The sequence below is a fragment of the Cetorhinus maximus genome, chromosome 10 (assembly GCF_964194155.1).
Source record: "Cetorhinus maximus chromosome 10, sCetMax3.hap1.1, whole genome shotgun sequence".
NCBI lineage: Eukaryota > Metazoa > Chordata > Chondrichthyes > Lamniformes > Cetorhinidae > Cetorhinus > Cetorhinus maximus.
This window is the reverse complement of record NC_135888.1, coordinates 100,254,629-101,402,259: the sequence shown is the minus strand read 5'-3', so window position 1 is coordinate 101,402,259 and position 1,147,631 is coordinate 100,254,629. Positions and strand designations below refer to the sequence as shown.

Below are 1,147,631 nucleotides of genomic sequence, written 5' to 3'. Positions count from 1 at the left end.
GTAGCAAAAGCAGTTTTGATGGACACTCAATTGTTCAGTTGCTGTTCAGGCTATGAGATCCACTATCTCCTACAGCTTACTAGGCTTGAAGGACAGCACGGACAGGAGTTTCCAAACCATCATATCACTGCTACATTGTTCTCATGCAGCGCATTGGGAGCACTAAGGTGCAGCCCCATGCAAGTAGCAGTGTCACGTGGAAGAAGCACATTCTGTCCTTTCTGAAGATGACAATACATCTGATTCTCCTGCAATCTTGTGCAGTGCCAAAAAGCCATCTGGGCCATGTGACTCCAGCCATAGTTAAGTTGCTGCAGTCTGCAGCAAGGCCATTTTTGTTCAAGGCTCCGCGAGGTTACTCATGGTGTCCATTTCAAGTATGCTCTTTGGATGAACATCATCCTTCTGCCTCCCAAGTTATAGCAAACCATTCAATATGAACGATCAGGTGCTGCCAGGTTTTTCTCAGATCATTTGGTTCTGAGGCCAATTTAACAAAGGAATCAGTTTTAATTTAGGTAACATATTTGGTCCCTCAACTCTTAGCTTACTGATAATTCCATGCAGTGACTCTCTCAGGGCACTAAAAAAATACATTTGAAATAGATGATTCCTTTCAATTAAAAGCATATGAAAAAATAAACACAGCAAACTGAATACCATTAGGTATAAACTTTGGCTATTCAATAGAATATTTATAATGTTATCTGCACCAAAGTATCTTCTTCTCCTCCAGTATTTACAAAGGTTGCTTTTATTGAGGGGGCTAGCTCCTCCATCTGCTATAACTGCTCTCACTTTGCTCTCAGTAAATGTACATTTCAAAATAGAATATAAGTCACGACTAGTTTCCAATATGCATTCCATGAAAGCATCCAAACAAAATTGTCTTTTCTAATTCAAAGTCTGGCTCTTTTAACCATTGATACAAACAGTCGAATAGAAGGATTAATGGCAAGAAATCTGCTGGCCAGCAGGAGGCTCAAAGCACTTAAATACTATAATTGGCCAGTTACGCAAATGCTTTTATTTCAGTGAAAAGTACTTAAGGGTGAACATTGATGGGAATCTAGTAGCTTAATTCATGGATCTCAGGAGCCATTTAACTATAGGACTACTCTAAAAGAAAGGACAGTGAGAATAATTCCAGAAGATAGTTATGGGTTTCGGATATATTGGATTAAACTGCTGTCCCATGTGAACCCAATTTTAAAATGTAATTTTGAATATTTTAAGTTTTAAGAGCACTTTACTCCCCTGATTTTCTCCTAATTAAACTTTGCATTTAGAAACAGTGAGCCGAACCCAAGTGCACAGGCGCAGCCTTTCACTGTCACTGGCTGAGAACACTGACAGAGTCAACAACGTAACTTGACTTTGCTGGCTTCAAATCACACTCTATGGTTATGGAGTTGTGAAAACAATTAATGTGAAAAAATTGAAGTCAGCAGGAACCTCAAGAATTATTAGTGGTTTCAAAGATAGCTACATTTTTATTGTATTTGAAACTATTATCTTCTCATTAAACATTTTTAGACTGAAATTCCATCTTAGCCAAATCATTTCCACTTCTAAAATGCAATCCTCCTCCTTATTATATTTGTTCTAAATGGTATACAGTCTATTTGTGGTGAGTGGCAGGATAGTTTTTCTTAAGCAAGCGCAATTAAAATTGAAATTATTATAATGAATACAATTGTCACTGAACAAAAGACAAGACATGTCATTGAGCAAATTCTTTGCTTTGCCAGACAGCAATGGATAGCCATCAGTGTAGCTCAACATTACTTACAGGTCTGGACCTGGAAAAATTTTATTAATTTTGCTTCCCAGCATCCGTAGTATTTTGCTTTGATTACTTACTCTGTGTCACTCTAACTAGTACTTGAAGTCTACAACCATTATTTTACATACAAATTACTTTTCTTCATACAATCCAATTCTTATATTTCTTTTTGTATGTGCATCTTTATGGGCAGAATTTTCCCCCCATCGGCGAGGGGGGGGGGGGGGGGGGGGGGGGATGTTGAAGAGTGGGCGCGCAGAGGCGTACCTCCGATCGGCGCCCCCCAGTCGATGACGCGCTGCCATTTTACGTGGGCAGGTCAATTAAGGCCCGCCCAGCGTGATGTCCGCACGGAAGCGCTAAGCGCTCTCTTTGCGGGGGGTGGGGGGGGGGAATCCCTAAACCCAAGAGTGCGCTCTTTCATGCATGCGCATAAAAGAGCGCACCCATCTCCCTGAGGCTAAATGCTGCCTCAGGGAGATCGGCTGTACATTAAAAAATATTAAAAGTAGAAAAAAAATTCCCTGACATGTCCCCTCATGTGACACTGTCACATGAGTTGGGACATGTCCATAACTTTTAAAAACACTTCAATTAAATTTTTAAAAACCTACATGAAACCTCATCCCGCCTTACGGTTGGATGGGCAGGTCCATTAATTACTTAAATGACTCTGTCCAGGGCCTCAATTGGCCATTGACAGGTCGGCAGGTGCACAGCTGATTTTGCCGAACTCCCAGCCTACCTGAAAATTTAAATAGGGCGCGGTGACATTGGGAGTTCCGCCTGAAATCACCGCGCGTCATTTTACATGTCGGCGAGCGGGCCCCATCCCCCGCTCGCCAACGGGAAAATCCTGGCCTATATATATTTCATTATTGACTGATGTCCTGAACTAACTGAAAGACAATTAAACATTTTTGAACTGACAGAATAGGAATAAATACCTTTTGAAATTGTCGAACTCAAAGTTGAGTCCAGAAGGTTGTAGGAACTCGATGGAATTCTGAGGTGCTGTTCCTCAAATTTCTTGAGTTCAAAATTTCAGATCATAATTTCTGTCCCAATTTTTTCAGAAAGCAGTTGTTGGTAATGGTTTTGCTATTCCCATTTAAATTTCCTTATGTTTCTTTACTTTCCCATTACCAAAACTCTTTGCCTTGCACTGTCAGTTTGTGTCATCTAATCTCTTTTGCCTTCTGTCCTTCCTTTTGCACCCCCCATACACCGCTTCCCTGCCTCTGTAAATGTTTAAAATCTGTCACTAACTTTCGCAGTCTGACCTGAAACATTGTCTTTGTTTCTCTCCCCACAGTTGCTGCCTGACCAGCTGAGTACTTCCAGCATTCATAAAATCACAGAATCATAGACTAGCTTTGGCACAAAGGGAAGCCATTCAGCACAATGTGTCTATGCCAGCTCTCTGCAAGAGCAACTCTGCTAGTTCCATTTCCATGCCATTTCCCAGTCACCTTGCAAATTATTTCTCTTCAGATGCTTATCCAATTCCCCTTTGAAAGGCATGATTTTCTGTTTTTATTTGATTTCCAGTTTGCTATGTAAAAACTGTGTTATTTTATTTTGAAACAGCTGTTATATCATCATTGTTAGAGATTTTAAAATTTGCATTTGTAAATCTTTGACCTAGATTTTGTGATAGTAATGACAGAAAAACTGTCAGCATTTGTGCCAGCAACTGTCAGAAACTGGCAGCAGCTTCTGGAGCCCACATATGTACAGTTAAACACAGAACTCCAAAGCTTGCTGTCAGTGATTCAATGCTTCACCATAGGGTGCATTGCTGGGGCTAGATTTTCAGCTATTTTTGCAGAAGTAGGATTTGGAGAGGGGCGGTGGCGGGGAGAGGGTGACGGCGCTATCTGCTTCATGACATCACTATTCCTTGGTACAGGGTGATCACCTTGACTTGGTGAAATCTATGTCACAGAGATTGCTAGATCTTTGAGGGTAGCTCTCTTCGAGATCAATGGAAGCATTGTCACTTCACTGCTGACTGCAAAATCTAGGTTTTCGTGTTTGTAATTTCCCCTGTGGCTGTTATAATTTTTACCATGCCTGGACTTTTGACATTGCATTTTTACATTGTTACAATTTACTGTCACAATTTAATAATTGAATTAAAGTAAACAGTAGAACTGAAGAGATAGATAATATACATTTTAAATGTGCAGAAATTGACTAGAAAACTACAGATGAAAAACGATTAGGACCTGTGAAAACAACCAATCATGAACGTCTGAACTATCCATACAAGAAAGGTGAGCCAATCAAAAAGCTCAAAATGCTTTAAATGAAATGATTAAGTTTCTTTGAAAATTCATCATTTGCAGGACCCAAGAAATCTATAGGTCAGAAACCAATATATACCAACCCTGTTCAGTCTGAAGTGAATTCTGTTTTATATTTAATAACTTCATGAAGTTTTTACTTCAGTGTCTATTTTAAAAGACTAGTTCTTGCACGTTTTTCCATTGAAGAATTGAAGGGATTTGCATCTGTGCATTTAGAGCAAAGGCTGTTTGCGGGATTTCCCTACATGCATCAGCAGGTTTCTGTGAGTTGAAGAGATGGTTTCCCTCAGCCGAGCTGTAAGGGTTTTATTTGGTTTTCCCAAAAGACTATGGGCAGAATTATCCCAGATTTCCACTAAGTGCGGTAGCAGGTGTGAAAAACGATATTTCACCCACTGGCTCAAATGGCGGATTTTGGCGCCATATCATCCACTTCCTGGCGCCTCATTAATAACGTATACATGGCAAACACGCCGGATCGCTGGCGGGCGGACGGGCTCGGATTTGCCCCCCACGCCGTGACCTCAGTGCTTCCTCGCTCTGGGCGCCATATTTAAAGTGCACCAGAGCGCAGCCTAACTTCATGGGTAGAATTTGCCGCTTGGCGTGTGGGCGTGTGCCCGACACACTCGAGCGTGAAATAACGCATGCTGACGTCGGGCGAGCGTCCCAACGTCATCGCGCGCCCGCGCGATATTTCAGTCGGCGGACACATGAGAGAATCGGCAGCGCACCCGCCAATATTTAAGAGGCCTATTAAGGCCATTAAAGTATCAATTAACAGGGATTATTTTGCTGCCCATCCAATATTACGATTGCCTTTGCATTTTTCAGGAAACCTCACCTGAAGGTGGAATGAGGTTTCCGTAATTAAATTAAAAAAAAAATCTATGCCCAGAACTTTTATAATGTCCACGCACAGGTGACTCATTCTGATGAGTGGACACTTTTTCTGAATTTTAAATTCTGTTTTCATTGATTTTAAATTCGTCAGTTCCCTGAGGCAGCTCTCTGCCTTCAGGGAGCTTTCCTTCCGCGGTCCTCCGCACCCACGCTGACTTCAACGCTCGGCCTCTTCCTGCCCCTGCCCCGGCAGTGCTGAACCTTTCAGCACGCCTTTCATGCTAGCTGGCCATTAATTGGCCGGCCAGCGTGAAATGGTGGTCAGGGGCTGATCATGGGCGGTGACCTGTTCCCAGGCCGCTCCCGGGCCCGCCGATTCTGGCCGTCCGCTGGCCCGAAAATTCTACCCCATGTCTGCAGACCAGGACTGTTCCAGGCGACAAATGGTCTGGTCTAAGGTGACGGCAGCCCTCACTCTGTGGTGCCTACTGGATGCAGTGGAAGGCTGCCGCAAACTCCTCTAATGCCGCTCTGGCCGCAGGGGGTCCACCAGACCAATCCGACCTGGGAGACGGTGGCAGCGGTGGTCAGCACTAATGGAACACTGAGGTCAGCCATCCAGCGCAGGAAGAGAATGAATGATCTCATCCAATCCACCAGGGTAAGTGAACTACCTCATTACTCTCAACACACACTCCAAAACCCATCACACATCCACAGGGACCTCACACCTCAAGGGACAACTCCACTAACTCTCACACACACCTTCACATCTCTATGAGGCTCATATCCTCTCAAACTTGCGTCCTCATCCTGTCCATGGCTCCACTCACCACACAAATATCCCATGCATCCTTATCATTTGCTGTGGCATGCGTCCTGCTCACACTCCCTCCATATGTTTTCATGCAGGAGAAGCTGGCTCACAACAGGAGGGAGAGGTCCCTGATTGGGGTGGGGTGACCAACATTAGGCCCCTCACTGAAGAGTGTGCCATCATATTGACTGGTGAGGACGTGGACTGTGCCTGCAGTGATGGCGAGGTCAGTGGCAAACACCCACATGAGGATCCTGCACCAGATCATCCCTTTCTCAATGCAATCATGAGTACTCTCTCTTCTGCTTTTGACTGTGCTGCCATGCACTAATTATCTCTGCTTTGGTTCACAGGGAGCTCTGCCAAGCAACTGACACCCTCAGCCAGCCAGTCCCTCAGCTCCATCCAAGAGGACACCCAGTCCATTGAAAAGCTGGAAATAAACAGCCTGGAAGACCAGTCGCAGCGCTTACCCACACCCTGTGTCAGCGCAGAGACACAAACCTCGGTGGGACCTAGATCTAGAGCAGGCTCAGGTTCACAATCTGCTGGTTACCGCACAGACATTTGTCTGCAGCAGGAGGAGGCAGGTTCAGCTGAGCTCCCCAGCACTCGGAGGACTACTGGGGAGGAGGCATCTGTCAGGCCTCAGTCAGATGGTGAGCCTCTGGATTTGGCCTTCCAACACATCCTGGAGATTCAGCAGAAGGTAGAGTAACATCACGCAGAGCTATTGGAAGCTCTCAACAGACTGCCACATGATTTGGAGGATTGCGTCCAGCTGTTCTCTGATGAAGTGGTGCCCACATGTGCATGTGTGGATGTCTCCATGGGAAGGGTGGTGGACGTCATGGAGACCCTGGTCCAACAGAACGTGGAGATGCGCGCAGTCCTGCACTCCATCACAGTAGCCATGGGTGAGCTCCTGCAGTGGCAACGCGAGGGGGAAATGAGGCACTCGATGTCCCTCTAGGTGCTCCTTCCATTCAAGGAGTCAGACCAGGGCCCTCGGGCACCTAAAGGGAGGAGAAGCGGCAGCTGGACATCCCTGGGTCATACACTCTGGGATCTCAGAAGCTGTTCGCTCCTACAAGTCCCCTTTGCCTGTGACCCCCTCAACCTCATCCTCTGTCATCACAGAGGGGGAAACTGGCACACATGAGGACAGCCAAAGCAAGCCAGGGCCCTCAAGGCCTCAGCTCTCCAGAGGACGCATGTCAAAGTCATCAGAGGCAATGGGGCCAACCATAGCACAGGCTGTCTCCGCCCCTGCTGCAGATGTCAGGGCAGCATCCAGAAAAAGTGTTAGGTCTAGAAAAGTTAAGAAATTCTGATCACAAGTGGCTGCACAGGTGAACACATTTTGTCACTTTATAATCTGAAAATATATTCACTTTCACTGAATAATGTGTAATGGCGTCTTTCAGCTTCATTTACAGGCTAGGCGAGCCCTCCTCCTGTACCCCTCCCCTCTAGCAGTTTAGCTGCACACAGCCAGCCCAGCAGTGAATCTGGTGGAAGAAGTGTGTGTGTGTGGCAGGGCCTTTTGGAGCCTTGTGCGAGCACTCTCCCACGCACGCGGAGCCTTCCTCCATCAGACTCATCTCATTGTCCTGAGGATTTTCAGTGCTCCCTGCTGGGGTTCTCTCTCAGTTGTCCATCTGATCTGACCTGCAACTCCGCCCACCCACTGATCGCACTCCCATGCAGCACCTGTGCCCGTCCAACACGAGGCTCCGCTCACTTTCGATTTGTGCGAAATGGTTGTAGTGGTTTCTGATAAGCTCCCTCGTCCTTTTCCCTCCCCATTCACCATGTCCTTTCCCCTATCATAGTCTACCCCCGGCCTCCCCACTGTTACCCTACAGCCTAAACCCTTTTCCTTCACAAATGTTCAGATGAACATGCACGTTCCCTACTTCTTGAAAATCCCACTCCCACCCACATTGACCTCCCTGACCTCCTCCTTTCCACCCCCAGGGTCTGTGTTTGCCTCCGTGTCACCACCAACGACCCTCGCTGCCCCTTCTACCAGTACCGACGCACCCTCCCACTCTACTGGCTCCCTCTGCCCCCTCTCTCACTCACCATTCTATCCTACCACACCCACCCTGAGTTCGCTCCCCATGAGGCAGTCGTTCACTCCACAAACTCCTCCCTTACACATTTACCTGGACATTCCATCACCCCACAGCACCTTCCTCCACCCTTAAAGCTTCTTTGACAATTACTCTCTCCTCCCCCAGACACCTTCCCCCTCTGAACTTCCTCCTCCTGGACACCTCCCCACTCCGAACTCCCTCTCCCCCCCCGGACACCTTCCCCCCTTTGAACTCCCACCTTATCCCAGACACCTTCCCCCCTCCGAATTCCCTCTCTTACACCTTCCTCCCCCATTACACCATTCTCCCCAGTTACACCCTCATCCCCCCATACTCTCTCCTCCCCCTGCACACCTTCCTTTCCACTTCCAACCTCACTCACCTGACACCTTCGCACCCCTCCTTTCAACTTCACCCCCCCGACACCTTTGCACCCCCCCCAACCTCAACTGCCCCATGCACCTTCCTCTCCCACTCACGCCTAGATCTTCCTCTCCTTCCCTCCCCAACTTCATCCATACCAACCCATGGCGAAGTCCATGAAGTTCCGAAGCAGGTCCAAAGCATCAATGGAGACTGTGGAAGATGGTGTGAGCCCTTGCGAAGTCCGTGAAGTTCCAGAGTCTCAGCAATGTTGAAGCTACTGCGTGGAGACCTCCCAGCTTCTGATAGCTGCATCGCAATGGAGCCACGTAAATGAGGATCCACCAGCATGCGATTCACGTGTTTCCTCAGGGTCCAGTATATAGCCGGATGGTTGACAAGTAAAGCCCTCAGAGCATGATGGGAAGGTGGCCATTCCAGAGGATGAACAATGGATTGTGGAAAAGACTGAGATTGCAACTTGAGGAACTAATCTGCTGAGCAGACCCCTCATGCTAATGGTTGCTCAACACGAAACCTCTGGAGGTAAAGGTCGCTAAGTTAAGGACAGATAAAGGGAAGAACAAAGAACAGATGCATCCTGTTTGTAATGACCATTGAATTGGAGGACAACCTCAAGGTCATGGGGTCTTGGCTGATGTAACCTTCTCGAACATTCTGGAGACCAGAAGAAAACGTATAAAAATAGGTGGGTTTGAAGCCTCAGCAGCGACAACCCAGGAACAACCATCGTGAAGGAGAGACCCTGAGTTCGGTACTCAGAGAAGATTACGACCCATCGGAGGGAGCCTGGCCAATTCACCTTGCACGGGTAGTATCCAAGTCCAAGTCCAGTCTTGTGATTTACTGTAAGCAGGGATGAATAAGAGTGATCAGTTAAAGGTGTATGATTAAAAGCTTGTATGTTTTAAGTGATTTGAGTATTAAAAAAAAGGTGAAAATTGATTAAGATTCTGTGAGCATATACCTTTGTCCATTACGTTGTGTGGACACCCTCAAAGAAGGAAAGGGTCAACATTTTTGGTGTCCCTGGGAGGGCACGAATTGAGTGATTGACTTAAAGTCACCAGTGTGCTCGAGCCACCAATGTAGTGGACAAATGGAGAAAATGACGAGTAAGATGCCAGAGTGGGAGAGGGTGCTCCGGGAGTACCTAAACTCCAAATGGCCCAAATGGGTCTATTACGCAGACAAGATGTTGGAGAGTCTAGGACCTGCTGGACAGAAATACTGAGAAATAGAGAGAAGGGCACTAATGCAAGAGAAAAAAGCATTAATGCAAGAATTAGAAATTGGAAGACAGACTGTATGTGAATTACAAAAGGAAGTAGTGGATGAGAAATAAAAAAATCTGATACATCTGAATCAGTTCCAGGCTGATGAAAAGGCACATCAGGAAATGGAACTGGCAACCAGAGAACGTGATACTGCCCATCAGGCAGTGGTAGAGATGACCAATAAATGTAATAACTTACAGGCGGCTGTGAAAGTCCTACACAAGTCTGGGTATGGAGGTGACGATATCACCAGTCAGACCCTAAAAATTTTTGTGGAAGGACCCTCCATGGTGGAGGACAGAATTAGGAAAACAGGATGTGGTATCTATGCAGAAGACCACCAAGGTACCCTGCTAGCAGAGATAGCTCTAAAACTGCCAGCTAAAATGAGTGCTCAGACTGCAGAGTTGGCAGCAGTACCATATGTGGTTAGCCACCCTGTAAATCTTCCCCCACCGGTAGGTATATATTCGGACAGCGTGTATGTATGCAGCAGTTTAACTGATTTCTTGCCCCTATGGGAAGCGAGAGGTTTTGTGTCAGCGGACGGTAAACCTTTACCATCTGCGCCCCTCTTGAAACACACTATCCAAACAGCCCAAGGACAAGAATATGGTATAGTCAAAGTGAAAGCTTACCATAAATCATCCCCTGATGGGAATGTACGAGCAGACGAATTGGCAAAACTAGGTGCCCGAGAAGGAAAACTATGACAACCACCAATAAGTGAGCAAGTAAACGCAGTCACGATCAGCCAGACTAAGGTTGAGGACTTTGTAGAGGCCCAGGGTATGGATAATGACCTAAAACAAATCCGAGACAGAGCATGCCCTGCATCATATAACATGTGAAAGGCTAAGATACAAATTAAGGACGGGATTATCCTTAAAGACAGACAGTACATGGTACCAACCCAAGACCGCAATCAAGTAATATGCCAATGTCATGATATCCAGGGGCACCAAGGGATAGAGACAACCACCGAGCAAATTAAAAGCTTGTGTTGGTGTCCCAACATGGACAGGGATGTGAAGTACTATGTGGAAAATTGTTTGGTGTGTGCCCAAAATAATCTAGACCACTACAACCTCATGGCCAACTACCACACCTCAGATGGTAAAACAAACTACTGAGACTCTGTTCACAACTCCTGAGGCTTGTCCTATACTAACTAAGGGCCCAGACAATGGTCTTGAGAGATGCAGGAAAGGTTTTATATGATAACGTACATCATGAATTGGTGCCTGTAATCATGAATATATCAGGGATCCAATTACCAGAGTGGTGCCCAGCCCAAATTAGACGACTATACCTTCATTTAACTAGGATAGGGAGGATAGAGTTAGTAGACGTTCATAAAAGACAAGTTGATGTGAATGTAATGGAAGAAATAAAAGGGAAACTTAAATATTATAAGGAGAACTATTTGACAGAAATCAAGTTATTGCCCGAACATTTGACGAGAGCAAAGGAGGAGTTAACTAAAACCTTTGTGACCTACCTAGAAGTTGAACAAAACATCGCAAGAATAGCTAAGATTATTAGCAATATTAAGGAGAGTAATTGGTGGGATGATATTTGGGATTGGGGGTCAAATGTACAGAAACATCCATGGATAAGAATTGCTTCTCATGCTGTAATTGTAATTATTATTCTGATTTTGATATACCAGGTGTACACTTTAATTATGTTTAAATGCTGGAAAGCGGAAATAGAAAGAGTAATGGATATGGAACTGTATGTATGAAAACGCGAACGAATGATGGACGAAGTTGATAGTAAGATAACAGATAAACTGCATTAACAAAATGAGAGATTGTTAATAAAGGGATTCTTGAGACTGATTGTATACATTGCGGGCTAGTGGTATCTGAATCTAGTATAATAAGAAGAATTGTAACACAGAGTGAGCTTGGATGACTGTGCAAGGTGGAGTATGGTCGAGGTTTCTTTGATGATTCAGTTTGCTAACGCTCAATGGATCAAAGGGGGTCTATAGCTAACAAGTAAAGCCCTCAGAGCATGATGGGAAGATGGCCATTCCAGAGGACGAACCAAGGATTGTGGAAAAGACTGAGATTGCAGCTTGAGGAACTAATCTGCTGAGCAGACCCCTCATGCTAATGGTTGCTCAACATGAAACCTCTGGAGGTAAAGGTCGCTAAGTTAAGGACAGATAAAGGGAAGAACAAAGAACAGATGCATCCTGTTTGTAACGACCATTGAATTGGAGGATGACCTCAGGGTCATGGGGCCTTGGATGATGTAACCTTCTCGAACATTCTGGAGACCAGAAGCAAATGTATAAAAATAGGAGGTTTTGAAGCCTCAGCAGCGACAACCCGGGAACAACCATCGCGAAGGAGAGACCCTGAGTTCGGTACTCAGAGAAGATTACGACCCATCGGAGGGAGCCTGGCCAGTTCACCTTGCATGGGTAGCATGTAAGTCCAAGCCGTGAGTCTTGTGATTTACTGTAAGCAGGGATTAATAAGAGTGATCAGTTAAAGGTGTACAATTAAAAGCTTGCATGTTTTAAGTGAGTTGAGTATTAAATAAAAGGTTAAAATTGATTAAGATTCTGTGAGCATATACCTTTGTCCATTACGTTGTGTTGACACCCTCAAAGAAGGAAAGGGTCAACAGGTAGCTGTAGGACTCCAGTATCTTTTTCTCCTCGGATGTCTGTGATCTGAGCAAGGCCCTAAAGGTAAGCCCCAACTTCTGCACGTCATGCTTGTCCAGGCGCGTTCTGGGCTGGCGTGTCCTCCCTCCAGCGTAACGGGATGCAAATCGGGACCACACCGGCCTCCAGCAGGATTTGCAGTCTGCCATGGCGGACACCATCAGATGATCCATGATGATTTCACGCCTGCGTGAACCAATTTCTACCCTCCTGCTGAATTCTCTACCCACCCCCGCCACCACCCCCACCACCCCCGCCCCCCCCACCCGCCATGATGCTCGCCGCCAACGGGAATGGAAAGTTTTGGCATTTGAAACAAACTGGACATTACATTCTTAAAGTTTTATTCCAGGCAGGTTTTATATTGAAAACGTTAGTAACTGCCTGTTCTCTGATTATGAACTGCTCGATCTTTAACTCTCAGACAACTGCTGCGATTAAAAGCACCTGTGCTTTCTTTAGTTGACATTTAGAAAGTAAAGCAATGAGTCCCTTATGTTTCTTATTGAAAATGTTTGAGCATTTTAAACTTTTTTTTCTAAATGATTTAAGCCTAGCTGGAAGTTAAAATTGGAATATTGGGCCCTTCTGATCGACAAGGATAGCAGCCAATTGCAGCAAAGGCCGCCTATTTCAAATTTAGTTGAAACATTTCTGAGAAAGAAGAAAACAAATTTTGAGGCCTAAAGGTATGTTTTTCTCTATTAAAAAGTTGGGAAACTGCACAATCAATGAACTTTCAAGTATTTTGAGAGATTTTTTTCATTTTACATACTAACGTAAGAATTAAGAGCAGGAGTAGGCTATTCTGCTCCTTGAGCCTGCTCCGCCATTCAATAAGATCATGGCTGATCTGACCTGATTGTGGCCTCAACTCCACATTCCGCTTACCCCTGATAACCTTTGACTCCCTTGTTAGTCAAGAATCCATCTACTTCTGCCTTAAGAATATTCAATGAACCTGCCTCCACTGCTCTCCAAGGAAGAGTGTTCCAAAGACTCATGACCTTCTGAAAGACAAAGATTTCTCCGTATCTCCGTCTTAAATGGGAGACCCCTTATTTTTAAACTAGTTGTAGTCTTTCCCACAAGGGGAAACATTCTTTCAGCACTTCCCCTGTCAAGTCCGCTCCAGATCTTATATGTTTCAATAAGATCACCCCTCATTCTTCTGAACTCCAATGGATAAAGGCCCAGCCTATTCAACCTTTACTCATTAGATAACCACCCTCTCAACTCTTCCAGGTATCAGTCGAGTGAATCTTTTCTGAACTGCTTCTAACACATTTATATCCTTCCTTAAATGAACAGACCAAAACTGTGCACAGTACTCCAGGTGTAGCCTCACCAATGCCCTGTACAACTGTAGCAAAACATTCGTACTTTGATATTCTGCTCCTCTTGCAATAAACAGCAATTCTATTTGCCTTCCTAATCACTTGCTGCACTTGCATACTAACTTTTTGTGATTCATGTACCAGGACCCCCAGATCCTTCTGTACCTCAGAGTTCTGCAATTTCTCTCCATTTAAATAATATGCAGCTTTTCTATTCTTCCTGCTGTAAATTTATATTTTTTTAATGGCTGATAAATTGGGGAAGGAGAGATTCTGATATTCCTAAATGGGATGTGCTTGCAAGGAACAGCAAGAAACTAAAACTACAATGTGTGCAATGACAAAGATTTAATGTATTTCCTGCTCAGTGCAAAAATTATCAAGATGTTTTGAGAGTTTTTTTATAGATATTCTAACATAATGTTGTATGTGGGTGGTACAATTGATAGGTTGCTTCTCAGCCTGATGATTCATTCACTACTGTACTGAAGAAATACCAGATTCAAAGGCTTTTGAGCACAGATATCAATTAATTATAAGCTCAAAGTTACAATGGCGGTGAATTTCTTCAGGGCTTCTCCTGTTCTGGTGCTGTAACTGCAACATTGGGAAAAGCTCAGATGAAAATGAACTCCATTGATGGAAGCTGATGAATAACCGTTTGCACTTGGTCCAGGTCTCCCTTATCTGCAAATATTTTGACCATGTACAATTAGATTAACACCTACATCTTACAGATCGAAAGCCTTTTTTACACTGGGGGCAGGAGTGGGTGGGCAACAGTTTGGGACCATTTCCAGGTCCCGGATCTGCCCCGAGGAGGGGGGGGAAACAATCGCAGGACTTGATTTTTGTGGGTCACCCCCTTAATTGACCTGGAAATGGGCTTGCTGTTCAATTAAGGATGGCGGGCGGGCTCTCGAAGCTGGAGGGCCAGTTGGAGGCCTTCCACCTTGAAAGGGGAGGGCGATTCAAAATGGAAACATCCTCGCTCCAACTTTTTATAACTTCAAATTGAAAAATGAATCTTGTAGCCAGGTTACCACTGTTGGGAAGGAGAACATCGCCACAGGGAGGCCTGTGGCTGCTCTGTGCCTGGGCTGGCAGGGAGAGAGGGCCTCTAGGCCTGCCTGGAGCACTGCTCCCACATCCCCCACGTGCCCCTCCACCCTCAGTATGGGCGGGGCCTGCACCTCCAGGCAGTTAAATTGGCCCCCACCACCTGAAAGAACCTGGAGGCCGACTGAAAAACCCCAGTTGGCCTCCTTTAATTGACCTCGATCAGCAGGCTTTTAACCAGACATGTCGGCTTTAGCCCTGTCCCTTGGATCCCAGCCCATGCAGCCTGGGCTGAAAATCCAGCCCCAGGACTGTAATTTCCATTTGATCCGAAGCTTGATAATGAACAAAAGCTTCAATGTCAACTCTTAATTATATCAAAACTATGTATGACTTCAAATATAGGCATTTTCCTTATTTCACCCTCATATCAGGAGCAGTAATTTCAAGGATATAGCATTCAAATTAAGGAGGATTGACATTCTTTATTAGAGTTTTGCCTTACATTATTCAGAAATTACAGCCCAAGTTCAGAAAAGTAGATGTTTCAAATAACGAATTAGAAAAGGAGACTGACTTGCCTTTCATTTAAATGAAATTGTTCAATCATTTGTGCAATCTGCTTAATTGCACAAGGGTCAGTAGTTATTGAAGTAAGGTAGACCTTCTGGCTCCATTACAAGCCCATGCTGGGTTATTTATTGTTCAAGCTTTACATTTCTACCTCTGACCTTGTAAGATAGATATAAATTACCTTTTAAATGCAATTAACTCAATTGTTTGACTTGCATATAAATTAGATGCATACCAGTTTCTTAACCAAGTGTTTCCATTTATCTTACTTTAACACTTTAATTCCTAAAGCTAAAATTTATATTCTAAAACATATGAATTATCAACTAGATATTCGCAACAACATTTTTTTGAAGTCCAACTTTACTAGTTCGAATATTCAGCTATCACGAGACACTAGAGAAGTATTATCATTTGTGAAAGCTGCTATTAAATTAATATCCCATTACCTTTTAGGGATAAAGCTGGATATTAGACTTTGACAGCCAAAAACCAGCAGGCTTTGATCCCGATGTGCGATTGTCCATTAACCTCATTCTGGGTCAAGTGGTTGGGAGGGTCAGGGGGTGGTGGGGCAGAGTGCGGATTGGTTTTCCTAATTTTAATTCTGGCAGTAGGGCTACACCTCATCTGTCCTGTCACAAAAAAACTTTCTGTACCCTATAATCGTAGCAGGTATGCCCCTATTCGCTTGACATACTGACTATTGCAGTTCCCCTAGGTTGCTAAATATGCCCTTCTGGCATGGGTGGGATTCCACCCCAGCCCCCTTGAAAATTGCTGGTAAAGGCCAGGATCCAGTTTCTAATTGTAAAAAGCTCTTGGCGTGTAGATTTTTTTTGGCGAGTATTTGTTGACCAGACAATGTGATTTAATTGAATATATTCATGAAGCTAAGGAGGATAAACAGCATTATTTGCCTTTCTGTTACTTTACTGCATTCAACTATAGATAGCCTATTTTATGGTTATTTGCAAATCAAATAATTTATTAAAATATTTGTAAACAGTGCAATGTATTTCAGAAATTTCAATTTTTAATTCAGAAAAGCAAAAAAAAAAATTGAAACCACTCTACAGTTTTGCTGCATGATATTTTAGGAAACTACATTTTCTCTTTGGGATTGTTGGTATAATTGAGCACATGCTAGAGTCATGGTAAATTGTTGATGTTCCTTGGGCTTCAGATTCAATTGATACCTTATATGCATCTGGTCAAATGAAAAAAATGTTTCAATAATAAAAACAGCAAATGCCGGAAATATTCAGCAGGCCAGGGAGTATTTGTGGAGAGAGAAACAGAGTTAAGGTTTCATCAGAAAGGTCATCGACCTGAAACGTTAACTCTGTTTCGCTCTCTAAAGATGCTGCTTGACATGCTGAGTATTTCAAACATTTTCTGTTCTTATTTCCGATTTCTACCATCTACAGAACATTGCTTTTGTATTAGAGAAAAAAATCCTTTGTTGGCTTGTGGCGCTGATCAAAATTGGTACTTGGCTACCTCCCTGAGGGACATTCTGGTGCTTGGGGGTGATATGCGGTCCCTTTAGTACTTATAAAATTCCAACATATGCTATTTGTTATGCATAGCATTGCAGAATGCATCGTCCTGTGGCCTCCAGCAGTGTCTACATTTACAACGATTGTGAGTCGCATCATACAACATACGAAATAGGAACAGGAGTAGGCTATTCAGCCCCTCAAGCTTGCTCCGCCATTCAATAAGATCATGGCTGATATGTTTGTATTTTGAGTTCCACATTCCCATCTACCCCCGATAACTTTTGATTCCCTTGCCTAACAAGAATCTATCTACCTCGGCCTTAAAAATATTCAGTGACCCCGCCTCCATGGCCTTCTGAGGCAGAGCTCCAAAATCACACAGCCCTCTGAGAGAAAAAAATTCTCTTCATCTCTGTCCTAGAAGGGCGATCCCTAATTTTAAAACAGTGGCCCCTAGTTCTGAACTCACCCACAAGAGGAAACATAATTTCCACGCCCACCTTGTCAAAACCATTCAGGATCTTATATACTTCAGTCAAGTCACCCTTCACTCTGCTAAACTCCAGTGGAAACAAGCCCAGCCTGTCCAATCTATCCTCATAAGACAACCCGCTCATTCCAGGTATCAATCTTGTAAACCTCCTCTGAGCCACCTCCAATGTATTTGCATCCTTCCTTAACAAGGAGATCAAAACTGCACACAGTATTCAAGGTGCGGTCTCACCAATGCCCTGTATAACTGAAGCATAACATCCTTACTTTTATGTTCAATTCCTCCTGCAATAAAGGATAGCATTCCAATAACCTTCTTGAATACATGCTGTACCTGCATACTAACTTTTTATGACTCACGCATGAAAACACCTAGGTGTCTCTGCACCTCGGAATTCTGCAGTCGTTCTCAATTTAAGTAATACTCTGCTTTTTTATTCTTCCTGCCAAAGTGAACAAATTCACATTTTCTCACATTATACATCGTTTGCCAGATTTTTGCCCACGCACTCAACTTATGTACATTGGCCTGCAAACCCCTTATGTCTTCTTCACAACATACTTTCCAACCTTTCATTGTGACGTCTGCAAACTTAGCTACTATGCCTTCACTCCCCTTATCTAAGTCATTGATGTAAACTGTAAAAAGTTGAGGCCCCAGCACAGAACACTGCGGGACTCCACACATCACATCCCGCCAATCAGACCCATTTATGCATACTCTCTGTTTTCTGCCAGCCAGCCAATTTTCTATCCAGGCTAATATGTTACCCCGTATACTATGAGCTTTTATTTTCCGCAATAACCTTTGATGTGGCGCTTTATCAAATGCTTTCTGGACATCCAAGTACAGTATGTCTGTCGGCTTCCCTTTATCCATCGCACATGTTACTCCTTCAAAGAACTCCAATAAATTGGTTAAACATGATTTCCCTTTCATAAAATCATGTTGGCTCTTCCCGATGGCCTTGAGCTTTTCTAAGTGCCCAGCTATAACCTCTTTTATGATCGACTCTTAACACCTAACACCAAAGATTATAAACTTTGAGGTTCTGCTTTTCAGTTTAGTGCCTAGATCCTCATACTCTCTACGCGGAACCTCTTTCCTAGTTCTGCCTATGTCATTGGTACCTACATGAACCAGACAACTGGATCCTCTCCCTCCCACTGCAAGTTCCTTTCCAGTGCCCAGCAGATGACATGAAGCTGGCACCGTGCGGGCAACACAGAGAATAGTGTCAATCCCTCACTCTATACTGTCTCCTACTACCACTACACTCCCTTTTGCTCCACCTACTTGGATGGCTTCCTGTACCATGGTCAGTTTGCTCATCACCCTGTAGCCCTTGCTCTCATCCAAACAAGCTGAGAGAACCTCAAACCTACTGGACAATCGCAGAGGTTCACACCCCTGCACTCCTGCCCTCTGGATCCCCTTACCTGCCTCACTCATAGTCACACCCTCCTGTCCCTGGCCAGTGACCAAATCAGAAGACCCTGTCCTAAATGGCGTGACTGCTTTCTGGTACAAAGCATCCAGGTAACTTTTTCCCTCCCTGATGCGTCCCAGAGTCTGCAGCTCAGCCTCCAGCTCAAGGACTCTTGAGCCAAAATTCCTCAAGCTGCAAACACTTGCTGCAGACGTCTTTGCTCTGGATCACAATGTTATCCAGAAGTGCCCACATGCTGCAGCCTTGACACATCACCTGTCCTGCCATCCTTAATATGTTTTAAATAATTACTTAATTCTATTAATCACTTATTTATGTTGCTTGTTAAAATATATTTTATTAATCTTACCGCCAATTTGTCTACTATTTTAAGCCTTAGGAATAGAATAGAACTTACCCACTTACTAGATACTCACCAAACAGCTAACTCCCTTTCTTCTAGTGGAGCAAGAATCAACAGGGTGAGAAAGATAGAAAAAGGAAACAAACACCTTCCCCCAACTCCCGCTCTCACCAACCTCCAAGTCTTCATTCAATTATCTCAGCTGCACTCCGTTTGCCAAGGCTGCACTAAAGAGCCCTGAATTTAGAGTAAACTGAACTGAGGCCACAGTAACCAGATTTACCCAGTTAGCTTATTAACTACTCGGCTCCCACAGCTGAGAGTGAGTTTATCCTTTCTAAGTTGCAAGAAAGAAAGAACTTCGCCTGCTTACGCGGTACTTTCCAGTCACTGTTAATTACAGGCTAGATTATATTTTAAGAGCAAAATTTAAGATCAAAATGAACACCTAATACTCCCCCTCTCACTAAACAAGTCTTCACTCACTCCACTGTGGTCTCTGAGAATGAGTGGCTATGGTGGGATGGAAACAAAATTAATGTAGCACTGTGCCTCTAACAGTTTCTCTTAGGGAGGAGTGGAATTTAGGAAACAGTTGCTGTAAATAATGTATTGAGTTGGGTCTCATGAATTCTGCAGTAAGTGAGGGTTTGTTTCTCTTCCTGCCTCCATTCTTATTTTCCTCTCTGGTCTCCTTGGCCTTATTCCCAGAATTGCTTCAGGATTTTACTCTGTCTTCTGCTCTGGAGGCAACTGTGAAGGTGTGGTTGCAGGGGTCTTTTGGTGAATGGAGAAACTAGGTTTGGGACCTCAGCTTTCATCATATCTTTTTTCAGTATGGCTAGGTCCTTGAGGTAGGGTTCACTTTTGAAGCAGTAGTGCTGCACTAGTTATGTTGGGTGAGGTGAAATTTGTCTGATAGCTATTAGGAGGATTTATCTAGGTCATGTTATGGACGTGGCCTAGCCATACCTTTTTCATGCCAGATTTGAAACCTTCACATTATGAATGCGTGTCTCTCTCAACTCCCTATTTGACTCATACCTGTTCTGTTTTCATCCTCTCTGTGGCTCTGAAATTGCTCTATCCAAATTTATCCATAATATCCTCTGCAATTCTGGTGCATTATCACTCCTTGTCATCTATGACCATTCCACAGCCATTATCACAGTTGATCAAACCATTATCCTCCAACACTACTCCAGCATTCAGGTCTGTGGGACAACTTTCCATAGTTCCCTTCATACCCACCCAGTAGCCAGTGCATCTCCAGAAATAGCTTTTATTCCCTGCTCATGCATGGAATCTCCAAAGATTTATCTTAAATTTGTTCCTTTTCCTTATCTACATACCACCCCTTAGTGACACTATATGTAGGCATGAGATCACTTTCCACATAAATGCTGATGACACCAAGCTTTACCTTTCTCCCACCACTCTCAACCACCCTACTGTGAGACTGTCTAAAGTTATCTTTGTCCAGCTCAATATTGCATAAACCGGATCCATCAACCATTCAAATTCTGTTCCTTTGCCATCGATTCTATTCCAATATGTAGTCAAAGTCTCGGGCTCAGCCAGACCATTTACAAATCCTGAGCTAAGATTCAAACCCACACCCAATCGATCACCAAGACTGATTATTTTATTTTTTTAAAAATTATAATCGCTGCTTCTAGCCATCTGCCTCGAAAACCCTTATCCATGCCTTTGCCACTTCCACACTCAACTATTCCAATGAATTCCTTGTGTCCTTCCATCCTGCACCCTTCATAAGCTTCTAACTTGCTCAAAACTTTGCTGCACAAGTTCTGCTCATGCTGAACTACATTCGTTGCCACTCCCACCCTATTAAATTTAAAATTCACATCCTTATTTTTAGATCTATCCTTGACCTTGAACTACCGATTTCAAAAATTTCCTGCAGCTTTATATCCCCTCACGGATACTTCAGGCCAGACTTTCGTTACCGAGGCAGGTAGCTTGAGTCAAAAGTTTTTAAGGGTCTTGGTTTAAAGGGCCCCATTACATCCAATTTTCACTCTGGTGAGGTGGGGGTGGGATACAGCCAGTCTAGCTGACCCCAAAAACAAATCATAGGTGGCCACAGGGGCAGGCAAGTGCTGAGGTGGGCTGGATAGAAGTTCATCCCAGTTGTCTTAGAAGGTGTTTGGCTGTGCAGTCCTCACCCCTCACACCCCCTCATTCCTCCACCTTGTCCACATGCCCCATCCATTGCCACCTCCATGCCACCTCCGTAGCTATTCACCCAGTATCCACTATGGGCAGATCTCAGGAGTCGTGCGGAAATGAAAAAAAAAACTTCTAACAATATAATAACATTCTCACTCATATACATTTGATACAGAGAAAAACCATCATTCATGAAACTCATTCAGAGATTTCAAATCCCCTCGTGTTCAATCTGTTACAAAACAAACAGAACTCTATCCAATAATGGCTCTTTAACCTGTCAATCAGTAGGTGAACTAAACCCCCTGCTAAGTGCTTTTGAGCTTTTGAAACTCAGCCAAGTATTCACAATAACCTTAGCTGTAATAATAAACCTTGGGAAATGTCAATAATGAACTCTATTGAAACTGCTGGGACAGATGGAAATTTTTTTCCTGCCGTGCAGCAAATGGTTTGTCAATCGAAGCAGTCCAACAGCCGGTGTTTTTTTTTATAGCCTCAGCCTTTTTTTGTTTTTATAGGGTTGGGGATTTAAATAATTTCAGAACATGATACTTAAACAGATCTTACCTGCCCTTCAAGAGCATTTACAAGTTCTGCATAAATTTGTGATACCTGCACGGCATGTTAAGGTCCTTGGAACAGCGAAAACTATTTGAGATTCACACTAATTTCGAAACGTCCTTCTGGGCTTGGGTTTCCTGTCTATGCGATTCATGCCTATCCCCTTCTCCCTGCTGGAAAAAATAGGATCTGGGGGCAGGACTCCTGCATCTGAGTCTCACCCATCACTTTTTCAAAGGTCTCCAGGTTTGACCTGACTCTGTGAAAATCCGGCCCTTAGTTTCTCTGATTTCTATGGATCCCATTTCCCTTTGCCTTACCAATGGTCGCAGAACCTTCAAGCTGCTTCATTCCACTATAATTCAAGCCCCAAACTTTAACACACTCGACCTCTCTCTCACTCCCCATATGTATAAACCTTCTCACAAACTACTCTTCTCAGCCATGTATTTGGGCTGCTAAAGTCTCCCTTCCTGGCTCAGTGTCCATTTCCTTATGTCTATTTGTAATTTGTGAAGCACCTTGTGATATTTCTCTATGCTAAAGCACTTGAAATACAAATTGTTGTTGTTAATGTTGTTGTCTGGAAGTTAACAATTGAATCAGATCAGGGACAGGATCAATGGATATTTTCAAAGAGCCAAGTTTTCTTTCAAGCTAATAGTATCACTGCTTTCAAAGGGTGTTTCCAGGTGCCTGTCAGACTTTGCAGATGACTAACAAAGGACATATTGTGTAATGGATTGTTTTGAATGGGTTGTGTGACAGTTTAAATTCCAGGCATTAATTTCAAGAAGCTGGAATACCAATAGTAATGCCTCAGACTGGGAAGACTGAGTGCTCCTTCATGTCTAGAGATCTGTAGCCATTGGGGGCATTTTTCAGGTCATTGTTTGTGTATAGCAACTTGGAGATGTACCTGTCAATATCTCAGAATTGCTGTGATGGGAACATGACCTGCAACATCTAAAATAGAAGAGGCAAATGAGTACATTAATGTTATCATCTAGCTCAGCAACAATACTTCCTGTGAATGGGACAGTGAATGAGATGGTGGGGTTAATGGATGGGGTGGCGGGGTTAGTGGTAAAGTTTCTTTCCTACAAGTTTCAGAATTATGATTAAGCCTAGATTTTAAACCTACTGTTGATTAACATAGGGGTATGACTTGCAAATGGGGGCTAGTTAGCTCAGTTGGCTGGACAGCTGGTTTGTGATGTAAACTAACACCAACAGCATGGGTTCAATTCTTGTACTGGCTGAGGTCTTCCATGAAAGTCCTGCCTTCTCAACCTTGCCCCTGGCCTGAGGTGACCCTCAGGTAAACTCACCACCAGTTGTGTCTCTCTAATGAGAGAGCAACCTATGGTCCTCTATGAATTTCATAACTTGTAAATATGTGTGTGATATCCTTGGTGAGGGATAAGCCCTCAGCTTTTGACTCATTAAAGCCATATCCTTGGAGCCAACCAAACTGTGATTTTTTTGATAAGATGTGGGGAGTGAGATGTAGGGGTTAGATTTATAGGGTATGTTGTTGGTGTACAGTAACATTTCATGTTTGGATCCTTCAGCCTATACTAAGTGTACATTTGAGGTCATTCTAACATTGCTGTCAGGGTCACATTGACATGCTCAAAGAAGAGCTGTGGTTGGGACATCAGTCCCACTTGGAGAGAGAATGTAGGCAGCTGATGTCATTGGTATGTGTGTTACAGTTGAGATTGAAGCACAGGTTTTCAATTCACTTCTTGAATTTTTTTTTTAACCAAAGACCATTTGTCTAAGTACTGTGAGAATGAGCTCCTACATCACTCTATGTCTCCTTTGTCTAGACAAAATAGTACGATGGGGAGTTGTCGATGTTGTTGTGGTATACCACGTTTATAGTTGTCTGATTTTATGTTAGAAATTGCATATACAACCTGGTGAGACATATGTCCACGCTGCTCACCGGATTTTAGTCAATATATTATACTTGCTGTTGAGCAAGGCTTTGGAGTCCCCAGAATGAACGGAGGGTGGGGTCTTTGCCTTTGTTGTGTATTAGTGTGATTATAACTACTTAACAAGTAGCTGGGAAATGTCCATTTCCTCAATATGGAGGAAATATTTCACCAAGGTAGTTAAGGAATAGGATCTTGTAGAACACACAAGACAGCTGTTGAATCTTTTCCTGATTTGAAGCATTATATTAATGTTTAGATATCCTGGCTCAGATTGAAAAGTTCAGGAACCAGATCACTTTCTGGGTGAGGAGAGATGGGTAAAGTGGTTGTATGTTTTCTGTGAAGGAAGGCGATCATGAGGTTGATAGTAAGGCATAGACGTCATCAAGCCCACTATTGATCTCACTAGCCTCTGATGTAAGCTTAACACCTCCATCCTTAAATATTACTACAATTCTGTTCTGTGCTTGCTGTCACAGGCTATATCCCAGCTCTTTCCCCACCTGCTTGCCCCATATAAAAATAGTTTGCCTGTGCATCAGAGTGCTTTTAAGCTCCCACTAATAGCAACTCATTAGCTTACATCAGAGTTAATCGATATTAACTGATATGCATTTTTTGTATCAGGCTTCTTGCACCATTATCTTTACTCCAGGTCTTTCTGGGTTTTCACTACTGTATTTTTTGACAGAGGAGAAAGTGTTAAAAGTAAAAGCAAGTGAGTTCTGATCATATTATCTTAGAAATTCTGTACTTCGTGCATGTAATATGCACGGCTATTTGACTTCTGGAGCCATTAGGTGGAATTTTCCCAGGCTGGCGGAGGCAGGTTTGGTGGCATGTGGGGCAGAAAAATTGCAGAAAATGATTTTGTATCAAGATCCTGACATGATCCTGCTTCCCTTCCAGCTTTCCCAGGGATGGGTTGGGAGGACAGCGAGGAACCCCCGTGGCTGAGGCAGGAAGACAATTGAAGTAATTAAGAAGGCAATTAGGAGTGAATTTGTGCATGAATTCTGTCTTTCCCAGCAGCACATGAATTTCATACTGCGTCTGAAATCCTGCAGGTTGGAGAAAGCCAGTGAACTGGGGAGTGGGGGAGCTTTCTCAGTGAAACTGACAAACTTTGAAGGCTTTCATCAGTTACACTTAAGAGCTCCAGCCATGCCAGGTTGATTGCCTACTGTCCAAAATATTCCTTCTGTCAGAGAGTGCTTTCAAAGAGCAGGGTGCTCACCACCGCCAACTGCCTCAGCAGTAACTAGAACAACACTGGCAGCAGCAGCAGCATCAGCTGCCTTCTCTTCTGCCACAGGCCTCTTTACAGGGTAGAGGAAATGGCCATCGCGATGCAGCTGGGAGGAGGTGAGACCCCCCAAAACAGGATCCACAGACAAAGAGAGGATCAGCCCTCTGGGCTGAGCAGCCACAGGAGAATGAACACCTTAGGAGGCTCAGGCTCTCATGACAGGTCGCGGCCTACATGTGCACTGTCCTGGAAAAGGACCTCCCTCCCTGTGGGCCAGGTGTCCAGCCTCTGAAAACCCACCTTCCCTGCGTCTCTGCTTCTTGCCAAGTTGTGTGGTCTCTTCCTGTGAAAGGAGACAAAGGAGGGAGGTGTGAGTGCTGCTAATATCTTCTGTGCAGTGGAAGAAAGGACACAATTTGCGCAGGATGACTGTGAGGCATGGGCACAAAATGGCAATGGACTGGGTAAGTATGAGTGTTGGCTGCTCAAATGGGATGTGAGTTGCCTGCAGGAACAGGAATGAGTGGAGCTGCAAGGTGTGTGTCCCACGGTGTGCTGTGCAGGAGAATGCTTGACAAGTCAGAGCGTAGGACCTAGTGTCATTGTCATTGGCTGTCCCTTGATTTGAGGATGACGTCTACTCAGGGCCATGGGTTTCCGCCATGGGTCTTCATGTGACTGAACAGGCCAATTCTTTCCCCACAATCTTTGGGCACATGGGGCAAGATGTCCCATGAGGTGTGTCTAGATGGCTAAAAAGCACCTCTCCCGTCAGGCCCTATTTTCTCAACTCTCAAATGGTCAATGTTCCAGAGAGTAGCTTGTTACCAATTGTTCAAAATGGCGGCAGCTTGTCCATCAAGCTGCATCATGCTTTGAGTCACGATGCCTTAATGACAAGGCAGAGTAGCGGCAGAGAAGGAAACAAAAAGGAAGCAAATCCAGCAGTCCAGGGCCGGTGAGTTCCATTCGTCATGCCCTCTTGAGGTCCTGGATATTTGATGACAGGGACCACACTCTAGCTGCTGACTTCCTCAGCCAGTTCCTTCTACAGCTGCTTGGTTGGATAGGCTATCCTCTTTCTTCCATGCCTGGGAGACAGCTGCTTGGTTGGAAAGGTTGACTTCTCCCTTCCGTCCTTTGGAGAGCTCAGCTCACAGCACCACTTCAGCTGGACACCCAGGTAAGAGAGAGAGACCCAGCGGGCATCCTTTACAAGTCTCCCCTCCATTCCAATGGGCACTGAAGCCTGTAAAATCCAAGTCCTACTGTGCTTTTCTGGAACGTCCCGTTAAACAGAAATCCTTTCTCTGACAGTATGGCCACATTAGCCCACCTACCCTCCCTAATGGTTCAGAGAGCCCTAGAGGTGGGCTTTTAAATGGTTTACTCTGGTAAACAGCAACCACAAGCCCTGCATAATCAGGAGGTCAGGTTTGTGACTTAAAAACGGTCCCGCCATTGTGCCAGAGGCCAAGGTGGTAAGATTCCATCCATTGTGTACACACATTTTGTAAAAATACTATTGTCACATGGCTGATTTTAGTTTAGGTAGCGGATGGATCATAATAAGAGCTATCCATACTGAAAATGGAATATAATTTTACAAATAATTTTAAACACTCAAATAAATCACCCACAATATATTCACTCATTACTTGATGAGCCCCATTTTCAGAATTTCAATTTAATTAGCATAATAATGAGAAATTAAAATCAGCTGGCTGACGATACGATCCTGTGGCATGAGATCTTCTTGTTTCATAACCACCACTCAATGCAGATTAATAATAGATGTTACAATTATTATAAATAAATTTTCAGCTGCTATAGTTTTGGACTATCAGATTTGCTGAAATAATAATTAACAATTGTCATGACAGAACAGCTTTTAATAGTTAAACACATTAATTATTTTTGGTAATGTTCTTGCTTGAAACTTATTAAGCTGCAACATCAAAGCTTGGCTCACCATTAAATGCAATTTTCCAGCAGAAATTGGAGATATAAATAGACTCTGAATGTTCCAAGTACACTTGTGCAGAAATTATGCTGGAATTAGCACCAGTTTCTGCACAGAACTAGCTGACAGGAATTGATGCAGAATTCCTTGTGGGGCCCACTTGCTGATGTTATGTTAAAAACTGGTGTAATACAAGTGCAAATGCAGCTTAGAGGCAATAGGGAATGGGCTGTTGTCTTTGACTGTGACACTTCGCTCTCAGAGCTTCTTGCCTGCGTTGTTGTTCTTCCATTATTCTACAGCACAAGCATATGCCAATTGGGGAAGCATTGCCAGCTACTTAGTCCTTCTGAATGTGTGTTGGTGGGGGGCACATTGTTCTAAAAATGTTTGGGTGCACTAAGACTGACTTTGATTAAGTATAGAGCAGATCTCAGTAAGAAATGTTGTTTTATTCATTCGTGGGTTGTGAGCATTGTTGGCAAACCAAACTTTTTTCTATTCATTCATGGGATGTGGGCGTCACTGGCTAGGTCAGCATTTATTGCCCATCCCTAATTTCCCTTGAGAAGAAAAAAGATAAACAAATCACAAAGATGATTACTATTACACACCAGTAATCTCAATTACACTGATACTTGATGCTTCAGTCTGTGCTGTTGCTAAATATTTGGGCATGGGTCATTGCCAGTGCTGATTCACATAAATTCAAGAAACTTAATTTTTGCGTAAGGATGGAGTTATGTAAATAAGTGGCAGAGGGTTTGGTTACCTTTTCTCAGAAGCAGCGCAAACAGTGACAAAAATTCTCGTGAGGCGGTTCTTTAGCATAAAATTGGTATAAATCAGTTGCTCGCAAGTTTCCTCAAGAGATAAAAGACACAATTTCACTTTTACAATGAATTATGACAAAGGGTTTCAGGAAATTCTGGGGCATAGCATTATTGTGATGAAATATGAAAATCAAAGCACATTGGAAGGCTAGTATACGAATGCTCAATGGTATTGTTTAAACATTCTCTCTACATTGTTTTAGTGAAGGCGCTAATGCATTTTAAAATAAATATGCTTATGCAACTTCTAAAATAGTGGCAAGAAAAATTCTGAACAATTTCAGGTACTCTGTTCACTTGTGCTGTCCGTTTTCAGTCAGCAAGGTGTTTGACATGCATGAAAATACATTACCATGCTTAAATCTTCAAACCTAAATGACTGAAAAATTCACATCAGATTATTTTGTTTTCACAATGCATTGCTTACCCTGATGTATGTACATCTGCCAACATCTAATCACTGGATGATATTGGTCTTCTCCTTCAGTCTCTGCCTGAAGGCAGGTCCGACCTATAGTGCCGCAACCTCCACCACAGGCAGGGCAAGGAGGCAGGTCCCGAATCCATCCCAGCCAGAACAGGATCAAACCCTGTGCTGCTGACTCCCATCTGATTCACACTGGCTGTCCTGCCAACTGAGCTAATCGGTCCCCCAAGGAGTCCAAATTGCTGTGGCAACACATGCCTTTACATATATGTTGTAGCTTGGAGCTATGGATAGCTTTCTTTCCATTAGATGGCTGAGCAGGAATCTCTCCCTCTCTTACTGCTTGCCATTGGCATATGTTGGAAGGATTTATAAGCTGATACTCAACCTGTTTAGCTATGTTATCAACACCAGGTTTTGGCCATCAAGCATTGGAGTGGAATTTGAACCCAGTGCCCCTGGCTCAGAGGCTATCACTGCAAGACAAAACCTTCCGGAGGATGATGTTAAATATGGTTAATATTAAATATTTTACACATGATTCAGATTTGCCTTGATAACTATCAAGCTACCCAACTTACAGAAAAGACTTTCGCAGAGGCAAGCAATTGCTGCAGAGAAATAAAGGAGATGGGGAGAAAAAAAAAACATAAAGCAAACATTTGCCAAGTCTATCTGAAATCTAACTCCAGTTGTTATAGTTTGGGGACCTTTCATTTATCTTGACCATGGTGAAAAGCCCCAGTTGCCTAAGCTCAGATAACTTGAGAGTGGAGGTTCATAACAGCTAAGGCTTAAGAGATTTCCAAGTGTATGCAAGACATTGCAGAAGTTTAACCAACTAAAATTACCCAAGTTACAGTACAGATCTCTAGAAAGCTTCCCACTGCTTATTCAGGTAGGACCAGTTCTTGGCATTAAATCAATATATTGGATTGAAGGGTTGTCTGACTAAGCGAGAAGAATTCTATCCCTTAGAGATTGATCTACCTCTACAGGTCACTCAATTATCAACAGTGCCCTGGACCAGAGTAGATCTAACTTCAACACATCAAATTTCCGATTTCCCTCACAAAGGACTAATTTCAATCATCAATGTCATCTTGAAGCCAACTTGACCGCAAAGTGGTCACCTCAACCAGAAGAGTAGTCTCTGATTGGTGGTTAGGCAACTGGCAAGCATTGGTCTGAACCCTCACTCAGTAGACAGTAAGCATTGGGAACTCTTCATAAACAAAATAGGAAGTAACACAATTCACTGTAAAACATGTGAATGTACTCCCACCCTCTTACTAAGCACAATATGCTTACAGACAATACCCCAACCAAATGAAAATTCTACCAGTTTCAAGAGCAGAATTTTAGCAGCACCTACTTTATTCTTGCAATCCAATTAAGGGAGGAACCAAGCCAATGAAAGAAAGAAAGACTTGCATTTATATAGTGATTTTCACAACAACTGGACATCTCAAAGCACTTTACAGCCAATGAAGTTCTTTTGAAGTGTAGTCGCTGTTATAATGTAGGAAACATGACAGCCAATTTGCATACAGCAAACTCCCACAACAGCAATATGATAATAACCATATAAAGTGTTTTTGTGATGTTAATTGAGGGATAAATATTGGACAGGACACCAGGGATAACTCCGCTGCTCCTCTTCGAAATAATGTTCTGGGATTTTTTACTTCCACCCAAGCAGGCAGATGGGACCTCAGTTTAATGTCTCATCCAAAGGATGGCACCTCTGACAGTGCAGCTCTCTCAGTTATGCACTGGCCTGTCAGCCTTGATTTTTGACAATGATATATCATTTTTGATTAATCATATATAATTGTGCACTTGCATAACTGGCCTCCAAGTAACTCCTTTCAGAAACTATTGTCCAAAGTCTGCATGATGGGCATCTCCCTTTAGCACAGTGGATATAGCTTTGAAAGACAAGTTGCAAAGAGCGAGTCAACTTGATATTTCAGATATCCTAAATTTCCAAATCCAATACTAAACACTGGGCTTACTTATTACCAATTTATTACCACTCATTGCCACTTCCTGTCACACTCTGGTTATCATCAGCTGTAACTCTACCCTGCACTATTGTCTTGACCTTTCTCTTTAACTTTCCAAATATCTCCTCATGTGAAATGTCCTCCCCCCATCACCATTTAGTTTAAAGCCCTCCCTACATCCCTAGTTAAATGATTTGCCAGGACACTGGTCCCAAAGCAGTTCAGGTGAAGACGATCCCAACAGTATAGATCCCCTCTTTCCCCTGGACAGTGCCTCATGAATCGAAACCCATTTCTCACACACTAATCTTTGAGCCATGCATCCATCTCTCTGACATTATTTACCCTATGCCATTTTGTTCATGGCTCAGGTAGTCCAAAGATTATTACCTTTGTGTTTCTGGTTTTTATTTTAGCTGCTAGCTGCTCATACTCCCTTGGCAGAGCCTCTTTTTTAGTCCTACCTCTGTCATTGGTACCCACATGCACCACGACAACTGGATCCTTCCCCTCCCATTCCAAGTTGCTCTCCAGCCCCAAGGAGATGTCCTTAACCCTGGCACAGGGCAGGCAACACAGCCTTTGGAATTCATGCTCTGAGCTGCAGAGAACCATATTAATCCCTCTAACTATACTGTCCCCACAACAATGACATTCCTTTTAACTCCCCCCACTTGAATGGCTCTGCACCAAGGTGCCATGGTCAGTTTGCTCATCCACCCGCAGTCCCTGCTCTCGTCCATACAAGATGCAAGAACCTCAAGCCTTTTGGACAATTGCAGGGGCTGAGGCTCCTCCATTGCTACCTTTTGGGTCCCCATACCTGCCTCACTTGCAGTCACAGCCTCTTGTCCCTGCCACAGGCCAAATCAGGAGTATCTAGCATATGTGTTGTGACTGCCTCCTGGAACAAATCGCCCTGGTAACTTTCCCCCTCCCTGATGCATCACAGTGTCCGAAGCTCGGACTCCAGCTTGTCAGCGAAGTTCCTCGTGCTGCAGACACTTGCTGCAGATGTGGTAGCTGCTGATCACACCAGTTCCCACATGCTAGAGCGGCAACACATCACCTGCCCTACCATATTTATTGTGTTTTATTTAACTAATTAGGTTTCAAGTTTTGAAATATCACTCAACTTTTGTATGTAGTTATACTAAGTAGTTAATCTATAAATTTAATACAATGCTTGTATCTATCCAGTACCGGTTTAAACTACTGTGCCTGTTTAGAGGGATGAAATCTTAAAACTCACCAACCAATCACCCACCTGCTCACCTAACTAATGCCTTCAAACACTCACTGGTGACTGGAAGCTGAAAAATGGTGTAAAAAGCAGCGCCCACCCTCTGCATCAAATTTCCAAGTTAGCTCTGTTTCCTCTCCACCCTCTCACACCCACAGTCCGTTAACAAAGGTTGTGTTCATTTTTCACATGTTGCAACTTTTGTTCATCAAAATATGCACCAATCAATCAGGGAAAGCACGAGCATCTGGCTTTTAAGCTATTGTGTCTCAAAAATTCATCATCCTTCCAACTCAGTTACTGCTAAGAATGAGTTATATACCACCATGTGATTAGATGTTACATTTTGGCCCTGAGCCAAGTACATTTATCAACATCTGATCACAGGTTGATATTAAATATCATGAATACTAAATATATTACATATGATTCAAATTTGCCTTGATTCGGATCGCGCTCGCCAGCTGACAGAAAAGGGTTTCTTTGGAGGCAAACGTTGCTGCAGGCAAATGAAGGAGACGGGGAGAAACATAAAACAAACCTTTGTCATGAAGTCGAATTGAAATCCAACTCCAGCTTGTTATAGTTTGGGGGCTTTTCATTTATCTTGAAACGTTTAATTGCCAAACTGTTGTTCCAGATTTTCGGCGATAGCTGAACGAAATTAGAACCTTGGGCAGAACCGTGTTCCCAGTGGCCAGGTTTTACATGAAAACATGTGGAAAAAGGATCACATCTAAGACTTGCTGACTCTCGTCCTTCATCTTCTTTTCAGCGGAAATCACAAAGGCAACAAGTGTGGTAAATGAAAATGTCATAGCAGTAGAGAGGGTTTTTAATTCGAGTGCGGTAGAAGCCTGAAACTACACACATTTGCTATCAATCCACGCTATTCCCCGAGGCAGCAGCTACATCATACTGTCGCTAATGTTACACTCATGCGTATAGTTTAATTAATTTCCAATAAGTGTTCTCACCCGCTCCGTGTGACATAGCTTGTCTTAGCTGGTTGATTTATTGTGATGTACAGTTTCTGCAAAGCTTCCTATATTCCAGGCAACTCAGTAAACATACAGTATCTACAAAATACGCTGTAGTCTCATACGGGAGAGAACCTTACTTACCCCACCCAGCACACAGCTAATAAGTCTTTTAACCTGGGTTTGTGGCTTGTCAAAGCTTTCCCCCAACTCATGATTTACTTTCCTTAAGTGTAGGCCCATGCTTAAGTCCTGCTATTCTCAGTATTTCACAGCAATATATCATATGGCCGTGCAGTTTCCGATTGTTCAATCCTTGTACTATACCCGTGGAGATAATTCTATATGCACTGGGAATATACTTATAATTCTCATAGTTACACCAATGCGTCCTCACACGCACGCTCCAGAACACCAGGACCCCAAATGTGACTATTATACACGGGGAGATGGGCGAAAGAGGAATTTCGAGGTAATGTACTCTCTTGATCAAAGCTAATGACAAGGCTTGTTGTCAGCAGGGGGCGGCTGTTTACCTTTACTTGTCAGGGTGACTGGAATTGAAGGGTTCACCTCAGAAAACCAATTGTAGAGCTTATTGTTTTAGGATCATTTTAGTCATACGATTTTCAGGGAAAGATAAGACACGACCTATGCATGTTGATGGAATGAAAACTATACAGGCAGATAGATGTATAATCAGCGGCAGTAACAGGTCAGTGATCTCAGGCGTTTTCTTCATATACTGTACTCATTTAAGATGCAAGCGTGCCCTTGGTGTCTCCATTTCTTTAAGGCCAGACAAGTTTTATTGTTTTAAGTAGTGTCTATCTAGTTATACCAACTCCCTTTCGAAAAAAAGCTTCACATGAAACGGAGCAGCTCTGTTCGCCCCTGATTTCTGTGAATTCATGCTGCGTGTCTCAACTACAATGCAAAAGCTGCCAGCAGCCGTATCAAAACAGCATGCAACCGAGAGAGCAAACTTTCATCATCGTTCACAACCGAAGCTCGCTCTGTGCCGCCAGTATTCATAAGGCTGAGCTGAAGCCGCTGCCCACACCAGTACTTACATGTGCTGCTGTCCCAAAGAGCGGTCGCTGCCGCTTTTCTCTAGATCCTGGGTCTCACTGCATGTGTAACCAGGCGTGTGATACTCGTCGCCAGATTGCAGAAAAGGTCCGGACAGGTTGAGGCGGCTCCTTCGGACAACATTGTTCCTTGGCAGTTTGACTGACATAGGCACCAAGCGGCTTTGCCGCTGCTCATGCCCTGTGCTTTAATCTGCAGCAACTTGACTGAAGCCTGCTCTCTCCTCTCACTGGCGGTCCAAGGTCCTCCTTCAAGCCTTGCTTGTCATCTCGAACAAGTTACCAGGAGTGTCCAGGCGAGGTTGAACTAGGACTCGTTGCGTCACCACCGACACAGCCGGAGTTTCTGCTCGGATGACGTGTTAAATAGAGAATTCAATTTTAAAAAGTCTAAACCAGCAAGGGACAGATAACCAGAGAAGAGAAACCTCCCCTTTCATTTAGCATGTCCTCTGTGCCACTCCAAATGGCATCGATTGTCTAAAAGTCAAATGCAGCAACACTTTGTATTTATAACAACCAAGATGTGAAAGAATTAACTTGATTGCATTTCTGTGATAGTTGTAATCATTTTACCTTCGCACCAAAACAATCGATTTCCGGTAGAAACATTCAGTGGGCACACAAACTCTATCGCCATTCTGCATTTACTTTCAATGTTTTTGGAGATACAGGGTCGGAGTGGATTTGGTACCGATTGATAGACAGGACTCATGTCACCAATTAATTATGCTATGACAGACAAGGACATTTTAGTTCGGCGGTGGGATCCTTGCAGGACCAGGTCAAACTAAGGTGAAACCTTCTTGACTCATATGAGCGATGAGAGTTGTTAAAGTAACGGGTCAGACACCTACCCTGCCTGTGGTAAAGTGGGATAAGGTGAGAAATACACTATAGACAAGTAAACTGTAGACTTGCATTAGTGTAGAGGGATCTGCAGTACATGCGGTCATGTGTGAATGACAAATCACTGGCGGTCGATTGTTTTAAAGGGTGTATATAGAGGCTGTAGACTCTTGTTGAGAAAAGGCAGCAGACGCTAGGGGCAACAGTTACCACTGCCACGTATTATTTGATGATCATCAATATTGACGGTAATGAACACAGAAAACAATTGGACATGGAACTGATCCCGGGTATTAAGTGCAGAAACAAATTCCATGCGTTACAACCACCATCAGCTCCCTCCTCACACTTGAAATACATTTCAGATTTAATTAATGCACTTTGATATTCTGTTCGTACCAGAGATGCTAAATATTCTTTGCTTTGGTTTTATTCGCCGTGTTTTAATACCTATCATTAACCTATGAGATAGGTTTAATCGCTCTCAGCCCTCGAAGACCTGAAGTTAGAAAGTAAGAGTAAATATCTGTAAATGTATAATAAAGCAAATGTCCGATGAATAAACCCCGATCATCTTTATGGTGTGTTGCTAACTGGGGAGGAATCTCTTCTTGCTGGACAACAAAAGAGATATAAAGACTGTATAGATTGTCTTAATATTTGATTTATTTTGTCACAAGGCTAGTTTAAATGTTCATAATTGTGCTCAATCCTGCTGTGAACATGACAAAATGTTGCTGAGGTACAGCTCCATGATCAAATTGAACGTCAGAACAAGCTGGAAGGAATGAATGACCTACTCCTGTTCCTGTGTAAAATGCATTGCGATGTATTTTAACATCAAAGTTTACTGTAGAACCTGGATGGTTATAATTCCCTGTCTTTTCCCACTTCAGCCCTGTATCTAACAGTTTGTAAAGATCACCAAATGTGAAGGTGAAGCAAGCTTTCTGTGTTTACCAATTCAGCGTAAGGACAGGGGTGGCTGGCGGCGGTGCGGATGATGAACTTACTGCCTCGATCAGCTAAATGAGTGACACCGCCTCCCTATTCTATGTTTATCTTTGTAACATCATGTAAATGTGCATAATTTTTATGACATTGATAATTTAAATGAGTTCCTGAGCTAAAGGTGTAAGTTAAGCCTGTTGATTTTATTAAATCGTGTTATTTGGAACTATTTGAACTGAGAGTGGTACAGTAAAGGAGCCCGATTCACAAACTTAGCACTACATTAACGTGAATGAAGATTATTACTTTTTAAAATCATATCATTACTTTACCTTTGTATAACTATGATGGAATATATACAGCACATTATATATACACACACGCATATATATATATATATACACATACACAAACACTTCCATATTAAACTGGAAAATAAATGGGTATGACCCTGAGGACATTGTAATACTTGAACAGGCACGTCATCCTGTACGTAGTTTATTATGAACTATTTCTCACTAAGTCAGTTCTCATGGATGTTTCAATGGTTACAACCTACTCTGCTATCTTTACAGTGTTTTATCTAAGAAATTAGGTTTAGGAATATGACTCAATGGTTATCTGTAGCTATATGGAGTGGTTTAACTAATGAAGCTATAAATTTAATGCAACCTTCCCAGCACCAGTTTAAACTACTGCCCTGTTCATAAAAAAAACCTTAAAACTCACCTACCTGCTCAACTAACTAATGTTTCCAGGCTTCAGCTCTCAGTTGCCACTGCTGGTCTCCTGCTCACTCTGTTCGACCACTCCTTTTTTGTAAGAGGTCAGAACAGCTTGTCTTCCCTCACTTACCAAATTCCCAGGATTGCACTCTGTCTCAGCTGCTAATTTCTCAAATAAAGTGCTAAACAGCACTTTATTCTCAATACTTATTAGTTTATGTAGGTCTGCAATAATATTGCACTTAGAGTCACCATAATGGTGTCTGCAGAAGGAGCCAAGGATGTGCAACTAGCAGGCTGGAGTTCTACCACCAAATTCGGATTGCTGCCAATGGCACTTGAGATTAATGATAAAGAAGCTCTGAACAAGTGTGATTGGATAGGTGACTAGAGCATTGCTCTTTAGGCAGCTACTTTTCAATGTGAGAACAGGTGAAGGAACACAGGTTTTCTCATTATATCAAAACGGAAGTTTCTAAATCTCTGAGGAGTCACAGGATCACCTGAATACTTTTTAAGTACGCATTACACCGATGTGGAATTATAGTGATCCAAATGTACAATTGAACTACTGTGAGACAACCTATTACATGTCTTGATTTTGCTAGTCTGGGCAACCTGGCACCTGTGTACCAGTACCATTTGTACATGAATGCACCCCAAACTTGACTAAGTAAATACAAAGAAAGCAGGTAGGTAGTGTTATGAGACAGCCTTTCGGTAAAGCTGAGTTATTTAAAAATCCCAGAGAAAAACTTGAAATAACTATCATAACCTATATTTTAAGTGGTATGTTTGAGATGCAACTCTAAATTCAGGAATCAGACCATCAGTTCTCGAGAGGTTTTTATATTAAACTAAATGAAACATTTTATTAAGTTACAACACATTAAACACATACACATGGCTACAAATTACTACTATCATAACTTTTAACAAATTCCCAGACTAATTTCCATTAAGGCAATAGCAATCCATAGGCTTTCAGCATACACCAGGCGAAAAGCATTTTCACCTTATAAATTAAAAATGAGGTTCCCCTCACTTTGGTTCCAATGGAGACAGTTATAGGCTTACAGCTACTTTGATCTTACACTGCCTCTGGTCTGCACTCATGAAAACTGTTGAAGTTACACCTAGCACAGCCCATTGAATGTAAATTATCATTGTATCACTAGCCTCTTCTAACAATAAAACACCTTTCATAGCACCAATTTTATTAGCAATATAAACACATTGCTTGGTCTCTGCTCGCTAGGTACCAGATTTCACCCCACTTCTTGAATGTTCTATTCAAAAAATACAAATATACTCTACCTCTCTTACATCTCAAAACTGGCACACATCAAAGCACCCAGACTAGCTGGCTATAATCCAATCAAGACACAACTACAGACGAAAACTCTATTTTAAAAGAAAAATATTTTCCAATAATATATACATTAATAGCTTCATGACACTGTTTGAAACTTGTTTCTCGAATCAACAGTATCTGACTCAGCTCTGCAGAATTTCAGCTAAATATAGATAGTCATGCTAAGTGTAAAAGTAAGCAAGCACATGGGAGAGGAAGGGCTAGGTTTGACTGGGGGAGGAAGGTGTACCTAGGGTGTGAGGTTGGAGGGGGTGGGGAGACAAAGGTGTTGGGGAAAGGTGAAGTTGGGAGGAAGGGGACGAAGGTGTCTGGGTAGAGGTGAGGTAGGCAGGGGGAGGAGGGAGTATAGGGGAAGGAGGTTGTAATGGAGGAGAATGCAGCATGTGAGGGAGGTAGGTATAAGAGGGGAGGAGCATGTAAGGGGAGGAATTTGGAGGGGGGAAGGAGTTCAGAGGGGCGAAGAAGTTCAGAGGGGGGAAGGAGTTCGGAGGGGGGAAGAAATTCGGAGTGGGAAAAAAGTTCGGAGGGGGGAAGGAGTCCGGGGGAAGGAAGGAGTTAGGAGGGGAGAAAAAGTCCAGGAGGAAGAAGGAGTCCAGGGGTAGGAAGGAGTTCAGAGTTCGGGTGTTCAGAGGGGGGAAGGAGTCCAGGGGGAGAAACATGTGCCGGGGTGGGGGGGGGGAGGGGTGGTGGCAGTAATGTTGGAGGAGGGAGTAAAAATGGAGGAAAGAATAAGAGTGGAGGAGGGAGTAAGGGGGGGATGTACAGATGAACCTACAAGGGAGAGGTCTGTGGAGTCATTGACTGTCTCCTGGGGAGTGAACTGAGGGTGGGTGCGGTGGGAGGGAAAGGTGAGTATGAGAGGCGGCAGAGTGAGCTGGAAGGGTGAGAGGTTGAAGGTGCAATGTAGCGGTAAAAGGAACGGCGAGTGCGGTTGGTGGGGACTCGGAGGCAGACACAGATCCTGGGGATGGGAAGGAGGAGGTTGGTGAGGTCAATGTGGATGGGGGTGGGATTCTCAGGAATGTGCACCTTCACCTGGACATCCTGGAAAGACAAGGGTTTGAGTTGGTAGGTGATGGTGGGGAGGTGGAGGTGATATAGGGGGTCAGCAGTGATGGGGGAAAGGACATGGGTGACTGGGTTGGGGGGGAAGGACAGGAGAGCTGATCAGAAACTTAATGACTACCATGTTGTGCAAATCAAAAGTGACGGGCACAGGTTCTGCATGGGTGTGCAATCAGTGGGTGGGCGGAGATGCAGGTCGGCTCAGATGGACAACTGAGAGAGAGCCTTAGCAGGCAGCACTGAAATGCTCAGGACAGTGAGGTGAGTGTGATGGATGAAGGATCTGTGTGTGTGGGAGAGTGCTAGTACAAGGCTCCGAAAGGCCCTGCCACACACACACACACACCTCTCCCTCCAGAATCACTCGTGGTCCGGCTGCATGCGGCTGAACTGTGTGTGGGGTGGGAGGGAGTGTAATGGGAGCACTCATGAAGCCTGTAAATGAAGCTGAAAGACAACATTACACATTATTCAGTGAAAGTGAATATATTTTCAGATTATAAAGTGACAAAATGTGTTCACTCGTGCAACCACTTGTGATCAGAATTTCTTAACTTTCCTAGGCCTACCACTTCTTCTAGGTGCTGCCCTGTCATCCACAGCAGGGGTGGAGACAGCCTGCGCCATGGTTGGTCCTGCTGCCTCTTATGACTTCAGCATGTGCCCCCTGGACAGCCAAGGCCTTGAGAGCCCTGGCTTGCTTCGGCTGCTCTCCTATGGGCCAGTTGCTCCCTCTGTGGTGACAGAGGACAAGGTTGAGGGGATCACAGTTAAAGGGGACTTAGAGGGAGAGGACAGTCTCTGAGACTCCTGAGTGGGTGACCCAGGGGTGTCCAGCTGACGCTCCTCCTCCCTCCGAGTGCCCGAGGGCCCTGGCCCGACTCCTTGGCCCGACTCATGTGACTCTGTTACATTAGTAAGGGACATGTTAGAAATTAGTTTGAAAGTTTTTTATTTCTTTTTTAATGATGGATCGAAACCTCACCCTGCCTGTGGATAAGGTTTCGCAAAAAATCCAAAGGCCACTTGGTGTTTTTGCTTGCTTGCCAACTGTGAGGTTGGAGGAGCAATGAAAAATTTAATTCAATTAGATTTTTAATGGCTTTAATAGGCCTGTTAATTGTTGGCAGACACGCTGCCGATTCCTGCGTTCACCCGCCGACCGAAATATCGTGCTAGTGTGCAATGACACCGGGATGCTTGCCCAATGTCATCGCGCATCATTTTACGTTCATTCGGGTCAGGCGCGCTCCTGCCCGACGAGCAGAAAATTCTGCCCCAGGCGTGGTCTCACCAAGACCCTGTGCAGCTGCAGTAAGACATCCTTGCCCCTGACTTGAATCCTCTCGCAATGAAGGCCAACATACCATTTGCCTTCTTAATTGCTTGCTGCACCTGCATGCTAGCTTTCAGTGGTTAGTGTATGAGGACATCCAGGACCCTTTGTACATCAACAATTCCCCATTTATCACCATTTAAATAATACTCTGCCATTCTGTTTTTCCTACCGAAGTGGATAACTTCACACTTATCCTTGTTATAATGCAAATGCCTTTATTTGTTCACTCACTCAACTTGTCTAAATCACCTTGAAGCCTCTTAACACCCTCCTCCACTTACATTCCCACCTAGTTTTGTGTCATCAGCAAACTTGGAAATATTACTTTTGGTTCCCTCATCCAAATCATTGATATATATTGTGAATAGCTGGGACCCCAGCACTGATCCCTGCGATACCCCACTAGTCACCGCCTGCCACTCGACAAAGACCCATTTATTCCTACTTTTTGTTTCCTGTCTGCTAACCAATTCTCAATCCATGTCAATATTTTACACCCAATTCCATGTGCTTTAACTTTACACACTAACCCCTTATATGGGACTTTATCAAAAGTTTCCTGAAAATCTAAATGCACCACATCCACTGGTTCTTCCTTTTCTATATTGCTAGTTACGTCCTCACGAAACTCCAACAGGTTTGTCAACATGATTTCATAAATCCATATTGACTTTGTCTGATCCCGTTGATATTTTGCAAGTGACCTGTTATCATATCCTTTATAATAGACTTTAGCATTTTCCATACTACTGATATTAGGCTAACTGGCCTGTGATTTCCTGTTTTCTCCCTCCGTCCTTTTTTAAATAGTGGAGTTACATTTGTCACCCTCCAATTTGCTGGGACTGCTCCAGAATCTATAGGATTTTGGAAGATGACAACCAATGCATCCAATATTTCCATAGCCACCTCCTTTAGTATCCTGGGATGTAGATTATCAGGCCCTGGGGATTTATCGGCTTTCAGTCTCATTACTTTCTCCAGCACTATTGTTTTAGTAATACTAATTTCCTTCAATTCCTCCTTCTCACTAGACCCTTGGTTCCCTCGTATTTCTGAGAATTTATTTGTGTCTTCCTCCATGAAGACAGAACTAAAGTAGTTTAATTGCTCTGTCATTTCCTTGTTCCCTATTATAAATTCCCCTGTTTCGGACTGTAAGGGACCTACATTTGTCTTTACTAACCTTTTTACATACTTATAGAAGCTTTTACAGTCCGCATTTATGTTCCTTGCAAGTTTACTCTCATATTCTATTTTTCCCCTCTTAATCGATCTCTTGGTCCTCCTTTGCTGAATTCTAAACTGCTCCCAATCCTCAAGCTTGCTAAAAACAAAAAGCTAAAAGCTACTGCGGATGCTGGAAATCCAAAACAAAAACAGAATTACCTAGAAAAACTCAGCAGGTCTGGCAGCATCGGCGGAGAAGAAATCAGTTAACGTTTCGAGCCTTCATGGCCCTTCGGCAGAACTGAAGCATAGTTAGAAGAAGGGAGAAATATAAATTGGTTTAAGGTGGGTGGGGGGGGGGAGGGGGGGTGTGGGAGGGAGAGATAGACATTAAAGGTGTGGTGATTGTGGAGATGAGCAGATAATCAAAAGATGTCACAGACAAAAGGGTCAAAGAGGTGTCGAAGGTGGTGACATTTGTCTGAGAAAAGTGCTAATTAAGAATGGAAGACAGGATATTCAAAGTACAGCTCTAGTGGGGGTGGGGTGGAAAGACTAACAAGGTTTTAGTTTAGATTTAAAAATAATGGAAATAGGTGGGGAAAGAAGAATCTATATAAATTATTGAAAAAAAAGGGGGGGGGGGTGAAGAAACGGGGTGGGGATGGGGGGAGGGGGAGTTTAAGATCTAAAGTTGTTGAATTCAATATTCAGCCCGGAAGGCTGTAAAGTGCCTAGTCGGAAGATGAGGTGCTGTTCCTCCAGTTTGCGTTGGGCTTCACTGGAACAATGCAGCAAGCCAAGGACAGACATGTGGGCAAGAGAACAGGGTGGAGTGTTAAAATGGCAAGCGACAGGGAGGTTTGGGTCTTTCTTGCGGACAGACCGCAGGTGTTCCGCAAAATGGTCGCCCAGTTTGCGTTTGGTCTCTCCAATGTAGAGGAGACCGCATTGGGAGCAACGAATGCAGTAGACTAAGTTAGGGGAAATGCAAGTGAAATGCTGCTTCACTTGAAAGGAGTGTTTGGGCCCTTGGACGGTGAGGAGAGAGGAAGTGAAGGGGCAGGTGTTGCATCTTCTGCGTGGGCATGGGGAGGTGCCATAGGTGGGGGTTGAGGAGTAGGGGGTGATGGAGGAGTGGACCAGGGTGTCCCGGAGGGAACGATCCCTACGGAATGCCATCGGGGGGGTGAAGGGAAACTTGCTACTTTGTCGAGCAATTTTATATGACTCCTCTTTATATCTAATACTACCCTTTATTTCTTTTGTTAGCCATGGTTAGGCCACTTTTCCTGTTGTGTTTTTGCGCCAGAAAGGAATGTATAAGTGTTGCAATGCATACTTTTGTTCCTTAAATATTAGCCATTACCTATCCTGTGAGATCCCTGTGGATGTGTGATGGTTTTGTGAGTGTGTGAGTTGAGAGTGATGATGTAATTGACTTACCCTGGTGGAATGGATGAGAGCATGCATCCTCTTCCTGCACTGGATGGCTGACCTCCTCTGTGCTCTGGTGGCACTGATCACTGCTGCCACCACCTCCCAGCCCGGATTGGTGATTCTGGTGTACCTCCTGTGGCCAGAGCAAGAGTAGAGGACGACGTGGCAGCCTTCCATTGCACCCAGCAGGTGCCCCAGAGAGGCATCACTAAATTTGGGGGCTGCTGTCTTCCTTGATTTCGGGGCCACCTGTAGCCTGGAGCGGCCCTGGTCTGGAGACATAAAGTAGGCTGCGCTCTGGTGCGCTTTAAGTATGATGCTCGGAGCGAGGAAGCGCTGAGGTCACAGTGTGTCAGGCAAATCTGAGCCCGCCAGTGATCTGGTGTGTTTTCTGTGAATACATTATTAATGAGGCGGGATGTGTTGAGAATGTGACGACACGGTATGAAAACCCACCATTATGACCAGCAGAAAAAATATCCTTTTTTATCACCTGCTACTGCACTTTGTGGAAACCTGGATGATTCTGCCCATAGAAAATAGGAGCAGGAGTAGGCCATTTGGCCCTTGGAGCCTGCTCCGCCATTCGATATGATCATGGCTGATCCTTTATCTCAACACCATACCTCCCGCTCCCTCCCCATACCTCTTGAAGCCTTTAGTGACTAGAAATGTATCTATTTCCTTCTTAAATATATTCAGTGGCTTGGCCTCCACAGCCTTCTGTGGTAGAGAATTCCACAGGTTCACCACTCTCTGAGTGAAGAAATTTCTCCTCATCTCAGTCCTGAATGGCCTACCCTCTATCCTCAGGCTGTGACCCCTTGTTCTGGACCCCCCAGCCAGGGGAAACATCATCCCTGCAGCCAGTCTGTCCAGCCCTGTCAGAATTATATACATTTCAATGGTTTTTAATAAGGTGCCACATAAAAGGTTACTACACAAGATGAGAGCTTGTGGTATTGGGGTTGATATATTAGCATGGATCGAGGACTGGCTAACTAACAGGAAATGGCGTGCCAGGATAAATGGGTCATATTCAGGATGGAAAACTGTAACAAGTGAAGTGGCATAGGTATCAGTGCTGGGGCCTCAATTGTTTACGATTTATATTAATGATGTAGATGAAGGGACCAACTGTATTGTTACCTAATGCACTGATGATACAAAGATAGTTATGAGGAGGATGCAAAGAATCTCCAAAGGGATATAAATAGGTAGATTAAGTGAGTGGGCAAAAATTTGGCTGAAGAAGTATTATGTGGAAAAATGTGAGGTTGTCCACTTTGGCAGGAAGAATAGAAAAACAGAATGTTATTGCAATAGAGAGTGACTACAGACTGCTGCAGCACAGAGGGATTTCGCAGGTACAACAAGTAAATAGGAAAGCAAACAAATATTGACCTTTAGTGCAAGGGGAATGGAGTATAAAAGTAGGGAAGTCTTGCTACAGTTGTACAGCGTGTTGGTGAGACCACACCTCAAGTTCTGTGTAGTTTTGATCACCTTATTTAAGGAGGGACGTACTTGCATTGGAAACAATTCAGAGAGGATTTACTAGGCGATTCCTGGGATGAGGGATTTGTCTTATGAGGAAAGATTGAGCAGGTTGACCCTATACTCACTGGAGTTTAGATGAATGCGATGGGATCTTATTGAAACAGATAAGATTCTGAGGGAGCTTGACAGGGTAGATGCTGAGAGGATGTTTCCTCTCATGGGGGAACCTAGAACTAGTTTAACAATAAGGGGTCTCCCATTTAAGATAGAGTTGAGGAGGAATTTCTTCTCTCAGAGGGCAGTTTGTGTTTGGAATTCTCTTCTCCAACGAGCAGTGAAGGCTGGGTCATTGAATATATTCAATTCTGAGTTAGACGGATTTTTGATTGATAAGGGGGTTACGGGTTATGGGGGTGGGGGGGCGGGGAGTACAGGAAAATGGAGTTAAGGCCACAATCAGATCAGCCTTGATCTTATTAAATGATTGAGCAGGTTGATGTGGCTGAATGGACTACTCCTAATTCTTATGTTCCTATGACTGGAATTTCCCAACCCTCCTGCCAGCAGGAGCTTCCAGTCCTGCCGAAGTCAATGGAGCTCAGCGCATTTTCCGGCCCTGCCCCATCACAACACAACTGGAAAATTCTGCCCATATGTGCATCAACAGCAGTATCACTCTAAAGTAATTTTAGCCTAGCATTATCGCCAGTAGAAAATGTTTTTATATCGTTACTCACATTTATAATAGTATATATTTATTGTAATTAACTGATTGCATGTTTATTGACTGATAATGATTACAGCAAAGTTGATGATCCTTCAGTTCAGTGTAGACGTTATTACATTTAGACTCTATGTGCAGAAATTTTCGCTTGGCGAGCGAGCGCGCGCCCGACCCGCTCGAGCATGAAATGACACGCGTTGAGCGTACCAATGTCAACACGCAGTCGCGCAATAGTTCGGTTGGCGGGTGCGCACTGGAGTCGGCAGCGCTTCCACCGACAATTTAAAGGCCTGTTAAATTAAATCAAATTTTTCATTGCCTCCACATGCGGGATGAGGTTTCCAAAAGCAAATAATAATAAAATAAAGGTTTTAAAATTTAATTAATAACATGTTATTACATCAGGAGTGCTACCCGTGCCATGTACTAGTGAGGCTAGAAATAGGAAGATAATGCAGCTAAATACGTGGCTAAGGAGATGGTGCAGGAGGGAGGGCTTCATGTTTCTGGACAATTGGGCTTTGTTTCAGGGAAGGTGGGACCTGTTTGCGACAGGACGGTTTGCACCTGAACTGAAGGGGGACTAACATCCTTGCGGGTAGGTTTGCTGGTGCTGCTCCGGGGGGTTTAAACTAGATTTGCAGGGGATGGGGAACCAGAGTGTTAGAGCAGATAGTGAGGTGGAGGAGGATAAAGGTCAAGCGAGGAATGCATGTATAGACAGAAATCAAAGGTTTGTCCATGATAGAAATGTTCTCAGGTGCATCTATTTCAATGCAAGGAGTATTGTCGGAAAGGCAGATGAGCTTAGGGCATGGATTGGCACGTGGGATTACGACATTATTGCTATAAGTGAGACTTGGTTGCAGGAGGGGCAGGACTGGCAGCTCAATGTTCCAGGATTCCGTTGTTTCTGACGTGATACAGGGGGAGGGATGAAAGGGGGAGGAGTGGCATTACTAGTCAGGGAAAATATCACAGCTGTGCATAGACAGGACAGCCCGGAGGGCTCGTCTACAGAGGCCATATGGGTGGAGCTGAGGAACGGGAAAGGTGTGACCACACTAATAGGGTTGTATTATAGACCGCTCAATAGTCAAAGAGAATTGGAGGAGCAAATCTGTAGAGAGATAGCAGACCGATGTAAGAAACAGAAAGTTGTGATAGTAGGAGATTTTAACTTTCCACATATTGACTGGGACTCCCATACTGTAAAAGGGCTGGATGGCTTGGAGTTTGTCAAATGTGTTCAGGAAAGTTTTCTAAATCAATACATAGAGGTACCAACGAGAGAGGATGCAATACTTGATCTCCTATTAGGGAACCAGACAGGTCAGGTGACAGAAGTATGTGTAGGCAAAAATTTTGGGTCCAGTGACCACAAGTCATTAGTTTTAAGTTAATTATGGATAAGGATAGATCTGGTCCTCGAGTTGAGATTCTAAATTGGAGAAAGGCCAATTTTGTGGAAGTGAGAAAGGATCTAGGAAGAGTGGATTGGGATAAATTGTTTTCTGGCAAGGATGTGTTCAGTAAGTGAAAGGCATTCAAAGGCAAAATTTTGAGAGTGCAGAGTTTGCATGTTCCTGTCAGGATTAAAGGCAAAGTTAACAGGCATAGGGAACCTTGGTTTTCAAGGGATACTGGCGATCTGGTTAAGAAGAAGGGAGAGGTGTATAGCAGGTATAGGCAACAAGGAGCAAATGAGGTACTTGTAGAGTATAGAAAATGTAAGAAAATACTAAAGAAGGAAATCAGGAAGGCAAAAAGAAGACATGAGGTTGCTTTGGTAGATAATGTGAAGGTAAACCCGAAGGGTTTCTACAAGTAAATTAAGAGTAAAAGGATAGTAAGGGACACAATTGGTCCCCTTGAAGATCAGAGTGGTCATCTATGTGTGAAGCCTCACGAGATGGGGGAGATCTTAAACAGTTTTTTTGCATCAGTATTTACTCAGGAAACTGGCATAGTGTATAAGGAAGGAAGGGAAACAAGCAGTAGTGTCATGGAACATATAGAGATTACAGCGAATAAAGGTAGATAAATCCCCCGGGCCTGACATGATATTCCCCCGGACCTTGAGGGAGACTAGTGTAGAAATTGCAGGGGCCCTGGCAGAAATATTTAAAATGTCCTTAGCCACGGGTGAGGTGCTGGAGGATTGGAGGGTAGCTCATGTTGTTCCGTTGTTTAAAAAAGGCTCCAAAAGTAAACCAGGTAATTACAGGCCAGTGAGCCTGACGTCAGGAGGTGTTCTGAGAGATTGGATATACAATTATTTGGACAGCCAAGGGCTGATTAAGGATGGTCAGCATGGCTTTGTGCGTGGTAGGTCGTGTTTAACGAACCTTGTAGGGTTTTTCGAGGAGGTTACCAAGAAAGTAGATGAAGGAAAGGCTGTGGATGTTGTCTACATGGACTTTAGTAAGGCCTTTGACAAGGTCCCACATGGGAGGTTAGTTCAGAAGGTTCAGACACTTGGTATCCATGGAGAGGTTGTAAACTGGATTCGAAATTGACTGTGTGGGAGAAGACAGAGAGTGGTAGTGGATGATTGCTTCTCAGACTGGAGGCCTGTGACTAGTGGTGTGCCTCAGGGATCTGTACTGGGACCATTGTTGTTTGTTGTCTATATCAATGATCTGGATGATAATGTGGTAAATTGGATCAGCAAGTTTGCTGATGACACTAAGATTGGAGGCATTGTGGACAGTGAGGAAGGCTTTCAAAGCTTGCAGGGGGATCTGGACCAACTGGAAAAATGGGCCAGAAAATGGCAGATGGAATTTAATGCAGAAAAGTGTGAGGTGTTGCATTTTGGAAGGACAAACCAAGGTAGGACATACACAGTAAATGGTAGGGCACTGAGGAGTGTGGAGGAACAAAGGGATCTAGGAGTTCAGATACATAATTCCCTGAAAGTGGTGTCACAGGTAGACAGGGTTGTAAAGAAAGCTTTTGGCATACTGGCCTTCATAAATCAAAGTATTGAGTATAGTAGTTGGGATGTAATGGTGTGGTTGTTTAAGACATTGGTGAGGCCAACTTTGGAGTATTGTGTGCAGTTCTGGTCGCCTAACTACAGGAAGGATATCAGTAAGATTGAAAGAGTGCAGAGAAGATTTACTAGGATGTTGCCGGGTCTTCAGGAGTTGAGTTACAGGGAAAGATTAAACAGGTTAGGACTTTATTCCTTGGAGCGTAGAAGAATGAGGGGAGATTTGATAGAAGTTTACAAAATTATGAGGGGTATAGACAGAGTAAATGCGAGTAGGCTCTTTCCACTTAGATTAGGAGAGATAAACACGAGAGGACATGGCTTTAGGGTGAAAGGGGAAAGGTTTAAGGGGAACATTAGGGGGAACTTCTTCACTCAGAGAGTGGTGAGAGTGTGGAACGAGCTACCATCTGACGTGGTAAATGCGGGCTCACTCTTAAGTTTTAAGAATAAATTGGATAGATACATGGATGGGAGAGGTCTGGAGAGTTATGGACTGAGTGCAGGTCAATGGGACTAGCGGAATAATATTTCGGCACAGACTAGAAGGGCCGAATGGCCTGTTTTTCTGTGCTGTAGTGTTCTATGGTTCTATGGTTCTATGTCCCTGCTCATGTGATAGAGCCACATGAGGGGGTGTGTTTCATTACATTTTTAAAAAATTAATTTTAAAAAATATCTCTTCATCTCCTTGCGGCAGCTCTGTGCCTCAGGGAGATTATGCAGCGCTCACTTGCGTGCATGTGTGAAGTTCACACTCAGCCCGCTCGCACTCCCCCTCCCCTGCCCGCACAGGGCAACACTGCTGCTCGCATTTTATGCTGGGGGGCCTTAATTGGCTTCCCGACTGCCCCTGCCCGCCCCCGCCGAGCACCCCCGTCAATGGCAAAATTCTGCCCTATGGAACACAAATATTGGGGACATAGAAGAGTTTTCAATGCTTTGGCCTCATTTCAGGATTCACACGGCACATATTCTCAGATTATGACAATGTCTGTGAACTATTATGAGATTTATAACCAGGCAAGTATTTGTGGTTTTCCATTGTCACCAGTATATTTATTGTGTCATTTTAATTCTGGTTCTAGGCTCCCAGTTCGCCCAAGTGAAACTTTGTAGATTGTGTTCAAGTGCTCTCTTGATAACCTATGAAGAATGAAGAAGCTACTTTGTGTGATATTAACAGATCAAGAATGCCCCTTATGGTCATTTGCTTTCAGTCGATGGTGAGTTAGTTGTTCTGGGTGAAAGTAACAACAGGGGATTGCAATTCACATTCAAATGCCTGGCCCACAAAGGAATGGAAAATAGCCAGGGCTCCTTCTTCTGATTGCTAACAAGTAACATATTTGAACTGTACATATATGAGCATCAGGTGAGGACAAGGTTAGGCTCAGATGTGATGTAATCCCCCCAGGAATCAAATAGCCTATTAATAGTCTCTGTGCTGAGCAGCAAAGGGTAGCTGCTCTCAACCATAGAACTATGCAATGTCATCTCTATGAGAGGGAGAAGTGGTGGGCCCTTTGTTACTGGCCATTAACAATAATACCATGGGTTGATATTAGATTTCTGTGCATGTGTGTTTGGCAGTTTGTCTGCGTTTACAACATTTAAGCTGGAGCTTTTTTGGATAAAGCTGTGCTCTTCTAAAGTCCAGTTATTTTGTCATCCTGAAATGTTTAACCTCTGATGAGACTTTTAAACAAAGTCATGTTTTAGAAGAATTAGGTTTATTTAAATGAACTTTACATATGTTAATGCATCTTTTGGTTTATATTAATGTAAATTGGTTGATAATTTTTCTTTAAAACTGCTAAATTTTTTAAAGTAACTCGGCTTAAAAGTATGTTATTTTTATAGTGTTGCCATCCAAGACTCGACTCATTGCTATGTTAATTTGAACAAAGTATGTTAATGTGATATGAAAGCAGTATGTGGATATTAGCTGGAAATTACTGTAATGCTGCCAAGCCTTTCATGCCACTTTTTGGTTATCACATGCCGCTTGCTTCCTTTGCAACTATCCCAGTGAGTTACACGACAGTGACACCAGGATTTTGCACTGGACTTTGGCAATTTGTTCAATGTAAATATTATGCACTTTTGAGGGTAGATGGAATACATCTCTACATATACTGATTAACTGTGAATCAGAGAAGATACAATAATATTTATTTATAATTGATTATAGTTTCTATTTGTATCATGTATTTTATTGTACTCATTTGACCTTTTGACATTGAAGAAGAGCCAGAATAATCATAGTAGGAGTTGCCTTCATGGATGATTTTTTTTTACCATTTTTTATCTTGAGCAAGTTGTTCCCACTTATGCACATTTATTTAGCACAGTTTCACAATTCCTTTTATGCAGTCTTTACATTTCATTCGCTGCCTACCAGGAGATTGCTTCTCAGTTAATGCTGCATAAAAGATCAACATGATTCACATCACATGACCTGACCAATGTAGCCATGCCTTTATGATCAAAACAGTAAGGATCTTTTCTTTTCACCTGATCTGCATTAGTCTTCTCAGGCAGCTTCAGTGAAAGTGATTCAGTTCCTTAATAAGGTGTGCATATGTTATCCACGTTTCACACACATAAAGTGGAGTTGTCAGAATAGCAGCCCTGCATATTTTGGTTTGGATGTTGATGTTTCCTTTGTCCCAGAGTGCTAATGGAGTTGGCCAAAAGCTAAGCTGGCTTTGGTGATTCTACAGGATGCTTCTTGACCAACTTCTTTTGATGGACTGCTACCCAGGTAGGCGAATCTGTCCATGCCTTGAAGCATGTGATCACTGATAGTGATTACGATTGGTGCCTGGATCTTGTTGGAAGTTGTAAAGTATCATTTTAAGGCTGTTGGTCATGTGAAATTGTACACCAGCAAAGTGGTTTATAATTGTTTGCATATCACCCCTGGAATGATCCATGAGGTCACAGTCATCAGCATATAGGAGTTCAGGAACAAAGTCTTCCAGCACTTTTCTCCAGCTTCTAAGGTTGAAAAACTGCCCAGCTCTCCTGAATATAAACTTGCCTTTGATTTTGAGATTATGGAAAACCATGGGAAACACCAGTAAACAAAAGCAGGATAGAAAGCTTTGAACATGAAGTATGTTTGCAGCTGATTATTACAAGCTGGGTCTCTCTGATACATAGATTAGGCATAATATGATCAAACTGTTAGTCCTATTATCCGCACAATGAAAAGACTTTGAAGAGAAACCAGGAAGTCTTCATTAAATTAGCAATTCGTTGGTGCATGTTGCAAATATAATTTGTGGTCTGCACAAATACAGGAATAGAGGTTGAATGGACATCAGAAGAGTAGGTAAATGATAGATGTGAATTACAGGAACATTAGTACAAGACTGAAAAAAACTGCCGTCCATTTGGTCAGTCCCTAAAAAATAGTTTCCCATCTCCATAATTTTTTTTATTCTTTCACAGTATGTGGCCATCACTGGCTAGACGAACATTTGTTGCCCATCCTTAATTGCCCTTGAGAAGGTGGTGCTGAGCCACCTTCTTGAACTGCTGCAGTTCATGTGGTTTAGGTACACCAACAGTGCTGTTAGGAAGGGAGTTCCAGGAATTTGACTCAGCAACAGTGAAAGAATGATATAGAAGGATTGATATAGTTCCAAGTCAGGATGGTGTGTCGCTTGGAGGGGAAGTTGCACGTGATGGTGTTCCTATATGTCTGCTGCCCTTGTCCTTCCAGGTGGTAGAGTTTGTGGTTTTGGAAGGTGCTGTCAAAGGAGACTTGATGAGATGCTGCAGTGCATTTTGTATGTGGTACACATTGTGCTTGTTGGTAATGGAGGGAGTGAAAGTTTAAGGTGGTGGATAGGTTGCCTATCAAGCAGGCGGCTTTGTCCTGTATGGTGTTGATCATGCACTCATATAGATTCACAGGAACGTTCATGTCAAGGGAGCTAAAGTTCGATTATTGTGAACAAAAGTAAATGTTCTTAGGTTCTGGTTATCCCTGTGTGTTTTTGCCTTTTTGGGAGAAAACTGTGAAGGAAAGCAATATGGAACTACAATAAAAGCAAAATATTACAGATGCTGGAAATCAGAAAACTAAAACAGAAAATGCTGGAAGTACTCACTTGATCAGGCAGCATATATGGCAGCATATATGGAGAGAGAACAGGGTTAACTTTTCAGTTCTTTTATCAGAACTGGAAAAAGTTAGAAATGTAACAGGTTTTAAGCAACTATAGAGGCAGCAAAAGGGTTGAAGGGAAGAAAGAACAAAAGACTTGGGCCATAACTTCCTTGGAATGGCCACTCAGTGCCCACTTGCCTTCGCCAAATTTCTTCCGTGCCTGCCTCGCCTGATCTTTTGACCCAGGCTGGGCGAAATCCAAGCAGAGCAGCTTTCTCTGAAATCCAGTGTTGAAGTCCAGCGGGGTTGGAATGAAGGAGGACATACCTCCTTTTTTACAACACTAGCTATAGAAACACTTCCCATTTGTTCCTTCCTCACACCACCGCCCCCTCCTCTTTCCTTGCCTCTCTACTTGCTTAAAACCTGTTGCATCTTGAATTTTTCCAGTTCCATTGACCTGAAAGGTCAACTCTTTTTCTCTCTACAGATACTGCCTGACCTGCGGTGCATTTTCAGTACTTTGTTTTTATTTATAGCAGGATGCAACTGTTGGTTGGAACTTTGTCAGCCAATAGGGGTCTCGCCCACTGATTGGAGAACTGGCGGGGTACCCCATCAGTTCTGTAGGGGAGGCCGAAAGGAAGCAAGTGCCCTTCAAGCACTTAAGTGGTGACCATCAGATCTTCCCATCGATTGAGGTCCCTGGTGGCACCAAGAGGCCAGTAGCTCCTCATGCTAGCAGGAGTGTTAGCAGCTGGCAGCAATGCACCTGCCAGATGCCCAGGATTATCGTGGGTACCCAGACCAAAGGTGAATGAAGATGGGATGAAATTCATGGGCTGGGGGTTGCAGGAGAGGGGAGTTTGGGGGCAAGGGCAGGTTGTGCCTTTCAGCTGCCCGAACAAACCCGTCCAACTCCTCCCCCCCACCCCCTGCCAACCTGATGCTAGGTCCCTCTATTGGGCACAGAGTGCTTCATTATAAGGGACACCCCCGATACGCCACTCAGATTTGCTGAATGGCCTTCCGAGGATGCAGGAAAGCTTTACGGTAATCCACTAAATCGCAGTGGGGTCAGGAATAATGGGTGTCTATTGACGTATTAATGAACCTAATTGGAATCCCGTGCCAGCCCCTTCCAATTTAATCAGAGGAGATTTTACTGCAGCCTGAAGACTGACATGGGGCCTCTCCCATGGTAAAGTGGGCCCAGTTGCCATAGTTCTCGCTGTGATGAGCTGCATTAAATCTAGCCCATGATGTTTTATGAAATAATCTAACTAGTTTAATGATTACAGTTCAAAAACCAATTTGGATTATAGATCAATCGGGGAGGTCTGGAATAAATTAGAGAGTGGGGGAGATTAAGTAACAATGATGTCATGCAACAAAAGGCAAAGGGAGTGGTAATGGTAGTAGTAAAGAAACAAAACATTGGTCCAGAGTAGATGTCAATGGCAGAATAAAGATCTGGTCTGCAGTAGGTGTTAATAGCAAAATAATGCAGCTCTGATTGAAAACAAAAACATGAAAACAAGACAGAGGCTGGCGGTGGGTTTAAAAAAAAGAATCAAAGATGGAGTTCATGGTCTGAAATTGTTGAACTCAAAGCTGAGGCCAGGAGGCTTAAGTGCGTAATTAGAAGATGAGGTGCTGCTCCTCAAGCTTGTGTTGAGCCTCACTGGAACATTGCAGTAGGCTGAGGTTAGAAATTTGTGCCTGAGAACAAGGTAGTGAATTAAAATGGCAAGCGACCAGTACGTAGGGACCATGCTTGTGGAGGGAAGAGGGGTGTTCTCAAAGCAGTCACCCAGTCTGCATTTGGCCTCCCCAATGTAGAGGAGCCCGCATTGTGAGCAGCGAATACAGTAGACTAAACTGAAAGAAGCACAAGTGAATTGCTGCTTCATCTGGAAAGAGTTTTGGGGCCTTGGATGGTGAGGAGGGAGGAGGTAAAAGGGTACGTGTTACACCTCCTGCGATTGCATGGGAAGGTGCCATGGGAAGGACAATGAGGTTTTGGGGTAAAACCCGTAACATTTCAGTTCCGAAGAAGAGTCATTCAACTCAAAATGTTAACCCTGTTTCTCTTTCCACAGATGCTGCTAGACCTGCTGAGTGTTTCCAGAGCTTTCTGTTTTTATTTCAGATTTCCAGCATCCTCAATACTTGCCTTTTATTTCGAATTATAGATCCGGTGAATAACATTGTGTTAGGATGAGCAGTAAGAATGTTGCTTATAACGTTACTGCACTTGTGTTTATTTATTATTCATCTTGAATTCTGCATTTTGAAAGTTCCTCCCAAATTTTGCAACAATGCACTATATATAACGTTCTTTCATCCCTCTGTATTTATTTTCAAAGTCTAACACCTTGTGGCATTTTACCGTTGATGGATACAAACCTGACATTGACATTTAAACATTGGTTTTCTAACAAAATTGTGGCAAGACTTATCCATGTTTAGATCAGCTGACACCTTTATTGCTTAACAGATCTGATTATTTATCATATTAGCCATCTAGCAAGCTGCAGAATAAGTGTAATAATGGTTCAACTATAAAGCCTAGAGTGTTTAAACACCCGAGGCCACAAAGTAAGGTCGAGTGCAGCTGCAGATGAACTGCAGAATTCAATCTTTCCAAATTTTATGAATGATATTTTTGTATTCGATTCCAATTGACGCAAGTTTCAGTTAGTTGTTCTAAATGGTCATTATACTGGATCAAGAATAAGCACATTTCCATGTCGCCTTCTACAGTATTTAGCAGATTGTTCATTTTATCAGGGATGCAGTGTTACAGTTAGCAAATATAAATAGCCAGCAAAATCAACTAATCATGTTCAAAATCAACTGTCTTCCTTTTTATACATATAAAAGCCTGTGTCAGCATGACCTGATATAACCGCATTGGACAATATCAAGGCACATTTTAAGATTTCATTATTCATGAACTAATGTTGGTATAGTGGAATAATTCATTCAAAACAAAATGCGAATGAACAATTTCTGCTTTTGAAAGCACAGTTTGTTGTTTCAGACAGCAATAAGTAGTCAAAATGATCAGACTGTGTTCGACCTCTGCTGACTGTATTCTAAATTTCCCACCTGCTGAATGGTAGGTTTCAGAATGTTGGTTAATTTATGTCTGGCAGTTCTACAGCAGTGGTACCAATCAACACCGTTCATTTAGACCTCTAAATTTCTCGTCTTGTTCTGGATACCATCTGATATTTTCAAATCTTGAAACACTCAGGAAATGTATTCCCGTTAGGGTTGATTTTAAACAAAATGCTAGTTATGAACCTGATTCACTGTTGTATCTAGAAAAAAAGAAATATTTTCAAATCATTTTTACAGAATGTTTAAAAGGTAGTTTTATATTCGGTGACTTTGCAACTGCTGAATTTTAATTTAATTGGAACATAACTTTTCTTAAACCTGGTACTACACAATGGTTTGCCAACTTTATCATATTTAAATGTATGTTTTATTGGGGAATACCAAATTGAATTCACACGCAATGTAATGATTTCAATGCAATGATTCCTCACTGAACAGTGTTAGAAATTGAGTATTGCTGAAAAAAGAGACATGCTGTCTAAGCTTTTCAACTTTAACTCATCAGGACAGATCGCAAGATTACAAACAGTAAAGGGAACAACAATTTATACTGCATGAGAAGAGTATGCTGATTGGTTGGCAAGTGGACGCTGATTGGTAGAGGCATTGACATGGAGAATGCAGCAAGGAACAGTTAACTGCTAAACTTCTGTTCAAATTCAAAGCAGGCTGATCGATCCTGATTGGTTAATTTGTGTCTGGCAGTTCTACAGCAGCGGTACCAATCAATACTGTTCATTTAGACCTCTAAATTTCTCGTCTTGTTCTGAATACCATCTAATATTTTCAAATCTTGAAACACTCATGAAATATATTGCCATTAGAGTTGACTTTAAACAAAATGCTAGTTATGAACCCGATTCACTGTTGAATCTAGAAAAAAAGAAATATTTGCAAACCATTTTTACCAGCCATTCCCTGGTTCATTCCCCATGGCAATGCCGTGACCAATCAGAGCCAATCTGCCTGCTTTGAATTTGAATAAAAGCGTAGCAGTTAACTGTTCCCTGCTGCCTTCTCCATAGCAATGCCTCTAGCCATCATAGTCCACTTGTCAACTGTTAGCACTCTCTTCTTATGCCATATAAATTATTGTTCCCTTTATTGTTGATAATCTTGTGAAGTGTCCTGATGAGTGCAAGGTGAAAAGTTTAGGCAGGTCTCTTTTTTAAGCAATATTCAAGTTCCGTACTACCAAACAACTAAGCATCAGAAATGTTGGAAAACATCCCATGTTTGTTCTGTAGGATCACTTTGAATTTAATTGGTACACTGTGCCATTGCTTATGAGCATTAGCCTTTTTGATGGTTGGAAGATTGTAAAGTGAGAAGAAATGGCAAAAAAGGGTGCTTCAGAGAGGGAGTTTCAGAAAACTGGGCATGGTGAGTGAAGGCTCCGCTAATGATGGTGGAACAGATGGAGGGAGAGATGCATGGGAGGCCTGGGTTAGAAATGCAGAAGCCTGGGTTGGAAAGGCAGAGGATATGAGCTGGAATAATGAGTTGCTGTATGTTGTAAAGATGGGTGGGACAAGTCCATGGACAGATTTATAGGTGATGGCAAGGATGTTTAAATAAATGCACAAAGGAATGGGGAGCAATTAGGGGAAAGAAAAAACAAGGGTGGTAGGTGAGCAAAATGTAGCAAAGGATAGAATGTGTAGCCCCTGATGAATTGGAGTTTATGTGGGATGGTGCTTGGGAAGTTGGTAATGAGAGTATTACAGTATCTGATCCTGAATATGGCAAAAGCATGAGTAAATTTTACCAACTTTTCTTAATACTAGATTTTAAATTTTTATGTCACATAATTTGAATTTGAACCATATGGTGTACTGAACAATTTGCTGGATCAGTTTTGTTAGTTTGTTTCATAATCTTGCATAATCCAAATAGGTTGCCTTTCAAGTCCCCTCTTCTCTAAGGAAATCAGCTCAGCTACCTTCAATTTTCCTCATAACTTAATTTCTGATAGCAGAGACAATTTTGCTTGCCTTTTTACCCTCCCAACCTTGTGCTTCTTATGAATAGCTGACCAGAGATTAACTTTTCAAAATTGTGTTCTCAAATGAAGCCTCGCCTACCAGGAATTTGATTTTGTAAGACTGCAGAGAACTGAACACAGTAACGCAGATGCAGCCTGCCCAAAACATAATCTGACAATTTCTTTTGCCTGATATTTTATGCCTTTGCTAATTCAATCTAGTACATTATTCTGTTTGTCTTTTACTGCAGCCAAGCACTGTGTTGAGAGTCTTAGATTTATCCACCATAATCTTTAGATCCCTTTTCTGATCAGTCTGCAGTGCCATTGCTCTATTTGTAACATGTGCTGTGCTGCCTCTTTCAGCACCTTGTTCTCTAATTATTGTACATTTAAGCATAGCTACAGGTTCAAGATCTAAATCCTTTTGATTCTGGTTGTATTTCCCTCAATATGCAGCTTACCTTTTATTTGGATATCACAAGCAAACTTAGGGAATGAACTTTCTTCCATCAATTTGACTAAAAAGGTAAACATACTTTTTACTAAAATTATTGGCGGTGGGAATTTTACCTCTGGGCTCCAAAATCATGTGCATTAAAAGCAACATATGTTCCCAAGACCAATACATGGACCTTCTGTCTATGAGACCTTTACAGCCTGAAGAGTTCCCATTTCTTATGTTTTTAATTCATTCATGGGATGTGAGCATTACTGGCTAGGCCAGTATTTATTGCCCACCCCTAATTGCCCTTGAGAAGGTGGTGGTAAGCTGCCTTCTTCAACTGCTGTAGTCCATGTGGTATAGGCACACCCACAGTGCTGTTAGGGAGGGATTTCCAGGAGTTTGACCCGGCGACAGCGAAGGAACAGCGATGTATTTCCAAGTCTGGATGGTGAGTGGCTTGGAGGGGAACTTCCAGTTGGTGGTGTTCCCACCCATCTGCTGCCCTTGTCCTTCTAGATGGTAGTGGTCATCGGTTTGGAAGGTGCTATCAAAGCAGCCTTGGTGAATTCCTGCAGTGCATCTTGTAGATGGTACACACTGCTGCTACTGTGAGTTGTTGACGGAGGGAGTGAATGTTTGTGGATGTGCTGCCAATCAAGCAGGCTGCTTTGTCCTGGACGGTGTCAAGCTTCTTGAGAGTTGGGGGAGCTGCACTCATCCAGGCAAGTGGGGAGTATTCCATCACACTCCTGACTTGTGCCTTGTAGGTGGTAGACAGGCTTTGGGGAATCAGGAGGCGAGTTACTCATCGCAGGATTCCTAGCCTCTGACCCGCTTTGTAGCCACAGTATTTATATGGCTAGTCCAGTTTACTTCTGGTCAATGGTAACCCCCAGGATGATGATAGTGGAGGATTCATTGATGCTAATGCCATTGAACATCAAGGAGCGATGGTTAGATTTCCTCTTGTTGGAGATGGTCATTGCCTGACACATGTGTGGCGTGAATATTACCTGACACTTATCAGTCCAAGCATGGACATTGTCCAGGCCTTGCTGCATTTTGACAGGGACTGCTTCAGTATCTGAGGAGTCGCAAATGGTGCTGAACATTGTGCAATCATCAGTGAACATCCCCACTTTTGACATGATGATGGAAGGAAGATCATTGATGAAGCAGCTGAGGATGGTTGGGCCGAGGGCACTACCCTGAGGAACTCCTGAAGTGATGTCCTGGAGCTGAGATGACCGACCTCCAATGACCACAACCATCTTCCTTTGTGCTAGGTATGACTCCAACCAGTGGAGAGTTTTCCCCCTGATTCCCATTGACTCCAGTTTTGCTCGGGCTCCTTGAGTCGGTCAAATGCGGCCTTGATGTCAAGAGCAGCCACTCTCACCTCACCTCGGGAGTTCAGCTCTTTTGTCCATGTTTGAACCAAGGCAGTAATGAGGTCAGGAGCTGAATGGCCCTGGCGGAACCCAAACTGCATGTCAGTGAACAGGTTATTGCTAATCAAGTGCCACTTGATAGCACTGTTGATGACCCCTTCTATTAGTTTATTGATGAATGAGGGCAACAATAGTTTTATCAAAGCATTTTAGTTGTTATCAATCCTCCAAATGGGACAAAATGAGTGGACCAGAAGACTTGTGGCTTAGTAAGTGGAAATAAGTTTGTTGCATTTCCTTGTGTCAATCCTGTTGCTATTATAAGATGTGCAATTTTTGGTGTGAATGATTTAACACCTGAAGCACACAGCAAAAATTTAAGCCACAAAGGAAGGATCTCTTCAATACTTATGGAGGAATAATTGTCAAGCTTGAAGATGTGCTGAATGTGGATGATAAGCAGAAGCGTAACAGACATTTGATGGTCTTTGTGTTTTAATGCTAGGGGATTGACTTCTGGAAATAGTTACAGATTATTTAAAAATCCGATTACTTGACTGGGAGTATAAAATTCTAAGCAGTTTGGTGCATGCACTGATCAGTTTATGGCCTTGGGAGCACAGATAGGGTGTTGCGTAGATGGGAGTCGAGATGCTTCACACTGTCCCACTGCTGAATAGCTTAAAGAGCAAGCTGTACAGCCTTGGATTAAGGCAACCAAACGAACTAGAGACCTGAAGTCAATGTCCTCGGGACATTATTTACGGTGGACCATAAAGAAAACCACTACTGATCTCTTAGAAAACCTGCAAAGAACGCTCAGAGGATGTAAGGTATGAGATGGCCAGTTACACAGTGGCTGCTGATGTGAATAAGTTTATTCCTTATTTTCACCCAGTCATGGTGATTGGAATGTATGTAAGGAAGTTTGAGAACTTGTTTAGAATAATGTTTTTATTTATTATACACTCCGGTCCATTATGCTGATATGTCATCTGGAGCGAAGAACCAAGGTAAGAAGTTTTGTCCAAATCTCCACTGCCTGCATCCTGTCTGCTTCATCCCATTCCTCCATTATTCCTGTGCACACAGTTTCATTTGGCGACCTTAGGCCCCTGTGCATGAATTTCAAAATCCTTGAGCCCTTCACAACCACGAGGAATCTAAATCTCTCCAGAAATTTATCCTCTACCTGCGTAACCTCATTCAGATCGATGTTCCTGCACTTTGCTTTTCCACCTCTGGCTTCCTTTGTAACTTCCATTCTCTGTGCTCTATCTTTTGTCTTTAAACGCTAGCCACTTAGACCCAATGCTCTCACTAAGCCTCTCCTTATTTATGCCTCCACCTCCTCCTTTCAAAAGCCTATTCAAAACCTATTTGTTTGATCTTGCATTTAGTCAACATCCCAAATCCTCTCCCATCACCACTTAGTATCTGGTTATTTCACCTCTGAAACACTTCAGGATATTTTACATTAAATTTGTTAACTACATGCAAGTTGTTCTTGTGTATATAAAAATAAAGCTATTTTAAAATTGTTCTATCCCTTTCCATTGTTTTAAGATCTGACGTGTCATTCATTATCCGTAGCCAAGAGGTGAGAGATCTAGTTTGTAGACCTCTGTCATTGAGGTTCTGTAACTAGCAACTAGAAGACCTGACAGCAACCTGGGACAAGTTGCTGTCTAATTTCATTTTTCTGCTATTGGGAAATACCTGTCCTCTTCTTAACATTTTATGCTGAAGGTAAAACTAAAAGCAGTAATCACCATGATTTTACATTTAGCTAGTTTGCTTCAAATTAAATGGGTTAACACAGGTTTAGAATTCTACTCGCAGCGATATGCTGCTTCAGCTGCTGAGACAAAAAGGAATTTATGCATTAATTATTGCAAATATGGAAGATTTATTTACATAATGACAAGGATAATTGCTACAATCACAGAATCTTACCACACAAAGTAGCCCTCTGGCCCATCATGTATGTGGTGGTTCTTTGAAAGAGCAATACAATTATTCTCACTCCCTTGATGTTTTCCCATAGCCCTGAAATTTTCTCTCCTTCAAGTATTTATCCAATTCTATTTTGAAAGTAGCAATTGAACTTGGGGAGATGGTGGTGTATTGGTATTGTCTCTGGACTAATAATCTAAAGACCCAGGGTAATGACCCAGACCTTCCTGTCGCTTGCCATTTCAACACACCACCCTGCTCTCATGCCCACATGTCCGCCCTTGGCCTGCTGCAATGTTCCAGTGAAGCTCAACGCAAACTGGCGGAACAGCACCTCATCTTCCGACTAGGCACTTTACAGCCTTCTGGGCTTAATATTGAGTTCAACAATTTCAGATCATGAACTCTCTCCTCCATCCCCACCCCCTTTCCGATCCCCCTTCTTCCAATAATTTATAATTTTTTTACACATATTTTTCTTTTCCCACCTATTTTTAAATTTATTTCGATCTATTGTTTCATCTCCACCTTTTAGCCCATTTCGATCCCTTCCCCCCACCCCACCCCTACGAGGGCCATCTGCCACTAGCTTGTCCTGCTTGCTACCCTTAATGTCCCCATTAGCATATTCCTTAGATAATATCACCACCGTCAACACCCCTTTGTCCTTGTGTCTATGACATCTTTGGCAATCTCTTCTTTGCCTCCACCTATCACTGGCCCCCTATCGAACTCTACCTGTCCCACCCTCCTCTACCAGCTTATATTTCACCTCATTTCTTTATTTCCTTAGTTTTGATGAAGGGTCATACGGACTCGAAATGTCAACTGTTTTCCTCTCCGCAGATGCTATCAGACCTGCTGAGTTTTTCCAGGTATTTTTTGTTTTTGTTCTAGATTTCCAGCATCCGCAGTATTTTGCTTTTATCTTAATGATCTGGGGACCTGGGTTTGAGTCCCACCATGGCAGATGGTGGAATTTGAATTCAATAAAAACCCGGAATTAAAAGTCTAATGATGTCCATGAAATCATTGTCACTTCCCCTTTAGGGCAAGAAATCTACTGTCCTTACCTGACCTGGCCTACATGTGACTCCAGACTGATGGACAACAATGTGGTTGGCTCTTAAATACTCTCTGAAATGCCCTAGCAAGCCACTCTTCCTATCAAACTGCTAAAAAAACTCCCGCCGGCAGGCCAGACCCAGAGGTGGCAGCACAGTGGTATACAGTTAGGAGGGAGTTGCCCTGGGAGTCCTCAACATCAACTCTGGACCGCATGAAGTCCCTCCCATGACACCAACACTTTACCCCCACCCCCCACCAACAACCTCCTCCATGTTGAAAACCAATTGGAAGAAGTACTGAGGGTAGCAAGGGCGCAAAAGGTATTCTGCATGGGGGACTTCAATGTCCTTCACCAAGAGTGGCTCAGTAGCACCACCACAGACCGAGCTGGCTGAATCCTAAAGGACATAGCTGCTAGACTGGGTCAGCGGCTGGTGATGAGGGAACCAACAAGAGGGAAAAACATACTTGACCTCATCCTCACCAACCTGTCTGCTGTAGTCTTGGAGGGAGTGACCACTGCACAGTCCTCCTCACACTGAGGATACCCTCCATCGTGTTGTGTGGCACTACCACCCTGCTAAATGGGATAGATTTCAAACAGATTGAGCAACTCAAAACTGGGCAACTAAGAGGCACTATGGGCCATCAGCAGCAGCAGAATTGTACTCAACCACAATCTATAGCCTCATGGCCCAGCATATCCCCAACTCTACCATTACCATCAAGCCAGGGGATCAACCCTCGTTCAATGAAGAGTGCAGGAGGGCATGCCAGGAGCAACACCAGGCATACCTAAAAATGGGGTGTCAACCTGGTGAAGCTACTACATAGGGCTGCTTGCGTGCCAAACAGAAAAAGCCGCAAGTGATAAACAGAGCTAAGCGATTACACAACCAACGGAATAGATCTAAGCTTTGAAGTCCTGCCACATCCAGTAGTGAATGGTGGTGAACAATTAAACAACTCGATGGAGGAGGAGGCTCCACAAATATCCCTACCCTCAATGATGCGGGAGCCCAGGACATCAGTGCAAAAGTTAAGGCTGGAGGATTTGCAACAATTTTCAGCCAGAATTGCTGAGTGGGTGATCCACCTCGGCCTCCTCCAGAGGTCCCCAGCATCACAGATGCCAGTCTTCAGCCAATTTGATTCACTCCATATGATATCAAGAAACAGCTGAATGCGCTGGACAGTGCAACGGCTATGAGCCCTGACAATATTCTGGCAATAGTGCTGTAGACTTGTGCTCCAGAATTTGCCGTGTCCCTAGCCAAGCTGTTTCAGTACAGCTATGACACTGGTATCTACCCGACAATGTGGAAAATTGCCCAGGGCACGTCTTGTACACAAAAAGCAGAACAAATCCAACCCGGTTAATTACTGCCCCACCAGTCTATTCTCGGTCATCAGTAAAACGATGGAAGGGGTCATCAACAGTGCTATCAAGGGGCACTTGCTTAGCAATAACCTGCTCACTGATGCCCAGTTTGGGATCATCAGGGTCACTCAGCCCCTGACTTCATTGCAACCTTGATTCAAACATGCACAAAACAGCTGAACTCCCGAGATGAGGTGAGAGTGAATGCCCTTGACATCAAGCAGTATTTGAATGAATGTGGCATCAAGGAGCCCTCACAAAACTGGAGTCACTGGGAATCAGGGGGGAAACTCTCCCCTGGTTTGAGTCATACCTAGCACAAAGGAAGATAGTTGTGGTTGTTGGAGGTCAATCATCTCAGTTCCAGGACATCAGAGCAGGAGTTCCTCAGGGAGTGTCCTAGGCCCAACTATCTTCAGCTGCTTCATCAATGACCTTCCTTCCATCATAAGGTCAGAAGTGGGGATGTTTGCTGATGATTGCACAATGTTCAGCACCATTTGCAACTCCTCAGACACTGAAGCAGTCCATGTCCAAATACAGCAAGACCTGGACAATATCCAGGCTTGTGCTGACAAGTGGCAAGTAAGATTCACACCATACAAGTGCCAGGCAATGACCATCTCCAACAAGAGAGAGTCTAACCATCGCCCCTTGACATTCAATGGCAGTACCATTGCTGAATCCCCCACTTTCAACATCCCAGGGGTTACCATTGACCAGAAACTGAACTGGGTTAGCCATATAAATACTGTGGCTACAAGAGCAAGTCACAGACTAGGAATCCTGCAGTGAGTAACTCACCCCCTGACTTCCCAAAGCTGTCCACTATCTACAAGGCTCAAGTCAGGAGCGTGATGGAATACTCGCCATTTGCCTGGATGAGTGCAGGTCCAATAACACTCAAGAAGTGCGACACCGTCCAGGACAAAACAGCCGGTTTGTTTGGCACCCCATCCACAAGCATTCACTCCCTTAACTACCGATGCCCAGTGCAGCAGTGGATACCATCTACAGGAGGCACTGCAGGAACTCACCAAGGCTCCTTAGACAGCAACTCCCAAGCCAATGACAGCTACCATCTAGAAGGACAAGGACAGCAGACAGATGGGAGCACCACCACCTGGAAGATCCCCCCCAAGCCACTTACCATCCATCCTGACTTGAATGTTCCTTCACTATCGCTGGGTCAAAATCCTGGAACTCCCTTCCTAACAGCACTATGGGTGTATGTACCTACACCGCATGGACTGCAGGGCTTCAAGAAAGCAGCTCACCACCACCTTCTCAAGGGCAATTAGGGATGGGCAATAAATGCTGGCCTAGCCAGCGATGCCCATATCCCATGAATGAATAAAAAAAACAAACTTGCCTCTGTGCCTTTCTATACAGTGTATTCTAGATAATAATAGCTCGCTGCATAAAAAAAACTTTTCTCACCTCGCTTCTGCAACACAAAATCTGTGCCCTGTAGTTACTGATGCTTCTGCCTGATTTATTTCTCCTTATTTACTCTACAGAACTGTTCATGATTTTGATTGCCTCTACTAAGTCTTCCCTTGACCTTCTCTGTTCTAAGGAGAACTAGCCCAGATTCTCTAAGCTCTCCAGTTAATTGGATATCTCAGGTTGCTTATGAACATCTATACCTCTTAGCATTGGGAGGGCTTATTTATTTTGTTTCCAGCATTGAGTTTCTGCCAAGAATCCATTGTAGTGAAGATGAAGTAGCCCATTTTAATGATGGCTCCATTGGTGAATCATTGAATGGGGAAGAAGTTGGAGGTATAACCTGCCACTTACAGTGATCTTAAAAAGAAAAAGAGCTTGTTTTTATATTGCATTTTTCCCATCATCAGGGAAAAGATGTTGTACAACCAATGTATTACTTAGTGTTTGAGGAATACATATTGGCCAAGAAACGTGGACTCCCTCATCCCGGCTGATCTTTAAATGATGTCATGTGATCAGACAGAAAGGCTTCAGCATCATGACAATGCTCTGTAATTGAAACTAATTTTCTGTTGATCATTCAACCCATTTTATCTTGGCTCAGAAATTGCCCTGAATTAATACTGTGATCAGTTATAGTAAATTGCATAGGTGTTATACTTGCTGCCCTATTGCCCCTCAATAACATTTCATTTAGCTGTAAATTAGATTGATAATCAGAACTGATGCTTGTGTGCAGCATACAGTGGAAAATGGGAGGCACTGGTAAATAAGTCGGTGGTATTATTACTGCCAAAGTCAGGACAACAAAACACAATGCCACTGGTAGTGCAACTAAGATATGAACATTAATTCTCATCATACCAAATATGTTTTTGTTTTCTATTATATCTGATTCTTTAAAAATATACACAACTGTTGGGTCCTGGCTTTGTGGCTTTTAACTTTGAAAGAGAAGGTAACTGATAGGTTGTGACTATAAACACAGCTGTGTTTGACAGGCCATGCAGATTTGCAAGAGGGTAGAAAATATTTTTGCTTAAATGGTGTATTAATTTGACTTTCTTCACAGAATTGATTTTTTTGAAATTGCAATGTTATGTTCTAATGTTTGTGTTAACAAGGAAGTTAAATGTGCAACAGAAGGGGAATTGAAACTTTATTGACATAGATTTAGTACGAATACTTATTGAAGAGCGATGATTTGGACTCTGGGTTTGGACAGTGTTAGCAGAGAGAAATGAGTGTTGGAAAAAGGTGAATTTCCAGGCTGACTAGTGCCTAATGTGAACAATCAGTTTGGACATACACTGTGGGCTAAGGAACAAATAATGGATCAACAATGAATGAAATGATAAAGAGGCAGATATTGCAGTTCTATCTGATTGCTATCTGATTTTTGAAATTATAAAATGAGGGTTCTGTGAATTAAGTTAAATGATGAGCATTTCTCTTTTGCTACAGATTAAAATTATTCTCGTTTAAGATTTGTTTATTTGGGAGCTACTTTTTATTATTCTTGTCTTTATTCTGTTTAACACTGTCATTTATGGTATTACTTTACAGATTTAAAAAAAAAAGCTTCTCATATTAATAGATAATACAATGTGCATATTTTTGTGATTTGTTAAATTAGCAGCCAGATCTCAGGAGCCAATGCTGTCATAGGTTAATTTTGTTCCCTTGTCTAGCTTTTTTGTAGCCACATCTCCAGCCAATCCCATCAGTGCCTCCAGAGGTATTGTCTATGGGCATAATTTTTCCGTTGGCGGGCAGGCTGGGTGGGAGTGGACGGGGGCTGTCGTGGAGCCGATCGCCGCCTGCGATAGGCTGTGCGCCACCATTTTACGTGGGCGGTCCAATTAAGGCCCGCCCAGTGTAAGACACGAGCGGTAGTACTCAGCACTACCTGTGTGGGCGGGGGGAGGAGGGAGAGTTGGGACCAGTGCTCTTTTATGCACCCGTGCGGAAGAGTGCTTCAATTCCCCTGAGGCACGGAGCTGCCTCAGGGAGAACAAAGGGCTTCTGAAATTCTCAAATAAAAGGTTTATAAATTGATTTAAACATGTCCCATCTCATGTGACTGTGTCACATTCGATGGGACATGTTTTTATATTTATGAAATGTTTTCATTTATTTAATAAAAGCTTTAGGAAATCTCACCCCTCTCGTGGATGAGGTTTCCTAAAAAATGTGAAGGCCGCTTGTCCTGCTCGCCTGCCCGCCAACCTTAACGTTGGACGGGCAGCGTTTATAATAACCTTAATTAGATCCTTAATGGCCTTAATAGGACATATCGGCGGGCGCGCAGCCGAATCTGGCCCGCGCCCGCTGAATGAAACATTGCTACTCAGCATGATGACGTTGGGACGTATGCCCAACGTCATCGCGCGTCATTTTACATGTCGGCGTGTCGGGCCCGCTCCCGCATGCTGACTGAAAAATCCTGCCCTATGATTCCTACATTTATTTTGGAGCTTTTCTAATTGTGATAACATATATCTTTGTTTGAATCCTTCATGCTGGTTCAAGATTCAAATCACCTGAATGAGGCCCTGTCCACAAAACCAGCTCTATCCACAGGCTGTAATTGTGAGATCATGCCAATTGCGTTGGGTCAAGGAATCTCTTCAAATTGTACTCATTTCCTTGTGTGTTCAAGCACTAGAAGGAACATTTTAAAAGTTTTTTTTACTGTCAAAGGATATTGAATTTACTGACTAGCATACTCCAATTAAACTATTGAATGGTTCTGTATAGATTTTTAAAAAAAGACTTGCATTTAAATAGTGCCTTTCACAACCTCAAGAGCACTTTACAGCAATGAAGTACTTTTTGTTTTGTAGAAAATATAACAGCCGATTTATTCACAACAAACAGATAACCTGTTTTTGTGATGTTGATTGAGGGACAAATTTTGGTCTGGAGGTGTGTTTTGACTCAGCTGCTGCCTCCTTGATGAGGCTGCCGCTGACTGCATCAATGGAGGGTGCCCTTTAGAAGCCTGATCTTGCAGGGCATGTGAGGTCTGGGACAAGAAGGCCATGACCTTGGGTAGGGCTGCCATCCTGGGGTAACACTAGCATGTACCTAGGATACCATGATTCTGGCCACAAAGGCTGAGGTAGTGGACATTAGCTGCAGGACAGCTATTGATGCCTCCATAATATCATGAGCACCTTGCACAATTTCCCAGCAAATTTTCTAGCGTCTTCTCAATTGTCTCCAAGCCATCACATCTGAGGCACAAAAGGCAATCGATGGACCCCAATGGTCACAAGTACCTGTGACACTCCTATAACATCCTTCTTCACAGACATGGATTCCTGTAGTCATGCCCCAAATTCTCCTCACAGCAGTCCCAACATCAACCCCTGCCACACTAAGGACTGCAGCACATCTTCCCCACTTCCCAAATGCTCCCTGATCCCCCAACAGGTCAGACTGAGACCGAGGGCACTCTTCACTCTGTCTCGCTGGCCTCCTCCATGAGCCCTTAGTATAGTAAGGCCCTCTGTGAGTGGGGAAATGGGTGCGACAGCTCCAGAATGGAAAAGGCCGGGAGTTGATGAAGAGGCAGTGCTCCCAAAGCAAGAGTGAAGAAGGCGGTGTTCTCAGTGCAGCATGGTAATGGGATTTTATTTCTATTTATTATTGGGATATGGGAGTTATTAGCAAGGCCAGCAGTGGGATTTTCCGGCCCCTCTCGCCGGAGAGACCTTCCGGTCCAGCTGAAGCGAATGGAAGTTTGAATGGCCTGCTGTACCCACCGCCGGGGAACCTGTCACGGGAGGGACGGAAAATTCCAACCATTGTCCTGTTTCTCTTGAGAAAGTGGTTTGATACAACTGAGTGATTTGCTGGACCACTTCAAAGGGCAGTTAAGAGTCAGCCGCAATGGTGTAGGACTGGACACCCACAGCTGGACACCCACGGGCCACACCTGGTAAGGACGGTCCTGAATAGTTGCATTTTAAACGACAATCTGACAGCTTTACTGTTATTTTTACTGAGGCCAGATTTTTATTTTCGAATTTTTACAAGCTGAATCTGAATTCTCAAATTGTCATGGCGGGATCTGAACTCTCATTCTCAGGTTTATTAGTACAGGCCACTAGATTAATAGTCCAGTAATGTAACCACTATAAAAATGAACACTACTGCTTATGGCACCTGTCCCCCATTCTCCCTTGGCTGCTTAGCCTCTTTATCCTCTTCCTGGGTCCCTCCATTCCTTATTCCCCCCTACTCAGTCTCAGCATTTTCTCCTCTTCTGTCATCTGACCAGTGCAAACCTGTGGAAAGGAAGAATAAAAGGTTTCATTCGTGCAGTGTGTCTATTCCCAGATTACATAGTCACCATTATATTCAGTATACATTATGGAAAAAGACCATTTGTCCCAAGTGTTCACGCATTGCATGAGCATGCTCCCCCTCTGATGACCTCTTCTCATCCTGCACCCACATGGAAACAGTGGCCTCAAAATTGGTTTGTGCCGGCCTGAGTGGAACTGGTGAGCCAGGAAGAAGTGCAATCAAAAAGGGTCAAAAAATTAGGAGGGGACAGGGGGGTAGCAATTGGAAGTAAAGGAAGCAGTAGGAAGAGTGGGGGGGAAGGGAAAGTGATTGGAAATGGGTGAATGGGAACTGGCAATGGACATGGCGTTGGAACTATGTAGAGAAGGAGTGCCCCTTCTGGCTTCACATTCAGGTATGTATTTTTTAAAAACATACCTATTTATGGTGGGCTCAAGCAATCTCTTCAAGAAGGCGGAGTGAGTTGTTGTGCATGACGTGCAGTTGTTGAAGTAACAGGTGATGTGTAAGCATTGCAACCTATCCTTCACACATGAAGCTTCAAATTAATTGGCAGCCCACATTGAACAGGCTGTTTTCCCTAGCAGCAGATTTTTATGACTTGATTTACTTGTGGGTTCTGTCCTAAGTAAACAACCACATCCCAGCCTCAAAGCATCTACCTATCCCTGCCTACCACCATCCAAACACTGATTAAAAATACAATTCCTTTTTAACTAAAACTTTCTTTAAAAAAAAGACTGTTACAGAGACAGACATTTTTTCCTTATTTTTGTCCAATACTTTTAATAACATGTTGAGTTCTGAAGCAAAGTTCAGAGAATGTTTACCCTTTGTGACCTGGTCAGGTCATTGTACTTTTTCCAGCACTAGGTAGTTTGATGTGAATTCACTGACATAGTGCTCAAGGCTCCAGCCACCTCCAGCCATCCTACCTGGCTCACCGTGGGGGTGAGCCCTCGTCCTTGTTGTCCCATCTTGCTGAAGCTGCATCTCATTCAGGAAGTCATGTATTTCCTTGTCCCTAAAGTTAGATGTCCATTTTCTGGCTTTCTATTTTGCCAACGTTGTGGAAAAGGGGTTGTGCAAAAACCAGGAATTACTTCTTGTAGCATTTTACAATTTTACTTTAACGACAATTAACTTTTAAAAATTGATTAACGTAATTTCAAAACGTCAACTAACCTCAGACAGCCAGGCTTCATTCTAAGTTCTGGCACCTGTTTGTAGCTTTATATAGTGTTGCATGTTTGGTCTGGGGGTTAAGCCACCCACTGCATGTGAACAAGCCCCTGGTTCATCAGTGAGCTTCCTGCATCATTGCATCGATTTTAATTTTAGTATGAGATGAAAAGAGTATACAAATGTCTGATTAATGGCATATGTTATATATTATGTGTATCCGGCAAATCCTGCCCAATGTTAGAGATTCCATGACATTATTTTAATAATAGTCCTAAAGAAAGTTGTTCTTTCAAAAGAAACTAGTTACTCATCTCATTGGGTAAAATTTTTCGCTCGGCGGGAGGGCGTGCACCCAACCCAACCGAGCGTAAAATGACGCGCGAAGACGTTAGACAGGCGTCCTGATGTCAGTGCTCACTCGCATGACATTTCGGTTGGTGGGCGCGCGCCGGAGTCGGCAGCACGCCTGCTGACAATTTAAAGACCTGTCAAATAAAAATAAAACAAAAACTTTAATCTTTCATTAATAACATGTCCCTGCTCATGTGACAGAATCACACGAGGGGACATGTTTCATTACATTTTTATTTAAAAAAATTTTTTTCATATATTTTCATCTCCCTGAGGCAGCTCTCTGCCTCAGGGAGGTTACATAGCGCACATTCGAGCACACACGAAGGTTGTGCTCACCTGGCTCGCATTCCTCCCTCCACCCGCACAGGCAGTGCTGAGTGCTGCCGCTTGTGTTTCATGCTGGGCGGACCTCAATTGGCCCACCAGCGTGAAATTGCATTCCGGGCCGATCGCGGGCAGCGGTCAGCTTCAAGACCGTCCCTGCCCGCCCCCGCCCGCCCGCCCCCGCTGAGCCTGCATGCCAAGGGCAAAATTCTGCCCATTTTGTGTATGATTTTACATTGTGAGAAATGGCTGTCATGCCTCCTCCCATATAACAACAGCTTTTTAAAAAATGTTTTAATTACTTCAGAAGAAATTAATTATGTGTGAGACACTTTTAGACAGTTTTGTGAAGCAATATATTTTGGAAGGAAGAATAAGTAGAGACAATATCAATTAAATGGTATAATTTTAAAGTGGGTGCAGGAACAGAGTGACCTGTGGTTCACATACACAAATCTTCGAGGTACCAGAACGATATGATAAAGCTGTTTAAACCAAAAGCCATATGGAATCCTGAGCTTTATAAATACTGACATAGAGTATTAAATCAAGTACACTGTGGTAAACCTTTATAAATCTCTGGTTAGGCCTCAGCTAGAGTAATGTGTCCAATTTTTGTGCAAGTAACATTTGTGCCACACAAGTGCCAGGCAATGACCACCTGCAACAAGACAGAATCTAACCATCTCCCCTTGACATCCCCTTAACAATAACATTGCTGAATCCCCCATCATCAACATCCTGGGGGTTACCAATAACCAGAAACTTATCTGCCCTAGCCATATAAATACTGTAGTTTCAAGAGCAGGTCAAAGGCTGGGAATTTTGTGCTGAGTACTCACGTCATGACCCTCCAATGCCTGTCCACCATCTCCAAGGCACAAGTTAGGAGTGTGATTGAATGCTCTCCGCTTGCTTGGATGAGTGCAGCTTCAACAACACTCAAGAAGCTCAACACCAACCAGAACAAAGCAGCTCACTTGATTGGCACTCCAGCCATCACCTTAAACATTCACTCCCTCCAACACCAATGCACAGGTGTGTGCCGGATACAATATGCAGTAAAGCAACTCGCCAAGGCTCTTTCAGCAGTATCTTCCAAACCTACAAACTTTACCACCTAGAAGGATAAGAGCAGCAAATGCACAGGAACACCAACATCTGTGAGTTCCCCTCCAAGCTACACACCATCCTCAACTGGAACTATATAGTTGCTCTTTCATTGTCGCTGGATCCTGGAACCCCCTTCCTAACAGCACTGTGGGAGTACCTATACCAGGTGGACTCTTATTGGTAGAGGTGTTGGAATGGAGAATGGCCTCTACCAATCAGAGTCCACTTGCCAACCAATCAGCACTCTCTTCTTATACAGTATAAATGTGTTGTTTCTCCTGACATTGGTATTTTCTTGCGAATTGTCCTGATGAGTGCAAGACAAAAAGCTTTGACAAAAAATGTGTCTTTTTTCAGCAATACTCAAGTTCTGTACTACAAAAACATGCACAGTTATGTGGAAAAGAGCAGAAGAGTGAGACTATTTGGATAGCTCTTTCAGAGCTGGAACAGAAATGATGGGGAAAAGTGATGGAAGGGGTCATCAACAATGCTATCAAGCAGCACTTGCTTAGCAATAACCTGCTCACTGACGCTCAGTTTGGATTCCACCAGGGCCTCTCAGCCCCTGATCTCATTGCAGCCTTGGTCCAAATATAAACAAAAGAGCTGAACTCCCTAGGTGAGGTAAGAGTGACTGCCCTTGACATCAAGGCAGCATTTGACTGAGTGTGGCATCAAAGAGCCCTAGCAAAACTGGGGTCAATGGGAATCAGGGGAAAAGAACTATGCTGGTATGAGTCATACCTAGCACAAAGGAAGATGGTTGTGGTTGTTGGAGGTCAATCATCTCAGTTCCTGGGCATCGCAGCAGGAGTTCCTCAGGGCAGTGTCCTTGGCCTAACCATCTTCAGCTGCTTCATCAATGACCTTCCTTCCATCATAAGGTCAGAAGTGGGGATGTTCGCTGATGATTGCACAATGCTCAGCACCATTTGCAACTCCTCAGGTACCAAAGCAGTCCATGTCTAAATGCAGCAAGACCTGGACAATATCCAGGCTTGGGCTGACAAGTGGTAAGTAACATTCACACCACATAAGTGTCAGACAATGCAACAAGAGAGAACCTAACCATCGCCCCTTGACATTCAATGCAATTGCCATCACTGAATCCCCCACGATCAACTTATGGAGTTTAGGAAACAGAAACTGAACTGGACTAGCCATATAAATACTGTGGCTACAAGAGCAGGTCAGAGGCTGGGAATCATGAGGCGAGTGACTCACCTCCTGACTCTCCAAACCTCGTTCATCATCTACAAGGCATAGGTCAGGAGTATGATGGAATACTCCCCACTTTCTTGGGTGAGTGCAGCTCCAACACCACTCAAAAAGCTTGATACCATCCAGGACAAAGCAACTCGCTTGATGGGCACCCCATCTACAAACATTCACTTCCCCCACCACCACCGATGCATAGTAGCAACATAGTACCATCTACAAGATGCACTGCAGGAACTCACCAAGCCTCCTAAGACAGCACCTTCCAAACCCACCATCATCTAGAAGGACAGGTGCAACAGATAGACGGGAACACCACAAGTTGGAAGTTCCCTACCAAGCCACTCACCATCCTGACTTGGAAATATATTGTCATTTCTTCACTGTCGCTGGGTCGAAATCCTGGAACCCCCCTCCCTAACAGAACTGTGGGTGTACCTACACTACATGGACTGCAGCGATTCAATAAGGCACTTTTCAAGGCCAATTCGGGATGGGCAATAAATGCTGGCCTAGCCAATGACACCCACATCCTGTGAATGAATAAAAAAAAACCTCCTTCTGCGCTGTCTGATTCTGTGATTCTCTAACTTCCCTTCATTAAACACAAATGGATCCAATTGTTAAGTTCTTACCGTGTAACTCTAGCATTACATCAAACTAGATGCAATGAGTTAGTAAGTCTGTTTTATCAGTAGACTGTGACCTAGGGATTATATTTTCGAATCATCTTCTACAGTCTGACTGTGTCTGGAAGGCTAACTTTAATTTGCTTCTTCATCAATCGCCAGCTGCCTAGTAACAGATGTTTCAGTTTCACTTTCTTGCTCTTTGACAGAAAAAAATATCTGTCATTGTAAAACTGGTTGTTATATAACTGATCAAAGGAGTCCAATTTCCCACTAACTAAAAGTGTCTGCGTATTGCAAAGGAGTCATGGAAGTATTGCAGAATCCTCATCAACCTGAATTTTGTTGCTCAGGGAGGATGCCAAACCCTGACGTGGATTTGTCCGGGGAGAAATGCTTTTAAGGGTTACCAAATTAAGAGCTTCATTAATAGAATGTTGCATTGAACAGCGGAAGCCCCAGAGGAGTATACAATGTGTAGGGGGGAACTTAAAAAGGAAATTAGGAGAGCAAAAAGGGGGCATGAAAAAACATTGGTAGGTAAAATAAAGGAAAATCCGAAGTTATTTTACAAGTACTTTAAGAGTAAGAGGATAACTAGGGAAAGAGTAGGGCCCATTAAGGACCATAGTGGTAATTTGTGTGTGGAGCTGGAAGATGTAAGTAGGGTTCTAAATGAATACTTTGTGTCAGTGTTCACAAGTGAGAGGGATGACGTGGGTATGGAAATCAGGCAGAAGGACTGTGATTTAATTAAAGAAATTAGCATAGAAAGGGGGGAGATGCTAAGCGGTCTGGCAGGCTTAAAAGTAGATAAATCTCCAGGCCCGGATGAAATGTATCCCAGGCTGTCGAGTGAGGCAAGGGAGGAGATAGCAGGGGCGCTGGCAATAATTTTCAACACCTCTCTGGCCACAGGAGAGGTACCAGAGGACTGGAGGTCAGCCAATGTGGTACCGTTATTCAAGAAGGGAGGAAGGGATAACCCAGGGAACTACAGGCCAGTCAGTCTAACCTCAGTGGTGGGGAAACTATTGGAAGCAATTCTGAGGGACAGAATTAATCTACACTTGGAGAGGCAGGGATTAATCAAGGACAGTCAGCATGGTTTTGTTAATGGGAGTTCATGTCTGACCAATTTGATTGAGTTTTTCGAAGGGGTGACCAGGTGTGTAGATGAGGGCAATGCATTTGACATAGTCTACTTGGACTTCAGCAAGGCTTTTGATAAGGTCCCGCATGGGAGACTGATAATGAAGGTAAGAGCCCATGGGATCCAAGGCAATTTGGCAAACTGGATCCAGAATTGGCTGAGTGGCAGGACGCAGAGGGTGATGGTCGAGGGGTGTTTTTGTGACTGGATGTCTGTGTCCATTGGGGTTCCATAGGGATTGGTGTTGGGTCCCTTGCTGTTTGTGGTATATATAAACGATTTAGACTTGACTGTAGGAGGGTTGATCAGTAAGTTTGCGGATGACACGAAAATTGGTGGGGTGGTAAATAGTGAGGAGGATTTCCTTAGATTACAGGAGGATATATACGGGCTGGTCAGATGGGCTGATCAATGGCAAATGGAATTTAATCTGGATAAGTGTGAGGTGATGCACCTGGGCAGGACAAACAAGGCACGGGAATACATGATGAATGGTAGGACCCTGGGAAGTACCGAGGATCTGAGGGGCCTTGGTGTGCATGTCCACCGGTCTCTTAAGGTAGCGGGACAGGTAGATAAGGTGGTTAAGAAGGCATATGGGATACTTGCCTTTATTAGATGAGGCATTGAATATAAAAGCAGGGAGGTTATGCTGAAACTGTACAAAACGCTGGTTAGGCCATAGCTAGCGTATTATGTGCAGTTCTGGAATCTGCATTATAGGAAGGATGTGATTGCATTAAAGAGAGTGCAGAGGAGATTTACCAGGATTTTGCCTGGGCTGGAGAGTTTTAGTTATGAAGAGAGATTGAATAGACTGGGGTTATTTTCCCTGGAGCAGAAGAGATTGAGAGGGTACATGATTGAGGCGTATAAAATTATGAAGGGCATAGATAGGGTAGACCGGAGAAAACTTTTCCCCTTGGTGGAGGGATCAATAACCAGGGGGCATAGATTTAAGGTAAGAGGCAGGAGGTTTAGAGGGGATGTGAGGAAGAATTTTTTCACCCAGAGGTTGTTGGGAATCTGGAACTCACTGCCTGAAAGGGTGGTAGAAGCAGAAACCCTTATAACATTTAAGAAGTATTTGGATGTGCACTTGCGATGCCATGGCATACAAGGCTATGGGCCTAGTGCTGGAAAATGGGATTAGAATAGTTAGGCACTTGTTTGACTGGCACAGACTCGATGGGCCGAAGGGCCTTTTTCTGTGCTGTAGACCTCTATGACTCTATGACTCTATGACCAGATCACCCTGAAAGTGATATAAAGGATAATTTTTAAACAGCTGTCGAACTTACAGTGCTTTTGACCATACTCCACTGAAGTGTTTGCTATACCAAGTGATATTCAATGTGATCTATGAAGAATAGCATAAGCCAGTTAAAAGCCTGAGCATCTTTATCGTTTACTAAAATTTATGGTTTGTTACTATCAACATAATTGCCTTTTCTAAAGGAAGCGTAACTCTAGGCATTAATGCATATGGTGAGCTACATTTTTGTCTAAATTAATGAAATTGCATGAACATGTGCTTTTGGAATATGTAATTGCTGGTAATAGAATTTTGTTCATCATGATGAAAAAAATCATGATGCGTCTGCAATAATTCTGTAATGAAGTTAATGAACCATTTAACTGATATAAATTATTTGTTCATCCAAGGTGGGAAGCACAATGAAGTAGGCAATGACTGAACAACAATTGATAAAACCCTGATTTATGCACAGGCAATATATGTGCTCAGGCCTATAGTGGCAGTGCTGACTTTTGTTCTGAAAAATGGCTTGAAGTGCAACATTGATAAAATTGCTCTATTGCTTGATTTCTGTCACACGATTTGATGGTCTACAACATACATGCAGTATAATTATAACTCCCGTATTATGTCTTAACTCAATCCAGCCTCTCCATTGGAACACCGCTATTAACAAAAACATTATTTTCCCTGATTGTAATTATGTCCTTAATTAACAAAATCACCCTCTTCCCTTTTTCCTTCTCTCTCCTGAAAAGCTATAAACATGTTCCCAGTCCCATTCCAGATAATGGGGACAATAGTAGCCCTTAAAAAAACCAGCTGGTGCTTGAGGGCTGCTTGACTGCATAAGTGCCAGGATGTCCCTGAAAATGCTGCCATGCACTGTTCCTTCACTGCCGCTGGGTCAGAATCCTGGAACTCACTTCCTAACAGCATTGTGGGTGTACTTACACCACATGGACTGCAGGGGTTCAAGAAGGCAGCTCACCACCACCTTCTCAAGTGCAACTAGGGATGGGCAATAAATGCTGGCCCAGCCAACGAAGCCCACATCCCATGAATGAATAAAAAAAATTGGTTAGCTCTCTTTGAAAGATAACAAATTCTTCTTAGCAGTTTGAAATTTTGTGTCCTCGCATCTAACCATTAATTTATAAGAAGTTTGCTAATAGTTGATCATGGACAAAAATGCGTGTGATTACATCCTGTTATAATGTCAGTCTAAAATGTAATTTACAATTGTTGTCATGCATTAAATTAGGCAGGGATAGAGATGTGTGAAAACTACAGAGAAAGGATGCAAAATGGTGTCAAGCTATCATCACATTATTGATTGATATTTTAGGATTAACATTCTAAAACAAAATGTTCAGATGTATAAAGGTTTTAGTTTGGCTACTAGTTTTCAGATTTGGTTATAGGTCAACATGCACGACACATAGAGCTCCATAAGTAGCTGCCTGTGTCTTATTATCAGAAAGCTCGTCATTTGCAGAGTTTGACAAAAGGAGCTTGAAGAGAAACAGCCTATTTTAAACAGCTATCTCATTTGTGTGCACCATAAATTATCATTCAGCTGTGTGTTAAATTCACTGATTCTGTGCTCCTGATCCTCTGAAGCAAATTTCAGGCCACTATTGAGGATCCATGAGAAGATCCCTGCCAATGTACGTCAGGAAAAGGGGAAGATCGATAACGTCTGTAACTGGGAGGAGACGCCTGTGACAAGTAAGGCTCAAAGTATTTTTGAGGACCAGCACTCCTGCTATTTCTGGCCACTTTATTTAGATTCCCGCTCAATAGCGATGGGCACCCTTCCTATACCTGAATTCGGACTAATTAAAACACTGGTAGGGAAACACAAGATAAACAACCCTCCTCCTCCAGCCACGTTAACTCCCTGTCTCCCTATAACTCACAGTTTCCATTGGGCGAGGGGGGTGGGGGTGTTGTGGGTTGGAGTTTAAAATTCCACCCATGTGGAGTATTTCTTTTCAGCTAGAGAACAGTTTTTTTGACATTTTAACCATAATATTCAAACATTGATCTATTCTTTGCTGTCATAATTCAGGGTTGACAATTTCTGGAGCAGAATTAGTCAGGTAAACAAATAAAGTAACAATTAGTTTTGTTTATAAACCACCTACACTGTAATAAACTGTTCCAAGGTGCTTCACACGAGAGTAATGAAACAGAATTTGATACTGAGTGACTTAAGGAGATGTTGGGACAGGAGGCCAAATATTTGGTCAAAGTGATAGATTTTAAGGAGAGAAGATGACGAGTGTTGTAGGGTGTCCGAGTTGTATTATTAATGATAGGGTTGATCTACGGACACTTCTTGGGTGGAAACATTATGTTTATTTACGATATACTCAGCAGCAACTTCACGTGTGCTTTCAATTCCAACTCTATCTCTCCGCTGACTGCTGAGGTAGCCTGTGGTACTCTCCTATTGGTTACTACAGATCATGTGATCTTCCTTAAGTATTATTCTTAAAGGTACATTACACACTAAATAAAACCATAATTACTACATTCCTCCCCCTTTAACTCAGCTATACATATTATATTTACAAATACATATTTTTCAAGACAACATATTTTTTACACTGGATAAGGAATTACAAGTTCAGTCTTTCACGTGGTTTCCTGGTACATGTGGAGCGTTGCAGCTCCACAACTTCAGATTCTTTGTCAGGAACCTACTTTTCTGGACTTGCCTGAACATCAGGTGCTTTGGTGGGCACTTGCAGTTCTGTATCCTCAACTCTTACAGGAACATCTGACATGTCAGTCCTGGGTTGAGTATCTTCAACAGGAAACGCAGACCCGGTCATGGTCACAGGTGGAACCAAATCTTGATGGTTTGTCTCTCTATTCCTTAAATGGTCCACATGTTAATGGATGATCTGGCCTTCCAACTCCATGTGGTAAGATAGAGGTCCAGTCACCACACTTGTTTCACTCGATAACCGCTTTGGTCTTTCCCTGAAGTTTTTCACAATTACCTGCTCTCCCACGGTAAATTGCGTCTCATGATTATGCCAGTTGTGGTCTAGTTTTCCGGCTTCCCTGACTCCTTTCAACCTTCTCCTTTAAATTGGGCATTATTAAGCTCAACCTTGTCCTGAGACGGCATTTCAACAATAACTCCACAGGTGTGACACCTGTTGTTGTATGAGGGGTTGTCCTGTAATGAAAAAGAAAGCGTGCTAGCTTGGTTGCCAGGGAATTGCCAGGTATCTTTATCATGCCTGTCTTGAATGTTTGAACCGTCCTTTCGGCCAGTCCGTTTGAGGAAGGGTGGTACGGTGCAGTTTTCACATGAGTGATACCGTTGAGGCTGATAAACTGTTGAAACTCAGCACTCGTACATGCCGTGCCATTATGGGAAATGACTACTTCTGGTTGTCCGTGAATGGCAAAACTCTGACATAGTTTCTCAATCGTAGCACCCAACATTGGTGACTTCACCTCATTCACGTCCAACCATTTTGAGCGGGCATTGACAATGAGCAGAAACATTGTTCCCAGGAAAGGTCCAACATAGTCAATGTGTAATCGCACCCAGGGTCTACCTGGCCACTCCCGTGGGTGTAATGGAGCTGTCTCTGGCAACTTTTGCAGTTGCTCACATTGCACACAGTACTTTACTAAGCTCTCTATTTCGTCATTCGTGCCAGGTCACCATAGATAGCTGCATGCTATGGTCTTCATTCGGGAAATTCCTGGGTGGGCACTGCGTGGTTCAATTAAAAGTGGCTCCCTTCCCTTTGGAGGAACTATCACTCGTGCTCCCACAATAGAATGCCATCCTGGCTGGTTATTTCATGTCTCTTGTTGAAGTACAGTTTCATTTAATCAGATACGGGCTCCTGAGACCAACCATGTAGCACTTGTTCTCGTACTTGAGGTAGGACTGGGTCCCGACTTGTCCAGTCTCTGATCTGTTGAGCACATACCGGCGAGGAATCTAAGAAATTTAACAGTAAAACAAGTTCCTGTGGAACTGGGACGTGCTTACTATTTTCTTGTAAAGGCAAATGGCTAAGGGTGTTTGCAATTTGATTGCCAGGATTATGAACAAAAGTATATTCATATGCTGACAGAATTAAGGCCCATCATTGTATTATTGCTGAGGCTATGGGTGGTATAGCCTTTTCCTCACTAAAACAAACCTAACAGTAGTTTCTGGTCTGACATGATTGTTAAAAGACAGCCGTTGACACCAAAGATGATGCTGCATGCTATGGTTTTCATATCTTCTTTTTTTATCTGTGAGTATCCCTTTTCTGCTATGGTGAGTGTTCTTGAAACGTAACCAATTGGCCATTCCGTGCCGTTGTCCATCCGGTGAAAGAGCACTGCTCCCACTGCATAGGGAGATGCATCACATGTCAGCACCAATTCTTTCGTCAGGTCATAATGCACTAATAGATTGGACGAGTGCAATAATTGTTTCACCTTTATGAAAGCTCCTTTCTGGGGCTCCTTCTAAGACCAATGTTGGTTCTTTTTGAGTATAGAATGCAGGGGGGCCAGCACTGTAGACAAATTAGGTAAGAAGTGCCCGTAATAGTTGATCATTCCTCGGAACGCTTTGAGCTCTGAGCCGCAGGTGCCTCTCTTATGGCTCTCACTTTCTCAACCGGGTAGAGACCCTGTGAATGTACCCGGTGACCCAAATAGATTACCTCCCTCACTTGGAATGTGCACTTTTCTTTTTTTAGACGTACTCCAGCTTGCAAGAAACATTTTAAGACTTCTTCTAAGTTTGCCAAATGCTTTTTTTCAGTGAATTCTGTCACCAATACATTGTCTAAATGGACTACAACCTGGGGCAGTTCCTGCAGTAAGCTTTCCATTGTTCTCTGAAAGATGGCACAAGTGGAGGAGACACCAAAAGGCAATCATGTATATTGGTACAACCTTTTGTGGGTGTTAATTGTGACAAATTCCTGGGAGGCATTACCCAACTCTAGCTGTTGATAAGCATGACTCATGTCAAGCTTCGTGTAGGTTGTCCCTCCTGCCAGCTTGGCATATAGGTCTTCAATTTTTGGAATGGGGTGCCTGTCCAGTTTGGCTACTTTGTTAACTGTCAGTTTCTAGTCTCCACAAATTTGGATGCCTTGATTGGGTTTAAGGATGGGGACATTGGGTGCTGCCCACTCTGAGAACTGAACAGCTTGTATAATACCCAGTTTCTCTAGCTTATTCAGCTCAGCATCGACTTTTTCTCTCAGGGTGTATGGCACCGGTCTCACCTTGAATATCTTGCCTCCGGATTCACATAAATCTTGGCCTGCAGGCCATGGATTTTTAATACTTTTAAAGAACGCGCAGACAGCCTTCCAAAGGCTGGCAACGGTGGCCAGCAGAAGGGCCCCCAACAGCGCTATTGGAGAGCAGGACAGGCAGGAGGGCAGGTCGGCGGGGCACTGTGCCCCTCGCTTCTCAGATGAGTGCCTTGCTGCCCGTGTCGAGGAGGTGGCAGCACGGCGTGAAATTCTCGTACCGAGGGACAGGAGGAGGAGGCCCCACCACATGACGAAATGTGTCTGGGAGGAGGTGGCAGAAAGGGTCAGCGCGCACTATGTGGTGCAACGCACTTGGGTTCAGTGCCGCAAGTACATCAACGACCTGTTGCGATTGGGAAGGGTGAGTGCCGTGTTGGCATGGGTCACTTAGCACGGCAGTTAGGTTGGCCTCCCTGGCTCTCCCTCCGCCCCCCCAAACTCTGAATGTAGTTACTGCATTGAATCGTTCACATGATGTGGCCTTCGCTGGGAGGGCCAGCCTTTATTGCCCATGCCTAGTTGCCCCTGAGAGGGTGGTGCTGAGCTAGCTTCTGTATCCGCTGCATGTGGTGCACTTACACCCACAGTACTGTTTTGGGGGCAACCTCAAGGATCTGTACCTTGGCGCAATGCTGGAACTCTGACACATGTCAAAGTCAGGCTGCTGACATGCTGGGAGGGGAACTTCCAGGTAGTGGGGCAGCCATCCATCTGCTGCCCTTGGCATTCTACGTGGTAGTGCTTCCTTGCTTTGGAAGGTCATACAGTGTGGGTGGCAAATGTGATGGAGGCAGCATCTGGACAAGGGGGTCAGCCCTGGCTGCTTGGAGTGAGTGTACAGTGGCTCCAGGGTCACGATTCACATGAACCCTGCAATGTTTCACTCAGGTGGGATTGGCAGGATTGCAATGGCAATCCAGGTACAGGGTGCACTAATCAATGCTCCTCTCTCCTTTTCAGGAGAAGACTGCACACAATAACTCTGAGAGGATGTGGACTGGCGGAGGCCAGGCACAGCTGGTGATTCTCACCAGATACGAGCAGGAGGCTCTCGAGCTGGAGGCATCATGCGCCCAGGTCAACCGGTGGTGGTGTGGTTGGGGTGCCAGGGGGAGGTAGGAGTGCCGTGCACTGAGGTCACCATGTCTGTCCTTGCAACCATTCCACTGTTGACAGTTTTGTGAATTCAGCATCCAACATGGGTTTCCCATTGATTATGGAAGGAGGAGCGCAACCTGAACCGGGGTCCAGGCATGCACATTAACAATGCCAAGACTTCAACTAATCAAATGTCCTTTTCTTCCTTTCAGCCTCCCCGGGGCAGGGCTGGGACGAGGAGGCAGAGGGGCTGCCACTAACACCTGAGGGCCTGGATGAATTACAAGCACCATCTCAGCCAGGCAGGCACCAGTGCAGGCACTAGCACCTCGGTGGGGATTAGATCTTTGGCTAGTGTCCTGGGGCACAGCGGTGAGGGCATTTCACACTCACTTGAGGTGCAGGCAGAGGCAGAGAGTGCCCATGGCACCGGCAGTCAGAGGACTGCTGGGGACCAGGAACATGCTCAGTCGATGGCTGATGATGTGCTTCTGAAGTCTTCCCTGAGGCAGCAGATGCTGGAAGTCCAGCAGGGTCTGCGGGAGGATCTGGCGGAGATACATGAGGGAATGCGTGCCATGGCCTCCGTGATGGAGGAGTCCATGCGGTGCATCAGCAATGCATTGACCATCATGGCTGAGCGCAATGCTTCCTCCATGGAGAGAGTGGTGACTCTCATGGAGAGGCTCCTGTAGGAGAACAATCAGGGCTTCCTGGGGATGTGTTCGGACCTGCAAGCCCTCACAGCGGCATTGACCTCAGCTGGTCAGTGTCAGTGTGGGAGATGGTTTGGGCACCTAGTATCCCAGCTAGGTCCAAAGCAACCTAATGTTGGCGCATAAGCTGCCTGTCTTCTCTGCAGGCTCCTCTCAGGGCACTCCGGATGAGGGCAGCAGCTCCTCTGCCAGTGACCTTGGGATCCGATGAGGCTGCAGTGACTAGGGAGATGTCAGCCGTGCCACTGGCTGCTCCTTCCCAGGCAGGGCCATCACAGGCTCCTTGGGCCAGGGGACGACCGCCAAGGTCATCAAGGCCAACAGGACAGCAGAGTGAGCAGCCTGTCTCGAATGCCAATGCCAGCGAGGGGGGAGCACCTAGACATAGCACCTGAAAACGTAAGCGTAAGGCACCCTCGGCAACCATGGGCTTCTCACTGGTGGTTTTCTGTTGCCCCAGTATTAGTTGATAATAATTTGGTGTGCAGCTCAACACCTGTGAATGAAGTTTCTTTTCTGTTTTGCTTTATGAAAACATTAATTGCTTTAGCTGTGAACAAGGCTCAGGGTGCTTCCTTGCTTCTGCAGGTGATATTATGAGTGAGTTGTTTGTCATTGAGCTTTATTGACAAGGCCCTTAGTCAATGTTATTATCCAGGCTGATTTAGCACTCAGGTATCAGGTATGGAGCCTGAAACCCTGGCATGTGTTGGAGGTCTATCTGTGGTGGGCTAGCTGAAGGTTCATTGGATTAAAGCCTCCCGGGTGTCCCTGCCTCCCTAGAGGTTGCCCGCGCCAGCGTCTATCCCCTCAGCGTTCTCCTGAGCATCCTCAGACTCACTACTGGACTCATCGTATGCAGCCAGAGCAACTGCTTCTGCCACTGCGTCCCCCCTTTCCAGCGCCAGATTGTGGAGAGCGCATCTTGCAACCATTATCAGCGACACATGATCTGGAGGGTATTGCAGTATGCCCCCAGAACGGTCCAGGCATCGGAAGCGCATCTTGAGAAAACCGATAGTTCTCTCTACCACAGTTCTTGTGGAGGCATGGCACCTACTGTACTGCTGCTCAGCTTCTGTTCTTGGATGGCGGAGAGGCGTCATGAGCCACATTGTGAGGGGATAGCCCTTGTCACCCAGCAGCCATCCATAGAACCATAGAACCATAGAAAAGTTACAGCACAGAAGGAGGCCATTCAACCTACCTTGTCCATGCCAGACTGAGGACACCCAGGTGCCTTTTCTATTCCCACCTTCCTGCACCCAGCCCATAGCCCTGCAGCTTACAGCACTTTAGGTGCAGATCCAGGTAATTTTTAAAAGAGTTTAAAGTTTCTGCCTCTACCACCAACTTGGGCAGCGAATTCCAGACACCCACTACCCTCTGCGTAAAAAAGTTCTTCCTCATGTCCCCCCTATACCTTCTGCCACTTATCTTGAATCTATGTCCCCTGGTTCTAGAATTCTCCATCAAGGGAAACAATTTTATCCTGTCCACTCTATCTATTTCCCTCATAATTTTGTACACCTCAATCAAGTCTCAGCCTTCTTTGTTCTAAGGAAAATAACCCCAACTTATCCAATCTCTCCTCGTAGCTACACTTTTCTAACCCTGGCAACATTCTTGTAAACCTCCTCTGCACTCTCTCCAGAGCTATTACGTCCTTTCTGTAATGTGGTGACCAGAACTGCACACAATACTCCAGTTATGGCCTCACCAGTGTTTTATACAATTCCAACATTATATCCTTACTTTTATATTCTATACCTCTGCCAATGAAGGAGAGCATTCCATTTGCCTTCTTTACAACCTTGTCTACTTGAACTGCTGCCTTCAGGGACCTGTGTACTTGTATGCCAAGATCTCTCAATTCATCTACCCCTCTTAGTATATTCCCATTTATTGTGTAATCCCTGTAACTGTTTGACCTCCCTAAATGTATGACCTCACACCTCTCTATGTTAAAATCCATCTGCCACTTTACCGCCCACTCCACCAACCCATCTATATCTTTTGGGGATTATGGCTTTCCTCTACACCATCCACTACTCGGCCAATCTTTGTGTCATCTGCAAATTTCCCAATCGTGCCCCCCACATTCACGTCCAAATCATTAATATATAACACAAACAGCAAGGGTCCCAACACCGAGCCCTGTGGAACACCACTTGAGACAACTTTCCATTTGTAAGGGCATCCATCGACCATTATCCTTTGTTTCCTGTTACAAAGCCAACTTTTTATCCAGCTTGCCACATTACCCTGAATCCCATGGGCTTTTACTTTCTTGACCAATCTGCCATGTGTGACCTTGTCAAATGCCTTGATAAAATCCATGCACACAACATCCACTGCACTACCTTCATCAACCCTTCTTGTCACTTCCTCAAAGAATTCAATCAAATTTGTGAGGCAAGACCTTCCTTTAACAAATCCATGCTGACCATCCCTGACTAGTCCATGCCTTTCCACATGACAGTTAATCCTATCTCTGAGGATTAATCCTACTAATCTGCTCACCACCGATGTAAGACTAACTGGCCTATAATTGTTTGGCATTTCCTTTGAACCCTTTTTAAACAATGGAAATAAGTTTGCATTTTTCCAGTCCTCCGGTACCTCCCCTGTATCTAGTGAAGATTGGAAAATCATCCTCAGAGCATCTGCTATCTCCTCCCTGACTTCCTTCAGCAGCCTCGGAAACAATCCATCTCGCCCTGGTGACTTATCCACTTTCAAGGATTTCAGCCCTTCAAGTACTTCCTCTCTCTTTATGACAATTCCGTCCAATATCTCGCAGTGTTCCTCCTGGACTACCATATCTACATTCTCCCTTTCCTTTGTAAACACGAAGACAAAATATTCATTCAAAACCCTTCCCACAGCCTCTGCATCTACACACAAGTTTCCATCTTCATCTCTGATAGGTCCCACTTTTTCCTTAACAAACTTTAACTTTACTTGCTAATCTTTTTTCATGCCCTCTCTTTGATTTCCTTATTTCCTTTTTTACTTCGTCCCTGCACTTCCTATATTCATCTAGGCTATCTGCAGTGCTTAGTTCTTTGTGCCTATCTTACGCTTTCTTTTTCTGTTTGATCTTCCCCTGTATTTCTCTAGACAACCAGGGATGTCTAGATTTGGCAGTACCACTCTTATTTTTGTAGGGGACCTGTCTACTTTGTACAATTAGGATCTCGCTTTTTAGTGCTTCCCACTGGTTTTCCACTGGTTTATCCTCCAGCAGTGCTGTCCAGTCCACCTCAGCCAAGTCCCTTCTCATTTCTGCAAAATTTGCCTTCCTCCAGTTCAAAACTCTTACTCCTGCCTTATCTCTGTCCTTTTCCATGGTAATGCTAAATCTGAGTTGTGATCACTGTCCCCGATATGGTCACCAACTGTCACTTCACCCACTTGCCCTTCTTCGTTCCCCAAGACTAGGTCTAGAATTGCATCTCTTTTCGTTGGGTTTGTCACTAATTGGTTGAAAAAATTTTCCTGGGCACACTGCATGAATTTTTCTCCCTCAGGGCCCCTTATATTGTTTGAATCCCAGTTGATATTAGGATAGTTGAAGTCTCATACTATTATTGCCCTCTTGTTCTTACAAGCAGAAATTTGTCTACATATTTGTTTTTCTATCTCCTTTTCACTATTTGGGGGTCTGTAGTATACTCCCAGTAGTGTGACTGCCCCTTTTTTATTTCTAAGCTCAATCCATCCAGCCGAACTGGAGCACTGAAGAGCCTCGGCACCTGGGAGTGTCTCAGGATGTTAGCATCATGGGAGCTGCCTGGGTCCCTCGCACAGACTTGCAGAATCTGCATCTGATGGTCACACATTATCTGCACGTTCATGGAGTGGAATCCCTTCCTATTGACAAAGGCACCGGGCTCACCTGCTGGCGCCTTGATGGCCACATGTGTGCAGTCTATTGCACCCTGGACATGGGGGAACCCAGCAATCGCTGGAAAGCCTCTGGCTCGCTCTGCCTGGCTGGCCTCATCCCAGCGGTAGTGGATGAAAGTCAATGCACGCCTAAACAGAGCGTCTGTCACCTGCTTGACACAACTGTGGACAGCTGACTGGGAGACTCCGTAAAGATCACCCACCGACCCCTGTAAAGAACCGGAGACATAGAAGCTGAGGGCAGCTGTGACCTTCAACGCCACTTGCATGGGATGCCCACCCACAAAGTTGGTGCAGATCTCAGGGCCTATCATCTGACAAATGGAGGTCACTGTCTCCCTTGAGAGACAGAGCCTCCTTTGACACTACACCTCAGACATATTGAGGTAGCTGCTCCGCCACCTGTAAACACTGGCAGCAGGATAGTGGCATCTTCTGCAGCCCCTTCTGCCTTGCACTTCCTGTTGGCCCTGCACCCTTTGTGCCTACACCTGTTCTCGCAAAGGTGGCTCCCCTGGAGGCTGAAAATGGACTCCTGGCCTCCTCCCCCTTCTGGCCCTCTCTTCCTCCTCAGAGGAACTGCTCCAGTGGAGAGCACAATCCCCATTCCCAGGGTAAGGGAAAGCTGCCTGAAAACAGCAAGGCCCCAAGAATGATGTTTACTCCAGAGTCCTGACCTGAAGCCTGTTATTCCTGTACAAGCAGCTGTGAAGAGATTTGAAGTTCGCCTGTTCACACAAGCAAGTAGGAGTAAGTTTAAAAGTTAAATGTCTAACAAATACCACTTGCAAGCCCACTCACCCCTCTTATCCCGCCCATGGATGAGGTTTTAAAATGTGGCCTACCCGCCTGCCCATTATGCCTGTGCGATGTTCTGAGGTGGAAACGTTAATTCATTTACAATGTACTCAGCAGAAACTACACATGTGCTTTCAAATCCCACTTTATCTCTTCACTGCCTGTGGAGTTAGCCCGTGCTACTCTCCTATTGGTTACTACAGATCACGTGATCTTCCTTAACAAGTATTATTCTTAAAGGTACATTACACATCAAATAAAACTATAATTACTACAGTGACGTTGAGAGGCAATGACGCTTAGGAAGGGAATTTCAGAGCCTTGGACATAGGCAGCTAATGACTTGGCACAAATGATGGAGGAACTAAATAAGGATGCAAGAGGTCAGAGCTGGAGGAGCACAAAGAATCTGCAAGGTTGAAAGTTGGAGAAGCTTAAAGAGATAGAGAGGAGTGAGGCCATGTAGTGATTTGAAAACAAGGTTGAGAATTTTAAAATTGAGGGGTTGCTAGACCACGAGCCAGTGTATGTCTGCGAGCACAGGGGTGATGGATGAATGAGGCCTCATGCGAGTTAAGATACAGGCAGCAGAGTTTTCGGTGAGCTCATGTTTATGGAGGCTGGAAGATGAGAGGGCAGCCAGGAGAGAACTGATGTAGTCAAGTCTCGAGGTCAAAAAGGCATGGAGGAGAGTCCCAGCAGGTGCTGAGCTGAGGCAGGGTGGTGGATGGGTGATGTTACTGAGATGGAAGTAGATGGTCTGGTGAAAAACATGAATATGTGATGAGGAGCTTATCTCGGAGTCAAAAAGGACAACATGGTTGTTAACAGCCTGGTTTAACCTTAGACAGTGACCAGGGAGAAAGATGGGGCTGGATTTTACAGTTCCCTGCCAGTGTATTTAAAGGCGGGGGAGGGGAGGGGCTCATAAAATACAGTGAATGGCCTTCCCACCCACCCCCGACCTGTCTCCCATTCTATAGTGGGCGGGGGAGACTTCAGGCAGCCTGCCCACCCTTGAGCCACATTCTGCCTCCGCTGCTATTTTACCAGTAGCAGATGAAGGCCCAGGCCAAGTGGGTAGCCCTTCAGCTTTCACTGTGCGGGCTGGTGTCGGACAAGAAGCGTGGGGGGAAACTCCTTTTGGGGGTGGGCGCTCCTGGACCCATTAGAGGCAACCCCCAATAACGTCATACCCACCCTTTAAGCCTCCCCATGGCCTCTCAGACCACACACCCTTCACTGGGGCCTGTATGCCAGGCCTGCCAATACCTTGGGTTCCACAACCTCTTCTTCACTGGGACTACCTTTGGTCCCGGCAGTGGGCATCTCGCAAACCTGGTGCTACTGGGTTTACAGAGCTGCCAACCAATCAGACAGCTGTATAAGCTGGGACTTTCTCCCCAAATAGGGGCAGAAATCTCGATCTCAAGCAATTAACACTGTTTCCAGCGTAAAATGGCTGAGGAGCAGCTGGCTTTTGGGTCAGGGGGTTCCCAACCGACTTTTCAGCTGGTGGGGGTTTGGTGGGCGTTTGGGGGGGTGTGGGGGTAGGTGGGGAAAACAGCGCCCCGTAAAATCCAGCCCATGGGGTTTGTAGCTGGGGAAAATAATTTGTTGCAGGGACTGAAAACAATGGCATTTGTCTTCCCAATATTTAGTTTGAAGAAATTTCTGCTCATCAAGGATTGGATATTGGACAATTATGACAAATCAGAGATTGGGGAGTGATCAAGAGAGGTAGTGGTGAGTAGAGTTGGGTGTTGTCAGCATAACATGAGGAACCTGACAATATTTCCTGGATTTTCGCCGAATCGGGATGACTTGGCCTTTTAAAAGTGGCAGGCAGCTCCCAATTCCAGGATTCCCAACCCCGTTCCCAAGGTTTCCAATTTTTAGGAGTGCCTTTTAAGGGTGTCAAAAGCCCACATGCTGCACTCCTGGCCTGGCTGGCTCCATTCCAGGGATAGGCATGTCCTCTGCATTTTTCAAGGAGTCAGGCCAGCATTTTGAAGAGTCATGGTTAACACACCACAGAGGTCTCGTGAACCATAGTCTGCATGAAGGAACCTTTAAAAAGGTAAGTTCAAAAGGTCCTCCTTATGCTCCCTATCCCAAAATATGTTCCCTCAAACAATTGCAATGAACCCTCATGCCCCCTATGCCAAGCTATGGCACTTGCATCCCATTCACCCACTATACACTGTATAGAAGCAATTAACCTTATAGTGACAGTCGGATGTGTAAAAAAAGCTGTAAAGAAACACTCATTCATTCATAAAAATAGCTTTTACTACTGACCATAAAAGCGTCAATCATCAAGACCCTTTAAAGTTTCAATCAGAAACTGCAGGCACTAAAAGCCTCTTTATCTTGTGTAAATAAACATTGTGCAATTGACAGGAGAGATCAGAGAGCCAAAGTTTCAGTCAAACAATGTTTTCCCTGGGGCTTAGGTGTTTTTATGGGCTCTCTGCCAAGTCTCATTATTTAATCTTGGCTGTGAGCCCAGACATCCATTAGAGTATGAAACCACAAGATTATTTACCAAGATAAGGAGCTCTCATGTGCTTGATGTTATTGCTATTGAAACTATAAAGGGTCTTGATGATTAATGCTTTTATTGGCCTGTAGTGAAAGCTATTTTAATGAGTGAATGACTGTTTCTTTTAAGCTATTTTTTTTACACATCCTACTGTCACTATTGCTTTTATATAGTGGGTGAATGGATATGAAAGTGCCATAGCTTGGCATTGGTGGCGTTAGGGGCTGTAGGGGTTGTTTGGGGGGGGCATACTTTGGCATGGGGTCATGAGGGCCCATGAGGGGTGGGTAGGGGCATAAGCTGACATGGATGGGGCATGGGGAATGTGAGGACTGGAGGGCCTTTTTGTTTTTATTTGAACTGGGACAAAGGCCCACAGCACTGAGCAGGCCTTTTAAACAGCCAACCCCCGCCCCTGGCAGCCCCTGTGGCTGCCTCTAAAGTTTCTCCCAGGGTTGGCTGGCCTGACAACAGTCGGCATCCGACCCCCATTATGAAAATCCCGTCCTTGCAGGCACTTTCTCCTGAGCCAGGCAGGGCAAGCTGGGAATTTTCCCAACTCCTGCTACCCGCCTCGTGAATGAAAATTCAAGGCTATGTTTTTGAGAGATGTTATTTAGGGCAGCATATGGATGAGAAATAGGAGGAGTCAAAGAGAGATCCTTAGGGTAGTCTTAAGTGTATTTGAGTGAATGAGAAGACATTGCAGGTGATTCCCTGGTATATATAAATAGAAATTCACAAATAACTGGCAATGTAAATGTGCAAGAGTCCTTACCACAGTATAATACTAGTTTGATTTTTAGATTTATCCAAAGCAGCTAAACAATTGTTATGGGCTGCCTCAGGAAAGAAGAAGTGATCATTTGAACTGTCCTTTTCCTTTTGCTGGGTGAGATCTGTGCACATCACTTATTTTACAGATGGTTAAATCAGGTTTAAGATCTAGAAAAACTATTTTTTACTTAATTGATGTATAAACATTTATATTTAGATATATTCAATGAAATATATCAAAATTGAAAACATCTGACATACTAAATGGAGAGTTTGAATGTGTACATATTTTTGCAGATGTTTCTGTCCATTCACTGCTCTTTTATCTCTCCTTAGATCACTATGCTGTTGAATGACATCCTAACAAATTAATTCACTCTGTAAAGAACTTTAATATTCTGATTTGCATTAATATTAAAGAAGCAGAATTTATTTAGAATTATTTATACTTAAAATTAACTCTGAACGATGCAGTTTTAAGATGTCATGTCATATCTACGAGAGCGAATCTGAAAGTCATTATCATTGCAAAGCCTTATTGGTTATTATTGAGAGAAATATCTATAAAGGAAATCATAGACTATGCAATCAGTCTTCTGAATCATCCACTTTATTGAGGCATGAGTCTGCTAGTTCCAATTTGAAGTTAAGGCAATTGTTAGTAATTTAGATTATATCCGTTTTATTGGTCTTCAAATATTATGCAAAATTTAATTAGAGAAGCTTCTGACGAATTAACGTTCTCCAAGAATGATCCCCATGTACTATTCTTTTGGATTTTTTTTTACCTGACATGGTTGTAATTTAAATAATACATTGTATAAAGGATGCACTTATTTGTTTCTTGTTGCATGTTTCATCAAGGTAAAATGTAGCAGTGAGCTTATAAATGTATGTATATATAATACAAATAAGAAGATTCAATAGTGGCTACAAATTGTTACAAATTTTATGCAGCATGATGCTGCAGAACATTAGAGCACTAATGTAGTGACACAAACTGGGACGATGCAAGTGTGACTATATCCTTCGCTTGCTGGGTTTCTATTTGAACTTGTATTCTTAATGCAGTGAATGTTTACAATAAAAAATTCAATGAATACATTTCTCACTGGTTGCAAAAATGAATGATAAAGTTGGTACAAGTATAAAATTAAAGTATATAAAATTGGGTCAAATTTTACAATCAGCACTGACAAGTTTCCTATTAAAGAGCAACCAATGTTATAAATCTGAGGTTTTATAAGATGACTTTGTTTTGGACTGTCTCTTTAATTCAAGGTAAAATTGGGGAATGAAGAGAGTCAAGTGATCCACTATGAGTTCTGCCCAACAATAAGCCTGTGTGGCTTGGTTACCATGGGGGCGGTGGGGCGGGGTGGGGGCTCAGGTCAAAGGCTATTGAAATGTACATGCCATATTTCACACCTGGAAACAAAGGCGAGAACAGCTGGGCTTACTGTGGACAGACATTTAGGCCAGGATTTTCCGATCCCGCTGGGGAAATTCTTGCCGAAAGTCAGTGGACTTTTTGCTGCTTTGCCAGATTTTCCATCCAGCTGGCAATGGTTTCCCCCTCCCAGCCTTGGATTTTTGACAACTTTTGACAGAGAGAAAGGGAAAGAGAGAGTCTCGCAGAGACAAAAGGCTGCAGTTGGCGTGGTCAGCAGAGTGGAGAAGGATATGGGTCTTCTGCGAGCTACCGGACAGAATGCAGGAGGGAGGACGGTCTCTGGTCAAAGAGATGCACCCAGTGGCACTCTGAAGATTGCATAAGATTTGCCTTGAAGAGGCTGGGAAAAGAAATTCCCAGAGTTGACCCTACTGCTGGTAGTCAGTTCGTGAATTCACTGAAAACTGAGGGAAGCAGCTGTCGATGGTCACTCTACATTACGATTCAGTGAAATGGGGAGACATGAACTCATCAGAAGCTGGGACTGACTGAGGATGGTGTATGACTTGGAGATGTTACTGTTCCCATGAACCTGCTGAGCTTCACCTTTTACATGCTGAAGGACATGGATTTGGGGTGCATCATAGAAATCTTCTGTGATTTTTTTTAATGGAAATTTATGGCTGAATTTTATTCTCCCAGCAGCCTCAATGATGGGCAGAAAGCCAAGGGGAACCCTGCCTTAGCCTTTAATGGGATTCCCAGCCACATTTTACGGGGTCAGGACACTAATTAGTTGCTGTTGAGCCTGCCATCCATTTAAAGAACAGTCACCCACTCCTTTAAAAGATGACCATCTACATATAGGAGCTGTTGGCAAATCAGAGGGCAAACAGCTTGGCAGTCTCAGTAGTGCTGCCAGGAGTGGTGGCCATTGCTGGAACTGCACCCAGAAGAGTAAGACACCATTAAAGGACAATGCACTCTCAACCAGGTAAATGGTGTCTGGGGCCTTAGGGCCAGTCAGCAGACCCTGTCAAGGTGTTGGGAGGGTTGAAACACTATCTCTGTGGCAATGTGGCATGCTTTGGGATGGTTCAAACAAAAATGCAAACAAATTATTTTACCTTCAAGGCTACTCCTTGACTCTGTAACCATATGAATAATTTCCACCTCTAATAGAGTTTTATGACCCTCTTTCCCAGAATTGCTAGCTTTTAGCTCCTTTTATGGAGATAACTGTATACACCCTGGCTCTACCAAGAGGTCCAGAAATGGGTCACCCATTGTTCAAGCTTTTTTTCTCACTAACAGCTCGGGTTACTTTTTAAATGTAATGAACTCAGGCTTGCTAGAATTGCATTTTGTCTAACACTTTAACCTCCAATCTAAAAGTTATACATCTGAAACTAAGGGCAGGTTTCTCTGGTTGGCAAGTGGGGGTGGGGCCCACTCGCCGACGCGTAAAATGACGTGGGGATACGTCGGGCGTGTGTCCCGTCTCCCCACGTCATTTAGACTTTCAGTTGCACGTCCGCCAAACTGTCAACGGCCTTTATTAAGGCCATTAAAAAACTAATTAACATGATTGATGGACCTGCCTGTCCAACCTTAAGGTTGACGGACAGGCCGGGAACCCAGGCGGGCCTCGGAAAAAACATGAAACCTCATCCACAGGCGGGGTGAGGTTTCATGAGGGCATTTAAATTTTTATTAAATGCTTAAATAAAAGCTATGGACATGTCCCAACTCATGTGACAGTGTCATATGAGGGGACATGGCAGGGAAATTTTTAAATTAGCTTTACTGAGAGTTTTAAATCGGAGCCGATCTCCCTCAGGGAGATCTGTGCGCTCTTTTGTGCGCATGGCCCGGCTGAGGGAATCCACCCCACACCCGCACAGGGAGCGCATAGCACTTCCTGGTGGACGTCATGCTCGGCGGGCCTTAATTGTTCTGCCCATGTAAAATGGTGGTGCGCCCCCAACGGGCAGGCAGCACTTCTTGGATGTCTGTAAGCAGGAAGTCTGGAAGGGGAAACTAGGGATGAGGGAACGGGGTTGGATTGGATTGCGAGAGGCTCATGATGACATCATGATCTCATCGTGCCAGATAACAGATAAGGGTTAGATGGGAGTAGAGAAAGGACATAAGGCAGGGACATAACCTCACCTTTAGTGTTCTTGGTGATGTTAGATACCACGGGCTCTATCGCTGATGGCCCAATGATGCAGACAACCATCTCCTCCATAGGGCTCTATTGCTGATGTAGGCTTCCTTGTCCACCACTGCTCTGCTCAGTTCTATTGTGTGCCATCTTGCCCCAAAAGAGAGAGGCCAGAATGTCAGTGATTATGTTGCACAGTGACTGGGTGATGTATTTATCATAGCTGGAGGTACTTGGAAGCATCAAGAGCTGAGTTTGGGGCTGACATCAGTGGAATGTAGGTGAGGGTGGGTTAGGCCCAGGATGTTAGGCCTAGGAAATGTTAATAGATGAGTGATGAGGGGGGTTGGGGTGGTTCATTGAGGAATGTGAGAAATGTGTGATGGATAGGAGGTACCATGTGAAGATGTATTCACTGACATTGAGCAGCTTTGTGAGCTCATTAAACGTCTTATGGCAATGGAACTCGAAATGGGAACTAGTTCTGTGTCCTAAGCCCACATGGCATGCTTTATACACACCCACTGCAATTTTCAATGCTGCAGCCAATTTAAGGCCACAGCGCAGGCTTGCCATCCAATCAGGGATGGTGGGCGGGCTTCCAATGCTGGGAGCCAGTGGGAGGCATTCCAGCATCAGAGATTGGCAACCCACTGGCCAAGATGGGAGCTGCCAATGTTGGGATACTGACAACCAGGAACAAGGGCAGATCCCAACCAGGAACTTGCTAGCAGCCCAACTGTGCCAGGGTGATTCCTTGCTTGATCCATTCTCCCCCCACCCCTCACTTCCCACCCGGAGCTCACCATGTTTGCTTGGACATGGTCCAGTTGGTGAGGGGGCAGGGTCTTAATAGGGCCCTTAATTAATTCTAATTACCCTACATTGGCTGCCCACTGCTTGGCTGCAGGCAGCCGATCCAATCCTGAGCCAGCCTCTTTCAAAATGGCTTGGGGTCAGGATCGTGGTAGGGAGGCCAGTTGTACCAAATTGAGGGTCCTCCTGCCTCTGACCTGGATGCAAAAGTGTTTTAAAAATCATGGTTAAAAAGCCTTGGCATTTCTGCTCCTGCCTACCTTCATCGCTAAGGCCTCCAGTGCCAGATCCATGAAACCTAGGAGCTCCCACTTTCCTCCCTGGTGCTCCATTTGTGCAGTCCTACATCCAGCCATTACCAGTACAGGCAGGCAGCAGCAGCTTCCCTTTAAGGACGCAGGCTAGCTTTAGGAGAAGCAGGCTGGCTGAACCTGAATTGGGCAGAATTTTACGGCCCCGTTTCGGTGGGGACGGGGCCGTAAAATGCGGTGAGACATTCTAAACCTCATTGGCTTTGGCGGGAACGTAAAACCCCGCTGCTGTAAAATTTCGCCCATTATGAGCGAACACCACTCGGCCTCCTCCTGAACACTGGGCAGCCAGCAGTGCAGGCCCTACTTAGACTAGTACTACAATTAGGTGAATGAGGCGGTAGCATCAAATTTGCATGTGTCTACCTCCACGGTAACATGTGTGGGCAAGACAGTAATTGTGGTCCCTGCTTCCCAAAAATGGGACAGACCAACTCTTAGCCCATAATGTTTGTATTTAAATTGAGTGGCTTGATCACCCCACCTCCTCTACAATCAATTGTTTTTCTTAACACAAACTGAATAATTCATGCGACATTCCTCTGAAAATGAGAGTGGGGTTTAATCCCAATGTGCTATGATAGAATGAAGTAAATAAATATCGAGCTACATTTTGGGCACAATGTTTATGTTATCACAACCCTTATTAACTCCATGGGCTGCATTTTTCAACCTTCTGAGGACAAACTAGGAGGTGGGAAATCTGGAAAAATGGTGTGGGAAGTTGCTGGGCAGTGTCCATGCCTTCTTGACACCCAGAGCCCAATTGAGATGTGTAAGTTGCCAATTAAGGGCCTCTTCCCACCTCTGCTGGCATTTTACCAGCAGTGGGGCGTCTGTAGTCACTTTGAGAGACAGCCAGGTAAACCCTGGTGGCCTCCCAGGGGGGGGCTCCTTTTTGGGCACTCATTGACACAGACAGAGGTGCCATCCCAGTAGGTTTGCCAACTCGGCTGGACATATTCCAGGAGACGTCTGCGGAGGTGACATAATGGAAAGCTGGCAGCATTGCATGAGAGGGTTCTAAGGGAGTGTGAGGGAGGAAAACAAACAAACTTTAATTAGGCAAACAGAACAAATTTGGAGCAAGTGTGAATAATGATTTAAGTCTAGGAGAAAGATGAAGCTTTACTCACTCTTAAGGGGCTGAATGCAAGATCCGACGCTGTGATTTCAAACAGGGTTATTAAAAGCTGCTAAAACTGGGGAGAAAGTAATTTTTTTTCTCTCTCCCATACTGTCTGGAATCAACCTGGCTAGGTGTCATGTAGCAGGCTGGGCGATGGGCACGGCACCCATGCTTTTTGATTAAGGTCTTTTTGGGTCCTTGCAGCATCAAGGAACCCAGTTTGCATGGCATTATTGAGGTTCCCGCCTGTCTGTAAAGGGAGTCTTGATCAACTGTGAAATGCACGCAGTTAAAATGGCAGTTGGGCAAGGAGTACGTGTCAATGGGCCAGTAAGTATACTAGTTTGATTTTAACTCCTCAAACAGCCCGCTCGCACCAGGCAGGAGGGGATTAAAGTTCCCTTGAGTCACAGGGAATGGAAGCATCACAGTTAAATCCGATACTGACCTCACTAGATATCCACACGGCTGCACGATTACTAGCAAGTGCTGTGCGAATATTGGTTGAACATCCCCTAGCCTGGGAGCATTAAAGCCATTAATACTGTCTCTTCTGCTACCCCAGATGAAATTAGCTAACTTATTACAGGATCTTAGATCTAGCTTGGAGCATTGCTTTCCTGTTGACCTCATTGTACACTGAGTAATTCTTCAGTCAATTGAATTATCAGGGCAGCTTCCTAGGCAGCTTTTAAGGTAGAGTTGTACAATAATTTTTGGCCAGGCACCTAAGCAAAGACATTGCAGCAGTTCTGATGTACTACCTGCACCAAAATTTTTCCCTCATGGGGCGCGTGCAATCGGCGGACCCGGGAGCAGTTGGGAATCGGGGCCCGACCGAGATCAGCCCCCGACTGCAATTTCACGCTGGCTGGCCAATTAACGGTCAGCTAGCGTGAAACGCGAGCTGGAAAGCTCATCGCTGCCGGGGTGGGGGCGGGAAGAGGGCGGGCGACGACTTCACCGAGGGAGCGGGTGAGCGCTGCGAGAGTGCTCCCTGAGGGCAGGCCGCTGCCTCAGGGAGCTGCAGACCTGCAAATAATAAAATGTAGCATTAAAAAGCTGGAAAAAATGTCCATGTGTCACAATCAGGCACCTGAAAGCATACCTCACAAAAATGCTGTCCCCAGTTATGTATTTTAATTTTATTTCCTAACGGAGATTTCATCCTGCCCTTGGATGAGGTTTCATGAAAAATGCAAAGGCCGCCTGGCCCGTCCGCCAACCGTAGGGTTGGACGGGACATGAAAAGTTGCGTTTGGTTGCACCGTTTTGCCCGCTTAACTATCAGCGGACGCGCTTTCAACTGCCACGCACGCCCGCCGAGTGAAATATCGCGCGAGTGTACGATGACATCGGGACGCTCGCCTGATGTCGTCTTGCACGATTTTATACCCAATCGGATCGGGCACATGCCCACCCGCAGGATGTAAAATTCTGCCCCAGGAGTCTCTATCTCTGAGAGTTTAATGAAATAAAGTCATCGAACCCCTGCTCGCGCTGATCGTACTCAGGCTAATGCTCACTGCTCGTGCCCAATCCCTCAATGAAATTCAAACTAATCCCATTGCAGCCTGCCAAAACTCCAGCCAATCAGAGTCCTCCTGGTTTTTTTTTGCGTTTAAGGGTTGAATTTGGTTGGGCAGTGCTGTACCCAATGTGATATCACCACATGGCAATGCTTCATGCTGGGAGTTGTGGTTTCTTCCCTTCTTGGCGGTTGCTTATGATGAATTATGGGACTGATTTGTTTAAAATATTTACTTTCTTTGACCACGGGGAGATTGATGCCGATTCCAGTAGACTCCCGGCCATTCTGGGAGGGTTGGTAACCCTACACCTGGGTGGCAATGGCGTCACCTGCCCTCAGTGACTCCACTCCCCTCTTCGGGATCTGGCTGACTGGCTCCAGCTCCCACAGATTCCACTTACCCGACTTTGAGGGCTCACAGCCATTGTTGCACCCTCTTCCTCCAAGTGTAGCCTCAGCAATGGCCAACACTAGCAGTGGTGATTGGACCCGCAGCTGATCGGGTGGGCCAGCTTCCTTAACAGGGACGGCAGCCCTAGTGGCAGTCACTTAATTGGCTGCTGCCAGTAAAAAGTGGCCCCGGGTCCCACGCCTGCCAAAATGGGGTTGCCCCCCTTTCTCAGCCCCAGTGATGGGACCCCTGCTGTCCCCACAAAATTCAGTACCTTGTAACTTATGTCGACATTTTAGAAGCAAAATAATTTTCAGTTTTCAGCATTCATTACACTGTAAGCAAAGAAATAGCAAAATGCTGTATTGTGCAGTGTGCAGCATTAGAAGCTAGAAATTCAGTTACATATGCAAAGCAGTACTTACCAGTCCTAATATTGCAACTTATAAAAGAACTTCAAATCTCCGGATCAAATTTATGTTGTAACCTCTGCAGCCTAGTTTTACCATGGCAACAAACATTAAGGGAGTTTGAAATAGCTGCTGGAAATACTGCCAAATAGAAAGGATTTCCACAACTGGGCTCATTAGAAACTCTTTAGAAATGCACATTTGCATGTGGATAAGGTTTGTATGTAAAGCTGTTTGCTAACTTAAAGGATTTGATTTGGAAATAAAAGGCATGCTAATTTTTTTATTATATTGATTTGAATGTTTTATTTACATTTGCATTTGAATACTTTTTCTAATAACACAAAGATACAAAAGGATTCTTCCTTTGGGTGGAATAAACATACATTAATCAAATATAAATCCTAGAAAATTCATAAGACAAACTTATTTTTCAGTTGTCTAATGTTGATTTCAATGAAGAAAAAATTAAGAGATGTAAAATATGCTGTTGATTTGCTATTATAAAATTTACACTATCTCACAAAGCCAAAATCTATCCCATGCTGTTTAATGGATCATAGCAAATTAAATCCTTAGGTTAGACCTACATTTTAAAAAAACACCCGAGATAGTGACACATCACCACTCTATTAATGGAATTATGTACAGTTCAATCTATTACTTATCATAGGCTTTCCATAGACTGTTAACTAACCCCTTTTAAATCCAATTCTTACTGTTTGATTCAAAGGTAGTTTTATGACTTTCCCTTTCTTTATTTCTTCTTTATTTCAACTTCTTCCTTTATACTCACTTTCCATGTCAGTTATTCTAAGTGCTATGCTTTATGTTTTCCAAGGTAACTCATTTCCTGTGATTGGACCTGCTGTTTGATACATATCTTCCTAAGTATCTCCACCTTTCATTCCTCAATTCAGAATTGTTTGTCTGTAATTGTTGTACTTTAATGTGATGTAGGCAAAAGTTCTGAAGATTTGAAGAAAACTGTGTACCGTTGCTACAACCTTTTTGTAAGCCTTTTTGACCAACCTGAAAGGTAATTTAGTACTGATGTTCTCCAATAACTCAAGGCTACTTTAGAGTCCGCCCACACATAATTAATTTCTTGTCCTCTATTCTAGTTATTCGAAAGAGCAGAACAAATACCAGCAGTGACATGGGGTGGTATCTTACAGTCTCAGTCCCTGCTGGAATGATGGGGCCATTTTCAGTTCTGGAACATACCTTTCTCAATGGCACGCCCACCTGTTGCTCTTTACAAGAACAAACCACTTGTTATCCCGCCTCCAGGCTCCTCGACCAATCAGGGAGTTCAGGTGGGATGGCATGTTCATTCTGTTGACGGAAGTGTTTCTAATTAAAGAGACCACAACATGGATAAGAAAATCTCAGCAACACATGGATTTTTGAGGCTGCAGTAACCACAGGAATGCAATAGAGACCTGGGAAGGCTGCTCCCTGGGTTTCTCACTCTTACCTTGAGATCCTGTTTTGGGATCTGAGGGGCTGCACTGGGCTGAGCTCACTCAAGGGTGGGAGGAGGACGACAATCTCTCCAACCCAGCAGGTGTGAATGTAAGTCATCGAAGAAGTCAGCCTCCCTTCAACTTGGGGACTGTGCATCACAGATCTCAGGAGGGTCTGACAGGTGAAGGACATAACACTTTCAGGTGCCAAACCCCATATTCTGACCTGCCCAGTATTCTCCTGAACATCATTCTCCATATCCATGCACCTTGTAAATGCACTCATGGGGCAGAATTTAATGCTGGAGGCATGCTGGGAGGCATATAATAGAGAGGAAAGGTGTGGAGTGAAGGTGCTGTCACCTTCCCTATTCCCCTGCTTATTAAGTCCAGGTTCAAGAACAGCATTTCTGTCCGGAGGCCAACTGAGGCCCTTAATTGGCTACTTAAGGGCCTCTTCCCTTGTTGTGTCAGCAGCAGGCGGGGGCGATGCCATGTGGCGGGTATGCCTTTGGTCTGGGGATCAATGGAGAGCCTAACCAGTGGCAAGGGCCACATACCCCCTCCCCAGAAGACCCCCAATTGCCCTAAAAATGACCCCTCTTCCCCGCCTTGCCAGGGCCTCCCTGACTGGCCCAGTGATCATACCTCACCTACCTTTCCTTCAGGGCTTCTGTGATGATCTTGCTCCTAGTGGCCACTGCTCCTGGTGGTGCTGCCGATATTGGAGAGCAGCTGACATCCAATTGGCTGGCAGTTCTCAGACATCCACCCTGAAGATGCCGGGGACCCAATTGCCAACCAGGTAAGTGTTTGACTGGTATTAAATCGGGTCAGGGTGCCCAGAATGGCATAGTTGTCACTGGTTCTCTAGATGGCAGATAGGCCCACCGGCACGACCATTAAATTCTGTCCCTTCTTCCTCTCCAGGCCTCATCGTGGGAACAGCCAACACTCGTACTTACCCTCATTCTATTCCCCTCCCAGTCGCCTTCCACAAATATTGTCCTTTCCTCCTCTCCATAGAAACCATTACGAACACTCACACCTCTCTGCTTTCTCCTTGCAGGAGAGGAGAACACAACTTGGGGGGAGGCAGAGACCTGGGATGGGAGAGGGTTGTCCTCCAATGACAGGCACCTTGTGGACCATTGATAATGCATGCCCGTCGGGTCTACCGGCAAAAAGGTCTTGTTCCAGCAGCCTGCCATGGGAGTGTAAGCCTCCTGAGGCATTTGTGCTCAAACATGTCAAGAGGGTTAATCCTCTGCCTGTAAACCCTGTGTTGGTGGCCTCGCCCCTTTCCTGCTGGACCTCAGGGTGGAATTTTCTGGTCGAGCCAGCGGTGGCAATCGGGCTGAGCAGGAGCAGAAAATTTGGAGTGAAGCCAAAAGTTGGATTTCCACCGGCGGGAAATCAAGTTGGCATTTTCCCCTCGGCATTCCTGCTGCTCCATGTTGGGAATGCCATTTGCATGTATTAGCATGTCATGAGAACTCAATAAAAATGCAAGTTGTCGGAATCACGTTCTCCCTCCTAATTATGTGCCAGGCCAGTGGGAAATTAGGCCGGTCTGAATCACGACCAGATGTAAGTGGCATGCGGCTGGTCACCCTCACTTCACTCGTGACTTTGAGGTGGGTGCAACGTTCAAAGCTTACCTGCAACAGAGCTGCTCCGACTCATCACTAATGCCAAAGCAGCTGTGTAAGGCGAGACTGGTGGGGGTCTCAGGCAGGGCCATTTGCAATGGGTGCTGCGGGTCTCAGGCAGGGCTGTCCACAGTGGCATGTCATCTTCGCAGTCAGGGCTGCAACCTACCAACAGAGACCAACTTGGGGAGTTGGGGGAAGAAGCAGTGGGTTGACAGGGAGATGATGACAGGCAAAGGGATGACTGGGGTGGGGGAGCTGGAGCCCGTCATGGATGGGGTGCATGCAGACTTGGGAGCGGAGTGGGTGGCCTTTGTATGATACAAGAGGGAGGGGGTTGCATGTAGACTCATGACTTGGGGGGCTGATGGGGGTGTTGGTGAAGCTTTCACAAGAAGGAAGGGTTACACAGAGACTCATGGGGCAGGGGGGAGGGGGGTTGGGGGGAAGGTTGGTGTCTTCAGTCCTGAAGGAAACAGGGGGCTGAGTGACATAGTCCTGGGACTGAGGCCAAAAGGTCAGGTTAAGAGATTAAAGGCAGTCCTGGAGCTTTGTGCACCATGTTACAGGGTTATGCATGGTATGTACATCATGGTCCCTGTCCAGGGAGGGGCAAGGCCAGTGTGCTCAATGGGGGTTGTGCAAAGCTAGGTGAGCAGGGCCTGGTCAGTGCCTCACACCCGGTAGTGGATACTTACTTGGCGCTGGGCTGCATTTGGAATAGCCATGGCCAGAGAGGCACCTGCAGCCCCTAAGTGGGGAAAACAAAGTAAAATGGGGGATACCCTAAGCTTTTGGAGTGGGTGGGGGGAGGGGCGGCAGGGGAGGGGGGTGTTGGCGGTGGTGGTGTCACCTCTGTATGTAACCGTGCACACAGGCTCAAGATGGGGAGGGGTGAGGTCCATATGGTGTATGGGGACATCCACAGTGATGGGTTCATTGGGAGGAACAGGAATGTCCACAACAATTACTATGGGCTCAAGGGCCACTGGGGGAGGCTGGAAAATGACCGTAGGGAGGTCTACCTGCACATTGAGGGGTTTCAGAATGATCAGAGGGACATGAATGGTGACAGGGGGAGGTTCAAAGCTGGCTTGGAAGCAGAAGTGCAGCACCACCAATATGAGACCCCGAATCAATGATGCAGTTTAAAAATGAAACTGGAACAAACTCTCCAGGGGAGGGGTCTGAGGCAGTGTGGGACGAGTCCGTGGCTGGTCTCCGGGACCCTTCCAGGGGGCACCCTCATACGTATTAGTTTCTCAACATGGAGATGAAGGCTCAGCTGACTGAACTCAAGAAATTTTATTGAGAAGTTATTGTTGGAACCACTAATTAATTATGTGTTTTTATGAGAGACTGCAATAGTCATTGGGTCAGATTAGAGATAGTTCCATTGAGCATTTAAACCTCAGAGGAATGTGAGAAGGGAAGAGGCAACCAGCCATTATGGGAGCACAGCTGCTGGATATCTGCAAGATGCTCTATGAAACCCTGTAAAGTGCATTGTCCAATTTACATGGGTCATGGGCCACAAGGCATCCAGTCATTCCAAAAGTGCAAGGCAAGGGTAATCTCTAGTCCTAATCAGACAGTGTATGAATGCCTTTACTGAGGGTCAATTTTGCATGGCAGTGCTAAAGCCTCTTCCATCCTCTATGCGATTGAGATGTCAAGTTGTTGGAGTGGGTTCTTTGGCACCTATAATCTGTGAGGGAGCACCTCAGCTACAATGCTCCAACAGGGAAAGGTGGAGGGGTGGTTATGTTAGTTAATGGTGGTATTAGCACAATACAGAGAGATGACCTAAATTCAGGAAACCAGGATGTGGAAAAGGTTTGGGTAGAGATGAGAAATGGTAAAGGCAAGAAGTCACTTATGGGAGTTGTGTACAGGCCCCTAATAGTAACCACACGGTAGGATGGAGCATAAAGGAAGAAATAATGGGAGCTTGTCAGAAAGGCATGGTGATAATCATGGGAGATTTTAATCTACATATAGACAGGAAAAGTCAGATGAGTAAAGGTAGATTAGATGAAGAGTTCATAGAATGTTTCTGGGATAGTTTCTTAGAACAGCACGTTCTAGAGCCAACCAGAGAGCAGGCTATACTAGACCTGGTATTGAGCAATGAGATGGGATTAATTAATGACCTTATATGAAGGCAACCCTAGGTAGCAGCGACCATAATATGGTTGAATTTTACATTTAGTTTGAGGGAGAGAGGAGTGGTTCCGAGACTATATTTATTATTTAAATAAGGGCAATTATGAAGGCATGAAAGCAGGTCTGGCTAAAGCGATTTGGCAAATTAGGTTAAGGAATAGGTCATAGAGATGCAGTGGCAAACATTTAAGGGGATATTTCAGAATACACAGAATAGATACATTGCAACGAGTAAGAAAAAGTCCAAGGGATGGACACACCATCCGTGGTTAACTAGAAAGGTTAAAGATTGTATCAAACTTAAAGAAAAAGTATATAATTGTGCAAATATAGGTGGAAAGCCAGAAGATTGGACAGAATATAAGGAACAGCAAAGGATAACTAAAAGATTAATAAGGAGGGAAAAATTAGAGTACGAGAGAAAGCTAGCCAGAAATATAAAAAAAGATAGTAAGAATTTCTATAAATGTTTAAAAAAGAAACAAGTTAACAGAGTGAGCGTTGGCCCCATAGAAAGTGAGTCTGAAGAATTGATAATGGGAAACAAGGAAATGGCAGATGAATTGACCAGGTATTTTGCATCAGTCTCCCTATAGAGGATACAAATAACATCCCAGAAGCAGCTATAAATCAGGAAATGGAAGGGAGGGAGGAACTCAGGAAAATTACTATCACCAGAGAAGTGCTACTGAGTAAATTGTTGGAGCTGCAGGCTGACAAGTGCTTGGGTCCTGATGGACTTCATCCTAGGGTCTTAAAAGAAGTGGCTAGTGAGATAGTTGATGCATTGGTTTTAATTTTCCGAAACTCCCTAGGTTCGAGGAAGGTCCCATTAGATTGGAAGATAGCAAACATAACTCCATTATTCAAGAAGGGAGGGAGACAGAAAACGTGAAACTACAGGCCAGTTAGCTTAACATTTGTCATAGGGAAAATATTGGAAGCTATTATTAAACAAGCTAAAGCAAGGAACTTGGATAAGTTCAAGGTAATCAGGCAGAGTTAACATGGTTTTGTGAAAGGGAAATCATGTTTAACCAACTTATTGGAGTTCTTTGAGGAAGTAACATGTGCTGTGGATAAAGGGGAATAGGTGGATATATTGTACTTAGATTTCCATAAGGCATTTGACAAAGTACCGGGTCAAAGGTTATTGCAGAAAATAAAAGTTCATGGTATAGAGGCTTAACAAATTGGCATGAATAGAAGATTGGTTGGCTAACAGGAAGCAAGATGTAACAAGTGGTGTGCCACAGGGATCAGTGCTGGGACCTCAACTGTTTATATAAGTATATATAAACTTACAATTTATATAAAAGAAAGTAAGTTGTGAAGAGGACATAAAGAAGCTACAAAAAGATATAGGCAGGTTAAGTGAATGGGCAAAGATCTGACAAATGGAGTATGATGTAGGAAAATGTGAAATTGTCCATTTTGGCAGGAAGAATAAAAGAGAAGCATACTATCTAAATGGTGAGATATTGCAGAGCTCTAAAATGCAGAGGGATCTGGGTATCTTATTGTATGAATCGCAAAAGGCTAGTATGCAGGTACAGCAAGTAGTAAGGAAAGCTAATAGAATGTTATCATTTATTGTGAGGGGAATTGAGGGGGTTATGCTTCAGTTATGCAGGGCCCTAGTGGGACCACGTATGGAGTACTGCGTACAGTATTGGTCCTTATTTAAGGAAGGATGTAAATGCATTGGAAGCAGTTCAGAGAAGGTTTACCAGACTAATACCTGGAATGGGCAGGTTGTCTTATGAAGAAAGGTTGGACAGGCTAAGCTTGTATCCCCTGGAGTTTAGAAGAGTAAGTGGCTATTTGATTGAAACATATAAGACCCTGAGGGACCTTGACAGGGTGAATGTGGAGAGGATGTTCCCTCTTGTGGGAGAATCTAGAACTAGGGGTCACTGTTTAAAAATAAGGGGTTGCTCATTTTAAACGGAGATGAGGCGAAATGTTTTCTTTCAGAGGGCCGGGAGTGTTTGGAACTCTCTTCCTGAAAAGGTGGTGGAAGCAGAGTCTGAATATTTTTAAGGCAGTGGTGGTTAGATTCTTGGTAAGCAAGGGGGTAGTCGGGATGCAGATTTGAGGTTACTATCAGATCAGCCATGATCTTATTAAATGGCGGAGCGTGCTTAAGGGGCTGAATGGCCTACTCCTGCTCCTTGTTTGTATGTTCGTATGTGATCAACTCATGGAGGGTTCATCCATACTGTCTTGCTGGGAGAGACCAATCTTGCCATTGCCATAAGAGTGATCTGTGTCCTCCACTGCCAATTCAGAGACACCCTCCTCGAACCGTTAGCTTCTGAATATTAGCTGTCCCTCCTCCAGTCTGGGATCTCTCCCTCCTGTTATGGGCAAGCTTGGCCTACATGAAGACAAATAGACGGAATGTGATGAGAAGAGATGGAAAAGGGGTTGAGAAGCATGTATGCCATCCATTTGTGCTGAGCCCTCCCCAGTAAGGACTGAAAATGCTGTTTGTGCAGAATGATAGAAGAGATGCTAGTAATGTTAAAGTGTCCATTAGAACTTCAGTGCTGATGTCTTCCCTGCTAATATTGTGTGAGATCCCTGAAGAGTGTAAGCCTTTGAGGGCATGATGCCATAATGAGAGTGTGAGATTGGAGTAAGCAGAAGGTTGACTTACCCTGGCCGAGTGGATGAGGTCATTCCTCCTCTTCCTGCACCGCAGGGCATTTCTCTGGTGGGTATCCGATGCGCAGACCTTAGCTGCGGCTGCCTCCCAGGCCACCGAGGCGATGTTGGTGGACCTCATGGAACCATCCCTTGGGAACAGGACACTCCAGAGTTGGGGCAGACACCTCGGGTCAGGGCCTCAAGGGAGTTGTGGCTGAACCTCAGGGCTATGCCCTTCTTTGTTCTGGGGGGCATCTCAGGGTCACTCAAGAACACAGCTGAGTTGGAGAGAGTGGATGTATGTGTTCGGTTGGCATTTAAATATGGTACCAGGACCTTCGATCCCATTGGGTTATGGCGGGGCGATCAAATTAGTGCCCGCCCTGCCATGTGATTTGGAAAGCTGCTCGTTGATGCATAATTGATGAGCTTCCAAGTGTAAAATTGGCCTGCTGCCCAGCAGGAAACATACTGCTTTCCTGCCCACCACCACACTTAGTTTCCAGAATGGAAAATTACGCCCTCAGCGTTCATCCCTTCTGTCCTGTGAAGGAGAATGCGGCCGAGGAGAAGGCAGCTGGTACTGCTGCCCGTGTTCCTCCTGCTGCTGCTGATGGTGGTGGTGTGGCCTCTGTTCTTCCCCCACAGCAGAGATGGAAGGTGGAGATGCATAAGCTGCTCTCATTCCGTCATGAAGACTGGCAGCAGGGAAAGGCAATGAAGTGCTAGACAGGTGAAGTGCTTCCAACAAATTGGCAATCACCTGTCAAGCAGTGATAGTGCTCTCTGAGAGAAGAAATACTTTGACCAGAAATTTCTCAATGGCCATGGCTTTCCAGTTTGTCAGTTTCACTGAAAGGGCTCTTTCCACTGAACGCTTACCTTAGTGATTCTGGCAAGTTGTTGACAGATCAAGAAACAAGTTACCTGGCTGGGAAATCGAGGATTCAGGGTTAAAGCAGCTCATCATTGATTTAATTTCAACTTCAGCAAATTCTTAATTACTTACCTGACAGTAACAAGGGAACTCCCACTCATCTTCAATGCTGCCCTGGGGAAAGCAGGAAAAGGATGGAGTCATGTTGAGATCCCAACCCAACGTCAATTTCTGGGACTTTCCCACCCTGTTCACCCTCAAACTTAAATGTCTGGGCAAATTCTGCCAATGGTATTTACCCTTCAATGTAGAAAATTGCACTGCATTGTCAGCTCAACTATCTTCTCAAGAAGAACAATTCTAACCTGGCCACTCATGACATGAAAAAATTGCTGGATTTACAACATTATTATGAACCAATTGCAATGCCATTTAGGACCAGAAGTCATTGCCATGGCAATGATGTGATTAATGCTCCTCACATATCTCTCAACTTGGGAGGAAACTGTGAAGTCTCATTCCAGCAGTCAGGTAATTGTTCCAAGAGGATTTTTTTATTCTGTATCTTTGTCTTGGCAGTCTTTTCACATCAGTCTTGCCATCCATATTACTGTTAGTGCTGAAAGGCAATAATTTTCAGGATGCAAAACTGTCCCAACGATCCGACGAGGGTAGATGCATTACAATGGACTGCTGCTGAGCATTCCACTGCTCTTGACTGATGACCTGGAAGAGGAGCAGAGGGAGCTGGTCCATTGAGTGAGGCACCATTGATGGATTTAGCTGTGCAGGGAGCTGCCAATTAATCTAGACTATTCTAACCCAAAGTTTTGGACTTATATCTTCAAGTTGTCTTGTGAGATTTAGTTCTGTGGAAAAGTGTCTGCATAACACTGTTAATTTTTTTTGCATTATAAGCAACAACAGAAATAACTTGCACTTATATAGCACCTGTAACATAATAGAATATCCCAAGGTGTTTCACAGGAGGGTTAGCAAATGAAATTTGATACTGGGCCATCTAAGAATCACATCATAGTGCACAACAGTCAACTAGTGTCATTCACACCAACCTCACTATTGCTGCAATTTCTGGTGCATGATTTCCATATAAAGGCTTTATGCGCATAATTGATTAAATAGGAGAAATATCAAAGTGTAAGGGGAAAGAGGAAAATAATTTACAACAAACAGTGAAGACTTCTGTAATAAAAACAAAAACTTCTCCCGCGCATCCGCCCTCACACCTTCTTCTCCCTCCCAGAAACATGATAGGGTCCCCCTGTCCTCACTTATCACCCCACCAGCCTCCACATTCAAAGGATCATCCTCTGCCATTTCCGCCAATTCCAGCATGATGACACCACCAAACACATCTTCCCTTCACCCCCCCAGCGGCATTCCGTAGGGATCATTCCCTCCATGACACCCTGGTCCACTCCTCCATCACCCCCTACACCTCAACCCCCTCCCACGGCACCTTCCCATGCAACCGCAGAAGATGCAACACCTGCCCCTTTACTTCCTCTCTCCTCACCGTCCAAGGGCCCAAACACTCATTTCAAGTGAAGCAGCATTTCACCTGTACTTCCCTCAACTTAGTCTACTGCATTTGTTGCTCCCAATGCGGTTTCCTCTACATTGGAGAGACCAAACGCAGACTGGGTGACTGCTTTGCAGAACACCTTCGTTCTGTCTGCAAGCATTACCCAGACCTCCCTGTCGCTTGCCATTTCAACACTCCACCCTGCTCTCATGCCTACATGTCCGTCCTTGGCTTGCTGCATTGTTCCAGTGAAGCTCAACGCAAACTGGAGGAAAAGCACCTCATCTTCCGACTCGGCACTTTACAGCCTTTCGGACTGAATATTGAGTTCAACAATTTTAGATCATGAACTCTCTCCTCCATCCCCACCCCCTTTCTAATTTTTCCCCCTCCTTTTTGTTTTTTCCAATAATTTGTATAGATTTTTCTTTTCCCACCTATTTCCATTATTTTTAAATATATTTCCATCCATTGTTTTATCTCTACCTTTTAGCCTTTTTCGATTCCTTCACCCCACTCCACCCCCACTAGGGCCATCTGTACCTTGCTTGTCCTGCTTTCTACCCTTAATTAGCACATTCCTTTAGATAATATCACCACCTTCAATACCTCTTTGTCCTTTTGTCTGTGACATCTTTTGGTTATCTCCACCCATCACTGGCCCTTTATCCAGCTCTCTTGTCCCAACTCCCCCTTATATTTCACCCCTTTTCTATTTTTCCTTAGTTCTGTTTGAGAGTCATGTGGACTCGAAACGTTAACTGTGCTCCTCTCCGCAGATGCTGTCAGACCTGCTGAGTTTTTCCAGGTATTTTTGTTTTTGTGAAGACTTCTGTTGTAGCTAGTAGCTTGAATTGGTCATGCCTATCATCCTGGAAATTTTATTAAATGAGTGAGATTTACAGAGCTGCTAACATGGAACTATAAATATTCAGCACTTGTCATTGGCAAAGATTACTTGTGGAAAATAGAAGGGTAAATGAAGGACAGTGTGAAAAGAAATACTGAACCAAGAGGACATTTTGTAATGGACATGCATTATATTTGGCATTCATATTTTATTTTCAGGTATCGAAATGGTACAGAGTTTGGAAAGAGGAATCAACCACAATGCATTAGCGTATTAACAGTTATAACAATAGATAAAATAATTGTTAGCATTCTCTCGATATTCTGTGCAATTTTAATAACTGTTAAATTTAATAAGATTCTGGTAGCTTTTTAAATACACTATGATATTGTAACTGAAATACAGAGGACTATTCCCAGACTTGCCTTTAAAGAAATATCCATGCTAAAGGGCGTGGAACATTTTTATTTTAGTTCCATTACACTATACTTACAGGTCAAATAACCACAATTGCAGTTTGACCTTTTAACTAGCTATTTGGTCATTCACTGCTGGTTACATTGTTGAATTTGTCTCTAAAGATTCTCCTCTTTTGGGCACTTTACTTTTTATTAATTATTTGTGAGATAAAAGGCTTTAAAAATTAACTCATCTTGCCAAATATACCAAGGTGCAGGCTATAATATTAGGTGAAATCTTATTGAGGCATTGGGGATCTCGCCTGCCACGGCAGAGCTAGCGAGAGATGTGTGCTGCCTATTTTCAGGAAGGCCCACTGAACTATAAGCCAATCAGGCAGTGGTGGGCTTTTCTCTGGAAATAAGACCACAGGGGTGGAAGTCTCGCCTACTGAGAGCTGCCAGCCAATCAGAGGCCAGCAGCTCTTCTGCTCAGTAGAGCCACTGGGAAGGCCCCCCCAGGCCACAGGTAAGTAATGGGGGTGGTTTTGCTGGGTGGGGGGTCATGGGGAGAGGGGTGCAGTAGGGTCGGTAGCAAGGGCAGCGGAGGGGCTCTCAGCAGGTTTCCCCTCCCCCACCCACTCTTTCCCAATGTCTAGTTCCTTGATCAGGCCCTGAGTGCCTTTGATCGAGCCCCCACGAGGCAACAAGCTGGCCACACGGTTTTACCTATCATGAACGCTGCATGGCGACAGGCCCGCCCATCACTGGGTTAATTCCAGCAGCAGCAGGATGAGGCCCTTAAGTGGTCATTAATTGGTCACTCAAGAGCCCAATTGGTGGCAGGACGGGAAGGTCAACCATGGGTCTTTCCACCCAGAGCTTAATTCTGGTGGAGGCAGGAAGGCAGCAGGGTTCCAGTCCTGCCTAATTACATGCTCTTCCTGCCTCCAACCTCGTCACCAATGAGAGTAGGAGATTCCATTCATCATCTATATATAAAACAGTTGGAACTTAGGTGTCAATCACTATTCGTGCTGATAGATTTTCCATTGATTTTGTAGGACATGGCCTACAAAAAGAAAATATTAATGGACTCCAGCTGTATTTCATTACTTTATCCTTTCAGCTTTTAGCATTAGCTTCCCATTTCCTCCCTTTTGATGATCAAAGGATGAATTAGTATGCTTATTTGCTATTTACTTCATCAGGTATTCTGAGTGGCATCATTTTTCTATTTTACTCATTACTTCCTGGTATTACTAAGCAGCACTTGAGTTTAGTCACATGCAACACCTTATTTTACTTAAAATTTGCTGTTATCCATAGTATGAATGTTCTGCTGGTAATATTGACCTTTATAAAAATATCAATATACATTCTGATTTTGATAGTTTTACATAGCTAGAAGTATAATTTGCAAATTTATATAATCATTTTACAATCCCAGCTTCATTTATAAACTTTACATAACTAATTAACTCCTCCCACCTACTGACAACCAGTATAAATGTTTGAACGGTCTATTCTATAATTAGCATGAAGAAGGGAAAAATCTTTTCAACGTTACGCCGTGGAGTCAGGCCTGGTTCCTCATACATTGAGTTCCTGGTTTCTAACATGGGAAGGGAAAAGGAGGAGGCCTTGTGTGATTGTCACGGAAGCTAGATTCAAAAGGTTGGGAAATACTCATATCCCAGAGCTGAAATCCCCTCATAGAAAACATAATTTCTATCCACCACCTCCTTCCAGCCTACATACTCTTGTGCATTGACTATCATTTGTATGGGCTATGCTTTTGCTTTTATATTAAATTGATTTCAAAAGATTAATAGTTTTAACTTTAGTAATCTTTCCGTTGTTCAGTTAGTCCATTGTTTATAGTATAATGATGAATGTAAATGCACCTAACTGCACACAGTTTATTTACTTTCCCACCCATTAGTATTCACTGGAATATATGAATGCAGACCTTGACCACACACCAGATGCCAGCACTCTCCACATTGTGTTCTAATAATGAGTTATGCCAATTAGCATGGGTAAATACTACTTCTTCAGAAGATGAACCTACACCTATAACACACTTAGAGAGCTTTTGCACATTTTTTTATGAAAAAGATTTGGAAATGAGTTACATATAAGGTTTAAGCGATTTGCTTTAAATCAAAGTGGATTCACACAGGTTTTTTTTATGCAGTGGGTCATTATGACATGCAATGCCCTGCCAGAAGTAACAGTGGAAGGAGAATGTAAAATTGGTTTTAAAAGGGAAGTAGATAAATATCTCAAAATGAAAATGATTAAATAGCAGGAAGAAGGGTAGGGGAATGGGACCGAGTTGATCATTCTTATTGAGAGTTGACACAAGTGAAATGGGCCAATAGCCTACTTCTGTGCTGTAAAATACTCTTCTATTTATCTCAAGCATTTTCAGCAACAGGATCCATTTCTAATAAAGTGAGCAATTTTAAATATTCTAATAAAAATATAAATGGTTTCAAGCCATAACAGCAGCATACTGTGCAGCAGCAGCTGAGTGCTTCAAGCTTCACCTGCCCCCCTCCCCCTCCCAAGTGATGTAAGCATGATTGATGGGAACAGCAAAGCAGATGGCCAGTTTTCAGGGAGCCTAGTCCCAAGTGGCAAAACAATCATATTGCTGTTTTTTTTTTCTGACAGATGTGAGAGTCAGGTTGAAATGTCTTAGCCTGGAGGAATTAAATACTGAAAGCCAAACTTCTGTTTGCAGCTTCCATTCCACTATCTTGCCTGCCAACAATCCCCTTGACATTCAATGACATCACCATCACTGAATCCCCCACTATCAACATCCTGGGGATTACCATTGACCAGAAATTGAATTGGAACAGCCATATACTGTGTCTACAAGAGCAGGTCAGAAGCTGGGATTCTGGTGGCGAGTAGCTCACATCCCGACTCTCCAAAGCCTGCCCCCCATCTACAATGTACAATTCAGGAGCGTGATGGAATACTCTCCACTTGCCTGGATGAGTGCTGCTCCCACTCAACACTCAAAAGCTCGACACCATCCAGGACAAAGCAGCCCGCTTGACTGGCATCCCATCCACCACCTCCAACTCCCGTTCCCTTCACCACTGATACACAGTAGCAGCAGTGCGTACCATCTACAAGATGAACTGCAGCAACTCACCAAAGCCCCTTCGACAGCATCTTCCAAACCTGTGACCTCCTAGAAGGACAAGGGCAGCGGATGCATGGGAACACCACCCTGCACACTGCAATTGCCCCTCCAAGCCACACACCACCCTGACTTGGAAATATATTGCCGTTCCTTCACTGTTGCTGGTCCAAAATCCTGGAATTCCCTCCCTAACAGCACTGTGGGTGTACCTACACCACATGGACTGCAGCAGTTCAAGAAGGCAGCTCACCACCACCTTCTCCAGGGCAATTAGGGATGGGCAATAAAAATGCTGGCCTAGCCTGTGACACCCATGTCCTGTGAATTAATTAAAAAAAATTCACTGGCATTAGACATACCTTTTCTGCCATCGTGATTTGCCATTTTGTAGGTTTCAAATTGAATGGGAACTTTGGAGAGAATAGCATTAATTATATTGGTGACAATTGAAGCATATTATTTTTCAGCTCATTCATTAAAATAGCCGTTCCCAAATTTTCTTCTTGAACATATAATTTATTGAGCTTTTCTTGGCAAGGCTGGCACGCAGAAGACTTTTGGATTATTCTAAGCATTTATGATAATATGTTCTCAGACTAAAATTACACAGTCCACATTGATGTAGAGTTAATATTTTACTTGTGTTGCTGGTATCATGAAGCAGTATCCAGGGACAAATTATGTTAATGATGCTGCTGAATGGGCCTTTTTGCTACCTGGTAATAATCTGTAGTATTGGTTATTTTGGCATCTCAGGAAAAGTAGCAATGCACTCAGGAATATGAGTTTATCAGAAACAGTAAGACGAGTTGGTATATTGCATTTTTAAAGAGTAAAAAAATCAGCAACAATAGCATGAACAGAAGTTATGTCAGAGATGATGCTTATATTTTGTATTGCACGTCCTGACGGACATTATTTTCAACTTCTCCGGAAATTGAGCGTGTAGTTGTTTGGTGGATACTGAGACAGTTGTCTGTGGGGAGCCTGCATTTCCAATACTGAAAATTTATTTTCGGCTGTTAGGAGTCAATGGTTGCAGCAAAACTGAACCTTGTACCAAATCAGGCTTGATATTTTACTAGAAAACTGCTTTATTACATATTCAGAACTGGGAGGGATCATTTAAGATTTTGGTGTGGAGGATATTCTCGTCCTTATCCCTCTCCACACAAGCGCTGCAGCTACTGTTTCTGCTTTTAGTGAGCCCCAGGAAGGAGTCTCTGTGCGTTCCCCTGACAAATCACGGGACAGTTGAATTTAAGTAATTAATTAAGTCTTAACAAAGTTCTCGTACACTATCAGCAAGAATCTATGCCAATTTTAATGTAACAGGACCATAAAAAGCTCTGCGACCCTGCCACAGAGTAGTGTAAGGCCTAAAAGAAAGAATTTGCATTCATACAGCAATTCTGATGACCATAGGATTTTCACAATTCCTTTTACATGTATTTACCTACCTTGCATATAGCAAGGACCCTCAATCAGCATATGACCAGATCATCTATTTTTAGTGATGTTAGTTAACATATTGTTGGCAAAGACACTGGGTGAACTTCCTGTTCTTCTTCGAAAATTGGCATGGACACCTGAGATAGCAGATTTAGTGCAAATCTGGGACGATTCCATCCAAAGTGCAATACTGGGCAAGAAAAGGAATGTTTTAACCACTAGCTGCAATGGCACTTTTCATGCCTCATTAATCAAGCTTTCCCACGAAACATGCCATTTCGCTGGTGGGCAGCCTCCGATTCGCTCGCCACGCCGTCACCTTACCGCTACCTCACAACGGGGCACCATATTTAAAGTGCAGCCTCACGCACACCTCTCAGTGCCCCCAGCCCAGGACACCTGCACAGAAGGCATGGCCCTGAAAGACAAGAAGACTGCAACCAACATCACCAATCTGGCTTGGGAGGTGGTGGCAGCAGTGATCAGTGCCCAACGTCCTGCAAAAGAGGACAGCCATCCAGTGCCGCAAGAGGATGAATGATCTCCCTCGTTCCTCCAGGGTAAGTCATTTTCTCATCACTCTCAACTCACACACTCACAAACCCAGCACACATCCACACTGATCTCACTCGCTGCCAGTTCAAGGGACATAACCATTCACTCTCCCACACACGCCTTCATTGTCCTCATGCCATCCACTCACCACCCACACAGGCCAGGCATACTTATCATCTGGCCTGGAGATAGAAAAGGCATGTAAGAAAGGCAAGGTTACAGTGATCATGGGGGATTTCAATATGCAGGTAGACTGGGAAAATCAGGTTGGTAGTGGATCCCAAGAAAAGGAATTTGTAGAATGTCTACGAGATGAGTTTTTGGAGCAGCTTGTGGTGGAGCTCACTAGGGCACAGGCAATTCTAGATTTAGTGATGTGTAATGAGGCAGATTTGATAAGGGAGCTTAAGGTGAAGGAACCCTTAGGAGGAAGTGACCATAATATGATAGAATTTACCCTACAATTTGAGAGGAAAAAGCTGGAATCAGATGTAACGGTATTACGTTGAATAAAGGCAACTACAGAGGCATGAGGGAGGAGCTGGCCAGAATTGACTGGGAGATGAACCTAGCAGGAAAGACAGTGGAACAGCAATGGCAGGAGTTTCTGGGAGTAATTTGGGAGACACAGCAAAAATTCATCCCTGGGAAGAAGAAACATACTAAAGGGAGGACGAGGCAACCATGGCTGACAAGGGAAGTCAGGGACAGCATAAAAGCTAAAGAGAAAACATACAATGCAGCGAAGAGCAGTGGGAAACCAAGTGATTGGGAAGCCTACAAAGACCAACAGAGGACAACTAAAAAAGAAATAAGGAGGGAGAAGATTAAATATGAGGGTAAACTAGCCAGTAATATAAAAGAAGTTTACAAGAGTTTTTTTTAGCTATATAAAGGGTAAGAAAGAGGCAAAAGTGGACATTGGGCCGCTGGAAAATGACGTTGGAGAAGTAGTAGTGGGGAACAAAGAAATGGCGGAGGAACTGAATAGGTACTTTGCGTCAGTCTTCATGGTGGAAGACATGAGTAACATCCCCAAAGTTCAAGAGAGTCGGGGGGGGGCAGGGGTGAGTATGGTGGCCATTACCAAGGAGAAGGTGCTAGGAAGACTGAAAGATCTGAAGGTGGATAAATCACCTGGGCCAGATGGATTACACCCCAGAGTTCTGAAGGAGATAGCTGAAGAGATAGTGGAGGCGTTAGTGGTGATCTTTCAGGAATCACTGGAGTCAGGGAGGGTCCCAGAGGACTGGAAAATCGCTAATATAACTCCCCTGTTTAAGAAGGGAGTGAGGCAAAAGACGGCAAATTACAGGCCGATTAGCCTGACCTCAGTCGTTGGTAAGATTTTAGAGTCCATTATTAAGGATGAGATTTCAGAATACTTGGAAGTGCATGATAAAATAGGGCAAAGGCAGCATGGTTTCATCAAGGGGAGGTCATGCCTGACAAATCTGTTAGAATTCTTTGAGGAGGTAACGAGTAGGTTAGACAAAGGAGAGCCAATGGATGTTATCTACTTGGACTTCCAGAAGGCCTTTGACAAGGTGCCGCACAGGAGGCTGCTCAGTAAGATAAGAGCCCATGGTGTTAGAGGCAAGGTACTAGCATGGATAGAAGATTGGCTGTCTGCCAGGAGGCAGAGAGTGGGGATAAGTGGGTCCTTCACAGGATGGTGGCCGGTGACTAGTAGAGTTCCACAGGGGTCAGTGTTGGGACCACAACTTTTCACTTTATACATTAATGATCTAGATGAAGGAACTGAGGGCATCCTGGCTAAGTTTGCAGATGATACAAAGATAGGTGGAGGGACAGGTAGTATTGAGGAGGTGCGGAGGCTGCAGAAGGATTTGGACAGGTTAGGAGAATGGGCAAAGAAGTGGCAGATGGAATACAACGTGGGGAAGTGTGAGGTCATGCACTTTGGTAGGAAGAATAGAGGCATTGACTATTTTCTAAATGGGGAGAGAATTCAGAAATCTGGAGTGCAAAGGGACTTGGGAGTCCTAATCCAGGATTCTCTTAAGGTTAACTTGCAGGTTGAGTCGGTAGTTAGGAAGGCAAATGCAATGTTGGCATTTATTTCGAGAGGACTAGAATATAAAAGCAGGGATGTGCTGCTGAGGCTTTATAAGGCTCTGGTCAGACCACATTTAGAATAATGAGCAATTTTGTGCCCTGTATCTCAGGAAGGATGTGCTGGCCCTGGAGAGGGTCCAGAAGAGGTTCACGAGAACAATCCCAGGAATGAAAGGCTTAACATATGAGCAACGTTTGAGGACTCTGGGTCTATACTCGATGGAGTTTAGAAGGATGAGGGGGGATTTGACTGAAACTTACAGAATACTGAAAGGCCTGGATAGAGTGGATGTGGGGAAGATGTTTCCATTAGTAGGAGAGACTAGGACCCGAGGGCACAGCCTTAGAGTAAAGGGAAGACCTTTTAGAACAGAGATGAGGAGAAACTTCTTTAGCCAGAGAGTGGTGAATCTATGGAATTTATTGCTACAGAAGGCTGTGGAGGCCAGGTCATTGAGTGTGTTTAAGACCGAGATAGATAGGTTCTTGATTGGTAAGGGGATCAAAGGTTACGGGGAGAAGGCGGGAGAATGGGGTTGAGAAACTTATCAGCCATGATTGAATGGCGGAGCAGACTCGATGGGCCGAATGGCCTAATTTCTGCTCCTATGTCTTATGGTCTTATGGTCTTATGGTAGGCATCCTGCTTACACTCTCTCCATCTGTATTCATGCAAGACAAGCTGGCACACAAAAAAAGGGAGAGGTCGCAGACTGGTGGAGGAACGCCTGACATCAAGGTCCTCACCGACTTTGAAAATAGAGTCATTCAGCTGGCCGGCGAAGATCTGGACCGGTCCTGTGCTGATGGTGAGGTCAGCAGTGCTCAACCAAGTGAAGATCCAGCAGTACAACATCATCAGATAACCATGCTGTGAGTGATGTGTTCTGTTTAACAGGCCACTGCCATGCACTAATGATCTCCCCTTGCTTTCACAGGCACATCTGGGAAACAGCCGAGGGAGTCCATGACCCAGGTCCTCGACTCAAGCTCCGAAGACACTTCAGAAGAGGAATCTGCTGAAACATTCATTGAAGACCCATCACAGCGCTAACCCATACACTACACCAGCACAGAGACACACACCTTGGTGGGACCTAGCTTTAGAGTTGCTTCGGGATCACAATCTGGTGGGCACATTGCACTGTCCGATCCACAGCAGGCAGATGCAGGGACTTCCCAGGTCTCCAGCACTCGGAGGACTGCTGGAGGCCCGAAATCAGCTGAGCCCAAGTCAGATGATGAGCCTCTGGACTCGGTCATACCTCAGTTGCTGCAGCTGCAAAGGCAAGCTCGGGAACACCAGGAAGAGTCCGTCCACCTTCAGCCTGAGGTGATAGTGCCAGCATGCCAAAGCACTAAGGTCAACAGTGGTAGGATGGCGGCCGCTATGGAGACCTTGGTCCAGGACATCAGTCCTGCACTGCTGCACGGGCTGAACTTCATCACTGACACCAATGGTTGACTTCCAACAGTATCAACACGAGAGGGGTGCAGGGAAGCTCGATCTCACTCCAGGTTCCTCTTCTCCTCGAGGAGTCAACTAGACATCCATAGGGAGGAGGATCAACAGGTGCATACCCCGGGGCCATCCACCCAGGTGACTCCAGGAGTGTCTGGCTCATCTGAATCCCCTCTTCCTGTGGCCCCAGCAGCTCCAGCTCCACAGGCTGAGAAGGGTGGCACCACCACATAGCAGGACCCCAAAAGCAGGCCAGGGCCCTCCAGGTCTTGGCCCCCCCCAGAGGATGCCCACCAAGGTCATCACAAACAGGGCATAGCAGTCAGCAGGCTGCCTCCACCTCCGCTGTGGATGTTGGGGGAGCACCAAGGCATAGCGGCAGGGTTAGGAAGGTTAAGAAGATGTAATTATACAGCCTGGGCATGAGTATTAATCACTTGTACATATTCTTCACTATTGTAAGTAAACTCCCAAGAATGTCTCCTTGCCTGTAGCTCTTTGTTCTGATGAGCAGTGTTTGTGTAACTCAGATGTGAAACCTTTCTGCACCAGATAAAAGGCAGGTGTCTCAGTCCAGGGCCTCTTCCCTGTGCTTTGCACGGCCTTCAGACCACAGTGATGGTCCAGCCTCACACTCCCTGGACACATTACTGAGGGGCAGCTGGTCCCCCATCTCTTCAGCATCTGTGTCCGGTGACAGTGTGGCCCTGAAGGGTTCAGCTCACGAAGGATACCATAGGCTCAGGAGAAGTTTCGGTTTCCCGCTGCATCTTCATGACCCTGTTGACAGAGCACAAGCGAGCTGTCATCAGCCAGGCAGGAGTCAGACATTCATATAAACTAAGGTAAAAGCAAAATACTGTGGATGCTGGAAATCTTGAAACAAAAACAAAGATAGCTGGAAAAACTCAGCAGGTCTGACAGCATCTGTGGAGAGGAAGTCAGAGTTAATGTTTCGAGTCCGTATGACTCTTCATCAGGACTAAAGAAAAATAGAAATGAGGTGAAATATAAGCTACTGGAGGGGGGTGGGACAGGTGGAGCTGGATAGAGGGCCAATGATAGGCGGAGGCAAAGAAGAGATTGTCAAAGATGTCATAGACAAAAGGACAAAGGGGGATGAGAGCGTTTGCCTCGTCTGGTCAGTGTGATGGCCTCATCGACATCACCCTTGCCTTCAGGGACCTGTGAAACCTTGGTCCCTGCACAAGATAAAGGTGTCTCAGTCCAGGGCCTCTTCCCTGGGTACCTGCGGAAAACCTGAGATCTGGGCAAATCCCAGTGCTCTTGCATCCTGGCTTTCCTCATTCCCGTTGACATCTTCCTCATTGAAGGAGATGTGCAGCTCCTCCATCTCTTCCTCAGCCAGCTCCTTTCCCGGTTGCAGTGCCAGGTTGTGATGGGCGCAGCAGGCAACGATGATGCATGACACTCTCTGTGTATTGCAGGGTTCCAGAAGACCGGCCCAGGCACCAGAACCTCATTTTCAACATTTCAATGGTTTGATCCACTAAGGTGTGAGTTGCAACATGAGCCTCGTTGTACCTTCTCTCTGCTGCACTCTGAGGCCGCCACATGGGTGTCGTCAGCCACGTCTTCTGCGGGTAGCCCTTGCCCCCGAGGAGCCAATCCTGCGGCTTCTATGGGACCCTGGAAGATGCCAGGGATTTGAGACCTATTGAGAATGTCGGAGTCGTAGGCACTCCCTGGGAACTGCGCACAGACCTGCAAGATACATTTGTGGTGGCCGCACACCAGCTGGGCATTCAGCAAGTCGAAGCCCTTGCAGTTGACATAATTGACCGCTTGTTGCCACAGAGATCTGAGCACCACTTGAGTGCAGTCGATGGCACCCTGCACCTGTGGGAAACCTGAGATCTGGGCAAATCCCAGCGCTCTTGCTTCCTGGCTTTCCTGATCCCGGGCGAAACGCACAAAGCTGTGTGCCTTCGCGAAGATGGCGTTGAGGCTTGTGATATCCCACAGAAGTCATCTATGGAGCCCTGAAAGGAGCCACTGGCATAAAAATTGAGCATTGCAATCACTTTCAAGGCCACTGGCAGTGTATGCCCTCCATGTATCTGTGGCGCCAAATCCTGCAGCAGGTGGCAGATGTGACTGACCAGTTCCCTGGACAAACGCAGCCTTCGGTGATACTGGTTCTCGGTTATCTGCAGGAATGACTAGCACAGTCTATCGACCCTGGGTCCAGCTAGGTGCCAACCAGTGATGGCTTGCTGTGGCTGTTCAGAGGCATGCATGGGAGCCCCACCCGCCCCTTCTACCTGAGGGTGCTGCTCCTCCCTCTGCCCAGCCAGGCGCCTCCATTGCTCTCTTCTCCTTCATCTTAAGTGTGTGAGTTGAGAGTGATGAAGTTGTTGACTTACCCTGGTGGAACAGATGAGAGCATTCATCCTCCTTGTGCACTGGATGGCTGACCTCCTGTACTCCAGTGGCACTGACCACTGCTGCCATTGCCTCCTATGCTGGATTGGTGATTCTGGTGGAACTGTTTGACCAGAGTAGGGGTAAAGGTCATCGTCCAGCAGGCGCCCCAGAGAGGTGTCACTAAATTTGGGGGCTGCATGCTTCTTTGCTTTTGGGGCTGTCTGTCGCCTGGAGCAGTCCTGCTCTGAAGACATGAAGGAAGCTGCACTCTGGTGAGCTTTAAATATGGCGGCCGGAGTGAGGAAGCGCTGAGGTCATGGCATAGTGGGCAAATCCAAGCCCGCCTGCCAGAGATCCGGAATGTTTCCTGTGAATACATCATTAATAAGGTGGGATATTCCAGGAATGGGACTGATATGGCGCGAAAGCATGCCTTTGCGGCCAGCTGGTAAAATGACTTTTTGCACGCCCGCTACCGCTCTTAGTACAAATCTGGGACGATATCGCCCCTGGATTCAAATCCCACCACAGTATCTGGTGGAATTTAAATTCAATTAATAAATCTGGAATGAAAGCTGGTCTCAGTAATGATGACCATAAAACAATTGTTGATTGTCACATAAACAAATATCTATATGATTATATATATGTGCAAGTCCAGATCCACAGTAATGTGGTTGATTATTAACTTCCCTCTGAAATGGCCTAACCTGCTACTCAGTTCAAGTGTAATTAGGGATGGGCAAAAATTTCTGGCTTTACCAGTGATGCCTACATCCCATGGCCAGGATCTTGCCCTCGTCGAGCGGGCACGGCGGGAGCAAACAGGAGCAGTTGGGAAGCTGACCACCATCTGCGATCGGGGCCTGATTGCAAGTTCATGCTGGTGGGCCAATTAAGGCCCACCCAGAGAGAAATGCATGTGATCGCGCTGCCTGTTTGGCAGGGGAGGAGGGCAAGTGTGGAAGTTTGCGCATGCGCACGGTAAGAGTTCCCTGAGGCACAGAGCTGCTTCAGGGAGATGAAGATTTTGAACAATAAAAATAAAGAACTAAAAAATGTTTATAACATGTCTCCTCTGTCATATGAGCAGGGGCACATTAGAAATTAGTATGAAAAATGTTTCCTTTAAATCACTGAATAAAACCTCATCCCGCCTGTGGATGGGGTTTCGCAAAAAATTCAAAGGCCTCTTCGCCTTTTCGTCTGCCTGTCAACTGTAAGGTTGGATGGGCAGCGAAGAATTTAATTCAGTTGGTACCTTGATGGCCTTAATAGGCCTGTTAATTGTTGGCAGGCGCGCTGCAACTCCCACGCGCGCCCGTTGACCGAAATATCGCATGTCATTTTACGCTCGTTCGGGTTGGGCATGCGCCCGCCCAACAAGCGCTACATTCTGGCCCATAAAAGAATAAATTTATAAAAAGGACAATAGGTGGAATTTTAAACAACAGGATTTTACGGTCCTGCTGAAGTCAATGAACTTTTGAACAGCTCACCGCATTTTACGGCCCTGACCCCGCTGTGACTGGGCCGTAAAATTCTGCTCCATGACTTCTAGGTTCCAACCCTGCACCAATGTGGCTACAGGCACGAGTTGCAATTTTGTTTTGTAAGTCAATTGATTGGCTCAGAATTGCATTCTTGCCGCTCAATTAACGTTAGAAGGAGATGGGATTCAGGCAGTAGTGAACCCGTTTTGAAGGGCGGGCGGCAGCCATTGCTGAGGCTACTGTTCATCCAAAAAAATGGAAGGAGGACCTGAGCAGAGGACAATGAGTAGGGAGGGTCCTCTTGTGTCATGACAGCTCCTTGTTTTTCTGACACCTCACTGGAAGTGCTGCTGAGGTGGTGGCTGAGAACTGAAACATCCTCTTCCCTGCCCGTGGCAACAGGAAGCCTGCAAGACTAACCAAGAAGACATGGTTGGAGGTGGCACATGAGGTACTCTGCAGAGGAGTGGTGATGAGGAATTGGGTGCAATGCAGGGAATGCTTCAATGGCCTTCATGGAAAGGTGAGCCTGAAGATGGCACGCTCCTGGTCAGCAGCCACCAAGGTACAAAAGACAGGGACATCCTGAGGCCACATAGAGTTTTCCTACCATGTGAGAGATATGTGCTCAGCAGCATTGATGACCCATAAGTGAAAGGCAAAGCCCTGGTGCTGTTGGACAGGAGACTGGAGTGCAAACTGTAGCAGCATATGTGAGTGAAATGCTGCAGAGTGATGGGGGAGAGAGGATTTATCCTACCTCTATCTTTATTCACATTGAAGGCCAACCAGGAGTTGAACACAAAAGAGAATGAGAGGGCACGCCTGGACGATGGGGTGCCCCAGCTCACGATGCTGATGTACTTTGAGGAGCTGTCCCTTGACTTGCCAAAGTATCAGGCCATAAGGGGACTGGAAATAGAGAAAGAGGATCCATTGTAGACAGGGTGAAGGTATCTGAACATCTGTAAGTTCAGGGCTGCTCTATGCTCGCCTTGCAATGAGCTGTCAATGCATAAGTAAGTCACCTCATTATTTAAGAAGTTGTAGCACCTGTTGAATGTCCCAATCTCTCTCTACCATTTCCTCTTGCGCCTCCTGCAGAGTCAGCTGTGGACGGGCAGGAGTCTACATGGCACCAGCATGTTCCCAAGGAGTCAGAGGAGGAAGACACTAAAGAACCTGCAGCATCACATCTTACCAGAGCACCCGCTACCAGCGCAGATACCCACACCTTGTTGGGTTCTCGCACGTTATTAGAGATGGTGGTAAAGGGTGAAATTTACATCACATCAGAGCTGGAGGATTTATGGGGAGGCAGAGTTGGCTAGGACCAGGCCCCCTCAGAGGGTGAATGACAAACACAGCCCTGCTCAGCAGGGCAGAGATGCAGTGTTGAGGCTGGCGGTTCTGGTGGACTGGGATTCCCCAAGGGAGCTCTTTTGAAGTCCTTCAATTTTCCTTGGGATTCAGCCTGCTGGTAGGATCCTTAGCTTCCTCAGGGGCCCTTGGGTACTGCCAGGGAGCCCAACATGAACACTGATCCATTGTCTCCCATTGATTCTCGATAGGACTGTGTCCTTCTGGGAACATCTGAAAAACAACAGCATCAAAGGTCAAAACCAGAAACAACCTATTAACCAAACTTACTGGATCTACATGGGGTGCTGCTGCCACAGTGCTCAGTACCTCAGTACTTGCCCCTTCATACTCCACAGAAGAGTACTTTGCACATGTCTGGCAAAGGTCATCAGACACACATATTGTTGACACTCAATTGAATGCAACAATGCACAACATAACTGGAACTCTCCAATCAACACCCCTCCCTTGGCTTCCTGTCCTTGCAAACATCGCTCTGCCACATAGCAAAATACTGCAAATATCTCAGAAAACTCTCATAAAGCACAGTCCCTTCCTTCTTGCAGGTGGTTGTGCATAACTCTGGACAGCAAGCTGGCACCAGAGGAGGGAGAACCCTCGAAGAGAGCTTGCTCGCCATCATGGGCACAGGAAGAGTCATTGGCTAAACTTTTACAGCCCCGCTGCAGCATGTCTCCCCACTGCAGATGCAGCGAGCCATTTAAATCTCCATTCAGTTTGGCAGGACCGTAATATGCCGTTGGGCAAAAGGGGCTGTAAAATCCTTGCCACTGTTTTGGCAATTGGCAAAGATGGACGAAAACCTACAAGCTAGTTGAAACCATCCGTGCTGCACCTCACTTGCCTCTCTTTGATGACCATTCAACCCACCTACTGCCTGCCTTCCATCTCAGCAACCGTCCTGAGTGAGATCTATCAGCAGACATCCTTTGAGTCAAGGAATGGGAAGCACAGGAAGTCACTAACAAGTTCCACGTGACAATGCCCACCTGTCGAATGGCAGGCTTTGAACTACCATGCCAAGAGTGCTCCTTGCTAAACAAGTTTGGGAAAGGCCAGGGCCCCTGTGCAGCCAACCTGCCTCTTGATTCTGTCCTGCCATTCCAGCTCTCTCCCCGCTGTGTCACCACTTCCTCCTCCCTGTCATGGTTCTGATGGTGAACCAAAACTGCTCCTTAGAAAGTCAATTCAAAATTGTCCCTTTTGTGGGCTGACAACAGCAGGTTAATGGGCTTAAGTGGCATTTGCACAGAAAGGGTGAGTTGTCTTTTATGGCTCCTGCCACAACCTTTTAAACTCAGAGTGTGCAGGTTTCATGTTAAAAACCGGCATGCCAACCTGAGGGGCGGGGTTAAGCGACTGCCTGCCCCCTTTCCCACCCTCACGATTTCCCACCTTTCCCACCTTTACAAATAAAATTGCTGCTTCATGTGAGGGTAGCTATAGTAGAAATTCCCCATTGCACCTTGCTCTACAACTGAAAAAAATCCCACTGCTGATAGCTGAATGGTTTATGTCCCCATGGACACAGACATCATGTACATCCTCAAGTCTAAAATGTCCACTAACCCTCTCCATGTAATCTATGCTTCATGGCAACAGTCAACACCTGAGAAAGTGTGGAAATAATTGTATAGTTTCAAATAAAAAAACAAAGATCCTCTCCAGGGTTTGAGAAAATTTGAGGGACAGCGAGAGAGGATATTGAGTGAAGAAAAAATGTCGAGTGAAGTCAAGCTAACAGGGAAGGAAAATCCACCACTTAAACTTTGATCTGATGGATCACCTGAGGGCCATTTAAAAAGAAATTACAATATATAAACAGGCATTTGGCTGAAATAATGTATGACCGCAGACTGTAACGTCTCGATATAAGCTGGAGTAGTCTGGCCTGGCTGGCTATGTGGCACTAATAAGGACATTTGAAGGCATATTGTCATCCTGAAAGAGGACATCAGGTGCCTTTCCATGGAATAAAGACCACTCCATTGGAATGTTGCATCAGTATTTGTACAGCTTTGCATGAGAACAGGCTGCTGCAGTGCTTTGGAGCTTCTGACAATTGACCCCAAGCCTGTGTAACTACCTGTGATCCCAAGTTGGAAGCTGTTAGCAGAAGTCGGTGGGTGCCATTATGTTGTTCATGAAGCTGACCATAGTCTCCATGTTCTACACAATGTTTTGAGTCAGGTTGGAGCTGGACTCCTCTGTTTTTTGTGAAGTTATGTGAAAACTCTCTGGAAGGCTGCCTAATAACGTTTTTTGGTAGATGCCCTACAGCCTTCTTCAGTATCCTGGGCCCTCAAAGATAACATCTGAGTCCTCTGCTTTAGAACCAGTATGTGATCTCAGCAAACTGACAACGTGTGGCATCCTATACCCTGCCCTAACTCCTTTATACATGTGCCCAGTGGGTCACCACATGTAGATATCTGCTCTAACCTAGCCTCTAAATATTGAAGTAATGCCAGTGTCTGAGCCAGTGCTTGTAAGAGTTAGCCTCAGGAACAGTGCATTTTCCTGAAGAGTTGCTTCCTCTTACTCCACTAGCACAATGGCCACCACATTCTCAGCAGCTTAAATGAGAGACAGGGACGAAGCATAGCTTGTAATATGAAGGAAGGCAATAGAGAAAAGTAGGTAGTGAGAACAACTACAGGGCAGAGTTCTTGGGTTGAGAGAGTCAGAGGATCAAAGAGGATTAGTTATGAAGAAATCCTGCATGGTGCCTCCTCCAGCTTTGCCAATTGTCAACACAATGGCTCTTCCTGTGCCCATGATGGCGAGCAAGCTCTCTAGGAGCATTCTCCCTTCTCTGGTGCCAGCTTGCTGCCTGGAGTTGTGCACAACCGCCTGCAAGGAGGAAGGGACTGTGCTTAATGGGAGTCTTCTGAGATATTTGCAGAATTTTGCCGTCATGGTAGAATAGCGAATATCAGTGTGTGCCATGTGAGTTCTGAATAAGTGCAGGGTTTAATATTAGTGAGTGTGCGAGTATGAGAAGAATGAGGCGCAATGATTGTCGGAGGATGAAGGGAAAAGTTGGGGCGGGGGTCTTGTGATTAATGACGCTGTGTGATGTAGCTGTGAGCAACCATCCACCATCCACAACCATCTTATTTTGTGTCAGGTATGACTCCAGCCATTGCAGGCTTTTTCCTCAGACTGACATTGAGCTCAGCTCCTTACAACTATGCTTGGTCAAATGCTGATTTGATGTTGAAGGCAGCTACTCTCAGCTGTCCTCTGGTACTCAGTGTCTGTACCCAAGTCTAAATCAAGATTATTATAAGATTTGGAACCAAGTGGTTCTGTTGGAATGTGAAATGGACAGGTCATTTGTGATTAGTTGTCACTTAATGGCACTATTGATGACTCCTTTCATTATACCAATAATTGGGAACAGGCTGATGGAGAAGAAGTTAGCAGAGACATCATAGAATCATAGAAATTTATGGCACAGAAGGAAGGCATTCAGCCCATCATATAGGTGTTGGTCATAAAAGTGCTATCCAGCCTAATTCCATTTTCAGATCTAGCTCGGTAGGTGCATATCCAAGTACTTTTTAAATGTGGTGAGCACTTCTGCTCCTACCACCTTTTCAGGCAGTGAATTCCAGACTCCCACTACTCACTAGGTGAAATAACTGCTCCTCAACTCCCCTGTAATCCTCCTCGCAATTAATAAAATCTATGCCCCCGGGTTATTGACCTCTCTTCTAAGAGAAATAGCTCCTTCCTATTCATTCTATCTAGCCTCTCATAATTTTATACACCTCAATTAAAACTCCCCTCAGCCCCATCTGCTCCAAATAAAACAACTCCAGTCTATCCAATCTATCTCCACAACTAAATTTCTTCAGTTCTGGCAACAGCCTCTGAAATCTCCTCTGTAGCCTCTCCAGTGCAATCATATCCTTCCTGAAATGCAATGACGACAAGTGCATGTAGTACTCTAGCTGTGGTCTAATTAGTGTTTTATATAGTTCCAGTATAGCCTTTCAGATCTTCTGTTGTCTCAGCTGATACAGGTAAGTATCCTGTATGCTTTCTTAATAACCTTCTCTAACTGTTCTGCTACTTTTAGAGATCTGTGGATGGATGCTGCATTGAATCTTTTCCTCTACATTTCTCAGTTTCCTACCATTTACTGTGTATTCCCTCTCCTTGTTTCCCCTCCCCAAATATATCACCTCACAATTCTCTGCACTGAATTCCATTTTCCACTTTCCTGCCCACCTGAAGCGATAATAGATATCTCTCCCTGGGGACTACAACCTTTTCCTCATGATCAAACACAGGGCCAATTTTTGTATCATTTGTAAACTTCATAATCATACCCCATACATTTAAGCCTAAATCATTGATGTATATCACAGAAACCAAGGGATCTAGTACTGAGCTTTGCAGAACCCCAATGCAAACAGCCTTCTAGTCATGAAAACATTCATTGACCATAACTCTTTGTTTCTTGCTGCTGAGCTATATTTGAATCCAACTTGCTATTTTCCCTTGGGCCAGAATATTGCTGTCAGTGTGCGGGGGCAGGCCCAACACGCAGATGCGCAACATGACATGCGATGACGTTGGTCGTGCGTCCTGACCTCATCCACGTCATTTCGATATTTCGTTCAGTGGGTGTGCGCCGGAGGTGGCTGCGCACCCGCCGAACCATCAAAGGCCTATTAAGGCCATTAGGAAAGTAATTTAGCTAATTAACAATGCCGCCTGTCCAACCTTAAGGTCGGTGGGCAGGCGAAGAGCCCAAGAAGCCTTCTCGTTTTTCAGGAAACCTCATCCATGGGCGGGATGAGGTTTCCTGAAAATTTAATGAAATAATTAAATAAAATTTGCAAAATGTACAAACATGTCCCAGCTCATGTGACACTGAAGGGACATGTTTAAATAACTTTTCAGATCATTTATTAAAAATTTGTACTATCAACTTAATCTCCCTGAGGCAGCTCTGTGCCTCAGGGAGATTTGGAGATTCCTGCGCTTTTTCGCGTGTGTGTGCAAAAGAGCACAGGCCCCGACTCTCCCTCCTCCCCCCGCCCCACACAGATAGCACTACCAGCCGTGCGATACACTGGGTGGGCCTTAATTGGCCCCTCCACATAAAATGGGGGCAGGTAGCTGATCGCAAGTGGCTATGCCCGCCCCCGTCCACTCCCTCCCAGCCCGACCAACACAGGTAAGATCTTGCCCTTGGATTCCATGAGCTTTTAACTTTCTGACCAGTCTACCATGTGGGACCTTGTCAAAAGCCTTGCTGAAATCCATGTAGAATATATTAAATGTGCTACCTCAATGACTTCCTTGTTATCTCCTCAAAAATTCAATCAAGTTGGTTAGGCATGGCATTCTCTTAACAAATCCCAGATCTTAACTGCCCCAGATCTGTGCCTTTCTGAATGATAATTAATATTGTCCTTCAGAATTTCTTTCCAATACTTTGCCTACCTTAGACAGATTGACCTGTAATTATTCCATCTATCCTTCCTCCTGTGGTCCTGGTCATCCAGCACCATGCCTATAGCCAGAGATGATTGGAAAATGATGATCAGAGCTCTGCTATTTCTTCCCTTGCTTCTCTTAACAGCTTCAGATAGATTTCATCTGGGCTTGGTGACTTATTCATTTTCAAAGATGCTAAACCTCTTAATATTTCCTCTCTCACTATGCTTATCCCATCCAATATTTTAACCTCTCCTCCTTACCTACAACATCTTCATTGTCCCTCTCTTTTGTGAAGACAAGCACAAAGTATTCATGAAGAACCATGCCCATGTCTTTTGCCCCACGCATAGGTAATCGTTTTGGCTTCTTCCTTAGTTATTTATCCTTTTGATCTTTTATGCGTTTATAAAACAAATTTTGGTTTTCCTTGATTTTATTTGCCAATATTTTTTCATACCCTCTCTTTGATTTCCTAATTTCCTTTTTATTTTCCCTTTGCACTTACTATACTTCTCTAGGCTTTCTGCAGTATTGAGCTTTTGGTATTTGACATATCTTTTTTGCCGTATCCACCGCTCAAAGCTCCAGGACAACTAGGGGGCTCTAGATTTCAGAGTCCCACCCTTTTTCTTTGTGGGAATATATTTGTTCGAAACCCTTACTTTCTTCTTGAATGCCTCCCACTGCTTAGACCCTGATTTACCTTTAAGTACCTGTTTCCAGCCTACTTTCCTAAATCACAGCTCAGTCTAGTAAATCTGACCTTTCTCAAATTGAGAACTTTTACTCTTGGTCTAACTTTATCCTTTTCCATAACTACACTAAATCTAATTGAATTATGATTACTATCATCTAAATTCTCTCCAACTGATACCCCTTCCACCTGTCAAGCTTAATTCCTTGAAACTAAGCCCAGAACTGCCCTTTCTCTTTTTGGGATTGCTATGTATTAGCTAAAAAAAGGTCCTCTTGAATGCATTTTAAGAATCGTGAGCCCTCACTCCATTTTATACTGATTCTATCACAATTAATATTAGGATATTCCATGTTCCATGATGTCTCCCTATTATTACTCCTCTATTGTTTTTGCGCTTCTCAGAAATTTACCTACATATTTGCTTTCCAACTCATCCTAATTGCTTGGGGTCTATATATATTCCCAGCAGTCTCTTATTTGTTTTCAATTTAACTCATGGCCTCAGTTGATGATTCTTCTAGCTTATCATCCCTTCTCAACAGCTGTAATTATTTCTTTAACCAATATTGCAACCCCTCCTCCTTTATTATCCCCTTCGCTATCTCTTCTGAAAACCCTGTAACCAGGAATATTGAGCTGCTATTCTGCCCTTCTTTAAGCCTTGTTAAGTAGTAGCTATGATATCATACTTCCAAATGTTTATCTGTTTCCTCAGCTCTTATGCCTTACTAAACACCTTGCATTGAAGAATATACTGCCAAACTTCTTTGTTGTCTATTTTCAAGCCTTTCACACTCATAGAACCATAGAACCCATAGAACACTACAGCACAGAAAACAGGCCATTCGGCCCTTCTAGTCTGTGCCGAAATATTATTCCGCTAGTCCCATTGACCTGCACCTAGTCCATAACCCTCTAGACCTCTCCCATCCATGTATCTATCTAATTTATTCTTAAAACTTAAGAGTGAGCCCGCATTTACCACGTCAGATGGTAGCTCGTTCCACACTCTCACCACTCTCTGAGTGAAGAAGTTCCCCCTAATGTTCCCCCTAAACCTTTCCCCTTTCACCCTAAAGCCATGTCCTCTCGTGTTTATTTCTCCTAATCTAAGTGGAAAGACCCTACTCGCATTTACTCTGTCTATACCCCTCACAATTTTGTAAACTTCTATCAAATCTCCCCTCATTCTTCTACGCTCCAAGGAATAAAGTCCTAACCTGTTTAATCTTTCCCTGTAACTCAACTCCTTAAGACCTGGCAACATCCTAGTAAATCTTCTCTGCACTCTCTCAATCTTACTGATATCCTTCCTGTAGTTAGGCGACCAGAACTGCACACAATACTCCAAAGTTGACCTCACCAATGTCTTATACAACCTCACCATAACATCCCAACTCCTATACTCAATACTTTGATTTATGAAGGCCAGTATGCCAAAAGCTTTCTTTACAACCTTGTCTACCTGTGACGCCACTTTCAGGGAATTATGTATCTGAATTCCCAGATCCCTTTGTTCCTCCGCACAGTTGGTCCAGATCTCTCTGCAAGCTTTGAAAGCCTTCCTCGCTGTCCACAACGCCTCCAATCTTAGTGTCATCAGCAAACTTGCTGATCCAATTCACCACATTATCATCCAAATCATTGATATAGACAACAAACAACAATGGTCCCAGTACAGATCCCTGAGGCACACCACTAGTCACAGACCTCCAGTCTGAGAAGTAATCATCCACTACCACTCTCTGTCTTCTCCCACACAGCCAATTTCGAATCCAGTTTACAACCTCTCCATGGATACCAAGTGTCTGAACCTTCTGAACTAACCTCCCATGTGGGACCTTGTCAAAGGCCTTACTAAAGTCCATGTAGACAATATCCACAGCCTTTCCTTCATCTACCTTCTTGGTAACTCACTTACTAATTTTCTGATTTACATTTCCAGATTTGCTTCTCTCCTTTCTGAATCCACACTCGAGTTCCCATCCCTTTGCCAAGCTAGTTGAATACCTCCCCGTGATGATATTGCTCTCAGCCCTGTTAAGGCGCAGTCTATCTGGCTTGTACAGGCCCCACCTCCCTCAGAACCAGACACCTGCCTCTCTATGCAAATCAATGAAGTATAAAGTGAACAGAGGTGGTCCCAGAATAATAAACCATGACCTACTTCCAACTAATAACTCTTATTCTCTGCTTCCTCTTTCTAACTAGTTTTCAATTTAACTTGCCATTCTTCCCATAATATTATGCCCTTTAATCATCTCCATTCACCTCCTGTGTGGTACCTTGTCAAAAGCTTTCTGAAAGTTGGAGTACTGTACACAGCATTGGTATCCTTATTTAAGAAAAGATGTAAATGTGTTAGAAGCAGTTCAGAGAAGGTTTACTAGGCTAATACCAGGAATGGGCAGGTTATCTTATGAGGAAAGGTTGGACAGGTTAGATTTGTTTCTACTGGAGTTTAGAAGAGTAAGAGGTGACTTGATTAAAACCTTTAAGATCCTGAGGGGTCTTGACAGGGTGGATGTGAAGAGGATGTTTCCTCTTTTGGGAGAATCTAGAACCGGGGGTCACTGTTTAAATGTAAGGGGTCGCTCATTTAAGATAGAGACGAGGAGAAATTTTTTGCTCCCAGGGGATCATGAGTATTCTTTGGAATTCTCTTCCTCAAAAGGCAGTGGAAGCAGGGTCTTTTTTAAGTCATGTTTTTAAGGCAGAGCTAGATAGATTCTTGATTAACAAGGGGGTGAAAGGTTATTGGGGATAAGATCAGCCATGATCTTATTGAATGGCAGAGCAGGCTTGAAGGGCTGAGTTCCCTACTCCTGCTCCTAGTTTGCACATTTGTATGTATGTATGTAAGTCCATGTACACCACATCCATTACATTTCCCCAAACCATGATATCTGTACACCTTCTCAATTAACTCGATTATATGTTCATATGTAAAGGCATCTGATAAATTGATGCAGGAATCTCTACTATAGTTATGCTGTAAACCTTTAATAAATACCTTACTCAGGGTATAATTTGGTAATTCCAAAACTCACCATATTATTTTGTATCCAAAGAAGCAGTATTAACTTGCACAAAAATTCCACCTATGGCATAGTTTTGGCAAACTGAGTATCCTGTAGTTCTCCTGTCCTTAACTATGCAGCGATGACATTCATATCTTGGAACATGTAGATCCAGCAGGGATCACTTATTTAAAGTGACAACTGCTTCTTGAGATTTAGTTTGTAGCTATTTTGATGCTATTTGTTTTTAGAATATACACACTTTATATCTGTCGATAGATTTATAATCTGTCACTCTTAATTGTGTCACTCCAAGCATTTCTGATGTTGACAGCTCTGTGCAAAGAACAGTTAAAGCGGGTTACTAAAATATTTTGTTAAACTGGGGGTCGATGGTTCGTGACTTTGGTTGCTGCTGCATCATGCGACAAACGTCTGTCACAACATCATGGCTCAACCTGAGTCTTCTTCGGCACTGGTTTTCCGTCATGTTGAGGCATGATGCCCTTGGTTTGTACACCCTCTCCATTGAACTAAACCTGGTTATCCTCCCCCTCTTCCTCCTCCTCCTACTTCTTCTTCCTGCTGCTCGTGTCACAGCCTGTTTGCTCATGTGGGGCAGTACATTAGTTTCCCCATCTTTTGATTCTCAGACTCAGAGCCACGTTCTTTGCCCAAATTGCAGGCTTCCCTCAGGTGCATGGTATCATTGAGTGTACCAATGTTGCAATAAAGGCCCCAGCTCAACATGCGGACACCTTCACAAATCACAAGTCCTTTCACTCCATCAATGTGCAGGTGGTTTGTGACCACAATGAGCTGTTTCTTCAAGTGTGTGCAAGACTTCCGGGCAGCTGCCATGACTCCTTCATACTAAAGAGTTTGAAACTCCCCAGTTTATTACAGCCACCAATGCAGATCCGGGGATGGCTCCTAGGGGACAAGGGCTAGCCCATAAGAACGTGACTAATGACTCTCTTTAGAAACCCACAATCTGAGGAAGAGTGCAACTGCAATAGCAGCCATGTTGTCACCAGGAGCACCAGTGGGCAGGCCATTGGTATTTTAAAGAAGAGATTCAGATGCCTTGATCGCTCAGGTGGAGCTCTCCAATATGCCCCAGCAAAGGTTTCAAGAGTAGTTGTTGTATGCTGCATACTGCACAACATTGCGCAACAGAGGGGCCTCCAAATAGATGACGATGAGGCCATGGGAAGAGCCCCAACCACTGAAGAGGAAGAAGATGAGGAAGAGGAGGAGGAGGAGGAGATAGGCCATGTTATTCAGGCCTTTCTGAAACGGATGAGGATGATGAGCCCAACAATAGCAGAGCAACAGGGAGGCAAGGACATGCATCCAGGGCTGATACCGTGCATCCTTGTTTAGAATAGACATTCATAAGGTCCTTCAAAATAACAACTGCCATCAGACAGTCCCTGGTGACATACCTCCACATAAAGATTCTTGTATCTTGATGCCACAGTCTCTCAAGGGACTGCTCATCCCCCACAAGGGAGCGAATGAACATCAATGAGTTTGATGCAGTCACATACAAATAGCAGCTACGCTGTCCATCATAAACATGGCCATCAGCATCTTTCAAAAACACATGGTAATAAGTCCCTTTCATTCTAACCCCCTCACATGAATGCCATTGACCATGAGTGAGGCACCCATACCACCAACTCGATCATTATCATGCCATGCCCACAATGCAGATAATGACACGAATGAAGCTGTTAAACCCTATACACGCTGAAACAAGTATATGTTGCACCATACATGCAGACATGGCATCTCGCGTATGATGAGTACGCACTGTGCTATACTAGCTCATTGAAATAACTTCTGATACATCTATTTCAGCTAATGGTCCTATTTAAGAACTAGGCGCCACATGCTTTGATCCTGGCTCACATTTACTTCAGCAAACCACTACATCCTGTGACACCAGAAATGACAATGCAGCCACTGTAGTGGCGACAGCAGACAACCTTTATTAACTGGACAATACATGGCCTATCGAACTGTGCTGCCTGCACCAAGGCCAAAGTGCAACACTGCAGTGCAGATGAATGTATAGCACCCGGCACTCATGCTTCAGATGCATTTGCTTACAGCATCTGGTTGTGGAGTCAATCATTAAGCCTCCCTTAAAGATATGCTTAGATGAAAATTAAGGATACAAGGGGCATCTTAGTGTTTGAGCCTTTGACCTCTGGACTCTTATGTGATACAACAGAGAAGGAAGAAGCTCTAATATGCCTCACCAATCAGGCAAGTCATTGTTCCTGGTGAAGACACATCGAGATGCATATCATCATGCAGCCCCCAATATTACTGGTTCGAAGCAACCTCACATTTTTAAGATTCCTTCTGAACTCTCTATTGTACAAGCACACACACCCAGTCATGTAGAAGTGAAATACAATATATTCAACAAGTGCTTAAATGTGCTATACAATATGTAAAAACAGTAACCATTAGTGCTCTAGGTGAGTTGGCGCCTTGTGCTTGTGCACACGCCTGCAAAGTGCCCCCCCATGTTGCCTCGGAGGAGGTGGAGGCAGGCTGCTCACTCCTATGTCTAAAGAGCAATGAGGAGCATGGTGGCTGACCTCATCATGCAGGCATCCATTGGGGACCTACTTCAGATGGCAGTCTCTGCACCTCTGCATGGGCAACTGTGGTCACTGGCACATGTGGAGCAGATGAGGGCTCTGGTAGAGGGGCCGGGAGGCGCAGGAAGATGAGGGTATTGAGGAGCTCTCAATACCTTCCCCCTCCTCAGAGACTTCCACAGCTCCAGGTTGATCTTGGGATGGGGTTGATGGGACTGGCTGCTGGTGCACAGCAGTTGTCCAATCCAGGAACTTCTGGGCCAACAGTGCAATTGTCCTGTTAAGGGTTCGCAGCTCCTCATGTATTCTGTGGCTGTCAGTGCTCATACTCTGAGTGGACTTATCCAGGCTACTGAGAGAGGCTTGCTCCCTTTTATGGCCGAGACACGGCTCTTGCATCCACCCGAGTGTTGCTGCACGTGTCACCCCATGAGATTGGCCAATCTCTTATGGTCAGAGCTCATGTGGTTGAGCCCCCGGGACAATGTGGAGCTGATGACAGCGATGGACTTCTCTGTTCACAGTCCTAGAGCTCCCACTGCCTCAGCCACACATCTGCTGCTGATTATCTAAATACTGTGCCCCAAAAGGTGATTCTCCAGGCTTTACGTTCTTACCCACTGGAACATCATTGTGACTTTCTTCCCTCCTTGGAAGGGAACACTGACACCTCCTCTTGCACTCTGGTGCGGTGACTTTCACCCTGTGCCACCTACTCTAAACGCGCGCTATATCTCTCCGATGTGCCTGTATCCGAGTTGGCGGAGTGTGAGCTAGTCAGGTGTGACACTGCATTCTCCAACTTCTCTTCCTCCTCTTGATGCGCAAGGGATAATATGGACCCGGGAGAATCAGCAGAACTGGGTCTTGTGTGAGACATAAAATGAGATATTTAGGTGTAGCCCTTTGCATAGTGAAAACATGCTCTGATGCATGCCACTGCCTTAACCATGTTCGCGCTGCCCACACGACTTAACCCCATCATTGCACTCCCTCTCATGCCAACGTCCCATTGTGCTCAGCAAAGTGACAGCATGACTTCCACCATTACCGTCATGTTCCAAGGTAATACCAACACCTCCTTTATCACCTGCTACTGGAGATTCACCATCACCAACAGCCAGCAGATCTGGTACCCTGGCGATCTCCATGGCCACCTGTTGCACTCAGTATATGGGCCTCAGATAGGCTTACCCACCTGCGGTCTGGGCTAGGCCATCTCCATGGCACACTTGACCCTTTTGTTCTGCAACCACAGACTGAATTTATGTTACCCTCATATATTGTGTGTGCAGAGATAATGCTCTTCAACACATCTGTGCATCATCTTGTCTATTCACAACTGTTTTGCACACAGCTAAATGAGCTGCTTACACAGTCCTCTGCTTCAGCATTGAGGATTGTATGTGCCAGATCTCGCACTTCATCTGCAGCATGCATATATAACCCTTCCCTTGGAGCTCTGCGTTTATGATCCAGGCTACTCACTCTGCCAGAATGCAATAAGTCACTGAACCTTTTGTGGCACTGTATCCAAGATCTCTGGTGGTCCCTGTAATGCTCAGCACTGTTGCAATCTGAATCCATGCATTCTTGGTTGCAGCAGGCAGTTTGCAATGACCAGCTGGGTATATTATCTCTCTTCTCCATTGAACCTCCTCCACTAGGGACCACTGTTTATAAATAACGGGTCATCCATTTATGACAGAGATGAGGTGAAATTTTTTCTCTCAGAGGGTCATTAGTCTTTGGAACTCTCTTCCTCAAAAGGCGGTGGAAGCGGAGTTCTTGAATATTTTTAAGGCAGAGATAGATAGATTCTTGATAAGCAAGCGGGTGAAAGATTATCGGGCGTAGGCGGGAATGTGGAGTTGAGGTTACAGTCAGATCAGCCATGATCTTATTGAATGGCGAAGCAGGCTGAAAGGGCTGTGTGGATAACTCCTGCCCCTAATTCGTATGTTCGTATGCACTAAGACCTGCAGGTCCTGGTCAGAAAAACATGGGGTGGCTGGCCCCATCCCTTCCAAAGCAGCTCCTCTGTGAGACATTCTATTAATTATGAATTAATTAATGAAAATGTATGGTGAGAAGGGTCATGAGCAAATCAGAATACATTGCTATAATTCACTTTTGTGTGCTTACATGCACTAAACATTTACATAATTTCATCTATGAATACTGTGAACACTGTGAATGAGAGAAGGGCTCCCACATATGGTTGGTGCTTTGTATGTTGCGGCTATCACTCCAAGGCGACATGCTGTGCTCAATGACAAATGACACCCCTACTGGCTTACTCTGTCTTTCTCAGACTGTTATGCCACTACATTGTGCAAATGTAAGGGACCTGGTCAAGGGTCCACAGTGTGGGCGCATCCAGAGGGATGAATGGCAATAGGACAAGCCGATGGGATGATGAGCATGGCAACTTTATTCATTCATCCACTGAGCGTAGCTATTTTACTAAATCATTGCATATTATCTGCACCAAGTAATGGTGGCAAGATGATGCCATCTCCATGGCTGTGTCTAGGAAATCCACTCAGTGGTTTAGTTCAGCACACTTTTGAATAGGAAGCATCAATGCCAATTCTCCCATAGGGAAAGCCCATGATGGGCCAATCATTCTAGGATAATCTAACAGTTGGACAACATTTACAGCTTTGACACTCACCTAACAACTCAATTACGTCTCCTCTAAGGCTTGGGATGTGCAACATTCAGGAATTACTACTCAGACTGACAACTCAGAAGAGGCGCTTTTTATATGCACCCAACTTGCCTGACCAGCACAGGGCCCGCCTCCAACCCCTCACCACTTCTGGGCTCACCTGCCTCGACTCCGAATCCAGCCTACCAGCCTCAACCAAAAATTGGAACTGCGGGCAGCGATTTTTAAACATTGGGTTCACAGAGCCAGGAATTCTCCCCTCTCTATGTATCCCACCCAAGAACAAAAACCTGCACCTGTTTCTCTCTCCGCAGATGCTGCCAGACCGGCTGGGTTTTTCCAGCATTTCCTGTTTTTATTTCAGATTTCCAGCATCCACAGTATTTTGCTTTTATAAGAGGTTCATATGCAGGTCTGAAATAATGCTTTGAAACAGCAGCTGTCTAACAGACCAGCAGTTCAACCAAACTATTTTTCCCAGGGAGCGGACTTAATGGCTACATCGATGAGACGTAAGAATGCTACAGTGCCATCTACATGACTACCAGATGTGCCATTGCACAAGCTACCAGAATGTAGATTGGTCTGGAAGCACCCATCAGGACTCACCAGTGAGGATGTCCTGCACCATAATACATAGCAGAGCAGATTACAAGTGGAGAAGGATGAAGGCACTCATCAGGTGTCTTTGGATGAGGGGGATTTTGAAGAGCAAAAGGAAGAATGCAAAATGAAGATGGGACACCCATCACCAGATCAGCTGCATAAGTCGCTGCTGGGAAATGCCCTCATTCATTTTGTGAATGTGTTTTCTCATTTGTGATGAAGACGAATGTTATTATTACAAAGTTATGATGAGGGTGGTTACATTTAAATGTTCCCATTCATTGTGATTAACATATGAAAGTGTGACATTGCAAGCAGAATGCCAAATTGTACATGCTAGATATCAGATGATCAATCATCTTGTATTGGTAGAAAATAGCTTTTTCAAGCTTTCAATTGACAGTATAGCAATATAGTTTTCATAAATTGTGATCCCAACAAAACATAGAATTATGGAGGTTTATAACACATAGGCCATTCAGCCCATCATGTCTGCACCAGTTCTTTGACAAATCAATCTGAAACTGTTCATTGGCCTGCTCTCTTGCTTAAAAATTGCAATGGCTTCTATCTCAATTATTCCTTGTAGCAGAAGCATTCTAAGCACCAAAGAATGCATTGTGAAAACAAATCCTCTAACCCCTTTCCTTGTAATGATTTTAAATTGATGACCCCTAATCACTGTTTCCTCAACTGCAAGAAATAGACTTCCTCCTTTCAACCCAACAAAGCCCCATTGTAATTTTAAAACCTTTGTTTGTCTTGTCTTGCCGCCTTGTTCTGGTGGAAATCATCTCTTCTGTGATCGGATGCCCAAAACTGCATTTAGTGCTCTAACTGTGGCATTTATAAATATTTATCTTTACCTTTCACTCTTCTACTCTGCTTGTCACGGACGGGGCTGTTAAATCTGATCAAGTGCTTTCTCAGTATCCAGGCAGGGAGAAGTAATTAGATGCTATACAAAAAGATATAGTCAAACCTTATTATTACAAACTTGAACGCCATCAAAGTAGTTCTGATCTTATCAGTTTGAGCTCTTCTCCTTCCTATAGCAAAGCTTCCACTGCATATTTCGAGGTGTACGGAACGCCACCATTTAATTGGCTCAAATAAACCTTGTACATCCTTTAGGAGGCCTTTAGGAAATCCGATAATTTTAAGGTTACCTTTACTGGTATTTCTATTAGTATTTTTCGATACTTATGAATAAACAATTGAAGTTAATGGCATAATGAATAACTGATTTGAAAAAGTTAATGAAGCTGAAGAAAATTGATTAATATCTACCGTAAAATAACTAAACAGTAAAATATCTTGGTTTAATGGATGATCTATTAATTTAATTAAAAATATTGAAAAATAGGAAAGTTAGCAGAATTAATCATTAGTTTTTGTAAATGCTTTCTTCAAGAATGAAAAGGTGCATAATTTTTGACCTTGTCATGTGAACAATGTATTACATTGTCTTCCTTTATGGATTATGAATACGTGATTATTGAAAAGCCAATGCCAACAAGCTGTGATTATTCTATAATGATACTATTATGCTATGAATCTGCCATCAGTTTAGTTCCCGATTCTTGCTGCAGACTTGCGCCATAGATATTTCCAAAATACTCCTTGTTACTTGTGGGACACCCAGCCATTGTTCAGTCTCCTGATATCAAAGGTATAAATAGGGATTCTGCCTCTTGTGGCAGCACCACTTCTAACAAGTAGTGTGACACCAAAGGTATAAAAACATACAAATGGCTGCCTGGTCTGAATGATTAAAGCCCCTGTGCACCCCTGTCTTCCTTGAAAATTCAATAAAGCAATTTTCCTAGTGCTTGTCAGTTTCAAAAATATATGTTTAGACCTTTTACAGCCATTGGGGAAATTATCAGATGAAAAAACATTTTGAAACTTTTGTCAAAGCAACTGTGCAAATCCATTCCTTTGATATATATTAGACAAAGTCCTCGCTGTAAGCTATAAAGTCTATCACAATTTTACTCACTGCCTGAGAGCGATGGAGATTGAGGGGCGACTTGATGGAAGTTTACAAAATTATAAGTGGGATGGACAGAGTAGTTCGTCAAAAGCTTTTTCCCAGGGTGGTAGAGTCAATTACTAGGGGACATAGATTTAAGGTGAGAGGAGAAAACTTTAGAGGAGATGTGCGGGGCAAGTTTTTTACGCAGAGGGTAGTGAGTGTCTGGAATTCGCTGCCAGAGGAGGTGGTGGAAGAAGGTACGATAGTGGTGTTTAAGAGGCAGCTTGACAAATACATGAATAGGATGGGAATAGAGGGATACAGACCCCGGAAGTGCAAAATGTTTTAGATTGACAGGCAATATGATCGGCGCAGGCTTGGAGGGCCGAAGGGCCTGTTCCTGTGCTGTACTTTTCTTTTGTTCTTTGTTCAATTCTGTTTTGCTGTTCATCAAATCATCCATACATTTTTTTTGCGTGACTCCCACCACTTGGTACATTGATGCATAAGAATTAATTAACATTAATGACCGTTTACTTATTGTTTAGCTATTTACTTTTATTTAGCTGTTAACACCTGGTAATTAATTAGAGGAGCGATGATAGATTTATTATTTTAATTTATTTCTATGAATCCAATAAAGCATTTTATTGTATATATTTCCTCCTCTTATTGGTATCATCTATTTATAATGGTGATAAAAATGAAAAGTTAGTCAGCTTGTGTAGACTTCCATATCTCTGAATTGTGTGAACTATGAATAAATCTACTGTCTAAAAAGCACAATCTCCAAAAGTGCATTGGGCCAAATCTTCCGGTCTCCAGATCTTCGGAGACCAGATGTACGACTGAAGACGTGCGTTGGGACCCTGTGCAAGTGCTGACACACGTGCCTATTTGAGAATTGTCCAGGTAGTTTCAACTCCTGATGGGCAATTCCACTGCTCCCTGGGACCCTCCACGAATGTTTCTGATCCTGAGCTAGAGTCAGAGACTTGGGACAGTTCCGTGTTACCTACCTGGGTAGTTACCCAGGAAATGTTAGACGGATCAACACATAATCTAACACCTGACACCACAAGCGACTCTCCAATCACACCATCTGACCCCCCTGACTACACCCTGACTTGACCTGACTACCTATCCAGACCACTCGACTACATCACCCCACCATAGCCACCAGACAACCCTCCGCACCCAAGCTGACTGCCCCCTCCCCGAGCACCCGATTAGACCCCAACTCAACCACGCCCGACCTGATGACCCCGCCTCCCCCCCCACCACCCCCCCCCCCACCCCCGAACAGACCTGACTACCTCTCGTAACCACCCGACCCGATTAACCCCCAACCCAACTACCAACTCACCCACCTACCACCTCACACAAACTGCCGACCTCACACACACCATACACACATACCCATTAGCTCACTCTCTCACACATGCACTAAAATTCAGACTGGACCTTTAAATTTACACTATGGCAGGTAGTGCTGTAAAAAGGAGATGTGTCCTGTCTTCCCCCAATCCTACTCTGGTCCGATGGAGTTCTCTGAAGGAGGCTGCACTGCGCATTTCTATGAAAGCTGAGATTGGGATGAAGAAATTTACAATAGTGTTGAGTCGGGAGAATTTGAGCACAGCGGCAATCTGACTATCATTGCTGCTGCTCAAACAATCTGGGCCAATATCACCAGAAGCATTTTGTATTTACCTTTCAGCTCTGGATGTTATCATTGCTATACATTATCTTTCACAGAGGAGTTTTTTATTTATTCATTCACGGGATGTGGGCTTCACTGGCTGGGCCAGCATTTATTGTCCATCCCTAGTTGCTCTTCAGAAGGTGATGGTGAGCTGCCTTCTTGAACTGCTGCAGGCCATGTGGTGTAGGTACACCCACTGTGCTGTTAGGAAGGGAGTTCCAGGATTTTGACCCAGCAACAGTGAAGGAACAGAGATAAGTTTCCAAGTCAGGATGGTGAGTGACTTGGAGGGGAACTTCCAGGTGGTGGTGTTCCCATCTATCTGCTGCCCTTGTCCTTCTAGATGGTAGTGGTTGTGGGTTTGGAAGGTGCTGTCGAAGGAGCCTTGGTGAACTCCCTAACTTGTTTGCTGTCTAAAAGATTAGCCAACAACCCAACCATGCCTCGCCCTGATGACCCCCCCCCACCCCCACCCCGATCAGATGACTTCTGTCATCTTTTAGAGTGGCTGGGCCTAGGATACTACTCTAAGGAACTCCTGCTGCGATGTTCTGGAACTAAGAAGATTGACCTCCAACAACCGCAACTATCCTCCTTTGTGCTAGGTATGACTCCAACCAGCGGAGAGTTTCCCCCCTGATTCCCACTGACTCTAGTTTTGCTAGGGCTCCTTGATACCACACTCGGTCAAATGATGCCTATCAAGGGCAGTCACTCTCAGTTACAGGATTCTGATGAGGTTTCTTGGACATCTAAATTTCTGGAGCACAGTTAGCGATTTACTGAGTTAAATGCTTTGGTCAGGCTGATGAATGCACTGAAGAGTTCCTGGCATTGTTCTCAACATTTTTCTTGGATTTGTCTGGCAACAAGGACCATTTCAGAGGTTCTTCTGGAAGGTCTAAAGCCACATTGTGTCTCTGGGAGGATTTCCTCAGCCACAGAAAGTAGGTGATTCAGGAGAACATGTGTCAGGATTTTCCCTGCTATGGACTAGAGGGAAATACTCGATTGTTTCCACAGCATGATTTATCTCCCTTGTATCAGTTGTATCACTCCTGAAGTCTGGAGATGGAATTCTTTTTTGTCCCAAATGCATAGGATGAGTGCATGGAGTCTTGATGTGAGCAAAAGCCCACCATATTGTTGGATTGCTTAGGCTTTCTCTTCCCACCACTTGTCCTTTATCTTCCAGATTTGTCTTTGGATGTCAGGCTGGAGTTGTTGGGATGCTGCCTCCTTGTGACCTTGGGCTGTTCTTCCAGATAATGAAGGCTGCTTGTTTTTGTTCCAGAAGGTTTTTGTTGAACCAATCCTTGTGACGATGATGCTCGAACAGAATAGTTTGGACACAGGAGTCTAGTCCAGCTGATTTTATTTGATCCCAATGTTCTGGAACTGAGTGTGAAGATTTTCCAGATTGGTTGTGAGATGCACTTGGAATTCCTCTGTTTGACCGGGCTACTTTAGGGCTGAGACATTGATCTTCTTCCTCTAGGAGTTTTGGTTCTTGCAATATCTTAGAGCTGGGTAGATATTCATCACCGACCAAACAAGTTGATGATCTGTCCAGCAGGCATCAGTCACCTGCATGGATCGAGTGACACAGACATCACTTAGATCTTTGACTCAAACCATGACATAATCCAAGAGATGTCAGTGTTTTGATCTAGGATATCTCCTTGTGGTTTTATATTTGTCCTTCTGGCAGAAGAGGCTGTTTTCTATAATGAGGCCATGCTGAGCACACTTTGTCAGCAGGAGGGCACCATTTGCATTGGCTTTTCCCTCCCTGTTTTTCCTAATGGTCCCTCTCCAGACATCGGAGTCACTGCCAACCCTGGCTATAGAGTCCCTCAGAAGGATGATCTTTTCTTCTTTTGGGATGGCAGTGAGGACTTCATCAAGGTCAGAATAGAACTTCTCCTGAACAGCTTCATCGGAGTCAAGGACCGGGGCATAAGCTCTGATGACAGTCGTATGTTGATTACAGCTCAGCTGTAGGTGAAGTGTCATGAGTCTTTTATTTATACAATTGGGGAGTTGTGGCAGTGCATCCAGGATCCTATTTCAGATGGTAAAACCAACTCCATGGACGTGAGGGTCGCTGTTTCCTTCCCAGACAGTGATTCCCCCTGTTTGTTCCTTCAGCTGCCCCTCCCCTGGAAGGTGAATCTCACTGAGGGCTGCAGAGTCTTGATAGTTCTCGCTTGAAGATAAACTGGTATGACAGATTGTCCACCCAACATAGAAACTGTCTGTTTTTCATTTACATTCTACTTGTTTACTACCAGGGTGGGGATAATTTTGACTTTATATATTTGATTTTTATTTAGATATCAGGAGAGATGTAAAGCAGACTGCTGATTCGCTATTACCCATTTTACAGTGTCTCACAAAGTCACAATTTCTCCAAAGTAGTGAAGAGGAAAATTACCGCAAAGAGAAAAACTTACATTTATATAGCACCTTTCACTAATGCTGTCCCAAATGCACTTTACAACCAATGAAATACTTTTTAATTGTAATCACTGTTGCAATGTAGGAAGCATGATGGCCCATTTCCACACAGCAAGCCTCCACAAATGGCAATAATAAAAACAGAAAATGCTGGAACTACTCAGCGGGAAGAATTTTCTCCCTGTCGGGGGAGGGGTGCGTTTGGGCAGGAGCGGGCGCGGGCGTGCGCGCAGCCAATCGCTGCCCGGAATTGGTAGGCGTCACCATTTTATGTGGGCGGGTCAGTTAAGGCCCACCCACCGTGACATGTGCCTGGAAGCGCTGAGCGCTCTCTGTGCAGGTGGTGGGGGACGGGGGGAGGCCTGAGCCAGGGCCTGTGCTCTTTTGTGCATGCGCATGAAAGAGCACAGAAATCTCCCTGCGGCATGGAGCTGCCTCAGGGACATTAGTTCAAGTTCCAAAAAATTTAATAAAGGAAAAAAAAAATTTTTAAGACATTCCTCCTCATGTGAAACTGTCACATGAGCTGGGACATGTCTATTAATTTTATGAAAATTTTTTACAAGACTTTAAAAACCTTCATGAAGCCTCATCCCGCCTGTGGATGAGGTTTCATGATAAATGCAAAGGCCGCCTGGGCTCTTTGCCTCCCTACCAACCTTAAAGTTGGACAGACAGCTCAGTTAATTAGTTTTTAAATGGCCTTAATGGGCCTTTGACAGTTTGGCGGGTGCGCAGCCGACTCTGCTGTGTGTCTGCCAAATTGAAAATCGGAATGACGTGCGTTGATGTTGGGATGCACGCCCGTCACGGCGCATCGTTTTACACGTCGGCGAGCGTGGCCTGCCCCCGCTTGCCGAGCCGAAGACTCTGTCCTTCAAGCCTGTCAGTACTGGTGGAGTGAGCAGCAGAGTCATTATTTCAGGTCAACGACATTTTATCAGAGTCCTGATAATTGTTTCTCTCTGCTCAGATGCTGCCAGACCTGCTGAGTATTTCCAGCATTTTCTGTTTTTGTTTCAGATTTCCAACATCTGCATTTTGCTTTTGTACCAACATGGTAAAGGCCAAATAATCTATTTTTTAGTAATGTTGGTTGAAGATTAAATGTTGGCCAAGGCATTGGGGAGAATTCCCTCGCTCTCCTTTGAAATAGTGCCACGGGATCTTCTATATCCACCTGAAAGAGCAGACAGGGCTTCAGTTTAATGTCTCATTTGAAAAACAGTACCCCCACCCCGAATCCCGTCAGTGCTTCACTGGAGTATCAGCCTAGTTATTTATGTTCAAGCCTCTGGAGTGGGAATTGAACTCACAACTTTCTGACTTCTGACAATGCTTTCTTAGGTTGTCAACCCCAACACGAAGCAAAAACAATTTTAAAAAGGGAAAAGTGCCAAAGCAGTGAATGCACTACAATAATAAAAACAAAAATACCTGGAAAAACTCAGCAGGTCTGGCAGCATCTGTGGAAGGGAGCACAGTTAACGTTTCGAGTCCGCATGACTCTTCAACAGAACCAGGTATTTTTCCAGGTATTTTTGTTTTTGTTTTCGATTTCCAGCATCCGCAGTTTTTTGCTTTTATCTTAGCACTACAATAATAACTCAATTGAACAACGAATCTATGCCCTCTGTCTATGAGAATTTTCACCTCAAGGTTGAACATTGCACCCATTTGCAGCTTAGATCTCCCATTTTATAAGGGATCAGTTTCAACATTTATTATATGCTTGTAAAAATGGTAGCAAATTTGCATCTGTTGAGCTCTTCATAGCATTAACATGTCTGGCAGAAGGTCGTTTGATGTTGTCTTCCTGTGTGCTAAGTGCATGTTAAATGGTGGCACTCCTAATCAGTGACTATTCAGTGCTCCTCTTGATCCGGGGCTACATTGTAAATTACATCTAGAGACAATAATTAGTTTGCTAATATGCACTTTTAGTTTGCCCGATTCTTGCAGCTGATGTGATTGAACTTTCAAAATCTATCTTTGTTCTATATATGATTTCTGAAAAAGTGACACAGATAGACCTGCTTTTTAGTAACCTACTTTCCTAAATCTACAAATTCTATGGATTTATTCATATTATAAGCATTACAAAATATCCACAAAATAACAGGGTAAAAAGTAGCCAGTGACAAATCTTATGAAAAAAACCATGTGAAACACATTTTATGACTTACAGAGGCACACCATTTCACATTGGCTATAGCTCAGAGTAACTTCTGATGGGTTGAATTTGAGAACATTTCCAGTCTGATCCCTCCTATTGAACCCTATTTCACTGGATTGTTATACAGCTCCCATCTGAAATATTAATCTGTTGTTCTGTTTCAGATGCTGACTAATCTGCAGTGTACTTCTGGCATTTTTTCTTCTTATTTCATTTTAGAGATCTCTTGATATGATGTTGAGTTAAAAGCTGTTTTACTACTGACCCTCTCCCTCAATTCCCCACCCCCCATCCATTATCGTGCTGATTGACTTTGTCGACAATGGAGTGTCTGCCCTGATGCAGTTTTTGCTTCTTAACTTGCAGATTAGTTACAATAATTATGCTTGAGGCTGGAAAACAAAATGGCCTCACTGAGTAAAGAAAAAGCGTGATTATTTCAGGGCAGGGTGTGAAACCAAATTCAGGCTCGTGCAATTCAACGTAATGGGTGGGATTTTCCGCTTGGCGTGCGGGCGTGCGCCCAACATGTCTGAGCGTGAAATAGCATGCGATGATGTCGGGTATGAGTGCATCATAGCGCACTCACGCGATATTTTGGTTGGCGGACTGCGCCAGAGTCGGTAAACGTGCCCGTCAACAATTAAGAGGCTTATTAAGGCCTATTATTTAATCAATTAATTAATATGTATTTTCTGCTGCCCACCCAATGTTACAGTTGGTGGGCAGGTGAATCGGCCAGGTGGCCTTTGGATTTTTAGGAAACTTCATCCACGGGCGGGATGAGGTTTCCGTAATTAAATAAGAAAAAAACAAAAAATTTTGGGCGGAATTTTTATTGTGTTTCTATTGATGTGAGTGAGTCCTATGTGGGGACATTTTTATCCGATCTTCAAAAGCTTTATTTTTGATTTTAAAATTCAGTGTGCACTCCCCCACGCATGCGCAGACTTTTGCGCGCGTCCTCCTCCCGCCCCGACCCCGGCAGCACTGAGTTTCTCAGCGCGCCTTTCATGCTGGTTAATCGACCAGCCAGTGTGAAATCGTGGTCGGGTGCTGAGCGCAGGTGGCGGGTCGTTTCCTGTCCGCTCCTGGGCCCTCCTGCCGAGCCCGCCCGACGACCCGAAAATCCTGTCCAATGGGTAATCGCCCAGTAGCTTGACCTGCTACTGTGTGTGAAATAGAATATAGAACATCTTCAGTCAAGTTGTCTTGTTCTCTAGCATTTAGAATTGAACCTTGAAACAGGTTTAATCAATAGTGTTCTTCTGACATGTCTTCCTTCTTCCTTAACCGAGGTTTTCCACACACGGTAGTTGACAGGGCCCTCAACCGTGTTCGGCCCATCTCCCGTGCATCCACTCTCACACCTTCCTCTCCCACCCAGAACCATGATAGGGTCCCCCTTGTCCTCACTTATCACCCCACCAGCCTCCGCATTCAAAGGATCATCCCCCACCATTTTCGCCAACTCCAGCATGATGCCACCACCAAACACATCTTCCCTTCACCCCCGCGTCGGCATTCCGTGGGTACTGTTCCCTCCGGGACACCCTGGTCCACTCCTCCATCACCCTCTACACCTCAACCCCCTCCCACGGCACCTTCCCTTGCAACCGCAGAAGATGCAACACCTGCCCCTTTACTTCCCCCCTCCTCACCGTCCAAGGGCCCAAACACTCCTTTCAAGTGAAGCAGCATTTCACTTGTACTTCCCTCAATTTAGTCTACTGCATTCGCTGCTCCCAATGCGATCTCCTCCACATTGGAGAGACCAAACGCAGACTGGGTGACCGCTTTATGGAACACCTTTGGTCTGTCCGCAAGCATGACCCAGACCTTTCTGTTGCTTGCCATTTCAACACACCACCCTGCTCTCATGCCCACATGTCCGTCCTTGGCCTGCTGCATTGTTCCAGTGAAGCTCAACGCAAACTGGAGGAACAGCACCTCATCTTCCGATTAGGCACTTTACAGCCTTCCGGACTTAACATTGAGTTCAACAACTTCAGGTCATCAACCCTCTCCTCCATCCCCACCCCCTTTTTTTTAGATCCCCCTTTTTTCTAACAATATAGGTATATCTTTAATATATTTTTCTTTTCCCACCTATTTCTATTATTATTTTAAAATTTATTTCCATCCATTGTTTTATCTCTACCTTTAAGCCTATTTTGATCCCTTCCCCCTACCCCACCCCCACTAGGGCCATCTGTCACTTGCTCATCCTGCTTCTACCCTTAATGTCACCATTAGCACATCCTTCAGCTAATATCACCAACATCAACACCCTTTGCCCTTTTGTCTATGATATCTTTGGCAATCTCTTCCTTGCCTCCACCTATCCCTGGCCCTCTATCCAGCTTCACCTGTCCCACCCCCCCTCAAACAGTTTATATTTCACCTCATTTCTATTTTCCTTTAGTTCTGATGAAGAGTCATACGGACTTGAAACGTTAACTCTATCTTCCTCTCCACAGATGCTGTCAGACCTGCTGAGTTTTTCCAGCTATTTTTGCTTATGTTTTTGTTTGTAATCAATAGTGTTGTTGAGTTTGAATCCTGCCTGGCACAGGGTTTGGCTGGACATCTTTTTTTGCATGTCTCGGTGAACTGTTTTGTCAGGCTCAATAATAAAACAGGTCTAAGGCCTGCCATGAGACAATATCCTCTTTCTCAGTTGACTTAAAGATCTGCAAGCTCATGTGAGAAAGCTAGCTTATTATTCCTAGTAAGAAACTGTCAGATTGGAAGCACTGCCAGAAAACAGCAGAACTGGTCAAGTAATTTTAAAATAAGACGCAAGGAGACATCACATCATTAATGTATGTTTAAAAAGATATAACCATCAGGCAAAGACTTTTTGGCCTCACCATGCTGGGGCCTGCCACAGGAGATTCGGCGGCCCAGCCATTAGCTTTTGGCAGAACTGGACAATCCTGGCTTTAGACGCTGAATTATTGAATAATACCAAATTATTGAACGTATGCAAAATAAAACAATACACAGCAATTAACTAAAGACATAACACTACACTTCTCAATCTATTGAAGACTTATCAATGAACTAATAAAAGAAAACCAGAGTATACTTATCAACCAAACACTACAGACTTTATGCCTTCAAATGGATGGCCAATCCAGAAGAAGTGAAAAGCAACTGCAACCCTTTGCGCTGACAGGTATTCACCTCTGTGTTATGGCACAGCCAATGGTAAATGCTGAGTTGTTCAAACCCCAAAGGGAAACTTGAAACAACTGCCACAACTTGTTTTGCAATTTGTATAAATTTCGAGATGCGTTTCTTGAATTCAGTAGTAATAAGACCACCAAGTTTTATAGGTTTTTACAAAACTAGATGAAACATTTATTAATAAGAGAAATTATTTTAAACACATGCATAGGTCTACAAGTTATTACTATGATAATTTCTAAATCCCCTACTTGATCTGACTCCCAGTTACACTTTTGTTAAGGTAACTGTAAGACAGAGAGTCACCCAGGCAAGGTGACGTACAATACCCTGAACCAGTCGAATTCAAAGTGAGTTTTCTTAAGTTCAGTTCTTTGAAAACAGCAGTTTGAGGCATATATACTGAAGGCTTTTTACACTTGTTAGATCTTAAAAATGCCTACACACAGCCTTTTCGCCTTCATACATATTTTCTGCTTCGAATGCAAATTCCCATTGTTTCACTATGTCTTTGAACTTTACCTTTCTGATAATAAAAATTTCTCATAGCACTAAGTTTTACCAGTAATCTTTGGGAAAAATAACTACACTGGGCAGGATTTTACGTGTTGGCGAGTGGGGGTGGGGCCCGCTCGCCGACGCATAAAATGACGCGCGGTGACGTCGGGGGGAGCTCCCGATGTCACTGCACCCCATTTAAATTTTCAGGAAGGCGGGGGCGCAGTGAAATCAGCTGCGCACCCGCTGACCTGTCAATGGCCAATTGAGGCCATTGACAGAGTCAATTATGTAATTAAAGGACCTGTCCATCCAACCATAAGGTTGGCGGGCAGGCCAGGAGCCCCGGCGTGAACTAGAAAAAGCATGAAACCTCATCCACGGGTGGGATGAGGTTTCATGTAGGTTTTAAAAAATTTTAATAAAGTTTTTGTGAAAATTATGGACATTGTCACATGAGGGGATATGTTAGGGAAATTTTACTTTTCTATTTTTAGGTTTTTTACATTTTGAGCCGATCTCCCTGAGGCAGCAGTTAGCCTCAGGGAGATGAGTGCGCTCTTTCGTGCGTATGCGCGAAAGAGTGCACTCTCGATTTTGGGATTCCCCCTCCGCCTGCACAGGGACCACATAGCGCTTCTGTGCAGATGTCATGCTGGGGGGGCCTTAATTGGCCCACCCACGTAAAATGGTGTGTTCCCGATCGGGGGTGCCGATTGGAAGCACGCCTGTGCGCGCCCGCCCTTCAACCTCCCCCCCAACGGGGGGAGAATTCAGCCTACTGTTTCTAAACATCACCTGGCTAGGTGACACATTTCACCCCTCCATTGGAAACAATCTAGTCTGGTTTATTTAAAAATGCAAATGTCCTTTTACACCTTACATTCTAAACTTCCCTACGTTTACCATGTTTACATCAAAGCCTTCAGACCAGCTGCCTTTACTCTAATTAAGTCTCACACATACACGCACCGGCACATGGGGCTGAATTTCCCCCCTGTTGGGTGGGGAGGGGGGAGCTGTTGGAGCATTTTTAAAGTTTCATATTTTTAATCCTAACATAGGAATATTAGTAGGAAATACAAAAATAAATATAATCCTACTCTTATTAACTGTTTGATTATTAATTACTTATCCTTCAATTACTGGATAATTCTTCTAATGCAATCATCTGTTGCTAGCGACAGTGACTACTTCACAGTATTATATTTTGTAAATGGTTAGCAACATCAACATGACTTATTTTCTGATAATGTGTTAGTACAAAATGGCAACTTGGCCTAGTTGGTTTGTTGCAGAATGCATGTTTGTAAAAAGCCTTTAAAATAAAATGGTCAAGTTAAGCAAGCACACTAAATTCTACTAAAATAAAATCGAAAATCTAGGGCAGTTTATCTTAATTTAAAATGTTGCTTCTCCAAGCTTATTATAGAAGACTAGACAAAGCTATTTTATCCTGAGAAAGTATATGCAGCAATGTTGTGACTGAAGTTTCCTAAATCTGTTGGCCACTGCCTTAAAAAGGAATATATGTGCCATTCATGCAGCTAAGTGCAGTTTGATAATATCAAAGCTGACAGTTACATCTCCACTTCCAATATCATGTGAGTGGGAAAAAAATAGGTGTAAAACTCAGTTCTGCTAATACACAAAATGTTGCATTGATGAGCCATTCCAAGCATGCTAAAAAAGCCCTGAGGATACTCTATGTGGAGGTCCAGTATTCATTCATGATTGCTGTCCTATTGAAAGGTCTTTGTTCCCATAGCTACTGCCACAGGTCAGCAGAGATGCTGATCCCAGATGAGATTCATGCCCACTGTTGAGAGATTGTGAATAATTTTTTTTGCTATAAGTATTGTTAAATTGCTGCTTTGTCTTTTTGCATATCAAAGATAAACATATGAAAGGAGAGAGAATTTGCCTCTAATTTTATATAATTTTATACAAAAGTATAAAATGAAAACCTTGCTTACAATTCATACCAACCTTTTTCAAAAGAAATAGGTGGGGAGGTTTTTATTGCATAGTACTTTGAGAGACATCATTTTAGGAAACAGCAACATAGTGCATTATTCACAAGTAAGTAGGCCATATATTTTATTAAGATTAATAATCTTGGTTAGGTAATATTTTTACTCTCAGCACGAGAATGAACAGCAGTGTTCAATAGCTCAGTTGTAACATCAATGCTTATTCTAATTATGATGAATTTCCTTTTAGAATATTGTAATGAGATAGCCATTTAGGTGACAATCATTTCATCATTTCTTGTTCATTAAATTTGATCTTTATCTTTTTTCCTTTTGTTCCACCCTTTGCATTCTGCTGCTTTTCTGACATATGCTTCCTTCACCTTTTAAATAAAAAATCCTCTGCAAAAATATCAAGATTCATTCTACAGCATATATATTTTATAAAAACTATAGTCCCAATATGACCTCATAATTGATTAAGAAAACTATGCAGGCACAAATGGCCTCTTGAACATTTCTCTTCCAGTTAGGAGAACAGATGAACGACATCCATTTTACATTCTAATTGGAAAGTTAGTCATGAATACAACAGTTCAAATTTAAAGCTGATAACCACCTCTAGGATGTTATCCCACGGGCACAATGAAGAGCAATTGCTTCAGATGTTTTAGCCGCTGCTTCTCCCCGCACCATGCCCCCCTCCCTCCCCCCATTCTCCCAAATGCCACACCGACACAGTCATAACTGTGGATTTATGGAAAATGGATACATTACTTTCAAAAACAAAATGGAGAATGGACAATCTATTTTGAAACAGGATAGAGTTGAGAGGTCAGATGACCCCCCCTTCTTACCTGCCAATATACAGAGAACTGCACAAGGCAGGAGGTTAGCCTGATTCTCCGGACAGGATATTAAAATGCAAATGACCTTTGGGGACATTACATTGAGAAGACATTACAATGCAACAGATCTTTCCTGTGGACTTAATGGCTGCTGTTTTCCAAATCCCTGCAGAAACTAGTGCACCAAGGCCATACAGACTCCTTGGCTGCAGAAAGGAATGCCACAGGATGCTGGTGAGGAGAAACCCATTCTGTCACAAGGGGATCCAAATGGCTGAAACTTAAACCCTATTGTGTGTCAATGCTTAAGTCATCAAGAACCAATTTGTGTGGACAATGGAAAGACATACAATGGTCACCTGACAGAAAGCAGCTTGTGATAATGACCATTTATTAACACACATTTTGAGAGCAGAGTTAATCAGTTTGGGATGCAAGGGGTGGAATCATCCCAGATTTGCACTGAGTGCAGTAGTGGGTGGGAAAAACCACGTTTTACCCGGCAGCCGCAATGGCAGTTTCTCACACCGCATCATCCCAATCCCACTGCATTAATTATGCATTCCCAGGAAACACGCCGTTTCGATGGTGGGTGGGCTCTCATTCACCCGCCGTGCCATCACTTTGCCACTTCCTCACACCAGGCACCATATTTAAAGTGCAGCTGCGCACACAACTCTCAGTGCTTCCAGCCCATGACTGCTGCACGGAAGACATGGCCACAAAAGGCAAGAAGACTGCAGCCCCAGGTTTAATGGCGCATCCCTCGAGTGCCTTTTGGATACAGTGGAGGCCCACCATGATGTCTGCAACCCCCACTCTGGCCGCAGGATGGGCAGCAACAACACCAATCTGGCTTAGGAGGTGGTGGCAATGGTGGTCTATCCCAATGCCCTGTGAAAGAGGACAGCCACCCAGTGCCGCAACAGGATGAATGGTCTCATCTGTTTTGTCAGGGTAGGTCACTCTTCTCACCACTCTCAGCTCACACAATCACAAACCCATCACAGGGATCTCACACCTCAAAGGACAACATCACTAACTCTCACAAACACCCTCACATCTTCCTCAGACTCATATCCTCTGGAGCCCGCTTCTTCATCCTGCCCATAGCTCCGATCACCACACAAACATTCCACACAGTGCCATGCATCCTGCTCACACACTGTCCATCTGTTTTCATGCAGGAAAAGGCTGCTCACATCAGCAGGGAGAGGTCCCAGACCCGGGGTGGGGAGGGAGGGGAGGGGGGGATGGAAGGGTGGAGTGACCCACATTAGGCCCCTCACTCACTTTGAGGAGCGTGCCATTGCACTGACTGGTGAGGATGTGGACCATCCTGTGGTGATGATGAGGTCGGCGGCAAGCACCCTCGTGAGGATCCTGCACCGCATCATCCCTCTCTCAATGGAAATGTGAGGGCTCTCTCTCCTACTTTTGACTCTGTTGCCATGCACTAATTACCTCTACATTGGTTCACAGGGAGCTCTGCCAAGAGACCAACACCCTCAGCCGGCTAGTCCCTCAACTCCATCCACGTCCTCACCTCCAGCCAAGAGGACTCTTCCTCCATTGAAGAGCTGGAAATATGCAGCCTGGAAGACCAGTCACAGTGCTTATCCACACCCTCCACCAGTGCAGAGACACGCACCTCTGTGGGACCTAGATCCAGAGCAGGCCCAGATTCACAATCCAGTGGTTACCACATGGACGCGTGTCTGCAGCAGGAGGAGGCAGGTTCAACCGAGCTCCCTAGCACTGGAGGACTGCTGGGAAAGAGACATCTCTGAGGCCAGAGTCAGATGACGAACCTTTGGATTTGGCCTTCCAACTCATCCTGGAGAGTCTGCAGAAGGCGGAGGAACATGATGCAGAGCAGTTGGAAGCCCTCAACAGAGTGGCACACGAGTCGGAATAGTGCGTCCACCTGCTCTCTGATGAAGTGGTGCCCACATGTGCGCATATGGAGGTCACCATGGGGAGGATGGTGGACGCCATGGGGACTCTGGAGATGCGTGCAGACCTGCACTCCATCACAGGAGCCATGGGGGAGTTCCTGCAGTGGCGACGTGGGAGGGAAACAGGGCACCTTGACGCCCCCCCACCACACCGCCCCCCCGAGGTGCTCCTTCCCCTCAAGGAGTCAGGCCGGGGCCCCCGGGCACCCAGAGTGAGGAGAAGCAGCTGGACACCCCTGGGTCATCCAGTCAGGAATCTCTTAGGCTGTCCTCTCCTTCCGAGCCCCCCTTTGCCTGTGACCCCCTCGGCCTCGTCCTCTGTCACCACAGAGGGAGCAGCTGGTCCACAGGAGGACAGCCAGAGCAAGCCAGGGTCCCCAAGGCCTTGGCTGTCCAGAGGACCCATGCTGAAGGCATCAGAGGCAACAGGGCCACAGGCTGCCTCTACCCCTGCTGTGACATCAGAAGTTTGAGGCATTTAAAAGTTAAGAAATTCTGATCATAGTTGGTTGAAAGGGTGAACACATTTTGTCACTTTACAACCTGGAAATATATCTACTTTCACTGAATAATGTATAATGGTGTCCTTCAGCTTCATTGACAGGCTTTGTGAGCCCTCCCACTGCATCACCCACCGCCCCCCACTAGCAGTTCAGCAGCATGCTGCCGGCCCACGAATGATTCTGGAGGAGGATGTGTCTGTGTGGTAGGGCCTTTTGGAACCTCGTGCAAGCACTGTCCCACACATGTGCATCCTTCCTGTATCACCCTTATCTCAATGTCCTGAGAATTTTCACTGCTGCCTGCTGGGGTTCGCTTTCAGTTGACCATCTGAGCTGACCTGCATCTCTGCCCACCCATGGATCACACTCCCATGCAGCACCTGATCTCACCCACCATGACTATCGTTTCAATTTCGATTTAGCTAGCAAGGTGGTAATGCAGTTTCTCTTGCTGTCCCCTCCTTTCCCCTCCCCCAGTCACCCATTTCCTATCCCCCATCACTGTTGACCCCCCCTGGTATCACCTTCCACCTCCCCTCTGTGACCTACCGGCCACAACCCTTTTCTTTTGGGGGTGTCCAGGTGAATGTGCACATTCCCTTCCTTTCTGAAAATCGCACCCCCATTCACATTAACCTCCCTGACCTCCTCCTTCCCACCCCAGTGTCCATATCTGCCTCCAAGTCCCCACCAACCACCCTCGCCATCCCTTCTACCATTGCTGTCGAACCCTCACCCTCCCACCCTACCGCCTCACTCTGCCCTTGGTCATTCTCACCATTCCCTCGGACCGCGCCCATCCTCAGTTCGCTCCCCAGGAGGCAGTCATGGACTCATCAGTGCCCTCCCCTCCAGGCACATTCACCTGGACATCCCCCCGGACTCCTTCCCTCCTTGGAACTCTTTCCCCTCCTCCCGACTCCCTCCCCCCTTGGAACCCCTTTCCCCCCTTGGAACTCTTCCGCCACCCCGGACTCCCCTCTTCCTTACTCCTTATCCTGACACGGTTTCCCCCAGCTTAGTCCTTTCCCCTTCCTGACTCCTTCAGACACCCTTAGTTCTTCCTCCACCCTTACTCCCTCCCCTCTCCGCACTCCTTCCTCCCCCTGGGGCCCTGCCTCCCCATGGACTCTTCCGCCTCTTCACATTCCTTTCTGCCCCATTACACCTACCTCCCCAATTGACCTCTTCTCCCCTGCTACCCCCTCCTCCCCTGCAGTCCCTTGCCCCCCTTCCAAAGTCCTCCCCGACACCTTTGTTTCCCCCCTCCCAACATCAACTCTCCTTACACCTTCGCTACCCCACCACCCCCCCACCCCCCACCAACCCCCGGACAGCTTTGTTTCCCACCCACCCAACCTCACCACCCCCCCACACCTCTTCCTCTCCCAGTTGATCCTACACCTTCCTCGGCTCCCCCCACCCTACCCCCCCCCCTCCCCACCACCCAACCCCAGTACATCTTCCTCTCTCAAACGCAGGTGGACCTTCCTCTCCACCCACTCGATCATCATCCATTGTGAGCAGATCCTCAATGGTGACTTTCCAACTCCTGTGAGCTGCTTCGCAGCCGAACCATGTCCATGAGAATCCACCCAGCATGCCATGAACGTTGCTCCAGCATCTTCTGCTCTTTGGATGTCCGCTATGTGAGCAAGGCTCTGGTGGTAAGTCCTGACTTCTGCACGTCACACTTGTCAAGACGTGTTCTGCACCGGCGTGTTTTCCCGCCGATGTGGGCGGACAATCCAGCGTGGGGGCTGGCCTTATATGCAGATATATTACAATGAGGTTCCCGATGTCCAACAGTGGGAAACATGGCCTGCCATTGACAGGCTGAGTGGAGGATTGTAAACTGATTTCATGACATTGTGAAACCGATTTTTGGCCTTCTCATCATACCTCCACTTATGCCACCAAACGCGCCCGGCACCAATGGGCATGGAAAATTCCGCCCAAGGAGACTCAGAGGGAATAGATCCAGCCCAGCAAAGAGAGGGCCCTGCCTAGAATTGGCTAATAGGCAGAGAAGTGTTGCTAGCCTTTTACCTACCAACTTGAAGAACTAAACCAGGTCTTCACTACAGGGGCTTGACTGCACCTTGACTGGAGCAAAGCCAGAAACCTGCTGCTGCAAGTAGTAAGCGGCTGTGAATTCATTGCCAGAAACTTCCAACCTGCATTTCTTCAAAAGGGAATCATTAGGACTGCAGCCGCCATCTCACAGGACTCAAATCTCATGGTGAACTTTTGCAGTTTTTAAAACTTAAGTTATGCTATCTCTTTTATAATCACATTTTCTTGTCTATAAGTGTGCCTCTGTGTGTGTCTGTGTGTGTGTATGAGTGGATGCTGTTGTGAATACATTTGGGTGTTAAGAAATAAACACTTATCCTTCCTTTTTTTTAAACTTACGAGAAAATCTGTCTTTTGTCTGTTCTTGAGAGTTACAGCACTAAAAGGGGTTAAAACACATATATCTGCAATCAGTCAAGAGGTGGGAAAAAGGGGGAACCATCCTTACTATCTCTCCCCTGCCCTCAAAACAAGTTGATTGAAATGCATGTCTGGTGGAGCAGGACATCAGTCTACCCCTGAACTGCTTCAGTGAGACCCCTAACTCTACTGGCAGTTTACAGTTTACTGTATGAATGAGGATAACTAAAATGCAGATTTCAAAAGCTGGATTTTAAAATATTTTTCCAACCAATTTTAGATGGTTTTAGAATGTATGCGTAGATGTAATGCTTTGCAAAGAGTGCTATTATGATGATGCTCGCACATTAAGATTATGTAGGGATTTCCAGGATTTTAGTCCAGTGATTTTGAAGGAACAGTACTATATATGTTCAAGCCGGGGTAATGTGTGACTTAGATGGTGGCTTGAAGGTTATGGTATCCCCATAAACTTGTAGCTTTTGTCTTTCTCGGTGGGAGTAGTCGAGAGTCTGGAGATGTTGTTGAACTAAACTTGATGAGTTGCTGCAATGTTTCCTGTATACCAGACATATTGCAGCCACATTATGTTGGTGGTGGCGGATACCGAGTCCTATGGTGGACACTGATAAAATGTATTGCTCTGATCTATGTGGTATCAAATTCCTCGTGTCTTATGGCAGCAGAAACCATCTAGATGAGTGGTTGGTATACTATCAACTTCTGACTTCATCCTTGTAAATGATGAGATGGCATTTAGGGTTAAAGAGGTGAACACATCATTAGAGTATCCAACCTTTCCCCTTATCTTGTAGTTACAATATGTTCATGGTTTAACCGAGTTCTGCTTCGAGACAGATTAACTGTCATGTGGACCTAAGATAACAGAATTTGCTAACCATTTCCAGAAGGGTGTTATTTAGGTGATCAGGAGGAAAGATGTGACATCCTGTTCCATGACCACAGTTTTCTTGTCACTTATAGTCAGGGAGAACAAGTCACAAGCATGGGAGAGACTATCCATGAGTCTATGTAGTTGAGTGACTGGCACAGCGTCATCAAGACAGAGGCGTTGGCTGATCAAGGCAAACAGTATTTTTGTCTCTGGGTAGGTTGTCTGACCTAGTATGCATGTAAACTTCCATGGGTGGAATTGTCCGCTCTCGTTTGTGGCGGGCATCATAGCGGGCAGGAGCGGAAAATATCGGGAGATCGCAAAAATCAGTTCCACATCGTCGTGAAACCAGTTTGTGATCGTCTGCTCTACGCATCAATGGAGGTACACATTTCCAGCTGCTGCATGTTGGGAACCTAATTTCAATACTTTAACATCTCATTATAAGCCCTGCTTGCTAGAATCACCACCCCCCCCCACCCCCATGCTGGATAATTCAGGCACATCGGCATGATTGCATGCCAAGGTGTTTCGCAACTGTAAATAAGCAACATATACCTAGTGAGCTGCACTTCACTCAGGACTTGGAGAATTGTTTGCCTACTTTGCTTCAGGCTGCACTCGCAGTCATCAGTGCCAGGCTTCACAGGCAGCACCACATCACTTTTTGGGGGGATCATGGGCAGCTCTGTATCTATCAGGCCAGCTGTAAGATGGGCATGGCTTTTCAAGGCTTCAGGGCTAGGACTTGCTTGGGAAGGGGGAGAAGTAGCCTCAGGCAAGGGAAGAGGCTGCAGGGCGAGGGCTGTGCTGGGGAAGGGGGATATCCCTGGGTATGTGTGGGGCACATGTTGATCTGTGCAAGTGCCCTCACGATGGTGAGGGCTGAGGAAGCAGGCTCCAGAGGAGGTGAAGGCAGTTGGAGATGTGAGAATGTGTGAGAGGGAGTGAGTGGTGATGTCCCTTGAGCTGGCAGTGAGTGAGATACCAGTTTTTGTGTGATGGCCTTGTGAGTGTGTGAGTTTAGAGTGATGAATTGGTTGCCTTACATTGGTGGCACAGATGAGATCATTCATCCTCTTTCTGCACTGGATGGCCAACCTCTTTTGTGCAGTGTTGACACTGATCACCACTGCCTCCGCCTCCCAAGCCAGAGTTGCGAGATTGCTGGACCTCCTGCGGCCAGAGTGGAGGTGAAGAACATCACAGTGGACCTCCAAAGGGCATACCAGTGATGGATCATTGAACTCTTCTTGGTTTTCAGGGCCATGTTTTCATTGGAGCTGTCCTGGGCTGCAGGCATTGAGAACTGTGTGCACGGCTGCAGTTTAGATCACAGAGTCACAGAATCTTAACAGCACAGAAGGAGGCCATTTGGCCCATCATGTCTGCACTGGCTCTCCAAATGAGCATTATGACCTGGTGCAATTGTACTGCCTTTTCCACGTACCCTTGCACATTGTTCCCATTTAAATAATCATCTAATGTCCTCTTGAATGCCTCGATTGAACCTGCCTCCACCACACTTCCAGGCAGTGCATTCCAGACCCGAACCACTCGCTGTGTGAAAAAACTTTTTCTCACGTCTCACTTCTTTTGCAAATCACTTTAAATCTGTGCCCTCTCGTTCTTGATCCTTTTACGAATGGGAACAGCTTCTCCCTATCTACTCTGTCCGGCCCCCTCATGATTTTGAACATCTCTATCAAATCACCTCTTAGCCTTCTTCTCTCCAAGGAGAACAGTCCCAACCTCTCCTCATAGCTGAAGTTCCTCATCCCTGGAACCATTCTTGTAAACCACTTCTGCACTCTCTCCAATGTGTTCACATTCTTCCTGTAATATGGTGCCCAGAACTGCACGCAATACTTCAGCTGAGAGGACACCCGGAGTGAGGAAACAGTGTGGTAACAGCATGGTGGGTGATTCAGAGGCCACCTACCAGCGATACGGCGTGGTTTCTGTGGCTGCATAATTAATGAGGAGGAAAGCAGATGAAACGGTACGAAAACCCACCATTGCAGTCGGCAGGTAAAACATTGTTTGTCACGCCCGCTACCGCACTTATTGTAATTCTGGGATGATTCTGCCCATATCTGCAGGGAAGGCAAAGGTCATGAGCATAGGAAAGAAAATACCAAACAGCCTGGGGGGCTAGGACACAGCTCTGTTTCAGTCCATTTTTCACCTTGAAACTTTCAGAAATGGTGCTGTCAAACTATACAGTACAGTGCGTGTTGTCATGGAAGGAGTGGATGAGACTGAGGTGCTTTGATAGACAGCCAGTTTGACAAAACGTCCTGCCCTTCAGCTGGCGTTGAGTTGTTTAGTGAGATCTATGAGATTAAGGTAAAGAGGCATCTCCTATTCCTATACTTCTCTTGTAGCTGGCAAGTGAAGATCTGCCAGTATGGAAACCATACTGTGCTCCTGGATACTCTGGGTCTGCAATTAGATAGAGTCTTTCCAGTGATGCTAAGGAGTGAGATGCCACTGTAGTTGATGCAGCCTCATCTGTTGCATTTGTTTTTGTATAACGTGGTGATTTTGGCATCTCGCCCAACCATCTTCAACTGCTTCATCAATGACCATCCTTCCATAAGGTCAGAAGTGGGGATGTCTGCTGATGATTGCACAATGTTCAGCACCATTAATGACTCCCCAAATACTGAAGCAGTCCATGTCCAAATGCAGCAAGGCCTGGACAATATTCAAGCTTGGGCTAACAAATGGCAAGTGATATTCACGCCACACAAGTGCCAGGCAATAACCATGTACAACAAGAGAGAATCTAACCATTGCCCCATGACATTCAATGGCATTACCATCGCTGAATCCCCCACTATCAACATCCTGAGGGTTACCATTGACCAGAAACTGAACTGAACTAGCCGTATAAATACTGTTACTACAAGAGCAGGGCAGAGGCTGGGAATTCTGCAGTGAATAACTCACCTCTTGACTCCCCAAAGCCTGTCCACCATCTACAAAGTACAAGTCAGGAGTGTGATGGAACAATCTCCACTTGCCTAAATGAGTGCAGCTCCCACAACGCTCAAGAAGCTCTACACCATCCAGGACAAAGTAGCCCACTTGATTGGCACCTTCCACAAACATTCACTCCCTCCACCACAGTGGCAGCAGTGTGTACCATCTGCAAGATGCATTGTGGGAACTCACCAAGGCTCATTAGACAGCACCTTCCAAACCCATTCTCACTACCTTTGAGAAGGACAAGGGCAGCAGACATATGGGAACTCCGCCACCTGGATGTTCACCTCCAAGCCACTCACCATCCTGACTTGGAATTATATCGCTACTCCTTTGCTGTCGCTGGGTCAAAATCTTGGAACTCCCTCTCTAACAGCACTGTGGGCGTACCTACACCACATAGACTACAGTGATTCACGAAGGCAGCTCACCACCACCTTCTGAAGGGCAATAAATGTTGGCCTAGCCAGCGATGCCCATATCCTATGAATTAATTTAAAAAAAAAACACATGTCCTGTGGAACAATTCCTACCTTCCAACAGAGAAGGAGATGGTCATGGAAGTGTGGCAGTAGAGGGGGCTTTCCATTCATGAGCAGTTTGGCTGGAATTCCATTCTTGCTGGGTGCCTTCTGGTTGCTAAGGAATCAATAGCCTTTTTTAGCTCAAATGATGAGGGGTCTTTGTCTAACTCAAACATGACAAGAAGCTGCAGGAGAGTGTCAAACGCAGACTGGGAGATGTCTGTCTCATGGGAATACAACTCACACTAGTGTTCAACATCATTGAAATTACGCCCAGCACAAATTGAGTCTCTGAGCTTCTGTGTCAGTTTAAAAAACATGGCAGAAGCTAGCCCCGCCCACAACTGGCCACATCCCCCAGATCAAATGAATCATCATGGTGAGTTTCCACTAACAGGCCTGTTTGTGGGCTCTTGAAGGGAGCCTTAAAATTAAGCTATTTTAGGCGCATTTGAGGCCCCTTTACTTTATTTTAAATTTACTAAGAAACTGACTACTGTGCACCAATGAATCTAGTTCTGTGTTTTTTAAAGTAATTTTCAATTATTTAAAATCAGGTGGTGGACTAGACATTACCACATAAATTAAGCATTTTTAATCAAACTTATTTTCAGCTGCATTTATAAAACAGCATTGGGTTACCAATCTTGAATACATCAATGAATATTTTTTAGTGCAAAGCAAATTATGTTCCAAAATGCTGCCTGATTGTGTTGATTCATGGCAGATTTTGGGGTATAATTTTGCTTTGAATGAAACAAGTGCAAATTGTCCCCACTTTAAAACGTGATTTTTCCTCCTCAAGTTTCTACTTGTTCTTTTGCATATTACAAAATGCAAAATCTGCCACGAACCATCACAATTGAGCAGTGTTTTAAAGTTAAACCTTTTAAAACAAGATATTTGCTTTTGTTGAAAATAGGTTTATCACAAACATGTAAGCATTTTTAATCGCAGCGTCACTCCACTTCCTGTGAGTAACACAATTTTTAAATACTTGAAAATGACTTTTTAAAAAACATGCAGAGCCGTTTGTGAGTTGCACTGTTAGTATTTTGTGCTTAAATTTCCAGGGTCCTTTGCACTGTCTACACTGATTTCAGGGAAATTGTGCCAAAAAAACCAATGCAACTGAGCAAAAACCCCAGTACAATTTACACTCAATGTGGAAATGATGTTGAGCTGAAACTTGAGCAAAAGATGCAATTCTGAAAACTAGTGTAATTTGTGCTAGTTGCCGATTGTACCCAAAGTGGCAAACTCTAAACCACCTCTCTAGAATCTGCTCTTCAGTTATATTAACCTTTCTTAAATCAACATTTTTAATACTGGTCCAGATGTTACACTAAGAATTGCAATCATCCTCTGGCTGCTCACTGTTATTATAGAGTAACTTCTGGCACCTGCACATGCTTAGTTAAAGGTGGAAACCCGCAGTTGCTGTCCGCGTTCCCCTGCTCCTCCTCAAGCTTCAGTATAATGATAAATTGCCAATAGACGCGGCATTGAAATACATGTAAGGGCATGAAGTTGTACTTACCCACTATTTACCAAGAAAATGTTAGGCCTTGTTCATTCAAGTGTTGAGTGATTTTTTTTCATTGGCAGGTTGTCTTAGTTATTGCCAAATAACCCCACTGGCATGGAAAATTAACTTTTACAAATGTGGAATGTCATTCCTTCAGAATTTAATTATTGTTGAAGATTTTTTAAAAATTTAACATGTCCTTTCTGTCCCTTTTATCTTTCTCTTTGTCTTAATCACAAATGGCAGATTGGGTGCCTATTAATCAGTATTAGACTCCGATTGAGATCATGGGCAGAATCTTCTGTTCTGTTCCGACGTCACCCCGCGTCATTCTGATCTTCCATTCAGCAGGCGCGCACCAGAGTCGCTGCTCACCCACTGAACTGTCAAAGGCCTGTTAAGGCCATTAATCACACAATTAAGCCAATTGAGAAAGCTGCCCGTCCCAACCTTAAGGCTGGTGGGCAGGCGAAGAGCCCAGGCGGCCTTTGCAATTTTCATGAAATCTCATCCACAGGCGGGATGAGGTTTCATGAAGGGTCTATAGCATTAATAAATATTTTTGGAACATTTGAAAAACATGTCCCAGCTCATGTGACTGCATCACATGAGGGGGCATATGTAAATGATTTTTTAGCTTCTTTATTTACAATTCACATTATGAAATTAATCTCCCTGAGGCAGCTCTGTGCCTCAGGGAGGTTTCTGTGCTCCTTCCGCGCTCATACGTGAAAGAGTGCAGGCCCCGACTCTCCCTCCTCCTCCCTGCCTGCACAGGTAGTGCTGAGCACCTCCGGGCACGCGTCACACCAATTAGGGCCCGCCCACGCAAAATGGTGGCGCGCAGCCGATCACAGGCGGCGATCGGCTCCGCGCCCACCCGCACCCGCTCCCAACTGGCCCGCCCTTCGGGCAGAAACTTCTTCCCCATGCCTTCTTCTGGCACATGCACAGCATATCTATGCTAACATCCTTGCAAAAATGGCCTGCTATGGGGGCTTCACCTGATTTCGTTGGAAGTGGTGTTGTCGGTTTTTTCCGATCTCCGGAAGCCAACACCAGCAACATTACGGAGCTGAGTTTTGTAACCTATATATTTTAAACCTGGGTGTGTAAAACCTAGGGCAATCCTGCATATCCCTGTAATTATTGGATTCCTATTAACCTGTCATCAAATTTATGAATTTTATATTTGTTCACTTAATAGCATGTTGTTGCTATGTATTTTTTCATTCGTTCATGGGATGTGAGCATTGTTGGCAAGACCAGCATTTGTTGCTCATCCTGAATTGCCCTTGAGTAGGTAATGCTGAGCCTCCGCTTGAACCGCTGCAGTCCATGTAGTGTAGGTGCACCCACAGTGCTGTTAGGAAGGGAGTTCCAGGTTTTTGACACAGCAACATGAGGGGCAGGACCTTCCCCCCATTGGGGAGGTTGTGTGGGAACGGGCACAAGTAGGCGTGTTCCCGATCGGCTGAGGACAGGCGGTGGGCCAGCCCAGATATTGATGCTCAGCCGCTATGAGCAGGAGGCACTGGACCTGGAGAGGCGGCACGTGCCCAGGCCCACTGGAGCCGGAGAGGTTGGGGTTCCACGGGTGGGTATGTATGGCCAGCACTCACGTCACCAGTAGTCTCCCAATATCCATACCATTGCTGATTGTTCAGTGAGTGGCATTACCAATATGGCTTGCCCAGTGCGTGTGGAATGATGATCCGGGGGACAGGCATGTACATTGACATTGCCCGCAGCCTAACTGATCGAATGTCCTTACTCTTCCTTTCAGCATCATCGGTGCAGGGCCGGGACCCGGAGCAGCAGGGGCCCACTCTGACACCTGAGGGGCATGAAGTTGCACCATCAGAAGCATCACACCATCTCTGCCAGGCAGGCACCAGCGCAGATACTAGCACCTCAGTGAGCATTATATCTTCTGCTAGTGTCCCGGGGCACAGCGGTGAGGGCACTTCACAGTCACTGGAGTAGCTGGCGGAGACAGGGAGTGCCCATGGCGCCTGCAGTCGGAGGACTGAAGGGGCCCAGGCACATGCTCAGTCCGTGGAAGATGATGAGCCTCTGGAGTCATGGGCGATGCAGCCTAGTACTCACATGCGGCTGGGTGCTTGGGAACATCTGGTGGAGATACACGAGGCTGTGCTTGGCTTGGTGTTAGTGCTGGAGGAGTCTACGTGGGCCGTGGCCGATGTATTGAGCATCATGGCTCAGTGCCAAGCTTCCTCCATGGACAGATTGGTGACTCTCATGGAGAGGCAGCTCCAGGGACAGGATCAGGGGTTCCTGGGATTGTGCTCGGATCTGCGTGCCCTCACAAGGGCATTGACCTCATTTGGTCAGTGCCCGTGCGAGCGGTGGTTTGGCCACCAGGTATCCCACCTTGGTGCCCATCCATCTACGGCGAGCAGGGAGGGCCAAATGGACCTCACTTTGGCAGAATAGCTGCCTGTCGTCTCTGTTGGCGCCTCTCAGGGCGCTGTGGATGAAGGCAGCAGCTCTTCCGTCCCTCTGCCAGTGACCGCGGCACCCAATGAGGCTGAGACGACTGGGGAGGTGCCAGCTGTGGAACTGGCAGCTCCCTCCCAGGCGGGGCCAGCACAGGCTCGACAGGCCAGAGGATGTCCGCCAAGGTCATCGAGGCCAACAGGACAGCAGAAAGAGCAGGCTGTCTCAGGTGCCACTGCCGGCAACGGGACACCACAAAGACGTAGCACCCGCAAACGAAAGATGAAGGCACCTTAGGCACACCCCAGGTTCATCACAGGTGGCTTTCTGTTGCCCCTCCACTCCAAGAGTTGATTAGAACTTTGTGTGAAGTCCAACACATTTTGATTTCTGTATTTTGACAAGACTTTGGTAACAATATTAAATTAATGTTGTCTCAAATGGCTGTGGGTCCCTCTTTATTTGGAATGGTGCATGGATTCCTGAGATTGGATGAATGATTTGTGTGTCTTCCAGATTTATTGACGGCGCCTATCGCAAATCCTCCTATCCAGACAGATGGGGTCTCCAGGATGGAGGATACATGCCAGACTTGTGTTGGAGATCCATATGTGCTGTGCTAGCTAAAGGTTCCTTGGATTGGAGCATCCTGGGTATCCCTGCCTCCCTGGAGCATGCCCGCGTCAGCCTGTGCCCCCTCATCATTTCCCTGTGTGTGCTCATCCTCAGACTCACTGCTGGACTCATCATGCTCAGCCCCAGCCACTCCATCTACATCTTCTTTGTCCACAGCGTCCCCCCTTTGCAGAGCTAGATTGTGCGGAGCGCAGCATAAGCAACACTTGATCTGGGGGGTACTGGAGTGCGCCCCCGGAACGGTCCAGGCATCTGAAGTGCATTTTGAGAAGACTGATGGCTCTCTCCACCACAGACCTTGTGGAGGCGTGACTTCTATTGTACCACTGCTCAGCTTCTGTTCTTAGATGGCGGAGAGACGTCATGGGCCACCTTCTGAGGGGATAACCCTTGTCACCCAGCAGCCATCCATCCAGCCGGGCTGGAGCACTGAAGAGCCCCAACACCTGGGAGTGCCTGAGGATGTAGGCATCGTGGGAACTGCCTGGGTACCTTGCACAGAATTGCAGGACCTGCATCCTGTGGTCACACACTATCTGCACGTTCATGGAGTGGAAGCCCTTCCTGTTGACGAAGGCACCGGGCTCACCTGCTGGCGCCTTGATGGCCACATGTGTACAGTCTATAGCACCCTGGACGCGGGGGAAGCCAGCAATGGCCGCGAAACCTCTGGCTCGCTGTGCCTGACTTGCCTGGTCGCAGCGGTAATGGATGAAGGTCAGTGCACGCCTGAACAGAGCGTCTGTAACCTGCTTGACACAAGTGTGGACAGCTGATTGGGAGACACTGCAGAAATCACCCACTGAGCACTGGAAAGAGCCAGAGACATAGAAGTTGAGGGCAGCTGTGACCTTTAGAGAGATGGGCACGGGGTGTCCACCCACACAGTTGGCTGATATCTCTGGACTAATCATCTGACAGATAGTGTTGACCGTCTGCCTTGACAGTTGGAGCCTCCTTTGGCACTGCACCTCAGACATACTGAGGTAGGTGGTTCGCACTCTGTATGCCCTGGCAGCAGGATAGTGCCATCTTCTGCGGCCCCTTCCGCCTTGGACTACCTCTTGGCACTGTACCCCTTGTGCCTGCGCCTGACCTCCCAAAGGTGGCTCCCCTGGAGGCTGAATGTGCACTCCTGGCCTCCTCCCCTTTCTAACCCTCCCTTCCTCCTCAGATGCGGTGCCTCCAGTGGAGAGATCACTCCTATTCCCAGGCTCAGGGAGGCTTGCTGAAACCTACAGGCCCCAGAACAAATCCCCACTGAAAAGTGCTGACCTGAAGGTTATGAGTGCAGTCCAAGCAGCTGCTATGTGTTTGAGACTTCTCCACCTCACACACGCAACTTTCAATAGCTTCTGAGCACTAACTGTTAAATGTCTGGATTTGCAATAACAATAATCTATCTTTCCCGCCCGTGGATGAGGATCATTAAAGTTTCGGATAGCTGCAAGTCTGTTGTGCCCATGCGACGAGCTGAATATCGCACAGACGCCTTAAAATCCAGGACAAATGAGGCCATAACTACCTTAATTGGCCCGGTAATGACTGGCGGCCGTGCAACGGACATTGTCACGCGTCCGCCCAGCGAAATATCACGATGGCACGCGGTGAGGTCGGGACACGCGCCTGATGTCACCGCACGTCATTTTAAACGTCGGCGTGCGGGTCCCGCCCCCTGCACGATGGAAAGATTCTACCCTTGGTGAGTTCCTGCAGTGCATCTTGTAGATGGTACACACTCCTGCTACTGTGTGCCAGTGCTGGAGGGAGTGAATGTTTAAGATGGTGGATTGAGTGCCGATCAAGTGGGCTGCTTTGTCCTGAATGTTGTCGAGCTGGTTGAAAGTTGTTGGCGCCACAAGTGGGGAGTATTCCATCACACTCCTGACTTATGCTTTGTAAATGTTGAAAAGCTTCTGGGGAGTCAGGAGGTGAGTTACTCACTTCAGAATTCCCAATATCTGATCTACTCTTGTAGCCACAGTATTTATATGGCTAGTCCAGTTCAGTTTCTGGTCAATAGTAACCCCCAGGATATTGATAGTGGGGAATCAGTGATGGTAATGCCTTTGAATGTCAAGGGGTGATGGTTAGATTCTCCCTTGTTGGAGATGGTCATTGCCTGGCATTTGGGTGATGCCAATGTTACTTACCACTTATCAGCCCAAGCCTGAAAGCTGTCCAGGTCTTGCTGCATATTGACATGCACTGCTTCAGTATCTGAGGAGTTGCAAATGGTACTGAACATTGTGCAATCATCAGTGAACATCCTAAGGTCAGAAGTGGCCAGAAGGGTTGATGAAGCACCTGAAGATGGTTGCATCTAGGACACTACCCTGAGGAACTCTTGCAGCAAAAATCTGGGGCTGAGATGACTGACCTCCAACAACCACAACCATCTTCCTTTGTGGTAGGTATGATTTCAACCAGTGGAGAACTTTCCCTTGATTCCCATTGACTTCAATTTTGCCAGGACTCCTTGATGCCACACTTGGTTAAATGCTGCCTTGATGTCAAGGGCAGTCACTCTCACCTCCCCTCTTGACTTCAGCTCTTTTTTCTATGTTTGGATCAAGGCTGTATTGAGGTCAGGAGCTGAATGGCACCAGCGGAACCCAAACAGAGCCTTAGTGAGCAGGTTATTGATGTGCAAGTGCTGCTTGATAGTACTGTCGATGACACCTTCCATCACTTTGCCGATGATTGACAGGAGGCTGATGGGGCAGTAATTGGCTGGATTGCTTTTTATGGACAGGACATATGTGGGATATTTTCCACATTGTCGGGTAGATGCTGCAGCGGAACATTCCCCCTGTAACTTAGCCACTTGTACTGACACAAATTTGTGAAAGCCCATCAAAAATACCTTCCTACTTTTTTACATCTCCACCCCTCCCCGCCCCCTTTTCCCCAAACACAAACATCATCCAAAGAGCCCCAGCTATGGCCAAGTGTTAAAAGCACTATATATTCTCCTTCAATCATTCCCTTGGCAGCCTCCCCAGCTTTCATTCCAGTGGAACTACTTTCTGTAAAATCAATACATCGCCTGCCTGTTTAAATACATCCAAATGCACAAGAAAGCTTGAGTATTGTCTCCATGATTGTAACAAATAATCAAGTTTCCATTGTAATTATTGCTCATTATGCTATTCTTCATGATCATTCTTTTCATTCTTCTGGTAGAACTGACTGATGGAAAAGGGAATATATGTAAACTTGCAGCATTGCAGATGTGGGCAGTTCAAACTTTAGTGTTTGCCAATGTGTAGCAGACAGTATTGCAATTGATTCTTTGATTCTGCTGAGTAAAGTTTATTTACTTGACATAATAATTCCATGACATCGAATAATAGTGTATTTCCTTGAATAACCACTATAATGCTACATGTTTGAATTTGTCAGCTTTGTATAAAAGGCAGTTTGCTTTTGACTGAAAATGTAAAACAATATAGCGATATGTCTGTTGCCTAAAGGGACCTCAACACAGTCGAGGCATATTAAAAAAAGGGAAAAGACAAAATGCTGCAGTTAATTTTATGAAACCTCAAGAGCTTTTCTAAATTGTACAGACTCTTGGCTATATTAAATATTGTAATATCAAATGATTTAAATGTAATTTTAAAAATATGTAAAGATTTTGGATAATTTCCGATAGAAAAATAATGTTATGGATCACTTGTTTTTCTTTCATAAAATGTTTAATTTTCCCTAAGGCAGCAGATTTAGTACACACTTGTTACGTTGTTTTATATTTTTAATTAATCGTGCTACTAAGAGGCAAAGGATAATCTCCCATGTCATTTGTATCACTGCACAAACAGCAACTATAAACATGGAACACTATACTCCATTTTAAAGATTAGTCATGGAGTTCATAAATTTAAATTTACAACCCTTTGATTTTCTATCTATTCACATTGGTTTATTCTCCAGTATTTTATTTAAGCAGTGACCGTTGATTACATCATCAAGAAAACTGGCGTGGAAGTCTGAAAGTGTAAGGAAGCTGATTATCATCAAATGTAACACAGCTATTAATCCAGTGATTGTATGATTTTGATTATGCTCTTATTAATCAATCTCCTACTCAATAATACTTTCAGACCAGGTGCTGTGATGGGTAATCCCTTGCTCACTATCAGCAATGTTTTAAATTCTTTTGATGACATTAGAACAGCTGGAGATGAAGGTGATGAAGGCAAATGGACAAAAAATGTTGGCCTTGCCAGTGACACCCACAACCCATGAATGAATAAAAAAGTGATTCACTGCAGGAAAACATTTCTCCTCATCCTTACCACCACCAACCACCCCCCACCCCCAGTAACCCCTGACCCCATACCGGTTCTTTTGCCAATTATCTTAAAAGGCTGTGAAAGAGAGCAGAGTATGCTGAAGCAGAATGGTATCACAGTCAAATAACAAGAATTTTCTTCTTTTATGCCTAGGACAATGAAAGTTGGAAGAGCCTCTGTAGTTGAGGAAACAGTATTACAATTTATTTGAACCTAGGCTTCATAAGGGTAAAGGGTTAAAGTATCACTTGCAGAGGATGATAAAATAAGGTGGAAGTATTTAATAAGTAGTTCCATCGGTATTAACTATAGGAGGACATTGGAGTGGACGTAAACCGTGAAGTGTTAAGAGTGAGATGAATGGTATTGTGATGGAAGAAAGGTAAATTTTAGATAAGTTAGTTAAGCTAAGGGAAGGCAAAGCATCAGAACATTACAGGATACATCTGGGATCCTGAAAGAGGTGAAGGATGAAATTGAAAATTGTACTTCAGGGCTCTGTTGAGTCTGGCTGTGTGCTGGACGACTAGAGAGTAGTCAACATAGTGCCCATTTTTAAAAAGGGTGACAAGGCTAATCAGGATAATTATAGGCCAGTTATCTCAGCACCTGATATGGGAATTTAAAAAAATATTTTAATTAAGGATGAAACAGAAGGAGCCGGCATGGATTTCAAAAGGAACAACTGCTTGACAAACCTTACAAGATTGTATTATAAGCATGGTAGTTGGGGGAAGTTCAGTGGATGTGGTGAACAGACTTCGCTGTTGCTGGGTCAAAATCCTGGAACTCCCTCCCTGACAGCACTGTGGGTGTACCTACATCACATGGACTGCAGCGGTTCAAGAAGGCAGCTCACCACCACCTTCTCACGGGCAACTAGGGATGGACAATAAATGCTCGTCTAGCCAACGATGCCCACATCCCCTGACTGAATTAAAAAAAATAGACTTTAAGAAAGCCTTTGACAAAGTATTACATGAGAGATTATTAGAAAATCAATCAGCGAGGATAGCAAATGGGATTAAAAAATGGTCAAAATACAGAAAACAGCTTAGGAAGTAGAGTTCTACAAAGTGGTTGGAAATGAAGAGTGGTGCCCTTTGGGGTTCAATTCTGGGGCTATTTTTTGTTCACTGTGTGTCTTGGTGATCAGGATCTAAGTTTTGATGTCGATTTTCTTTATTCATTCGTAGGATGTGAGCATTGCTGGCAAGGCCAGCATTTGTTGTTCATCCCTAATTGCCCTCAAGAAAGCAAATGATAAGAGGCTTAGTTCATTTTATAGAAGATCAAACAAAATGCAGATTACAGAACAATATTGCAGAAGTGTTTACATTTATGACAGCATGGGATAGGGTAGCTACATTTTTATGATCAGATAACAAAAGTGAAACAAAGTTCACAAATAATCAAATGGAATGCCAAAAAGATTTAAAGCCAAAAATAAGTGATCATGTTAGTTGTACATTAATTGAGTATTTAATTATGACTTGAGTTGAGTGGAATGCCTGAGGTGGCGGCTGCGGCAAAGGGTGGTGCAAGGCGTCGAAACAGTCGCTGACTAAAGTCACCAAGAAGCCGCCCAAGAAGCGGAGAGAGTCTTGCCTGCAGAGCTATTCCACTTACATGTACAGGGTGCTGACCCAGGTCCACCCTTCCACCAGAATCTTGTCCAAGGCCATGAGTGTTATGAATTCCTTCGTTGTCGACATTTTCGAGCACATCACCTCTTGGCTTTGCACCTCATTCACTACAACAAGTGTCACACCGTCTCAGCCAGGGAGATCCAGAGCGATGTCCGCCTCATGATCCCAGGGGAACTGGCCAAGCACGCCATCTCTGAAGAAACCAAAGCGGTCACCAAATACACCAACTCTGTTTAGGTCGACCATTCTAAAGATTATAGACACAGTCTGACACTCCGGTTGTTGCGTTTGGAGGCGCATGTTTGTAATGTGTGTTTCTCTAAATAAAAGCTTAAAAATGTGTAAAGGTTAAGCTCCAGTTCTATCCTTTATTATCTGCTATATATTGCGTTAGTATTCAATGATAGAAAGAAATCTGCATTTGTTAGTTTAGGCAAGTCGAGCAATGAGTGGCCTCTAGGGCTTAGAATCAACAATTGTGATTTACTGAATGATTACTCACACTCACACAGTTAATGTAACAAAATGCCTGAGACTTGTATTCATGAAACTGTTTATGAAAGTTCCCTTGAAAAATGAATATCCTGATATTTGTATTCTAAGTATTTACATGATAGATTTTAAAAGAACAGTGTATGGAAATAAAACAGAAAATGCTGGAAAAAACTCAGCAGATCTAACAGCATCTGTGGAGAGAGAAACAGAGCTAACGTTTTGAGTCCCTATGATTCTTCTTCAGAGCATATCCAAAGGTCACTTTAGTGCCCAAATTTTACAATGGGCTGAATTTTCCCCCCCGTCAGGAGGGATGTTGTTGGGCGGGCACGCACAGGCGCGCTTCCAATCGGCGTCCCCGATTGGAGGCGCGGCACCATTTTACGTGGGCGAGCCAATTAAGGCCCGCCCAGCATGATGTCCACACAGAAGAACAATGCGGTCCCTGTGTGGGGTGGGGGGGGGGTTGGGAATGCCTAAAATTGAGAGTGCGTTTTTTTGCGCATGCGCATGAAAGAGTACACTCATCTCCCTGAGGCTAAGTGCAGCCTCTGGGAGATCGGCTGTAAATGTATAAAAGACAAAATAGAAAAATAAAATTTCCCTTACATGTCCTGTCATGTGACAATGTCACATGAGTTGGGACATGTCCATAATTTGCAGAATCTAATTATATCCAGACTTATTCTTAAATTTCTCCGTTAGATATGTAGAATAGATCCTTTCATGAGATGTTGAATTTCAAAATAATAGAGGGCTCAATGCATTTTTGAACACATTAATTAACAAGCACTGGGAAAAATTAGAATTGTGATAGGTCTTGAGCAAGGGGCGGGTGGGACAAGGACAAAAGGAAGGTCTGTGATAGGATGGAGGACAAGAGAAATTAAATGACAGAAGAGTTAGTCTCACAGGGCCAAAGGGAATAGTGGTGGGCAAGAAAAGAAACAAAGAAACAAAATGTGCCTGAAGCAGGTGTGCTGCTGTCTGAAAGCAAAAATAAGAGACAAAACAAAACATGCAAAGAAAAGGAAACAAAATGGGTGCAGGCATCAATGTTAATTCCAGAAGGCTGTAAAGTGCCTAATTGAAAGATGAGGTGCTGTTCCTCAAGCTTACATTGAGCTTCACAAACATGTCAGTGTGAGAGCAAGGTGGAGAATTAAAAAGACAGGCATTGGGGTCATGCTTGTGGACTGAATGGAGCTGTTCTAAAAAAGCAGTCACCTCAATCTGCATTTTGTCTCCCCAATATAGAAGAAGCAATACTGTGAGCAGTGAATACAGGAGTCTAGATTGAAAGAAGTACAAGCAAATTGCTGCTTCACCTGGAAGGATTGTTTGGGACCTTGGACAGTGAGGAGAGACAAGGCAAAAAGGGCAGGTGCTACAGCTCTTGCGTTTGCATGGAAAGGTGCTATGGGAAGGAGATTGGGTGTTGGGTGCGACTGACGAGTGGACCACGGTGTTACGGAGGGAACAGTCCCTGAGGAATGATGAGAGGGGAGTGTGGAGTCATGAAGCTATTAATGTATATATAATATATATATATATATATATAATTGGAAAATATTTTTCATTTAAAATAGAGGTTTAGTCTGTGGGTGTGTCTTAATTGGATTAAAGCAAGCTCACCTGGGTGCTTTGATGTGTACTAGTTTTGAGATGTAAACAGAAAGGTAGAGTGCATTTGTATTCTTTGAATAGAACATTCAAGAAGTGGGGTGAATTCTGATACCTATCTAGCAGATACCAAGCAATATGTTTATATTACTAATAAAATTGGTACTATGAAAGGGGCTTTATTGTTAGAGAGGTTTAGTTCAGAGGTTGGTGATACAATGAGAATTTACATTCAAGGGGCTGTGCTTGGTATAACTTCAGCAGTGTGGAATGTGTAGAGCATAGGCAATATAAGATCAAAGCAGCTGCAAGCCTCCAACTGTCTTCACAGAAACCAAAGTGAAAAGATCCTAATTTTGAATTCGTAAGGTGAAAATACTTTGCCTGGTGTCTGGTTAAGTCTATGGGTTGCTGTTGCCTTAATGGAGATTAGTTTGGGAATTTGTTAAAAGTTATGATCGTGGTCATTTGTAACCATGTGCATATGTTTAACTTGTGTAAATTAATAACATGTTTCATTAAGCTTAATATAAAAACTGTCAAGAATTGGTGGTATGATTCCTGAATTTAGAGTTGCATCTCAAACATAACACTTAAAATTATAGGTTATGACAGTCGTTTAAAATTTCCCTCAGGGATTTAAAAAAAAATAACGCAGCTTTACCAGTTGCTTGGTCATAACAACTGGGGTCTCATCCGGGATAAATTAAATTTCTAATTCCTTGATTGATTAGGAATTGGTGAATCTTAAAGGTTATGAGTACTAGAGGCACTTTGAATTCAGGACTTGGTGAAGAATCTTAGATTTGTGAGACTGCAAGATGGCTTTGGCAATTGCTAAGACTTGTCTGGGAGTAGAAGAGATAACTCTGATTGGGTTGGAGAAAATAACCAAAAGTAAGTTACCAGAGTTGGCAGATAAGTTAGGGTTAGGCCGATAAATTGGTGTTACCTGCAGGGGCTAGGAAATCAGGTATAATCAAATGTGTAGCACAGCATCTACAGTTGGAAGTGAAACCTGGCGCTAGAGGTAGCTGGAGGTAGTGAGACTTCAGTTGCAAATGAAAAAGCTTGAATTAGAAGCAAAGGACAGAGAAATGGCTTTTCAAAGGGAATTAGAAATTGCGAAGATGGAAAAGGAGGAAAGAGAAATAGAGAGAGAGAGAGTTCCAACTGAAAATGTTGGCAGTTAGAAAAGAGATGTCAGCAAGTGAGGAAGGATTTATCTCTAGAGTAGAATCCAGTGGGGGTATGTTTAAATTTGTACAAGCTCTTCCAAAGTCAGAGGAAAGATATTGAAGCATTATTTATTTCATTTGAGAAGCTAGATAAACAGATGAAATAACTGCAGGAAAACTGGACATTATTATTACAGTCTAAGTTGTTAGGTAGGGTGCATGAGGTATATGCTTCCCTAGCAGAAGAAATGTCAGTGAAATATGATGAGGTGAAAAAAACTATTTTGAGTGCATATGAGTTGGTTCCTGAAGCATACAGGCAGAAATTTAGGAATATGAGAATACAGCCTGGACAAACTTATATTGAGTTCGAAAGAGTAAAACAAAGTAATTTTGACCGGTGAATTCGGGCATTAAAAGTAGAGACAAGCTATGCAGCTATTAGGGAAGTAATTCTTTTGGAAGAATTTAAAGATTCAATCCCTTCAGTAGTGAGAAATCACGTGGAGGAATAGAGAGTTGATTCTGTAAGACAAGCAGCAGAGATAGCTTATGATTATGAGTTAGTTCATAGGGCTAAACCTTATTCTCATCACCCTTTCAAATTGGAAAAGAATAAAAAGTGGGAAGGTGAAAGGACAATAGGTAGCCAGGGAAGAGGAGGAGTAGCTGGAAGATCCCAGGAAGTTTTTCTCAGAATAAAATGGAAGGTGCTGAAGGTAGATGTGACATTTGAAAATTGAGATGTTGGGCGGAATTTTCCCAGAATTGCACTAAGTGCGGTAGCGGGTAAAATGGAGTCCTACCCGCTGTTGAAAATGATGAGTTTTTACGCCGTATCTTCCAGAGCCCGCCTCATTATATATTCACACCCATGAACCATGCTGTTTCCATGGCGGTGGGCTCTCATTTGCCCGCTCGTCATCACCTCGCTGTTGCATCACGCTGGCCGCCATCTTTAAAAAGCAGCCGCCAGCAAAGTGCTCATTGCCACCAGCTCACCACCGCTGCCTGGGAGACATGGCCAGAAAAGGCAAAAAGACTGCAGCCCCCTGCTTCAACGACGGGTCCCTCAAGCGACTGCTGGATGCCGTGGAGGCCTGCCGGGCTGTGCTCTACCCCCGCTCTGGCCGCAGGATGGGTAGCAATGTCACCAACCCGGCTTGGGAGGTGGTGGTAGCGGTGGTCAGCGCGAATGCCCTGCAGAGGAGGACAGCTACCCAGTGCCGCAAAAGGATGAATGATCTCCTCCGTTCCGCCAGGGTAAGTCACTCTTATCATCACTCCCAACTCACATACACACAAACCCATCACACATCCATAGGGCCCTCACTCACTGCCAGTGCAACATCCACTCTTTCACACACACCATCATTGTCCTCATCCTGTCCATGGGACCACTCACCACCCACACAGGCCAGGCATACTTATCATCTGGCCCAGTAGGGGTGCTGATACACTCTCCCCATCTCTATCCATGCAGGACAAACTGGCTCACAACAGGAGGGAAAGGTCACAGACAGGTGGAGGGATGCCAGAAATCAAAGTTCTAACAGAATTCGAAAACAGAGTCATCCAGCTGGCCGGCGATGACCGGGATCGGTCCTGTGCTGATGGTGAGGTCGCTGCTGTTCTACCAAGTAGGGATCCAGCAGTGCAATATCCATCAGACAACCATGCCCTGAGTGATGTCTCCTCTTTCACAGGTCACTGCCATGTATTAATTATCTCCCCTTGCTTTCACAGGCTTATCTGCCAAACAGCCGACAGAGTCCATGACCAAGGGCCTCCAATCAAGCTCCTAAGAGGAACCTGAAGGCACCTTCCCGGAAGTCCCATCACAGTGCTCACCCACACCCTCCACCAGCGCAGAGACACACACCTCGGTGGGACCTAGCTTTAGAGTAGCCTTGGGATCACAATCTGGTGAGCACATCGCACTTTCTGATCCACAGCGGGTGGATACAGGGATTTCCCACCTCCCCAGCACTCGGAAGACTGCTGGAGGCCAGAACGTTGCTGAGTCTGAGTCAGATGATGAGCCTCTGGACTCGGTCATGTCACAGTTACTGGAGCTGCAAAGGCAAGCTAGGGAACATCAAGAAGGGATGTTCGCTGCACTCCTCAGGTTGCAATGCACGATGGAGGAGTCCGTCTGTCTTCAGGCTGTGGTGATAGTACCAGCATTGCAACGCACCGAAGTCAACACTGGCCGCCATGGAGACCTTGGTCGCTCCTGCACAGCTGCACGGGCTTAACTCCATCACTGATGCCATAGTTGGCCTCCAACAGTGTGTACGCGAGAGGGGTGCTGGGTAGCTCGATCTCACTCCAGCTTCCCCTTCCGCTCACGGAGTCAGCCAGGGGCCCTCGGGCACCCATAAGGAGGAGGATCAGCAGGTGGACGCTCTGGGGCCATCCATTCAGGTGACTCTGGGAGTGACCAGCCCACCTGACTCCCCTCTTCCTATGACCTCCACAGATCCAGCTTCACAGGCCGAGGAGGGTGCCACTGCCACACAGCCGGACCCCGAAAGCAGGCCGGGCCCACCAAGTCTTAGCTATCCAGAGGACGCCCGCCAAAGTCATCACAGACAGGGCGTCGCAGCCAGCGGGCTGCCTTCACCTCCGCTGTGGACGTCCGGGGAGCACCAAGACGTAGCGGCAGGGTTAGGAAAGTTAGGTAAAAGTAGTTGCACAGCCTGGCCATGGGTGTTAATCACTTGTACATAATGTTCACTATTGTCAATAAACTCCTAAAAATGTCACCCTGCCTGTGGCTCCTTGTTCTGATGAGCAGTGTTCTTGTCACTCAGATGTGAATCCTTTCTGCAAAAGATAAAAGGCAGATGTCTCAGTCCAGAGCCTCTTCCCTGTGCTCTGTGCAGCCTTCAGACTACAGTGATGATCCAGCCTCACACTCCCTGGAAACATTACTGATGGCTGCACCTCGGCAGTGCTGGTCATTGCTGCCAGAATGTAGTGGGCATGGGCCACAAAGCTCTCTCGTACTCTCTGTGTGCACTCAGCACCTTTAAGGTGGGGCTGGCCCCCACCACAGCAGCTTCTGTGACCAGTGATGCTGTGCACCAGCTCCTGAAGGGCTGAGGTGCTGAAGGTGGACACAGCATTAGATGCGTCTAAAATTTCATGGCTGCGTCTTTAAGATGGCCCTGATCATGGAGTGCAAGCGAGCTGCCCTCGGCCAGACAGGAGTCAGACATTCTCAGAGGCTATGTGAAGATCTATGGAGTGTCCTCACTGCATGTTGCCATCATCCTCCTGTGATCGAGCGACTATTAGGGCCTCCACTGCGTCTCCATGACAGGAGCATTCTCACAGAGGCTATTGGCACTGCCATAAGCCAGACTGGAGTCAAACATTCACAAATGCGATATGAGGGTCGATGGGAACACTTCACTGCATGCTGTCATCATCCTCCACAAATCTGGCAGCTGTGAGGGCCTCCCGAGTGTGCCTGCCTCATTTAGCCATGCGAGAACCTCATCACTGTCATTGTCACCACTGAGGACCCCATCACCCTCATCCTTGTCAGCATCCTCCTCATTGGAGGAGACATGCAGCTCCTCCATCTCCTCCTCAGCCAGCTCACCTCCCCGTTGCAGCGTCATGTTGTAAAGGGTGCAGCAGACGATGACGATGTGTAACACCCTCTGTGGACTGTATTGCAGGGCTCCACCAGACCAGTCCAAGCACTGGAACCGCATCTTCAGCATCCCGATGGCCTGTTCCACTAAGTTGCGAGCTGCTGCATGAGCCTCATTATAGCGTCGCTCTGCCGCAGTCTGAGACCCCCGCACAGGTGTCATCAGCCACGGCCTCTGCGGGTAGCCCTTATCCCCAAGGAGCCATCCCTGCAGCTTCTGTGGACCCTAGAAGACTGCAGGGATCTGCGAGCGACTCAGGATGTAGGCATCGTGCACACTCCCTGGAAATTGTGCGCATACCTGCAGGATGTGTTTCTGGTTGTCACACACCAGCTGCACGTTCAGTGAGTGGAAGCCCTTGCGGTTGATGAAGTCCACTGAGTGTAGCGATGGAGACCTGGGCGCCACATGAGTGCAGTCAATCACACCCTGCACCTGTGGGAATCCCAAGATCACGGAGAATCCAATGGCCCTTGCATCCTGACTGTTCCGGTCCCGGGCGAAATGCACAAAGTTGTTTGCCATGGAGGAGATGGCATCCGTGACCTCATGGATGCATTTGTATGTGGCGGAGTGTGAAATTCCAGAAGTCACCTGTGGGGCCCTGAAAAGAGCCACTGGCAGAGAAATTAAGTGCCGTGATCACTTTCGCAGCCACTGGCAGTGGATGCCATCCATGTCGCCTTGGTGCCAAGTCCTGCAGTAAGTGGCAGATGTGAGCCACCAGGTCCCTAGACATGTGCAGTCATCGGCAACACTGGTTCTCAGTCATCTGCAGAAATGGCAGGTGGTGTCTATAGACCCTGGGTGTCGCTAGGCGCCAACCAGCCACGGCTCACTGTCTCTCCTGGGAAGCATGTGTGGGAGCCCCAGCTGCCCCTTCTTCCTGAGGTTGCTGCTCCTGCCTTTGCACAGCCAGGTGCCTCAGTCGCTCTCTCCTCCTTCTTCTACGGTCTCTGTCAGCCATCAGGCATACAGCTAGGTCTTCAGGCCCTCCTGCAGCATGAAAGAGAGAGAGAGACGTGGTTATCATGGCTGTACTTAGCACCTTTCCTGGCCTTGCATTACTGCCCCTTATTGCTTCCCGTAGAGTGCTGGTCACCCCTCAGAAGGCCAGAGATGAGCGCGTTGCATGGCTGCATTGTCAACCTGTGACATGGGAGACACTGGTCCAAACCAGGATGCTGAAATCGCAAGAGGGTGTGAGCACCTCCAGCAGTGACTGCTACATGGCCAGCATTGGCGAGGAGATTGTACAACATGTGCAGTCCAACTGCTGTGCAGTTCAGTAAAGTGGTGGCGGACTTGAAGTCTGTGCGAGGGGGGTGGAGGGGGCAGGGGGTGGTGCGGGGGGTGGGGGGGGGTGCGGGAGGGTGAGGAATGGAGCGCTGGTGGCCCTTTCATGCTTCCATGTTGCTTGCAAGGGCAGGCAGGCTAGGAGCCTGAACCCAATCATATCACTGTGGCAGCGCCTGATCTGTCTCAGTTTTAGAGCCATGGTCAGTTTATACAGGTGCCCCGAATGCGTGGCCACTTCCCTCGCTTATCTTACCCCCCCACCTCGATTGCTTGTGCGTGGGATGCTGCGCCAGGGCAGCATTTGACCACCTCCCATCTTAGCAGTCACCCCTGAGGCTGGCCAGCACTTGCCCCCGAACACCGTCACCCCTCAGCATTTGCCTCCGAGGCTGGCCAGTACTTGCCCGATGACACCTTCCACCCCTCGGCAGTCACCACCGAGGCTGGTCAGCACTTGCCCCCGGACACTGCCACCCCTTAGCAGTCACCACCGATGTTGGCCAGCACTTGCCTCCAGACACCCCCCCACCCTTTAGCAGTCGTCTGCGGGGCCAGGCATCAGTTTCCCCCTCCTCCGGTGCCCCTGAGGCCTGTAAACGACGGGCAAGCAACGGTGCTGCTCACTCACCTCAGCTCCCCCAAAGTGAAGGCCGCCAAGTGCACGTCACCTGCGTGCTGTTGTAAAACACGTCGGCAGGATTGGACAATATGGCGGGGTTCCATGAGCCTGGCGGGGTGACCCTTTAATTATTTGCTAATGTATTACAATTACCTCCCAGCCAACCAATGGCGGGAAACGCGGCCCGCCGTCAGCGGGCTGAGCGGAAGATTGCAACCTGCCTTCACACTGTCGTGAAGGGGTGCCGCCATATTTTCAGCGCACGTCACCGATCATGCCAAATTTTAGCCAAGCCATTTCTCCACTGACTGAACTGTTAAAAAAGAACAAGAAGTTTGAATGGAGACTGGAGTGTCAGAAATCATTCGATAGTTTGAAAACTGTATTAACAACAACACCAGTGTTGGCAGTACCCAATTATGCCAAGCAATTCATGTTGGCCGTTGACACAAGCGATATAGGCATTCGGGCTGTACTGTTACAAGAAGATGACACTGGAATTGAAAAACTGACAAGGTATTTTTCACGGAAGCTGAACGTACAACTGAGAAGATATTCAATGGTCAAAAAAGAGACTTTGAGTTTGGTGTTAGCATTGTCACATTTTGAAATTTATGTGGCAAACAATTCCTCAGAAACAATTGTTTATACAGACCATAATCCTTTGGGCCTGAATTCTTCAGGTGGCGGGCGGGCTCGGTGGGAGTGGGCGGTGGCTGATCGCTGCCCACGATCAGCTCCAAGCCGCCATTTTATGCGGGCGGGCCAATTAAGGCCTGCCCTGCGTAATAAGCAAGCCATGGCACTCAGTGCTACCTGTGCGGGCAGGGGGAGGAGGGAGAGTCGGGGCCAGCGCTCTTTCGCGCATGGGGCTGCCTCAGGGAGATTGAATTGATATTGAAATAATTAAATAAATTTATTTTTAAAAATTTAAAAATTTATTTCAACATGTCCCCTCATGTGACTGTGTCACATGAGATGGGATGTGTTTTGATATCTAGGAAATTTAAAAAATTTATTTAATAAAAGCTTTAGGAGATCTCATCCCGCTCTCATGGATGAGGTTTCCAAAAAAAGGCGAAGGCTGCTTGGCCTTTTCACCTACGCCAACCTTAAGGTTGGACGGGCAGCGTTAATAATTACATCAATTACTTTCTTAATGGCCTTAATAGGCCATTTACATATCGGTGGGTGCGCAGCCGACTCTGGTGAGCGCCCGCCGAACGAAATATCGTGGGACTGCGCAATGGCTTCGGGGTGCATGCCCAACGTCATTTTACGTGTCGGAGTGTCGGGCCCGCCCCCGCACACCAACTGAAAAATCCTCCCCTTGAAGCTTTTGGACAAATTTCGTGACAAAAGTGCAAGGCTTTTCAGATGGAGTCTATTATTTAATCTATGTATTATACATATTGCTGGAAGAGAAAATCTGTTCACAGGTGCGTTATCAAGAGTTTGAAACTTAAAGAAAAGTGCAACATTTAAAAAAAAAACCTGGACACTGAACTAGAGTGAATTCTGTTGATAACAAGGACTTGTGTATATATATATATTGATATGTTAATGCATGCATCTGGTAATGTAATAGTATAATAAGTATAGGAGGTAGTGGTTATTAAAATGAAACCGTCTTTTAGATTTATGACAGTTCCTTTTCTGATAAGGAGGGAGATATCATGAAGCTGTTAATATATATAAGGTCATTGGAAAATATTTTTCTTTTAAATAGAGCTTTAGTCTGTGGGTGTATCTTAATTGGATTCAAGCCAGCTAGTCTGGGTGCTTTGATGTGTACTAGTTTTGAGATGTAAATAGAGAGGTAGAGTGAATTTGCATTTTTTGAATAGAGCATTCAAGAAATGGCGTGAATTCTGACACTTATCTAGCAGATACCAAGCAATATGTTGATATTACTAATAAAATTGGGACTATGAAAGGGGTTTTATTGTTAGAGAGGTTTAGTTCAGAGGTTGGTGATACAATGAAAATGCGCTAGGTATAACTTCAGCAGTTTTATGTGCATGGAACCAAAGTGAAAAGAACTAACTTGACAACAGTGGAGTGGCATCGGAGGAGGATGATGTGGTCAACCATGTCAAAGGTTGCATACAGGACAAGAAGGATAAAAAGGGAAATTTTACCTTTGTCACAGTCATATAGGATGTTATTTATGACTTTAATAAGAGCTGTTTTGGTACTGTGGCAGGGGCAGAAACCTGATTGGAGGGATTCAAACATGGAGTTCCAGAGAAGATGGAAATGGATTTGGGAGATGCCTTGTCTTTGATTCTTTAGCCAATCACTTCAAATTGTTGTCCTCTGCTTCTCAACCCTTCCATAGTGGGAACAATTTCTTTCTATTTCCTCTGTCTAGACCTCTCATTATTTTGAACACCTTATCAAACCTCCTGTCAACCTTCTCTTCACTAAGAGCATTAACCCCGGCTTCTCCAATCTAGCCACACAGCTTTAATCTCTCATCTTTGGAACCATTCTCATAAACCTTTTCTGCACCCTTTCTAAAGCCTTCACATCCTCCATAAGTGCAGTGTCCAGAAAGCACACACTATTCCAGTTGAGGCCAAACTAGAATTTTATAAAGATTCATCGCTGCTTCCTTGCTTTGTACTCTCGTTGTCATCGTCATCCTCCCATTTCTGTAAAATGATGGACATGCAACAAATCAAATCTGTTGTTGATGGGATAGCTTCATATGTTGCACTTTTGCTAATGGCAAGATACCAATCTGTCAGAAGGAGGTTCTGCCACAAGTGTTGCTTGTGTAGTGGTTATTAGGTGTCGTTGTGGGTGCTGTTTTTGGTGTCGATACCTGTTGCCAAGCTGCTGTAGCCACTGATTACCAAGGTGGCGCATGCCGACCCATTGGTGGTGTTGCCATTTTCCTCTGTCACTAGCTGGTGTCTCTCAAATGCAAAAATCAATGTTTATAGCCTTCATGTTGTGCTTGCAAGCATCCTTGAGGCAGGGCTTTGGGCCCTGTTTGTCTTCTGGCTCCAGCTATCTCACCATTCAAAGTCCTTCAGTATGTGACCATCTTCCATCCTGTGAACGTGCCCAAGCCAGCAAAGTTGCCTCCCAACTGCTTAGGAGCTTTGCCTTTGAGAGGATTGCTGTATTTATGAGATTGTCCTTCCAAGTGATGCCCAGAATGCACCACAAACAGCGAAGGTGAAAGTTGTTGAGCTTTCGTTCTTGATAGCTGTAAGTTATCCAAGTTTCACAGCCATAAAGAAGGCACTAAGAACACAGTCTTCATAACCCAATGTCTTTGTCATAAGAGTAAACTTGATGTTATTCCATGCATGTTTTATAAGTCAGCCAAAAGTGGTAGCTGCTTTCCCTATATGTGTATCGAATTTGGCATCAAAAAACAGATTGTCTGTCACTGTGCACCCAAACTGGCAGATTTGCTAACCACTTCCAGTGGGGTGTTATTTAGTGTGATCAAGGATGGAGATATGACATCCTGTCCCAGAATCACAGTGTTTTTGATGCTTATAGTCAGGGAAAACAAGTTACAGGCTTGGGAGAGACAATCCATGAGTCTTAGTAGCTGGGTTCCCATGTTAGCGACCAGTGTGGCATCATCAGCATAGAGGTCCCACATATTGCAGCTGCAGTACTCATGGATGCCAATGTGATCCAAGGCAAACACGCCTGCAGTAACTGTCTGCTGCTTGAGAAACTGCGGCTCAGAGTCAATAAGTCAGACCCTGAGCTTCGGACTCTGTGATGCATCAGGGAGGTGGAAAGTTACCTGGACACTTTGTTTCAGAAGGCAGTCACAGCCCTTAGGCTCGGTTCATCTGATTTGGTCCATGGTCAGGGACAGAAGAGTTTAACTGCAAGTGAGGCAGGTATGCGGATTGAGAAGGTAGAAGTGGAAGGGCCTCAGCCAACAGATTCGAGGTTCTTGGAACTTGTGTGGATGAAATCGGGGAATGCAAAGTGGATGAGCAAATTGACTATGTCACCATGGTAGAGGAAGCCATTCAAGTTGGGGGAGTAAATAGGAATGTAATGGTAGTGAGGGACAGTATAGTCAGGGGGATAGATACAGATCTCTGTAGCTGAGAGTGAGAGCTCACAAGGCTGTGTTGTCTATGGGGTGCCAAAGTTTTGTGATATCTCAGGGCTGGGGAGGAACTTGCAGTGGGAAGCGGAGAATCCAGTTGCTGTGGTCCACATTGGTACCAATGACATAGATAGGACTAGAAAAGAGGCTCTGCTTAGGGAGTATGAGCAGCTGGTGGGGTAAATTAAAAAGCAGAACCTCACAGGCAATAACCTTTGGATTATTACATGAACCACTAGCAAATTAGTGTAGGGTAAATAAGATCAGAGAGTTAAATGCATGGCTCAAAATTGGTGTGGGAGAAATGGGTTTTGATTCAGGGGGCACTGGCACCAGTACTGGGGAAAGTGGGAGCTGTACCGCTGGGACGGTCTTCATCTCAAAAGTGCTGGGACCAGTGTTCTGGCAAGTACGTAACTAGTGTGGCAAGATGTGATAAATTAAAGGGAGAAGATAAGGCAAGAGAGCAGGGTAGCAATAAGAGAAATGATAATCAGAGCATGGCAGGAGGGGACAGAGCGTACAAACATACGAGTCATCATTAGATAAGGCCAGAGGTTTTAAAAATGGTAAAATGACATAACTAAAGGTTTTGTATCTGAATGCATGTCGCTTTTGTAACATAACAGATGAACTGTCAGCTCAAATAGAAATAAATATGATTTGATAGCCATTACAGAGATGTGACTGCAAGATGATAGAGGCTGGGACCTGAATATCCAAGAGTACATGACATTTCAAAAGCATGGGAAGCTAGGAAAAGGTGGTGGAGTAGCTCTGTTAATTAAGAATGACATTAGTACAATAGTGAGAGATGACCTTAGTTCTAAAGATCAGGATGTAGAATCAGTTTTGGTTGAGATAAGAAATAGCAAAAGTAAGAAGTCACTTGTGGAAGTAGTTTACAGGTCCCCTAACAGTAACTACACTGTAGGATGGAGTATACAGAAATAAATTATTGGGGCTTGTGAGAAAGGTACAGCAATAATCATGGGTGATTTTAATTTAGATATAGACTGGATGAATCATATTGGCGAAGGTAGCCTGGAAGATGAATGAGTTCATGGAGTGTTTTTGGGGCAGTTTCTTAGAGCAGCACATTCTACAGCTAACCAGGGAGCAGGCTATTCTAGACCTAGTAACGAGCAATGAGACAGGATTAATTTATAACCTCATAGTAAAGGACCCCTACTTAGCAGTGCTCATAACATGATTGAATTTCTCATTTAGTTTGAGAGAGGAAAGAGTGGGTCTAAGACCAACGTTTTAAACTTAAATAAAGGCAAGAGTATGAATCAGCTGGCTAAAGTGACCTGGGAAATTAAGTTAAAGGATAGTTCATTGGAGATGCAGTGTAAGATGTTTAAGGAGATATTTCATGACACTTAGGAAAGATAGATTCCAGTGAGAAAGACTCTAGAAGAAGGATGCATCCTTCATGGCTAACTAAGGAAGTTAAAGGTAGTATCGAATTGAAAGAAAATATGTACAATTCCACGAAGATTAGTGGCAGGTGAGAGATTGGACAGAATATAAAAACCAGCAAAGAATGACTAAAATAAATTAGGAAGGAGAAATTATAAGTATGAGAGAAAGCTAGCTAGAAATATAAAAACAGATAGTAAGACTTTCTACAGGTATTTCAAAAGGAAAAGAGTAACTAAACTGAGTGTTGGTCCTCTAGAAAGTGAGTCAGGGAAATTAATAATGTGAAGTAAGGAAATGGTGGATGCATTTAACAGATATTCTGTGCCTGTCTCCACTGTAGAAGAGACAAATAAGATCCCAGAAATAATTCTAAATCAAGGGGTGAAAAGGAGGGAGGAGCTTAAAACAATTACAATCGCCAGGGAATGGTACTGCGAAAATGACCAGAACTAAAAGCCGAGAAGTCGCCAGGTCCTATGGACTTCACTCTAGGTTTTTAAAGGAAGTGGCTGCTGAAATAGTAGATGCATTGGTTTTAATTTTCCAAAATTCCTTAGGTTCTGGAATGGGCCCATCAGATTGGAAAATAGCAAATGTAACTCCTGTATTCAAGAAAGGAGGGAGAAAGAAACTTGGAAACTGCAGGCCAGCTAGCCTAACATCTGTCATAGGGAAAATGCTAGAATCTATTATTAAGGAGGTTATAGCAGATTCTTAATGCAATCAGGCAGTGTTAGCATTGTTTTGTGAAAGGGAAATTGTGTTTGATTAATCTATTTGAGTTCTTTGAGGGAATAAAATGCAATGTGGGTATGCGATGCACTTGGATTTCCGAAAGGCATTTGACAAGGTGCCACCACAAGATAAGAGCTCATGGGCAGGTGATAACATATTAGCATGGATAGAGGATTGCTTAGCTAACAGGAAACAGAGAGTGTGAATAAATGGGTCATTTTCAGAATGGCAAGATGTAACCAGTGGAGTGCCACAGGGATTAGTGCTTGGGCCTTAACTATTACAATCTATATCAATTGATCGGTATTGGATTTCCAAAAGGCATTTGACAAGGTGCCACCACAAGATAAGAACTCATGGGCAGGTGATAACATATTAGCATGGATAGAGGATTGCTTAGCTAACAGGAAACAGAGAGTGGGGATAAATTGGAGGAAGGGGCTGAATATATTGTTGCTAAATTTGCTGAAGACACAAAGATAGGTAGGAGAGTAAGTTATGAAGAGGACATAAGGAGTCTGCAAAGGTTTTAGATAGGTTAAACGAGTGAGAAAAAAACTGGCAGATGGAGTATAATGTGAACTTGTCTACTTTGGCAGGAGGAATAGAAAAGCAGCATATTATTTAAATGTAGAGAGATTACAGAGCTCTGTGGTGCAGAGGGATCTGGATGTCTTGGTACATGAATCACAAAAAGTTAGTATGCAGATACAGCAAGTGATGAGAAAGGTAAATTGAATATTTAAATATCTTCCCCAGAGAACAGTGGAGACAGGGTCATTAAACATTTTTAAGGCTGAGTTGGATAGATTCTTGACTAACAAGGGATTCAAAGGTTATCAGAAGTAGTTGAAATATGGAGTTGAGACCACAATCAGATCAGCCATGATCTTATCGAATGGTGGAGCAGGCTCGAGAGGCCGAATGACCTACTCCTGCCCAAAATCATATGTTTGTATATTCCAAATGGTGAGCTGATATTCATACTGAGTGACGTCAATGCACATATTGGGTCATGCAGAGATTCATGGCCAACATATTTTTGTCACCATGGAGTAGACAGGGTCAATGACAATGAACACGGCTTCTTGAGTTTTGTGCCCTGAATGAACTCTGTGTCACCAACACCTTTTTTGAGGACAAACATCACCACAAATTTTCATGGCAGCATCAAAGATCTGGCCATTGGTCATCACAAGAAGACAAGGTCCATCTAGTGTTCTCGATACCCATTTCTACCATTGCGTAGACTGCAAAACTACCACTCTTTTAACATCAGCAGAATGAAACTGCAACCCTGAAAGTTTCACTGCTCCAAGCACAGAAACCTGCTTCATGTCAACATCCCTAGTACAAGAAATTATGCCGAATACAAGCACTTTGCATTGGCACGCAAGTGATTGTCACCCACTAAAGACGTTTGTCCTCTAAGCCTGTTTTTAAAGCCTGTTCAGCCATTTTTTTAACCTACTCTGCCACCTCCAATGGTTTGTGCACATATACCCCAGATCTCTTTGTTCCTGCACCCCTTTAGAACTGTACCTTTTAGTTTATATTGTTACTCCTCATTGTTCCAACCAATATGTATCACTTCACACTTCTCTGCATTAAATTTCTTCTGCGGTGTGTCCGCCCATTCCACTAGTCTGGCTATGTCCTCTTGAAGCCTATCATTATCTTCTTCACTGTTCACAGTACTTCCAAGTTTTGTGTCATCTGCAAATTTTTAAATTGGTCCATGTACACCAAAGTCCAAGTCATTAATATATATAAAGAAGAGCATTGCTCCTAGTACTGATTCCTAGGGGACACTACTGTATAACCTCCTTCAGCCTGAAAAACATCTGTTCATCATTACTCTATGTTTCTTGTCACTCAACTGCCTTTTGGAAGTCCATGTACACCTCATCAACCCTCTTTCTCTTATTTAATCAAAAATAACTCAGCCCAAGTAAGTTAAACATGGCCAGAATTTTACACTCGGTGGGGGGGGGGGGGAGGAGGTCAGGCGCACGCTTGATCTGACCCTGATGACCTTGGTGGTTGACCTTTGGCCACTGGAGCCTGAACAGGGAGGGTCTGTTAACCCCATGGCTAGGCGCTCCATAGTTGTGGCATCATCAGATGTAGCGGTCACTGGCAGAGGAACTGAGGAGCTGGTGGCCTCATCCGGATCACCACTAGAAGAGCCCACAGAGACAACAGGCAAACTGGTCCACCAGCGTGAAGTGCGTTTGCACCTCCCTGCTCATCATTGATGGACGGACACCCAGCAGAGAGACATGGTGCCTCATCCATCTCTAATCTTGCCAGTGACCTCCTGAGGTCAGTGCCTGTGTGAGGGCTTGCAGGTCCGAGTGCAAACCCAGGAACCCCTGAGTCTACTCCTGAAACTGCCTCTCCATGAGAGTTGCCACTCTCACCATGGAGGAGGCTGTATGCCCGGTGTTAAGGGTCAACACAGAACTCATATTCTGCATGGACTCGTCCATGATGGAGGCCATAGCACACAGACCCTCATGGATCTCCACCAGTACTCCCCGCGCATCCTGCTGGACATCCAGCATCAGTCACCTGATTGTCGACTCCAGAGGTTCATCATCTGCCTTGGACATTTCATGGTCCTGGTCTCCAGCTGTGCTCCTACTGTTGGCTCCCTGGGACCCCTCTGCCTCTGCCAGCTCTTCATGCAAGTGTGACGTGCCCTCACCACTCTGCATTACTCATGGAGCCGAAGAACTAATGCCCACCGACGTGTGAGTGACTCCGCTGGTGCCTGGTTCAGAGAGACGTTGTGACGCTGGTGCAGGTGTGATGTCTTCCTCGGAGCTCAATGGGGGGGTCCTCAGGGTCATCGGCGGTTCCTGTGGATGGCGAATTTGTGGGAGGAAGGCAAAAGATCAGTACATTCAATCATCATAGTCACTATGCATGCTCGGCGGGCTGAGGAGACAGTGGAGACCTGCTGCATGGTGCCATCTGCATTGGAGCTTCAATGGGCTCTCTGGCTACAACAGTTCAGATAAGAGGAGCCCACTATGTTTCCAGTACCCACCGCACATGCACCTGTCACCTTCACTCTCTTACCTTCATCTGAGACCCCCGCCTCACCGTGACCGGAGCAGTGAGCTGATGAGTGGCACTCCTGATCCAGTGCATCGCTTTCATGCTTCATGAGGATGCACAGATTTGACACTCCTCCACCCGTTCTGCAGTGCTCCACAGTGTTATGATTGCTCTTCTCCTGGCAGGGGAAAATAGCCTCATTATTGCTCCGTCTCCCTGAAGGTCTTTTCCTGGTTCCCCACCACTTCCAGCTGGGTATTAGGTGGGCAGTGTCACTGTGGCACATCTCACCCTGCAATGTACTGATGCCAGTCACTCTGACATCCCAGCCTTGGCAGGGCAGGCTTCAGTGCCACTGGTCATAAACACTCTTAGTCCCCTGAACGTTCCGAGCAACGGGCACCCGACTAAAGTTCTCTACACAGGTCCATGCCATCTCTGCACTTACCCTTGCTGACTGCAGAAGATCATTGAACCTTTTGTGGCACTGAAGCCAAGTGTGGCGCACCACATCGTGCCCACTGACCTGGGCGGTGACCTCTGTCGAGGCCTTCTTGGTCAGGTGGGGCGGGCTTCTCTTGCCGTCTCTGGGCATTAAGATATGTCACCTGGTACTGACCTCCTTGACCAGCACTACCAGGCACTTATCTGAGAAACGGGGGGGCAGAGTGCCCATCCGACTTGCCCTCCATGAGCACCAGGTGCTGAGACCTTGACTGCACACCAGGACACTTCTTGAATAGCTTCAAAACAGCCCCCTCAGCCCCTCCCACAACTCCTGGCAGATGCCTCTTCATTTTTGAATACCCCATCGGGTCCCCATTGGGCCCAGCGCCTGACGCGTTCTGGCCCCCATGGAAAAACCAACCAGCTGCCGTGTCTCACGCTGGGCGGGCCTTAATTGGCCACCCAGCGTAATATCTCATTCACAGCGTGATCTTGGCCGGGAGCGGGTTTTACATCTGCTTCCGGCCGCACCAACTTCGGACATATCCCGAGGGTAGAATTCAGACCCATGATTTGTCTCTAACAAATCCTTGTCAGTTTTCCTGAATTCACATTTGCCTAAATGACTTTTAAATTTGTCCTAGATAATTGTTTATAAAAGCTTTACAACAGCTGCAGTTAGGCAGATTGGCCTGCCGTTGTTGGGTTTATCCTTATACACTTATTTGAACAAGGGTGTAACATTTGTAATTCTCCAGTCCCCTGGCACCACCCCATGGCCAGTACCCCTATAGTTCCACCTTTACTTCTCAACTGCTTGCTCAAGACCACCCAAACTGGAGAAGAAGCATCCATGAAGGTGCCAACCATTTTGAATGTCTCTGACAGGCCCAGATGGAGGCCAACCACAAACAGCGGATGGAGCGTACCAAAATCCGATCATCCCACCCACCCATCTCATCAAACACTACCTACCCCATCTGGGGCAGAGTGTGCGGATGCAGCATTGGACTTTATAGTCACCTCAGGACCCACAACCCCAGAGTAGAAGAAAGTCATCCTCAATCCCGAGGGACTGCCTAGGAAGAAGAGAAGAAGGAGGAGAATTTTTCCCATCCAGTCCTGATGACTTATCAACTCCAAGTACAACCAGCCTATCTAATATAAAAGCAAAAAACTGCGGATGCTGGAAATCCAAAACAAAAATAAAAATACCTGGAAAAACTCAGCAGGTCTGACAGCATCTGCGGAGAGGAACACAGTTAATGTTTCGAGTCCGTATGACTCAACAGAACTAAGGAAAAATAGAAAAGAGGTGAAATATAAGCTGGTTTAAGGGACAAGTAGAGCTGGATAGAGGGCCAGTGATAGGTGGAGATAGCCAAAAGATGTCATAGACAAAAGAACAAAGATGTGTTGAAGGTGGTGATATTATCTAAGGAATGTGCTAATAGGTGGCATTAAGGGTAGAAAGCAGTACGAGCAAGGTACAAATAGCCCTAGTGGGGGTGGGGTGGGGGGAGGGCCTATCTAATATCTCCTTTAATGATTTTTAGCCCATCCACTATCTCAACTACTATTTCTTTCATTATAACTTGGTCAGCATCTTCCTCCTTGGTAAAGGCAGATGCTAGTAATCATTTAGCCATGCCCTCTGCCTCCAATGTATAGGTGTCTCTCTTGGTTTCTGCTGGACCCCACTCCACCACTTACTACCTTTTTACTATTTATATGTCAATCAAAGATTTATGGATTCTATTTTATGTTAGCTCCCAATGCCTTCTCATACTCTGTCTTTGGCTCACTTATTTCCTTTTCCACTACTACTCTAAACTTTCTATATTTAGCCTGGTTCTCAACAATATTATCATACTGATATCTGTCAAATGCACCCTTTTTCTGCTTTATCTTACTGTATCTCTTTTGTTATTCCAGGGAGCTCTGGCTTTGGTTGCCCTACCTTTTCCCTTGAAGGGTGCATGGATCAGGAAGACGGTTGGAGTTTTGGGAGCACCAAATTGGTGAATTTATTCTCTAATTTTTTTCAATTTTGATTTTTTTTCCCCATCCTTTCAATACTAATATTTTTCTGGAGAAATTTCAGGAGCATGATTCCATTGGTACAAAATGCCAGTGTTGCCAAAGTGGACCATCTCCAGCTCCTTGATGGTGAGTATCAGCAGGCTATTTCGGGGGCATCACAGCACATTGAAAGTATACTTACTGAAAGTTACTACAGGGTATCACACCATACTCACAGGGTTCACACATTTATTTCCAGCAGGGATCACTGGACACCAGTAAGAAGCAGGAAACCTGGCTGATTATTCCCCTCCTAATGTAGGTGCACTGTGATCGATTTTTGTTCTGACTGATATCATCTAACTCAGCATAGACCAAGGGTTATATGCTTTTTATTGACCAGTTATTCAGTACCTCACCAGCTAAAGCATTGACAGAGAGTGAATACAGAAACTCGATGGTAGCTCCTCATTCCAAAATTTTTTAAAATTCATTTGTGGGATGTGAGCATCACTAGCTAGGACAGCATTTATTGCCCATCCCTAATTGCCCTTGAGAAGGTGAGAAGGAGCTGCACTCTTGAACCGTTGCAGTCCATGTGCTGTATGTACACCCACAGTGTTGTTAGGGAGGGAGTTCCAGAATGTTGATCCAGCGACAGTGAAGGAATGGCAATATATTTCCAAGTCAGGATGGTGAGTGGCTTGGAGGGGAACTTCCAGGTGATGGTGTTGCCTTGTATCTGCTGCCCTTGTCCTTCTAGGTGGTAGTGATCATGGGTTTGGAATGTGCTGTCCAAGCAGGCTTCGTGAGTTCCTGCAGTGCATCTTGTAGATGGTACACACTGCTGCTCCTGTGCGTCGGTGTTGGAGGGAGTGGAACTGAGGCGATTGACCTCCAACAACTACAACTACCTTCCTTTGTGCTAGGTTTGACTCCAACCAGCAGAGAGTTTTCCCCCTGATTCCCATTGACCCCAATTTTGCTAGGGCTCCTTGATGCCACACTTGGTCAAATGCTGCCTTGATGTTAAGGACAGTCACTCTCACCTCACCTCTGGAGTTCAGCTCTCTTGTCCATGTTTGAACCAAGGCTGTAATAAGGTCAGGAGCTGAGTGACCCTGGCAGAACCCAAACTGAGCATCAGTGGGCAGGTTATTGCTAAGCAAGTGCTGCTTGATAGCACTGTTGATGACCCCTTACATCACTTTATTGATGATCAAGAGTAGACAGTTGGGGCGGTAATTGGCCAGGTTGGATTTGTCCTGCTTTTTGTGTACAGGACATACCTGGGCAGATTTCCACATTTCCAGGTAGATGCCAGTGTTGTAGCTGTACTGGAACAGCTTGGCTAGGAGCGTGGCAAATTCTGGAGCACAAGTCTTCAATACTATTGCTGGAACATTCTCAGTGCTCATTGACTTTGCAGTATCCAGTGCCTTCAGCCATTTCTTGATTTCATGTGGAGTGAATCAAACTGGCTGAAGACTGGCATCTGTGATGCTGGGGACCTTTGGAGGAGGCCAAGATGATTTATCCACTCTGATCTTCTGGCTAAAGATTGTTGAAAATACTTCAACTTTATCCTTTGCACTGATGTGCTGGGCTCCCCCATCATTGAGGATGGGGTAATTGCGGAGCTTCCTCCTCCAGTGAGTTGTTTAATTGTCCACTACCATTTATGACTGGATATGGCTGGACTGCAGAGCTTGGATCTGATCTGCTGGTTGTGGAATCGCTTAGTTCTGTCTATCACTTGCTGCTTATGCTGTTTGGCACACAAGTTGTCCTGTGTTGTAGCTTCACCAAGTTGACAGGTGCTGCTCCTGGCATGCTCTCCTGCACTTTTCATTAAACAAATGTCCTGTATGGTCAGTCCAGCATTATTCATTAGATTTTCAGGATACACCTTAACTGCAAACTTTTTCGATAATCAAATCATGTCAAACTAAATTTTGACTGGTAATCTGATTTGAAGGATTAATTAGCAAATCCATCCCTAGATTCTCCAGTGAGGGAGCTCATTGACCTTCAGTGTCATTTTGTCAGCCATGGCTTCTGGTAGCACACTTGTCTCTGAAGCACAAACTTCTGTGTTCAAGTCACACTCCAGGGCTAGAGCACAAGAATCAAGGCTGATGGTCAGTGCAGTATTGAGGGAGCATTGCATTGTTGGAGGTGTCGTCTTCCTTAACATGAGATGTTAAACTGAGGCCCCATCTGTCTATTCAGTTGGATGTAAAAGATCCCATAGCATTGCAATTTGAAGAGGAGTAGGGGAGTTATCCCTGGCATCTTGGCCAACATTTATCCCTCAATCAATATCATTAACACATTGCTCTTTGTCGAAGTTTCCTGAGTGCAAATTAGCTGCTGTGTTTCCTACATTACAACAGTTATCACATGTCAAAAAGTGCTTCCTTGACTGCAAAGTGTTTTGTGACTTCTGATGAAAACGCTATATAAACGCAAGTCTTTTTTCAAGGAACTGCTGGAGGCTTCCACCAAAATGGTTGAATTGTTTAAAAAAAACTTAACTGAACCTGGAATTAGGGGAGCAGGAATGCTGCAGAAGGCCTTTGATGTCCTTCACTAGGTCCCCTCCAAATCACCTTTTCACTTCTTATCACTTCCCCTCCCCTCTTGCTCACCTTCTCACTTCCAATCACTTTCCACTCACTCAATTGCCATTCTTCCGGTTACCTGTCCCCACTCTCATTTCTCTTCCTCCTGATTACTCATCCCCTCGATCCCCATATCATTCCCCCTCTTCCAATTGTACTCCCCCCTCTCGATTGCATCCCTCCTCTCCAAGGAGTTGGGCATTGGCAGGCAGCTGCCACTTTGTCATTGTCTCCATATTAACTGATCTAATATCCTTGTTTTTCCTTTCAACATCAGTGGAGCAGGGCTGGGAGGAGGTGCAGCAGAGGCCCCCTCTCACACCTGAGGGGCCTGAAGTCTCACCAGGTTCACACCATCTCTGCCAGGCAGGCACCAGCGCAGATACTAGCACCTCGGTGGGAGTTAGAACATTGGCTAGTGTCCGGGCGCACAGCGGTAAGGGCACTTCACAGCCGCTGGAGGAGCTGACAGAGACAGAGAGTGCCTATGGCGCCAGCATTTGGAGGACTGCAGGGGACCAGGCACATGCTCAGTCGGTGCCTGATGATGTGCCTCTGGAGTCGTCCACGACACAGCAGGTGCAGGAAATGCGGCCAGATCTGCGGGAGCATCTGGGGGAGATACACAAGACTATGCTTGGCTTGGTCTCCGTCGTGGAAGAGTCTATGTGGACGATTGCTGAAGCAATGAGCCACATGTCTGAGCACCATGCATCCTCCATGCAGAGTGTGGCGACTCTCGTGGAGAGGCTCCTCCAGGAGACCCATCAGGGCTTCCTGGGGATTCGCTTGGACCAGCAAGCCCTCACATCGGCATTGACCTCAGCTGGTCATTGCCAGTGTGGGAGATGGTGTTGGAACCAAGTTTCCCAGCTCAGTGCCCATCCATCCACAGTGAGCAGGGAGGTCCAAAGTGACCTCACACCAGAGCAGCAGCTGCCTGTCGTCTCTGCGGGCACCTCTCAGGGTGTTACGGATGAGGGCGGCAGCTCCTCCGCTCCTCTCCCAGTGACCTTAGCATCCGGTGAGGCTGCGACGACTGGGGAGATGGCAGCTGTAGAACTGGCAGCTCCCTCCCAGGTGGGCCCAGCACAGGCTCCACGGGCCAGAGGACAATTACCAAGGTCATCGAGGCCAACAGGACAGCAGAGTCAGCAGGCTGACTCAGGTGCCACTCCCAGTGATGGGGCAGCACCAAGATGTAGCACCCGGAAACGGAAACGTAAGGCACCTTAGGCACACCACGGGTTTGTCACTGGTGCTTTTGTGTTGGCTCGAGGTGAGGTCTTAATGATTTGCTTTGAATTGGAACACCATTGTCATTTTGTTTCATTAAATTTCTTTGGTTGTATTATTAAATTCAGAAATGTGACCATGGCTGAAGGTACCTCTTTTCTTCTGCACGTGAATGGTTTCCAAAAATGTTAGGAGTGCTCTGTGGGACATTCAGCTTTATTAACAACTCCCTTAGTTACTGTTCCTAACCTGGAAGATATGGCACTTAGGTATCGAGTATGGAGCCTACAGCCCAGGCTTGTCCTGGTGGTCCTTTTGTGGTGTGCTAACTGAAGGTTCATTGGATTAAAGCCTCCCGGGTGTCCCTGCCTCCCTGGAGTATGCCCGGGTCAGCGTCTACCTCTTCAGCATTTCCCTGTGCGTGCTCATCCTCGGACTCACTGCTGGACTCATCGTGTGCAGCCGCAGCCACTGTTTCTACATCTTTGTCGTCCACAGCATCCCCCTTTCCAGCGCAAGATTGTGGAGAGTGCAGCATGCAACCACTATCACTGACACACGAACTAGGGGGTACTGGACTGCGCCCCCCAAGCGCTCCAGGCATCGGAAGCGCATCTTGAGAAGACCAATGGTTCTCTCCACCACAGCCTTTGTGGTGCCGTGGCTCCTATTGTACCGCTGCTCAGCTTCTGTTCTTGGATGGCGGAGAGGCGTCATGATCCACCTTCTGAGGGGATAGCCCTTGTCACCCAGCAGCCACCCATCCAGCCGCGCTGGAGCACTGAAGAGCCCCGGCACCTGGGAGTGTCTGAGGATGTAGGCGTTGTGGGAGCTGCCTGGATACCTTGCACAGACTTGTAGAATCTGCATCCTGTGATCACACACTATCTGCACGTTCATGGAGTGGAATCCCTTCCTGTTGACGAAGGCACCGGGCTCACCTGCTGGCGCCTTGATGGCCACATGTGTACAGTCTATAGCACCCTGGACACGGGGGAAGCCAGCAATGGCCACGAAGCCTCTGGCTCGCTGTGTCTGGCTTGCCTGGTCGCAGCGGAAGTGGATGAAGGTCAATGCACGCCTGAACAGAGCGTCTGTAACCTGCTTGACACAAATGTGTACAGCTGATTGGGAGACACCACAAAAATCACCCACCGAGCCCTGGAAGGAGCCAGTGGCATAGAAATTGAGGGCAGCTGTGAGCTTCAGAGCCGCTGGCATGGGGTTTCCACCCACACAGTTAGTAGAGATCTCAGGCCCACTCATCTGACAGACATAGTTGACTTTCTCCCTTGAGAGACGGAGCCTCCTTCGGCACTGCACCTCAGACATATTGAGGTAGCTGCATCGCCACCTGTGTACCCTGGCAGCAGGATAGTGGTGTCTTCTGCGGCCCCTTCCGTCTTGGTCTACCTCTTGGCCCTGTGCCCCTTGTGCCTGCGCCTGTCCTCCCAAAGGTGGCTCCCCTGGAGGCTGAATGTGCACTCCTGGCCTCCTCCTCCTTCTAGCCCTCCCTTCCTCCTCAGAGGAGGTGCCTCCACTGGAGAGTTCAACTCCCATTCCCAGCTAAGGGAAGGCTTCCTGAAACATGCAGGCCCAAAAAAGATTCCTCACTGCAGAGTGCTGACCTGAGGGTTAAGAGTCCAGACAAAGCAGCCCGTGTGCGTTTTGAAGTATTGCAGATCACACAGGCAAATTTCAAAATCTTTGAAAAATCAATACTTGAGAGAGCACACTCGCGACCCCAGTGAGACCTCTTATCCCGCCCATGGATGAAGTTTATACAAATGTACCCTACCCGCCTGCCCATTGCACCTGTGCGCCGACCCAAAAGTTGCACGGGCGCCAGAAAATTGGCATCGATTGGTGAGTCAAGGGCCTTAAGTGGCCCGTTAATTAATGGCAGGCACACAGAGTATATCATCACACACCCGCCCAACGAAATATTGCGATGGCTCACGGTGACATCAGGACGTCGTCATTTTACGGGTGGACGTGTGGGACCTGCCCCCGCATGCCAACGGGAAAATTCTGCCCATAGTTCCAAGACAGGATGGTGTGTGGCTTGGATGGGGACTTGCAACTGGAGGTATTTCCATGCATCTGCTGCCCCCTTGCCCTTCTAGGTGGTAGAGGTCACGAGTTTAGAAGGTGCTGTTGAAGGAGCCTTGGTGAGTTGCTGCATTACATGTTACATATTAGTACACACTGCTGCCGCTGTCGGTCAGTGGTGGAGGGAGCAAGTTATTAGGTTGGGGGATGGGGTGCCTATCAAACAGGCTTTTTCCTGGATGGTGTCAAACCTCTTGAGTGGTGTTGGAGCTGAAGTCATCCAGAAAAGTGGACAATATAACTTCACACTCCTGACTTGTGCCTTGTAGATGGTGGACAGGCTTTGGGGAGTCAGGAGGTGAGCTGCTCACTGCAGGATTCCTAGCTTCTGAGCTGCCCTTGTAGCCACAGTATTTATATGGCTGATCCAGTTCAGTTTCTGGTCAATATAGCCCATGATGTTGATGGGGGGGGAATTCGGCAATGGTAATGCCATTGAAAGTCGAGGAGAGATGATTAGATTCCCTCTTGTTGGATGGTCATTGCCTTTAACTTGTGTGGCTTTCCACTTATCAGTTCAAGCCTAAATGTTGATCAGGGTCTTGATGCATTTTGGCATGGACTGCTTCAGTATCTGAGAATGGTAGAGAATGTCATTGATGAAGCAGCTGAGGATGACTGAGTCTAGATCATTACCCTGAGGAACTCCAGCAGCGATGTCCTGGGGCTGAGATGATTTACCTCCAACAGCCACTAAGGTAGTCATTAAGGCCCAAATATGGGATGCAATGGAATTTGTCCTTTGAATTATTAAACAAAGGTAATAAAAAGACAAAACTGAAGGTTCTCTATCTGAATGCACATAGCATTCATAACAAAGAAAATAAATTGATGACCCACATTGAAGTAAATGAGCATGTTCTGATAGCAATTACAGAGATGTGATTGCAGAACAACATAGATTGGGTCCTTAATATTGAGGAGTACATGACATACAAGAAGAATAGGAAGCTAGGTAAAGGTGGAGGGGTAGCACTGTTAATCAAAGAGGGCATTGCTGCAATAATTAGAGATGTCTTTGGTTTAGGAGATCAGGATATAGAATCAGTTTGGGTGGAGATGAGGAATAGTAGGGGAAAAAGGTCATTAGTGGGAATGGTCTACAGGCCCCCTAACAGTAGCCACAAAGTAGGGCAAAGTATTCAAGAGAAAATATTGTGTGCTTGTGATAAAGGGACGGCAATAATCATGGGTGATTTTAATCTACACATAAACTGGAAAAATCAGATTGGCAGTGGTAGCCTGGATGAAGGATTCTTAGAATGGTTTTGAGATAGTTTCTTAGAGCAGCATGTTCTGGAACCAACCAGAGAGCAGGTTATATTAGACTTGGTACTGTGTAACATGACAGGATTAATTAATGACCTCAGAGTAAAGGCACCCCTAGGTAGTAGCGACCGCAATATGATTGAATTTTACATCCAGTTTGAAAGGGAGAAGAGTGGGTCTAAGACTAGTATCTTAAACTTAAATAAAGGCAACTATGTGGGGATGAAAGCTGAACTAGCTGAAGTGAACTGGAAAACTAGGCTAGAGGATAAATCAACAGAGAAGCAATGGCAAATATTTAAGGGGATATTTCAGAGTATTCAGAATAAGTGCATTCCTATTATAAAGAAAAATTCTAAGGAGAGTACCCAACATCCGTGGTTTACTAAAGAAGTTAAGGAAAGCACCAAACTTAAGGAAAAAGCATGCAACTCCGCAAAGGTCAGTGGCAGGACAGATGATTGGACAGAATATAAAGAATGGCAGAGAATGGCTAAAGGTTTAATCAGGAGAAAGAAATGAGAGCATGAGAGGAAGCTGGCTAGAAATGTAAAAACGGATAGCAAGAATTTCTACAGATATTTAAAAAGAAAAAGAGTAAGTAAAGTGAGTGTTGGTCCTCTAGAGAGTGTCAGTTGGGAGTTAATAGTGGATAATAAGGAAATGGCAGAAGAGATGAACAAATATTTTACTTCTGTGTTCATTATAGAGGATACAAAAAAACATTCCAGTAATAGCTGCAAATCAGGAAGTGAACGGGAGAAAGGAACTTGGTGAAATTCAAATCACTTGGGAAACAGTACTGAGCAAATTGATGCAGCTGCAGGCTGGCAAGTCTCCGGATCCCGATGGGTTACATCCTAGGGTCTTAAAAGAGGTGGCTAATGAGGTAGTTGATGTGCTGGTGTTAATTTTCCAAAATTCACTCAATTCTGGAAAGGTTCCATCAGGTTGGAAAGTAACAAATACAACCCCTCTATTCAAAAAGGGAAGGAGGCAGAAAACAGGAAACTATAGGCCAATTAGCTTGATGTCTGTCATGGGGAAGTTATTAGAATCGATTATTAAGGAGATTATAACTGGGCACTTAGAAGAGCTCAAGGCAATTGGGAAGAGTCAGCATGGCTTTGTGAAAGGAAAATCATGTTAAACCAATTTATTTGAGTTTTTTGATGAAGTAATATGTACAGTGGATAAAGCGGAGCCTGTAGACATACTGTACTTGGATTTCCAGAAAGCATTTGATTAAGTGCCACATCAAAGATTATTATGGAAAATAAAAGCGCATGATGTAGTGGGTAACATATTAGCCTGGATAGAAGATTGGCTGGCTGGCAGAAAGCAGAGAGTATGCATAAATGGGTCTTTTTTGGATTGGCAGGATGTGACGAGTGGAGTCCCATAGAGGTCTCTACTGGGGCCTCAACTTTTTACAGTTTACATCAATGACTTAGATGAGGGGAGTGAAGACATGGGGCAGAATTTTATGGCAGCGGGATTCTACGTTCCCGCTGAAGTCAATGGGGTTTATAATGGCTCGCCACATTTTACAGCCCTGTCCCCGCCGAAATGGGGCCATAAAATTCTGCCCATGGTAGCTAAATCTGCTGATGAAACAAAGATAGGAAGGAAAATATGTTATGAAAAGGACATGAGGAAGTTGCAGATAGATATGGATAGGTTGAATGAGTGTGCAAAGATCTGAAAAATGAAGTTTAATGTGGGAAAATGTGAAGTTGTTCACTTTGGCAGGGAGAACAAAAAAGCAGAGTATTACTTAAATGGACAATGGGTGCATAATTCTGAGGTGCAGAGGGATCTAGGTGTTCTAGGGCATGAGTCACAAAAAGTTAGTATGCAGGTACAGCAAGTAATTAAAAAGGCTAATGGAATGCTATACATTATTATGAGAGGGACTGAACATAAAGGTAAAGATGTTATGCTTCAGTTATATGGGGCATTGGTGAGACCGCACCTCGAATACTGTATGCAGTTTTGGTCTCCTTATTTAAGGAAGGATGTAAATGCATTGGAGGCGGTTCAGAGGAGGTTTACTAGATTGTTACCTGGAATGAGTGGGTTGTCTTTTGAGGAAAGGTTGGACAGACTGGGCTTGTTGGCGATGGATTTAGAAGACTGAGGGGTGATTTGATTGAAGTATACAAGATCCTGAATGGCCTTGACAAGGGGGATGTCGAAAAAATGTTTCCTCTTGTGGGTGAGGGCAGAACTAGGTGGCACTGTTTTTTAAAATTAAGGGTTCCCCTTTTAGGACAGAGAAAAGGAGAATTTTTTTCTCTCAGAGGGTTGTGCGACTTTGGAATTCTCTGCCTCAGAAGGCGGTGGAGGCAGGGTCATTCAATATTTTTAAGGTAGAGGTAGATAGATTCTTGTTCGGCAAGGGAATCAAAGGTTATCAGGGGTAGATGGGAATGTGGTATTTAAAACACAATCAGATCAGCCATGATCTTATTGAATGGCGGAGCAGGCTCGAGGGGCCGAATGGTCTACTCCTGTTCCTATTTCTCATGTTATTATGTAGCCTAACTGGAGCAACTTGTCAAGGGACATTGTAAGCATCTCAACCCAAACTTGAATCTTCAGATTTGTTAGAGAGACCCATTAGATTTACTTCATACCTGGCCTGAACCTAACAAATGTCACTCGGGGATTAAGGTGATATCACTTTAATATTTTTTGGATATCTTTACTTAATTACTTTTAGAATTCTTATATCTGTAACAAGTGAAGTTTAATTGTTCGATTCACTTATAAAATTAAGAACTAGTTATCTTTTCTTTTTGGGACTTATTTAGCTTGAGAATTATATTCTTTGTATTGTCACCATCTCACATGCTTTCTTCTTAAAATAAATTTGTGTGTATTCTTAAAACTTAAATTGTCTCACCTAATCTTCTGTATCAAACACTCAGTGAACCCAACTTTTATTCCCTTAATGGTGGGGGAGTATTTACTGAGGGGTTAACCTGCACCCTTATAATATTCTGGAATATTACAATCTAGCTAAAATATTATTGCAATTTAGACTGTCAGGAGGAAGGTAAAGCTCTTGTTTGATTTTCTTCCTTTGGCTAAGTGGCAGGTTTGATTCATTGGACCCAAACACATCTTTGAGAGTTTGGTTTCCTCTGGCTGAAGCTGAGGGAAATTAATCACCAGGTGCATCAGATTTCGTTTGCTCCAAAATAAGGGGCTAGGATTTTAAAAACACCACGAAACATCCACAAAGCTTTGAGCTGTAATTAAATTATGAAAGCATTAGGTATGGCAAAAACTTTGATGATGATGATGTTGCTGCTGAACTTCTGAGTCCTGGGCCTGCCTTGAGGTGCTCTCTGACATTTGATCATAAGACCATGAGACATAGGAGCAGAAATTAGGCTATTCGGCCCATCGAGTCTGCTCCGCCATTCAATCATGGCTGATAAGTTTCTCAACCCCATTCTCCCGCCTTCTCCCCGTAACCTTTGATCCCCTTACCAATCAAGAACCTATCTATCTCTGTCTTAAATACACTCAATGACCTGACCTTCACAGCCTTCTGTGGCAATGAATTCCATAGATTCACCACTCTCTGGCTAAAGAAGTTTCTCCTCATCTCTGTTCTAAAAGGTCTTCCCTTTACTCTGAGGCTGTGCCCTCAGGTCCTAGTCTCTCCTACTAATGGAAACATCTTCCCCACATCCACTTTATCCAGGCCTTTCAGTATTCTGTAAGTTTCAATCAGATCCCCCCTCATCCTTCTAAACTCCATCGAGTATAGATCCAGAGTCCTCAAACGTTCCTCATATGTTAAGCCTTTCATTCCTGGGATCATTCTCGTGAACCTCCTCTTGACCCTCTCCAGGGCCAGCACATCCTTCCTGAGATATGGGGCCCAAAATTGCTCACAATATTCTAAATGTGGTCTGACCAGAGCCTTATAAAGCCTCAGCAGCACATCCCTGCTTTTATATTCTAGTCCTCTCGAAATAAATGCCAACATTGCATTTGCCTTCCTAACTACTGACTCAACCTGCAAGTTAACCTTAAGAGAATCCTGGACTAGGACTCCCAAGTCCCTTTGCACTCCAGATTTCTGAATTCTCTCCCCATTTAGAAAATAGTCTATGCCTCTATTCTTCCTACCAAAGTGCATGACCTCACACTTCCCCACGTTGTATTCCATCTGCCACTTCTTTGCCCATTCTCCTAACCTGTCCAAATCCTTCTGCAGCCTCCCCTGACTCTCTTGAACTTTGGGGATGTTACTCGTGTCTTCCACCGTGAAGACTGACGCAAAGTACCTATTCAGTTCCTCCGCCATTTCTTTGTTCCCCACTACTACTTCTCCAGCGTCATTTTCTAGCGGCCCAATGTCCACTTTTGCCTCTCTCTTACCCTTTATATATCTAAAAAAACTCTTGCAATCTTCTTTTATATTACTGGCTAGTTTACCCTCATATTTAATCTTCTCCCTCCTTATTTCTTTTTTAGTTGTCCTCTGTTGGTCTTTGCAGGCTTCCCAATCCCCTGGTTTCCCACTGCTCTTCGCCGCATTGTATGCTTTCTCTTTAGCTTTTATGCTGTCCCTGACTTCCCTTGTCAGCCATGGTTGCCTCGTCCTCCCTTTAGCATGCTTCTTCTTCCTAGGGATGAATTTTTGCTGTGTCTCCCAAATTACTCCCAGAAACTCCTGCCATTGCTGTTCCACTGCCTTTCCTGCTAGGCTCATCTCCAGGTCAATTCTGGCCAGCTCCTCCCTCATGCCTCTGTAGTTGCATTTATTCAACTGTAATACCGTTACATCTGTTTCCAGCTTTTTCTTCTCAAATTGCAGGGTAAATTCTATCATATTATGGTCATTTCCTCTTATGGGTTCCTTCACCTTAAGCTCCCTTATCAAATCTGCCTCATTACACATCACTAAATCTAGAATTGCCTGTTCCCTAGTGGGCTCCACCACAAGCTGCTCCAAAAAGCCATCTCGTAGACATTCCACAAATTCCTTTTCTTGGGATCCACTACCAACCTGATTTTCCCAGTCTACCTGCATATTGAAATCCCCATGATCACTGTAACCTTGCCTTTCTTACACGCCTTTTCTATCTCCTGGTGTATCTTGTGCCCCACATCCTGACTACTGTTCGGAGGCCTATACATAACTCCCATTATGGTTTTTGTACCTTTGGGGTTCCTCAACTCTACCCACACAGATTCTACATCATCTGACCCTACGTCATTTCTTGCTATCGATTTAATTTCATTTCTTACTAACAAAGCAACCCCACCCCCTCTACCATCCTGCCTATCTTTTCGATAGGATGTATATCCTTGGATATTTAGCTCCCAGTCCTGATCCCCTTGCAGCCATGTCTCCGTGATGCCCACCACATCATACCTGCCAATTTCAATCTGCGCCACAAGCTCATTTACCTTATTTCGTATACTGCATGCATCCAGATACAATACCTTCAGTCCTGTATTTCCCGTCCCCTTTCTCATTGTCGTCCCTTTATCTGATGTGCTTGAAGTTAGATTCCTAGCCCTTTCCAAACACTCTGTCCTATTATGTGTTCTGGGGACTTTAATAGCCTCTCCTGGGCTCTCCTTTCTTTTCAGTTTTTTCATAATTTTCCATGAAGTTGAATCCCCGCCCCCCACATGCTAACCTGCTGCTTTGTTTCCCATTAGTCATAGTTCTTGGAGTTTTACCCTTCCCTCCCCCCCATTTTCTAGTTTAAAGTCCTGTTGACCACCCTATTTACCCTTTTCGCTAGAACATTGGTCCCAGATCGGTTCAGGTGGAGACCATCCCAATGGTACAGATCCCTCCTGTTCCAATACTGATGCCAGTGCCCCACGAAATGGAACCCCTCTTTCCCGCACCACTCCTTTAGCCACGTGTTTACTTCCTTTATTCTCGCGTCCCTATGCCAATTTGCATGTGACTCGGGTAGTAATCCAGAGATTATAAACCTTGAGGACCTGTTCTTTAATTTAGTTCCTAGTTCCTGATAATCCCCAAACAGGTCCTCTTTCCTAGTCTTACCTATGTTATTTGTCCCGACGTGGACCACAACAACTGGATCCTCCCCCTCCCTCTCCAATATCCTTTCAAGCCGGTCAGAGATATCCCTCACCCTGGCACCGAGCAGGCAACATACCATACGGGACTCTCGATCCTGCTTACAAATCTCGTGACTTACTTGACTCAACATTGTTGGCTTGACTGTCAAAAATTGAAGAAGAAATTGCTTGTGATTCAATTTCAAAGACAAAACATTCCAAACCAACTGATTTTGTTTTTTTTTAAACTTATTACAATGGAAGCAAGGAAATTATTGGATTCTTAAGATGTTTTTCTTATCCTTGAAATTGTAGATGCCTCCAAGTTCAACTGAAAGTGTTTGCAAGTGCTAGCAGAAATGTTCCTCCATTGTTACAGTAGTGTTTTTTTTTAGTCTGCTAGAATTAGATGCATGGAATTACATAGTAAATGCAGCACAGAACCAGGCCATTTGGCTCATTCGGCCCATGCTAGCAGTTATGTATGCCTGACTTGTATCTTCTCCCATTCTTCCTAATCTTCCTCATCCTCATCAGCATAACCTTCTCTCACTTATCCCTCATATCTTTATCTAGCTTCCCCTTAAATGCATCTATACTAGTTACCTCAGCTACTCCCACATTCTCACCACGCTCTGGGTAAAGACGTTTCTTTTGAATTCCCTGTTTGATATAGATTATGATATTAGACAGACTAAACTCTAATCACAATTTTCTGCCTCTAATCTTTCAAAATTATTGTATTTAAAGCATGATTTATAATCATATTGTACAAACAAGAGGAGCATTCTGACCCAGTTACAATTGTATTGCAGGAGAGGAATTTTAATGAGAAGTAGAAGTTGCTTTGGTTTATTAGCTTCATGGCAGTGCTGGTCACTGTTCATTTTAGCTGCAGTAATGCTCCTTGATCATTAATACGGGCATTGCTTACTGCTGGTTACTCTTCGCACAAATATCAGGCTGTAGTTTTCTTCACAGCTTCAAGACAGCCAGATTTTTCCCTGCTGTTGCACACCAGCAGTTTTCTTGTTTTAAATTGTGGCAGCTGTAGCCAGTGTTAGCTGGAGTCGGCATTACACAGTTCTGCTAGATGCTGGAAACTGTAGATTTTTGTAAAGAGGAAGGGGACAGAGATAGAATATAACAAAAGTAATCCCTGTTGGGACTGTGTAAAATGCATTTTAAGCAAGGTTTGGGGGAAGGAAATATATTTTCTAGGAATATACTGTTTCTGTCACAACTGCAAAAAAAATCTACATGGCATTCATTTATAAACAATGTAATATTTACAATTAATTTGCACAATGTAAAGTAAATGTAAATTAATGTATGCATCTAAGCAATTGTAAACTTTGTTTTAGTTTATAATATAAAACAATATTTGCTTTCAAGCATTGATAATAGTTGTGAAATTCTTCCAATTGGTAATTTTAGCAAAGTGTAGAGTGAATATAAAATGGAATTTTCGTTTTGTGCCTGTGGTAACTTCGTGGGAGGAATTTTACCCTTTGGTGACTTTGCCAGCCTCATGCCAAACATTTGACTGTCATAGTTTGGCTGCAATCAATATCTGTGTACTACGTGCCTGTGTTCTTTTAAAGTAGCTATTGTAATTGCCATTACCTATGTGGTTTTCAAGTTTTATGCATTATTTTTCTCTCAATCTACCTATAATCTTCAATCTTAATACTGTTGCCAATAAATATAGAAAGAAAAGAATTAAATTTGAAATGTAGAGGGGCGTATTTATATTTTTATATCCCTTGAGTCTGTATGCCTGGATTTGAATACAAGACCACAGGTTTTATACATAGCACTGTTGAGAGCTGGTGAATTAGCCCAGAGATATTAAATTATTACCCTAGTGTATGCACTGATTTTTGATTTCCCATTCATATCCAAAAGGGATTTGATTCTGACATTTATACAACCCTGGTATAAATTTCTAGTCTTGAAGTTCCTGAGGCAAAGTTTGCAATCTAAAAACCACTGAGTAAACAATTCTTTGCTGTTTGCGCCAGGCCAGTTTTCTGTGAAGTGCTGAAAATTTTGTACAAATATAACCCACGCACTGGACTAAAAAATACTAAATGCATTGAAAAAAAACCCTGTCAAATGAAGATTCCTTTAGAGAAAATAAATGGCTGATTTTTAAAAATATTTCTGTATGTAAGGTGTGTGCTGATAAATGGGAACCAATTTTTTCTGAGTGATGTTGATACAAAGGTATTGACACAGCCTCTGGCTCAGTGATGTCAGCCTCTGCTGCTGCAGATAGCTTAGACTGGCATGTGCTGGGAACAATCAGGAGTTGTGAGAGGTTTGAGAGGGGCTGGGAAACTTGGAAATCAGGGCCTTGGGAGTTGGGGTGACCAGGGACAGTGGTAGTTGGGGTATAGAAGGAGAATGGTGTTCAGGGGTATATGGGAGGCTGGGGGTCTGGGCAGGGTGTTACTCGGGCTCAAACAGATCAAGTGGGAAGAGATGGAATGGAGTGGGAGTAAAGACCAGCACTTCCTGCACAGTCATTAGCAGCAGCAAAGAGGTGGATGGGAGTGACGCCAAGTTAGGAATAGCCAGTAAAAGGGGAAGTTTATATGGAACTTTACCATGGGTAAATGGTGAACAATTGGTAAATGAGCAGGGGGCAAAGGGGTGAGACTAAAAATTCTCATTGGAGGAACCAAGAGGGAGGGGAGGAGAAGGGGTCTTGAACTGTGGCATATTAGATCATGGGATGTGACTCTTAGGGTGGAGACTAGAAAATAATTGGAAAGGGGATTTCATAAGGAAGGATACAAAAGGATCTGGGGATGGATGGCATTACAGGAGATAGCGCCAGCAGTGGCACAGGCACCGAGGATCAAATAGCCTCCTCCATGATGCCATTTGTGTAATTAGGTAAAAACTCAGCTTTATCGAGTCCAAGCCCAGGAAATGGTTTAGAAATGTTGAGGCCAAGTTGAGTTTAGGATGATATGCAAAATACACCAAATCACTGAGCCTGTCCTTTTTGCAATCTCATGGTTTGGTTCAGATCTGTCTGGGACAGCTGGTTTTGAAGTGTAAAGCCTCTTCTTGAACCATTGCAGTCTGTTTGGTGTGGGTACACCTGCAGCGTTAATAGGAAGGCAGTTCCAGGATTTTGACCCAGTGACAGTGAAGGAACAACAATATTGTTCCAAGTCAAGATGCTGTGTGATTTGGAAGGGAACTTGCAGCTGGTGGTGTTCCCATGAATTAATTGCCCTTGACCCTCTAGTTGGTTGATGTTGCAGGTTTGGAAGATGCTGTTGAAAGAGCTTTGGTGAGTTGTTGCAATGCATCTTGTACATCATACAGTCTGCTGCCACTGCACGTCAGTGGTGGAGACAGTGAATGCTTAAAGTGATGGATGGGGTGCCGATCAATCAGGCTGCTTTGATCTGGGTGTGTCAAGCTTGTTGAGTATTGAAAAAGCACTCATCCAGACAAGTCACTCCTGACTTGTGTCTTGTAGATAGTGGACAGGCTTTGGGGTTCAGGAAGTGGGTTACTTGAGGCAGAATTCCCTGCTTCTGACCTGCTCTTGTAGGCACAGTATTTATATGGCTAGTCCAGTTCAGGTTCTAGTCAATGGTAATGCCCAGGATGTTGATGGTGAAGGATTCAGTGATAGTAATACCATTGAATGTCAAGGGAAGATGGTTAAATTCTTTTTTGTTGGAGATGGTAATTGCTTGGACCTCGTGTGGTGCGAATGTCAATTGCCACTTACCAGTGCAAGACTGAATGTTGTCCATGTTTTGCTCAATATGGACATGGACTGTGAATATTTTACTGATAAAATGGCAAAGCAACCATCATTTCCAAAATTTTGAAAATAAAATCTACGTTCTATATCCATCAATTAATGATTTGTACAAATGTCTATCTCTATGTTTTTTTCAATTATGGAATGATCACTAAGTATTTATATGTGGGGAAACTTTTTGAATTTGTTCACCACTCAAGTTATTAAAGGCTGTGGTCTTGAAGTCAATGTTTTCAGAATGTAAAGTACAAAATTAAATCATTGTCAGTGGCAATAGATATTAAAGGTATCAGAAAAACCCTTTCAATGTATTAACTGTTACTAGCTCCCTCGGTCTCTCAAGGTATTGGGATTGAAAGGGCAGAAGTATAAGGTGTTGGGAAAAGTATGTTTGTTATCATGGTTGAATTTCTCATTCATTAACAGGGAATTAAATTCTAACTCTTAAAAACTCACTTTCCTGTCTATTCCACCTGTTGCTTTATTTAGTAATTAACAGTAGTAAATACAACTGCTAGGCCAATACATCTGGCACCATTAAAAAGTTCTGAACACTGTTTTTAGCTCTGTAAAAACAGATTCTAAATCATTAGGGTAAAATTGTAATCTATGGCATATTAAACAGTATATTATCATGAAACACCATGCAATTGTAACTATGGGACATAACTTCTGAGCTCCAGTGCCTCATATTGCACTGGGGAAACCCCCCTCCACCGCCCCCCTTCCCCGCCCAGATGTCCACGGGTAAGGTTTGCATGGCAATTGCCCAGAAGTGCAAACTTCCCCTGGGCAATTGCCCTGCACTGGGAACCATCTGAAAATGCGACTTAAATCGCAAACTTCAGATGATTCTGACTCTGTTACATCAATAGTTATCCAGAAAAGGTTAGAAGAATTAAAACCTCTTCTAACTTCTGAGTAACTATTGCACAGACTCACACTGACCCCCCATGGGACCCTGCTCACATCCCCGATCCCCAGGGGTCTCCCCCACCCCTCCTGACTACTCCCCCTTACAGGACACCCCCATCCCCTGAACCCCTAGGCATCTCCCCCACCTCCCGAACATCCCCCCACAAGACTCTTCCCACCCCCAAGGGACTATATCCTGTTGTAGTATGTGTCTGCATGTCATTTTAATGTAAAGGTGCTTGGCAGAGCAAGGGTTAATGTGGGACTGGAGAATAGCATTGCCCGTAGTACGATGTGTAGAGTCACATGGTCATAGACTGAGAGAACACTCTGGAATCAGCCTCCATGGAGATAACAGCACCATGCATGACATTAACCCGGGATCTGTAAATAGTTAAAGATGAACAATAAATGGTCTATGGGGCAACATTTCCCCCCTGTTGGGGGGAAGTGCGGGAATGGGCGGGGGGGGGGCACACCACCGTTTTATGAGGGCAGGCCAATTAAGGCCCATCCAGCATGACGTCCACCAGGAAGCGCTATGCGCTCCCTGTGCAGGCGGCCGGGTTGGTTGGGGGGGGGGGGGGGGGGGGTGGAATTCCCTCAGCCGGGAATGCACTCTTTTGCGCATGTACACGGAAGAGCGCACAGATCTCCCTGAGGCAAAGTGCTGCCTCAGGGAGATTGGCTCACATTTTAAACTTTAAATAAAGCTGAGAAAAAAAATTCCCTGCCATGTCCCCTCCCATGACGCTTTCACATGAGTTGGGACATGTCCATAACTTTTATTTTAAAATATTGTGAGATTTTTAAATCCTCATGAAACCTCATCCCGTGGTTACATTTCATTTCAGAAGCCCGCCAGGGCTCCTTAAGGCAATTAAGGGAAACCTTAAGGTTGGACGGGCAGGTCCATTAATGACTTCAACTACTTTGTTAATGGCCTTAATAGGTCGTTGACAGTTCGGTGGGGAAGCAGCCGACTTGGGTGTGCACCCACCGAACTGAAAGTCTGAATGACGCGCTGTGACGTAGGGACGCACGCCCAATGTTACCCTGTGTCATTTTACGCATCGGCGAGCGGGGGCAGGGACCGGAAGATACAGCCCATGATTAAATATACAAGTTTCAAGATCTGATCATTGAGACACCACTGCATAGCATAATACAACATGGTAGGCAGCAGTGGATATCAGCACTATCAGCATAGTACAACACGTTTGGCAGCGATGGTTGCTTCTACAAGGTATCACACCAGAGATAGTACCATAATCCAACATGGAGATCCGCAGTGATATGAAAGGTGGCAGCTAATTGCATGAACCCAGAACAGAATCCTAAGATATGAAAAGCTGAAAGCAACTGAAGCCTAACTAGAGAGATGTGCACCTAAGAAGAAAACTTGAAGAAAAAGTTGAAGAAGCTTCACTCCAGACTTGGAAGTGAGGATTCCACCAGAGTGAGTGGACGTCCATTACACAAAGTTACAAGAACCTGAGTGACACAGTTCATTAGATGGTGAGCAAAAATACAAAAAAAGTAGCTGCACTTACATTTTAGAATAGGTGGTAGACCCAAGTGCTCAGAATCCACTGGGCAGCTGAAAGAGAACTGCTGGTAAAAAACAAAGGTTTAAAAAAAACTGCAGAAAAAAAAGGCTGGCAGAGTTAAATAGGGAAACCTGCAGAGCACAGTAAGGAAGAAAAAGAAAAAGCCTGCAGAGTTTAAGAGAAAGGGAGCCCTTTTCAGTCAGGTCCCTGCCTTCTTGCACAGAGCAAAATGCTGAAATCTTTGTTTTAAGATCACTCTAAACTGAAAGGAAATAACTTCAAACACTCTCAATTCAAAATGAGGAGAGCAGACATTGACCTAAACTAAAGCAAAGGGGTAGCCAAGCTTCAAGCTCGGTGCAGTGCAAAAGCTGGGACACTCTGTACTTTGTTTGATACATTTGTTGTAAAATACATCATCTGCAAATTAAAAAAATTGAACCAGAAATCTCCCCAGAAATCTGGACAAACAAATTTCAGAGATGATACAAAGGTATTGGGAGGAAATAATGATCCTCAGTTCCATAGTTAGCAAATCAAATTAGGAGTTAGAAAAACTCAATCAGATGAGGGAAGAGGGAAGGCAACTGTCTCCTAGCAACTACAGCCTAAGTAAAAAATGGTTACTGCACAGACAGCCTTAAAGGGGTAATGACATTTAAAGCAGTAACTACAAAAGGAAAAAAACATCTATGGATGGAAAATTAGAAGAGCCAGACACATTTGTGATACAGAAAGGATTAAACTGGACCAAAGAGTGGGAGTGTTGGAGAAGACAACTTTTAGTGTACAGGAGAAGTACAGGATTAAGCAAAGAATCAGAAGAAATCAACAAGTCAACAAGTTTTTATTCGTCCTTGGTCCCTTTTCTGGCGAACTACTCCACGGCCAATGTATAGATCTATACTCGACAACATTTGGTGAGATATTAAAAGGCTTTGATAGATATTTTAAACACCCAATAAAGCACCAAGGGTAACAAGAGACCCCCAGAGAAAGGGCAACTCTGCCAAAGGCAACAAGAGACCCCAGAGAGAGGGCAACTCCCAATAAAGTGCCAAGGGCAGCAAAAGACCCCAGAACGAGGGCAACAAAAGACCCCAGAGAGAGGGTGACAGGCAACACCAGAGGGAGGGAGCCAAAAGATCCCAGTGTGATGGAGGCAGATGGCAGTGAAGAGTGAGCAAATGGCTATGCATGGAGGAAAGCTATCTGAGATAACTCAAAAGAAGCAAAACATGCAGAAAGTAAATGAAACTGTTCCACAGGAAAATGTTCACATCAGAACAGAAGTGGAAGATTTGAAGCGTAAGATTCAAGCTGAGTATATACCTTTGAAAACGCACGATAAACCACAGTCTTCAATGAACCAAGCTGTTCGAGATCTGAACAAACAAATTTCAGAGATGATACAAAGGTATTGGGAGGAAATAATGATCCTCAGTTCCACAGTTAGCAAATCAAATCAGGAGTTAGAAAAACTCAATCAGATGTATAGCCAGGTAAAATAACAGGTAGAAAAAAAGGCACACAAAGACGTTGTGACCCTGAAAGGCTCCTTGAAGGATTAATATGTAGACATGGAAAATCATGAGGAGCTAAAAAGAACGTTGGATATTACGTCAGCAGAAGCTGCGTTGGAACCATCAATAGCAATGAAATGATGCACTGAAGCCCAGGTTGAGTTGGCAAGAGGTCAATAAGAAAATAAGCAGTTGACAGAACAGTTGATTGTTCTTCAAGATGAAATGCAAAAGGAATGCGTAACCTTTCAGCAACATGAAGAAGCGAAAACAGTCTTAAAAAGCAGAATGGAAGAACAGCAGAAGAAACTCAGGGAGATTATGCTGAACTACAGGAAAACTCAAGAGGCAGAATCTTCGGCTCGGTGAGCAGGGGCGGGGCCCACTCACCGGGCGTAAAATGATGCGGGGTGACGTCAGGTGTGCATCCCGACATCACCGCGCATCATTTAGATTTTCAGTTCGGCAAACGCACAGCTGACTGGGCTGTACCCGCCGAACTGTCAAAGGCCTGTTAAGGCAATTAATTAACTAATTAAGCCTATTAAGAAAGCTGCCCTGTCCAACCTTAAGGGTGACGGGCAGGCGAAGAGCCCAGGCGGCCTTCACATTTTTCATAGAACCTCATCCACGGGCAGGATGAGATTTCATGATGGTTTATAAATTAAATAAATTTTTTCATTAAAGTTCATTGACGTGTCCCAGCTCACGTGACACTGTCACAACAGCGAATCCATGAATCCAAAATGAAGGGCAAGGACAAAGTTCTGTTGCAGGCAGAGAAAGAAAAGACAGAACTCGGATCGGAAAATGTAAATCTGACACTGAAGTGCAAAGCACTAGAAGAAGATAAAGCTGAACTGAATGAAAAGATTCATAAGCTTGCAAAAGGATTTGAAAACAAAACTGCAAACTAATGTTTGGCTGAGATGGTGAAACAAGTGGAAATGAAGGTTCCTTTTGCGAAACGTCAATGTTCAGCAAGAACATGGCGGACACCATGGAAAAAGAAAATTTGAGTCCACTCTAGGAATGAACGGAGTACATATTCTCCTTAGGAGGAATGGGACAAACCCACTGAGCAGAATTTTTAGCTCCACGTTAAATAAAGCACGTTGACATCGGCCGAGCGTGCTGATGTCAACGCACACTCTCAGGGTATTTCGCTCGGAGGGCGCATGATGGAGACGGAAGCGTGCCCGCCATTAATTAAGTGGCCAGTTAAGGCCCTTGAGACACCAATTGTCTCCGACTTTACATAGCCCGTGCGATGACACTGTCACATGAGGGGAAGTCTTAATTTTTGATTTCTTTATCAAAATTTTTAAAACTTAAAACCTATCAGCGGTGCCTCAGGCAGATTTCTGCACTCTTTCGCACGCATGCACAAAAAAGCGCACACCCGACTCAGGGAATTCGTGACCCCCCCCCTGACCCCCGCATGTATAGGAAGTGGACAGCGCTTCTGGGTGCGTGTCACGTAAAATGACAGTGAGACCCGATTGGGCATGCCAATTGGATCCGTGCCCACCTGCGCCCACCCCCGCACAACCCCTCCCCCGACGGGAGAAAATTCTACCCAAGATGAAGCAAGTGAGCTTCACAAAGAAAAGGAAAACCTGTTGACAGACCTCACACACCACAAAGAATTTCCTAGGACAAAGCTTATTCCTCTGGAAAATTACGAAGAGTGGACAAATTAATTTAATATCACTCTGAACAAACTGAAGAACCAGTAGGCAGAGAAGACTGAGCAATTTGCAATATTCCAGGAGGAAGCTGAAAGCTACAAGAAACAGACTGAAGAGCTGAAGAAGCAGTTGAATGGAAAAGAGGAGGCATTGAAAGGAAAAGCTGTCGAACTTTCCAAACTGCAAGCGGATAATGAAGCCATGAGTAGCACAATTACAGAACTGTAACAATTTAAGACTTCACCAGAGAGAGACCTGGCCAACAGTGAATCCAAAATGAAGGGCAAGGACAAAGTTCTGTTGCAGGCAGAGAAAGAAAAGACAGAACTCGGATCGGAAAATGTAAATCTGACACTGAAGTGCAAAGCACTAGAAGAAGATAAAGCTGAACTGAATGAAAAGATTCATAAGCTTGCAAAAGGATTTGAAAACAAAACTGCAAACTAATGTTTGGCTGAGATGGTGAAACACGTGGAAATGAAGGTTCCTTTTGCGAAACGTCAATGTTCAGCAAGAACATGGCGGACACCATGGAGAAAGAAAATTTGAGTCCACTCTAGGAACGAACGGAGTGCATATTCTCCTTAGGAGGAATGGGACAAACCCACTGAGCAGAATTTTTAGCTCGGCGTTAAATAAAGCACGTTGACATCGGCTGAGCGTGCTGATGCCAACGCACACTCTCAGGATATTTCGCTCGGAGGGCGCGTGATGGAGACGGAAGCGTGCCCGCCATTAATTAAGTGGCCAGTTAAGGCCCTTGAGACACCAATTGTCTCCGACTTTACGTAGCCCGTGCAATTTTTAGGCTGATGCACGGGCAAAATGAGCAGGCGGGCAGGCCACAATTTGCAAAACCTCATCCATGGGCGAGATAAGAGGGGTCAGTGGCCTTGTCAATGTGATTAGTGAGAGTTTAGGATGTCACTTGCTGCTGCTTGTTTCTGTGAACAGGACAGCTTCATCTCACTTCAGAGCTGCATTCAGAGAATTTTGAGTCTTCAGTTCAGGGCTCAGTGTTGCTTTCCAGGCCCCCAGAGGATTCACATTGTGTGGGCCCTTCCAGGTGTCAGACAGCCTTGCCTTATCCTGGTAATGGGGATTGTGGTCTCTGCTGGAAGTACCGCCTCTGAGGAGGATGAGAGGATCAGAGGTGGGAGGAGGCCAGGAGTCCCTATTCAGCTTTCAGGAGAGCGACCTGTGGGAAGAGAGGCGCAGGCACAAGGGGCCACGGGCCAACAGGAAGTCCAAGGCAGAAGGGGCCACAGTAGACACCACTATCCTGCTGCCAGGGTTTATAGGTGGCGATGTAGCTACCTCAATATGTCTGAGGTGCAATGCCGAAGGAGGTTCCGTCTCTCAAGGGAGACAGTGACCTCCAATTGTCAGAGGATCGGGCCTGAGATCAGCTCCGACTGTGTGGGTGGAAACCCCATGTCAGAGGCGCTGAAGGTTATGGTGACCCTCAACTGCTATGCCTCTAGCTCTTTCCAGGGGCCGGTGGGGATCTGTGTGGAGTGTCCCAATCAGTTGTACACAGTTGTGTCAAACTGGTGATAGAAGCTCTTTTCAGGCGTACATTGGCTTTCATTTATTACCGTATGGAATGAGGCCAGCCAGGCTGAGCGAGCCAGAGGCTTTGCAGAGATTGCTGGGTTCCCCTGCGTCCTGGGTGCAATCAACCATCAAGGCGCCAGTGGGTGAGCCCGGTGCCTTTGTCAACGGGAAGTGCTTCCACTCCATGAACGTGCAGATAGTGTGTGATCACAGGATGCTGATTTTACAAGTCTGTGCAAGGTACCCTGGAGCTCCCATGATGCATACATCCTGAGACACTCCGAGGTGCCGAATCTCTTCAGTGCTCCAGCCCGACTGGATGGATGGCTGCTGGGTGACAAGGGCTATCCCCTCAAAAGGTGGCTCATGACGCCTCTCCGCTACCCAAGAACAGAGGCCGAGCAGTGGTACAATAGAAGTCATGCATCTACAAGGGCAGTGGTAGAGAGAACCATAAGTCTTCTCAAGATACGCTTCTAATGCCTGGAGCATTCAGGGGATGCACTCCAATACCCCCAGATCGTGTGTCACTGATTGTGTTTGCATGCTGCGCTCTCCAAAATCTGGCACTGGCAAGGAGGGACCCACTGGAGGAAGAGGGTCTTGACGCAGCTGCACAGGCAACAGATGATGAGTCCAGTAGTGAGCCTGAGGACGAGCATGGTGAGGAGAATGCTGAGGGCATGGATGCTGACCTTGGTAACCTCCAGGCAGGCAGGGACACCCGGGATGCTTTGATCCAATGCTCCTTCAGCTAGACTACCAAATAAGAGGCACCACCACATGCCAGGACTGCAGGCTCTATACTCGATCTCAGAGAGGACCATTTCCTTGGTCAACAACATAAACTATGTGCCTTTGCAATAAAGTTTAAGGGGTCACACGTCCATCATAACATCATGGCTTACCCTGTACCTACAGAACAAATGAAGCTATAGAGGTCAATTGCAAAAATAACATCTCATTTACTTGTGAATATGAAACATTGCTGAAATTAACATTAACCGGTGTTTCCAATCACACCATTTAAAAAGGTAAAGAAAAATGGGGGAACCAAATATCACCCGTGATCAGGCTGTGTTGTGCTTAAGGTGCTTTAAGTTTTCGCTTCCGCGTGCTACGTCCAGGTGCTCCCCCCTCGCTGGCAGCAGAATTGGAGACAGCCTGCTGACTCTGCTGTGTTGGTCTTGGTGACCTTGTCGGGTGTCCTTTGGCTTGCGGAGCCTGTGCTGGCCCCACCTGGGAGGGAGCGGCCAGTACCACAGTTGGAATCTCCTCAGTCACCAGAGCCTGATCAGATGCCACGGTCACTGGCAGAGGGGCGGAGGAGCTGCTGCCGTCATCCGGAGCGCCCTGAGAGGAGCCGGCAGAGACGACAGGCAGCTCATGCGTCAATGTAAGGTTGCATTGGACATCCCTGCTCACCATTGATGGACGAGCACCTAGCTGGGATACCGGGTGCCCAATCCATCTCCCACACTGACACTAACCAGCTGAGGCCATTGCCGGTGTGGGGGCTTGCAATTCTGAGCGCACCCCCAGGAGCCCCTGATTGAGTCCCTGGAGGAGCCTCTCCATGAGAGTCGCCTCTCTCTCCATGGAGGAGGCATTGCGCACGGCCATGAGGGTCAATGCATTGGTCATGCTCTGCAGGGACTCCTCCACAATGGACACCATGGCACGCATTCCCTCCTGTATCTGCCAGATCCTCCTGCACACCCTGCTGGACATCCAGCATCTGCTGCCTCATGGACGCACATCATCAGCCATTGATTGAACATTGCCCTGGTCCCCAGCAGTCCTCTGACTGCCGGTGCCCTGGGCACTCTCTGCCCCCACCTGCACCTCAAACAAGTGTGAAGTGCCCTCACCAATGTGCACCGATAGACTACACAGCAATGTTATGCCCACCGAGGTGCTGGTGTCTACGCTGGTGCCTGCTTGACAGAGAGGGTATGATGCAGGTGCGTGGTGAGCATGGGTTCTCAGGAGTCAGGGGTGGGCCTTCAGGCTCCTCATACTGAATTGCTGGTGAGCCTAAAAGGGAGAAAAAGGACATGTCATTAGTTTAAGACATGGCACTGTCACTGTTCATGCCTGGCACCCTGATGAGACAAAGATTTGCATCATGGTGCCCTCTTCTTTTGATTATCAATGGGGATTCCAGGTTTGAGGCTCACATCAATCTAGAGACTACACTATAATGGTAGTCATAACCAACATTCTCACCTCAGTGCACTGCACTCTTACCTTCCTCTGGCACCCCAACCTCACCCCGGCTGCTTGACCGAGGTGCATGGCACCTCTCCAGCTCCAGGGCCTCCTGCTCGTATCGTGAGTGGATGAGGAGATGAGGGGGTCCTCTGCCTGTCCGCAGTCTCTGCATTGTTATGGGATGTTTTCTCCTGAAAGGCAGAGGAGCATTGATTAGTCCCCTCTCTACCTGCAGCGCCATTGCAGCCTGGCCAATCCCACCTGAGGAGCACCTCGCAGGGCTCAGCCGATTCGTGTGGAGCCGCAAGGCGCTCAGTCCAAGAAGCCAGGGCTCACCCCCTTGGCCAGCTCCTGCCTCATTGACATTTGGCACTCACACTCTAACAACTCTGAGGTCCACGGGGGGGATGGGCAGCTCTTAAGTGCTCTGCAAAGTGGCCCATGCCAACACGGTACTCACCATTCCCGATCACAGGAGATTGTTGAAGCGCTTCTGGAACTGCATCCATGTGCACCTCACCACATTGTGGCTGCTCACCCTGGATACCACCTCCTCCCAGGCCTTTTTGGTGAAGTGGGGGGCCCTCCTCCTCCCGTTCCTGAGGACAAGGGTTTCTCTCCTCGCTGCCACTTCCTCCAGGTGGGCTGCAAGACACTCATCAGAGAAGCGTGGGGCTGACTGCCTCACCGACCTGCCCTCCCGCCTGCCATGTCCACCCGCAGCGGTTTCCATTGACCAGACTTCAGCATCCTTCGGTGGCAGCCTTCCAGGGGCGGATGTCATGCCCCGCCCACCCCCATCCCTTCTCGCTCATTCACAAGCCGTGCATCAGTCTGGGCGGGCCGTAATTGGCCTGCCAGCGTAAAATCGCGGTGCGCTGCTGATCATGGGCGTCAGTCGGCTTCCCGACCGCCCCCGCCGATCCCGCGTGCCAAGGGCAAAACTCTGCTCACATTGCCCCAAAAAAGCAAACAAGCCATTAATAAAGGGAAACACAACTTGAAGAAGCAACAAAAAATGAATCAAATGGAGATGGCCAAGTGCCAAAAACACAGCATACTGCTCCCATTCCACCAACCCCCTGACCCGATACCCCCCACCTTGCAGTCCGACCCACCTCCACCACCCCAAGTCCCGACCCAACACCCATCCCAAGGCACAGCCCAACCTGACACCCCCGAGGCCTGACCTGGTCCGACCCAACTCCCTGCATCAAGGCCCGACCTGACCCAAGTTCCCCCGAGGCTTGACCAGACCCGACCCAAACCCCCACCAAGACTCGATTCAACCCGCTGGCCCTGAAGCCTGACCCAACCACCCCCTCCTCAGGCCTGGCCCGACCCACACACCCCCCGCCGAGGCACGGCCCGACATCCCCCCAGCCCCAAGGCTCAACCTCACTCAACCTCCCCCTCTGAGGCACAACCCGAAATGACCCTGCTCCGACACCCCTCCCAAATCACAACCCAACCCGACTGCAACACCCCTCCTGCCACACCCCCCTGGCCCGACCCAAAATCCTACCCACTTCAATTATATACTTAGCTTCTTCCTGGCCTGTCAAGGACCTTTAAACTTTTCTGGACCTATAACTTTCCTGGTCTCGTTACAGCTGCACTCAACGCTAGGCCCTGAGGATGCACTGCACTGCCTGGATCTTGCCCAGCTTGATTCAGAAGATTGAACAAGATAGGATCCAAAAAGAATTGAGGTAAAATGCTCAGAGCAGAGGGGCAATCCAACTCTGGTCGCAGCCCCAAGGAAGCTCAGGCCCCATGTGTTCTAAAATTTTGTTCACTTATAGCTTCAAGTTACTTATGTTAGCTGGAAGTGTATTTACTGTGAATGAAGATTACTCACAGATCTTCAGATTAATAATTGAAAAGCAAACAAAAGGCCTAATCACGGAGACCTAAAAAACACTGTCATGGCTTTTGTACACTGTGGATCAAACCTAATTGCATAAGTTGCTAGTGCATTTCTTGGACACGTAAGCACATCTTATAAGGGGATAATTTAGATCTGCATCTGAGACCTGCTGATTATTTTATGAGGCACATCATCAAAATACACTCCATACAGAAAAACATTGAAACCCAAAACAGAAGCAAGGCATGAAATAAACAGTGATGATTGTAGTAACGATAAATTTAAATTTGCTTCCAATCCAGCTTGTAAGAGTATTCTGGTGAGCTTGGCAATATTCTTCTTCAGTCTCAAATGAGAGAGCTAATAGTGTACTGAAAAATGCATTTCTGTGTTGTATTTCTTGAAGTTTGATTGAAATTGGAATCCAATCTTCAAATCTACAGAGTCAAATTTCATTCTAAAGTGAAGACTTGGATTCAGATTCAGTTTGTATTAAAGAAAAATATCTCCCACTGCCACACATGTGTATCCTTATTGATGCATTTCAACCTTACTATTCAGCCTTTTAATTGTGATGCTGTTTGTTGGATTTACTGTAATTCCTTTTCTTTATTCCTCAACAGCTCTCATCTGCCTGTATGCCCCAAACTGATTAAAGGCTTAAGTACTCCTTCTAATACTCATGTTGCATTTCTCTTGCAGTCCTGAACTGGATGAGAATGCTTGTTTTCTGATTGAAAACCCCATTTTCATACCTAGCTTCCATCTCTCTTTCCATCACAATTGTCTTGCCGCTCTTTGTTTTATTGGACCCCTCTCTTGTTGCTCTTAAGCTGTGGTTGCATAATCCTTTTCCTCATATCTTCATTTTCACTGTAATGAAACTAAGACTCATGTCCTGCCTATTATTTTCACAGCAGTCCAAAGCAATGTTTTTTCATTTCCCTTAGTCTTTCCTTCCTCTTAAGCTTCAGGTGTTTAAAATCTAAGCTAATGGCTGATTTTGGATTTAGCTTGTCTTCTGCTTTCTATTTTCAACCTTGGTGGGTGCTCTGCTCTATGTTTCTATTTCCCTTTCCCTTCATCTTATTAGTTTCTCAGTTTTTAAAAACCACTATTGTCCTGATTATGTTTCAGGAATTCCTGAATAATAAGTGTGAGATGGAATATCCAGTGACCTTAGATATAAGGGCGCTGCTTGGTGGTGTTTTGTTCCCATCCAAATCTGGGGCTGGACTTTGCAGTCCCAAAATGGGGCCCAGCAGAGGCAGGACAGCAAAAAATGGCCACCGAGCATGGTTTCCACCCAGCATCATATGGCGCAGCACAGGAAAGGGCATGGGTAGAAAAACCAGTCCCACACATGTTAATGACCTACTTAACATCGTTGTTGGTGCATTAGGAGCTTGCCCCAGGTAAGTTCCTGAATTTTCAGGCAGGTGGCCAGACTTCAGCAGCTGTTGGCTTTTACACCTGTTACATGGAGGTGTAAACCATCAATTGCAGATGGGAAGAGTTTAAAAGGTAAATAAAATGGTTTTGTCTCCTTTATAGTTCATCATGAAATGCTTTGCAAGTATTGTATTTATGTTTAATAAGGTGAGTCATGACAGTACTGTGATTGGACAATCCCTTAAACAATGTGGTTGCCAGGTTGTTACGTGTGCCAACTGGCAAATTGTCAAGTAGCAGATCAACATTGTAAATGTGGAAAAGCCTTCCAATAAGTTACAAAAGTTAATCTAATAGATACAAAGGTAGATTGCATTTCACACTATTGAAAGGGTAGCCTAGTATGATAACAATGTGTAAATATTTAATCTTTTCACATTACTTTTATGTTTTCACCTCAGATATCTGCTGGAGATAACAGTTCTGGGGTCAGTTTGTTTACTTGTGGCATTTTATAGGCCTTTGGCTGCAATCCAACTGCTTAATAATTTTACAAATGCTTGAGCCTGTTTACACCCCTGGCTTGAAGAGTCAATTTGCTTACTTGTGGCATTTTATGGGCTCATGACTGCAATTCAACTGCCTAATTACCTTACAAATGGTTGACTCTGTTTACATAACTAGTTTGAAGAGTCATTCTGTTTACTTGGGGAGTCTTATGGGCTATTCAACAGCTTCCAACTGTTACAATGGGTCTTGTGAATTCTGTTCATAAAATGGGTAATGGGAGAGGAGGTGAGTGTGAGGGGGTGAGTGTGAGGGGGACATAGCAGTGAGGGAGTAGAGTGAGAGGGGTGTTTAAATTGATCATAAAGTTTAAATTTCTATAGATTGTGAGACCTTCCCGATATAGATCAACCTTTGGCATTGATTCCATTGGAAGAATTAGGCCAATGTTTTGGGAATAGAGGCGGGCATTTTGACCTGGCCAGTCTGAAATCACTTCTGTCCCTGCCTGCCAGTGTCACTGAAGAATCATTGCTTGGTGTATACTCGTCTCAGTGACCCTGGCAAATTTCATACAGATCAGGAAATGGGTCTGCTGGCTGTCAAAGCCAGAATTCTTGGTTAAAACACAAATTAATGACCTATAAGAATTTGTAAGTGCTTTATCCAACAGCTGCATAAATCTTCTTGCTCATCTTCAAAACCACCCAGATGAAACCCAGGAGCGGGTGGGATGATGTCAGGATCCCAGCCTGATGTCTCTTTTAGGGGATTCAACTCCCTGTACATGACAACACTTAACATCCCACGCCGGTAAAAAGTTTGCCCATTGATCCAAGGGGATATGATTAGGTCTTTAAAATAATTATAGCAATAGATTTGATATGGGCACAGAGATATACATATGTATACATAGACAGGTCGAGTAGACAGGTTATTGAAACAAGAAGGCTGAAGAGGACTATGGGGCATCAATACAAGAAATGAAGTTGGACTTTGATTAAGTGACAATGTGTATTTCTTGTATTTTTTTTACACTGCCTGCAGATTATTTCAAGTCTCTTATCTCCGGTTGTTGTCATTGCCAAGTCCAAAATGCTTTAACCTAAGAATGTTTATCCTTACCTTGGCATCTAGGCAAGCTTTCATTAATGCACCAGGGAAACAAACATTAGACCTTATCTAATAATCACTTTTAGCTATTGATCTATGCTTCCATAAGTTCTCACTCGCGTTTTTGCATGAGGTATGGCATCATAGCAGACTTGATTTCAAGTTTAAAATCTTAATCTAATTTATTAAAAAATGAAATTACACAAACAGCAATCATATACAATAGACATCCTTCTACTCAACTCTTCAAGTGGACAAAAACACTAAAAATATTCAATTTCTAAGAACTAGGCTAATCCTTTGTAGCTAATTTTTAAATAATAGTGTTCCTTTCCTTGAATTTTTTTAAACCACTGTGGGAGTCTAATTAACCTGAACTGTTTTGAAAAAATTCATATTGATTTTCTCTTTCAGCAGTTTCAAATTAATTGGTTCCTTCTCTGAGATTTTCAAATAAACTCTTTGATTTAAAGAGAACAGTGCCCTTTCTGTCCTGGGAACAAGTTACTGACACTTCCTGGACTTTATATATCTGACCATTAAAACTTAAAAAGGAATGCTGTTAGTCATGTACAAATTGAGCTGGATGTTGGGACATTTTATCAGGATTCATTTGGTGCATTCATTTGCTGCTTTTGCTGGTTGTTAAACCCAAATACATTATCACAGAACAAAATGTTGGCTAGGTTTCGAGGAGGTCACCCTTTTGAAAAAGTGTCAAGGGATCTGTTATATCAACCCAAACAGATAAATGGAGCTTATGTTTAAGGTCTCATCTGAAAGTTAGCATATCTGACAATGATGTATTTCCCCAGTACTGCACATTTGTCAGCCTAGATTATTGGTATAAGCCCTGAAATGGAGCTTGAACCTATGACCTATTGACTCAGAGGCAAGAGTGTTGCCATGGAATCAAGCTGGCACATCAATGTGCCTTATTTCACTGCTTTTGTAATTTGACATACCTTAATCTTCTTTTCCTTTGAAGTCAATGAAAAAAATAAAATAGAGTGAGATGTAAAATGGGTTGTCAATTTGTTATTGCCCGTTTTGCACTAACTGAAGACATGTTTCACCCCTTTGAAACTTATTATACCTTGCTCTAGTCTTCATTGTGCAAATGCTTTAATCAATGTGGACCTAATTATCCAGCTGTTAGACCCTTTGTATTGTTGTATAATGAATTTCATCAAAATACTTATCCAAAGAACTTCCCTTTCTCACCTTACTGTGCTATAATTTTTTTCAATTTTGTTACTTTGTATAGAAGTAATCACCATCGTATAACAGGATGTAAGATTATAATGACCATCTTTTTAGCTAAATTATGATATATAATTCAAATATCAGCTTGGGTTTAACAAGTTTGTTCAAAATTACGTCAAGCCATTAGCCATGAATTTACACATCCATGCTCCCTAGCTCATAATTCGTTTATCTCATCTGTTGGCTTGGGAGCACAGAAGTGAAAAATCAGAGCCAAATTGTTCCAACTTAGTGTTCATTTATGAGGGAAAGATGGTCTGTGATATTGCGTAGGGTATTATTTTATCCAATATATCTTCGCGAGCAAATTAATCTTTGCTTGTGTGTTTGTTCAACCTCACAGATGAAAAAGAAACAGATAATCAAAATATACTAATCCATTTTTCACATTTTAGCAGCTCAAAAGACATTTAGAAGGACTTAATGATACTTATCAACTAAATACATTTACTGGACAAATAAGTATTATTTATTCATTGGCCTTTCAGTTTAGAAAAAAAACAATAATATCTCTCCAACCAAATGAAATGTTAGCAGTTATAGGTTAGAAATAATTAATGCACAGCTCAATTCAGATGACTGTCAACTTGATATGTTTGAATAGTTTTGCATCTTCTCAGTTTGAACCGATATGCAAATTCATGCGATGAGGTGCTAACTGATGGTGCTTCCAACATGTAACGGTTAATAGCTTAGGGGTTAAATATGATTACACATGAAAATGGGTGCTTGGAAACAAGTTTTATACATTTTTTATTCATTCATAGAAAGTGGGTATTGCTGTTTGTAATCCTAATTGGTTCTGAGAAGGTTGTGATGAACTGCCTTCTTGAACCACTGCAGTCTGTGTGGTGTAAGTACACCCACAGTGTTGTTAGGTAAGGGTTTTGACTCAATGATGTTGAAGGAATAGTGATTCTATTTCCAAGTCAGGATGGTGTGTGGCTTGGAGGGGAACATGCAGGTGGTGATGTTCCCACACTCCTGTTGCCCTTGTCCCTCTAGGTGATAGAGATCATGGCTTTGGGAGATGCTGTCGAAGAAGCCTTGGCAAGTTGCTGCTGCTTTGTATCTCATAGATGGTACATACTGCAGCCATGGTGCGCTGGTGGTCGGGGGGTGGTGGGGGGGAGCGAATGTTTAAGTATTGGATGGGATGCCAATCAAGCAGGAGGTGTTGAACTTCTTCAGTGTTGTTGTAGCTGCATTTATCCAGATAAATGGAGAGTATTTCTTCATATTCCTGACTTGTGCCTTGCAGATGGTGGAAAGTGTGATTTGGACAAGCTGAGTGAGTGGGCAAATGCATGGCAGATGCAGTATAATGTGGATAAATGTGAGGTTATCCATTTGGTAGCAAAAACAGGAAGGCAGATTATTATCTGAATGGCTATAAATTGAGGAGAATGGGCAATGAGACCTGTACTTGTACACCAGTCGCTGAAGGTAAGCATGCAGGTGCAGCAGGCGGTAAAGAAGGCAAATGGTATGTTGGCCTTCATAGCAAGAGGATTCGAGTCCAGGAGCAGGGATGTCTTGCTGCAATTATACAGGGCCTTGGTGAGACCACACCTGGAATATTGTGTGCAGTTTTGGTCTCCTTACCTGAGGAATGATGTTTTTGCTATAGAGGGAGTGCAGCGAAGGTTTACCAGACTGATTCCTGGGATGGCGGGACTGACATATGAAGAGAGATTGAATCGGTTAGGATTATATTTGCTGAAGTTCAGAAGAATGAGGGGGAATCTCATGGATTTCTATAAAATTCTAACAGGACGAGGCAGAATAGATGCAGGAAAGATGTTCCCGATGGTGGGGAAGTCCAGAACCAGGGGTCACAGTCTGGGGTAGACCATTTACAGATTATTTTTCAATCTTCTGTACTCAAGGGAATAAAAACCAAGTTTATGCTGCCTGGCATAATTTAGCCTTCTAAGGCCAGGATTCTCTGGCCCGGCTGTGGTGGGACCCCCTGCAGGAGATTCGGCAGCCCAGCCAAAAGTCCATTGACTTTCGGTGGGACCGGACAATCCTGGCGGCAAGCGGGGCTGGAAAATTCCACCCCAAGTGTCAGTATCATTTTGGCGAATCTGCACTGTACCCCTCCAAGGCCAACATATCCTTCCTGAAGTGCAGCATCCAAAACTCAGCACAGTACTCCACCTGGGGTCTGATCAAGGATCTATATTACTGAAGAATAACTCTCTCTCCTCTGTATTCTGCACCCCTTGTACTGGTCCACTGGCTTTTAATGATCTGTGCTCTTAGAATTTCAAATCTCTTTTCTCTTCTACAATTACTTTAAAAATACTCCAGTTTATCTTTTGTGGGCTGAAAGCGGATGACTTGCCCACAACAACCTCCATTTGCCATGGTTTTGCCCAATCACTTAATCTGTCTATGTTGCTTATTTGCAACTTCCTGCTTCCATCTGCGCACCTTACTGTCCCTCTTAACTTAGTATCATCTGCAAATGTGGGTATACAGCTCTTTATTCCTCATTCATCAGTAATAAATATGTTGAAAAGGCATCAGTCAATATGAATTTTCCATGAAAATATGAACTGGAGTAGACCATTTAGCCTCTCAAGCCTGTTCCACCATACAATGAGATCATGCCTGATCTGCAACCTAATTCCACATACTTGCCTTTGTCCCATATTACTAATTAACTTTAGTTAACAAAAAGCTATCAATCTCAGATTTAAAACTAGCAAGGTGGGCATCACTGGCGAGGCCAGCATTTATTGCTCATCCCTAATTGCCCTTAAGAAGGTGGTGATGTGCTGCCTTCTTGAATTGCTGCAGTCCATGTGCTGTAGTCACACCCACAGTGCTGTTTGGGAAGGAGTTCCCGGATTTTGACCCAGTGACAGTAAAGGAAAGGAGATATAGTTCCAAGTCAGGATGGTGAGTGGCTTGGAGGGGAACCTCCAGGTGGTGGTGTTCCCATGCATCTGCTGCCCTTGTCCTTGTAGATGGTAGAGGTTGCAGGCTTGGAAGGTGCTGTCGAAGGAGTCTTGGTGAGTTTCTGCAGTGGATCTAGTTGATGGCAGACATTGCTGCCACTGTGCATCAGTGGTTGAGGGAGTGGATGTTGAAGGTGGTGTATGGGGTGCCAACCAAGTGACTGATTTGTCCTGGATTGTGTCGAGCTTCTTGAGTGTTTTTGGAGCTGCACTCATCCAGGCAAGTGGAGAGTATTCCATCACACTCCTGACTTGTGCCCTGTAGATGGTGGACAGGCGTTTGGGAGTCAGGAAGTGAGTTACTTGCCACAGGATTCCCAGCCTTCGACCTATTCTCGTAGCCACAGTATTTATGTAGCTGGCCCTGTTCAATTTCAGGTCAATGGTAACCCCAGGATGTTGATCAGCATAAATTGCTATTTGTGGAAGAGAGTTCCAAACTTCCACCATCTTTTGTGTGTAGAAATGTTTCCTAAATTCACTCCTGAAATGTCTCTTAATTTTTAGACAGTGCCACCTAGTCCTAGACTCTGCAACAGGCAGAAACAGTTTCTCTCCATCTACCCAATCTGTTCCCTTTAATATCTTGAAAACTTCAATCAAATCACCCCTTAAACATATAAATTCCAGAGAACCCTGGTTTTGTGACCAGAAATCTGAAGGACCACTTGCTCAATGAAACAAGAAAAATTGTCCCCTGTTACCTTCTCCGTTCCTGTTTTCTCTGGGTGCTTCTAAATGACAATTCATTTCGATCTGCAGGACTGTTCTGTGAGGCACAGTGAAAGCAGGGTCTGTCTTTGGAAGGACAACAGTCCAATTGCTCTTGAAGTTTTCTTGAGGAATCTAATTAGTGTCACAGGAGATGAAAATGGAAGAGCTTGGTTTTGTTTAGCCAGTAGTCGGTAGCTTTTGCAAAACATGAGCAAAAAACAGCTCTGCATGGTTGTGAATGAAGGTTGAAATGTACAATTTTGACAAGCTAGGGTGGTGCACCAACATCCAAATGTGTTCAGTCTTCATCTTAATAGATCTGTTGAAATGAGCAATTGAAAGGAATAGGGTGCTATTGGCATAAAAGAAGAGATTACTGAGTTTGGCCATTAGCTAAAGGTCCATTAAATGTTCGGGCACAGTGTTTGGAAATGGCAGGCGACATAATGCAAGGGTCAGAGTGCAGAAGCCATGCATAAAAGTTTATCCTAATATATCAATCACGATAAAATAGAGATGGTTTAGTCTTGAAGAAATCTGTTCTTTTGAAATGAACTAGAGTACACAGTCAGAAACAGAACGCTTCAGTTAACAGATTTTCACCACCTTTTGAGGTGCTTTGCTTTGCAACCTGTTGGATTGCAAAACTTTTTTGTAGCTTTTCTCCTGGCTCTGGCAGTGAGTGCATTGTTTTGGATTATTGGCAGTTTAAAACCGCAAACCTATTTCCAGAAGTTTGTGCATTTGTTTTATTAATATTGCATATATTTTGTATCACGTGGCAAATATGGTGACCTGATCACTGCAAGTTTAGTGCGCATTGGACAATACTGATTTAGAAAGTTTTATCCTTTTTAGGCCCAAATTGGATGGGCTCACATTTGCCTACATTGAAATCCATTTGTTATAAAGTACAACTAAAAGAGTAATAAAATAATTTATATATTTATTGACCACAAAGATTAATGATTTAGTTAACTAAATACATCCCGTGTATTTCAAAGATTCACCTATTACACAAGATGCTTTAGATATATTTTAATTTCAGCAAAATTAGGATATTAGAGTGTTCATAGGAATGCTTCTGCACATGCCCTTTTTCTAATCACTCTGTGTACACCATTGACATTAACAGTAAAGCACTGACCTTAATCAGGAGCAACTGATTCTGTAGATGCATCAGAACTAATCTGTATCTAACAGTAGATTACTGCTTACATGGCAAAAAGGGTAAAGTGTATTTCTGGACTTACAGTGATTCATTGAGCTCTTTAAGAATTGATCTATTTTAAATTCAAGGATGTTTTATGGTGAAGATCAGCACTGATATATTTTGAAAAATTATTGATTGGGTTAATAAACAATGAAAAATGCTTTGAATGATTGTGCCTCCAGTTTTAATCAACGTTTTTCTTATGTTCCAGCCTGAACTCTATGGGACATTATTTATTAACTTTGGAATATGAAAGACCTTTTAGCAATTTTCACTTTTATAACAAATAAATATCCCAGTCAATCAGATGCTATTTTTAAAGTGATCTTGCTACTATATATGGTAATATTTTAAAAACTTGTCAAATAGTTAATGAAACCATTTTTCCTTTGCTTATAAAGAAGTCAATACTTTTTGCAAAATCTACTAGGGCTGATTTTTGTCCACAGGGCCAGGATTTTCCATTTGTCAGGCGGGCTTGGCGGGAGCGGGCAGGGGCAGCCGCGGTGCCAACCCTGCATGGATTGCGAGCGGCAGCGCTGAGTGCTGCCTGTGCGGGTAGGGGAGGAGGGAGAGCCAGGCCTAGTGCGCAGTTTGCGCATGCGTGCGAAAGAGCGCTTCAATCTCCCTGAGGTATGGAGCTGCCTCAGGGAGAGTGAAGCGCTTTATGAAAAATTTAATAAAAGAACAGAAAAATTCAATGAAACATGTCCCCTCACGTGACTGTGTCACATGAGATGGGACATGCTTTTAAGTTCCAATGAAACTTTTTATTTAATTTGTAATAGCTTCAGGAAACCTCATCCTGCTCATGGATGAAGTTTCCTAAAAAATGTAAAGGCCGCTTGGCCTTTTCGTCTGCCCACCAACCATAAGGTTGGACGGGCAGCGTAAAATTCAGGTTAATTACCTGGTTAATGGCCTTAATAGGCCTATCAATTATCGGCGGGTGCGCAGCCGACTCTGGCGCATGCCTGCCAAACAAAATATCGTGCGACTTCGCGATGACGTTGGGACGCACGCCCGATATCATCGCACATCATTTTACATTCTGACGTGTTGGGCGTGCACCCGCAAACCGAATATAAAATTCTGCCCCAGGTGTAAATCAGTTCAAATTGGTTTATACTGCTGCAGCTGTCACCTGAATCCCAAATTATAGGACATAGCTGTTTTTGGTCCACTCTCAAAAGGCAATGTTCACTTTTGATTACCTTGGCATGCCTTCTTTCATACAGCACCATGTAAAACATGTGACTAGGGTAGCTTGACAGAAACATCCAGTGAAAGAGTTGATCAGGTATTCACATTGCATTGTGTTGCCACCAGACATCTACTAGCAAAGAGGAATCTCCACCAACGTCATCTGCCAAAGCGAGGCATGCTGCCTCTCTCAATAGAATGTGCTGCCAGCAAAAGGGCATAAAGCATCTTTCAGACTTTCCTGGTATCCCTTTGCAACTCTACCTATTTTTTGGCTGGGAGAATTCTTTGTCAAGCCCTATGATGCTAATAAATGGAACTTGGGGGAAAAAACATTAAATATTAATTGGAGCAAAGGTTCATGAAAATGACAGCTGAAAGAAAAATGATAGGAATGACTTTCAAAAGGTGCAATTCAATTACCTTTAAAGTCTGCGGATCTCTTAAAAACATCATAGGTTCTGTAGATTCACCCTATAGTTTCTACGGATGTTCCCAGCAAGGAGCAGTGCTTGTGTAAAACGATTGGTCCAATTAATCAGACTTCCCTGCTCTTTCCCCACTGCCCTGCAATTTTTCCCCTTCAAATTTAGTCTTTTGGCACATGGGTAGTGTCTCTGCCTCTCAACCAGAAACTCCAGATTTGACTCCCATCCAGGACTTGATGACCACAGAAGGTGCATTCATAATGTGGCCAAACAGGTTGATTAACAACTTAGTAAATCCTTCCGATATGCCAATGGGATGTGGTAAGGGCGGGAGAGTCTCCTGATCAGCCATGCTTGATGTGGTGTGGCACCCCTAGCAGGCTAGCAACCTGTTCCAGGAAAAGCTGGCTATGGAAGTAGACATAAGCATGTACGTTGGCTTTTAGGTTTTAGATTTAGACTTTTAGATTTTAAAAAGTTGAAGAGAGTACACATCTATTTTGAGGCAATGTCTCTCTCACTTACCTGCTAAGTCATTCCATTGCTGCTTCCATGCTGGAGAGCCTCATATTGGCCCTCCAACTTTGAGAATCTGCCCACTGTCCTTAATTGGATAACGAGTTTGCCCTCTGGCCACTAATTGGCCAAATTGGGGAAAATCGCTTGATTGTTCCCCACACAGGTCAGAGTTTTTAGCTCAGCGTGCAAGCGCGTGCCCGACACGCCCGAACGTGAAATAAAGCACGTTGACATCGGCTGAGTGTACCGACATCAACGTGCACTCTCACGATATTTCGCTAGGAGGGTGCGCGATGAAGACAGAGGCACAACCGCCATTAATTAAATGGCCAGTTAAGGCCCTTGAGACAATAATTGTCTCAGACTTTACGTAGCCTGTGTGATTTTCAGGCCGTTGCACAGGCTAAACGGGCAGGTGGGCAGGCCACAATTTCGAAAACCTTATCCATGGGCAGGATAAGACGAGTCAGTGGGCTTGTAAATGCAGGTAGTTTGTAGTTTAGGATATAACTTGCTGCTGCTTGCTTGTGTGAATAGGACAACTTCATTTCACTTCAGAGCTGCTTTGACAGAAATAAGAGGCTTCAGTTCAGGACTCAGTGTTGTTTTCCAGGCCCTTCGCAGGTATCAGACAGCCTTCCCTTACCCTGGGAATGGGGATTGTGCTCTTTATTGGAAGCACCTCCTCAGGGGAGGAAGAGAGGGGCAGAGGGGGAGGAGGCTAGGTGTCCCTATTCAGCCTTCCTGGGAGCGACCTGTAGGAGGAGAGGTGCAGGCACAAGGGGCGCAGGGCTGGCAGGTAGTCCAAGGTGGAAGGGGCTGCAGACAATGCCACTATCCTGCTGCCAGGGTTTACCGGCGGTGATGCAGTTACCTCAGTATGTCTGAGGTGCAATGCCGAAGGAGGATCTGTCTCCCACGGGAGACAGTGACCTCCATTTGTCAGAGGATCGGGCCTGAGATCAGCTTCGACTGTGTGGGTGGACACCCCCTACCAGAGGCGCTGAAGGTCATGGTGGCCCTCAACTTCTATGCCTCCAGCTCCTTCCAGGGCTCAGTGGGGAATATTTGTGGAGTGTCCCAATCGGCTGTCCACAGTTGTGTCAAGCTGGTGACAGACGCTCTGTTCAGGTGTGCATTGTCTTTCATTCACTACCGCACGGATGAGGCCAGCCAGGCAGAGCGAACCAGAGGCTTTGCAGCAATCGTTGGGTTCCCCTGCGTCCAGGATGCAATCGACTGCACACCTGTGGCCATCAAGGTGCCAGTGGGTCAACCGGGTGCCTTCGTCAACAGGAAGAGATTCCACTCCATGAACGTGCAGATAGTGTATGCCCACAGGATGCAGATTCTGCAAGTCTGTGCAAGGTACCCTGGTAGCTCCCATGACGCTTACAGCCTGAGACACTCCCAGGTGCTGAGGCTCTTCAGTGCTCCAGCCCAACTGGATGGATGGCCGGTGGGTAACAAGGGCTATCCCCTCAAAAGGTGCCTCATGACCCCACTCCGCCACCCAAGAACAGAGGCCGAGCAGCGGTACAACAGGAGCCACGTCTCCACAAGGGTGGTGGTAGAGAGAAACATTGGTCTTCTCAAGATGCGTTTCAGGTGCCTGGGTCATTCAGGGGTGCACTCCAATACCTCCCAGATCATGTGTCACTGATAGTGGCTGCATGCTGTGCTCCCCACAACCTGGCACTGGCAAGGGGGATGCAGTGGAGGAAGAAGACCTTGACGCAGCTGCACAGGCAACAGACGATGAGTCCAGTAGTGAGTCCAAGGACGAGCATGGTGAGGAGAACGCTGAGGGCATGGACGCTGACCTGGGCAACCTCCAGGGAGGCAGGGACCCTTTGATCCAATGCTCCTTCTGCTAGCCTATCAAATAAGAGCCACCACCACATGCCAGGGCTGCAGGCTCCAGTTCCTTGGTCAACAACATACACTTTGTGCCATTTCAATAAAGTTTAAGGAGAAATAACATCATGGCTCACCATACACCTGCAGAATGAATGAAGCATCCAGAGGCCAGTTGCACAAAAACACATTTAATTAACTGGTGCCTGGCAAACATTCTGCAAATTAACACTGACTGGTGTTTCCATCACACCAATAAACACTGAACTGAAAAATGGGGGAAACAAATATCACCCATGATCAGGCCATGTTGTGATTAAGGTGCTTTAAGTTTTCGCTTGCGGGTGCTACGTCTAGGTGCTCCCCCCTCGCTGGTACCAGCATTGGACACAGCCTGATAACTCTGTTGTCCTGTTGGCTTTGATGACTTAGGCGGGAGTCCTCTGGTCTGTGGAGCCTGTGCTTGCTCCGCTTGGGAGGGAGTGGCCAGTGCCACAGCTGGCATCTCCCCAGTCGCCATAGCCTCATCAGATGCCACGGTCACTGGGAGAGGAGTAGGGGAGCTGCTGCCCTCATCTGGAGTGCCCTGAGAGGAGCCCGCGGAGACGATAGGCAGCTCTTGCGCCAACGTGAGGTCGCTCTGGACCTCCCTGCTCACCATTGATGGACAGGCACCTAGCTGGGATACTGGGTGCCCAATCCATTTTCCACACTGATACTGATCACCTGAGGTCATTGCCAGTGTGAGGGCTTGCAGGTCCGAGCGCATCCCCAGGAAGCCCTGATTGTTCTCCTAGTGGAGACTCTCCATGAGAGTCGCCACCCTCTCCATGGAGGAGGCATTGAGCTCGGCCATGAGGGTCAATGCATTGCTCATACTCCGCAAGGACTCCTCCACAACAGAGACCATGGCAAACATTCCCTCATGTTTCTCCGCCAGATCCTTCCACACACCCTGCTGGATGCCCAGCATCTGCTGCCTCATGAATGACTCCAGAGGCCCATCATCAGCCATGGATTGTGCATTGTCCTGGATCCAGCCGTCCTCCGGCTGCTGGCGCCCTGAGCACTCTTTGCCTCCGCCTGCACCTCAAGTGAGCGTGAAGTGCCCTCACCAATGTGCACCGAGATAGTAGCCAGCAATCTAACGCCCACCGAGGTGCTGGTATCTGCGCTGGTGCCTGCTTGAGAGAGCGGGTATGACCCAGGTGCGTTCTGATCAGTGTGGTCCTCAGGGGTCAGGGGTGGGCCTTCAGGCTCCTCACCCAATGGGCTGCTGGTGAGCCTAAAAGGAAGAACAAGGACGTGTCATTACTTGAAGTCGTCACACTATTACTGTGCATGCTTGGCAGCCTCATGAGACAGAGATATGCATCAGGGTTCTTTCGTCTTTCCGTTATCAATGGGGATTCCAGGTTCAAGACACATCAATATAGAGATCACAGCGGAATGGTTGCAGTTACCAATATTCTCACCTCAGTGCACTGCACTCTTACCTTCCTTTGGATGCCAACCTCGCCACAGCTGCTTGACCTAGGCGCAAGGCACCTCTCCAGCTCCAGGGCCTCCTCCTCATAACGAGTAAGGTTTAGTACATGTGGGGGTCCCACGCCAGTCCGCAACCTCTGTGCATTGTTATGGGATGTTTTCTCCTGAAAGGAGAGAGGAGCATTGATTAGTTCACCCTGTACCTGCATTGCCATTGTAGCCTGGCCAACCCCACCTGAGGAAGACCTCGCAGGACTCAGCCGATTTGTGACTCTGGAGCTACAGGACACTCAGTGCAAGCAGCCAGGGCTCACCCCCTTGCCCAGATGCTGCCTCATTGACATTTGCCACTCACACTCTAGAACCTCTGAGGTCCACAGGGGAACGAGCAGCTCTTAACTGCTCTGCAAAGTGACTCATGCCAACACGGTACTCACCCTTCCCGATCACAGGAGATCATTGAAACCCTTCCAGCACTGCACCCATGTGCGCCTCACCACATCGTGGCTGCTGATCCTGGATGCCACCTCCTGCCAGGCCTTTTTGGTGAGGTGGGGGTGCTTCCTCTTCTCGTCTCTGCACTCCCATCTCCTCCAAGAGGGCAGCAAGGCACTCACCGGAGAAGTGTGGGGCTGAGTGTGCTGCTGACCTGCCCTCCCGCCTGCCGTGTCCATCACAATTTTTGTGTCCTTCCATGGCAGTCTTCCAAGGGCTGCAGAGGCCACATTTGAATCAGCCGCCGGGTCGCTATTGGACCCAGCGGACATTGAGCACCCACCCCCGCCCGACCCTTCGCGCTCATTCCGCAGCCGTGTCTTACGCTGTGCGGGCCTTAATTGGCGCCCACGTAAAATCGTGGTGCGCTGCCGATTGCGGGCGACAGTTGGCTTCCCGACCACCCCTGCCCGCCCCCGTTGATCCCGCATGCCAAGGGAAAAATTCTGCCCACAGTGTAGGTTTCTGACCCTCATTTGAGTCTAACACCTGGGGTGCTGAAGCCCTTAGGTAAAATCCTGCCCATGGAGAGGGAAAATTTGTATTTTGGATGAACTATTATGTATGAATATTTTATTTACAAAATTGATTTTGCCCAATGAATTGTATCTGTATGCATATACAGAATGAAAATTAAAGATTTGTTTTCAATTGCAACTGTAAATTATGTTTATTGCTTACAATTAGGAGTTAGTAGGGATTGGGAAATATGGATTCTTCACTTTTATTTAGAATACTTTTAAATTGAAATGCACTTTAAAAGTATAATAGATGATGCCTTGTAAGTTATAGTGGTTGTTAGGATCTCATTAGAGACTGATAACTTTTAAAAAGATATTCAAACTTTCAGTTAGTAGCTAAAAGGTTGACACAAAAAGATTTTACGTTTTAAGACTGTTACTGTAACAAAAGACTAAAAACACTCTGGACTAAACACTGACTTTGAAGACAACTTATACTTGAAACCACAAAACAGAACATTCCTCTTTTTCTTTTAGCCCAACCAAAAACACACTTTACAGATACACTTTAGAATAATTATTCAATTCTCCTGGAACCAGTCCAAAATGATTCTTAGTTTCTGAGGGTTTATTTCCAATCTTTTTCTTTACCAGGCTGGAAACTTTTAACTCTAGAAATGTCTTTCACAGTGCAGATTTTCCTGGAGACTTCCCCCTCGAGCTAAAATTAGACAATTCTCCCAGCCTCACTTTAACCCTTATGAAATTGGCCTTGGATTGACAAGTGGCAAGTAACATTTGCATCACACAAGTGCCAGGCAATGACCATCTCCAACAAGAGACAATCTAACCCTTGCCCCTTCATGTTCAATGGCATTACCATTGCTGGGTCCCCCACTATTAACATCCTGGGGGTTACTATTGACCAGAAACTGAACTGAACTAGCCACATAAATACTGTGGCAATGAGAGCAGGTCAGAGGTTAGGAATAGTGCAACAAGTAACTCACCTCCTGACCCGCCACCAAAGTTTGTCCACCATCTACAAGGCCCAAGCCAGGAGTGTGATGGAATACTCTCAATTTTCCTGGATGAATGCAGCTCCAACAACACTCAAGAAGCTTGACACCATCCAAGACAAAGCAGCCTGCTTGATTGACATCACATGCACAAACATTCACTCCCTCCCACACCGACATACAGTAACATCAGTGTGTACCATCTACAAGATGCACTGCTGAAACTCACCAAGGCTCCTTAGACAGCAACTTCCAAACCCATGACCACTTGCATCTAGAAGGACAAGGGCAGCAGATAGATGGGAACACCACCCCTGGAGGTTCCTCTCCAAGCCACTCACCATCCTGACTTCGAAATATATCCCTGTTCCTTCCTTGTTGCTGGGTCAAAATCCTGGAACTCCCTTCCTGACAGCACTGTGGGTGTGGCTACACCACATGGACTGCAGCAATTCAAGATGGCTGTTCACCACCACCTTCTCAAGGACAATTAGGGATGGGCAATAAATGCTGGCCTAGCCAGCAAACCCCACATCCCTTGAATGAATAGGTAGAAATGCTGATTATCTATCCTTGAAACCCCAACTCTTTTTTATCTTGAAAGTAAAGGGACAGTTTAAAGCACAACAGTTTACAACTTGATATTACATTTTTCTGGGACTTTGGAGATTCAGACTCAGATTTTTGCTACTGAGTTGGGTAGCTTGAGTCAGAAAATGCCTCGCTGAATAGGTCCATGATTGTTGCGATATTTGCTCCAGTGGTGGCGGGGGTGGGGGTGGGTGGGATCTGGGTGTGTGATGGAGTCAGGCCCGCCAGTCCTGTAGGCAGAGCATAAGTGGCCGTGGGAGCAGCTGACTGCTAAAGCAGGCTGGATAGAAGGCGCTCTTCTGTTCTCTGGGGCTTTGCATCAATTGTATTCAACACTTTCAGGTCTTTGGGCCTCATTGCTCACACCCTCTCATTGCCACCCTACCCCCCCACCCCCACTTCCTATGCTATCTCTATGCCCTTCCTGCCAACTCATGCCGCTTCATCTTTATGAATCCTTATAACCCTCATGCCAATTTATGACCCAACCCCACCTGGACCCTTTAACCCTCCATACCAACTCCAAGCCCTTCCATGCTCATTCACTCAGTATACACACAGCCGAGCATACATAATAAGGCTATCCAGTTCTATTAAAAGAATGCTTATACTTGTTCCTATTATGCATGTTTTGCTGAGAGCCCAGGCTCATAGAAGAATTATCTCTGTAGAGGGCTCTGTGTTGGCAACTGGAAAGAACTGTTGGTTTTGCTTGATTAACATATTTATGTGGTTATAATAAGTTGTTCTTTCTGTGGTCTCTTTTGTCAATGTCTCAACATTTATTTGCACAAGGTTAAGAGGTATAAGGTTTTTGATGTCTCTGTTATTTATACTTTAATGATCCATCTGATTGACACTTGTATAGGGTTGTAAGAACAGCAGTTTTTTTTCAAAAGAAGTTTTGTAAATGGCTGTTTTCTTTTTTCTCAGCAGGTCCACACATGCTATTGTTACTGTATGGCTCATTGGTTCTGTACATTGTGTAAACTGGATGAATGGGCATTAAAGGGCTATAAAGGGCCATGAAGTCTGGTTGGGGGCCATGGGTTGGAATGGAAAGGGCAGGGGAAACTTGGAAGGGATATGGGGGTGTGGGGGACATGGGTGAGACCTTTTGGACGTACCTTTTGAAAGGTTCCCAAATTCACTCTATAGTTCACCTCCTCTGAAGGTTTGTGAACCATGAGTCATTGAGAAGCTGGGCTGACTCCATAAAAATTATGGGGGGCTAGGAGATGCTTACCCCTGCAATAGAGCTAGTCAGGACAGGAGTGCAAGGTGTGGCCTCACTCTCTGTATCCTTATCCCATGCCAGCGAAAATTGGGTGCACTGAGAAACGGGGCCAGAATCACAGAATCACATAGTGCAGAAGAGGCCCTTCGGCCCATTGAGTCTACACCGACACGTGAGAAACACTTGACCTACCTACCTAATCCCATTTACCAGCACTTGGCCCATAGCCTTGAATGTTATGATGTGCCAAGTGCTCATCCAGGTACTTTTTAAAGGATGTGAGGCAACCCGCCTCCACCACCCTCCCAGGCAGTGCATTCCAGACTGTCACCACCCTCTGGGTAAAAAAGTTTTCCCTCACATCCCCCCTAAGCCTCCTGCCCCTCACCTTGAACTTGTGTCCCCTTGTGACTGACCCTTCAACTAAGGGGAACAGCTGCTTCCTATCCACCCTGTCCATGCCCCTCATAATCTTGTACACCTCGATCAGGTCGCCCCTCAGTCTTCTCTGCTCCAAAGAAAACAACCCAAGTCTATCCAACCTCTCTTCATAACTGAAATGTTTCAACCCAGGCAACATCCTGGTGAATCTCCTCTGCACCCCCTCCAGTGCAATCACATCCTTCCTATAATGTGATGACCAGAACTGCACACATTACTCCAGCTGTGGCCTCACCAAGGTTCTATCCTGGAATCATATCCGGCCTGCCATTTTTCAATGGCCCTGGAGTTGTTCTGACTCTGCAAAAATCTAGGCCTCACAGCCTATCAATGTTAGCACATAGGATGCTGCCATTATCTCCAAGTGTAAATATCTTGAACCTTCTTCTCAGTAAAACAAGCTGGGTCCTCTTTAATTTCCAGCAATCAAACCACGCAGGCTTCCTGTCAGGCAGACTTCAGAACAGGTCACATTTTAAAAAAATTAATTCATGGGATGTTGGCTTCGCTGGCTGGGTCAGCATTTATTGCCCACACCTAATTGCCCTTGAGAAGGTGGTGGTGAGCTGCCTTCTTGAACCGCTGCAGTCCATGTGATGTAGATACACCCACAGTGCTGTTAGGAAGGGGGTTCCAGGATTTTGACCCAGCGACAGTGAAGGAACAGCGATATATTTCCAAGTCAGGATGGTGAGTGACTTGAAGGGGAACATCTAGGCGGTGGTGTTCCCATCTATCTGCTACCCTTGTCCTTCTGGATAGTAGTGGTTGTTGGTTTGGAAGGTGCAGTCGAAGGAGCCATGATGAATTCCTACAGTGCATCTTGTAGATGATACACACTGCTACCACTGTGTGTTGGTGGTGGAGGGAGTGAATGTTTGTGGATGTGGTGCCAATCAAGCGGACTGCTTTATCCTGGATGGTGTTAAGCTTCTTGAGTGTTGTGGGAGCTGCACTCATCCAGGCAAGTGGGGAGGATTCCATCACATTCCTGATTTGTGCCTTGTGGATGATGGACAGGCTTTGGGGAGTCAGGAAGTGGGTTCCTCGTCACACTATTCCTAGCCTCTGATCTGCTCTTGTAGCCACAGTATTTATATGGCTAATCCAGTTCATGTTCTGGTCAATGGTAACCCCCAGGATGTTGATAGTGGGGGAATTCAGCGATGGTAATGCCATTGAACATCAAGGGCGATGATTAGATTGTCTCTTATTGGAGGTGGTCATTGCCTGACACTTGTGTGGTGTGAATATTACTTGCCACTTGTCAGCCCAAGTGTGGATATTGTCCAGGTCTTGCTGCATTTGGACATAGACTACTTCAGTATCTGAGAAGCTGCGAATGGTGCTGAACATTGTGCAATCATCAGCGAACATCCCCACTTCTGACCTTATGATGGAAGGAAGGTCATTGATGAAGCAGCTGAAGATGGTTGGGTCGAGGACATTAACCTGAGGAACTCCTGCGGTGATAGTCCTGGAGCTGAGATGACTGACCTCCAACAACCACAACCATCTTCCTTTGTGCTAGGTATGACTCCAACCAGCAAAGAGTTTTCCCCCTGATTCCCAATGACTCCAGTTTTGCTAGGGCTCCTTGATGCCACACTCTGTCAAATGCTCAGGAGTTCAGCTCTTTTGTCCATGTTTGAACCAAGGCTGTAATGAGGTCAGGAGCCGAGTGGCCCTGGCGGAACCTAAACTGGGCGTCAGTGAGCAGGTTATTGCTAAGCAAGTGCTGCTTGATAGCACTGTTGATGACCCTTTCCATTACTTTACTGATGATCGAGAGTAGACTGATGGGGTTGTAATTGGCCGGGTTGGTTTTTTCCTGCTTTTTGTATCCAGGATATACCTGGGCAATTTTCCACAGTTCTAGGCAGATGCCAGTGTTGTAGCTGTACTGGAACAGCTTGGCTAGGGACGCTACAAGTTCTGGAGCACAAGTCTTCAGTACTATTGCCGGAATATTGTCAGGGCCCATAGTCTTTGCAGTATCCAGTGCCTTCAGCCATTTCTCGATATCACGTGAAGTGAATCGAATTAGCTGAAGACTGGCATCTGAGATGCTGGGGAGCTCCGGAGGAGGTCGCAATGGATCATCCACTCGGCACTTCTGGCTGAAGATTGTAGCAAATGCTTTATCTTTTGCACTGATATGCTGGGCTTCTCCATCATTGAGGATGGGGACATTTGTGGAGCCTCTTCCTCCAGTGAGTTGTTTAATTGTCCGCCACCATTCATGGCTGCTTGTGGTAGGACTGCAGAGCTTCAATCTGATCCGTTGGTTGTGGGATTGCTTAGCCCTGTCCAGCATTTGCTGCTTATGCTGTTTGGCATGCAAGTAGCCCTGTGTTATAGCATCACCAGGTTGACACCTAATTTTTAGCTATGCCTGTGTTGCTCCTGGCATGCCATCCTGCCTCTTCATTGAACCAGTGTTGATCCCCTGGCTTGATGGTAATGGTAGAGTGGGGGATATGCTGGGTCATGAAGTTACAGATTGTATTCGAGTACAATTCTGCTGCTGCTGATGGCCCACAGTGTCTCATGGATGCCCAGTCTTGAGCTGCTAAATCTGTTTGAAATCTATCACATTTAGCACAGTGGTAGTGCCACACAACACGATGGAGGGTATTCTCAATGTGAAGCTGGGACTTCGTCAACGACTATGCGGTGGTCACTCCTACCGATACTGTCGTGGACAGATGCATCTGCGGCAGGTAGGTTAGTGAGGATGAGGTCAAGTATGTTTATCCCTCTTGTTGATTCCCTCACCATCTGCCGCAGACCCAGTCTAGCAGCTATGTCATTTTAGGACTCGGCCAGCTAGGTCAGTAGTGTTGCTACTGAGCCAATCTTTGTGGTGGACATTGAACTCCCCCACCCAGAGCACATTCTGCGCCCTTCCCACCCTCAGTGCTTCCTCCAAGTGGTGTTCAACATGGGGAGCACTGATTCATTAGTTGAGGGTGGGCGGTACGTGGTAATCAGCAGGAGGTTTCCTTGTCCATTTTTGACCTGATGCCATGAGACTTCATGGGGTCCGGAGTCAATATTGAGGACTCCCAGGGCAACTCCCTCCTGAATGTATACCACTGTGCCGCCACCTCTGCTGGGTCTGTCCTGCCAGTGGGACAGGACATACCCAGGAATGGTGATGGTGGTGACTGGGACATTATCTGTAAGGTATGATTCGTGAGGATGACTATGTCAGGCTGTTGCTTGACTAGTCTGTGAGACAGCTCTCCCAATTTTGGCACTAGCCCCCAGATGTTAGTAAGGAGGACTTTGCTGGGTTGACAGGGCTGAGATTGCCATTGTCGTTTCCGGTGCCTAGGTTGATGCCGGGTGGTCCATCCGGTTTCATTCCTTTCTTGTGACTTTGTAGCGGTCTGTTACAACTGAATGGCTTACTAGGCCATTTCAGAGGGCATTTAAGAGTCAACCACATTGCTGTGAGCCATGTGTAGGTGTGAATCCAGACATGACCCTCTTCATTTTACCTTAAATTAAAGACACAGCCCCAAAACATAACAATGTTACAAACCTCATAATTATAACAAGGTACATAGGATTTCCGGCTAATTGTCAATTAACCAGCAAGAATTGTACATCATCAACTCTTCTATTGTCCAGGCGTGAAAACTAATTGAAAACAGAATAAAATTGAAGCAGGATTTACTGTGAGTAACAACAGATTTCCTATAGTGGTTTCCTATATTGCCACAATCTAATATCAAGTGCTCAGGCGGATGGTTACAAACGACTAGAGCTTTCCTCTAATAGGTTATACTGCCATTTGAACCCTGCTTATATTAGATATTGGTCTTAAAACCAATCTCAGATATCCATGACTAAGGTATAAATTGGCAATGTATCAATGTAACAATGGCCTTAAATGCCAATTTGCAAGGATCTTCTATTCTTCATACCAAAGAAAACACAAAAACAAATTTTTATAGGTATCTGAAAAATAAAAAGCATTTCTGAAATCTGGTAAGAGATTCAAATAAGTAACATATACGAAGAAGACTCCTTTTACTTCACTAGCAAAATAATTAAGATTTTAGTGGCCAATAGAATAAACAACACATGATTATCTTGAACAGATCTTTGTAATCCAAAAACTGTAAACTTGCAGGTGTCTGTTCCTTAATTTTAAACTTGGAGGTCTTGTTTAGCATTATCATTTTAACTATTCCCTGGTGAAAGGTTTGCATACGTATCGCAGTTTTAAATTCAAGAACAAGGAGGGTTTCATCAAATCAACAAATTCTGTAGCAGAATCTACAATACCAGTAGACGATTGGAAAAAAAGTGTGTAAGGTTTGTTGTAATCATACTACTTTTTATTCCGTCAGAATAAAATAACAAAGTAAATCTTATTTATAACATTTAGGGTGTACCTTGAATTAGAAAAAAAGTGTCAGGAAATGTCAGACATTACTGATTTATGTAGAACATGGATGAAAATAATAAATTGCTGATTCGGTACAATGCTATCATTTTCAAAGCCTGAAAGTTATAGATTGAAGAAAAGTATTCCCTGTAATAGAGAAGAATCACTGTGTGTGTGTGCTCCTTTTAATCGTATAAAAGAAACTGGTCTATTTCTGACCATTTAAAGTTATATTTTGCACCAAAGTTGAGTTACTTAATAATTTAAATTAACATATGTAGCAAAGTGGGAATTTACTGCTAAAATAATTGAATTCAGATAATTTGAATTAAGCAATTGCAAGTAGACTGTGTTAACATTAAAACATAAGTTGATATGCCTTTTTCTACAATGGCTATTGTTTCCAATGGAGGTTTTGGCTGAGCAGTGTAGACTGTACGCATTTTCATAGCTGTCATTATTGATGCTTATTAACAGATAAGGAGCTGGAGTTTGAGCTCCTGCCAGGACCAGAGCCTAAGAATCACATTACCATCCAGGTGCAGGTTCCATCTTGTCCCCAAGTTGATTTGCTGGAATCAGGACTTTGTGGGGGGGAGGTGATGGTGGCGAGATGGGGTGGGTAGTGTTTAGCAGCATGGCTACCTGCCCAACCCCACTGTTTAGCCAACTGGTAATTTCCAGTCGGCCTCCAGGTTCCCGGTAGCAGCAGGGGATGGATTAGCTGCCTGGAGGCAGCCTCCCCATGGCAGACGGGGGTGGGGGGGGGGGGGGGCAGGAATCCAGGCAGGCTTAGAGGCCTTGCTTGCCTGGGTGCAGCAGCAGCTGGACGCCATCCTGTAGAGGCTGTGGCTTGGCTGCAAAGGCCATTTTTAATATAAACTTTAACAAATTTGGAGAGAGGGTATCTCTATTTTTCCCTTTCCCTCACTTACCTGCAATGGCATCCTGTTGCTGCTTTCAAGCTGAAAAGCCTCTGATAGGCCATCCAGCCATTAGAGTTTCCCCGCCATCCTTAATTGGACAGCAAGCCTGCCTTCTGGCCACTAATTGGCCGCGCTGAGGAACATTAGATTGAGTGATTGTTTTCCACACAATGCAGTCTTCTGATACACATTCTAGCCTGGCAGCAGGGTTCAGCAGCCTGCAGGGAAAATCAACTGCATAAACCATGACATTTTTTTCCCTCTGCTGTGATGCTTCACTTAGTAATCAAGATTACCTCAGATCTGGCCATGGGATTTGATTTTGAGAGTGTCCAGTGATTTAAGATTTGGACACATATAATTGGAAGCCAGTTGTACATAACAAAGGAACCATATTGTTTGTTGGTTGCCAAATACCCTGAACTTGCAATGATCAGTTCACAACTGGTCATATCCATTGCTGTACAAAAATAAACTAAAAAAGCCTGCCTGTCAGTGTAATGTTCTTCTCCTTTCTTCTAAAGATATTGCCTCATGCTATTCTATAAAAAGAAAATGTAAAAAAAATTGTCCTGCTGGGAAATTGAACATTAGAGTTTGGTATGGTTATATTGTTCTAAATTACATGGAAATGATTAATCAAGAATAATACTTCAAATTAAGGAGTTAGAGGAGGACTAGAAGACACAGGTTCAAATTAGCAAAAGGTTACTTTAGGATTGATATCAGGAGGTTCTTCATGCAGAGAGCGATCAATACTTAGAATGGATGTTTTGGTAGAGCGGTAGAGGCAAAAACCTGAAATAATTTAAGAAATAATATTTTGGGGATTTGTTGTCATCTACAGAATATCTAATAAGACAGGTGGTAGTGGTGACACTCATTCTGTATCTATAAGGCACTGCCTGCCATATTAGATTAGGCTCAACTCACCCACAACACATATTGGAATAAATTAAACACAGGCTCATTAGATTATTTAAATAAGTGTTTTTGGCTTGTTGTTAGATTCTTTTTTAATATTCCCAGTGCCTGACTCACTACATGATAAACTTGTTCAGCAACTCATGGTGCTAATGGCCAGCAAGGACCCTCCAGCAACGCTACTTAAAGGGCTCGTGCACTACATAGAGGTTTGTCCTTTTAGGCTACTGGTCAATTTCTGACCGATTTTTTTTAGCCTATTTTGAATTCTGACTTTTGCTAAGAAGCTTCTGCTAGTGCTGAGCTAATATACAATATGAGCAACAGTTTTATCAGTGGTTCAGATGATAGTTTTAAGCTATGCAGGCTTCGGTTTATTGTGAGTCGCCTTTATTCCATTACCACCTTGAAGTCAGACTTAGCAATCCATTACTCTCCAGCCAACAAATGAAATACATCAATACGTCTGATAATATTTCTTCACATGATTCATTTAATGTGCTTTTGATGACAATGAAAAAAATTACATGCAGCTCACATTTGATTGATAATGTTGATAATGGTTAGGACTTTGCTTTTTTAGAAAATATTTCCTGTGTTGAAGATGAACGCTATATGAATATTGGGAGCTGTAAGCTTGCACTTAATGTCACCAGTTCTGATAAGCCAAACGTTGAGAGGAAACTGGTCACTAGAAAAAAAACCCAGTTGGTCTAAATTCTTTCCAAAATTGCGATGGATATGCATTTCTTGAAATATATAAATTCTAATGTAATTTAAAATTCACTGATAAAATGCAAATAAGTTCTGTGCATGAAAGTGGCCCCAAGTGTAATTTGCTATATAGTCCACTAAAATACACTTTTCATTAAAATGAATATTCATGGTAAATTTGCAATTTGTCAATCTCAAATGATTTGAAAGCCACATGGACACTGAGTCCTGCACCTTGGCTACATTAGCACAGGTATGGCCCATGAAAATATTATCTTTAGGTGCAAACTGCATTTCAGTCTCACTATGGCTAGATGAATACTTCAACAAATGTGACCATAAAAAGGCACCTTGTCAGTATGCAATACATGTCATGGTCCTTTGGTGGGTATAGCTTCGAAATCTGATGGACTGAGGGCAGAGATGTTTGCATATTGACACCCTTGGTGGTTCAGGCAGCGCTGTCATACTGGGCATACATCAGTGTGATTTGAACTTTATAACTGGAAAATCTGAATTTTGAATTCTTTGAATGTTAAGTCTGAATATTTGTGAATGCTCACTACCATCATCTACTTACACTGACATTGTGATGAACGCTGATTTTGCTGCAGTTAAATGTCGAAGAATAAAAGGGTATTTTGGTTCTTCAACAGGGAATGCATATGTATTTAGTCAATAGTGATGCAACATGAATAAACTGAGATTCTTTCACCGTGAAAAATGCACTGCTACACAAATCACATTTTAATTCTTCACTGTTTCAATAGCCTAAACAATTATCGGTTTATTTTGATGACTGATTGGCATAACTATTACATTATAATGGTACAATAGCAGCAGCTAATAAAAGTAACAGTGATTATATTGATAAGTATTTAGATTTCCCTGTAAATAGGATAGCCTCGAAACCCAGCTGCCTTTCCCTGCTGATACCTTCACTCATGTGCACCATGACTGTTATTTCTTATATCAGCCAGCCTGAAAGCGCTGGTGATTCATGCTTACCAGCCAATGCCACGCATTGATTCCCATTTGGATCTTGTACACATCCTAATAAGACCATAAAATAGCAATCAAAAATTGGCTTCATTTCCAAGAAACAAGATCTGAAAAGCAGAGCTGTTGGGCTGGATTTTACGTTCATGTGCCAATGGCAGGTCCCGTGCCCGGAAGTCGACAGCATTCCGACTTCCGGGTTTACCCTGCGCACTTTAATGCACTAATTGCTGCCAATTTGCAGCAAGGGCAGGTGACAGAAAGTCATCCCGCCCAATGCGGTCCAGAAGGCGGGAGTTAGGCTCTGAAACTCTCTGCCATGACCCGGGACCAAGTCAGGTCAGATCTTTTAAAGGGTCCCTGGTCAGCATGCAGTGCCACGTGAACCCTAAAGGAATCCTGAAGGGAAAAGAAGTGTGGACCAGAGAACATTATGTTCCTTTGCACTGTATGAAGGTAAGTTCATGTTAATGATTACTTATGTCTATTTGCAGCCTCACAATGAGCTATAATTGAATATTTCAGCAAGTCTACCAGCTGCAGACATTCAAGATTTGTGCATTTATGCTATCTTTCCATTCTTAGATGTCTGCTCCATCGGAGCAAGAGGAGAGCAGCTCCAGAAAGAGCAAGGCTGCCCCCAGGTTCACAGAGATGGTGTTCAGTGCACTCCTCCTTGCAGTGGAGGCTCGAGCTGATCATCTCATCCCGAGAGGTGGCAAAAGGAGGGACCGTGAGTTGTGTGGGGGGAGCTGGCCGAGCATGTCTCAAGTGTGGACGCGGTCAGGCAGAGCTGGAATCAGTGCCAGAAGAGATTCAGTGACCTCGTGATGTCGGCAAGGGTGAGCATGACATCAGTATGGATAAGATGTTTCCAATGTGAGGCACGCCTAAAAAGTAAATACAGCGGGTGTATCATGTACCCAGCTCATCCACAGTTACATGTTTGCACAGGCGCACAGCTTTTTTTAATCATGCCATGGATCATTCCAACCAGTTATGAATCAGGCAGCCCAAAAATTGCAAGCTGCAAAGCCGGAACAAAAAGCAGAGAATACTGGTAGAAGTCAGCGGGTTTGGCATCATATGTGCGGAGGGAAACATAGAGAGCCGTTTGCAGTGATGATCAATTCCTCTAAGCTCTGAAGAGGAGTCATGGGTACTCGAAAGTTTCACTCGGCCTCTCTCTCTCACTCTCCACAGATGATGATCTGATTATATCTACCAACAATCCCTGTGTGTAATTCTTTTTTTATTTTGGATGGTGGTTGGTTGGCATGATGACATTCACCCAACTGAGAACAGGCTTCAATTGGCCATGCGCCCATCTGATAATGTTGCTGAGACATTTGAGTACTTGAGAGTGTTAACGCCAACTCTATGTCCAATGTTTTCAGGAGAATCAAGCTAAGAATGCCAATGAGCACTCCTGCACCGGTGATGGAGTCGCGAAGCTCAAGATCCTCACCGCATTTGAGGTACAAGCGCTGTCCCTCGTAGACATGCAGAGGTCAAGGATCATAGGCATTGCTGAGATTGGAAGGCGGCCTGGTTCTGTCGGGGTGGTTTAGGTATCATACTGGGTGATAGGATAATATGATCACTGTGATTTGAAGGTGCATTGGCAGAATGCACGGTGTTTGGTGCTGGGGTTGCACACTCGGAACACTTAGCAAGCGTCATCAGAATCTTCGTTCGTGGGATCATAGTTTCTGCAGAGTTAATTAATGCATGTCTGGCCGGGTTAAAGTTTATCTGAGTTGAGATTTATGCGTGATGCTTTTAGTAATGTGATAACTGATGACCCCCCCCACCCCCAAATTAATTCTGTTCCTTACAGGAGGAGCCTCTTCAGCGCTGCCTCTGTTGGAGAATATTAAAGAACCTCTACCCTCCTCCGAGGAACAACCCTCGGAGGGTGCACAGTCACGTGCTCTCTTGGCACCCATCGCAGATACTGGCATTCCAGCAGGAATCAGCACGTTGGGCAGGAATGATATATGCACTGGTGAGGGCACATCACAGTCACAAATGCAGCTCCTGGAGAGTGTGGTGGAGCAGTCCTCGGGCAGTCGGAGGAGTGCCCAGGCTGAGCTACAGTCCGACTTTGAGTCAGACGATGAGCCTCTGGAGTCATCTGTAAGGCGGCAAATGCTGGATGTGCACTGCAAAGTCCATTAAGATATGGCTGGTATACAAGAGGGGTTGTGTGCTCTGGCCTGGATTGTGAAACTGTCCATCCAGGCCATGTGCACTGTGATCACCCACTCTTCGGAACGCCAAGCCTCCACCATGGACAGACTGGCGACTGTCCTGGAGAGGCAAACCGAGCGCACTGCAGATGCGGTTGTCGAGATGTGCTCTGCCTTGCACACCATGACCTGGCTCTGAGCTCAAGGGCTCAGGTGACAGGGGAACTGGGAGCTTGACCACCCACCCACCTCCTGGAACCTCACCAGTTGGCAGGGAGAACCAACCGGTCCTAGTGGCGGGAGGATGAGCAGCTGAAATCTCCATCTGCGAGTTCCTCTCCTGGCACTTGTAAGGGGAGCAGCATCTCCTCCGTCTAGCAGCCATTGACATGGGCCTCGACCAGTGCCTCGAATCTGCTGGCCTTGATGACCTTGGTGATAGTCCTCTGGCCAGTGGATCCTGTGCTGGTCCCGCCTGGGAGGGAATGGCCAGTGCCACATCTGGCATCCCCCCAGTCATTGCAGCCTCATCAGATGCCATGGCCACTGGCAGAGGGGTGGAAGAGCTGCTGTTGTCATCCGGAGCGCCCTGAGACATGCCCGCAGAGATGACAAGCAGCTCATGCACCAATGTGAAGTTGCTGTGGGCCTCCCTGCGCGCCACTGATGGATGGGTACCTAGCTGGGACATTGGTTGCCTCATCCATCTCCTGCACGGACACTAACCACCTGAGGTCATTGCCTGTGTGAGGGCTTGCAGGTCCGAGTGGAACCCCAGGACCCCTCATTCTGTCCCTGGAGCTGCCTCGCCATGAGAGTTTTCTCTCTCTCAATGGAGGAGGCAGTGCGCTCGGTGATGCGGGTCAACGCAGTGCTCATGCTTCGCGTGGATGCCTCCACAACAGAGACCATGGCATTCATACCCTCATGGATCTCCGCCAGATCCTCCCGCACATCCTGTTGGACATCCAGCATCTGCCACCTTAATGGACAGCTCCAGAGGCTCATCATCTGTCTTCAACTCAGCATCGTCCTGGTCTCCAGCAGTTCTCCAACTGCCGGCACCCTGGGCACTCTCTGCCTCCGCCTGCACCTCAAGTGAGTGTGAAGTGTCCTCTCCGCTGTATACGACATTCTAGCGGACGATCTAATGCCCCCCGAGGTGCTGGTATCTGCTCTGGTGCCTGGTTCAGAAAGTGGGTGTGACACAGGTGCATCTGAAGCCTGGCGGTCCTCTGGCATCAGGGGTGGCTCTTCGGGATCCTGAGACTGAGTGAGTGCTGGCACTTTTAAAGGAGAACAACGGCATGTCTTTGGTTTAAGTCATTACACTGTCACTGTGCATGCCGGTCGGCCTGGTGAGACAATGGAGATCTGCATCGTTGTGCCATCGTCTTTCAATGATCAATGGTGGCTCCAGGTTCGAGGCTCCCATTAATGATGAGACTACACAAGAATGTTTGCCCAATCTGACACTCTCACCTCTGTGCACTGCATTTTTACCTTTGTCAGAGACCCCTGCCTCCCCTCCGAGGTGGGTAGCGGCTCTCCAGCTCCAATGCATCCATTTCGTACCTCGTCAAGATTAGGAGGTTTGAGGGGGCCTCCACCTGTCCTTGACCTCTCGATGTTGTTATGGCTCCTCTTCTCCTGAAAGGGCAGAGAAGCATTGATTAGCCCCCTCTCTACCTGCAGCGCCATTGCAGCCATGGCCAACCCCACCTGAGGAACACCTTGCAGGGCACATCCAAGTTGTGGCCCTCGACCTGCAAGGCACTCAGTCCAAGCAACCAGGGCTCACCCCCTTGGCCAGCTCCCCTCCAGCTCTAACACCCCTGAGCTCCATGAGGGTATGGCCAGACCTTTACACTTTTCGACGCTGATCCATGCCAACACGGTATTCACCCTTCCCAAGAGCAGCAGGTCATTGAACCTTTTGTCTCACTGCATCCATGTGCACCTCACAATGTCGTGGCTGCTGACCTCGGCTCCTGCCTCCTCCCAAGATTTTTTGGTCTGTTGCAGTTGCCTCCTCCTGCCATCCCGCAGTACGAGATTGTCCCGCCTGACACCCACCTTCTCCAAGAGGACCGCGAAGCACTCATCCGAGAAATGGGGGGGGGGGGCAAGTGCCCTCCCAACCTGGCGTTTCCTGCCGCTGGCGATGCCATTGCTCCAGTCTCCAAACCGAAGAAAGATTCTCCTCGGCAGTCTTGAGGGAGCTGCCTCTGCCAATTTTAAACCGCCCGCTGGGTCGCCATTGGATCCGGCGTCTGACAGGGCCCCGCCCAGTCTTTCCCGGCCATTCGGAAGGCGTGTTTCACGCTGGGCGAGCCTTAGTTGGCCAACCAGCGTGAAATCGCGGTGGGGGGGGTGGCGATCGTGGTTGGGAGCCTGTTTCCCGACTGCTCCTGGGCCCACCGATCACACACGCCCGACGAGGGAAAAATTCAGGCCAATGTTTCTGGTAATACACCTTTACCATAAAACAGAAACAAACTCAGCATCATTAGATCCTCACTTCCATCGATGCTGTTGGAGATCGAGCATCATTGCTAAATTCTTGATTGGTCGAAACTAGCATCCTCTATGGCCATTGATCTGGGATCAAATGGAGCTTCTGAAGCTGTTCACATTTCTACAGACAAACTAGTTTTGTCAGCTTATGATTGCTGTTACAAAATCGGTCGTGGTACTTGCTTCACAAAGTATTCTTGAGTGGTTTATTTACAACCATATTGATGTTCTTAGCCAAATCAGGAATGAACTACTGACTGACTAATTTTGAATGACCACAGAATATCCCCAACATTGGTAAACTATATTTATATTGCAAGTCAGTTGGCTTGCAATTCCAGATTGTTCTTACTAGTCCGACATTAAACCAGCCACCCCCACATTTTTGCTCAGCTCTCTGGGTAGAATTTCCCCCCCTGTCGGGCGGGTTGTGCGGGGGCGGGCACGGGTGGGCGCGGACCAGATCGGCGCCCCCAATCGGGTCCTTGCCACCATTTTACGTGGGCAGGATAATTAAGGCCCACCCAGTGTGAGGCGCACCCGGAAGCGCTGTGCATTCCCTGTGTGGGCCGGGGGGGCGTGGGTTCCCTGAGTCGGGAATGACAGAGGTGCCTCAGGGAGATTAGTTTTAAGTTTTAACAGCTCAATAAAGTGTTGAAAAAATTTTTATGACATGTCCCCTCATGTGAAACTGTCACTTGAGCTGAGACGTGTGCATTAATTTCAGTAAAAATTATTGAGAAAATTTAAAATCATTCATGAAACCCCATCCCGCCCGTGGATGAGGGTCCATGAAAAATGCGAAGGCCGCTTGGGCTCTTCGCCTGCCCGCCAACCTTAAGTTTGGATGGGCAGCTCCGTTAATTATTTTAATTGTTAGTTAAATGGCCTTAATAGGCCTTTGACAGTTCGGCGGGCACGGAGCTGACTCAGCTGCGTGCCTGCCGAACTGAAAATCTAAATGACGCACGCCCGACGTCACCCTGCATCATTTTACGCCTCGGCAAGTGGGCCCCGTCCCCGCTCGCCAAGCCGAAGATACTCCCCTCTATTTCCAAGGGGAACTGTTAAATTTCTAGCATCTTCCAGTTTTAAAGAGAGACCATTAACGGAAGTGTGAACACTTTCTCTCCTGCCTGATGTGCTGAGTGCTTCCAGCATTTGCTGTTATAATTTCAGATTGCCAACACGGGCAGTATTTTGCTTCTGCATTGAAGCTTGCCATTCAATCCTTTTCCAGGGATCAAACGTGTATGTGAGGTAGAGTTTCACCTTCAATCAGTGGCCCTGAGTGTGCTGGAGCAGGACATATCATGCTGAGCATTGAGGGTTGGATTTTTTTTTGGCCCTTGAGCTCTAATTAATATTGTGACACAGATTGCTGGAAGTGTGAATTGATAATGGTGCAGCAAGGTCACTAGGGCATTTTGGACCTTGAAGAATGGCAGGACCAATAATCTATCTCCTTAATTAATGGCATATATGGATTTTCATGGTTAGCAAAGCTCTGAAACAGAACCGTGGACAACTGACTATTTAAACCAACTTTTTCATCAAATTACATGTAGGAAAATATATAACTCTTACATATTTTTGCTTATGGAACATGACAAATAAATGGAGCCTCCCTCTGGCCTCTTACCTGTTCTTGATCTTTTCATTGAGAACTGTTGGCGTGACATCGGCCGTCTCAATTTCTCTGCTCCTCTCACCCACTCATACCTGTCTTCCTTCTGAAGTTGCCGCACTCTGTTCTCTCAGGGCCAATCCTGACTTTGTATCAAACTTGCCGACAAGGGTGGTGCTGTTGTTGTCTGGCATACTGACCTCTACCTCACAGAGGCTGAGCCCCAACTCTCAGACACTTCTTCCTACCTCCCCCTGGACCATGACCCCACCACTGAACATCAAGCCACTGGGGAGAATTTTCTCCCCGTCGGGCGGGCTAGGTGGGAGCATGCGCGGGCGCGCCGCCATTTTATGCGGGTGGGCCAATTAAGGCCCGCCCAGCATGACGTGCACCTGAAAGCACTCAGCACTACCTGTGTGGGCGGGGGGAGGAGGAAGAGTCGGGGCCTGCATTCTATTGTGCATGCGTGCAACAGAGCACAGAAATCTCCCTGAGGCATGAGATTAATTTCAGAGTAAAACATTGCGAAAAAGAAAAAGAAAATTACTTAGACATGTCCTCTCATGTGACAGTGTCACATGAGCTGGGACATGTTTACATATTTCAATAAAAATTTTTATTTAATTTACAAAGCCTTCACGAAACCTCATCCCGCCCATGGATGAGGTTTCATGAGAAATGCGAAGGCCACCTGGGCTCTTCACCTGCCCACCAACCTTAAGGTTGGACGGGAAGCCCAGACAATCAGCTCAATTAGTTGTTAAATGGCCTAAATAGGCCTCTGACAAGTTGGCGGGCGCACGGCTGACTCTGGTGCGCGCCCACCGAACTGAGGATTGGAATGATGCGCAGTGACATTGGGACGCATGCCTGACGTCACTGTATGTCGTTTTACGTGTCAACGAGCAGACCCCACCCCGCACGCCAACCAGAAGATTCAGGCCATTGTTTCCAGCACTGTCATTGACCTCATCTCCTCTGGAGCTTCCTTCCACAGCTTCCAACCTCATAGTCTCCCAACCCCAGACAGCCCGCATCTGCCTCCTTCCCAAAATCCACAAACAGGACTGTCCCAGCAGGCTGATTGTGTCAGCCTGTTCCTGCCCCACGGAACTCATTTCTTCCTATGTTGGCTGAGTTCTGTCTCCCTTGTCCAGTCACTTCCCACCTACATCCGCGATTCCTCTGATGCCCTACATCATATCAACAATTTCCAGGTCCCTGGTCCTAACTGTCTCCTCTTCACCATGGACGTCCAATTCCTCTACACCTCCATCCCTCACCGGGATGGTCTGAGGGCTCCTGCTTCTTCCTTGAACAGAGGTCCGAACAATCTCCATCCACCACCACTCTCCTCCATCTGGCTGAACTTGTTCTCTCACTGAACAATTTCTCCTTAAACTTGTCTCACATCCTCCAAATAAAAGCTGTGGCTATGGGTACCCACGTGGACCCCAGTTATGCCTGTCTCTTTATGGGGTATGTGAAACATTCCTTGTTCCAATCCTACTCAGGCCCCCACGCACAATTTTTTATCAATACATCGATGACTGTTTCAGTGCTGCTTCAAGCTCTCGTCTGGACCTGGAAAAATTTATTAATTTTGCTTCCAATTTCCACCCCTCTATCACCTTCACATGGTCCATCTCCAACACTTCCCTTCTCTTCCCTGACCTCTCTCCACCAATATTCATTACAAGCCCATCAACTCCCACAGCTACATTGACTACAGCTCCTCACACCCCGCTTCCTATAAGGACTCCATCCCATTCTCTCAGTTCCTTCACCTCCGTCTCATCTGTTCCAATGATGCCACTTCTGATGTGTCTTCCTTCTCCCTTAACCGGGGTTTCCCACCCATTGTGGTTGACAGGAACCTCAACCATGTCCGACCCATCTCCCGCGCCTCTGCCCTCACATCTTCCTCTCCCTCCCAGAACCATGATAGGGTCCCCCTTGTCCTTACATTTCACCCCTCCAGCCTCCGCATTCAAAGTATCATTCTCCGCCATTTCCGCCAACTCCAGCATGATGCCAACACCAAACACATCTTCCCCACAACGTCCCTGTCAACATTCCGTAGGGACCTTTCCCTCAGGGATACTCTGGTCCACTCCTCCATCATTCCCAACACCTCATCCCCTTTCCACGGCACCTACCCATGCAATTGCAGAAAGTGCAACTCCTGCCCCTTTACCTCCTCCCTCCTCACCTTCCAAGGGCCCAAACACTCCTTTCAGGTGAAGCAGCGCTTCACTTGCTCCTCCTCCAATTTAGTCTATTGCATTTGCTGCTCCCAATGCGGTCTCCTCTACATTGGAGAGACCAAATGCAGACTGGGTGACTGCTTTGCGGAACACCTTCGGTCTGTCTGCAAGCATGACCCAGACCTCCCTGTTGCTTACCACTTCAACACACCACTCTGCTCTCATGCCCACATGTCCGTCCTTGGCCTGCTGCATTGTTCCAGTGAAACTCAACACAAACTGGAGGAAATGCACCTCATCTTCAGATTAGGCACTTTACAGCCTTCCAGACTTAACATTGAGTTCAACAACGTCACACCATGAACTCACTGTTCTATCTTCACCCCTTTTTAAATCCCTTTTTCCAAATTCATTTTTGTTTTAATTAATTTTTATTCATTTATTCATTGTTTTATCCCCTTTTTATCCCCCAAGGTGTGGCTATGGGTTCCTTCATGGGCCCCAGTTATGCCTGTCTCCTTATGGGGTATGTGGAACATTCCTCGTTCCAGTCCTACTCAGGCTCCCTCCCACAACTCTTTCTCCGGTACATCGATGACTGTTTTGGCGCCACTTCATGCTCTCGCCTGGATGGAAGGATTTATTAATTTTGCTTCTAATTTCCACCTCTCCATCACTTTCACATGATCCATCACTGACACTTCCCTTCCCTCCCTTGTCCTCTCTGTCTCAATTTCTGGTGATAGACTGTCCACCAATATTCATTACAAGCCCACCGACTCCCACAGCTACCTCGACTACAGCTCCTCACACCCTGCATCTTGTAAGGACTCCATCCCATTCTCTCAGTTCCTTTGCCGCCGTTGCATCTGTTCCGATGATGCCACTTTCGAAAACAGCGCTTCTGACATGTCTTCCTTCTTCCCTAACCGAGGTTTCCCACCCACGGTGGTTGACAGGGCTCTCAACCATGTCCGACCAATCTCCCGTGCCTCTGCCCTCACATCTTCCTATCCCTCCAAGAACCATGATAGGTCCCCCTTGTCCTCACTTTTCACCCCACCAGCCCCCGCATTCAAAGGATCATCCTCCGCCATTTCCGCCAACTCCAGCATGATGCCACCACCAAACACATCTTCCCTTCACCACCCCCATCGGCATTCTGTAGGGACCGTTCCCTCCGGGACACCCTGGTCCACTCCTCCATCACCCCCAACACTTCAACTCCCTCCCACGGCACCTTCCCATGCAATCACAGAAGGTGCAACACCTACCCCTTTACTTGCCCCCTTCTCACCGAACAAGGGCCCAAACACTCCTTTCAAGTGAAGCAGCATTTCACTTGCACCTCCTTCAATTTGGTCACTGCATTCATTGCTCCCAATGCGGTCTCCTCTACATTGGAGAGACCAAATGCAGACTGGGTGACCGCTTTGTGGAACACCTTCGGTCTGTCCGCAAGCATGACCCAGACCTCCCTGTCGCTTGCCATTTCAACACACCACCCTGCTCTCTTGCCCACATGTCCTTGGCCTGCTGCAATGTTCCAGTGAAACTCAACGCAAACTGGAGAAACAGCACCTCATCTTCCGATTAGGCACTTTACAGCCTTCCGGACTTAACATTGAGTTTAACTTCAGACCGTGAACTCTCTCCTCCATCCTTACCCCTTTTTGATCCCCTTTTCTCAAATATTTATTTTTTAATTTTTGTATATGTATTTTTTTCCCATTTATTTCTATTATTATTATTTTTCAATTTATTGTTTTGTCCCCAACTTTTAGCCTATTTCAATCTTCTCTCCCACACTGTCCCCTCCCCTCCCCCACCCCCATTAGGGCCAATTGTCATTTGCTCATTCTGCTTTCTACTCTTAATGTCACCATTAGCACCTCCTTTAACCAGCATCACCACTATCAACACCCCTTTGACCTTTTGTTTGTGACATCTTTTGCAATCTCTCCTTTGCCTCCACCTATCACTGGCCTTCTATCCAGCTTCACCTGTCCCACCCCCACTTAAACAGTATATATTTCACCATATTTTTACTTCTCTTTAGTTCTGAAGAAGAGTCATATGGACTTGAAACATCAACTCTGTCTTTCTCTCCGCAGATTCTGACAGACCTGCTGAGTTTTTCCAGCAATTTTTGTTTTTGTTTCAGATTTCCAGCATCCGCAGTATTTTGCTTTTAATCAGTTAATTAAATTGAATTTTTCGCTGCCTGTCGAACCTGACGGTTGGCGGGCGGGCAATTAGGCCAGGCAGCCTACACATTTTTTGTGAAACCTCATCCAAGGGCAGGATGAAGTTTCCAACAGCGACTAAAAAAAACAATAAAAATTTTAAAATCAGATTTCACATGTCCCTGTTCATGTGACAGAGTCACATGTGAGGACGTTTTCCTTATTTTCAAAACCTTTATTTTTCATGTTAAAAATCTTTAGTTCCCTGAGGCAGCTCTGTGCCTTCAGGGAGCTTTTACTGCGCGCACCCCCGCACATGCACACACTTCAGCATTCGCACTCCGTCCGCTCCCCCCACCACTCCAGTAGCGCTGAGGCTCTCAGAGCGCGTTTCACGCTGGCTGGCTGGCTGTTAATTGGCCAGCCAGCATGAAATTGCGGTCAGGGGCTGGTTGTGGGCGGTGGACTATTTCCTGCCCACTCCCGGGCCTGCCCGATGAGGGGAAAATCCTACACATGGATTCGGAGCATTAACTCTGTTTCTCTCTCCACAGTTGCTACCAGACCTGCTGAGCTTTTCCAGCATTTTCTGTTTTTGTTTTCAATTCATGTTACTTGTGGATTCAGCATGGTGAATGCCAGTTATTGATGAATTAATAGACCCATAAGCTTTAGGGGGTGGGATGGGGAGCTGCGTAACTCATAACCTTAATAATTTAGCATCGACTTTATGTCAAGTCAGATCCATAAAAAAAGCAATTTAACAAATCAGTTCAATCAGTTAAACAAATTAGTTTAACTTGCATCCTGGTTGTGTGCTTTATGGGCAAGTGCAGAACAATTGTCATTTAAGTGCTAGATGATCCAAAGTGGAAGGGCACTGGAGACATAAATTACTCCAATAACAACAGCAGCCATAACTATAACTTACGGTGCCTTCAACATTATAAAACAATTCAAGGCACTTCACAGGAGTGGTATCAAACAAAATTTGACACCAAACCAATTCAGGAGCTCCTCGGGCAGTTGACGATATAAGCATGGTCAAAGAGGTAGGTTTCAAGGAACATCTTAAAGCAGAAGGGATGTAGAGATACAGAGACATTTAGGGAGGGAATTCCCATGCTTAGGGGCCAGGCAATTGAGAGCATGGTCGCCAATGGTGAAATGATAAAAATCGGGGATGCCAGGAGGCCAGAATTGGAGGAACACAGATACTTAGGAGGGCAGGAGGAAATTACAGAGATATAAAGGGGTGAGGCCATGGAGGGATTTGAAAACAGGGATGAAAATTTTAAAATTAGGGCTGCTGGACCAGGAGCCAATCCAAGTCAGTGAGCACAGGTTTAATGGGTGAACAGGATTCCTACACCGTTAAATAGCAAAACAGCTTTCTGCAGCAAGTTTAATTCATTTTTACAACACAGATGCAGCGGTTTCTTGACTCTTATGGGGAGGATGCAGGCCAGCTCCAACTTTTGCAAGGTTAGCTGTGAAACAAAGCAAATCATCCAGCAATTAATGGAACTTTCAACTCACATCGCCATAAATTTCTGGATTCTTTTAAATACTCATATGTCATATGCCTTAATTTGCTGCTATTTTGTCATAAAGTTCTCTACTCCCATTTGTCACAGAGGCAGATATTCACCATCTGTGTGGCTACAAGTATTACCACAAAACCTTTTTCCATTGCTTGATGTGCTGTACTCCACCAGTTTAATCAGATAAGTACTGCTTGATTGTTGTTAGGTATTATAAGGCAAAATCGGATTTAAACTTCCAACTGAATTAAAATTTTCTAAAATGCACAAGAATGCATCATTCTAACATAACAATCATTTTCCCTGGGCTGTAACTGAATGTCCAGATGCCTTTGTGGGGACTTCTGCGTTAGCACATTGGAAGAGGAAAGAAAGGAGGCATTTGGAAAAAGTGCATAGAATTTTTAAATTTGCCAGCTACAAGACTGGCCTGCGTTTAGTTTCTGATCCAAAAAACAGCACTTCCAATAATTTAGCATTTCCTCAGTATTACATTGAAATGTCAACCCATATTATATACTTAAGTCCTGGCATGGGACATGAACCTACAACTTTCTGACTGAGAGGCTATCAACTGAGCCAAGATGACACTGAAACTGATTAAAGCTGAAGGAATGTCTGTGGTATTCTACCAAGCTACGTGTTTCGAAGCTATAAGAGTATGTTGAAAAGAATAAATTTCTCAACTGTATATCTAATCTGCAGGAGTCCATTTTACCAGATTTTGGATTTACCATGGCTCTTATGCAGAATTGCTCCTCATGATAGCATATTGTTCATATATTATTAAGCCATTAATCAATTTATGATGAGTTTGTACCTTCCTTGCCAGTTTCAAGAAGCAATATCTTCCATAAAGTCTGGGGACCTGTAGTCCAAAATTGCTCCTACCCAACAGATAATCTTTTAAATTGTGAGACGATAGTACAATTACAATTCTTGTGACATTTGGAATTAAGCTCAGCACCATTTCAGATAAGACAAAATGGGATTTTTAGTGTTTAGAAGGAAATAAGTGTTAGGAGAGGCTTGAAAAAAATGATCTTTCCCTGAGTAATCGTTGTCAATTGAATTTAAAAGTGCTTTATCAATCTTCTGTTAACTTTTTTTAACCTTCTTTATATATTTTATGGCATTAGCCCTTAAAATTTTGTTACATTGCAATTTTAAACCTAAGAGCTAATACTCAGAATGTGTGCTTATGATGGGAAACTTTGCATGCCAAATGTGTATATTGGGAATTTCAGATACGATCTCCTTGACATCAACATCTGCCTGTAAAATTATTAGATGATAAAGCTTAAAGATAATAAACCTGATAAAGGTTTTGTCTGAACTTTCCAATTACATGCTGTTGGCAGGAAGCCACCTTGCTGAGACTGTATTCTCATTGTATCATGTAAGATGGAATCATAGAATCATAGAGCATAGAAGGAGGCCATTTGGCCCATCATTCCTGTACCAATTATTTGAAAGAGCTAATTACTCCCACATCCTTGATTTTTCCTCATAGCCCTGGAAATTTTTCCACCTCAAATATTTATCAGATTTGAAAGTTATTACTGAATATGCTTTCACCAGCCTTTCAGACTGTGCATTCCAGATCATTCCACTTGCTGTGTAAATAGTTTTCCTTATGTCACCTTTTGTTCTTTTGCCAATTAACTTAAATCTGTCCTCTCCATATTGACCTTTTTGTCACGGGGAATGGTTTTGCCTTATTTACTCTATCCAAACCTTTCAAATTAAATGCATTTAAATACTTGGATCTGTGGTGGTTACCCTAGATGGAATGCGTGAAGTGGCCTGCTATAATGTAGATTCTGACTGCAGCAAATACCAGGAACTCATTTTAATATGATTGATGGGCTGCCCATCTGACTATGTTGGGAAATGGCCAGCCCACTTAATTTCTCAGCATAGTTTCTGGCTGGCTGCCTGAGAGCTATTTAAAGTGGGAAGGCACTTCCTAAAGCGAGGCTGCATTTGCTTCAGTTGGTAGCTCTTGTGCATCTGAAGACAGGTGTAAGAACTCTTTCAATAGAACCTGATGGCCTCGTTATGTATGTTTGGCTGACAGCCCAGTCTCATAAAAGGATTTTCTTAGCAACGGGGTTCTGCTTTGACAGCTGGAGAGAACTGTTGAGTTTATTTGATTGACGTCTTTAAGTGGTTAAAGAGAATAGTGTACTTTTACAAGTCATAAACGAAAGGATAGTTTACAATTCACGTGTTTGGTTTGTCTAAGTAAGAGTATGGGCTGAATTATGGGTGGAAGTTGATGGGCGGACGCGCTTCCGATCGGCGCCCCCGATCGGAGGCGCGGCGCCATTTTATGTGGGCGGGCCAATTAAGGCCTGCCCAGCGTGACGTCTGCACAGAAGTGCTATGCGCTCCCTGTGTGGGTGGGGGAAATTCCCAAAATCGAGAGTGCGCTCTTTCGTGCACGCACACGAAAGAGCACACTCATCTCCCTGAAGCTAAGTGCAGCCTCAGGGAGATCAGCTCAAATTGTTAAAACCCTAAAAATAAAAATGTAAAATTTCGCTAACATGTCCCCTCATGTGACAATGTCACATGAGTTGGGGCATGTTCATAATTTCCAACAAAACTTAATTAAAATTTTTAAAACCCTGCATGAAACCTCATCCTGCCTGTGGATGAGGTTTCATGTCTTTTATACTTCCTGTCAGGTCTCCTGGCCTGCCTTAAGGTTGGACGGGCAGATCCACTAATTACTTTAATTGATCTGTCAATGGCCTCAGTTGGCCGTTGACAGGTTGGCGGGCCCGCAGCTGATTTTGCTGCACTCCCGCCTTCCTGAAAATTTAAATGGGGCGGGGTGACGTCGGGATTTCCGCCCGATGTCATCCCGCATCATTTTACGCATCAGCGAGCGGGCCCCGCCCCCGCTCACAGATGGTAAAATCCTGCCCTATGTGTTGCAGGCCCGGTGAAGAAAGTTTTTCACTCCTGAAGGATAGTCTAGGTGGATTCAATAGCTGGAGCCATATATCAGAATTGTTGCAGGATTCTCTCGAAGAAATAGACTTTCAGCAGGTCACGAAATTAGGTACTTTTAGTCTTTCTACCAGGAGGTCAGTTTTTGGTACTGTTGGACTCAAAGAGGAGCAAGCTTGGAGAATTTAAGATGTTGCAGTCTCTAGTTATTAAAGGCAAGGAAGTTGCTGTCATTTCTTCTGTGGTCTCTGCAGCTGCTGTTTCCAGACTGACTGGTTTCTCCCTGGTTCTTGAGGTAATAAGATTTGTTATCTGAAGACAGTTTCAGTCATGTGATCAATACTTATATGGTCCACCCAGAATGGATTGAAGTTAGAAGCCATTACTACACAATGGAGAATGGATAAATGTTATTCACACTTACTTATGATAATTGGTTTCTCTACAGCCCCCTTTGTCGAGTTTTGACTTCAGAGACAGGGAATCGGGACGTCATTGATTTTGAGCTTTGCATGAGTCCACAAACAATAGAAGGTGTGAATTCCACAGATGGTTTTCATCTTGGTACGTCCATTCAAGGGAGCACTCACCCATAGTAAATCAATTAGGAACTTTTCCGGAAAGTTGAGGTAGTCTACATAAATTGCAAAAGTTAGCTGGCAGCCATCATGGTAGCCTTTTAATGTTCATATTTAAAAGAGGCAGCAGTTCCTGAAAATTCTATACTGAATATAATCCATGTTTAAAGTTATGAATAAGACATGTATTTTACTGGGCATGACAATGGCATAAATGCAACAAGTTTGGGAAACCAACCCTCTGTAGAAACTCTACCCAACTATGTATTATTGGGGAGAATGTTCTCCCCATTGTGGGGGTTGTGCGGGAGCGAGTGTGGGCGTGCGGGCAGCCGATTGCCACCTGCGACTGGCTGGGCGCAGCCATTTTATGTGGGCAGGCCAATTGAGGCCCGCCCAGCGTGACGTGTGCCCGGAAGCACTGAGCGCTCCATGTGTGGGCCGGGGGGGAGGGGGGGCGGGGGGGGGGGGGGGTGGGGGGGGGTGCGAGGGGCGGCGGTGGGAGGTGGGTAATTGCCTGAGTCGGGGCCTGTGTTCTTTCGCGTGTGAGCGAGGGAGATTAGTTTCAGTTTAAAAATTTTTAATAGAAGAAGAAAAAAATTTAGGGCATGCCCCCTCATGTGAAACTGTCACATGAGCTGGGACATGTCTATGAATTTAATTTAAAAATTTTTCAAACCTTTAAAGACCTTCATGAAACCTCATCCCGCCCGTGGATGAGGCTCCATGGAAAATGCAAAGGCCGCCTGGGCTCTTCACCTGCCCGCCAACCTTAAGGTTGGACGGGCAGCTCAGTTTATTGTTTTAATTAATAGTTAACTGGCCTTATTAGGCCGTTGACAGTTCGGGTGCGCACCCGCCGATCTGAAAATCTGAATGACCCACTGTGATGTTGGGACGCACTCCCCAACGTCACCGCGCATCATTTTACGCCTCGCCCAGCGGGCCCTACCCCCACGCGCTGAGCGGAAGATTCTGCCCCTTATTGTCATTTGGGAAGTATTGTACTGAAACATGAAAATTATTTGACTACATAATATTCAGAGCGCAATGCTCTGCACCTTTGCAACTTAGTGGACTGAGTTGATGATAAGTGAGATTCTGGAGATAAGGGACTAGATTTTACGGCCCACCACAGCATGTGTTTTTGGCAGGGAGGGCACATAAAATATATCGGGGAGCTAGTGCACAACCTTCCTGCCCACACCTGAGCTGTTCCATATAAAACAATAGGTGGCTGAGTGCCGAAATTGGCAGCCTGCCCGCCATATTTAAATGAATAATTAAAGGTCAATCAAGCTTCCTAGCAAGCCTATTGACTGGGATAATATGTTGCTCTCTCCATACTATTGTTAGCATTGGCAGGCAGATGGTAGTGGGCAGGCCATTTTTGTGATCTAGATGGAAAACGGCAGGAAGAAAAGGCAGGCACCTCATTCGAGGGATAACCTGTGTGCATGGGGGGGCATCACCCCAAGATGGCAACCCCCTTCCTTCCTCACCACCTGCCCTCCAAAATCTGGCCTCCGAATCCCCTCTTGCCCCATACTGGGCTCTTGAATCCCTCCATGCCACATAAGCTTGGGACTTAACTTCCTGGAGCAGCCATCACTCTCCTTTGTGCTCCTTTCTGCAGTCCTGGCAGTGCCCATTACTGAGCCCTGGCATGGCTGGGGCAGCTAGTGCTGCAGCCAATCTGATTGGCTGGCAGCTCTTTAGGGCAGGATTTCCTCCCACTGCGGGGTAGAAGTCTCACTCTCAGCTAGTTTAGCCCCAGCGTGTTATGGCAGCTGGGCGGGCTATTTTATGGCATGTTGGCTGCTGGTCAACTTTCCTTCTGGCGGCATGGGGGGGTGCAAGCAGTCCGTCCCCCTGTAAATGCGGACAAGGCATAAAATTCAAGTCTAAACGAGGCAGTTAGGTGACCACCTGTCAGGCAAAAAGTTTTATTTATCTGGACAATTCTTTTTGATTGAAAGCCATCAGTAATAAGCTGTGGGCTTCCTTCTTTGGCTGCATGTTAATGGATCTCTTGCTTCACCACATCGCTCTTCCTGCTATGGGAAAAGAGGTTGTTTCCCTCTTCTTCACTATCATCCTCTTCAGCTTCAGGTATGAGTAATCCTTTCAGTTTTGCAATATTATGCACCATGCGGCCAGCTACTAAAATCCTAGAAAGTCTTGCTGGGCTGTGCTGCAGTGTTTCACTAGGTTTGTCCAGACCCTATAACATGACTTCAGAATGCCACATGTTTTGTAGTCCCATGGGCCTCATTATACTTATGCTACCCATCTGTCTGCAGATGCAACACTGGAGTCATCAACCCTGACTGCAGCGATATCCCTGATCACCAGTTAACCATCCTTAAGCATGGTTTTGAGGCATTGGGACCTGTATGGTGGATTGTGGCATGATAAAAAACAACATGACAGTCTCCTGGATAATAGACATTAATATGCAAGATGAAATGATAACAGCAATATGGTTTGGACCTTGTACATCTTCCAACAGTGGACGGCTTAGCACTCTGCTGGCTTCCAGCCAATGGGTGTGACCACATGACAATTAACCCCAGTGTCTGATAAACTGATTCTTAACTTTCCTTGCTATATGATGGATTCTGCTAATCCCTTTAGCTAGGGACTATTGCTTAATTCAGCATAACAAAACATAGCTGAAAGTATTTGTAACAAGGGCGAGTGCCTTGCCAATTTGATCTTAACCATTCCTAACTGCTTAAATTATTCTAGAGTTCCTCTAGTAAATCTAAAATTCTCTATAAACTAGTGTGTACTTTTGGGGCAGTGTAACTGCCTTGACATGAATATAATTGTGCCAGGGGATTTAAACAGCTAAACTTAGAATGGCTGACTATGGCACAGAAGGAGTTTGTTAACTTAATATATGATTGTTTCAATAGGTCAAAGCAACCTACAAAATGGAAAAGAAAATTGGTCAGGTTGCATAATGGATGGCCAATTTTACACGTATTGTACCTTCCAGCTTGAATCATTATTATATTACTAACATATCCCTAGGACATTATTCCCAGTGAGTCAAAGGATATACTGTTTAAAACAATAGGGGTGTAATGGCATGTAATTTACAGTGTTATTAGGATCATTGATTTACAGGGACTGATTAAGTGAAACTCTGACTTTACTACAATGTTTGGGGAATTTAGTTAGTGCATTGGGGGTCAAATCTGGAACTTTTGCATAAAAATTGTAAATGAGTAATTTTTATTTTTGTTTTAATTGCTTTCAAGATGTGAGTCTTATTGGCAAAAGCTCTTCGAGCCACACTGTTCATTTAAGCTTCTGGTAAATGCTGACTATCATGTTAATGGTGGACAATGGTGGTGCATTTGAGGGCTCAAGGAAATGGTTATGCCTGTTTTTATTGAAGATAGTCATTATCATCCTGGTGGATGGTCTTGCAATACAGAAGTACTGGAGATGGAGTCCCATGGTTCCAGAGGAGTGGAGGGTAGGGATATTAATATTGAGTGGGGAGAAAGAGCCTGAGAAGATTAAAGGTCAGGTATAGCTGTTTTTGAGAAAGGGCAGTGGTCTAGTAGCAAGGACAGGAAGGGTAGTTCAGGAGAATGTAGCCCGAACACCCCCTGGCATGTCATTACAATGTTCCCAGTCTCTCTAGCCAGTTTGGGACCCTTTTAGGCCATTAGTAATTCCCTAATGATGTTCTTGACCATTGATTTGCTCTCACATGTTACACATTTTAAAGTGTAAATGGTGCTGCTGTTATGTGATGTCAATTGTGGATGTTTTGTTCATAAAAGATTCAATAGTTGTCAAATTCCTTAACTTAAAATTATGAAAAGGTATCGAAGCATCTAATAGGAACTGAGTAACCAGAAAAGAATCCATTAGTACAGAGGACCTCATCCAGGCAACAAAATTATTTGAAAGTATATCTTTGTGCTATTGAAAGTTTGGATAGGTTAATTTACTTTAGAATTTGTAAGGATATCACTGATATTTTTGGAAATGGTAATAAATGTCCCTTGAGTTGTGTGGTTTATAGCTTTAATTTTCCAGAGCTAAAGTCTTAACAACATGCTCACCACCTCTTCTTACTCAAACAGGGTAGCTATCTAAATTTGTTCATTTACAATTAGATGACTATCTTTTATTGTAAAGGAATTGATGTTGGGTTTCAAAAGTGAAAATCTCATCTGCTATTTGCTGCTTCATAAGGTGTGTAAGCTGAGACAAGTGGGATTTTGTTAACAGGCTAACTCTCACTGCTGGAGTAATTGCTTTTTCTAAACGGTATTTAGTTTTGTCTGCATCTTTGCTTTCTCATTATTGGGTTAGTGAGCTCGATGTAAACTGGGTAAACAAAAGTCAAAAAATCCTGACCCTTTTACATAGTAATATAAGAATATGGAATTCTATGGACTGAATTTTCCCCCCATTGGGGGGGAAGTGGAAGGGCGTGGCGCCATTTTACATGGGCAGGCCAATTAAGGCCCGCCCAGCGTGACGACCGCACAGAAGTGCTATGCGCTCCCTGTGCGGGCAGGGGGAAAATCCCAAAATTGAGAGTGTGCTCTTTCGCGTGTGCGTACGAAAGAGCGCATTCATCTCCCTGAGGTTAAGTGCAGCCTCAGGGAGATTGGCTCAAAATGTTAAAAACCTAACAATAGAAAAATAAAATTTCCCTAACATGTCCCCTCATGTGTCACAATGTCACATGAGTTGGGACATGTCCATAATTTTTACAAAACCTTTAAAAAATTTTTTACAACCTACATGAAACCTCATCCTGCCTGTGGATGAGGTTTCATGCTTTTTCTAGTTCGCACCAGGGCTCCAAGCCTGCCCGCCAACCTTAACGTTGGACGGGCAGGTCCTTTAATTACTTAATTGACTCTATCAATGGCCTCAATTGGCCATTGACGTCACCGCACATCATTTTACGTGTCGGTGAGCGGGCCCCGCCCCCGCTCACCAGCGCGTAAAATCCTGCCCTATGAGTGTGTATTCTGACCGGCTTATAAATTGAGCCTCATAAATTACAATTTTTTTTCCTGTAAGTATATTAGACCTTAACGTCTTTGGGTTTCGCACTAGAGCAGCAATTCTCTAGCTGAAATCACTGTAGCTGTGAAGCGTGACAAAAGATAATCTTCATATTTATGATGCTGATAAAGGAGCAAGATTTTTAAGAGAATGAAATAGCTTGGATTTATGTAGCATCTTTCACAGCCTGACAAAGTCCCAACAGCTTTGCAGTGTAGGACAGCTAATTGTGCAAAGCAAGGTTTGGTATTTTGGTTAAGAGAAAAACTTTGGCCCAGGTATCAGGAGAACTCCCCTGCACGAAGCGGCGAGATTTCAAGAGCAGTGGTGACTGAGGGAGTTTGGTGAGGAGGGAAGAGGTACTCCTTTCGTTTTCTACCCTTCCTCAGAAAGAAGAGTGGCAACCTTGGTAAGTAGGACCTGGCACCATGAAAGACTCGGCTATACAGGAGGGGAGGAAGAAGAAAGAAAGAGCAATAGGGATAGGGGATACATTGGTTAGAGGAACTGACAGATGTTTCTGTGGCCGTAGATGTGACTCCAGGATGGTATGTTGCCTCCCTGGTGCCAGGGTCAAGGATGTCACAGAGCGGCTGCAGGACATTCTTCTGTGGGAGGGTGAACTGCCAAAGCTCGTGGTCCACATCGGTACCAATGACTTAGGTAGGAAGGGGGATGTGGTCCTGCAATCAGAATTTAGGGAGCTAGGTAGAAAATTAGCAAGCAGGACTCCGGATTGCTCCCAGTGCCACGTGCCAGTAAGTACAGAAATAGGAGGTTAAGGCATATGAATGTGTGGGTGGAAAGATGGTGCAGGAGGGAGGGCTTTAGAATCCTGGGACACTGGAACTGGCTCTTGGGGAGATGGCACCTGTACAAGCTGGACGGGTTGCACCTGAACAGAACTGGGACTGAGTTCCTTGCGGGGCATTTTGCTAGTGCTGTTGGGAGGGCTTTAAACTAACTCAGCAGGGGTGTGGGAACCAAGAGAAAATATTAGAGAGGAATACCAGGGTGCACAAAATACTGGGAGGGACGGATAGCACTAGTATAGAGAATAGTAACTTAATAGGTGAAGTCGAGGTGAGGGAGAAAGTAACAAAATCTAAATCAGGGTTACTATGCGTGTATGTGAATGCGTGGAGTATAGTAAATAAGATTGGGGAGTTACAGGCACAGACTGCAATGTGGAAATATGATGTTTTGGCAATAACAGAGACTTGGCTCAAGGAAGGGCAGAACTGGGTGTTAAATATTTCCGGGTACAGGGTGTTCAGAAAAGGTAGGATGGGAAGGAAAGGAGGAGGGGTGGCGGTGTTGGTTAAGGAGAACCTTGCAGTGCTGGAGAAAGAGGATGTCCCAGATCATTCAAGGACGGAATCAATTTGGCTAGAGCTAAGGAACAAAAAGAGTACGATTACATTGCTCAGTGTAGTCTATAGGCTGCCAGCTAGTGGGAAGGATGTAGAAGAACATATCTACAGGAAAATTGCAGAGAGATGCAAACATTATAGAATAGTTACAATGGGTGACATTAATTGCCTGAATGTAGACTGGGACAGTGGTAGTGTAAAAGGTGGAGAGGGGCAAAAGTTCCTAGATTGTGTTCAGGAAAATTTTCTACAGAAGTATGTGTGTCCAATCCAACAAGAAAAGACACACTATTAGACCTGGTTCTTGGAAACGAGTTGGGCCAAGTAGAACAAGTGTCAGTGGGGGAACATTTAGGAGACAGTGTTCATTGTATTGTACATTTTAGGATGATGATAGAAAAGGACAATAGGCAATCCAGAGTAAGAATAATTAACTGGACAAGAGCTGACTCTGATGGGGCACGAACAGAACTGGACCATATAGACTGGAATGAAAGACTGACGGGAAAAACTATAGTTGAACAACGGGCCACCTTCAAAACAGAATTGGTTTGGGCACAGTAAAGGTATATTCCATCAAAAGGGAAAGGTAGGGCAAACAAATCCACAGCTCCCTGGATGAAAAAGGAGATAGAAATTAAGATAAAGAAGAAAAAGTGTGTTTATGACAGGTGTCAGGTAGAAAATACAATTCAGAACCAAGAAGAATACAGAGGGTTCAGAGGGGAGGTGAAAAAGCATGTTAGAGAAGCGAACAGGGGTTATGAGAAAAGACTGGCAGCCAACATAATGGGGAATCCCAAAGTCTTCAATCAGCATATAAATAGTAAAAAGGTGGTAAAAGGAGGAGTAGGGCTGATTAGGGACCTAAAAGGGAATTTATACATGGACGAAGGGGCCAAGACTGAGGTATTAAATTAACACTTTGCATCTGTCCTTACCAAGGAGGTAGATGTTACCCAAGATATGGTGACAGACGAGGAAACTAGAAGGGTTCAAAATTGATAAGGAGGAGGTGTTGTATAGACTGTCAGTACTTACAGTTGACAAGGCACCGGGACCGGATGAGATGTATCCAAGGATATTGAAGGAAGTGAGACTAAAAATTGGAGGGGCACTAGCCATAATTTTTCGGTCTTCCCTCAACTCAGGGGATGTGCCAGAGTACTGGGGAATTGCAAACATTATGCCCTTGTTCAAAAAAGGGTTGTAAGGATAAGCTCGGCAAGTACAGAAGTCAGTTTAACTTCAGTGGTGGGCAAGATTCTAGAAACAATTATTTGGGGTAGAATTAATAGTCACATGGAAAAATATGGGTTGATAAAGAAGAGTCAGCATGGGTTTCTAAAGAGGAAATCGTGTTTAACTAACTTGCTGGAGTTTTTTGAAGAGGTAACAGGAAAGGTCGATAAGGGTAATGCTGTTGATGTGGTGTACATGGACTGTCAAAAGGCATTTGATACAGTGCCACACAACAGACTTATGAGGAAAGTTATTACTCATGGAATTAAAGGGACAGTGGCAACATGGATACAAAATTGGCTGAGTAATGGGAAATAGAGGCTAATGGTCAATGGTTATTTTTCAGGATGGAGGAAGGTTTGTAGTTGAGTTCCCCAGGGATCAGTATTGGGACCCTTGCTTTCCCTGATATATATTAATCATCCAGATCTTGGTGTGCAAGGGACAATTTCAAAGTTTGTGGATGATACAAAGCTTGAGAGTGTTGTAAACTGCGAGGAGAACAGTGCAGAACTTCAAAAGGACATAGACAAGTTGGTGGAGTGGGTAGATAGATGGCAGATGAAGTTCACTGCGGAGAAGTGTGAGGTGATGCATTTTGGTAGGAAGGGCATGGACAGACAATATAAAATTAGCGGTGAAATTTTGAAGAAGTACAAAAGCAGAAAGACCCGGGTGTATGTGTGCATACATCATTGAAGGTGGCAGGGCAAGTGGAGAGAGCGTTTAATAAAGCATATAGTGTCGTGGGCTTTATTAATAGGGGAATAGAGTACAACAGCAGGGTGCTTATATAAGACACTAGTCAGACCTCAGCTGGAGTATTGTGTACAGTTCTGGGCGCCACATTATAGGAAGGATGTGAATGCACTGGAGAGAGTGTATAAGAGGTTTACAAGAATGGTTCCAGGAATGAGAAACTTGATAGATAGATTGAGGGGGCTGGACAGAGTAGATAGGGAGAAGCTGTTCCTGCTCGAAAAGGATCGAGAACAAGAGGGCACAGATTTAATGTGATTTGCAAAAGAAGCAAATGTGATGTGAGAAAAACTTTTTTCACACAACGAGTGTTTCAGGTCTGGAATGTACTGCCTGGAAGTGTGGTGAAGGCAGGTTCAATCGAAGCATTCAAGGGGGCATTAGATGATTATTTGATTAGAAACAATGTACAGGGGTACAGGGAAAAGGCAGGGCAATGGCACTAGGTCAGAATGCTCATTTGGAGAGCCGGTGCAGACACAATGGGCCAAATGGCCTCCTTCTGTGCGGTTAAAACTCTGTGATTCTGTGAAATAGGATGTTGGTTTAACATCTCACCAGACAATGCAAACACTCCCTCAGTGTCCACCTATATTGCATGCTGGAGTAAGGCTTGAACCCATCAACTCAGACTTACACTGAGAGTGCTATTATTGAGCCAAGACAGACACTTACAAGGAACCGGTGGGCGAAATCAAGAACAAAGAGGTAAGGTTAAAATCATTTACAAAACCTAAAACAGTTTCAGAAATAGAAGAACCAGAAACTTGAAGCCTTTATTATAAAGATACAGAGTACCATTCTCAGCAATTTCTGAAGGGGTATCAAAAGTAATAGAATTCCTGGACAGGGACTTACAGTGATATTTTAATGAAGGGGCAATAAATCACTGCCGTCTTCAAATTATTCTGAGAAATGAAATCAGCACTGCCAGCCTGATGTGCAGACAGTGCTAAATCCTCAAAGGAATAGTAATGAGAGATAGAGTATAAATGATGAGGGATTACAAAAACAAAGATGAAATTTGACATTGTAATCCAGTGCAGTCGGAAAATATACAGTATGAGTCAATCTTGAATCTTTGGATTTACCTCCTGTTGTTTCGTTTCCTGTTGATGTGCCACTGATTGTCAGGAACTGAATTTCAGCAATGGACTTCACAATATTAGTTTGTTAGGCGTGCTCATGGAGCCTTGGATACAGGACTTTAGCTATAAAATGGGCCTGACGTTTACGTTCGTTGGGCACACACAATCGACGGGCCTGGGAGCAGACGGGAAACAGTCCCTGACGGCGATCGGCCCCTGACCGCAAGTTCATGCTGGCTGGTGCCTTGAGAAAGGCTGAGCCGGTGGAGCAGGAAGAGGGTGGACAGCGACGTCACCAGGTGCTGGTGAGCTCTTCCACTGAGCTCCCTGAAGGCAGACAGATGCCTCAGGGAGCTACAGACCTCCAAATAATAAAAGAAAGCACCAAAATGCTGCAAAAAAATGTCCATGCAGCACAATCAAGCAGCTGAAAGCATACCTCATAAAAATGCTGTCCCCGGATATTTATTTTTATTTTATATCCTAACGGAGATTTTATCCCGTCCTTGTATGAGGCTTCATCAAAAATGTAAAGCCCGCCTGGCCGATTGGCCCATGTGCCAACCGTAAGGTTGGGTGGGCCACGAAAAATCGCTGACAATTGCGCTTAATTATTGGCAGGTGCTCTTCTGACTGCCGCGCATGCCCACCAAGCGAAATATTGCGTGAGTGCACGATGACGTCGGGACACTCGCCCGATGACATCTGGCACGATTTTACTCCCGTTCCGGTCAGGCATGCGTCTGCCCATGGGACATAAAATTCTGGCCATGGATACAGTATTTTAGCTATAAAAGGTAATGTGTAATTATAACATTTTGAACTTGTAAGTAAAGGTTTGTTTTAAAGATCATGTTAGTTGTCATAGCCTATAAAATGTCCAGTGTTTAAACTCCATACTCACAGATATACAATGGAACTTTGTTGTTATCTACTGCATCACATCAACTGATCCTCCTTGTAGTGTGTGATTGAAAAATACCAATTTCTCCAATGCATCCCCCACAAGACAAAACATGTTTCCTTACATCTGCTTGCTCAAATAGATTGATGGGGCAAAATGGTAATTTCTCAAACTAACATCATGCACATATTGGAATTAACTGCTGGAAAGTTATGGGCAGAGCAACTGCAATAGAGTCACAGTGTGGAAATGATATTGTTAGAGAAATGGGAATGGAGCAGTATTCACAGAACCACTTATAATATTCAGGGAATCCTGGAAAGGAATGCAAATGTAGGTAGTGAATATCTGCAAATAAAAAATATTTTGAAAGATACATTAAAAATGTTCCAAAATTTACCCTTCTTGAAGCATCAAATGCTTAATTAAGGACAATAAATAAATAATACTTTTGCCGGTCTTACTGATCTCCTGCCACATTTTATGCAAAGCTACAATATAAAATGAAATATCACATACAATTATTATAGGATAAGGCCATTCCTCATAGATGTCCATTCCAATAATCTTGTACCAAACTGAAACAGAAACTCCCATCTCCATTGTTACTATTACTGTTATTTCAAGGTAGAGATTAATAGGAAAAAATATTCCATTTGCTTTGATGCATGAACTATTGTATGCTTAGGTAAGCTTTATATCGCCCATACTAGAGAATTATGCATTGATGAACATAAAGTATGCATATATCAAAATATGTATTGGGTTAGTGATGTGACTTATGTTGACCATTAAAGAAGCATAATAGGCTATACCCATGCCTTGTAATTAGACTCTATTTCTTAATGTGGATTGGCAATTTTAAATTAACAAACAGATTTTGAATGTCAACTGTGGCTCAGTGGTGGCATTCTTTCCTCTGAGTCAGAAGATTGTAGGCTCAAGTCCCACTCCTGAGAATTTACCACGTAATCTAGGCTGACATTTCAGTCCCGTAGTGTGGGGCTTCTGCACAGTTGGAGGTGTCGTCTTTCAGATGAGATGTTAATGTCTTCCCTTCCTAGTAGATGTAAAAGATCCCATGACACAATTTGAAGAACAGCATGTGAGTTCTCCTGGTGTTCTTCTCAATTAGGAGAGATGTGATTCTGGGCCAATTGCATGGACCATAAGGCAAAACACAGATCAGTTAAACTAAATAACAACTCACAACTGCCAAGGTTTGTTCACTTGGTATCTTGAATGTAACAAAATATGGAAAGTATCATCTCCTTATCAGCTGAGACCCTGAGAAAAACAACGTAACACAAGTTTGGAAAATTTGTGAAGTGCGTTATCCAGAACTGCATTGGTAGCCTGTCTTCATTGGCATAGTTAGATAGCTGTAGAATTCCCTTTCTAGTTTTGCTTTGTATGAGCCAAAAAGGATGCAAGCTCATATTTCGAGAATGACTCTTGAACACTTTGAAGTGCTTTGCAAACTGTGGTGAAATTTCACTTTTACAATAGATTCCACAAGCAAATGAACATATGAATTAGGAACAGGAGTAGGCCATTCTGCCCCTGAAGCCTGCTCTGCCATTTGATAAGATCATGGCTGATCTGATTGTGGCCACAACTCTACTTTCCTGTTTACCCTTTCTACCCTTTGACTCCCTTGCCAATCAAGAATCTACAAAAATATTGTAACTCCATTCTCAATGTCTGCAGAGATTTGTTCAGGAATTTGAACAATTCTGCTGTGGTGACTAGGTTCAGCCAAAACTTTCATAGATTGTGATAAAACATTAGACTTCATGAAGCAGTTGAGGGGAATCAGTGGATGTACTGTACTTAGATTTCCAGAGGGGATTTGATAATGTGCCTCATCAAAGGTTATTGCAGGAAATAAAAGCTCATGGTGTGGGGAATAACACATTGGCATGGATAGAAGATTGGCTGGCTAACAGGAAACAGAGGTTAGCCATAAATGGGCCTTTTTCTGATTGGCAGGATGTAACGTGTGGTGTGCCACATGGGTCAGTGATGGGCCCTCAATTTATTACAATTTATAAAAATAACTTGGATGAAGAGACAGAAGGTATGGTTGCTAAATTTGCTGATGATACAAAGATAAGTAGGAAAGTAAGTTGTGAAGAGGACGTAAAGAGGCTACACGGGGACACATATAGGTTAAATGAGTGGGCAAAGATCTAGCAAATGGAGTATAATGTGGGAATATGTGAAATTGTCCATTTTGGTGGGAAGAATAAAAAGGAAGCAGATTATCTCAATGGTGAGATATGGTAGAGCTCTGTAATTCATAGGAACCTGGGTGTCCTCATGCATGAATCACAAAAGGCTTGCATGCAGGTACAACAAGTAATTAGGAAAGCTAATAGAATGTTATAATTTATTGTGAGGGGAATTGATTACAAAAAGACGGAGGTTATGCTTCAGTTGTACAGGGCACTAGTGAGACCACATCTGGATTACTGTGTACAGTATTGGTTTCCTTATTTAAGGAAGGATGTAAGTGCATTAAAAGCAGTTCAGAGAAGGTTTGCTAAACTAATACCAGGAATGGGCTGGTTATCTTATGAGGAAAGATTGGACAGGCTCATCTTGTATCCACTGGAGTTTAGAAGAGTAAGAGGCGACTTAATTGAAACATATAAGATCCTGAGGAGTCTTGACAGGGTGAATGTGAGGAGGATGTTTCCTCTTGTGGTTTTTCCTGTGCCTGAACCTCAGAACCCATAGTACTTTTACTTCCAGATCTTTTCTGCACCCCAATAATTCCAACAGATTTTCCCTGCCATTTCCAACATACTGACTTTGTGTGCCCCACTTTATTACAATGAAAACACCTCAATTTTCGAATATCACTTCTACCTTCAGCACCTTCCTTTTTATTCTGAGAAAAACTTGCTGGGAACTTCCAGCTACTCCTTCTCTTCCCTGACCACCTACTTTCCTTTCACCTCTCCACTTTTTATCCTTTTCCAATTTGAAAGGGTGACGAAAAAAAGGTTTAGCTCTACGAATTAACTCACAATCATCAACTACCTCTGCTGCTTGTCTTATAGAATCAACCCCCTATTCCTCCACATGACTTCTCACTACCGAAAGGATTGAATCTTTCAATTCATCCAAAAGAATGACTTCCCTAAGAGCTGCATATGTTATCTCTATCTTTAGTGCTTGTATCCACTGGTCAAAACTATTTTGTTTTACTCTTTCAAACTCGATATGTTTGCCCAGGCTGTTTTCTCATATTCCTATATTTCTGCCTATATGCTTCAGGAACCAACTCATTTGCATGCAAAATAGCCTTTTTCACCACATCATAACTTACCAACATTTCTTCTGATAGTGAAGCACATACCTCATGCGGTCTACCCAGCAACTTAGACTGTAATAATAATATCCGGTTCTCTTGTGGCAATTTCATCTGTTTAGCTAGCTTCTCAAATGAAATAGAGAATTCTTCAATATCTTTTTCCTCAAACTTTGGAAGAGCTTGTACAAATTTAAATATCTCCCCACTGGGTTCTACTCTAGAGATAAGTCCCTTCTCACCTACTGGTGTCTCTTTTTTAGCTGCCAACAATTTCAGTCGGAATTCTCTCTGTCTCTCTTTTTTTCTCTTTCCCCCTCTCTATTTACACAATTTCTACTTCCCTTTCCTGTTTTCTTTCTCTCTCCTGCCTTTCTACCTGTTCCCTATTAAAAGCCATTTCCCTGTCCTTTGCTTCTAATTCAAGTTTTACAGTTCCTTGGCTTATTCAAGCATCTTCATTTGTAACTGAAGTCTCACTACCTCCAGATGTGACCCACTAGTGTCAGATTTCACTTCCAACTGTAGATGCTGTGCTATACTTTTAATTATATCTGGTTTCCTAGCCCCCACAGGTAGCTCCAATTTTAACTTACCTGCCAAATCTGTTAACTTACTCTTGGTTATTTGTTGCAACCCAATGAGAGTTATATCTTCTACTCCCAGACAAGTCTCAGCAATTGCCAAAGCCACTTGCAGTCTCACCACTTCTAAAAAACCTCACCAACTCCTGAATTCAAAGTGCTTCTCATACTCATAACCTTAAGATTCACCAATTCTGAATCAATCAAGGAATTATAAATGTTATCCCAGACGAGCCCCCAATTGTTATGACATAGCAGTTTGGTAAAGGCTGAGTTATTTAAAATCCCAGAGGGAAATTTTAAACAACTGTCATGACCTATATTTTCAATTGGTATGTTTTGAGTTGCAGCTCTAAGTTCAGGAATAAGACCACCAGTTCTCAAGAGGCACAACACATATAGCATGAAATGCTAGTGCTGACATCATAATGCTAAGCATCTATGAGCCTGACTTCTGTTGCAAAAAAGTATAATACATTCAGTTAGCCAGTTTCCTCATCACATATAGCCCAAGATTTGAATTACTCCAATCCTTTTCCTAACACCGACAGCACACTATCCTGTGAATTTACTTCAAAATTCTTATTTTCACTTTCAAATCCTCCCATGTGTTCACCCCCATGTTTTCACACTCAGTGTCTACTCCCCGAACACTAGGCTATTCCTGTTCCTTGCTCTACCATGGTGGTATTCATTCATTCACTATGCTGCTGTCCTATGGAACATCTTGCCTAATTCCCTGTGCCCTGCCACCTTTCTCCATGCTTTCAAAAACTTGCTCAAAGCACTTCTCTTCGGCAAAATTTTGGCCCTCAATCCTTATCCTCTCTATTTCCCCTTCCACTTGATGTCTGCATGTCTGCTCTTCCTCCAAATACAAAGCACTTTTAGATGTCTTCCAGTAAGTGAGGAGCTGGGCCCGAATTTTTTCTCCCAGGTCAGGTGCACAGAGAGGAGAAATTTCCTAACCCTCCCCCAAATCTGGCTCGGGAGAAACCTCCTGGAAAAGCTGGGTTTTCGTTCCGGATGGCCTGGTACTAACTGGAGTTGGGCCCACCGCCCCCGGAAACAGTGCGGAGGCAGTCACAGGTGTTGCTGAGGGCCAAGGCAGGCTGGTTAAAGGGCCTGCTTCAGTGCTCTGGAACTTTGTCCCAGTTATAATAAAAATAGTAAGGCCCTCTATCCCTCAAACCTCACACCATCTCACCCCCTACACACTCCCCATGCCCCATCCATTCCAACTCATGCCACCTCACAACCCCCACCCACCCCATATGGTCCCACATACACTCCATGCCAACCTATGCCCCTATACCAACCCCAAATGGCCCCTCATACTTTCCATGCCAATCCATGCCTCCCACCCATCTCTGGGGCCCTTTGTAACCCCTATGCCAACTTAGTGCTAACTCATGCCCCCACCCACCACGCTTTTCCCTTACACTGTCCATGTCAACTCACCCAGAATCCACTATAGGCTGGCCTCAGGAGCCATGCTAAGATGAAATAAAATAAAGTTCGAAGTATCTACTGCAGACCTCACCATATTAAAAAAACACTTTCGTTGATGAAAGCCCATTCAACACATTTAAATCACTTCATATACTTAATTTCTTATCAAACCAAACAAGCTTTTGTTTAGTTGAAAAAGGCGCAATACGCGGACATGTCATTTTTGTTTGCAAAGGACAGGGCCTTTTGTATAAATATATGTAACTTCTAGCACACATAAGTGAGCCGCACTGTGAACCTGACTGATAATATTATATTGGTTGTTAGTTCTTAGCACAATCAGGACTGTTTAGTAAGTGATGTCCAATCACGAAATCATACCTGTCCACACATTGGGCCTTTATCAACTAAACAAACATTTGGGGCACAGCCATTCCCTAGTTCATTCCCCATGACAATCAGAGTCAACTTGCCTGGTTTGAATTTAAACATAAGTTTGGCAGTTAACTGTTCCCTGGTTCATTCTCTATGGCAACGTCTCTACTGATCAGAGACAATTCACCAACCAATTAGCACCCTCTTCTCATGCAGTATAAAATGTTATTCCCTTTGAGATGTGGTATTCTTACATCTGGCCTGATGAGTGCAAAACGAAAAGATTCAACAGCATATCCTTTTTTCAGCTATACTCAAGCTCTGTACTACCAGGCAACGGTGTTGTCACTATGGGTTTGTGCTAAATTACAGGAAGAATAGCAAAATATTTTCACCAAATATGTCCCACATTTTAATTTTGTGGCAAAAAATGAAATGTAATTGTTCCTTCATTGCTATTGCAATGGTATTTATTTGATGATTATTGATGTAGTAGAACCATGAGGGACTGCTTCAATTGCATGTCATGGGCTACTGCTCTCAATAGACAGAAATTGAAAGTATTACTTTACTGCTTTACTGAAAATACAGTCACACCTCAAAGCATAGTGATCATTTTGAGAGTCACTGATGTATGACTCCTTATACAAGAGTAATGGGATTTTTCATGTTTTAACTGTGAACCTATAAAAGTAGTTAGAAATGCTTCTTGTCAGTAAAGTGGCAGCTGTCAGTAACTCAGGATATTACTGACTGTGCAATAATAAAATTACTGCTTTGTTTTATGCCTACGGTAAAGCAGTGCCTTAGCTTTGCCAATCTGCAAACGAGAAAGGCAGCTCTCTAACTGGTCTAATTTTAAGCTATATTTAAATTAACAAGGTAGCATTTGCACATTACGTTTAACTTTTAATACATATTGTGGTTAAGAATTCATAGGGGAGAATTTTCGACTCAGTGAGCAGGGGTGAGGCCCGCTCGCCAAGGTGTTAAATGACGCGCGGTAACGTCGGGCGTGCGTCACGACATCACCGCGTGTTATTTAGATTTTTAATTTGGCGGGCACGCACCCAAGTCAGCTGCGCGCCCGCTGAACTGTCAAAGGCCTATTAAGGCCAGTTAACTCTCAATTAAAACAATAAACTGAGCTGCCCGTCCAACCTTAAGGTTGGCAGGCAGGCGAAGAGCCCAGGCGGCCTTTGTATTTTTCATGGAACCTCATCCAAGGGCGGGATGAGGTTTCATGAAGGTGTTTAACGGTTTGAAAAAGTTTTTAATATAATTCATAGACATGTCCCAGCTCATGTGACAGTTTCACATGAGGGGACATGTCCTAAAATTTTTTTTTCCCTTTATTAAAATTTTTAAAACTTAAACTAATCTCCCTGAGGCAGCTCTGTGCCCCAGGGAGGTTGCTGTGCTCTTTTGTGGAAGTCCGCAGGCCCCGAATCAGGCAACCACCCCCCCCACTCCGCCCACACAGGGAGCACTCAACGCTTCCAGGTGCGCGTCACGGTGGGCGGGCCTTAATTGGCCCGCCTACGTTAAATGGCGGTGCCCAGCTGATTGCGGGCAGCGATCGGCTGCGCGCATGCCCGTGCCCGCTCCCGCACAACCACCCTGACGGGGAGAAAATTCTCCCCAATATGTGTACATGTTCTTTCTGTCTGCAAACAGGGGCCTGTGTGTTAATATCTATAGCTTCCAGCATGCGCCACACAGAACCTGATTGATAATCTTAAATTGGCTGTTAGTGTAATTCTTAGCACTCCCTGGAGTGTTTAGCAAATGTTGTCTAATCATGGAATCACATCTAATGTTGGACACTGTGTGTCGAGTTTTGCAAGCACTGGCTGGCTGGATATGGTTGGTACCTTGCCTGTTGCTGAAGGGCCATGCTGTTTGACATGATTCGCCAGTCTTTGGGATGTACAATTCACAGCTGTTAGTGGCGAACAGCACTCTTGTTGCTACTGCATAGTAGCAGCGTGAAAGTTTTGAGATACACTACCCTTCCAAGGTAGACTGGGCACTTTTCGAGATGGAAGTGTCAGCCATAGGCCCATTCATGAGTTTGCATGATATACAGTGAGCAATAATCTGTTCAGGAAAGCCATTATTTCGCAGGATGGCTTTGATGTGCACTATTTCAGCATCAAGTTTGCATGGTGAGCAAATGGCTCGGGCCCTATTTATGAGGGTGCCGATAAGACTGATCTTATAGCGTGTGGAACTGTAGGAATCCCATTGCATATATTGACCAGTGAAGGTAGGATTGTGGAAGACAGTAGTAGCGAATCCCCTGGAAGATTTCTTAATGAGCAAGTCAAGGAAAGGGAGCTCATTTGATTGCTCCATTTCAAAGGTAAATTTGAGTGCAAGATGGAGCCCAACCAGCCTGTGCTTGCAAAACTCAAAACACAGTGCCCAACATTAGATGTGATTCCACAACTGAACACAATTTGCCAAACACTCCTGAGTGTGCTAAGAATTATCCTGACAACCAATTTAAGATTATCAGTCAAGCTCACAGTGTGGCTCACTTACGTGTGCTGGAAGCTACATATATTAAAACATAGGGCTCTGTTCTTAGCAGACAGAAAGAACATGTACACACACACTGCGCCTGTTTCAACTGAACAAAATAGGCGACAACCATTCCCTGGTTCATTCCCCATGGCAATGCCTCGAACAATCAGACTCGACTTGCCTGGTTTGAATTTAAACATAAGTTTGGCAGTTAACTGGTTAATTACTTTTAACTCATCTCTAAACAACTGAGTTTTGAGATTGTCCTCATATCACCCCTTAACAGAAGACAAGGTAAATATCTTGACTACTAAAGTTCTCAAAAAAAAGGAATATGTTTTTCACTATTCTAACCTTCAGCCTGCTGGCAACTAGGCTAATGATAACTGCTGGTAACTGAAAGTTAAGCTGGAGAAGTCTACCTTTAATTCACTTCAAAACTGACATGCTGTTCCTATAGATTAAAACTGTTTACAAGGGTACACAAGTTATTGTTGCATGAAATAGTCTCCTAAATCTTTAAATGTGTTTGTTATAGGGTGACCTAAAATTCTGCCTATGGTTTATATAAATATACATAGTTTATACTGTACTACAAGTAAATCTGAGCACATTATTCAGATGCAAAGCCCGAAGTTAGCAATATTTAAATTTGCACGCAGTGCTAAAAGCAAAACAGTGTCCTGCCAGTGCAGGCCTGAAGATATTACACATTTTAAAAAGCTGCATTCCTTTTAAAATGGACCCTGATGAGCTGTTAGGATGGCTGTCAAGAGGCCCAGTTGACCTTTTGCAACTTCAACAGACTAACAAGCTTCTGGAAAGTTCCGCAGTAGCTTTTAGCTTTTTGTTTTTAAGCTTCTGGAAAGTTCTGAATTGAATGATAATGGGCAGGGGTCTCCTCTTTGAATGTGCATGCCTAAACGGCACTCTCTCTGTGGAATTTCATACTCACTATTGTTGAAGCTTACTCCAAAACACAGAGACAATAGACTAGACTCCTAGACTCTTTGACTCCAGGCTTACATAGTAACAAAGGAACGCTATCAAGACCAGTTATCCACAGTGAAGTGCGAAAGATCACCACTTACCTGCTACTGATATCAATGGTCTTTGACCATGGAACTGAATTGAATCTAATTATTTACTACTGAAAAGCCACCATTTGTGTCAAAGGCCTTTAATCATGTGATTGAAATTGTGTTCTGATATTGAAATTTTATTCCAAAGCCCAGGGGAAACCTGAGCAGCCTGCAGACCAACATCAACAATACCACAGTGCAGACAGAGAAAGGCTGTGCCATCTTGCCTTTCAGGAACTACACTTAAATGCCTTTTTATAAAGCCAAAACAGAAAATGCTGGAAAACCTCAGAGCTCTGAAGAAGGGTCATACGAACTCGAAACATTAACTCTGTTTCTCTCTCCACGGATGCTGCTAGACCTGCTGAGCTTTTCTAGCATTTTCTGTTTTTGTTTCAGATCTCCAGCTTCCGCAGTATTTTGCTTTTATTTTTATAAAGCCACCCTGTTTCCAAAATACTCCTGGTTCACCTGTAAAGAAATTGGGCCACTGCAGCCACCAGTGCCTATTTACATGACCTGCTGAACAGTCATCCCTTCGAAGGAAGCCTGCAGTTAATCTAGTTCTGACCCCAGCCATCTGAACTTATCTAAACTACAATTCCATAAGTGGAAAAGACCCCTCTTTCACTGCACTCTCAAAGACACGTGAACAGCTGATTACTCTGTTTGGTTTTAATACTTGTAGAAGTACACTACCTTCTTTAATTGTATCTTTCTTGGGTTTATGATGTAACATTTTTCTATCCAGGGTGAGTGTGTGTACAAACAATCCTCCTTGTTTAGGTCCATAAAGTCTGCTGCTGTTGACTTTTAAATTAACCACACACTAACCGGGATTTGGGAACACACACATCAGCCTTTTCAAAAATAACCTACACTGATTGCGGACAGAAGGGAAGGGGAATTAGGGTTTTGGTTTATTTCTCTCTCCTGTCCGTAACAACAGAAATAAATGTAATTTGTCAAATCAACTATACTGGTTGTGCAGGTGTAAAGTAAAAAGTGGGGGTGGGAATCAAAAAATTGAGTAAGCAACCATAGGCATGTTTCGAATCTAGAGTTCTTCCGCCTGCAATTTCTAAATAGCTCCATTTTGTGTGCCATGTTCTCATATATTTGTGCCATTGCCACATTATGATGCCAAAATGTTTGCATGTCCTGGCTTTTTGTTGTTTGCCTGAAAAACCTATTTTGAATCAGCTGAAGGGGTCCTCCCAGCTATCATGGTTCTTTTAAAAGGAAGTATCATCGTGGGGAGAATTTCACCCCCCTTTTTGTTGGGGGGTGGGGGGGTTGGTCGGGAGCAGGCACGCACGCAGCTGAAGATTCTGGCCCATATGTTCATTTTTTGGTTCCAGATTTTACAATGCCTGTTTTGTCTTACTAACAATCATCAATTTCTGAAATGGTCATTAAACTTTATTTCACAAATAGATTTTTTAGGGTCAAATTTTATTTAGGGGTAAACTTTACATATTTGTACTCCCAGCTGTGGAGCTTAACCCAGTAAGAGTGCAAATGAGGATCACAGACACAATCGTAAAATGAATGAACAGAAAATTCTGTGTGGTTGAGTGAATTTTCAATATACGCTCCCAACAGGCAGAGTTCATGCTCCAGGAGTGCAAACTCATAGAATTATCCATATAAGATTGTTTTCAAGCATTCAACTTATTGCCTATAAAATCACTGGAAGTAGTACTCAAAGTGAAACATTTTAAGAGGCTTCAGTGGAACAAATGGCAAAAGGAACTCATGGAAAGGAATTCTTGTATTATTGACTTTCACAGTAGCTTAGGGATTTGGAAGTTGAAGGTAATGTTAAAGATGCTATTTGTTTGAAACCACCCTAAATATGGCATTTTGTGATATAAAATGAAAGAAGACATGCCAGATAGATGAGCAGACATCAAAACTGTACTGAGTGCATCTGCCATTTGCCACCAAGTCTGCCAAGGTTGGAACAGATTAATAACACAAGTAAGGACTATTAAGTAAAACAGCAACAATGATTCTTTTAAAAATGACAAAATATTTGGTGCCATGTTATGATTTGCTTTTAAAATGTTTGGCTTTCCATCAGCACTGATAATCATGAGGCTTTTAATTAACAAAAATACATAATTAACGGGCTTCTTGAAGAATGGCTATTATTAACACCAACCAATTAAAATTGTAGTATTCCTAATAATAAATTGGTTGATTGAGATGATTAAATTGTTGTTGATGATTTTAAGAATGTCTCAATACTTCTATAATTCTAATGGGGCGTTATTAATTTATCTAACAGTTACTTTATTCTGTTTTTCTGTTAGATTAGTGTCAATACTATTTCTTTTTGTCTCTTGATCATCAATAAAAATAGTGAGATTGACAGAAACAATGCCAACACAAAGCTTTCGGAGAGTCCAAGAATGCAGCTCTCCTCACATACACATACACATAGGCTGAAGGCCTACCATGAATTATACTCTCTTCTTGAAATCTCCATGAAGTAACCTGGGCTAGGATTTCCCGGTCGGCAAGTGGGGGGCGGGGCCCGCTCGCCGACACGTAAAATGACGCGTGGTGACTTCGGGTGGAACTTCCGACGTCACCGCGCCCCATTTAAATTTTCAGATAGGTGGGGGCTCAGCAGAATCAGTTGTGCACCCGCCAACCTGTCAATGGCCAATTGAGGCCATTGACAGAGTCATTGAAGTAATTAATGGACCTGCCCGTCCAACCTTAAGGTTGGCGGGCAGGCCAGGAGCCCTGGCGGGCATTAGAAAAAGCATGAAACCTCATCCACAGGCGGGATGAGGTTTTATGGAGGTTTTAAAAAATGTAACTGAAGTGTATTTGAAAGTGATGGACATGTCCCAACTCATGTGACAGTGTCACATGAGGGGACATGTCAGGGAAATTTTTTTTTCTACTTTTAACATGTTTACTGTAGAGCCCGGCCTCCCTGAGGCTGCACTTAGCCTCAGGGAGATGAGTGCACTTTTTCGTGCGCATGCGCGAAAGAGCACACTCTCGGCTCAGGGAATCCACCCCCACCCGCACAGGGAGCGCATAGCGCTTCCGTGCAGATGTCACGCTGGGCGGGCCTTGATTGGCCCACCCACATAAAATGGCGGCGCACCCCTGATTGGGGGCGCCGATTGGAGGTGTGCCTCCACGCTCTCGCTCTTCAACTTACCCCCCCAACGGGGGGAAAATTCTGCCCCTGGAAATCAGAATCTGCTTTTTTAACTTCCCTCATCCAGCAGAAACAAGGGGTGGTTTTACGGTCCCGCCCGCTGGTGAGATTTTTTGGTCCCGCTGAACGGCTCACCACATTTTACAGCCCTGCCCCTGCCATGATGGGGCCGTGAAATTCTGCCCACGGTTGTAGAGGAGCTAAAATCAAGGTGGTTGACTCATTGCTCTGTTCCCGTACTGCTGCATTTTTTTTCCCTAGCATCTTCCAACGAACAATTTGGACCCTCATCTCATTGAGGTGGGAACATCACCAGGTCCATGCACATTGGGGTCCAATGAGGTACATAGAATCCTGATGCAATTTTAATTGGACAAAATGGTCCATGGACACCCTGCTCAGTAAAACCTGATGGGAAAGAGGAAGAGGCCTCAGGAAGAGCAGGAGTGCTCCTCGGGTCTCCACACAAATAATGTAAGTATTCCCTCCACTTAGCTACCTTTCTGCTTGCTGGTCAGCTCCTGAGCCACTTGCTATTGTGCCAACCATGAGCCAGCAGGATACCAGTTTGGGTGATGTTGCTCACTGAATGTATATTAATAAAGCCTAGCTTTTGAAATGGAGCAGTCCTTTCACTGGGGGGATCAGGCAGCAGGTCTGCCTGAGAGTTAAATTCACCCCTTATATCTCTCTTACTAATTACTGCAACTGTGAGATTTCAGAAGATGACTGTAGTACCTGAACTGTTACTGCCAGCCAGTCTTTCCCTTTTCTTGTCTTTAGGCCTTGTAAATATAGAATAGGGAGAAAAGATTTATTTTATGTTTCTCTCCAACCTCATTAAGTGGCTGTCAAATTGACTCAGACAACCTTCTGTCTGCAGAACTAACCATCCATTTATCAAAAGAAACAACACCTGAGGTTTTTTAGATCATGTCTCCACGCTATATTGTTGTGTAAAGAGATTGAAGTGTTCAGATGTCCATCATAAATCTTTCTGTTAGAGAGTATCATCACTTCAGAGAACATAAAATATGTTAAATTACACCCTTGTGCAACAAAACAAATTTAAAAATGATTGCAATGCAATCCAATATTCTGTAAACAGGTTTACTATTAGCAATTCAGATTAGCGTATTGTAAAATTATGAATAAAGTTCAGCCTATTTGCAACAATTGAGCATTTCACACTACATTCTGAGGAAATAATGGCCAAGAAATTTGGGATCAGTACTCGGGGCTGAATGATCCCAAGCCATACCGGATATTGGGCCTCAGGCCTCATTACCAAGAAGCCAGCTAGCAATGGCCCTCACAGAAATGATTAATGGGAACTGATAATGGGGTGACCATGAAGAGGAGAGGGTTCAGGTTGGGAGGTAGCAGTGGATTGTTGCGGGGAGGGGCATTGGTGGGGAGGGAGAAAGCGATAGCTGAGGGTGTGGTGGCAGCAATCGGACGAGGGGGAGTGTTGTGTAAAGAAATACTTCCTAGGTTATTCATTTGCTTGATTAATAGCCATCTTATTTTTATGTCCCTGTATCCTGGGCACACCAACAAATGGAAACCGTTTAACCATATCTCGCAATCAAACCCCATCACGGTTTCAAAGATATCATCAGGTCTCCTTTTCTTTGGTCCAGCCTAATTGGTCTTTCTTGATAGCTGCATTTTCTTAATTTGGGAACATCCTTATAAATATTTTCTGCATTTTCTCCAGTGCTTCAATATCTTTTTTACAGTACGGAGACAAGAGGTAGAACTTTCAAGTCTTAGGGCAGAATTCTCCATTTTTGAAACTAAGTGCCATGGTGGGTGGGCTCTGTGGCATGTTTTCTGCTGGTCAGATTGGCAGAAAGTCACACCCGCTTCCGCATTCGGAAACTCATTAATTATGCACAGGCTAGTATCTCTCTGAATCACTTGGCGGGTCGGGAACTGATTTGTCTGCCTTGCCAAATGGGTTCAAAGGTTCAGGGACCAAATTTAAATGCCACCCGAGCACACAAATTTCACTCTCTCCAGTCCAGCCATCTCCAGGAGAACTTCAGAGATGGCTGTTAACAAAAAGAAGGCGGCTGCACTCTGTTTCTGCCGCAACTCTATCCAGGCCTTGATGCGAAGAATATGGCAACACCGGGATGTTCTTTACCCCAGGGATGGTTCCAAGAAGCACACCAGCCTCACCTCTCCAGCCTGGGAGGCCATTGCAAGCCAGGTCAGTGTGGCTGGACACCACACCCAGAACGCTATCCAGTGCAGGAAGAGGATGAATGATATCATCCGCTCTGCCAGGGTAAGTCAACCTCCAGCTTGCTCCAATCTCACACTCTCATCATGACATCATGCATTCAATGGGCTACACTCTGCAGGAATCTCACACAACATTAGTGGTGACTAAAATCAGCATTGATTGTCTCACGGATATGTTCACATCACCACCATCTCATCTATCATGCTGCCCAAACTCCATCCTCAGCCCTTTCTGGGACAGCCTCACCACACACAGGGGGAAAGCATGCTTCCCAACCTCTGCTCAATCCCTTCTCATCACATTCTTTTGTCTTCATGCAGTCCAAGCTTGCCCACAACAGAGCCCAGACTGGAGGAGGGGCGGCCAACATCGCACCCCTCACTACCTTTGAGGAGGGTGCTCCGAGCTGGCTGGGGAGGACAGGGCTAACTCCTGTGGGCAAGGAGAGATCAGCTTATCCCAGCAACCTAGAATGGATGACAACTCAATGAGTTCATCACATCCTGACAATCATGGTGAGTGACATGCAAACTTGTGTTCTGCTTGCTCACGAACTAAATCTATCTTCTCTCTCTTATAGGCACCAGCAGGTCTAGGCACAGTCAAAGGGCCAACATAAGCCTCAGCCCCTAGACCTCCTTGGAGGAGAAAGCTGAGGAAGCCTCCGAAGAAGATCTTTCCCTCCAACAGCACAAGGACACACAGCCCGTTGGGTCATTGCTCTAGATTAGGCTTGGGTCACCTTCTGGAGAACACCTCACTGACATGTCTCTGCAGCAGTTGGAGGCAGTGATAGCTCAAGTCTCTGGCACTCGAGGACTGCTGGAGACCAGGCACTCTCTGTCCGGGTCAGATGATGAGCCTCTGTGAGTGGCCACTGAGACAATGCTAGAGATGCAAAGACGGGCGACGGAACATCAGGCAGAGATTCAAGGGGCACTCAGAAGACTAGAGCAAAGGATGGAGAAGACCATCCACGTTCCATCTGATGTCGTGGCTCCAACATGCCAGCGCCTCGAGGTCACCATGGGAAGGGTGGCAACGGTCATGGAGACATTGGTGCAACAGGTTTTGCCGGATATGCACTTGGTGCTATACTCCATGGCTACAGACATTGGTGGAATCCATCAGTGGCTAAGTGAGGGAGGGATGGCGGAGACCTTGACATCTATCCAAGAGCCCCTTCTCCTCAAGGAGTCAGGGATGGGCCCTCGGACACCCACAGGTAGGATGAGCGGCAACCAGATACTCTGAGGGCCTCCACACAAGACGCTCCAAGGTTGTCCAGCCGCTCAGAATTCCCTCTGCCTGTGACAACATCCACTCCAGCTGCTCAGACCGAGGAGGGTGCATCTGGCCTTAAGCAGGAGACCCCTATCAGGCCGGGACCCTCCAGGAGACCCTTATCAGACCACCAGAGGCTGAACACCAAGGTCATCACAGACAACAGAGCATAGCAGTCAGCAGGCTGTTTCCACCTCTGCTGCGGATGTTGGGGCTGCACCCAGACATAGTGGTAGTGTTAGGAAAATTAAGAAATATTGAAATTGCCTCTGGGTCACAGGTATGCAACCACTGTAGAAATATAGGACTTTTCTTAATACATTTGGTGTTAATGTGAATGGCTTGGTTAACTGTGATCATGGACCTATGTGTCCTCTCATTGCGAGGGTTAGCCATCCTCCCACTCAGTGATATTCTCCTTTTGTGAGATTCACATTCACGTGATGTCAACCTCACTGAAAATAGTTTCTGGACCCTTGTGTGATGTTCGGGAAATGTGTCAAAATCTTCACTGGAAGTGTTTGCTAAATGCGTTTCTGACCATTTTTTGCTTATGACATATCATTGTGTGAAGGCAGCTCAGCAGCCTTCAGGGATTAGCAGCAGTTGAGTCTCCTCAGTGGTAGTGCCAAAGGACAAGACCTGGACCAGAGAATGATATCCCCAAACATGTCCTCTTCTCACTAGTTGCTGTAGTTTCTCATTAATGTGGTGACGATTGCATGAAGTTATTTGATGCAGTGTTCTCACTGCTGTGTCGACTTTCACTTCCCAAAGTGGGCACATACAGGGTGCACCACTGACTTTATTAGAGATCATGGCCTGGTGAGCCATGAAGCTTGAAGGTAAAAGTCTGAATGCTGAGCTTGCTCTCAGTGTGACTGGTTGTAAATCCTTCTCAATGCAATGGAATGGTTTTAAGGGACAGGAGGAATGTGGCCACCTCCCATTGCCCTCACTTTACTCCTCCTGGAGTCTGGGGAAAATTAAAGCAGCACAGGCATGTCTTCCAAGTTGTGCTTCCTCAATGGCATTGTTCTGTGGAAGCTGACCCTCCTCTCCCTCTTCATGTTCTTGGCTCTCCTCGTCCTCCGAGGAGCTCTCATCCTCCTCTGAGGAGCTCTCACCCGCCTCCATTTCTCCCTCTAGCAAGAGATCACCCCTTTAAAGCACCAGGTTGTGAAGGATGCAACACACAATGATGATGCGGGACACCCTCTGTGGAGTGTACGCAGAGCCCCACCTGAGCGGTCCAAACATGGGAAGCGCATCTTCAGGATGCTAATGGTCTGCTTGATTGTGGACCATGTGGAGCTATGCTCAGTGCTGCACCTCTCCTCTGAGGCACTCTGAGGCAGACGCACGGGTGTCATGAGCCAGCATTTCAGTGGGTGCCCTTATTCCCAAGCAGCCATCCATGTAAACACTGAGGCCCTTCTAATATGTGAGGTTCTTGGGAGTGCCTCAGGATGTATGTCATGGGAACTCCCAGGGTACCTGGTATAAATGTGCATTATGTGCTTCTGATGATTGCACACCAGTTGAACACTGATGGAATGGAACACTTTGCGGTTGATAAACATTAGGGGCTGATCCCACGGAGCCCTCAGTGCCACATGGGTGCAGTTGGTTGCACCCTCCGCTCTAGGGAAGGCTGAAATTGCTGCAACCCATTGAATCTAATAACCTGGCTATCTTCATCAAGTGTAAACATCACATAATGATGTGCCTTGCTGTAGAGGGTTTCTGTGATCCCCTTGATGCATCTATGTGTGGCAGGTTGTGAGATGCTGCACAGGTTCCCTGTGGATCCCTGGAATGATCTGCAGGCAAAGAAATTGAGCATGGTGTTGACCATGAGGGCCATAGGAAGGGTATAGCCTCCACCCCATGGGGCGTTATTTCTTCCCAAAGAATGTGGCAGATGTAATCCACCAGAGCTCTGGACAAGTACAGATGTACACAGCATTGTCTCGCTCATCTGCAGGGAGGAGAGTTCTCTTCAGTAGACCCTAGGTTGAGCGAGTTGCACCCATGATCTGGGTCTCCTCCTGATTCTCATGTTGTCACTGGGGCTTCCATGGACCCTAGACCTCAGATGGGACCTCCTCCCGAACCTGTGCTCGGCAGTGCAGGGCCCGTCTTCTCCTCCTCCATTCTATTAGAACCCTCGAGAAGGCAGCTTTAAGCCCAGGCTCCATCATTGTTTTGTCCTTCTCTGTGAACTGATAGATTGAAGACAGTAATGAATAGTGGGGAAAAACAGTAAAGCTCACAATCTTAAATGAAAAGCGCCTGTAATGGCTTGAGCGGCTTCTGCCCTACTAGCCTTGTTATTGATGCAACCTTGTATCTGAGGCACAAACGGACAGATCAAGGTGACGAAGATGCCATCCCATCCCTGCAGCTGCCTTCTAATGGAGGTGCAGTCAACATCATGGGCAGAATTACTTAACATCTCAATCCCACATATGCTGGAGAAGGCTTGAATGGCATGTACTACCTCACCAAACTCAGTCCTCCAATCTCAGATCTGGCATACTGAATAAAAATAACTTGCTCATGATTAATGACTGGATGTCCTTTGACCCGTTATGCATGTCAATTGAGGAAAGCACATGAGAGTCTTTCATTGATGAGATGCCATAAAGCAGGTAGCCTTAGCCTTTGGGGCCCTCTCCCCAAAGTCTTACTGTGGTGACTGCATTGAATCATGTTGGGCATTTTTCCTTTGTTGGGTGGGCAAGCAGATAGTGCCAATGCTTACATCAGCCTAAGTGGTTTATGAGGAGATGAGTTCTCCCCCGCACCATGTGTTGCTCTTAGTCGCAGATGACTAGTCTGGGGGCAACCTGCAGGAGGTGCAGCTAGGCGCATACTCAGAACTCTAGCACATGGCCTATTCAGGGAGATGAGATGGTAGAAGGGGAGCCTCAAGGTGTCGTGGCAAAGAACAATCTGCTGCCCTCGACACTGCATGTAGTTCCGCATCCTTGCTATGGGAGCAAAGACCGTGTGGTTCCTAAAGTGATGTACGCAGCATGTGTCCAAGGTGGCCATTGGAGGGGGGTTGGGAGCAGGCGTACTATCTTTGCGTGAGTGATCAGCAGTAGCGGGGAGAGGGAGGCACTGGAGGCCTGACATGGACCACTGTGGTTGGGGTGTGGTGTGCACATGCAGAGCCCATGTGCAAATTGCCGTAATGAATGGCTTTCAGGAGAAGAATGCTCATAATGCCTTGCAGCGTGTGAGGACTGGAGGCGGCTAGGCACACCTCCTCATATAAGATGCTTCGAGCAGGAGGCCCTTGAGCTAGAGAGGCGGAATGCACCCAGGTCAACTGGTGTCGGTGAGCCTGGGGTGGCACGGTCAGGTATTTGAGGCCAACAGTGAGATCCGCAATGTCCTCCCAACATCCATAGCACTGATGATTGTTAAATTTGTTATTGTTGCAACATTGCTCGGTCATAGAGTGATAGAGTCAGAGGTGTGCAGCACAGAAAAAGGCCCTTCGGCCCATCGAGGATGCGTGGGTCAAACACGTACCTAAGTATTCTAATCCCATTTTCCAGCACTAGGCCCATGGCCTTGTATGCCATGGCATCGCAAGTGCACAACCAGATACTTATTACATGTTAGGAGGGTTTCTGCATCTACCACCCTTTCAGGCAGTGTGTTCCAGATTCCCACCACCCTCTGTGTGCAAAAGTTGCTCATCACATTCCCTGTAAACCCCCTGGCGCTTACCTTAAATCTATGCCCCCTGGTTACTGATCCCTCCGCCAAGGGGAAAAGTTCTTTTCTGTCTACCCTATCTATGCCCCTCATAAGTTTATACACCTCAATCATGTCACACCTCAATCTCCTTGCTCCAGGGGAAATAACCCCAGTGTATGCAATCTCTCCTCATAACTGAAACTCTCCAGGCCAGGCAACATCCTGGTAAATGTCCTCTGCACTCTCTCCACTGAAATCACATCCCTCCCATAATGCGCATTTCAGAACTGCACGCAGTACTGTAGCTGTGGCCTAAGCAGCATTTTCTACAGTTCGAACATTACCTCCTTGCTCCTATATTCTATGCCTCGGCTAATAAAGGCAAGTATGCCTTCTTAAACACCTTATGTACCTGTCCCGCTACCTTAAAGGACCAGTCGACATGCACACCAAGGTCCCTCTGATCCTTGTTACTTCCCATGATCCTACCATTCATCATGTATTCCCGTGCCTTGTTTGTCCTGCCCAAGTGCATCACCTCACACTTTCCACATTCCATTCCATTTTACATTCCTTAGGCCATCTGACCAGCCTGTCTATATCCTCCTGTAATGTAAGGCTATCCTCCTCACTATGTGCCACCCCACCAATGTTCGTGTCCATTGGTTCTGGAAAGTTGAGCGCATAATGAGCCAGGGGGACAGGGATGAAGTTTGTCACTGTGTGCACACTAACTGATCCACTGTCCTTGTTGTTCCTTTCACCATCATCAGAGCACGGCTGCAAGGAGGAACTGCAGATGCCCCATCTCACACCTGAGGGCCCTTAAGTCTCACCAGTGTCACACCATTTCTACAAGGCAGGCACCAGCACAGATACTAGCACCTTGGGCATTGGAACATCGACTAGTGTCCCGGGGCACAGTGGAGAGGGCACTTCACATTTGCTGGAGGAGCTGACAGAGACAGAGAGTGCCCATGGCGCCAGCAGTCGGAGGACTGCAGGGGACCAGGCACATGTTGAGTCGGTGAGTGATGATGTGCCTCTGGAGTCGTCCGCGACACAGCAGCTGCAGGAAATGCGGCCGGGTGTGCGGGAGCATCTGAGGGAGATACATGAGGCTATGCTTCACTTGGTGTCCGTGGTGGAGGAGTCCACGCGGAGCATCAGTGATGCAATGAGCCTCTTGGCTGAGCGCCATGTTTCCTCCATGGAGGGAGTGGCGACTCTCATGGAGAGGCACCTCCAGGAGAACAATCAGGTCCTCCTGGGGTTGTGCTTGGACCTGCAAGCCCACACAGCGGCCTTGGCCACAGCTGGTCAGTGCCAGTGTGGGAGATGGTGTGGGCATTAAGCTTCCCAGCTCGGTGCCCATCCATCCACAGTGAGCATGGAGGTCACGTTGGCACAGCAGCTGCCTATCGTCTCTGCGGGCTCCTCTCAGGGTGCTCCAGCTGAGGGCATCAGCTCCTCTGCTTCTCTCCCAATGACCATATCATCCGGTGAGGCTGCGGCGACTGGGGAGATGGCAGCTGTGGAACTGGCAGATCCCTCCCAGGCGGAGCCAGCACTGGCTCCATGGGCCAGAGGACGACCGCCAAGGTCATTGAGGCCAACAGGACAGCAGAGTCAGCAGGCTGTCTCAGATGCCACTCCAAGCGATGGGGCAGCACCAAGACGTAGCACACGCAAACAGAAACGTAAGGCACATTAGGCACACCACCGGGTTTCTCACTGGTGCTTTTGTATTGGCTTGAGATTAGGTACTTAGAATTTCTTTTTGCTTGCTTACAGTATTGTTTTACAATTAGGAGAACATTGGATATGAAAATTAAAATTCAGATGTGTGACCATGGCTGAGGATGGCTTGTTTTTTTCTGCATGTGTATGTTTAAGAAAACTGTCATGAGTGTTTGTTTGGACATTCAAATTTATGTACAAGGTCCTTAGTTCCTGCTGATGACCTGGCAGATTTTGCACTTAGGTGTTGAGTATGGAAGCGCCAGGCAAGGCTGGTCCTGCTGATCCATTTGTGTTGTGCTAGCTGAAGGTTCGTTGGATTAAAGTCTCCCAGGCGTCCCTGCCTCCTTGATGTAGTCCCGGGTCAGTGTCTACCCCCTCAGCATTCCCCTGTGCTTGCTCATCCTCAGGATCAGTGCTGGACTCATCATGTGCAGCCGCATCCACTGCGTCGAAGTCTTCATCATCCACTGCGTCCCCCCTTTCCAGCGCAAGATTGTGGAGAGTGCAGCATGCAACCACTATCAGCGACACACGATCCGGTAGGTACTGGAGTGCGCCTCCTGAACGGTCCAGGCATCGAAAGCGCATCTTGAGAAGACTGATGGCTCTCTCCACCACAGCCCTTGTGGAGGCATGGCTCCTATTGTACCGCTGCTCAGCTTCTGTTCTTCGCTGGTGGAGAGGCATCATAAGCCACCTTCTGAGGAGATAGCCCTTGTCGTCCAGCAGCCATCCATCCAGCCGGGCCGGAGCACTGAAGAGCCCCGGCACCTGGGAGTGTCTGAGGATGTAGGCGTCGTGGGAGCTGCCTGGGTGCCTTGCACAGACTTGTAGAATCAGCATCCTGTGATCACACACTATCTGCACGTTCATGGAGTGGAAGCCCTTCCTGTTGACGAAGGCTCCAGGCTCACCTGCTGGCGCCTTGATGGCCACATGTGTACAGTCTATAGCACCCTGGACGCGGGGGAAGCCAGCAATGGCTGCGAAGCCTCTGGCTTGCCTGGTCCCAGTGGAAGTGGATGAAGGTCAATGCATGCCTGAGAAGAGAGTCTGTGACCTGCTTGACACAAGTGCGGACAGCTGATTGGGAGACACCGCAAAGATCACCCACCAACCCCTGGAAGGAGCCAGATGCATAGAAGTTGAGGGCATTTGTGACCTTCAGAGCCACTGGCATGGGGTGTCCGCCCACACAGTTAGGGGAAATCTCAGGGCCAATCATCTGACAGATATAGTTCATTGTCTCCCTTGACAGTCGGAGCCTCCTTCGGCACTGCACCTCAGGCATATTGTATACTCTGGCAGCAGGAGAGTGGCGTCTTCTGCAGCACCTTCCACCTTGGACTACCTCTTGGCCCTGCGCCCTTTGTGCCTGTACTCCCAAAGGTGGATCCCCCTGGAGGCTGAATGTGCTCTCCTGGCCTCCTCCTTATTCTAGCCCTCCCTTCCTCCTCAGAGGAGCTGCCTCCAGTGGACATGTCAAATCCCATACCCAGGCTAAAGGGAGGCCTTCTGAAAATTACAGGCTGGCAAAAGATTCCTGATTGCAGAGTGCTGACCTGAAGGTTAAAAGTACACAGAAAGCTGCTGGAATTCGTTCTGAACTACTGCAGTTCACACAGGCAAGTTTAAAATACTTTCTCCAGTAAATACTCCACAAAGCAGATTGAAGACCCTACTGAGCCCTCTTATCCCGCCCGTGGATGAAGCTCATAGAAAAGTCTCTTACCCGCCTGCCCGTTGCACCCATGCGCCGACCTGACGATCACACGGGCGCCTAAAAATTGCCATCAGTTGAAGACTAAAAGGCCTTAACTGGCCCGTTAATTAATGGTGGGCGCGCATCGGACTTCATCGCGCGCCCACCCAGCGAAATATCGCGATGGTGTATGGTGATGTCGGGATGCTCGCCCGATGCCCCCCGCACGTCAAACTGAAAATTCTGCCCTACGTGTCAGCATATCCGACAAAGAGCATTCCTACAATTCCCTTGGTGACATTCTGAACAACATTCCAAATGGCGAGAAGCTCTTCTATTCTGGGTGATTCCAGTGCATGTGTTGGGGCCGACAGTGACTCATGGTCAATGTACTTCAGTCTTTATGGGGTGGGAAAGATCAATGATAACGTACAATGTCTTCTTGAGCTTTGTGCCCTGAATGAACTCTGTGTCACCCAGCAGACATCGCCATTAAGTATCATGGACATTGGTACCAACTAGATGTGGTCATCACAAGAAGGTGTGATCTACCCAGTGTTCACCACACCCATAGATACCGCAGCGTAGATTGCAACACCGCACATTCACTTGCCAGCAGTGTAGGTGCACCTCAGAAGACTCACAATTCCAAACTCGATGGGTGACCATGAAGCAGCATCCCATACACAAGTAATGATGCCAAATATCAGCACTTCGCACTGTCGCTAGAATGATTGTTACCCAGCAAAGGTTTACCAGAAAGTGAAAATTCTGGTATCGATCAAGCTTAGAAGTTGCTGAGCTGAGTCATTTATTAAGCAGCGGAAGATCATTTAGTAACGGTGGCACTTGCAATAAGGATTGATTTGAGACCTACTCAGCTGAAATGATATCTGTCACTGATGCAAAAAAAAACAAAGCCTACAAAATGCAAAATATGAACCCAACAGCTAAAACACAGCATGGCCTGAAAGTAGATGAGATAGCCATGCAAAAGGCAGGGAGATACTATGCAATTAAACACTAGATCATCTGTGTCAAGAAATCTAAACTGCTTGTGACAATGGAAATCTATGGGCTACGTATGAAGGGACGAAGGGTGCTTAGTTCTACCATCACCAAAGCTGCCCCCCTGAAGTCCGCAGGTGGTGAAGTACTCACCGACAGAAGTTACAGGGAAGGACTTTGCTAAATTCATATTTAAAAGACTCCATCTACTTGCAGTCAAAGTGCTTCTGCAAGCAAAGTGTGGTTTCTGTGCCGGCAGATCTATTGTGAACATGACCCTCTCCATACACCAGCTACAAAAGAAGTGAAGGGAAAAAGGAATGCCTCTTTACCTTATTTTATAGATCTCACTAAGACACTTGACACCATCAGCTGAGCAGGACTCGACAAGGTTTTAGGGAAAATTGGCTGTCACCAAAGCTCCTCAGTCTCATCCATTCCTTTGACAATATGCACTGCACTGCAGTTTGACGGCTCCAGTTCTGACAGTTTTAGAGTGATGATTAGAGTGAAAAAAGGGCTGTTTGGCATCTTCTTCATGCTCCTCACCTTTGCCTTCCTGCAGATATACATACTGGCTCAGACAGCAAGCTCCATAATCTATCAAGACTGAAACCAAAGACAAAAACACATTGAGTCCTGTTCAGAGATAATGCTGCACTAGTGTGAGGAACACATTTTTGGAAAAATTAAGGGACATTGGGCAGAAATTTTTGCTTGGCGGGCAGCTGCCCGCCTGACCTGCTCGAGCGTGAAATGATGCTTGTTGGCGTTGGCTCAGCGTGCCAACGTCAACGCGCAGTCATGCGATAGTTCAGTTGGCGGGCGCACTGCTGGCTCTGGAGCTGGCAGCATGCCCGCCGACAATGAAAAGGCTTATTCAAAGTAATCAATTAGCTGCAATTTTTTGCTGCCCGTCCAACCTAACGGCTGGAGTGTAGACGAAAAGGCCCAGCGGCCTTTGCATTTTTTTGGAAAACTCATCCACAGGCAAGATGAGATTTTAGATAGCAAATAAAGATAAAAATAAAAGTTTTAGATATTGATTTAATAACATGTCCCTGCCCATGTGACAGAGTCACATGAGGGGACATGTTTTATTACTTTTTTATTTTCTTCATTTTCTTTTTTCAACAGCGCTTCATCTCCCTGAGGTAGCTCTGTGCCTCAGGGAGATTATGAAGTACTCACTCACGCACATGTGCAAAGTTCACGCTCGGTCCACTCGCCCTCCTCCCCCGCCCCCTCCCCCGGCACAGGGCTCCGCGCTGCGTTTCACACTGGGCGGGCCTTAATTGACCTGCCAGCATGAAATTACAATGTGGTGCCGATTGCGGGTGGCGGTCAGCTTCCCGACTGCCCCCGCCCGCCCCATCTGAGCACCCCTGCCAAGGGCAAAATTCTGCCCATTGAATTTTGGACATTCTTCCTCCTGAGTTACTTTTAAAAGTTGCAATATTAACTTGAGGCTGTCAATATGCCATTTTTCAAGAAACCACAGGTCAAGGTAGATGTCCAGTGGGAACGCTTGGTCAGGGAAGAGATACTTTGTATATCTAAGTTAACAAAGAACTGCTGTTGCCATGCTAAAGACTCTTGCTGATTGGTTAAAAATGCCTGGCCTGAGAGAAATATTCTCTGAACATTTGATTCGTTGACTCTCAGTCAGAGGGAGTGCATTTGTGGTTGCCTTGAAGCAAGCTGCAAGAAAAAGACTCTCTTTCCCTCTCTTTGCCTCACCTTTGTGTTAAGCTTTCCTCAGAAATGTCTCATCAGGATAACTCATCTGTTTTCTTGCGAGTCCTCAAAGTTGTGATAAATAAGAGTCATCAAGGACAGTTTCACCAAAAAATCCATCTGAAGGAACTTCCAGGCTTATTGTGACCAGAATTCTGTTAGATCAACAGCGTTGAGATCTCTTCGAAATTTATCCTTTGTAAAAGAAACGTTCCCACCCTCCAGCCTCTGCAGAGGACTGCATTTGTTTTGTCTTGTTTTGTGTTTGTGTGTGTGTGTGTGTATGGGGGTTCGAATATCTGTTTTTTAAAAAGGGGAAAGTTGTTACACTTCTAAACTACAACTTGTATGTTAACCAGTTTATTAACATGTTTTTTAAAAGTAGTTTGTTTTATAATTGTTTTTTTTTGTGTTTGCTGAAAGAAGCCTAGTTAGTCTTTTTATGCAGGGAATAACAGTATCAAAAGGTAACAATTGGTCAGTTTGTGGGTGATTTAAACATTTAAACTGTTGTTACAACCAGTGAAGAAGTAGGGCTAGAGTTAACTCCGCACTCCTCCCATCTCAGTCCGAAACAGCTAGTTGCCCACATGGAATTTCAGCTACAAAGACTCATTGACTGTCTCTCCCACATCTGACACTTGCTCCCCCTGACTATAAGCATCAAGAAAACTGTGGTCATGGGACAAGGTGTTGCACCTCTGCCCCTGATCACACTAAATAACACTCCGCTGGAAGTGGTTAGCAAATTCTGCTACCTCGAGTCCATGGTGACAGATAATTTGTCCCTTGATGCAGAACTTGGTACACACATAGGGAAAACGGCTACCACTTTCGGCCAACTCACAAAACATGCATGGAATAACATCAAGCCAACCCTCAGGACCAAGCTCATGGTTTAAGGTCTGTGCTCTCAGCAGCTGTGAAACATGGAGGACTTACGGCTATCAAGAAACGAAGCTCAACAATTTCCATCTTCGCTGTCTGTGATGTTCTAGGGGTTTACCATGCAGGGACAAAATTACGAATGCAGCAGTCCTCTCAAAGGCAGTTTCCAAGTTTGTTGGCACTCAACAAATAGTGATGGCTTCGTTAGCTTTGCCATGTCTGCAGGATGAAAGATGGTTGCATACACAAGGACTTTTTGTATAGATGGAGCCAGATGACCAGTAGGTATGCCCAAAGCTCCACTTCAATGATTCTTGGAAGCAGGACATGAAAGCCCTTGACATCGATTATCACATTTGGGAGTCAATAGTTGATGTCAAAGGAAAATGGCGAATCCTCCTGTTGGCTTGTTTGCACCACCTTGATGACCAATGGCTACAAAGACTTGGAAACAGATGCCAACCCCAAAAGCGCAACCCACAATGACACCTTGTAGCTTCAGGTCTGGTACTTGTGGCAGAACTTGTCTGGAAAGGATTGGACTCTTCAGCCATCAGCAAAGGTGTACCATATGAAGACACTCCATCTGAAATGGATTTGTTTGCTGCATGTCCATCATCTTTCATAGATGGAAGGAGGCCTGAACTGAACTGCAATATTGAACTTCATAACGCTTAAAATATAAATAATGTATTTAGTTAAGTAACACTGTACAATTTTCTATTCAGAATGATAAGTTCATTTTCTAGTCCAATTTTTGCAATTTCAAATATTCCTGTTATATAGGAATTAAAATGTGTAGCGTGCTCACCAGCAGTTCCTCATAAGTGAGTTATCTTTAATGCAGAACCATACTTCAGATTTCACAGTGGTCTACATGATACAAGAAAAATGAAATGCAAATCAGCCAACTTCTCAGAATACCATTATACTATTAAATGACTGAGTATTCTGCTAATCCAGATCAATGCAGAGCTACAAATAATATGTTGCCTGACAGCATATCAAACACTTTCCATTCTTATTTATTCCAAACTGTGTCAAATTCTTGTTCTAGTCACCATACTTAGGGCGTAATTTTGACTTTGTGCAATAGTGTAATGTGGGCTGCCAATTCACTATCACCTTTTTTTTGTACTATCACACAAAGTCACAATGACTCCTTTTGGCTGCAGTTGGTTACACTTTATGTGTCAATATAATATCAACATTAAAGCGCTGCCTATGTGGGAGGGGGGAGGAGGGCGAGTGGACCGAGCACGAAGTTCGCGCATGCATTTGTGTGAGCACTTCATAATCTCCCTGAGGCACAGAGCTACCTCAGGGAGCTGAAGAGATATGAAAAAAAAATAATAAAACAAGTAAGAACTTAATGAAACGTCCCCCCATGTGACTCTGTCACACGAGCAGGGACATGTTATTATTGAAAAATTAAAGTTTTTATTTTATTTTTATTTGCTTTTGGAAACCTCATCCTGTCATGGATGAGGTTTCCGAAAAAATGCAAAGGCCGCTTGGCCTTTTTGTCTTCCTGCCAACTGTTAGGTTGGACGGGCAGCGAAAAATTTAAGTTAATTGATTACTTAATGGCCTTAACAGGCCTATTAATTGTCGGTGGACGCGCTGATGGCTCTGGTGCAGGCCCGCCGACCGAACCATCGTGCGACTGTGCATTGACGCTCAGCTGATGTCAACGCGCGTTATTTCACGCTCGAGCGGCCCGGGAGGGCACCCATCCGCCAAGTGAAAATTTCTGCCCATAATTTACAGCACAGAAGGAGGCCATTCGTCCTATTGTGTCCACACTGGTCAACAAAGATCTGACTACTATTAAAGCTATGCACAGATAATATGAAGCCTACAGTGATGCAGATTAAGTTAGCTACATGAATTTACTAGCTATTGAAAATTAACATTAAACCTAAATTCTTGCATTAAAGTCATTGAATTCCACACATAAGGGAGAACATTAGATTTCATGAAACAACAAGGTCTTGAAATATGGGAATACCATTGGCCATCTCAAAATATTAAGGAAGAATAAAATGTTAGAATTGTACTTGCATTAGGTTTCATGATACATTAATTTTGTTCTGTTTACCTACTTAAAACCGGAGCTTTCTTAATTACTAGTGGGGATATTATGTAAATACTGTTGGCCTTAACCAATGCCCTTTTAACATCCAGTTAATAAGTAGATATTCTTGCAGAAAATATTCAGTAATTAAATAACATTTTGTTCCCTGCAGATACTTAAATATGGTCATGTTATTTTCAACAAAGGCTTTCTGCTTTGCCTAAAAATATGAAGAATCTAAGCTAGATCAGAAGTCCAATGAATCAATGAATAGATCAATGAATAGGGGTTTTTAATGTAAGTACAATTCTAACATTTTATTCTTCCTTCATATTTTGAGGCGAGCAATGGTATTCCCATTCCCATGTTCCAACACCTTGCCTACCATCGTTCTGAAAAATATAGTTTTCCTGATGTGTTGTGAACATTTGAAGTGGAAATTAAAAAGCTGACCTAGATTTGCATATTCATTTCAATTTAATTGGAACTGTCTGTCAAGCCCAGGATCTGAACTAAACTATTAAAATGAAACAACACAGGAACAAAAGAAAATATAAATTAAGGAAATCTAGTCAACCAATCAAACCTGCTTTTCCCAATAGTCATGTACAATTTACAAGGTCATGGACCCTCACTGATTCATCTTATGAGGTGTTGAATATCATCAGACTAGGAAAATAAAACATTCTGAAATTACTCTGCTCAACATCAGAGTTGCCTGAATATGTTGGAGCGGCAGTGCTCGAACAGGTTTCAGGGATACACCTCAGTCAGCTATTTACAGGAAGACCTGCAGCAAATGTCCTTGGGCAATCCAAGGTTTACATTGCTGGAGATTTGTGATCACAAACTATAGGTTGTGCATATCACTGCCTGGTTATGGCACCTTCGTTTTGCAGCAGTCCTGAGTCTCTTTTCCCTTCAGTGAACATGACAAAATAGGAGGATGATTTCTGAAGGGCAAAGCATACACCCAATTGATATTGCTCACTTTTTCATTGAGGCGCCCTCATACTGCTGCAGTAAATAGGTACAATGAAGCACACATCAGAGCAAGGACCATCCTAGAACATGTCAGCTGAGCTTGTGGGTAACACTCTTTTCTCTGAGTCAGAAGATTGTAATTTCAGGCCCCATTCCACCAGCTAAACACATAATCTAGTTTGACACTTCATTGCAGTGCTGAGAGAGTGCTGAATTATTTTTCAGATGAAATGTTAAACTTTAGCATCAGCTGGATGTAAAAAAATACCCTTCACACTTCTTGAAGAACAGGAAGTTCATTGATTTTCTGACCAACAGATTAACTGATTATTCATCTCATGACTCTTTGTGTAAATTAGCAACTGTGTTTCCTTATATAAAAAAAATCTACATTTCAAAAGTAATTGGCTGGAAAACAGTTTATGACATCCTAAAAAACCTACCTGACCTTGTCCTCGCCAATCTGCCTGTCACAGACACATCCGTCCATACCAGGAGTGACCACCACACAGCCCTCGTGGAGACAGAGACCCACCTTCATAGTGAGGGCACCCTCCATCATGTTGTGTGACTCTATGACCATGCTAAATGGATATACTTGGAACAGAGCTCGCAGCTCAGAACTGGGCATCCATGAGGCAGCAGAAGACAGCAGAATTGTATTCAACCTCAACCTGTAACCTCACAACCTGGCATATCCCTTATGCTGCCATTACCATAAAACTAAGGTATCAATCCTGGCACAATGAAGAGTCCACTAGGGTATGCCAGGGGCAGCACCAGGCATACCTAAAAATGAGATGCCAACCTGGTGAAGCTACATCACAGGACTGCGTGCAAGCTACTAAACAGCAAAAGCAGCACGTGGTATATAGAGATAAGTGATCCCACAACCAAAGGATCAGATCAAAGCTCTGCAGTCTTGTGACATTCAGACGTGGATGGTGATGGAAAATTTTAAAAATCTAACTGGAGGAGGAGACTGCACAAAATTCTCTCCTCAATGAGGGGGCCCCAGCACATCAGTGCAAAAGACAATGCTGAAGTGTTTGCAACTACTTTCAGCCAGAAGTGTCAAGTAGATGATCCATCTCGACCTCCTCCTGAGGTCCCCAGAATCACAGATGACAGTCTTCAGTCTATTCTATTCACTTAATAGACACTGGATATAGCAAAGCCTGACAACATCTCAGCTGTAGTACTTGTGTTCCAGAACTAGCTGCATCCCAAAGAAATATGTTGCCGTACAGTTACTACATTGGCATCTACCAGACAAAATGGAAAATGTGCCCAGGTATGTCCTATCCACAAAAGGCAGGACAAATCCAACCTGGTCAATTACTGCTGCATCAGTCAATTCAGCATAGTGATGGAAGGTGCCTTCGACAGTGCTATCAAGTAGTATTTATTCAGCAATACCCTGCTCACTGTTGCACAATTTGTGTTCAGCAAGGGCTATTTGGCTCCAGACCTTATTACAGCCTTGGTCCAAACATGGACAGAAGAGTTGAACCCAAGAAATGAGGCAAAAGTGCCCTTGACATCAAGGTAGCATTTGAGCAAGTGCAGCATCAAGAAACCTTAGGAAAACTGAAGTCAATCGGAACCAGGGGGAAAACTGGTTGGAATCATACCTAGAACAAAGGAAGATGGGTGTGGCTGAAGGTCAAGCATCTCATCACTAGAACATTGCTGTAGGAATTCCTCAGGTAGTGTCCTAGGCCAAACCATTTTCAGCTGTTTTACCAATGACCTTTCCTCCAACGTTAGGTCAGTAGTGGGGATGGTCACTGATGACAACAGTGTTCAGTACTATTCACAACTTCTCAGCTACTGACACAGTCCATGCCAACACGCATTGAGAACTGGGCAATATTTAGGCTTGGGCTGATAAGAGGCAAATAACATTCGCACCACACAATTGCAAGGCAATGACCAGCTCCAACAATTGAGTATCTAACCATCTCCCCTTGACATTCAATGGCATTACCTTTGTTGAATCCCCCATCATCAACATCCTAGGAGTTACCATTGACCAGAAACTTAACTGGACCAGCTATATACTGTGGTTACAAAAGCAGGTCAGAGGCTTGGAATTCTGCAGAGAGTAGCTCACTTTCTGACTCCCCAAAGCCTGTCCACAAGGCGCAAGTCAGGAGTGTGATGGAATACTCTCCACTTGCCTGGGGTGGTACAGCTCCAACAACACTCAAGAAGCTCAACACCATCCAGGACAATGCAAGCTGCTTGATCTGCACCCCATCCACTAATTTAAACATTCACTCCCTGCGCCACTGATGTATAGCGGTAGCAGTGTGTACCATCTAGATGATGCACTGCAACAATTTCCAAGGGTCCTTTGATAGTACCTTCGAAATCCGTGATCTCTACCACCTCGAAGGACAAGGGCAACAGGCACATAGGAACATCACCCCTGGCAAATTCCATTCCAAGCCACAAACAATGCTAATTTGGAATATATTGCTGTTCCTTCACTGAGGTTGGGTCAAAGTCCTGGAACTCCCTTCCTAACAGCATTGTGGGTGTACCTATACCAAATGGACTTTTAAAAAATTTATTAATTCACAGATGTGGGCATTGCTGCCTAGGCCAACATTAATTACCCATCCCTAATTGCCTGTGAGAAGCTGATGGTGAGCTGCCTTCTTGAACTACTGCAGTCTATGTAATGTAGGTACACCCACAGTGCTGTTAGGAAGGGAGTTCCAGGGGTTTGACCCAGCGACAGTGAAGGAGCAGCGATATAGCTCCAAGTCAGGATGGTGTGTGACTTGGAGGGGAACTTGCAGGTGATGGTGTTCCCATGCATCTGTTGCCCTCATCCTTCTAGGTGGTAGAGGTCATGGGTTTGGAAAGTACTGTCGAAGGAGTCTTGGTGAATTGCTGCAGTGCATCTCACTGTTGCCACTGTGGGTTAGTGGTGGAAGGAGTAAATTAAGGTGGTGGATGGGGTGCCAATCAAATGGGTTGCTTTGTCCTGGATGGTGTCAAGCTGCTTATATGTTTTTGGAGCTGTGCTCATCTAGGCAAGTGAAGAGTATTCCATCGCACTCCTAACTTGTGTCTTGTAGATGGAGATCAGGCTCTGGGGAGTCAGGAGGTTAGTTACTCTTTGCAGAATTCTAGTCTCTGACCTGCTTTTGTAGCCACAGTATTTATATGGCTAGACCAGTTCAGTTTCTGGTCAATGGTAACCCCCAGGGTGTTGATATTGGGGGAACCACTGATGCACAGTGGTAGCAGTGTGTACCATCTCTGATCAACTCATCAAGGTTCCTGCAATAATATCTTCTAAACCCACAACCTCTACAACATAGAAGGACAAGGGCAGAAGATGCATGAGAACACCGCCACCTGCAGGTTCACCTCCAAGTCACACACCATCCTGACCTTGGAACTATATCACCGTTCCCTTCACTGTTGTGGGGTTAAAAACTTGGAACTCCCTTCCTAACAGCACTGTGGGTGTATCTACACTAATGAACCATAGCTGTTCAAGAAGGTGGCCCACCATCACCTTCTCAAGGGCAATTAGGGATGAGCAATAAATGTTGGCCTTGCCAGTTACTCTCATATTCCATGAAGGAACAAATAAACATTGTTCCTTCTGCTTGGGTTCTAAAACAATGCTTCTGTTGCCTAGATTGTTCAGAGATACTTTATGATCTGTTTCAGAACATGTTGAACAGATCATGGTCATCTCCGAATTGCTGAAGAAGATTGTAAAAGAGAGAGGAATTGCCTTTGATGAAGTACAGCTGGTGCTGGGCACAGATTAGGAAGATTATGATGATGATTGAGAGGAAGTACCTGAAAAGTAGTTTGGTCCAATGTACTTTCGCCTGTGGGCCAAAGTAAATTTTTAGGCCACCAACTGGTCAAGTTGTTTTTTGTTTCTTTCTCATCTGCCAGGTGTAAATGCTGCAGCATTCCCATCCCATTTCTTTCCATCCACCGTTGTTGCTACCATTCACCCGGCTGCCTGAGATAGTGGTGGTAATTGTCTCAAACATTATGAACTGAAAGGGAAGACCTGGTAGAGACTGCTTCTCCCTTCAAACTGACCATCAGGCATTTACATACCTAGGCTTAGGTCTGCTGTTGTCTGGACTCTTTTACCCCTTTCATGTCCAGAGCCATCTCTTTGGTTATTACAGCACCTCGGTGGCATTTGGCAGTGGGAATCCTGATGCCTGAATAATGACCCTGTCCCCCAGACCCAGAAAAATGTGACACTACCGAGAAGAGGAAATTCCAGCCAAGGAATCTAAATTGCATTTCGGTGATTCACAATCTATTTATTTATATAAAGTATATTGCCTGTACAGTGTTCATCATAATGCTCCTTTTTTAGAATGGAGGAATTCCACATTCAATCTTATGCCACATTCTGAAGCTATTGCAAAGTAAGGCAACCTTAATTTCATCCACTTCCCACAAACTATGCAACAACATTGTCAGTGTTCTTCTGCTGTGACACATCATTATCTAGCCAGGTCATTCTGCCAATAGATTGTGCAGTGAAAATTAAACTTTAGTGTCAATTTCCCAGTTCAGCGCCCATTGAAGATCTTTAGTAGTCCTAGTGGCACTGCAAGAAATACCACCTACTATTGCACGAGCTCCCAACCTTTGACCATTGTGCTAATGGGAATGCACACACTGGGCTGGATTTTGCCAGTTCTCCAGAGACAGCTGAAAGGGTCAGGGCTGTAAATGATGAGGGAAGTTGGGGTGTGGAGTGCCTGTTGCCTTCCGCAGCATTTAACCAGCTGCGGGGAGGGTGGAGGACAGTCCTCCTGCATTTTACCTGTGACTGGATGGGGGGCCTCCAGTGTATGGGCAGGCTGCCTTTGAAACCAGTCAGCCTTCCTTGGGGTTCAGGAAGAGGGCGAGGGATGCCCTGCCTAATCGGAAACCATGGCCCATAAAAGGGGCCCTGGCAGCAACTCCTCCGCCTCACCAACAACCTCCCACCCAAGCCCCCCACCCCCGCCACTGCCCTTTGTCAGGGCCTGCCTGACTGACCCCAGTACCTCCACACCCAACTTACCTGGTTGGGAGGGCGGTTTTTTCCCATGGTGTCCTCCCCTGCTAGATGCCATCCCAGTAGGAGCCACTGCTCTGGGTGGTGCTGCTGTGCCTGCTGAGTTGCTGGCCTTTCAATCGGCCGGCAGCTATTGAGGATGGACACCTGTCTTTTAAAAGGTCAAGAACCCCAACGGGAACTAGTTAGTTGCTAGACAACTGGAAAATGTGATCAGACCTCTCACATCCAGTGGGGTTGCCCCTGGTTTTCGGTCTTGTCATTGGGGTTGCTGCCATGCTGATAAAGTTCTGGCTATAATAACTAATTAGGTGCCTCTTCAAAGATTTTGGCGGGAGCAGCTATACAGTAGCAACTGTGTCTATAGCCTGTTACACACCATTTCTATCTTGGTTCCATCTGAAGAGGAACAGTAAAGTTTTCTTAATGACCTTGCAGTGCATAACTTGGCCTTTGTATTTGCCTATGAACAACAGTGATGGCACTTCAAGGGTAGTTAGCTGTAAAGCATTTTGGAGCATCTTGTGTATGTAAAAGGTAAAATATAAATGTAAGTTATGAGATTTCTTTATAACATGAGGAGTATGTGGTGGAGGATATTGCATTTCCTGCTCTGATTTTATTTTAATAATTGCAGTTAGGATTACATGTCTTTTGCACATAGATGCTGCAAATTATTTGTACATGTATTTTACAGAGAATATACTGTAAGCACTTGTCATTCTAAACACATCAACTTTCGGGGGCCATGATCAGTGGCATGGACTAGTTTTTAAATTTAGATTTCCTGTACTCTCATATTTTGTATGTAGAATTGCACTTTTGGTGATTCCATTAGTGCTGAACATTTTTTTCTCTATCACGTTTTTTCCCTTAAATAGTCACACAAAAAAAACACATATAAAAGGTGCTGGTGGTTAAATGTGTGAGGTTCACCCACTGTCTCTGAATGGAAGGAAATCTAGGCCATTGTTCTCATTTTCAGTTCTTGTTGTCATGGTGATACATGGTTAGACATAATAGCTCCCCAATCTTGCATCTTTAGCGAGAATAATGATTTCTTTTGGGATTACATCTCTAACCCTAATTATGACATCACAATCTCATATTGATGATTCGCCTTCCCTAACTCTTCCAGTCAAACAATTCCCTTAGTGACCTTTCCATAGAAATTCTAGCCTCACATCCAAACCATTTTATTCTGTTATATCTGTCACAGATAATATGTTGGATTACTTTAATAATCTTTCTGTGCTCATGGTAGGACCGAGATGCCCACAACATTTCAGAAAAAAAGTGCACTTGGAGATTATTTAGGTCTTTATTATAATAGTTAAGATTATCAGATATTATCCTAGAATGATACAGCACAGGAGACCATTCAATCCATCATGGCTCTTTGGTAGGACGACCCAATTCATTCCACTCGCCTGGTCTTTCCCCATAGCCCCTGTAAATTTTTTTCCTTCAAGCATTTATTCAATTTCCATTTGAAAGTTAAGTTTTAATTAGCTTCCACCGCCGTTTGAGGCACAGTGAGTTGTTGTGATCTGGAAAATACTTTGTGAAAAGTCCTCCTTTTTTAAGACCCTCTTTAAACCTAAATCTATGACTATCCTTCCTAATCGCACCTTTGGCTTGGTAACTATTTCTAACAAGCCACACTAAAGCAATTTGGGATGTTTTTCTATATTAAAGATGCTATATTAGTTTTTGGTGAAGTGCCTTGATAAATGAAGCTTTTCACCTCCCATGCTGCAGCCTGTAGGGGATGAGAACCTTGTAGGGCCATTAGAGTTGGTAAAGCAAGCTACCAGGGCTTCTCACCAGGGTGATAATTAGTGTTAGGCATTAGTCATGACAGTTCTAACCCTTTCTAAATCCTTGTGTGCAAAGAACATTCCTTAAGCACCTGTTGACCTGCAATGTTTGTTGACATGAATATCAATGCTGGTATTTGGGTGGATGCAGTTTATTTGAAATTGGAAGGATTGGGAGAATTATCAGACATGATTGTTAGTGCGGGGGAAACAGGAATTGTTCAGCTGAAATGTTGTTCAATGAGCTCCTGCCAAAAAGACCTGGCTGCAGACAAGCAACTGTTACAGCCTCCTCGCTTATATCTCACCAATATCCTCTTCATTATCACTCCGAAGGTCTTCATCCAATGGATCCTCCATGTGTTGCTCCATTGCAGAGCCAAGGTTTGCGGCATACAGCAAATTGCTATCATACAGGACGTTCTTTCTGAATTCTACTGCAGGAAGTCACAAGAGCCACTTATACAGCAAAATCTTTGACCGAGGACCCCTGTGATCTGAGGGCATTAGTTGAACCATGGATCTGATTGTAATGCAGTTATACCATCGAGCATGAATTTCTGGGAAGTGTCACAAGGCAAATGCGCAGGGCCTAGCCATGTCATCAAGCAGCTGGAGGGGCAAAGCATGGAGGGATAGTGGATGGGCACAATATACTTTTTTTTGACAGCTGACAGGAAAGTGAACTGCATGATAGTATAGTAGGTGCATATTAATGGGATGGAAGACCTTGCAATTCATGAAGGCAATGAATGGTCATCTGAAGAACCTAGAAAATGATGTAGATTCAATCAATGGGGCCCTGAATTTTAGAGGAAGCTTGCAATCTGAGCAAAGTGGTGAAAGTGGCAAATATGGCATCAGTCACATTACTGCAATTACTAACTGCACAATGTCTGACGTTACTGAGATCTCTTATAGCAACATGGAAGAAGCCAGAGGCAATGGCTGGAATTTTCCCCATAAGTTCCATGGTGGGAGTGGGAACCTGGAGTGTTCCCCGCTAATGAGCGGGACGGGCCATTACTCGCAATTGTATGCTCCCCGCCTAATTAATTATGCGTGTGCGCAGTTCACGACAGAGTCTCGAGGCAGAGCGGACAGGAATTCGTGCACCCGCCATCATGTCCAAGCGCCATATTTAAAAGGCACCCGGACAGCCAGTGAATCAAAGAGCTAGAACTTTAGGGCACTGAGGTGGCTCAAGTCACCAAGCACTGGTCCCACGCTTCAGCAATGCCTCCCTTTGGACTCTCCTCCAGGCTGTGGAGGACAGGAGGACATCCTCTTTCCCAGGGATGGGAGCAGGAGGCCCACCTGACTCACCAAACCGGCCTGGGAGGAGGTCACCATGGTGGTCAGTGCCAGAGGGATGCAGAGGAGGACTGCCCTGCAGTGCAGGAAACAGATGAATGATTGAATCCATGCCACCAGGGTAAATGAATCTTCTACTCTCTAAACTCACCATACCATTTTTCTGAATCTGGCATGGGACATGGGCATCAATGGCAAGGCCAGCATCTGTGTTTCCCATTCCTAAAATCCCTTGAGAAGGTGCTGGGTGCTGCCTCATTTCCCCACTGCAGTCCATGTGGTCTGCTGGTAGGGAGGCAACTGTGGATTGCTGACCCAACCACATTGAAGTCACAGCCGTTATGGGGGTTGGGGGGGGGTGGGGGGTGGTGGTGGTGGTGGTGGTTGGAGTGGAGGGCAACTTGCAGATGCTGCTGCTCCCATGCCTCAGCTGCCCTTCACCTTCTAGCTGCTAGAGCTAGCACACACAGCTGCCACTATGGGTCAGTGGTGCAGGGGCTGAATATTGAGGGTGGTGGATGGGGTGTTAATCAAGCAGCCTGCTTCATCCTGGCTGGTGTCCAGCTTCCTGAGTGTTGTTGGAGCAACACTTATCCAGGCAAGTGGACATTATTCCCTCAAACTCCTCACTTGTGCCTTGTGCGTGGTGGACAGGCTCTAGGGAGTCAGGAGTTCACACAATAGTCACTGAATTAGCAGCAAGCGACCTGCTCCTGCACCAGAAGTGTTCACAATCCATCTATCTATGTTATACAGGAGAAGACAGCACACAACAGGCGAGAGAGGGGAAAGGCAGGAGGAGGCATGCCCGAGATCCAGCTGCTCACACAATTTGAACAGCAGGTTGCCGAGCTGGTAGGGGAGGATTGTGACCATGCCTGTGCCGAGGGCAAGGTCGGCCTCCCACAGGCACCCAGTGAGGAGGAATGCTTAATCACTGTAAATCGGAACCAGAGGGTGACACTGTGTGCAATGTTGGAACCAGCCTAGTCTGTCACTCTCTATTCTCTCCATTCCAGGTGCCAGTAGGGAGAGGGGCAGGCCAGCCTCCACTCCAGAAGTAAGCCCCGGTTCCCAGGACAGCTCAGATGATGATGAGCATTTCTCCACACCTGTAGATCAGTCACAGCATTCACCTGCACCCTCCATCAACCCAGAGATACACACCTTAGTGGGTGACATATCTAGGTTAGGCTCGGGCTCACACTCTGGTGGTCACCGCACATACGTGTCCACAGCAGGCAGAGGCAGCGAGAGCCTAAGTCTCTGGCACTTGGAGGAATGCCAGAGAAGAGGCCCCTTCTAAGTCAGAGTCAGATGACAAGCCTCTGGCAGCGGTCATGGAGAAGATGCTGGAGTATCGAAGAGATGCAGGAGAACATCAGGCAGAGGTGTCAGAGGCTCTCAACAGAGTAGCACACGAGGTGGAGGAGTGTTTCTGTGTGATCTCTGATGTTGTGGCTCCAACATGTGAGTGCTTGGAGGTCTCCATGGGGAGGATGGCTGATGCCATGGAGACCCTGGTCCAGCAGAACGTGGAGTTTCTGCTGGATATGCGCTCTGACCTGCACTCCATCGCTCTAGCCATGGGTAAGCTTGAGCAGTGGCTAGACAACAGGGGGACAGGACACCTCAGCTTCCCTCCAGGTGCCCCTTCAAGGAGTCACGCAGGGGCCCTCAGGCACCCAAAGGAAGGCAGAGCATCAGGTGGACACCCTGGGGATTCCATCCAGGACACAGGTAGGGTAAAAAAAATTAAGAAGCATTGTTAACTCTGGTGGCACAGGTGTACAATCATTGTGTATAATTTTAGCACCCTTGTAAAAATATGAACCATTTCACTTCATGGGGATCTCCTAGTTTGTCTTGCTGCTGCTTGTGTTATTGGCTGTGTGCACTGCCCTCCCTTCCAGTGCTGGGGATGAAGGCTGGGTCTATGTCCCCGTGAATCATGCCTGCGTATCGAGGCATCACACTTTGCCAAGGCTCATGCAAGCCATGTGTGAGAAGCCTTCCACTCACGCTATTGCCATTCCCTCCACTGCCCTCTAGACCCTATAGAGACACCTTTGCCTTGTGAGGATAGGTTATCAGGGTCCTTCTTCAGCTGCCCAATTGAGCTGCCCTTCAGCTCCACTCTCCTACCACCTAGAAGTTTGTCAGTTGGACATCGAGGGTGTTGACATCCTGATCTGCCTGTGCCTCAGGATGGTGCACATCCCCTTCCAGACAGTGTCACCCACATTCTACCCTCCTCCTCTAATCCACCCCCTACCCCCTCACCTTGATTCCACCCCCCCACAAGTTTAACTTTCACCCTCCCATCAATTATGCTTGAACCTCCCCCATCACCCTAGACACCATTACCATTACCCTTGCAATGCCTTCCTTTCCAGCTGAGCCCAGACCTGTCCCCATTCCCACTCTGACCCAGCCCACTCCCCAGATCCGTGTGAAAATTCTTATCCCCATGAACAACACCACCACCTCCCCCTCCACAATGAGAACTACTCCTGCCACATCCGGACCCTCACCATCCCACCCTACTGCATCCAACTGCTCTCTCTCACAGTCACAATAACTTCCTACCACCAGTACCCTCAGTTTTCCCCCCAAAATTCCAGCATTGACAGCACTGACCCTTCCCTCTGAACAATCCCCCCCGTCCAAACCCTTCCTGGTTTCACCCTGCCCCTTCCTAGTCCCTTCCCTCATGACTTCCTGGTCCCCCCGATCCTTCTTGCCCGCCCCCTCAAAGCCTTCTTGGTACCCACCCACCACCCGTGTCTTCCAACACATCTCCACCTTGTGTTCCACCTCACCCCATGTCTTCCAACACCCACTGTGCGTCCTGATCCCCAACACCCCACCGTGTCTTCCAACAACCCTGTGTGTTCCGACCCCCCTTTTGTCTTCCAACACCTGCTGTGTGTTCTGACCCACCCCATTTCTTCCAATCCCTGACCCCTCTGTGTATTCCAACAACTCCCCTACCATGTGCTCTGATTCCCTCTACGTCTTCCAGCATACCCCTGCGTGTTCCAGCCCCTTCCATGTCTTTCAACAATCCACCATGTTTTCTGATCACACCCCCTCTAACACCACCCTGTTCATTCAGTCCCCCCGTGTCTTCCAACACAATCCCTTGTGTGTTTTGCCACACATCCCTCCCCCTATACCATGTCTTTCAACACCCCCCCATCATCTCCTTGGCCTGCACCATACCTGGGGTGGGGTGGTCCTCCGGTGCTCCAGGCCACAGCTTCTCAGGTAAGTGATCTAAACTCTCTCCCCATGTGAAAGCTAGGTTTGTCTGGTCGTGAATCGGATTGGCGTGAATTCCCGCTGGTGGAGCAGAAGATATGCCGGGGTTGGGGGGTGGGGGGGGGAACAACAATTCTGGTCCACTCCTGTTAAAGTTAGCATACATGACATGCAAATTTCCGTTTCCTGTGACCTTCAGCGGGAAAGACGATCCACCATGACACTCGGGACCGTAAGTTCCCATTGTCATTCCTTGCTGTTGGGGATCTGATTTTTTTATCCTGCCATATTCTCCACCATGTGCCACCCACCTCTGCCCCGCCATGGACCCCGCTGCTGGTGGGAGGGGAAAGTTCCACACAATGAATTTGAAGACTACAGTAATCTTCAATGCAACAGGCAATGCTGTGCTAGATGTGGCCATTTGTTGTAGCTCCAGTCGCGAGAGATGACATAACTATGTGTCAGGCTCTCTGGAGAATCGCAGGCCCCTTACAACTGCTTCTCAGAGAACTACAGTTAAGTTGTTTGGGCTCTGCATATTTTGTTGGGAGTGTAAAGATGCTTGCAAGTGTGTCTCTTTCTACTTGCAATCCCTGCAGCTCCGTTGGTGCTTTCCTCTTGCTCAGGATCCTCCTGCAGAATGGAATTGCCAGAAGATCCCTATGTAGAAAAAACTGCATTGCCAGAAGTTCATTAAGAGCTCAGAATTTTCTTATAGCTAGTACTAGCACTTTGAAATGATCTAAGCATCCAAGAAACACAATGTAACAGGAACAATGGGCGGAATCGTCCCAGATTTGCACCTAGTGCGGTAATGGGCGGGTAAAACAACGTCTCTCATTCGCCTGTCATGCCGTCACCTCGCCGCTTCATCACACCAGGCACCACATTTAAAGAACAGCCATGCTCAGTGCTTCCAGCCCAGGATTGCAGCAAAGAAGACGTGGCCTCGAAAGGCAAGAAGACTGCAGCCCTTGAACGCCTTTTGGATACATTGGAGGTCCGCTGTAATATCCTCTAGCCCTGCTCTTGCTGCAGGAGAGGCAGCAACATTACCACTACGGCTTGGTAGGTGATGGCAGTGGTGATCAGTGCCAAAACTGCACAGAGGAGGTTGGCCATCCAAAGCAGATAGAAGATGAATGATCTCATCCATACAGCCAGGGTATGGCAACCATCTCATTGCTCTAAACTCACACACTCAAGCACATCAGACATTCACTGGCATCTCACTCACTGCCAGTTCAAGGGACATCACCACCCATTCTCACACACATAACCTCACGTGTCCATCTGGCCTCATCTCCTCTGAAGGCTGCCTCCTCAGCCCTCACCATCATGAGCCCACTTGCACAGATCAACATGTGCCGCCCCACACACCCTGGGTAACCTCCTTCCCCAGTAGAGCTCTTGTCTTGCAGCTTCTTCCCTTGCCTGAGGCTACTTCTCCCCCTTCCCCAAGCAAGCCCTAGCCCTGCAGCCGTTAAAAAGCCACCAACATATGGCTGTTCTGGTAGTTAGAGACCTGTCCGTAAGCCCCCCTAAAAGTGATGTGGTGCTGTCTGTGAAGCCTGGCGCTGATGACTGCGAGTGCTGACCGAAGCAAAGTAGGCAAACAAACCTTGAAATCCTGAGCAAAGTGCAGCCCGCCAAGTTCATGCCTTATATATGCTGCAGTGAAACACGTTTGCGTGTTTTCCTGCTGACATGGGCGGACGATCCAATGGCCGGGTAGGGGGATGAGTCCGGCGGCTTGGCCTTATAATGGTATGACGATGTATTGCAATGAGGCTCCCGTTGTCCAATGGTGGGGAACATGGCCCGCCATCATCAGGCAGAGAGGGCGATCGCAAACTGGTTTCACAATGTCATGAAACCAATTTTTGGCCTTCTTGCCATATTGTCCACTCACGCCACCGAACATGCCCGATGCCGGCGGGCACAGAAAATCCCGGCCAATATTTTTCAGGGCTAGCTGAGACCCTGAGGATCCCTTTAATTACCACCGAAAATGACTTCCTCTCAACTTGTACGGTTTATGAGCGGGGGCATAATTGAGTCGGGCCTGTTGCGTCCAGAGGCAGTTTGGAGGCGGCTGCAGAGGTGGGATAATGCTGGGTGGGCTGGTTAAAAGACTTTTCTCGGTTCTCTGAGAGTTCAGCTCAGTTTTGTAAAAGGTTGTTAAGCCCTCTAGCCCTCACCCCCTCACCCACCACCTATGTCCCCTCCATGCCACGTCATATCTCCAATGCCACCTTCATAGCTATTCACCCAGTATCCACAATGGGCAGACCTCAGGATCCATGTGTAAATGAAAAAAAACTTCTGACAATCTAAGAGAGCTATCACTCGTATATACTTGATACTGAAAAAAAAATCACATTTATGAACCCATTCAAATATTTTAAATCTCCTCAAGTGGTCAATCTGTTATAAAAACAAATAACCTTCTATTTTACTAAGCACATCAAAGAAAGTGAATATTTTAATAGCCCCATAAAACAGTCAATCAAAATGTGAACTCAGACCCCTGCTGAGAAAAGTGGCTTTGGAGCTTTTGCAACTCAGGCAAGCATTCATAATGGGTTCAGCTGTAATAACAGCCTGTGGGAAATTTCAACTATGAAGTCTATTGAAACCACAGGAACAGATGGTGTTTTTTTAAGCTATACCAGATGGCCTGTTAATCAATGTACTCCAGCAGCAGGTATTTTTTTTTTAACTTTAACTGACAGCTGCAGCCTGTTTTTCATTTTTTAAAGTGCTGGGAATTAAAAAGCTTCATAGCTTGACGCTCAAACAGACTTTATCTATTGTTCCAGAGTGTTTAGGCCCTCTCCTTAAATGCATGACTCCCACGCTACAGGTTAAGGCCCTTGGAACAGCAAAAGCAGGATCTGTTTAAATTTAGCACTAATTTCAAATGACCCTGCTGAGTTTGGGTCTCCCGCCAGTGTGGTTTACATCTGTCTGCATCCCCCTGCCGACAAAAATGGGATATGCCTGAAATGGGGAGAGACTTTTGCATCCGGGTCCAGTTTGCCATTTTTAAAGACCTCCTGAGTTGGCCCGATTCTGCGAAAATCTGGCCCATGATTTCTGAATAGATTGAAATCAACAAAGCTACTAAAAATATTGCTGCTGCACAATTCAGTCAAAGTACATAATGGTTTTCATTTTATGAACTGCAAATTCATTAATATTAACCAAAGTGATCAAAACTTGAAAGTAGCAATTCAGCGATTGATAAAAATATTGTAATAAGCTTCATAGGTGCTGAATAAAAAGAAAAAGAGGTTAGTTTAATAACAACTTATATTTATATATCGCTCTTAATGTAATAAAACATCCCAAGGTGCTTCACAGGAGCTTTATACAACCAAGTTAGACACCGTACCACGTAAGATGATATTAGGGCAGATGGTCAAAGAAGTCAATTTTAAAGAGTGTTTTAAAGGTGGGAAGAGGGTAGAAAGGCAGAGAGGTTTAGGGTTTAATTCCAGGCCTTATGGCCTAGGCAGTTGAAGGCACAGCTGCTAATGGTGAAGTGATGAAAATTGGAGTTGCGCAAGAGGTCAGAACCGGAGTTGCGCAGATAGCTCCGAAAGTTGTAGGGTTTGAGGAGGTTGCAGAGATGGGGATGGGCGAAGCTGGGGAATGATTTGGCAACAAGAATAAGACTTTTAACATTGGTAGTACATCATGTGGTCATGAAATTGTCAGCAGATAAGTGGTGAAGTTGACATAAAGTTGTATGTTCATGGAATGGGGCTGCACAAATCAACACTATTCCAGAACCATTTCTAAGATAAGATGACATTTACTATATTCCTGTAGGCAATATTTTGTGATTTCATTGAATTAATTTTAAACAATATACCAAAAAAACATTCAAGTCAGCATTGAGAAATGACATTTTCTCTGGAAAAATAGCTTTACTTTAATCTACAACACATAAAACTTCTAATTTACCTTTCGGTTGATGCCAGATAGAACAAAGATTAGCAAACGGATGTTTAGTCCACACACAAATTAATTTCAATAACAATGTATTTAAAATATGTTTTGAATATGTATGCTGCAGTGTTGTTTTGCTAAAATGATCAGCTTTAATAAGGTTTAATCAATAAATGTGAAGGCAAGAGGAGTTTTGGCAGTGATAGATACAACACATTCTGACCACTTTGTTAAGCAGGAAAATAAATCTATCAGCTGGCGTACTATATTGCAGAGAAAGGGGAAACTCAAAAATATTGTGATACAGATAGTAGCAACAGGAGGTGGAACTTAATGCCCCTCTGGCAGCAAGTATAGAGGCGGGGGGCATTTAATTGGGTGGGAGGGTTTGGGGACCTTACTGCCTTTCCACCTTCACCTGATTAAGTCTGGGACGGGAAGGCTTATAGACGGTCTTCCTGCCCGGACACTAATTGAGACAATTTTTAGGTTCCAACCCTGTTCGCTGCAGCAGCGGGAGTTCGGGCCCACACTAGGAGGAAGCCAAGTTAAGAACCCACCTTTAGGATCGCCAGCCAGCTAGGATGACGGGTGGGCTGAAGAGGCAGGAGAGCCAATCAGGACACCAGATGTGAGACAGGCTGGCAGTCTTCACTGTGGCTGCAGCGGGAGTGCAGTCACAGTGACTGGTACATAAGAGGAAACAACGGGAAGAAAGGGAAATGAGGTTGACAGCACCAGAAGGCTTTTCTTTGACCTGATCACTCTCAGTGGCAGCAATCACTATGAGACGTTGTTACTATGCAGGCCTATGCCTAGGTGTGATCGCTGTCACTCTGTTTTTAGCATATAAAGATCAGATTGCATATAAATGTCAAGTGGCTAGGACGTCCCACTAAGTATTTGCCTCCTATGAGCTACTGAGTCATGCCCACTGTGAGGGTCCCAGTCTCCTCTGGGGAGATTGAAAATACAGAAAAAATCCCTATTGATTACCTCCTCAACTTAATTGGTTTCCTGCCAATGTCATCACTCTGAAGCCACAAACGATAAAAGAATGAGGAGGCAGGAGCACATTGGGGAGCCAGCCCAACACCCTTCTTTTTTGGCATTTGCATGCCCTAACTAACCCCACCTCCAAACCAGTCCCCAAGGTACTGGGAAAAATCCCCCCATTGTGTGCCCAATTCCTTCTGTCTATGATGATCTGCATGGTTGCATTTTGTATGCTTGAGTAAGTGTTCACTTGTACTATAGCTTCTTAGAGTTCTAGAAAGCATCCAAATATATCTGGATTAGTTTCTAGACTTTTGTGTAGCTATTCTGCTTTTTGTGATCAAAACCCACGTCCAATGGGTGAAAAGGGAGATTCCTTAATTGATGGAGTGTTTCAGATTTAGGCCCTTTGTCAGAACTGTTTTTGTTTCAGATTATCAGTATTAGCAGTCTTATTGCTTTTTGTTTAGTCTATACTAAATCTATTCAGATTGACATATGCAGCACTGCATGTGGTATCTATTTAAATGAGAATCAATCAGGTAACCTTTGTATCAAAATAAACTCGCCAAATGTTTATTCAATTCATTCTAAAAGTGTAGATTGATGGTGTTTTTGTGAAGTTTCCTTTTAATGATGGTTTAGGAATAGAACAAAATGACATGGAACATGTTTAGTGAATTTAAAATCAATTCTGTATTGCAGTTTATTTCCTGAAAAAATAAGGATTTTTCAGGACAAAGAAAGAAGCAAATTATGATTTATGACTGGAACAACATTATTCAGAGTTATGATGACTTTTTCATTATAAGTACCATAAGTTGTGTAAATTAATACATTTCTGCTTATGAGACCACATCAGAGGTTATGGATTCTTGTATAAAACTACAGTGCTTCTCAGAGATTAATTTGTTGACTTTTGAACAGCAGTGTGACAAAGACGGCTGGTACAAAGCATTACACAGATCACTGTCTAAATAGATGTTGTGTCAAGAGTCTGCATATAATATGTTGAGGTCTGGGAAATGAAATAGAACAGCCAACAAATTTTATCATTTCAAATTCCCTTAAGCTAGATATCCATATTGTGAATTAATGTGTTATCACAGGCCTTTCAGGTAAACATTCAACTTTTGCTATTTTAGCTGCTTGCTACTTAGAAATTTTTTTTTAGTTCAGTTAACTTTGTCAGTGGTGATCCGATGGGGGAAATTTTAACTCCCTGGTTGGGCCAGTGAGCATTCTGGGTAGGTTAAATGCTTAAAATAGGGAATCAAACACACCACAAATGGGCCTATTTCCGGTTTAACCAGAGTGGATTGAGGGCGCTGTGCCACAGATTTTAGCAGCTATGTGGATCTAATAGCCCTGGGCTGGATTTTCCAAGCTCAAGAACTCCAGTACCTAAAGAGAGTTAAGAACTGCCGGACTCAACAGGGAAGTGTTTTTCCAGCACTGCTTATGGGCCAGAAAAAGCAGGAATGCTTTTCCCCGTTTCCCCGAGTATACTTGTTACAATATGCCACCCCTACTGGGATTGACACTCCAGCCACCTCATGATCCGATGCTGACCCAGGACAAAGCAGCCCACTTGATTGGCACCACATCCACAGACATTCACTCCCTCCAACATTGATGTACAGTAGCAGCAGTGTATACCATCTACAAGATGCAATGCAGAAATTCATCAAGGCTCCTTCAACAGCACCTTCCAAACCCACGACCACTACCATCTAGAAGGACAAGGGCAACAGATAGATGGGAATACCACCACCTGGAAGTTTCCCTCCAAGTCACTCACCATCCTGACTTGGAAATATACCGCCGTTCCTTCACTGTCACTGGGTCAAAATCCTGGAACTCCCTTCCTAACAACACTGTGGGTGTACCTACCCCACATGGACTGCAGCAGTTCAAGAAGGCAGCTCACCACCACCTTCTCAGGGGAAATTAGGGATGCGCAATAAATGATGGCCTAGCCAGTGAAGCCCACATCCCATGAATGAATTAAAAAATTATTCATCCCCCCACCAAAATCTCTCCTCCATACCCCATCCACCCCTCCGCAAACTGTCTCTTGCTCCCTCCTCTCTGGTGCTCGATTGCAGCCTTCAACTACAGGCCTTCCCACTGGACAGCCACCCAACCTCTTAATCCGGTTATTTGCTGTGTAGGAAATGGAGAAAAAATTCAAATGAGGCACTGCTATTAAATTCAGCACGACCTCTGTGTTTCCCATATTTCTGAGTTTTCTGCCTGCTAATAGCTGTCTTCACTCCCACCCATAAATATTGGGGCCTATCAAATTAAAAATGCAGCTTAATACAGACTCTATTATTTTTATTTCGCATGTTAATTCATTATGTGACAACTGCTAAATGTTGGAAATTTTACTCCTCCTTGTGTATTGCTCATCTTTCCAATTGGGAGAAGTCACGTTGGAGCTGACAATAAGGGGAGGCAGTGGCACAGTCATATTATCATCAGACCAGAAGACCCAGGGTAATGTTCTGAGGACCCAGGTTTGAATCCCACCACGGCAGATAGTAAAATTTGAATTAAATAAAAATCTAGAATTAAAAGATTGATGATAACCATGAAGCCATTGCTGATTGTTGCAAAAACCCATCTGGTTCACTAATGTCCTTTAGTGAAGGAAAGCTGCTGTCCTTACCTGGTCTGGCCTATATTTGACTCCAGACCCACAGCAATATGGGTGACTCTTAAATGCCCTCTGAACAAGGGCAATTAGGGCTGGCCTAGTCAGCAATGCCCACATCACATGAATGAATAAATAAAACAGCACTGGGATTGCTGTTTATTGGGCACTGTGTGCATCTGTGGTGCTTCGTGTTGATCTCACAGCTCATTTAAATAAATATTTGGCACATAGCACATGGCAGGGGAAACACTATAGGACAAGAGGCATGTTATCCATCATCATCACCCCATGAAGGACAATTAACTGCTTAAAGGGGAACATTTTGTAATTGCAAGGCAGATAGATGCCAGCCTTATAAAGATATTACATTGGAGAGAACATAATAATGCTAACTATGGTGTGGGCAGCAAGCGTTGTATTATCCCATCGATTACTGTTACCTTCAGACCACTCCTAAAAGTGAGCCAAACGAGCTTTTAATATCAGCACTAGTCAGTCATCTCCTGTATCATTAAGTTTTCATTATAACAAAGGAAATTCAATCACTAATCCTAACCATACACAATCCAAACAACTAGAAGATATCTCAGAGCACTTTCCAGAAGAGGGAAATAAAAAGAGGCTACATAATAATTGTCCACCATATAAGAAATTTACAATCGAATGACTTAGTGAGCAACTGTCAGATGAGGGTTGGAAAATACCAGGAGTGGCAGCTTTGTACCTACTGCAACCAGGGTCACAGTCATGGATTGTTTTGAGATTACATCTCTCAGGTAGAACAAGAGTCTTCTAAAGAAAAAAATGTTTTTTAAAAATTGAAATATAGGTGGGGCACTGTTTCTCAAGGTTCGTGTGGGAAAAGCATAGACACATCACTTGGCTGCAAAAGAATGGTCACAAGAAAGGCCCTCCTATAATGAGTTTGTCCTACTTTCAATTGTGTTGTGGTTATTCATGGTTGTTTCTCAGATAATCACAATTATTTATTTATTTTTCATACTTTTATATCAGCACCAGCACTTTTTTTTAAAGTTATTTTTGGCATCTGTGCTTTTTGGTGTTTTGTTTCAAATTGTAACATTTTAGGCAGCTTAAAACACAGTTGATAGACATCCTGGGAATTCCTCCTGTCTCTGGAAATTGGGAATGAGGAAAAATTGCAGGTGAATAGTAAGAAGGAGAGCTACTTGAATTTACACTGGCCTGCACAAACCTTGCTTGCATCTCAGTGATCATCTGCCTGCATCACCTATGTTTAATCAGAAAGTCCACCTACGCTTCCCATGGAGGCTTTTCTCTAGTTTAATTTTGAGTCCTCTTATTTTAAAAAGCATCTTGAACTGCTAGACTTTGAAGGAGCAATGCAGCGTGAGAGATATACCCCACCTGTTTGCAGGGTTGAGCATTAATAAATGTTCATGCACTATGCAGCCAGGTCATTGTGAGTTTGGCATAGCTTTCAATTCTACAATACAACAACGGCTTGAACTTATAATAAGCACCTTTAATGTAATTAAGCATTCTATGTTGCTTCAAAGGAGTGGCTACCTAAGCCCTGCTGAGATGTCGGTATAAATAAGATGAAATTAAAGACGTGCAAATATGTGAAGGCTTGACAGAGGTGAGCTGGTTAACAGGTAACTAGGGAGATGGTGGCGTAGTGGTAATATCACTTAAAGGCCCAGGCCAATGCATTAGGAACATGGGTTCAAATCCTACCAGGGCAGCTGGTGGAATTTAAATTAAATTAATAAATCTGGAATATAAAGCTATTCTCAGTAATGGTGGCCATGACAACTATCATTGGTTGTTATAAAAACCCATCTGGGTTCACTAATGTCCTTTAGAGAAGGAAATCTGCTTGTCCTTACCTGGTCTGGCCTACATGTGACTCCAGACCCACAGTAACGTGATTGATTCTTAACTGCCCTGTGAAACGGCCTAGCAGGTCACTCAGTTCAAGGGCAATTAGGGATGGGCAACAAATGCTGACCTTGCCTGCAACATTCACATCCCTTGAAAGAATAAAGGGAAAAAAACAGTTTGTGCATCTCAATCTTGGTCTGTGTAACTCATGGATGGTACTGTTGGACAGTCTTACCTTGTGAAATTCCTTAACGTATGCAGTTATCTACTACAGGGGGTCTCAGCCTTTTTACTTCTGAGGTCCCCCCCCCGACCTGAATTATAAAAATTCCACTGACAGCCAATTTTTTTAAAGAGTGGTTCCTGTCCCATGGTAAAATCCAGCAGCTATTTCGCACACAAGATCCTACAACAGAAAATCAGATGGATCACAAAATACTATGGGTGGAATTTTCCCAGAATTGCACTAAGTGCGGTAGCGGGCAGGTAAAGTGGAGTCCTATCCGCCTCATTATTTATTCATGCCCAGGAAACACGCAGTTTCATTTTTGTCTGTATGTGTGTCTTAATTGGAGTGAAGCCAGCTAGACTGGGTGCTTTGATGCATAGAAAGAGCAGGTTTGAAATGGTAATTAGACAAACATGGGGGCAATTTGCATTTTTAAATAAAGAATGCAAGAGTGGGAGTGAAATCTTGCATCTAGCTAGGAGGCACCAAGCAATGTTTATATCACTAATAAAATTGGTACTATGAAAGGGGTTTTATTATTAGAAGAGGTGGAGTTCAAATGGCCTGGTGATACAATGATAATTTGCATTCAAAGGGAAAGGCTGAAGGGAGTTTGTGTGTGCAGGGCAGAGGCATGGAATATCTAAGCAGCTGTAAGCCTACAACTGTCTGCAAAGGAACTAAATTGAAAGGAACCTGACTTTGAATTTGTAAGGTGAAAAATGCTTTGCCTGGTGTCTGTTTAAGTCTATTGGTTATTGTTGCCTTAGTGGAGATTAATTTGGGAATTTATTAAAAGTTATGATAGTTATAATTTGTAGCTATAATTATGTGTTTAATTTGTTGTAAATTAATAAATGTTTCATTTAGTTTGATATAGAAACCTCTCGAGAACTGGTGGTCTTATTCCTGAGTTTAGAACTGCAAGTCAAAACATACCAACTGAAAATAAACGTCATGACAGTTGTTTAAAGTTTCCTTCTGGGATTTTAAATAACTTAGCCTTTACCAAACTGCTGTGTCATAACACCCGGCTGTTGCATCACATTGGCGGCCATCTTTAAAAAGCAGCCGCCAGCAAAGCGCTCATCACCAGCAGCTCATCACCACTGCCTAGGAGAGATGGCCAGGAAAGCCCCTGCTTCAACAATGGGTCCCTCGAGCACTGCTGGATGCCATGGAGGCCCGCCGGGATGTGCTGTACCCCAGCTCTGGCTGCAGAATGGGCAGCAAAGTCACCAACTGGGCTTGGGAGGCAGTGGCAGCGGTGGTCAGCGCAAACACCCTGCAGAGGAGGACAGCCACCCAGTGCCGCAAAAAGATGAATGATCTCCACCGTTCCACCAAGTAAGTCAATCTTCTCATCACTCCCAACGCACACACTCACAAACCCATCACACATCCACAGGGCCCTCACTCACTGCCAGTGCAAGGGACATCACCATTCACTCTTTCACACACACCCATCATTGTCCTCATCCTGCCCATGGGCCCACTCACCACCCACACAGGCCAGGCATACTTATCATCTGGCCCAGCAGGCATCCTGATACACTCTCCCCATCTCTATCCATGCAGGAAAAACTGGCTCACAACAGGAGGGAAAGGTCACAGATAGGTGGAGGGATGCCGGAAATCAAGGTTCTCACAGAATTTACAAACAGAGCCATCCAGCTGGCCGGCGATGACCGGGACCGGTCTTGTGCTGACGATAAGGTCGGTGCTGCTCTACCAAGTGAGGATCCAGCAGTGCAACATCCATCAGACAACCATGCCCTGAGTAATGTCTCCTCTTTCACAGGCCACTGCCACGCACTAATTATCTCCCCTTGCTTTCACAGGCACATCTGCCAAACAGCCGACAGAATCCATGACCCAGGGCCTCCAATCAAGCCCCGAATAAACCTCTGAAGAGAAATCTGGAGGCACCCTCCATGAAGTCCCATCACAGCACTCACCCACACCCTCCACCAGCGCAGAGACACACACCTCGGTGGGATCTAGCTTTAGAGTAGCCTCAGGATCACAATCTGGTGAGCACATCGCACGGTCTGATCCACAGCAGGGACTTCTCAGGTCCCCGGCACTCAGAGGGCTGCTGGAGGCCAGAACGTTGCTGAGTCCGAGTCAGATGAGCCTCTGGACTCGGTCATGTCATAGTTGCTGGAGCTGCAAAGGCAAGCGAGGGAACAACAGGAAAGGATGTCTGCTACGCTCCTCAGACTACAAGGCAAGATGGAGGAGTCTGTCTGTCTTCAGGCTGAGGTGAAAACTCCAGCATTGCAATGCACTGAGGTCAACACTGGTAGGATGGCGGCCGCCATGGACACCTTGGTCCAAGGTGTCACTCCTGCACTGCTGCGTGCGCTCAGCTCCTTCGCTGATGCCATAGTTGGCCTCCAACAGCGTGTACGTGAGAGGGGTGCTGGGCAGCTGGGTCTCACTCCAGCTACCCCTTTCCCTCATGGAGTCAGCCAGGGGCTCTTGGGCACCCATAGCAAGGTGGATCAGCAGGTGCACATTCCGGGGTCATCCACCCAGGTGACTCTGGGAGTGACCGGCCTATCCGAAAATCCTTTTCCTCCAGCTGTGAAGGCCGAGGAGGGTGCTACTGCCACACAGCAGGACTTCGGAAGTAGGCCGGGGCTCTCCAAGTCTTGGCCTTCCAAAGGATGCCCGCCAAAGTCATCTCAGCCAGGGTGCCACAGTCAGCAGGCTGCCTCCACCTCGGCTGTGGATGTCCAGGGAGCACCAAGAAGTAGCGGTAGGGTTAGGAAAGTTAGGTAAAAGGAGTTGCACAGCCTGGCCTGGTGTTGATCATTTGTACATACTGTTCACTATTGTCAATAAACTCCTAGGAATGTCTCCCTGCCTGTGGCTCCTTGTTCTGATGAGCAGTGTTCTTGTCAGTCAGATGTGAATCCTTTCTGCATAAGATAAAAGCAGGTGTCTCAGTCCAGGGCCTCTTCCCTGTGCTCTGTGCAGCCTTCAGACCACAGTGATGGTCCAGCCTCACACTCCCTGGAAACATTACTGATGCCTGCACCTTGGCGGTGCTGGTCATTGCTGCCAGAATGTAGTGGGCAGATGCCACAGAATTCTCTCATTCTCTCTGTGTGCTCTCAGCACCTTTAAGGTGGGGCTGGCCCCCATCTCATCAGCATCTGTGACCAGTGATGCTGTGCACCAGCTCCTGAAGGTGCTGAAGGTGGACACAGCATCAGATGTGTCTAAATTTTCATGACTGCGTCTCTGAGATGGCCCTGATCACAGAGCGCAAGCGAACTGCCCTCGGCTAGAGAGGAGTCAGACATACTCAGAGGCTATGTGAAGATCTATGGAGTGACATCACTGAATGTTGTCGTCATCCTCTTTCGATTGAGCAACTAATGGGGCCTCCACTGTGTCTCCATGACAAGAGCATTCTCACAGAGGTTATTGGCACTGCCTTAAGCCACACTGGAGTCAAACGTTCACAACTGCGATGTGAGGATCTGTGGGGTCACCTCACTGCATGTCGTCATCATCCTCAACAAATCTGGCAGCTATGAGGGCCTCCTGAGTGCACATTCCTCATCTAACCAGTGCGAGAGCCTCATCCCCATCATCATCACCACCGAGAACCCCTTCACCCTCACCTCCGTTGGTTTCCTTCTCATTGGAGGAGATGTGCAACTCCTCCGCCTCCTCCTCAGCCAGCTCATCTCCCCATTGCAGCACCAGGTTGTAAAGAGCGCAGCAAACAATAACGATGGGTGACACCCTCTGTGGACTGTATTTGCAGGGCTCCACCAGACCGGTCCAGGCACCGGAACCACATCTTCAGCATCCCGACGGTCTGCTCCAACTAGTTGCGATCTGCTGCATGAGCCTCTTTATAGCGTCACTTTGCTGCAGTCTGAGACCCCCGCACAGGTATCATCAACCACAGCCTCTACGAGTAGCCCTTGTCCCCAAGGAGCCAACCTTGCAGCCTCTGTGGACCCTGGAAAACTGCAGGGATCTGTGAGCAACTCAGGATGTAGGCATCGTGCACACTCCCTGGAAACCGTGTGCACACCTGCAGGATGTGTTTCTGGTGGTCACACACCAGCTACACGTTCTGTGAGTGGAAGCCCTTGCAGTTGATGAAGTCCACTGAGTGTAGCGATGGAGACCTGAGCACCACATGGGTGCAGTTAATCGCACCCTGCACCTGTGGGAATCCCGAGATCAGGGCGAATCCAATGGGCCTTGCATCCTGGCTGTCCCTATCCCAGGCGAAAAATGCACAAAGTTGTGTGCCATGGAGAAGATGGCATCCGTGACCTCATGGATGCATTTGTGGGTGGTGGATTGTGAAATCCCACAGGGGTCACCTGTGGAGCCCTGAAAGGAGCCACTCGCAGAGAAATTGAGCGCTGTGGTTACTTTCACAGCCACTGGCAGTGGATGCCATCCATGTCCCCTTGGCACCAAGTCCTGCAGTAAGTGGCAGGTGTGAGCCACCAGGTCCCTAGACATGCGCAGTCGTCAGCGACACTGGTTCTCAGTCATCTGCAGGAATGGCAGGTGGCGTCTATAGACCCTGGTTGTGGCTAGGCGCCGGCCAGCCACGGCTCGCTGTCACTCCTGGGCAGCGTGTGTGGGAGCCCCAGCTGCCCCTTCTTCATGAGGTTGATGCTCCTGCCTTTGAGCAGCCAGGAGCCTCAGTTGCTCTCTCCTCCATCTTCTCCTGTCTCTGTAGGCCATCAGGCATACAGCTAGATCAACGGGATCCATGATCCTGATGTGATCCTCCTGCAGCATGAAACAGAGAGAGACATGGTTATCATGGCTGTACTTAGCACCTTTCCTGGCCCTGTGAGACTGCCCCTTAATGCTTCCCGGAGAGTGCTGGTCACACCTCAGATGGCCAGAGATGAGTGCGCTGCATGGCTGCCCTGGCAACCTGCGACATGGGGGCACTGTTCCTAACCGGGATGCTGAGATTGCAAGGGGCTGTGAGTACCTCCAGCAGTGACTGCTACACGGCCAGTGTTGGCGAGATTGTACAACGTGTGCAACCCAACTGCTCCGTGGTCCAATAAAGTGGTGGCAGACTTGAAGTCTGTGCGAGGGGGTGGGGGAACGGGGGAGGGGGTAAGGTATGGAGCACTTGGTGGCTCTTTGGTGCCTCTGTGTTGCTTGCATGGGCAGGAAAGCTAGGAGCCTGTCCCCAATCATATAACTGTGGCTGCGCCTGATCTGTCTCAGTCGCAGAGGCATGGTCAGTTTATACAGGTGTCCCTAATGCATGGCCACTTCCCTCGCTTACCCTGTCCCCCATCTTGATTGCTTGTGCACGGGATGCAGCGCCATGGCAGCACTTGACCCATCCCCGCCACCCCCCCACCACCGACAATGGTCGCCTTCGAGGCTGGTGGCCAGCACTTAGCCCCAGACACCACCCCCCCTTCGGCAGTCGCCTCTGGGGCCAGGCATCAGTTTCCCCTGCCCCCCCGGCGGCCCTGAGGTCTGTAAACAATGGGCGAACTGAGGAGACCACGGCTGCTCACTCACCTCAGTTCCCCCAAAGTGAAGGCCGCCAAGTGCATGTCGCCTGTGTTGGCAGGAAAGCACACAGCACAACGTGCTGTTGTGAAACACGGCGGGGTTCCAAGAGCCTGGCGTGATGGCCTTTTAATTATATGATGATTTATTACAGTTAGCTCCCTGCCGACCGATGGCAGGAAACGCATCCCGCCATCGGCGGGCTGAGCGGAAGATTGCGACTTGCCTTCATGCCGTTGTGAAGAAGATCGCACCATATTTCCCGTGCGTGCCACCTATCACACCCACTGCCAGCGGGTCGGAAAATTCCGCCCATTGTGTATCTAAACTCCACCTTCACTACCCAACATAGATGGTGAACAATCGCAGCCACCCGCATCTCACATCAACGATGCCCCCGCAGTTCGGACTGGGACAACGAGCTCCTGGCAGTAGTGTGCACTTTGCCCAGCGACGGCTGTGTGAAATCTGCCATGGTCTTGCAGTGCTCGGCCAGATTAAGAGCAAAAGGTGAAGTCAGCCGAACAATCACTGACACTTGGATTAATTTTCAGCCTACTTATCCCACAAAACAAATATCAAACCTCACTGGCCTGTTGTTCTTCTTACCAGGTTTAAACTTGGCAGCAGGTGCCACAGGGCCTACCAGGAATACAACCCACTGTCAACTGTCACTGAGGGGGAGTACAGAAAGTGGGGTCTCTTCACCTCCAAACATCAGTAGTGCTGGTGGCAGCACATCAGCCCAAACTTGTATCAGTGTACAGAATTAAACCATCCTTTTTGTTGGTGGTGGGTAAAAAGATATAGGCCGGAATTTTATGGGCCCATCGGGGCGAGAGCGGGGCCGTAAAATGCGGCATTCTAAACTCCATTGACTTCGGCTGAAATATAAAGTCTCGCAGGTGTAAAATTCTGCCCATATAGTTGATTTCGAGGTCCCCTTAATAATAAATGAGACACCACTGACATTTGTAACGATTAATCTAGTTATAGTTTTCTGTTGACCCTGCTCATAGAATTGGATTTTTAAAAAGATTTTACCCTTGAAAAATGCTGCTTTGGCAGACCCCTTGAAAACTTTCCCCTCGGAGGCTGCAGACCCACAGTTTTGATCCCCTGTTTTACTACATTTCTCTTCTGGTCTAGTGGGTGGTGTGTACAGCATGGAATTTACCAAGTGCCTCCAGTCAGACACGGTACCCAGCTGGCCTCTGGGGTTAGTTTCCTGTGGCAGCAAACATGACAAACTTCCTCGCACCCATCTCCACTTCACCAGCCATGAAATCGGAGTTTGAGTTGTTTACTGGAGCCTGCGGCTCCATTTTGGACCTCCACATTAGTTTTCTTTTCACACAATATTTTTCCTGGTACGACATTTAGTATTCTCCACCTTCAACCTTGTCAAATCCTGCCAAAGGGGCTGAAATGTGTCCTTTATGTTTCCAACATGTGGAACGCAAAACTGGCGTCTGTATAACTTTCCAAAATCTGGTGCGACGAAAATTCTTTTGACAAAAATATTGAGGCGATCTCTCTGTTTAAGTCTAAAATTAATGACAGACTAATGCACCATTGAAATGTGCAATTTCTAAGAATGCAATTTCACCACCAGGTCCACTAGTTACAGAAAAATTCTGTTCATCATTCAAAGAATAATTTTGGGATAATGGTTAAAGATGCTTTTATTTAGAATATTTTCAGGTGTTAATACGATGAAGGAAATGTGGGTGGATTTCACTCCCTCTAATTTGTTTTACTATTGGATTCATCAGTGCCAAGGAACAAGTTGAAATCTTGTTATCATTCTGCAGGAGTTTGAACATGGATTTTATCACATACGGTATTTGTCATTAGGTATGTTTGATCATAAGCAGAGTGAATTCACCTTCCCATTCTGCTAGTCCACTCCAAGCCTATTTAATCCTTTCCAGTCAATGAGTTTTTTTTTCCAGAAAAAAGCTTTAACTGAGATTGAGTGCAAATGATTTCTTGAGTATAAATCCAATTTGCTGACCATTTTACTGATTTCAAACTCCAGAGATCTGTCAATTGACTACATACAGCCCTTGAATGACCTTTCAACATCTGTTTTCTTATAAGTCTGCATTCATCTCAAAAAGGGGCATATATTGCTTAGCTGAAATAGTCTGTTCAGTCTGAAATAATACCAGCTGCTGTGAGCACACAGTAAGAAGGGAGCTGCTAAAATCAATATGTCATTAAAACAAACTGAAAAATTAACACATTTTTCTGTTAACACAACAGTTAGTCTTTTGGGTAGGATGTAAACCAATACCCTTTTCGAAAGTAGCAAAGGAATCAATTTCATGGCGGTCTGCTCAGGAGGAGCCTCTTTACCATCAACATGCATGACCAGCTGAATTGAGAAGGCAGGCATACTTGGCACGGGAGTCCCAATTCTCCAGGAGCAAACATTTTTCTAAGAATTTGAAGCACCCTTTTGTGTGAGCACAGACCTCACTATCCCTTAAGGGTTATGTTAATTGTACCCACTCCAGATTCCTCATGCTGATTTGCAGCACAGTTCTTGATTAGCTAAGCACCTACATAGAATAAGCATTGGGAGAGCTGGAAGCTGTTGAAGAACTCTGGCATTTAATGCTAGGTTGCCTTTGTCGATGAGACTTGCATCCTGACATAACCAACAGAACTTTGATTATTACAACTATTTCATTTTGTTTTCTCTGCTGATTTCCTTCTGTTCAGTATTCCTTTGGTGCACATTTCATGGGTTCACAGCTGTAAACAAAGCTGTCATGGGTATTCCATTAAGCCTCATCAAACATCACCTTTATGCTTGCTGACCAATTCTGACTTCTGACCTGACAACTTCTCAATTTTAAAATTCTTATCCTTGTCTTCAAACCCTTCCATGTCATCACCATTCCCTATCTCTGTCATCTCATCCAGCTCTAAGACATCAGGATATGTGTCTCTCCAATTCTGGCCTTTGGACATCCATGATTTTGATTGCTTCATGATTAGCAGCATAGTTTCTGCTACCTTGGTCCTAAACTCTGCAAGTCCCTCCCTAAACCTATCCGTTTCTCTACCTCACCCTGCTCCTTTAAGATGTTCCTTAAGTCTATCTCTTTTGGTCCTAGGTCTTGATATCAGCTTCTGTAGCTCAGTGACAAGAATGTTTTAATTGCTTTTGCTAACCGCTTTGGGACATTTTGCTATATTAAAGATACAATATAAATGAAAGTTGTTGAAAATGGGAAAGGAATTTTGAGGAGAGAGAAGAAGCAGATGCACAGCAGCCATCTTACACTTCCCATATTAAAGAGATATATCATTGCCCAAATCAGCTTTGTGAGCGAGTTGGAAGATATATGACTTTGCAACTGATGAATCAGAGAAATCATTGAGCTATGCTGAATGCTGTAGAATAACCTCAGGCAAATCCACTACTGAGACACCCCTGCCTGTCACATCATCATCGCATTGAATGTTTACTATCTTGGCTGATTTCACAAATGACACTTAGCAAATTAGCTGGTCATCCATAATCAATACAGTCATACAGTCTTGTTTGCCAAGAACATGTTTTGTCACTCCTCAGAGGAAAAGGGGGAACCACTGTGGAAGGCCCAGTAGTATTACCAAGCTAAAGCATTCCCAAGAGTGCAGGTTGTCATGGATCATATCCATGTGTCATCAGGCTGCTAAGAACTGGTAACATATTTAGGCAGAAAAGTATTTATTTTGATTACTATGCAGCTGGATGAAGGTGATTATGAGATGTCCTGGCTGCAGACATGGTGCTTTCGTTTTGTGACAGTCCATGCTGGGCATATTCTTTGAGCTATCAGACAAATGGATGGATGGCTGCTAGGGGAAATCAAAGATGCTACTTGTTGCAGCAGCTATTGAACTGTTATGAACCATGTTGAATTTATATATATAACCTCTGAAGTTAAAGAGATGGGCTAAAATGGGTTGAAAGTTCAGTGTTTCTGGAAACAAAACACAGGCTTGAATTTTTCGGGCATGTGACTGTGTCACATGAGATGGGACATGTTTTTATATTTCGGGGAAGTTTTTATTTAATTAACAAAAGCTTTAGAAAACCTCATCCCGCTTGTGGATGAGGTTTCCTAACAAACGCGAAGGCTGCTTGGCCTTTTTGCCTGCCCGCCAACCTTAAGGTTGGATGGGCATAGTTACTAAAGCCATGAATTACTTTCTTATTGGCCTTAATAGGTTATTTACGCCGACTCCGGCGCGTGCCCGCCGAACGAAATATCGCGGGACAGCGCAATGACGTTGGGGTGCATACCCCATCATCATTGCGCATCATTTTATGCATCAGTGTGTCAGGCCCGCCCCTGCCACTGACTGAAAAATCCTGCCCACAAAGTAGAAAAATCTTCACTGTTGCCCAGTGACAGTGATCCAGGGACACAGACACAGAATAACACAGGAGTTGAGAGAGGGGGTTCAGTCTGTGTCTCAGGGATAGAAGAAAGGGATCTGGCAAAAACCTGCAAGGCTAGTGGGACAGTAGTTAACTGAATGGGACTCAGTAAAGTGATCAGTTTAGCAGAGATGCCACTGGAAGACTGAGTTTAGGTAACTCATTTGTTGGCTTTGCAGTTGAAGCAATAGTAAGTTTAGAGTATAGTTTTTGGGTGTCACTGGGAGAGATACGAGTTGGGCGAGAAACATCAAGTGAGTGCTCTGGAATTCACACAAGGAAAACTATTTGCAAGTGGTGCTAGTCCCAAGCAAGAAGCCTTTGTGTCAAACTAGTGGTAACTCTTCACTGGTTTATGTGTCTCTAAAGATATTGCTGTGGTAAAAGAATAGTGGGAATTTGAATTGTCTTCTTGTGTTTGTATTGAGATCTTTCCAACCTTTTTGCCTGGTGTAATATAGTTCACTTTTCGTGTTTGAATAAATATTTTATTCTTTGGATTAAAAGTTAATCAGCAGACTCCTGTGAATTTGTTCAGTAGCTTTCCTCCATGGTTTCTAAAAGGAAGTTAGGATCTACAAGCCAGGTTTTACTCTGGCATCTGACTGGTCCAGTATTAACAGCAGTCGGGATGGTAACAACATCAGTCTGCAATCCCCAAACTGATGCTGAAAGAAAATACCATATGGATCATATCTGGACCTAAATTTGCAGAAGGCAGACATTAAAGAAGTATTTTTCATATCTGAATTTAAGTAGAGTCCTAACTTACATCTTCAAAAACTATCAAAGAGCATTTGCAACTTTTGATGTTCTGCACAACTTTGCCAATTGTAAAGTAGCCATGCATGCAAAAGGACTAGAAGATGGGCCTGCACCCTTGTCTTCAAAAGATGAGATAGATGAAGAGGAGGAGTATGTCCAGCTGATGCAGACACACTGATGAATCAAGGATTGACTGACCAGGCATTTATTTAAAACAGCCCTTCAGCCCCAACTTGAAAAGTCTTGAGAGCCTTTTTGTGCTCCACTTGTTCCATATAAACATGCTAGATCAAATCCCATATACACTTACCACCATCTCTACATGCTTGTGCCTAATACCATCAATCACTTGTTCCTTTGGGCCACAAATATAGGGGGGCCCATGCTACATCTACCCAGGGAATGAGGGAACTCTATGTCCGTTAACTATTATACTTATTATAAACTGGCTCTCTTTAGAGGATTTTGCTCTGCCTCAAAATTGCCACTTTCCTCAGTTAAAATGTTCAAACTGTCTTCATTGAAAGGGACAGTTCTAGGAGGTCCTCCAGTCACTCTGTTCCATTAGTCAGTCTCCATAAAAATGTTGCCTCCCTTAACTGCTGAAGCCTTTAAGTGCTTTTACATTGTCAACTGTCCATTCCTAAGTAATTTAATTATTTCTTTGCCTAGCTAAAGGAAGTCTAGGGCCAGAGTTTTATGGTCTTGCCACGGTGTGTACCGCCCCCCAGCGGATGCGGTGAGCCATTTGAATCTCCATTCAGTTCGGCGGGACCATAATATCCCGCCGAGTGGGAGGGGCCATAATATCCCGGCCTAGCCAAAATATGCTAGTTAGATTGTCCATTAGTGTCTAATGTGGGTGTGCCCAGGGATGCTGGGGTTACAGACCATTTATACGCCCCACTTGTGGAATTAGCCCTCATATGTGTACTGTTTAACTAATAGTTATGTCAGTTTCTACCTGTTCCAACTACTATTTTTATGTCTTTTCTATGTTGTGTCTTTCCTATTTCTCTTTACACCCCTTTGCTTTGCTACTTGCTTAAGTGACGAACACAAAACATTCATGAGCAAGAAAGCTAAGTTTATTGAGTTGTCTTGGCACAGAGCTATGTACTGCAGCTGTTCAGTTTAAGGATGGATTCGTTTTATACGATGTGATGAGTGAGGAGCAGTCAATACTATATCCTTCAACTGTTGACACCAACAAGCACATTAAAGTTATTAAAGTATAACTGAACTAGCCAAGTAAAGCAGCATAAGCACTTCCATGCTATTTGATTCAAAAATAGATTATTGAGGTCAGATAGCAGTACCTATTGCCCATTACGCTTGCTGATCACATAGTGGAAGGACAGTATGTGTGTTATCTAAAATCTTAATAAATGATGAACCATTTGAGAAAGACAGCCAAAGCTGGATTTAACGCATGGTGGTTAATGCACTCAGACGTTTCCTTTTGTCAGATTCACCTGTTTCACTTTTGAGGGACAAAACGTGTACTCCATGGCCTTGATTTTAACTCACCCTGCCAGGCGAAATCCAGACCTGGGGAAGGGCTGGGGGCGGGGTTGGGGATCCATTAAAATGGAAAGGCGGGGAGGGGGGGGGGTGGGGGTGGGGCGGGGAGGAATGAGCTGCTCCTTTCCCATATAACCTGCTCAGCTGCAATTTTAAATCACAATAAGGACACATATTCCAAGCCTGATATCTCCTTTTTTAAGTATGTAATCCTGCCTCCAACCACATAATTCAAGCTCAACAAGGTATTCTAACCTGAGGCCTAAGCAGGCAATCAGTAGTAGCTCCACCACCAGTGTAAACCTGCTGGGAGCAGCAGCCAGGTTCAGAAGAGGCCAGTGAGATAAGCTTTTTTTTTAGCATCCATGTCTGCTCGGAGGAACTCCATGCCAAATGAGGATACCTTGGCCCATCTAATCCCCTTGATTCTCCCTCCCCTCCCTTGATGGGTATCCCCTCCTGGAAGCCTTCGGTATAGCTAAAATCTCTCCAGGCTTCAGCAGCATACCTAAACCCTATACATCTTTTTCCAAAGTAATTTGGATATTCTTAGGCCATTTTTTTAAAGTGACCAACTCTGAATAGGACACAAAGCAAGCTTGAAGCTCAGATTTTTGCTAATTTATTCAAGCTAATAAAATTCAGATTAGCTATAGTACCGTTCTAAATATCTTCATATTAAAATCTGTTTCCCACATTACTATTGTATATGAGATCCCCTTGGTTCTTGATGGATATTAAAGAATTCATAGTGAATCAGGCTGACTCGTGGGCTGTTTACTGTGAATGGTAAGAGCAATAAAAAACATGGCATCAAAAGGACATATCACCTGTAATCTTGAGAGGACATGGAGGGCACTTTTTTACCATGCAAATACTTTTGTACTGGAGAGTTCCCTTCTACTTGCCCAGTCAGAGTTGGCAACCCTGCCTGTATATATTCTGGGAGAAGTTGGCGGAAGTGACATCATGGAGCCTGGCGGTGTGGCGCTAGCGATTTCTAGGTTTGAGTTGGCTGTATGAACAGAGATACATAACACAATTCCTGCACCACCTCCTCTTACTGCTGTCAATGTGCAATAATTGTGGGGGACAGAAACTGGAAACCATCAGCAAGAAATCTCAATCTCAGCTGAGCTACTTAACCTCCATCACAGCCATATTCAGCTGCTACTGTCACCCTGTATCTCAATTTCTGGCTTTTCACCGAATAAGTCATGTCACCACCCTTCCTTACCCCACCCCCACCCCACCCATAGTGTCCTCTGGGAGTTGTAGTCTGCTCACTGACCAGTTCTCCACTCTCCTTGCAGGACTAGGGAGACTACGTTTCCCAGTGAGCACCGCAGGATCTCTCCTTCCTGGTTTGGCGGGACTGATGATACTTGTGAAGCAAACTGGCTCAACTCACTCAATGACGTCAACATAAAATATTGTTTTAAAATCTCCCTGTGGTAATCTGAAGTGTCATACACCTTTAAGAGAATGTGAACAGATTGACCACATGACTGTAAGACCCAAAAGCTGTGTATGCGAGCTACCATGTTAATGTTGGTCGAGAGTAGGGTCTGGCTGGAGAAGCAAACATCATGTTAGTGCTCTGTTGTTTGTGTAAAGAAATAGTATGTGCTTCATTTCATATTGGTCTCTGCGTCTGCTGTATATTGTAATCAACTCGCCTGCCTATAGATAAGCATTAAATTGATTCGCGAGCAAAGCAACCCCGCAGTAGAACATTACAACTGGTAATGAAGAAAAACACGAACAGTCGACAACACCAACAAAAGCCGCAAAAACTTAACTGTACTGAATCAGCCATGCCCTGCAGGCCGATTGTAAGTATATTACAAATTGTAAACCCTCACCATAGTCGTCTAAGTTATCACCCTCCAGTGTGCGACAATTTGGCCGTATCGAACTGTTTGGTCAGACTACCGATGACTGGTCACATCATATTGAATGCCTCGCGATTTTTGTTTTTGGCCAACGACATATCAGGGGAGGAGAAGAGGCGGGCAATCCTCTTATCGACGTGTGGCAGTGAAACATACAGCCTAATTCGTAGTCTAACAGCACCCAACGCCCCAGATTCCAAGAGCTTTATTGAGTTGGTGAATCTAGTGAAAGACTACTTTCAACCGAAACCCTCGGTAACAACGTAGCATTTTAAATTCAATTCGAGGAGTCGTGCCGCTGGAGAGACAGCTGCTTGCTATGTAGCAGCCTTGAAACAACTGACAGAGCACTGTGAGTTTGGGATGTCGATTAATGACATGTTAAGAGACTGATTAGTGTGTGGGATTAACAAAGACACCATTCAAAAAAGGTTGTTGTCAGAAAGAAATTTAGACTTCAGCAAGGTGCTGGAGTTGGTGCTCACAATGGAGAGTGCGGTCGGGGACTCAGAAGAAATCGAGGGAGCACAAAATGGCGCAGTTCTTCACATCGGGAGGGAGGCACCGGCTAGAAATGGCACGGAGGCACAGGGCTCCGCGGAAAGGCAGGAAACAGCCACCATTAACAGACTAGCAAAAAGCAACGGCTTAACGGATGAAAACCACATTCATAATAGCAGAAATGGAACCAGACAGCCTGCAAACAAACGACAATTTAAAAGAACCAGATGCTTCTGCCATCGCAATGGGCACATTATGCAACGTTGTAAAGAAAGATTGAGGCTAAATTTCAAACAGAAAGGCAGAAGTCGTGAAATTTATGTAATGGAGGAGCCACAAGAAACAGAGTCAGATATTTACTCGCTACACAGCTTAAAAATGGGTAAAACAGAGCCAATCTATGTGACAGGAGCAGTCAACAGAAAACACATTCGAATGAAGGTGGATACAGGCACATCCACGACAGTCATAGGAGACACACATTTAAGTATCTGACTGGAGGAGACCACTCATTAAAGCCGTAAAACGCAGATGCCAGACTAAAGGCATATACTGGTGAAAACATACGAGTGAAAGGTTTATGCAAGGTTCCAGTACAATATGGAAGCCAGTCTGCTAATCTGTCTCTCATGGTGCTAGCAGACAGAGGACCGAGTCTCCTTGGAGGAAACTGGTTAAGAGAGATCAATCTTGAGGAATTAATGAGATTTCAGTCAGAAGCAGGAAATGTTGCTGTTCGGAAAAAGGAACATGGAAAGACTCAACAAAAGGAACTCGTAGAGCTGATGTTTCAGGACAGAGCCAGGCAAAGTCAGTAACCTCCAAAAAGAAAAAGAAAACTTGCTGAAGGACTTCCGCATATTGCAAGATTCCCTCAGATCCCAATTTGTACCATTAAAAAGATATGAGGAAGAACAGAAAGAATTCCACATATCTCTGACCGAGATGAAGAATCAATTAGCCAAGGAAGCACAACAGTACTTAATTCTTCAGGAAACAACTAACAAATATAAAAAAGTAATGAAAGAACTGAAGAACCAGATACACGGAAGCCAAGAAGTTATAAAAATAGAGACCCCTGAGTTTTCAAAGGAGCTGACAGATGAGGAAATGCCGCAAGACTCAACTACCGAGTTCACTCAAGTTGAGCTCCTACCTGAGCCTAGTCTGGCCAATAGAGATGTTGAAGAGGAAGCCAAGATGAAAGTCAGCGCTGTCAAGAAGAAAATCCATCAAAAGAAGACACATAGGAAGAGAAAGCGAAATTATTAACAAGGCCCTGAAATTCTTTTGTACACAACAGGAAGCTGATCATTTCGTGTTGCATTTAGCTTTGCCCAACATCCTAATTCTCAGAACCTGCCTAACAGTTACCTTTCATATTGTTGAATTAGGAGGGGAGGGACAGCAGGAGTGCATGCGATGGGGCCCGAAAGGGAGTGGAAACATTCCCATTGGAGTCTCCACCACACGTAGAAGGATCTCCTCTTGCTTTGGAAGTACCTGCAGAACCCATTGAGCCTTAGAGAGTCAAAGAGGCAAACTTACAAGTTCCTTCTGGGGATCCCGGTGGACAGATACCTCCTGAAAGGGAGGCCTCAGATAAACCATCTGAAGTCATAGAACTACGACAGTTGACACATTTGAAAAAGCCTCCTGAGAGACTGAATTTGTAAATAGTTAATATATTGTAAAATGTACATTCAAGTAAAGGGGGAGGGATGTGGTAATCTGAGGTATAATACACCTTTAAGAGAATGTGAGCAGGTTGACCACGTGACTGTAAGACCCAATAGCTGTGGAGTACGGGCTACCATGTTAATGTTAGTCTACAGTAGGATCTGGCTGGAGAAGCAAACATTATGTTGATGCTCTGTTGGTTGTGTAAATAAATAGTATGTGCTTCATTTCATATTGGTCTCTGCGTCTGCAGTATATTGTAATCGACTCATCTGCTGACAGATAAGCATGCAACCAGTTCGCGAGCAAAGCAACCTGATAGTAAAACATAACACCCCCAAAAGGGTTTCTTTGATTGACGCTAATTCCAGGAGACTCTCAGCCATTCCAGGAGGTTTGGGAACCCTACAGGTGGACATTGGAGGCATCTTTGTATTCTTGCAGGATGGTTCATTGCTCTCACATTGACTGAAAGAGTTCCATAAGCTTCTTGACCAGGCATTGATCACCAGCCTTGGTAGACCTCAGTTGGGATAGCATCAGCCCCTCAAGATTTGCTGCGAGACAGGAGTTTGCTTGTGTTCGTCATTTCTAACAGTGTGGAAGGTTCATCAAGAGATCAGTTGATGGCAACCTGTGGCAGCCTGTTTATTGCTTCTTCATTGATGGATGAAGGTTGATTGAGGATATGGTTAAAATGTCCTGCCCATCTTTCTAGAATTTGGTCTCTTTCTCCTCTCCATCACCAGCAAAATTATTTCCAGAATCATTCTGAACCACCTAGTGAAACATCTTGACTAGGATCTGCTGCCAGACAGTCAGTGCAGTTTCAGGAAATGTTGAGAAACCATTGCTATGCTGTTTGGAGTTAGATAGTTCCACGTGAAAAGTCCAAGAACAAGCCATGTTCCACTACATCGCATTTATTGACCTGACCAAGGTCTTTGACAGTCAACCGCGAGAATCTTTGGAAGATAATGGAGAAATTTGTTGGCTCTGAGAAATTCATCACAAGAGTCTGACTGTTCCATGAATGTATGCTCGCGTGTTTCCTTGATAATGATGAGTCTTCTGACTGAATGATTGTGCACCAGCTGCCAGTTCAAAGTTGGACATGCAATGTAGCTTGAACTTGTCCTCCAATGCATGTGACAACTTTGATCTTATGATCAGCACAAGGAAACAGAAGTAACGTCCAGCCTGCTCCAGGAAAGCCAGATCTCAAGCTCAAGGTTCCAGTCCATGACCAGAACCTGTCAGCAGTAGGTAAGTTCACTTATCTTGGCAGCACACTCTTGAGTTTTCTATTTTGATGACAAGACATGTACAAGAATTGTCAAAGCAAGTATAGCCTTCAACAGACTTTGAACATCCGTCTGGGAACAAAGAGGTGTAAATCTGCCTACCAAACTGAAAGTCTGCATGCTTGAAGCATGTGAGACTTGGATTGCATAAAGTATGTCAAAAAGCTCAACCACTTTTACTTGAGCAACTTTTGGAAGCTTCCAGGGTAATGTTCTGGGGGCCGGGGTTCGAATCCCACCACAGCAGATAATAGAATTTGAATTCAATAAAAATCGATTGTTGTAAAAATCCACCTGGTTCACTAATACCACTTTAGGGAAGGAAATATGCCATCCTTACCTGGTCTGGCCTACATATGACTCTAGACCCACAGCAATGTGGTTGACTCTTAAATGCCCTCTGAAAATGGCCTAGCAAGCCACACAGTTGTATCAAACTGCTACAGAAAATTGGATAAGGAATGAAACTGAACAGACCACCCAGCATTGACTTAGGCACTGGAAATGAAAACAGCAAGCTCAGCCCAGTCGACCCTGCAAAGTCCTCCTTACTAACATCAGGGGGCTTGTGCCAATATTGGGGAGCGAGATGAAGTCCTGTCTTCACATTGAGGATATCCTCCATCGTGTTGTGTAGCACTACCGCAGTGCTAAATGGGATTGATTTCAACAGGTCTAGCAACTCAAGACCGGGCATCCATGAGGCGCTGTGGGCCATCAGCAGCAACAGAATTGTACTCAACCACAATCTGTAACCTCATGGCCCAGCATATCCCCCACTCTACCATTACTGCCAAGCCAGGGGATCAACCCTGGTTCAATGAAAAGTGCAGGGGGACATGGCAGGAGCAGCAGCAGGCATAACCTGAAAATGAGGTGTCAAACTGGTGAAGCTACAACACAGGGCTACTTGTGTTCCAAACACATGAGCCACACAATTCTACAACCAACGGATCAGATCTAAACTCTGCAGTCCTGCCACATCCAGTTGTGAATGGTGGTCGTCAAATAAACCCATTGGAGGAGGAGGATCCACAAATATCCCCATCGTCAATAATGGGGGAGCCCATCACCTCTCCATCAAACTCTCCCCCAAAAACCCTCCTTCCCTGGTTGCTCCTTCATCTGAATGTTCTGCCTCATGGTGGCCCTCCCACACTGTCACCCTTCCCTGCCATCTGCCCCCCTCCACACATCTCCTTCTGCCCCAAACCCAAAAAATTTCCTGCATTGCGAGCAGTAGCTTGAAACGTAAGTTCGTCAGCATATTGGCTGGAGATGTCCAGCAGGCACCTGCAGTTCACTGGTTTGATGTAAATGAGGCCAAGGCCCAATATTCGGTGGATCACGGGTCTACCCATTCTAGTGTAGTAATTGATCCCCAATCAAGTTCATGCAGGCGAGCTGGCAAAGATCAACTTATAAGCCACACTATCAAGGCTCATATTAATAATGTAATAATGATCCCCTTGGATGTTGTACTGGAGGACGACCAATGCTTCTGGACCCATATTCTTGACAGGAGTTAACCACTTAGGGGTCAAAGAGGGAGGGGATTATTAGAAAAAGGTTTATTAAAAATAACAAGGGTATAAACAAGACTTTTGTGCCAATATTCTTTAATTTTCTCAGTTGAAATGCAGAATTTGCCCTAAAGAGTCATCGCTTGGTTTATGACAAGCTTCTGCTAATGTTAATTCAGCTTCTTAACATTGAGTCTCAGTAGCTGTTTCAAGTCAGTGTCCTGATGATGTCTAACATTCACCATTTACACAAAATATATTTTGAAAAATGCAGAACATAATCTTAATAATTTGCCACTACTGAAATTTTAAAAGCAATCCTGACAATGTGACTCCCTAGCTGTTGACGATCAAATGTGAGATTGGTACCATTATTGTATGCAGACTAGTTCTACATGGCTATTATTGACAATTCTTTTGAACTTACTTTGACTTTTCTGTATGAATCACTGAGGTCGATTTTCCCTTGTATTGCTTGAGGTGGTAACAACCTCAAAATGGGATTGATTGCCTTCCTGTCCCAGTAACTATGGTGATGCGGACAGGGCTATTTTGTAAAGAGCACAGCACGAGGTATACAAGGCATCTTTCTCTTTGAGGCATTAGGCCCAGTTCATTATTGCAAATCCACAGGCAATGGGGGAGAAGGGCCTCCAAAGGTACATATGATAATACTTTTGTTCATGCCAGAAACCCAGGGGTTGGGGAAAAGATAGTTCTGTATTGCTCCTCAATATGATGATCAGGAGACCTGCTTAATGCTCGACAGTTTGCCAGCCCAATGTTTATGTAGTTATAATTCAAAATCATTGACGCTTCTGTACTTTTAACTGCAGACAATCAGGCAGCTCGTTCGACAGGACGATCACCTGAGATGCAAAATTGACTCCATTCTTGCCTGCTGTAGTCAAACATTTTATTTCTCTTCTCGCTAATCCCTCACTTAATCTTGCCCTTTCCTGTCTCTTTTATTGATTCTACATATCGATCCACAGGTTGTTACTGTGGTAATATTTGTAATGTTGCATTTTGGCTTCAGACAATTAAATTGCTCTGTGTCAATATGCAGATGAAATGTGGTTTACTCTCCCATTCTCTGAGGAAATTGGTAATTATCAATCTGTATATCTGCTAGACATTATGAGAAATGATTGATCCTGTGTCTTGTATTTTGAGAAGTCTAATGAATTGTGTCTCAGTTTGTCTATTCCAAAACTACAATAAATGAATTTAAACACTTGTATATCAAATGAAATAACATTTTTTAAAAAACGTACTTAAATTCCCAGAGTCTGCCTTGTCTCAGTTGTTAGCACTTTTGCCTCTGAGTCATTAGGTTGTGGGTTCAAGACTTACTCCAAAGACTTGTGCACAAAAATCTAGGTCGGTGCTGCACTGTCAAAGTGACACTTTTTGGATAAAAATGTCTGATCTGTTCTCTAGGGTGGACATTAAGGACATGAAATACAGCGGCTTCTAGCACTGCTAGGCCTGTCTGGGTTTTTCATGTGTGTGATGTGCCATAGGCTGCTTCCTGCATGCCATTAGCAAAGTGGAATACACAGGATTACATAGAAAAATAAGGCATAGAAAAAGGCCATTTGGTCCAACCACTCCATGTCGGCATTCGTGCTCTACTGGGACCTGTAGAGAAGGCTTTAAACTAAATATAGTGGGGGGAGGGGCTTAGGGTTCTGGAAAGGGGATACGTAGGTTTACAAAGCAAAAGGATATGCCAGCCTTGCAGGGCAGCTATTTAAGTAATGATACCCAGAATGTGACAGGAAGGGAGGGAGTCCACAAACACAAAAAAACAGCAGCAAACAGGGTCAAACGGGGAAAAAAATGGTAAAAAGGCAAAATTAATGGTTCTTTACTTAAATGCATGTAGTATTCAGAACAAAATAAATGAATTAACGGCACAAATAGAGGCTAATGGGTATGATGTTATAGCCATTATGGAGATGTGGTTACAAGGAGATCAAAGCTGGGAACTAAATATTTAGGGGTTTGTGACTTTTCAAAAGGACAGGCAGGAAGGAAAGGGTGGCGAGGTAGCTTTGTTAGTACAAGATGGAATAAGTACGATAGCAATAAAGGATCTTGGATCGGAAGATGCAGAATCCATTTGGGTGGAGGTAAGAAATAACAAGGGTAAGAAGGCACTGGTGGGAATAGTCTATAGACCACCTGATAGTAGCTATACTGTAGGACAGGGAATAAATTAGGAGATAATGAAGGCATGTAAAAAAGGCAGTACATTAATCATGGGTGACTTTAATCTTCATGTAGATTGGGAAAATCAAATTGGCAGAGGTAGACACGAACAAGAATTCATAGAGTATATTTGGGAGAGTTTCTTAGAACAAGATGCTGTGGATCCAACCAGGGATCAGGCTATTTTGGACCTGGTAATGTGTAATGAGGCAGGTTTAATAAATGATCTCAGAGTAAAGGGTCCCCTAGGAAACAGTGACCATAATATGGTAAAATTTAGCATTCAGTTTAAGAATGAAAAACTTAGGTCGGAAACAACTGTGCTAAACTTAAATAAAGGTAATTAGAATGGAATGAGGGCAGAGTTGGCTGGAGTGGACTGAGAAAGCGGTTTAGCAGAAAAGACAGTTGATGAACAATGGCAGATGTTTAAGAAAATAGTTCATGACTCTCAACAAAGATATATCCCAGTGAGGAAGAAGGATTCAAAGAAGGGGATAAACCAACTATGGTTAACCAAGGAAGTTAAGGACAGTATCAAATTGAAAGAAAAAACATACAATGTGGCAAAGATTAGTGGTAAGCCAGGGGATTGGGAAAGTTTTAAAAACCAACAAAAGATGACCAAAAAAAAACAAAGAGGGGGAAAATAAACTTTGAGGGTAAACTAGCAAGTAATGTAAAAATGGACAATAAGAGCTTCTTTAAATATATAAAAAGGAAGAGAGAGGCCAAAGTAAACATAGGCCCCTTAGAGAATGAAGCTGGGGAAATATTAATGGGGAACCAGGAAATGGCAGAGGAGTTTAATAAATACTTTGCTTCAGTCTTCACAGTAGAAAACACTAATAGCATACCAAAAATACTAAATAATCAAGGGGAAAAGGGGGGGGGGAGGAGTAAATAAATTCAATAACTAACACTAGAGAAAAGTACTAGAGAAACTAATGGGGCTAAAGGCTGATAAGTCTCCTGGACCCAATGGGTTTCATCTTAGATATTAAAGGAAGTAGCTACAGAGATAGTGGATGCACTGGTCGTAATCTTTCAGGAATCCTTAGATTCTGGAAAAGTCCCAGAGGATCGGAGAATGGCCAATGTTACACCCTTATTCAAAAAGCGAGGGAAACAAAAAACTGCTAACTATAGGCCATCTGTCATTGGGAAAATGTTGGAGTCTATTATAAAGGATGTAATAGCAGAGCATTTAGAAATAAATAATCTAATCAAGCAGAGTCAGCATGGCTTCATGAAAGGGAAATCATGCCTGACAAATTTATTAGAATTTTTTGAGGAGGTAACAAGCAGGATAGATAAAGGGGAACCAGAAGACGTAATATATTTGGATTTCCAAAAGGCGTTCAATAAGGTACCACACATAAGACTACTTAATAAGATAACAGCCCATGGTGTTGGGGGTAGTATATTAGCATGGATAGAGGATTGGCTAACTAAAAGAAGACAGAGAGTTGGGATAAGGGGGGCATTTTTGGGATGGCAACCTGTTACTAGTGGAGTGCCACAGGGATCAGTGCTGGGCCTCAATTATTTACAATATATACTAAAGACTTAGATGAGGGAATTGAATGTACTACTGCCAAATTTGCGGATGACACAAAAATAGGTGGGAAGGCAAGTGGTGAGGATGACATAAGGAGGCTACAAAGGGATATAGACAGGTTAAATGCGTAGGCAAAAAACTTGAAACATAATGTGGGAAAATGTGAGGTTATGCACATTGACAGGAAGAATAGAGGAGCTGAATATTATTTAAATGGAGAAAGACTGCAGAAGGCTGCAGCACAGAGGGATTTGGGAGTCCTTGTGCATGAATCCCAAAAAGCTAACATATACATTGAACAGGTAATAGGGAAGGCAAATGGAATGTCAACCTTTATTTCAAAGGGAATGGAACATAAAAATAGGGAAGTCTGGCTAAGACTATACAAGGCACTAGTTAGACCACACCTAGAATACTGTGGACAGTTTTGGTCCCCTTATCTAGGGAAAGATATACTCTAGCAAAACTGGAGCCAGTGGGAACCAGGGGAAAACTCTCCGCTAGTTGGAGTCATACCTAGCACAAAGGAAGGTGGTTGTGGTTGTTGGAGGTCAGTCATCTCAGCTCCAGGACATCACTGCAGGAGTTTCTCAGGATAGTGTCCCAGGCCCAAACATCTTCAGCTTTTTCATCAATGACCTTCCTTCCAACATAAGGTCAGAAGTGGGGATGTTTGCTGATGATTGCACAATGTTCAGCAGCATTCGCGACTCCCCAGATACTGAAGCAGTCCATGTTCAAATGCAGCAAGACCCAGACAACATCCAGGCTTGGGTTGATGGGTGGCAAGTAACATTTGCGCCGCACAAGTGTGAGGCAATGACCATCTCCAACAAGATAGAATCCAACCATCGCCCCTTGATGTTCAATGGCATTACCATCCCTGAATCCTCCACTAACAACATCCTGGGGTTAGCATTGACCAGAAACTGAACTGGACTAGCCATATAAATACTGTGGCTACAAGAGCAGGTCAGAGCCTAGGAATCCTGTGAGAAGTAACTCACCTTCTGCCTGCCCATAGCTTGTCCATAAGGCACAAGTCAGGAGTGTGATGGAATACTCTCCACTTGCCTGGATGAGTGCAGCTCCAACAACACTCAAGAAGCTCGACACCATCCAAGGCAAAGCAGCCCACTTGATTGGCACCCCTTCCACAAACATTCACCCCTTCCACCACCAACGCAGCAGTGTGTACAATCTACAAGTTGTACTGTAGGAACTCACCAAGCCCCTTAGACGGCACCTTACAAACCCACGACCACTACCATCAAGAAGGACAAGGGCAGCAGATACATGAGAACACACCACCTGGAAGTTACCCTCTAAGCCTCTCACCATCCTGACTTTGGAATATATCGCTGTTCCTTCACTGTCGCTGGGTCAAAATCCTGGAACTCCCTTCCTAGCAGCACTGCAGGTGTACCTACACCACATGGACTGCAGCGCTTCAAGGAGGCAGCTCACCAGCACCTTCTCAAGGGCAATTAGGGATGGGAAATAAATGTTGGCCTAGCCAGTGAAGTCCACATCCCATAAAATAAATTAAAAAACACGGAATATGCCACTGGACTTATAATTCTGGACTCTGGACTTTCGTGAAACCATCAGTCTTCTTTTTATCCTAGTCTTGCCCTGTACCTCTTTCTTTCCCTTATCTCTGTTTTGTTGTATGTGTGCAAAAAGAGGCGGATGTTGCAAAACTCCTTTCCGTGTTTTGTGTGTGTGTAAAATAAACCAACCCTCTTATTTTACCTTATCTTGAGTTTGCTGTGGGGCTATTAATAGAGGATTGAATCACTCCTAACTGAAGGGTTGGAGAAACTATGCCACCACTTATAAAGGGGGAAATCAAAAATCAAAAACATCTTTCTATTTACGGAGGGATAGTGAGAAGAGAAATCAGGGCTATTTAAGTTAATTCCTGTCCTGTCTGTAACATTGTGCTGAAGCAAGGCTTGTGAAGCACTGTGAGTTGCTAGCGAGTTGCAATTCGGAGGTTCTCGCAGATTACAAGTAGATAGAAAATAATGTTGCTTTATATGGGTATAGGGACAGCTGTGCATGCTACTTCCACGGCAACATGAGAAGGACATGCAGAGGAGGAGGCAGTGAGGGGAAACTCTGCAAGGAAGGAGAATGTGGGTTCTCCATTGAAGATGTTGCCCACAAAGGTTTTTTCAGGAGCACCACCCTTACTTAGAAATGTGCTAGGAGCAATGCCTGAGAAGGCATATTCATCTTGTACAACTGGATGGAGCGAGAGGGACTGCATTGTGAAGTTTCGCTTCAGTTGTAATGAACTTCCTCATCCCAGCATGCATCCACCACTCCCTAAAGGTGCGTTTCAGACTCGCTATCCCAACCTCCCCTTGATCAACATCATTTAAATAAAGGCCAATAGCAAATACCTTCACTCAACAACTTCATCCAACAATACAAATAAAAAAGAAAAGCAGAACTAATCACCCATGTACATCCCTCTAGTGTCTACTTGTAGGTGCCATTGCCTGGCCTGGTGCTCCTACACGGTATGATTCCAGTAGCTGCAGCAAGGCTGGTGGAAGGCTGCTAACTTTCACTGGGGGAAACTGCAGATGACCTTGCAGGAGGTCTTCCAGCAGTTCTGGTCACAGCGGCCCGACTTTGGTGCCCCCTCAGTATGGGTTTCAGCAGTCTGGGCTGGCTGGCTGAGAGGCAACAGCAAAGGCACTAGAGGTGATGGGAGCACGAATGCTGCCATCCATGGAACCATGCCATACCTCCGGGGAAGCACTTCAGCAATACTTATCATCTGCTCGAGCACAGATTGCTGAACTGTTCTTTGAGCCTGTATGCCCCGTTGAGCACTGAGTCCTGCACTCAAAATAGCAGCTGCCTGTAGGATAATGATAGCAGCCATGCATCTCATGATCTTTGTTTGAGATTCCACAGCAGCATTGATATATCAGAGGCCTCTGCCTGTGCTACAGTGGAAGCAGAGATATAGTGGCCAGCAGATACTTCATCAGAGGTCAGTTTGACAATGTTGCCATGGAGATGCCTACGACTTCCACGGTGGAAAGGATGAGCCCTGGCTATGGTTGAGCAAGATGCCTCCATGCTCCTAGCCAGTGATTGTAAGCCATCTGACAGGCCTGCCAATGCACCAAGCTTCTCTGTGTGCATGTCATCAGCTTTCTCCTATAATCCACTCCAATGAAGACCTCATCTGAGTCCCCTGTAGCAGAACTGGTGTGTGACCTCACTCTCCAGGGATTTGCACATGTGCTATCCTATCCCCCAGCCTGGCTGCAGCCCACTCATGCCTGGTGACTCACCACATGCAGGCCCGGACTCTATACTAACCCCTAAGGTACTCGCCATGTCAATGTCTGAACTAATGGCTGTGAGTGTTAATTCAAGTGGTGGTGCTTCTCAACATTCCTACTGAGGCTGTGGTGACTGACCAGGCATTAGTGCCTGACTGTGCTGAAAGTACAAAAGCATGAGGAATGAGTGAAGATGAGAGAAGTAGAAGGTACATGGTCACTCCATCTGCAGTTTCCATTTCATGGAACCTTTCAGGGTGTGGGTGAGGAGTGAATAGTGAAGGTGAATGAGGCAGAGACTTACCATCATCTTGGTTGACCTTGGCAGTGCTGGGTGCTCCTGGATCCGTAGCATTGGCCCTGATAATTATATGCACCATCTCCTCCAGGGTATGACGGGATGCAGATGTGCAGGTCCTCTACTGGTCCTGTGGGTCTCCTTCCTGTTTTGGGCCACATTCTTCTGCAAGAGAGAGGGCAGAATGTCAGTGACTGTATGTCAGTGTGCTTAGGTGATGCACCTTCTATAGCTAAACAGCTATTAAGTCCGAAGAGGTGTATAGAAGTGTCTGCGTGGCTGGCATGATTGGAGAGTGTGTGTGGTTGAGGCATACTCATAGAGTCATAGACTCATAGATGTTTACAGCACTGAAGGAGGCCATTCAGCCCATCGTGTCCATGCCAGTCAACAAAGATCTGACTACACTAATCCCATTTTCCAGCACTTGGCCCATAACCCGTGGCAATGTAATTGAATATCAAAATACTTCTTAAATGTTACGAGGGTTTCTTAGAGTAACCTTAAGAATGTTAGGGGTGAGTCCTGAGTTTCAGGATGTTCTCCTGTGTGAGTGATGGGGGATTTGGGGTATTGAGCAGTGTGAGAGATGGATGATGTGATGGATCTGAGTTGTGCTGTGCAGATGCATTCACTCATATTGACCATCCGAGTGAGGTCATTAAACTTTTATTGGCACAGCTGCCATGTCCAGGATGCCACACTCTAGGCAGTAACTGCTTTTGCCACTTTCTCCCATTCCCTTCTGAGGCTCAGTCGTGATGGCTTCCTGCCCCCACCCGCTGGTGGAAACATAACCTCCTTCCTGTCTGACCTATGTGCCTCAGTCGGCGTCACTGAAATAAGGGATCCTTTCCCTGCTGTGGTGTGACATCCTCCCTGTCCCTCAGTACCCCAATGTGATTATCTAGCAGCCTGCAGTGCATTGCTGCAACTTCTCTTCTGTAGGTTTTTGTTTTATTCATTCACGTGATGTGGGCTTCGCTGGCTGGGCCAGCATTTATTGCCCATCACCAGTTGCCCTCGAGAAGGTGGTGGTGAGCTGCCTTCTTGAACCACTGAGTCCGTGTGGTGTAGATACACCTACAGTGCTGTTAGGAAGGGAGTTCCAGGATTTTGACTCAACGACAGTGAAGGAACAGCGATATATTTCCAAGTCAGGATGGTGAGTGACTTGGAGGGGGAATTCCAGGTACTGCCCCTTTAAAAATGGAAAGCTACAGCTGGCTTCTTCTGCCCCCTGCCATGCTCAGAAGCCATTGGCGGCGCTATGGAGACCAGTTGAGACAAGAACTGTTTGTAGTCACACTGCAATCGAGGAAATGAGGTGGATACAAGGATTTTACATGCTATCCACCTAATTTGATAGAATCACAGGCCCGGATTTTTCCTATTGCGGGTGGGCTGAGCAGGAGCAGGCAGGGGTAGGCGCAGAGCCGATCGCCGCCCGCAGTTGGCAGCGTGCCGCTATTTTACGTGGGCAGGCCAATTAAGGCCCACCCAGCGTAATGCACGCCCGGTAGCGCTCAGCACCACCTGTGCAGGCGGGGGGGAGGAGGGAGAGTCGGGGCATGGAGCTGCCTCAGGGAGATTGAATAGACAATAAAAACCTTCAACTAATGATGGAAAAATTTATTTAAACATGCCCCCTTATGTGACTGTGTCACATGAGTTGGGACATGTTTGCAAAGATGGGAAAATTAATTAATTTATTTTATGAAACCTTCAGGAAACCTCATCCCGCCCGTGGATGAGGTTTCCTGAAAAACGTGAAGGCCGCCTGGGCTTTTCGCCTGCCCGCCAATCTTAAGGTTGGACGGGCAGCATTCTGAACTACTTTAATTACTTCCTTAATGGCCTTAATAGGCCGTTGACATTTCGGCAGGCCGCAGCTACTTCTGGTGCGCAGCAGGCGAACCAAATATCGCGATGGCGCGTGATGCGTCCCGACATCATCGTGCGTCATTTTACGCATTGGTGTGTCGGGCCCGCACCCGCACGCCAACCGGAAGATTCAGCCCACAGAATCACAGAATTTTAAAGGCACAGAAGGAGGCCATTCAGCCTATCGTGTATGCACCGGCTCTCCAAATGGGCATTATGACCTAGTGCCATTACCCTGCCTTTTCCCCATACCTCACAAAATATGGCTGCCACGCCCAAAAATCGAGCGAATAAACTTCTAAAAGATCCCATGGCACTCCTTCAAAAAAGAGCAGCATAGTTTTCCCTGGTCATGATGATTAAAATAAAATGATTATCTTGTCACTATCACGTTGTTGTTTGTGGGAGCTTGCTGCCATGCGTCCTACATTGTAACAGCGACTGCACAAGCCCCATTGGTTCTAAAGTGCTTTGGGTGCCTTGAGGTTGTGAAAGGCATTAGCAATGCAGCTTTTCTTTTAAATAATGTTCAGTAGTAACAAAATTACCCAGTCAGTGCAGAAAACAGCAACTAAAATGTTAAAAATTCAAGTGAGACGGAGTGAAGCAATATATTGGGGCTGATAATGAAGCCTCATTACATCAGTTGTACACCCAATTTTGGAAACCAACATCCTGCAATAAAGAATATTGTAACATCATCTGACACAAAATTAATTCAGGACGTTTTTTAGCATCCCTGGCAGCCACCTTAACAGGCATTTAGCTCCTTACATATGTAATTCTGAGGCCTTACACCGATTTGAGTTCCTTTGAAGAAATTATATAATGCACTGCTCTGGATTCTTCGGTAACCACTGTGACCTAAGGAGTGGTAGCCAATGATAGGTAATCTAATTTGTTTTAAACATTGCTGGGGAGCCAAGAGAAACAAGATGACCATTCATCCCCATTCATGGATTAATTCCCATTTCACTCCCCCAGGATTTATGTTCAGACCGGTGCCGGAGAGGCAAATGGTCCAATATTCATTTCACGTGGGTGAACTACCTGCGGAGATGCAGCAGGCACCAGCTGCTCATCCAATTAATATTAATAAAGCCGCAGGCCCAGTTGCAGGGTGGCCTTGAGTCATCTTGTTTGGGCATATGTTGAGGCCACATTGCTACTACAATTTTTTATCATTCATTATTCTAACATGTTAAACTTTGGAAATTATATATATTTCATATAAAGTACTACAACAGACGTAGAATTTCAAAGTACAGTTTTCTTTCAGCTGCATTTTTTGTATGCTTCTGAAATATATTAAACATTGTCTGCACTGTGACCAGCCCAAATCAATGATATGCTCCACATCAATCAAATGTCAAGGTTGTATTCTTGAGAGTAAGATGACTGCATAATAATGATATAAATTTCTAGATTGTTCAAATACTATGCTCTAAAATCAAAAGTTAAATTCATACTATATCCAAATATGATTTGACTTCCAATGAGCACCTTTCAGATTAATAAGTCATTCTAGTCAACAGTTAATTAAAGGCCAGACCTCAAATTTATAAAGAATGCTGCTGAGAACTCAGATGTGTCTATTAATGTTGAATGATAAAATTGATGATCTGTCCTTTGTCTCTGTAGTTGGATGGGTAATGTTTTCATTTTGTTGACCTACAATTTGCTGTTAAATTTCAAGTAGGATTCTTGTAGGTGAAACAAATTGGTTGCTGTACAACCTGGGGACTATTTAACACTCTATCATAAAAAAAAACAGCATAAATCACCATCCCATGATCAAACACATTTTACAGTCAGATACAAAATACAAATATAGTGGACCCCTCCTTCTTTATATGCAGATTACTATATCTTAAATGGCTCTTGTGAAAGATATGGTTAATACCAGAACAGTTTAGCAACTTTGTTGGCTTCATCTAATCATCTGATTCACAATAGATGTGATTAGAGAATCATTGTTTTACCAGTATTTAATATAGTTGACTTAGGACGACATAGTGGAACATTGCTATTATTTCTTTATTACAGACTGAGTCAAGAATTGATTGGAAATACTATACTTATAGTACAGGAAAATGCAGCTTTCCAATAGGCCAAAAAGTGCCCTTTCAAGGACCATTGAGGACAGTGCAATGCGACACACTCTCAGCAAGCACTGTACATCAGGGAGTTCAAGGAGCTGTGTCGATCAGATTAGGAGTAGGTCCTGTCAAATTATTCAGCCACAGCCTGCTGGGAGAAAGAGAGAGACACACACACACACAAATATTTCATACATTTCACAAGTAGATGTTAATTTATTCCATAAATTAAAAATCCTCTGAGAGAAAAGTTTCTCCTTTGATTTTCATTTTGCCATTAGTTTATTAAGCTTCAATTCATGCTTCTCTTGATGTTCCAGAGGGCTGAGCATCCATGTTATATTTTCTTTCCTTTCGAAGAAACCTGGACAATAACTTTGCTGTCATCCTTTTCCCTAGAGAAAATACTCTGCATTCCCACAGAATGTCAACATTGAAATTTAGTTTCAAGGCTAGCTTTCTTGGAATATTCACATATTATTTGTCATTTGCATTCTCAAGTCACGCTTCAGAGTAATTTTTACAAGTTATCATGTGGAATCTCACAGACGAACAACACATTTCAGAAAATCAGATACGGCTCCCTGGCTGCATGTAAGGGCTATTCAATGGTGCAAAGTCTCACAAATCTTCCTCCCATCTTCATTCACCTCTTCTCATGATGGCAGCTGCTGAAATCTATTGTCACAGGCACCAAGGCTCTCTGATACTTCACTCAATTGAGGTATTGTAGGACTGCTTTATTTGTGCACCTGAACACTGAGCATTAGTGGGCTGTTTAGCAATGGATATCACTGTACTGCACATTGGAAATAAGGTACAGGACAGTGAAAGAAAAGATAGGAAATTTACATACTCTATGCCGGTTAAGGGAGAAGCCAATATAAATCCCAGGTATTACAACACTGAACAATCAATAGGATCCTTTTACTTCCTGTATGGCAGTTGGTACAACTCTGCCTCAGACTGCATTATTTCTGGAGCACAAAAAAGAGGAGGCAAAACCGAACTGAATTCCAACTCTTAACATCCTACAGCTGCTAAAGCCGTTACTACAACAAAATAATGGCCCTCAGTTCAAGAGGCCAGGGCCTAAAGTCTCAAGGGCTCAGTAATCAAACAAAAAATAATCAAGGAGCATTGATCTCATGTGCGGACAATGGAAAGAATCCATACATTTGGTTGGGATGTTATGGGCAATGGGAAGAGCCCAGTACGCAGACATGCCAAACATTGCAAGAGGTTTCCTATGACTTGTGGAACACCCAGGAGATTCCTTTCGCATTAAGATACCAGGAAATCCTTCTGCAGACCGGGCTTCTGGAGTGGCAGTTAACATAGACACTTTGAACAGAGTAACTTCTTAGGGCTTGCAATGCCTGCTTGGAATTATTACGTCTATACTGACAGGCAACAGTTGTTCCTCTGAGAATGTGCCAACTCCAGGTAAGAATAGATATATCTTTCTCTCAAATGTGGCATTGAACCAGCTGCCTTTGGGCTCCACTAGTGCCTTTACATGAGAGAGTTTCGGATATGGGGCCAGTACAAGAAAAGATTGCTGGAAATTTATTTCTCTGGGACAACTGCTTGTCAAAAATAAGTCACTTCAGGCCTCAAAGTCTCCAAGGGGACATGTCCAGCCACCCATCCTTTAGGGCTGAAGTTAGGAAAAAATGGACAAGAAAGGTTATCCATGGCTTTCTAGTGATCCTTAAGGGGAGCTATCATTTTCTAAGGAGGATAATTCAGGTTCAGTTCTTCAGCAGTGGGTTTGGGGTAGCAGTCTCTTTGATCCTATTTTACCCTGTTTATTGTCAAAATTGTCTAGTAATATGTTATAGATCCTTAATCAGTATGGGTGCAGAACATATGAATGGGAAGTGGCTTGAAAACTGCCAGTTAGTGACTACTAAGGACCTTTAGAAGCAACCAGTCCTGAATTAGCTGTCAGAAGAATGTGCCATAAAAATTAAAGGATAAAAAGAGGCGAATCAATCAAAACACTCAAGTGCCTGGTGAAAAGAAAGTCAGCCATTTTTTCAGAAACTGGCATTTTATGCCCCATATAAAATAAGTGCAATAAACAATTACATAACAGACAGTAACATGGTTAAATTTGCCCATTAAATTGGCCCACTGCTGACAAACTGAACCTGAATTATCCTCCTTGTGTTTCTAATGCATGCATTTACAAAAAAACATCAGAGCCATTACATGTCACAGAAACTTGCAGTTGAACTTGATATTTTTCCCAGAACTGTAGAGACCTTAAATTAAGGCAAGTCTTACTGGCTGATCATGTGCAAATTGAAGTTTCCCAGGTTGAATCAGTGGCATTTAGTCATCCCAATTGCCGGAATGAATTTCATCAGTTTCTAGCATCCCCCACTTGGCTGGTTTTTCAAATTGATTGAAGAAAAGTTAGGGGACAAATTTCAAAAGCTTTATTAGGTAAATGTATTAGGAAGTTATTTTGTAGAACTGTTTGGTCTGTCTGAAGAAACCAGAACCTCGCTTTAAATATAACAGATTGTACTGACTCCATGCTTGTATCTTCTTTTTTTGAATTTGAAAAATTCTGTTTTATATTTTTACAGTGGAAAAGTCAATCTGTGTCTCTCCATATAGGAATATTTGAGTTTGTATGTATTTAAAGTTGATATTAAAAATAGATGATGAATTTAAGTAGGCTTTCAACAAAACTATTAACTAAAAACTCCTTTTTAATTCAGAAAGTGCCAGACTGCGACACATAGACGATGAAGTTCAGAAAGAGAAAAGAACTAATCGAGACAGTGGTCTCAGCTTTCTGTTAGACCATTGTGCTGGTAGAACGTAGGTGGTCCAGGTAATTCTGTTTTTGTGTTAAAAGGAGGTTGTATTGGTTTTAAGTACCAACTCCCCCTAAATAGCATTTTGGTACCATAAAAATTTTAATAATGTAATGAGAATATGCAATATGGGTTCTGGCACATATTTCTGCTCAGAAACATATAAGCGCCTCTGTATGTATTTTGCTTGACATATTAGAAGAAAGAAGGATCTTGCATTTAAATAGTACTTTTCACAACTTCAGGATATCCTAAAACACTTTACAACTATGGAAGTACTTTGAAGTGTATCACTGATGTAATGTAGGGAGTGAGGCAGCCAATATGTGTAGGGCAAGGTCCCTCAAACAACAATGAGATAATGATCAGATTGACAGTTTTTTATGATGATAACTGGGGTATACATTTTAGCCAGGACACCGGGGAAAACTTCCCTGGCCAACTTTGAAGTTGTCCCAATGGATCTTTCATTTGAACCTGAAAGGCTGGAGATCCTCGGTTTAACATTTCATCCAAAAATGGCACTTTTGATAATGCAGCACTCCATCAGTGTTGTGTAAAAGTGCCAGCCAGCCTCAAGTATCCTGCATGGGACTTGAACCAATAACCATAACCATCCAATTGAAAGGTAAGAGTGCTACCCCAGAGCCACAACTGACTGCCTTTACCAAACAGAAAGCAATTCAAATATTCATTTATCATTTTTATGCAATCCTTGGCACATTCCCTTCATATGAGGGCAGAGGTGCTCTTTGTCTTACTGGAATATCTTCAAACTTTAAATGCATGGAACATCATAGTTGCCAACACTTGAAACTTTCAAGTGATTCTTTTCACTTCAAGGCAGCATGCCTATCATTGGGAATGTTGATTCTGATCAGTAGTTGTCCAGGACCTCATAATTCCTACCTCTTTCCCCACCCTGGCAAGCGTATTCACAATTCCAGAGAGAAAGACTATTGAGGGTTGAGGACTACATTGGATCTTTGGCCTGATTCCCTACAGAAAGAGAAAGTCTGTGATGTGTGGAGATCTGTTGCAGAGTGAGTTGTAGATGGAGAAGTGAGAAGATCTGTGTTGGTGGTAGATTAGCTTTCCAAATATATATTATTCTTAGTCATCAGCAAGTCTACAAACAAGGAAGCCCTCTCTCTGAGCTCAGGGAATACATCATCAGGAAGTAATTGCATATCTCCTGAGTGCCCATGCATTACACAATTTATTTTTTATGTTGTTATATCATAGATCCTTTGACCTCCCAAGAAGCTGTAGAAGAGAAGTAGAAAAGAGAACAAACTAATACCCCAACTGTCTCTAGGCATTGGGACTCTTGTCTGACACATCCATCTTTGCAGGTGCAAGTACAGGGCTAAGTACGTAGGCATGTCTATATAGTTCTAGTCAAACAATTATGCAGTTTGAATCACCAAGTATTGCACACCAGGTTGAGCAAGCAATGGAAGAGGTATTATGACACAACCAATGGTAAAGGCTGAGTTGTTCAAATCCCAGAGGGAAACTTGAAATAACTGTCATAACCCATTTTTGCAATTTGTATGTTTCGAGATGCAGGCTTTGAATTCAGTAGTAATAAGACCGTCATGTCTCAAGAGGTTTTTTTTACAAAACTAAATTAAACATTTATTAATACAAGAAAGATTGTAAGTACATACATATGTCTACAAAATTACTACTATAATAACTACAAAAATCCCCAAATTAATCTGACCCTCAGTTAGACCCCCGGTAAGGTAACAGTAAAACACATAGGGAAGAATTCTCCTAGGCGGGAAGTTCAGGAGCTGGTGTGTGCGGCCGTGCCTCCAATCGGCACCCCCGATTGGGGCGCGCTGCCATTTTACGCATGCATGCGAAAGAGCGCACTCATCTCCCTGAGGGTAAGTGCTGCCTCAGGGAGATCAGTGCCAAATTTGAAAATGGTACATGTAGAGAAATGAAATTTCCCTGACATGTGACACTGTCACATGAGTAAACTTTTGTTAAATTTCTAAAAACCTACATGAAACCTCATCCTGCCCATGGATGAGGCTTCATGCTTTTTCTGAAGCCCGCCAGGGCTCCCGGCCTGTCCGCCAACCTTAAGGTTGGACGGGCTGGTCCATTAACTACTGCAATTACTTTTTAAGTGGCCTCAATTGGCCGTTGACCGGTTGGGGGGCGCACAGCTGATTCGGTTGTGCCCCCGCCTACCTGAAAATTGAAATGACGCGGGATGACGTCGGGAGTTCCACCCAGAATCATCCCGCGTCATTTTACGCGTCGATGAGTGGGCCCCGCCCCTCGCTCGCTGACCTCAATTTCCTGCCCAAAGATTGAAACAGATCCCTTACAAAGCACGCCCTGGACAGTCGCATTCAAAATGAGTTTCTTTTCAGCTCTGGGTCCTTAAAGACAGACTTGAGGCTTACAGACTGGAGGCTTTTGATCTCAGAATCCCTCTTCCTTTTACAACAGCCTTCTCTTCCTTTATACATACTTTCCTTTTTGAATGCAAGTTCTCATTGGGTATAATTTTCCCCCCATCCGGGGGTTTGTGCGGGGGCGGGGACGGGCAGGCCTGTACACCCAGGTCCTGGAACACTCTTCCCACTCTCAGAACTGAGAACACCTGTCCAGTGCTTTTGGGTTTCAGGACATCACTCTGATGATTACATATCCTGGAATATGATCTCAGAGCTCTTCGATCACAGGAGGCATTCCAATCAGGGTCAGTTCCAAGAGCTCCCCCTCCCAATGATTCCATACACCAAAATATCTTTTCACATGCAAACACCTACAGACCCTCAAAACTCAGAAGCCCCAAAATCCCTGAATGCTTTCAGACTCTAAGAACATTCCTGTCTGTGCTCATATTTGTTACTAACTCCCAGCTCTCTCACATCTCAAAACTGCTATCAAAACTAGGATACCCCCCCGCAGTATTTGCAAACTTCAGAATTCCCCTGCGATTGTCCTAACTTCAAAAAGTTCCAACCTGAAATATCTCAGGCCTCTGATCATCATAATGTTGATCTAATGCTCCATTTCAATTCTCTCAAGTCCTGGACACCCTTTGACACTCAGAACTCCCCCTCCCCGCCATTCCCAGGTCCTGATACCTCCCTGCAACCCAGTCTATCTTTCATACCTGTTCATCTCAAATAATTAACATATAAAATTGAGGAAATAGCTGAACTAACAGATAACAGTAGTAATGATCAAAGTTACTGATTTACAGTTTTTGAGGAAAACTGGACAGAATTGTAAAATCTCCCATCCAAGAGACAGCAAGAAAAATATATCTACGTCAGCCTGGCTACTTCATAAAATTATTTCTTTCTGATTTTCAAAATGGGCAATTGCTGGGCTGATAAAATGGCTGCAGCTGATCACATGCTCATAGTTGTGGAAGATTCCAAGCTGTTCTAATGGACAAAGGCTACCTCATCATCCTCCTGGAATGTGACTTGTATTGTATAAACATTCCAGTCAAGCTAACACAAAGGATTCGTAAACGATAAATCTGGACCAGCCAGCTATGGACAAAGGTAGAGCTATTTGTGACTCCTAATCCCCAATGTTTTGCTAATGGATACATGCTCCAAAACACAATGGGTTTCAACCAGGCACCTTGTTAGCTGAATAGCTTGACCCAAAACCACCCTGTCACATGAGCTAAGTTAATTATACAGCTCTTGAATTTTATCTTCAGTTGCGATTTAACCTCTAAAGAGAACCGAACTCCAGGCTAGCAGCCTGCCTTTGACCTCCATCTCTCTCCAAGTCTGATTTCCAGAAAGAACCCTGTATTTCACCTGCAGAGTGAACTAATACTCAGGTTACAAGAATAGTTTGCTGCATCTTCAGTGGACTCAACCTGCAACTGAGTTCCTAGGATAAAGACCAGGAATTCTGCCAGACCAATCCACCTAAAAGCACCTTCCTTGGACATTGATTCTGATTCACTCATGTGAAACCATAACTCTCACTTTTATTGTGTTCTTGCCCCGTACCCCTTTCTTTTCCTTACCCTTCTTTTATTGTATGAGTGCAAAAGGGGCAGACATTGCAAAGCCCCTTTCTCGCTTTTGTGCGTGTGTAAAATAAACTACCCTCTTATTTTACCTAATCTCGAATTTGCTGTGGGATTATTAATAGAAGATTGGATCCCTCCAAAACTGGAGGGTTGGGGAAAATATGCCACCACTTATAAAGGGGGGAAATCAAAACTCAAAAACACCTTTCTGTTTACGGACGGGTAGTGAGAGGAGAAATCAGGGCTGTTTAAATTGACCTCCCTCTGGTCTGTAACAAAAAGTTGTCCTCCAATGCACAGCTTTGCAAAACTATTTGTGTCGTATCCTTTTTTGTAATATCACTACTGAAATCCAGTTTGTTAACTTCTTAAAAATTATTTTATGGGATGTGTATATTGCTGGCAAGTCCAGCATTTATTGTCTATCCTTAATTGCCCTTGAGAAGGTGATGGTAAGCTGCCTTCTTGAACCGCTGTAGTCCATGTGTTGTCAGTACACCCACAGTGCTGTTAGGGAGGAAATTCCAGGATTTTGACCCAGCGACAGTGAAGAAAAGGCGACATAGCTCCAAGTCAGGATGGTGTTTGGCTTGGAAACATGCAGATGGTGGTGTTCACACACATATGCTGCCCATGTCCTTCTAGATGGCAGCACAAGCATTACCAAACTGTAGGTCACAACCCCTGATGGGGTCACAGAGGCCACATTCGGGGTTGTGAACTCCCCCTCTGAGACAACAATGGTGACTGTGGAGAGGAGACTCTGGCAGGACAGCCCTGGAATTACTGGATCCTTGCCACCAAACAGCAAAGGCAGACAGTGAGCCCCAAGCACCCTTTAACCTTTGGAGCAAGTGTTAAGCGGGCCTGGGATGTTTGTGCTCCAACTAAGTGCAGGCAGAGGCCAGCAAGTGTGACTCAGTCACTGAGCGTGGGAAAAACTGGGAGGTCACGCAGCTGAGCCAGGAAGCCAGAAATAAACATAGGGAAATAGAAGGTGAGGTGTAAGGGGGGAAATTTGCATTTTTAAATAGACCATTGAAAAGAGTGGGTGAAATATTACATCTAACCAGCTGAAGCTCAGAAACAATGGGCAGAATTTTATGAATGACATGCGGGTGGCGGACTCCGCACGTCAGCGCTTAAAATGGCACGTGCTGATGTTGGGCGAGCATCCCGACATCAGCGCGCGCCATCGCAATATGTAGCTGGGCGGGCGCACGATGAAGCGTGTTGTGTGCCCGCCATTAGTTAAAGGGCTTGTTAAGGCCCTTAACTCGGCAATCAATGCCGATTTTGAGGTGCCCGTCCGATCTTCGGCTTGGTGCATGGGCCCAACAGGCAGGCGGGTAAGTGACTTTTTAACAAAACTCATCCACGGGCGGTATATGTGGGCTCAGAGGGGTTGTTAATGTTTTATGTGAAGTATTTATTGCAGAAAGTGTTTTAAACTTGCCTGTGTGATTGTTAGCAGTTCAGATCGATTTCCAATAGCTTTCTCTGTACTTTGAAGCTTCAGCTCAGCAGTCCGTAGACAGTAATCTTTATCGGGCCTGCAGCTTTCCGGAGGCCTCCATTTAGCCTGGGGGCATGGGTTCTGACATCTCCACTGGAGGCAGCTTCTTTGAAGAGGAAGGGAGGGCTAAAATAAGAAGGAGGCCAGGAGTGGACAATCAGCCTCCTGGGGAGCCACCTTTGGGAAGCCTCTTTAGATAGCAGTGATTCAGATCATGCTGGATTGATAATGTTGATGAAATGGGAATATTTGCATTAGGGGAAAAAAAAATTACTTAAAAAAATTCTTTCTTTCCAAGTTTAATTATCAATCATTGGAATCATGCAGAATTTCATTAAACCTCCCGCTGAAAGCCGAAGGGTTTCATTGATGGCCACAGCAGGCATTCTTGGTATGGGCAGATTTTCAGTTTTCATGCATACTGGCTCAGGTCTTTGACTGGGCTGTGTGATGTCTACAATATAAAAATGAATGTATTGCTTTTGAAGTTGAAACATTTATTGCTTTTGAAGAAATTAATGTTTCCATGGATCACGAAAAAAGGTAATCTATCAGAGACATGTTCCCACTGTTTGATCAAGAGCAAATGTGTGTAAAGGATTCTGGATATTATCATTCTTGCTATGTGTTTGCAGGAATACTGTAAGGGACACTTAGAGCTGTTTACACATCAAGAAATAACAACTGATGCTGAGAATTATATTTACACTGAGGGAAACAAAAGAGAAAAACTGAGAGGCAAGAGTAGGCATAAGAGTTAATGGAGGCCACAGAAATTGCAGAAACTTGCTAAAAGTAATAGGCAGACTGCTATTAATTACAAAGAAGGCCAGGAATCAAGAACAACTCATGGTTCCAAGAAGGTTAGAGTACAAATAGTGATGCGACAAAGTCAGAACTCAGAGCCTGTTGTTGAGCCTGGCCATAGCATAACAATGGTCTCTGCACATCTAAAAGTAGTTCGACTGGAATATCTTGCTTTCATAAGGTGCAATGCAAGTAATGTAAAATATATTACTTTAGTATAAAATATTTTAAGGAACATGAACAATTATTTTTCTTTCATGGGGTGCACATGGCTGGCAAAGCCAGCATCTGTTGCCCATCCCTAATTGCCCTGAACTGAGTGGCTTTTGCTAGGCCATTTCAGATAGTAGTTAAGAGTTGACCACATTGCTGTGGGTTTGGAATCACATGTAGCCCAGACCAGTTAAGGATGGTAAATTTCCTTCCCTAAAGGACATCCATGAACCAGATGGTTTTTTTGTGACAATTAATGATAATTTCATGGTTACCATGGCTGAGACAAGCTTTCAATTCCAGATCTTTATTATTTGAATTTAAATTCCAACAGCTGTCATGGTGGGATTTGAACCCATGTCACCAGCACATTAACCTGGACCTCTGGATTACTAGCCAAGAGACATTACCACTACCTCACCATTCATCCCATGTGTGATAAAGAATGGTGCTGGCTTCTTGGAGTTCTGCCAACGATCAGCACAACTTTGTCAAAAATATTCATCTGTATTGGCCTACATTGGATTTAGGGCTTTTCTCTCCCCCTCATCACCAACAGCAGTATTCACCCATTTGAAACCCACATGCAGTGTGTGGAAGGCCTGGCTTGTAAGAGTTTCTTCTTCAAAGTGAGCATTGCTTCTCAATTAGTTATTTGGAAAGTCAGAATTTTTTGCCTTATTATATTGCTATTTCTGAATTTCCATTAGTATATTGAACTTTGTTAGTGTTTAGGGCTGATATTTTGAATTGCAAAACATTTATTTCCAACTCCGCGTTCGTCTGCCACTTCTACCTTCCCAGTCTCAATCCTTGGCAAAGGCTAACAGGTGTTTAAAATTCATTTTGAATAATATTTAACTCCATCTGCAGCTGTTTGTCTTTAAATTTAAGCTGGAAGCCAGGTTTTCTACAGGTCAGGTTAGGCTGGCTGTCGGCACAAAACCAAAATGTAATGGGAACTTATCCACAAAAAAAGGATAATGGATTTTCTCACAGTTCTCACTGTGTTAGTAGTTCATAAATTGTGCAGGAAGTTATTAAAGGCAGGATAATCAGGTGCAAAACTTTACAACTTAATCTCTGCTATCAAAATGCTTCCTCTAAGTGTTCTCAATTGGAGGTCTGTGGCATGGTGGATAGTGTCCCTATCCTGCAGCCAGAAACTCTGGGTTCAAGTCCCACTCCAGGATTTAAAACATGGCCAAACAGGTTGAGTATCAACTTGTAACTCCTTCCAACATATGCTAATGGCAGGGGGGATTCCTGCCATATAACTTGGCTTGTCTCCATTCAGAGTGTTCCACTCTTAGGTGCTTCTATACAATAGTACTTTTTTTGATATTTTCAATGTACATTCCAGGTCTGGCATACAGCCTGGGGGCAAAACATTTCAAGTAGAACAATTACAACAAGTGCAATAGAATTCAACTTTCCTTCATACAGCATGTCCCTCTCTGAGGTGCCTCAATACAGTTTCAATACTTTTGCATTCATATTCAATAATAGTGCATGTTGCCACAGCAACTCAAACTCCTTGGTTAGCTCAGCTGGCTGGATGGCTGCTGTGGATCAGACTGGTGCCAACAGCATGGGGTTTGAACCCTGTTCTGGCTGGTGTGGATTTGGGACATGCCTCCTTGTCTTACCTGTGGTGGAGATTGCAGTGCTGTTTGTCAGGCCTGCTTTTGGGCAGAGAACAGAAGAAGTGTTCTCAGTTTTTGAGCCTTCCTGTGATCCATCCACTGAGTCCCAACTGGCCTCATTTGCATAAGTCAAGGTGAGAACCAGTGAGGCTGCAGCTTGAAATTTCATATCTTTGCACTTCAAACACGCTTCTGGGTAACTTAGAGTGAGATTAACCAGGCACGGCAGCTGCTAGAATCAAAGCAGAAATGATGAGTTCATGATACAGAAGAGTCTCAAGATTCTGAGTACAGATTTCAGCAGCACAGGTTGGAGCCGAAGTGTCTTACACAGCATTTAAGGAGGATTCAACCCATATACATACATCTTAGAATATAAATGCAGCACAGGTCATATGAAGACCTTTCTGATGAGTTGTTTTAAGAGGAGTGTGTTTTATCAAAGAGGCATAAGGATAATTCTGTCACATACTGGAGAAGGACCTGCAGCCATGCTCATTTGTCCACACAGCCCACTCCGTGGCTATGAAGGTGACTATCGAGCTCAATTTGTATGGCATAGGCTCATGTCAGGCACTCATGAGTGAGCTATGCAGTCAATATTTTTTAAAAATTCATTCAACGGATGTGGGCTTCACTGGCTGGACCAACATTCATTGCCCATCCCTAGCTGCCCTTGAGAAGGTGGCAGTGAGCTGCCTCCTTGAACCGCTGCAGTCCATGTAGTGTAGGTACACCCACAGTGCTGTTAGGAAGGGAGTTCCAGGATTTTGACCCAGTGACAGAGAAAGAACGGCGATATATTTCCAAGTCAGAATGGTGAGTGACTTGGAAGGGACCTTCCAGGTGGTGGTTTTCCCAACTATCTGCTACCCTTGTCCTTCTAGATAGTAGTGGTCGTGGGTTTGGAAGGTGCTGTCTAAGGAAGCTTGGTAAATTCCTGCAGCGCATTTTGTAGATGGTACACACTGCTGCTACTGTGCGTCGGTAGTGGAGGGAGTGAATGTTCGGATGTGGTGCCAATCAAACGGGCTGCTTTGTCCTGGACGGTGTCAAGCTTCTTGAGTGTTGTGGGGGCTGCACTCATCCAGGCAAGTGGGGAGTATTCCATCACATTCCTGACTTGTACCCTTGTAGAAGGTGGACAGGATTTGCGGAGTCAGGAGGTGAGTTACTCGTCGCACGATTCCTAGCCATGATTCCGGCTCTTGTAGCCACAGTATTTATATGGCTGGTCCAGTTCAGTTTCTGGTCAATGGTAACCCCCAGGATGTTGATAGTGGAGGATTCAGTGGTGGTAATTCCATTGAACATAAAGGGGTGATGGTTGGATTCTCTTGTGTTGAGATGGTCATTGCCTGACACTTATGTGGTGCAAATGTTACTTGCCACTTGTCAGCCCAAGCCTGGATATTGTCCAGGTCTTGCTGCATTTGGACAAGGACTGCTTCAGTATCTGAGGAGTTGCGAATGGTGCTGAATATTGTGCAATCATCAGCGAACATCCCCACTTCTCACCTTATGATGGAAGGAAGGTCATTGATGAAGCAGCTGAAGATGATTGGGCAGAGGACACTACCCTGAGGAACTCCTGCAGTGATGTCCTGGAGCTGATCGACCTCCTACAACCACAAGCATCTTCCTTTGTGCTAGGTATGACTCCGACCAGCAGAGAGTTTTCCCCCGATTCCCATTGACTCCAGTTTTGCTCGGGCTCCTTGATGCCACACTCGGTCAACTGCTGCCTTGATGTCAAGGGCAGTCACTCTCACCTCACCTTGGGAGTTCAGCTGTTTTGTCCATGTTTGAGCCAAGGCTGTAATGAGGTCAGGAGCTGAGTGGCTGCTTGATAGCACTTTTGATGATCCTCCATTACTTTACTGATGATTGAGAGTAGGCTGATTGGGCGGCAATTGGCCTGGTTGGATTGGTCCTGCTTTTTGAGTACAGGACATACCAGGGCAATTTTCCACATAGCCGGGTAGATGTCAGTGTTGTAGCTGTACTGGCACAGCTGTACAACAGCTAGGCAAATTTAAAGGCCAAAAACATTTGTTTTTAGCAGTTTTAAGGGCAAGTTGATGGATTTCTTAAATCATTTTTTATTTAACTGGAACTTAGCTTTTTTGTGCCAAGCATTTTAGTTTTTTATCCAGTGTCATTACTGTCATCAATGAATTTCCTGATGGAAATTTCCCCTTAGTGAGACAGTGGGAAGAAGTCCAGGGAAAAAAAGACAGGCAGGCTGGGCTGCAGAAAATTGGCCTACGGCGCTACCCACCCACCAGTACCCACACATCTATTCTTTTAGACAGAATGCCCAAACCTCACTTTAGCTCCAACTCATAAGGCAAGTTGTGGCAGCAATCCTGATGGCACAGAATACCTGCACATCTGACTAACCATTCTGCTACATAAGGCAAAAACTGCTACGGATGATGGAAAACTGAAATATAAACAGCAAAATGCTGGAAATACTTAACAGGCCAGATAGTATCTGTGGAGAGAGAAACAAAATTTAGCTCTGTGACCTTTTGTCTGAAAGATAAGCCAATTTTCTGAACAGTACTCTAGAAGCATACTAAGCGCAACTCGTTATGTATTACATGGTGCTACATGAAAGGAGACATACAGTGGTGACCATCAGCCAGCAAAGTCTGATTGACCACACCCACCAACAGGTAATGGACCATATCTGTTGGCATGGTTGTACCTGCCAGACAATGGAGTGAGAAAGTGTTTTCACAGGATCTGAACGGTTTCATTATTGTATGGTGGGGATCGAGAGATCTTGAAAGCATCACCTACAGATACTCATTGAATATTGGATGGTAGAACTGGTGAAACTGAGGAAAATACCAGGAAGCAGGAAACAAATGAAAGCAATTCCAAACTGCAGAGATGAAGCTTCACAGCTTTAAAATCTGTTCATGTAAGAGCCAAAAATCACCTCACTGACAGATAACCTGTGCCAGGTATTTTTCAGTCTACTAGTGTAAATCTAGGAAATTCATGAACACCAGTGCCTTGAATGGGCAGAGATATGATAATCAACCTTTCATAGTTTTGGTAGAGCAATGCAAAAGCCCCATGAACTGATGACTCAGTATCATAATAACTCACTTATGCCATAATTGCTTGGGAATTTTAAGCTGGAAATGGAGCCCATGGCCTTGCTATCTTTTCCCAATTTCTGCCTATTATACAAAGAACATAGAGGGTGTGGGTATATTTCAAGCGCGTTTCAAACCTGCTAGTGCCATCTGGTCTCATTAGACTAACATTGTAAAAGATTTAATGAATAATTAACAAATAGAGTAGAATTTAGGAAGCTAAAATTTATTTGTAACCTCTCCTTGTTAATATTCCTCCCTGAAGTTAAACAACCACCTGGTGTTGCTGTCAATGCTTTGTACCAGTGGGAATTTTCAGTAGTTCCTGATTGCTGGTGTGTTTCAATCAGACCCTCTGATGCTATATACCATATTGCATCTCAGGAGAATTTAAAGCACTGTGAGTGGCAGTAGTTTCATGACTGTGGGCCTATTCTTGTAAGGGCCGTCTTGGGTTATGTTTATTGATTTTTGTTTTGACATTACTATACTTTTGGCAGGAAGCAAGTGAGTAAACCCATCTTTTATCTTGTGCAAAGAACACAACAAAAGGTATGTCTTTCTGTCAGAGAACAATGTTGTATTAATTATAAACCAGTCATGATGTTAGAGAAATTAAATGTGCTTCAACAATGATCCCATACATCAAAAATGTGGCTCCATTTTTAATGACAATATTTGGTCCCATAAATCCTGCATTTGAATGTAATGAGTAACTGAATATATCAAAGAATGTAGCAAAAATTCAATGAGAGAAAGGAAAACTACCAGTGATAGGAACCCCCAAAAGGATGCTGGTTATGGCAGCATCTGTGGAGAGAAAAACAGAAGCAAAGTTTCAGATCTGTGGCCTTTGATCAGAACTCAGGCCAGTTCAGGAGACCCTCAACAGGCCACTACTGCCTCAGCTGCAGATGTCAGAGTCACACCAAGGTCCAGTGAGAAAACATAAGCATAAGACATTGTAATGGCACAAAGGTGGCACGAGTGTCAATGGCATTCAACTGCTATTTGTATATATATTGTTTTGATAACTTTCTTTGTGTGTGTTCATTGGTCATGTTTTGGGACTTGCCTAGCCAGATGATGGATTGTAAGAGCTTGCTACATCATTGAATATCACTGTTGGCTGAATGGGGGTTATGGACATTGCATTTTTTGGGGATGTAATGGCTTGTCTGCATTCATTGAGAGATGGAGGTTTGTGTGTTTCTAAAACTTTATTATTTCATGGGATTGGAACACTGCTGGCACGCCAGCATATGGTGCCAACCCCACTACCCCCACCCCCTAAACCCTTATCACCCATGAGCAGGTATTGTCTTGAGAGTTTGTATCCACTGCATTCCATCTGTTCAAAGGTAGTTCCAGGATCTGGAGCCTGTGGTTGTGAAACATCTGCGACCTCTTTCCACATCAGGAGTGTGTGTATGGGTTTGATGGTATCCTGCATATGGGGATGTTCTTGGCAAAGCCTGTTGCTGTTGACCTTCTAGGTGCCAGAAGTCTCAGGGCTGTACATTGGTCTGGAGGGAAAGTTGCCCAAGTTAGTTGCCCATTCACAGCGGCATTTTTTTGACACTGTGATCAACAGGTCTTGCAGAGGCTTCACTCTGGTTGAAAATGGGTTATAATGGACTGAATTTTTCGGCAGGCACGTGCCCGACCTGCTCGAGCATAAATTGACGCACGACGACATCAGGTGAGTGTCCCGACGTCATTGTGCACTCTCGCGATATTTCGATCGTTGAGTGCACACTGGAGTCGGCAGCGTGCCCGCCGACAATTAAAAGGCCTACTAAGGCCATTAACAATTAAATGTTATTTTTCACTGCCCTTCCAACCTTATAGTTGGCGGGCACATGAAAAGGCCAAGCAGCCTTTGCATTTTTTAGGAAACTACATCCACGGGTGGGATGAGGTTCCCAACAGCAAATAAAAATAAAATAAAAATTTTTAAATTCAATGAATAACATGTCCCTGCTCATGAGGGGGCATGTTTTATAACATTTTAGAAACCTTTATTTTTTATTTTGAAAATTGATCATCTCTCTGAGGCAGCTCTGTGCCTCAGGGAGATTTTCAAGCATGCACTCGCGCGCATGTGTGAAGCTTGTGCTCGTCCTCCTCTCCCCCCTGCCCAACACAGGCAGCGCTGAGTGCTGCTGCTCGCATTTCACGCTGGGCAGGCCTTACTTGGGCCGCCAGCGTGAAATCACGGTCTGGCCCCGATCGCTTCCAGACTCCCCGCCCCACGCCCTGCTGAGCCCGCCCGACAAGGGAAAAACTCTCGCCAGTGGGTGTCTTGGGCTTCCCTCACGCATCTATCCATCACCATGGCATCTCCAGATGAAGCTGCACCATGCTTTTACTCAAGGTCATCTGACTCTTCCCTTTCACTATCCTCTGACGATGAGTCTGGCTTCTCCATCTCCCCAGTTGGCAATTCCTCACTCCTTTGCTACACAGAGTTGTTTGGAGTGCAGCAGATCACAATGATCTGTGAGACTCTCTCTAGCACGTCCAAGCAGTGGAACCTCATCCTCAGCAGTCCAATCTGTTCTATTATTGCCTTTGTCGAGCCATGGGAGGCATTCTACCTCTCCTCTGCTGGCCTTTTCGGGTTTCACACAGGCACCATGAGCCAAATCTTAAGAGGATAGTACATGCCACCCAGGCACTATCTCTGCAGTTGTACAGGGGGGGATCAAACAGCTGTAGCATCTAAGAGTCTAGTACATCCTGTGTTTTTGGAGGCTGGGGGGGGTAGGAGGCAAGCAATCGGCAGAGGATGGCCTTGGGCCAAGCGGAGTCCTTTTGAACAGGGCATTGATGACCTCTCTAATGCACGTGTCTGGCTGCCTGCGAGATGCTGCACATGTCCTCTGTGGAACCCTGGAATGATCCGGTGCCATAGAAATTCAATGCTGATGTGACTTTTAAGGCTACTGGCATTGGATTGCCTCCCTTTCCATGGGGCTTTGGGTCTTCATGAGGGAGCTGACATAAGTCAGTAACTGACTGCCATGCATCGTCAGCTGTCTTTGACATTGCCTTTCTGACATTTGTGGGTAGTTTGTCCGCTTGCGGTATATTTGATTACGTGCCATTGTTTGTTGTGGCACTGGCCCATGGTTGCCTGCATTTTGAGTAGCCTCACCCTCTGGTGCCATCCCTTGTTGGCCTTCTGGCCATTGTTCCACATGGCCCAAGGCCATCCTCTGCCGGTTACTCGCTTCCCACATCCCAGCCTCCAAAAACAAAGGATGTACTAGACCCAGGAAAAGATAAGGTCAGCACAGTCCACATGGCCCTTGGTCTTACTTTGCACCTATGGGTCAATGGGGAAACAACTGCTTTACATCAATCACACCCTGGCCTCTACCCACATCATCATGTCTTCCTTGACCTCGTTTCCAGCCACCTCTTCATGTTGTCACAGTTATGTCACTCAACGCTTCCAGTATCACACTGGAGCCGGCTATCACCCTCCACCCTCCATTCATAACTTTTGACCTTCTCTCCATCACCCCCAACCTTCCCTCTATCATGCTCGCCTTGCCTTTGATAACCCTCAACCCACCATTACCCTTGAACCACTCAGTCACCCTCGACCTTCCATCTGACACCCTCAATCCGTGCCCTGTCATCCTTTAACTGCCCTACCCGGTCACCGTCAACCTGCCCACCTCGATCTTCCCAACCTCACCCATGATCCACTGTCAATTACCTTAGATCTCCCCTTCATCAAATTTGGCCTCCCATCGGTCAACCTTTACCTTCCCTATGTCATCCTGCTCCTTCCCTCTGTCCCCCACTGCTCTCCTAAGGCCTGCCACTACCTACCATGCCAGGACTCACTCTCCCTCGGACGGCCAACACCCGACTTCCCAGGGCAGCCAAAACCCTTCCTTAAAGAAGCAACTCAACCTCCTCTCCCCAGTTCCAACGGGCAGCTCCTACTCACTCCAAATCCACCTTGAAGACGACTTCACCTGCTCCATGCCAGCTTTGACGAACTATGAATGTGAAGGCACATGTTCTATGTTCACTGCTGACTTAATCACAAATGTGCCATTTAATCTGGCGAATTTGTGATTTAATGGGTATTCATGCCATGCTAATGCATCACAAATATGTTCCTGCTGCTTGTCGTTGCAAACCCCAACCCGCCTTCAAGCTGCTGCCAACAATTCAGAAATTTCATCCTGACATCGGGAACCTGACACTTTTCCTCCCACACAATTAAGTTCACCCACCTGCCTCGTTTCCTGCTACTGGTACCATCATTAAATTCTGCCTACTGTGTTGGAAGAAGAGGAGCAGAACATTGAAAGGGCAAAGAGGCAGATGGACTATATACCATATATATGTACTGTGAACACATTTGTCCTTATCCCAGGACCTGTATATACGGACCCACTCATCAAACAAGCAGTCAAATCCTGCACCACAGTAGTAATTCGCAAAGGCTCCATTATGTGCCTCTGCATTGGGATTCTTTTACGGGTTCTTTTCTCCCTGCTATTTATCTCCCTTCCCTACCACCATTTCTTTCACATGTCTGCCAAATTCTAACAAGCACCAAATCCATTTTGTGACATTCTAAGGCTGAAACAGTATTGCCCCATTCAACCTCTGTTGTTTAAATTTCTTTAAATTTAAGCCTCTGGCCAAATTTTCCACACGCCCTAATAGACTAGCTGCCAACTCAAGGCTACAACCGTACTGGGAAATTAAGCTTATTATTAAAATAAACAAACCACATCTCACTTTGTGCTAGCCATTCTTAGCTCCAGTTCATTGGAGCCGCAAAATCAGTATTGGACGTTGAGGGTTGATAAAGATAGTGCAATTGATATTGTGCACATGAACTTTTGAAAAAGCATTTAATAAAGTGCCTCATAATGGGCTTGTTAACAAAATTCAAGATGTGGGATTAAAGGGACATTGGCAGCATGGATGCAAAATTGGGTAAGAGTCAGAAAGCAGCAAGTAGCAGCGTACTAAAAACAAAAAACTACTGCAGATGCTGGAAATCCAAAACAAAAACAGAATTACCTGGAAAAACTCAGCAGGTCTGGCAGCATCGGTGGAGAAGAAAAGAGTCGACGTTTCGGGTCCACACGACCCTTCAACAGAACTGAAGTATAGTTAGGAGAGGGGTGAAATATAAGCTGGTTTAAGGTGGGGGGCGGGGGGAGAGAAGTTGAGGGTGGGGTGGTTGTAGGGACAAGCAAGCAGTGATAGGAGCAGATAATCAAAAGATGTCACAAACAAAAGGATCAAAGAGGTGTTGAAGGTGGTGATATTATCTAAGAAAAGTGCTAATTAAGAATGGATGGCAGGACACTCAAGGTACAGCTCGAGTGGGGATGGGGTGGAAAGATTGACAAGGTATTAGTTGTAGATTTAAAAATAATGGAAATAGGTGGGAAAAGAAAAATCTATATAAATTATTGAAAACAAAAAAAAAAGAAAAAAAAAAAGGAGGGGGAGGAAACGGGGTGGGGGTGGGGGGAGGGGGAGTTTAAGATCTAAAGTTGTTGAATTCAATATTCAGCCCGGAAGGCTGTAAAGTGCCTAGTCGGAAGATGAGGTGCTGTTCCTCTAGTTTGCGTTGGGCTTCACTGGAACAATGCAGCAAGCCAAGGATAGACATGTGGGCAAGAGAGCAGGGTGGAGTGTTAAAATGGCAAGCGACAGGGAGGTTTGGGTCTTTCTTGCGGACAGACCGCAGGTGTTCTGCAAAGCGGTTGCCCAGTTTGCGTTTGGTCTCTCCAGTGTAGAGGAGACCGCATTGGGAGCAACGAATGCAGTAGACTAAGTTAGGGGAAATGCAAGTGAAATGCTGCTTCACTTGAAAGGAGTGTTTGGGCCCTTGGACGGTGAGGAGAGAGGAAGTGAAGGGGCAGGTGTTGCATCTTCTGCGTGGGCATGGGGAGGTGCCATTGGTGGGGGTTGAGGAGTAGGGGGTGATGGAGGAGTGGACCAGGGTGTCCCGGAGGGAACGATCCCTACGGAATGCCGCCAGGGGGGGTGAAGGGAAGATGTGTTTGGTGGTGGCATCATGCTGGAGTTGGCGGAAATGGCGGAGGATGATCCTTTGAATGTGGAGGCTGCTGGGGTGATAAGTGAGGACAAGGGGGACCCTATCATGTTTCTGGGAGGGAGGAGAATGCGTGAGGGTAGATGCGCAGGAGATGGGCTGGACACGGTTGAGGGCCCTGTCAACGACCATGGGTGGAAAACCTCGGTTAAGGAAGAAGGAGGACATGTCAGAGGAACTGTTTTTGAAGGTAGCGTCATCAGAACAGATGCGACGGAGGCGAAGGAACTGAGAGAATGGGATGGAGTCCTTACAGGAAGCGGGGTGTGAGGAGCTGTAGTCGAGGTAGCTGTGGGAGTCGGTAGGCTTGTAATGGATATTGGTGGACAGTCTATCATCAGAAATTGAGACAGAGAGGTCAAGGAAGGGAAGAGAAGTGTCAGAGACAGACCATGTGAAAATGATCGAGGGGTGGAGATTGGAAGCAAAATTAATAAATTTTTCCAGGTCCCGACGAGAGCATGATGCAGCACCGAAGTAATCATCGATGTACCGGAGAAAGAGTTGTGGGAGGGGGCCGGAGTAGGACTGGAACAAGGAATGTTCCACATACCCCATAAAGAGACAGGCATAGCTGGGGCCCATGCGGGTACCCATAGCACACCTTTTATTTGGAGGAAGTCAGAGGAGTTTAAGGAGAAATTGTTCAGTGTGAGAACAAGTTCAGCCAGACGGAGGAGAGTAGTGGTGGATGGGGATTGTTTGGGTCTCTGTTCAAGGAAGAAGCTAAGGGCCCTCAGACCATCCTGGTGGGGGATGGAGGTGTAGAGGGATTGGACATCCATGGTGAAGAGGAAGCGGTTGGGGCCAGGGAACTGGAAATTGTTGACGTGACGTAAGGTGTCAGAGGAATCACGGATGTAGGTGGGAAGGGACTGGACATGGGGAGAGAGAAGGGAGTCAAGAAAACGAGAAATGAGTTCCGTGGGGCAGGAACAGGCTGACATGATCGGTCTGCCAGGACAGTTCTGTTTGTGGATTTTGGGTAGGAGGTAGAAGTGGGCCGTCCGAGGTTGGGCAACTATCAGGTTGGAAGCTGTGGGAGGAAGATCTCCAGAGGAGTTGAGGTCAGTGACAGTCCTGTCAGCGTACTGTTGTTTTATAAACTGTCACAAAATGTACAGTGGTATCCCCACAGGGGATCACAATGAGGTCGGCACTTTAAAAAAATATATATTAATAGCTTTGCATGCGCATAGAGGGGCACAATTTCAAAGTTTGCAAAAAAATGTAAAAGTTGGAAATGTAGTTAACAGTGAGAGGTATAATAGCAAGCTTCACGAGGATGTAATAGACTGGTTAATTGGGCAAACATGTGGCAGATAAAATTTAATGCTGAGATATGCAAAGTGATGCATTTAGGAGACTATATAAATTGAAATGGTGCAATTTTAAAACAGTCTATAAGCAAACCTGAGGGTTCAGAAATTGATAGACTGGTGAAAAGCATATGGGATCCTTGGCTTTATTAATGGAGGCATAGAGCCCAAAATCGAGGAAGTTATGTCACTGGTTAGACCTCAGTTAGAGCTCTGTGTTCAATACTCAGCACCACATTTTAGCAAGAATGTTAAGGCCTTGGAGAGGGTGCAGAGGAGATTTACCAGAGTTATATCCTGGGATTAGGGACTTCAATTATGTGGAGAGACTACAGAAGTTAGAGTTGTCCTCTGTAGGTAGGAGAATGTCAAGGGAGGAGTTCGTGGAGGTGTTCAAAATTATGAGGATTTTGATAAAAGAAAATAAAGAGAAACTGCTTCCACTTTCAGAAAGGGTAATAATGAGAGGGCACAGGTTTAAAATAATTGGCTAAAGAAACAGATGGGAAATGAGAATACTTTTTATGCAGAAATTTGTTATAATCTGGAATGGACTGTCTGAAAAGGTGGTAGAGGCAGCTTGAATAGTAACATTCAATAGAGAATTCGATAAATACTTGAAAAGGAAAAATTGCAGGACTATGGGAAAGAGAGGGGCATGGAATTAATTGGATAGCTCTTTCAATTGCAAGAAGGAACTTGTGGATTTTTTTGATTCTTTTATGAGATGTGGGCATCGCTGGCGAGGCCAATGGTTATTGCCCATCCTTAATTGCCTCTGAGAAGCTGGTGATGAGCCGCCTTCTTGAACCACTGCAGTCCATGCGATGTAGTTACATCCACAGTGCTGTTAGGAAGGGAATTCCAGGATTTTGACCTTGGGCAGAATTTTTAGGTTGACATGCGGGCACGATTGGCAGGCCCGGGAGTGGCTGGGGAATGGACCGCCACCTGTGATCAGCCCCTGACCGTGATTTCACACTGGCTGGCCAATTAATGGCCAGATAGTGAAGCAGTCAATGTTCAAGTGCAGCAAGCATGGACAACATCCACACTTGGGCTGACAAATGACAAGTAACATTCGTGCCACACAAGTGTCAGGCAATGACCATCTCTAACAAGAGAGAATCCAGCATTATCTCTTGATGTTCAATGGCATTACCATCACTGAATCCCCCACTATCTACATCCTGGGGGTTACCATTGACTAGAAACTGAACTGGACTAGCCATATAAATGCTGTGGCTACAAGAGCTAGTAAGAGGCTGGGAATTGTGTGATGAGTAACTCACTTCCTGACTCCCCAAGCCTGTCCACCATTAGCAAGGCACAAGTCAGGAGTGTGATGGAATACTTCTCACTTGCCTGGATGAGTGCAGCTTCTAAAACACTCAAGGAGCTTGACACGGTCCAGGACAAAGCAGCCCACTTGATTGGCACCACATCCAAAAACATTCACTCCCTCCACCACCGACGCACAGTAGCAGCAGTGTGTACCATCTACAAGAGACACTGCAGGAATTCACCAAGGCTCCTTCGACAGTACCTTCCAAACCCATGACCACTACCATCTAGAAGGACAAGGACAGCAGACAGGTGGGAACACCACCACCTAGAAGTTCCCCTCCAAGTCACTGACCACCCTGACTTGGAAATATATCGCCGTTCCTTCACTATCACTGGGTCAAAATCCTGGAACTCCCTTCCTAACAGCACTGTGGGTGTACCTACACCACATGGACTACAGCGGTTTAAGAAGGCAGCTCACCACCACCTTCTCAAGGGCAACTAGGGATGGGCAATAAATGCTGGCATAGCCAGTGACACCCACATCCCGTGACTGAATTAAAAAAAAAGCTCAGCACTGCCAGGGTGGGGGCGGGAGGAGGGCGGGCACTAATGTAAGTGCAGGTGTGGGGGAGCACTGAGAGAAAGTTCCCTGAAGGCAGAGAGCTGTCTCAAGGAGCTGAAGCATTTAAAAGCAATAAATAAAGATTTTAAAATCTGGAAAAAAATGTCCACGCATCAGAATCAGTTACCTGAACATATAGATGATGAAAATTTTGTCCATGCAATTTTTAAAAAACTTAATAACGGAAACCTCATCCTATCCTTGGATGAGGTTTCATCAAAAATGCAAAGTCCGCCAGGCAGATTTGCCCGCTCACCAACTGTAAGGTTGGACAACCACGAAAAATCGGGGACAATTGGAATTTTAATGGGCTTAATTGCCCCCTTAATTGTCGGCGGGCGCGCTTCCGACTTTAGCTTGTGACCGCCGACCGAAATATTGCGCGAGCGCGGGATGACATCGGGACGCTCACCCAACGGCATCATGCGCTATTTTATGCTCGAGTGGGTCGGGTGCATGCTGCATGCTGAGCTAAAAATTCTGCCCCTAGCGTCAGTGAAGGAACAGGAATAAAGTTCCAAGTGAGGATGATGTGTGACTTGGAGGGGAACTTGCAGGTGGTTGTGTTCCCATGCATTTGCTGCCCATGTCCTTCGAGGTGTAGAGGTTGCAGGTTTGGTGCTGTTGAAGGAACCTTGATGAGTTGCTGCAGTGCATCTTGTAGATGGTACACACTACTGCCACTGTGCGTCAGTAGTGGAGGGATTGAATGTTTAAGGTGGTGGATGGGGTGTCAATCAAGTGGACTTTGTCCTGGATGGTGTCAAGCTTCTTAAGTGATGTTGCACTCATCCAGGCAAGCAGAGAGTATTCTATCACACTCCTGACTTGCGCCTTATAGATGGTGGACAGGCTATGGTGAGTTACTCTCTGCAGAGTTCCCAGCCCCTGACCTGCTCTTGTAGCCACAGTATTTATATGACTGGTCCAGTTCAATTTCTGGTCAATGGTAACCCCCAGGATGTTGATAGTGGGGGATTCAGCAATGGTAATGTCATTAAATTTCAAGGAGAGATGGTTAAATTCTCTCTTGTTGGAGATGGTCATTGCCTGGCACTTGTGTGGGGTGAATATTACTTGCCACTTATCAGCTCAAGCCGGGATATTGTCCAGGTCTTGCTGCATTTGGACATGGATTGCTTCAGTATCTAAGGAGTCGCAAATGGTGCTGAACATTGCACAATCATCAGCGAACATCCCCACTTCTGACCTAATGATATGGGGGAAGGTCATTGATGAAGCAGCTGAAGATGGTTGGGCCTAGGACACTACCCTGAGAAACTCCTGCAGTGATGTCCTGGAACTGAGATGACTGATCTCCAACAACCACAACCATCTTGCTTTGTGCCTGGCATGACTCCAACCAGCGGAGAGTTTCCAGCCGATTCCCATTGATTCCAGCTTTGCTAAGGCTCCTTGGTGGTGCACTCAGTCAAATAAAACTTAGAAATGTAGTAAACAATGAGGAAATAGGGGGGACATAGACTGGTGGTATGTGAAGACAAATAACAGATGACATTAAGTGCCGTGAGGTGTAAAGTGAAACATTTTGGGAGGCAGAATGAGGGAAGGCAATATAAGCTAAATGATACAATATTAAATGGCATTCAGGAACAAAGAGTCTTGGGGATTCACATACATAAATCTTTGAAGGGGGCAACACAAGTTGATAAAGCTGCTAAAGAGGCATACAGAATTCTGACCTTTATAAACAGAGACATAATGGTAACAGGGGAAGGGGTGGGGAGGCAGCATTTTAACTCAACTTCTTGTGGGAAACCAATGGGATTAGGTGGAACTCTGGACTTACACTCTCCCCAATACGGAACTTGAATGAAGAGGAAAATTAGATGGGGTCTAAAACCAACAGTAAACCTGATTCCATCTGTTTTCATGGTCAGTTAGAATGCAAAAGCAATGAAATTATGCTGAACTTTAGAAATCACTGATTAGCTCTCCGAAAGAGTATTGTGTCCTATTCTAGGTACCACACATTTGGAAGGATGTGAATGTCTTGGAGAGGCAGAAGAGATTTATCAGATTAGTACAGAATACCACAATGAAGGACATCAGTTTGTGGTGAGACTAGAGAAACTAGAATCGTTCTACTTATGGCAGAGAAGGTTAATGGAGATTTAATCAAGATATTCTAAATTATAAGGGACGTTGATAGAATAAATAAGGAGAAGCTATTTCAACTGTTGAGTGGGATGGTGAGCAGGGGATGAAGATTTTAAGGTCAAGAAGAAGCTTATGACAGATGTCAGGCAGATAATTCAAAGGAGAACTGGGCTGGGTATAGAAGGTTCTGAGAGGGGGGATGGTAAAGCAAATAAGAGAAGCAAAGAGGGAGTCTGAAGAAAGACTGGCAACTAATATAAAAGAGAATCTCAAAGTTTTCTTTAGGCATATAATTAGTGAGGGGTGGTAAAAGGAGGATTATGGTCATTTAGGGACCAAAAAGGGGGTTTATACATGGAAGCAGGGGGAATAGCGAGGTATTAAATTAATATTTTGCATCTATCTTTACTAAGGAAGAAGATGCCAACCCCCAGTGAAAGAGGAGGTAATTAATACCCTAGAAGGGTTTCAAATTGATAAGAAGGAGGTATTAGATAGACCGTCTATACTTAAAGTTGATAAAGCACCAGGACTGGGTGAGATGCATCCAAGATGCCAAGGGAAGTTAGAATGGAAATTGCGGAGGCACTGGCCATAATTTTCCGGTCTTCCTTGGACTCGGGGGTGGTGCCAGAGGACTGGAAAATTGCAAATGCTATATCCTTGTTCAAAAAAGTTTGTAAAAATAAGCCTAGTAACTACAGAACAGTCAGTTTTAAATTTGGTGGTGAAACAATAATTCAGGACAAAATTAATATCACATGGAAACATTTGGATTAATTAAGGAAAGCCAGCATGGATTTGTAAAGGGAAAATTGCGTTTAACTGACTTGCTGGAGGTTTTGAAGAGGTAATAGGGAGTGTTGATGAGAATAATGTTGTTGATGTGGTGTACTTGGACTTCCAAAAGGCATTTGGTACAGTGAAGTACAACAGACCTGTGAGCAAAGTTATAACTCGTGGAATAAAAGGGAAAGTAGCAACATGGATACAAAATTGGCTGAGTGACAAGAAACAGAGATTAACAGTCAATGGGTGTTTTTCAGACTGGAGGAAGGTTTGTAGTGGAGTTCCCCAGGGCTCAGTGTTGGGACCCTTGCACTCCCTGGTATCTATCAATGACCTAGATCTTGGTGTACAGGGCACAATTTCAAAATTCAGATGATACAAAACTTGGAAGCATTATGAACTGTGAGGAGGACAGTGTAGAACTTCAAAAGGACATAGACAGGTAGGTGGAATGCGCAGACAAGTCGAAGGTGAAGTTCAGTGTGGAGGAATGTGAAGTGTTTCATTTTATTATGAAAAACATGGAGAGACAATATAAAATAAATGGCTGCAGGAGCAGAGGGACCTGGGCATATATGTGCATAAGTCATTGCAGGTGGTAGGACAGGTTGAGAGAATGGTTAATAAAGCATACAGTATTCTAGGCTTTATTAATAGGGCATAGAGTACAAGAGCAAGGAGGTTATGTTGAACTAGTATAGCACACTAGTTGGGCCTCAGCTGGAGTATTGCGTTCAGTTCTGGGTGCCAGGCTTTAGGAAGGGTGTGAAGACATTAGAGAGGGTGCAGAAAAGATTCACAAGAATGGTTCCAGAGATGAGGAACTTAAATTATGATGATAGATTGAAGAGAATTGGGATTGTTTTCCTTGCATAAGAAAACGCTGAAAGAAGATTTGATAGAGGTATTCAAAATCATGAAGGGTCTGGACAGAGTAGTTAGGGAGAAACTGTTCCCATTTGTGAAAGGATTGAGAACAAGAGGGCACAGATTTAAAGTAATTTGTAAAAGAAGCAAAAGCGACATGAGGAAAGTTTTTTCACACAGCGAATGGTTGGGGTTTGGAATGAACTGCCTGAGAATGTGCTGGAGGCAGGTTCAATTGAAGCATGCAAAAGGGAATTAGACTTATCTGAAAAGAAAGAATGTGCAGGGTCACAGGGAGCAGGCAATAGGTGAATTGCTCATTCGGGGAGCTGGTGCAGACACAATGGGCCAAGTGGCCTCCTTCTACTCTGTAACAGTTCTGTGATTCTGTGATTTATGATAATTGGTGAAAGAACCAGGGGGGAGATAAATTCCCCTCATAACACAGTGAGTTGTTTTTATCTGGAAGCAGATTCAATAGATGTGCGGATAGGATAGACTATTTAGAAAGCTCTTTCAAATAACTGGCACAGACATGATGAACTAAATGGCCTCCTACTGTGCTGTAAGATTCTATAATTCTATGTCCTTTAATGTGAAATTTCTTGGGTTCACACAGATTCTTTTAATAAAGATTCTATGCAAATATATTTAAATAGCTAAACTGTTTCTAATTTGCCACATTCATGAGTTGGAACAAATTATTTATCTGATTTAAATAAATCTCAAAAACATCACAGTCTAATGTATTTTAAATATTCTGCACATGTTCAACATTACTTGCTCTAAAATAGGTTTTCAGTCCCTCCTTAAAGTTTTCTATTTTTTTTCAATGTTCAGTTTGAACTGAAGCAATATATCCAATCTGACAGAAAAAAAAGTTGAAACCCATCTTTCAGGACTCTATTAAGAAGGATGTGTGTGTATTTATACAACACTTATCACATACAGGACATTCCAAAACAGTTCACAGCCAATAAATCACTTTCGAAGTCTAGTCACTTTTGTTATGTGGGCAAGTGAACAGTCAATTTGTGAACAGCAAGGCTCCACTAATGGCAATGACATAAATAAATTAACCTGGCATGGTGGTATTGGTTGAGGGGTAAATGTTGGCCAAGGGTTTAAGAAGGCGGCTCATCATCACCTTCTCAAAGGCAATTAGAGATGGGCAATATATGCTGGCCTTGCCATGATGCCCACATCCCATGAAAGAATAAAGGAAAGAAGTCTACTGCTTTTCTTTAAATAATGTCATATGTACACCTGAACAGGCAGTTAGGATTTTGGTTTAATGTTCCTCCAAAAGTCAGTACCTCACAAGCAGCATTGTACTCCATGGCACTGAAGTGTTAGTCTAGATTATGCACTCAAGCCACTGGAGTGGGCTTTAAACCGATAAACTCTGACTCAGAAGCAAGAGCATTACCACCTGAGACAAGCTGACAATTAAATTTTTATCTGAAATTTACAAGTCACAACTTTATAATTGGTTAAACATGAGGAAGCCTTTTTGAATTCCTGATCCCAGCACAGTGCCAAGACCACATATCAAGAATTCAATGAAAAGGCCAGCGGTTCCCTGGAATTAAAATTAATGTTTGGAAGATCTTCAGCATGCTAAACTCTACACCCAAATTACCAATATGTTCCCTCAATGCACAAAGCTCTGCACTGGAAAGGCAAATTCATAAAGTCTATCTCTGCGGTTCTTTGTTAAACACCTATGGAGTTTCATTTAGCATTAACGAGCTTTCTTCTACAAACACACATACACAATGAATCTGTATTAGCAGAAGTCCTGATTATTTCATTGCAATCTTCATATCCCAGGGAATGAGTGAAACTTGTTCTATAAATCTCATTATATCCTATTTCATGACTGGCTTCTAGTTTCAAGGAGTTGTGTATCATGGTTAATGGCCCTTGTGATAGATAGAAATCTATAAAATAAAACCACAAGATACAGAATTTGAACAACTCAATTGACATTGAGATTGAAGTTTAGGTATCTTTTATGAATCCACTTTATATTCCTCCACTGACCTCTTGTTTTCTTAATCCCCAATACTGCTGTCCCACACAGTTTATATAGTTCCCTGTGGCAGCAATCATGACATTAATGCAGATATGCCCAGTTTTGTGCTGTGTCTTACATTGGTTATTCAGAGTGCAGACAGTGATGTCACCTATCATTCATGTCAGCGTAGTAGCAATTTCATTTCCATGTGGATTGTAACAATTGGCAGGATATTAATGTCAATATCGCAGCTGCTGTTTGCACTTGGAGGATGCTGGTATGAGCATTCATATGAGGATATATGCTAGTCCCAGTAAAGGAGAGCCAGGTCTAGAGCTCTGGAATTGTTAATGCTCACCAAAAATAGCAAAGCCTGACCTTGTTGTATTTTGGAAGGTTAGGCAATTAACGTACGTGAACTCAGATGTCATTCTCATTGCAGCCAGGAAACACACCTTCTCATTTCACTAAAAGCAAGGTACATAGCAATGGCCTTGACATTCATCCTGTTAGAAAAATATTCCCCTGTGTTGTTTACTTTTATTGTTGTCTTGCAATATTTTAAAAACTTCACTTCTGTTAATCTCTTTAAAGCCAGTTCTGACCTTGAGTAAAGTGCATACTTTTTGAATGATTTGTTTTTAACAAGGCTTCAACAAACAGAAGCTGTTTTGTCCTTAATTTTTTAAGTTTTGTTAATCCATTTTTGGGAATTTAGAGTCCTCAAAGCAACTTTAAATAGTTCAATAGCATTTTGTATTTACATCAATTTTTACCCTCTACTTTATTGCGATAAAAAATTAGAAAAGCTCAAGAACTGATATTGCAGAACCTTGTAATTAAAAAAAATGCTTTTCCTTCAAGTAAAACTAGTTCAGTGCTTAATAAAATTTGATTGGTTATTTGCAACTGTAACAGTTTCCCCAGGATGATGAATGAGTATGGACATTTTATTTTATTGTACAGACTCATTTATCCTTAAAATAAATGCTTAACAAGATAATAAAAGCTGTTTGTAATAATAGGTGCACTCTTTATTTTGCTTTAATCTTTGGGATACATAATGGCCCATAGCTTTTCGTACACAATAACCAGACATTGCTGGCATGGAGTTTGCTTTCTGCTTTCTGCATCTTTCAATTACTGTGACACTGAACAGGCTTCTTTAAACAACCCCTTTCTTTTGATGCTATCTGTTATCTATTTAGTAATATTTGCTTCTAATGTAATACTACCTGTTTACTTTCGCTTTCCTGATTATTATACCTTTTTGTTAGATGTGCTTTGCTACTGTGCGTTAACATTATTTGGATTTTTTTTTGTCTTGAATCTGAGTCCACTAGTCAAGGGAACTCAAATTGCACACCTTTGCCTGCACAGGAGTGCTGTGTTTGGCTGCAGTAGAAAGCTTCAGTTGGAGATTAGTGACTGAGGGAGTTCAAGGGTTAAATTAAGGGTTAAATCCTATCTAAAGTCTAGTTTTTCTTTAATTTAGTAATTAACTAGGGCTGGAAGGTGAGTTTTAGTCCAGCCTTAAAACAGGGCTCATACAGGCTCTGCTTGCAACTGTTACTAGTTAATTAGATAACTGGCTTAATCAGGTTTTCAGAGGCTAGGTTCAGAGAGTATAAAAGTAGGCTATCTTATAGTGCTGACTTTGCACTGAAGTGCTGTCGCTTGCCATTTTAACACTCCACCCTGCTCTCTTGCCCACATGTCTGTCCTTGGCTTGCTGCATTGTTCCAGTGAAGCCCAACGCAAACTGGAGGAACAGCACCTCATCTTCCGACTAGGCACTTTACAGCCTTCCGGGCTGAATATTGAATTCAACAACTTTAGATCTTAAACTCCCCCTCCCCCCATCCCCACCCCGTTTCTCCCCCCTCCCTTTTTTTTCAATAATTTATATAGATTCTTCTTTTCCCATCTATTTCCATCATTTTTAAATCTAAAACTAAAACTTTGTTAGTCTTTCCACCCCACCCCCACTAGAGCTGTACCTTGAGTATCCTGTCTTCCATTCTTAATTAGCACTTTTCTTAGACAATATCACCACCTTCAACACCTCTTTGATCCTTTTGTCTGTGACATCTTTTGATTATCTGCTCCTATCACTGCTTGCTTATCTCCACAATCACCACACCCTCAACTTCTCTCTCCCCCTGCCCCCCCCACCTTAGACCAGCTTATATTTCACCTTTCTCCTAACTATACTCAGTTCTGCCGAAGGGTCATGAAGACTCGAAACGTTAACTGATTTCTTCTCCACCGATGCTGCCAGACCTGCTGAGTTTTTCCAGGTAATTCTGTTTTTGTTCTGAAGTGCTGTGTTTGGCTGCAGTAGAGAGCTTCAATTGGAGATTGGTGACTGAGGGGGTTTAAATTAAGGGTTAAATTCTATCTAAAGCCTAGTCTTTCTTTAATTTAGCAATTAACTAAAAGTTGCTGTTAGGGTTGGAGGAAGATGAGTTTTAGACCGGAGAGGAGAGGCCAGCGAGCGTGGTTTAAAAGGGCTTGAAATATAGAGGCCGAGACCAGAGAGGAGAGGCGTACCCTCAGGGCTTTCAGGTGGTGGAGTTGGAAGTGACGTCATGATTCAAAAAGTGACTTGATGCAGGGGAGGCAGGTGATTGGTAAGTAGGGTCAGGTGAGTATTTCTACTTCTACTTTTTCTATGAATTAAACTGCTGCAGTCCATTAGCTTAAACAAAATAAAGGGAGGACTTTGGACTGTAATGGGAGCGTTTGGAGTGGAATAAGGCTCCTAGCGTAGTTAGTATTCTTTAAAGGGAGTAACTAACGAGCTTAATCTAAAGGGAAGCCATGGCAGCAGAGCTTGCACCCGTGATATGCTCCTCCTGCGTTAGGTGGGAATTCATGGAAACTTCCAGTGTCCCTGGCGACCATGCGTGCAGGACGTGTGTCCAGCTGCAGCTACTGGCTAACCGCATTTCGGAGCTGGAGCTGTGGGTGGATTCACTGTGAAGCATCCGCAATGCTGAGATTGTTGTGGACAGCACATCCAGTGAGGTGGTCACACCACAAGTAAAGACTGAACAGGTAGAAAGGGGATGGGTGACCACCAGACAGAGTAGAGGAAGGCAGGTAGTGCAGGAATCCTCTGTGGCCCTCCCCCTCTCTAACAGATACACCGTTTTGGATACTAGTGGGGGAGACGACTTCTCAGGGGAAAGCAGCAGGAGCCAAGTCCATGGCACCACGGGTGGCTCTGCTGCACAAGAGGGGAGGAAGAAGACTGGCAGGGCTATAGCGATAGTGGGTTCAATAGTAAGGGGAACAGGCAAGCGTTTCTGCGGCTGCAAAAGAGGCTCCAGGATGGTGTGAGGCCTCCCTGGTGCCAGGGTCAAGGATGTCTCGGAGAGGCTGCAGGGCATTCTGAAAGGGGAGGGTGAACAGCCAGTCATGGTACATATTGGTACCAACGTCATAGGTTAAAAAAGGATGAAGTCCTACAAGCTGAATAAAGGGAGTTAGGACATATATTAAAAAGTAAGACCTCAAAGGTAGTAATCTCAGGATTACTACCAGTGCAACATGCTATTGAAGTATAAATAACAGGATATATCAGATGAATACCTGGCTGAAGAAATGGTGTAGGGGGAGGGATTCAGATTCCTGGGACATTGGGACTGGTTCTGAGGAAGGTGGGACCTGTACAAACAGGATGGGAAGCATCTGGGCAGAACCGGGACCAATGACCTCGGCGAGGGGGAGGGGGGGTTGTTGTTTGCTAGTGCTATCGGGGAGGGTTTAAACTAGAATGGCAGGGGGATGGGAACCTGAACAGGGAGACAGAGGAGGGGGAAACACACATAGAAACGAAAGACAGAAAAGAAAGAAGCACAAGTGGAAGGCAGAAAAATCAAGAGCGAAAAACAAATGGGGTCATAGTGCAAAATAAAGCTAAGATGACTAACAAGATTAAAAAGGCAAGTCTAAAGGCATTGTATCTGAATGCGCAGAGCATTCGCAATATGGTAGATTAATTAACAGTGCAAATAGATATAAACGGTCATGATATAGTTGCAATTTCGGAGACATGGCTGCAGGGTGACCAAGGATGGGAACTGAACATCCAGGGGTATTCAATATTTAGGAAGGACAGACAAATAGGGAAAAGAGGTGGGGTAGCACTGTTAGTAAAGGAGGAAATCAATGCAATAGTGAGGAAGGATATTGGCTCGGAAAATAAGGAAATGGAATCTGTTTGGATGGAGATAATAAACACCAAGGGGAAGAAAATGTTGGTGGGGATTATCCATAGGCTCCCAAACAGTAATGGAGATGTAAGGGAAGGCATTAAACAGAAAATTAGAGATGCATGCAAGGGTACAACTGTAATCATGGGTGACTTTAATCTACATATAGATTGGGCAAACTAGCAATAATACTGCTAGTGGAGGAGGATTTCCTGGAGTGTGTATGTGATGGTTTTTTAGACCAATACATTGAGGAACCAACTAGAAAAAGGCTATCCTAGGCTGGGTATTGTGCAATGAGAAAGGATTAATTAACAATCTTGTGCAGGGTGCCTTGGGGAAGAGTGACAATAAAATGATAGAATTGTCCATTAAGATGGAGAATGAAGAAGTTGAATCCGAAACTAGGGTCCTGAAGCTAATTAGAGGGTATGAGGCACGAGTTGGCAATGATGGATTGGGGAACCTTACTAAAAGGGTTGAAGGTGGATAGGCAATGGTTAATATTTAAGGAACATATGCACGAATTACAACAATTATTCATTCCTGTTGGGGCAAAAATAAAACAGGAAAGGTGGATCAGCCATGAATTACAAAAGAAATTAGGGATAGTATTAGATCCAAAGAGGAGACATATAAAGGTGCTAGAAAAAGCAGCAAGCCTGAGAATTGGGAGCAGTTTAGAATTCAGCAAAAGTGGACAAAAAGATTGATCAAGAAGGGGAAAATGGAATATGAGAGTAAACTTGCAGGGAACATAAAAACTGACTGTAAAAGCTTCTATAAATACGTGAAGAGAAAAAGATTAGAAAGACAAATGTAGGTCCCTTACAGTCAGAAACAGGGGAAATTATAATGAGGAATTAAGAAATGGCAGAAGAATTGAACACATATTTTGGTTCTGTCTTCACAAAAGAGGACACAAATAATTTCCCAGAAATTTTAGGGAACCAAGGGTCTAGTGAGAGGGAGGAATTGAAGCTAATCAATATTAGTAAAAAATTGATGCTAGAGAAATTAATGGGGTTAAAGGCTGAAAAATCCCCAGAGCCTGATAATCTACATCCCAGATGTACTAAAGGAAGTGGCCCTGGAAATATTGGGTGCATTGGCGGTCATCTTCCAAAATTCTATAGACTTCGGAGCAGTTCTTACAGATTGGAGGGTGGCAAATGTAACCCCACTATTTAAAAAAGGAGGGAGAGAAAAATCAGAGAATTTCAGACCAGTTAGCCTAACATCAATAGTGGGGAAAATGCTAGAGTCTATTATAAAAGATGTGGTAACAGAACACTTGGAAAGCATTAACAGGATTAGACAAAGTCAGCATGGGTTTATGAAAGGGAAAACATGCTTAACTAATCTACCGGATTGTTTTGAGGATGTAACTAGTAGAATAGATAAGGGAGAACCAGTGGATGTGGTATATTTGGATTTCAAGGAGGCTTTTGATAAGGTCCCACATAAGAGGCTAGTGGGCAAAATCAAAGCACATGGGATCGATGGTAATATACTGGCATGGATTGAGAATTGGTTGACAGACCGGAAACAGAGAGTGGGAATAAATGGGTCTTTTTCCGGAAAGCAGGTGGTGACCAGTGGTGTACTGTAGGGATCAGTGCTGGGGTCCCAGCTATTCACAATATATATAAATGACTTGAATGAGGAAACCAAATGCAATATTTCCAAGTTTGCTGATAACACAAAACTGGGCAGGGTTGTGAGTTGTGAGGAGGATGCAAGGAGGCTTCGGGGCGATTTAGATAAGTTGTGTATATGGGCAAACACATGGCAGATGCAGTATAATGTGGATAATTGTGAAGTTATACGCTTCGGTGTGAAAAACAGAAAGGCTGAGTATTATTTAAATGGTGATATATTGGGAAATGTGGATGTACAAATGGATCTGGGTGTCCTTGAACACCAATCAATGAAAGGAAACAGGCCGGTGCAGCAAGCAATTAGGAAGGCAAATGGTATGTTGGCCTTCATTGCAAGAGGATTTGAGTTAAGAAGTAGGGATGTCTTACTGCAGTTATACAAGGCCTTGGTGAGACCTCACCTTGAGTATTGCATGCAGGTTTGGTCTCCCTACCTAAGAAAGGATATACTTGCCATAGAGGGAGTGCAGCGAAGGTTCACTAGTCTGATACTGGGGATGGCAGGACTGTCATATGAGGAGAGATTGGTTCGACTGGGACTGTTTTCACTAGAGTTTAGAAGAAGGAGAGGGGATTTGATTGAAACATATAAAATTCTAACAGGGCTAGACTGGCTGAATGCAGGGAGGATGATTCCACTGGTTGGGGAGTCTAGAACCAAGGGCCACAGTCTCAGGATACGGGGCAGGCCATTTAGGACTGAGATGAGGAAAACTTTCTTCACTGAGAGGGTGGTCAACCTGTGGAATTCTCTACCACAGTAGGCTGTGGAGGCCAGGTCCCTGAGTATATTCAAGAAAGAAATTGATAATTTTTTGGATATTAGGGGCATCAAGGGGTATGAGAGAACCTAGTGGAACCATCAGCCATGATCATATTGAACGGTGAAGCAGGCTCGAAGGGCCTAATGGCCTACTCCTGCTCCTAGTTTCTATGTTTCTGTGTACACTTGTTAGTTGATGCTCACTCAATAATGGAGAGAGACCAACCTAAGAACAAACTGGGATTGTTTATTGTTTAGTGAGCATCAACAGAAGGCAGAGCACTAAATCCTTTTGTGCTCCCACAACCACCTCCAGCTCTAAACTTACAGTTAACCAGTAGCCCGCACTGTATATTGATTGGTCAGTACTGTCACATGGTTAGTCCACCTGCATTCTCATAAAGGTACATGGTACTCCACTTTACCACATCCCTCCCCCTTTACTTAAAAAATACAGTTGACAAACTTAATAACGTGAACTATTTACAGTAATAACTATTTACAAATCAAGTCTCTCATTAAGCTTTCTCGGATGTATTGAGCATCAGAGTTCAACAACCTTGGCTGTTTTTTCTGAGGTCTCCATTTCAGGGGACAGTTGTCCACCAGGTTCCTCAGTGGATGATTTCACCATCTTCTGGGTGCGGTTACGTTCACTCCTGCTGCTCTCCCCCACAAACTGAAACAGATAAAGGGCAACAAGCACAAAGCAACACAGAGACAAATAAATAATTTTATTTTCTAGGATTGTCAATAATTCCTCTTTTTCTCCCTATGTCCTTTACTTGGTAGCACTGATCCGTATTTCGGTCTCATTAATTTCACTGGCTGGACTAGACTTAGGCATGGACTGAGTGTGAGTGAGCTCAATAGTTGGGTTGTCTGACAGCTCTTCTGAGAACTCAGGGCCTTCTAGTTTTAAAACCTAAGGGCTTTTACGCAGCTGCTGCTTCAACTCTTTCAATTCTTTCCTATTCTCATTAATAGTTTCCTGGAGAATCTCATATCATTGCCCCTTCTCAGCTAATTTGTTCCTCAGCTCAGTCAGAGACAGGTTTAACTCTTCCTTTTCTTCTTCATTTCTTTGCAGTGGCACAAATTGGGAGCCGATTGAATTTTGTAGCACACGAAAGTCCTTTAGTAGGTTTTCCTTTTCTTTTCGAAGGACGCTGACTTCAGCTTGAACTCTCTCCTGGTGTAACACTTTTATGGGCTTCTCCTGTTGGGTCTTCGCGCATTCATTTGTTTCTGCAGTAATGCTTCTGGTTTCCAATTGGGAACTTAGCGTGCCCTCAAGGTTTATCTCTCCCAGTCAGTTCCTTCCGAGGAGACTCTGTCCCCTGCCTGACATTATAAATAGGGGTAATTTTGCAGACTATTCCTCACACTGCACCTTGACTTGACATATCCCTTTCGGCCTCATTTCTTCACCCGTGTATGTTCTCAGTTTAGTGTCCAAAACTTCTAATCTTAAAGGATGGGTTCCTTTATTTAAGTATCTGAATGTATGTTCTCCAATGACGAATGTCGGCACTCCAGTGTCAAATTCCATCTTGACTGTAATGACAACTTAGATTTTCTCGGTTCTACCCACTTTCAGGTTATATAATGAATGGATATCTGATTATATTTCTTCTGGTTCTTCCATGAGACAAGTCATGATTTCTCCCTTTGTCTTTGAAATGCTGTCGTAGCCTATCCTTGCAGTGCCACATTATGTGACAGAAGCGGTGGCAGAAAAAAGCATTCGACTTGTTTGAATTGTCGATTGCCCACTGGATGCCTGGATGTATTTCTCTCATTGATTTTGTGGTTTTTCACTGTAGTACTGCTGTTTTTTACTGTACATAGGGGCGTTTCCCGCCTTTCTGTGGTGTCCGATATTTACGTGCTTTTTGTTGCCGGTCGGTCCCGCCCTACCAGATGGACTGCGCCACTTTGTGTATCTCTTATAGCATCCGAATTTCTAACATCACTCTCCATGGCTGTGGCTAATTCTGATGCCTTATTGAAGTCTAGATTAGCTTCGGCTAGCAAACGCCTTTGAATAGTATCATCTCCAATCCCACATATCAGTCAGTCTCTCAACATATCACTAATGGACATTCCGAATTTGCAATGTTCAGTTAATGCCTTTAAAATGGCAACAAAGTCAACTATTGTCTCCCCTGGAAGTCTATTCCTTGAAATGAGCTTAAAGTGCTGCATAGTGACTGAGGGCTTTGGACTCAGGTGACTTTGTACAATTTTTATGAACTCGTCAAAAGTCTTCCAGTCTGGAGTGCTAGGTGACGTAAGGCTGTGGATCAGCCCATACGTTTTGCTCCCACATGTGGACAAAAGAATCGCCCTCTTCTTTCCACCCCCACCACCAACCCCCCCCTCCCCCCACCCCAACCATGATGTTGTTAGTGGTAAAAAAGGCGTTCGATATACTGGGCAGAATTTCCTGCCTGTCGGGGGTCCGCGCCGCCATTTTATGCGGGTGGGCCAATTAAGGCCCGCCCAGCATGAAATGCAGCTCCTGAGGACAGCAGGAGTGGGCAGGCGGCGGCGGGACTGCTATGGCGCCGCGTTCAATGGCAACCTGGCAACCTGTTTAAAAGTCCTCTTGCAGCCTTGCAAAGGCTGTCAAACATGGCCTGCAGAAAACGTTACTGGTGAGCAGGCCAGGCAGGAGGGTAGGGCAGGGGGCCACTGTGCCCCTCGTTTCTCAGACGATTGCCTTGCTGCCCTCCTTGAGGAGGTGGCAGCACGACGGGAGGTCCTCATTCCGAGGGACTGGAGGAGGAGGTTCCCCCACATGACTAAGCATGCCTGGGAGGGGGTGGCAGAGGTAGTGAGCTCCTGTGACGTGGTGCGGTGCACCTGGGTCCAGTGCTGCAAGCGCTTTAACGATCTTTTGCGCTCTGGAAGGGTGAGTATCATGTTGGCATTGGCTCCGGGCTCACCTGCTGGCGCCTTGATGACCTCATGTGTGCAGCCTATAGCACCCTGGACGCGGGGGAAGCCAGCTTGCTGTGCCTGGCTTGCCTGGTCCCAACAGAAGTGGATGAAGGTCAGTGCATGGCTGAACAGAACGTCTGTCACCTGCTTGACACAAGTGTGGACAGCTGATTGGGAGACATCGCAAAGATCACCCACTGACCCCTGGAAGGAGCCAGAAGCATAGAAGTTGAGGGCAGCTGTGTCCTTCAGAGCCACTGGCATGGGGTACCCACCTACACAATTAGCAGAGATCTCAGAACCTATCATCTGACAGATATAGTTAACTGTCTTCCTTGAGAGACGGAGCCTCCTTTGGCACTGTACCTCAGACATATTGAGGTAACTGCTTCACCGCCTATAAACCCCGGCAGCAGGATAGTGGCATCTTCTGCGGCCCCTTCCGCCTTGGACTTCCTGTCGGCTCTGCGCCCCTTGTGCCTGCGCCTCTCCTCCCAAAGGTGGCTCCTCTGGAGGCTGAATGTGGACTCCTGGCCTCTCCCCCTTCTGGCCCTTCTTTCCTCCTCAGGAGGTGCCTCCAGTGGAGAGCACAACTCCTATTCTCAGGCTAAGGGAAGGCTTCCTGAAACCTGCAGGCCCCAAAAAGGATCTTCACTGCAGAGTGCTGACCTGAAGGTTTTGAGTCCTGTCCAAGCAGCTGGTATGAGTTTTGAAGTATTTCTGCTCACACGGGCAAGTATCAGTAACTTTCAAAAATAAATATTTGACTGAGCAAATTCGCGACCCCACTGACCCCTCTTATTCCGCCCGTGGATGAGGTTTATACAATTGTGTCCTACCCGCCTGACCGTTGCGCCCATGCAATGACCTGAAGTTCACACAGGCCCAAAAAAATTATCATCAATTGGTGGCTCAAGGGCCTTAAGTGGCCTGTTAATTAATGGCAGGCGTGCATCGAAGATCATCACATGCCCGCCCACTGAAATATCGCGATGGCGCGCGGTGATGTATGGACACTCACCCAATGTCACCGCGCGTCATTTTATGCATCGGCGCGCAGGTCCTGCATGCCAACAGGAAAATTCTGCCCACTGAGACCAGCCATTTGAAATGGGGTCGGATGGATCGACATGCCCGAACTGCGGCATCGTGAACGACTGCAAGGGGACTGCACTTCCAAAGGCTTCCCTGTTAATGATGAATTCAGGTGTTCGGCTTACCGCCGCTTTCTTGACTGCCGTCGATCGATTCGTGTTTTGCCTTCCGTAGAGTTGCTCTCTCTCTAGGGTCTTTTATAATTTTGTCCATAGCCATTTTTCTTGCATGTACCTCTTTAAATGTATTGCCGTCTTTTTTTTTCAACTTCGTCTCCGCAGCTTTTCTGTGCTGTGTTTTGCGCTCTTTTTTTGAGTTTTGGTGGGATCCCCGCAATCGCGATTCTGCAGTTTTTTTCTTTTTTTTTTCAAATTTAAAACTGTAGCACTGCTTCCTGCTCTGATTGCCGCCTATTTTACAAGTCTGTGCAGGTTCTGTTTCTGATGTTTTGCTCACCCGTCTTGTGGATTCTCACTCAGGGCGCTATTTTTTGCTATTTTCATCGTCACCGCCAGTTTTTTGTCTTGAGTCTGAGTTCACTAGTCAAGTAAACTCGAATTGCACACCTTCATGTACACTTGTTCGTTGATACTCGCTATCAATAATGGAGAGAGAAAGACATTTGAACAAACTGCGATTGTTTATTGCAACAGAAGCAGAGCACTAAATCCTTGCGTGCTCCCACAACCACCTCCAGCTCCAGAATTACAGTTAGCCAGTAGCCCGCGCTGTACATTGATTGGTCAGTACTGTCACGTGGTTAGTCCACTTGCATTCTCTTAAAGGTACAAGGTACTCCACATTGCCACAGATATCTTTCAAAAACGTACGTTTTCCACATTGTAAGGAATAAATCGTATTTTGCACCTTTTGTTTTTTAAGTAGAATTTTCTTTAATATATAGAAAGTGTAAGCAAACTGTCAGTTTATAGCTGCAAACAAAATGCTGCTTTTAGCATGCTACATCACTTCCAGAGCCCACCAATCAAAATGTGCAAACATTAACAGTTTATGGCAACTAAATCATATAATACAAAGTCTGGAAGAACAGTTGTTATGTAAATGAAGGCAATAACTATACATGTCAACATGATACATAGAAGTATGTTTAGGGGAGAATTCTTAAGTTTCAGTTCAATTAAGAAACTTTTTTGATAGTAAATGCTAAACTTGTACTTGGTGATTGTATTGTTACACCTTCTGGTGTAAAATATTACAAAAATGGTGAAGTTGATAAGCTAGTGAGAAATCCTGAAATTATTTGTAAACTTGGTAGAAATTGCATTACGCCTGCCTCTAGATGATGTCCTTCAAATAGTAAAGTCAAAAATAGCAAAAGCAACTAGAGAGTTCTTTAAAAAAAAGTAGATAACAAATCCTTAACAAGAACATTAATATCTGGAATGTATTTGTTGATTTTGCTTTGCCAGGGAACAGTTGGTGATTTCTTCAAGGGAGAGTCAATTTGAAAGTGGTGATTGATATTCTGCCATTAGTTCTTGAACAGAAGTGAAGCTGTCCAAGGCTCAACATAACATAATGCTTTTTTTATTCATTCATAGGATGTGGGCTTCGCTGGCTGGGCCAGCATTTATTGCCCATCCCTAGTTGCCCTTGAGAAGGCGGTGGTGAGCTGCCTTCTTGAACCGCTGCAGTCCATGTGGTGTAGGTACACCCACAGTGCTGTTAGGGAGCGAGTTCCAAGATTTCGACCCAGCGACAGTGAAGGAATGGCAATATATTCCCAAGTCAAGATGATGAGTGACTTGGAGGGAAATTTCCAGGTGGTGGTGTTCCCTTCTACCTGCAGCCCTTGACCTTCTGGATGGTAGTGGTTGTGGGTTTGAAAAGTGTTGCTAAGGGGCCTTGGTGAATTCCTGCAGTGCATCTTGTAGATGGTGCACACTTCTGCTACTGTGAGTCAGTTGTTGAGGGAGAGAATGTTTGTGGATGGGGTGCCAATCAAGCAGGTTGCTTTGTCCTGGATGGTGTCGAGCTTCTTGAGTGTTGTGGGAGCTGCACTCATTGAGGCAAGTGGGGAGCATTCCATCACACTGTTGGCTTGTGCCTTGTAGATGGTGGACAGGCTTTGGGGAGTCAGGAGGCGGGCTACTTGTCGCAGGATTCCTAGCCTCTGACCTGACCTCCCTAACAGCACTTAACATGTACCTACAGCACATTGACTGCAGCGGTTCAAGAAGGCAGCTCACCACCACCTTCTCAACGGCAATTAGGATGGTCAATAAATGCTAACATAGTCAGTGACTCTCACATCCCGTGAAATAATAAATAAAAATGTTCATTTGCTGACACACACATAAGGTAGGAACTTGGGTGTCAACGTGGGGCCAATAATATGAAAGGAGTCTGATGCATTTCAGCATAATGGGCACCTGCTCCCCAGAAAATTAGACCTGAGGCTTACAATGGGCCCAAGATGCTCAGCGTGGTGTGCCCCAATGTGGGCAAAGAGTGCAAAAGGTCCTGGGCTGTGAGGCAGATTTATTAAACTCTTCACTTCTATTTTAATTAAGCTCCTCATCCCATAGAGCAACTGTTTAAGCAGTATTCTAATGCACATAAGATGTGGTCATAAATATTAAAGTAAAACTTCAGGCACTCCTGCCTTAACCTCACATGAAAAGAAAATCAGGCAGAATGCAAATTGGCTACCGATTTACTAATGTCTGTTTCATGCTACCACCAAAGATGTATTTTATACCCAAGTTTCTCAAGTCCTTCCTCATTGTTACAGCTTCCCATTTCTAGCATGTCCAGCTGAACGTTACTGCACATTCGCTATGACTTTAATAACTATGTCAGATGCTCAAAACTATGAACAGTGTGTTAACTGTAGTTGAGCCAATATGTTGGTTAACTTTATTGTCACTTTATTTTACATTCTGTACCCATTGATTGCATCACCCTTCGTACATATTAATCAGTATAACATGGGGGATATTGTCTGTCATGACTGGAGTTAAAGCCCAATAAAATGATAGTGTTCAGTATAGATCTTTTCAAGGTTTTCTTTGGTGCTGTTCATGTATTTGAAATATTAGCAAATTCTATTCTTGTTGCCTTGTTAGTGTTTTTAAATAAGAGTAGCATTTCCTGTGTAAAACCCAAACTTTCCCATCAAAAATCTTCCTTTCATATCTGTAAACATCCACCGTTGAGTCTGAGTTGGTGAGGAAAACAGCAAAACAAAAAGCAATCACGGGGCAAGTTCATTAGATTTGTGAGAAGCCACTCAAGGGTATTGTATCTGCTTCTCCACAACTGGAGTCATTTCAAAATAATCAGTTGCTTTCATTCCAGTCAAGAATGTGGTTAGTAAAACATCAGGTTCAATTTTAGCATGTCTCAATAACATAGGCACCTGTCTGATCAGCTAGGGTCACAAAGTTCTACTTACAGGATTTAAATGACAGGGTGTGCTATCCAATTAAGGAGACAATAACCTATTTCAGTGAATAACTTTATTCACAAAATGCTCCTTTTAAGTTTCACAAAATCTTTTATGCAGTCTTTAAAATCTATTTTGAGCTGAGTTAATTTGTTAACATATAGAGGTAACTATTTTCTGTTTTACTACATCTAGTGCAGAAGTTGCATTTTTCTAACAAAGGGAAATGTAATCTCTTAAATTATCTTGAATGACAATTTTGGTTTGTCAACACTATAAAGTGCATTGAAACATCATTGCATCACTAATTCCACCTGCTATAATTGTTTTTCAGCTTCATCTGAATTAAAATGATTCAAAACAGCACAGCAAAATTTGCACTCCAGCAGATCTGACTCAGAGGTGGTAATGTTATTGAGTTTCAAAGCCAACAGCTTTCAAAATTACTTTCATTATATGTTTCTTTTTTTTAAAGTAACCAAATTTTCCTAGTGCCCCTTATAACCCCATGACACAGGATTCCTGTAAAGTGATTGATATCTGAAACATAAACAAATATGTCATGCTAAGGTCTGGACTTTTGTGGAGTCAGACTAAGTAGGGAGGCCTTTAAAAATTGCGGGTGGGAACCAAGTTTGGGGAGGTGATGGCGTAGTGGTATTGTTGCTGGGCTAGTAATCCAGAACCTGGGTTTGAATCCCGCTATGGCACATGATGGAATTTGAATTCAATGAAAACCTGGAATTAAAAGTCTAATGATGACCATAAAACTATTGTCAATTGTCATAAAACCCAATCTGCTTCACTAATGCCCTTTAGGGAAGGAAATCTGCTGTCTTCCCTGATCTGGCCTACATGTGACTCCAGACCCACTTGACTCTGAAATGGCCTAGCAAGTCACTCAGTTGCATCAAAGTGCTATGAAGCCTCAAAAAAGGAATGAAACCAGATGGATCACCCTGCATCAATCTAGAAACTGGAAATGACAATGGCAAACTCAGCCCTGTCGAATCTACAAAGTCCTTCTTACTAACATCGGGGGCTAGTGACTAGTCAAGCTCAATAGCTCATCCTCACAGAATCATATCTTACAGATCATGTCTTACACATCACCATCCCCAGCCCTGGGTATGTCCTGTCCCACCGGCAGGACAGGACAGGCCCAGCAGAGGTGGCAGCACAGTCGTGTACAGACAGGAGGGAGTTGCCCTGGGAGTCCTCAGCATCGACTCTGGACCCCATGAAGTTGCATGGCACCAGGTCAAACATGGGCAAGGAAACCTCCTGCTGATTACCACGTACCGCACACCCCCTCAGCTGATGAATCAGTGCTCCTCCATGTTGAACATATCTTGGAGGTAGCAATGAGGGTGGCAAGGGTGCAGAATGCACTCTGGGTGGTGGACTTCAGTGTCCATCACCAAGAGTGGCTCGGTAGCACCACTATTGACTGAGCTGGCCGAGTCCTAAAGGATATAGCTGCCAGACTGGGTCTGTAGCAGGTGGTGAGGGAACCAAAAAGAGGGGAAAACATTCTTGACCTCATCCTCATCAGTCTACTTGCTGCAGATGCATCTGTCCATGACAGTATTGGTAGGAGTGACTGCCACATAGTCGTTGTGGAGACACAGTCCTACCTTCACGTTGAGGATACCCTGCATCATGTTGTGTGGATGGGTTAGATTTCAAACAGATCTAGCAACTCAAGACTGGGCAACCATGAGGTGCTATGGGCCATCAGAAGCAGCAGAATTGCACTCGAACACAATCTGTAACCTCATGGCCTGGCATATCCCCCACTCGACCATTACCATTAAGCCAGGGGATCAACTCAGGTTCAATGAAAAATGCAGGAGGGCGTTCCAGGAGCAGCACCAGGCATACGTAAAAATGAGGTATCAACCTGGTGAAGTTAAAACACAGGAGTAATTGCATGCCAAACAGCAAGCTGCAAGTGATAGACAGAGCTAAGTGATCCCACAACCAACGGATCAGATCTAAGCTCTGCAGTCCTGCCACATCCAGTCGTGAATGATGATGGACAATTAAACAAATCACTGGAGGAGGAGGCTCCATAAATATCCCCATCCTCAATGATGGGGGGGTCCAGCACATCATTACAAAAGATATGGCTGAAGCATTTGCTACAATCTTCAGCTAGAAGTGCAGAGTGGATGATCCATCTTGGCCTCCTCCAGAGGTCCCCAGAGTCACAGATGCCAGTCTTCAGCCAATTCGATTCACTCCATGTGATATCAAGAAACGGCTTAAGGCATTGGATAGTACAAAGGCAATGGCCCTGACTATATTTCAGCAATAGTACTGAAGGTTTGTGCTCCAGCGCTTGCCGCACCCCTAGCCAAGCTGTTCCGGTACAGATACAACACTGGCATCTACCCAGCTCTGTAGAAAATTGCCCAGGTATGTCTTGTACACAAAAAGCAGGACAAATCCAACCAGGCCAGTTACTGCCCCATCAGTCTACTCTTGATCATTAGTAAAGTAATGGAAGGGGTCATCAATAATGCTATCAAGCAGCATAGGCTTAGCAATAGCCTGCTCAATGTCAGCCATTATGGGTTCTGCCAGGGCCGCTTAGGTTCTGACCTCATTGCAGCCTTGGTTCAAACATGGACAAAAGAGCTGAACTCCAGAGGTGAAGTGAGAGTGACTGCCCTTGACATCAAGGCTGCATTTGATCATGTGTGGCATCAAGGAGACCTAGCAAAACTGGAGTCAATGGGAATCAGGGATAAAACTCTCCACTGGTTGGAGTCATACCTAGCATGAAGGAATATTGTTGTGGTTGTCAGAGGTCAGTCATCGCAGCTCCAGGACATCACTGCAGGAGTTCCTCAGGGTACTGTCCTAGGCCCAACCATCTTCAGCTGCTTCATCAATGACCTTCCTTCCATCATAAGGTCAGAAGCGGGGATGTTCGTTGATGTTTGCACAATGTTCAGCAACATTTATGACTCCTCAGATACTGAAGCAATCCATGTTCAAATGCAGCAAAACCTGGACAATATCCAGGCTTGGGCTGACAAGTGGCTAGTAACATTCAAGCCACACAAGTGCCAGGCAATAACCATGTCCAACCAGAGATAATCTAACCATTGTCCCTTGACAGCCAGTGGCATTACCATCACCAAATCCCCCACTATCAACATCCTGGGGGTTACCATTGACCAGAAATTAAACTGGACTAGTCATATAAATACTGTGGCTGCAAGAACAGGTCAGAGGCTAGGAATCCTTACCTCCTGACTCCCTAAAACCTGTCCACCATCTACAATGCACAAGTCAGGAGTGTGATGGAATACTCCCCAGTTCCCTGGATGAGTGCAGCTCCCACAACACTCAAGAAGCTCGACACCATCCAGGAGAAAGCAGCCTGCTTGATTGGCACCATATCCACAAATATTTACTCCCTCCACCACCGACACACAGTAGCAGTAGTATGTACCATCTACACTGCAGGAATTCATCAAGGATCATTCAACAGCACCTTCCAAACCCATGACCTCTACCACCAAGAAGGACAAGGGCAGCAGATAGATGGGAACACCACCACCTGGAAGTTCCCGTCCAAGTCACTCACCATCCTGACTTGGAAATGTATCGCTGTTCCTTCACTGTCGTTCAGTCAATATCCTGGAACTCCCTCCCTAACAGCACTGTGGGTTTACCGACACCACATGGACTGCAGCGGTTCAAGAAGGCAGCTCACCACCACCTTCTCAAGGGCATTTAGGGATGGGCAATAAATGCTGACCCAGCCAGCGAAACCCACATCCCATGAATTAATTTTTTTTAAAAATCCCATTTCTGGCAATTTTTGCTGGCGTGGGATAAGTGTGTGCTTGGCCAGCCACCATACACCACTCTGACTCCTACCAGCTCCATTTCCGGAGTGGGCATTTAAACACAATTCCTCAACTTTGAGCAAACCGGGCTCGTTCTGTTAGTAGGCCTGGTCAACGTCTCCTCAGAGGAGTCATGAACCATGGGGGAGCCTTAGTCCTGAGTTGGGAACCCCCAAAATAGTTGTCGTTCAACATTCCCTTTGAAATACATTACCCCCCTTCATCTTCTCATAAATCTGTCAATCAATCACAGCCATCCATAATATTGATGACAAAAAGCTTTATCTACTTTGCACCTCTTAATTGCGTGTAAATAAACACACTGGCATTGGAAAAAACTCTTCAAAGAAAGATCAGGTTATTAAAAGGTAATAAGATTTTTCTCTATTCATTCATGGGATGTGGGCATCACTGGGTAGGCCTGTATTTATTGCCCACCCCTATTTTCCTTGAATTGAGTGGCTTACTAAGCCATTTTAGAGGTCAGTTAAGAGAGCATTCTGGACTCAAAATTGAGTTCAACAACTTCAAATCATGAGCTTTGTCCTCTCTTTTGATTTTTTTTTTGCCAAAGGCCAGTCTATGTCTTGTTTTCATGTTTTTGTTTTCAGACAGAGCTGTTTATTGTTCAGCCATTAACACCTACTCTGCACCAATGTTTTGTCCCTTCACCACAATCAGTACCAGTCCCTTTGCTATTTATTCCATGACAAATTTGTTATTTAGCCTCTAGGTCCCTCTACCCTATCCCAGACTTTCTCTTTTGTTCTACCTCTCTTCCCCTCTTTTAACAGCATAAAACCCATCATATTTCTACTTCCCCGTTGTTCCAAAGAAGAGTCATATTCGACTTGAAACATTAACTCTATTTATGTCTCCCCAGGTACTGCCAGAACTGCTGAGTTTTTCCAGCATGTTCTGTTTTAATTCCAGATCTCCAAATTCCACAGTATTGTGCTTTTATTTAGGGAGAAGTAAAATGTTGTGTGGACTTTTTAAAATGAATGATGCAGTCTGCAAAATCAATCATTCTCTACACAATTTTTTAACTTACTTTGCATTCGGTATCTTCTTGTGTATCAATGAAAATACTTCTTTATTTTAGAGTAATTGCTCAGTTATGAGTGAAAATCACAAAATGAAATTCTGATAACGTCTTGTTCAAAATATGGTAATACGAATAACCAAGGAATTACTTGCTAATGGCATTTACAGCTAAATTATAGATGAAGACAGTATTTGACCGAGGGACTGCATGCTCTCTGACAGGTTTGATCCCTATAAATGACAGGCTCAAGTTTCACATGCAGAATTCTGTGTGGGATATCTGTCATATTAAAGAGTAATTACAAAAGTCTCAGTTAGGCTTCTCAGATTTAACACTGATGTCTTATGGGCATTGTTTTTTCTTCATAATACCTTTTACTATAAAGTGAAAAATTGGGTATTTAATAATGCAACTTTATATTGGAGATTTGAAATTTCAGTTGTAAAACTTCTACTTGCATCTTTCTAGGGTTATGGTAACTTTCAATGACATTTTTTCTGATGCAGAAAACACATGTAACTTCCCTATTTGAAATAGTATCATCACTATCCTCAAATTCTTAGCCAGGTTTTGCTACAAATTTGACTAAGGGGCACTCTTGCCCAGTTTACACAGTACTTTCTTTAATGTGGTGAATATTACAGGCAGAATTTTGCCCTCGGATGGCGTGCGGGTCCCACCAGCTTGGCGGTGGGTGGACAGCCAACACCCGCCACCGAAACAGGGCCCGCAGCCATTTTGAGTGGGCGGGCCAATTAAGGGCCGCCCAGCAGCCTGCCCGACAGGAAGCACTATGCGCTTCCTGTGCGGGGCGGGTGGGATTCCCCATCTGTCAAAGTGCCCTCTTTCACGCATGCGCACGAAAGAGCGCACTGCTCCCTGAGGCAAAGTCCTGTCTCAGGGAGATTCGTGACAGCTAAGTAAAGTCTAAAAATAGACAAATATTAAAATTATTAACATGTCCCCCTCAAGTGACAATGTCACACGAGATGGGACATGTTAATAATAAACACTTAAAATTTATTGTATTTTTAAAAAACGGACATGAAGCTTCATTCCGCCAGTAGATGAAGTTTCATGAACGATCTGGAGCCCGCTGGGGCTCCTGGCCTGCCCGCCAGCCTTAAGCTTGGACAGGCAAGTCTTTAATTATCTGAACTAGCCTATCAATGGCCTTAATTGGCCATTGACAGGTCAGCGGGCAGACAGCTGATTTCGCTGTCCGCCCACCTTCCTTAAGATTTAAATGGTCCGGGATGACGTCGGGGGTTCCCGTCATTTTCCCCTCAGCGAGTGGGCCCCGCCCCCAAATCGCCGAGGAGAAAATCCTGGCCTACATATATTTGTTGCAAACATTAGATTATTCTGAATCTCTTATACCTCCACTAAGCGATTGAAGACATTTTTTAAAAGCTGTTGGGACAAAGTAGTTTAATTTTTTACACCACCCACTCCTGACATTTATATATTCCATTACATTTTTTAATTTCCCTTCAGGTTTCTCCCACTCTCACTCACACACACAAACTCTCACACTTTCGAACTCTCACATACTCAAACTCTCTCACGTTCTCACACACACTTGCTCACATTCACAGACAAAGCCAGTAGGATTTACTAGCAAGCAACCAGGAATAGGTTGAATTCACTAATTCTTAGCTCCAAATACCCACTTTTTGGCTGAAATCAGTATACACAAAACAGACCAGAAATTTTACAACTCTTTATAAGTCAGTTCACAAGAAAGTAAAAAATATTAGCCTTGATTTTAACTCAGGGCAGGCCTGGGTGCTGGGGCAGGGCAAGTGGTAAGCCAGTGCCTATTCAACTCCTAGGCTTCAATTTAATATGATTGATGGGCTGTCCACCTAAGCACCTAGGGGAAACAAGTAGCACAGCCTTTTTCACAGCAGGCATCCCAAGGCATATTTAAAGGAATTCATCTCTTCAAGTGAAGTTGCATTATCCCTAATGCCAGATTTCTTTCCAAGTGTTAAGGCATTATCATTCCCATGATGAGTTGTAGGGTTGTTCATAAGCTTTAACAAAATCACAAAATTATTACTATGCAGAAGGATTCGGCCCATTGTGTCTGCATCGGCTCTCCAAATGAGCATTATGACTTAGTGCCAGTCTCCTGCCTTTTCCCCGTACCCTTGCACACTGTTTCTATTTCAATAACCGTCTAATGCCCTCTTGAATGCCTCAATTGAACCTGCCTCCACCACACTTCCAGGCAGCGCATTCCAAACCACTCGCTGTGTGAAAAAGTATTTTCTCATGTCACATTTGCTTCTTTTGCAAATCAAGTGTGGTGGAGGCAGGTTCAATTGAGGCATTCAAGAGGGCATTAGACGGTTATTGAAATAGAAACAGTGTGCAAGGGTACGGGGAAAACTTCTCTATCCACCTGTGCTGTCACCTTCAATGACCTATGCACATTTACACCCAGTGCCCTCTGCTCTTTCACATCCTTAAGAATTGTACCCCTTACTTTATCCTGACTTGCCATGTTCTTCCTACCAAAATGCATCACCTCACACTTCTCCGTGTTGAACTTCATCTGCCACCTATCTGCCCACTGCACCAAATTGTCTAAGTCCTTTTGAAGTTCTGTACTGCCCTCCTCACAGTTTACAATGCTTCCAAGTTTTGTATCATCCACAAACTTTGAAATTGTCCCCTGAACACCAAAATCTAGATCATTAATATATATCAGGAAAAACAAGTTCCCAAAACGACACCTGGGGATCTCCACTATAAACCTTCCTCCACCCCGAAAAATATCCATTAACTATTACCCTCTGTTTCCTATTACTCAGCCAATTTTGTATCCATGTTGCTACTGCCCCTTTTATTCCATGAGCTATAACTTTGCTCACAAGTCTGTTGTGTGGCACTGTATCAAATGCCTTTTGAAAGTCCATGTACACCACATCAACATATAACCTCATATAACCTCTCTGTTACCTCTTCAAAAAACTCCAGCAAGTTAGTTAAAGTGATGGTGATGGTTGGGCCTAGGACAGTACCCTGAGGAACTCCTGCAGTGATGTCCTGGAGCTGCGATGACTGACCTCTGACAACCACAACAATATTCCTTCATGCTAGGTATGACTCCAACCAGTGGAGAGTTTTATTCCTGATTCCCATTGACTCCAGTTTTGCTAGATCTCCTTGATGCCACACACAAGATCAAATGCAGCCTTGATGTCAAGGGCAGTCACTCTCACTTCACCTCTGGAGTTCAGCTCGTTTGTCCATGTTTGAACCAAGGCGGTAATGAGGTCAGAAGCTAAGCGGCCCTGGTGGAACCCATAATGGCCGACAGTGAGCAGGCTATTGCTAAGCATGTGCTGCTTGATAGCAATGTTGATGACCGCTTCCATTACTTTACTGATGATCAAGAGTGATTAACTGATTAAGTGATTTTCCCTTAGAAATCCATGCTGGCTCCTCCTAATCAGCCCACATTTTTCAATGTGACTACTATTTGTACCCAAATAATTAACTGTAGAAACTTCCCCACCATTGAAGTTAAACTGATTGGTTTGTAATTGCTGGGCTTATCCTTACAACCTTTTTTGAGCAAGAGCGTAATGTTTGCAATTCCCCAGTCCTCTGCCACCACCCCTGAGCCTAGGGAAGACTGAAAGATTATGGCCAGTGCCCTGCAATTTCCACTCTCACGCCTTTCAATATCCTTGGATGCATCTCATCCGGCCCCGGTGCCTTGTCAACTTTAAATCCAACACCTCCTCCTTATCAATTTTGAACCTTTCTAGTGACAGAGTTTGCTCCTCTGTCACTGTGGCCTCAGTGGCATCTGGTTCTGTGGTAAAGACAGATGCAAAGTATTCATTTAACATCTCAGCCGTGCCCCCTGCCTCCATGTGTAAATCTCCTAAGTCCCTAATCGGCCCTACTCCTCTTTTACTACCCTCTCACTATTTGTGTGCCGATTGAAGACTCTGTGATTCCCCTTTATGTTGACTGCCAGTCTTTTCTCATGATCCCTCTTTGCTTCTCTTATTTGTTTTTTCACCTCCCCTCTGAACCTTCTGTATTCCGCTTGGTTCTCAATTGTGTTTTCTACCTGACACCTGTCATAAGCACACTTTTTCCTCTTTACTTTAATTTGTATCTCTTTTTTGATCCAGGGAGCTCTTGGTTTGTTTGCTCTACCTTTCCCTTTTAAGGAATTGTACCTTGACTGTGCCCAAACTATTTCTTCTTTGAAGGTGCTTATTGTTCAGCTACAGTTTTTCCCACCAACCTTTGGTTCCAGTCTATCCGGCCCAGCTCCATTCTTGCCCCATTGAAGTCAGCTCTCCCCAGTTAATTATTCTTACTCTGGATTGCACACTGTCCTTTTCTACCGTCAACCTAAACCTTACAATACAATGATCACTGTCTCCTAAATGTTCCCTCACTGACTCTTGATCTACTTGGTCCACTTCATTTCCAAGAACCAGGTCCAAAAGTGCCTCCTTTCTTGTTGGACTGAACACATACTGCTGTAGAAAATTCTCCTGAACACAATCTAGGAACTCCTGCCCCTCTCCACCCTTTATACTACCACTGTCCCAGTGTATATTTTGGTAATTAAAGTCCTCCATTATAACGACACTATAATGTTTGCATCTCTCTGTAATTTCCCTGCCGATTTGTTCCCACACATCCCTCCAAATGGTTGCCGGTCTATAGACTACACCGAGCAATGTAATTGCACCCTTTTTTTTCTGTAGCTTAGCCAAATTGATTCTGTCCTTGAGCCCTTAGAGACGTCCTCTTTCTCCAACACTGCAATGCTCTCCTTAACCAATACCGCCACCCCACCTCCTTTCCTTCCTGTCCTATCTTTCCTGAACACCTTGTACCAAGGAATATTTAACACCCAGTTCTGCCCTTCCTTGAGCCAGGTCTCTGTTATCGCCACAATATCATATTTCCACATTGCAGTCTGTGCCTGTAACTCCCCAATCTTATTTGCTATACTCCATGCATTCACATACATGCATAGTAACCCTGATTCAGACTTCATGACTTTTTCCCTTACTTCGGCTCCAACTATTAACTTACTATTCTCTATACTAGTGCTATCTGTCCCTCCCAGTATTTTGTGCACTCTGGTATTCCTCACTAATATTCTCTCCTGGTTCCCACACCCCTGCTGAGTTAGTTCAAAGCCTGCCCAACAAAGCAAAATGCCCCACATGGAACTAAGTCCCTGCTCTGTTCAGGTGCAACCGTCCAGTTTGTACAGGTTCCATCATCCCCAGAACCAGTTCCAGTATCCTAGGAATCTAAAGCCCTCCTTCCTGCACCATCTTTCCAGCCACACATTCATCTGCCTTATCCTCCTAGTTCTGTACTCACTGGCACGTGGCACTGGGAGTAATCCAGAGATTACGACATTTGAGGTCCAATTTATTAATTTTTTACCGAGCTCCCTAAATTCTGACCACAGGTCCTCATCTCCCTTCCTACCCAAATCATTAGTGCCAATGTAGGCCACAACCTCTGGCTGTTCACCCTCCCCCAGAAGAATGTCCTGCAGCTGCTCATTGACATCCTTGACCCTGGCACCAGGGAGGCAACATACCATCCTGGAATCATGTCTACGGCCACAGAACCACCTGCCTATTCCTCTAACTAATGAATCCCCTATCATTATTGCTCTCCCTTTCTTCTTTCTCCCCTCCTGTACAGCCGAGCCGCTTGTGGTGCCCCAAACTTGGCTCTGACTGCACTCCTCTGAGGAACCAGCACCCTCACCAGCTTCCAAAATGGAAAACCAATTTGTGAGCGGGGCCCCAGGGGACTCCTGCACTACCTACCTAGTTCTTTTGGACTGCCTGGCAGTCGCCCATTCCCTTTTGGCCTCCAGGCTCCTAAGCTGCGGTGTGACCATTTCTCTGAACCTGGAGCTCCTGGTTCTGCAGCTGGCAGTACTTCCTACACATATGGTCGTCTTAGACACTGCCAGCGTCCATGACTCCCCACAGGACACACATTCCACTCATCCAAGCTGCCCTGCAATGTTTTAGCTTTATTTTACTTATGTTTATTAATATTACTTTATTATACTGACCCTGACTTTCCCTTATTCCTGGTGTTTCTCACTTAAATCCAGGTATAGTTACTTCTTTAAAGGAAATGTGCTTTTCTAATTTACAGCAATTTAAAGACAGCCTCTAACAGCAATGAACTTATGGTTTTCCTGTGATGCCACTGTTTGTTTTGTCTTGCTCTCCTTTCGAACTCAGTGTGGGCTGGTTCAAAGCAGCTGACTGCTGCGCCTCTCTGACTCCCAGGTAAGCGGTGTAGGCCTCAAGCCTTGGTCCTGATTTATACTCTCCCGCTCTGGGTTGCTTCCTTGCAGGTCCGCTGCCTCCAACTCCCAGGTGAGTGGTTTTCATTTGCCTCCCTGGTCCATGTACAGAGATCAGAGGAAGGAGGGAAGTATTGTTCCCCAAAGCTGACTTAGGCCATTTTCAGTAAATCTGGATAGAAGAATCAGTGCTGACAACATCAGCCATACAACCTGAATTCAGTGTAGCAAGAGGTACAATTATCTCATAAAGCAGTAAGAGTGAGCACAGCTATTTAAACTCTCAATCTCAATCAATGCAATTACACAAAGATCTTTATAAGGCTTGAGTGATACAGCACTTACACAGCTCTAGGAACAGCAGCAGACCCCTGGTACGATTGCACGGCTCACTGGGTTACCACTGGCATCAGGTAAAAATGTATTCTTCACCTAATTGATTCTGAGCGATGATGTCATCATCTGAAATCATGAGAGCTAACCTGGCAAGGCTCTAAAATCAAGTTTGGCTCTTCACTGTAGCACTGAGCAATTGTTGCACTGTCAGTTTACCATCTCATCTGAAAGACAGTACATCCGAGGCCTTCCCGAGTGGGTATTAAAGATCTCATGGCACTGTTTCAAAGCAAAGCAGGGGAGTTCCCCCTGGGTATCATATATCCCTCAACCAACACCTCAAAACAGATGATCTGGTCATTATCACATTGCTGTTCCTGAGTGCTGCAGTGCGCAAATTGTCTGCTGCCTTCCATATTACATCAAATAAATACCTTTCAAAAAAGTACTTAACTGGTTGTAGAACACTTTGGCACATCCTGAGCTCCTGAATGGCACTATACAAATGAAAGCCTTTATCTTTTTTCATCCCTCCAACCACACCTTCCTTCATATCTTTCAACTGACAATCATAAGAACAGATTGCAACACCTCTCTTCCTCAATCTAAACATTGTTGCCTTTTTAACCACACATTAGCATCATTCTCTTCACAATCTGCCATTGATTCAGTGACAAACTCCTCCCAGCATTCAGGAGCGATGAGTCTCAGGCCCATGGATATGGCAATGGCATGATGGGAGCAGTATTGGTTGCTCTTTCACTTGATGCCAGAATGTCTGCTCCTTTGCTAATCCCTCAGCCAGTACCCACCAAAGTGCCAGCAAGTCAGCTGGGCTTGATTTTCCTGGCAGCAGCCGCCAAGGTGGAGCAGTGTGCAGCCTGACCCTCAGACCTAAGCACCCAGAAATCGCTGAGCACAAACGTCATTCTCAAATAGCCTCGTATGTGCAACAACTGCCTTTCACCAGCTTTGCTGAGATCACAAGGGAGTACCTCACAGGAGTAATAGACTTAGGAAACCTTCTTATCAGAAAATCAATTATTTTGTTGAGTATTAGATTCATCACCTTTATCACCTTTGGCACTTCTGTGTGCAGTGTGGCTTTAGTGCAGCTTTTGTGTATGTATTGTCAGCATGTGATTGAAACCATTTAGCCAGCTTCTATATCAATGTTCTTTAATACAGGATTAAGGTGAAGGATGTAACAAGGACTGACAATGCAGCAGGGCTTTGTGTTACTTTTCAGGGTCGACCAGGTCATTGGAATCACTGAACAATTAACTCAACCTTTGAATCTCTTGACAAGATGTTGAAATGGCCTTCCTTCTTCTGCTGTTTCCTGGCATTCACCCCAGTCTTCCTTATCCAACAAAGACTGCTGCTTTTAATGTGCCTTCTCCAAATGCAGGCCTCTCGGTACATGAAGTTGTGCATTGCACAAGCATGATGCAGGAGATTCATCATCAGACATATTGTAGTGGGGGCTAGTGATCTGCATCTCTGCTTCAGAAGTCTGATAATAATCCCGGTTGTCCTGAGTGTGGTTATGTTGAGATGCATCAGGAGCTCTTTGTCTAGCGGAGAGAGTTGGTTTCCAGATCCAGCTTGTGACTTTGGCAAAGGGGTCAAATATTGGAAGTATGACTGAGTGTCACATGATAACAGCATCATGTCAGCTGCCTTTGTACCTCACATAAACTTTCATAATCCTGATCAGAGCACTACCTAGGCATTAATGGATTAGCAACCCTTCTTATTGGTAAATGCATCTGGCTAGGCTTCTGGTACCCTGTGCTGTCAATAATGCCCATAAAGCAAAAAATGTGAGAGAGAAGCAATCTGGAAACTGAAAACTCTGCAAGCATTTAAGTTGGCAAATTGTTCCTGTTATCACTTCACCTGTCTTGCACTTTATGCAACTTCAGCTGAACTTCCCTGCTGTCAGCCTTTGGCAAATTATTCCTGCAAATTGTTCCAATTATCTGCAGGTGAATGCACTTTTAAATACTGCTTCATTAGCTCTGAGAAACCAATCCCACTAGGTTTTACTGGCAGGTTGAATGTGAGGCAGAACTCCCATGATTTTATGTTAAAATTATATTGGCATCCCAATCATATGTTAGGGCCCCTGACACGCATGTGTTCTGAAGGCTTCTGCCTTAACCTAGTAGGTGCTTCAACTGACCAAGAAAACTATTTGGTTAAAATGGTGGCCAGCTGGAATGGAGCATTAAACCCTCTACCGCTCACCTCATTCCTGTCAAGTGGGCAAGAAAGGTCAAAATTGCCTTTATTGAAAACATCTGCACCACATGCTTTGAAACGTAATGGAGGGAGTTTTCCTAAGAAAGGGAGGCCAGTTTGGATGCATGCAGGGGTTGGGGTTGGGGGGGGGTTGGTGTCAGTTAAATCCTCTAAAAGTGATGTAGAGTCAGGATCCCAACACTCTTCTGGCTTTCATCTCTGTGGGAAACCCCATGCAGCTTCAGGTTAGGCACTTAAATATTCTAATAAACAATTAACTGTTGTTTTAACCAAGGATTCTTCATGCAACAGACACACATTTTCTGAGGCAAGTACAGAGTGTAGAGAGCTTCTTCAGTGAAACCGACAGGCTGGGAAGCCTTTGGTTGGTAAAAGTGAGAAACTGCAGCCAAGCCCAGGTAAGAGGCTGCTGCTCACAACACACCTGCTCAGACAGTGCTCTCAGTGCTTGACAGATGATTGTCAGCTTCTTGGAAATAACTTCACCTGTATTGTACTTTATGCAACTTCAGTTGAACTTCCCTGCTGCAAGCCTTTGTTATGATATGATTACATGTACCTTTAAGGCCACATATCTTAAACTGCTGTCAATCCTTAACTACCTCAACAGGATATAATGTATTAGTCTCATGAGTTGTAGTCAATCTGCAAGCAACCAGAGCAGAAATTAGATTTACACTACTTAGCGTAGTAATTATGGTTTCATTTAGTGTGTAATGTACCTTTAAGAATAATACTTGTTAAGGAAGATCACATGATCTATACTAACCAATAGGAAATCAGCACGGGCTACCTTAAGAGTCAGTGCAGAGATAGAGTTGGAGTTGAAAGCACACGTGTGATGCTGCTATGTTGTAAATAAATTTAATGTTTCCACCCACGAAATGTCTGCAGATAAACTCTATCATTAATAGTAGTAATTCAGCCACCCTTACAACAAACTGGTGGGATAAAACAGGATTGAACAGAAGAAATCAAGTTAGAAAGAAATCGGCATTGTACCTCGCCCAGTGATTGTAAGTAGCAAGCTCTGTTAGAATTGAAGACGTAATCTCATCTCAACATGCCACAATTTGGGAGAATTGATCCTTTTGAGGCAGCCATAGGCGATTGGTCTTATTACATAGAATGCATCACATTCTTTTTTCAAGCGAACGAAATTACGGGGGAAGAGAAGAGGCGAGTGATCCTCTTGAGTGCTTGTGGGAGCAAAACCTACAGTCTGATTCAAAGTTCGATGGCATTCTGTGCCCCAGATTTGAAAAGTTTTGATAAATTGGTGGACCTAGTGAAGGGTCATTTTCAACCAAAGCCCTCAGTCACGATGCAGATGTTTAGGTTTAATTCACAAAATAGAGCCCCACGTGAGACAATTGCATGCTATGTGGCAAATTTTAAGCAGCTAACAGAACATGTTGAGTTTGATACTACTCTAAATGACATGCTCAGAGATTGTTTAGTGTGTTGTGTGAAAGAAGACACTATTCAGAAAAAAATATTGTCCAAAGTGAATCTGGATTTCAAGAAGACGCTAGAGATAGCACTGGTCATGGAAAGTGCAATAAGAGATTCAAAACCAATACAGGGTGTGCAAAATGGTGCCGTCCTCCACATCGGGCGGGAAACTCCAGCCCAAAAGGGCATGAAAATGCAAGTCTCAGCCAAGAAACAAGAAACAGCCCCCGTTAGCCAAAGAATAAAGAAAAAGAACTTAGCAGCGAAATTGAATAGAGCTGGAAACAAGCAGTCTTTTAGCGATTGGCAGTTTAAAAAAATTGAATGCTAGTATTGTCACAGAGATGGATATATAATGAGGTAGTGCAAGGAAAGATTCAAGCAGGCATGTAAACAAAAGAAGAAGCCCAATGAAATCTACAATGTAGAAGAGCTTGAAACAACAAATTCAGACATTTACTCATTGTTTAATCTGAAAGTTGGAAAGACAGAACCAATATTTGTCACAGTGAAAGGAAATGGCAAACCTGTTAGAATGGAAGTGGACACGGGAGCCTCCACAACAGTAATTGGGGAACATACTTTCAGGTATCAGAATAATGGTGAACATCCATTGAGTTTAGAAGAAACAGCTGCCAAGCTCAAAACATGTATGGGTGAAGACATTCAAGTAAAAGGCATATGCAGAGTAGCTGTCCATTATTGAAGTCAATCGGCAAAGCTACCAATGTTGGTATTGAGAGGCAGAGGACCAAGCCTCTTTGGGTGAAATTGGCTAAGGGAAATCAATCTTGATTGGCCACAGAGTTTCCAAAAGGAAGCTGGAAGCATTCCTGTTTTGAAAAAGGAGTGCGTAAGGACTCAACAACCTGAAGAAATGCAGGCTGTCCTAAGCCTGAAAGAACAGCAGAAGAAACTTGAAGAGACCTTGCTTGATGACAGAGTTCAAGACGTGGTGAGCAACCTTCAAAGGGAAAAGGAAAACACTACAAGATTCCCTCAGGTCAAAGTTTGTACCTCTGGAAAAGTATGAAGAGAAACAGTAAGAATTTAGCACTTCGCTGAATAAACTGAAGAATGAGTTGGCAGAGAAGACACTACAATGCTCAATTTTCCAGAAGGCAGCAAACAAATACACAGAAGAGATGGAAGAGCTGAAGAATTAGCTAAATGAAGCTAAAGAGGCTTTGGAAGCAAAAGTCACTGAATTTTCCAAGAGGCAGACAGATAATGACATTTTGGGTGACTCAGCCACTGAGTTCAGACAAATTGAACTGGCATCTGAGAGAAGTCTGGCCAATAGTGAAGTCAAAAAGAAGGCCGAGATTAAAGTCTGCACTAGAAAGAAGATACATAAATACTAATAGGGTTTTAATTCTGGCAACATATTTCGTACGTAGGCCTGGAAATTAAATAGCAAACACCAATGCCCTTGGTCATTTGCCTTTACAAAAAATTGATGAGCATGTCCCAGTTCCACAGGAACTTGTTTTATTGTTAAATTTCTTAGATTCCTCACCAGTATGTGCTCGACAAATCAGAGACTGGACAAGTCAGGACCCAGTCCTATCTCAAGTACGAGAACAAGTGCTGCATGGTTGGTCACAGGAGCCCATATCTGATTAAATGAAACTGTACTTCAACAGAAGACCTGAAATAATCAGCCAGGATGGCATCCTATTGTGGGGAGACACTTTTAATTGAACTACACAGTGCCCATCCAGGAATTTCCCGAATGAAGACCATAGCATGCAGCTATCTATGGTGGCCTGGGATGGATGGCAAAATGGAGAATTTAGTAAAGCACAGTGTACAATGTCAGCAACTGCAAAAGTTGCCAGTGACAGCTCCATTACTCCCATGGGAGTGGCCAGGTAGACTCTGGGCACGGTTACACATTGACTACGTGGGACCTTCCCTGGAAACAATGTTTCTGCTCATTCTAGATGCCCACTCAAAATGGTTGGACGTGAAGTCACCAATGTCAGTGCTACAATTGAGAAACTATGCCAGAGTTTTGCCATTCATGGACTGCCAGAAGTAGTCGTTTTCGTTAACGACATGGCATTTACAAATGCTGAGTTTCAACGGTTTATCAGTCTCAATGGTATCACTCATGTAAAAACTGCACCATACCACCCTTCCTCAAATGGACTGGCTGAAAGGGCAGTTCAAACGTTTAAGGCAGGCATGAAAAAGCTAACTGGTGATTCCTTGGCGACCAAGCTAGCACGCTTTCTTTTTCATTACAGGACAACCCCTCACACAACAACAGGTGTCACACCTATGAAGTTATCATTGAAACCCTGTCTCAGGATGGGATTGAGCTTAATTTTTTTAAATCATTCTTGGGATATGGGCATTGCTGGCTAGGCCAATATTTATTCAGAGGGCATTTTTAAGAGTCAACCACATTGCTGTGGGTCTAGAGTCACATCTAGGCCAGGCCAGGTGAGGACAGCAGATTTCCTTCCCTAAAGGGCATTAGTGAACCAGATGAGGGTTCTTATGACAATTGACAATGGTTTCATGGTCATCATTAGAGTTTTAATTACAGAAATTTATTGAATTCAAGTTCCACTATCTGCTGTGCTGGGATTTGAACCCAGGTCCCCAGAGAACTACCCTGGGTCTCTGGATTACCAGTCCAGTGACAATATCACTATGCCCCTGCCCCTGCTCCCCACTCGCCGACCGGAAGATCCTCCCCAATGTTTCCACTTACGAAGTGCCTGCAGATCAACTCTATCATTAACAGCTGCTTGGCCACCCTTAGAACACTTAGTCGCCCAGTTAACTTTATCTGTATATAATCTTATCTTCAAATAAAGAACCCACATTATTGTTCCACCAATCTTTGTGTATGATTGGTACGTTTACGTCAAAGAGAAATAAAACGTTACAATGTTACATGGGGCAAGATTTTTACCTCGGTGAGCACACCCGACCCGCTCGAATGTAAAATGATGCGCTGACGTCAGATGAGGGTCCCGACGTCAATGCACAGTCACGCGATATTTTGGTCGGCAGGCGAGCACGGGAATTAGCAACGTGCCCACCGACAATTAAAAGGTCTATTAAGGCCATTAAAGTCTCAATTGAGTGACATTATTCGCTGTCCAACCTTACGGTTGGCGGGCAGGCGAAAAGGTCAAGCGGCCTTTGCACTTTTTAGGAAACCTCATCTACGGGCAGGATGAGGTTTCCTAAAACAAATAAAAATGAAATGAAAAATTTAAAATGCAATTAAAAACATGTCCCTGCTCATGTGACAGAGTCCATGAGGGGACATGTTTCATTACATTATTCATATCCTTATTTTTAAAAAAATTCTTTATCTTCCTGAGGCAGCCCCGTGCCTCAGAGAGTCTTAATCACGCACTTGTGCACATGCGCGAAGTTTGTGCTCGATCCCCGCCACCCCACACAGGCAGCGCTGAGCACTGCTGCTCGCGTTTCACGCTGGGCAGGCCTTAATTAGCCCGCCAGCGTGAAATCGCGGTCTGGCCCCAATCGCGGGCGGCTTCCCAACCGCCCCCGCCCGCCTGACAGGGGCTAAATTCTGCCCATGGTGGCAGGGATTTTGAAAATTTTATTGAGCAAAATGTGTTGGCACAGTGGTACCAGCAGAAGCATTTGCACCATCCAGATTACATGCCCACGCATGAAGGGTCAGCATTATTTAGTTTCAAAACTGGGTAACCATGCAGGTTCTAACATCCTTCCTCTTTGCATACTGAAATGTATGTACCCTCAGAAGTGACAAGTGATGATTCAACCAACCATTGCCAAACTCACTGCGTACAAAGTCTTGGAGATTCCATCCCTGGCATGCATTACACTCTAGTGTCACTATGAAAACTCACCCGCTACACTCCAGATATTTTATTTTGTGAACACCACGGGTCCTGTGATTGTAGGCCTGCCGGCATGCACGGGCCTGTCCTTAGTCACTATTCATGGTAACATCAAAATCATGATGAGTACCAGAGACCACAAGGTGCCCTATGGGAAGCCCTGTGTTTGCACTGGGAGAAGACCACCTAACTCTGCAACGGTCATCATCAGCCAACACGCTGAGTGACACAGTTTGAACCAAATATGTATACTCGTTCAAAACTTGTAAACTTGATACTGCAGAACCAACGCAGAATTACTATTCAGCAGACAAGTGCGGACAAACCTTCCCAATCATCATTTATCCATAGTTGCAGGATTACATGATGCGTTACTTGAAAAACGAAGGAAGATGAAAAATGCCTATTATCAGCATCCAGGTAACGAAGTACCCAACCTGAATATCAGACAGAAATGATGTCACTTAGAATCTAGCAGAAATCGTCACCATATGCCCAGAACCTAAATCGTACCAAGTACGAACACCAAATGGCTTCACAGTGCAACAAAACAGATGCCAAATCAGGACAATACCACAACCAAAAAAAACTGAGTAACTCTATTGCCACTAGAACATGGTCTAAGGTGCAACAACTTATTAAAGCACCCCTAACCAGCATTCTGAAAATGTACAGCAGTCTCCAGCAGAGATCACCATAACTAAGTCTGGGCAGATAAGCAAACCACTTACATGCTTCAGAAACTTGTAAATGCATTGCTGAAAAAAGAGACATGTCGAAGATTTTCGTCTTGCACCCATCAGGACACTTTGCAAGAATACCTATACCATTATCAGTCATGTGCCGCTCCACAGGGCAGGGAGTATAGACACAGAGGTCTAGCCCCAAGGAGATCAGCTCCATCTGAGGAAGCTCAGGTTATTATAACAGGTCAGTGCTGACATCTGCAACCTCCTAGAAGAAGACCTCTTTCCCAGTTGGCAAGCATTGCCAGTAGCTGTTAAGGTGCCTGTCAAGGAAGGCAACCCCCCTCCCCACTCTTTCCCACCTCCTAGGTCTCTGCTTCTTCCCAGGTTCTCACCTTGTGTGCTCTGTTCATCTGCAAGAAGAGGAAACAGAGAGTTGTGAGTGTTAAAAATGCCTTATGCGGAGAGGAGAGAATTGAAAGAGATCCTAAGAACAGCATTTGTGAAGGGTGATTGCATGGCATACATGTAAGAGAGCGATAGGATGAGAGTGAGTGTGGGTATTGGCTGCTCAGATAGGGATGTGAAATGCTTGCAGATAGAGAAATGAATAGAGCTGCAAGCTGTGATGTTCTGAGGAGTACAATGCAGGAGAACACTGGGAAAGTCAGAGTTTGGAGCTTGGCACCTGAAAGTGTTATACTATTCATCTTAACCTCTCCTGAGGTCCTGGACCCTACACTCTCTCCAGGTTGGAGGGATTGCACTTCTGTGGATGACTTCCTCAGCCACTTATATCTATGGCTTCTTGATTGAAGAAGCTGCTCTCTCCCTCCTGTCCTTGGGGAAGCTCGCCTCATTGCAACCCCTCAGATTCCACAGCAGGACCTCCTGGTAAGAGTGAAACTTGAGGGGCAACCTTCCCAAGTCTTCTCTCCGTCCCTCTGGTTGCTGCAGCCTCAAAAATCCATGTCCAGTCAGCCTATTCTAACTCACGCCAGGGTCCCTTTAATGAGAAATTCTTCCTTTGACAGAATCGATGTGTCATCCTACTCACCCTCCCTGATTGGCTGTGGAACTCAGAGACAGAATGTTAATGCTGTGGCTCAGTTAAAGAGCCTCGACAAAACCCACTGAAGAGCTCAACAGGTTCCTGATCCACTAATGGTTCCACCATTTCAGCAGGGTCTAAGGTGAAAAATTCCAATCACTGAAAGTGAGGATTAATGATACTACAATGTTTCCAAACAGTTCTTTTGGCAGGAGACTGGTGTTTGAAATCAGGACAGTAAAATTCACTCAATGTTATCAAAATGTAAATTATTGTTGCTGTTATTGCCTGTGCTTCAGCCAGAAAACAAACACTGCAGTAATATACAGTAATTACTAACCTATCCCTGATTACAATCTGAATGTTAATGGGCATTTCATTAAGAGTGTTCCATTACAAACATTTCCTAAGTTTATGATAATTCTGACTCATCACTGAAACATTTACAGAATCACGTATGTTACAATAAATAATTCTTCAATCCTATTTATCAAAATCTTCTATGTTCCAGCTCATTGATCTGGTGCCCTCACCAGCGATAGAACATCAAGAAATTGGAATTAACTCAAAACTGTCCCTGAAGGATTTTCCTTCAAAGTTAGGATCAGAATCTTCCATGGGAATCTTTTTTGTCTGGGTCTGTTCTTGGATAGTCTTGTGTTCCATTCAAATAAATGTATTCTGTATCAGCTACACAAGGAGAGGTGGTGGTGTAGCAGTATTATCACTGGGCTAATATTCCAGAGATCCAGGGTAATTCTCTGGGGACCTGGGTTCAAATCCCACCATAGCAGATGGCAAAATTTGAATCCAATTAAAAATCTGGAATTAAAAGTCTGATGATGACCAGGAAACCATTGCTGATTGTTGCAAAAACCTATCTGGTTCACCAATGTCCTTTAGGGAAGGAGGTCTGGGCTATATGCGACTCCAGGCCCACAGCAATGCAGTTGACTATTAAAATGCCCTCTGAACAAGGGCAATTAGGGATGGGCAATAAATGCTGGCCTAGCCAGCAATGCCCACATCCCATGGATTGATTAAAAAAAAGTAATCCATACAGTTGGAGGTATGTGGCAGATATTTGTTGGACAAAGTCATTACAACAGAACATGATATGATCGTGTATAAATATAATTTTGAACAGGAACGACCTTGATGGATATAGGGCAGAGTGTTGGTGGAACATGCTTGCCCAATGTTCTATTTCAGAAGGGTAGAACTGGAGTCAATCTTTACACGCTTTTATATTTATTTACAAAATTACACATTGCAAGCATCACCTCCTAATTCAACAATCACCTTTTATATCTGTGTCCATTTATACCTTTTTAGAAGAAACCAGAAGGTTGCAAATAACTAGGAGTTAAGTGCCCCTTCTGAAAGAGTCATCAGTGATATACTGTAATAAAAAAACTAAACCTTATAAAGAAGTTAACAAATCAAATTAAAATAACATTTGAGGGGTGATGAGGCGCGTTCTAATAAAAATTAGAGTTAATATGCAATCAAAAATCTTCATATTCTGCACAAAGCATTACATTGCGAAAACCCCTCCTCTAGGACTCGTAACAATTTCTTCATACATGCATTTCATTTTGTAAAACAATCAGTTGGTTGATGTCTTGCATCCACCCATTTAACTTTAGAGGTTTTCTTTTTCTCCAGCATTTGTTTCAAGTCAGTAAGGTCCATCCTCACTTTTCTCACTCACACTTTCCATTGGGTGTATGTTATCCAACAATGAATAATTATCTACGCAACATTTCATGGATATACTTCCCTCAGTATTGTACAGAATCTCATTTAAAACATTTGACAAATAAAATCCCATATCCACTGCCTTCATAGGAGCCAGTGTTTCAACAGCTAAAGTACTTTTCACAGCACTTCAAAAAATTTCTTAGCTTCCCAAGCTAAAGGACATTTCCTATTTTCACCCATAAGAAGTATTATAAAATTAGCTGCACATCAGAAGAATAGCCTCACTAAAAATGACTTGCGCCATGTTCTTTGGGTTATCTAAGAATAGAAACTTAAGTATGTATTTCTCCAGGTTTTTTTAAATGTTTTATTTGTCCTTAAAACATGCTCTACCATTAGGGTGTTTCATTGTGTTACTTAACTCAAACACAGCAAAACTACCTCTTATCTGGTTTGAATGCCCAATCCATTTAACTGACCAATTAAGCTTCATAATTGCGCTGTCTCTTCCTTAAATATAACATATTCTTTCTTTGATGGCCCAGCATGATTAAATGGGATAGGAATAATACTCTCTAAATAGAATTGTTCATTTAAAGTTATTTCAGACATACTTTGTTCAAGGGCAATTAGGGATGAGCAATGAATGCTGGTCTATCCAGTGATGCTCACATCACCAGAATAAATAAAAAAAAATCTAAAACCAATCTATTTAAAAGCCCCACGAGCCTGACTCCCAATTTTAAATTCTACCATAACCTTATTAATAACACATTTCTCAAAGTCCACAGTACAACCCCATAAGAAATGACCAGCATGCATGATGAAGATGCCTGAAAATTTTCCTTTAGGATCGCAATAAAACTTTGTGGGATTGGTTTTTAGTTGAACACAACCTATTTTCAGCAAAACTGATCTCACGAAAAAATACCACACCCTAGGAGCACCATTCAGATCATAGGTGCATTTTGCCTAGTTTCCATAGTTTTCCTTCTGCATCTACTGCCTCTTTGCATGGTTTCAAAAAAGTATTGCAGAAATTCAACTTATGTGTCGAATGACCTACACTTTCACGAATATGTCACCAAAAGAGGTAAAATGATTTTCAAGATTATTTTTCCAGCTGTGGGAGCGTCCACTCTAACGTGCTTATCACCCAATTGCTAATCAAAACCCCTAACAACTAGCCTCGCTTTAACCTTCTAAATCCCATCTGCAAAGACTTTTACAGTGTAAATCCAGCTATGTGACAAAGTTTATTGTTCCTTATCTGGTACCTCGGAATAAACTTCAAATTCTCCCCAACTGTCTAATTCCCTTTGTTTAACCTCTCTTATTAGTTTATCCTCAAGTTTGTTGGCAGGCACCAAAACTTCATGATGATGAGTACTTCTAATTCTATTCTAAGACTATTCCGTGGCCTTTTTTCATTGTCTAATCTATTCAAGCTATGGTCTCTACTTGCACTTTTACGTCTGTCAAACTATTACTGCGAGATCTCCCTCCTGCTTTACAAGAGGCTTTTTCTACAGCATATGATCGTTTTCTGACACAAGTCATTTCCGGGTGTAATAATAGTACTTGCACTGCACTTTATTCTCCACTCTTCTACCTCATTCTGCCAGTCCATGGACCTTGCTTCTTGGCCATCATCCTGAACATTCAACCAATATTTAAACTTGCCAGTATATTCCACAATTGTCGCATCCCTCCATTTACTAGACCTCTCTGCAATATATGTCACCTGAGTACCCACCCTCGACAATTGACCTCTGAATGTGATAGTTCTGTCCAGTGTGTCATGATCACTCACATTACCACTATCCAGCCCTTGATCTACAATATTCCGTTCCTCAATATCTTCAGCACAAGACACTTGAGGTACAAGGTGTTTCAAATACTTCTTTCAGCTGTTCAGAGTCCAAGATTTTGTAATTATCCCCAATTAATTGTGAGAAACGCAGCTTAACAGATTGATTTCAATGTTTGATAAGTACTATTTAACCATAACGACCTATGGTAAAATGACCTACGAGCTTACCAGTGCCTCTCCCTTTCCCATCACCCTCTCTTTTATATATACCTAATCTCCTGAATTAAATTCTGTTTTGGATAGTAATTATATGATGTGTCAGAGCTCTCTGAATTTTCTATGAGACCTCAGCCTTGATGAAAACCTGTCTCCCTTCATGTAAAGCATTCAAATGTGCAGAAAAAAATTGAACTGATTGTACAATCTTCTAGAACAGGATGAATATCAGGGACCATAACCTCCAACCATCTGGAGTGAATTTATTGATTAAACCACACACACCAGGGCATTGTCAACTTGCAGCCTGGTTGATAAGCTAAAATATTATGCAGCATTTCATCGATCACTGCATAATTACTTTCACAGACTTTTTGCTGAAATGGCTTTCAGAAAGATAGTCATGATAAAAGAACATAAGAAATAGGAACAGGTATAAACCAGTTGGCTTCTTGAGCCTGCTCTGCCATTCAACATGATCATGGCTAATCTTCTGCCTCAAATCCAGATTCCCATCCACTCCCCATTTCCCTTGATTCCTGACAGCCAAAAATCTGTCCACTTCAGCCTTAAATATCTTCAGTGATGGAGCATCCACAAATCTCTGGAGTAGAGAATTACAAAGATTCACAACCCTTTGAGTGAAGAAATTTCTCCTCATCTCAGTCCTGAATGATCGCCCCTTTATTCTCAAACTTTGCCCTCATGTTCCAGATCCTTCAGCTGGGGGAAACAACCTCTCAGTGTCTACTCTGTCAAATTGCTTCAGGATCTTGTATGTTTCAATGAGATCACTTCTCATTCTTCTAAACTTTATAGGCCCAGTTTACTCAGTCTCTCATAATAGGACAAGCCCCTTATCACAGGAATCAATCTTGTAAACCATCGCTGTACTGTCTCTGAGACAACTATATACTCCCTTAGGTATGGGGACAAAACTGTCGACAGTACTCCAGGTGTGTTCTGACCAAAGTGCAGTACAATTATAGCAAGATTCCCTTATTCTTGTACTCCAATCCCCTTGCAATAAAGGTCAAAATGTCATTTACCTTCCTAATTGCTTGCTGTACCTGCATACTAGCTTTCTATGCTTCTTGAACGAGTACACCCAAGTCCCTCTGAAAAGCAATATTTTCAAGTTTCATGTCTTTTAAAAAATATTCTGCTTTTCCATTCTTATGACAAAAGTGAACAACCTCACACTACCCCCACATTATACTCCACCTGACACCTTTATGCCCACTCACTTAACCTATCTAAATCTCTTTGAAGCCTCTTTGTGTCATTCGCACAGCTTGTATACCCACCTAGCTTTGTATCATCAGCAAACTTAGATACATTACCCTCTGTCTCTTTGTCTAAACCATGAATATGGATTGAAAATAACCAAAGCCCCAGCACTGATCCTTGCGGCACTCCACTAGTCACACCCTTCCAATTCAAAAATGCCCTGTTTATCCCTACTCTCTGCTTCCTGTCTGTTAACTAATCCTTTATACACACTCATGTATTATCCCCCACTCCATGAGCCCTTATTTTGCGTAGTAACCTTTTGTGTGCCACATTATCAAATGCCTTTTGGAACTCAAAGTATAGTACATCTACCAGGGGATTCCCATTCATCCACTCTACAAGTTACATCCTCAAAAAGCTCTAATAAATTTGTCAAACACAATTTTTCTTTTGTAAGCCATGTTGACTTTGTCTGATCGTGCTAGGATTTTCTAACTGCATTGTTAAAGCTTCCTTAGATTCCAGCGTTTTCCCAATGAGTGATGTGTCGTGTTGGCTGGTCTGTAGTTCCCTGTTTTCTCTCTCTCTGCTTTCTTGAACAGCAGTGTTACCACGATGTTCACGTTTTCACACATGTCTCTAAATTCGTTATTGGCAAATTCTTCCCATTATCAGTCAGAAACTTCACTGGTCTTCCAAGTCCAGTCTCCAGCTAATTCTCCATGAATTTGTCTGTAATCATCATTTTATCCTTATTATTGTGGAAAGACCAAATCTGGTCAGCAGGTGTAGACTGAAAATATTTATGTTTTTGTCCCATACCTTTAGATCCATGGCAGTTGCCTTGTTAAAGTCATATGAGAATGGAAGGCTTAAAATTGTATGTGGCAGCATCCTCCGTTACTTTTTACAGATTTCACACTTCACACTAGTCTCTTCTATTAGCCCCATACACTCTTCATCAATCACACCTGCATCTTTTAGCAGAATTTTTAACCTTTACCAAGTAGGGTGAGCAAATTGTCAAAGTAGCTTGAAGATAATTTGCTTTTTTCTCTCTCTGATTACGATCACATGTCTAATCGTAGACTGATGGGGCGGTAATTGGCCGGATTGAATTTGTCCTGCTTTTTGTGGGCTGGCTAAATGGGCAACTTTCCACATTGCTGGGTAGATGTCCGTGTCGTAACTATACTGGAACAGCTTGACTAAGGGGTGGTTCTTCTGCTTATTTCATGTAATTGGTCAAAAAGTAAATTGGAAATTGTGTAAAATGATAAAAAGCCAGAATGTGGCGGGTGAGTGTGGATTAGGCTATGCACTATATATTTTGAACTGCCCAAATAAAAACAAGACATTGGCCAGGATTTTTAGGATGGTGGGGTTTTCCTTCCAGCCATCCAAAGATTCAGCAGGGAATGCATCCCTGCAACACTGCCTGTCCCACACTGATTTCACCCTCGAATGAGCATTAATTGACTGCAGGCAGGACTTCCAACCCTCACTCAGGAGGAAGCCCCGCCTTAAAAAGCTGCTGGCCAATCTGATTGGCCAGCAGCTCTCTAGTCCCTGCAGCGCCAGAAGCTGCAGTGGACAGGACTGGGACGGCATGCAATCCCCGGAGTCTAAGGGCAGAATTGTGCCAGATTTGCACTAAGTGCAGTAGCGGACGGGAAAAAGGACATTTTACCTGCTGGCCTCAATGACGGCTTTTCACGGTGTATCATCCCAACCCCACCTCATTAATTATGCATTCCCGGGCAATACACCATTTCAATGGCAGGTGGGCTCTCATTCGTCCGTCACACCGTCACCTCACCGCTTCCTCATGTTGGACGTCATATTTAAATTATAGCCGCCTGCACACCTCTCATTGCTTCCAACCCTGGACTGAAGACAAGGCGCTGAAAAACAAGTAGACTGAAGCACCTCAGTTTAATGACATGCCTCTCGAGCACCTTTTGGACACAGTGGAGGCCCACCGGGATGTCCTCTACCCCTGCTCTGGCCGCAGGATAGGCATCAACAACATTAGTCCAGCATGGGAGGCAGTGGCAGCGGTGGTCAGCGCCAACACACTTCAAAAGGGGACAGCCAACCAGTGCCAAAAAAGGGTGAATAGTCTCATCCATTCAGCCAGGGTAAGTCACTCTTCTCATCACTCTCAATTCACACACTCACAAAGCCATCGCACATCCACAGGGATCTCACACCTCAAGGGACAACACCACTAACTCTCACACACACCCTCACATCTCCATCAGAATCATATCCCCTGGAGCTCGTGAGCTCATCCTGCCCATGTCTCCGCTCACCACACAAACATTCCACGCAGTGCCATGTGTCCTGCTCACATTCTCTCCATCTGATTTTATGCAGGAGAAGCTGGCTCACAACTGCAATGAGAGGTCCCAGACCAGGGTTGGAGGACCCCACATTAGGCCCCTCATTCACTTTGAGGAGTGGCCATCATGCTGGCTGGTGAGGATGTGTGCCGTGCCTGCAGTGACGGTGAGGTCGGCGGTGAACACCCACATGAGGATCCCGCACCACATCATCCCTCTCAATACAACTGTGAGTGCTCTCTCTCTCTCCTGCTTTTGACTCTGCTGACATGCACTAATTATCTCTACCTTGGTTCACAGGGAGCTCTGCCAAGGGACCAACACCCTCAGCCAGCCAGTCCCTCAGCTCCACCCTCAGCTCCAGCCAAGACGACTCCTCCTCCATTGAAGAGCTGGAAATAAGCACCTTGGAAGGTCCATCATAGCGCTCACCAACACCCACCACCAGCGCAGTGGGACCTAGATCTACAGCAGGCTCAGGTTCACAATCCAGTGGTCACCACACGGACACGTATCTGCAGCAGGAAGTGGCAGGTTCAGCCGAGCTCCCTGGCACTCGGAGGACTGCTGGGAAAGAGGCATCTGTGAGGCCCGAGTCAGATGATGAACCTCTGGATTTGGCCTTTCAACACATCCTGGAGGGTCAGCAGGAGGTGGGGAACATCACGCAGAGCTGTTGGAAGCCCTCAACAGAGTGGCATGTGAGTCGGAGGAGTGCATCAGCCTGCTCTCTGATGAAGCGGTGCCCATATGTGCGCATATGGAGGTCTCCATGGGGAGGATGGCGGACACTATGGAGACCATGATCCAGCAGAACACGGAGATGCGCACAGACCTGCACTCCATCATGGGAGCCATGGATGAGTTTCTGCACTGGCAATATGAGAGGGAAATGGGGCACCTCGATGTCCCTCCAGGTGCTCTTTGCCCTTAAGGAGTCAGACAGGGGCCCTCGGGCACCTGAAGGGAGGAGGAGCAGCGGCTGGACACCCCTGGATCATCCAGTAATGAATCTCAGAGGCTTTTCTATCCCTCCAAGTCCCCTTTGCCTGTGACTCCCTCAACCTCATCCTCTATCACCTCAGAGGAAGCAGCTGGCCCACAAAAGGACTGCCAAAGCAAGCCTGCGCTTCCACAGCCTTGGCTTTCCAAAAGACCCACGCTGAAATCATCAGAGTCAACAGGGCCAACAATTTCCCAGGCTGCCTCCACCCCTGCTGCAGATATCAGGGCAGTACATAGAAGTCTAAGGCATTCAAAAGTTAAGAAACTCTGATCACAGTTGGTTGCACGGGTGAACATATTTCGTCACTTTACAATCTGAAAATATATTAACTTTCATTGAATAATGTGTAATGGTGTATTTCAGCTTCATTGACAGGCTTTGTGAGTCCTCCCCCTGTATCACACACCCTCCACCCCCACCCACCAGCAGTTCAGCTGCGTGTAGCTGGCCCACGGGTGATTCTGGAGGGAGAAGTGTGTGTGTGTATGGCAGGGCCTTTCAGACCCTTGTGCAAGCATTCTCCCACACACGCGGATCCTTCTGTATTACACTCATCTCAATATTCTGAGCATTTTCAGTGCTACCTGCTGGGGTTCGCATTCAGTTGTCCATCTGAGCTGACCTGCATCTCCGTCCACCCACTGATCACACCCCAAATGGCACCTGTTCTGGTCCATCATGAGTGCCATTTCACTTGCGATTTAGCAAGCATGGTGCAGCTAACATTTTTCTTGCACTCCCCTGTCCTTTCCCCTCCCAAAGTCACCCTTTTCCTTTCCCCCATTACTGTCAAACGCCCCCCAACATCATTTTCCACCTCCTCGCCGTCACCTACCAGCCACAACACTTCTCTTTTGGGGATATCCAGCTGAATGTGCATATTCTCTCCCTTCCTGAAAATCCCACCCCTCATCCACATATGAACATAGGAATTAGGAGCAGGTGTAGGCCACTCGGCCCCTTGAGCCTTCTCTGCCATTCAATAAGATCATGGCTCATCTGGCTGTAACCTCAGCCCCCCATTCTTGCCTACCCTTGATAACCTTTCACCCCCTTGCTTATCAAGAATTTATCTAGCTCTGACTTAAAAATATTCAAGGACTCTACTTCCACTGCCTTTTGAGGCATAGAGCTCCAAAGACTCATAACCCTCTGCAAGAAAAAATTTCTCCTCATCTCTGTCTTATATGAGCGACCTTTATTTTTAAACAGTGATCCCTAGTTCTAGATTCTCCCACAAGACGAAATATCCTCTCCACATCTACCCTAAGAGTCTTAAAGGTTTCAATCAAGTCACCCCTTACTCTTCTAAATTCCAATGGATACAAGTCTAACCTGTCTGACCTTTCCTCATAAGACAACCCACCCATTCCTGGTATTAACTGGTAAACCTTCTCTGAACTTCTTCTAACGCATTTGCATCTTTCTTTAAATAAGGAGACCAGTACTGTACACACTACTCCAGATGTGGTCTCACCAGTGCTCTGTACAACTGAAGCATAACTTCCCTACTTTTGTAATGAATTCCCCTCACAATAAATAATAACAATCTACTAGCTTTCCTAATTACCTGCTGTATCTGCATACTAGCCTTTTGTGATTCATGCACTAGGATACCCAGATCCCTCTGAATCTCAGAGCTCTGCAATCTCACACCATTTAGATAATAAGCTTCTTTTTATTCTTCCTGCCAAAATGAACAATTTCACATTTGCTCATATTATAGTCCATTTGCCAGATCTTTGCCCACTTACTAACCTATCTATGTCCCTTTGTAGCCTCCTTATGTCCATTTCATTATTTACTTTCCTTCCTAATTTTGTATCGTCAGCTAATTTAGCAATCATTCCTTCAGTCCCTTCATCCAAGTTATTTATATAAATTTTAAGAATTTGAGGCCCCAGCACTGATCCCTGTGGCACACTACTTGTCACATCCTGCCAACCAGAAAAAGACCCATTTATGCCAACTCTCTGCTTCCCGCTATCTAGCCAATCTTCTTTCCATGCCAACATGTTACTCCCTACACCATGAGCTTTTATTTTCTGTAATAACCTTTGATGTGGCACTTTATCAAATGCCTTCTGGAAATCTAAGTATAGTATATCCACTGGTTCCCCTTTTTCCACAGCACATGTGACTCCTTCAAAGAACTCCAATAAATTGGTTAAACATGATTTCCATTTTACAAAACCATGTTGACTCTGATTGCCTTGAATTTTTCTAAGTGCCCTGCTATAACATCTTTAATAATAGCTTCTAACATTTTCCCTATGACAGTTGTTAGGGTAACCGGCCTGTAGCTTCCTGCTTTCTGTCTCCCTCCCTTTTTGAATAAAGGAGTTACATTTGCTATTTTCCAATTTAATGGAACCTTCCCCAAATCGAGGGAATTTTGGAAAATTAAAACCAATGCATCAACTCTCTCCACCAGCCAACTCTTTCAAGACCTTAGGGAGAGTCCATCTGGACCTGGGGATTTGTCAGCCCGCAGCCCCAACAATTTGCTTAATACCACTTCCCTGGTGATTGTAATTTTCCCGAGTTCCTCCCTCCCTTCCATTTCTTGATTTACAGCTATTTCTGGAATGTTGCTTGTGTTCTCTATAGTGATGACCAAAGCAAAATACCTGTTTAATTCATCTACCATCTTCTTACTTTCCATTATCAATTCCCCAGACAGACTTTCTATAGGACCAACGCTCACTTTGTTAACTCTTTTCTTATTTAAATATCTATAAAAGCTCTTACTTTTCATCTTTATATTACTAGCTAGCTTTCTCTCATACTCTCATTTTTCCCTCCTTATTGATCTTTTTATCATTCTTTGCTATTCTTTATATTCTTTCCAATCTTCTGACCTGCCACCCAAAGACAGTTAATTAAACGCCTTTTGTGATATTGTCTTTTACTTTTTTAGTTAACCACGGATGGTGGGCCCTCACCTTGGAATTTTTCTTTCTCATTGAAATTATATATTCTGTGTATTCTGAAATATCCCTTTAAATGTCTGCCACTGAGCCTCTATTGACCTATGTCATTTGTCAGTTCACTTCAGCTAGCTTTGCTTTCATGCCCTCATATTTGCCCTTATTTAAGTTTAAAATACTGCTCTTGGACGCACTCGTTTCTCCCTCAAAGTGAATGTAAAATTCAATCATATTATGATCGCTGCTATGTTGGGGTGCCTCATTATGAGGTTATCAATTAATCATATATTGTTGCTCAATACCAGGTATAGCCTGCTCTCTGGCTGGCTCCAGAACGTGCTGTTCTAAGAAACTATCCCGAAAACATTCTGTGAACTCTTCATTTATGCTACCTTTGCCTATCTGATTTTTCCAGTCTGTATGTAGATTAAAATCCCCCGTGATTATGGCTGTACCTTTCTGGCAAGCTCCCATTATCTCTTCTTTTATACTCTGTCCTACTATGTAGTCATATTTAGGGGGCCTGTACACCACTCCTACTAGTGACTTCTTGCCTTTATCATTTCTCATCTCAACCTAAACCGCTTCGACATCCTCGTTTCCTGAACTTAGGTCATCCCTCTCTAATGTGCTAATATGATTGTTAATTTACAGAGCCACCTCTCCATCTTTTCCTAACTTCCTGTCCTTCCTAAATGTCACATACCCTTCAAAATTCAGGCCCCAATCTATCAAATTGCACTTATTTATTTCTACTTGTGCTATCAGTCCATCTGTTTTGTTTCAAATGTACGTGTGTTTATATACAGAGCCTTCAGTTTTCTCCTTTTATTATTTTTTGTAGTGTCTTGTCTTATCTGCTGATTTACTTTTAGATTTGTACTCTGTCCCTTCCTGTCACAATCTGTTTATCATTTTCCATATTAATACCTGTCTCTGTTGCCTTGTCTTTACTCTTTGGTTTACCACACCTTCCAAAATTTGATCCCTTGCCTCCACTATTCAGTTTAAGACCTTCTCTACTTCCTTAGTTATGCAGCTCGTGAGAACACCAGTCCCAGCATAGTTCAGGTGTAGACCGTCCCAATGGTACAGATCCCACTTTCCCCAATACTGGTGCCAGTGCTCCACAAACTGGAATCCACTTCTCCCACACCAGTCTTTGAGCCATGCATTAATTTCTCTAACCTTATTTGCCCTACACCAATTTGCACATGGCTCAGTTAATAATCCAGAAATTATTACCTTTGAGGTTGTGCTTCTTAATTTGGTGCCTAGCTCCTCATACTGACTATGCAGAGCCTCCTTCCTCATCCTGCCTATGTCGTTGGTACCTACATGGACCACGACCACTGGATCCTCACCCTCCCACTGCAAGTTCCTCTCCAGCCCTGAACGGATGCCCTGAACCCTGACACCAGGCAGACAACACAGCCGCCTGGACTCTCACTCTTTGCTATAGAGAACAATGTTAATCCCCCTCACCATACAGTCCTCTACTGCCACTGTTCCATTTTCTCCCCGCTACTTGAATGGCTTCCCATACCACGGTGCCATGGTCAGTTTGCTCATCCACTCTGTAGCCCCTGGTCTCACCTAAACTAACCGAGAGAACCTCAAACCTATTGGACAATTCTTCCCACCCTCAGGGTCCATGTCTGCTTCCGAGTCCCTACCAGCCACCCTCACTGTCCCTTCTATCGATAACATCAAACCCTCACCCTCCCACTCTACCACCTCACTCTGCCCTCGGTCATTCTCATCATCCCCTCCTACCACGGCCACCCTCAGTTCACTCCCCAGGAGGGAGTCATAGACTCAACAGAGCCCTCCCTGCACATTCACTAGGACATCAACCCCCCTGGACTCCTTCCCCGCTTGGAACCCCTTCCCCCACCTTGAAACTCCTTCCCCCCTTGGAACTCCTTACGCCCCAAGAAGCACCTCACCCCCACCCCACTTTTTGTCCTTCCTGACTCCTCCTCCACTCTTACTTCTTCCTCCAGCCTTACCCCTTCCCCTTCCCAACACCTTCTTTCTCCCTTACTTTTTCCTCAACCCTTACACCTTCCCCTCTCCAGACTCCTTCTTCCCCCAGGACTCCTTTCCCTCTCCAAATTCCTTTCTCTCCCAGACTCCTTCCCCTCTCTGGACTCCTTCCCATGCACTTTCCTCCCACCTTACACCTACCTCCCCAGTTGCCGTCTTCTCCCCCATTATTCCCTCCTCCCCCCCAAACTCCCTTGCCCCCCAGCCTCACCCAACACCTTCGTTTCACCCCTCTTAACCTCAGCCCCCAGATATCTTTGTTTTCCCTCTCCCAATCTCATCCCCGACACCTTCATTCCCCCTCCAAACCTCACTCCCCTCGAACACACATTCCTCACCCAGTCGATCCTAGACCTTCCACTCCCACCCCCTGGTACATCTTCCTCTGACAAACACAGCTGGACCATCCTCTAAACCACCTCAACGATCATTCATTGTGAGCAGACCCTCAACAGTGACTTTCCACCTTCTGTGAGCTGCTTTCAGGCGGAGCCATGTCCATAAGAATCCACCCAGCATGCCATGGGCGTTCCTCCAGGGTCCTGTTGATGTCGGGCTCCAACATCTTCTGCTCTTTGGATGTCTGCTATGTGAGCAAGGCCCTGGTGGTAAGTCCCGACTTCTGCACGTCACACTTGTCAAGATGTGTTCTGCACTGGCGTGTTTTCCCACCGACATAGGCAGATGATTCCAGCAGGCTGGGCTTATAAATGATATGCAGATGTATTACAACGACGACTGACAGTGGGAAACACGGCCCGCCATTGATGGGCAGAGTGGACGATTGCAAACTGGATTCACGACATTGTGAAACTGACTTTTGGCCTTGCCATTTTGCCCGCTCATGCCACCCAAACACCTGCCGCCAGCAGGTACAGAAAATACCGTCCTAAGCCCCAAGATTCCAGGGAGAGGTAAGTTTTGGGCGTCTCAGGGCAGGGAGGGTAGGGGAGGCCAGGGTGGGGGGGAGGGGTTGGAAAGTGGGGGATTGAGGCATTGGGAGAGAGGCCCAGAGGAAGGGAGGTCCTGAGGCCACCAGGCCTTAGGTGGGGGGGGGGGGCGCTCAAAGTTAAAAGGAGGCTTCTGGTAGAGGTGCCCCCCAACTTCCCACCTGAGGCCTGAACCCAATCATTTTCGGGTTTCTCCCACACCCGGAAAATCATCCAGCCTAAAAATTGAGGCTGGGTGGGAAATAGCCATTAAGTGATCAATAAATGGCCACTTAAGGGCCTCAATTGGGGCAAAAGCGGGTTGCCAGTCTGAGGCCTTGCCCACCCCAGTGTAAAATTGCTGAGAGGTCGGGGCAGCTGGAAGCCCATCCGAGGAATTTTACACACAACCCCCGCCTACAAACCTGCCAGCAGGGGGAGTGTAAATTTCAGGACATTATGCTCTTGAAATTCAAGGTGACTCCTTCTCATGGTTCCAATAGGTTTGCTTAATTCTTTGATCTTGACATTCCCCCATTCTGCTATCATCTAGCAGATGCTCTCCTGCAACAGGTTTGCCCTAAAACTCTTGAAAATTTATGGATAAATGTACATTAAGTTAATATCAAAGCTTTGCAATAGAAGACCTGTGATTGGGACAGCTCTGCTCTCCCTGAATAATGCCCTCATCAGCTTACGGTGTTCAGTGAACATTTCATTCACGCTCTGGTCTATTTACATTATTGGAGCACTTTTATGTATTCATATGGTTGTACGAACTGATTGTGGGCACTGGCTTCCGACTTCTTCCACTCCCAAAGCTCGGAATAAATTACTCCCCAGGATTTCCAAAGCCACTTTCTCTTCCTCTTGGGTTAAATACCAAATGTCTCATAATCTGCTATTCTTTAGAATTGTGTATTGACTTTTCCTGCAAGAAGAATGCTTATATTTTTTATGGTAGCAGCAGTCTCACAAGTGAGTGAAATACAAGGAGCTGAGACAGAGAGATTCATGTGAAAATGCACATGTGCATGGAGCAATTTTGCTCCATAGAGCACTTCCTAATTCTTCAGGGCAGGGAGCCATCCATGGGGGGGCGAGGGTGGCCTAGAGGTAATGTCACTGGACTAGCAATCCAGAGGCCCAGGGTAATGCCCTGGGGACATGGGTACAAAGCCCATCACAACAGGTGATGGAATTTAAATTTAATTAATTGAAAAAGTCTCAGTAATGGTGACCATGAAGCTATCATCAATTGTCATAAAAACCCATCTGGTTCACAAATGTCCTTTAGGGAAGGAAATCTGTCATCCTTAACTGGTCTGGCCTACATGTGACTCCAGAAATACTATTGACTCTTAACTGCTCTCAAGGACAATAATGGATGGGTAAGAAATGCTGATCTTGCCAGTGATGCCTACAGCCAGTAAAAACAATATAATGAGAGCCACCTTCATACAAGGATGCTCCATGAGCAGGCTGTAGGACTACTCAAGCTGCACTTTAGATGCCTCAACTGCTCAGGGGTTTCTCTGAAATATGCACCTGCTAGGGTATCAAGGATGATTGTTGCTTGCTGCATACTGCATAACCCGGGGTCTGTCACTTGCGGCAGAGGAGGACAAGGAAGGGCCATCCTGAAAAGGAGGTGAAGGAGGATGAGGTCAAGGCGGAGGAGAGTGAGGGAGAAGGGCAAGGGGAGGCCAAGGATGAAGGACTGCGGGAGGCTCGACGGAGAGGAGGTGCACAACAGGTCCATCGAAAAGCAGAGGAGTCTATGCAGGATGTCACAGTGGCCAGAGACCTCCTCAGCCGAAGGAGGTTTATGTAATGGATGCCTTAGAGGAGCGTCAACCAAGACATGGCTGGGACTGGACAAAGGTTGAGCCATAACGGGGACAGCATAGAATCTAACATGTCCCTTAAGAAAGTAAACTGGATGCTGCGATGAGGAAAAGGATGACCTCTAAGAACATAATTTCTTGTAAATATTGTATATATTTTGTAAATAGTTTGCTTTCGCTCATTACATGTTTCCTCCATTTCTATATAATACACTAATGTGCTAAACACCACTGTGATCCTTTTAGTGCTCTAACCAATAGAGTTTTCTCTGCCCTCAGACATTCCTATGTAGTGTTACCTTGTTACCGCTGAGGATGTGGAGGCAGTCTGTTCATGTCTCTGGCTGTGAGGACTGTGGCGGTTGGCCTCACCATCCAGGGACTTATCCTTTTTTATACATTCAGGGGATGTGGGCTTCGCTGGCTGGAACAGCGTTTATTGACATCCCTAGTTGCCCTTGAGAAGGTGGCGGTGAGCTGCCTTCTTGAACTACTACAGTCTCTGTGGTGTAGGTACACCCACAGTGCTGTTAGGAAGGGAGTTCCAGGATTTTGACAACACCGACAGTGAAGGAACGGCGATATATTTCCAAGTCAGGATGGTGAGTCACTTGAAGGGGAACCTCCAGGTAGTGGTGTTCCCATCTATCTGCTACCCCTGTCCTTCTAGATGGTAGTAGTCATGGTATAGAATAACAGTGAGCTGATGGTGATACACTGTGTGATATATGAGGGAAAGGTTCATCTTGCACAGGCTTGATGACCTCAGCATTGCATGACAAGTGGCAGGGCAGCAAGCTGTGACTTGTCAGCAATTTTGTTAGGGCTCCGAGATCTTCAAGGAGTACTCATGCCTTGGTTTAGCATGAGACTGGGTCTAAGCATGGGAGTGCTCTGCATGACGCCTCTTTCGTTGGGGGGAGGGCGAATTCAGATGGGGCTTGTATGTGGCAGAGAGTTGGAGTACCAGGTGAGGCTGTGCAACTGTATGAGCTGCTGAAAAGTTATTAATTTAAATGCAAGGACTTGCAGGGATGTACAGCAAAATACTGATGCAACAGGGTTCTCAGAGGTATGAGTTGAGTGCTAGCATTTGAGTTCAACAGAGGACACAGCAACAGCACACAAAGGGAATACTATTATTGAGACAGCTTTCACAGGGCTACAATGTTTCAGCCATCAATGAGGTCAGCCTCCCCATTCCAGAGGTCACTGTGGGGCCATTGCAAGGCAGATCAATCTGGAGGGTGCCTTTTTATTGGGCCCAGGACAGGGAGCGCCACTACCCGACCTCTTCTTGGCCTGCACTTGCCTCCGCACGCAATTCGCAAGTGGCAGTCTCGAACTTGCCTGCCTACGTGCGATGACTCCACGAAGTCGGGAACACAAAGCTGGGGACAAGGCCTGTCTCGTGGTTCCCAATGCTGTGGGGAAAATCCAGCCCTACATCTCCATGTCTGCTCCAATGCTCTAGTTCATTCAACATGCTGTGACTCCTTAAATATAACCCTGCACCTCAAATGCGGCCCTCTCCCTGAATTTTCCAGGGATCCCTATGTATTATTGTCATTCTGCTGATGGACTTTTCGCAGCGACCTGCCCAATGATATCCAAAAGAACTGACAGCAGGATTCCTAACAAGATCACTGTTTTTTACAACGGGCGCCTAGAAGTCTCACTTCCCCTCTCTAATTCTGTCAGTGGAGCTGAAAACCACAAATTTCATTGCCGGGGCTCCTTCTCATTTTTATAGCTGGCAGGCTTGTAGGTTGATATTACAATTTAACTATGCTTAGGCCTCATTGATTTCCTGATGCTAGTCAACAGCCTTCTACAATGAATTAAATATTTTGTAATGGTTAAATGTATGTATGATGAAACTTAAAATATATTTTGTTTTAAGTAATGTTCTTTCAAATTAAAATATTGATTACATTTTTACATGAAAATTTGGCTTTAATTGCTGTGTGTATACAATGATTAAAATTTTTCACTGAGAGGTACAATGTTTTATCTTTTAAAAAGGAAGCTATTTGAACACCAAAGGATATTAGTAACTTAGGTAATTTAATTGGTACACAAATAGAATATACTGTAATAAGAACCAGTTCTTTACTCCCTTGAGGATTCAAGGGCCAGGATTGCATACAAGAATACAAATGACTTGAATAGAAGTCATCATTAGAAAGTATTTTTGTACATTTTCGCACAAAGATTGTAATGAAGATTTTTAGAAAATCAACGGACTGCAAAAATACATACATTTTCATTTCTCGGTTGTTAATGCATAAAATGTTGTTATTATCCTAACATTACGCCATTTTTTGTTCCTGCAGTCCTCAGATAGAGTTACCAAGTGACCTAGAAAGTTACCAAAAATGAATGAAAAGAAATAGGGAACTTTTATTTTGACATGTTATCATTTGGTATAAATTTACTATTATCCTCAATATGTAAATAAAAGTTTGAGCTGTATATCCCAGTGGCAAAGCTCTCTTAATATTCTGGTCAAATTTTTGAGTGTATGCTAATTTTTGCTGAAACCAGCAATGTTTGCTGGACTCAGCATCAGATTATTGAAATTGGTCTTCATAGACATTGAGAGAGAGACTCAATGCAATTTAAGCACCTATATTTGTGCATGTACATAGATACTTCTGTATTAAATACACTTCTGTGTAAATCCATGTTAGTGGTCTGAGACAGCAAGCAGAATGGAATTAGACAGAGAGATTCTCCGTCATGGTGAAAATCCAGGCCTTTGGATTAGTCGCCAACTTCTAAACTTTGAATAGGTAATTTGTGCCGTTTTTGGCTTAAGAATGCTTTTATTAAACAAATCCTAATCCTCTTTTCCATCTGAAGAATGTGTCTAAGAACCAATAGAATTAAATAGTTTCCTTACATGTTAAATTGGATAGTTTGCCTTTTCTTTAGCTGTTCTAGTTGTGTTGGCAATAGAAGCTTTACTGCAGTGATGTGAAACAGCCCTGATGCTGCTGGAATAGATGGCCAAAGGACGCGGCATAAAAATGCTTCTTTATCTTCATGAAAGATTTAACCTTTATGGGGTCTTTAATACTGGGCCTTTTGTTAAAATTTGACTGATCTTGTATGAAAACCATTTATTTATGGTCAGAGAAATATGATGCTGTTGGTTACAAGAGCAGATGCCAGTTCACAAAATCACAGAATGTTGTACCGCAGAAAAAGGCCATTCGGCCCATTGTGTCTGCACCGGCTCTCCGAATGAGCATTATGACTTAGTGCCATTCTCCTGCCTTTTCCCTGTACCCTTGCACATTGTTTCTATTCAAGTATTCATCTAATGCCCTCTTGAATGCCTCGATTAAACCTGCCTCCAGCACATTTCCAGGCAGTGCTTTCCAGACTTGAACCACTCGCTGTGTGAAAAAGTTTTTTCTCACATCATGTTTGCTTCTTTTGAAAATCACTTTAATTCTGTACCCTCCGGTTCTCGATCCCTTTACGAGCAGGAACAGTTTCTCCCTAGTTACTTTATCCAGCCCCCTCATGATTTTGAACACTTCTATCCAATTTCCTCTTGAACTTCTCTTTTCCAAGGAGAACAGATCTGTTGACTTGAACTGTTTTATCCCCAAACTGTTCATTACTTCCTTAAACAGATGTGACATGAAATTTGACTCCTGACCTAATTATCTTTCCTTAGGTAAACCATATCTTGTATAAGATTTAGTTAACTCCTCCACAATCTTCTTAGCTGTAATATTTCTTAAAGGTATCGCTTCAGGAAACCTGGTAGACACATCCATTATTGTCAGTAAGTATTGATTTCCACTTTTAGTCTTAGGGAGGGGTCCTACACAATCAATCATGACCCTGGTAAAAGGCTCTTTAAATGCTGGTATTGGGATTAAAGGTGCCAGCTTAATCACTGCTTGTGGTTTCCATATTCCCTGACATGTGTGACACATTCTACAGAATTTGACTACATCCCTACGCAATTATGGCCAAAAAAAACCTTTGTATCTTTTCCTGTGTTTTCCTAATTCCTAAATGCCCTCCCATTGGAATTTCATGAGCAATGCTCAGTATTTCATTTTTATACCCAACTGGGATAACAATCTGATGCACCTCACTCCTGCTTTCATTTGCTGAGACATGATCTGGCCTCCATTTTCTCATTAAAATATCACCCTTAAGGTAATAACATCCTGGAATACATTTTGCCTCTGTTTCTGAGTAAGCTGCCTGATATAACTGTTTTCATTGCAAACCCTGTTTCCGTAACTCCGCTAACCTCCTTGAGTTAAACACTCCAGCTGAATTGTCCTGTAGTCTTTCTTCCTGAACAATGTTATCAAACAAAGTGCCAGTTAATTGGATTTTGATGCCTTCCTCTTGCCTTTGAACTGCCTGCCCTTCTTGTTCACTTGTTTCAACCTATAAGCCAGTGATCTCGTTACCACACAATCTGGAAACAATTCAGGATGCCCTCTCTGTAACAACTCTGTTGAAACCCACTTCTACAGGCTGCTCAACTGCCATAGGTATCACCCAAATCTGTGACCCAGCTATATCATTACCCAAAATAAAATGGACCCCTGCAATGGGCAGCTTTCCCACTACTCTAACAATAGCTTCACCTGTTTTCCATTTACACTTTAAATTTATCTTCCACAAAGGGATAGGTTTAGCATCTCCATGAACCCCACTTATTATCACCTGCTCCTGCAATGCTCCCTCTGAACAACAAATGTCACTATCCCACAACATGAAGGATTGACTAGTCCCTGTGTCTCTTAAAATTTTTAACATCTTTATCTACTATGCCCTGTATGCATGGAAAGACTTTCCCTTCACATACAAACCTTTAAACGTTTCTGCAGCCTGCTCCTCAGAATTCTCTTCAGTAAACTGTGAACACATTCCTACTTCTTTACCTTTCACTGATTCTCCCTGTTTTACCTGTGCATACACCACTGTTTTTTCCTGTGCCTGAACCTCAGAACTCACAGTACTTTTATTTCCAGAACTTTTCTGCACCCCAATAATCCAACAGATTTTCCCAGTAATTTCTAACACACTGACTTCATATACCCCACTTTATTATAATGAACACACTTCAATTTTCGACTGTCACTCCTACCCTGAGCACCTTCCTTTTTATTCTGAGAAAAAAACTTCTTGGGAATTTTCAGCTATTCCTCTGACTACCTACCTTCCTTTCACATTCCTACTTTCTATCCTTTTCAGGTTTAAAAGGGTGATTGAATAAAGGTTTAGCTCTATGCATTAATTCATAATCATCAGCTTTCTCTGCTGCTTGTCTTACCATTTGAACGCTTTGATCCTCCACATGAGTTCTCACTACCGAAGGAATTGAATCTTTAAATTCTTCCAAAAGAATTGCCTCTTTAAGAGCTGCATATGGTGTCTTTATTTTTAACGCCCGTATCCATCAGTCAAAATTACTTTGTTTTACTCTTTCAAACTCAATATAAATTTGCCCAGGCTGTTTTCTCAAACTCCTAAACTTCTGCCTGTATGCCTCAGCAACCAACTCATATGCATTCAAAATAGCCTTTTTCACCACATCATAATTCATCAATACCTCTTCAGATAGCGAAGCATATACCTCATGTGCTCTACCCAACAACCTGGATTGGAATAACAATGTCCAGTACTCCTGTGACCAATTCATCTGCTTAGCTATCTTCTCAAATGAAATAAAGAATGCTTCAGCATCTCTTTCCTCAAACTTTGGAAGAGCTTGTACAAATCTAAACATCTTCCCACTGGGTTTTAGGTTAAAGGTGTTTTCGTCATCAGAACTCTCCTCAGAATCTGAGATCTCTTTTTAACTTCCAGCCTTTTAAGCAGGTGTTCTCTTTCTCTTTCTTTCTCTCTTTGCCTTGCCTCTCTTTCTTTATCCTTCTCATTTGCCTGAAATTCCAGTTCCAGCTTCCTTTCTTTCTTTTGCCTTTCTGCTTGCTCCCTTTGAAATGCCCTTTCTTTTTCCTGTGCTTCTAATTCAAGTTTTTTCAGTTCCTTTGCTTGTTCAAGTTCAAGTATCCTCATTTGTAACTGAAGTCTCACCACCTCCAGCTGTGACTCACTAGTGTCAGGTATCACTTCCAACTGTAGATGCTGTGCTATACCTTTAATTATATCTGCCTCCCTCATCCCTACCAGTAACCCTAATTTTAACTTATCTGCCAATTCTGTTAACTTATTCTTGGATACTTTTTGTAACCCAATCAGAGTTATATCTTCTACTCCCAGACAAGTCTTAGCAATTGCCAAAGCCACCTTGCAATCTCACCACTTACAAAAAACCTCACCAACTCCTTAATTCAAAGTGATTCTCATACTCGTAACCTTAAGATTCACCAATTCCAAATCAATCAAGGAATTACAAATATTATCCTGGACAAGCCCCCAGTTGTTATGACACAGCAGTTGGTGAAGGCTGAGTTGTTTAAATCCCAGAGGGAAACTTGAAACAACTGTCTTAACGTATGTTGGGGAGGTGGTGGCATATTGGTATTGTCACTGACTAGTAATCCAGAGACCCAGGGTAATGCTCTGGGGACCCAAATTTGAATCCTACCATTCTAACAATAACATTTTTATCCCACTAATTTCATTAGTAATATAAACACATTGCTTGGTGTCTCCCAGCTAGGTGCAAGATTTTGCTCTCACTCTTGAATGCTTTATTCAACAAATGCAAATGTACACTTTACCTTTTAACTTCCTGAATTCCTGAATTCAAAGCTGCATCTCAAACATACCAATTTTTAAAAATTCATACATTGGATGTGGGCATTGCTGGCTAGGCCAGCATTTAATGTCCACGCATAATTGCTCTTGTTTAGAGGACATTTAAGAGTCAGCCACATTGCTGTGGTTCTGGAGTCACATGTAGGCCAGTCCAGGTAAGGATGGCAGATTTCCCATTCCCTAAAGGACATTAATGGACTAGATGAGTTTTTACAACAATCAGCAATGGTTTCATGGTCATCATCAGACTTTTAATTCCAGATTCAGGAATAAGACCACCGAGCCTCAAGAGGCTTTTTTATATAAAGCTAAATTAAACATTTATTAATTTACAACAAATTAAACTCATACACATGCCTACAAATTATTACCATAATAACTTTTAAACAAATCCCCAAATTAATCACTCCCAGGTAAATCTCCACCAAGGCAACAGTAACCCATAGACTTTGAACAGATACCAGGCAAAAGCACATTTGACCTTACAAATTCAAAATGAGGTTCCTTGCAATTTGGTTCCTTTGCAGACACAGTTGGAGGCTAACAGGCTGATTAGATCTTAAATGCCTCTACTTTACACACAATCCCCTTTCTCTCTTCATACCTAGCTTACCCTTTGAATGTACATTTTCCATTGCATCCCAGGCTTTTAACGTCACATCTTCTAACAATAACATTTTCATCCCACTAATTTTATTAATATTATAAACACATTGCTTGGTGTCTCCCAGCTAGGTGCAAGATTTTGCTCCCACTCTTGAATGCTTTATTTAACAAATGCAAATGTACACTTTACCTTTTAACTTCCTTACTGTTTGCCCAATTAACATCTCAAACTACTATACATCAAAGCACCCAGACTAGCTGGCTTTAATCCAATTAAGACACACACAGTCAAACACATAGGGCAGAATTTTTCATATGGTGGGCGGGCTGGGCAGGAGCAGGCGGGGCCGGGCATGGAGCCGATTTTATGCCGGCAGGCCTTAATTGGCCTGCCCAGCGTAATACACAACCGGTAGCGCTCAGCGCTACTTGTGCGGGCGGGGGGAGGAGGGAAAGTCGGGGCCAGCACTCTTTCGCGCATACGCATGAAAGAGTGCAGCAATCTCCCTGAGGCACGGAGCTGCCTCAGCAAGATTGAATGGATATTAAAATAATTGAATAAATGATTTAAAAATTTATTTAAACATGTCCCCTGGGACATGTTTTTATATTTATGAAACTTTATTCATTTATTTAATAAAAGCTTCAGGAAACCTCATCCCGCCCGTGCATGAGGTTTCCTGAAAAACGCGAAGGCCGCTTGAGCTTCCCGTCTGCCCGCCAACCTTAAGGTTGGACGGGCAGCATTCACAACTGCTTCAATTCATTTCTTAATGGCCTTAATAGGCAGTTTACATTTCGGCGCCCGCCGAACGAAATATCGCAATGGCACGCACTGACGTTAGGATGCACGCCCGACGTCACCGCACGTCATTTTACATGTCTGGGTGTTGGTCCCGCCCCCGCATGCCGACTGAAAAATTCTGCTCGTAGATACAGACCCCACTACAACTCCATTTTAAAAATAATTTCCAATAACATTATAGACATTAATGTCGCTTCATGACAGTTCTTCCGACCAAAATGCATCACCTCACACTTCTCCGCATTGAACTTCATCTTTCTGATGAACTTCACCTTTCTGCCCATTCCACCAACTTGTCTATATCCTTTTGAAGTTCTATGCTGTCCTCCTCAGTTTACAATGTTTCCAAGTTTCATACCATCCACAAACTTTGAAATTGTCCCCTGCACACCAAGATCTAGATCTATAAATAAATTAATATTTATCAGGAGAAACAAGGGCCCCAATACTGACCTCTGGGGAACTCTTCTACAAACTTTCCTCTAGCCCGAAAAATATCCATTGACCATCACTCTCTGTTCCCTATTACTCAGCCAATTTTGTATCCACATCGCTACCCTCCCTTTTGTTCCATAAGCTATAACTTTTCTCACAAAGCTGTTGTGTGGCACTGTATCGAATGCCTTTTGAAAGTCCATGTACACCACATCAACAGCATTACCCTCATCAACCCTGTCTGTTATCTCTTCAAAATACTCCAGCAAGTTAGTTAAACACAATTTCTCCATTAGAAATCCATGCTGGCTCTTCCAAATCAACCCACATTTTTCCATGTGACCATTAATTCTATCCCGAATAATTGTTTCAAGAAGTTTCCCCACCACTGACATTAAACTGACTGGTCTGTAATTGCTGGGCTTATCCTTACAAGTTTTTTTGAACAAGGGCTTAATGTTTGCAATTCTCCTGTCCTCTGGCATCCCCCTGAGTCTAGGGAAGACTGAAAAATTATGGCAAGTGCCCCTGCAATTTACCCTCTTACTTCCTTCAGTATCCTTGAATGTATCACATTCGGTCCCAGTGCCTTGTCAACTTTAAGTACTGAAGGTTTATCCAACATTTCCTCCTTATCAATTTTGCACCCTTCTAGTGACAGCTTCCTCCTCTGTTGCTGTGGCCTCGGTAGCATCTGCTTCCTTGGTAAAGACAGATGCAAAATTTAACACCTCAGCCATGCCCCCTGCTTCCATGTGTAAATCCCCTTTTTGGTCCCTAATTGGCCCTACTCCTCCTTTTACCACCCTCTTACTATTTGTGTGTTGATAGAAGACTTTGGGACTCCCCTTTATGTTGGCTGAAAGTCTTTTCTCATGATCCCTCTTTGCTTCTCTTATTTGCTTTTTCACCTCCTCTCTTGTTTGTGACTCCTCTGGTAATCTTGGCTCTGTAGAAACTGCATTGGTCTACTTTGATAAGTAGGGACTGTCTGTTAATCACACTATGAATCTGACTAACCGCATCTCCAATTAAATATGTGCTACGGTTTAGTGACGTATCCAAACAGCAGCCAAGCACTTAATGGCTAAAAGCAAAATACTGCAGATGCTGGAAATCTGAAACAAAAACAAAAATAGATGGAAAAACTCAGCAGGTCTGACAGCATCTACAGAGAGGAATACAGTTAACGTTTCGAGTCCGTATGACTCTTCATCAGAACTTGAAGAGAAGTTCTGATGAAGAGTCATACGGACTCGAAACGTTAACTGTATTCCTCTCCGCAGATGCTGTCAGACTTGCTTAGCATTTAATGGCATTCTTTAAGTTTGTTTTTATTCATTCATGGGATGTGGCGTCACTGGCTAGGCCAGCATTTATTGCCCATTCCTAATTGTCCTTGAGAAGGCAGTGCTGTGCTGCCTTCTTGAACAGCTGCAGTCCACATGGTGTAGGTACACCCACGGTGCTGTTAGGAAGGGAATTCCAGGATTTTGACCCAGCGACAGTGAAGGAATGGTGATATATTTCCAAGTCAGGATGGTGAGTTGCTTGGAGGGAAAATTCCAGGTAGCGGTGTTCCCATGTGTCTGCTGCCCATGTCCTTTTAGATGGCAGCGATTGTGGGTTTGGAAGATGCTACCTAAGGAGGCTTGGTGAATTCCTGCAGTGCATCTTGTAGCTGGTACATTTTGCTGCCAATGTGCATCAGTGGTGGATGGAGTGAATGTTTGTGGATGTGGTGCCACTCAAGGCGGCTGCTTTCTCCTGAATGGCGTCAAACTTCTTGAGTGTTATTGGAGCTACACTCATCCAGGTAAGTGGGGAGTATTCCATCACACTCCTGACTTGTGCCTTGTAGATGATGGACAGGCTTTGGGGAGTCAGGAAGTGGGTTCCTCACTGCAGGATTCCGAGCTTTTGATCTGCTCTTCTAGGCACAATGTTTATATGGCTAGTCCAGTTCAGTTTCTGGTCAATGGTAACTCTCAGGGTGTTGATAGTGGGGGATTCAGTGATGGTAATGCTGTTGAAAGTCAAGGGGCGAGGGTTAGATTCTCTCTTCTTGGAGATGGTCACTGCCTGGCACTTATGTGGTGCAAATGTTACTTGCCGCTTGTCAGCCCAAACCTTGATATTGTCCAGGTCTTGCTGCATTTGGACATGGACTGCTTCAGTATCTGAGGAGTCGCAAATGTTGCTGAACATTATGCAATCATCAGCGAACATCCCCACTTCTGACCTTATGATGGAAGGAAGGTCACTGATGAAGCAACTGAAGATGTTTGGTCCGAGGACAAGAAACTCAAAGTGTCTGGTCATACCATAAGACCAGCATATCACCTGACAGCTTATTATCCGATTGTACAATTACTAGATTAGGAAGATCAGGAGGCTAAACTGATTATAATTTCTAACAATAACCAGTTAGATTATTTCTATCATATGTTGTAATGTATTGACTGTGAATAATGTATTAAAATACATAGTTAATTTTAAAAATGAGATTTCACAGAGGAGTTCTAATATGTTTGATTTAGACCATTATATTATCTTCAAGTTCATGTATTCTGTGTTGACCAAAAGATCACAGCCTTTTGGAATAAGTTAAAGATTTCAACAGCCTATACTTAGGGCTAAACTTATATCCATCCCATTTCAAACTATCACATTGATTACATTTCTTTATATGAAATTTTAATAGTGTGGTATTAAACCTATGTTTTGAATAAATGCACATCATTCATTCAAGAAGCACTGCAAATTAATTAAATTTAAAGTGCCTTTCGATAATTCCTGTTCTGGTTAAGGCCTTTTTTAATTTCATTATGTTGATTAACTGTTAAGCAGAAACAAATGCAGAGGACCTGTCTGGGAAATGTTGCTAGCTTCAAAGGATATCCAACATCTGTTTATATTAATGCTTGAAGGAAAATTTGGTTTTGTTAATTGTTCAGACAATACCTGTATATTTACCAGTTCAAAAAAAAGAGAGACATTGGGGTAGAAATTCATTTTTGATCATGCGGGGTACATGCCATGTAACCTGAGGTATACAGAGGAACATAGGATTTAGGAGCAGGAGTGGGCCATTTGGCCCTTTGAGCCTGATCCACCATTCAACATGATCATGGCTGATCTGGTGTTGGTCTGAGCTCCTCCTTCCTGTCTGCCCCCCATAACCCTTGACTCCCTTGTCTGTTAAAAATCCATTTAACTCAGCCTTAAATGAATTTAAAGACCCAGCCTCCACTACTTTCCGAGGACGAAAATTCCACGGATTACTGGTCCTCTGATAGAAAAAATGTTTCTTTGTTTCAGTCTTAAAAGGTAGACCTCTTATTCTTAAACTATATCCCATACTTTTAGTCTCCCCCGTAAGGGGAAGCATCCTCCGCGTATCCACCCTGTCAAGTCCCCTCAAGATCTTACAAGTTTCAATAAGATCACCTCTCATTCTTCTAAATCCCAATGGGCATAGGTCCAACTTGTTCAACCTGTCTTCACAGGATAAGTCCTTCATCCCAGGAATGAGTCGAGTGAACCTTCTCTGCACTGCTTTTAAAGCAATTCTATCTTTTTTCAAATAAGGAAATCAAAACTGTGCACAGAACTTTAGATGTGGTTTCAACAAGGCCCTGTACAGCTGCAGTAAAACTCCCCTACTTTTATATTCCATTCCTCTTGCAATAAATACCAGCAATCCATTTGCCTTCCTAATCACTTGCTGTACATGCATACTAACTTTGTGTGATTCAGATACCAGGACACCCAAATCCTTCTGTACCACCGAGATCTGCAATCTTTCTCCAGGTGAGAGTGAGGTGAGAGTGACTGCCATTGACATTAAGGCAACATTTGACCGAGTGTGGCATCAAGGAGCCCTAGCAAAATTGGAGTCAATGGGAAACAGGGGGAAAATTCTCCACTGGTTGGAGTACATACCCAGCACAAAGGAAGATGGTTGTGGTTGTTGGAGGTCAGTCATCTCAGCTCCAGGATGTTAATGCAGGAGTTCCTCAGGGTCATGTCCTAGGCCCAACCATCTTCAGCTGCTTCATCAATGACCTTCCTTCCATCATAAGGTCAGAAGTGGGGATGCTCGCTGATGATTGCACAATGTTCAGTACCATTCGTGACTCCTCAGATTCTGAAGCAGTCCATGTCTAAGTCAGCAAGACCTGGACAATATCCAGGCTTGGGCTGACAAGTGGCAAGTAATATTCGCACCACACAAGTGTCAGGCAATGACCATCTCTAACAAGAGAGAATCCAACCATCGCCCCTTGATGTTCAATGGCATTACCATCACTGAATCCCCCATTATCAACATCCTGGGGGGTTACCATTGACCAGAAACTAAACTGGACTAGCCATATAAATACTGTGGCTGCAAGAGCAGGTCAGAGTCTAGGAACCGTGTGATGAGTAACTCTCCTCCTGACTCCCAAAGCCTGTCCACCATCTACAAGGCACAAGTCAGGAGCGTGATGGAATACTCCCCATTTGCCTGGATGAGTGCAGCTCCCACAACACAGAAGAAGCTGGACACTGTCCAGGACAAAGCAGCCCGCTTGATTGGCACCACGTTCACAAACATTCATTCCATCCACCACCAACGCACAGTAGCAGCAGTGTGTACCATCTGCAAGATGCACTGCAGGAATTCACCAAGGCTCCTTCGACAGCACCTTCCAGACCCATGACCACTATCATCTAGAAGGGCAAGGACAGCAGATAGATGGGAACACCACCACCTGGAGGTTCCTTCCAGGTAACTCACCATCCTGACTTGGAAATAAATCACCGTTCCTTCACTGTCGCTGGGTCAAAATCCTGGAACTCCCTTCCTAACAGAACTGTGGATGTACCTACGCCACATGGACTGCGGCGGTTCAAGAAGGCAGCTCATCACCACCTTCTCAAGGGCAACTAGGGATGAGCAATAAATGCTGACCTAGCCACCGAAGCCCACATCCAGTGAATGAATATTTTTTTTAAAATTAAATAGTACGCTGCTTTCCTATTTTTCCTGCCAAAGTGAAGTTCACATTAACTCACGTTATACTCCATCTGCCAAATTTTTGCCGACTCACTTATCCTGTCTATATCCCTTTGCAGACTCCCTACCTCCTCTTGACAGCTTACTTTCCTACCTACCTTGGTATCATTGGCAAATTTATCTACCATACATTTGGTCCCTTCATTCAAGTCATTGATATAGATCGTAAAAAGCTGAGGACTCAGCACTGATCCCTGTGGCACTCCACTAGTTACAGCTTGCCAATCTGAAAAAGACCCATTTATCCCTACTCTCTGCTTCCTGTTAGCTAACCAATTTTTTATCCATACTAATATTTTATCTCCTACATCATGTGCTCTTATCTTGTACGGTAACCTTTGATGTGGTACCTTATAAAATGCCTGTTGGAAATCTAAGTAGACTACATCTACTGGTTCCCCTTTATCCACCTTGAATGTTACTTCACCAAAAAATTCTAATAGATTAATTAAACATGATTTTCCTTTCATAAAGCCATACTGGCTCTGCCTAATTGCATTGTGATTTTCTAAGTGTCCTGCTATCACTTTTCCTATGACAAATTCTAGCACTTTCCCTATGACAGATGTTAGGCTAACTGGCCTATAGGTTCCTGCTTTCTGCCTCCCTTCTTGAATAAAGGTGTTACATTAACTATTTTCCAATCTGCTGGGACTGCTCCAGAATCTAAGGAATTTGGGAGAATTTAACCAATGCATCTACTTCTTTTAAGACCCTTGGGTACAGGCCACCTGGTCTTGGGGACTTGTCAGCCTTTAAATCTGATAGTTTTCCTAGTACCTTTTCCCTAGTGATTGTGGTTGTTTTAAGTTCATTCCTCCCTATTACCTCTTGATTTTCAATTATCTTTGGGAAGTTTTCTAAGTCTTATACCATGAAGACAGATACAAAATACCTGTTCAATGCCTCCGGCATTTCTTTGTTTTCCATTATCTATTCCCCAGACACATTCCCGAGAAGACCAACACTAGCTTTAGTTACTCTTTTCCTATTTAATTACTTGTAGAAACTCTTACTATCTGCCTTTGCATTGCTAGCTACCTTTCCCTCATATTCTTCCTTCTGCCTCTTTCTTATCTTATTTGTCATTCTTTGCTGGTTCTGAAAATCTGTCCAGTCCTCTGACCTACCACTAATCTTTGCAGATTTGTACAGTGTTTCTTTCAGTTTAATGTTATCCTTAACTTCCTTATTTAGCCATGGATGATGCAGCTTTCACAGCAAGCTTTTCTTTCTCAATACCTGAGATTGGGCCTTGGCTCTCATTCGTATATAATGGGCATGGCGCAAACAGCCAGCGAAGAATTAACCAAGATCAGACATTGCTTTCTCGTAGTTGTCCTCAGCTAAGTGAAGCTGGTTGGGGTTCGGGGTGGGGAGGGTGCGTGGCTGGTGGGGGGGAGCAGGGGCTGATGGGTAGGAGATTGGGCAAAGGATCAGATATGAGACCGGGGTTTGGGAAGGGGAGCCACAGGATAGGAGGTTTCAGGGGGACACGGTGGATAGGAGGTCTGGGGTAAGAATCTGAGGTCTGGCCCGGGAATGAAAGTTATTGCAAAGGTGGCTACAACAGTGGCAAGCTTGTTTAAATGTGGGGTTTGATGGAGCACTCCACCCCCTCTGGGCTGTACAATTAGGTAACTAAATTTGGAAAACTTACCTGTTTTGTAGCAGGTGTGCCTAAGGGCTGGATTTACTGAGTGAAGCTCGCTGCCTCAGGGCAGGCCATTCTTAAAGTGTGGAGCCTCAAACAAGTGTTAGCATATGTAAAGGACCTAACATCTGTTTTAGACATAAGCTCTGGGCACCCTTTATTCCCTTCACCAATAAAGCGGGCAGTACACATGCATCTGGGAATTTGGACTTGCTTCCTGACTGCCAGATTGGAGGTTAGTAGGCCAGTAGGTGCCTGATAAATAGGTGCAGCGCATCTGATTTATGGGTCATTATGGTTAATAGCTACCCCATCAGGTGTAGAAAGGTAGCGCTGTATCAGAATTCACAACTATGACCTGAAGAGTCTTTTTGGCAGACAGGCCTCCTTTAAAAAAAGACACAAACACCATGGCCGAAAATTTCTTGGGGCCAGTTACACCAGAGCAGTGTTGCTCAGTTGGAATTTTCGCCCACCTATCCACTCTGCACTGACCTTGCCATAAATTTTGGAGTTAATAAATTTGCATTCCCAGTGTCATTGGTTTAACATACATCCCGTGTGACCTGGAAAATACCGCTCTTAGAGGGGTTGGAAATTTCCCATTTAATCTTTAATAAACAGTAATAACTTTACATTTTCAGCAGTAGGCTGGGAAATAGCAGGAAAACAATGAACCTGATGTTATGCTGAATTTAATATCAGCTAGCAGCTGCTTTGCAAGGTGAAACAGGCTTAATAAGGAGGCTGTGACTGAAGTGTGCCATCTGGTCTTTACTGTCCTTCAGGGAGAGTCAACCATCTGCACTGCCTGACCAGTGGTAGTAAAAGGCACTACTGCATTAAACTAGAAGGCCCTTAATTCTACCATCCCATAGAAGACATAGTCAATGTCATCAATTTCAATTTCAAACACTGCTGAATTACTGAGGTTATTGAATATCTGTTCACTACACACCCATTTACATACACTTCAGTAATGGCCAGTGACAGGTTTTATCAACTGTCTGCCTTCTCCAAGATACAAGGCATATTTGTCTACATGCATATAGGGTGGAATTTTCCCAGAATTGCACTAAGTGCGGGAGCGGGCAGGTAAAATGGAGTCCTACCTGCTGATGGGTTTTCACGTCATATCTTCCCGAGCCCGCCTCATTATACCTTCACTCCCGTGAAACATGCCGTTTCCATGGTGGGCGGGCTCTCATTCGCCCGGTCGCCATCACCCTGCTGTTACATCACGCCGGTCGCCATCTTTAAAAGGCAGCTGCCAGCAAAGTGCTCATCGCCACCAGCTCACCGCTGCTGCCTGGGAGAGATGGCCAGCAAAGGCAAAAAGACTGCAGCCCCCCTGCTTCAACGACGGGTCCCTCGAGCGACTGCTGGATGCCATGGAGGCCCACCGGGATGTGCTCTACCCCCGCTCTGGCCACAGGATGGGCAGCAAAGTCACCAACTCAGCTTGGGAGGCAGTGGCAGCGGTGGTCAGCGCAAACGCCCTGCAGAGGAGGACAGTCACCCAGTGCCACAAAAGGTTAAATGATCTCCTCCGTTCCACCAGGGTAAGTCACTCTTCATCATTCCCAACTCACAAACCCATGACACATCCACAGGGCCCTCACTCACTGCCAGTGCAAGGGACATCACCATTCACTCTTTCACACACACCATCATTATTCTCATCCCATTATGGGAACACTCACCACCCATACAGGTATATTTATCATCTGGCCCGGCAGGCATCATAATGCACTCTCCCCATCTTTATCCATGCAGGACAAACTGGCTCACAACAGGAGGGAAAGGTCACAGACAGGTGGAGGGATGCCGGCGATGACCGGGACCAGTCCTGTGCTGACAGTGAGGTCGGTGCTGCTCTACCAAGTGAGGATCTAGCAGTGCAACAACCATCAGGTAACCATGCCGTGAGTCAGCCAGGAGCCCTCAGGCACCCATAGGGAGGAGGATCAGCAGGTCCACGCTCCGGGCCCATCCACCCAGGTGACTCTGGGTGTGACTGGCCCATCTGACTCCCCTCTTCCTGTGACCTCCGCAGCTCCAACTTCACAGGCCGAGGAGGGTGCCACTGCCACACAACAGGAACCTGAATGCAGACCAGGGCCTTCCAAATCTCGGCCCTCCAGAGGACGCCCGTCAAAGTCATCACCGAGAGGGCGTCGCAGTCAGCAGGCTGCCTCCACCTCGGCTGTGGATGTCCGGGGAGCACCAAGACGTAGAGGCTAGGAAAGTTAGGTAAAAGTAGTTGCACAGCCTGGCCACAGGTGTTGATTACTTGTACACCCTGGTCACTAATGTCAATAAACTCCTAAGAATGTCTCCCTGCCTGTGGCACCTTGCTCTGATGAGCAGTGTTCTTGTCACTCAGATGTGAAATCTTGCTGCACAAGATAAAAGGCAGGTGTCTCTGTCCAGGGCCTCTTCCCTGTGCCCTGTGCAGCCTTCAGACCACAGTGATGGTCCAGCCTCACACTCCCTGGAAACATTACTGATGCCTGCACCTCGGCAGTGCTGGCTATTGCTGCCAGAATGTAGTGGGAAAGTGCCACAGAGTTCCCTCATACTCTCTGTGTGCTCTCAGTACCTTTAAGGTGGGGCTGGCCCCCATTACACCAGCATCTGTGACCAGCAATGCTGTGCACCAGCTCCTGAAGGGCTGAGGTGCTGAAGGTGGACACAGCATCAGATGCGTCTAAAGTTTCATGGCTGCGTCTCTGAGATGGCCCTGATCATGGAGCGCAAGCGAAATACCCTCAGCCAGACAGGAGTCAGACGTTGTCAGGGACTATGTGAAGATCTATGGAGTGTCCGCACTGCATGTTGTCATCATTCTCCTACGATCGAGCGACTATTAGGGCCTCTACTGCACCTCCATGACAGGAGCATTCTCACAATCAAACATTCACAACTGCGATGTAAGGATCAATGGAGACACTTCACTGCATGTCGTTATCATCCTCCACAAAGCTGGCAGCTTTGAGGACCTCCTGAGTGTGCCTGCCTTGTCTAGCCAGTGCGAGAGCTTCATCCCTGTCATTGTCACCACCGAAGACCCCCTCATCCCCATCCCTGTCAGCGTCCTCCTCATCAGAAGAGACATTCAGCTCCTCCATCCCCTCCTCAGCCACCTCCTCACCACGTTGTAGCGCCAGGTTGTAAAGGGCGCAGCAGACAATGACAATGCGTGACACCCTCTGCGGACTTTATTGCAGGGCTCCACCAGACCGGTTCAGGCACCGGAACCACATCTTCAGCATCCCAATGGTCTGCTCCATCAAGTTGTGAGCTGCTGCATGACCCTCATTATAGAGTCGCTCTGCTGCAGCCTGAGACCACCGCATGGGTGTCATCTGCCATGGCCTCTGCAGGTAGCCCTTGTCCCCAAGGAGGCAACCCTGCAGCCTCTGTGGACCCTGGGAGACTGCAGGGATCTGCGAGCAACTCAGGGTGTAGGCGTCATGCACACTCCCTGGAAACCGCACAACCTGCAAGATGTGTTTCTGGTGGTCGCACACCAGCTGCATGTTCAGTAAGTGGAAGCTCTTGCGGTTGATGAAGTCCACTGAGTGTAGCGATGGAGACCTGAGTGCCACATGAGTGCAGTCTATCGCACCCTGCACCTGTGGGAATCCCGAGATCAGGGCAAATCCAATGGCCCTTGCATCCTGACTGTCCCGGTCCCGGGCAAAATGCACGAAGTTGTGTGCCATGGAGAAGATGGCATCCGTGACCTCATGGGTGCATTTGTGGGTGGCAGATTGTGAAATCCCACAGAGGTCACCTGTGGAGCCCTGAAAGGAGCCACTGGCATAGAAATTGAGTGCCGCAGTCACTTTCACAACCACTGGCAGTGGATGCCCTCCATATCCCCTTGGTGCCAATCCTGCATTAAGTGGCAGATGTGAGCCACCAGGTCCCTAGACATGCGCAGTTGTCAGCGACACTGGTTCTCAGTCATCTGCAGGAAAGGCAGGCAGCATCTATAGACCCTGGATGTCGCTAGGCGCCGACCAGCCACGACTCGCTGTCGCTCCTGGGATGCGTGCGCAGGAGCCGCTGCTGCCCTTTCTTCATGAGGTTGCTGTTCCTGCCTTTGCACATCCAGGAGCCTCAGTCGCTCTCTCCTCTGTCTTCTACAGTCTCTGTAGGCCATCAGGCATACAGCTAGGTCAACAGGATCCATGATCCTGACGTGGTCCTCCTGCAGCATGAAAGAGTGAGAGAGAGACGTGGTTATCATGGCTGTACTTACCACCTTTCCTGGCCCTGTGAGACCGCCCCTTAATGCTTCCCGGAGAATGCTGGCCACCACTCGGATGGCCAGAGGTGAGTGCGCTGCATGGCTGCCTTGTCAACCTGTGACATGGGGGACAATGGTCCAAACCGGGATGCTGAGATTACAAGGAGCTGTGAGCACCTCCAGCAGTGACAGCTACAATGGCCAGCGTTGGCGAGGAGCTTGTACAATGTGTGCAGCCCAACTGCTCTGCAGCCCAATAAAGTGCAGGGGGTCGAGGGGGAGCGGGGGGGTGCAGTAAGGTATGGGGCGCTTGGTGACCTTTTGGTGCCTCCGTCACGCTTGCATGGGCGGGAGGCTAGGAGGTTGATCCCAATCATATCACCATGGCTGCGCCTGATCTGAATTGCAGAGGCATGGTCAGTTTATGCAGGTGCCCCTAATGTGTGGCCACTTCCCTCACTTACCCTGTCCCCCACCTCGATTGCCTGTGCGCGGGATGCAAAGCCAGGGCAGCACTTGACCCCACCCCCCCTCAGCAGTCACCTGTGGAACAAGGCATCAGTTGCCCCCATCCCCCGCCATCCCTGAGGCCTGTAAACAGGCCTGTGGAGGACACAGCTGCTCACTCACCTCAGGTCCCCCCAAAGTGAAGGCCGCCAAGTGCATGTCGCCTGTGTGCTGTTGTGAAACACGTTGGCATGTTTCCAGCTGATGTGGACAGACTATACAGCAGGGTTCCAAGAGTCTGGTAGGATGGCCTTTTAATTATATGCTAATGAATTATAATTAGCTCCCCGCCGACCGATGGCGGGAAACACGGCCCGCTGTCAGCGGGCTGAGTGGAAGATCAGGACCTGCCTTCACGCCGTCATGAAGTGGGTCCCGTCATATTTTCCGTGCACGCCACTTATCACGCCCACCGCCAGCGAGCTCGGCAAATTTCAGCCAGAGTCTTTCATAGGCCTGACAATAATCGTGTGAAATACATAAAAAGAGATAAATGTTGGGGTAGATTTTCTACCCAGCCAATTGTGTAAGTGTATAATAAGAGGTGGAGAAAATTGAAAAGCTGGCCAGAAAATTCTTAGACATCCTTAGTACCCAATTCCTTTTGGCCATGGGTTTTTGGCTAGCTGCATTTTGTGTGCTATAGCTTTGGCACACACTTCAAGGTGTAGAACTTATTGTGGCTCCAGAATTCATGCAAAAATTTGAAATGAATGCCCCTTGTGTAATTTCCTGGCTTATGCGATATGATTGTCTTTTTGCCTTCAAATCCCATTTCAAACAGGTATAAAGGAAGCGTCATGTGTGCTGAGGCTCTTACAGATGAGCAGACTTCAGATGACTGTCTCTGCTGCAATATTTACATAACATTTTTAGTATTGTGTTTTCATTAAATGTTTTTTACGTCAGAAATTAATTTTAATTAGTAGCTGTTCATTCATTCATGATAGTTCCCAAGTCTACCTCAGCTAGAACAGGAATTGAATCCACACTGTTGGTGTTATTCTGAACTACATGCCAGCTATTTAGCCAACTAACCTAGCTAGCCCAATCAACTAGCTGTTATCTTGTGACTGTACTCACTGAAATGATGCCAAGTCATCCTTTGAGAGGGCTCTAGAATCAGCGAGCAGTTGAAAATGGCCCTGGACTATTGTCAAAGTAGTGGAAATGGTTTCCAGGATTTGGCACTATTGGAAAAAGTGTGTAAGGTTCCAGAAGTATTGGAGAGGGATGGACCTGGGGAGCTTTTCCCAGTTCTTGGAAGTGGATGGCAGGGGCGGTTGTGGAGGTTGGACTGGGAAAATTTGAAAAAAATGCATTGGACCAGTATGTTGACATGTGACATGTCCCCCCCCTCTGGCCACTTTTCCCAGCGGCTGGCTAAGTTTGAGGGCAGCAATCTGCACAGCATCAGTGGGAAGTCAATTGAGGTAGCAATTGACAGCAATTTTCCCAGGACAATAGAACTTTGCTCATGGTGCACAGGACCCACATAGGGGAACATTTTTCCCCCATAGTGGGGGAAGTGCGGGCGTGGGAGCCGGTGGCCAGCCTTCCAATCGGTGCCCCTGGTTGGGGGGGAGGGGGGCGAAGCTATTTTATGTGGGCAGGCCAATTAAGGCCCGCCCACCGTGACGTCCGCCAGGAAGCGCTATGCACTCCCTGTGTGGGCAGGGTGGGATTCCCTCAGCTGGGAGTGCGCTCTTTCGCACATGCGCGCGAAAGAGCACACAGATCTCCCTGAGGCAAAGTGCTGCCTCAGGGAGATCGGCTCCGATTCAGAAGTTGACAGAAAGATAATAAAAACATTTCCCTGACATGTCCCTTCATGTGACACTGTCACATAGAAACATAGAAATTAGGAGCAGGAGTAGGCCATTTGGCCCTTCAAGACTGCTCCGCCATTCATTATGATCATGGCTGATGATCCAACTCAATAGCCTGCTCCTGCTTTCTCCCCATACCCTTTGATCCCTTTCACCCCAAGAGCTATATCTAACTCCTTCTTGAAAACATACAATGTTTTGGTCTCAACTACTTTCTGTGGTAACGAATTCCATAGGCTCAACACTCTCTGGGTGAAGGAATTTCTCCTCATCTCAGTCCTAGATGGTCTACCCCGTATCCTCAGAGTGTGACCCCCTGGTTCTGGACTCCCCCACCATCGGGAACATCCTTCCTGCATCTACCCTGTCTAGTCCTGTTAGAATTTTATAGGTTTCTATGAGATCCCCCCTCATTCTTCTGAACTCCAGCAAATATAACGCTAATCGACTCAATCTCTCCTCTTATGTCAGTCCCGCCATCCCAGGAATCAGTCGGGTAAACCTTCGCTGAACTCCCTCTATAGCAAGTACATCCTTCCTCAGATAAGGAGACCTAAACTGCACAAAATATTCCAGGTGTGGTCTCACCAAGGCCCTGTAAAATTGCAGCAAGACTTCCCTGTTCCTATACTCAAATTCTCTCGCTATGAAGGCCAACATACCATTTGTCTTCTTTACCGCCTGCTGCACCTGCATGCTTACCTTCAGCGACTGGTGTATAAGGACACCCAGGTCTCGTTGCACATTCCCCTCTCTCAATTTATAGCCATTCATATAATAATCTGCCTTCCTGTTTTTGCTACCAAAATGGATAACCTCACATTTATCCACATTATACTCCAAATCACACTGAAGCATCTCTGCATCCTCCTCACAGCTCACCCTCCCACCCAGCTTTGTGTTGTCTGCAAATTTGGAGCTATTACATTTAATTCCCTCACCTAAATCATTAATATATATTGTGAGTAACTGGGGTCCCAGCACCGATCCCTGCGGTACCCCACTAGTCACTGCCTGCCATTCAGAAAAAGACTTGTTTATTCCTACTCTTTGTTTCCTGTCTGCCAACCAGTTTTCTATCCATCTCAATACACTACCCCCAGTCCCATGCGCTTTACTTTTACACGCTAATCTCTTTTGTGGGACTTCGTCGAAAGCCTTCTGAAAGTCCAAATAAATCACATCCATGAGTTGGGACATGTCCTTAACTTTCATTTAAACATTTGATAAACATTTAAAAGCCCTCATGAAACCTCATCCCGCCCGTGGATGAGGTTTTATGCTTTTTCTGAGGCCTGCCTGGGCTCCCGGCCTACCCGCCTGGGCTCCCAGCCTGCCCGCCTAGGCTTCCGGCCTGCCCGCCTGGGCTTCCGGCCTGCCTGCCTGGGCTCCCGGCCTGCCCGCCTGGGCTCCCGGCCTGCCTGCCTGGGCTTCCGGCCTGCCCGCCTGGGCTCCCAGCCTGCCCGCCTGTGCTCCCGGCCTGCCCGCTGGTTGGACGGGCAGGCCCATCAATCAAGTTAATTAGTTTTTTAATGGCCTTCATAGGCCGTTGACAGTTTGACGGGTGGGCAGTCAATTCGGCTGCGCAGCTGCCGAACTGAAAGTCTAAATGACGCGGGATGACATCAGGATGCACGCCCGACGTATCCCCAGGTTATTTGACACGTCGGCGAGCAGCTCCTACCCCCGCTCGCCGACTAGAAAAACCTGTCCATAGTGTCCACATCTCATCAATTCAGAGAAGGTGAAGGAGTAGTGAGAAGTCATTGAGGCCTGAAACTTATAGGCGCTCAGTACTATTAGGTGGAAAGGTCGGGGCTGTGAGGTCAGTCATAGGAAGAGGTTTACCATTAAAGGAGCAATGCAGTGAGACTGCTGCTACTGAAATTGCTACAGAGAGAGAAATTGCTGAAGCTCCTTACAGCATACTGAATGAGATAAAGGCACATGTGCCTTGGAGCTTCCACAGTGATGGTGCCACCAGTTCTGAGTAATGTAGCCCACAGTGGAGGAGCTTGAACGAGTCACAGCAACTGTCACAGGGGGAGAGGTGGCAAGAGAAGAGGAGCTGTAGCTCTATATTCAAACCACACAAGGGAGAATGTAACTATCTCTCCTTGACATTCAACAGCATGATCATCATTGAACCATTCACTATCTGCATTCTGGAGGTTACCATTGATCAGACACTTAACTGGACCAATCATATAATTCATATCGTTCTGAACTCCAGAGGTGAGGTGAGAGTGCCTGCGCTTGACATCAAGCCAGTATTTCACCAAGTGCGGCATCAAGGAGCCCTAGCAAAACTGGAGTCAATGGGAATCAGGGAAAACTCTCTGCTGGTTGGAGTCATGCCTACCACAAAGAAATATGGTTGTAGTTGCTGAAGGTCAATCATCTCAGTTCCAGGACATCACTGCAGAAGTTCCTCAGGGTAGTCCTAGGCCCAACCATCTTCAGCTGTTTCATCAATGACCTTCCCTCCCTCATAAGGTCAGAAATGGGGATGTTCGCTGATGATTGCACAATGTTCAGCACTTTTCGTGACCCCTCAGATACTGAAGCAGTCCATGTCCAAATGCAGCAAGACCTGGACAATATCCAGGCTCGGATTGACAAGTGGCAAATATATTCGTGCCACACAAGTGCCAGGCAATGACCATCTCCAACAAGAGAGAATCCAACCATCTCCCCTTGACATTCAATTGCATTACCATCGCTGGATCCCCCACTATCAACATCCTGGGGTTTACCATTGACCAGAAATTGGACTAGCCCTATAAGGACTGTGGCTACAAGAACAGATCAGAGGCTAGGAATCCTGCAGCGGGTAACTCACCTCCTGACTCCCCAAAGCCTGTCCACCATCTAAAAGGCACAAGTCAGGAGTTTGATGGAATACTCTCCACTTGCCTGAATCAGTACAGCTCCAACAACAATCAGGAAGCTCAACACCATCTAAGACAAAGCAGTCTGCTTGATTGGCACCCCATCCATCACCTTCAGCAGTCATTCCCTCCATCACTAGCACACAGTGGCAGCAGTATTTACCAAATACAAGATGCACAGCAGGAACTCAGCAAAGCTCCTTCGATGGCACCTTTCAAACTCATGACCCCTATCACCTTGAAGGACAAGGGCAGCAAACATATGGGAACACGACCAGCTGCAAGTTCCTCTCCAAGTCACTCACCATCCTGACTTGGAAATATATTGCCGTTCCTTCACCATGGCTGGATCAAATCCTGGGACTCCCTTCCTAACAGCACTATGGGTATGCCTACCTACATGGACTGCAGCGGTTCATGAAGGCAGCTCAGCATCACCCCCGCAAGGGCAATTAGGGATGGGCAACAAATGCTGGCCTAATTAGTGACGCTTACACCCCGGGAATGAATAAAAAAAGCTGCATCCAGCCAATTATCCGCATGCAGCTGGATGGTGCAGAGGGATTGGCTGAGGACCTGGAGATAGAAGAAGGCACTACCCTCAGCACAGGGTGTACAGGCAAAGGGTCAGCTTCATGGATATCTTGGAGAAGCAAGGCCTGAAGCTTCAAGGAGGGGATGGCCACCCATTGCCCACAGCAGTGAAAATGGTCATGGCAATGAATTTCTTTCCATCCTGATCATTCCAAAGGTAACAGCTGGCATCTGCAGTATCTCAGGATCTGCCACATATAACTGCATCACTCAGGTGATGGATGCCTTGCATGTGATGGCAGCAAATGCATCAGGTTCCAAACGAGTGCCACCAGTCAGGCTGAGATGGCTAGTGGCTTTGCCTCCATGGTAGGGTTCCCTCCGGTGCAGGTTTGATAGACTGTGTCCATGTGATTGCCAAGGCTCAGTCTGAACTGTCAGGTGCATTTGTTATTCCACTCCTTGAATAGGCAGCTAGAATTCAACCATCTCAATAGAATCCTGCAAATGTTCCTGCCCAGCTGCCATGTCTCTTTCATCCTGAGGGAGTCTCAAATACATCAACTGTTCAGGCCACAAGACATCATCTGTGGGTGGTTCTGGGTGACCAGGAGTATCTGCTGAAGGTAGAATGTATGATACCAGTGCATATTCCCGCCACAGAGGCCCATAAGAGGTACAACGATTGTTATTTTTCAGCCATGGCAACCACTGAGCAGTTCCAGTGCCTTGAATAGCCTGGGTGCATCCTCCAAAATGGCTCTTAAAGGGTCTCACCCATAGTGCTGATGTGCTGCACTCCACACAGCTTGGCATTACAGAGAGGAATTGAGCTAGTAGCAGAAGATGGTAATGAGTGCTTATCGTTAAGAGGAATATGATCATCTGGCAGAGCGAGCCATCCAGTGGTCCTGCTGATGCCTGTGCCCATTAACCTGCAGGTCAGAGAAGCTCTCATCCAGCCAAGGTTCACCTGAGTGCAGGTCTTCCGATTCTGCACTCTTGGAACCAGGACCCCTGTGGCAGAAGTTGTGGCAGCAATCACAAGCCAATAACGCCATAAACATCTCCGTGAATGAAGAAATCCCAGTCCACTACTTCTACTTTAGCATTGTGGCCCGGAACATTCATGCATTTCACATCCATGCTGCCCCTAATGGTGATTGTAAAGGCAATAAGAACTATTTGAGTCTTATCACTTAGACAAATGGTTTCATTCCAATAAAGCAAATCTATTTGACAGTAACATAAAATGAGTCACCCAAATGAACCCCATTGTGGTGCTAAGCATGTTTCCATGTTCTCTCCTGCAAACCTCTACCTGGTACTGCACCTGTGACTGGAGCAGGTGGGGGTAGCCTGCTTGGTTCTCGGCCCCAGTGAATGAGATGCCTGTGATGTATGTCCTCTGGATTGTGGTTCCCTTGAGGGCCCCGACACAGACTGGTTCATGGGGGAAGAACGCAGTCCTTGTGCCTCTGCCAGAGGGACCAAAGGCAGTCACAGGCTGAGGGAGGGGCATCTTCAGGAGAACCCCCATTGCCGTGACCCCTATGCCTTTTCAGGGACCACATGTTCCTGTTAGCCAGGAGGGGGAAAGCACCTAGCTGCGTTTCCATGCATTTCTGAGCCATCATTGCAAGCGAATGATCAACGGGGCTAAAGGTTGCAGACTTAATGTGGAGGCCATTGCATTGGTCCTCAGTCCACTCTTTGCTCTGCCATATATAAATCCCGATGAAAGTCACTCTTCCAGTGGAGGAGGTCATGTGCCCATATGCCCGAGGCATGGCCTCACTCATGACATAGATGGCCTTCCTCCACCTTATGCCCAAGGATATGCTCCACCTCAGGAAACTCTGACAGATGCCCATACATCTCACTTTCCTGCTCCACAAGTGCCCGCTTGTGTATGAACCCGAGGCTTAGCATCAGTGCGGGGCTGAGTATGGCTGGAGCTGCCATCATTCCTCTGATGGGGACTCTCCACAACTGGTACTGCCTCTTATACCTGCTGCTTGCTCATATGTGAAGTGCTCGTCACCCTGTGCCATCTGTTATGTTGGTGACTCAGGTACCACTGATGTGAATGTTTCTGTGCCAATGGAGGGTGAGCATGACTCATATGATGTCACATCCTCAGAGTGCTGTTCTTCCTCTGAGGTCTACACTGCCTCCTTATACAGCTGCTGCTGCACTTCCAACATTACCACTGTGAGAGAGAGCTGTTAGTGAAGCTCGCAGCCTCAATGTTTACATCTTCTGACGTCTTGCTGCTGGTATGCAACTGTGAACTTATGGATAGACCTACACAAATGAGGAAGATTATCCAAGCTGATCAAATGATTAACACATTATGCTTTCACCCACTCTCAGTAACACCCCATCTTTCGGAGAAGGCCTCGCCTGCTGCCCCCCTGCCAAACTCTAGTGTTTCCTCCTTGATCGACATCACTATTGCCAGCAAGGGAGCTCCACCCCCAGGGGTTCTGCATTCTCAGTTTAACCAAAGTGAGAGTGGCGTGAGTGCTTCCGATAGATGAGAAAGAGGCCTGGATACACATTCCTCTGTGTTGCTGCAAACTGCGACTTTCAGCTGTTCTGTTCAGTTTGCTGCAGATGTGACAAGCTCAAGGCTGTCCTCTGAGTCTTGCAGGGCACTCACCTTGTCAGACCTCAAAAGATCAATGAAGCACTTCCAACAATGTATCCATGTCCTTCTGACCACAGTTTGGCTGCTGACCTCCTACACGGCCTCCATCCATGTCTGCTTGTTCATTCTAGCTGGCCTCCTCCTGCACTCGGGAAACAGGGTGTGCCTCTGTGGCCTCACTGTCTTCAAAATAACCTCCGAGGCGATGCCAGGTGCAGGCTTTCCCTGTCTCTCATCCACTGTAGTCCCCTCCCCTGTGTGCCAGTCTCTTCAGCAGCACTCTCAATTCAGCCACAGTGCAGGTTGCCAGCTGCCCTTTAAATTGCGCCCGCTGATTGGCTCTCCCACCTCCCCACCATCCCTAACTAGTTGGCAATACAGCAGGTTCTTAGTTCAACACCTTTCGGAAGATTGAACAGCAAGACACACCACTGACACCTCTTTTTTTATTCGCTCATGAGATGTGGACATCACTGGCTAGGCTGGAATTTATTGCCTATCGACAATGGCTTCATGTTCATCATTAGACTTCGAAACTCAGATTTTTTTAAAATTCAGGTTTCACTATCTGCTATGCTGGGATTTGAAGCTGGGTCTCTAGATTACTAGTTCAGTGACAATACCACTACACCACTTGGACTATGGACCTGGAAATGAAGCTGCCTGACATCTCAAAACTCTCAGGAAAATTGAATGTCTAGAACTTGGAACTATTTTGTGTAGCCCTGGGAGCAGGAAGCAGCAGGATGGCTCTCTACGGATTTGTGAATACTGCAAGAGGGCCCAATGGAGAGGTTAAAGTCCTGCAACGAGTGATGCTGCTGTAGCTTTATCAAAACATGAATGGAGAGAATCAAGGACTGAAAGTACTTGAAGCTTGTACTCTGCATTGAACGTGAGCTGTCAAAACACGTCAAGCATGCAGTAGTGCCATCTTCTGACAGGAGTGCACAGAGTGTCATGTGCAGCAATCCTCCCAGAGCCCATCTCATTTGATATTACAAGCCATTGTATGGGGTGAGGCGCTCTGCTTTTGCCCATAGCCTTCATTTATGTTACTGCATTGAATTTACTCAGTTTAATTTTTGCATGCAATTTCCACTCCCATGCTGTTTTGCCTCACCCACTCTGCCCCTCCCCCACCTCCCCCCTGTTTATACTATAGCATTAAGGATTAATAGATGGGATATGCTAATATATGATGTAGATGATGATGTACCACTGACATCAGTCAGTCATGTGTTAGACTTGAGAGAGAGAGAGGTTGGAATACCATACCTAGGAGCAACATGCCCACTCTGTAACTTGTTTAGATGTAGTACTAATAAACAAGTGTTAACCAGATACCGGAGTAAGACTACAGCCTTTCTAGTAATCAAATACCACGCCTAGAGTTCACAGATAAGAAGGACTATCCCAGAACACATACAGCTCAGGGAAAATGTTATAAATGCATTTGACACTTCATCCAAAAGCATAGAATGTTTTCTCCCACATGCACCCAATTAGCTTTAAGTGGGCACTTCCCTTTAAATTTGATCTGGAGCCTTTTTACGGGATTGTCTTCCTCATGTTAGCTCCCTATGTAAACAATCCTGTTAGAAAGCTCAGAAGTACACTGGAAACTAGTTTGATGTCAACTCAATCAGAGAGTGATATCCTTGGCCCATGGGAGATTTACGAGTTCCAAAGTCCCTGTGGAGAATCTACCCCCTTACTCTAACTGCGTAATTTGTATGAAACCACCACCACATTGGTCACAATTGAACAATTTTCTGTCATTCTTGACATTGAATGAATGACAAAATCATACACACATGTCAGTTTGATTTTGATGCATTAAATTCCAAACCATGAGGGTGATTAACCTTTGTGCAAAGCCAGAAAAACATTGTCCTAAATGTGCTACTTCAGGAAAACTGCTACTCCTTTGTAATTAATTTTCATCCAATGCACAAATTGGTTTCCAGACTGTTGCTTCTTTCAATAAGGACTGCAGTACGCAGACACCTGACAGGTGGTACTTGTGCAATGGGACATATGTACAAGATGGCATATACATTTGTTGTATTGTTTATATGGGGTTCTTATTTTTATTCATTCACTGGATGTGGGCTTCACTGGTAGGGCCAGCATTCATTGCCCATTCCTAGTTGCCCTTGAGAAGGTGGTGGTGAGCTGACTTCTTGAACCGCTGCAGCCCATGTGGTGTAGGTGCACCCACAGTGCTGTTAGGGAGGGAGTTCCAGGATTTTGACCCAGCGACAGTGAAGGAACGGCAATATATTTCCAAGTCAGGATAGTGAGTGACTTGGGAACTTCCAGGTGATGGTGTTCTCATCTATCTGCTGCCCTTGTCCTTCTAGATGGTAGTGGTTGTGGGTTTGGAAGGTGCTGTCTAAGGAGCCTTGGGGCAGCATTTTCCCCCTGTCCGTTTGGGGGTGGGGTTGTGCGGGTGCAGGCGCGGGCAATCAGATCTCCGATCGGCACCCCATGACGGGGGCGTACCGCCATTTTACATGGGCGGGCCAATTAAGTCATGCCCAGTGTGACATCCACCCAAAAGCGCTGTGCACTCCCTTTGCGTGTGGGGGGGGATTCCCTAAGCCGGGAGTGCGCTTTTTTGCGCATGCGCGAAAGAGTGGACAGATCTCCCTGAGGCAAAGTGCTACCTCAGGGAGCTCAGCTCAAGTTTGAAAACTTTATTAAAAGGAGAAAAAAATATTCCTGACATGTCCCCTCATGTGACACTGTCACATGTGCAGGGACATGTCAATTACTTTATTTAAAAATTTTATTCACATTTTAAATCACTCATGAAATCTCATTCCCCCCGTGAATGAGATTTCATGTTTTTCCTGAAGGCCGCCTGGGCTCTTTGCCTGCCCGGCATCCTTAAGGTTGGACGGGCAGGTCCATTAATTGGTTTAATTACTTTTTTAAAGGCATTAAGTGGCCGTTGACAGTTCGGCGGGTGCACGGCCAAGTTGGCTGTGCGCCCGCCGAACTGAAAATCTAAATGACGCGTGGTGACGTCACCCCACGTCACTTTATGCGCCGGCCCTGCCCACTGCTCGCTGATGGGAAAATGCTGCCCTTGGTGAATTCCTGCAGTGCATCTTGTAGGTGGTACACACTGCTGCATCGGTAGTGGAGGGAGTGAATGTTTGTGGATGTGGTGCCAATCACGTGGGCTGCTTTGTCCTGGATGGTGTCCAGCTTCTTGAATGTTGTGGGAGTTGCACTCATTCAGGCAAATGGGGAGTATTCCGTCACACTCCTGACTTGTATCTTATAGATAGTGGACAGGCTTTGGGGAGTCAGGAGGTGAGTTATTCATCAGGATTCCTAGCCTCTGATCTGCTCTTGCAGTCACGGTATTTATATGGCTAGTCCAGTTCAATTTCTGGTCAATGGTAACCACCAGGATGTTGTATTATGACACAGCTGATGGTAAATGCTGAGCTGTTCAAATCTCAGAGGGAAACTTGAAAGAACTGTCACAGCAATTTTACAATTTATATGTTTCAAGGTGCAGGCTTTGAATTCAAGTAGCAAAAGACCACTGAGTCTCAAGAGGTTTTTATAAAGCTAAATTAAGCATTTATTAATACAAGAAAGATTATAAGCACATACATATGTCTACAAAATTATTACTATAATAACTACGAAAATCCCCTAATTAATCTGACTCCTAGTTGTACCTCCATTAAAGTAACAGTAAAACACATGAGCTAAAATTTTTAGCGCGGTGGGTGGATGCGCGCTCGACCTGACCGAGCGTAAAATGATGCACGATGATGTCGGGCTTGCGTCCTGACATCATCGCACACTCACGCGATATTTCGGTTGGTGGGCACGCTGCCATAGTTGGCAGCGCGCCCGCCAACAATTAAAAGGCCTATTAAGGCCATTAAAAAGTTAATTAAAAATTTTTTTTTGCTGCCCGTCCAATTTTACGGTTGGTGGGCAGGCAATAAGGCAAGCAGCCTTTGCACTTTTTTGGAAACCTCATCCATGGGCAGGATAAAGTTTCTAAAAGCAAATAAAAAATTATTTTTTCATTAATAACACATCCCTGCTCATGTGACAGAGTCACATGAGGGGACATGTTTCATAACATTTATAAAATCTTTAATTTTTGTTTTGAAATCAGTTTATCTCCCTGAGGCAGAGAGCTGCCTCAGGGAGATTATGTAGTGTGCACTCACGTGCATGCGCGAAGGTTATGCTCGCTCGGCTCGCACTCCTCCCCCTGCCCGCACAGGTAGCGCCCAGCACTGCCGCTCGCGATCCACACAGGACGGGCCTTAATTGGTCCCCCCACGTGAAATCGTGGTGCGGAGCCGATCGCAGGCGGTGGTCAGCTTCCCGACCGCCCCCATCCACTCCCGCCGAACACACCCGCCAAGGGCAAAATCGTGCCCCTAGATTTTCCCCCAGTAGGGGGACTGCTTCTAGAGAAGGACAGGATCTGGAATGGAAGAGTGGAAACTGGTATTTGTCCTGAACTATAGGTTAACAATAAAACAGTTGTGATTCACAGAATGTCTTCTGCTGCATGATTCGGTTAATGGATATCCACTTGTTGAACATATCTGGCTGTTGTTAAATGTGCCTGTACTCTGGGAATAAAATTAAAAAAAAACTAGTGCAAACTGAGTTTTATTTAATCAGAAGAAAGACATTGGGCAGGATTTTACGTCCTGTGTGTGGGAGCGCACCTGACCCAAACAGGCCTTAAATCACGCGTGATCATTCGGTGGGCGGGCACACATGAGGGTCAGCAGTGCACCCGCTAACAATTAAGATGCCTATTAAGGCCCTTAAGCAGGTAATTAATTTGTATTTTACGCCGCCCATCTAACCATTCGGTTGGCGGGCGGGTGAACTGGCCAGGAGGCCTTTGGATTTTTTTATGAAACCTCATCCACGGGCAGGATGAGGTTTCCAGAAGTAATCAAAAAAAATTTTCAACATCATTTTAAACATGTCCCTCTTCACGTGACTGTGTCACATTTGGAGACATGTTTCCCAAATTTTTAAAATGTTTATTTTTGTGTCCAACTTTTCTTCGGCTCCCTGAGGCAGCTCTGTGCCCTCAGAGAACTTTCAGCACGCGCTCCCTCGCACAAGCACTGACTTCTGCGCTCGCACTCCTCCTGCCCCACCCCGGCAATGCTGAGTGGCGACCGGGGCCCGATTACAGACGGCGGACCATTTCACAGCTGCCCCTGGGCCTGCCTGCCGCACCCATCTGATGGCCGGAAAATCCTGCCCAAAGGGCTGGGTTGTACAGGGGAGTGAGGGGTTGGGTGAGTACTGCTTGCCACCCAAGAAGGAAAGTTGGTTCCAAACAGAGCGACTTTCAAAAAGTCTCCCCTGCAGGGATAACATGCTGGGGAAGGGCTAAACAAGCTCAGGATCAGACTTTCGCCCCTCAGTGGACAGTTAGTCCCACCCTTGAGAGCTGCCGGCCAATCTCAATGCCCGGAAGCACCGGAGCTCAGTATTGGGCACTGCAGGGACTGTGAGGTGGCATAGAAAGACAAGCAACGGCCACTGGAGAGAGGTAAGCCCCAGGGTTTTAATGAAAGGAGGGATTGCAGACCCCAGGGAGGGGGGTAGCGGGAGGAGGGCTGGGTTTTGGAGGGCAGACAGGGAGTAATGAAGGGTGGTGACATCTTGGAGGGGGTTGCCTCTAATGCACAGAGGACACTTTCTGATTCCTTCCTACCCTTTCAAAGGAGCCTTTTCAAAAACGACCTTCTCACTCTGGCCTGCCTGCCATTGCCCAGCAGTGGAGGTGGATTGGGGCCCTTAATTACAATTTAATTGTGCAGTTAAGGGCTTCAATAAGCCTTAGGGTGAGTGGCTTCATGGACAACTTATCCACTCCTTGTATTATTTTTTTTTTCCATCACAACATGTAGGAAACTCTTTCGAGTTATCAACTGTCACAGATTGCAACTCTTTCGAGTACAATCACAGTTCTTGGTTTCCGGGAGTGGGACATGAACCCACAACCCTCTGATTCAAAGGCGAGGGTGCTATGAACTGAGCCACAGCTGACACCTCTCCCCTTGTATTATGGAGAGCAGGTTGAGGGTGGGATGGAAGGAGGTGGACTGGGCACTCAACATAATTTGTGACCCCACCGAAAACACACACAGTGGGGGCTGTAAAACCCAGCCCATTATTATTATTTGCTTAATTTATTGTTTTAACAAACCTGTTTAATGCGAAAACTCTATTATTATTAGTGGATTTATTTTATAAAGCATATGCTTCGCAACCACACTAGTGTATGATCCAGTTGAATAATGATAAATTGGCACAACATTCTACTGAATGTGATAATGATAAAGAAAGCTTTTTTTTAATATGAGTCTGTCTTGTGTGCAACAAGGTAAGTTTGAGCAGAAAGATGTATGACTGTTATCAGAGGTCCTTTCACAATGTGACTGCAGTCAAAAATCTGTCACATCAATAATTAGAAACACATCCCATGACAGTCACAGTTCTCTTTCAATGACTTAAATCATTTTCTTCCCCACTTCTGCTCCAATTACTGGCTGTTCATGCTGAACCAAATAATCATGGCAAAAATGACCAAGAAGCCACATGTTGCTCTGGTGTATTTTGACTACATAAAGACCTGATGCAATTTTACTTTTCTGTAACAAAGGTTAAAAAATGTCTTCTTAAAGTGAGTCAGTGAAAATAGGAATCAATTGAAAGCATCAGTCTCTATTATGAGAAGTAATAACATGAAGATCTATCCAGACTCTTGGATACATTTTCAACAGTACATTTGAACATGTACAAATAAACAGTATTGCCGTTACAGCATCCAATACCGTTTTGGAGTAAATATTTTGTGCTGGCTCAAATTATGGGTGGAAATGCGGCAAGCCGTTCAAATGTCCATTGACTTTGGTGGGACTGGAAGATCCCGCTGGTGGAAGGGGCTGTAAAATTCCGACCTATGGGCAGAACTTTGCCCTCGGATGGCGTGCGGGCCCCACCAGCTCGGCGGCGGGTGGACAGCCAACCCCCGCCGCCAAAACGGGGCCCGCCGCCATTTTGAGTGGGTGGGCCAATTAAGGCCCGCCCAGCGGTCTGCCCGACAGGAAGCGCTATGCGCTTCCTGTTCCAGGGTGGAGGGAATCCCTATCTGTCAAAGTGCGCTCTTTCGCCCATGTGCGCTAAAGAACGCACTGCTCCCTGAGACAAAGTCCTGTCTCAGGGAGATTAGTGACAGGTAAGTAAAGTCTAAAAATAGAAAAATTATAAACATGTCCCCCTCATGTGACAATGTCACACGAGATGGGACATATTACTAATAAACACTTAAAATTTATTGCATTTTTAAAAAACGGGCATGAAACTTCATCCCTCCAGTGGATGAAGTTTCATGAATGATCTGGAGCCCGCAGGGGCTCCTGGCCTGCCCGCCAGCCTTAAGCTTGGACGGGCAGGTATTTAATTATCTTAACTAGCTTGCCAATGGCCTTAATTGGCCATTGACAGGTCAGTGGGCAGACAGCTGATTTCGCTGTCTGCCCACCTTCCTAAAAATTTAAATGGCCCAGGCTGATGTCGGGGATTCCTCCCGACATCATCCCACGTCATTTTCCCCTTGGCGAGCGGGCCCCGCCCCCAAATCGCCGAGGGGAAAGTCCTGGCCTATGCCTGGTTAAGGATCATGGGAAATCAGTGGGCGCTGAATCTGCTGTCTCTGCTATTTAAGAAATGAAGAAAATAAGCGCCTCCTGGAAGTTCCCCTCCAAGTCACTCACCCATCCTGACTTGGAAATATATCGCCAATCCTTCACTGTCACTGGGTCAAAATCCTGGAACTGCCTTCCTAACAGCACTGTGGATATACCTACACCATGTGGACTGCAACGGTTGAAGAAGGTAGCTCACCACCACCTTCTCATGGGCAACTAGGGATGTGCAATAAATGCTGGCCCAGCCAGCGAAGCCCACATCTCGTGAAAGAATTTTTTAAAAGTCCAAAGAAATTATGAAACTATATTTCAATTTCTCATTGTGTTTTTATTGTCCCTCATACTGCATTCCATATTGGACCAGTCTGTCAGTTTAATGGATAAACTTGGATTATTTTTTAGGAATTATTTTAGTTAAAATTTGCAGTCGCTCTGGACTGGCAGAAATGTGGTGGCAACATCCCGAAAGTTGCAGAGGGAGGGATGGGGGTGGGGGGAAGCACTTTACTTCCCCATTTCTGCTGTTGCTGAGGCCATAGCATGTTCATGAGGGCCTATTGTTGAGAGCAGCTTCAAAGACACGTGGTAGGCCCGTTTTAAATGGATTTTGGCATCCGACAATGTCAATAGGACTTGGATTGCCCATTTTTGGACTGAATTATCCAGAATGTGCTCTACACACCCTCCAATCAGTATAAATTGGTGGTCCAGCCAAAGAGAATCCTGAAGCTAAATTCCTCTTTCTTTTCATGGAGCCAGATAGAGCAAAATTGTTCCTCTAGAATCTACATATCCAGTCTGGTTGCTGCTGCTCCAATTCCGCACTCCAAATACCTCACCCGTTGGCATATGTCCTTTAGCCTGACTAGCTTTGTCCCTGATATTGTGGTGGCTGGGCTACCCCGGGGTGCTTGATTTCCAGTTACAGCCTCCCCCATCCTGATGTAAATGATTTCCCAAGTCCTCCCTTGGAATACTCTCCCCTGCATTTTCAAATCAAATACGCATGTATACTGTTCTATTATCAACCACAAGTGCAGTGCCTAAATGATAATCACAATAAATGTGCTAACTGTTATCTAAGCTTCACTAGGAACCTGTTATTTGATGTCTGGGTATTATGCTAATTTGAGCCATTTCTGATTGTTCTTAAAATTGTTATGGCTCTATGCCACATTGAATTGCAATATATATTTCAATTCATTTTCAGTTTTAGGCATTAGGTAGTGTAGGGAAAACCAAGATGATAGGAGTACAAGTTACGTGGCCAAGAATTAGGTTAGATGTCAAAAGGTTTTTTTTATCAGAGAGGTAGTGCATGTGGAGTGAGAGTGGGTTTAGGACAAGTGATCAATAGAAAACTGGACAAATCCACTGATACTGTAGGTGGGAGAATAGGTGATGTGTTTCATGACAACACAGCTTTTCTTGTACTCATTTTGATTATAGAGATTTTGAGTGGAATACCCCAGAATTTCTTTTCCCTGAATTCATCTTCGGATTTTTCCCTTTTGCCTCTCCCATGAGGTTACATGACTGCTGGTGGATGGGGAGCATTAGAATGCTCAGTGCAACATGTCTGTATGGAACCGAATCAATGGATGAGTTGGTCTTGTCCATTTTTATATTTTTGTACTTTTAAAATATTCGTAGAGTTATGAGAATATGGGGCCAGGAGAATGAATGTGGAGTTGATGACAGAGAAACTTTGAAAGCCTAGGGCAGAATTTTTTGCCTGTCGGGCGGGCGGAGCAGGAGCAGCCACGGGTGGGTGTGGACCCGATGGGCGCCCACGATCGGGGCCGCACCACCATTTTGGGCGGGCGGGCCAATTAAGGCCCGCCCACGCATTTCTGGCTTCCATGAATAGCGGGAGTGTGAGGGCTGTGGCAGGCGTGCACAGACCGCCGGGTCCAATGGCGACCCAGCAGTCTGTTCAGAAGCCTCCTGTAGGCTGCTCACAATGGCCACTTGCAGGTCACACCGCAGGGGGTCGGCTGAGCAGGGCCAGGCTGCAGGGCCTGCCACAGGAACAGGCCAGGCTGCAGGGTCTGCCACAGGAGCAGGGTAGGCTGCAGGGTAGGCCAGCAGGGGGCCAATGTGCCCCTCACTTTTCTGATGACTGCCTTGCTGCCTTCCTCGAGGAGATGGCAGCACGGCGGGAGGCGTTGGTCCCCCAGGATGGGAGGAGGAGGCCACCCCACATGAGCAAACATGCCTGGGAGGAGGTGGCGGAGGTGGTGAGCTCCCGCGACATGGTGCGGTGCACCTGGGTCCAGCGCTTCAATGATTTGCTGCGCTCTGGCAGGGTGAGTACCATGTTGGCATTTAACCCAGCAGATAGCCTTAGCCTTTGAGGCCCCCCCACCACCCCCCCCACATGTCAAACAGAAAATTCTGCCCCTAGACAGAAAAAAAACTCTTTCATAAAGTCCGAAGGTCGCCTGTATTGAAATACAGGAACAAATACACAAACTCCCATTAAATTGTCCCAAACAAATAATGTATTTACAACGGCATGAGGGTTGAAATAGGGATTGCTGTATATTGCCAATGCCTATTAAATAAATTGTGCAATTAAATCTATGCTCAAACACCAGTTTAGTATGTGAACAATTACTATCTTAAAATATTCTGACTTTAGTGAAACTGGCAAAGCGTTGTTGATGTTATTTGTTCTGTGCTCCAAAAGGTAAATGACTAGAGATAAGTTATACATAAGTCAGCAGTATACATTTAAATTCAGTTTATGAGGACCATAGCTTATGTATAATGGTGGTGAGAAGGAAAGGAATTTTGTGGTTGAAAATGGTGTGCTTTAATCAAATAGCTACTGTAATAGGGGAAGATTTGAAAGGCCTAGTTCACTTAGGAAAAGCCATCTTCTACTTATTTACTTTTTATTTGTACATCCATTACTGAGCGGCACATCCAAGTCTGGTCTAGCGAATCTCCAAATCATAGACCAATCAAACCAGCTTAAAAGTGCCACACAACATAAAGAAAGAAACCGATCTCTGGGAGGAAATGACAACAACATGACAGAACAGCTCCAAAGAAAGACCTGACAAATAAAAGCACGTTCTAGTAATGTCACAAAATGCCTTGTTATTATGACAGTAACACCAGAAGCTATCCAAACAAAACCATGGTTCATATGCAGTTATTTCTTCTGATGGCTTGAATTGATAAAATTGGTTTACCTGTGTGACAATTATACGCGTAAAGAAATGATTAATGCCAAGAAGGAAATTGAAACAATGCATAATTTATGAAGTTTTACTGAAACAAATTCCTCTATGATAAAGAATTTGTAATAGTTGCTACTGCAATGTTGTGTGCAGACCATTCCAAATAGTGATTTTTAACAACAGAGAGAGGATTTCACTGACATTAACTCCATGATTCTAGTCTTTTTTTAGCTTCTTGGTAGCTGTGCTTTCTTTGTTCATGCTGAATTAGTGATGTAGTGATCTTCTTTAGGTCACACAATGTACACAGGCTTATTAAATAACCAAATAGCAATTAATCTTTTGCCATGTGATGCCCAATACCTCCATTATTGCTCAAGTATCAGAAGTAGCAAAGCCACAAATAGTGTTTTTTACAGCACATTAATCATTGCAGGTACGGGGAGAAATCCCTCATGATTAAAGAACTTGCCACATTGCGTTAATAGTAATTCTGACCCAACGTATAATGGAGTGCAATTCCAAAACTCTGTGCTAGCAGAAACACTAAAATCCAATGTTGTGTTTAAACACGGCTACAATTTTTAATACTGCACATGGCACTAGTCATAATGTACCCTTGTTCTGCCTCGGTGCTGCTGGCTTGTACAAATCATCAAGTTGTGTCATCTTATGGCTCCATTTCTTATTTCAATGTTTTCATGCTTCAGAAGATTTGCCTGAAGCTGTTAAATGTTTGACATAAGTTGGCTGAAAAAAATAACCTGAGGTTATAAATGACCAAGGCCCCAAAAATCATGGGCTGAAAAATTTGGTCTCTGGACAATGCATTTGTTCCAGCCACCCAACCATAAAGAAGATAATGACAGCCGAGCCTTGTTTGCATCTTGTGACAGCCAGCCTGCAGAAGGGAAAGGGTTTTCCACCAGCATCCTCGATATTTAAAGGATGAATGCACCTCAAAGGATATCTATTTGCCCCAACATCAGTGCTGAATTGTTCTTTTCTGGATTTTGGCCACCTGCTGCATAAATGAAGTCACTGCTAGCTACTATTTAAATATGTGTACAGATGAGGAATGGCTGGTAGTGGAAGTGCTGCTGGAGCAAGTGAGGGAACCTAGGCAGATCATCTTTGCAGGAATGAAGTGCCTAAACAGACCCAGCAGCATTTCTGAACAAAGTTGTTGAAGCAGTGGTTGCACAGAGATTCACTTTGCACACATCAGTGCTGAAAGAGGTTTAATGTTTTGGCTAGTACAGCAAGGGCGAACTGCAAATCTTTCTGTTTGGTCTTATGGTGGAGGGGAGGTCATTGATGGAACAGCTGAAGATATTTTGGCCCAGCACATTGCCCTGACAAATTCCTGGTTCCTCTGGCTGTGGTGATTGATTCCAGCAACCAGAAACTATGTGCTAATACGACTTAAGCCACTGGAGAGCTTCACCCAATCCACATTGACTAATTTTACAAGGGTTCCTTGGGGCAACACTGCGTCGAATGTTACCTTGATGTCAAAGACAGCCATTTCTGGATATCAGTGCCTCAAAGTTGGACTCCATAGCCCCGATAGCTCAGAGATAAGGGAGATGGTTAAGAAAGATGGGGGCGTCTGTTCCAAACCACTGCCAGTGCAGACTGTGCTGATTGGTATGTTGTGAAGGATGATAGTGTGTGTGACCCTTGGCAAGTGCCGTGAGTATTCCCAACATTAATTGGGATAGACATAGTGTTAAGGGCTTGGACAGAGTGGATTTCTGAAATGTGTACAGGAAAACTTTTTAGGTCATATGTAGAGGGTCCAACAAGGGATGGCGCTTTGCTGGACCTAATTCTGGGGAATGAAGCCAGACAGGTGGCTAAGGTGGTGGTGGGGGAGCATTTTAGTGATAGCGACCACAACATGGTACAATTTAAGCTTGTTATGGACAAAGGAATAGACAAGCTGCAAAAAAATATTTTGGCTTGGGGGAGAGCTGATTTTAGTAAAATAAGGCAGGATCTGGCCAAGGTCGACTGGGAACAGTTATTGTGGGGAAATCTACAGAGGAACAGTGGGGGGTGTTCAAAAAGGAAATGGGGAGGGTACAGGCTCAACATGTTCCCTCTAGGGTGATAGGAAGGAGTAACAAGCCCAGAGAAGCATGGATGACCAGAGATATTCAGGATAAAATGAGAAGGAAAAGAGAGGCTTTTAGCAGTACAAGGGGAGCAAATCAGCGGAGGCATTAGTGGAGTACAGAAAGTGCAGGGTGGAGCTTAAGAAAACAATTAGGAGAACAAAGAGGGGATATGAGAAAGCTCCGGCTAGTAAAAGTAGAGAAAATCCCAAGATAGTCTATAAGTGTATCAATGGGAAGAGGATAACCAGGGAAAGAGTAGGGCCAATTAGGGACCAAGGGGGCAATCTATGGGTGGAACCAGAGGGCATCAGTAGAGTTGAACGAATACTTCACATCTGTCTTCACCCAAGAGAATGAGGATGAAGGTATGGAACTCGAGGAGAGGGACTGCGAGGTTCTTGAGCAAATTGATATAGGAAGTGACAAGGTGTTGGAGATGTTGGCAGGCTTAAAAGTGGACAAATCTCCAGGTCTGGATGATTTGTGTCCCAGACTGCTGAGGGAGGTAAGGGAGGAAATCGCAGGGACTCTGACCCAAATTTTTAATTCCTCTCTGGCCACGGGGGAGGTGCCAGAGGACTGGAGAACAGCTAATGTGGTTCTGCTATTTAAGAAGGGTTGTAGAAATAAGCCAGGGAACTACAGACCAGTGAGTCTCATGTCAATGGTAGGGAAACTATTGGAGAAAATTCTGAAGGAGAGAATCTATCTCTACTTGGAGAGGCAAGGTTCGATCAGGGATAGTCAGTATGGCTCTGTCAGAGGGAGGTCATGCCTAACAAATTTGATTGAATTTTTTGAGGAGGTGACCAGGTGTGTAGATAAGGGTAGTGCAGTTGATGTAGTTTATATGGATTTCAGCAAAGCCTTTGACAAGGTCTCACATGGGAGACTTATAAAGAAGGCAAATGCACATGGGATACAGGATAATTTGATAAGGTGGATTCAAAATTGGCTTATTTGTAGGAGACAGAGGGTGATGACAGAAGGATGCTTTAGTGATTGGAAGCCAGTGTCCAATGGCGTACCACATGGATCTGTGCTCAGTCCCCTGTTACTCATCATTTATATAAACGATATAGATGACTATGTGGGTTAGTAAGTTTGCGGATGACACAAAGATTGGCCGGGTGGTTAACAGTGAGGTTGAGTGTCTTGGGCTACAGGAAGATATAGATTGGATGGTCAAATGGGCAGATAAGTGGCAGATGGAATTTAACCCTGAAAAGTGTGAGGTGATACACTTTGGAAGGAGTAATTTGACAAGGAAGTATTCAATGAACGGCATGACACTAGGAAGTTCTGAGGAACAAAGGGATCTTGGTGTGTGTGTCCATAGATCTCTGAAGGCGGAGGGACATGTTAGTGGGGTGGTGAAAAAGGCATATTGCCTTTTTCAATCGAGGCATAGATTACAAAAGTAGGGAGGTCATGTTGGCGTTGTATAGGACCTTGGTGAGGCCACAGCTGGAGTATTGTGTGCAGTTCTGGTTGCCACATTATAAGATGGATGTGATTGCACTGGAGGGGGTGCAGAGGAGATTCACCAGGATGTTGCCTGGGATGAAACATTTAAGTTATGAAGAGAGATTGGATAGACTTGGGTTGTTTTCATTGGAGCAGAGAAGACTGAGGGGTGACCTGATTGAGGTGTACAAGATTATGTGGGGCATGGACAGGATGGATAGGGAGCAGTTGTTCCCCTTAGTTGAAAGGTCAGTCACGAGGAGACATAAGTTCAAGGTGAGGGGCAGGAGGTTTAGGGGGGATTTGAGGAAAACCTTTTTACCCAGAGGGTGGTGACGGTCTGGAATGAGCTGCCAGGGATGGTGGTGGAGGTGGGTTGCCTCACACCCTTTAAAAAGTACCTGGATGAGCACTTGGCACATCATAACATTCAAGGCTATGGGCCAAGTGCTGATAAATGGGATTAGGTAGGTAGGCCAGGTGTTTCTCACGATGGGCCGAAGGGCCTCTTCTACACTGTGTGATTCTGTGATTCTGCGATTCTGAGTATACAAAATGGGCAGATTGTGATGTCAGTCAATGTTTAACACTCAGACAGGCTGCAGCTCAGCAGCAGAAGCATTGCTGTCAGGTTCATCGGCGGGGCCAGGCTCCAAGACTCGAAGTGACCACAGGCTGAAGCCCATGGCCAGGCAAGGGAGATTGAGAGATGAGCAGGGCAATGGCAAAGCTGGATACCATTTGGGCCTCAGTGCCAGTGCAGGGCACAGTCTCAGAAGAGGGTGTTATAGCACAGCGGATGGTCAATGCTAAGCTGCTCAAACCCCAGAGGGAAACTTGAAACAACTGCCACAATTGTTCTGCAACAGTCCACTGAGACTTAGAGGTTTTTTTCTACAAAACTAAATTAAACATTTATTAATAAAAGAAATAATTTTAAACACATACATAGGTCTACAAATTACTACTATGATAACTCCTAGCTGCCCTAATTAATCTGACTCCCAGTTGCACCCCCGTTAAGGCAACAGTAAAAACAATAGATTTGAACAGGCCTAGGCAAAGCACATGATACCCTGGACAGGGATATTCACAATGAATTTTATCAGCTTTGGTTCCTATAAGCAGTAGCTTGGTACATAAAGGCTGGAGGCTTTTCACACTTATTAGATCTTAGAATTCCCTCTTCTTCCACATAGCCTTCTCTCCTTTATACATACTTTCCTCTTTGAATACAAATTTAATTGTTTCAATATGCCTTTCGACTTTATCTTTCTAATAATAAAAACCTTTCATAGTACCAATTTTGTCAGAAAACTTTGGGAAAAATAAACACACTGGGCAGAATTTTGCCCTTGTCGGGCAGGCTCAGCCGGGGTGGGCAGGGGCAGTCGGGAAGCCGACCACCGCTCGCGATTGGGGCCAGACCACGATTTCTCTCTGGCGGGCCAATTAAGGTGAGCTTCAGCGCTCAGTGGTGCCTGTGTTGGGGGGGGGGGGGGGGACAGGAGGGTGAGCGGGCAAGAGGGGAACTTCGCGCACGCACGTGGGTGCACACTGGAAAAGCTCCCTGAGGCACAGAGCTGCCTCAGGGAGATGAAGAGTTCTGAAAAACAAAAATAAAGAATTTGTAAACATTAAAAAACATGTCTGCTCATGTGACATGTTATGAATGAGATGTAGAATTATTTATTTCATTTTTATTTGCTGTTGGAAACCTCATCCTGCCCGTGGATGAGGTTTCCTAAAATTGTAAAGGCTGCTAGGCCTTTTCACCTGCCCGCCAACCATAAGGTTGGACAGGCAGTGAAAAATGTAAGTTAATTAACACTTTAATGGCCTTAATAGGCCTTCTAATTGTCGGCAGGCACGCTGCCGATTCACGTGCATGTCGCTGACTGAACAATCGCACGACTACATGTTGATGTCGGGATGCTCGCCCGACGCCATCATGCATCATTTCATGCTTGAATGGGTCAGGCATGCGCTCGCTCACCAAGGTGAAAATTCAGCCCACTGTTTGGCTTCTTCTGGCTAGGTGTAACATTTCACCCTCTCCTTTGAAATTCAAACTACTCTGGCTTATCTAAAATGCTAATTTTTCTTTAAAGCTCACATTCTAAAACTTCAGCTATGTTTATTTATTTAGCATTTCAAACCTAGCTTATCTTCTGATGCATCAAAGCCTTCAGACCAGTTGTCTATAATTCAATTCAGAAACACACACACACGCATACACTATCCAGGCCCCACTATTCCTACTTCACAATAAATCCCAATAATATTGTGAATATTATTATATTTTCATGACAAGGGAGAGATCACAACCCCTGTTTATATGATCTCATAGCATAAGTAGTGCAGGCTATCTGGAATTCGTGCTAGCCTCTGATTTTACATGAAGAGGCAGGTAGCACAAATTTTGCCTGGTCATTTACATATGCCAGAATCTTCTGGTCGGCACGCGGGGGCAGGCCCCACACACCAATGTATAAAATGACATGTGGTGACCGTCGGGCATGCGTCCCAACGTCACCGCGCATCATTCTGATCTTCCATCTGGTGGGCGTGCACCAGAGTTGGCTGTGCGTCCGCCGAACTGTCAAAGGCCTGTTAAGGCCTTCACATTTCTCATGAAACCTCATCCATGAGCGGGATGAGGTTTCATGAAGGGCTTGTAACTTAAATACATTTTTAATTAAAATTCATAAACATAATTCATAAGCATGCCCCAGTTTATGTGTCACTGTCACGTGAGGGCACATGTCTGAGTAATTTTATTTTTTTATTTCTAACATCTTTTGCACTTAACTTAATCTCCCTGAGGCACGGAGCTGCCTCAGGGAGATTTCTGCGCTCTTTCGTGTGCATGGGCGAAAGAGCGCAGGCCCCGATTCTCCCTCCTCCCCCCTGCCCTGATAGGTAGCGCTGAGCGCTTCTGCATGCACGTCACGCTGGGTGGGCCTTAATTGGCCAGCCCACGTAAAATGGCGGCACACAGCCAATCGCGGACGGCAATCGGCTCTGCGCCCGCCCTCGCCTGCTCCCAACCAGCCCGCCCAACAGGGAGAAAATTCTCCCAGTAATTGCAGCATGCAGCCAGTGCACTAAGTGCACTGTTTTGTGGCTTATCATTTTCGGGACTTATTGAATTTTGCGGCATAAGTATCTTATGAAGTTAGCTCGAATGGATTTATAAGGAATGAAATATTTAGTTAGATGATTATAGAGATTCCATGTCAACAACATCAGGTTTAATTTGATAGGTCACCTTAGAATGTTTGCAATAATTGCTTGTAGGTCACACCAGTGATACAAATTAACTGCAGTGCAGCATCAATCAAATAGAAGAATAACAAAGTAAACATATCAATTCCAGGCATCCCCTCACTATTAAAGTGCCAGATTTGATTTGTCTCTAACAGAGAATGATTTCTTTAATTTCTACGTACATGTTTAATTTATGTTGATGGACTCTAAGGACACCTGAAAAAACTAGTGATTAACATGTATTTTTTTCATTCATGCAAAAAATGCTAGACTCCTATAAGTGCATGAATTCTTTTTTAAATGTTTTTTTCATTTACTGGATGTGAGCATCACTGGGAAGGCCAACATTAATTCTCATCCCCAATTGCCCTTTCATAGGTTCAACTGATTGGCCTCTAGGATATTTCACAGGACAGTTAAAGAGTCAACCACATTGCTGTGGGTTCAGAGTCATATAGGAAAAGTGCAGATTTCCTGCTGAGAAGATGAGTGAATCAGTTGGGTATTTTTACGACAACCTGGCAGTTACTTGATCAGCATTACTGCATTTTATTCCACAACTTGTGTAATTAACTGAATTTAAGTTAACCAGCTGTCGTGGTGGGATTTGAACTCATGTTCTGGATCATTAGTCCAGGCTTCTGGATTACAAGCCCAGTAATATAACCATAATGCTACCATTCCTAGAATAAAATGAATAAGCTATTAGCATGTGTGGTAAATACTTGTTATAATTTAGCATGTTTGACAATCACACAGATGCATCACATGTATAAAATGTATAAAAAAAAGGCCGGATTTTCCAGCCCTGCTGTGGCAGGTTTCCCCAGGGCAGATGTGGCGAGCCATTCAAATCTCCATTGATTTCGGTGGGACCAGAAGATCCCACCAGCGGGAGGGACCAGAAAATCCAACCCAATGTATATAATAAAGTTGTCCAATGCACTAGCCACTAGCCTCATGGGACTAATATGGAATCCAGATGTAACTAATTGTTTTTTCAATGATTAAATATGATATGAGTAATAGGCACTGTCATTGGGCAGATGATCTCAATACTTAGAGTCACTTGGTGTGTGTATCAGTACTTTAGCCTTCTTGTGTGCTTATTTGCATAATAAGATGAAAAACAAAGCATGCTGGCATTCTTTTGATCATTGTGTTAGCTTTTCTTTTGGTTACTGTTTATTGTGTTATTTACTAAAATGGTGTGTAACAGGGTCAAAATGCTGAACTTCAGCACCATGGCTACACAGAATCATTATGGAGACGTGAACTGTCACCATAGGTAGCTCAAATCATCATAGCCAATCCAGACCAGCAGGAAAGCAAGTCCAACAGATAAAAACCCGTTACAACAAGGTACGTCATGGCAAAGGGGAACTGGAATCCAATTGCATTTCAGATTGAAAGGAGAGACAGGCCTAGCATATCACATTGTACGAGTTCAACACTTTCAGCAATCACTGGCCCAACCAGTCTCACTCATTGTGGTCAAATGCTGTGTCTTGTGTAACCTGGCCTTGCAACTGAGAAACAATGTTATGTCAACAGCAGCCAAGGAGGGTTCATCCTTATGTCAAAGAAAATGCAATGAGATGCTGCTTGAAGCAACCAAGGCTATTGGATATCAGCTCTGTGATGACCCTCATACTATAGAAAAAGCCTAGACATTTTCTTTTTGTGAGATGTCCCTTTAATTCCAAAGTGAAATTTGGGAGTATTCCGAATAAGTCGTAATTGAACTTCCCAGTAAAGATTTTAGTTCTGGGAAATGCCCATGTGACCTGAGGTTAATGGTGGGGGGTGGGGGCAGGGGCGGGGGCGGGGAGGGGGTTGAAAGTTAAAAAGCAAAGGGTAAATCTACTTGGGAGATCAAATTACAGCTGATCACAGAACCTGCAGTTCAGAACACAGAGTTTGTGTGAGGGGAAGCAAGCAAAGTTCTCTGCAAATAGATTAACTTTCTGTTTGGCAGTAAGAAAAAAATACAACTCCCTACGCTCTTGATGAAGCAACATGCGAGCAAGCTAAAAGGGGTTGAATCTTGAAAATAGTGTGAATAACTCAGGCATGATAGAGAGCTGAATGTTTGTATCAGAGGGCCAGACCATGAACCGGATGTTGTAGTTGGTCAGTTGGAAAGGAACTCTGAAAGCTATGCTATCAGGACTGTTGTGACCCAAGTGAGAGAGGGTTTGTAGACATGTGCTTGATTGATTTTAACTGTATCCATGGAGAGACTACAACTTTTTTTATTCGTTCATGGGATGGGCTGGCAAGGCCAGCATTTATTGCCCATCCCTAATTTCCCTTGTTCAGAGGGCAATTAAGAGTCAACCACATGGCTTTGGTTATGGAGTCACATTTAGGCCAGACCAGGTAAGGGCAGCAGAGTTCCTTCTCTAAAGGACATTAGTGAACTAGATGGGCTTTTATGAAAATTGGCAATCAACTTCCAGTGAAAGTGACTTGAGGGCCAAATCCATTGAGTGGGAGGTGAGAGATCCTACGTACCAGAGGCTGAGTTGGAAAGAGTGTGAGATTTCACATGGTGCCACATTTGTGCAGTAAGTGATGTAAGTGCTTGTAATTATGTGAGGCGTATTTTTGTTGTATCAACTATTTAAAATTTACTTCTTTATTTGAAGTGTAATTTTCTTGTTAATCAATGTTTGAAGTATGTTGATTTTAGTATGATTGTTACCATAAAGGTTTTGAAAAAGTGAAATTTAGTCCATCGGTTTTCTTTCTGTTGGCGTCATGGACATTTCTTTCTTTTTAGAAGTTATCAGTCTCTAAGGGAATTATAACATACATAGACCAGTGCTTTCAGTGAAAGAATGGTTGTGGACAATTGAGCTATTAATAGGAGAAGGTAGAGGATGCAGGGCTCATTATGTGCAAAAAACCCATGCCAATTACTTCCGATGTACATGGTGCCTCCTCATTTACATGATTGCAGCGTGTACTCATGCCTAAATGTGCTGTTGAATGGCTGCATTATTCAGAAGGGGGTGCTGAATTGTGAGAGACTAGCATGAGTTGCTAGCCTGTGCCACTTAAAGCCATCTGCACCTCTTAAAGGGGAGCTGCATGTTGACTGTAGTAGGTGCTGAAAGTGGCTGGGAAGAATGTCTGACCTAAAAGAAGAGTGACTAATGGTGGAACAGGGAAGAGAGTGGGCTCCAATGTTCTCTGATGTAGCATTAAGGTCTTGGTGGAGGAGATACACAGGAGGAGGAACATCCTCTATTCACAGGGGACTGGGAGGTCCTATAGAGGTACTGAGAAGATAGTGGGAGCAGATTGCAATCAGTGTGAGCAATTTCGCCCTGAGGACCTGGATGCAGTGCCACAAAAAGTTGAATTATGTCACATAAGTAAATGCACTTCATGCCAGCTAGTCAAAATCTTCTTCCGCTTGATGGGTCCAGATGTGGATGGTTGGTTAGTTGGTTGATCCCTTGGTCAATTGCAATAAATGTGTTGGTAACCTCTGCACCAGGACAGCACACTAGGGGACTTAGCCTTATTAGATGTAGTCAACCACTAGCACAATAACAATTTAAATTTATATTAGTGCCCTTAATGTATCAAAATATCCCAAAGTATTTCCCAATTGGATGGGGGAGGGGGAATTCAGAAGGAAGTTCGGAGAGGTGGCTGAAGGTACAGGCTGGGAAGTAGGTTTTAAGGAGACTTTTACACATGGGGATAGATGTTGCAAAGCAGAGCAGTTTAGGAAGAAGGTGAGGGGACAAATTGGTTCCACCATTGATAGCTTGGAGGAAATGGGTGGTGGGAGGTGAGGATGTGCAGTAGACCAGAATTGGAACAGCAAAGGCAGCAAACATGAACAGAAGGCTTGATTAGGTTGCAGAGGTAGATGGGAGGGAGCACGGAGGACTTGGAAAATAAGGGTTAGACTATTGACATTAGACCATAAGACATAGGAGCAGAAATTAGGCCATTCAGCCCATCGAGTCTGCTCTGCCATTCAATCATGGCTGATAAGTTTCTCAACCCCATTCTCCTGCCTTCTCCCCATAACCTTTGATCTCCTTACCAATCAAGAACCTATCTATCTCAGCCTTAAATACACTCAATGACCTGGCATCCACAGCCTTCTGTGGCAATGAATTCCATAGATTCACCACTCTCTGGCTAAAGAAGTTTCTCCTCATCTCTGTTCTAAAAGGTCTTCCCTTTATTCTGAGGCTGTGCCCTCGGGTCCTAGTCTCTCCTACTAATGGAAACATCTTCCCCACGTCCACTTTATCCAGGCCTTTCAGTATTCTGTAAGTTTCAATCAGATCCCCCCTCATCCTTCTAAACTCCATCGAGTATAGACCCAGAGACCTCAAACGTTCCTCATATGTTAAGCCTTTCATTCCTGGGACCGTTCTCGTGAACCTCCTCTGGACCTTCTCCAGGGCCAGCACATCCTTCCTGAGATACGGGGCCCAAAATTGCTCACAATATTCTAAATGTGGTCTGACCAGAGCCTTATAAAGCCTCAGCAGCACATCCCTGCTTTTATATTCTAGTCCTCTCGAAATAAATACCAACATTGCATTTGCCTTCCTAACTACCGACTCAACCTGCAAGTTAACCTTAAGAGAATCCTGGACTAGGACTCCCAAGTCCCTTTGCACTCCAGATTTCTGAATTCTCTCCCCATTTAGAAAATAGTCTATGCCTCTATTCTTCCTACCAAAGTGCATGACCTCACACTTCCCCACGTTGTATTCCATTTGCCACTTCTTTGCCCATTCTCCTAACCTGTCCAAATCCTTCTGCAGCCTTGCCGCCTCCTCAATACTACCTGTCCCTCCACTTATCTTTGTATCATCTGCAAACTTAGCCAGGATGCCCTCAGTTTCTTCATCTAGATCATTAATGTATAAGTGAAAAGTTGTGGTCCCAACACTGACCCCTGCAGAACTCCACTAGTCACCAGCCGCCATCCTGAGAAGGACCCCCTTATCCCCACTCTCTGCCTCCTGCCAGACAGCCAATCTTCTATCCATGCTAGTACCTTGCCTCTAACACCAGCCTCCTGTGTGGCACCTTGTCAAAGGCCTTCTGGAAGTCCAAGTAGATAACATCCATTGGCTCTCCTTTGTCTAACCTACTCGTTACCTCCTCACAGATTTGTCAGGCATGACCTCCCCTTGATGAAACCATGCTGACTTTGCCCAATTTTACCATGCACTTCCAAGTATTCTGAAATCTCATCCTTAATAATGGACTCTAAAATCTTACCAACGACCGAGGTCAGGCTAATCGGCCTGTAATTTCCCGTCTTTTGCCTCACTCCCTTCTTAAACAGGAGGGTTACATTAGCAATTTTCCAGTCCTCTGGGACCCTCCCTGACTCCAGTGATTCCTGAAAGATCAACACTAACGCCTCCACTATCTCTTCAGCTATCTCCTTCAGAACTCTGGGGTGTAATCCATCTGGTCCAGGTGATTTATCCACCTTCAGACCTTTCAGTGTTCCTAGCACCTTCTCCTTGGTAAAGGCCATCATACTCACCTCTGCCCCCCGACTCTCTTGAAGTTTGGGGATGTCACTCGTGTCTCCCACTGTGAAGACTGACACAAAGTACCTATTCAGTTCCTCCGCCATTTCCTGTTCCCCAGTACTACTTCTCCAGCGTCATTTTCTAGCGGCCCAATGTCCACTTTTGCCTCTCTCTTACCCTTTATATATCTAAAAAAACTCTTGCAATCTTCTTTTATATTACTGGCTAGTTTACCCTCATATTTAATCTTCTCCCTCCTTATTTCTTTTTTAGTTGTCCTCTGTTGGTCTTTGTAGGCTTCCCAATCCCCTAGTTTCCCACCGCTCTTCGCCACATTGTATGCTTTCTCTTTAGCTTTTATGCTGTCCCTGACTTCCCTTGTCAGCCATGGTTGCCTCGTCCTCCCTTTAGTATGCTTCTTCTTCCTAGGGATGAATTTTTGCTGTGTCTCCCAAATTACTTCCAGAAACTCCTGCCATTGCTGTTCCACTGTCTTTCCTGCTAGGCTCATCTCCCAGTCAATTCTGGCCAGCTCCTCCCTCATGCCTCTGTAGTTGCCTTTATTCAACTGTAATACCGTTACATCTGATTCCAGCTTTTTCCTCTCAAATTGCAGGGTAAATTCTAGCATATTATGGTCACTTCCTCCTAAGGGTTCCTTCACCTTAAGCTCCCTTATCAAATCTGCCTCATTACACATCACTAAATCTAGAATTGCCTGTTCCCTAGTGAGCTCCATCACAAGCTGCTCCAAAAAGCCATCTCGTAGACATTCCACAAATTCCTTTTCTTGGGATCCACTACCAACCTGATTTTCCCAGTCTACCTGCATATTGAAATCCCCCATGATCACTGTAACCTTCTTACATGCCTTTTCTATCTTCTGGTGTATCTTGTGCCCCACATCCTGACTACTGTTCGGAGGCCTGTACATAACTCCCATTATGGTTTTTTTACCTTTGCGGTTCTTCAACTCTACCCACACAGATTCTACATCATCTGACCCTACATCATTTCTTGCTATCCATTTAATTTCATTTCTTACTAACAAAGCAACCCCACCCCCTCTGCCAACCTGCCTATCTTTTCGATAGGATGTATATCCTTGGATATTTAGCTCCCAGTCCTGATCCCCTTGCAGCCATGTCTCCGTGATGCCCACCACATCATACCTGCCAGTTTTAATCTGTGCCACAAGCTTATTTACCTTATTTCGTATACTGCGTGCATTCAGATACAACACCTTCAGTCCTGTATTTCCCGTCCCCTTTCTCAGTGTCGTCCCTTTATCTGATGTGCTTGAAGTTAGATTCCTAGCCCTTTCCAAACACTCTGTCCTATTTTGTGTTCCGGAGACTTTAATAGCCTCTCCTGGGCTCTCCTTTCTTTTCAGTTTTTTCATAATTTTCCATGAAGTTGAATCCACCCCCCCCCACACGCTAATCTACTGCTTTGTTTCCCATTAGTCATACTTCTTGGAGTTTTACCTTTCCCTCCCCCCCTCCACTTTCTAGTTTGTTGACCACCCTATTTTCCCAATTTCGCTAGAACATTGGTCCCAGATCGGTTCAGGTGGAGACCATCCCAACGGTACAGATCTCTCCTGTTCCAATACTGATGCCAGTGCCCCACGAAATGGAACCCCCTCTTTCCCGCACCACTCCTTTAGCCACGTGTTTACTTCCCTTAATCTCGCGTCCTGATGCCAATTTGCATGTGGCTCGGGTAGTAATCCAGAGATTATAACCCTTGAGGACCTGTTCTTTAATTTAGTTCCTAGTTCCAGATAATCCCCAAACAGGTCCTCTTTCCTAGTCTTATCTATGTTATTTGTCCCGACGTGGACCACAACAACTGGATCCTCCCCCTCCCTCTCCAATATCCTTTCAAGCCGGTCAGAGATGTCCCTCACCCTGGCACCGGGCAGGCAACATACAATGCGGGACTCTCGATCCTGCTTACAAAGGAAGCTATCAATTCCCCTAATTATAGAATCCCCTACAACTACCACCTGTCTTTTTGCTACCCCCTCTTGAATGGCCTCCTGTGCCACGGTGCCGTGGTCAGCTGGCTCATCCTCCCTACAGCCCTCTTCCTCATCCACACAGGGAGCAAGTACCTTGTACCTGTTGGACAAGGTCAAGAGCTGAGGCTCCTCTGTTCCTGAACACAGGATCCCTCTACCTGCCTCACTTGCAGTCATACCCTGCTGACCCTGACCACTGACCGGACTTGAGGTACTTAATCTACCGGGTGTGACCGCCTCCTGAAACAAAGCATCCAGGTAACTCTCCCCCTCCCCGATGTGCCGCAGCGTCCGGAGCTCGGACTTCAGCTCATCAATTCTGAGCCGGAGTTCCTCCAGCAACCAACACTTGCTGCAGATGTGGTCACTGCAGCTCGCAATGGGATCTGCCAGCTCCCACATCATACAGCTACAGCACATCACCTGCCCAGCCATCTCTACTTAGATAATTAACTTATTAATTAGCTTTGCAGTGTTTTTTTTTTTCAAATTTGGTGCAGATTTCCTACCAACCAATCAGGTCGCAGCTTTCCTGTGACGTCACTTTTTCAGTTTTGGCTTCAGTTACTCTGTGCGCCGAGGTCACCGCTCCGGTGCTCCTCCCTCCGACTCTGCTCCCTAGATGATGAGATAGGTACAGATAAGTGAGCAAGAACCAGTATGGGATAAATTGTCAGAGGTGGAGTTCTGACTATATTGGAATTCATGCTGGATATAGCTTGGAAGGCCTGCAAGAAGAATACTGGAAAAGTTGAATCTGACTGGGAACTATTATACCGAATTGATAAGAGAAGCAGTGGCAGTGAGGTTGCAATGGAAATGAATGATGTGTTGACATGTATTCAGTGATGGACTGGATGTGGGGTTTGCAAGTCAGCTTAAGGCTGAGCAGATTGGCCAAATTGATCAAAGTTCCACATCATTAGCTGAGCTTTGAGCGAGGATCTAGTGTGAGGAGTGGAGTTTCGGGCTGTGATGAAAGATGATGGTTTAGCTTTCCCATTGCTGAGCTCACATGGTGTCAACAAACAACCAAACATGTACTCAAACATGGCAGAGGAGAATTAAAGCTGTGTAAGGTCAGCATACATGAAAAGCTACCACCCTGCTTACAGCTACTTCATGCTATGAGATGCGATATAAAAATAAGGACTAGAAATGGACCAACAATTAAATACATGCTGAATAGTTAATCATTACTGCAAGGCAAAATAACTCAGTTCTAGGAGGTGATCCACTCTGAATAAAAATTTCATTACACATTGTAGTGGAAAAAGTAATGGGCTGGAGTCCCCGCACACCATGGGGAAAAAGTCAGGGGGGTGGGGGAGGTGAGCACACCCCGGGGAAAAACAGCTGCCATGCAACCACTTAAAGGTCGATCGGCCATTAATAGTCTGGAGGCGGGGCTTCTGCCCAGTATTGGAGCCTTCGCCAGCAGTCATCACTGGATCCTTGCAGAGAGGTGTGGGTGCGGATTGGAGTGGCAGGGAGAGGGCACTGGCTGTTGTGTTATTATAATGATATGATCACCAATTGCTCATAAGGGACTTGGTAAACATGTTGTGGGTTCATTTATAAGACTAGTTGCATTAGAACACTTATACTTAGGTATAAAGCTTAAAGACATCAGAACTATGTGTGTGCTCTGCTCAAAGCAAAAATGAAATTAAGACTGGATCACATGACACACTTCCCTTCTAGTGATGTCATGCTGATATCCCTTAAAGGCATATTATAACACTGGAGTGGACAGGGAGAGGCTGGGGGGAGCTGGGGCAGAAAGACTAGGGGCTAGGGAAACCTGGAGGAGGGTCGACATCTTTGGGAGGACCTCCAATGGGCCCAGTTATCTGATTAAAGGATGGGCCCTCCCCCTGCTCATGCAGGGGAGCCTGCTAGGCTAGCCGCCTGGTCGGGACTTCTCCCTCTGCAGGTTAAGTCCTGGCAGCGGTTGGGTGAGGTCCTTAAGTGGGAATTAATTGCCATCGGCCCACTTGGCCCTCTGGCAGGTGGACAGCTTGACCCCCCACTTCACTGCTGGAATAGCTACATGGGGGCAGGGCATGGTAGGCGAGTAGATGGCAGGCAGGCTGCCCGCTGGATTTAATGTGCCCCCCTGCCTTCAAGCCTGCTGGCAAGGGAGTTAAACTCAGCCCTATGTAATTTAATCTATATTCACGAGTAAAGGCAAAATCACGTTCTCTTTCCAAACAATTATATACATAAGTAAAATAATATGAAATGATCAGCAGTGAATTAGATCCATTTCTCCAACCCTCACTGCAAGGTAAGCAAATTAGGGTGAATTGCAATGTTTTGAGGCATTTAGTTTAATAAATTTCACTCTGTACAAATGTAGAAACCCTGAAATGTGGGCAGAAAATACTTGCAGAAGATTTTAATAGAAGTGCAAATGATGAAGATTATTGTAGTCCATAGCAAGTGAACTGGAGAAGGCTGAATGTGAACTGTTTTACCACTGGAGTCTTGGATAAGAGTCCAGCTTTCTCGCAACATCTTCCAAAGGAGGCTTCATAGAAAGATCCGATATTGGAACAAATCAAGCTCTCAATTTTTCTAGCGAAATCATGTTGCATCCTAAATTAAAAGTGAATCCCACAGGGCATTATTGTATATTGAGTAATAAGAATCAAGTATGTCATATCTCAAAATGATATTACAGTGCTAATTTAATTTGGGTTTTAAAAGTTTACCATTCTTCCCATGTTAATGACAGTCATTGTTTTGCAATTTCAATTATATACATTGTTGAAAAATGTTCTTTTTATTCAGTAGATTTCAGTTGACATCCAATTACTAAAGATTTCCCTGTATCCAGCACATAATTAAGTGTTTTACCTGTAGCTACTTACTCAGTTGAGTTCAGTGAATTTCAAATGAGTATTAATCAGCCAGCTGTACAGTATAGATTCCCTTGACCTGTGTTCAATTTCTCTACTAATCGAAAATAAAATCCATTAAATGAACAGGAAATGTACTGTATGTAATAAAAACAGAAAATACCTGGAAATACACAGCAGGTCTGGCAGCATCTGTGAAGAGAAAAACAGAGTTAATAACAGGAATTCTATGGTCCAGGGGGCAGAATGGCAGTGTTGCGGGGGGGTGCCATAGGTGCCGTTCACAGTTCCTATCTACCTTCGCTTCCCCACCCAACCTGCTGCAATTTTACCAGCGGTAGGGGAGGCGTTGGGAGGCCCACTCACCCATGGACTAATTGGTGCCCAATTACTGGTTGCTTAAGGATCTCCATCCACCTCCGCTGATAGACACGCTGCTGTCATGTTTTGTCCACGTCAGGTTACCAGTCTCCAGTGGTGCTGGGCTGGGAGGGGCGCCTTCTTGATGGGCACTCCTTGCCCATTCCAACTATGCGCCTCACTGGGCCTGCCTGTCTGTCCGCGGTGAGACATCAGACTCACCTTACATCTCGGCTCCAGCGCTGAACGCCTTTCTCTTGCCCTCGCTGCAGCCACAGCATTGGCCATTTCTTCCAATGGCACTGCTGGGACATGAGAGCTACCAGCCCTCCAATTGACCAGCAGCTACCTGAGGCAGGACACCCTCCTGGTGAGGGGCGGCTGTCTAGCCTTAAGCCAATTAAGCAGTGTCGGCTGTTTAATCTCTGCAGCGCGAACTGGCCAAGTGGAACCTGGCTTCCCTGACTTTTAAGCAAATGGGTGGAACCACCGCCCCAGCATAAAATTCAGCCCAATGCTTCAGGTCAATAAACTTTCATTAGAATAGACAGTATGTAGATACACAGTCATTTTAATGTCTAGTGTTTTATACCTACAAGAAGGTGATTATTTGCAGTTCTGAGATCTACCACTAAATTTAAGATAATTCTGTAATCTATAGATGTGTATAAAGAGCCCAAGGGTGAGAAATTGGGATCATTTGTGTGCATTTTTTGGGATGCTGCACATGCCCTTAGAGTTCCAAAATGATGTCTACAGTGTGCTCACACTTGTTGGGCAAATCGATTTGGACAGCATTTTGGTGAGAGCGTTAACGCAGGCACAGTGAACATTGGCTGGAAGTATACAGAGCAGGCAGACCATGCTGTCAAGCAACATACAAACCTGTCTGAAGCCAGTAGGGCCAGCTTGCAGCTCAGCGCTCCAGCTATCACCTTCTCTTAACCTTGCACACCTGACCATGTGTTCAGCAGCATGAGGAACACCTTCTCACTACCATTATCATTTAAAGGGATCATCAACTACTTACAAGTTAGTTGCTGGCTGTTGTTTTTTTGTAGCTTCGATTCTACATGTGCTTGTTGCTTTATATAGTTGTTTAACAAGGAGTGTCCTTTTTATTCACCAATGGGATGTGAGCACCTTTGGTAAAGCCAGCATTTATTGCCCATCTCTAATTGCCCTCAAGAAGGAGGTGGTGAGCTGTCTCCTACTCAACGGCGATTAGGAATGGGCAAATAAATGCTGGCCTTTCCAGCAATGCCTCACGTCCTGAATGAATAACTAAGATGTAGCAGGTGCTGAAGGATGTTTTGCTGACTTCAAAGCTTCTGCACAAACAAGTTACCTCCCAGATGTGGGCGGTTTAGTAGGCATTCCCTCTGGAATACAACATGACTTGGAGAATGAACAGAAGACACACAAAGCTTGGGAAGCTTTGAAGAGGGAGGAGGTGGAGGGTGTGGGGGGGGCGGGGGGTGGGAAGGTTTGCAGCAGGAGGCCATATTTACCAAATATATTCAGGAAGCAATTCTCCTACCTGAATGTCAGTGAGGAACAATGGGCCGGATTTTACGTGCCCCCACAGAGTTTGTTTTCGGCAGGCATGTAAAAAGGGGTGGGGGCCACCCTGCCACCTTCCCCAAGCTCACCCCCACACTATGGTAGGTGGGCGGGTGCCAAAATTGGCAGCCCACTTGCCATATTTAATTAAATAATTAAGGGCCAAGTGAGCTTGTCAACAAGCCAGTTGGCCCCAATAATACACTGCCCATGCCATAACATGATTGGCGTGGGCAGTCTGGTGGGAGTGGGCAGGCCATTTTTGTTAAAATGTTTTTAAAAAGGCAGGAAGAAAGGGGGATACTATCTTCGAGGGGTGCCCTTCGTGCATTGGGGGGTAGCCTCCTAAGATAATACCCCCCCTTTCTCTCTATCCACCTGCTCTCCAAAACGCACCATCCCCACACCGCGTGCCCCTCCCTGCTAAACTGGCTGACCACTCCCCGCCCAATGCCCTGGACTTACCTCACTCTGGGATCCACTGGGCCTTCTTCTTGGGGCTGGTTGCAGCCCCGGAAGTGCCCACTAATCAGTTCTTGTCACTATCGGGACTGACGGAGCTGCCAGCCAACCAGTGAGGGGTGGAAGTCCCACTGTCAGGCGATTTAGCCTGCCTGCCACGCGTTATGGTTGCAGGGCAGGCTGGTGTGGAGCAAGTCGCCTTCCCACCAACTTTGCTTCAGGGGGTGTGAGCCATCTGCTACCCTGTAATATACAGTCCAATGTGTGAGATGTCTGGATTTCAGGAAGGATGTCCTCACTGAAATCTGCCACCTGCTGGAGGCGCAAAGCCAACCTTTGGGAAAGACAGGACCACGTAGCCAACGGTTACGAAGATTATTGTGGCAATGTAGTTTTATGCATCTGGCCCCTTTCAGGCTGGAGCTGGAGATATTAGCAACATCCCCCACAGCTGCCACCCACTGTTGCGTAAGGCAGGTCACTGAGTCTCTGCACTCAGTGACAGTTAACTACATTTAATTGTCTCTTACCAGAGAGAAGTAGGCAGAACCAGCACTCAGCTTTGCTGGGATTGTAGGCTGCTTCATGCACACAGATCACTTTGCAGATGATGCATGCCAGTTCTGCCCTATATCAGAACTGAAATGGATTTCACTCCCTCAAAGCCCAGCTCGTATGTGGCCATAGACAAATAATCATGCAGATCAATGCCCATTATCCTGGCAGCAGTAATGATGCCTTCATTCTGAGGCAGTCCGCTGTACCACCTGCATTTCAGCCACTAGAGCAAACCACAGGATGGTTACTGAGTGACAAGTGTTATCCATTGACCACAGCACTAATGACTCCAGTGGACAACCCACACACATGTGTGCAGCACGCAGAAAATTAAAACCATGGAGCCACACGATATGTGATAAAACATACTACTGGGGAGCTGAAACAATGCTTCCACTGCCTGGACCATTCAAGAGAATTCATGCTGTACATGGCAGAGCAGATGTCAAGATTTACGGTGGTCTGCTGCATGTTGCACAACCTTGTCATCATGAGGACACAATGCTTACCACTAGCTAAACAGCAAACAGCTGACCAGCAGAAGCATGAGGAGAAGGGGAAAGAGAAAGAAGGGAAAGGGAGGAGAAAACCTAGACAAACCCGTTCTAGTCTGGCTGCCCATAAGGAACTCAGCCAAGTGCAACACCAGTAACCACAACTCCAATTCCCCAATCACCAACACCTTACCATCCTCATGCCACTGAATCTACCAGCATAGAATCATAGTATTATAAAATCATAGAATGGTTACACCACAAAAGGAGGCCACTCGGCCATCAAGCCCATGCTGGCTCCCTGCAAGTGCAATTTAGCTAGTCCCACTCCCTCACCCTTTTCTCATAGCCATGCAAATTATTTTCCATTCAGGTGCTTATCCAATTCCCTTTTAAAAGCTGTGATTGAATCTGCCTCCACTACACTCCCAGGCAGTGCATTCCAGATCATAATCACTCACACTGCATAAAAATAATTTTCCTCATGTCACCATTGGTTCTTTTGAAAATCACTTTAAATTAGTGTCCTCTGGTTTTCAACCATTCTACCAATGGGAATAGTTTCTCTTTATCCCCTCTGTCTGCACGCCTCATGATTTTAAACACCTCGATCAAATCTACTCTCAACCTTTTCTTCCCTGAGGGGAAAAAAATCCAGCTTCTCCAATGTATCCAAATAACTGAAGGCCCCAACCATGGAACTATTTTTGTAAATCATTCTTGCACCCTCTGTAAAGCCTTCACATCCTTCCTGAATTCCAGAATTGGGCACAATGCTCCAGTTGAGGATGACCCAGTGTTGTATAAAGATTCATTAGACTTCCCTGATTTTGTACTCTGCGCCTCTGTTTATATTCCTTTGTATCCACTTTCTCAACATGCCCTTCCACTTTCAATGACATCTACGTCTTTCTGTTCCTCCATCCCCATTAGAAATGTTCCCTTTATTTTATTTTGCCTCTTCTCGTTCTTCCTAACACAAAGTTTCACTTTGCGCTAAATTTAACCTGTCCCATGTCCGTCCATTCCACCAGGCTCTCTGTCTCCTCTTGAAGTCTATCACTATCCTCCTCACAGTTAATTATACTTCCAAGTTTTCTGTCATCTGCAAATTTTGAAATTGCGCTCTGTATCAATTACATTTAAAAAATAAACTTAGGGCTTGTTCATTCCAGTGCAAGTAAGCGTTTGATGGTGTGATAAGTTTTAATTACTGCTTAACAACCTCTCTGGTACTGAAAGTTGACATTTACAAGTATGGAGGCCCAACCTTTGGATTTTAATTATTGTTGGGCTTTCTTAAATATTAAAGAAAAGAACTTTGAAAAACAATCTTCTAGCTAGTCTTATCATCTCTGTTAATCCCATCTTTCTTTTCCTCTTTTTATTTCATGTTCTGTACATGATTTGATTTGAATTATCTAACTTACACTTCCTGGTTCAGACTTTGCAGGTGGAATCTTACCGCCTTAGTTGTTAAATGGGGGCTGGGACCATTTCCAAGTCACAACCTGATGGTTTTTGAGGTCTGCCCACTTGCACAGTCTTCCCAGAGGCAGCCAATTAACAAAGGATGGCAGATGGGAGGGGGCTGCCCAGGCAGGAGGGCCAATCAGTGCACCCGAGGCTCAGGGTGGCTGTCAGCCTCACTGCGGTGAGATGGGCACTGCCACTGTAGGCGCGATATCACAAAAGCACCTCAAGATAGGGGTGCCCTCTGAAAACATCTGAATGCTTAAAAATAAGCTGTGACCACAGCTGTCAGGCTATCATTATGGAAGGTGAACCGCTCCTGGATGACCTACACCTACATCTGTGATCCTCTGGCACCCCCCAGCTCTGGGGGTATGAGGGTGAAATTAAAGGGGGCTTCTCTGTCTCTTCACCCCATGGCCTGTCTCTGGGAGGCCACCTCTAGTCAACTGCTGAGCTTTGGCCCCTGAGGGCGGGGTGTGTCCATCCATTGTCTGGGAAATCCTAGCAGTATCACCAATTTGCCCCAAGTGGTCACGTAATCGATGATATTTAGCTACTTGCTCCTGCTAGGCGGGTCGCTGGCTCTGGTATGACCCCACCTCTGGTAAGATCGCTCTGAGGTTGGATCGCATCTGGTAAACAACCTAACTTGCAATTTTATAAAACTTCCCCCCACCCACCTCCAAAGTTTCTTCTCCGTGCAGCTGGAAAGGTTCCACCCTGTGTGTCTCACGGGGGAGTCTTCAATCTGATTGGTTAAGGAAATGCACAGTTGCTTGCCCTATTCACACATGTCCCAGATCCCATGTAGAGGGCACTGTGCTGTTTTGATTCTCTAATTACAAGTGCCAGTCCAATAGCTCACAAAGTTTTTGCGTAGCGTAAGTGTAATGAATAGCTGGTGCCATTCACTTCTAACTTCAAAATATGGGTCATTCTAACCAACTAAATGAAGCTTTATTAAATTATTGAACAGTGCAGCACAAGGGAAGATGTTACTCACCATCACGAAAGGCTTAACCTTTTCAGTCATTTTGAATATATGTATGGCCATTGGTGTGTACAAATAGTTGTAGTAAAATTATGACTTCTACTGAAGGGTATATTCAAGCAATCTGTCTATTTATTTGCTGTATTGATACACAAGTTTCCCTTAAGAATAATAAGCTGCCTTTCTGGTTGCCGTCGTATAACTGAGTCTGGTACAGCTCAGTTCTTTATTCATTCCTTTAAAAGAGATTACAATTTTATTCAGTTGTGACAAGGATTGACAGATACTCATCAAAAGATTCAGCGTAGTATTGAATACCAAATTCTTTCTTCAAAAGAAAATGCCTTATAGATATCCAAATGCATTGTTAAACTCAGAATAGGTGGAGAATGCCAAAGCAGCACAGAATCCCACTTTTATCTCATTTTAGTCTGATATAAAGCCACATAGTGACACTTAAATCAGCAATATGTCATCTTCTAGTAACCATTATTTCTCTAAAGTAACTAGACACGGGCTCTTCATGTTTGGAAATCTCAGGTTATACAGTGTTATTGATAAGAATGCTGATTGAAGATCACAGTGTCTTCCTGACCACCTCTTCATCTCATTGATTTGCCAAGTTCACAGCTGATACTGATGGGAATTTCTTGATTTTTCTCTCTAGTCCTTCAGTTGCGAATTAATGTTTTTTTAATAGTTTCTATTCGATCCTTTTAGTGCTGGTGTAAGTTCAATAAGATTCTCAAATGTTACAAAATTCAGTATTACTATTAACATGATCAGCACCAGATTTTATTATTTATTTTATACATTGGTGCTGAGCTCCTAATTGTCATGATAATATTGATCATGGTAGTGGGCTCCAGTATTAGACACTATACAGTACTCTGTACTAGGAATGGGGTCACCTGACCTGGGAATTGAAGGTCAGATAGCACATGTTGGTGCCTGTCTTGATAGAATTCAGTTATTGCAGACATGTGATTTGTTAGGAAAATGTGTTATCAATAAAGTTAGCTCAGCTACAATGTTGATGGCCTGTGTGCATCATTGAAACAAAAAACAAGACATGAGGCAGGATTTTCCCCCGTTGGGGGCGAAGTTGAAGGGCGGGGGCGCACAGGCGCGCTTCCGATTGGTGCCCCCAATCAGGGGCGCAGCGCCATTTTATGTGGGCGGGCTAATTAAGGCCCACCCAGCGTGACGTCTGCACGGAAGCGCTATGCGGCTCCCTGTGTGGGCGGGGGGGGAGGGGGGGGATCCCAAAATCGAGAGTGCGCTCTTTCGCACATGCACACGAAAGAGCACACTCATCTCCCTGAGGCTAAGTGCAGCCTCAGGGAGATTGGCTGTAAATGTAAAAAAGCTAAAATTAGAAAAATAAAATTTCCCTAACATGTCCCCTCATATGACATTGTCACATGAGTTGGGACATGTCCATAATTTTTACAAAAAACTTTATTAAAATTTTTAAAAACCTACAAGAAACCTCACCCCGCCCGTGGATGAGGTTTCATGCTTTTTCTAATTCCCGGTGGGGCTCCTGGCCTGCCCGCCAACCTTATGGTTGGATGGGCAGGTCCATTAATTACTTAATTGACCCTATCAATGGCCTCAATTGGCCATTGACAGGCCGGCAGGCGTGCAGCTGATTTTGCTGCGCTCCCGCCTTCCTGAAAATTTAAATGGGGCGTGGTGGCATCAGGAGATCCCCCCGATGTCACCGCGTGTCATTTTATGCGTCGGCAAGTGGGCCCTGTCCCCGCTCGCCGACGGTAAAATCCTGCCCATGGTATCAGAAGTAAACTAAATGCAACAAGGGAGGTTCTGAAACCACCGACAGAGCTCAGGCTCAGTTTGGAGGGTAATTGCAGCCAAAACTGGAGGAGGTTTCAGCAGCGATTCGAGCTGTACCTCACAGAGATGGGCAGTGATAAAAAAGACCCTCGGGTACAGTCGTCCATCTTTCTCCATGCAGCAGGGAAAGCAGCCCTAGAAGTCTATAACACATTTACGTTTGAAAGTGATGAGAAACGAAATGACTTTAAAGAAATAATGGAAAAATTCGAAGCCTACTGCAGCCCTGAGAAAAACATCACGTATCAAAGATACCAGTTTTTTACATGCACGTAAGGCAGTGACAACATTAGTCAGTATGTAACTGAACTGAGAAAATGAGCTAAATCGTGTGAATTTGGAGACCTTGAAGAATCACTCATCTGAGGTAGAATAATTTGCAGAATTGCAAATGACACTGAGAGAATGGCTTTTGCGGGCAGTTGATCTCACATTGGAGAAAGCAATAAATATCTGCAGAGTGGCAGAGACAACAAAATGCCAGATGAAAGCGATGACAGAAGCTGATAAGCTGTACATGGTTAAGTAGTTAGATGCAGTTAAACAGAAACAACCCCAGGAAAGAACATTTAGACAGTCTGAACTTATAAAGAACAAAACTGTTATTAAAATATTTAAATGCAACTGATGCAGAACAGAGCATTTACCACTTAGTTAGCCAGCCTATGGAAAGCAGTGTAAGAGCTGTGATAAACTAAATCACTTTGCTAAGATGTCCAAATCAAAGAAAGCGCACAGAATTGACACAGACACTGAAACTGAACTTTTCATTGGTGCAGTAACAACAAATTCTAAAGAAGACGAATGGAAGGTTGATTTAAAAATTGCCAACATGACGGTGAATTTCAAGCTTGACACAGGTGCACAAGCAAATGTCATTCCCATAAGCCTGTATCATAAGATAAGCAAAGGAAAACAGCTAACTAAAACAAAAGCGAAGCTGTCTACTTATACAGGTGAAAAAATTGCAGTACAAGGCAAGTGAACACTTAAAATGAACTACAAAAAACAGTCTCAAGCACTTCCATTCATAGTGATGAAAACTGATGCAAAACCCATTCTTGGAATCAAAGCTTGTGAAAATTTGAAGCCAATCAAAAGAATAATGACTGTCACCACTGATGACATCCTGAGTGAGTATAAAGATGTGTTTCAGGGGATTGGCTGCCTAAAAGGAGAACAGACCATCAAGATTGACGAAACTGTGACACCCAAAATACATCCGCCCAGGAATACACCAGTATTGCTGAGAGACTGACTGAAAGCAGAGTTGGACAGAATGGAGAAACTTCACAACATCAAGAAAATTGAAGAACCGACCCCAAAGTGGGTTAATCCAATTGTAATTGTAATTACAGAAAAATCAGATGGGAATCTGTGAGTCTGGATCCCAGAGACCTAAACCAGGCAGTACAAAGACAGCATTACCAGCTGCCCACAGTGGGAGAGATCACATGTGAGCTAGCTGATGCTAAATACCAGCCTTGGATGCAAGCTCAGGCTTCTGGCAGGTCAAGCTGGATGAACACAGCTCCTATCTTTGTACCTTCAACACACCATACAGGCGATACAGGTTTTTACACTTACCTTTGGTATTAATTCAGCTCCAGAGGGGTTCCACAGAACAGTGGGTCAGCTGTTTGAATGGTTAGAGGGTGTGGAAACCTATATCGACGATGTGCTGGTCTGGAGAGCCTCACGAGAAGAACACAACCACAGACTGAGGCAGGTGCTGGCCAGATCTAGAGCAAGGAACCTCAAGTTGAAGAAGTAAAAGTGCAAAATTGGTCTTCATGAAATCAAGTACTTGGGACATATGCAAAGAAGTGAGGGACTTAAACCGGACCCGAGTAAAATGGAAGCAGTCATGAACATGCCACCCCCAGAATGTAAGAAAGACTTGGAGTGGTTTTTCAGAATGGTGACCTATCTTGGGAAATTCATTCCGCACATGTTAGACCTGGCAGCACCTCTCAGAGAACTTCTACAAAATGATGTGGAATGGCACTGGGAACAAAGTCACCAGGAAACTTTGACCAGTCTGAAGAGAAACATTGACCCAGGCACCAGTGTTTAAAGTATTACGATGTCACTCAGCCGGTCAAGATCTCAGTGGACGCTTCAAAGACTGGCCTGGGATCTGTCCTCTTGCAAAATGAGGCACCAATGGCATACGCTTTAAAGGCAATGACTAAATCACAGCAGCAGTATGCCCCAATAGAGAAAGAAATGCTAGCAATTGTGTTTAGCCTAGAACATTTCTATTAGTTTATCTATGGCAAAGACGTGGAAATAGAGTCTGATCATAAGCCTTTGGAAGCTATACTTAAAAAGCCCCTGAGCTGTGCACCACCAAGAATCCAAAGATTACTAATGCATCTGCAGAAGTGCAGGTCAGAGTTAAATAAACTGGGCAAGGAAATGTACATCACAGTCACTCTGTCACATGCATACCTACTCATCAAGGAGGAAGAGGATAAAGAAACGGAAGCACAGGTTCACATGCTGACAAAAAACTTACCTGTGGCTGGAACCAAACTAGATGAGATCAAGGAAGTGACCAAGAATGATGCCATCCTGAGAAAACTGCAGCAGATTGTGCAAACTGGCTGGCCCACACATCGGAGCAGAGCCCCGTCTACTGTACCAGAGAACTGGAACTTTCGTGAGGAACTTCATGTAGCAGAAAGAATACTTTTCAAGGGAGAAAAGATCATAATTCCTGCAACATAGAGGAAAGAAATGCTGCAGTGCATACATGAAAGTCACCTCGGCATAGAAACATGCAGGAGAAGAGCTCAAGATGTAATGTGTTGGCCTGGAATGGGGGCACAAATTGGGGAACTAGTGAATGCGTGTACAGTGTGCCAGAAGTAGAGTAAATCGCAACAAGAAGAACCACTTCAACCACACAGTGTTCCAGAGAGGCCCTGGCAGAATATTGGAATGGACTTGTTCACATTTGACAACAGTGAGTTGGCATACCTGAAGTGCTCATCTCAGGAAACGGCCCACAATTCTCAGGCACTGAGTTTCATAAATTTGCACAGGACTGGGAGTTTTGCCACACTATGTCAAGTCTCAAATATCCACAATTCAATGGAATGGAGAAACGTACCATACAGACTGTAAAACACCTATTGAAGAAAGCAAAGGGAGGGACCCCTAAGATAAAAGCAAAATACTGCGGATGCTGGAAATCTGAAACAAAAACAAAAATAGCTGGAAAAACTCAGCAGGTCTGACAGCATCTGTGGAGAGGAAGACAGTGTTAACGTTTTGAGTCCTTATGATTCTTCATCAGAATGGGAGAGACCCCTACCTGACTCTACTGGATTTCAGGAATACTCAGTTAGAGGGTATTGGATCATCTCCAGCACAGCTCCTGATGGGGAGGTGACTAAGAACTAAGCTTCCAACTGCGCTCCAACTGTTATTTCCACAGCCAGTGGGCTTCAGCGTGCAGGACCTGCTCAAACTGAGACAACAGAAACAGTACTTTGATCGAGGTGCCTGACCTCTGCCTGACCTGAACATGGGAGAGGCAGTGAGGATTCAGTATCAAGGGATCTGGAATCCTGCTGTTGTCACAGGAATCATAGGGGAACCAAGGTCTTACATCATGCAGACTCCAAACAGACAACAGTAGAGGAGAAACTGGAAATTCTTGCAGAAAACAAATGAAATGCAAACTTGCTCTGAACCAGAAAGAGTAGCTGAAGATCAAAAACCAGAATGCGACAGTGAGTTGGCATACCTGAAGTGCACAGCGGTGAAGCAACAGATAACCAGACAAAGTCTGAGAGTCCTGAAAACTATCCAAGGGATGATAGTGACACAAAGCTAGAGAAGGTCCCTTGTCCTTCAAAATCATATCTGTCACCATTCAGAATATCCAGTGGAAGCATTTTGAAAAAACTAGAGAAACAAAGATGAGTAAAAAACAAAACAGACTGTTCAAAACAGAGTGAAAAAGAATAGATGAGGCCTTTGTGTACTTGAGTTGTATAAAATTTTTGATTTGAACAAAGGGAAGTGTCATGATAATAGTTGATTGTGGTAGTGGACTCCAGTATTAGATACTATATAGTACTCTGTACTAGGAATGGGGTCACCTGACCTGGGGATTGAAGGTCAGATAGCACATGTTGCAGCCTGTCTTGATAGAATTCAGTTACTGCAAATATGTGTTTATGTTAGGAAAATGTGTTATCAATAAAGTTATCTCAGCTACAATGTTGACAGCCTGTGTGCATAATTGAAGCAAAAAAACAGGACACTAATCTTGGCCATGCTTTCATGTGGAGCTAATGAATGGAAAGAAAGAGAAATCAGAGGCATGAGGTGTAGAGTGTTTCCTTTCATTTGGCATCAGAATGGAGCTGGTGATGCCCAGGAACTGGTGATCCGGTTGGTAATTGCTTGATACTGATAGAACAAAAACAAGAAGCTGAAGAAGCAATACTTTGAATGTTGATCTTGTATTCAAAGAAACGTGTTTTTAACATGACACATTGACAGTGCAGTGACAGTGTAAGTTCGAAACCAATTTTTTTATGCTTTGTACTGTCAGGCTGGAGAGCAGAATGCTGAGTTTTCCTTGGTGGAGTTGTTAACACAAATTGTAAAATAAAGAAAAATGTGATTTATTTTATTTTGTTTCAACATAGACTGAAAGTAAAGCATTGAAGCTTGTTTACTAGCATTTTACTAATTTAAATAGCAGTACAAGATTTCAAGTTTTCATTTTTATGACAACATTTTTTGACAATTTGAGAATGGTAACATTTCCTACAAAGTAGATACATTATCTGTCTTAATTTTTGTTATTCATGGAATCATAGCTTAGCACAGTACAGAAGGAGGCCAATCTGCCCAATAAATCTGTGTTGGCTCTTTCAAAGAGCAATCCGGTCTGTCCCACAACCCTACCTTTTCTCCATATCCCTGCAATTTGTTTTTGAAGGCTATTATTGAATTTGTATCCACCATCCTATCAGCCAGTGCATTCCAAATCCTAACCATTCATTACGGACATAAGTTTTTTCCCTGTGTCAAGTCTAGTTCCTTTGCCTTAAAGCAGAGGGCACAGATTTAACATTTTTGACCTTCAGCCATTGGAAATAGTATCCCTTTATTTACTCTATCTAAAGCCACATGATTTTAAACAACCCTATCAACTCTCCTCTTAGCTTTCTCTGCTTTAAGAAGAACAGCCCAGCTTCTCCAGTCTATCCACATAATTGAAAAATCCCTGGAACCATTCTAGTAAATCTCATATGTACTTTCAAAGCCTTCGTGTCCTTCCTAATATGTGGTGTCCAGAATTGTACGCAGTATCACAGCTGGGGCTGAACCAGTACTTTATTATAGGTTTTGCATAACTTGCTGGCTTTTGTACTGTATGCCTCTCTTTATAAAGCCCAGGATGCCATATGCTTTATTAACTGCTTTGTTAACCTGTCCTGACACCTTCAAAGATTTATACACCAACACCCCCCCAGGTTTCTCTCCTTGCAGTCCAAATGTTTTTTTTAAATCTAGCTCTGTAAGATGCAGGTTTTGTTAATTTAGGTGCACAATGACTAATATTAGACATTGGTTCATTTTGCCCTATAGTTTCAACTGTTGAGTCAAAATAATTTTCTGAATCTTGTCAAGTTGCTACAAGGTAAAGTATTATAATTTCTGATGAAAGGCCATCAAACTAAAATGTTAACTTTGTTCCTCTCCACAGATGCTGCCTGGGTGATCAGCTGAGTATTTCTAGCACTTTCTGCTTTTATTTTAGATTTCCAGCATCTGCAGTATTTTGCTTTTGAATTATTATTTCTTATTGCTTTTACTCCGTGTCCAGACATTCTGCGTGGTTATTCTGAAACTGAGACAAGAGACAATTGGTCCAAATCTTCTGTTTCCAGGGGCTTGTACCCTAGAGGTATGCCAGAAGATGCACTGGCGGACTGTTTGGGAATTGCCCAGGAAGTTTAAATGGGCAATTATCCACCGCCTGGACCCCTCTGAAACTCTGATTTAAATCGGAGACTTCGGATGATTCCGACTCTCTTAGTTACGCAGAAAAAGTTAGAAGCATTAAAACCAGTTCTAACTTCTGGGTAACTATGGTACTGAACCCCCTACTGGAACCCCACTCTGCAACTACTCTCCCTGTTGTGCCTGCATGCAGTGTAATGTAAAGATGCTCAGCAGAGCAAGGGTTAACATAGGACTGGAGAATAGCACCACCCATGATATGATGTATAGGGTCATATGGTATCCTCTCACAGAGTTCTCTAGAACAGCACTCTGTAAGCAGCTTACCTGCAACAGCAGTAACAGCTGCATACAAGATAGTAACCTGGGAACTGTGTATAGTTAAAGACTACCAATAAAGAGTTCATGTTTAAACATAAAACTCTGCAGGATCTCATCAATGAACTACCCTCCCACTGCAGCAACAAGAACACATATCACAATGTGGTTGGCAGCAGACTTCAAAGTTCCCGCCACCCCCCACTGACTACCACCCCATCCCCCGTCCATTCCCCCACCTTCCATGACTACCCTCTGATCCCTCCGACTACCCTCCTGACCCCCGACTACCCCCCCACCCCCCCGACTAACCCCACCCCTCCCGATTACCTCCCCACTTCCCCCCCACCCCACCCATCCTACCCACTTACCTTACACGCTAAACTTTTCTCCTGTCAAAGTGGCTGGGACATTTAAACTTATCCAGCCTATGGCAGCTAGTGCCATAAAAAGGGGGCATGGTTTTACTTCCCGCGATAATGCAGCATTGCACAGAGAGGACTCCAGGAGCTGCTGTGCTACACATTTCTGAGCAGGCCAGGGTCAGAAGCCTGGAAGAGAAATGTGTAGCTTCCAACTTGCGTAAGTAAAGAGGAGCGGAGTGGCAATCCGAAGGTGATTGCCGCTCCAAGCAAGTTCTGGACCAATGTATGATGGGCTAGAGAGTTGACACTGACTTGTGAACTTGTCTAACTTCACAGGCCATTCTGAGTGACAAGAGCTTTGAAGTCTGATTTTAAACTCAGCTGCTTGCTGCACGAATGACTGAAGTCCACATTTCTAAAGAGGCACAACAGCAAAATTCCATTCAGTATAGCATTTAATGGACATGGTTTCAGGTTCCACGATGGCTCAGAGGGTAAATATACGTTGCAGGATTAATTCATATAAACAAGGAAAGTTCCAATTTGATTTTTAGCTGCTGCTCTCAGCCAAGGCCAATAGATATGCAACAAAATCATAAATTTGATTTAATTTTAAATTACATACTGACTAGACAATGGTTTGTGTGCCAAAAAGCTTTTTGTCCAAAGCAATATCTCAGAGAGCAGTACTTATTATATCAATTTGCTGATCCTAGAAATTAGTGTTGCAGTTTAACACTGCCCAGCCAAAGCATGTGTGAACACTAGCAACATTCGCCACTCTGAACCATAAAATAGAACAAAAGAGTGCCATGAAGTATCAACAGTTATGCTTATATTGTATTTAAATTAATTGCTGTTTCTTTTGATGAATATGCTTTAAGATTCTCACATCTGCAGGAATTCTATCACTTCATAGAAAAATATAACCAAATCAGACAGAAGGAGGAAAACAGCAGACAACAGCTTTAACTAGTTTTGTTTACTGCCTGATTCTAAAATGAATGGAAATGTTATAGTGACCTGCCTTTGGTCACTCAAATGAAGTCACAAAGTAATTAAATATTTTGGATGCGTTTAACATATTTGTATTTCTTTCCTGATTACGGAAAATAGCCAAACAATTTCATTATTACCATAATTCCATTGGTGAGTAGTTCATTGACATAGCAGATAAGAAAAATCTGACCAAGACCTGAGATCTGATTAACTTTATTTCCCAGATAAGAAAATGAGAAAATAGTAATATTATTGTGAGTTAGTGCCACCTGCAGCTTGATCTAAAGAATCACAGCTAAAGGTCCAGTACAATATCATAAAAAATGAGAAGGAAGCTTGAGCAATTCAGTAACATTTGAATTCCAAAAAGATATGAGCATAGAGGTAGAAGTACCTACCGGGTTATATCACAGGAAGGGCATGATTGCAGTTGTAAAGGGCAGCTGGTTTACCCAGTACCCAGTGTAACCTTCAGTTGTAAACAATCGCTGCCAACTATAAATGGACAGGAAAAGTAGATCCATTAGCGCCAAAGCAGCCTTGGCTACGAGACTCATGACAATACATAAAATCATTGAATTAAAAAAAAGATACAGCACAGGAAGAGACCATTCAGCCCATAATTCCTGTGCAAACTCTTTGTACAGCTATCCACTTAGTCCCACCTCCCCCTGCTCTTTCTCCAATACTCCTGTAATTTCTTTTCCTTCCAATTCCCTTTTGAAAGTTCCTGTTGAATCTGCTTCCACCAGCCTTTTAGGCAGTGCATTCCAGATCACAACAATTTGCTGTGTAATTGTTTTTCTTCACGTCGTCGATATGTGATGAAATAGTGAGGACCTAAGAGATGAACCTGGAAAAACAAATCCAAAAATCTGACAGCACCTGTGAATATTGGCTGGGCTTAATAACACGGGGAAATGATAGGGCAAAAATAAGAGCCATAATCAGCGATCCCCACAGGAAGCAGACCCGTTTAGTTGAGCATCAGCTGCTAAGGAATAAAGGGAAGGGAAGAGACTCTGTGCTTGAATATAGAATAAGGTTGTCAATTAGGTACCACCACCAAACAAAGGAGCTTACCCAAACAACCTGCGAAAGGATCAGTTACAGATCTGTCCATGTTTGGCAACAAGGGTCCTCTATTTTGATTGTTTTTTATCATCCTTTTTGTTATTTGATTACTATTTCATTAGGTCTGATACTTCCAACCAAAATTTGAATGAAGGGTCACTGCCACAGTGATTTCCTTCTGCCCATCACTATTCTTAACATAATACACTAATTCAACTGCAAACTATCTTCATTTTTTTAAGGAAGGAAGTATTCCTGTCCCAGTGTGAGGTCCAGCATTTGCAATGTGAAACTACTACTAGTTTCAGTAGTTGTGTGTTCAGGCACCCTTTGTTTCTCACTGTTACGATCACTGTGGGGAAACTGGAAACCAAAATAACCAAGTTTACTAAATAGGCCCAAAGAAGAAATTATCAAAAAGTATCACTTTTTGCAACTTTTACTTTAACACAAATCAGAATCAGCACAAGTTAACCATGAGTTAACAGGTGAATGATACTTCAAATAAAAAGGTAAATTTCACTTTTAATAGTCGATACAACAAATATACATCTTAAGTGACCACAAACACCCATATCACTCCCCACACAAATGTGTCAGAATGTAGCTGCAGTTTTACAATACACTGTTCTGTATTCAAGCGCAGCGGTAGGTCAGGAGTCCGATCCGACAACATTTTTCACCTTTGAGTTTAACAGGTACAATTATCAACAGCAATGCACATTTCTACCAACCCTCCCTCTCTCTCTCAGGTCATAATTGTCCTGATGATGTAGTTTCCCAGAGTTCCTGTTCAACTCACCAACCAATAACACCCAGGTTCGCGGTTTGGCACCTTCTGGGTGGTGGGTGGGGGGGGGGAACTCCAGCTCATTAATGCACCTGAGCCTGCTATTCAGATTTTAGACCTTTTTAGATAGCAGAAATAGAAAAACTGACCTCTTCCTGAAGGGATTTGCTTCTACTCCTTACAAGAATTTGTTGTCTTCCCATTTCTGTCTCTGGCTGCTTTCTCTTTGGGGGGAATTGTCCCGGGCGGTTAAAATGACGTTTTACCCACAGGCCACGATGGCAAGTTTTCACGCTGTATCGTCCCAAACCTGCCGCATTGCTTATGCATTCCCAGGAAACAGGTGTTCCCATGGCGGGCAGGCTCTCATTCACCCACCATGCCATCACCTCGCCGCTTCAGCATGCCAGGCACCATATTTAAAGTCCAGACGCTAGCACACCTCTCAATGCTTCCAGCCCATGGCTGCTGCAGGGAAGATGTCCATGAAAGGAAAAAAGACTGCAGCCCCCAGGTTTAATGACGTGTCACTGGAATGCCATTTGGATGCCGTGGAGGCCTGCTGTGATGATTCCTGCCCCCACTCTGGCCGCAGGATGGGCAGCGGCAAAACCAATCCAGCGTGGCAGGCGGTGGCAGCAGTGGTCGGCACCAATGCCCTGCAAAAGAAGTCAGCCATCCAGTGCCACAATAGTATGAATGGTCTCACCTGTTCTGCCAGGGTAACTCACTCTTCTCATCACTCTCCAATCACACACTCACAAACACATCACACATCCACAGGGATCTCACACCTCAAGGGACAACACCACTAACTCTCACACACACCCTCACATCTCCATCAGGCTCATATCCTCTCGAACTCACATCATCATTCCTGTCAATGGCTCTGCTCACCACACAAACATTCCACCCAGTGCCATGTGTCCTGCTCACACTCTCTCCATCTGTTCCCATGCAGGAGAAGCCTGCTCACATCAGCAGGGAGAGATCCCAGACCGGGGGGTGGAGTGGCCCACATTAGGCCCCTCACGCACTTTGAGGAGTGCACCATCATGCTTGACTGGTGAGGATGTGGACCCTGCCTGCGGCGATGGTGAGGTTGGCAGCGAACACCCTCCTGAGGATCCTGCACCACATTATCCCTCCCTCAACGCAACTTAGAGTGCTCTCTCTCCTGCTTTTGACTCTGCTGCCATGCACTATCTATCTCTACTTTGGTTCACAGGGAGCTCTGCCAAGTGACCGACACCCTCAGTCAGCCAGTCCCTCAGCTCCATCTATGTCCTCATTTGCAGTCTAGAGGACTCCTCCTCCAGTGAAGAGATGGAAATAAGCAGCCCGGAAGACCCATCACCGCAGAGGGAGCAGCCGGCCCATGAGTGATTCTGGAGGGAAAAGTGTATGTGTGGCAGGGCCTTTCGGAGACTCGTGCAAGCACTCTCCCACACACGCAGGTCCTTCACGTTTCACACTCATCTCACTGTCCTGAGCATTTTGAATGCTGCCTGCTGGGGTTTGCTTTAAGTTGTCCATCTGAGCCAACCTGCATCTCCGCCCACCCAATGATCACACTCTCATGGAGCACCTGATCTCACCCACCACGATTGTCGTTTCACTTTCAATTTGGACAGGTTGGTGCTAATTTGGTTTTACTTTCTCTCCCCTGTCCTTTCCCTTCCCCCAGTCACCCGTTTCCTTTCCCCCACCACAGTGGACACACCCGCCCCCCCTCCCCCCACCCCCAACCCCCGCCACCCCACTGGCATCACCTTCTACCTCCCCTTCATTACCTACCAGCCACAACTCTTTCCCTTCAGGAATGTCCAGGTAAACATGCACATTCCCTTCCTTCCCGAAAATCCCACCCCCATCCACAGTCACCCCCCCCGAATCTCCTCATTCCCACCCCCAGGGTTCGTATCTGCCTCCGTTCCCCACCAATCACCTTCGTCGCCCCTTCCATTGCTGCCGTCGAACCATCATCTTCCCACCCTGTCCCTCACCCTCACCCTCCCACCTTCATCCTCACTCTGCCCTTGGTTATTCTCACTCTCCCTCCATACCATGCCCACCCTCAGTTCGCTCCCCAGGAGGCAGACATGTATCTATCTGACCCCTCCCGTGCATGTTCACCTGCACATCCCTCTCCACACCCCTTACCCCACTCTGCACCACTTTCCCCGCCCAGTCCCTCCCCCTTCCTGACTCCTTCCTCCAACCTCACCTCTTACGCCAGCATCACTTCTTCCTCCAACCTTACTCCTACCACCTTCCTGACTCCTTCCTTCACTCTTATTTCTTCCTCCACCTTTACTCCCTCTCCTCTCCACACTCCTTCCTTCCCCCCAGACACCCTCCCCTCTCTGCACTCTTTCCTGCCCCTGGACACCTTCCATAAGACCATAGTAAGACCATGAGACGTAGGAGCAGAAGTAGGCCATTCAGCCCATCAAGTCTGCTCCGTCATTCAATGTGATCATGGCTGATCTGATAATCCTCAACTCCACTTTCCTGCCTTTTCCCCATAACCCTTGATTCCATTACTGATTAAAAATCTGTCTATCTCAGCCTTGATTATACTTAGCGACCCAGCCTCTACAGCCCTCTGCGGTACAGAATTCCACAGATTGACTACCCTCTGAGAGAAGAAATTCCTCCTCATCTCTGTCTTAAGCAGGCGACCCCTTACTCTGAGATTATGCTCTTTGGTCCTAGACTTTCCACAAGGGGAAACAACATCTCAGCATCCACCCTGTCAAGCCCCCTAAGAATTTTATATGTTTCAATAAGGTCGACTCTCATTCTTCTAAACTCCAATGAGCACAGGCCCAACCTACTCACCCTCTTCTCATAAGAAAATCCCTCCATACCCAGGATCAACCTAGTGAACCTTCTCTGGACTGCCTCCAATGCCATTATATCTTTCCTTAGATGAGGGGACCAAAATTGTTCACAGTATTCTAGGTGTGGTCTAATTGGTGCCTTTTATAGTTTTAGCAAGATTTCCCCACTTTTATACCCCATTCCCTTTGAAATAAAGGCCAACATTCCATTTGCCTTCCCTATTACCTGTTGAACATGGATGTTAGCTTTTTAGAATTCATGCACAAGGACCCCCAAATCCCTCTGTGCTGCAGCCTTCTGCAGTCTTTCACCATTTAAATAATATTGAGCTCCTCTATTCTTCCTGCCAAAGTGTCTAACTTCACATTTTCCCACATTATATTCCATCTGCCAAATTTTTTCCCACTCACATAACCTGTCTATATTCCTCTGTAGCCTCCTTGTGTCATCTGCACCACTTGCCTTCCCACCTATTTTTGAGTAATCCACAAACTTGGTGATAGTACATTCACTTCCCTCAACTAAGTCATTAGTATATATTGTAAATAATTGAGGCCCTGGCACTGATCGCTGTGGTGCTCCATTAGTTACAGGTTGCCATCCTGAAAATGCCCCCTTTTCCCAACTCTGTCTTCTATTAGTTAGCCAATCCTCTATCCATGCTAATATACTACCCCCAACACCATGGGCTCTTATCTGATTAAGTAGCCTTAAGTGCGGTACCTTATCGAACACCTTTTGGAAATCCCCTTACACCTTCCACCCCCCTTACACCTACCTCCCCAGTTGCCATCTTCTCCTCATTACCCCCTCCTCCCTCCCCCAACCTCTCCCCGACACCTTCATTCCCCCCCTCCCAACTTCACCCCATCATGACACCATCATCGCCCCCCTCCCAACCTCACTGCATCCTGATACCTTCATTCTCCCTCTCCCAACCTCACCCCCCAACACCTCTTCCTCTCCCACCCCCTCGACCATCATCCATTGTGAGCATCAATGGTGACTATCCAAGTGCGCTGCTTTGCAGCAGAGCCATGTCCACGAGAATCCACCCAGCATTCTATGGACATTCCTCCAATGTGCCGCTGGTGTTGGACTCCAGCATCTTCTGCTCCTCGGATGTCCACAATGTGAGCAAAGCCCTGGTGGGTAAGTCCCGACTTCTGCATATCACACTCGTGAAGACCTGCTCTACACCAACTTGTTTTCCCACTGATGTGGGCAGACAATCCAGCAAAGAGGTGGGGAGCATTATTAGGCAGGCCTAATAATGATATTTGGATGTATTACAATGAGGTTCCTGACGTCCGATGGCAGAGAACCCTGCCCATCATTGGCAAGCTGAGTAGACAATTGTGAACTGGTTTCACGCCATTGTGAAACCGATCGCACCATATTGTCCGCTCATGCCACCGAACATGCCTGACGCTGGCGAGTATGGAAAATCCCGGCCTTTGTATCTGTTTCTGTGTTTTCATCCTCCAGCTCCTCTGCTTGTATAGCTCTCCTTTGTGTCTGCAGCTCTTCTTTGTGTCAGGCCATGCAACATCCACATCTTAACTTCATAGAATGTTTTTAGGACAGTTTCTTAAAACAATACATTCTAGAATCTAAAAGGAGCAGGCTATTTTATACCTGGTAATGTGTAATGAAATTGATTAATAATTGCTGCACAGTAAAGGATCCTCTAGATAAGAGTGATCATCACATGATGGAATTTCGCATTCAGTCTGAGGGTGAGAAATTTCGGTCTGAAACTGGTGTCATAAATTTAGAGGCAATTACAAGGGTATGAAGACAGAGTTGGCTAAAGTGGACTGGGAAAATGAGCTAAAAGGTAGGACAGCAGAGAAGCAGTGGCAGACATTTAAGGAGATATTTTATAACTCAACAAAGATATATTCCATTGTGAAATAAAGATGCTATGAGGAAGATACAGTATCCCTGGCTAATTGAGGAAGCTAAGGATGCTGCAAAGATTAGTTGTAGGCCAGAAGATTGGGAAAATTTTAGAAAGCAGCTAAGGATGTCTAAAAATAGGAGTGAGAAATTGGAGTATGAGAGAAAACGAGCAAGAAAAATCAAAAAAGTTATGAGGAGGATACAAAGAGTTTGCATGTACACAAAATGAAAATAGTGGCTAGAATGAGCTTTGGTCCCTTAAAAGGTGAAACTGGGAAATTAATAGTGGGAAACAAGGAAATGGCAGACACTTTGAACAAATATTTTGTATCTGTCCTCACAGTAGAAGGCATAAAAAGCATCCCGAGAATAGGAGAAAACAGGGGAGGAAAGGACGGGAGCAACCTAAAACAATCACGATCATTAGAGAAAAAGCACCAGGAAAGCTAATGGGACTGAAGGCTGACAAGTACCCAGGACCTGATGGCCTGCACCTTAGGAAATGGCTGCAGAGAGAGTGGATGTATTGCTTGTAATCTTCCAAAATTCCCTAGATTCTGAAAAGGTCCCAGTGGATTGGAAAGCCACAAATGTAACACCATTATTCAAGAAAAGAGGGAGACAGAAAGCAGGAAACTACAGGTCAGTTAGTCTAACCCCTGTCTTTGGGAAAATGCCAGAATCCATTATTAAGGAGGTAGTAGCAGGACATTTAGGAGGGTCCTGTAGTGCAGCGGGTAGTGTCCCTGCCTCTGAGGCAGAAGCTTTGGGTTCAAGTCCCACACCAGGACTTAATGGCCCAGGAAGGTGCAATTATAACACGGTCAAACAGGTTAAGTATCAACTTGCAAATCCTTGGAACCTATACCAATGGCAGGTGGAAAGAGTGGGAGAGATTCATGGTCAGCCATGTGATAGAAAGTTGGAGCCTCTATCATCATTATCCATAGCTTAAGACAACAAAATTCATGAAAAAGTGTATGTTTCCACAGCAACTCAGATTCCTAGATTGATCGTAATACACACTCAGCAGGATATTTAGAATTTCAAAATACAATCAGGTAGTGTCTCCTTGGCATTGTGGGAGGGAAATCATGTTTGACAAATTTATCAAAGTTCTTTGAAAATGCAGCAAGAGGATGGATAAAGGGGAACTAGTAGATGTAGCGTATTTGGATTTCTAAAAGACGTTCGATAAGGTGCCACATCAAAGGTTACTACACAAGATAAGAGTTCATAGTATTGGGGGTGATATATCAGCATGGATAGAGGCTTGACTAACTAACATGAAACGGAGTCGGGATAAATGGATCATTTTCAGGCTGGCACAGTGCCACAAAGATCAATGCTGGGGCCTCAACTATTTATGATTTACATTAATGACCTGGATGAAGCAATAGAGCATATTGTGGACACATTTGCTGATGATACAAAGATGGGTAGGAAAGAAAGTTGTGAGGAGGATACAAAGAGTCTGCAAAGGGATATGGATAGGTTAAGTGAGTGGGCAAAAAATTGCATATGGAGTATAATGTGGGAAAATGTGAGGTTGTTCACTTTGGCAGGATGAACAGAAAGGCAGAATATTATTTAAATGGAGAGAGACTAAAGAATGCTGTGATACAGAGGAATCTGGGTGTCTTTGAACATGATGGAAATTCCTTTTCAAATTTATCTGGTTAATCCAGGCCGTTCAGCTCTTCTACTTTATAAAGAAGTTGCAATTCTGAGCAGGCTCTCAGCTCAGTCATGAGCACTCATGATTTGGGATAACAGAGATAATTCCTATAATTTCTCTTCCCCTACAGAGAAGTGTGGCTGACATCTGCCCTTGCACCTTGAGAAGAGTGCCCCCTCAACCATGCAGTTGAGTCATAGAAGGTTGGAAAAATTGATGCTTCAGCCATAGTCCGCATCAGGCAGAATGAAGGCTCCTGCACCCGTGTCCAACAAAAGTTGCAAGTCGATTTGACTGCCCTTGGAAGGTATTTAAGCATCATTTATTTGTATGAACAGCCAATGAGCTAACAAAAAGGTTCTTCTTATGTTGGGAATTAATAGATAGATAGGCTTTCCTGTACTTTTAGCTTCAGGTTTCTACCCATCTATTACAACATTTACACTGTTTTGAATTTTTTATTCCATAGCATCTTGTTTATTTTCATTACAATAATGGCATGCATGAAAATATCTATGCAAAACATTTGTGAAGGAGATTGTGACCTTTATTGTAACTAAATGTTGCAAAGACATGGCTTAAGCAGTAAGTAAGTTTATGGACTAAGTAGCCTTTTTTTTGTTTCATACATTTTTTCATTTATTAGGATATAGATGTAGCTGCAGCAGACTTATTGCAACAAAATATGTTTTGAGGTAATACAATACGTACATACAGATGTAGGGCTCCATTACATGAGCTATTTGAAAATGATAGTTCTAATAAAGCTACACCAGATGGCAGCATCTTCAAACTGTTGCTTCATGTTATTTGACAATCAATAAGTTTACAGAAATTAGAGAATATATATTTTTTTTTAAATTGACTAATCACATTTCTAAACCTGCAATAACAAAGTCACAAATGCTTGTAACAGATCTGTGAACAATTGAAGCTATAGCAACAATGTTCGGTAACAGTGAGAAAAATAAACCAGATGTTGGAATATATTAAAGGGTGAATATTGAGCCAAAAAAGCAAAGTACTCCTGTGTCAGGAGTACCTCCCTACCGCACATAGAATACTGTATGTGTACAGTTCTGGCCGCCACACTCCTATAGGATATTGCAGATATTAAAGGATGCAGGAGAGAGCAAACAGAATGATTGAGGGGATGGATGGATTGAACCATGAGGAGTAATTATGTAAATTGTGCATGTTCTCACTGATAAAGTAGAAGGTTGAAGTGTGATAGAATTACCATATTTAAGATTCCAAATGGTACTTAATAATGTAAACCATGACAAGTTATTTTATCTTGTCCAGAACAGTGGACCCTGAGGAAACAGCCTGCACTTGAACGGGCAATCCTGGAGATGGTGTCTCCTATTGCTTGAGTGGGGAGGGAAGCATATTAAATCGAGGGGCAAGGGGAAGCATTCCCTGAGCATGCCCTGGCTTTCAACAAATGCTGTAAAGGTACTTACCTCTTCAAATGCAGCAGTTTTTGTCTCCTTTCAGCTGTTGCGTTTCCAAAGGCTTGGGAAACCTGCCCCTAGCCAGGGTTAAAGCTGGAGGACAGTTAAAGTGTGAGGCATACAGCCTTATAAGGTTTAAATAACCACCTCCTGGGAACAGGCTTGGTACACGTAACCCCCGACAGTTTTATCTGACAATAACTTCAGACTTTTTCAGGTTAATTGAGCATGTGCGGACAACAGAGGCTGCTGTCAGTTTTACCCAGTAATAACAGTGAGCACTGACAGTCTTGCTGTTAATAATACAGCCAATTCCAGGCCAATTTTAGGATATAGTATAGGAGTAATTTGAGAGAGGATGTGATAAATCTAGCATGCTTGTGAGGAACAGGAGACTCTGAACCTATGACTCCCAAAGCTCTCCACCACTGGAGTATTCCTCGCATCATGTCTGAGTCTGTTGAACACTAATTAGTGAAGTTTGGTTGCTATAATTTGTCAGCAACACCATCATCATTGTATCTTGTGACTACCATGATGATAGAACATGAGCTTAAGAATTGCTCGATGAAAACAGATCTATGATCTTGCTCTATCAGATTATAGCAGACATATATAAAGGATTAAAAATGAATATATAAAATTAATGTATTAGAAATCTTATATCTGAACACACTTTCCATCTGCAAAAACCTTATTTCCCGTTGTATGATTTTTGTCACACTCAAGTGTCAACTTTTTTCATTATAAATGTAGGTACAGGAACTTATCACGGAAATCAAATGCAGTTTGTTTGTAATGACACCCTTTTGCCAATAGTGGTGCTGTAACACCTCAATTTTGTATCTCCTGACTCTTTAGCAGCAAATTCTTATCCTTGATGGCCTTTGCTTCCTAAACTGTCATACGTTTCGCTGTTCAATGATAACTGTTCTATAAAATTTTAAAATGAGGAGTGAATTACAGCTGTGTGTCCCGGTCTCCACCCACTAAGCCTGCTTTATCAGAAGGGTACACTTGGTCTTAACTCATTATATGATGGAGTAGTGATAGCTCCTTCAACTGATCTGTGGGTCTATAAACACAGATCTTTGGACAGGATACGAACATATGAATTAAGAAATTAAGAGCAGGGGTAGGCCACTCAGCTACTTGAGCCTGCTCCAGCATTCAATAAGATTTGATTTTTACCTCAAATCCACATTCCCGCCGATTCCTGATAACCTTTCACCACCCCTTGTTAATCAAGAAACTATCTAGCTCTGCCTTAAAAATATTCAAAGACTCTGCTTCCACCACCTTTTGAGGAAGAGAGTTCCAAAGGTTCACTATCCTCTAAGAGAAAAAAAATTTCGTCTTATCTCTGTCTTAAATGAGCAATCCCTTATTTTTAAACAGTGACCACTAATTCTAGATTTTTGCACGACAGGAAGCATTCTCTCCACATCCATCCTCTCAAGACTCCTCAGGATCTTATATGTTTCAATCAAGTCACCTCTCACTCTTCTAAACTCCAGCAGATACAAGCCTAGCCTGTCCAATCTTTCCTCATAAGACAACCCTTCCATTTCAGGTGTTAGTCTAGTAAACCTTTGCTGAATTGCCCCCAACGCATTCACATCCTTCTTTAAATAAGGAGACCAATACTGTACACAGTACTCCAGGTCAGTTTCACCAATGCCCTCTATAACTGAAGCATAATCTCCCTACTTTTGTATTCAATTTCCCTTGCAATAAATGATAACATTCTATTAGCTTTTCTAATTTCTCACTGTACCTGCATATTAACCTTTTGCGATTCATGCACTAGGACACCCAGATCCCTCTGCATCTCAGAGCTCTGAAATCTCTCACAATTTAGATAATATACTCCTTTTTTATTCTTGCTGCCAAAATGGACAATTCCACATTTCCCCACATTATACTCTGCCTGATCTTTGCCCACTCACTTAACCTACCTAAATACTTTGGCAGGCTCCTTATGTCCTCTTCACAACTTACTTTCCTACATATCTTTGTATCATCAGCAAATTTAGCAACCAAACCTTTGGTCCTTTCATTCAATTCATTTATATAGATTTGAATTGAGTAAAAAGTTGAGGCTTCAGCACTGATCGCTGTGGCACACCACTCATTACATCTTACCAACCAGAAAATGACCCATATATGCCTACTCTGTTTCCTGTTAGCTAGCCAATCTTCTATCCATGGCAATATGTTACGCCCTACACCATGAGCTTTTATTTTCTGCAATAATCTTCGATGTGGCACGTTATCAAAAACCTTCTGGAAATCTAAGTACAAAACACCCACTGGTTCCACTTTATCCACAGCACATGTTGTTTCTTCAGATAACCCCAATAAATTGGTTAAACATGATTTAACTCTCACAAAACCAAATTGACTCTGCCGGAATTGAATTGAATTTATCTAAGTGCCCTGCTATAATGTCTTTAATAGTAGCCTCTAACACTTTCCCTATGACAGACGTTAAGCTAACTGGTCTGTAGATTACTGCTTTCTGTCTCCCTCCCTTTTTGAATAAAGGGCTTACATTCATTATTTTCCAATTTAATGGAACCTCCCCCGAATCTAGTGAGTTTTGGAAAAATTAAAACCAACTCATCAACTATTTCACTAGCCACTTCTTTTAAGACCCTAGGATGAAGTCCATCAGGGCCAGGGGACTTGTCAGCCTGCAGCTCTAACAATTTGCTAATTACCACTTTGCTGGTGATTGTAATTTTCTTGAGTTCCTCCCTCCCTTCCATTTCCTGATTTACAGCTATTTCTGGGATGTTACTTGTATCTTCTATAGTGAAGGTCGATGTAAAGTACCTGTTCAGTTCATCTGCCATATCCTTATTTTCCATTTTTAATTCCCCAGACTCATTTTGTATAGGACCAACGCTCACTTTGTTAACTCTTTACTTTTTAAAATACCTATGCAAACTCTGACTATCTGTTTTACTGGGCAGAATTTTGTGCCTAGCAGGCGGGCACTCGCCCGACCCAGTCGGGCGTAAAATAGCACCAGAAGACATTGGGCAAGCGTCCTGACGTCGTCCTGCACACGCACAATCTTTAGGTTGGCAGGTGTGTGCGGGTGTTGGAGCCGCACTCCCCCATCAATTAAAAGGCCACTAAAAACCCAATTGAACCCGAGTTTACGTTGCCCGTGCGATTTTGCGCTCATCACATGGACAAAATGGGCAGGCGGGCAGCCCACATTTTGCAAAGCTCATCCAAGTGTGGGATAAAAAGGGTCAACATTGTCTGTGTGAGTAGTGAGGAGTTTAGGAGATAGTTTGCTGGTGGTTGCTTATTTGAACTTGACAGCTTCATCTCAGTTCTGAGCTTCATTGTTAGCATTTCTAGGATTCATTTCAAGACTCATTGGTGGCTCGAAGGCCCCTGGAGGATTTTGAGCATGTGGACCTGTCCAGGTATCAGACAACCTCCTGTTCCCCTGGTAATGGGGATTGTGGTCTCCGCTGGTGGCACCTCCTCTGAGGAGGAAGTGGGGGGAAGAAGGGAGAGGAGACCGGGTGTCCCAATACAGCTTCCAGGGGAGTGACCTGTAGGAGAGAGGTGCAGGCAAAGGGGTGCAGGGCCAGCAGGTAGTCAAAGGCAGAAGGGGCCACGGAAGACGCCACTATCCTGCTGCCGGGGTTTACAGGCGGCGATGCAGCTGTCTCATTGTCTGAGGTGCAATGCTGAAGGAGGCTCTGCCTCTCCATGGAGACTGTGGCCTCCATTTGTCATATGATTGGGCCTGAGATCACTTCTAACTGTATGTGTGGATACTCCATGCCAGTGGCGCTGAAGGTCACAGTGGTCCTCAACTTCTATTCCTCCGGCTCTTTCCAGGGGTCAGTGGGGGATCTGTGTGGAGTCTCCCAATCAGCTGTCCACTGTTGTGTCAAGCTGGTGACTGATGCTCTGTTCAGGTGGGTAATGACAGTTATTCATTTCCGTATGGATGAGACCAGCCGGGCTGAGCGAGCCAGAGGCTTTGCAGCGATTGCTGGATTCCCCCACATCCAGGGTGTAATCGAAAGCACACATGTGGCCATCAAGGCACCAGCGGGTGAGCCGGGTGCCTTCATCAACAGGAAGGGATTTCACTCCATGAACGTGCAGATAGTGTGTGACCACAGGATGCAGATTCTGCAAGTCTGTGCACGGTACCTTAGCAGCTCCCATGACGCTTACATCCTGAGACACACTTTTAGGTCCCGAGGCTCTTCAGTGCTCCAGCCCGACTGGATGGATGGCTGCTGGGTGACAAGGGCTATCTGTTGAAAAGGTGGCCTATAATGCTTCTCCGCCACCCAAGAACAGAGGCAGAGCAGTGTTATAATAGGAGTCATGCCTCCACAAGGGTGGCGATAGAGAGGACCATAGGTCTTCTGTAGATGCGCTTCTGATGCCTGGACCATTCGGGGGGGGGGCACTACAATACCCCCCAGAGCGGGTGTCACTGATAGTGGTTGCATGCTGTGCTCTCCACAATCTGGCACTGCCAAGGGTGGACCCACCAGAGGGAGAGGATTTTGACGCAGCTCCAAAGGCCACAGAGGATGAACCCAGGAGTGAGTCAGAAGAGGAGAACAGTGAGGAGAACACTGAGGGCATGTAGCCAGACCCCTGTTTCCTTCAGGGAGGCAGGACACCAGAGACGCCTTGATCCAACACTCCTTCAGCTAGACTACCAAAGATCCGCTTCCACCTTATGCCAGGGCTGCCGCCTCCACCCCGGATGTCTGTAATTAACCTTTCATTTGAACCCAGAGTCCACTCAGTGTCTGTGCAATAAAGTTTAGAGCCACTCACGTCCAGCATTATTACCCTGCACCAAAAGATAAAAAAGTGAAGCATATTCATCCCTTTACAACAAAAATAAAATTTATGTCACTTTGACAATCCAAACAAATGAACATCACTTTCTCTGGTCTCCATTCCCAGACCAGTAAACATAACCAAAACATTACAGAACAGAAGATCAGTCCCTCTTGTGCTTGTGGTGCCTTAAACATACGTTTGCAAGTGCTATGTCTTGGTGCCCCCCCTCCCCCTCCCCACCCACCTCGCTGGCGCCAGCATTGGAGATAGCCTGCTGACTCTGGTGTCCTGTTGGCCTTGATGACATTGGCGGTCATCCTCTGGCCAGTGAATCCTGTGCTGGCCTCTCTTGGGAGTGAACGGCCAGTGCCATGGTTGGCACCTCCCCAGTTTTGCAGCCTCATCAGATGCCACTGTCACTGGCAGAGGGGCGGATGAGCTGCTGCCCTCATTCCCCTGAGAGGAGCCCGCAGAGATGATAAGCATCTCATGTGCCAACATGAGGTCACTCTGGACTGCCCTGCTCACTATTTATGGACAGGCATGTAGCTGGGATACCTGGTGCTTCATCCACATCCCACACTGGCACTGACCACCTGAGGTCATTGGCTGTGTGAGGGCTTGCAAGTCCGAGCGCAATCCCAGGTACCCCTGATTCTGTTCCTGGAGCTGCCTCTCCATGAGAGCCACCACTCTCTCAATGGAGGAGGCAGTACGCGTGGCCATGAGGGTCAACGCAGTGCCTATGCTCCGCATGGACTCCTCCACAATAGAGACTATGGCACCAATATCCTCATGGATCTCCGCCAGATCCCTCCGCACATCCCGCTAGACATCCAGCATCTGCCGCCTAATGGACAACTCCAGAAGCTCATCATCTGCCTTCGATTCAGCATCACCTGGTCTCCAACAGTCCTCCGACTGCCGGCGCCCTGGGCACTCTCTGCCTCTGCCTGCTCCCCAAGCAAGTGTGAAGTGCCCTCACCACTGTGCTCCGACATTCTAGCCGAGGATCTAATGCACATCGAGGTGAAGGTATCTGAGCTGGTGGCTGGTTCAGAAAGCGGGCGTGACGCAGGTGCATCTGAAGCCTGACGCTCCTCTGGCGTCAAGGGTGGCTCTTCGGGATCCTGATTTTGAGTGAGTGCTGGCGAATCTAAGGGAGAACAACGACATGTCATTAGTTTAAGTCATCACACTATCGCTGTGCATACCAGGCACCCTGTGAGATGATGGAGATCTGCATCATGGTGCCATCGTCTTTCAATGATCAATGGGGAATCCAGTTTTGAGGCTCCTGTCGTTGAAGAGACTACACAAGTATGTTTGCTCCATCCGAAACTCTCACCTCTGTACACTGCACTCTTACCTTCGTCTGACACCCCAGCCTCTCCGCGGCCGGTTGACCAAGGTGTGTGGCACCTCTCCAGCTCCAAGACATTCTGCTCAAATCTTGTAAGGATTAGGAGATTTGGGGGGCCTCCACCTAGCCGCAACCTCTTGATGTTTTTAATGGCTCATCTTCTCCTAAAAGGACAGAGGAGCATTGATTAGCCCACTCTCTACCTGCAGTGCCATTGCAGCCTGGCCAACCCCACCTGAGGGACACCTTGCAGGGCACATCCATGTCATGGCCCTTGAGCCACAAGGCACTCAATCCAAGCAGCCAGGGCTCACCCCCTTGGCCGGCTCTCGTGTCATTGACAGTTGGTGCTCAGACTCTAACATCCCTGAGCTCCGTGGGGGGACGGCCAGATCTTAACTCTTTACCACACTAATCCATGCCAACATGGTACTCACCCTTCCCGAGAGCAGCAAGTCGTTCAACTTTTTGCGGCACAGCACCCAAGTGTGCCACACAACATCATGGCTGCTGACCTGGGTGGCCACCTCCTCCCAAGCTCTTTTTGTTAGGTGCAGTGGCCTCCTCCTTCCATCTTCAGGGGCAAGGGTGTCCCTTCTGGCAGCCACCTCCTCCAAGGGAGGCAAGGCACTCGCCTGAAAACCGGGGGCTGAGTGCCCACTCAACCTACCTTCCTGCCTGGTGTCTCCAGCTGCATTTGAGGCCATAGCTTTGGTCTTCAGCATGCAAAAGATATGTTCTTCCCTGGTAGCCTTCAAGGAGCTGCCTATGCCATATTTAAACTGCCCGCTGGGTCGCTATTGGACCTGGAGCCCGACAGGCCCTGCCCTGCCCTGCCTAGACCTTTCCGACCATTAGGAAGACGTGTTTCATGGTGGGCAGGCCTTAATTGGCCAGCCAGCATGAAATTGAGGCCGGGGGCTGATCATGGATGGGGGCCCGTTTCCTGACTGGTCACAAGCCTGCCAAGGGTAAAATTCAGGCCTCTATTTCTGGCTAGCTTTCTCTCATACTTCAATATTCCCCCCCTTATTAATCATTCTTTGCTGTTTTTTATATTCTGTCCAATTTTCTGACCTGCCACCCATCCTTGCGCAATTATATGCTTTTTCTTTAAGTTTGCTACTATCTTTAACTTTTTTAGTTAGCTATGGATGGTGGGTCAGCCCCTTGGAATTTTTCTTTCTTGTTGGAATGTATCTATACTGTTTATTCTCAAACGTCCCTTTAAATGTCTGCCACTGCTTCTCTACTGACTTATCCCTTAACCTCATTTGCCAGTTCACTTTAGCCAGCTCAGTTTTCATGCCCTCATAATTGCCCTTATTTAAGTTTAAACTACTAATCTTGGACCCACTCTTCTCTCCCTTGAACTGAATGTAAAATTCAATATTATGATTGCTTCTACCTAAGGTTGACTTCACTATGAGGTCAATAATTAATCCTAAATCATTTCCCGATACCACGTCTAGTAACTCTGTTTTCTGGTTGGCTCCACAATGGAGTCGCACTCCAGGATAAGTTGAGATAGCTGTTTAAAAAAAAAACCTATGGGATCCTTGGCTTTAGTAATATTGTACAAAAACAAGGAAGTTATGCTATACCTTGGTAAATACTCATTAGAGCTCAGTTGGAGTATTGTGTTCAATTCTGCACAGCACACCTTAGGAAGAATGTCAAGGCTAAAGTGGACTGGCAATTTAGGTTAAGGGGCAGGTCAAGATAGGTGCACTGGCAGATATTTAAGGGGAAAGTCCAGAAAACACAGAATAGATATATTCCAAAAAGAAAGAAAAATTCCAAGGGGTGGATCCACAATCTGTGGTTAACTGAAAGAGTTAAAGATAGTATCAAACTTAAAGAAAAAGCATATAATTGCACAACGATGGGTGGCAGGTCAGAAGATTGTACAGAATACAAAAAAAATGAGGGAAATATTAGCATGTGAGAGAAAGTTGGCTAGAAATATAAAGACAGATAGTAAGAGTTTCTATAGATATTTTAAAAAAGAGTTAACCAAGTGAGCATTAGTCCTATAGAAAGTGAATCTGGGAAATTAATAATGGAAAATAAGGAGATGGCAGATGAATTGAACAGGTATTTTGCATTGGTCTTCACTATAGAGTTTATAAGTAACATCCCAGAAATATCTGTAAACCAGGAAATGGAAGTGAGGGAGGAACTCAATTGAATTACAATAACCAGGCAAGTGGCACTGAGCAAATTGTTGGAACTGTAGGTTGACAAGTCCCCAGGTCCTGATAGACCCATCCTAGGATCTTAAAAGACGTGGCAAGTGTTGACGTGTTGGTTTTAATTTTCTAAAATTCATGAGATTTGGGGAAGGCTCCATTAGATTGGAAAATTGCTAATGTAACTCCTTTATTAACAAAAGGAGGGAGACAGAAAGGACAACAGGCCAGTTAGCTTAACACCTAACATAGGGAAAATGTTAGAAGCTATTATTAAAGACGTTATAGCAGGGCATTTAGTTAAATTCAAGGTGACCAGGCAGAGTCAACACGATTTTGTGAGAGGGAAATCATATGAATAAATATCAATTTATTGAAGTTCTTTGAGAAATAACATGTGTTGTGGATAAAAGGGAACCAGTGGATGTACTGTACTTAGATTTCCAGGATTTATTTGATAAGGTGTGCCATATCAAAGATTATGACAGCAAATGAAAGCTCATGGCGTAGGAGGTATCATATTGGCATGGATAGAAGATTGGCTAGCTAACAGGAAACAGAGAGAGTGGAATCATCCCAGGTTTCTACTAAGTGTGGTAGCATGTGAGAAAAAGAATGTTTTTCCTGCCGGCCGCAATGGTGGGTTTTCGTGCGTAACATCCCAATCCTGCTTAATTAATCATGCATTCCTGGGAAACACGGCATTTCGATGGTGATGGGCTCTCATTTGTCTACCATGTCATCACCTCGCCACTTCATCATGCTGGGTGCCATATTTAAAGTGCAGCTATGTGCACACCTCTCAGTACTTCCAGCCCAAGAGTGCTGCACAGAAGACATGGCCACAAAAGGCAAGAAGACTGCAGACCCCCCAAGTTTAGTGACGCATCCCTCAAGCGCCTTTTGGACACTGTGGAGGCCCGCCATGATGTCCTCTACCCTTGCTCTGGCCACAGGAGGGCTAGCAACATCATCAATCTGGCTTGTGAGGCAGTGGCAGTGGAGATCAGTGCCAGCACCCGGCAAAAGAGGATAGCCACCCAGTGCCGCAATGGGATGAATGGTCTCCTCCGTTCTGCCAGGGTAAGTCACTCCTCTCATCACTTCCAACTCACATAATGACAAGCCCATCATACATCCATAGGTATCTCATTCACTGCCAGTTCAAGGGACATGCCCATTCACTCTCTCTCCCACACACCTTCAATGTCCTCATCCCGTCCATGGGACTCCTCATCACTCAGGGACACTCCTTGGGAACCATGCACACACTGGCAGGATGCATTTGTGGTGGTCACACTCCAGCTGAACATTCAGCTAGTGGAAGCCCTTGTGTGGATGTAGTTGACTGCTTATTGCCACGGAGATCTGAGCACCACATGAGTGCAGTCAATGGCACTCTGCACCTGAGGAAAATAAATCTGGGCAAATCCAATTGCTCTTGCACCCTGGCTTTCCTGGTCCCAGGCGAAATGCACAAAGTTGTGTGCCCTCGCAAAGATGGCATCCATGACCTCATGGATGGATTTGTGGGTGGAGGCTTGTGATATCCCAAAGAGGTCACCTGTGGAGCCCTGGAAAGTGCCACTGGCGTAAAAATTGAGTACCACGGTCACTTTCATGGCCACTGGCAGTGGATACCCTCCATGTCTCTGTGGTGCTGAACTCTGCAGTAGGTGGCAGATGTGACCGATCAGTTCCCTAGCCATGCGCAGTCTTCAGCGACACTGGTTCTCGGTCATCTGCAAGAATGAAAGGCAGCACCTATAGACCCTGGGTCTTGCTACGCACTGACAAGCGACGGCTCGCTATGGCTCTTCAGCAGCATGTGCAGGAGTCCCAGCCACCCCTTCTTCCTGAGGGTGCTGCTCCTCCCTCTGCGCAGCCAGGCACCTGTGTCACTCTCTTCTCCTTCGTCCCTGCTCTCAGCTAGGTCACCAGGATCTATGCTCCTGATGTACTCCTCCAGCAGGATGAAAAAGGGAGACACATGCGTTAGCATGGGGGTAGTAAGAACCTCTCTTGGTCAAGTCTGAAGGCCCCTTAATGCATGCTGGAGTGTGCTGGCCATCACTTGGATGGCCAGAGTTTAGTGTGCTGCATTGCTGCCCAAATCCCCACCCACCACAGCCCTACTCCACCTGACCGAATGGCAGCAGCTTCACCCACTGGACTGCATGTTGTGCTCTCAGCTCAGGTGCAGGCATTCTCCTAAACCACATTGCAAGGCTGCACTGTTAGCTTGAACCATGGAGGAGACAGATCCAAACCAGGATGATGACATTGCAAGGGGCTGTGAGCGCCTGCACCAGTGACTGCTCCATGGGTAGCTTTAGCAAGGAAATTGTACACGTGCCTCGTCGTCCAACTGTTCTGCAGTCCACTAAAACGCTCATTAGTTTGCAGTATGTATTCGAGGGTGAAACGTTCAGGAGCACTTGATAGCACTTTGAAGCCTCTGTGTTGCTTGAGTGGGCAGATAACCTAGAGGCCCAACTCCAAGCATGTCAATGTGGCTGCATCTGAAATGTCTCAGCTGCGGAGGAATGGTCATTTTGTACAAGGTTTCCCTAATGCGCGGCAGCTTCCCTCCTCCCATACCTTGTAAGTGTTTGTGCAGTACCATCAACCGCAGTGCAGCCCTTGTCCCCCCACAAGTCACCTGCACCTTGAAGTCCAGTGGGCGACCCTGGTGAGTGGTGTGCAGTCTTACTGTGCACTCACCTCTGAGTTCCCCTCAAAGTGCAGCCCGCCAAGTGCACACCTTATATATGCTGCTGTGAAACATGTCGGCATGCCGATATGCTCAGATGATCCAGCTTGGGGGAATGATTCCGGCAGGCTGGTCTTATAATGATATGCAGATGTATTACAATGATGTCCAACGGCAGGAAACGCCGCCCGGCATTGACGGGCAGAGCAAACTGGTTTCACAATGTTGTAAAACCGATTTTTGGCCTTCTCGCCATATTGTCTGCTCATGACACCGAACACGCCCAACGCCAGTGGGTGCAGAAAATTCTGTCCAAGGTAGGCATATAACGCTCATTTTCTGGTTGGCAAGATGTAATGAGTGGTGTGCCACAGGGATCAGTACTGGGGCGTCAATTTTTTACAATTTATATAAATGACACGAATGAAGGGACTGAAGGTTGCTAAATTTTGTTGATGACACAAAGATATGTAGAAAAGTAAGTTGTGAAGAGTACATAAGAAGGCTTTAAAGGGATATAGATGGGTTAGTTGAGTGGGCAAAGCTCTGGCAAATGGAGTATAATGTGGGAAAATGTGGAATTGTCCATTTTGGCAGACAAATGGAAAAGAAGCATATTATCTAAATGGTGAGAGATGCAGGGGAATCTGGGTGTCCTAGTGCATGAATCACAAAAATCTAGTATGCAAGTACAGCAAGTAATTAGGAAAGCCAATAGAATGTTATCATTTATTGCGAGGGGAATTGAATACAAAAGTGGTGAGGTTATGCTTCAGGGCACTAGTGAGGCCACATTTGGAGTACTGTGTATAGTATTGGCCTCCTTACCTAAGGAAGGTGGTACATGCATCGGAAGCAGTTCAGAGAAGGTTTACTAAACTAATACCTGGATTGGGCAGGTTATCTTATGAGGAAAGGTTGGACAGGTTAGGATTGTATCCACTGGAGTTTAGAAGAGTAAGAGGTGACTTGATTGAAACATATCAGATTCTGAGGGGTCTTGACAGGATGGATGTTGAAAAGATGTTTCCTCTTGTGGGAGAATCTAGAACTAGGGGTCACTGTTTCAAAATAAGGGGTCGCCCATTTAAAACAGAGATAAGGAGAAATTTTATCTCTCTCAGAGGTTCATGAATCTTTGGAACTCCCTTCCTCAAAAGGTGGTGGAAGCAAAGTCTTTGAATATCTTAAAGGCAGAGGTTGATAGGTTATTGATAAGCAAGGAGGTGAAAGGTTTTTGGGGGTAGGCAGGGATGTGAAGTTACAATGAGATCAGCCATGTTCTTACTGAATAGCGGAGCAGGCTAGAGGGGCTGAGTAGCCTACTCCCGATCCTATTTCGTATGTTAGAGAGGGGAAGAAGTGATTTATTAGAATGCGATGAGTGACATTAATCGATGACGAAGGTTGTTCTTCTTAGAGCAGAGAAGGTTATGAAGAGATTTGAATGAGGTGTTCAAAATCTTGGAGGGTTCTGATAGATTAAATAAGGAGAAATTGTTTCCAGTGGTATAAGGGTTGCTAATTAGGAGACACAGATTTAAGGTGATTGGTAAAAGAACCAGAGGCAACATGAGGAAACATTTTTTTACACAGTGAGTTTTAATGATCTGGAATTCACTGCCTGAGAGGGTGGTGGAAACAGACTCATGCATAATTTTCAAAAGAAAATTAGATTAATAATTGAAGGGGAAAAATTACAGGATTATTAGAAAGAGCAGGAGAATGAGACAAGTTGGATAACTCTACCATAGAGCATGCTCAGGAAGAATGGGCCAAATGATCTGCTTCTGTGCTTTTTCATGATATGATTCTATCCTGCCTTGTGTTAGGTACCTTAGGAACAAAGAATTGCATAGAATCACAGAATCAGGCTATTTAGTCCAAGTGGTCTATGCTGGCACAGGCACAATTAGCCAAATGACCTCCTTCTGTGCTGCATCATTCTATGATTCCATGAACTTTAAATTTGTTATCTATAATGCATACAGCTGTTGATATTGTTAAAAATAATTGCACAGTTAGCATATCTGACCCCAGCTTATAGGAACTGGACCATGTTGGTCAAAAATCCTAAAGAGGAAAAATGTGTAGCATGTATTATGAGTATTAATAAGGAATTCAACCTTGTAATTCTAACTTAGAGTCCAACGATATTTATACTTTTGTTTTCATAGTGCACAATTTACTTGGCCCTCTTCATTAGTTAATAGCTTTATAATCATTCCTTACAATGTACCATTCTATATTTAATAGCTCTAAGGAGTATAATAGACAAGTTTTTTTTAAGATCAGGGAATAGTTTGGTTTAACTACTGACAAAATCACATTGAAAATCAATCCTATAGTATCAACCTCAAACATGTTTAGGGGAAGGGCATCAGTAAACTAGGTATGTTTTTTGTACAAAATTATATTTACTTCATGTCACCAAATTTGTTCAAGTCTACTTTACGAATGTAAGCTTTGAGAATTGAGTTTCCAAGTTGTGTAACAGACTGTACTTATTATTAGCCAAGAGAGATGGATTTGACTGCTTGGCTAATTTGGGTACTATTCTGTTAGTGTAGTTTACCATAAAGATTAGTAGTGATCCTAGGTACTTACAAGAAGAGAGGGGAGGAGGAAACAGATGTACAAAGATCCAAGCAGTAATTCAAAGGATTAAAGATATTAGATGACAATCTGTGCTGGTAAGTGTGAGAAACACTTGAATTTGCAAGCGTGGAATAATCGCTTGTTAGACATGGGGCAGGATTTTGAGGTCACTGTGTGGGCAGGGCGGGCAGACACAGGAGCGGCTGGGAAATGCCCCGCCACGCGCGATCGGCCCCCAACCGTGGCATCACGCTGGCTGGCCAATTAACGGCCAACTAGCGTGAAATGTGCATTGAGAGGCTCAGCGCTGCTGGGGTGGGGGTGAGAGGAGGGTGAGTGCTGAAGTCAACATGGGGGAGCATGCAATGAAAGCTTCCTGAAGGCAGAGAGCTGCTTCAGGGGGCTGAAGAATTTTAAACCCTTAAATATAGATTTTAAAATCCCAGAAAGAAATTCCACCCATAAGAATCACTTACCTAAACATGCTGGAGAGACTCAGCAGGTCTGACAACATCTGTGGAGAGAGAAACAGAGTTGACATTTTGAGTCCGTATGACTCTTCCTCAGAGCTGCATTCCTGGAAGAGAAGTGGCATTGAATTAAATGCTAAAATAAAAACAAATTACTGCGAATTGATGTTTTGAGTCCGTATGTCCATATGAGTCATACGGACTCGAAATGTCAACTCTGTTTCTCTCTCCACAGATGCTGTCAGACCTGCCAAGTTTTTCCAGCATTTTCTGTTTTTGTTTCAGATTTCCAGCATCTGCAGTATTTTGCTTTTAACTTACCTAAACACGTTGATGATAAAAATTCTGCCCAAATATTTTAATTTTTTTAAAAAATTAATATCGGAAACCTCATCCCGCCCGTGGATGATGTTTCCTCAAAAATCCAAAGGCCACCTGGCCGATTCGCCCACCCGCCAACTGTAATGTTGGACGGGCAGTGAAAAATAGTGGTTAATTAATTGATTAATGGCCTTAATAGGCCTCTTAATTGTCGGTGAGCGCACTGCTGATTCTCGTGCATGCCCGGCAACTGAAATATCGCGCAAGTCCGCCGTCATCGCGCGCTATTTCACGCTCAGGCATATCGGGCACACGCCCAGACGCCGAGCGGAAAATCCTGCCCATTAGCTCAGATTCTTTTGGATTCACATTTTTATTGTACTTAAACTTCAATATAATTAAGCTGGTTTTAAAAAGAACTCTTTGATATTCAGATATTGATTGTTATGTTGAAAAATTTGCACACAAAACCCACTCACTTGTATGAAGTTTAACTATTGTGTCAAATTTCTGCCAAAGTACCAGATGGATCCTTTAATCCCCTTTCCTTTAATTCCCAGTAAGAAACCATCTTGAGTTTATTGCCTAGCTAATATCTTGAATACCTAGGTTTGGGTCTCTAAAATTTCTTACATCATCAATTTCAGATTTAAATTCAGGTACACTTTATAAATCCTCAGTCAGGATGCTCTATCTACTGAGTGAAATATCAAATCATCAAGGAAGAAGTCAGACAAACAACAAACTATCCACTAAAAAGTATTTATTGACTGCAAACTGTAATTATCACTATTTAGATTTAAATAAGAGTACAAACAATTAGTTGTCACAAATAGTAATGGTGTTACATAACATTTTGAATAATGTAATTAACTCTTTGATATTCGCTTATTAATCACTTAACAAAATGAGTAAGACATTGTAAAGGTAGTTTGGTGCATCACTGTAACTATTCATTCTCTGAAGGCTGTGTATTAATTTATGGTTGGGATCAGGGCCTGAAATACTGCAAAATGATGAGATTTGAATTAATTTTCAAGTTGCCTGGCAAGCCAAAATTATTTAGATTGTTAATCTATGGCCTGGTGGTTAGCAATGCTTCCAGAGCTTATACGATCTTGTGCTTATGAGCAGTGTGGTTGAATTGATGATTTTCCTCCCCTGGGATGGTGGGATTAATTTTTGGAACATCAAGATGATGAGCACCCTTCAGTGATGAGGTTCTTTGTTCCAATTGGGCCCTCTGTGCTGGTTGAATCTGCACAAATGACTACATGTTGCATCAGCTGGCTTAACTCTCACTCGATCTCAAACAATTTGTACAATTAAGTGTCACACTTACCTCGACCTATAATTGGCTCATAAAACCATACAATTTGCCTTTTGCTCTATCTGTCCTGTATATAACTTGTAGTTATAAAGGAAGCCATCTACATATTCAAAGAAAAAATTACTAGAGAAGGCAAAGCAAATCCTCCTCTAACAGAGAAACTACATCCAATGAAGATAATCAGCTGAGAATTGTGCCAAGCACTCTATTTTATACCTTAAATTTAAAGAAAAATCTCTTTACATTTAAATAACCAATCTGTGTGACACATGTGGCAGAGGGGTTCAATGAAGTCAATCATTTCGAAACGTCACATATCCTGGGATTTCTCAAGTTAATGAGGCATGGGATGAAATTTAGGCTGGGGATGTACATGTCAGGGACAAGCCTGCCCCCTCTTGGCCAGCTTTTCCCATAGCCTAGCCACCAGCCCGTCCAGTGAAACATGGTCTGCTGGATAGTTGGCGCGAGTTTCCCCACAGCAGGAAAGTCTTAGCAGTGCCAGGGAGAGGCCCTTTAAGTAGTCATTAATTAGCCACTTAAGGGCCTCAATTGGTCAATGTGTGGACAGGCCTCCTAATACCTCCCCTGCTGCTGGTGAAATTGCAGCTGGCATGGCGCACAATTTTATGGCCTCGCTCAGCTGCCACTGCTAGCCCCCGAAGTGCCGTAAAATTTACCCCATGGTTATCTAAGTAGCAAAGTTACTCTTTTCCTCCCTCAACTTCTCAATCGTTCTTTAGTCCTGCACAGGACTAGGTAAGGCTACTTGTATAAATACTTATGGTGTTGTGGTATTGTCACTGGACTAGCAATCCAGAGACCCAGGGTAATGCTCTGAGGACCCGGGTTCGAATTTGAATTCAATAAGAATCTGGAATTAAAAATCTAATGATGGCCATGAAACCATTGTCAATTGTTGTAAAAATCCATCTGGTTCACTAATGTCCTTTAGTGAAGGAAATTTGCTGTCCTTACCTGATCTGACCCACATGTGACTCCAGACCCACAGCAATGTGGTTGATACTTAAACGTCCTCTGAAATGGCCTACCAAGTCACTCAGTTGTAACAAACCACTACAAAGACACAAAAAAGGAATGAAACCGGAAGGAGCACCCAGCATCGACCTGGGCACCGGAAACGACAATGGCAATTGCAGCCCTGTCGACCCTGCAAAGTCCTCCTTACTAACATTCGGGGGCCAGTGCCGAAATTGGGAGAACTGTCTCACAGACTAGTCAAGCAACAGCCGGACATAGTCATCCTCACTGAATCATACCTAACAGATAATGTCCTGGGTATGTCCTGCCGGTGGAATAGGACATAGCCAGTAGAGGTGGCGGCACAGTGGTATACAGTTGGGAGGGAGTAGCTCTGGGAGTCCTCAACATCGGCTCGGACCCGATGAAGTCTCATGACATCAAATATGGGCAAGGAAGCCTCCTGCTGATTATCACGTACTGCCCTCCCTCAGCTGATGAATCAGTGTTCCTCCATGTTGAACACATCTTGGAAGAAGCACTGAGGGTGGCTTCTGAGGATATCCATCACCAAAAGTGGCTCACCATCACTGACCGAACTGGCCAAGTCCTAAATGACATAGCTGCTAGACTGTGTCTGTGGTAGGTGGTGTAGGAACCAACAAGAGGGAAAAACATACTTGACCTCACCCTTACCAACCTGTCTGCTGCAGATGCATCTGTCCATGACAGTATTGGTAGGAGTGACCACCCCACAGTCTGGTTGTGGAGACGAAATCCCGCCTTTACATTGAGGATACACTCCATCGTGTTGTGTGGCACTAACACCGTGCTAAATGGGATAGATTTCGAACAAATCTAGCAACTCAAGGCTTGGCATCCATGAGGTGCTGTGGGCCATCAGCAGCAGCAGAATTGTACTCAAACACAATCTGCAGCCACATAGCCCGGCATATCTCCCACTCTGCCATTACCATCAAGCCAGGGGATCAACCCTGGTTCAATGAAGAGTGCAGGAGGGCATGCCAGGAGCAGCACCAGGCATACCTAAAAATGAGGTGTCAACCTGGTGAAGCTATAACACAGGATCACTTGCGTGCCAAATAGCATAGGCAGCAAGTGATAGACAGGGCTAAGCGGTCCCACAACCAATAGATCAGATCTAAATTCTGCAGTCGTGCCACATCCAGTAGTGAATGGTGGTGGACAATTAAACAACTCATTGGAGTAGGAGGCTCCACAAATAACCACATCCTCAATGATGGAGGAGCCCAGCACATCAGTGCAAAAGATAAGGCTGAAGCATTCGCAACAATCTTCATCCAGAAGTGCCCAGTGGATGATCCATCTCGGCCTCCTCCAGAGGTCCCCGCATCACAGATGCCAGTCTTCAGCCAATTTGATTTACTCCATATGATATCAAGAAACGGCTGAAAGCACTGGATACTGCAAAGGCTATGGGCCCTGACAATATTCTGGCATAGTACTGAAGACTTGTGCCCCAGAACTTGCAGTGCCCCTAGCCAAGTTATTCCAGTACAGCTACAACACTGGCATCTACCCGGCTATGTGGAAAATTGTCCAGGTATGTCCTGTACACAAAATACAGGACAAATTCAACCTGGCAAATTATCGCTCCATCAGTCTACTCTCGATCATCAGTAAAGTAATGGAAGGGGTCATCAAAAATGCTATCAAGCAGCACTTGCTTAGCAATAACCTGCTCACTGACAACCAGTTTGGGTTCTGTAGGGCCACTCAGCTCCTGACCTCATAACAGCCTTGGTTCAAACATGCACAGAAGAGCTGAACTCCCAAGGTGAGGTGAGAGTCACTGCCTTTGACATCAAGGCAGCAATTGACCGAGTGTGGCATCAAGGACCTTTAGCAAAACTGGGGTCAATGTATTTCAGAGGAAACCTCTCTGCTGGATGGACTCATGCCTTGCACAAAGGAAGATGGTTGTGGTTGTTGGAGGTCAGTCATCTCAGATCCAGGACATCACTGCAGGAGTTCCTCAAGGTAGTGTTCTAGGCCCAACCATCTTCAGCCGCCTCATCAATGACCTTCCTTCCATTATAAAGTCAGAAGTGGGGATGTTCGCTGATGATTGCACAATGTTCAGCACCATTTGCAATTCCTCAGATACAGAAGCAGTCCATGTTCAAATGCAGCAAGACCTGGACAATATCCTGGCTTGGGTTGACAAGTGGCAAGTAACATTCGCGCCACACAAGTGTCAGGCAATTACCATCTCGAACAAGAGAGAATCCAACCATCACCCCTTGATGTTCAATGGCATTACCATCATTGAATCCCCCACTACCAACATGCCAGGGGTTACGACTGACAAGAAACTGAACTGGACTAACCATATAAATACTGCAGCTACAAGAACAGGTCAGAGGCTAGGAATCCTGTGGCGAGTAACTCACCTCCTGACTCCCTAAAGCCTGTCCACCATCTACAAAGCACAAGTCAGGAATGTGATGGAATACCCTCCATTGGCCTGGATGAGTGCAGCTCCAACAAAACTCAATAAGCTTGACACCATCCAGGATAAAGCAGCCTGCTTGATTGGCACCTCACCCACAAACATTCACACCCTCCACTACCGATGCACAGGAGCAGCAGTGTGAATCTACAAGATGCACTGCAGCAACTCATCAAGGCTTCTTTGACAGCGCCTTCCAAACTCTTGGCCTCTACCACCTAGAATGACAAGGGCAGCAGATGCATGGGAGCACCACCACCTGCAAGTTCCCCTCCAAACCACTCACCACCCTGACTTGGAAATATATCACCGTTCCTTCACTGTCGCTGGGTCAAAATCCTGGAATTCCCTTCTTAACAGCATTGTCGGTGTACCTGAACCACATGGACTGCAGCAGTTCAACAAGGCAGCTCACCACCACCTTCTCAAGGACAACTAGGGATGGGCAATAAATGCTGGCCCAGCCAGCGAAGCCCACATCCCGAGAATGAATTAAAAAAATGTTAAACTACTTATTTTCCACCAACAACCTATTCCCTAGTTCAGTGCTTAATGCTAATCTCTTACTGGTAAAGAATATTTTGTTTAATTGAATCTTCATGGATTAATTAGTTTGATTTCCCAGCATTGCATTTAACAACTGACTCCATTTTGCGTAGCCATCTTTAAGCTTTAAATCCCTTTTAAGAACATATTTGAGGCAATTTAAAGGACATTTTCCTACACTCCATTCCTTTATAGATGTGGACATCTAGAAGCTAGATCATCACATTGAATGTCTTTATTACATCTCAAAATCACAAAATCAGAAAACCCCTTCCCAGTGCTGAGGGTGATATTCTAATTTGGCAATCATGTTATGTGTTGATTTTTAATTTTTTTGGGAGCATATCTCATCTGCAAATTCTGAAATATTAAATTTTAACTAATGGAGAGGAATAGTCTCAGAGGTACACTGGAAAGCCAATGGCCAGTGCCACATAGTGTTTACAAATGCAATATAAATTTGTAGTATATCATAAAAATGTCCCAACTCAATTACAGCTTGAAGTTATTGCAGTTTGAATGGGTACTGCTTTATTAAAGCTTTGTAATGCAGTAGGTAAATATGACATGAGTGACATGAGTACTAGATATAAAGGGGTCTTAATATTTTCAATCATGACAACTACACAAAATTAAAATATAATTTCATCTATCCCCAAGTTATGACTCAACATCAAATATAACAAGATAGACCTGCTCTCCCTGAGCTGTCAAATAGCAACTGTTCCTAGTAAATGTGTTCCGTCAAAATGCTTTGGAAATAAATTAACCGAACATTATCCTCTGGATTTTGAGATTAAGAACATTAGGCATATCCCTTTCAGAATAATTGGCAAGGTGATTTGACATGTAGGATCAAGCAATGACATATCAGGAATTCAACCCAGAAAGCAGGCCTAAGCTTTTCAGACACCTGAAACTTACAAAAATGGCTCATGTCCATTAACTTTTAAAGGGGCAAAGTCTAAGGATTTGAAGTATTGTGCCCATCTCCAATTTGTAGGTGTGGTGGAAAGATGCAAGTTTGTCCCCATATATCCAGGCACATTAAGCTGGCAAACCTGCCATTAGGAGAAGCTGGTGAACAGAGGTTCCCGATAAAAATGGAGGAAAATTTGTGGGCCGGTCAAATAGCATCACTGCTATTATATAGGCTGACTTCCGCTCATCATTTGCAGATACCTGGGAGACCTCTTGTGTGCCAGCTCTTTCAGGCGTATGGATGTGCAAAAGAGGACCTAAACAGGAAAACACTTCTGGATATGAGCTTACAAAATAACTTCGGATGGAATAGATCTAAGTAAAATAATGAAGTTTTCTCTTTAAGGGCTTTGCCATTGATAAGCACCATCTTTAGGACAATTCAAATTCAGGTCCAATGTGCAGAATTAATTCATATTAGCTAAGCTACATATGTGGCAAAGCAGCTTGTATTCATATAGCACCTCTGGCATAGAAAAATCATTTCAGGTGCAGATACTGAGCCAGAGAATGAAATATTAAAAGGGATGATCTAAAGTTTGGTCAAAATGGTAGGTTTTTTGGAGGATCCAAATGAAAGATGAAAAGGTGAAAAGGGTTTTGGGCAGGAATTCTGGGAAGCTAGATCTATTCTTATTAAAGGAACAAGTAGAAATCAAACACTTGTAGTTACATTTACATGATCAGTGAAAACATGAACTTGTTGCAACATAAACACAAATCCACCCATTAAATTGGTAACCGTTCTAGTGTGTTATATATTATTTAGCATTAAGCCTTCATGTTTGTACTGAATCTTTTTATATTTGAAACCAAAGAATGAGTTCCTCTTTCGGTATGCCATTTGCTATTTTGTACTCTCTCCCTTCATCTTATTTGGCTTTGAGAATCTTTCTTTACAGCTGAGAAAATAATTTCTTCTAGCTTTGATATTTTCATTTATTATCTTTCAGCTTTCATTGCAAGCATAGATTCTAAAACCGTCTCATGGAAAACATCACTTTCATGTTTAAAAAGGAGCAAATAAAATTCAAACTTGAGAAGAAAATATCTTGAATATTACCCCATTTTATCAAAATGCATTTGCTTCCCTTTTTCTAATCTATTATATCCTCAGGTTGAGGAATTGTGATATATTGTACACATTTAGACCCTGAAAGGCCAAAGATGTTCTCCTGGTCTTGTTCTATTATCCCAGCAGTTGGAAGTCAATCAACGCAGGCCCATAACATTACTGCAGGAGTTATTCAGCGAAGAGTCCTTGACCCACCCATCTTCAACTGCTTCATCGATGATCTTCTCTGTAATAAGTATCACAATCCAGGTAGAGACAAATAACTTTTTAAAAAATATATGAATTTCCCAGCTACCGATGGAAAGAATCACAGGATAAGATCTCATGTTTTAAGACTTTTACAGTAACAAACAAACTAAAAGCAAAGAGACTAAACACTACTTAACAGGTAACTAATATGCCAAACTAAAGAAAAGGTACCTCCCCATGAACTAACTAACACAACTGAAATATTTTGGCCTGGATTTTCACTCCGGGGTCGGCTGCTCAGAGACGGGAAAATACCCGGTTCTGTGAACCTGACCTTTAAAAATGGCGGCCCGCAGTTCAGATTTTCGTTCTGGGGGAGGATTGGATTAGAAGTCAGGCCTGCCACCCCCGGAGCAAGTGTAGATCACAAAGTTGATTACTTAGGTTTTTCTTACCAGGAGGTCAAGTTTCTGTACTGGTGGGCTTGAAAAGAAACAGCTGGGAGACATTAAGTTGGAGCCGTCTTTGATTTTTAAAAAGGAGTAGATGCTGTTTCTTGCTGTGTTCTCTGCAGACTGACTAGTTTCTCCCTGGTTCTTGGGATAACAGATTTGTTATCTGAAATGATTCTGATCAAGTGACCCAAATGATCACTCTATTGCCCGCCCAGAATGGTTTAAAGCTAGAAGCCATTGCTATACAACGGAGAATAGATGTAGGGGGATGGGTGGGATCTGTTCACATCCACTTATGATAAACTGGCTTCTGCAGCTTTCTTTTATTGAGCTCGGAGCCAGGGAATCCCAAGGTCTATAGATTTTGAGTTTCAGGTAATTCCACAAATAATAGCGGGGATAAATCCGACAGACTTGAGGCAGGAATTGCAAAAGTCAACTGACCTTTGGCAGCCATCTTAGCAATCCTGTTAGTGTCCATTTTTAAATAAAAGACAATTTCAGAAAATTATATACTGAATGCAGCCCATGTTTGAAATTATGAATAGGACACGCCTGCACTGGGCATGATAGATGAGAATAAGAATGTGTCCTTAAAGCAGACATTAACATGCTTCCCAACCCATTTCCCAAAGTCCCTTACAATGCTAAATTATATTAAGAGATCTGATTGAAAGAAGCCCTGAGAAATACTATTTAACCAGAATATTTTGCCAGAATTCTATGCTCAGATAATCACAGAAATATGATAAATACACTTTTATTGGTTTAAAAAGACAAGCAAGAAGTTGAAAAGCTCACAAGTGCTTAAGGGACAAGCATAAGTCCAGTTGCAACACTCATCTTACAGGCAGAAGTCCAAGAAAACCCAGGAAAAACTGACACTTGCCTCCAGTTGCTTGTATTTAGCATCCATTGAACATGTCTGTGTGAGGACGAGCTGGTTCAGAGGCATCTACAGCCACATTCACTGAATATAGAATTGAAACAATGTCCTTGAGTAATTGTTTTACTGAAGGACATTAATATATCCACTAATTTGTGAAAATCTTCCTGGATACTTAATGGAGTGAAAGGTCATCTACTTTTAGATGGGTTTTATTTTATAAGTGCAAAACTGCCAAGTAAATGCTTAAACTTGGTGCTAAGCTGTGATATTTAACATTTTCCTTTAATTTTATCTTGAGGTTTCTTCATCTGTGTAACTTCTATTCAGATAAAGTTTTGAAATAAACTATGATATGAAGACACCAGTGCAGATACAATTTTCATTTCTCTAAATACTCCCATTATTGCCTCCTTTTGTCTTGCACTACAATGACTTATTTTATTGCATGGTTTCCTGTCCTCTGCCATTTCAGGATTTTGATGAAAGAATTAACTCTATCTTCTTTTCTGTACAGGTGCTGTTGGTGTGTTAAATGTTCTTTTTAGTTTGCTCTGTTTTTTTAAACATATAGGAGAGAACTTTCCCCCCGTCGGGGGGAGTTGTGTGGGGGTGGGCGCGGGCAGGCGGATACCTGATCAGCGCCCCTGCCACTGCTCACTGAGCCAAAAATTCTCCCCATAGTGTGGGGGTAGGGACAGAGCCGTCCCTCAGGGGCGTGTGGGCCCCGGGGCAAATCACACATTGTGAGCGACCCGTAAAATTTTTAGACAAGTTTCCTCTGAGTGTGTGTGTGAGAAGGAGCACCAGCAGCATCCCAGCTACTGAGCACTCAATTATAAGCATGTACTGCACTATTGACTGTGATGACTGTGTCGCATGTAAAACTACACCTTGTTTCCAAGGCTGAACATAATTGTTGGCTCTCCTTTTGTTAAGGAGAAATCCATGATCTCTATGAGATTCCGTTATAACATTTTTACTAACACACCCCACACCCCAACTGGAGAGAACTTTAAGATCGGATTTTCCAGCCCCTCACACCAGCGGGATCTCCTGGCACCGCCGATGTGAATGGAGATTTCAGTGCCACAGGGGAACCTGCTGCGCGGGGGCTGGAAAACTCCGGCCTAAATGTCGAAGTGAGGACATTCACTGCGTTCGACTGTTTCCTTTTAAATTACAAACGCGACGCTATAAATAATTCGACTTTCTAAAAAAAAATGACTGTCCAGCTTCAAACGTTAAGCAAATGCGTACTGGAAGAAAAATATAACAAGAAGCGAAGGGTTTCAATTGCCCAGGATCGAAAATAAACACAGCTTACCCCTCAGGTTGGACGCTATGCTCTATATTCCTGTTATACTAGTTCGGAAGAGTTCATCTTGTCCCTTTGCGGTGAATGAGAGTTGGAATGAAAGCCGCTCTGCCACTGCCGCCGAGGTCAGTGCTGCTGTTCTCAAGGGTGATGCTGCCTTGGCAGGGATTTATCCCAGTTTACTTGGTTTTAACCTGCTTTCTCTTCCACCTTTTATGAGTTTTAGAGAGGGGATACCTGCTTCGTTTATTCTCTTGTACCAACAGTAAACAAGCATTTTGAGCTTAGAGTGTGAGAGACAGCGAATCAGCTGCTATGTATTGCAGGCTGTATTACATCTGACACCGTGATGTCAAAGTACGGGGCCCAGGGCAGTTGTTCTGATTCACCATACCCTAAGGATTGCTCTGGATAGGGAGGTCTTGTGGTGCAGTGGTAAGGTCCGTACCTCTGGGCTCTGGGTTCAAGTCTCACTTCAGGGTTTGATGTCTAGGGAAGCGTGTTCATAAATGTGGCCAAACAGCTTGATTACCAACCTGTAAATCCTTCAAATATGTCTGATGGCAGGCAGTAGGAGTGGAAGAGTTTCCTGATCAGCCATACTGCAGAAGACAATGACAAACCACTGCAGTACTTTGCCAAGCATAATCATGGACAAATCCAATGGAAGTCGATGGCTGCCAACCCCCTCTCTCTAAAGAGAGAGCAGCCCATGGTCCTCTAGGACTATGGTGAGTTTTGCTCTTTATGAGGATCATCACCTTGCCATGGTGGAGAGGCTTGCGCGTCCCAATGAACCCGAGATCGATGCTGTCTGGAGCTCATGCTCCTGGTAGGGTCTCCCATGGTGGTAAGATCGAGGGGGAGGTTCCATATAAAGAGCGATCCAAGTGGTCCTCACCAGCAGAGCAGGGGAAGGAGGGCTGTGGCCCCAAAGGCGGAAGGAGGCTGCAATTGGGAAGTAGCCCCAGTCGTCATGGTCCATCATGGCACTGAATCCAGCCACCAACTGCCAAGACCATGTGGAACCCGGCTGTGCCGGGGAGTCCCCACGCTCAACTACGCCATGCGCAGACCTCCATCAGGCGAAAAGCCCTGTGGCGATGGAGAATTGGTGACAGGGGCAGAGCTGTGATATTTGGAGTCCTCCAGCCAATATTCCGCACAAAGGTGGCGATGTGTGGCGGTTATCGGGCACCTGTGCTGGGACAGGAGTGCCTTTTGGCAGCTGCATCTGCGAGTGAGCAGTCCTCTTCCGAATACCCTCTGCTCACCCCGAGCGGAGCGGGGGCTAGGAGAGGTGCCCCAAAAATAGGTTCTGTTGACCAACGCTCGAAGGGCGGTCAAAGGGAAAGGTATAAGGATACGTTCAAGGTCGCCCTAAAGCACAGAGGCATTAACACCACTGACTGGGAGGAAAATGCTGCCGATCGCCCAGCATGGCACAACACTTTGCGGCTCAGCGACTCGACAGTGAGGTGGAACAGTGGCGGCAGAGGAAGGAGCAAGAAGCCAACCCGGGACCGCGATTTCCACTCCCCTGTGCAATACCGTGCCCCCACTGCGGAAGAACATGTGGATCCAGAATCGGGCACCTCAGTCACCTGAAGTCTTGCCAAGCCTGGCGGACGCCATCCTCGTTTCCGAGGGACTGACTCCGGCAACGAAGAGAGAGGAGGGGTGGAGGGGCAGTTTAGCTGAGATTTCACCCTGACAGTGCTTTGAGTTTTTATTGGATAATTTGAGGTGATTAAGCTTTTAGCACAGGTTTTCCGGCAGCTGCTGCCAAACTGAAAGCTCTCCTCACATCTGCTGGTATTTACAGTTGGAGCTTCCCAGGGTTGGCGTTATTGGCTTCAGGCGCTAGCACGTGCACGAGCAAGGACCATTAAAGGTCGAAGAGGAGTTGAACCCTTCCAGATAATACATTTGACCAATGGAAGATTGTTTTAAAGTGAGAGTATTGCTAATAAACTTTTGCCCAGGACCATTACTGAGATAATTGAGCAGAGCGCGCAGTGATATCATTATCTATTTTTCCATTGAAAAACGAAGCTTAACATCATAGGTGAAAAGGGGAAATAGCCCATTGTAGGATTATACAGGGCGCGATATTCCAGCAACCGTTGCAGTAGAAACTTTCCCCCCCGGGCCAATATGATGGCGTTCTAGCTGAGTTCTTGCAATAGGCTTTGCTTGTTTTACAGCCAGAACTTATTGCACTGGATCGATACCGCTCATTTAATACGTTTTCCGTTTATGTCAGAAATGAGTAGTTATTGATTTCTGACATTCACTGACCCTGCTTTTGCTGGGTTTTTTTTTTAATCAAGACTTATATTCCACACAAAATTTATAAATGTAGGTGCAGCAATTTGACCAGATGCTCTTTTCTAACAGCGGCAGCAATAGCAATCGGTCTCATTGTTGCTTAACTCGAGAAATACGATCTGAGAGTTTAATAGGGAGAGACAGTGAATATATATGCACGTTTGTCAGCTGGAGTTCTGCAGTGTTATTGCACAAGCTGGTTGTGAGGTGGCGCCACATCGTGTGTTAATACATTGATCGATGTCTCATGTGCCGCGCTCATTCCCAAACCCATCTGCACGATCACAAAGCAGGCAGTCAAATAGCTAGTCTCTTCCTTCTCACTCAGAAAGAGCTGACCTATCTACACAGGCAACAAGGTGAGCTGAAAATGTTAACACTGTTCTCGAATCAATGATAAAAGAGTTAATTTCACTGATATTTGCTGTTGCCTTTTGAGAATGAGTCCTATATTTGCAGATGCTGGCTTCTCTGATGGGTGTTTTTATCGCGGTTTGCTTCGAAGTTGAAAGCAGGCGCCCAGAAGCGACCAATGCTGTCAGTTTCCTGGATAATGAGAAATGGTTGACCACTGTCTCACAATATGACAAGGAGCTGAGATACTGGAACAAATTTCGAGATGTAGGTACCTTTAATATCTGTTCTGAAGTGGAGTTCTGTATTTTTATTTTTCAGGACACGGCTGCGGTAATATGCTTAATACACGCTATGTCGCTTTACACAATAGAGGTGCTGATGCTGCAATTATAGTGAAGAAGAGTGAAAACAAATAATGTGAAATACTTTGAAATGGTACACACCGTCACTTCTGTAAACCCGCTAAATGAAGTAAATGTGCTGCGGATTTAAATGTGTTGCATTTTTTGTAATTTTGTTAGTGCACTAGAATTTATTACTGTATTTTGTAGTTTTCAGCCAGGATTTAATAGTTCTGGTGATGAGCACGAAATCGTTTTTTGGTTTAATTTATAAGAAAGCCAAAGCCACCAAATTCAAGTCAGCTTTACAAAGACTCATTAATTGGGCAATGACATTCAGTTTGCATATTAATTCTTGATAGATTCAATTGCTATTCAGTATCCATGCGAAAATATATTGTGGGACATGCAGGGATATTCAATGCTGCCTGTAGCCCAATATGCGTACCTTGCCCTGTAGCAAATTTTGATTCTTCTCGGCTCATTGGTAAAAAGGAGAACTTTTACTGAAATTGCCAAAGGGAAATTATATTGGTGAATATTTGTCGAGTATATACTGAAGTAGTGTGGAACATGATGTGTCCCATGAGTGATTTGATTGACTCACGAATGCCTTGTCATGGTTATTTCCATGGATAGCATAGATCAGATCTCATGGTATTTGTTACATAATGTATTCATAGCATTGAAATGATTATCTAAATTGATATGTTGATTATGATATAGTTCACTTTAAATTGTATCACCTCCCTCCTCCAATTCTTCCCTTTTCAGGCAGTCCCTCAGGATTGAGGATGACTTGCTTCCACTCTGGTTCACTGGGTTCTGAGATGGCTGATAAGCCCCAATGCGTGATCCGCAGTTTCTGCCACGTGTGGTGCAGATGGTACTTGAAGGGTTGGGTAGATGGTTTGTTTGGAGGTTTGTGCACTTCATCTGATGCCTCAACTTCACCTCTGAACTTCCCAACTAAGTCTGTTGGTGTGTTCAGTGCCTTCCTGGATAAGCTTTCTCCATTTTGGTTGGTCACAAGCCAGAGGCTCCCAGGGCTTGACAGGAATGTTTGACGTCTTCAGGGATGCTTTGAGGACATCCCTAAAGTGTTTCTGCTGTCCTCCGTCTCCTGCCGCAACTGAGCTCTGAGTAGAGCAGTTGCTTTGGAAGTCTGGTCTCACCCTGATATTGCGTAGTTTTAAATTGTGACATTACATGGAGATAACATCACAACATTTTGTCTGATACTAGCTGGCTGAAAAAGAAAAGTGCAACAATGGGTGGAAGTTTGTACTTATCTGTGAGGCAGTACATTTACATCATGGCAGTTGGTAAGGTTTCCCTCCATAGCCTTCCGCCAGGGAATTTTCACAGCAGCCACACAATGATAGCCATTTTACTTTTTAAAAAAAAATGTTCAACAGATTTTCCTTAAATGAATCCTTAGAGGGCATGGAGATTAAGCTTTGTGGAAGATTGTTCCAGTCCTTAATTGTTCTTGTGAAAAAGGAGTTAGCAAAGGAAGCACATTGGGGTGTGTACAATTAGAGCTGTTGGTTAGAAATATTTCATTCATTCAAAATTTTAGAGACATGTCAACCTGTGGGCTATTCTTCATTTCTGGAGATTGTGCCTGCCTAGTGATGAGACCAGCTGGGAGACACTAGAATCTCATGAATAATCGTAATGAAACGAGCTCCCCGGTGTTAAGCTTTCTCAAGCAGGGTAATATTTTTAGCAGTATGTGGATCCCAAGCAGCCACACTTGAGCCTGGTGTTGAATCAAAACGGCTTCTGCTTTGCATTGACGCTAAATTTATCTAATCAAAATTGAGAGTTGAGGACCAACAAACACTGGCTGGTTGGGTACGGTCTGTAGCCTGCCAATTGCGAACATCTGCTGGGAAGTGTTGTTTGATACAATCTGCCAGTCTTTGGGATGTATGGCCTACATACCTAGCATCACCTGGCATCCCAAAGGCTGGCAGGTCACATCAAACAGCCGCTGTTTACAACAGACAAGGTACAGACTGTACCCAGCCAGCCCGTGCTTGCAAAACTCAAAACACAGTGTCCAACATTAGATGCGATTCCGCGATTGGACAACATTTGCTAAATAATCCTCGATGTGCTAAGAATTACACTAACAAACAATTTAAGATTATCATTCGGGCTCGCATTGTGTTGCATTTGCATGTACTAGAAGCTACATATATTAATACACAGGGTCCAGTTCTTTGCAGACAGAAGGAACATATACATGTACATACATTGCACCTGTTTCAACTAAACAAAATATGTGACAACCATTCGCTGACTCATTCCTCAGGGCAATGCCTTGACCAATCAGGGTCAAGCTGCCTGGTTTAAATTTCAAATAATGCTTGGAAGTTAACCATCATTGGTGTATTTTCCATGGCAATGCCACTTGCCAACCAATCAGCACTGTCTTCATATACAGTTTACATTGTTGTTTTCCCCTTATATTGGTATTCTTGCGAGCGTCCTGATGAATGCAAGATGAAAAGCTTAGACATATCTTTTTTTCAGCAACACTCAAGTTCTGTACTACCAAACAACTAATACGTGTCTGGTAGCTACATCTTGTGACCCAATGAGTAGTGTCCCTGCCTCTGAGCCAGAAGCTCTGGGTTCAAGTCCCACTCCAGAACTTGTTGACCAAGAAAGGTGCATTCATAACATGCCAAAACAGGTTGCTTATCAATCTGCAAATCCTCCCAATATGCCTATGGCAGACGGTAATAGCAGGAAAGTCTCCTGTCAGCCAGAACCTACAGAAGATAATGGCAAACCACTGCAGTACCTCGCCAAGCATAACCATGGACCAGCACATGGAAGTCCATGGTACCTGAAGAGAGAGAGAGTACAAGGTAACAATCTAAATGAGGAATTTAGATGATACCATAAAGCAAAAGGACAAAGCTTGAATCATTTGTAAGACATCTGAAATATGAAAAATTACTGTTCTGCCTTAATGTCAATCCAAATATCTTTTTTAAATACAAATTCCAAGAATGATATTCAGTTTTATGTTTGGTTTAGTTTTAGCTGTGGGTCTTTGTGCATTCCATGTTATCAATATGTATTGATGTCTACACAATAGTATTATTGTTGGAAGTTTGTCAACAAACATCTGTGGTTGCTTCTGTGGCCTGAAGAAGCCTTGAGGCACTCTGAAATGCCTTTGAAGAATTTGCATGTAATACGGAAGAAGGGATTTGGATGAATGCCCATCACACCATAGATATCTGTGTGTGTGACGAAGTACTCTTTCAAACCTATCCTCTGAAGAAGAATTTCTTAGCCAGTTTTTAAAGAATGCCATTGACTTCCAGTTAGTTTACTTTATTCTTGAACCATTTTTAAATAGAAGTAAATTGTGTATCACCTGAAACCTCCCTTGGCACAAAAGCTGGTATAACCTATGCTATACAGATATTCACATAGAAGCATCGTTATGCTAGTTTCTATTGCTTTAAATGGTTGATTTTAACCAATTTTTAAGATATAACTCAAATAAAGCGAGAATTGTATTGTACAATTTAATCAAGAATGAAGTATTTTTTGCGTCCTTTATATTGGGTATAAAGGGGGCAGATCTGCGGGGAGAACACTTTCCTGTTGATGCTAATGCTCTCCCCACTATGAATCCCAGGCAGCAGATCCATTAACTGAGATTGATTTACCCATCCCTCTGAAGTGTCTTTGTTTTGCCATCTTCAGCTCTGGTTTTTAGGGGCGACAGGGAACGCACATTAGGCAAAAAACGGCGTGCTTCTCAGTCCCATTGAAAAATGGAAATTTCATAAAGGTAACATTGGCTACATTGAAATCTAAGGAACTTGGGTGTGTAATCACAGAGAAGCTAACTGATGAACATCCAATTGTGGTAAAATTGTGTTTTCAGGTCACTATTTGAACTATTAAAACATAAGCATTGAAATTGTTTGTGTTGAACATCCATATAAATATTAAACCTTACATAGGTGGTTTTGTGTGTTGGAAAGAGTAATATTTGCAAAATCTGTTGTAGAGTTTCTTTGCTTCGCCATTGTACATAAAATGGAATTGAAAACAATCACGAAAACCCACCAACAAAGAAATGCCTTGATACTTTGGGTTTTTCTAAGAAAACATTTCAAAATTCAAGGTGAACAATCATAGGGACCCAATAATGTGATTGTGAATAAGTGGGCTATTTCAGTAGAAAAGTATAATTCTATTTCAAAATAAACTAACCAATGAAGTCTTTCATATTATCTCCTTCAAAATATGCACTCAAACTTTGTAAATTAATTATTATCAGAATTACATCTGTTCCCACCCAGTAGGGAAGTCCAATGACATGATGGCAACATAAACTGTGTGCTTTTAAGCTGGTGTGTTTTCATAGAAACATAGAATATTGACGGCACAGAAGGAGGCTACTTGGCATATCATGTCAGTGCTGGCTGAAAGAGTAATCCAGTCTAATTCCACCTTCCAGCATTTGGTTGGTTGGCCTAGGCCTGTAGATTATGGCATTTCAAGTGTTTATCCAAGCAATTTTTATATATGGTGAGTCTTTCCGACTCCATCGCCCTATCGAACAATGAATTGCAGACCCTCACCACCATCTCTGGGTAAACAATATTCTCCTCCACTCCCCTCTAATGCTTCTGCCAAATACTTTCAATCTAAGCCCCCTGGTATTTCATCCATCCACTCTATCTAAACTCCTAATGTTATACCTCAATTGAATCTCCCTCAACCTCCTGTCCCAAACAAAAAAGCTACAGCCTATCCAATCTTTCCTCGTAGCTAAAATTCTCCATTGCTGGCAACATCCTTTGAAATTTCCTCCTGTAACCTATAGTGCAATCACATCCTCCCTGTAATGCAATGACCAGAGCTGTCAGTTCTCTAGCTGTAGCTTAACTAATGTGTTCATACAGCTCTAGCATTGCTTCACTGCTCTTATATTCAATGTCTCAGTTAATAAAGGATTGTATCCCATATTCCTTCAAAATACCCTGTTAACCTGCCCTGCTCCCTTCACAGATCTGTGGACATGCACTTCAAGATTCCTCTACTCATCTCCATATACTACATTTATTGTGTCCTTTCTTACGTTGTTTACCCTTGCATTACCATCACTGAATCCTCCACTATCAACATCTGGGGGTTACCATTAATTTGGATTCCTTCTTGTTTGAGATGGTCACTGCCTGACCCTTGTGTGGCATGAATGTTATTTGCCATTTGCCAGCCCAAGCCTGGATATTGTCCAGGTCTTGCTGCATTTGGACATTGACTACTTCAGTATCTGAGGAGTTGCGAATGGTACTGAACATTGTGCAATGATCAGTGAACATCCCCACTTCTGACCTTATGATGGAAGGAAGGTCATTGATGAAGCAGCTGAAGATGGTTGGGCCAAGGACTCTACCCTAAATCACTCCTGGAGCTGTGATGATTGAACATGATACAATACCTAAAACAAAAAGTCAACATAATATCAATGTAAAATGTCCTTCTCATTATGACACTATACTACCAGGCTTCCTCTGACGTGATTGTCCAATCTTTCTATATCGGGATCCCCTGTAATTATTGACATGCTGTCACGGAGCCACCGTCCATTTAAAAAAAATCTCTGTTGAAAGAAGAGTGTTATAATTGATCATCTGGGTTTTTTTAGTAAACAGTTAACAGAAGTAACATGTTAAGTCAGTATATGTAGAAGGAAATATAAAGTACAGAATTTCCTAGACATTGAGCTTATGGTATGTATTATGCTTCGCTCCAGATGGACAAAATCTGATCATTGTGCATAACCCTTATGATATGAGAACCTCAGTTTGAGAACTTCTGCCACAGATAATACAATGGGAATACTTAATTACCAATAGAGACTAGGTTTAAGCTGTCTTTAGTTAGTTATTAAAAGTTGTTCACTTCCTGCTTTAATAAGATGGTTTACTAATGCTGATTGACCAGGGTATTCCCTTATTCGTTTGTGGCAGGTCTAAAACAAATGCTACAGTTGAGCAATATTGAAAGGACCCTTTTGCAAGGGCTTGCAGTTTCCTTTACTTGTAGCTAGCATGTAAGGCAGAAAATCTGTGCATAGGATGTACTGGCAAATATTGCAAGCTGGAGCTGCCTGTAGGAACAGAAGATTCACTACAATGGAAAATGCAGATGTGCATTAAGTTTAATCCCTTCTTTCAAAACACATACCATTCTTGTGTTTATTTGCCTTTTAATATAGCTACTTGACTTCATTCACATCTGCTGTTGGTTTTTCTCTTGTAATTTTTGTAGCCAATTTTATCGTGTGCGCAAATTCTGTTATATTAAAATAAGGGCAAAACACTGAGGATGCTGGAAATCTGAAATAAAACAGAAAATGCGGGAAATACTCAACAGGTCTGGCAGCATCTGTGGAGAGAAACAGTTAACATTTCAGGTCTGTCACGTTTTTATTTAGAACATGAATTCTGTTTCTCTCTCCACAGATGTTGCTAGACCTGCTGAGTATTTACAGTTAAAATAAATATAGAAAATGTTGGAAATACTCAGCAGGTCTAGCAACATCTGTGGAGAGAGAAACAGAATTCATGTTCTAAATAAAAACGTGACAGACCTGAAATGTCAACTGTTTCTCTCTACAGATGCTGCCAGACCTGTTGAGTATTTCCAGTACTTTCTGGTTTATTTTGACTGTATTAGTAATCTACAGTGGTTCTGCCCTTTTTTTTGTTTTGAAAGTTTTGGCATTTTAAGACAAGAAGTTGTAAAATACTGTGGAGTGCCTTAACATCTAATGTTTTGTACTTATTGTGTTTGGAATTACGCAGTCGATAGAATGATTTAAAACTATTTTATATGCAGTGCATTTGTGTGATAAGAATTAATGCACCTCACCATTGATAAGAGATGTGCTATTATTTGCTTTCAGCACCCCTTCCATTCATCATTGTGATGTTCTTTAGTATGGTATAATATATGCCATCAGTGATAGTTAACTATCTCTTTATCATAAGAATGTTCTTTTCAATAAGGGAAAGATTTCAAGACTTGTTTTATGAATACCTTGCCAAGAAATACATTTATAATCTCTCGGCAACTTTTGTTAATAGAATTGGAAAAGTCCTGATTGTAACTAGATTTAAAATACTTCAATATATCCAACGAGAGAAGTTGCAGTGAAAGAAACAATGATTCAAATTGGACAGCATTAGATCTGCATTTATATGCATCTATCCCAATTAAGAATAGAATACCATAAATCGTGTTGTATAAGATGACCCCATTATTCCAGCCCCAAAAATCATGTTTTTGCATATAAGTCGACACCCCCTCCCCTCCCTTTTCAGATGTCACATCAGTAGTTAAACTCAATTGTTCACCCCATAAGCGCATGATTTACTTACGGGTACCTTATGACTGGGCACAACGGATCAAGCAGGTGATACAGGTTGTGTTGCAAAGATGTGCAGCAGTTTCAGACACGCCCACTCTACGTCGGATGCTGATGCCATTTCAAAATGGCAACCACCCCACCCACACCTATGCTGGCAGTTCATTTTTATACGATAAGTGGACACCTGTTTTTGGAGCATTTTTGTTTGAGGTTTCAAAGGTCAACTTGCACACCAACACTACGACAGTTGATCTGAAGCATGTAACTGCAACATGAGTGTACCACTCTATTCCTGTCTCATCATCTGCTCAAGAGGTATGAAGTATTCAATTATTTACGAATTATTGTGTGTTTGCTTTGTTTAATTAAAAAATTGTTTGTGCAGAGTTTTCCTCCTTTTGTTTTCCTCTCCCAAAAATACAGACTGGATCTTGGGTGGGATCCATTTTTGACATTGCTAATTCACCACAATATTATGATCAACAGTATAGCAATCCTGTATTTTTGAATTCTGGTGTTCCAAGAGCTATCTTATTATGTATACAAGGGCTCAGTTTGACAGTGTGTAAAACTGTCAGAGAAGTGCGGCTGAGATTGTATCAAGACTGAACTTTTATGTGACCAGGGCATTGTGAAATTGTCCTGTGGATAAATTCAATTTCTACTAGCATATTATAATGGCAAAATGATCAATGTTATTGAAATTGATTTCCTTTCTGTCTGAAAGCTATAGAAACACTTGTTAACATTCTGTTTGGTTCATACTTACAGAGTGGGATGTACTAGATTCCTCAGGAAGGTTGGACTATATGTCTGTAAAGAACACATCCAATTTCTTTTATTCATTTACATGGTGGGAAATCTGGCAAGTCCTTTTTACAGGCATGTGCTTTACACCGCTTAGTTTTTTTCCGATATTCGCTGCGCTCAGTCAATCCTAGGCACCAACTGTCCCCACTCCCATCCAAAATACTTCAAGAACTATCATACTGTAAACTCTAATACATGTCCATGAATTCTGAAGCTGATTGTAACTTATTTGTGACTTGGGCGGAATTTTACACCAGCGGGATTTTATGGTTCCGCCGAAGTCAATGGACTTTGAACAGCTCGCTGCATTTTACGGCCTCACCCATGCCACGACAGGGCAGTAAAATTCTGCCCTTGGACAACAGTTATCTGTTTAGTCTCTCCTTTGCAGACACAGTCAGGATATGTATAGTTATGCTGACAATGTGAGTACTCCCTTTTGATTTTTGTGCTCTGCTTTAATGCAACTCGATACTTTATTCCTGCATAGTGAGCTTGAGATGGCACTGTAAATTTCAGCGTCCAGTATGCCGGTCTCACCATTGATAATTTATGCTATAGTTTCTTGCATTTCTAATTAGAATATGACTAGTGGCAAATTGAATGGGTGTAGCCAATGCCAATCAACTTTTACTAACCTGAGACAATAGCTCATTCCCAGCTGATCTCCTTCTCCTGTGAAGACAATGGCCAGCCAGCGTGAAACGCGCGCTGAGAAAGCTTCCGTGTTTTCGAGGGAGGTGGGAAGAGGGCGGGCACTGACAAAAGTGAGGGTGCAGGTGGGCGCTTCTAGCGAGCTCCCTGAAGGCAGGCAACTGCTGTGGAGCTGCCTCAGGGAGCTGCAGACCTGTACAGATTAAAAGATAAGAAGGAAATGCACCAAATTCTGTTTATGAAACACATTCAAGCACCTGACAGCAGAACTCAAAAAACATCAGTCCCCAGATATCTCTTTTTTTTTATTATGTTTTACCCTGGACATTTCATCCCGCCCCTGGATGAGGTTTTGTTTAAAAATAGGCTTCCCGTTTTTCCCGTGCAGTGAGCATGAAATCGCATGGACGGCATAAAATCGTGGACAATAGGGCTTTTAGTGGCCTTAGTTGGCCCTTTAATTGTCAGTGGGTTGGGCTTTGACTCCCGCAGGTGCCCCATGATGCTGGTACGCATGCCCGATGCAATTTCAAGTGCGTTCGGATGAGGCGCACGTCCGCCTGATCAACGTAAAATTCTGGCCAATGGAACAGGGTGATTCTGGCAGCTGTTTAAGCTGTAAATTGCCTGTCTCCTTGAATTAATGCATCGAGTTATACATTTCACTGATTTGGATTTTAAAAAAATTATTTAGACATTTATGAAGGGACATTCAGGAATGTTACTGGAATTCTAATGCTTATGGTTGAAAATAGAACACTTGTGTGAAGCATCAAATGATGTGGCAGTTGTAAACCTCTTTAAAACTTTAATAAACTGGCTGACTATTTAAATGTTAGATTGATGAGGGTTTTGTAATAGAACTGTAAAATGCCTGTGTTGAATGGATGCTTTGAAATTAATCAGGCTTTTTGTAAATGAGCACTGGCCAACTGAAAAACGTGTTTAAATGTTTTTTAATAGTGCTGGTGATCTAGTGGTGCCTTTTATTTTTCATTTCAAGGGAAAACTGCCATTAGTCAAGAAAAGTCTCAATAGCCATTGTTTTTAATGGAGGGTCAACGCCATGATTGCCTTTAAGCATTTATTATGATTCCTGTAGAAACCGCTAACTTTAAAAAAAAAAGAAATTCAAACTTCCAGTTGATAGCTGAAAGGATGATATGATAAGATTTCACATTTTAAGACTTTTACTGTAACAACCAAACAAAAAGTGCTATTGATAAAACACTTTTTGTAGGCAACTTATGCTTTAAACTGCAGAGCAGAACTTTCCCATGTACATTTAACACCACCGAAAAACACACTTTACAGGTATACTTTACACTGCCCTTGAAGTAATCATTCAATTTTCCCAGACCCAGTCCAAAGTAATTCTTAGCTCCTGAGGGTTCACTTCAGTTCCTTTCCTTTCTCAGCCTGGTAACTTTTAACCCAGAGCTATTTTTCACGATGAGGGTTTTTTCCCTGCAGATTCTCACCCTAGAACAAGCCTTATTTCAAATCCTCTCACATTTGGTCTTTTCAATCCGAGCGCGAGCTCCCACCCACATTCCTGTGTGGTGAGCTGTAAAATTTTTGGCCAATAGCTGCTTCCTCTCTCCTGGTTCCTGACATATTGCCTGTGTCTGTGAATTTTCAGGAATATCTCAGAAACCCTTCCCCACCCAAAGCCCAGCTCCATGGCAACGTGAATTACATGGGTATAAAAACAAAATACTGCGAATTCTGGAAATACTCAACAGTTCTGGCAGTATCTGTGGAGAGATAAACATAGTTAATGTTTTTGAGTTTAATATGATTCTTCAGAACAGGAGAACAGCTCTGAATAAGGGTCATATTCTCCAGCATTTCCTGTTTTTGTTCAAGCATTTTCTATTTTTGTTTCATATTTCTAACATTCTAGCAATATTTTGCTTTTATATAAGGGTCATATTCTACTTGATGTTATGTCTGTGAATCACATGGGCCATGTTTCTAGGTAGAAATGCTGATTAGCTATTCTGGAGATCCCAACTCTCTTTTATCTTGGAAGTAAAAGGACAGTTTAAAGTACAAACCAACATTCCAAACACCTTGGGTGGAATTATCCCAGAAATTGGCAAAGTCTGATATTGGGCGGGGAAATCAACGTGTAACCTGCCGATGGTATTGGCAACTTATTCCGGCGTATCATGTGCCACTTTATTTTTAAAAAATTGAGAGGCATGGGTTTTACATCAGATCACTGGTGGGGCAGCCACTGATTCCCCCACCCTGCCGTGACCTCAGGCCTTCAGTAAACCAGGCGCCCTGTTTAAAGGCCACTCCTGCACAGAGCTAGCACTCTTCAAGGACTAGGAAGCTGCTGGGAAACGATGGCTGCCAAAGGGAGGAAACATGATGCCCCCAAATTTAGTAATGTCCCCCTCGAGCACCTGCTGTACACAGTGGAGTACCGCCGCAATGTCCTGTACCCCTGATCTGGATGAAGAACCTCATCCAGGGTGACCGATCCAGCATGGGAGGCAGTGATCAGTGCCAATGCCCTCCAAAAGAAGACAGCCACCCTGTGCTGAAAGAGGATGAATGATCTCCAGAGTAAGTCTGCCTTCTATGCACACTCAACTTGTACACTCTCAAACCCATCATACACCCACAAGAATCTAAGTCATTGCCAGCTCAAGGGACATCACCAGTCACTCTCACACACACCTTCATCTGCCCTGCGGATCATGTCCTCATCCCATCCATGGCACCACTCAGCATCTACACATGCCAGGCATCCTTCTCATCCAGCCTGGCAAGCATTCTGTTTATAATCTCTCCATCTGTCTTCATGCAGGACAAGCTGGCACACAACAAAAGGGAGAGGCTGCAGACTGGTGGAGGAATGCCCGACATCAAGGTTCTCACAGACTTTGAAAATAGAGCCATCCAGCTGGCTGGCAGCAATCTGGAATGTTCCTGTGCTGATGGTGAGTTTCACGGTGCTCAACCAAGTGAGGATCCAAGAGTGCAACATCCATCAGACAACCATGCTGTGAGTAAATTCCCCTGTTCCACAGTCCCCTGCCATGCACTAATTATATCTCCTTGCTTTCGCAGACATATCTGGGAAACAGCTGAGGGGGTCCACAGGTCAGGTCCTTGAACCCTGAGGACAGCACGGAAGAGGAATCCACAGATGCTGAAATTGAAGACATGTCACAGCGCTCACCCACACTTCCAACAGCACTGAGACACGCACCTCGGTGGGACCTAGTTCCCGAGTAGCCCCAGGGTCACAATCTGGAGAGCATATCACGCTGTCTGCTCCACAGCAGGCAGCGGCAGGGACTTCCCAGGTTTCTGGCATTCAGAGGACTGCTGGAGGCCAGAAATCTGCTGAGTCCGAGTCAGATGATAAGCCTCTTCAGTCATGCCTCAGTTGCTGGAGCTGCAAAGGAAAGTTTGGTAACATCAGGAAGGGATATCTGCTACACTCAAATCGCAAGGCATAATGGAGGAGTCCATCCACCTTCAGGCTGAGGCGACAGCCCCAGCATGCCAACGCACTGAGGGCAACACTGGTAGGATGGCGGTTGCCATGGAGACTTTGGTCCAGGACATTGCTCCTGCACTGCTGCAGGAGCTGCACTCCATCACTGAGGCACTCCCTGGCATCCATCAGTGTCAGTGCAAGAGGGGGGTGGGGCATTTCAAACTCACTCCAGCTGCCCTTTCCTCTCAAGAAGTCAGTCAGGGGCCCTCGGGCACCCATAGGGAGCAGGATCAGCACATGCACACGTTGGGGCCATCCACCCAGGTTACTCTTGGAGTGTCCATCCCCTCCTCGTGTGACCCCAGCAGCTTCAGCTCTGCAGGCCAAGGAAGGTGCCACTGCCACACAGCAAGACTCTGAAAGTAGGCCAGGGCCCTCCAGAGGACACCAGCCAAGTTCATCAGAGAGTAGCAGTCAGCAGGCCACCTCCACCTCCACTGTGGATGTTGGGGGAGCACCAAGACATAGTGGCAGGGTTAGAAAGGTCAGGAAGATGTAACTCTTTTGAGTCAAAACTATTAAACTAAATTAACGAAAAGATGTAACTCTTTCGAGTTATCAACAGTTCGCATGTAACTCTTTCGAGTACATTCACATTTCTTGGTTTCCAGGAGTGGGACATGAACCCACAACCCTCTGATTCAAAGGCGAGGGTGCTATGAACTGAGCCACAGCTGACACCTCAACTTTTTCATGGTCATTATCAGACTTTTAATTCCAGATTTTCTTTTTAATGAATTCAAATTTCACCATCTGCTGTGGTGGGATTTGAACTCAGATCCTCAGAGCATTACCCTGGGTCTCTGGAAGACCAGTCCAGTGGCAAAACCACTATGCCACTGCCTCCCCTCGTCAAAAAGATGTAACTCTTTCGAGTTATCAACAGATCGCATGTAACTCTTTTGAGTACATTCACAGTTCTTGGTTTCTGGGAGTGGGACATGAACCCACAACCCTCTGATTCAAAGGTGAGGGTGCTATGAACTGAGCCACAGCTGACACCTTTGGCATGGGTGTTAATTACATGTACTTAATGTTGACCATTGTAAATACACTCCCAAGAATGTCTCCTTGTCTATGGCTGCTTATTATAATGAGCAGTGTTCGTGTCAGTCAGGTGTGAAACCTTTCTTCCTGCAAAAAATGAAGGCTAGTGTCACAGTCCAGGGCCTCTTCCCTGTGCAGAGTGTAACCTTTTGAGCACAGTGATTGGCCGGCTTCAAAGTCACTCCCCCAGATTAGTGATATGTGCATCTCCATGTGGCTTGTGTTTGCTGCAAGAATCTCATACCTAAGCGTCACTGGGTTCCGGGATGTTCTCTCGGTGCTTGAAGCACCTTACAAGTGGGGCTGCCCCCATCTCGTCACCATTCCTGACAAGTAAAGGGAAGAGGTGATGAAGCCTGCCAAAAGATCAAGTTGTCTGAAAGTCCATGTACTCATTGTATCTCAGCAGCGTCTCCATGATATGAGCCTCTTCACAGAGCGTATGTGCACTGCCCTCAGCCAGACAGGTGTCACACGTTCCCAAATGCAATGTGAAGATCTCAGGAGCGTCCTCACTGCACCTTGTTGTCCAGGACCTCATCACTCTAATCCCCTTCGACTTCCTCCTCATCAGAGGAGGCATGCTGTACTTGCATTTCCTCCTCATGCAGATCCTCCCCCCTTTGCTTCGCTAGGTTGTATAGCGCACAGCAAGCCACTGATGGGTGACACCCTCTGGAGAGTGTACTGGAGTGCTCTGCCATATCTGTCCAGGCACCAGAACCTTATTTTCAGGATGCTAATGGTGTCCTGAACCAAACTCCAGGTTAAGGCATGAGCTTCGTTGTACCTCCTCTCACCAGGATTCTGAGGCCGCCACAGGTGCATCATCAGATCAGCCACATCCTTTGTGGGTAGCTCTTGTCCTGAGGAACCAACCCTGCATCCTGAGTGGTCCCTGGCAAATGTCAGGGATCTGAGACCTGCTGAGGATGTACAAGTCGTGGACGTTTCCAGGGTATCTTGCACACACCTGCATGACCCATTTGTTATGGTTGCAAACCAGCTGAACATTGAGTGGAAGCCTTTGCAGTTCACATACTAGACTGTTTGTTCCCAGGGAGATTTAAGAGCCAGGTGAGTGCAGTCGATGGCACCCTGCACCTGTGGGAATCTGGAAATCTCAGCAAATCCCAGTGCTCTTGCTTCCTGGCTTGTCGGATCTCTGACGAAGTTGACAAAGTTGGGTGCCTTGGCAAAAAGGGCTTCCGTGACCTCCTGGATATATTTGTAGGTGGAGGCTTGTGAGATCCTGTAAAGGTCCCCAGTGGAGCCCTGGAAGGAGCCACTACTGTAAAAATTTGAGCTCAGTGGTAACTTTAACTGCCACTGGCTGTGGATACACTCCGTGTCCCCGTGGTGCCAAATCCTGAAGAAGATGGCATATGTGTGTTACCAGTTCCCTTGATATATGCAGGCACTGGCGACACTGGTTCTCGTTCATCGTCTATAGACCCTGGGTCTAGCGATGTGCCTACAAACGACGGCTCTGTGGGGTTCATTCTCTGCGTGCGGAGGAGGCAGTGCTGCCCCTTGTTCTTCAGGGTTCTGCTCCTCCCTTTGGCGAGCCAGGCACCTCCGTCGCATTCTTCTCCTTCTTCTCATTGCGTATAGACAGGAGAGGCAGGCAGCAAGATTACCAGTCTCCATGTTACTGATGGTCTCCTCACTGCAGCATCAAAGAGAGACCCAAGGGTCAGCAATTGTTTCCTAAGGACCACTCTTGATCAAGTCATAGTCTGTGGCTGCCTCTCAAGGCCCCTTAATGCATGCTGGAGAGTCCAGGCCACCACATGGATGCCCAGTGTTTACCATGCCTGTTGGCTCACCATGTCCCCACCCAGCACTGCCCCATGCCATGTGACCAAGTGGCAACAGCTTCAGCCACTTGGCTGTATCCTGAACTCACATCTCGGGTGCAGGCACTTTCCTAACCTGAATCCAAGGCTTCGCGGTTTGCTTGGACCACGAGGGTGACTTTTCAATGTCAACTTGAACATAATGCAAGGGACTACAAGTGCACCCTTCAATCAGTGTTCGATGGCCACCTTTCCCAGAGGATCCCCAAGCTTGCCCCATTGCCCAATGGTTCTTCAACACCTTAGCACTTATTCAAGTTTGAAATGTGTGTGAGGGGTTAATAATAGAGGAGCAATCATTGGCACTGTCAGGAATTAGTAATGCTTGAGTGGGCACAATTGCTTGACCAGCCTCCAAGTATGTCAATTGAGCACAAGCTAAACGCGCTCAGCTGCGGAAGAGTGCTCATCTTTGACGTGTTTTGGCACTTGCCCGGTCATTTTCTCAACCGCTGCCCTGGCATGTATGCCATGTCACCCCAGCCTATTGTCAAGCAGACTTCTGAACAGGTCGTATGACCCCCTTCATTTTGCTCTGGATCAAAGGCACAGTCTCAAAACATCATAATAAAACATTTTAAACAAAGGTTGTGGCTGAGCAGTGCAAAGGTCCTAGGAAATTATAGAATAGGTGGTAGCATAACTCACTTATGCCATAGTTTTTGGATTGTAACTGTGCCTTTAATATGGAATCAATATTTCTCAAATAGTTTTTTAAATTCTTTCATGGTATCTGGGTGTTACTGAAAAGGCCAGCATTTGTTGCCCATCCCCAATTTCCCCTAAACTGAGTGGCTCGCTGGGCTGTTAAGAATCGACTACATTACTGTGGGTCTGGAGTCACATGTCACAGAATTTTAACGGCACAGAAGGAGGCCATTCGGCTCATCTTGTCTGCACCGGCTCTCTAAATGAGCATTATGACCTAGTGCCATTGCTCTGCCTTTTCCCCGTACCCTTGCACATTGTTTCTATTCAAATAATCATCTAATGCCCTCTTGAATGCCTCGATTGAACCTGCATCCACCACACTTCCAGGCAGTGCATTCCAGACCCGAACCACTTGTTGTGTGAAAAAGTTTTTACTCACATCCCATGCAGGCCAGACCGGGTATAGATGGCAGATTTCCCTAAGGACATTAGTGAACCAGATGAATTTTTACAGCAATTGATGACAGATTAATGTTCACCATTACTGAGACTGGCTTTATATTCCAGATTTATTAATCGGAATTTAAATTCCACCAGCTGCCATGGTGGGATTTGAACTCTTGTGTCCTGAGCATTGGCCTGGGCCTCTGGATTACTAGGCCAGTGAAATTACCATTATGTTACCATCTTCCCATTATGAAGTTTGTGATGATATATTTTCTTTAAGAAATGGTTTACCAGTGTTGTTGATAGGAAAGGCCTGTACACACATTTAATGATGTTTGACGTGCCAATGATTTAGTCTTTGCCTCCCACCATAAACTTCATTCCCTCACCACCAAATTGATCCCCTTTCCCGTAGTTGCCTCAGGGTGAAACCTGATTGTTTGCAACATCCTCCTTGGCCTCTAAATGGGTTTCTGAGCCCATATCACTCTCTGAAAAAACTTCCAGTTTTCATCTTGATAACCCTGTTCATCTCTGCCCCTCCTTCCCCCAGTCTGTCCCAGGAATGCTCATATGTGCTTTTATCATCTTCAGAACCAACTATTCTAATGATCTCCAGTACAGCTTCCCATCTCTTCACTCTTTGTAAACCTCTGACCATCTGTAACCCTGTCACACCTAAGTATGGCTCACCCTTCATAATTGTCCTTACTGACCTACATTGGTCCTGGATTCCCCAAATCCTTAAACTTAAAATTCCTATCCTTGGGTTTCAGTAGCTCTCTAGCTTCATTTGTCCATATCTCAGCATTCTACTCCAGCAATACAACTTCTTCCTTTCATCACCTAGGTCCCTTGGTATGGAATTACCTCCACAAACCCCTCTGCCTCTTCCACACTCCCACCCTATTTAAAACCCTTCTTAAAACATTTCTTTATCTAAAACTTTTGATCACTTCACCTAATTTCCCCTCTCCTCCTTTAATTCTGAGTTTTTTTTTTCACTTCACCACTGTGAAGCATCTTGGAATAAATTTCTACATTGACGGCATTATATAAATGCGGTTGTTCATTTAATTTCACAAAGGACATTCTCCATAAATACACTCAAATCCCAAAAGCAGAATCACAGAATGATACAGCACAGAAGGAGACATTTGGCCCATTGTGCCAATACCAGCTCTTTGAAGGAGTATCTAGTTAGTTCCTCTCCCCTGTTCTTTCCCCATAGCCCTGCAAAATTTTCCTTGTCAAGTATATTTATTCATTTCCGTTTTTGAAAGTTACTAAATCTGCTTCCAGGCAATGCATCCCAGATCATACCGACATGCTGAGTTGATGTTTGTCTCTTTTCCTAATGTCGCCTCTGGTCCTTTTGCCAATTACCTTTTAAATCTGTGTCCTCTGGTTATAACCCTTCTGCCACTGAAAATTTCTTCCTCATTCACACATCAAACCCTTTGTTTTTGAACAACTCTATTAAATCTCCAGTTAACCTTCTCTGAGCTAAGGAGAATAAGCTCAGTTTCTTTAGTATCTCCATGTCACTGAAGTCTTTTATCCTTGGTGCTATTCTACCTTCTCAGCAACCTGTCTATAATCTTGACATTGTTCCTAAAGTCTGCTGCTGCCCAGAATTGGACAAGTGTTCTCCAGCTGGGACCTAACCAGCTCTTTATTAAGGTTTAATATGACATTTTGGCTTTTGTAGTTGCCTCTTATGTATAAAACCAAGGATCTCTCTTGCCTCCTGAACAGCCATCTCCACTTGTCCTGCCACCTTCAAAGACTTGTGCAGGTGGCTCTTGGCAGGCCCCCTTCTTGATACTGAGTTCCCTGATCAGGCACTGAGTGTCTTTGAATGAGGGCCCACTCCACTCCACCCCACCCCACCCCAGAAGCTCGCAAGCAACCCCAACAGGGTTTGCTTGTTGTGCTGCCTGCATGGTGAGCCCCGGCATGGTGAGTCCCCGCCTGCTGATGGATTAATACCAGTGGTGGTGGTAATGAGACTCTTAAGTGGGTACTAATTGGCCACTTAAGGGCCTCAATTGGTGGGGTAGGAAGGCCATCCACAGGCCTCTTTGTCACGGGCTTCATTGAGGTGGAGGCAGGAGGTGGCCCCACCTCTCACGCTCCCGCCCAATTAAATGCTCCCTGCCATTAAACTCGCCACCGTTGTTGTGGGGGGTGTGTGTGCAGGCAGGGGCACAAAATTCCAAAGTCTCTACAAGTTTCCCCATCACTGACATTGGGCTGATTGACCTGTAGTTGCTGGGTTTATCTCTTCTGACAGTAGAAGCAGTTTCTCCCTTGTATTTTGTCTAAATCCTCATAATTTTGAATGCCTCTATTAAATTTCCCTTTATCCTATTCTGCTCTAAGGGGAACAAACCCAGCTTCTTGAGCCTCAACTTATAACTTTCAGCCCCAGTACTCTTCTATTAAATTTCATCTGTACCCCCTCCAAGACCTTGACATACTATAGTGCCCAGAATTGTGCACATTACTCCAGCGGAGACTTGATCAGTGTTTTATAAAGGTTTAGTATAAGTGCTTTGTTTTTATACTCTATGCCTCTATATTTATTGAGCCCAGGATCCTATTTATGGTTATTTTTAAACATTCTCATCAACTTGTCCTGCCACCTTCAAAGATTTGTGTAAATGAAGCCCTAGGTTTCTTTGTTCCTGCACCTCCTTTAAAATTATATTATTCAGTTTAATGAAAGTTACAAATTGTCTAGCTGCCCCAGATGCCCACTTTTCATAGCTGCATGCATAGTTGGCCAGCCCCAACAACAACCCAGAATCACAACAGCGCGAGAACCTCCCAGCCCTCTGTGCTATTTAGTTATGTTTGTCTACATTGTTCCTCTTGTCTTCAACTCAATTCCTAATCTAATACTCAGTCAGCTTCTGAGTGTGTTTTCATTTTCTGAGTGTGTTTTCAGTAGTAGCTTCAAGATAAAGGTTGTGATGTATTGGGAGATTCATCTTGCAGATTTAACCACCTTGTGTTCTTGTTACAAGCTTCTCTCCAAAAGAATGTCTTTTCATCTATGTTGAGATATACTGTGTGGTGTACTGTGGGAATGCAGCAGTGGACCTAACAGAGTCTGATTCTAAAGGTTCAGTCTAAGTTTAGTTATCAGGTTCTGTCAGTTTTGCATTTGAAGTTACGATACCGTGACCTGGATATGCTACTTACATATAAACAGTATTAACTGAATACGAGATGGGTCCCTGATGGGAGTAAACACACAGTAGCAATTACTCTTCTCTTGTATTATTTTTAATTTTCGTTGACTGGAAATGAAAACAGTTAGTTATTACCAGTTAGAGTGTTTTTTAGATATAACAGCCACTTGGTTGTTATTATTTGGAAACTTGTTTGTCAGTGAAATGAGTCCCCTCTCATTGATTGTCTTGTTACCTCAAGTTAATTTCTGAAAAGTGATTAAGAAATTGGCCTTGTAACAAAGATTTAATTTTAATGCTAACGCTTCTGGAAAATCACTTAGGATATCCAAATATCAAATAATTTAATATGAAAAAGAACACTGAGTATTTCTCTTATAATTAGAAAGCATGAACTAGGAAATCCAATGTTTTTACATGTAAGATTCTGAGGGGACTTGACAGGGTGGATGCTGAGAGGATGTTCCATCTTGTGGAGGAATCTAGAACAAGGGGGCACAGTTTAAAAATAAGGGGTCTCCCATTTAAGATTGAGATGAAGAGGATATTTTTCTCACTGAGGGTTGTTAGTCTTTGGAATTCTCTTCCACAGAGAGACAGGCGCGAAAGTGGAGTCAAGGCAAAATCGGATCATCTATGACCTTATTGAATGCCGGAGCAGGCTCAAGGGGCCGCGTGGTCTACGCCTCCTCCTATTTCTTATGATTTTTATTACACATTTTAAAATTTATTTTTGTACAATTTCAGAGAAGTGCACTGGATTTGTGGCCAAATATAGGGCAGGATTTCCCTTCTGAGGGCAGGAAAAGACACGGAGTGTTTCCAAGTCCTGAATATACCCCCACAGGAAAATGGTCACCAGCCCTGATTTGGTTGTGGGTGCCTTCTTAATGGGCTTGGAGACCAGTTTGGCAGCGAATTAGCAGCCGCAGTAGCGGGAACAAAGGTGGTTTTGTGCAAGTGCAGAGCCGATTAAGCAGACCACGGCAGCTATTACTGTTGCTGCCGTTTCATTGAATTGTATCCCCTGAGACATCTTTCCAAAAGCAGGTAGGGGCATGGAACCTGGGGCAGGGTTCGTAAATGTGGTCCTGGAGGTCGTCCTCGAAGCTTAAGGGAGAGGAGGGAGGTCCTCTTCCCAGAGAGTGGCCGAAGTAGGAGAGAGCAGAGCAGAAATGGAGGAGAATAGGCACACCTGCATAACCTGAGCCCTCTGAAGGCTTGGCTGTGCCAGAGGCTGAAACAATCAGGACAATAGTGTGTTCCTGCCTTATTCCGCTCCTTAAATTCCAGCCCCTCCCATCCTGCTATCTGGCATGAAGTGCAAGCTGCAGGTGTGACCATGGACCTCTTGCATTCCAAACGTTCCCTTCTTTCATCTTTCCATGTCCCCTAGAGCTGTTGCCTGACCAGCTGAGGCAGCCTCAGGCAGAAGGGTGACAGTGATACCTGACTTTTGATGAAGAAACACCACCATTAGATCTGACACTTTCAGATACCGGAACTGTGTGTACTTTAGATGGTGATGTAGAGCCAGGATCTGGATGTGGTGAGTCACTGGGCATGAGGAGACTGCAGGAGGAAAGGACAGATTGTGTGCCCATTTATGGCTGGTGAGGTTGCCAATGTGTTCTGCAGCAGAGGATTCCGAGGAGGACGGCCTACAGAAAAACGCCGATGGTCTTGCATACCGAGATGTGTGGTACGTCGGCAGGTCCGCCAGACATCCTGTTGTCACTGTCAAGAATCATGGAGGAGTCCAGTTCCAACTTGGCACAGGGCTTCATACAGAGCTTGGAGCCCGTCCTTTCCAGATTGGAAATGATGGCCAATTGTGTGAAAGCATTTGCAGAGCCAGCTGTGATGCAGTATCCGATGGTCAATGCCTCAGCACAGGCAGAGGCCATTCATTGTCTCTGTGCTGCAGTGGAAGCTCAGGCTGAGGTTATGCGATTCATGCTTGGTGCCAAGTAAGCTCCAACTGTCCCTGTCATGCTGCAGCCCAAGAGAAACTGCAACAATAGCCCCCTGTGCGGAAGCAGGCTTTCTCTTGACAGACCAAACAAACTCCTCTGACCATCTTTCCAGAATCCAGCACCACTCCCTTGAATATCCAAAAAGTTAGCAAAACCTCTCCAAGAGTATGGTGTAGTACGTCCACAAACTCCACCGACAAAAGTAAGTGAAAAACCAACTCAAACTAGAAGCTGGATGTTTATCACTTTAAATAGCTCTGGGAGGGGGGAGTGGGGCGGAGGGGCCTGTCATGCAGCTGAGCACATGCTTGACTGGGAGTGATTAGGAAAGGGTGTTAACTGGATCTGTGTGGTGCAAATTGACAGAACATGTGCCAAATTGACATTAGAGGCTGATTGACATTATGGTCTACTCACTTGGCATGCTTCTGCCACTTGTATGGCATGCCTGTGCAAGTGCACTATCACTTAGAGTATGCTGGGCCTGAGCGGCCACCATTATTTCACCAGCACTTTTGTAGCTGTGGCACCAGAGGCCCTATGGAACCCAATTTTTCAGCCTTGGTGTTTTGCATTCTGGTAATGGGCCAGCTGGCTTTTTCCTTTTTGCCCACTCTTTGGGAATAGCGAATATTTAACAATGGCTCATTCTGATGCTAGAATCTGTGTTGTCTTGTATAATCTCAAACTATGATCAATATTTTTAAGTACCAGCAGTGACAATAAAGGTTCTTTCTCTGATGCTGCACCGTTCACCCCGTTGCATTTGTGCACGGGTAATTATCAATAGATTGAAAAATTGTTTGGCAAAAGAGAAAGCACCTGTCACAAAGCAAAAATTCCCAAGAAGCCAACATGGCAGAGTTTTAGTTTACTAATGTATTTTTGGAAGATTCTTTGTGATGACACAACTGTTCATAAAAATGAATAAGCTAATGAATCGCCTGGTATTTGTAATATAAGGAGATCATTCTTGGCAACGATGGAATGGTGAGATAACCAATTAAAGCCTCTGGGCCATAGTGAGTGACAATCAAAATAAGTGAAAAAATGGGTCTCATGGGGGTTGGGCTGAGAGATTCAGCGTGTTGTTACACTGTAACTCTTATCTTTGTCACTAACTGAAGCAATCATTTAATGCTTCATATTTGCCAAAAGTAATTACAGGTCAGAGGAAAATGTGTGAAAAGTAATGTCTGCAAAATAAATTAGATTTTTGCATTGTCCTAAAGATCTTTTGTTCTACTGTGAGACCTCGCAGCAGTGCCTTCAAAATGTCCTTAGTGAGGGTCAGGGAGAATATTTCCTCTTGCTGGGCGACATTTTAAAGCCCTGTTATTAACCCTGTCTATCTGATAGGAATGGGGTTGGGAGGGTGGTTAAAATAGCAATAGAACATTACTCCTGCTTTCCAACCTGCCAAGAACTTGCCTAACTCCTGTTGGCTGTTTTCTCGGGCCCCAAACATGACCTGCTGCCAGCTCAGCTCCTGCTCTCAACAACCAGCTAGTGCTTCCTGTCAAATTCAGCTGGAAAACTGGCATGTGCACTCGAGCAAAGGGACTTTGCGGCCTGCCTTGGCCCTGCCCACTTGACTCCCACCAGGATTTGAATTCAGTCCTAAAGTTCAAATTGATTTTGTAGCTTACAGACACCTCCTTAAGTCGTTTATGAGGTTATTTCTTTTTTTAGCTTGGTCCATCAAAGCAGAGTTTCAGTTTTTACCCATGTAAATTAAAAATGAGGGCAGAAATCATCTGTCAGTAAATTAATCCCAACTCTTAATTGCCTGCCTCAGCAATATAACTAAAAAAGGCATTGTAAATTCATTTCTACAATGATGAGAGTTACAGTGTAATAACATTCTAAAGCACTCAGCCCAACCCTGTGGTACCCTATCCTTTCAATTACTTTGAACAATAGTCAGAGACTTTACTCAGTTATCTCACTTCTATTGTTGCCAGGAATGATCATCTTATGTGAATTAGTACAATCCATGAGCTCTAAGAATGGGATTTTAATTACTGGCTGTGGATCTGCATACAAGTGGGTGGAGTGTGTCCACTGTCTACTCATTCTTGCCACTGAGAGACCCAGCCCTCATTTACATTCTCCTGGTGAGCCACAGGCATCAAACGGTGCATGCTCAGCCCATTTGTACCTCCCAAATTGCAATTGGAGCCCTATTTGTGTTATAGGCTTTATAGGTTTATGTTATGTGGCCCCTTGTAAATGCCCCAGGCAAATTGACAGTGAGCACAACTGGGGTAAGAACAGAGGGTTAAGTATAGTGCTTCAATTTTAGGGTCACAACTGCCTTGATACATTCAGGCAGACCAAGTTAAAATATGCCTCTTGGGTCTTATGAAAGATGTAGCCAATTCACTATATGCAGCTGAGGTGTATCACTTGCTACAGGCCATGTTTTCTAGATAACTGAAATAAAGATACCATTTGGCATGTTCCCAGTACCCGTGATTGAAGTGAGAACAAAAGTAATTGATAGCTACAGTAGAGAACGAATTAAACCATCACTGTCAGATCTCCAGAGGGTACTGATCCTTTCCCATCCAGTGTTGTTTGCTTCTTTTAATAGCACAATAGATTTTGCTTTGTCCCCTTTTATTGAATTTTTGTATTTCTTTGAGCTTGTATTCATTCCCTTTTCTTTGTTATAAAAAAACTACAAGGGGGAATAACTTTGTTAACACCTGTTTCAGCCATTGAACAGCCGAATACTTAAATATAGGCAGCGCATAGGTATTAAATTTATACATGCCTATTTAAAAATACACCTAATGCATATTCATATTGCCTCAGCCTCTTTCTCCATTATAAAATGAAATTGAATTTCTGTTTCTCATTTCAGATTACAAATGGCTTCCATATTGTTTGGAGATAGACAGCAGGTTCTCCTGTTGCTAATCCCCACCTGATGTCCTAAAACAGAAGTGTGCAATGAGTTAATTAAAGTATATTCAGCTGATGAAGGGGTACTGTGGAGAGCTGAATAAAATCAGTGATTTGGTGCCTGAAAATGCATAATGTGTTGGCGTAAAAATCAGCACATTGAAAATATTTGTATGAGACAAGTGGTGCTTTATACAGCAAAACAGTTTAGAAAGCTTAAAGATGTTTACATTAGCTAAACTCTAATAGTTAGTGATTAATGAGGCATGAAATGTTTAGCTCACCAATGAATAAATTTAGTATTTTAAAAGATGATACTTGGGGCAGTTAGTCCACTGCAGTGTTGTGCAACCCTACTGTGCAACTGCAAAACTCTGCATGTATTTGAAGAGTCTTTTATATTTAATCGAATAAGTCTTCATATACATAACCCTGGAGTAGATTATGTACAGTTCACGCCCTGATCTTTGCATGGGCCAAGACATATGGAACATTTGCGACTTGTACACTAGAGGGGTAGACTTATACTTGAGTAATTGAGTAATGAGCTATCATGTGCACCTTCCTTTTGGATAATTCAAATGGATGTTGATCAGGGTGGACACTTAGTTGCCCGACCTCTTATCCAAAGATACATTAAGGGAGGAAAAATCAAAAAGCCATATCTGTATGCTTTTCTAAAATGCTTATTATTGCCTTCCTAATGTGTGCTAAAAAATAATTACCAACATTACTAGCAAGGTAACAATTGGCAGCATTTCAATCCTAGGAATTAATTGGGAAATATTACCCCTTGGATCCCTACTTCATTTTATGCACATCTCCATGCTTTTTCATCCTTCTTCCAAATGTTGTCTTGACACCTGATATACCTCTGTAGTTTATTTTCCTCTTTTTATAATGTCTGTGAATGCAAGTGATTCATGGAAATTTACTTAAGAGTTGAATGTTCAGTCCTTTATAATTTTGTTTTCATTGTTTCAGGGTGGGTGTCGCTGGCTGGGCCAGCATTTATTGCCCATCCCTAATTGTCCTTGAGGAGGTGGTGGTGAGCTGCCTTCTTGAACTGCTGCAGACTATATGGTGCAGGTACACCCGCAGTGCTGTTAGAAAGAAAGTTCCAGGATTCAGATGCAGTGATGGTGAAGGAACGACAATATAGATTGTGGGTGACTTGGAGAGAACTTGCATCTGATGGTGTTCCTATGTACCTGCTGCCCTTGTCCCTCTTGGTGGTAGAGGTCACAGGTTTGGAAGGTGCTGTCAAAGAAGCTTTGGTGAGTAGTTGCAATGCATCTTTTAGATGGTACACGCTGCTGCCACTATGCATATGTGGTGGAGGGAATGCATGTTTAAAGTGGTACATGGAGTGTCAGTCAAGAGGGCTGCTTTCTCCTGGATGGTGTCAGGCTTCTTGAGTGTCTTTGGAGCTACACTCATCCAGGAAAGTGGAGAGTATTCCATCATACTTCTGACTTGTGTCTTGTAGGTGGTGGGCTGGATTGGGGAGTCTTGAAGTGAGTGACTCGCTGCAGAATTCGCTTCTGACCTGCTCTTGTAGCTGCAGTATTTATGTGGCTAGTCCAGTTCAGTTTCTAGTCAATGGTAGCCCCCAGGATGTTGATGTTGGGGGATTCAGCGATAGTAATGCCATTGAATGTCAAGGATCCATGGTTAGATTCTCTGGTTGCAGATGGTCATTTCCTGGCACTTGTGTGGTACAAATGTTACTTACCACTTATCATCCCAAACCTGAATGTTGTTCAGGTCTTGCTGTAAGTGGACGTGGATTGCTTTTAATGCCTTGAATCCAATGAAAATGAGAAATAAGAGAAGAAATAGACCATACAACCATTTGAGCCTGCTACGCTATTCAACACAACTGTGGTTAGTCATCTGCTTGAATGCCACATACTAAATGCTCCCCATATCCCTAGATTTCCAGAAAGACCAAAAATCTGTTTATCAGAGATTTAAATATACTCCACAATAGACCATCCAGAATGCTCTGGGGTAGAGAATTCCAAAGATTCACAACCCTCTTGAGTGAAGAAATTTCTCCTCATCTCAGTCCTAAATGATCAACCCTTCATCCTGAGATCATGCCCCTGTGTTTTAGGTTCCACAGCCAGAGGAAAAAACTTCTCAGTGTCTACTCTGTCAAGCCCTGTCAGAATATTCTATGTTTCAATAAGATCACCTCTTCTGAATTCCAGAGAGAATCAGCCCAATTTACTCAGCCCCTTGCCATAGGGCAACCTTCTCATCCCAGGAACCAACCTAGTGAACCTTTTGTTGTACTGTCTCCAATGCAGATAGATCCTTGCGTAAATATGGAGACCAAAATTGCAAACACTTCTCCATATGCGCTCGCACCAAAGCACTATACAATTGTAGCAAGACATCCAAACATCTTGCAATAAAGACCAACATGTCATTTGCCTTCCTAATTGTTTGCTGTACCTGCATGCAAACTTTGTGGCCCTTTGTATGAGTACACACACGTGTCTCCTAACATCAACATTCAGAAATTTCATGCCTTTCAAAAACATTCCACTTTTCAATTATTATTAACAAAGTGAATAACCTCACATTTTCTCACAATATACTCCTTCTGCCACCTTGTTACCCACTCAATTAACTGGTCTATATCTCTTTGAAGCCACTTATGCCCTCCTCACAGCTCATGTTCATAACTAATTTTGTATTGTTAATGAACTTAGATGAAGAGACCAAGAGTAATGCATCCAAGTTATTAATATAGATTATAAATAGCTGAGGCCCCAGCACTGATCCTTGCAGCATTCCACTAGTTACAGCTTGTCCACTTGAAAATGCCCCTTTTATGCTTACACTCTGCTTCTTGACCGTTAACCCAGCCTCCAGCCATGCTAATATATAACCCCAGCTCCATTAGCCCTAATTTTGCTTATCAACCTTTTCTTTGCACCTTTTTGAATGACATTTGGAAAACTGAGTATACTATATTTACTGGCTCCCCTTTATCTGCCCTAATAGTAACACACTCAAAAAAACTAATAAATTTGCCAAGCACAATTTCCCATTCATAAAAGTATGTTATCTGATCATGTTATGATTTTCTGAGTGCATTGTTAAAACTTCCTTATGCATTCCAGCATTTTCCTGATGACAATTGTCAGGATAACTGGCTTGTAGCTTTGTTTCCTCTCCTTCCTTTATTGAATGTTGCATTTGCTAACTTCTAATCCACTGGGACTGTTCTAGAAGCTCAGAAACTTTTGAAAATCATAACCAGTACATCCACTGTCTCTTTGGCTACCTCTTATAGATCCCTAGGATGTAGGGGAATCTGACACACAGCAAGTAACCTAGAAGGTGAAAATAAACCATCCGCTTATTGAGCAAGTAGGCACCTCAGATGCCTACTTGTGCAGATCCCCAAAACATGATCCACCCTGCCTTAAAGGAGGATTGCTAAAACTGCTGTATTTCCACAGATAGGGTAATTGTGCAAAGCTGTTTCACTTCCCTTCTTACAAAGATTAATTTGAAGTTTGAAAGACATGATCTCTGCTTTGAATTCAGTGTGAAATTTTAAACGTGTAGATAAACACTTCTCCAATCCATCATTATTTTGTAGAATCAATGCGACATTATACCATATAATTACTCTGAATCATTCAAAGCCATCAATCTAATCCCTCACCTCAATACCCTGCCTCACAAGTAGCTTATTATCTGATTACCTATTAATTAAGCACGTGTTTGTATTTTTACGTGAGTAAACATGTCACAGAGTCATACAGCACAGAAACAGGCCCTTTGGCCTATCGTGTCCATGCTGGCCATCAAGCACCTATCTATTCTATACCCATTTTCCAGCACTTGACTGTTTGTACAGTCAAAATAAAAAAATTAACAATTGGAAACCTGACACAATATCAGAAAATCCTGGAAAAAAGCTGCAGGTGCATCTGTTACAGCAAAGAGAAAAGCAGACTAATGTGTGTGTGTGTCTGTGTGTGTGTGTGTGGGTCCAATCCCCAAGCTCTGTTTTCAGTGTTCTCTGATTCTTTTTGTTTGTGTGGTGTAGCTTATATTTTTATTTCTAATTTTTTTTGTTTGCTCTTCAAGTATTAGTCACCTATTGGATGTAATTTAGGCTGAATGTGGTCGCTATTCATCAAAAGTTTGAATATGGTTTGAAAAATCAGTTATTTCAGACATTTTTTTAGGTTAATATATTTCTAAGTATTAGAATTATTTGAAATTCATGCTACCTGTACCACAAATACTGTATATAATGCTTAGTGTTACAATCCCTGTAAAGACTGTTAATTTTTAATGAGACAATTTTCCCAAATGATCATTGGAAATAAGTTGATAAGACAAGAATTAACTTTTACTGTAACAAACTAAAATCAACATTGATCAAACATTGGACAACTAATACACAAAGCTAAAGAAAAAGGTAAGTTTCACATTCACTAACATACCTGAAATATGTCTTACAAAACACTTACTTGAAGCCATGCATCTGGCTGATGTGCGACATTACAGGAACAGCCCCACAGCCATTCCCAGCTCACTAGCAGAGGTTCACTTCTTCCCACTACGCCAGATCAAATCTTCCAATCATTTTACACAGCTCATGTTCTCTTGTATAAGGTTACCATCAGCAGGGCACACCTTGGCAACTCTCAATTCATTCAACCTTCAAGAAGCCCGTCTGATCCTCTTCCCTTTCTTTTGAACAGAAACCAAACTCGCGAGCGTCCTGCTTGGCCATTAACCTGAAATTGGTTTCCCCTGCTCTTCCACTGTAGTAGCCTTTGTTTCTGGGTCTCAAACAGCAGCTGTCCTTTTTCTGACATACCCTAAAAAGGTGTTAAAACTGCCATCCCATTTCATTGGATTTATGTTTGAGTTTCTCTCCCCATGGCAACTGGATCAAATGGGCATGCCTGCAATCTGTTTCACTTTTGAGTTAAAGGCCCATTTTAAAACATAACCACCTTGAAATGTTCAGTGTTCATGAAACTTGGTCATTTATATATACTAAGAATAACAAAATAATTGGAGGAGATGCTGACATTGACCCAAAGCTGACTTGCAATGATTTAAAAGAAAACCCCTTTCTTTCTATTACTCTGGAGTCTCAGGGGTTCTTGTGCCTTGATACTTTCTGGAATGTGGCTATCCACTTCTCAAACAAAATGTAAAATTAAATGGCCACTGTTATCAGCAGCTCTACTGACCTTGAGTAATTTCATTATCATTTTGTTACAAATGTGAGATTTTATAAGATTTGTTATGCTTTGAGATGTCTTTAATGTGCTATAAAGTGAAGCACTGAAGGGGATCATATGACCTGTTCTGAATTCTGCTGACAGCAAGCCTGGTGACTTGGTTTTTATAAGGATTAAAGGTGTTGGGGGGGTGGTGGTGGTGGTTGGGGGGGGTGGCGGGGTGGGGGTGAGGGGGAAGTTGTTTTACCGGCAAGGTACAAGGTGTACATACCTGTAAAGAATGTGCTGATGGCGGATAGACTGTCTGTCTCCAAAGTTCCAGGAAGGTGTTAGGAATGTCAGGTTTTATAAACAGTTAAACATTAAACTGTCTATTTAATTTCAAGATAGAATTGAGTTGGGAGTCTAAAGGATAGCTAATTAGCATTTCTATTTGGATACAAAATCCATGTGATTTGCGTTGCCGTGCAAGTGGACTTTGAGAGGGGAAGAGTCCATAGGAAGCCATTATAGGACTGGCTTACAGGGTATTTTCTTAAATATCATTGAACTGCACAGATAGGGTCAGTTTGCAAGGATCAAAGAGAGAGAGAAATAACAAAGTCTCTAGGGTTTGTGACAATTTAAACAAGAATGGAAGATCCTCCTATCTTTAGCTAGGGGGAAGAATCTCCAATTTGTCCCTCACTGTGAAAGTCAGTTCAGGGAGTAGGAGTTACCCAGCTGAGATAGGGAAAGAAAGGAAGGAGTTCTCGGGAGCTAAGAATCATTTTGGACTGGTTCCGTGAGAATAGAGTCCCCCACTTATGGGACAGAGTAAAGTATAACCAAGGAGGAATATTTTCAGTTGCATTAAAGTATTAACAAGGAGGTTTTTCTGTAGTTTAGAATGTAAGTTGACTACGAAATAGCATGTAGTCAATGTTGCTTTTAGTTCATTTGTTACAGTAAAAGCCTTAACTTGAAATCTTGTACAATTTCTTTAAGTTGGGCACAATTCAAATTTCTTTTTAAAAGCTATTGGTCTCTGTGGGGATTGTAACAATATTTTGCCCTGAAAGCTAAATATGCAATATTTCAAGGAGAACATCAGATATGCTAGCTGGGATTTTCTGCTCCCATTTGTGGTGGGCGTCGTAGTGGGTGGGAGCAGAAAATATCAGGAGATCGCAAAAATTGGTTTCACGTCATTGTAAAACCAGTTTGCGATCGTCCGCTCCACCCGCATTTCCCGCCGCTGCATGTCAGGAAGTTAATTTCAATACATTAGAATCTCAGTATAAGCCCTGCTCGCCGGAATAATTCCACCCCCCCTGGCTGGATCATGAGCCCATGCCGACATACATAAACAACGTGCACCCGGCGACCTGCACTTCGTTTGGGACTTGGAGCTTTGTCTGCCTATCTCGCTTTGGGTAGCACTCACGGTCATCAGTGCCAGGCTTCGCAGGCAGCACCACTTTTAGGGGGGCTCATGGGCAGGTCTCTACCTACCAGACCAGCTGTAGGACGGTGGTAGGTTTTGAATGGCTGCAGGGCTAGGGCTTGCTTGGGGAAGGGGGAGAAGTGGCCTCAGGTAAGGGGAGAGGCTGCAGGGATAGGGCTTGCTTGGGGAAGGGGGGGTATCCCAGGGTGTGTGTGGAGACACATGGTGATCTGTGCAAGTGGCCTCAATGTGGTGAGGGCTGAGGAGGCAGTCTCCAGAGATGGTGAGGCTAGCAGGAGATGTGAGGGTGTGTGTGAGAGAATAAGTGGTGATGTCCCTTGAGCTGGCAGTAAGTGAAATGCCAGTGAATGTGTGGTGGGCTTGAGTGTGAGAGGTTAGACTGATGAGATGGTTGGCTTACCCTGGCAGTATGGATGAGATCATTCATTCTCTCTGCAATGGATGGCCAAACTCTTCTGTACAGTATTGGCACTGATCACCCCACTGCCACCGCCTACCAAGCCGGAGTGGTAAGATTGCTGGGCCTCCTGTGGCCAGAGGACATCATGGTGGGCCTCCAAAAGACATTCCAGTGACAGGTCACTGAACTCTTTTTGGCTTTTGGGGCCATGTCTTCACTGGGGCAGTCATGAGCTGCAAGTATTGGGAACTGTGGGCGGCTGCAGTTTAGATGGGGCACCTGGAATGAGGAAACAGTGAGGTAACGGCTTGGTGGGTGATTCAGAGGCTGCCCTCCAGCGATATGGGGTGTTTCCTGTGACTGCATGATTAATGAAGCAGGAAGCGGACGATATGCACAAAAAGACTGCCCTTGCGGCTGGTGGGAAAAAGTATTTTTTCATGCCCCCCCCCACCGCATTCAGTGCAAGTCAGGGAAAATTCCGGCCACTATTCTGAACTTCAAGATTTAAAAAAATTGAGCAAATCGGACGACGTAAAATGCAAGAGTCAATATCGAGTAGTTGTTCAAACATGAGTTTTAAAATTAGGTTGCATCATTGGTTTAGCTTCCTTGCAACTGTAATTGTAATATTACTGGTCAATCTCTGGCATTGTACATGGTGATGAGACCAAGTGTAGTCTTCAGATGAGGTGAGATTAAAAAGAACATGAACATATGAACAAATCAATTAGGAGCAGGAGTAGGCCATTCAGCCCCTCGAGCCTGCTCCACCATTCAATAAGATCATGGCTGATCTAGTTTTAACCTCAAATCCACATTCCCACCTGCCCCTGATAACCTCTCACCCCCTTGTTTATCAAGAATCTATCTACCTCTGTCTTAAAGATATTCAGAGTCTTTGCTTCCACTGCCTTTTGAGGGAAAAAGGTTCCAAAGACCCTTTGAGAGAAAAACATTTTTCTTCATCTTTTGTCTTAAATGGCAGGGTACCTTGCACAGACTTGCAGAATCGGTGTCTGGTGGTCACAAGCTCTCTGGACGATCGAGTGGAATCCCTTCCTGTTGATAAAGGCACCCGGCTGACCTGCGGGCACCTTGATGATACATGTGTGCAGCCGATTGCACCCTGGATGCAGGGGAACCCAGAAATTGCTGCAAACCCTCTGACTCGCTCAGCCTGGCTGGCCTCGTCCATTCGAAAATGAATAAATGTCATTACCCGCTTGAACAGAGCTTCTGTCACCAGCTTGATGCAACTGTGGACAGCTGATTGGGACACTCCACAAAGATCCCCCACTGACCCCTGGAAAGAGCCAGAGGCATAGAAGTTGAGGGTCACAGTGTCCCTCAGAGCCACTGGCATGGGGTGCCCACCCACACAGTTGGAGGTGATCTCAGGCCCAATCATCTGACAAATGGAGGTCATTTGCATCGGCATTGCATCTCGGACACATTGAGGTAGTTGCATTGCCGCCTGCAAACCCTGTGACCCCTTGCGCCTTGGACTACCTGCTGTGCCTCTCCCACAGGTGTCTCCCCTGGAAGCTACACTGGGACACCCGACCTCCTCTCCCTTCTGCCCTTCCCTTCCTCAGAGAAGGTGCCACCAGCGGAGAGTACAATCCCCATTACCAGGGTAATAGAAGGCTGGTGCCTGGAAGGGTCCATATGGTCAAAATCCTACAGAGACCTTGGAGACACCAATGGAACCTGAAATGAAGCCCAGAAATGCTGAGACTGAAGTTGTTGAGTTCAAATAAGCAACCAGCAGCAAACTATCTCCTAATCTCCTCACTACTCACGATGGCAATGCTGGAGACCTGTTTCATTCCGCCCTTGATGAGGTTTCGTTGAAAGTGGGCTGCCCGTCTGTCCGTGATGAGTGTGAAATCACATAGGCAACGTAAAATTGAGTACAATTGGATTTTTAATGGCCTTAAGTAGTACTTTATTGTTGGCAGGCACGGCCCTGATACCCATGCGCATCCGCCGACCTGAAGATTGCTCGCGTGCAGGATGACATCGGGATGCTCGTCCGACATCATCTCGTGCTATTTCACATCATCTGTTCGGGTTGGCCTGCGAGATGTAAAATTCTGGCCTATATTTCTAGCTAGTTTTCTCTTGTACTCTAATTTTTCCCTTCTTATTAATATTTTAGCCATTCTTTGCTTTTTTTTATATTCTGCCCAGTCTTTCACCTGCCACCCATTTTTGCACAAATGTATGCTTTTTCTTTAACTTTTTTAGTTAACCATGGATGGTGGGTCCTCCCCTTGGAATTTTTCTTTCTTGTTGGGATGTATCTATTCTGTGTATTCTTGAATATCCCTTTAAATGTCTTCCGCTGCATCTCTATTGACATATCCCTTAACCTAAATTGCCAGTTCATTTTAGCGAGCTGTGCTTTCATGCTTTCATAATCGCCCTAATGGGTTTGATGCCTGAAAGAACTATTGCGTATCAGGAATTTTGGATTGTACACTAATCAAGATACCATCAGATCAAGAAGTCATACAATTTTGATCCTGTAAAATTTAATGCAGCCTTTCCTATCATTACTTTACCTGAAACACTTTTAATGTTTCAACCGGTGTCGGCCTTTTTAAAAAAAATCTGTGAAATAGCTTTGTGTACTGAAGATTTTTTCTGGGCTGATAAATGGACCTACAGATCCTCACATAATACAAGCGATGACGCTTACCATAGGACCTATTTTTTTGGAGTTATAGCAAATCACATGTGACGTTTGAAATTTGAAGGGCGAATAGGTATGCTGTTGAAGTAAATGATTTATTGTTTCCATTTAGAAAATAACCAATCACTTTAAAATCACAGTAAGAGTAAATGTATTGGTATTTATTGTATTAATTACATTTTGGCTAATCAGTGTTTTTAGGCAGTCTTGATTGTATTGAAAGTCAGAATCATGGGATTACATTTACAAGTAGTTATGCAGATTGTCGGTGTTACAAATGCTGGATGGCTATGTTTTAAAATGCCTCCTTTAACATTAGGTGAAACTGACTATTCTGGAAAGGGGCATGGTGAGGTCATACTAAAATCCTCTGCTCAGAGACAGGCCCCTGTAATCTGGTTGCAATAGAGAAAGAAACTCAAACAGAAACCTTTTGAAATATCAAGTGACAGTTTCCACATCTTTCCACAGTGACCCACAGAATAGGGACAGCTGCTTTGTGAGACACATGGAGAGAGACAAAGTAACTATTGCTGTGTGGAGAAGCAAAGGAGCAGCTGCTTTGCAGAGCACAGAAGGACTGTTTTGTGTTACACAAGCCTCGGACGGTTGGGAGAATTGGTTTTATGTTTGAAAAGAAGGGGATAGAACCGACGGGATTTTTGGAGATTTAAGAAACGAGAAGTTGCTGAGGGTGGGTCTTGCTGGTGAAAGTTGGATATGGAAGACTCTGGATTCGTGGAATGACTTTTGGAAGGACACTGGGTGTGTCGATCTAGTGTGGCAGGGAGAAATGAGCCTGCTGGAGAGCAACTTTGGATTTGTTCCTGTAATGCTACATATCAGCCAGAAGTGCAATGCACATTGAAGGGGGTTGTAAGACTTGGTTGTGTTAGTTGGTCAATGCAAAAGTACCTCATCTTTAGTTTGGTGTATCAGTTGTCTAAGTAGTTTTTGATCTATGCTAATCTTAGTTTGTTTGTTGCAGTGAAAGACTTAACATAAAATTTTGTTCAGCTATTTCTATAGGTCACTGGGAAATTCATCTCTTTTAAAAAGTTATCTGTTGCAACATTGGTCTTAAGTTAGGAGCTAGGTATCTCACTAAACTAAATGGATACAAGTTTAGTACTTACTATAGACTGATGCCCTAGCTGGAAATCCATAAGTCCAATAGCTTTTCCCTAGGTAAAGACTGGGTGACCAAGGAGCTCATTAATCTCTTGCTGGTGAGGGCTCCTGAGCAAACTTGTGCAACAATATTGCCAAAATTGCCAATATTGCCACTTTCTTCCTTTGTGGCTCTAATTTAGTGTGATTAACAGCACTTTAAAAGTGAGACAAAAAAATAAATATCATTTGTTCTTAACTTTGAGTGAATTGTAGATGTGGTGGAAAACATTTGGTAGCATATTGAAATGTCTCCAAGTCTGAGCTCTTAACATTCTGAAACTTGGAAACCTGCAAATTGCTATTTCACTACTTGATCATCGAGATCCGCAAAATCACCCAAGTTAACAGGAACTCTGCTTTTCCTACATTATGAATATTGGAGGGTATATTTAGGGCCACTCTAGCCCACTTCGAGCAGTTGACTCAAGAACCACATTGGTTGTACTGCCTGCCACAATTGGCATGTGAAATCAAAGAAATAGGAGGAAAAAAATAGCTTTAACTTGAAGAGTACTTCATGCCATCTCAAAAAAAGAGATGTTTTTGTTATCCCTTTTGTACTTTGTTGAATTTTCTGTAAACAAAAAATGATTTGGTTTAGCCTCTTGACTAGAAGTGTGTACTTGTAAATCTAGGTACCCCCTTGCTTCACCTAAGTTGTGTTTGTTTATTGGTATTCAATTTGCCCTTAGTTTCGTAGCAGACATGGTTGTCAGAGTGAATGGCTAACTGTCAAAAGCAAGGGTACATGACTGATACTTTCTATTAGAGTATTCCATCTGGTCACTTGTAAGGAAAGATTTCTTGTATTTGAAGACAAATGAGTTGGCTGACATAAACTGATCAGTCATACACGCTGAAGCAAAATAATTTTTTGTAAATTGACATATATAGTTCATTCTCTGTGGGGGGTGGGGAAAGGAATGATAAAATCTGTCTTAATTAATGACGGAAATTTTGCAGATGACAGATTTTAAAATTAATTACATCTAAGTTCATTCTGTCTGATAAGTGTTCAGGCAGCAATATGTATTTGAATATATTCCTGTGTTTATTTGCAAGAGAAAATACAAAATGCAACATGTAATATTATGTCTTAATCTGTCTTATTTTTAATATAAACTGTCACTAAGAAGATGAATAAAATGAAGAACAGTAAAACAAAACTGTACTCACACAGGTCATTTTGTGTTTTTATTAATCCCATTTCATTAAAGTTTAGTGGGGAATCTGAAACTTGAAACAAGTAAATCTGTGCAAACTGCTAGAGTTCCAATGTTTAAGACAATTTGCAAAATGTTGCAGAAAATGTAATTAGTTTAATAAAATTAATTTTAATTATGTAAATGATTAAAATTCAGACTCCTTGCTAAGTAATGCAGCCATCACTTTCTTATAAGTGACCTTATCCAGCCAGGTTTTCTAATTTTAAAAAATAACCGTGGCTTAGCCATGCATATAATCAGAGGAAAATGGCAGTATATCACTATGGATATTTGATATGAAAGCAGGATCTTGTGTAATGAAAGTACATTATTGGTGGTAGGATCAATTTTTAAGCACCTTTCACCGCAGATACCCAGATTTGGGAGCCTAATTACCATGCCTGTCCAAAACAAAACACATTAAATGGAGTCGGTGTTCCTTTCTGCTTGATTCAGTCTCAATTTTTGTCTAGCAAAATGGAAACTTGGGGCAGAATTTTCCATTTGACATGCTGGGGGCGGGCCCCGCATGTCCGCGCGTAAAATGACGCGCGGTGACGTCAGGCAAGCGTCCCAACGTCACCGCGCGCCATCGCGATATTTTGCTGGGCGGGTGTGTGTTGAAGTTCAACGTGCGCCCGCCATTAATTAACGGGCCACTTAAGGCCCTTTAGTATTCGATCGACGTTGATTTTTTGGCGCCCATGCGATCTTCGGGTCGGTGCACGGGCACAACAGGCAGGCGGGTAGGGGGCATTTGTATTAACCTCATCCACGGGCAGGATAAGAGAGCTTGGTGTGGTCGTGAGTCTGCTCTGTGAAGTACTTATTGAAAGTTTTTCAAACTTGCCTGTGTGATCTACAGTACTTCAGAACGCATCCCAGCTGCTTTTCTGGACTCTTAACCTTCAGGTCAGCACTCTGCAGTGAGGAATCTTTTCCGGGCCTGCAGGTTTCAGGAAGTCTTCCCTTAGCCTGGGAATGGGAGCTGATCTGTCCACTGGAGGCGGCTCCTCCAGAGGAGGAAGGGAGGACTAGAAGGGGGAGGTGGCCAGGAGTGCACATTCAGCCTCCAGAGGAGCCACGTTTGGGAGGACAGGCGCAGGCAAAAGGGGCGCAGGGCCAAGAGATAGTTCAAGGCAGAAGGGGCCGCAGAAGACGCCTCTATCCTGCTGCTGCCAGGGTATACAGGCGGCAAAGCAGTTACAGCAGGGCTGCCCTTAACCAGCACCCCCGCCCCCACCAGTCACCTCAATGGCAGGGCTGCCCTTAACCCTGACCCCCCCCCACCACAGCGCCCCTGAAGCTTGAAGTCCAACAGGCGACCCTGACAAGCGCTGCACAATGTTACTGTGTACTCACCTCCAAGTTCCCCTCAAAGTGCAGGGCTGCCAAGTGCATGTTGCTTATGTGCTGTTCTGAAACACGCTGACGAGCTTTCCCGCTGGCGTGGACAGATGATCCAGCAGTGGGGTGATGATTCTGGCAGGCTGGCCTGATAATGATGTGCTGATGTATTACAATGCGGCTTTTGATCTCTGATGGTGGGAAACACGGTCTGCTGGCGGGCTGAGTGGTCAATTGTGAACAGGTTTCCTGCCGTCTTAAAACCAATCACGCCATATTGTCTGCTCATGCCACCGATCACGCCTGACGCCAGGAGGCATAGAAAATTCCACCCATAATGCCTTACACTTCTGTATTCAAGAACGCGTGTACAACAATAACAATCTCTCTGAAATCTAGTTTCAAAAACTAGAAGCACTTTTAATAAACAATCCCCGTCATTTGCTGTTACATTTCTACAGAGTCTTATTTTAAAATAACAGTATCCTTGTACTTACAATTTGGTGTAGGTTATGTGCATTACCCAGTGTGACCACGTGACTCAGCTGAGAAAGAATAAAACTTGGCTACATAAACTTGAGCTCATCCAAAACTCTGCCGTATCCTAATGCTCGTCAAGTCCCATCACTTCTATGCTTGTTGACAACACTGGTTTCCAGTCCTGCAATGCTTCAAATTTTAAAATCATCATCCTTGTTTTCAAATCACTCCTTGGCCTGCACTAGCTGTGCTCTTCAGCTGATTAGGCCCTAGGCTTTGGAAATCCCTTTCTAAACTTGCCTACCCCCCACCCCTCTTCCTATTTGTAAGCTTGTGGTCATCTATCCTCGGATCTCCCATGTGGTTCAGTATCAAATTTTGTTTCATAACTCTCTTGTGAAGTGCCTTGGGATATTTTACTACATTAAAGATACTATATAATATTTTAAAATCAAATATAAATGCAAGTTGTTGTTGCTGTTGTGTGACCTTTCAGTTCACCACCATTCTTGATATTGGTTTGGCTGGGTGTATGAATGTGTGGTCTTTAAACAGCCGGTGGGTTGCTCTAAGAGAATCTTTTCATCTTTAGCTGATATTTTCACAGCTCACATATAAATCCAGGTGCTTTTCAGCTGGAAAAGAGACCTTTTTTTATTTATATGTCTCCATGTTTCTGGCTATCCAGAAACCCATTTGTGTCATCGATGGAGATTCTGATGTTTCCACCCAATGGCTGGGATTTTCCGGCCTCTCCCGCAGCAGGAATCACCATGGGTGGAACAGATAATCTGGTGAGGCAGCCAAAAATTCATGGACTTTGGCCGGGAATTTGGCCAGGATTTTCTGCCCAGTCGGCCATATTTAAATGGGTTTATTCAAACAAAGAAAGAAAATAAGTGAAAGAATGTTGAAAGTAGCTTAATTTAAGGAAAAAGTGCAAACAGCTCAAAGTGAAAAGAGAAAAGGAATCATGTGAATAGAATTCAAATGAGGTCATTCACGTGAGACTATCATGGAAATGCAGGTATTGCTCTCCCTCCTCTCAGAAGCATCCAGGAAATGGGACCTTGCCATACGACCTGCTATTCAAATATGGTGCATGGCATGAAGTTGCTGTATCTCCGAGGTAAGGGGCAGAACTTAATGGTCCCAATGGTGGATCTGTCCACTGGCTGGAGAGCTGATGGCAACCCCTCCACGGTCATTTCCAAGAACCTGTGTCAGTAATTAGGTTACAATTAGGCAGCCCACTGGCTGCTGACAGGGGCAATTTCCTGCTGCCCTTTCTGGTGGGTGGTGGATGTTCTGCCTGAGAGCTGCTGACCAATCAGATGCAAGCAGCTCACGAGCACCATTAGGAGCGGTGGCCACTGCAGGAGGCCTGAGGATGAAGACTGTCACTGGACTCCCCAGGCGAAGGTGAGTGGGATGGGATCGCCAAGCCAGTCTGGGAGGTCCTGACGAGGAGGGAAGGGGGTTGTGAAAGGTAGGGTATGTGTCTTCCCATGAATTCTTCCCTTACTGATGGAGGGTCCACCCCTTGAGCACAGGATGCCCAAGAAGGAAACCACCACCAGGCCACAGGCACACCTTCCAGAGTTTAGCTGTGGCCTCCACCTGCTACTGGTTGAGTACAAGCAGCAGCTGGATCATGCCCCGAAGTGACCACTTAAGGGCCTCAATTGGCTCCAGGTGGGAAGGCCATCCTCATCCTTTCCCGCCCTGGACTTAACTGGGGGACCCTGGAAGGTGATGTGTCTCCACACCAGACCTTCCTGCCCCATTTGATATCAGACAGAAGTCAACCAAAGATGAAAATATTTCTTTATCCCAGGCACGTAACAGGAAAGGTAACAGCTCGTTAAAGTGCAATAACTATGATTGCATAGATCAGTTATCATGTGTGCCTTCTAGCTCACCTCCAGAGTGAGCATTAAATTCAGCCTAGGAATTAAAATGGCCAAAAAGTTATAAACATTCAAATTGATTAGAGCCATTGGTAGTAAAAGTATTCTGCAACCCTACCCAGAATCACTGATTAGCTGTTGCCTTATGTTAAAGTCACAAGAGTTCAACATGATAGCTTGGATTTGCAGTAGAAATAACTAAGAGGCTGTACACTCATCAGTATAAATAAAACAGCACCTTCCAGTGATTTCGCATGCACAGTTAAACGTAAAAATCAGGAAGTTGCTGTCAGAGTTGACCTGTTCCTCCAGAAGTTGTACTATAATGGTATTTTACTGGGATATTCAGCATTAAAAAACATAAAATGGCTGAAGTTATGGTATTTAAGAGGTACCCGCCAGACTTACCAAATATGAAACTTGTCCATTCTAGTGTCTTTTTTTTAAGCTGTGCGAAGTCTTACTTACTACCAATTAATTTCTCTGGCACTGAAAATTAACTTCTATAACTTTTATCATTCCTTCAGATTTTAATTACTGTTGGAGATATTTTTTTTAAAAATGTGATAAGGCCCTCTTTGTCACCCTTGCCTCTCTCTTAATCCTATCTTTCTTTCTTGCCCATCTTTTTTGTTTTGCTTTCTCTACCTGATTTTGCATTGAATTCAATATTCAAACTTCCATTTCCCTGTTATTAATAATTCTTCAGTGCATTTAAGGAGCCACACAATTGCTTGCCCTGTTCACTTTCTCAATGAGCAAAATCTTGCCTCAGATGTTTTTTGTGGAATTATTAAATTTAGTTACTAATATAATATAATTCTTCATAACATCGTTCTGAGAAGTTCCATTATCCTTGCTGTTAAATTCAGGTTAATTGTGAGCTACTGACATACTATGACCTTTCAATATTTTATGAAATTAATTGGACATTATGATGTAGAAAAGTATGCAGATTATAATCTACATTGTATAAATAAGCTCTATTATGTTGCTGAGTGAAGCTTTATTTCAAATGGGTAGATCAAAATGTGTCTTAAAGCTATCATTTGAATTCAATTGATTACCTGTCAGTTTGATAACTGATCTATGCAATCGTAGTTATTGCACTTTAATGAGCTGTTACCTTTCCTCTTACGTGCCTGGGATAAAGAAAGATTTTCATCTTTGGTTGACTTTTGTCTGATATCAAAATTGCTTGTTCAGTTTTCAGTTGGTTTCTGTCATTCATAAATTGGGAGATTGCCAGTTTACAGAAGGAAGCTCATGAAATCTCGCTGCTTTTGGCTAATTAGTTCTCTGCACATCTTTGAGCTATACATGCAGATGCATCTGATGTTTGTACGTTGCCTGACTTCTTTACCATTCCATCAATTTCTGCTCCAGATTGCTTCCAGCAATCAAACTATAAAGCATATTGATCAATTTACTTGCTGTACCTTCCTGCTAGCCTGATGATGGCAAGTGACCAACCTTCTCTTCGTTCCAGTGAAATTATTGGTCTGGCCACTATTTCTAATTCTTCTTTGGATTTTTTTGGATTAATGCTTGAGCTGACCTTTGGTGCTGTCTCCTTCCCTCTTTGTACCTCAGCTGCAGTCAGTTCTCAAGCGATCTCCAGCACCAGTTTATTTTAATTCCTAACAGCCTGGAATTAGCATTGAGAATAACAGTGAAGTTAATGGCGCCCACTGTTTATTATGGAGTAAATTGGTATCAACACCTGGAGTATCCACATGTGCAGTTAAAAGGGAAATCCAGAAGTTTTGGTCTGAGTTATCCTACTCCTGATCAGGCTGCAGTATAACAGTACCTCACCGATTGACTCAGCTTTGAAATACATGTAAGAGTGTACATAGAAACATACATAGAAAATAGGAGAGGAGTAGGCTATTCAGCCCTTCGAGCCTGCTCCACCATTCATTATGATCATGGCTGATCATCCAACTCAATAGCCTGCTCCCGCTTTCTCCCCATATCCTTTGATCCCTTTCGCCCCAAGAGCTATATCTAACTCCTTCTTGAAAACAGATAATGTTTTGGCCTCAACTACTTTGTGGTAGCGAATTCCACAGGCTCACCACTCTCTGGGTGAAGAAATTTCTCCTCATCTCAGTCCTAAATTGATTACTCCGTATCCTCAGACTGTGACCCCTGGTTCTGGACTCCCCCACCATCGGGAACATCCTTCCTGCATCTACCCGTCTAGTCCTGTTAGAATTTTATAGGTATCCATAAGACCCCCCCTCATTCTTCTGAACTCCAGCGAATATAATCCTAATCGACTCAATCTCTCCTCATATGTCAGCCCCGCCATCCCAGGAATCAGTCTGGTAAACCTTCGCTGCACTCCCTCTACAGCAAGAACATCCTTCCTCAGATAAGGAGACCAAAACGGCACACCATATCCCCAGGTGTCGTCTCACCAAGGCCCTGTATAATTGCAGCAAGACATCCCTGCACCTGTTTTCGAATCCTCTCGCTATGACGGCCAACATACCATTTGTCTTCTTTATCGCCTGCTGCACCTGCATGCTTACCTTCAGTGACTGGTGTACAAGGACACCCAGGTCTCGTTGCACATTCCCCTCTCTCAATTTATAGCCATTCAGATAATAATCTGCCTTCCTGTTTTTGCTACCAAAGTGGATAACCTCACATTTATCCACATTATACTGTATCTGCCATGCATTTGCCCACTCACTCAGCTTGTCCAAATCACACTGAAGCATCTCTGCATCCTCCTCACAGCTCACCCTCCCACCCAGCTTTGTGTCATCTGTAAATTTGGAGATATTACATTTAATTGCCTCATCTAAATCATTAATATATATATATTGTGAATAGCTGGTGTCCCAGCACTGATCCCTGCAGTACCCCACTAGTCACTGCCTGCCATTCGGAAAAAGACCCATTTATTCCTACTCTTTGTTTCCTGTCTGCCAACCAGTTTTCTAACCATCTCAATACACTACCTCCAATGCGCTTTAATTTTACACGCCAATCTCTTATGTGGGACTTTGTCGAAAGTCTTCTGAAAGTCCAAATAAACCACATCCACTGACTCCCCCTCATCTACCCTACTAGTTACATCCTCAAAATTCCAGTAGATTTATCAAGCATGATTTCCCTTTTGTAAATCCATGCTGACTCTGTCTGATTCTTCCATTGTTTTCCAAGTGCTCAGCTATTAAATCTTTTATAATGGACTCTAGAATTTTCCCCACTACCAACGTCAGGCTGACTGGTCTATATTTCCCAGTTTTCTCTCTACCTCCCTTTATAAATAGTGGGGTTACATTAGCTACCCTCCAATCTGTAGGAACTGTTCCAGAGTCTATAGAATCTTGGAAGATGGCCACTAATGCATCCACTATTTCTAGGGCCACTTCCTTAAGTACTCTAGGATGTAGATTATCAGGCCCTGGGGAATTATTGGCCTTCAATCCCATCAATTTCCCCAACACTATTTCCTTACTAATACTGATTTCTTTCAGTTCTTCCCTCTCACTAAACTCTGTGTTCCCCAACATTTCTGGTATGTTATTTGTGTCCTCCTTTGTGAAGGCAGAACCAAAGTATGTATTTAGTTGGTCAGCCATTTCTTTGTTCCCCATTATAAATTCCCCTGTTTCAGACTGTAAGGGACCCACATTTGTCTTCACCAATCTTTTTCTCTTCACATACCTATAGAAACTTTTACAGTCAGTTTTTATGTTCCCTGCAAGCTTACTCTCGGACTCTATTTTCCCCTCCTTAATCAATCCCTTGGTCCTCCTTTGCTGAATTCTAAAGTGCTCCCAATCCTCAAGTCTGTTGTTTTTTTCTGGCCAATTTGTATGCCTCTTCCTTGGATCTAATACTATCTCTAATTTCCCTTGTAAGCCATGGTTTGGCCACCTTTCCTGTTTTACTTTTGCGCCAAACAGGAATAAACAATTGTTGCAGTTCACCTATGTGCTCTTTGAATGTTTGCCATTGCCTATCCACCGTCATCCCTTTAAGTAACGTTTCCCAATCCATCATAGCCAACTCGTGCCTCATACCATCGTAGTTTCCTTTTATAAAGATTCAGGACCCTAGTCTCAGAATCAACTATGTCACTCTCCATCTTGATGAAGAATTCTATCATATTATGGTCGCTCATCCCCAAGGGGCCTTGCACAACTAGATTGCCAATTATTCCTTTCTCATTACACAATACCCGATCTAGGATGGCCTGTTCTCTAGTTGGCTCCTCAACGTATTGGTCCAGAATACACAGTGTGAAGCTGTTGTACATACAAACCAGTTACCCAGTGCATTCAGATGTAAAATGATTTTTTTTTAAGTGCAAGTCTTAGTAGCAGTTGACACTTGTTATCTGTGAATTCAGAAGAAGAACTTGTAGTGCTCCTTTTTTGCCTGCCACCATTGTCTTTGCACATTGGGTTGATAATCTGTCCTTTCTTTCACAATTTGGAGGAAGAGGAGGGTGATGAGCAGAAATTGATGGAATGGTAAAGAAGTCAGGCGACATCACAGCATGGGGATTCCTATCCACAAGCACCTTGCCATTCATGTGACTCAGCACAATTACCTGGATCCTACCCTGGAGCAATTCAGAAACTTAGATTCACTAAGGAAACAGTGACTGAGCTATGTAATACGTTCTGGGAGGAACAACCAACAGACCCAGTGCTGTCAGTGATGATGAATCTGACACCCGTCTTAAACATTTTACCTCAGGCTCTATCCAGGTGTCGCTGGGGACATTAGTAGCATCAGTCAGTTGACATTGCATAAAACAGGTGACTGACAGGTTGTTTGTCAGAATAAACAACTCTAATAGTTTCCCCATGGATAAGCAAAAGCAACATGAGAGAATACTATGCTTTTTTTTTTCAAATGGAAAGTTCCCCCAGAATCCAGGGGATCATTATAGAGTGCACAGCTCTATTTGCTCTAATCAATAACATTACCATATCCATGAAGCACAAAGCATTCCATTCAATCAATCAGGTTATATAATGAACTATTCAGCCCACGATCACCAGTTTTCCACCACTGAAAGATAAAAGTTTACATGGTTGCCTACATGATTTCCCAGGACAACTGAGATGAGGAACAACCTCTTGCAGTGTGCACAGAATGCTTCACTCATTGGAGAAAAAAATAAAGATTCTGAATTAGCCTTCCACTTTGGGGGTGCAATCAACAATCTGAGCTCAAGATTGAACTAGTTTTAAGAAGTGTTTTTTGTTCCCTCAAACTCATGTCGCTATCACTGAACACAAGTTTTTCCATGAACTGGCCGAATCGAACAGTCTTTAAGAATGTAATTTTTGTTGTATTAAAAAATTTTCCTCCATACTTGAGTCCAACCTGATGCAATTTTATTAAAACAGCTAAAAAATTTTTAACAAAATATAATTACTTTTAATTAGGATGCCTAATCTGCCATCTGCGAGAAAGCTTCCAATTAGGACTCTTGCATCTAAACAACAAAGCTTAATTTGAAGAGCCTCCTTGAAGGGCCGCAAATAGGCACGATTAGTGACAACTCACCATGGTGATTTAATTTGATCTGGGGTTGTGGTAAATTTTGTAGGGGTGACTGGCTTCCCTGGTGTATTGTGATGAAAATGCCAGCACAACCAGATGGAACCTGTATCTTTCTTTCTTACCATCTCCAATTTTTTGTCTAGAAAATTAAGGCCTGAATTTTTAGGGGAGTCAGTGGGGAACACACCCACCCTGGCTCCAGCAGCCCCGATGCCATTTTACGCTCTAACAAGCAATGATTGGCATAAGGCGGGACTTCTGCCCTCACTCGGGAGGAAGTACCACCTTGGAGAGTTGTCAGCCAATCAGATTGGCTGACAGCTCTCCAGTCACTCCAGGCACAGGGCTGTAGTGGCTGGAAGAGGCCCTGCAGGGAGCTGCTTGGACTCAGGGCAGAATTTTCCCGTTGGCGTGCGGGGGTGGGCCCTGCACGCATGCACGCAAAATGATGTGCAGTGACATCGGGCGAGTGTCCTGACGTCACCGCGCGCCATTGCGATATTTCGTTGGGCGGACGTGTGATGATCTCTGATGCGCACCCGCCATTAATTAACGGGTCACTTAAGGCTCTTGAGGCACCAATCGATGGCTATTTTTCGGCGGCTGCGCAATCTTCAGGTCAGCGCACGGGCACAATGGGCAGGCAGGTAGGACACATTTGTATAAACCTCATCCATGGGCGGGGTAAGAGGGCTCAGTGAGTGTGCTCTGTCAAATATTGATTTTTCAAAGTTACTGATACTTGCCTGTGTGATCTGCAATACTTCAAAACACATACCAGCTGCTTGGTCTGGACTCACAACCTTCAGGTTAGCACTCTGCAATGAGAAATCTTTTTTGGGCCTGCAGGTTTCAGGAAGTCTTCCCTTAGCCTGGGAATGGGAGCTGAACTCTCCATTAGAGGCACCTCCTCTGAGGAGGAAGGGAGGGCTAGAAAGGTGAGGAGGCCAGGAGTGCACATTCAGCCTCCAGGGGAGCCACCTTTGGGAGGACAGGCACAGGCACAAGGGGTGCAGGGCCAAGAGGTAGTCTAAGGCAGAAGGGGTCGCAGAAGATGCCACTATCCTTCTGCCAGGTTATACAGGCGGCAAAGCAGCTACCTCAATATGACTGAGGTGCAGTGCCAAAGGAGGCTCCATCTCTCAAGGGAGACAGTCAACTAATATCTGTCAGATGATTGGGTCAGAGATCTCCACTAGAGCCAGTGGCTCTAAAGGTTACAGCTGCCCTCAACCTCTATGCCTCTGGCTCCTTCCAGGGGTCGGTGGGTGATCTTTGCGGTGTCTCCCAATCAGCTGTCCACACTTGTGTCAAGCAGGTTACAGGCACTCTGTTCAGGCATGCATTGACCTTCATCCTCTACCACTGGGACCAGGCAAGCCAGACAGAGCGAGCCAGAGGCTTCGCGGCCATTGCTGGATTCCCCGCGTCCAGGCTGCTATAGACTGCGCACATGTGGCCATCAAGGTGCCAGCAGGTGAGCCCGGTGCCTTCGTCAACAGGAAGGGCTTCCACTCCATGAACGTGCAGATAGTGTGTGATCACAGGATGCAGATCCTGCAAGTCTGTGCAAGATACCCAGACAGCTCCCACGATGCCTACATCCTCAGATACTCCCAGGTGTCGGGGCTTTTCAGTGCTCTGGCTCCGCTAGATGGATGGCTGCTGGGTGACCAGGCTTGTCCCCTCAGAAGGTGGCTCATGACGCCTCTCCGCCATCCAAGAACAGAAGCTGAGCAGCAGTATAATAGGAGCCACACCTCCACAAGGGCTGTGGTAGAGAGAGCCATTGGCTCTCCAATGCCTGGACCATTCAGGGGGCGCACTCCAGTACCCCACAGATCATGTCTCGGTGATGGTGGTTGCATGCTGCACTCTCCACAACCTTGCGCTGGAAAGGGGGGGGACGCAGTGGGCAATGAAGATGTCGGTGCATTGGCTGCGGCTGCACACCATGAGTCCGGCAGTGAATCCGAGGATGAGCACGCACAGGGAAATGCTGAGGGGGTAGACGCTGACCCGGGTGTACTGCAGGGAGGCAGGGACACCGAGGAGGCTTTAATCCAATGAACCTTCAGCTAGCCCACCACATATGGACCTGCAGGACAAGCCTGGGCTGCAGGCTCGATACTCAAGACCTTAGTGCAAAATCTGCCATGTTAGGAACATCTAGGAACTCCTTATTAATAAAGCTGAATGTCCCACAAAGCACTCATTACATTATTGGAAACCATCCACCTGCAGAACAAAAGAGGTACCCTCAGCCATGGTGACATGTCTGAATTTAATATGACAACCAAAGAAGCTTAATGAAACAAAATGAAAAGGTGTTAAAAATCACACTCATTTATAAAGACCTCATCTCGTGCCAACACAAAAGCATCAGTGATAAATCCGTGGTGTGCCTAAGGTGCCTTATGTTTATGTTTTCGGGTGCTATGTCTTGGTGCTGCCCCCTCGCTGGGACTGGCATCTGAGACAGCCTGCTGACTCTGCTGTCCTGTTGGCCTTGATGACCTTGACGTTCGTCCTCTGGCCCATGGAGCCTGTGCTGGCCCCGCCTGGGAGGGAGCGGCCTGTTCCACATCTTGTACCCAGTTTTCGCAGCCTCACCGGATGCAACGGTCGCTGGCAAAGGGGTAGAAGAGCTGCTGCCCTCATCCGTAGCACCTTGAGAGGTGCCCGCAGAGACGCTAGGCAGCTGCTGCGCTGACGTGAGGTCGCTTCGGACCTCCCTGCTCACTGTGGATGGATGGGCACTGAGCTGGGAAACTGGGTGCCCAGACCATCTCCCACCCTGGCACTGACCAGCTGAGGTCAATGCCGATGTGAGGGCTTGCTGGTCCGAGCGCATCCCCAGGAAGCCCTGATGGGTCTCCTGGAGGAGCTTCTCCAAGAGAGTCGCCACTGTCTCTATGGAGGAAGCATGACGCTTGGACATGAGGCTCATTGCTTCAGTGATAGTCCACGTGGACTCCTGAACCACGGAGACCAAGCCAAGCATAGCCTCATGTATCTCCTCCCGATGCTCCCGCAGATCTGGCCGCATTTCCTGTGCCTGCTACGTCGCGGACGACTCCAGAGGCACATCATCAGGCACCGACTGAGCATGTGCCTGGTCCCCTGCAGTCCTCCAAGTGCTGGCGTCATGGGCACTCTGTCTCTGCCCGTACCTCAAGCGAGTGTGAACTGCCCTCATTGCTGTGCCCCGGGACATTAGCCGATGTTCTAATTCCCACTGAGGTGCTAGCATCTGCACTGGTGCCTGCCTGGCAGAGATGGTGTGACGCCTGTGGGTCCAAGACTTCCGGGCCCTCAGGTGTGAGAGGGGCCCCTGCTGCTCCTCCTCCCGGCCCTGCTCCACTGAAGCTGAAATGAAGAACAAGGACATTGGATCAGTTAACATGGAGACAATGTCAATGTGCATCCCTGTCCCCCGGATCATTATGCACTCATCCTTCCATAAGCATTGGCTAAACCATGTTGCAAACTTCAATCACTGAACATTCAGCACTGTCATGGCTGCTGGGAGAACAATGGTGACCTCACTGCTGGGCAAACATACCTGCCCGTGGCACCCCAGCCTCACCGACACCAGTGGACCTGGACACATAGCACCTCTCCAAATCTAGGGCCTCCTGCTCGAAGCGGCTAAAAATCGCGAATTGTGCCAGCCCGCCGCCAGTCCTCACCCGCTTGGTGGCATTCTGTTCATTCTTCTCCTGAAAAGGAGAGAAGAGCATTGATTAGTGCTACCTGGACTCTCTTTGCGGACGGCCCACCCCAACCAGAGTGGGACATTGCAGGGCTCCAGTGTCTCCTCACCCCGCTGCTGCTGAGCACTCACACAAAGATGTTAGGCCTGTCCCCCCCGCACAACCCCCTTTGCCAAATGCTGCCTATATCATATTAGGCACCACATGGTCTAACCTTCCATATCAAGGAAGCGCAAGCATGTGGAGCACAGAGGGCAGCAGATCGATCAGTGCCAACGCCACCTTGAAGCTCCCCTCTCAGCATGTTATCACCCTGACTTTGACATGTCCTGGAGTTCCAGCACTGCGCCTAGGTGCAGCTCCTCCAGGTTGCCCCCAAAACAGTAATGTGGGTCTCAGTGTACCACATGCTGCGGGGGCAGAACCCATCTCTTCACCACCCTTAGGGTGACCTCGGCATGGGCAATATCTGCTGACCCACCAAGCGAAGGACACATGCCGTCAATGATTCAATGCAGTCACTATACTCAGACTTGGGGGGGCACCAGAGGGGAAAGCCTACCTGCTGGGTTAAGAGACCAATGTCAACATGGTGCCCACCCTGCCAGAGTGCAACAAGTCATTGAAGCGATTGTGACACTGGATCCAGGTGCATTGCACCACGTCACGGGAGCTCACCACCTCCGCCACCTCCTCCCCGGCACGTTTGGTCAGGTGGGTGGGCCTCCTCCTCCTCTCGTCCTGGGGTACCAGGACCACCCGCAGTGCTGCCACCCCCTCGATGAGAGCAGCAAGGCAATTGTCAGAAAAACGAGGGGCACAGTGCCCTCCTGCCCTACCCTCCTGCCCGGCCTGCTCACCAGCAACGCTCTGGGGAGCGGTCATTGCAGTCCCGCCGCCGCCTGCCTACTCCTGCTGTCCTCGGGAACCACAATTCACGCTGGGCGGGTCTTAATTGGCACACCCACGTAAAATGGCTGCGCGGACCCAGTTGCGGGTGGCGATCAGGCCCGCCCACGCCTGCTCCTGCCCCTGCTCTGCCCCCCACCACCAGACAGCCAGAAAATTCTGCCCTAAGTCCTGGGACCCAGAGGACAGGGAAGTGGCAGAGGTCCCAGGGCGGGAAACATAGAAACTAGGAGCAGGAGGAGGCCTTTCAGCCCTTCGAGCCTGCCCCGCCATTCATTATGATCTTGGCTGATCATCCAACTCAATAGCCTGTTCCCACTTTCTCCCCATACCCTTTGATCCCTTTCGCCCCAAGAGCTATATCTAACTCCTTCTTGAAAGCATACAATATTTTGGTCTCAACTACTTTCTGTGGTAACGAATTCCACAGTCTCACCACTCTCTGGGTGAAGAAATTTCTCCTCATCTCAGTCCTTAATGGTCTAACCCATATCTTCAGACTGTGACCCCTGGTTCTGGACTCCCCCACCATCGGGAACATCCTGCATCTACCCTGTCTAGTCCTGTTAGAATTTTATGGGTATCCATGAGACCCCCCCTCATTCTTCTGAACTCCAGCAAATATGATCCTAATCGACTCAATCTCTCCTCATATGTCAGTCCCGCCATCCCAGGAATCAGTCGGGTAAACCTTCGCTTAACACCGTCTATAGCAAGTACATCCTTCCTCAGATAAGGAGACCAAAACGGCACACAATATTCCAAGTGTGGTCACACCAAGGCCCTGTACAATTGCAGCAAGACATCCCTGCTCCTGTACTCGAATCCTCTCGCTATGAAGGCCAACATACCATTTGCCTTCTTTACCGCCTGCTGCACCTGCATGCTTACCTTCAGCGACTGGTGTACAAGGACACCCAGGTCTCATTGCACATTCCCCTCTCTCAATTTACAGCCATTCAGATAATAATCTGCCTTCCTGTTTTTGCTACCAAAATGGATAACCTCACATTTATCCACATTATACTGCATCTGCCATGCATTTGCCCACTCACTCAGCTTGTCCAAATCACACTGAAGCATCTCTGCATCCTCCTCACAGCTCATCCTCCCACCCAGCTTTGTGTCATCTGTAAATGTGGAGATATTACATTTAATTTCCTCACCTAAATCATTAATATATATTGTGAATAACTGGGGTCCCAGCAACGATCCCTGCGGTACCCCACTAGTCACTGCCTGCCATTTGGAAAAAGACCCATTTATTCCTACTCTTTGTTTCCTGTCTGCCAACCAGCTTTCTATCCATCTCAATACACTACCCCCAATCCCATGCGCTTTACTTTTACATGCCAATCTCTTATGTGGGACTTTGTCGAAAGCCTTCTGAAAGTCCAAATAAACCACATCCACTGACTCCTCCTCATCAACTCTACTAGTTCCAGTAGATTTGTCAAGCATGATTTCCCTTTCATAAATCCATGCTGACTCTGTCCGATTTTGCCACTGTTTTCCACGTGCTCAGCTATTAAATCTTTTATAATGGACTCTAGAATTTTCCCCACTACCATCGTCAGGCTGACTGGTCTATAATTCCCTGTTTTCTCTCTGCCTCCCTTTTTAAATAGTGGGGTTACATTAGCTACCCTCCAATCTGTAGGCACTGTTCTAGAGCCGATAGAATCTCGGAAGATGACCACCAATGTATCCACTATTTCTAGGGCCACTTTCTTAAGTACTCTGGGATGTAGATTATCAGGCCTCGGGGATTTATCGGCCTTCAATCCCATCAATTTCCCCAGCGCAATTTCCCTACTAATTCTGATTTCTTTCAGTTCCTCCCTCTCACTAAACCCTGTGTTCCCCAACATTTCCGGTATGTTACTTGTGTCCTCCTTTGTGAAGACAGAACCAAAGTATGTATTTAGTTGGTCAGCCATTTCTTTGTTCCCCCATTATAAATTCCCCTGTTTCCGACTGTAATGGACCTACATTTGTCTTCACCAATCTTTTTCTCTTCACATACCTATAGTAACTTTTACATTCAGTTTTTACGTTCCTCGCAAGCTTACTCTCATTCTCTATTTTCCCCTTCTTAATCAATCCCTTGGTCCTCCTTTGCTGAATTCTAAAGTGCTCCCAATCCTCAGGTCTGTTGTTCTTTCTGGCCAATTTGTATGCCTCTTCCTTGGATCTAATACTATCTCTAATTTCCCTTGTAAGCCATGGTTTGGCCACCTTTCCTGTTTTACTTTTGCGCCAGACAGGAATAAACAATTGTTGCAGTTCACCCTTGCACTCTTTGAATGTTTACCATTGCCTATCCACCATCACCCCTTTAAGTAACATTTCCCAATCCATCATTGCCATCATAGGAAGGGTAGGTAACACCTGGGGGGGTCGCGAGAAGGGTGATCAGGGTCCTGGGGGATTCGCCGGTGGGGGCAGGAAGGGTCAGAGATCACAGGGCCCTAAGGGGAGGGCTCTCCCAGTCAGAAGTGGCCTTCTGATGGAGGCATTACCCCCCACTTCCCACCCAGAGCTGTCATTCTCTCACCAGCCTAAAAATTGAAGCTGGGTGAGAAAAGGCCATTAATGACCATTAAGTGGCTACCTAAGGGCCGTATCTGGGGCAAGGGCAGGCTTCCTGTCCGCGGCCCTGCCTACCCTGCTGTAAAATCACTACCGCTCCGGGACGGGGGAAAACCAGAGGGAATCCCATCCATGCAATTTCACGATTCCTGCTTTCCCACACCACACCTCCCCACCCCCCCCACCCCACAAACTCCACTCCACCTCAGAACATTCAATTGGCTCCACATTCAGGTAAAAATTATTTTTAAAACTTACCTTTTTTGTGGCAGCCTCCAGTAGTCCCATTGGTTAGGCTGCATGTAGACATGGTTATTTTGAACAAAGCAGCATGCCTGACACCAACTGCATTCAGGGCAGCCCCATTCTGAGAATAGGCTTCAAAAAGGTGTTAGCCACTTATATTCAAATGGAAAGAGCCTACCACCTATTTCAAGCATTGGCCCTGAAAGCCTAGACTGGAATGTTACCAATATGGCAACTAACACTCTTCTGTAGCAGAATGCACTCTACCCATTATCCACCATATTGAAGAATTAAGTACCTGTTTTACCCATGTAAACAAATCAAACCGCCATGGTGAGTTGTCACTAATTGTGCCCATTTGTGGCCCTTCAAGGAGGCTCTTCAAATTAAGCTTTGTTGTTTAGATGCAAGAGCACTAACTGGAAGCTTTCTTGCAGGTGGTGGATTAGACACCCTAATTAAAAGTAATTACATTTTGTTAAATCATTTTTAGCTGTTTTAATAAAATTGCATCGGGTTAGCCTCAAATATGAAAGACTGTTCAATTGGGCTGGTTCATGGCAGATCTTGCATTCCGTGATATCAACTAATTTCTAGGCTGTTGAGTCTGGAGGCATGTAGAGGGCCAAACACGTCAGCCAGATTTGGAGGGATCAGGAGAATTGCCAGAAGATGCCAAGGTAAGGATCTTTACTTCACTTCTCTGAGGATGCCTTGAGGTCCAGGAGGAGCAGGGCTGCTCCATGGGCCTTGCAAGGAGTCCATGGGCCACCTCAGTGTGGCCTTGCCTCTCCTTTCCATTCCCTTCCAATTCACTCCATCCAGCATTTACTTTGTGACAAGGACCATTCCCTTGGGCCTTTGGTGATGTTGGGCTCCGGCCTAAATTGCTGTGCCTGCTCACTCTCTCTGGCATCCTGCTTACTGGTTTCCAGCTCTATCAAATGCTAATGAGACCTGGGAGTTAATATCTCACATGCCTCACTTTCAGAAATTCATGGGGGTGCCTGGCTGCCCCATGTCCTGCCCATTTTTAAAATTCAGATAGAGTGGAGGCATTGCTGGCAAGTCCACATCCATAATTGCCTTTGAGAGGATAGTGAGCTGCCTTCTTGACCAGGCATAGTCAGTGTGGCGTTGGTGCTCCCATAGTGCTGTTAGGAGTTCGGTGATTTTGACCGAACAACTTGTAGGAACGGAATATACTTCTGAGTCGGGATGGTATGTGACTTGGAAAGTCATAGTGTTCCAATGTGCCTTTGCCTTCAATGAGGTAGAGGTTGTGGGTTTGGGAGGCGCTGTCAAAAACGGCTTGATGAGTTGATGCAATGCACCTTGTAGATGCTACACACTGCAGCGACAGTGGTGGAGGGAGTGAATGAGGATGTGATGCAGCTGTCTAAAACTAGTGCCCGGTGAAGAGAAACCAGTGCAGGAAAAGAAGTGATGCAGATCATTTGTCACGAATGCCTGTCAAAGGTCACAAGTGAATTGAGTTCTGCTAGTCTTCATCTAATGCAGTTCTTCTATGCCTTTTTTGCAATGAGATTTTGTGACGATTTAAAGTATGTGCTTTTCAATTGGGAGAAAAACTGTAAAGAAAGGAGATCAGCTGTTGTATTCTGGAGTATCTGAGCAATCAAAGATCATTCGGATTGTTCAACAACTTCTATTGAGGAAAATGGATGCTGACACTATCTAGCATCACCAAGTCATTAAATTTTACCCCTTTGCTTGCTTTTGGATTTCTTCTGCTATTACCTTTCTTACAATAAAAAAGACCTGTCAGACACCTATTGTTGTAATCATAGCCTATGTGTGAGAGTACAGCTTGCACCTTGATTAGTTATAACAAACCTAACAGCCTTCTAAATCTCTTTTCCCTTAAGGGGTTTAGGAGTACGTGTATATTTTCTGCTTTCGAGGTCATTACTGCTTTTTGAGTTGTACATTACTCTCAGATATCGACTTCTTCAAAGTTGTTATTAATGCACGTTTATGATTGGCTGATTGGGAGTTAGGCTCCCATCTCCTTTCAAATTGTTTTCCTCTCTTGAAGTGTGTGTGGGTCTTGCATAATTTAATTATGAATTTGTAATCATTTCAATGCAATTCTGCAGCTCCCAGATCATTTCACTATTTAAGGAGCTTTTATTTTAATTGTTTAGTTGATTTGCATTGATTTTTTAAAAAAAAACTCTTTTTATCAAAGGGTAGCAATGGACCATGTGAATTAAAGTTCCAAGTTTAAATTATACTGCCAAGTATTGTGAATCTCAATGCTCATTATTTGGAGTTTAAAGGATCCTCTGTTCTGAAATATTGCATGTTTAGTATTAAAATTTCTGCATATGACATTATGGCAGTGATGCATATTCTAAAAGAATATTATTTAACTCCATATAGTCAGGTCAGTATTCCATAAAATCTATCTAAAAAGACAAATGTGCATTTTTCTTTAAAACAAAGCAAAAATCTCAATGTAGTTCAATCTACACAATAAAAATTCTGTACATAGTACAGGCCACACTCTAAATATGTCCGTAGAACAAACATGTTTTAACTTTTCTGCTTGGCTCAGGTAAGTAATAACTGTTAAAGATGTTGAATCAATTATGGACAGATTTACAAGGATGATACCAGAACTCGGAGGTTATAGCTATTATGAAAGACAGAATAGGGATAGGCTCTTTTCTCTCAAAAACGGAAGGCTGGAGGTGATCTAATAGGGACCTTGTTTTATTTTATTCATTCACCGGATGTTGGCTTCGCTGGCTGGGCCAGCATTTATTGCCCATCCCTAGTTGCCCTTGGAAATTGATGAATGGGTTTGATAGGGCAGGTGTAGGAAGGTGTCTCCATTTATGAGGCAATCCAAAAGTAGGGACCATCAATTTAAGACAATCATTAATAAATCCAAAAATTTCAAGGAGAAATGTCTTTACCCAGAGAAAAGTTGAAATGTGGAATTTGTTACGATATGTTATGGTTTAGAAAATCATAGGTGCATTTAAGGGGCAGCTGGATAAGTACATGAGGGAGAAAGGAAATAGGAGGGTCTGCAGATAGGGTTAGACGAAGTAGGGCAGGAGAGGCTGATGTGGAGCATAAACAGTGGCATGAACCTGTTGGGTTAATTGTCCTAGTTCCATGTTGTAAATTCTATCTCATTCAAATTTTTTTCAACATTGATATTCTTTCCTCACCCACCCAGATATATATACTTGAAAGTAACATATATAATGTAATAAAGACATATTATAGATTATGAAGAAAAAGCTTTAAAATACCTCGGAAATTACCCATCTCTTGTTGGCAATCATTTCAAATCAAGTTTTTTACTCCAGTGAAATGCTCTCACTCAGAAGCTCGAGACTTCTGGTGTCAACCAGGTCCAGTGTACACTGTATTTTCCAGCTTGACCAAGCATATGGTGAGAATTTGTTTTCAAATTGGACTGAGGACTTTTAGCACACACACGGCTCGGCAGAATAATGGCTGCAAAATTGAACATGACCTAAAAACTGGCAAGGGTATCGCAGTGCTCAATTAACTTGTAGCCATTCCTTCCAATGCAAGCCAGCACAAAGTTTGTATGCTGCCTGCAGGATAGCTACATACAAACCGTGCTGATTGTGCTGCTGAGTGACTAGACACCCCAGTGAGGGATGAGGTTTGTGTGATAGTAGCACTGCTTAAAGTTAGCCTGCACTTTCTACTTCACATAGGGGACTAGGGCAACAGGCATTAGCTCACTGGAGGACACAAGAGTTTTGCTGGAGAAAAATCAAATGAGGGCTTCGATGAGGCAGCCTTCAGAAGAAGACTGATGGGTGTACAGCCTGAAATGCATTGGGCATTGGCAGGCTGTCGGTAAACCTGTGGTCACTGTCAAGGAGTGTGGAGAGATCTAGTACAAGGATTTCCACAGAGCCTGAAACCTATCCTATAAGGTAGACACACACACAATCCCTATAAATAGCTGAAAATCAGGATGTAAAAGGGAGGGAGAAACTTAAAAGAACCTCAATCACTAGGGAAAGGGTATTGGGAAAACTATTGGAACTAAAGACTGACAAGTCCCCTGGACCTGATGGCTTTCATCCTAGGGTCTTAAAAGAAGTGGCTGCAGAGATAGTAGATGCTTTGGTTGACCAGGAGGTTCTTTCATTGTCTGCCCGTACCTGCTGCACTGTCAGCTGATGGCAGATTTCACCACTGAAAACATCCCCTGCCGCGTGTTTGTACATCTCCCATGTTCAATTGGAATTGCGTGGGAACTGGCAAAAAGCAAAAAAATGGAAGTGGCGGCTGCTTCCCATTTGCCACGGTTAAAATTCCACCTATGGTGTGAAACTATTGTTGAATGGGGAATAGCATTCACTGGTATCACTGGGAGATGAGTTGATCATGGACAAAGAGGGGCTGCATTGATTGTTCCCTCTTCTCTTCCTCCTCCTCTTCCTGCTCTGCCTCTGCCTTTGTCCCTTCTTTTGCTTCTCCCTCCTCTTCCTCAGCTGGTTTGCCAGATAGATGCTGGTAAGGGCTTGTGATGCTAAGGTTATGCAACATACAGCTGACTATGACAAGTCTTGGCATGCATTCTGCTGAGTACTGGAGGTCTCCTCTAGAGCATTCCAGGTAGAGGAAACATTTTTTAAAGCACTCCAATGGTCTGCATGATCACATTTTATGTGGCAGCATGACTTTTTTTATATACAGGCTGCTTACCTGTGTCTGTGTTACAAATTGGTATCATGTGCATTGTCCTCAAAGGTTAGCCCTTGTCACCCAATAGCCACACTCTGCTTTGTGCTGGTGGCTGAAGTACAGAAGGCACAACAGACTGTTGCAGAATGAAGGCATCATGACTGCTGCCAGGCTATCGGGTATTGACCTGCTTATTCACTGCACATGATCACTCACCAGCTGCACATTGAGGGAGTGGAATACCTTCTGGTTGCGGTACATCTCAGAGCTGAGATGCGGCACCCACAAAGCGACGATTGCAGTCAGTGGAACCCTACATTATGGGGAAGCCTGCAATCCTGGCAAAGCCATGTGCTGGATTTTGGACTGCTTTCTTGTTCTAATGAATTTTGTTACTTTAAACTTCAGAGAACACACACATACGGCTATAACAATGCAGACTTAGATCTTTAATGAAAAATTACACTTCACATTCCATTATGAGTCCCAGTACACCACACTCCACAATCCAGTATGTGTAAAGCAATACAGTGGTTGTCTCGGAACTATTGCACTAATTCTACCTTTGATCGCAATATTCCATGTGTTTACCACTAAATCGTAGTACATTAATGATATATATAAACAAACAAAATAGGAGCAGAAGTAAGCCATTTGGCCCCTCGAGTCTGCTCTGCCATTCAATAAGATCATGGCTGATCTGTTTGTGTTTCGAGTTTCACATTCTCACCTACCCCAATAACCTTTGATTCCCTTGCCTAACAAGAATCTATCTACCTCTGCCTTCGAAATATTCAATGACCCCGCCTCTACTGCCTTTGGAGGCAGGGAGTTTCAAAGTCTCACAACCCTCAGAGAAAAAAATTCTTCTCATCTCTATCCTAAAAGGGCAACCCGTAATTTTAAATCAGTGCTCCTAGTTCTGGACTCACTGACAAAAGGAAACATCCTTTCCATGCCCACCTTGTCGAAACCATTCAGGATCTTGTATACTTCAATCAAGTCACCCCTCACTCTTCTAAATTCCAGTGGAAACAAGCCCAGTCTTTCTAACCGTTCCTCATAAGACAACCCATTCATTCCAGATATCCACCTAGTGAACCTCCTTTGAACCACCTCCATTGTATTTACATCCTTCCTTAAATACGGAGACCAAAACTGCACAAAATATTCGAGATGTGGTCTCACCAATGCCCTGTATAACTGAAGCATAACATCCTTACTTTTATTTTCAATTCCAGTCGTAACAAAGGATAGCATTCCATTAGCATTAATTACTTGTACCTGCGTACTAACTTTTTGTGACTCAGGCACTAAAAATGCTTAGATCCCTCTGCATCTCGGAATTCTGCAACCGTTCTCCATTGAAGTAATACTGTACTTTTTTATTCTTCCTGCCAAAGTGAACAACTTCACATTTTCCTACATGATATTCCATCTACCAGATTTTTGCCCACTCATTCAACCAATCTATATCTGTCTGCAACATCCTTATGTCCTCTTCACAACAAACTTTTCTACCTATCTTTGTGTCATCTGAAAATTTAGCTACAAAGCCTTCATTCCCCTCATCTAAGTCATTGATATAAATTGTAAAAAGTTGAGGCCCCAGCACAGACCCCTGTGGGACTCCACTCGTCACATCCTGCCAATCAGAAAAAGACCCTCTGCTTTCTGCCAGCCAGCCAATCTTCTATCCATGCTAATATGTTATCCCCTACACTGAGCTTTTATTTTTCACAATAACCTTTGATGTGGTACCTTACCAAATGCTTTCTGGAAATCTACGTACTGCACATCTACATGCTCCCCTTTATCCACAGCACATGTTACTCTTTCAAAGAACTCAAATAAATTGCTCAAACATGATTTCCCTTCACAGAACTTTGCTGACTCTTCCCGATTACCTTGAGCTTTTCTAATTGCCTAGCTATAACCTCCTTAATTATCTTTTCTAACACCTTCCCCATGACAGACATCAAGCTAACTGGCCTATAGTTTCCAGTTTTCTGCCTCCTTCCTTTCTTGAATAGAAGGATTATATTTGCTACTTTGCAGTCTGATGGAACCTTTCCAGATTCTAGCAAATTTCAGAAAATTAACACCAACACATCTAGCTCATTAGCCACCTCTTTTAATGAATCCCATAAGGACCCAGAGACTTGTCAGCTGCAGCTCCATCAGTTTGCTCAGTACTGCTTCCCTAATGATTGTAATTTCGCCAAGTTCCTCTTTCTCTTCCACCTCCTGATTTACAGTTGTTACAGGAATGTTTTTTGTATCCTCTATAGTGAAGACAGAAGCAAAATATTTGTTCATTTCATCTGCCATTTCCTTATTATCTCCTATTAACTCTCCACTGTCACTCTCTAGAGGGTCAACACTCACTTTACTTATTCTTTTCCTTTTTAAATACCTGTACTTCTTGCTATCTGTTTTTAAATTCTCATACAAGATGATGCATACAAGTGACCTCAAAATAACAACATGGAGACGGCAAAATGCACTTAACTCCTCTTGATCTTAGCTAATCATTCTGTTACCATGCTATATTTCTCTCAAACTTTCCCCATCGTTTAATTACTATAAACACATGTAACCTGATTGACATCTTCCAGGCCATCAGTGACATGGATGAGTGTTTTTCACACATTTCATTCGTTCCTTTACCTGAGAAGGTATCCCTGCTTTAGGCCCACTTACACAATGCATCCCATGCTCCACAGAAAACTTTACTCAATCATTGTGTGCTGATTCCAGAGACAGCCCAGCACACTATGATACTCGGGTAGTGTGAACTCTCCTTCCCACTGTTACGATCCTGGAAGAGACCCTGAGTTGTTTTGATCTTGGCAGAAACAAGTAACGTTTTTATTGGTTTTGAATCCAAAAACTCAGGTATTTACTAAGGGAATGAAAATACAAGGTTTATGGTTTAAATCAAATGAATTTTACTACTCAAAAACTAAAGAACATGAATACTAGTAAATACACCACCTTAAACAATCAATTATGTTAAAGATAATGCAAGTATAATGAACTCAATTACTTATAATTTAAACTGAACTCTCACACATTACCTTCTATACCTGTTAGACTTACATCCCCAATAAACTCAAGTAAGGATAGGGATAGGACCGCCAAGGGATACAGATGATAAACTCTCAAGTAACAATAGCAAAATGCCAGAAGTATTAAATAATTGCTTTGCCTAGGCATTTATCAGTGAGATTAACATGGCAGACATGACAATAGAAGGGGAAATCAAAAAATATATAAAATGTAGAAAGGGAACGATAATTAGTGACTAATCCCTGGTTTTGAGAGATTGCATCTGCACATATTAAAATAAATTAGGCAAGCGATAGCAGAAGGTCTATGGTGTGTGGATGGGTGGACAGCTAATTAGCTTAAAATTGGCGGTAGGATGGTTGATGGAATCCTTGCCGAAAGATATAATTGAGAAACATCTAGAACTGCAATTATAATAAATAATCAGTACAGAATTCAACAGGAAAGGTGATATTTGACCAATCTTATTTAATTCTTTGAAGCCTCTGCAGAAGTGGTAGATAAGAATAACTCAACATAACATATTTAGATTTCAAAAGGCCCTTGACTCATGGCTAAGGCTAGAACGTGAGGAATTCAGGGAGACACAGCAAGCTGGCCACAAAACTGAATAGGAGTTACCCAAGCAAAGATGCTGGGACTACCGTCATTCACCATTTACATAAATGATTTAGACTCAGGGTTTGGAAGTATTTTAACAAATTTTAAAATTTGTAGATGACATTGCTTTGGGGGTTTGCAGTTAATACATAGGAGGACTACAACAAAATACAAGAAGGCATTGGCTCATAGTGCTTAGGGGCCTCAATTGGCCTAATGGCAGGTGGGCAGCCTCACGCCTCTCCGGCCACTGGTAAATTAGCAGGGGAGGCGGGTAGATGACAGGCAAGGCAGCCTGTCATGCCACTTAGTTCCTGCCTGCCTGCCAGCCTGCTCCTGGTTGGGAGGGGATGTATAATTCTGGCCTTCATGTCTGTGTGAGGATTCTTCAATCTGATTGATTGAAGAGTCTCGCTGTTTCTTGTCCTGCCCTATAAATGGCACTGTGCTGGATCAGGCATCAAATTAGAGCAAGCGTCCATTCAGAAGCCTGAGAACACTTAGTGAACAGCTGTCAACAAGATGAATGATGAATGTTGTTCCGATTCTACTGACGCAAAATCTGTAGAATTAACAAACTTGTGGAATGGGCATGTAATTGGCAAATGAACTAGAATGTAGATAATTGTGATGCTGCACCTATTGGTATGAACAATAAGGAGGCCAAATACTCCTTGAAAAATAATAGGGGCTGTGTAAGTGAATGGGTTTTGAGTGCATTAAGTGTCTAAATAGGGAAGAGGAACAAAGAGATTTGAGTGTACAGATACACAGGTCACTAAAATGTTAATAAGGACATTACAAAAAAAGCTACCAAAACACTAGAGCCTGGATTTTTGTGGTTGAGACAGGTATCGAGAGTTTTCCTGACCCGTAATCCAGACTCTGTCCTGGAGGAGCCCTCCTGCCCCATTTTTATGTGGGGGAGATGGGCATGGGCTGGAGAGGGGCCTGCTGCCTCTAGAGGCAGGCTGGCAGCAGAAGCTATCCCAGCGATGGAAGCAGTCTGATGCTAATTTGGCCTGGTTTCGATGCCACAGATGAGAACATTGGCAACTCGGAAACAATAAATAAAGCAATGCCCCCCGCCCCCCCCCCACCCCCCCGACCCCAATCCTTCTTCACCCTCTTCACTCCTCATACCCACCCTCACCATCCCTTAACCACTTCACTCACTCACTGTATCCACCCTGATCACCCCTACAATCCCCCCCTTGCCGCCATGCATAAGTGTTCACTTTTGGCTTTATAATAACACATTGCAATCCTTTCAAATGTCAGAAGAACTGTTAAAATACAAAGAACATTTATCCAAAGAAGCCATTAGAAAAAAGCACTCCCACCCATAACCTTTCTAGCTCTGTCTATGGGTGACACAGATTGTTGCATTTCCTGATGAACTGTAAAGCAGGAAACACTCTTCCTGCCTCCAGGTCACTGTTCACAACCTCACTGATCAGATGTAAATCAGGAGGCTTCCGAATTGTGGCCACCTTCATGAAAATCATAGAAGATATGAACTGGCCATCTTTAAACAGTGCCATCAACTTTAAACAACAAGTGCCCGGGGGTCATGACATGCCCCGTTTCCCATGCCATTGAAAATAGTCGATGCTGGGAATGGAAACTTGACTTCTGAATCTGGGATCCGGCTGCCATTTATTCTTGGCCTCATTCCCATTTCAGCCCCGATTGGGACCATGAAAATTTAGCCCTAGGGATCATCTGTAAAGGGATAGAATTGGAAAACAAAGGAGTAGTATTAAATGTGTATGGTACCTTGATTGGGTCACACTTGGAGGACTGTGAGCAGTTCTGGTCTCCATAAGGACTGGAGAAGGTACAAAAAAGACTTACTAGAATTATACCAGAACTGAAAAGTTATACCTATTCGGAAAGATTGAACAGGCTGGGGCTAATCTGATGGAGGCCTTGTGAAAGGGTTTGCTAGGATAGATATAGAGATGTTTACACTTGGGACGAGACCAGAACTAGGGACCATACATGTCAGATAGACAAACCTAATAGGGATTTCAGGAGAAACTTCTTTGCCCAGAGAGTGGTTAAAATGCGGAACTTGATACCACGAGTAGTAGTTGAGGTAAATAGCATAGGTGCATTTAAGGGGAAGCTAGATAAATATATGAGGGAGAAAGGAATAAAAAGATATGCAGTCAGGACATTATAAAGGGAATTGAATTGGTGTTGCTTGTCAATGTGTTATAACTGGTATTGGCTATTAAATAAAAAGCTGGAAGCTATTCCATTCTTCTATTCTGCCGTTATTCATTGTAATGAATGCTAGACAAATACAGGGCAAGAGAGCTTCTTCTTCTTTCATTTGTATTCTCATTTTGGGAGAAATGATCTTGATCCTTGGTGAAGCTTGAACTCCAGTCCTTAAGGTTAGAGGCATAAACCACTTATTTTGTTGTCCTATTAACAGCCAGCTAAATGTTTTATTAAGTGTTAATAATTTGAATTCATTATGTTCGACATGTCTTTCAAGTGCTTGTAGCGCCCACGCTCAATAGTGCACAAGTTTTCCAATTTTAAGCCATCAGAAGAGAACTGAAATTTAAACTTTATGGGTTACATTCTATTTTTCAACATGACCTTGTATAAATTTGCAAGGATTTGACATTGGCATCTGGTATTAATCATATTTGTTCAGACTGAGCGTATTGAAAGTTAATTGACTAAATTAAGTTTAATAATGTATAATTTTGGCTGAATTCACCATGAGCACAATTGTTAATCTGAGAAACAGCCTACGTTGCTCAAATGCTGGACTTCAAAATTGTTTTGTCTCCCACTCTAGATGCACATCAAAGCTTTACCAAATGGATTGACAGGTCACACCACCTGTTCTTGTGTGTTTACCTTGAATGCCCATAAAAGAGAATTATACTCGACTGGATTGCTGCATAATACAAATATGCTACTAAGTGACCTCTGTATTAGAACTTGTTTCTATGAATTGTACCTTTTATTCATTACAGCTTCCTACACTTCAGAACTACTATTCAAAGGTAGTACAAGAACAGATTTTTTATATAGCCCTCTCTTATTTGACTGTTCCCCAACTGCCTCCAATCAGCAGTTCAACTGGATAACAAGGGGCAGAATTTTAACAGTGGCGCATTGTTCCTGAAGGTTACCTTTTGCTGGTTCCCATGGGATTCCAATGAAAATTAAAAGTGCTGGCAGCATGCATGGGAGGCACATGCAATCATGTGCCAGAGGAAACTTCTCAGTGGTGAAACCCACTGTCAGTTGACAATGCAGCAGGTAAGGGTGGGAAAAAAAGGAGGCTCTTCATCATGGCCACAACTTCCCTGCCCAACTCCATTGCAATTAACATAAGACTTATTGAGAACACGAAGGTAGCACAGATGTTTTCACACTAAATTTCACTTGTGAATATTCACATTACCTTGGTTTCACTTTATTCATGTGCATATTATCGTTATTTGCTGAGACTAGCTTTGTCAGAGAGCTAAATGTACTGCATGCCTCATGGTTGGCATGCATTGGTGGTTATAGGGGAGTTATGGACATTTCTTTATTTGGAAGAAACAATGTGTTTTTGCATTAACTGTTTATTGAATGTTCATGTTCATGTTAGTGTTCAGTGTTGTACTCCCACCTCTGTGGGACATGGCTGAACAATTTGCAGGCTCAGCTGGCCCTACCTTCTATGCATTGTAAAGCAGGTTGTCCAAGAGCAATCTCAGCGGGCATAATGGAAATGTTGTAGGTGAACTGAGAGCTCTGTAAGGACTCTGCCAGCCAACACCCTGAGATGGACCCACATGTAGACAGTTCTGGCACCGCCCCTTAGGCCCCTAATTTTGTTACCTTGACTGACACTGGCCCCGCCACACCAAGGACGCCAGGCCATTTCCACTCCATTTCTCCATTCCTCGATGTCCCAGACCTGACTTTCTATCCTCCCTTGAATCCCTGTTCCACTCCTTCATGCCCCTGACCCCACTCCACAAGTGCCTTCTTCGACTATGGTGCCGGTGACTTCTAAAATTGCAACATGTGGGATTCCGGCCCTATCCCCTTTCCCACTCTGCTGTAAACGGTTGGAGGCAGGACATCCTCCTTCACCACAAAAACCTAGTCCTAATGTCAAGAAAGGTTAATAGGAAAGAGAAATTTCCAAACTGAGTTATATTAACTTTAAACAAATAAGCCCTATGAGAACCTGGTGTGGAATATTTCTTTCTTGTTTGAATCCCCAATCAAAGTATTATCGAATGCACCAATAAAGTCTACGAGACCCACATTGTCTGGCTACAGTGAACATTGGAATTAGTGGACAAACCAGGCTACCACAGAAATGCCTGCTATAAATTGCTGACACTCTATTGCACCTGTAAAAATGAGTTCCTGGCTATTTGTTTGTTCAAGTGGAAAATTGTTTTGGCTGGGGCCTGCAGCAGTTGAGAATTATTGGTCTGTCATAATTAAGAAAGAGCTGTGTAAATCTATGTCATTGGTTAGAAGTTCTGATTTAATCAAAATATCCCTCGTTATTGTAACTCTGCTATCCTTGCCACAACAGTGTTCAAATGACTGATGGAATATTATCACTGAACTAGCAAATTTACAATAATTATCCTATTGAAGTTCAGTCCGGTCACACAAATTTTAATAACTTTTAACAAACTGCAGGGTGCAGTCTTGTGCAGTTCATTGGATGTGTAATAAATTAGTTTCATGTGCTTAACGGTTTCTAAACTTTGAACTGTGCAGTATATTCTTATACCAGTAATATTATTTTCCTCTGTCTCGACTCCCAAGCACAAGTGGGAACGCTCCCAGGAGCTAACGTGAAATATTTGTATGAGGCTGACCCATAAAAATGATGCAGGTCAGTGAGGTGGGTTAAGAAACATGCCCTGAAGTTTAATGCCATACTAAGTGCCAGGAGAAGCTCGACTGTGCAACTTTTTAATGTAAAAAAAATTCTTTTCCAGCATGGCAATTGAGCAACAGATTTTGTAAGAAGATATCTCTCTACAACACATGTCTTGACTAATTGTTTGCAGTAGTCTGATGCCTAGGGACTACAAATAGTTTTCAAATATATTCCTTTGCTTTGCTGGTGATAACTGAGGGAATTGGCTGCTGTTATTTTCCCATTGGGCAAAAGGAAATCATTATGAGTTGCTTTATATGCTGTTTTTTTTATATAAAATACTAGCCTGGCTATTGTTTTTCTGTGTACTGTACCCTCTTTGCCTGTTAGCAATTCCTTGTAGATTTTCACTACTGTGGTTCACCTAGGATAGTGTCTCTTCTGAATAAAATTTCATTTTGATTTCTATACGGCAGCAGTGTTTTCTGCTGAAGGCTAATGCGCTTTTTACTCAAGTCATAAAATGAGCATCTTAAATCATTGCTAAGGTTTCAAATGTCGGCATGATTGCAGCATTTAAAGCAATATTTTGTGGACTCGTTTTTTTTTACTTTTTCCATGACACTGGTTGTATGTGATATTCCCTTTCCTGTCAATAGTGTAAAGATATATTGACCAGATCATTTTAGTTTGCATTTTAAATGTGCTGTATAACATTTAATTACTTCTGGCTCAAGAAAATAAAATGCGGATATTAATATATATATTTAGAAAAAGTACTGTCCTCCCCTGGCAGCCTGATGACAAACATTATTTTGCAAACACTATAGGAAATGGGACCTGTTACAGTTAGTCAAATTAAGCATTGTGCTTATCTAAGATTTAAAGGGTTTGTTTCAACTATTGGATTGCTATGAACTTCTGCAGAACTGTACACAATACTTACAGGCTAATGAGCTATGGAACCACTGTGACTAGATGTGCCCCAGATTCCTTGGAAATGCTAATCCCAAAGGACTGTTTCATTAGTGCAAAATCTGATAATGTGATCGCCAGAATTTTCCCCATCAAAACACCTTCACATTTTAATGGACTATTCATGAACCCAGAATGTAAGATTATTGCAAATTGTAAGAAGGTGCAGTCAAAAGCGTTTGCGGAAATCATTGTCACAGATGTGATTTTTGTCGTTTTAAAGAAATGTATGTTTAGCAGTAACAGCATATCACAGTATGGAGTTTCTCAGAAAGTAAGTTTAATAATGGGATTGGATGAACTAAAATGGAATGACTAAGCTAGAGAAATCCTTAAAAAAAAAGAAGAGCTGCAACTCTTCAAAAATTAGCAGCGTGAGTGCAGCTCAGGAGTTATGGTAAAAATGTTTGTCAGTACAATACTGATTTAACTTGAGGGAAGCAAAGAGTTTATCAATATTACAATAAACTATTAAAAATAAGAGTTGTGAACCTTGACCATTTTCCCAATCTGTATGGGTTCAGGCCTAACCTTAGAGTTAGCAGTATAAAAGGGGAGGTACGGCTTCACCTACCTACAATACTATAATGCATGGAAGGTTAGGATGGATGGAAGAATCAAATGAGCTGTATGGTGGTCTTCATCTGTAATTATCTTGTGATCAACGAAACAATGCTCATTTTGCACAGATCGAAAAGAATAGTTTTAATGTTAGTTACCACACAATGAAATTTGATTTGTTTTGCTTTTGTAGGGAAGTGCAAGTGGATGCAGGTTCTTCAAATCATGGGAAAGAAGCACAGTGAAAGCAGGCTGCTTTATTTTATTCAAGAAACCAGTTGTAAAACAGTGTTAGAGTAAATCCGGGAGCAGTTATATTGTCTCAGAGTAGTATGTGGTACGGAGAAGGACATTTGTCTTTTCTTATTACAATCTAATAAGAAAATATTCCAAGTGTCATAAAAGAAAGCAATTTTGTGTAACAGTGCTGCTAAAAAATAGATCAAACAAAGAATAAACTTCCTTACCTTTATATGGAGAACTAGCAAATTCCTGCTGCTTTATTGTGACTGATTGTGTCTTTAGTTTCTATATTGTGTGAGCTAACACTCTGTTGTAGCCTTACTGCAGTGTACAATTTTGCATCAATTCTTTTGCTTTAAACGAAGTAACATTTAAGTGAGTTGAGTATTTTAGCTTCAACATTGAGTATATATTTTTTGATGATCTCTATACGTATGTTTTCTTCTGTTTATGTCAGGGTGTTTGGATATAATTTAAGCTTTAGAACATAATTTATTTTGGTGACCCATGTGGTAGGTCTAAGCTGCAATGTCATACAGAAACCAAGCAATTTTTATGGGGAAAGAGGGAAATCAGTGAGACAGTCTCTGTATGAAATCAGATTCTATTTTTAATTGGTGGACAATGCAGATGATTTTTAACTGACAGATTAATGTTGAAAAAGAGCAATTTCAGCAATTTTCCCATGAACAATGCCATTTTGTAAGGTGAATGTACTCTGCTCAATTGTCACAAAACCCTAAATATTCTGAAGAGATATATCATGATTAGCTCCTATCTTACTTGCTAGTTGCTATAGTGTATAATGTTTTACAAGTTTTAGCTAGTTGACCCAGGATTAGACAGTTTGGTTGGAATTTTTCCTGATGTACTGATATGGGTAATCTGATGATGTGAATAGAAGTCATGGTAGCGAGTCTCCATTGCTGGTATCACATTAGGGGATCAGGGAAGCTCTACCTAGCACTTTCAAGGCATAAAACACAATAACAAGCAACTGAAATCCCAGTACAAATGTAGCAATATTTGATGTTTCAGAAGAATAGAGATCTCATTTAAAATGCTGCTTGTGGGTGAGAGCGCTGAGTTTTGTTCACAGATTTGTGTAGACAATTTTACTTCCTCCCTTCATCCCACATATGACTGTGTAAACAGGCATTTTAATTAGATTAATTGTCATAAACTACACTTCCCCAGTCAAAATAGTTAATCTGCCATTTTGCCACAGCCAGGTAATTTTGAAAGTTCAGGGATTTTACAAGTAACTGTTGAGAATACTGATTCCAATTTAACTGCAACTTTTGTGAAGTTAATGAAGGAATGGCGATATAGTTCCAAGTCAGGATGGTTGGTGGCTTGAAGGGGAACTTGCAGATGGTAGTGTTCCCATGTATCTGCTGCCCTTGTCCTTCTAGGAGGCAGGGATTGAGGGTTTGGGAGATGCTGTAGAGAAAAGTTTGGTGAGTTGCTACAGTCCACATTGCAGCCAACCTACGCCATTGGTAGAGAGAATAGATACTTAAAGTGGTGGATGGGGTGTCAGTCAAGTAATCAGCTTTGTCCTGGATGATGCCGAGCTTCTTATGCGTCGCTGCTACAACCACTCAGCAAGTGGAGAGTATTCCATCATGTTCTTGACTTGCGCCTTGTATTGAGGAGAAAGGCACTCATCACAGGATACCCAACCTCTGACCTGCTCTTGTAGCTACAGTTTTTGTGTTATTGATCCAGTTAAATTTCTGGTCAATGGTAATCCACCAGGATGTTGATGGTGGGGGGTTCAACAATTGTAGTGCTAATGAATGTCAAGGGGAGTTGGTTAGATCCTCCCTTGTTGAAGATGATCATTGCCTGGCACTTGTGTGGTACAAATGTTATTTGCCTCTTATCAGCCCAAGCCTGGATTTTGTCCAGATCTTGCTACATGCCAGCTTTGCTATCTGAGGAGTTGTAAATGGAACTGAACACTATGCAGTCATCAGCAAACATGCCCACTTCTGCCCTTGTGATGGAGGGAAATTGTTGATGTGGCAGCTGAAGACTGCCCTGAGGAAATCCTGCAGTGATATCCTGGGACTGGGATGATTGGCCTCCAGTAACCACTACCATGTTTCTTTGTGTTAAGTGGGATGCCAGCCAGTGCATAGATTTCCTTTGAATTCCCATTGACTTGAATTTTAGTAGGACTCCTTGAGGCCACACTCAGCCAAATGTGGCCCTGCTGTCAAGAGCAGTTACTCTCGCCTCACCTCTGGAATTCAGCTCTTTCTTTCTGTGTCTGGACCAAGTTCTAATGAGGTCTGGAGCTGAGTGGCCCTGGCAGAATCCAAGCTGAGTGCCAGTGAGAAGGTTATTGGTGAGTAAATGGCGCTTGATAGCACTGTCAATAACACCTTCTATCACTTTTGGCTGATGGGACGGTGATTGGCCAGGTTGGATTTGTTTTGCTCTTTTTGGACAGGACATACCTGGACAATTTTCCACTTTGTCGGGTAGATGCCTTCCAGTACAGTGGCTGTACTGGAACAACTTGGCTAGAGATGTGGCTAATTTTGGAGCACAAGTCTTCAGCATTACAGCCTTTGCTAGATCAAGTGCACTCAGCCAGTTAAGAGGTGGAGCAACTGCAAAGGGATATAGAGAGGTTAAGGGATTGGGCAAAAATTTGGCAGATGGAGTTTAATGTGGGTAACTGTGAACTTGTCCACTTTGGCAGGAAGAATAGGAAAGCAGTATACTATTTAAATGGAGAAAGATTGCAGAACCCAGTGGTACAGAGGGATCTGGGTGTACTGTTACGTGAATCATGTAAAGTTAGTATGCAGGTACGGCAAATGATTACAAACATACAAAGTAAGAGCAGAATTAGGTTATTTGGCTCCTCGAGCCTGCTCCGCCATTCAATAAGATCATGGCTGACCTGTTTGCATTTTGAGTTCTAGAAAGGCAAATGGAATATTGGCACTTATAGCAAGAGGAATGGAATATGAAAGTAGGGAAGTTTTGCTGCAGCTGTACAGGGCCTTAGTGAGACCACATCTGGAATACTGTGTACAGTTTTGGTCTCCTTATTTGAAAAAGGTTATAACTGCTTTGGAAGCAGTTCAGAGAAGGTTTACTCGACATATTCCTGGGATGAAGGGTATGTCTTAAGAAGAACGATTGAACAGCTTGGGCCTATACCCATTGGAGTTTAGAAGAATGAAAGGTGATCTTACTGAAACATATAGGGGAGAGTTTTCTCCCCATCGGGCGGGCTGGGCAGGAGCGCCGCCATTTTACATGGATGCGCCAATTAAGCAGAATTTTAGAAATTATTCAGACATGTCCCCTCATGTGACATTGTCACACGAAATGGGACATGGTTATCAATTTACATGAAACATTTTATTAAATTAATAAAGCCTTCATGAAACCTTGTCCCGCCCATGAAAAACGCGAAGGCTGCCTGGGCTCTTTACCTGCCCGCCAACCTTAAGGTTGGATGGGCAGCCCTTACAAGTGCCTCAATTAATTGATTAATGGCCTTAATAGGCCTTTGACAGTTCAGTGGGTGCACAGCCGACTCCGGTGTGTGCCCACTGAACTGAAGATCGGAATGATGCGCGGTGATGTTGGGACACACGCCCAACGTCACCGTGCGTCATTTTATGCGTCGGCTTGCGGGGCCATAAAATCTTCAGGGGACTTAATAGGATGGGTAACGGGAGGATGTTTCTGCTTGTGGGGGAGACTAAAACCAGGGGACACAATTTAAGAATAAGAGGTCTACCTTTTAAGACGGATGAGGAGAATTTTTTCTGAATCATTGGCCTATGGAATTCTCTTCCCCAGAAAGTAGTGGAGCCTGGGTCTTTAAATTTATCCGAGGTTGAGTTAGATAGATTTTTTGAGAGACAAGGGAATCAAGGGTTATGGGGGCAGACAGGAAAATGGAGCTGAGACCACAAACAGATCAGCCATGATCTAATTGAATAGCGGAGCAGGCTTGAAAGACCAAATGGCCTACCCCTGCTCCTAAGTCCTATGTTCCTAACCATTTCTTAATATCACATGAAGTGAACAAAATAGGCTGAAGACTGGCATCTGTAATGGTGGGGACCTCAGGGGAAGACAAAGGTGGATCACCCATTCAACAGTCTGGCTGAAGGTGGTTGCGAGTGCTTGTCTTTTTCACACATGTGCTGGGCTCTCCCATATTTGGGGATAGCCATTCAGCATTCCGCCCCCTTCCATTAGTTGTTTATTTATCCATCATCATAAACAAATGAATGTGGCAGGATTTCATTCAGAATTTTGATCTGGTCAGTTGTTTGTATGTTCACTTAGCATGCCACTTCCACTGTTTAGCTTGCATGTAGTCCTGTGTTGTAAATTTGCCAGGTTGGCATCTCCTTTTCACATGTCTGGTATTTCTCTCCTGCATTCCACCATCATCATTAAGCCAGGATCAATGAGGAGCGAAGGTAATATGCTGGACCCTTGAGATTACAGACTGTGGTGAAATACAGCAACAGCAATTTATATTTAAATAGCACCTGTGATGTAATAAAATGTCCCAAGGCACTTTACAGGAGCATTATAAAACAAAATATGACACTGAGCCCCACAAGGGGAAATTAGGTCCGATGATCAAAAGCTTGGTTAAAGAGGTAGATTTTAAGGAGTGTCTTAAATGAAGAAAGCAATGTAGAGAGGCAAAGACGTGGAGGAAAGGAATTCCAGAATTTCGGGCCCAGGTAACAAAATGCGGCCATCAATGGTGGGTTGGTTAAAATAGGGGATGCTCAAGAGGCCGGAATTGGAGGAGTGCAAATATCTTGGAGGGTTGTGGGGCTGGAGGAGATTGTAGAGAGGGTGAGGGGCAAGACCATGGACGGTTTTGAAAACAAGGATATGAAGCACAGTCCTGTTACTGCTGATGGCCCACAATGCCTCATATTTGCCCAATTTTTAGCTGCTGGATCTGTTCCCAGTTAGAACGGTGATAGTGTCACACAACATGAAGCGTATCATCTGTATGACGACGGGACTTGATTTGCATAAGGACAGTGGTCATTCCAACCAATATTGTCAAGGATAGATGTATCTGCAACAGATAGGTTGGCGAGAACAAGGCCAAATAGATTTTTCCTTGATGTTGGTTCTTTCACTACTAGCTACAAGCCCAGTCTGACACGTATGTCCTTTTGGACTCAGCCAGCTCCGTCAGTAGTGGTGCCACCAAGCACTCTTGGTGATTGACATTGAAGATCCCTGCCCACAGTACATTCTGTGCCCTTGCTACTCGCAGCATTTCTTCCAAGTGGTGTTCAACATGGAGTACTGATTCATCACCTGAGGGAGGGTGGTAGGTGGTAATCAACAGGAAACTTATAATATCAAAGCAAAATACGGCGGATGCTGGAAATCTGAAACAAAACAGAAAATGCCGGAAAAACTCATTAGGTCTAACAGCATCTGTGGAGAGAAAAACAGTTAATGTTTCAGTTCTGTATGACTCTTCTTCAGAGCTAAAGAGAAGTAAAAATGTGATGAAATTTATACTGTTTAAGGGGGGTGGAGCAGGTGAAGCTGGATAGAAGGCCAGTGATAGGTGGGAGCAAAGGAGAGATTGTCAAAGATGTCATGAACAAAAGGACAAAGGGTTGTTAATGGTAGTGATACTGGCTAAAGAAGATGCTGACGGAGGCATTAAGGTCAGAAAGCAGAATGTGATAATAGCAGGACAAGGGTAAGCACTCTGGAAAGAATAACATGAACAAGTGACAGATGGCCCTTGTGGGGGTAGGGCTGGGGGAGGGGATGGTGGTGGGAAAAAAGATCAAAAATAGAATAAAAGGTGGGGATAAAACAATGAATAAAATTGAAAATAAAAATTAAAAAATGAAAATGAACATTGAAAAAAGGGGATAAAAAAGGGGGTGGGGATGGAGGAGAGAGTTCATGGTCTGAAGTTGTTGAACTCAATATTCAGTCCGGAAGGCTGTAATGTGCCTAGTCGGAAGATGAGGTGCTGTTCCTCCAGTTTGTGTTGAGCTTCACTGGAACAATGCAGCAGGCCAAGGACAGACATGTGGGCATGAGAGCAGGGTGGAGTGTTGAAATGGCAAGCGACAGGGAGGTCTGGGTAATGCTTGCGGACAGACGGAAGGTGTTCTGCAAAGCGGTCACCCAGTCTGCGTTTGGTCTCTCCAATGTAGAGGAGACCCCATTGGGAGCAGTGGATGCAGTAGACCAAACTGAAGGAGGTGCAAGTGCAGCGCTGCTTCACTTGAAAGGAGTGTTTGGGCCCTTGGGTGGTGAGGAGGGAGGAGGTAAAGGGGCAGATGTTGCACCTTCTGCGGTTGCATGGAAAGGTGCCGTGGGAGGGGGATGAGGTGTTGGGGGTGATGGAGGAGTGGACCAGGCTGTCCCAGAGGGAATGGTCCCTACAGAATGCTGATGGGGGGGCAGTGAAGGGAAGATGTGTTTGGTGGTGGCATCATGCTGGAGTTGGCGGAAATGGCGGAGGATGATCCTTTGAATGCGGAGGCTGGTGGGGTGAAAAGTGAGGACAAGAGGGACCCTATCATGGTTCTGGGAGGGAGAGGAAGGTGCGAGGGTAGAGGCACGGGAGATGGGTTGGACACGGTTGAGGGCCCTGTCAACCACAGTGGGTGGGAAACCTCAGTTAAAGAAGAAGGAAGCCATGTCAGAAGCGCTGTTTTGGAAAGTGTCATCTTCGGAACAGATGCGACAGAGGCGAAGGAACTGAGAGAATGGGATGGAGTCCTTACAGGAAGCGGGGTGTGAGGAGCTGTAGTCAAGGTAGCTGTGGGAGTCGGTGGGCTTGTAATGAATATTGGTGGACAGTCTAACACCAGAAATTGAGACAGAGAGGTCAAGGAAGAGAAGGGAAGTGTCAGAGATGGACCATGTGAAAGTGATGGAGGGGTGAAAATTGGAAGCAAAATTGATCAATTTTTCCAGGTCCAGACGAGAGCATGAAACAGCACCGAAGCAGTCATCGATGTACCGAGAAAAGAGTTGTGGGAGGGGGCCTGAGTAGGACTGGAACAAGGAATGTTCCACATACTCCATAAAGAGACAGGCATAACTGGGGCACATGCAGGTGTACCCATAGCCACACCTTTTATTTGGAGGAAGTGAGACAGGTTTAAGGGGAAATTGTTCGGTGAGAGAACAAGTTCAGCCAGACGGAGGAGAGTAGTGGTGGGTGGTGATTGTTCGGGCCTCTGTTCATGGAAGAAGCGGAGAGCCCTCAGGCCATCCTGGTGGGGGATGGAGGTGTAGAGGGATTGGACATCCATAGTGAAGAGGAGGCGGTTAGGGCCTGGAAACTGGAAATTGTTGATATGATGTAGGGCATCAGAGGAATCGCGGATGTAGGTGGGAAGAGACTGTACAAGGGGAGAGAGAACGGACTCAAGATAGGAAGAAATGAGTCCTGTGGGGCAGGAACAAGCTGAGATGACTGGTCTACCAGAACAGCCCTGTTTGTGGATTTTGTGGAGGAGGTAGAAGCAGGCTGTCCAAGGTTGGGAGACTATGAGGTTGGAAGCTGTGGAGGGAAATTTCCAGAGAGATAAGGTCAGTAACAGCCCTGGAAACAATGGCTTGACGTTCAGTTGCGGGTCATGTGTGGGGTCAGCTTATGTGCCATGTTTGACCTGATGCCTTGAGGCTCCATGGCCAGATTTTTCCGTCGGCGAGTTAGGGGCGGAGCCTGCTTGCCGACGTGAAAATGATGCGGGATGACGTCAGGAGGAACCCCCGATGTCATCCCGCCCCATTTAAATATTCAGGAAGGCGGGCGGACAGCTGATTTCGCTGTCCGCCTGCCAACCTGTCAATGGCCAATTGAGGCCGTTGACAGGATAATTAACCCAATTAAAGGCCCTTCCCGTCCAACCTTAAGGTTGGCGGGCAGGCCAGGAGCCCCAGCGGGCAGTAGAAAGAGCATGAAACCTCACCCACTAGCGGGATGAGATTTCTTGTCCGTTTTATAAATCTTTAATAAACTTTGTGATATTTATTAACATGTCCCATCTTGTGTGACATTGTCACATGAGGGGGACATGTTAATTTTTTAATTTTTCTATTTTTGAGGTTTTTTAAACTGTCACCAATCTCCCTGAGACAGCACTTAGTCTTAGGGAGCAGTGCGCTCTTTCGCGCGCATGTGACAGTTGGGGAATTCCCTCCCCCCCCTCCCGCACAGGAAGCGCCCACTCAAAATGGCGGCTGGGCCCGTTTCGGCGGCAGAGTTTGGCTGCCCGCCCACTGCCGAGCCGGCCCATCGAGGGCTAAATTCTGCCCCCTGGGTTCGAAGTCAATGTTGATCACTCCCTTCTGACTGTATACAGCTGTGGCCCCACTCCACAGTACCCAGTAAAGAGGAAATTGCAGCGTCAACTGGGCTGGTTGTGCCTTTGCTGTTTCCAGTGCCTAGGTTGTTATTGGGTGGTTCGTCCAGTTTTATTCTTTCTTTACTACGCTTTAGCAGTTTGATTCAAATGAGTAGCTTCGGCTGGTAGGCTATTTCAGAGGGCAGTTAATAGTTAACCACATTACTGTGGGTCTGGAGCCACATATAAGCCAGATCAGGTAAGGATGGCATGTTTCCTTTCTAAAAGGACATTACTGAGCCATTTAAGTTTTTACAACAATCCGATAGCTTCATGTTCACCATTACCGAGACTAGCTTTTTATTTCAAATTTATTTAATTGAGTTCAAATTCACAAACTATCATGATAAGGAACTCTACAGGTAGTTGACATTTTGCAATTACACCCTTCTTGTGAGATGTGATTTGCTGACTCTAAATCCTGTAGGTTGTATACAATTTCACATACATCACATACATTTATGTGGGTGGGCAGTGGGAGAGAGGTGCATTATGTGCAAATTCTAAACTTTGACCTGAAGCAGGTTTCTGAAACAGAATGAATGCACATCTGCTAACATTGCACCATTATAATTGCACCACACCTTTAGTTGCAGGTTTCAGAAATAAAGAATGTTTTGCTGAATGAGTTCTAATCATTCTTTAGTAGCTCTGTGTATTAATTTACAAGCATACATATGTCACAGTCAGGGGGGAAATCTATCCAACTAATTTACTGGCTCTTTTCACAATTGAATCCCAAAAGTACAGCAGTAAAAGCAGTCAGCAGCCAGCAGCAAAGGAAACCATTTTATAACACTGATTCATGAAATGCTACAGCCACTTTCTGTGCTGATCCATTCACCTGAAACCATAAATTTTTGGGTGGAAATGATGCAATTGTTTTTTGCATTGCTGAAACCTGCAAGTAATAAATAGGCCAATGCAATGTGTTGTGTGGTAAAATGTGATTTCTTGTTCAATATAAGCTATCTACATTGTATTTAATAAATACTGCTTGAATGTTGGGCACTGGGCGTTCCCTGTCATTCTTAGAATAGTGCCATGGCATCTTTTATATCCATCTGAAAATGCAGATAGACCTCGGTTAATGACCCATTTGAAAGATAGTACCTCCAACAGTGAAGCGCTCCTTCATTGAAATGTCAGCCTAAATTATGTGCTCCGGTCTTGAACTCAGCCTTCTGAAACTAAAATAAAATGCCTACATTTGTGTTATGGTTACATTTTCACAGTATTAGGTAATGAATGATGGAATTCAAAAAGTGTGCTGTGCCCACTGAGGAGAGTGGTGCAGTGCCCAGAAACATTCAATGTTTGAGTTTTTTTTCCCACGTTTTCTGTTACTTATTTGGCCCAAACTGAATGTGTTTAAAATTGCTTTCCGGTTATCGATCTAATAAATATTAAAGCTGCGTACAAATGGCATTCTCACTGAGATATTGAATCAATAGGCAACTCTTGTTATTAGATACAGAAATCATCTTAACTGGGAAAATGATGGAAACGCACTGGCAAGTACATTCAGAGGGTCAGCGGACTGGGCTGCTTTATCATGTTCTGTGTTTTGGTGCTGTGTTTTAAAGTTCCTAGAGTATATAAAATGATGTACAAGCTGATGTGAGACCAGACATCATGCTGAAAGAAGAGGATAGGGTCACTGTCTGAACATGAACAATTTTTTTTGTGTGTGTCTTTCTTTTCTTTGTGTTGAAATGTTAATCAATAGTGATAACTATGTGGGAGAAGTGAGCCTGCAACTAATCTGACACCAAGTGTATGGTTTCGGGGGAAAACAGAATCCAAGCTCCATTACATAGTGACGAGGCATGACAAACCTGTGAACTGCCTCAACATTTCTGTACTGGGGAGTCTTGAGGATTCAGTTCGACACAGTTGAAGAAAGGGCTCAATTTACAAATTAATGAAATTGCTGACTCTTTCTCTTCGGCGTTTTCATGTTGTCACGATTATTTTTTTTTTTGGAAAAATATACTTTATTCATAAAATATCTGGAAGAACATTACAAAACATTTCAAAATCACCATCACAAAACGTACACTCAGATTCAACTTTTACACGTGGATCACCAGGTGCATCAATACAATCAATGAATATTACAATCATTTCAATATGGTCAATGCAGGCAATCGGACAATGGTACTGGAGTTATCAACCTACATCATGTTGCACTCTGAGGTGCTTCAATACAATTATAATACAACTAGTATTCAATGCAGACATTCATTGTGAGCTGTACAGCCCGAGGGGCTCCATACAATTCCCAGCCCCTCGTTGCACTGTGGCAGAAAGGTCTTAGACAGCGACCTTTCCCCATTGCGCCTTTGAGGCGGCTGTTGTCATGATTATGTGAATAGTCTACTCTTGGTTAGACTGTAACTGTGAGATTGCATTCATGCAAATGGCCCAAACCTGCAGCTGACTATTGCTCTTTTGACTCATTGTGTAAATCTAAGTCTGCACTTTCCTCTGCGTTTGAACCCAGAGCAACATGTGCATTCTGCACACAAACCAATTATGCGGCTTAAAAAATTGTGGAATTTTTGAGTGTAAGTGAGTTGCACACATGACTACAATACCCCAGGTTTCTTCACTATTTTACATCAATCCATCAAATCATTCATTTGGGACAAACCTCTGTCCACAGAACTGGCCATTCTCCGGCTCGCTCATGCACGTATCAGAAGAAAGTCATTCTTCTGTTTAATTAATTTTCTGAGCACTCCTTTTTAACATAACCTCACTGGGACCTGCTTTGTATTTTTAGCTCCTTTGAATAGAGTTTTATGATATTAACGATTGAAAATCTTCCCCAGTCACAGGTTCTTAAGCATACTGTGCATGGCTAATGGTTAAGTGAGTTGAAATCTTCTTACTTAAAGAAGAAATACATAGCGTAGGTTTCAGAATGTTCCTTGGACTATGATTGTTTCCATTGATTTACACCCATTTTAAGCTACTTGTATGTAACTTGACTTTGGTAAAATGTGCACAATAATGGGCACATTTTCAGGTCTGACTTTTGGGTTGAGCTCAAGGGGGCAATTTTAACGCATAATGTTCTACCAGTATTATAGAGTGCCCTTTTCCTCTGGTGGATTTTGGGGGTGGATATTTCATATTGAACTTTAAATATATACAAGAGCACATTTTACACCTTGTAAAATACAGCTCCCCAGAATCCCAAGTAGTGAAAGATTGCCTCTCTCGTGCCGGTAAACCAAACAGGAAACTCAACAATTTACTAGAAAACATCCTTTATGAATTTATTGCAGTTTTTTTAGGTTGTACAGGGGTAGTTCTGTTGATGTGTCATGGCAAACAGAGGGCTGAATTTTTCTGGTTGGGTCTCAATCCTGGAGCCCAGAAGTGGCTGTGAATATCAACCAGTCAAGAAGCTGCCTTCAGGAGACCCTTCTGTTCTGAGGTTGGGTCCTTTTGTCTTGGACTCTAGTCATGGGACTTGGTTCTTAAACAGACTGTAGACATACTCTGGTGTCTGCTTAACACTTGTTTATTCATACTACATCCAAACAGGTTACAGAGTAGGCATGTAGCTCGTAGGTATGGTTGCAATCTCTCCCTTGAGAGTCTAATGCATCACTGACTAGTGTCGGTGGTACATCATCATCTACATCATACATTAACATATACCATCTGTTAATCTTTTATACTACACCTCCCCCAAGTATGCTGTCCTACTTTTTAACAACATGAAACTATGGGTGGAATTTTCCCAAATTTGCACTAAGTGCGGTAGCGGACAGGTAAAATTGCGTGCTGCTCATCAACGGTGATGGTGGGTTTTCACGCCGTATTGTCCCAAGCTCGCCTCATTAGGCACTCCCGGGAAACATACCGTTTCCCTGGCGGGCAGGCTGCTCATTTGCCTGCCCGCTGTTGCATCACGCCAGGTGCCATGTTTAAAAGCCAGCCACAAACACAACACTCGTTGCTTCCAGTTCACCACTGCTGCCCGGGAAACGTAGCTTCAAAGGCAAAAAGACTGCAGCTCCCCAGTTTAATGACGGGTCCCTCGAGTGACTGCTGGATGCCGTGGAGATCCGCCGGGATGTCCTGTACCCCCACTCAGGCCGTAGGATGGGCAGCAACGTGACCAATCTGGCTTGGGAGGCGGTGACAGTGGTGATCAGCACCAACACCCTTCAGAAGAGGACATCCGCCCAGTGCTGCAAGAGAATGAATGATGATCTCCGTTCTGCCAGGGTAAGTCACTCTTTTCCTCACTCTCAACACACACACTCTCAAACCCAGTACACATCCACAGGGCCCTCAGTCACTGCCAGTTCAAGGGATATCACCATTCACTCTCTCACACTCGCCGTCATTGTCCTCATCCCGTCCATGGCACCGCTCACCACCCCTACAGGCCAGGCACATCTATCATCCAGCCCAGTAGGGTGCTTAAACTTTCTCCATCTCTACCCGTGCAGGACAAGCTGGCACATGACAAGAGAAGTGAGGTCGCAGACCGGTGGCGGAATGCCCAAAATCAAGGTCTTCATGGACTTTGAAAACAGAGCCATCCAGCTGGCCGGCCACAATCTGGGCCGGTCCTGTGCTAAAGGTGAGGTCGGCGCTGCTCTACCCAGTGAGGATCCCGCAGTGCAACATCCATCAGACAACCATGCCCTGAGTGATGTATCTGCCACTGCCATGCACTAATTATCTCTCTTTGCTTTCACAGGCACATCTGGGAAACAGCCAACAGAGTCCATGGCTCAGGACCTCCAATCAAGCCCCAAGAAAACCTCTGAAGAGGAATCTGGAGGCACCTTCCCTGAAGTCCCATCACAGCGCTCAGCCACACCCACCACCAGCGCAGAGACACACACCTCAGTGGGACCTAGCTTTAGAGTAGCCCTGGGATCACAATCTGGTGAGCACATCGCACTGTCTGATCCACAGCAGGCAGAGGCAGGGACTTCCCAGGTGTCCGGCACTTGAAGGACTGCTGGGGGCCCAGAAATTTGCTGAGTCTGAGTCAGATGATGAACCTCTGGACTTGGTCATGTCTCAGTTTCTGGAGCTGCAAAGGCAAGCTCGAGAACATCAGGAAGGGATGTCAGATTGCAAGGCACGATGGAGGAGTGCATCCGCCTTCAATCTGAGGTGATAACACTGGCATGTCAACGCGCCGAGGTCAACACTGCTGGGATGGCGGGTGCCATGGAGATCTTGGTCCAGGACTTCAATCCTGCACTGCTCCGTGTGTTGGAACTCCATCGCTGATGCTATAGTTGGCCTCCAACAGTGTGTAATCGAGAGGGGGGCCGGTGAGCTCAATCTCACTCCAATTACCCCTGCTCCTTAAGGAATCAGCCTGGGGCCCCTGGGAACCCACAGGGAGGAGGATCTGCAGGTGCACACTCTGGGGCCATCCATTCAGGTGACTCTGGGAGTGTCCGGCCCATCCAAATCCCCTCTTCCTGTGACTTCAGCAGCTCCACCTCTACTGGCTGAGGAGGATGCCACTGCCACACAGCAGGACCCCGAAAGCAGGCCGGGGCTATCCAGATCTCGGCCCTCCACAGGATGCCTGTCAAGGTCATCACAGTCAGCAGGCTGCCTCCACCTCCTCTGTGGATGTCCAGGGAGCACCAAGACGTAGCGGCAAGGTTAGGAGGGTTAAGAAGATGTAACTCTTTTGAGTCAAACAAGTAAACCAAATTAACAAAATCAGGGACAAAGTGAAAAGCAGTCCCTTAAAGGGAAACTGCAAAAACAAAGACATAATCTAAAGGAAACCTGCAAACATTAAACCAAAATGTGATTAACAGGGGCAATAAAACACTCCAGTCCCCGCGGTGCCCACTGAGCACAGAAGGCCTCGACGGTGCTGGCAGACACCATGTGCTCCCTCTCCAGGGACACCCGGCCACGATCATAGCGCAGAAAAGGGGCAGACAGTCGGGTCGGTTGACCTCCTCGATTGCCCGCTGCCTGGACTTGTCAATGGCTAACTTGGCCAGGCCCAGGAGTAGGTTCACGAGGAGGTCCTCCTCCCACCCGGCCCTCTTCCCCACCGGGTGCCTGTAGATCAGGAGCGTGGGACTGAAGTGCAAACAAAACAGCAGTAAAAGGTTTTTTAAATAACTGAAAAGGGAGTGAAGAAGGTGTAACTCTTGTAGAGTTTAAACAATTAACTAAATTAACAATAACGGGATAAATCAAGCACAGCCCCTAAGTCAGGTCAGCTGTAAAATCAAGGAAAAACTTTAAAGGAACCTTACAAACATCAAACCAAGATGTGATTAAAGGGGTCAACAAAACACCCCAGTCCCCGCGGTGCCCACCGGGCATGGAAGGCCTCAATGGTGCCGGCAGACACCACGTGCTCCCTCTCCAGGGAGTGAAGAAGATGTAGTTGCACAGCCTGGCACGGGTGTTAATCACTTGTACTGTTCACTATTGTCAATAAACTCCCAAGAATGTCTCCCTGCCTATGGCTTCTTGTTCTGATGAGCAGTGTTTGTGTCACTCAGATGTGAAGCCTTTCTGCACAAGATAAAGACAGGTGTCTTAGTCTAGGGCCCCATCCCTGTGCTTTGTGCAGCCTTCCAACCAAATTGATGGTCTGGCCTCACACTCCCTGGACACATTACTGATGCCTGCACCTTGATGGTGCTTGTCATTGTTGCTAGAATGTCGCGGTCACAGAGTTCCGTCATTCTCTCTGCACCTTTTAAGGTGGGGCTGGCCCCCATCTTGTCAACATCTGTGACCAGTGATGCTGTGCTACTGAAGGGGTCAGGTGTTGAAAGTGGAAAAAGGGTCAGCTGCTTTTAAAGTTTCATGGCTGTGTCTCTCTGATATGATCCTGATCATAGATAGCAAGCAAGCTGCCCTTGGCTAGACAGGAGTCAGACATTCTCAGAGGCTATGTGAAGACCCATGGAGTGTCCTCGCTGCATGTCATCATCATCTTCCCGAAATTGAATGGCTATTAGGGCCTCCACTGCATCTCCATGACAGGAGCATTATCACAGAGGGTATTCGCGCTGCCATAAGCCAGACTGGAGTCAAACGTTCACAGATGCAATCGAAGGATCTATGGGGTCTCCTCACTGCATGTCGTCAGCACCCTCCACAAATCTAGCTTCTGTAAGGATCTCCTGAGTACACCTGCTTCGTCTGGCCAGTGTGAGGGCCTCGTTGTTGCCTTCAAGGATCTCCTCACCCTCAACACCATTGACATCCTCCTCATTGAAGGAGAGTTCCAGCTCCACCATCTCCTCCTCAGCCAGCTCCTCTCTCCGTTGCAGTATCAGGTTGTAAAGGGCATAGTAGGCGATGATGATGTGTGATACCCTTGTGGACTATATTGCAGGGTTCCGCCAGACCGGTCCAGGCACCAGATCCTCATTTTCAGCATCTTGATGGTTTGCTCCACTAGGTTGCAGCATGAGCCTCGTTGTACCGTTGCTCTGCTCCAGTCCGAGGCCACCACACGGGTGTCATCAGTCATGTCCTCTGTGGGTAGCCCTTGTCTCCAAGGAGCCATCCCTGCAGCCTCTGTGGATCCTGGAAGACATCGGGGACCTGTGACTGACTGAGAATGTAGGAGTCATGGACAATCCCTGGAAACCGTGCACAGACTTGCAGGATGTGTTTGTGGTGGTCGCACACCAGCTGCACATTCAGCAAATGGAAGCCCTTGAATTGACATAGTTGACCACATGTTGCGACGGAGATCTGAGCGCCATGTGAGTGCAGTCGATCGCACCTTCTACCTGTAGGAAACCCGAGATCTGGACAAATCCAATCACTCTTGCATTCTGGCTCTCCTGGTCTCGGGCGAAATGCATAAAGTTGTGTGCCTTCACAAAGATGGCACCCGTGACCTCATGAATGAATTTGTGGGTGGAGGCTTGTGATATCCCACAGAGGTCACCTGTGGAGCCCTGAAAGGAGCCACTGGTGTAAAAATTGAGCACCACGGCCACTTTCATGGCCACAGGCGCCAAATCTTGCAGTAGCTGACAGATGTGACCGACCAGTTCCCTAGACATGTGCAGTCTTCGGCGAGACTTTTCTCGGTCATCTGCAGGAATGAAAGGCAGTGTCTATAGACCCTGGGTCTAGCTAGGCTCAGACCAGCAACGGTTTGCTGTGGCTCTTCAATGGCATGTGCAGGAGCCCCAGCTACCCCGTCTTCCTGATGGTGCTGTTCATCCCTTTGTCTAGCCAGGCGCCTCCGTTGCTTTCTTCTCCTTTGCCTCCAATCTCTGTAAGCCATGATGCATACAGTTAGTTCACCAGGCTGCATGGCCCTGATGTACTACTCCTGTAGGATGAAAGACAGAGACGCATGGGTTAGCTTGGGTGTTCTAAAAACCTGTCTTGGTTGAGCCTGAAGGCCCCTTAACATATCCCAGAGAGTGCTGGCCACCACTTGGATGCCCAGAGATTAGTGCGCTGCATGGCTGCCCAAAATCCCACCCACCTCCATCCCACTCCACCTGACCGATTGGCGGCAGCTTCGTCCATTGGACTGCATACCGTGCCCTCAGCTCAGGTGCAGGCATTCCCCTAAACCGCACTGTTAGATTGAACCATGAGGGAGGCTGGTCCAAACCGGGATGATGACATTGCAAGAGGCTGTGAGCACCTCCACCAGTGACTGCTCCATGGCCAGCTTTAGCAAGGAAATTGTACAATTGTCCAATCGTCCAACTGTTCTGCAGTCCACTAAAATGCTCATTAGTCTGCAGTCTGTGCCCGAGGGGTGAAAAGCTCTGGAGCACTTTGTGGCACTTTCATGGCTCTACGTTGCTTGAGTGGGCAGATAAGCTAGAGGCCCGACTCCAATCATATCAATGTAGCTGTGCCTGAACCGTCTCAGCTGCAGAGGAATGGACACTTTATACAAGGTTTCCTTAATGCGTGGCCGCTTCCCTCCCACCACCCTGCACATGCTTGTGCACTACCATCAACTCCAGGGTAGCTCCCCCGCCCCCACCACCCCTGTGCCTCAACCTTGACGTCCAACAGGCGACCCAGGCGAGCACTGTGCAACATTACTGTGCACTCAACTCCAAGTACCCCTCAAAGTGCAGGCCGCCAAGTGCACGCCTTGTATATGCTGTTGTGAAACACGTCGGCGTGCAATCACACCATTGTGGGCGGGCGATCCAGCCGGGGGGGGTTGAGGGGGATGATTCTGGCGGTCTGGCCTTATAATGAAATGCAGATGTATTTCAATGAGGTTCCCAATGTCCGATGGTGGGAAATGCGGCCTGTTATCAACGGGCTGAGCGGACAATCGCAAACTAGTTTCACGATGTCTTGAAATCAATTTCTGGCCTTCTCGCCATCTTGTTGGCTCATGCCGCCGAGCACACCAGATGCCAGCGGGCATGGAAAATTCTGCCCAGTGACTCGTTCAAATGATGAGCACCATGTTTTTTTATTAGGATTCTTAGAAGTTTGCCAACATCACCACTCAATAAGGATGTACGTTGATTGTGAGGAACATCGTGAACAACAGCGATTTGTCATCCACTTGTAGCCAAGAGGAGGGAATAATCCTGCCTTTAATTGGAAGGTCAGTGCCCCCTGGAACCTGTAACTTTGTCTGATAGATAAAGGGTCATATGCTGAAGCCAGTCAAGGTCATCTGCTAATATGTTAACAGAAGTTCCAGTATCGATTTAAAAGTAGTTTCGAAGCCTTGATCTTGGACTGTCACTGACCAGTAGTTTGGATTAAGACTATCTACTTCCCCTAGGAACTCTGTAGGGCTGCTGTTTTCTGGACTTTCCATTTCTTGAAAGGGATGTGTTTCAGAAACGCTTTCTGGTCTTTGACTTTGATTAGAATTACTGGGTTTGCGGAAGCACTGGAAATGTCCAGCTTTGCCACACTGGAAACATTCCATGCCCCCTGCTGAGCAGTCTTGGCGTCTATGCTTGTTTGTTGTGCCAGCACTTTTTTGTGCCCTTTTGTGCAATTTGGTGGGCTTTCTTGTAGGTGGGATTGCTGCCCATGGGCCTACCCGGTTAACGAAGTAATGTGAAGCCTCGGAGTCACCCTGAATTATAGCCCAATTTGGCACTGAGTTGGGGCCACATTACACACTGAACCTCCTGCTCGATAACAGGTTTCCATGGTGGATTAAAAAAGGTATCAAAGGCTTTAATACTGGAATCAAAGCCCACGGCGGACTCCTGCATACCCTGATTTAGGAGAACGTCATCAGCTACTGGACTTACTGCATAAAGGAACTAACTTGGAGATTTGGCTCTCTTTCGTGAAGACCTGACGCTGCTTGGTAACGGAGAAATTGGCATTTCCATAACCACCCACTGCTGGCCACTCGCCGCGAGGCATGTTAAATGTGTGGGGCAAAGGCAGGGACTGCTCATTAGGTACAATCATCGTTACCTCTCTCCAGTGTGCTTCTTTCATCTGACAAAATTTTTGAGCAGCTTTCAAAGGTTTCTTCACCCTGTGGTTCCTTCAGTAGCACCAATGTCTCTTTGCATCAACGTCACCACGGCTGCCACCATGTCCTGAGATTGGGTCCTTCTGTATTGGACTCTAGGCATGGGACTTGATTCTTAGACATACTGCGGACAGACTCTATCTGCTTAACACCTGTTTATTCATACTATATCTAAACAGGTTACAGAATAGGCATGTAGCTCTTAGGCATGATTCCAACCTCTCTCTTGAGAGTCCAACACATGACTGACTGGTGTCAGTGGTACATCATCATCTATGTCATACATTAGCATATCCCATCTGTTAACCCTTCATACTACATCATGCAATTAAGGGCGGCAGATAGACCAGAGAAATAGGAAGGCCTGCAGAATGTTCGACCAGCAGCCCCACTCTGAGAGGTGACGATCGCTGCTGATGCAGGCAGGAAACCGGGAGGGCACCTAAAATGGAAGTGCTCTCTGCAGCATTATGATAAATTAAAAATCACACATGGCCTCTGTTGTGTTGACCCCATCTCTGACATGATTGCTTGAAGGTGGAAAGGCATCAGGTAGTTTACTACTCTCCAATTTTGCTCCCTAACCCACTTCCATGGCCTGGGAAAATTCAGCTCGAGTGCCTGACCAAAAACAGAAGCAAAATACTGCGGATGCTGGAAATGCTGAAAATGGTCTGGTAGCATCTGTGGAGAGAGAAACAGAGTTGACATTTCAGGTCAAGGTCCTTTCTTCAGAGCTGATGAAAGGGCATCAACCTGAAACATTAACTCTGTTTGTCTCAACAGATGTTGCCTGACCTGCTGAGCATCTGCATTATTTCCTTTGACTGGCCAGGTGAAATCCATTAAGATACTTAAGGCTAATGGAGACTGGAAACTCCCTGAGGCACTGCAAAGTCTATAGACAAATTCTGCCCTGTCAGTCTCAAATATTGACCATTAGCAAACAACCTCCAGCAAACCCTTCTTGATATCATGGACCATAATTAGAGGCAAATACTGATGTACAAGCTTTTGAGGTGGCAGTCCTTTGGTGCCTTTCTTTTGACAATTCAAGAACACAATCAGATATGTTATGTGTGTCACATCTAAGGAATTAAGATTGAAGATTGGTGTTTTGTTTTCTGTGGCTGTGGTGTAATCAGCCAGGACCATATGTACAGAGTATGCCTGTTCATTTAATGGAGCTGTTTATTGTGAAAGCTGCCTCTTTCTTACAGGGTCACCTACGTGGATTAAGCAGAGTGTGGTGCTGTTACTGGCATGGCTTGGTTTCATACAGCTTCATGCTCCAGATATTTTAACTGCTGACGCACAGCTAAAATTATGTGCATATATAAATAATAAGGTTCTCAGAGACTTCAGTCTGAGCTGAAAATAAACAAAAGAGCATTTATTTTCCTTTATTATGCAAAAATGCCTCAAACCAACACATTCTCCATATATCAGGAAGTATGTTCACAGTGCTCAGTTTGCCTGCTTTTATGTTTTAACTTTGCCCAGCTCAAGGCAATGCAGAATATGCTGGAATCAAATGATGAGTTCTTGAATTAAAATCTGATCTTTATTTTTAAGGATTTTTTGAGCATGAATAATGTGATGCTTAGGGTGAAGCATGTTAGTACTTTGAGAAACCAGTGTCAGCATCAGGTATAGCACTGTTAAATTTGGGACACAGCTCCATCTTCCCTGTCACAACACTGGAAGAACACTGTCCACTATACCAATGTGACATTTCCCCAGAGCAATTTTCCTGAGTGAGATCTCTAATAAATCCAGTGTTTAGAGCAGTTAGAATGGCGAACTGGAAACTGGAATTAGATTGCAGGATCTTTACAGCCAGCAAAAAGAAGGAACTGTTAGAGATGACTGGTGTCAAAACTGCTGCACCAGTTAAAAGCTTCATCCCCATAAGGTGAATTGCACTTATTAGTGATCCAGTGTGACTGTTCAAACTGAATTGAATAGAGTGGACAACCACAGAATCACAAAATTGTCACAGTGCAGAAAGAAGCCATTCGGCCCATCATGTGTGCACCGGCTCTCCAAATGAGCAGTGCCATTCTCCTGCATTCTCCTGCCTACACCCATAACCCTGCACAATCTTCCTTTCAGATAACAGTCTAGTTCCTTTTTTTTAATGCTTCGACTGAACCTGCCTCCACCACACTCTTAGGCAGTGCATTCTAGACCGTAACCACTCACTGTGTAAAAATGTTTTTTTCTCATATTGCTTCTTCTTTTGCCAATTACTTTAAATTTGTGCCCTCTTGTTCTCAATCCTTTCATGAGTGGGAACAGTTTCTCCCTATCTTCTCTGTCCAGACCCCTCATGAGCTTAAATACCTCTATCAAATCTCCTCAGCCTTTTTTTCTCCAAAGGAAACAGTTATAACTTATCCAATCTATCTTCATAACTGAAGTTCCTCATCCCTGGGGCACTTATAAATCTTTTCTGCATTGTCTCCAATGCCTTCACACCCTTCCTCAAGTGCAGTGCCCAGAACTGGATGCAATATTTCAGCTGAGGCCAAACTAGTGTCTTATACAAGCTCAACATAATCTCCTTGCTATTGTGCTCTATGCCTCTATTAATAAAACTAGGATACTGTATGTTTTATTAACTGTGCTCTCAACTTATCCTGCCACCGTTAATGATTTATGCACATATACACCTAGGTCCCTCTGTTCCTGCACCCCCTTTAGAATTGTACCCTTTATATTGTATCTCCATGTTCTTCCGACCAAAAGGAATTACTTCACCTTTCTGTGGCAAACCATGTGGCAAGCTTATCACTGTTGCTTCAACTCTATGTCAAATACATTTAACATGCACAAATAGTGGAATATTTTATCTTTTAAAAATTTACAATACTACATCTAGTAAAACTTAAGAGGTATTATTCCTTTAAGAACAACAATCTGAATTTAAATGGAACTTCTTGGGCACAGGGAAATGTCCGAGTGCTTTACATTATAGGAAAGGGATATGGTGGATGCGGAGCTTAAGGAAGGGGAATGAAGGGGTGGGGAGCCACTGCCATCGGGAATGAAGGGGTGGAGAGCCACCGCCATGGGGAATGAAGGGGCGGAGAGCCACTGCCATGGCAAATGAGGGGGTGGAGAGCCACCGCCATGGCAAATGAAGGGGTGGAGAGCCACCGCCATGGGGAATGAAGGGGTGGGGAGCCACCGCCATGGGGAATGAAGTGGTGGGGAGCCACCGGCATGGCAAATGAAGGGGTGGGGAGCCACCACCATGGCAAATGAAGGGGTGGGGAGCCACCGCCATGGCAAATGAAGGGGTGGAGAGCCACCGCCATGGGGAATGAAAGGGTGGGGAGCCACCGCCATGGCAAATGAAGGGGCAGAGAGCCACCGCCATGGCAAAGAGGGGAAGCTTAAGGGAAGTTGGCAGATGTAAGGAACAAACTAGAAACTCCAACAAGTCAGGAGCACAGTAGTTGAATATACAGCTGCCATGTCAACAGAGGCTGTAATGACCACTATGATAAAATAAAAAAATGGAGAATGGTCTTGCCACTCCACTCCAATTTATTTCAACATTGGAGATATTGAGCCTACAGAGTGGACTGATAGCAGTTCTGTTGCTGCATGTAAGAGAAGTTGAAGCAGAAGTCAGTCAAACCAAATTTGTCTTCAGAGAGTGATTATTTGCTGCTGATCAACAGGAACCTGGAGAGATGCATATCTAGCAGCAATGTCCTAAAAAAAAATATTTGGGGTCAACTGCTAAAAGAAGTGCTTATTAGCCATCAAATAGCAGAAAGGGCCTGGGGGAAAACAGTATGGGACTTGCTTGAAATGGAGGTTACTCTTATGTTCTATTAAATATATATCTTTAAAATTGACAGGCTGACAAAAAAGGAAATAAGCCAAGATGAAAGCTCATTTTGCATGGCATGGTATCTTTACCAGACAAGAGTCCATCCTTTAACTAAAAGGAATTCCAAGGCCAGGATTTCCCGAGCGGGGGGGCGGGGCCCACTCGCCGACGCGTAAAATGACACGGGATGACGTTGGGCGGAACTCCTGACGTCACCCCACTTCATTTCAATTTTCAGGTAGGCGAGGGCTCAGCTGAATCAGCTGTGCACCCGCCGACCTGTCAATAGCCAATTGAGGCCATTGACAAAGTAATTAAAGTAATTAGTGGACCTGCTCGTCCAACCTTAAGGCTGGCGGGCAGGCTGGGAGCCCTGGCAGGCATTGGAAAAAGCATGAAACCTCATCCACGGGCGGGATGAGGTTTCATGCAGGTTTTTAAAAATTTAATTAAAGTGTATTTAAAAGTGATGGACATGTCCCAACTCATGTGACAGTGTCACATGAGGGGACATGTCAGGGAAATTTGTTTTTTCTGTTTTTAAGATTTTTTATTGTGGAGCCAATCTCCCTGAGGCAGCACTTAGCCTCAGGAAGATGAGTGTGCTTTTTCACAAGGACACGTGCAAGAGCGCACTCTCAGCTCAGGTAATTCCCCCCCCGCCGCCCACACAGGGAGACAGGGAGCACATAGCACTTCTTGCGGACGTCATGCTGCACGGGCCTTAATTGGCCCACCCACATAAAATGGCGGCACGCCCCCAATTGGGGGCACCGATCGGAGGCGCGCCCGCTCCTGAACTCTCCCCCCCCAACGACAGGGGGAAAATTCTGCCCCAAGAGTTCATGCAAGAATGAGTTTAGTCATGGCACCAGCTCACCAAGATATCCACAGTCAAATGGCAAGACAGAATGGTATTAAAATTGCAAAGGTATCTCTAGAAAAAGTACATCAAACCAGCACTAACCCTCACTTTTCCCTTTTTGGCCAAGTGAGACACTGAAGAAATTATCAACACAAAAATACTTGACAGATGAACCAAGACATTCTTCACTGTAGAAGCCAACTTCTATAACCAAGAATAGTAAGTGGTGTAAAAGAGAAGCTAGACCTGAGAAAAGTTAGGCAAGCCTGGCTCTGCAATAATCATACTAGTACTTCCTGAACTTGGTGGAAGAGAAGTTGCTAGAATTCAGCATGCAAAAAAAGGGCAACAGAAGGTGGATATCCAGACTTGCCAGAACGAACCAAGGGTGAAGAAGTATTTTAAATGGAACTGAAAGAAACTTGTGGAAAACCAATGACTATGATTTGTGGAGAGACCTTAGATGTTGGGTTACAGACCCGCTAAATGTGGAGCTCCTTAGGCAATCAACCAACAAAAAGCCACAACAATAGAGAAAAGATTGCGTCCAGTCATCAATAATACAGTGGACCAGCGTAGCAATGGAAACCCCACATGGGAAAGGTCCCTTCAACAGCATGAGGACACTCAGCTTCTGACCTCATTACAGCCTTAGTCCAAACATGGACAAAAAGCTGAACTCCAGAGGTGAGGTGACAGTGACTGCCCAAGATATCAAGGCAGCATTTGACCATGTGTGGCATCAAGAAGTCGCTAGCAAAATTGAACTCAATGGCAATTGGTTGGGGGGAAAGCTCTCCACCAGATATAGTCATAACTGCACAAAGCAAAATGGTTGTGGTTGTTAGAGGCCTATCATCTCAACTCCAGGACATCACTGCAAGAGCACCTCGAGGTAGTGTCCGAGGCCCAACCATCTTCAGCTGCTTCATCAATGACCTTCCCTTCATCATAAGGTCAGAAGTGGGGATGGCTGCTGATGGTTGCACAATGTTTAGTAGCATTTGTGACTCCTCAGATACTGAGACAGCCCATGTCCAAATGCAGCAAGACCTCGAAAACATTCAGGCTTGGGCTGATAAGTGCCAGACAATGACCATCTCCAACAAGAGAGAATCTAGCCATCTCCCACTGACATCCAATGGCATTACCATTGCTGAATCCCCACTATCAACATCCTGGGGGTTATTGTTGACCAGAAACTTTAACTTGACCAGCTGCATAAATACTATTGCTACGAGAGCAGGTCAGCAGCTGGCAATTGTGCAGTGGAACCTACCTCCTGACTCCACAAAACCCATCCACCACATACAAGGCAGAAATCAGGCATGTGATGGAATACTGTCCACTTGTCTGGATGAGTGCAGTTCTAACAACACTTGAGCTTAACACCATCAAGGCCAAAGCAGCCCGCTTGATTAGCACCCCAGCAACCACCTTGAACATTCACTCCCTCCACCACTGATACACAGGCCAGGATTTTTCATTGGTCAGGTGGGGCCGGTCGCGGGGGCAGTCGTGGAGCTGACCACTGCCTGCAATCGGCTCCGCACTGCGATTTCACACAGGCTGGCCAATTAAGGCCCACCCAGCGTGGAGCGCGAGCAGTAGCACTGAGCACTACCTGTGCGGGCGGGGGGAGAGTCGGGTCCAGCGCTCTTTCGCGCATGTGCGCAAAAAAGCGCTTCAATCTTCCTGAGGCACAAAGCTAATTGAAGTGATTGATTAAAAAAATAATAAATACAGTAAAAATTTAATGAAACATGTCCCCTCATGTGACTGTTAGGTTGGACGGGCAGTGTAAATTTGAAATTAATTAGTTCGCTAATGGCCTTAATAGGCCTTTCAATTATCGGCGGGCGCACAGCCGACTCTGGCGCACGCCCGCCAAACGAAATATCGCGAGACTGCGTGATGACGTCGAGATGCCTGCCCAACGCCATCGTGCGTCATTTTATGTTCTGGCGTGTCGGGCCCGCCCCCACACGCTGAATGTAAAATTCTGCCCACAGTGACAGCAGTGTGTACCATATATAAGATGCGCTGCAGCAACTCGCCAACGTTTCTTCGATAGCACTTTCCAAACCTGCAGCTTCTACCACCTAGAAGGATAAGGACAGAAAAGCTTGGGAGCACCACTACCTGCAGTTTCTCTCCAAGCCACACATCATCCTGACTTAGAACCATGTCGCTGCTCCTTCACTGTCGCTGGATCAAAATCCTGTAACTTCCTTCGTAAGAGCACTGTGGGTGTACCTACACCACGTAGACTGCGGGAGCTCAAGATGGCGGCTCACCACCATCTTCTCGTGGGCAATTAGGAATGGGCAATAAATTGCCAGTGACACCCACATGAAAGAATGAAAAGAGAGCACTGTACAAGATCTGTTGAATGATTTTACATATCCCTGACTTTGATTGTTTGAACTGTTCGTACCGAGATTGTTGAGACTTTAACATTTGTGGTTTTTGGTGTTCTTGCATAAAGGTTTTTGAAGAGAAAGATGTATTAATTTAAAATTTGATTCGAAGTTCCCTGACTGATTCCAATCACCTGAAAGCTGGCTGTATGATTAACAGCTGCAGTGTATAATTAAGATAGCTGCACTGTAAAAGCCACATTTGTTTAGCTTTGAAGTCTTCACTTTTCATTACTGACTAGCATGTAGTAGCAAATGGTACAAGTTGATTGAACTGAACTTTAAAATTTTCATAACAGGAAAGGATTTTACTAAATCTCCAAGGAAATCAGTGCTGAGCACGTTGAAGTTAGCTTGATTTAAAAACAACTTGATTATAACCTGCATCAACCAGAAGTTCCAGGATTGAGTAAAGCATCTGAAAGAATATTAGCATCTTAGTAAGTGTTGAAATGGGGAAGATGTGGTATAATAACCAATATACTGTGTTTACTTTCATGAAGCTCAGCTTGTATCTTTTGTTGCATGTAATAACTAGCGGGCACTGTGTTATTAACACAGCATAAGTCCTAATTTGTATCAACGAAATATTAGCATTTACTAAGATGATTTGTTCAGAACTAAATTACATGACAGATTAAGCTGCTTTCAAAGACACAGCTGTGTTTGAAAATGTTTTTTTGCATGAAACTTGGTTGAATTTTATATATGGGCTAAGAAAGGAAATTATAAGATAACCAGATGGATTAATGCTTGGGTGAATTCACACTTAGGATTTATTCATTTTTTTGATTGTCTGAAGCTTGGCTTAAAATAAAGTTTAGATAAGTGTGCTGTGTAAATAACATTCAAAGTGTCAGTGATTCTTACCCACGTTCTTAAACTTTGGAAGCAGTTCTCTAACCTTCAGCTGTTTTGCTGAGACAAGGAGCATTTGGATTTGAGTAGCATAAATCAAGTGAAGAATGCATTGCAAGGATATCCAACTATCTTCCACAGGATTGCAGGTATCAATGGATTTGTCAGTGCCATGGGTTGTCTACCCTTTGCACAAGAATACCTTGGATTGGATAGCAGCAAGCTCATTATTGGTTAAATTTCCCCCTGCTCACAGTTTTCTCCAATAAGAGTCACTGACTAGCAACAGTATATACTAACTTCAGAAACATCCCCCTTTATCCTCCACAAAACATTGCTGTCTGTCTTTTTCATCTGTTCTGGGCCGAGGCTGAGGACTCTATTTCTTGTCAGGCCCAAGAGGTCCAGTTCAAGTGTGGACCACAATAGGGTGATAGGCCATGCATGCCCAGTTTTCGACATGTTTTTTGACAGCTGCAAGGATTGAGTAGTGTGCCCAAGTGGCGTGCAAACAACAACCACAGGACCCAGTTTGGTGCCATAACACAGGGAGTCCTGGGACAGAAAGCAGAATCACTGTGGGGACCCAAAAGAGGACCCAGAGGAAGAAGAGGAACCACTCGGAGAAGAGCAAAGAAAGAAGCTGCAGGTAGGTACATCTCAGAGAAGCCCTGGAGAGCTGAAAAGGCAGCATAAGGTCGTTGACTTCACACTGCAGGCCGTTAGGGCAGTGGTGTTCTGCTCAGTGTGGCTGAAAAGCTGGAGTTGTGCCCGTGAGTCAGTGCTGGGGTGCAACCTTGTGAATCCTTTGGACGGCAGTGTCAGGAGAAGACTTTGACCCATCAAGAGTTGTGCAGTTGTTCAGGCAGTCTGCGTCGGAGCAGCTTTTGAGGGAGTTCAGAGGCTAGATCTTTGAAAGTGGAGACTTGCAATCCCTTGTGAGGGAGTCAGAATTTTCACAAGATTGTGTAACTCATTGTGGACTCTGATATCTGGGTAGGTTGCTAAGAAATCTGTGGGATCTGTCATGGTTGCATCTGCCATTTATTGTGCAGCTTGGTGTGTTCGACCACCGTTTGTCTGTTAATTCCTGTTTATCTCATGCTAATTCTGAATGTTAGAGTATAAAGTAGATATTGTAAATTGTTTTATTTTTCTGACTTTGTCTAGTAAAGTTTATTTTGTTTGCTTAAAACCATGAAATCTTGTGGCTTTATTCTCTTACTGGGATTTCAAGCTTTGTCTATTTTAAACAAAAAGTTCCTGGTCCCTAAACGGATTGTAATACACCAAAACTTGTTATTCCAACAGAGATTGTATTGGACACAGCACAACTTAGTGAAGCGTTTAGCCTTTTGTCCAGCAGTTGCAAATATTACTTTTCTTTCATTGGTGCAAATGCTGAGAATGTTGTCAGACTTGACACAGTGCACTAACCCTATGCCTATTCTCCATCCAGTACATGATTGAATTCTTGCCAATAGCCATGACTGGCCCTGTTGGAGCAGCTAGTTATTCATTGGGTTTGCTTTCTTCTGGAGCTGTTGTTCCAATCAGGTGAGCTGACCTGGATGACCTCTCCCCTCTCCACATAACATTGCTCATGTTTCCATGGTGCTGAGGTTCAGCATTTTCACCTGTGTTACACACCATTTTAGCCATTAATGGCCAATGAATTGTAACCAAGGAAGCAAAGTGCACTTAACAATGAAAAAAACACTTGCACATTCTGAGTTCCATCTTTCTATTTTACCAACAAATTCACAAGAAGATTAAAACGCACATGGATTTCTTATGCAAATATGAGCATTGAGATCATGTGATCAACAATGGTGGCTATTTCTCATTTTTTAACTCGCTCATCAAAAATGCAATTAACCATATTGGCATTTTCAATTAGCCTCATCTGGCTATGGCCAAAACACTAGACAACCCTGAACTGCGATAACAAATATAATTTTCTGCAATCCCAGTGAGCTGATTCACTTATCAATATTTGCAGAAATAAGGTGGAGAATATTTGAGTTAGGGAGGAAAATATATTGATTAGAATTACTGATAATTGCTTGGTAATGAAGCCTTCTGTCAACTGTAAATGATTTAGATGTCCGTGTACTGCAACATTTTTTTCTGTCTAATTTTCTCTATTTACTTGTTAAATTTTTTTTTAAATTTACCTCACTTTAATTTCAAATCAAAGTATTCCCTTCCTGTATCTTTAACAAATTCTGTGAGCGATTCCTTCAACTCAGCCTTTCATCTTTACACACAACTGCCACAGTTCAATGAGAGCTTAACCTTTCCAACATGGCTTTCATTGCTGTTCCTTGGCTGCTGGTCTGAGGCTTTCATACCCCCCTGGATATTAAGCTTCTTTGCTTGCATCCCATTGAGAATTTATTGCCATGTTTCTAGTGTGCATGGGACCGCAAATCTCAATGTGTTTGGTAAGAACAATAAATTATAGAGAGCCTCACTATGACATTTCTCAAGATAATTTATTGGTGAAAGTGAGAGTTGGCGGTATGTCCTTTGGGTTTGAGAGTGGGCCTCCTTTGTTATGAGGCGTGGTATTTATTATCCGCTCATCAGCATCGTCTTCTATTGCAGGCTTGCAGTCTGTTTATAATTACACTTTGGCATCCAAAGTTGGTGGCAAACTGCGTGCAGGAAGAGTGGTGCATCTGCACTGGGACGTTGTGTACATGGCCAAAACAAGTTGTTCTAACGTGCATCTGTGACAGCAGCCAACTGAGGCAGGCAAAATAACATCAGTAGGATGAGAGGCTGACCTGTTCCCAGCTACTGTTGTAGAAACAAGCAAAACAGTTTAACTACTTTTGGGCTGTATTAAACCTTCACTAGTCAGTAGCAGTAATTATAATTATTTTTAAGGAGCTGAGCAAGTACAAGCCTCAGTTGTTTCCAAGCCAAATCTGAAAATAAATAGAGCACTTTTCATAGCAAAGGAGGCTTCCCAAAATACAAAGTTTTTGTATTTGAACAGGTTTGGCACGTTTGCAGCCAATCCCAGTGAAACTGGCAAAACGGTGTCTGGCCGATTTAACAAATGTATATTGATTTCAGTATGGGTATTTCCGTCAAAAGCCTTTTGGATTTTAATCAGTCCTTTGACTGTGATCAAGGCATTCTAAATGATGTTAACAGGCACCGGAGTGTTACAAAACCACAAAGGGAGGGGTCTGTGTGTCTTTTATAATGTAATTATTAGAACCAAACTAGTTGACAGTGTCCAGCTGGTAAATTCATCTGTTCATCAGCAAAAAAAAGTAGCTAGAAAAGCTGAAGTCAGTTGTTATATCCAGTCTCACTAACTTTTAAAAACCCACCGAAAAGGTGTGTTTGTGTTTGGCATTCAGCATTCACCACTAAATCAATACAGGGAGTATTTGCTGTAAATCATGATGGACGCTTACGCCAGTGTTGGAAAAATTGAAACGAGGGGTAAAATTTTTAGCTTGGTGGGCATGCGTGCGTCCGACCTGACCGTGTATAAAATGGCGCGTGATGACATCGAGCGAGCATCCCGGCATCACTGCGCACTCGCACGATATTTCGGTCGGCGGGCACACGTCGACAATTAAAAGGCCTATTAAGGCCATTGAAAAGTTAATTAAAATAAATTTTTCGCTGGCTGTCCAACCTTACGGATGGCAGGCAGGCGAAAAGGCAAAGCGGCCTTCGCACTCTTTTGGAAACCTCATCCACAGGTGGGACTATTTAATATAAATATTTAATGCCTCCAGCTGTCTTTCCGGGGAGCAGGCTGTGCCACTTGTTATTGTGCATTGGGATATGGGCATAGACAAGTGCACCCTCTGAGTGCACCCAAACATTTTGAATTGGTGCTACCCTGATGTCACACGAGGGAGTGGGCTCAGGTTGGCTGGAAAGTGGGAGCTGTTGTCAAGATAGGTTCACTGACCTTAACCACTTGCATGAGGGCATTAGACTTCTTGTGGCATAGCTGCCAGGTCCCCGGGTCAAGATTCCAGGAACTGACTTTCCAGCCATCCTGAGCCCACTCCCTCTGAGGGTGGTCCTTCAGGGTCCCCTGTCACCCCCATGTGATCATGTGTGTCTCCCCAAGTCCGTCAGCACCACTAGTGCCTGCAGCGCCACTCTGCTCAAAATCTTCTACCTGCCCTGGTGTTTAATTTCCATGAATTTCCATTGCAGCAATCTTTTGATAGCCTGAAGAAAGAGCAGGCTGCCTGTACTTTGGATCAGCAAACAATGCTAGAGGGGAGGGAGCCACCTCCCGTGTGCAGAGCTCACCTGCAATGGTGAAGAGCAGAAAGCAGTGTTAGAGGTTCACCAGAGGTGCACCCAATCATTCAGATGAGGTTAGGACGCAAATTTAGTCTTGGTCACCTCGATGTGAATGGGCACAGGAAGGCTGTGAATCTCAGCCCCCATGTCCAAACATCAGAGCAGATGAATTTGTAGCCCTAAAAGTATGATAATTACTCAGAAGTATGGGGCAGAAAGTCAAGTAAAGACTTCAGTTCTATTTACAGAGATGCTGGGAAAAATGTCAATGTTGTGTTCTGAATCATGTTGGTTTATGTTCATATTGGTTTGTTAATTCAAGGATGCCCAATCAAATCAAGTCTTTCCTTTTTTCAGGACCTTGATGTCCTGATGAATTTGCCACTGTTTATCATTTCTGTTTTTCCATTCCCATCAGTTGGTTAAGTGCAGGAACTCAATCACTCACAAAATAAATCCAAGAGTTCCATCAGACAAAGCCAGCACTGACTTGACAATCATATGGGAGCTAAGTAAGAGTTCTGAAGTGCCAACGATTAGGCATCAACCTTCAACAGTTAGAAATGTTTTATTTCTTGTCAATCAAAAAGACAATAAACTGGCAATTAGAGTCAGAAGGAAGTGTGAAATTAATATTCCAAGACAAAACAATGGCATTGTATCTTCCAGAAGCTGACTGTGGCCACAAGATAATTCACTAATTTTATTCAATAAAACATGTTCAGTTTTTCAATTGCTGGAAAGAAAGTCTATGCATTGTTTAATAACTAGTATAACTGCATTTCCTCTTGAATTTATTAATTGGTTTCAATTATTCTCTTAACAATATGTCTGTAATTGTGGTACTGAAATAACTTTTTTTCACAACAATAATTTGAAATTGAGTTCTTTCATGAAATAAAATGTCCCATGGCTCTTCATAGAATTGCAAGGAAAAACGGACATTTGATCCAAGGAGATATCAAATGGTTGGATAGGCTTTGGGGTGTCAGGAGATGAGTTACTCGCTGCAGGATTCCTAGCATCTGACGTATTCTCGTAGCCACAGTATTTATATGGCTAGTCCAGTTCAGTTTCTGGTCAGTGTTAATCCATAGGATGTTGATAGTGGTGGATTCTGTGATGGTAATAACATTGAATGTTAAGGGGCGATGGTTAGGTTCTCTCTTGTTGGAGATGGTCATTGCTTGGCATTTGTGTGGCACGAATGTTACTTGTCACCAGTCCAGGCCTGAATTGTCCAGGCCTTGCAGCATCTGGACAAGAACTGCTTCAGCATCTGAGGAGTCGCAAATGGTGCTGAATATTGAGCAATCATCTGTGGACATCCCTATTTCTGACCTTATGATGTAGCGAAGGTCATTGATGAAGCAGCTGAAGATGGTTGGGCTGAGGACACTACCCTGAGGAACTCCTCCAGTGATGTCCCGGGATGAGATGATTGATCTCCAACAACCACAGCCATATTCCTTTGTGCTAGGTATGACTCCAACCAGTGGAGAGTTTTCCTTCTGATTACCATTGACTTCACTTTGCTAGGGCTCCTTGATGCCACACCTGGTCAAATGCTGTCTTGATATCAAGGGCAGTCACTCCCACCTCACCTCTTGAGTTCAGCTCTTTTGTCCATATTTGGACAAAGACTGTAATTAGGTCAGGAGCTGAGTGGCCCAGGCAAAGCCCAAACTGAGGGTAAGTGAACAGGTTATTGCTGAGTAAGTGCCACTTGATAGCATTGGTGAAGAAACTTTCCGTCACTTTATTGATGATGGAGAGTAGACTGATGGGGCGGTAGTTGATTGGGTTGAATTTGTCTTGAATTCTGTGGTCAGATCATACTGAGGTAATTTTCCACTTTCCGAGGTAGATGCCGTTGTGGTAGCTGTACTGGAACAGGTGGACTAGGGGCGCGACTAGTTCTGGAGCATAAATCTTCAGTACTATTGATGGGAGATTGTCAGAGCCCACGGCCTTTGCAGTATCTTCAGTCATTTCTTGATATCACGTGGAGTGAATCAAATTGGCTGAAGACTGCAATTTGTGATGCTGGGAACCTCAGGAGTAGGCTGAGATGGATTATCCACTTGGCACTTCTGGCTGAAGCTGGCTGCAAGTGCTTCAGCCTTGCCTTTTGCATTGATATATTGGGCTCTCCCATCATTGAGGATGGGGATATTTGTGGAGCCTCCTTCTCCAGTGAGTTGTTTAATCATCCACCACCATTCATGACTGGATGTGGCAGGACTGCAGAGCTTAGATCTGATCTGTTGGTTGTGGAATCGCTTAGCTCTGTCTATTGCATGCTGCTTTCACTGTTTGGCACGCAAGCAGTCCTGTGTTGTAGCTTCACCAGCTGTGGTGGAATTTGAACCCGGGTCCCCAGAGCATTAGCCTGGGCTTTGGGATTACTAGTCCAGTGACATTACACTACACCACCACCTCCCTGTTGAGTTAGATCACAAAAGATGCTTGGCCCAGGTGCTTATTTAGTTCTGATCACAGAGTACTGGACCCCATGTGCTTTATATTACTTAATCTGTTGTCCTTGTACTGCTAAATCTGTTGTCCTTGTACTGCTAAATCTGTTGTCCTTGTACTGCTAAATCTGTTGTCCTTGTACTGCTAAATCTGTTTTTCTTGTACTGCTAAATCTGTAGCAAAATTATAGATCAATGTGGAAGTGAGTTTGCTATTTGACAATTGTTACAATTGGAGTGCAGGAATTAGTATCTCAAGCACGAGGAGTTAATGTACAACTGTGAATCTCCTATGGTCCAAGCTGAATACGTACAAGTCTAAAGCATCTCAAATGGTTCAAAAATCAATTGTTTTGGGCTTTATGTTCTGCTGCAGTCACTGTCCAATGAAAACCACAATGTTTCCTAATTCTAATTCAATTGAAAGCTTCTGAGTAATGCGAGTGGCATAAAATGCATGGAACATTGAGAACTTCTGTAGCAAATGTTGAACTATAACTTGGGGTATTGTGATTTATGGGTGATTGCATTATAAATAATGTATGCACGTACACTACTATTGTATTTGTGTCATTTCTGAAATCGTATTCTGACATGGTGGAATTAAACTAGCATCATAATTTGCCACTCAACAATGACAATAATTGCAATCAATGTTTTAGTGTGTGAAAACCATTTTCAACTAAGTGAATTGAAATCACTGTTTGTATTTGTGAAAGCTACTAGCAGGTTGAAGAATCCCATTCCCTCTATAGCAGGGAATAATAACAAGAAGCAGTACTCATAAGTCAAGGTCAACCATTTTCTTTAGTGCAGAAAATAATATACAATGTGTACCAGCTGTACACCACAATGAAAATGGCTTTATCATGCAGAGTCAAGAAATATTCCATTATCACATATTTATTTTTGTGTAGTAGCACATTACTAAAACTATTTAGCAATAAGAGCGGAATAGAATTCAATGAAGGCAGTTACGGTTTCTCATTAATATTGATGCAGCAGAAAATAGTATTAATTGAATTTTCTAAATAAAAACTGATGTGATCAATATCAATTAATTGCCTTCCCAAAACCACATACTCAAAAAATATATCCAGTTATTATAAGACCAGACGAAAGATAGTTCCATTATACTATATGTGAAGCGAACAGCATTTCTTTTGTTGGTGTGAAATTGGCTGAATGGACTAACCTTCTTCAAATGTATATCCATACACATTTTCACATTTCTTCATATGTCCAGTGGGGAGGGTGAGGCGGAATACTGGCATAGACACCCAATTTAAGTGCTTGTTAGATCAATTCGTCACCACCTAAGTAAAGATCAGTGAATCTGAGAAGAAACTTAAAGCTGCAATGCCCTCGAACCTGCTGTGCGCAGCTTTAAAGTTCAGCTATATATGGAGCATAAAACCACCTTGGAAAATTGTACTTTTAGCCCCTTTTAGTCTGGAAGATATTTATCCGTGATTCTCTCAGATTCTCTCAGAATCCTGGAAAATGTGCATGTGTCTGTCTCAAGTTCACACTAATCACAGGTCTAGTGTTAGTGTTGCTGAATCTACACTATATAGGAATTTTTACATTCCTGGGTTCCACAAGGACAAGTCTTGCTTAGGCTCCTATATGTGAAATGTAAAACTGTTGAATTAGCATCCTCAAGGGCTCTCTAAAAACTGCTTTCCAGAGTCTCTTAGGGATCTGTTTTCGCAGTCAGCTGCATGAGTCCTGAATTTGGGAAAGCTGGCAGCATGAGTAGTGGCCTTATGCAACATAGAAGTGCCTTGTGTATTTTGAAGTCCTATTCCTATGAGGAATGTTGAAATGTAATTAATACTGAGCAAATTAAAGGTGTAACATTCAATAAATAGCTTTGATTATTGTTGAGGCACATAAAAGTGACATGCAATTTTAAGATGGATCTTGGAGCAATAATTTGTTTTTCCTCTTTGTTTCTGCCTTGTATTCTTTTGCTGTGGATGTAATTGCATTAATAATGTGTGCACACAGTACAGCACATTCCTCATTGCTTTTTGTCTGGCTAACTGTTGCTTCATGATTCTTCAATCTGCGCCAGTAAACTAATTGATTTTTTTTGTTCTAATCATTATTCTGATGAAAGGTCATCAACCTGAAATGTTAATTATGTTTCTCACTCTACAGATGCTGCCTGACCTGTTGAGTATTTCCAGCACTTTTTGTTTTATTTCAGATTTCAAGCATCCAGTGTATGTTGCCTTTATGAGAATTATTTTAGCTGGCTTAGAAGAGCTTTACAACCTTCTTTGCCCTCCATCAGATCCAGTAATGCATCTTTGTTTAGATGCAAATGATGTTAATATGATTTATCATAGTTCTGCTATGATTGATTGCTCACTGTTCCAGAACACTGTCCCCTTAAAACAATCGGTTGAGGGCTCTGCTCATTGAGCTGTCAATCACAGAGGGCCCCTGATTAGGAACTGCCCTTAAAACTATGGGTAGACAATAAAGACTGGATCTTCTAAATTCTGCCATGAGGGAATGGAGCAGGGTTTCAGTCCGTTTTGCTTACCAGTGATTGCTGCTTGTCTGATTTTTATTTCTCTTACTATTCCAAAGCTTTACTTGTACTTATCTACATTTTTTTCCTCCTCTTTACATTTTCACTGTCTTGAAATCAAGATTCATTGCATTGTCTCCAAATCCAACTACCTGCTTTCCAAGACTTCAGAATTGTGGAATCACCATTTCTTTCAATTTTTTCTTCCTGCTACAGAATTCATGTTTTTGAAACAGGATGTCGATGATGATCACTTATTTCCTAATTCACTCATTTCTATTACTTTCTTTAATCTTAATGGTCTTATGCTGTGGGCCTTCACCTTTCTCGTTGGATTCAATTAAAGAAACAAAAGCTTAATGTTATTAAATGCTCTGAGCTTGATGCTATTAGTGAGAAGATAAAGTTGCAGTGTAGCACAGGGTTGAAAAATGTGCCACTCATATCAAGGAGATATAGAGTATTGGCAAATATATGGTGACTGTCACCATACAATGACAAAAATCTCTCTCAATGTTGGTGAAAATTGAGAAATCTGAAACTTGAGTATAAAATGCAATATTATTCTTTCAGCTTGTCAAAAATATTCGAGTAGAAGACATCACAGCAAAAAGATTAATGGCACCAAAGTGATGTTGAGCAGGGATTTTTTTTAAAGGCTTATCATTGAAGTGAACAAATGCATTAAATTAATATTGATCACCGTTTCCCTGAGGAAATTGTGTTTAACAGCTGGAAGGTTGACATATATGATCCAATATCTTATTGATACCTTGGCTAATTGCAAAATCTCTTAACACCTCTGATTTAACTGTGATTTTCTTTTAAAATTGGCATGAGAATGTAAAAAAAAACTTTGTTCCTTTCTAAAATAAGTTAATGATTGAACTTTTATCTTGAAATAGTCATTAATGGAAAATTCATGTTTTGTGTACTCTAATTGTCCTTTCATGCCTCGACAATATCTACAGGTTTACTTATCTGATACATAATTCCTGTAATTATCTTTATAAGTTATTTTTATAAGAACTTAAATTGCTCCGTTCAGTAATCAAGGAAGTGCTCATGTATGAATTTAAAGTCATTGGGCTGGACTTTCACTGTGGGGTGGAAAATGGAAGTTGGGACTGTTTTAGGGTCCTGAACCTGCCTGTGACGGGAAACAGAAATGGGCCCCAAGTTTCACCACTTAATTGATATGGAGACAGGTTTGGCGGCCAGTTAGTTGTTGTGAGGTTGGGAATTGTGGATAACTGCTGCATTTCGAATATAATAAAAGGGTTATTACACTGTGGAAGCTTTTTATGGACACAGGAAAAAGCAAAGCTTACAATTACTATTGAAGGCTAATGGAATGCCATCCTTTATTATGAGAGGGGTTGAACATAAAAGTAAGGATGTTCTGCTTCAGTTATACAGGGCATTGGTGAGACCGCACCTTGAATACTGTGTGCAGTGTTGGTCTTATTTAACGCGGGATGTAAATGCATTGGAGGTGGTTCAGAGGAGGTTTATTAGATTGATACCTGGAATGAGTGGGTTGTCTTCTGAGGAAAAGTTGGACAGACTGGGCTTGTTTCCACTGGAGTTTAGAAGAGTGAGGGGTGATTTGATTGAAGTATACAAGATCCTGAATGGCTTTGACAAGGTGGACATCCTCTTGTGGGTGAGAACAGAACTAGGGGACACTGTTTTAAAATTAATGGTCACCCTTTTAGGACAGAGATGAGGAGAATTTTTTTTCTCTGAGGGTTGTGCGACTTTGGAATCCTCTGTCTGAGAAGGTGGTGGAGGCGGGACCATTGAATATTTTTAAGGTAGAGGTAGATAGATTCTTTTTAGGCAAGTGAATCGAAAGTTATCGGGGGTAGATGGGAATGTGGAAATCGAAACACAAGAAGATCAGCCATGATCTTATTGAATGGCGGATCCAAATGGTCTACTCCTGTTCCTATTTCTTATTGTTCTTATCTCCTATATAGAACATAGGCTAACTTCTGCAAATGAGCTAACAGAGAATCTTTATGCTGTGTTCACGGTTTTGTGCTAATATTAGGAAGGTGATTTATTAAAGACCAGGCAAAAAATGATCAAAGGCCAAGCAATAATTGTTTTTTTTCCCAGTTTGTGAGCTTTTTGATTACAAATATTGTGTAAAGCTGTTTGCTTAAAACTTAAAGTAAGGTCAAAGGTAATGTCTTAATGTAATGCAACTGATGATTGCTGTTTCTTTATAACATCATTGCATAAGTAGAAACTCAGCAATTTGTAATCACGCAATAGTTGCTTGGTGGAGCCAAGGACAGATAAGGGAGATGCAGAAGCAAGCAGATCTCGGAGGAGATTGACCAAACTTGCTGCCGGGACCTTCCTGCTCTAGGGAGGGTTGCCGGAGGGTGAAAATGAGCTAATCATAGACAGTCACTATCAGAGAAAGGAGCCAATCATAGACCGTCATTAACAGAAAAAGGAGCCAATCATGGACCGTCGCTATCAGAGAAAGGAGCCAGTCATGGACCATTGGCTCCTTCCTCTGATAGCAATAGTCCATGACTGGCTCCTTTCTCTGATAGCGACAGTCCATGATTGGCTCCTTTCTCTGATAGCGATAGTCCATGATTAGCTCCTTTCTCTGATAGCAATCAGAAAGTGTGTACATGACAGTGCAGGAAGCAGAGGCCTATTTAAGCACTGTGTTCATTAAGCTTGAGGTGATCGCTGCAGCCGGACAAGGAAGGGGCATAGCCTGGTCAGCTATCTGAACAGAGACAAACAAGGACGGATCGACCACCTGATCCTGTCTGTTTCTTGGGGAAACAAGCAACTAAAGCACGGGGTGAGTAGTCACCGGTATAAGTATTATTGAACTGTCTGTAACAGAAATCAAATAATAAAGTGCAGTTGTTTTGGACGAAGTCTCAAGTGTTGGGTCATTGATATCCAGAGTAAACCTCAAAAACCAGGTGGTAGAATAGCCTACAGAATGGAGGTGGGCCAACTCAAGTGTGGGCTGATTTAAAGTCATGATTAGCTGCTGGTTCACTGCTGTAACTGCAAAATGAACGATCAGAAAAAAACTTTATTTCCACAATGTCTCAGGAGAATCAGAGGTCTGGAACCTGGGGCAAAGTAGCCCCTTGATTCGCTGACACGTACCTCGGGGTGATGCTGGAGGCTGTGAGGGAGAAGAGGTCCTTTCCCAGTGGATAACAGGAGAAGGCCAGCCACACAGATCAAGTCGGCGCAGACAGACATCACACAGACCTGATACTCTGGCAGGACGAGTGCTTTCCCCAAAACTCAGGACAGGTCTGTGTTTTCATCCTCCAGCAGACACAACAGCTGAGGAGTCTCGGGGTGCATGTTACTCATAAACATTGAAGGGGTGCGTAACCGGGTACCTACTGACACCTCAGAATGGCTCAGAGCCATTGTGTTGCTGAGAACCTACCAGCACTGAAACATGCACCTTCTAATGAATAGGAGTGAGGAGCAACTGCCATTGACCATAAAGGTCAGCGGCCCTTTATATCACTCTCCTTCTCCTTCCAGGAGAAATGGACACATATTACCCGAGAGAGGGTCCGAAAATGTCCGAAAACCATACTGTACGGATCATCACAGCAATGTTAATGTTAATGTTTCAGGTTGTGACCTTTAACAGACCTGAAATGTCAACTCTGTTTCTTGCCTCCACAGATGCTGCCCAACCTCTTTTGTATTTCCAGCATTTTCTGTTTTATTTCCGATTTCTGGCATCCACGTTATTTTACTTCTTTATTAGAATTGAACCAGGAATGTTTCTGATCTTTCTGGATCAGCCGCTCACTGCATATGATCTTGTTGAGCGATCAGGGGGACAAATTCTTTTGTTTTGTTGTGTTACAATCAGAATCAAAATGCAGTCAATGTTCCTATTAAATTTTTGACTAGCAGATTTTACATCATGTAGTGTATTGTAAAGCTGTATCTTTGCTGCCCTCTCGTTGTGTTGGGGAGAGGTAAATAAAGTTTGTTGAATAATGGTCACCTGCAGTTGAGCCTTTCCTCAGTGCAATACACAACAGAAAGCTAACAACTTTAGCTGGGACTGAATTCGCTTTTACATTTCATTTGAGAAATTAATGCCTGAAGAACATTGTGACATAATTTGTGGAAGTCCTACAGTTGATTTTGAGGAAGTTTGAGCAGTTTGAAAAGTTGTTCCTTTTGTGCTCATGTACAGCTCGGTGAGTCAGCATGGTACGTAACTGAATGAAAGAAAATGGCATAAAATACAAATTTGGGGACAATGGGGGAATTCCACTCTAATAAAGAGGACTGGGTGTAATTTTGAAGGACACAAATAGCTTAAAATGAATGAAATAGGAGATGAGGGTAAATGTTTTCTTCACCATGATGTCATCAGTTATTTTTGATGCGCATCAAAGGTATCCTGCAGGATAATGGCTACTGTGATCAGATCACTTCACACCGTATATCACACAAACTCATGAACGGGCCAAGGGCCGCCACCTTCGGCCCTGAAAAGTGCCCAGTCTACCTCAGATTACCCTGGAAGGGCAAGGTATCTCAAAGATTTAAGCAACAGGTGAAGCTAGCTGTTTCATGCTGCTACTATGCATGAGTAGTGTTTGTCATTAACAGGATGCTGCCGACAAGCCAAACAAATGTTCTGCCTATCACACAAATAAGTAATGTGGTTTATGAATATCAGTGCTAATGTGATGCAAGTGTCTTTGCATCCCAAAGACTGGCGGATCGTATCAAATAGCATGTCCCTTCCACTGTTTGCAATGGGCAAGGTACACACCGTACCCAGCCAGCCCGTGCTTGCAAAACTCAAAACACAGTGTCCGATATTAAATGTGATCCTGCAATTGGACAACATTTGCTAAATAATCCTCAGTGTGCTACGAATTACGCTGACAACCATTTTAAGATTCAGTCGGGCTCATAGTTGGCGCATTTGCGTGTACTGGGAGCTTACATATATTAATACACGGGGCCCTGTTCTTTGCAGACAGAAAGAACATGCACGCACATTGTGCCTGTTTCAGTGAAACAAAGTAAGTGACAGCCATTCACTAACTCATTTCTCAGGGCAGTGCCTTGACTAGTCAAGGTCAAGTTACCTAGCTTAAATTTCAAACAATGCTTGGCAGTTAACTGTAACACCATTACTGTGTATTCTCCAGGGCAATGCTTCTACCAATCCGAGTCCACTTGCCAACCAATCAGCACTGTTTTCACATACAGTATAAATTGTTGTTTTCCCCTTATATTGATATTCTTGCAAAGCGTCCTGATGAGTGCAAGACAAAAAGCTTCAACATGTCTCTTTTTTTCAGCAATGCTCAGGTAAAAATATCTCGAGCTGCGAAGTTAATATTTAAAATAGGCTGCCTATGTCAGTTAGAGGTAAAAAGAAAAATCAATCTGTGAAGTTATATAAATCCCCAGCCCCTTAAAAAATTTTTTAAAAGGCTGTCTATGTCAGCGAGGTTGAAAAATATCTGTTATAGCAGTTACAATAGCTGTTTGGTGACATTTTCCCAAGGGATAACATTATGTCATTAGTAATGTTTGGCTGCTTTCCACAACCTATAAGTATTTCAGGTGGTGGATGGTGGGAATGTGGGGGAGTGGGGCTACATTCATGGTTTGATTGACAGCTCAGATGTTATTAAAGAATTAGCTGACTATGATGTGGGGTTCTGAATCCAAGTCTATTTTTAAATAAGGGATTAAGTACTTAGATAACTTCCAGGTTTTGAATGGACTTTCATGGCTGGGAGCATTCTAAGCTGTATGCTATATTTAGGCATTTGTTATATTTAATCTCTACATGTCTCCTGAGATCTGCCCATGGTGGAATCTGGGTCAATTATTATTGAGGGTGTAAGGGAAAAGGATGGTGGGTGTGGAACATGGGTTGGCATTAAGTTGGCATGTGGGCTGTAAGGGACCATGGGGGAGGGTGTGGGGCATGGATTGGCATAAACTACCATAGGAGCATGGAATTGGCATGTGGAGTGGGTGGTGTAGGGTAATTGGGTGTGAGGGCTGAAGGTTAGAGGAGCTAAAATTTAAGAAAACAACTCAGACAAATTCCCAGAGAACTGAGGTGGGCTTTTTAAACAGCCTACCTTGGCATTCAGCCACCTCGGATCTGCGTCTGGGGGCGGTGGGCCCGATTCCATCCTGCACCCATTTCCCCCTCCCCGGCAGTGAAAATTGGGTCTCAAAAGGGGAAATTTCCTGATTCAATTACCTGTCTAGGGAGTGAAAATGTGGCCCCTTGAGAGAGCAGAGTCAAGCTAAAGAAAATGAAAGATGATGTACAGACAGGAAGAGAAAGAAACCAAATTGGTTAATTGAAAGTATGTAGTAAAGGAGAAGATACAAATTGTTCTTTTCATTATTTCTTGTCAAATGATATTTTTTGTTAAAAGCATATTGGGTTTAAGGAATAACATTTTTTTTACATGTAAAATACTCTGGTAATATCGGTCATGTGTGTTTCAGCTGTGATCACAGTAACAGCAAGTATGCAACCCAACCTGTTAAATTGCAGGTATTGTCAATGTGGATTTTGTATTCTGAGAAAGTATATACATGTACCGTTTTACATTTTAATGTACGAGTTGTTTATTTTAGTGGGGAAGGAGTATAGTATATTGTACAGCTGCCTCTCTGCTGCCTTCTCACTTTCAGTTGGGGAGATGTAAATAAAGTTAGTTGCATGATGAATGTCTGCAGTTGAGCATGTGCTAGTCTTTCTCAGTGCCATACACAAGACATCACTGCTGTCATCTCTTAATTGAAGTTCTTAAGAATGGAAACTATGCAATTTTCAGTCCAGACTTTCCATTTGAAAACCTCATTTCTTAGATGGTTGCATCATCTTCAGTTACAATAGAAATACTTTTCTGAATTATGCCAGCAGCTGAAAACCCTTCATGTTTTAATGTATTTTGATGGTCTTGAGAAACTCATATCTAGAAAACGTACTTGCTGTCTACACGTTGTACAACGTAGAAGGGTATGTCAAGATAGTTGGCAGAGCCAAAACTAGGGAGAGATGGATCTGATTCCTGCCACTATAGATACCTTTCTCCATTGATAGATCAACACTTGGCTTGGTTGCTTTTTTCCTTTTCCCCTTTCATCATTTTGGCTTTGGCTTTAGAAGCATTCACTGTTTGGCGTGGAGGCTGGGTAGAATTATTATTATAATGGCTAAACTCTACTCAGTATTCACTTGTTTGGATAGTATTTGTATATCTTCAGTAAGTGGCAGATTTCCATATGCTTTCACAAAATGCCTGCTCTAAGAAAATGTTGTTCAGAGTTTTTGGCTTTCTAAAATTGATATAATTTTCAAGCCTATATCTGAAAATCATTAAATATTTAATAATCACTCTTAACGACCCTCTGAAATGACATAGAAAACCTGTCAGTTGTATTCATGAAGGTGGCTCACCTGCATCTCGGGGGCAATAAATGCTCGCCTTACTAGTGTCAATGTATCAGTAATTGCATTGTTATGGTCCAATAACAATCATCTTGTTTGGCAATTACATTGTATAGCAATTACATTGTTAAGGCAACTGCTTGTTAAAACAGGTGATGGCGTTGGTTCACCTATAAATGCTCCTTGAGGTGTCAGCTGTGGCTCAGTTCATAGCACCCTCGCCTTTGAATCAGAGGGTTGTGGGTTCGTGTCCCACTCCCGGAAACCAAGAACTGTGATTGTACTCGATAGAGTTGCAATCTGTGACTGTTGATAACTCGAAAGAGTATAAATGCTCCTTGCCTTTGAATCAGAGGGTTGTGGGTTCATGTCCCACTCCCGGAAAACCAATAACTGTGATTGTACTCAAAGAGTTGCAATCTGTGACTGTTGATAACTCGAAAGAGTATAAGTGCTCCAGTGTGGAAGGGACTGGGGGCAGTCTGCTGCATTGAAGAGCTGACTTGAGATTAAACCAGCTTGAGGTAAAAGACCAGCTTTGGACTAATTCTTCCATGACAAGCACTTATCGTGATTAGCAGCAGGGGCAGCTTCATTCCATGTATGAATAAAAATGGCTCAGGCAAAAATGTTTGCTATAGCCATGGAAATGTGTCAGTATCCATTTAAATCATCATTATGCTCTACACTCACAAATTGCATTACTAGTTCATGGGAAGTGAAATTACCGTTTCCTCAATTTTCTGTTTATAATTGTATTTAAGTTGAAGGAATTATCCTATTTTAAGCATTCCTGAAAAGGGTTTCCCTATGTAGAATGTTGCTTTAATGTCCATGGTTTCCATTTTATGAGCCTATAGGGTTTTTGAACTTCAACAATGATAATTAATCTTAAAGAACTGATTGTCTCAGGTGCTACAATGTCATCAGTCAGTGGAAACTCTTTCGAGTTATCAACAGTCACAGATTGCAACTCTTTCGAGTACAATCACAGTTCTTGGTTTCCGGGAGTGGGACATGAACCCACAACCCTCTGATTCAAAGGCGAGGGTGCTATGAACTGAGCCACAGCTGACACCTCTATCAGTCAGTGGAAGGAGTCTTTGTTATGGGGACATATAGATTGGACGTCTATTGTTGCACAATAAGATGAAATGTTGGACTATCTAACAGTATTTTATCCTGTGGCCTGCTATCGTTGCAGTATTACACTCACTGTGAGGGACTAAGACCTCACTGTATATTTTTGTAAAATATATATAGATATTCTCATGGCTATTTCTAAAACTTTTAAGAACTGAACAAAGATTCTCAAAATGGCTGAAACTGTGTCTGTCTGTGACCCCAGAACAAAAGAAGCCACATTTCAGTTTTGGAAATCTCACACCTCCTCATCTAAATTCAAAGAGGGCAATACAAAGACCATCTATATTTCATAACCCAGGCTGGCCAACAGGAGTCTGCTCGCCTGCTAAGACAGGGTCCTACAACCTTCCTTTCAATTCTAGATGGCTAAGACTTTAACAATCTCAGGGACCCAGATGAGGTATACACACCCTTTGTCAAAGACTGTGTGGAGATATGGGAGTCATGTGACATGGGCCTCTGGCTTGTGGAACTAGTAATATTGCCTTGCTGAACTGTAAAACTCAGTCTGCTGTTTAGCATCTAACTGGCAGCCTCATAGAAAATGAGCTCTGATCAAGTTTGGAACCTGGCCCCATCTACCCTGCTCCTCCTGGAAATTCTGTACAATCGCCTACAAGACTGATTCATCTCTGCATGCCTATCTCATGGTATGAAGTCGACATCACTGGAAAAGCGAATTATACACCATCGCTTTTCAACCCACCAACCTCCGTAAAGGCATACCTGGTTAGACTTTAACTCTGGACTCTGGAACCCACATCAACCAATATTTATTTTCTTTGTTGTCTCTGTACTGTAAATCCTTCTTTTCTCTATCCCTCTCTTTACCGTCAACATTGCGACCCTCCTCCCGTGCAAATAAACTAATCCTTAGCTGTGGGCTTATCAATAAAAAATTGGATCACATGGAAGCTGAGGGGTCGAGGACATATGCCACCGCTCAAAGGGAAACAAATCAAAACACATTTCTGTTTATGGACAGGTGGTGAGAGGGCAAATTGGTGCTGTTTAAATTAACCCCCTGCTGTCCATAATACACTCAAATTTTGGGAAGTGGTTGTGAGTGATTGGCAAACTCAGGACTTCAATCCATGATTGTCTGTTGGTCAGCACTGCGTGTGTAACCACTGGGCTAGCAGCCTGCTGTCATCATTTGAATTTTGTGATTGCATGCTATAAAAATTCAAAAATTGTATGGCCTGCAAACTCTAAACAATATGTTTTTTTGCTGTCGTCTGTTGCTGCCCTGCTTTTCCATGTCAGATCTAAAATCTTTGCCATTCATAAACCTTTGTTGAGTATTTGTATTTGAATATTTGAAACTATTTGTGGTATTGCGCCATGATGATTATTAGTCAGCATGTTATTTTTTTGAGGAGGTAATCTTAAATCTCTGCTCCTCATTTGCTTCAGATTTTATGCATGAATGGAGAGGACATTTCTTATTTGCATAATGAGACTTGGATATTCCCCCATCCAAAGTTTATATGTAATCTCTGCTATTTGTATGTAGAAATGACCTAAGGAAGAAATATTCTCACTCATCATGTAAGAAAGCTATTAATGTCTTTAAGTACAGAATTTGAATTGGATGCTCATTTCAGTTTTTCACAGGAAGCATATCTAAGTTTGAATTCCTTCTCCTTTCTATTCCGACTTTTCCAGCTCTATATTGATGAGAAATGCAGTGTTCTAAATGCCATATGTAAAGTTCTTTTATTAGTAGTTCTGCACACAAAGAACGCTTTAAAAATGTAACTTGGTACCTCAGTGGACTCGAGGCAGTAATACATGATAGCTCTTGCCACTGCTGCACACCAAATGGGAATACTAAAGCTTGAAGTTCAACTACATGCATGCCCAGGTTGTTTTAGTAAATAAAAGAGCATATGGATAAGTCTAAGTGAGTGGGCAAAACTTTTAGCAGATGGTGAATAATGTGAGAAAATATGAGCTTGTCCTCTTTGGCAGGAAGAGTAGAAAAATAGAATGTTATTTAAATGGAGAGAGAGACTGCAGAATGAAGTAGTACAGAGGGATTTGGGTATCCTTATACATAATCACAAAACATTAACATGCAGATACCTGAAGAAATGTTGGCCTTTATTTCAAAGGGAATGGATTATAAAAGTAGGGAAGTCTTGCTACAATTGCACAGAGCATTCTTGAAATCATGTACAGTTTTGGTTTCCTTACTTAAGGAGGGACATACTTGCACTGGGGGCAGTTCAGAGAAGGTTCACAATCTTGAATACTGGATGAAAGGATTGTCTTTTGATGCAAGGTTGAGCAGGTTGGGCCTGTACTCATTGGAGTTTAGAAGAATGAGCAATGATCTTATTGAAACACAAGATTCAGAAGGAGCTTGACAGAGTAGATGCTGAGATGATGTTCCCCCTCAGGTGGGAATCTAGAACTAAGAGGAAGAGTTTAAAAATAAGAGGTCTGCCATTTAAGATGGAGAGGAGAAGGAATTTCTTTTCACAGAGGGTCATAACCTTTGGAATTCTCTACCACAGAGAAGTGGGGGCTGGGTCATTGGATATATTCAAGGCCGAGTTAGACGGACCTTTGATTGACAAGGGAGTCAAGAGTTATGAGAGGGAGGCAGGAGAGTGGACTAATGACCACAGTCAGATCAGGCACGATCTTATTGAATGGTGGAGCAGGCTCGATGGACCGTATGGCTTCCTGCTGCTCCAATTTCTTATGATCCTATGATACTTCGATCTGTCTTGGATGCAATTCTGTTAACATATTCCCTTGCAGTGGACTTCTGCCTTGATTTTTTTTTTTATCTCTGAATGAAATTACAAGAGCAAAAAAGGACAAGAATTTTAAGTAATGTTTTAAACCTAACTTAAACTAATTTTACGTCCTCTTAAATTATCTCTCAACTTGAAAGCTTGCAAAGAATGACTCCTGTGTTGTTTTACTAAAGTTACTTAATTGGAACTACTGGATAATTCAATCTTTTAAGCAAACAATGGTTTTGAATTAACAGACTGAGTGATTCTGATTAATTCAAAGCAAGAGCAGAAAAGCAGACAAGAAAAAATAGACTTTTGAGTTTTGCCGACTTTTTTTGTGACTTGCCTTTTTAGTGCTTGTGCTCTTTCCTTCCTCCTCTCACCTATTTCAGATAATTAACGGAGGACAAAATTTTCCTTAACTAATTGATAATTAAAATTAAAAAGATGAATGTAAAAATATTAATAACAATTACGTTATTAACTGAGCCAGGTTCAACATCTATTGCTTGAGGTTCATCAATTAGTTGATACTTGCAGCTACTTTTGCATTTATCATTTCCAGGATTTATATATTTATGCAAAACGCTTGGTAGATTTATATTACTGTAAAAATCAAGATGGCTTCAGTTATCTGAAAACAGTTATGGAGTACAGATTTGAAGAAGGTTTAGATATGAGAGTAACACTGAGCAATTCCATAGGCTTCTAGGGTTTTGAGAAATTAAAATAGATGATTATTCATGAACTCCATGGCTAATCAAAAATGATGTGACTTTATGAAAGAAGAGCAAGTTACTTGAATGAAGTGGTTCAATTCCTTTACAGACAGGAACAAAAATCCACTGCTTCAAAGATGGCCGCATTAGTGCTACCAGAACAAGGTCCTCACAATGTTAAAAAATAAATTATCAGCCTAACTTTCATTTAAAAAGGACTTGCCTAAGACTAAATCATAACTAATGATTTGACACCAATTTGTATGAACCAACTGAGGTAGATTGGAGCTGCACACAGTCTTTGTATGTGCCTGCTATTTTATAGATTTTTTCATTGATAAGATATAAGACACATGAAATTCAATATAGCTAAATGCAAGGTACTATATATTGGAACTAAAAATAGGCACATACACTCCATGGGACAGAACTTCTTTAGTTAATGTTGAAGAGACTTTAATTGTTAGTTGACTAATTGCTCACGATGTGATAAAGATGTGACATGGCAATAAACAAAGCTGGTACTGAGTTCTATTACTAAATCAGTCAGGTTCAGATCCTGAAAACCCTTGCTGAAGCTGTATAGTGCCCTATTGGGCTCACCTGGAGGACTGTATGTAGTTTTAGTCACTGCATCATGAGGTGGCATTTGCAGAAAATCAGAGGAAAGGAACAAGACTGATCCCTATAAGATGGTTGAACTATGACGAACAACCTAATAAGCTGAGGCTCTTCAGCTTTGAAAAAGCTTACTTGAGAGCCATTACCTTTATGGAGGACTATAAAGTACTTAATGGATTAAAGAGAGTGAGCATGAAACAACTGTTCCAAATTTATCAGAATATTAGGATAAAAATGGCACAAGTTCAGGGTTGTGAATGCAGGGTTGTAGCAAATATTACAAATGCTTGTTTACACTGGATACTCAACAGTTAGAATGAATTCCTAAGAAAGGTCCTAAGGCCAGGACAATTGACAAATTTAAGAAATTGCTAGACATTGCAATCGGAAGAAAAGACAAGAACAAATGGGTTCAAAGGTCCGTCCTTGTTCAAAAGTAAGATCCTGCAGATGCTGGAAATCTGAAATAAAAATAGAATGCAGGAAATACTCAGGTCAGGCCGCATCTGTGGAGAGAGAAACAGAGTCTGAGATTTTATGGAGGTAAGAACAGGAGCAGGTGCATTTCAAAAATAGCGACCCCAGTGGCACTTAAGTGTTCTGGCGCCTCTGGGACACACTGGAATTTTCAACGCAAGGGTGGGAAGAAGTCGGGACCTGCTCGCCTCCGATTAACTGCCCATTAAGCTCCTTGAAGAGCTTGTTAACAGGCCAGAAGTCAATTTTCAATTCTCAAATCGCCAAATTTTAACACTCTGGATATTAGTGCGTAGCTGTGGGATTCAATGCGGGGAACAGTTAAGTAATTTTTTTTAATAATGAAAAATTTTTGCCACAGTGGGTTTTTGTTCTGGATCAGGTGCAATACCTTTCAGTTGGCTGTTTGGCCTCTTTGGTGGGCAGTGAGGCTGCTGGCTCTCTGATGTGCTGCCTGTTCTCTTCTGCAAAGTAGCTGCAGGCCCCTTCATGGCTCCCATCTGCCTTTCACACTCAGGCTCTACAGGCAGCTGCTGCCTCCTGGTGGAGCACGGCACCAGCCCAATTAGGGCATCTACATTTGAAGATTGCGTTGTGTGAATGACGTTGACGTGCCACGAGGTCTGGCCTCCGGCTCCTGACCCAGAGTGAAGTTCAAGTCCAAAGTTAATATTTTACGCTGTAATGTTTCACTCTCCACAGATGCTACCAAAACTACTGGGTATTTTCCTTTTTTGTTCAAGCCTCTTTTATGATCTGTGTGTTCTTCAGTTAAACCAACATAATTGAATTGTACCTAGGCATTACAACCAAGATGACCATACATTGCAGTCAGATCACATCAGTGTTTTATAATGCACCGCAGTGGTTTATCATTTTATCAGGATTGACCATGTGATCGACTATGAAATACCTGCCAACTAGGACAATAAAGGTACTAAATTTTTGAGAAGGTGCAATGTATCAAGGAATGTTAATTTTATCTTGAGGGGATTGCTGGGGGCTGCCTACCCCCCCCCCCAAAAAAAATTTCAAGCGCTTTGCTTGTCTTATTGTTGAATCAGAAGATGCAGGAGTGCTTCTCCAGGCTCCATTTCAAAACTGTGGGCCAATGTTGACCACAGCTGCACAGTGCCACCCCAGTGAGTCCATTGGGCCAGTTTACCATGGCCCAGCCTCAGTGGGTGAGGATTTAATTTCTAGGTCATGTCCAATTTGAATTACCATTAATTCTATTCAATTTATTTAATTTTCTCAGAGATAATTAACTACAAGTAAAACTTCACGGCAAAGATAAAGCTATCTGAACTTTCTCCCCAAGGTAATCTTACCAAATGTCAAATATTATTCTTGCACTACATTCTACATTACTGAACCCAGACCAGTCAAGTTCCAGTGATTAATATTACCACATTTTTCTAGCACAGGGACCAGTGTTGAATGTAGCATTTTGATCACATGTTGTCTGATTCATAGAACTTAATCTCCAACCTTTATGTTTATGCAGTTTTCTTTCAGATGAGTTCATCAATACACCTGCAGTTTTAATTCTTTTTAAGTGCTTGTTCTACATAACCTACTATTCTGTAGGGAAATTATTGTTCTAAGCTTTGAGTTTGATAATATTGGTACTTGCCTGATTCTGACAGCAGTTAAAATGAAATTTGTGAGGAAAAATTGTTTTTAACTCACATCTTTATAACAGTCATTGAAAGGGCCTAAAATATTTAACGTCAGTGTTTGATTTCCAATCCTATATATGTTGTCTACTGCACAATGTCAGTGTCTGCAGCCAGTTCTGTGGGTGGTCAATTTCACCAGGCAAAATTATAAATACCATAAAACCCATTTAACAATGTGGATGAGTTAAATTTCTTCAAGTTTTACTATTCATCAGAATATTGAGGCAAAATGAGCCCAACGTGTTTTTAGAAATGCCAATGCACACTTATGATGAAGCCTAGGAGAGTCAGACACTTTCAGCCACTGTTCGTTGTACCCAATTTCATCAGGAAATGGTTTTCTTGTTCTTTTTTGATAAAAGCTGTTTCAAAATGTAATAACTGCAATGGTTTGCATAATATTTTTACAATGTGTGTGGTGAGAGAAAATAGTCCTTTAAGTGTTACTGGAATTTAAATGCACAAAACTGCAATATTCTCTGAGTTAAAACACAATGATATAATATTCCCAATAAAATGGTTTAAAGTTATCAGTTTTACTCCTGGTGATATGATTTGTTAAATGAATCAAAATACCTGATGGAGTTAACAGGAATGATCATTTAGAGTGAAATATCTGTAACAGCAATATTGCAGGTACCTCAGGATCAATGAGTAACTCTGCAGGAGAGAAATTATTTTCTTTAGCATCCCATGAAACCCATTTCCAACAAGCCAGCTTCCTCTGCATTTCCCCTTATGTGCTATCAGTTTATTTATTTTCGCCCTGTTGAAATGGCATTTCTTTATAATCAGCAAAAGATAATTGCATAGTTAATTAGTTCATTTTGGCGTGTCATCCCTCCTCTTTGCAGCTCCTCTTACGAGCAGATGTCGTTTGCTTTAATCGATTGCCCATAGTGCAGTGGTCGCAAGGGGCTAATTGGGAGCAGACTCCCTGCCAGATTTAGGCACTATTACTTTGTAACCTGCAAGGCATGAAGAGGATGCCCTGCACACACAGGATTTAGTGCGGGTGAAATTTCGGTATTTGGTAATTTCCGAACTAGTACATATGAATGAAGAGTGGTGAAAACGTTGCCTTTATACTTGCATCTACTTTTATTAGATTTAGCAAAGACAGAAGTTGCAGCCCCTAGAGCCCTTTCACTACATGACTGAAGCTGAATTTTTCATACATTTTCAGGATTTCTGTGCATTCTACAGACCTTTAACAGAACAATACACAGCTGCTAAATCAAAGAGTTTAATAGCACCGAGCCCCCATGGTTCTTGGTTATGATGAAGAGCTCAATTCTTACTGTGTTGTTATACTTCATTGACTTGATCTCTATTTTGCAATTTCTTGGCTTCATTTACATGACTGAGATATAACCTCTCTCCCAAATAAGCCTTAAATATCCACAGTGTTGTGCTTGTATATTTGAATTGAACCATCAGTTGCAGTCAGGATTTACCTCTTTCTCTTTCATTTTAGTGTATAATATAGGCCTGAGTTCAATCCAGGGTGATATTGTTAACCATTCTCTCTGTCTTCAAATCTGCTGTCATCACCCCTCTTCTCAAATAACCAACCCTGGGCCTCATGTTCTTGTAAGTTACCGACTATCTCAAACCCCCCCCACCTTCCTCTCCAAAGTCCTTCAACGTGTTGTCACCTCCCAAATCTGTGCTATCTTTCCCAGAACTTCATGTCTGAATCCTCCCAATCAGCTTTCCTCCCCCACCACCACAGTACCTAAATTGCCCTTATCAAAGTTACAAATAACCTCTATGTGACTATGACAAAGGTAAATTATGCCCTCACTTCTTTTTCTCCTTGCCTTGTAAAGGCTTGGGAGTTTTGAGGTATAAAACCCTTTCATGTAAAATATCTAAGTTCCACATTCTTAATTCCTAACAATAGGGTCCTTGGTTCTACCTGACCTAACAAGGCACAAATAACTTTTATTTATGAATCAAGTAGAATTTATTAAGCAAGATGTTGCATATACTTAATAAAAACAGTAAAGACAACTTGGAAGTTTCTCATCCCTCAAGGCCCTAAGATTCCTCAAGTGCTGCCAGCACAGGCGATGTCTTTCTTCTGTCTCGGAAGTGACGTTATGTTGAACCGTGTCTCAGAAGAATCATATGACAGAAGCCATGGTAAAACTGTACCAATGAAGATTCCATTCCAACTTTTATCCCTAATTCTCACTGTTCCTCATCCCTTATTTGGAAATAGTCCAAATTAACATATTTTGTTGGCTTAGGGTGAGGATCATCTGGTGTCACTCCATCTCCGTAACTAGAGTCATGTAGACTGAAGACAAATGTACTTTCCCTAGGCCCCTGGAGGTACATTCCATTGTGAACAATTGACACATCCTTGTAGATACAGAACAGTTGTACAAACAATGTTATATCCTCTTATCAACAATACAACCTATCATAAACATTCACACCAACACATTTTAACACCATGGATGCCAAAGCCATGAAGAACAAATGTTAATAACTCTTCCTACCATAATGTCAGGAAAAAGTGCCTTTCTTTTAAAAAACAGGTGTTCTGTCCGACAGATATAGTTAATCAATTAAGGCATTTAGTAAACCAAAACCTATTAAAACATATGGTTCTTTTTTAAAGATAAGGGGCGGGATTTTCTGCACCCGCCCACCACCGGGATTTTCCGGTCCTGATGCAAGTCAATGGGCCTCTGGCTGGGACGCCGCTATGCCCACGACGGGTCCCACCCCTGAAGGGGCCAGAACATCCTGGCCAAGGTGTCTACTCGGTTCAAGCTGCTGAGCTCAAACCTTTTGTTTATTTCTTCAAAACTGACCTTCAAAAGAAGCCCTCAGCTGCACAGTGAAATTAAAACAAGTACAATTTCTTGAACTGTGACTTTTTGGTACCTTTTAAGGTCGTAAAATCCATGAAGTGTGGTTTCTTACAAATAATTGCCTTCATGTTCCCCAGCTGCCTCAGCTGTTATTGTCTCCTTAGCAGAAATTCAAACTGAACTGGTTAAAAGGTGGTTAAGATAAAATCTACAGATGGTGCTTCAAACCAACATAGAACCCTAAAAGCACAGGTGACCAAACCATCATCTTCCAATGCCTCTCCACTGTCTTCCAGCTGGGTGGAACTGCTCTCACCTGGTTCCATTCTTTTCTAATTGTAGCCTGAGAATCACTTGCAGTGGCTTCACTTCCTGCTCCTGCACTGTTATCGCAGGTGCTCCCGAAGGATCAATCCTTGACCCCTCTTATTTCTGATCTACCTGCTGCTACTCGGTGACATTATCTGAAAACACAATATCAGTTGCTCAGCAAAAGACTCAGATTCAAACCCTTACGCCCTCATCTCAATGAATTTCGGGCTCGGCACGATGCTGAACTCTTCTGCCGCCTTCGTCTCCGTGCTCACTTCTTTGGGCAGGAGTCCTCTCCCCGCTCAATGGATCCTTTTACCCGCCTCCAATATTCTCCCTCCACCTGGACCCCTCCCTCTGGATTCTTACCTTCTCTTGATCTTTTCACTGAGAACTGTCGGCGTGACATCAGTCGTCTCAATTTCTCTGCTCCTCTCACCCACTCTAACCTGTCTCTCTCTGAACTTGCTGCACTCCATTCTCTCAGGTCCAACCCTGATATTGTCATCAAACCTGCTGACAAGGGTGGTGCTGTTGTTGTCTGGTGCACTGACCTCTACCTCGCAGAGGATGAGCGTCAACTTGCAGACACTTGCTCCTACCTCCCCCTGGGCCATGACCCCACCACTGAACATCAAGCCATTGTTTCCAGGACTGTTACTGACCTCATCTCTTCTGGAGATCTTCCTTCCACAGCTTTCAACCTCATAGTCTCCCAACCTCGGAAGGCCCGCTTCTACCTCCTACCCAAAATCCACAAACAGGACTGTCCCGGCAGACCTATCGTGTCAGCCTGTTCCTGCCCCACGGAACTCATTTCTCACTATCTTGACTCCATTCTCTCTCCCCTTGTCCAGTCCCTTCCCACCTACATCCGCAATTCCTCTGACACCCTACATCATATCAACAATTTCCAGTTCCCTGGCCCCAACCGCCACCTCTTCATTATGGACATCCAATCCCTCTACACTTCCATCCCCCACCGGGATGGTCTGAGGGCTCTCCGCTTCTTCTTTGAACAGAGGCCCGAACAATCCCCATCCACCACTACTCTCCTCCGTCTGGCTGAACTTGTTCTCACACCGAGCAATTTCTCCTTAAGCTCCTCTCACTTCCTCCAAATAAAAGGTGTGGCTATGGGTACCCGCATGGGCCCCAGTTATGCCTGTCTCTTTATGGGGTATGTGGAACATTCCTTGTTCCAGTCCTACTCTGGCCCCCTCCCACAACTCTTTCTCTGGTGCATCGATGATTGCTTCGGTGCTGCTTCATGCTCTCGTCTGGACCTGGAAAAATTTATTAATTTTGCTTCCAATTTCCTCCCCTCCATCATTTTCACATAGTCCATCTCTGACACTTCCCTTCCCTTCCTTGACCTCTCTGTCTCAATTTCTGGTGATAGACTGTCCACCAATATTCATTACAAGCCTACCGACTCCCACAGCTACCTTGACTACAGCTCCTCACACCCCGTTTCCTGTAAGGACTCCATCCCATTCTCTCAGTTCCTTCGCCTCCGTCGCATCTGTTCTGATGATGCCACTTTCAAAAACAGTTCTTTTGACATGTCTTCCTTCTTCCTTAACTGAGGTTTTCCATCCACTGTGGTTGACAGGGCCCTCAACTGTGTCCGGCCCATCACCCGCGCATTTGCCCTCACACCTTCCTCTCCCTCCCAGAACCATGATAGGGTCCCCCTTGTCCTCACTTACCACCCCACCAGTCTCTGCATTCAAAGGATCATCCTCCGCCATTTCCGGCAACTCCAGCATGATGCCACCACCAAGCACATCTTCCCTTCACCCCACCCCGGCAGCATTCCGTAGGGCTCGTTCCCTCCGGGACACCCTGGTCCACTCTTCCATCACCCCCTACACCCCTACCCCCTCCCATGGCACCTTCCCATGCAACCGCAGAAGGTGCAACACCTGCCCCTTTACTTCCCCTCTCCTCACCGTCCAAGGGCCCAAACACTCCTTTCAAGTGAAGTAGCATTTCACTTCCACTTCCCTCAATTTAGTCTACTGCATTCGCTGCTCCCAATGCGGTTTCCTCTACATTGGAGAGACCAAACGCAGACTGGGTGACCGCTTTGTGGAACACCTTCGGTCTGTCCACAAGCATGACCCAGACCTCCCTGTCGCTTGCCATTTCAACACTCCACCCTGCTTTCATGCCCACATGTCCGTTCTTGGCCTGCTGCACTGTTCCAGTGAAGCTCAACGCAAACTGGAGGAACAGAGCCTCATCTTCCGACTAGGCACTTTACGACCTTCCGGACTGAATATTGAGTTCAACAACTTTAGATCATGAACTCTCTCCTCCATCCCCACCCCCTTTCCGATCCCCCTTTTTTCCAATAATTTATATAGATTTTTCTTTTCCCACCTATTTCCATTAATTTTAAATGTATTTCCATCCATTGTTTTATCTCTACCTTTTAGCCTATTTCGATCTCTTCCGCCCACCCCACCCCCACCAGGGCTATCTATACCTTGCTCGTCCTGCTTTCTACCCTTAATGTCCCCATTCGCACATTTCTTAGCTAATATCACCACCGTCAACACCCCTTTGTCCTTTTGTCTTTGACATCTTTTGGCAATCTCCACCTATCACTGGCCCTCTATCCAGCTCTACCTGTCCCACCCCCCCTTAAACCAGCTTATATTTCACCTCTCTTCTATTTTTCCTTAGTTCTGATGAAGAGTCATACGGACTCGAAACGTTAACTGTGTTCCTCTCCGCAGATGCTGTCAAACCTGCAGAGTTTTTCCAGGTATTTTTGTTTTTGTTTTTGTATCAGTTTTCACATACCTGTGTAAATGTCGAATTTTTGCGACTAATTTTTTTCGGCAATAAACTTAAGGGTTGACTTTTATATGAATAATATTTTCAAGGGATTGACATGCATGCTTGATGTGGACCCACACAGGATGAAACAAAAACCAAAACAAAACGTTAAGTGAAATTGTAAAAAGACCATTGTTGCTCTGTCAATTAAAAAGTGCAATGTTGTTGCTAACTTTCAGCTGCTGGTAACTAATTTGGAAAACTCACCCCAATATTGTTTTGCTGATTAAGGGACGATTACAACAAAATCAAATCATTAACTTATAGAAAGACATGTAAAAAGAGATGAGCAGGCGTTGCCTTCTAACCAGGAACTTTAGTCAGGAACTCTCACCATCCCATGAATGTGATGAAATGCACTTCAAAAATGTTGGTGATTTTAGTGTCCTAACTGATCCTAAACATCTCCAGGATTACGCTTTGGTTCCAAAATTTTTGAACTTTGATCCCTGAAAAACTGTAGGTTGAATTTTACATGAGGTGTATGAAAAATTACAAACTTTTTAACCAAAAATCACGGGTCGACTTTTACATGAGATCAGCTTTGACGGGCATATGCTGGCAACATCCAGCTCTCCTTCACCAATACCCCTCCTGACGTCTCCTTTATCTCTAAATTGTCAGACTGCTTATCTGACATTCAGGACTATGTGCAGAAATTCCCCCCAGCTAAATATTGAGAAGATCAAAGCCATTCTTTTCAGTCCCACTACAACTCCATTAGCCACTGACTCCATCACTCTCCTTGGCAACTGCCTGAGGATGAATCAGTCTGTTCACAATCTTGGTGTCAGATTTGGCCTCAAGTTGAGCTTCCAACCACATATCTGCACCATCACTAAGACTGCCCATTTCCACCCCCATAACACCACCAGCTCCGCAGTGGTGTCAGTTCATCTGCTGCTAGAAAAAATATGTTCCCTCCAGACTGCGCAGCTCTGCAGTAATCCAGAATGTTCCATGCAGGGAACAAATAAGCTGCATGCAAGCATCATTCCTTTTAAGATGCATGCATGCTCAGTTGCATGGCAATCTTAAAGGGATCGTGCCATTCAGCAAGCAGGTTGTACACAGCTAACAGAAATTAGAGGGAGCATTTGTTGAAACCCTCATCCATGCCTCTGTTACCTCTGGACTTCACTATTCCAATGCATTCCAAGCTGGTCTCTTACATTCTATCCTCCATAAATTTGAAGTCATTCAAAACTCTGCTGCCCTCATCCTTCTTCGAACCAAGTTTTATTCACCGATCATCCCTGTACTTGCTGAGCTATGTTGGCTCCCAGTCAAACAGTACCTCAATTTTAAAATTCTCATTCTTCTTTTAAATCCTTCAGTGACCTCACTTGTCCCTGCTTCTGTAAAATCCTCTAGCCTCTTGAGATATCTATGCTCCTCTAAATCTGGCCTCTTGAACATCCCCGATTTTATTTGCTTCATTGTTTGACTGGTGCCTTCTGCTGCCCAGGCCCTGAGCTGTGGAATTCCCTCCCTCAACCTCTCCAACTCTTTACCTCACTTTCCTCCTTTAAGATGCACCTCAAAACCTACCTCTTTGACCAAGCTTTAGTCGTCTGCCCTAGATATTGCCTTATGTGACTAGGTGTCAAATTTTGCTTTCTAATACTAATATGAACATTAGTATTATGGGACATTTTGTTACATTAAAGGTGTTATATAAATACAAGTTGTTGAGCGAGTGAATCTTTTCCATACTATTGTAGCCTAGAAGTATAGGGATGGTCATGAATGGTTTATCTGGTTAATATTATCAACTGTATGTAGTTTATTTCAATAAATATTTTGGAAACAAGGGGTTTAGGACCATGTAAAAGTAGGGTTTAAATTAAAGTCCTGTTCATTTTTCTGTTAAAAGTACAATGTCAAATGACTCAATTCCATCTATGAATGGGATTGATTTTGTTCTTCTAGTCTCCGCTCCTAGTGTGGAGCTGGGCAGTTAACACAATATAAATACATTGTGGCGGCTGGCAGTAGGCACGGGGCCTACATGATATGCTGCTTGTCACCACAGCCCCAGTTTCATAATTGCACCCTTTCCAATTCATGAAGCCAATTGCATTGCGTGAAGGGGCGTAGGCAATGGCAAGCTGCACATGGAGAAATCCTGCAGTGTGTGAATCCCAGAGCCCTGTGCTTTTGACATCCTTGGAGAAAGTAATGAATGTGTTTGCTTTATCAAACATAGCAGCAGTCACCCGTTTAATCCTAGCGCAGTCTACAGTCTGATTGATGTTACTGATATGCTTTGTGCAGCTTGAAGGAGCCAGAGGCAAAGAAGCTCATAGTTGCAGTGACCTGGATTACAACAGGCAATGCTGTACTAGCTGTGGCAGCTGGTTGCAGTTCTGGTTGCAGGATAAAATACAACGTTACCACTGCCTCACTGGAGAATTGAAGCCTCCTTGAGTAATGTTCATCTAAGAACTACAAGGGCGTGCTCTGGGTCTATCAATGCTGTTGAAAGGGTAAGGATTTCTCCATTTACACCCCATTTCAGCTACAGCTCCTCTTGCTCCTTTCTGCTGTTCAACATCCCCAGTCCCCTTTCAATCAAAAAACAAATGCAATGCCTGAAACCCCTCAATAGTTCAGAATCTATAATAGTGACTACAGGTACTTTCCAGTCTTTAAGATCAAAAGACCTACAAGTAAAACGTTTCCAATATCTCTCTCTAATTTTTCCTGAAAACAGCTGAGGATTCTCTTAAGCAGTATACAAAGTGGCTGTCTTAATGCCTTCACTGCCCAAGGCTGATGGGAGGCAGCAAGAAGTGGCAGTAAGGTCGGAAAATGGCAATGGTTGACCCTGATTTTAATATATTCAGGAGGTTCCTTTTTCAGATGGGTGCTGAAGATAATTCACAAGAATTATTCCCCCAGCAAATCATGTGAGTTGCAAAATCTGCAATTTCTAGGTGTTATAAGCAGGTATTACATTATATTCCATCTGCTACTACCCTATTTTTTTTGTGCAAAGGACAAAGCCACCAAATTCACAATTAGTGTGTTGGTGTAGAAAAGTGTACTTTCTTTCATCATTGACCCCTGGGTTGAATAGGTGGGGGTATAGAGGAGTGGGAACCATTACAGTGCTGGTGGAGATTTTGGGGTTGAAGTACTCACATCGTGTAATATAGGGAATGACATAGCCATAAGACCAAAATCTATTTATTAACTGTTTTCAAAATGTCAGATCTGCAGCCGAATCAGACCTGCAGCTGAAATACATGCAAAAAACTAGGCTGTTGCAAGAAAGCATTTGATTGTATTTCTGAACAGTAATTGCAAAACCCCCATTGTTGCACAGGGCCTAGGCCATGCAATATTATCTTTGAGTGCTTATTAACAGCCATCACTTTATATTCTGGAATGGAAGCAAGTCATCCTCCATCTCGAGGGACTAAGATGATGATAATTCAGGTGTTAGGGTCACCATTGTTTTCAGTATCCATTACCTTTCTTGCACTGCATGTGCATATAACCAATAGAGATGGTAAGAGGTATGTTTGGACTTACTTATCTTGCATTTGATTTTTATTTAATAGACTTTAGCTTTAAATGAGTCTCTAAATGCTGTACCAGTGTAAACAGGACTTCAGTAGAATTTACTACAGACCTTGTGAAAATGTGAATGGAACAAAATTATTTCATTAAGGAAACTTTTATGTAATTTAAAATAATTTACTGTATTCTTAGTCAACCTTTTGTCTTTCTTCTCCTCAAGGCATCCTAATAGTATTTGATGCTTGCTTAAAAACAAAGCTTTTATTTCAAGTTTTAAAAGCAAGCTACTTGATAATTATTAAAATGTGGTGTAGTTCACCCTCCATAAAGGTCATTTATGTAATTGGTTCAAAGCAGGCCAGACATGGCATTTCCCCCCAAACCTGCAAGAAAGGAGGTATCACAGTAGAGCCAGTGAATCTGCACCATTTTTAAATACCCTTAATACTCAGCTACAAAATTAGCATTGTCCTAGGATCTGAAGATAACAACACATGATGTGGGGTTAGCTTGAAGCATCATTAAAATACTCAAGGTGTGAATCCTTTTATTTTAATGCTGCTGTAGTCCTATGCAGTGTCATGTTGATATTGACAGGGGCAATTCTTTAGTGATGTTTCATTAGAATTTTTTTTAACATTTCTTATGCTGGTCCACACCTTAGCAACAACAGTGCATTCTAATCAAACGTTTGGATCGGGTTTGTATGTATTTATTTGTGCCACATAGGTGTTTGGAACTAACCCTGATTATAGACTCGATAGATTATACTCTGCAGTACTCTTATAGTGGGATGTAGCCAGAGAAAGATTAATGGGATATAGATTTCTGCAGCAGGCCAGAAGGTACAGCTGAAGTGATGAGCTCCAGCTCACCAGGGCAACCCGAGATTCAATATGTTCATCCACTGTCATTCTGTCTAAAACTCACCATGAATGCATTGATCTTTTCAATGAGGCTAAAATTGGAATTACAGAAGTAGACTATAGAAGACAATAATTTGCACCTGCCTTCTACAAGACACAGTGAGCAAATCTGTTAAGCAATGAATTTTGTGCATCATCATACTAATGCTTTATGAAAATAGCCTCAAACTCTGTCAGTGACCTTAAGATGGAACATTCTTTCTATCTGAGGGTGAACTAGAAACTGGTCTTTGTTCTCTGTCAGGATTTTGCTAACCTGAAGAAAATGTACAGCTGAATCAAACAATCAATCAAATAAATTATGCTGTAAAAACAATATAACTGACTTTTTCATTGAAGGAATTGCTTAACCTTAGATTTTTCCAGCAACAAAATCTATCTGCCATTTAGTAACTTAATAAATCATGTGTTGCATCTTTTTAAAGTGCAAATAAATATGATACACCAAGTAAATAAAGGCCATAACAACGATAAATGCTGGAAACTCTCAGTAAGTCAGACAAGGTTTTTTATTCATTCTTGGGCTGTGAATATCACTCAAAGCCAACATTTATTGACTATCCCAAATTGCCCTTGGGAAGGTGGTGGTGAGCTGTCTGCTTGAACTGCTGAAGTCCATGTGACGTAGGTACATCTTCAGTGTTATTTGGGAGTTAGATCCAGGATTTTGACCCAATGACAGTAAGGGAATGATGATATGGTTGAAAGTCAGGATGGTGTGTGACTTGAAGGGGAACTTTCAGGTGGTCATGTTTCCATGCACTAGCTCCCCTTGTTCTTCTAGGCTGTAGAGAAAGGTGTTGTTGAAGGAACCTGGGCAAGTTTCTGCAGTATATCTTGTAATCGGTATGCACTGCTGCCACTGTACACTGGTGGTGGAGGGAATGAATATTTAAGGTGATGATCAAGCGGGCTGCTTTGACTTCTGTTGAGCTTCTTGAGTGTTTTTGGAACCGCACCCACCTAGGCAAGTGGGAAATATTCCATCACACTCTTTATTTCTGCCTTGTAGATGCTGGACAAACCTTGAGAAGTTAGACAATGAGTTACTTGCTGCACAATTCCCAGCCTCTGACCTGCTCTTGTGGTCACAGTAATGTTATGACACAGCAGTTGTTAAAGGCTGAGTTATTTAAAATCCCAAAGGGAAACTTTAAACAACTGTCATAACCTATATTTTCAATTGGTATGTTTTGAATTGCAGCTCTAAATTCAGGAATAAGACCACCAAGTCTTGAGAGGTTTTTATGTTAAACTAAAGGAAACATTTATTATTTCACAACAAATTAAACACATACACATGGCTACAAAATACTACTATCATAACTTTTTAACAAATTCCCAAATTAATCTCCATTAAGGCAACAATAACCAATAGACTTAAACAGACACCAGGCAAATTACGAATTCAAAATGAGGTACCTTTCAATTTGGTTCCTTTGCAGACACAGTGGTAAACCTACAGGCTTAAATCTTACATGTCTCTGACCTGCACACACACAACTCCTTTCTGTTATACCCAGCTTTCCCCTTTGAGTGTAAATTTTCATTGTATCTCCAGGCCCTTTAAACCACTTTCATTGTACCAATTTTATTAGTAGTATAAACATTGCTTGGCATCTCCTAGTAAGGTGTAAGATTTCACCCCCCCCCCCCCCCCCCGGTCTTTGGATGGTTTATTCAACAAAATGTAAATGCACCCTTTACCTTACTGTTTACATCTCAAAGCTACTATACATCAAAGCACTCAGACTAGCTGGCTTTAATCCAGTTAACACACACACTGAGACACAGACTAAACTGCTATTAAAAAAAATAATTTCCAATAACATTATATACATTAATATCTCCATGAGAGTAATTATATGGCAGGTCCAGTTAAGTTTCTGGTCAGTGATCACCCCAGAATGTTGACAGTGGGGGATTCAGCAATGGCAATGCCATTAATTGTGCCACGACTATGGTTCCTATCCCCAAATTACTTAAGGACATATTGAACCTTTAAGTAAAGCATGTGTTTTTTTAAAAAGGACATACAAGCAAAAGCTGGCTGAGACTGTAAGGTAACCACTTGCTGGAAAATTCCTATGTGGAATACTTGACCAATTAGTCAGAGAATGGAATGTCACACCTAAAAGGTGTGTGTGTGCACGTGCATGTATATCACGTGGGCTGCTTTGTCCTGGATGGTGTCAAGCTTCCTGAGTGATGTGGGAGCTGCACACATCCAGGCAAGTGGGGAGTATTCCGTCACACTCCAGACTTGTGCTTTGTAAATGGTGGGTAGGCTGTGGGGACTAAGGAGGTGAGTTACTCGCCACACGATTCCTAGCCTCTGACCTGCTCTTGTAGCCACAGTATTTATATGGCTAGTCCAGTTCAGTTCCTGATCAATGGTAACCCCCCAGGATGTTGATAATGGGAAACTCCGCGATGGTAATGCAATTGAATGTCAACGTTGATGGTTGGATACTCTCTTGTTGGAGATGGTCATTGCCTGGCACTTGTGTGGTGCAAATGATACTTGCCACTTCTCAGCCCAAGCCTAGATATTGTCCAGCTCTTGCTGCATTTGGACATGGACTGCATCAGTATCTGAAGAGTCGTGAATGGTGTTGAATATTGTGCAATCATCAGTGAACATCCTCACTTCTGACCTTATGATGGAAGGAAGGTCATTGATGAAGTAACTGAAGATGGTTGGGCCTAGGACACTACCCTGAGGAACTCCTGCAGTGATGTTCTGGAACTGAGATGATTGACCTCCAACAACCACAACCATTTTCCTTTTGCTAGATATGACACCAAGCAGTGGAGAGTTTGCCCCTGATTCCCACTGACTTCAGTTTTGCTAGGGCTCCTTGATGCCACACTCTGCCAAATGCTGCCTTGATGTCGAGGACAGTCACTCTCACCTCGCCTCTTGAGCTCAGATCTTTTGTCTATGTTTGAACTAAGGCTGTAATGAGGACAAGAGCTGGGTGATCCTGGCGGAACCCATATTGAGCATCAGTGAGCAGGTTATTTCTCAGCTCGGTCAGTAGTGGTGCGACCGAACCACTCTTGGTGATGTACATTGAAGTCCCCCACCCAGAGTGTATTCTGTGCCCTTGGCATCCTCAGTGCTTCCTCCAAGAGGTGTTCAACATGGAGGAGCACTGATTCATCAGCTGAGGGAGAGCGGTATGTAGTAATCAACAGGAGGTTTCCTTGCCCATGTTTGACTCAATTCCATGAGACTTCATGAAGTCCAGAATCGATGTTGAGGACTCCCAGGCAACCCCCTCCTGACTGTACTTCCTCTCCTGGGCCTGTCCTGCTGGTACTACAGGACATATCCAGGGATGGTGATAGTGGCGTCTGGGACATTATCTGTAAGAGTGTGTTTCCAAGAGTACGACTGTGTCAAGCTGTTTCTTAACTAGTCTGAGACAGCTCTCTCAATTTTGGCACTAGCCCCCAAATGTTAGTGAGGAGGACTTTGCAGGGTCAACAGGGTTGAGTTTGCCATTGTCGTTTCCGGTGCCTAGGTCAATGCCGAATGGTCCATCTGCTTTCATTCTTTATGGACTTCGTTGGAGGGGATATCTTTTCTGTAGTTTAGTGTATTAGTTCCCTATTAAATAGTGTTTAGTTGATTTTAGTTCATTTTTTACAGTAAGAGCTCTAAAACGAAATATTGTTGTGTGATCCCTTGAGTCAGTCACTGGGAATACAAATCACTTATTAAAATTTATCGTTCTTTTCAGGGATTGTAACACTGATAGGAACAGAACTGCAACCTAACAAGGAGCAAATACATTTAACAGAGAAGGAAGGGAGGAGAGAAAAAAACCTTTCCTTTTAATTTCAGTTGCATTCAAATACATTAATATTGTTTCAGTATTTATACTTCAGTTAGAATAAAGAGAAGTATGATGAGTATGTAAATCTAATTTCAAATTGTTTATACAAAACTGAGTGGGGCTACAAGTGTAAATGTAACAGAATAGTAATGAAATATCACCATCCACATTGTAGTAAAGCAGAATTGTAATCAAATGATTAATAGACTCTGAGTGCAATATTCAAAAAACATTAATCCTAAAATGCTCGAGTGGGTACTAAGCAATAATTACCTGGTGATCAGGTGGAATCCTGTTTGCAGGTCTCTCTCTCTCTTTTAGGTAAAGAAATTCCACTAGGAAAGGAGGCAGGTCCAGCTTCCTCCACCCTGATGCCAGGAGAAGTGATAGGATGGTATTAGCCACCAGAAGTTCTGTCAGTTCTGCTTCCAGTTCAGGCATATCTCTGTGTCAGATTCTGTTTGAAATGGACCCAAAGAAGATTCAACTTTCTAACATTATGACAGTGACCACACTTCAAGATTGAAAATTAAGGGCAGGATTTTCCCCTCTGTGGACTAAGTGCGGTGGTAGGTGTGAAAAGTGGCATTTTCCCTGCTGGCCACAATGGTGGATTTTTGCGCCTGAGTGTCCGACGTTTGCCTCATTAAATATGCATCAACAAGAAAGACATCGTATCACGAGTGGGCGGCTTCTGTTTCACCTGCCCCGCTGTGACCTCAGCAGATCATCACTCCGGACACTGTATTTAAACTGCACCCGTGCACAGCTTTCTCAATGGCTGCAGCCCAGGATGGCTCCAGTTGAGATGGCCCCCAAACCAAAGATGTCTACTGTGCCCAGGTTTAATGCTGCTTCACTGGGTCACCTTCTAGATGCCACAGAGGATCGCTGGGAGGCGCTGCACCACCACCCCCCACACACCCCCATGATGGCAGAAGGAAGTTCACAAACGTCTCAACTGCAGCTTGGGAGGAGGGGGCCTCTGTGGTGAGTGCCAACTCCGCACAGGATATCAGCCATCCAGTGCAGGGTTAGGATAAATGATCTCATCCATTCCTTCAGGGTAAGCCAGCCATCTCATCAACTCACTCTCAAACCCCTCACACATTCGCAGGATGATACCCCACAGGGGGATCTCACACTGCCAGCTCAAGGGACATCACTAACTCTCACACACCTTCATACCTCCCCCATCTGGGATTATATCCTATGTACCTCGCATCCTCATCCCGTACACCTTGCACCCTCATTCCGTACACAGCTTCAATCAGCACCTACACAAGGCAGTTATCCTTATCATTTGCCTTTGCATATGTCCTGCTTACATTGTCTCCATTTGTCTTTATGCAGGACAAGTTCACACACAATAAAAGGGAGAAGTCCCAGGCAGTTGGGGGAATCCCTGAGCTCAAGGTCCTCACTCCCTGTGAGGAGCGTGCTGTTGAGCTGTCCGGACAGGCCAGGGACCATGCCTCTCTGGACAGCAGTGACAGTGAGGTCTGCGGTGCAGACCCAAGTGAGGACCTTCTCCAGCTGATCCTTCAGAAGCACCACTGAATGCATTGCCATGTTTTTGAGTTGCCATTGTATGTCCCTACTCTCTCTCCAAGGCACCTCTGCCAAGCACCCCAGGGATACCAGGAGCCAGTCCCCCTCTCCAGCCCCCTCAACACCTCTGAGGATCCTGTGGATGTCAAGGAAGCACCAAGACTGGGCGGCAGGGTTAGGAAGATCAAGAAATACTAGGAGCACAAAGGTGGCATGGGAGTTCACCACATGTATATATTTTCCACCAATGTAAGTAGAATTGCATCATTCCACATCTCTTGTGTGTGCCTCCTCTGTATTGTGTTGTTGTGTTGTCCTCGACCAGATGTCACACCATTTCCCCCCCACATCGCTGATTTCGTATCATGTGCCTCTGGTCAACATTGTGTGCAACCATCTCATCAGGTGTGTATTGCTTCTCAGTTGTGTCACTTCAGTTCGTTACTGACTTCATCAATGCCTCACTCTCAGTGTCAAAAATGCTTGTGCAAGGCAACTCATCGACCTGCGTCACAGGCTCAAGTGATGTTCATTCTTGGCCATGTAAGATGGAAGCTCATGTAATCCCCCAACTCGTCTTCATTGTGGAAAGATGAAGGTGTCATGTGGAAGGGGAGATGTAAATGCTTATGGAGAAGGATAATCTTTTCTTGAACTCTACATACTCCCTGTCATTTGTGAGGGTTTGCAATCTATAAACTCATGCTCTGAGGTTGTGTGCACTCCTACCAGCCTTGTGTGTTGTCAGCTCTACGAATGTACATCTGCTAAACTGACCAATGAGTGAGGTGGGAAAGTGCGCACAATGTGCCTGTGCTCTGTCTGTCACAGGCACAATTTTGTCCTGGTGCTCAAGCTACAGCCTTAACTGTTTTCTACCTTGGAATTGGCTGCACAGTGCCCACAAGGCAATTATCAAAAGAAGGAATACAATGCTGGCCCATTCATTTTTACTGAGCACCGACCCCACCTCCGTGAAACACTCGCTGAGCTCAGCGATGCTGCATCCATATGGAGATGTGTTGAAGTCAATGGAACCGTTGAGCATGGTCTCGATGCTCATACGTTAGCTTGATGGGAAGACAATGCTGAAGTCAAGACTTGCTAGAAGTATCACCATTGAAGTCACACAAGGCATTTTTCCATTGCTGCAGATGGATCTCCTTGAGGAGCCTTGTCAGACTGAAGGTACACTGCCACGAGTGAAATGAGGATCGCAGTGCAACTCCTGCCTCTTGTAGGCTGCCATAGTGACTGGGATGTTCTGCAGGAACATTGAAAGAAAGACATGAGTGAGCATCAGCCTCCAAAGGTTCTCCTTTCCCCGCGCCCCCCACCGCCCCATTTCAATAGACCTACTGCTATGGGATAGATTTGGCCAGATGCTTGGATATCCTGCTGTTATTCAAGGCAATAGATTACTCATTCTTTGGAACCTTTGACTACATCCATCGCAATATGCATGAAGGCACTTGCTCTGTGAGGGGATGAGATTTTTTTAGGGGGCCTGGGAGCTCCCATCTCTGAACCTGACACATATAGGGACCCCCTCCCACCATGAGACCATTGAGTGCCCACCCCTATACCACCTGTTCCTGATCTACAGGCTGCAGATGGCACCCCTTGACTGTGACTGTGCCATCTGTGGCCGAGTACTGTGCCCGATACACACACCAACCATGTGATGTCCATGGAGAACAAGAGATAATTTGGATACAGACCCTTTTGTAAAATGGATCTTGAGCCCGGGATCTGGGATGGTGTCAGCACTGAGCAGGACTGGTGGGCAGAAGTCCCACTCCCCTCCACTTCTGACAGTAGAACAGAGCACCAGCAATTCGGGGTTTATTTTTCATGCTTTGAGTGTGTTACTGTGGGGTTAACTGGATTACCAAAAGTTTTAGAGAATAATTGAAGCTGCTATGTTCAGTTGGTGGACTAAAATATCGGCTAGATTTCTCCCAAGCCAGGATAGATGGTGAAAGGGGAGACGCACTAATCCTCTTAATCAACTTTAAATCCAATTAGGAGGCAGTTCAGCATCTAAAATAGTATTTAGAAATAGGACAAAAGTAGATGTTAGTGAGGAAAGCCAGTTTTTTGCCAGACGTTGCAATTCTACTGTAAAAAGTCACTGAGTACTGAGACAAAACTTTTAGGACTGATGAGCTCCTACCCTACCCACCTCACCATAAAGCACTTGGGATACAAACTCTCTCGTTTCCCTGTTCCAGGCTATCATGCTTGCAGACTCACTCAAGGGTAATTCATTAAGTGATATCAGAGCAGGAAAAACTTTTACTTGCTGAACACTGACGTTCACTAGACTGGAATCATATTCATAAATGATTGTAAGCAATTAAATAATTGAAACATATTGGCTAATATTTGAAGCACTAAAATATTGTCCTCCAGCTTATAAACCTACTCCTTGGGTGCACAACAATATCATGGCTCTTGGCTACCTGTTACCAACTGTTCAATGAATAAGCAGTGCAAATCTTTTAAATATTAGCATATTCCCTTCCCTTTCTACTCCTTTTCTACCCCAATGAAAAAAACATAGGAATGTAAAGGCCTTACCAGTTTGTGTAGCTGACTCCAGAGTGCCCAGAAGCAGACCTTTTTAGTACCTAGATTGCTCAGTTGACTTTCTCACCAAATGCTTGTGACTCCCCATTTCAAACATGTAAACACCCTCTTTGTGCAATTGTTATATCTTATTTTCCCAAGCATATTCTCCCTTCAGAACTTAATTCTATATCCCATCTGCATCATTCTTGTGACAATATTAAATTGTTTCCTAGGATTCAAACTGTTTAAAACCCAAGGGATCTTTGCTACTACAGTAAGACATCGGGTGGAATCGTCCCAGACTTGCGCTAAGTGCGGTAGCGGGCGGGTAAAACAATGTTTTACCTGCCAGCCACAATGGCTGCTTTTCATGCCATATTGTCCCAAACCCGCCGTATTAATTATGCATTCCAGGGATACACGCCATTTCCATGGTGGGCGGGCTCTGATTTTCCTGCCATGCCGTCACCTCGCCGCTTCGTCACGCCAGGCACCACGTTTAAAGTACGGCCACACTCAATGCTTCCAGCCCAGGACTGTAGCAAAGAAGACAGGCCCCGAAAGCAAGAAGACTGCAGCCCTCGAGCATCTTTTGGACGCCATGGAGGCCTGCTGTGATGTCCTCTACCCTGTTCTGGCCACAGAAGGGGCAGCTACATTACCACTCTGACCTGGTAGGTGATGGCATTGGTGATCAGTGCCAATGTTGCAAAGAAGAGGTTGGCCATCCAATGCAGATAGAGGACGAATAATGATCCGCCATGCAGCTGGGGTATGGCAGCCATCTCATCATTCAAGTCACACACTCAAGTCCATTACACATTTACTGGCATCTCACTCATTGCCAGTTCAAGGGACATCACCTCCCATTCTCTCACACATTCCCTTACATGTCCATCTGGCCTCATCTCATCTCTGGAGACTGCCTCCTCAGCCCTCACCATCTGGAGGCCACTTGCACAGATCAACATGTGCTCCCATACACACCCTGGGGTATCCTTCTTCCCCAGTACAGCTCTCGTCCTGCAGCCTCTTCCCTTGCCTGAGGCCACTTCATCCCTTCCCACATATGGCTGATTTGGTAAATAGAGACCTAACCGTGACCCCCCCTAAAAGTGATGTGGTGCTGTCTGTGAAGCCTGGCGCTGATGACAGAGTGCTGACCGAAGCAAGGTAGGCAAACAAACCTTGAAATCCTGAGTGAAATGCAGCCTGCCAAGTGCACGCCTTATATATGTTGTGAAACGCATCAGCATGTTTTCCCGCCCATGTGGGCAGACGATCCTTATTTGGCTGGCCTTATAAAGATATGCTGATATATCATAATGAGGTTCCTGACATCTGAACACGGCCTGCCATCGACGGGTGGAGCGGACGATTGTAAAATGGTTTCACGGTGTTGTGAAACCAATTTTTGGCCTTCTCTCCATATTGTCCACTCACGCCACCAAAAGCGCCCAGTTCCCAGGCGGGCACAGAAAATCCCAGCCATCGTTTTCATCTTATCTCTTTTCTAATGTTGCAATAGCATCACCTTGTGGTCATTTGTGTATGTATATAAACCAAAACTGGAATAAACCAATTCAGTTGGTACTTGACTTTACACGTGGCACATTCTCTTTTCTGTCCTGAAAAGATATCAGTCTGACAATGAGGTGGGATTGTGGATATCCCTAGCTGAACAAATTTGGGTTGGGGAAGCTTCCAGCAAACCAGTAGAGGAACTATGAATTTTTGTTTTTGCTGAGAAATAGTTTTAAATATCCTGTCTTAAAGAAAAGGTGGTTTGCACATATGGGTGGACTGACCTTCGAAGATGGTTGCATCAATAGGTATTATTGGGTGACTGGGAAACTATAGTCATAACATACAGTCTTTCAGTGCGTGGCTAGTGATATTTTTCACTGCTTATATCCTTGATGTTCCTGATAATCCAGCTTTAATCAGGCAGTGGGGAAAAGGAAAAAGGCGATTCTTATTTTGACAAAAGCCAGCCCAGAAGTGTACGGAACACTCGGCTTGCTCCTGCTAGATCAAAAGACACACAAAATGTCTGACAGTGGCGTAAGTTTGAGCAGCACTATAGTCCCAGACCATTGGAGATTGCTGAGAGCTATCAGTTTGGAATAAGAAATCGGTTGCCCAGGGAGGAAATTGGAGACTTACCATGGCTTTGAAAAAACTGTCCATCCATTGTAATTTTGGAGAATTTGAAGAGAGCATTGTGGGACAAATTTGTGTGGTTTACAAAGTGAATGCATTTGCAGTAAGTTGCTATCATTGCCAAAGTTAACTTTCGACATAGCTTGTCAAACACGAATTGTCCGTGGACATGGCTGAACGTGACTCTAGAGAAGTCAAGAGTTAACAACCGCCAGTCATCTGAAGTAAATAAGCTGAAGCTGAGTAAGTAGATGGCCCTAATCACAGCAGTTTGTAGTATCAGAGGTACTTAAAAAGTTCTGTTACCAGTGCTTAGACCAACATTGGGCACAGAATTGTCCACTTGTGAAGGCACAGTGCTACGGCAGCAGGAAGAAGGATCATCTTGCCAAGGCATGTAGAAAGAATGTAAATGGTGAAAACGCCGCCTGGAAGGAACAGCAATATGGTTGTTGAACAGCACCAGGTCAATGAGGAGTCATTTGAGACCCATTGATCTGAAACACAAGAATGTCCAGTGGAAATTTGCAGGGCATCGTAGTCTAAGTAGCGTAGATTGGAACTTCAGTAAAACATGGGGGTCGACACGGGTACATCAGTGAGTGTGATTCCTGAATCGCTATCCTGTGAAAAGTTGAGTCAATATGAACTGGAGAAATCACGGGTAGAATTACAAAGTTTTGGAGGAAAGAAAATTCCCATTATGGGAAGTGTCAGTGGCAGTCAGATATAAGAGGCATTTTGCAAAATTGCCTATCGTTGTAGTGAGGGGCTAAAGGCCGGAACAAACTTTTTGTCATGGTAGTATACGAATATGGGGGGATTATAGGGTAATGGTAAATCTGTACTAAATCAGGTACTGGAACGTAATCCACCTGAAGCTTTGCCAAACGTGGAGGACCCGTTCACAATGTGCCAGGAGGCCACATTTTTTTCAAAGTTAGATCTGCCAAATGCCTATCTGCAACTTGAGTTAGGTGATGAGTCTAAGTTATATTTGACTGTTAATACACACATGGGTCTTTTATGGTTCAATAGGCTGCCATTTGCTGTTTCTTCAGCCCCTGGAATTTTCCAAGTGATGGTGAACTAGATTTTGCAGAAATTCAGGGAGTGGAGTGCTATTTCGATGACATACTTATTGCAGACCCATGATGGGCTGATAAAGATACTGCAATGATTGGAAAAGCATGGAGTTTGGGTGAAGGCACACAAAAGTGAAATGTTTCAAAACTCTACAGAGTATTTGGGTCACAGGATAGACAAGGATGGGCTGTGTCCTACCAAGAGTAAGGTTCAAGCAATAAGAAATGCACCAAACCGTCAGAATAACTGAGCGCAAATCTTTTTTGGGCTTAGTGAATTAGTATGGTAAATTCATACCAAAATTGGCAACCTTATTGCATCCATTGAATGGACTCTTGAGGGAAGGTGTTCTGTGGAATTGGACAAGGGAGTATGACACACAGTATTCAAATTGTGCGTAAGTAAATTGGTATATGGTACAGTGCTTGTACATTACGATGTGTTCAGAAAGAATAAGCTAGCGTGTGGTGCCTCTTCATATGGAGTAGGTGTTGTGATCTCTCATGTGTTGGATAATGGTGTGGAGAGACCAATTGCATTTGCCTCACGCACCTATATGCCAGTGAGGGAAATTATGCTCAAAACATGAAGCATTGACTTTGATTTTTGGAGTAAGAAGATTTCATGAATATTCATAGCTTCACTAATGAAACTGATCATTTGCTGCTGATGGCTACTTTGAATCCAAAGTCTCCAGTGCCCACTTTAGCTGCAGCCCAAGTGCAGAAATGGGCTTTGATTTTGTCTGTTTATCAGTATGACATTAAATACAGACAATTGGAAGATCATTGTAATGCCAATGCAATGTCTAGATTACCATCCCCCTCAGAAGTAGAGTCCAACGTAGATGCATTGTCAGTAACAGCAGATGACATTGGCAGGACAACTCATAAGGGCCCTGAATGGCTAGGGTATACAACTATATGGCAAATGAGTGGCCAACATAGACGCAGAATTTAGAAATCGGGCCTGTTTTTATGCATAAGAATGAGTTGCCCGTTGATAAAGGTTGTTTTATGAGGGGAGCCAGAGTTATAATTGTTAAAAGCAATTGCTATGTGATGTTCATGATCAACACTTAGGGATGAACTTGACAAAGAGTCCAGCGAGACACTATCTTTGGTGGCCAGGGTCAGCTAAGGACATAGTGTGGAGCATGTGAAACAGTGTGGATCATGTCAAGCTGTAGAAAAGAAGCTGGCCAGTTAGAATGTGGCAGAGGCTGCACATAACTTTTGTCAGAATTTGAAGGCCAACAGCTATTCTTTGTGATAACCCCTCAAGGGATTGAGGGGTTTGCAATGAATCAAACAACAGTTCTGCTTTGGTGTTGACAGGCTGGATGTTAACAACAGTCTGCCCTGGGAGTACAGGAATGTAAAATTAAAACTTTCCAACGGCTAACGGAGCTTAGATCATGTGTTGCCCATTGGATGAATCAGTTTCAGGTTAACAATTCATTCCTATGTCTCTGGTCAAAACTCATTGTTCACCTTAGGAGATAAATAGTGGCTTGTAGCCCCTCTGCAAGTATAACCAGTTTTGATGGCTCTCTCTTTGTTACAAGTCCAGTCTGGGGAGACAGACTGTCTGCTGCTCCCTTGTTTCATTGATTGTAATGGGTCTACATAATGATTGGTGTGAGATTCCACAAGAATGAGGGTTGAGCTTTGTCCTGTAATTACCATTGGAAGTTTCCAGAACTGTAGCCAACTTGCAAATCATGTGACCTGTAGCAGCCATGCTTTTGGTCCAGAAAAGTCAATTTTTAAATCAGCAGAAAGTAAGGTTTGATTTAAACAGTTTATGGTCTCTTTCATGTCTTATGGACATGACAAGCATAGTCGGTAGAAGAAAAATAATCCAGACAGAAAGAGAGTAATAATAGGGATAGAGTGAGAGAAAGAAGCCTAAAGTTGATACAGGCCATCATCATAAGTGGTTGAATTTTCTACCAGGAAGAATTGTGAAAATATGTGGTCCTTGCAGATATTTGATTGAGATATTTGGTAGTGAAAGGGCTAAGTTTGTACATATCGATGCATTTTGCCTTCAGAGGTTCACAAAGAAAAAGAGAGTTGGGAAGAATCAAATGAGTCTGATGAATTGGATAGTTGGGATATGAGTAGAGTACCAATAGTTATTCCAACAAGTTGTGCCTGAAACCGGTTCAGATCCAAGTTAGAGTGAGACAGACGTGACTGATGAAGTGGAAAATTCAAATGAAGGTCAAGGGAAAAATCAGCCTTTTTTGCAGAAAATCTCCCTCCGACTCAGGCTAAGATGAGTTAAGGACCTTCCCCAACTTTTGAAAGTTTGGTGTTATTCTGCTAGGAATAGGAAACCAGTAGTTTAATTGTATTTGTAAATTAGAAATAAGAAATGTATATAAGCTGTATGGAATTTAAACATTGTATAAATTTTTCATGAAAGGGGGAGGATTGCTCTTGCTGCCATTTATGTATGTATATATGCATGTAAACCAAAACTGGAATAAACTGGTCCAGTTGGTACTTGACTTGACTTGACACTGTCTCTCTTATGTACTGAAAAGATATCACAAATGTAAACGTGATTTCTGTACTCATTCCATGCAGTTCCGGTGTCTGATGTCAGTTAAGTACTCATGTTTGCATTTTTTCCCTCTATCTTAGTTTCTTCCTTTGAGGGCACAACTGTACAAAGTACTCCAGATGGGGATGAATCAACATAGGCTAAGTATCACATCCTACGATTTGTGCCTCCTCCAATTAGATTTCCCCATCTGGTTTGCTATTATCCACAAATTTTTACAACTGGGGTGGGAGAAGTGCGCAGTTTATCAAGCCCCATTACTCCACAGGTCGCACCATTAGTTTCAAAAGTTTGATTCACTCACCAAAATGGCCAGGAGTTTACCTTCGCTACTGTTACCCAGAATAAAAGAAACTTTAACCAGGCTTCTTTCAATAAACAACAAACTTATTAATTTGTTATAAAACTAGTCTTGTCGAAAAGAAAGGCAAAGCTTATCAACATACAGCATGGAATATGAAAGTATTGCTGCAAAAAGGGACATGTCAATGCTTTTCATCTTGCACTCATCAGGACACTTTGCAAGAATACCAATATAAGGGGAAAACAACAATTTATACCGAATGGGAAGAGTTCTGATTGGTTGGCAAGTGGGCTCTGGTGGAGACATTGCCATGGAGAATGCACCAATTGACAGTGACTGACAGTTAACTGCCAAACGTTGTTTGAAATTTAAATCCGGCAGCTTGACCCTGATTAGTCAAGGCATTGCCCTGAGGAATGAGTCAGTGAATGGTTGTCACTTATTTTGTTTAGCTGAAACAGGCGCAATATGTGTACATGTTGTTTCTGTTTGCAAGGCCCTGTGTATTAATATATGTAGCTTCCAGTACACACACATGCACCACACTTCAAGCCCAACTGATCATCTTAAATTGGTTGTCAGTGTAATCCTTAGCACACTAAGGATTATTGAGCAAATGTTGTCCAATCGTGGAATTACGTCTAATGTTGGACACTGTTTTGAGTTTTGCAAGCACGGGCTGGTTGGGTACGGTCTGTACCCTGCCTGTTGCGAACAGCAGCTGGGACATGCTGTTTGATATTATCTGCCAGCCTTTGGGATGACCAGGCTACATACCTTGCATCACACTGGCACTGAAATTCTTACCACATTACTCATTTGTGTCATAGGCAGAATATCTTCTTGGCTTGACGGCAGCGTGCTGTTAGTGGTGAATACCACTCGTATTGCTACTGCACAGTAGCAGTGTGAAACAGGTAACTTCAGCTGTTGCTCAAACTTGTTTGCTCGAAAGTAAGCTAAAAAAACGCTTGCTGGATTTGTGTAAGGGCAATGACAGGGTTCTCCCTCACGGTTTGCTTTGTCCATGTGAACTGTGAACTGTTAAATTTTTCTACATTTTATAGAATTGTATAGCATAGGGGCCTTTTGACCCATCGCATCTGTACCAGCTCTTTCAAAGATCTATATAATGAGTTCCACTACCCTGCACTTTCCTCACAACCCTTCAAATGTTTACTTTTCAAGTACTTACCCAATTCCCTTCCAATATTTATTACTGAATCTACTTCCATTCCACCACCTTTTCAGGTAATGCATTCCAGATTATCATAACTTCCTGTGAAAAAAAATCATTATCTCATTCCTCTATGGTTCTTTGTCTGAGATACTATATAAATTCAAACTCTTTTTTGTTGCTGATTTATGGAATGTAAATTTATATATTCTCTCTCACTCACTTTTCCAGAACCACTTTATCCAATTCAGGGTTGCGGGGAATTGGAGCCTATCCCAACAGGCAATGGGCGTTAGGTGGGGTACACCCAAGATGGGACACCAGGGCACATGCTCAGGGGCAATTTACCATAGCCAATCCACCTAACCAGCATGTCTTTGAATGGTGGGAGGGAACCAGAGCACAGGGAGAACATGTAAACTCCACACAGATACCTGAGGTCAGGATTGAACCCAGGTGCCTGGAGCTATGAGGCAGCAGCGCTAACCACTGCCCCACTGTGCCGCCCACGATTTATATATTCTATGATGCATAAGTTTGTGTTTTCCCCATAAAATTTTATACTAATAAATTTGTTGGCTACCACTAGCAGACAGACGGTCACAATTTTTTCTGATTTGGGCGCTGTAAGAAATTAATGTTCCAATGCTTGAAAACAAAGGCATTCACCATCTGTTGATTGTCTAAGGTTGATATGATAAATGCAGATTGGTAGTGCCCCTCGCTTTATAGTGCATATATATTGAATAATGGTTTGATCACAGAATTATTCATAATCTGCACTATATGTTTAACATGGGAAATATTCATACATCAGCAATAAAATTAAAAACAAAAACAGAATTACCTGGAAAAACTCAGCAGGTCTGGCAGCATCGGTGGAGAAGAAAAGAGTTGACGTTTCGAGTCCTCACGACACTTCAACAGTTCTTGTCTTCTCCACCGATGCTGCCAGACCTGCTGAGTTTTTCCAGGTAATTCTGTTTTTGTTTTGGATTTCCAGCATCCGCAGTAGTTTTTTGTTTTTATAGCAATAAAATTAAGCCAGTTTGAATCACTGTTCTAACTAAACTATCAGAAAATGCTCATAATATTCAGAGGAAAGTTGTTGCAACAAAAATGTCAAAGAAATTGTACTCTGATGTTACATGAGCAGATGCAAGTTGCACAAATTATCCATACCTAGCTGATATTGCAGTTACTGCTGGATGCTGCAATCTATATTGGGTCCATTCATGGTCAGAAGATGTTGCCAGAGCAGAAAATGGATTTAAGAGTACACTATTAAAGAAAGAGGGCATAGTGCTCAGACTGAATTGATTTCATTTGACATTTAAGATGACTTAGAAGCATTCTGACTTTGGTTGAGCAAGAACTTTTGTCCCAAGTTTACAGGCAATTCCTGTTTGAAGTGGGATTGGTGTAAACAAAATGTCCCTGTCAGTGAACCTCAAATGTCTTTCAAGGATTTCACTGCAAGTGCAGGAGTAAATGCAACAATATGTTATTGAGTGCAAAAACAGGGAAAAAGAAATAATAGACGAGTTTCATGATCAAAATGGTGGGTGGAATTGATCAGATGTCAATAAATTGCCCAATGCTTTTGACCTATCTTTTAAACAGAAATTGGGTTGTGGTTACATTTTCAGTGGTTAATATTGACCATCCTGTGTTAAATTGGGCAGAAAACTCATTTTTCAGAATTGAGACTGCTATCAGCTATAATGGGATAGATCTTGTTGAGTTCACACTTGACCCAAAAATCCACTGTGATTGCTTCATTTCTGCACCAGATTAAATATAGTTTAAAAACTGTAAGAGAGATGAAAAGATATTAATTTTCAGAAAAAATGTTATGTTCATATCATAACCTATTGTACCTTCTAACCTAATTGCAAATACACCTTGTTGCAAATCAATTTCTGGTACCCAACAATGAGTGTTACATTTTTATATCAAATAAACTGCCTCAGTTAATAAATAGCTAAAATCTATTAATTGGAAAAACAACAGTGGACTGAAAAGTTGCAGTTATCGAAAAAAAATCACTTACATATGAATTGGAACAATACAAACTAGATGATTTATATTTACATGAAAGTAGAATCATGGAATCTTGCAGCACAGAAGGAGGCCATTGCTGGACTAGTAATCCAGAGACCCAGGCTAATGCTCTAGGGACATGGGTTTGAATCCCACTGTGGTAGCTGATGAAATTTAAATTCAGTTAATAAATCTGGAAAACAAAGCTGGTCGAAACTATCGTCAATTGCCGTAAAAACCCATTTGGTCCAGGAATATGCTTTAGGGAAGGAAGTCTGCCATCCACAGCTGGTCTGGCCTACATGCCTCTCTGGACCCACAGCAATGTGGTTGACTCTTAAATGCCCTCTGCAATGGCCTAGCAAGCCACTCAGTTTAAGGGCAATTATGGATGGGCAACCAATGCTGGCCATGCCAGCGACACCCACATCCTATGGAAGCATAAAGGGAAAAAAAATTCAGCCCATTATGCATGTGTCAACACTTTGAAAGGACAGTCCAATTTAGTTCCACACCACCGATTTCTCCCCATAACCCTGCAAATCGGTCATCATCAAGTAGATGTCCATTTGCATTTTGAAAGTTCTTATGGAATCGACTTTAATCCAGGCAATGAGGTTGGGGTGGGGGAGGCGGTCTTGCCTGTCAACGAGAGCCTGGCAAGACCACTGAGCCACCTCTGTTGGGGAAGTCCTGTCATATTACGGCACTTAAATGGCCAGTAGTGGGGCTTCCCTGGAATTTTTGACTCTGGGGGCAGAAAATCCCATCATCTGAGAGCTGCTGGCCAATCAGAGGCCGGCAGCTCTCTGTTTCAGGCAGTGCCACTGGGAGGGACGAGGGACCCAGGCCACAGGTGACTGAGGGCAGGATTGTAGTCACGGGGAGAAGGGTGCTGGCTGAGGGCGGTGGAGTGTTGGAAGAAAGGACAGAAGGGTGTCTCTCAGCCTGCCTCACCCCCACCACTTTCCCGGCCCCCCTCCCATTCCCAATCCTGGATCCCTCGATCGAACGAGGGAACTGCCAGAGAGCCGCAGGCTTTTCAGGCTTCACGTGTGTTGACTGGTTGAATATCAGCGGCAGCCGGATAAGGCTCTTAAACGGGCATTAAGTGGCTTTCCAGCCCTGTATTTAATCAGGCAGAGGAGGGAAGGTGGTGGGTTCCCCACCCTACCTTATTAAATACACCCCCCACCCCCCACCTCACCTACAAACGTTCTGCCGGGGTAGGAATTAAATTCTGCCATATCACATTTTCAGGTAAGGCCTTCCAGAGATAATCAACCTTCTAAGTCAAGAAATATCTTTTAGTTTCCCCTCTAGTTCTTTTGCTAGTTATTTTAAATTTTAATTTTAACTGCTGATTACTGACCCACGCCATAAGAAACAGTTTCTCCCTACTTGCTCTGTCAAAATTCCTTATAATTTTGAATAAAACAAAAGCAGCAACTCATATTTATATAAAACCTTTAATGTAATAATATGTCCCAAGTCGCTACGTAAAGGTATTATAAAACAAAATATGGCACTGAGTCATATAAGGAGATATAAGAGTAAATAACCAATAGCTTGGTCAAAGAGAGAGATTTTAAGGAATATTAAAGAAGGAAAGTGAGGTAGAGTGCTGGAGAGGTTTAGTGAGGGAATCCCAAAGCTTCCAGCCCAGGCAGCTGAAGGCGTGAGGATGCTGAAGAGGGCAGAATTAGAGGAGTGCAGAAATATTGAAAGGTCGTGAGGCTGGAGGAGCTTACAGAGATAGGGAGGGGCCAGGCCATGATGGAATTTGAAAAGAATGATGAGAATTTTAAAATTGAGGTATTGTTTAACCGAGAGTCAATATAGCTCAGCGAGCATAGGGTTGATGGGTGAACGGTATTTGGTGCGAGTTAAGTCACAGGCCGCAGGGTACCTCTAGTAGGTCTCCCCTTAAACTTCCCTGTTTTGAGGAGAACAATCCCATCTTCTCTAATCTATCCACATACCTAGCCCATCATTCCTGGCATTATCCTGATAAACCGTACCTTCCCCAAGGCCTAGACAGCCTTGCTAAAGGGTGCTGCCCAGGATTATACAAAATACACCTGCTGAGGCCTTACCGGGGATTTGTAAAGGTTTAGCATGACTTCCTTGTTTTTGTATTCAATACTCCTGTTTACAAAGTCAAATATTCCTTGCACTCTCTTAGCCACCATTAAGATAACAAGAGGGCCACAGGCACAGATGATTCCAGAAGTTGTTCAGCGCCATACCTAACGTGGCATTTTCAAAATTAGGACTTAACTGCATCTGGTCGATGAAAGTGGTTAAAGCACCATTATATCCAGTAGAGGGTCACAAGAAGTGGCAGAAATAGACCTTCTATTTAACCCCTCTGACAACAAGGAAGTAAAACTTATTTTACAAAGGCAAAATACTGCAGATGCTGGAAATCTGAAATAAAAGCAGAAAATGTTGGAAATAGCAGGCCAGGCAGCACCTGGGAAAAGAGAAATAGAGTCAATGTTTCAGATCAGTGGCCTTGTGACAGGGCTCAGTTCTGATGCAGTGGGATTTGAAAATGTGATTTAAGATCAAAATGTACCATCGTCCTGAATGCTCTCGACATTGCCGGATGCAGCGGCCTCTGCCAATCCAATAACTCACAGCATCCTCTCCTCCAGCAGTCCGCCACTGGTTCTCTGTCACTGTCTCCTGTTATGTGCAGCCTTGTCCTGCAAGAGAGAAGAACAATGGGCTGATTGCCACTCGGTGCCCACTTACCTACGCCAAATTTATTCCGTGCATGTCTCGCCCAACCTGCCGACTCAGGCCGGGTGAGATCCAGGCAGCGCAGCTGTCTCCAAAGTCCAGCACCGTTGAATTAAAGGAGGACATGCCCCCCTTTTTTTACGGGACTAGCTGCCGTAAAGCAGGTCAGTTTAAAGATCCGATTGAAATTGACAGGCCAGGGAGAAGGTAAGTGCCGAAGGCAAGTGGACAGGAATTGAGGGGGATCAGAGGTCGGGTGGGGATGGGGAGAGAGAGGGGACATCGGACATTTGGGTGTTGAGCGGGGTCAGAAATCTGAGGGGTGGAGATCTGGTTGGACCTGGGAGTGGGGGGGGGGGTGTCATGTTGAGCCTGCAGGGTGGGCGTTTGGGTCGGGTCAGGGGTGCGGATTGGGCCACCTGGATAGGGGTATAGCCGGGTCGTGGGGGGGTGAGTGTCAGGCCCGTGGTGGTGGGGGGTGGGGGGTGGGGTGTGGTGCCGGTTGGGTGAGGAAACCCATGTGGTTGGGGGGAATCCCATTGGTGGAAGGGGGGGGCTCAGGGGGTGGAGAATACCATGGCGGGGTGGTTAGTCAGGGCTGGGGGAGTATCCTGGGGGGTCAGGGGTGGGGGGGGAATCCCGTGGGGTAGGCCTGGGTCTTTACGATAGTTACCCAGAAGTTAGAGGTTTCAATTCTTCTAACTTTTTCTGAGTAACTATTAGTGTAACCCTGTCAGAACCATCCAAAGTTTGTGTTTTAAATCACATTTTCAGATGGTTCCCAGCACAGGACAATTGGCCAGAAGAAGTTTGCACATCTGGGCAATTGCCATGTAAACCCTTAGCTGTGAAGTTCCGAGATGGATTCCCCAGCGCATCTTTGGGGTACCCCCCAATCCGACAGGGAGCTCAGAAGTTATGGCCCAATGTGTCTAGATGATGTGGATGTTGCAAGATGTGACTGTGAGGCTTGCAGATTTGTAAGTGTATGAGGTTGAGGTGGAGCATTGGAATGTTGGGTCTGGGCCCTGATTATTGATTGCTGAGTGGTGGGGGTATGATGCATTGAGCAGAGTTTGAGGTTGGTAGTGCAGTGATTAGGAGATGACTTTTGAAGGTGCATTCGCTGACCTTTACCACTCGTGTGAGGTCATTGAACTTTTTACAGAATGGCAACCAGGTCTTCAAGGCCAGGCTCAACATTGACCTATACGGCTATCTGATCGCATTAATTTTACGGTATATGCTTGGAGGGCCTCCTGTGAAAACATGACTCCTCTCCTCCCTTTGACCTCTTGCATTAAAGCCTCCAGTGCAGCAGCAGAGAAGCTGGGAGCCCTGTCTCTGGCCTGTTGCTCCATCACTAGTCTTATTACTTTCCTCCAAGACTTTCACAAACAGCTCCACCCAGCTGCACTTTACCTGTATGAAATGCAGACTAACTGTAACACATTCTAACCACGTATTTACCAGGCTCCCTGCTGTGTGTAGCCTTTTAGCACATTTAGTGCTGGGCTGCATGCCACAATCATGGTGATGAACAGGCAGCATGAAGTTTCTGTGCTGTCTGCATCACCTCGATCTAGTGCAGGTTAATCATGCATCATGACATCCAGGACAAAGCAGCCCACTTGATTGGCACCCCATCCACAAACATTCACTCTCCCCACCACTGACGAACAGTGACAGCAGCATCTACCATCTACAAGATGCACTGTAGGAACTCACCATGGCTACTTAGTCAGCACCTTCCAAACTCATGACTGCTGCCACCTAGAAGGACAAGGGCAGCAGACACATGGCACATCACCACCTGGAAGTTCCCCTCCAAGCCACTCACTGTCCTGACTTGGAAATATATCGCCGTTCTTCACTGTTGCTGGGCCAAAATCGTAAAACTCGCTCCCTGACATCGCTGTGGGTGTACCTACACCGCATGCACTGCAGTGATTCAAGAAGGCAGCTCACCACCACTTTCTCAAGGGCAACTAGGGATGGGCAATGAATGCTGGCCCAGCCAGCGACAGCCACGTCCTGTGAATGAATAAAGCAAGATGAACCCTGTGCCTGTTAATGGAACTTAATTGAACTTGTAATCAAGATTTATGGCAAAAATAATGGCAGATGAAATGCAAAATACAGACAAGGAGATCATTTTGAACTTATACAAGATCTTAGTAACTGTACAGTTTTTGCACCCCAAATTCCCTTCTGCAAACTGTTTCTACAACAGAGACCAAAATTCTTTTAAAAAGGAATTAGATAGTTGTTGAATATTAGAGGTTTGGGGAGTGAGCAGGAGAGTAGGATTTTACCTTCTTTGCATCAGAGGTGAAAAACTTTTTAGGGCAGATTTGATTGTCTGTTTTTGTGCTGTAACCTTCGATTGGCCAGATCTCCCTTTGTTGACCTGTGTTGGCAGGTTTTGTATAATGTGACGGCATCACCTGCAAGGAACATGGCAGGACACATGGACAGAATCTTCTGTTTTGGAGTCTAAGTCCAGTGGTGGGTAGGAAAGTCAGCACGATTCCCACTGGGTGGCAGGACAGCTGAACACACGCAGTCCTCCACTGTTCAGCTCATTAATCATCTGCGAGGAGCATGGCGGATCTCGTGGCGGAGCAAGCAGGAAGTTGCCTGCTTGAGCATGACCTCATGGGGTCAAAGGTCCTGGGGCTATATTTAAACAGCGTCTAGACAGCCATTCACTCATTGCAGGCCAGGAGCTCCGCATTACTCCTCCAGCTGCAGCTCGTACTGGAGAAGCTGGCAGGTATGAGCCACCATATCCTGGAACATACGAAGGCGCTTCCGGCATTGCATTTCGCTCATTTCTAGATACCACCTGTGATACACCCATGGTCGGGCCAATGCCCACCGTTGCAGTGGACGCTGTTCGCCAGCATCTTGATTACTTTGAGGCCCCCCTGCCTCTTGCTGCTCAGGCCCTTGATCTTCCTGGCCCTGTGCCAAACTATGATGGGCTCTCCTTCTCCTCATCTCAGTTAGAGCCCTTACCAATGGCACAGAATGATCGGCAGCTCCACACCTTGCTGGGATCTCTGTTATGAGACCAATGAGTTGGGAACCAACCTGCTGCCGTGTGGTCTTTACCACATAGAAACATAGAAGCAGGAGTAGGCCATTCAGCCCTTCGAGCCTGCTCCACCATGCATCATGATCATGGCTGATCATCCAACTCAATAGCCTGCTCCTGCTTTCTCCCCATATCCTTTGATCCCTTTCGCCCCAAGAGTTATATCTAACTCCTTCTTGAAAACATACAATGTTTTGGCCTCAACTACTTTGTGGTAGCGAATTCCACAGGCTCACCACTCTCTGCATGAAGAAATTTCTCCTTTTCTCAGTAAATATAAATGTTTAGCAGTGGTGGGAAGAGAACACAACTGAGCATGATTGACATCCAGTTGCCTCATAGTTATTAGGGTGTCATTTTAGTCGGCCACTTGTGCTGATCTTGAAGTCAACCCACCCAAAAAGACCCCCTTCCCATTTTGAGGGATCTCAATTACTGACCGGTGAGGGGCAGATTTGTAAAATGGTGCGCGTCACTTTCCAGACTGAGTCCACCACCTCCTACCCTCCCCCTATCACCCGTCAACTTCCTCCCATCACCCTTGACCCACCCAATATCACCATTCCTCTCCCCTCTGCCACCCTTGAATCTCCCCGCCCCCACCCCCCACCGCCCCCCACAACTCACCGTTACCCTGGATCCTATCATGATCCACCTCCACATGCCTTCCCTCCCCTCAAAGTCGACACCGGTAACTGTCCCCATGCACACCCTGACCCTGCTCCCTCCTGTTATCCGAGGCACCTAACTAGCCCCCTCTGTGACCGCCACAGCACCCACCCCCCTAACATGAGACCTTCACCTACCAAGATTTCACCTTACCATGTTCCACTCCCCCTCTGTCTGTGACTGTTCCCTCCTATCACTGGTACCTTGAGTTCTCCCCCACCCACCCCAGGACTCCACCATTGGCAACACTGACCCCGCCCTCTAAGACACACTTTATTCCCCCTCCCAGACACTCTCTTCCCCCCCGCCCCCACTTCTCCTGACACTCACTCTCTCCACCTCCTTCCCCGCACACTCTTTATCCCCCCACCTCCTTCCCCTGCTTAGCCTGCTCCCCATGCCCAGACTTGGCACAGCTTTTGCTACCAGCACTCGATATGAGTGAAGTTGTGTGAGATCCCCAAGAAGACAAAAGCAGCATTCATAGACCTCAAAGTCGTGGAAGAGGTGAAGCTCGCCAGATGCACACCTCTTATATAGAGTCGTAAAACTGAACCAGGATTTTGAACCAGATACAGTGAAGGAACAGCAGAAAAAATTCTGCATCAGAATGGCTTATTACTTGGAGGGAAACTTGCAGTTAGTGGTGTTGCCATACGTCTGCTGCCCTTGTCCTTCTACATGTTCAAGGTCACGGGTTTGGAAGATGCTGTCGAAGGAGCCTTTGCTAGTTGCTGCAGTGCATCTTGTAGCTGGTATGTACTGCTGCCCCTGTGTTGATGGTGGAGGAAATGAATATTTAAGGTGGTGGATGGGGTGCCAATCAAGCAGGCTGCTTTGTCCTGGATGGTGTTGAGCTTTTTGAGTGTTGTTGGAGCTGCACTGATCCAGGCAAGTGAGAAGAATTCCATTACCTTACTTGTGCCTAGTAGATGGCTTTGAAGAGTCAGAGGGTGAGTTACTCACCTCTGACCTGCTCCTGTAGCCACAGTATTATATGGCTGGTCCAGTTCAGTTTGTGATCATTGGTAACACCCAGGATGTTACTACTTTGCTAACCCATTTGCTGTCTTCAGTATGTTAATGCCAAGATTACCATCATAAAGGGAAAATCCAAAATTTATGCAGGAGCAAATTTGTCTTCCAGCCCATTCTAGAAATTCAGTTTATTGGGGTGTACTTTCCATTGGGTGAAGATCATATATGGATGCACTCAGTGTGCTTGTGTTAGATTCTTGTGTGTATTTTTTTTACGTATGCTTAATTCATTTAACATGTGCCTAAAAAGAAAAGATGAATGTAATACACACACTTTAGGCATCACTGATCAGAAAATATGACACATTTTTCTTAGTGATGTAGATCTCTGAATATTTGGTTGCTTTTGTACTGATTATGCAAAATCCTTCAAAGGCCAAGCAAATATTCAGTCCAGTATTAGTAAAATTGATTCCCAGCAAGTGCACAAAATATCTGCTTACTTGCAGACAATTGACCTTTGTATCATCCTCATTAGTCCTGTTGGCTTTTTGTAGCCTTGCTCTTTGTATAAGCTCTGAACTGTGCAACTGGAGTTCTAATTATATAATTTATCTGGTGCATATGGAGCTTATCATTCGCAAAATATTAGAGCAATCCTTGTAAAAGCTGGGAACGGAGTGCTTCACGTATTCTAGAATTCTATAATCTAAACTGCATTATGTAGGCAGTGTGAACTTCTCTTATAATGTACATCAAGGAGAAATTATGCGCTAAAGCTCAAGGAAGTTTAAGCTGCATGATACTGTAATGCAGGACCTTCTCAAACAAAGCATCTGGCACATTCATCTGTACTATTGAAGCATTTTTAACATTTATTTCAGACACTGTGGACTGATTTTTTTTTTCTGTTCAAAGTCCTGCCACTGAGGACAAAAGCAGGAACTAAATCTGCTGTGGCAGGACTCTGGGGCAGGATTCTGCCAGTGGCTGCCACTGGGACCAACATCAACTGAGGATCATGCCCACCCCAAGCTGGCCCAACCAGAGGGCTGGCAGCTCAGTAACTCAGCAGCACCACCTCTACCAATGGGCAATGTTGATGCTGCATCACATAGAAGAGAGCACCTCAATACCAAGGCCCTCTCGAGGGCATGCAAGTATCTTTTCATTCATTTCATGGGATGTGGGCATTGCTGGCTATGCCAGCATTTATTGCCATCCCTAATTGCCCTTGAAAGTATTTGTGAGGAAACCGGGGCCAGGCAGGCAGACCCAGGTGATTGCGAGTCGGGGATGGGGGTTTGTGAAGTTGTTGCAGCGGTGGCAGGTTAGTCACATGGGTGGTGGGTTGCTGCCAGAGTTGCGGGGGCTGGGGGGGTGCCCTCCATGGGCCATGGAGTACCCAGGAAGAAGGGGCCCACTGAGAACTTGCTGGGTGGCTGCCATTGTTTACCTGGCAGTCTGATGTGGCAGCAGGGCCTCCCAGCATGGGCAAAATGCCCACTGGGTGGAACTGGTGCTTAATTGGGCTTTTTAGTGGCTCAATTGGCTGCCTACTCATCTGCCACGTTGCTAAGATTCCCGTACTCGCAATTGGCAATGATGCCAGGAAAACATAGGCTCCCTTCCAACACCTTCCCCCACCATATTGCCATCCCTTCCTCCTCTCATATAATAAAAGCAAAATACTATGGATGCTGGAAATCTGAAATAAAGACTGAAAATGCTGGAAAATCTCAGCAGGTCTGATAACATCTGTGGGGAGAGAAACAGAGTTAACATTTTGAGTCCGTATGACTCTCTCCTTCAGAGATAAAGAGAGGTAGAAATGTTTGAGAGGGTGGAGAAGGTGGAGAAAAACAGGTCAGGGAGCTCAGGAGAGACTTGCCAAAGACGTAATGGACACGAGACACGAAATGGTAGTTAATGTTAGTGTTAAAGACTCAAGAAGGTGCTGATAATGGCATAAAGGCAAGATAGCAGAATGTGTTCATATCTAAACAAGGGTCAATGCTCTGTGATGGCAAAACATAAAAACAAGTGACAGATGACCCTGTGGGGTGGGGTGGTGGGGCTTGGTTGGGGGGAAAAATATTGGATTAAAAAAGGGGTGAAGTTGGAGGAGAGAGTTCATGGTCTGAAGTTGTTGAACTCAATGTTAAGTCTGGAAGGCTGTAAGGTACCTAATCGGAAGATGAGGTGCTGATCCACCAGTTTGAGATGGGCTTCATTGGAACATTGCAGCAGGCCAAGGATGGACATGTGGGCATTAGAGCAAGATGGTGTGTTGAAATGGCAAGCAACAGGAAGGTCTGGGTCGTGCTTAAGGACTGGGTGAAGGTGTTAAGCAAAGCGGTCACCCTGTCTGTGTTTAGTCTCCCCACTGCAGAGGAGACACATTGGGAGCAGCGAATACAGTAGACCAAATTGAGGGAGGTGCATGTGAAGTGCTATTTCACCTGAAAGGATTGTTTGGGGCCTTGGACGGTGAGGAAGGGGGAGGTAAAGAGGCAATGGTTGCACCTTCTGCGATTGCATGGGAAGGTGCCGTGGGAAGAGGTTGAGGAATTAGGGTGATGGAGGAATGGACCAGGGTGTCACGGAGGGAACAGTTCCTACAGAATGCTTACAGGGGGTTGAGGGTGGCATCATGCTGGAGCTGGCGGAAATGGTGGAGGATGATCCTTTGAATATTGGAGGCTGGTGGGGTGAAAAGTGAGGACAAGGGGAACCCTCTCGTGGTTCTGGGAAGGAGGAGAAGGGGTGAGGGCGGAGATGGGTCGGACAGTTGATGGCCCTGTGAATCACTGTGGGTGGGAAACCTTGGTTAAGGAAAAAGGAAGACATGTCAGAAGCACTGTTTTGGAAGGTAGCATCAGCAGACAGATGCAACGGAGGCAGAGGACCTGCGAGGCTGAAATTTCCTGGCCTCATCGATGTCGGGCGTCATGGTGGGCAGGGCATGATGGTGAGAAGGCCAAAAATTGGTTTCACGCCTTTGCGAAGCCAGTTTGTGATCATCCGCTAAACCCGTCAATGGCGGGCTGCATTTCTGCCGCTGCACGTTGGGAACCTAGGCTGGGATTTTCCGGCCCCATTGCAGGTGGGACCCATTGCAGGCGAGGCGGCGCCCCAGCCAGAAGTCCATTGACTTGTGGCGAGACCGGAAGATCCCAGCGGTGGGCGGGTGCGGAAAATCCCGTCCCTAATTTCAATATATTAGCATCTCTTTGTAAGCCCTGCTCACCGGAATCATCCCCCCCTCTACGCTGGATCCTCCAGCCAATCACGCCGACATATTTCGCAACTGGTGACGTGCACCTGGAGAGCTGCACTTCGCTCAGGACTTCAAGGCTTCTTCGCCTACCTTGCTTCAGGCAACAGTTGCAATTATCAGTGCCAGGCTTCGCAGGCATCACACATCACTTATAGGGGGGCTCACACGCAGGTCTCTTAACTACAGACCAGCCATAAAGCAGGGATGGCTTTTCAATAGCTGCAGGGCTAGGGGGAAGGGGGAGATATGGCCTCAGGCAAGGGAAGAAGCTGAAGGGCGAGGGCTGTACTGGGGAAGGGGGATATCCCAGGGTGTGTGTGGGGGCACATGTTGTTCTGTGCAAGTGTCCTCAAAATGGTGAGGGCTGAGGAGGCAGTCGATGAGGCCAGATGGAGATGTGAGGGTGCGTGAGAGAGTGAGTGGTGATGTCCCTTGAGATGCCAGTGAATGTGTGATAGCCTTGAGTGTGTGAGTTTAGTGTGATAAGATGGTTGCCTTACCCTGGTGGCATGGCTGAGATCATTCATCCATTTTCTGCACTGGAAGGCCGACCTCATGTGTGCAGCATTGGCACTGAGTACCTCTGCCATCGCCTCTCAAGCTGGAGTGGTGAAACTGATGGGACCGCCGTGGCCAGAGTGGTGGTAGAAGACATTGCAACGGGCCTCCACCGTGTCCAGAAGGCATCCCAGGGAATGGGTCACTGAATTGGGGAGCTGCACCCTTCTTGGCTTTTGAGGCTATGTCTTCAATGGAGCAATCTGGGCCTGCAAGCATTGAGAAGTGTGCGCGCATCTGCAGCTTAAATATGGCGCCCTCCGTGAGGAAGCGGCAAGGTAATGGCATGGTGGGCAAATCGGCAGTCGTCCGCCAGCGAGACAGCATGTTTCCTGTGGCTGCATAATTAATAAGGCGGGAATGGGACGATATGGCGTGAAAAGCCTCCACTGCAGCCTGCGGCTAAAATGTCCTTTTCCCACCTCCTACCGCACTTTGTGCAAATCTGGGAAGATTCCACCCGGAGAATGGGATGGAGTCCTTACGGGAAGCAGGGTGTGAGGAGCTGTATTCGAGGTAGCTGTGGGAGTCGGTGGGCTCATATTGACTATTGGTAGATCGTCTATCACCAGAAATGGGGACAGAGCGGTTAGGAAAGGGAAGGGAAGTGTTGGAAATGAGACAGGTAATGACCATCGCCAACAAGAGGGAATCTAACCATCGCCCCTTGACATTCAATGGCATTACCATTGCTGAATCCCCCACTATCAACATCCTGGGGTTTACCATTGACCAGAAACTGAACTGGACTAGCCATATAAATACTGTGGCACAAGAGCAGGTCAGAAGCTAGGAATCGTGCAGCGAGTAACTCACCTCCTGACTCCCCAAAGCCTTTCCACCATCTACAAGGCACAAGTCAGAAGTGTGATGGAATACTCCCCACTTGCTTGGATGAGTGCAGCTCTAACAACATTCAAGAAGCTTAACACCGTCCAGGACAAAGCAGCCTGCTTGATTGGCACCCCATCCACAAATATTCACTCCCTCCACCACTGATGAACAGTGGCAGCAGTGTGTACCATCTTCAAGATGCATTGCAAAAACTCACCAAGGCTCCTTTGGTAGCACCTTCCAAACCCACAACCACTACCATCTAGAAGGACAAAGGTAGCAGATACACGGGAACACCATCACCTGGAGGTTCCTCTCCAAGCCAATATATCTCTGTTCCTTCACTGTCGCTGGTCAAAATCCCAGAACTCCCTCCCTAACAGCACTGTGGATATACCTACACCACAGGGACTGCAGCGGTTCAAGAAGGCAGCTCACCACCACCTTCTCAAGGGCAATTTGAGATGGGTAATAAATGCTGGCCCAGCCAGCGATGTCCAATTCCCGTAAATGAATTAAAAACATGTGAAGGTGAGTGTAGTGATTGTAAGTAAAAGCTTCCATACTGTTTTGGGGATCATGTGACTGTACAGACAAATCAGCCCTAAGTGTGGGTAATCTTAGGGTGGAGCTTTTTAGCCTTGGTCTTGGTTCATGCATGTAGCTTCACCAGGGGCTCTGTAAATGAACAAGAAACCTCGAACAAGAAACCTGTTCAGTACACCAAGTTTATTACAATTGATGACGAGGATAAATAGTTCAGACGCTGCACCTCACCTCACAAATGTATTTTGATTTTAAGGGAAAGAAAAGTATACTCACCAGTCACGCCACACTTCAGCAGAAGTGACCCATGGAAGACTGGAGTCAGTACATAGAGCACCTAGGTTTCTACTTTGTGGCAAACAGAATAATAGCAGAGAAGAAACAGAAGGTAATCCTAAGTGTCTTCAGGAGCAAGACGTATAACCTAATCCGTAGTCTGACGGCCCCGAGCTCACCAAGTTCTGGATCCTTTAACAAGCTAGTGGACCTCGTGAAGGCACATTTTCAGCCTAAGACATTGGTGATTTATGCAAAGATTCCAGTTCAACTCTAGAGTAAGGGTCCCAGGTGAATCAATTGCAATGTATATCATGAAGTTAAAATGGTTAACTGAGCAGTGTGACTTCAGAGATAGTCTAAATGACATGTTGCGAGATTGTTTAGTTTGCGGCATACACGACGACGCCATTCAGTGCCGTTTACTTGCAGAAGTCAATATTGACCTGAACCGCGCCATGGAAATAACGCTAGCAGTGCTGAGAGGGACTCGCAGGCTTTGCAGAGTGTGCAACATGGCACCGTTCTTCAGTTGGGGCGGGAACCTACCGCCAGGTGTGGCGTGAAAACCAGGGAGACAACCGCGAAGCAGGACACAGTCCCTACCGCTCAAAAAACAAAAAAAAATACTGGAAGCATCTCACCAGTGATTCTGAAATTAAGTTATTACCGATAACCATGTACCAGAAACCTTTAGAATTAGAGGCTGAATGCCACTACTGTCACAAAAAAGGGGAGTTATAAAACAATGCAGGGTGAAATTAAGCCAGCCAATCAGATGGCAGGCCAAGATGATTGAAGTGCACAATATAAATGAACCAGAAGCTGTTGATACTGGCATCTATCCCCTCACAATCTCAAGGCAAGGAAAACTGATCCAATCACTGGAACAGTGACCACAGTGGTGGGAGAACATATCTTTAAATACCTTAGCAAAGGTATCCAGCCATTGAATCTGGGGAAAACCACGGCTCAGCTGAAGATGTACACTGGAGAGGCATCACCTCTGTATCTGTATCCTACAAGACAACAGACAGCCCAGCTGCCAGTGATTGTTGTAACAGGTGAAGGGCCTAGTCTTCTGGGCTGTGATTGGTTGGAAGAAATTAAGCTCAACTGGTCAGAAATTTTTCAAGTTAGAACAGGAGGAATTCCTGAGCTGTTTAAAAAGGTATGACAGCATATTCTGAAATGAGTTGGGAAAGGTAAAAGGCCTACAAGCAAAAATATACATTGATTGGGAAGCAACACCCCGGTTCCTTTAAGGCCAGGCCTGTGCCTTAAGCCCTAAAAGAGAAGGTGGATGCAGAATTGAGCCACTTAGAGAAGTTAGGCATAATATAGCCAGTCCAATTTTCAGAATGGGCAGCGCCCTTGGCCCCTGTGATGAAACCAGATCAAACCATTTGCATTTGCAGAGACCATAAATTAACTGTGAACAAGGCTGCTTAATTAGACAAATATCCAATCCCAAGGATTGATGATCTGTACGCTAAGCTTGCAGGAGGAAGATCCTACACCAAACTGGACATGAGCCATGCATACCAACAGCGAGATCTGGACAGCACATCTAGAGGGTATGTAACAATCAACAAACACAAGGGCCTGTACCAATGTACACGCCCACCCTTTGGTGTGTCATCTGCCTGTGTGATTTTCCAAAGCCTACTACAGGGACTTCCTGAGAAGTAGTGTACCTGGATGACGTCCTTATCACAGGATCAACAGAAGCTGAACATATGTCCAACCTAGGTTTTAAGGAGGTTTTTGGAGGCTGGTGTACGATTAAAAAAAAGTGCACTTCCCAAGTGACTGAAGTCACTATTTGGGTCATCGAGTGGATGCCCCAAGGGTTGCATTCAATAGAGGAGAAAGTCAGGGCAATCAAGGAAGCGCCCTCTCTTTCCAGTGTCACTGAACTCAAGTCTTTTTGGGCATGATAAATTATTACGGTCGCTTCTTGCCTAATTTGTCTACAGTGTTAGCCCCTTTATGCTTACTATTGAAGAAGAACCACAGATGGTCCTGGAAGACACAACGAGAAGAAGCCTTCATAAAAGTCAAGAAGCTTTTACACTCGTCATGTCTGATAGTACACCATGACCCATCAAAAGAATTAATACTAACTTGTGATGTATCTCCCTATGGTATGGGAGCAGTATTGTCACACAGGATGGAAGACGGTTCTGAAAGGCCAATAGGATGTCTCCAGAACCTTCACTGCAGCCAAGAAGGATTACTCACAATTTCAAAAAGAAGTTTTATCTGCCATATTTGGAGTAAAGAAGTTCCATCAATATTTGCACGGTCGAAATTTCACCATAGTGTCAGATCACAAGCCACTATTGAGTTTATTTAGTGAAGATAAAGCAATTCCGCCAATAGCATCTGCAAGAATTCAAAGATGGGCTTTGATTTTGTTGGTATACGAGTGCATATGAGGCATATAGTTGAAAAGAAATCTTCAAATTCATGTTTCTAACGTTCCTTCAGATAATTTCTTCATGCCTGTTTTAAAAGTTTGCACTGCCCTTTCTGCTGACCCATCAGATGAGGCATGATATGGTGCTGTTTTGACGTGTTTAATCCCAGTTAGGTTCATGAACCTCTGGAATTCCGTACTAGTGAAAGCAGTACTTCTGGTAGGCCACGTACACTAAAACATTGGTGCAGCTTTTCAATAGTTGCACACAGCGACAGCCCTGGAAACGATGGTTTGATGTTCGGTGGTGGGATTGTGCCAAGGGAAGGTAGGAAGAAGTGTCTGAGAGTTGGGGCTCAGCCTCTGCAAGGTAGAGGTCAGTATGCCAGATAAGAACAGCACCACGCTTGTCGGCAGGTTTGATAATAAAATTCAGGGTTGGACCAGAGAGAATGGAGTGCAGCAATTCAGAAGGAGACGGGTTAGATACGGTGAGAGGAACAGAGAAATGAAGACGGCCGATGATACTCCAACAGTTCTCAATGAAAAGATCAAGAGCAGGCAAGAGACCAGAATGAGGGGTCCAGATGGGGGGAAAATACTCGGGGTGGGTGAAAGAATCTACTGAATCGGGGGAGGACTCCTACCCAAAGAGGAAGAGTGAGCGCGGAAATTAAGGTGACAGAGGAAGAGTTCAGCATCAGGCCAAGCCTGAAATTCATTGAGGTGAGGGCGTAAGGGGATGAAACTGAGTCATTAGCTGAGTTCCTCCTCTCAGCCTGTCTCCAATGGGCTGGCAAAATTCAGCCCTGTAAAGCTCTGATATAATCAGTTTTATCCATGAGGATAGGCAAAAGCTATTTTGCCTCTTGATATATTTTCATGTTAAGGTTATAAGTGGCAGAATTTACCAGGAATCAAAATCTAGTTTCCAAAGTAACATAACTTACCTCTTTGGGGTTACAATTGTTTTTAAGTAAAGTTGATTTTGATGCTTAATTTGAAAATATTGTGACTTGATGAAAGTATCCCCAATTTCAGTTTCTCAAACCTGTCGGCTGCGTTTCACAAGAATAATATTAATCAAAACGTTTGTTCCAGAATGAAAGTCTTGAAAGACATTTCCTCCTCATATTTCCTAACAGATTCCAAATACCTTGAGTTCTCATGGCTTGATGTTTCGATAGCTGTGCTTTATAGGTTTTCAAAGAACATTTGGGTTACATTTTGCAAAAAAAATGCTTTGTTCATCTCCTTTTTACTTTTTCCTTTTATTATATCTTGCTTAATTTCCCCTTGATTTTCCGTTTATCTTCCTCTATTGCTGGGACTTGCTCTACTCCTCTCAGTAGTTTCAGAATGCCTAGCTATGCACAACAGTTGGAGAGCATTCTTTAAGCCTTAGCCCACATTGGGAGTGGAATTTAATGTCTCCCTGGCAGCAAGTTTGGAGCTGGGGGAGAGGGGCATTTATTCAGGCAGGGGAGTGCCAAATGGAGATGCCATCACATTTCCACCTTCATTCTATTACATCTGGAGCTGGAAGGCTTGTGGATGGCCTTCCCACCCAGATGCTAATTGAGGCCCTTGATTGGTGATTAATGCCCACTTAAAGCCTTTATCCCAGCGGGCTTGGGGAGTTGCCACATGGGAAGCCTGAAAAGCAAGCTCTTGTCAGGTTTGTTCAGAGGCTCCCTGGGGTCCCTTGCTGTCAAGCACTCAGTGCCTGATCCAGGGACCTGGCATTGGGGAGGGAGGTGCTAAAAGCCATACCCTGCCCTTTTCTCTGGCCTCATCTCCTCTCCTCCCATGGTCCTAACTCCACGACCCCCATCCTGCCATCTCTCACCTTTGGCCTCTGGCCCCTCATTGATCCTGGACCTCTGGTTGGTGCATTGCAGGCAGCAGCCACCATTCCCAGTGGCGCTTCCCACAATGGAGAGCTGCCAGCCTCTGGCTGGGGGCTCACAGGCAGCTCTCGGGATAAGATTTCCTCTCTTGGGCTCTTAATCCCAGGGAAGGCCCAAAGGTGGCCACCTAAATGTCTGATAGAGAATGCCCACCCTATTAAGTGCCTAACAGGGTTGACATGGGGCTCTTACTGGCTCTCCAGCCGACTGGCACCTGTATTAATTTCATCCCTTGTGTAGGACGTGCCTGCGTGTAAGTGTGCGTGTGTGTGCATGCGTATGTGTATACTTGCACCAAGTATGTCTCTGTCTCTTTCACCTACATTATCTGTTCATAGTGCAATTATACCATTTTCAATTTGTCAGAAATATATTTTATAGCTCTCTAACAATGAGTTGGTGTAATGCCTCCCCTCTGACACATAGGGAGAGGAGTCAAGAGCAATCAGATTTGAATGAATAATGCAAAATGTACCTTGTAAGATTTTCCAAACCAACTGGTACATTAAAATTGTCTCATTAAGATGGCATTAGTTCTCAGAAATTTTGAATTATTGTCAAATAATTGTGCAGTTTTGAGAACTACAATGAAATGGTAAGCTTGAGTTACAGTTGTGGTAATCTTTGAATACTAAATGTTGAAATATACAATCGGTGTATCAAATTTCTAGCAGTCAGTGTACAAATATTGTCCATTTTCAGGCATCATTTTTTATGTTGGTAGTCTGGATTTTGACTAATCTGGCAAATTAATTAGCTCTATTTCATACCTCTTTAATGACTTTCATTACTTAGCTTTGCAAGAACACATTTCGATGAAGCTTAGCCAGAACCAAATCATTTGAAAGTGGAATGTTTTTAATTTGCAGCAAGCTATGGGGGAAAGAATTTTTTTTTCCCGTTTGCTTAGAAGCCAATGATGCGTAAGAACTTAATTTTCTGGTGAATGCATAAATATATTTCAACAATAGTAAGCGCTGGTCTGCAGTGATGGGTTTCCAAAGTAGGTAGGATATCTTTGGGCAATTTTTTATAATAAACTGGTGTTTTGAATAGCAGCTTTATAAGGACAGCATAACTTGTGCTAGTTTCAGTACTTTAAAAAAATTCTTTCATGCAGCTTTGAGCAATAATTAAAGCAACTAGGCCCTCAAATTTTCTTTATAAAATAAGTTGCAAGGTGACAAACACTTCATGTATCCAAGCACTTGATTCTTGGCTAAAAACTTACCCAGATCAAGTCACAGAATCCCATACAAGCCATTTTGCAAAGACTTCATGCTGTGGGCCAGTGCTAGAAATCATTTCACAAGATGCATTCGCTTTCAGTGCTTCTGTCATTCAGTTGTAGAGAGTCATATCTGTATGCTGTCATCTATGTTTACCCTACAAAAAATGGTTTCCTTGTGCCAAAGGCAGAAATCTAATTCAACAAAAAAGTAAACCCATTATTTTTACCACCAGAGAACCCATTGCATTAATTATACATTCCAGGGTTACGCACCATTTCAATGGCGGGCTCTGATTCACCTGCCATGCCATCACCTCACCGCTGGGTAAAACGTAATTTTTCTTGCCTGCTACCTGTCAGGCACCATATTTAAAGTACAATCGTGCTCAGTGCTTCCAGCCCAGGACTGCAGCAAAGAAGACATGGCCCCAAAAGGCAAGAAGACTGCAGCACTCGAGTGCCTTTTGGACGCTGTGGAGGCTCGCTGTGATGTCCTCTACCCTGTTCTGGCCACAGGAGGGGCAGCTACATTACTACTCTGGCTTGGTAGGCGATGGCAGTGGGGATCAGTGCCAATGTTGCACAGAAGAGGTTGGCCATCCAATGCAGATAGAGGATGAATGATCTCATCCGTGCAGCCAGGGTATGGCAACCATCTCATCACTCTAAACTCACACATTCAAGCCCATCACACGTTCACTGGCATCTCACTCACTGCCAGTTCAAGGGACATCACCACCCATTCTCACACACATAACCCCTCATCTCCATCTGGCCTCATCTCCTCTGAAGACTGCCTCCTCAGTCCTCACCATTTTGAGGCCACTGTACAGATCAACATGTGCCTCCACACACACCCTGGGATATCCTCCTTCCCCAGTACAGCCCTCATCCTGAAGCCTCTTCCCTTGCCTGAGGCCACTTCTCCCCCTTTGTCAAGCAAGCCCTGGCCTGCAGCCATTGAAAAGCCACCCAAATATGGCTGATCTGGTAGGTAGAGGCCTAACTGTGAGCCCCCCCCTAAAAGTGATATGGTGCTGTCTGTGAAGCCTGGTGTTGATGACAGAGTGCTGACTGAAGCAAGGTAGGAAACAAACCTTGAAGTCACAAGTGAAGTGCAGCCTGCCAAGTGCACGGCTTATGTATGCTGTTCTGGAACACACTGTCGTGATTTCCCGCCAATTTGGACAGACGATCCAGCAGGGAGTGATTCCGGCGGGCTGGCCTAATAATGATATGCAAATATATTACAATGAGGTTCCTGACATCCGATGGTGGGAAATGTGGCCTGCCATTGGTGGGCTGAGCGGACAATCGCAAACTGGTTTCACGCCGTTGTGAAACCAACCGCGCCATATTGTCCGCTCATGCCACCGGACACGACCGTGCCAGCGGGCATGGAAAATCCCGCCCTATGTTTTAACCTGGCTGACATTTCCCGGTTAACTATACAGGTAAGTACCGCGGAACTGTCTTAAGCCTCTGACTCTAATTCAGGCAGGTCCGTGCATCCGGACTTCCACAGGGTCCCAACACCCATCTTCAGTCATATGTCCAGTCTCTGATGACCCAGGGACTGGAAAATTGGACTCAAAATGTCCAACTGGGATCCGTGCGACCAGCATACAGGAGCCTCTCAACTCATCAGTGTGGTTTGGATTTGGAATCGACAGACAGGTGAAAAGAGCATACTGACCAATAAGTGTTTTTTTAGAACTTCTTTAAGTAAAGAAATTCTCAATTTGGATAAAGGCAGGTAAATAACACAATACTCACTTCAGTACTGTTGATCTATTAATTTGAAGCAAGCATTAGTGATGATCTGGAAAATGTAGGGTACATGAAGGACTGAAACTTTATTGTATCAAAATGTGTGATGTGCAAACTCCATGCTGCATTGTCAAGCAACTGAATAGTCTCACCGACCACTAATTTATTCCTCTTTCCATACTGTTGTCTTTCCTGTGTTATATAACTTTTTTCTTTTTATAAATTTGTTATCTCTTTTTAGCCTTTAGTCTTCTGTTACTTCACCTTTTTAAATTTTCTGTTTCGGTTTTTGCAGTTTCTGTTTTTGCTGAATACTATGATCCTTCCTTCCTTCCTTCTCGTCTTATTCTATTTCCCAGAGCTATGTGGGAAAAATTGTATTTCAGGTTGTTCATTTTCTTATTTTTTTCCTTTTCTGTTTGTTTGAGAAGGTAGGGTCTAGCAAAACTGGTGCCCAGGGCATGAGCGGGCTAGCGTACTAACAACACAGTCAACATTTCTGACATCCTAGTGTTACAGACAGGAGTAGGATTAATTTAAACAGCCCAGGTTTAAATTTCCGTAAACAGAAAGGTGCTTTTGATTTTTGATTCGGCCTCCTTTATAAGTGTTTTCCCAACCCTTAATTTTGGAGGGATCCAATCCTCTATTAGTAATCCCACAGCAAACTCGAGATGAGGGTAAAATAAGAAGGTTGGTTTATTTTACAAACACACAAAATGCAGGAAAGGGTTTTTCCTGGGGGTGGAGCTGTTATGTGATTCATCTGCCACGTAATGGCTCCTCTGATCACAGCCTTCCTTGCTTTTGAAAATGGGGGCCAGGATCCTGGCTTCCTCCAGGGGGTGTCTTGGGAAAGAGGGCTGATTCTCGATGCTTCAGGCTTGCAAGGTGGATCAAGGACCTGGTCTGCTCAAGTGTCCAAATTAAGCCTCCATGCTGCCTGCAAATTGTAATTTCAGAATTGGGCATCCCTTCTGTAGCCTATGCAAAGTCACAATCTGACTGCTTGCACATATCCGAGCTCTCATGAAAGTTCCCCTGCTCTCTCTGAATACTGTTGAATGTTGGATTCCTGGGTTAAATTGACAACCCTGGTGTCCACTGTTCAAGTAATACAAATAGTAAGAAACAGTGTGGAGGGCACAGTTATCTCACTGTAAATATTTTACATATTTTCTGAACATAACCAGCCTCAGGGAAGTGGGGAGGCAGGGATAGGGAAGCAGTCACAGGATAAGAAAGAATGGAACAGGTCCCCAAAACTTTTTCACACCTACTCATTCAAATATGCTGAGAAATTAGTGGTAGAGTAAACATTGGAAGGCTTATCGTATTATCTTTCTATGTTCTTGGAGTTGATAAGTAAATACTTTGTAAAAAGGCTGTATATTTTATTAATGGTGAACAGCCACTTTAATTTTGTTGAGTTTAATTCTGTGCACATGCTTGAAATTTCATTGTTTTAACCATGTGTTTTAAATGTTTATCCTTTGCTGTGGCTTTATCTTTTTTGAGGGCTGATTTAAACATGTTTTATTGTAACTTCTATATTGGATTAGTCTGCTACCAGCTGAACTGGCAGTGCTTCCTCCTCCCCTTGTTCCTGGCAGGATTGACAGACAGGGTAATGGTGCCAGTCAAATCAGATGCTGTGCCAGATGCTGCCTTTAGAAATGGAAACAAAATGCGGAAGGGTGGAAGTGTCGAATCTCCAATCTCTTAGCTCACTTATGTTAAACTCTTAACTATGACAAGGTTCGTACAGTAAGAAATGTGAGCACAATGTTAGCAATCCTAGCAACAATAATACCAAACAAAAAATATTACTCCTTAAAACTGGATTTTTACATTTCCAAAATTTAATGCAGAGAAGTGTGAAGTAATTCATTTATGTAGGAAAAATAAGGAGAAGTAATATAAATGAAATGACACAATTTTAAAAAGGGGTGCAGGAGCACAGACGCTTTCAAGTGTACATGGACAAGTCTTTGAAATTAGTAAACAGATTAAATGCTTCCCTGGCTTTATAAGGATTGATATGAGTACAAAAGGAAGGAAATTATGCTAAATCTTTATAAAACATTGGTTAGGAATATTGTGACCAATTCTGGACACCACGCTTTAGGAAGGATGTCACTGCCTTAGAGAAAGTGCAGAGGAGATGTACTAGAATGGTATCTGGGATGAACAACATTAGTTATGTGGAAAGACTAGAAAAACTAAGGTTGTTCTCCTTAGAGCAGAGAATGTTAAAGGAAGATTTGATTGAGCTAGGCAAAATCTTGAAGTGTTTTGTTAGAGTAAACAAGGTCAGACTGTTTCAGAAGGGTTGGTAACCAGAGGACGCAGACTTAACGCAGAGAAGTAGAATAAAAGTATTGGTTAAAAAACCAGAGGCAACGTGAAAAAAAAATTTGCAAAGCGAGTTGTTATAATCTGAAATGACTGAAAGGGCAGTTGAAGCAGATTTAATAATGACTTTCAAAAGAGAATTGGATAAATACTTGAAAAGGAATATTTTTTTTGAGCTTCAGGGGAGGAACAGAGGAGTGGGACAAATTTAGATTGTTCTTTCAAAGAGCCGGTACAGGCATGATGGGATGAATGGCCTCCTTTTGTGCTGTATTTATATATGGTTCAAAATACCTGTATTTGTTTAAAAGATGTAACACTCTCTCTTTCCTTTGTTTTTTGCTTACCTACACAGGAAGTAGAGGTTTGTACTTTTATTCTACTTCAAATCTGCTTGATTTTTTTATGGTTACCGTAGTATATGATTACCCTGTGATTTCTTGGAGGTGAAGTAGATTTTTTTTAAAAACAGGATAACTTAATACACTCCTGAGAAGCTTATAAGCTCTGGTTATAAATTACCTTTCCAAGAATTGAATATTGCTTCGAAATGTTTGTTTTTTTACTCCCCTTCAACAGTTATGCTGATTGTATATATCCTTGATGTTCAATGGCACTACCATCATTGAATCCCCCACTATCAACATCCTGGGGGTTCTCATTGACCAGAAACTGAACTGGACTAGCCATGTAAATACTGTGCCTATAAGAGCAGGTCAGAGGCTAGGAATCTTGCAATGAGTAACCCACCTCCTGGTTCTCCAAAGCCTGTCCGCCATAAACAAGGCACAAGTCAGGAGTGTGATGGAATACGCTCTACTTGCCCGGATGAGTGCAGCTCCCACAACACTCAAGAAGCTTGACACCGTCCAGGACAAAGCAGCCCTCTTGATTGGTACTACATCCACAAACATTCACTCCCTCCACCACCGTCGCACAGTAGCAGCAGTGTGTACCATCTACAAGATGCATTGCAGGAATTCATCAAGGCTCCTTAGACAGCACCTTTCAAACCCACAACCACTACCATCTAGAAGGACAGGGGCAACAGATAGATGGGAACACCACCACCTGGAAGTTCCCCTGCAAGTCACTCACTATCCTTACAGCACTGTGGGTGTACCTACACCACATGGGCTGCAGTGGTTCAAGAAGGCAGCTCACCACCACCTTCTCAATGGCAACTAGGGATGGGCAATAAATGCTGGCACAGCCAGCGAAGCCCACATCCCGTGAATGAATTTTTTAAAAACCCGCTGCTTATATTGGTGCTGTAGTGCTGCTCAACCCTATTTATATTTCAGTTACACTGCACCAAGTAGCTTAGTACTGAGTGCATGCTTAAAAGTGCAAGTAATGAGCTACAATTATACTGCCCAATCACACTGCTCTTGTGGGAAAGAAGGAAAGCAGAATTTAATGCATGTGTACTAAAGAGCTCCTGCAAAGCTCTTTTCTCATCAACTGCTTATGTCCTGTGAAATTTTGAAAGGTACGGAAATGATAACTGGTCTATTGGTCATTTGGATTCTTCAGCTCTTGGTGGGATGCAAATTTCGCCATTTAAACCTGTTAACAACTCAACAATTAACACTACCTGCTTCATTCCTTGGAATATATGCTGAAGAGTTAATGGAGTACTTTCTCTTGTGCTATGAAATGGGGGGTGGCCTAACATCCCGAGCAGTTCAGGAAAAGTGGACTAAGGGAATTGATGCCACAGTCCATCACAGGTGGGATGAGCAGGATTTTTGCTTTTGGAATTAAACATTCCCAGGTTACAGAATAGCACATATCTTGCTGACTGTTTGTTCTTGTGTTGCTCTGAATGCTGGGAAAGTGGGTCCTCCAACAGTGTGGGATCGCAATATTCAGATGGGAGGTCAGAACGTTGCAACCTCACATGTTGGACATGCAGCTAAGCTTAAATGGCATCTTTGTCCCACCCTCTCCCTTCCAAACTGCTAAGTTTATAAAGTGCAAATGACCATGCTTCTCCTCTGTGTACAGTTAATTTTATATATCATTTGATGCTGCCTCCTCGGGATGGCTTTGTGCTCTCCCCTTTGGCAATTATGGACGATCCCTAAAAGCGTTGCAATTTCTACAGCCCATATTCTGTTTACAAATCAAAATGTTATGTAGAGAACTTTCAGAACAACAGAGGTACACTTCTGCCTGGTCGATATTTTTCCCTTCTGTGCTTTCTTTTGGGATGTCTGGGACTGTGTACTGTTCTTTGAATGGTAGCCAGTTATGGTAACCCTTCATATTCTTAGTGGCTCTATGTGCAATAATAGTGAAAACATGTATAAAGATTAGTAATTATTCCATTTTACAGCCCAGAAGCTTCTTTCTTGTTTCATACAAAGAGATCAGTGGACCATAAGTTTGAATAAGTTATACTGTTGGAGGGTTGAACACTTAGTTTTTATATATAAAAGGAATTGTGCAGGAAGTTCATCCCTCCTGTTTTAGTCATCGACTATCCTTTGATTTGAGGATGGCGTCTACTCAGGGTTGGAAGTTTCTGTCCTGAGTTTTCATGTGACTGAACAGGCCAATTCTTGACCCACAGGTCTTTGGGCACATGGGGCAGGATGTCTCTCAAAGTAGCAGCATCCGGAGTGCAGGATTTGCTTCCGCTTCTCTCTTTCTTGTGCTGTCGCTAGGCCTTATCGTTAATTCATTGTGACTCAAAGCGTGATGCAGCTTGGTGGACAAGTTGTTGCTGTTTTGAATGATTGGTAGCAAGCTCCTCCCAGTCATTAATGTCAATGCTGCCCGCTTCGAGGAGAACTTCAGAGCATTTTCTTTGTCCTCCCCTGGAACATTGGCCATTTGAGAGTTGAGAAAACAGGACCTGGCCAGGGAGATGTTTTTCAGCCCTCCGGACAGTGTCCAGTCCATCAAAGTTGACCTTGCAGCAGCTTTGTCTCAATACTTGTGAAGCTGGCTTCATGAAGGACACCAGCACTGATCCGCCAGTCCTCTCATTGAATCCAGAGGATGCAGCGGAGGCATTGCTGACAGGATTTCTCTAGCACTCGAGTCTTTGATACACCATCCAGGTCTCTCTGCAGGAGTGTGGTGGCAACAACTGCTCTGTATACTAGGGCTTTTGTTGACTTGCGGAGGTCTTTGTTGTCAAACACTCACTGCCGTAGTTTGTAGAAGACTGAACTAGTGCAATGATCTGGCTATGGATCTCCAATGTCAATGGTAGCCTTTTGAGAGAGGCTGCCAAGGTAAAGGAAGTGTTCAACATATTCCAGACTGCCTCTTACGACTTTTTAAAATTCATTCATGGGATGTGGGCTTCGCTGGCTGGGCCAGCAATTATTGCCCATCTCTATTTGCCCTTGAAAAGGTGGTGGTGAGCTGCCTTCTTGAACTGTTGCAGTCCATGTGGTGTAGTTACACCCACAGTTCTGTCAGGAAGGGAGTTCCAGGATTTTGACCCAGCGACAGGGAAAGAACAGCGATATATTTCCAAGTCAGGATGGCTGAGTGACTTGGAGGGGAACTTCCTGGTGGTGGTGTTCCCATCTATCTGCTGCCTTTGTTCTTCTAGGTGGTGGTGGTCATGGGTTTGGAAGGTGCTGTCCAAGGAGCCTTGGTGAATTCCTGCATTGCATCTTGCAGATGGTACACACTGCTGCTACTATGCATCGGTGGTGGAGGGAGTGAGTGTTTTTGGATGTGGTGCCAATCAAGCGGACTGTTTTGTCATGGATGGTGTCCAGCTTCTTTAGTGTTGTAGGAGCTGCATTCATCCAGGCAAGTGGGAGGTATTCCATCACACTCCTGACTTGTGCTTTGTAGATGGTGGACAGGCTTTGGGGAGACAGCAGGTGAGTTACTTGTCACATGATCCCTAGCCTCTAACCTGCTCTTGTAGCCACAGTATTTATATGGCTAGTCCACTTCAGTTTCTGGTCAATGGTAACCCCCAGGATGTTAATAGTGGGGGATTCAGTGATGGTAATGCTATTGAACATCAAAGGGCGATGATTGGATTCTCTCTTGTTGGCGATGGTCATTGCCTGACACTTGTGTGGCGCGAATGTTACTTGCCACTTATCAGCCCAAGCCTAGATATTGTCCAGGTCTTGCTGGATTTGGACATTGACTGCTTCAGTATCTGAGGAGTTGCGAATGGTGCTGAACATTGCGCAATCATCAGCGAACATCCCGACGTCTGACCTTATGATGGAAGGAAGGTCATTGATGAAGCAGCTGAAGATGGTGGGGCCTAGGACACTACCCTGAGGAACTCCTGCAGTGATACCCTGGAGTTGAGCTGACTGACCTCCAACAACCACAACCGTTTTCCTTTGTACTAGGTATGACTCCAACCAGTGGAGAGTTTTCCCCCTGATTCCCACTGACTCCAGATTTGCTAGGGCTCCTCGATGCCACTCTCAGTCAAATGCTGCCTTGATGTCAAGGGCAGTCACTCTCACCTCACCTTGGGAGTTCAGCTTTTTTGTCCATGTTTGAACCAAGGCTGTAATGAGGTCAGGAGCTGAGTGGCCCTGGTGGAACCCAAACTGGGCCTCAGTGAGCAAGTTATTGCTAAGCGAGTGCTGCTTGATCGCACTGTTGATGACCCCTTCCATTACTTTGCTGATGATCGAGAGTAGACTGATGGGGCGGTAATTGGCCGGGTTGGATTTGCCCTGCTTTTTGTGTAAAGGACATACCTGGACAATTTTCCACATAGCCAGGTAGATGCCAGTGTTGCATCTGTACTAGAACAGCTTGGCTAGGGGCGCGGCAAGTTCTGGAGTACAAGCCTTCAGTACTATTGCCGTAATGTTGTCAGGACCCATAGCCTTTGCAGTGTCCAGTACCTTCAGCCATCTCTTGATATCACGTGGAGTGAATCGAACTGGCTGAAGACTGGCATCTGTGATGTTGGGGACCTCCGGAGGAGGACAAGATGGATCATCCACTGGGCACTTCTGGCTGAAGATTGTTGCAAATGCTTCAGTCTTATCTTTTGCACTGATGTACTGGGCTCCTCCATCATTGAGTATGGGGATATTCGTGGAGCCTCCTTCTCCAGTGAGCTGTTTAATTGTCCACCACCATTCGCAACTGGATATGGCAGGACTGCAGAGCTTAGATCTGATTCGTTGGTTGTGGGATCGCTTAGCTCTGTCTATCACTTGCTGTTTGGCACGCAAGTAGTCCTGTGTTATAGCTTCACCAAGTTGACACCTCATTTTTTTTGGTATGCCTGGTGCTGCTCCTGGCTCGCCCTCCTGCGCTCTTCATTGAACCAGTGTTGATCCCCTGGCTTGATGGTAATGGTAGAGTGGGGGATATGCCGGGCTATGAGGTTACAGATTGTGCTCGAGTAAAATTCTGCTGCTGCTAATGACCCACAGCGCCTCATGGATGCCCAGTCTTGAGTTGCTAGATCTGTTCAAAACCTATCCCATTTAGCACAGTGGTAGTGCCAGACATATATGGAGGTGGAATATTTGACTGACCAGGTGTGGATTGATACATGAGTTTTGTTTTGGCAACATTCAAGGACAGGCCGAGTTTCTTGTATGCAGCATGGAAGATATCAAGGGTTACTTGCAAATCTGATGAAGCGTGGGCAATGAGATTGCAGGCATCTGTAAACTGTAGATCATGTATAACTTTGTTTGGTTTTGTTTTGGCATGGAGGTGACTGATATTAAAGAGTTTTCCATATGGGTGGTATTTAATGCTGACACCAAAGGGCAATTGATCTTTGTTGATGTGAATAGAATGGGGGCTATCACACAGCCTTGCTTGACACCAGTCTGGATTTTGAAGGCATCTGTTTCAGATCTCCCACTTAAGGCAGCTGCAGTCGTGTCATCATGAATATCAGTTCCAAGATTGTGATGAAGTTTCTTGGACATCCAAGCGCACAATCCACAGAGCCTTGTGATTTACTGAGTCAAATGCTTGGGTCAGGTCTGTGAATGTAATAGAGTTCCTGGTGTTATTCTCAACATTTTTCTTGGATTTGTCTGGGAACAAAGTCCATGTCAGAGGTTCCTCTGGAAGGTCTAAAGCCACCCTGTGTCTCCGGGAGGATTTCCTCAGCCACAAGAAAGAGGTGATTCACGAGAATGTGTCAGGATTTCTTTTTCGCCCAAATCCGTAGGATGAGTGCATGGAGTTGTGATATGAGTAAAAGTACACCAGCTTTGAAAACCTCAGCTGGAATGCCATCAGGGCTTTGTTGTTTTTCATCCATTTTATTCCTTGTTCCAGCTCTCCCATCGATGGTGGTTCACCCATGGATTCTGCCTCAGGGTACTGGGGGATTGCTTGGAGAGTATCAACTGCCATTGTGGATTCATGGCTGAGGAGTTGTTGGAAATGTTCTTTCCAGTGTTTATGAATGGCATTGTCATCCTTAAGAAGAGAAACACCACCCTGCGAACGAAGAGGATTTTGTCCATTTGACCTTGATCTATAGATGGCCCTGGCGGCTTAAAAAAATGTTTTGCATGTAATGATGGTCAGCATATTGTTGGATCTCTCAGGCTTTCTCTTCCCACCATACATCTTTTATCTCCTGGATTTACTTTGGGCTTCAGCCTTTAGCTGTTGGAATGCTGCCTTCTTGACTTGTGATGTTGGGTTATTCTTGGACTTTTGGGCTTTGCGATGTTTTGGAGCTAGGTGAATGTTCATCACCGATTGAACAGATCTATGATCTGTGCAGCAGGCATCAGTCCCTCACGTGGATTAAGTGATACAGTTATCACTTAGATTTTTGACCCGAGCAATGGCATAATCCAGGAGTTGCCAATGCTTTGATCTAGGATGTTTCTATGTGGTTTCATATTTGTCCTTCTGTCAGGAGAGTTTGTTACAATGTTTGAGAGAGAATGTTTTTCCTATTGGTTCCACTCCAGACATCGGAACCATGGCTAACCCTGGCATTAAAGTTCCCCAGAAAGATGACCTTTTCTTCCGGTGGGATGGCGGTGATAGGTTCATCAAGATCAGAATTGAACTTTTCCTTAGCATCTTCATCAGGGGCAAGGGTCTCTGGATGGTGGCATATTGGCTACGGCTGACCTGTAGGTGAAGTGTCATGAACCTTTTGTTTATACAATTGGGGAGTTCTGGCAGTGCATCCAGGATCCTATTCCAGATGGCAAAACCAACTCCATGGACGTGAGGGCCATTGTCAGCCTTTCTTTCACAGTATAAGGTTTATCCCCCAGTTCCTTCAGCTGCCCCTCCTCAGGGAGACGGGCCTCACTGAGGGCAATGTCAATTTGGATTCTTGATAGTTCATGCGATAAGATTGCCGTTCTTCTTTCCAGACGGCCACTCTTGAGATTAACCATGACTGTTCTAACATTTTGAGTTGCAAAATTTAAAGTTTTCTTCTTTGACCAGAAAGATGGTGATCCTGGAGAGTATAGTTCCCCAGCCAGGATGAAGTGAGACAGTCTATCTTTAGGGAATTTTTTTCAGTCCTCTCCCTATTTGAGGTGAGCAGAGGTTAGTCTGAAGAGGACTGCTCAGTCACAGATGCTGCTGCCCAAAGACATCTCTGTCCCAACACAGGTGTCCAACAACTTTTGTGCATCTGTCGCCTGTGTGCAGATTCCTGACTAGAGACTCCCAGATTCACAGTCCTGTCTCCGTCACCAATCCTCCATCACCACAGGACTTGGCAAATGGACCCTGGGAGAAGCCTGTGCATGACTTTGTATAATGTGGGGATCTTGGGACGTCATCATTGTGCACATGTTCTTGACGGGCTGGTGGTCAGATTTCAGTGACCTTTCGAACCTCAATAACTGGAACCACTTTGCTGCTGCAGCCTTCGCAGCTGGTGAAACACACAATCTTCCTTTGCCAGTTCTGCCGTTGTTGATTTTTTTTGGACCACACTTCGTCTGGCACTTTCCTCCCCCCACCCCGACCCTACCGCCATGGATGGCCCTACCAGGAGCAAGGAGCTCCCGACAAATCACTCCAGGTCTAGGCTGCAATCCACAGAGGAGACGGTGCTCCTGATTTAGGCTAATGCTCAAGTGCAATCCATAGATATTTTGAAGTTAACTATGCCATAACATCTTTCACTCACTTGTACTTTGTCTTCTAAATATCTAAAGAGAATGTAGTGATTGGGAAGTATTAGGAATACATTGATTTTATAATTTCTCTTTATTCTTTTAGGATGATTATTTCAGAAGCTGGAATCCGAACAAACCATTTGATCAAGGTATGATTTCTTTGTCTCACAAGCTTATTTTTATGTATGGATGTGTACCATTGCTAAGCAACATTTGGAATGACTAGTTCATATGGAACTGAAGTTGGAGCAGGTCCCATCATTGCTTTAAAAAAGAATTATGTATACCAATCTTAGGAGCATGAGAGAACTTACATGTGATTTTCAAAAATTTGCTTTTTATCATATGAAATAGCATTAAAGCTTTTAATTTTGTCTGTTCAAACATAATTCAAACCTTTTGAATTTTAGCTGGGTTGTGCCAGCCTGAGTATTCAAGTATCCTTTGCACTTCAAGTGAAGAATCTCAAGTGAAAGTAATTTTTGTGAAATCCACAAGCATTTTGTGGACATGGCAGTGTGCGTAATTGTCAGAATCTGTGCCCAATGCCTTTTTGTAGGTCACATATCATTCACAGAGTTATTGTAGTAGAGGTAGGACACTAATAGTGCTTGATTTATGTCTTTTTTAAAAATTTGGGATTTGTAATGTGGTGTATCAGCAAATGAAGAAAGAAGTTGTCAGTGAGATTACAGATGTGATGGGCAAAATTACAGCAGATTTTAAAATTAATTTTACTTCAATAACTGTGTTTTAGCCACTTTTACATTGTGGTATAAGCCGCTGTCAAATATTGGAAGACTAAGACCGGGATTTCCCGTGCCCGTTGGCATCGGGCTTGTTTGGTGGTGTGAGCAGACAATATGGCGAGAAGGCCAAAAGTCGGTTTCACGACATTGTGAAGCCAGTTTGCGATCGTCCACCGATGGCGGGCCACGTTCCCCGCCATCAGACTTCGGGAACCTCATTGTAATATATCAGCATATCATTATAAAGCTTTTCACAACAGCATATAAAGTGCTTACCCTTGGTGGGCTGCACTTTGAGGCAAACCCGGAGGTGAGCACACAGTAATTTTGCGGACCTGTTGAACCTCAAGGTTGAAGCATGTTGGGGGCAGAGGGGTGGTGGCAAGGGCTGCTTTGTGGTTGAGGCATGTTGCGTGGGGGAGTGGCAAGGGTTGCCCTGTGATTCAACGTAGTGCACAAGCAATGCGGGTGGGTGCGGCGGTGGGTTAGGGAAGCAGCCAGGCATTAAGGAAACCTTATATAAAGTGTCCATTCCTCTGCAGCTGAGACAGTTCAGGCACAGCCACATTGATATGATTGGAGTCGGGCCTCTAGCTTATCTGCCCACTGAAACAATGCAGAGGCATCAAAGTGCCACCAAATGCTCCAGAGCTTTTCACCCCTCGGGCACAGGCAGCAAACTAATGAGTGTTTTAGTGGACAGCAGAACAGTTAGACAGCTGGGCACATTGTACAATCTCCTTGCTAAAGCTGGCCATGGAGCAGCCACTGGTGGAGGCGCTCACAGTCCTTTGCAATGTCAGCATCCTGCTTTGGACCAGTCTCCCCCAAGCTAACAGTGCAGCCTTGCAGTGCGGGTTAGGAGAATGTGCCTGAGCTGAGAGCACAGCATGCAGTCCAGTGGGCGAAGCTGCTGCCAATCAATTGGGTGGCGTGGGGCGGAGGTGACTGGGGTTTCGGGCAGCCATGCACTAATCTCTGGCCACCCAAGTGGTGGCCAGCACTCTTTAGGATGCATTAAGGTGCTTTCAGACTTAACCAGGGCATGTTCTTAATGTGCCCATGCTAACTCATGTATCTCTCTCTTTCATCCTGCAGCACAAGGAGGATCATGGAGCCTGATGAACTAGATATATGCCTCGTGGCTTACAGAGAGTGAGGATTACTGAAAAGAGAGCGAAGGAGGCGCCTGGCTGCGCAAAGGGAGGAGCAGTAACCTCTGAAGAAGGGGCTGCTGGGGCTCTCACACACGCCGCTGAAGAGCCACAGTGAGCCATCGCTGGTTGGTGCCTAGCTAGACCCAGGGTCTATAGATGCTGCCTTTCATCCCTGCAGATGACCGAGAATCAGTGTCGCTGAAGACTGCGCATGTCTAGCGAACTGGTCGGTCACACCTGCCAGCTGCTGCAGGATTTGGTGCCACAGGGTCATGGAGGGCATCCACTGCCAGTGGCTGTGAAAGTGACAGCAGCACTCAATTTTGACGCCAGTGGCTCCTTTCAGGGCTCCACAAGTGACCCATGTGGGCATCACAAGCTTCCACCCACAAATGCATCCATAAGGTCATGGATGCCATTTTCATGAGGGAGCACAACTTGCGCATTTTGCCTTTGGACCAGGACAGCCAGGATGCGAGAGTGATTGGATTTGCCCAGATCTCGGGTTTCCGACAGGTGTATGGTGCCATCTACTGCATTCATGTGGCGCTCGGATCTCCATTACAACAAGCGGTCAACTATGTCAACCACAAGGGATTCCACTTGCTGAATGTGCGGCTGGTGTGCAACCGCCACAAACACATCCTGCAGGTGTGCGCACAGTTTCCAGGGAGTGTACACGACTCCTATATTCTCACTCGGCCACAGATCCCTGACTTCTTCCAGGGTCCACAGAGGCTGCAGGGATGGCTCCTCAGGGACAAGGGCTACCTGCAGAGGGCGTGGCTGATGACACCCGTGCGGCGGCCTCAGACTGCAGCAGAGCAACGGTATAACGAGGCTCATGCAGCAACTCCCAACTTGGTGGAGCAGACCATTGGGATGCTGAAGATCAGGTTCTGGTGCCCGGACCAGTCTAGTGGAGCCCTGCAATACAGTCCACAGAGGGTGTCACGCATCGTTGTCACCTGCTGTGCCGTTTGCAACTTGACGCTGCAATGGGGAGATGAGATGGAGGAGTTGGAGTTCTCCTCCGATGAGGAGGACGCTGAAGGGGATGAGGGTGAGGAGGTCCTTGAAGGTGACGATGACGTGATGAGACCCTCACACTGGCCAGATGAAGCAGGCACGCTTGGGAGGCCCTCATAGCTGCTAGGTTTGTGGAGGATGATGACAACATGCAGTGAATTGACCCCATAGATCCTCACATTGCATCTGTGAACTTTTGACTCCAGTCTGGCTTATGGCAGCGCAAATACCTTCTGTGAGTATGTGCCTGTCATGGAGACACAGTGGAGGCCCTAATGGTCACCCGATTAAGGAAGATGAAGATGACATGCAGTGAGGACCCTCCAAGGATCTTCACATAGTCTCTGAGAATGTCTGACTCCTGTCTGGCTGAGAGCAGCTCACTTGCGCTCTGTGATCAGGGTCATATCATAGAGATGCAGCCATGAAACTTTTTAAAAGCATCTGATCCTTTGTCTTATTTCAGCACTTGACCCCTTCAGGAGCACAGCGTCACTGGTCACATCTGCTGAAGAGATGGGGACCAGCCCCACCTCAAAGGTGCTGAGAGCCCACAGAGAATGATGGAACTCTGTGATGCCTGCCCACGACATTCTGGCAGCAATGACAAGCACCATCAAGGTGCAGGCATCAGTAATGTGTCGAGGAGGCCGGACCATCACTTTGGCCTGATGGCTGCACGAATCACAGGGAAGAGGCCCTGGACTGAGACACCTGCCTTTATCTTATGCAGGAAGGATTCACATCTGAGTGACAAGAACACTGCTCATCAGAACAAGGAGCCATAGGCAGGGAGACATTCTCAGGAGTTTATTGCCAATAGTGAACAGTATGTACATGTGATCAGCACCTGTGCCCAGGCTTTGCAACGACATTATCTTAACCTTCCTTGCCCTGCCACTACGTCTTGGTGCTCCCTGGACATCCACAGTGGAGGTGGAGACAGCCTGACGACTGCTGACCCCCACTGTGATGACCTTGACAGTTGTCCTCTGGAGGGCCGAGACCCGCAGGGCCCCGATGTGCTTTTGGGGTCTTGCTACATGGCAGTGGCACCCTCCCCGGCCAGTGGAGCTGGAGTTGCTGAGGTCACAGGAAGAGGGGATTTGGATGGGCTGGACACTCTGGGAGTCACCTGGATGGATGGCCCTGGGGGCGGGACAGGGGGGTGGTTCACCTGCTGATCCTCCTCCCCAAGGGGCCCTGGCTGACTCCTTGAGGAGAAAGGATAGCTGGAGTGAGATCGAGATGTCCTGCACCCCTCTTGCATACACACTACTGGAGGCCAACTATGGCATCAGCGATGGAGTTGAGCCAATGCAGCAATGGCTGACCAATGACCTGGACCAAGGTCTCCATGGCGACTGCCATCCTACCAGTGTTGACCTCGGTGCGTTGGCATGCCAGCACTATCACCTCAGCCTGAAGGCAGACAGACTCCTCTATCGTGCCTTGCATCTGAGGACTGCAGCGGACATCCTTCCTGATGTTCCAGCAGTCGTCCGAGTGCCGGACACCTGGGAAGTCCTTGCCGCCACCTGCTGTGGATCAGAAAGTGTGATGTGCTCAACAGATTGTAAAGCTGAGTCCCACCGAGATGTGTGTCTCTGCGCTGGTGGAGGATGTGAGTGAGCGCTGTGATGGGACTTCAAGTAAGGTGCCTCTGGATTCCTCTTCAGAGGTGTCTTTGGGGTTTTACTGGAGGCCCTAGGTTGTAGATTCTGTCGACGGTTTCCAGATGTACCTGCGAAAGCAAGGGGAGATAATTAGTGCATGACAGCGGCCTGTGAAACAGGACACATCACTCAGGGCATGGTTGTCTGATGGATGTTACACTGTTAGATCCTCACTTGGTGGAGCACCGCCGACCTCACCATCAGCACAGGGATGGTCTAGATCCTCGCTGGCCAGCTGGATGGCTCTGTTTTCAGATTCCATGAGGACCTTGATTTCAGGCATTCCTCCACCAGTCTGAAAACTCTCCCTCTTGTTCTTGTTGTGTGCCAGCATGAATAGAGATGGAGAGAGTGCAAGCAGGATGCCTGCTAGACCAGGTGATAAGTATGCTTGGCCTGTGTGGGTGGTGAGGGGTCCCATGGATGAGATGAGGACAATGAAGGTGTGTGTGAGAGAGTGAATGGTGATGTCCCTTAAACATGTCCCGTGAGATCCCTGTGGATGTGCGATGGGTTTGTTGAGTGTGTGCGTTGAAAGTGATGAGAAGAGTGACTTATCCTGGTGGAACGGAGGAGACCATTCATCCTCTTGTGGCACTGGGTGGCTGCCCTCTTTTGAAGTGGTGTTGGCACCAGCCAGCACTGCCACCGCCTCCCCAGCCGGATTTGTGAGGTTGCTGCCAAAGCAGGGATATAGGACATCACGGTGAGCCTCCACCGCATCCAAAAGATGCTCAAGGAACACGTCATTGAAACTGGGGACTGCAGTCTTTTTGCCTTTCAGGGCCATATCGTCTTTGCAGCAGCCATGGGCTGGAAGCACTGAGGTGCGTGCACGTGGCTGGACTTTAAATATGGTGCCCGGCTTGCTGGAGCAGTGAGGTGATGGCATGGCAGGCGAATGAGAGCCCACCCACCGTGGGAATGGCGTGTTTCCCGGGAATGTATAACTAATGCGGCAGTTTTGGGATGATACAGCGTGAAAAGCTGCCATTGTGGCCTACGAGTAAACCATCATTTTACCCACCCGCTACCGCACTTAGAGTGGAATCGTCTCAGGTTTGCACTAAGAACACATTTATTTTGTCTTTTCTAAGTAAAGAATTTAAAGGGGATACTCCAAGTTTGGTGGAGGTGTTCTTGTGGACAGTTGGGGCTGGATTTTGTCCTACTGTCATGGCGCGTATTGGCAGGCCCAGTTGGGGATCTGGCGCAGGTCTGTGGTGGTCAGCTGAACCCGGTTACTTGGCGGGAAGCTTATGAATGTGGGCGACGTGGGTTTGCCACTGGATCATGTGGTGGGGGGGGCGGGGGGGAGAGGTGTGGCTTTGACATCAGGAAGCCCACATTACCTGATGGCCATACAGGAGCTGACACCATATTTAAAGGGCAGCCAGCCCTGTGTTAGAACTGGAAATTGTCTTGCGTTCTGCAGTTTGAATCTTCAGCATCTGATTTCTGTTGCTCCAGCACATAAAGACATTCCAAAGCCCAGGGAGAAGCTCCTCCCCCATCGCACAAGATCATTGGATGTCATCGATGAGTTCAACTGAGATCTTGGGTGTCCCTGCCCAGCCAGGGCATCCCCTCCAGTGCTCGAGGATGAAGAAGGACAGGGTGGATGATTCCCATGCTGCCTCTACCTCTCCCTTTCCTTACAGGCAGCCTCTTAAGTGTCCTCCCCTTAGGGACTCAGATCTATGGTGCCACTTTAAGGGATGTTTCTTCTGCACCTCAGATGTTCACTGCCCCTTTAAACATGGGCCCAGCACTTCAGGGTTCTGAATTTCCTGCTTGAGGCTCTGCCCCTTAAGAGTGCCAGCTCAGCAAATTTTCACACGAGGAAACATCTTCAAGATCAATCCAGTGCCTTGTGACTCAATCTCCTGGGAACTGACTAAAGGACTCCTACACTGAGTCAAGAAAGCCACATATAAGTCACCAACTTTCACTGGGCGCGTTACTGAAAGCACGAGAGACACATGAGTTTCACTAAATCAGGGAAGCAGTACTAAATCATGTGGGCTCACAGGGCTGGCTGCTCTGAAGAAGAGTCACACAGACTCGAAACGTTAACTCTGTCTTTCTCGCCACAGATGCTGTCAGACCTGCTGAGTTTTTCCAGCATTTTTTGTTTTTGTTTCAGATTTCCAGCATCTGCAGTATTTTGCCGTAAATCATGTGGAATTGTATTTAAATTGTATGCAAATTGGAAATGGGTGCTAATGGGCAAGTTTCCTACTTAACCTGTTTGCCATTGACTTAATCGTTTATAGTTTTCCCACCTCTGGGAGTCTGACATGCGACTATCTGCACAATTCCCCATGCCCGCCTGCCACCTTGCCAGCTGCAGCGGGCTTCACAAAACCCAGCCCTTGATTTAATTCTGCTTTTATAAATTTGATGTATTTTCTCAAAGGCATCAATTTGAAATGGATAAATCCTGACTAAATCCAAGCTCATCAACGCTTTCGATTGTTACCGACAAATTTGTAATTCCTTTGGTGCAGATCCAAACATTTCACCTGCTTTGACTTAGTTCGTGTGCTGGATGCATTAGCAACACCCTTTTTCTTGCCACTATTTAACCACGTAAACAAAAGTGACTCCAGATCAGTTAGATATCGGAGATGATGAAGTACATTTTTGTCTTCATCACATGGGCAGTAATCTGGTTGGAGAAAATCACCTGCCCATTACAGAACCTGCCTGGTCTGTCAATCCAAATTGCAACCCAAGAAACCAACGCAAGTTGTAAATCCGATTGTTGTTACCAAATGAGATGGATCAGCAGTGATTTGCAAAGAATGGTCTGGGAAAGAGAAAAATAAAGTTTGGAATAGGGCCTCGTCCTGGGATGCAAACAACAGAGATTGTGACATTGCTTAAGCAACGTTAAATTTAAACGCAATATCATGATACTGAGACTTGATGCTTAACTGTTTTTATTCGTTCATGGGATGTGGGTGTCACTGGCTAGGCCAGCATTTATTGTCCATCCCTAATTGCTCTTGTTCAGAGGGCATTTAAGAGTCAACCACATTGCTGTGGGTCTGGAGTCACATGTAGGCCAAACAAGGTAAGGACAGAAGATTTCCTTCCCTAAAGGACTTTAGTGAACCAGATGGGTTTTTATGACAATTGGCAATGGCTTCATGGTCATCATCAGACTTCCAGTTCCAGATTTTTATTGAATTCAAATTTCATCATCTGGTGGGATTCAAACCCGGGTCCCCAGAGCATTACCTTGGGTCCCTGGAATACTAGTCCAGTGACAATACCACTATGCCACCATCTCCACATTGCAATTTATTTTTGAATATTTATTTGGATTACTTATCTGTTAAAATCATTACTAAGATGTCAGAAGTAATATACTGTTATTGAATTCATCAGCTGGTCAATGCAACAAATATGGATTCACACATCATGTGACTTAATGCATTGGAATTTGTAGCAATGGAAAATCACTATGGCAAGCATGGTTATACATTTAAATATATAAAATACATATATAACTGTCAATATGTTAGTAAAAAGACGAGTCTGTGGGTAATGCCTGTGCTCTGGTATGCAGCACATGGGAACATAGGATGTGGAGTTTGTAATCGGATACCAGTGACAAAGCATCAATCTGGAATGCAGTAGTGTATATAATTTGATCCAGTCAGTGGCAGTCATGTTGGGGACAGGCAGTACAGCCTTCAAGCTTTTCTTTACAATGCAGAGAGAGTTGTCAACATATAGTGGTATTGCAGGCACAGCCCCTCAGGTTTCAGCCAATGCACAGTGCTAGCATTTCCACAGTTTATACAAAGCACAGTGCTAACCGTGTCCATAGTCCAGACAATGCACAATGCTATCACTCTCCACCATTTAGACAACACAACATTAACACTCTTCCCGTTTAGACAATGCACAATAATCTCCACCATTTAAATGATGCACACAAAACGGTCCCCACTGTGCAGACAATGCATGTGCTACCACTGCCACAGTTTATACAAAGCACAGTGCTAGCACATGTCCATAATCCTGAAAATGCACAATACTAACACTCCTCACCATTCAGACAACACACCCGCTAACATACTCCATGTTCAAACAGGACACACAGCACTACTCCTGAGTTCAGATCTGACTGGTTTCTGCTGGGCAGGCAGGGTTAAAATTGCTTCCTAACCTTTTGCAGCAACTACTGTTTGAATTCAATTTTACTTACTTGCCAGATTTCAATACAGAACAGCAGTATTTCATTTTCCTTTCAGGAAGTATTTGCAACTGTGATAACCAGTCTCCTTTTGTAGAAACACACTACTCATACTATTTGTTGGGGTGGTGGGTTTGGAGCTGGTGGAGGGGGGTGTCATTTCAATACCTGGGTGAAGGCCTTGGGAATTGAATCACCCCATCAGCAACCCTTCCTCAGCCTTTATAGAATCTGCCATTGATTTCAATGAAATGAAAATCGAGCAGTGGCCCACTCCACCAGTGAGATTGAAAATGATGACATTGGGAGAAATTCACTCCACTAATGGAAAGTTCAAGGGTGGCAATGAGTAGCATCAGTTTCGATGTGAAAGGAAGCTAAGCATTGAAACTCTCCAATTAAAAGTTTAGTATTCTGTCCAGTTGCGTTTACAACAAAGACTTGCAGTATAATATAGCAAATGAATGAAATCCCTTTGAAATGCCAATGTGATATTAACAATCTCTATTTCATAACAGTTTCCGTGCTCTAATTTCATTTAGCTGCTATTTCAAAAATAATGCTAAGATTTATCTACTTGAAAAGTGGAAATGAAAATGCTGCCATAATCGTCTCAGCTTGAAAAGGATCAATTTCTTCACATTGAAATGTACTCTGTAGAACTAGATCGATAGCTTTAAGCTAGTTCCTCAATTTCAATAGCTGCTTTGACTGAGGTACCAATGTTTTTGGACCAAAAATTAAAGGATTTCACATGCCACAAAGGTAGATAGTTATGTGAAGCTAGAAAGGATTTGACTTGATTAGTTTAAAGTAGTTCTCCATCTTCTATCTTTTTATAATATGAGTAAGTGTAGAAAATACAGGAATTTTGCTTTCCAGCCTAAAATGTAAAATTCAAATTTATATTCCTAATGGTTATTTGTGTGGGGGACATGTTCCGTTTGTTATCTAAGGATGCGCCTGCCTAAGAATTTGTGGATTGGATTTTATGCTCCTCTGCTAAGGGGTTTGAAGGTAGAGAGGGCACATAAAATCCAGCAAGTGGCCTTCCCACCACCTGTCTACCTGCCCCTGACCTGTCTGAAATTTTACAGGGGTTGGTGGGGAGGTGGCGTCAGGGGGCCTGTCTACCCTTGGGCCTATTAAGCCCTTAAGTGGCCGATTAATGACCACTTAAGGGCGTCATCCTGCTGCTACTAGTATTTTACCCACGATGGTGGGGGGAGACCCCGCAGTTTTAGCTGGAATGGTGGAGACTTGCAGAAAAAACTTGCAAGAAAATTATGTGAAATGAAAGAATGCAACTCTCAGGGTAGCTTGAACAGGCTGCAGAACTTTTCCCAGGAAAAGAGAAAACTAAGATGAAACCTGCTGGAGGCCTTTAAAATTCTGAAGAATTTCGATAGAGTGGATGTGGAGACTCTCTTTTTCCATTTATGGCAGGTTCAGGACAAGGAGATATAAATATAAGATAGCCACTCACAAATTAAGAAGATTTATTTTACACAGAGTGACAAAATTGTAGAACCTGCTGTCACATGGAGCTGTTGAAGCAGGAGCATTGATGCATTTAAGGTAAGGAGAGGCATTATGCATACATGAGGGGAAAAAGGAATTGATGGTTATGGAGGCAGGGTGGGAAGGGATAATTAATGGGTGGAAGCTTGTGCCAAGTATAAATACCAGCATTGACCAGTTTGGCCAAATTGCCTTTTTTTTGTACTGTAAATTCTATATAACACCACCCACCCCACCCCCCTTAAGGTTGCCTTAAGGTTGGACGGGCAGGTCTTTAATGATCTTAATTAGCCTGTCAATGGCCGCAGTTGGCCATTGACAGGTTGGCAGGTGGACAGCTGATTTCGCTGTCTGTTCGCCTTCCTAAAAATTTAAAGGGACCGGGATGACGTCGGGGGTTCCTCCCGATGTCATTCCGCATCATTTTCTGTTGGCGAGCAGGCCCCGCCCCCAAATCGCCGACGGGAAAATTCTGGCCCATGTTTAGCTGAATAGCTGCATCCATACAAACTCATTTCTCCAGGGCACCTGTAGATGCTTTGGGGGCAAATAAGATAAAGTTAATACATTCAAAGTTCACATGTTCCAAAAAATTATGGGCATTGAGTAGTGCTGTATTTAGGGATATTCATTCTCATTAACATTTATTTTTTCCACCTTGTATTAATTTTAGCCAGTGGCAAGTGGACTTGTATTCAGACCTGATGGGGAAAGTATTTTGAATGGTAAGGTAGCTTTTTTAAAAAGGGTTAATGTAACTAAAGAGTCATTTGAATTTATGTTTTGGCTTTATATAGTGGAGCATCCCTATTACAAACACGATTAGTAAACCTTTCATTAAAACAAACTTCTTTCCTCCGATGCAGAGCAAGGTCCACAATAGCCTTTGAAGAAGCTCAAATGTTAATGAGATTATTTTCTAAACAGCACTCTTTTCACCAATTGACATTAGGTTAACAATAAGTATTAACTCAGTTTAAAACATAACATTTAATTTTTAAAATTTTGTTATTAAGCAACTCTACGTAAACCTTTTTCCAATCTCATCCATTTATATAATGAGAAACCATTTGATATATTGACTTATCTATCAGCAAAAAGGTTTTTAACTGGTAACAATCTTTTCAATACGCTCAAAATGGCACTAAAACATTGTCTTGCATCTTTATCCACGTGTCAAATGCGCAGAATTGGGAGAGTTCCAGTTCTGTAAACCCAATTTTTAAAAATGGCTGCCTTGACAGGCGGCCCTAGAAGTAGTGAGGGGGATGCCAAGTTTGGAGGTGGGCTGGGCAGAAGGTTTACCTCAGGGCTCTAGCACTATGTCCAAAATTAAAAATGAAGAATAAAATATGAAACATCCTTCCAATCCTCACCCCTCAACCCCCTCACCCCACCCCCACCCCCCCACCAACACACTACCCATACCACATCCATGCCCCCTCATGCTCTGGACCGACCTCCATGGCCCTCCTACCCTCCATGCCAACCTATGCCTCTGTACCATAGGCATTTCTTAGCCCCTATGCTAACAGTACCAACCCATGCCTCCCCCCACTCACTACTCTTTTTTCTTACACCTACCATGCTGACTCACCCGATATCCAGCATGGGCAGACCTCAGGAACTATGAGATGAGATTTTAAAAAATGTTCTAAGTGTCTATTGCAGACTTCACTATGTTGAACAAAACAGTCTCATTCATAAAAACACATTTACTACATTTACATTCTTTCAATTACATAAAACCTTGTAACAACAAACATTTCATTCAAGTGCACAATCCCTTATAACAACAAGCATTAGAATTCATGCCTTTTTAAGGAGTCAAACCCACTTTTAGCTGTCAAACCAACTGTGAAATGGCAGGCACCCTACTGTGATAATGGATGTTTGTGAGATCAGTCATGCAGCAGTAATCCAGTAATGGAAGCCCTCCAGCTTATGTCAACAGAGAGTGTGAAATAGCAAGCAAGCAATCATTTTTTCTTAGACATTTTTTTTCAAAAAGTTAAAGGGCATGACTTTTAAAATGCCTTGGCAGTTCCCTTTGACAGGTATTTTTGGCAGGTCCTCTTGACACTTTTGACAGGTCCTTTTGTCAGTTGATTTTGATAGGCCTGTTGACAGCTTCAATGAGCTTGACAATTAATGAGTTTATGCACTTTATACACACACACTAGTGCTTACTTTTAACAACTCCAAAGGGCACCTGACCTCCCCCAAAGGTGTCCTAAGATCAGATCCGAAGGGGTACCTTAACCTCTCCAAAGCGCCACCCTGGCTATCAAAAGAAATGCACAAAGTTCAAATTTGCTCTTACCAGGCCTACTCTGCACACTTCAGGTATCACACTCCTGGGCTACCAAAATTCAATTTGAGTGGAGGCAGATGAGGATTTAAATGGCCAGCTGCCTCTGTGAACCATGCATTTGTGAAACGCGAACTACCCCCGTGAACATGGGAAGTGCTGTGTTCGAGGGGTGGGACTTAAGATTTTCAGGCACTTCTGCCATTTTCACCAGGATGGAGAAGCTCTATGACATGGTGAAAATCTGGCCATTGTATTTTATCAAAGATGATAGAAGTATTAATTCATAGACTAAACTAACAATAGTGCAGTAATATTGCCTTTTTCTAATGTGCATGAATGGTGTCATGCTTTATCAGTTTGATATCGATTAGCTTTCATTTGGGAAATTCAATTTTCTCTGTCTTGCCTCCAAGAGAGAATTTTACGCAGTTCCAAGATATGAGTAACATCTATTAAGATCACTTTCTGTAGCTGGTAGTGCTGTCAATAAATACATTAGTGAGAGTGTAGTGTGGCTTCTGTTCAATATACTTTTTGCCTGTGGCTGCAAACTGATATTTTTTCTGATGCTTGAAATAATAAATTACCATCATTGTTTCCATCCTCTCAAATAATCACTTCTAATCCCAAAGCATTTCACAACTAACTTGTCTTCATTTTACCACCTATTACATTTTCAAGTTTTTATGACACCATTTCCTACCTCAGAAATTTCTCATTAACATGATAAATTGGTTCCCATTAATTAAACACTGTCCTTCACGTTTATAAAACCATTTTTAGAAACCCTCTACCTAAAATGACTCCCTTTAGCCCAATCATCCTCTCCAGCCAGCACCTCATCTTTAAATTCCCCTTTTTGTCCAGGGTCCTGGAACATGTCACTTCCCAGCTCTGTGTTGATCTCTCCCACATCATTGTGTTACAGTCCAATTTCTGTCCTGGTCAATATCACTAACAATATCCCCTGTGGCCATAGCATTTAATTCCACATCTCCTCAAATGTGTTCAACTATGTCCTCCCATGGTTCGCCCCCATTTGTCTATTTGAATGGAACCAGTATATCTCCAATAATGACTTCTCCAAATGTTGCATGACTACCTCAGGAGTTTTGTATGTATTCTTCTTTGGTTGCCTCCTCCTCTTCATCAACATATTTCCCTCACTGTCGTGGGGCAACATTTTCCCCCCGGTCGGAGGTGGGAGGGCAGTGCAGGAGCGGGCATGGGCAGGCGGCTCTCTGATCGGCGCCCCCGATCAAGGGCACGCCGCCATTTTTCATGGGCGGGCCCGATTGGGCGGGGGGGGGGGGTGGAATGGCAAATGCGGAATTGTGCACCTTCACGCATGTGCATGAAGGAGTGCTCCCATCTCCCTGGGCAAAATTTTGCCGTCGGTGAGCAGGGGGCGGGGCCCACTCGCTGACACGAGTCACTCCCTGTTTTACCTTTAGCGGCAGAATCTTCAGCCATCTCAGCACCACTCTGCGGAACATTCTCCCTCTCAACATTTCTGTCTCTAAAATTCCATCCCCATCTTTTAAAAACCTTTTTGAACCCTTCTCTGGCGAAGCTTTCTGTGTTCTAGATTCAGGATGTTTATAATTGCATGGCCCCAATAATCTGTAAATTGTACTTTTCTTTTGTAGTCTTAACTCTTGTGCTAATCTGTTTATTGGATTTAACACGGTTTCACTCTATGCTCATATACTCCATTTATGGCATTATCACCTTTTTTAGTATCTTTGGTGATCAGGTATCAGAGCTGATTGAACAGAACTGTATGACCCTGCATTGAATGGACATCTGTATATAACAATTATTTAGTGAACGAGCTGGTATTCATTATAACAGGGTTAACTCTCCGATTCAAAAGCCAATGTTTCTAGAGTGTCAGAGGCCAGATGGAAGCCGTGCGAAGGAGGAAAGTGGGGTTAAGTGTGATCCTTTTCTGTTCCTAGAATTTCCAACGTTAATTTAGATTTCAATATCGTACGGCGATTATCATGGGGGATTTTAATCTACATATAGACTGGAACAATCAGATGGCAAAGGTAGCGTAGATGATGAATTCATAGGCCTGAATTTTTCCGTCGGTGGGCTGGGAGCGGGGCCCGCTCGCCGATGTGAAAATTACCCGGGATGATGTTGGGGGTACCCCGGACATCGTCCTGCCCCATTTAAATCTTCAGGAAGGCGGGCGGACAGCGCGATCAGCTGTCTGCCCGCTAACCTGTCAATGGCCAATTGAGGCCATTGACAGGATCATTAAGGCAATTAAAGGCCCTGCCCGCCCAACCTTAAGTCTGGCGGGCAGGCCAGGAGCCCCAGTGGACTTCTGATAATACATGAAACCCCATCCACTGGTGGGATGAGGTTTCATGTCTGTTTTTAAAAAGTTTACATTGTCACATGAGGGGGACATGTTAATAATTTTTTTATTATTCTATTTTTGATACTTAAAACACTGTCAGTGATCTCCCTGAGACTTAGACTCAGGGAGATGTGCGCTTTTTCGCACTCTGACAGTTGGGGAATCCCTCCCCAACCCCAACCCCTCCCCCCCTGCACAGGAAGCGCATAGCGCTTCCCACCAGGCAGCCCGCTGGGTGGGCCTTAATTGGCCCGCCCACTTAAAATAGCGGCGGGGCCCGTTTCGGTGGCGGCGATTGGCTGCCCGCCCGCTGCTGAGCCGGTGGGGCCCGCCTGCCCATCAAGGGCAAAATTCTGCCCATAATGTTTTCAGGATAATTTCGTAGATCAGCACGTTCTGGAACCAACCAGGGATCAGGCTATACTAGACCTGGTATTGTGCAATGAGATAGGATTAATTAATGACCTTTCAGTGAAGGCGGCCCTAGGTAGTAGTGATCAAAATATGATTGAATTTTACATTCTGTTTGAGGGAGAGAAGAGTGGGTCTAAGACTAGAATTTTAAACCTAAATAAGGGCAATTATGAGGGCATGAAAGCAGAGCTAGTGAAAGTGAACAGACAATTTAGGTTAAGGGTTAGGTCAATGGAGATGCAGTGGTAGACATTTAAGGGGTTATTTCAGAATTCACAGAATTCCAATGAGAAAGAAAAATTCCAAGGGGTGGATCCACCATCTGTAGTTAACTAAAAAAAAGTTAAGGATAGTATCAAACTTAAAGAAAAAGTATATAATTACGCAAAAATGGGTGGCAGGTCAGAAGATTGGACAGAATATGAAAAACAGCAAAGAATGACTAAAAAATTAATAAGGAGGGAAAAATTAGAGTACCAGAGAAAGTTAGCTAGAAATATGAAGAAAGATCGTAAGCGTTTCTATATATATTTAACTCTCTTATTTTTTAACAAAGTGAGCCCTGGTCCTATAGAAAGTGAATCTGGGGAATTAGTAATGGAAAATAAGGAGATAGCAGATGAATTGAACAGGTATTTTGCATCAGTCTTCACTATAGAGGATACGAGTAACATCCCAGAAACAGCTGTAAAACAGGAACTAGAAGGGAGGGAGGAAGTCAGGAACTGGAAGAACACTTAGATAAATTCAAGGTAATCAGACGGAGTCAACATGGTTTCACAAAAGGAAAATCATGTTTAACCAATATATTGGAGTTCCTTGAAGAAGTAACGTGTGCTGTGGATAAAGGGGAACTGGTTGATATACTGTACTTAGATTTTCAGAATGCATTTGATAAGGTGCCACACAAAGGTTATTGCGGAAAATAAAATTTCACGGTGAAGGTGGAACATATTGGCATGGTTAGAAGATTGGCTAGCTAACAGGAAACAGAGATTAGGCATAAATGTCTCATTTTCTGGTTGGCAGGATGTGATGAGTGGTGTGCCACAGGGATCAGTGCTGGGGTTTCACTTCTTTACAATTTATATAAATGATTTGGGTGAAGGGTTTGAAGGTATGGTTACTAAATTTGTTGATGACACAAAGATAAGTAAGAAAGTAAGTTGTGAAAAGGAGGCTACAAAAGGATATAGATAGGTTAAGTGAGTGGGCAAAGATCTGGCTAATTGAGTATAATTTGGGAAAATGTGAAATTGTCCATTTTGGCAGGAAAAATAAAAAAAGAGGCATATTATCTAAATGGTGAGAGATTGCAGATCTCTGAGATGCAGAGGGATCTGGGCGTCCTAGTACATAAATCGCAAAAAGGTTCGTATGCAGATGCAGCAAGTAATGAGCAAAGCTAATGATGTTATCATTTATTGAATGGGAAATGAATACAAGAGTAAGGAGTTATACAGGGCATTGGTGAGACCAGAACAGGAGTACTGTGTACAGCATTGGTCTCCTCATTTAAGGAAGGATGTAAGTGCATTAGAAGCAGTTCAGAGAAGGTTTACTAAATTAATACCTGGAATGAGCAGGCTGACTTATGAGGAAAGGCTGGGCAGGCTAGGCTTGTATCTGCTAGGGTTCAGAAGATTAATAAGTAACTTGATTGAAACATATAAGATCCTTAGGGGTCTTGGGCAGGGTGGATGTGGAAAGGATGTTTCCTCTTGTGGGAAAATCTGGAACTTGGGGTCACTTTCAAAATAAGGGGCCTCCCATTTAGGACAGAGATGAAGAAAACTTTTTTTCTCTGAGAGTTGTGAGACTTTGAAATTCTCTTCCTCAAAAGGTGGTTGAGGCAGAGTCTTTGATCATCTTTAAAGCAGAAGTAGATAGATTCTTGATAAGCAACGGGTGGAAGATTATCGGGGGTAGGCAGGAATGTGTTGAGCTTGAAATCAGATCAGCCATGATCTTATTGAATGGCGGAGCAGGCTCGAGGAGCCAAGTGGCCTACTCCTGCTCCTATTTCATATGCTGGTATGTAAAAATAGATGGTTATCCTTGTTTTGTTGTGTGGAATTTTTATAATGTATAAATTATTATTTTGTGTAAATTTAAGGCAACAAGTGACAACTTAGAAATTAATTTTATAGCAGATTTTGTAGTATTGCTAAAAAGAGAGGCATGCCTTTCCTGAAGAATAAATTGCTATGATAGTTTGAAATTTGGCATTCCAAATTTGTCTTGTTGAGTGCAAGACAAAAGGCTTCAGCAACATATCTCTCTTTTCAGCAATATTCAAGTTCTGTATGGTACTTCATATAGTCTGGCAGAAGAGATTATTTTCCTTTGCAAACATTCTCAGTTACAGCTGATGTGTTACAAACCATATCAATGCTGAAAAACCTTGCACAATTTGAATCTCATTCCCTTACCTTTGAGAAGGAGTTTTTTTTAAAAAAGGTTATTGGCTTGCTTTGAGAGGAATGAAGGATTGTTTTTCTGGCTTACATTTTGTTAGCTGCTTCATTTCGGTTTGACTCTTTTCTTTTGTTTTTAAAATCCAGGGCCAGAATTTTCGAGTCGGCGAGCGGGGGCGGGGCCCACTCGCCGACGCGCAGTGACATCAGGCGGGCATCCCGACATCACCGCACGTCATTTAGATTTTCAGTTTGGTGGGTGCGCAGCTGAGTTGGCCCGCCGAACTGTCAAAGGCGTTTTAAGGCTATTTAAACATCAATTAAACTAATAAACTGAGCTGCCCGTCCAACCTTAAGGTTGATCTTGGTGACAAAGAAATTCATGGGCTCCTCACAGTTATTGTTGGAGGTGAGGATCGTGGGGGGGACAGGGCAGAGGGCCTTAAGAAGATGATCTGCACGAGAGAAAAGAAGCTGGGGGTTAGCTTTGCATTAATAAAGTAGTTTCAGCAGATGAGAGCAGAACCTTAGTGTTTTAAGTGGTCCAGCCAGGTTTGATGGTGAATGGCTAAACCTGTTGCCCAGCAAGCCTTTAAAGTCTTTGTCTCTTGGAATTAAGAGAGCGGAGATGAGGGCTGTCTCGGGGGGAATAGTCAGAGTGAGAGAGTTATAAAGGTTGACTATAGTCTCCTTGCTTTTTAGCTCTATGGCTGGAGTTTCCGGCCCCGTTGACATAAGGTGTTCCAGCAGACAGGGGTGACAATATGGCGAGAAGGCCAAAAATCAGTTTCTCGCCGTCATGGAACCAGACGATTGCGATTGTCTGCTCAGCCCGTCAATGGCAGGCCACGTTTCCGGCTGCCGCACCTGGGGAACCTCATTCCAATACTTTAGCCGCTCAATAAAAGCCCTGCTCGCTGGAATCATCCCCCCCACGCTGGATCATCCAGGCATATGGGCATGATTGCACGCGGACGTGTTTCACAACTGTACATAGGCGACGTGCACCTGGCGAGCTGCACTTCGCTCAGGACTTTGAGATTTGTTTGTCTACCTTGCTTCGGGCAGCACTCGGAGTCATCAGCGCCAGGCTTCACAGGCAGCACCACATCACTTTTAGGGGGGCTCACAGGCATACAGCTAAGTATGGGGTTATCACCAAAAAAACATTTTAAATCAGCAGGACTAGTCCACCATCTGTGAGTAACCTGAGTTTAAATAGCTGTAAATGACTTTTTAAAAAAAACTATTGAGTAGCATTTACAATTTGACCTGTATAACTTTTGATTTAACCAGATTACTGTGGCTCCATGCCAAATGCCAACTCCACATTAGACTTATTTTCCAATAATTGATGTATAAAGTACACTGTTTGTATGAATAATTGATGTATGAACCACATTGTTCAATGAGAATGCTAAGGAACTGTCCAGACAGTGATTAGCTGCTTGGATTCAGAAATAAGGGAACACTGATGATAATATAGATATTGATTTTTAATGTAATTGTGAGTTATGCTCTTAAATTTTCCAGTCTGTTCAGTTTATTATGCTGTGGGCTCTAAGAAGCAATAAATTATTTATTTCTTAACTTTTTACAGAGGTTCAAGAGCAAAAAGCTTAGTTCGTCAGCCTGTGATGTAGAATTAAAGTTGTATTTTACAACTGACTGCACATAATTAAAGTAAGAACATATTTTCTCTCAACCAAGAATATATTCCAGCGAAAATTCTAGTTGTGAAAAGCACTAATGGTTCACATTCATTTTGTGTTGTTTTAGAGATCAGTGCTGTAAAGTATCATCAAATACCAAATGAATGTGAGGTTTTTTTTCGGTTGCAATGATGGCAAAACCATCTTTATTTGCCATCATTACTGACAGCAATTTCTGGCATCCACATGTGCAAATAAACATGGGCCTGAATCTTCTGGTCGGCGTGCGGGGGCGGGTCCTGCTCACTGTTGTGCAAAATGAAGCGCGGTGATGCCGGGCGTGCATCCCGACGTCATCGCACGTCATTCTGATCTTCAGTTCGGCGGGCACACACCAGAGTTGGCTGCGCACCCACCGAACTGTCAAAGGCCTGTTCAGGCCATTAATCCCCTCATTAAAGTCATTAACGGGGCTGCCCGTCCAACCTTAAGGTTGGCGGGCAGGCGAAGAGCGCCGGTGGCCTTCTCATTTTTCATTGAACCTCATCCACGGGCAGGATGAGGTTTCATGAAGGGTTTATAAGTTTAATAAAATTTTTTATTAAAATTCATTGACATGTCTCAGCTCATGTGACACTGTCACATGAAGGGGCATGTCTGAATAAGTTTTTTTAATTTCAATTTTCCATAATCAAAGTAATCTCCCTGAGGCAGTTCTGTGCCTCAGGGAGATCTCTGTGCTCTTACGCGCGCATGTGCCAAAGAGTGCAGGCCCCGACTCTCCCTCCTCCCCCCCCCGTCCGCACAGGTAGCGCTGAGTGCTTCCGGGTGCGTGTCACGCTGGGCAGGCCTTAATTGGCCTGCCTATGTAAAATGGCGGCGTGCAGCCAACCACGGGCGGCAATCAGCTGTGCGCCCGCCCGACGGGGAGATAATTCTCCCTGTGGAAATCCAGAAGTTGCTCCCTGTGATCCCCTGCTTCTCCACCAGGTGTGCCGTTTAAGTCCCCCCAGGTAGAAATCTTAAGAAATTACTATATTTGACATGATCTTCCATTTGCTACAATATTAATCTTGCTGTAAAAGCCCTTGAAAATGTTATGTCTTGTTAACTCAAGAGCAACTAGATCATTAATGCCGTACTAAGTCGTAGTTATTGCTGAACAACCTCTCTGACCCTGAGTGAGAAAACTAATTTTCTATTTGTGGAATGTCAAACTTCTCCGTTGCAATAAAATTCCATAGATTTTTCTTTTTTAAGTTAATGAATTTCAGCTTCTATCCTAAACCCATGTGAATGTCCCAAACTTTATTTCGCCATTGGTAAAATAATTAAAAAGTGAAGGGTCATCAGTGCTTTTTGCTCCTTGGTTTGCTGTCTGAGAATTATTCAATGAGATTGGCTGCATAGCCTGCTTGATGTCATGACTGTTGCTGGATGTTGGAGATTACCTCTAGTTGATGTCAGAATAAAATTAACATTGGGAAATGTGAAATCCATGCTTCAGAAATCACTAGATTTTTGAGGACGGTTTCCTCCGAGCTCAGTGGCAAGTGTTGTCACTTCACCGACTGCAAAATCTAGGCCAATATGGTTACCTTATTGGGCATTGTGACAATAAATTAAGAGTGACATTAATGTTTAAGATAATATGGGTTATTTTCAGTTGCAAAATGCTGAACTGTAATTATTAAAATAAATGAACAGATCATTCAGACCTGCTGAGAGATTGGGTGTTAATGTACAGTACTTATTCCAGATTTTGGCAATGGGGTCAATTGGAAGAGCAAACTATTATGCTGTTGTTTATTAAGGGCCTTTTTTGCATTTTTTTATTTTGAAATAGACCTTAACCTGATTAAACAAATCTGTTCTGCCTTAAACTCTAATCTTTCCCCTTTTTAAATCATAACAAGTATTAGGATCATAAAAATAAAGAAATCATGCAATAAGTTAACTATGATAAATTATTGGCTGCCTTCAACTTTTTGGGGCACCCATTTAATCATATTAGGTCAAGTGGCGCAGTAGACAAGTGACTGCTCTTTCATGGCTGGTAAATACAGCAGCAGTCACTGCCAAATTTTTAGATTCTGGGGTTAAGCCCTGCAGGTACGTAGAGGCAGCTTTAGCCTGTACCTAGTTTTGTTGTATCTTCTTGGAAAACGCTGAGTGCTGACACCAGGACACAGAAATGTGATTGGAAAGATGGTCTGTTCCACAGTGCTAAAACAAAAGAAATAAAAAATTATCTGAAACTCTGAGCTCAGTAACGTCAGCACTGTGCTGTGCCATTTGTTTCCAGTCGTTTAATTAGACCCAAAGTCACAGTGGAAGATGTGCCTCTGCCCCTGGTAAAGTTTTGTCTCCAATGGCTACATCTCTTTCTATCGTCTATGGAAAATCTTTGTCCCATGATCTCAGGACATTTAATAACTGTTCTGTTTTTTTCCAGGATGACTTCTGTTTTATTATCTTATGGTATGCTTATTTGTAGCAAGTGATATGTCATTTTGAGCCCTAAAAAAAAAGCCAGTGGGGATCACTTTCTCTCCCATTATTAGTGATCTCTTTCGCCTGTGCTATGTTTTAGTAAATTTAACAAAGTCCGTTTTGTTTGAGTGCTGATGTGAAAGACAGAAATTGGTTTAAAGCTGTCCTGCCTCATTCCGATGATAATTGTGATTACATGTTTGGTTTCAACCGTAATGTGTATATGAATAATTATCTCTTCTATTTGATTAATGAAAAAGAGCCAAGTTATAAGAGAATGTCAAACAGAATTAAATATGGTATAGAAAAAGAATTAAAGGGCAGAGGTTCATCTTTTCAACTGTTCTGTCTGTCAGCAGAAAAATATGAGGCCATGTTTTATTGCAGCCAGTGAAGAAATGGAGGCTAATGTTTATTTAATTTGCATAATTCCTATGACATTTTGCATTGGACTCTGCTGTTAATGGGAGATTGAAATGGCATGGCACCCTTGCTACAGGGCACCTGAACCCTATGTGAACAGAGCAAGCAACTGTGTATTTACTTAACCAATCAGATTGAAGAATTGTTAATGAACAGTGTACAGTCAGAACCTGGAAGAAAGTTAGAATAGTGAATTAGATGACAAATCAGGTGCAGAAAATGAAATAGAGAGGGAAAGAAAGATTGGCTTATAAAGCACAGATTAAAAAAATACAAATAAAAAGTTTTAAAAAATTCTTATCTCCAACAATTAAAATGTGAAAGAATGACACTTCACACTTGTAAAACTTAATTTTCAGTGTCAGCAAAGATGTTTGGCAGTAATTAAGACCTTTCACACCGTTAAAACAGGTACTTAGACTGAAATAGATAAGCCCATATCTATGACATCAGTACATAAACTTCATCTAATGATGACCAAGAAACCATTACCAATTGTTGTAAAAACCCTTTAGGGAAGGAAATCTGCTGTCTTTACCTGGCCTGGCCTACATATGACTCCAGACTCACAGCAATGTGGTTGACTCTTAAATGCCCTCTGAACAAGAGCACTTAGGGATGGACAACAAATGATGGCCTCGCCAGCGATGCCCACATCCCATGAATGAATAAAAAAAAGGTATCTCCCATTTAAGATTGAGATGAGGAGGAGTTTCTTCTGTCAGAGGGCTGTTGGGCTTTGGAATTCTCTACCACAGAGAGCAGTGGAGGCTGTGTCATTGAAAATATTCAAGGCTGAGTTAGTTTTTTGATTTACAACGGAGTTGATGGTTATTGGAGCAGGCTGGAAAGTGGAGTTAAGGCTACAGTCAAATTAGCCATGATCCTCTATTGAATGGCAATGAGGCTTGAGAACCAAATGGCTTACTGATGCTCCAATTTATGATTTTATGTACTTACTTGCATAGAAAATGGAACAGTACCATTTTCATGGAGCTTCTGGAGGAGCAGCACATTTCAGACAGCAACTTCTGGATTTTTGCATTTAACTCTCATTTGTGCTTGCTTGAAGTTTCTGTCCAATTTTTGTTTAAAAAACATTGAGTGCCTTTAGCCTCACCTCTTATTTTTACAATAAATGCTGGCCTAATTTTTTTTACATGGAGTGTAGAAGTAGATCACAATAATTTTGCAAATATCAAGAATTTCTATAGGAAATTGGTGAATATAAATTTGAATAAAAGCTAATATCTCATTAATAGATACTCAACACTCAGGAGTAACCTCATTATTGTAATGTGTTTTCCCCATTTGATAAAGTTTAAAATATACATTTAAATGTTTCTGCCTATAAATGGACAAAATTTGCTCTGGCCACTAAGTTTAACAATGTGATAATCAGAGCAGAATGATTTCCTCTAATCACTGTAGTGAAACCATAAATATGTTTTTTGATGGTGGTTTTAGATTTTACTAGAAATTGCAAACAAAAGAAATGTTTGCACTATAATATTCCCATTCATAAAACTAATTCAAGGCTTTTAAATCTCCATAAATGATTAATCTCTTATTTTAAAAAAAAGTTCCATTCAGTAGCCTTAAAAATAGCTAATCCTTTAATAGCCTCATTGAGCTGTCAATCAAGTTGTGAAACTCCTGCTGATATTGTAGTTTTTGAAACTCAGCCAGGCATTCATAATGACAACGTGATAACCTTTGATCAAATGACATGCAAAGAAAAAGGACCCTATTAAAACTGCATGACAAGATGCTAAATGTTTCTAACCTACACCTGTCAATCAAAGCAGTCCAGCAGAGGGTTTTGTTTTCCTCTCACTGACAGTTAAGTTCAAAGAGTGGGGTGTTTTAAAAAAACTTCAAATCATGATAGTTATACAGACCTTATCCACCCTTCAAGAGTGTTTCTCTCTACTTCATCGATTTGTGACTCCCAGGTTGCAGGATGTGGCTTTTGCAACAGCTAAATGGGGTCTGTTTGAACTCAGCACTAAGTTAAAATTGCCTGCTGAGGTTGGGTTTTCCACCTGTGTGAATCATGTCCTGCTCCCTTTCCCCTACCAGCAAAAATTGGATGTCAGAAATGGGGTGGGACGTCAACATCAGGGTCCTAAAATCCAGCCCTATTTTTTTATTCACTCATGGATGTGGACGGCACTGGCTAGGCCAGCATTTATTGCCCATCCCCGTGTTTACGATAGTACTACCCTATAATAACCAGAGGTACTCTTCATCTGCATGGTTGATTTCCTTTCTTTCCTATTTATTCTTCTTTGCTATGCCAATTTAGTAGTGTTAGCCCTTTATTTAACAAGGTGAAAACATTTAATTCACTTTATTCTCTGAGCCTCTGTTTATTTTGGAAGTGTAAGCAACATCAAAGAATTGACCTGGTAATACGTAGAAAGAAAATTTGGACTTTTGAGACTTTTCAGACATAGATTCACCGTATCAATCCACTAAGAACTCTACAATTTATATAAGTGATGCGTAACCAAGTCCGCTTAGTTTAGTGGACTTCTGAATATCCTGGGAAAAGTTTGAGGATCTCCCTAGTGCTTCAGCTTCTGTAGAAGACCAAAAAGGTCTTGACTGACACACTACACAGCTTTTTAGCTTGGGCTATTGCTGAGCGTTTAGAATATTTGGAACATTAGTGAGACAGACTTTTTTGCACTTATGATTCCTGTTTTTACTGTTATTTTGTTATTCCTGATTTAGTGTGTGGCTCTGTACTAATCCAGTTTATTACACCAGTGCTATCAAGTCCTTTCCAGAGAGCCATGCTCTTCACAGTTTCTCAAACCTTATCTTAAAAAAAATGGACACTCCTTAGCTGGAAACCTATGCCGATTAGATATCTTTTTAGGGAAACATTCAACAATCAATTATTACATGTTTTACAATCGGTTTTTACTTTTTGTTACCACTAATTAAATCGTATTCTCAATGTTTTAAAACCTTGCAATCCTGCGATTTTGTTAGTGAATATAAATTAGATTAACAAATGACAATTTCTCTAGATTCTCTTGTGGCATGGTGTGGGAGAAAGGAAAATTCAGTCTTTCTGATTTACATTGTTAGCTAACCTGGTCTAACCTGTGGCAGCAATGATGCACAGCCCTGTATAAAATTTTATGCCATCTGCATACCTCCAGTCATAGCTCAGCCAATTTACATATGATTGCTGTGCATGTGTGTTACGTTCTGTGCGTCCCAGCAATGCCCTGTGGATTAGCTTTATCCATTCTCAGTGTGGTACTGATTTGAACACTAAAAAGAAATAAGTGTAACAGCTGGGAACTTCAAACTGATCATTTAGATGTCCAACACAAATGGACACAGAATTGTAGCAACTGCCATTCATTTCAGTATTTCACACTTGAAAAATCCCTTGTTACAGAATAGGGGACTGTGGTTAGATTCTTTTCCATAGGTCTGCATTTCTGAGAGGATTGAAATAAAACCATATTTTCTGAATATTCATTCAAATATTTTGCTTATTTCCCACTTACTGGAAACCATGGATTTAGTCCCACCGTGGCACACCTGGAGGTTGTCACGGATCTGGTGGTGGCTCACGAACCTGGTTATGTGGCACCTAGCTCATGAATGCGGGTGACACGGGCTTGCTGCCTGATCATGTGTCCAGGGGGCAACTGTAATGTCGGGAAATCCACATCACGTGATAGCAGTGCTGGAGCTGGCGCCATATTTAAAGGGCAGCCAGCCCTCTTATTAGTGTTGGAAATCATCCTGCAGCTTTTTAAGAAAGTTCACAGCTTAAATCTTCAGAATCTGATTTTTTGTTGCTTTAGTATAAAAAGACATTCCAAAGTCCAGGATTTCTCTACTGTGACATAAAAGATCACTCGGTGACATCAATGGATTCACCTGAGTTCTAAGATACAGTCCAGCCAGGGCAACCCCTCCAGTGCTCGAGGATGAAGAAGGACAGGGTAGATGATTCCCATGCCACCACAACCTCTCCCTTTCCTTACAGGCATCCTGCTAAGTGTCCTCCCCTTAGGGACTCAGATCTGTGGTGCCAATTTAAGGGATGTTCCTTCTGCATCTCAGATGTGAGTTGCCCCTTTAAATTTGGGCCTAGTACTTCTGGATTCTGAATTTCGTCCTTGAGGCTCTGTCCCAGAATGTCAGCTCAGCAAGTTTTTACACAGAGGAAACGTCTCCAAGATCAATCCAGTGCCCTCTGACTCGTCACCTGGAAGTACAAAGGACTCTCGCAATGAGTCAAGGAAGTCGCATATAAATCATCAGCCTTCACTAGGTGAGTTACTGAAAGCACAAGAGACACATGAGTGTTTCACTAATCAGAAAGGCAGGATTAAATTGTGTGGAATTGCATTTAAATTATATGCAAGTGGACAATTAAGCACATCAACGAGCTTCCTGCAGTAATGGCGAATTTTCCATTCTGTTATATTTCTACTATTGACTTAATCACTTACAGTTTTCCCGCCGTTGGGAGTCTGATGTGCAGCCTCCAGTTATCCATTCCCACCCACTCCAGCGGGCTCCGCAGGATACAGCCCCATAAACTCCCATGTTGTTTCTTTGCCTTTGGCGTTTAATGAAAACCTTTTAGCAAAAATCATAAATTAATCAGATTTCATAATAATGCTCTTGTTTTAGTAAAGCAGAAGTATTGCAACCACAAAATCTTTTATCCTGATGGTAATTTCCCCCCCTGCTTTTTCACATCCCTTAAATTGTTTTTTTTCCTTCATTTTTGAGGCCGTTTTTTAGTCTTCAGATCTCATGAAATTTTCTTTTGTTAAAGTCAGGGTGAACAATAGTTAGTTTATTTAAATTCTTTCATGGGATGTGGGTGTTGTTAGCAAGGCCAGCATTTGTTAACTGTTGGACCGAGTGGCTTGTTAGGCCATTTCAGAGGGCAGTTTAGAGTCAACCACATTGCTGTGGATCTGGAGTCACTTGTAGGCCAGACCAGGTAAGGATGACCAATTTCCTTCCCTAAAGGACATTAGTGAACTAGATGGGTCTTGGTCTGGGTCTCTGGATTACTGGTCTAGAGACTTTACCACCAAGCTACCATCTCCCCTAGTAGTAACTAAGAAAGTAAAGATAGTTAACTAGAATTGTCCCAGGACAAAATGACAATGATTACGATTTACAGATGACCTTTTGACTGATGCAAGTAACCTTGTATTATGCTGATGAGTGCGAGTATGAGTGCACTCTAAAGGTGGAATTCTCCCATCCTGCCTGCAGCGGATTTTGTGGCAGGCGGGAGCAGGGAATCCAGCGGGAGGCAAAAAATTGGAAACCTGCCATTGTAAAACCAGGTTGCAATTCTCCCGGCAGTGTTTTCATGGCGGGTCGGTCATCCCGCCGACAAGTGGTGCGAACGCAATTTGCATTCATTCACATGTCATGAATGCTCATTAAAACAGCTGCTCACTAGAATCTTGCCAGGCCTTCCAATCTTCCGTCACGCCAGCAGGAAATTACATCAGCCTCAAACCCGTTTGAAAAGGGGTGGCGTGCACAAGTCAGACCTCAGTTCGCTGGTAGCTTCGAGGTGAGTGGAACATATCTGCCATAGCGCTGCTCCGGTCTTGTTGCGATGAATGCCACTCTGCTGGGGCTATAGGGTTGGACTGCTCCTTCTCTTTGCTTTCATGGTGCCAAGGAACACCACTGTGCTGTGGTACTGATGCAGTCCTGCACTTTCAGAGACTAGCACTTCAACCAGGGTTGGGCTGTGAAGCGAGGGGTAGGGCTGACAAACACGAGGGGGGCAATGGGAAGGGAAGACTGTGGAATAGCAGTCAGGGGAAGGGCGAAGATGGGGAGGCCTTTCTGGGGTCGCTGTCTAACCTCTTGTTGCCACCGGAGTGAACAAGAGCCTGCTTAGAAAGAAAGGAGGAAGACCTTGCGATGAAAGCCAATGGCTTCATCAGCACTGTTAAAGGGCTACTCAGTACCCCGTGGCTTCACATCATAGTTGCTGCATCTCAAGTGTAACAATGTAGAATTTGGGAATGCAGGCAATAGTGAGGGAGACACAGCTGTATCATATATGGCATTCCATCAATGAAGGCCTGTTACGTGTTTACCAGATGTGACATGCTAATGGGCCAAAGGGCATCCACTCATTGACCATGAGCAACTGATTGGTCATTAATATGCCACATCAGCGATTGGAGCACAGAGCTAGGTTGGGTCAATCATCTCACTTAAACTTTAGCTTCCCACACAGGGCTTAAGATCTTACATATCTGCTATGGCATCCTGGTCACCTCAATGTATGTACTAGTGTCTTAGGGACAAGGTGACATCAGCCACCATGCAAATAGGTCAGGAAAAACTCTGGACCTTTACAGTCTCCAAACATATCATCTTCTGGGCTTCACTTTCTTGCTCCTTAAATCATTAATGTCTTCAATGTACCCTCTCAGAGAGAAGGCAAAGGCACATATGGATCCAGGGCTCAATGCTGCCTTTGTCAGGGTCCTAATGCAATGGAGGATGGAGAGGCGACTCCGCGCACAGCTCCAGGAGGGACATGGTCAAGAGGAGCCAGAACATGAACAGGAGGAGAGACTCAGACAATGGGGGTAACTCGCTAGACCTAGGGTTTATTATCTTCAAGAGTCCCCTATTTACAAATGAACGAGAAGCAATGCCATGCACGTCTGCACTTGTCCCAAGATCTGGTACATCATATATGCCACATTCTTCGTGAAGACCTGACTCCACGTGGAGTTAGAGGGTATCCCTGCCAGTGGCTTTGAAGGTGACTGCAGCGCTAAATTACTTTGCCTGTGGTTCTTTCCAAGGATCAACAGGGCACCTGTACAACATCTCTCAGTCCGTAACACATCGATGCATAAAGGGGGTCACAGATGCCCTTTACAGGAAGGCCCATCATTATGTCAGGTTTGCTCTGGATGAAGATAGCCAGGCTGCAAGATTCACTGGCTTCTCCACCATTTCAGGCTTCCCAAGAGTGCAGGGTGCAAGAGACTGCACCCATGTGGCTATATGTGCTCCATGGCAGCAGCCCCTAATATTTATAAACCTCAAGGGCTATCATTCTGTCAATGTACAACTGGTGTGTGATCACCAGAAGCACATACTGCATGTTTGTGCACAGTGCCCTGGGAGTTGCCATGACTCCTACATCCTGAGTCACTCCCAGGCGCCTGAGATTTTCAAGGGGCCATTACGTCTGCAGGGATGGCTGCTTGGGGATAAGGGGTACCCACTGAAACGCTGGCTGATGACACCAGTGCATCGTCCTCAGAGTTGTTCCAAGGGGAGGTACAACCCTGCTCAGAATTCCACACGCTCCCTTATAGACCAGACCATAGAACTTCTGAAGATGCATTTCAGATGCTTGGACCGTTCAGGTGGCTCACTCCAGTACACTCCTGACAGGGTTTCCCACATCATCACGGTGTGTTGTGCCCTTCACAATCTGGCAATGCAAAGAGGTGAACCCCTGCCAGAGGATGAACTGGAAGAGGATGAGAGCTCATTGGAAGATGAAGATCCAGAGGCCAAAGAACCTCCGGAGGCGGCTGAGGGTCAGTATGAGCGCAATCACGCCATGGAGGAAGGGAGATGTGGCCGTGATATTTTAACTGTTGACAGGTCCCAGGAAGAGTAAAGTTTAAGTGAGGGAATATGACCACATCTCTCCGAGCCCTTAATGCCATTCCCTTTCATCTCAGGGAGATGTCCACCCACTTGCAGTGAGAATGAGTCCCGCATTCACACTTGCAAATTCTGGCCTCATGAATCACCAGACCATGATCTTTGCTTTGGTCCAGGGGCCCTGTGAGTGAGCTCACTCTGGGAACTGAGAGTCCACTGAGGAACAAGATCAATTGAGAGGAGATTTGAAGCCTTCGCCGCCATCTAATGATGCAAACATTGCTGCGACTGAGATGTGGACATGCCTAGGGATCTCCTTTTCCTGTGCATGTCCTGTCTTCTGCCACTACCACTGAGGAGACACAAATGCTGCTAGAATATCAATGCTGATAAGCTGCCCTCACTCAATGACGTTCCTTGAGGAAGTAGGGTTAGAAATGCTTACATCACACACTTCGAATAATGATTTAAACACATCTCCCCGACATCACACAAGGGGTGCAGATACTAGTTCATCGCAGGCTGACATCACAGGAATGTTAATCTCACAGTGGGACACTATCACTGAGTGGGAGGAAGTTTAAACCTCGAAATAAGACCAACAGTACAATCATCAGTACATAAATACAAAATCACAATGCCTTCAGTTGACAGGAACATTCACATAACCATCAAATGTATTAACAAAAGTGCAATTTATTTACAAGTAGGGCACACCCATGACCCAAAAGTGACATCAATTTTTCTTAACTTTCCTAATGCTACCGCTACGCCTGGCTGCAGCCCTGACATCCGCAGCAGAGGTGGAGGCAGCCTGCTGACTGCTACATCCTGATGTCTACGATGACCTTGGCAGACGTCCTCTGGTGGCTCGAAGCCTGGAGGGCCCTGACATAATAAGGGTCACCTGCTCAGTGGCAGAAGCGCCCTCAGCGGTCTGAGAAGCTGGAGTGGATGGTGTCACAGGCAGATGGGGCTGTGAGTGGCTGCACACCCTCGGAGTGTCCTGAGAGGAGGCCTCCGGGGTGTCTAGCTGGCGCTCATCTTCCCTGTGGGTGCCCGAGGGCCCCATTTTGACTCCTGCAGGAGATGGTGCACCTGGAGGGAGGTCACAGTGCCTTGTCGCCAAATCCTGATGGTGCCCACCATGGTGTATGGCCATGGGGTGAAGGGCCGACCGCAAATCTGGCAAGACCTGCTGGACCAAGGTCTCCATGGTGGTTGCCAACCTTCCCACGGTGACCTTGAGGCGCTCACATGTCGGAGCCACAACACCAGACAGAACGTGGACGGACTCCTCCATCGTTCGTTCTAGTCTGCTGAGTAACAGCTGAATCACTGCCTGATGTTCTGCTGCCTGTCATTGTATCTCCAGCATAGATTTGGCAGCTATTTCCAGAGGCTCATCATCTGACTTAGACCGAGCAGGCGGCTGGTCTCCAGCAGCCCTCTGAGTGCCAGAGACTTGAGCTGTCCCTGCCTCTGACTGTTGCAGGGACGTGTCATTGAGGTATTCTCCACAAAGTAAACCTGAGCCTGATCTACATCCAGGACCTGTGCCAACCCATGATGGACCCTCCTTCTCCTCATCTGGATGAATGCCAGTACCAAGGCAGGGTTCCTGTAACCTGCATCATCGAAGTCACAGTGGATCAGTGAACACATTGAAGTAATAAATGTAGTGAGCATGTCCTTTACAGGTTCATGGTGTGTATCCCTGGGAACAGCCCATGGAGCATAGAGTCCTGTGTCACAGAACTGCTCGGGATGAACCTCGGCAAAAACCACTGCATCTCTCTCCAGACCTCCCTTGCAAAGGCACATTCCACAAGGAGGTGAACAATGGTCTCTTCCCCACCACAGTCACCTCGAGGGCAATGTGCGGAGTGGGTGAGACTCCTGGCGTGTAGGAAGGATCTGACAGGGAGGGCCTTTCTCACCACCAAGTTACATCTTGGTGCTTGTTGGAAAGTTCTGATGATGAGGCATTCTGCCAAATGACCTTGACAGTCTGCGCGGGGAAACACCTGACAAGATCCACTATCTCCTTTTTCCGCAGGGTCTCTAGGATGTTACGTGCCGACCACTGCCTGATGGACTTGTGGTCAAAAGTATTTCTGCATAAATCTTTCCTCAAGGGATAGGTGGTACGGCACGGTCCAACTACTTGGAGCGTTCCACGGCAGCGTGGCCAGACCCATCCTTCGCAACCCCGGGGACAGGTAGACTATCAGCACGTAGTGACACTGGGTGTTTGCGTACTGAGGGTCTACGCACAGTTTGATGCAGCCACACACAAAGATGGCCATCAGGATGAGGGCAATGTTGGGCACGTTTTTTCCCCTTTAACTAGAGGTTTCTACAACATGTCCCTGCAAACATGATCCAATTTCGACCTCCAGATAAAGCGAAAGATGGCTCGGGTGATCGCCACAGTGCAGGAGTGAGGAATGGGCCAGACCTGCGCCACGTACAGCAACAGCGAGAGTGCCTCACACCTGATGACCAGGTTCTTACCCGCAATGGAGAGGGAGCGTCGCTCCACATGCCCAATTTTCTTTTCACCATAGCCACTCGTTCCTTCCAGTTTCTAAAGCATGCTCTGGTCCCTCCAAACCATATCCCCAGCACCTTCAGGCTGTTTGACCTGACGGTGAAAGGGACAAAGGACCAGTCAGCCCAGTTCCCAAAGAACATGGCCTTGCTCTTGCCATGATTTACCATGTCTCCTAAGGCCAGTTCGAACTGGTCGCAGATGTTGATCAGTCTGCACACCGACAGTGGATCTGAGCAGAAGACGGTGACATCGTCCATGTACAGGGAGGCTTTGACCTGAGTACCTCCAGTGCATGGGATCATCAATTCTCTTCTGCCCAGATCCTTCCTGATGGACTCAGCAAAAGGTTCTATGCAACACACAAACAGGACGGAGAGAGTGACCCTTTAATGAGCATGCATGACATGCTAATGCATGCAAAAGGACTTCCTGACATTGTTCGTCAGGAAACTCGACCCGCCTTTAACTTGCCTTTTGAAGTTTGAGAACAGAATTCCTAAAGTTCATCCCACCGCCAGGGAAATGATTTTTGGCCTACCCTGCCTGCCGAGCGTCCCACTGCTGGCAGGACCAGAAGATTCCGTGCATTCTTTCTAAACTATTCAGAATAAGTTTTTTTTTAATGCTGCATAGTTATCCTCTTTTCACATAGAACCAAGCTCGCTCACTCTGCACTTTGCCTAAAGGTTATGATGTTCTTTTGTACAACATCTATCAGGTCTGACAAGTATATTGCAGAGCTTTAACTTAGCATCAGCACTTTTTATTCCATTCTACTTTCTTTTTATCTCAGTGTTTTGTGAACTTTAATTGCTTATCTCAGTGTTTTGTGAACTTTAATTGCTTCACCATCTTGCCTAGACTTTGAAACTTTGGGTGGTAAATTCTCTGACACCCTGCACTGCCACTTGGGCATTACAAAAACTATCTGTAGCCCCTTCCTGGAGTTGGTTCCATTTATTTTGTACTTTTGTTGCACACTGACCAATCCTTCATCCAAAGTGCAGTGCTCATTATTATCCCTTTAGCCTGGATTCCCATTCCTTTTAGTTTAGTCTTGCGGTTCCTTATTAAAAGTCCTTTGAAATTCTTGGAAATTTCACTATCTGTCTGCAAAATCCTTACAGGAGAGGGTGCAGAGATGATTTACAAGGATAATACCAGAAATACGTGGATATACATATTGTGAAAGGATGAACAGGCTGGTCTCTTTTCTTTTGAAAAAGGATGGCTGAGGGATGACCAAAAAGAGGTCTTTAAAATTATGAAAGGTTTGGTAGAGTGGATTCGGAGAGAATGTCTCCACTTGTGGGGAAGAACACAACTAGAGGCCATCAATATAAGATGGTCACCAAGAAATCCAAATAGAAAATTCAGAAGAAACTTCTTTGCCCAAAGAGTGATGGGAATCTGCAACTCACTACAGGGAGTGATTGAAACAAACACCATGGATGCATTTTGGGGGAAACTAGACAAGTATATGGGGGAGGAGGGAATGGAGGGTTACAATGATAGATTTAAACGAATGATGGGAGGAAGCTTGATTGGAGCATAAATGCTGGCATAGTTGGGCCAAATAGTCGCTTCTGTAATGCATTTCCCATGTAATCCATTTAATGCAGTTGAAAAATTTTGAGAGGTATAATTTTCCTCTTATGAAACTATTTTAATGATGATGACCATTAGTAAAGATACTCGAGTGACCAGAGTTTGTACAGTTGTGCCTTAAAAAAAGGGAAGAAAATTAGCAAGGGAAAACACATTCATTAGCTTCAACGTGTACCATAGTGTTGGTTCTGTGTGCATATTTCTTTTAACAATGGTGTATTTGCATATGATGTGTACTTAGTTTTCAAAAACATTTCCAGTATATACACTGTATTCAAAATATTAATTGTCCTTTCTCTTCACAAAGTGCTGTGCTGTTCAAGGTTTTGTATTCTGTTGCTCCATTTGATATAACATTGTTTAATATAAAACAATGGCTTCACTTTTAATAAATCATCATCAAGAAGGTGGCATAGTGGGTGTCGTCCCTGCCTCTGAGTCAGAGGTTCTGGGTTCAAGCCTCACTCTAGGACTTGATGGTCATGGAAGGTGTGTTCATAATGTGGCCAAACCAGTAAATCCTTCCGATGCACCTATGGCAGGAGGCAAGAGCAGGAGAGTCTCCTGGTCAGGCAGAACTGTGCGGTAGCTGCAGTGCAAAAGCCTCCCCATGTTAAGAACTCCACATGCAGATTCATGGGGCCTTCTCGTTTTGAGGGACTATGAGAGAAAAATTGCCACCAGAGGAAAAAAAGTCTTTACACATTTAGGATAGTAGTTTAAACTTTGTGACCTTTGATTTGTGTGTTGTTTACTTTAATATGTTAATGGTGGAAAAGCACTATGTGACAAGAAAAGATCTCTTTTCCTTCAAGAGAAAAATCACAAATTACGCATCCAAAAACATGATTCTGTTGTCCTTGGCCATCTCCCTTTTTGTTCAGAATATAAAAGTGGGACACTTGATGCATGATGTACAAGGAGAGAAGGACAGCAGCAAGCCTTTGGACTAGAGTACTTTTTGAAATCAGTCAGCAAGTTTCCTCAATCAAGGGGTAGAGTGCATTGGGGTGGCGGGGAGGGGGGAGCCTTTTACACCATAGTGTAGCTATTAGCAGGAATGATTGCATGCCATTGAGCCATTGGTAGAGGGCGTTTCTTTCTTTTGGGCTGTATCATTGTGTAATATTGAACATAACAAAATACTAAGAATATCCAAATGAGTGTAGAGTCCATGTGGACATGCCCCTATACACCCAGTGCTTTATACTGATAACAAGGAAAGAGGAATACAGTGTGTAAATATTTGAAGTATTTTTCATTAGAATGAATTACCTTTTTTACATTAAATTCATTCATTGACTGTTCAGTAAATTTAATCCATTAGAGTGGGTTAACAATTTCAATTCCCTAAATACCCTTGGGGCAAAAGTCAATTTTGCACCATGTTCATTTTTAATGGTTTCCTCTGGCACAAAGTAAGTATTCCTCCCAGTTCAATGGCAGGAAATGTTACATTGTTAAGAGAAAGGGATCAGTAATCTGTATGCACAATTCATTTTAAGGAAATCTTCAACCTCCGTTCCATGGCATGTTCAATTTTCAAGTAGCACGTCAGAATTTCCTGAAATAACAGGGTGTCATTTACTCTCCAACATTCTCCCATTGTACTCGACATTCTGTGACATATGGATTTTGGATTGACAACAAAAGATGGAATGTGTTTATGCACTCTAGTCTTAGTTGTAATTCACAGTTTGTTCTGATCAACAGGGGAAACCCTATTCTGTGCTTTTAAAATATCTGTTAACACTATACTATTCCAATTCTGTTTCAAAATCTAATCAGTTTCTCAACAGCAATTTGTGCTTGTGTTTCCCAGTTTTTTTTTTGAAAATTCACTTTCTGGGCAGCAGCTGACCTGACCCTATAATCTTGATTTTATGTGGAATTACTGCAGAATTGCATTGGAACTTGTCAATTTTGTTCATCAATCACTTCCTGCATATGCACAGGGTTTTACCAATTAGTAACGGTGTTACTGCACCATCTGGGAAAAGTACCTGGATCATCAAAAGACAAATCTAAGCATTGGGAAGGGCCTCCTAAAGTGGCAGCAATAACATTGAGTTGAGGAAGTCTTGGCATGGCTGTCAGGTGGAACATGCCAGAAAGTTGGCACGTACATGAACCTGCTCCTTTTGTTAACATTAAAGAGATGGCGTGTCAACAGGAACTCGTTGGAAACTGGCAAAAAAAAGAGAGGAGAATTTTGGTGAAAACCCTGATTCTGCATGTAAAATATTACAAGTTGGCACCTGTGGTGCATTTGCTACATAAATAAACCATTTAATTGTGGATAATATAATATTTATTTGTAAAACTTTTCGTTGAAAGTCGCCAGCGTAAATGTATTAGGTCAATTGTCCTGGGAGGAAGTGATGTTGGAGGAGGCTAGTAAAAGGCCTTTCACAGACACTGTAATGGAGGTGCACAGTGCCTGTGAGGGGACAGGTCATTATGCCTGACCTAGGCCATATGTATGCTCAGAAAGAAAAAACAATAAAATACCTTAAAATGGAACACCAGTAAAAACTGGGAAATAAGAGGGAGGCGGTGGCGTAGTGGTATTGTCACTAGTACTCCAGAGATCCAGGGTAATCCTCTGGGGATCTGGGTTTGAATCCCACCACGTCAGATGGTGAAATTTGAATCCAATAAAAAAAAATCTGGAATTAAAAGCCTAATGATGACCATGAAACCATTGTTGATTGTCGTAAAAATCCATCTGGTTCACTAATGTCCTTTAGGGAAGGAAATCTGCTGTCAATACTTGGTCTGGCCTACATGTGACTTCAGACCCACAACAATGTGGTTGACTCTTAAATGCCCTCTGAAATGGCCTAGCAAGCCACTCAGCTCTCATGGGCAATTAGAGATTGGCAATAAATGCTGGCCCAGCCAGCAACGTCCACATCCCATGAATGAATGAAAAAAAGGATACTGACTCAAACTGTTTTTCCCTTCTGGGTGGTCCAGATGCACTTGGGCACAGGTCCATCTCTTGGTTTTACTACGTCAGAGTGCTGTATAAATGCAAGAAGCAGTTGGCAGGGTCTTGAACTGGGAACTGAGGTACAGTCAGAAAAATCTACAGCTGAGATACTGGCTACCACTGGACAGCACCACTCAGAAGATTTACCCTTGGAGAGGGTAAAACTACATTAATTATATTTCCTCTTCGGACTGCTTGCTGGACATCCTGAACCTTCCACTCCATGAATGGGCCCAGCACAGGTCCTGATGCAAGTCCCATATTCAGGTTTCTTCAAATGTGTTAGGATGTACGATGGGCCAATTCAGATCAACTGACAAAGAATCTGACCAGGGTTTCAAGATGATTGGATATATTAAATTATTTTTTATTACAATGGGTCTCATAATTTTTGTTATTCTAAGTGGCTGTTGAATTTAGCATGAATAAGCTGGAGCTGTATTATGGGGAGAAAATAAGCAAGTGCAGTTTTTAAAGTAGGGGATTTATATACTTTTGGCTGAGACATGGGTGAAAAGAATTGTTCATGGCTGAGTCTGGGTGTATACCTCCTAAAGAAATTTTGATTTTCGCAAATCTTTTGCTTCATTTCTAACCTTTTGGAATTCAGTTTCTGGAACCAAAAAATGATGTTGCAGTAGTTCATTATGTAGCTGTATTTTTTTTACATGTTAAAATAAATGTCACTAAGTCACAACTGACTTCTAATTTTTGCAGCATTGGAAAGCAATACTCAAGTGAGTATTAATAACAAACATGGTTTTTAAACATCTTTGAACACATGAAAACTTGAAATTTGAACAAACCACATGTATAATGTATTGCAGGCCTATACATGACTTTGCCATTATAATTCTGTTTATGCTTCAAGATTGTTGTTGAAATATGGGACCAATGACCTTGTTGCTGGATGGCATTGGTCCAACTTATCACAGATTTTACATCAGATTGCTAGCGGGTCAGCCTCTGATTCCTTCACCCTGCCGTGACCTCAGGCCTTCAGTAAAGGCCGCCCCTGCACAGAGCTAGCACTCTTCAAGGGCTAGGAAGCTGCTGGGGATGGATGGCTGCGAAAGGGAGGAAACATGCTGCCCCCAAATTTAGTGATGCCTCCCTCGAGCGCTTACTGGATGCAGTGGAGGCCCACCACAATGTCCTCTACACCCACCTTGGGCAAAAAACCTCATACAAGGTGACAAATCCAGCATGGGAGGTGGTGGGAGTGGTGGTCAGCACCAATGCCCTCCAAAAGAGACAGTCACCTAGTGCTGAAAGAGGATGAATGATCTCCTCCATCCACAGGGTAAGTCATTCTTCTCATCACTCTCAACTCTCACTCTCACAAGCCCATCACTCATCCACAAGGATCTCACTCACTGTCAGCTCAAGGGACATCACCATTCACTCTCTCACACACACCTTCATCTGCCCTGCAGATCGTGTCCTCATCCCGTCCATGGCACCACTCACCATCCACACGTTCCAGGCATCCTACTCATCTGGCCAGGCAGGCATCTTGCTTACACTCTCTCCATCTGTCATTCAGGACAAGCTGGCACAAAACAAAAGGGAGAGGTCGCAGCCTGGTGAAAGAATACGTGACATCAAGGATCTCACAGACATTGACAATAGAGTCATCCAGCTTGGCTGGTGATGATCTGGACCATTCCTGTGCTGTCGGTGAGGTGGGCGGCGCTCGTCCAAGTGAGGATCCAGCAGTGCAACATCATCAGACAACCATGCTGTGAGTGAGTTCCCCTGTTCCGCAGTCCCCTGCCATGCATTAGTCTCTCCTTGCTTTCACAGGCACGTCTGGGAAGCAGCTGGAGGGGGCCCACGGGCCAGGTCCTCAACTTCAGTCCGAGGACACTACCGAAGGGGAATCCACAGACACTGAAACTGAAGACCCAACACAGTGCTCACCCACACCCTCCACCAGCGCAGAGACTCGTACCTCGGTGGTCGTAGTTCTAGAGTAGCCTCGGGGTCACAATCTGGTGAGCATATTTCTCTGTCTGATCCAGAGCAGGCAGAGGCAGGGACTTTCCAGGTTGCTGGCATTCTGAGAATTGCTGGAGATGAGAAATCTGCTGAGTCAAAGTCAGATGAGGAGCCTCTGGACTCGCTCATACCTCAGTTGCTGGAGCTGCAAAGGCAAGCTCAGGAACACCAGGAAGGGATGTCCACTGCACTCCTCAGGTTGCAAGGCACGATGGAAGAGTCCGTCCGCCTTCAGTTTGAGGTGATAGTGCCATTGTGCCAATGCACTGCTAGGATGGCAGCTGCCATGGAGACCTTGGTCCAGGACATCAGTCCTGCACTGCTGCAGGGGCTGCACTCCATCGCTGGGGCACTTGCAGGCATCCATCAGTGTCAATGCGAGAGGGGGCTGGGGCATCTCGAGCTCACTCCAGCTGCCCCTTCCTCTCAAGTAGTCAGTCAGGGGTCCTCAGACACACATAAGGAGCAGGATCAGCAGATGCAAACACTGAGGCCATCCACCCAGGTGATCCTGGGAGTGTTCAGCCCATCCAAATCCCTCTTCCTTTGACCCCAGCAGCTCCAGTTCCACAGGCCGAGGAGAGTGCCACCGCCACACAACAGGACCCCAAAAGCAGGCCGGGGCCCTCCAGAGAATGCCTGCCAAAGTCATCACAGACAACAGGGCGTAGCGGTCTGCAGGCTGCCAAGGGCACGATGAGGTTTCTGAGATTAATTTACAAAAAGATAAAAATGTTTGGACCCAATTTTCAGCATCCATATGTTTAGGTGACTCATTCTGATGTGTGGGCAATTTTTCTGGATTTTAAAATCTATTTTTATTGAATTTTAATTCTTCAGCTCCTTGAGGCAACTCTCTGCCTTCAGGGAGCTTTCATTCCGCGCTCCCCCCCGCTCGCGCTGACTTCAGCGCTCGCCCTCCTCCCGCCTCCACCCCGGCAGCGCTGAGCCTTTCAGCGTGCCTTTCACATTGTTAATTGGCCAGCCAGCGTTAAACCGCAGTCGGGGGCCGATCATGGGCGGCGGTCCGTTCCCCGGCCACACCCAGGCCCGCTGACCGCAGCTGCCCACCAACCCAAAAACCCTGCCCCATCAGTTTGCTAGACATTGAGACGATGATCAAGTTGAATGGAAAGCTGCCTCAGATTGACTCTAACTCACACATTCAGATATTCAGCCTTATAAATAAAGAGGTCTCTGAAATGAATAAAAGCTTTGGTAATTTTAGTGCAGAAACACTCCACTACATTTAGATGTAGATTGTGAGACTGCTACAAATGAGGTCTTGCTATAAGCAGTTCTCAGGTTTAATGATTGCTCCTGAGCACCTTAGTTTTATGGGAATCTACTCACATGATAGCATAATGCACAACAATAGTATTCCCTTGGCATCTGGACAAGACATACATGGCTTTGGCACAATTAATACTTCTATCGTGCTGAAGGTGGAACAAACAAACACTTGAAATGAAATCTGATTTCAATAACAGATCTGCTTTATGTTACAGGAAGGTGACTGCTGTATTGGAGGTATACCTACTGCAGGCAGAGCCTTCATTAATGCTTAAATGTCATGTCCTATGACACAATTAAGACTCTTGTGCAATGTTTAATCTGGATTACGGGAGGTACATTTAGTGCTGGATTGCCAGTGAAACCTAGCAACAAGCAGGCGCTGATCCAGAAGAGACACAAAAAGGTCCATATTTTTTAATGTGGGCCTGAAGATGTCAGAACATTTCTCATCAGGGTTCTAAAATGAAAACCTTGGACCTCTCCTACCTACCTACCTTCCTCCCCTGACAAATTCATCAAGTTTGGATTACAAATATCAGCACCAGCCGCCGCCTCGCACCACCGTTAGTTTATGCTGCAGTATTCCTGCCTCGCAAACTTTCATTCCTGCCCGCCAACAATTCCTGCTTGATTTGGGTTAGGAGCCCCACTTCAAAAATAGAAATGAAGCCCAGGAGTTGAAATAGAGAGTCCCGGTTGCCAATTTGTAAAACTGCAGCAGAAAACTTTGTAATTTACCTCTTTTGGGCCTGTGCTGCATTGCATTTATGCAGAAGAGACAGTGTCACTTTTGGCTGTGGTGAGTTTTCAGGTTCCAAATATCTACAGGCATTAAACAGTCACTGTGTAAGTGATTTGAACAGTGATTTGAAGAATACTGACTGCTCGTTCAAAATGCGAGTGGCTGGCAACCCTGGCATAAAGCAGGTCAGCAGAATTTAAATTAGGACCAGGAGGTAAAATAGCCCAATCTTCACTTCTGGACAGCAGGTTTCCAACTCCCTTCGCCATCGACCTGCCTTGGGTTAAAATCAGAACCACTGATTGAGGTAGTTCAGGATTTCATCAGTTACTGAATCCTGGTAAATTGAGGAGAAACCTAAAATATTGGGATTGATTTTTGGATGCTTCAAGAACACTTTGTGCCCTATCCACTGGATTACACAATCTGGCCAAAACCCTACCTCAGATATATCATTGCAACTGAAATTCCACCCTTTACGTTTCAGATCTGGCCACGATTACAGGTATCTCCTAGATATTCAGCATCCTTCGAAAGGTTGTTCCAGCCACATCCTAAGATCCTTACTCAACACCAAGTCCGTTCTATTTCGCACACTTCTATTCTCATAGCTTCCTGTACCCCTAGAATCACGATAGGGTTCCTCTTGAACTGACCTTCCACCCCACCAGCTTCTGTATTCAATGATCATTCTCCGCCATATCCACCAGCTCTAGCGTGATGCCACCACCAAACACATCTTCCCCAGCCCTCCCCTTTCAGCATTCCAAAGGGATCGTTCTTTCTGCTATACCGTGGTCCATTCCTCAGTCACCCCCAACACACCCTCCCTTTCCTATGACCCTTTTTCATAAAGCATAGAAGTTGCAACACCCTGTCCTTTTATCTCCTCCCTTCTTACCATCCAGGTGTAGTAATTTACTCGTAATTCTTTCAATTTAGAATACTGTATTCACCGTAAAGGCAGACTGGGTGACCGTTTTGTGGAACACCTCCATTAGCATAACCGTGAGCTTCCACTTGCCTGTAATTTTCATTCTGCATCTTGCTCTGACACCAACCTTTCTGCCCTTGGACTGCTGCAGCGTTCCAGTGAAACTCAATGCCAGTTCGAGGAATTGCATTTTGACTTGGCAGTCTACAGCCTTCTGGGCTCAACATTGAGTTCAACAAGTTTTTTATGCGTTCATGGGATGTGGATGTGGGCGTTGCTGTCAAAGCCAGCATTAGTTGCCCATCCCTAAACCCCTTGAACTGAGTGGCTTGCCACACCATTTCACAGGGCAGTTAAGAGTCAACCACATTGTTGCAGGTCTAGAGTCACCTGTAGACCAGGCCAGGTAAGGATGGCAGATTTCCTTCCCTAAAGGGCATTAGTGAACCAGATGGGTTTTTACAACAATCAACAATGGTTTCATGGTCATCAGTACTAAGCCTAGTTTTTCAATTCCAGACTTTTACTTTAATTCAAATTCCACCAGCTGCCACGGTGGGATTTGAACCCATGTCCCTGATTATTAGCCTGGGCCTCTGGATTACTAGTCCAGTGACATTACCTACACGCCACTGTCTCCCATCTCTCGCCACCATTTAGATAATAACCTCTGTTCCCTTTTTTGTTTCCCATTTTGCTGTATTTTTTCTTTCTCTCTTATTTCCTTTGCTTTCAGATGCCCACTATTTAGGATTGAGACGCACAGGAACATAGGAACAGGAGTAGGCCATTCAGCCCATTGAACCTGCTCTGCCATTCAATTAGATTATGGCTGCCCATCTACCTCAGCGCCACTTTCCCACTCTATCTCCATGTCCCTTGATGTCATCTTTTGTTTTTTTAATTGTTCCACTGCCACTCCCTTTGTCCTCACGCCATGAAACTTTTTATCACGTAATATCTTCTGCCCTCCACCCTATCACAGATCTTCACACTTGTTTTACTTCCCACCTTTCCCTGCCCAAACCACCCTGCCCCCACCCCCCACCATCCAATTCACTTGTTGAAAACTTAATACATTTCTAAGTTTTCCAAGTTCTGATGAAAGGTCATCAACTCAATGTTAATTTTGTTGGCAGACCTGTTGAATATTTCCAGCATTTTCTGTTTTTATCTCAAACCCATAAAACTGATTGTGTGAAGACTCACGTAAACACTCACTGATTGAGTGTTCAATTTCTTCCAGGCTAAACTCAGAAGCTGGCTATGTATGGATAACACAGTGTGTATGATAATTGGTAGTAATGATGCAAGTCAGTAACTGCTATAGCACTGTGTGTTTGTGTGACTCTTTCTTGCTTTGTCTTTCCAGATTCTCTCCCTCCCCTCACAAAAGAAGCTGTAGGTTTTGCATTACATATCCAACAACCCCCTCAGCAATCCCAACTCTCAAAGTTCACAAGAATGAGGAAAACATATCCCCTGACGCAGTTGTCATGGGCAGTTCGCCTACATTGCCCTTATGAAAATTCTCCTGGGTTCCTAAATCATACTTAGTGCACTGTTGAATGCAGTATCCTTTCCTAACACCAGATGCACCAGAAGTGGTGTGGGTGCCCACTGCTGCTAAATAAACTGGGTTGCTGCACCCCGACTCACTGGATACTCTGTGTGGGGAGCAGAATTCACCAATGTCTGCCTGTGGCACAGTTCTTACTGGCAGAGTGGGGCCAAATATTGTAGATACCAAGATTGTGTCATACCATGTTGAGCACCCAAGATCAACAGTCATAAAGGACATACTTTCTGCAAGCTCTGATTTTAGGATATCTTGATTACACACTAGAAGAAATTGTAAAGGTTTAACAGGCCGGGGCTCTTTTCTTTAGAAAAAAGACTGAGGGGTGATCTCAGTACCATAGAGAGTGGTTGAGATAAATAGCACAGATGCCTTTAAGGGGAAGCAGGATAAGCATATGAGGTGGAAAGGAATGGACGGATAATCTGATGGGATTAGAAGGAAGAAAGAAGAGGCTCAATTGAGCATAAATTCCTGCATTGATTGACTAGGCATTTTACAGCCTTCCGGACTGAATATTGAGTTCAACAATTTTAGATCATGAACTCTCTCCTCCATCCCCACCCCCTTTCCGATCCTCCCCTTTTTTTCCCAATAATTTATATAGATTTTTCTTTTCCCACCTGTTTCCATTATTTTTAAATGTATTTCCGTCCATTGTTTTATCTCTACCTTTTAGCCTTTTTTGATTCCTTCACCCCACCCTACCCCCACTAGGGCTATCTGTACCTTGCTTGTCCTGCTTTCTACCCTTAATTAGCACATTCCTTAGATAATATCACCAGTTTCAACACCTCTTTATCCTTTTGTCTGTGACATCTTTTGGTTATCTCCACCTATCACTGGCCCTCTATCCAGCTCTACTTGTTGCCCCCCACCCCCCCCTTCTTAAACCAGCTTATATTTCACCTCTTTTCTATTTTTACTTAGTTCTGTTGAAGGGTCATTCGGACTCGAAACGTTAACTGTGCTCCTATCCGCAGATGCTGCCAGACCTGCTGAGTTTTTCCAGGTATTTTTGTTTTTGTTCTTGCATTGATCTGTTAGGCCAAGTGGCCTGTTTCTGTGCTGTAAATACTTTGTAATCCATGTGAATGAAAAGTGGATGATATAGGTGGATTGTCCCTTACTGCTTTATAGATGCATGCTGCCAGGATGATCTTGGGTTCAATCTCCAGATTCTCCAATGTTATTCATCTCAGCTGGGTTGGTGATTAAGGTGTGGCATTTGACAGCATCACTGCCCCAGGTTAAAGTGAGGAAAATTGGCTTGGATTCCTCCTCCTGTTTGTTGTACAAGAACCTCTGCTATATGCGTGTGTGTCTGTGCATGGACACTGAGCAAGGATGTGGTTGAGCTCAGCTGTGATGTTCTCCACAGTCAAACAGCTTGCTAGTATTCATTGTCAAAGCTTTCATTTGAATAATGCACATTTGGATGAGGTACAGGAGAGTAACCACCATCTGTAAAACCATAAGGTGCCTACAGGTGGAGGGAAAATGTACAAAACGTGCAGCATTCTAAAAATAACAAAGTCTGTATGCCTTGGGAATAAACAAAATCTCTTACCAATGACAGTGAGTTACTGACATTGCTTTCAAAATGTTTGCTGCATAATTCATGAGTGCTGTTGGCACTCGTGAATTATAATGGTATTTCACGAGTAGTATATTTAATAAATATTTGCATTTTTATTGTTTTAACACTTACAGAAAGTGAATGGTTTTTTTGAAAATAATGTTGGACTATTTTTATGTAGTATGTTTATTTGTAAAATATAAAACCCTGATTGTATTGCTTCACACTGTAATTTTTTAACCGATAATAAACCAGCCTTTCTAAAGGTGCAGCTCTTCATGAATAGGCTTTAGAAAATAAAATCTCTATTCTAACAGTTTGAATCTGCAAATCTGTAGAAAAAAAAATCACCAGTATCTGCACCTTTTGGCTGGAATTTTCCGGCCCCATTGGTGTCGGGCGTCGGGGTCGGCGGGGGACAATATGGCAAGAAGGCCAAGAATCAGTTTCACGCCAACATAAAGCACAGCGGAATCATCTGATGATGTCTGCCATGGCGGAACTGGCATGAACCCGCTTTGCATCCCACTAATGGGGAACATGTGTGGATAAGTGTGATGTGCAGAAGGAGGGAATGGCTGTTAGGGCCTAGCACAGATCATGGCCATCCAAGGAACAGAAGATGCTGGAGCCCTACAGCTACCGGACTCTGGAGGAACATGTTCACTACGTGCTGGGTGGATTCTCATGGACATGGCTCCGCCGCGAAGCAGCTCATGAAAGGTGGGAGGTCTCCTTTGATGCCTGGGGTCTGCTTCGGGACATCGGGGTCTTGGCTATGGGCTGCTACGGATGATCGGCAAGGTGGGGGTGCGTGGGTGGAAGGTGCAGCTGTGAGTAGGAGAGGGGGGTGGGGTTAGGAGGGGGGAGGAGGGTATAACGGGAGAGAATGCAGCAAGTGGGGAGGTAGGTGTAAGGGAAGGAGTCCGGAGCGGGGAAGGAGTCCAGACGGAGGAGGGAGTAAGGGGTGAGAGATGTTCAGATGAACGTGCAAGGGATGGGTCTGTGGAGTAAATGACTGCCTCCTAGGGAGTGAACTGAGGGTGGGCATGGTAGGAGGAAATGATGAGTATGAGAGGGGACAGAAGGAGCCAGTAGAGTGGGAGCGTGAGGGTGCGTAGGTAGTGGTAGAAGGTATGGTGAGGGTGGTTGATGGGGACTCGGAGGCAGACACGGACCCTGTGTTTGGGAAGGAGGAGGTCAGGGAGGTCGATGTGGATGGGGCTGGGATTCTCAGGAAGGTTGGGAACGTGCATGTTCACCTGGACATTCTGGAGTGACAAGGGTTCGGGCTAGTAGGTGATGGTGGGGCAGTGGAAACTGGTGCCAGGGGTTTCAACAGTGATGGGGGAAAGGACATGGGTGACTGGGAGAGAGGGAAGCTCAGGGGAGTTAGCAAAAACCTGACTAGGACCATTGTTGTCAAAATCAAAAGTGAGCGGATCCTTGTGTTGGGTGGGCAAAGGTGTGTATGGGAGTGTGATCAACGGTTGGAGGAGATGCAGGTCAGCTCAGATGGACAACTGAAAGTGAACCCCAGCAGGCAGCAGTGAAAATACTCAGGGCATTGAGTTGAGTGTGATATGGGAAGGATCCACGTGTGTGGGAGAGTGCTTGCACATGGCTCTGAAAGGCCCTGCCACACACACACGCAAACCTCTCCCTCCAGAATCACTCGTGGTCCGGCTGTGAGTAGCTGAACTGCTAGTGGGGAGATGGGTGGATGCAGTCAGAGGACTAGCGAAGCTTCTAAATGAAGCTGAAAGACACCATTACACATTATTCAGTGAAAGTGAATATATTTGCAGATTATAAAGTGACAAAATGTGCTCACCCATGTGCAACCAACTGATCAGAATTTCTTAACTTTTCTAGGTGCTGCCCTGACATCCACAGCAGGGGTGGAGACAGCCAGTGCAGTGGTTGGTCCTGTTGCCTCTGATGACTTCAGCGTGCATCCTCTGGAGAGCCCAGGCCTTGAATACCCTGGCTTGCTTTGAGCCAGCTGCTTCCTCTGCAGTGACAGAGGACGAGGTTGAGGGGATCACAGGCAAAGGGGACTTGCAGAGAGTGGACAGCCTCAGATTCCTGAGTGAATGACCTAGTCCAGCTGCTGCTCCTCCCTTTGGGTGCCTGAGGGCCCTAGCCAGGCTCCTTAAGGGGAAGGAGCACCTGCAGAAGTGTCGAACTGCCCCGTTTACCCCTCGCATTGCCATTGCAGGAACTCACCCCTGGCTGCTGTGATGGGGTGCAGGCCTGAGCACATCTCCACGTTCTGCTGGACCAGGGTCTCATGGCGTCCAGCATCCTTCCCATGGAGGCCTCCATATGCGCACATATGGGCACCACTTCATCAGAGAGCAGGCGGACGCATTGCTCTGACTCGCGTGATACCCCGTTGAGGGCTTCTAACAGCTCTGTGTGATACTCCCCCACCTTCCACTGATTCTCCAGGATGAGTTGGAAGGCCGAATCCAGAGGCTCCTCACCTGACTCAGGGCTCACAGATGCCTCTTCCCCAGCAGCTCTCTGAGTGCCGAGAAGCTCGGTTGGACCTGCCTGCCTCCTGCTGCAGACACGTGTCCGTGCAGTGACCACCAAATCGTGAACCCGAGCCTGCTCTAGATCTAGGTCCCACCTAGTTTGTGAACAACTTCATTAATTTTGTCACTGGCCAACCGTACCAACACCAGCAGGGCATAAAACTACTGGCTTTCTAGGGGCAAGCTGTGTCTCTGTGCTGGTGGAGGGTGTGGGTAAGCGCTGTGACGGGTCTTCCAGGATGTTTATTTCTAGGTCTTCAATGGAGGAGGTGTCCTCTTGGTTGGAGGTGAAGACCTGGATGGAGCTGAGGGACTGGCTGGCTGAGGGCATCAGTCGCTTGGCAGAGCTCCCTGTGAGCTAAAGTAGATATAATTGATGCATGGCAGCAGAGTCAAAAGCAGGAGAGAGAGAGAACGCTCACAGTTGCGTTGAGAGAGGGATGATGAGGTGCAGGATCCTCATGTGGGTGTTCGCCGCTGACTTCACCATCACCGAAGGCACGGTCCACACCCTCACCAGTCAAGCATGATGGTACACTCCTCAAAGTGAGTGAGGGGCCTAATGGGGGCCACTCCATCCCCGGTCTGGGACCTCTCCCTGCTGATGTGAGCCAGCTTCTCCTGCATGGGAACAGATGGAGAGAGTGTGAGCAGGATGCATGACACAAAGTGGAATGTTTGTGTGATAAGCGGAGCCATGGACTGGATGAGGACGTGAACTACAGATGGAGATGTGAGGGTGTGTGTGAGTGTTAGCAGCGTTGTCCCTCAAGGTATGAGATCCCTTTGGATGTGTGGGAGTGTGAGAGTTGAGTTGACTTACCCTGGTGGAATGGATGAGACCATTCACCCTCTTCATGCACTGGTTGGCTGACCTCCTCTGTGCTCTGGTGTCACTGACCGCTGCTGCCGCCACCTCGCAGGCTGGATTGGTGACTCTGGTGGACCTCCTGTGGCCAGAGCGGGGGTAGAGGACATTGTAGCGGCCTTCCACTGTGTCCAGCAGGCACCCCAGAAAGGTGTCACCATATTTGGGGGCTGCTGTCTTCTTTGCTTTCAAGGCCATCTGTTGCCTGGAGCAGTCCTGGTGCGTAGTCTGAGCTCTGGTGCACGTTTAATATGGCGTCACGAACAAGGAAGCACTGAGCAAATCCAAGCCCCCCGCCCCCGCCAGCAATCCGGAGTGTTTCCCCTGAATGCAATATTAATGAGGCGGGACCCGTCGGCAATGGGAGGATATGATGTGAAAACCCACCAATGCAGCCAGCAGGTAAAATGACTTTTTTCCACCTGCTGCCGCATTTTGTGCAAATCTGGGACAATTCCACCCTCTGTGCTGCAGTAGTTTCATCCTGGACCTTCCTGCCTTCCTTGACTAGGTAAACTTGAGTATGTTATTTCAGTTTATATCTTAATGTCTCATTTAGTCCCACTTTCCATTGCTGAAGTACTACTATCAGAGAATGCTTCTTCAACCAATGCATTTTTAACGAAAGAGGTAGAAGGGGAGCAGAAGACTCTCAAAATGGGAAAATAATTACTTAACAAATTGGAAATGTGCTATACTAACTTTTCTTTAAGGGAGTAAATGTCAATCTCAACTCTAGATCCCGATTCAAGCATTATTTTCACAATAACAGATTCAATTTAATTAGGTGTTGAAACAAAGTAAAAATGTAAAAGTTTATGTATTAAATAGACCACTCATGAAACAGCATTTCAATTTACTCTTGCTGACATGACTCATGAATAATGAAGTTAATGTTTTGGAGACATCATCAGTAACACACTGTCATTGAAAAGAGATTTTGTTTATAAATGCCATATTTTTGTGATCGTGTTAAAACACAGAAGAACTTGTGTGTCCCTAAAGTTGTAAGAAGGTTATATGGTAAGCATAAGCACAGTGGCTGACTGACATGACCAAAGACAAATAAGATTGAAACAACAATGTTTTCGTAGATTACAGGTATGTGCATAATTAATGGAAACTAAAGCCTCTATTCAATTAGCTGAACGGTCAATGGAATAGAAGATAGTGGACAATTGTTGTAATTGAAAAATCACTTCGAGCTATATTAGAAGTCAGGGCTATTCAAGACTGTATTGAGCCATTGAGAGCTTCTCTAGAACAGATGATAACAGACTCTCAAGGATATGGTGGAGGTATTTAATGACTACTTTGTATCAAGCTATACTCTTGAAAACAGTGCTCAACTGAACAGCAATTAGTTGTGCTGCTAACTGTAAAATTGTTAATACTAAAATAAATGAACAAATTGGCTTAGAATAAGAACAAAATAAGTTGGAGCAGCATTAGGCGTATGCCCCCCTTGAGTCTGCTCTGCCATTCGATAAAATCATGGCTGATCTTTGACCTGAACTCTACTTTCCTGTCTTATCTCATATCCATTGATTTCCTGAGAGCTCAAAGATTGATTGATCAGCCTCGGACTGACGACACAATTGGTTCCTGAAAATCACGTTTTAAGTCAAAATGTCGTAAGTTGGAACCAATTTTCCCATAGGAACAATGTTATAAATGGGGGATTGGGTTCGTGAACAAAGGCCCGATACCCTATTTACTAGTAACCCATTTTTCCTTTCCGACTTGGTCTCAGGAGTTTGTGTTCCATATTTCGGTTAATGATTTCACACTTTTTAACCCGTTTTTGGGATTTTTATAGAGTGACAATGGATCTTTTTGGGCTTAGTTTCCAAACATTTTTATGAAGGGAATCCGTTCCCCTGGCCTTGGGGAGCAACATTCCCCACGAAGGGCAACCTCCATCCCCACATGTTTTACTGCTTCGACCCAGTGAATTCAGACCTCTCCCGAAAGGCTGCCCAAGGTCCGGCTGACTTGGCTTTGGCAGCATTGGACGATGTTACCAAAGAGTCTGGGAAGAGTGTCCTGCAGTCAGCATCGCTATGAAGCAGTCTGGGAAGAGTGTCCTGCTGTCAGCATCGCGGTGAAGCAGTCACTTCAAAAAGCAACTTCAGCACAAAGGTGAGAGCTGATTGGTGAGTAGTGGGTAAGTGTTTTTCTCCAGTGTTTTTCTCCAGTTTAAAATAGATTAAGCTAAGGAAAGGTAAGGGTTCTAGTTTTTATTTAAAGTACATAAATAATTTAACATTTTTTACTGTATTTAACTTAAAGTAAGGATGTTTTTTTCAACGAGAGGCATGGCAGGGTAGCTCAGTCCATTGTTATGTACCACCTGCAACATGTGGGAAGCCCTGGACGCTCCTTGCGCTCTGGCCGACCACGTGTGCAGGAAGTGCCACCAGCTGCAGCTATTTGAGCTCCTAGTTTCGGAGCTTGAGCAGCAACTGGAAGCACTGAGATGCATCCATAAGGCTGAGAGTTTCGTGGATAGCACATTTTTTAGACGTGGTCACCCCACAGCTTATGGAAGTGCAGACAGAGAGGGAATGGGTGACCATCAGTCAGAAGAAAGGTGTCAGGCAGGTAGTCAGGAAATCCCCAGGGTGCATCTCGCTCGAGAACCATTTTTCTGTATTGGAAAACGGTGAGAGTGATAGTTCCTCTGGGGAGTGCAGCCACACTCGTGGCACTGTGAGTGGCTCAGCTGCACGGTGGGGGGAGGAAAAAGAGGGGAAGAGCAAAAGTGGTAGGGGACTCAGTAAGGGGAACAGACAGGCATTTCTGCAGCTGTAGATGTTATTCCAGGATTGTATGTTGCCTCCCTGGTGCCAGGGTCAAGGATGTCACTGAAAGGCTGCAGGGCATTCTAAAGGGGGAGGGCAAACAGACAGAGATCATGGTACGTATTGGTACCAATGACATAGGTAGAAAGAGGGATGAGATCTTGCAAGCAGAATTTAGGGAGCTAGGAAACAGATTAAAAAACAGGACCTCAAAGGTAGTAATCTCTGGATTACTTCCAGTGCCACGTGCTAGTGAGTATAGAAATAGGAGGTTAGTCCAGATGAATGCGTGGCTGGAGAGCTGGTGCAGGAGGGAGGGCTTTAGATTTCTGGAACACTGGGACCATTTCTGGGGTTGGTGGGACCTGTACAAGGCAGACGGGTTGCACCTGAACTGGAATGGGACCAACATCCCTGCAGGGAGGTTTGCTAGTGCTGTTGGGGAGGATTTAAACTAATTTGGCAGGGGGATGGGATCCTGAGAGGAGGTTCAGCAGGGGGAGATGCAAAGCCAAAATAGAAGAGAGAGTAAGTGAGTCTGGAAGGCATAGAAATTATAGGCCAGTTCAGGCACAAGGGAGTTTGGCAAGGTTGGATGGTATTTATTTTAATGCAAGGAGTCTGACGAATGAGGCAGATGAGTTGGGGGCACAACACATGAAAGAATGAAGTCATTGCTGCCACAGAGACATGATTCAGAGAGGGGCAGGACTGGCAGCTCAATATTCCAGGATATAGGGTCTTCAGGCGAGACAGGGAAGGAGGTAAAAGAGGAAGGGATATCGCAGTATTGATCAAGGAATCAATTACAGCAGTAAGGAGGGATGACATCTTAGAAGGCTCCTCAAGTGAAGCCATATGGGTAGAACTGAAAAACAAAAAAGGAGCAATCACATTGCTGGGAGTGTACTATAGGCCCCAAAATAGTCAGAGAGGAATAGAAGAGCAGATATGTAGGCAAATTTCAGAGAAGTGTAAAAATAATAAGGTAATAATCATGGGGAATTTCAACTTCCCCAACATTAACTGGGTTAGTCAGAGTGTGATAGATTTAGAGGGAGCGGAATTCTTAAAATGCATCTAGGAGAGCTTTTTAAGCCAGTACGTAGAAGGTCCTACAAGTGAGTGGGCAGTCCTGGACTTAATTTTAGGGAATGAAGCAAGTGATAGAGGTATCAGTGGGGGAGCATTTTGCAGATAGTGATCATAACTCCGTTAGATTCAAGGTTGTTATGGAAAAGGACAAGGACGGGCCAGAAATCAGAGTTCTAAAGTGGGAGAAGGCCAATTTTAATAAGATCAGATATGATTTGGCCTGAGTGGACTGGGAGCAGTTACTTTTAGGTAAATCTGCGTCAGAGCAGTGGGACTCATTCAAGAAGGAAATAGGGAGAGTACAGGGCCAACATATTCCAGTAAAGACAAAGAGTGGGACCAACAAATCCAGGGAACCCTGGATGTTGAGGGATATACAGGATTAGATAAAGAGTGAAAAGGAGGCTTATGGCAGATACCGAGGGCTCAAAACAGCGGAAGCCCTGGAGGAGTATAGAATGTGTAGGGGGGAACTAAAAAAGGAAATTAGGAGAGCAAAAAGGGGGCATGAAGAAACATTGGCAGGTAAAATAAAGGAAAATCCAAAGTTATTTTACCAGTACATTAAGGGCAAGAGAATAACTAGGGAAAGAGTAGGGCCCATTAATGACTATAGCGGTAATTTGTGTGTGGAGCCGGAAGACGTAGGCAGGGTTCTAAATGAATACTTTTTGTCGGTGTTCACAAGTGAGAGGGACGATGTGGGTATGGAAATCAGGCAGAAGGACTGTGATATAATTAAAGAAATTAGCATAGAAAGGGAGGAGGTTCTAAGTGGTCTGGCAGGCTTAAATGTAGATAAATCTCCAGGCCCGGATGAAATGTATCCCAGGCTGTTGAGTGAGGCAAGGGAGGAGATAGCAGGAGCGCTGGCAATAATTTTCAATACATCTCTGGCCACAGGAGAGGTGACAGAGGACTGCAGGACAGCCAATGTGGTACCGTTATTCAAGAAGGGAGGAAGGGATAAACCAGGGAGCTACAGGCCAGGCAGCCTAACCTCAATGGTGGGAAAACTATTGGAAGCAATTCTGAGGGACAAAATTAATCTACACTTGGAGAGTCAGGGATTAATCAAGGACAGTCAGCATGGTTTTGTTAATGGGAGTTCATGTCTGACCAATTTAATTGAATTTTTCGAAGAGGTGACCAGGTGCGTAGATGAGGGCAATGCATTTGACATAGTCTACTTGGACTTCAGCAAGGCTTTTGATAAGGTCCCGCATGGGAGACTGATAGTGAAGGTAAAAGCCCATGACATCCAAGGCAATTTGGCAAATTGGATCCAGAATTGGCTGAGTGGCAGGAAGCAGAGGGTGATGGTTGAGGGGTGTTCTTGTGACTGGATGCCTGTGTCCAGTGGGGTTCCACAGTGATCGGTGTTGGGTCCCTTGCTGTTTTTGGTACATATGAACAATTTAGACTTGAATTGGGAGGGTTGATCAGTAAGTTTGCGGCTGACACGAAAATTGGTGGGGTGGTAAATAGTGAGGAGGATAGCCTTAGATTACAGGAGGATGTAGATTGGCTGGTCAGATGGCCTGGTCAGTGGCAAATGGAATTTAATCCAGATAAGTGTGAGGTGATGCACTTGGGCAGGACAAACTGCTCTTCTTGGCAATATTATAAACCATTTTTAAATCTAATACTGTCCTTAACTTCTTTAATTAGTCACAATTGGATCACTTTTTCCATAGCGATTTTATTTCTCAATAGAAGGTATATTTTTGAGAATTGTTTATTGTAGCTTTAAATGTATGCCATTGCTCATCTACTTTCATATCTTTCAATCTAATTTATAATCTACTTTAGCTAACTTTCCCCTCACATCTGTGAAATTGGCTTTAAATTTATACTCTAGTTTACGACTTATATACGTCACTCTGAAACTCTCTGTGAAATTTTATCATATAATGATCAATGTTCCCAAAGGATCCCTTACAATGAGTGTATTAATTAATTCTGTCTCAATACACAAGATAAAATCGAAAATAGCCCCTTCCCTGGTTGGTTCTGTGATGTATTGCTCCAGAAAGCTGCTGCAAAGCAAAAGTATTCTACAAACTCATCTTCCATACAACCTTTGCCAATTTGCTTTGTCCAGTCTATATGAAGATTAAGTTCCCACAAGATTATTGCATTGTCTTTATGACAAGCTATTCTTATTTCTTGATTAATACCCTGTCCCACATCAGAGCTATTGTTTAAAAACTATAAACTAGCTATAAACAAGTCCCACCAGTGTTTTCTGACCCTTATTATTTCTTATCTCCATCTTTACTGATTCTATCTCCTGATCTTCTGAGCCAAGACCCTTCCTCACTACTGTCCTTATGTCAGCCTTCATTATCAGGGCTACCTCTTCACACTCCTTTTCTATTCTGTTTGTCTTTTTAAAATGTCAAGTACCCTAGAATATTTGGTTCCCAACCTTGGTCACATGAAAAGGCCTTTCTGTAACGGCAGATAAAGCATCTTTAATTTAGCTTTTTACCATTGTCCCTGATTTGACCTTATTCATTGCATTATTATCATTAAACTTTTTGTCCCTTCCTCTCTCTTTACCCAAATAATTGCACTGCTCTAAGACTGATTTTTCTCTTTAGATTTATAAATGCCCCCTCATCCAAAGGCTGACTGTATCAGTTTAAAGTCCTATCTACAACCTGGGGAGGTGATGATGTAGTGGTATTGTTGCTGGACTAGTAATCTAGAAACCCAGGCAATTCTCTGGGGACCAGGGTTCAAATCCAGCTATGGCAGATGGTGGAATTTGAATTCAATAAAAATTTTGAATTAAAAATCTAATGATGACCATGAAACCATTGTTGATTCTAATGAAGGAAATATGCTGTCCAATAAATGCTAGCCTAACCAGTAACGCCCACATCCCATGAAAGAATTAAAAAAAAGATTGTGCAGGAAACTGGTCCATCTCTGAAGCCCTGCAACTGCTAGAAATGGTATCCCCTTTTAACCAAATATGATAGTAAGGACTTGATGGTCATTTGCCAAATTAAATTTCCTGCTGTACAAGTGTCTTCTGTTTCTCTCTCCACAGATGTTGCTAGACCAGCTGAGTTTTTCCATCACTTTCTGTTTTTGTTTCACCGCCTAAACCCTAATGATAACATTTCATACTGATACAATCTTTTGTGCTTATGAATTGCAGATATTTGATAGATCTATCTTACCATTTGCTAAATTAGAAAATAAGTCTTCACTGAAGACTTGCTGCACATTGTCCTTTATCTTGACGTCAGACTTGTGATGCCTCAGTTCACCATTTGGTCCTCCTTGCTCAAAGGCCACTTTGTGTGCTCTCTCCTAGCATTCCTCTGTGGCAAACACACACTTACTGATCCCTCCTATAAATAGCTCAACACAGTTTAATCATATCTTCTTAAGTCAATTCCTTTCCATCAGGGAGACTTTGCCCATCCCACCACTACCAATGGCAAGTAATAGGATGCATCATCATAATCCATCCAAACTTGGCCTTACACTGGAATATTGTGATTGGAATAACCAGTCGGTTTAACACCAGCTTTGCATTAGGGAATGTGACTTAGGGATTTCTTGTGCTCTACTTCCAAGATAACAGACACTGCTAGCTGTATCAATGATGAAAATAAGTAGTGAATCTCTGACATTCATTTTTATTGTGTGCAGGAATTATATCGTCAGCCCTATTACTCTCATCTCCCACATGCTGTTTTTCATGCTTAAATAAAAGCAAAATACTGCGGATGCTGGAAATCTGGAACAAAAACAGAAAATGCTGGAAAAACTCAGCTGGTCTGGCAGCATCTGTGGAGAGAGAAACAGAGCTAATGTTTCTAGTCCGTATGACCCTTCTTCAGAGCCGTTTTTCTTGCTCTCTGACTGAGCACAGCTCTTGATCTTCCTGCTTGATAACTCGATACTACAAAAGCTATGGGCCCTGACAACATTCCAGCAATATACTGAAGACTTGCACTCCAGAACTAACTGCACTCCGAGTCAAGCTGTTCCAGGAGAGCTACAATACTGGCATCTACCCAGCAATGTAGAAAATTGCCAAGGTATGTCCTGTACACACAAAGCAGGACAAATCCAACCTGGCTAAATACAGCCCACATCAGCAAAGTGATGGAAGGTGCTGTTGACAGTGTTATCAAGTGGCACTTTCTCAGCAATAATCTGCTCACTGATGCTCTGTTTAGGTTCCACCAGGGCCAGTCAGCTCCTGACCTCATTACAGCCTTGATGCAAATAAGGACAAAATAACTGCACTCCAGAGGTGAGTTAAGAGTAACTGGCCTTGACATCAAGGCAACATTTGACCAAGTGTGCCATTAAGGAGCCCTCGCAAAACAGGAGTCAATGGGAATCGGGGGGGGGAAAATGTCCACTGGTTGGACTCATACCTAGCCCAAAGGAAGATGGTTGTGGTTGTTGGAGGTCAATCATCTCAGTTCCAGGACATCACTGCAGGAGTTCCTCAGGGTAGTGCCCTTGGCCCAACCATCTTCAGCTGCTTCATCAATGAGCTTCCTTCCATCATAAGATCAGAAGTGTGGATGTTCGCTGATAATTGCGCAATGTTCAGCACCATTTGCGACCCCTCAGGTACTGAAGAAAGACCCGGACAATATCCAGGTGTGGGCTGATAAGTGGCAAGTGACATTTGTGCCACACAAGTGCCAAACAATGATCATCTCTAACAAGGGAGAATGTAACCATCTCCCCTTGACATTCAATGGCATTACTATTGCTGAATCACTACTATCAACATCCTGGGGCTTTGATTCACCAGAAACTGAACTGGATCAGCCATATAAATACTGTGCTACAAGAGCAGGGCAGAGGCTGGGAATTCTGCAGAGAATAACACACCTCCCTACTCCCCAATGCCTGTTCATCATCCACAAGACACCAGTCAGGAGTGATAAAATACTCTTCATTTGCCTGGATGAGCTCCAACTACGCTCAAGAAGCTTAACACCATCCACAACAAAGCAGTTCGCTTGGTTGGCACATGCACCACAATAAAAATTCACTCCCTCTACCACCAATGCACAGAGGCAGCAGTGTGTAACATCTACAAGATGCACTGCAGCAAGTTGCCAAGGCTCCTTTGGCAGCACCTTCCAAACCCATGACCTCTACCTCTTAGAAGCACAAGGGCAGCAGATGCACGGGAACACTACCACCTGGAAGTTCCCCTCCAAGCCACTCACCACCCTGACTTGGGAATATATCTCTGTCCCTTCACTGCTGCTGTGTCAAAATCTTGGAATTTCTTTCCTAACAGCACTGTGGGTGTACCTACACCACATGGACTGCAGTGGTTCAAGAAGGAGGTTCATCAGCATATTCTCAAGAGCATTTAGCGATGGGCAATAAATGGGGGTCTAACCACAGATGCCAACATCCTGTGAATGAATAAATATTTTAAAAATCACCTCTGTTTCCAGATCTATCATATGCGCATCCGAGGACTTCCAGAGTCTTGAACTGGCTTTAGATCTACTATGAACTTGACCTGGTCCATTGCTGCGACCTGATGCTTGACTGAAACCTGGAGCTTGACTGCGACCTGAAACATAACTGGTTTCCTCTATCCTGTTTGTCATCTGGATATGACCCATTTTCCCACAAGTATAGCAGTTTGACTGGAAGTAGGACACTAAGATGGTTGGCGGCTACTTTAGCAACAGGGTAATCTAAATCTCTGACTCTGATACTGTGAACTTGACTGCTGTGACCTCGATCTCACTGAAATGCGATGGGCCTCAGGAAAAGAACTCCCTTGCAATGTGCAACTGTCTCATCACAGGCCTCCTTCCACATCAGGCTTGGCCTGGGACTGGATTCCATTGTTCCTTAGTTCCCTTACGAAAGTGTCTCAAAGGTTTTTCTCTAAGTTCCAAACCCACAGTGGTAAGAGAGTTTCTTTAACTCAAGAATATAATCTATTACTGTCTAACTTGGCAACTTTTTTTTATTCATTCATAGAATGTGGGCATCACTGGCTAGGCTAGCATTTATTGCCCATCTCTAATTGCCCTTGCTCAGAGAGCATTTAAGAGTCAACTTGTAGAGTCTGGAGTCACATATAGACCAGGTAAGTACAACAGATTTCCTTCCCTAAAGGACATTAGTGAACCAAATGGGTTTTTACAACAACGGCTTCGTGGTCATCATCAGACTTTTAATTCCAGATTTTTTTTATTGAATTCAAATTTCACCATCTGGCGTGGTGGGATTTGAACCCAGGTCCCAAGAGCATTACTCTGGGAATCTGGATTACCAGTCCTGTGACAATATCATTATGCTACTGCCAGACTATTTTCTTTGACACAATGCAACTATCAGTGCAAACTCATTCTTAGTCATGCTATAATAAGAGAGCAGAACCACATTAATTTAAAAATAGTACATTGTATTGGGGTCTCTCAGGCAACACTGGCTAGAAACTGCGTCAAAAGTATCTGGTCCATTATAGTGAGGAAAACATTTACATTATCCTTCTCTCCTATTTTATTTGCTTTCAGCCAAATGTGAAACCTTCATAATTACACCAGTCCTCTTTGTCAGGTCTGAATTCCCCCATTGTTCCCATACGTGCCTTTTGTGTTGATTGATTGTTTTCACTCAATTATGTACCATGCTGACTCACTGAGCTGTTCATGAACAGAAAGCAGCTCGGGTAAGAGAGATAGGGGGCATTTCCATTTTAAGGGGCCTTCTCTCCAACTTTGACAAGTTTTAAATCTAAAGATGGAATCAGCAGCCAGGACACCATTATGGAGGGTGTCTGGAGACCCTCAGTTGGCTACCTATTGCTTGCAGGTGATTAGCCCTGCACCACCCTCCTTCCCACCCACCCACCCCCCCCCATCCCATCTCCGAGAAATAGCCCAAGGACGGGATTGTGCCAGCATGTCGGCTGGCAGCATGCATGTTTTTCACTCTCCCACCACTCCCTCAGTACTCAGTACTTGCTGCCCATAGGAAGCTAAAATCCTGCCTGCGTGCCAGATGAACTGATAATGAAAGATGAGATAATAACATTTGCAGTTTAATCTAATTCTGTACAAACCTCTGCATGCAAATTTATTGAGGATAAGTGGTAATAAGATATTGCCACTTCTCAACTTTTCAGTTTACACTCATTGAGTTTCTGTGATGTTGATCACAGTCGTCAAAGAGTACAGTGTTACCTACAGGAGTCTTGCACTGAATACAAAAGAATGTACTTTTTAAAATAAGCTCACCACCAATCCAACTCCAGTGGCAGCGGGAAGAATTTTTATTTACATGGTCTGGTGGAAAAGAAGCAAGGCACCCTTAAAAGTGGAGCTTTCATTCTTACCATCCCTAGGGGCACGGCGAGTCCTGGAACGCAAGTCTGAAGATGTGTGCTCCAGAACATGCCATGCCCCTTGCCAAGCTGCCCCAATACAGGCACAACACTGGCATCTACCCGACAATGTGGAAAATTACTCAGGTATGTCCTGTACACAAAAAGCAGGACAAATCTAACCCGGTCAATTACCACCCCATCAGTCTACTCTCCATCATCAATAAAGTGATGGAAGGGGTCATTAACAGTGCTATCAAGTGGCACTTGCTTAGCAATAACCTGCTCACTGACGCTCAGTTTAGGTTTTGCCAGGGTCACTCAGCTCCTGACCTTATTATAGCCTTGGTTCAAACATGAGACAAAGAGCTGAACTCCAGAGGTAAGGTAAGAGTGACTGCCCTTGACATCAAGGCAACATTTGATCAAATGTGGCATCAAGGAGCCCTAGCAAAGCTGGAATCGGGGAAAATTCTCTGCTGGTTGGAGTCGTTGAATCCTCCACTATCAAAATCCTAGGGGTTACCATTGACCAGAAACTGAACTGGACTAGCCATATAAATAGTGTAGCTACAAGAGCAGGTCAGAGGCTAGGAATTCTGTGGCGAATAACTCACCTCCTGACTCCCCAAAGCCTGCCCACCATCTACAAGGCACAAGTCAGGAGTGTGATGGAATACTCCCGACTTGCCTGGATGAGTGCAGCTCCAACACCCAAGAACTTCAACATCATCCAGGACAAATCAGCCCACTTGATTGGCAACTCTTCCACAAACAATCACTTCCTCCACCTCCGACGCATAGTAGCAGCAGTGTGTACTAACTACAAGATGCACTGCAGAAACTCACCAAGGCTCCTTAGGCAGCACCTTCCAAACCCACTACTGCTACCATCTAGTAGGACAAGAGCAGCAGATAGATGGGAACACCACCACCTGGAAGTTCCCCTCCAAGCCACTCACCGTTCTGATTTGAAAATATATCGCCGTTCCTTCATTGTCGCTGGGTCAAAATCCTGGAACTCCCTTCTTAACAGCACTGTCGGTGTACCTGCAACACATGAACTGTAGCAGTTCAAGAAGGCAGCTTATCAAGGGCAATTAGGGATGGGCAATAAATGCTGGCCTAGCCAGCAATGCCCATATCCTATGAATGAATGAAAAAAAATTTCAGCTGCAATACTGTAGCCTAAGCAGGGAAGCCCTGGTGGCTTTCTTGTCAGATGAATATAGCTGTCTGCAGAATTGAGGGGTCCTCCAAGATAAGTTGAAATCTTACCTTTTAGGGCGTGGAGCAGTGTCTTTTGCTGCATCTGGCACCAGAAAAGAAGGACACAGCTGCTGCAGCCCTGAGCTCCCCTCCCGCAACCCTCATAAACCTCCTTCCCTTGACCTTCCCTTGTCAGTGGGCCAGCCTTTGGTGCAATTGGGTGGCAGCCTGTGGCCCTTGAAACCCCTGCTTCCATCCACCAGCCAGCTAATGGCTTTCCATCCTTTTTTGGATGGAGTTGGGTAGCAGCATGTAGGTTAGAAAGCCTAAGGCCTAAAGTCTGGGTCGGCAGGTGCATTTTTCACGTGCTCCATCCACTGAAATATTGTGTGAATTAAAATTTACCGACATATTTTATTTCCAAATTCTGGCAATTCCATAAATGGAGGTAGGGAAATTCTCAAAAAAAAAGACAGCTAATATACTCAGAACAGAACACATCCACCTAACCTCAGTAACATAAAATCATGGAAATGCCCTGGAAAGTTTCTTTGAGGAAAATAGAAGGAAAGTTGCATTTTAGCGCTTTGTTTGTCCTACATTCCCTCATTAAAATTTGAAGCTTTTATTTTTTGCTTGTTACCTCTGCCTCACGCAAAGTCAATAACAAAGCAGGAATTCTGTCATAAAAATTGAATTCAGATGATTTGAATTAAACAATTCTGAATTAAGGACTACATTTCACTTCTTTGGAAACAAACATGAAATAAATACATCTGTAACTAGTGACTGAAACCATCAACTCATAAAATGATTTGCTTCAAATTCATGCACAAATAATAGTGGGAGAAAAGAAGTCTGATTGGTTCTGGGGGCCCCAGTCCTGCCCTTCAGGTGATTTGATGTTCATGTTGACAATCTCCAATCCTAGTGAATGACTAGATTTTATTTTTCCCTGAGGAACACTGCCAAGCTGATATAGGGATTGAAACTCTATAGCTGACAGTTGGCATATGCATAAGGCTTCAAAATTGTATTTGAAACCAAACCAAAACATCTCCTCCCAACTGAAAAACAACAGGGAAAACAGTGAGTATTTGACTGAGAGCAACAGAAGCAGTTTGGGTTATGATCAGCTGAAACATCACATTGGCATTTCTCTTTATAGATGATGACTGACGTACTGAGCATTTGATTAATTTTCTGGTTCATTATTCCAGCGTTTGCACCTTCTCCTGTTTATTTTTTAGGAAGCGTAAAGTCTGGTCAACTTGTAATTTTGAACCTCTATATTTTTCCTTTATTGCTATTTGATTTGTTAGTAACATAAAAACTTGAGCAGTGACAAATTCTATTGTTATCGATACCTGTTTCTCTCCAACGATTAGCTGAGTTGCCTGCCACTTCCCCTTGGCTGATTCATGTCAGATTTGATATTGAAATGAACACATACTTCCCCGTTTAGTTGTGGTGCAGAGTTTTTGCCAAAATAATGAGTCAACAATGTCTAAGCTGGAGTTCTTTTGTAATGATTGGTTAGCTTTTAATAGAATTTTATTGCACCAAACTCAAATTCATCTACTGCAGGAATCAGGAGAAATCTGAACAAAAACAATGCTATTTGCAAGAAAACCAAATGCAATCAAAGTCAGGAAGACTGAAACACCCATGTGTTCTCTTTCTGTTAGGTCTGATTTTAAAAAGAATAAGTAAAACATTAATCACAGTGCAGTAACTGTAGCTTTAAGACTTACTGTACTGTGTAGTATCACATGATACCGTGAACGTGTCAGCCCAAAGCACGGGAAACCTTAGGGGTGGAGTTTGTGTCAAGTTGTGGTTCTTAACGGAAGCATGTAACTGCTGCTGAAGCCCTGTAGATAAAGTTCACTGTTTCTTATGAGAAACCTGTCTGGAAAATCAAGTCTATAACGACTGACAATGAGGATAAATTGGTAGCGCTCTTCCTTGCCTAGCGAATGTGAGTATCTTGTTTTAAACAAAAGAAAGGGAAAATATACTCACCAGGTATGCCACTTTTTGGCAGGATCAACCCCTTCGACTCATCCACCGAGGATTGGAGTCAATATATTGGCTTGATTGGCACCACATCCACAAACATTCACTCCCTCCACCATCGATGCACAGTAGCAGCAGTGTGTACCATCTACAAGATACACTGCAGGAATTCACCAAGGCTTCTTCGACAGCACCTTCCAAACCCACGACCACTACCATCTAGAAGGACAAGGGCAGCAAATAGATGGGAACACCACCACCTGGAAGTTTCCCTCCAAGTCACTCACCATCCTGACATGGAAATATTTCACCATTCCTTCACTGCTGCTGGGTCAAAATCTTGGAACACCCTTCCTAACAGCACTGTGGGTATACCTACACCACATGGACTGCAGCGGTTCAAGAAGGCAGCTCACCACCACCTTCCTAAGTGCAACTAGGGATGTGCAATAAATGCTGGTCCAGCCAGAGAAGCCCACATCCCATGAATGAATAATACGTGAATGAAAAATATAGAACGCCTCAGTTTCTTTTTCCAAGCAATCGAAAAAACGGTGGAGGAAAAAAGGAAAGCCATCCTCCTAAATGTCTGCGGGACTAAAATTCATAATTTAATCCGTAGATTGACGGCTGCCCCAAACGCTCCTGATTTGAAAGCATTCAGCAAATTGGTAGACCTCGTGAAGGGCCATCTGCAATCATGCAGAGGTTCAAATTTCATCGAAGAGTAAAAGCCCCGTGGGAGACCATAGCAACATACGTAGTAAAGCTGAAACAGCTAACTGAACATTGTGACTTCAGGGAGACCCTAAATGAAATGCTATGGGATCGTTTGGTCTGTGGTGTGCATGATGATGCCATTCAATGGCGGTTATTAGCTGAAGTAAATATCAATATTAAAAGAACATTGGAAATAGCGCTTACGATAGAAAGCGCCGAGCAGGATTCGCAGGTCTTACAGGGTGTACAAAATGGCGCCGTCTTCCAGTTGGGGCAGGAACAGACCACCGGGTGTGGTGTAAAAACCAGTGAGTCAACCGCGAAACGGGGGACAGACCCTGCTACCCAAAAATTTTAAATATTACAGGACATAGTTCAGCAGCAAATCTGAAAATGGATTGTTACTGATGTGGAAGTAACCATATCCCTGAAACTTGCCATTTTAAAGAGGTGGAGTGCCATTATTGTCATAAAAAAAGGGACATACTGAAACAATGTAAAGCAAGATTGAGACAGACTCCCAGGCAGGAACCTAAATTGATCGAAGTACATAATGTGGAAGAACCAGAAACCACTAATTCCGGTGTTTATTCTCTATTTAATGTGAAAGTAGGGAAAATAGAGCCAATCACTGTAACTCTGCAGGTCAATGGAAAACCTTTGATTATGGAAGTGGATGCTGGTACATCAACCACTATAGTGGGGGAGCACACATTCAAATGTTTAAACAAGGTTACTCAACAATTGAATATGGAACAGACTTCAGCCAAATTGAAAACGTATACGGGTGAAGTCTTACAAGTGAAAGGTATTACCACTGTGCCTGTTTATTACAAGCACCAGACAGCACAGCTCCCTGTGATTGTAGTGGGAGTTGAAGGACCAAGCCTTCTAGGTCATGAATTGGCTAAAAGAAATTAAACTAAATTGGTTTGAAATTTTCCAGCTGAGAGCTGGAGGACTGCCAGAGCTGCTAAAGGAATATGACAAGGTCTTTCGCGAGGAGCTGGGGAAAATCAAGAGCCTGCAGGCTAAGATCTATGTTGACTCTGAAGCAACTGTTCATTTTTTTAAAGCCAGGAACAGAACACTTGGCTAACTTGGAAGAAGTCTTAAAATGATTCTTGGAAGCAGGGGTGCGCTTGAGAAAGGAAAAGTGCACCTTCCAGGCAAGTGAAGTCGTTTACTTGGGCCACCAGGTGGATGCCCAAGGGTTATACCCAGTAGAAGAAAAAGTCAAAGCTATTAAGGAGGCACCCACACCTACAAATGTCTCAGAGCTCAAGTCATTCTTGGGAATGGTAAATTACTATGGTCAATTCCTACCCAATCTACCAATGATCCTTGCCCCTCTACACTCATTATTAAAGAAAAACCAACGTTGGTCTTGGAAGTCACCTCAAGAAGAAGCCTTCATGAAAGTTAAACAGCTCTCGCACTCTTCGAACTTGTTAGCACCAATTCTTTTGTCAGGTCGTAGTGTACTAACTTGCGATGCATCCCCCTATGGAGTAGGAGTGGTGGACCACGGTTCAAAAAGGCCAATAGGCTATGGGCAGAATTTTGTTCTTGTCAGGCGGGCTCGGCGGGGACGGACGGGGGGTGGTTGGGAAGCCGACCACCATCCACGATCGAAGCTGGACCGCGATTTCGCGCTGGCGGCCAATTAAGGCCTGCCCAGCGTGAAATGCGAGTGGCAGCGCTCAGCGCTGCCTGTTGCGGGGTGGGGGGGGTGGGGGGGTAGTTTGTAGGAAGACCAGCGCAAACTTCGTGCAAGTGTGTGCTTGAAAATCCCCCTGAAGCACAGGGCTGCCTCAGGAAGATGAAAAACTTTTAAAATTAGAAATAAAGAATTTGAAAATGTTATGAGACATAAGACTATATAAGACTCTGTCACATGAGCAAGGATATGTTATTAAGTAAATTAAAAAATGTTTATTTGATGTTGGAAACCTCACCTCACCCGTGGATGAGGTTTCCAAAAAAATGCAAAGGCTACTTGGCCTTTTTGCCTGCCCGCCAACCGTAAGGTTGGACGGGCAGCGAAAAAATACTTCTAATTACCTTTTTTATGGCCTTAATAGGCCTATTAATTGTCGGCAGGGGTGCTGCTGACCGAAATATCGCTTGAGCGTGCGATGACGTCGGGATGCCTGCCCAAGGTCATCGTGCATCATTTTACATGTGGTCGGGTCAGGCATGTGCCTGCCTGCCGAGCTAAAAGTTTAGCCCTCTGTGCCCAGATTCCCCTCTAGGGCCGAGAAGGGTTGTTCACAAATTGAGAAAGAAGGATTATGGATTATTTTTCAAAGTTAAAAAATTTCATCAGTATGTACATGGCCGACATTTTACTGATCACAAACCACTCTTGGGCCTGTTTAGTGAAGAAAAAGCTATCCTTCCCATAGCTTCCACAAGAATTCAAAGATGGGCTTTGATTTTATCAGCATATCAATATACTTCTGTGCACAGACCAGGGATGCATATGGCAAATGCAGATGCCCTAAGTTGCCTTCCTTTGCAGGAGAGCATTGAACATGCTCCAACTCTCCAAGAGGGCTTATTAGCAATGGATTTTCTGGATTCTTCGCCTATCTGTGCAAGACAAATAAGAAACTGGACAAACCATGATCCAGTCTTGTGTAGAGTACGAGACCAAGGGTGGAATCATCCAAGATTTGTACTAAGTGCGGTAGTGGGTGGTTTAAAACGACGTTTTACCCGGCAGCTGCGATGACGGGTTTTGCGCCGTTTCATCCCCGGGAAACATGCTGTTTCAATGGTAGGCGGGCCCTTATTCACCCGTTACGCCATCACCTCGCTGCTTCATCACGCTGGGTGCCATATTTAAAGTCCAGAAATGTGCACCTCACCTCAGTGCTTCCAGCTCATGACTGCTGCAGGGATGATGTCCACAAAAGGCTAGAAGACTGCAGCCCCAGGTTTAGTGATGCATCAATGGAATACCTTTTGGATGCTGTGGAGGCCCGCCGTGATGTCCTCTACCCCTGGTCTGGCCGCAGGATGGGCAGCGACGTGACCAACCAGGCTTGGGAGGTGATGGCGGCAGTGACCAGTACCAATGCTGCAGAGAAGAGGTTGACCATCCAATGCAGATAGAGGGTAAATGATCTCATCTGTGCAGCCAGGTCACAGCAACCATCTCATCACTCTAAACTCACTCAAGCCCATCACACATTCACTGGCATCTCACTCACTGCCAGCTCAAGGGACATCACCACTCACTCTCTCACACACATACCCTCACATGTCCATCTGGCCTCATCTCCTCTGGAGACTGCCTCCTCAGCCCTCACCACCTTGAGGCCACTTGCACAGGTCAACATGTGTCCCCCACACACCCTGGGTTACCCTCCTTCCCCAGTACAGCCCTCGTCCTGCAGCCTCTTCCCTTGTCTGAGGCCACTTTTCCCCCTTCCCCAAGCATGTCCTTGCCCTGCAGCCAATGAAAAGCCAGCCACATATGGCTGATCTGGTAGGTAGAGACCTACCCTGACCCTCCCTAAAAGTGATGTGGTGCTGTCTGTGAAGCCTGGCGCTGATGACTGCGAGTACTGACCGAAGCAAGGTAGGCAAACAAACCTTGAAGTCCCAAATGAAGTGTAGACCCCCCACCATTGTGCAGCACATCACTTATGTCCTGTTGTGAAACTCGTCAGTGCGCTTTCCCACCAACGTGGGAAGATGATCCAGAGGAGAGAAACGATTCCAGCAGGCTGGCCTAATAATGATATGCAGATGTATTACAATGAGGTTCCCAATGCCCAGTGGTGGGTAACACGGCCCGCCATCGGCGTGCTGAGCGGAAGATCGCAAACTGGTTTCACGCCGTCATGAAACCAATCACATAATATTGTCTACTCACGCCACCGAACATGCCCAACACCAGCAGTATTGAAAGGATGCTCCCAGGAACCAGTCCCGAAGAATGGAAGCTATTCTTCACTCGAAGGAATGAATTGGGTAGTCAGGATGGTATCCTATTATAGGGTGCATCACTCCTTCACAAGGAAGGGAACCGCTCTTAACTGAGTTGCATAGCGCGCATCCTGGAATTTCCAAAATGAAAGTGCTTGCAGGTACTATTCTGGTGCCCAGGTATAGACAGCAATATAGAAAAAATGGTTAAACACTGTCTCCAGTGCCAGTAACTACAGAACTTATCTGTTGCAGCCCCACTGCACCTGTGGGAATGGCCTAGTTGTCCCTGGGTGGGACTACATATAGATTATGTAGGTCAATTTCTAGGCACCATGTTTCTACTAATAACTGCTGCACATTCCAAATGGTTAGACGCGTACGAAGTTAGATCGCCAAAGTCAGGTGCGATTATAGAAAGGTTACACCTGTACATGGATTGCCAGAAGACATTGTTTCAGACAATGGTACTGCATTTACTAGTGCCGAATTTCAAAGATTCGTGAGCCTAAATTGTATCAAACACGTAAAGACAGCACCATATCACCCGTCGTCCAACACACTGACCGAGAGAGCAATACAAACTTTTAAAGTTGGGGTGAGAAAAATATCTGGAGGATCATTGGAGACTAAACTTTCACGTTTCCTGTTTCACTATAGAACAACACCCCACACTACTACAGGTTCAACACCTTCAGAATTACTTATGAAATGCCGCCTTCATACAAGATGAAACCTGGTACTTCTCAATTTGGAGGGGAAGGTAGGGAACAGTCAAGAGAATCAGAAAGTAACTCCTGATTTGTATAGTCGAGAGTAAGAATTTACTATTGTTGAAACAGTATTTGTATGAAACTTCGGTGGTGGATCGAGTTGGCCAACTGGTGTAATAGTTTCTGTGGCCGGACCGATGTCGTACCACATAGAAGGGGGAGCCAGATCACATGAAAACACGTGGATCATTTGAGAACAAGAGAGATACCCCAGCACACCAATGTTCCACCTATAACCATTGGAGAACCTGTGGTCCCTGTTGTGATTCGATAGACATGCCAGGTATTTCTATCGGAGTGGATAACACTGAACTGCCTGTGCCGAAGAAGATACCTGATGTTGCTGTGGCTCCAGAAAATGAATATTCAGTAAGAGATTCTAAAGTTGTGGAGCTAGACGTTACACCCAGATCAGGAAACTACGTGAGAGACTGAACTTATAATTTCGTAACCTGTGTATATATTTGTAATGTCATGAATGTAGTTCTTGTAAATACAAATTGTAAAAAAAAATTAAAGGCGGATGAATGCAGTAACTGTAGCTTTAAGGAATGTAGTGACTGTAGCTTTAAGACTTATTGTACTGTGTAGTGTCATGTGACAATGTGAACGAGTCAGCTTGAAATGCGGGGAACCTTAGGGGTGGAGTTTGTGTCTAGTTGTGGTTCTTGATGGAAGCATGTAACTGCTGCTGAAGCCCTGTAAATAAAGTGCATTGTTTCTTATGAGAAACCAGTTTGGAAAATCAAGTCCATAGTGCACAGTAAAGAAATGGGAAAGACTTTCAGGCAAATCAAGTATAGCACATAATTAAATATAAGATTTAAATCAAAATTAATTATTCATAAAGAATCAAATGGGACTTTGTAAGCAATCAGGAAGAGTATATTAGTAATTTTGGGAATTATTTAATTTTTTTCTTTCTCTTGCTATCTCTCCCATGTTCCAGAAAGAAAATGGACGACTCCTCAAGCTAACTAAAACCAATTCAGTATTGTTGACAGATAATAGGACTCAGGTTATATCTGCCAAATCTGTTGTGACTGCACTCCCCAAATGTTTGAAGCCTTAGATAAGTGATTCACATAGAGGGAAATGTCAGCACAGATCTGATGGAGTGAAAGATCCATTTCTATTCTGTAGCATACACAAACATGTGTCCTTCTTAAATTGATACATTTAATTTACTCGTTGATCTCCTATGGTGCCTTTGGACCAATATCAAGTGTAAAAGCTGATTCAGCTTGAGGAGAGAATTGAAAGGGTTTGAGTAGGAGGAGGTACTATTAAAATGATTCCATTCCCTACCTCTTCTCTTTTAAACTATCCACTCAACGTTAGGTACTTTCCTCCTCTTCTCTGTTCCCTCTCCCTATCCTACTACCCCTCTCTTCAATTACCCTATCTAAATCCACCTCAAACAGAGGAGGGGCTTTGATGGTGGAAATGCTGATTGGGAAGTAGAGGCTTGAATGGAAATGTTGCTCATTGTTGTGAAAACTTTAATTAGAAATCCAATCTTTGACAGAATCGGCACATCATGCCACTCTTCCTCTCTGGTCAAGGAACCCGGAGAAGGTAGTGTGTGGCTCAGTTAAAATGCTGTGGCAAAGTCCACTGAAGCTGTCACTGGGTTCTGGACTCGCATATGGTTCCACCATTTTGGCAGGAACTATCAGTTGAAAATTCCACCCTTTTTGACTATTTATAGCTCCCTGTGGATCGCCTTGGGTGTTCTACATTGCTAATGTTTTCCTACATAAAGGCACAATATATATGCAAGTCGTGGCTGCAAGTTTGGATACACAAAACATAAAATATTCTAAACCCTGTTTAAATAAACCAAACATTTTTCACTCAGAACAGAACGTGGGCCATAGTGCTTGGCTGGGTCAGACATTTCTAGGTCAGGGGCTCCTTGGAGTGGATATGAGGGGCAGCCAATGGTTTGACGCATGGGCCTGGGGAAGGTTTTTTTAATGAAAAGTTGATATTTTTCACGGCCCAATTCTTTATATCATTTGCCAGGCAGTTAGGTTGATTTGATTTCCTACGGTCAGTGATTTTATGGCTGAGGCACATGGAGATGAAAGGGGTAGGCAGAATCCCTTCTGGGTGATTGGAAAAGCAGTTTTTACTTGGAGATTTCACAGTGCATAGAGAAGCTTGAAGCCAGAAAGACTGTTTCCAACGAAGAAAATGCAATAAATTACAATTCAGTTGGTTAAATAATGCACATTTTAGACTATAAATTGAAAATGAACACTTTTCTAAAGAAAAAGGACAAAAGAAGCCACTACTCTGGTAGACGGAGCCTATGAAGATGTTCACTGACTGGGCTGAGTGCTGACAAGTGGCCACTGTGTGTTATTACAGTGTGACAAGTTCACATGGCAAAATGCATCATAAATGGAGAGAACAATTTATGACCGTGTGCTGTTACATGCTTCTATTTGACGTAAACGTACCAATCATTTGATAAGGATTGGTTAGACAATAATGTGGGTTCTTTATTTGGAGATAAGATTATACACACATAGTGTTAGCTGGGACACTGCATATACATAGCTGACTCCTACAATTGCACCTGGATTCTGAGTATAAAGTCATGGGGTTACACATCATATCTTGTCTAGAGATGAGTAATGATTGACAGCAGTTTATTAAAGGTAAACAACAGCCTGCTTTTTTCTAAACCAGAAGTTTACCCTTAAAGAATTAATGTGGAGAAGTGCGAGGTGATACACTTTGGTGTATGGAGAGACAGTATAAAATAAAGGATATTATTCTAAAGGGCGTGCAGGAACAGAGAGACTTGGGTGTATATGTACATAAGTCATTAAAGGTGGCAGGGCAGATAGAGAGAGCTATTTCTAAAGCATACAGTATTCTAGGCTTCATTAATAGGGGCATAGAGTACAAGTGCAGGGAGGTTTTGATGAACTTATATAAGATACTGGGTAGACCTCAGCTGGCGTATTGTGTACAGTTCTAGGTGCCACACTATAGGAAGGATGTGAACGTATTGGAGAGAGTGCAGAAGAGGTTTACGAGAATGGTTCCAGGATGAGACACTTCAGTTATGAGAAAAGATTGGAGAAGTTGAGACTGTTTTCCTTGGAGAGGAGAAGGCTAAGAGGAGACTTGATAGAAGTTTTCAAAATCATGAGGGGTCTGGACAGATTAGATAGGGAGAAACTGTTCCCGCTCGTAAACGGATCAAGAATCAGAGGGCACAGTTTTAAAAGAGTTTTGCAAAAGAAGTAAATACGAGGTGAGAAAAAGCTTTTTCACACAGCGAGTAGTTAGGGTTTGGAATGCACTGCCTGGAAGTGTGGTGGAGGCAGGTTCAATTGAGGCATTCAAGAGGGCATTGGATGATTATTTGAATAGAAACAATGGGCAGGGTTACGTGGAAAAGGCAGAAGATTGGCACTAAGTTAAAATGCTCAGAGAACTGGTGCAGACACGATGGGCCGAATGGCCTCCTTCCGTGAATTAAACTATTTACATCACAGCAAAAGCAAATAACATTGTGTCTGCTTACAGCATTATACAAAGCAATAAGTTTGCAAGTCTCTGTAACATTTTGGCAGTTTGTTTATCCATCTAGATTTAGTTATGGTGGCCTTCGTTGGTGGCTGCTATATGTTTTCAGAAAACTGGTTAGGGGCGCTGTGTTTGTGTTGCATCATAGACCATGTTATATTCACAATAGGATCAGTCAGTGTTTCTGGTTGTGGTATTGCTCTAATTTGGCATCTGTTTTGTCACACCGTCATACAATTGGAGTTTGTACTTAATGCACACTTGGTTCTGGGCTATCCCAATGATTTCTGCTGGATTCCATGTATTAGTTGGGCGTTGTATTGGCATTTTTGTCCGACATTCAGGTTGGGTAATTCGTTACCCACAAGGGCATCTTTCATCTTCCCATGTTTTTCAGTTAATGCATCATGTACTCCTGGGAGTATCGATGAGTGATGAGTGGGGAGGTTTGCCCACATTTCTCTGCCGAAAAGTAATTCTGCATTGGTTCCACAGTACGATGAGGTTTGCAAGTTCGGAATGGGTATACATATTCACTTCAGAGTGTGCCATAAAACCTGTCAGCTGATGATCGGCATTGCAGAGTTAGGTGGTCTCCTGCCAGTGTAAGCATGAGGTTTCCAATGCTGTTCCTTGTAGTCTCTGGTCCTCGTCATTGTCTGACAATACCATGGATGGTGACCAAGGAAAAGTCCCTGCACGCCTGTTGGCCCGCGATCACTGGGCCCATGGTGTCCACAACATAAATATCTGGGGTGGTCAGGGTGAGATGTTGTAGTGATACTGGATCCCAAGGATGGAATCTCCGAGCCGTTGTACACGGTGAGGTTGGCAGTGGCTGGTTGAGTCATCACTTGCCACTTCTGAACGTAGATACACTTAAGTATGCGAAGTAGAAGGATGTTAGCACCTGCATCAATATCCAGTTTTGCATATAAATTGTGCTGTTCCTGTAGCTGTGGGCATATAATTTGGATGGTGGCAAATATATTCACTGTGCCAATATATTCTTTGTTCACTGTGTGAAATGTCTGCTCACTTTGTGTATCAATGGGTCTGGTTATCCTCATCATTTGTCACCAGCATGACAATTCATGGATCTTATTTTGACGATGTCTGTTGCATGCCATTGGTTAATTGGAATGCTATATCTGTCTGGCTTCTGTTTGTGGCTTCTTGGGGCATTGAACCACTTGTTCCAGTCCTTGATTTCTGCATTGGTGCTTCCAGTGTCCTCTGCCACATGCCTTGCATACGTCATTAAAAGCTGGGCATTTTCTGTGTGCATGTATGAAGCCACATAGCCCACATTGCTTACTAGGCTTGCCTACATTAGCTATTGTGCCAACCATGCCAAAGGTGGACAAATTACACATAGCCGGTGGACTCTGTCTATCCGGTAGTATGGATTTGTATTTGCGTCCGCTTTGCAGTAGTGCTTCCAAACTGTAATCTTTGGGTCATTCCAAGAGGTCTTTTTGGAATGCTTTTTGGAATGCTCTGCTAACAAGCAGAGTTAACAAAGGGGAACTGGTAGATGTTGGATTTCCAGAAGGCATTTGATAAGGTGCCACATAAAAGGAGCTCATGGTATTGGGTATTAGCATGGATTGAGGATTGGTTAACATACAAAAGACAGAGAGTTGGGATTAATGGGTCTTTTTCAGATTGGAAAGACGCAACTAGTGGAGTGCCACAAGGATCAGTCTAGGGCCTCAATTATTTATTATCTATATGAATGACTTGGATTAGAGGAGGCAGAGCTTTTTTATTCATTCATGTGAGCATCACTGACTAGGTCAGCATTTATTATGCATCCCTAATTGCCTTTCTTTTCAGAGGGCATTTGAGAGTCAACCACATTGCTGTGGGTCCACATGTAGGCAGGCAAGGACATTAGTGAACCAGATGGGTTTTTACAATAATCAACAGTGATTTCATGGTCATCATTAGACTTTTAATTCCAGGTTTTTATTGAATTCAAATTCCACCATCTGCTGTGGCAGGATTCAAACCCAGGACCCAGAGCATTATCCTGGGTCTCTGGATTACTAGTCCAGTGACAATATCACTGTGCCATCACCTCCCTGAGTAATTTATCCAAATTTGCTGATGATACAAAAATAGGTGGGAGGGCATGTTGTGATGAGGACATAAGGAATCTGCAAGGTGATATGGATAGTTTGAGTGAGTGGGCAAGAAACTTGGCAGATGGAGTTTAATGTAGGAAAGTGTGAGGACATGCACTTTGATAGGAAGAATCAAAAGGCAGACTATTATTTAAATGGAGAGAGACTCCAAAAGAGTGCAGCACAGAGGGATCTGGGTGTTCTTGTACATGAAACACAAAAAGTTAGCATGCAGGTGCAGCAAGTAATTAAGAAGGCAAATGGAATTTTCACCTGCATTGCTAGGGGGTTGGAGTTTAAAAATAGGGAAGTCTTGTTGCAACTGCACAGGATGTTGGTGAGGCCGCATCTGGAGTACTATGTACAGTTTTGGTCCTCGTATTTAAGAAAGGATATACTGGCATTGAAGGCAGTTCAGAAGAGATTCACTTGGCTGATTCCTGGGATGAAGGGGTTGACTTATCAAGAATGTCTAAACAGGTTAGGCCTTTATTTATTACAGCTTAGAAGAATGAGGGGTGATTTTATCACAACGTTCAAGATTCTGAGGGGGCTTGACAGGGTAGATGTTGAGAAGATGTTTCCACTAGTGGGGGAATCTCGAACTAGGGGACATAGTTACAGAATAAGGGGACATTTATTTAAAACTGGGATACGAAGGAATTTCTTCTCTGAGAGTAGTGAATGTCTGTAATTCTCTATCCCAGAGAGTTGTGGAGGCTAGATCACTGAAAGTATTTAAAGAGGGGGGTAGATGGATTTTTGAAATATCGGGGAGTTGAGGGCTATGAGGATCTGGCACGAAAGAGGAGTTGAGGCTTGAGGCAGATCAGTCATGATCTTATTGAATGGCAGGGCAGGCTTGAGGGGCCGAATGGTCACCTCCTGCTCCTATTTCTTATGTTCTTATGTTCCATTGGGGGTAGATGCTATCATGAGCTCGATTATTCTGTCGGTTCACTCTGACACTAAAGTTGCAATCACACCCCTTATCTCTGCATCTGCTTATGAATTGATCAATGGTCTCTGTCAGTTGTTGCCTAAAGGACATGAATTCCAGATGGTCTGTTCTGATGTTGAGCTTCACTCATAATTGATCTTTGAGTGTTGACTATATTTAATTTGGATTTTTAAGGTCACCATCTGACAGTTCGATCAATTACACAAAAGTTTCCACCTCCTGCATTGCATTTAGTCAGTTTCTGGCAAGAATAAAATGGAAGTGAAGAAAATTGCTGCAGAATAGTGTGAATACTGACAACCTTTACAAGGATAATGGTGAGTTGGAACTTAAAGGCCAAGTTGAATGTGAGCCTCCTCCACTTCAAGCTGAGGTACAGTGAGCCATTCATCAGACAGACAGCCTCAGGGCTATGGGCCTGGATGATACACCGGCAGTATTACTTAGGTGGGAGGAGAATTGGTACTGGACAGGATGGATAGAATATATGTGGAAGATTGCCAATTGGCTGGAGGACTGGACGGACTCTACCTTTCCGAAGAAAGGTGACCTGAAACACTGCACAAATTATAGAACAGTTGCTTTGATCTTTCATGCTGGTAAAATCTTGCCCAGATCATCCTGGAACAGATCTGGAAAAAGACAATGATTGAGATTGCTGGTGAAGAAGCTGGATTTTGACATGGAACAGGAACCAGAGATCAAGTCACTAATCTTAGAATCATAATGCGCAAAGTCCAAGAACATCAGCAGCCAATATATAGATGTGCCCCATTGATCTTGAGAAGGCATTCGATTCAGTCTGACATGAGAAACTCTGGTTGACAATATTAGACATGGGATACCCATCAAATTTAATCAACTTGCTAGCCAAGGTTTATCGTAAGCAACGAGCTCAGAGTTTCCAGCACCCTCTCAGAATGATTCAGAATCAAAATGGGTGTTAGAGAGGGATGTGTCCTCTCACCATATTTATTTGACATCTAGCAGAAATGGCTATAAGGGAGACTTGATGGATGCAAAGGTGGGATACCAATTGGCGGGCGGCAAGTTTCGAATCTTTGATATACTGATGACACTATCCTGCTTACTAACTCTGTGGAAGAGCTACAGGAGTTGGTGGATCATCTTGATCAAGTTAGCCTATTGCTGCTGGAACCTGAGTACAAAGTCATGGGGTTACTCATCATATCTTGTCTAGAGATGAGTAATGATTGATAGCAGTTTAAGATATGCACCTTTAAAGGTACATGTACATCACATCACAACATGTAGCATTTAAAATATCCAGTAAGTTAAAATACAGTTAGAAGTGATACGTGTTTAATCTCTTGTGCTCACTACATTCACCTATATGTTGGACAAGTAGGGGCACACTCCAACTTGTAAGTTAAGACAGAAGGGCACTGTGACACTGAACCCAAGCAAGATAGAGTCATTTCAAACTTGAGTTCACAGCAGGAACCCATACCTATCAGGGTGAGTGTAATAAACTTGGATTACCCGGTTGGTTTCTTGTAAGAAACACTAAACTTTATTTATAGAACTCCTAGTGAAGCTACATGCTTGAACCAAGACCAAGACTAGAAAACTCCGCCCCCTAAGATTACCCATGCTTAGGGCTGATTGGTCCGTGCAATCACATGATCCCCATAACAGTATGAAATGTTTAACCTACTACATTCCTTCCGTTTTAATTTTGTTTTACCACTCTTATTTACAATATCTTAACTCATATCATGTACAATTATATACAGTTCATGCAATTATAGATTTAGTCTTTGAGGTGGTTTTCTGATTCGGGTAAGGTGACATAGCTCTACGACTTGAGATTCTTCCACTGGATCAACTTGACCAGGAACTGCAGCATCGGGGACATCTTTAGACAATGGCAGTTCAGAATTATTTACTTCAACAGAGACATCAGGCATGTCTATTCTATGTCGATCTGGCACCTCAAGGATCAAAGTTTCGAATTTGATTTCAGGTGGAGTAACTGGTTGTTGGAGTGTCTCTCTACTTCTTAGATGATCCACATGTTTCCTAACAATCCTGTTTTCCACTTCCACTTGATATGGCAAAGGTCCTGTTTCAGAGACAATTATACCAGGAACCCATCTAGGTCCACTTCCAAGGCCTTCCAATTGAGTGTTGGGAATTTTGCAGTAATCCTGTGGCTTTTTGCAGAATTATTAAGATTATCTGGAACAGGAACAACTATTCACACTTCTCAGCCCTTCAGAACTTAGTTTGGCTCCCTGGATTGCAGTACTTCAAGTGGCCACAGCCTTAGCTGGTCATAGGTTATTTGTTGACTGCAATGGTGGTGCTATTGAGCTGTTTCTGTTTCCCTTGGCTTACTGAAGCTCCACCCTCAAAACAGTGATTTTGGGCACAAATTATGACTGTGAACTTCAAGGGGAAATTAAAAAGAGAGAAAAGACTTTTTGCAGCCTTCTTCTAGCTGTTAGGCCCTATTGGGAGCTCTTCTTCCCAGAATCAAATGTTTAATCGGTTCGCCAACCAGCTGAAGGAATAGTAAGTAGCAGTAATGGATTCCTCTCTCTGGAGTTCTACTTAAACCTAGACCCTTCGGAGTTGGCTATTTATTCTCTGTTCCTGCGCAATTTTTGCAGCAGGTAGGCTTTTACTAATTAAGCTATCCAAAATTTGAACAATCTTACCGGGACCTGGTGCCTGCTGGCTGGAGTGAGGTGTGATGCCCCAGAACGAAGGTACAGTGTGTAGGATCTCTATAGTGCGGCACTTACACATGGTGAGTTAGTACTTGATGGCTGTTTCACTTCATGTGAAAGGTTTGAGGCATGTATACTTCTCAGTCAAATTTTCACAAATTACACTGCCATCGTGCTTATGTTCTTCTATTCAATGTATACGTACCAATGAAATGTCATGGACTGGTAAAACAGTAATGTGGGTTCTTTATTTGAAGAGACTGTTTTACATACAGTGTTAACTACATGCGTGACTTCTACAATTGCTGCTGGAATCTGAGTACAAAGTCATAGAGTTACTCATCACATCTTGTCTAGAGATGAGTAATGATTGACAGCAGTTTAAGATATGCTACTTTAAAGGTGCATGTACATCATATTACAACATGTAGCATGTAAAATATCCAGTAAGCTAAAATACAGTTAGAAATGATATGTGTTTAATCTCTTGTTTCACTACATTCACCTATATATGGGACAAGTAAGGGCATACTTGTAATTTAAGACAGAAGTGCACTATTACATTAAACCCAAGCAAGATAGAGTCATTTCAAACTTTGAGTTTGCAACAGGAACCCATACCTGTCAGAGTGAGAGTAACAAACTTGGATTACTGCGCAGGTTTCTTGTAAGAAACAGTAAATTTTATTTACAGAACTCCTGGTGAAGCTACATGCTTGAACCAAGACTAAAAAGCTCTGCCTCTAAGATTACCCACGCTTATTGCTGATTTGTCTGTACAGTCACATGATCCCCATAACAGTACGAAAGGTTTAACTTACAATTACTACATTCCTTCTACTTAATTTTGTTTTACCACTCGTATTTACAAAAATATCTTAACCCACATCATGCTAGAAAAACTCTGAAGAAAAATCATATGGACTTGAAACTTTAACTCTGTTTTTCTCTCCACAGATGCTGTTAGACCTGCTGAGTTTTTCCAGCATTTTCTGCTTCTGTTTCAGATTTCCAGCATCTGGAGTATTTTGCTTTTATCTTAACCATATCATGTACAATTATATACAGTTCATGCAATTATAAGTTTAGTCTTTGAGGTGCTTTTCTGATTCGGGGTAGAGTGACACAACTCTACGACCTGAGATTCTTCCATTGGATCAATTTGACCAGGAACTACAGCATCAAGGCCATCCTTAGACAATGGCAGTTCAGAATTATTTACATCAGGTATGTCGATCTGGCACCTCAGGGATCAAAGTTTCGACTTCGATTTCAGGTGGAGTAACTAACTGGTTGTTGGAGTGTGTCTCGACTTCTGAGATGATCTACGTGTTTCCCAACAATCATGTTTTCCACTTACACTTGATATGACAAAGGTCCTTTTTCAGAGACAATTATAACAGGAAACCATCTAGGTCCAGTTCCGAAATTTTGCACAAAAACTGTCTCTTCCACAGTAAATTTTTGATCTTTGCTGTGAACATCATGATTCACTTTCTGACTATTTTGGTTCTTCTCCACTTTCTCCTCTAAGTTAGGGAATACTAGACTCAATCTTGTATGAAGGCAACGTTTCATTAACGATTTAGATGGTGTTGAACCCGTGTGTGCATGAGGAGTTTTGCAATAGTTGAAAAGAAATCTTGAAATTCGTGTTTCTAATATTCCTTCAGATAGTTTCTTCATGTTTGTTTTAAAGGTTTGTACTGCGAACCCATTGGATGAGGGATGATACGGTGCTGTTTTGACGTATTTAATCCCGTTTAGGTTCATGAATCTCTGGAATTCCGTACTAGTGAAAGCAGTGCCATTATCCTACGCAGTAACTTCTGGTAGGCCATGAACACTAAAACATTGACGCAGCTTTTCAATAGTTGCACATGATGTAGGTGACCTCACTTCATACACATCCATCCATTTTGTGCGTCGATGATCACTAAAAATATGGTACCTAAAAATGGACCTGCATAGTCTATATGTAGACTACCTCAGAGTCAACCAAATCCCATGGATACAATGAAGCTGAAACAGCCAACTTCTGCTGTTGCTGGCACTAGAGACAGTGTTTAAATATTTTTTCTATACCTGGCCACCAGATATAGCTTCGTGCGAACATCTTCATTTTTGAAATACCAAGATGTACACTATGAAGCTCTGTCAGTGGTGGTTCTCTTTCTTGCAAAGGGATGAAGACTTTTCCTCACCACCAGATACCATCTTGACAACTCAGTTCAGATTTACAAGCATAGATGGTTTTAATTCTTCAGAGGCTTGTACATTTGACAGTCCTTGCAATACCTGTTCTCGGACTCTTGATAAAATTGGATCCTGGTTTGTCCAACTCTTTATCTGCTTCATACAGACCGGTGAGGAGCCCAGGAAATTCTTTTTAATTCATTCACGGGATGTGGGCTTCACTGTCTGGGCCAGCATTTATTGCCCATCCCTAGTTGCCCTTGAGAAGGCGGTGGTGAGTTGCCTTCTTGAACTTCTGCAGTCCATATGGTGTAGGTACATCCACAGTGCTGTTAGAAAGGAAGTTCCAGGATTTTGACCCTTCGACAGTGGAGGAACGGCGAAATATTTCCAAGTCAGGATGGTGAGTGACTTGGAGGGGAACTTCCAGTTGGCAGTGTTCCCATCTATCTGCTACCCATGTCCTTCTAGATGGTAGTGGTTGTGGGTTTGGAAGGTGCTGTTGAAGGAGCCTGGATGAATTCCTGCAGTGTATCTTGTAGATGGTACACACTGCTGCTACTGTGCGTCAGTGGTGGAGGGAGTGAATGTTTCTGGATGTGGTGCCAATCAAGCAGGCTGCTTTGACCTGGATGGTGTCAAGCTTCTTGAGTGTTGTGGGAGCTGCATTCATCCAGGCAAGTGGAGAGTATTCCATTACACTCCTGACTTGTGCTTTGTAGATGGTGGACAGGCTTTGGAGAGTCAGGAAGTGACTTATTCATCGCACAATTCCTAGCCTCCGACCTGCTCTTGTAGCCACAGTATTTATATGGCTAGTCCAGTTCAGTTTCTGGTCAATGGTAACCCCCCAACATGTTGATAGTGGGGGATTCAGTGATGGTAATGCCATTGAATGTCAAGGGGCAATGGTTAGATTCTCTCTTATTGGAGATGATCATTGCCTGGTGCTTGTGTGGTGTGAATGTTACTTGCCGCTTGTCAGCCCAAGTCTGGATATTGTCCAGGTCTTGCTGCATTTGGACATGGACTGCTTCAGTATCTGAACAGTTGTGAATGGTGCTGAATATTGTCCAATCATCAGCGAACATTCCCACTTCTGACCTTACGATGGAGGGAAGGTCATGATGAAGCAGCTGAAGATCGTTGGGCTATTGGCAAAATTGCTTTACCTTCTCTAAATAAACCCAGCCATGGCTTGTGATCTGACATTATGGTGAAATGTCAACCATGCAAATATTAATGGAACTTCTTTACTCCAAATATGATAGATAAGCCTTCTTTTTCAATTAGTGAATAACCATTCTCAGCTGCAGAGAAGGTTCTGGAGACATATCCTACTGGTCTTTCAGAACCATCTTCCTTCTTGTGTGACAATACCACTCCCACTCCGTAGGGAGATGCATCACAAGTGAGTATTCATTCCTTAGAAGCCTTATAGTGTACTAGCAGACATGTCAAGTGTAAAAGCTTCTTGACTTTTATGAAGGCTTACTCTTGCTGTGCCTCCCAAGACCATCTATGGTTCTTCTTCAACAATAAGTGTAAAGGGGCTAACACTGTAGATAGATAGGCAAGAAGCGACTGCAATAACTTATCATGCCCAAAAAGACTTGAGCTCAGTGACATTGGTAGGAGACGGCAGTTCCTTGATTGCCCTGACTTTCTCCTCTTGGGCATCCACCCGATGACCCAAATACGTAACTTTGGTTGCTTGGAAAGTGCACTTTTTTTTCAAATGTATTCCAGCTTCCAGAAATCTCTTCAGAACCTCTACTAAGTTGGCCAAATGTTCTGCTTCCGTTGATCCTGTGATCAGAACATCATCCAGGTGCACTATAACTCGGGGAAGTCTTTGTAGTAGGCTTTCCATGGTTCTTTGGAAAATCACACAGGCAGATGACACACCAAAGAGTAGGCGTGTATATATACTGTGCATTTATATGGTTACATACCCTCTAGATGTGTTGTCCAGCTCTAGCTGTTAGCATTGTCATGAAGCTATTAATGCATATAATATTATTGGAAAATATTTTTCTTTTAAAATTGAGGTTTAGACTGGGTGCTTTGATGTATACAAGAGAGGTAGAGTGCATTTGCACTTTGTTGAATAGAGCATTCAAGAAGGGGAGTGAATTCTGGCACCTAGCTAGCAGAGACCAAGCAATGTTTATATTACTAATAAAATTGGTACTATGAAAGGGGTTTTATTGTTAGAAGAGGTGGAGTTCAAAGGGGTTGGTGATACAATGAGAATTTACATTCAGTGAGCTGTGTTGATATAAAAGACAGCAGTTTTGTGTGTGCAGGGCAGAGGCAATGTAAGATCAAAGTAGCTCTAAGCTACAACTGTCTCTACAGAAATCAAAGTGAGAGGAACCTCATTTTGAATTTGTAAGGTGAAAATGCTTTGCCTGTTGTCTGGTAAAGTCTATGGGTTGCTTTTGCCTTAATGAAGATTCATCTGAGAATTTGTTATAAGTTATGATAGTAGTTATTTGTAGCTAGGTGTATGTGTTTAATGTGTTGTAACTTAATAAAATGTTTCACTTAGTTCTCGAGTACTGATGGTCTGAGTCCTGAATTTAGAGTTGCATCTCAAATATACCACTTAAAATATAGGTTATGACAGTTGTTTAAATTTTCCCTCTGGGATTTTTAAATAACTCAGCTTTACCAACTGCTGGGTCATAACCGTGTGCATAGCTCATGTCCAGTTTAGTGTAGGACCTTCCTCCTGCAAGTTTAGCATACAGATCTTCAACCCTTGGGATTGTGTATTTGTCTAATTTCGCAGCCTTGTTCACAGTTAATTTGTAATCTCCGCAGGTGCAAATAGTTTGATCTGGTTTCATCACAGGGACAATGAGTGTTGTTTCAGAATTGACGTATATTTTAGCTTGTAGACCTTTGATTTTCCCCAACTCATCTCGGAATACTCTGTCATACGTTTTTAACAACTCAGGAATTCCTCCTGTTCTGACTTGAAAAATTTCTGACCAGTTGAGTTTAATTTCTTTTAACCAATCACAGTCAGAAAGCTAGGCCCTTCTCCTGTTACAACAATCACTGGCAGCTAGGCTTTCTGTTGCCTGTAGGGTGATGGTGATTGGTTCAGTTTTTCTGGCCTTGAGATTGTGTAGGGGATATCAGTATCAGCAGCTTCTGGTTCATTTATATTGTGCACTTCATCCAACTTGACCTGCTGTCAGAACGGCTGTTCTTGATCTCATCCTGCATTGTTTTATAACATGCCCTTTTTTATGACAGTAGTGGCATTCTGCCTCTTTAAATCTGCAGGTTTCTGGTACATGGTTACTCCCACATCGGTAACACTTTAATTTCTGGATTACTGGTGAGATGCTTCCAGTGTTTCTTCGTTTTTCTAGCGGTAGGGACCGTGTCCCACTTCGTGGTTGCCTCCCTGGTCTTCATGCCACACAGAACAGTGCCATGTTGCACACTCTACAAAGCCTGTGAGTCCCTCTCAGCTCTCTCCATTGCTAGCACTATTTCCATGGCGCGCTTCAGGTCTATATTAACTTCTGCAAGTAAACGGCACTGAATGGCGACGTCGTGTACGCTGCAAACCAAATGATCTTGCAACATGTCATTCAGAGTATCACCGAAATCACAGTGCTCCGTTAACTATTTTAACTTCACAATGTATGTTTGCGATCGACTCACTGGAGGCCCTTACTCTAGAGTTGAACTTGAATCTTTGCATGATCACCGATGGTTTAGACTGAAAATGTGCCTTCATAAGGTCTACTAGCTCGTTGAAGGATCTGAAATTTGGCATGTTTGGAGCCGACAGACTAAGGATTAGGTTATAGGTTTTGCTTCCACAGACACTTAGGAGAATTGCTTTCTGTTTCTTCTCCGCTGTTACTTCATTCGCCACAAAGTAGAAACCTAGGTAAAGTAGAAATCTGTGTACTGACTCCAGTCCTCGATGGATGAGTAGTACCGGTCAATTCTGCTGAAGCGAGGCATTGCTGGTGAGTATGCTTTTCTTTCTTCCCTTAAAAATCAAAATACTCACATTCAAGAGGCGAGGTGCAGCGTTGGAGCTATTTATCCTCATCACCAATTGTAATAAACTGTATTGGGCAGGTTTCTTGTAAGAAACAGTGAACTTTATTTACAGAGCTCCTGGTGAAGCTACATGCTTGAACCAAAACCATGACTAGAAAGCTCCGCCCTAAGATAATCCAAGTTTAGGGTTGATTCATCTGTACAGTTACATGATCCCCGTAACAGTGTGAAAGGTTTAACTTACAATCACTACATTGAGGATATCAGGAAAGTGAACACAATCTACACATGATTTTCTAATTATTTTGATTATGGTCATGAAATTGTATGCAATGCATTGCCATACTTTCAGTAGGTATTACTGGCAAGGTGAAACTGTCCCGCTCAGGCAATATACCCCAAAAAATAACAACTGGAAATGTCAGTGGGACTTCCAAGGAGTCAATGCCTCCAGGAAGGAAAAATGTTGCTAAAACAAAATCTGAATTATTTCACCTTTTTAAAAAAAGATTTTAAAATGATAACACAGTAGTCTCAATAACTTTGTTAGACAAAAGAAGAACTAAACTGTTATATTTTTTCCTCTAAAGGTTATGACTGAGCCAGCATTAGTGTTCACTATGTAAGTGTTATTTTGAGTTATGATTTCCAGGTCAATATTCCATTTATTAATGTAAGAATTTAACCAAAATCTAGTCTTTCCATAGAGGATGTCACATTCTTGTGGAAATGAACTGAAGCCAATTAAGCCTTGTAAAACAACTAAAGGTAACTGTTCTGTTGAAGGGTCATGAGGACTCAAAACGTCAACTGTACTCTTCTCCGCCGATGCTGTCAGGCCTGCTGAGTTTTTCCAGGTATTTCTGTTTCTGTTTTTGTTTTGGATTTCCAGCATCCGCAGTTTTTTGTTTTTAACCAAAGATAACTAACTGCAGAAAAATAATTAGTTGGCAGCAGCAACAATGTGCGCCATGAGAAAATTCTGATTTATTTTATTACTGTTAGAGTATTTTTATTTGATGTGTATGTGTTTCCATATTGTGTCCCTGCTAGTATATAGATGTATATAGTAGGATTTATGGCTCCTGCCAGATTTCCTGTTTCATATATCTGTGCACCCTCATTCACAGTCCTTCCTGCTATGGGGCGTTCAGAAGGCTGGAAGTTAGAATTGCTCCTTCTCCTTTTCTTGTTCTCCAGGGAGAGAAATCAAAGGCATGCTATTATGAGCCTGGCTTATCCCTAGGAAGTGGAAGGGCTCTGAATAATGTAAGGCCAATAGTGCTATTGGTTGTGTGTTTTTAATTATGTTTTCTTTCTTGGAAAAGTTTGGTCTCCATGCAGCAACTACCCTCAGGTGCTCATCCTGGAAGAGGTGCAGATGCATCCCTTGTGCAATTGCTGACTGTGGCCTTTAAACCAGATACTTCTTGACAACAATTTACTGAATGACATAGCTGGAAATTAAATGACAAAACTCCATTCAAAACCGATAAATTTAGCAAATGAAAGTTAAATATAAGTGCTTTAGAAGCACTGCTATCTTTCAGAAGTCCCCCTTAAACTCAGTACAAATAATATTTTATAATATAGTGTAATATGTTCACTAAGAATGATGTATTGTGAAATCCTCAGAAAATAAGGTTGTAATAGTTATTGGTACAAAGAACCTAGTACACAGAATATCCACAGACAAGAAATATGTACACTTTCTATGATAGCCTGCATTGTAGTCAGTAGTACTGAGTGTTGGTATGAAAGGTGCAGAAAGATTTTGTTTCCTACTGCTACCTCTTCTACTAAATGACTTCAAATAAGGTACTGGCTGCCTGCCATGATTATTCATTAAAATTACTGCATAACCAACTATAGCTTGGAAAAGTGCCAATAGAAATGATTTTTTAAGGCTCAAATTGCTAACAAGCAATGATCTTAAAGTTGACTTACATGGTGCCTACATGCGGTTGATCAATTTTAATGGTGTGTTTCCATGTCAAATGGAGATCAAATTATTCCAAACATCTTTATATGCATATTCCTAGTAGTAGCAAAAGGAAAATGGTCAAAATTGTCAAATGAAACCACTAAAATGAGGCTTTTTCAATTTTCTTTCTAAATTACTAATTTTGTTCTGTTTAAGCTACTACATATTTCATATTTTGTTCAGTGTGTTACTGTTTTAAAGAAACACTTATGGGGTTGGGATACTGTAATTGATTAGTATGTTGCCTTTCATCTTTGGGGTTTAATTTTAAATGCAGCCTAAAACAATGGACTATCAGTTGCAAGGAGCACTAAGTGTGTCAGCAGCATTTTTATGTGGGAATGTATTTTTGCACAGAAATGTGTCAGCTTGGCTCAGTAGTAGCATTCTTGTCAGAAGTTTGTGGGTTCAACAGCCAGCTAAGGACTTAAGCAGTTAATTTAAGCTGACACTCCAGTGTTCCATTGATGATGTCTAAGGTGCCATCTTTGACACAAGCAGATATTTGTTTACATAGATGTAAACAATCCCATGGAACTACAAGGGGAAAAACAAGAGAATTCTCCCACTGCCAACATTTATCCCTGAATGAACATTAGCAAAACAGATTAATTGTTCCTTTGTGAGATCTTGTTGTATGCAAATTGATTTAATGGAAAAGATATTTGGTTGGGTGTAACAGGTGGCCAGTTTGCTATCACCCACATTTTGCTCAGCGAGACAAGTTAAAATTAAGCCCCACTGACATTTAAATCTAAAATGATTTAAATTGGATAAAAGTTGATTAACCATCTGAAATGAATTGGTTTGGATCCTGAATACAATTCAGCTTCACCCCACCATTGATTTTTGGTTTATATTATTTTCATTAAATGCCTTGATCTACCAGGAACAAAACACAGCATTATCCTTGTGTAATGATACTGGGACAAAAATTATGTGCACAGCTTTGATTGCGCTGAATGCATTATTGTAAAGTCATTTTGTTAGTGCTAATTAACTATGTAAATTCAGTAACTTATTCCCAGTCTTCTGATCCTGACTAGCATTGGACTTCAGATGTGTGAATTTCTCTTTGCTAGGTTATTTTCCCTCCCCAAATATGTGTGTGTACATTTTCTTCCAACTCTTGTTCTTTATCTTGTTCCTGCTGAAGTTGCTCTTTCACTTTCATAAAGAGAGAGCGTATTAATTAATGCATTTACAGTATGTATTAACTACCTGCTAACTATCGATAGGCATAAATGCCAGTCTAGCCCACATGTCAAAAATCAAAATATATATTAAAAACATGCCAGCCATCAACTGATTGATGAGTAAAGCATAAAACCCTAACCTTAAATGAGTGGGGCGGGGTTGCCTGTCAGTGTAAATTGTCCAGTTACCATCAACCCCCAGACCCCAAGAAGGGTATTGGGACTTAACCTACAAGTCACGGCCTCTACTGTCTGCAGGTGAGTTGCTAGGACTATCCCATGCACTGCTGTCTGCTTCCAGTGTGTCCTTTGCCTCTGCATGTTGTTTTTATAATTACTTACCTTTTTCAAACATTTTGCTGCTGCTGATGGTTTCTATATCACTGTCCACTTTCCAGCGACCTCCCCATACTGCATGCACACAGTGAGGCTATACCGATTTGAGAATTGAGTGATGCCAAATTTCACTAAGCACTACTTATGCCTACACATTGGACAACCCTTTGAAACTTTCCTGTGGACCCCTAGAGGGCTGTCGATCTCTGGTCAAGAACCCCTGCTCTATGTTATTTAAGAAATGTCAGGAATGAATAAGAGGAGAGGATTGCCTATAGATGTAATGGAATAGGAAATGCATATCTAAATAATAATTTACAAAATGAGAATCAGGTAAACACTGGACTAAGGAATTACCAGTAAATATGTAGCATTTTACACTGTAGCACCGTGCCAAATATTAAATTTTCTACCAGCATTGTAGATTTAGCAATCTGTGCTTTGCAACCTATATTATGGCAGAAATGGTTGCATATAACCTTTATTTTATAATGTTTTCATTTCTGTGTGACAGTAAATCCTTTGTTATGAATGGAAAATATATATTTATTACCCTAAAACCTGCTAATGAAGAAATAACTAGTATTTCTTCAGAAGGATTTAATAATTTCATTACTATAAATTATTTTAAAACAGCATAGTCATGAAAGGCCACATTGACATTTAAATCGGAAATTAAACTCATTGTGTCAAGGATATAATTCTGAGAGGTTGATGCTTGTGCAGCAAAGGCTCATAAATGGTAACTGTTAAATATACTGTTATTTATTCATGAATACATAGTGCTTTTTATTTTTAATTGGAATAAAATTGGGTACAAATATATTGGCAGGCTATCTCCAGTTTGCAGATGGTTGATTTGTGATTTTTTTTTAACAGGGGAGTTTGTTTTAACCTTTATCATCATAATTATTATATCTTGTTTTTTTCTGAAAAAAGCCATGGGATGCTCAAATTAATTATTTATGCAGACTTGTTGCATCAAGATGCCATTCAAGACTATCTTCATTTAGTTTTCTTTGCAACGATGTCTATTGTGCAAAATCCTCAACAATCTTTAGTTTACTATTCCATAATCTTGAGTCAGTACTTTATCTATACACAGTGCTTTATATCCAAGTGCAGGTTCTTTAATGGGTGTAGAATGATGTAAAACCATGTAGAATGAATGCAGTTCTGTGCTTCTATGTTCACTGTGTAATTTAATTGAATAAAGTTATCAGAAAACTGATATTTAGGTAAAGATACCAGGATCATTTTTATCTACATTGTCAACTAGATAAATAATTTACTGAGAGGTTTGATCCTGCCAGTTTAAGCAATTATTTTAAAACATTTAAAGTACTTTGTGACATTTCCACAAAGGGTGCCTCTCGATGTTTCCTGACATTGGCGTTAAAGGTTGATTTTCTTCAAGTAAGATTAATTCTCGTGAATCATGAGCGTCAATCTCCATGAAGAAATGTTACCAGAGCTGAATTATATTAACCATTCCCAGCTGCATAATTAAAAACTAGCATGTGCAGCCAGCTGATAGAGCTACCTTGAAAAGATCCTTGAAAGCTTCATTATCCCAGTTTCTTATGAGAATTTTCCATTATCATTTGCACTTGGGTTCACTTTAAATCCTTGCATTTCTTCTCTTTCAAAATACTGTGATTAGCTAGCTCACCCATTTACCATATTAACAGCTTTGCAATGACTTTATAATCATTTTTTTGTGTGATTTAGCAATGCATTCATACAGAATTTTCTGCCCGTCGACAGCAAATTTCAATTTGGTTTGTCTCCTAGAATGGAACCTCTGCATGATGTGACATGACTGTATGTATCTCCCTGATGTGCAATAAACTAAATCCAAACAAGAAACAAGAATAATGTCAATTAGACAAAGAGACTGCATTTAATTACCTGTGTGATCATTTCTAAAACACAGCATTGCATGAGAGTGAAAGTGGACAACAGAAATCACATTTTTGTTGAAATAACATTTGCTCTGACTACTGCAAACCAGCACCAACTAGAATCTGCTCAGCTCTTCAAAAAAATCCATTGAATACCCAGAATTGCTCTCACAAGGTAATTAACTATTCTGGTCCTTCACTTCTGCAAAAAAGAATTGGAATTGCATGACTAAATTCAAGGAACCATATGAATATGATTTTTGTTGCTCATCAATTTCAGAAGTGTAGGGAGTGAAATAAAGACCTATATATGGCAGAGGAGTGTGCAAAAAGTCAGCACAGTCACAATGGACCAAATGTCTGGATTTTCGTGTTGGGCTCTGGAAACATGAGTCAGGCCATTTCCTAACTTTGGAAACCCAAGCTTGTCCCTCTGCCCATGCCCACGATATTTTCATCTCTTGGGGATGTGGGCTGGCAGGGTCCGGGGTTTATGACTCCTGAGGCAGTGTCGGAAGCATGTGGATGCCAAAGCTCACCTCAGTTGGCTGGAACATTGGCCCAGCTCTCCACCATCCCTTACCTCCCACCTAGCTCCATGCCCCTTCATGCAGCGTCCATGCCGTCTTGTATTCCCCATGCCTCCTCCATGCCTCTCATATTCCCCATACTCCCTCCATGTCCCCTCATATTCCCCATGCCCCCACCATTCCCCCATGTTGCCTCTATAACCATGCACCTAGTATCCATTATGCACATTCCTCAGGAGCCATGTAACAGCAGTTGGAATTCTTTGAAATGGGCATTAAAAATGCACACTAAGATAAAAGCAAAACACTGCGGAGCTGGAAATCTAGAACAAAAACAAAAATACCTGGAAAAACTCAGCAGGTCTGACAGCATCTGCGGAGAGGGATACATCTCTTACAATGTAATAGAGCTGTCATTCAAAAACACAGCTATTCACACTAGAAAATAAAACTCCAGACTCAATGAAAAAAATGTACACCCCCTTAAGTGGTCATTCAGTTATAAAAACAAGCAAACAAACACCTATTCAGTAACCACATCAAAGACAGATAGCTCTTTAATAACCTCCCCACCCATCCCCCCCCCCTCCTTAAACCAGCTTATATTTCACCCCTTTCCTATTTTTACTTAGTTCTGTTGAAGGGTCATGAGGACTCGAAACGTCAACTGTGCTCTTCTCCGGTGATGCTGCCAGATCTGCTGAGTTTTTCCAGGTATTTCTGTTTCTGTTTTTGTTTTGGATTTCCAGCATCCGCAGTTCTTTGCTTTTAGCCCTTTAATAACTTCTTGAAACTGTCATTCAAACTGTGTAAGTCTGTCTAAGACTCCCTAAGACTCCTTTTGGGCAGAGCCCCAGGACCCACAAAAATACTGAATCTGCCCTCATCTGACATATTGGCCGTATGGCCAACCCCTAAGTGGTTCCCAAGCTTTTGGAACCTAGCCAAGCATTCATAATGGTTCAGCTGTCAAAATAAACCCTGCAACTCCAAATAATAGAGCCTATTGAAATAAACAGATGGCTAGGTTTTATCTAAGCTACACTAGATAGCCTGTCAATCAAAGATACCCCAGGAGCAGGTGGCTGTTTTTTTACCCAAGTGAAAGATACAGACTGATTTTTCTTTTTTCAAAATTAAAACACTTAAATCACTTCTGATCATGACATGAGAGTTCCCAAGCATTGTTTTCTTCGGTTTTGAATGCAAACTAGCACTTTTCCAATAAGAAAGTTGTGAACTGAAAACTGTAAGCATCAGTGAACGTCCACACTGGTCTTATGATGAAGGGTAAATCTTTGATGAAGCTGTTGAAGAAGCTTCAACCTAGACATTGTGTTGAGAAATCCCTGCAGCAATGCCCTGGGGCTGAGATGATTGGTTTCAAACAGCCGCAATCATCATCTGGCTGAAAATGGTTGCAAACACTTCATCTTTGTCTTTTGTACACACTTGTTGGGCTCCATAATCATTGAAAATGGGAATGTTCATGGAGTGCCGCCTATTATTAGTTGTTTAATTTCCATCACCATTCATGATTACTTGTAGCAGGATTGAAGAGCTTTGACTTGATCCATTGGTTGTGAGATGGCCAACAGTCAATAGGATTTGGTTCAAATGCCTTATTTATTTTCTCAAAAGAAGTTCAATATTTTTTCTCCAAGTAACAGACTTCCTGTTGCTTATGAGAAAAAGAAAAATAATTAAGCCCCAAATGTCCAAGACACAAAATGGTAAAAATGCTAATGTGGTACATAAAAACTAGTTGGGCTAGAGAATTTTCTTTCTCAAGAAAGCAAGGGACTGCAATTTAAATGTGCAGCCTGCGAGAAGAAGCCATTGTAGATTTACCGCTATGTCAACCTGCCAAACAGGTTTGGGGGAATCAAGGAAAGTAAATGTAATTTTTTGTTTTAATACTCCTTTTGGGCAGAGACCCAGGATCCACAAAAACTGAGTCTGCCCTTCCCTGACACATTAGCCTAATGACCAACCCTCCTTCCACTGTTTACTTGACTGCTATGACTGTTTCTTAATTGCTGACTATGGCCTCCTGTTTCTCAAAATCCCTCTTCCATCTATCTCCTTCATTGGCCAGCTAGCATTCTGCTGGATTCAGGTGGGAGACTGATGTGGGCTGAGCAGATGAGGCGAATTATACAAATATTGATGAATAATTGATTTGTGAAACTGTTACCAGGTTTTATTATCAAGTTCGAAGCAGATGCATTGCAGAGCCAAGTTATGATGAATATTATGCCCACTTTTTTTTTCAAAAAATGGGATGTGGGCATCGCCGGCAAGTCCAGATTCTTGTGTGGTGTTGGAGTTGCACTTGTCCTGACTTGTGCCTTGTAGATGCTGGACGGGCTTTGGGGAGTCAGAAGGTGAGTTATTCTCTTTGGAATTCTCAGCCTCTGACCTGCTCTTGTAGCCACAATATTTATATGGCTGGTCCAATTCAGTTTCTGGTCAATGGTAACCCCCAGGATGTTGATAGTAGGGGATTCAGTGATGGTAATGCCATTGAATGTCAAGGGGAGATGGTTAGATTCTCTCTTGTTGGCACTTGTATGGCACAAATGTTACTTGCCACTTACCAGTCCAGGGGCAGAATTTTGCCCTAGTGGGCGGGCTCAGTGGGGCACGTGGGAGCAGTCGGGAAGCCACCTGCAATCAGGGACGGACTGCAATTTCACGGGCCAATTAAGTGTGAAACGTGTGCTGCAATGCTCAGCACTACCTGTGTGGGAAGGGGAAGAGGGCGAGCACGCAGCTTTGCGCATACGTTTGGAAAAGCTGGAAAAGCTCCCTGAGGCACAGAGCTGCCTCAGGAAAATGAACAGTTTTGAGAATGAAAAATAAAGCATCGTAAGATGTTGAAAAACATGTCCCCTCATGTGACTTAACATGAGTAGGGACATGTTAGAAATTAGTATGAAAAGTTTTTTTAATGACAGATCAAAACTTCATCCCACCCGTGGATGAGGTTTCGCAAAATATACAAAGGCCACCTGGCCTTTTCGCCTGCCTGCCAACCTTGTATTCAATTGTATTGTTAATGGCCTTAATAGGCCTTCTAATTGTCAGCGGGCGTGCTGCCAACTCCCACGCATGCCCGCTGACCAAAATACCGCACAAGTGCACGATGAGGTCGAGACGCTTGCCTGATGAGTGAGAAAGTTTGCCCCAGGTCTTGCTGCTTATGGACACAGGCTGCTCCAGTATCTGAGGCCTTCTTTGGGCAAGCAGAATGAGAGGCTCTTGGAGGTCTAGCTTTCTAGAGCGTTTCATTGCTCTCCTACAAGATTCACGTTGAGAAACAAGCAGAACCCTCAAATGTTTGGCTGCAGTGATTCTGTATATATAGTCCGCACCTAATCCAAAACGCTGAACAATTAATTTGCCTAAAATTGGTCTTCAGAATTTTCATCAACATCTCAGTAAATTTGCCAGTTTGATCATAGCTCATGTTGCACAGTATTTTGTTGCCTTAAAAGATCCTAAATCTATTTGAGTATAAAATTGTAGATTGCAGGACACAAACTCCACATTATACCATAGAAACTTGCCAGGTTATGGCGAATATAAAATATTAAATACCCCATTCTGCTCTAAAAGGCTATCACTTTGAGATGATTTGAGAGATGACTGAGGGCAACATAAATCATAATGGAAACTTGTATAAATACAAACTTCTGGGCAACAGTGAAGCAGCTCATTTTACCAGAGGCTATTCTTGCCAAAGTTTGAGCTGCTCCACTGGCTGTAACGGACTGGGAAATAGTAGTTATAATTAGAGACGTGCAACCTCAGAATTAATTAGAATATATTTTTGACTGATCTGCGGGACACAGGTGGTCACATTGTGCAGATTGTTATGTTTACAGCAACAATACGTTCAGAAATTTCTATGTCCACATATATAATAGGGAAAAGTTGACAAAATATATGACAAAGGTAGCAACAGGAAGTATGTGCAGATGCAAGCTTTTAATTCATTATAGTCTTGGTGAGCTCCCATGGTATTGAACAGGAAGAGTCATGGTCAGGTATTGTATTCAAGTGAAGCAGATTTAGATACCAGGATAATTGGACCAGGGTGTGCAGATATAATACACCATCCTAAAATCATGCATCCTTATTTTTATATTTATTTTATAAATTCCTGTGACCATTCATATGATGAAACCTACTTATCTGGTCGTGCAATAATGATCATCTGATTCCTTAGTTTACATAAACAATTTCCATTTTAAATGTGGACATAGGCAGAAAGTACACGCATATGTATTAAAAAAATGATAAGCTAAGTACAAATATTAGAACTCAGAGTTCATTATTTCAAATTCAGATCATAATGTTAGATTGGTTACCTGTTTACTACATATTTGAAGTCTGGTGTTCAGATTACCACATTGAAGCATGTAATCATTTCACTGGCGTATTTTTGACTATAGGCAGGGGTTTTCTATGCTTGACCCCATGATAAACAACTTTCACTGTGTACTGTATATTTTAATGTATGGTGTATCTGCATTTAATTCTACAGCACATGATAGACATCTCTCCCTGATTTGCGTCATTTTTCTCCTCTGAATTTGGCTGTCTGCTATTGGAAGATCCTTCACACATTTCCCTACTGCTTACTTTTCATTTGCCAGCTTTCCTTCAAATCTATGCATTCTCAAGTTGCCTCTGATTGGCTGCTTGGGAATTATGAAATTATAATAATTTCAAAATTCTTTTAAAAATTATTATGCAATAAAGTAATAGGAATTTGTGAACTTTTATACAATATATTTGTTCCTGTAGTTGATTACTGATTAGTGGCGATGCTTAGCTAACCTTTACTGCACCATAGATAGGGTAAGATATTGGACACAATAGTACTGGGTATGCTCTGTGGATGAGGAAATGCTTTACACAGCAATGCTTCACAGTTTGATATATGCAAACACATCAGATATTGATCTGTTTGCATTCTGACAAGACCACATTGATTAATGGAGCTCGAACATTTGATTATCTGAAAACCTGACCTTTTGAAAGAAGACTTGTCCCTCCTCTTGTAGTTAGAAGCAATTATTTCATTGTGTTTTCCACTTCTAGGATAGATAGTGGCCCAGAAATTGTTTCTAAGCTTGCACAGAGAAAAGTATCCAAGTAATTAGAATCACATAAGTTAGCTAGAAATTTAGTGAAATTAATACAAGAAATAGAATCAGAAGCTGAGCAAGCAGGTATGTTTTAAATTCTTTTAATTCTTTCCATGGGTTGATTTTGAACGTATATTCCAGGAACAATTCCATTCCTAACCTGTGAAAAGCTTTATTGCTCTAATATTAATATTTATGTTTCGGTATCACAGTATGTAAACTGAAAAGTTGGTAGCTATCTGGGTAATTGTTTTTGACAAAGACTGGTGCATGATCAGTGAGTACTGCTGGTTGGCAGTTGGCATCTAGGGGTAGATTTTCAACTTACCACCCTTCCCACCCCCCAGACATAAAACAGGCATGATGGATCTGCTGCCCATTTTCATTTCTGTTGATTCCAGGCACATACTGACATCTGACCCAGAACTAAGCACTGGATGCACAGTAACTCTTGTATTCCCTTTTGCCAGCAGTCAGCTGTAGTATAAGGGTAATTGGCATAACCAGGGTTAATGTGGGACTGGGAAACAGTACCACCCACAGTGTGATGTAAAGAGATATATGACCTGAGACTAGAGTCAGTTGTGGATTGGACAGAGACCTGTGTAGAAGCAAGTGTGGAGTTAGCTCATAGCTTGGGCTTTACCCTGTATATATGCACATAGTTATGCATTATCAATAAACACTTAATGTTCAAACAGACAAGACTCAGAACCTCTTTGTGAGACCTACTGAACATACAACATCAGTCACTATGCCCCTGCTCTATTGGACTCTCTCTCTAAATTATTTAAGACTTCTCTTCCAGCAACACAAATACTGATATTGTGCCTTGATGGCACTTTCCAAAAAGAGAGAAATTTCAATACTGAGCTGGAATTGGGAAGAGGTAAGAAAGGACAAGGAGAAGGAAACTCTGTAGAGCAGGATCATAACAGCTGAGGTCCTTGCCATGAGAATGGAGTAGAGAGATGTGGGTTGCACAGCTCTTCAGACATCAAAGACTCTAGCTTGTGGAGAGAATGAAATAATACAGATTTCAGTGGTGTCCGAGTGAGGTGGGGAAATAGGAATATTGTGGTTGGAGAAAAAGGTGACCTTGGTAATATAATGGATGTGGATTTTAAAGTTCAGGTCAATGTTGAACAGGGTATTGGAGGTTTGCACTTTGGTTTAGAAACTGGGGAGTGGGATGAGTCAATCACCAGCTTATGGGTTTTCTGGGAAGATCTGAACTGTACAGCTCATTAAAGCCCGATTTTAAAAAAATCTATCTTATTGACTATGCATTTAGTTTGCCCTTATCCCACTTAGTCTCCATTATTCCCACAAACAAATTGCTGTGAGACAATCCCTCAAGTGAAGAGAGCTATAAAAACGCAAGTTGTTGTATTTAATTACATTCGAGCCTTTAGGAGTCAAATGTAGACCACTAGTAAACCATGCATTTGATGCATGCTGTAAAAATTATCAATGGACGGGATTTTCCACACCCACCCGCTGCTAAGATCGTCCGGTCCTGCCCCAAGTCAATGGATTTCTGGCTGGGCCACCGCCTCACTCGCGGGGGGTCCTGCCCGCGACAGGGCTGGAAAACCCCAGCCAATGTCTTTTAAGGCTAATAACAATGTATCTTGGACTTAAACTTGACAGATATCTACTTTTACTAATGACACTGATTTCATACTAACAAAGATAATTTGGTGTTAGAATACAATACTTTATAAAAACAAAGAGCATGGAATTGACAATATCCCACATTTAAAAGCAAGTAAGCAATGCAATCCAATATCAATCAAAAAATGATGCAGATAAATATTTTACTTAATTGCCTATTTGTTTCAATTGTGAACACAATATGAAATTGGCTAGGGTTGGTTGGAGATTTTGTGAGCTTCAGTGGACTGAAAACAAAACACATCCTCATGCAGAATGATGAAGTGCATTTCATTATTCAGTGAGTTCTGGGATTGGTCTGCAGTAACACTGTTGTCAAACCTCAGGCTGAGGTCAGGCCTATAGAGGATGCAGTAGAGCGATTGTTAATTGGTTCCACAGAATGTTGAATCAGATTTGACAAGTGTGCAAGAACCTGTACCTGTGATCTTCCTGAGACTCAGATACCTTCAAGGGTATTGTTTCTCATACTATGGGACCTTCAAGGGTATTATTTCTCACACTATGGCAATGATTTTAATGGGATTAGTTGGAGGAGCAGGGGGTTCATCAGAATGGTGAAAGGTCATGGACCTGAAACATTAACCCTGTTTCTTTCTCCACAGATGTGGCCAGTCCTGCTGAGTATTTGTAGAAGTTTCTGTTTTTGTCTCAGATTTCCAACATCCACAGTATTTTACTTTTGTACCAAATTAGCACTTTGCATCAGTCTTTAAGAAGATGCTGCTGAAGTCATAGTGAACAAGATAGTTATTGAGATACTGGATGGGCTAAATGTTAATAAAGAATTATTAGAAAGGCTGGCTGTACTTAAAGCTGAAAAGTCACCAAGACTGAATGGGATGTATGAGGGAAGTATGAGTGGAAATTGGGATATATTGGCTATGTTCTTCCAATCCTCCTAAGATACAGAGGTGGTGTCAGAGGACCAGAGAATTAAAAATATAACTCCCTTGTTCATAAAAGTGTATAAGGTTAAGCCCAGTGACTACAGGCCAGTCAGTTTGACTTAGGTGGTAGGAAAGTTTTAGGAAATGATAACCTGGGACAAAATTAACAGTCACTTGGACAAGTTAATAAGGGAAGGTCAGAATGGATCTGTTATAGGCAACTTTGTTTGACTAACTTGATTGCAGTTTTTGATGAGGGAAGGTTGATGCTAATGCAGTTGATGTGGTGTACGTGGACTCCAAAAGGCATTTGATAAAGTGCCACATATTAGGCTTGTCAGAAAAGTTGAAGCCTATGGAATAAAAGAGTCAGAGGCAGCATGGGTAAGTTGTTGGCTGAGTGACTGGAAACAGAGTAGGGTGAATGGTTGTTTTTCCAGACTGGAGGAAGATTTACAATGGGGTTTCCTAGGGGTCAGTACTAGGACCACTGCTTATACTCATATGTATATACTCATGACCTGGATTTGAGTTTGCAGGGCAAATTTTGAAATTTACAGGTGACACAAAACTTGGAAGTATAGTGAATTGTGAGAGGAGAGTGATAGATATTAAGAGGACATAGACAGGTGTGGGTAGAATGAGCAGACACGTGGCAGACAAAATTTAAATAGAGAGAAGTGTGATGCAATTTGGTAGGAAGAATGAGGGGAGGCAATATAAAAGAAAGGATGCAATTACTAAAGAGGATGCAGGATCAGGGACACCTGGGGGTATATGTGCACAAATCGTTGAGGGTGGCAGGGCAGGTTGAGAAAGTGTTTAAAAAGGCACATGGGATCCTGAGCTTTATGAATAGAGGCATAGTGTACAAAACAGGGATGTTGTGATGAACCCTTTTAAAACACTAACCTGGCCTCAACTGGAATATTGGGCAGGATTTTACATTGCACTGGGGTTCCTTCCCCCCAATGTAAAAGTCAGTGGTGAGCTCACCCCCACTCTAGCAGGCTGTCCCGCAACAATTTAACACTTAGTGGGACATTAACTAACTCCGAGCAAGACTTCCGCTCCATTTGAGGAGGAATTCCCACCTCCAAGAGCTGCTGGCCATTCAAATGGCCTGCAACTCTCTGGTCCCAGGAGTGGTTGCCACTGCTGGGACTGCATCTTGGCCCCAGTGGTGATCTTCACTGGATCCAGATGGGAATGCAAATTGGGGGTTATTGGAGGGGCCAAGCTAGGAGACCCTGCCAAGGAAATTGGGGGCCAGGGTGCATAGGCCGGCAGGCATGGGAGAGGGAAAACCCATGGGGGGAAAAGAACTTTGGGGGCTCTCCGATAGGCACAGTAGGTACCATCTCTCCCTTCCCTGTCACTAGCCCGAGGAATGGGACTTGGCAGACTTCAAACTTGGTGCTGGGCTCTGCACGCCACAGTAAAAACTTTAAGGCAGGGTAGGAAGAGGCCCTTAAGTGGCTATTAATTGGCTACTTAAGTACTTCAATTGGCCCTGGTGAGTGAGTTCTCCCAACGCCGCCTCCTCCATGTGTAAAATTATGGTGAGGTCATGGGCTTTTGGCTAGGTGCTGGGAACAGGGCCCATGGCATTATGTCCAATCTTATCTCTTCTGCTCACCTGCCAAACTACCCCTGGCAGGGTGTAAAATTCTGTCCATTGTGTCCAATTCTGGGCACTGACTTTAGGAAGGATGTAAAGGCATGGCGGGAATGTAGAAAAGGTTTACTAGAACGTTTCCAGGGACAAGAGACTTCAGTTATGTGGATAGATTAGAAAGATGGGTTTGTTCTCCTTAGAGAAGAGAAGGTTAAGAGGAGATTTGAGAGAACTGTTCAAATTCATGAGGGATCTAGACATGGTAAATAAGTAAATAAGAAACTGTTCCCGTTATTGGAAGAGTCGAGGACCAGAGGGCTTGGATTGAAGGTGGCAAAAAGAGAAACAGCAACATGAGGAAGAGCTATTTTTCTTACACAGCAAGTGTGGCTGAGACAGATTCAATGTGGTTTTCTAAACAGAATTGGATAAGTACCTAGGGAGAAAAAAATTGCTGTGCTACAGGGAAAGGGAGGGGGAGTAGGACTAGCAGAGTTGCTTGCTGAGAGTTGGCATGGACACAACAGACTAAATGATCTCCTTTTATTCTGTTACCATTCTATGATTCTAGTGTGCAAGGGTCTAAGCTCAGATGAGCAGGAAGTAGAATCCTTATTAGTAAAGATAAGAAATAACAAGGGTCATAAAATGCTGGTGGGAGTAGATTACAGGCCTCTTAACAGTAGCTATAGTGTTGGACAGGGTAATAATAAAGAAGGCGAGCTTGTAACAAAGTCAATGCAATAATCGTGGGGGGGGGCTTCAATCTTCATGTGGACTGGACAGATCAAAATTGGCAAAAGTAGTTTGGAGGACAAGTTCCTTGATTATGCTGGAAATAGTTAACTAGAACACTACATCATGGAACCAGCTAGGGTCAAAGCTATTTTAGATATAATTTTCTGTAATGAGATATTAAGGGATCCTGTGGGAAAGAGTAATCATAAATAGATGAATTGCACATTGAGTTTGAATGATGTATGTAAGTCTGAAACAATTATGGCTGATCTGGTTGTGGCCTCAGCTCTTCTTTCTTGTCTGCCCCCCATAACCTTTGACTCCCTTGTCTAACAAGAATCTAACTTAGCCTTGAATAAATTTAAAGACCCAGCTCCACTAATTCTGTGGAAGAGAATTCCACACTAATAACCCTCTGAGAGAAAAGATTCTCCTCATCTTTGTCTTAAAAAGGAGATCTCTTATTCTTAAACTTTGTCCCCGAGTTCTAGTTTCCCCTAAAGAGGAAACATCATCCTGGCATCTACCCTATTCAGTGTCCCCAAGATCTTATATGTTTCAATAAGATCACCTCACATTCTTCTAAACTCGAATGGATATAGGCCTAACCTGTTCAACCTTTCTTCATAGAATAAGCCCTTCATCCCAGGGACAAGTCACGTGAACCTTCTCTAAACTGCTTTGAAAGCAATTATTTACTTTTTTGAATAAGCAGATCAAAACTGCACACAGTACTCCAAATGTGGTCTCACCAAAGCCTTCTACAGTTGCAGTAAGACCTCCTCATTTTTATATTGCACTTCCCTTGCAATAAATGGCAACATTCCATTTGCCTTCCTAATCTCTTGCTGTACCTGCATACTAACTTTGTGATTCATGTACCAGGACACCCAGATCCCTCTGTACCACTGAGTCCTGCAATCTCCCGCCATTTAAATAGTATACTGCTTTTCTACTTTTGCCTGCCAAAATAGACAAGTTCACATTTACCTACATTGTACTCCATCTGCCAAATGTTTGCCCACTCACTTAATCTGTCTGCAGATTCACTACCTCCTCTTGACAACTTGCTTTCCTACCTATCTTGGTGGCATCAGCAAATTTAGCTACCATACATTCAGTCCCTTCATCCAAGTCATTGATATCGATAGTAAACAGTGAGGACCCTGCACTGATTCCTGTGGCTTGTTACAGTTGTCACAGCTTGCCAATCTGAAAAAGACCCATTTATCCCTACTCTCTGCTTCCTGTTGGCTCACCAATCCTTTATCCATGCTAATATGTTTCCCCCTACACTATGTGCTCTTATCTTGAGCAGTAACCTTTGATGTGGCACCTTGTCAAATGCCTTTTGGGAATCCAAGGACACCACATCTACTGGTTCCTCTTGATCCACGTTAAAGGTTACTTGGTCAAAAAAGTCTAATAGGTTAAATAAACTCAATTTCGCTTTCACCAAACCATGTCGGCTCTGCCTGATCACATTGTGATTTTCTAAATATCCTGCTATAACCTCCTTAATAATGTTAGGCTAACTGGTCTATCGGTTCCTGTTTTCTGCCTCCCACCTTGCTTGAATAAAGTGTTACATTAGTTATTTTCCAGTCCGCTGGGGCCCTTCCATTTTTGGATGAGATTATCACCAATGCATCTACTAACTGTACCATCACTTCTTTTAAGACCCGAGGATGATCTAAAAACTGACTGCTGGGCCAGGATTTTCGGGTCAGTGAGCGGGGGCGGGGGCAGGGCCTGCTCGCCAACACGTAAAATGACGCGTGGTGACGTCGGACGTGTGTCCTGACATCACCGCACGTCATTCAGATTTTCAGTTCAGCAGGTGCGCACCCGCCAAACTGTCAAAGGCTTATTAAAGCCATTTAAATATCAATTAAAACACATAACGGAGCTGCCTGTCCAACCTTAAGGTTGGTGGGCAGGCGAAGAGCCCAGGTAGCTTTCGCATTTATCATGGAACCTCATCCATGGGCGGGATGAGGCTTCATGAAGGTATTTAAAGTTTTATGAAAATTTTTAATGACATTCATAGACATGTCCCTGCTCATGTGTCACTTTCACATGAGGGGACATGTCTTAATTTTTTTTTTCTTCATTAAAATTTTCAGTACTTCAACTAATCTCCCTGAGGCAGCTCTTTGCCTCAGGAAGGTTCCTGTGCATGAAAAAGCGTACTCCCCCACTCAGGCAACTCCCACCCCCCCAGCCCCCCCGCCCCCACCCGCACAGGGAGCCCTCAGCGCTTCCGGACGCATGTCACGCTGGGCGGGCCTTAATTGACCCACCCGCGTAAAATGGCAGCGCCCAGCCGATCGGGGGCGCCGATCAGCTGCCCACCCGCCCGTGCCGGCCCCCACAGAAACCCCCCGACAGGGAAAGAATTCTCCCCTTGAGGTAGCCCAAGCTACTCTCTTATTGGTTACTCATTGGTTACAGATCATGCGATATCTCTTAACAAGTGTTATTCTTAAAGCTACATTACACAGTAAATAAAATCATAATTACTACAAAACCTCTCTCTGACCTGAAGTCTCACTGTTTTAACTTCTCCCTCTCCCTAAGTCTCACTGTTTTAACCTCTCTCTATCCTGAAGTCTCACTGTTCCTCAACCTCTCTCTGTCCCTAAGTCTCACTATTTTAACCTCCCTCTCTCCTGAAGTCTCGCTGTTTTAACTTCTCCCTCTCTCCTGAAGTCTCGCTGTTTTAACTTCTCCCTCTCCCGAAGTCTCACTGTTGCTCAACCTCTTTCTGTCCCTAAGTCTCACTGTTTTAACCTCCCTCTCTCCTGAAGTCTCGCTGTGTTAATCTCTCTCCCAAAGTCTCACTGTTTTAACCTCTGTCTCCTGAAGTCTGATTGTTTGAACCTCTCTCTATCCCAAGTCTCGCTGTTTTAACCTCTCTCTCTCCCCAAGTCTCCTTGTTTTAACCTCTCTCTGTCCTGAAGTTTCACTGTTTGAACCTCTCTCTTTCTCAAGTCTCGCTGTTTTAATTTCGCTCTGTCCTGAAGTCTCACTGTTTTAAACTCTCTCTGTCCCAAAGTCTCGCTGTTTAAGCCTCTCTCTGTTCTGAAGTCTCGCTGTTTTAAACTCTCTCTTCCAAAGTCTCGTTGTTTAAGCCTCTCTCTGTTCTGAAGTCTCGCTGTTTTAAACTCTCTCTTCCGAAGTCTCACTGTTTTAACTTTTCTCTCTCACCAAGTCTTGTTTTCTAAACCTCTCCCTGTCCCAAAGTCTCACTGTTTTAACTTCCCTCTATCCCAAAGCTTCACTGTTTTAACCTCTCTCTCCCAAAGTCCCACTGTTTTAATCTCTCTCTCTTTTCCTGAAGTTTGACTGTTTGAACCTCTCTCTCTCCCAAAGTCTCACTGTTTTAATGCCTCTCTGTCCTGACGTCTGACTATTATAACCTCTCTCTGTCCCGAAGCCACACTGTTTTAACATTTCTCTGTTCTGAAGTCTCACTGTTTTAACCTTGCTCTTTCCCCATGTCTCGCTTTTTTAACCACTCTCTGTCCCGAAGTCTCACTGTTTTAACCTCTGCCTTTCCAAAAGTCTTGCTGTTTTAACCTCCCTCTCTCCTGAAGTCTCACTCTTTTAACCTCTCTCTCTCTCCTGAAGTCTCACTGTTTTAACCTCTCTCTCTCCTGAAGTCTCACTGTTTTAACCTTTCTCTCCCCTGAAGTCTTGCTGTTTTAACCTTTCTCTGAGTCCAGAATTCTTGTTGTGTGCAACCCAGTTAGCCAGAAGGCCTGTAAGGTTGCCAGGAGCGCTGGCACCATGGCCTGCCATTGGGTCCTGCATGCAGGCAGTTGAAATGCCCACTATCACATTGGAGAATTGGAGGTCAACTGGAGAATTCCAGTCAGCTGCCTAAACTTACAATGAGCCTATTAACCTGACTCTGCATGAGGGTTTTGGGTTGGGGGGGTGGTGGCGGTGGTCTTTCTGGGCCTCTTTGGCTGATGTTGGGAAGCCAGCTGGCCTCGTAATTTTCGGGCCCTGTCTGCCTGTGTTTTCGGCATCGGTGGGGCCTGAAAATTCAGCCCATAGAGTCAATTAAGGGAAATTCATAGGCTAAGTGAGTGGGAATGAAGGTGGCTGATGGAATATAATGTGGGTAAATGTGAGGTTATTCATTTTGATAGGAAGAGTGGAAAAACAATATTTTTTAAATGATGAAAAGCTATTAAATGTTGGTGTTCAGAGAGGTTTGGGTGTATTTGTGCAAGATATAGAGAAAGCTAACATGCAGATAAAACAGCCGATTAGCAAGGCAAATTGTATGTTGGCCTTACTTGCAAGGGGCTTGGCGTACAAAAGTAAGGATATCTTGCTACAATTATTCAGAGCTTTAATGAGACCACACCTGGAGAATTGTGTACAGTTTTGGCCTCAGTACCTGTGGAGTAATATCCTTGCCTTAGAGAGGAAATTGTGGCACCTCTTTCACAAAGAGCTAGAACTAGCAACTTGTTGCAATTTGCCATCCTCGGAGTATCTGGGAGGTGACAGGGACGCTCTACAGGAGGAGAGGGGACTTCATCCTCTTCTCCTTGGGGAGGGAAGACCAGGTTCACTAGGATAGCACCTTCCCACTGAGGGTACCATCAATGCTACGTACATAGCTCTGTAGACTTTCCCCCATGTCAACAGGGAGCGATAGTACAACCATAAGGGCTACCACACAGTCAATGGGCAGTAAGTATGTGATCACACCATGAAATTCATCTCAGTGACTGCTCACAATCCTGGAAGCACCCATGATACTCTTATTCTGCAACAGTCAGCAAATCCCACATTCTTCGGCCTTCTAGACAGACAACAGGATGGCTCCTCCCTCCAGACATCATTCCTGATCTTTTTCCGTCATCCCACCACACAAGGCCACACAAGGAAAATGGAGCTGAGGTCCAGGGTCAGCCATGATCTTATTAAATGGAGGGACAGGCTCGAGGGACTATATGGCCTGCTCCTGGTCCTATTTCTTATGTTCAGACATTGTTTCAGTCATCATGTATATACATCACCAAAACTACTGAAAAATCACTTTGGAATAATGTTGACCTCTAATGTTTTGTCTCATATTGTAATATCAATTTAATAGATGTTGAGGTAGTTTTTCTGAAGTAGAATAGAATTTTTGCCTCAACATGTAGGAGTGTTTTGAGGGTATATTTTTAGAAGAAACAAGAATGGTCTGCTCTTCCTCCTGAAAGACCACAATGTTGAAAGTACTCATGATGTACTTATGTTAATAATTGACCACATTTTTCATATTAAGGTTCTCGCTAAACACTATCAGAGAGCATTACTGATGAAGATCACTTCACTCATTTTAATGCAGCTTAGTGCCTGATAACATCACTCGCCTTTTAATGTGAAAAGTGACAAAATACTTTATCACAGTTTGACTATATTATAACCAAGAAACCAGTATAAACTGAGGCATTTATCAGGTTTCTTGTTTACTATCTGTTAAACTTTGTCATCTATTCAGTTTCTTCCTTTCTTCTTTTCAATGTGTTTGTCACTGCTTTTGTTTTCTGACCCTGTGCTTACTATGTTGAAAGAAAACAAACCCACTTAAAGTAATGGATAGTAATGATCTGTGGTTTTTGTACCTAAGCCTTGTGGATACCCTAATAGTTATTGATTTCACTTTCTATTTCCCCTTGTAGGAGAAAAGGCGAAGCAAATGAAATTGTAACCCTATCAAAAATTTCTCAATCACCATCTATCATCCCAATGAATTAACAGGACTGAAAACAAAGAACTAGAAACATTCCTTGCTCTATTTGTCCCCAAAACAATGCAACTTGCAAGTTACAATAACAATTGAACCTCTCCCGTAACCTTAATCACATAAAAGCGTAAATCTGCAGTGTGAACATGAATGTTTTCAAGAATAAGACACCAGAAAACAATATTAATCACCTGCTTGATACTGTCAGATTCCATTGCTGATACATTTCAAACAAAGCACTTTGTGCTGTTTTAAATGGTATCACAGAATCTGAGTGATTGGTTTATACTACGTTATTTATTTCCAAACCTACCTGTGATACTATCAAATTCACAGTTCTGCAATTTCAAGCTAGTCTGGGAAGACAAAGCCTGCGTTTGTAATTACCTCAGTGTTTGGTCACCATAATTCAAACTATGTAAGAAAAATCCCCTGGGGCAGGATCTTTAGGTTGGCGAGCAGGGGGCGGGGCCCACTCGCCGACGCGTAAAATGCTGCGGGATGACTTCGGGCGCCTTTAACATTTTTAAATTTGGCGCCGATCTCCTTGAGGCAACACTTAGTCTCAGGGCTGAGGGTATTCCCCCCCACTGCCCGCACAGGGAGTGCATAGCACTTCCTGGCGGATGTCACACTGGGCAGGCCTTAATTGGCACGCCCATGTAAAATGGCGGCACACCCTCAATCAGGGGCGCTGTTCGGAGGCGCACCTGCCCATGCCCACTCCTGCACTTCCCCCCCCTCCCCGACAGGGGGAAAATTCTTCCCCTGGTTTAGCATGTTGTCAGCTGAGTACCATAAGCAATATTTTAAAGCTGTGTTGGGAGTGAAAAGATTCGTACGAATGCTTTTGATGCCTCCATAACAGCACCGTTTTCATAATCAGTTCAAGGTCACTAAAGCTCCTGTTCCACTAACTTGGATAGAAATGCGGAGAAATTTTGATTTTGCATTTAATAGCGTTTTGCCACATTTCTGGTGACGTTACATTAGAAGAGCAGAAGGAGGAAATTCCTGTCCATAAGTTCCTTAGGAATAAGAAAAGACTGTTTGGCCTAACAAACAATATTCTATTTTGAGACATCTCAAGTCCATCCACCTGCATTTTCATTGTAACCCTTTTGGGTTTGGATCGGGAGCCTGACGTCTGGGTTAAATGTGGGTCTGGATCTCAGACTGTGGTGGGTGCAGTCACTCAGCAGTAATTTTCCCTGAATTAGCCAATTAGTGGCTGGAGAGCCACACGCTGCCCAATTAAGGAGGCCCTCCACTATAGAAGGAGCTGAGGCCCTCCACTATAGAAGGAGCTACAGACTGCTGTTGCATGTAAGGGAGAAAGGGGAAGTCTCCATCTTGAGGTTTCCTCTCACAACTTTAAAAACCTTTGAATTAAAAATGGCCATAGCTGTTGGACCACCCTTGTGGAGAAGCTGAATCTGTGGCCAAGTAGCAGTGGACAGTCTCAAAGCCAAGCTGCGGCATTGGCCCCCTGCTCCTCCTCCAGGCGGCTGGCCTATTCTCAATGCTGCAGGAGGTCTGCAGGCCGACTGCAAAATTTCAGTTGGCCTCTGATAATTGGCCTTACGCTGACCTCAGATGGCCCAGGGAAGGGATAGTGTTGGCAAACTGGCATCCCAGCCAGTGGCATTAAATCACATTGGCTGCCAGCCTCCCTACTTGCCACCAAAACAGGATAAAAATTCAGCCCTTCATCTTTTTTCAGAACACATCTATGCTAATTGTGTCGAGCCCACTTATCTCATCCGGTTCAATGGCCAAACCTGTCAACGGATTCCATAACTGTAAGAACTTTTCTTATTTTCGTACATATACATCCCTGAGCCATATTGGAGAGCCTTGTGTGAGAGTTTGGACTTAACCTTTGGTAAAAGTCTTGATGGAGTCATCAAGAGCAACAATCATACATATCACAATCATATCATCTACCTAATATATCTCTATAGGATTTATACCATGACTTATAGCTTGAACAAGCCTCTTTACACTTGTTATTAACAATGCAGCAATGCCTACTGCTCATACTCGAATAATAATAATGGTCCTGGTGATAGCTAGGAAACGATATATTGGAAACCTTGCACTAGCTAGTTATACTAGGATTATTTAGTCAGTGGATGAAGTGCTGGCCAGTTCTTCACTGATAGCGTTTAAGTCTTGCCTCTTCGTTTGAATGTTTTGGTTATCGTTTGAACCAAGTTTATGTTGAGAGTGGTCACCACAGTGAATGTGGATTCTTATTACATTTAGTTCGAGAGTAAGAAGCAACTCGGGATAATGCGTAAAATGTCTATTGTGGAAAGGGACTTGGTGAACGGAATTGGTCTGATCCAGTAGAATGAAATGAGCTTATGTTATACCACTTGTGATTTTCTTTTCCATCAACTACAAAGGAAGAGAAAATTGGACATGACATAAAGCAGGCTGCATTTCACACAACTGGCATAGTGGTCTTCATTCTATTTTTGAATAACTAAACAATGAGGCAAGTAATTCACCTCCTGACTCCTCAAAGTCAGGAGTATGATGGAATACTCTCCACTTGCATCCATGAGTGCAGCTCCAACCACACTGAAGAAGCTCGACATCATCCAGGACAAAGCAGCCCACTTGATTGGCGCCCCATCCACCACAATAAACATTCATTCCCTCCACCACCGATGCACAGTGGCAGCAGTGTGTACCATCTACAAGATGCACTGCAGCAACTTACCAAGGCTCCTTCGACAGCACCTTCCAAACCTGCAACCTCTGCCACCTAAAAGGACAAGGGCAGCAGATGCAGGGAACACCACCACCTGCAAGTTCCCCTCCAAGCCACACACCATCCAAACTTGGAACTATATCACTGTTCCTTCACTGTCGCTGGGTCAAAATCCTGGAACTCCCTTCCTAACAGCACTGTGGGTGTACCTACGCCACATAAACTGCTGCGGTTCAAGAAGGCAGCTCACCACCAACTTCTCGAGGGCAGCTAGGGATGGGCAATAAATGCTGGCCCAGCCGGCAAAGTCCACATCCCGTGAATGAATAATATTTAAAAAATGAACTATGGATGGAGGAGACCAAGCAGCAGATGAGCTCAACCATGTCTCGGGGCTCAGAGTGCATGAGCGCCGCCCATGAGAGAGTGGCAAACCTCATGAAGTGTCATATATGGCAGCAGCTAGGCTGCATGCAGGAGCAGCCTACTGTCCTGCACAGAATTCATGGTGTTTTATGTAGTCTGGACCAGTCAGCTCAGCACCTGAGCACTAATGTCCTTGGAATACATGACACAATTTGCAGCTTAGACAGGTCGGTCACACAGATGGCTTAGAGGTTGCTGGAGGGGATGCCAGCTGTGCCCCTATGGCAACCTCCCTCAAGCAGCAGGAGCGCCAAACAAGGACTGAGGGTGTGCCTGAAGAGGATGAGGAGGCTATTTCGTGACACACTCATAATCCTCAGACCGAGGAAGCTGAGCCCAGTAATGAGAGCTGCCCCTGAAGAAATGCTGGCAGAGCAGTTAGAGGAGAGGCCCCAATGGGTCCATCCAAGACAACCACCAGTCATTACAGCCATGAAGCCAGTGACTTGATCAGGCTAGCTCCACCTCCTCTGTGGCAAAAAAGGGGAGAACAATGCAGGAGTGTCCGTGCGTGGTGGGCACTAAGTGCTGTTATGTAGATGTTGCATGTTATTAGTAAGCAAGGCTCACTGTAAGTAAACTCACTCTTCATTATCATGGGAAGAATGATTTAATTAATCTTGTGCTGACTAGTACTAAAAGCGTGGGAACAAAACATTAGCTTCTCACCGATACAGTGGAGACTGCAGGTAGTAGTCCATTGCTCTGTGATGGTAAGATTGCATAACTGCACACACTCTTGTGTGAATCACGCCCCACCCCTTTGCCCCTTACTGCAAAAAGTGGATGTCAGAAATGGGGGTGGGACTTCTGCCTGGGTCCCTCCCACTGTTTTTAAAGGTCCAAGGAGTTTCCCCATTCTGCAACTGTCCAGCCCTTAGTATCAAACCAGCTGAAGGATGGTAATTTTATAAATGTTGTTGCAGGGAGAATGTTTAACTAATCTAATGTGATCATAGTAACCTGGAGTTCCCACTTGGTCGCATTGGTTTTCTCAGTGTAATTTGGCTAAATGCTCTATGAGGCAAGACTGCCTCATTAAAGCCTGTTGGTCATAAAGTTATAGTGGGTGAGTCGGCCAAGCAGGGGTTGGCTCGCCCCCCGACGTTTACACTGGGGTGCAGGGAGCCTGTCCTCAGCTCGATGTATTGCTGGTAGAATTTGAGCAGTGGTAGAAGCAAGATGTTCGCAGTTAAATCACTGGAAGCCTGCAGTTATCCTGTTGTCACAGGGAACCTGCAGATATACTGTCTCTGAACAAGAGGAATGTAACAATGCTGTCTACTCACACAAGAGAGGAAGTGGTAGAGCTCATTGCCTGCTCATTAAAACTTATACATGGAGCTGGGCTTGTAGGTAAAAGGCTGTCTTGGTATATCTGCAGTTAGTTGTCAGCCAAATCTATGAGACGTCCTCATTTATATTGAGATTAGGTCAGCACCGGCAACATTATGCTACACCTTTAGAGCCATACGAGAAAATAAATGTGCACAGCTCTTCCATGAAAGATAAGGTACATTCAAAACCTGCTGAATTTATTTTTTTTGTGTTTTAATTCATAATATGTTACAATGTACAAGATCCTTGCTATGAGTTTTAAACAGAAAAATAATTAACCCGTATAATAATTACAAGTTTCTTTCTTGGTTATAATTTCACAAACATGTGTCATTCTTAGGAATTTTTTTTAGCATTATAAGCATATTCCACATTGGTTAATAAGGTTTCATTTTTCAGGCATTGTAACTTATGCACACTGAAGACCTGCATGTTTTGATCATCCTATTAGATGTGTGGGCCAATTTGTAGCTAATGTTTTCAGCAGAGGTTTTAAAATAACTTACTCATACATTTATACCAGTACATGACATGTGATTAAGCTGATTGTAGCTAATTAGAAATCAGCAACTATGTATTCATGATGGGGTCACTTTTATTACGAACACAGGTTCTAATTTCTGGTCACCTTATCTACATAATAAGGGCAGTCAGGTTGTTGGAGATTAATATTTCATTCATTCATTTATTCAGTATGTTAGCACCTACGTGGAAGATTTGTCAACAGCACAATTAATGGGTTAAGCAAATATTTAACTTGAAACTTTTATGTCCTTATTAATTCAGGTATTATTGACATAGGAGTAATGAGAATGTATATTAATAGATATTCAGTTTTGCTTCTCTAGTTATGCCTCAGTGAAACAATTGCATTCACGATACTATGGAGTACCACTGTGAGCTGAGTAGTTGGCTCATTAATTTCTGGGAAGCTCAAATAAATTGTGCCTCTCAGACATGGCTTCTGTTACCTCGAAATGACTCCTCTTGCTGAAATAGCATGTATGTAATGCTTATTTGCAAAAGCCAGTGATTCAATTCCTACTATTACTTATTGCCATATACACAGTTATTTTTTCACTATTAGCATTTTGGTTTATTAGTGCTTGTACTTGACCGGGTGTTGAAGTGGGATTACTCCGCCTTACTGCTAAAGACAAATGTTTGATGTGAAGGGTAGAATGCTCGCTTGGCTGTGCTAGTTTTATCAGCACAAATCACCTGAAATTGGCCAAACTAGTGCAAAAAAAATCAAGGCATTTTAAGCACAAGTTACATTGAGTGCAAATTCTGTTCTGGCGATCTTTTGTGCCAGTTAAAAAGCATCGAGCTGGAAGTCAACCGCTCACAAAACTAGCGAATTGTATCTGTTTTTGAGCCTCTGTTGAGACTTGCAAAATAGATCCCTTTTCTTGCCACAAGAGCACCACTAGGTACCTTTTAACAGCCTTAATCTATATATATATATATAAAAACTTTAATTTGCTAAGAAACTGACATATCAATGTTGCTTGAAAATCATTTTGTATAGATTTCTTTTATATAAAGTTGGGATACTCTCAGGTCATTTGTGACATGGCAGAGTATAGCAGGACTGCTGTAAGGCTCAGGTCATGTATTTGCAATCTCCATCAATGACTTGGGTGAGGGGACCAAGTGTATTATTTGGGGTATGGTGGCTTAGAGTGGACTAGTAAACTCGAGGCTTGGCCTAGTAACCCAGTGGCCCAATTAGAGTACAAAAGTAAAGAAATGTTGCAGCAATTACATGGAGCTTTGATCTCCTTACCAAAGGAAGGATATACTCATCTTAGAAGGTGTGTAACAAAGTTCACTAGGTTGATTCCTGATTTGAGAGAACTGTTCTATGTGGAGAGGTTGCATGGAATAGGCCTATATTCTCTAAAGTTTGGAAGAATGAGAGGTGAGTTCAATGAAATGTATAAAATGTTTGAGGGTTTGACATGGTAGATGTTGAGAGGCTATTTCCCTCGAGTGGAAATTCTGCAAACAGTGTCATACTCTTAGGATAAGGAGTCGGCCACTTAGAATTGAGATGAGGAGAACTTCTTCACTCAAAAGGTTCTGAATCTCCCTGCCTAAGGAACTGTTTATGCTCAGTCAATGAGTATATTGAAGGCTGAAAACTCAAAAGTTTTTGGGCACTACGCAAATCAAGGGATATATGGATAGGGCAGAATAATGGAGTTGATGTAGATGCCACAATCCCATTTAATGGTGGAGCAGGCCTGAGGCACTATATGACCTATCTCTGCTTATGTTCAGATGATGGACTAGACTCATTAACATGCTTATTTTTTTTGTGATAAACCCATTTTCAACTGTATTAATAAAACTGCACCAGTTATAAATATATCAAAGATTTTTTAAAAATTACTTTCTAAAACCATGCCTAACTGCGCTGGTTCAAGCAAGATTTTCTGCACAGTGATATGCAAATGAGCATGAACAAAATACCCATTTTGCAAAACTACTGCAATCTGGGCGAATTGGTGCCTGGATTGCTGATTACTTCCAAAATCCCTATCTGTGCTTCTTAAATGCAGCTCATAACTCATAGCTGGTGTAATTTAAAAACAACATTTCATTATACACTGTCAATTTAAGGTATAGACCTATGTTGGCTGGATTGAAGCTAAAAGACAAAACAATACTTTCTGTGGAATTGTGTCTCAAACGTTCTGCAGTCTTCTTGGGTATAAACAACCAATTGGTGGTCAAGTGCATTATCTGAACATATTTCAGATTCTTGAATATTCCTGGTACAAATGCTGCAGAGTACAGTAATGGATAAAATGTTCTCTTATTGGGTAAAGAAATTGCAAGGAATAACTTATAAAAATCAGGGACATTTTCCTGTTTTGTTCCAAATAAGGCCGCACCAATGCAATTTTGAGTGTATGTTTTTCATGAACTCTAGTCATATAGTTAGTGTAAATACAATTGAGGTAAATATTAGGTGAAACTATATTGATTCTGTAAGTATTGGCAACTGCCATCTTTGCACTCATACACACTTGGGGCAGGATTTCACCGTCGGCGAGCGGGGGCAGGGCCCGCTCGCCGACGTGTAAAATGACGCACGGTGACATCGGGCGGAACTCCCGACGTCACCGCGCCCCATTTAAATTTTCAGGTAGGCGGGGGCTCAGCAAAATCAGCTGCGTGCCTGCCGACCTGTCAATGGCCAATTGAGGCCATTGACAGATCAATTAAAGTAATTAGTGGACCTGCCCGTCCAACCTTAAGGTTGGTGGACAGGCCAGGAGCCCTGGCGGGAAGTAGAAAAAACATGAAACCTCATCCACAGGCGGGATGAGATTTCATGTAGGGTTTTAAAAATTTTAATAAAGTTTTCTTGGAAATTATGAACATGTCCCAACTCATGTGACATTTTTCTATTTTTAATATTTTTAAAAGTAGAGGTGATCTCCCTGAGGCAGCACTTAGCCTCAGGGAGATGAGTGCGCTCTTTTGTGCGCATGCGCGAAAGAGCGCACTCTCAATTTTGGGATTCCCCCCGCCCACACAGGAAGCGCATAGCACTTCCCTGTGGACGTCGGGCTGGGCGGGCCTTAATTGGTCCGCCTACGTAAAATGCAGCGCACCTCCGATTGGGGGCACCGATCAGAAGCATACCCGCATGCGCCCGCCCATCAACATCCCCCCCCAACGGGGGGAAAATTCTGCCCTTGAGGTTCTGTGTTAAACTTGGGTAATAGAGTTGATTGGCCCTTCTAATCATTTAATATTTATTAATTGCTTTCCAATTTTTTGTGAAAAAACATTCTGAAGTTAATTACAAACTACTTTCTGTCGAGCACAATATTTTGAATGGTTTATTGATTTTTTTGGGGAAGCGATTTTCAACCAAATATTTGCCTAGTTACAGCCTTTTATGGCTCCAGATAGTGTTTTGTCCCTCATATGATCTATTTTGTTTTCCCCAGGTTGATTTTTGGTACTCTCATTTTCATACCTTAAAGGTTCCATGGCGTTTCAAGGGCCTGATTATCCATAATGATAACTCAGTTTTTGTTTGTTCAGACTGTTTGGATCAGTCAATTTAAGGGGTCACGGCTGTCAGTGGGTTTATTTAGTGGGCAGTGTCTGGCACATGCGGAGACACGTGGAGCACGAGATGCAAGTGCGTCTGCCAACAGTTGGTGGAGAACAAAAACAGCGGAAAGGGGAACCCAACACCAAAGTTACCCTGGATAGAGAGATTATTTCTGTGAGGGACACCATACTGAAGTGATGGCAAAAGAGGGTAAGATGAGATGATGGAATTGGTTAAGTGTGGCAAGATGGCGGAGACAATTATTTGATATTATTCAGAAGCTATTCTTTGTGCTAAAAATGAAGATTTACAACATTTGAATGAGAAAGTTTTAGCAAAGGTGTCAGGTGACTTAAAAGAATATATCAACATTGATTAAATAGATAAAGAAGATGATAAACATCCATACCCTCCTGAGTCTCTACACAGTTTAACTCCACTGGGTATGATACTGCATAAACTTAGACTCAAGGCAGGAGCAGTTATATTGTTGCTACGAAACATGAATCTTAAACAAGGACTTTGTCGTGAGACAAGATTGGTAGTTTAGACGTTGTTTTCTTTGATAGACGCTGAAATTATAACCTGCAGATTTCAAAGAAATAATGTTTATTTCTCGAATAATATTGAGCTGATAGATGTAAACCTGCCATATCAATTCAAGAGAAAACAGGTCTCAATTAGATTTTGAATACGCAATTACGATAAACAAATTGCAAAGCCAAACTTTTGACAATACAGGTACAGTGCTTCAAATCTGGCAGTCCAGAAACCAAAGTTACCCAAAAAGCAGACATTTTTATAACGTGCCAGGCATCAATTTTAATTGAAAACATGAAAAAAAGTAACTTACCTGGACATATCGGCTAGGAGCTGCATTGCTGCGGTCTGACTAGCTACCAGCTTTTCTGCTTTGTGCATCAGTCTATTTCTGCGCTCCAAGCAACCCTTCACCCCACCCAATCCATCTTGACCAATACTGCCAACAGCCTGACCCGAAATCCAGCAAGATCCAAAATCGGGCATGGCCTCAGTTCCAAAGTTGCTGGTTTTGAGACACTGCAAGACACTAATTTGACCAAAGGGACTTGCAGGTCTCTGCTAATTTAAAAATAAAATTTAAATGTTGGAAAAGATTCAAACATAAGAGCCCAGATCTTCCAGTCTGCGGATGGTTGGAGACAGGACACACCCAGGAGGATGCTTTATGGGACGCCGGGAAGTCCCTACGCAAGGGCTCCAAGGGAATTGCCTGGGAAGTTTGAACTTCCGATAGGCAATTTCTCTGCTCCCCAAGATACCTTCAGACAATTCTAACTTACTTACCTAGATCATTACCCAGCAAATGTTAGACAGAAAAAATCTAGTCTAATACCTGGGTAACTATGCAACTCACCTCTCAATCACTAACACTGACCTCCACGACTACCACCCCCCCTACCCCACCAATACCCCGGCACTATGCCCCTGACCCTTGACTAACCCCCGACACCCCGACCATTTCCTGACCTCCTTCCACTCCCAACCTGACCTGACTAGCCCTCGACCAAACTCCATCACTGACCCAGCCACCCAACTACCCCCTGACCTGACCAGACTCCCCCACCCACCCCCTCCCCTGACCGGACTTGACTAGCCCCCAACCCGACCTGATCAGCCCCAACCTAACTAACCCCTGAACTGACAACCCCTCCCAATCCGACCCGACTAACTACTTACCTACCTCACTCACCTGCCATCCGGCCCCTTACTGATTTAACTGACCCGTTCTACCCCCCTCACACACCCTATCCCCTTACCCACCCTACTCTCTTACCCACTTACCTAATCTCTGTATCTGCCTTCAAAGAAGCTTTGGGACGTTTAAACTCTTTACTTATGGGGATACGGCAGCTAGTGCTATAAAAAGGGGGCATGGTGCTGTAGGGTGGCTGAGTTGTGCTATTAGTGATAGAGCTGACCTGCAGACACTTCTTGGGTGGAAATTTTAAGTTTATTTACAATATACTCAGCAGCAACTATATATGTGCTTTCAACTCTAACTCTACACTGACTGCTGAGGTAGCCCACACTACCCTCCTATTTTTCACTACAGATCATGTGATCTTGCCTAACAAGTATTATTCTTAAAGGTACATTACACACTAAATAAAATCATTATTACTACATTCCTCCCCCTTTTAACTTGGCTATAGATATTACATTTACAAGTACATATTTTTCAAGACAACATAATATTTACACTGGGTAAGGAATTTACAAGTTCAGTCTTTCAGGTGGTTTCCTGGTACGTGTGGAACGTCGCAGCTCCACAACTTCAGATTCTTTGTCAGGAACCTCCTTTTCCGGAGTTGCCTGAACATCAGGTGCTTTGGTGGGCACTTACAGTTTTGTATCCTCAACTCTTACATGAACATCAGACATGTCAGTCCTGGGTTGAGTATCCTCAACAGGAACTACAGACCCAGTCATGATCATTGGGGCACCAAATCTTGGTGATTTGTCCCTCTCTTCCTTAAATGGTCCTCATGTTTACGGATGATCCGGCCTTCCACCTCCACATAGTAAGATAGAGGTTCAGTCACTGCACTTATTTCAGTCCTTGACTGAAGTTTTTCACGTATACCGGCTCTCCCACGGTAAATTTCATCTTGCGACTATGCCAGTTGTGTCTAGTTTTCTGGCTTCTCTGACTCCTTTCCACCTTCACCTCTATATTCGGCATTATTAAGCTCAATCTCGTCCTGAGACAGCGTTTCAGCAATAACTCCACAGGTGTGACACCTGTTGTTGTGTTAGGGGTAGTCCTGTAATGAAAAAGAAAGTGTGCTAGCTTGGTTGCCTATTATGACACAGCCGATAGTAAAGGCTGAGTTGTTCAAATCCCTAAAGGAAACTTGAAACAACTGCCATAATTTTTGCAATTTGTATGTTTCGAGATGCAGGCTTTGAATTCAGTAGTAATAAGACCAAGTCTCAAGAGGTTTATTATATAAAACTAAATTAAACATTTATTAATACAAGAAAAATTGTAAGCACATACATATGTCTCAAAATCACTGCTATAATAACTACAAAAAGCCCCTAATTAATCTGGCTCTCAGTTACACCCCCGTTAAAGCAACAGTAAAACTTATAGATGTTAAAAGACCCCAATCAAAGCACATTTGACCTTACAAATTCAAAATGAGGTTCCCTGCAGACACAGTTTTAAGCTTACAGGCTGGTTGGATCTTAAATGCCTCTGCCTTACACACACAAACTCCTTTCTGTTTATGCCTAGCTTTTCCTTTGAATGTATATTTTCCATGGTATCCTAGGCTTTTACCGTCACATCTTCTAACAATAACATTTTCATCCCACTAATTTTATTAGTAATATGAACACATTGCTTGGCATCTCCCAATTAGGTGCAAGATTTCACCCATTCTTTTGAATGGTTTATTTAAAATTGCAAATTGCCCCCTTGACATCTATGTTTTTAAACTTCTCCATGTTTATCTAATTACCATTTCAAACCTACTTTCTATACATCAAGGCACCCAGACTAGCTGGCTTTAATCCAATTAAGACGCACACAGGCACACACATAGACGCAGATCCCATTACAATTCTATTTAAAAAAAATAATTTCCAGTAACATTATAGACATTAATATCTCTTCATGACACCAAGGAATCACCAGTTAGCTTTTTCATGCCTGTCTTAAATGTTTGAACCGCCCTTTCAGTGACTCGTTTGAGGAAGGGTGGTGTGGTGCAGTTTTCACATGAATGGTACCGTTGATGCTGATAAACCATTGAAACTCAGCACTCTTAAATGCTGTGCCGTTATCGGAAACGACTACTTGTGGTAGTCCGTGAATGGCAAAACTCTGACGTGGTTTCTCAATTGTAGTGCCCAACATTGGTGACTTCATCTCATATACATCAAACCGTTTTGAATGGGCATCGACAATGGGCAGAAACATTGTTCCCAGGAAAGGTCCAACATAGTCAGTGTGTAACCGCACCGAGAGTCCACCTGGCCACTCCCATGGGTGTAATGGAGCTGTCACTGGCAACTCTTGCAGTTGCTGACATTTCACGCAATACTTCACTAAACTCTGTATTTTGCCATCCATCCCAGGCCACCATTGATATGGTCTTCATCAGGAAATTCCTAGATGGGCACTGTGTAGTTCAATTAAAAGTGGCTCCCTTCCCTTTGGAGGAACTATCACTAATGCTTCCCACAATAAGATGCCATCCTGGCTGGTTATTCCGTGTCTTCTGTTGAAGTACGGTTTCATTTCATCAGCCATGGCTCATGTGTCTAACCATGTAGCACTTGTTCTTATACCTGTGATTGGACCCGGCCCAGATTTATCCAGTCTCTGATCTGTTGAGCATATACCGGCGAGGAACCTAAGAAATTTATAAGTAAAACAAGTTCCTGTGGAACTGGGACATTCTCATCATTTTCTTGTAAAGGCAAATGACTAAGGGCATTGGCGTTTACGATTTGATTGTCAGGCCTATGTACGAAAGTAGATTCGTATATTCCTACAGTTAAAGCCCATCATTGTATTCAAGTTAAGGCTATGGGCGGTGTAGCCTTGTCCTCACTAAACTAGCAATGGTTTGTGGTCTGAAATGATTGTAAAATGGTGGCCTTGTACATACTGGTAAAATTTTTGACACCAAAGTTGATGGACAGGCCTTCTTTTTCTAACTGCGAGTGTCTAGTTTCCGCTGTGGTGAGCGTTCTTGATATGTAACCTATTGGTCGTTCCATGCAGTCGTCCATCCGATGAGAGAGCACTGCTCCCATTCCGTAGGGACCAATTATTTCGTCTGGTCATAATGCATTAATAGATTGGACGAGTGCAACAATTGTTTCACCTTTATGAAAATTTCTTTCTGGGGCTCCTCCCAAGACCAACGTTTGTTCTTTTTGAGTAGAGAATGCAGGGGGGCCAGCAGACAAATGGGAGACAAATCGGGTAAGAACCGCCCAGAGTAGATGATCATTCCTAGGAATGATTTGAGCTCTAAGGCGTTCTTTGGCGCAGGTGCCTCTCTTATGGCTCTCGCTTTCCCCTCAACCAGGTGGAGGCCCTGTGAATCTACCCAGTGACCCAAATAGATTACTTCCCTTACTTGGAACGTGCACTTTTCTTTTTTTAAACACACTCCAGCTTGCAAGAAACATTTTGAGACTTCTACTAAGTTTGCCAAATTCCCTTTTTCAGTGAATCTTGTCACCAATACATCGTCTAAATAGACTACAACCTGGAGCAGTCCCTGCAATAAGCTTTCCATTGTTCCCTAAAAGATGGCACAAGCTGAGGAGACAATAGTGGCAATAGTGTATATTGGTACAACCCTTTGTGGGTATTAATTGTGGCAAATTCCCAGGAGGCATTATCCAATTCTAGTTGTTTATAAGCATGACTCATATCAAGCTTCGTGTAGGTTGTCCCTCCTGCCAGCTTGGCACACAGGTCTTTGAATTTTGGAATGGGGTGCCTGTCTAGCATAGCTACTTTATTAACCGTCAGTTTGTAGTCTCCACACATTCGGACACTTTGGTCAGGTTTAAGGATGGGGACCACGGGTGCTGCCCATTCTGAGAACTGAAAAGTTTGTATAACGTCCAGTTTCTCTAGTCTGTTCAGTTCATTGTAGACTTTTTCTCGCAGTGCATATGGCACCGGTCTCGCCTTCATGAAGCGAGGGGTTGTTGCCAGATCCACGTGAATCCTGGCCTGCAGGCCCTGGATTTTTCCCAGTTCATCCTTAAAGATGGTGGCGTACTTTCTAAGTAACTCTGGTAGCCCACTTGCTCTCAACTAGAAAATTTCAGCCCATTCTAACTTAATCTCCTTTAACCAATTTCGCCCCAGGAAGCTTGGCCCTTCACCTGCTACCACCATCAAGGTTGCTTTGCCGATTGGCTTCAACAATGGGCAGTTACTCTGCTTATGCCTTTTATTTGAATATCTTCACCTGTATATGTTTTTAGCTTGGTATCTGTTCATTCCAAATTTAATTGATGTTCATCATTATTCAGATATCTGAAGGTATGTTCCCCAATTACTATAGCAGAAGCTCCCATGTCCACTTCCATTTTAACAAGTTTGCCATTTACTTTCACTATGACAAATATTGATTCTGTCTTTCCAACTATCAGATTAAGCAATGAGTAAATGTCTGAATTTGTTGTTTCAAGCTCTCCTACATTGTAGATTTTATTGGGCTTCTTTTTTTGTTTACAAGCCTGCTTGAATCTTTCCTTGCACTGCCTCACCATATGTCCATTTCTGTGACACTAATAGCATTTGATATTTTTGAACTGCCAATCGCTAAAAGACTGATTGTTTCCACCTCTATTAAAATTATTCTTCAATTTTGCTGCTAAGTTATTTTTCTTTATGCTTCAGCTAGCGGGGTCTGTTTCCCGCTTCTCGCCAGAATCTCGCTTTTTCGTGCCTCTTTTGGCTGAAGTTTCCTGCCTGATGTGGAGGGTGGCACCAATTTGCACACCCTGTATTGCTTTTGAATCTCTTACTGCGCTTTCCATGGCCAGTGCTATCTCTAGCGCCTTCTTGAAATCCAGATTCACTTCGGACAATAATTTTTTCTGAATAGGGTCCTCTCACACCACACACTAATCAATCTCTGAGCATGTCACTCGGAGTTGTACCGAACTCACAATGTTCCGTTAACTGCTTCAAATTTGCCACGTAGCATGCAATTGTCTCACCTGGGGCTCTATTTCACAAATTAAATCTGAACCTCTGCATTGTGACTGAGGGCTTGGGTTGAAAGTGACCCTTCACGAGGTCCACCAATTCATCGAAATTTTTCAAATCTGCGGCACTGGGTGCCATCAAACTTTGAATCAAACCGTAGGTTTTGCCCCCACAAGTACTCGAGAGGATCGCTCGCCTCTTCTCTTCCCCCGTAATCTTGTTCGCTTGAAAAAAGAACGTGAGGCGTTCTGTACATTGAGACCAATTATCTGTGGCTGGTTCAAAATAATCAATTCTCCCAAATTGTGGCATTTTGAGAGGGGATAACTTCAATTCTAACAGAGCTGGCTACTTACAATCACCGGGCAAGGTACAGTGCCGATTTCTTTTTAACTTGATTTGTTCTGCTTAATCCTGTTTTATCCTCGTAAGCGGTTTGTTGTAAGGTGGCCGAGTTGTGCTATTAATGATAGAGTTGATCTGCAGACACTGCTTGGGTGGAAACATTAAGTTTGTTTACAATATACTCAGCAGCAACTATGCGTGCGCTTTCAACTCCAACTCTAACTCTACACTGACTGCTGAGGTAGCCCATGCTACTCTCCTATTGGTTACTACAGATCATGTGATCTTGCCTAACAAGTATTATTTTTAAATGTACACTAAACACTAAATAAAACCATAATTATTACACGTGGCTTCTGTGCTCTATGCTGCTCTCTGCCAGATTTGCTGCACTGGGTCAAATGTGAAGGATCCTCCCTAGGAAGATCACTCAGAAATATCGAGGCAAGGTAAGTTTGCAATTTTTTTGTCTGATCAGGGTTGGAAATAGGTTGATCGGAAAATCTGGTCCAAGATTTCTGATTAGGTCCTTGCACTGCTTGAACAGTTTGGACATTCTCTAAAAGACTTTTCTCCTGTAAATGTCTTGTTGATAGCTTCAATAAACAGGACTGAATTTTCTACTGCTCCAGTAACTTTGCCAAGCTGTGTTTGTATTGCCCAGTTGTAGCAATTACCATAGTTGGAGTTAAGTTGCTTGAGATCAAATAAGATGTCTACCTGAAAATTCAGAAGGTGACAATTACCAGAACACTGCATCACTCTGTGCAGGCAAAAGGATTGATCAAACTGATTTATAATTAAAACTGATCTGTTGAAGCACCACGAGCACAGGTAACAATACTAAATAGAAGCAATATCTGTTGAAGAAAGCTGAAATCAATTCACAATATGGAATGTTACCCTTTTCTAAATGCAACGTTCAGCTTTTCTTATGCTTCCTTGGAAACAATTTTGTCAGTTAGATCAAATGAGCATTTCTGGTGAACAGTATTCAGTTTCAAGATGTACCTGAGCTCAGATTTACATTTAAAATGTGTGAGCTTGCAAATGCACATTGAGTTTGATGAATCTATTCCAGGACACAAAATTAGCAAATATTCAGCCTTGATCTTCTTTGGTGTAATTTCTTTGAAGTAATCAAACAAAATGTCACCAGTCTTGGACCTCTTACTAAGCAAGGAAATGATGTCAAGTAATTGTTGCCATCTATTCTTACTTGCATTCCAGTCAGACTATACTGGCTCATGACTATCATCAGAAATTACATATTTGTCTTTCTCTTCACAACAGGGCAAATTTACATAGAGTATTCCTGCAGAAAATCCCAATGGATGTTAAATGAGAGGCAAACGCACAGTTTGGATTCCAAACACTATGGGCAGAAATTCCCCCCCATCGAGGTGGTTATGCGGTGGGAGGGGGCGGGCATGAACCCGATTGGCGCTCATGATCGGGGCCGCGCCGTCATTTTACATGGGTGAACTAATTAAGGCCCGCTCAGTGTGACGCACACCCAGAAATGCTGTGCACTCCCTGTGCGGGTGGGGGGGGATTCCCTGAGCGTGAAAGAGTGCAGAAATCTCACTTATGAAACTTCACTTATGAAACATCGAAGAAAGGTAAAAAAACAAATTCAAGGACATGTCCCCTCATGTGAAACTGTCACATGAGCTGAGACATGTCCATTAATTTTTAAAAAAATTTTATTTAATTAATAAACCCTTCATGATACCTCATCCCGCCCGTGGATGAGGTTTCATGTAAAATGTGAAAGCCGCCTGGGCTCTTCGCCTGCCCACCAACCTTAAGGTTGGACGGGCAGAATTCTTAAATTTAATTACTATGTTAATGGCCTTAATGGGCCTTTGACAGTTTGGCGGGCGCGCAGCCAAGTCGGCTGTGCACCCACCGGACTGGCAATCTAAATGACGCGCAGGACACACGCCCGACATCATCGCACATCATTTTACACGTTGGCGAGTGGGCCCTGCCCCGGCTCGCCAACCCAAAAGTTCTTCCCTATAGCACTGGTAGACAGTCTAGTTCAACATAATTAGAAGTACACAATCTAATTCACATATAGAACAAAAGGTCTTCATAATAACATCTTTGAGCTGCCTCTATTTCTTACAGAATTAAATTATGTAAAACTAAAAGCAAAAAATCCTTTGCTGTCACAATTTTTCTTATTTATCCTTCCAAATAAGCATATGCAAAACTACAATGAATGCTATACACTATATACATAACATTTTCCTTTCACAGTTCACAGATTTGATTGGCAATATTACTGGTTGCCTGACCTGGTGAAACCAAAAAAGGATTGTACAGCCCAACAGGACTTTTCAAATATATAATTAGGTTTGAAACGAAAACCTGTTCGCTTTCATCTGATTTTAATGCCACACCCACTTCTCTTCAAGGTATTGACTCCTGCTAGGGTACCATACTATGGGTGGCTTTCACCTTACTTGTGACCTTTATTCTGACCTTCAGTGAGAGTCAACAAAAATAGGAAACAGGATATCTCAGCTGTTTCTAAATCTGTCCATATATAAGGAGGCTTGTGACCTGGGAAATAGGAACCTCGGTCATTTTGTTCTCCCCTCTCCAAAGCAAAAGTGTTGAAACCGACTTTACAAAGACTAGATGTTGAATCTAGGATTTTCCTCTTTAACAGTTTAGTTATTCACAGTATATATGTTGCTGAACCATCAAGGAGCCCAGCTTGGAAAACCTTTTATTGTTTGAATTTTTTATTATCAAGTTATACATTAAGCGAAAGGGACCCTTGCTCCCTGATGGCTCAGTTCAGAGGACATCTTACAAAGCATTTCCTAATTTCATCAAGTGGAGGAATAAAATGATTGAATGGATTAGAAATATAACATCTATTACATTGTTAAACCGTTTTTAAATGCAAGAGTGATCTAATTTCCAGATTTCAAAGAAATTGAATAAATAGACAGTAATTCAGTGTGTGTAGCAGTGACATTTTTCACTGTCTCTGGATTGTCACATGGGAAGGAGAGAGAATGGCTTCTTCCGATCACTTAATATAGGCTTTACATTCCATAGGGGATAGCTACATTGATGAGTGGGTGTCTGACTAATCACCAATTCAAAAATTAAAGGTTTTGAAAATCCACATTTCCTGCTTGGTAGTGGAGTGGATGCAGATGAATGCATAAACCCAGATTTTAAAGTCATCGGCCAAACGACTGCGTTTACCACTGATCTCGAAGAAAGCTGCCCACAAAGATTTAGTAATCTCTTAGATATGGGTTTTCCGTTTCCCAACATCACTTTGAATCTGGTGCCAACTCAGGGGGATCTCCAGGGGGGTCCAGCAGTGATGTCATCAAGCATGGGAAGCAGACAATCACAGTGACATATTCTCAGACAGTAAAGGAAGTAAAGTGTACTGATTTTCCTTCATTCTTAATTAAAATTTACAAAGAGCAAAACAATTGGGGCATATATATGGGGTTAAAGTAGAAGTTGAAATGCCAAACTTTCTAAAAAAAAAAGTGAATTTGAAATTACACTAATATAAAATTGGTTTTTCAGTGCCAGAGAGGTTTCTGCGGTAATGACGAACTTAGTACGACATTAAAAACCTGGTTCCACCTTATTCGACAAGATGTAACTTTTTCAAGGATTTTTACACAGAGACTAAAATATTTCTAAAGTGATTTCTACCTGATTGCAGGGGTGTGCAGAGCAGAGGAATTCAACAACAGCTACCCTCTGGAGAAGCATAGAATCACTGACTGTTACTTCTGGATTTCCACACCTAACTGTGCGTGTAGATTCTAGGAGTTACTGTCATTTTCAGAAGAGTAATGGCGGCCAACATGACCAACTCTGCTGCAAAGTATGGGCCATAGACTGCTTTGCAAATTTTGTGGGTTGGTTGATTCCACAGTTGGGGTAGGCAGTCCACACTTGCTTGGGTGCAACATGGGTACCTGCCCCATTGAGTCAGCTGAACTGAGTGCTCTGATACAGGGCCCTCGTGGTTATAGATAATAAATCAACAAATTGTCTGCTGTTTCTCAGGGAGCAAAAGACCATTTAAAAAATATATATAATCAATCAATCTCCTCTGGGGATTCTTCTTGATTCTCTTCCCCTGCCTAGAGGTGTATGAGACAGATGAAACACATGCTATGTCCGTTTCCATAGTTTGTTTTGCCTGGAACAGGTTGCTACCTGAAGCCAGAGGCTATAGCTTGAGTCGCACCATTCCATATCAGTCTCTCTTGTTCTTACTGCCTACCATAGGTCTGCTGGAAGGATTTGCAGGTTGATAATCAATCTGTTCAGCCATGCTATGAACACACCTACCATGACCATCAAGTCCTGGAGTAGGACTTGAACCTGGAGCTTCTGTCTCAGAAGCAGGAATGCTACCCACTGCACCACAAGATCTCCTGCATGTAAATGCAGGATTATTAATAAATGTTCCTCATTTGGATGTAATATACTTCCCAAAGCCTACATTATGTTTGTTTTGTAATTGGCATTAAATTATGCTTTTGCTCCAGGATCAGTAAATTTTAACATTTAATTTTACTATCATATAGTAGCAAGTGTATATATATAATATATATATATATATATATATACATAACACACAATTGTAGGGTGACAGATGGTTGTGTCTCACGACAGCACTAAATAGATTGTTGTGCTTCCTTTATTCATGATTTCCACTGCCAGTAAATCTGTTTAACTGGCTGCCACTTAGTACGTCTCCACATATGTTCATGAATTGAATGATTTAGTCTTTAGTTTTTATTGTGGCTTTCTCCAAAGAATGCCTTGTCTGTATGGACATAATGGACTGGATTTAACAGTCATAGCGAAGCAAAGGCACTTGCTGCTGACCATGAAGTAAGTCTCACTGAATGGTAAAGCCATCTCTCCAGTGAGAGTTTCACTTCAATCACTGTCTAGTGATATGACAGCTGATTGCTTTACTGGGCGTTCTCAGTAAGGAGCTGCAGTGATGTCAGGCTGTCCAAGAACCTAATTTAAAGGATTTCACAAACACACAAAAAGAAGTTTCTTTTTGCATTGGGTGAATTACAAATGAGGATATAAACATGGACAAGGTAGGAGTTGAAATATACTGAAAAATCTTTTAAAAGTTTAGCTTAAAAAATGTATTAATTAAACACTTAACTATCTGTTAAATCTTAACAGATCCACAATTATAAAATTATATTTTCAAGGTCAGTTCTGCTGTTCAAACCCTATTAATCACATCACCATTAAAAACTGAGCGGGTGGGAGAATGGAGTTAAGGCCAAGATCGGCCATGATCGTATTGAATGGCGGAGCAGACTCAATGGGCCTTATGGTCTACTCCTGCTCCTATTTCTTAAGCTCTTGTGAGTTACACTGGATTGAAAAAGTGACATCTTATTTAAGAGGTTTCAATGTGGAGACAGGAAAAGATTGATGTTCTTGCTGATTTCAGTGATTACGGGCTGTGGGTTGGCGGGTGGTAGGAATGGCGTCCACAGTGCAGTCTGTTTCAGAGCCCTGAGTGACATGTTGTGGTCAGTTTCAGAGCGCTAATGTACGCCGAACGCTGACGGTTTACTATCAATCCTACATCCTCTGGATCGATAAACACAAAATACTGCGGATGCTGGAAATCTGAAACAAAAACAGAAAATGCTGGAAAAACTCAGCAGGTCTGGCAGCATCTGTGGAGAGAGAAACAGAGTTAACATTTCAAATTTGTATGACTCTTCTTCAGAGCTGGATCAATATTTGTCAAGGATCAGCTAGTCCAGATTACTGGCATTAAGGTCTTGCTAGTGGGTCACATTCAGACATTCAAACATATATCATCTTGATTCAGTGGTAGCACTGTTGCCGCAGAAGGTTATGGGTTTATATTGTTGCAAACCACATGGGGAACCATAAACCAAATTTTCCAAATGACCCCCAAGTGAAGAAATTACTGACAAGATTTCACTTCTTTGTAACTTTTACTTTAACGCAAATCAGAACCAATGCAAATTAACCATGAATTAACAGTCAAAGGGTACTTCAGGTAAAAAGGTAAATTTCACTTTTAATAGTCAATACAACCAAGATGCATTTTGCTCAACCACAAGCACCTGCATCACTTCCTGCACACTCATGGCACATGCAAATCCAAATTTCTTTAACTCAGCCTCTGATGCGTAGTTTTCCACAGTTCCTTTGCAACCGATCAACCAGCAATGACCAGTTGACAATTTATTCCTCTGATACAAACTCTCAGCTCTTTGCAAGCCTGAGCTATTTGCACTGCTTTTAGGATTCAGTCCCTTTTAGCTCACTCACATACATCACTTTCCCAAGAGCTTCTGGAATTCTATCTTTCTTCTTACTGTCAAACAGAAAAGTGACCTTTTTGTGGAGAGCTTTGTTGGCTTCTCCTCACATAAATTCTGCGTTCCTACTTCTATCTCTGCCTTCTTTCTCTATGTGGTTGCACCTTTGTGCTGATTGTCTTCTGTATCCAGCTCTCCTTTGTTCTTTAGAGCAGTAGCTTCTTTGTGTGTCTTCTCTGTGTCAGGCCACACAATTTATAATATTCCTTCCTGTGGGTTCTGCTTCTCGGTCAAGGGTCGCCAAGACACATGAAGCAGTATTTCTTATTATTCAAGAAAATTACAATTGATCCCTTTACAATTGATGCAAACTCTTAAAAGTCCTTTTCAAACATTCTTAAAAACAATTACAGCTTCCAAAAAATTCAAAGCAATTATCAGTTTACCTTACACTGTACTGCTTCTGGCTAGAAGGTCACCATAACATCTTTGGTCAAAAGCGCATAATCCTACCTCACAATACAGTGCAGTACTTTGATAGTGCTGTATCGCCAGAAATATCCTGTCACAGATCAGATGCTCACTTCATAAAAGACTCCATAGCAATATTCAACAAAGGACAGGGAGTTTTTTTTCTGGTTTGCTGGCCAAAATGTATTCCTTAACTAAAAACAGATTAATTGACCATTTGTCTCATTTGCTATTTGTAGAACCTTGCAAGCCACATTTGCCTAAGTGGCCACTACTGAGTACATTTCAAAAGTACTCCATTGGTTGTAAAGTGCTTTGGAATGATCTGAGGACATAAAGGCAAGTTCTTTCCATCTTACCCGCATTATTCAGCAATATTGTTATCCTTAATGTCAACAGACTGCTCATTTCATCTGCACTGTTGAACATCCCCACTCAATCACTATTTGAAAGGCACTTTTAGCTCGGAAGATTCATGAGGAATTTTTGTCATTATTTTCAAGGCTCATTACAGAGGCTTCTTCCAGCACAGCACCTGCTGCTATACTGCTGGGCATTTGCCAGAATTCAGCAGTTATGAAGGCTCCCATTTTGTAAAATTGCACACCAGTGCACATGTGATGGATTAGTCACACGTTTTAAACATCTTCATTAATTAAGTTCAACAATTTTTTTTATTAGTGGACAATGCTTAATACAATTACAAGAATTTTTTCTGTCATTTAGTTTGAAATAGGCACAAACGTGGTTTAGAAACTTGCAGAAATGTAAGAAAATCTCTAAACTCAAATGATTCCTCATGGTTCCGGCTCAAATATATTGCCCAAATGAAAGTTTATTATTCAATAGCCAATGGCTTAAGAACATATGGTTACACTTTAATTCATACACCCTCGTTTCCTGCAGCCAGAACGTGAGCAAGCTTTGCTTCTGTTGGTGTGGATTTCAGACTTTCCAATGAGCTCTAAATACACAATGGATGCTACCCACTCATATCAATCCCTCTTTACCCATCTGTCAAGTGTCCAAAGCACCTCCCAGGCGTTCTTTCACTTTAATGTGAGTCATATCACATGATGCCCAGAATGTATATTGAAGTGATGTTCCTGCACACCAAACCTTCAGACCTTGACTTAATGGCCATCTTGATGGTTTAACTGCTAATCAATTTAACCTGATGTTTCCTGCCTGACCACCTCAGATAGTTAGTGTGGTTACTGGCTGTTCTACACAGTTTTTCTCCCTCCAGTTCCAGTTAACCTCATATTAACATATCCTTATCTGACAAGAGATGTGATTAACAATGATGGAGCACTTCGCACAAAGCAACTTCTAACATTACGCTTAACAAACCATAGTTTTAGAATCTGGTTCTATTTTTGTTTCTTTCCTCTCCAATTGTATTCAGCTCCCAGCTGATCACCTTAATTTTACAAACTTTATAAATTATACAGTGCTAACTTACTCACTAAAAACGTAAACACTCAAGAAGCTTGACACTATCCAGGGCAAAGCAACCAGCTTGATTGGCACCACATCCACAAACGTTCACTCCCTCCACCACCGACACGCAGTGGCAGCAGTGTGTACCATCTACAAGATGCACTGCAGGAATTCACCAAAGGTCCTTGGACAGCACCTTCCAAACCCACGACCACTACCATCTTGAAGGACAAAGGCAGCAGATAGATGGGAACACCACCACCTGGAAGTTCCCCTTCAAGTCACTGAGCATTCTGACTTGGAAATGTAACGCCGTTCCTCCACTATCGGTGGGCCAAAATCCTGGAACTCACTTCCTAACAGCACTGTGGGTGTACCTACAGCACATGGACTGCAGCGGTTCAAGAAAGAAGCTCACCAACACCTTCTCAAGGGCAACTAGGGATGGGCAATAAATGCTGGCCCAGCCAGTGAAGCCCACACCCCATGAATGAATTTTTAAAAAAACTTGTGTCAATTTTGCTACAGTAATTGGAAGCCCTGCATACTCGCAGTGTATTGAAATTGCAAAAACAGATGGCTAATTGTTTGTAAGCGACACCAGATGGCCTGAAAATCAATGCACTCCAGCAGTGGGTATCAAGTGAAAGCTGCAGCCTGTTTTTTTTTTCCATTTTTAAAGGGCTAGGGATTTAATAACTTAAGGTCATGACACTTAAACAGACTTATCCGCCCTTCCAGTGTGTTTACGCCTCCTCAAATTTGTAACTTGCACATTGTGGGTTAAGGCCCTTGGAAGAGCAAAAATGGGGTCTGTTTGAACTGAGCGCTAATTTCAAATGGCCCTGCTGAGTTCATGTTTCCCACCTGTGTGATTCATGACCCGCCCCCTTCTACCTGCCAGCAAAATTAGGATCTGCTGGAAATGGGGGCAGGACTTCCCGTATCCAGATCTTGCCCACCATTTTTAAAGGCCTCCATAACTGGCCCGACTAGACGAAAACCTCGACCATAGAGTCTGTGGTCTGGATGTTTGTCCTCGAGGTGGGAAGCTCAAGTCTGGAAATTTCCAAACTCGGCAGATGTGTCTCCTCTAAAACGCCATAATTCCGTTCTGGGGATGTGAAGGCGTGATGGAGTTACTGGCGCTGTCCCCAGAAGTGGCCACGGAAGTGGGTGAGTGTCATGGTGGGCTGGTTGGAACTCTTGAGACTTCGACCCAGTTGTGTAAAAAACTGTTAAGCCCTCTGGCCTTCACTCCTCATCAACGTTCCCTCTACTTTTTTCTATCCCATGTGTGGATGAATTTTGTTATGCGCATCAAATATGAAGGTCATTTGTGAATGTGCACTGCTGATGGTGATGAAGAAATTTATATGTAATATATATTTTACAATAGGTATGGAGGAAGAAGAAAGGGTACCACCCCTGGCCATTGACATGGCAACATGCTAGCCCATGGGGAGAATTTTCCCGTCAGTGTGCGGGGGCGGACCCCGCACGCCGATGCCTAAAATGATGTGTGGTGAAGTCGGGCGTGCATCCCGATGTCACCATGCGTCATTCCGATCTTCCGTTCGGCAGGCGCGCGCTGGAGGTGGCTGTGCGCCCGCCGAACTGTCAAAGGCCTGTTAAGGCCATTAGGAGAGTAATTTAGGTAATTAACAGCGCTGCCCATCCAACTTTAAGGTTGGTGGGCAGGCAAAGAGCCCAAGCGGCCTTCGTGTTTTTCATGAAACCTCATCCACGGGCGGGATGAGGTTTCATGAAGGTTTTATTAAATTAATAAATATTTTTCACACACTTCATAAATGTCCCAGCTCATGTGACACTGTCACATGAGGGGACATGTCTAAATAATTTTAATTTGTCTTTATTTTAAACTTTAAATTTGAACTTAATCTCCCTGCGGCAACTCTATGCTTCAGGGAGATATCTGCACTCTTTCGCGCACAGGCCCCGACTCTCCCTCCTCCCCCCGCCTGCAAAGGAAGCGCTGAGCGCTACCAGGCGTGCGTCATGCTGGGCGGGCCTTAACTGGCCATAAAGTGGCGGCGCGCAGCCGATCTCGGGCAGCGATTGGCTCCGTGCCCGTTCCCGACCGGCCGCCCGACAGGGAGAAAATTCTGCCCCATGAATTATCAGATTTACTGAATTCAATTTTAAATTTACCATGGTGGCATGTAAGCTCACAAGCTGTAGGTTTTAAGTTCAGTACCATACTAAAACATTTCCATACATGAAAGAGGCATTTGTTAGTTTTTATATTGTAGCTTGTATTTCAGTCATTCGACAGAAGAAAACTGATTTGGTAGTGATGGCTCAAGACAAGACAAGGATCTTTTGTTTCAATTTGACAAGCTCAAAGTAGAAAGAGCTAAGGAGGCTTACCTTTTGAATTGATAGAAAATGTACAAAAAGGAACATTTTTCTTTACTTAAAAACTGCTATGAATCATGAGGAAAATAGCTCAGTCATTTCTTCACATAACAAACATTAATCAGGCAGACGTAAAGGAATGTGCAGGTGTTGACTCTCGTGAACTGGAGGGTGAAGGCCAGAGTGACACAGGGTTGGATTTTCATCTTCAAGTTGGGTAGCTGGGGTCAAGAAATTTCCTGACTCGGCAGACCCGCCTTGGTAGAAAGTGCTAGTCAGACTGAACTATTGCTCTGGGGGTTGGGGAGGGGTGGATTTGGGATGGAGTCTGGCCTGCCACCCTGGAAGGAGATCAAAGACAGTCAAAGGGGCTGTCAAGCCCCAAGATGGGTTTTTAAAAGGCCTGGCTCAGCTCTGGGATTTTGTCCCATAGAACCATAGAAACGTTACAGCACAGAAAGAGGCCATTCATCCATCGTGCCTACGCTGGCTGAAAAAAACACCAGCCACCCATTCTAATCCCACCTTCCAGCACCCAGTCCCAATGGTTTGCTTATACTTTAGGCCCTCTCGCGCTCACCACTGACACCCATTCACACCCCCTGCCCACTCCTCATTTCCCTCCATGTCAACCCATGTCCCCCAACCACCCCTAATGGTCCCTCATAACCTTATTATTCCCGCTTGGCTGAGGGCCCAGCCTCCCAAAAAAGGTTTTACTTCATTGACATAGCGGGGGAGAAGGGAAAACTGGCAGCTTTATGATATTATAATAAGCTTTTTATTTCTATTATCTGTTTTGTCAATGACTCAATGTGTATTTGCACAAGATAAAGAGGTGTCAAATGGGGGCAGGACTTCCACATCCAGGCCCCACCTACCATTTTTAAAAGCCTCCGGCATCGGTCCGACTGCCCAAAAATCCAGCCCTATAACTCTCTATGATAAAAGCCGTAATTCAATTAGACAAAGGTCAGACATGCTACAGGTGACTGCTTGGGAGATGTTCTATTGTGTGTACTTATTGTTTTCTCCAATAATCTCACTGACCTTATCAGAGATGGACGGTATGGCCATCAATATCACTTAGGTGGAAAAAAACTGTTTTATTTTGTTTGTGGGTTAAGTTCCAGTTTTGATCATTTAATTTGGTTAAAAACACCTTCAGTTCCCACAGATTCAACACCTATACAATTCAGACCAGCCTGCCAGAAGTGGTTGCTATCCCTACCTATTTGGCTAGTCCTAGTTTGCATTAGGCCTGTTACCCTTCACCCATCTGGATCAGGGCTGCTCCAATCATGTCTTTGGCCGTTTGCCTACAAATCCTCTACCAACATGAGATGAGACATGTTAGTATATTAACCAAAGCAAATTGTTTAGGCATATACAGAAAGGTTAAATTTAAAACAAGCAGAACAATTTCAAAGCACACATTACACCAAAATTCCTAATTCCATTACATCTGGCCCATTTGTTTGTGGATTAGGTGGGGGTTGGTTAGCTCAGTTGGCTGGATGGCAAGAATATGATGTGGGATGACACCAACAGCATGGGTTCAATCCCTGTACCAGCTGTGGTAGTTCATGAAGGCCTTGCCTCATGCTTGCAGAGTGGTGCCCCTCAAGCTGTATAAAACCAATTGTCTCTCCCTATTGAAAAGAGATGTGGACTATGGCTAATTACTAGGGAATAACATGGGTCAAGGGGGACTCAGACTTTCAGCACTGTTCTTAAGGGTTTCCTGATTTCCCATCAGGATATTTTATCTTTATAGGGCACCCGGGCATCCTTTACAAGAGGGGCAAACATACCAAACTGACTTTGAAACCATGGCCATCAGATTGACATTGTAGTCCCATTCCTGTTGCAGAGCATTTTACCTGAATTCCCATTCGATCCCTCCGCAGACCTCCCCCTCCTGCATATGCACACCAATAGTTTGATTCCCATAGAAGATTCCTGCTCTGTAACCAGGGCTTGCCATCTCAGTCATCCTGTAATTTCTCTCACCCTTTTCTATTCTGAAGTATCCATACCAATCATCGAGAGCCATACCGACACTGCGTGGCACATTTGAAGCCTGCCCAAGGCTATCATATGCATACACCCAACTGACAAGTGGTCAATTTCTCACACTAGGGCTGGTTTCCATTAACTGACTGTGGTTGCTCCCTCTTCCAAAGCCTCGAAGCCTCTCACACCTTTAAAGGAAAGTATTTATGGAATCTCTCTACATGCATGCCTATGTTACCACAGTATCAACTAACAATGTTGAGAAATTCCCCATCTCCCCACTTCCATGCTTGTGGATATGTGGTATCATGAACACTGAACTTTACAAGATGGTTATGCTTTGAAATATACCTTTAACTCAAGGTAAAACAGAATCCTGGAAAAATGCCTCAGCTCAGAGAAATGCCCATATGTTCTGGTTGCCATGGGGAGAGAACCTCGAACAGAAAACCATTGAAGTGTGACAGCCTTTGACTTGGAAGCAGTAACAGTAAGAAAAACGTGTAATTACTTTAAAATATCTCAGGAATCTGAAATTGTTTTTAACAATGTTTGCAAAGAACTTTTAAGAGTTTATATCAATTGTAAAGGGATCGATTGTAATTTTAGATAATAAGAAAAATACTGGCCCATGTGACCTGGTGATCCTTGACTTGGAAGCAGTACCAATAGGAAGGAAGTTAAAATATGGAGGTTGCGTAACACTCAGACACAAAGAAGAAAGGGAAGACTGATGAGCAGAGGGTTGGTCAACAAGTCGAGTCAAAGCACATTTAGAGGCTACTGACTCTGCAGGATCAGCCATGTATTGCAAAGGTAATGATGGTTCTGGTAGATCCACGCTAACATGACTAGAAGCTGAGAGTTGAGAAGGATCTAGAAAGGAGTGTGTCATAGAGAGAAGTTTGCATGGGCAGAACCGTGTTTACTCTGAAACTGCTGTCTGTGGAGAATCAGCTAAGTCCTTGAAGGGAAGGGAATGGAATTCTTCTTGGAAGAACTGTGTGATTGAAACTGGGACTATATAGGCAGGGTGGACTGCCTACTAACTCCATGAAATAGTCTTAGTTGTATTTGCTATTCCATGGGTAATTTATACCTCATACCAACTATGATGTGCCTTGTAATCCATGTTTAATTAATCTTAATTCTGGTTTGCGTTAATGTAAAATTATAAAAAAGTGAAATCATGTCCTATAATTTCTTTATTTTGGGGTCATTTGGCATATTTGGTTATTTTGGTTTACAGAGCCCCAGGGGGGTTCAGTGGGGCCTACTGTCATGGCCCAAATTCAACTTGCTCACAGATCCCCATGCCAGTGTGGCAACCATTGGTCATAGTGGATTTGGGGCATTACTTGGCCTGAACCCCGTAGCATTAGCCTCCCCACCTGCCCAGATTCCAAATAGCATTTTAGTTCCTCACAATCTCTTTCTGCGGACAGTTCACCTCATTGGTCCCTCTTCCTGGAACAGTTCACCTCATTGGTCCCTCTTCCTATCGGGCTCTTCCTGTACAGCCAACTAGAACCTTTTCTGCATAATCCTTGGAACAATGGCCCCTTTGCTCACAGTTCGAACACATTGGAACTGATGGAGTCTGGAGTTCAGGGGAGTGCTAGGCAGGGGCCCAAAATATTGGCATCCCTCGTTCCTACATTGGGGTGGGGGTCTAGAATCACATAGGTCTTTGCCTTTTGGAGTTTTACTTGTTCCCCCTTGCAGTTCATCCACCCCCTCACCAACTCCTTCATTGGAAGGATCTCAGATATCATTAATTTCATTATATCATTCACCCACAACCCCAATCAAGTTTTGAATCCTTTGCTTTTCTTCAAACAGTTAGTCACTAATCATGATCGCACCTGGAAAAGGCTGCCTGATAGTGATGCCATAAATCAGCCTGAATACAGCCTCAACTACTAACTACTTACATTCCAGCAGGCCTTTTAGAGCATTTTGATTGTGTGCCAACTCATGACGTGTCTTTTCATGATGTCCCGGAGCTAAGAATTCCAGGACATCGGATATTATATATATATCAGCGTGGTTAATTTATAAAATTTTTTCCCAGTTCATCAGTTTTATTTTTGGTGTTGTTCTACCAGCCATTTGTATTCATCCAGCTCTGTCGCATACTGCATCAATTTTCTTATCACCAATCACAATCCTAGTACAGGATGATTTGAAAGTTGGACAAAGGCTTTAAAATGACTGAAGCCATGACTGGCTGTGACTCACACAAAAGAAATTTCTGACCTTCAACACAGCAGCAACCTCATTATCGCTGTTTCTATTGGAACTTCAGAAATTTTGTACCAGCACCTATGAGACTAAATCATCTCTTTCCAATCATGGAAGTCAGCCCTACTGGAAAAGGGGATTATCCAGCATCCGTCTTCAGCTTGCTGACTCTGTGAAAGAATCCACCATTGGACTTTGATTCTGGACTCACATGAGACAATAATTCTTATTTTCTCTATTGGTCTTTGCCCTATATCTCTTTCTTCCACCTATCCCTCTTTTATTGTATGAACGTACCAGCGTGATGTAGCGACACCCCCTCCCACGTTTTGAGTGTGTGTAAAATAAACTAACCCTTTTAGCTCTCCCTAACTCAAGTTTGCCTTGGGGTTATGAATAGAGAATTGGATCACACCAAAACTGAGGGGTTGGGAAAATATGCCACCACTTATAAAGGGGGAAATTAAAAATCAGAAAACACCTTTCTGTTTACCAATGGGTGGTGAGAGGAGAAATCAGGGCTGCTTAAATGAAACCCCTCTCCTGTCCTTAACAACACTGTCTTTCACCCCTCTCCACATCTCATTGTATTTCTTAGCCAAGGCAGGAAAGAGGCTTATACATGTCTGGATGACACACATGGAGCACCAATTTCACTCTTCCCTCATTCTCCCACTTGCAATTGTAGGTCAGCTACTTGTTTTACTACTGTTACACTGGGACTCATGTCCACTGTCAGCTTTATCTGTGGAATTTTCTGGGCTCTCAATTGAAGTGAGTCAAGTGGTAATGTGGTAGTTACCTCTTTCCGCCCTGTTACATCTTTGTCATCTTGAGGAATGTCACCTCCCCTTTTCCTTCTAAGCCCATACCTCCACTATCCTCATTCAGGTCACTCTGTTCTTCCATTTTTATTCATATTCTCAAGTAACCCATGTGAGATTTTTGCACTCTATTTCTCCCACTGAATCTTCCTGTGCCACAACCTATTTTCCCAAAACAGCGAACATAAGATCTCACTGTTGCTTCAACTCGTTTAATTCCCAAATCTATTTTTGACATACCTCATGAGGGTCTTCTTTTCCATCAATTTTCTGGTCTGCCACTCGTTGCTTAAGAACAGCTCTTAGAGCAGGAGCACCCCAGTTCATCAGTTTTATTTTTGGTATTGTTCTACCAGCCCTTTGTATTCATCCATCTCTACCTCATACTGCATCAATTTTCTTATTACCAATCACAATCCTAGTACAGGGTGATTTGAAAGTTAAATTAAATTGCAAGGTCAGTTCATTGTAAAATTTTTCTGTAGATAATAATAGATAATATGATTCCTGATGGTAAACTACAATACTTATATCAATGAATAGCAAAAGTTGCAAATTGATTCTGGAAATTAAATTCATAATTGCTAAGAACATCAGACCACTTGTGGGAAACAAATTTACTGTTTTCTCCTGTGTAAATTTTAAACATTTAGTAACCATTGTTATAGGCTTGGAGCCTCCTTTTCCTTACAAGGTCTTGCCTTGAACAACCCAATACTGCACACAACAAAAAGTCAGAAACACCATACATCTTTCATGTCTTCAATTCCCAGCATCTTTCACTGCTCTTGAACATCCTTTTTATGTTTAGCTGGCAGAGGCAAGTCTCCTCCTATTCCAGCTGCCCCACTCCAACAGTAACTATCTTTAAAAGGGCCGTACCCTTCGTCTGGCCCCTCATCATCCTATGACTGGCATACCAGCCCTCAATTACCCTGCTACACCAGGCAGTAAAATATCTGCTTCTGAAGTAAAATATTTCATCACAGAATTGTTATGGTGCAGAAGGAGGCCTTTCAGCCCATTGTGTCTGCACTGGCTGTCTGAATGAGCATTATGACTCAGTGCCATTCTCCTACCTTGTCCCCATAACCCTGCACATTGTTTCTATTTAAATAATCAGCTAATGCCCTTCTGAATGCCTTGATTGAACCTGCCTCCACCACACTTCCAGGCAATGCATCCCAGACCCAAACCACTCGCTGTGTGAATAGGTTTTTTCTTACATTGCATTTGCTTCGTTTGCAAATCACTTTAAATATGTGCCCTCGCATTCTCAATCCTTTTGTGAGCAGGAACAGTTTCTCTCTATCTGCTCTATGGCAGTGGTGTAGTGGTATTGGCACTAGACTGGTAATCCAGAGACCCAGAGTAATGCTCTGGGTACCTGGGTTTGAATCCCACCACGGGAGATGGTGGAATTTGAATCAATAAAAATCTGGAATTAAAAGTCTAATGATGATCATGAAACCATTGTTGATTTGTTGTAAAAACCCATTCACTAATGTCCTTTAGGGAAGGAAATCTGTTGTCTTTACCTGGTCGTCCTGACATATGGATCCAGACCCACACTACACCAATGTGGTTGACTCAAGTACCCTCTGAAAAGGGCAATTAGGGATGGGCAATAAATGCTGGCCTAGCCAGCGATGCCCACATCCCACGAACAAATAAAAAAAACTTTATCATGATTTTGAAAAACCCCTCATGATTTTGAACACCTCTATCAAATCTCCTTCTCCTCTCAGTCCCAACTTTTCCAATCTATCTTCAGAACTGAAGTTTTTCATTCATGGAACCATTTTTGTAAACCTTTTCTGCACCCTCTACAATGCCCAGAACAGTACACAATACTCCAGCTAAGGTGTCCTATACAAGTTCAGCATAACCTCCCTGCTCTTGTATTCTATGCCCTTATTAATAAAGCCTAAGATACTGTACGCTTTATTATCTGCTCTTTCCACCTGTCCTGCCACCTTTAATGACTTATGCACATATACACCCAGGTGCCTCTGTTCCTGCATGCCATTTAGAGTTGTACCCATTATTTTATACTGTCTCCATGTTCTTCATACCAAAACGAATCACCTCACACTTTTCTGCATTGAACTTCATCTGCCACCTATCTGCCTACTCCATCAACTTGTCCTTTTGAAGTTCTACACTGTCCTCAGTTTACAATGCTTCCAAGTTTTGTATCTTTGTGAAGGTAGTTTAATATAAAGTATGTATTGCATTTTTATGATGCTTTTCAAACTAAGAGCTCTCAAAATGCTTTACAGTCACTTAAGTGCTTTTGAAGTATAGTCACTGTTGTAAGGAAACATGGCAGCCAATTTGTGCATAGCAAGCACCCACAAACAAATATGGAATAACTGACCTCATTATCATTTTTAGGTATTGATTGAGGAATAAATGTTGGTCAGGACCACTTGGCTCTTTGAATAGTGCCATTGGATCTTTTATTTGCATCTGAGAGGGAAGAGGGAGATTTTGTTCAATATATCATCTGAAGATGGCACCTCTGACAGTACAGCATTCCCTCAGTACTGCGCTGAAATGTCAGCCTGGATTATGTGCTCGGGGGAATAGTTCCCAAATAATCAATTTTCAACAGATCTGTTTCAATAGGTTGCTTGTGTCTTGTAGTTTTTGAGGGAGGTTCTAGGTGTCTAGTGTGGCACAAAATGTGGAAAAAGATTGGATTAGGTGTTGGGTCCCCTAACATAGTACTCCTTGCCACCAGTGTCATCCTGGATCTCTGCCCAACTTTGTCTAACTCCCTAGTTTTTTTGCTGTGGGTGTTAAGTGTACTGCCACAAATTGCACAAATGATTCAGCTTTCTTCTGTAGTGCAGACACTCCCATCTTGTCCACCTTCAGTAGTTTTGATAGTGGATCGGTAACGTTCATAAGAACATAAGAAATAGGAGCAGGAGTAGGCCATTCGGCCCCTCAAGCCTGCCCAGCCATTCAATAAGATCATGGCTGATCTGCCCCAGACCTCAACTCCTCTTTTGTGCCAGCTCCTCATAACCCTCAACTCCCTGATATTTTAAAAATCTATCTACCTCCTCATTAAATACTTTTAGTGATCTAGCCTCCACAACTCTCTGCAGTAGAGAATTCAAGACATTCATTACCCTCTGAGAGAAGAAATTCCTTTGCTTCGCAGTTTTAAATGAGTGTCCCCTTATTCTGTAACTATGCCCCCTAGTTCGAGATTCCCCTACTAATGCAAACATCTTCTCAACATCTACCCTGTCAAGCCCCTTCAGCATCTTGAATGTTTCAATAAGATCACCCCTCATTCTTCTAAACTCTAATGAATAAAGGCCTAACCTGTTTAGCTGTTCTTGATAAATCAACCCCTTCATCCCAGGAATCAGCCTAGTGAATCTCTTTTGACTGCCGCCAATGCCAATTTATCCTTTCTTAAATACAGGGACCAAAACAGTACACAGTACTCCAGGTGCGGCCTCACCAATACCCTGTACAGTTGTAACAAGACTTCTCTATTTTTAAACTCCAACCCCCTAGCAATACAGGCCAAAATTCCATTGTCTTCTTAATTACTTGCTGCACCTGCATGCTAACTTTTTGTGTTGCACGCACAAGATCCCTCTGTGCTGCACTTTTTTGGTGTCTCTCTCCATTTAAATAATAGTCTGCCTTTTGATTTTTTTCTACCAAAGTGCATGACCTCACACTTTCCTACATTAAATTCCATCTGCCAAGTTTTTAGCCCACTCACTCAACCTATCTATATCCCCTTGCAGATTCCTTATGTCCTCATCACAACATACCCTCCCACCTATTTTTGTATCGTCAGCAAATTTGGATACATTACGTTCTGCCCCCTCCTCCAAGTCATTAATATAGATAGTAAATAACTGAGGCCCGAGGAGTGATCCTTGTGGCACTCCACTACACTGTGTCTTTCCAACCTGAAAAAGATTCATTGATCCCGACTCTCTGTCTTCTGTGTGTTAACAAATCTTCAATCCGTGCTAATACATTACCGTCAATACCGTGAGCTCCTATCTTGTGCACTAACCTTTAATGTGGCACCTTATTGAATGCCTTCTGGAAATCCAAATACACTACCTCTACTGGTTACCTTCTACCATCACTACTTGTTATATCTTCAAAGAACTCTAGAAAATTTGTCAAACGTGATTTCCCTTTCACAAAACCATGTTGACTCTGTTTGATTGTGTTAAGCTTTTCTGAATGTCCTGCTATTTCTTCCTTAATAATGGACTCTAGCATTTTTCCAATGACAGATGTTCATTTTCTCAGTAATGTGAACAACCTTTTACTTGTATTGCTGAAGTCTAATTATCCATCTCTCGATCCTAGCACATGCTTTTGACCTCAGAGAATATATCATTTCCAGAAGTTTATGGTCTGTCAGCATCTCAAATTCGATGCCAAACAGGTTTGCATGAAATCTTTCACAAGCCCAAACAAATCTCAAGGCCTCTTTCTCTGTCTGAGGATATCACCCCTTCACATCTGTCAATGACCAGCTTGCATAAGCAATGACTCTTGGTCCTCTAGTGTGTGTCTGCACTAGCACTTCTTCTAGTCCTACAGAGTTGGCATCCATAATGACCTTCATTGATGTTTGTGGATCGTAGTATCCAAGAGTTTGAGCACTCATCAAACTTTCCTTCAGTGCTCTGAATGTATCCTTCTGCTTTTGGCCAAACACAAATTGTTCATTCTTCCTTGTCAACCTCTTCAATGGATCAGCCATTGCCAGCAACATTTGGTATGAATTTTGCACAGTAGTTTACTTGACCAAGAAAACTCCTCAGCTCACTGGAATTTTGTGGTTCTCTTGCCTGTCAATACCTTAACTTTCTCTCTGGATGGATAAACGCCTTAGCTTAGTCAATTTGGGACCCATAAATTCCAGCTTTGACATTCCAAATAGGTTTTTGTCTGCATTCACCTTTGGACTCGCTGCTTGCTATCAACATCAGTCTCTATCTCTCATCATGTTCTTTATGAGAGGTGCCATAAATGATGATGTCATTGGAAATATTGACCATTCCTGGGACACCTTGAATTATTTTATAGATCTCATGCTGGTAAATCTCAGGTGCTGCATTTATGCCAAGTAACAGCCTCTTGTATTGGTACAGTCCACAGTGTGTGACAAAAGTTGTCTCCTTCCTAGAGTCTGGATGCAACCCTAGATAATACCCTCACTTTAAGTCCAACTTGAAAATACTTTGCATGTCAACAACTCCTGTAGTACCTTAGCTATGGTTGATATAGGATGGCCTTCTCTAACTACTGCCTCATTCACCTGTTTTATGTTGATGCACAGTCTTATGTCTCCATTTGACTTGGGCACACCCACTACTAAACTCATCCAAAATGTTGATCCTTCTACTGGTTCAACGATATCTTGATCGATGAGCTCCTGGATCTTGGCTTCAACCTTGTTCCTCAGCCAAAGGGGTGTCCTTTGTCCAGGCTGAGCTACTGGCTTGATTTTGTCATCAATGTACAGCTTCACCGGACAATCATGAAGCTTTCCTATTCATTGGAAAACAGGTTTGAACTCCTCCTTCAGCTTAGCATTTGACTTCATTGAGTTTACCTTTGCCAAATCACCTTCAATCCAATATTTAACACCTCTAAGGCTTGAGCTCTTTGTCTGCTCATGAGTGGTTTCCCTATTTCTTTGATGGCCATAAACTCTGCATCTACCTTTCTGTCACCTACTTGTCCTACAGCCTTGAAACCTCCACAGTTTGAAGGGATATCGTGGATGTTTAGGGGAACAACCTCTTCACACATTTCCATGATGTGCACTTGCTTCTCTTCAATTCATCCCACAATGCTCTATCAATCATATTGCTATCACTTCCAGAGTCTATGGTGATGTCTACCTTCACTCCACCAATCAGCACTGAAACTTCTTCAGGTTTCCCATCATTGATTGCAAACATGTATCCCTCAACACATTCACCATCATTCTTGTCATCATCCGCTACACAGCGTACATTGCTGCCTTGTCCATTCCTCTGCCCTGTTTTCTCTCCAAACCTACTTCCCTTCTGAGTTTTGCTTCTGCACTTGTTGGCCAAGAGATCCCTTAGAGTTTTTCACCTTCTCATCAACTTTCTTTTGTCAAAGTTTTTCTCCTGTCTTCTTGAAGATCTCTTCACAGCCATCAGATGCCTCAAGTGCTAAAATGCCTATTATTTGAGTGAACAGTGAGTGCCAATAAGCTGTTTTCCTGGGGGCAGAATCATAGAATCTGTTGTTAAACTTGTATAAAACAAAAGCAAAATACTGCGGATGCTGGAAATCTGAAATAAAAACAGAAAATGCTGGAAATGTGAAGCAGGTTTAGCAGCATCTATGGAGAGAGAAACAGAGTTAATATTTCGATTTCAGTATGTCTCTCCTTCAGAACTGAAGGAGGGTAGAAATTTGATAGGTTTTATGTCATTGAAAGGGGCCAGATTGGGTGACCGCTTTACAGAACACCTCTGCTCAGTCCACCAGCACGAGCCCGAGCTTCCAGTTGCTTGCCATTTTAATTCACCACCTTGCTCTCATGCTCACGTTTCTGTCTTCGGCCTGCGACACTGTTCCAGTGAAGCTCAACACAAGTTCAAAAAGCAGCACCTCATCATCCGATTAGGCATTGAATTCAATGATTTCAGACCATGAACTCTGTCACCTGTTTTCATTCTGTTTTTTTGCCATATGCTGATTTGAACCTGGTTCTCCATGTTTTTGCTTTTGGACAAAGCTGTTCATTATTCTGGCATTTACATTCACCCTGGACAAATGCTTTGCCTCTTCATTACAACCTTTACCACTCGCTTTGCCTTTTGTTCCATGACATCTTTGTTATTTAATCTCTTTCGCCCTCTACCTTATCCTAGACCTTCCCATTTGTTCTTCCTCCCATTCCCCCTTTCAACAGCATAAAACCCATCACATTTCTACCCTCCTGCAGTTCTGAGGAAGAGTCATATTCGACTCGAAACATTAACTCTATTGCTTTTTCCACAGATGCTGCCAGACCTGCTGAGTATTTACAGCATTTTCGGTTTTACTTTTATAGTTTTGACACAGGTATATTTCCTTCAGGGAAGTAGGAGCAAGCCATATCTATTGAAAACATGGAGAGTAAATCATTCTGCAGTCACAAATAAACATTTTAGTCATCTGAAACAATTAATTTGTGGAATTTGGAATACAGAACTTGCACTAAAACTCATCAGTAAGAGGCCTCTAATTAAATATGTATTTAAAATCATTGTGTTATATGGATGCTTTTCAAAGACTTGTGGTAATTGGATTCCATTTATATGCTTCTGGACAATAAATTATTTGCATAACAATTGCTTCAGTCTTGCATAAACGTTAGCTGGTGAAATGAAATATGTAATTTGCACATCAGTCCTAAAACAGAAGAAACTCATCTGAAACTTCTGTTGCACTGGGAAAAAAACGGTTGGGTTTTGAAATGTAGCTGTCAAGTTTTCCTTAGATCTCGAGCTTATTTGAAAGGGGACATCAATCTTGTCTGTTAATCTGCCAATCATAGATCTGGACCAGAATTTTAAGCAGGCAGCCGAAGTTCTGTCGCTGAGGCCAAAAGTTGAGGACGGGGGGCAACCCTGCTTCAATGGGCGGTGGGACCCAGGGCCACATTTGGCTGGCGGTGGCCACTTAATTAGTTGCTGCTGGGAATGCCATCCTATGAAAGACAGCGGCCGCCCCCAAGAGCTGCTGGTCCAATTGGAGGACTGGCAGCTCAGCAGCACCACTGCCAGCGGTGGTCATTGCTGGGGCTATACTGAGAGATTGAGGGCACATCGATGGACAGCATCCTTGAAGGAAGGTAAGTGGATCTTGCGGACTCTGGGACCAGGCGGGCAGGCCCTGCTGATTGGGAGTGGAGGTGGACTATTGAGGGCAGGGTGTTCTCGCAGAGGCAGCTATTGCTGCTAGGGGACTCTCCATGGGCCATGATACGCCTGAAAAGGATGCCCCTCCCCTCCCTGCCAAAGCCCAATGGGAGATTGTCAGGTTTCACACACCGTACAAAAGTACCAATGGAGGAATGAAGAGACCCTTAATTGGCCACTTAAATGCTGAATTGGTTTCCGGACTGATGGCTGATCTCCCACATTTCCCGCTGCTGGAAAAATGGTGTAGCAGCAGGAAAACCTCAGAATGCCTTCCCACATTTTTTTGCCAGTCTTCCCACCTCCCAGTCTTTCCCCAAAGGCTGGTAAAATTCAGCCTTAGTTCCTAGAATTCCCACAGTCAACATGTCAACCCAAGAACTTGTTTGTTATCTGTCTCATGGTTGTGTTGCCTAACACCTGTCAGATTTGACATAGTTATGGAAGTGTTACTGGGCAGTTCTACCCATGAGCACAAGGAATGCAGCTTAAGCAGCTGTCATTTGAGTTTTTGATAAAGATCATAGACTGCTCAGCTTTAGTTGAGATCTAATTTGATTCTGTAGGCCAGATATTTTTTACCAGCTCTTCATGCCAATCATTTTTTTAAAAATGTAGCTGTCATACTAACCAGAGTGCTTTTAATGTAAACCAAGAAGATGGAAGAAGGGAGTACTACAATATATTGATAGTAGAACAGCATTTACCAAACTTTGTTCATGTTGTAGACTAAGCTTAGGGCAAGTCAAATGCCATCTGGAGATGTGCACCAAAATAGTCAGTATATGCAACAAATCAACTAGCTATAAACAGACCCTAACAAGATAACTCAAAGATATTGATAGGCCCTTTCATACAGCCACTTAAATTTGTAGATTCTCTGGCAAAAGATTGTGCTGCTGGCGTTGCTTGTCTTTGGATCACAATATAAATGTTGACATCTTCTTCTTCTTGTAATCAAGATTAGAAATGTGCATCATATGGAAGTTATTACAACACTAATATTGCAAATACCCAGATGTGTTTTCATTGAGTAATCTGGTTGATAATTTCTTGCAATGTTGCACATTTGCACATTGTGTACTGTTGTCTACCACATTGACTATATAAAATGTCTACATTGTCAACAGTTTGTTCTCATTGACTCTTGTGTTATCTAATTACTGGCCTTCAGTGGATAGCTGCAGGAATTCACATTCTTAGTCACTGTTAATCACTTCGCTATACATAGGTTTACACTTTCACACTCACAGATCATGGTTTGTCTCTTTTCCCATGTTCTGATGATAGGTCACAGGCCTGAAGCATTAACTCTGCTTCTCTCTGCAGATGCTGCCTGACATGCTAAATATTTTCAGCATTTTCTGTTTTTACTTCAGATTTCCAGCACCAGAGGTGTTCTGTTTTACAAATTATATTTTGCTTTCCTCGGATATCTCTCAGGTCCTCCTTTCTGTTGTATGTAGACTTTATTTATAAAGTATGTGACATAAAAAGTCTAATTTAATGGATCTACTTTGTTTATTGAATAAAATAGTTATTTAGCACCTTGGCATATAGCATTCTGTTCAAGGTGCTAAATAATATTCAATAATGGCAAGTAACATTCGCGCCATCCAAGTGCCAGGCAATGACCATCTCCAACAAGGGAGAATCTAATCATCTCCCCCTGACATTCAATGGCATTACCATTGCTGAATCACCCATTATCAGCATCCTGGGGGTTACCATTGACCAGAAACTGAACTGGAGCAGCCATATAAATATTGTGGCTACAAGAGCAGGCCAGAGGCTGGAATTCTGTGGAAAGTAATTCACCTACTGACTCCCCAAAGCCTGCCCACCATCAAGGGCCAATTTAGGGACATTAGCTACATCGACCTGTTTGCAATATATCACTGTATAAGGCAGCTGATTGATGCATTGTTTACCAAAACAAGCAGGTACGCCAATTTACCCATGGAGAACAAGGAGAAAAGAGGCAAAGTTGCAGTTTATTTTTTGTATGTTAGGAGTATCAAGTATCCAGAATGCTTTTGATAGCACCAGTGTAAGCCTAGATATTTTTGCACATAGGAGTGTACCGTATATGGAATGGATAAACATAGGGCAGAATCATCCCAGATTGCACTAAGTGTGGTAATGGGCGTGAAAAATGAATTTTTACCCATCAGTCGCAATGGTGGATTTTCACGCTGTAGCGCCCCCCTCCCGCCTCATAAATTATTCAGTCACAGGAAACACACCATCTCGCTGGCAGGCGGCTTCTAATTTGCCCACCACACCATTACCTTGCCGCTTCCTCACTCTGAGCACCATATTTAAAATGCAGCCGTGCACACAGTTTCAATGCTTACAGCCCAGGACTGCTCCAGTGAAGACATGGCCCCAAAATTTTGCAGCCCCCCCCCCTACCCCCAATCCGGTGAAGCATCCCTGGAATGCCTTTTGGATGTCGTGGAGATCCACTGAAATGCCCTCTACGCCCACTCAGGCCGCAGGAGGCCCATCAGTCTCACCACTCCAGCTTGGGAAGTGGCAGCAGCTATGGTCAGTGCCAATGCTACACAGAAGAGATCGGCCATCCAGAAGATGTAACTCTTTCGAGTACATTCACAGTTCTTGGTTTCCGGGAGTGGGACATGAATCCACAACCTTCTGATTCAAAGGCGAGGGTGCTATGAACTGAGCCACAGCTGACACCTCCATCCAGAAGATGTAGTTGCACCTAGTGGGTACAGGTGTTAATCACTTGTACATAATGTTCGCTATTATAAATAAACCCCCAAGAACTTCCCTTTATCTATGGCTCCTTGTTATGATGAGCAGTGTTCGTGTCATCCAGATGTGAAATCTTGGATCCTACACAAGATAAAGACAAGTGTCTCAGCCCAGGACCTCTTCCCATGCAGTATGCAACCTTCAGACCAAACTGATGGTCCGGCTTCATACACACTGGTCACATTACTGATGCCTGCACCTCGATGGTCCTTATCATTGCTGCCAGAATGTCATGGGCAGGTGTCATAGAGTTCCATCATACTCTCTGTGCTCTCAGCACCTTTGAGGAGGGGCTGACCCCCCCATCTCTTCAGCATCTGTGTCTGATGATGGTGTGGTCCTGAAGTGGTCAGGTGCTGAAAGCTGCCAAAGGATCAGGTACATTTAAAGTTTCATGGCTGTGCCTCCATGATATGACCTTGATCACAGAGCCCAAGCGAGCTGCCCCCGGCCAAACAGGAGTCAGACATTCACAGAAGCAAAGTAAAGATCTATGGAGTTCCTCCTGGAATCTTACGACTATTAGGGCCTCCGCTGCATCTCCATGACATGAGCCTGAGCACTGAGGGTATGTGCGCTGCCATCAGCCACACAGGAGTCAAATGTTCACGGACGCAGAGTGAAGATGTCAGGACTGTCTTCACTGCATCTTGTCATCATCCTCCATGAATCTTGCGGCTGTCTGGCCAGTGTCATGGCCTTATGGCAGGCAGACACGCCTTTGAGGACCTCATCGGCATCATCCCCTTCAACATCCTCCTCATTGAAGGAGACATACAACTCCCCCATCTCCTCCTAAGCCAAGCCCTCCCGCCATTGCAGCGCCAGGTTGTGTAGCGCGCAGCAAACTACGATGATGCGCAACACTCTCTGGGGACTGTATTGCAGTGCTCCACCAGACCTGTTGAGGTACCAGAACATCATTTTCAGTCTGCCTATGATTTGCTCCACCAAAGTCCGGGTCACATCATGATCCTCGTTATACCATTGCTCTGCTGCAGTCTGATGCAGCTACATGGGCGTCATCAGCCACGTCATTTGTGGGTGGATAGCCTTTGTCCCCAAAGAGCCAACCCTGCAGCCTCTGTGGACCCTGGATAATGTCAGGAATCTGAGACCTTCTGAGGATGTAGGAGTCGTGGATGCTCCCTGGGAATCGCGCACAGACCTGTAGGATGTGTTTGTAGTGGTCACAGACCAACTGAACATTCAGCAAGTAGAAGCCCTTGCGGTTGACATAGTTGACTGCTTGTTGCGACAGAGATCTAAGCGCCACGTGAATGCAGTCGATGGCACCCTGCACCCGTGGAAAAGCAGAGGTTGCCATGAATCCCAGAGCTCTTGCTTCCCAGCTTGTCTGATCCTGGTCGAAATGCACAAAGTTTTGTGCCTTCATGAAGATGGCATCCGCAGGGCCTCCTGTGCACGCAGCCGACGATCCACAGTGAACCGTTGCTTGTAGGCGCCTCGCTAGACCCAAGGTCCATAGACGCCGTCTGTCATTCTTGCAAACAACTGAGAACCAGTGTCGCCAAAGACTGCGCATGTCTAGGGAACTAGTTGGTCACATATGTCACCTGCTGCAGGGTCTGCTGCCAGGGGGACATGGAGGGCAACCAATGCCAGTGGCCATGAAAGTGACCGCAGCGCTTAGTTTTTATGCCAGTGGCTCTTTCCAGGGCTTCACATGCTGTGCTCTCAGCTCAGGTGCAGACATTCTCCTACCCACACTGCAAGGCTGCACTGTTAGCTTGAACCATGAAGAATACTGGTCCAAACCTGAATAAAGACATTATAAAGGGCTGTGAGCACCTTCACCAGTGACTGCTCCATGGCCAGCTTTTGCAAGGAGATTGTACAACTTGCCCAGCCATCCAGTTGTTCTGCAGCCCCCTAAAACACACATTAATTTTCAGTCTGCACCCGAGAGGTGAAAAGGTCTGGAGCATTTGGTGGCACTTTCATGATTTTGCGTTGCTTGAGTGGGCAGAAAAGCTTCAGAGGTCCGACTCCAAGCATTGTCAATGGAGCTGCAGCTGAACAGTCTTAGCTGTGGAAGAATGCTCACTTTTGACAAGTGTGTGGCCACTTCCCTCACTCTCCCCACCAGCCACCCAGCGTGTGATTGTGCACTTCCATCAGTATGTGCTGCCTTGCCGCCCCCCCCCTCCCTCCCACCCCCAACCTAATCCCCGGCCCTATCAGCGCAGGAACCCTTACCCCAGCACCACACCGAAAGCCAGCCAGGAAAAAGTGACTTGCCTGTGGCCCACCCCCCAACCCCCTGCACCGAATGCGTGGGTACCTCTTCCTTGATGGCCTATGGGCGATTCTTTTTTTTAGTTCATTCACGGGATGTGCGCTTCACTGGCTGGGCCAGCATTTATTGCCCATCCCTAGTTGCCCTTGAGAAGGTGGTTGTGAGCTGCCTTCTTGAACCGCTGCCCAGTAACACTTCCATAACTTTGTCAAATCTGACAGGTGTTAGGCAACACAACCATGAGACAGATAACAAACAAGTTCTTGGGTTGACATGTTGACTGTGGGAATTCTAGAAACTAAGGCTGAATTTTACCAGCCTTTGGGGGCAGAGTGGGAGGTAGGAAGACTGGTAAAAAAATGTGGGAAGGCATCAGGTGGTGTACCTGAGGTTTTCCTGCTGCTACACCATTTTTCCAGCAGTGGGAAAGGTGGGAGATCGGCCATCAGTCCGGAAACCAATTCAGCACTTAAGTGGCCAATTAAGGGTCTCTTCATTCCTCCATTGCCACTTTTGTATGGTGTGTGAATCCACGTGGTGTAGGTACACCCACAGTGCTGTCAGGAAGGGAGTTCCAGGATCTTGCCCAGCGACAGTGAAAGAATGGCAATATATTTCCAAGTCAGGATGATGAATGACTTGGAGGGGAACTTCCAGGTGGTGGTGTTCCCATGTGTCTGCTGCCCTTGTCCTTCTAGATGGTAGTGGTCATGGGCTTGGAAGGTGCAGTCGAAGGAGCCTTGGTGAAGTCCTGCAGTGGATCTTGTAGATGGTACACACTGCTGCTACTGTGCGTCAGTGGTGGAGGGAGTGAATGTTTGTGGATGTGGTGCCAATCAAGAGGGCTGCTTTGTCCTGGACAGTGTTAAGCTTCTTGAGTGTTGTGGGAGCTGCATTCATCCAGGCAAGTGGGGAATATTCCATCACACTCCTGACTTGTGCCTTGTAGATGGCAGACAGGCTTTGGGGAGTCAGGAGGTGAGTTACTCATTGCAGGATTCCTAGCCTCTGACCTGCTCTTGTAGCCACAGTATTTATATGGCTAGTCCCGTTCAGTTTCTGGTAAATGGTAACCCTCAGGATGTTGATAGTGGGGGATTCAGTGATGGCAATGCCATTGAACATCAAGGGGTGATGGTTGGATTCTCTCTTGTTGGAGATGGCCATTGCCTGACACTTATGTAGCGTGAATGTTACTTGCCACTTGTCAGCCCAAGTCTGATGTCGTCCAGGTCTTACTGCATTTGGACATGGACTGTTTCAGTACCTTGTGAGTGTTGCGCAAGGTTGTGTGCACTCACCTCTGAGTTCCCCTTGAAGTTCAGCTCGCTAGGTGCATACGTTTTAAAGTCGTGAATCACGCCGTTTTGAGTCACACCGACGTGAGGGGTAAATTTGACATGCGGGGATGATTCTGGAGTGTGAGCACAATGATGAGATGCAAATGCATTAAAATTACGTTCCTGACATTGGATGGCCTGCCATTGACAGACGGAGCGGACAATTGCAAACTGGTTTCCCAACGGCATTAAACTGATTTTTGACCTTCTCGCCATATTGTTCACTTACCCCATCAGCCACGCCCACCGCCAACGGGAACAGAAAATTCTGGCCAATGTTTATGACTGCAGTTATTATAGTGATGCACATCTAGGTTAGGCTTACTGTAAAATGATTGAACATGCCCCCAGCAGTTTTGTAGGGTTTTTTTTAATAACTGGATTTAATATTCATCTGAACACATTTTCTTACTAACTGAAATGTGTGTAGAAAACTTATTTTTGCCAACGGAACAAACCAAAGGTAAGTGACTTCATAATTTCTGAGCCAAATTCTTTTACTTCTTCATAATTCCTCAAGTGGAGGATTTATACACCAACCCATCCTAGTGGCTACATAACCCACTGCAAACTGTGAGCAACACCAAAGGAAATCTGCCCATATTTCAAATATAATGTGCAAGAGTGACACTGTCAGCATTCTTAATGTTGAGCAGAGCTAAGTATTAAGTCCATCACTATTTCTTTGATACAAAGCTCTGTGGTGATTGATACGCTAAATCCATATTGCAGCTATGGATTTTGTACATTTGTTAATCTGGTACACTCTATATCTTAAATGTTGCCAACAGATTTAGATTTAAAGTGTCACATTACCAACAGCTTGCATTAATATAATACATTTAATAAAGAAAATAACCCAAAATGCTTCACAGAGATGTGAAGAGAAAATGGATGCTAAGTCATAGGAGAGAAAAGATGATCAAAATCTTTGTCAGAGAGGTAGATTTTAAGAAGACTCTTGAAGGAGGCAAGGGAAGTAGAGAGATAGAAGAGTTCAGGATGGGAATTTGAGAGGTTGGGAACCAAGACAATGTAAAGAAGGGGAGGGTTTCACAAGAGCAAAAGTTAGAGGAATGGTGAGCTTGTGGGATGTGGTAGAGCTAGAGGAGGCTATAGAGAGAGGGAAGGCTAGGGCCATAGAAAGATTGAAACACAAAGATGAAAATGTTCAATTTGAGGTTCAGTTTAGGAGGTCAACCACAAGCCCACTGAAGACCATTAAAAATGGGAAGGAACATTATCTGGCTGAAGGATTTTTTGTAATTCGTAAAATGGCCTCAGTCATTTCCTGGAATATTCGAAAACTACAGCTTCAGGAGTGAGGGATACAGGACATTTGGATTGACTGCAATCAAGTATGTATTAGTAAAATCAACCATTCTTCACTTATGGGAAAGCCAAGCATTTTTCATAATCTGAGAAGAAACTGTTAATATCCTTATCCTGACATTTCCACCACTCTACATACAATAGGATGAGAGCATGAAAGCGCAGCTAGCTAAAATGAACTGGCAAATGAGGTTTAGGGATAGGTCAGTTAGGTTCAGTGGCAAACATTTAAAGAGATATTTCAGAATACACAGAAAGATACATTGCAATGAGAAAGAAAAGTTCCAAAAGGAGGGCCCACCATCCGTGGTTAACTAAAAAAGTTAAAGACAGTATCAAAAGAAAAAGCATATAATTATGCAAAGATGGGTGGCAGGTCAAAAGATTGAAAAGAATATAAACAACAGCAAAGAATGACAAAAAGTTTAATAAGGGGGGAAAAATTAGAGTATGAGAGAAAGCTAGCTGATAACATAAAGATAGATAGTAAGAGTTTCAATAGATATTTCAATAAGAAAAGAGTTAACAAAATGAGCTTTGGTCCTTTAGAAAGTGCGTCTGGGGAACTGATAATGGAACTAGGGAGATGGCGGATGAATTAAACAGGTTTTTTGCTTTGGTCTTCACTATTGAGGACACAAGTAACATCCTGGAAATAGCTGTAAATCAGGAAATGGAAGGGACGGGGGAACTAGAGAAAATTACAATCATCAGAGAAGTGGTATTAAGCAAATTGCTGTGGCTGCAGGCTGACAAATCCCCAGGTCCAGATGGACTTCACCCTAAGGTCTTGAAAGAAGTGGCTAGTGAGATAGTTGATGCACTGGTTTTAATTTTCCAAAATTCCCTAGATTTGGGGAAGGTTCCATTAGATTGGAAAATAGCAAATGTAACTTCTTTATTCAAAAAGAGAGGGAGAGAGGGGGCTATAGGCCAGTTAGCCTAACATCTGTCATAGGGAAAATGTTAGAAGCTATTATTAAAGATGTTATAGCAGGGCACTTAGAAAAATTCAAGGCAATCAGAGTCAACATGGTTTTGTAAGAGGGAAATCATGTTTAACCAATTTATTGGAGTTCTTTGAAGGAGTCACAAGTGCTGTGGATAAAGGGGAACTGGTGGATGTACTATACTTAGATTTCCGGAAGGCATTTGATAAAGTGCCACATCAAAGGTTGTTGCAGAAAATAAAAGCTCATGGTGTAAGGGTTAACATATTGGCATGGATAGAAGGTTAGCTAGCTAACAGGAAGCAGAGAGTTGGCATAAATGGATCTTTTTCTGGTTGGCAGGATGTGACAAGTGGTGTGCCACAGGGATCAGTGCTGGAGCCTCAACTTTTTACAATTTATATAAATGATTTGGATGAAGGGACCGAAGGAATAGTTGCTAAATTTGCTGATGACACAAAGGTAGGTAGGAAAGTAAATTGTGAAGAGGATGTAAGAAGGCTTCAAAGTGACATAGATATGTTAAGTGAGTGGGCAAAGATCTGGCAAATGGAGTATAATGTGGGGAAATGTGAAATTATTCATTTTGGCAGGAAGAATAAAAAAGAAGCTTATCTTAATGGTGAGAGATTGCAGAACTCTGGGATTCAGAGGGATCTGGGTGTCCTAGTGCATGAATCACAAAAGATTACTGCAGGTACAGCAGGGAATTAGGAAAGCTAATAGAATGTTATCATTTATTGTGAGAGGAATTGATTACAAAAGTAGGGAGGTTATTCTTCAGTTGTACAGGGCATTGGTGAGACCACATTTGGAGTATTGTGTTCTGGTCTCCTTATTTAAAGAAAGATGTAAATGCATTCAGAGAAGGTTTACTAGATGGGCGGGTTGTTTTACGAGGAAAGGCTGGACTGGCTAGGCTTGTATCCACTGGAATTTAGAAGAGTAAAAGGTGACTTAATTGAAACCTTTAAGATCCTGAGGGGTCTTGAAAGAGTGGATGTGGAGAGGATGTTTCCTCTTGTGAGACAACTAGAGGTCACTGTTTAAAAATAGGGGGTCGCCCATTTAAGGCAGAGATGAGGAGAAATTTTTTCTCTGAGGATTGTGAGTCTTTGAAGCTCTCTCCCTCAAAAGGCCATGGAAGCAGAGTCTTTGAATATTTTTAAGGCAGAGCTAGATAGACTCTTGATTAACAAGGAGTGGGGGTGAAAGTTTATCAGGGGTAGCCAGAAATGTGGAGTTGAGGTTAAATTCGATCTTATTGAATGGCAGAGCAGGCTTGAGGGGCCGAGTGGCCTACTCCTGCTTCTAATTCGTATGTTGGTATGATTTGTGGATTTTTCCTCCTCCAGCAACATCCTTGTTTTCAGTATTCAGAGTTATTTCAAATATTTGCTATCTTCAGAAAATTACTTGCAATAAATTAAGAAATGAAATAATCCAGGTGAGAACTGTTCAAACAGAATCTGATTCTTTTCCTGAATTTTGCAACATTTAAGTAAAATTTGCCTTGCATGATGGTTACAGCCCAGAAATGTAAGCTTTGCCTCATGTGCATTATTTGTTCTGTGTGACTATGAATGTTTACCTTCATGGTGCTGAGGTTGTGCTATTTGCAGAGTACAGCAGACCTCCAAATACAGTGTTACAGCTGTTAAGATTGCATTGCAAAATAACAGAAATCGTTTTTTTTAGAAGTATTTTCAGAAAGGCTAATAGCCTTTCACTGCCCAAACCTGTGTTCAGATCCAGCACTGAATGATGTTTCTGTTGCCTAATAGGCTGGGTGCACATCACAAAATTGTCCCTAATGTGTCTCTAATTGCATTTTCACTCAAAAGAGGCTACTGATGTGGGAAATAGGAAAATGTCACACTAGCGTAATAAGGGCACTTTTAGTGAGCTTTAATTCACATATAACTTGATCATATTTGGCCTTGGATAATATAATACTGACAGTGTCTGAAATGGCAATGTGTTCCCTTTCCTAACACCAGCACGCTTCCTCTTGAAAGCAACAAAATTCACCCAAAATGACGGGAACCAGCTTTTTAGCTTGGTTATTAATGGACTAAAAATATTCAATAAACATTTTACCTTTCATTGTTCTGACCATTGGCAGTCAACCTGTTTTATTTGAATTTTGATTAATTAAATAGGAGATGGCAGAAATAATAAATAAGATGCTGAAGTACAGTAAAAGTGAAGATGTATTATATCGGCACAGTTTTGTCACTTTGTGGAGATATATGAAGATGAAATTGTAATCTTTTGAAGGAGGAGGAGGTTTCGCCCAGCTGGCTATGTGGCACTGACAAGGGCACTGATGGGTTGGGTGGCAGGGGTACAGGCACACTGTCATCCTGAAAGAGGATAGAGGGTTCTTCTCACATAAAGCCAAGGGCAATTTTCCTGGGATGGCACTTCTGCACTCCTACGACTCTATGTGAGAATGGAGTACAGGAGTAACATGACTCTCTGGAAGGCCCTGTCAACACTGGTCACCTGAACCTAGATGATAGCAGTCTGAGCCACCATGGAAGCTATAAACAGGGACTGCATCGCAGTGAGATCCACTGTTGTATTCACAGATCTGATCACTTGCAAAGCTCTGACACAAGTTGGAGTTAGACACCTCTGTGCTCTCAGCCATTGTACATATTTGTTTGTAGGCTGCCCATTGCACCTAGCATTTCTTGATGCTGTAATCAATATCCTCGTGGTCACAATCCAAGTCTTCTGCAGCCAAACTAGCCCTGTCCTCTGCACTCACTCATGCGCACTTGTGCTCAGTGAGTCACCATGTGAAGGCCCTTCCTCTAGCCTAGTCTTTAAAGCATGTAGATAAAAGTAAAATACTGCGGATACTGGAAATCTGAAACAAAAACAAAAATAGCTGGAAAAACTCAGCAGGTCTGACAGCATCTGCGGAGAGGAAGACAGAGTTAACGTTTCGAGTCCGTATGACTCTTCATCAGACTCTTCATCTAAAGCGTGTATGTGGCTTCAGTCTTTGAGGTAGTGCTTTCTAGGGCCTGATTGAGTGATGCTGTATCTTCAAAAGGCTGCCTGGTGGCACAGGGGCCTTGACATTTTCAGCACTTGAAATGAACAACAGGAACAAGGGTTAGCTTTTTAACATAAAGGCGAACAGAAAGAGTGACCAATCATAAGGCTGAATTTTACCAGCCCTGTTGGGCCAGGCTGCAAAATGCTGGGGTGAGGGGGTGGTGCCCATAAAATGGCAAGGGAAGGTGTAAGAGAGTGCCCATCATCTTCCCACCACTGCGCCATCTTGCAATGGCAGGAAAGGAGCAGATGGATCTTCCACCCAGAGGCATATTGAACCACTTAAAGTAGCCAATTGAGAACATCTTCCCATCACCACTGGCATTTAGCCAGTGATGGGTGGGCCCTCCGTCACATGGGAAACCTCCAGGAGAACCCTGGCGGCCTTCCAATGGGCTTGTAGTAGGCCTCTTATTCAGGCAATCTCTGGCTCATGGAGGGTGTCCCCTATCAGCAATGGCCATCCTGCAGCAACAGCGCAGCATGTTCTCCTGAACCCTGCACCTACCACCTCATTGGGGCCTGTCTGAGAGGTTCAGGCAACTGCCTCCCCCGACCCCCGTTCACCCTCCTCTGTAGCTCTGCATTCCGCGCCACACCCCACTATCCAGCCTGTTGGCGGGAACCTCGCCATGAGAACAAAATGCTGACCATAGAATCATAAAATCGTTAAAGTGCAGGAGGAGACCTTTCAACCCCTCGTGTCTGTGCCGATTCTATGCAAGAGCAACCCAGCTAGGTCCCCCCTGTCCTTTTCCCTTGGGCCTGAGTTTTTTTTTCTTTAGATGATTATTCAGTTCCCTTTTAAAAGATCCAGGCAGTGCAACGTGTCCCCTGGGCCCAGCCTCAAAGTGCAGGAGAGTCAAAGTGAGGGAGGGCATGCCCACTTTTTTACAGCACCAACTGCCGTAAACCAGGTAAGTTTAAAGGTCCAGTGAAATTTAAAGGTCCTTGACAGGCCAGGCAGAAGGTCAGTGTCTGAAGTAAGTCAATAGGTTTTGGGGCATGGGGGTGGAATCGGAGGACTGGGGAGGTTTGGGTCATTGAACCTGCCTCCACCACGTTTTCAAACAGTGCATTCCAGGTCTGAACCATTCACTGTGAAAAGGTTTTTCCTCAAGTCATCTTTGGTTCTTTTGCCAATCACCTTAAATCGATGTCCTCTTTTCCTCGACCCTGCCACCAATGGGAACAGTTTCTCCCTATCTACTCTGTCCAGACCCTCTCCGCCTGCACACTGTTAAGCTGCAGGGTGACCACATCCAGTAACATGCTATCCACAAAGCCCTTTGACTCGTGGATGCCGTGCAGTGACTCCAGCTGCTATTCAATCTCCAAAACTCATGGCTGAATGGCTACTGAAAGCTGCAGTTTGCCATCCAGCATGTGTTGAAGTGAGAAGCAAAAAAAGTGGAAAGATGTGAAGAAACCCTGAGCAACACATCCGCCAGCATTGCCACTGCCAGAGCCGGAGCTCCCCTCTTAGCCCTGAAAACCACAAAGTCCTCCTCAAGTGGGGAGGGTGCGTAGAAGCACCCCCTGGATTTTGATAGCTATATACTGCATTGTGTTGCCTGTGTTCTTCAGCAAGAAAGGGGAGCGTGTTTGTGGCAGTCTTTGGAGCTGTTTTGAAAATGTGCCTTTCATAGTCAAATGCCACAGATCTTGTGTGTCAGATGTGAGATGCGCAGGAGTGAGGGTTGCAGTATTGCTGAGAGAAGGAGGTGCAGAGTGCTTGACTGGAGGAGAAGGAAATAACAGGCCTTAACTTCTGAGCTCCCCAGCACCAGATTGGGAAAGTACCTCAAAACTACATGGGGGAGTACCCCAAAGATGCGCTTGGAAACCCCTTCGGAGGTTCACAGGTGAGGTTTGCACGGCAATTGCCCGGAAGTGCAAACTTCCTCTGGGCAATTGCCCTGCACTGGGAACCATCCGAAAATGCGATTTAAATTGCAAACTTCAAACTGAGTTACATCAACAGTTAGCCACAAAAAGCTAGAAGAATTAAAACTGCTTCTAACCTCTGAGTAATTATTGCACAGACACAGACGACCCCCCCGCCCCTCTGGACACCCCCACACTCCAGAGACCACCCCCCACGGGATTCCCCCCACGCCTCCGACTACCTCCTCCCCCGCACAGGACTCACCCAGCCTCTCCAACCCCCGACTACCCCACTCACGGACTACACGACTACCCCCGGGGACTCCCCCACTCCCTGACTATCCCCCCTATGGGACTCCCCCACACTGCCCAGGGGTCTCACACTACCCCCACGGTATTGCCCCCTCCCTCACGGGACTCATCCCCTTGCCTGGCAGGCCCGACTCTCACCGTCACCCTCATCCACACCCCACCCAGGCCCGACCAGACCCGACCTGAGGCCCTCCCCCCACCCCTCCCTTAGGCCCGATACCCTCCCCACACCCACCACAGCCCCCATGCACCCCCACCCCCCGCCACCCCCAACCTCCTGCAGTCCCAACCTGAGGCCTGACCTCCGACCTCCCAGACCTCCAACCTCCCCCAGACCTCCGACTGTCCCCCAACCTCCCCAGTCCTCCGATTTGCCCCCATGCCCCAAATCCTATTGACTTACTTCAGACACATACCTTCTGCCTGGCCTGTCAAGGATCTTTAAATTTCACTTTAAACTTACCTGGTTTACGGCAGCTGGTGCTGTAAAAAAGTGGGCGTGCCCTCCCTCACTTTGATTCTCCTGCACTTCGGCACTGCCTGGATCTTGCCCAGCCTCAGTCGGAAGGTCAGGCGAAATAGGATCAAAGGAAAATTGAGATAAGTAATTGGGCAGGAATGGCAATCTGACGTTGATTGCCACTCCGAGGAAGTTCAGGCCCACTGGTGCAGTGATTGTGTGAATGAAGGGAAATAAGGTTTTCTTGAGGGTAGTGGAATTTCAGATGGAGCAGGTATGAGCAGGGAGTTCTTGAGGTGAAAGTTAATATTCTTACCTTGATAACTCTGCTGAGGTCATTAAGCTTTTCCAGTATTGCAATTATGTCTTGGTAGATAGGTCTATGGCCTTGACCTCCTCAGAACCTCTTCCTTCTGGTGATGGAGGAATAAGGTTGTTACCTGTAGGACATTATGCTGCCCTGGGGGTGGCATAGCAGAAATAGGATCTCATGCGAAAACAAGGACCTCCAAAGCAGCAACAGAGGACCTGGGCACCTGATCTACAGCTCTTGCAGACACTGTTCCCTCATGTCTGCAGCCAGTGTCTACCTCCTGTTTAATAGGTGCAGACCTCACAGATGCCCAATGTCCTGCTGTTCAAGCATTTGCGCACCTAATAGATAATGTGGAAAGCACTGGCTGTAGATGTGACCCATTATAATGAGCTTTCAGCACTAATTTCACGTAAGGCTGTCAACCCTTGAGGATCATCCTGAAGTCCCCAAGGGCAGAATTTTAAGGCAGGTTTGCAGGCAGTGGGGGCCTGTAAAATTTCCTGGGTGGCTTTCCTGCCGCCCACTCGCCCGCCCCCGACTTGTCCTCAATTTTTTGGCAGGCAGGCAAGCCCTAGTCCTGAAATAGTGTGATTGATCAATCATGGCTTTTAAAAGGGAATTGAATAATTATTTAAAGAAAAAACTAGTTTCAGGGCCTAGCCTTCACCTGTCCTCGCCAAAAGTGACCACTTAGGGCCTTCCCGACCAGCCTCAACTTTACAGGGACGGGCTGGGGGGCCGGGGAAAACTTAGCAGGTTAGCTTGCTCAGGCCATGGATCCTCCCTCATTGGCTTTCTTTTCACATTTGGTGCACCAGCCCCTCCCCCACACCCCCAAAAAATATTTATCCCCCCCTTCCCAGGTGCTCCATCAAGATCCCCAACCCCTCTTCCCCTCCATCCCCTCGGCCTCCCCTCCCATCCTTGATGTGAGACCCCACACTTAGGTCTCGGCTGGCTCTGGGACTTAGAATCTGGGGACTGCTTGTAGTCCCAGCATTGGCCACTGCTCCTGGTGGCGCTGCTGAGACTACAGAGCTGCCAGCCAATCTGATTGGCTGGCAGCTCTCCGAGGCTGGACTTCCTCCTGAGTGAGGGGCAGAAGCCTCGCCTCTAGACAATAAACACTCCGACGAAGTGCTGAGGGACAGCCAGCATCGGAGGGCATGCGTTCCCTGCCGACTCTTCAGGTGGTGGGGTGGGAAACCCATCTGTACTCAATTTCTTGCAAACACTTGGCCCATTCCTCTAGTCTTCCCTCCAATTTTGAGGGGTGATCTTGCCGATAGGAGACACGTTCCATGTGAGCCCCAGTCTGTGTCACAACATAACTCCAGACTGCAACACAGAATGCTAATCCTCCCAAAAGGCTAGCATTTCCATAATTGTCATGAAAGTCAGGACCAATTTTGTGGTGAGCTTGTCTTGTTACAATTTGTTGGACAGCAACCCGAGGAGGAAAATCATGGGGGCATTAGTAAAATAGTTTTTTATTGAATTTTCTTTGAACATTTTTATTAGTTATGAAATGTATGGAAGATGGAGCAAAAGGCTGTTTGACAGAGGGGGTAATCAGCAATGGGGTGGCATGTGATAAGGTCCCCATGGCCTCTGCACCCTTGTGAAAAAGGCATGTGCAACCTGCATACACCCTCTCTGCCTCCTACTCCTGAGGTACAATCAGATTTTTAGAGTGTTGTATTTATAAGCTAATTAAATGTAAAATATTGGAAGTCTGGAGGAAGCAAAGTTTTTAAATAATATGCATCTGACTTAGTATTTCCGTGATTAAATGCAAAGTTGTTTGCGATAAAGTTGTAGCAGAGATGTTGTAGTTAATTTTACATAAAGAGTTTCACAAATCTGCGACACAAGGAGAGCAACTGGCAGTAAAAAATCAGCCTTAACAAGTCAGAACCTCTCATCAAACTGGAACAGGAGGCATTAAAAATAATGTATCAGCAAATGACTTTCAAGCCTATAATTTATCCTCTGCGTTCAGATGACAGTTAAAAACTACTCCAGCTTTGCTTTTGTGGTTTGGTACCTGAAACTATATATTGTTTGTTGCCTTGCACTCATTTGCAGGCATTCATTTACATGTAATACATATAAATTAATACATTGTGGGACTTTCCTGGTCATATTAGTCTTATAAATCCAAGCTACCAGTATCGAATCTGTCATTTATTGAGTTATTACCAGGCTACCATAGACACCATGGGAATTCGCCCACACTGCTCTCTCCTCTATTATCCTCTAGACTGTCTGTTCATTCATTGCCTTCCATTCAGATTTTTGGTTGCACTTTCCCACCTTCTAAGCTTTGGATTTCCACACATTTTGATTCCTCATCTGCCTTCTCCCTTTTCCCCTCCTGCCTCCCTCCTCTCATCCTTCTTCAATTTCCTCACCCCTTCCTCCATCTCTTCTCAATCTTCCTCTTGTTATCTCATCGACGCTCCCCTGTTCCTATTGCTGGAGTTCCAGCCTTGCAGTCTGGTAGGCCCAGTCCATCCTGTAGGTGAACAGACATCAAGAAGGTGATGAAGCACACCCACTGACCCATGATATTTACTTCTCTTAGGCTGTCTCCTGTGATTTTTGTAACACTCTCCAAAAATACTCCTTTAGTGACTTCCGCCTGTCTTTTTCATCTAGAAACCCATTGGGCAGCAGAGCAGCACGAAGCCTAAAAATTCATTTTGTTGCGATTAAGCGTAAACTGCTTCAGCTCTACCAGCAATGTTTCAGCAGATCCCCAGTGCCCCCACACACCCTCCACCAGCTAAGATGATTTTCACACTGCAACCCTGTAGTTATTATGGCTTTGTTTAGTGTGTAATATACCTTTAAGAATAATGCGTAAGGGAAATCACGTGATCTGTAGTAACCAATAAGAGAGTAGCGTGGGCTACCTCAGCTGTCAGTGTAGAGATAGAGTTGAAGTAGAAAGCACACGTGTAGTTGCTGGTGAGTACATTGTAAATAAACTTAATGAGTACATTGTAAATAAACTAATAACTTAACTTAATTCAGGGAGTGTCTGCCGATCAACTCTATCACTAATAGTACAACACAGCCGCCCTACAACAAACTGCCGATGAGGATAAAACAGGGTAGAACAGAAAAAATCAAGCTGGAAAGAAATCGACACTGTACCGCTCGCTGGCCATGGAAAGCGCAGTAAGAGATTCAAAAGCAATACAGGCTGCGCAAATTTGTGCCGTCCTCCACATCGGACGGGAAGCCTCAGCCGAAAGAGGCGCAAAAAAGCGAGACTCTGCTGAGAAGCAGGAAACAGACACACTAGCCAAAGGGTAAAGAAAAATAACTTAGCAGCGAAATTGAAGGATAATTTTAATAGAGGTGGAAACAAGCAATCTTTTAGCGATTGGCAGTTTAAAAAAATCGAATGCTATTATTGTCACAGAAATGGACATATAATGAGGCAGTGCAAGGGAAGATTCAAGCAGGCTTGCAAACAAAAGGAGAAGCCAATGAAATCTACAATGTAGAAGAGCCTGAAACAATAAGTTTTGACATTTACTCGTTATTTAATCTGAAAGTTGGAACGACAGAACCAATATTTGTCACAATGAAAGTAAATGGCAGAGCTATTAAAATTAAAGTAGTCATGGGAGCTTCCACTACAGTAATTGGGAACATACTTTCAGATATTTGAAAAACGGTGAACATCAATTAAGTTTGGAACAAACAGTGGGCAAGCTAATAACATACACAGATGAAGACATTCAAGTAAAAGGCATTAGCAGAGTAACTGTCCATTATGAAAGCTAATCGGCAAAGCAACAGTGTTAGTATTGCGAGGCAGAGGACCAAGCCTTCTAGGGCGAAATTGGCTAAGGGAAATCAACCTTGATTGGACACTGGGATTCCAAAAGGAAGCTGGGAGTGTTCCTGTTTTGAAAAAGGAGTGTGTAAGGACTCAACAACCTGAAGAAGTGCAGGCTGCCTTAAGCCAAAATCTGGAAGAACAGCAGAAGCAACTCGAAGAGCCCTGCTTAATGACAGAGTTTGAGACAAGGTGAGCAACCTTCAAAGGGAAAAAGAAAACCTGTTGAAAGACCTTCACACACTACAAGATTCCTTCAGTTCAAAGTTTGTACCTCTGGAAAAGTATGAAGAGAAACAGAAATAATTCTGCACTTCTCTGAACAAACTGAAGAATGAGTTGACAGAGAAGACACAACAATGTTCAATTTTCCAGGAGGCAGCAAACAAATACACAAAAGAGATGGAAGAGCTGAAGAATCAGCTAAATGAAGCCAAAGAGGCTTTGGAAGCAAAAGTCGCCGAATTTTCCAAGAAGCAGACAGATAATAAAATTTTGGGAGATTCAGCCACTGAGCTCAGACAAGTTGAGCTTGCATCTGAGAGAAGTCTGGCCAACAGTGAAGTCATAAAGTAGGCCAAGATTAAGTCTGCGCTGGAAAGAAGAAAGCACATAGAAAGACGATACAGAAATACTAATAGGGCCTTAATTCTGGCAGCATACGAATATACTTTTGTTCATAGGCCTGGCAACCAAATCTCAAACGCCGATGCCCTTAGCCATTTGCCTTTACAAGAAAATGATGAGAATGTCCCAGTCCCACAGGAACTGGTCTTACTATTAAATTTCTTAGATTCCTCACCGGTATGTGCTTGACAGATTCAGAGACTGGACAAGTCAGGACCCAGTCCTATCTCAAGTACGAGATCAAGTGCTACATGGTTGGTCTCAGGAGCCCATATCTAATTAAATGGAAAACCGTGCTTCAACAGAAGGCATCGGGCAAAAGTTTTAGCTCGGCAGGCGGGCGCGTGCCCGACCCACTTGAGCGTAAAATGACACGCGTTGATGTTGGGCAAGCATCCCAACGTCAACGCGCAATCACATAATATTTAGGTCGGCGGGCACGCGTGGGAATCGGCAGTGTGCCCACCAATACTTAGAAGGCCTGTTAAGGCCATTAAGTCTCAATTAACTTACATTTTTCGCTGCACCTCCAACCTTATGGTTAGCGGGCAGGTGAAAAGGCCAAATGGCCTTTGCACTTTTTAGGAAACCTCATCCATGGATGGGATGAGGTTTCCAAAAGCAAATAAAAAGAAAAGAAAAATGTTAAATTTAATTAATAACATGTCCCTGCTCACGTGACAGAATCACATGAGGGGACTTGTTTTATAACATTTGTTAATTCTTTATTTTTTTATTTGAAAGCTCTTCATCTCCCTGAAGCAGCTCTGTGCATCAGGGAGATTCTGAAGCATGCACTTGTGCACATGCGCGAAGTTCACGCTTGCCCCGCTTGCCCTCCCCCCCCTCCTTCCCCCCGCACAGGCAGCACTGAGTGCTGCCGCTTGCGTTTCACATTGGGTGGACCTTAATTGGCTTGCCAGTGTGAAATCACCTTCCAGCCTCGATCATGGGCAGTAGTCAGCTTCCCAACCACCCCCACTGAGGCCGCCCAACAAGGGCTTAAATTCTGCCCAAGAAATAACCAGCCAGAATGGCATCCTATTTTGGAGAGTGATAGTTCCTCCAAAGGGAAGGGAGCCACTTTTAATTGAACTACACAGTGCCCATCCAGGAATTTTCTGAATGAAGACCATAGCTTGCAGCTACCTATGGTGGCCTGGGATGGATGGCAAAATAGAGAGTTTAGTAAAGCACTGTGTGCAATGTCAGTAACTGCAAAAGTTGCCAGTGACAGCTCCATTACGCCCATGGTAGTGGCCAGGTAGACCCTGGGTGCGGTTACACTTTGACTACGTTGGACCTTTCCTGGAAACAATGTTTCTGCTCATTGTCGATGCCCATTCAATAGGACGTTTATGAGGTGAAGTAACCAACGTCGGGTGCTACAATTGAGAAACTACATCAGAGTTTTGCCATTCACGGACTACCAGAAGTGGTCGCTTCCGATAATGGAACGGCATTTGGGAGTGCTGAGTTTCAATGGTTTATCAGCCTCAACTGCATCATTCATGTAAAAACTGCACCGTACCACCCTTCCTCAAATGGACTGGCCGAAAGGGTGGTTCAAACGTTCAAGGCAGGCATGAGAAAGCTAACTGGCGATTCCTTGGCAACAAAGCTAGCGCACTTAATCATTACAGGACTAACCCTCACACAACAACAGGTGTCACACCTGCTGAGTTATTGTTGAAACGCTGTCTCAGGATGAGATTGAGCTTAATAGTGCCCAATTTAGAGGGGAAGGTGGAAAGGAGTCAGGGAAGCCAGAAAACTAGACACAATTGGCATAGTCGTGAGAGGAAATTTACCGTGGGACAAAAGGTACACGTGAAAAACTTTGGGGAAGGACCAAGGTGCTTACCACGTGGCGGTGTAAGGCTGGATCATTCAAAAATATGTAGACCATTTAAGGAAGAGAGAGACAAATCATCAACGTATGTTTCCACCAGTGACCATGACCACGTGTGCGTTTCCTGTTGAGGATACTCAACCCAGGACTGACATGTCTGATTGTCCTGTAAGTGTTGAGGATACAGAACTGCAAGTGCCCATCAAAGCAGCTTATGTTCAGGTAACTCCGGAAAAGGAGATATCTGATAAAGAATCTGAAGTTCTGGAGCTGCAAATTTCCACGTGTACCAGGAAACCACCTGAAATTCCATACCCAGTGTAAATATTATGTTGTCTTGAAAAATATGTACTTGTAAATATAACATGTATAGCTGAGTTTAAGGGGCAGGAATGTCGTAATTGTGGTTTTGTTTACTGTGTAATGTACCTTTAAGTAAGATACTTATCAAGGAAGATCACTTGATCTGTAGTAACCAATAGGAGAGTAGCACGGGCTGCCTCAGCAGTCAGTGTAGAAATCGAGTTGGAGTTGAAAGCACACATGTAGTTGCTGCTGAGTACATTGTAAATAAACTTAATGTTTCCACCCAATAAGTCTCTGCAGGTTAACTCTATCACTAATAGTACGACTTGGCCACCCTATAATAAGCCCCTTTCTCAAGATGACTTTCTGAAACTTGCCATTCTCCTCCCGCTCCTCCTCCTCATCACCCCTCTACTCCCCACCTTGTTCTTCCGCCCTCCCTCTCATGCTCTATTGCCTTACTACCCTCCCCTTCACTTTATCCTCTCTATGTTCCCCTTCTTCTGTCTTCCTTTCCTACCTCACGCTCTAAGACACCCTCCTGTCCCCCTCGAATATACCTCATCTTTCCTTCATTTCCCCCTCCTCTTATCTGGCTCTCTTTCTTCCTCATCATCATTGATTCTATTCTAAACCTGCTTGATCTGACAATGTCTCATTGGCCTTGACTATCCATCTGCAGCAACATTGTAATTAGGGGTGGGTGCTTGAACATAGGAAGAAGCAACCAGCCCAACCCTGCTCCCCTCCCCATGGTCCATAGTCTATAGGTGCCTGCAATTGACAACAGTGCTTCACTGGAGGCCAGAGATTCTGTAAAAGTTGCATTTGTCTCCTAGTGGCTCTCTCCTTGATTCAGGGCTTCACCCTTCCTTTAAAACCCTGCTTTTATGTGAATGCCCATGGCCTTTTCTGGAAGGAGTCACGTACCACTAAGTGGCTTTACAGGAAAAAAGTGTCAGCTGGCAGCCGTTCAGTTGATGTTGGCACTCCACCTTTTTGGCCCTGCCCCAATGCCACTGCAGCGCATATGTGCTCACCATTTGATAAGGTCGGCTCGGTGGGTGCAGGCACAACCTAGTATCTGCGTCCCATAGTGCTGTGTAAATCACTTCATTTACAAATAGTATTCTTCTGATGCTTGTGGGAGTGTCAGTGATATGGCTAAAGTTTTAATTTGTAGGATATGGTGCTTATTTTTTTCTAAAGTCCTTTTCTGGCACACTTTAACAGCTCATTGTTACAGCTTCTGCGCAAAGCTGATGTTTAAAGTTAATGCTTGACTGATTCTATTTTTTTAAAATAGTTTTTCCTTTAGTCTTCATGAAAGTGCATAGCAGCTACGGAGTTGCACAGGTGTGAAATTGGATTGGACTGGAAGAAAACAGATAGTACAGACTTGGTGTCGCAATGAGGGAGGGGTGATTTGGGTTTATATTTTGTGGAAGGGATTAAAATTCTCTTAAGTAGAAATGAAAGAATAAGGTAATGAAAAAATGTTTTAAATATGCTAATTTGTAAATTAACAGAATTCTCTCTTCCGTCATGCCTCATTGATAGATTTTATCACTGGCCAACTCAAAATACTAAAATGACAGGATCTCTGCTGGTCCAAATAAGCTTCATACATATTTAATACTCAGCCCACACAACATAATCTTCAATATATCATTTATATAAATGGTCTCAAATGCAATAGTGTCATTACAAACAAACGTGCCTGACACCATTCTGGTTCTGAGCCAAAGTCAGCTTTTCCTTTGAGTCATCTGTCTGAAAGTCAGAATTCTCAGTTTAAATAAAATTCTGTTTTTTCCACTTTTGTCTCACCATGTCGAAGCAATGATAACTAAAAAAAAAAAACAGCTCTCATTATTCACAAAGCAAACAACAGAACTCAAGCTATCTTCAGACAAGTTCAACCCAACATAAAATTAAATTGTTTTTAGACATGTTGCTCAATACAAGTCAGTACTCCAGCCATTCATACAACAGGACAGAAAGGGGTTTTGGAACATAAGATCAAAGCTTACATAGAATCTACAGCATAGAACCAGGCGATTTGGACAATCCGATTCTGCCTAACAGGTCTGTGCCTGTGTAAATTGATCAATTTACTAACATTTGCAAATTTGGGGTGGTTTTATGTCCTAGGGTCACATCTGGTAGGAACTACGCTCAATCAGTGCAAACTTATCAGTTGGAGTGGGTTCAAGTAAGGCCTAGAGACAACCCTCTCACACCCTACTTTCATATATTTCTATTCCCTTCTCCCTTATGTATTCATCAAACCTCAAGGTAGTCCTCTGGCACTATTCATATATATTATTATTTTTTATATTGACTACTAACTCTGTTATCTCCTTCTTAGTTTTATTGAATATCCGTGGGCACAATTCATCTGAACCTGAAGGTTTTGTCATGATTAAATTTTGATGGTTTATCTAATGATCCTTTCTTCTTAGTCTTGATAATATCCCATTTGACTTCTTCCAATATTATCATTTTCTCTGTGTTGCCTCTTCAGTAAAAACTGAGGAAAAATATCTATTTGGTATAGCAACTATTTCAATATCTTCCCTGCTATTTACTATTGCTTTTTTTGTATTCTTTTGTGTTTCCATTCCATATTTCATCTTTGGCTTCCTAATTATCCTTTTAACCTTTTTCCTAAATTCATCATATTCTCTTTTTGTCATCCTTTCCTTTATTGTTTGTTTCCATATCCCTTTTCTTGAGATTCAGTTTTAGCCTTTTATATTTTATTACTGCTATTTTATTGTCAGACATTATTACTTCGGTCACCTGATATTTATATTAACTTAATACTTTTTTTGCATTTGTATCTTTGCTTTCATCCCTTTTGCATATCATTAGGGGGAAGGCAATGGTGTAGTGGTAATGTCACAGGCCTAGTAAATCAGAGGACCATGCTCATGTTCTGTGGACATGGGTTCAAACCCCACCAAGGCAGCTGGTGGAATTTGAGTTCAATTAATAAAGCTGGAGACTAGCTTTATATTGTCATTGATTTTTGTAAAAACCCATCTAGTTACTAAGGGAAGGAAATCTGCCATCCTTACCTGGTCTGGCCTTCATGTGACCCCAGATCCACAATAATGTGGTTGACCCTTAACTTCCCTCTGAAGTGGCCTAGAAAGCCACTCAGTTCAAGGGCAATTAGGGATGGGTAACAAATGCTGGCCTTGCCAGTGACACCCACATCCCAAGAAAAAAAAAGACTATTATTATATCAATCTCCTGCTCTGCCATTCACTAGTTTAAAATCCTCACCACAGTACTATTTATCCTTATTGCTAGGGCCTTAGTCCCAGGCCATTTCAGGTGTAGCCCATCCTGTACCCTGGTCAGTGCTCCAGAAAATGGCTTTTCACACCACCTTACTTACCTGATCCATTTCTCCATATGCCAATCAGCATGTGGTCAGATAGAAATTCTGCGATTACCACCCTCAAGATCCTGCATTTTAATTTAGTTCTTATTCCTTAATAATCCCTGAGCAGGACCTCCTCTCTGTTCTTTTCTGCCTTTAGTTCTAATTTAGACCACGAGAGCTGATTCTGTCCCCTGACAGTCCAAGTTCCTTTCCAATTAATTTACTTGAACCCAAAGATTTTGGGCTATCACTGTGCTTTCCCAGTGAATCAGACAATTGATGATACCCTTACTTAAGTATATGTCAGAATTCTTATGTCTTTCATATTTATAAACAAGGAAAGAATTTCAGCAGAAATAAGCTTCTTTTGTCTTCTTTCTCCTCCCTCCCACTTATCCTCTTAAAAAGAACTGACTTACGTTAGAGTACCAAACCATGGGCTTATTACACAAATATTGGACAGCAAAGAAAGCCCAGATCCTGATAATAATTGGGAGCAAGAGTCTTAATGGATTTTCTTCCTGTTGGATCCAGTGCCTTGGTTTGTTGGGGCTAAAGTCTGGGTTGCACCCTGGTTTCAGGGTGACCGAGTTGGTACCACGGCAGAGAAGATCAGTAGACCATTCTTAGAAGAAACACATTCTGTTTATTTACAGAAGGAACTTGCAGCTACACTCGTGTGCTTACAACTCAAAACTCTGACTTTACTCTTCAGATTCTAACTCAAGACTTCTGACTACAGAGGTAGCCCACGCTACTCTGCTATTGGGCACCAAGATCATGTGATCTTACATTACAACATTTGTCTTAAAGGTATATTACACATCAGATTACTACATCTCTCCCTCTTTACTCAGAAATACATTTTACAATTTTTCTCAAAATATCAAATTATTCACACAGGTAAATAATTTACAAAGTCAGTCTTTCTGAGAGGGGTCCTTATGCGTGTAGAATGGCTCAGCTCTACAGCTTCTGATGTTTTATCCGGAACCTCCCTCACAATAGTCGTTTGAGCATCTCGTTCTTCAGTAGGTACCTGCAAATCTGTTTCTCCGACTCTTTCAGGTACAGTCGGCCCTTCAGATACACCAGTGCTCAGTTGAGTTCTTTCAACAGGAGTTGTTGATTCGGTCATGAACACTTCTGGCTATTTTTTTTCTCCTCTTCTTAGATGATCCACGTGTCCCGTATGACTCGATCCTTTTGATACTTTCACCTGGTAGGAAAGAGGTCCCGTTACTGCACTTATTACACCAAACAACCAAGTTGGTCCTTCTCTAAAATTCTTCACAAATACTTTCTCCCCTACGTTAAACGTCCTGTCACGGCTGTGACAGTCATGTCCAATTTTCTGACTTCCCTGACTCCTTTCCACCTTCCCCCCCCCCCCGCAAGTTTGGCATAATTAGGCTTAATCTCGATCGGAGACGGCGCTTCATCAACAATTCCGCAGGTGTGACACCTGTTGTCTTGTGAGGGGTGGTTCTATAATGGAAAAGAAAACATGCTAATTTAGTCGCTATAGAATCTCCAGACAATTTCTTCATACCAGATTTGAACATCTGAACTGCTCTCTTGGCCAGTCCATTTTAAGAAGGGTGGTATGGTGTAATTTTCATGAGTAATACCATTGAGGCTGATAAATCGGTGAAACTCAGCACTCGTGAATACTGTTCCATTGCCTGATACGACCACTTCAGGTAGTCCGTTGATTGCGAAACTTTGTCGTAGTTTGTCTTTGGTACCGGAAGATGTTTGCAACCTCACTTCATATATGTCCGTCCATTTTGAATGTTCATCGACAATAAGTAGAAACATTGTTCACATAATCAATGTGTACTCGCACTTATGGCCTTCCTGACCATTCCCAGGGGCGTAACGGAGCTGTTGAAGGTAATGTTTGTACTTGTTGACACTGCATACAACTTCACACTAAGTTTGCTATTTCTCCATCCATGCCAGGCCACTATAGACACTGCGTGCTATTGTCTTCATTCTGGAAATGCCGGAATGTGCACTGTGAAGTTCAAATAACAGTTGCTTTCATCCTTTTGGAGGAACAATCACTCGTGCTTCCCAAATAAGATACCTTCCTGGCTGGTTAATTCGTATCTTCTCTGGAAATATGGTTTCAATTCATCAGATTCTTGTTCTTCTGACCAACCATGAAGAACTTGGTCTCTCACTTTGGATAAGACTGGGTCTCGATTTGTCCAATCTTTAATCTGTCTAGCTCATATCGGTGATAAGTCCAGGAAGTTCAATAATAAAACGAATTCTTCGGGAATTGGAACATCCTCATCTTTTACATGCATGGGCAAATGACTGTGTGCATCTGCGTTTGCAACTTGACTTCCGGGCCTATGAATGAAAGTTGCCAAGATCAGTGATGACCGAGTTGATACTTAGGCAGAGAAGATCAGTAAACTGTTCTTGGAAGAAACACATTCTGTTTATTTACAAAAGGAACTTAGCAGCTACACTTGTGTGCTTATAACTCAAAACTGCCTTTACTCTTCAGACTCTAACTCAAAACTACCGAGGTAGCCCACGCTACTCTGCTATTGGGTACCAAGATCAAGTGATCTTACATTACAACATTTGTCTTAAAGGTATATTACACAGCAGATTACTACACATATCCTCCCCACTCACACCCACAAGAACCTTAACGGATTTCCTTCCCCTCCCCACCCCTAACCTGGAGCTTCTGAGGTTAGTTGTGACTCTGCTACTATTCCTCTGGCTGAGATCATTAAGTTAACTCAAAGCAAGGATTGAACCTGGAACCTTCCTCTTCTATATGGTGCATTCCACGTCAAGCCATGTATTTGCCCCCAGAATCAATGGAGCGCTTCAAAACAAAGACTGAATTTTATTTTTTGATTATCTTTATAAAACAAAGATAACAAAGGTGTGCTGATTTTTGAATGATTTATTTGACACTTGAAAATAATGCTTACTTGCACAATCTATTGTTAACTATTATATAGATCTGAACCTTTTGGACTGCAGCCTTCATAACATAATATAAATGAATACAATCCAGGCATTAAGCAAGACCTAGAACTGAGTGAGTTTTTACTATGGTATTATAATGGAATAGTAGATAAACAGTTATTTGAGTATATCACCATTTATCATTTCAGCTGGTTTAATTTTTACTGAATGCTGCACATTTTAATGAGACAAAGGACTTCAATAATGATTGTGCCAATAATATGTTACAAGTACAGTACACAGTGCCATGTGAATAATCACAGTATAAGGGTTCTTTCCAATAAAGTATGTGAGAGAAGGCAAAACATTTTAGCTATTATTCCATTTATTTTACATTACTATAATAAAAACTCATTTTCATCATGGTATAAAATGAGTAATATTTACATAACCTATATTCATGTAATGGCTTTCATTAAAATAGAAATAGCAGTGGATACTGAATGGAAGTAGATAAAATTAGGGGAAGTGCACTTGGGCACAAGCACATTTAAAGAATTAGGTCTTGGGCAGGTTTTTGAACATGGGGAAAGAGGTAGAAAGGTTTTTGAAAAAAAATTAAGATTGCAAAAATGTGATGGCTAAGGGAGAGGGATGCAGCAAAACAGCAGGAAGATGACGTTCAGGTGGAACAGAGGGAGAGAGAAGCGATGTGGAGTAGATCAAAGTGGGAAGAGTGGAGGGTATGTGCTGGAGAAGATTGCACACATATGGGAAGAATTTTCCCACCCGTCAGGGGGGTTGTGCGGAGGTGGGCGGGAGTGGGCGTGAACCCGATCGGTGCCCCTGATCGGGTCCGTGCTGCCATTTTACATGGGCAGGCCAATTAAGGCCCGCCCAGCGTGACGCTCACCCGGAAGCGCTGTGCGCTCCCTGTGCGGGCAGAGAGGGATTCCCTGAGTCAGGGCCTGTGCTCTTTTGCGCATGTGCGCAGGCGAAAGAGTGCAGAAATCTCCCTGAGGCACGGAGGTGCCGGAGGGAAATCAGTTCAAGTTCAGAAAAATTTAATAAAGGGAAAAAAAAATTTAAGGACGTGTCCCCTCATGTGAAACTGTCACATGAGCTGGGAAATGTCCATTAACTTTTTAATTTAATTAATAAGCCCTTCATGAAACCTCATCCCGCCCGTGGTTAAGGTTTCATGAAAAATGTGAAGGCCGCCTGGGCTCTTCGCCTGCCCATCACCCTTAAGGTTAACAACTTTAATTACTTTCTAGATGGCTTTAATAGGCCTTTGACAGTTGGGCAAACTGACAATCTAAATGGTGCGCAGTGATGTCGGGACGCATGCCCAACGTCATCGCGCATCATTTTACGCGTCGGCAAGTGGGCCCCACCCCACCCCTCCCCCCTCCCCCCCTCGCCAACCCAAAAATTCTGCTGATGAGATTGATCCAGGCTGTGGGTGGGTTTGAAGATTAGGTTTCTCTGGTAATCTTTGTTGTTACTTTGAAAAAAGCTTTTCTGACATTTTGTGATTATTGAATTATGCTGTACTAAATGCAATGTTAAGGGGATTATGGATGAAAAGGAAAAGGTCAATGATGAGAAAAGTGCATTTAACTCACTATCTTTGACCTCATATTATTTCAATTCACTCAGTCAAGGCTTTTGAACTCTTTATGTCTTTATTACCATTATCTTACTTGGCCTCTGCAGTTATGGAATGAAGAGCAGTCGTTCAGTCAGGGAAGATCCTTAGTGAGGAATGGTTCACAAAGTACTCCATGGTTTGGAAAACCTATTCACAGTCTCCTTCTACCCTTCATCTTCCACTGTTTAGTACAAGGCTGCAGTGTCTAAATTAAGTTCTGATGTCATTTGTTGTGACCAGGGAGGTGGTGGTGTAGTGGTATTGTCAGTGGGCTAGTAATCCAGATACCCAGGGTAATTGTCTGGGGACCTGGGTTCAAATCTCACCACAGCAGATGGTACAAGTTGAATTAAGTAAAAGAATCTGGAATTAAAAGTCAAATGATAACCATTGTCGTAAAAAACCATCTGGTTCCCTAATGCCCTTTAGGGAAGGAAATCACCTGGCCTACATGTGACTCTAGACCCACAATAATGTGGTTGACTTTTAAATGGCCTAGCAAGCCACTTGGTTCTCAAGGGCAATTAGGGATGGGCAATAAATGCTGGCCACATCCCCTGAACGAATAAGAAAAACATGGGATGGTGAAGCCATCGAGGTCCATGCCAGGGTTCTGATTCATAACCCCTGGCTTCCTGTATCCTCCTGAAATGGTCTTTGGGAGAGATCCAACGGTTTTGAGAGTTTTGATTGCTAATGAGGAGGGGTTCCTGGATTTAAGGCATCATCTCAGGAGCTTGTGGTGCTCTTTGTTAATGGGAAGATCTGAGTTTGCTAGGACCCATTGTATTCTCTCTTTATTGTTTCTTCCCTTCTGAGGTAGTGGCATCAAACTGCTTGTGTTGGTTTCCGCCTTTCTGTGAAGATTCTCATGGTTGCATGCCCACAAGATTTATATATGTACTTCCTGCCATGCCGATACATATATCCACTACTGAGAAAACAAAGGCCATGGTGGCATCTGTTCACCAGGTGATTACAGCTAATTTGCAGATTAAGTTAATCCTCCTCTTTATTTGGCTTCAGTTTTTGTCTGATGTTGATGGTGTGTGAAACTATGATCCAGAACTACTCCAAGATCATTTGTAAAGTCCTCATATCTGAGCTCAGTGTCACAAAAGGGAGCACTCAGGTCTATTTTTGCATGTTGGCTGCTCAAATTAATGGTGGAGTTAAACATTTTCTGAGGTTTTGGACAAAGCCACTGGAGTTTATAATAGTCCTCAAGTGTTTTATGCTTGGATGGCTATTGCAGAACCATCTGCATTTTCAAATATCCTTGGCTGGATCGGGGGGATATTACTGAAGTAAATATTAAAAACCAATGATGCCAAGATTGAGTATTGTGGGAGCCTGTTATTTAGTATTCAGGTTTGCTAATCTGCTCCATGAGATGTTTGTGGAACTTGTAGTTTCTAAGGTTGGCTTTTAGTAGAATCAATATTAGTTTGCAGCATATTGTTCTAGACATTTTCAGCAGTGGACCATCCCTCCACACTGCATATGCTACAGACAAGTCCACAAAGGCACTGCTGTTTTGAGTCAACCTTCTTGTGGTCTTCTTTATTAATTACTCCAGTTTAACCAATAACATCAGGGCAACTGAACACTGATTAATGGCTGCTGCTCTAAAAAGTGATGTCTTTGGTGGTTGGATCAGGTTAATAATGGCAAATATGATAGAAAAATGCTTTGTAGAATGTAGAGGCAGATGGTTGGAAAGTGACCACAAAGGGGAAGCAAACATCATCTCCGAGTTAAGGTGCATTACAGTGATGTCTGGATACTATTCTGAGATGACTGTGGGAGAGAAGGGGCGATGGCAGGAGCATGGAAAATGAGATCATCTCAAGACAATTTTGTCTACCATAATGGAGAGGATTCCACAGCTGAGGAAAAAGGACATTTCCAAAGCTCTGATAAGAAAGGTGGTGCCATCAAAACAGATGCAATGGCAAAATTGGGAAAAGGGATTGGAGTCTTTACAGGAAATGGTGTGGGAAAAGTATAATCCAGATAGTTGGAGGAGTTAATGGGTTTATAATAGATATCAAGTGAAAAGATATCCCTTGATACAGAAAAATAAGTCTAAGAAAGATGGTAAGAGTTTGAGATTGACTAAGAAGAAGCAAAGAAGGGTTGGGCAATTGGAAGAAAAATTAATGAAATCCTCGAGATCATGATGAGAACAGGAAGCAGCACAAACATGGTATACGGTTTTGGATGTAATGATAAGGCAATGCAGAGGGGACCTGTTGTGTGGGGCTGGAACAAAGTGTATGCACCCTATTCTACAAAAAGACGAGCATAAATTGTAACAAAGATATACACCAATCAGTTTGTGTATAACAAAGTGCAATGAACAGTAATGAGATGAATAATCAGATTGTCTGTTGAGAATTCTCTTGCTCTTCTTCGAAAAGTGCCATAGGAATTTTTGTATCATCCTGTCTTCTCACCCAAAATGTAGGACCTCTGACAGTGCAGCACTTCCTCAGTATTGGACTGATGTGTGTTATCTCGCACCATGTGCTTGAGTGTTGGAATGGGGCTTGAACCCACAACTTCCTGCCTCTGAGGTGTGAGTACTACCAGGGTGGACAGCAGTCCACCGTGGCAGGGTTGGTGCGGTGGTGGGGGAGGGGGAGGTGGCATATAATGACAGTGAGAGGAAATAAGTTCCGTGAGTGGGAGCAGACTGAAATGATTGGTCCACAGGCCAGAGGAGAGCTTAGCACCCAGTTGGTGGTGCTGAGAGTTGACTCCAGAGTGCAATGATCAAAGGCAGATGATTTGCTACTGCCTTTCAGAATACAGCAGGCAGAATAACAGAAGACCAGCAGCCTCACAGTGCAGACAAGTGGCCAAACGGTCGATGAAGAGGTACTAGACCCATTCTGTGTGACTAATCCTTATTTCCCTAGAAATTAACTTCCGCAGGAACATTACCTAATAGCATCCCCTATTGCACCCGACAGTTATGTACTAAACCTACGCCAAACAGTTCAGTTTACCTGCTCTGTGATTTGAAAATAGCCTTCTGGCCCTCCCCAGCCCACTAATAAGAGGTCTTCCTTTTAAGATTGAGGTGAGGAGAATTTTTTCTCTCAGAGAATCGTTAATCTGTAGAATTCTCTTTCCCAGAGAGCTAGGTAACTAAATTTATTCAAAGCAGAGTTAAACAGATTTTTGATTGACAAGGGAGTCAAGAGTTATGGGGGGAAGACAGGAAAGTGGAATTGAGAACACAACCAGGTCAACCATCATCTTATTAAATGGCGGAGCAGGCTCGAAGGGCTAAATGGCCTTCTCCTGCTCCTAAGTCCAATGTTCCTATTAGTAAGCTCTTCATTAGTCAAAATTAGTCAAGACTAGATTAGTTAAAAAGAAAAAGAAAAGGGAAGCGTTCGTAAGGGCTAGAAGGCTGGGAACAGATGAAGCCCATGGAGAATATAAAGAAAGTAGGAAGAAACTTAAGCATGGAGTCAGGAGGGCTAAAAGGGGTCATGAAAAGTCACTGGCAACCAGGATTAAGGAAAATCCCAAGGCCTTTTATACATATGTAAAAAGCAAGAGGGTAGCCAGGGAAAGGGTAGGCCCACTCAGGGACAGAGGTGGGAATCTGTGTGTGGAGCCAGAAGAAATGGGAGAGATACTAAATGAATAATTCTCATCAGTATTCACCAAAGAGAAGGACTTAGCGGTCGATTTGTCTAGGGAAGAGTGTGTAGATAGCCTGGATCATGTTGAGATCAAAAAAGAGGAGGTTTTAGGCGTCTTGAAGAATATTAAGGTGGATAAGTCCCCAGGGCCAGATGGGATCTACCCCAGAGCCCAGAGTACTGAGGGAGGCAAGGGAGGAGATTGCTGGGGCCTTGACAGAAATCTTTGTATCCTCACTGGCTATGGGTGAGGTCCCAGAGGACTGGAGAATGGCCAATGTTGTTCCATTGTTTAAGAAGGGTAGCAGGGATAATCCAGGAAATTACAGGCCAGTGAGCCTTATGTCAGTGGTAGGGAAATTATTGGAGAAGATTCCTCGTGACAGGATTTACTACCATTTGGAAGCAAATGGGCGTATTAGTGAGAGGCAGCATGGTTTTGTGAAAGGGAGGTCGTGTCTCACTAACTTGATCAAGCTTTTCGAGGAAGTGACAAAGATGATCGACGATGGAAGGGCAGTGGATGTTATATACATGGATTTCAGTAAGGCCTTTGACAAGGTTCCTCATGGCAGACTGGTACAGAAGCTAAAGTCGCACAGGATCAGAGGTGAGCTGGCAAGATGGATACAGAATTGGCTTGGTCATAGAAGACAGAGGGTAGCAGTGGAAGGGTGCTTTTCTGAATGGAGAGCTGTGACTAGTGGAGTTCCGCAGGGATCAGTGCTGGGACCTTTGCTGTTTATAGTATACATAAATGATTTGGAGGAAAATGTAACTGGGCTAATTAGTAAGTTTGCAGATGACACTAAGGTTGGAGGAGTTTCAGATAGTGAAGAGGATTGTCAAAGGATACAATGGGATATAGATCAGTTGGAGACTTGGGCGGAGAAATGGCAGATGGAGTTTAATCTGGACAAATGCGAGGTAATGCATTTTGGAAGGTCTAATACAGGCAGGAATTATACAGTAAATGGCAGAACCCTTAAGTGCATTGACGGGCAGAGGGATCTGGGTGTACAGGTCCACAGGTCACTGAAAGTGGCAACGCAGGTGGATAAGGTAGTCAGGAAGGCATATGGCATGCTTGCCTTCATTGGCAGGGGTATTGAGTATAAAAGCTGGGAAGTCATGCTGCAGCTGTATAGAACCTTGGTTAGGCCACACTTGGAATATTGCATGCAGTTCTGGTCGCCACATTACCAGAAGGATATGGAGGCATTGGAGAGGGTGCAGAGGAGGTTTACCAGGATGCTGCCTGGTCTGGAGGTTATTAGCTATGAGGAGAGGTTGGAGAAACTCGGATTGTTTTCACTGAAGCGACGGAGATTGAGGGGCGACTTGATAGAAGTTTACAAAATTATGAGTGGCATGGACAGAGTAGATAGTCAGAAGCTTTTTCCCAGGGTGGAAGAGTCAATTACTAGGGGACATAGATTTAAGATGAGAGGAGAAAACTATAGAGGACATGTGCGGGGCAAGTTTTTTACGCAGAGGGTAGTGAGTGTCTGGAATTCGCTGCCAGAGGAGGTAGTGGAAGCAGGTACAATAGTGGTGTTTAAGAGGCAGCTTGACAAATACATGAATAGGATGGGAATAGAGGGATACGGACCCCGGAAGTGCAAAATGTTTTAGTTGATGGGCAAGATGATCGGCGCAGGCTTGGAAGGCCGAAGGGCCTGTTCCTGTGCTGTACTTTTCTTTGTTCTTTGTTCTTTGTTCAAGGAGCTTAACAGCCAGTTAATTAAAGGTGAGCAAGTTGTCAGCTCCCCATACCGCATCCTTGCTTTGAAAATAGCAGTGTGTTCCTCAGGCATCGGCAGATTGACACATCGTCTAGGAGCACTACTTTCAAAGCACACCCACAACTGACCTCGCGCCCCTCCAAGAAAATCAAGCCAACTAATGTGTAAAATGGTGCTATCTTGGCAAGTAGTGGGAAGCATATCAAGTTCAATATACTGTTGACAATTAATAAACTTTGCACTGCTAAGCTGGGTAAATTTTAGCATCGCAAAAAAGCACACATATATATAGCACTTTATAACAGAAAAACATCTCAAGATACTTCACAGAAACACAGAGGAATAAAAAGGACACAGGTCGAAGAGAGACATTTAAGCAGTATCTTAAAAGGAGTATAGGATAATGGAGAACCAGTGAGATTAGAGAAGAAACTTTAGAACATGAAACCTACATGGTTGAAAATGCAGCCACTAACAATAGAGTGAAGGGAGAGACATTCAAAAGAGGCAGGAGTCATGGAAATAGAAAGTTTTAGGGGGACAACCCTCCGAGATCTCTGGTGCTTCTCCAATTCTGGCCTTTGGGGAACCCCAGTTTTCCATTGCACCATCATTGGCATTCATACTTTCAGCTGCCTTTGGAATTCCCTCCCTAAATACCTAGACCTGGCTACCTCTCTCCTTTAAGACGCTTCTTAAGATATATGTCTTTCACCAAGCTTTTGTCAAACATCCTAAAGTTTCATTATGTGGTTCGGTGTCAAGTTTTGTCTGATAATTTTCCTTTGAAGTGTCTTTGGATGCTTTACTACATTCAAGACAGGATAGATGCAAATTTTAGATGTAGTGCTGGAGGTAGTCAGAGATAAGGACAGGTGAAGCCATGGAGAGATCTATTAAACACAAGGGTAAGCCAGTGAGGACAGAGTTGTTAGGTGAGGAGGACTTAGTAGGTGATAGAATATTGTTAACAGATTTGGATAAACTGAGTTTATGGAGGACGGGTGGCCAACTCAAAGAACATTGAAACAGTCGAGTGTGGAGATTGTGAAGGCCTGGATGACAACTTCAGCAGCAGATGGGCAGACATCAAGGTGGAGGCAGATGATATGCATGTGGATGTACATCTAAGTGACACAGCTATATCTGCTTGCTGCAGCCATAGAATTCATTATAGAAACTGTTGACTTTAATTTGTATTTAAATCAATGGCATTAATAGAAACAAAAATTGAGGTTTTTTTGATTCTATGATACTAGTTTTATGCCTGGGTAGCAAATTAAAAATCCACACGCTTACCTTTTAATAGAAAATATTAGAACCAGTAAACAGGTCATTCAGCAATCATGGAAAGAAAATACAAGCTAGTGTTTCAGGTGCAGGACACGACTGACCTGTTTTCATTTGTTTTCCAACTTTGGCAGTTTTTTTGCTTTTTGGTTGAATTTCTCGTAAGCCTTATTTTGAGATTCTTGAGTGCAGTGATGGACCTCCATATATAATACAGCCACCCAGGTAATGATTTTAAAAAGTTCAATTTTTTCCATGTTTTCATTATCCTGCAGACTACCACAGATAAGCGATTATCTATTATTAACTGGACTAATTTTATGCATTGTATGCAAAAAAGACAAGGTTCAAATATTTGTTATAATTTTCAGGAGAAATGTCGATTGAATAATCCATCTCGGCCTCCTCCTGGGGTCCCCAGTATCGTCACCAAGGCTCTTCCAACAGTGTCTTCCAAACCCGTGACCTCTACCACCTAGAAGAATGAGGGCAACAGATGCATGGAAATACCACTACCTGCAAAACCCCTCCAAGCCACACACCATTCTGATTTGGAAATATATCGTTGCTCCTTCAGTGTCGCTAGGTCAAAATCCTGGAACTCCCTCCATAACACCACTGTGGGTGTGCCTACACCACATGGACTGCAACGGTTCATGGTGGCGGCTCACCACCGCCTTGTCAAGGGCAATTAGGGATGAGCAACACCCACATGCCATGAAATAATAAAAAAAATTCAGGGGGATTCCATGACTTAGAGGGGAACTTGCAGGTGGTGGCACTGTCATGCATCTGCTGCCTTTGCCCTATTAAATAGTAGAGGTTCTGGGTTTGGAAGATGCTAGCAGTGGAGGCTTGGGCAGTTGCTGCAGTGCAGTTGTACACCAGCAATGAAGGAGTAAATATTTAAAGTGGTGGATGGATGCCAATGAAGCCAGTCTTCAGCCAATTTGATTCACTCCTCGTGACATCAAGAAATGGCTGAAGGCACTGGATAGGGAAAAGGCAATGGGCCCTGACAACATCTCGGCAGTAGTACTGAAGACTTGTGCTCCAGAACCAGCTGTGCACCTAGCCAAGCTGTTCCACTACAGCTACAACTTTGGCATCTACCCAATAATGTGGAAAACTGCCCAGGTATGTGCTGTCCACAAAAAGCAGGACAAATCTAATTCAGCCAATTACCACCCCATCAGTCTACCCTTGATTGACGGCACCATCACTGAATCTGCCAGTGTGGACATCTCAGGGATTACCATTGACCAAAAACATATCTGAACCAGCTACATAAATACAGTGGCTACAAGAGCAGGTCAGAGCCTGGGACTTCTGCAGTGAGCAACTCATCTCCTGACTCCCCAAAGCCTGTCCACCATCTACAAGGAACAAGTCAAGACAGTAATTGAATGCTGTCCACTTGCCTGGATGAGTGCAGCTCCAACACTCAAACAGCCTGGCACCATTCAGGACAAAGCAGCCCGCTTCATTTGCATCCATCCACCACTTTAAATATTTACTTCTTCACTACTGGTGTACAATTGCACTGCAGCCTCCATTGATAGCACCTTCCAAGCCCAGAACCTCTACCACTTAATAGGGCAAAGGCAGCAGACGCATGGCAACACCACCACCTGCAAGTTCCCCTCTAAGACATGCAAGCCCCCCTGAATGTTTTTTATTGTTTCATGGCATGTGTGGTGTTGCTGGCTGGGTCAGCATTTTTATTGCTCATCCCTAATTGCCTTGAGAAGGTGGTGGTGAGCTGCCACCATGAACTGCTGCAGTCCTTATGGTGTAGGTACACCCAAAGTGCTGTTAGGGAGGGAGTTCTAGGATTTTGAACCAGCGACAGTGAAGGAACAGCGATATATTTCCAAGTCAGGATGGTGAGTGGCTTGGAGGGGTTTTGCAGGTAGTGGTATTTCCATGCATCTGCTGCCATTGCTCTTCTAGGTGGTAGAGATCACGGGTTTGGAAGGCGCTATTGAAAGAGCCTTGGTGAGTTTCTGCAGTGCATCTTCAGATGGTACACACTGCTGCAACTGTGGGTCGGTGGTGGAGGGAGTGGATATTTAAGTGGTGGATGTGGTGCCAATCAAGCTGGCTGCTTTGACCTGGATGGTGTTGAGGTTCTTGTTGGAGCTGCATTCATTCGGGCAAGTGGCATGTATTCCATCATGCTCCTGACTTGTGCCTTGTAGATGGCCGACAGGCTGTGGGGAGTCAGGAGACGAGTTACATTCTGCAGTATCCCCTGCCTCTGACCTGCTCTTGTAGCCACAGTATTTATTTGGCTAGTCGAGTTCAGTTTCTGGTCAATGGTAACCCCCAAGATGTTGATAATGGGGGATTCAACGATGGTAATGCCATTGAATATCAAGGGAAGATGGTTGGATTCTCTCTTGTTGGAGATGGACATTGCCTGGCACTCGTCTGACGCAAATGTTGCTTGCGACATGTTAACCCAAGCCTGAATGTTATCCAGGGCTTGCTGCATATGGACACCTACTACTTCAGTATCTGAGGAGTCGTGAATGGTGCTGAACATTATGTAATCATCAGCGAACATCCCCACTTCTGACCTTATGATGGAAGGAAGGTCAGTGATGAAGTAGCTGAAGATGGTTGGGCCGAGGGCACTACCCTGAGGAACTCCTGCAGCGATGTCCTGGGACTGAGATGATTTACCTCCAACAACCTCAACCACCTTCTTTTGTGCTTGGTGTGATTCCAACCAGCAGAGAGTTTTTCCCTTGATTCTCAGTGACTCCAGTTTGCTAGGGCTCCTTGATGCCACACTCAGTCAAATGCTGCCTTGATGTCAAGGGCAGTCACTCTCACCTCACCTCTGGAGTTCAGCACTTTTGTCCATGTTTTAACCAAGGCTGTAATGAGGTCAGGAGCTGAGTGGCCCTGGCGAAGCCCAAACTGAGCGTCAGTGAGCAGGTTATTGCTGAGTAAGCGCCACTTCCTAGCATTATCGATGACCTCTTCCATTTTATTGATGATTGATGACTGGTGGGACGGTAGTTGTCCAGGTTGGATTTGTCCTGATTTTTATGGACAGGGCATACCTGGGCAATTTTCCACATTTCTGAGTAGATGCCAGTGTTGTAGCTGCACTGGAACATCTTGGCTAGGGGTGCAGCTAGTTCTGGAGCACAAGTCTTCAGTACCATTGCCAGGGTATTGTCAGGGCCCATAGCCTTTGCAGTGTCCAGTGGCATCAGCCATTTGTTGATATCATGTAGAGTGAATCGAATTGGCTGAAGACTAGTCTGTGATGCTGGGGAGCTCAGGAGGAGGCTGAGATGGATCATCCACTCAGCATTTCTGGCTGAAGATGGTTGCAAATGCTTTGGCCTTATCTTTTGCACTGATGTACTGAGCTCCCCCATCATTGAGGATGGGGATATTTGTAGATCCGGCTCCTCCAATAACAGAATAATAGTACTGTTCCTTCGCTGTCAATAGGTCAATAGGTCAAATATCTGGAACTCTCTCCCTAACAGCACTGTACACTACACTACCTACACTACATGGATTGCAGCGGTTCAAGAAGGTGGCTCACCATCACTTGCTTAAGGGCAATTAGGGATGGGCAACAGATACTAGCCTGGCCAGCGACGCTCATGTCCCATGAATGAGATTTTTTAAAAATCCTTGTCTTTCTGTTCAGTGATTCACTTGATTTATTTTTTGATGCCTTCAAATGCTTACTTCATAAACCAGTGAAATAACTTATTTTGAATACAAATTTTCTTCTGTTCCAAATGAAGGACTGAAATTTTTGACTCACAGGGCAGGATTTTCCCTCTGGGCTTTGTGATCCTGCTGTCACTGTTAATTGGGGATCAGAAGCCTGGATTGTGTGGTGTACAGTAACTCAATTGTGATTTTCTGCACATTGGCCAATTGGTGGCCAGAGGGTGGGCTCGCCATCCAATTACAGCAGTGAAGAGGCCATCGGCTTCCCTTACAGGTAAGTTAGAGAGGGGTCGCCCCGATATGAAGGTGCCATGTCTCCTACTTTTTTTTAACTTTAACTTAACAAATGGCCTCAGCAGCCAGGCCCTCGTTGCAGAGGGGGAGCCCCTCTGCAGGGCAGCTTGTAGCTGCACCTCAGCAGATAGGGAGGGCCTATAACCACGATGACTCTCTGATCTGCCACCAGGAGGCTGCCTCCAGACAGCTACACTGTTTCCCAATGTCTCCAGGAACTGGGAGGCCAACTGCAAAATTGCAGTCGGCCTCTGACAAGAGGCCTTACCAGGCTTTTCATGAGGTCCATTGGTTACCCGCCGCTTGCACGTGGGTAGCCCTGCCTTCTGCCCCTCCCCCCCAACCCCTTCTTCCCACCTCTGAGAAAATAGCTCATTGGATCCAGGGAACTGTCACACTGGCCAGTAGCACGAATTTATGTGCCTGCCCTCCTTCGCTCCCCACCCCCCACCTCCCCACCATTGGGACCTAAAAATTCAACCAAAAATACTTGCAACCTATTTTTCTTTGCACTTTAAAGATTAGGATTAATTAAATACCTTCAAATCTAACTCAATGTTACATTAAATCTGGTATCCATTATTTTATACTGACACTCTGCTGATTTAGGAAAAAGGACACAAGCTGTGAAATGTGTGGATGAGAAGAATATTGTAGGTTTTATTGGCTGTCATAGCAACAAACTGCTACTTATGATAAATGAATGTGGGTCAGAGCTCCAAATCGCTTAACATTAACAAAAGATTTTGACTAATTCTTTTACGGATCATTTATCATCATCACAATTAATCCTCTGCAGGATTGGTATCTCTCGTGTTGTTTCCTACAGCTTGTCACTACATAGGATAGAAAATGTTGACACCAAGCACTGTGGGGGTGAATGTGTCAAATTGAAAAGCTGGGACTTCTGTTTGTTGTTTTACAATGAATGGTATCAACCACAATGTTGGCAAGAACTGTCCTGGCTGTCATATTGGAATTTTTTGTCCTGGGGGAGGGGATTAAATTAACACCTTTTGAGAAATTCTTCTCTCAGCATCCCCTCAGTCTGTAAGTTGCAGCTATGAGCAATGCCAGCCAAATTCAGACTTCAGCTCTCAAAATTTAGAAGTACCTGAATTATATAACAAAACGTGCATTTGGAGATTTATGACCATGTGACTAAGGTACAGGCCTAACCCTTTTATGGCAAATTACTTGTACTTAAAAAAATGAGGTAAAATTTGCAATTTTGAAAATCCTAATTAATTTGAAGTGGATTTAAATCCGCTGAGGAAAGCCTGAAATTATTGTAATTGTGAATATTTTAAGATTACTTGACTTTACGGTACTCCATCCTGACTGACTGAGGAATTGGTTGTCCAAGCTATTAATTTATGTTGGCAACTGAAGCATGAATTGGTAATGATCTGCCAAAATCAATCGAACATGACTCCTCTTCAGAACAAAGAGTCATATTCAACTGGAAATGTTAACTCTGGCCAGGGTTTACTGGCTCCGTCATGGTGGGACCCACCGCGGGAGATTCCCCACCCCATCCAAAAGTCCATTGACTTTTGGCGGGACCAGACGATCCTGACGGGCAGGTGGGGCCGGAAAGTCCCGCCCTCTGAGCAGAATTTTCCATTTACGAGGCTAAGTGCGGTGGTGGGCGGATTCGGCGGTGCCCACCCTGCTGGCCAGAATGGTGAGAACTCGCACCCGATTCCACGCTTGGAAGCTCATTAATTATGCACAGGTGGGTATCAGGCTGAATCACCCCGGCGGCTCGGGAGCTGATTCATCCGCCCGCCATCGGCTGGCAGGTTCGAAGGCCTGGGCGGCACTTTTAAACCCCAGTCCAAGACATACATCTCACCCTCTCCAGCCCACCTGTCCTCAGGACACGTGCAGAGGTGTCTTCCAGCCACAAGAAGAAGGCCGAAAGCCTCAAGAAGAAGGCAGCAGCCCACTTCACCCACCAGGCCCTCCAGGTCTTGGTCAGTGGAGCACAGGCATGTCCTGTATCCTAGCGATGACTCCAGGAAGCACAGCAGCCTCACATCTCCGGCCTGGGAGGCCATCGCAGAGCAGGTCAGCGCGGCTGGCAACCACATCCAAAACGCCATCCAGTGCAGGAAGAGGATGAATTATCTCATCTGCCCCTCCAGGGTAAGTCATCCTTCAACTCCCTCCAATGTCAAACTCTCATCATGGCATCATGCACTCAAACATCTACTCTCTTCAGAGATCTCACACAACCATTAGCAGAGGACACGTATCAACACACATTCTCTCACGGAGATTTTCACATCACTACCTCCCATCTATCATGTTGCTCACACTCCATCCTCTGGCCCTTCTGGGGAGGGTTCACCACACACAGGTGACATGCATCTCCCCCAACCTCTGCTTCACTCCTTCTCATCACATGCCTTTCTTCTTCATACAGGCCATGCTAGCACACAACAGGTGCGAGAGATCGCAGTCCGAGGGAGGGACGGCCGACATCAGTGCCCTCAGTGAGTTCACGGAGGCTGCACCCGAGCTGGCTGGGGAGGAATCGACCCTGTGGGGATGGGGAGATCAGCCTCTTTCAGCAACCCACAGCTCCATTGCTTCATTAAATCCTGACATTCACAATGAGTCACATGCAGTCTTATATAGCTCATGCTCATCAGCTGAAACTCTATTTTTTATATTCCAGGCACCAGTAGATCAAGGCCCACAAGGCAGTTGAGCACCAGTCCAAGGCCCCAGGCCACGTCCGAAGAGGAAGCTCTGGAAGAACCATCACAGCACTCACACGCACACTCCACCAGCTCAGAGACACACACGTCGGTGGGGCAGGGCTGTAGATTAGGCTCAGGTTTACTTTCTGGAGAACACCTCCCTGACACATCCCTGCAGCAGTCGGAGGCAGGGACAGCCCAGGTCTCCAGCGCTCATGAGGCTGCTGGAGGCCAGCCACCTGCTCAGTCCGAGTCAAATGATGAGGCTCTGGAAGTGACCGCCAACTCAATGCTGGAGATGCAACGACAGGCGGCAGAGCATCAGACAGAGATTCAACAGTCACTCAGCAGGCTAGAGTGAACGATGGAGGAATCCGTCCACATACTGTCTGATGTCGTGGCTCTGACATATGAGCGCCTCGAGGTCACCATGGAGACTTGGTCCAGCAGGTCTTGCCAGATTTGTGCTCGGTCCTGCACTCCATGGCCACACACCCTGGTGGGCACCATCAAGATGTAGGTGACATGGTGACGAGGCACCTTGACCTCCCTGCAGGTACACTATCTCCTGCAGGAGTCAGGGCAGGGCCCTCGGGCACCCACAGGAAGGATGAGCATCAGCCGGACACCCCAGGGGGTCTCCTCTCAGGACACTCCAAGGGTGTGTAGCTGCTAACAGCCCCCTCCGCCTGTGACCCCATTCGCTCCAGCTGCTCAGGCCACCGAGGACACCTCTGCCCCTGAGTACATGACCCTTATCAGGCCAGGGCCCTCCAGGCCTCGGGCCACCAGAGGACGTCCACCAAGGTTATCACAGACCACAGGACGTAGCAGTCAGCAGGCTTCCTCCACCTCTGCTGCGGACGTTGGGGCTGCAGCCAGGCGTAGTGGTGGAGTTAGAAAAGTTAAGAAATTTTGATGTCACTTTTGGAACACGTGTGTTATAACTGGAAAGACATTGCACTTTTGTGAATACATTTAATGGTTATGTGAATGTTTTGGACAACTGAAGGCGTTGTGATTTTGTACTTCAGAATCCTCTTATTTCGAGGTTTAGCCTTCCTCCCATTCAGTGATAGTGTCCCACTGTGAGATTAACATTCCTGTGATGTCAACCTCAGTTGAACCTCTGTACCCCTTGTGTGATGCCAGAGAGATGTGTTTAAATCTTTATGTGAAGTGTGTGATGTAAGCGTTTCTAGCCCTTCTTCCTCAAGGAACATCATTGAGTGAGGGCAGCTTATCAGCATTGATATTCTAGCCGCATTTGTGTCTCCTCAGTGACAGTGGCAGAAGACAGGACATGTACAGGAGGAGGAGATCCCTAGGCATGTCCACATCTCAGTCGCAGCAGTGTTTGCATCATTAGATGGTGGCAAAGGCTTCAAGTCTTCTCTGGCATCGGGCACTCAGTTCTCAGAGTGAGCTCACTCACAGGGCCCCTGGACCAAAGCAAAGATCATGGTCTGGTGATTCATGAGGCCAGAACGCGCAAGTGTGAATGCGGGACTCATTCTCACTGCAAGCGGGTGGACATCCCCCTGAGATAAAAGAAGGTGGCACTGAGGACTGGGAGAGATGTGGCCATGTTCCCTCACTTAACTTTACTCTTCCTGGAACCTGTCAGCAATTAATGTATCACGGGCACGTCTCCCACTTCTTCCTTCCTCCATGGCGTGATTGCGCTCATACTGACTCTCAACAGCCTCCTGAGGTTCCTGGGCCTCTGGATTTTCATCCTCCAATGAGCTCTCATCCGCCTCCAGTTCATCCTCTGGCAGGGGTTCACCTCTTTGCATTGCCAGACTATGAAGGGCACAACACACTGCGATGATGCGAGAAATCCTATCGGGAGTGTATTATAGTGAGCCACCTGAGCGGTGCAAGCATCTGAAGTGCACCTTCAGAAGCCCTATGGTCTGCGCTATAAGGGAGTGTGTGGAGCTGTGAGCAGCACTGTACCGCTCCTTGGAACAGCTCTGAGGGCAATGCACCAGCGTCATCAGCCAGCATCCCTGCAGTTGTAATGGCCCCTCAAAAATCTCAGGCACCTGGGAGTGACTCAGGATGTAGGAGTCATGGCAATTCCCAGGGTACTGTGCACAAATGTGCAGTACATGCTTCCGGTGATCACACACCAGTTGTACATTGATGGAATGGTAGGCCTTGCGGTTTATAAATATTAGGGGCTGCTGCCATGGAGCCTATATAGCCACATGGGTGCAGTCTATTGTACCCTGCACTCTTGGGAAGCCTGACATGGTGGCGAAGCCAGTGAATCTTGCAGCCTGGCTATCTTCATCCAGAGCAAACCTGACATAATGATGGAACTTCCTGTAAAGGGCATCTGTGACCTTTATGCATCGATGTGTTGCAAGCTGAGAGATACTGCACAAGTGCCCTGTTGATCCCTGGAAAGACCCAGAGCCAAAGAAATTGAGGGCTGTGGTCACCTTCAAAGCCACTGCAGGGGATACCCTCCAGCTCCACGTGGCGTCAGGTCTTCACGAAGAATGTGGCATATGTGATGTACCAGGGCTTGGGACAAGCACAGACATGCACAACATTGCCTCTCACTCATAGCAGACATTTCTACGATAAACCCTAGGTCTGGCGATTCACCTCCATTATCTGGGTCTCTCCTCCTGACCCTTCTGTTCATTCTCTGGCTCCACTTGACCATGTCCCTTATGCGTGGCCTCCTACTGGATCTGTGTGTGGTGTCACTGCTTCCTCCTTGCACTAGGACCCTGACAAGGGCAGCATTGAGCCCTGGATCCATATGTGCTTTTGCCATCTCTGATGAGGCATATTAATGACCAAACAGTTGCTCATGGTCCGTTAGAAGTGTCACATCTTTTTTTTTATTCATTCATGGGATGTGGGCGTCGCTGGCTAGGCCAGCATTTATTGCCCATCCCTAATTGTCCTTGTTCAGAGGGCATTTAAGAGTCAACCACATTGCTGTGGGTCTGGAGTCACATGTAGGCCAGACCAGGTCAGGATGGCAGATTTCCTTCCCTAATGGACATTAGTGACCCAGATGGGTTTTTACAACAATCGTCAATGGTTTCATGGTCATTATGAGACTTTTAATTCCAAATATTTATTGAATTCAAATTCCATCATCTGCCATGGTGGGATTCAAACCCAAGTCCCCAGAGCATTACCCTGGGTCCTAGGTCTCTGGATTACTAGTCCAGTGACAATACCTTTACGCCCCTGCCTCCCAAGAGTTCATCTTACCAAGACCGGTGCAGTGCTGTGGCAGGTGGGATATGTATGTTGTACTCACCTTGAAGTTACCAGTAACTGAGGTCCAACTTGTGCACGCCACGGCTTTTCAAACGGGCTTGAGGCTGATGTCATTTTCTGCTGGTGTGACACAAGATTGGGAAGTGTGACAAGATTCCGGCGAGCAGCTATCTTAATGAGCATTCATGAGATGTTAATGAATGCAAATGGTGTTCACTCCACTAGTCAGTGGAGATAACCAACCCGCCATTGGAGAATTGCAAACTATTTTTACACCAGTGGATTTCTGCCGCTGGATTCTTCCCTCCCACCTGCCATGAAACCCACCATGGGCGGGATGGGAAAATTCCTCTTTTCTTCCCTTTTTGGCTGGTGCAGACACAACAGGTTGAATGGCCTCTTTCTGCACCATAACTTTGCCATGCTAATCTTCATGCCTGCTATCGTGTGTTGGTTAACGCATCGCATCGTCCTTGGATGGGAAGTCCTGGCCCAGGATTTGAACCCCAAACCTCTTAGCTCAGGGGCGGAGACAGTACCCCTGCACCATCAGGTTCTGCTGACCACCCTCTGTTTCTCTTCCCACAGCTGCTGAGGTTGTCCAGCACTTGTTGGTTTATTTCCAATTTCCAGCATCCACAATATTTTGCTTTTTATTATTATACCAAGATCGATCCACTGATTGCCCATATAAACTCTGGGTCCTTCTCTCAGATTAGGTCCTTTATCATGTCTTTTTCCCCCTCACTGCAGAGTTTCTTGGTTTGACTGATTCGGGAGAAATATAAATGATCATTCACGTTTGTGACATCTGCTCAATTCCATAAATAATTGTTTCAGTTTACAACATCCTACAATCCATCTATCCAACATAGGCAGAAACTTTTGAAATGTGCATGGATGCAGTACCTGACATTCACAAATGGGACAACTCACTCAATTGGTGCACCTCACTGCAGCTCCACATGAACAACATTACAGATTTACCCCTTCATGTGTTTATCCAATTCTCTTTTGAAAATTATTATTGAAGCCGCTTCCACCACCCTTTCAGGCAATGCATTCCAGATCTTCATACCTCACTGTGTAAAATAATTTCTTCTAATGTCGCCTCTGGTTCTTTCACAAATCACTTTAAATTGGTGTCATTTAGTTGTCGTGACATTTTAACTTGCCACTGTAAGATGTAAAATTTTGATACCCTGGGTTCAACATTCACAAAAGTCATATTTGCATTAAATTAAGAATAAAAGGAATACTAAACTGGTGCTAAACCTAAACCAGATAATGATTTTGTTATGGCCAGGAGAGATGTGGTAGAATGATTCCCTTCGCTTTCCACCTCTCAGTTGACCTCAACAAGTGTTTAAAAAGAGAATTTGCTTATCAATTCAGTAATTGTTTAACTGTTTAAGTGCCGTGACTGTAAAAGACACATGCAGACGGGTTTTCTAGTAAGTTTTAAAAGAAAATTGAATAGTATTAAAAAGTATTTATTGTACTTAATATCCAATGTGTAAAAAATATTTTTTTTAAATGCTCCAATTCTTACTCACACAGACATTTAAGGGCCACACACACACACACAAACACACAAACACACGCACACATACGTTACAAAGAGGGAGGGTAGGTAAATGGTTTAAGAGTCCCGAAAAAGAATTAATCATATATGATTCCTGATGACGTGGACGGTTTCAGGCTGGGTCCAGTGATTGTTCCGGATTCTGCGTCTAGACGATTTAAATTGTTAATGGACGATCTCTGCCTCTTCTTCTGGAGTCAGCAGCTGCTTGGTTTATGTTAAAGTCGCTGCCTGTCATGGTTGACTGGTCAGAATACAGGTGGGGCATGCTTGCAGAATGGCTGGAGAGAGAAAGGGATCATGAGTCATTGTCTGGCTGTTACCCACTCATGGGGCTGCATATTATGGGGATGTGAGGCGAACACGGACATCTCACTACCCTGGAAGGAAAGCCAGCTGGAAGGTGACTTGCTCCACGCCAGCCGGCCCTGCAGGTATAATGTGCTGTGGGTGGGCTAAATTGGCTGACAATGGGACTTTCGCCCCTCACTGAGCAGTCACATGACCTTCCTGCACAAACTAACCAGTTACCAAACATGGTCATAACAAGCATATTCCAGGTCCATTGTTTAAAGTGATTAGATTAAAATGGTGAGTGAGGCCCACCCTTCTCAGCCAGGGTCCATTGTCAAAAGTGATTGAGTTTAATGGCTTAGTCCACCTAAATAATTAGATTATGTCTAAATGCCCTTGAGTAGTTCAGGAGATGGCAATTCACACTCATTAATGCTTAAAGTTCTTGGTGGGCTATCCACTGACAGTCAGTCGTGTTCTGATAGCTTTGTACATTTTCAGGTGTAGTTATGTAAATATTCAGCCATTTTGAGACTCACGAGTTTTTTTAAAGCTTACCACTCAATAAACAAAGTCATTTTTTAAGATAAAATGGGATTTTATAACAATCTCCTTTTAAATTAGAGTCAAATATGGTTAAATTTCATCAAGGACAGAAATGTCGTCTTGCTAAAGAAATGCCTGTGTTCTGGTTATTTTTCTTACTGGCTTTGTAGTTGATTAAATGAAACATTAATGGCACATTGCACAAATTTCCAAACAAATGAAACATTAGATGGCACGGCTTTGTCAGCTTCATTACTCTGGTGTATGAATTGACTGCTACATTGAGTCACCTTCATTTTAGGATCATAGAATCTTGTGGAATTAGTGGGAAGCATCTGCAGTGGATTAAGAAATGGCTGCATGCCCATAAGTTAAAAAGTGTCATCAATTGTTGTGAATCTGCTTGGAGATTGATTACCGCTGGTATCCTACACGGATTGGTATGAAGCCCTTTACAGTTTACTATTAATGAACTGAATGAAGGTGTTGGGCGGAATGATTTGCAAATGTGCAGATATTGTAGGTCACAGCATATAAATCAACCTGGCATATAAGACTATCCCAATTTTTGGCACCAAAGTGCACGTTTAGGCCTATTTAAGTCAATCCTCCCCCACTCCAACTAATAAATGCATGTTCAGGGCTATACTCACATTAGGAGTTGGCCTCAATTTTCCAACTCAGAAATACATATTTAGGGTTATACTCACTTTACAAGCGCATGGGATCAAGCAGGTGACACAGACCATGTTGCCAAGAAGATGCAGACTTCACGTGGCAACCGACGCACAGAAATGGGTCTACCTGCATCAGCACCGGTGGTTCACATTTTATATTCTGCATGTAAGTCGACCCCCAGTTTTGGGACGATTTTTTTGAAGCTGCAAAGGTTGATTTATACGCTGCGATCTGTGGTATTTTGGGAAGTGTAATGGGTATTGCAACTGCACTGAAAAGTCTACTTTTCTCTATGATATGCATAGTTAATTGGCACTATAATAGAATCTAGAATTAACAATATTCATGCACTCATGAGTTGGCAGAGAACAGTAAATCATACATCATCCCATTTAATAATGTTTAATACAATTGTGAAATGCTTATGATTCAATCTTTTTTTATTTTGGTGTTTGCAGTCTTTTTAAATGAATTCACTCATGTATCCCATGTTTATTATTAGTAGCTGTATATTAAATAGTTTATCCTGCGGATATATTAGTGTTTATGTTACAATGCTGCCGAGCTCTGATCATCTTGCTAATGTAAGCTGCTGTTTCTGACTGTCCCTTTGGTATAGGAAACTGCATCTCAGGTAGAAATTTGGGGAAAGTGGCAAGGCTGGGATTATCAAACTTCTGAGAGAGACCATCTGAAGTTACCAAACCTTTCAGAAATTCCCACACTAGATAGATATTCAGATTAATGATGGGTCGAATGAGACAAAAGACATAGGGCGGAATTTTCTGGTCCTGCCAGTGGCGAGTTTTCGTGGCGGGCGGGAAATTTCAGGAGAGAGGCCAAAAGTCAGAACCGCGCTGGCGGGTATTCAGTTAGAATTTTCCCCTCACCATTTTCCTGGCGGGTTGATGGCGGGTCGGCTTTCCTGCCGATGATGTTGGGAACACCATTTGCATGCGTTACCATGTCATGAATACTCATGAAAATGTTACTCACCAGAATCACGTTCCCCCTCCCATTTAAATGCCAGGCCAGCAGGAAATTAGGCCAATCTAAATCACAACTGGATATTAGTGGCGTGCAGCCGTCTGCCGTCACTTTGCTCGTGACTTCAAGGTGACTGCAACATTCAAAGCCTACCTGCAACAGCGCGGCTCCAGTTTCTCACCAATGCCAGTGTTACACCACACTGGTGGGGTTGCAGGGTTGGTCTGCTCATGGTGGGTGCCTTGGTATTCCGTAGGACAGCCCTAAGTGTGTGCTGTGGGTCTCAAGCTGGGATGAACTCTGAGACAGAGATCAGCATTGAGACCGGGGTTGTTGGGGGGGTGGGGGGAATGGATGACAGAGACCTGGGGTCAGTGGGGTATAGTGGGGTTGGAGGGGTGTGGAGGAAAACGATGGCAGAGAGGAGACTGGGGGTGGGGAAGCTGGAGCCCAACGTGGAAGGCTAGACAGACACAGAAGTGGGTGGATGAGAATCAAACTGCAGAGTGGGAGGGTATGCACGCAGAGTCTGGAATAGGAAGGAGGTTATATTCGTGTGGCACAAGAGGGATGGGTTGCACAGAGACTCATGGAAGTGAGGGAGGGGCAAGGCTTGCACATAACTAATAGGTTGCACAGAGACTCATCGAGTTGGGGGAGGGGAAAGGCTTGCACATGAGGGTTGGGTTGCACAGAGACTCATCGAGTTGGGGGAGGGGAAAGGCTTGCACATGAGGGTTGGGTTGCACAGAGACTCATGAGGGCATGGTGGGAAGGGACACTGTGTTGTGATCAGTCATGAAGGAATAGCAGAGCTCATTGAAAGACAGTCATAGTCCCTCATCTGGGACCAAGAGGTCGGAGTGGGATTAAAGGCAATCCTGGGGATTTGTGCACTTTATAATCAGGGTGAGAGATTAAAGACTGCCCTGGGGATTTGTGCACCTCATCATCAGGGTGAGAGATGAAAGGTAGTCCCAATCCAGGGAGGGGCAAGGCCTGTGTGCTCAATTGGGATAAGGCATAACTTGGTGTGCAGGGCGTGTTCATTGTCTTGCAGTCAGTGGTGATGGGGTTGTCTGGAATGGTACTGGGTTGCGAATGGGATGGTCATGGTTAGGGGAGGCATCTGCAGCCTGTAAATGGGGAAAACATAATAGCTGGGTGGCGGGGGGGGGGGGGGGGGGGGGGGGGTTGGGGGGTGGGGGGGGTGGCGGTGGGAGAGACAGTATTCTAAGCTCTCCTGGTTGGGGGGCGGGGTTGGTTCTCCTCTGTACATGACTGTGCACGCAACCTCAAGATGGGGAGGGGTGAGGTCCACGTGGGGCATGGGGACATCAACAGTGATGGGTTTGGGGGAGGGTTGGAATGTCCACCACAATCACAATGGGATCCAGGGTTACTGGGAGAGGCTGGAGAATAACCAGATGGAGGTCTACCTGCACATCATGAAGATCCAGGAAGATTGGAGGGGCCTGAACACTGACGGGGAGGGACAAAGCTGGTCTCAAAGTAAAAATGCACCACAACCATCTTGAAACCCCAAAGTTATTGCACAGTTTGAAATCAAAACTGGAAAAGAATCTGCATGGGAGGTGTCTGAGGCAGTGTGAGAGGAGCCCACAGCTGGAATAAGGGGCCCTTTCAGGGGCCACCCTCAAACTGCTTGGAGTCTCAACGTTGAAATGGAGTCAGGGCTGAGAGAAAAGAGGAAGACTTCCTTGCGAAAGTACAGTTGGAGCCATGCGTTATGGTACACTTTAACGAGAGACTACAGGAGTCATTGGCCAGGATTTAGCACATCAGGCGGGTTCGGCGGGGGTGGGCGGGAGCAGTCGAGAGGCTGACCGCCGCCCGCAATCAGGGCCGGACCACGATTTCACGCTGGCAGGCAAATTAAGGCCCGCCCAGTGTGAAACACGTGCTGCTGCGCTCAGCGCTGCCTGTGTCGGGATGGGAGGAGGGTGGGCGGGGAACTTTGCGCATAAGCGCAGGTGCGCGCAGCAAAAACTCCCTGAGGCACAGAGCTGCCTCAGGGAGATGAAGATTTTAAGAAATAAAAATAAAGAATTTTAAATTGTTAAAAAACATGTCCCCTCATGAGCAGGGACATGTTATTAATGAAATGTTTAAATTTTTATTTAATTTTTAATAGCTGTTGGAAACCTCATCCCGCCCATGGATGAGGTTTCCTAAAAAATCCAAAGGCCGCTTAATAGGCCTGTTAATTGTCAGTGGGTGCGGTGCTGACTCTTCCGCACGCGACCAAAATATCACACGAGTTGCGCGATGACTTTGGGACGCTCGCCTGACATCATCACACGTCATTTTACGCTCGTTCAGGGCAGGCAAGTGCCCGCCCGACGAGCTAAAAATTCTGGCCATTGGCTTCACAATACAGTTGCTCCATTTGAGCATTAACAGAGAGGTATGTGAGAATGGAAAACGCAGGCAACCATTAAGGAAAGACAGCTGCTATACATCTTCCAGATCCTCAATGAAAGTCTCTAATGTACTTTCTCCAACTGGTGTGGGTAACAGGCCAAAGGGCATCCAGTCACTGCAGAAATGCAAGTTGAGCTTGATCAGCATGCCAGATCAGAGATTGCAGGATGCCTTTGGTAAGGGGGCAATTTTGATGAATGTGTCCAAACCTCTTCCAACTTCTGTGGAATTGAGATGTCAAGTATAAGGGTTGGCATCTTGGTCACCTAGATCTGTGAGTTTGCACCTCAGCTGCAAGGCTGTATCAGTGAAAGACTAGTAGTGCAGGCACAGTTTAGTGCATGGCATTGGCTTTCTGTTTGCGAGTGGGAGGTCTACTATATTTGCTCAGTATTCATTAATCTGTTGCATCTATCAGTCCACAGGGAGAAGAGGATTGAATTATGGAACCTGCGCTCGGTTTAGCCTATAGACCGCCAACTAGTGGGAAGGATGTAAAGGAACAAATCTGCAGGGAAATTACAGAGAGATGCAAACATTATAGAGTAGTTATAATGGGGGACTTTTGCATAGATAGAAAATGTAGACTGGGACAGTGGTAGTGTAAAGGGTGGAGAGGGGCAAGAGTTCCTAGACTGTATTCAGTAGAATTTTCTACAGCAGTATGTGTCCAGTTGAACTGGTTCTTGGAAATGAGGTGGACCAAGTAGATCAAGTGTCAGTGGGGGAACATTTAGGAGACAGTGAGCATTGTATCTTAAGGTTTGGGATGATGATAGAAAAGAATAATGTGCAATCCAGAGTAAGAATAATTAATTGGGGGAGAGTCGACTTCAATGGGGCAAGGACGGAACTGGACTGGATAGATTGGAACCAAAGGTTGGCGGGAAAAACTGTAGCTGAACAATGGGCTACCTTCAAAGAAGAAATGGTTCGGGCACAGTCAAGGTATATTCCCTCAAAAGTGAAAGATAGGACAAACAAATCCAGAGGTCTCTAGATCAAAAAGGAGATACAAATTAGGATAAAGAAGAAAAAGTGTGCTTATGACAGGTGTCAGGTAGAAAATACAACTGAGAACCAAGCGGAATACAGAAGGTTCAGAAGGGTGGTGAAAAAGCAAATGAGAGAAGCAAAGAGGGATCATGAGAAATGACTGGCAGCCAACATAAGGGGGAATCCTAAAGTCTTCTATCAGCACATAAATAGTAAGAGGGCAGTAAAATGAGGAGTAGGGCTGATTAGGGACAAAAAAGAGGATGTACACATGGAGGCAGGGGCATGGCTGAGGTGTTAAATGAATACTTTGCATCTGTCTTTACCAAGGAAGCAGATGCTACCCAGACCATGGTGACAGAGGAGGAAACTTTGTCACTAGAAGGTTTCAAAATCGATAAGGAGTAAGTGTTGGATAAACTGTCGGTACTTAAGGTTGACAAGGCACCGGGGCCAGATGAGATGCATCCAAGGATATTGAAGGAAGTAAGAGTGGAAATTGCAGGAGCATTGGCCACAATCTTTCAGTCTTCTCTCTCAGGGGTGATGCCAGAGGACTGGGAAATTGCAAACATTACACCCTTATTGAAGAAAGGTTGTAAGGATAAGCCCAGCAATTATAGACCAGTCAGTTTACCTTCAGTGGTGGGGAAGCTGCTGGAGAAAATTATTTGGGATAGAATTAGTAGTCACGGTAAAATGTGGGTTGCTCAGGAAGAGCCAGCATGGATTTATAAAGGGGAAATCGTGTTTAACTAACTTGGAGTTTTTTGAAGAGGTAACAGAGAAGGTTGAAGAGGGTAATGCTGTGATGTGGTGTACATGGACTTTCAAAAGGCATTTGATGCAGTGCCACACAATGGACTTGTGAGAAAAGTCATAGCTTATGGAATAAAAGAGACAGTAGCAACGTAGGTACAAAATTGGCTGAGTAACAGGAAACAGAGGGTAATGGTCAGTGGATATTTTTTGGGCTGGAGAAAGGTTTGTAGTGGAGTTCCCCAGGGGTCAATATTGGGACCCTTGCTTTTCCTGATATATATTAATGATCTAAATCTTGGTGTTCAGGGGACAATTTAAAAGTTTTCAGATGCTACAAAACTTGGAAGCATTGTAAACTCTGAGGAAGACAGTATAGAAACTTCAGAAGGACATAGGCAAGTTGGGGTGGCATGGGCAGATAGGTGGCAGATGAAGTTTAGTACAGAGAACTGTGAAGTGATTCATTTTGTTTGGAAGGACATAGACAGACAATATAAAATAAGGGGTACAATTCTTAAGGGTGTGCAGGAGAAGGCTAAGAGGAGATCTGAAAGAGATGTTCAAAATTACGAAGGGGCTGGATACAGTAGACAGGGAGAAACTGTTTCCACTTGTCAAGGGACCAAGAATGAGAGGGCACAGATTTAAAGTGATTTGCAAAATTAGCAAATGCGGTGTGAGAAAAAACTTTCACACAGAGTGGTTTGGGTCTGGAATGCACTGCCTGGAAGTATGATGGAAGAAGGTTCAATTGAGGCATTCAAGAGGGCAATAGATGATTATTTGAATAGAAACAATGTGCAAGGGTACGGGGAAAAAGCATGAGAATCACACTAAGCCATGATGCTCATTTGGAGAGCCGGTGCAGAAACAATGGGCCAAATGGCCTCTTTCTGCGCTATAACGATCCTGTGATTAATGACAGTGATCTGATTGAGGAGGAGGTGAAAGGCCTGGCACCACCTAGCGCAGCTTCATGAGGATGCCCAGTCTGAGGTCTGTGGTCCAGAGGAACTTCAGCAAGACCCAGAGGATGAGGAGGTTAGATCCATCCCATAGCGGCGACTCTATCTGGGATATCACCCTCCGGTTGTGGGCGAGCTTGGCCTGCATGCAGATAAATGGAATGGAAGGCGATGAGAAGAGATGGAGGAGAGGTTGGAAAGCATGCATGTCTGCTGTGTGCTGAGCCCTCCCCAGTAAGGTCTGAGGACAGAGTTTGTGCAGCATGATAGGTGAGTGAGAAGCTGATGATGTGAAAGTGTTCATGAGACAATCAGTGCTGATGTCTCCCCCGCTAATATTGTGTGAGATCCCTGAGCAGCGTAAACCTTTGAGTGCATGATGCCATACTGAGAGTGTGAGATTGGAGTGAATTGGTAGTTGACTTACTCTAGCGGAGTGGGTGAGATCATTCATTCTCTTCCTGAACTGGATGGTGTTTCTCGGGTGAGTGCCCAGCGAGCTGGCCTCCATTGCAACCGCCCCCAGGCCGGCAAGGTGAGGCTGGTGGGCCTCCTGGAGTCATCCCTCGGTTAGAGGGCATCCCGGTGCTGGCGGGCTCCATGGATGAGGGCCTCGAGGGAGTCGTTGCTGAACCTGGGAGCAGATTTTTTCTTTGGAAATATATCAAAAAGTCTCCTGCATACAGCCGGCCTGGAGAGAGTGAATTTGTGTGTTCGGGTGGCATTTAAATACGGTGCCCGGACCTTCAGTGCCATGAGGTAACGGTGGGGCAGACAAATCAGTGCCTGCCCTGCCATGTGATTCAGAGCTACTCACCGATGCATAATTAATGAGCTTCCAAGCATGAAATTGGGCGCGATTTCCCAGTGGGAAACGTGCTGCAAAATCCGCCTGCCACCCCACTTAGTCTCCAGAACGGAAAATTCTGCCCAAAGAGAAACTTTTAAATGTTCTAATACGCTTGGCTGATTTTGTTTCCTGCACCAAATCCTATTGTGACTTTCACCTGGAATCACAACTTGGCCAAACTATGGCCTGAAAACCTAGCTGTGAAAGGACCTCCAGTTAATGAAGTAACAACATGCTGATTAGAATTAGGTAATGATGGCAGAAGTGCCTCTCCAGGCCCCATGAGGAAACCTACCATGTCCTAAGCCACCTTTCCTCTCCGCCCTCCCTTTCTTATCCGCCTCACCTCACCATGATGGGGATCACCTCCGGAGTCCCTCTCACCACTTACCTCAGTGCCTCAGGTGGCATCAAGCATGCCAACATCCTTGTCATTTCTCCCAGTTTTGGGTGGAGATCCATGTTGCAAAATGGGCAGGATTTTTAGAGCCCAATGGGGGCAAGCATGGAGGCTGGTGGGTGCAAAAATTTGTACCATAGGCTGGCATGTCAGTTTGCCAACTCCATCCTGCTTCCAGGCCAACTTCCTGGAGGTGGGATCGGAGATGGCAGGGTGTAAGTAGCAGGCAGCCAGTTGACAATAATTAAAGGCTAATTAAGGCATATTGGAATTTTCCATTTGGTCTGCAGGCCTTCCCCCACCCCCCCACCCCCTTTCACACCAAGGCGCTGGGGGCAAGGCCAACTGCTTGGAGGCTGGCGCTCCAGGTAGGCTTTGAGACCCTTCCCCCTTCGCAATCATGGCCTGGTTGCTGAAGATATAATTTAAAAGTTTAAGAAGCTGGAGAGAGGGCACCTCAAAATGGAAGCTCTTTCTCTCTCTCTCTCTCTCTCGCACTCTCACCTGAACTGCAAGCTGCTGCTCCATCCCTTTAGTACTGGAGGGCCTCTATTGGTCCTCCAGCTTTGAGAGTCCGCCTGCCATCCTTAATTGGGTGGCGAGCCCGCCCTCTGGCCACTGGTCAATTTGGGGAAAATCACATCCGGGTAACTGTTCCCCACACAGTGAGGTTGTGACCCCCATTTAACCCTGGCATCAGGTTCCCAAAGTCCACAGGGAAAATCCTGCCTGTGGTGCTGAAGCCCAGGAATTAAAATGACCCAGGTCTCATACCAGCACAATCATGGGTATTTCCTTTCCATCCCAGCCCCTGTACACCACAGTAACACCCTGAGTTGAACTCGGCCCTATAGTGTTTCCGCCACTGTTGACCTTCGAATTGAATTCCATAGCCTTACAACTCTCTGCATGAAGAAATTTCCCCTGTCCTTTGTTCAAAATATATTTGGTTTAAACTTATGTCCATGGCTCCTTATTCTTGACCCCACAACTGCTAGAAATAGTTTGCTTCTACTACCCTGTCCATGTTTTCAAAATTGTAATTGTTGTAGGATGGCCAAGTTGTACTATTAATGATAGAGTTGATCTGCAGACGCTTCATGGGTGGAAACATTGGTCAGAATTTTCTCGTTGGCGTGTGGGGGTGGGCCCCGCATGCCGACGCGTAAAATGACGCGCGGTGATGTCGGGCGAGCGTCGTGATGTTTAGGTGGGTGGGTGGGGGCGCGATGTTCTTGGATGCGCGCCCGCCATTAATTAATCATGTAGTTAAGGCCCTTGAGGCAATTTTTTGGGCCTGTGCGATCTTCAGGATGTCGCATGGGCACAACGGTCAGGTGGGTAGGAGACATTTGTATAACCCTCATCCACGGGCGGGATAAGAGGGGTGAGTGGGGTTGTGAATGGTATCTGTTAGATATTTAATTGTGAAAGTTACTGATACTTGCCTGTGTGAGCAGGAATACTTCAAAACTTATACCAGCTGCTTGGACAGGAGTAGCAGCCTTCAGGTCAGGACTCTACAGTAAAGATCATTTTTGGGGCCTGCAGGTTTCAGGAAGCCTTCCCTTAGCCTGGGAATGGGAGCTGAACTCTCCACTGGAGGCACCTCCTCTGAGGAGGAAGGGAGGGCCAGAAGGGGGAGGAGGCCAGGAGTCCACATTCAGCCTCCAGGGGAGCCACCTTTGGGCAGAGAGGCGCAGGCACAAGGGGCGCAAGACCAACAGGAAGTTCCAAGGCGGAAGGGGGGGCAGAAGACGCCACTATCCTGCTGCCAGGATTTACGGGCGGTGAAGCAGCTACCTCAATATGTCTGGGTGCAGTGCCGAAGGAGGCTCTGTCTCTCAAGGGAGACAGTCACCTCCATTTGTCAGATGATAGGCCCTGAGATCTCAGCTAACTGTGTGGGTGGACACCCCATGCCAGTGGTCCTGAATGTCACAGCTGCCCTCAACTTCTATGCCTCCAGGTCTTTCCAGGGGTCGGTGGGTGATCTCTGCAGAGTTTCCCAGTCAGCTGTCCATACTTATGTCAAGCAGGTGACAGACGCTCTGTTCAGGTGTGCATTGACCTTCATCTACTACCGCTGGGACCAGGCAAGCCAGACAGACAGAGTGAGCCAGAGGCTTCGTGGCCATTGCTGGCTTCCCCCGCATCCAGGGTGCTATAGACTGTACACATGTGGCCATCAAGGCGCCAGCAGGTGAGCCTGGTGCCTTCGTCAACAGGAAGGGCTTCCACTCCATGAACGTGCAGATAGTGTGTGATCACAGGATGCTGATTCTACAAGTCTGTGCAAGGTACCCAGGCAGCTCCCACGATGCCAACATCCTCAGACACTCCCAGGTGCCGGGGCTCTTCAGTGCTCCGGCCCGGCTGGATGGATGGCTGCTGGGTGACAAGGGCTATCTCCTCAGAAGGTGGCTCATGACGCCTCTCCGCCATCCAAGAACAGAAGCTGAGCAGCAGTACAAGAGGAGCCACGCCTCCACAAGGTCTGTGGTGGAGAGAGCCATCAAACTTTTCAAGATGCGCTTCCGATGCCTGGACCGCTCAGGGGGTGCACTCCAGTACCCCCCAGATCGTGTGTCGCCGATGGTGGCTGCATGCTGTGCTCTCCACAATCTGGCGCTGGAAAGGAGGGACGCAGTGGACGAAGAAGATATAGACGCAGTTGCTCTGGCTGTTCACGATGAGTCCAGCAGAGAGTCTGAGGATGAGCACACATAGGAGAACGCTGACAACGATGAGCACACATAGGAGAACATAGGCAGACACTGACCTGGGCAACCTCCAGGGAGGCAGGGACACCCGGGAGGCTTTAATCCAAAGAACCTTCAGTTAGCCCACCACAAATGGACCTCCAAAGCACGACAGGGCTGCAGGCTCCATACTCGATATCTGAGTGCAAAATCTGCCTGAATAGTAACATTAACTAAGGCCCTTGTTAATAAAGCTCAATGTCAAACAGCTCACTCATAATATAATGGGTTCCCGTCCACCTGCAGAAATAAGGAGTCACCCTGAGCCATGCTTACAAAATTTAATGAGATTACAAAATGAACTTCAGAAACCAAAAAAAGTGTTGCATATCACACCAAGTCTTAATGAACTAATAGTGGGGCAAAGTAAAAGCACCATTGAGAAACCCATGGTGTGCCTAATGTGCCTTAAATTTACATTTACAGGTGCTACATCTAGTTGCTGTCCCCTCGCTGGCACTGGCATGGGATACAGCCTGCTCACTGTGCTGTCCTGTTGGCCTCGATGACCTTGGCAGCCGTCCTCTGGCCCGTGGAGTCTTTGATGGCCCCGCCTGGGAGGGAGCAGCCAGTTCCACAGCTGGCATCTCCCCAGTCGCTGCAGCCTCATTGGATGCAACGGTCACTGGCAGAGGGGCGAAGGAGCTGCTGCCCTCATCCAGAGTGCCCTGAGAGGAGCCCGCAGAGACGACAGGCAGTTGCTACGCCGACATGAGGTCGCTTCGGACCTCCCTGCTCACCGTAGATGGATGGGCACCGAGCTGGGATAGATGGTGCCCAAACCATCTCCCTCATTGCCACTGACCAGCTGAGGTCAATGCCGCTGTGAGAGTTTGCAGGTCCGAGCGCATCCCCAGGCAGCCCTGATTGTTCTCCTGGAGGAGCCTCTCCACGAGAGTCGTTATTCTCTCCATGGAGGAAGCACGACGCTCGGCCATGAGGCTCATTGCATCGGTGATGCTCCGTATAGACTCCTCCAGCACGGGCACCATGCCACGCATTGCATGTATCGCCAGGTCCTCCTGCTGCACTTCCAGTGTTTGCTGCCTCATGGACGACCCCAGAGGCACATCATTAGCCCCCGATCGAGCATGTGCCTGGTCCCCAGCAGTCCTCCGACTGCCGGCACCCTGGCACTCTCTGTCTCCATCCGCACCTCAAGCGAGTGTGAACTGCCCTCACCACCGTGCCCTAGCACACTAGCCAAAGATCTAACTCCAACCGAGGTGCTAGTATCTGCGCTGGTGCCTGCCTGGCAGAGATGGTGTGACACTGGTGAGTCGATATGTTCTGGGCCCTCAGGTGTGAGAGGTGGCCCCTCTGCCTCCTCCTCCCAGCCCTGCTCCGGTGATGCTGAAAGGAAAAACAAGGACATTTGATTAGTTACAATGGAGACAATGTCAATGTGCAGGCCTGTCCCCCGGATCATTATGCGCTCACCCTTCCGTAATCAATGGTCAACCCATGTTGCAAACTTCAATCACCGAGCATTCAGCAGTGCCCTGGTTGCTGGGACACACATAGCGACCTCAATGCTCGGCAAACATACCTCCCCATGGCACCCCAGCCTCACCGCCACCAGTGGACCTGGGCTCATGGCGCCTCTCCAGATTCGTGGCCTGCTATTCAAAAGGAGTCAACTTGGCCAACTGGGCCTGGCCTCCGCCAGTCCGCGTACACTCGGTGGAATTGTGTGCAGTCTTTTCCTGAAAAGGAGAGAGGAGCATTAATTAGTCCAGCCTGTACCTGAATTCCCATCACATCCCTGCTAACCCAGCCAGAGTGGGACATTGCAGGACTCCAGTTCTTCGTCACCCCGCAGCTGCTGCACACTCACCCAAACAAGCCAGGGCTGACCTTCCACTTGCCCACATGCTGCCTCCATCACATTTGGCACCACAAGGTGTAACTTTGCTAAGCAAGGTGGCACAAGCATGTGGAATGCAAAGACCAGCAGATGGATTGGTGCCCCACCACCTGGAAGCTCCACTCCCAGCATGTTAGCTCCCTGGCTTTGACACGCTTCACAGTTCCAGCACTCTGCCTAGGTGCAGATTCTTGAGTTTGCCCCCGAATCTATACTCTGGGTGTCAGTGTCACACATGCTGCGGGTACAGAACCCATCTCAGCACAACTCTCTCAGGGTGAACTAGGCATGGGCAATATCTGCTGGCCCACCCAGCGAGGGAAACATGCCGTGAAGGATTCACTGCTGTAACTGCACTCAGAGTTGTTGGGTGGGTGGGGGTGGTGCACCTTAGGGGGAAAGGCTGACGGCTGCACTAAGTAACCTCTGCCAACATGGTATTCACTCTTCCTGAGCGCAGGAGGTCGTTGAATCTCTTGCGGCACTGGGCCCACGTGCGCCGCACCACATCATGGGAGCTCACACTCTCGGCCACTTCCTCCCGCGCACGTTTGGTCAGGTGAGGGGGACTCTGTCTCCCAGCCTTCAGAAGCAGGACCTCCCGCCGTGCTGCCACCCCCTCCAGGAGGGCAGCTAGGCACTCATCCAAAAACCGAGGGGCACACTGCCCTGCTGCCCTACCCTCCGGCCTGGCCTGCCGGCCTGGCCTGCCCCACTGTCCTACCCTCCGGCCTGGCCTGCCCCACTGCCCTACCCTCCGGCCTGGCCTGCCCTGCTGCCCTACCCTCCGGCCTGGCCTGCCCCGCTGCCCTACCCTCCGGCCTGGCCTGCTCCACTGACCTACCCACCGGCCTGGCCTGCTCCGCTGGCCTACCCTGCTCATCAGAAACCCTCTTGTGAGCCCGTCTGCCGGCCATTGTGCGCAGCCTTGCAAAGGCTGCCAGGGCTTCAGTTAAACAGGCTGCCAGGTCGCCATTGGACCCAGTGGTCAGTGCACTCCCACTGCCGCTCACCCACCCCCGCTATCCTGGGGAGTCGAGAAATACGCTGGGCGGGCCTTAATTGGCCCACCCACATAAAATGGCAGCGCGGACCTGATCGCCGGTGGCGATCCCACTCCTGCTCGGCCTGCCCGACATGGGGAAAATTCTCCCCATTAAGTTTATTTACAATATACTCAGTAGCAACTACACGTGTGCTTTCAACTCCAACCCTATCTCTGCACTGACTGCTGAGATAGCCTACGCCACTCTCCTTTTGGTTACTACAGATCGTGTGATCTTCCTTAACAAGTATTATTCTTAAAATAAAACCGTAGTTACTACGGTAATCATTTCTATTTTATAGCCCTGTAATCTACAAAGAAAACATCCAATTTTTTAAGTCTTTCGTCATATTCTTTGTCCTCTTTCGAAAGCCTCAGTATCCTTCCAAAAATGTGAATCACAATGCTGCCTGCAGTCCTCTAACTGAGGACAGGGGGTTTTATGTAAATTCATAATTATCTACTGGCTTTTACATCTTAGACATCTTGAGGTAAGAACTAGAATTCTTTTAGATTCTAAATGGCCTTATCAACCTGCCGTGCTGTCTTAGCGTTCTGTGAACCCGTAGCCTAAAGTCCCTCTTTTCTTCCACAGCATCGAGCCTACTTAAATTTAGAATGTCATTATTGCTGCACCGTCTCATACTCTCTAACTTTCAATTCCATCTGCCACTTTCTAACCAGTCTTCATCTGAACACTATCCCAATGCTGTTTCTTTCCTCTTCCAAATAATTAACTATATTTCCTGTTTGGGCATCATCTGTAAATCAAACACGTGCATCAGTATTTGAAGCTGATGGTCAGGATTTCAACACTCCTTTGTAAAGGCTAAATTGTTTTTTCAATTGGAATTGTAAGATGTCCATATCAACCAATTAAATAATTTGGAAGGTAGGGTTGGAAGCTGTCAGAACCAACCGAGTGGCTTGGTGGGCTGTAACAACCAGCCAAACATTACTTTCTCCCACCTTTGGCTGCTGATAAGTGTGAGGGAGAGAACTTTAGTGCTTTTGTTATTTATCCACAAAGTAATATCTCTAAGCTGCTGTAAATACAGCAATTTTCTACGGATTAACTTTCTAGGCTATGTCGGATTGTTGTTTCATGTGAAGGTCTATTTTCTTCAAGACCAGTTCCAGCCAATTTTTTGAGATCAGCAGTTGGTGTGAATGCATTAATTAACTGTAGTTGGACATACCTGTCGTGGTTTTTGTAGGGTTTGGCAATGTAACAGCTGAAAGGGGTTGGAGTGGTGAGGAGTTTTACTTAATTGGTTTTGCTGAAATTATGGCTTTGCAACTGGAAAATTCACCAAATCAAGTGTCAACTCAAAATGTTTTTTGGGACAAGGCAAATTCCCACAAATCCTTCACCCCACCCTTCCAAAAATAAATGTCTTGCCTTAAACACCCTTCAGTAATTTCTAAATCCATTATGAGATGCCTGGGTGCCACTATATTTTCAGTCTAATTTCTCAAGACAGATTTTCCTCTCTTCCATGCTTGAGCATAAATAATTGCCCCAGCAAAAGCTCACTGGGGAAAAGCGATTGTGGATTATGACACATCACTAACAGAGCCGGCCCGATTTTCTGTCCAGTAATTTAAGTGGACATGAAATCATGTGGGATCCATTATGAGTGCATGGGTTTCCCTGCACAATGTCCCTCTCTGCGCTCTGACCAGGTGATATATCCAAATATGAAAGAGAAAAACCTGGCCAGAATTCATCTCCCATATAACCCACATTCAGACTTGTTTTCTGAGCTGTTCACTTTCTGCAGGACATGATAGTTTCAAAAACTATCTACCAGCTTTTGCTTGACTTCCTGGATGCATGTATGAAAATCTGCCACCATGCATTCTTGTCACTGATTTTCCTGGAACAATCCCTGTGGGACTGAACAGAATATTTTAGGAAATAATTTTTTCTAATTTAAAAAAAAATCATTCATGGGATTTGGGCATCGCTGGCTAGGCCAGCATTTATTGTTGATCCTTAATTATCCTTGAGAATGTGGTGGTGAGCCGCCATCTTGAACCGCTGCAGTCCATGTGTTGTAGGAACACCCACAGTGCTGTTAGGATGGGGGTTCCGGGGTTTTGACCCAGCAAAAGTGAAGGAATGGCAATAGTTCCATGTCACGATGGTGTGTAACTTGGAGGGGAATTTGCAGGTGGTGATATTCCCATCCATCTGTTGCACTTGTCCTTCTAGATGTTAGAGGTCAGAGCTTTGGAAGGTGCTGTCAAAGGAGCCTAGGTGAGTTGCTGCAGTGCATCTTGTAGATGGTACACATTGCTGCCACTGTGTGTCAGTGATGGAGCGAGTGAATGTTGGATGGGGTGCCAATCAAGTGGGCTTCTGTGTTCACAATGGTGTCGAGCTTCTTCAGTGTTTTGGGAGCTGCAATCATCCAGGCAAGTGGGGAATATTCCATCATACTCCTGACATGTGCCTTGTAGATGGTGGACAAGCTTTGGGGAGTTAGGAGATGAGTTACTCTCCGCAGAATTCCCAGCCTCTGACTTGTTCTTGTAACCACAGTATTTATATGGCTAGTCCAGTCCAGTTTTGGTCAATGGTAACTGCCCAGGTTGTTCATAGTGGGGGATTCAACAATAGTAATGCCATTGAACGTCAAGGGGCGATGGTTAGATTCTCTCTTGTTGGAGATGGTCATTGCCTGGCACTTGTGTGGCGTGAATGTTACTTGCCAGCCATTAGCCCAAGTGTGGATATTGTCCAGGTCTTGCTGCATTTGAATATGGACTGCTTCAGTATCAGGAGTCGTGAATGGTGTTGAACATTGTGCTATCATCAGTGAACATCCCCACTTCTGACCTTATGATGGAAGGAAGGTCATTGATAAAGCAGCTGAAGATGGTTGGGCATAGGACACTACCCTGAGGAACTCCTGCAGCAATGTCCCAGGACCGAGATGATTGACCTCCAGCAACTGCATCCATCCTTCTTCGTGCTAGGTATGACTCCAAACAGTGGAGAGCTTTCCCCCTGATGCTCATTGACTTCAGTTTTGCCAGGGCTCCATGATGCCACACTCAGTCAAATGCTGCCTTGATGTCAAGGGCAGTCACTCTCACCTCACCTCTTGAGATCAGTTTTTTGGTCCATGTTTGGACCAAGGCTGTAATGAGATCAGGAGCTTACTGGCTCTGCCAGAACCCAAATTGAGCATCAGTGAGCAGGTTATTGCTGTGTAAGTGCCACTTAGTAACATTGTCGATAACCCCTTCCATCGCTTTGCTGATGGTCGAGAGCAAACTGTTGGGTAATTGGCCAGACTGGATTTGTCCTGCTTTTTGTGGACAGGACACACCTGAGCAATTTTCCACATTGCCAGGTAGATGCTAGTTTTGTCACTATACTGGAACAGCTTGGCTAAGGGTGCAGCTACTTCTGGAGCACAAGTGTTCAGTGCTATTGATGGAACTTTGTCACGGCCCATAGCCTTTGCAGTATCCAGTGCCTACAGCTATTTCTTGATATCATGTGAAGTGAGTTGAAGTGGCTGAAGACTGGCCCCTGTGATGCTGGGACCCCAGGAGAAGGCCGAGATGGATCATCCACTCGGCACTTCTGGCTGAAGATGGCTGCAAATGTTTCAACCTTGTCTTTTACACTGATGTGAGGATGGAGATATTTGTGGAGCCTCCTCCTCCAGTGGGTTGTTTAACTGTCCATCATCATTCATGACTGGATGTGGCAGGACTGCGGAGCTGAGATTTGATCTGTTGGTTGTGGAATCGCTTAGCTCTTGTCTATCACTGCTGCTTATGCTGTTTGACATGCAAGTAGTCCTGTGTTGTAGCTTTACCAGGTTGACACCTCATTTTTAGTTATGCCTGATGCTGCTTCTGGCATGACCTTCTGCACACTTCATTGAGCCATGTTTGATCCCCTGGCTTGAAGATAATGTTAGACCGGGGGACATGCCAGGCAATGAGGTTACAGATTGTGATTGTATATAATTCTGCTGCTGCTGATGGCCCATAGCCATCTCATGGATGCCCAGTTTTGAGTTGCTAGATCTGTTCAAAATCTATCCCATTCAGCACAGTAGTAGGGCTATGCAACAAGATGGCGGGTATTCTCAATGTGAAGACAAGGCTCCACAAGGACTGAGTGATGGTCACTCCTACAGACGAGATAAGAATCTCAATAATTTTCAAATGAGTAACCCCTGCTAACATCAGAAATTTCTGGCAAGTGTTTTTAAAAGCCGAAGACAATACAGAAACATCACATTCTCTGCCATGGCACTTTCTGTGTAACTTTAGCTATACAGTGTCATAAACATCAGAATGCAATTCGACTTGCCAATGCAGTTAGTTCATATTAATGTGAGTCTTTCTTACTTATATTTTTTATAATAATTACAGCACAGGATGAAAGCTTACAAGTAATAAAGTAGCCAGCAATCCTTTAATGCAGTCAAAAATTAGGGCCTAAATTAAGTAATCTGTGGCATAAAAGTATGATTTTCTATTGGTTTACCCTCATAAGCAAGACTCGAACTTTTGGCTAAATTAGAATTTAAAATGTCTAAAAGAAATTGATTTGTAATCATCTTTTGGAGCTTTGAATTTCTCATTTTCTCCCAAGTATGGAAATGCAAACACAAATTAACTGAGTGCATTATGTTTCCAAAGCAATTTCCGCTTAAAATTCTAAATAAGATTTTCAGACCCTCTTGTCCACTTCAATTATTTCAACTGAATTCAGCTCCCTCTGCAATTTATTTTCTTTTCCTACAGCATTTCAAAGGCAGAAATTGAGAATTTAAAGTATGTGTCTCTTTCAAAGTTATTTTCCCCAAACATTATATGCAATGCGCATGAAATTATGGTGTGTAGAGTGTCTGCCCAGTTTTCTGTTGGTTTTGTAGCCTTTATTGTCTATAAGTGATTTCAATTTATTCTAGAAAAATTATAGGTTCAGAGAGTATGCTCTGTAAGTAGCCACTTTCCACAGCTCTGGCATGCTACATGGCAGCGAACTCCACAATGCTTCAAAGTAGATTTCAATGGAAAGAAAAATCAGAAGAGATGTAAATGGGCTGCTGACTCTGTCACACATTTAACACTAATGCACAGAGTTAAAATCCACCCCAGAGGTTGTAAATGAGTTTTACCTTACTGCTTTTTTTTATTTTAAATTATGTATTTATAAGTACTGCTGCCATATCAATCCAACATAAATTACTTGCCAAAAATATCAAACTTGCAAACTCCATAAGAAAATCACAGTGTTCAAAAATCATTGTGCGCAATGTTCCCTTCATATTCAATTTTTCCGTGTCATCAGCCTCTCTCAGTAAATTTGCAAGGTCATGAAACAAAGCTTTATTACTACTCATGGTAGAATTGAGAGATGAGTGAGAAATAAATGAACACTGGCCTAGAAATGTAATAATGACCATCCTACTAGCGGTCTTGTCGCCTACATTATTCGCCTTTGGAATTCAGTTTTCGGAACATTTAATGAATCATTCACCTTTGCCTCGGGCTTCCTAAAAGCCTTTGACAGAGTTTGGTGATGTGTTCTAAGCAAATCAACATCATGTACTTTAGTGTAGCTAGTGTAAAACCATCCTGTACTCTACCGCCAAACCTGTGTACATGGCTGTTAAGCAATCAAATTTTCTCTCAAACCATGCTATTTTGGCTTTAGTTACTGGCTTATCTGCCAATTAATTTTAAATATGCTCAATAATCCCCGTGTCTATCCTAAATTCCACATTGTTCATCTTCTTATCACCATTTCCTTCACATCACCTAATCTTATCCACTCTTCTACTGGCTGTTTCTTTAGATCACACATCCCTACCTCTCTACCTAAAACCTCAAGTCCTTTAAGTGCAATAGTTAAATAATTGCTCCCGAATATCCTTCACGCCTTTTAGAGGGAGTAACTTTCTTTCTCTTCTTTAAAGATTCAAGTCTAGAAAGTCAATTACGCCATGCCCATGTTTCAGGTGTAAAACTGGCACCTACGTGTCAAATGTTGAGTGACATTACATGTCTTCATTACATGCCAGAAGTTTGACACCCACCATAACGGTAAAGGCTGGAAAAGAGGCATCTGTCCTGAGACAGGATATAGAAGTATAGAAATAGGAGACCTAACACTAGTTTTGGCCTCGTTTCCAATGGGCTGCCGGGCCAGATGCATTCAGGAAACTTGGTCTATATGTAATTTAAACAGGGACCTTTCAGAAGGATGGCTGCAGCCTGCCCCCAGCAAGGCAAATTTTGAAAAATTAATTTACCTGAATGTGGAGCCAGAGGTGCAGGAGTACACTTCCTGGCTTCACTGCAGCACTGAAGACTGTTGTCAGCTCCTGCTCCGCTCTCTCCTAATCACCTTCCACACCCCAATCTTCGCCGGTGAGTAGCACTGGACAGCAGTATCTGCAGCTTCTTGATCACTTGTACATGAGGGGTATAAGCAGGCTACCCATGCAATCAGTATGTATTTTTCTTCCCTTTGAAAATAATAAATTATAGGTAGAGCAAGCCAATTGCAGTAAGTAGTACTCTATTGGGAAAGGCTGTTACACTTGCAAGTTGGTAATAGTGCAAAATGAACCCCTAAGGCATTTGCTCTGCTACTGATTGAGAATCCATAAATTGAAATGGCTGTTGGCTATGTTTTGGAAATAAAATTTTAATGTACTATGGATCAAATCTAATCTCCAAAAATAGTAATGAGTATGAGAAAGTCACTGAAAATATCAAGAGTGAAATTTTTATTTTTATATATTTTAATGCATTTTTGTGCTCATCCACACACGAAATATTCGTGATGCGGAATCCAGGTTGAGCATCAAGATCAGGTCTGTCTCCCAGGCTAGATAGAGCAATGCCATGGACAAAATTAAAACTCCCTTTACCTTGAACAACAAATACACAACAGTATGCATGTGTACTGATTTTTCCTGATTATTTGACATCCAGGACAAAATAGCATTAAAGAAAGAATATATATTTTTAAAAATGTGAAATGTATATCTATAACCATATATGCCCCTCTTACTTTGAGTTGACTTAGAGTAACAGATGTGAAAAGGAGTGTATTGTGTCTATCCCACACATTGGGTGGAACCTTGTGCCTTTGGTAGGTTTGGTGGTGGGGGGCATTTAATTGGGCGGAAGGGTAGCAAGTAGGGACCCCACCACCTTCCTGCCTCTACCCCAGTTAAGTCCATGATGTGGGCAGCCTTCTCACCCCACCACCAATTGAGGCCCTTAAGTGGGCAATTAATGTCCACTAAAGGGTCTCATCCTAATCTCCCTGGTATTAACCCAACGGGGAGTACAACAAGCAATCCTGATGTGTTTGCTTGTGGGCTCCCAGGGTGGAGGTGGGAGGGGAAGGGTGGGGTGGCTTGTTCAAAGGCACTCAGAACCTGATTAAGGGACCTGGCCTCCTATTGAAAGCTAACCCCTGCCCTCGTTGCCAACACCACTCCCCGCAACCCACCTCCCACCATCACTCGTGTGTGCCTGGGTCCCTCTTCGATCCGAAACCTCAGGTGGGTGTAGTACAGGCAACAGCCACCGCCTCTATTGTGGCACTGCTGAGTACAAAATAACTGCCAGCTTCTGATTGGGCAGCAGCTTTTGGTGGGCGGGACTTCCACTCCCTGATGTCCTTGAACCTAGGGGAAGGCTCGTCACTGGTCTATCATGTGCCCAAATAGCTCTTAATTTAGCAGGCCGGCCCTAAAAGAGACAATGCTGGTCCCTTGACGGTTCTCCAGCTAGTGGGAGAGACCCTGTTGCTTTCGTTAAATCCAGAGCCCATTAGGCAGAATATTGTGGAAGCGATGGGGTCTCAGCCACCAGCTGAAGAGCCGGTGAGACCCCCACGTCACCTCATTTAGGGAAGGCCGCCCGCATCTTGTGCCACTCAGGCACTTAATAGGCCAGCAGTGGGCCATCCCCAGGATCAAGGTCCCTCCCAACAAGAGCTGCCAGCCAACAAAGGCGGTAGCTGCTGCCAGTACAACACCCACCTAAAGCCTCAGTTTGAGGAGGGACCCAGGCACAAGTGAGGGCAAGAGAGGGATCAGCAGCAAGGGCAGGGGTTAGCTTTCTGCGGCACCCCCCTTCCCGATGCAAGGTCCCTCGATCGGGCACTGAGTGCCTTTGAATGAGGACACCCCCCCCCCCCCCCCCCCCCCCAAACCCCACCCCCTCCACCCAGGAGCCCACAAACAAACATGCCAGGGTTTGCCCGCTTAACGGTATCAAGTGGCAGTAGAGTGGGTAGGCTGTCCACAGGCCTTCCACCACGGACTTTTCAGGGAAGAAGCAGAAGGTAGCAGGGTCAGCACCCGTTACCCCCCCTCCCCCTGCCTGCTTAAATGCCCCCCTGCCACCAAACTCACCACAGGGAGAGCACAAGGTTCCACCCATTGTCTGGAGGAATGAATTTGTGCGGCATATAGGCAAAAATGCATTGTGCAGTCTACTCAACCCATCAGTCATGTCTAGGCAGCTGCTTGAAATGTAATTTGCATATTATTGTGGACAATCACTTTTAAGAAATATACCATGAGCACTCTGAGGGAATATTGCAGCAGTACTGCAACAGCAGTGGTGGTCTGAAAGAGTTGCCATTGGCACCCTTCCATCTACGTAAGATGATGACCATGTATAAATCCATTGGCGATGGGATAGTTTCATATGGTGCATTTTTGCTGATGGTTGAAGAGACCAATCCGTGAGGGGCAGTTTCTTTCATAAGCGCCACAAATGAAGCATTATCTGGTGCCATTGTGGGTTGTTGTTTTGGTGTTGGTGCCTGTTGCCAAGCCACTGATCGTTATGGTGACACCCATCAGCCCAAAGGTAATTTTCCTCTGTCATCAGCTGGTGTCTACCAGGTGCAAGAATCGATGTTTAGGGCCTTCATGTCATGCTTGCAAGCATCCTTGAAACGGAGCTTTAGGTATCTTACCGATCTCTGGCTCCAGCTACCTCACCATATAGAATGTCCTTAGGTACGCGACTATCCTCCATCCTGTGAATGTGGCCAAGCCAGCCAAGTCATCTCCGCTTTGTGAGTGCCAACATACTTGGAAGCCTTGCCTTTGAGCGTACTGCTGCATTTGTGATTTTGCCCTTCAATGAAATGCCCAGATTGGGCTGCAAACAGCGAAGATGGACGTTGTTGAGCTTCCTTTCTTGATAGCTGTAACTCATCATGTTTCACAATCATACCATAAGGTGCTGAGAACACAGGTCTCATAGCTCTGCATCTTGGTCCTAAGAGTCAGCTTGATGTTATTCCATACACGTTTTGTGAGTTGGCTAAAGATGGTAGCTGTTTTCCCTATGCATGGATCAAGTTCTTCATCAAGAGACTGATTGTCTGTTGCCATTGTTCCAAGGTAGCAAAATTTGCTAACCACTTCAAACAGTGTGTTATTTAGTGAGATCAGGGCAGAGATGTGACACCCTGTTCAAAGTGGGGACTTGCTGAGGGGTTAAATTGTCTCTGAAAGCATTTGTAAAGTTAAGTTGGTTGAATGATTTAACGCAATTTTAATTGTTATTTTCTTTTTTGTTTTAGCCCTGGATCCAACAAAAGATCCATGTCTGAAGGTGAAATGCAGTCAGCACAAAGTCTGTGTAACCCATGACTACCAAACAGCACTTTGTGTTAATCGCAAACAGCTAATGCACAGGTAGGAAAGAATTTATAACAGCTTGCATTTATAGAAAGCACCCTTGACTTTAGAAATATACCTTCAGAGTGGTTTATAGATGAGATAATTGAAACTGGGCACTCAATAAAGAAAATAGATGGAATGGATTTAAGGCGTAGTACCAGAAAAGAAGTCTTTAGTGGAATCAAAGTGGTGCCAGTATGTCATTATTGTAAATGTAGGACCTAGGGATAAAGATTCCACTGCAACACTCTTTGGCACATACAAGGAATGCATATTGCAAAATTGTGCATTTCATTCCAATATTTTCCACCCTTTAACTTTATTAGGCTGAATTTCACGGGCTGGGGTGCACTATTTTGCAATATAAATTACAAACGTGTGAAAAAAACAGTGCAGTAGACTCTTTATCCCCAGCTGTCAAGCTTCTGGATGATTTTCACTAAGAGGAAGTATATTGAATCATAGCAGAGCACAGCACAGAAGGAAGCCATTTGGCCCATCAAATTTGCAACATCTTTTTTGAAGAGCATCCAGTTAGGCCCACTCACCACACTCTTTTCCCATTTCCCTGCAATTTGTTCTCTTTCAAGTATTTATCCAATGCACTTGGAAAGTGATGACCAAATATGTTTTCACCACCCTATCAGGCTGGGCATTCCAAATCCTAATCATTCATTGCATTAGGAGTTTTTTGGTCATGTTGATTCTGGTTCTTGTGCCAATCACCTTAAATCTACTTTCTTTGGTTATCAAGCCTTCAGCCATTGGAAACGGTTTTATTTACACTTTCTAAACCCTTCATGATTTTAAATGCCTCTGTCACATCTTCTCTTAGCCTTCTTTTCTTTGTTGAGAACCCCAGCTTCTGTAGTCTATCCGGCTGACTGAAATCCCTCATCCATGCAACTGTTTTAGTAAATTTTTTCCGTATTCTTTCCAAAGCCTTCATTTCCTTCCTAAAGAATGCGCTGCCCAGAATTGGACACAGCACTCCAGATGGGGGTGGAAGTGGAAAACATATGTTTTATATACATTTATCAGAATTTTCTGGTTTTAGTATTCTCTGCCTCTGTTTGCAAAACCCAGGATTCCATATACTTTATTAACTGCTTTGGTAAGCTGTCCTGACACCTTCAATGACTTGTACATAAACACTCTGAGGCATCTCTTTTCTTGCACCCCACTTAAAATTGTACCATTTCGCTCATATTTTTAGTCATAAGAGCATAAGGAAGAGCATCTGGATAGGCTATTAGGTCCTTTGAGTCTTCTCTACCTGTACAATTATGGCTGATCTTCTGCATCAAATCCAACTTTCTGCCCTATCCCCTTATCATAAAATCACAGAATTACAGAATTTTAATGACACAGAAGGAGGCCATTCAGCCCATCGTGTCTGCACCGGCTCTCCAAATGAGCGCTATGACCTAATACCATTGCCCTGCCTTTTCCCCGTACCCCTGCACTTTGCTTCTATTCAAATAATCATCTAATACCCTCTTGAATGCCTCGGCTGAACCTGCCTCCACCACACTTCCAGGCAGTACATTCCAGACTCGAACCACGCATTGTGTGAAAAAGATTTTTCTTATCCCTTAATTCCCTTAGTACCCGAAAATCTATTGACCTCTGCCTTGAATATACACAATACCGAGCATCCGCAACTCTCTTGGGTTGAGAATCCAAAGATTCATAACCCTCTGAGTGAAGACGTTTCTCCTTATCTCAGTCCTCAATGGCTGACCCCCTATTCTGAGACTGTTGGGCTGAATGTTTGTCCCCCGACGCTGAGCAAACCAGCGTTGGGAGGACCAAATGGGAAGCAAGCAAGAACACAATTACATACTTGGCATCCAATTCCTGTTACCCACCATATCCCTCGGGTCAGAAAATGGGACAGGTTGCAACCCAGCACACACTTAAAAGTGAAATTGTGTTTGCTATATAAATCTTAATTCAAGCTTCCCTTAGGTTGCCATTTTTTTGGAGGCTGGTGGGTTCCTGAAGGCTGTGGGAACCACACCAGGTAAGTTAGTTCACAAACTTTGGGGGAAGCCTGCAGTGGAGCTGGGAATTTTTTGGCGGACAAGTTTAAAAGCTTGTATCAACTTCAATTGTCATAATTATTTGATGTTTGAAAAGTTACATATGTTATTAATGCAGTGTTTGATCATAGGGTTCTGTTCTTAAAAAGGTAAGACACCACTTAATTGACCAGCACTGTGTAAGGGTTTAGATCCATTAGAGACCATTCCCCAGTTGATAAGGTGCTCTTCTACATTCTACAGTACGGAGAATCAGATATGAAATATATATAGTGGTTTGATTTTCACATTGATTTAATGTTCTGACAGCTGCTGAGCTTTTGAAGCGCTCTTCCAGGATCCACTAGGTATAGAAGTTATCTAATAACTAGTTATATAATAAGACTGGCAAGTCATTGAAATGCTCATGAAATTAAAAAGAAACAATCAGCCATTCAAAGTTCCCTTTAACAAAAATTACATTGTTAAAACTGTCAAACACAGGCAGTTGAAGTCCCATTGAAAAAAAAACCTTTAATCCATTTAGCATCTCCTAAACAAGTGGGCATTGAAAAATCCCTTCAAAGAAAGACACACTTATTTGAAACTCATAAAACTGCCAATCAAAGCTAGCAATCTAATTCAGGCTGTGTAAACACCCTTTCTAGCACTGAATGTATTAGTGAGTCTTGGAGTTCAGCCTAACATTCATAATGAGGACATGTGAAAAAACAGATGTCTGCACTCAGGTTTACCTCTTACTTCCCCAAGAATTTTCTTATAAGACACATCAATCGTAAAGTTATTTATTTCTGTAGGGACCACCCATAAGTATTCTATAGTCCTCTGGAGAATTCTCCTCAGCTCCAGCTATTCTCAAGAAGTAAAACTGTCATTTACCATCTATTGACTGTGGATGCCTCAGTCCCTTGCTCTGGTTACTTTTTCAATAATTCCCAAAATAATCTGTGTGTTTCTTTCTTTACCACAAGACTCTGTAGGGACCACTGTAGATTCTCCCATTAATGTCAAACTAGGAAATATTCAAGCTTCTGTTCCCTCACAAAATTCAAATTGATATTAAGCCTCACTCACATTCCAGGCAGTTAATGATGAAGTTAATTATCTGCTCTGCTTACAGCACAGGCATAGCTAACTATCTTTACTTCGGCTGTCTCTTAGTAAGCTGCAAGCCACACGAGGTCTTTTTTTTTATTCATTCATGGGATGTGGGTGTCACTAGTAAAGCCAGCATTTATTACCCATCCCAAATTGCCCTTGTTCAGAGGGCACTTTTTAAGTGTCAACCACGTTACTGTGGGTCTGGAGTCACATGTAGGCCAGACTAGGTGAGGACAGCAGATTTCCTTCCCTAAAGGACATTAGTGAACAAGATGGGTTTTTTCAACAGTTGACAATGGTTTCATGGTCACCAGAAACTGAAACTAACTGCCAAACTGCGACTAATTGTCTCAGCAAAAACATCCAGATAAATTGAAACCAGAGGATCCCCCAAGGCTCCACCCAACTCCATGACAAGGCAGCCTTCTCTGAGATGTCCTTAAACTGACCTTTAGATTAATTATCCCTCATTTACGATTTCTTCTTGGATCTGGTGGAGTAAATGGGTTTTACAACCTTTCAGGGTTCACTAAATTCTTTTAAACTAATTTAGCCCTAACTCCCAAAACAAAACATCTCTCTGGAAATGCCACTACCTCAAGGATTGCAGACATCACATTGCCAGCTCTTTAGCTAAGTAAGCCCACTTGCTGTTTCATATCTCTGTCTCTTCTATTCTGACTATATTAAGTAAACATGGGTCACTTTTTGAACTGCCATTTCTTTAGGTGTCCTGGCAATCTCTAAAGCCCAGCATTTTAATTACCTTGCCTTTCTAGCTGTTAACCTCAAGGCAACTTGGCCCCAATCTTTTAAGTGTAATAGACTCCAAGCTTACTTCAATTGCATTTATCTAATTTTCTACAATTAAACTTCAATTCCCAAAACTAGGAATTATGCACTAAAACACATAACGTAGATGTTCACAACAATATTTTCAGCCACATCAAAGTAATTTTTTTTCTTCCATTCCCACTGCACCAGCGAGCATTTTGTTTTCTTAATTCTCTCACAAACTATCCTTTTGTTTTCCCACGCCAAAACTGTTATATATCTCTCTGAAGTTGGTGCAAGTTGGTGCACTGACAAATCAATTAGTTCAAGTTAAAAATGCTATTTTATTATTACTCAGAGACAGAAATAACACAGAAGCAAAATGGACCGATCAAGAGCTTGAATGCTGCAAAAGAATACTTCATCTCTGAAGAATGCTTTATAGCAATTTCAAAACAGTAGAAGTTCCACACCTGGGAAGTTATCTGCAGTAAAGTTTTAACTTGGAACATGCATCCCTAATGAGAAGCTTTTTTCGTGACAAAAGCACTTCATGGCATCCCTTGTTAATGTGCTGTCCATACAATAATTTTACAAATAAAGAACTGGCAGGCAGGGACTCTCATTCTAGCTACTGCCCTCTCTCTCTTCCCATTAGTCCAAACAGTGAGAAAAGGCAGATTAAAAGTTACCTTCACAATTGCTCAAAACAGCAAGAAAAAGGCTACCTGCCCGGTTTTCAAATCTCTAAAGGCAACACTACCAAAAGAGTTAAGAATCCTTTTCCTGATGGAATAGCCTTTACACACAATTTTAAATGGTCTTAGTGCTGGCAAACTACAAGTTATCTTTATCGCCTGGCATAAAGCATTGCCTAGTTGAAGCATATCTACTTAAAAATTGCATGGACATCTAAGTGATGTAATTGGTGGGAGGGTAATTGCACCTTGTTTGGTACTTCCAGAGCCAGTAAAAAACCTGATTGTAAACTTGGATGGGGCATTAAGTTGGTGTAATCTGATATAATGGTTCTTCTCTTTTTACCAGTAAGTTATTCTCACTTTTAGCACTCTAACTGGGCATGACCAATTGGAAAGCTAACCCATGGACAGAAATTTGCGCTGAGCAGGCGGGCGCATGCCCGACCCACTCAAGCGTAAAATGACACACGATGACGTCAGGTGAACATCCTGATGTCATTGCGCACTCACATGATATTACGGTTGGCAGGCATGCGTGGGAGTTGGCAGTGTGCCCACTGACAATTAACAGGCCTATTAAGGCCATGAAAGATATAATTGAATGAAATTTTTCACTGCCCATCCAGCCTTACAGTTGGCGGGCAGGCGAAAAGGCCAAGCGGCCTTTGAATGTTTTAGGAAACCTCATCCATGGACGGGATGATGTTTCCAACAGCAAATTAAAAATCGAATAAAAATGTTTAAATTTCACTTATAACATGTCCCTGCTCATGTGATAGATGGGACATGTTTTTAACATTGCTAAGTTTTTTAATTCTGATATTTTAAATCTTCAGCTCCCTGAGGCAGCTCTGTGCCTCAGGGAGCTTTCATTGCACGCACTCACGTGCATGTGTGAGCTTCCACGCTCGCCCTCCTCCTACCCCCACCCCGGCAACGCTAAGCGCTGCAGCGCGCTTTTCACAGTGGCTGGCCGTTAATTGGCCAGTCAGTGTGAAATCAAAGTCGGGGCCCGATCACGGGCGGTGGTTGGCTTTGTGACCGCTCCTTGGCCTGCCTGCCTGACAAGGTAAAAATCCTGGCCCATGTGTCACAGATATAGTAATCCCTTTCTGACAGGAAATGATCTTGCTCATACTGCATGCTAATATTTACGAGGGTTGAATTTCCTGTGGGCCCATTCCACTGATAAAAGTGTAATTGGTTGAGACTTCTGATTTCCTGTTGTTTGTGTCTCAGTTCACTTCCTGGGGCCAGGACTATGAAAGTGATAGAAATTCTAATAGCTTGTGGTTCACCGTGTCCAGAAAACATAAAATAAGCCTTCTCAGAATGAAGTAGTAAGCAATTGGAAGTGCATTCTATCTTTGATAAAGTAGGCCGCACTAATACGTGGTCCTTGAGCTGTACGTTTTCTTTAAATCTGTTTATCTTTTAGAGATGGTGCCATACTGAATTGAAATTATTGACAGGGTTACAGAGCTTTTTTTATTTATTATTTGATATTCATGGGCAGGATTTTACGCTCCCCCCACTGGCGGGTTTGAAGATGGGGGAGCACATACAATCCAGCGGATGCTGTTCCTGCCGCCAACTCATACCCCCTCCCTGCACTGCATTAAATTTTACAGGGAGGGTGAGGGAGACTTTGGGTGGCCTGCCCATTCTTGGGCCCATTGAGGCCCTTAAGTAGCCAAATAATGGCCACTTAAGGGCCTGATTTCACCCACACTGCTGCTCCCCACCGCCGCCCCCCCGCCTCCCCCCCCCAGCCCCATGTGTTTGCTCTTCAGATTTCTGAAAAGCTCTTTTATTTCTTTAAGCTAAAAATTGATAGCTGCAGTGCTAAATAAATGTAAATATCACAGTTGACTCCATGAAGAGACTTTTATTCTGATTAGTTAAAGGTTCTGTTGTCATTTTAAAATGACTGGGCGTGGTCTATCAGGGCTCTTTTATAAAAGAGGAAAATTAGCTGCAGAACTCATGCACTAAAACTACAACATATGAAATTTGTAATTGTGTGTACTGGTGACTAATGTGTTGATTAACTCTTGAAATTATAGTTCTAACCTATAATTTCTAGCATTACATTTATACTAATACTCAGCTGCACAATGGGTGAACGTTTCCTTTGTGCTTTAAATTGTAGCAAAGCCATGCTTCTGTTTATAAAGAACAGGTTTATGATTTTTTTTATACCTAACACACAGAGGAAACCTTCAGCCACATCCCCCTGGCTCCTTCTAGCATTACTTCCCTTCTTTCTCTGCCCTGCAAAGAACTCTCTCCCAATTCATTTACAACTGCACTTTCAAAATCCCAATGGTCTAACCTGTGGCCCTCCATTCACTACAGCATCTCTGCAGCTGCTGATCTGTTCAACCGCACCCTCAGCTCCACCTTTGATGCCCAAGTTCCCATTAAATCCATTACTCGCTCTCACCCTGGACCTTCTCTGGTATGGCCCTCATCTCTGTTCTCTTAGGAACGCAGACTTGAATGGATATTGTAGACAACTAGTTTATCCATTCCCTATTAGATCACATTCAGTGGTACTGAGTCCTCCTCTCACCTGTCAAAACTATTCACTGTTCCAGGATTATCCTGAAACGTAAAGATAACCCCCGGCTCTTTTCTCTGCGGCAGTCTTCTTAAACCCCTTTTCCCTGCCTCCTCCACTGCCACCTTCAAAAACAAGTGTGAGGAACCCATGGACTTCTTTGTCACGAAGATTGAGACCATCCGATCAGTTGCCTCCACTGCCTCCTCCCCTTCTCCTAGCCCACTGGGTCAAATTTCTTCTAAGGTTTATCATTGCCTTAGCCTGAACTTACATCTTTCTCTAGCTTCTTTCCTATCTCCCTCATGTCCTCATTGGACTTATCCTGTCCAGGAGACACACCTCTTTGTCCCTCGACTCTAATCCCACTAAACTGTTGGCCACCCCACTTCCCTTCCTGGTCCCCATGTTAGCTGATATTGTTAGCAGTTCTCTCTCTACAGGTATTTTCTCTCCTATAAATCTGGCATCATCCTACCCCACCACGCACCCCACTCAAAAAAACACTTGACCTCCTCCAGCAGTACAAGCTACCAGCTTGTCTCCAAACTCCCTTTCTTCTCAAGTCCCTGGATGGACTGATGGCCCCTGAATTTGTGCCCCACTTTCCTGGATCTCTATGTTTGGATCGCTCCAAATAGATTTGACTCCTATCCAAGTCCCAAATGACATTCTATGTAACCTTGACTGTGGTAAACTATCCCTCCTTATCCTTCTCAACCTCCTCCAGCAGGATCTCTTCTAGAGTAAGAAGCTAAAGAATCCCAAGATAAAACCACAATAACAGAGAATATTGTATCACCTTGGGTCCTTTTGGAGTGAATGTCCTGAGGTCATGAAAGTTGCTGCATAAATACAAGTATTTTTCTGCTAAACTCTAAAGTTCTTGGGAGCAGCCTACATTTGGCCTTCCATCTTTTCAACTTTTTACGTGTGAAGCACATATTTCAGCACTGTGATAATATGACGGAAGAATTTCTGCTGGGCCCTTATGTCAATAATATAACAAGCTAGAGAAGGGAATAAAGTAGTTAATCATTTTTATTTCCCTCATGTGTATCTGGATGAGAGAAATGTGAATGACGATATAATGCATTCTTTTTGCCTTCCACAAGAAGCATATGGAATAAGGAAACAACATGAAATGTCTACAACTCCTTCTTTTAAGCTGCTTGGCCCTTGTGAGTTAGAGACTCTGAAGGATTACTGTTTGACCTGGTACTATTGACTAAGCACTAGCAGCTCTGATACTAATTAAGCTACTGCTTTCAACAGACAGTGGTAAAATTGTACAATCCAATTAGCTCTGAAAATGATGGACAGAAAAGCTAAAAGCTACTGCTCAGCACAATCAATAACATGTAACTGGAGAGTACTTGAATGGTTCAATTGGATCCTGGATTCACCTGGATAATGTGGCAACGCGAATGCTGCCGCCAAATTGTAATCAACTGGGAATTATTTCAAATTGGATATGAATTGTATTGATAATTTTAATGTAATTTAATAGCACGAAATTTGTAATCTGAGATTCATCTAAAAGACTTGCTTCCAATTGAAGATGATCAGGAGCCACATCTTTTAAAGCGCCACGGTTTGGAGCCAATTGTTTCCATTGTAATGTGTGAATGCTGAACTTGGTAATCCTGAAAAATTATGGGGAGAATTTTCATGTCAACGTGCGGGGCCCATCCCCCACACGCCGACACGTAAAATGACATGCGGTGATGTCACCGCTGGTCATTCAGATCTTCCATTCGGTGGGCGCGCGCCAGAGGCGGCTGCGCACCCGCCAAACTGTCAAAGGCCTGTTAAGGCCATTAATAAACCAAATAAACTAATTCTCAACGCTGCCTGTCCAACCTTAAGGTTGGCGGGCAGGCGAAGAGCCCAAGCGGCCTTCGCGTTTTTCATGAAACCTCATCCACGGGCGGGATGAGGTTTCATGAAGGTTTCATTAAATTAATAAATAAATTTTGCTCATTTCATAAACATGTCCCAGCTCATGTGCTTCACGCCTCAGGCAGATTTCTGCGCTTTTTCGCACGCGTATGCGAAAGAGTGCAGGCCCCGACTCTCCCTCCTCCCCCCCCCGCCCACACAGGTAGCGCTGACAGCTACCAGGCGCATGTCACGTTGGGCGGGCCTTAATTGGCCCGCCCAGGTAAAATGGTGGCGCACAGCCGAGCACGGGTGATGATCGGCTCCGTGCCCGCTCCCAACCGGCCCGCCCGACAGGGAGAAAATTCTCCCCATGACATTTTTTATGTTTTCACTGATCAAGTCACAATAAATGCCAATCGTTCCTTGAATGTATGTATAGCACTCAATTTTCCACAATGGTTGGAGTCAACATCAAGTGTAGATTTCAAGTAAAACAGGGTTAGAGGGTAAGATATAATTAAACCAATGCATGCAAACATAATTCTGTTGTTATTTTAAAATCATTTGTTCTGCCTTTATTTACCAACACCCATCTAACTATTTATTTTCAGATTTGAGGGTTGCTATTGGCTTATCAGCATCTCTAAAGTTGTACGCTACCTTTTTGCTAGTTTTCTAGGTCAAACTTAATTGGTTAACAGAATTACTGAGATCCTTTGAACATGCAAACACATTTTCTGCCTAATTAGCTAGTGGCAATGATAGCCAGCTTTGAGCTAAATAAGCCTAGTTACTATTTTTCCCATTACGTGTCATCTTATTTTAATGTCTTTTGAACCTAAATCAAAATAAGCTTATAGTTATTGCAGACCATTTTTGTATTAATAAATACACTTGAGACTAATTAAAGTTATGTGTGTACTTGGGGGAGAGAGGGGTCATGTAACTTTGAATGATTCTCTGAATGCAAAGAGAGGAAAGGATTGGAAGTGTAAAGAGCAGATGAGGTAGTAGGAATTTCAGATCTTTAAATTTACATTTTCCACAACTGATTCAATTTATGTCCTAATTAAAAACAATGTACTTTAGAATGTTTCTAATTACTCTCTTTTAAGTTATTTGCTGTCCAAGAGATTAAAGTTTGGGGTTTCTTTAGGGTTCCTTTAGTTCAGACTTTGTAGCTGCTGTTGCATTAAAATAGTAAGTAGAAGTATATTATCAAGATTTTAAGAAATTTCCACTTACACATGCTTAGCAAATACATAGAAATAGATAGAAATTATTACACAGAAACAGGTCATTTGGCCCAACTAGTCCATGTTGGTATTTATTCTCCACACAAGCAAATAGTCCAGGTCACATTACCAGCCCTCTTCACAAAGCCCTTGTTCCCCTGTTCCCTTCAGTCACCTAGTCAACCTAATCTTGGATGTTGACATAGGGCAAGATTTTTAGGTCGTTATGCGGGAGCAATCAGTGGGCCTGGGAGCGGCCGGGGAACAGACCACCGCCTGTGATTGGTCTCCAACCGCGATTTCATGCTGGCTGGCCAATTAACAGCCAGCCAGTGTAAAATGCGCACTGAAATACTCAGCACTGACGGAGTAGGGGAGGGAGGAGGCAGGCGCTGGTGTAAGTGTGAGTGCGGAATGAAAACTCCCTAAAGGCAGGGAGCTGAAGAATTTAAAACCAATAAATAAAGATTTTAAAATCCAGAAAAAAATGTCCATGCATCACAATCAGTCACCCTGAACATATACACATGATGCAAATTCTGTCCATACGTTTTTTTTTATATTTAATAACGGAAACCTCATACTGTCCTTGGATGAGGTTTCGTCAAAGATGTAAAGTCCCCCTGGCCGATTGGCCCGACCGCCAACCGTAACCATGAAAAATCAGGAACAATTGGAACATTAACGGGCTTAATTGCCCTCTTAATTGTCGGTGAGCGCGTTTCCGACTTTTGCACGTGCCCGCCGACCAAAATATCATGCGAGTGCGGGATGATGTCGGGACGCTTGCCCGATGTCATCACGCGCTACTTTACGCTCGAGTGGGTCAGGCGCACGTCCACATGCCAAGCTAAAAATTCTGCCCTTGGTTTCCGTCTCAACCACTAACCCTGGAAGTGAACTCCAGTCTTGACAACACTGTGTAGTTTCTCTTGTTCTCCGATCTAAATCTCTTATTTTTAACCTTTTATCTGTATTGCCTCGTTCTAGACCCTCTATAGACTGGAAACTGTCTGTACCTTTCTACCCACCCTTTCATAGTTTTAAGCACTTCTATTGTATCTCCACGTACGTTCTAATGAAAAAAGTTTTGCTTTGAATTTACATTTCCTCGTGCTAATATCCTGGTGAATACGCACTGTTCCAACTCTAAAGGCTCAATATCTTTCGGCCAGGATTTTACAGTCGGCGTGTGGGGGCAGGCCTGACATGCCGGTGCATAAAATGGTGCATGATGACGTCGGGCGTGCGTCCCGATGTCACTGCGCACCATCGCAATATTTCGGAAGGCGGGCGCACTATGAGTACGGATGTGCACCTGCCATTAATTAACGGGCCAGTTAAGGCCCTTGAGGCAGCAATTGATTTCCGTTTTGCGCAGCCCGTGCAATTTTCAGGGCATTGCTCGGGCGCAATGGGCAGGCGGGTAGGCCACATTTTCAAAAACCTCATCCATGGGCGGGATAAGAAGGGTGAGTGGTCTCGCTAATGCGAGTTGTTAGAACTTTAGTTTATTACTTACTGCTACTTGCTTGTGTGAACAGGACAACTTCATTTCGCTTCGGAGCTGCTTTGACAGAAATAACAGGCTTTATTTCAGGACTCTGGAGGAATCATAACACCTGGGACCTTCCAGGTATCAGGTAGCCTTCCTTTACCCTGGGAATGGGGATTGTGGTCTCCACTGGAGGCATCTCTTCTGAGGAGCAAGAGAGGGCCAGAAGGGGGAGGAGGCCAGGAGTCCCTATTCAGTCTCCAGGGGAGCCACCTGTGGGAGGACTGGCGCAGGTACAAGGGGTGCAGGGCCAACAGGAAGTGCAAGGCAGAAGGGGCCGCAGAAGACACTGTTATCCTGCTGCCAGGGTTTACAGGCAGCGATGCAGCTACCTCAATATGTCTGAGGTGTAGTGCCGAAGGAGGCTCCGCCTCAAAGGAAACAGTGACCTCCATCTGTCAAATGATCGGCCCTGAGATCAGCTCCAACTGTGCAGGTGGACACCCCATACCAGTGGCACTGAAGGTCACAGTGGCCCTCAACTTCTATGCCTCTGGCTCTTTCCAGGGGTCAGTGAGTGATCTTTGTGAAGTCTCTCAATCAGCTGTCCACACTTGTGTCAAGCTGGTGACAGATGCTCTGTTCAGGCGTGCATTGACTTTCATTCAATACCGCACGGACGAGGCCAGCCAGGCAGAGCGAAACAGAGGCTTTACCACGATTGCTGGGTTCCCCTGCATCCAGGGTGCAATAGACTGCACACATGTGGCCATCAAGGCGCCAGCAGGTGAGCCCGGAGCCTTCATCAACAGGAAGGGCTTCCACTCCATGAACGTGCAGATAGTGTGTGACCATAGGATGCAGATTCTGCAAGTCTGTGCAAGGTACCCTGGCAGTTCCCATGACCCTTACGTCCCAAGATATTCCCAGGTGCCGAGGTTCTTCAGTGCTCCAGCCCAGCTGGATGGATGGTTGCTGGGTAACAAGGGTTATCCCCTCAAAAGGTGACTTGTGATGCCTCTCCGCCATCCAAGAACAGAGGCCGAGCAGCGGTACAATAGGAGCCACGCCTCCACAAGGGCGGTGGTAGAGAGAACCATTGGTCTTCTCAAGATGCACTTCCGATGCCTGGACCGTTTAGGGGGCGTACTCCAATACCCCCAGATCGTGTGTCACTGATAGTGGTTGCATGTTGTGCTCTCCACAATCTGGTGCCGGAAAGGGGGGATGCAGTGGAGGAAGAAGATGTTGACAATGTTGATGATGTAGTGAGTCCGAGGACAGGCACACTCAGGAGAACTCGGAGGGGATAGATGCTGACCTGGGCAACGTGCAGGGGGGCAGGGACACCTGGGAGACTTTGATCCAATGTTCCTTCAGCTAGCCCACCAAAGATGAACCACTACCACATGCCAGGGCTGCAGGCTCCATACTCGATACCTGAGAGCAACATTTGCTTGATCAACAACATGCTCTATGTGTCATTTCAATAAAGCTCAATGACAAACAAGTCACTCATAACATCATGGGTTACCCTCCACCTGCAGAACTAATGAAGCACCCAGAGGCTTGTTGAAAACAAACACATTTACTGGTGTGGAGCCTGGCATACAAAAATCAAATTAAATGTAAAGATATTCAACATCACACCAACTTATAAAAAACTTAAAAGTGGGGCAAAAAAATATCACCAGTGATAAGCCTATTTGTGCCTAAGGTAATTTACATTTGCATTTGCGGGTGCTCCCCGCTCGCTGGCACCAGCATTGGAGACAACCTGCTCATTCTGCTGTCCTGTTGGCTTCGATGATCTTGGCGGGTGTTCTCTGGCCCATGGAGCCTGTTCTGGCCCCGCCTGAGAGGGAATGGCCAGTGACATGGCTGGCATCTCCCCAGTCGCTGCAGCCTCATCAGATGCCACGGTCACTGGCAGAGAGGCAGAGGAGCTGCTGTCCTCATCCGGAGCGCCCTGAGAGGAATCTGCAGAGACGACAGGCAGCTCGTGCGCCAACGTCAGGTCACTTTGGACCTCCCTGCTCATCATTGATGGATGGGTACCAAGCTGGGATATTGGGTGCCAATCCATCTCCCACATTGACAGTGACCACCTGAGGTCATTGCCGGTGTGAGGGCTTCCAGTTCCGAGCGCATCCCCAGGAATCCCTGATTGAGCTTCTGGAGCAGCCTCTCCATGAGAGTCGCCACTCTCTCCATGGAGGAGGCAGTGAGCTCGCCCATGAGGGTCATTGCATTGCTCACGCTCCACATGGACTCCTCCATCACTTACACCATGGCACGCTTTCCCTCACGTATCTCCGCCAGATCTTCCTACACACCCTGCTGGACTTCCAGCATCTGCTGCCTTAGGGACCACTCCAGAGGCACATCATCAGCCACCGACTGAGCATGTTCCTGGTCCCCAAAACTCCTCCAACTGCCGGCGCCTTGGGCACTTTCTGCCTCATCCTGCACCTCAAATGAGTGTAAAGTGGCCTCACCGCTGTGCACCAAGATACTAGCCGACAATCTTATTCCCACCAAGGTGCTGGTATCTGTGCTGGTGCCTGCCTGGCTGAGAGGATGTGACACTGGTGCGTTTAGATCCTCCGTGTCCTCTGGGGTGAGCGGCGGTCCTTCAGGCTCCTGAGACTGAAGGTGTTCTGGTGATCCTGGAAGGAAGGACACGTGATTAGTTGAAGTAGTTACATTGTTACTGTGCATTCCTGGCACCCGGATCAGGGTGCCCTCCTCTTTCCATTATCAATGGGGATTCCAATTTGGATGCTGAAATCAGTATACAGACAACAGGGGAATGGCTGCAATGATTGAAATTCTGACAACAGTGCACTGCACTCTTACCTCCCAGTGGCACCCCAACCTCACCGTGGCCAGTTGACCTGGGCACACAGGGCCTCTCCAGCTCCAGTAACTCCTACTTGTATCTGGTCAGGGTTAGAAGGTGGGGCTGCCCTCCGCCAGTCCACAGCCGCTCTGCATTATTGTGGGCTGTCTTCTCCTGAAAGGAGAGAGGAGCATCGATTAGTCCACCCTGTACCTGCATTCCAGCGAGGCAGTCGTCTGAATACCCCTGGGCCGACTGCCCCGCCGACCTGCCCTGCTCCCCAGCATCACTCTGCATCCGTACTGCTCTGCAAAGTCAATGGCAGCCTTAGCATGGCTGCCTGCGCCGTTTTTGAATAGACTGCCAGCGATCATTGAGCTCCCGCTCCCGCCCCAGCCCACGCCCGCCCCTTCCCACTGATCTCGGAGACGCACATTAAGCTGGGTGGGCCTTAACTGTCCCGCCCATGTAAAATGGCGGTGCGCACCCGATCGCGGGCGGCGGTCAGGTTCCCGACCGCCCTCACCCACTCCCGCCGAGTGGGAAAAATTCAGGCCTTTGTATAGCGTGGAGCTCAATACTGCACACAATACTCTAACTTGTTGCGTTTATAGCAGAATTAACAATTACATCTTGTTTTCTATATTCTAGACCACATGATAACATCTAGAATTTTGTTAGCTTTCTTTACAGCCCCTACAGTACTGCCTTCAATTTGCTATGAACATAAACCCTCAAATTCCTCTGCTTTTCTACAGTACCAAACCTATTCTGAGTATTGCTACTACTTATTGCATTATTCTGAGTGTTAATGCTGCCGCTATTGCATTATTCTGAGTATTAATACTGCTGTTATTCCTTTTACAAAATGTAACCTCACAAGTTGCTAGAATTGAATTCTATCTGTTCCTTTTAACCATTTCCTAATCATCAATCGTCCTTTGCAGTTTTCTTCTAAACAATGAACTGTCTCCCCTATTCTAGTATAATCAGCACATTTAACATAATGACCTCTGGCTTGTATTTGATTCATGCCCTCTCTGTAAAATAATCTGTCCCTCCTTTGTGCTGAACAGAAGATCAGGAGACACTGCATTCTCTGCTGTATATCACAGTGCTGCCATTCACTTGCAGCAGACTGCCACTCATTGTGGTTCCAGAGCTCGCTCTCTGCCTTCCTCCATCTTTGGCCTACTTTTACCAGCTTCATCTTTTGCTATAGTCTCCCCGTGTGCATGAAAACAGCAAGCACAAATTCCCCTTAGGCACTAAATACAAAACATTTCCTACTGTACAAATGTGTGGCAGTATCTGCACGCGTGCCAATCATGAAAACTAATAATAACTGCAGTTCAGCTTCAAAAAAAGAAGTCAACTCGTAAGCAATATAAAACTCAAAAACACTTCTTAAATATAAGCCTCTTAACAGGGCCATTGCTTTGCAGTTACAACTTTAGATAAATTCAGTTTTCCTAGATAGGCTTCCAAGGATTTCACCATGTTTTGGGATCACATAACACAAACTGACCACAAACAATTCAAGAGCAATCATCCGAATGTCACCAGCTTTTAACCACCTATGCTGAAGGGACGGAGGGTGCACCATGTTGGAGATCGAGAACAGCAAGAAAATAAAGAAAAAGCCCATGCACTAACATATGGGAATAAGCATGGTTTGACGACAGATGCGCCCTGTCATTAAAATGTCAACTGTTATACATTGCCTCTTTTGTTTGCAGTGTAGCTCAGTAGCAGTGACTGCGCCTGCACTGTTTGTTGTAATGCATATCAACAATGTCCAGGGGTTGGAAATAATGTATTACAGACTTTCTCTGGTAGTAGCCTGTCTAAATTGCATCCAGTGGTATTCCTTAATACTTTTTTTGGGATGGCCTTTCTAACAATATCAGCTGCAGACTGCTACCATTTTAAACTGTCTCCATGTACATCATTCTCAACATAACTCATTAGAATTTTTAAAAAATGTATTTGTCCACGGGATGTGGGCTTCGCTGGCTGGGCCAGCATTTATTGCCCATCCCTAGTTGCCCTTGAGAAGGTGATGGTGAGCTGCCTTCTTGAACCACTGCAGTTCACATGATGTAGGTACACCCACAGTGCTGCTAGGGAGTTCCAAGACTTTGACCCAGCGACAGTGAAGGAACAAAGATGTAGTTCCAAGTCAGGATGGTGTGTGATTTGGGGAGTCGGGGGGTGGAGGGGGGGATAAGATCTTGCAGATGGTGGTGGTTCCATGTAGCTGCTACCCTGGTCTTTCTAGGTTTTAGAGGTCAAAACTTTGGAAGGTGCTGTTGAAGGAGCTTTGGTGATTTGCTGCAGTGCATCTTGTAGATGGTACACACTGCTGCTATTGTGCGAATGCGGTGGAGGAAGAGAATGTTTAAGGTGGTGGATGGGGTGCCAATCAAGTGGGCTGCTGTGCCTCGATGGTATCAAATTCTTGAGCGTTGTTAGAGCTGCACTCATCCAGACAAGTGGAGAATATTCAATCACTCTTCTGAATTGTGCCTTGTAGTTGGTCGACAGGCTTTGGGGAGTCAGGAGGTGAGTTATTCCCCACAGAATTCCCAGCCTCTGAACTGCCCTTGTAGCTACAGTATTTATATGGCTGGCCCAGTTCAGTTTCTGGTCAATGGTAATGTCTAGCACATTGATTCGCTGATGGTAATGCCATTGAACATTAAGGGGAGATGGTTAGATTCTCTCTTGCTGGAGATGGTCATTGCCTGACACTTGTGTGGCATGAATGTTACTTGCCACTTATCAGCCCAAACCTGAATGTTGTCTAGGTCTTGCTGCATCTAGACATGGACTGCTTCAGTATCTGAGAGGTTATGAATGGTGCTGAACATTTTGTAATCATCAGTGAAAATCCTCAGTTCTGACCTTATGACTGAGGGAAGGAATTGATGAAGCAGCTGAAGATGGTTAGGCCGAGGACACTACCCTGAGGAACTCCTACTGTGATGTCCTGGAACTAAGATGATTGACCTCCAACAACCACAACCATCTTCCTTTGTGCTAGGTATGACTGCAACCCAGTGTTGAGTTTTCCAATTGATTCCCATTGACTTCAGTCTTGCTAGTGCTCCTTGATGCCCCACTCAGTCAAATGCTGCCTTGTATCAAATGCTGCCTTGATGTCAGGGGCAGTCACTCTCACCTCATCTCTTGCATCCAGCTCATTTGTCCATGTTAGGACCAAGGCTATAATGAGGTCAGGAAATGAATGGCCCAAACTGAGCATCAGTGAGCAGGTTTTTGCTGAGTAAGTGCCACTTGATAGCACTGTTGATGACCCCTTCCAACACTTTGGTGATGATTGAGAGTAGACTGATGGGGTGGTAATTGACCAGGTTGGATTTGTCCTGCCTTTTGTGTACAGGACATGTCTGGGCAATTTTCCACATTGTCAGTTAGATGCCAGTGTTGTGGCTGTAGTGGAACAGCTTAGCTAGGGATGGGGCTAGTTCTGGAGCACAAGTCTTCAGTACTTTGCCTAATGTTGTCTTTGCAGTACCAGGTGCCTTCAGCCATTTCTTCACCTCATGTGGATTGCATTGAATTGACGGAAGACTGGCATTTGGGATGCTGGGGACCTCAGGAGGAGGCCAAGATGGATCATCCACTCGACACTTCTGGCTGAAGATGGTTGCAAATGTTTCAGCCTTGTCTTTTGCACTTATATCCTGGGTTCCCCTATCGTTGAGGATGGGGATATTTGTGGAGCCATCTCCTCCAGTTAATTGTTTAATGTCCAACACCATTCGCAAATAGATGTTGGACTGCAGTGTTGCTTGCCATCCAGCCCACCCCGCAGTGCAAAATGTCGGGAAAACCCCCACTGAATAATTAATGAGGCCAGTGTCGCTTGATACGGTGCAAATTCCCACCAGCCTCTACAGCAGGAAACACTCCCCATTCCTATCCATTGTCCATTAGGTATGATTCAGTGAGTATGATTATATCAAGCTGTTGCTTTACTAGCCTGTGGGATAACTCTCCCAATTTTGGCACAAGCCGCCAGATGTTAGTAAGGAGAACTTTGCAGGGTCAACAGGTCTGGGTTTGCTATTGTTCTTTCCGGTGCCTAGGTCAATGCCAGGTGGTCCGTCTGGTTTCATTTCTTTTAGACTTTGTAGTGGTTTGATGCAACTGTGTGGCTTGCTAGGCCATTTCAAAGGCCATTTGAGTCAACCATATTGCTGTGGTTCTGGAGTCACATGTAGGCCAGACCAAGTAAGGGTGGCAGACTTCCTTCCCTGAAGAACGTTAGTGAACTAGATGGGCTTTTATGACAATAGACAATGGTTTCATGGTCACCATTAGAGTAGTTTTTAATTCCAGATTTATTAACTGAATTTTTAAATTCCACCAGCTGCCATGGAGTCTCAACAATTGTTCTTTTTAATTTACAGTTGTTTCAGCATTTAATCTTTCAACTCAAATGATCTGAAGCTAAATATTAGGCTTTTCATCATTGCAACCACAGTAACAATATTTGTATTTCCTGATCACATAACACCCATCTATTTCAGAAAGCCAGTTGGTGAAGGATAGAACTGAAGCCAATCTTTACACACTTTTACATATATTTACAGAGTGACACTTTACAAGTGTATACATCCTAACTGACCAAAATAGTTTTAGTCTGTGTCTAGTTATAGGGGCTCAAGTGAATGCCCACCACGTGCATACAATTAAATGTAATTATTATATGATTAACACTACCAATGTTTACATCCTCTTTCAAAATTGTAATAAAATCTATCTAGTATGCTTCAGTAAGCTTTAAATAGGTAACCTCATCAATTGCAAATATCATTACATAAATTAGAATCAGGCCAGAGTATTCCCAACAGCAATTGGAAAAGAATGATCAGAGCTTAGATGTATTTCTCTCATGTACACAGCAAGCACAAATGTCCCCCAGCACTGAAACAGCTGCCACCGTGCAGATGTGTGGCATTATTATCTACTCATTATGATTATTCAGAGGATCTGGCTGTAACTCCTGAAGATAAAGGAATCATTTTGAATTATGCTTTACTTTCTTTTTGCTTTCCATTTTGTTCTGGTTGCAGTTCCTCTTTCTCAGTGTGTATATCACAGACTCCAATGCAGTCCAACTAAAATTTATGACTTGTTCTTTTGTCTGCACTTCATCCTGCTGGTCATGGGAAGCTTTATTGAAGGCATGCGCTCACTCATACAGCAGGTCTCCATCGTATTCTTTGCTTTCACGCTTGCCAAAAAGTTAGTTGCCCTTGGAGGTTTAGATGGAATGTAAGACACATTTATAACCAAGTTCATTACTATGGTTACCATTATAATGGGAAGGATGCACGGCAGTCGCCAAGGCAACTTATGCTGACAGCAGGGTAAACTTGTTGAATATTTCTTGAGCTATTGTTGGTTGAGAAGCTTCTCTTTATCTTCAAATTGCAGGCACTAGCAAACAGAACACAACCAAAATATCTCAAACGTTGAAATGAAGGTACAGTAGTTGTGTATGGCATTTATCACATCTTCCTCTGCAATTTATTTTGCATCAAGTTACAGATAATCATATTTTTAAAGTTCTCACATCTCCAAAGCATTAGGCATTTATCAAAAGTTAGTGAGTTACAAATTTCAATACATCATCAATACCAAATGCACTGTGAGAGTGAGCTATTGCCTTAATCTCTTTATTAGTTAATCTTTAATAAATTTACTTTTTGTTATGCCCACACCGTTATATCATGGATTAATGGAAAATGCACACTGCTTTTTAAAAACAAAATGGAGACCGGACAATCTCCTTTAAAACAGGATTGAGTTGAGAAATCAGGTAATCTCCTTTCTTGTCTGCCAATATAAATAGAATTACACAAGACTGGAAGTTAGCCTGCTTGTCTGGACAGGTCATTAAAATGCAAACAGCCTTTTGGGACATTCTATTGAGAAGGCATTTAAAAAGAAACATATCTTTCCTAAAGATTTAATGGTGGCCTTTGTTCAAGTACCTGCAGGAAGTAGTTCACAATGGCTCTGCAGGCTTATTGGCTGCGGAATAGAATTCCACAGAATCGGTGTGAGGAGAAACACATTCTATCACAAGGAGATGTAAATGGATGAAACTCAAACAGCTATTGTGTGTCAACGCTTAAGTCACCAGGGACCATTTATGGGACAATGGAAAAACAGATACTATGGTCACCTGACAGAAACCAGGTTGTGATAAGCAACATTTATTAACACACATTTTGAAAGTAGGCTCAGTCAGCCAGTCTGGGAGATAAGAAGACACAGAGGGCACAGGTCCAGCCCAGTAAAGGAAGAACCCTGCCTAGAATCCAGCAACAGGCAGAGAATTGGGGCTAGTTTTTTACCTCCTGTTTTGAAGAACCAAACCAGATCTTTGCTACAGACCTTCGACTGCACCTCAGAGCAAGAAATCTGCTGCTGCAAGCAGTAAACTACTGCAAATCCATTGTCAGAAACTTCCAACCTCCAGTTCTTCAGTGAGCCAAAAGGCAATAATCAAGCCTGCACCACTTAAAGCTTCCACCTCAAGACACTCAAGTATAACAGTAGATTTTTGGCTTGTTAAAAACCTAAGTGCATGTTTGATCGACTGCAAGAGGCTAATTTCTTGTGTTATGATGCGGCAGGTGGTATTTGCCAGGCTGACCAAATCCACATGGGAAACCTGGCCATGCTATCACAACAGTTTTGCAATTTGTGTTTATTATGAGAAGGTTTGTGCATTGAATTCAGAACTAATGAGTCCACTAACACCTTTAGAGATTTTAAAAATTAAAGTAAAACATTTATTAACAGAAGAAATGAATTGAAACTCATACACAAGATTACAGTTACACCGTTAATTAATATTATTATAAATCCTAAAATTCCTAATTAACCTGACTCCCAACTACACACCCCCTTTAAGGCAACAGCCAAATAATAGATTTGAAATATAGAGAGCAATCCAGCAAGGTTACCACAGCACCCACTCAACAGTGGAATTCCAAAGGCTTTTTAACACAACTTTGGATACTGGAACAACAGACTTCTGCAAAGTGGCTAGAGGCTGTTTCCCCAAGTCTGTTTCACACAGTGTATCTTTTAGATCTTACACGGCCACCCCTGATACAACCTTCCATCCTTCTTTAAATATATTCCTTCCTCTTTAATCTGTAAATCCCATTGTTTCCATATGTCTTTGGAATTTATTTTTCTTATACTATAAAAATCTTTCATGTTGTCATTATGGCCTTTTCCTTTTTGGAAAAATAAATGTAATAATCTTTCCCTATCTATCCTGACAGCTGTAAAACTTCATCATGTTTCTTTGAAAACCAAACACGCCTCCACTTATTTTGAAATGCAAACTTTGTTCACACCTTATCTGCTGACTTTACCCTAGCTCACTCATTAGCATTTCAAATACCCTTTTTACAGCTAACTCTTTTGATAATTTCAACCTTGCAGTCTATCCGACTCTAATTCAATTAAATCGGCCAATTTCAGTTTCTTCATCTTGTAACAATACAGCACTAATACCCTAATCACTTGCATGCACTGCCAACTTAAACTGCTTGGCATGATTATGTACTGCCAAAACTAGTGCCCTAGTCAACACAGTTTTTAAATTGTCAAATGCATTCTGACACTCCTGCGTCCATAGAGATTTCTTGTTCGTTTTTAGTAGTTCAGTCCTTGGAGCAACCACACTGCTAAAATTTGGTACAAACATCCGGTAAAATCCACTCATGCTCAGATGCTCAGAAATCTCAAAACTTTTCTTGTTTTGTTGTAGTCACTGAGAAATTCACAATGACTTTTACTTTCACATTTCTCAGAGCCACCTTACCATGTCCAATGGTATGGCCTAGATATGTAACTTGCGCTTTTGCAAATTCACTCTTAGCAAAAGTTCACCACCAAATTAGCCTCTTGCAGTCGATCAAACAGTTCTTTCAGATGTCATAAATGCTCCTCACACGTTTGGCTGAAAACTATCAAGTCATCAGTATAACGGCACAATTGCTCAATCCGAGCCTTTGAACAGAACCATCCACATACACACAAACATGAGCCTACTCTACAATACTCCACAATAATATTATGAAAAATATGGTAGTTTCGTGACACTTGCGTGTGTGTGTAAGTCTGTATATATACCTTCAGGTGTTGAGAAATAAACATTTATTCTCCTTTTTTTTAAACTTCCAAGAAAACCTGTCTTTTGTCTGTTCTTGAGAGTCAGCACTCAAGGGGTTAAAATGCTCCTTCCCTTCAAAAAACACATCTAACTGCGGTCAGTCGCGAGGCAGAAAGGGAAGGAACTATCCTCCCATCTCTCCCTTGTCCGTAACATTTCAATTACACATTCAGGCTTAGATGAATCGTGGATTTGTGAAAGAATAATAATAATGATTAGTGATATTTTTGTTCTCTACACCTGTATTAAAATATAGTAGTCAAAACCTAGATAGGCCAAAACCTCTTACAACTAAGTGTCAGCAGAATTGGGGCCATCATCTGTCCTTCTGGCCTTAATTTCATTCACTGCCCTATCTGTCATCTCAAGCTGAGGCAGGAGATCTGAATATTTGACATCGTGCTTGATCTAAGCTCAGCTTCGTCTCTCACATCTGCTGCATTGCCAAAACCACTTCCTTCCACTTGCGCAACAATGCCCAACTCTCCCTTATCTCTCCCTTCTTTTCCGAAACATTAGTCCTTGCATTCATCACTACAAGGCTTAACTTTTCTCAAGTTTCCTCCGATGGCTTTTCTCCAGAATCCTCCACAAGCTTCAAAATGCTGTAGCCCATATTAAGTCTTGTCTGTTCTTTCCAAAGTTCCCTGACTCCTTCTTCCCAATGTTTTTGATTTTAAGATTCTTGTCCTTGTTTTCAAATTTCTCGCATAGCCTCAGTCTACCTTCCAAGATTTCCTCTTGTCTTATATTCCAACAGACATCCTCCAAGCCTCCAATATTCAATGTCTTTTCACTCTTCACTTCCTTTGCTCCATCATTCTCTACTTTTCATTCCATTCAGCCACTGTATTCCCACCCTCAAGATCTCTTTAGCCTGTTCCCTCTGCCTTGCCCTCTCCCTCTCTGCTTTCAAGAGACCTCACAAAACCTTCCTCTGCAATCATGCTTTCAGTTCCCCATCCTAGGCTCATCAATTCCTTCCCCTTTTCCAGTGTTTGTTGCACATCCATCATTTCTGTTTCCTCTATATTGTAACTCATTCTGAGATGTCTTTCTGCATGTGAGGAGTGCTGTGTAAATCCACATTGTTATTATAGCAATAGCTTGTAGGATATACCTTTATGCTGATGTTATAATATACACTTGAGGAATTCATTTTGCATTCAAAATGCAGTGAACGGTCCTAAAATGTGTTCTTAGATTTTGAAATTCAATTTAAAAAATCCTCATTATGTACTTCATAAAGAAATGTCTGCAAAATGTTTGAAAAAATGCAGAGAAATTGCCCATGAATTCTAGATATATCTAAGGCAAAGATTGCAAACGCCCCTATTTATACCTTGTTCTCTTCATTCAGATATCTTTGTTTCATTCTCCTTCTCTCTCTCACTCTTGCTTTTTCTGTTCACATTATTTTTGTCTTCATGCTGTGCTGTTAAGGTTTTGGCTGCCACATTGACTAGCAATGTGATAAGTATTCTAAATTGGCCAACAAAATTCTTTCACAGTGTAAAATCCCATAAATTACTGAGATTTCACATTTTCTGCCCATAATTTAGCTTTGCTCTCATTAACAGAATCCCTGAAGATCTGGGAGTGCTTTATTTGTACAAACATGAATTGAATGGAATTTGTTACATTAATAATTAATATTTTTAAGATTATATATGGCAATGCTAGAATTTTAAAAATAAATCAGTTAACTTGTGCATTTGAGTAGTGACTATGATTACCAATTCTGGTTTGAGACATCTGATCATGTGGGGCTGGATTTACCTTTAAAAGTGGCAATGGGACTGCCTCAGCATTCAGCAGCCCCTGTGGCCGCTTCTGATCTGAACTCAGGAGCGGCGAGACCCTTGAATCACTTCGAGGATCCATCACTGAACGCCTTCCACGGACACTGTTGCAGTCCCAGCAGTGGCCACTGCTCCTGGAGGCACTGCTGAGACAATAGCTCTGCCAATCATTTGATTGGCCAGCAGCTCTCGAAGGCGGGACTTCTCAACTTCTATGCTGGGTGCAAGAACACCACCCCATTGTAAAATTAAGCCCCAGGAGTGTGGCAAGGCTTTTAATTGTAAGTTCCAGCTTGAATGCCAGGCTGCATGTAGCTAGCATGAGATTTAATGAATGAGCGGTAATATTGTTTGAATTTTTGGCACAGAAAGCAATAAATGTGGAATAGGTGATATTTTGTAGGATCCAATCATGGACCATCTACCTTGGTACTATTTGATCATCTTGGCATGTTCCTTAAAATTTGCTGTATTCACCTGCATATGTCCCTAAGGGCTGAATTTTCTGTTTGGTGGGGGTGGGGGCAGAGCGGGAGCAGGCATGGGTGGGCGGGAACCGATCGCCGCCCGCAATCTGGTCCATGCCGCCATTTTACGCAGGCGGGCCATTTAAGGCCCACCCAGCGTAATGCCCAACTCCCGAGGATAACAGGAGCAGGCGGCGGCAGGACTGCATTGTCTGCCGGGTCCCTGTTTATCAGAAGCGCTGGCAGCCTTTGCAAGGCTGCTCACAATGTCAAGTGGAAGGGCTCACCAGAGGGCTTCTGGTGAGCAGGCAAGTCCGGAGGGTAGGCCAGCGAACTGGCCTAGCATCTTTGTGTGAGTGTTTGGCAGCAGTGGGGTGAGGAGGCTCTGCAGCCCTGATATGTCCCACTGTGGTTGGGGTGGGCTGTGCGCCAAAAGAGTCCGTGTGCAATTTTCACTAATCAATGCTCGTCACTCATTTCCACGAGAAGAATACTCAGAACGCGGCAGAGCGCGTGAGGACTGCCGGCGGCCAGGTGCAGATCGCCATACTTAGCCACTTTGAGCAGGAGGCCCTGGATCTGGAGAGGCGCCATGCGCTAACGTCCACTGGTGTCGGTGAGGCTGGGGTGACACGGCCAGGTATTTATGCCCAACAGTGAGGTTAGCATTGTTCTCCCAACAGCCATAGCAGTGCTGAATGTTAATTGATTTAATTTTGCAACATGGCTTGACCATTGGTTATGGAAGGATGAGCACATAATGATCCGGGGAACAGGGATACACTTTGTCATTGTCTCCACGTTAACTGATCCACTGTCCTTGTTCTTCCTTTCAGCATCATCAGAGCAGGGCCATGAGGAGGAGCAGCAGAGGCCCCCTCTCACACCTGAGGGGCCTGAAGTCTCTTTCACCAGCGTCACACCACTTCCGTGAGGCAGTTCACCATTGCAGATAGTAGCACCTTGGTGGGGATTTGAACATTGGCTAGTGTCCTGGAGCACAGCGGTGAGGGCACTTCACGGGAGCTGGAAGAGACAGAGAATGCCCATGGTTCCAGCAGTCAGAGGACTGCAGGGGACCAGGCACATGCTCAGTCGGTGCCTGATGATGTGCCTCTGCAGTCGTCCGTGATGCAGCAAGCACAGGAAATGTGGCCGGGTGTGCGGGAGCATCTGGGGGAGATACATGAGGCTATGCTTGGCTTTGTCTCCGTGGTGGAGGAGTCTACGCAGACGATTGCTGAAGCAATGAGCCACATGTCCAAGTGCCATGTGTCTTCCATGGAGAGAGTGAGAGAGTGGCGACTCTCGTGGAGAGCCTCCTCCAGGAGACCCGTCAGGGCTTCCTGGGGATGTGCTCTGACCAGCAAGCCCTCACATCGGCATTGACCTCAGCTGGTCAGTGCCAGTGTGGGAGATGGTTTGGGCATCAACTTTCGCAGCTTGGTGCCCATCCATCCATGGTGAGCAGGGAGGTCCGAAGCGACAGGACAGAAGAGTCAGCAGGCTGTCTCAGATGCCACTCTGAGCATTGGGGAGCACCAAGAACTAGCACCCGGAAACAAAAACATAAGACACCTTTGGCACACCACAGGTCTTTCACTGATGCTTTTGTGGTGGCCTGAGATGAGGTCCTTATGATTTGTTTTGTTTGGTAACACTATTCTCTTTATTTTGGAATAAGTTGATTTGCTTGACATAATAAATTCAGATATGTCACCATGGCTGAGGGTGCCTCTTTTCTTCTGCATGTGTATGGTTTCCAAAACTGTAATGAGTGCTTTGTGGGACATTCAGCTTTATTAACAAAGCCCTTAGTGACTGTTGCTAACCTGGCAGATTTTGCACTTAGGTGTCGAGTATGGAGCCTACAGCCCAGGCTTGTCCTGGAGGTCCATCTGTGGTGTGCTAGCTAAAGGTTCATTGGATTAAAGTCTGCCGGGTGTCCCTGCCTCCCTGGAGTATGTCCGGGTCAGCGTCTACCCCCTCAGCATTTCCCTGTGCATGCTCATCCTTGGACTCACTGCTGGACTCATCGTCTGCAGCCGCAGCCACTGCAACGATGTCTTCATCGTCCACTGCGTCCCCCCTTTCCAGCGCAAGATTGTGGAGAGTGCAGCGTGCAACCACCATCACTGAGACATGATCTGGGGGGTACTGGAGTGCATCCCCTGAGCGGTCCAGGCATCGGAAGCGCATCTTGAGAAGATCGATGGCTCTCTCCACCACAGCCCTTTTGGAGGCGTGGCCCCTATTGTACCGCTGCTCAGCTTCTGTTCTTAGATGGCAGACAGGCATCACAAACTACCTTCTGACGGGATAGCCCTTGTCACCCAGCAGCCATCCATCCAGCCGGGCTGGAGCACTGAAGAGCCCCGGCACCTGGGAGTGTCTGAGGATGTAGGCGGCATGGGAGCTGCCTGGGTATCTTGCACAGACTTGTAGAATCAGCATCCTGTGATCACACACTATCTGCACGTTCATGGAGTGGAAGCCCTTCCTGTTGACAAAGGCACCGGGCTCACCTGCTGGCGCCTTGATGGCCACATGTGTACAGTCTATAGCACCCTGGACATGGGGGAAGCCAGCAATGGCCGCGAAAGCCTCTGGCTCGCTGTGCCTGACTTGCCTGGTCCCAACGGTAGTAGATGAAGGTCAATGCACGCCTGAAAAGAGCATCTGTAACCTGCTTGACACAAGTGTGGACAGCTGATTGGGAGACACCGCAAAGACTACCCACCAACCCCTGGAAGGAGCTAGAGGCATAGAAGTTGAGGGCAGCTGTGACCTTCAGAGCCACTGGCATGGGGTGTCCGCCCACACAGTTCGTGGAGATCTCAGGCCATATCATCTGACAGGCATAGTTGACTGTCTCCCTTGAGAGACGGAGCCTCCTTCGGCACTGCGCCTCAGACATATTGAGGTAGCTGCTTCACCGCCCGTAAACCCCGGCAGCAGGATAGTGGTGTCTTCTGTGGCCCCTTCTGCCTTGAGCTAGCTCTTGGCCCTGCACCCCTTGTGCCTGCACCTGACCTCCCAAAGGTGGCTCCCCTGGAGGTTGAATGTGCACTCCTGGCCTCCTCCCCCTTCTAGCCCTCCCTTCCTCTTCAGAGGAGCTCAGGAGTTCAGCTCCCATTCCCAGGCTAAAGGAAGGCTTCCTGAAAACTGCAGGCCCAGAAAAGATAACTCACTGCAGAGTGCTGACCTGAAGATTTAAGAGTCCAGAAAAAGCAGCTGGTATGTGTTTTGAAGTACTGCAGATCACACAGGCAACTTTCAAAAACTTTCAGAAATAAATGCTTTACTGCGCACACTCGCAACCCCAGTGAGCCCTCTTATCCCGCCTGTGGATGAGGTTAATACAAATGTGTCCTACCCGTCTGCCCGTTGTGCCCATGCGCCGAGCTGAAGATTGCACGGGTGCCGAAAAATCGCCGTCGATTGGCACCTCAAGGGCCTTAACTGGCCCGTTAATTTATGGCGGGCGCGCGTCGGACATCATCATGTGCCCGCCCAGTGAAATGTCACAATGGCGCGTGGTGATGTCGGGACGCTCACCCGACCTCACCGTTCGTCATTTTACGCGCGGGGCCCGACCCCGCACGCCAAAGGGAAAATTCAGCCCTAGGTTATGCTGATACAGTGCTGTGCCGTGCCATCACCTCTTGCCAGGCATGCTGCACTTCTGTTTTCTGGGAATTATGCCCTGGACTACTCGTCACGCATATCCTTCTCACACCAATCTCAAGCAGCAACAAGAACTCTGTGCCATTTTACCACTAGCCCACAGACTATGATTTGTGCCTTGACACAAAGCCTACCAAACTTTGCTTTTCAACAACCACCTCTCTGCCCTCCCCCACCTCCCACACCCTCTCGTGCCCCAGACAGCCTCTGGAAAGGCTGGCAAATATTTAGAAACTCTCTCCAATCTGTTTGAAGGCGGAAAGACTTTCTGAAAGTCCACACGCTCCAGTCACTTAATTTTAACTGATTGTATGTCTTCATATTATTGCAGCAACCCTTAAGGAATTCTTGTGCTATCCGTCGGTACAGAATCTATACTTTGGCTAAGGTGTGCCTCACTATTGTTTAATAATTTAAATGACCTGATTTTCAAAGCTTGGACGAGGTCACTGCATTAATGGTGCACACTAGTTGAAAGGAGCAGCAATTCTACCGACACTGCAACAAAGACCAGAGAATCAGCTCCCCAGTTTAATAGAATTATGTAGTCTCTGCCTGGAATTTTAAATAGCTAAATTTTCCCTTATCTTCACAGGAGGAACTTCTGCAGAAGAAAATAAATGTGAAGTATTCGAATGCTACAAAAATATATACTGTTAAATTTGAATCATCTCTGGAAACCAAACCAGGTTTTTTAATTGAAGTTAGTAATGTGTCCAATAAGCCAGTATCAAATTAAATAAAAAATAATAGCTATATGCACATTATTAAATTGGTTTTATATCATAAATGAAGTCTAGAGGTTTTAACTGGAGGACATTCTAGAATAATCCTCTCAGAACCAAAGCTATTTTAAAGTTAATTTTTTATGGGGAAAAATAGCGGTATGCTGTCATAGCCTAGATACTTGTAAAGCAGGTTCCAACATGGCAAACTTGACAATGTGATCAGAGAACAAGCGCCAGATTTTCTCCACTGAGGTAGGAAGCCCTAGTCATTAAATTTCCCAGCTCGGCAGACCTGCCTCCTTTAAAAGGGCCCCTGCCTGTGATATCTTCATTCCAGGGAGATGGGGATGGGATCAAGGCAACTGCCTTCGGACGTGGCCACGGAGGCAGGCAAAAGGCAAGGCAGACTGGTTCAACCCAGTTATAATGGCTGTTAGACCCTCTAGCCCTCACCACTCACAACACCCCCCCCCCCCCGACCCTCCTTGCAACCTCCATGCCCCGCATAGCACCTCAATAGCCGCTCATCCAGTATCTGGCATGGGCAGACCTTGAGCCATGTGGAGATGAAAAAGAAACTTCTACAATCTAACAGAGCTTTAGCTCATAGAAACTTGATATTGAAAAAGTTCTCATTCATGAAGCTTTTTCAAAAATGTTAAATCTCCTCAAGTGGTCAATCTATTGTAAAAACAAACAAACTTCTATTCACTAACCACATCCCAGCCATCCAAATCTTTAATATCATCTTAAAATTTTGAATCAAAATGTATACTCCACCCCCTTGCTAAGATAAATGCCTTTGGAGCTTTTGAAACTCAGCCAAGCATTCATAATGGGTTCAGCTGTAATAACAAACCTTGGGAAATGTCAGCAATGAAGTCTATTGAAACTTCAGAAATAGGTGGCTAATTTTCATCTACTCCAGGGGTAGAAATTTTCGCTTGGCGTGCAAGTGCACGCCCAACACCCTCAAGCGTAAAATAACGTGTGATGACATTGGGAAAGCGTCCCAACATCATTGTGCACTCGCGCAATGTTTTGGTCAGCGGGCACACGCCAGAGTCAGCAACGCGTCCGCTGACAATTAAGAGGCCTATTAAGACCATTAAAGTATCAATTGACGGCAATTTTTCACTGCCTGTCCAACGTTACGGTTGGCAGGTGGGCAAATCGGCCAAGCGGCCTTTGCCTTTTTGAGGAAATCTCATCCAAGGGCGGGATAAGGTTTCTGAGATTAATTTTTAAAAGATTAAAATGTCGGTACAGAATTAATAGCATCCGTATGTTGAGGTGACTCATTCTGATGCGTGGACATTTTTTCCAGATTTGAAATTCTGTTTTTATTGATTTTAAATTTTGTCAGTTCCCTGAGGTAGCTCTCTGCCTTCAGGGAGCCTTCCTTCCGCGCTCCCCCATGCTGACCTCTGTGCTCAACCTCCACGAGCCCCCAGCCCGGCAGCGCTGAGCGTTTCAGCATGCCTTTCACGCTGGCTGGCCGTTAATTTGCCAGCCAGCCTGAAACCGGCCACCCGACCTGAAAATTCTACCCCAGGTGAAAGTTGCAACCTGTGTTTTTTTTTTAAAAAGGGCTGGGGGTTCAAATAATTTCAGATCATGACACTTAAACAGACTTTATCTGCCCTTCAAGACCGTTTATGCCTTCTCTATAAATTTGTTACTCCCACACAACACATTATGGGCCTTTGAAGAGCAAAAATGGGATCTGTTTGAAGTCAAGTGGGCCTTGCTGACTTCAGGTCCCCCGCCTGTGTGATTCACACCCCACCCCTCCCCACTTTCAGCAGAAATGGGGTGGGGCTTAAGCATCCAGGTCCTGCCTGCCATTTTTAAAGGCCTGACTGCACAAAAATCCAGCCCCAAGTTTGTGTAAGGCCTAGATATTAAATTGTTAAAGTTCTAGTAATGTTAATCATTCTACACAGCTCCTTCAAATGTCAATGCCAGCAACCAATTCAATGCATTGGTATTTACATCAACGATTTCATCTCTTTTATGGGATTAAATTGAATTAAAATTACTGGTCATTGTAGTTCAAATATGGAAACTATCAACTACTCACATCACTAGATAATGCTGCATTATATCATTACAGTACAGTAGTTTACATATTATAACTTTAAATTGGAAAATAACTAATGACTGGGTATTAAATAAAGCTTCAGACTTGCATAATTCCATAAACTGAGTGCAGAACTCAACTGTATCCTGAGAGTACAATACAATATTGAACATGCTCCCAGCAAGCCTCATACATTTATGCAAAGCCCTTAACTCATAACCAGGTACTCAACTGATTGGTAATCATTAGTGGTGACCCCAACAGTGTGAACCTGGTCAAGCCATTTAAGAAGCCATGTGAGATACATTTAAAATTTTCCTTTGTGGAACCAGGAAAGGCGAGAGTTAAAATTCACATCATCATACATTTAGAGCTACAATACTCCATTGTTTTGCTTATATTTAGTTAGAATCAACCAAAACTTTTAGCTTTGTAAAGTTGCTCATCACATATATTTTCTCCACTAGTTCTACTCAAAGTTTAAACATTTTCATATTCTTTTCTCTTAGCCAACACAAAAGAATATATTTTCTTGTGTTTCACATGGAATAGGAAGTAAGAAAATATACCCTTTTGTGTTGGCTAAGAGAAAAGAATATGAAAATGTTTAAACTTTGAGTAGAAATAGTGGAGAAACTATATGTGATCAGCATCATTTTTCATTACTAAATGAATTAAGCAACTTTACAAAGCTAAAAGTTTTGGTTGATTCTAACTAAATATAAGCAAAACAATGGAGTATTGTAGCTCCAAATGCATAATGGTGCGAATTCTAACTCTTGCCCTTCCTGGTTCCACAAAGGAAAATTTTAAATATATCTCACATGGCTTCTTAAGTGGTTGGATGGGCAGCTCAGTTTATTAGTTTAATTAATTTTTAAATGGCCTCAATAGGCCTTTGGCAGTTCAGCGAGCGTGTAGCCGACTCAGCTGCACGCCCGCTGAACTGAAAATCAAAATGACGCGCGGTGACGTCAGGACACATGCCCAAAGCCACCTCGCATCATTTTATGCCTCGGCGAGCGGGTCCCGCCCCCTTATTTTATGCCTTGGCGGGTCCCACCCCCCCTTCGCTGAGCCAAAAATTCTGGCCTGTGTTAAGTCCCTGTAGAGATTGATAACTTTTAACAAGAGATACATGAACTATTCACACCACTTTTAGGATTCAACATCTTTTAGCCCACTCGTACATCACTTCCCCAAGAGCTTTTGGAATTCGATTTTTCTTCTTACTGTCAAACAGAAAACTGACCTCTTCGTAGAGAGCTTTGCTGGCTTCTCCTTACACAAATTCTGTATTCCTCTTTCTGTCTCTGTCTACTTTCTTTTTGTGTCTGCATCTGTGTGCAGTCTTACAGTTCTCCTTAGTGTCTGGCCACAAGTCTTCTGTATCTTAACTTCCTTCCCATTGGTACTGCTTCCAGGTCAGGTACGGCCGGATCACATGAACCAATTCTTATTACCCAAGAAAATTACAATTGATGCAAACTCTTAAAAGTTCTTTTCAAACATTCTTAAAAACAATTACAGATTCCCCAAACATTTTAAAGTCATTACAAATTTTCATTACTGTTACTGCTTCCAGGTCAAACATCATCACAATGTCACATTCCCACAACCTTTTGTATGTAAAGATATGTGCGGAATTATCCATTCCACAATGTTACTAGGTTTCCTCGAGTAGGACATCACTAAGTAATCTGTTACAACTTGCATCGCTTGCATGCATGCCTGATTGGCCTGATACACTTGATAATAGAATTCCTACGATCATTCAGGAATCATTGATATGCTGTGTGTAGCAGATTCTAATATGATTTTCATGTGCAGTCTCAGTGTGGAAAATCCCGAGGAAGCTAGCAAACCTTTGGTCCCTTCAGAGAAGGAGAAGTAAAGGCTGGTAAACTGGGTAATGATCCAAAAGAGTACAGCGTCCTACTGAACACACGAGATTAGATTTAACCGTAAACAAACAAGTTAGGGAACTGTCAGTAAGATATCAATTTCTTCACAAATTTGAATAAGTGCTAGGATCAATTCAAACTATAGTATTCTCAAACTCAGGCTTTTACACTATGGTGACCTTTCACATAAAGGGATACATTAGATCGTAACATCCAAAGATTCTATTCTGCCAGGCTAGGTGCATGATCTGCATTACAAGGCTAGCAAACTTCCAGCCATATGAGAGAAAGCTTAATGTTAAAATTTGAAAGGATTCAGATGGGAGAACAATGAAAGCTACCACTGCTATATCCTGCATTGGTTTGTGATCACTCTGATCTTCAGTGCTGCTCGAACCTTTAGATTCCCCTGTATGAAGGCTGCATTGGTTGTCAATTTTATTAGCAAAGGATAATTTAAAACATCAGTTTTGCACTAAACAGATTCTACTTCACCAGGACCATGGATATGAAGAGAGCACAATATGGCACAATTTGCAACTATCCATATACTTTTGATGGGTCTGATACAGTGGCCGGAACTTTGCAAATCCCCCTGTTCCCCACCCCCGCTCAGGAGTGGGCTGGCAGGTGGGGCGGGTGAAGGGGGGAGACATCAGGTGGGAAGGCGGGGTGGGGATTGCTGGTCCCCTGCCTTGATCCCACTTAAGGGCTTCTTCCTGCTGCTGCTAGAACGTCGCCATTGGTATTTTACCAGTGGTGGAGGGGCCAATGCCACGTCCCTGTTGGCTGTGCGGGGGAGTCCCTCCTGTTCAGGCACTCTTGTTCCCCTCACCTCTGCATAAAATTCAGTCCAGTATGTACACAGACATTAACTAATTTAATATAACCTTTTGACACTTTTGAATCTGTTCTTCCATACTGATGCTGCGTCTCACCTTTGGAACATCTCCAGAAATGGTAACATGGAGATTTTTAATATAATATATATAAGCTTTGTCGCTTCATATAATTAACTGTATTTTTCCTTTGCAGTGTCAGACAGAAAAAGGACAGTCTTGTTCGTAAACAATCAGTCGGAGCAGCCAATCTGGCCAAATGCAAGCCCTGTGCAGTGATGCATCCCAGTTCTGTCTGCGGTTCTGATGGTCACACTTACTCCTCTAAGGTAGACTACTTTTGAATACTGCAACAGTGAGGAAACCGTTAGTAAAATGAGTTACTTTTTCATGCTTCCATTTTGGATGCAATGAGTTAAAAATTTGGTCCACCGAAGGTTATGTAATATTTATTGTTTGAGAGAGGGAAAAATCATTTCTTTTTGAAAATGAAAACCATAAACCTCCTTAAATGCAACCTGTGGTGAACAATTCAGGAGAAAAACCAAAAGAGACACAAAAATGTGGACATGCAGATGGATAGAGTTAAATAAATCACAAATTCTACATTGTATACGGGGGTTTGTTAATCTTTCCTCCAACAGCCGTCTGTTTGAATGTAGCAACAACAGTAAGCTCGTTTTTAAGTCTACACCAAAATGCATTAAGGAAGCTAATTCATCTAGTGGGATTTTGTGAGGAATGTTATTTATGTACTGCCAAGAAATTCCATTGAACCAGAAATCTGCAACTTTAAATGAACAAGACCAGCGTGGCAGATAGTGAGGAATGTTATTACAGAATGTTATAGAATATTAGCCTCAAAGAAGGTTATGCAAATAGATTAGTCATTTTACATCTGCACAAGGATATTTTATAACGCTCACTCCATCCATTTGAATCTTCAGTTTATACTATTTATTAGATCTTTGGATATGTTAATATTTTATATAGTTTAGAGTCCATTGTATTTAATGTATCCACTTTTATGTGAAAGCCATAACATTCTTTGGCAGCCTATAGAATCGTTGAGTAGAATGTAGGATGTATTGTAAAGGAAGATCTCCAGTTATTTTGCTTTTAAGTGACCAGATCTGCACTGCACACTGCATGAACACTTAGCTTCCACAGTTCAACGCACATTATTTTTTGGGGTGATTAGTTTGGTTTTGTTGTTATGGCATTTTGGCAAGCTATCAGTATTCTCCATGCTATTTCATTATACTGCGCACTTGTTTTCACTGTCTAATGAGAGTGTAAATATTTATATGTCATCCATTTATATATAGCTTTGTTTCCAAAATACATCATTCCTGTTTTGCCTGATTTTGTCCAAAAGATTTAACTTAAGTTTAACAGTTTTATTGATGGTGTGTCTGATAAGTTCCAAATACATTATTATCAACATAATATCTTATATTTATTCAGCATAAAAAAGGGGGTGAATTATTCCTTATGGGTTCCCATGGGCTGGATTTTTAGCCCCCAATGAGGTGGGGAACAGAGAAGGGAGGGTGCAGAATTTCACAGCACTGGCCAGCCTGCTAGTCTCCCAGCATCATCCTGCCCCTGACAATGGGTTGGGGAGTAGGATGGCTACCCGTTTAAAGACCTGTTGTCAGAGGGCAACTGGAATTCTCCAGTCAGTCAGCCTCCAGGCACCAGGAGGCATCGGGGACCAGCCCAGCTGCCTGGAGGCAGCGTTCTGTAAGGGCCAGTGCTCCAAGAAGGCTTTGAGGCCCCCCCTTGCCTGCCAAGATCCAGCTGCAGCTGCAGGCCACCCTGTGGAGGCGTCCCCCTCACCACCCCACGTTACGTTGTTTACTTGTATGATTTTTAGGCACAAGAAAACACACAAAAACACACCTTTTATCTTTTTCAGAAGATGCAGCAAATTTGAGTGTGTAATAAATCTACGTTCATTTGTTGGCTAAGATAACAAGCAAAATACTGCGGAAGCTGGAAATCTGAAACAAAAATGGAAAATGCTGGTAAAACCCAGCAGGTCTTATAGCATCTGCGGAGAGAGAAACTGAGTTGACATTTCGAGTCCGATATAGACTCGAAACATCCACTCAATTTCTCTCTCCACAGATGCAGTCTGACCTGCTGAGTTTTTCCAGCATTTTCCGTTTTTGTTTCATTTGTTGACCGTTCATCTTGGAAATGATCCATTATTAACCATTTCGTATTTAGGTATCGAGGTGGAGCAAAGATATTCAACATCCTGCCAATAGTGAAATCATTTGTATTTCTACTTGGCACGGGCTGAACTTTTAGGTGCTGATGGAGGCAGGAATGGAGGATGGTGGGCATGGAACTTTGTGGCACCAGCTAGTCTGCCAGTTGCCCGACTCCATCCCACCCCCTGCCATTTTCTCGGAGGTGAGATGGGGTTGTCGGCACGGTTACCCACCGCACCCCGCCCCCCACCCCCCACCCCACACCCCACAAGCAAAGTGTAGCTAGTTCAGTTTGTTAAAGGCCTATTGTCAGAGACTGACTGGAATTTTCCTGTTGTACTCCAGCTCCCCAGAGGCATCGGGGAATAATGTAGCTGCTTGGAGGCAGCCTCCCAGCAGCAGGTCAGTAGTTCTGCGCTCCAGGTAGGTTTTCAGGTCCTCCCTGCCTGCCTGTTTGACTTCAGCTGCAGCTGTTGGGAGAACTCCCCCTTCACAATTTAGCCCAGCTGCTGAAGCCATTTTATAATTTAAAGTTTATAAAGTTGGAGACAATGTGCCTCCATCTTAAAAGTTGTAAAGAGGAAAGGACAAAACCCACCTTCTCCACACCAAGTTGCATTGTTGTCTTTAAGGACCTTTGGTGAGGCCACTCAACACCCAAGACCAATGTATGTGGTACATACTCTGCTCATTGGTACCTCAAATTGCATTGGAGTCCTACATACATCATTTAGTATATAACAAATAGGCTCTTGCCTGAAATAGATAAGCACCAGAGACCCCACCTAACATAGAAGTGAGAAGGAATGGGTGGTAAATGTATTGCCAAGATTTTCACGCCTATCTTTTCCCACTGGACAGAGGGAGTTAAAATGGGGCCAATTTAAATTACCAGAGGAGTCACCGGGCAGACAGTACAGACGCGTTCAAGAGAAAATTAGAGAAAGAAGCAACTGAGGGATATGATGAGAAGGTAATTGTGGCGATGTTGATTTTTGAAGAACAGACAGGATTGGTAGACCTTTCCTGATGCTCACGTCACTGTCATAATCTACAGGCAGTAAATAACTTCCATTATTTATGTATCTGCCATATTGGTGGAACTTACACAGAACTTCATCAATAACATTTCACCATACAACAGCTTTTCAATTGAGCCTTTTCCCTTTCTGTACACATTGTAACCCTGATGTTAACTCAGGTGGGATCAGGCAGACAGGGGCAGGAAGGGTACAAGCTCTTGAGACATTGCCTGAGTTATTGTAAATCCCAGGCCTAATTTTAATATGACTGACAAGCTGCCCGCCAAATTGCATCATGAAACAGGCAAACCATCCATTTTCACTGCACACTTCACAGAGGGATACCAATAGCTAGAAAGCAGGAGTGTAGCCTGTAAAGGGAAGTTGTACTCATTTTTGCCAGACTGTGTTGGGATTGTTTGAATGGAATCCACTAAGTGATTAATTGCAGACCTGCCACCAGGTTTTCAGATGCCTTCCTTAAGGTAATGACTGGGGAAGTCAGGGCAAAGAGGTGGCTAATGTTTCCCAACACCCACAGAAGCATTCGCACTGCCACTATCCAGCAGGATCAGTGCTGTAATCATCACCCCCAGGACCTGGCTTCAGTGTAGGAAGAATTGCAATAGCTTCACAGAAACAGCAATGGTGAATGCAGCTCTACATCCCTCCATCTCTTTCAACCACACTTGACAACACTCTTTTCATTCCTCACCTACCATTCTCAACAATTCCCTCCCCTCCATCACATCCTTCAGCATTCAATTAGAAGGGCACAATGTAAAACTTCTTTCTCCACCAAAACACACTCACCTCTACCTTTGCTCTCTTCACAATAAACACTAACTCCTTCCTCATTAGTTCACACTTGGGTTTCTATCCATCACCTCCCCTTTCTCATTCCATTTTACTTCTTCCCCAGCTCACAGTACAAATATACAGAAAGCTCACACATCTCCACTTTCCTTTTTGAACACTCAATAACTCTCACCACTCTCTGCAAGATAAAGCTGCATGTAATACAAGGGAGCTGAGCGAGAGGAGGGGGTCCTAACATCATAACTCTCACCCTATTGAAGCAGGAAGGCCCAGATGTCAGTGGTCCAAGCAAAGTTATGAACATTGAGAAAAGTGAGACCAGCAGCTTATCTGAACTGGGTGTGTCTGCAGATTACTTGCAACCACTCTTTCACCTCAACAAATAATCAGAAAGCTACACAACTTCAAGCTGCAATCTGAAGACCATTAACTGATAACATCCAACTGCTCAGTGCCATCCTAATTCTTGTCCCTTTATTCATTTTTCTTGATCCTTGTCAGCATTTGACCCTTTCTGAAGGAGATACCTTGGAGGGGAACAATCCACCTGGGGATGCATTGGCACGCACTTCATCCCTCCAAAAGCACGAACACAGATATTGGCATTCTGCATGGGTTATGCAGTGAGCTGGAGGGATCTATCCAGGGTGAAACACTCAGGTTTTCGCTCCTGAGTCAGGTAGTGCAGCTTACCGCGCCCGTCTCGGGAGAAATTCACCCAAATGCTGGAATATTCAATCTCCGGGATGGGCGCGGGATGCAGCTGGGCCTGCCGCCTCCAAACCCAGATCGGCGCCAGCTACAGGGGCAGCCGAGTGCGGAGGTGAGCTGTTTAAAAGGCCTGCCTCAGTTCCCTAGGGCTTGTTAATACTTAGGCCCTCCAGCCCTCACTCCTCCACCCACTCCCCTTGCCCCATCTGTGTCAACTTATACAGACCGATTCTTCACACCAATCCCCAATGGCAAATCATATTCCCCATGCCAACCCATGCTACCCACCCACTCCCAATGGCCCATCACTACCACATGCCAACCCACGTACAAAAGTCCACCCCCAGTGGCCCTTAAACCCTCCATGCTAAACTATGCTGCCTCCCACTCTCAATAGCCCCTCAGACCCTCCATGCTAACCCATGCCCCACCTACACCCAGTGGACCCTCATACCCTCCTTGTCACCCATGCCTCCTACCCACCTCCATGGCCACTTAGAGCCCCCATGCCAACAGTACCAACTCATGCCAAACCCCTTGACCCCTTACAGCCCCATGCCAACTCAGGCCAACCCACTTACCACCTTTTTACATTACACCCTCCATGCCAACTCACCCCGTATCCACTATGGGCAGATTTCAGAAGCCATGTTGAGATGAAATAAAATAAAAGCTCTAAATACCTGTTACAGCCTTTACTGTAGTAAAAAAAGACACTCTCATTCATGAAAACCCATTCAAAATATTTAAATCCCCTAAAGTACTTAACCCCTTCTAAAAAAAAACAGACTTTTATTCATAACCCCACATCAAGGACAGCTAATCTTTTAATACTGTCTTTGAGCTGTCAAACTGTTAACTTGGGATCCCCTACTTAGATATGATGAGTTGGGAAAGCAGCCAAGCATTAATAATGATATTATGATGGTCCTTGGGATAATGTCAACAAACAACTATTATAATTGCAAGAACAGATTTTTTTCAACTCTCACTGACATAGGCAGCCTATTTTTAAATGAAAGAGCTGGGGATTTAAATAGCTTCACAGCTTGAGGTTTTTTTAACCTCTCACTGACACAGGCGGCCTTTACTTTAATTTTTAAAGGGCTGGGAATTTAAATAACTTCATAGCTTGACAGTTCTACATCCTTCAAGGGCTTTTATGACTACTCTTATAACTTCCACGCTGCAGGATAAGGCCCATGCTACAGCAAAAATGGAATCTGTTTGAACTCAGAACTGTGTTCAAATGGCCCTGCTGAAACTCATCATTAAGGGTTTCTTTCAATGTGATTCACACCCCGACCCCTTTTCCCCTATCGGTGAAGATGGGAGCTGTTAGAAATGGGAGCTGGACGTCTGGATCCAGGATCCATCTGCCATTTTGGGGTCTCTGTGGTGTTTTTTCGTTATTCTTTCCTGGGATGTGGGCATCACTGACAGGGCCAGCATTTATCGCCCTTCCCTAGTTGCCCTTGAGAAGGTGGTGGTGAGCTGCCTTCTTGAACCACTGCAGTCCATGTAGTGTAGATACACCCACAGTGCTGTTAGGAAGGGATTTCCAGGATTTTGACCCAGCGACATTGAAGGAACAGCGATATATTTCCAAGTCAGCATGGCAAGTGACTTGGAGGGGAACTTGCAGGTGGTGGTGTTCCCATCTACCTGCTGCCCTTGTCCTTCTAGATGTTAGTGGTTGTGGGTTTGGAAGGTCCTGTCGAAGGAACGTTGGTGAATTCCTGCAGTGCATCTTATAGATGGTACACACTGCTACTACTGTGTGTCGGTGGTGGAAGGAGTGAATGTTTGTGGATGTGGTGCCAATCAAGCGGGCTGCTTTGTCCTGGACGGTTTCAAGCTTCTTGAGTGTTGTGGGAGCTGCCCTCATCCAAGCAAGTGGGGAGTATTCCATCACACTCCTGACTTGTGCCTTGTAGATGGTGGACAGGCTTTGGGGAGTCAGGACATGGGTCACTCATCGCACGATCCCTAGCCTCTGACGTAGGCCATTTGGCAGGCAGTTAAGAGTCAACCACATGTGGACCAGACCAGGTAAGGATGGCAGACTCCTTCCTCTAAAGGACATTACTGAATGAGATGTGTTTTTACAATAATCGATGATAGTTGTCATGGTCACCATTACTGAGACTAGCTTTATATTCCAGATTTATTAATTGAATTTAAATTCCACCAAGTGCTGTGGTGGGTTTTGTACTCATGACCCCGCAGCTTTTGCCTTTGTCTTTAGATTACTAGTCTAATGACATTACGGCTCTGTGAAAATCCTGGCCTCAGTGTCAAGTTAGCAGACACTGACAGCAGCGTCAGCCCAGGACATAGTTCAATAGCAGGCGAGATTCTGTCCTAATTCTACTGAGCATAACAAAGATTTTAAAAAAAACAACAGCTTATCTCCTGAAAGTATTTGCATTGGATATTGGAAGACCTACCAAGGAATTTCAGGACCATTACTGAAAACATGGAGAGGAGTTCAACCTGTGCTGTGTCTTATTGGCAGAGTATAAACATTGTGCTGGTGTAATGGCAGCCAGCAGAAATGGTGTGGTAAACCGTCTATATGATTTTAACCACCTGCTATATCCCTGCTGGATGGGCATGGTCAAAATTACCCCATTGTAGCCATGGCTTGAGGTTGCCTAGACCCCAAGCTCTGGAATTTCTCCCAATGACTTGCTTTCCTCCTTTAAGGCATTGCTTAACACCTTCCTCGGTGAGCAAGCTTTTGGTCATCTGACCTATTGGCCTAAATCTTCAAGTCTCCAAATTGTTGGAGACCGGACATACGACTGAAGTTGCCCATCAAGACCCTGTGCAAATCCCAATGCACGGACCTAAGTAGGAATTGCTCAAGAAGTTCAAACTTCCAATGAGCAATTCCCCTGCTCCCTGGGGCACCCCACAAATTTCTCCAACTCTGAACTAGAGTCGGAGACTTCAGACAGTTACGTGGAACTCACCTGAAAAGTTGCCTGGGAAATATTGGGGTGTACCTACACCACAAGGACTGCAGCGGTTCAAGAAAGCAGCTCACCACCACCTTCTCAAGGACAATTAGGGATGGGCAAAAAAAATGCTGGCCCAGCCAGCGACGCTCACGTTCCATGAAAGAGTAAAAAAAAGTTAGACAGATTAAAACCTAGGCTAACACTTGGGTAACTCCACAACTGATCACCCATCAACTCCATCAGTTCCCCTGACTATCTGACTATCCCACTGACCTGATTATCCAACTACCCCCCAAACCAACTAACCCCAACCACTCAACTACTCCCTGACCCAACTCCCACCCCCACCACCCAACAACCTCCTGACTATCCCCCAAACCTGACTACCCCTGACCACCTAACTACCTTCCTGACCCAACCCGACTAACCCCCAAACCTGACTACCCCCTGGCCACCTGACTACCCTTCACCCGACCCAACTACCCACCCGACCTACTCCCCAACCACACTGAATTACTGCTAGCCCAACTCGACCACCACACAACCCAACCCAACTACACTACTGACCACCCAGCTATCCCCCAGACCCCAGTACGATCTCATCCACCTGCCACATCACAAAACCTACTTACCAGCCATCTAACCCAACTCGGCCACCTCCCACCCTACCCAACTCACCAGTCCACTAACATTCAGACTGGACCTTTAAACTTACCAACGGCAGCGAGTCCCGTAAAAGGGAGGGGGGTGCGTGTCCTGTCTTGCACTGACTTGTTTCATTCATTCACGGGATGTGTGCTTCACTGGCTAGACCAGCATTTATTGCCCATCCCTAGTTGACCTTGAGAAGGTGGTGGTGAGCTGCCTTCTTGAACCTCTGGAGCCCATGTGGTGTAGGGGACACCCACAGTGCTGTTGAGGAGGGAGTTCCAGGATTTTGACACAGTGACAATGAAGGAACGGCGATATATTTCTGAGTTAGGATGGTGAGTTGCTTGGAGGGGAACTTCCAGATGGTGGTGTTCCCATGTGTCTGCTGCCCTTGTCCTTCTAGATAGTAGCAGTCTGGAAGGTGCTGTCTAAGGAGCCTTGGTGAGTTACTGCAGTGCATCTTATAGATGGTAGACACTGCTGCTACTGTGCGTCACTGGTGGAGGGAGTGAATGTTTGTGGAAGGGGTGCCAATCAAGTTGGCTGCATTGTCCTGGGTGGTGCCAAGCTTCTTGAGTGTTGTTGGAGCTGCACTCATCCAGGCAAGAGGACAATGTTCCATTATGCTCCTGACTTGTGCCTTGACCACACTGTGCTTTGACAGAGTTCTCAGAGAGACGCTGCAATATGCATTTCTGGGAAAGCCAGGCTCGGAAGGTCCCCGTAGAAATGTGCAGCAGCGTCAAGTCGGGGGAATTTTCGATTTCAGCGGCAATCCAACGATCATTGCCGCTGCTCGGAAAATCCAGGCCAATATCTCCTTATGTGGCTCAATGTCATGCTGTATTTTATAATGGTCCTATGATGCTCCTTGGGATGTTTCATTTCATTAAAGGCACTATATAAATATAAGCTGCTGCTGTTGTAAAATGAAGTAAAGTATAAATTGTATCAAGTGAAGCTAATTGGACTTTTGCATAGTGGGTAGAATTTCATAGTTAATGAAAATTTCTGTTGCTCTGTGAACATGAATTTCCTTCAAAGCTCAGTTGATTGACAGTGAATTAAGTGGGAAAAAAACATTAATACTTGTTTATTTGGTGTAAATAGTTTTACCCACAATTTTATATCATTGCATTTAAAAATGTTAACGAATTCAAACTTCTATCAGGTTATTTGTCAAATTGTAGGCTGTGCAGCCTCCTTTAAACTGTACGTGAAATAGACTAAAGGTTCTCAGAAGAAAGTTGTCGCTGCTGCAATTCAAATTGGCTTTCAAGCACTTAATCACCCTAAGTACCTTGTTCATCTGTAGGATTCCAATGGCTCTGAAATTCCACTGGTCCATTTTTATTCATGAGTTAAATATGCAGTAGAATCTCATTATTATGAACTTTTATCACACATTACTTCTGAAAATGATTGTATTTGATGCTGTTGGAAACTTAATTTGAGTCCGCAGAGTCCTTGGCAAGAAGTACTCTGGTTCCCTCCATGAATTTGTAGTGATGGTGTTTAACTGTCTATATAGTAATTATTGGTAATTGCACGTGGAACAACATTGGGAAACATTTAAAGAGAGTGCAGGACAAATATATTCCACTAAAAGGAAAGAGCAAACTAAACACTAATGAGAGTCCATGGATGAATAATGACATAAGGGAACAATTGAGGGTTATGAAAGAGGCATACATTAAGTACATAGACAGCAGATGGGTACATATAAGAGAGAACACAAAGAGATTAGGAGAGAAAGCAAAAAAAAGGCAAAAAAGGGACTATAATTAAGTTATCAAGGAACATAAAACAAAATAGTAAAATATTTTACAGGCACATCAATAAAAAAGGAAGGCTGTGATGGGAATAGGACTATTAAGAGTTGGAAAGGCTAATATCACAGGAAACAATAGAGCCAACAGATAAATATTAAATAATTATTTTGGCTCTGTATTTACCAGGGCAGTAGAACAGCTAGACATGACTTTGAATGATTGGATAAGCAATAAGATAAGTGTATTTAAAATTTTTTAAATGGCAATGTATTGAATAAACTAATCAGACTCAAAGAGGATAAACCCCTTGATCCAAATAAATTCCATCCATGTATTTTAAGATTATTAAGAGAAGAGATAGCAGAGATATTACTATACGTATTTAATAACTCGTTAGAAAAAGGTGCAGTACCTGGGGACTGGCGGATAGCTGATGTAGTTCATAAAATTAAGAAAGGGGACAGAACATGCCCAGGGAATTATAAACCAGTTGGTTTAACATCAGTGGCAGGAAAAGTAAGGGAATCCCTACTAAAGGAGAGAATAGAAGAACATCTAGAAATTAAAAATATAATACTGAATAGTCAGCAGGGATTTAAAAAGGGAAAACCTTGCTTGACCCATCTTGATGAACTTTTGGACGAGGTAACAGAGAGAGCAGACAATGGTATTGCAGTAGATGTAAATTATCTGGATAAGATGCCTCATAATGGACTAATGAATAAGGTCAGAGAGTATGGAGTCACAAGGTTAGTGGCTAAATGGATGGCCAGCTGCTTCAAGACTTTTGCGCTCGCACATCTCCCGCCCCCACCCCGGCAGCACTGAGCTTCTCAGCGCATCTTTCGGTCAGGAAATCGCAGTTGGGGGCCCAATCACAAGCGGCGGACCATTTCCTGGCCATTCCCGGGCCCGCCCAATAACCCAAAAATCCTGCCCCAAGAAATCCAATAAGGAATTCAGAAGAAACTTCTTTATCCAAAGATGGTGAGAATGTGGAACTCACTTTCATGGACTGGTTGAAGTGAATAATATAGATGCATTTAGGAGGAACCTAGACAAGCACATGAGGAAGAAGGGAATATATGGTTACCATGATAGATTTGGATGAGGAAAAATGGGAGGATGCTGCAATGGAGAATAAACATCAGCGTGGACTGGTTGGGGGCGAATGGATTTTTGTGCCGTATATCCTGTGTAACCCAATGTAAGTGTGATTAGTGTAAATTAATTCTAAAGTAACTATTTATCATATGAAAAATAGCCTTCAGAGAGCTTGTGCAAACTCTATTCAAACTCAGGAATATAGGTTAGCAAAATGAGAATCATTTATTCTGTTTGGGAAAATGACACCAAGGCAATCCACCTGTATCATTGTGTGCTGGCAGTATCTACTTTGCTCCTGGAACCTCTCACAGGCATTAGTGATTGCTTATGGAACGGTATGGATGTTGAGATTCCAAATTCCTCCAGGATCCATATTATTTATAGTGAAGTAACTGCAGTGAAACATAAGCTATCATCATAGGTGCCTGAGTAGCTCCAATTATACTACTCCTATACCTTAAGAGGTTTTTCTAGCACCCTCTTCCAAACTCCTGTACAGAAAACAAAAAAACTGATTCTCCCAAATGATTTATCTCTTACTGCTAACCTCTCCCCATCATTTGCTCTCTTTCTCTCACTCTCTCTTTTTCCATCTTCATATTGCACCTTTGTTTGCCTCTCTGTTTTATTGCTACAACTATAAGAATTGTTCCTCTGAGCTTACACTCTTGTTCCTCCTAAGTTTCTCAGCTCCAAATGCAGTGTTCCACATTCTCTTCCTAGCTGATGATTCACTCAGGTATGTTACTTTAGAGCATGCCTTATCTGAATCACAGCTTTCTGAGTTTTTCTAACACCGCACAGTGTTAAAGCTCATCACAAAACCATAGACTGTAACACATTGGGCCGTAACTTCCGATGGAGTGGCAGCTGAGTCAGATTGTCACTCCACTCGAAAGTTCTTACCTTGAAATCCAGGCGACCCTGTCTCACTCAATCTTCCAACTCAGGCCGGGCGAGGTCTGGGCAATGCAGTGTTTAAAAAGCTTCCAGCAGATCTCTACTTTAGAATCTGCCTCCTATTTCATGTATTGATGTGCACCTAAAACTGCTTTGCATCAATGTGAAATGTAATTGTCCCGTAAGCAGTCTCCCATATTTTCTATTTGCACAAGGCTGCTAAAGCCTTGTGAACTGTTCATTCAAACGCTTAAATTCATCAAATGAAACTATGAGAGTCGCATGAAACTAAGAAAGCAGAGCACGGGTATTGACAGATATAATACATAGCAACCACATATTTAATAAATTCAAAACAGTGTAATTGTAAACACATTTTAATTAACACAAATATGTTATTAAATTACCATTTTCTGATGTACACACAGACTTTCTATTTTGAATATTGTAGACTCCACTTTTACAGCCTTCTCATTCTATTCCAATTCAGTACTATGGTGAGCTAACAGCCTGACTGGCATTTTGAGTATCGTTTAAAAAAGTTTTTACCAGAATCAAATGATCATGACACTTGCAGACGTAAGTAAACACCATGAGGTAAAGTTTGCGTTTCGGACACAATCGGCAATCCGAGCTCAAATCACACTCAAGATTGTGCTAGTTTTAAGAAATTATTTTTCTTAAGCTACCAATCACCAAGCATAGCTTCTGTCAGGAACCACCACAGTTGGTCAGTCCTTAGGGGCATTATTTTTAAATTTTGCTTCAAAAAATACTCCTTAATATAGTTGAGTGGTGATTTGGTGCAGTTTGATCGACCCATTTTCAGCTGTGTAAGTTGCAGAAATAAGCATATCAGAGTGTCTAATCCACCAGCCATGAGTAGCCCATTTTAAATAAATGAAAATAACTTTAAAGAAACTAGATAGAGCCAATTCCTTGCTTTTATCCTAGTTATATTGGTGTGTATAACAGTCAGTTTCTTGATAATTTTTAAAAAGTTTTTAAAATGTGCCTGTTAGTGTCCTTGCACCCAAAAGAATCAGCTTAATTTTTAGAGCCTCCTTGAAGCCCACAAGCAAGAGCAAGTAATGGAAATTTGCCATGGTAATTAACTTGATCTGGGGCATCGCCAGTTTTGTGGGAAAGACCAGATTCTAGTGCGATGTTTTTTAAACTAGCACCAGAAGATCGTGGGAAGTCTGCACTGAACGTAATTTGTGTTTACAATTCCCCAATCTTTTGCATTGGTTTCATTAATTTTGTGCAAATTGTGTCCAAAAAAAAGCAGAACAGAAACTCCAGGTCTTCAGGTGGACAATAACAAATCACTGATCTTTTCTAGACAGATGTAAATCACAGAAGCTTGCTCTCAATTGAAAAGATTGTAGCTTTTCTAATAAACAGCAAATGAATGGAAGAAATGTAGTATATTGTAAGATCTGAGCTTTTTGTTGGGGAGGCATGAATAAAATTAGTTCATTAATGGCTGCCTGTGGTTAAGCATGTCTTACTCAGTGCAATACACAACAATAAATCCAGTCCTGGGTTTAATATCAGCCTGTACTGAATGTTACTGCATCCAAGTGTTTTAATGATTTATTTCTATATAATATTTAACGTTATTAGTTTAATTAGCTGTAGAAAAATATCTAAGGATCATTATATACTGTCAAGTAGCTGGAATGTTGAAAGATTAGACAAATGCTTTGTTCAGTATACCAATAGTTACAATCAGTTGTGAGAAAAACAGCATTGCAGTGTATCAATGCTATGCGTACTTGTAATTAGCTATAGTCCACAAGAGGCCATAGGCATTTCTCTCTGTGAGAGAGTAGTAATATGGACAAGTGGTAATATAGCTTGAAGGCCACCATCTGCAACAAGTGTAGGGCAAGACAAGAAGGCAGCCCTCCATGAACCTCTACAGCCAGCATGGAACCCGCACCATTGGCATCATCCTGAATCGCATGCTAGCCATCTGGCCAACTGAACTAACTGACCTCAATATGTGTACTTGTGAAAGTTTAATAGACACTATGCATTTACTATTGTGATGCAAAATATACTATTTTATGATATAAGAATTTTTAAAAACATGGTAGTATTAAAAATTCCTGACTGCTTTGCAAAGATGAGCACAACTGCAACTCCTTACTGAAGTCTCAATCAGGTCTGGAAGATGTAAGTGTAGGAAAAGGTTTAAGTATTTTTTTCTGGCCCAGAAAGAATACTATACATGAGAGATATGGCAGGTGAGGTGGGGGGTAATTTTCATCTTGGGTGCAGGCAGACAACTGGTGGTTGTTGATTAGTCACTCATCATGTACTGTACCCAATCTCTCCCATTCCATTAAAGTTAATAGAAAGGAAAATTGTTCAGGATGTGTATTGGGCTGGCAGCTGATCCACAACCACCAATGTCCAAAGTGAAAATTACCACCTTATCCCCATTTAAATTGTCAAAAGAGCACAGAGCTAATTGATGATGATCAATAAAAGCTAGGGTTGCATAGACTAATAGAAAATAAAACGTTGGAACAGGTCATTCAGCTCAATCTATCCATTTTGTTTTTTATTCACCACATGAACTGTAATGCTAATCCAATGGTCCTGCACTGTTCTCATAAATCTTTTATTTCCGTTTCTCTCAACAACCTATCTAATCTATTCTTACAGGTTGATCTGGTCTCTCTTACAAACTAACTCTGGTATTACATTCCAAAGACTCAGAACTCTCTGTTTAAAAAAAAGTGGGCTGAATTTGATGCTATGGGTGGAGTACCCATCGTCAACGTAAAGTCAATGGCTAAATCCGCCTTCGCTTGGGCCAGCTCACCCCTCAACCATTTAACGGCCGTCAGGCCTTCAGTTGGCTTAAGACGAGCCTTCCCCTCCTTCCAAGAGGAAGTTCTGCCTCTGCGAGCCTCTGGTCAATCAGAGGGTCAGCAGCTCCTTTGTCCCAGCAGCACCACCAGGAGCAGTGGCCATTGTTGGGACTGCAGGCACTGCCGAAGAAGAGACGCCGATGGAGCCTGGGCTTAAAGGTAGTCTTGGGGTCTCACTGGGACCAGGCTGGCAGTCCCCAGCAAGTGGAGGGGAAGGGGTGGGGGGGGAGGAGAATTACCTTGGGAAGAAGTCTACACTGGGCAAGGAGGCTCCACTCCCTTGCTGGCCATCAGTCCACCAGGTTTCACCTAACAGGCTGGACAGTTGGCGCCAGCTTCCTCCGTTGCGGGTAAAATCCTAGAGGTGGCGGAAGGTGGCCCTTGTGTGGCATTAATTGGTCCATGGCTGAGCGGGCCACATGATGCCTCCTCCGTGGTTGGTAAAATCACAGTGGGGGTGGGTATGGCAGCGGAAATGCCATTTCGCCCAATTTTACACAGCTTCCGCACCCCCACACCCCCCACCTGCTAACCCGTCCCCAGGGAGCCATAAAATTACAGCTATTTTCTCTTCTTTAAATATCTTGCACACCTTAGGAAGAGCATATTGGTCTTGAAAGGAGTACAATGTTGAATTACCAGAATGATACTTGGACTCCAAGGGCTGAATTATCCCCTGCCGTCGGGAGGGAAATTGAAGGGTGGGCGCGCACAAGCACGCTTCCAATCGGCACCCCCGATCGGAGGCGCGGCGTCATTTTATGTGGGTGGGCCAATTAAGGTCCGCCCAGCATGACGTCCGCACAGAAGCGCTATGCACTCCCTGTGCGGGCGGGGTGGGGGGGGATTCCCAAAATCAAGAGTGCGCTCTTTCGCGAATGTGCACGAAAGAGCGCACTCATCTCCCTGAGGCTAAGCGCAGCCTCAGGGAGATCGGCTGTAAATGTACGAAACCTAAAAATAGAAAAGTAAAATTTCCCTAACATGTCCTCTCATGAGACAATGTCACATGAGTTGGGACATGTCCATAATTGTCACAAAAACTTTATTAAATTTTTTAAAACCCTACAGGAAGCCTCACCCCGCCCATGGATGAGGTTTCATGCTTTTTCTAGTTCGTGCCAGGGCTCCTGGCCTGCCCACCAACCTTAAGGTTGGATGTGCAGGTCCTTTAATTACATAATAGCCTCTGTCAATGGCCTCAATTGACCATTGACAGGTCGGCAGGCGTGCAGCTGATTTTGCTGCGCCCCCGCCTTCCTGAAAATTTAAATGGAGCGTGGTAACATCAGGAGTTCCCCCCAACGTCACCGTGCGTCATTTTACACGTCGGCAAGCGGGCCCCGCCCCTGCTCACCGACGCGTAAAATCCTGCCCCAAGGGTTTACACAAATGAGGAATTTAGAAGGTTACAAGGTGTTTTGATCCAAGTTTTCGAGATCACAGAATTTTAACAGCGCAGAAGGAGGCCATTCGGCCCATTGTGTCTGCAATCTTGTCTCCAAATGAGCATTATGACCTACTGCCATTGCCCTGCCTTTTCCCCATACTCCTGCACATTGTTTCTATTCAAATAATCATCTAATGCCCTCTTGAATACCTCAATTGAATCTGCCTCCACCACAGCTCCAGGCAGTGCATTCCAGACCCGAACCACATGTTGTGTGAAAAAGATTTTTCTCATGTCACTTTCGCTTCTTTTGCAAATCAATTTAAATCTGTGCCCTTGCGTTTTTGATTCTTTTATGAATGGGAACAGTTTCTCCCTATCTACTCTGTCCAGCCCCCTCATGATTTTGAACATCTCTATCAAATCTCCTCTTAGCCTTCTTCTCTCCGAGGAGAACAGTCCCAACCTCTCCAATCTTTCTTCATAACTGAAGTTTCTCACCCCTGGAACCATTCTTGTAAACCTCTTCTGCATTCTCTCCGATGTGTTCACATCCTTCCTATAATGTGGCGCCCAGAACTGTACACAATACTCCAGCTGATGTTAAGGGGAACTGATAGGGTAGATAGAGAGAAAGTATTTCTGCTGGTTATGGAATCTAGGACTGAGGGGCATAGACTAAAAATTAGTTCCGGACCTTTCAGAAGTGATATTCGAAACACTTTTGCACACAGTGGGTGGTAGAAGTTTGGAACTGTTTCAAACAATAATTGATGCTAGATCATGTGTTAAATCTAAATCTGAAGCTGATACATTTTTGTTAACCATAAGTAATAAAGGATATGAGACAAAGGCTGTACATGAAGTGAGGTGTCGATCAACCATGATTCATCGAACAGTCTCAAGGGGCCAGATGACCTAATTCTGTTCCTGTATTCCTATATTAATTATTAATACTTATCTATGTGATAGTAGCCAGAGAATCACCTGCAATGGCTTCTCTCCCTACTCCTGTACTGCTACCTCTGGTGTCCCCCAGGGATCTATCATGACTCTCTCCTATTATCTTCACGCAAAATCATCCCAAAACGCAATGTAAGTTTCCACATGAAAGCCAACACCCCATCTGTACCTCACCGCCTTTCTGAGCTCCTCCACTGTCTCAAAATTGTCAGATTGCTTATCCTACATTCAACAACAAACTTATATTTATATAGATACTTCAACATAATGAAACACTGCAAGGCGCTTCATGAGAGTATTATAAAACAAAACTTGGTACCAAGCCACATAAGGTGATATTGCATCACATGGCCAAAAACTTGGTCAAAGACATAGGTTTTATGGAGCATCTTAAAGGAGGAAAGCGAGGTTGGGAGGTGAAGAGGTTTATGGAGGGAATTCCACAACTCAGGGCCTTGGCCATTGAAGGCATGGCCACAAATGGTGGAGCAATTCAAATCAGGGGTTCTCCAGAATTAGAGGAGTGCAGATATCTTGGAGGGTTGAGAGGCTGGTGGAGATTACAGGGAGGGGCAAGTCCATGAAGGGATTTGTAAACAAGGGTGAGAATTTTAAAATCAAGATGTTGCTTAACCAAGAACCATTGTAGGTCAGCAAACATAGGGGTGATGGGTAAACTGGATTTGGTGCAAGTAAGTACCTCACATTTACAGAAGGTAGAATGTGGGAGGATGGCTAGGAGGGAATTCAAAACGTCAAGTCTAGTGATAACAAAGGCATGGATAGGAGTTTCAGCATCACATGAACTGAGACAGAAGTGGAGTCAGTTGATATTACGCAGCTGGAAATAAGTGGTCTTAATGATGACCCGTATTTGTGGTCAGATGCTCATCTCAGAGTCAAATATGACACCAAGCTTGTGAGCAGTCTGGTTTAGCCTCAGATATTTGCTAGGGAGAGAGATGGAGTCAGTAACAAGGGGACTATTTGCCCATGTGCTCACTGACCTACATTGGCTCCTGATTAAGAAACACCTTGATTTTAAAATTCTCATCCTTGTTTTCAAATCTCACCATAACCTCAACCCATTATCTCTCTGATCTCCTCCGGCCCCACAATCCTCTGAGATATTTGTACTCCTCTGATTCTGGCCTCTTCGAACATCCCCAATTTTAATCACTCCCCGAATGATCACTGTATCTTCAGCTGCCAAAGCCCTAAGCTCTGAAATTCCCTCCCTAAACTTTTCTGCCTCTCTGTCTCTCTTTCCTAGATGCTCCTTAAAACCTATTTCTTTGACCAAGCATTTAGTCATCTTCACTAATATCTCCTTATGTGGCTCGGCATCAAATTTTAACTTTTTTGTTACAATTATGAGTTTTATAAGATTGTTATGTTTTAGGACTGTGTCATTTAGGGTAACTGAAGGGGTTATGTGACACACCTGAAATCTACCTGACACCAGGTCTGGATGACGTAGCTGTTAAAGATTAAAGAGGGGCCCAGATTGTTTTGCTGGGGAAGAGGTGCATGGTGTTCACACCTGGAGACAATGGCAGCAGCATCTGTGCTTACAGTAGTCTCCAAAACCCCAGGAAGGTGTTGATAATGTTCGGTTGTAAACAGTTATACACTAAACTGTCCATTTAGTTCCAAAGTAAACCCAACTCTAAAGTACAGCTAATTAGTATTTATACCTAGACACAAGGTCCATGTGATTCGCAGTGCCATGGACGTAGGCTTTGAAAAGGGAAGGTTTCTGAAATATTACTGAAACTCTCAGACACAACTTGTCCGCCAGGATCTGGGAGAGGGAGAGAGAGAGAGAGCAGCTAGAGGCCTAGGGCTGCATCTTCCGGTCAGCGAGCGGGTGGCAGGGCTCGCTCGCCGACACATAAAATGACACAGGGTGACGTCGGGCGTGCGTCCCAACGTCACCCTGCGTCATTTAGATTTTCAGTTCGGCAGGCACACAGCCAAATCAGCTGCGCGCCCACCAAACTGTCAAAGGCCTATTAAGGCCGTTTAAAAAGTAATTAACATCATTAATGGACCTGCCTGTCCAACCTTAAGGTTGCCGGGCAGGCGAGGAGCCCGGGCAGCCTTCAGAAAAAACATGAAACCTTATCCAAGGGCAGGATGACGTTTCATGAGGGATTTAAAATGTTTATAAAATGTTGAAATAAAAGAAATTGTCATGTCCCAGCTCATGTGACAGTGTCTCATCTTTATTGACTGTTTGAAACCTGAGCCAATCTCCCTGAGGTAGCACTTTGCCTCAGGGAGATTTGTGCACTCTTCCATGCACATGTGCGAAAGAGCGCACTCCTGACTCAGGAAATCCCCGCCCGCCCCCCAGCACAGGGAGCACATAGCACTTCCTGGCGGACGTCACACTGGGTGGGCCTTAATTGGCCCACCCATGTAAAATGGCGGCGCACCCCCGACCAGCAACCCGCCCGGAATGTGTGGGAGCTTGCACTCAGATTGCAAAGACCAAATTTGTGAGGATTTAAATGAGACTGGAAGATTTGCTTAGCTTTAGCTAAAGGAAGGCATCTCCCAGATAAAGCCTCATTGTTAAAGAAAGTCTTGGGGCAGGATTTTTAGGTTGGCGGGCAGGTGCAATCGGCGGACCCAGGGTTGCCTGGGGAATGGACTGCCGCCCACGATCGGCCCCCGACCATAATTTCACACTTGCTGGCCAATTAACGGCCTGCCAGCGTGAAGCATGCGCTGAAATGCTCAGCACTACCGGGGTGGGGCCAGGAGGAGGTCGGGCGCATACGTAAGCGCAGGCATGGGTGAGGGCGGGATGAAAGCTCCCTGAAGGTAGGGAGCTGCCTCATGGAGCTCAAGACTTGAAAACAATTAAATAAAATTTTTTAAATCAGGAAAAAATGTCCAAGCATCACAATCAGTCACCTGAACATAAACATAATAAAAATGCTGTCTATAGGTTTTTAATCTTTTTTTATTTAATAATTCATCCCACCCTTGGCTGAGGTTTCATAAAAAATGCAAAGTCTGCCTGGCCGATTCGCCCACCAAGCGTAAGGTTGGACAGACCATGAAAAATCGGAGACAATTGCAACTTTAATTATGCTAATTGGCCTCTTAATTGTCTGCGGGCAGCTTCTGACCTTTGCATGCGCCCGCGGACCGAAATATCGCATGAGCGCAGGATAACGTTGGGATGCTCACCCGATGTCATTTCGCGCGATTTTGCTTCCGATCGGGTCGGGCACGCGCCTGCCCACCAACCTAAAAATTCTGTTCCTGGGGTTAAAAGTTACCAAGCTGGAAAAGGAAAAGAATGGAAGCAAATACTCGGGAACTAAGAATTACTTTGGACTGGTTCTGGGAAAAGTGAATGTCTACTTAAAGGCCAGTGTAAAGTATACTTTTGAAGTGGTTTTTCCATTGTTTAGTATTAAAAGTAAAAGGGGGAGTTTGGTTCTGTGGTTTAAGGTATAAGCTGCCTACAACAACAATGGTTAGTCAATAGGGCTTTCAGTTTGTTTATTACAGTAAAAGCCTTAGGGCTGAATTTTCCCTCCGTCGGAGGGGAAGTTGATGGACAGGCGCGCACAGCCACGCTTCCAGTCGGTGCCCCCGATTGGAGGCGCGGCGCCATTTTACGTGGACGGGCCAATTAAGGCCCGCCCAACGTGACATCCACACAGAAGCGCTATGCGCTCCCTGTGCGGGCGGGGGGAATCCCAAAATCGACAGTGCACTCTTTTGCGCATGCGCATGAAAGAGCGCAATCATCTCCCTGAGGCTAAGTGCAGCCTCAGGGAGAGCAGCTCAAAATGCTAAAAACCTAAAACGTCACATGAGTTGGGACATGTCCGTAATTTTCCCAAAAACTTTATTAAACTTTTTTAAAAGCTACATGAAACCTCATCCCACCTGTGGATGAGGTTTCATGTTTTTTCTAGTTCGCGCCAGGGCTCCTGGCTTGCCCGCCAACCTTAAGGTTGGACGGGCAAGTCCTTTAATTACATAATTGACTCTGTCAATGGCCTCAATTGGCTATTGACAGGTCGGCAGGTGCATAGCTGATTTTGCTGTGCCCCAGCCTTCCTGAAAATTTAAATGGGCCACGGTGACGTTGGGAGTTCCCCCTGACGTCACCATGCATCATTTTACGCATCGGCAAGTGGGGACAAAATCCTGCCCTTAAAGAGTGAAACCTTGTCGTGTCATCTTTTCAGCTATTAACTAGAAGTTCAACTTTTTAAAAAAAAGTTAACATCTCTAAGGAGATTGTAATATTTTAATGTTCCCTGGAGCTCCTTGGGACATTTTATTATGTTAAAGGTGCTTTAGAAATACAAGCTGTTTTTGTTGGTCTTACATCTATGTCCTCTTGTTGTATAGCTATCAACCACTGGAAACAGTTTCACCATGATTTTTAACACCTCTATCACATCACTGTTTAATTCCCTCTTTTATAATAAAAAACAGCCCTACTTCCTCATATGTAAGAACTTCATAATTGAATTCATCATTCCTAATGATAGATGGACAGAGTCAATACAGAAAATCTCGAGCAGACAAATTGGAGTTTGTTTATGTAAAGCCAGGGATATTATATGCCATCTTGGTGTGAGTAATGAAATGAAAGACTACAGGCTAGATTTTCTTCCTGTTCACAGCCAATGGGCAGAAAATCTAACCTTGTGCTTTCTGTACCTCAACTGAAAGGCCAAGGAACCACAGAGGGATAATGATTCACAAAGCCTAAAGTCAAGGAATCTTCAAATCACAAATCACCACCATCTCAATAGAAGAACTCATCAAGAGGCAGACATATCAAACTTTCTTTGAAATTGAAATACTGTGATGTGTGAAATAATGGCTTACAGAAAATCATTGGTGGAGGAATCTCAAATTACTCTTTTTAAAGTAAGTTTTCAAAACCCATATAACTTAAGGCACGATGGGCTACATTTTACGTGCCCCAGCCGCGCGTGTTTTAGGTAGGCAGGGCACATGGAATATGGTGGGTGCCCACCCCACCAGCTTCCCACCCACCCCCATAATACCAAAATCAGCAGCCTGCCTGCAATATTTAAATAAATAATCCGGGAACAATTGGACTTGTTAACAAGCCAATTGACCCTGATAATACGCTGTCCACAGCATAACACCATTGGCATGGCAAGGCCCCCTTTTTAAAAAAACTTTCTCGAAGGACGGGAAGGAAGGTGTGGTACTATCTTCGTGGTCGGGGGGGTGTCCTTTGCAGATCGGAGGGCAGCCCCGCTAAGAAGGAACCCCCCCCTTTTCTTCCTACCTGCCTGCTCCATTAAACACAGTATCCCACCCTGCCCAAGACCTTAGAGTTATCTGTTTCTGGGGATCCATTGGGTCGCCTTCTTGTTCCTGGTTGCAGTCCCGGCTGTGCCCACTATGTGCTCTTGGCACTGCCAGGACTGATGGAGCTGAGATCCAATTGGATTGACTGGCAGCCCCTGAGGGCGGGACATCCTCCCCAGAGCGGAAGTTCCACACTGCCCCAATTTAGCCTGCCCACAGCATGTTATGGCTGCAGGAGCGGGTTGGCTCAATACCGACTTTGCTTTGGGGGTGGGGGGTGGGTGGGGGGGGTGGTGGTCAATCCGTCTGCTACTCTGCCACCCCCCCCCCCACCGCCCACCACTCCCCAGTAATATTCTGCCCAATGGTAACCATTTTCATGCTTTTATTTTTATCTGTAACTCCTGATACTGAACTAGTACAGTTCCTCCCACCTCTGACGTTATTGTTGTGCGCCTGTCGTCTGTTGAACCCCCACAAATCCTTCACTGCCTTTCTGGCTGCCCTGCTCCTAAACACTCACTACCCCTCTTGTTACCCCACTTTCCCCTCTTCTCCCCTCCCCCACCATCACTGCTCTGCGCCTCCCACTCACCACGAGCAAAGTAGTGAAGGCTCAGGAGAGGGGCAGTGAGTGGGGCTGCGAGGGGTTGGGAGTACGGCAGTGATCACAGTGGCAAGCAGGAGGCAGCTAAACAGTGTTCATTTTGGGCTGGGTTTGATCTGTGCCATCTTTGATGCAGGCAGATACCTGGGATGTTGCTGGCAGTGTCGTCACCGGCACTGTGACTGTACATGTGGTGAGTGCACACTCCGCAGTTGCAGCATCAGCAAATGCAACCTTAATTTTTTTGGAAAGTAAGGTAGATGTAATTAGCAGATAAACATAAAATTCTGCACATTGAAGAGTAAAATGTGTAACATGCATTCTCCATGAATGGTATTGAAATAGTTGAGGATGAAGTTGAAAGAAACCTAGGAGTTTTCGTTAACTCAATGGAGGAGAGGAAATTGCAACTCTTTTCGAGTACAATCACAGTTCTTGGTTTCCGGGAGTGGGATATGAACCCACAACCCTCTGATTCAAAGGCGAGGGTGCTATGAACTGAGCCACAGCGAGGAGAGCGCAAGAGGAGGACCCTGGGACAGGCAGTCAGCTGCACCTAGGGGAGAGTGCCTGTTCCAGGGTCCTCCTCTCACACTCACCTCTAGGTGCTGCTGACTGCCGGAAGAGTGCGAGAAGAGGACCATGGGACAGGCTCTCTACTCTAGGTGTTGCTGACTGCCTGTCCCAGGGTCCTTCTCTTGCATTCAGCAGCACCTAGAGCAGAGTGCGAGAGGAGGACCCTGGAACAGGCAGTCAGCAGCACCTAAAGGAGAGCAGGGGAGGAGGACCCTGGGACAGGCAGTCAGCAGCACCTAGAGCAGAGCAGAAGAGCTATAAAAACAGCATGAGAAGCTGCGAGAGCTCGAGAATAGAGGTGACTGAGGGAGTTCGGTGAGGAGGGAAGAGGTACTCCTTTCGCTTTCCACCTTTCCTCAGAAGGAAGGGCACTGGTCCTGGTAAGTAGGACCTGGTGAGTAAATTAGGAAAGTGAAATATTTTTAAACAAATTGCTATACTTGGATTTAACTAAGATGCACCAAGAATAAGGGATTTAGGGCCAATATAATAAAATAATATAAATAATCAAAAATAGAATAAAGTTAACATAAGGGTAGTAGAGTTAAGACATGGTAGGGCAGCTCAGTCGAGTGGAATGCGTGTCCTGTAATATGTGTGAAGTCATGGACGCTACCGGTGTCCAAGAAGTGCAGCCAGATGCAGAAACTTGAGCTCCGGGTTTCAGAGCTCGAGCAGTGGCTAGAGTCACTGTGGCGCATCTGCGATGCTGAGAGTTATGTGGATAGCACGTTCAGGGAGATGGTCACACCGCAGCTTAAGGGCCTGGAGACAGACAGGGAAAGGGTAGCCACCAGGCAGTCCAAGAGAAGTAATCAGGTAGTGCAGGAGTCCCCTGGGGTCCCGCTCACAAATCAGTTTTCTGTTTTGGAAGCTGGTGAGGGAGTTAATTCTTCAATGGAGTGCAGTCTGAGCCAAGTTTGTGGCACCACGAGAGACTCGGCTATACAGGAGGGGAGGAAGAAGAAAGAAAGAGCAATAGTGATAGGGGATACATTGGTTAGAGGAACTGACAGGTGTTTCTGTGGCCGTAGATGTGACTCCAGGAAGGTATGTTGCCTCCCTGGTGCCAGGGTCAAGGATGTCACAGAGCGGCTGCAGGACATTCTTCTGTGGGAGGGTGAACAGCCAGAGGTCGTGGTCCACATTGGTACCAATGACTTAGGTAGGAAGGGGGATGTGGTCCTGCAATCAGAATTTAGGGAGCTAGGTAGAAAATTAGCAAGCAGGACTTCAAATGTAGTAATCTCCGGATTGCTCCCAATGCCACATGTCAGTGAGTACAGAAATAGGAAGATAAGACAGATGAATGTGTGGCTGGAAAGATGGTGCAGGAGGGAGGGCATTAGATTCCTGGGACACTGGGACTGGCTCTGGGGGAGATGGCACTTGTACAAGCTGGACGGGTTGCACCTGAACAGAACTGGGACTGAGTTCCTTGCGGGGCATTTTGCTAGTGCTGTTGGGAGGGCTTTAAACCAACTCGGCAGGGGTGTGGGAACCAAGAGAAAATAATAAAGAGGAATACCAGGGTGCACAAAATACTGGGAGGGACGGATAGCACTAGTATAGAGACTAGTAAGTTAATAGGTGAGTCAAGGTGAGGGAGAAAGTAACAAAATCTAAATCAGGGTTACTATGCATGTATGTGAATGCATGGAGTATAGTACATAAAATTGGGGAGTTACAGGCACAGACTGGCATGTGGAAATATGATGTTGCGGTGATAACAGAGACCTGGCTCAAGGAAGGGCAGAACTGGGTGTTAAATATTCCCTGGTACAGGGTGTTCAGAAAAGATAGGACAGGAAGGAAAGGAGGAGGGGTAGTGGTGTTGGTTAAGGAGAGCATTGGAATGCTGGAGAAAGAAGATGTCCCAGAGGCTTCAAGGACAGAATCAATTTGGCTAGAGCTAAGGAACAAAAAGAGTGCGATTACACTGCTCGGTGTAGTCTATAGGCTGCCAACTAGTGGGAAGGATGTAGAAGAACAAATCTGCAGGGAAATGACAGACAGACGCAAGCATTATAGAGCTATTATAATAGGTGACTTTAATTACCCGAATGTAAACTGGGACAGTGGTAGTGTAAAGGGTGGACAGAGGAAAATTTCCTAGATTGTGTTCAGGGAAATTTTCTACAGCTGTATGTGTCCAATCCAACAAGAAAAGACCTAGGTCTTGGAAATGAGGTGGGCCAAATAGATCAAGTGTCAGTGGGGGAACATTTAGGAGACAGTGATCATTGTATTGTACGTTTTAGGATGCTGATAGAAAAGGACGATAGGCAATCCAGAGTAAGAATAATTAACTGGACGATAGCCGACTTCGATGGGACAGGGACGGAGCTGGGCCAGATAGACTGGAATGAAAGATTGGTGGGAAAAAACAACGGGCTACTTTCAAAAAGGAATTGGTTCAGGCACAGTAAAGGTATATTCCACCAAAAGGGAAAGGTAGGGCAAACAAATCCAGAGCTCTCTGAATGAAAAAGGAGATAGAAATTAAGATAAAAAAGAAAAAGCATGCTTATGACAGGCGTCAGGTAGAAAATACAATTGAGAACCAAGAGGAATACAGAAGGTTCAGAGGAATGTGAAAAAATAAATTAGAGAAGCGAAGAGAGATTATGAGAAAAGACTGGCAGCCAGCATAAAGGGGAATCCCAAAGTTTTCTATCGGCATATAAATAGTAAAAGGGTGGTAAAAGTAGGAGTAGGGCCAATTAGGTATCTAAAAGGGAATTTACACATGGACAAAGGGGCCAAGGATGAGGTACTAAATGAATACTTTGCATCCGTCTTTACCAAGGAGGTAGATGCTACCTAGGCCATGGTGACAGATAAGGAAACTCGGTCACTAAAAGGGTTCAAAATTGATAAGAAGCAAGTGTTGAATAGACTGTCAGTACTTAAAGTTGACAAGGCACCGGGACTGCACGAGATGCATCCAAGGATATTGAGGGAAATTAGAGTAGAAATTGCAGGGGCACTGGCCATAATTTTTCAGTCTTCCCTAGACTCAGGGGAGGTACCAGAGGACTGGAAAATTGCAAACATTATGCCCTTATTCAAAAAAGGTTGTAAGGATAAGCTCGGCAAATACAGAAGTCAGTTTAACTTCAGTGGTGGACAGGATTCTAGAAACAATTATTTGGAATAGAATTAGTAGTCACATGGAAAAATATGAGTTGGTAAGGAAGAGCCAGCATGGTTTTATAAAGGGGAAATCGTATTTAACAAACTTGCTGGAGTTTTTTAAAGAGGTAACAGAAAAGGTCGATGAGGGTAATGCTGTTGATGTGGTGTACATGGACTTTCAAAAGGCATTTGATACAATGTCACAACAAACTTGTGAAAAAAGTTATGGAATAAAAAGGACAGTAGCAATGTGGATACAAAATTGGCTGAAACATAGGATGCAGAGAGTAATGGTCACTGGATATTTTTCAGGCTGGAGGAAGGTTTGTAGTGGAGTTCCCCAGGGGTCAGTATTGGGACCCTTGCTTTTCCTGATATATATTAATGATCTAGATCTTGGTGTGCAGGGGACAATTTCAAAGTTTGTAGATGATCCAAAGCTTGAGGGTGTTGTAAACTATGAGCAGGACAGTGTAGAGCTTCAAAAGGGCATAGACAAGTTGGTGGAGTGGGCAGATAGGTGGCAGATGAAGTTCAATACAGAGAAGTGTGAGGTGATGCATTTTGGTAGGAACAACACGGACACACAATATAAAATAAGGGGTGACATTTTGAAGGGGCTGTGGGAGCAAAAAGATCTGGTTATATATGGGCATAGATCATTGAAGGTGGCAGGACAGGTGGAGAGAGCAGTTTATAAAGCTTATATTATCCTGGGCTTTATTAATAGGGACATAGAGTACAAGAGCAAGGAGGTTATGCTGAATTTATATACAACACTCATTAGTCCTCAGCTGGAATATTGTGTACAGTTCTGGGCATCATATTATAGGAAGGATGTGAACATATTGGAGAGACTGCAGAAGAGGTTTACAAGAATAGTTCCAGCGATAAGAAACTTCAGTTACAAAGATAGATTGGAGAGGCTGGCACTGTTCTCCTTGGAGAAAAAAAGGCTAAGAGGAGATTTGATAGAGATGTTCAAAATCATGAGGGGGCTGGACAAAATAGATAAGGAGAAGTTGTTCCCGCTCGTAAAAGGATCAAGAACGGGAGGGCACAGATTTAAAATGATTTGCAAAAGAAGCAACTGTGATGTGAGAAAAAACATTTTCACACAACGAGTGGTTCGGGTCTGGAATGCACTGCCTGGAAATGTGGTGGAGGCAGGTTCAATTGAGGCATTCAAGAGGGCATTAAATGGTTATTTGAATAGAAACAATATGCAGGGGTGCAGGGAAAAGGCAGGGCAATGGAACTAGGTCATAACGGTCATTTTGAGAGCTGGTGCAGACATGATGGACCGAATGTCCTTCTTCTGTGCCGTTAAGATTCTGTGGTCAACATGTCTAAACAATGCAGAGCAGTAATCAATTAGAGCACTAGGATATTAAAGTACATAGTCAAAATAATGGTGCACAAGTCAAAGGAAGCATTGAATAAATTATACAGTGTAGTAGTCAGATCACAGCTTGAGTACTGTGTCCAATTCAGGTTGTTGAGTAACAAGGGACACATGGCCTTGAAGCTGATCTCCAGTCTCAGAAATGTGAATTATGATGACTAACCAGAGAGACTTGAGCTGTTCAGCCTGTAGAGCTCTTTTGAGAGTAAATTATATGGAAAAGATTATCCAGATTATTGTTGCAGCACCATGTAGGACAAGGGTACACCAGTTCATGGTTCATGCAGAGAGTGGCTAACACTTGAAATGGACTTCTGGATAGAATGGTAGAGGAGAAAACCCTGGAATTATTTCTGAAACAAGTAGGTACAGCAACGGGGAAGCTTAAGGTCATTCTGGATGGATGATTTAAGATGGGCTGAATGGCCTTCCTCATCCACAGGTATCATCTTGCAGGCAACCAAGCAGTGAGGGGTCATTCTGTGCAATGAAGTAGCTTCTGGGGTTATATATATTGTCCCTCCAAAGTTATGGTGTACAAGCAGAAGGACCCCTGCTGAAATTTCTGGTGGAATGTTAAGGGCGGGGGCAGATTGGACTGTCTGTGTTCTCTAAATATTTAAATGAAGTGTGTATTGGCTTAAAACTGTGTTTGGGAAATCTAAGAAAATTCTTGAGTTGTATCAAACCCAAGGGCCAGGATTTTCCAGTTGTCGGGCGGACTCAGCAGGAGCAAGCTAGAACGGCCTCGAAACAGACTGCAGCCCACGATCAGGCCCAATTAAAATGGCCAGCCAGTGTGAATCATGAGCTGTAGTGCCCCGCGCTGCCTGTGTGTGGGGGAGTGGTGGGGGGGGGGGGGAGGGGGAGCATGGAAGTTTGTGCATGTGCGCAGGTGTGCGCAGTAAAAGCTTCCTGAGGCACAAAAGCTGCCTCAGGGAACTGAAGATTTTCCAAATAAACAATAAAGAATTTAAAAATGTTAAAAAAAATGTCCCCACTCATGTGACTCTGTCAGTCAGATGGGCAGCAAAAAATTTCAATCAATTAGTTCGTTAAGGGCCTTAATAGGCCACTTAATTGTCGGCAGGCGTGCTGCCGATTTCCCCGTGCGCCCGCCAACTGAAATATCGTGTGACGTTCGCCCGACCTCATCGCACATCATTTTATGCTCATTCGGGTCGGGCGCACACCCGTCCGACGAGCGCAATATTCTGCCCAAGATGTGTGAAACAGCATCCTTCAGATTGCTCTGGTGTCAGGTTGACCTGAGATTAATGCTACAACTTCAGCACTGATGTGAAGTGGCCTTTGCAACAATGCGAGAATTACAGTTTAAACACATTTCTTGAGCGAGGCTGAGTTGAAGTGTACAGGTTGTGTGTATGTACAGGAGATATCGAGCAGTGTAGAACCTTCTGCCATGCTATAAATAATACATTAGCCTACAAATTGGGTGCTGCCGTGTCCATTTTTCAGGCACTAAACTTCCAATATGGTGGGAAGGAAACCCACTCTCATAACTAGCCGGAATGTGCGGATTGCCATATACGTATTGGCAAAAGAATACATGTCAGGGCCCAGACTTGAAAGCAGCATTGGGTCCTTTTCATATTCAGATAAGGGGCCTAATGCTTGATGCCCCTTTAAAACATTGGTTGGCCTGTGCTCACAGCCAGCACCAGGCTAGCTGTGTTCAGGAAATTAGGTTTACATGCGGTTGAACAGACTATGCTTACAGGGCCGCAACCAATAATGTCTGTTTAAAATAGGCTTACCTGAATGTGGAGTTGGGAAAAGCAGGAGTGCTCCTCCCAGATCCACATTCAGACTATGTGGTCTGCTGCAGCCATTTTGTTTCCACCCCGCCACCCGCTCTCCCCCCGCCCCCCCCCCCACACCCCCCGCACTACACCTCTGATCATGATCTTGATATCTCAACAAATGAGCTGCCATTGCCCCGATTGCTGTCGACCATTACTACCCTCTTCCCGATTGGCACCACTGCCTCTGTCTCGACTGCCCTCTTTCCTGTTGTCCCCTTTTTAAGAACTTACCTGAGGGCCGCTGCTGACATCACAACAGCTTGATCTTCCTGTCTTTTTCTCTCGCGAGCTGCTTGGAGGCACCCATTAGGTGTTTGCAGCTTACTGGCCAGATGATGATGAGGCCCGAGGCCTGATATTGCATGGGCTTCGGGCCTGCTCAAATTTCTAGGCTGTTATTTCCTATGTTGTAGGTTCAGGAAGTGAGAAGTGATCACGCTTTATAACATTCCCTTTGCCTTTTTTGATTACAGTGTAAACTTGATTACCAAGCTTGCTCATCACATAAGCCGATCACCTTGAGATGCAAAGGACCCTGTCCTTGTCTTCCTGGTCAAGAAAGTGTGAAACTGAAAAATGAAAAGACAGGTAAGCCACAAAAGAGACTGAAGTAATCCAATATATTTAACAGTTCAAATTACTATTTATTTTTCTATTCAATAACACTTCTGTGAGCCAATGATTTGATTCAAATTGATTTCTAAAGCATCCAAGGAATTATTTAAGATTGGATGCTAAAGGGTGAATTTAAAATAGAACGATTGTTTTTAAAGTTATGAAATTAAAGTAGGTGAAGTTAACTCCAGGGATATGGAACAGATTTCCATTAGATCTATGTAGGTCCAGTGCAAACACATAAAGCATAGCAAACAGAATACCAGCGAAACAAGGTGAACAAAGGAGAAGCAACTTATCTTGGAGTAACAGTATGAAATCTTCATAGAAATATAGATGGCTTTCATTTTAAGACGCAGGGGTTGCAATTTGCAAATGTTGGTCCTTTTGAGGCAGGCAGCACACAAACTTTGAACCATTTCCTCATTTCCATTATTGTAGCATTCAGCGAGTGTGACCCATGCTGCTGGTTGGCTGAATGCTCAATAGCAAGCCTAGCAGCATGCATGTCTGGCATGTGTTCCAGCTTGCTTGCACCTCTTTAAGGGGAGCTGCACTCATTAGCAGGAAGATGCTGCTGACTGCCTATTGTGTAAGCGGCTGCAAATAGAAGCTAAAGAAATGCAGCACCTTGGAAGAGAGAAGACGTCGAGGTTTACAGCATGACCTTAGTGATGGAGGTCAACAGGAGGAGAGTGGTCATATTTCCGTAAGAAGCAGGAAGCCCTCAAGGAATACCCTCAGAGAAGAATGGATGCCCGGGAGGTCAATTCTTGGAGTCTGCCTCCAAGGACCTGGCAACAGTGCCACAAGACTTTCAATGGCTTCACCTGGGCGAATAAGGTCAGCAAATGCATCTTCAAAGGACATCTTATGCCCACTGTACCACCAGCTTCTCACACAGCTCAGTGCACCACAGCCCCATCAAAAACAGAAAATGCTGGAAATACTCAGCAAGTCGGGCAGCATCTGTGGAACAAGAGTTCTGCCTCGAGGGCAAGGTCATACATGAGGTGATTCAGATGAGGACATTTATGGGGTGGCATACAGGAGAATGCTGGTGAACATGCACACCAAAATGTCTGTGCAATGGCAGCCCTGCTGACAGCCTCTTATCACTGTCAAGAAGCATGGAGTAGTTCAGCTCTAACTTAACAGAAGGCATTGTGCTTAGCTTGAAGTCCATCCTTTCTCACCAAGGAAATGGTAATCAATCCATGGCAGCACTTGCAGACTCAGCCTTTCTGCAGCACCTGGTGGCTAATGTCCCTGGATCCATTGCAGAGCTGAAACCACCCAATATCTCAGTGCTGCGGTGCAAGCTCAGATGATATACATGCTTGTTATTGGCTCAGACTGCTGGAATCATGGCTGCAGATCTTAGTGCTCAAAGAGGCAAGCAAGTTTACATGGAAATCCCCAGCAACCTGTCCGCCAATAGATTACTAGGATTGCTGAGGCACCGTCCTGGGGGTGTAGCAGTTTTATGCCAGTTATCTTTGTGTGGTTGGGTGGCAGAGGGGGGTTGCCATGTGTACAAGAGATAGCTCTTATCTCCAAGCAGCTAGTCATAGAGTTATACAGCACAGAAACAGGCCTTTCGGCCCATCAAGTCCATACCGGCCATCAAGCACCTATCTATTCTAATCCCATTTTCCAGCATTTTGCCCATAACCCTGTATGCTATGGCATTTCAAGTGCTCATCTATATACTTCTTAAATGTTGTGAGGGTTCCTGCCTCTAACATCCCCCTCAGGCAGTGTGTTCCAGTTTCCAACCACCCTCTGGGTGAAAAAACTTTTCCTCAAATCTCCTCTAAACCTCCTGCCCCTTACCTTAAATCTATGCCCCCTGGTTATTGACACTTCCACTAAGGGGAAACATTTCTTCCTATCTACCCTATCTATGCCCCTCATAATTTTGTATACCTCTTTCAGGTCCCCCCTTAACCTTCTCTGCTCTAAGGAAAACAACTCTAGCCTATCCAGTCTCTCTTCATAGCTGAAACACTCCAGCCCAGGCAACATCCTGGTGAATCTCCTCTGCACCCTCTCCAGTGCAATCACATCCTTCCTATAGTGTGGCGACCAGAACTGCACACAGTACTCCAGCTGTGGCCTAACTAGCATTTTATACAGCTCCAATATAACCTCCCTGCTCTTTTATTCTGTGCCTCGGCTAATAAAGGCAAGTATCCTATATGCCTTCTTAACCACTTTATCTACCTGTGCTGCTGCCTTCAGGGATCTACGGACATGTACACCAAGGTCCCTCTGATCCTCTGTACTTACTAGGGTCCTACCATTCAATGTGTATTCACTTGCCATGTTAGTCCTCCAAAAATGCATCACCTCACACTTCTCAGGATTAAATTCCATTTGCCACTGCTCTGCCCATCTTACCAGCCCATCTATATCGTCCTGTAATCTAAGGTTTTCCTCCTCACTATTTACAACACCACCAATTTTCATGTCATCTGTGAACTTCCTGATCATACCTCCTATATTCACGTCTAAATCATTAGTGTACACTACAAACAGCAAGGGTCCCAACACTGATCCCTGTGGTACACTACTCGTCACAGGTTTCCAATTGCAAAAGAACAAAGGTTCTTACCTCCTTGATCTTTCTCCCATGCAGGACCTCGTCAAAAGCCTTACTGAAGTCCATGTCAACTACATCAACTACACTACTCCACTCTAGTGCTGGGGGAGTGGTGGTAGGATACTTCTGTTCAGTTGTAATGAATTAGCACAGGGCATTCAATGGACCTGCACCATCCAAGTTTCTAGAACTTGTGTCAGGTCAGCCTGAGAGGCAGTTTAACATCACGATCTGCCCACTGCAAAAACTTCCTCTTCATGTATGGCACACCCGTGCTAGTGCCATTACCAGTATGGAGTGCCAGATAATATAGAATTTTCCACCCAGTGTGTGGGCTCAGGCCTGACATGCGCACCCGCCAACAATTAAGAGGCTTTTTAAGGTCATTAAAGTAGCAATTGACGGTGATTTTTCGCTGCTCGTCCAACGTTATGGTTGGCGGGCAGGCGAATCGGCCAGGCGGCCTTTGCCTTTTTGGGGAAGCCTCATCCAAGGGCAGGCTGAGGTTTCCGTGATTAATTTAAAAAAAGATTTAAACATTTTGAAAACATTTTCATCATCTGTATGTTGAGGTGACTCACCCTGATGCGTGGACATTTTTTCCTGATTTTACATTCTGTTTTTATTGATTTTAAATTTGTCAGCCTTCAGGGAGCTTTCCTTCCGAGCTCCCCGGCACCTGCGCTGACTTCAGCGCTCTCCCTTCTCCCGCCCCGGCAGCACTGAACCTTTCAGCACACCTGGCTATCCGTTAATTGGCCAGCCAGCGTGAAATTGCGGTCGGGGTTCATTCCTTGGCTGCTCCCGGGCCTACTGATCGCGGCCGCCTGCTGACCTGAAAATTCTACCCATGGACTACGCGCTGCCTGATCCTTGTGGAATCCCTGGTTACATGTATACGGATTTGGCCACCATTTATGAGAGAGCTGGGCATGTAGAGGGCAGGAATGTTTCCACCACACAGATCCCCATCCTCATGATGATTTCATTCATCCTGTTCCTGACCTGACTGGCTACATTACTGAAGGACAGATCTATGTTGATCAACAGTTGCACAATAGACAAATCTATCCTCCAGCAAATGGGCTTCCTTCACTGTCACAATTGATGAAGTTGGCTATCAGAGAGGGTGTGACACGCAGGGATCATGCAGATGTTTCCAACCAGCTGTATGCATGATATCCTATTGGTAAGGCTATGAAAGCTGTGGTTGGAGATGAAGCTCTTACAGCAGTTGACCTACTGTTTCTGAACTTCCTAAAGAAATTTAAGAAGAACTTCATTGCTCGGGGAGCTTATCCAAACCGCACTATGAATGAGCTGACATTTATTGCATATCTTCCCCAAGGAGATGTGGAAACAAATCCCACAGAGTATTCTGGCTATGTTCTACCCTGGGGACTCTGGCCCAAAGCATTAACTCCTCACTGCCTGCATTCGTGTGTTCTTTATTTTGTCACATGACCTATTTATCTTCAGTGGTGTTTAAACTCTTGGAAAGTTGTATTTGTGTATACACTGCAACCACCATGTTTTCACATCGGAGTTTCTGTAGCACTGGCACCAGAGGTAGTATGGAACCTAATTTTGTGGTCAGAAACTTTAGGAGGTCAATTTATTCTATTTTGCTGAATTTAGGCCCCTTTTAGAAATTGATTTTACATAGTCCCATTTCCCTGCCTTCCCCTCACAGCTTTTTATATCCCTTAAGTGGTTATTCTGTGTCTTGTCGAATGGTATGGGTGACTTAGCATCAATAACCACTTGCATTCTACATTCTAGTAACAATTTGCCTGAAAAGATTTCTTCTGATCATCTCTGTGAAATAGTTGCAAATTTCTAATATTCTTCAACTAGCCAAAGATGCAAGGGGCCTTCTTACTAACTACCTGAGACTAGTTATATTGTGAAGGAGCTGACATTAACCCTTTGAGAACTGAACTAAACCAAAGTCAAAGCAATAACAATACTGCAAGTTTTGAGTTTGATTTGTAGTTTTAAAAATTTCTAATTATATTAGTGGGGATAAAAAGATGTTGTAAGAAGGAAAGATGAGCACATTGTGAGAACTGAATCCTGAGTTTACAATAAAATTGAAGTTAGGAATAGGAATGCATGATTTAATTCACCTAAAAAAACTACTCTTAATCAAGTAGGCTTGCCGTGTCTTTTGAATAGTAGCAGAGCTATTCACATTTGAGATGAATTGCTTCTTCTTCCACGGTGCATCAATGCCTGAGTATTCTGGCAAAAGTCATCAGGTTAAAGTTTTGGTAAACAAGAGTAGAATAGACTAAAAAACACAAAGGCCTGAATTTTTTCAGCGTCGGGCAGGGCTTGGTGGGAACGGGCAGGGGCGGTTGTGGAGCCGCCCGCCATCCGCGATCAGCTCCGCACCACGATTTCACGCGGGCAGGCCAATTAAAGCCCTCCCAGTGCGGAACGCGAGCGGTAGCACTGAGCACTACCTGTGCGGCAGGGGGAGGAGGGAGAGTCGGGTCCAGCGCTCTATCATGCATACGCATGAAACAGCGCTTCAATCTCCCTGAGGCACAGAGCTACGTCAGGGAGATTGAAGCGATTGTTAAAAAATAACGGAAAACAATGAAAATTTAATGAAGCGTGTCCCAACTCATGTGACTGTGTCACATGAGATGGAACATGTTTTTATTTTTCAAAGAAACCCCACTCGTGGATGAGGTTTCCTAAAAAACGTAAAGGCCGCTTGAATTTGAAATTAATTAGTTCCTTAATGCCCTTAATAGGCCTTTCAATTATTGGCGGGCGCGCAGCCGACTCCAGTGCATGCCCGCCAAACGAAACACCACAAGACAGTGCGATGACGTCGGGACGCACGGCTGACATCATCGCACGTCTTTTTACGTTCCAGCGTGTCGGGCCCAAGCATGCCAAGTGTAAAATCCTGGCCAAAATAGGTATTAAAACTGATAAAGTTAAAAATCTCCAAACGAGCTCTTCATCATGTTCCAAACATTTTATGCTAAAGAATCCTGACATTCCAATAAGTTGTGTAAATAATCTTACTAACCTTGTTCATTTGGATGGAGTCCAGTATGTACAAGAGTAAATGTTGTTGCTAGCACACAGGTGTTGAAAAGTCTTAGTAATATTCTAAGCTAATATTGATTCCTTCACCTCTTTCAGTGCAGGATTTTTAAAAACTCATTACTTTGGAGAGGCCTAAAACATAATTAAGGAAACAAATGTGTGCTTGTGTCTATGACCAGTGTCACTGATAATTTGAACTTTATAGACCTTGCTCTGTGATGTGCTAAACTTGAGATGTACATCACAGTGTGAACAGACTAGTAGTACATCGCAAGGCACACGGATCATCACCTTGCTATAAAAACAGGACTATTACTGTGGGAATGCATCAGGTTGGGGACCTGAGTCCATCACTGAGATTTATCGGCTGTCACACATGGATAGGAAGGCTGACCAGTCGACCTATCAGGCTGCCAGAATAAGACTTGAAATCAAACTAAAATAAAAAATGGCTTAAAAGAAGATGGATGGCTTAGGTTAAAGAGGCATGATCAGTCATCCGAGAATTCTGCAAGAAGGGTTTGGGGATACATCAGAGGAGCATCAGGTTCAAGAGGGAAAGAAGCAGGGAGCCAAAAGTTGAGGACAGTTTTTGTAATGAGTACTTGTGATTTAAAGGGACATTGTTGCCTGTTAAAATATTTCTGAAAAAATACTCTGGGCAGAATTTTCCACTTGTGCCAGCAGTGGGAATCTTGGCGGGAGGCCAAAAATCAGTTTCCTGATGTAGGGAGATTAGTTTGGAATCTTGTTCTCCTGACTCTCATGGCAGCTTAAAGGCAGGTCGAGTGTCCCATGGAGCTGTGTCAGGAACCCCAATTGCATCTCATGAATGCTCATTAAAAGCCCAACACACTGGATTCTTGTCCGCCCTCCAAATTTAGCGCCCCGCCAACTGAAATTTAGGAAGTTCTGTTTCACAATCTTACGTGAGTGGGCTGCACCTGGTGAGGTAGACTTCTTCCTGGACTTTCAGGTCAATATTCATTGCTTTTGCCTTCCTTTCACACCATCACTGAGATTTATCGGCTGTCACACATGATGCACCAAGGTTGGGCGCAGGGATGGGGTTCGACCGAGCCAGTGCTTGGGGAGGGGTGGCAGAGGATTGGGGGGGTGGGGGTAGGGGGGAGAGGGGTCAAGGAACAGAGTGGAAGAGTGAATGGCTGTCCAGGTGCCGTTCAAATATGGCGCCCAGACGTTGGCGCCTATGAGGTGACGACAGGGCAGGCCACTTCCTGCCCGCCTTTCCCTACCACAAGATTCAACGTGCTTCTCATGGCTGCATAATTAATCAGCTGAGCAGCACAAGATCTCACATGTTCAGTTGCTCCACTCTCCAGCGGAAGTTACTCTGACTTTCACTTACAGCACTGGACTTAGTCTGTAGAACAGAAAATTCCACCCTCTGGAGTTTCAAAATGGAAAGGTATAAAAAGAAGTAAAAGGACTTGCAATTCTATAGCGTCTTTCGTAACCTCAGGAGTATCCCACAGCAATTTACAGCAAATGAAGTGTAATTACTGTTGCCGATCAGCAGCCAATTTGCACACAGCAAGCTCCCACAAGCAACAATGTGATACTGAGCATTTTATCTGTTTTAGTTATGTTGGTTGAGCGATAAATGTTGGCCAAATCACAGGGGAGAACTCTCCTATTCTTTGAATTGTCCCCTGGGATCTTTTATGTCCAAGCTATTGGAACCTCATGCGAAAGAAGGTGACCTAGAAATTCAGCAGCATTCATTTTTGGGTTCCTCATTCATGGAGTGTTAAAACTTCACATTGAAAGGAGGAGGTCTGAGGATCCTGGGGTTTTTGGGCTTGGACCTCATTATCATATAGAGGACGCAGCAGTAGAAGCCAGTAGAAGTTAATACACAAGCGTTCAGATCGGTGATTGGGCAAGGTGGCAGGGTTTTGGAGGAGAAATGCGTTGGCTGCAGAGGGGACTAGAAGGGTGGGAATGAACATTGGAGGGGTCTGCAATATTGTTGACTGTGCCTCCAAGAGCGATCAGGGAAGGGACACTAGGAGGTTGGGACCAGGGTTGTAGAGAGATCTCAGGACTAGGAATGCTGGTAATTAGGGTGAGTCCTTCTCTTTTTTAATTCTGTGCTGCCCAGTGTTGATTTTTCTGGAGGCAATCAGCACTAGTACTGGTTACCTCAGGCGAAAGCCAAAATTGCAAGAGGGAGCAGAAGCAGGCATTAAGCCCCTTATTTGTATATGTTAATTGCCCAATGTCTGCCTTTTGTTGGCCCTTACCAAAGTGGTGCCTGGCATGGCCTGCATCAGAACTGCGTGCACACAGCACAGACGCCATTTTGGACACTCAACAGCACATGTACTGCTGAAAACCCTGGTGCTATGGAGCTGAACTTCTAGCGCAAGATCTCTGACAGTGCAGCCCTTCCTCAGCTAAGGCCAGGATTTTCCACTGGTCGGGCAGGGGTGGTCACAGGCGGGGGACAGTCACAAAGACAACTGCTGCCCACGAACGGCTCCACACCACGATTTCACACGGGCGGGCCAATTAAGGTGTGGATCAAGAGCGGTGGTGCTGAGCGCTACCTGTGCAGGCGGGGGAAGGACGGAGAGTCGGGTCCAGCGCTCTTTCACGCATGTGCGCGAAAGAGCGCTTCAATCTCCCTGAGGCAGCTCCATGCCTCAAGAAGATTGAAGCGCTTTTTAAATAAATAAATAAGTACATTAAAAATTTAATGAAACATGTCCCCTCATGTGACTGTGTCAAATGAGATGGGACATGTTTTTATTTTTCAAAGAAAGTTTTCATTTAATTCATAAAAGCTTTAGGAAACCTCATCCCGCTTGTGGATGAGGTTTCCTAAAAAAACGTCAAGGCCACTTGGCCTTTTCACCTACCTGCCAACTGTAAGGTTGGACGGGCAGTGTAAAATTCAGGTTAATTACCTGGCTAATGGCCTTTATAGGCATGCGCCGGAGTCGGCTGCGCACCCACCGAACAAAACATCACATGACTTCGTGATGATTTCAGGATGCATGCCCGACATCATCGCGTGTCATTTAACATTCTGGCATGTCGGGCGCGCACCCGCACGCTGAGTGGAAAATTCTGCCCTAAGTCTAGATTTTACTTTCATGTCCTAGAGTGAGGTTTGAATCCGCAACCTTCTTACTCAGAGGCCAGAATGCAATCTGAATCTTGAACTTAATAAAGTAACTGTACAAATGGAGGAAACTGCTCTTGTAATTAATTTGTGAAGTCATGACTTTGACATATTCTATTCTATTTTACCAGCCAATTACTGAGCATTTCTAATAAACAGCTAATACCAAGATACAACATATGCTTGCCTAAAGCCACATGTTGAAATCAATAGGGCAGATCATTATTGCAAATGAAAACCTGAACTCAAATCAACAGGATGAGCTAACTCATTGAAAAATGCAGGGACATTATAAAGCAAAATAAACCAGACTAAAATTGCAGTTTCTTTACTGCTGACGATTGAAGAAACATTTCATGGCTTCTACAAAAGTGAAGTACGGCTAGTAATGAATGTTTCTATTTTCTGATGCTGATACCTGTCTCTATTCTCTATTCTCATTTGCTCTGGAAGAGCAGTGAATACCATCACTTTTGGTAGGTCTTAAAATCTCTAAAGACTTCATTTGCCTTACAAATCTAGCACCAAACTTGGGACTGCTATTAGTGGCAGCACTGTAAGGTGTGCAATATAAAACAAGCTTGACAGTTCACGTGATATACACATACTGATTTATTTTCATGATATTTACACTACACAATTTATTTTTTAATTTTTTTCTGAACATTTGTCAAGAAATAAGATTGGGCATTCTACAGGGGGAATTTTAGCTCCCAAGAATGGGTAGGTTGAGGGTGAGTAGGTAGTTAAAATAATTGATCACAACCCTGTTCCAACCTCTGAGCTTAATGGAGGTGCATTTGGATGCCTGCAAATAGCCTGCTCACCAAAGCTGGGTTTCAATTAGTGTAGACACATGGGTACTTCTTACTACAATTAATGTTCCTATGAGATAGTGAGGTGTTTTCAAAACTGACTTTTACTTGAGCTTCATTTAACATCTCCAGCACGGCTTTTCTAGGGCCTGGGAAACTGACCAGTTCAACAGGCGATATTCTGCCATAATTTCCTTTCACAGGTTACTCCTCCCCTGCTTCACTTCACTTTATATAGCAAGCCCCCTGTCTCCGCCCGCAACAACACTTCCCATCGACAGCATGGCTATGTTTCTTTGCCTTGATACCTGACTGTTCCACGTCTCAAACACCCCATTCCTGCTGAATTGAGTACAGCTTCAGCAATTCCTCTCTCCACTCCTCCATCCTTCCTCTCCAGCTCCTGTTTTAATCAAGCCAAATTTTAACATAAATGACAACTTAATTTTGGATTCCAAAATATTTCAATTTACTTTTTAAGCATCCTGTGAGCATATCAAATATTCTCTTAAAGGCAATGTATCCACCATATTCAAGCAACTCCTACATCCTTAAAGAATTCTTCTAATTTGTTAAGAATGGTTGCCTTTCATAAACCCATGTGGCCTCAGATTTATTGTCTTTGTGTGAACTAGGCAAGCTTTTATTGCTTTTTTGGAATATGCTCCAATAATTTCCCCCACGGCAGATGTCAAGTTAACTTACTGCTAATTTTCAACATTCTGCTTCTGACCTTTTTTGAGGATTGGAGTCACATTAGTTATCTTCAGCTCCTCTGACACCATCCCTATAGCTAATGAACTTCGTAATATATGAAAGTGAAAGTGCCAAAAAAGCTTCAAAGATGGCAAATGTAACTTTTGGTGCACACTATCCCAGGCAATCAATTCTTGCTCACCCTTTGAAAGTCACCCAAAGCTGAAAGTGTATGATAGAAAACAAGCACTGTAAGCTGTTTCATGAGGTGTTTATGCAATGTTCTCTGTTATTTCTGATGTCAGTTGTTTTCAGATTACAACATATTTATTTGAATAGATACAATAGTTCATCCTAGGTTTGTCGTGGCACACTGTAAGGCGATGCTGCCTCACTGATCTTGCAAAATTGTCAAAGGTTATGGACAAAAAGAAATCTTTTTAATGAGAGATTGTAAGATCACTAGATGGTCTAACCGTAGAAAATATGTAATGTCGTTAATGATACCTTAGACACTTGCACAACACATAGGGCTGAATTATACGAGGCACCGAATTCCCCGCCACCCCCTGGCTAAAAGGTCGGGGGGGGTGGGTGCCCGCTGAGGGGGACACCTGCTGCCCTTCAGCCATTTAACGGCCAAAGTAGGCTGGACTTCCACCCTTCTGGAACAGAAAGGCCAATCTCAGAGAGCTGCCAGCCAAACGGAGGCCAGCAGCTCTCTATCAATTCGGAAAAGAGGCTTGCAGCTTTGGATTGGGATTCAGGGATGTGATTGGAGGTCTTGCCAGGTGCCAAGCTGGAGAGGGTCCAAAACCTTTTGGGGCACTCCGATGGGCCCAGGGGAACCTGCCATGCTGGCTGCTTGGCATGGGCCTCACCCACCACCTGTTAAATCACGACCATAGCAGGATGAGGCCCTTACGTGGGCATCAATTGCCCACTTAAGGTCTTCAGTTAGCCCAATGGCAAGCAGGCCGCCCAATGCCATCTCTGTCACTGGTAAAATGTAGTAGGGGCAGGGTCAGGCAGGTAGGCAGTGGGCAAGCTGCCCTCTAGATTTAATGACCACCAATGCCACGCCACCGCCCCCCCTCCCCCCCCACACACACACACCCCCCCCCCACCCCCCACCCCCCGGCGCCAATGACTGCAAACCCGCTGGCAGGGGAGCATAAAATCCAATCCATACTGTTTTGAAAAACAGTTTTAAAAAGCAGATGTAGAAAGCATACTTAATAAAAGTTCTTGCTCAGTTTTGTGTCTTAATAAATAATGATGATAATGTGGCAATATAATAGCTTCTTTCATTTCAGACTCTGAAACCTTCTCCTCAAAGATACAGAAGTCAGTAAAGTGAGAAGACCCCAGAATACAATTGTTGCAAAATGTTTATATCCATCAGGGGCTCCTAGTGTTCAATTTCCAGTATGCAATGTTTGATAGATATCACTTTTCCCCCTTAGAATGTCAAGGTGACAACAGCCCTCTCCAAGAATGAGCCTGGTTAAGAGCAAGTATGTCATATAGTATGGAAATTACACAAACCAGGGCTGAATTCCCTGGAATTCAGAAGGTTAAAGGGTAATTTAGTTAAAGTTTTCAAGATATTAAGGGGCATTGAGAGGTCAGAGGGGGAAAAACTATTGTGGTTGGGGAGTCAAGGACTAGGGTACATAGCCTAAATATTAAAGTCAGATCTTCCAGGAGCAAAATTAAGAAATACTTTTATACACAAAGGGTGGTAGTAGTTTAGAACTCTCCTCCGCAAATGGCAATTGATGCTAGATCAATTGTTAATTTTTAATCTGGGATTGATAGATTTTAATTGACCAAAGGTATTAAGGATATGGAGTAAAGGTATGTATGTGGAATTAGGTCACAGAAGAGTCTGGATCCCATTGAATGGTGGAACAGGGTCGAGAGACTAAATGGTATACTCATGATCCTATGTTCGTATGATTAAAAGAATAAATGATGGCCCTCTCCTGGTAAGATGCAGAAAAATGAGTTATGCCAACACATGAATCACTGGGAAAACTACTTTACTCACAAATATCTACAGGACACTGATGCGGCCACATCTCAAATATTGTGCGCCGTTTTGGTCTCCTTATTTAAGGAAGGATGTAAATGCATTGGAGGCATTTCAGAGGAGGTTTACTGGGTTGATACCTTGGATGAGTGGGTTGTCTTATGGGGAAAGGTTAGACAGACTGGGCTTGTTTTCACTGGAGTTTAGAAGAGTGAGGGGTGACTTGATTAAGTATATAAGATCCTGAACGGTATTGACATGGTGGACGTGGAAAGAATGTTTCCTCTCATGGGTGAGTCCAGAACTAGGGGGCACTGTTTTAAAATTAGGGGCTGCCCTTAAGGACAGAGTTGAGGAGAATTTTTTTCTCTCAGAGGGCTGTGTGACTTCTGTGCCTCAGAAGGCGGTGGAGGTGGGGTCATTGAATATTTTTAAGGCAGAGGCAGATAGATTCTTGTTAGGCAAGGGAATCAAAGGTTATCGCGGGTAGATGGAAATGTGGAATTCAAAACACCAATAGATCTGCCATGATCTTAATGAATGGTGGAGCAGGTTTGAGGGGCCGAATGACCTACTCTGCTCCTATTTTGTATGTTCGTATGTTAGTATTTACAAGTACAAACAATTTGGAGGTTTCCCTGACTTTTCAGAATATCTTCAAGTAAGTTTGACAATGGGTGAGCTGGAGTCAATAAGAGAAGCAGCAGATTCAAGCTTCTCTTGGTCTGGTTTCAACACTGGTTTCACAGGCTCTGTCAGAAACCATCTTGGAGAGTTCAGACCAGAGTCAGGAGCACAAACAATGCCCTGGGAGGTAGTTTGTTTGTCACCAATGGAAATAGGTAAGTCATCTGAAGTTTTCTGAGGAATGGGGATATCATTAGCTGAAAGAGTTGGTCACTCTCATTCTTACCATTTGATACCTCAAAGACAATGGATCGATGCAATTCTCATAACTGTTTCTTGCAGTGAACCCTGCGGCGAGTAACTCACCTCCTGACTCCCCAAAGCCTGTCCACCATCTACGATTGGCACAAGTCAGGAGTGTGATGGAACACTCTCCACTTACCTGGATGAGTGCAGCTCCCACAACACTCAAGAAGCTCGACACCGTCTAGGCCAAAGCATCCCGCTTGATTGGCACCACATCCACAAACATTCGCTCCATCCACCACCAATGCACAGTAGCAGAAGTGCGTACCATCTACAAAGTGCACTGCAGGAACTCACCAAGGGTCCTTAGACAGCACCTTCCAAACCCATGGCCACTATCATCTGGAAGGACAAGGGCAGCAGATATGTGGGAACACCACCACCTGAATGTTCCTCTCCAAGTCACTCACCATCCTGACTTGTAAATATATCGCCGTTCCTTCACTGTTGCTGGGTCAAAATCCTGGAACTCCCTTCCTAACAGCACTGTGGGTGTCTCTACACCACGTGGACTGCAGCGGTTCAAGAAGGCAGCTCACCACCAACTTCTCACAATATTGTTTTGAAACTGGCGATCCAGCAAGTTTTTGTTTTCTTGACACTGATATTTTCAAATCAGGTTTAAAAATATCAAAACAGGTGTGTAGCTTTTTTCCAATAAATAATTCAGAATGTGTCATATCTGTAAGAATATGAGGCATGGGTTTAGTTAGTCATGCCAAATATTAGTTTCCAAAGGATTTACAGGTAAACCTATCTGACGGACTTGAAACCCACAAACAGCAACTACAAAGTTATTAGCTAGGGATGGCCACCACGTGTGTATTATTTTTTCATTCTTACTATACCAGGATGACCAGCATATGGGTCCTGGACCATACAGTTTTGGAATTTAGGTGAAATCAGAGCACAAAGCGGACACCCGTATTCAACCTTAATTCATCTTAATGTCTACTGTATAATCATAATTCTGCTGTTAAACATTCATCAGCAGGCCAGGCATTAACCTCATCTTACTAGATAGTACAGGGCTGCACACTGTAACATTATGCATGTTACTGAGCCTGAAGGAAAGTGTGTTCAGCTGTTTAGGAAACAATTCCATGTTTACCATAAGCTGAAAAACAGATCTTTGGCAAATATTAACCAGATATCGGTAGGCAGGAGTAAAAGGAGCTGGACTGGCTTTTATCTTTGATAGTTTAAATTTGATGTCATATTTGCCAGGTAATAATTGAATAGCATATCTTTGAATTCTCATTGAAGCTTAATTTTCTGAAACAATGAAAAGTAAACGCTTATGGTCAGTAGGCAGAATGAAATGACTTCTGAGTACATATTTGTGAAAGTTCTTCACTCAAAATATGATTGCAAGGGCTTCTTGCTCAATCTGTGAATAACTGTTCTCTGAGGAAGCAAATACAACTTGTCATTTTAAACTGTCAGGCTTTTGATGAAAAATCACAGTTCCTACTCCCACAATAGATGAATCAACTGATAACTTCAGCGGCTAACTGGGATCCCCGGGCACAGAAATCATTGCCATGGACGCAGCACTAGAGAGACCTGGTGCCACTTTGCTGAGATGTAAGGTGCTGCCTAAAACTTCCTGCAATGACCTGCCTGGGGGCATCTACAGAGTGCACTGAAAGGCTGTGAATGTGTGCCATACTGACATCACACAGCTCAACTTGCTGATGTAACATTGGGACAACTATTTCAGACCAGTCAGGTCCAGGCAACAAATTTAACAACAACTTATATTTATATAGGACTTTTAATGTAATGAAACTTACCAAAGCGCTTCACAGGAGCATTATAACACAAAATATGACACCAAGCCACAGAAGGAGGTGTTAGGTCAGATGATCAAAAGCTTGGTCAAAGAGGTAGGATTTAAGAGTGTCTTAAAGAAGGAAAGCAAAGTAGAGAGGTGGAGAGGTGTAGGGAGGGTTTTCTGGAACTTGGGGGCCCAGGCAATTGAAGGCACAGCTACCAATTCAAAATGTTCAACAAAAATATTCCATTGAGAAACAAAAACTCAACAAGAAAAATCCATTCGTGGCTCACTCAGGAAGTTAAGGGTAGTATTAGATTAAAAGAAGAGGCTTTTAATGTTGCAAAGAATAATAGCAAATCTGAGGATTGGGAGTGTTTTAAGAAACCAGCAAAGAGCCACCAAAAGTTGATAAAAAGGGGAAAAAATAGAATACAAGAGCAAATTAGCCAGGAATATAAAAACAGATTGTAAGAGCTTTTAAAAGTATATAAGAAGGAAGAGAGTAGCTGAAATAAACATTGATCTTTAGAAACAGAGACAGGAGAAATTATCGTGGGAATGAGGAAATGGCAGAGACATTGAACAAATATTTAGTGTTTCTTTTTACAGTAGAAGACACAAGTTGCTTACCAGAAATAGAGGTGCTAAAAAATAAGTGAGGAAATTTTAAAAATCAGTATCAGAGCAAAAGTTCTGCAGAAACTTAAGGGTCTAAAATCCAGCAAACCCCTAGGACCTGATGGCCTAGATTTAGTGTTCTAATAGAGATAGCTGCAGAGATAGTGGATGCACTGATGTTATGATTTTCCAAAATTCCCTAAACTCTGGAATTGTCCCAGCAAATTGGAAGTTAGCAAATGTAACACTGCTATTCCAGAAAGGAGAGAGAGAAAAAATAGGGAACTACTGGCCAGTTAGCCTGACATCAGTGTCACGGATAGTTTTAAGGTGTTTCCTCAGAGTTGCCCATGATCAATGTATTTGTATGTAAATGTGTATTTCTTGTCAGTAAGTGAATTTAAAGTAACCCAACAACAAGGCCTTTTGTACTTAAAAAGGAAAGGTTGGATTATTTCTACACTGTTGCTCTGAAGGTTACTTAAGGAAAAATGATATCACTCACACATACATACACAGAAGGATTAATTACAGATAATGATAAAACAATACTTATAAAAATTGAATCAAGTTCAGTCTCTTATTGTTCGATGCAGGCCTGGTATTTTGAAGTCGAGATGCTACGTTGTCTGAAGTGAAGGCTTCAAATTGCAGGATTGCCTCAGCTGCAGTGGTTTCCACAGTCACTAGATGGTCTTGGATATGAAGGCTTTTAACATGCAAATCAAGCTGATTGCTTGGGGAAAGGTCTTATAAAGACTTTGAACCTTACAAGACCGTATCCACAATCCAGGGCCTGAATTTTCAACATGGCGGGCGGGCGCGATTGGCGGACCTGGGTGCAGTCGGGAAATGGATCGCTGACTGCAATCAGCCCCCATCCTGCCCTTGGATGAGGTTTGATGAAAAATGTAATAGCGTCCTGGCCAATTTGCCGGCCGCAAACCGTAATGTTGGAGGGGCTACATAAAACGATAGACAATCGTGCCGTTAATAGGCTTAATTACCCTCTTAATTGTTCATGGGCATGCGCACCCGCCAACCAAAATATCACGCACAGGGCCCCACGGACCAAGGCAAAGATCATGGCCTGGCGATTCATGAGGTCAGAACGCACAAATGTGAATGCAGGACTCGTTCTCGCTGCAAGTGGGTGGACATCCCCTGAGTTGAAAGAAAATGGCATTAAGGGCTGGGAGAGATGTGGCCGTATTCTCTCACTTAACTTTACTCTTCCTGGAACCTGTCAGCAATTAACTTATCATGGGCACATGTCCCACGCCTTCCTCCATGGCGTGATTGCGCTCATTCTGACTCTCAGCAGCCTCCTGAGGTTCCTGGTTCTCCAGATCTTCATCCTCCAATGAGCTCTCATCCTCCTCCAGTTCATCCTCTGGCAGGGGTTCACCTCTTTGCATTGCCAGATTGTGAAGGGCACAGCACACTGCGATGATGCGGGAAATCCTGTTGGGAGTGTACTGGAGTGAGCCACCTGAGCGGTCCAAGCATCTGAAGTTCATTTTCAGAAGTCCTATGGTCTGCTCTATAAGGGAGCATGTGGAGCTGTGAGCAGCATTGCACCTCTCCTCGGAACAACTCTGAGGGCAATGCACCGGTGTCATTTGCCAGCATTTCAATGGGTACCCCTTATCCCCAAGCAGCCATCCCTGTAGGCGCAATGGCCCCTCGAAAATCTCAGGCCCCTGGAAGTGACTCAGGATGTAGGAGTCATGGCAACTCCCAGGGTACCGTGCTCAAACGTGCAGTACATGCTTCCGGTGATCACACACCAGTTGTACGTTGATGGAATGACAGCCTTTGTGGTTTATAAACATTAGGGGTTGCTGCCATGGAGCCCGTATAGCCACAGTGGTGAAGCCAGTGAATCTTGCAGCCTGGCTATCTTCGTCTCTTCGTCCCGAGCAAACCTGGCATAATGATGGGCCTTCCTGTAAAGGGCATCTGTGACCTCCTTTATACATGTATGTGTTGCGGACTGAGAGATGCCGCAAAGGTGCCCGTTGATCCTTGGAAAGACCTAGAAGCAAAGAAATTTAATGCTGCAGTCACCTTCAAAGCCACTGACAGGGGATACCCTCCAATTCCACATGGCGTCAGCTCTTCACAAAGAACGTGGCACATGTACCAGAGCTTGGGACTAGTGCAGACTCGCACGGCATTGCCTCTCGCTCAATTGTAAATAGGAGACTCTTCTACGATAAACCCTGGGCCTGGCGAGACACCCCAATTATCTGGGTCTCTTCTCCTGACCCTCCTGTTCATGCTCTGGCTTCACTTGACCATGTCCCTCCTGCTGGAACTGTGTGCGGAGTCGCCTCTCCCTACTTCACCTTCTCCATTGCATTAAGACCCTGACAAAGGCAGCATTGGATCCATATCTGCTTTTGCCTTCTCTCTGAAAGAAAACTTTGAAGACATTAATGATTCAAGGGGCAAGAAAGTGAAGCTCACAGGATGACACGTTTGGAGACTGTAAGTGTCCATAGCTTTTCCTGCCCTACTTGCATGATGGCTGAATGTGCCTTGTCCCTGAGACACTAGCACACACATTGAGGTGACCGAGATGGCATCGCAGATATGTAACATCTTGAGCTCTGCGTGGGATGCTAACATTTCAGTAAGATTAATGACCCAACCTAGCTCTGTGCTCCAATCTCTGATGTGGCATATTTATGACCAATCAGTTGCTCATGGTCAATGAGTGGATGTCCTTTGGATCATTAGGAATGTCAAATCTGGTAAACACATGACAGGCTTTCATTGATGGAATGTCATATACGATACAGCTGTGTCTCCCTCACTATTGCCTGCATTCCCAAATTCTACATTCCTATGCATTCCTCTTGAGATGCAGTGACTGTGGTGTGAAGCCACTGAGTTCTGAGTAGCCCTTGAACAGTGCTAATGAAGCCATTGGCTTTAAATGGCTTTCATCTCAAGGAGGTCTTCCTCCTTTCTTTCTAAGCAGGCTCCTGCTTACTCCAGCAGCAATAAGAGGTTAGAGGGCGACCCCAGAAAGGCCCGCCTCCTGTTCACCCTTCCCCCTGACTGTCATTCCACAGCCTTCCCTCCCCATTGCCCCCCTTTTGTTAATGAACCCTACCCTCCCCTTACAGCCCATCCCCGGTTCAAATGCTAGCTTATGAAAGTGGAGGCCTGCATGAGTACCACACCACAGTGGTGTTCCTTGGGTCAATGTGGGCAAAGAGCTGGAGCAGACCAACCCTACAGCCCCAGCAGTGTGGCATTCATTGCAGCGCAATGGCAGGTAGGCTACGTATGTTCCACTCACCTCGAAGTTACCAGTGAACTGAGGTCCGACTTGTGCACGCCATCCCTTTTCAAACGGATTTGAGGCCAATGTAAATTCCCGCTGGCGTGATGGAAGACTGGAAAACCTGGCAAGGTTCTGGTGAGCAGCTGTGAATGCAAATGGCGTTCACGCCACTAGTCGGCAGGATAACCGACCCGCCATAAACACACCATGGGGAGAATGCAACCTATTTTTCCGACAGCAGATTTGCGACTTTTTGCCTGCCGCTGCATTCTTCACTCCCGCCTGCCACGAAACCCGCCACAGGCGAGATGGGAAAATTCCGCCCAGTGAGTCAATTAAAAAACACCCAGCAGCAAAGCATTTTGTACTTAAAAAGGAAAGGTTAGATTATTTCTACACTCTTGCTCTGGAGCTTACTTCAGGAATAATGATACCACTCACACAAAGATTAATCACAGATGAAGATAAGACAATACTTATAAAAATTGAATCAAATCCAGTCTGTATTGTTCAATGCAGGCCTGGTATTTCGAGATGTTGCATTGTCTGAAGTGAAGGCTTGGAATTGCAAGATTGGTCAAGCCATTGCGATGGCTTCCACAGTTGACTTTCCAGAGGTTGCTTTCACTGGCAAGCCTTGTAAATGGAACAGGATAAGGGGAGAGAGTGGTTCCTTGTTTCACTTTTACAGTACTGCAAGGATGGCCCTTGATAGCCTTGTTAATTACAGCAGTCTGATAGCTGGGCTTGTTGGACTCCTCTCTCTCCCTGATGTAAGCAGTCTCTCCCTGCCGCTCTGAAAATATCTCTGAAATCAGTGTCCAATTTCCTCCTATATCAATCAGCAAGAAGCAAGATGGGCACAGCACCATGTGACCTGGACAAACATCCAAATCCTCCTCCAAATCAAGATAATTTAAATTAACACTGTGAAGTATTTTCCTACCTGTGGCTTTAGCTTTTGTTCTGGCCAAAATTTATACTCTTACAATGAGGCATCGAAAAGCTTCACTGTCTCCTGGATGAGACCACAGTAAGTCATAATTAAAGATTGTCCTTTGTCCTCTCGAAGGTTAAACACAGCCTGATCCACAAATCTGTCTGGTAGCTTGGAGCCATTTTGATATTCAGTTTTTAAATCAGTTCATCATAATTCCAGCCATTGGGAAAGTGCTAGTGCCTATTATTAAGGAAGTCACTTGGAAAATTAAAGTGCAATCAGACAAAGTAAGCATGGTTATACAAAAGGGAAATTGTGTTTGAAAAAACTTAATAGTGTTTTCTGAGGATGTAACTAATAGGGTGGATAAAAGGGAACCAGAACATGCAGAAAACCTGGATTTCCAAAGGGCATTTGATAAAGCGCCACACAAAAGTTTATTAAGCAGGATTAGTTCATGGAGTTAGGGTAATTTATCAGCACAGATAGAGGATTGGTTAATGGACAGGAAGCAAAGAGTATGTATATATGAGGCATTTTCATATTGCCAGGCTGTGACTAGTGGAGTGCCGCAAGGATCAGTGCTGGCACTCAGCTATTTACCATCTGTATTAATGACTTAAGACGAGGAGATAGAGAGTAACATATCTAAGTTTGCTGGCAATGCAAAGCCAGGTGGAAATGTAAGTTGTGAGGAGGACACATAGAGGCTGCAAAGAGATATAGGCAGGTTAATTGAATGGGCAACAAAATGGCAGATGGAGTATAATGTGAGGTTATTCACCTTGGTCGTAAGAATAGAAAAGCAGAATATTTTTAAAAGACATGAAACTTGTAAATGTTGATGTTCAGAGAGACTTGTGTGTACTCGTACAAGAAATACAAAAAGTTAGCATGCAGGTACAGCAAGCGCTTAGGAAGGCAAATGGTATGTTATTGCAAGGGGATTAGAGAACAGGAATGAAGATGCCTTGCTACAATTGTACAGGGCTTTGTTGAGACCATGCCAGGAATACTGTGTGCAATTTTGGCCTCCATATTGAAGGATATACTTGCATTGGAGGCAGTAGAGTGAATGTTCACTAGATTGATCTCTGGGATAACAGGGTTGTCCTATGATGAGAGGCTGAGTAAATTGGGCATATATTCTCTGGAATTCAGAAGAATAAGAGGTGATTTCATTGAAATCTACAAAATTCTGAAGGAGCTTGACAGGGCAGAGACTGAGAGGTTATTTCCCCTGGCTGAGGAATTCAAAACATGGGGGGGGCACAGTCTCAGGGTAAGGGATCGATCATTTAGGACTGAAATTTCTTCACTAAAAGGGTTGTGAATATTTGGAATTCTCCACCCCAGGAGGTTTGTGGGTGCTCCATTGTTGAGTATATTTAAAGCTGGGATAGACTGAAATGTGATCTCTCAGGGAATCAAGTGATATGGGAAGTGGGCAGGAAAGTGGAAGTGAAGCCCAATATCAGCCAGGATCATATTGAATGGCAGAGAAGATTGGATGGGCTATATGAAATTCTCCTGCTCCTATCTATTGTATTTTTGTGTTGTGTTGAATGCTTGATGTGATTAAAACTGGTGATACACAAGAGGCCAATATTAGAGGCGTGCAGAGGATCCTGGGGCTGGAGGAAATACAGAGATATGGAGGGGTGAGGCCATAGAGGGATTTGAAAACAAGGATGACGATTTTAAATCAAGAGATTGCTTTACTGGGAGCCAATGTAAGTCAGCGAGCACAGGGGTGATAAGGAAAGGGATTTGCTGCCAGTTTAAACACGGGTAGCAGAGTTTAAGATGACCTCAAGTTGACAGGGGGTAGACTGTGGGAGACCATCTGGGAATGTACTGGAATGGTCAAGTCTAGAGGTAACAAAAGCATAAATGAGGGTTGCAGATTCACGTTAGATGAGACAGGGGTGATTTCAGACAATGTTGGGTGGAAATAGATGGTCTTACTAATGGTGTGAATAGGAGGTCAGGACCTCATCTCGGGATCAAATGTGACGTCAAGGGTTTGAACAGACTGTTGCCAGGGAGAGGGATGGAGTTGGTAGCTAGGAAGCAGAATTTGGAGTGGACACCGAAAACAATGGCTTCAGCCTTGCCTGCCAATATTTAATTGGAGGAAATTTCTGCTCATCCAGTACTGAATATTGGATAAGCAGTCTGATAATTTAGCAACAGTGGAGGAATCGACAGAGAGGTGGTGGCGAAGTAGAGCAGGGGGGTCATCAGCCTACATGTGAAAACTAATGCTGTACCTTTGGATGATGATGCTGAGAGGCGGCATGTAGATGAGAAACAGGATGGAGTCAAGGATAGGTTCTTGGGGGAATTGAGAGGTAACAATGCGGGAGCAGGAAGAGAAGCCATTGCAAGTGATAGTCTGGCAATGATTAGATGCGAATAGAACCGGTCAGAGCAGCCCCACCAAGCTGGACTATCAATCACTCGGCAAACAACAGGTGTCAAGCTGGAGTATGAGCCCTCCTCTAGCATTCCTGAAAGCTGCAGGTGCTCAAATTGCAGGTAAGGTAACTTTTTAACAAATTCAGCTACTGCAAACCATCTCGGAGAACTCTGGAATGATCTGGAGGTATTTTGGTGAATTCCTGGAGTTGACAGAGAGTGTTGCCACATCCTTACAGGAATGGTAGAGGAGTAGCTAACCTGTCCACACAGAGGCTAAAACAGGCATGGAAGCAGGAGTGACAATGCCTCTGGGTCTGCAACATGATGGGGGGGAGGGTGGTGGAGCAGAGGCTGCAGAGAGGGCAACCTCTGCACCATGCCCTCGGCCAAGTTGGAGCCAGATTTCTTCTTGTTCCTTGACAGGGACAGGAGGCTGTCTAGCAGGCCAGCCAATGCGCCCAGTATCTTGGACATCATCCCATCAAGTTCCTCTTCTGAGTTCCATACAGCAGAGCCCATCTGTGAGCTCGCCCTCCAATAAGCTGACAAATGTACCATCCTTGCCACCTGGCCTGGCTGCAGCCCATTTATGCCCAGATGACTCACCACATGCTGATTCCAACTTTATACTGGCCTCCAAGATACATGCAGTGTCAGTGTCTGACCTGGTTCTTGCGAGTGTGAGATTAAGTGAAGTGGCCTCTTCATTAGTGCTGTGCTGGTGCTTTTTCTCTCCTCTTTGAGCTGCCATGGTTGGCCAGGTATAACTTCTTAGGTACGAAAGCAGGAATTCAGAAGGGGAAGCTTGGTATGAGGAAAGGAGGGTAGGGTGGAAAGCAAGAGGTCACTGGTCACACCCTCTGCAGGTTGCACATCTAGCCAGATAACAGGATGAGGGTATGCTGGGAGTTGAGAGAGGGCATAGGTAGGAACGTACCGTAATCCTCAATATTCCCAGTGACACTGGATGGCACAGGCTCCATCGCAGCCAGACCCAGGTTGCAAAGAACCACCTCCTCCTTCAGGCTCAGGAAACGCAAGCATCCATGTCCCCCAGTGGCTTTGTTCTGCTCCCTCCTATTTTGTGCCACATTGTCCTGCAAGAGAGAGGACAGAATGCCGGTGATTGTGTTGCATTGTATTTGGGTGATGTTCCTGTCGTAGCTGAAGAGCTGGAAGCAGCAAGAAGTGGGTGTCAGGCTGTCAGCATTGGTAGCTGTGTGAGGGTGAGGTAGACCATCTGGATAATAGGTATGAGTCGTGAATGCCAGGGAGTGCTGCTGGCTGAGTGATGGGTGTGTGGTGCATTGAGCAGCATAAGAGGTTGGCAGTGTGGTGGGTAGGAGATGTCATATGAAGTTATATTCACTGAACTTGACAACCTATAAGAGGTGCTTAGACTTTTCGTGCCACAGCTGCCAGGTCCTTCAGGTCAGATGCCAGGAACTTACCTCCTTGACCACCTGCTCCTTCGGTGATCCTTGAGGGCCTCCTGTTCCTGTGTGGAACCATCTGTCCAGCTCCACCATTAATGCCTGCAGTGCCACGTCTGTCACCCTGGAACCTTCTCTGTGCCCTGGTGTTCAATGTTGTCATTCAAATGCTCCACTTTACCATCACCCACCTGCCAATGCTGCCAGCTTCACAACCACCTCTCACTGCCTCCACATACCTCCACCAATATTATTCAGCTTCCCTTTAAGAGGGACAGCCTACCTTTAAGAAAAGCAGGCTGGCGGTATCATGTGAAATCTGCATTATGCAGTCCAGCCCCTTGCTAAGCATAGAAACAGCTGGCAGCACAAAGAATAAGGAAGCAAAGAAGAACTTGCTCGACCACAAGCTACAATCACGCAGATGAGGTGAGTGACATTCTGCCCACCTCAATCGGAACCAGTTTGGGTAGGTATTGAAACATAACCCCATGAACAAAAGCCAGGGCACGCAACTTTCTAGACACCATTTTAGCAATAATGGTGAACTTACTACCAAAGTCTTCAGCCATTCAAAACAACTTTGGGGAATGTTACACAGAGTTACATAGAATTTACAGCACAAAAGCAGTCCATTTGGCCCAACAGGTCTATGCCAGTGCTTATGCTTACAAAGAGTCTGCTCAATGGATATGTGACAGTCGACATATTTGGGACAAAATTCCAGTAATAATTGACTGGACCTTGACTGCTCATTAACCACATTAGTTGTCGTAGTTGCAGAGAACATTGCTTCTACCTTCTTCGATAGATCCATATCAAACTTATTAACAATGAAAGTCATGTAACAAACAATAAGCAGTTGGACTTCTTTAATCAGAGATCATATTAGCGCAAACACTTCAAATGCTTCAAAATGTAGCAGATGTTATTGCCACCGGATCACTGAGCTCCTTGGAGACCAGCTAATATTATCTCCAAAACTCAGACTTTTGTAATATTAAAGCCCTCAATGTGTATTTGTTTTTGTCAAATTATGGCAGAACTCCTACACCCTAGTTCATGGAGCTGTGCTATTTTGCTGTCTCTACGTAAATGGTGTCCCCTGGAGGATGTTTTAATGTACTGCAGTGATGTAAAAGGTAAGATAAAACAGCGAAAATGTTTTTTTTTTCGAAATTGCTGAAGAAAGAGACTGTCAGTTTTCTAAATTGCTTAAAGTCATTGCAGAATATTCGGATTAAAAGATTTATAAGAGGCTTTACTGCTGGCTTTTGTGCTCGCTGACCTATGCCGGTTCATGGTTAAGCAATGCCTCTGTTTTAAAATTCCCGTTCTTGTTTGTACATCCCCCCCAACTCTGTAACCTCCTCCAGCTCCACAAACATCCAAGATATCTGAGTTCCTACACTTCTAACCTCTTGAGTATCCACAATTTAATCACTCCGCCATTGTGACCGTGCTCCAGCTCTGGAATTCCCCTCTAAACCTCTACATTTCTTTCCAGTTTTTAGACAGTTGTCAAAACCTCTTTGGCCAAGCTTTTGGTCGTCTGCTTTAATATCTCCTTGTGTGGCTCAGTTTCCAATTTTGTCGTTACCGTTGCTGTGAAGTAGCTGGGGATGCTTTATTACATTAAAAGCACAATATGATTAGAAGTTGTTTTTGTTGTTTAGTGGTAGATTTGGGTGGTCGTAAATGTATCCAATGGATATGAAAGGCGCAAGTGCCACAAAAAAATCGATGATACAAAGGACAAAAAATAGTTTTAAAAAGTCAAAAATCCAATTGGAAAACAAAATGGCAGGCAGACTGGCAAACGTACATTACACTGCAAACTAGTGACTGGAGTCCTACAACTGCTTCTTCATTTCACTATGCCACCTGGTGACCAGGGTCTTGGAACTGCAACAATGACAACTAATGTTGCCGTATGCTTTTGCCATTGTGACATGTTCATGCAAGGTTTGAAATTATAAATGCACGCAAAAGGGATGAATCAAAATGATGACACATGAAGTAAGGTTAATGACAACAAGACAAGCATAACTTACTCAAGACTTTTAATATATTGAGAACATTGTACTTTAAAGATGTTACTAAACTTAAGAATCGCAGCTTTTCATGATGTTTTTAGGAATTGATCACATCTGTGTAGTGCTAAATATTTATAGTTGGCATACTTTATATCTTCATTGCTACAGGATTATCAGAAAACACTTTGTAGTAGATTATACAAGAGCTCCATTCTCAGTATACATTGATCAGATTATTTCACCAGTGCAGAGAGAGCCAATTTCAAAATCCAGCATTAGAATGTTATTCATAGCTTTCTCTAGGGTGGGTAATAGCTTAAATGTAAATTATTGCTGGAAACTGATAAATTTGTTTTCAAATGGAGAGTTTGTGAAAAAAAATCTATTTCAACAATTTGAGAAGTTACCTGGTCCATACGCATTAAAATTTTCTCCCATAATTTCTCACTGTCTAATTTGCTTCATTTCCCAGCCTCTACTCTCCTTACTCAATGGAGTAAGGGAATAATTAGTATTTTTCTTTGTCCTTGAATTCTACTTTTGTAATGGATTCAGATGCTAGGAGATGACAAGTGTTCCACAGCAGGACTTTAATCATATGTATCATAATGTATCCCTCAGCTTTGAGATGCACTAAATTGCCTGGGTCACTTCTGTTTCAAGCAAGGCCATAAAGGGTTTGTGCTTTACCAGTAAATGATCATTTAATATGAATTTCATATTACATATTCGTAGAATATGTGGTAAAACAAAACCTTGTTGTGATGAACTTGGACTAAAGTGCCATGTTATATTGCAATTTATGTTCTATTTAGATTACCAAAGTTACTGTTCTTTTTCTTAATGTGATTTACTTAATTGCTTTACTTTGCAAGACATACTTAACTGCATTTTTAGCCATTGTAGTTGAATCTTGAATGATATTTACATTAGTGGCCTTCTTTACAAAAATGACAATCTGTGATCATCAGTTAAAAATGTCTCCAACCTCAGGAATTCAAATGAGCTTGAAATTGGTCCAGGATAATTTGGGATAAATGGGATAATTTATAATTACTTCTGATGTGATAGGATGGATGGACTTTACCACTAGCTAAAAACCAGAGGATTACTTTCTTGCTACTGCCTCATTGTAATGGCGAATCACATTTCTCCTGATGCCACAACACTCTTTTTGCCTGTAAAATCTTAACTTGTCAAGTTACTTGATCATCGATTCTGTGAAGCTAGGACATGTATTGTTGGGATACCCATGAGTCTTGTACCATAAACTCCATGCTTATATCTTTTGTGTTTTGAGATTTATGAGTGACCTGCAGCTGGAATTTGTCCTTTTATAAAAATTAAACATTCTAGTTCTCTTAATGTTTACAACCTGCACTGTTGATTGCCTGAGCTGCATCTTGTCAAGGCTTTGGAGTAGTTAATAGACAGGAACTGAAGTTTCATGGGGATTCTATTGGTGTTCCATTATAATGTGTAGACCACCATTTCCTGGAGTTGTAACTGGAGACTGGTGGAATCTCCACAGGATTTCAGCTCCACTTTCTTAACACAAAAGTGTGCAGTTCTAATCAAAAAGTGTTTTGTGAGGACTGCAATAAAATGTCCTAAAGGCAGTCGCTTTAACTTGTGGCACTCCTTGTCACTGAGAAGCACAGGAACTGTCTTTCTCGGTGACTATAAACTTAGAGGCTCCCTTGAGATTTATAATAGCCAGGCTGTTGCCCCTGAACAATTATAATTTTTCTTTCATATATTCTTGGGGTCAAGGATAAATTGAAATCTGCTTGACGTTTTGGAGATGGCAAAGCTGTAGGAATAAGATAGCATGACTTTTAATGTTACATATCTTCTAAAGCTTAGATTACAAATTTTCTGATGCCTCCTTTGGAAGGATATTTCCTGAAGCCGGAGAAAAAACAATTATCCCCTTGAACTAGGGTAGACACGTTTGAAAATATGCATTTCATTACATTGAAATGGATTCTACATGATCAAGAAAGCCCAAAATGCAATCCCATGGCCTCTTAGGGTAAAATCAGTGCATTTAGAGTGGGTGGCTAGCTGGGACAAACAATTGAAGTCTTTAATACAAGGGGATCAAGAACAAGTTAAATGGGCTTAAGATCTTTTGTTGTGCTGAGACTAAGGAAGAAATAGTAGCAACAAACTGATGCATGCAATAGATATGATAGGGGAGTACAATGACATTTTCAAGATTTGTTCTTACAAATATTTGGGAATAAAAGATTCTTACAGAAAGTCAAGTGTTAAAGGGAATTAGAATTCAGACAGCCCATTCAAAATAAATAGAAAGCTGGGAGATTAATTTCTGAGGTTTACTCTGTCACCTTCACAGTGGAAGTTGCATTGGAGTCATTCTTTGATGCTGTTTTTTTCAGCTTCAACATTTAGATTGACAATTCCCTTCAAGTGGCCTTTATTCATCAGTGTACTCATCTAAACTTCGACTTTCAATTTCAGGCCCCAAAATAACAACATTTCATTATAGCAATCACTTTTATCTTTATTACCTTCCTCCCCTTTCCGTGGTTATGAGTTCTGCCTCGTGCCAACATAATGCTAATCTACATTTCCGATATGCTCTTCAGTTCTCCTGTGCAGAGTGTAACAGTTCAGTGATTCATTTCTCAGTGCAATTTGTTTCTTTCACATAGGGAGAATCTTTTCTTCCATAGCAGACCATAGATCCGCTTTTCATCCCGCACATGGGCAGGAATAGGACACCAGTGCCATGACAGTAGCAGTGGGGCACTTATACAGTCCCACTCCCATTCCCAAATCGTGCTTCTTTGACATCAAAAGGACCCCAATGCAATTCTGAGCAATCAAATGGATGGAGGTTGTTCTGTTTACCTTATTTTTGGGGAGGCTTTTCCCTCCTTCTGGCCGTTGAAAAAAAAAATCCAAGCATCTGATGCCTGTTCCACCCATCCCCAGGATCTGCTCCATTCCTTTCTAATTTACCCAGACTGACTCATTCAGCCTCCCTCATTCGTTCGGCGATCTGCTGCAAAATCACAGGCAGGCTTAACAACGGAACGCGAGGAAGGGACTCGACTGTCAAAGTGCTTCAGGCCCCTGACCACTTTCACCAGGCAGCCAAGCAGATCCTCTCCCATTCGCTTGCTGCCCAATGGAAGTGGTCACCTGAAAATCACCTCCCCATGTCTGTTCTTTCAAATTCAAATGGTTCATACGCCAACCCAAATAATTTTTTTTAAAAAAAGTATTACAACATGAGGACAGTCAAAGAAAGATGAAAACAGGTTTGAAACTAAGGATGAACATAATATTTTAGGTATTCCGAACGACTGCGCAAGGGCAGACATGGTCAACCCATCTGACGTGCTTTTATAGAGATGAAAATCCTGGACAAGCTAATCGGACTCAAAACAAATAAATCCCTATGGGGATAGATGATATTTATTTCAGTGTTAGAAGAGATTAGGGGAGAGATTTGTAAAGCAATGTCATTGATGTGGGAGCCCTTAATAATTAATTCATGTAGCCTAGGATTGTGAAACAATTCATCACAAAACTACCCAGCACATCAGCGTGTAAACCAGAAAAAGCTGGAAATACTCAGCAGGTCGGGCAGAATCCGTGGAGAGAGAAAGGGAGCTAACGTTTCAGGTCCAGTGACCTTTCATCAGAAACTCCACGTCCTGTTTCCAACTTCTGCCCTGATTTTATTGGAGATTTTGTTTTTTCCCTTTCATCCTATTATTCCCTCGCAATCTTCCCATTCTTCCTTTAACAATCGTTGCTCTTTTTTTGCTAATTGTGTCGATCTAAGATTGATTTTTGACCCTCGTGAAACCCTGAATGCTGATGAAAGTCGGGTTTTGCTTTTTTCTTGCTCAGTTACAATTAACAGGTCAAGCTATCTTGGAGTCTTGCGGGGATCTTGTTACTGCGCCTCCAGTTTTATTGTTCTCGTCTTGAACCATGAATTCATTTTCTGCAAGTTTTTTTTTTAAAAAATCATTCTCTGTGGGGCGCGCAAATGCCATCTCTAACCTTTCTGGCTCCCTTCATGATAATATGAAAGCAAGCTCCCCTCAGCGGTTACCGACTGTCTTTCATTAGTCGATTTCAAACAAAATGCTTAAAGCTCTGGCCGTGCCTAGGCAACCGAGATTGCTGAAGGTGGTCAGACATTCCTAGTATTTTATCCCCAGCTTGTCTTCCCAAGGACTCTTTTGCAGCCATTTATGCTTGAATATTTTTAATACTTTATTGACGAATGAGAGAATAAGGGTTTGCTCCCGCTTGTATTTCTCTGACAGCAAAAAAAATTGCAAAACAAAATATTGAGATGAATCTTTAAGATATTAGGGAGAAGCAGGAAAAAAAAATTTCAGAAGTACACTTTCAAAACTATTCACTGAATTTGCCGTCTCACCCTTTAAATGGTTTATATTTCAGAGAATCTAGCTTTACTACGCTCTCGATTGCTATGGGTGTTTTTTATTTACATGCATTCCCAGTGTAACAAACTGAAAATAGCATCAATAAATAAATGCAATCATATTGAAGATGTTAACATATTAAAATAAAAGCTGCTGCGTATTCACTGGGGGCTTTACCAACATACGAATTAGGAACAGAAGTGGGCCATTCAGCCCTTCGAACCTGCTCCACCATTTAATAAGATGATGGCTGATCTGATTGTGGCCTCAATGTCACTATCCTAGCTCCAATACCCGTTGACTCCCTTGTTAGTCAAGAATCTATCTCCCTCTGCCTTAAAAATATTCAATGACCCTGTCACCACCATTCTCTGGGGCAGCGAGTTCCACAGACTCACAACCCTCAAAGAAACAAATGTCTCCTCATCTCTGTCTTAAAAGGGAAGCCCCTTATTTTTAAACTGCCCCCCCACCCCCCCCCCCCTGCCTAGTTTGGTTCTCTCCCATAAGGGGAAACATCCTTTCAGCATCCAGCTGCAGCCTTTCTGCACCTATCACCAGCCGCACTGAAAGTATATTGGATATATCTTCTACAATGTCCTTTAGGGAAGGAAATCTGCCGTCCTTACCTGGTCTGGCGTACATGTGACTCCAGACCCACAGCAATGTGGTTGACTCTTAAAACACCTTCTGAACAAGGGCAGTTAGGATTGGGCGATAAATGCTAGCCTAGCTGGTGACGCCCACATCCCATGAATGAATTTTAAAAATGATAAGCAAAGCTTTAACGTAAAAGCAAAATACTGCAGATGCTGGAAATCTGAAACAAAAACAAAAATTGCTGGAAAAACTCAGCAGGTCTGACAGCATCTGTGGAGAGAAAGACAGTATTAACATTAAGTCATCTGAAGAAGAGTCATACGGATTCGAAATGTTAACTCTGTCTTTCTCTCCGCAGAAACTTTAATGTATGTAGTTATTGACCATTCTTCTAGCTGGTGAGGTGAGATTGACTGTCCTTGACATCAAGGCAGCATTTTACCAAGTGTGGCATCAAGGAGCCCAAGCAAAACTGGAGCCAATGGGATTCAGGGGAAACTCTCCGCTGATTGGATTCATACCTGGCACAAAGGAAGATGGTTGTGGTTGTTGGAGGTCAGTCATCTCAGATCCAGGACATCACTGCAGGAGTTCCTCAGGGTAGTATCCTAGGTCCAACCATCTTTGGCTGCTTCATCAATGACCTTCCTTCCATCCTAAGGTCAGAAGTGGGGATGTTCGCTCATGATTGCACAATGTTCAGCACCATTCATGACCCCTCAGATACTGAAGCAGTCCATGTCCAAATGCAGCAAGACCTGGACAATATCCAGGCTTGGGCTGATAAGTGACAAGTAACATTCGCGCCACACAAGTGGCGGGCAATAACCATCTCCAACAAGAGAGAATCTAACCGTTGCCTCTTGACATTCAGTGGCATTGCCATCACTGAATCCCCCACTATAAACACACTGGGGGTACCATTGACCAGAAACTGAACTGGCCATATAAATACTGTGGCTACAAGAGCAAGTCAGAGGCTAGGAATCCTGTGATGAGTTCTTCACCCCCTGACTCCCCAACACCTGTCCACCATCTACAAAGCACAAGTCAGGAGTGTGATGGAATACTCTGCACGTGCCTGGATGAGTGCAGTTCCCACAACACTCAAGAAGCTGCCCGCTTGATTGGTACCTCTTCCAAAAACATTCACTCCCTCCACCACTGATGAACAGTGGCAGCAGTGTGTACCATCTACAAGATGCCCTGTAGGAATTCACCAAGGCTCCTTTGACAGCACCTTCCCAAACCCGTGATGAGGTGTCAGCTGTGGCTCAGTTCATAGCACCCTCGCCTTTGAATCAGAGGGTTGTGGGTTCATGTCCCACTCCCGGAAACCAAGAACTGTGATTGTACTCGAAAGAGTTGCAATCTGTGACTGTTGATAACTCGAAAGAGTTTCCCAAACCCGTGACCTCTACCACCTAGAAGGACAAGGGCAGCAGACACATGGGAACACCACTACCTTGAAGTTCCCCTCCAAGCCACTCACCATCCTGACTTGGCAATATATCACTGTTCCTTCACTGTTGCTGGGTCAAAATCCTGGAACTCCCTTCCTAGCAGCACTGTAGGTGTACCTACACAGCAGGGACTGCAGCAGTTTAAGAAGGCAGCTCACCATCATCTTCTCAAGGGCAATTAGGGATGGGCAATAAATGCTGGCCTAGCCAGCGAAGCCACATCCCATAAAACAAACTTTTAAAAACTTACTGGAAGCTTCTTCTATGATTATCCTAGAGGTGCTACAGCTGCTGAATTACCCTACCTTTTAATAGCCTACACTGTTTGCAGGGATTCCAATGGGATCTGGAGGTGTCAGCTGTGGCTCAGTTCATAGCACCCTCGCCTTTGAATCAGAGGGTTGTGGGTTCATGTCCCACTCCTGGAAAACCAAGAACTGTGATTGTACTCGAAAGAAGTTGCAATCTGTGACTGTTGGTAACTTGAAAAGAGTTTCCAGTTGATCATGAGGTGTCAGCTGTGGCTCAGTTCATAGCACCCTCGCCTTTGAATCAGAGGGTTGTGGGTTCATGTCCCACTCCCGGAAACCAAGAACTGTGATTGTGCTCAAAAGAGTTGCAATCTGTGACTGTTGATAACTCGAAAGAGTTTCCAATGGGAACTCACCAAATAGGAAAACACCCAACAGAGAATGAACAAACAATACAACATCATCCAATCATATTATTCTTTTTTTTTTCAAAACTCAATTATCTCTAAGCAGCAGCGAGCACAGAATGAATCAATCAAACCAATCAAATCATCTCTTCAGTTTCAGGCCACGATTTTCTTTCTTTGCTCAGGTCAGTAATAAAGCTAACAATAATATTTCTAACAAAATAATTATCTTTAACATCATACAATTCTGTTGGTGGGAAAACTGACGTTGCTCAGAAAATTGGTAATTTAAAGTTAGAAATGCCTATAAGGAGTTCTGCCCACATAGGCCCATTCTTCCTCCTGAGATGTCAGTGTTAGAGATTTCTAACTGCTATGAACTGATTTTGTGTGTTTATGAGATGTATTGCAGGAGTTAGTTATTATGTTGCTTCTATGGAACTATAATATAAAAAAAACACTGTGCATCACAGCAATTTACATCACTTAACCAGCAGGCACGAAAGGACCAGAGAGTTATAGTTCCGTTTGACAGTGCATGTTGTGTGTACACAGATTTGTGTGATGGATTGGAAATCTGTCATATCTCAAATCATAAAACACTTGATATTTTAATATTTCTTTATGGGAATTCATAGCTTGGCAGTGCAGTGACAAGTTTTGAATCTCTCCATTACTTTCTAAATGGACCGACTGTTTTTCTGTATTGGAGGAAATACATGGCTTTACTATATCTTGATGCCATCTCTGATGGGATCGTCTGAGTCTGATGAGATAGATTGCTTATCTAGTATCAGACAGCCTCGATTATCAAGACTGGCAAGCTCACCAGAGAAAATGGCTATTATTCTCTCTGCAGAGTTTATTTATTTCATAGGTACAAACTCTGTTGGGTGAATTGTTTGGGACCCCTGTCCAAAGGTGGGAATGAAAGCAGGGACCCCTCCAAAAGTACTGGCACTGGCCGGCATGTCTGTTTCAGGATGCCATTCTGGGTGCTGGCAATACTAACCAGGGCAGGGAGAAGGCAGGACAGTGATCCTACTCTCAGCAATCCCTGTTGAGGCCAACTGAAGCATTTAAAAAGCTCTTTAAGAGTTTACTGGAGGAAGGTAGAATTTTGAAGGGGATGCACGGGTATCAGGACTGCTAAAGGGAGGCAAGTAGAGAATGGAAGGTCCAGTCATGGCTACCCCATGAAATCACCCTGACCCCAAAAGAGGGTCAGCAGAACAAGTGAGGACTCAGCATTTGGCAAGGCGATGCCCTTGGCTCTGCGTAGGAGGTGGGGAGAGTGGGCACAGCACTTGGGCACTGTGGGGGCAGAAGCACAGGGGAAAAGGCTGCCAAGGAGACAATTTCCTGCTTCCATGGCAAAAGCTCAGTGCTATAACAGGAAAGTCTGTCAGGTGTCTGGCCTTTGAATACCCTATTAATTGGCAGTGTTTACTTGGGATAGTTACACATTCCCCAGTTAGGACTTCAAAGCAAACTGAGTTATAATTGGAGCCTTGCATCAGCATTTCTTCAGTGAATCTCTACTTTGATGGGCATCTAACAAGATTGAGCTAGTGGAACCCTCCAGGAATATCCCAATGTTACATACAAACCTAGCATCACATACATTGCCCAAATTAAGAGCTTTACTTACAAGAGCTGAGACAGCTTTGAGGCAATTTATTGTTTTGCAACAGATTCTGTAAATTAAATGAGACCGTTAAATGCCTGGCTGTTTTTACTAGTTTTATTTTTTGATAAATTGATCATAGTTGAAAATTGAGACATGCTGTCAATTCTGGTGTTATTTGTCCATTGCTTGAAGACGGCCAGGAATAACTTGCCATCTGTGTACATTTTGATGGAAAGCACCCTACCTTCTAAATAATATCATGCATAAGGTCACATTTCAGTTTAGGGAAAGCAGCATAGGTGTATTTTTATGGGGGAGTGGCTAAAATGAAAATATCTATCAAACTGCAGAACTCATTCTCTCCATGCCTGGTATTCCTCTTTTGGTGAAATAGAGTATTTTTATTCATGTCTTTGCATATCTTAAAAATCCATGGATGTACAGACACGATATTCTTGGGTTGAGTGAGTTGATGATCATGTACCATCTGCAATGTTAATCTCCCAAATCAATAAATTCAGGCATATGCCCATATTTTCTTGTTAAAATAACAGTGAGGCTGATTGCACACACATTATTTCTGCATAAATGGTACAGCAATTTCAAGCGAGGTTCAGATGTGCAGTTAAACTGAAATATCAAAAAAATGCTGTTCAAGTTGCACCACTGTGCCATTAGCTTCATGAAAAATGGCATCTCTCTGTCTGCCTCCCTATTAAAATGCACTGAATTTGCTGTATTTGTGTGATAGATATGAACTAGATTCATCACAAAACGTTAATTCTTGTCCATTTAAGCCTAATAACCCTTTTAACGACATGACAAGTATTAATTACTGCCGATCGGCCAGTGAAAATGATCTAATACAAGCAAAGAGTCTCCTTCCTTCAGGTTTTAATTATTGTTGAAGATCTCTAAGATGTCAAATTTAATTTTTTATATATACTTTTCCCTTCTATCTCTTTTTCTCTTTCTTAATCCAATTTTTCTTTCCCTTTATTTCTCTTTCTGTACATATGGGCATACACATTAGGAGCAGGAATAGGCTATTCAGCCGCTTGAGCCTGCTCTGCCTTTTGGTAAGACAATGGCTGATCTAATTGTGGCCACAACTGTACTTTCCTGTCAACCCCCTCTAACCTTTAACTCCTTTGTTAATCAAGAATTTATCTAGCTCAGCCTTAAAAATATACAATGACCCTACCTCCAGTGCTGTCTGGGGAAGAGAATTCCATAGACTAATGATCCTCTGAGAGAAAAAATTTCTCCTCATCTCCATCTTAAACCATTTATTTTTAAACTGTGTACTCTAGTTCCCATAAGGGAAACATCCTCTCAATAATCCACCCTGTCAAGTCCTCTCAGGATCTTATATGCTTCAATAAGATCACCTCTCATTATACTAAACTCCAATGGATACAGGCCCAACCTGTCCAACATTTCCTCATAAGATAAACCCTGCATCCCAGGAATCAGTGGAGTGGACCTTCACTGAAATGCTTCTAATACAATTATACCCTTTCTTAAGTAAGGAGACCAAAACTGTGCGCAGTACTCCAGATGTGGTCTCACCAACACCCTGTACAATTATAGCAAAACTTTCCTACTTTTATATTCCACTCTCCTTTCAATAAATGACAACATTCCATTTGCTTTCCTAATCACTTGCTGTATCTGCATACTAACTTTTGTGATTCATGTACCAGGACATTCAGATCCTTCTGTACCACAGAGTTCTGCAATCTCTCTCCAATTAAATAATATAATGCTTGTCTATTCTTCCTGCTGCTAAAGTGGACATGTTAACATTTTCACACATTATACTCCATCTGCCAAATTTTTGCCCATTCACTTATCCCTTTGCAAACTCCTTATGTCCTCTTCACAACTTAGTCTCTTACCTGTCTTTGTGTCATCAGCAAATTTAGCTACTATACATTAGGCCCCCTTCATCCAAGTCATTGGTACAGATTATAAATAGTTGTGGCCTCAGCACCGATCCCTGTGGCACTCTCTTGCCAAAGCAAAAATTACCCATTCATCCCAACTCTCTGCTTCCTGTTAGCTAACCAATCCTCTATCCATGCTAATATGCCACTCCCTACGCCACAAGATCTTATCTCGTGTAGTAACCTCTGATGTGGCGCCTTATCAATACCTTTTGGAAATCCAAGTATACCACATCTACAGGTTCCCTTTATCCATGTTGGTTGTTACTTCCTCAAGAACTCTAATAAATTAGTCAAACACAACTTCCCTTTCACAAAACCATGTTGACTCTGCCTGATCACATTAAGATTTTCTAAGTGCCCTGCTATAACCTCCTTAATAATAGATTCTAACATTTTCCCATGACAGATGTTAGTCTAATCCTGCTTTGTCTCCCTCCTTTCTTGAATTGAGGAGTTCACTATTCACTATTTTCCAATCTGATGGGACCTTTCTTAGAATCTAGGGTATTTTGGAAAATTACAACCAATGCATGTACTATCTCAGCAGCCACTTCTTTTAAGACCCTAGGATGCAGGCCACTAAGTCGTAGGGACTTGCCAGCCGTTAGTTCCAATAATTTTCTTAGTGCCCTTTCCCTGGTGATTGTAAGTGTTTTCAGTTCCTCCCTTCCTTTTACCTCTTGATTTAAAAATATTTCTGGAATGTAATTTGTGTCTCCCACAGCAAAGACAGACACAAAATATCTGTCCGATACTTCTACCATTTCTTTATTTCCCATTATTAATTCCCCAGACTCACTCTTTAGAGGACCCACACTCACTTTAGTAACTCTTTTTCTTTTTCCTGTACCTGATTTGACATTGAATTCACCCACTGTAATTTACATTACCTTCTTAGTTCTTGCACTGCTAATTTCACAATCTTTCAATCTGATTGATTAGGGGGATGCAAATTTGCCTGCCTGTTCGCTCAGGTCCCAGAAGGCTCTTCCCTTGCTTTGACGTTATCAGCTCACAGTTTCAGAGACTTGAACACAAAAAAATTAAAATTCTAAACATGCAAGGGTAAACCTAATTAAATGCAGACATTGTTAGATGACCTGCTATAGCAAAATCTGGCCCAATATGTAAATGTGCAGATAAGCATAAAAATATTTAGCTGGTGAAATGGTTTGGACAACTTGTAAATCAGGATAATGGGATGATAACCTGGAAATGACTATTTAAAAATTTATTTTACCTGCTAGCAATGTGAGGAGTCTGTTAGAATGTGCAATTCGGTTTTAACAATTTTATAAAATGATGTTATTTTAATTACATAGATTCCAATATGTATTATGATACAATAGATATATTTATGCAAAATAGAAATTGGTGCCTCCCGTAGAGTATTGTGCTAGCATATGTGCAGGATTGACAAAAGCTGAAATATAATCAGAATAGAGGTTTTTTTTTTACAAAGTCAACATTGAAAAATTTCAGGGGAAAGAATTGAACTAAAGTACTGAGCTACATGTTTCTAAATGTGGAAGATCTTCAGTTTTGAGAAACTGCATCAGCATTTTATGTAGCTTAATAAAATGTAAACATTTCCATTCTTAGTTGTTTGGTTTTAATTCCATTACTATACTTGACACCAATTGCACCAACGCCTGCAGAAAAATAGGACAATTTTGAAGTATTACCTCATTTCAGAAAGTCTTAGTCCCACCGATGAAATTAAAGGTCAAACTAACTTGCTTCTATTCCATTATAAATGGTATTTGATTAAATTCTTTCATGTCACCTGATTTACTTTTAAGATGAACCAAAAGCTTGGCAGTTGGTGCCATTTTAAATAAAATTGAGATGGCACTTGCTTTAGTCACAAATGGCAAGGACTGTTTAATTTCATATTTTATTTGCTTATAATTTCATATTTTGACACTGCGATTTGTTTATATTTATCTTTTCCTTTTGCTAACTTTTGCCCTCCTGAAAGTGCTGACTTTGGCTGGCGTGCAATCACATGTCACCAGACGGTCATCTAGTATTTTGCCAGTCATCATGTGTTGATAGACCGTGGAGGCCTTCACATTAAAGCCTAATGCTGTCCTCGGCCAACATCCAACCACATACTCTCTGACAGGGGTTTCTGGGTAATGATCAGGATTGACAACCCTGGCTAATGTTTTTCTGCCTCTCAGATCAGGGGTGCTAAAAGCACTTGCGGTATTCCAATTATCCTGACTGGCATAAGCCAGCTCAGTACAGGCCAGAAATCAAACCTTCCGACTTTGTCTTTTCAAGACTTTATTTTCAGTGATCTATTCTATAGCAAATCAACGTATTGGTTTCCAAGTGTTCATTATCTCTTTCCCGTGAAATATTAACTAATTCAAATTTCAAGAAGAATTTGCAGCTGTTGTACTTGTGCATGCCAAGTTGGAAAAAAAAAACAACCTTTTCTTTATAAAGGCAAAATGCTACGGATGCTGGAAATCTGAAATAAAAACATAAAATGCAGAAACACTCAGCAGGTCAAGCAGGGGGGAACATAGAGGTTAACACTTCAGGTAGATGACCTTTCTGTAAACTTGAGGTTTTCTTTATCTCAAGGGAAAATGCACAGCTGTTCTTTGCTCTTGCATTTGAGAGTCTGAAACCAACATTTCTATTCAGCTGTTCTTGAAATGTGTTTGGGTTAAGTAAAGCTTTATTCACTGTATTATCCTTTGTTCATTACTTCATCTACATGTTTGCTTTCTGCAAAGGTTTTCTTCAGCCCCTCTGGTAAGATCAAAGGCTGGTGTCTGACAACACAAATCTTTGTATCCCACTGCTACAACCATTCTGATTGAATTATTTTTCGTTTCACCCAACTACCGTTATTTAAAGATGATTATACGTTGCATTTTCAAACAAAGCTACTTACTCATTCCTAAACTTGTAGTAGTTGCTGGCTAGTTTGAGTGGAAAAAGGCTGATTGCTGTTTTGTAACATCAACTCATATATGTAATTCGTGATGAAAATCTTTAGGAGGTGTGGCAAACACGATTCATTCAAATAATTGAGTCACTATAGCATTAGCAATACATACAGGAATTTCAAGGTCACTTTCTACATAAATCCCAACCATTCCCGATTTCAATCGTGGCTTTAAAAAGTGAATTGAATCATTACCTGAAAAGGAAAGATTTGCAGGGTCACAAGGAAAATGCTCCGGAGTGGCACTAGGTGAATTGCTCTTGCAGAGAGTAAGTACAGACAAGACAGGCCAAATGGCTTCCTTCTGAGCTGTAACCATTCCACGATTCTAAGCGATTTCTCTTGTCAATCTTTACAGACAAACAACAATAGCAGCAATTATATTTATATAGCGCCTTTAGTGTATTAGAACATCTCAAAGCACTTTACCGAGGCATTATAGAGGTTTAGGGAGAGAATTCCAGACCTTGTTGGGCCTAGGCAGCTGAAGACTTGGCCACCGATTGTGGAGATATTAAAATGGAGGATGCTCAAGAGGACAGAATTAGAGGGGGCACAGATATCTCAGAGGTTTGTAAGGCTGGAGGAGACTACAGAGACAGGGAGGAGGCAGTTCATGAAAGGATTTGAAAACAAGGACAAGAATTTTAAAATTGAGGTGTTGTTTAACTGTGAGCTCAAGAGTGATGGGTGAACAGCATTTGGTGCAAGTAAGGACATGGGCAGCAGAGTTTTGGATGATCTGGAGTTTACTGAGGGTTGAATGCGGAAACCATCCAAGAATGCATTAGAATAGTTAAGTCTGCAGATAACAAAGGCCTGGATGAGGGTTTCAGCAATGGAAGAGTTAAGGCAAGGGAAGAGATGGGTGATGTTATGGAGGTGGAATTAGTGGTCTTAGTGACGGCACAGATAAGTGATTGAAAGCTCCTCTCGGGGTTAAATTTGAGACTAAGGTTGCAAACAGTCTGGTTTGGCCTTGGGCAGTTGCCAGGGAAACGAATGGAGTTGGTAGTGGAGTTAGTGCCGGGACTGAAGACAATGGCTTCAGCTTTCCCAATATTTAATTGGAGGAGATTTCTGCTCATCCAGTAGTGGATGTTGGATAAGCAGCCTAACAATTTAGAGTCAGTGGAGAGGTCAAGAGATGTGGTGGTGAGATAAAGCTGGGTCCCCCATGTACATGTAGAAGCTGACATGTTTTGGGATGATGTCACTGAGAAGGAGCACTTGAGAAATAGGAGGGGGCCAAGGATTGGTCCTTGGGGGAGACCAGAGATAATGGTGTTAAAGTGGGAAAAGAAACCATCGATGGTGAGTCTCTGACTATGGTTAATTGATAAGAATGGATCAAGATGAGTGAAGTCTTACACAACTGGACAACAGTGGAGATGCGTTGGAGGAGGATTGTGTGATCAACTGAGTCAAAGGCTGCAGACAGGTTGAGAAGGAAAAGGAGGAATAGCTTCTCTTTGTGGCAGTCACAGGATGTCATTTGTGATTTTGATGAGAGTTGTTTCGGTGCTGTGGCCGGGGGTGGGGGAACCTGACTAGAGGGATTCAAACATGGAGTTCCAGGAAAGATGGGCACAAATTTTGGAGATGACAGTACGTTCAAAGACTTTGATCCTCCAGTGCCTAGAATTTCACCTCCTATCGTTATTCCAGCAGTTGAGCACTTCTGCATGCTGATATAGGAATTGGCGTCAGGTCAGGAATTGCCACCCACAAAGTGCAACTCCACTCAATCCCTTGAAACAGCAGGAATTAGGTGTGGTAGAAAGGAGAGAAGAAAGCAGACATGTGCTACTGTGAAGTGATGGGGGGAAAGAAAGTGTAAGTAGGAACTGCTTTGTGGAAATGGCTAAACCAATATGAAATAGGGTGAAGGAAAAGCAGTGCCAGCTAAATGGAGGGGGGCTGAACAACATGGGTTTACAATCCTAAAGGAGGGCATTCAGCTGATTGTGGCTTTTCTGCCAGGCTAACCTAGTGCGAAGTGGGATCGAGGCAAGAAAAATTGTTTTACTTTTCTTGGCTTTCGTTGAGGGGCCTTGCCTCAAGGAAAATTTAGGCCTACCCTGTACTGGGCAACCATCTGACCTCCCTGGTGATGGGGCTGTTCCTTTGGTGGGTGTTTAAGGTGGTGGGTGATCTGCAAATCCAGCAGACTGTTTTGTGGTGGAAAGGCCTTGAGGTGTCAGGAAGTAAGTCACATGCTGCAGAATACCCAGATTTTGACCTGTCCAAGTTGCCATAACATTTATATGGCTGGTCCAGTTCAATGTCAACCCCCAAGAACGTTGAAGGTGGGGCATTTGGCAATGATTATGCCATTGAATGTCAAATGGAGGTTGTTAGATTCTCTCCTGTTGGTGATGGCCCTTCCCTGCCACTTGTATGGTGCAAATGTTATTTGCCACTTATCAGGCCGAGTATGGATATTGCCCAGGTCTTGTTGCACATGGGGCTGCCTGCTTCAGTATCTGAGGAATTAGGAATGGTGCTGAACACTGTGCAATAATTAGCAAACAGCCCCAATTTTGACCTAATGATGGAAGGAAGGTCATTGATGAAGCAGCTGTAGATGGTTGGGCCTAGTATATTGCCTTAAGGAACTCTTGCAGTGATGTCTTGCGGCTGAGATAATTGTTCTCCAACGACCATAAGTTCTTTTGTGCAAGAGATGCCACTAGAGGGTTTTCTCCTGGTTCCCATTGACAAAAGTTCTACTAGGGTTCCTTGTTGCCACATCTGGTCAAATACAGATGTCAAGGGCAATCATTCTCATCTCACCTCTTGAATTAATCTCTTTTGTTCATGCCTGTACCAAGGCTGCAATGTGGTCTGGAACCAAGTGGCCCTGTTGGAACCCAAACTGAGCATCAGTGAGCAGGTTATTGCTGAGCATTTGTTGCTTGATAACACTGTCAACAGCACCCTCCATCACTTTGCTGATGATTAAAAGGAGACTAATGGAGCAGTAATTAGTCCGGTTTGGATTTGTTTTACCTTTTTTAGACAGAACATAACTGGGTAATTTTGTACATTGCCAAGCAAATGCCAGTGTTGTAGGTAGAGAATTATAGGTAGAGAATGGAATATTTCTGAAGCATAGATCTTCAGCACCTCAACTGAGATGTTGTCGAGGCCCATGCTGAACCAGTGCACTTAGCTATTTCTTATATCACTTGCAGTGAATCAAATTGGCTAAAGACTGGCATCTGTAATGATGGAGATCTCAGGAGGATGAGGAAAATAATCATGCACTTGATACTTCTGGCTGAAGATAGTTGTATATGCTTCAGCTTTGTATTTTCACTGGCATTCTGAGCTCCGCCATTGTTCAGGATGTGGATGTTCATGGAGCCGCCTCCTCCTGTTAGTTGCTTAATTGTCGACCTCCATTCATCACTGGATGTGGCAGAACTGCAGAGTTTTGATCTGATCCATTGACTGTGGGATTGTTTATCACTATCTATAGCATGCTACTTTTTCTGTTTAGCATGCATGTAGTCCTGAGTTGTAGCTGCATCATGTTGACACTTTATTTTCAGGTATGCCTGGTGCTGCTCTTGCCATACTCTTCTACACTTCTCATTGAGCCAGGATTGGTCATCTGCTTCAAAAACAGAAACAGAAATACCTGGAAAAACTCAGCAGGTCTGGCAGCATCGGCGGAGAAGAGTACAGTTGACGTTTCGAGTCCTCATGACCCTTTGAAGGGTCATGAGGACTCAAAACGCCAACTGTACTCTTCTCTGCTGATGCTGCCAGGCCTGCTGAGTTTTTCCAGGTATTTCTGTTTCTGTTTTTGTTTTGGATTTCCAGCATCCGCAGTTTTTTGTTTTTATCTCTTTGGTCATCTGTTTGATGGTAATGGAGTACTGAGGGATATACAGGGTCATGAGTTTACAGATTGTGGTTGAACGCAATTCTGCTGCTGCTAATGGCCCACACTGTCTCATGAATGCTTTAACCAGTTTTAACTAGTTAGATCTGTTTTTAACTTGTCCCACTGGACATGGTGGTAGTGCCACACAACATGATGGAGAATGTCCTCAGTGTGAAAATAAAACTTGGTTTCCACGATACCTCAGTCCATACACAATTTAAATGCCAATGACAGTGGTTATAATTAATTCCATGATACTTGCTGTGAGGAAGCATCTCAGGTAATTTTAACACCAATTGACTTATCGGAACAAGGAAGTTCCACATCTGCCATTAGTTTCTGCACTTATTCTATCTGCACAACGTTCCAAGAAGCATTGTCATTTTACCTTGATAAATGAATATGGATATATGAATGAAGGAAAGTGCATCATAATTTAGAATCAAGTATGTAACCTTTAATTATTTCATGTGCATTGTGTTTTTAGAAATGGTATGTTCTTCCTTATTAATTAAATTGACCCACATTTTTTAAAAAGCTATGTAATGAAAAAAAAGGTATGATATTTGGCTGTTTGAAATTGCCTTCATGTTTCTATTTGCTGTTCATTTTTTGATATTTTATTCTCCTTTAGATGTAACCAAATCCCGAACTGAAGGCAAAGATATAAATCGTTCAACTTTAAGAGGTAACCAGATGAAGTTGTCAATTCTCTGCCTGTTTTATTATATGTCATCAACTAAATATTAACTAATTTACAGTAATATTAAATATTGTGTAGCAGGAATGGTTAAGACATCAGACATTCAAATGTGCAGATTAAATATGATGTACATTGGTCACCAAATCATTAAGTTCATTCTTGATGCTCTGCAGCGTTTCCAATTGATAGACATAGGGGCCTGGATTTTTGTCCAACATCCATATTCCTCGGTCAGGATGTTAGCTCTGCAAGCTATGCTCCTGGCAAGATTGTGTTCACCTAGGGGAAGCCTGCCACTGCCCAGGGCAGGGGACTGCTGTATCTTAGCAATGCTTCAGCAGGACAGCTGCTGGAGTATCAAGAAGAGGAGGAGCCTGAATTTAAAGGACAGAAGAGCCACAAAAATCTAGTTCAAAAAATGTGTTTCAGGCCTTGGACTGAGCCACAGTCTAGAAAAGGTATGGTTTTGGGTCCCGAGCTGAGGGAGAGATCCCCATTTATAGGTTTAACTCAAAAAGTGACAACCTCAGACTTCCTGGCACTACCACAACTGCCATTCATTTCCTGGCAGCCACTGGGGCCATTTGTGACGGATGGCAGGGAAAATCAGGCAGGTTCCTGATTGCAATTTGCAAGTGTCAGGGTGGTGAAAGGGTAATAAGCCATCTTCTCTGTTAGTGCAAAGGAGGAAAATCCACAATGGTGCTGTAAGGGAGAGAGATGCAGTGGTGACAAAGAAAGAACAAACTTCCATTTGTATAGCCCCTTTCAAGTCCTCAGGACACCTCAAAGTGCCTTACAGCCAGTTAATTGATTTGAAGTTTAGTCACTGTTAGGAAAGTATAGCCTTTAGTTTGCACACAACAAGGTCTCATAAACAACAATAAGATAAATGACTAGCTGATCTATTAATCAATTAGGTGTGTTGACCAGGATACTGAGAGAACACATTTGCTCTTCAATTCATGCAATGAGGTCTTTAATAAGCACTTGGACAGGCAGATGTGATCTCATGTAACGTCTTATCTAAAATCTACCTTCATTAATGCAGCTAAAACAAAAACAGAAAATTCTGAAAGTACTCAGCAGGTCAGGCAGCATCTGTAAAAATCGAGATGATGGGCTGAATTTTCATCTCCTATCGCTGAGCAAACCCGCGTCAGGAGGAAGAAACAGGAGGTGTGGCGGGTGGCATTTTTAAACTTCCCCTCCAATTCCCACCACCTGCCGTTTTCTCACGGTCAGGAAAGGTGGTAGGTCGCGACTTGGCGCTTACTTAAAGTGACATCGAGTTCACGATTTAAGTGCCTGCTGGAAATTCAGGCTTCCCTGTCATTGCTAGTTTTGCCAAGGTGGGTGGGTTCCTGAAATCCGTGGGAACTACGCCAGGTAAGTCAGTTCGCAAACTTTGAGGGAAACCTGCTGTGGAGTTGGGAACCTTTTGGCAGGTAAGTTTAAAAGCTCTTGCAACTCCAGTTATCATAGTGTAATGGTGTATGATGACTTAAGTGTGTATTAAATGCAGTGATTGATCACAGGAGACTGCCTGGACAGGTAAGAGACCATCAAATTAACCAGTACAGTGTAAGAGCTCAGATGCATTGGATTTCTTTCTTGATGGATAAAGGCCCCTTCTGCATTCTACAGTATTCAAAATCAGATATGAATGTATGTAGGGATTTGATTTTTTATGCTGATTTAATGTCCTGACATCCTTTGAGTCTTTGAGGCACTCTTCCAGTATGCTTAGGTATAGAACCAATGAGCCATATAATAAAAGCAAAATACTTGCGGATGTTGGAAATCTGAAACAAAAGCAAAAATAACAGGAAAAACTCAGCAGTCTGACAGCATCTGTGGAGAGGAATATAGTTAACGTTTCGAGTCCGTATGGCTCTTCATCAGAACTAAGGAAATATAGAAATGAGGTGAAATATAAGCTGTTTGAGGGGGGTGGGTCAGGTAGAGCTGGATAGAGGGCCAATGATAGGTGGAGGCAAAGAATAGATTGCCAAAGATGTCGATAGACAAAAGGACAAAGGGGTGTTGACAATGGTGTTATTAGCTAAGAAATGTGCTAATGGTGACATTAAGGGTAGAAAGCAGGACAAGAAAATGACAGATAGCCCTAGTGGGGGTGGGATAGGGGGAAGGGATCGAAATGGGTTAAAAGGTAGAGATAAAACAATGGATGGAAATAAATTTAAAAATAATAGAAATAGGTGGGAAAAGAGGGGGGGAGTGCTGGGGCGGGCATGGGCAGGCAGCCCTCCAATCGGCGCCCCCAATCAGGGGCACGCCGCCATTTTTACGTGGGTGGGCCAATTAAGGCCCGCCCAGCGTGACGTCCAAAGGGAAGCCCTATGCGCTTCCTGTGCAGGTGGTGGGGGGGGGATTCCTGAAATCGGAAGTGCGCTCCTTCGCGCACATACACGAAGGAGCGCTCCGATCTCCCTGAGACTAAGAGCTGCCTCAGGGAGATCGGTTCCCAAAGTAAAAAAAGTTACTGCAGTGAAAATTTCATTCACCATCCATGTCCACTCATGTGACAATGTCACATGAGTTGGGACGTGGACATAATGTTAATTAAAAGTGTCTCATCATTTTTGACTCAGCAATGAAACCTCATCCCGCCCGTAGATGAGGTTTCATGCTTTTTCATGTGGCCGCCAGCGCTCCCGACCTGCCCGTCAACCTTAAAGTTGGACAGGCTGGTCCACTAATGAGCTTAATTGTTTTTTGAATGGCCTAAATAGGCCGTTGACAGGTGGGCAGGCGCCCGCCAAACTGACAATCTAAATGACGCGGGGTGACGTCAGGACACACGCCCGATGTCACCCTGAGTCATTTTACGTGTCGGTGAGCAGGCTCCGACCCCGCTCACTGACTGGAAGATGCTGGCCAAGGAATAATCAAGCAGTTGTTGCGTGATGACATGAATTATTTTAACTTTTTTTCTCTTTTCTGAAGGAGAGACAAGGGAACAACTGTGCTTTTAATTAATTGTGATCTTCTATTCTGCTCTTGTCGTCCTGTTCTGCAGTCTTGAGCCCTATTTATTAAGTTTTCCTTTCACAGTTGTCACTTACTGAAGACCTAAATAACATAGGAAACCTCAACACTATATAGATTTGATTTAATATTTTCTGTATCAAGCTATTTGTCTTTACTCTAGTTTTTTTTAAATTCATAAGTAAAGGAAGACTGTCTGACTAACATTTTTGAATATTTTGAAGAGGTACCAAGGAGGGTTGATGATGCTAGTGTGTTTGATGTAGTCTGCATGGATTTTGACAAGGCTCTTGACAAGGTCCACGTGGCAGACTGGTCAGAAAAGTAAAAGCTCATGGGATCCAAGGGCAATTGGCAAGTTGGATCCAAAATTGGTTCAATGGCAGGAAATAAAGGGTTGAAGTCAACAAGTGCTTTTGTGATTGGAAATTTGTTTGCAGTGAGGTTTTGTAGAACTCAGTACTAAATTCCATGCTCTTCACGGTATTTATCAATGATTTAGACTTGAATGTAGGTGGCATGATTAAGAAGTTTGCTAACAATAAAAAAAATGTGTTGTGTGATTGACAAAGAGGAAGAAAGATTTAAACTCCTTGAAGGGATATCAATGGATCAAGCAGGTGGGCAGAAAAGAGGCAAATGGAATTCATTCTGGAAAAGTGTGAGGTAATGTATTTGGAGAGAGAAATCAAAGCAAGGGAATACACAATAATGGTAGGATACTGAGAAGTGTGGAGGAACAGAGGGGCTTTGACGTGCACTGATCACTGACAGTAGCAGGACAGGTAGATAGCATGGCTCAGAAGGCATACAGGATAATTTCCTTTATTAACAGAGACACAGCATATAATAGCAGGAAGATTATGCTAGAACTGTATAAACCACTAGTTAGGCCACAGCTAGAATACCTTATACAGTTCTGATTAATATATCACAGGAAGGATGTGATCACATTAGAGAGGTACAGAGGAGATTTACGAAGAATTTGTCAGAAGTTGAGAATCTTACCTTTAAGGAAAGGTCGGATAGGTAGTGTTGGTTATTTTGGACCAGAGGAGGATGATGGGAGATTTAGTTGAGTTGTATAAAATCATGAGGTACCTGCATAGGGTGGACAGGAAGGATCTATTTCTCTTAGCAGAAAGGTCAATAACCAGGAGTAATTGGCAGAAGAATTAGAGGGGAGTTGAGAAGATTTTTTTCACCCAGAGGATGGTGGGGGTCTGCCATTGACTGCCTGAAAGAGTGTCAGAGGTAGAAACCTTAATCACATTTAAAGAAATTATTGGATATGGACTTGAACCACCATAACCAACAGGGCTGCAGGCCAAGAGCTGGAATGAGGGATTAAACTGGATAGCTCTTTTTCCAGCTGACACAGACACAATGGGCCAAATGGCCTCCTTCTGTGCAGTAAATTTTCTAGGTTTCTATGGGCAGAATCTTCTGCCTGCCGGGCGGGTGGGCCCGACCCAATCTCCGGCGGGCGGGGAGACGATCCCCGCCGGAGAAGTGGGCCCCACTGCCATTTTACGTGGGCGGGCCAATTAAGGCCCATCCAGCGTGACATCCGGCGGAAAGTGCTATGCGCTCCCTGTGCAGGCGGGGGAGAATCCCCAAAAGCAAGAGTGCGCTCTTTCGCACATGCGCATGAAAGAGCGCACATCTCCCTGAGGCTAAGTGCTGCCTCAGGGAGATCGCTTATACTTTTGAAAAATATTAAAAATAGAAAAAAAAAATTCCCTAGCATGTCCCTCTCATGTGACATGAGATGGAACATGTTCATAACTAACATAATAACTTTATTAAAAATTTTAAAGCCCTGCATGAAACCTCATCCCGCTGGCGGATGAGGTTTCATGTTTTATCTGTTTGCTGCCAGGGCTCCTGGCCTGCCCGCCAACCTTAAACATTGGACGGGCAGGTACACTAAGTACTTTAATTGATCTGTCAATGGCCTCAATTGGCCATTGACAGGTCGGCGGGTGCACAGCTGATTTTGCTGCACCCCCACCTTCCTGAAAATTTAAATGGGGCGCAGTGACGTCGGGGGTTCCGCCTGACATCATCCCGCGTCATTTTACGCATCAGTGAGCGGGCCCCACCCCCTGCTCGCCGATGGCAAAATTCTGCCCTATGTGCTTATTTCTACTTTTGCTTCCCATTGAATTATATTGTGGTAACCGGAATATTCTACAGTAACTACAATGGTAGTCGTTCTTAGGCTCAAAGCTTTATAGTATGTGATCCCAGCAGTTACTATTGCAGAAGTTGTTCTCCCCCTCTTCTCCCTCCATGCCCTCCAACACTGACACTCTTGGGGCACAACTGGCATCTCCTGACCAATTTGGCATGGTAGTTTGTGCTTGTTCACACCCTAAGTGTGGCACCAACCAATGTCTAGTCCAGGGATTGGCAACCTGTGGCTCCCCAGCTGCATGCAGCTCTTTAACATCTTATTTGCAGCTGCTGTTTAATGCTGTTTGCTTTACCAATTTGTAATAACGCAGTAACATTTAGCAATCACTGTTTCTGCCCCTATTGAGCTATTTTGCAATTGTGTTTTGAAACAAAAAAAAAAGCATTTCAGAAAAAATATTCTTTCTTACCCGTGTGTGCGATACATTCCACATAGAAGCTAAAGGAAAAATTTCTACTGGTTCCTGTCATCATTGCATTAATTAATCCAAGATCTTGTTTAACCATAATCCAGAAATATATATAGTGCCTTTCAAAGATCTTATATCCTAATGAACTTTAAAATTTAAAAATTCAACATGCACAAGTAATAAAGTGTAGTAAACTCACTGCAGCGAGTTAGCAAAGCTCAAAACCTCTGTTGAAAAATATCCACCTAGAAGTGAAAGAAAATGTGCCTTACAATTCTCCAGGAAAAACATGATAAAGCTGAAGGCAGGTTTAAAATTTGGGTAGCATCAAGGTTCAACTTTGAAAACAAAAATAATGGTTTTAGCTATAAGTGAGATGTAAGTGCATATTGTTCCTTAGATTCTCACTAAATTTTTTTTTTCACTTAAGGTAAACTTATGCCTCTACTCCATTCTTATTCTTTTTTTGTCCTGCAGCTTCCAATAGATTTTATTTCAGGCATTTATTTTTGTCAAAAAAGACTTCAGACAAAAAAAGGTTGCTGACCCCTGGTCAAGCGCACAATCTTCTAAGCCAGAGGCAAGAGAGTTTTCATTGAGTCATGCTGGCACACAAAAATGAAATTGATTATTTTCCATTATGAAAGCAAATGCAATATATTTTCACTTTCAACAGTTTTTATTATCCATTGTAGAAAACTTTTAAACTTTAAAGTTAAAAGTCTTTTTTAATTCAGCTGTTCTTAAATTTAGTAATCCATTGATATCTTAAATTAAATTGTTGAGGTATTGCGTATCCCTGTCAGACCAGCCTGTCTCTTTTGTCAAGTAATTTTTACTTTACAATGGTCTGCTTCTTTGTTTTAATGACCTATATGGTCATGTGGTAATGTTAGAAATGTCAGCGTAACATTTGTAGGCCTTTCCTGGTATTTATAGACTTGGGTGAAGCCAGTGACAGGATAATTAAAGATAGCTGTCACTGGGAGTACTTGGCTCAGTAAGAGGTAGGTCATCAGAACAACTGTACGAGATATGAACGACACAGCTGTCAATTCCCATTAGAAACAGATGAACAAGAAAGCGAAAAGGACAGAAGTGAATAGAAAAACAAGAACTTCAATATTTGCTACCCAAAATATTAATGAAAAATCAACTGATGCATGGGATAGGACTCCCTAATCATCAGGTGTAGCCAAAATGTGTATCCAACATATTTTTCCCCTCTGTTAGTAAATCACATTCTAACTTTCTGAGTGTTAACTAGCCACATTGAAGGATTGCACAGGTCCTTAACATGTGCTATGCAGCCATGGTTTACCGAGATAAATTACACACAATTGCTATGATTGTCAGATTTATTTCTCTGGAATTGAACGTTCATTATATATTGATATAATTGAATGTTTGACATAAAACAGGCCTCACCATGTCACAAAAAGTCATGTCTTTTGCCTAGCTGTTAGTATGAGAACTCCAATCTTGAATGAAATATGTAATTTAATGCAACTGATTATATATTGTGATTGTACACATTTTTAATGAGACCAAGTTTCTCATAAATGGGCTAACTTTTTCAAACCTTTATAGTTAATTACCAGAAAATGTATCTCATGGTTTAACAAGTGATTTGTTTGTTCTATCACTGTTTTGTGCATACTCAAGTTGGTTTTGAACGAACTAGAATGATAACCTGTTTCTTTGCCCCTCGACCTGTATTTGCCATTTAATTAGAACAGGGGACACTGTGGCATAGTGGTATTGTCACTGGACTAGTAATCCAGAGACCCAGGATAGTGACCTGGGTTCAAATCCCACCATGGCAGATGGTGAAATTTGAGTTCAATAAAATCTAGAATTAAAAGTCTAATGATCACAAAAACCCACCTGGTTCACTAATGTCCTTTAAGGAAGGTAATCTGTGGCCCTTATTTAGTCTGGCTTAACTACCCTCTGAACAAGGGATGGGCAATAAGTGCTGGCCTAGCCACATCTAATGGATTAAAAAAAAAGATTGTGGGTGATCAATTAAAAGCTCCTAGTTTACTGTGGTCAACTTATTTGTCATCAAAGTTTGTGTTACTTAAATTTAAAACCTTAGTTTGTGACTTATGCTTCTCCCTCTCAAACCTAATATCAATTCAGGCAATTAACATGAAGAGGCAACCTGCCCTATTAAGCTAAAGGCAAAATACTGCAGATGCTGGAAATCTGAAACAAAAACAAAAAATGCTGGAAAAACTCAGCAGGTCTGACAGCGTCTGTGGAGAGAAAGACAGAGTTAACGTTTCGAGTCCATATGTGCTCTGAAGAAGAGTCATACAGACTTGAAACATTAACTCTGTCTTTCTCTCCCCAGATGCTGTCAGACCTGCTGAGTTTTTCCAGCATTTTTTGTTTTTGTTGCCCTATTATCCCGCTGTCCTCTTGCTAGGTCCCAGGATTGAACTGTTCTTTTGAGCAAGCGAGCAGCAGACCCACAGGAAAACAGCATTAGCAGGGCCTGATCTGCAATTTGGGTACCAAAGCCTGAGCAAGGGAACATTGACACTTTCCCCAGTTGAAACCTGTTGGAAGGGGTTGGGGTGGATGATATGCTAGAAGATGCCCAGACAGGTAATTTTTTATTTTTATTTAATTTTTGATTGAGGGCCAGGAGGAGCAGAAGAGTGTTCTGCCAAATATCACAAGTAGGCCTTGGGCCTCCCTTACCCAGGCTTGCGCACCCTCCCCCCCTATCTCTTCAATCATCTTTATTCCGTATCCCCCCCTTTTACCATTTACTGATTGCTGGGGACCATTCTCCTGGATCTAGTTTCCTGCCTAAGATATTCCTATTCTCCTTGTTCTTTTCAAATGCTGCTCAAACTTCCCCCATTCTGATGAAGGATCCACACCTAAAATATTATATTATTGTCTATTCTCTCCAATGACTGACCTGCTGGGTATTCCCAACATTTTCTGTTTATGTTTCAGATTTTTAACATTTGCATTTTTGTTACTTTTTTGTGTGTAGGATATGAGTATATTATTTATTAATATTTGTGAGGATGAATGGTGAGAATCCACAAATAATAAAATAGCACATTCCTTTAGAACCATTTTCCCAAAATGTCCTTACAGCACTTGAGGCCTAATTTTATTTCAAGGTTATAAGAGGGGTTAATTGCCAAAGCAGTGGCAAGATTTAAGGCAATTGGTTATAGAAATAACAGCAAAAACAATTAAAATTGAGTATGTTTACAGAGTACACATTGCACACAACATTTGGAGATTTCATTACTTCATTGTTAAGTGATTAGTTGTCAAAGTTGACTGGTTTGAAGTTTCCAGCTATTGTTTAACAGTCATATCGTAAAGTGACAGTTTGGGATTGTTTTATTAATCTTTATAAAATTAGACAAAACTGTACTTCAGTCTTTTTGATAATTCAGGAAACACTGTTTTATTGCAGCATGAATAAGGATGATAGATTATTTACTCCATGATCTCACTGAATGAAAATTGCAGTTTGCAGATGCCATTTAGTAACCACTAGTGAAAATTGTTTCCTGCCAGCTGACTCCTCTTCCACCAATTACACATTGGGTTTCAAGTGAAGGGTATAATGGATTTAATCATTTAAAGATGTCCTTTTTATTGCAGTCTTGAGATTGAATATCTGAATGCTGGTGTATCATCGAGGTCTGTAATTAACCTGCTCGTTCACTAAATGATTTGTATTTACAAAAAAAGCTATGTTAAAATGATAAATTGATTGGTACTTCAGAGAAAAGATTTTAAGGTCGGTGTAATCTGTGTATCATCAATTTTTGTCATTTAATGTAAAACTGGTTAGTCTCATTATATTACCTGCAATCATTAAAATGTCAATAATTTTCCATGAAGGCACTGAAGTGGAAAATCCATTAGATTTGACTGCCTTCTGATTGATGAATTGCTTTTTCATCAGCTATTCAGATTGGAATCGTAATAGTCTTCTTCACAATAATGTTTAAGTCTAATCTAAGTCATTTTATGAAAGGATTTATGTAGCACGCTATTAAGAAGACATAATATAATATTGAATGGAAATGATTATGCATCAAATAGTTTGATATTTCAAAATGTTTCTTTTTTTCTTGTTTACTTGTTATTGATATGGAGTGGCTTTGTTTTTCTGACACGTGACTGACTATAGGAAGTTTGACAGATACTAGGGACAGGATTTTCAGGCCCTGCCAGGGGCGGGAACACAGGGGGATTGGCCTGAAAATGTTGGCGCTAACCAGAAAGCTGGACTCCTGGCAATGTTCCTGATGTTAGCCAATTTAGAGATGACCCACCAGGTTCAGGGCCATCAAGGCTACATGCCCCAACCTGGTGGATCACTGATTAGGCTTATTAAGAGAATAAGAGCAAAATACTGTGGATGCTGGAGATCTGAAACAAAAACAGAAAATGCTGGAAAAAAATCAGTGGGGAGAATTTTCTCCCCGTCGGGGGTGGGGGGGGGCGTTGGGCGGGAGCAGGCGCAGGCGGGCGCAAAGCCGATCGCCGCCCCCAATCGGCTGCCTGCCGCCATTTTACGTGGACGGGCCAATTAAGGCCCGCCCAGCATGACGCGCACCCGGAGGCGCTGAGTGCTCCTTGTGTGGGCGGGAGGGGAGTAGGCTGAGTCGGGGCCTGTGTTCTTTCGCGCATGCGCGCAATAGAGCGCAGAAATCTCCCTGAGGCGCAGAGCTGCCTCAGGGAGATCAGTTTGAATTTCAAAAATTTTAATAAAGGAAAAAAAATTTAGGACATGTCCCCTCATGTGAAAGTGTCACATGAGCTGGGACATATCTATGAATTTTGATGAAAATCTTTATTTCACTTATTAATCATTCATGAAACCTCATCCCGCCCATAGATGAGACTTCATGAAAAATGCAAAGGCCGCCTGGGCTCTTCGCCTGCCCCCAAACCTTAAGGTTGGATGGGCAGCTATGTTAAGTGGTTTAATTCATTTTTAAATGGCCTTAATAGGCCTTTGGCAGTTCGGCGGGCGCACAGCTGACTCCAGTGCACACCTGCCGAACTGAAAATTGGAATGACGCGCAGTGACATCGGGACACATGCCCGACATCACCACGCATCATTTTACACGTCAGCGAGTGGGCCCCGCCCCTGCTCGCCGAGCCAGAGATTCTGGCCAGTAGGTCTGGCAGCATCTGTGGAGAGAGAAACAGAGCTGATAACCCTGTTGCTCCAACCCTGTTGCTCCCTCCACAGAGGCTGCAAGGCTTAATAAGAGCTTTGTTGACTCCAATTAAAGGAAACTAACTGGAATTTTCTAACAGGCCTCAAGCTTCCCACATGAGGGTACTGCTTAGGTGCATTGGGGCCAGCACCCAGTGGCAGGCCAGGAAGCCATCTCTCCAGACAGGCCTGCAAGTCCTCCCTCCCTGTCTAGGTGTGAGAGCAACTACAATGCCACCTTGTGGAAGGGCTCACCCCACTTCTTCGTAGTGATGGCCTTGCTGCAAAAACCAAAAAGGTTGGTGAGAGGGTGCCTCCATGTTGAAATACACTCTCGGTGCCATCATAACCTGCTGCGGCTCTCAAGCTGGAAGGCCTCTGATTGACCCTCCAGCTTCAAGGGTCCACCCACTGTCCTTAATTGGACAGGAAACCTGTCTCCATGCCAATTAAGTGGGTACTATGAAAATCCCAAAGAGCAACTGTTTGCCCCTGGGGGTGAGTTCAGGACCCAGAAACAGTTCCAGCTTCTGTTTCTCGCCCCAAGAAAGAAAATCCAACCCTAGATGTTAAAAACCTAACTGTTGCTCACCAAACCTCTTGAATTATGTAGTGGATTTCTTCACTAACATCAACAAAATTGAAGGATGTTCAAATTTCAACAGACAGATTTTCAACCCTAATAATTGTTCCATTGAATTACTGGTAAATCAATTAACTATCTCAGAATTTATTTTTATTGATTATCTATATTGTCCTGTTATCCTATTTGGACTGGCATCAGTTGAACTACACTTGTTCACTTGGTAGAAATCCTCTCCAGCTCATCCACCTGGTCATTCTTAATATCTCAATTTGGGGGTATCAGCCTTCCCTCACTGATAGCACTCTTCAATCTGAGTCTTTAATTCATTCTTGGGAATGTGACCATCATTGGCAAGGCCATCTTTTATTGCCCACCCCTATTTGCATTTGAAAAAGTTGTGATGAGCTGCCTTCTTAAACAGCTACCAACTGTGATGTTAGGAAGGGAGTTCCAGGATATTGAGCCAACAACAATGAAGGAACAGCAATATATTCCCAAGCCAGGATGGTGTGTGACTTGAAGGGGGGCTTACAGGAGGTGATGTTCCCATGCACGCACTGTCCTTTTTTTTCTAGCTGGTAGAGGTTACAGATTTGTAAGGTACATTGAAGGAACCTTGGCAAGTTGCTGCATTGCATCTTGAAGATGGTACTCACTAATTCCACTGTGTGTCAGTGGTGAAGGGAGCGAATACTTGAGATGGTAGATGGGGTGTCAGTCAAGCAGGATTGACCCCCCATACTCAGATGCTGTTGAGCTTCTTGAGTGTTGTTGGAGCTGCATTCAACCAGGCATGTGGAACATATGAACAAGGAGCAGGAGTAGGCCATTCAGCCCCTCAAGCCTGCTCCACCATTTAATAAGATCATGGCTGATCTGATAGTAACCTGAAATCTGCATCCCACCTACCCCCGATAACCTATCACCCCCTTGCTTACCAAGAATCTATCCACCTCTGCCTTAAAAATATTCAAAGACTCTGCTTCCACCACATTTTCAGGAAGAGAGTTCCAAAGACTCTCAACCCTCTGAGTGAAAACATTTCGCCTCATGTCTGTTTTAAATGGGCGACCCCCCACCCCCGAGCTCTAGCGGAGAGTATTCCATCACACTCCTGACTTGTGTAGTGGTGGAAAGGCTTTGGGAGTCAGGTGGTGAGTTACTTGCCACAAAATACACAGCCTCTGATCTCCTCTTATTTATGTGCTGTCTACATTGCAACAAATGGCTGCAAGTTAATTGTGATTCCCGAGCCCATTTTCAGGCCTTCATTGATTTTGATGCTTTGCTTCCATTGTCCTGCCAGTGCTGTTCTGCAAAATAGATACCACAAACTTTATTCCTTGACAGTGTTCATAACTCAAAGCTGCATCCAGTAATTCAAAAAGTGAAAATCACCTGCAATAGTGACTAGTTTAGAAATGTGATCTTCTGAGGCGTTTTCTAAACATTTTGTTTTTCTTACCAGCCATTCCAGGTCACGTTGTTATTTCTGACAAGCAATCTAACACCGTTCTGGAGATTGACTTGGCTGAATGACCTGCCAGTTTCACAAGCTGGATCTACATCCTATCTCAGAGATTCATAGTCTAGACTGTACATTGACGCAGAAACACTGGATCAACACTGTCACTGAATTCATGGCTAATACACAGAGAAGTTTGCTCATTGCAGCCTTTTAAAAATGCCATCTAAAACTGGTCATAGAAAGGTTGTGCAGTTTTCATTGCCATGAATGATCCAGAATGATGCCGCTGTAGTTAATCATGAAACATTAAACTTTTGAGGAAATTAACTTAGCAAACATGCCAACTTTATAAATGCAACCCAGAGCCTCAGGGTTGTATTTCCTGAAGGTCCAAGTTCAACTGCGATAACATTTATTCAGGCAGATTTTAAGTCTGCCTATCTGTCTGGTGGGCAATTAAAAAGGCCCGTGGGACTTAGTTGATCCTGTCATCTTTGCGTGAGTTACGATCTTAACATACTCTTCTGGGCAGGCAAGAGGAACATCCATCAGAAGGCAATGGGGTCTTTCTTTAAGTATGCTGATCAATCTCCGATGATGTCACTGGGACCCGACTGCAATTTTAACCAGGATCCATTGTGGTTTCCCTGCCAGGAAAGGGAAGTTCGGGGGCCAGAAGAAGCCCAAAAGCATAAGTGGATTTTCCTTTATTCTTACCTTCATTGTGGGCTGGGAATTAATATTTCCTGATGCTGAGGTCAGATTGTTTGCCATTGACATCAACCCCCACCCACATGGTTTCCCTTTTCCTCTGAGTTAAAATCAAGGCTGCTGTACTTCAAACCCCAAAATGAGTTTTTCTGGTATACGCTTTACTACATAAAAAAGAAACAACACTAGATAGTATCAGAATACAGAGAAAAGCAAGCATAATAAAGAAGATTTAATTTAGGACTTGGGTATTGATCCAAGATATTGGGTCACCATCCAGTTTTCTCCAACCTTGGAGATGGGCTCCCAGACTTGTCAATGCTGCTTTATAACTCGGTGTGAGGATTGGTCAGAACAATGATGCTCATTGAACTCGTGCTCCAGTTTCCTCATTCAGTTTTCCCTTCTTACCTCTGCAGAAGCATTTGACCTCAGATGTACAGGCCCTTCACTTAACACCATTTACCACTGTATTCATAGAATCGTTCACATGGCCACAATGTAGAACTTACTTGGGAGAGCATATATACACTCAAATACCACCACTCCAAGAAATGCTGCATGATATGTCAAATCATTTCCACCTCTAAGCCATCAAAGATGAAATATTATATTATGAAGCAGCACTTGTGTGCTAACCATGGCTGGATACAAATTAAATAAATAATCAATGTAATTCAAGGTTCGGCATCATAACACTGATTTTATTTCATCTCCTTTGTAAATCTGCTTACTAACTTTAGCCTGGCAATTCTGTTGTCTTTAAAGTATTGTCCCAGTTATTATTCTCTGTGCGCAGATCCTCCTTGATTACCTATGTTGGTTTAGGATTTGGCCCTGTCAGTTACTAATGAATAAGCTCCATTTATAATTGTTTTTTAGTCAGCTGGGCACCTAATACATATACAAGCCTATTACTAGGCTTATGAGTCTTCAGAGTAAAATACTGAGAAATCCAGATAAGTAGAACTTCCACTGACTGTTGCAGAGTGTACACTCACTTTCCATTTATCTAAATCCAGGCAATCATGATACATGTTGAATGAATTCAAAATGTGGGGCCCTCCATGTTTGCATAGTGGCATTGCTAATGTGTAACCAACTAAAACTACCCAGCTTATTAGCACACTACACTGATTATTTTCCCACAAATCATCCAGGTTAGACCAGCATGTTTGCAAGGGCATTTGTCAAGGTTACACGGAAAGAATACCATCCCAATGATGGGTCTGCTCCTCTTGATCCCGCCCCTCTTTATCCTGCCAATGAGCTAAGTTGACTTGTTGTCCTTCAATTCCTTTACTTCACTTTACAAATTGAATCACTTCCAGCTCACTGCTATCTGCAGCAAAATACTGCTGCTTCTACCCACTAGGAAAAGATATAATGTTGAGTGAAGATCAGGCGTAAGAGTGATATTCCTAAAGATTGAATAGCCTTCTGCTACTGTCCGGTCACACCATTTTGGGGGAAAAAAAGCTTTCAGTATGAGACCTATGAGCACAATGCATAGAATGGCATGAGTCATGGGTTTCAGAAGAGGACCAGAATGTAAATAGGAGGGGGAGAGTGCACACACTCGAGATTTTATTGTCAAAAATTATTTGAGAGGTTTACTTAGGGAAATTCAATGTGTTCGTATCTCATGATATTTTTAATTTCAAGGTTGATGTACCACATACGTTATATAGTTTTTGAAAAATAATGTTTGTGGAAGGGCAGCTTGTTTCCTCAGTTGGCTAGATGGCTAACGTGTGGTTCAGAACAATGGCAACAGCGCGGGTTTAATCCCTGTTTTTGCTAAGGTAGACTTGGGGCCTGCGTCCTCACCTGCCCCTGGGAGTGGAAGGCCATGGCAAACCACCCCTGACAAAAACTGCTAAGTAAGCAGCTCAGGATGAAGCATCAGCAGGCAATGAGCCAAGGACCTGCCTTCATGCGGAACGCACACGATGATGTTTGAAGAAATTACTATTATAAGAGTACGTTATTTGAGTTCCCTTTACTCATATTCAGAAGTGAGAAATTTATGAATAGAAGATGACAAGGGGCTGCTTAACCTGTCTACAACAGCATTTTCATATCTATTTGCTGGTGTCCTTGATGTTCTTCCAGTTCCGGGAATAAATCTATCTAATGAACTTATGTTTTCCATTCACTGAAGTTTCAACTTAAAGGTATAATGCAGTCAATTTATCTTTGTGTGGAAGAATAATCTTGGTCATGAATGCAAAGTTTATAAGATGGTTATGTTTTAAACTTTCTCTTCAAGTTAAGGTAAAAAGGAGTAGTGAAGAGGGTCACGTAAACTGTTATGAGATCTGCCCGCAAACAAACCTAGGTGTCTCGGTTACAATGCAGACAGGGAGGCCCAGGTTGACATTTACTGGGAGCAAAGTGTAAACTGTTCACACCTGAAAGCAAAGGCAAGAATTGCTGTGCTTACTGTGGTCAACTTAAAAGGAGAGAAGGAGGTCTCACAGAGAGAGAGGAAAAGGCTGCAGTTAGTGTGGTAAGCAGAGAGAATAAGGCTGCGAGTTCTCCATGAGCTACCAAGCAGAAATGTGGGAGGAAAGTTGGTCTCTCATCGAAAAGACGCATCCTGTGGCAATCTATGGAATCTAGAATATCCATCCTGGCATGGGAGGAGGAAAAGAAAATCACCAGAGTGGGCCTTACTGCTGTTTTTCAGTTCAGAACTTCTCCCAAAACTGAGAGAAGCGCCTTTTGACAGTCACTCAATGTTACGACTCAACAAAACCCAGAGAAGCAAACCTGTTGGAAACTGGGAATGATGTTGGACTAGTTCCTGTAAAAACTGCAATTCTGCAGGGAGCGGGTCATAAGGCATAACAATGACTTGGGGTTTTTGGTCGTGTTAAAAGTTAAAGGGGGGAATATCTTTTCAGTAGTTCAGAATACTATTTGGCTACTAAGCACTGTTTAGCTGAAGTTACTTTTAGTTGTTTGTTACAGTAAAAGTCTTAAAACTTGAAATCTTGTCATGCATTTCCCTTAAGTTGGTTACTGGGCATTTAGATCTCTTGTTAAAAGTTATCGGTCCTTTTGGGGGTTGTAACATCTTGTTCCAAACTAATGTTGCCTGCTATTTGTGAAGCAGAAATAAATCCTATTATTATAGTAATGGAGGCATTTAACTGCCAATAACACTATTACTGTAATATTGACCCAAAAAAACTAAAATAGTTGGGGAATGAATTTCCCATATGATGTCAAACCTCTGTCAGAAAAGCCAGGGAATCCTCAGAAAATGGCGTAAGTAGCAGCTGTTCCATGGATGGAGATGAATGAGGGAATCTCACAGAAATTCAATCTCTACATTTTAATGAACAGAGCTAAGTGGTCTTTTCCTGTCTTCCCTATTTTCTCTCACTCCTTTTTCAATGAATTTTATTTTTACTTCTATGTAATTAATATGGAGGAGTTCTTGTGGTAAAGTGGGTAGAGTCCCTGCCTCTGAGCCAGAACCTTGGGCTCAAGTACCGCTCCAAGGAAGGTGCATTCACAATACAATCAAACAGATTGAGTTTCAACTTGTAAGTCCTTCTAGCATACAGCAAAGGCAGGCGATGAGACTGGGAGAGATTCCTGGTCAGCCATCTGATGGAAAGAAATTGGAGCCTCTACCAACACTATCCATAGTTCAAGGACTACAACATGTGTATGTTGACACAGCAACTCAGACTCCATGGGGCACCGGTTGGCTGGACGGCCAGCATGGATCACATTAGTGCCAACAGCACAGCATTTGATCCCTGTTCTAGCTGGGGTGGATTCTGGATACATTTTTTATTAATTCATGGGATGTGTGTGTCACTGGCTAGGCCAGCATTTATTGCCCATCCCTAGTTGCCCTTGAGAAGGTGGTGGTGAGCTGCCTTCTCGAACCGCTACAGTCCATGTGGTGTACGTACACCCACAATGCTGTTAGGAAGGGAGTTCCAGGATTGTGACCCAGTGACAGTGAAGGAACGGCGATATATTTCCAAGTCAGGATGGTGAGTGGCTTGGAGTGGCTTCCAGGTGGTGGTGTTCCCATGTATCTGCAGCCTTTGTCCTTCTAGATGGTAGCGATTGTGGGTTTGGAAGGAGGCTTGGTCAGTTCCTGCAGTGCATCTTGTAGATGGTACACACTGCTGCCACTGTGCATCGGTGGTGGAGGGAGTGAATGTTTGTGGAAGGGGTGCCAATCAAGCGGGCTGCTTTGTCCTGGATGATGTCAAGCTTCTTGAGTGTTGTTGGAGCTGCACTCACCAGGCAAGTGGAGCATATTCCAACCCAATCCTGACTTTGGTGGACTTTGGGGAGGTGAGTAAGTTGCCAGAGGATTCCTAGCCTCTGACCTGCTCTTGTAGCCACAATATTTATATAGCTAGTCCAGTTCAGTTTCTGGTCAATGGAACCTCCAGGATGTTGATAGTGGGGGATTCAATGATGATAATGCTATTGAATGTCAAGGGGCGATGGTTAGATTCACTTTTGTCGGAAATGGTCATTGCATGGCACTTGTGTGGCGAAAATGTTACTGCCACTTATCAGCCCAAGCCTGGATATTGTCCAGGTCTTGCTGCATTTGGACATAGACTGCTTCTGTATCTGAGGAGTCAAGAATGGCGCTGAACATTGTGCAATCATCAGCAAACATCGTCACTTTTGACCTTATGATGGAAGGAAGGCCATTGATGAATCAGCTGAAGATGGTTTGACCTAGGACACTACCCTAAGGAACTCCTACAGTGATGTGTTGGAACTGAGATGATTGACCTCCAACAACCACAAACATCTTCCTTTGTGCTAGGTATAACTCCAAGCAGCAGAGATTTTTCCCCCGATTCCCATTGGCTCCAGTTTTGCCAGGGCTCCTTGATGCCACACTCGGTCAAATGCTGCCTTGATGGCATTCTCACCTCACCTCTTGACTTCAGCTCTTTTGTCCATGTTTGAACCAAGGCTGTAATGAGGTCAGGAGCTGAGTGGCCCTGGCGGAACCCAAACTGAGTGTCAGTGAGCAGGTTATTGCTAAGCAAGTGTTGCTTGATAGCCTTGTTGATGACCTCTTCCATCACTTTACTGATGATAGACAGTAGATTGATACAGCGGTCATTGGCCGGGATGGATTTGTCCTGCTTTTTGTGTACAGGACATAACTAAGCAATTTTCCACATTGCCAGGTATATGCCAGTGTTGTAGGTGTACTGCAACAGCTTGGCTAGGGGTGTGGCAAGTTCTGGAGCACAAGTCTTCAGTTATATTGCCGGAATGTTGTCGGGGCTCAGAGCCTTTGCAGTATCCAGTGCCTTCAGCCGTTTCTTGATATCACGTGGAGTGAATCAAATTGGCTGAAGACTGGCATCTGTGATGCTGGGGACCTTTGGAGGAGGCTGAGATGGATCATCCACTCGGCAATTCTGACTGAAGATTGTTGCAAATGCTTCAGTCTTATCTTTTGCACTGATGTGCTGGGCTCCCCCATCATTGAGGATGGGGATATTTGTGGAGCCTCCTCCTCCAGTGAGTTGTTTAATTGTCCACCACCATTCACGACTGGATGTGGCAGGACTGCAGAGCTTAGATTTTATCCGTTGGTTGCGGAATCACTTAGCTCTGTCTATCACTTGCTGCTTATGCTGTTTGCCATGCAAGTCGTCCTGTGTTGTAGCATCACCAGGTTGACACCTCATTTTTAGGTATGCCTGGTGCTGCTCCTGGCATGCCCTCTTGCTCTTGGCATGCCCTCCTGCTCTGTTCATTGAACTAGGATTGATCCCCTGGCTTGATGGTAATGGTAGATTGGGGTTTATGCCGGGCCATGAGGTTACAGATTGTGGTTGCGTACAACTCTGCTGCTGCTGATGGCCCACAGCTCCTCATAGTTGCCCAGTCTTGAGTTGTTAGATCTGTTCAAAATCTATCCCATTTAGCACGGTGTTAGTATCACAAAACACGATGGAGGGTATCCTCAGTGTGAAGATGGGATTTCATCTCCACAAGGACTGTGCAGTGGGCACTCCTCCCGAGACTGTCATGGACAAATGCATCTGTGGCAGGCAGGTTGGTGAGAATGAGGTCAAGTATGTTTCTCCCTCTTGGTTCCCTCAGCATCAGCCGCAGATCCAGTCTAGCAGCTATATCCTTTAAGACTCCAACAGCTCGGTCAGTAATGGTGGTACTGAGCCACTCTTGGTGATGCACAGTGAAGTCTGCCACCCAGAGTACATTTTGCACCCTTTCCACCCTCAGTACTTCCCCCAAGTGGTGTTCGACATGGAGGAATACTGACTCATCAGCTGAGGGGGGGTGCGGTACGTGGTAATCAGTAGGAGGTTTCCTTGCCCATGTTTGACTTGATGCCATGAGAATTCATGGGACCAGAGTTGGTGTTGATGACTCCCAAGGCAACTCCCTCCCGACTGCGTACCACTGTGCTGCCACCTCTGCTGGGTCTGTCCTGCCGGTGGGACGGACATACCCAGGGATGGTGATGCCTGGGACATTATCTGTAACGTATGATTTCATGAGGATGACTATGTCAGGCTGTTGCTTGACTAGTCTGTGAGATAGCTCTCCCAATTTTGGCACTAGCCCCCAGTAAGGAAGACTTTGTAGGGTTTGCAGGGCTGAGTTTGTTGTTGTCGTTTCCAGTGCCTAGGTCGATGCCGGGTGGTCCACCCGGTTCCATTCCTTTTCGACTTTTTAACTGATTGACACAACTGAGAGGCTTGCTAGGCCATTTTGAGGGCGTTTAAGAGTCAACCACATTGCTGTGGGTCAGGAGTCACATGTAGGCCAGACCAGGTAAGCACGGCAGATTTCCTTCACTAAAGGACATTAGTGAACCAGATGGATTTTTACAACAATGGACAATGATTTCATGGTCATCATTAGACTTTTAATTCCAGATTTTTATTGAATTCAAATTTCACCATCTGCCATGGTGGGACTTGAACCCAGGCCCCCAGAGTATTACCCTGGGCCTCAGGATTATTAGTCCAACGACATCTGCCTCCTTGTCTTACTCACGGTGGAAGTTGTAGCGGTAAGAGTTAGATCTTCCTTCAGGCAGAGACCTGAAAAAGAATTAATATGAGCCAATCTAAGTATTTTTCTGAAATAATTTATGAATAGTTTGCTTACCTTTATAAGAATGTCTCTTGGGATTTTGTGGTTGGGAGCCACATCACAAACTGAAATGGTCAGACATGCCTCACATATTAGAAGTTTTGTCGCATTTTATTTTGAATATATCTATAAGTGGAATAATGCAGATTCAAAATTGTCCTTCGCTCCTTGTGGTTGAAGCAGAATTATTTTGGCTTGGTGTTGAGAGAAAAACAATCTGCAGAGCTATCGGGAGATATTTCACTCCCACGGAGACCATGTAAAGATTTGTAGTCTACTTGATAAAAACAGCTCTGGAGATAGCCTGTAACATGCCTGACCCTTATTCAAAATGTCAACTTTCATCTCAGAGTAAAGGGCCTCAGAAATCTATTTATTTATTAATGGATTTGGTCTGGGTGGAAATTCGCAGGTCATAAACTGTGTGCTACCTGGTTCGTCAGATCTTCTGCCTATTCAGTAATGCTCTGGTTTTTTATGGAGGTGGTTGAGGGAAGCTCTTGCATATGTTCTCATGAGGCTTGATGTCAGAAATGGGGGTGGGACTGGTGGGATGCTATTCTTGCTAATCCCATCTCAAGTGTCCCCAACTACAAAGAGGTTGAAGTGGAACCCCTCCACCCCAGCACCATTTCAGGCCAGTTTGAACCCAATCATAGTGGTTTCTTGTACTCAGAAAGGGGCCTTCTTACAAAAGCCTAATTTTTATTATTTCATGGCCTCTTCAGTTGACCCTTCTAGCTCTGCCCTCAAGTAGCTGCACAGCACTTAATTTTCCAGTTCTTTTACCCTTCTGCATCGCCAACCTAGTCAGTGTGCCATCTTTGATGGAATTGGCACAAGTAGCCACCAACATTTCCTGCATAAAACGATGATGTCACTTCAGGGGGAGGGATGGAGTCAGTAGATAGGAAACGGAGTTTGCGGCATGGACTGAAAGCAATGGCTTCAGCCTTCCCAATATTTAATTGGAGGAAATGTCCACTCATCTAGTACTGAATGTCAGATAAGCAGTCTGATAATTTAGTAATAGTGGAGGAGTCAAGCGAGGCGGAACTGAGGTAGAGCTGGGCGTCGTCAGCATAAAGGGGAAAACTAACGCTCAGATTTTGGATGTTGCTGAGGGGCAGCATGTAGATGAGAAATAGGAGGGGGTCAAAGATAGATCCTTGGGGGACATCAGGGCCAGGATTTTCCCGTCGGCGGGCAGGGGGCGGGGCCTCATTTAAATTTTGAGGTAGGTGGGGGCTCAGCAAAATCAGCTGTGCGCCCGCCAACCTGTCAATGTCCAATTGAGGCCATTGACAGAGTCATTTAAGTAATTAATGGATCTTCTCATCCAACCTTAAGGCTGGTGGGCAGGCCAGGAGCCCTGGCGGGCATTAGAAAAAGCATGAAACCTCATCCAGGGGCGGGATGAGGTTTCACGTAGGTTTTCAAAAAATTTAATTAAGGTGTTTTTAAAAGTTATGGACATGTCACATGAGGGAACATGTCAGGGAATTTTTTTTTCTCTATCCTTAATATTAAGTGTACAGCCAATCTCCCTGAGGCAGCACTTAGCCTCAGGGAGATCTGTGCGCTCTTTCACATGCATGCGCAAAAGAGCACACTCTCAGCTCAGGGAATTCCCCCCCCCCCACGCCTGCATATGGAGCGCATAGCGCTTCCGTGCAGACGTCACGCTGGGCGGGCCTTAATTGGCCCGTCAACGTAAAACGGGGCGCCCCCAATCGGACGTGCCGATCGGAAGCGCGCCTCTGCGCGCCCACTCTTCAACTCCCCCACCCCACCCCCCCCAACGGGGAGAAAATTCTGCCCCAGATGTAATGTTGTAGGAGTGAGAAGCGAATTTGCAGGCGATTCTCTGGCTACTGTTAGATGGATAAGAATGGAACCAGCCGAGTGCAGTCACACCCAGCTGGACGACAATTGAGAGGCTGTAGTTAAAGGCTGTAGATGAGTACTGACAGATAGAAGAGAAAGTTTACCTTTGTCACAGTCACAAGGGATGTCTTTGATAAGAGCTGTTTCAGTACTGTGGCAGGGGCAGAAACCTGATTAGAAGGATTCAAACGTGAAGTTCTGGGAAAGATGGGCAAAGATTTGGGAGGTAACAACACTTTGATGAACTTTGGAGAGGAACGGGAGGCTGGAGATATGGTAGTTTGCAAGGAAGGTGGGGTCATGGGGATTTTTTTGTGGAAAGGGGTGAATGAAGAGACAGAATCATTAACAATATTGGTTATCATGACAATCTGGAGGGGATTTGTGTGGTTTAGTGGAAATAGGGTCAACGGAGAAAGAGGTCAGTCCCATGGACAAGATGAGCTCGGAGCAGGCATGAATGGAGATAGGAGAGAAACTAGAGAAAGATGCAAGTTCAAGGCTACGTCAGAGGGGTACTTTAGAGGAAGATTGGCCTGGTAGGCTAGTGGAGCACAGTGACGTAATAGAGGCAGCTGATCAGATGGTCTTGATCTTAATGACAAGTCAAAAGCTCCTCACACTTATTGCTAGATATGAGAGCGGAGGGGGACAAATTTAAATTTGTCTTTTAACTCAATCCCATCTATTAGATGATAGTAGCAGTTAAGGGGGTTATCTTTGCATTCCAGAATGATCCGGGAATAGCTAGTAGCTTTAGCAGACAAGAGCAGGGCCTGATAACGTTTTATGTGTTCCTGTCCAATCTGGCAGTGGATGGTTAAACCAGTTGTTTTCCGTATCCTTTCACATCTGTGTCCCTTGGATTAAAGGGAGCACAAAGATCATCAGAGCATTGGAAGCCCTGCTCTGCCATTGTTACGCCCATCCTTACTATGACAATTAGATTGCTTTATATAACCTCCCTTTTTACAACCATGTAACCTGTCCAGTGCCCAAATGATGTTGCCTATAATCATGTTAAATTAACTTTTCAAATGCATGATGTATGAGTTTGCACTGAAGAATATTTTAAAGGGAGACTTCTTGTTTCATGTTTATCACTTGTAACAATCTTAACTACATGACTATTAAAAGGACATGAAGTTGATCTTTGCAATAAGCCTACCATAGAAAACTCAAACAATTCTACAGAAAGTGGAAGTTCTCCCTCAAGACTTTAGCTCCCTGTGTTTTTGCTGTATGAAAGAGCAAAGAAGAGCTGTAAGGAGGTGGGCAGGGAGTTATCATTTGCATAATGTTTTAATGAGTAATCAGTTAAATGATTTTGGGAAAAAGATCATTAGATTCTCAATTTAAGCACTTAGGGGCATTGTATTATATTAAAATTGTTGTTTAGAACAGTTTATGTAACATGCCATGTATTTTCTGTAATGCAATTGTCTTACTTGGGTTCCCATGTGGTATTCAGAATCCTATCAGCAATTCAGAGTCATGGCCGTCTGTTTTGAGAGTTCAGATCACCGAGTCCTGCAACAGATGGGACAAGGTCATGTTCACTGTTAATTTTGTAGGTGTTCATAGGAATCACGCAGTCACTGAGTTTGGGGTTGGTCATCACATCTTATTAAGGCAAAAGAGTCATGAGACGGACTGATAGGCACAAATCTTCTGGTCTCCGGATTACAAGAGACTGGATACGCGTCGGGACCCACGGACGTCCTGATGCAAGGAATTCTGTGCGAAGTGCCCGGGAAGTTTCAACTTCTGATAGGCAATTCCCTTGCTTTCCAGGACCTTCCGCGAATGTCTCTGACTCTGAGCTCGAGTCAGACAGTTCCGATGTACTTACCTGGATAGTTACCCAGGAAATGTTAGACATGAAAAATCCTAGTCTAACTCCTTGGTTACTATGCAACTGACCCCCGCCCTTCAACTTACTGAGCACCTCACATGACTAACCCCCCAACTAATTTCCCAAACCAACTTGACTAACCCCCCTCCATTCACCAGACTATCCACTCTACCCCTCACCCACCAATGCCCTCACCCACGTGCCACCCTACTCACCTACCCCCTCACCCACCTGCCACCCTACTCGCCTACCCCCTCACCCGCCTGCCTCCCTACTCGCCTACCCCCTCACCCACCTGCCTCCCTACTCACCTACTGCCTCTCCCACCTGTCACCCTACTCACCTACCCCTCACTCACCAGTCACCCTACTCACCTACCGCCTCTCCCACCTGCCACCCTACTCACCTACCTCTCACTCACCAGCCACCCTACTCACCTACCCCCTCACCCACCTGCCACACTACTCACCTACCCCCTCACCCACCTGCCACCCTACTCACCTACCGCCTCTCCCACCTGCCACCCTACTCGCCTACCGCCTCACCCGCCTGCCACCCTACTCGCCTACCCCCTCACCCGCCTGCCACCCTACTCGCCTACCCCTCACCCACCTGCCACCCTACTCGCCTACCCCCTCACCCACCTGCCACCCTACTCGCCTACCGCCTCACCCACCTGCCACCCTACTCGCCTACCCCCTCACCCACCTGCCACCCTACTCGCCTACCGCCTCACCCACCTGCCACACTACTCGCCTACCGCCTCACCCACCTGCCACACTACTCGCCTACCGCCTCACTCACCTGCCACACTACTCGCCTACCGCCTCACTCACCTGCCACACTACTCGCCTACCGCCTCACCCCCCTGCCACCCTACTCGCCTACCGCCTCTCCCGCCTGCCACCCTACTCGCCTACCGCCTCTCCCACCTGCCACCCTACTCGCCTACCCCCTCACCCGCCTGCCACACTTCTCGCCTACCCCCTCACCCGCCTGCCACCCTACTCGCCTACCCCCTCACCCGCCTGCCACCCTACTCGCCTACCCCCTCACCCGCCTGCCACCCTACTCGCCTACCGCCTCACCCACCTGCCACATTACTCACCTGCCGCCTCACCCACTTATCCACTTATGTCACCCACAGACCCATCCTACCACCTTACCCATTCATTCACTCACCCACTCTCCCATTCACTAACATTCAAACTGGACCTTTAAACTTACTATACAGCAACTAAAAAGGGGCTATGTCCTGTCTTTCCCCCAACTCCACTCTGCTGTGACAGAGCTCTCCAAGGGTCACTGCATTTCTGGGAAAGCCAGGCTCCGAAGACCCAGCAAGAAATGCAGAGCAACATCGAGTCGCGGGTAAGTTCGAGCAGAGCGGCAATCTGATGATCTTGCCAATCCTTGGAAGATCTGGGTCATGATGTACAGGGTGGTGTAGGCTCTACGATCCCACGCAGAGTTTCTTCCTGAGATTGATTCCTGGGATGAGAGGGCTGACTCTGAGGAGAGATGGAGTACAATGGGTCTGTTATAGACAGGAGAGAGAGAGAGAGAGAGAGACAGTCAAACTGCATTGTATTCCTCTTACCACCTGTCCTCAAGCAGAAGGAATTTGGAATTAATTTTTAAAGAATAGGCGGTGGCATGTTTTCCCAATCCCTTGTGTTTTTTTTGTGATCCATTTTACTAATAATCCACAGCAAGCTCGAGATAGGATTAACTCAGAAGATTAGTTTATTTTCCACTTTCAAAACCCACAAAAGGATTGTTCGCAATGTCCCACTCTGCACATTCACACAGTAAAGGGGGAAATAGCAAAAAGGAGGGTTATTGTACAAGGACTGCAAAAAAATGAATATTAGTTCACATTAATTCCAGTGTCCAAAGTCAGAGTCCAATGAGAAATTCTTTCATGTAGGCATTCAAAGTTCAGCTGAGGAGTGTTGATCCCACAAGGTGAAGTAGATATGCTGAGGTTGAGTCGGTTCTGTAGGTGATGGTATGAGATCTCCCAGCAGAGCCAGGCAAGATGAGCAAGTTGTGGTTCTGTCTGGAAGAGCCTGCTTCTTGGCTCACCAGTTCAATGTTAAAACAGCTGACTGACTGTGAGACCCAAAGCTGCAATGTCAAAACTATTCACAGAGGCTTGGGTCATGTGACATGGACTAATTATGGGCTCCTGGCCAGGATTCCATTGTTCCTCCTTGGCAGAGAGATTAATTGGTTACTAGCACCTCTTCCAGTATAATGAGTTTCGAGCTTTCTCTTTTGTGATAGTTCAGGATGGGGGAACCAGTTTATCTGTGCATTCTCTGTTTTCATTGATTACATGGGGTTTGTACAATGAAATGTGAAATTCAAGAAGCTGAAAAAAATTATTTTGTTCTCAACGGCTGGGGATAACGCTCAGGCAGAGGGCCAACTTGTGATCAGGTGACTTGTAGCAGTCATCTTAATTTTCTTTGTTCAGCAGAAAATGTGCAGTTTTAAAAAAAACTAGCAATAAGGATAAAGTTTTGAATATAGGGTATTGGGTTTCTTTTCAGCTGTAGGAACCCAACAGGCCTTTATTCTCTGGAGTTTAGAAGAATGAAAGGTGATCTCCTTAAAATGTATAAAATTCTTAGAGGGCTTGATAGATTAATGCTGAAAGGCTGTTTTCCCTGGCTGGAGAGTCCAGAAAAATTGTTTTGGTGAGAAGTTGAAAACAGGGTACTAAATGGTTGCTGTGCTAAAATGCACTGCTTGAAAATCTAGCTTTAGCAAGTAATTTTGTTTCTAAATCAGACACCTGCTGGTTTAACACTCAAGTGCTGATAGACACAAGTTTACCAGAACAGTATGTATGGCTCCACTCACCTACTTCCACTGAAGGTGTGGAGCGTGATGCTGACACACAGTGGCTCAGGGGCATAAGAACATAAGAAATAGGAACAGGAGTAGACCATTTGGCCCCTCGAGCCTGCTCCGTCATTCAATAAGGTCATGTGTTTTGGTTTCCACATTCCCATCTAACCCCGATAACCTATGATTCCCTTGCCCAACAAGAATCTATCTACCTCTGCCATAAAAATATTCAATGACCCCGCCTCCACCACCTCCTGAGGCAGAGAATTCCAAAGTCGCACGACCCTCTGAAAGAAAAAAATTCTCCTCATCTCTAAGAGTGAGAGGGCACACAGATTCTTGCTGTGACACAGGAGATCCTGGTGGAGGATGTCCAGAGCAGTCCATCTCACTCTCCTGTTCCTCTCTCCTGTTCCTCTGCCTGGCCTCATATTGCCCTCCCATTCCTCTTGCAGACTGTGGGAGACCCATTAGAAAATAGTGGTTGCTAGGCATTCCCTTTTTCCTGGTGATAATGAAGCAACACAGCACTCACTTTTTTTTTTTAGGTGAAATCTCAGATAATTTTCAGAATAAATGTTGATAATGTGTTGGTGAAGTCTTGATAATAAGTGTCCCAGAAAGCTTCCTGGTGTGTTTCAAAAGTCTGCTTCAAACCTCCAGCAGCAAGTAAGCAGTAAAATGTGATATACTTTTAAATAGTGCCTGAAGTTCTTAGTGATGACGATTACTCCTGTTCAGCTGGTCACAGCTAGGAGGCTGTTAATGGAGTATTACCCACAAATCCCGTGGGTAATTTAATGAGCATTAGCAGGCATTTTAATTGTCGATCAGGTCCTTAATGATCCTCCAGGTAGCTGACCCTGGCATGTGCTTCAACTCTTTTACCAAGGTGGTGCCTTGCACTAAAATTGGGCTAAACCCATTTTGCAGCTTAAGATCCCAACTTAACTGGCCACCTGTTTACTCTCTAGCACCTAAATTATTTGGGCAAAATTGGCCCCTTGAAGTAGGGCGTCAAAATCTCAAGATGAAGCATCAGCCATTTTGGACTAAGGTGAGGATAAATTTCTTCACTCGGAGGATTATGAATCTTTGGAATCCTCTAGCCCGGACGTGATGCTCATTCATTGACTATTATTCAAGACTAAGATCAATAGATTTTTATGCATTGAGGAAATCAAGGAGGCAAAAAGGGCAGGAAAGTGCAGTTGATGTAAAAATTCAGCTAGAGTTGATGTAAATGTTCAGCCCTGATCTTTTCGAATGACCAAACAGTATCGCGAGGCCGTATAGCTGTTGCTCCTATTTTTTATCTTATGTTCTTATGACAATGCACCAAAGAACACCAAAGGGATTTGTTTCAACATAGCCACTATAATACACATTTACTACTCCATAACTTGTGTTTGTTTTCATCTGTTGCTTGACAGTATGCCATGAAAAAGAACTGAGGAATCTTGCTTCTAGACTGAAAGACTGGTTCGGGGCCCTTCATGCTGATGCCAACCAAGACATAAGACTTAAATCAATCGAGCAATCAGAGCAGACCAGTAAGTAAACCTCTTGGCAGGAGTTATGAACAGCTAAAAGTAACTTGCTAACAAAGGAAAACAGGCGCTGTTCAATAGTTTCATAGTCAATCAAAATATTTTTGCATTTATAAAAGAATTTTGAAGTTTTGTACTTGGAATCAAGGATTCCCCCCAACCTTTTTGCTATAACTATCAGCAGAAGAGTTTCACACAAAAGAGGCTTATGATCCATTCACACTCCAAGTTTAGTGTTGCAACAAAGTGTTTTTGGCTTTCTGTAGTGTAAATCAACTGTGAAAGCATGAGCAGACTCCAAAGTGAAATGGAATAAGACTTTCTCTTCCAAGCCCAGACACTAGATTCAAGCTGTATTAACAGTATTGTGCTGGATTTTACAGTCCCCCACTGCTGCGTTTAAAGACAAGGAAGGCCTTTTAAAATGCAGCATGTGGCTTTCCCACCAGCCCCCAATCTGTCTCCGTTTTACAGAACGCATTGGAAGCAACGGGTGGCCTACCCACCCTTGGGCCTATTGAGGCCTTAAGTGGTCAATTAATGGCCATGTAAGCGCCTTGTCCGGTGGCAGGGAATGTCTATGCCAAGCAAGTAGTCCAGCAGCTTTTACTGGCTAGGCTGGTGTCAGGCAAGGGGGCAACCTCCTTTGGGGATCCCCTGTGCCCATCAGAGGCAGCCCCCTGGTCACACTTCCACCTTTACCCTTGCCCCCTGGCCTCTTAAACCTTGCCCCTACCCACTACACCCCCCCCCCCACCCCTCAACCCAGTGCTGGGCTGGCCAGCCAAGCCCCATTGACACCCCAGACTTACCTTCAGTCCAGCCTCCATCATCTCTTCTTCAGGGACTGCCTGTAGTCCCTGCAGTGGCCACCAGTGGAACCTAGTACTGCTGAGATGACAAAGCTGCCAGCCAATCAGATTGGCCAGCAGCTCTCGAAGGCAGGACAGCACCCTGAGCCAATTAATGCCCCATTGAGTATAAAATGGCTGTGGGGGAGCCGGTTTTCTCATGGTTGGGCTTTGGTTGACCTTTTAATTGAGAGGGGCAGGGAGCATGGTGGCCCGTAAAATCCAGCCCAGAACTACAGAGTAGGAATGAAACAAAACCTTTTTAAACAATATTACACTAGCACGATATATGCACCCTTACTGTTACTTTTCCAGTGACCCCATAATTCTGTACCTCATGCTAATATCAATTTTTCCCCAGTAGCATAATTTTTTTAAATTAGTTTTGGCAGAAAGAAAGAGTGATGTTAAGAACAGGGGCAGAAATACAAATAGGCAAGTTATACCCTGGTAGAGATTGAATCCAACCCAGATGTTTGAATTAATGTTTTCAATCTCTAATGGTTGCATTTTCCGAAATGAAATAAGCTTGTGTGGCATCAACCCAGGTTCTAGTGGACCTATGGTACAATTAAACTAGCCATCTCACTTAGATAGGATTATTGGAATGGGAATAGAATATTCCTTCTGAGCTGCTGGGGGTTCTTTGAGGCCCAGTTTAAGGCACATTGTTTGAATAGATCATTCCTGTAGTACTTGCCTATTCTACAACTGACCTATGAACATCCCTTGCTTATAAAATATAAAAGTGCTCCATTTGCCATCTTTTTCTTTTTTAAAAAATGTATTCATTAATGGGATATGGGCTTCATTGGCTGGGCCAGCATTTATTGCCCATCCCTAGTTGCCCTTGAGAAGGTGGTGGTGAGCTGCCTTCTTGAACCACTGCAGTCCATGTGGTGTAGGTACACCCACAGTGCTGTTAGGGAGGGAGTTCCAGGATCTTGACCCAGCGACAATGAAGGAATGGCAATATATTTCCAAGTCAGAATGGGGAACTTCCAGGTGGTGGTCTTCCCATCTATCTGCTGCCCTTGTCCTTCTAGATGGTAGTGGTCATGGGTTTGGAAGGTGCTGTCGAAGGAGCCTTGCTAAATTCCTGCATGTATATCTTGTAGATGGTACACACTGCTGCTATTAAGCATCAGTGGTGGAGGGAGTAAATGTTTGTGGATGGGCTGCCAATCAAGTGGGCTGCTTTGTCCTGGATGGTGTCAAGCTTCTCGACATCCATCACAATTCTGAACACAAAAGTCACCAAAAAATAAAATTTAACTTTGGCTTCACAACATCTGTAAAACATCACAGTAGATTATCCAAGGGTGGAGTTACCACTGAACAAAAACTGGACAGCTGGCATGGAAAGCATGCCAACCAGATGCCCAGTTGCTCCACCGGGAAGTGTGGTCCAGTCTGAGGACAAGCCTTGATAGTACCGGGAATACTCAACAAGTCAGGCAGCATCTGTGGAGAAAAACAAAGTTAACATTTCAGCTCTCTCTATTTCTCTCCATAGATGCTGCCAGACCTACTGAGTATTTCCAGCCTTTTCAGTTTTTATTTCAGACTACCAATATCCGCAGTACTTTTGCTTTTTGTCTCAAAAGTATTGAGATTTTGGATTCTGGCTGGAAATCAAGGGCTCTGGGGAAGGCCATAAACTGTGTGCTGGAGAAAGGAAGGCTCACAGGGTTGGTGGGGGGTGAGGGGGGGCTTCCCTGTGCAGAAGGGAAGTGAGCTGGAGCCTGAAGGAACATGCCTGCTATTCCCAGGATCCTCTTTGGCTGGATGGCTACCTGAGATGATCATGAGTATCCAGGGTGTACACTCTGCACAGCTCCACTCGAACTTTTAGTCAGTTCAACGTCCGTCACAAGATTCTGATCACCATTTTAAGTGGGCTGACCACCTGACTCACACCGACAATAACAATGGATCATCGCCCCTCATTTTCAGGTGCTACTATCCCCTTTCCAGCAGACCCATTTTGTGTAAGGAATTTCCCTGTGATTTCCTGCGATTAGTTGCCCTGCATTAAAAGCAAGAAGAGAAATGACTTCATGAATATTGTTTAGTAGCAGACTAGAATTTTGGAACTCTGCTGAAAACCATGATTTTCCAGAGCCTCACTGGATGCTAGAACAAGTTGCTAAATCAAGCATGGAACACCACATGGCCAATTAACAATGTCTGGTGAAGGAGAGGAAGCCAGGCAATGCATCCACCAAGTCATACATGTTGGACCTCTGTGGCCCAGATTTTTGCAGATGCTAAAACCATCATTGTTCACCATCATGTAGCTGCATTTGGAGTCCTCATATACGCAGAATAATGCGGAGATCCAGAAGTTGCTGTCAGTAAGTCTATGCTTCTCCAGAGAGTGCATTGTTGAAGTTCACCCAGTCTTTAATCAATTGGAAATCATTGAGCTGGTGAGAACTTCCACTGAACATTCTTTGTCTCACTGTAAAAACCCTTGAAAAGGATACACCTTATTGAATGAGGTGTAACTTGTTTTTAAACTGCATGCTAAATTCAGAATTTCTGCTGAACACCCTCAATAACCCTTAAAAACTAATTTTATATTTGTGAAATTTCATATTTCTCTATATGATACAAAAATTCCACATTTTTTAAATTTAAGGTCTTTATTATTATTTTATAATCTCTTAATCCAATTATAATCATTGATTTTTTTGGCTGCACCAAGCATGTTTCAGTGAGAATGTCCAGAATTATTTACTGAACACCCTGAGTGGATATGGACTCCTGCTGAGTGTCCTTCCCCCCCATGCCTCTCCTCCTCCTCCCTATTCTAGCAGCTTGCTCTAGCATCTTCTGTGTGGCCTCTGCTCATTCTCCCAGTCAATCTGTATTCCAAAGGGAATGGCTAATAATTCACCAATGTTTGTCAACAACTGGTTTGTGCCCACAAACCTTGAAGTCAGGGCAGACTGCTTCAGCACCTGCCAAGCCACTCGCTGTGTACTCGAGCAACTTTTAAAAAAACTCTAGAAAGCACATAACACTTGTACAATCACGACAACAGCCAGTAGAAATCAATCAGTAACTAATCTGAAAGCAGTTGATGATCACTTTGAACAGTACTGGTAGAGGGTGCTTCCTTCTGCTGCACATACGAACGTATGAATTAGGAGCAGGAGGAAGCCACTCAGCCCCTTGAGCCTGCTCCGCCATTCAATAAGATCAAGGCTGATCTGTGTAACCTCAACTCCACATTCCCATCTATCCCCGATAACCTTTCACTCCCCTTGTTAATCAAGACCCTATCCACATCTGCCTTAAAAATTATTAAAAGATCCTGCTTCACCGTCTTTTGAGGTAGAGAGTTCCAAAGGCTCATGACCCTCAGAAAAAATTTCTCCTCATCTCTGTCTTAAATGAGTGATTCCTTTTTTAAACAGTGACCCCTAGTTCTAGATTATCCCAAAAGAGGAAACTTCCTCTCCACATCCAACCTGTCAAGACCCCTCAGGATCTTAAAGGTTTCGATCAAGCTGCCTCTTACTCTTCTAAACTCTAGACACAAGCCTAACCTGTCCAACCTTTCCTCATAAAACAACCAGCCCATTCCTGATATTAGCCTAGCAAACCTTCTCTGAACTGCTTCTAACTTCTTTCCTTAATTAAGGTGACTAATACTCTACACAGTATGGTCTCACCAGTGCCTTCTACAACAGAAGAATAACCTCCCTACTTTTGTAATCAATTCTCCTCACAAAAAACAATAACATTCTATTAGTTTTCCTAATTACTTGCTGTACCTGCATACCAGCCTTGTGATTTATGCACTAGGACACCCAGATACCTCTGAAACTCAGCGCTCCACAATCTCCCACCATTTAGATAATAAGCTTTTTTATTCGTCCTGTCAAAATGGACAATTTCACATTTGCCCACACTATACCCCATTTGCCAGATCTTTGCCCACTCAATTAACCTATGTCCCTTTGTAGCCTCCTTATGTCCCCTTCACAATTTACTTTCCTACCTATCTTTGTGTTGTCAGCAAATTTAGCACCTTACCTTTGGTTCCTTCATCCAAGTCATTTATACAAGTTGTAAAAAGTTGAGGCCCCAGCACTAATCCCTGTGGCACACCACTCGTCACATCCTGCCAACCAGAAAAAGACCCATTTATGCCAACACTCTACTTCCTGTTAGCAAGCCAATCTTTTATCCATGCCAACATGTTACCCCCTACACCATGAGCTTTTATTTTCTGCAATAACCTTTGATGTTCAGCTGTGCATGATTAAGAAACAGTGTTAAATAGTGGTTCAAGCTTCAAAGTAGCAATGTTGTCTTCAAATGAATGTTACTCAGTGACGTCAAGAGCTGCCTACTCTGTGTACTTCCAGCAGAAGTTCCCTCCTGGAGGCTAACGCCTTCACCAATATAGCGTCTGGCATGAACATACACCAAAAGCGTGTATGAACTACAGATGCCATTTTGAACCTCTAAGGCCACTCAATGCTTAAAAAACAGGCACTGCATATCCAAATTCTGTGCCCCTCTTTTGTTAGTGATGGTTGAAGGATAAATGTTGCCCAAGACAACCGGAAAATTCCCTGCTCTCACTTTTATAGTGTCATGGAAACTTGTCCATAATCTCAGGTGGACAAATAAGGGGTTGCTTTAGCATCTGATTCAAAGTAGTACCAGCCACAGTGCCCATGTCAAATATAGGGCTGGTACCCAAATATGCTTTACTTAGTCTCGGTGTATTGTAATGTAGCCCTGATGAGTGGAGATGGGAGTTCCAGTCTCTGAATACTGTGTTGATACCCACCGGGATACTCACACCTGATGAGAATGAAGTGGTGAACTCCCATTGTATCTAATGGTATTTAATGACTCTAGGGGTGATGGAAAAAAGTGCAGTGGATACTGGGAAGCTGTGAACGTTCTTAGTGTCTAGAGCCCCAATAAATCTTAATCCAACTCTCATTCCAGGCACCTGATCTTATGAAGATCCTATAGAAAGTGAAGGAGAATATGAATAATAATGATGTCAGTAAAATTTGACTTGTGTTGTGTGCAGTGCTGCTCTAATGTAAAGTTTGTCAAATGAAAGAAGGAAATGAATAATAACAAATAATAGGAGGGTACTTGCTGTATTCTGGTATCAAGTTTCCAAGCTCACAGAATCAGAATTGTTACAGCTGAGAAGGAGGCCATTCAGCCACGTGTCTGCATCGGCTCTGAAAATGAGCAATTCCCTTAGTACCATTCTCCCACCTTCTCCCCTTAACCCTGCACATTCTCCCTTTTCAGATAAGTATGTTCCCCTTTTTCAGGCTTTGAATGAACCTGCATCCACCACAATCTCAGGCAGCGCATTCCAGACCTTAACCACTCGGTGCGAGAAAAGTGTTTTTTCCTCGTATTAGTTTTGCTTCTTTTGCCAATTACTCTAAATCTATGCCCTTTCATTCTTGATGTCCTCATGAGTGGGAACAGTTTGTCCATATATATTCTGTCCAGACCCCTCATGATTTTGAACTCTATCAAATCTCCTTTTAGCCTTCTTTACTCCAAGGAAAACATTCCTAACTTTTCCAATCCATCTTCATTGGGCTTATATTCTCTGGAGTTCAGAAGAATAAGAGGCAATCTCATTGAAACCTACAAAATTCTGAAGGAGCTTTATAGGGTAGATCCTGAGAGATCTTTTTCGCTGGTCAGGGAGTCTAAAACACGGGGACACAGTCTCAGGATAAGGTGCTGACTATTTAGGACTGAGATAAGGAGATGTTTCTGCACTCAAATGGCTGTGAATCTTTGGAACCTCAGGTCGTTGAATACTTTTAAGGCTCTGATAGACAGATTTTTGGTCTCTTAGGGAATTGAGGAATATGGGGAGTGGATGGGAAAATGCGGTTGAAGCCTAAGTTCAGCCATGATCATAGTGAATGATGGAGCAGGCTCGATGGGCCACTTGGTCTACTCCTGCTCCAATTGTACTCATAAGAACACAAGAAATAGAATTTCCTTATCCCTGGAGCCAGATTTTTTTCTGCAGTCTCATCCTTCCTGAAGTGCGGCACCCAGAACTGGACGCAATACTCCAGCTGAGGCCAAACTAACGTCTTATTCATGTTCCATATAATCTTGCTCTTGTAATCCATGCTCCATTAATAAAGCCTAACATACTGTACACTTCATTAACTGCACTCTCAACCTGTCCGGCAATTTATGCACATATAGACCCAACTCCCTGCTTCTGCACCCCCTTTAGAATTGTACCCTATTTTATACTGTCTATCCGTGTTCTTTTGAACCATTTCACATTTCTCTGCAGTGAACTTCATCTGCCACTTGCCCACCCACTCCAACAACTTGTCTACGTCCTTTTGAAGTTCTACACAATCGTCCTCACAGTTCACAGTGATTCCAAGTTTCAAATCATCTGCCAAACTTTGAAATTGTGCCCTGTACACCAAGGTCTAGGTCATTAATATATATCAGGAAAAGCAAGCATCCCAACACTTACCCCGGAAACTCCACTACAAACTTTCCTTCAGCCTGAAAAACATCCATTAACCACTACTCTCTGGGCAGAATCATGCCAGATTTGCACTAAGTGCGGTAACGGCCAGGCAAACGTTTTACCCGTCAGCTGCAATGGTGGCTTTTCAGGCCGTATCGTCCCAATCCCATCTCATTAATCATGCATTCTCAGGAAACATGCCTTTTGATTGCAGGCGGGCTCCGATTCGCCCGCCACACCGTCACCTCGCCACTTCATCACGGCGGACGCCATATTTAAAGTGCAGCTACGTGCACAACTTGCAGTGCTTCTAGCCCAGGACTGCTGCAAAGAAAACAAGGCCCCAAAAGGCAAGAAGACTGCAGCCCCCTGGTTTAGTGATATGTCCGTTGAGTGCCTTTTTGATGCCGTGAGACCCACCGTGATGTCCTCTACCACTGCTCTGACCGCAAGAGGGGCAGCAATAGTATCAACCAGGCTTGGGAGGCGGTGGCCAGCATCAACATCCTGCAAAAAAGGACAGCCACCCAGTGCCGCAAGAGGATTGATGATGATCTCCATTCCGCCAGGTTAAGTCACTCTTCACATCACTCTCGACTCACACACTCATAAACCCATTACACATTCACAGGGATCTCATTCACTGTCAGTTCAAGGGACATCACTGTTCACTCTCTCACACACGCCTTCATTGTCCTCATCCAATCCATGGGACCACTCACCATCTGCACACGCCAGGCATACTTATCATCTGGCCTGGCAGGCATCCTGCTTACACTCTCTGTAATCATGCAGGACAAGCTGGCACACAACAAGAGGGAGAGGTCGCAGACTGGTGGAGGAATGCTTGACATCAAGGTCCTCACAGACTTTGAAAACCAAGCCATTAAGCTGGCTGCTAAAGATTGGACCGTTCCTGTACTGACAATGAGGTCAGCGGTGCTTTATCAAGCGAGGATCCAGCAGAGCAACATCCATCAGACAACCATGCCATGAGTGATGTGTCCTCTTTCATAGGCCACTGCCCTAAACTAATTATCTCTCCTTACTTTCACAGGCACATCTGGGAAACAGCCGACAGAGTCCACGTCCCAGAGCCTCCAAACAAGCTCCGAAGAAACCTCTGAAGAATCTGAAGGCACCTTCATTGAGGACCCATCACAGCGCTCACCCACACCCTCCACCAGCACAGAGACACACACCTCCGTGGGACCTAGCTTTAGAGTAGCCTTGGGATCAAAATCTGGTGAGCACATCACACTGTCTGATCTACAGCAGGCGGAGGCAGGGAGTTCGCAGGTCTCTGGCACTCGGAGGACTGCCAAAGGCCAGAAATCTGCTGAGTCCGAGTCAGATGACGAGCCTCTGGACTCAGTCATGTCACAGTTGCTGGAGCTGCAAAGGCAAGCTCGGGAATATCAGGAGGGATGTTCGCTGCACTCCTCAGGTTACAAAGCACGATGGAGGGGACTGTGCCTTCAGCCTGAGGTGATAGCTTCAGCATGCCAACACAGTGAGGTCAACACTGGGAGGATGGCGGCTGCCATGGAGACCTTGGTCCAGGACATCGGTCCTGCACTGCTATGCAGGCTGAACTCCATCGCTGATGCCATAGTTGGCCTCCAGCAGTGTCAATGCAAGAGGGATGTAGGACAGCTCAATCTCATTTCAGCTTCCCCTTCTCAAGTAGTCAGTCAGGGGACCCCGGGCACACATAGGGAGGAGGATCAGCAGGTGCACACTCCAGGGCCATCTACCCAGGTGACTCTGGGGATGTCCAGCCCATCTGAATCTCTTCCCATGACCCCAGCAGCTCCAGGTCCACAGGCCAAGGAGAGAGCCACTGCCACACAGCAGGACCCTGAAAGCAGTTCAGGTCCATCCAGGTCTCGTCCCTCCTGAGAACGCCTGTCAAGGTCATCACAGACCAGGCATAGCAGTCAGCAAGTTGCCTCCACCTCTGCTGTGGATGTCAGGGGATCACCAAGACTTGGTGGCAGGGTTAGGAAGGTTAAGAAGATGTAATCGCACAGCCTCGACACAGGTGTTAATGACTTGTATGTAATGTTCAGTATTGTAAATAAACTCCCAAGAATATCTCCCTTTTTCTGATGAGCAATGTTTGTGTCACTCAGGTGTGAAACCTTGGTTCCTGCACAAGATAAAAGGTAAGTGTCTCAGTCCAGGGCCTCTTCCTTGTGCTTTGTGCAGCCTTCATACCAAAGTGATGGTCTGGCTTCACACTCACTGGACATGTTACTGATGCCTGCACCTCGATGATGCTTGTCATTGCTGCCAGAATGTCGTGCGCATGTGTCAGAGTTCCGTCACTCTGTGTGCTATCACCACCTTTTGAGCTGGAGCTGGCCCCCATCTCTTCAACATCTGTGACCAGTGATGCTGTGCTCCTGAAGGGGTCAGTTGCTGAAGGCAGACAAAGGATCAGGTGCATTTAAAGTTTCATGGCTGCGTCTCTATGACATGACCCTGATCACAGAGCGCAAGTGAGCTGCCCTGGGCCAGACAGGAGTCAGACATTCACAGAGGCAATGTGAAGATCTATGGAGTGTCCACACTGCATGTGGTCAACATCCTCCTGGGAGCAACTATTAGGGCCTCCGCTGCATCTCCATAACAGGAGCCTCATCACAGAGGGCTGCCATCAGCCAGACTGCAGTCAAACGTTCACGGATGCAATGTGAGGATCTATGGTGTCGCCTCAATGCACTTCATCATCCTCCATGAATCTAGCAGCTATGAGGGCCTCCTGAGCATGCCTGCCTTGGCTGGCCAGTGTGAGGACCTCATCACCAGCATCCTCGCCTTTGAGGACCTCCTCACCTCTGTCGACGTCTTTCTCATTGAAGGAGACATCCAGCTCCTCCTCAGCCAGCTCCTCTCCCTGTTGCAGTGCCAGGTTGTAAAGGGCGTAGCAGATGACGACAATGCATGACACCCTCTGTGGACTGTATTGCAGGGCACCACCAGACCGGTCCAGGCACCGGAACTGCATTTTCAGCATCCCGATGGTTTGCTCCACCAAGTTGCGAATTGCATCATGAGCCTCATGATGCTCTGCTGCAGTCTGAGGCCGCCGCATGGGTTTTGTCAGCCACGTCCTCTGTGGGTAGTCCTTGTCCCCGAGGAGCCAGCCCTGCAGCTCTGTGGACCCTGGAAGACGTAACTGATCTGAGACCAACTGAAAATGGGTTCGTGGACATTCCCTGGGAACCGTGTGCAGACCTGTAGGATGCATTTGAGGTGTTCGCACACCAGCTGCACATTCAGCAAGTGGCAGCCCTTGTAGTTGACATAGATCTCTGTTGCAACAAGCGGTCAACTGAGCGCCACATGAGTGCAGTCAACGGCACCTGCATCTGTGGGAAACCTGAGATCTGGGCAAACCCCAGCACTCTTGCATCCTGGCTCATCTGGCCCCTGGCGAAATGCACAAAGTTGTGTGCCTTTGCAAAGATGGCATCTGTGGCCTCATGGATGCATTTGTGGGTGGAGGCTTGTGATATCCCTCAGAGGTCACCTGTGAAGCCCTGAAAGGTGCCACTTGTGTAAAAGTTGAGCGCTGCGGTCACTTCCATGGCCACTGGCAGTGGATGCCCTCCATGTCCCTCTGGCACCAAATCCTGCAGCGGCTGGCAGATGTGACTGACCAGTTCCCTGGACATGTGCAGTCTTCGGCAACACTGGTTCTTGGTCACCTGTAGGAATGAAAGGCGGTGTCTATAGACCCTAGGTCTAGCTTGGCTCCAACCAGCAGCATCTCGCTGTGGCTCTTCAGCGGTGTGTGCAGGAGCCCCAGCCACCCCTTCCTCAGGGTGCTGCTTCTCCCTCTGCCCAGCCAGGCACCTTGATCATTCTCTTCTCCTTCGTCTCCACTCTCTGTAAGTCATGAGGTATACAGCTAGGTCACCAGGCTCCATGCTCCTGATGTACTCTTCTGCAGGATGAAAGAGAGAGACGTGTGGGTTAGCATGGGTATTCTAATAACCTCTCCTCTTGGTTAAATCTAAAGGCCCCTTAATGCATCCCAAGGAGTGCTGGCCCAGAGATTAGTTCACTGCACGGCTGCACAGGACCCCACCCAACTCCGCCGCACTCCACCTAACCAATTGGTGGCAGCTTTGCCCACTGGACTCTATGCTGTGCTCTCAGCTCAGGTGCAGGCATTCTCCTAACCTGCACTGCAAGGCTGCATTAGTTTGAACCATGAGGGAGACTGGTCCAAACCTGAGTGATGACATTGCAAGGGGCTGTGAGCGCCTCCACCAGTGACTGCTCCATGGCCAGCTCTCACAAGGAGATTGTACAACTTGCCTAGTCGTCCAATTGTTCTGCAGTCCACTCAAAAGCTCATTACTGTGCAGTCTGTGCCTGAGGAGTGAAAAGATCTGGAGCACTTGGTGGCACTTTCATGCCTCAGTGTTGCTTGAATGAGAAGATAAGCTAGAGGCCCGACTCCACACATGTCAATGTGGCTGCGCCTGAACTGTCTCAGCTGCGGAGGAATGGTCACTTTATACGAGGTTTCCCTAATGCATGGCCACTTCCCTCCACCCCCAAACCCCGCACATGCTTGTGCACCACCATCAACCCCAGTGCAGCCTCCACCCTCCCCCCTGCCCCGAATTCGCCTCAATCACAGCACAGCCCTTGTCCCAGCTTTACACTATCAGCCAGCCGGGAAAAAGCAACTTCCCTGCGCCCTCACCTGAATGCGTGTTGCCTCAACCTTGAAGTCCAACGGGGGACCCTCTCGAGCGCTGCACAACGTCACTGTGCCTCACCTCTTGAGTTTCCCTCAAAGTGCATCTTGCAGGCATATGCCTTTATATATGTTGTTATTCTGCAGGCCGACGTGCTCAGATGATCCAGCATGGGGGGGATGATTCTGGCAAGCTGGGCTTATAATGATATGCAGATTTATTACAGTGAAGCTCCCTCAGTTGGATGGCGAGAAATGCGGCCCAACATTGATAGTCAGAGTGGACGATCGCAAATTGGTTTCAGGATGCGTGAAACAAGATTTTTTTGCCTTCCCATTATATTGTCCACTCACGCCTGCCATGACGCCCAATGCCAGCGGGCAATGAAAATTCCGCCCTCTGTTTCCTGTCACTCAGCCAATTTAGTATCCATATTGCTACTGTCGCTTTTATTCCATGAGCTATAAATTTTGCTCATAAATCTGTTGTGTATTAAATGACTTTTGGAAGTCCATGTACATTACATCAGCTGCATTGCCCTCATCAACCATCTCTGTTGCTTCTTCAAACAAAAAACAGCAAGTTACTTAAACAGGATTTTTCCCTTAAGAAATCCATGCTGGCTTTCCTTAATTAACCCACATTTGTCCATGTGACTATTAATTTTGTACTGGATTATTGCTTCTAGAAGTTTCCCCACCACCAAAGTTAAACTGACCGGTCTGTAGTTGCTGGGTTTAACTTTTACACCTTTTTTTGAACAAGGGTGTAACATTTGCAATGTTCCAGTCCTCCAGGACCACCCCGGAGTCTAAGGAAGAATGAAAATTTATGGCCAATGCCTCCGCAATTTCCACACTTAGTATCCTTGATGCAACCCATCTGGTCCAGCTGCCTTATCAATGTTATGTCCAGACAGCCTATCCAATACTTCTTCCTTATCAATTTTAACCCTTCTAGCGTCTGAATTACTTCCTCTTTAATTACAGCCTGGGTGGCATCTTCTTCCTTGGTAAAGACAGATGCAAAGTAGTCATTTAATACCTCAGCTATGCCCTCTGCCTCCATAATTCCCCTTTTTGGTCCCTAATTGGCCCTCACACAGATCAATTTCATCTATGCCTTCTGGACCAAATATTTAAGAGATACTTATTCCAAATTAAGTAAAGGTGTCTAAAGTTGGATGTTTTAGCACCAGTGCATATTCTTTCGTGAAGGTTACAGATGTTTCACAGGTACAGGTGTTTTAGTCATAATTGTCTAAAGCTCGCTGGATTCAGGAATTGCCCCTTTAGATTTGAAAATTGCAAATCTAATTCCATTATTTAATAAAGGTGAGAGAGAGAAACCAGGAAATTATTGACTTGTTAATCTAACACCTGCTGATGGGAATTTATTGGAATCTATAATTAAGGACAGAGTGACTCAGCATTTAGAGAAATTTGAGCTGATTAGAATGAGGATTTGTAAAGGGTAGGACATGTCTAATGAACCTGCTTGAAATTTTTGAGGAAACAATTGAAATAGTAAGCAGGGGACAGTCAATGTATATATTCGTATGGATTCCCCGAAGGCATTTAATCAGGTTCCACGTAAGATGTTAGCTAAAACTTACAACTCATGGTATGAAGGTAAATAATTGACTTGTTTAGGAGATTGGTCACATGGTAGAAGACAGACTAATGATAATAGGAATGTACTCTAATTAAATGGAAGTGTCTAGTGGCATCCCACAAGGATTTGTGTTGGAACTGTTCACTTTATTTACTCATTTGTGAGATAACACAATAAAAGTTTGCTGAAGACACAAAGATTGATGGCATATTATTTAAAGTAGAAGTTGCATAAAATTACCAAGAGTCATCAGTAGTTTGGTGTAAATGAAGAAAACTGGGCAGATAGATTTAAATGCAGGTAAATGTGATGTCACCCATTTTGGACTATAAAGGGATAGATCTCAGAACTTTTTAAATGATAAGCTAGAAGAGGAGGTGCAATGAGATTTAGGGAGATTACCAAAATGTAATAGGCAGCACAAAATGAAATCCAAAAGGCTAATGGAATGTTGGCCCTTATAACAAAAGAGCTAGAATATAAAGGGGAGGAAGTTTTGCTACAGCTGTACAAAGCCCTGGTTAGACCACATCTGGAGTACTGTGTAACATGCTGTTTAGAAAGAAAAAAATACACCATAGAAAGAATATATTAGCCTTGGAAACTGGTACAGCACAGATTCACCAGAATGTTACCAGGCTCCAAGGGTTAGATTACAAGGAAAGATTACACAAACTAGACTTGTATTTCTTGGGATGTAGAGGGTCAGGTGTGATTTAATTGATCTTTTTAAGGATTTTGAAAGGAATTGATGATAGCTGGAAACTTTTTCCTCTGGTCAGTGAGTATAGGACAAAGGGACATAATCTTAAAATCAGAGCCAGGCCATTCAGGAGAGAGATTAGAAAACACTCCTTCAAGCAAAGGTGTGGAACTTTTGCATAAAGCAGTGGGTGCTAGCTCAGTTAATAATTTTAAATCTGAGATTTATAGATTTTTGCCTGCCAAGAGCATTAAAGGATATGGAGCTAAGGCAGGTAGATAGAGTTAAGGTGCATATGAGCCATGATTTCACTGAATGGCAGAACAGATTCAAGGGGCTGAATGGCCTACGCCTGTTCTCATGTTTCTAAGCACTTTCACAACAATCATAAAATCAGCCAAGGGAAACATTTTTGGAAAGTATTTTTTTGCAACTTAATTTTAATTTATTAAAATCAACGTTGTGATGTCCTAATGTGAGCTTTGATATACTGTAATTGTGAAAATAATTTGATAGCCATATAAAGAATTATTTCTTCTAGTCTTGGAATTCTTAACGTAATACAATTGTTTAAAATATTCTGGGAAAATTTTCAAAATGATATTGATAATTCTGGGGGAACAGTTCAGGAAAATTCACGATAATTTTGTGTTCTATTACTACATGTTGCAGAAATGGCACTGGCATTTCTTGTTATGAGTGGCAATTGAATCGTTATAGATTAAGTGCTGTAATATTCTTGTTGTAGACTATGTACAGCTGATCTTATCAATCTCAAAGTAGTAAACATTTTCTGAATTTCTTAAGGTTATAGCTGAATCACATCAATCATGTTTCACAAACCTGTTCAAACATTTGAAACAAACTTTGTATAATGCTAATGTCTCTTTATTGTATGTTATAATAATATGCAAACTCAAAGAAGCATGTTAATAATATAAATTTCCCAAAGTTATTCTCCATATTGGATAATTTTAATAAATTGTAATCAACTGGGAAATATTTGATTAATTTAAGAGCTTTAAAAAAACTTAATGAATTTTATAGTCACCTAAGAGCAAAGTAAATTAAGGAATTTATTATCATTATGGAATTACTGCTTGCTTAAATGACAGCTGCTATAAAGTACATTTTATCTTATCCTATTAATATCTGACTATTAAATGAAGACATGCAAATATTTGGTTAAATAATGATTGGAAACCATTGTGAGCATGTAGCTTGCTGGGATCCTAAACCATCTTGTGCACCAGTGCTTTTATATTCAGTTGTGGCAAAATGAAACATTGCAGAATATTATTCGTGTTGGTCCTGAATTCAGACTTTAGTCTACATTTTGAACACTTACCAGTTCTCTTGTACTCTACACAAAAACTGATTTAGTTCTCTTTTGTAGGATTTGACACCAGCATTCTTCCAATCTGCAAGGATTCTTTGGGCTGGATATTTAACAAGCTGGACATGAACTATGACCTTTTGCTGGACCAATCAGAGCTGGGAACTATTTACCTTGATAAGTACGAGCAGTGCATTAAGCCACTTTTCAACTCCTGTGACACATTTAAAGATGGAAAGCTTTCAAACAATGAATGGTGCTACTGTTTCCAGAGGCAGGGAGGTAAGTTTGTAAAGAGAACTCCAAGAAAATGCAAGCAAAATACTGCGGATGTTGGAAATCTGAAATAAAGAGAAAGTGCAGGAAAAACTCAGCAACAGGTCTGGCAGCATCTGTGGAGAGAGAAACAGAGATTGGGATTTTCTGGTCCTGCCTGCGATGGGAATCGTCGGTGGTAGGACAGAAAATTTGACGGACTAGCTAAAGGTCCATTAACTCCAGGTGGGACCAGAAAACCCTGGCGGGAGTTAACATTTCGAGTCCAATATGACTCTTCTTCAGAATTGAAGAAATAGTTCCGAAAGACAGTCATATTGGACCTGAAATGTTAACTGTTTCTCAAAGAAAATGTACATTGCATTACACGTTGCATTTCTAGTTGGGCAGTTTTATTTCTGCCAGTGTATTTTCCGTGAGTTGTAGGGATAGTGGGCTTTAAAAAAATTGCATTGTTATGAAACAGGCATGGTAGCAGCTGGTGTTTGTTGTGTTTAATTGGAAGCAAACAGTGATGATGCCTGCATTGCTAACCCAACTATATTTGGATATGGAAGTTGCAAGAGTACTTGCTAGGTACGAGAGGTAGCATTTTTCTGTAGTAAATGCAGCATTGTACATAAAAGCATAGCCTGCTGCATCTGTAACTTTAGGCAATTGGTAACCATGCCCAGCTTCTCAGTCTGCATTCATATGTGCTGCTTCATCAAGATTGCTTCGTCTCCAAATAGACAGGTTACACTATAACAGTGCAAGATAAAGTGAAATCAGGGCCAAATTATGCCCTTTGGGGACAGGCTGACAACCAGGAAGGCTGACAAAATGGTGTGAAAAGGGGTCGGAGGGACAAGGGAGAGGGGCGGGCTACCTGACATCTTCCAGCTGCCATGCTATTTTGCTAGTGGCAGGAGCATTAGCAGATTAACCACCCACCTGACAGCTAATTGAACCACTTAAGTTGCCGATTAAGGGCCATTTCCTGCCTTGGTAGGCATTTTGGCTGCATTGCGGGTGGTGGGGGCAGGGGGGAGTGGCGTGGAGGTGACCATCGCCACATAGGGAGACTGCCCATTGAAACCTGACAGTTTCTCAGCTTCAGGGTGGAGCACTCCTCTTTGGGCCCACTCCATGGCCCACAGAAGGGGCCTCACCAGTGACAATGGGCACCCCTGGCGGTGACAATACCGCCTGTACACCATGATCACGCTCCTCCACCCGCCCCCAATCACTGTGGCCTCCTTGCCTGGCCCCAGTGTCTCTTAATTCCACCTACCCCTCTTCAAGCGCGCCTCTGCCATTGAGACGCCCTCTCCCAGCAGCCTCCACAATGACCACCACAGCAGTGGCGCTGCTGAGCTGCCATTCCTCTCCTTGGGCCAGAGACTCTCAGGGCTGGGCCACCTTCCTTAATTGGATGGTCGCCCTGGCAGAACTTAATTGACCACCAGCAGGAATGTCCCTCCCTGGGTCCCACTGCCAGCCGATGCGGCTTACGTCACATTTTCGGCTCCGACAGCAGGACTTCTGCCACCTGCACAAAATTCAGCCTTGGTATTCGGAAAATCTACAGGAGGGCATGGCAATCATCTTTGGAGAGGAAAAGCTTAAAGATACATGAGGAGGCTAGCGGAGAGAACAGGTACAGCCCTGGGGTGTATGTAAAGACATCAAAGGCATCAATAATGCAGCAGGAGATGAAACGAGAAGAAAAGGATCGAAGGCAAAAAGTGGATCTAAAGTAAAATGCCTGGGTAGAAGGAGGCTGAGATGCATTGATTCAATGAGACTGGAAAGGTATCGAGATATAACCGTGTTAAATGTCTTATGTCATGTAAATGATTCTTTCACCAAAATCTATTGTTGAATTATCGTTGTCTCTGTAAAACATAGTTCTACCAACAAGGTCCAGTAATCTTTTCTACACTTGCAGCTGTTAGTCACAGAGAACTCCTGTCATGGTCATTCATTCTCCAGCTTTTCATTGTAATTATTGTAATATTTATCTTTTTAAACACATTTTAGTAACCGAGAAACTTGGTGTTAGACCATTGATCAAGCGAACTCAGTTTCAACTTTAGTCTGAATGAACATCTAAACTTGGACTTGACATTATGGGGACACACACACACACGAAGAGGTCAAAGGTACTCATCTATATGTTGCCAGGCAACAAGATTGACATTGCACCATATTTCCTGCTATTTGTACTGTTCCATCGTTGGGTGGTCTGTTAGGTCCATTGTTGTGCCATAATTGGAGGGGACTCAGGCCCTATGCAGAAGAATCCTTCCCAAATCATGTTCTGACAAAAAGTCTACACCCACAACATCACCCCAGATGCTGACACATTCCCTCCACATCACCAACATCCTTTGATGAAAAGAAAATCGAGGATATAGCTAATGTCTGAAGTCACTAAAATTAGGTATGGTAGAGTGCACAGGAGGTAATGAAATAATATTCTGGCAGCTAAACCGAGTTTAGTTGGAACAGCATGAGGAAAATCAATGAGAATGGGAAGTCGGAATCTGGTTTGTGGAGGTCAGGGACATGCTTGCAGACAATGGAAATCAGAGAAATGGTTACCTCATCTGCATTTGATCTCCCCACTGTAGAAGAGATCACACTCTAAGCAGTAAATTCAATAAACTAGATTGGAACAACCTTTTGTAAATTGCTGTCACACAGCATTTGAGGCCCTGGGAAGTGGTGTGTGACAAGGTGAGTAGACAAGTATAGCAACTGCCATGGTTGCATGTGAAAGTGCCTTGGTTAAGATGCAGGTGCATCGCTGAACATGACCTGGCAAATGGTGAGGGTAGTGGGATGGAAGATGAGGGCAAGCAATCCTATAATTGAGAGAGAAGAGGTGACAGTAGAGGCCGCATAAACTCAAGGGCTCTGGTAACTAGTGTAGAGAGAAAACATTGCCTAAAGAAAAATGCTGTGGCAAGAAATTTGCCTCTTCAAAAATGATGCAATGAAGGCAGAACAATGAGAGAAAAGGGACAGATGCCTGTAATTTCCACAGGGGTTCGCAGGCAGTTGATTGGCAGAGTCCTGGTGAAAAAATGTAAATGGTTAAAAATGACCCTCTACGGTATAATCCTGGGGTTCCACCAATATTCCACTTAACCTATGGCAGGGGATCTGGAGTGCAACGCAGAGATTCTGAGTTAGACTTTATGCAGGAAGTGAATAAGAAGAAGCATGAGGCAGCTATGTGTGTAATAAGTCTGTGGGCTTGTAATTGAGATAAAAGCAGCAGTTATTACTTTAAGTTTTTTTATTTGTGGACATCGCTGGCTAAGCCAGCATTTACTGCCCATCTCCAATTGCTCTTGAGAAGGTGGTAGTGAGCCACCTTCTTGAACTGCTGCAGTCCATGCGGTGTAGATACACCCATAATGCTATTAGGGAGGGAGTTCCAGGATTTTGACGCAGCGACACTGAAGGAACAGCGATATAGTTCCAAGTCAGGATGGTGTGTGGCTTGGAGGGGAACTTGCAGGTGGTGTTCCCATGCATCTGCTGCCCTTGTCTTTCTAGGCAATAGAGGTCATGGGTTTGGAAGGTGCTGGCGAAGGAGCCTAGGTGAATTGCTACAGTTCATCTTGTAGATAGCACACACTGCTGCCACTGTGCGTCGGTGATGGAGGGAGTGAATGTTTAAAGTGGGGTGCCTATCAAGCAGGCTGCTTTGTCTTAAAGTAGTTTTCCAAACATTTGCCCTGAGATACTAAAATAGTTAAACATCATAGTCACACCAAGACAAGGCATAGTAAAGTGATTTTAACATGCACATTTTTTTTTAAGCAAAAGTGATATAGTTATGTTATATTTTGAAAAATTACATCAAGATTGAAGTAACCCAAATCCTGAACAAATAGTGCAAAATCCACATTGTCTATTCTAAGCTTTGGGTGGGATTTTCTGGCCCCGACACCGGTGAGCATTGTCATGGGTGGGATAGGAAAATTTGGAGAGCCATTGACTTTTAACAGCTCTCCAAATTTTCCCATCCCGTCCGCGATGATGCCCGCCGGTTTAGGGGCCGGAAAATCCCGTCCTTTGTTCTAACAGGTGCAGAAATTAGCTACACAATTTTAAAGCCTCTTGATTATAGTCAAGCTATATTGGGTATTCTCTTAAATATTGTCAAGCCCAAATATATTGGCCTTGATGGTTTCCATTTTTGTTTGGCAAATTTATTTTTGATTAATGAGTTATTAAGCATCACCTAATTGTGCTTCTAACTATCATAACAATAAAAGTTCAACTGGCCATCATTAGAGTGTAGTTTGTGTAATCACAGCTTCATAATGGACACTGACAGTTGATTTTAAATGCTCAGATTCAAACTGTACAAGATCATAACTTTACTCCCAGTGATTTATGGCTTTATGCAAATTTTCAGGAGAGGTAACATCTGCCACCATAACACATCCATTGACCTTTCTAGAAGTATTGAAATTTGTCAAAAAATGTAATTTATTTTTTTAAGCGTTTTAATTGAATGCTGTTCCCTGCTTTGTGTGAAAACGTCCAGCTTTGAATCTCAAATGTAAAATGAAATGCAGTAATGTTTATACATAGGTTGGTCATTGAAGATATCATTCCTGGCCCATTGGGAACTACTATCCATTAAATTTTATTTCAGGTCTTCCATGCCAAGCTGAAATTAATAAAATTCAAAGGCAGAGCAGAGGGAAACATCTTTTAGGTAAGCATTGTAATGTGATGAAGACTGCATAGTATGATTCATTAGAGTTCAATGATGTGTAATTTGAAAATCTATAAAAAAATAAATAAATCTTGATATTATTGTGATTCTTTTAGGATGAGATAAGCTGAAAGTGTTTTCAAAAGGGAAGAACATACACCATTAATTTCCAACTTTATTATTATTCTGCCTTATTTTTACTGTGTGGATGAAATGAACAAGATTCAATACTGGAACAACCCAGTTATTGGAATGAATATTTCATGATTATCCTGTTCACATTGTTGAACTTTTCTTCAACTTCACAATACTGTAGTGCGATACTTCTGTCTTTGTTCCAAATGTGGGAATGTGAACATTTAAAAATTCTGCAGTTGCATTGGAAATCATAAATAGCTGAGAATGCCATGTATTTATCTCTATTTCTGGTTCTTCCCCTTCCCTCTGTGTGCTCGCACACAAACACACATGTTCACTCTTCAAGCTAGTAAGCAGGTACTGTCAAATGGACAGACAGGTAGGTAGTGGATTGGGTTTGATTTTCAGGCAGAAGGATCAACTGTAAGATGAACAATAAACATGGGATACAAAGATGGAAAGGACCATGGACAGGAGGATATGGACTCAGCATTCAATAAACACCAAATCAAAGTAATTAGCACTACACATGATATATTGGTATGTGATTAGAAATGTACAATAAAATTATTGTTTATCTACATATAGTTTAAATGCATGCCTACACCCATTTATAGAAATAAATAATCCAAATATATCCCTGCAATGTGTCAGATATAAATTTTATCATATCACTGAAACAAAGCAAAATTATACAATTCAAAGTAGTGGATAACTCCTCTACTCATATTGCATCCACAGCAAAAATTAAAGAAAAATATCAGGAGCTCCACAATATAAAATGGGATTTTTGCCTGCTGCACTTACCAAGGCACTATTCACCACACTGATGGTCTATTACTCCCTTTAATAAAAAAAACTGCGCTTATTCAGATCTGTATTGGGAATCAGAAGATGAAAGATTCTGTTCTTCCTTAATTTAAAATCTGAATTTAAAGTAGACCGTTAGACAAGTGAGAACATCTTTGTTTGACCATGAGAGATCTGCATATGTGCAATGTATAGATTGGATACGTCTCTCCAACACACTTAGCAAAAACGCATTATTTTTGCAAAACAAAATCGTTGTAGCGCCAACCACAGAATGTGACTATGAAGATATTTATACAGGCATATTAATTATACATTTGCAAGAGAGCTTCTTACTGCACACAAATTACATTTCCCATGAAATATAGAAAATCACTTCTCATATGCAGAGTAATACTTGCATATTGAGCATACATATAGCAGCATTTTCTTTAGGGTTCAGATGACTTTGTCTGAAATTGACTAAGTTCATATCATAGCTTTCTGATCAAAAAAACTGAGTTTTTGCCCTTGGCAGTCAAAGTTATGGCTTGACGACTTATCCAGCAAGCACTTGAACCATCCAGACTATGGTCTCGGTCTGTATTTAGTTAGCTGATCACAATTAGATGGTGCAAGAGCCATTACTAATTTCCATAACACCCTAGGGTTAGGGAGGGTACAGTTAATTAGCTTTCCCACTTCTGATCACAATACACTGACCCTGGGAAGTGCGCATACGTGGATGTAAACTGGGGGCAGGATTGTGTTTGACTGTGACGCCTCATACAGTTACAAAGCTTTGTCACTTCCTGTGAAGGCTCACACGTGCATAATGGCAGCTTAGCATCATGGAACCATTACCCATAATGAGTATACATCCCTAGGAAAGAAATTGAGGGGAGAAAATTATGAATAAAGACACTCATTGTTATTAAATAAATCTTTTCTCAATTGAAGCAGTACAAAAGGGGCCTAACTATGTAAGAAACTAACTGGTCCTTTGATCTTCTGACCAAGCTCTTGTATTCAATTACAATTCCTTGGCTCAATACTCGCTAACGTCTATTTCCTCATTTTCTCTCTTTAAAACTGCTATCATTAAAACTGTCCTCTCAAATCCCACTCAGTCAAGCCTCCCTTTCTTCTCCAAGATCCTGCATTCCCCTAGATCCATTCCAGTTAATCTCTTCTTGCCTCTGTCCAGTCTGATTGTCATTTCAATTATGATACTGAGAACATCCTTGTCAAAGTTACCAACAACTGTAGCATTTTATTGTTCCTCATCGTCCTCTGCTATACTGTGGCCCTCCATTCAGTTGATCACATCCCATCCCTCTATTACTCACTGGGCTTTTCTATTACCTCTCCTCCATTGCCCATCTCCATGGCACTTCCCTCCCTGTGTTCCTCTCCCAGTATAGTCAACCCAACTCATTCAAACTTTTCATCCCATGCCCACACCTCAGATGTGCCCCATATCCTCTTGCTCTCCTGTTCCTTGGGTTTCATTGTTTACCTCCCCTATTCCTTATCTATGTGCAATCATTCCTTGATACCATCTTTAAATATAGCGTAGGCTTCCATGGTATGCTGATGACACCCAACTCCATCTGTCTGCCTTAACTCTCAATTGAAGACTTGTCGTGCTGTCTGACTGCCTTCATGGTGTTTGGGAAGAGCCAAATCTTTCTTCTACTCAACATTTGCGAGACTGAAGGCATCCTGAATCTCAGAAACTGACTATGTCTCCTTCATCGGCTGTTTGTTCAGACTGAGCCAACAGGTGTGCAACCTCAGTGACCTGCTCAACCTTGAAATATGCTTAACTTTGGCAAACTGTCCTAGCCAAGAAAGTTTACTTCCATGCCTGAACTATTGCTTGCCTGTATCTCACCACCACTCAAACCCTTATGTACACATTCTTCAATACTCTCCTCACTAAGCTCCTCCATTCAACCTTCACCAACCGCAAACTCATCTAAAACTCTGAAATAAAAACAGAAAATGCAGGAAATACTCAGGTCAGACAGCATCTGTGGAGAGAGAAAAAGAAATTAACATTTCAGGTCAGTGATCTGTAATCAGAACTCTAATAAAAGGTCATCAACCTGAAGCGCTAACTCTGTATCTCTTTCCACAGATCCTATCTGACTGACTATATATTTCCAGCATTTTCCGTTTTTATTTCTGATGTCCAGCATCCACAGTACTTTGCTTTTACACCTAGAATGCTGCAGGCTGCAGCATCCACTGCCCACACTGCTGACTTTAAACCCTCATCTGCTGTTTGAATCCCTGCATGACCACACTCAGCCCTATCCTTATGATCTTCTACAGCTCTATGTCCCAGCCCACACCTCTTCTCTCCAGACTCTGATCTACTTATGTATGGCCACCCACACCACCTCCAGGCTCCCCACTCCATCATTGATGGCAGAACCTTCAGTCACCATGCTCCTACTCTATGGAATTCAAAAGATTTCTAACTTCTTTGATTGTGCCTTTGATTACTTTCTCTAACTTCCCCTGCTGAGTATTTTGCCTCTCCCTGCAAAGTAGCATTGGGGAGGTTTGTTATGTGAAAGGCACTGAATGCAAAGTGTTGTGTGCTAAGGCATTAGTCGAACCAATGCATAATTTTGGAAACTTCAAGCTAAACATTTTATCACAACTTTTCTTTTTATTTTTGGCTTGATGTAGGTATTTTTATACCAAGGTGCAATGAGGATGGATATTACAAACCAGCCCAGTGTCACAGTAGCACTGGGCAGTGCTGGTGTGTTGACAAATATGGAAATGAAATAGCAGGTTCACGGATAGAAGGGACTCCAATCTGTGGTAAGGCCAGCCAAATAAGGACATTGTTCACTTTTCAGCTGTTTATTTCTGGGAGAGCAAATAAAAGGGGAACAAAGTATTATTAAAATCCTTCACTAGATACAGGTTAAGCTGTTTATTTCTGGGACAGCAAATAACAGGGGAAGTATTATTAAAACCCTTCACTAGATACAGGCAAGGAAACAATCTGTAGCATGAATCTTTTGATGACTTTGGTAGGAGATATCAGCCCTCCTTGAAGGTCAGGGTTCCCATTTATCAGGTATGATGTCATTGCTTACAGAACGAATGAATCAGTTTAGTCACACCAACCTTTGAAGAGTTTGATATTTCTGAATTATAGGTTATGATATGATTAATACTAAAGAGAAAGATGGCAAGCCTCATGCTTTGAACCTGAATGGACTTCTTCTTATGTAAAATACAAAGAAACACATCACATCCTAGCTCCAAAAGCAGAAGGTCACAATGATGCAGGCAGCCATCTTCTGAAATAGATCTTAATGATTTATTTTCCAACCAAGTTCAAGAAATTAATGTTTCTGATATTAAAGGATTAAAAACTTAACATGCCCATAACATTTCTGAACCATTTTTCAAAAGGTATTAACCCATTTAAAGTATCTTCCATATAATTGATAAAATAGTATAATTAATCATATTAAGCATTTCTCCACTAATACCACCAACTTCATAACTCAAACATTAGTGGGATAGCAAGAAACAAATTTAAACAAGAGTCATGTAACCAGGTAGATTATTTTGCAAGCAATAAATTACCTATGGTTTGGTTAATTCCAATAATTGTATGTTGAGGAAGAATGAGTCTGAAGTTCACCTGTACCTTAAACCAGGTTTATTTCCAAGAAAGCAAAATAACTCTCCTAGTTTTCCCCCGCCTGAATGAACTGGCTTATATACTCTTGCAACAATTTGCTAACCCTTCCCCAATTGGGGAAAGCTGTGCTGAATTACCAATTTAAAGCATGTATTCTATTGCAGCACAATTTCGACATTAACATGGTTTACAATATAGTTGTTTTCTATTCAGCTTAGCCAAGCATATTTTTTCATATTATGCACATCAGAAAATGCTCTTCAATCTTTAAGATCTGAGTTTCAATCTTTCTAATACAGATGGGAGTCTACTGGCATTTAGTTTTAATGCCACATGTTAAACAAGCCTGTTCAATTTCAGTCCCGTTCTTTGTAAGTTTAAGTTCCCAATATTGATACCTGTCACTTTTAGCATTAAATAACATATCCTCCAAAATAATAATTTCAACTGAATTTAATATAACTATTAAACATGGTGGGTAAATATTTTTTATTGAAAGGCGATCTCTTAATGATCTAATCTTTTACTTTCAGAAGAAGATCAGGAGACTTCTGGTGATTTTGGCAGTGGTGGGTTCCATGTTTTGTCTGATGACCAGGATGACGAGAGAGAAATACAAAATGAAGAGGAAGAGAAAGCACCTGAGGGCGGAGGCAATGAAGATGATGAAGATAGCGAAGATGACAAAGATGATGATATTGGCTATATTTGGTAGTTGCATTTACTGCATCACTACCCAGAACTGTCATATTTTGCACACTGCTCAAGTTCATTCTTATCTCAGTTTGTCTGTGGTACTGAGGAAATGTTGCATCTGAGATAAAATAAACAAAAATAACTTGTAGATAATAAAATGTCGATCTCACTGGGACCATTTAGTTCATCTGTTGAGCATGTTCAGTAGCAAAATACATTTTGAAATGTGTTTCTGCACAGTAAGAAAGTTCAGGAAATAAGTTATTCAGATTTATAACAAGTCTCTTGGATATGAGCAGTACAAATTAACTAGTCTCATTCTGAATCCACACAGCTTAACTAACCCTTAACATTCACTGCTTTTCCAAACAGAGTTGAAATATAAACTATGGAGCTTTCTTAACATCAATTCTTAGGCAGAGAATGAAAAGATCTCAAAAGAAATTAACTTACCTTAACATCACTATACAAAAATACTTTACTTGTGTTGGATATTATGTACATCTTATTTACATTTTTACATATCTTTATATACATTTGTCTTGCATTTCTGCATGTCATCATTTAATATTAAACTTCACCATAGTAACTGGAACACTGTAGCACCAAGTATCACTAGTTAATGAAGGAATTGTGACTTTGTTTCAAACTGCATGACAGTAAGACCTGACTATTAATAGCATGTCAGAGTATGCAGCAACCAATCTGTTTCCATGCTATTCCACTCAGTGGCTGAGGTAATATTCATAAATCACTTCAGAGCTCCTTTGAAACAGTGCAGTGTGTATAAATTTTCTTTGCATTTGCACAGAAGTGTATTTTGGCACAGCTCTAAGATGCAACTAAAATGTTGTACCATTGCTAACAATGCTAAAAAAGTTAATGCTGCCCTTCGAGCATAAGCAAGTTAATAGTCAAAATATGTTTCCCTCAAATTCCCAGATTGTGAGAGAGTTAGTCAAAATGTTCACCTTTGCTGAGCCAGGAACATCTGGAGAGGAACTTGGCAGAAATTCCATTCAGTATCATGGTGGGCTGAAGAAGTTTCCACCCTTACAGAGGCAGACACCTGCAAGTCACGCAATTAGGGCAATATGACATTACCTGTGCTACATTTCAGGAATTTCGTCTTTCCATTTGCCCCTGATGATGTGTGCCACTATTTAAAAAGCACAATTTGCTAAGAGCAACGCATTAAGGTGGAAGCAATTGGGAAATTGGACACTGTCCATTGAAGTTACTTGTGAAGAATTTTGACCATACCTTGGCACTCTTTGCAAATATTACGATTCTTTTTTACATTTACACTCAAGGAGCCTTCCCTACATTCTGGATTACTCTTCGAAAGCATTCTATTTCAGAATTATTGACCTCATAATTGCATAACTACCCCTACCATGCCCATATGTCCTGTTTTTCTCACTTTTTTGACTTACAGTGTCAATTTTCCTTTTACACCCTGCAAATTAGTTTAAATCTTTTTCCATTGCCCTATGTATCTGCTCTGCAAGTACATGCATGCCCCTCTGATTTAAGTGACAACCATCCCACCTGTACAGCCTTACCTGGTCCCAATAGTGTCCCAGTGGCCTGGGAATATGAAACCCCTCTACACCATCCTTCCAGCCATATTCCCCTATGCTGCTGTCAAAAAGGGACACAACCTCTGAGGTGTATATCCCAATCATTGCACTGGAATCTTGAGAAAGGTGATCATTGTGAGAATGGACTTCATTAAATCATCAATGGGAGCAAGTCAGCTGAATATCCTTGCAGCCCTTTGTGATGCTTCTCTATGTACATTGGACTCTGATTGACAATAAATTCCCCCCAAGGACAGCAGTCCTTCATTAAACAGCTCTACATTGAGTTGACTGACTCTAACTTGCCTGGAATCCCTTAGGAAGTAGGTTTTTGTTTTCTGATACTCCTATAACTTTTACTCTCTCTAGCCTGTCCTGCAATAGTTGAACCCTACCTGCATATTGCAGGGCAGTGGGCTCCACCCCAACTCAGCCATTTGCCGCAGGACTTGTAAGAGGCCATGGAGAACCTACATGTATTTCTGATACTCTGCTAGAATCCTTCTCTTCATGGCAGATCCCTAGGTTATCAACTGTTTGCTCTCTAGCCAGGGTCCAACACATCTTATGCCTATATCAAGCTCCACTCCCACACCTACTTTCTGTAGCTTCCTTGTACTCTGGGTCTAACCATGTCGCAATTCTTCATCCATAGCATCTATCCCTTTGAGTGGGAGTCCCTAGGGTGTTGTGTGCAAGAGAAATGGTGAAGGACAAGGTAGGTGAGCGGTTGCCACTGTCACCAGCAATTGAGTAGACTACAATATCTTGCTGTTCAGTTATGTTCTCTACAGTTTCTTGGCTGGAAGTCTCTGGAGGAAGAAAACAACTACATTGTTAACTTTGGTCCGCTTGAGCAACCTTCTGACTTAATCAGCTACTTTATGCATCTTTTATGAGGAAAGTTGTAGCTGGCGAGCAGATTGAAGAATCTATTGAATAAGAAAAGGTTCTCATTATCCCACCAAAGAAAGAGAATCCCGTCAAAGACAAAGAATTCCACATCTCCATCTTCTATTTTCCAGGCTAGTTTAGAAGCCAGTTATGGCCATTTCTTCCTCTTCATATAGTGTTAAATACCAGATGGTGGGATATCCTTCTCCTGCAGCCTGGTGTTCCACTGCATCTCCTGTAGGACAAATGCAGTGTAGATTGGTTGCTGCTGCCTCCATATCCTGCAGTCACAAGCAGTCAGGATTCACAAAATGCATGCTAACAATGATGTGTGTCAGGGAGCAAGGGCCTATGTTGTGAGACTTAAGTGTGTTAGCATGTATTATAGAATATGAAACATTTAACATGCATGCTGACAAGTGACTTTTCTTCTGGGACAAGGACCGTAGTGCCATATGATATCCTGAAGGGCAATGCTTGACTATTGTTCTAGAGAATATCAAATGCTTCTCTATGGTTTAGTTCTCTGCCCTGTTATTCATCTGAAAACACTCTTACCTTTGCCGACCTAGTCAGTAAACTTTATCTGGCACCACATGCAATTTCTTGAAATTATGGAGCATCCTTTTCACAGCCACCTCATTCCACTTTGCCTGTGCTGTTGTTGCATGTGATGGCCTCTTCCATGGTTTTCCAACAATGGTATCCCTCCACTCACAAATTTGTGCCAGCAGCACTTCTATATTGCCACAGAAAAATCAGAAGCTCATTTTTCCTCCTTTTGCTCCATTCTACACCTTCTTCCAAGAACCTGCTTATCCATTTAACTCCATGAAAAGCTTTAAAAAGAAAAGCTACACCCTTGTTAGGCTTAAATTGTCCTCCTTCCTGAATTGTCCTAGCTTCCCGGGTGTTTTCCGCTCACTGCTGGCAGTTTCTACCTTTCTTCTGCCAGCTTTATTTAAATTAGCTGGCCCCAGATGGGATCTGCTTCCTCAACTTTTCAAGGACATACATTTGACTCTGCTGTACTTATGCGCAAGCAGATTCCCAGGATTACCAGCCATTGGGTCTTTCTTTTTTATATTGATCCTTCGCCAACAGTGGTTTGATTCACAATCTATTGTAGAATGAGATATATTGATATAAAATTTGATAAGAAAGAAGAGTTGCATTTAATAAGCTGAAGCTGGTAATGTTAAGTAAGATTTGCCCTCGTAGGATTGACTTTTAACCAGTCCTGCCTTCATGAAAGGTGGTTGATGAATTGGATTTGTTGGGTGATGAGAAGCCATCAGAATCATGTGTTGGGTTTATTAGAATGAATGATAAACAAGTGATAAAAATCTTATCAACTGCATCATTTTTATATGATCAGTTCATGTATTTAGGAACAACATTTTTTCATGACGATGGTGCTCCTTTAGCCATGATATTTATATAGATGTGCATGGAAATATTTTATATATTAAGCATTTTTAATGTTATGCACGATTGACTTTAGGTGTGATCTTAAGCAAGCTCCACTGTAGTACTTTCAAAGTCTTAGTATATCCGTATGTACTGCATCAAGGGGTCGGGGGTTTGAATTTGAAAGAGGAATTGTACATTGCCTTCCCTTGCTACAACTTGGTCAAAACATGCCTGAGTTACTTTGTATATTGCTTTAAAGATTGTAATGCAGATTGTGGTAGGAAAGGCAATAAAAATACTCATTAAACAATAAACCCTAAGGCATGTTAGGTAATGTTTCCTAATGTGTGGTTATAAATTGTCCTACAAATCTGTGTCAAACATTTTTTCTTTATAGAATTCTTACTCTGGGTCTAACTTAGTGTGACAAAATAATTGGAGCAAACAGTGCAGTTTCCTATGGGTTGTAAAAGTAAATGCACAAATCTGAATTTTCAACTATATACTTAATTGATTAATTTTTCATTTCAGTCTAAGAGTAAATTATATGTTGAAATCAACCTCACATTGATTTTTTTAACAAGCTGGTTATAAGGGAACTAAAGAATTCTTTACCATGCATTAGTGCACCAGTTTTAGAAGCACATGATGATGAAAATTAATTCATACATTTTCAGCAGAGTACTTAACATTTAGATAGTTTTCACATCTTTAAATAGAGGAAGTTGTTTCAAGTTCACTGAGTACTTGCAGTTTGCTTTTTATTCTGATATTACTTTTCTGATAATTTACATTTTGAAGCTAACTGTAAGTCTTCACTTTAAGGTTTGGCTATTTCTCTGTAATGTTGTTGTTAAGTATTTATTCTGGTTATAAAGCTGAAGTTGTCTCTGGAGACTGGTTGGTTGTTAGTTGTATAGTGTAGATTGTATCTTGTAGGTATATCAATTTACTAGAGGGAACCTCCACTAGTATTTTTAATCCAGTCTGTCTAGGCTATGTTCAACAAGAAAAATCACATCATATCTAAGTTGTTCTCACCCTTTTCATTTTGATGCTTTGTAGCTAAATTTCTGGTGAGTGTCTTTGCTTTGATGTTGCAATTGCATTGTCATGAGTTTCTGTGCAAACCAGTTTTCTCAGAACAATGTGCAGAAAAAGAATCTTGTGACCACTGGACCTCTTATTTATCATCTAAATAATAATATTAGGACAACCTGGTGAGAATACGGTTTAAGTCTAAACCCAGTCACTGATTCTCATAGTAGGCTAGCAAACTGACATGCTCTGTGCAGTGCCTTGCGAAAAAAAGAGCATTCCACGTTGAAAGAGAATGAAAAGCCTAATAGAGGCTTTTGCGTGCTGTAAACATACTTTGCCTGGCCAACATGTAGTATCACTGGTGGCTGTTGTGACAATGAAAGTGAGATAGCCCATGCCATGAACCTCGCTGAAGAACATGTCCTATAGTCAAGATATTGTCAAAGGAGAAATATAGTCAAACTCAATCTGCAGCAGCAACATGACTAGCCATTGTTACTTTCTTTGTAAAGACAACTATATTCTGTAACTCACTTATTCTTTAATCTCACTTGTAAGCTTTGTAGTTGTATTTATAATTCTTTTTACGTACCCGTACCAAAAATCTGTTTTTCTCAAGTTACTTGTCTTACGTGTCCTAGAAGTTAGACAGACTATCATGATGAATATTTCTAATTATTCTGTATTCTAAACAAAAGCAAAGTGTGTGCCTTGACTGGCTTTCTGTGTAACTGGTCAATTAACAGGTCTTTTATTGTTTTGTTGTTTGTCCCAATAAATCACATTCTGCCCATTATCTTTTTCTGACTATGATTCCTAGCAGTGGAAGGTGCTTTAGTTTTTCTTGTTTTCTTGTACTAAAGCCTTTGACATCCAGTACAATACCCCTATCCAGTGTGTGCCATCTAAACCACCACCATTCTCCCACTATTCCACACTAAGGTTTTATGGAGGAATAATTGATTGCGGCAGTTTTATAGGAAAATAACAATAACGTAATAAATGGGTAAAACAAATTTAAAGAACAACAAAAATGTGTTGTAGATCTCATAACACAAGGATGCCTGGTGAAGGAGTATTTAAAAATGTCAAGGAATTCCCTCATTCTGCCTTGTTCTTTGAAGCAGGTTAGCCACTAAAATAGTGAAGAATATTGCTGCTTAGATTTTGCTGTGTTACAGTTAAAAATTAATCTGTTTTTTAAAAAACTATTGTTATTGCAGGATTATCCTCAGTTTAAAATGCCGTTTCTAAATGATAATTATGGGGTGAAATTCTGTGTTGTAACAAATGGAGAACATCCGTTGTTCCTTCAAATTTAATATCCATTAACAAAATGATACTCAAAAGCCACACTTTCCCACTGATATCATCAGGGTTTTCAGTAACAAAAAGGTGTTCACATTTTCCATTAAAACAGGAGCTCCATCTTCAAGAACAGTAGAACACAGATTTTACAGAGGAAAACATTTTGGTGCAAAAACTGGTATGCATTGTGCCTGTACTTGTGGTAAAACTGGCACACACACACACAAATCCAGGAGCTAACTAAGGTAAGTATTGGGTCCCATGCATATGTAAATTAGAGACCTAACAGCTGTTGAAGGATCATTCTGGAAAATGAGTTTCCGATGGGTTGGACTGGTGCCGGACCTGCCCCACTCAGAGTTGTTTGGACTTGCAGCTGCTAACAGTGTGTATATTTTTTTAAAAAGCACAGCCTTTACTATGATCAAATTGTGGATTAAACCAAGGGCATTACTAGTCTGTGTGGTTTAACTGTTCAATGTCTTATTTAAGCGGAACCCTTGGGGAAGCCCATCGTTCATGAATTTTAATAAACACAGGCAAATGACACCAAGCAGGAACACAGGTAAGAAAAAGACATGCAGAATGATTTTGAAATGAATATTATGCTTTCACTGATAAGTTTCTTATGTTTACTGAATTGATACTTTTTTTAATTCTTTCATGGGTTGTGGACATCACTGGCAAGGCCAACATTTGTTGCCCATCCCTAATTACTCTTGAGAAGGTGGTGGTAAGCCTACTTCTTGAATTGTTACAGTTCATCTAGTGCAGGCACATCTGCTGTTAGGGAGGAAGTTCCACGATTTTGATGCAGCAACAGTGAAGGAACGGCGATATATTTCCAAGTCAGGATAGTGTGTGGCTTGGAGGGGAACAATATATAGTCACTTGTAAATTAAGTCTAAGAGTGAGGAGGGGTTGTCTTATATGTTTTATAGGGTTAAATAATTTCAATTAACTGTTTGAATAAAAATCTGAACAATTTCTTTCAACAAAACATTTTGTAACTATTCCTATATTTCCTCAACTCCAGTTTTACTATAGTGTCTACACTTCAAAAGTATTTAAGTGATTGCAAAGCACTTTGGGAAGTTCTGGGGTTATGGAAGACACTGTACAAATGTAAGTCTTTCTTTTCTTTAAATAAAGATTGAGATGTAATGTTAAAATTTTACATTTACCTACCTGATGTCAATGATAAATTAGAAACTGAAGGAGGAATTACAGTAGCAACCTAAAGTGTTAAAAATATAACATTTGAATGAAGATAAAGGTAACTTGGCCCTTGAAGAAGGATGTTTGATATGGGTCCTCAGGATCTCATAATTGGTCAACTATTTGCAAGTATGAATCAGCTATTATTTGAAGGTAAGGCCTCAAGAGCTAGGGCCTATCATAGGATTGTATGATTCTAATCTTATACATGTAAGAAGATTTTCTTATATGTGGATCATTTTATATGAGTATATCTCGTACAGAAAGTCCTGTTACAAATGACCAGGTTCAACATTTATCTCCGCTTTAAACAAAAATTTATCTGAGTTTTTATGATCTACTAAATATGTATCTTCATAAACAACATTAAATATTAATTTGTATAACAATAAATTGACATTTGCCACAATTTATTCTTCAGACTGAGTTTAAAGTTTTATAGCAAACATATTCCACTTGCTTATCTAAATATTATATTTTCTAATCGAAACACTTAAAACTGGTCACAGTTATCTCTTGCCAAGTCAGAGTGTAGCAATTAGAATTCAATTCTATATAGAGTTTTTTTTTGCAAAGATTCTTCTAAAATGTAGCGTGATACTTGTGCATCAATGGTTAAGATGCTTGAGAACTACAGCACCATTCAATTTGTGGATTTTATCAGCAACAGTGCTGTGGATGAGTACTAAGCTGTCATGGAAGGGACAGAGATAGTATAATATGAGAACCTGCAACAAGGTCTAAGCTAAGATAGTGCCAACATCACTGAACAACACATTGTAAAAATGCACAAGTTAGGATTGACGGTTCCTGATCCCATCGAAATCCATTATATTCTCAGGTGGGCTACATTAGGTTATCGCAAATAGTTCCTGAGCTTTAGACAAGATAGCTTTGCCACAAATTTCCTTGGGATTTCACCTGCTGCACCATCATAATTTCAGCAATAATCTCGTTTACAGATGTAAACAGGCATCCAGATTTTTGCCATGACAGAGAGGTTCTCTTGTAGTAACTGAGGGTTTGGCCTCTCTTGCTGTCTATCAGGGGTCACGTGATGTTCTGGGAGACTTTGACCAATGACTCCTAAGCGCGGGCAATCGGGGGGATGGGGCTTGCTGACGAGAGTCCTGATCGAGTGTGTAGCACCTGAAAAGCTCTTTGTCATAAAGTTTATCTTTTTCTTGTTGAAACCTGTCCATTCCGTAAAGTCACTACATCTCTCGTGGCGAAAATACTGAAAATGGCCGAAATTTCTAAGTCCCGCCCCCAAGCCAACATTACTCATCTTTGCAGGGGTGGGGCTGGAGTTGGGCCAGGCTTCACGCATGTGCGGTTTATAGAGGCAGTTGTCCATTTAAATCACCAGCTGTCTCCAGTGAAGTGGGATTTTGGTAGGCCATGAGTGCGAAACCCACAGTCTGCAGATCAGACCACATAAGACAAGGTCTGAACTTGGTGGATTCATTTGGATAACCAGGGTATCCCTTTGGAGAGGTAAGGTACCCTTTGGATAGGGTCCTGGGACCCCTTTGGGAGAGGTAAGGCACCCTTTGTGATTATTAAACGTAAACATGATTATACATTTTTTACGCACAAACTCATTGGAAGTGTCCAGTCAAAGAACTGTTAAAGGACTGTCCAGCTGTAAAAGTTGTCAAGGAAGTGTCAAAGCTATCAAGGAAGTATCAAAGCAGTCAAGGAAGTATCCAAGGATACCAGGTAAGTTGGCATGGAAGGGATAAGGACAAAGAGTGATGGGTTGCAGACATCAGTTGGCATGAGTCGGCATTAAGTTGGCATAGGGGTATAATGGGCTATGGGGCTGTGTAGAGGGCATGGGTTGGCATGGGGTCATGAGAGGCCAATGAGGTAGGTGGGGATACATGGGTTGACATAGGTTGGCATGGATGAGGCATGGGGAGTGTGGGTGGGGTGTAGGTTGAGGGCTGGATGGCTGTTTTTTGTTTAATTTTTAAAAATGTATTTAAATCCAGTTTCAGAGCACAGAGACAGGCCTTCCACCCAGCCGCCTCCACACCCAGCAGCCCCCACACTCCTTCCGGGGTCGCCCACCCAGACTTGTATTTCAGCCTCCACCTGCCACCTGACCCACAATGAGACCTGTGGGTGGACATTTTTAAAGGTTGAGCTGGCCAAGCTGGGTAATCTCCTGACTCTGAGCATCTAACCCAGGGACAAAAATCTGCACCAGAATTTTTGCCAAAGTAGCAGGGACAGGTGTCAGCTGTGGCTCAGTTCATAGCACCCTCGCCTTTGAATCAGAAGGTTGTGGGTTCATGTCCCACTCCTGAAAAACAAGAATTGTGAATGTACTCAAAAGAGTTACAATCTGTGACTGTTGATAACTCGAAAGAGTTATAGGTTCAGCAGGGACATTACTTTCAGAAAGTAATGTTTTGGGTTACAATGTATGAATAATTTGAAACATGAATATGGTGAGTGCTTGGGAGGAGGAGATGACTTCAGAGTGACTTATGGTTCCCAATACTTTCCAGCACCAGTGTTTTCCACATCTCCTGTTGAGTCCATTGTAGACTAATTGATGGAGATTGATTGCTATTATTAATTAACAACCTATTATTGTTGTATTATGTGACTACCAGGATACTAGAAGGTGAACTAGGACCTCAGTATTCTTAATGTCCCTGTTCCTGATGCTTATTACATCTCTCAGAAATATCTCAGAATGCTTCATATGCAATGAATTACTTTGATGTGCAGTAACTTTTTGTGAAGGTGAATGTTCAGACAGAAAGGATCAACAAACAATGAGATGAAGGTGCATTTTAGAATATTTTTGACATGTTGGTAAAGGGATGAATATTGGTCAAGGTACTGTGAGACTTTCCTCCCATTCTTTGAGTAATTACATGCAATCTTTCATGTCTGATCTATCAGAACAGTCAAATTGTACCTCAGGTTAACCTCTTCTGCGAAATCTGACACTTCCAACAACGCAGCTTTCCCTCAGTACTGCATTGACATTTCAACTGAGATTGTAAGGGTGAAATTGAGCCACAGCAACAGCGCAAAACGGGCTCGTAGTGAATAGGCAGTCGATTTTTTTACCATGCCTAATCTTTATTCCAGTGAAATACACAGAATGATAATTCAAACTCTTTTTAGAGACCTTGAAAGAAAGACCTGCATTTATGTAGCACCTTTCACACACACTGGATGTCCCAAAGTGCTTCACAGCTAATGAAGTACTTTTGAAGTCTGGTCACTGTTATAATGTGGGAAACGTGCCAGCCAATCTGTACACAGCAAACTCCCACATGTAGCAATGTGATAATGATCACATAATCTGTTTTTATGATGTTGATTGAGGGGTAAACATTGACGAGGACACTGGGAGAACTCCCCTGCTCTTCTTCAAAATAGTGCCATGTGTTCTTCTACACCCACCTGAGAAAGCAGGCAGGGTCTCAGATTAATATCTCATTCAAAAGACAGAACCTCCAACAGTGCAGCATTCCACTGGAGCATCAGCCTAGAGCCAGAATTTTCCAGCCCCTCACTCCAGCAGGATCATCCGGTCCTGTGATGTGAATGGAGATTTCAATGGCTTGCCAGCCCTGCCGCAGGGGAACCCACCTCGGGGTTGGGTGTCGGGGGCTGGAAAATTCTGGTCTAGATCTTTATACTCAAGTAGGACTTGAACCAACAACTTCCTAACTCAGAGATGAGAGCGCTACCAACTGAGCCACGTTTTTTTTCCTTCATTCATTAGATGTGGGTGTCACCGAGAAGGCCAACATTTGTTGCCCATCCCTAATTATGCTCAAACTGAATGGCTTGCTAGGCCATTTCAGAGGGCAGTTAAGAGTCAACCACATTGCTGTGGGTCTGGAGTCACGTGTAGATCGGACCAGGTAAAGGCAGCAGATTTCCTTCAATAAAGGACATCAGTGAACCAGATGGGTTTTTACGATAATGATAGTTTCATGATCACCATTAGACAGTCATCCCAACACGTCATACATCTCTCAGAGATGTACTATGAATTACTCTGAAGTGCAGAAAGTTTTTATGAAGATGAATGTTGACACAGGATGTTCACACAGAAGAAGCTAACTGAGCCAGTTGAGCCTAGCCTCACTGTTACTTTTACGTGGTTTGAAATTAAAACTTGCCAATATTTTCCAAGTCATTGAAAAATAAAAGCTGGTGCGGTGAAAAATCAGCAGCCAATTTGCTACAAGGCTGTTTCCACTTTGCTGTAGACCAATTTCACCTGCAAGTCCTGTAATGATGCTTGTAATATCACCTTCGGGCTCAGGAGTTTAAATTTTTGCCAACTGTGCTGACTCTTGCTACTAGTTTTCTACACTGTCAGTTTTTTGAAAGATCTGAACAAATTAGTTGAGTTCAAATCTCCTGAAATCATTCCACAACTGTACACTGCAGTCCCAGGCTGCGCTTGGAGTATTGCATACACTTCTGGTCACCATTCAGGTCTCTATGGTGATATAGAGAAGAGCAAGAAGGCCAATTCCCCAAATGGCAGTTTGGCTCAATGCCTCTAAATGAGAAGGTTACTGATTCAAGTCTCATTCTAAAGTCATGTGTATGTAGTTTAGGATTACAATTTGCTGGAGTGCTGCATTGTCAGAAATGCCAGCTTTTGGAGCAAATGTTCAATAAGGCTTTGACTGCCACCTTTAGTGGCGTGTAAAAGATACCAAGGTAATTTTGAAGAAGAGCAGAGGGAGCACTTTCAATGTCCTAGCCAATCTTCAACCAATATTGCCTAAACAGTTTGACTCATAAGCCTGAATTTTCCCGTGTTGGGCGGGCTTGGCGGGTGGGGACAGTCGCGGAGACAACCGCCGCCCGCGATCCACTCCGCACCGCCATTTTACTTTTCAAAAAAAGTTTTTATCCTATTTGTGAAAGCTTTAGGAAAACTCATCCCGCTTGGGGATGAGGTTTCCTAAAAAACATAAAGGCCGCTTGGCCTTTTAGCCTGCCCGCCAAACGTTAGGTTGGACGGGCAGCGTAAATTTGAAATTAATTAGTTCCTTATTGGCCTTAATAAGCCTTTTAATTATCGGCGGGCGCACAGCCGACTCCAGCACGCGCCCGCCGAACGAAACATCGCGCGTCATTTTATGTCCCGGCGTGTCGGGCCCGCCCCCGCACACCGACTGTAAAATCCTGGCCATAGTTTGAGAGGCCTTGCTGAATGTAAGTTAACTGCTGTGTTTGCCTACATGACACTTTCTGTATTTCAGAAGTAACTTATTGGCTGTAGAGTGCAATGGGACACCCTGCGCATGACATGAGGACAGTAATTCAGGCTTGTGAACAGAAAAATTAGAACAGATTTAAGGAAATGTTTCTTTACGGAGAACATGATCGAAAACTGGACCAGGTTGTACTGAGATTAGGCCACTGGACATATTTACAAAAAGCTGGATATTATCATGGGAAAATGGTAGAGTTGCTAATGTGCAAGATTGGGATTAAAAAAAGGTACCGGGCGGAATTTTCCGTGCCCGCTGGCATTGGGCGTGTTCAGTGGTATGAGCAGGCAATATGGCAAGAAGGCCAGAAATCGGTTTCATGACGTCATGAAACCAGTTTGTGTTCGTCTGCTCAGCCTGTTGATGGTGGGTCGCGTTTCCTGCCATTGGATGTCAGGAACCTCATTGTAATACATCTGCATATCAATATAAGACCAGCCCGTTGGAATCATCCCCCCCTCACTGGATCGTCGCCCCACATCAGTGGGGGAAACACGTCGGTGCAGAACATGATTTGGACAAGTGTGACGTGCAGAAGTCAGAGCTTACCGCCAGGGCCTTGCTCACATCGTAGACATCTGAGGAGCAGAAGATGCTGGAACCTGACACCAACGGGATCCTGGAGGAACGTCCATGGCATGCTGGGTGGATTCTCATGACATGGCTCCACTGCGAAGCAATGCATGGAAGTTGGAAAGTCACCATTGAGGGTCTGATGACAAAGGATGACGGTCGGGGGTGGGGAGAGGAAGGTCCAGCTGTGTTTGGGAGAGGAAGATGTACCAGGGGATGGGAGAGGAAGGTCTGGGATTGATTGGGAGAGGAAGAGGTGACGGTGGGGGGGTGGGGGGAGGTTGGGAGGAGGGAACAAAGATATCAGGGGGCTGTTGGGGAGGAGGGAGTATGAGGGGAGGAGGGGGTAATGGGGGAGAAGGCAGCAACTGAGGTGGGTGGAAGGTGTAAGGGAAGGAGTTCGGAGGGGGGAAAGTATTTGGAGAGGGGAAGGAGTCCAGGGAAAGAAAGGAGTCCGGAGAAGGGAAGGAGTCCACGGGAGTGCAGAGAGGGGAGGGAGGTCAGGGGGAGGAAGGAGTGCAGAGAGGGGACGGAGGTCAGGGGGAGGGAGAGGAAGGAGTCAGGAGAGGGGAAGGAGTCCGGGGTTGGTGATGGGGGTGGGTGCAGGAAGGAGCATGGAGAGGAGAGGGAGTCCGGGGGGAGGAAGGAGTGCGCAGAGAGGAGTCCGGAAATGGGGAGAAATAAGTGCGGAGAGGGAAGGGAGTAAGAGTGGAGAAAGAAGCAAGGGTGGAGGAAGGAGTTAGGAAGGAGATGAAGTGAGGCTGGAAGAAGAAGTAAGACTGGAGGAAGGAATGGGGAGGAAGGAAGGAAAGGTGGCGGAAGAAGTAAGGGTGTCTGAAGGAGTCAGGAAGGGAGAAGCACTGAGGTAGGGGGAGTCGGGGGGCGGGGGGGAAGGAGTTCCGGTGGGGAGGGGTTCCGGGGGGAAAGGGCTCAAGGGGAGGAGGGGTTCCAAGGGGAGAAAGAGTTCCGGCGGTGGGGGGGGAGAAGCTCTGGGAGGGAGAGGTTCTGGGGAGGTAGGGGGGAAGATGTTCAATGGGGTAAGAGTTCCAGAGGGGGGGTCGTCCAGGTGAATGTGCAAGGGGGGGTTCTGATGAGTCCATGACTGCCTCCTGGGGACCGAACTGAGGGTGGGCGCGGTACGAGGGAATGGTGAGAATGACCGAGGGCAGAGTGAGGCAGTAGGGTGGGAGGATGAGGGTTCGACAGTGTCAGTAGAAGGGATGGTGAGGGTGGTTGGTGGGGACTCGGAGGCAGACACGGACCTGGGTGGGGTGGGAAGGAGGAGGTTGGGGAGGTTAAGGTGGACGGTGATAGGATTTTCAGGAAGGAAGAAAATGTGCACGTTCACCTGGACAACTCTGAAGGAAAAAGGTTGTAGCTAGTAGGTTATAGTAGCGGGGGGTGGGGGGTTGGGGGGATGTGTGTGTGGGGAGTGGAGGTGGAAGGTGATGCCAGGGGTCAATAGTGATGGGGGAAAGGAAATGGTTAACTTGGGGAGGGGAAAGGATGGGGTAGCAAATGAAATACTGTATCACCACCATGCTGTCTAAATCAAAAGTGAAACAAGGGTCGTGGTGGGTGAGATCAGATACTGCATGGGAGTGTGATCAGTGGGTGGGTGGAGATGCAGGTCAGCTCAGATGGACAACTGAAAGTGAACCCCAGCAGGCAGCAGTGAAAATACTCAGGACATTGAGGTAGGTGTGAAAGGGGAAGGATCCGTGTGTGTGGGGAGAGTGCTTGCACAAAGCTCTGAAAGGCCCTGCCACACACACATTTCTCCCTCCAGAATCACTCGTTGGCCAGCTGCTCCCTCTGCAGGGACAGGGGGTGAGGTTGAGGGGGTCACAGGCAAAGGGGACCCGGAGGGAGAGGACAGCCTCTGAGATTCCTGAATGGATGACCCTGGGGTGTCCAGTTGCAGCTCCTCCTCCCTTTGGGTGCCTGGGGGCCCCGGCCTGACTCCTTGAGGGGAAGAAGCACCTGGACGGACGTCGAGGTGCCCCATTTCCCTCTCGCATTGCCACTGCAGGAATTCCCCATGGCTCCCATGACAGAGTGCAGGTCTGCACACATCGCCGCATCCTGCTGGGCAAGGGTCTTCATGGCATCCGCCATCCTTCCCATGGAGACCACCATACACACACAAGTGGGCACCAATTCATCAGAGAGCAGGCAGGCACACTCCTCCGACTTGCGAGCCACTCTGCTGAGGGCTTCCAACAGCTCTGCATGATGCTCCCCCGCCTTCTACTGATCCTCCAGGATCAGTTGGAAGGCCAAATCCCGAAATTCACCATCTGACTCGGACCTCACAGATGCCTCTTCCCCAGCAGTCCTCCAAGTTCGGATGCACCAGCCTCCTCCTGTGGACACGTGTCCGTGCAGTGACCACCAGATTGTGAACCCGAGCCTGCTCTAGGTCTAGGTCCCACTGAAGTGTGTGTCTCTGCGCTGGTGGAGGGTGTGGGTAAGCACTGTGATGGGTCTTCCAGGCTGCTTATTTCCAGCTCTTCAATGGAGGAGGTGTGCTCTTGGCTGGAGGTGAAGACCTGGATGGAGTTGAGGGATTGGCTGGCTGAGGGTGTCAGTTGCTTGGCAGAGCTCCCTGTGAACCAAAGTAGAGATAATTAGTGCATGGCAGCAGAGTCAAAAGCAGGAGAGAGAGAGAGCACTCACAGTTGCGTTGAGAGAGGGATGATGTGATGCAGAATCCTCACGAGGGTGTTTGTCCCCGACCTCACCATCACTGCAGCCTCAGGCCATGTCCTCATCAGTCAGCACTATGGCACACTCCTCAAAATGAGTGTGGGCCTAATGTGGGCCACTCCACCCCCAGTCTGGGACCTCTCCTCCATGAAAACAGATGGAGAGAGTGTGAGCAGGACACATGGCACTGGGTGGAATGTTTGTGTGGTGAGTGGAGACATGGAGGGGATGAAGATGTGAGCTCGAGAGGATATGAGCCTGATGGAGATGTGAGGGTGTGTGTGAGAGTTAGGGATGTTGTTCCTTGAGGTGTGAGATCTCTGTGGATGTGTGATGGGTTTGTGAGTGTGTGAGTTGAGCGTATTAAGAAGAATGACTTACCCTGACAGAATGGATGAGACCATTAATCCTGCTGCGGCACTGGGTGGCTGTCCTCTTTTTCAGGGCATTGGTGTTGACCACCACTGCTACCGCCTCCCATGCTGGATTGGTGATGCTGCTGCCCATCCTGCGGCCAGAGCGGGGGTAGGGGATGTCATGGTGAACCTCCACTGTGTCCAAAAGGCACTCAAGGGACTCGTTCCTAAACCGGGCAGGGGAGGAGGGTGCAGTCTTTTTACTTTGGGGGCCATCCTGTCTTTTGTGCAGCAGTCTTGGGCTGGAAGCACTGAGAGGTGTGCGTGCGGCTGCACTTTACATATGGCATCTGGCGTGATGAAGTGACGAGGTGATGGTTTGGTGGGTGAATGAGAGTCCGCCCGCCATGGAAACGGTGCGTTTGCCGGGAATGCATAATTAACGTGGCGAGTTTGGGACAATAGGGCTGAAAACCCGCCATTGTGGCCGGCGGGTAAAATGTCGTTTTTCCCGCACCGCTACCGCACCTAGTGCAAATCTGGGACAATTCTACCTACCATCTTCATCTAACATGTAAAGAGAAAATGCTAGAAATACTCAGCAGGTCAGGAAATATCAGTGGGGAGAGAGAAAGAGTTATTGACAAAGCTGGGCTTAAGAAAGCAAGCATGGAGTTCCAACCAGGAAACACAGACGCCTAGGTTTCCCTGCACGCTGACTCCATGGGATATATATTTGTTTTGACAGGATCCTCACTGGAAGTCAGCCTGATTGACAGGATTGGATTCCAGTCAGGCAGGGAGCAGTCCAGAGCAGGCTGCTACCACAGCTAAAGAACCTGCAGTTGCTACTGGGAGCAGGAATTTAATGTGGGTTTGATCCTGGGGAAGGGAGTGTTCGATCCCTGGCCCCATAGCAGGGAGGAGCGGTTTTCCAAACCTAGGATGGGGGCTCTGATCCCCAAACTCCATTCCGTGACCCTGGGGTTGGGGCTATCATTCCAATTCCAGGGAATCCATTCATAGGAAGGCTCTACTCCCCAAATGTGGAAGAAGTCTTTGGATGGTGGGGAAGGGGGAGGTCTGATGGGGAGAGGGCCCCAAACCAGGGAAGCAGGTAAGCCTGGTGGCTGAAGGAAAGCATTTTTACTTCTCCTGGCCCACAAGCAGTGCTGTAAATGTACTTACCTTCTCCCCAAAGCTGTCCTCAATTCTCTTGAGCTACTGGTTACCTGAGGCCCAGGAAACTTGACCTATTAGAGTAAAACCTGCAACAGAAGATAAATGTGAGGTGCATGGCCTCATTATAATATTCAAATGGCCAACCCACCTTTTAGGTGTGGGTTGGACTGCCTACACTCCTGTCTTGCCTCCGTTAAACCCAGAAGTAGGCAGGTTGGGATCAGGTTTAATTTTTTTTTAATTTTCAAATTTGATCTGATGCCTATCACCCATTCTTAGGGGTTAAAATTACTGCCAATGTTTCAAACCGTTGTGCTTTTTTTAGAACTGCAAGAAGTTAGAGATGTAACAGGCTTGAAGTCAGTACTGTGACAGAGAAAGGCAGGAGGAGACGGAAGAACAAAATGGAAGGTCTGTGATAGAGTGGAAGGCAGGGGAAATTAAATGAAGAAAAGGATGATTGTGTAAGGAAAAGGCGATGATGTTGCAGCAAGTGAAAAACCAAAGAAGGGTCTAGCGAAGGTGTAAACGGCAATAGCAGAACCATTAAAGCATTGGATAAATGGGAGCACTAGTTATAAGCTGATATTATTGAGCTCAGTGTTGAGTCTAGAGGCTGTAAAGTGCCGAATCAAAGGATGAGATGCTGCTCTTCTGTTGAGCTTCACTGGGACAATATAAAAGGTCAAGGACAGAGAGGTCAGAGCAGGAGTGGGGCAGAGAATTAAAATGATAAACAACTGGAAGCTCAGGGAATATTCAGCCAAGCAATCATTCATCTGAAACAAAAACAGAAATACCTGGAAAAACTCAGCAGGTCTGGCAGCATTGGCGGAAAAGAACAAAGTTGACGTTTCGAGTCCTCATGACCCTTCAACAGAACTAAGTAAAAATAGGAGAGGGGTGAAATATAAGCTGGTTTAAGGTGGGGAGAGAACTGGGGTGGGGGGGGTGGGGTGGTTGTAGGGACAAGCAAGCAGTGATAGGTGGAGATAACCAAAAGGTGTCACAGACAAAGGAACAAAGAGGTGTTGAAGGTGGTGATATTATCTAAAAGAATGTGCTAATTAAGAATGGATAGCAGGACATGCAAGGTACAGATAGCTCTAGTGGGGGTGGGGTGAAATAAGACTAAAAGGGCATAAAAGGTATAGATTTAAAAATAATGGAAATAGGTGGGAAAAGAAAAATCTATATAAATTCCTCTGCCACCTTACGTCACATCAACAATTTCCAGTTCCCTGGCCCCAACCGCCTCCTCTTCACCATGGACGTCCAATCCCTCTACACCTCCATCCCCCACCAGGACGGTCTGAGGGCTCTCAGCTTCTTCCTCGCACAGAGGCCCAAACAATCCCTATCCACCACTACTCTCCTCCGTCTGGCTGAACTTGTTCTCACACTGAACAATTTCTCCTTTAACTCCTCTCACTTCCTCCAAATAAAAGGTGTGGCTATGGGTACCCGCACGGGTCCCAGCTATGCCTGTCTCTTTATGGGGTATGTGGAACATTCCTTGTTCCAGTCCTACTCCGGCCCCCTCCCACAACTCTCTCTCCGGTACATTGATGATTACTTCGGTGCTGCTTCATGCTCTCGTCGGGACCTGGAAAAATTTATTAATTTTGCTTCCAATCTCCACCCCTCCATCATTTTCACATGGTCTATCTCTGACACTTCCCTTCCCTTCCTTGACCTCTCTGTCTCAATTTCTGGTGATAGACTGTCCACCAATATCCATTACAAGCCTACCGACTCCCACAGCTACCTCGGCTACAGCTCCTCACACCCCGCTTCCTGTAAGGACTCCATCCCATTCTCTCAGTTCCTTCGCCTCTGTCGCATCTGTTCTGATGATGCTACCTTCAAAAACAGTTCCTCTGACATGTCCTCCTTCTTCCTTAACAGAGGTTTTCCACCCACGGTAGTTGACAGGGCCCTCAACCGTGTCCGGCCCATCTCCCGCGCATCCGCCCTCACGCCTTCTCCTCCCTCCCAGAAACATGATAGGGTCCCCCTTGTCCTCACTTATCACCCCACCAGCCTCCGCATTCAAAGGATCATCCTCCGCCATTTCTGCCTACTCCAGCATGATGCCACCACCAAACACATCTTCCCTTCACCCCCCCCGGTGGCATTCCGTAGGAATCGTTCCCTCCGTGACACCCTGGTCCACTCCTCTATCACCCCCTACTCCTCAACCACCACCTACGGCACCTCCCCATGCATACGCAAAATATGCAACACCTGCCCCTTCACTTCCTCTCTCCTCACCGTCCAAGGGCCCAAACACTCCTTTCAAGTGAAGCAGCATTTCATTTGCCTTTCCCCCAACTTAGTCTACTGCATTCGTTGCTCCCAATGTGGTTTCCTCTACATTGGAGAGACCAAACGCAGACTGGGCAACCGCTTTGCAGAACACCTTTGTTCTGTCCGCAAGCATTACCCAGACCTCCCTGTCGCTTGCCATTTCAACACTCCACCCTGCTCTCATGCCCACATGTCTGTCCTTGGCCTGCTGCATTGTTCCAGTGAAGCTCAACGCAAACTGGAGGAACAGCACCTCATCTTCCGACTAGGCACTTTACAGCCTTCCGGACTGAATGTTGAATTTAACAACTTTAGATCTTGAACTCCCTCCTCCATCCCCACCCCCTTTCCATTTCTTCCCCCTCCCTTTTTTTTCCAATAATTTATATAGATTTTTCTTTTCCCACCTATTTCCATTATTTTTAAATCTATACCTTTTATGCCCATTTAGTCTTAACCCCCACTCGAGCTATCTGTACCTTGCGTGTCCTGCTATCCATTCTTAATTAGCACATTCTTTTAGATAATTAGATTTCTTTTAGATTAGAAGTCCATGCCATCTTGAAACAAGGAAAGAATTTTAAAATGTCCAATTAACGTAGCCAATGCAATGGACATGGAATGAAAATATTTTTAAACCTATGGAAAGTATTTTAAAATTTTTGCTATTGCACTTCATGACTAATATTGGCAATGCATCCATTAAGACCCCTCATACTAAATTTAATTCATCTATGCTGACATTGAGTGCAAAACTGAGAGAATGCTAAATTGTTAGAAGTACCCTTCTTTGAGTGTTACATTAACCTAAAATGCAATCTACCTTTTCCAGTGGATCTTAAAATTCTAATTGCACTATAAAGGGGAGATCTCCCAGCCAACATCACAAAATAAGTTTCTGGTGAAAGGTCATTGACCTGAAATATTAACTCTCTCTCTCTCAACAGATACTGCCTGACCTGTTGAGGGTTTCCAGCATTTTCTGAATTTCTCACAAAATTCATCATTTACCTCATTGCTGTGTAGTTAAATTGCTGCCGGCTATGTTTCTAATTCATAAATTCCCAAATGTATGTACTCACAAATTTTACTTAATCTATCATTCCTGTGCTCGCTGACATACATTGACTCCTGGTCAAGCGACACCTTGATTTTAAAATTCTAATCCTTGTTTTCAAATCCCTCCATGGCCTTGCCCCTCCATATCTCTGTAATTTCCTCTAGCCCTACACGCCTCCAAGATATCTGTGTTCTTCTAATTCTTATGCATCCCCAATTTTAATTGGTGGCCATGTCCAGTTGCCTGGGCCCTCAGCTCTGGAATACCCTCCCTACACCTTTCTGCCTCTCTACCTCACTTTCATCCTTTAAGACACTTCTTGAAACCCAACTCTTTAACCAAACTTTTGATCACCAGACCTAACAATTCCTTGGGCAGAATTTTCCCCCCGTTGGGGGGAGGATCAGGAGTGGGTGCGTGGAGGTGCGCCTCCGATCGGTACCCCCAATTGGGTGCACACCGCCATTTTACGTGGGCGGGCCAATTAAGGCCCGCCCATCGTGATGTTCACAAGGAAGCGCCATGCGCTCCCTGTGTGGGCGGGGGGAATCCCTAAACCGAGAGTGCACTCTTTCGCGCATGCCTCAGGGAGTTTGGCGCCAAATTTAAAAATGTTAACAATAGAAAAAAAAATTTCCCTGACATGTCCCCTCATGAGACACTGTCACATGAGTTGGGACATGTCCATCACTTTCATTGACACTTTTACTAAAAATTTAAAAACCTACATTGCCGATTTTCTCAGTTTACGGGTAAAAGTTTTAGCTCGGCAGGTGTGCACATGCTCGACCCACTCGAACGAAGTCAACACGCAGTCGCGTGATATTTCATTCAGTGAGCACGTTCTGGAGTTTTTTGCACATCCGCCAACAATTAAAAGGCCTGTTAAGGCCATTAAATTATCAATTAAATGGAACTTTTCGCTGTCTTTCCAACCTTAAGGTTGACGGGCAGGCGAAAAGGCCAAGCAGCCTTTGCCCTTTTTAGGAAACCTCATTCACGGGCAGGACAAGGTTTCCTAAAGCAAATAAAAATAAAATAAACATTTTAAAACTTAATTAATAACATGTCCCTGCTCATCTGACAGAGTTACATGAGGGGTCGTGTTTCGTTACATTATTTATTTCTTTATTATTGTTTTCAAAAATGCTTCAACTCCCTGAGACAGCTTTGTGCCGCAAGCGTGAAGTTTGCACTCGCCCCGCTCACACTCCCCCCACCGCCCGCACAGGCAGCGCTGAGCGCTGCCACTCGCATATCACACTAGGCGGGCCTTAATTGGCTCGCCAGCATGAAAGCGTCTTCCGGCCTTGATCACGGGCGGCATTCAGCTTCCCGACTGCCCCCGCCAAGCCCGCCCGACAAGGGTGAAATTCTGCTCTATGTTGCTGAAACCACATACCAGCAATCCTGTTAACACCTTTCCTTGTGATCTTTGGCCGTGTAAATGCTGGAAATTTGCTCCTAAGAAAGCAAGGTCAATATAAAATCCACTAAGGAAAGAACATAAGAACACATAAGGAGTAGACCATATGGCCCTTCAAGACTGCTCCGCCACTCAATACGATCATGACTAACCTTGGGCTTCAATTCCATTTTCCCATCCGCTTCCCATATCCCTTGGTTCCCTGAGAGACCGAAAATCTGTTTATCTGAGCCTTAAATATATTTAAGCATGGAGTATTCACAATGGCCTGGGTAGAGAATTCCAAAGATTCACAACTCTACATGTGAAGAAATTTCTTCTTATCTCAGTCCTAAATGATCGGTCCCTTATCCTGAGACTGACTCTGTTTTAGACTGCTTGACCAGCAGAAACAATCTCTCAGTTTATGGGTAAAATTTTTAGCTCAGCAGGCGTGCACATGCTCGACCAGCTTGAATGAAGTCGCGTGATATTTCGTTCAGTGGGCACGTGCTGGAGTTTTTTGCACACCCGCCAACAATTAAAAGGCCTGATAAGGCCATTAAATTATCAATTAAATGGAACTTTTTGGACTACCTTATCAGGCCCCTTCAGAATTTTGTAGGTTTCAATGAGATTGCTTCTCTTTCTTCTAAACTCCAGAGAATATAAGCCCAATTTACTTAGCCTCTCATCATAGGACAACCCCCTCATCTCAGGGACCAATTAAGTGAACCTTTGCTATACCGCCTCCAGTGCAACTATATCCTTTCTTAAATGTCGAGACCAAAACTGCACACGGTAATCCAGATGATGTCTCACCAAAACCCTGTACAATTGTAACAAGACTCCTTTATTTAATAAAACAAAAAATATATATATATAATACTGTAATCACACAGGAAAGCAGTCCTTCACATTGTACAGTTATACAGTGCTCAGTTTCTGTTCATGTCATTCCTTGAATAAACCCCCTGCCCTTTATTCTTGTACTCCAATCCCCTTGCAATAAAGGCCAACATGCAATTTGCCTTCCTAATTGCTTGCTGCATCTGCATGCTAATTTTTTGTGTTCCTCATACGAGCACACCCAAATCTTACGGAAAACAGATGGATGCATATGTGGGTCATTTCATCTAGGTTCTGAAAGTTCCTTTGACAGTTTAACTGATTAAGAACAAGTAATCAGATGGCCAGAGAATATATTACAATCTTTTAAGTTAAACCATATGACAATAGATAACTGAATAAATTCTAACTAACAGGTATCAATAAGTTAGAGCTCAGGCCATTTCAATTATATTTGTTAATTCAGCCGAGGATCCTCTCCATTATTTCCATGGTAATATCGACAGCTTTCCCTTCAAAAAACAAAGCAAAATGTTAAAGTTTATCACCAGCTTTGTAACTGGTGTGTAAAGAAGATATTGATTGTGCATCTCTCCCTTTAAAGAAATAAAATAGAATGAGTTGTCACTGTCAGTCGCTGTGATAACTTTTCTACAAATCTGTCATATAGGTATGGACCTGCTCTTAGGATATTGACAGCAACCTATTTTCCATCTTCAGTCACTTGCTATCAGCATTTCACACCAAGCAATCCTAAGGATGGATTAGGTCTTTGCCTTGTTCTGTAAGTAAAAGGTTAAACTTCAATGCCTCAGTAATTTGTATTCAATGCTCTTTCTCATGCAGACTTGGCAGAACTGCACCATGCATAGATAAGAACCCAAATATCAATTTAGCATTATTTAAAAGGCAATTCACCAATGCATTGTAAGAGAAAGCTGCAGTCTTTCACAATGTTATCCTTTACCTTGAGAAGAACTGATGTGATAAACATGGCTGCTTTTAATTTATGTTAATTTCTTTATCAAATGACACTCTAGATTGTATTCAAGTTTAGAAATTTCCCATCTAAAGCCAATTTTTCAACATTTTGCATTTACTATGCATTGTGTATATTTAATGTGATTTCAAATATTAACCTACTGAAATCTGTTATAGCATGAACTGTTCATACATAATATTCTTTTTAAAATTACATCAAAGTAATGTTTATGAAATAGATTTTGCAGAGGAGGCTTACTTTTCAGGCTGTGTAATTGATTATTATCAATTTTCCTTCATCTAATAATTCAAGCTTTGTTCATTATTGTCAAACTACTGTATGGCTAAATTGGATAGCCCTCAAAAATGAGCATTGGGATCATGATGCGCAATTACCCCACACCTATTCAATGTAATCCAGGCAGCATGTCCTGCCTGCTCATTATCATGATTGCTGTGTGAGGCCACCACTACATTGACTACACACATTAGCAGGTGCCCGGTATCATTACTTGCTAGCACTATCTAAAGTTAGCCTGCACTCCTTAAATGGGGAGGTGCATTGTGGCTGCTGGAGATGTTGACATCATTTGGAATAATGCTATGCAACAAAGGACAATGGCCGACTATAGAAGGGAATGTGAACTAAGGTTTTCTGGCATTATACTGGCAATCATGGTGGAGGGTGTGGAAAGGAGGAAAGATGTTCTACAACTGCAGTGTGGCAGGACCCTCCAGATACACAATGAGAAAGTAGTGAGAACAGGTAGGATGGAGGTTAATGCTAGAAGTGCACCATAAAGGACCTGGATGAAATGTGGCAAGAAGTTTATTGACCCTACACCACACGGGTCAAGGTCAGCGAATGCATCTTCAAATGCCATATCAAACCAACTACACCACTAATCCCACATTAATTCAACATACTCCCATCATACATTTATCAACTATCTCCGTCAATCAGGACTCATACATACGTTCATATGTTTCATTCCATACTCACACACACTAAGCACTGTTGCAAGCAAACTGCCAGCTGTTCACCCATGGCCCAAACAAAGATATTGCATGAAACTCATTGGCAGGAGGCCAGCCTGCATATTCTAAGAGTCAGTAAAGGCCATTATTAGAGAGACATTGCTGAGGTCATGGCCATTGAAGATGATAGGATCTTCATACCTAATACTCTGCCTTGCATTCCATTACACCTCCATTCCACAATCTCTTAGAAGATGCAGATGATATAAGCATACACCTCTTACGTTCTCCTCCTCCATCACCACACCATGCCCTTGTACCTTTTTCCTTTTGCCCAGGTAGTGCCACTTGGCCAGTCAGTGGAGGAAGATCAAGAAGACAGTGATGATGAAGACACATCATCACTTGATTTCAAGCTCAGCCACCGGCTCAGATACTGACACTGCATGTATCTCAGAGGATAGCACAGGGGTGACTGAGGCTACAAACCTTTATGTATCGGGATCCTTCCAGGCTGGAGCAGGTGAGCAATATTTGCAATATCTCTCCATTTTCTGTCCATTATTGCATAAGGAATGTCACTGAGGCTCTGTATTCCAAGAGAGCTGAATAATTGCATTCTCTGTTGCCAGAGGGAAGCAAGCAGAGTGAGCACACTTAGTTCACTTGCTGTACCTGCATACTAACTATTAAAAAAGACAGCAAGTGATTAGGGAGGTAAATGGAATGTTTTGTTTATTGCAAAGTGAATGGAATATAAAACTGATTTGCTACTGTTGTATATGACACTTGGTGAGACCACATCTAGAGTACTATGGACAGTTTTGGTCTCCTTATTTAAGAAAGGATATAAGTGCATTAGAAGCAACTCAGAGAAGGTTCACTTGACTGATTCCTGGAATGAGGGGTTATCCTACAAGGAAAGGTTGGAAAGGCTGGGCTTGTATCCATTGGAGTTTAGAAGATTGAGAGGTGATCTTACTGAAACATATAAGATCCTGAGAGGACTTGATAGGTTGGATGCTGAAAGGTTTCCCTTTGTAGGAGAGACTAGAACTAGGGGACACAGTCTAAAAATAAGGGAGCTCCCATTTAAGACAGAGATGAGGATTTTTTTCTCTGGGGGTCGTGAATCTTTGGAACTCTGTTCCCCAGAGAGCGGTGGAGGCAGGGTCATTGAATGTTTTTAAGGCAGAGGTAGATAGATTCTTGACTAACAAGGGAGTCAAAGGTTATCGGGGATAGGCTGAATGTGGAGTTGAAGCCACAATCAGATCAGCCATGATCTTATTGAATGGCGGAGCAGGCTCAAGGGGCCAAATGGCCTACTCCTGCTCCTAATTCATATGTTCATTTGTATGAAAGAGGGATGTGCATGCGATGAGACACTGGACACGTGTGCTGCAGCCAGGGCAGAAGGTAAGGGTGGTGCAGGCGTCAGCTCACCAGAGGGTCATGTTGCACACAAGTTATGCTGTAGAAGACTCATATGAAGACAGCTTTATGAAGATTGCAGGCTTTCTAATGATGTTACTGGTGTTACTAACTGCATGCAGGTCATTTTGCCAGAGCTGCATGTTAACTCTGAGATGTACCACAACCGTATCTATCACATATCAGAAAGAGAATAACCAAGGTGCTAAGACTGAAGAACTTAAAGTAATTAATATCAGCAGAGAAAAAGTAATGGATGATTCCAAAGGCTCATTATCTTCCTTCGGCTGAGCATCATCCTGGTCTCCAACAGTCCTCCAACTGCCGGTGCTCTAGGCACTCTCTGCCTCCGCCTGCTCCTCAAGCAAGTGTGAACTGCCCTCACCACTGTATACTGACATTCTAGCCGAGGATCTATTGCCCAACAAGGTGCTGGTATCTGTGCTGATGCCTGGTTCAGAAAGTGGGTGTGACGCAGGTGCATGTGAAGCCTGGCGGTCCTCTGGCGTCAGGGGTGGCTCTTCGGGATCCTGCGATTGTGCGCTGGTGAATCTAAGGGAGAACAACGACATGTCATTAGTTTAAGTCATCACACTGTCACTGTGCATGCCAGGCACCCTGGTCAGACAATGGAGATCTGCATCATGGTGCCATCGTCTTTCAATGATCAATGGGGAATTCAATTTTGAGGCTCCCATCAATGATGAGACTACACAAGAATGTTTGCTCCATCCAAAATTCTCACTTCTGTTCATTGCACTCTTACCTTCGTCTGACATCCCAGTCTCTCTGCGGCCGGTTGATCAAGGCGTCCTGCTAGAATATGGATAGGATTAGAAGGTTAGCGGGGCCTCCGCCTGTCTGTGAACTTTCATTGTTGTTATAGCTCCTCTTCTCCTGAAAGGACAGAGGAGCATTGATTAGTCCACTCTCTACCTGCAGCGCCATTACAGCCTGGCCAACCCCACCTGAGGGATACCTTGCAGGGCACATCCGAGTCATGGCCCTCGAGCCACAAGGCACTCAGTCCAAGCAGCCAGGGCTCACCCCCTTGGCCAGCTTCGGTGTCATTGACAGTTAGCACTCAGAATCTAACACCCCTGAGCTCCATGGGGGTATGGCCAGACCTTAACACTTTTCCACACTGATCCGTGCCAACATGGTACTCACCCTTCCCGATAGCAGCAGGTCATTAAAGCTTTTGTGGCACTGCACCCATATGCGCAGCACAACGTCGTGGCTGCTGACCTGCCGCTGTCACCTCCTCCCAAGCTCTTTTTGTTAGGTGTGGTGGCCTCCTCTTTCCATCTCTGGGGACAAGGGTGTCCCTCCTTGCATCCACCTCCTCCAGGAAGACCGCGAGGCACTCATCCGAAAACCGGGGAACCATGTGCACACCCGACCTACCCTCCCGCCTGGCGTCTCCAGCCACACTTGATGTCATAACTTCAGTGTTCAGAATGTAGAAGATATATTCTTCCCTGGTAACCTTCAAGGAGCTGACTGTGCCATTTTAAAAACGGCCACCGGATCGCCATTGGATCCAGCAGCTAACAGGACCTTGCCTCTACCCGCCCCTTCCCGACCATTGGGAAGATGCATTTTATGCTTGGCGGGCCTTAATTGGCCAACCAGAATGAAATTGCGATCAGGGGCCGATCACGGGTGACGGCCCGTTTCCCGACCAGTTGCGAGCCTGCCAATCGCGCTCGCCCACCAAGGGTAAAATTCAGGCCAAGGAAATCTTGCTACAACTATACAGGCTTTGGTGAGACTACACTTGGAATGCTGTGTGCAGGTTGGGTCTCCATATTTTAATGTATTGCTTTGGAATCAGTATAGCGAAGGTTCATTAGCTTGGACCCTGGATTGAGAAGGTTGTTCTATGATGAGAGGCTGAGTATATTGCGCCTATACTCTAGAGTTGAGAAAAATAAGAGGTGCTCTTGTCAGAGCATCCTGGATTCTAAAGGGGTTTGATAGGGTAGATACTGAGAGGTTGTTTCTCCTGGCTGGGGAATTATAGGATTGAAATCCGCTCCAACTGGGAAATTTATAGAACATAATTTCAAACCCACAGACATGTTTTGACCTCATGATTGGAACTATAAATTTCAAAAAGCTAAGTTGCAGTCAGCAGTACAGGGCTGGGCAGCAAATGGTTAATTTGGACATTTATTGAAAGCACAGTGACTCATCAAAAGGGTTTGGACATTGACTAACATGATCAAGAAGTCTGATTACCCAATAAAATGGCACAAAGAACATATCACCAATACAATACACTCAAGGAATTATTCATCCACCACAGACAATAGTACTGGAATAGGGTCATTGAAACCCTCATTAACTTTGGAGCCAGATGCTGTTACTGTGCCACCTCAAACAGCAGGAGAATTGCTCATACAATGAGAACTGATAATATTCGTCTGGATACATGTTCCATGGAAAATGCTGTATTGTTTCAACCAGCAGGAGCTGATGACATTTTGTCTGGACTTTGCGTGGAATCAACTAAATGGATATTAGAACAACAGGAAATATGTTTTGACATTTCTGAGTTAAATTATTGTAAAAGCAGAGCAGATCTGAGCATCTGGACTGTAGTTGGAAGAAGGGACTGAGTTTTGACTCAGGCCTACAGTCAACACCGGACAAACCAACCATGTTGGGGATTGTAAGTTTCAACCAAATTGTAGTGATATTGGTCTGAGGGTTTTGTGAAGGTTTGGGGCGAAAGCTTGCTGTTGTGGCCAGTACCTTGTAACTTGTTTCAGCCATATCTTGGTGATATTGGTCTGAGGGTTTTTTTCTTAAGGTTTCAGGACAGGACGTGGTGTTTGGCCTGTGTTTTACAAGTTTTAATCGAGTCATGGGACTTTGTGTCAGGTACTGGGAATAGGTTGTTTTAAATTTTGGGTTTTGTACTGTGGGGTTGTGGGTGATTCAATAAAGCAATTGTGGATTATCAGAAAAAACTTGTCTCGCTAGTCATTCTGTTCAAGCCATGCACTTGTGAATCTGGTGTCACGAACTTGAATGCGGGGAGGGCCTCTGAGAGAAAAGGGGAACCCCTACAGAATCTAGAACACAGGCTCAAAGATAAGGCTAAGGAGTCATTCATTTAGGACTGGAAAGCGGAAACATTTCTTCACTGAGTATTTTGAATCTTTGGATTTGTCTATCCCACAGGGTTATGGATCCTCTATCTTTGAGTTTGTACAAGGATGATTTAGACTAGATTTTTGATCTCTCAGGGAATCAAGAGATACGATGAGTGAGGCAAGAAAGTGGAGTTGAAGCAGAAGATCAACAGCGATAATATTGAATGGTGGAGCAGGCTCGAGAGGCCGAATGCTCCTATTTATGTTCTCAAATGAAAACGATACCACTCCCTCAATGTCCAGCTGGTGTGCAGTTAAAAAGGAACAAATCAAGCAGGTCAATTTCTGGTATCCTCACAGAGGTCATGATGCCTTCATTCTTTGGCAGTCCTCTATGCCATCTGTTTTTGGACAATCATGACAAACCAGAGGATAGCTACTGGACTGACCACAAGAGTTATCCTTTAGCAACATGGCTCATGACCAGTGTGCAACCCATGCACATGTGCAGGAGCATGCATTAAGAAAAGCCAGACTGACACACAAAATGTGATAGAACAAACCACTGGGGAGTTGAAACAACACTTCCACTGCCTGGACTGTTCTGGAGGAGCTTTGCAGTACTTGGCAGAGCGCGTGTCAAGATTCATAGTGGTCTGCTGCATGCTGCATGCTCTCGTCATCATGAGAGCACAGCCCTTGCCATCAGCTATACAGCATCCAATGGAAGAGGAAGAGGAATGAAGGAGAAAACTAACGCCACCCCTTTCTATCGGTGATACTAGCATTCACAACCCCAATTCCCCATTCACCAACAATCCCACACTTACCTCCCTTCTGTTACTGACCATGACAGTGACCAGTTGACCACAATGCAAAAATAAAAGACAACATAAAATAACCATTCCACCCCAAATTTATCAATCAAATCATGCTATAATGCATACAAACATCACCTAATCAAGTTTGTACATTCCCTTAGTGCCTGTCTTTCCTGTGCCTTTACCTGTCCTGGCATTCCTACAGTGTTACCACAGTGGCTACAGCATGGCTGGTGGAAGTTTGTTCACTTTCAATGGGGGAGACTGCAGATGGCCTTGCAGAATGACCTTAAGCAGCTCTAGCCCAAGAAGACCTGGCATCTGACGACACCATCTCAGCATTGGTGACAGTAGTCTGGGCTGGCCAGCTGCCCATCAATAGCAAGGGCACTAGTGGAGTGCCAGTAATGGGAGGATGCATGGTATCATCCTGAGAGAGGACCGCAGGTTCAGACTTAAGGAGCCACCGCCAAGCCCCAGGGTGCCTCAGTAATCCTAGTAACCTGGTGGAGGACAGATTGCTGGACTACTGTGGCAACATGCAAGCCACTTTGAATACAGGTATCCACTGCCATGAGGTTTGCAGTCTGAGCTTGTGTGACAGCAAGCTAACCTTACATGACCTCAGTTTTTACCACAACACTCAGACTTTGGACAGCTTCTGCTTGTGCTGCAATAGAAGCTAAGACATTAGCCAACAAACACTTCTTCATGGCTGGGTCTGCAACTATGCTGGCCACCACTTCCACTGGAAAGGATGGACTTCAAGCTCTAGGCAAAGCCCAGTGCCAAGCTGGTGCTGGACTCCTCCATGTCCTTCATATTACACACACATTTTCTGGCATATCTGCCATCAGCCTTCTTCTGTAGGCCAACCATCAAAGTCTTCATCTAGGCTTGTGTGTGACTTCATCCTCTGGTGAGCTGGCACCTCTGTTCCTCTTTTCCTTGTTGTGGTTGCAAGTTACCCATGCCCAGTATCTCACCGTGTGCAGATTCCACCTCTAAGCTTTCATCTAATGTATGCGCAGCGTCAGTATCTGAGCTGCTGACTGCAAGTGTCAGCCTGCAGTGATGGTGTATCTTCTTCATCATGCTCTTCTACTTCTTGCTCTTCTACCACTGCCTGGCCAGGCCGCAGTTCTTGTGTATTTGAAAAGAGAAGGACACAAGGGTTGTGACACAAGGGGAACAGAGAGGTCGATGGAAAGCTAGCGGTGCAGAGTTACATCATCAGCAGTTCCTTCTTTTGTATGGCTGGGTATAGAGCAACAACTATAATTTTACATCAAAGTGGTCAAGCAAGGATATTACATCAGGAGTGGCAGTGTGTATTGCTGTTATGCTTCCTTCGTATTTATGAGTCGAGCATTGAGTCATTTTGTGTTCCATGGTCTGTTCTGAGTGACCACAATGTCATGAAAGTATAATAATTCTCATAATATTATTGTGATTTATTGTAAAAGTAGGTTAATAGTGAGGTTTGGATGGTTTCTGTGTGTGTGCGTGGGATTGAACTGAATTGGAAACAGCTGGTCTGGAGGCTTTGATTCATCAAAAGAAGCTAGGTTTGAAATGCTAAATACGTAAACATGGATGAAGCCTTAAAATATAAGGTGAGGAGAATTTGCATTTTTAGATAAATCAGGGCAGGTTGAATTTCAAAGAGATGGTAGAATGTTTACACCTAGCCAGAGAAGCAAGGCCAAGCTCTGTGTTTATTTTTCCCCAAGGTTACTGGCAATATTAGCACCACGAAAAGATTTATATTATGAGAAAGGCAAAGTTCCAAAGACATATGGGAACAATGGAATTTATATTAAAAGAGAGAAACATGTATAAAGGAGAATGAGGCTATGTGCCAGGGAAGGCATTGTAAGATCTAAGAGAAGTATGAAAAGCCTCCAGTATTTGTGTATTAAGCCTTCTGTCTACAGAAACCAAAGCTGGGAAAAGCCACTTTGAATTCTAATGCCCAGGGTATTGTTTTGACTTGCCTGGACCTGTTTAAAATCTATTTTTTTTTTCACTGTTGCCTTAATGGGGGTGTAACTGGAAGCTAGATTAATTAGGGGTTTTAGGAACTATTATAGTAGCAATTTATAGACCTATGCACGTGCTTGAAATCTTTTCTTTTGTTAATAAATGTTTAATTTAGTTTTCTAAAAGATCTCAGAAGTCTTGGTGGATCTATTACTTCTGAATTCAGGGCACACATTTCGAAATAAATACAAATTTCAAAACCATTGTGATTGCGTGATCAAGTTTCCCTTGTGGATTTGATCCACCTGACACACATCACCTGCCGTGTCATAACAAATTGGGGGGTCTTTGCGGGATATTTGAAATTCCTTGATTAGTTTAGAGTTGGTGAATCTTAAGGGTATAAGTACGAGAAACACTTTAAATTCAGGAGTTGGTGTGAGGGAATTTTAAATGGTGATCTGCAAAAATGGCTGTATCCATGGATAAAACCTTTTGGAAGTAGGGGATATAACTCTGATTGGTTTACAAGAAGTATCTAAGGGTAAGTTAACAGAGTTAGCAGGTAAGCTGCAGTTGAGTTTACCTGTAGGGCAAAGAAAACAGACATAGTTGAAGTGATAGCACAGCATTTAAAAGTTGGAAATGATACCTAACACTAGTGAGCTGGAGGTAATGAGACTTCACTTAGAAATGAAGAAGCTTGAGTTTGAACAAGCAAAGGAACTGAAAAAACTTGAATTGGAGCCAAAAGAAAAAGACTTGGAATTGAAAAGGCTAGAGGCAGCAGAATAAGAAAAGGAAAAAGAGAGATTATTTCAAAAAGAAATGGATATGTGAAAACTTGATCTCCAGAGGGAAAAATTAGCAATGGAAGAGAGAGAGGGGAAGAGATAAAGAGTACTGGCTTAAAAAGCTGGACTTTAAAAAATAGACATCAGATGCTGAGGAAAGTTCTGATCATGAAAAAAACGTTAACCTAAAACTCAGTGGGGAAATGGTTAAATTTGTGCAAGCTCTCCCAAAGTTTGAAGAAAGGGATGTGGAGGCATTCTTTATCTCACTTGAGAAGATAGCTAAATGGATGAAATGGCACAAGAAAGCTGGACATTGCTGTTACATTCTAGGTTAGTGGGTAGAGCACATGAGGTTCATGCTTCACTGTGAGAAGAAATGTCAGTGGATTATGATTTGGTAAAAAAAAAAGGCTATTTTGAGTGCATATGAGTTGATTCCTGAGGCATACAGGCAGAAATTTTGGAATATAAGAAAACAGCCTGGGCAAACTTATATTGAGTTTGAGAGAGTGAAACAAAGTAATTTTGACCAGTGGATATGGGCATTAAAGATAGACACAACAAATGCAGCACTTAGAGAAGTAATACTTTTGGAAGAATTTTAAAGATTCAATTCCTTCAGTAGTGAGAACTCATGTGGAGGAACAGAGGGTTAAAACGATAAGACAAGCAGCAAAGATAGCTGGTGATTATGAGTTAGTTCACAGAGCTAAACCATTTTTCATCACCCTTTTAAATCAGAGAAGGATAGAAAGTCGGAATGTGAAAGGAAGGTGAGTAGTCAGGGAAGAGAGGGAGTAAGTGGAAATTCCCAAGAAGTTTTTTCTCAGATTAAAGGTAGAAGTGACACTCGAAAATTGGGGTGTTTTCATTGTAATAAAGTTGGGCACACAAAGTCAGTGTGTTGGAAATTACAGGGAAAAACTGTTGGAATTGTTGGGATGCAGAAAAGCTCTGGGAGTAAAAGCACTGTGGGTTCTGAGGTTCAGACACTGGAAAAAGTAATAGTTTGCGTACAGGTAAAGCAGGAAGAATCAGTGATAGGTAAAGAAGTGGGAATGTGTTCACAACTTACCCAAGGGAGTTCTGAGGAGCAGGTTGCAGAAATGTTTAAAGATTTTGTATGTGAAGGGGAAGTCTTTCCATGTGTACACGGTGGAGTAGGTAAAGGTGTGAAAATTTTAAGAAACACGGGGGCTAATAAATCCTTAATGTTGTGGAATAGTGATATTTGTTGTTCAGAGGGAATATTTCAGGAACAGGTGATAATAAGGGAGATTCATGGAGATAATAAACCTATTCCATTGTGGAAGGTAAATTTAAAGAATAAGTGGAAAACAGGTGAGATGATTGTTGGAGTAATTGAAAAATTGCCCAATCACAGAATCACAGAATCACAGTGCAGAAGAGGCCCTTCGGCCCATCGAGTCTGCACCGACATGTGAGAAACACTTGACCTAACCACCTAATCCCAATTACCAGCACTTGGCCCATAGCCTTGAATGCGTGCCAAGTGCTCATCCAGGTACTTTTTCAAGGATGTGAAAGGGAGAAACATGTATAAAGGAGAATGAGGCAGGGAAGGTATTGTAAGATCTAACAGAAGTGTGAGAAGTCTCCAGTATTTATGCATTAAGCCTGCTGTCTACAGAAACCAAAGCTGGGAAAAGCCACTTAGAATTCTACTGTGCCTGGATCTGTTTAAATCTATTTCTTTTTATTGTTACTTTAATGGAGGTGTAACTGGAAGCCAGATTAATTAGGTGTTTTAGGTGTTATTATAGTAGTAATTTGTAGACCTATGTATGTGCTTGAAATCTTTTCTTTTGTTAATAAATGTTTAATGTAGTTTTCTAAATGATCTCAGAAGTCTTGGTGGATGTATTACTTCTGAATTCAGGGCACGCATCTTGAAATAAATACAAATTGCAAAACCTTTGTGATTGCATGATCAAGTTTCCCTCATGGATTTGATCTGCCTGGCACACATCATCTGCTGTGTCATACAGTCATAGACAGGAGAGTTTTTAATTTGTGCATCAGGTAAACACATCTGCTATGATTTGTATGGATATGGTTTTGGGATACCCATGAACTTCATGGGAGGTTGAAACCAGGGACCTTCTGTGTCAGATCTTTCACAAAGTATTTGCTTGTGACTTCTTGTGAGGACCATTCATTTTTCCAAGCTTCTTCAGAGTTGAAATCATATTGCCTGAGGTTATGTGCATGGGTCCAAAAGGGCTTACATGACTTCAAACGTAGGTGAGGGACATTGGTGAGGTTCTGGTGGAAGGGGAGGCATTTGTTTTCCTCGATTTGCTGAGCTTCACGGAGGGTCGCTGCATCATGGCAGATCAATGAGGTAGGGGGTGTTATATATACCCGCACATGTTGCCAGCGTGTTGGTGTCAACATGGGGGTTCCAGTGATGCATCTCATTGCACTATTCAGTTGAACATCAACCAGTCAAATGTGGCTACTTCTGGTCCATTCCAGTGCACTGTACTCCACCACATTGTACACGAGGGCTATCGCTGAAGTCCATAGTACTGGTGCTGAGTCTCCCCAACTGGTGTTTGCCAGTTTCTGGATCAAGTTGACTCTTGATTTGGTCTTGGTGGCTATCTTCCTCAGGTAGTTATGGAAGATTAGCATGCAGTCCAGCTTCACTCCGAGGTACGTTTGACTGGGGTCATGTTCTACAAGGTTGCCGCATAAGGTCACATTCAGGGTGCATTTAGAATTCTTATCAAAATGAAATGTGGCGACTGTTGTTTTGTGGGAGTTTGGTTTGAGCTTCCATTTCTGGAAGTACTCAGAGATAATGTTGAGATCCCTGTTCAATATAGGCTCAATGTCATTGAACATGACTGCTTGTATTGCTAGGGCAAGATCGTCCATATATGCAAATTTGCATGACTTTCTTGTGGCATGTTGCTCATGTAGATGTTGAGAAGTGTCAGCAGCTTATAAATCAGAAGAGATTGCAGGATGAGTGGGAAGTTGGATGTGAAAAAGAGGATTAGGTATGAAGATACCATCATATCTAATGCTTTCACTGCTCACTATGGCCTCAGCGATGGCCACTCCGAGGTGACCTCTATCTCCTCTGCAGTTTGTGGGTTATAGAAATAGCAGATAAATCCACTGACTTTGATCATTTGTGTGAGGTCATTGAAAATTTTGTGGCATTGCATCCAAGTCCTTAGGGCTGCACCCCTGGCATTGGTCACCATAACTATCTGGTTCAATTGCCTTCTGAGCATTTGTCTGGAGGGCCTCCTGGTCCCATGTGAATAGATTTCACCTCCTCACCATCTCTTTCATCAAGTCATTGATTACAGCACCAGACAACCTTGGAGCATGCTTTCTCCCCTGTTGTGCCATAACTGACATTTCTTCCCACTCTCACGCTCTTCCACAAACAGCTCCAGCCAGAATGCACCTCCTCTTTAAGAGCTAAAAGTGGGTTTTAAGTTGTGCAGGCTAACTTTAAGAGGTGATAGTCTTGCACGAACTTGGGCCCTCTATTGAGGTATGCACCAACTCAGTGCGTTTAGTATTGGTTGCACGCGGCACTCGTGCAAACGTGCAAACAGCACGAAATTGGCAGTTCTCTGCATTAGAAGCAACAGGCATGAGTTAATTATGCATCTTGATACCCATACCCATTTTCAAGGGCTATCCAATTTATTCTCCTCATATGCCCGTATTTTTTGAGTGGTATTTTATTACTGTCAGTGTTTTTGTTGCTTCAAGAATCTAGGCGATATCTGAATGAACCAAATCACTTAATATTGTAGATTTATACAATTAACCTGTAGCATTCTCTTTTATCCTAGCTGTGGAGAGATGCTAATGTCCCTGCACATTTCTTATATAACAGCCCATCAGCTTTTGATTAGGCCCTCTGGGATACCAAGCCTACATTAATATTCAACCCAGACACTTCATTCAGCTGTTAAATTTTCATCAGTCTTGAAATCTACAATGTAAAAAAAAAACCATCAGATCCATTTGACGTTTACTCTGTGTGAATTATTATTCTCATAAAAACATTACTATCACAGCAAGTAATTGCATGTATTACATCACAGAATAATTTAAACTTATTAGTGTGTTAACAGTAATTTTTGAAAAATAAAGCCCTTATTTGTAAAGTGAAAACAGATTGTACCCAAAGGTAAATTAGTTTAAAATGCAAGCTGCTGAGTTCATTTTGTATCTACCATCATGAGTCCAGAAAAGATATTTCTTATCAAATATATGACAATGGCTTCTGTCAGGATTACACAAAATAGAACTGGTAATTAGCTGACACATTAGCCTTGATTCTCCTTTGAATTATCACCAGTCTTGGAGTAGTAAACAGAGTAAAATGTGTTCCCCTGGCTACCACCCACATTCCTCTTCCAAAATAACCCCTCAGTTTTAATATCCATTCTGCCCCACTTAAATGATCTCAAGGGAGCATTTGGCACTTGCGTGCCAAACAGCATCAGCAGCAAGTGATAGACAGGGCTAAGTGATCCCATAACCAACGGATCAGATCTAAGCTCTGCAGTCCTGTCACATCCAGTCGAGAATGATGGTGGACAATTAAACAACTCACTGGAGAAGGACACTCCACAAATATCCCCATTCTCAATGATGGAGGAGCCCAGCACATCAGTGCAAAAGATAAGGCTGAAGCATTTTCTACAATCTTCAGCCAGAGGTGTTGAGTGGATGATCCATCTTGGCCTCCTCCGGAGGTCCCCAGCATCATAGATGCCAGTCTTCGACCAATTCGATTCACTCCACGTGAAATCAAGAAATGGCTGAAAGCACTGGATACTGCAAAGGCTATGGGCCCTAAAAATATTCCGGCAATATTACTGAAGACTTGTGCTCCAGAACTTCCTGTGCTCCTAGCCAAGCTGTTCCAGTACAGCGACAACACTGGCATCTACCCGGCTATGTGGAAAATTGCCTAGGTATGTCCTGTACACAAAAAGCAGGACAAATCTAACCCAGCCAATTACTGCTCCATCAGTCTACTCTCCATCATCAGTACAGTAATGGAAAGGGTAATCAATAGTGCTATCAAGTGACACTTGCTTAGCAGTAATCTGCTCGCTGATGCTCAGTTTAGGTTCCACCAAGGCCACTCAGCTCCTGACTTCATTACAGCCTTGGTTCAAACATGGACAAAAGAGCTGAACTCCAGAGGTGAGGTGAGAGTGACTGCCCTTGACATCAAGGCCGCATTTGACAGAGTGTGGCATTAAGGAGCCCTAGCAAAACTGGAGTCAATGGGAATCAAAGGGAAAACTCTCCACTGGTTGGAGTCATACTCAGCACAAAGGAAGAAGGTTGTGGCTGTTGGAGGTCAGTCATCTCAGCTCCAGGACATCACTGCAGGAGTTCCTCAGGGTAGTGCCCTCGGCCCAACCATCTTCAGCTGCTTCATCAATGACCTTCCTTCCATCATAAGGTCAGGAGTGGGGATGTTCGCCGATGATTGCACAATGTTCAACACCATTCGCGACTCCTCAGACACTGAACCAATCCATGTCTAAATGCAGCAAGACCTGGACAATATCCAGGCTTGGGATGGCAAGTGGCAAGTAACATTCGCGCCACACAATGGTAAGGCAATGACCATCTCCAACAAGAGAGAATCTAACCATCGCCCATTGATGTTCAATAGCATTACCATCACTGAATCCCCTACTATCAACATCTTGGGGGTTAACATTGACCAGAAACTGAACTGGACTAGCCATATGAATACTGAGGCTACAAGAGCAGGTCAGAGGCTAGGAATCATGTGACAAGTAACTCACCTCCTGACTCCCCAAAGCCTGTCCACCATCGACAAGGCATAAGTCAGGAGTGTGATGGAATACTCCCCATTTGCTTGGATGAGTGCAGCTCCCACAACACTCAAGAAGCTTGACACCATTCAGGACAAAGCAACCTGCTTGAATGGTACCACCTCCACCACCATCGCACAGTAGCAGCAGTGTGTACCATCTACAAGATGCACTGCAGGAATTCACCGAGGCTCCTTTGACAGCACCTTCCAAACCCATAACCACTACCATCTAGAAGGACAAGGGCAGCAGATACATGAGAACACCACCACCTGGAAGTTCTCCTCCAAGTCATTCGCCATCTTGACTTGGAAATATATCACCATTCCTTCACTGTTGCTGGGTCAAAATCCTGAAACTCCCTTCCTAACAGCATATGGGTGTATCTACACCACAGGGACTGCAGCGGTTCAAGAAGGCAGCTCACCACCACCGTCTCAAGGGCAACTAGGGATGGGCAATAAATGCTGGCCCAGCCAGCAAAGCCCACATCCCATGAATGAATTTTTAAAAAATGACGACTCCTCCTGTCCTGTCAATTTCTGTTCCAAACCTGCACCAAATAATTCCCTTCACCATCTCAGTGATGTTGCCTTTTACTGATTGCAGCCCTTTATGTGGTTCACCATAACTATACTTC

General features: G+C 44.1%; 1 protein-coding gene across 1 annotated transcript; it reads left to right on the top strand.

The window, feature by feature from the left end:
- The first annotated feature begins 547,750 nt into the window (after positions 1-547,750).
- On the top strand, positions 547,751-1,108,934 carry spock1 (SPARC (osteonectin), cwcv and kazal like domains proteoglycan 1). Its single transcript, XM_078550892.1, has 12 exons — positions 547,751-547,833; positions 547,934-548,099; positions 726,322-726,367; positions 943,392-943,506; positions 978,071-978,203; positions 1,008,639-1,008,753; positions 1,052,853-1,052,906; positions 1,081,702-1,081,821; positions 1,097,618-1,097,839; positions 1,102,494-1,102,556; positions 1,106,187-1,106,324; positions 1,107,696-1,108,934. Exons 4-12 carry the CDS (start codon positions 943,499-943,501, stop codon positions 1,107,875-1,107,877), a joined length of 1,035 nt encoding a protein of 344 aa, XP_078407018.1. The 5' UTR covers positions 547,751-547,833; positions 547,934-548,099; positions 726,322-726,367; positions 943,392-943,498; the 3' UTR covers positions 1,107,878-1,108,934.
- Positions 1,108,935-1,147,631: the final 38,697 nt, after the last annotated feature.

Bases quoted from the DNA above. Each gene is read 5' to 3' on its own strand.
- spock1 (XM_078550892.1), top strand. The intron at 1,008,754-1,052,852 runs GTAAGCCACAAA...ATTCTCCTTTAG, and splicing joins ACTGAAAAATGAAAAGACAG to ATGTAACCAAATCCCGAACT. The intron at 1,106,325-1,107,695 runs GTAAGGCCAGCC...TTTTACTTTCAG, and splicing joins AGAAGGGACTCCAATCTGTG to AAGAAGATCAGGAGACTTCT.